At 41.3% G+C, this 896,728-nt stretch overlaps 13 protein-coding genes and 1 long non-coding RNA gene across 29 annotated transcripts; 10 read left to right on the top strand and 4 right to left on the bottom strand.

Annotated features, from left to right (window-relative positions):
* The first annotated feature begins 18,910 nt into the window (after positions 1–18,910).
* LOC134532069 (uncharacterized) lies at positions 18,911–36,751 on the top strand. Of its 2 annotated transcripts, XM_063368251.1 has the most exons (9): positions 18,911–19,028; positions 21,824–22,011; positions 24,318–24,499; positions 26,090–26,212; positions 27,790–28,125; positions 29,041–29,229; positions 32,265–32,456; positions 34,128–34,423; positions 36,178–36,751. In XM_063368251.1, the coding sequence occupies exons 1-9, from the start codon at positions 19,015–19,017 to the stop codon at positions 36,446–36,448; spliced, it is 1,791 nt and encodes a 596-aa protein (XP_063224321.1). In that variant the 5' UTR covers positions 18,911–19,014; the 3' UTR covers positions 36,449–36,751. The 2 variants fall into 2 exon arrangements, with proteins under 2 accessions (XP_063224321.1, XP_063224323.1); XM_063368253.1 differs by lacking the exon at positions 29,041–29,229 and having other exon boundaries at positions 32,265–32,555.
* Positions 36,752–38,530: 1,779 nt separating this feature from the next.
* On the top strand, positions 38,531–51,320 carry LOC134532071 (uncharacterized). Its single transcript, XM_063368265.1, has 5 exons — positions 38,531–38,768; positions 41,839–41,875; positions 43,458–43,576; positions 48,625–48,714; positions 49,431–51,320. Exons 1-5 carry the CDS (start codon positions 38,711–38,713, stop codon positions 49,550–49,552), a joined length of 426 nt encoding a protein of 141 aa, XP_063224335.1. The 5' UTR covers positions 38,531–38,710; the 3' UTR covers positions 49,553–51,320.
* A 3,078-nt stretch (positions 51,321–54,398) lies between these two features.
* Positions 54,399–621,107, bottom strand: LOC134532070 (uncharacterized). 10 transcript variants are annotated; one of them, XM_063368257.1, is made up of 8 exons: positions 621,099–621,107; positions 66,695–66,762; positions 64,987–65,070; positions 62,533–62,630; positions 61,860–62,007; positions 61,105–61,250; positions 60,816–60,900; positions 54,399–54,939 (listed from the first exon to the last, which is right to left on the bottom strand). In XM_063368257.1, exons 2-8 carry the CDS (start codon positions 66,695–66,697, stop codon positions 54,907–54,909), a joined length of 597 nt encoding a protein of 198 aa, XP_063224327.1. In that variant the 5' UTR covers positions 66,698–66,762; positions 621,099–621,107; the 3' UTR covers positions 54,399–54,906. The 10 variants fall into 10 exon arrangements, with proteins under 10 accessions (XP_063224327.1, XP_063224326.1, XP_063224324.1 ...); XM_063368256.1 differs by lacking the exon at positions 621,099–621,107 and adding an exon at positions 265,193–265,197; XM_063368254.1 differs by lacking the exon at positions 621,099–621,107 and adding an exon at positions 69,947–70,097 and having other exon boundaries at positions 66,695–66,810.
* LOC134532064 (uncharacterized) lies at positions 74,492–87,180 on the bottom strand. 3 transcript variants are annotated; one of them, XM_063368244.1, is made up of 7 exons: positions 87,085–87,180; positions 81,687–81,751; positions 78,748–78,845; positions 77,493–77,640; positions 75,985–76,130; positions 75,696–75,780; positions 74,492–74,959 (listed from the first exon to the last, which is right to left on the bottom strand). In XM_063368244.1, the coding sequence occupies exons 2-7, from the start codon at positions 81,687–81,689 to the stop codon at positions 74,927–74,929; spliced, it is 513 nt and encodes a 170-aa protein (XP_063224314.1). In that variant the 5' UTR covers positions 81,690–81,751; positions 87,085–87,180; the 3' UTR covers positions 74,492–74,926. The 3 variants fall into 3 exon arrangements, with proteins under 3 accessions (XP_063224314.1, XP_063224311.1, XP_063224312.1); XM_063368241.1 differs by having other exon boundaries at positions 86,893–87,135; XM_063368242.1 differs by lacking the exon at positions 87,085–87,180 and adding an exon at positions 86,608–86,744.
* Positions 90,384–106,857, top strand: LOC134532063 (syntaxin-12). The gene is made up of 6 exons (XM_063368240.1): positions 90,384–90,474; positions 90,645–90,882; positions 93,964–94,129; positions 96,806–97,073; positions 98,922–99,004; positions 100,423–106,857. Exons 2-6 carry the CDS (start codon positions 90,656–90,658, stop codon positions 100,516–100,518), a joined length of 840 nt encoding a protein of 279 aa, XP_063224310.1. The 5' UTR covers positions 90,384–90,474; positions 90,645–90,655; the 3' UTR covers positions 100,519–106,857.
* Positions 111,091–231,002, bottom strand: LOC134532062 (ankyrin repeat and BTB/POZ domain-containing protein 2). Its single transcript, XM_063368239.1, has 22 exons — positions 230,794–231,002; positions 182,034–182,206; positions 153,791–153,875; positions 152,327–152,563; positions 151,031–151,183; positions 148,808–148,959; positions 145,696–145,783; positions 143,603–143,826; positions 141,079–141,337; positions 137,584–137,729; positions 135,511–135,698; positions 133,720–133,946; positions 131,910–132,118; positions 129,547–129,691; positions 127,463–127,759; positions 125,938–126,065; positions 123,254–123,416; positions 120,510–120,654; positions 119,734–119,939; positions 117,442–117,735; positions 115,044–115,226; positions 111,091–113,337 (listed from the first exon to the last, which is right to left on the bottom strand). The coding sequence occupies exons 2-22, from the start codon at positions 182,177–182,179 to the stop codon at positions 113,125–113,127; spliced, it is 3,888 nt and encodes a 1,295-aa protein (XP_063224309.1). The 5' UTR covers positions 182,180–182,206; positions 230,794–231,002; the 3' UTR covers positions 111,091–113,124.
* On the top strand, positions 231,118–250,804 carry LOC134532060 (ADP-ribosylation factor-like protein 1). Its single transcript, XM_063368238.1, has 5 exons — positions 231,118–231,464; positions 234,860–234,959; positions 243,150–243,266; positions 245,205–245,316; positions 247,582–250,804. Exons 1-5 carry the CDS (start codon positions 231,461–231,463, stop codon positions 247,789–247,791), a joined length of 543 nt encoding a protein of 180 aa, XP_063224308.1. The 5' UTR covers positions 231,118–231,460; the 3' UTR covers positions 247,792–250,804.
* LOC134532061 (uncharacterized) lies at positions 252,575–255,508 on the bottom strand. The gene is made up of 3 exons (XR_010075122.1): positions 255,447–255,508; positions 254,476–254,587; positions 252,575–252,936 (listed from the first exon to the last, which is right to left on the bottom strand). It is a non-coding gene; the product is annotated as an uncharacterized LOC134532061 (long non-coding RNA).
* Positions 275,468–697,472, top strand: LOC134532068 (uncharacterized). 2 transcript variants are annotated; one of them, XM_063368249.1, is made up of 14 exons: positions 275,468–275,707; positions 412,820–412,895; positions 502,202–502,294; positions 662,970–663,031; positions 666,480–666,551; positions 676,827–676,964; positions 679,048–679,113; positions 680,376–680,567; positions 681,409–681,631; positions 682,086–682,232; positions 683,036–683,138; positions 684,611–684,860; positions 686,874–687,196; positions 690,376–697,472. In XM_063368249.1, exons 1-14 carry the CDS (start codon positions 275,663–275,665, stop codon positions 691,469–691,471), a joined length of 2,886 nt encoding a protein of 961 aa, XP_063224319.1. In that variant the 5' UTR covers positions 275,468–275,662; the 3' UTR covers positions 691,472–697,472. The 2 variants fall into 2 exon arrangements, with proteins under 2 accessions (XP_063224319.1, XP_063224320.1); XM_063368250.1 differs by having other exon boundaries at positions 275,484–275,707; positions 686,889–687,196; positions 690,376–697,471.
* Positions 697,473–700,631: 3,159 nt separating this feature from the next.
* Positions 700,632–733,591, top strand: LOC134532067 (aldo-keto reductase family 1 member A1-like). 2 transcript variants are annotated; one of them, XM_063368248.1, is made up of 9 exons: positions 700,632–700,741; positions 706,037–706,200; positions 716,348–716,492; positions 719,099–719,266; positions 720,722–720,907; positions 721,927–722,177; positions 724,897–725,056; positions 726,676–726,773; positions 733,306–733,591. In XM_063368248.1, the coding sequence occupies exons 3-9, from the start codon at positions 716,418–716,420 to the stop codon at positions 733,346–733,348; spliced, it is 981 nt and encodes a 326-aa protein (XP_063224318.1). In that variant the 5' UTR covers positions 700,632–700,741; positions 706,037–706,200; positions 716,348–716,417; the 3' UTR covers positions 733,349–733,591. The 2 variants fall into 2 exon arrangements, with proteins under 2 accessions (XP_063224318.1, XP_063224317.1); XM_063368247.1 differs by lacking the exon at positions 706,037–706,200.
* A 2,522-nt stretch (positions 733,592–736,113) lies between these two features.
* Positions 736,114–781,528, top strand: LOC134532066 (sodium-coupled monocarboxylate transporter 2-like). 2 transcript variants are annotated; one of them, XM_063368246.1, is made up of 15 exons: positions 736,114–736,211; positions 740,391–740,622; positions 746,627–746,786; positions 748,884–748,949; positions 749,533–749,584; positions 750,863–750,930; positions 753,840–753,994; positions 756,242–756,382; positions 758,302–758,410; positions 760,261–760,370; positions 762,199–762,382; positions 763,006–763,092; positions 766,155–766,324; positions 772,761–772,953; positions 779,340–781,528. In XM_063368246.1, the coding sequence occupies exons 2-15, from the start codon at positions 740,414–740,416 to the stop codon at positions 779,409–779,411; spliced, it is 1,776 nt and encodes a 591-aa protein (XP_063224316.1). In that variant the 5' UTR covers positions 736,114–736,211; positions 740,391–740,413; the 3' UTR covers positions 779,412–781,528. The 2 variants fall into 2 exon arrangements, with proteins under 2 accessions (XP_063224316.1, XP_063224315.1); XM_063368245.1 differs by having other exon boundaries at positions 736,120–736,255.
* Positions 781,529–788,981: 7,453 nt separating this feature from the next.
* On the top strand, positions 788,982–811,170 carry LOC134532059 (chitinase-like protein EN03). Its single transcript, XM_063368237.1, has 6 exons — positions 788,982–789,190; positions 791,761–792,011; positions 801,051–801,183; positions 804,640–804,812; positions 806,850–807,039; positions 809,692–811,170. Exons 1-6 carry the CDS (start codon positions 789,076–789,078, stop codon positions 810,138–810,140), a joined length of 1,311 nt encoding a protein of 436 aa, XP_063224307.1. The 5' UTR covers positions 788,982–789,075; the 3' UTR covers positions 810,141–811,170.
* A 2,860-nt stretch (positions 811,171–814,030) lies between these two features.
* On the top strand, positions 814,031–847,650 carry LOC134532057 (ATP-binding cassette sub-family C member 4-like). The gene is made up of 26 exons (XM_063368234.1): positions 814,031–814,243; positions 817,352–817,484; positions 818,486–818,596; positions 819,640–819,762; positions 821,785–821,989; positions 823,120–823,342; positions 825,100–825,256; positions 826,353–826,491; positions 826,601–826,711; positions 826,801–827,082; positions 828,173–828,459; positions 828,911–829,094; positions 830,353–830,532; positions 832,778–832,986; positions 833,433–833,734; positions 834,971–835,050; positions 836,183–836,333; positions 838,619–838,725; positions 839,290–839,413; positions 841,618–841,788; positions 842,670–842,797; positions 843,938–844,183; positions 844,946–845,118; positions 845,763–845,892; positions 846,315–846,425; positions 846,551–847,650. The coding sequence occupies exons 2-26, from the start codon at positions 817,408–817,410 to the stop codon at positions 846,584–846,586; spliced, it is 4,047 nt and encodes a 1,348-aa protein (XP_063224304.1). The 5' UTR covers positions 814,031–814,243; positions 817,352–817,407; the 3' UTR covers positions 846,587–847,650.
* Positions 847,651–848,515: 865 nt separating this feature from the next.
* Positions 848,516–892,948, top strand: LOC134532058 (ATP-binding cassette sub-family C member 4-like). The gene is made up of 26 exons (XM_063368235.1): positions 848,516–848,647; positions 851,847–851,976; positions 853,119–853,229; positions 853,433–853,555; positions 856,152–856,356; positions 857,194–857,416; positions 859,818–859,974; positions 860,784–860,922; positions 861,088–861,198; positions 861,287–861,568; positions 862,154–862,440; positions 863,536–863,719; positions 866,067–866,240; positions 868,351–868,556; positions 869,406–869,707; positions 872,544–872,623; positions 874,000–874,150; positions 875,025–875,131; positions 876,430–876,553; positions 878,437–878,607; positions 880,129–880,256; positions 884,074–884,319; positions 884,445–884,617; positions 885,260–885,389; positions 886,174–886,284; positions 892,734–892,948. The coding sequence occupies exons 2-26, from the start codon at positions 851,900–851,902 to the stop codon at positions 892,767–892,769; spliced, it is 4,038 nt and encodes a 1,345-aa protein (XP_063224305.1). The 5' UTR covers positions 848,516–848,647; positions 851,847–851,899; the 3' UTR covers positions 892,770–892,948.
* The last annotated feature ends 3,780 nt before the right edge of the window (positions 892,949–896,728 follow it).

The following is an 896,728-nucleotide window of genomic DNA, read 5'->3' as shown; positions in this document are numbered from 1 at the left end:
TCCGGTAGGTTCTTCTCCGGGAAACAGCCGCTTGTACAGACGTATTTTTTTCATGATAAACGCCTCCGCCGCCTCCGTCGCGCCTTGCTCGAGACAATACAGCTCCGTCCGCACTCTCATCTCTGTCTTCACGTCCGCGAATCTGGCCTCGAACAATCTCGCGAACTCGGTCCACGGCATGTCATACTCCTGGACGATCTGCCACCACGTCTTGGCGTCGCCTTTGAGCGCGGTGCTCACCCTGTTCGCCCACTCACACTCCGGCACTCCGTAGCGATTCAGGCGTTCCCGACACGCGTGTACAAATCTCCGCGGATCGTCGCTGGTTCTGCCCGCAAATTCCGGTAGCTCCACGTGTCCTATGAGAGGTACCCTGCTCCGTGGTGTGTCGGCGGCGTCTCTCACCGGGCTGCGGCCTGACGGGCCCGCTATTCTCACGTGGTGGCACCACTGGCACGTGTACCACCCGTCTTGAAAGGAGATTAATTCGGACTTCGCGAAACACGCCGTGTGCTTGAACGCGCGACAGTTCCGGCACCAGCCTCCCTCCCGCGTCTTGCCCTCACACTCCGCATCCGTGCACTTCCCGTGTCCCGCCTCAAACTGATCCGCCCGTTCTGCCTGCTCGTGGTTCGGCTGCGCTTCATACTGTCCTACGCACACGCACGTGTCCGTCCACGAAGAAATCGCCGTCCCGCTCACCTGGCGCGGTCGCGCGCACATAACACAATATAAGCTATTCTTTTGAAACAACTCACTTGCCTTAATCGCGCCCGGATTTTTGTCAAGTCCGTGGTTGTCCGACATGGTCGTGTGGTGGTGAGGCCGGTCGATTGCCCCTCTTCCCTTCGCTACGCGACGCGACGTGGATGGCGGTACACACACACACTGACCTGGCCCGGCTGCTGTTGTCGCGAGGAATGCGGCCACCTGGCTGCTCGCAGCGAATTCCTGGAAGCGCGCGCCCGGCTGGTCACGTGGCCGGCGCGCCAGAGTCCCGCTATGCGCTCCGCGCGAACAATAGTTCCAGCGCGAACTTTAGTTCCGCGCGCTCCGCGTAACAACCGCCTATCTCACACGCTCGTACAGGTCTGGTTTTCGCGGAAGATGTAACTCGCCCCACGCTCTTGGGCGCCATTTGAGGGCTGATCGCGCATTGCCGGTGATTTCGAGATGTTAACTGTGGGCGCCACCACGTGGAAGGGCACGTGGACCCGGCGGAGTCTCTCACTCAGGGCGTGACGTAGCCCAAGTGGGGACGAGTTACCAGCCCTTTCTATCCTAGCTACCCAGACCTGGCCCGCTCTAGGCGTCAGGCACGCCACACTCCTAGACTCACTCACCACGTGATTAAATAAGTACTCACTTTATATTTATTCTCCAGATTTAATTTCACTAACACGTCTCTCTACACGCCCGTTACACGTTACACATTACACGGTTAAAAAGCCTGAGGCACGAATCGGTTTAGGTGAAGGCATGGTCCACACACGTGGCCATGCTGCAAAGTTTACTTATTACACGGTGATGAAAGAAACTCGACTGAGACAATTAATTAATTAAACAGTCCGCTGACCGAGAGCTGCCCCGAGGATGACGAGCGAAAGAGATTCAGAAATACTTAACGAGACAGAATTACTTGGTCAGTGCAGAACAAAGGTTGAAGTCCCCGGGGTGCTGGCGCGTCTGCTCTCGGTCAGTGATGAAGATCGACTGGGGTGAGCTCATCGCTCGCAGGTGGCAACATGGCGCCCTTCGCGCCAACACAATTACCGTTACTGTATTCTACGACTCCGTGCCCCGGCGAAAGTTGAGTAAATTACAGATAAACATTAAAAATATATAAAAATTACTGACAATGGAAAGTTTGTTACTATTTACTTATTTAATGATAATTCATATAAAAGCATTCCTATCCTCGTCCAAGTCCGTGCCTGTTCGGGTCCGCCCGGGCAACGTCTATAGTTATTTAAGGTAACTTATTTAAATTAAAGAAACACAAGTAAACTACACAGCACTGGGGCGAAGATGGATGAAAACAACAAAAAGGCTTACAATTAATATTAACATAGCAATTTTAGGGATCGCCGCACTGCTTCTAAGCGCCCTCTTGTGGTAGTTCGTGGCGCGCAATTCAAACACACGACTACGTACATGGCGGTACAAATGCCGGGGAAGGGGAGAGGAATGTTGAGGAAACGGAGACTGACTAGGCTCATGGGGCGTAGCCCCGGCTGACGTCAATATTTAAACAAATTATCTAAATTAAATTTGCAAAAACTGTAAATAATATTTGAAAATTAAAAAAAAAAAAATTTCATCATTGTTTTCTTAAAACGTTATCACGTAAAATTATCGTCCGTAAACCGACGTTAGAAACAACATCTCCCCCCCCCCTTTTTTTTATAGGATATAATGATTTGCCATAGTTGAGACACAGAATTGAAGAGGCTATTGCTTCCACTACTCCGGACGTGTTAACCAAAGTGTGGGAAGAACTGTGGACTTTGGTTGGATGTGTGCCGTATAACTAAAGGTGCACATATCGAGTATTTGTAAGATAAACTAGATTAGTTTTCCTTCAATTTGATGTATGATTTGTTGTAATTAGTATAAATTAAACTGTTATACCATTGAAACTGGCATATTCTTTTATGGACATCTGATACTAATGCAAATATGTCGTACTTGACCGCGGTTATCATAATTTATGATTATTGTTACAAGTGGGGAAAACGAGTTCGTACGGACAGTCTAATTAATTTTTTGTACAGTTTTATATACTACTAATATTATCATTACCAATTGAACCAATAAACTTACTGTCTGATCACCAATCACTCGCACTAAAAAAATGTTGTTCATGAATCAATGAGTGTCCGTCCAGTTGACAGTTCGCACTCCTCACTGGAGCTAGGTCCGACAGTGGTTCGCCCCTCACCCAGTGGCGGATCCAAGAAGGGGGGGGGGGGGGGGCACCAGGGGCAAGTGCCCCCCCCCCCGAAAAACCAGTTGTCCGCTACATTAATATTGCCGACAAAAATAATTGTTTCTGAAACCAATAAAATATTTTAATATAATTAATGAATTTCTTGTAGAATCATAAAATCTGGTGGTTGGATGTTATGTGTAGCGTGAGTAGATTAAATACAAATTTAGTAATTTTAAGACATTTTTTCTCTGGCTACTCTGAAATCCTAGAGTTCCCTCCGAGGCGAACCTCTGGATCACTCACTGCCCTCACCACGCATCTGTCCACAGACCAAGTCTCGCGCCACTCGGTCGCACTCGCGCGGCCCCGCAAAGGGCCTCTTCGGCGGACTCGCACTCCACTCACGTCGCACTCTCGGAACTCTCCGCGGAGGCCGGCGTCACCGCCACTCCTTGGCCGTCCTTCTGGAACCGACCGGAGTGGCTTTGACGTGTCGCGTCATCCCGGGCCGACCCGACGCTCGGAGCATCCAGAACAGCGTCGCGCCATTCACGCCACTCCACGAAGCGGCCCGCGGAATTCTCAGGCCGAGGAAGGTGATTTTTTTTCCTAGCCTAAATTATTCTAAGTGTGTAAGGGGAGGACCTAAGTGTGTCTCAGGCTGAAGCCTATACACTCTACCATGCGGGTTTTTAACCATTCAGGACAAGGGCGCGTGCATCATGTGCTAACTGGATTTACTGGCCAGCCATGGCAGCGATTGGCGCCATGGCTGACGCCCCATTGGACATCTAGCTTAAAATCTAACTAATGTGACCTAGGTAAAACCTGCATAGACACAAGGAAAACCCTGGGCCGGGTCATGCGGGGATCAAATACCATGCATTAAGCAAGCAGGTAACTACTGGACATGAAAGAAGCGGGTCCAGGTAAGAAGAGTTGGGCGGGGCTGAAAAATCAACCATGCAGGGGTTGGGTGCTTGGGCCTTGCTACCCGCATTGTTGTTGTTGGGCACTCCTGGGTTATTGTTAGCCAGGGGCAGAGGAAAGTGGCAGCATGGGTAGCGGGTTAGCAAGGCCGGGCCGCTATAATCCCCGAAGGTATGCGCGTGACGTCAGAGGCCGGGTACCTGGCGCGCTTCGCGTCCTTGTCTTCCGCGTTCCTACCAGTATTATTGCTCCAGACGCAGCGGTTCCCACTAGTGGGTCGCGGCTCGATCCTAAAACTATCAGAAACCATCAAATAAACCATCAGAAAAGATAAGAAAAATCGAAACAAATCGAATTGTGTGCAAACACATATCTATTGTTAAATAATAACTGTTTTGCTACAAAGTGCGTATATTATGTCAACCATTTTCAAATCAGAATAAAAATTGTTTATCAAAAATCAATCGATATTTAAAAAAAAAAAAACACACATATATATATATATAATGGTAAATTATACATACATAAGGAAGGGATACGATACAAATAACGTTTTTTACTCCACCATGGACCGATAGACCGTAGAGGTATTACTTCCTATGAGGAAGTTTTGGAACCACTGTAGCCTAGAGTAACCAATCAATAGAAAATTGATGGTATTGTACAAAGTCAACAAATTGTGTACCACAAATGTTTTTTTCCGCAAGAGCATTAGCGTAATCCACATTAGAGATTCACTCGCAGGGATGGCCGCTCGTGAACCGACTCTACGAATGCCTCGGTATTAGACTTGTGAAGTTCGCGAACGAACTAGTTCGGAAGAGCGCTCCCACAGACGAACTACGCGAACTAGTTCCCAGATCCCTCGCTCCTCAGTTCATTAGTTCGTTCTTTTTCCGATCTCCTTTTAGTTCTGTGCACATGATCTGGCTCTTATCAAAAGTCGTCACTCGTTCTTCCTTTCGGGTATTAGTTACGGCTTTGTCGCTGGTCCTTTGGCTGGCTATCGTTATCTGCTCGGGTCGGATAGCTGAAATTTCAGATGTCTAACGGATACTGACTTTACAAAAATATTGACTCTTGATCGCTGCAAATTTTTACTGCAATGATACATTTTCAATTATGATCGTTTCGTTGATGGTGATAGCTTTATACTCGTGTCCGAGCACAGTTACCCCAGGGTAACATCGCGGTGGGGAAACCGTGGTGTATACTGAGAACAAGTCAGACATAATTACATTAGGCACTTACATCAGTGTTAACAAAATGATTTCAATATTCATAAAATAATTTTGACAGATGATGACAACTTTAATATTAAAATTTTGACTAATATAAAACCATTGTTAAATAAACTTATTTTTACATTTCATACATTATTTGTCATTTAATAAAAAAAATAAACTAAACTAGTTGTTGTTATGACTGTCTTAGAATGCCAGTAATGCAGTGTTAAGTAATTATCTCAAAAATAATAAGTGTGGAGCACATTTTTTGTTAACTTCACTCATATTTATTGTTTGCATTTTTTATTATTATTTCCAAAAGTCGTGTGTGTATGTGAAAAAAATTCTTAACTACTATGTACTTAACATTTGACATTGTCGACTGTAGATACTTTTCATGTTACCCTATATCAACGAGCATACATGCTATATTCTTTGATTAGATGTGTTTAGCTCTTGTGAATGTGCACGTCTAAACTTAAAAAAAAAAATTAAAATTTGTATATTTATAAAACGGTATTTTATTCACTAAAATAAACACATTTCATAAATAATATTTCTTAAACTAGCTATAAAATAAATCCTTTTATAAATTAAAATTTTTCGATTACCTATAGTGTATGTTAAGTGAAGAATAAAAACAGAACTGTTATATAGGCCATTTTACCCAATTATGTAAATTATTGTTTTATTTACTCATTTGATGTATAATAACCCAAAAAAAGCATAATAATCTAGGCGTCAACAACACTGATCATTATAAAAAATAACTACTATAACATACAAAGAAGATTGCCTGCAGTAGCGGTAGCAAAGCGAACCAACTATCTGTGACCTGTCTTCTTTGAATTCGAGATGGGAGCGGACGAACTAAAAGAGCGACCTAGTTCGCCAAGGAGCTGCGAACTAAAAGGAGCGCTCCCGGTCGCGAACTATAATGCGCAAGTCTACTCGGTATCAAACGTAGCACAATTAATTAGGGGAGTCGACGAGACAGTTTGCCCTCGCGAAAGCTCTCGCTTCGCTGAAGGTACCATTGGCTGTCGACGGCAAATGGGGGAGAGGGGGGGGGGGTGACCGCCGCGGTCGATAAAGGGGGGGGGGGGGGAGAGTTGCCCGACCTTGACGGGGCAGTTGTTCGTGTGAACGCCCTCTGGATAGTTCCCACCAAGACTGTGATTCAGCAGTTGGCAGCGACTCACCCGACATTCAGTGGCCCGCGTGAAAGGGCTCCAGCGGCATCACTATTAACAAGACGTACATATCCACATTAGAAACACACTTTACCACACTTACATACATTACCGTGAGCCGGAAAGGAAACAACCTTCTACTATTCAATGGCAGCATAAGGACAGCCCGCTGCCAAAGAGATGTCGAACAGCAACCTCAAGCCGGCATTACAATAGTTGGTTCGTCTGCAGCCAATCGGAGGACCCGAAAAAAAAAAATTCATCCGTCGGCCCGTACAAAGTGTGACGAACTTTTACTTCCATCACCTACAACTTTGAGACGTTACCTCATAAATATAACGAAGCTAGTTTAATCACGAATTCTCAGAAGCTGTGTTTATTTCATATTAAAATTATTTTAAGTTTACAAAATATATTTTCATTTGACACACCAATTTTTTTGACGTGACAACGTCTAATAAATCGATGAACGCCGGCTGCACGCACGAAAAAGTGTCCCGTTACGCTGTGTCCCGTTACGCTGTGTCCCGTTACGCTATGTCCCGTTACGCTATGTCCCGTTACGCTCATTGTACGCTTGCGCCGCACCGACAGAATTGAAATAAATGTGTAATATGAAATAATTTCTACGTCAAATGTACGTAAGAAAATGAATCTGATTAATAGTATAATTTCAAGTATTTCTTATTTTATTATTAAAAAAAGTTGCATCTGTCAGCGAGTGCAGTAATAATAGGTTATGTTAGATATTTTATTACAGTTTATTTATATGAAAACTTGTTCAAAATTATATTTAAACGAAAAGTTAATGTGGTTTTGATTGCTTATTACAACAACAATTTCGGCAATAAAGGTTAATTATTCTTGCATTTTAAAAATCTGATTACTAGTATGATTTCAAGTATTTATTCTTTTATTATTAAAATAAAAATGATTCAATTTGAAGCGGGTGTGTCTTCAGAGTTCGTACATGCGCCTTCCTTCCACCCCTCTCCTCACGTCATTATACTCCTCTCCTACCCCCTCCCTCTCGCCAATAATTTCTTACAGGTGAATTCTCATGTGTCTGGTGTGCGATGCGCTGTTTCCCCTTAATTTCCCCTCCGCGCATGCGCCGTTGTGTTAGGCTCTATTATTTAAGGGCTCGCAGAGCTCATTGGAGCCTCTTATTAACTGAGTTTTAGTAGAAACAACATGTATTGTTGTTGCCGTTCTGTCAGATTTAATCACTTCATAGCTGTTGGTCGTCATAATGTTTTGTAAATTTGTATCTGTTAAATTTTTGTTCGGGCACGTCTGACAGAACTTTACTTAAATTCACTTTGGGAAATAGACGTGCTGGTGTAGCGGGGTTGAGAACTCATGTCTAAAGGATCATCACTTTTAATAATTTTGAATTTATGCTAGCCAGCTTATAACCTTTTGCAACGACGACCACGGTGAATAATTCGCGTGTACGGCCATGCAATCTCTAGTCCGCCGCGTCGAATGAAGTACTGTCAGGTTTGGTAGAGTAATAAACCTTCGTGTAACTTGTACTTTGTCTCGGTTTGTACGTCAATGCTTGAATTTTTGAGAGTCATTGTTTGTAACTGAATTTGTTGGGCTTGCGCGTTTAATTGGGTGCGCAGATTTTTGGGGCGTTTATTCCTTTTACCTTGGTCGTGGTGAATTGCTTTGAACTAGACCCGGGATTGCATGTGTCATAACGGTTTTTTTGTTGTATATTTGGCGTATGTAAATTGATCCTTATTGTATTACGTATCTAATCAGTTGATTGTTAATTGCTTGTTCGAATACGTATAGAGTTTACTAAGCTATAAATGGTTTTGCTATTATGGTTATATTTATTTGTTTTTCTCTCATACCACGTAAGGGTTTCCTCCACAGTGTAGCTACTCATTTCCTATCCAGCTAGGAACTTCGCATTAACGTGAGGTGTTATACACCGAGTTTGTAGTCTCTTGCGAATTCCGTATCCCAAGGGGCTGCAAATTTTATTCATAAAAGTATGCAATCATTTCATCAATGTTTTGTTATGACGTTGTCACGTTAAACTATCGTCCGTAAACCGACTTTACAGACAACCATTTTTTTTGTGAGTTTCCCGTTGTCCAGAAACGCGAACTGAAATGCCAGATGCGCGAGCCAGCCATCTTGACAGCTTACGGCTCGTGGGTGTATCAGAGGAGATACAGCAATTCAACAATGGCGGTACCGCCTAGCAGTCCGCAGTGCTCGGAGGCTACGACAAGAAGGCGGGGATCGTGATGTCGCCTGCCCGTGTTCCTGGCGTTTGAGAATACCAGAGGGGTTGTCGCTACAAGACGAGGCCAGTGCGTGTCATAGCCGACCCCCTGTTGGTGGGTGGGGAGGGGGGGCGTGCTGACGTCACCGCCCTCGCAGACAGCTGACTGCGCTGTTCGCGTGCCTCGACACTTTTGGAACCAACGCCTACCGTCATTTGCCGACGGCGCCATTTTGTGTGAATGTGACCAGAAACCGAGGTTTCCACGACTCTAGTGCATATTTTATTTCAGATGCACCCTCACACATTCGTTCAAATCATTATTGGGTCAAAACGGGCGGGAAGGGTTCTTCTAACCCTTGTTGTCCAACAGACCTCATACACAGAAGCAGCAAGAATGGTGTTTGCAACAAGTATACGTTTAATACCAGTTCGCACACGCGTTAGTTGTAATAATGCCTTGTTTTAACAAAAAACATCCAACAATTGACGTACAATAAGTTAGTTGTAAGAAAGCCTTGTTTTAACAAAAAAAAAATCCAAAAATATACGTACAATAAGATACGTTTGTACATATTGCTAGTTTTTTTTTTCTCGTAAAGAACTATAAAGAATTTGTGAATTAATTTAGTAATTATGCGTTGCAATGTTGTAGCTGTTGGCACGGCTGAGCCAGCCTAGCGGGTGTGCCGCACCCGCTTCACGCATGACCCCTCCCCCACCCCCCGGGCGAGGGGAACCCTACACCCGGGGTCACAGGTCGCCCTTCCCCCCTTTCAAGCCTCCGTGGCGGAACACACTTCAACCTGGTGTACTGTTTCACCAGGAGAATAAAAAACGCGAATGAAACATCATTGTAGTCCCAGAAAAATGCGTGTCGGTATAGTTGGCATACCTGGTAACTCTCCGTAGACAAAATATTGTTACGGTAAGAACAAAAAAAAAAAAACACAATTTAAGTGGTTGTAAAAATATGTATACCTCTTTATCCTTAGTTTTAATCTCCATTGAGTACATCCATAATATTGAAGCAAGGTAAACATAAACTTATGACTGCTTACTGTAAAATGACACTTACGTGGACCCTTTGATCGGTCAACACGCCATGTTATTTTTTTTTCTCAGAATTTTATCGTCATTATTATTAGTTAAGACTCATTTCTGAAGGCACTCTTAACACAGTTCCTCTCTTGCATTGTGGTCTGGCTAAAATATTTTCAATAGATATTCACTTACTGTAATACAATGGGTGTACGTAAAAAGTCACGGAAGTGATAATAATTACGAATACTTGCACGATTTTTTTTTTACATCCATTATATTGCACTCAGAAAAATGTGTACCTGCTGAAAATATTTGTAAGTGAACAAGAAACGCAAGTGAGGTGTCGTGTTAAACGATGGAGTAAATTCTTAATTAGCAATTTTCCGTGTGAAGTTTACAATCCTTACACCCGGCAGTGTAAAGCTAAGTGCAAAACGGGGAAGAAAAAAAAAACCGGTAACAGTAGCACAAGATTTAACCGCCGTGTTTTCGAACCTACCGATTCACAATAGCGCACAGGATGGTCGTGTGCATGGGAGAGAAATTAATATGTTTTATACATGTTATGACACATGGCGCAACAGCCAATGAGAGTAGAGTAGGATGACAATATGCCGAGACTTGGGAACTGTTTATATAATTCTGTGGCAAGAAATTGTTCAAGATATTACAATTCTCAAGTGTGTGCTATTTATATAGGCCTACTACTTATAAAAAAAAGCACTAGCAATTAATGTAAATAAAAATAAAAATGGCAAAATATTTTTTTTTTACTTAATCCAAATTAATTTATATGTTGGAAAACTGTGTTCACAAACTGCTGGTCAGATGTGGAATAATCATTTGGCCGTTTATATAGTTACTTACTAACACTGCCAACATATGTCAGATACATAAGGAAATTTCATTGGCTGAAACTAACTGTAATATTTCAAATGTGAGCCTACTTCGCACAGGTCGTTCCGTTCGCACGGCCTGCTGTGCGCTAGCTTGTGTTTTTTTTACTCGTGAGCCCAGCTGAAGTCGAAGCGATGACTCATCGGAGTTCAACTGGAAGTGCAAAGCTCAGGAGAGGTGGGCTGGAGGTTGAGGGAGAGGAAATAACAGAGATTCACGACAGCTGCAAGACTCTTCTCATGTTTGTCACAGCCAATTTTTTTTATCGCTCAAGTGGATTATTGAAGCATTGAGTTTCACTTCTAACTCGCGTGGTAGACCCAAATATTTTTTTTTTGACGTGGCAACGTCTAATAAATCGATGAACGCCGGCTGCACGCACGAAAAACTTTTCCGTTACGCACATTGTTCCGTTACGCTGTGTCCCGTTACGCTCATTGTACCGTTACGCTGTGTCCCGTTACGCTCATTGTACCGTTACGCTGTGTTCCGTTACGCTGCCGGCGAGTGCAGTAATAATAGGTTATGTTACAATTGATTAAAAAATTATTGTGATTCATATAATTGATGATAGATATTTGATTACAGTTAATTATATGAAAACTTGTTCATAATTATATTTAAACTTAATAGCTAAACGCCAGTTTTAAAATTAATTATAAGTCATCTACACGTGAACTGTTTCATCGACTGTTTATAAAGTGAAGTGAAAAGTTAATGTGGTTTTCATTGCTTATTACAACAATTTCGGCAATAAAGGTTAATTATTCTTGCATAGTATAATTTCAAGTATTAATTCTTTTATTTTTAAAATAAAAATGATTCAATTTTATTCATAAAAGTATGCAATCATTTCATCAATGATTTGTTATGACGTCACGTTAAACTATCGTCCGTAAACCGACTTTACAGACAACCATTTTTTTTTTATAGTAGACACACGGCCAAGTTAAAATATTGTTTTTGTCTCATGAAAAACCAATGAATCACGAATTTGTTCAGTAGTTGACTGGAAGATCGTGCAGTTATGTGCAAAGTATTTAGGCTCAACGAACGCTTGCGACAACCTATACTGTACAGGGCAGCTCCAGGGAAACTTGTCGGGAGGGGCTATTGTATAAACAAAGATACTGTTGTAAAATATGACATTAATAAATAAGTCAGAGAGTGGCCTTGGAATATTTGCGAATTCATGGTCTAAAATACTGAACCTTTTGGAGCCGCGCCTGCTGTTGTTTTGAGTGTTGCATCAGTAAAAGGCGTTTTAGTTGTTTTTTTTTTGTTTTTTTTACCTGTAAACACGCTAGGTAATTTACTAGATAGCTGAAACTACAATTAGGAAATCAATAATACTTGCACAAAATATTACTACATTTAACGTAATGACATTTATTGTGGACCTTCATTTAACTATGCATAATCCATGTACTCATTTGTTTGTCTTGAAGATGCTCTAATTTATCTAAAATAGGTTCGTGTTTGAGCCACACCTGAAAGACCATTCATAGATGTAGTTCACAACACAGAGGTTCTCATACGCCTGCATGTTCTCGCGGGAAATACGCAAGGTCCGTACCTAACTGGCGGTAAATCAAAACGTACAGCTGTCCGCGATGTTCACTCTCGGAAACGAATCCCAACAACGTCGCTACAGCTGCGTTTGGTCGATGGAACATCTCTTTAGCAACGCAGGGTTGTTGACGGGATTTGGCGAGCGAGCAGAGACGTGCTTCAGGAAATGGTAGAGGAGGCAGCCAGCAGCTTCAACACCGAACTAGCCAGCATCAGGTACGCTAGCTAGACCTTAGTTAAACGTTAACATTTAGCCATTTTTGAAGTGAAACTTCTAATGCGACTTCCAACAAGGTTGCGTTAAACGTTTAACGCTACCATGGCGGGGGTATGAAAGCACTGTTGCGTTAAACGTTCAACGCTCCTGGGGAGGGGGAATAGAAAGAGACAGAGCGAGAGTGAATGCGTGGCACTCGAACGCATGCGCGTAGTATACCTGTTACAGGCCGAGCGTTAGCAACGAGTAGCGTCCAATATTCCAAGCACATGCGCGTGGTATTCTTGCTATGCAGCGAAGTAAACAGTGTGAGCGTCGTGAAATTAGCTGAAATACGTACTTGTTCTATTTTAATTTATAATATTCATTATTTCATTTACTTGTTTTTTTAGTTTGATTTTATACAATATGATTTCACTTAAAATCAATTTCTACCCCTTCCTATTTTCATTTCCACATTACGAAGTTTCACTTCTTCTGCGCGGAGGGACTCCACGCACTATTTTTTTTTTGGGTTCTTTTCGCAGGTTCAGATAGGAACGTAACTTGAAGAAGTAAGGAAGGGGGGGGGGGGGTTGACAAAAGGGCTTTTGTTCCAGCTACTGCTGTTTGGTTGGGGGGGGGGGGGGGGGACAACCCGCTAAACTGTCAGAGTAATTTTTGCTATAGATATTTACTTGAATATCGTAGCGTAGAACACACAAAAACAAATTGTTGGAGGGCAGATAAACTGAAGTATATGTATTGAGAGATACATGTATATCATCAAATATTTAAAAATTTGGTATTTTTAGCTTACTATCCAACTTGCAATGTATTCAAAATGAAATTAGTACTGCAAATAAATCTTTTTATTTACCATTTAAGTTGAATTTCTTTTTGAATAGTGGAATAAATATGTGGTGGCGAGATGAGGTGCTGTCAGGAAAGGTTTGTACTTGGTTGGTTTGAAAAAAGGTTGGGAGTAGGGGTGCGGATGGAAGGGGTGCCAAAATGAGTTCTTGCCCCAGGTGGAAACTAGTTTAGTTACGTCCCTGGGTCAAGGTGATCGAACTAAAATGAAGAGTTGGTTGGATGATTTTAACCACAATAATGCAGTGAAATAATTTTTATGAATCTCAAAAGCAAAATTACATAGATAGATGCATTAACACTTTTTTTTCATTTGTGTAAACATATTAGCTCTCAGTACACAGCATTTCGTAGGAGTAATTCGTGAATAGAACGGAAGTCGTTTGAAACGGAAATGTGTAAACATGGTGATGATATCTGTGGAAGTCTCAGAAATCTCGAAATATGGCGGACTCTCGTGATTCATACTTATATATAAACTTTCGGGAAGCGTATTATTTTGCCAAACTAAACTTAATAATAGTACTACTATGTTTTGATAATTTATATTGACGTCGACCCAAGTGTCTCCTCGGCTCCCTCAGGCCGTTATGCCTCGTCAACGTCCTCCCTGTGTGTCCCCAGTGGAGTGCGACGGCCAGGGACGCACCCGCGTGCGCCCTAGCATGCCAGTGAGGGTTATGTCTGTGTATATATATTTGCAAACGATCAAGGGTCTTAAATGTAAATAACTTATTTATTCATTAATGTCTCGTGTATGTCTTTGTAAATAATTCAATAACTTTCTGAAGGGTTTCGCCGTAGTATGTAATCGCAGCCTGGCGCGCCGCGGGACGGAGCTCTCTCCCACGCCGGCCGATTTTCCCCTCCCTCCCCGCCACCCGCGGGCGCCGGCCCGCGGGCGAGCGGTAGAGGTGGGTTGGGACAGCAATTTTCGGTATCAGTCCCAACCTGATACTGATACAGTAATGTACCTAGGTACAAGTCTCTGATACTTCTGTATCAGACGGTCCCAGGAGGCAACAAAGCTCCGCGTACGCAGACCGTGCGACCGGAAGGAGAATCTGATACATTATTTATCACGCCCCGTAATTCTCTACCTCTGTTACTCTCATGCCCGCCTGATACAGCCAGTATCAATCAGTTCAACATTCACTGCAGTTCGTCCTGGCCGTGTATCACCCACCATGTTGCGGGCTGTCATGCTTTTTAGTTAGTATCTTTACAGTGAAATAAGGAATGGATAAGTGCACGAAAAAGACTTCATTTGTGTGGAATTTTTTCACGGAAAATAATGAGTTTGCTAATTGTAATTTGTGTAAACAAAAACTGAGTATTAAATCATCGACTAATCTGAAGAAACATTTGAAACGTAAACATTGATATAGTATGCTCACTAATGTACGTATCTGTTTTTTTTTTTTAATTTTTAATTTTTTATAAAATCGTAATCTTTTAATGTATGAAAACACTAGTTAATAATTGTTTTCGGAAAAAAAAGTCCATATGTTGATTACATCTGTTATTAGTGTCAACTGAGAATTTATTTGCATTTTCATAGCTGTTAGGTGCACAAATATAAATATTATATCTTGTATTAATGTACTTTTTAACATTAAAATTTCATTAGTTTTATTATTGAACGAGACTGTGCACGCACTGCGCACTGAGCGTACTTTGATGTGGGAAAATAATCAAACGACTCGTAACAATTTCGCTTTGCGCCTCTCCTTCAACGCCTTCCCCTGCACTTCCTCCCCTACATTCTTTCCCTTCTTTATCCCTTATTCGTCGTTCCTGCTCCCTCCCCTTTCACAAGCTCCGCCCAAGTGACCGTCATATTCTGCGATCGGGTTCTGCGCACGCGCACATTGGCCGTGGTGGTGTTCCAGGTGAATTCTGAACTGATACTAAAGTCTCTGATACTTTTCAAGTGTACTCGTTTGCCGATCCTGATACAGGCGCGTATCAGTGACAAAGTATCAGATTGATACTTTTCGACCCACCTCTAGCGAGCGGGGAGAGGCAGTCGCGTCCTGGTCTCGAGCGGAGACAGACGTGTTCGTTGCTCCGCGAGCCGCGCACGTTGCGCTCGGGATTGAACGTTCGCTCAGTCCGCAGTCGGTCACGGCAGCTGAGCTGCCACCGCGAATCAGCTTAGCATTGTTAACTTACGAGTCATCGGGAGACGTGTCTAGCGGGCAGTTTCTACAACGCGAACGTGGTGCTACGAGTCTCTGAACTTTTCGCCGTCCACGGAACATTACGTAACGGGCCGCGTATGTACAGCGCTCCGTCTTCGGGCCCTCTCTCACTGGGTCAGCCTAGCATTAATAAACTTTACGATTCGCGCCGAAACGTATTTGAGAACCGCCCCGTCATCAGGGAGTCCGTGTCGCCGTGGTAGGGCACTTGTTCCGCGACGGTTCCGCCAGGCTGCGGCAGGACTTTATAAGCGTTAATAAAAGACGGCTCGTGAAATTCGTTAATGCCGTGTTCTGCTTGCGATAACCTACCAACATTCCTCGCAATCACTTCACTCTCCCTCCAGGTCCCGCCTTTCCCGGTCCCGGCCACGTTGGCCTGGACCCACACCTCTCCGACGAGGGCAGTACGGGCATAACAGGACATTTATTTCAACGGGAAAACGGGGACCTGAAGCCGAGGGACGTCAATATGTTATAATTCATATTCATAAGCAGAAATAAAAACTTTAAAAATATGTTAAAATTTATGCTGGCAATACAATTTTTATAACTCTTAGGGCCGTATTCCAAGACACAAAAATAAGGGTTTAGGTGTTGAATATGCAATACCTGTACCCTAACCATATTCCAAGTGCACGATAGGACATGGCCAGTCCCTTATTTTTAGGGCACTGATTTTTGGTGTCCTATCTGTTGCGGATTTGATCCATAACTGTATATATATTTTAACCTTTTTAATGAACTTTAACGGAACTTTTACGATTACAATTTCCCCCCTAATATCTTAAAAAACAGCAAACATAAATACTGCCAAAAATTCACCGTTTATTCTTGTACAACCAAAATTAAATATTTTATTTCACATTATAATTCCATAGTTTTAAAAAATAAGCTAAATTTACGATGGATTCCACGAAGTACAACTGTTTATAGCCTCGCATAAGTCCTCGTTTATTAAAACGGCTGCCGATCTGATACCTTACAGGGGTTCAGTTAGGACACGTTTTGGAATATGACCCGAGAGTTAGGGTATGGCAGTTGCCCAACAAGGCAGTGCATATTCGCTACCTTACTGAAACGTCTTGGAATACCGCCCTTAGTTATCATTGAATTTTTGGGGGGGGGGGGGCGGAGGACTGCCATACTGGAAGACTACTATAATGACAGTATTCCGCCTGGCCTCTTCGATAAAGGCGGAAAAGTACCACAACGGAAATCTGCCATACTTTCAAAAGGACGAGACGAAATTCTGCCATATTTTCGTATACACTCTATGGAAAGAGTATGGTGGCATTGCCCTCGAAGTAGTGTATAGAATACTGCTCCTTCTTTTACATCAGGCATTCCACATGACCAATAGCAGTTGAGTATAGGTATTTTGAGTTGATATTTCTTGATTTTAATGTAAAAAATAACATTTAATATTGCTGAACTAACCCAACCAATTATTTTAACAATATTAAAGAGTTTGAAATGTAGGTATCCTTACCTAACCATCCATGATGATATTTTATAGCATTTGAATGTAGCATACATAACCTCACTAATGTAGCTAACTTTTACCATTCAAACGATTTTGCAGTATTTCGGAACCACAATTGAGTATAAAATTTCAACAAATTGAAGTTCCAAAGAACAATAAGCGCTGAATTCTCTTGTAAAGTTGAGATTTTGTCAGCAAAGGAGGTAGCTGAAAAATCCAGATGGTTTCTGACTGACATCGTACCAACCATGGCCTCTAAGCCTATGCTCCGCACCGCCAGTACCGGATCCCGTTTTCGGAGCGCACCCCTAGGCCCTAGCCCAGCCGGAATGAATCAAATGAGCGCCCCGGGCGTGATCTCAATAAACTCGAATAAACTTCAGGACACGAGACCCCAGGGACTCGAATTCATAAAACAATCAATGAATGAGACACTAGAACAATAGTAATTATTCATAAGCATTAAGCAAGTGGGTCGTAGGTAATACGTGCGAGCACCGCACACACGGAGTGGGCAACGAACCTCATTACCAGTCGCCGCGGCCACTGGCCTTAATTACAGTGCCCGTGAACCTGATCAAGTCAGGTTCGGAGAAGTCGAACCTAAACAATTTACATTGAGACAATTTGTCACTATATTAACAGTCGTCAACTTGGTGCGACATTTCAAACCATTAAATAATACAAAACAGCTGTTAAGCCTTAAGCACCCAATTACCAGGTGCTAGTTTTTATTTAAGCTCCTGGAATGTTTTTTTTGTTATAATTCAACCAATTAATATAACATAAGTTTTTGGCGCCGTCTCACAAGGGAAGTGAAAGTCCCCCCCGCCCCCCTTGCGAGGCGATCATGTTCGGCATCTCGAACCACTCCGCGCCGGGTCAAGACGTGTTAGTCCATGAGCAGCCTTCACCTTTGTGCTCACCGATCGCTCCTTCTGTAAGTAATGTAATCACGTAACCTTCTAATTCGCTGCTGCTCACGTCGACTCGGCGTGTATTCCGCGGAACCGGGTCTATCCCGACCGTCCTTTTATAGTGATTCCGCACCGCATCGCGGATCATGCCACTTACGGTACTGGCCGCCTCCAGCCACAGTGTTTTTTAGTTAATTCGCCGCGCATACGCCTGCCCGCTCCAATGTCACGTAAATGTTACAGTTAATTTAGGGTCATGCTCGGCGAGCCCCCCCAGACTCGTTAACTCTCGGCGCTGGCCGTTTCCAGCAAACATTAATCACGTTCCTGCGAGACTGCCGCGGTAAAATCCTAGGGTTATTGTAATGTTGTGTTTTGTTTTTAAGTGTAAATGTAATACGGCGTAGATGCCTCACAGCACATTAGCACGGTTTGTGTAGCGACTTTGTACCGCGTAGTGTATGTGTAGGGCGTACCAGGTACCCACGCGTACCACCGGAAAGTACGTGAATTAAATACCGTCTAATATAAACTGTGTCGTCTACCGTCATTTTGCACCCTTCCGTCCTCCACACGGCCGAGCACCGCAACTCAGGATAGGTTTCAAGCCGCGTACCTGGCAGGGCACGTGGGGGCAGAGTATCCACGACCCACCATCAACGGTCTAGTATCGCACTAGCCTGGCGCCCCCCGGACCTCAGCAGCACCACGATGCTCGTAGCGTGACATCACCCTGATACCTAAGTCCACTAGCAAGCTGTAAAGAATAGTGTTGAACAATTTTTTCGGATTGAAATTATTCATCCTCTAGCAGAATTATTCCGACAGCATAAAGAATAGGAGCCCCTTAGCACAAATTAAAAGACCGTTTAAACCTTAGCATGCTGCGCAGCAGCAGCTTCTATAAATATTTTTTTTTATTCGTTCTATGTTTTGTAGACAACGCAAATGTTGGGCCCAAAATTATCTGTGCACAGTGTAGTGTTCTTTACTTTTTTATTCCCTGTACAGGTAGTAATATTAATAACGTAACCCAAACGAAACTGTTAAATGTTAATGTAAAATATGTTATTTATTATTTTGTGTAGTATATATGCGCACTCTACCATATTATCTTATGCAGAAAAAGGAAAGCATCTGCCAACAGGCACAGTGCTGCCAATCACCACGTGTAATCAGAATCACATAGAAATCATAGCAGTCACTTTTTTCAAATCACACTTCACAATATATAATTGCAATCTCTTTAAAAAAATTGTTGAATAGAAACTTAAAAATGTTTCTAAACATTCAGGTATGAGAATGACACGGTAAGTACGTCAGGCATTTACTGAGTATTTATTAAAAACAATTGTGTTTAATTCAATGTTGGTCATATTGGCGGTGATTAACTATTTGTTGCCACTATTCCAATATCTTTTATATTTTGTAAGTAGTGTGATTAAAATAAAATACTTATAAATTAAAACGTAACCTACTCGAATGTGAAATACTTGTTTTGAACCATGCTTCTGGTTTTAGGGGTTCAAACCCCCACCCCCCCCCCCCTCCCTTAGCACCAAATCTTTAATTAACTTCTTATTCATCACTCAAACAAATTTAATATTAAAATTAATAAAAATTTTACAATTACAATATTTAAATTTAAGAACCGAAAACTGCTAAAATAGCACTAGTTTACACCTTAAAATCCAAATTTTCCCGGGGGAGGACAACCCCCCACCCCCCGCTCAATACCGGGGGGGGGGGGGGGGGGGGGGGAGAGACATGCTTCTTTAACACCCTCCATACACAAATCCTGGCTATGCCACTGTATGTACATAAATTATATATTTGTATTCGCTGGACTCAGTGATTTTTTATAACCAAATTTAAATACTGTACTAAATAGTAATTAACTGTACATATAAAAACAAATACCTACCATACAAAATGTAAAATACACTGCATTCATATTTTGTGGTAGGTATTTTTAAGTGAGATTTTATCCACATGTATTATATTAGATTTTGTGTTGAATTTGGAAGTTTTTTGGTCCTACTAAGTTACCCTTCTTGAAAAGTCATTGTAAACAAAGCATTGTTATGTTCATTTACATCCACAGGTTGTCTACATTCTGGAAAGTCAGGGAATTTTCTTGAAATCTTAAAAAAGTAATGGAAATTTCCCAGGGATTGTAATTTGAGGGGGAAATGTCATGCTCCAGTCACCCATCACCCAAACTGTGAAAGCAATTTTTTTTCCAAGGAGTGTTTGAATGCGTAGTCATATAAACTATACAGAAAGGGTGTCGCCAGGGGGTGGTGGGTAGGGGGGCGGGGCAGTTGCCCCCCCCCCCCCCCCTAGAGCCATAAAGATTCAAAAAAATGTAGCCAAATGCAAAAAATACATACTTTTCCCACAGCTTGCCCCCTCCCCCCCTCCCCCTAGGCCATCGGCTGGCCATCAGCTGGTGACGCCCTTGCTATACAGTGGCTTATGCAAAGTTTTGTTTGACCCATGTATACCTGCTAGGGGGATGGTGAAGCAGAATTTTCTTTATTTCTTTCAGAAAATTACAAAATAGTAGAATTATAAAAAAAAAAAAATTGGTCAGGGATATTTAAAATTTTGGTCTGGGAAATACCAGGGAAATTTTTAGACAGATTTGTATGGACAAATGTTCCATGTAGGGAGGTTTTTCAAAAATTAATTGTTTCGAAATGTTAAGATCCACGGTTAAGATGAGAGCTGATCAGCAGTGATGGCTTGTATAGGCCTGGCACACGATAGTGCGTTCTTGCAGCATGCGCCAGAAACCAGGTGCCACTGTGCCATACTGGACTTGCAATGGCCATTAAGTAATGTGCAAACATGAGGCGACAGTTCCACGCGTGGCGTGCAGTCAAATGCAGACCTACGTACCAGTGACGGTCACTTCAGCTGGAAAGCAAGTCTCTGATCAGCCCGTGTGAACAGTAGCATGGATTGTGACGTCCCACCACCTGACACTGCTGATAATTGAACTTTGATGTCCGCCAATCAGTTTATTTCAGGTTTTTCCTAAGAAATAATTTAGTCATTCTTCGTTGGTGTTATACTTCGTACTAGGAATGGGCCAATTCAATCCTCAAATACTATATAATAACATAAAATCTTAAACATTCAAAAGATTTGCTGTTTGAGGGCAAAGGTTTAAAGAAAAAATTTGGAAAAAATGTAAAAATTAAAATATTTAATATTTATAATTCTGAAGTCCTTTTAGGCTACCATTTCTCATTATATGTTTTTTTGTTCTTGTAGAAACTTATTATGAAGGCCTAACTAAAATTAATATATGTAAATATTTAGGGAAATGAACATAAATGGTTCAATGCTTCAACATCTTAGTTATTTTTTAATTTCTTGAACATTTTTGTTTACCCTCAAGACAGATTTAGAATCGAGGTATTCTTTGTGATTCAAATTCAAGTTTTCGAGAAGATTGGAATACGACCCATTTCTACCTATCTTTTATGTTAATTTTCGCTAATGAGCAAATGTGTACACAGAATTTTACTTTGATTGAGGAGGGGAGATAGAACCACTTTTCTCACTGCTTGCTTTCAAATTATTTTCTTTTGTTGGTGGGAATGATAGTTTTTTAGGATTTTGCAGGGAGGTGATATATCCCCCCCCCCCCCCCCCATTTCTCTCCTGTGTACACCTATGCTAATGAGTAAACACATGACAGGTGTAGATCCCAAGGAGGGGGGAAAGAGACCCGACCCCCTCTGGAATTATGAATCCCCTCACTGAGGGGGCCCACTTACGCAATTGCAAAATCGTAACTGTGAAACGGGGCTGGTAAACGTCAAAACTATTTTCTATACTTTAAATTTTTACGCTTATTGCCTGCTTGTAGGCCAAAATTTTATATATCCAGAGATGACTTGTGTCGATTAACCCCACACGCAAAACTCTTGGGCTGCTGTGTTGCCCTCCTGTGAATTTCCGCGGGCCCCCCCTTGCTTATCCTGCAGGTTCGCACACCTGCTCACACACACATCTAATATGTAGTTTTAGGCCAGATAGGCTGATCACACAGTAGAGGTTGTGCGAATGTGCGGTGGATGGTCCGTCACAGCCTCGACGAGGACTGCGATGACGGCTCGTTTGGCGAGGACCTCCTGGAGAGGCTGGAGCCGGGAGACCTCGAGAGACTGCGGGAGTGCTTCCTGGGCACGGCCCCCGCCGACCCGCACGGCGACGACGGCCAGAGCGGCCGGCCGCTCTCCAGGCAGGAGTTCCTGCACGCCATCGACTCTGTGATTGGTGAGCTCCCAAACACTGCTGGGCTCCTCCTTGCTTTCTTATAAAGTTTTTTATGGTAAAGAAAAACAATCTTACGGACGGAAAATGACGATCACGTCTACAGTTGATTTAGCTTACACACAACAACGCACCAAATACAAACAGTGGCGTAGCCAGGATTTGTGTATGGGGGGTGTTAAGATGCATGCACCCCCCCCCCCCCCCCGTATTAAAGCGGGGGGTCGGAGGGTTCTCCCCCGGTAAAATTTGGTTTTTAAGGTGTAAAATAGTGCTATTTTAGCAGTTTTCGGTACTTAAATTTAAATATTGTAATGGTAAATTTTTTTTATTAATTTTTAATATGAAATTTGTTTGATTGATGAATAAGAAATTTAATTAAAGATTGGTGCTAGGGGGGGGGGGGGGGGGGGTTGAACCCCTAACCCCCCCCCCCCTCCCCGGGCTACGCCCCTGATACAAACACATCCCATATACAAGCAGGTGTGTCTGCAGAATTTCATTTCATTTGATAGAGAGAGGGATAGGTGTTAGAACTAAATTTTACACGGTTTGTTTTCAAATTCTTTCCTTTTATTAATGGAATGATATGCAGATTGTTTTTAGGATTTTGGGGGGAAGTTGGTATCCCCAATCCCCTCTCCCTGCGGCATAGCCCCTGCAAGTCATTGACTGTGGGCTGAATGTTAAAATCAGGAATGGAATATTATTTGAACAGTACATACCTTATTGCAGTTGATTCAAAAATTATTTCTAATAATATATCAGTGTTTATTTTTATGGGTAATGCTTTAACTAAATCCATTGAAAATTGGAAATATTGTGACAATTCCACTATAATTAAGTAGTAGCATAAATTAGCAGGTTTGAGAACCAGTACCCGGTGGCTGTGACTCGGTTGCTTCTGCTGTGACCTAGGAGATGGTAGAGGAGCAATGATGTCATGTCCGCCAAAGTTTCCCACTTGTGAAAAATCCGGGCATCCAACTCGGATCACCTTGGGAGGCGAGTGATCCGACCACCTCTCCCTACTTCAATCATTAACTAGATGAAGTCCTGAAGTTTTATAGTCATGACTGCCAGTGGCACGGTGCATGGGTGGTATGTCCAGGGGGTGGCAAGGGACTAACGTCACCAATTGGTTAACGTTGATGTCCAGAGCTATCTTGTGGTTGGACAAAGGTTTGGTGTTAATGACCAAACTCTGGCTAGCGGATTAATGTTGAAATTAAACAAGCAGCAAAGCTCCCGAGGTAAGCTCCGAGGATAGTTGAAAGCAATTTAGAATTAAAAGTTACGGATGAAGAAGATCAGTTGTCATTCAAAGTTGAAGTTCTCAGAGTGCAGAAGGCGTCTTACCTTGGGTGGCGAAGTGATGGCTGCTGGGCAACTGGACAGTGCTTTTGATGCCAAGTTAAACTGACTTTTAAGTCATTTAAAATCGTGCTGCTGAATTGTTAACTAAAAACATATTACTAAAAAGATTTTTGAGCATAAAAATTATGTAATGAATGGATGTGCAAATTTTACTGTGTTCAAGGTTTGATGTAAACTCTAAAGATAAAAAAAAACATAGTTTTAATCATGATACAATTTTTAAATTATAATATTAAAAAAATTAATTTGATAGCACAGAAACTAAACTTATTTTTACTGTCTTACCTGAATCCTATACATATTTGAGGTCAGATTCTGCACCCCGCTGCTGTGTCCTTGTGCCTTAATGCCTCAGCAATCATGAGCCAAGGTCTTCTGCACACCGCTGTTGTATTATGGTGTTTCTTCTTTAATTTCCTTTTGTGCTTGTGCCAACTGTCTCGTCGATGAGTGTCGCCGGAGAAACCAGCGATGTTGGCCCGGCCCGTGGCGAGGAACCATCCCAGCACTTGCCCGAGTGGCCTCAGGGAACTGTGGCAGACTGACGTCAGGGTGTCCGGAGCGGTGTTGGAGTCCCGTGGGCGCGGAGTGTGGAGGGGAGCAGGTGCAGTGGCGGATCCAGAGGTTCACCTCGGAGGGGGCACTCTAGGATTCCAGAGCAGCCAGAGAAAAAAATGTCTTAAAATTACTAAATTTGTATTTAATCTACTCACACTACACATAACATCCAACCACCAGATATTATGATTTCTACAAGAAATTCATTAATTACATTAAAATATTTTATTGGTTTCAGAAACAATCATTTTTGTTGGCGATATTAATGTAGCGGACAACTGGTTTTTCGGGGGGGGGGGGGGGGGGGGACGGGACTGCCCCTGGTGGCCCCCCCCTTGGATCCGCCACTGAGCAGGTGCGGCCGTGCGTTCCAGGCAGCTCGGCCTACTCGCTGCCGGCCTCCAGGCTCTTCACGGCCCTGGACGGGGGGCGGGGCGAGATCCGCTGGGGGCAGTTCCTGGACCACGTGCTGGAGAGGGTGGGGCAGCAGGCGGGGGGAGCAGCCCGCTGCCAGCCCCTGGCCAAGGTCGCGCTGCTCGACCCTCCGCACTGCAAGGTGTGTACTGAACCTGTGTGGTCAACATTTCCAAATTCACATTTTTCATAAAAGTAACGATAAATCGAGTGGTTGGCTTCTTGGGCATCACAGTGTGTTGGCTAGTGTGGAGAGGGAGGCTCAGGGCCACTCCTAGCCAGGGTATTGCATGAGTGGTGGGCAGTCGAGGACAGGGGCATACGCAGGCCGGGGATGGCGGATGTGTCCTCCCGAAATCCAAAAGAAAAATCTATCATTACCCATCAAATTCTATCTATTTGAAAGCGCTCAGCATGCTAAGCGGTTGTAAACCCCCCCCCCCCCCCCCCCCTTACCTTCCTAGAAATTAAATCCTGCGTATGCTTCTGGTCTGGGAGTTTGAAGACAGTAAATATGTAGAGAAGCTGTATCAGGATTGGATGTAAAGCCCGTTCAACAACGAACGGGGCATCAAAGAGGATTGAATGAGAGCGTAATAGGCAATAGCTTGTTAATAACCATTTCTAACTACGATATGAATAAAAAATTTTACCTAATTTATAAAAAAAAATTAAAAAAAAATCAAGCTTGCAAATTAAGTAAAGATTTTGATAACAGCTCCAAGCTAATCAGCTGTAGAAAAATTCTTAGCGATGACTTTACCAAGATTTTAACATGTGAAAAAAGGTTACATTAATGTCAAATATAAAAGTAGTTAGCTAAATATAAGTGTTTGAGCTTATATTTTACATGTATTTTTGTTGGTATAAACAAAGTTGAATATTATGTGCTTGGTTTATTGTGTTTACTTGATGCTTGCTATTCGCGCCAACCGCACAATCCCTTGTACTTGCTGGTGAAGTGTATGGGTGCCATGCCATCCACAACCACACTAAAACTTTTGTGTAAAACTGAAGCCTTTTCTCTCCTTTTTATATGTTTTTGTTCCCCATTAAACACAAATATTTGTTGTACTATTTTCCTTTTGTACTACAACTTAAGAAAAACCTATTTTATGTGATTTTAATAATTTTACAGCCAATTTTTTTTTAGTATTTGTTTATTTTTGGGTTTCAAGCCCATATTGTATTAAAACTGTATGCATTTTTTTTTTTAATTTTTACACTGTTTTTATTTATGTACATTCAGTCCTCCATAATGAAAAAATCTAGCCGGCAGAACAAATCCCATCAAATTCTGTCAAGTCGCTCAGTTGTTTTTAAATTCTCATCATTCATCAATGATGCGATCTTTCCAATCCTCTAAACTGACTATTTTTTTTTTCACTTTATTTTTTATTTGTCATAAAAGTGATGAGTAAGTGATTGAAAAAATAAAATGAATTCGCAAATGCATTTATCAGTTTGAACTAGAACCTATTTTTCATAGAACAGTGATTAAATTTTCAAACTTTTTGTGCTTGTGAGACATTTTTTCTTACTTCCTGACTTTTCTCCCAGCGCAGTAAGACTGGAATAGGCCCCGACTCCCAGGGAAACTCTGCGTTAGCCTGCTAACACGGCCTCTTCAGATGCGTGTCTAATTTCCCTGGCCATTGTAGCACAACTTGTGTTCAATACAGAGATGATGTTCGCTGATGTACTGAGTTCTGAGTACTAACTGTCCAAACAGAAAGAAGCTATTGCAGCAGTAGTGCCGATAGCGACGGAGTCGTCGTTCTGCTACGCTGTCATCTCCAAGTTTGGAAGGACTGGCATTTACAACGGCCAGCTTCAGCTTCTCGATTCTTATCAAGTACGTGCCGGCCCACCTTCGCCACCCTTCGCACGTGTTCCGTCATCTCCGCCATGCGCACTTTGATCTGATTAGTGCCGTGCCATTTTCCTGGCCATGTATCAGTCACTTTCACATCTTTTAAATCTAGCTCAGCAATCTAGAGGAACTATCTTCATTTGCTGACAGTTTAAATTGGGTTTCAAATGCGTAAAACCTTAGGTTAACGAATAAAATTTTAAAAGTTATTCTCAGATGAATGGACATCTACAAAATGTGGTGTGAAAAGTTTAGGTATGTACTTTCAAATATGAACCACTAATAGCTGAATGAATTGACAATCAGTGTAGATGAGTAAGAAATACTTAACCTAATGCCTTTATGTTGAATCATGATTATCTGAAATTATTGTTTACTATAAGCCTAAATAAATGTGCATGTACGAACAGTTCTGATTCCTTGGACTATCTTAAGATCACAACTAAAAGTACAATTTCTTGTGGGGTTGAAAGCTATTGCATTTATTCTGCGAACCGAAATACAATGTTCACTTACATACTTGTCCAGGGGCATGTCGACAAATTTAATTTTTTCTAAATAGGTACTTCCACAGAAATTCAAATTGAAAAATTTATTGTAGTTCTTACAGATCCAACATGTTCATCATAAACTTTCCTCTTACAATTAATGAACTATAAATTTTGCATAGTTTTCTGTTAGTATAAATTATTTACTGCATCATGTCATGAGTCTATGCTTGGTAAACATTCTGGCCAGTTTGAAGAAAATATCCTACATATAACATTGTAGAAAAGAAAAGTTAGGTACATATCTTGTATATCTACGATTACTACAAAACTAAACAAAAAGGAAGTTTATTTTTATGTGTTGCATTTTGAAGTTCAGAGACTTCCGTATTCTGGTGCAGAACGTAGGTAAAAATTTAAAAAGAACAAATATCACGCAGGTATTAAAACATCCTGTGTATATGTATGTTCAGCAGCAGATTTGTAATATAGCCCCTCAGTAGTCTTTACAAAACTAAGAATCATGAAGTTTGCTAACCATAGGCGAGGAGCAGTAGTGTGTTGTCTCGTATGACTCATAATTAGAGACCGGAAAAATTCGCAAATTCATCTCGCGATAGGCTAAAATACAAATAGTTATACCTGAGTGCTGCCTCTGCTATTGGCTCACAACTCACCTGGATGACGCTGGGCCGATGAGAAACACCCGACCAAAGCCTTTATCGAATCACAGGCTGCTGGCTGTTGGGACGTCTCACGAGACAGCAGCCAGTGAGTGGGGTGGCATTTGATTGAGTGTATGTAGAACTATGGAGTTCATCCTGCAGGTCATTGAACCCGCGAATTTTTCCAGTCCCTACTCATGATTCGTGAGCTCCGAGAGGGCACCCGTGTGGGCAAGTGGGGGGATTGTCGATGCGGGGCGGTGGGAGGGCGGGCGTGCCGCGTGTAGTAACGAGTGAACCGGTTAGTGTAGTGTGGTAACGAAGGAACCGATCGGACCGGGCGATCGTGGCTACTGTGAGCGTGGGACGTACATGTGTGGGATGATGAGGCACGACGCCGCGACAGGTGCCTCTCCGCGCGGACGGCGGCGATGGCCGCTCGCGCGCCCGCCACGCCTGGGTGACGGGCGCGGCGCACCTCCCGGACGCGGCGTGCCTCGTGGTGGCCTGCTCGGACCGCAGCCTGCGCAGCTACGACTGCTCGGGGCTGAGCCACGCGGCGCTGTGCCACGTGGGCGGGCTGCCCGGCGTGCCGCTGTGCCTGGAGTACTGCCGCGGCCGCCCCTCCCTGCTGTTCGTGGGCGACGAGCGGGGCGACGTGACGCTGATGCGCTTCCACCAGCCGCGCGCCTCGCTCTTCCGCAAGAAGCACCCCGACAAGCTGGACCGCTACTACTGGCAGGTGCGAGCACCTGGGCTGGACGTCTCGAGGATTACTATACAGGAAGAAATAACAGCATGGAGTATTGGCACTGAATCAGTGGTGTAGCCCAGGATTTGTGTATGGGGGAGGGGGGGTGTTATGAAGCATGACCCCCCCCCCCCCGTATTAAAGCGGCGGGGTCCGGGGGTCTTCCCCCGGAAAAAATTTGGATTTTAAGCTGTAAAATAGTGCTATTTTAGCAATTTTCGGTACTTAAATTTAAATATTGTAAATGGTAAAAATTTTTTATCAATTTAATATGAAATTTGTTTTGAGTGATGAATAAGAAATTAATTAAAGATTTGTTGCTGAGGGGGGGGGGATGTTTGAACCCCTAACCCCCCCCCCTGGCTACACCCCTGCACTGAATACATAGTTGGTTTCTTGTTTTCGTATTTGTTTATTTTTGGGTTTCAAGCCCTTATTGTATTAAAAAAATGTATGCAAAATTTTTATACTGTATTTTATTTATGTATATTCAGTTCTCCAAAATTGAAAAAATGTAGTCAGAACAAATCCCATCAAATTCGGTCAAGTCGCTCAGTTGTTTCTAAATTCTCATCATTCATCAATGATGCGATCTTTCCGATCCTCTTTTAACTGACTAATTTTTTTTTTTTTTTCACTTTATTTTTGATTTGCCATAAAAGTTATGAGTGAGTGGTTGAAATAATAAAATGCATTCACAAATGCATTCATCTGTTCAAAATAGAACCTGTTTTTCATAGAATAGCGATTAAATTTTCAAAACTTTTTGCGCTTGTGAGACATTTTTTCTTACTTCTTGTTTTAATATTTTCCTGCGTTTCCTTTCCTCCTTGCGAAATAGACGGACAGGGTTGTACGCCAGTCTGCAACAGAGACACGTCACGGCGCGTCCCTGCGATGCCGCAGGAGCTGCATTCGCAGGGGGACTGGGTGACGGTGAGCGTGGACCGCAAGGTGCACGACGACGAGGTGTGGCGGATCGCGTACTGCCCCGACAACGAGACCGTGGTGTCGTGCAGCCGGGACCCGGCTGCCTCCCTGGTGGTCCGCCACGTCGCCGGGCGCAAGCTGCCCTACATCTTCCGGGTCGCGCGGGTGCGTTGGGGCCCGACTCCCGCTGCTTTCGTCGCTCGCCGACGTGACCGCCCTGTCGCTCCGCTCCAGCGACGCCGCGGTCAGCAATCTGCCCTCGCACCCTCGCCCCAAGGAGGGTCGAACTTCCCGCGGGTGGTACGATCCCACCGCACGCGACGGCACAAAATATAGCTCCCCTTTTCATTTCGCAAGCGTGAGATGCTTTCGAACCAAACAACGTAAGAGTAGGATTCAAATTCTCTTTAATTCTCTCATGGCTGTTACCAGGTGCGTAGCCAGGGGGGGGGGGGGATTTAGGGGTTCAAACCCCACCCCTTAGCACCAAATCTTTAAATAAATATCTTATTCATCACTCAAACAAATTTCATATTAAAAATTAATAAAAAAATTTACCATTACAATATTTAAATTTAAGTACCGAGATTGCTAAAATAGCACTATTTTACGCATTAAAATCCTATTTTTTCTGGGGGAGGACCCCCCCACCCCTCGCTTTAATACGGGGGGGGGGGGGGGGGGGGGGCATGCTTCTTAACACCCCCCATACACAAATCCTGGCTACGCCACTGGCTGTTACTGAGTAGCATGATTCAAACTAACTCCTAAGAACATTAAACTTTAACTCTATATTTACATTTTACATTTAATTCACTTGATTGGCAAAACAAAATATTAAATGAAAGGTCCTTGAGTCTCTATTGTTCCTGTGCGCGCTTTCTTTCAAAGAAAATAAACTCACGTAGGCAACAGCTAACTAAACAATGAAGAAAGTTACCCGAAACCGGTAACACCGACGTAACTTTTGTTTCTCATTCCCGTCTAAGATGTAAACGTACGCTGAGTTGCATTTTCGCCTCGACGTGAACAGATGTAGGACTCCTGTGACTAAAATCAAGAGCATCACTGAAAGTGCTACGCCTCTCTGCTTTCCTGCCAATCTTGTGCACGATCCACACGTGGTCTGGATCACAGTGGATTCCATGTGCTGATGTGGCAAGGAGCGAATTTTTGGCTTGAACAATGCAATTCTTAGTTGGGCGTGTCAATCTATGTGAGGCTTCCGAACAAATCGAGCAAAGCCTAAAACTTTTTTCCCTAAATTTAATTCTAATGGATTTATGTACTATTAAAATAAAATTTTGAAACTTATTTTTTATTATATAAAAGGAAATATCTGCAGTTAAACAGAAAAAAAAAAATTATAACTGAGATTTTACACTGGTGAAATAATTAATAATATGTAGGTTATAAAGTGTTTTGTATGTAATTTTATAGCACTAATTTTTAAGGATAAGCATTAAAACAAATTTTGTTAATAATATGTTGTAGTGTTATTTTCTCGTAAGGAATCACCTATTGGGTACCGGTATTCTTAGTGTTGTTAGGAACAGCCTGAATACTCAAATTTAAACTTGGCAAGTGCAAATGTGTAACTAGTTGATTCAAAATTCAGTAAATATTCCATTTATGGTGTAAAGTGGTGTATTTTAAAGTTGCGTCCACCATACTGATAGGAAAACAAGCGCGCGAACGTACGAAAGCCATTCTGTTTCGTTTTTTAGATGCAGACGCAGGGAGCAATGCAACTATTTCGGCAGGAAAATTTCTTTTTCGTGCCTTGGAGTCGGTGGTGGTGGAACAGCAGAGCCGTCTGCCGGCAAATAATTTTGTCGGTCCCCCTCCCTATCTATTTAATGTACAACTTTTTCAAAATCACAATGTAAAAAAAAAATAATGAAGACTGTAAACTTTGCTGTGGCTATAAGTGTAGACGTGATCTGTGCGTATCACTTGTTTTGTAAGGTTTCCTATGACCTGTACTGAGAATATCATATCAACGAATCAACCAGGCCCCCGGGAATGGTCCCGGGAACTCGGTGGCAGTGTTTCCAGAGGGTCCTGCCGGAGCCAGGTCATCATAAATGGACGCTACTTGACAGTTCAGTTAGTAGCTTTTACATTACAAACTAAGTTCAATACACAGCTGAAAGTTTCAGTATCATGAAAAAAGGATTTCAAAAGATTTTGTCAAAAGTTCTATCGCGGACTAAAGCCCACCGCACACGGTACAATATTTTCTACTAGTTTGCTTACTAGAATGCTTACTGGTTTCTGTACTGTGTAGGCTACAAGCTGAAACACTAGGTGCGCTACAAGTTTCTGCTGCACACGATTCTAGCTGCCTTACTAGTTTTGTTAAGAGAATATTCTCCGCAACAAATTTGTTATTATGATAATTCACATTTTTTACCGCATACAAACAAGGCTCTTCTTGCTATGCATTTATTAAAACGAGGAGTTGGTCACTATTCCACTTCTTTCCGAACCATGTTCATCACGACATGCGCGCTTAAAAAGTGTAAACAAACCCCCTCGTGCTGTTTTCGTGAGTTTTGATCGGCCACTCCTCAAATATTGGAACACACCAAGCAACGAAAATAGGATGCAGTCTATGTATTACGCAAAACCAGTGGCCCAGCTCGTACAGCTACTAGTATCCGATTTGAATTCGGGTGAAGAAACTAGTGGTAGAGCCAGTACGACTCCTAGCTTACGATATTGTAAGGAATATTGTACCGTGTGCGGCGGGCTTAAGTGCTCATGTCCTATAGATTTACTAAGCCTCTCTATGAGGCGTCATGTTTAAGAGGCCACTCCAGTGTTTCAGGGGCACTACGCTTGCTTGATATGTAAGACAACGATGCTCTTATCAAAGCACATTTCTTCAAAAACGTGCATAAATTATTGCTCAAACCTAGACAATACACTTATGCACATTAGTAAAGATTAGTATAAAACCATAATTTATGCACGTTTTTGAAGAAAGGTGCTTTAATAAGAGCATCGCTGTCTTACTTATCAAGCAAGCATCATTTTGAAATCTATATTAGTTAATTAGTTATAAACAAAATGAAAATAGCATAGAATCTTATGAGGTTAATGTGGGTTGCGTAGTGCCCCTGAAACACTGGAGTGGCCTCTTAACACGGTCTTTGAAAGTGTTTGGCGTCAGCGTGGGGGAAACGTGCGTGCAGGGTGTGCGGTGCTTCCACCTGGAGCGCGGGCTGCAGCTGCTGGCGACGGGCAGCGGGGACGGCGTGGTGCGCCTGTGGAACCCCGTGGTCACCCGGCGGCCCAGCGTCGCGCTGCACGGCCACGGGGACTCCGTCGAGGACGTGCTGGTCCTGAGCGAGGCACACCTCGTCGTCAGCTGCGCGGCCGACGGGGTAACTCGCCCCTCGTCGGGACGCCTGCCTGCCTGCCTGCCTGCCTGCCTGCCTGCCTGCCTTTGTTTGCGTAATGCACATCGCAGGAACGTGGCCAGGGTGGGGTTTTTAAGAGTTCAAACAACCCCCCCCCCCCGCCCCCTTAGCACCAAATCTTTAATTAATCTCTTATTCATCACTCAAACAAATTTCACATTTTAAAATTATTAAAGTTTTCACCATTACAATATTTAAATTTAAGTACCGAAAACTGCTAGAATAGCACTATTTTAGACCATAAATTGCAAATTTTCCCCGGGGGATGACACCCCCCGGACCCCCCCCCCCCCCCCCCCCCCCCCCCCCCGCTTTAATAGGAGTGGGTGGGGGGGACCATACTTCTTAACACCCCCCCCTTCTTACAAAAAATCCTGGCTACGCCACTGCGCACATGGCCTTCATTCCGGCATTCAGTCAAGTCACTTGCGTTCGGAAACCTTACTCGGCCAACAGGTTACGTTACTGCTCTGTCGGCAATTTTAATTTATGAGAGTTTATCAATACTTGTCATTTTTTTTTTAAATTTCAGTCCAGTGTTTCCTGTTTTCAAGCGAGTTACATTTTAACATTTCACATAATACACTTTTGGTATTCCTGTCAAAACTATATTGACTTTTGATAATCCGGTGAAATCGTTAATCCGACATGGCCGTGGTTCCGAACATGACGGATTAAAAACTTTTCCCTGTAAAATTTTTTTGTCTTGTAGCTTGGACAGCAGATGTGTTAATCTTCTGTTGCTTCTTTAATGATAAACTGGTAGCTGCTAGCAGTTATATTCAAGTTTGAGTCATAGTCATTACCATAAGTACACTTTTTGTGCACAATAGTCTATAAAAAATATATATTTTTTAAGTAGTTAAAGAACACGGTACACAGATACTTCGTTTTTGGAAGTCTAGCGATAACATTCCTTCATGTTCTTAACGTTTTGGGAGTCTCAGGTGGCCACGATTACTAAAGCATCATATTTTTGTGGCGAAGGTTAGTGGTTCTACTCCGAGACTATAAAGTAATTGACTAATTGAGCTTAGTGTGTACAGGGTCTCAGCTGTGTGGCAACGCCTGGTATGGTTGCTCATCTAGGCCGTTCACCACATATGGTTCATTTGTTCACGAATGATAAAGATCAAAACAGCAGAGTGCATAAATATGTATTTCAAAAATATTGTAAACTGTACAAATCTTGGAAAGTATCAAATCCCGAACTTCCAAGCAAACATCAAAACAAATAAGTAAATAACAAGCAGAGAGTAGCTAATTTTTCTCACTAAATGCATACAGATAAAGCAGGCTACTTGGATTGCTAGTACAACAAAATAATATTGAACTTTTCCAAAAGAAAAATTACTAACAAAACACGAAAGCGTGTCTTTACAACAGGTTACGTTAAAGAGATGGCGGTGAAAAACTATGATGCCCAAACTATAAAAATAATAAAGGCACTTACTACAAAAAGTATAACTTTGGGTTATTCCGTGTACCCAAGAATTGAAGTTAAGCATCAAATTATAATTTAAATTAAATAATACATCAGCAGCCTTATTAAAAAAACTGTACTTAAAATAAGGTTTTATAATTAAATGAAAAGATGCGGGGCTAGTGCGACAGCGCATCGTCTCGCCGTGGCAGGTGGTGAAGGTGTGGGACCCGGCGGACCAGTGCTGCCTCCAGACGCTGCCCCTGGACTTCCCCTCGCTGCAGGCGGGGGAGCGCGGGGCTCTCGGCCTGTGTCCCGCGCCGCGCCGGTGCCTGCTGGTGGCGTGCTGCCAACACCTGGCCGTGCTGCGCCAGGTGGGCCCGTGTGGCGGCACGCCTCCCCTGCTGCCCCCGCCCTCGCGCCAGCACCGGGCCGCCGTGCCCTCGCCGTGGAGGGCGGCCGAGGACCGCGTGGCCTCCACCCCTGACGGCACGCCGCGCGCCTCGCTGTACGTGCCCGCGGGCTCCTCCGCTCGCTTCCACCCGGCCCGACGTCTCCTCGACAGGGAGGGACCTGCGGCGGGGAAGCATCCCAGAATGTTCCTGGAGCGACTGCAATGAAGCCACGTGGAACCGAGATCAGGACGTCAGACAGGGTTCTCTGGAGTGCAAGTCAGTCCCTCCAGGCTGTAACTGTTGGGAAGCAAATGGCCAGAAGGTTTTGTTTCTTATGGCATTAACTTCTAGTTAAATGGCGAGTCCGAAATTTTGTAAAAAAAAAAGTCTTTTAAAAACCTACTTAAACCCTGACATCGTCCGAGCCTCCGAGCCCGATACGCCAGTACCCTCCCACCTTCCCCTCCAGCCACGGCATTCAAACCTCCCGCCGCGTGTGTAGTGGGGGGATAGAGTGCCACGGACCTGGCAAAGATGGCGCGAGAGGCTTTTGTTGAGGCTACCCGGCGGCCATGTTTTTCCCGGCAGTTCTTCTTCGTCATCGCGGTGAGAGGGAGCTGAACTCGACGTAAACCGGACGTACCGCGGAGTGTTTATTTGAGTATGAGTTACCTTGTAGAGTTGAATTCGTAACTAAACGTGTGGACAATCTGTGCGCGCGCGCCCGTGACAGTCAGCTCAGTTCTACCACGTGCGTGTTGTCTGAGTGCCGGATCACGTGTTTGCCTCCTCGACGTCTGGCGTGTGGGACGCCCTAAGAACCCACCAATCTAATCATCAGAGCGTGCCCGGCGCTGAGATAGGGCCAGGTTCAGGTGTCGCCGAGAACTGCAGCAAGGGGGTCGAGTCACGTCCTCACACGGGCGACGTCACGCCCTGAGGCGAGAGTCTCCGCCGGGTCCGTGCCCCTTGACACGGTGGCGCCCAATAAACTCGTACATCTCATTTACAATACCCCCGACTATGTCAACCCTTTTATGCCGTATTTTAATGTTTTAACTTATTTTTAAGATTACTTAAGGAGCAGACTGAAGTAGATTATTTTGCGTTCCCTCCCAGTTTTTTTAGGGTTTGGTTGTGGGGAGGGGTGCTAGGGAGTCGTTCACCACCATCGTCCCTCCCATAGAACCATTGCTGCCACGCCACCTCGCTACATCTCTTCTTTGTGCTCTCCAAGATGGGTTAGTTGCTAGCTAAGAAACATAAGAAACATAATTATGTATACATCATAGTAAATTATTTAAAGTGTTGCACTTGAAAGGTTATTCAAGGATTAAGTTACTAAGCCCATATCAACTTTACCTTTGAAATGCTGCAGAAGGATAGGTCGTTAGCAGGGCTCCCAAAATACTGAAGTTCTGCTACATGGACCAAGTGGCTTCATTGCACAAGTCAATATTGTAACAAGAAGACTTTTTTCTTGTTACATTATGTGTATGAAGGTGCAAGATGCGCGGGCAGAAGTTCTTATTCTTGGAAAGGAAGTTAAAATTCAGGGGGGAAAGTCACGAGAACCTTTTGAAAATCTAAAAGTAAGGGAACTTTTCTTGAGGTAATGGTATGTTCCGACCTACCAAAAACCAAAATTGTGAATTTTTTTTTTTTAAACCGTGCCTGCACACTTTGTACACCAACCACTACTGTAAATTTTACTTTTGATTCTTTAGTTAATGTTACTTTCTGTTTTTAGTTGTTTTTAAATTTGATTTCTGAAAATGATATCATTGTAAATGTTTAAGAAGGTGTTGAATAGAGGCAGGACTGGCGGAGAGGGTAGAGACGACCTGCAGTGTGACGCGGTGCGCAGGAGTGCGTCGGGGGAGCCCAGCGGGCGGGAGGAGGCCCCGTGCCCCCTGCCGGGCCCGGCCAGCTCCTTGCAGGGCCTGTACGCGCGACGCGCCATGCACGAGCAGCGCCAGCAGGCCGCGCAGTACCTGGTGGAGCAGTGCGCCCCGCACCTCGCGCTCCAGCTGTGGGACCTGGAGGAGGTGCGCGTCCCCCGCGCGCCCCCGAGCGCCTTGCCGCCCGGCCCGGCCAGCCGCCGTTCCTCGCGCTCCTCGGGCAAGGCCCGCAAGTAGCTGCCCAGTCCTGTGCCAGAACCACCTCGTTCCCACTACTCACGTGTGCCAGAACCACCTCGTTCCCACTACTCACATGTGCCAGAATACCCTTATTCCAACTACTGACCTCACTTTCTGTACCAATTAGTTTTTCTGAAAAAATGTCTTCTTAGTGTTTGTATGCATTTTGAATTTACAGGTCAGTGACTGAAAAATTAAAATTATATTTATTAGATGCATATGGGTCCATATTTTGTAAAGCTGTCATCAGTCATCTTGTTTAGCGTTACTCATTTGTACTTTCATGTATTTTTAATATATTATTACACCTATATAATTTTGTATTTTTAGGTAATATTTAGTATGTTTAATGGTACATATATTTTGTCAAATAAAACTACAGATTTTGTGGAGAAAATAAAATTTTTGCATTTATGATATTCTGTTGTTTTTTTTTTTTTTTTTTTTTTTTTTTTTTTTAAATTTTAGGTAGCCTTTGTGTTGAAGCCGCGAGTTTATCTCAATCCCACAATGGTGGTAATGGGTTTGATTCTTGTCTTTGGCATGGCGCATGGGTGTTTTAAGTTTGTGTGTAGATTGCTGTAATTCAATAAGTTCAATTACTGTAAAAATAATTTAACTCTTTTGGTTTCAGTACGATCTTGGAAGATGATTTTTACTACGTGACCTTTTAAAATGGTTGATTAAATGTTTCACAATGAGTTCGAAATATTCATTTTCGAGAGAAATGATTAAAAATAACTATGCAGGTTTTCCATTGTTGGTTACTAAGTACTAACACTTTCCTCTTCAACTCACATTAATGAACTTAATTTATATATATAAAAAGGCTAAAACCCATGTTTTCAGAGTAATTTTTAGGCATGAAACAACCCACACAAATGCTTGAAAGCACTTAAGGGGCTTGCATTACCTCTTTATCTTCATTTCTCCGCCATATAATGTTATGGTCACAGCTCAAATTTCACAGTTATCCTCTGACGACGAGAATACTGCGCGCCAGTTCAGAGCCTTGCGCTTGGAGGCGACACTGTGCTAGAGGCATCAGCGAGCGTCGCCCTTATCATACTGCCTTACTAACACACCCCTTAAGAAACAAAACTCAAATGTGGGAGGTAGGAATGATGTGATCTATGCAAATGGGCTTCTGGTAGCCACAACTTCCTTCAGCACGATATCAAACAGCAAAATAATATCCATTGTTTACAAGAAACAAGCTGAATGTGAAGCAAAACTGTTGCAAGTATTCACAGTCTAGAGTTGTGATTTGTGGCTGGAATGATTAACAGAGAAAAATTATGTACTTATATTTTTAGCTTTATTTCAGTTTTATAATATGTATATGATTTTGGTTTTAATTTTTTTTAAATACTATAGATGCTGTTTTAGGATGATAACTGTACAATATTCAACGTTTATATTAAAAACATTTTTTTTAATACAAACATCTTATCATTAAAATTATGTAATATGTATGGCTGAAGATGTTTTACTCAGAACAAAAAATGTTTTGGGAAAGGTTTATATGTCTTAAGTGTGATTCAAAAAAATTTAATAGGGAAACAATACTGGTGCATTATCAATTAGATGATAGGTACATATTTTTTTTTACACTCGACTTTGTTCATACACTTGGTTATGTAGGTACATGCTAAAGAAGTGATTTTTGTAAAAAATTTTGGGTGTTGAAGAATACATTTGTTGTTAGTTTGTTAAAGGTTTGTTTAAATATTCTTAATTCCATGAATAACTTGCATTTTGGTGTTATATGTTATTGATTTACTTGTTGGCATTATTTCAGTTTTTTTTACAATACTTACACCATAGTATGAACTTGTCCCTAACAATTAGTGAAACCATGATTACCACAGATACTGTGGTTGTTCCTGTAATGTGTTTCATTAATGCATGTCAGTATTCTGTATTTCTTGCAGTATTGTATTTCTGAGCTCAATACAATTGTGCAGTCATGTGCGATTGTTGGTGGGCGGACTGTACTAACCGCCTGGTTTGAGCATCAGACACATCCCTTTTAACTACCTCCCACGCAAGGGGTGACAACTAGTACAAAATTACGAGCATGATTTAACCGTTATTTACACTATTGGGGTACTGGAGTACTGTTTGAAAGGCCAGATAGCATTTGTTATCAAAATCTTATCTGCGTGAGCTGGTTCTTTATCAGCTTCATTTAGTTTACTCGCAGTTCCTTGAGTCTTCCGACGTTGCGGAGTCTCCTGGCACCAACACACAAGTGAAATGCTGCTAGACGTGACGAGCGAACAGCTGGTGCGAAATGACTCGGCCAAGTTTATACGTAAGTTGCCAGCAAATTACAGCAACGTAGCATGAAGCAGTTTCAAATGTTTGGGGAAAGTAGTGTGTATGCACATGGTGTATACTGACTGAAAAATAGTTTGCGGTTTGTTGTCCCATTTGCAGGCAGGTTGTGAGGGTTGTATTTGCATGTGTGTGGTTTGTGCCAACCTAACAACATTGTATGTAGCTATTCATGTATGTGAAGCAAAATAACTGGAAAAATACATACATCTTTATTCAACCATATTTAATTTAAGAAAAAGAGCTATAACACCAGTAAGTCCAAAATTTTTTCAACACACTCTTGTTTTTGTTTCTATGATGAGTTGTAGATTGATTTAAAGAAAATTTGTTTTGTGCCAACGAGAACACATGTTTTGTTGTGAAAAAAAAATTGTACATTGTTACTTCTGTGAATTACTCTTGTTCTAAGCAGTCGTTGGGCATTAGTTATCAGAAAACTTACTGAAAATTATTTCTTTACTTTATTTTGATAATGAGTTGCAAATAATGTTTGTGGTGGTAATAATTGATGCAACTCTGTAGCCTGTCACTCTTACATAACATTCAACAGTGAATTTCTGTCATGTTGTAGTTGATGCAACAGCAATATATGTTGGGATGCATGTTAAGTTTACGAGCTGACAAGAGTTCTCAATCAAAAATTCTGTTCAGTAATTTTGCTGTGTGGTTTGTTAAGTTAAACTTTGTTTTTATTTAAGAATATAAATTAATGGTAGAGGTGAGTGGGGATTGTAGAATGTAATTTTAATTTAAAATGCCTTTGAATTAAATCAAAATACCCATTACTGAACACAGCTTATAGATTTTGGCTGAAACAGATTAGTTTTACCAAATATGAAACAAATAAAGTGACTGAGCAACTGAAAAAATGTTTTGTGATATTGAAGCATGAAGTAGTAGGATTTTAAAATTAAAAAAATAAAGTTTTAAGGAAAGTTATTTTGTTACACTCTATTATAACTCAAGAGTGTTTCATGTTTTACCTGTAGCTTCCTGTGGCACGTAATCGTAAATAGGTATAACTGTAATTGGTTCGGCACGAAGACGCCATGTTAGGCTAGCAAAGCCCTGAGCTCACCCCAGTTTTACATACACATGCACACATAGTTTTACATACTCATAACTTTGAAGTAAAACAAATAGTAATAAAATTTTTCAGATAATCTGAATTACAAATATAACATTTCTTTTATACATACCCATAAACATGACATGCCAAGCAATTCCTATAATTTTTCTTATATGTATTTATTAAGTAAAATAAATAAATACAAAAAATTAAGCAGGATTTAGGGTATTAGGATATGGTTGTTAGTCATTGTAGCTATACAAGGGAGTCTGGCTGTTCCAGAATGCTTCCCCTCTTTCACATCTTAAAATCTTTCGTTTGTAATTCCTCGATGCTTCTCTCGGTCGGGGGGACTGTTTAAAAATTGTTTGAGTGACCACTATGGTCCTTTTTATGCTAGTTACCTAATTGTAGAGTGTGACCGCGTGGTCAGGTCGCACCACGTGAACCGATTCGTGCCGCAGGCGTGGTGTGATATAATCAAAGGTGTAGGCGAAGTAGCAACTAATAAACCAGGGCATACGACTTTATTTGTATTTGTTTATTTCAACATCCTGAGTGTGACGGCGTGTGGGACGCCGTAAGAGCCCACTGCGTAGGTGAAGAGCGTGCCCGACGCTGAGAGCGGACCAGTGGCGAGTACTAGGATTGGCTTTAGGGGGGTTAAAATCACGCCTCACATGGGCGACGTCACGGTCATGAAAAAGAGTCTCTCCCGGGTCCGTGCCCCTTGCACGGTGGCGCCCACAAATTAATCTCAGTACACGTATCGACAAGAACCCCCGCTCAGCATAAGGACAGTTAGTATTGAACACTTATAATATTTTCAAAGCAGTGCTCAGAATATCACTGACCATCATGTGGTGAAACTGCACAGTTCAGATGGCATCTTAAAATATGAGGGATGTCCGTAAAGTAAGTACCTACTGTTTTGTCATTAAAAAAAAAATAAACTCGTGAGGAAAAATTTTTATTGACAGTTTTAGTTTACTACATATCTACTTCACATTTTCACGTATTCACCACTCAGTTACAAGCAACTTTCGTAATGCTGCACCAGTTTCTTTAACCCCTCTGCATAGAATTTTGCCGCCTGGAAATTAAACCAGTTGACAACCGTAATTTTGTAACTTTTGCGATAATTGTTGACCCACGTTTCATTAAATCATCCAAAATGATGTCTTTTTCGTTTCAAAAAACCGTAGCCATCATTTTTCGACTCTAGTACGGAGATCGCTTAAGTGTTTTCCAAAGATGTTTACTGAGCACGTGTACTTAGGCTACACGCATTGCGTATTCGAAGTCCATTAAATTTACGGCCAAGGCGTCCATTTCATTCCCAGGAGGCAAACTTCTACATAGAGGGGTTAAAGAAACTGTTGCAGAGTTAGGAAAAGTGCTAGGAACTGAGTGGTGACAATGTGGAAATGTGAAGTAGATATTCAGTAAACTAAAACTGCCCATAAAACCTTTTTCTCACGAGTTGATTTTTTTCCTTATGGACATCCCTGTACTTTCCACGGTAAAAACAGATATCTTTATAAAAGAATGGTTGTATCAGCTAACAATGTTGCAACATAATTTCAAAGAGTGACAAATTTCCATTTAAGAACAGTTACTATAGATAAGCTCCGATTGTTTCAACAACCGTCTCTTAAATCAAGCAGATTAAACTATCAGATTAGGTGTACACTTACAACAAATTGAATCCCGCAAATGCTCTGTGTGTGCTAAAGAAATATTAATAATCTATTATTTTTACAAAACGGCGTACATCACATTCTGATTCGTGAGCAACCAGTCATGTCCGAGATGTTCGGAGCCCTCTATCATCAGTGCGATGTGAAGCTGTTTCTACCCACATCACACAGGATTTATTTTAAACTATCAACTTCTTTAGTTAAAGAACTGACAGTTGTTGTGGCTGTTGCTAGCGTGCAGTTGACTGGTGTAAATAACACAACTTTTTTTTTAGGTTCCGATGAGTATGGGGAGGGCCCAGTACTTGCGAGGTAAGGAACACGAATCTGTAGTTACAGTTTGAGGAACGATGCTGGCCATCACAATTATGTTAAATGCAACCTTGGCTTATTGCATGAACAAAAAAAAATTAGTGCTGTTCAAAATTATCTAAAGTGTGGTGTGTGGTGTGTTGTGTTGAGTGTATGGTGTGTTGTGTTGTGTGTGTGGTGTGTTGTGTGTATGGTTTGTTGTGTTGTGTGTGTGGTAATGTATGTGGTGTGTTGTATGTGGTGTGTTGTGTGAATGGTTTGTTGTGTTGTTTTGTGTTGTGTTTGTTTTTGTGGTTGTGTTGTGTGTGTATTTAATCTTTGAAACACATTCTTGCCTATTATTGCATATAGTTCATTCACTTAGAATTTGCAGCATTGTAGGGAAAAGTAGTAGGTACCAAGGCTGTATTCAGACTCTGTAGATCCCTAGGCGAAACGCTGGACCTGTTGTGCAGGCCTTAATAGGGGCGATTTATCAAATATTAATCAGAAAAAAATTACATTTTAGAGCAATTTCCTAACTGAAACCCTAAAAATGAAAACCTTTTTATATTTTATCTTGAAACTATTTTTACTATGTATTATTTAAAATTAATGAATTGATGAGATAATAAAAATCAAATGGATTGAAAATTATTTATGGTGCGGGCCCATAGGCTGCAGCCTAGGTAGCCTATGCATAAATATGACAGATATTTATTATGTTTAGAACATCTTATTAGATTTACAATTGAATACCTACATAATTTTTTTTTTTGGTTTATGTAGATCAAAAAATAATTTAACTGGCACTAACAATAACGTAACAATAATAATTATTTTTGCACTGACTTCAGATTGACTGAAATAAGTACCCATACATGTGTTGCCTGGCCCAGTTTGGCAGTTGGGCAGCAAGAAAAAAAAACTCATTCAACTGCAAACCAACCACAGAAAACGAACATATTATTAAACAACAACCAGGTGACATTGTGGCAAGGCAAAGAGGTTGGACTTACAATCGAGAGGTCACGGGTTGGAATCCCAGTCCGACCATCTTGACCAGTTTTGTAAAGTTACCCAAAATAAGAAAAATAATTAGGGCAAATGTTGTAAGGGCCTTTCTAAATGCCTTAGAAAATTATTTCCCCAACTTACCAGTGTTTTGTGGTGCATGTGTTGCTCATGACCTCACGGTCACAGAACTGTAAAATCCATAATAACTATAATAAAATTCATAGGGTGTATAAGTATCAAAATTACTAAATGCAGCTCCTAATTTCTTACATTTATCAAATCCACTGATTTTTCATACCACTTATGACACAGCAAGAAAAATTGCAAAAAAAAATATGAATGTGCTGTTTAAGAAAAAATTAACACAATCGATCTCTTAAAATTTTTTTTATAGAAACACATCAAAATTTTCATCAATACATCTTTCCATTATTATTATTATTTAATTGACCAAAGCTCTTGAGGAAAGCCAGGATGAGTAGTTGTAGCGATCTACGAAGCTGTCGATGCTTGGGAACAAAATGACGTGGCACGCAGACTTCGGAGAGCATGGCGCGAGAGTGGCACGGCCCTCTATGTGTTGCAGCACGACGAGCCCGGACCCCGTGGCCCTGGCGCTGAGCGGCACGGTCGTCACGCTGCTGCTGCTGTGTCTGTGCTGTCTGTGCAAGTTCCGTGGCAAGCCGGCGCCGCTCCCCGCCGCCGGTGAGTGGCTCGCTGTGTCTCGTTTGATCTGCTCCAGTCCGTACCTCATCTTTGAAGTCCGCTCCATCATTTACTCTCACTCAAATGAGTACTTAAAAAAGTAACAGCCATTTTAAGATTTAATAACAAAAAGTCGGTTCACGGACGATAATTTTACGTGATAACGTCATAAGAAAACATCGATGAAAAATTTACATACCTTTTTTAATTTTCAAATATTATTTACAGTTTTTGCAAATTTAATCGAAATAATTTGTTTAAATATAATCACGGACAATTAGTTAAAAAGCATGCCTTGACCTGTTTGATATTGTAGAATATTTTCTCGCTTGGTGGTTCGGCCGGTTCTTGCACGCTCGGCTCGGGCGGAACGTGACAATGGGTCATGCTTTTTCGTGCGTGCAGCCGGCGTTCATGGATTTATAAGACGTTATCACATCAAAAAAAAAAAACTCGTTCTCTACATTCAAGAACATCAATGAATCATTCCCATGAAAAAATGACATAACTATGAGGGCGTACTGTGTTATGGAGAAATTGTCGGTACTAAATAGTGGGCGCCACCACGTGAGTGGGCACGTGGACCCGGCGAGAGACTCTAACCCAGGGCGTTACGTGGCCCGTGTGCGGCGAGATACTTGGCCCTCTAGATATTAAATGCGCTGCTCTCGACCCTACCTAAGCCCGCTCTCAGCGTCGGGCACGCTTCTAATCCGCAGTGGGTTCTCAGGGCGCCCCACACGCCGCCGGCCAGGTTGGGGTCCCACGTGGTCCCCCGAACACAAAGACACGTAACACAGTTAATTGATTTATTTTACTCACAATTTATATCCGTACACGTTCCTTCACTGGTACAACTGAGAAAACGCCCGAGGCACGAATCGGCTTAGGTGAGGAGGCGAGCCACGCACGTGGTCGCCTCAAGGCAGCGACACGACCGCCCTCGGCTGGCGGGAGAGGACGACTGGGGTGAGCTCATCGCTTGCAGGTGGCAACATGGCGCCCTTCGCGCCGAACACAATTACCGTTACAACATTCTGTGATTCCGTGCCCCGGCGAAAGTTAAGTAAATCATAGATTACATTACTAAATATATAAAAATTACTGGCAATTTAAAATACATTAATGTTTACGTAGTTAATGAGAATTTATATAAAACATTCCTACCCTCGTCCAAGTCCGTGCCTATTCGGGTCCGCCCGGGCAACGTCTATAGTTTTATAATTAACATAATATTTAAATTAAAGAAATACATGAGTACAAAACACTGGGGCAAAAGAATGAAAGAAAAAGGGTTACAATATCAATTAACACATTTAGGGGTGCGGCGCACTGCATCTAAGCGCCCTCTTGCCGGGCTAGAAACACACGCACACACGCACGCACGAGCGGGAGGTTTGAACTGAGACGGTGGTTGGGCGGTGTCATATCGGGCTCAAAGGGGCCGCAGGCCCGGACGACATCAACTACTTATTTTTAACAACCAATAGTGCCATAATGTTAAATAGAAATATATTTCAATTTTATTAAAGGAATAACGTTTTCTCATTTTTATCCTAAAACCAATACTTTAGAAGATAAGAGCACTGTTGGTGTTTGGGATATGTTCTAGTTATATACCTGTATAGATATAGTAATAGTGTAGTATTAATTTTTGGCGGTTTTATACTGAACTACTATTTGTGATGGTATATATATTTATCAACTTAAGGATTTAACACCTCACAATAAAGACCATTTATAGCGTGTGCCCAAGTAAGGAGCTTGTCTTTGCACGTTTCATGTATTAAATTGTCCTTGGTGTTTTATTGTAGTGTTGGTGTTTTTTTAATGTGTACCATCTTAAGCTCTCGGTACACTTTATTTGGCGGGAGTTATTTCACGAATGCGATGGAAATGTGTAACAGGAAGTAGAGGGAAGCACGCACCATTCAATTTGTCGGCGCGGCATACAGTTGGCGCTTGTGCTGCAGCGTGTCAGAGAGCGCAGACATTTCTGTGGCGTTTGATAAGAGAGAAAGGACGGTAGACAGAGAAAGAAGATAGAGCTCTTTTACAGTTTTATTCCGCTAACAGTAGTCTTTAACAACGCGATGCAATGCCATGTGGCTTTTATAATACGTTGTGGAATAATAATGTATAATATTGATACAAATTCAGTAATTTTATAACTGTGTTTTGTAAATACATAGTTTGTGATACGGTAAAGATATTACACGTAACTGACAGGACTGAAAGACTCACTCTCATTTTTAAAAAAAAAAAATAGTTTTAAAACTAGAGGTTTTATTTGAACTTCTATTTTGACATGATGTAAGAAATGCATCGCTCAGCCTTTTAAGGATCTATTATTTTTCAAAATACATTTTTGCCTGCTTTCTGTTGTCCGCTGTTACCAAAACGGAAGCTTGGTCCGCCAATGATCGTATGGGCAGGTTGTTCTGAAACGTACCAGCAAGGCAGGTCCATGCTGCTTTCGTGCCACGGTCTGACTGATAGTTCCCTGGTTTAGAAGTTTCCCTGCCCATGCTCTGTAAACATGTAAAATTTGTGTTAAAAAAAATATATATCTAAATTTTTAGAGGTAGGAGTATTTTGGTTCCTTCTGTAGTTTCTAACTAGAATTTTCAATAAATTTATAAGGGCAGGGGCATATATTTCCAAGGTGAGGGATAGTGGATACATCCTTCACCAAAATCCTAAAAACAATCCAAAAAATCTATTATTCCCATCAACAAAATAAAGAATTTGAAAGCAAACAGCAGGCAAAATGGTTCTACCCCCCCCCCCTTTCCCCTACATACCCCTAAATTTAATTCTGTGTACACTCCTGAGTAGGGTTGTGCGAAGACCGTAATTTAAATTTGATTCAAATTTGTTCAAAGAACACTGATATTTTTTTCTACATTTAGAAAATTTCATCCTCCAGATCTGTAAGCTTTCTTCTCGTTATCATGTTTTGAACAACTTATCACCGGGCGGGGAACGCTTAAAAGAGTTTTCATGCCTCTTACACTTGCGTTGCATGCTGTTTGTTTTACAGACACGTACTTAGCCTTATCAGTGCGCTGACAGCTCTAATCTATTTTTAACGATTGAACTAGTTTTTTTTTATTGATATTGTAAATCACGGTTAGCTGATAACATGGGTTTTAGTTAAGTATGTCTCCGAATGACCATGTTAAACTAGGATTTCACAGTAGTCTCAATTTACTCTTTAAAAACTACAATTGAAACCTCAGAAATTTTCTTACGTGGATTGGTTTTGCAAAGCATCGCCCCCCTCTTAATTTTGAATGATGTATTTGGTGTGACCATCTGGACCTGCGGTGAGAACAAGTCGGTGCGTCTAGTTGACCGAGGTCCTGGGTTGTTTTCCCGACCAGGTCATTGATCTTAACAGATTGTAAGTTATCCTTCCTAGGGTCCGCCATTAAGTAGTTGTGTTGTTCCCTCACCTTTGGTGCTGCGGAAGGCAACCTCGAACCACTGCAGGCTCATTCTGCGAGATCTGCGCTGATCCAGTCATGGTCGTGTACCCATGACCTCTGGGCTGGTCACTTTCACCTTAAAACACAATAGCCAGCCTTCATCAGCTGGGAAGAATTAAGTGATTGCATAGTTCAGTCTACCTAGAATGGATAGTATTAGTAATTTATGGGTTGTGCAGTCATTACATGGGTACATCTATCTTGACACTAAATTAATTATTTAGCCACTAAAAATGGGATAACTTTCACAAGTAGGCATCTTTCTTATACTATTTCTCTACTTACTTGTGTCTCGAATGAAAAAAAAAATTTCAAATTGCTCCAAATTTGTTTTCTAACTTGATTTGTTTCTCAATTAAGATGTACACCAGACACACTCAATTGTTGGATTACTAACGAGAACTTTCCCAACATTTTGAAAAATGGTATCGATGCCTATATTGAACACACTTGATATAATTTTTCAGTCAGAGTTATTTGTAGATTTATTGTTGAAGTGAAAATTCTTTGCTGAGGGGGCTACAATCTTCGAGCGTTACGGACATTCCGATCGCATGAGGGGAACAGTTAGGTACGTGGCGGGGAATCGGGATAGGCGGAGAGTGCGTCAGCGGCTATGCCACTCCAACACAGGAACTAGCGGTCGAATAGGAAGACGTCAAGGGGAGGAGGGATACGTACGTAGCAGAGGATGCTATATGCTAGTTGTAACTGCTACTAGGAGAGATGGCAGGGGTGAGGTAGAAATTACGCAGCAGTATTGCTACAAAATTCTCGTAACGCTGCTTGTGTTTGTCCACTCCTGAGTTTTCTTAACGGCTTACGATTGACGTTACCATATTTCTTTAATTTAATTTAAAGTATCCAAAATATATTTATGCGTGTGGAAAAGTTATTGATTTGTGCTATTAACTTTGTGGGTATCATCATTCTTATATGAATAGTGTGATTGAAAATTTATAAAAAAGATGTATAGACTTAACGGGTTAGCTTAAACGTTTAATTTATTTTTGGTACATGAACACTCATCTGAAATGTCAAAAGGTACTTATAGACTTGTGAGATAGACTTTATAAGGGTAATTTATGATTGATTGGAGTTTCTTCTTCTTTCACATTATTAAGCTGGAGATCATGATTTAATATATGACTAAAAATAATAAAAAGGTAGAAGCAGATAACAGGAACATATATTCAAAGGGAATGTGGTAATAAACTGCCAAAAGAGGTGCCAAAAAGTTCCAGTGAACAGATGCAGTAGTACAGAGCACAGAAAAAGGTATTTTTTCATTGAGATCATACCAGCATCCTTATTATTCTCAATTATCATTTCTTATTCAATAAACAATACTAATAATATGTCTATGTATATTTAATAAGCAAGAAGTTTCACTTGTCGCACGTGGAATCCACGCACACATATTTTATTTGTTTGGTTTATTAGTGTGGAATGTCAAAGAAGCCCCTGAGACCATAACAATACTTACTTGTGCCCAGTGCGCGGCTTGGCTAGGCTTCAATGAAACCTGCGATGGTGACCGGGTGTGTCGTGTTGCAGACATGTCCCAGCCGACGATGGTGGTGACACAGCGCACGTACTTCCACAGCCTGAGCACGGACCAGCCGCCCCCCTACACCCCTCCTCCAGGTACGTCGTGCCTCTTCCGACACACGGAGCAGTTTTGTCGGGAAACAATCGGTGAAGAAACTCTCAATTTTCCCGCCACTCCCGTTTTATTTCTCATCACATTTCGCACCAAGTTTCAAATGTCAAGGGTTAATTTTGATGGTCACTGCTAACAAATCAACCATTCCCACCTGTATTACTTGAATAATCGTGCTTTCACAAGATCAACAAACCAACTGGAGTGTATAATTTAGTATAATATATATATTTATTGTGAAGATTCAAACTTGAGGTCGTACAAGTGACATACTGTACACCTTGCTGAAAATATAGAGTAGTGAATCTTACCCCAACTTTCCACACCACTGCACCTCTACTAGGTGTGCTTGAACGAATAGCGGTGGTATTGAGCGTCAAACAGTCGGAATAAGGGGGAATAGATGTGAACGCAGAGGCGATGGAATGCGAAAACTGCACAAATGAGGGGGGGGGGAAGTTGGATCGCCCTGAGAAAACCCGCTGGCTGAACGGCAACGCCCACCACTTTCCCTGCAGCGAAAAAATTTCCAGGATTTAACCCTTCCGGGAACTGAACCCAGATGTCCTCGGTTGGGAACAAGTGGCGTGGTCGCAACACCGGAGGGTAAGACAGGCAGGCAACGCTGAGTGCAAGCACTGACCTCACAACTCGAGAGGTTGCTGCGTGCTCCCAACTGTGACCGCCTGTCCTTGCGCAGAGTTCCCGGGCAACGTGGGGCTGTGGCCCCCGGTGGCGCTGCAGAAGGTCCCCGACACGCCTCCGCCCCCGTACTCCGTGACCATCACCCACACGGCACACGTCGTGCCGCTCTCGGCGTAGCCCCGGCGCGGCGCCGGCTGGCGGCAGCGGGACGAGGCGACCAGCCAACCACAGAGCTCGCCACGGGGTGGATGCAGCTACACTCGCTACTCAAGCGAATGGCAGTTTCCTTCCTTCCCCAACCAAGTCTAGGAGTAATGCAACACTCGAAAAACTCTGCTATATTTTTTTAAGATTTTTTTTTAAAAATGAACCATGTATGTACATATTTACAAAACATTTCTACAACAATATGATACCATAAAATATTCACATGCAACATTAATAAATAGAATAATTTTTTGTGTGTTAATTAAAATTGTAAAATTGGTGAAATTGATGGTAACTACTGTAAATCTTCGATAAGCAACCTGAACTAGGTATGTTGTTTGTGGTATCTTCTTGTACTTAGGTATGATACCTGTGTTACTAACTTTATTATAATGTGTATATGACTATGTGTATTTCTGTATTAAAATTACAGCATTGTCTATTTATTAGCAAAATGATTTAACATTTTACACATTTTTTTTTTTTTTTTAAGCCTGTAATAACAATATACCTACTACGTATTCATTACAAAACGGTAAACACAAGAATTCTCAAATGTATAACTGTTTTATTTAATTTTCTGTAATGAAACAAGCAGCAGAATGTTAAAAGAAAATCATTCAAAGCTCATATGCTATTTTCAGCATAAAATCCATCATTTCATATTCTTTAACATGTGGATGCAGCCGTGTTATTTTTTATCAGCGCCACATTTACAAAGCAAGTTATGGGTCAGAGAACTCGCTTATTCTCCGACAGTTTTTTAAGTTTCCTAAAAAATATATATCTTATTTATTACAATCTCTTTACTTTAAAGTGTACAAATTAAGTTTTCTATTATAATAATCTCTGAAAACAGTGGAATAATTTTGAACCAGTACTACAAAATTTTGAACTAGTACTACAAAATGAAAAAAAGATTTGTTGTATATTCTATACTGTTAAAGGTAATAGTTTTAGTTACAAGAAAATGTCATTAGCTCAATTATATGAACTCTTTGAAAGTTATTAAATTTTAGTAATTTTGGATAAGCCATCAAGAATTGTTCGCAGTTTTTCTGACTGAACACGGCCATACCATTAAAAGTAAATAGGCGACTATTTTCTTTGATGGCAATCACTATGTAAAAATTTGCATCCCTATCTATTTTATCCATTTTACAATTTTTAGGATGTTTCATGGTTTAATAAGGAAAATTGCAAACAATTTTGTTTATGGGCAAAATTTTGGGATTGTGTAAACTGCAAGACTGATACAACAGGGTTTTACTATACAGTTTTAAAGGCCTCCTGGTATTGGAGGTTGCTTTGCCTATAAGAAGTGAATGTAATCTTTAAATTTTAAGATTTGAAACGACCAATTTAAATTCTAATACTTGGATTATGTTAAGGAAGAATTGTTGGTGTTGTAGAATGTAATAACTCATGCACGCTGGGAACATTCATCCAACAGCGGAGCACTGTGCCCTGCTCTCATGCATCTCGACAAAATATTTTTCAAGTGGAAAGTGCCTACATCTCCAAACCTAATAAAATAATTTATTTTATTTTGTATACTGAATAGGTAATCAACCAGAACACTCTGATAATGTAAACAGTGTGAGTCACATTCTTACAGCTATGATGGTTCATTGCACAAAATAAACACAGTGTCAGTGTATCACTTTTTATAGCACATTTTTATGTTGCAAATCTTTGTACATATAATTATTTGCTGATAAAATGTATATTTTGGAAATATTGTTTTATTTTTTTAATTCCTCACTTGCATGTAAATACTTTGTTAGAATTAGCATTTAGTATAGCTCCTTATTTATTAAATCATTGGTATGCATTTGACTACAGTAGCACAAATAATTTGTTCAGTTGATAGTAAAGCATGTTTCTTTGAAGTTCACAGGGAAATAATAAAAGGGTAAAATTGCATTTATAAACCAAAACTGATTTTTAAAAACTTATTATGCAGGAAATTTTAAGTGGGAATTTTTTGAGGGGTTTATAGTACTCTACAACTGAATGTTCATAAGACTATTTATTTGTGCTATTATTTAAATCTAGTAAATATTTATGTCAAATATTAACACTGTATAATCAGGAGTATCTTCACCATAAGGATTAATTAACTATAAAAAAATCTGCCATTGAGTGTTAATTTGCAAGTGCTTATACAATTTCAAGCTTGCTTTCTGTCTGAAGGTAACATGTAACTCAGTATGTACAGCCAGGTAAATATACGTATCTGCAAACCATACCATTAGGTTTAGGACAAAGTAAAATCATTTAGATACGCTTAACAAAAAAACTCACGTATGAGTACCTATCAAGACCTCCCTTCCATCACCATTTAGGAACTTCTGCCTCACCCAGAGGCAAGACAAACAAGAAGAACAGTAAAACTCACACATGTAGTACATAGTGTATTCTTTTATTTGCTTCAACAATATTTCAAAACACCCGCAAAAATGATTGATGTGACCATACATGAAAATACAATATTAATGATCATGGGTTATTTATAGTTTTGTGTGCCAACTTGGAATTTATATTTATAAAAATCATGTATTCACATAATCAGAATAGTTTGCAAAAGTCAGTTACGATGAGTGTTTGTAGCAAAGCGAACTAATGTGCAGCAAGTCGGGTTGTAAAAAAAAAAACCAAACCACTTTCTGTTTTTTGTTTGAACCTGATTGTTTGGTTTAAACCAAATTTTTTTAAAAACATTAGTTATTTTGGTTCTTAACATGTTCAAATGAAAGCCATACAGCATCCCGCTTTCTGCCGCTCATTTTGAAACAGAAAAGTTATAACATCAAGGAACTGAAGTCCAGCAAACCACTTCACCACGAGATTTCTCCAAAGGATGGGTGTTTTCCACAGAAAGGGAATTTACAGTAGTCAGGGACTTCCCACAAAATAGGTTTATTTTTCTTCGCTTTTTAGTACAACTTACTACTGTACTTAATTTAATTTTATACGAGTATTTAGCTGGGTATAATTTACAACTTATTCAGATAATTTAAATAAGATCTTGATTAGCATATACTAATTAATTGTTCCCGTGAATCACAAAACATTAATGAGAAAACTATTGTTATTAGAGTGGAAATAGACCTTCAATAAAATATATTAAGTTATTCTTTAAAAAATACATTAAAATAAAAAAGCTTTATTTAAACATGGTTTAAATTAAACAACTGTGGTTTAAATCAGCCAACTCTGGCAGAAAGATCAACACTTCGACTGTGTTCGCTGTGTTTTAAGAATCAACTTCAGTGATGTTTTGAGCGCTGGAAAATGCCTCTTACGACCAGTGGTCTTGTAAACACATTAAAAAATTTAACATCAGCTGCTAATTTGCTCTGTTATCAGTGGCTACCACCAAAATTGTTACTGAACAATTTGAGAACCAGATTAACTAAACGTTACACTAAAAACCTTATAAATTAAAACAGCATAAACATACACTTTTTAATTAATTCCTTCATGAAAAATATATATAAACAGTTTTAAAACATTAATCAACTGGTTTTAACTTAATTGATTCCAGTAACAGAGCTGCCTGAGTTCAGAATTATTCTATCAAAACTACTTCCTATAAAAAAAAAGCATTAAAATTCCTAAAACCTTATTTGTATGTTTGCACTAGCCGTTATTAAAGATTTTATACTTTACCTTATTTCTTTGGGAAAAATGTAAGATGGTGCGATAATTTTTATTTTAAGAATGTTGCGCATGTTACTAAAATTGTGCATAAATATATAAAAAAAACTTAAACAGATCTCATTTTGTATACCTATACCAGACCCCATGTTATTAGAGCTACTAAACTTGCATACATACCTATTTATTTTAGCATTGTTCCAGTGCAAAAATTTTTTTATTAGATTTGAGTTAAAGCTTTAATAAAAAAAAATATATGCAATGTTGGATGTCCAATTTCCTTATGCATTTCCGTGTGATGCATCATGTAGTGACTGTTATTTACATAAATGTTAATAAACTACGGTTTTTAACTACAACATGTATTTCCTCTTTACGTTCTAAATTTCCATTAGCCATATAAATGCCTAAACTAAAGGTTAATTGAAATTTACATTTTAATGGGCACACTCAGTAACTCAAGAATTTTGGTTTAATGCAGTGTATTAACATTCATTTCAATGTAGTTGTGTTTCACAAATGTTCAACATATCTCTATATCTCTAGATTTTATTAGAACATTCTACAAAAATACATATCAAAGCATTTTCAGCTAAAATACTAACACGATTTTGGTATTCCTATGTCAGTACAAACACTTATCCTTAAACATCAGATGTACACAATACAGAATACTCAATTTTAGAATTGCATCTTGCAACTTTCGTGCATTTTCTTTTTAAGGAACTTGGTAGCTTCGTTAACATTACTTTCGATATTTACTGTAAATAAGTTAATAAAAGTGTAAATTAGGGATTGATGGGTTATGTAGGAAAACATACTTATTTGCGAATTAAGGGGAAAAAAAAATTATTTAACTGAATATGTAATGGAAAAGACAGATGTTAGGATGCTTATTTTGAACACTAAGCCGAGCCAATAACCAATAGTTCATAATATATTTTTTTTATTTAATAATATTTATTTTTAAAGGGATCACTACGAATCAAGAATCAAAAAGGAATTGGCCCCTAAAAAATAAAAATTATATATATACTCGACCCATCCCTGGTATAAAGATTTTAAAAATCGGTCCAATACACAAAATAAAAGCCTACTTTCAATATTTATCAATCTTCTCTCACACAATGTGTATAGTTATGTGATTCTCCCCCCCCCCCCCCCCCCTAAACTTTGACCAAATTTTCTTTTTTCTTTACTACAAACTCAAATCCACTTCATCTCTACAAGCAGTAATCGGTAGAGACCGGAAAAATTTGGAAGTTCATTGACCTCCAGGATAGACTCCAATATCCTCTACACACTCGGGCAAATGCCAACTGTTCATTGGCTGCTGACTTGTGAGTCTTCTCGACTGGGTGGCCTGTGATTCGACACTTCTATGAGTGAGGGGTCTCTAATTGGCCCTCAGTCCTCCAGATTGACAGTGGACCAATGGCAGAAGCAGCCCTAAGGTGTAATTATTTGAATTTTAGCATAACACGAAATGAACCCACGAATTTTTCAGGTCTCTAGTAATCAGTAACCCTAACACAAGGCTCTGGCGAGAAACAGGAACGTCAGCGTGGGTGCTGGAGGCCGAGTGCTGCGGTCGCCATCAGCGCGGCGACGTGCGGGCGGTGAGGGGGTGGAAGAAGCGGTGGAGAGGGGGGATGTCGCGGTCACCAGTACTTCTCCAGGCTGGCCACCAGCTTCTGCAACGCAACGCAAACAGTCCGACACAGGTCCGCCACCAGCGCCAATGCCAACAGACTTTGTAGCATTGCACAATAAGGATTTGTTTATATATATATTTTTTTTGGGGTCATACGAATATTAAGAACAACTTTGATATGAAGGATAATAATTATTTAATATGTAGATAAGGATAATTGTTCAGATATGTTAAGAATTGTTATTAATTACTTTGGTTAAATTTCATGGAAAGCCTTAAATTACTTAATTACTTTTTTTTTTGAAATAAATAAACAAAGGTAATTTAATAAACTCTTTTATTTCCAAATAACGTCGAATGCAACCATAGTAATGAAAAATTCCTAAGGAACATTCCTAAGGAACTTTGTCTTTTTTTTTTTTTTTTTTTTTTACATTTCTCTGTGTGCTTAGCAAAGCCACACATACAACGTAAAAACGTACAACCACTCCTCTTACAGTTTGCTGCTGGAGACTATATTTTGTGGTGTTAATGTGTTTATTATTAAAAAAAAAAAGTATAACTATTCAACAAATATGACTGACTGTGATACACATTACAATCTAACATAAGCATGGAACAATAAAATTATATCAACAATTTTGTGGATATTGTAAGTACTCAGGATACTTACATACAGTAAAACCCTGTTAAGAAGTTTTTCAAGGGACTGGATGCTTAAAACTTCTTAACAGGGAAAACTTCTTAAAAGGGAAAAGTAATTTCCAATGTAAAAATCAATTTTACTCAAATGACATGTACTGTATTCACACTAAAATACACTTACTATCATTGGCATGCTGGAATAACGGAATAACTAATGACATTTTTTATCAGTAAATTGAATTATTAAAACTGTATTTAATTTAATAAGCACATTAAAATTAGTATTATCAAAACACTAGCAAAAAAAAAGCAATAACTAACATTTATTGTTTTAAAAAATATACGCAAATAATTCAAAGAAAGTAATAGCTGGCGGTATATGGTTTACTTTGTTTTCGCCACGTGACTTGAATTGGAAAATTGCTGTACTGATGGAACAGCCTCTAGTCCCTGAGAATGCAAGCAGGTGATTGGTCGTGCGGCGTGCGGCACAGGTTTCAAAGATCGTTGGCGTTTCTCATTCGTCAGTTAAGCCACGAATGGGGAAAAGGGTCTGCAGGTGGAACAGCCTCTCAGTCCAAACAAATGCAGGCATATGATTCGTCGAAATATAAATAAGTAACAGCGTGTGGCGTGCTGCGCAGGTTTCGACGATTGTGTGCGTTTCTCATTCGTCACTCAAATGGGGGAAACGGCGCACAGATAGAACAGCGTGTTGCGTGCGGTGCAGGTTTTTCGACGGTCTTGTTCTTTTCAAATTAACTACCGTATTGGCCCGAATATAAGGCGACCTGCAGTTTCAGGAGGTCAAACAAAAAATAAAAATAATTTTGGTAGAAATTAATGTGAAAATTCATTAGACATACATTTTGTGTTGATAAATCCTTTTTGTATTTATGTATACCACATTTAACTTTCCGTTTCACTTAAGCTACGTATTACTATTTAGTAGTGTGTTAAACGTAACAAAGCAAACAAAGAATGCAGCTTGCCGGAACAATACAAGTGGCTAGCTTCCATGGTGAAGCATACGGCCATGAATAACTTCGGTGTCGTGACCGCGAATATTTGTCCATATTACTCTCTGACAGGGAGTCTCTGTCCTATGAATTTTAAAGAATAATCTATGATAATTATGTTGTTTGAAAGGTTCTTACATAAATAAAGAGTGGATTACTGTGAAATTATTAAAATAGCTTTTGAAGCAATGTACCAAATTCCTGTAAATATGGCATCTTCGTGCCTGTTCGGCAATGTTCGTTTTACAACAAAGAAATATTGTGGAGAGACAGTTGGCAGACGCGAATTTCCAAACATTACATCCGAAATGTTCTTAACATTTTTTGTTTGTAAACGTAAACAATCGTTCTGAAAATAGCTGTGATATTTTAGTACCAATATTGCCGTTAAAAATTCTGAAATTAAATTACCGTAAATGTTAACACGTGATTGTACATAAAGTACAAATATGAATTGTGTAATAAAAGTTTGCCATTTTGAGATGCTTCAACTTTCCCATTTTTACTCAAGAACAAATATTTTATTTTTCAAATTTAAACAATTGTGAATTACTGCAATATTGGGTGGAATTATCGTTTTCCCCGTGGGAGGTAAAGATGTTTTGGTTAATATAAAAAATCGTAAACATTTTGTTTAACAATGTTTCTACTGTAGCTTTCAGCGTGGAACTAATGTTTGCTGTGCTGACGTTTTGGGTGCGAAATAAAGGTGACTTCCAATTTTCATATCTCTCATTTATGTAAAAATGGTTACCTTATATTCGGACCAATACGGTATTAAACGTTTGGAAATATGTAAATTTTTAAAATTAACCTTAAAAATTGTTCAACAGCTTAAAGATAAATGTTATTATTTTATTTTTTTCCCACAAATGCTGAACGTTATATGCGGGAAGCATATATAAAGACAAACGTTATGAAAGGGAAATATTAACATAGGAATATATGGAAGTGATCAAGGGAATAATTTTTTGAACTTAATAAACGGGTAAACGTGTTACGTGGGAACGTCTTAAGCAAGTTTTACTGTATTTAATTTGTAATAATTTGGGTAGTTCATACATTCTGATTGAATACCATGTTAAATTTTCATCTGTTTGCGTGTAACTAACATAATAGTGTTTCGTAAGCAGCCCAGCCCTTATGCACAGCCTTGTTCAGATGAGATTTCTGATGTTTTCATCATTGTCTTTAAGACGAATTATCAGTTTAATATTATTTGAACTGTCTAGTACTCCACGTTGAGAAAAAACACAATTCCATAGTTTATTTTTCATTTCCAAGGAGCAATAGTATCGCTGAACTATCTATCCTCTTAGCATTGTTCTTCCACGGTTGGATAGTTAAACTTTGAATTTTTGCAAAAAATAGGGTTTCGAGTTTGAGAGTCACAGCTGAAAAGATGGCCTCTGTGTGTGGCGAGGTCCAGATTCCTGCGGTTTAACATACAGGAGCCAGGAAAAGTTAGTGGCTGCCACCAGGGGCACAACAACTAAATTTCCAAAGGGGAGGCAATATACCTTTTTATAAAGAATCATCGATCCCCCCTATTGAAGCAGGGGGTCGGGGGTCCTCCCCCGGGAAAATTTGTATTTCAAGGTGGAAAATGGTGCTATTTTAGCAGTTTTATTATCTAAAAATTGATTACACAGCACTTTCTTTGCCCCCGTTTGCCCCCACTTCAAGGTTTCAGAGGGGGGGCAAAATACCCTTCCCCCCCCCCCCTGTTGTTGCGCCCCTGGCTGCCACAAGTTAGCTCTTATATTTAAGGCATTTAAGCAGCTAGGCCGTCTGCTTTATTAGTGTAGAGGAATTGTCTTCACAGATTCCTAGTAGAACTTCTACATCGGCCCACCCTCGTCTTCCCGGCATAGCTGTACCCGCAGCCATGTAGTTGCTACCTTGATGCTCACTCGCTTCGTTGATCATCTCTCATGAGAATACCTCCGAATGAACTTTTACAGCTCCCCGGAGGTGCTGCAGTCTCCGACATCCGTTTTCCAGATCGTCGCTAGTCTTTCGTGCTGTATTAGCAAGTCTGTCGTCTACCACTCATCCCTGAGCTGCTGAATCATTGAGTGGTAATCAACTCTGGTTGTGTGTTTGAGTTCAAACGTTGAAATTTACCACTACTTTAATTGTCCCACCAGTCTACAGTTCTAGTGCTAGAACAGATACTGAACTACTATAGAAGGCTGGGTTGCCATAAAGTATTTTTCGTGCTATGAAATCTTAGTATTAGGGTAGTCATTTTTGAAGTGTTTATAATTGTAAGAATATCTTGGAAGACCACTATGATTCAAGAAAAACCTTATTTTGTTAATTTTTTTAATACTCAAGAAAAATAAAAAATAATTCAAAGAAAAAATAAGATTGATCATGTTATTTTTCGATTCAATCCACGATAAATTAACAAAAATTTATTGGTTTTATAAAATTATTATAATTTTTTCTTAATTACAAAGCACCTAACACGAAAGTCAAATACACACATCCCACTTTCAGCGTTGTTCCATTCAGTAAATCACACACGCACGTAATTGACATCCCAAAAGGAGCAATTACTGAATTTTTGCATGATTGGGACTAAAGAATTACAGTGTTTAAAAAGTTTTTTACCATGTCAGTAAAATAAAAAATTAAGTTAAATTGTTTTCCCTATTACTTTTGGTACACACTTCATGTTAATAAGAGACATGCTTTGAATCTAATATAATAAAAATTAGTTTTTGTGATTTGAATTGAGTTTTGTTAAAGTCCTCATTAATTTCATGATTTTAGTTGCGTTTCAGTGCTCAGTGTTATATAGCATATATTAATTATTAACGTGCATTCCTACGATATATGGTGTATTGGCAAACTTTTTGGTGCTATTTCAGTTTTATCGCAATTCACCATAGATTGTTGTCCCTTTTTTATACCAAATACTTAGTTACCAGGCTAGCCGTGTTTCACATTTCAAAGTAAAAGAGTGCAAAACGCACAAAATTTAATTCTTAGCATCAGTTAAATTAGATGTGGGCAGTTTCTTACAATAAACAAAAATTTCATAATACTTATGACTATGCACTAACACCCCATCAGGAAAAAATACTTTCACAGCCTGGGTGATGGCTGATAATTTTCATGGATTTTAAGTAAATTTCCTGATTTTCGCTAACCAATTCAAACTGCACTAATGGCCACTTTTGGTCTCTACCTAGTTTCTTAAGTCTGTATTTCAAACTACTAAAATCTATTAATTTTGAACTGAAAGTTTAAAAACGAAACTTGAAAATTGCTACAGTTCTGGTACTTAATAATAAAAGTATTTTATACTAAACTGCTTCTAAAATGCAAAACATATTTTACAAATCTGAAAATAAATACTGAGTTTTCTCGCATAATTGTCACACTTTTTATTCTAAAATCAAGTTTGTAAAGTAGGAGTGTGACGATTATGCAAAATAAAAAAAATGTTAGATAAAGATATTTATGAAAACCAAAACCCATTCACGGAAAGTACGTTTATTTAAAAAGTGATGTTTAAAAGAGCAGGCCAAACAATTTAAATTAATAAGTCGTGCAACAAAAACCTTTCTTCGACTTTAAATAGAAAAACCAAAACTGTGACGCGAACGCAAGTCACTTGAATCTGTGACGTGAACTAATGCGTAACTTTGTTGTAGTACACACTTGCCACGAAAGAGTGCAGGCCATCAAATGTAGTTTACTCGGCACTAGACAGAGAGCGCGCGTCGCATGCAATCGGCAAGATATCAATATTCGATTACGAGTGCGCGCTCTACACGGGAAGCAACATTACCAAACATGAATGATGCCAACTAGCACTTTCTACATTTTTGTATATGGTACATCGCGATGATGCAAACGAACAGATAAAATTATAACTTTTGAAAATGTCTTTAAAAGAAAATTTACACGTCAGACAACTTCTTATTTTCGTTAATTAAATAAAGAAGTGGTAATGTCCGAATAAATATTAGATTTATACTTTAAAATCCATTGTTTCATACGGAAAATATACCTATACAAAACGCTCTGCATCTAATAGCAGGACCAAAAACAACATGCAACGTTTACGCGAGAAGTTTTTTTTATCCCAATTTTGAAGGCCTAAAATATAGGTGCGACGATTATGTGAGTGCGACGATTATGTGAGTGCGACAATTATGTGATAAAAGAGGGTACCTTTAAATGAGGTAGTCTTTAATAACAAGGTTCCACGATATCATCTATTCCTTTAACTCACGCTAGGGTCCGTTTTCGGTCCGTGTCGCTCCACCGGCTGTCCGTTCTTGTCGATGATGAACTTGGTGAAGTTCCACTTGATGAAGCTGGACAAAAAAAAAAATTAATAAATAAACGGGAAAAACTGAACAGCACTTATGTTCTTACAACTAAACGTTCCTACAATCATAATGAAAAACAGATTGATCACAGTTTCCATCATTGATCATGTTGGTCACATGTGTAAGACAGTTCCAGAAGGTGCGCATGAAGGTAAGCTACTTGTAATCTCGGTGGAAGCAGCGACTCACTCTCCCAGGGTCCCGCCCTGCTTGTGCTTCAAGTACTTGTAGAGGGGGTGCGCCCCGTCTCCATTCACGTCTATCTTCTCAAACAAGTCGAACTTGGCGTTCTGCTTCATCGCGAAGCACACTATGTCCTCCGAGCTGCCCGGTTCCTGCAACAAACACCGACATCAGTGCCTCGTTCGTAACGCCTGCGCAAGTTGAGATGGCAAACACGTGCCAAAAATGTTTTTTCAACTCACAGCTCCCTACATTTTACACCACTTTCCACAGTTCCTTATCATGCTAATTTATATAATTGCATCTTAAATTTTTTTGCTCTTTTGAACAGATTATGAAAAGTCTCGTTACTAATACCAACCAACTGCTGCAAAACCATTTCTCCTGTGAAATAATAATTAGTGTTTGGTATTGATGTTGAATGACATGTTGAATGACAGACTCAATGCAATACATCAATTATTATTTGTCAGAGTGACTACAAATATAATACTGTCATTATACATTCATTTACGATCTCGGAAAAAAAAAAAAAACCAAATAATAAAATTGGAATATATATGTATATAGGTATGTGTGTGTACGAATGTGTGTGGTGTGTGTATATATATATATATATATATATATATATATATATATATATATATATCACTTATTAAAACTAAAGATGGTACACAAAATAATATTTGAAATGTTGACGAGCCGGATGAACAGCAGTCCGAGCGCGAGACTGCTCGGGCGTCGGCGAGAGAGAGGCGCACCTGGCCCCCGAACTGGTTGCAGGGGAAGGCGAGGATGCGCAGGCCCTTCTCCTGGGAGTACTTGTCGTGCAGCTCGGCCAGCTCCTTGTAGTTGGTGGCCGTCAGCCCGCACTTGGAGGCCACGTTCACCACGATGGCCACGTGGCCCCTACAACACACACACACACACACACTTAGCTTCCGAGATCAAACGTTGGGAGAAAAATCAGGGTGCCCTGATCTGCCAGTTTGCTGCCAACACACACAAACCAACACACACACAAGCACGAACACACACAAGCACGAACACACACAAGCACGAACACACACAAGCACGAACACACACAAGCACAAAAACACACAAGCACAAACACACACAAGCACAAACACACACAAGCACAAACACACACAAGCACAAACACACACAAACACAGACACACACATGCTACAATTACAGAAGTGTTGACTGTAGGTACTGAGAACTATGCCCCAAAAATAAGTCACTTTTTCATTTCATACCTTTATTTAATTAATTCGCGTGAGACGGTCAACATTTTAGTTTCGAATTAAGATCAGAATAAAAATTATTCTAATTTTAATACTTTCTCCCTGCAGTCTGGGTCACTCTATAGCAATAAAAGAGAGGTTTTTTCCTGTCTGCATAATGAGCACACCGACAGAAGAGTGTATGTACCTGTACTTCTCCAAGGACACCTCTTGTCCTTTGATGTCGCGCACCGTGAAGTCGTAGATGGAGCTGGCATTCTTCCAGTCCTCGGGGTTGGACGTGCTCTGGGAATCAGAGCAGAAGCAACGCTGCAGTACGGCGGGAAGAGAATCCCAATGTAGGAGGGGAGGAGGGGGAAAGCTCCATTCATCACACATTTCCGGCACTAATCTCTGGATGCCACGACTAATTCACGGCAATTCCTTCAGAATTTGGATTTCGTGCGCGTCTAGACGGCACAGCAGTGGCTGACCAGTGACACATTATGTTTGTGCATTCAGTAGGGAGCAGAGCGACAAGTGACGTTTACTCTTAGCCATAAGCACTAACAACCGTCCGTCTGGCGTGCAGCAAAGTGGATGGTTGGTTGTGGTACGTTTACACGTTTAGCTTTGCATACTTCTTATCTCTTCAAAAAATCCTCCCGGTGTGTAGATGCGCCCCTTACAGTGGGGAACTACACTTGGTGTCTGCGTTACGTGCTGTGCGACTGACTGCAGCTCTTTTGGAATGGGTGGTATGTCGTGGTTCAGTCACGTGACCTCCTTGATCACAGGGCCCAACGGGCTATTGAGTTATTCCTACGGAGCCACATTAAAATTAAAAGCCACGCCTACATAACGCCAGTTAAGTCGGTTAGGGACCACACAAACCCGCTCCTGCACCAAGCAACTTGCCAACCACATCATCCTGTTCCTACTGCGCTGCATCAAGCATCGTCTCGAGCTCTGGACGGCCACGGAATTCAAATCTGATCTCTACTGTTCGACACTGTCACTTTGCAGGGCTGCATTTCCGGACATTTGTTCCTATGTTCCCTATCCAAACATATGTTTTGGCATTGCTTGCACCCATTAAATACTTATGACCCACAATTTCCGAACTTACTTTTTACTGAAAAATAATGCACAACCCAGCAGTGTGTATGAAATACGTTTGTAATGAAATCTAAATAAATAATAGTGGCCTTATATCTACATTTAGTTGGCTTCTCACAAAACAAACAAATCAAAGTATACCTTCAAACTACCACCATTACAGTAGTTAACTTACAAATGACTGTCCACACAAAAATTCTAGATGAAGTCACCCACAGCTAAAATTACAACTAAATTAACAGCAAAGTTAAATCTTATCAGTCAACTGTACAATGGCTTCTGAAGGTGAGCTGTACACTGCCTTTCATAAACAATGGGCAGCGATCATCAGAGAAGGAAGTTTAGCATCTGGGAAATGTGAATGTGTATGCATCTCCTCAGATAAAAGTTGGTTGTTGGTAGATGGGACTTTAATGTTTGCTATGGCGCTATGGGCTGTGACAAAGTTCTTGGACTCATTTATGAACACAGCTCTTATCTTATCAACAAAAAATTGTTTACTTTGTTCTTACATCCCAAAATGCTGCTGATAACTGATGAATCACTCACAACCAAAGTACGGAAAGAGCCTGTTACGTATCCAGCGACAACTCACAGCTTTGAACACGTCCATGCCTCGACCCTGTCCGTTTTACGTATTTGACCGGGTAACTGCCGACATCTGGCAAGTTAGACAGCAAGTGACCTCAAAGAAGGAGCGACAAAAAATAAAAATGTAACAACCAAAAAATATATGTTATAATATGAGTTTTACAGGGAGTCCACTCAAGTGCAAGAAGAAATACATCCTCCAACACCACGGCTGGATTTTAGATTTTTCCAAGACTCACCAAACCATTTTTTTTTCCTATCTCTGCTTCCTCGGGTGACTAAAAACAAGCCTCCCCACAACGTAACCTGGTTCTCTCTATTTTGCATAATTTTGTTTCCTAATTGGAACAGAAAGGCCAACTTCCAATCCTTAAAACTAGGATATAGCTTTCATTCTCATAAGTAACACTTTTACTTCTCAGTAGTATTTAGTGAACTGCGGAAAATCTAGTTATGTATTACTGATTACAACATTTTGTACTTCATGTTAACAGATAAATAATATATATTTTTTTAATCATATCACTGAAAATTTTTACAAAGATCTCAAGACTACATACAACTTGTAAAAAACTACACATAATTTTATACAAAAATTTTTCTAAAAAAGGAATGATTATGGAAGATTGAAAAATTGGTACATACAAAATGAAATTAAGAAAACTTGTGTCCGGAACCAATACAGTAATTTTTCGATTGATTTCACAAAAACTTAAATATGGGTGAAAAATTATACACTTTATAACACATAATGTTTGTACAAAATAAATGGCAAATAGGTGTGAGCCAGAGTGTGGCACATGAACACATAGTGTGTTAGACATTCTGACCGAACAGTCCGCGAGAGTCAGCCATCAACAGGACAGACCCAGTTTACAAAATACGACTGGTTACCCAGCGCAGTCCAACAGGGCGACTTGTCATGGTTCCTGAACGAGACGCGGTAACTTACGTTTAGCTTCCTGTAGAAATACAGGCCCAGCCCGACGGGAACCAACAACGAGACCACCCAGGAATACCACCAGTGCCAACTCATCTACAAATAAACGCACCAATTACTCACTTCTTACATGGCGTGACTGTGGATTTGTAACCAACCCCAGCTGTTCATGCAGGCTAAGCAAAAAGATACACTGTCCTAGCTGCCTACCTCAAGGGAATAATAATTTGTACAATTTAAAAAGACATACTTAACTACTTTAGAATAATATGATACAGTTGTTAGTCTATACAGATAAAGTCAGAAGAACCTGGAGTTTTGGCTCATACAATTCTACACATTCCAAACAATTATGTTGATTTCAATGTTGCAGTAATGTGATTTTTAAGCAAACCTAATCCTAGAAACAGCAATAAGTGCAGCCACTACTTTACACAAATATGCACCGGTAGGTACCTATATTTATTTGATTATTGTTTAATATTAACTTCAATATCTGATCAAAACACTGAGATTTTTTGACAAGTTTGAGATTAATATAAAAATAATCTAAAATAGTAGAAAAGTACACGTTACGGAAAAATATAAATAAAACAAGTTGGCTATCATGTAAAGACATGCCATTTTAAATGATCATAAGATTACAAGTACAACCACAATTACCAATGGCAATTGTAAACCAAATATAAAAACTGCCAGGACACAAATATGACATCAAATTACAAATATTATGACGTACAGATTTTTCACTTAATTATTTATGCACAAAGTTATAAGGAAAAAAAAAACTTGAAATACAAAATTATATAATACCACGAATATAACTTCTGAACCACTGTGTCTAAACATCAGGGAGTTTGCGAGGAGCCAGAGATAGTTCAATTCCAAGGCGCTAACGCTGGACTAAGCGACAAGGCATGAAGTGGGCTAGCTCTTACCAGTACCACAATGTGTACGGGACTTACAGTGGACAGGGCAGGAGCATAGCAAGCAGTGTTTAGACCTGCATCCAGGCATATGCGAGCTCTTTGGAACTCAAACCCCCCTCCCCCCCTCCCAGGGTGCATGCCGCCCAGACGCCACGTCGAGAAGTAACGTGCCCCCAAACACCACAGGCACTAGTCATTGAGCACCACAGAGGGGGTAGAGGCACGAGGTGCTACAGGTGTGTGCGAGGTCTCGTGTTTAGTCCTCGATCCTGCAGCGACACATCCCTTGTACCAGCGTGTGTGCAACCGACAATGAACTAAAGGGAATAAATTGATGTATCTTTCAACGCATGTTCAAGTCTACTTATTTCTTCAGTCTGCCCTTCTGGCCTTCAAGTGTGAGTGTGAGTGTGAGAGTGTAAAATGTTATTCTGCACTTGTAGTTCTGTATCCTATTAAAATTTAAGAGTGAAGAAACTACAATATAATCCTTGCGTTTTCACCTATTTCCCAAACCTCTTTTAATTAAAATCCATTTCGTTTTTAAGCATATGTTTTAAACTGGCAGAAAACAAAACCTAGCTAGTAACTGAGGGCACATGATCATGTGACTGAACGTTAACTCCATTAAAGCCATCATGACAAGGTATAACTAATATTTATTTCGTAAAATAGCTTAATGTTGTGTATCATACATAATAAAGTTGCAAACGGATAAAACAGAAATACCAAACTCTCCCCCGGCCGACAAACGTGCCCACGGCGCGGAGCGGTCCACGGTTGGCACTCACCATGGCGAGCGTGCTGGGCGGGAGCAGGCGCAGCAAGCCGGGGGCGCAGCACAGGAGGCGACGGCCTGGAAACAGCATCGCGAGGTTACCGACGACACGTCCTGGCAGGCGGCCCGCTGTGGGACAGGCGCGGCAGCCAATCAGCTCGCTGCCTCTGGATCCGTGACCGCACGTTCGTGCATGGCGGTGACGGTTAGTACCGACTGTTAATAATCGCGGTCCTCTCTAGCATTTCCACAAAGTAGCACTCGGGATACTCCTGGGGTCATACCGGGTGACTGCAGTCATTTATACAGAGCAGAGGAGTGTTAGCGGAATACACAAGCAAATTCTGTATTGTTTAGTTAATGCAGTATCTATAGCAAGCATTTTTAAGATTTTGTATTTGCTGGTGGGACAGAGTTACTTATTAACACATGCACGGGTTAGTTGCTAAGCGAATGTTTCAATAAAAGCTGCAATTTATTAGTTACTTGATATGAGTTGATTAATGACACATATTCATGTAATAAATGTTACTATGAATGTACCATCAAGTTATAACCATCATTTCACACTTGATGGATTTACAAGTCAGCAACACAAATAACTTTGCAATCAAAACTAGTGTTCAATTTAAAATGCACAATGAAAAGCAGCATTTCTAAACCAATCATCAGATCCGAGTCCTTGCAGGTTCATCACCCACGAGAGGCCGTCGCTGGTGGAGCAAGGCACGGGAGTGGAGGGACGGGAGAAACACATTAGTCACACAGCACACTACAGTTTCTATGTGGGGTTGCACTACATACACTTCACACAACTTCTAAAACGTTACAGTTTACACAATACTTAACACCCCCTGATGAAAACATGGAGAGTGAAATAAATACCCACAACGTTGAACAGCATCGGAATAGTCGTTTGAAATTTCTTTCTGGCTTGCCTGACCTCACTTGCTGGGTTCGATTCAAGGTTTGTTGAACTGAACCGAAGTTTCTTGCAACTGGGCATCAGCCTAGTGGCACGGATGTCCTGTCTTCATCTAAATACCAACCTTTAACACACTAAACTCCCACACTGCTTTCACATCTACCACCTTCCCCTCAAGCTCTTAACCATTTCCTCCCAGACCTCACCGAGAAGGAGTATCTCCATGCTGCTGTCCACTAAAACCTGTGAAGTTGCAAACCATGATCTCTCCTCTCCATGTAGCCTGTCTCCCAGCTTGCTTCCTCGTTCCTCACTCCTGACCTCTCCCAATAGCCTCACCAGCCTTTCCCTGTGGCGTGCCCCATGCAAGGTCTGTAACCATCTCATCTCCCCTCCTAACTTCCATCTCCACACAACCATCATCCATCTTGCAACACTTCTTCCGTCACCGGTAAAGTGTCCCATTCAGCACCTGCTCACTCCATCATCGGCCAGACCAAAGACCAACCGTAGTGCATGCTTCAGCCTTCATCAACCTTGCAAGCAGCCCCAGAGCACTACGCCCCTTCTTCTACAACACTCTGCACTTACGTCCTTCCACATAACCACCCCCAGATACTTATAACCACCTGCCTCTCGCATCTCCTGAGCTGCTCCACCCTTGCTACAAATATTGGTATTCTGCAGAATAGTAGCTGGGAAAAAAGGTGAATAATAACTACATATTAAAATGTATTTTAGGTTAGGTCAGCTACATTAATAATATGTATTAATTACTTATTAAATAAATATTATTAACTTGACGACCTAACATAACCAACCTTCCCAATACGTTGTGTTTCCTTTATTTCCCAGATGCCACTAGTCTGCAGAATTACACAAAATTCCTCCAACCCCCTAACTTAGCAATTCTCTTCTTGCTGACATCTAATCCCAAACCTTTCTCAACTCCAACTTGTCAATATCCCCTTTAAAATACCTCGCTTTACCAGCACTTAATATATATTAGGAAATTTATTTTTTGCAATGAACTGTAGCTTGCCATAGGGTAATATTTATACAAGGTGTGTATTAGCTACGACATTTCCAAGTTTTGTGCATAACGTACATCAAGTTTCCTTCAGCTGGAAACTATGTTTTCCTCCATGGTCATAGTATAGGGCTACAAGACCTCACAAGTGTCAGACAAAGAACCCTCCCTCGACTTGTGTGGAAGTACAACCCGTGCACAATATAGTATCTTCAGCGTAATGTAATTGCCGCTTATTGATTGCTATTACACATGTAGGATACACACCTGTGATACTGTGCTAGACCTAGAAATACTAGCCAAGTGTTGCGTTTATCAACCCGTCTCACCAACACCGATACACCCCTGACCGAAGCGCCCCGTAAGCCTATTCCACTTCCTCCCTGTCCACACCTGGATTGAGTGCCTTTTTTTTTTGCCTCCACTCCCTCTGGAGCTTCCTCTCATGATCTCTCCTTTCTCTGTACCCCCTTCTGAGCACCCTAGTTCCCCACTTTCCCCCCACCCTTATCAACCAGATAGCCTTACCAACTTTCTATAATCCTACTCACCTGTATCGTCTCTCACCCAAGCTCCCTAATCTCAGATGGCCTATGCATCTCACCCTCTTACTTTCCACTTGTCCTTCACATGTCCATTAGCATCTCCCTGCTATTTCTCCAACTCTCTCATCTCTGTCACTAAGTATTGTCCCAAACCACTGCCGCGTGCTCCATCTCTGGTCTGACTAATTCTGAATATACATATGCCTTTGTCCTCCATCCTAGTCCGTGCAGGGTCCTGTCAAGCTACCCACATCCTCATCCTCTTCATTTCTGCCTGCTGAACCTGTTTCGCCCATCCCAGGTTTTTACAATACAATACACTTGTACAATAGAGACTTGGCTTCTGCCCAGTGTCAAGGAGTTCCCTCCCTCCCCTGATACCTATTCAACCAATTCCTGGAGACTCCTCATTAAGTCCTAAGGGTGAGGGTTAACTCCCCCCCCCCCCCCTCGCAGTGCCTTTATATTGTCCCGTTAAGGAAATGTAGCTAACCTAACCTTAAAAACTGTAAACTACTTCAAATACGCCGTTAACAGAAGCATCACATACAATGAAAGGAACTTAAATGTTTTTTTTTTCTGTCAGAGCCTCTACTCTAAAATATTTAGGCTATTTTCGATTAAATTGCAATTAAAATTATGGAAATAAAACAATACCATAAATATTAACCTACGATTGCGACAACCCAATAAAAGAGCAACTTCAACTTCTGAGACCAATTTGTCAAACGCGAATAAGAAATGTTGATATCACCGAAACATTACCTGCAAGTGAAACTTCAACCCCAAAACAAGAGTGATAAAGTCGTAATTTAATTTTTATATACTATTATTCCCGTCAACACCCAAGCCATCAGTTCCAAAGTAACAAGATTATATAATCCATTCCCGCTCAATGCGCATTCATTGGCTGCAGGCGTCTGACGTCACGTGGAGCGTGATTTGCAGCTTGAAGTTGACCCGCCAGCTGAGTAATACACAGCGGTAAAATAAACACATCATTGTGAAGAAACTAAACACCAAAACTAAAAATAAAATTATTTTCTATTCCTTAAGCTACATAGCCTCAACCGGTTTAGTTTTTAAAATCTCATTTACTAAAATACACCAGTAAAAAAAAAAAAAAAACACAACACTATATGATTTCAAGGTTTGTCATGTTGTTCATTATCGCAGGATATTTATTTCCTGATTACACTATAAAGGTGATGTAAGCATACGAAATGTTCACTAAGGATCAAATATCAAAATTACGTTTACTAATCGTTGGTGGATATAGTCGTTCGCTCAGAATCGTCTTGTATATTTTCGGGTTCCGCACCCGCTCGCAATTGTACAATCAGTAAAACTGTCTCGATAAATGCTCTTGGTTTTCAGTATATTTTCCTAAGAAATATATGCTTAGCAGATCATCTAAATATTTGCATTTAGGTCTGTGTATATGTAAGTATGTGTTCTTACATCTACATATACGTATGCAAATATACATGTGTGTGATTTTTAAATTTTTTTTTCCAAACCTAAGTTATTCTAAGTGTGTAAGGGGAGGGTCCAGGTTAGGGGAGGACCTAAGTATGTCTCAGGCCGAAGTCTACCATGTGGGTTTTTAACCATGCAGGACAAGGGCGCATGCATCATGTGCTAATTGGGGTTTACTGGCCAGCCATGGCTGCAATTGGCGCCATGGCTGATGCCCCATTGAAAGTCTAGCTTAAAAGCTAACTAAAACCCAGGTAAAACTTGCATAGACACAGGGAAAACTCTTGGCTGGGACATATGGGGATCAAATATCATACATTAAGCAAGCAGGTAACTACTGGGCAAGAGGGAAAAAGTTCCCAGTAAGAAGAGTTGGGCGGGGCTGAAAAATCAACCATGCAGGGTTTGGGTTCTTGGGCCTTGCGGCCCGGTGTCTGTGTATATAAATTGTTACGAAACGTAAGCAGGGCCACGGTGCATGCAGGGTCGGAGCTGGCTGGTGGCCTGGCATGGCCACTGACATCACGTGGCCTCCACAACATGAGACGTGCCGCGCGCGCCTGGTGGATTACAAGGGTCGTCGCTTCCCCCCTCCTAAGTACACCAAGCGGCGCTCTGTCTCGGCGCCACTATCTGACACCTTGCAGCTGGGGAGATCCATGGGTCGCCATGCGAGCCGCCGATGCGCGTCTCGATATTTCTGGCATCGGGTCAGCGCGGAATGACATGACTGGCCCCAGCCACACTCGTGAATTCTAGAAGTGGCGCCTGGACCTATATAAACCCAGGACGCCAGCCTCTGGGAGCGGAGTTGATCCGGGCAATAGTGCCGCAGGTGCGGCGGAGTTCCTGGGCGAAGAGTTCCTCAGCGAGCATGTTTATCGGTGAGAGTTGTGTGGCGAGAGTGCCACGGGTGAGGCGAGAGTCCCGAGCGAAGCGTCGAACGGAACTCCGGTGAAGGGAAGTGCTACGGCGGCGGTGGAGTGTGGCGATGGAGTCCCGCGACGGAAGTCCACGAGGTGTACTGCGGCGAGAATTCCGCCAGAGGTGCGGCCCAACGAGGTGTGTGGTGATTTCAATTAAATTTTAATGTGGAAGATTTCTAAATTTATATATTTAATTTTTTTATTTTGGTTAGAATTAAGTTACTAAACACCATAATTTTAAGTAGTTAAGTAGGCCCTAAACGACATATTCCACAATAATTTGCTAAAATATACAGTGATTTAGAAATATTAAAACTGATAAATATATATGGTTTCAATTTTGTTTCAAAAACTTTTTTTTTACTTTTAAATAATTTTTATACCCTATTTAAAGTGATGTTTATTTATTTATGGTTAACAAATTGTAATAATATTTGATATGTTGACACTTTTCAATGCATTCTCAATAAAAACAGATTTTGCAGGATGGCTGGCATAATTTAAATTTATAAAGTTAATGTGTACTTAAAAGCATTAATAATTAATACAAACAAATTATGATTTAAAATATATTTGCCATATAAACAGTACTGTATATAAAAACATATCGTCTCTACAATACCTCTGACTCTAGGCACCTTTTTGTTCCAAAAAGACCCAATGCTCATACCCCTATAAAGTCTATGACATTGTATAATGGAAATATTATTATGACATTTTCAGTGTGAATTAAATATTAAAACTGTGATTTTACACATTTAAATACTTTTGTTGTCATTTTGGTTGTGAGATTAATACCCGTAAAAAATTTTTATGTACGGCCTTCCAGCCAATCACAGGCTCGCGTATAAATATTAAATATAAAGACATTTTGAATAAAGAATTTAAAACATTAAGGCTTCAACAATAGAGATGCTGAATTAAGTGGGCTTGTGCGAAGACTGACAAAATTTTAAACGTGCTTACTTAATTTAGCAGCTTTGCAACGATACCTATGCATTTTTAAGTGGTTTTATGTGTATATAAGTAAAGTGCAGGGTAGCAGGGTAGGTATATGGTAAACTTCAAAACACCCCAGAACATAAAGTCCGACACTACATTGTTTGCACTGATTTACAGATATGCTATGTTTTGTGTTTGCCTAACAAACTTTGCACCTCTTCCTAGGCTGCACTATCTGTGTGTCTGTGCACTGTATTTTCTCTGTGTCTAATGTGCATGCTTTTTTTTCCCCACAGGATAGTTGGTGTCTCGCCAGATGAAGGCTGACCCCACTAGTGATATATTATAGTAGCTCACAATTCTCTAATAACTGTTATGCTGCATCTAAATATGTAAGTTTGTTATTAAAAGTTTCTTATTTGTAATGTTTTGGTACACAACGTAAGAACTGAACACACATACATGTAATTGGTAGAAAAAAAAATTCTTGTACCCTCTTACGTACCCCCTCATGACAGGAAAACAAGCCAGTATTTAATCTAGTCTGTGGAAATTAATTTTTTAACTATGTAACTCCCAGCATATGGTTACATGTTGCAGCTTGCACATCCCCAGGTTTGGTTTTCAACTGAGAAAACTCACTGGACATGGTTTTCCTGTGCACCCTTACTGTACCAACACCGTAGAGGTTCGGTTTCAGAAGTAACGGCCCCGCTGCGGCTATCAAGTGTCGTGTGTTCGTCCGCCATGCCTGGTGGATATTCATGCGCCAAAAGTAGTCCAAAACTTTGGTAACATATTTTCCTTTATTATTTGTTAATATAAATACCAACATTCTTTGTGGTGTTTAAGAAATTTAAAATTATCCACTGTACGACTAGGTCGCAGAACGCAGCCTGAATATGCTTCGCGTGGGAAACGTGGCCTCCGTCAGCACGGAGCGGCTGGAGGTGCACTTGTCGCAGTCTCACTGGCTGAGGGGCCGGAGTGTGCGCGCACCACGGAGTCCTCACCACTTTGTTCATTTCTCTTAGTCACTACAGTGTAAGTACTTTCGAATCGTTTCTCGCCGACCCCAATTTCGGTGAAGTTCTAACAAACACACCGCTCAACCTAAATGCATAGTTCGCAATTGCGTGTTCGCGTGTTTAACGTATTCTCTTAGCAGTTGACAGACCACGTCTCCCATCCTCGAGAGCAGGCCGCGCTCATGGATGTTTCCCTCTTCGCCCGCACTGGGCTGTCTCCGGACGATAAGTGTAAATGCTTAAATGAACTTTATCACGTACTTTCATTAAACCCCACGGGAACCTGCTGTAGGCCGCGTCTTTGCACTTGAGTGCCTTCACCTGTGTTTTAGAACAGACATTCACTACCTGCGGTACCGCATCTCCATCGTGGCATCACTTCACTTACTTGAACTGAACTCGACCGCCTGTGAAGTGTGCTGATCACCTAGTAGTCATGATGTGATCTAATCCGGTGTATTTGTAACCTTAGTGTCTTTTTTAGGGTTCATTATTCCGTGTCTTGCCTTTACCCAGTGTTAATCGTGTGCCACATACCAAAATCGTGCATGTTTCCAAACCTGTAGCCAGTTTGCCATCCGTTAACTTTCTTGTTGCCAGACATTCAGAATGGTAGCTGTGGTCGTAACTAACTCACTCGTTCTGTCAGTATGCAGGGCCGTGCTCCAGCACCGTAACGTAACGTAACGTGCTAGGTGCTGTGGAAGCACCTCGTAAAATAAATCCAGTCTTACAGTCCATCCTATTTCCTTTAATTACTGTTTACGGCCCTGCAACATAGTGTGTACTCTGACCTCAACTTAAATTTTAACCACCGAACATAATGGCCCACCGAATCAGGCCTTTTCACCATTAAAGCATGTAAATAATCATAAATACCAAACAAGCATGAAACAATGTAAATTATGATAAAAAAAACAGTGCAATTGCACAAATAACTCTCAAAAGAATAAACAACTTTTATTTACAAAAATAATATACAGCTTTTATTTACATGATATCAAAAAACCTCTTCAGGTACTGAATATGATCAGAAAACACAATAAATCTTTTAATAAACTTGTTTATAAAGTGGGGAGTACCATAGTTTCTACAAGAATGAGAGAAAATGTGGAAACAATTTTCGCTGACAACCTGGTTGTATGATAAACAGTTGAATTATCATTCTATATTTTAAAAGTCTGAACATGATTGCTTGCACTAGGTATCAGTAAAATAAGAACATGCTCTACCAAAATTCTTTTAGTGGTTGAAATACTGTGTATGTGAGCGATCACAATACTGAAAGGCACTAAAACTGGAGTCAAAGATGATGTGTGGATGAGAGAAGCTGCTATGAGAAGATCTGAAGAAGTGTTGCCACCGCGTCCTCACCAGTACTTCTCCAGGTGAGACACCAGCTTCTGCAACACAATAAGCAACCCCTTCAGGACCCTAGCACTTTCCCCAGGGCGTTTCTCTCTTTCTGCCATGCAATCGTTCCCTGCCCCGCTTATAACGATGTGCCATGAAATGGTAAATATATCCGTAGTTCCCTACACAGTTTATCGCAGTCTTTCTAACCCTCCCTGCTTCGCTTTCTGGGGTGTTTGGCTATTCACAGACCCGCAAGGCAATAAGAAGATAAAGATAATATCTTTCCCAAGTGAATAACTTACAGGCCTACATACCGAATCACGCAAAAAGTGCACTAAAAGCCTTCCCAGCTTATGTTAATTTGGTCGAAGTTACTCTGTTTGGAATTTAAAAAATAGAACTATTTTTAAAAGTAAAGCTTTTAAAATTTTTTAGATACTAATTTTAATAATTGACATAAAATAATCAATACACGTCTACCCACACCAGGGACCTTAGATAAAAATGAATGTCCGACATCTGCACCAGCCCAGCGTAATGCAAAGCCAGCTGCACTGCATTTACCTTGGTCCACATTTCATCATTCACTACTCACGTTCTGCCAGGGTTGCTATACTGCGTATGACCAATTTCGGGCCATTCAACCCACATTCACAAGTCCTTGCATCCATCCGGTCCATGACCCAGCTTTTTATTGCACATTATGTAATCCCACGACAGTGCAAAGAAGGTTGCACCATTGGATAGGTATTTTTAGTTTGCTCTCAGCCGTGCAACACTCACGCTGGGGTCCGTGTTCGGTCCGTGTCGCTCCACCGGCTGTCCGTTCTTGTCGATGATGAACTTGGTGAAGTTCCACTTGATGAAGCTGGACAAAAAAAAATCTATTAATAAAAGGGCTAAACTGAACAGCACTTATGTTCTTACAATTAAGAGTTCTTACAATCATAATAAAAAAACAGATTGATCACAAGTTTTCATCATTGATCATGTTGGTCACATGTGTAAGACAGTTCCAGAAGGTGCGCATGAAGGTAAGCTACTTGTAATCTCGGTGGAAGCAACGACTCACTCTCCCAGGGTCCCGCCCTGCTTGTGCTTCAAGTACTTGTAGAGGGGGTGCGCCCCGTCTCCATTCACGTCTATCTTCTCAAACAAGTCGAACTTGGCGTTCTGCTTCATCGCGAAGCACACTATGTCCTCTGAGCTGCCCGGTTCCTGCAACACCAGCATAGTTTATGGGATATTGCACGGATTCAAGTTGAGATGACTTTCCAGATGCTTGCCTGACTGCTTGGGAGCTCCCCTCCTCAGAAAGGAAACGAAGAGGGGTTGAGATAACTAAGGATTTTAAAACAAGCAATCTGCCCTGGCTTCACAAGGGCGGGATCTACTGATGTACAAGTATCAAGTTTTCGTAAGTGTGTGTTGTTTTTAAAAAAAAATATATAAACCCATTCGTCAAAGTAACACTGTTTTTCGATTTGAACAATTTTGAAGTAACGACACCAAAAAATTACAGCATGATTTGAAGTAAGTCATAGATTTAAAGGTGCTATGTTTTCTTTAAATGAAAAGTGCGTGTACAATGGCAATAGCACTTGTGTAGCATTAAATACAATGCAACAAATTAATATTGTGATGAATTAACAAAATATATTTTGCTCTTTCTTTAACAGCTATTTGCTTCCTTCTTTGTGTATTTATCACAGACAATGCCTGTATGTTCAGAGTTCAGCCACTTTTATTTTACGCCATCCCGCAGGTCAGCAGCATCTCTGGAGAGTAAAGTTAGAAAGCTTTCAGTGCTAGTTTACCTCATATCTATTAGGATGAACTAGTGGCAAAACATGGCATAGATGCATTTAGTAAACAATAGAGATCAGGAATTGTGTTAACAGGTTAAATAATCTTTCTGATATTATCTTTGAAAGATTTGTGCAATGGGAGTGCATGACTTGATGTAAGCTTTTGGACATACGCCACTGCTATGCACATGCATATCTGTAGAAGAAAACTACAAAAAACACAAATGACAAAAACACAAATTAAGCAACAAATTGCTGTTGTCAGGATATAAACACCACACAATACTCCACAACAGTAATATGGTCAACAAACAAAGAAAAACTAAGAAAATGGACTAAAAAAATGAAAAACCCCCCACAAATGATGACAGCACAACAGTTGAAACTAGACAAAAAACACAGCAAAACGAAAAGACGAAACAAACACAATAGTTTTCCAAAAACAGAAGAGAACGAAAAAAAACCCCACCAAATGATGACAGGTTTTTCTTTGTTTTTGACCATATTCCTGTTGTGGACTATTGTGTGGTGTTTATATCCTGACAACAGCAATTTTTTGCTTAATTTGTGTTTTTGTAATTTGTGTTTTTTGTAGTTTTCTTCTAGACATACATGTGCATAGCAATGACGTATGTCCAAAAGCTTACATCAAGTCAATCTTTATGATAATAGAAAACGTTAGGATTATTATTTTTTTTAAAAATTTATTAGAACGGAAATATTTCTCTTGTGTTCATAACTCGCGGACTGGGAGCCCGGCGAGAAGACGCACCTCTCCGGCAAACTGGTTGCAGGGGAAGGCGAGGATGCGCAGGCCCTTCTCCTGGGAGTACTTGTCGTGCAGCTCCGCCAGCTCCTTGTAGTTGGTGGCCGTCAGCCCGCACTTGGAGGCCACGTTCACCACGATGGCCACGTGACCCCTGACACACACACACACACACATACTTGCAGGATGTCCACGTTCCGGGAAGTCAGGCATGTTGGTGGCTCCAGGGACGGCCGAGCCGGGCCATCGCCACCAGCACAGCCCGGCGCCGACCTTTCCGTCGCCACCAGCACGGCCCGGTGCCGACCTTTCCGTCGCCACCAGCACGGCCCGGTGCCGACCTTTCTGTCGCTAACGCACTGGTAATGCAGGAGGTCCGTGAAAGACTGTCCCAGGTTCAATGGTATATCATAACAGTTTAATTTTGACTATGTACAACAAATCGTAGATCAAATTGAAGGTAAACTAACCTGGTATTTCTTACAAGTGTTCAATTTTAGTTCTGCGGCACAACAACCAACCCAAAGTCCAATTCTTCCCACACTTCGGTTAACAAGTCCGGAGTAATGGAAGCAACAGCCTCTCATATTCTTCGTCTCAACTCTGGCAAATCATAAGGTAGCGGCGAAATGTACACACAGTCTTTTATAAAGCCCCGAAAGAAAAAAAAAATTGCATGGCGTTATGTCACGTGAACGTGGAGGCTGGCAAAAAGGAGCTCTGCCATCTTGACCAAAACGATACATATCCAAACTTCTTAAATAATGTAATTGGTGAGAACTAGGCAATCAATAGGGATGCTGGAGGCTGGATTATTTTTTATTTCTTTCAGAAAATTGCAAAATGGGAAATTTTACATTTTGAACAGAAAAATCAGGGTAATTTATAACAGATTTGTGTGAATGACCACCCTGACTTCTGAACACTTTTGAGATAAAATGTTGAAGAAAAAAAATCTCTGCCCCAGACCTGGGAATGACAGTATGTTTCTCTCTTTGGCACACACCCAGTTCGATATGGAGGCTGGTCCCCATAAAAGCAAAAATCTTCTAACTGGTGGCCGAGTGAAAGCAATTTAATGTTTTTTGAAGATCTGACATTACAGTGAACTTACATTCACTTGTATGAAATTCAGGGTGGTTTCACTAAGATCTCGACACAGTTAAAATTTGATTTTTTTTCTCTTCAGCAATATCATGTACAACATGCAGTATCATAACATTGTAAACCAAGCATACATGTGAAAAATATTCATCTGTACCTGTATTTTTCCAACGACACATCCTGGCCTTTGATGTCCCTCACAGTGAAGTCATAAATCGAACTTGCCTTCTTCCAGTCAAATGAGGCGTTGTTACTCTAGGGACATCATCAAAATCCGAGTCCACTTTTTGGTTACAAAATGTGGCATAACAGTGCAAACAATCGGGTAGTTAATGTTAAAAAAAAAAAACCTAAAAGGTAGATATCGTACTATACTGCAAATTAAAAACACCCACGCATGCTCCCAACAATTCATCATATTTGTTTATTTAGTAAAAATGTTTGACGTTGACTGCCTGGTGATGAGCATGTCCAAGCAGTGACTAACATCAAATCATCTAATCACTTGCCTTGGAACTTAAACATTACCAGATCGCGAATGCTAAACCCAACATTACCAACATGGTGACACAAAGGACTAGTACACAGGCTGTACTATCGTCAAGCACGCCAATACTCAACAGTGAATCCCGGACATGTCACGAACAAAGCGTAGTAACAACATAAACTTCTGAACTTAAGCTTCTGAACCATCATAAGCAAGTCATTACAATTCAAACACTAAAGGATTAAGGTGAATAGAGCTTATCCCACTCAACAAGGTTACAAGAGACCTATTCTGCTTTCGATTACAACAAAATAATCCACCTCACTTTAAGCTCAGCTTCCTGGGTACTTATGTATTAACAGCTACAGATTTGGTGGTTTTTAAGTGCCACCTATATATATATATATATATATATATATATATATATATATATATATATATATATATATATATATATATATATATATATGAGTTTTCCACCTATGTACTGACTCATCACAATATCTCTGGAACCATAAGGCCTAGAGACTTGAAATTTGGTAGGAATATTCCTTTCGCAGAGTAGAGGTCAGCTAAGAACGGATTTTACGAAATTCCACCCGCAAGGGGGGTTGCGGGGGCCTTAATTAAAAAAAACAACACATTTTCAAACTATAGCTCTTATGTATATAAAACTTGGCCAGAATATTCTTTTTGGCATGTTAAAATTTACCAAGAAAGAATTTTACTAAATTCCATCCACAAAGGGCAGTGTGGGGGCGTTCAAAATAATAAAAATTTAACTTTTTATCTATAGCTCCTACAGATTTTGAATTTGGCGAAATTATTATTTTTGTCATCTTGAGTTCAACTGAGAACGAATTTTACGAAATTCCACCCATGAAGGGGATTGCAGGGGCGTTATAATGAAAGTTAAAAAAAAATTATTAATTACAGTTCGGGCTATAATGAATAATAAAATTAATATGTAGGATTCTATACGGTTTCAATTTGGATTGCTGATGTTTACAGAAATAGTCTTTTGTTATAGAAATTGAATAAGCTTTGTAAAAAACATAACCACAATTCTTTGTTTGCCAATAAACTCATCAGAATTTCATTTCAATCAGCGTCTTAAGTATTCGAAAAAAATGAAGATTATTTTAGCTAACCAAGTATTAATTTTTATAATTATCACTGCATTATAAATCATATTTTTTCCTTATTCATAGGTTTTCATTGCTGAGAATACAACAATTAAACTTGGAGTTCAGTTTTCGGACGTAGATGACAATGACATTTATTTTCTCTCCTTTTCAATTCTCAATTTTTGATTTATTACGTTCTATGATTACTATTTAACCTCTGAATTTGCAAATCTCCAGTTTGAAATATTACAACCAGAAGAAGAACAATAAATTTTACTTATTGATTAGAATTAATTTAATTTTTTTTAATTAGTTTATATTTGGTTGTTTTATTGAACTTCAAATTTTATATTTATTTAAATTAGTTAATTTTGTAATTTGTAAATATATTAATTTTTATTTCAGTTATTAAAATGAAATAGGTTATTTATTTGTAAATAATTTAAGTAAGATTGTATTGTAATTTGTAAGTATTACAGTTGTTATTATATAACTTGATTATGTTCATAGAATTGAAGTTAGTACCTTAAAAACAAATGACATTCATTTAGATACTTTTTTTATTGTGTCAAAATAAAAATATAACCAAACAGCTGTCAGGATAAATATTTTCAAAAAACTGATCAGATTGATTTAATTGAATCAAGTAGACCGGATTTAAGTGAGCTTAATTAAGTGAGATTAAATATTATGTTTTTATGTTATCCATTTTTATTTTGTAACTCGCCGCTAGATGGCGCTGAAGCACATTAACATTTAAACCGTTCAACCTATTACCATGGATAAAAAGAAAATCACAGGCCATAGACATACAAACCAAAATTGTGTGTCATTTCTCTATGTCCACCACACTGTCGTATAGCGCTATCCATTTTGCTTTAACTCACGGACAACATATCACCCTGCATAAACCCGGACAACGCCGGGTACCGCAGCTAGTTAATTAATATTTTAGTATTTAAATAAAGTCTGGCTTCGGCTGGACTCTGGACCAACTCGGGAATGCTCTGTGCTGTCTTTGAGTTGGCAGCATAATTATATCAAAATTACTAAACAAAACCCTCTTGGTCGATTTGCTGTAACACATAACCCTTGGGACAAATATAATAAAGGTTTACAATATGATTTACGGTTAATTAAGAGAGTGAAGCACTGATGAGGTAGTTCATGGCGCGCTGTTTGAACTCTCACAACTGCATACATCGGTAGTACTAATGCCGGGAAGAAGTGGTTGGGGGAAAAAAAAGAAGACAAAGGGAGTGGAGTCTGACAAAGCTTAGGGGGGCAAAGCCCCAGTCGACGTCAAGCGGAACACATGGAGCATCTAGACCCATCAAAGACCCGATTACAGATTATGTTACGGAACTTTTAATGTTGTCCTGAAAAATGTTCCCATGGCCTGACATAAATGTTATTTTAGTCATTATTTACACGTTGACTGACGGACAGTGCATGGCTGCTGACGCATGCAGACACACTCACCATGGTGACACTTCGAAGACTGGTTTGCTGCAGCAAGCAGCGGGAGAAGCCAAAAAGCAGTAACCCTGGAAACAGAACAGCGAAATCAAAATTCTACTTTAAAAAGAAATACTCATGGAAAAATTCTTGTAAGACATTTAATTCTGCTTGAGCTGCATATTCTTACATTGTATTTTGTTGTGAAAGGCATGATTAATTAATTATTTAAACAAAATTAAGATAAAGAGCAATTAAAGTGAAGTATGGTCACTGATACTAAGTGAAATTTTGCGTGTGTTTGACAGTCTACGAAGAACTTAGGCCAACATTATTTATGTTTACAAATTTCTTGTATACTAATTTTTATGTGTAACTAGCCACTGGAGCGGTCAGCAAGCAACAAACAGTCTCTGGTGTGACTCTGAACATTGAAACTTAATTTACACAAATTAATTAAATGTAGTTATAAAAAGCCATCTGCCAATCAGATTAATTAAGAATAATTAATGTATGAATTTAGAGCTGCTCTCAGCTTGTTATTATTAAAATTAATTCCGAATAACAGAACTTTAGCAACTTTGGCGCGAGAGAACACAGAGACCTTCCTTCGCGCCAAGGCCAGACGCCAGTACCGAGCGACTCACGGACTGGGGCGGACGTGCGTTCCACGGGGAGCCATCATCCTCATCAGCTCTCTAGCTTGCACTCTCTCTCTCTCTCTCTCTCTCTCTCTCTCTCTTTCTCCTATGTTGTGTTCTTGCTAAGTTCGGATTAGTTAGATTTTATTGCAATGTGAGTTGACATCAGTTGGTTAAATACTGCCACATAACTATAATTTGGTGGTTTTACCTTTTTTAATTAAGTTTTTTTAAGTTAATCAAGTAAACTAATATAATTGACAAAATTAGTAGGTAAGGTAGTTTTCCAGAGAAAGAGGGTGGTTTAAAAGTTTTTCATAATTTTTTTTAATAACAGTCTATGAACATTAGAGATCATCATAAGTTATATTTGAATAGTTTATTAAATATTCTAAGTATAAAAGCAATATTTTCAAAATTTCCTGATGTTTCTCTTGACAATACCATAGAGGTGTTTAAAAATTATGACTGTAGTCTAAAAAAACTCAATACAGGTGAACTGTGCAGTAAAAATAATTAAAAATGAGGAAATATAGATAAATGCTTAAAAATGCAAAATACTTGTGATGTCCAAATACAGTAAAAAAGGAAAAAATTCTCAAAAATATACTCGCAGTGTTAATATTGCTGCAGGTAGGAGGTTGTGCCCGTTACCACTCTTTAAAAGTTCAAAGTGGTGGCTCTGAGGACAAATGGTCAAATTTAAGGTAAATAGACATGTGTATGAAATGATGTCCCTCGGCCTATGGTCCCTAATTTCCTGTCTGCGAAAATGTCCTGTTTTGCCCATGTAGCTCTTGTCGGTGAGGAAGTGAGATCAGGCCAACGTGGCCGGGACCGGAAAATACGGGACCTGGAGGGAATGTTACGTGGGTAGGAGGAACGGTAGGCAGTTCAAAGGATAAGGCGATGTCTGTTTTCACGAGCCCCGTTTTATTTTCTGCACTTCACAGTCGGTGCACTGGGGGGAAACATATCTCCCTTAGGTCCACGTCGGTGGACAGGTACGGCCTCTGCATCTGGGAGGGTACGACTACTGTCGTCAGAATATTAAAAAAAAGTCATTAAAATGACTGGTGTGCATGAACAAATGTTGAAAGAAATATTTCACATTATAAGAGGAGTAAAGGCATCTTAATTTAATGAAGACAAGAGAATCTTTGACCTCTTTATTTAGCAACATATGCCTTACACACAAAAAAAAAGCTAAAAATAATTTAATGGCCCAGTTATTTTTACCAATTTGGGTTTTAATATTGAGTAAAAACACAAAACATGTATGACAGTCTTAAAAATGTACATTTTGATATTTTGATTTTCACCATTATACCACAGATTGTGAATATGTGCTTAATCATAAATAACATAAGCTAACAAAAAGGAATTTATATAATAGCTATAGCTAAATTTACTACGTAACAATGATGCAGCATAGCTAAACACTGTTAAAAGTGAGTAGTTTTTTCTAAACCATCCGAACAACATGTATTTCTGGATTTGTTGTCTTTTTATATTACTAAAACACATTATACTGTGATGTAGGATATTTATTTTTCAATTTCCCGAATCAGCATGATAAACTTGCACATACGCATTGTTTCCGAAATATAGCGTACGAGAAAATATCAAGCATTCGGCGTTAAAATACAACGTAGTGAACAGTGAACGTTCTGCTGCTAGGGAAACATAACATACGATATACAAATTCTCGAGGCCCTGCAGTGATTGTTGTTGCAAATTGCAAATTATTACTTAACCTGCAATTGGGCTTTCACCCGGTGGCAAGAACTCCCACTCACTCCCCTCTCCCCCCCCCCCCCCCTCCATCAGCTTTCTCCTCAGCTCCCTCCCATCCCTGACCTCCACCATTTCCTCCCCCAGCCCATTCCACTCCCTCCCCGTCCTCACCAGGAAGGTGTTCCGCCCTCTCTCTGTCCGCCTCCACACCCTCTGGAGCTTACATCTGTGGTCTCTTCGTCCTCTGTACTCCCCTCTATGTACTTTGCTTCCCAATTGCCCCCATCCCCCTTCCCCCTTCAGCACCTTGAACATCCTGACCAACCTTTCCACTCTTCTTCTCCTCTGTAACGTTTCCCACCCCAACTCCTTAATCATTTCCGTTGGGCTATGCAGTTTCCCATCCTGCCCCTCCCTCCTTCTCCACATTCCCATCACCCACCTAGCCGCTCTACGCTGCACCCCTTCCAGCTCCTTCACCTCAGTCACCAGGTAGGGGTCCCAGACCGCCGCCGCATACTCCAACATTGGCCTGACCAATGTGGAGTATGCCTTCTCCTTTGTCCTCCTCCCAGCTCCCTGCAGGGTCCTACCAAGCAACCCCAGCGCCTGCCTTCCCCTCCTGACCACCCCCTCTATGTGCTCCGCCCATCCTAGGTCATTTTTCAGTGTCACCCCCAGGTACTTATATCCTGCTGCCTCTCTTATCTCCTGCCCCTTCCAGTAATATACATTTCGTGTGACTTTCCTCCTCTTTGTAAATCTGACAACTTTTGTCTTACCAACATTCAAGGACATTCCATTTTTCTCCGTCCATTGCTCCAACCTTATCAAGTCCTCTGCTAAACATCCCCCTTCCCCCACAACCTCATACACTACACAGTCATCTGCAAATAGCCTCCATCTGGCTTTCATGCCCTCCCCCAGATCGTTTATCATAATTGTGAACAACAGAGGCCCCAGCACACTCCCCTGTGGCACCCCCGACGTCACTTCCCCCTCCTCGGAGCTTTCCTCACCCACTCTCACTCTTTGTCTTCTATTCCTCAGGAAATCACCCACCCAGTTTACCACCCTTCCATCCCTCACCAGCAACTCAACCTTTTCCATTAACCTCCTATGGGGGACCTTATCAAACGCCTTTTCAAAATCTATAAAGATTGCATCTATCTGCTTCCCCCCGTCCACCGCTTCCACCAGGTCTTCCAACAGCCCAGCCATCTGGGTCTCGCATGAGAACCCCATCCTGAATCCATGCTGCCTGTTATCCACCCACCCCAGATCTTCCATTTCCCCCTTTACGTACCTTCCTACCAACCTCTCCATCACTTTTCCTACACAGGACGTCAAACTGACCGGCCTGTAACTTCCTGGCTCCGCCTTATCATTTCCCCCCTTGTAGATGGGAACTACCACTGCCTCCTTCCATTCCATTGGTAGTTTCCCCTCCTCCAGAGACTGCTTGAAAACCTCCAACAGGTACTTCCCAATCTCCCTATCACCCAACTTCAAATGACTATTCCCTATACCATCTGGCCCAGCTGCCTTTCTCCCTTTCAACCTCCTGATCACCTTAATTACATCTGTCAGTCGCAGCTCAAAGGCCTTCCTGCCCATTAAACTGTCGTCCTCTTTACCCTCCCATGCCTCCCCCTTTGTAAATACTGCCAGATATTGCTCCTGCAGTAAGTCTGCCTTTTCCCTGTCCTCTGTATATTCCTGCCCCCCTCCTCCTCGGAGAACCCCTATTCCCTCCTCACCCTTCACTCTTCTTATGTATCTGTAGAGCTCCGTCCCATTTACCGTCCCCCCTTCCCCCATCAGCTGTTCCATGTAAGCATCCCTTGCTTCCCGCGATTTCCTCCCTAGTTCCTTCCCAAGCGCCTTCATTTCCGCCTCTATCTCCTCTCCCCCAAGCTTCCTTGCCCTCGCATGCAGCCTCCTACATTTCCTTTTCAACACTTTCAACTCCCTTCCATAGTAGGGAGGGTCACCTCCTTGGCCTACCCTCCTCTGAGGTACAAAACGTGTAGCCATCTGCAGCAGAATATTTCTTAAGGCAGCCCATCTACCTTAGAGGTCCTCTATATCTACCCATCTACTGTATTCCCCCTTCAGGAATGCCTCTGCCCCCACTCTATCAGCCTTACCCCAACAGTTTACCACGTTTCCCCTCCTTACCCTTTTCTCCCTCCAGCCCACGTCTAACTCCACTACTGGGATCCTGTGATCACTGATGCCCTCCATTACCACACTTCCCCTGACCGCCTCCATTGGTCTCACAAGTACCACATCCAACAGGTTCCCGTCATCCTGCTCTCCTCTCCTGGCACCTTTTCTGGTGCTTTCAGTCACCACCTGCTCCAGTCCTCTGTTTGCCAGTTGAGATGCCCATCTCTGTTCCCTTGACCCCATCCCCTCCGGCCCCTTTTCCCATGCCACCCCTGGCATGTTCAGATCCCCCGCCACTAAGATCCCCCGCCACTAACAAAGATAATAATGCAATTTCCATATCAATATTTTTTTTCTTGTTTAAAATTATTTTAATACTTGTCACGTCACTTAACATCTTTATGTTCCGGTTTAACCCACGCGTTTTAACAACTTAAAATAAGTCCCGTAATTGCATAAACATGCTATTTGGCAGAATTGTAAATTGTACGCTTATCTTTGCTGCCCATAGAGGGCGTGGTCGTTCCTGTTTTGATCGCACACTTACAAACAGTTGCCTAATTACGAAATTGCTCTTTGCCAACGAACAACGCTGTTCGGACCTTACCCTGGTTTGTACTCGACGCTCAACCAAAGTAGTACACAGTAGTATCAATTCGTTTTTACATTACGGTACAAACCTTAAAATATTGCCAGGTGTTACTCGTTTCTCTGCTATTGGCGTACTGACACTATCAGCTAGGTACCTTAAAGTTTATATACTTATCAAACATAACAGATGGGGGAATGACACAGCAGCAATTAACACATTAAAAATGAGTCATCAGTTGGAGTTCAAAGTCAAACACACAGCCCAAGACAAGGTTACGCACAGAGCTAACAGAAGAATCACTGCGGCACTTCCCGAGTTGAATATTCTATCACCCTTCGGTATCAGATGTGGGTTTCAGAGGCAGATACGAGAGGAACGCGTCCAGTGGTAACACAGCAAATATAAAAAATGTGATTTTGCAATTTTAACATATATTAGCATTCTAGTAACTACATAATTTTAGCAACAAAAATTTTTTTTCTAGTAATGATGTCAATTACTACATACAATTTTTTTTTGTTATTTTTAATGTATTTTAAAGTTAATTCTTGGACTATAGATATTTTGCAGAAGTTCTTGGCCTCTCCAACTGGCTACAGAATAACATCTGGGAGTTCTCCATGCTTACTTCCCCCCCCCCTTTCCGATATATCTGGTGTCACCGCAACAGTGCTATCACTGGACACTAGACACACAGGAGGCACTGGAAAGCTTGAAGGCAGATTTTTCCCAATGCCACACTCTGATTTACATAAACCCCATCAGAAAGCTGTACGTCCAGATGGACACAGGTGCTGAGGAGGTAGGCATAGTGCAATACCAATTGTATGATAATGGATACAGGTGCAAAAATAACTTCGCCAGACCGAAATTTGGCTGCGTGGAACGAAATTACCTTAGTAACGAACTGAAGTCCCAGACAGTGGCATGGGAGCTGATGATGTATCATTCCCAACTGGAGGGTATGTTATTTGTGCTGCACATGGACAACCAATTACTCATGTGATTGTGGACCCTCTAGGGGTGGAAGAGAAAAATCATGAGGTGGATGATGTTTCTACAATTGACCACTTTGTCATGGAACACGTCCCCAGAATGAAAAAAAACGAGCTTCCAGATGCCCTGTCCCGGGACCTCAATAAGAGACTATGTCTGGTAGGTGATGTATCATGGGACGAGATACTGTCACCTGGCCTCGAGATATACGAGCACGAATCAAAGGACTCGACCTTCCACCTACTTGTATTAAGTGTGGATGACAACCCATGTCCCGTGGAACTGGTCGAGCTGAAACATCAGGTGTACTACACCCAATGCATTTCACAGAACACCGAGGACAGATGGGTGAAGCAAGTAGAGGAACCATGTGAGGCCTTGGCCTCGAGGGATGGAGTGATCTACATCGGAGGAATAGTACCCGACTACGAGTGGCACACATATGAACCACTGGAGGAACGCGAAGCAGTGTTGGCTTCAGGCAGGACACCTAGAGACATACCAAACATGATGGGTCACCATTACCATTCACTGGAATGTCATGCGATGTGCAGGAGTATGTGAGGATATGCGAGATGTGCCAGGAGGGGAAGCTGTGGCAGAGTGATTGGTTGGAGCAGCAGCAGCAGCTGTGCTTCCCCACTACCCCATTCCAATATATCATGCTGCATGTCATGGGGGCTATATTCTAGCACATGCTGGGGGAAGAGGTTTCTGGTGGTTGTGACCAACCTCTTGACCCGCTGGGTAGAAGCATACCCCACCACTAATGATTGGGCCAGCATTATTAAGACAATATTAAATACAAAAATTTTCTCATGTTGGAGCTACCCCAGGGACTTGCTGAAAGATAATACCAGTCTATTCGTCGGGAGGAAGTGGTGGGAGATGTGCAACTCGTGAAATTTTTAACACTGGATTACAATTGCCTACGATCCCCTAGCCAACCTGACAGAGGCAAAACCAGGAGTTGAAATAGAGAGAACCTACTTTCAGAGGCTATGCACTGTATCCACTGATACACCGCAGAACCAATAAGGTCACAGGCATGATACCAAGGTAAATGGTCCAAGCAGGGCCGGCACGTCCATATAGGCGAACTAGGCAAACGCCTAGGGCGCCAAGTAGCTGGGGGCGGCCAAGCACGACACATAACAGCTGATATTATATATGTTTAACGATTATTGAAACTAGATGAAAATGGATTTTTGTAACAGTTTGGAATGTTTATATTGATATAAGTAATTATTTAAAGTCCATGGTGACCTGTTTATGATTTGTAATAAGAAAAAAAAAACACAAGCCTGCTTATATTTGTTGACAAAATATTAGGCTTACGTGGTGTATTTTGAGGCAAGGACAATTTTTTTTTGGCGGAGGTTGGGGGGGGGGGGGGAGGAGGCATTAAGGTTTATTTTGCCTAGGGCGCCAATTTACCTTGCACCGGCCCTGGGTCCAAGACCACAATTTGCTCATACCAGGTGGTGAATGAATAGCCCACAGAGTTGCTGACGAAAGGGAAAATGAGTAACATGTTTGCTGCTCTTTGACCGGAAAATTAAATGGCACGGAGCATATCTCATGGTAATTCTTTACATCTTAAACATTTAGTCACAAATTGAAAATAAAAAACGATTAATGTTCCAAGTACTTGACTTGTCTAAACCTTTTTTATCGAGCATTTTCTTAGTTGGACTAAATATATTGACATACTCGTTGGCTCATAATTAAAATATAATGTGTGATTTAGTTAATCAAATAAAAAATTCGTGACAAAGAGTTACTATTTAAAACTAAAGTGTGAAAAGTTATTTATCTGCTAAAACCAATACTCATATGACACTGTTTAACGATACTGATTACACAAATAATTACAATAATACATCCTTGAAAGATCAAAATATTCTTGACAATATGGCCAATGGTGTGGTTCACAACAATAAGCTCAGACCTCGTGTTGCCCTTAATAGATTCCAACAAGTCGGATAGCGTCAATCACAGGTCCCTACCACCGCGAACCACCTATCCCTGCACCATGGCAAGGTTAAACTCGAGTCGCACTCCACTTTATGTTTATGGAGCCCACTCAAGGAAATGAATTCACTACAAAGTCCTCAACCTTTTAGCATCAGAAATTGTTCAACATTTCACGAAAACATAACATTTAAATTCGTCCTTTGAATTTTAGTCCCATTGCGCCCAAAGAAGTTTCAATTAAAAAAAAAAAGTTCTCAAATCTCTAGAGGAATTCCGATTCAACCAGCAAATAAGGTAGTTGAATAATTCTGACAATTCGTGACAATTTCGAAATCTGATTCCTTCAAAAAGTGTTCTCAAAAATTGTTTAACAAATATCCATCTAATTGAAGTCATTCCTGTGGAGAAAATTTGCAGACTTCGTCAAGAATAAGGGCTCTTGATCTAAAGCAAATAGCATTTGAAACTAGTTTGTTTTTCGTGGCAACTCTTTAACCTTTACATCGAACGTGAAAGCGTCAGCAAAAGACAACATATCAAACGTCGAATTTTTTATGATGTAGTACTTAAAAGTTCTGAATATTTGTGTTGTATCTATGAATTGAGGTTTTATATTTTACAAATGGTAGCGGTATTGATGTCAAAAATATTTTGAGGTTGTGGGTGTTTTATGATCAGCTGATTAGATAGAATTTTGGTAATTTATTTGTATTTATATTATTTGATTAGTGTATTACAGTATAGTGTACATTTTGTCAATATTTTGACGAAACTAATGTTTATTGAGTTTGTGAGGGGCGTTGTTGATCAGACGGTTTGTTGTTTTTGGGTTTTAATTCTCAATCCTTTGGGATTTTGATGTTTCAGTATTTGCAAAAATGTCGGGTGGTTCTTCAGCCGGTGGGCAGAAGAACTATGGCTCAATGAGTACCGTGCCAAACATCGACTTCATGGGCACCTTGCAGTTCAGCCCGACGGAGTTGTACAGCCTCAGCGAAAATATAACTACCAACATCTACACCATAAATACGAACTGGAAAAATTTGGAACGAGCTTTGAAAAGCATTGGTACAGAAAGGGACAACCAGGGTCTGCGGGATCAAGTGTAATTATTATTTTACCTTCATTTTAATCAACTACAGTTAGTATTGTTTTGTTAATATAGGTTCGCTGATATTGATTCATTCATGTACTCATTCATAAATTTTGCAGGCTTTCATGGCCATTGTCTGATTATTCTTGACTTGTGGGATTTAGCTGAGTCGAGGGCAAGGTTTCTTCGAAGTTGCGTTAAAAAATACAGTCACCATCATTAGGGGAGCATCCTACTGAGTATAATCCCATAAGCCAAAAAAAACATTTAAATTGGTAAATATGTACAGTCGCGGTAGATGCCAAAAAAAATGCTAAAAATCTGAAAATACTTTTATTCTGTGCCCTTTCACTTCCTCTTTTCAAATCAACCGGCGGAGGTAAGAAATTCCAAATACTTTAGAAGATATCGAATTTTTAAATTTCATCATATGTAGAGTCGCGGTAGATGCCAAAAAAAAAATGCTAAAAATCTGAAAATACTTTTATTCTGTGCTCTTTCACTTCCTCTTTTCAAATCAACCGGCGGAGGTAAGAAATTCCAAATACTTTAGGATATATCGAATTTTTTAATTTTCATCACAATACCTGCATAGTATGCGGCAATCACCATTGTTTCTTGTCATAGATAATAAGGTTTCTTGTTTACTAGTATCATATTTCTTATTGGACAATTTTGTCACGTGACTGTTCCGTGATTGGCCAGTATTCAAATGAACCAATAGGTGATTATTTATTCCGTGATTGGTCAGTATTCAAATGAACCAATACTTGATTATTTATTCATTTATTGTTCAATACAATGTTTAATTAATCGGTCAACTTCTGCCGTGAACGACTACATCATTTCCTTATAGTGGCAAAGGAAATGTACTTGCCTCCAACTTAGGTGAGTTTTTAACGTTTCTAATTTTAAAGTATTATTTTTTTATTTGTATATTGTTGCGCAAGTGATAAGTAAAAAAAAATTACGTGAGTTGTTAATGTTCATCATTTGTCCGGGTTTTGTTAGGTCAGGTCAGTTACATTATAAATAATTTAAAACTAAAGAACCATTAAATTAAATTCACATTATTTTTAATGTCCGCTTAGTTTGAAAGTATTTATAATGTAACTGACCTGACCTAATCGACCATTTTATTTATTACGCATTCACTAACACACGTCAAAATAAAAAATGGCGACGTTCGAAGGGTTAAACGGGCGTTGTATTGCTAAATTAAAATATTCGATATCTCATAAAGTATTTGGAATTTCTTATCTCCGCCGGTTGATTTGAAAAGAGGAAGTGAAATAGCATAGAATAAAAGTATTTTCGGATTGTTAGCATTTTTTTCCGCATGAATACGCAGTTATTGTGATGAAAATTAAAAAATTCGATATCTCCGAAAGTAGTTGGAATTTCTTATCTCCGCCGGTTGATTTGAAAAGAGGAAGTGAAAGAGCACAGAATAAAAGTGTTTTCGGATTTTTAGCATTTTTTTTTGGCATCTACCACGACTGTACATATTTACCTTTAAATTTATTCATTTATTTCAATCATTTACTTCCTGATAACATTTTTATTAATTATTCTATAAAACATCAATGCTATACCTAAGCCTTCTAGTATTATTTGATCACCGGAGACAGAAACATTTTCCAGTATTTTATTCATGGAAGGATTTGATATCTGCCATGTTAAATACTTACTTGGAACAAGACATTCACACGTGGTTTGAAATGTTGTTGCGATTGTTTGTAAGTCATTGCAAAAGTGAGTTATTTAAAATTATTCATTAATTGTTCTGTATCACCTATCCCAAGTTTATCTTTTTATCCTGATGGCATGATCATGTTTATATTGATCCTGTGGTACATGATGGTTGGTGTTTTAATTTAGTACATTGAAAGAACATAGCCAAACAAAACCTCAAATATTACAATACAAACAAGTTATACCAGGCCGTTAAGAAATTTTTCCTTTGTTTTCGACTTAAAATCATAATTAAGGTAGCTAAATATGTAGTTTAGCAGTATTTGCGAAAAAAATGTCAAAAAATCCGAAAATACGTTTATTATATGCTCTTTAACTTCATCTTTTCATTAAACCTGGCGGAGATAAGAAATTCCAAATACTTTAGGAGATATCGATTTTTTAAATTTTCATCACAATACCTGTGCATTCATGTGGCTTTAACCATTGTATCTTGTTTACGAGTATGAATGTTTTTTTTTCGCGACGTAGGTGATCGACTAAATAATTTTCTACTAATGGCAAAGGAATTGTAACCTTCTCTAACTTATTTGAGTTTTTAAAGTTTCAAATTATAATGCTTTATTTGTTATTTGAATATTGTTGCGCAAGTAATAAGTAAAAAAAAATTACGTGAGTTCCTAGTGTTCTTACTTTGTTCCGGTTTGTTTGGTCAGGTCAGTCACATTATAAATACTTTAAAACTAAACAACCATTAAATTTAATTCACAGTATTTTTAATGTCCGCTTAGTTTGAAAGTATTTTTAATGTAACTGACCTGACCTAATCGACCATTTTAATTAATTAGGCATTCACGAACACACGGCAAAATAAAAAAATTGCTACGGTCGAATGATTGCACAGGTCTTGTATTGCAAAATAAGAACGGCGATATCTCCTAAAGTATTTGGAATTTCTTATCTCCTCCAGGTTTAATGAAAAGAAGAAGTTAAAGAGCATAGAATAAAAGTATTTTCGGATTTTTAACTTTTTTTTCCCGCAAATTTCGCCCAACTACATATTTACCAATTGTTCTGTATCACCTATCCAAGTTTATCTTTTTATCCTAATGGCATGATCATGTTTATTTTGATCCTGTGGTACATGCTGGTTGGTGTTTTAATTTAGTACATTGAAAGAATTTAGCCAAACAAAACCTCAAATATAACAATACAAACGTGTTATACCAGGTCGTTAGGAAATTTTTTCCTTTGTTTTCGACTTATAATCATGATTCAGTGTTTTATCACAAGATTTGTTAAAAAAAAAGAAATGTTGTAAATGTAGGGCCAGTGCCTGACGGGCGGGGCGTTGTGACGAGGCGTGCCTGGGGAACGGGGACGGGTCTGTGTCCCCAGACACGTGACCCAGCTGAGCTGCAACCAGATCGTGGGGCAGACCACGCGGGACCTGCAGCGACTGAACTTCATCGTGCGACGCGGCGACAAGCAGCAGAAGCTGCAGGTGGACAAGCTGACCAACGACTTCAAGGAGGCGGTCCAGTACTACAGCAAGATGCAGAAGGTGGGGCTCGCGTTGTGGTCGGGACGCATGTGTCCAAAATATATTTTAATGGATAGCTTTTCCTAACTTTACCAAAAGAGTACAGACAACTGAAACCTATTAGCAGGGCCGGATTTAGAGGTCTGGAGGCCTCGAGGCAACAGAGGAGCGGAGGCCCCCTGGCCCCAAATTATTTTACAAATAAAAATGAACACTTTATATCAGTCAAGTTTTCCAATAAATAATTTATTGTCAAATCAAGTAGATTCTCATTTAAAAAACATACATAAATATAATCGGAGACAAGAATTATATGAAATTAAATTCTAGTGTTAAAGAATATTTCTGTTAATATTTATGCATGTACAAAGTACTGTAGGTAAAGGTAAAACAGCGAAAAAAGAATATCAAAGGAAAATATGTTTACTAGTGTTTACTTGTCGGAATTTGAAAGATTTTTTTTCCGAAGTGGGGGCCCTCCGTTTGTGGAGGCCCCGGGGCTTTCGCCCTGGTTGCCCTTCCCTAAAGCCGGCCTTGCCTATTAGTACCTAAGTTGCATTTTTTCTTTTAAAATCTGTCTAACTGTAGTCTCTGTCGACAGACCAGGAGAACAGAGGGGGAGGAGTGGGAGTGGAAGGGGTAGGCAAACACGTCACCTTAAAGAGGGGAAGAGGCACAGTGTTTGGTCTGTGTGAAGACCCAGAGCAGTCACACTGCTCGGTCAGAAATACTAAATGTAAAACTCAATCATTAAAAGTTAAAACACATTTATAAATACGAATCCATCAGGTGCATATAATCAGCTCTTATTTACATCATCCCAAAGAACCTAACCAAGTATTGAATCTGGTCTTAAAATATAATAATTAATAATTCCTTTACCAACACTGTTCCGGATGCTGTGATCTCCGCACACGAGGTCGTTGCTTGTCGCCTGTCGCCCCCTATCGCTCGCCGGTGGTCACTCACCCTTTTCACTTCACTTCACGCTGTCACCGCAGGTCAGCGTTGCCTTACGTACCTGCCGGCGTTCCCATTGAAGTCCCCCCGGCTTAACACTCGAAGCTGCCATAACAACGGCATCCTAGTTACGCCACTGCTTACAACGCTGACCTCAGAACCCGCAGAATGTTCCAAACAGGCTGGCCGGCCTTGTCTCTAGCAGCAATAATTACACTCGCAGTCAAATACTTAATACGTACATACATAACGTGATGACTTGCACTTTATTTGTGCTTGATAAGCGCTGTTAGGTACAGCTCAACTGCTGATTGCTGTAGCTTTCCATTCTTACAGAGAGCAATTCAAATTTCCTAAAAGAATGACTGTAGAGTGAAACTCCGGGTTTGTTACTTAGCGGAGTGTGAAACCACGTGATGCAGGACCTACCATATTGTTACGATTTACCGGGTTCGTAAAGGATAGCCCAATTAAAGATTTTACTAAACAGTTTTATTTAATTCCACTATTAACTTCACTAACAAATAATCTTCTAAAATGCCTAATAATCAATTTCACTTAAAAATGTTGCTTCCCCAGTCACTCAGTTTCCACACATCGCACACCTCGCTGGGCCGCACCTATGGCGCAACTCTCGCAGCAGCACCCCTCGTGGACCTCCGCCGCGAGACTCCGCCGCCGCCGTCACTTACCTTCGCCAAGATCCCACTCAACGGCTCGCTTGGGACTTCGCTCTGAACTCCACCACGCCTGCGACACTATTGCCCGGAACTGAACTCTCCGCCCTGGAACCTTCGTCCAGGGACTTCACCGCTCTATCGCCTGGAAACTCTGCCGTGGGAAAACTTCTGACTGAACTCTCACTGACTCTGAGGCCGGTGTCCTCGGCTTATATATTGGCCCAGGCCCCTTCTAGAATTCACGAGCGTGGCTGGGGCCAGTCGCGTCATACCGCGCCGACCCGACTGCAGAAATCTCTTGAAACATGTGTCGGCGGCTCGCGTAACTCCGCAGCTGTCAGGTTTCGGATGTCTAACTAACAGCGCCGCGCGGGGGGAGCTGAGGGCTGGAGGGAGGAGAAGCGGCGACCCAGGTGCGCACTGCACATCTCATGTTACGGCGGCATGTGATGTCAGCCCAACTTGCTCTGCACCTGCGCGTGACGCGGTCTTGCTCACGTTAGTAACAAGATATTGGAGTGAGAATGGAAAAGCAATTGGAATTGCTTTTTTATTTGACCAAACAGCAATTCCTGATTGCATCTGCTGAGAACTAACCTCCTCGTGTGCGCTTCACCCATTCAAGCCTTCTTATTTTTTTTATTAAAGTTAAAAAATCTGTGTCTTATAATTTAGAGGATATGGATAGTTTGGTTAGAGCGTTTGGAGTCGTTGCATCTCAAGTGTGGTCAAGTAAGTAATAATTAGAGATCTGCAAAATTCGTGGATTCATTCGGCGATAGGCTAGAATTCAAACGCATATACCTCTCAGATGATTTTGCTATTGGCTTACTGTTAATCTGGACGAATCCCAACCGGTTACAAACCCTCAACCAAAGAAAGGATCGAATCGCAGACAAAACCAGCCGAGACGACTTACAAGTCGGCAGCCGATGAACTTGCGTTGTTTGCCCCGAGTGTACAGGGGGTATGTGCAGTCTGTATCCTGAAGGCCATCGAAACCTGCGAATATTGCAGGTCTCTAGTAGTGATGGTGTCACGTCGGGTTGTGTCGCAGCAAGTGGCGGAGAGGATGAAGGTGTGCCTGCTGCGGAGGCAGTCGGCCGAGCAGGGCGAGGGGGCCGGCGAGGAGGAGGAGGGGGCCTGGCTGGACGAGCAGGCGCAGCTGGCCGCGCAGAAGACGCGGCTGCGCGACCTGGAGTTCGACACGGGCTTGCTGGCGGAGCGCGAGCACAGGATACGGCGCATCGAGGGCGACGTGCTGGACGTGAACCAGATCATGCGCGAGCTGGCGGCCATGGTGCACGAGCAAGGGGACGCCCTCAGTGAGTGCCGACCCCTCGTGTTCCGGTGTCGTTCGTTTTCATCAACTCTTGCTTATTCATAAATACAGCTTATTATTATACAAATATGACACTTAAATAGTTCATAACACCTAATTCACCAAAATTGTTTTTTGTGACTGATACACTATACTCTTTTACTATATAATGATTTGTAGAAAGCATTTATAACTACTCGGAACAATGAAAATAAATATGCAAGTAATCGTGTACATTTGAAAAATTTACCAATGCCATAATGTAAAAGAGTTAAGACAAAATTCAGTCTATTTAGTACATCAATAGTACATACAATATTCATGCTAAATGTTAAATTTTTGAGTTAAAAATATATATAAAAACAAATAGATTTTATGATTTGAGTTAAATTTAGATTATATCTGTTGAATTTGAGTGATTAACTGGCATTTTGGTTTCATATGGTATATTGACATGATTTTCAGTGTTTTTTGGTTTTATTGCAATTCACAATATAATATTGTACCTACGCAGTAGTTAAAATAAAACTTCATTATTGCTTACTTTAAAATGTGTAACAGTTCTTATACCAATTTAAAAGAACCCCAAATTGGTTTTTGTATAGCCAATAAAAACTTTGTCATACAATTAAAGGGTGTCAACTTTCGGTAGAGTCAGGAAAAATCGGGGAGAAGTCAAGTGAGTTTAAATTGGTAAGAAAAAGTCATGTAATACATTTGAAATGTTGGAAAAGTCGTGGTAATTCCCCAGTGATAATAACTTAACTGGGGTCTGTCATACTCCAGTCTGCCACCACCAGATTGTGAAAGCAATTTTTTCCCAGACGGTGTTTTATTGCATAGTCTCTCACACTGTAAAATAACGTGTCCAAAGCTCTGTTTGAACTAGGCCAGCCACGGGGATGGTGAAAACTGGATTCTCTTTATTATTTTATAAAATGGCAAAATAGGTAAATTGTTTAAAAGAAAATAATCAGGGAAATTTGTAATTGTGGTCATGGAAAGTCAGGAAATTTTTATTACAGATTTGTGTGGACACCTGTAGTAAAATGTGTATTGAAAATAATTGCATGGACCATATAGCATGAGAGGCATAAAATGTTATAAACATCCATTTTGTAGTGGTGGTGTAGCTTAGTAAGAGGTACCGTGGTACCTAGGTACAGTCCAATAGTCATTGGCTTCAACTTTATTTTGGGTCCAATAGTCATTGGCTCCAACAGTCTTTTGGCAAGGATAGTACAAAATTGTCTTGCGAAAAATTGGTTGTCTGTAAGGTCGGTTTACGGACGATAGTTTAACGTGACGTCATAACAACACATTGATGAAATGATTGCATACTTTTATGAAGAAAATTGAATCATTTTTATTTAATTATCACTATTTTGTATGGATACAAAGAAGGAGTGAAATGAAATCTATAATTTAATTGATAAATTTACTTTTATTTGCACTCATTAATTCAAATATGTTTATTACTTTAACGAAGAGATTATTTTTAACTATAACTTTTATACATGTTGGCTATTTAACTTCTTCCAATCTGTGTTATTCTGTTAAGGATGGGACGATGATAGGAAAAGTAGGAAACGAATGGGAGTGTTTCAAGTTTAATGTGCCTCGAAAAAGTCAAATCGATGGTTGTTCCAATCGAGTGGAAGAGAGATAGATGCGGCGCAAGCGTACAATGAGCGCAACTGGGACACAGTGTAACGGGACAATGAGCTAACGGGACACTTTTTCGTGCGTGCATCTGGCGTTCATAGATTTATTAGACGTCACGTCAAAAATAATTAGTTTTTTAAAATATTTAGGTTTGTGGGATGAAGTTGAAGTGGTGATGTGTGCGCAGATACGATCGAGAGCAACATAGAGAACGTGCACGGACACGTGGAAGAAGGCACGAGCCAGCTGCAGAGGGCAGCGCAGTACCAGGTGTGTACTTGTTGGGCTCTCGACCCGTTGCTAGCGCGCATCGGTAGAGATATCAGGCAGTGATAGTGAGATTTTCCTGCAGAGTTTAATGCAGGTTTCGATGAAGTTATTTAACACTGCACACAAAAATAATTCTTTCAGTAAACCAAAGTAATAAATAATAAATAATGTGATATGATAATGTAGGTAGGCCTATCACTGAGTCGTAAATTATATTTGTCTTTTAATTAATTCCTAAGGAATTTATATATACAGTGTAAACTCTTTATAACGTCACTCGATTTAACGACTAACTCATTAAAACGTCTAAATTGCTTGACTTTGGTTGGTTTACCTTGTTTCCTATAGAATAATACACTCTTTATAGCATCAAACTCACTCTATTTGACAACAATACAGCATTATAAATCATTAAGCAGTACTTTCTAAGTTGCCGAAGTTGATAAGAACTGCAGCTGTGTACGTTCTTTTGTTTGCTGATTTATTTTCGTATCATCTAGCACGTGGTTACTTCGGCTGACGTACCGGAGATTCTAAGAAATTTTGTCTTTTGTTTTTTGTATGATGAACTTGCACATGTTTACCTATGTCACTAGACTTTAGTCAAGTTGTTACACGTTATCATTATCGCAGTTGCTTACAGACTTTCGAACTGTAAACATGGCGAGTAAACGAAAATCTTTGTGTATTGACAAAAAAGTTTTATTAATACGCTCAATAGAGGCGGGAGAAAAGATCAGTGATGTTGGAAGACACTTTGGATTTAGCCGCTCTACCGTGTCTATAATATTGGAAAACAAAGAAAATATAACAGACTATACGCAATAAGTTTGTTATTTGTATGAATATTATTGTTCTTGTGTGAAATGTGTACCATATTAGTAAATACATATTATTATAGAATAGTAAAATTATATATTTAATTTCTCTTCACTCTATAACGTTGAAAAATGCTCAGTCCGTTAAGTGTCGTTATATAAAGTTTATATAAAAAAAAATGAACATGTGATGAATGAAATACATGTGTTAATTTACTGCAATTAAAAATTGCAGAAAGGGGTCATTCCAACCAATATAATTTGTGTGTTCGTGAGAATTATGTAGCTTGTAATTAACTGCCAGAACATTTAGTAAGTGTGTATATATCAGTGTGTTTGTTACTTTATTATTATTATTACTTTTTTTTTAAATGTTTGGTAGCTGAGTTGTTTAATGAAAATTATAAATAAAATATAAATAGGTAAATATACAACAATTGAGAGGTTTAGTGAAGTGTGTGTATTTTTTTCTGTTGGTAATCATGAATGTAAAAACTCAAAAGTAACCTTTCACTTGTATTTGACTTATTGTGCTGTGACTGCAGAGATGTGTACAGTCTTGTCAGCTGAGATTGTGGCACGTGCATGTGATGTTGGCAGAACAAGTACCGCAAGAAGGTGCTGATCCTCGCGTTGGTAGCAGTGGTGGTCGCGATCATCGTGACGATCGTGGTGCTGACCCAGCTGAAGAGATAGCGTGTGGGGCCTGCCCGCGCCCCCGACGTGACACCTCGCTCGTGATACGCGTGGTCTGGTTCGGGGAGACGGCTCGGTGGTGCGCTGGGTTGCGTTTCCCCGCGTGTGCGCTTGCCTCGCTCCCGCGGTGGCTGTCAGCGTTGTGTTTCTTGCGTCTTCGTTCAGCTGTGACCTGCCCCCCTCCCCCCTCCGCCGTGCTGTGATGTTAGCGGTGTTAGCAGAGTCCGTGGATGGCTGTGAGTCCCCCTCCTGTTTGAGACAGAGCACCTGCAGAAGTTGCACGTAGTGAGCTCTCGATATCTCCAGCTCGACTGGGTACAGTCTGTCCATGACACAAAGAGGAATAAAGAGCAGTCAGTACTGCTTTTTTGTATGTGTCAGAAGTAAAGTGGTGTAGGATAACACACCTGGGCTTTTACCTTTTAGTAAACAATCTTTAAAAAAGTGTTCACTAAATTTAAAGGTAAAAGAAAGGAATGATTTTTTCATAAATTAGTGATGTTAAATATACCTACAGTAGAACCTTTTTATGATGTTCCTGCTTATAACATCATATTTTTAGTCCCAACATTTTCCCCATAACATCATAACCAAACATGAATGATGCCAACTAACACTGGCTACATTTTTGTAAGTGGTACACCGTGGTGACGCAAACAAACAGATAATGTTTATAACGTTTAAAAATGTCTTTAAAAGAAAATTTCCACATCAGACAACTTCGTATTTCCGATAATTAAATAAGTGGTAATGTCCGAATAGATATTAGATTTCTATTTTAAAATACATTGTTTTATACGGAAACAAATTCCCACACAAAGTGCTCTGAATCTAATAGCGAAACCAAAAACATCATGCGACGTTTACGCGAGAGGTTTTTTTATCCAAATTTTGACGCCCTAAAATATAGGTGCGACGATTATGCAATAAAATAAGGTTACATAAAATTGGTTTGTATAGCTTGTTGAGTCAAACACTGACAATTGTTAAATCAATATTTCTTGCTTATTAACATTTTCCTGCTAATAATGTTTTTCCATTATGCCCCCTTGGAAAACATTATAACAGGGTTGTACTGTATATGTTTATGCTCACCGCTTGCTTGAGAACGTTAATTGTTGACACTTCTTGTGATGCATCATGTACATTGGTGCAGATAAGTGTTCGCTGGTGATTCAAGCTGACTGGTACACGCACCACTACGCCAGTCACAGAGGTCGTACGCAATGTGTCCGGAGTCTGGGATGTCAAGAGTACACTGTGATTCTTCTTGTGTGCTTGTTTTGGCAGCAAATGGCCGGGAACAGGATGTCGTAGCGACAGAGTGGGTTTTCTTCTGACAGCATGTGCTGTGGGGTTGTCCAGCAATGTTGGAGCTTAGCTTCGGAGAAAGCTTCTTGAATTATTTTTTTACTATCCTGCAGTTATTTAAAGTTTGTCACAGATTGTCGGCCATAAACGAAAATTTTTTAACTGCTGTTAAAAATTTTCATTTGTTTGAAAATGCAGTAAAGCCATTTTTCTTACATCTGTGATTTTATACTTGCCAGAATTTTTCAAAACTTCTCAGTGATAATGTTTAGCCGGAATTTTTCAAAACTTCTCCAGTGATAATGTGTAATGCTCATTCTAACTTTGAATAATATTCCTCTTTCTATACTATCCTGATAACTTAAAAAGAATATATAAAAAGTGGGTTTTGTTGTTATCTACATGTTGCATTCTGTTTTATTGTTGGATATTGTGTTGTAGACTAGGGTTTCCTAGCAAAGTGTGACTGTACGTACAGTCACTCACACAACATGGTGGGAATGTGAAGCGTGTGCTGAGACAGTGTGCTCTGCTGTTTTCTTCTCCGTAGGGTCTTGTGAAGTTGCATCATGAAACATGTAACTATGTCCTGGTCTGACGGCCGTACTTATCTCTCTATTGATCGTGTTCATTTGTCGAAAGTTTAGTTGATTGTTCAATATTGTTTTTGGTGCTGTGAAGAAAACACATGCAGAGATTTGTAATAAATTAGTTTCTGAAATACTTTACTGTGGAGGAAATGAAAATACCATATTTACTCGAATATAATGCGACTCTGGATTTAATGCGACCACAAACATTTTTTGATTATGAGTTTATGTAAAAATCTTTATGGGTTGGAAATCGCAATTCAAGAACATAGCACTTGAAAATTATTAAATTCATTCCATTTTTACAAGACCCTTTTGAAATACCAACTTGCAGTTAGAAAAAAAAAACTGTTTTTTATGACGGTAGATCGAAAGGAGGGCTGTTCATAAAGACAAGACTGTGGTGATGTAGGTGGTCTTCTTGCCAGCAGCCACAGGGAAGACAAGCAGGAAGAACCCAGTGACACTCCATCTACCCCCTCTCCTCCAACCTGCATCTCTCATCCGTCAAGTGACATGAGTGACACATTTAGGAGGCAGAGCCTGTAGTTCTTCAACTGAGCTGTTCCCAATGGCCAGATACAAGTTTACAACTATAATGCAACCCCCACTTTTAGTTTCCACAGTTTTGGTAAAAATCATAACATTATATTCAGGTAAATTCAGTAGTTAGTTCTCTCTTATCCTTGTGTATTTGAAAGTGGTCACGATTTGATCCTCTGCAGTGAGCATAAGATAAATGCATTGAAGGGTCTTTGACCCGGCATCCCATGGCTTAGGGATTCTGTGTTCCTCCTCAGTTGAGCCGCTCACGTTCACATTGTCTCAGGTGGATTCCAGCTGTTGACCTTTTGACGTTGACCGCTGGTGCGTTACTGAGTTGCCAGCATTTTTAGTTTGTTCAGAGTTATGTAATTGTTACTGTCAGTTTTTCATTTCACATTTTATCACTTGGTACTTCTGTTGAAACTACATTGATATTTGGTAATCTGGCACAGCTACTAGTCCATAATGGCAGCGTGCCAGTTTAAAGACCTTTTACCGCAATAATTAAGGCTCAAAGATGATCTCAAAATGTTGTTGTGCTGATGCCTGTCGCAAGTGTGTATGCTAGACAATTTTGGAAGTGATTACTTAGTCCATAATTCCTTTTTTTAAAGTTACAGCCGATCATTCGTACAGATTATTTGCTGGGAAAGAAAGCAGCATAGGGTGTGTTTTATCCCATGTAGTGTTTCTATATTGGTAATTGGGGCGGTTTCACAATAAATTTCGATCAGGGTGTTTACTCAATTGCTGAAATGTAAACTGTGTAGTTAGTTTGTCTTGACTTCATTTATTTTGTAATTAAAATTAAGAAATTAAGAGAGGAACTACAGCAGATTTCTGCCACAGATTTTATAGTTTCCTTTGCAAAATAATTGGTTTGGTGCACGAGTAACTTTTGGTAAAAGGTCAGTAATGAGAATTTCAGAATACGTAATTATAGATTGGGAATCTTGTTGTCATATGGAAAGAAAAATTTAAAGACCTAACAGTACATTTAACATTAAATTTTTTTTTTGGTGTTTTATATGATTTTTGACTTTCTCTAGATTCTAGAGACTATCGTGACACAATAGAAACACCCGGGTCTCTTTAAAAAGTACTCATCAGGTTTGTTGTGTGGTTTGTGCTTTCTGAAGTTGCTAAATGTTGGCATTTAAAAATAGCTGTCTTTTTTTATCGTTTTAAAAATATTTTATGAAGTTATGTTCTCACCCAAAACTCAGAGTTTGTGAGCATTCAATAAATATTCCATTTGCATGAATAATTTGATGTTTGATATTCAAATTAACATTTAAAATAGTTTTTTTTTTAAAATTATTCATTACCATTAGATAACACCAAGTGGGACTCATTATCAAAAAAATTTAATTGAAGAAAAAGTATAACATGTTTGAAGCTAAAATAGTTTATTGAGAAATTTAGATTTGTTATCTGCAATATTATGCATACTTTGACATGTCTATAATTATTTAGAGCGACAAACAGTTTTCAAACTTAAATTTTTATTGGTTTAAGATAATGCATTGCCAGGTTTATTTATTTTCTTTAATTTTACCTCTATTATGGTTTTACTGTATGTTAAAATCATCAGTTTGGGAAATATTTGCTATTATAGATTGATATTCAATTCAGATACATAAAATAATTTTGCAGAAACCTACCCAAAACCTGTGTAGGATTGTCGGTGTGAAGGTGAGACTACCATTGGCTCCAGCGGAAATCGGAGGAAGAGGAGTGGGGATTAGTTTTGTTTGTTTGTTTGAATGATTCCTGTTGTGATTGTCACAACGGAATGATCATTTGTGGGCATGCCCTTTATTGAGTTGGTTGTGTGTCGCAGGTAACCTAGGTTTGGACAAAGATGTAGGATGGCACATGAAAAACAGGTGCTAAACAACAAACTTTCAGAGAATTTTGCATAAGAGAACTAAGTCAGACGTTGATCAAAGAAAATAGACAGAAAACAGCAGTGTGATCAGATGTACAAATAAATGACAGTAAGTTTGTAAAAATATGCAAACAACTGTCGACATATAGAACGGTGTAACGATACAGTTGCGAAAATGGGCAATTAGGCTCTAATCCTGTAAAGATGAGGTTTCTGCTCTGAAATATTTGCCTTTAAGTTGGAGTAATGCTTGACTAAGTAACACATTTTAAAACGAAAATTGCGTATATGACGCCAAAACCCATTATACTGTCATGGTCAACTTTTACACAAATTTATTTAACTTCGTAAGTTTTTCTCTCCCCTGTGTATAGCTTCTCATTTTACAATTTAGATGTGTCACAGATGTGCACAAATATCCACTGTTTCTGGGCATAGATGTGATTGGATTGACCAACCCTTTTTAGAATTTTGTCTATTTTTAACATTTTATGGAACCTAATTTCATGGTTTTGGTGATATAACTGTCCGTCTTTCTTTAATCCATTTCATTTAAAGTAGTTTGATAGTGACAGGGACTTTGCCAAAAATAAGTTTTAGGACTAGATTAATATTTTTAAAATTTTCTCTGTGTTTACTCAACAGCAGAGTAATGCAACAAATGTTGGCCAAAAGACATGTTGGAACTTGTAATAAGTCTGAACTGATTCTCAACTTGTGGGTATGCTTGCAATAAGTACCTACCTATGTTATTTTGTTACTTAAGTAGTTTTTTTTAAATAATAGAAGGAAGTTGTGTCAACTATGTATTTATTCCAAGATAAAAAGTTGTTCACAAATAACGTGTGGAAAAAAAAAGAGAGGTACTGTGCATATATTGCTGAGACTATGTTTTTGATCAAGAAATGAAAAAAAAAAAAAAAAAAAAAATGAAAAAAAAAAAAAAATGTGGACTAGCAAGTCCCCTACTGTGCGTAAAAGAATCGGACCAATAATGCGGAAACAATATGCAGATAACTTTGCTTATGAATTGTAACAATTAGAGGAAAAACTCAGATTTTTGTGTGGATTTGTGAAGTTCTTTACCTCTCTCGTAATGCTTGTTCTTTGTCTTAATATTCATCATGACCAGCCTCTTGATAGTTTATTTTTTGTTTCATGATTCTTGGTGTTTTCTGGGCTACGAAAGACACCAAAATGCAGTGTGTCATATTTTAAAATATGTAGGCTCTATGTGTAAAAATTAAACTCATAATGTATTTTGCAAAGGGAACAAAAAAAATTAGTGGCAGGTACTTGCTACATTACTGTTGGTTTACGTGCAGCTGTGAAAAGGCACCTGCAGTCTGTTCCGTGGCCATGGAATACTTCACGGTACGTATGGACCTTTATGTGCAAGGTTCAGAACATCTCCTGTAGTGAAAAAGTGTTGTGTCCATAAAGTACTGAGGACAAACAAAACAGGCTTCATCTGTGCAAAACGAACTGTAAACTATTTGTCTTAAGTCAGTATTTGTTCTTGAAATGGTAATTTAGGGTGTAACTGATCCTAGTGTCAGCTCTGCATTGCTGCATTGGATTCATTAGCTGTACTTATTTGCTTATGCATCTCCTTCGATTGTTTTAATGTATCCAGATCTGTGAAATGTACGTGCAACCTAATGGACCACTTGTAAGTTAATCGTTTTAGGGGGGAAAACTGTGAACAATGAACGTTTATACATATACATATATATTTGTTACTGAGCTCGTTTGAAGACTTAGCAACTAGAATGTGTGCTTGATCGTATTATTTTTTTTCATACGTTATATACATATTTTGCATACTGCCTTGTACGATGTACGTTAAGTAATTACCTCATTCCTCAACATATATGTAGTAAGTAAATGTGTTTGTATATTACACCTATATATAATTTGTTACTTGTGAAAATGATTATTTTCACGTTCTTTTGTTAATCTTTATTTCCATCTCTATTAAATGTTTCTTTATTGATATTACCTGCTTGCTGTTTCTTTCACCAACCCTTCCAGTTACAGATGTATTTTGCTACATTCGACCTCCTTCTCCTTACAGCCCAATCACAGTTCTTATCCATTTATTTGTTAGTTGTAGCGCAGGTACGTGTATGGGTAAAGTAGTGAAATCTTGCCAAAAATAATTTTGCTAGCAGTCGACATTCTTTTGTGGGCCATTTTCCAGGCTGAAGATTTCTCTGTGCGTTAATGAGGTTACCCGTACTAAGACAGTCCTAATGGCTTAGCTAATGAGCAAGAGCACAGCACTCGCGTTGTTCGGAGCCCGGTGTTGCCTGATGAGAGCCTTGCACGTCAGACCTCTCCTTACTTAGGGTTGAAGCAGCCAATCAGGTGCAAACCTGCTGGGCGGTGCACGAGGTTTGGCCGGATGGGCCAATCAAATCCTTGGTATTCGAAGGATTCAATATTTGTTGGAAAAGATTTGAAGAAAACTTCGAAGGAAGTAAAGTAATTAAAAAAATTCAACTATTATAACCTCTGAAGTTTACTGGGTCAAATTTTTTTCTTCATACATATCCTGTTATCATTCTTCAAGATATTTTTCTTTTAAGATGTAATTATATAAAAAAAATTACAATAGGAATTTATTCCGGAAGCTTAATACATGAATAAAACATTTAAAGGGTTAACTGTTCCAACTCATTTCTTGAGACCTAGATTCGGGTTAGCGGGGTATGTTCAAAGTAATTTTTTTTTGGATTCGAATTCGGGATTCGGATTCAAGAAAATTGGGATTGCCATTCTCCTATTAAGTAAATTTAAGTGCCTGCTATATTTGTAGGTATTATTTTTCTTTGAGGCACTACAGATCAAAAGAGGGGTGCATCTTAATCTCCACAAACAGGCTTGTACGACTTGCCTTGAAACAGGCGCATGTCGTGTGAATGGCACCTAGCACACTTGTGTTCCAGCTGGTGCGATGCAGAGACGGATCAGTCATTTATCGCCATCTTTCTTGCAAGTGGTCAGTGTAAATAAATTTATTATTTATAATGGTGATTAAAACATTACATTTGTTTCCTCTCACATATTAATTCTAGCCCATTTTAAGGACATAATGTATAGTATAAATGAAATATATTTTGGTACAAGAAATGCAAACCTACAGTTATAGCAAGTGTATTTATTGTCTACTATTTTTCTTGGATACCAGCTGGAATTAGGATCAGTTTGCTTGTTCTCTTTCTTGCTCAAGAGAAGAGCACTGTATGAAGGGCTTTAGAATCACTGGTGTCATATAGTCAAGTAAATACAGTATCAATCATGATAATCATAGAAATTGCTAGAAAAAGTCACCATGCGTCGCAGACTTGTGCTAATGCTTGCTAATGGTGTCAGTTGTACATCGAGCTAACGTGGAAAGAAAAATTAAGTGCATCTTGTCACTAGACATCAAATACGAAGCAGTTTTCTCCGAGGTGTGCAAATAATGGGTCATATGAACACTCACCATGGTTGAAATAATAAAAGAATCATATAAAGATATTTAAAATATCATTTAATACAAGTACATTTTTGATATAAAAAATAATTATACAAAAATAGCACATCAACCGACTGTAAATAGAAATGTTTGGAACTATATTTAATTTTCTCATTGATGACAGCTGATGCTTTTGCAACACCAAAGTTGCCTAGTTTTATTCACACTTGTGTGCTAGACATAGAGGTAGAAGATACGACACAAGCACAGAAATTCCCAACTCCTTTTCACATGAATTTATATGCACAAATGTGTTAATTTAAGTACAAACACCTGTTGCTTCGGAATTGTTTCCCCAACCCCCCCCCCCCCCCCCCCCCCCCCCGGGTGTGAAACACTTGGGTTTTAAATGTGGTGGGTTGGAGGCTGACCAGCTAGGGAGAAGTGCAGGGATGACCCACGCCACTTGTCGGCACCTCGGGGCCCATGATGCGTGGGCCGGCTGCTTGCACATGCAACTACGGAGCACCTGTATTCGGCTGCGGATGGCAAACTTCTTTAGGCCCTTCTCGTTGGAGATAACTGCCCTCTGGCTCAGGTCAGCGTCAAGTTCAACGTAAAAGAAAAGAGAAGGAATGCTGAACACGAACTGCAGGTTAACGATCGTGAGTAGGGATAAGATGATACTGTGAATTGCGATAAAACTGAAATGACACTGAAGAGCGTGTGACCGCACAAACACCGACATGCGAATTAATTCACCACAATGCAAGTTATATCATGGAATTGAGGAGCATTTAACCAAAATGTAATTCAAAATCACAAAAAAGAGTATCTTTAAATGCCACAATTTTCAGACAAAAATTGTACCAAAGTGCATAGATAAAAATTAATCAAATTATTTTCAATTGTGGATTCCTTACTGAATTACGATTAAACCATAAATGCTCACCAATTGTTTTATATTGTTCTGAATGTATCATTTTGTAAAAATGTAAAATACAAATACACTATTTTGGCGGAATAAGTATAACGAAACAGTATTTATGAAAATACGTATAAACAACAAAAGACATGTTTTAAAAACAAATTTTGGACAAAATATAAAACAAATCTTGTCTCTAATAATGAGTTGTTTCATCGTTGTTTGGCGTCCCGGGACATGTCTCAGATGTGTGATGTTGCGTGCTTGTGCCAGAACAAGCGTGATGCAAGAGGAGGAGCTTAGCACAGGACTTCATTCACTGACGCTCCTGATCAGTTTAAGGACAACTAGGGACGTTTATAAATACAATTACAAATCTACATTAAAATCCCTCACGTCATGGCTTCTAGTATCCAAACAGCCAACCACAGTATTTATTATGCTGAATTCCCTTAATATTTATTTAACATAAATCATAATGTAGTTTGAAGATATTTACAATAGTTTAACAATAAAATTAAAAATATATTAATATATTATTTACTAAGTTTTAGATTGAATTACAATTTTATTTAAATTATTGAATACTCCTCAGAACTATTAATTACATCATTATTAAAACTATTTAATTTTGAGCAGGCTCAGACACATTATTTTTATATCAAGTTTAATTGTATTTGTAAAACAAGAGTAGAAGCAGGTGGTGCCGTATAAAACTGGAATACATGACAAAAAAGTCTGACAGGGAAGAAAATAACAGATATTGTCAGTGGAAAAACAGGAACCTTTGTTAAGAAAGTACCAATTTGAACATACAGTCATGTGAATCTGCTAATATTGCTCAATATAGGCGAACAATCAGTGTCAAATATGTTTATCAAAAATCTTAAAAAGTATGTGAACTGCCATTTATATTAAATCGTTTTGATGATGGGAACAAATAGGAAAATAATGTGTACACCATTTTGAGCTTACATTCGCTGCTAATAATACACAGTAAGGATTGAAAGTATCTTAATTTATCATTTGTTTTAAACATATTTTTTTTTTAAATTTAAAATACTGAGTGTTTTGATTGTGCAAAACATTTTTTAGTGTGATTTGTCATTTTACTTAATGTCGGATAATCTATACAAACCAAAGTGTGGGAAGAATTAGGCTTCAGTTGGATGTGTCCCATTTAACTAAATGTTATATTGAACATTTGTAAGAAAAACTAAGTAAGTTTAGCTTCAATTTGATATCTGATTTGTTGTAAATAGTCTAAATTAAACTGTTATAATAAACCATTGAAACTGGGACATTATTTTATGGACATTCTGTTTATCCAAGATTTTTCAATGCAGGAACCGACTAAAATGAGGAGTGTTAAAACTGCAACGGCAGACAAACACTATGTACGTGAAGTGGATTATGCCTGTACAGGTCTACTGGTTACGGGACTTTGAAAAAAAAAATTATTTTTGTAGGACAAAAGTTATGAAAGGTTGCATCACACTGTCTGCGGAATATCATCTTGGAAGTGGTTTGATTGGCCTGTTCAGTTCTGCTGCAAGACAGTTACGCCCGGCTGCGATGTCCGAGGACCTGAGAAGTGCTGAGGAACTTAACTTACAGTCACACGATGCAATTATACATTTACAAGACAACAAATTTTTAAAATTGTACATACAATTAAGGGTTAGAAAAAGAAATGGATGCTATGTTGTTAATGATACGTGTTCTTGTGTTTGAAAATCACACAACTGTTACGTGTTTCATCAGTTAATATCATATACATATTTGATGGCAATAGAGTATTTTCGTGTAGTATTCTACAACATTCATCGAAAAGTAAACACACTGCTTGATTTTCATTGATCTTGCATTTCTGAGATTTCTAACTTTATGGAAAAGGCCACTACGTGAATTCAAGTGATCAAAATCTGCACATCCTAAAACTAAAAGTATTTTTTTCAGAGGTCACTAAATATTAACATATTTTAACACAACATACTAAGTTCTATACTGTGATTTTTTGCTTTCATATTTTTAAATCTTGTTTTCTTGTTACGTTGTATTTACTGGTTCACTCAAATGGAAGAAACTATTAACACCATACTGTCAGTTCATTTACTAATTAGCGTCAGTGTGCAGCTAAACTTCGGAAGAGCGCTGGACATTTGAATTGCATTTATATTGGTCCAGTTGCACACAGAACATGCCCCATCACCAGATGGCACTGAAGTTGCATACATTTTTTCTCAACACTGAGAGCAACTAAGGGTTTATACTGCGACTTAAGATTTTATCACACTGTGATTTGTGGCACTAGCGTGCAAAAACCATGCCTAGCCCAGTAGCAGAGATAGATATAGCTAAAAAAAAACAGTGGGGTTGGGTTGCAAAAGTTGGGAGTAATTTTGATTTTCAGGTACGTCATGAATAATCAAATCCAAGTTTTGGAAACCCCCCCCCCCCCCCCCCCCCCCACAACTTGTTAATACATACAACATACTGTATTTACCCACAGAAGGGTTATCCATGCGTGAGTCGCATCTATAATATAATATAAAATACTAACATTTTCACAGTAAGGGTCGCTCTCAAATGTGTCGCATCACATATCTGTCTCCAGCAGAATACAAGTGAAGCCCTTCATGGTCTGTGTCTCAGCTTATTGCCGCGAAAGCAACATGGCACTGGTCACTGGTTCTTCATCTCTCCTTTTCACCCTTATGGCCCAAGTACACAATTTTTTATTCTCGTGTTTCCCTTCTCGTCTATTGTATATGTTTTTTTTTACCCATCTCCTTTCCCAAAAGAGAAAAAAACAGCATGCTGCTCAATTAGTTTTTGTCAGTTCCTCCTATGAAAACAAGCATGCCCTTTTCAGCAGTTTTGTCATGAAATGTTGCAGTAGAAAGCATGGGAAAACTGACACTAAAACAATGTTTGGATACAATTGCATTTGTTGAGACAGATACGCGATGATTGTGTAACAGTGCCAGTTCACAACACATTCACAATGAGAGAGGGTGGGAGAACTGTAAACACAGCTGCGACAGGTGGCAGACCCTTCTTAACATCACAGTTCATGATGTTTTACACACACTGCTGAGCTATTATAATTAAACAATTGATACTTGCTCGTAACATATTTATTAAAAACCAACACAGGTTAGTTATTTACGCACATATTCAACCACACTATGCAATGTTATTTTTTTTTTTTTACCCAAAATAAACAAATTTGCATAAGGACCGCAGTACATTATTATATATATAATATAAAACATAAAATATGGAGGTATATAAAGTATCAAAAAATCAAATTCACTCCACCTTTTGCAATCCAAAATTATATTTCTTCCGGGCTATTCTGAAATAACAGGTTTGGCCATTTTTAGGTACATTGTAGCAAGCACTCACGGAACAGACACATGAAGGTACATGTGACATTTCTTAACAGCTACTGGAAGCCTGACCCAACATCAAAATGTCGAGCAGTTTAATGATAACGGGTGGATTTTAAACCTCTGTTGCATCATGAATACCACAGGTAGGCTGGGCTCTTACTTACACTTTATCACAGCAAGTGCAGTTCTCTTGCATGTGTACAAGTGATGCACAAATGCTCTGGCCAATCAGGGCTGTGTGCTGGTGGTGAATACAGACGAAGAATGAAAATACATGTCTCTCGTGGCACGTATCTACTTAAAACATATTTAACTCCAAACAGGTTAAAAATGATTTTGATGAATTGTTGATAGTGTTAATTAACTGAATTGCTTAAAAAAAAACTAATATTGAGTGGAACCTTTTTCGTCACAACCCTTAAGTCTTGGAACTATAATACTTGAAAGTTTTAGTCTTATTCGCGGTACTCCGCAAGTGCCGCTCACTTGGGCTTGGGCGGGCGGGGGTTGGCGGGCGTGTTGCGCGCCTTGATGCGGGCCTGCAGCGTGAGCAGCAGGCCGGCCAACACGTCGTGGTTGTGCAGCTTCTTGCCGAACAGCAGGCGCTTGACGGAGTCGTCGTAGGTGAGCAGGGCTACCATGTTCTGCAGCAGGAAGCCCTGACAGTACTCCAGCAGCTCCGTCGCGTTGTACACCTGCACACACCCGCCCCCCTCACTCGTCACCGTCACTGTCACCGTCCATGCCTGGGCCGCCGGCGAGACACTCTCCCACCACCTTCCGTGTCTTTCACGTCGTCACCACGGGCGTCGCAAGGATGTGTTTTTTTTTTTGGGGGGGGGGGGGGGACTGCAATTGATTTGGTTGTTGAGGAATATCCATCCCCTGGAAAAAAAAAGTGGGGGGTCCGGGGGTCCTCCCCCGTGAAAATTTGGGGTTTGAAGGTGCAAAAAGGTGGTTTTTAGGCATTTTTCTCTCCTAAATATTCTAATTATAGTTGGTTGCAATATATAATTTATTTTTTATAAAATAATATTTCCAGAGAACAGATTTGTAAAAACAAAGTGCTCACATTACCACGATTGGACTAAATGCACCATGCGCAACATATGGGTTATATATCACAGAAATCATATTTTTAATATAACTACGAAACTTATGTTATTGGAGGGGACGAAATTGAAGACTTTTATTATTGTCCCCCCCGTCCCCCCCCCCGGTTGCGACGCCCATGTTGTCACTACCACTAGTTTACTGCCATACCTCTCTTACACTTCCTGTTCTGTACACAGATACATTTTCAACAGATATTAACTAAGTGCCATGTAACGGGTGTAAAAAGTCATGCAAGTATTTAAGATTTCGTATTTGCGAAAACCTTTTTACAGAAATGATATCACATTTAGTCAGAAACCCTTGAAAATGTTTGTGACTGTACGACAAATGCAAGAGGTAAAGTGATAAATATACTGAAATTCCAACAATGTTTATCACTTATACTTTACAGTCTGTTATCAACATGGACTAGACTAGAATGCATGTAAGTATTCTGTATAAGATCCATGTACAAAATCCAAATTTGAATCCTAAGTCAGGTAATCCTCATTTCGGTCTTGCTGGTTTTGCGAGATCGCTGCGGTGGTCCCATGAGGTTGTAACGGCCTAGTTGCTGACAAGATGCGAGACCAAATAAGAAATCTGAAGACCTGACAGGTTACTGATGGTCACAGGCGGAAAGGTTTCAAGTGTATTCCGACAAGGGGAGGAAGACCGAGGGTGTGGAGATACTTCCTCCTCTGACTGCAAGTTACGATGGATGAAAACGTGTTTCCTGGGGCCAAGGTGGTCGAGTGCTCATGTCTCTCGCCTCTCATCGCGGCGATCGGGATTCAGTTTTCCCGCAGGGTTAAATACTAGGGATGGGCCAATCAAATCCTCAAACAACATCAAATCCTTAGCATCCAAAGGATCTGATATTCGAGGAAATAAAGTGAAGTAAAAAATTTAACACTGATAACCTTGGAAGTTTATTAGGTAAATTTTTTTTTCTTATGCCTATCCTTATACTATCCCCTAAGATAGTGTACTTTCAACATTTAATTATATAAATAAAAATTACGATATGTATTGATTCTAGATACTTAGTTCATGAATAATACATTTAAAGTTTTATAATATTTCATCACAATATTTAATATTTTTCATTTCTTGTGCATAATTTTATTTTGGACCATGGAGACCTAGATTTGAATTCAAGGGGTTTCAAATTGGAGATTTCGGATTCGAGAAAACTGGGGGTTTGCAGTTAAAAACCTAGAAGTGGCGGGGGTGGCCGCGAGCTGATGTGTGTGGATGCCCCGGCGGGGCAGGCGCGGACGAGAGGGGGGGCCGCGCGACGCACCTTGGCGTGGATGTAGAGCGACACGATGTTGTCCAGGTCCACCATGGAGGAGCACTGCGCCTCGCAGAAGCGCAGCAGGCCGTCCAGCTGGAAGAAGTTGGCGGCGGCCATCAGCTCCAGCACGTCAGACTGCTCCACCTGGAGCGTCTCGCAGCCGCCGTTGTACAGGTACTGCATCACCAGCTGCGCCCACGCCCGGGCGTTCGCTCCGACACTCTGACACTCTCCGTCCACAAGGCTGACGACTAGAGACCCGGAAAATTCGCGGGTTCATTTCGTGTTATGCTAAAATTCAAATAATTATACCTTAGTGCTGCTTCCGTCATTGGTTCACTGTTAATCTGGAGGACTGAGGGCCAATTAGAGACCATCACTCGTAGAAGTGTGTCGAATCACAGGCCACCCGGTCGAGACGACTCACAAGTCAGCAGCCAATGAGCAGTTGGCATTTGCCCGAGTGTGTAGAGGATATTGGAATCTATCCTGGAGGTCATTGAACCCGCGAATTTTCCGGGTCTCTACTAATGACTCAACGTAAAAGGTACACCCTCGCAACGCTGTTTTGAAGTGACAACGAAAATTATTACGGCACGATTAGAAGTAGCACGGTTATAGATCCAAAGCAGAGCTTCATTTCATTTGCACGAATTTTTATTTCCTTGCGTGCTCAACGAAAACAATACTCGTGCAGCATTAAATACAATGCAACAAATTAATAATGTGACCATATTTTGCACTTTCCGTAAATCTTCCTCTGTTGTGTATTTACTTCAAGCCCGTTTTAACATAGTTCCATGGTTTATGTGACACAGAAACATCTCTGGCCCGAGTGTTGAGCCAAGGTTTATGTAAAGCCATCCTGCATTTCAGCAACATCACTGGTGAGAAAACCCAAGAGCTTTTAGAGCTAGTTCACCTTGCGCCTACCAGAATGCACTAGATGCTAGTGGCAAATCATGGCAGATACGCGTTTAACAAACAAGTGTCGAGAATTAAGTCAACAAGAATTTGTTTGAAATCAATCTTAAGATTTTGCTGCTGTTGTCATGGAAATTGAAGTTCAATCAAACACTTGCAGCTGACATTTTAGGATCTGTCCCCGATAAACTCATGAAGGTATCATCTGCCTTACGTGCCCTGACACTGGTCATTACGACCCCTTCACAAGGCTCACCTTGAAATTCTACCTTTGGAAAACATTGTCTGCCCATAATTGGTTTAGTAAGCTGTAAGTCATTTAGAAGTGGCATTTTAAAGATCAAACAGTTCCCTAAAAGTGTCATTTAAAAATAAATAAATAAATACTGTTTAAAAACTTAGCAATTGAAAATATTTTAAAAGCAAATATGCAAAGTAGTAAAAATATAAGTATCTTAAAAAGAGCATATGTAACTAAGTAAGAGAAGTGAAACTTCTTTGGCAATTCAAACCTCGACTCGTAATTATATCGTAAGGGGTAAAAGGGCAAAGAGAGAGAAAGAAATAAAGAAGACAATTTTCTAAATAAACATGAATTTAACAAAGTATTACTCACTTCAAATTAACTGTTCAAGATATTAACAATTATTGATCAATAATGATTAATTAACAATAAATATTACTCAATGCTGAAATACTCACACCATAAAAACTGTGCGTATTACTGGTTTTCAAACAATTCATGACGGTAATTGAAAGGTGTGAGGCACGATGGTACTGCGAAGGTGTTGATCTCGATGGTACTTGGAAGGTGTGGGGAGCAACAGTACCTAGAAGATGTAGGGGACGATAGTACCTGGAATGTGTGGGGCGCGACGGTACCTGGAAGAAATGGGGCTCGACGGTACTTTGAAGATGTGGGGCGCGATGGTACCTGGAAGATACGGGGCTCAATGGTACCTGTAAGGTGTGGGGCACAACGGTACCTGGAAGATACGGGGCTTAATGGTACCTGTAGGGTGTGGGGCATGCCGGTACCTGGAATAAATGGCGCTCGATGGTACTTTGAAGATGTGGGGCGCGATGGTACCAAGAAGATATGGGGCTTAATGGTACCTTTAAGGTGTGGATCTCGACGGTACTTGGAAGTTGTGGGGAGCAACAGTACCTAGAAGATGTAGGGGACGACAGTAACTGGAATGTGTGGGGTGCGATGGTACCTAGAAGATACGAGGCTTAATGGTACCTGGAAGAAATGGGGCTCGGCGGTACTTTGAAGATGTGAGGCGCGATGGTACCTGGAAGATACGGAGCTTAATGGTACCTGTAAGGTGTGGGGCGCGATGGTACCTGGAATATGTGGGGCTTGATGGTACCTGTAAGGTGTGGGGCGTGACGGTACCTGGAATATGTTGGAGATGACAGTACCTGGAATGTGTGGGGCTTGATGGTACCCGTAAGGTGTGGGGCGCGACAGTACCTGGAAGATGTGGTAGCGGATGTCGTTGATGTGCACGATGGGCGGGTTGCCGTCGCACAACTTGGAGCTGAGCATGGCGCGGAAGCGCGGCGACCACGTCACCAGCACGATCTTGTGGCCGTAGAAGACACGGCCCTCGACACGGAACTGCACGTCGCTCAGCTCCGGGTTGTTGACGAACTTGGGGTCGATGCGCGTGCCACCGGAGAAGGACGTGTCGCGGATGTCCTTGATGGGGTCCCAGCCGTAGCACGTGGAGAATATGTCGGCCAGCAGGAGGGTCGTGCCCTCGTTCTGTGCAGACAAGCACGGAACACGATGCATTCTGTGCGTGGGGTCCAAGGGTCGGATCTTCTTCAATTGCTAACAGGGCATACGGTACTGCATGATTTGAGTAATGAGCAATTAAATCAACTAACAAAAGGAAATATAATCACTCAAACCTGAAAGCGTGTGGGTATCAGCATTGCAAAAAAACTAGAGATTCTTACAGCTGTTGACAACAGCAAGAAAAAGTGTTATGTTGCAAAACGCTTTAATATTGCACCAACAACTCTGTCCACAATAATAAAAGACAGAGCAAAAATTGAAGAAAATGCTGCAAAACTGCACCAGAAGAGGAAAAGATATAGCAAATGTATTAATAGTGACCTTGACAAAAATCTTTTTGATTGGATTGTGCAAGCACCCTCTAATAACATACATAACCATCTCGGGCACAGCACTGCAAGAAAAAGCACGAATGTAGGTACTAAGGCTTGGAAATGACAATTTTCAAGCCTCAAATGGCTGGCTCATACGCTTCAAAGCCAGGTGGAATATAACTTTACTAATGGAAACCAGATGAATGAATTTTACAAATTTTAAATAAATGAAAAGTACTTATTTTTCCTGTGGATTAAGACATTTAACAGTACTTATGTAGTATACATACATTTTTTGAAGATGTTTGGTACAATGGAATTTTCTTTTAGTCTATATTGTCACGATCCACCTTCAGAGGGGGGGGCGAGAATCGTAGCTCTTTACATAGAAACAACTCGCTTGGCATCAACTAGTCTTAACTTCATAAAATACTTTACTGTACCTAGGATCATAGGTTCGTCATCCCGTACAGGATGTCTGGTGAGAGCTGAACTAAGGAGATTTTGCAAAATAACATAATACTTAATTAAAATTATTTTATTCTTAAAGTCAAATACTCAACATCATTTTAAAGAACATTTAAATAGCGGGATTACAATTTAAAACAATAATCTCTTTACTTCCTTAACGATTGAACGACCTTACAAGAGAGAGAATGAGAGAACTTCACTAAACACTTCCCTAGTCCTTCCGAATACCTCAAATCATAATTAATACTTAAAATTAAAACAAAGATAAGTCCATACTCACATTTTCCGAAAAGCCTTTCTTGATCGATTACTTTAAAAAAATAACGTAGGGGCCTCTCCTGCCCTTGAAATCCCGAACGAACATTACATTTTAAAAACTATGACGCGTGACCCCTGACGAGGGCCATAGCCTCCGCCCGAAAGCTTGACGACTACATTATGACCTAACTTAAATTAAACGACTCGTGGCCTCTGGCGTCGACCATAGCTTCCGCCCGAAAGCTTGAATTCCTACATCACGAACGAACTAACAACTCGTGACCACAGGTGAGACGCATAGCCTCCGCCTGAGTGAGCCCCGAGTCACCACTCACTTGCGCTTAAATTCGCGCGCCCTGCCGCGCCTACCATAACAAAAGCTCGTTATTGAAGTCAAATTTACTAAACAACTAACTAGAACATCTGGGAAGACTACCCCCCCTCTACCCCGATGTGCAGGCCACACCGCGCGGCTTGTTACGACAGCGCGCCCCAGTAACTGCGGCCCGTGGCTGCGCCAGCGCGCGGCCAAACAAACAAACAAAATTCTGCAAGCCCGCAGCGCGCCGCGCCGGCCCCGTGCCCCACTTTACATTGTCACGCCACTTGCGCTGACGAGTGAACAGAGCAGCCAGCCCAGAGTCCCGTCAGTAAAGTCCCTAAATTTGATTTCAACAACCCTGCAAAATTTCAACCCGCGACAATATATAATCATGATGAAACATATGTAACAATTTTTTTTATATTAAAAATTATGTTATTTCAAATCCATCAACTTCGATTTTCCTTCGACATTCCTTCACACAATATAAGCTTCGCTTCGACTTTGCTTCGCATTTAAAAAGAGACCTTCGCACACGCCTAGCCGACGTTCAACCAAACCGGGGTCGTAACGGACCCGACGGCTGGGCAGGCGCACCTTGCTGAACCGGAAGATGGTGAAGAGCAGGGGCAGGCACTCGTCCACGAACTGGGAGGAGTAGTCGTCCGGCCACACCTGCAGGAAGTCCTGCAGTAGCTGGTCGATGATGCTGTCGAGGCGCTGGTCGTGGGCCGTGGCCAGCGTGTGCATCCAGCAGTGCAGCGTCCAGGGGATGCCGATGTTGCGCAGGTCCAGCGTGATGTCTGCGCGGCGACGGTGGAACACACAACAGAGAACGAAGTGAACAATAAAGTTGGAAAACACGAAGGAATAAAAAAAAAGGAAAAAAACAAATTGGTTGTCTGTAAAGTCGGTTTACGGACGATAGTTTAATGCTACAAGTGACCACATCTGTGTACTTAATTTAAAATATGATACGTTATTGGGGTTAAGTGTGTTTACTAAATTTCTAAGTTACAAAATTACTAATTCCACGTAAGTACGGTGTAATTTTAGGTCAATGAATTGTATATCTGATAACATTTTTATGCCATGAGTGATTCTCCTTGAAATAAAATGTATGTGTTTAATTATACTATTTTGGCTAGTGCCCCATTATAGGCAGACTCTAGATTTCAAGGTTGACAAAACTGGCAAAAAAGGTTGGCCTATTTTCGGACCAATACAGTATACTTCTTAATTACTGTATTTTCGTGGCTGAACATTTTACGAATCTGAAACTACTAAAGGAAGCAAAACTAACTAACGGAGCTGAAGTGACCTTGTGTGACGACACAAAGGGGCGAGGACAAGGGAGCGGGCGGGCAGCTCACCCAGGTGGTTGTTCTCGCAGCTGTGGTACATGGCCTCCTGCAGCGACTTGGTCTGGGCCTTGCTGAGCTTCAGCAGCTGCGAGTTGTCGCTGCCCGCCAGGCTTACGGCACAGCTGCCCGCATCAGGGGCCGTGGGGCACGCCACCTGCCCGCAGACGCACCGCGTGTTTCACTTCCCTTCTGGCGGGACGCTTCACACGAGACCATTGTCAGGGTGAACTTTCAACAACATTACTGCAGTTCCCAAAGATAAAAAAAAAAATGTGTGCGCGGCGTCCGCGCACGACTGAATCGAACCTTCTCGCTTATTATATTATTAGGTATAGGAAATATAATTCTTTTAGGCTGAGGTCACAGATCAAAAAGAATATATGGAAGTACACAAGTGTGCAGCGTCATTTCCACCACTCCCCTGCCGTCTCCTCCTCTACCGGTTCCCCTATCACGTACTTAACTATTACCCTCGTGCGATCAGAATTTTCCTAGCACTTGAAAACTGTAGCCCCCATCAGTAGAGAAATTCCACTTCAAAAAACCTTTCCTGATAAATTTTGAACCACAATATTTACTACCCTTCAAGTGACCACCAAAATATATATTTTGGTAAATAGATTTTTTTAAAGATATTCTGAATTATAATAATAAAAATAATATTATTTATTTTCTTTGCTGACCAATGTCTTTAAAACACACTCATAAATTTGACAAAAAACAATTTACATCCCATTCAGGAACTTTTTTTTTACCAGTGTTCCTCCTCTGAAACAAAATTTTCAACTTTTTTTTTTGCTCTGGGCTTTTAACAAGATTTAATACCAATTGTCTGTTTTGTTATCATCACTGCTAGTGTGTGGTACTCTTGCTCTCGTTTGCTGGCCATCTGTAGATGTTTTCCTCCTATGGTACCAACGGAGGTGGGAGTCCATACACTGGCAGTGATAACTGTGTTCCTGTTATTACATGTAGTGCCCAACCACTGAAGTCTACGACTGTTGGTGGGCATGTGACAAATTCCATTCAAATAAAGTAAAATAAATAAAACAATACCACCGCAACTGTAGTGATATTTCATACAGAACAATTGGACGTAGTTATGCAAAAAGGAACCAACCCACAATTTTGTTACATTTTATTTGAAAGTAAATTAAAATAGTACAATGTTGATCGTACCGTCGTTGCTATTATTATATCGGTATTTATGCTAGACCATTAAAATGATACCCACATTATGTTATCAGTACGAGAATTACAATTTTATAATTAACTTTTAACTTCAAAATACTCGGAATGGGTTCCATGAGGGCTGGTTCCTTTTTGCATAACTACGTCAAATTCGCTGATCTGTTTGCGTGTTGAGCAGCCGCGTGAACAGATTGTGTACGTGCAGGTCGCTCCCGTGACGTCGCTGCACCGCGAGGGTGCGAGGGAGCCCCGAGGGTGCGAGGGAGCCCCTAGGGCGCGAGGGAGCCCCGAGGGCGCGAGGGAGCCCCTAGGGCGCGAGGGAGCCCCGAGGGCGCGAGGGAACCCCGAGGGTGCGAGGGAACCCCGAGGGTGCGAGGGAGCCCCGAGGGCGCGAGGGAGCCCCGAGGGTGCGAGGGAGCCCCGAGGGCGCGAGGGAGCCCCTAGGGCGCGAGGGAGCCCCGAGGGCGCGAGGGAACCCCGAGGGTGCGAGGGAGCCCCGAGGGCACGAGGGAACCCCGAGGGTGCGAGGGAGCCCCGAGGGCGCGAGGGAACCCCGAGGGTGCGAGGGAGCCCCGAGGGCGCGAGGGAGCCCCTAGGGCGCGAGGGAGCCCCGAGGGCGCGAGGGAACCCCGAGGGTGCGAGGGAGCCCCTAGGGCGCGAGGGAGCCCCGAGGGCGCGAGGGAACCCCGAGGGTGCGAGGGAGCCCCGAGGGCGCGAGGGAGCCCCTAGGGCGCGAGGGAGCCCCGAGGGCGCGAGGGAACCCCGAGGGTGCGAGGGAGCCCCTAGGGCGCGAGGGAGCCCCGAGGGCGCGAGGGAGCCCCGAGGGCGCGAGGGAGCCCCTAGGGCGCGAGGGAGCCCCGAGGGCGCGAGGGAACCCCGAGGGTGCGAGGGAGCCCCTAGGGCGCGAGGGAGCCCCGAGGGCGCGAGGGAACCCCGAGGGCGCGAGGGAGCCCCTAGGGCGCGAGGGAGCCCCGAGGGCGCGAGGGAGCCCCTAGGGCGCGAGGGAGCCCCGAGGGCGCGAGGGAACCCCGAGGGTGCGAGGGAGCCCCGAGGGCGCGAGGGAGCCCCTAGGGCGCGAGGGAGCCCCGAGGGCGCGAGGGAGCCCCTAGGGCGCGAGGGAGCCCCGAGGGCGCGAGGGAGCCCCTAGGGCGCGAGGGAGCCCCGAGGGCGCGAGGGAACCCCGAGGGTGCGAGGGAGCCCCTAGGGCGCGAGGGAGCCCCGAGGGCGCGAGGGAACCCCGAGGGCGCGAGGGAGCCCCTAGGGCGCGAGGGAGCCCCGAGGGCGCGAGGGAGCCCCTAGGGCGCGAGGGAGCCCCGAGGGCGCGAGGGAGCCCCTAGGGCGCGAGGGAGCCCCGAGGGCGCGAGGGAACCCCGAGGGCGCGAGGGAGCCCCTAGGGCGCGAGGGAACCCCGAGGGTGCGAGGGAGCCCCTAGGGCGCGAGGGAGCCCCGAGGGCGCGAGGGAGCCCCTAGGGCGCGAGGGAGCCCCGAGGGCGCGAGGGAACCCCGAGGGTGCGAGGGAACCCCGAGGGTGCGAGGGAGCCCCGAGGGCGCGGAGGCGGTACCTGCAGGCGGCTGCCCTGGCGTCGGTCGGCCGTGAGCTGGGACGCCCCCTCGGCCAGGATCTCCTCCAAGGACAGCACCTCCTTGTTGGTGGAGTTGAGCGGGTGCGACAGCAGCTTGTGCAACACGGCGCGCTGCCCGTGCGCGGCCGCCACGGCTATGGCACTGCGACACAGCGCGGCGCCCGATCAGCCGACACCCCACGTCGCCGGCACCAAGCCCGGCTCTACCGCATCCACTCAAACATACCGTGCTTGCCCGTGTGTGGCTCGCAGATTTCATGCCGATTTTCTGTTTAGTAAAATGTACCGTGACCCACAAGCAAAATTTAAATTTTGGGTTAAAAAAAAAAATTAACATTGCACTGTTGTAGTTGACTTATGTGCTTAAATAACTAGCCTGTGTTTGTTTTTAGTAAATACGTCATTAGTAGGGACCGGAAAAATTCGCGGGTTCAATGACCGCCAGGATGAACTCCACAGCTCTATGTTCACTCGGTCAAATGCCACCCACTCATTGGCTGCTGTCGTGTGAGACGTCCCAACGTAGCAGTGCACGTAGATGGTGCTAGGATTAAGGGGGCGGGGGGGAGGAAGGGTTATAAAGATCGAAGAGGGGAAGGACGAAGGAAATCGGTGCTGTTTCTTATGCGGCAATAAGGTGAGACACGGACCATAAAGACTTCACTTGTATTCTACTGGAGACAGTTATATTGTGACTAACATTCGAGGGCGACCCTATCTATCAGTCAAAATGACAGTTTTGGTTAAATTAGTATAATAATACAATTACGTGTCATTTGTGTACAATAATGTGCTATCATTATTAATTACCAGAATTCATAAAAAATAAAAACAATAACACAAAAATCTCATGTTTAAAAAATAGGCCTAAAACTAAAAACCATTAAAATTGACTAATAATAGATGCTAATTAATTGTAAGATTCATTTTATTTTCTGAGAGCTCAAAATACAAGTACATAAAAATAAATATATATTTTTATTTATAATGAGACTTTAAAATTATTTTGTTACTAAAATATATTTTTAAGAGCTCGTAGGTAAGTGGCTAGTGACTTATCTCTGAGATCGCCAAGGGTAATGATGTGTGCTGAGACTTGGCTGTCGACTGAACACCAGCTCGGCTCCGACTAGCACGCTCACCTGTGGCAGCCCGGCTCAGAGTAGCACGCTCACCTGTAGCAGCCCGGCTCAGAGTAGCACGCTCACCTGTAGCAGCCCGGCTCCGAGTAGCACGCTGACCTGTAGCAGCCCGGTTCCGAGTAGCACACTCACCTGTAGCAGGACGGCTCCGAGTAGCACGCTCACCTGTAGCAGCCCGGCTCAGAGTAGCACGCTCACCTGTAGCAGCCCGGCTCAGAGTAGCACGCTCACCTGTAGCAGCCCGGCTCCGAGTAGCACGCTGACCTGTAGCAGCCCGGTTCCGAGTAGCACACTCACCTGTAGCAGGACGGCTCGGAGTAGCACGCTCACCTGTAGCAGCCCGGCTCAGAGTAGCACGCTCACCTGTAGCAGACCGGCTCAGAGTAGCACGCTCACCTGTAGCAGCCCGGCTCCGAGTAGCACGCTGACCTGTAGCAGCCCGGTTCCGAGTAGCACACTCACCTGTAGCAGGACGGCTCCGAGTAGCACGCTCACCTGTAGCAGCCCGGCTCAGAGGAGCACGCTCACCTGTGGTAGCCCGGCTCAGAGTAGCACGCTCACCTGTAGCAGCCCGGCTCAGAGGAGCACGCTCACCTGTAGCAGCCCGGCTCCGAGTAGCACGCTGACCTGTAGCAGCCCGGTTCCGAGTAGCACACTCACCTGTAGCAGGATGGCTCCGAATAGCACGCTCACCTGTAGCAGCCCGGCTCAGAGGAGCACGCTCACCTGTGGCAGCCCGGCTCAGAGTAGCACGCTCACCTGTAGCAGCCCGGCTCAGAGGAGCACGCTCACCTGTAGCAGCCCGGCTCAGAGGAGCACGCTCACCTGTAGCAGCCCGGCTCCGACTAGCACGCTCACCTGTGGCAGCCCGGCTCAGAGTAGCACGCTCACCTGTAGCAGCCCGGCTCAGAGGAGCACGCTCACCTGTAGCAGCCCGGCTCCGAGTATCACGCTCACCTGTAGCAGGACGGCTCCGAGTAGCACGCTCACCTGTAGCAGCCCGGCTCAGAGAAGCACGCTCACCTGTAGCAGCCCGGCTCTAAGTAGCACACTCACCTGTGGCACCCCGGCTCCGAGTAGCACGCTCACCTGTGGCAGCCCCTCTGCGCGGCGCCCGAGTAGCACGCTCACCTGTGGCACCTTGGCTCCGAGTAGCACGCTCACCTGTGGCAGTCCCTCTGCGCGGCGCCCGAGTAGCACGCTCACCTGTAGCAGCCCGGCTCCGAGTAGTACGCTCACCTGTAGCAGCCCGGCTCAGAGGAGCACGCTCACCTGTGGCAGCCCCTCTGCGCGGCGCCCGAGTAGCACGCTCACCTGTGGCAGCCCAGCTCCGAGTAGCACGCTCACCTGTAGCAGCCCCTCTGCGCGGCACCCTAGTAGCACGCTCACCTGTGGCACCCCGGCTCCGAGTAGCACGCTCACCTGTGGCAGCCCGGCTCCGAGTAGCACGCTCACCTGTGGCAGCCCGGCTCCGAGTAGCACGCTCACCTGTAGCAGCCCGGCTCCGAGTAGCACGCTCACCTGTAGCAGCCCCTCTGCGCGGCGCCCGAGTAGCACAGCGAGTCCTTGAGCTGCGTCGAGAGGAAGGGATGGGCGCCGTGCGACAGCAGCAGCGACACCAGCTCCGTGTTTCCGCTCGCCACCGCCACCTGGCGGCACCGGCCAGAGACCGCGTCACTCTCGTCTACTCCAGCAAATACCAGTCTGGGGTTCCCACACTAGGTCTTCAGCACAGGAACTAACCTTAGGTGTTTTAGGACAACGTTTAAACACTAGTACATGGAGTAGGTATGTTGTGAATACCAGGGTTTTGATGCGAAGCGAATATCAAATGGAAAATCAAATGTGTGAAATATCTGCAAAGGAAAATCAAATAGCAATAATTATATACATTTTTTAAAATAATAATAATAAAAAAGGCTCTTGTAACTCATTATACATGATGGAAGAGAAACTACTTTGGCAATTCAAACCTCGACTCGCAAGTATATCGTAAGGGGTAAAATGGCAGAGAGAGATAGAAAGATAAAAAAAAGACAATTGTCTAAAAATAACACAGAATTGAGTTTTTTTCTTTCATTTTATGTTCAAGTATTAAAGAATCCTAAACTCTCTTTAATTATTAGAAATTTGATTTTAATAAAAAAAATTAATATACATGAATTAACAAAATTATTACCTACTTCAAACTACTGCTCAAGATATCTATAATGATTAATTAACAATAAATTCTACGCACAGTTTAAATATTCACAAAATAAAGAAAAGCTGTGCATGTTACTGTTTCTTCAAACAATTCTGTCATTTTAAACATACCAAAATTATGAACGAAATATGAAATGCATAACAGGTAGCGCTATCTATGTGGAAAATGCAGGGACTGTATCAACAGCGCTCTCTACGCTGCTGGTTGAACAAGGAGGAACGCAAGCGTGCTGGTAGAAAATATAAAATTCAAGGCACTTACAGCTGACTGTATAGGATACCTGTATCTACTTTCTGAAACAAGCGCATGCACACTCTTTCTCGGTTATCATTACACGAAGAGGAGAACGAAATGAGTTCAGCAAAGTATACCGCATAGTTATTTCTTTATATCTCTTCGGCCAAGTACCTATTCTCTGTCCTTTTCCCATTAGAAACATTTCACAACAATGTTTTCACGAAAATGTTGCATTAAAATTCAGCCTTTAAATTTTAGTCTCATCACACACGAAGAGGTTTCACTTAAAAAATAAAAAATCATAGTCTGGGTGACGGCAGACTAACAGCATGACCTTTTCCATTCATATTACTGTCACTGTCCATTACTGATTGAAAGTAGAAATCCTTGCTTTTTATTAACTAATTAATTCCAACCTCCCTGACTTTCCCCTCTCTTTCCAATATGTGTGGAAACGCTCAGAGTCTGTGCGGGTACAGGACGACTAGAGGAGGACCAGAGGAGGACCAGAGGAGGACTAGAGGAGGACCAGAGGAGGACTAGAGGAGGACTAGAGGAGGAGGACCAGATGAGGAGGACTAGAGGAGGGGCTGCGGCGCTCACCTGCAGGGGCGTGAGCGTGCACTTGTCCTCGCTGAGTCGCGCCCCGCCCTCGACGTGGGCCCCGTGCTCCAGCAGGAGCCGCGCGCAGCCCAGAGCGCCCTGCAGCGCGGCGTGGGTGAGCGCGGTCCAGTGCTGGGCCTCGGCGTGCGCCTGGGGGCAGCCCGGCGCCCCGTAGGCGGGGGTCTCCACGTCGGGGTCCGCCCCCAGTTCCAGCAGGGCTCGCGCCGCCGCCTCGTCGCGCAGCAGCACGGCCGCCATGAGCGGTGTGAGCCCGCACTCGTTCACGCTGTTCAGCTTCTGCAGCACGCCACGCCACCCTCACGCCCATCCTCCAGAGACACTAACCGCCCGACCGGAATTACTTTGTCGGGCTCCCTCCCTATCAATGTAAAACTTTTCAAACTACACAATTAAAAAAATCTAAATAAACAATGTAACGTTACTTTAGCTATAACTGCAAATGTGATCTGTGCATACTAAATTACTTGTACAGTTTCCTTTGAATTATATTAACAATAGACACAATTTTTGACCTTTGAAGGTAAACCCAGCATTAAAAAAAAAAATTTTGATTTTTTTTTTTCGCCTCTTGCCCCTCGTCACCAAATACACTGGAACCCTGTCACAAGTTCCACTTCAGTATGTGATCAGGGTGACTACAAATACCTAGAGAACCAATTTCAGGAACTTTTTCAAAAGCTTTTTTTACCCACATTTTTACAATTTTTTTTCTTAAAAGGGTGAATTTTAAATCTACACTCATAACAAAAATCAAACATGATTCTAAACAATATAAAATTTTTCTCCAATATGCAGGAATTTAAAACATTTTAAGTAAAAAAAAAAAAGAAAAAAATACTTCCAGTGATAATTTCCACATGCAACTATAACATGAAGTGAACCGTCAATAAACAAAATGCAAGTCTGCAAATTGCTGCCGTTAATTTACTTTCCTGACATCCAGCACCACTGCTGTTTATTCAGGGACTTTATCCCAACCTTTGAGAACGGTCCTTCAGTGTCTCCTTTCTTTGTCGTGACTCTCAGAACTTTAGCTGACCTGTAGACACTTGTAATCCTGTCTAATTGGTTTAAATGCTTTTCAAACTGACCTATTATATTAAATTAATTTTTGAGTAAGATTTCATGGCTTATAAGCCAACATATTTCAGTCCTTCGAAAAAACTCCTCGAAAGAATTTTATTGCACTCAGGGAGTTATGGCCTGGTTAAAGCATTGTTCAGACTGTGTATTAGTGTGTGTAATTTTGTGTTAGTAACATTGATTAGACATCAACGTAATCAGTGCTTCTGAGAAGTCTCTGAATACTTCAAGTTTGTATTTCCCGCGCTGCTGTGTAGTGGCGACCATTATCCAGCATCTTCTGCCAATTGTTGGCAGCCCTGAACTTCCAGCTGGAAGTCAAGACATATTTTTATCATGGCGGTGAGTAGTACGTACTAGGGTGTAGCCTCACGGTTAAATTGTTGTATTATGATGGCATCTATAATCATTATCGTATACAGTCCACTCAGTCATTGCGCTATAACAAGCACAGTATTATATTACGTGATATGCTTGGAGTTGACGATGTCTGATGGCAACAAAGTGCGAAATGAGGAATGTCTGTAGCGCACAAGCTTTGAATATATATATACTGTATAGAAGTCGCCAGCCCAGGTTAAAATTTCTAATACGGTTTTGAGGTAGTTGGTTAATTCACCGCCGCAATCGCCACCATCTCTAGGGCATCGACTCGTGGTGGTCCCTAGCGGACAAGTGTCGAACTCTTCAAACACCCCTTCCCCCTCCCGTTGAACGACCTCGAGCTGCAGCGAATGATAGATGGGGGGTGCGGGGGAATGACAGCGGGCGACAGCGCTGCGCTCTAACGTGCAAATAACAACCTAAGACGATGCAGGGCGTTACGGCAGCGCACTGCAGCGGTGAAGTTCCCAAGCTGCTCATCATGCGCTTCTGAAAAACGTAGTGTAAATCCTATCCACTCGCGACTTCTATACAGTGTATGTGTATTCAAAGGCACAAGGCAGGAAGGCTGCTCCACTCGTCCGAGGGGCACGCACCTTGCTCGAGGGCAGCAGCTGCAAGGCGTGCTGCAACAGGTCCCCGCGCCCGCTGCGCAGCATCTTGAAGGCCAGCTCCGACTTGAGCCTGCGCACGCAGTCGCCCTCGTCGCCGGAGCGCCTGCACAGGATGGCCTCCTCCGACCTGCGCACACACACACACACACGCGCGCACGTTTAAAAAAAAAAATTCTTGCGCATCCCAATATTTTAAATAGAGACAAAAAAAAATTGAAAACAGTATTCCAGATTCATAGAAATTCGTTGATATTGGGAATGTTGAGATTGTGTTCTAAGCAACTATTTTGCTAAGGGATCGTCCATTAATCATGTGAGGCTCGAAAAGGAGGGGGGGGGGGGGGGAGGTGTTAGGGAAAAATCACGAAATATCGCAAGGGGGGAGGGGGGTGTAGAGAGATATCACGTGTATTTATTTTTCGTGCGATTTCTACTTATAAGCCTTTCCTTTATTATTTGTATGCCAGTGAGAATAAACCTGCAACCTTAATGTGTGTCTGGACATTTTTATCACTGTGCTTAATTTTTCAGAATTAAATTATATTATACCTATATATAAAGATAATATTCTGAAATTTTTAAAAATATTTTGTACCAAAAAAATACATGTGATTTATTGGGGTGGGGGGGGGGGGGGGGGGGGTAAGTCTAAAACCTCACCACAAATCACTAAGGGGGAGGGGGGGGGGTTAAAAATTTGCTAAAAAAACAACACGTGATTAATGGACGACCCCTAACGAAAATTAACTCTCCAGTGATATGTAAAATTTGATGTTTTTCAATTGCGAAAGTAACAGTTTAAAGTGGACGGAAGTGTGTTGTTTTTATTTCTGGAATTTGAGTTCTCTTGAGTGCTGCTGCGGTGAGACACTGGCCTCTCCTTCCAGAGGACCCGGGCCACGTCGTCCTGCGGCTCGCTGTTCCTACCCTCTTACATCAGCGACAACTGACGAGTTCTTAACAATTCAACCATTTAAATATCTTTACATACACACGTACATCAATAGATTTATGTTTTAACTCGTGGTTTACCATTAACTGCTTCACCACTGCTAGAAGCAACACAGGCACAAAGAGTGTGTCTGAGTTGCCAAGCTCCATTTTGAGACACAAAGTGAATGTTGCGAAAAAAAAAATTGCTTTGCTGCAAAGAGTCAAAAACCAAAATTAATGTAGTACTCACGACACAAGGTTTTTTTTTTTAATAAAATGCCACTGGAATTAACATTTTTTACCAAGTTTTTTTTATAATATTCGTGGTGAGATTGAGGGAGATTCGAAGGCCCATAAGCAACAAAAATCAAAACTAGGATGTTTTAAGGAAATTAAGGAGGCATAACAAGATAGATAACTTTTACAATTCAGATCACAGTTTTCTTCACTTAAATGTATGAGCACCCTAAACAGTCAGAGTAACTTTACAAACAATAATCTAACTGTTTAAAAGTGTATTAAAGGTTTTTTGGCTAGGCCTGTGTGAAACTTTGACGAAGCAAATCAATAAAAGCTCTTTTTAATATTCAATTTGACTTCGCCAGAAAATTTTCTATTTGTTTAATCTGAAGCTTCGTTTGTGATGCAAAGCTTCTCATCTGATGTGACTCTTTACTTTAAAACACTGGAAGGCTAAACTTTGCTTATGTTTTTTGTGTGTATGTGTTTTGCACGAATAAAGTTGGTTCTTAAAAGAATGAAGAAATGGCACTCTGTTCGCTTTTATGAATGCTCAATATTAATATTATGCAGTATTTTATTATAATTTTTATTGAATGGTGTTATACTTAGAGCCCAATCACTTAATCAGTTTAAACATTAAAAAAAATTAAACCATTATACGTATATTTTTTTAAATTCAATCCTGTATTTTATACATTAAGCTTTGATGAAAACAATATTCGCAATTATATTACTTTGCAAATGTTTTAAACATTTGATTTGATATTCACTTCACATCAAAAATATATCATTCGCACAGGTCTATTTTTGGATTAATGTCGTGGGTAAGATATAAAATCCAGCATAATATAAAAATTACAAAAAAAAAAAAAAAAAAAAAAAAAAAAAAAAAAAAAAAAAACTAACACTCATAGTTTAATTAAAGATGTTTAAAGAGCGCATGTGGAACACGCGCTAACGAAAGCGAAGCCAAAGAGAACGGAGCATTCATTCCTAGGCAACAACAGGACCTTCTTCTCTTCCCGGTACAGTGGTCTTACAGACAATATTTTTTGAATATGGCCCAACAGCGATAAGATATTAAATCCTAAAGACGCTGAAAGAGTGCACGTGGGTCACGCGCCGGCGAGTGCGGAGCCAGAGAGAAGGGAGCGACACCAGGGGCTCACCCGGCGGTGAAGTGGCGCGCGGGGCAGTCGACGCCGGGCAGCAGCAGGCGCGCCGCCTGCATCACGTCGTCGCGGTCCAGCAGCGAGGAGTGGCGGTGCTCGGCGTGGGCGGCCGCCACTCGCAGCCACTCCACCAGCGGGGGCAGCACCGCGTACGCCCGCTCGTACACCAGCTCCTGGACGGGCGCCGAGTGCTCCGCGTGCTCCAGCTGCAACAACGACCCTCCTCCATTCACAGAGTCCGCCATTCAGCTCAAGTGATTTGTTTTCGACTATTCGCTAGTAATGGACATAGCAAGGGGAAGCCTAAGATGCACATAAAGTCGGCCATTCAGCTCAAGTGATTTTTTTTTTGACTATTCGCTAGCAACGGACACAGCAAGGGGAAAAGCCTAAGATGCACATAAAGTCCTGCCATTCCCGATAAACACCCGAACAATTCACCTTTGGCCGACCTCGGGTTCATTTGTTAATATTTATATTTCTCTGTTTATTTTAATGCAGCTATGCTAACCTAACATAACCGTCCATAGTGTTTTAAAGTGTTTTAATGTAGCTAACCTGACCGACCACTTTTAATAATTGAATTCATTTTTCCCTGCGCGAAAATAAAACAAATCCCCGAAGTTTGCCGAAGGTGAATTGTTCGGGTGTAATCGGGAATGGCAGAACTTTATGTGCATCTTAGGTCTCCCACATAGCAAGTGGGATTGATTCACAAAAAAATTTTTAGTGAAAAGAATGTAACGTTAATGATGCTAAGAAGATTTACTGAGGAATTAGGATTTGTTTTCTACAAATAGTACATAGAAACATTTTTACATGCAACAAATAATCTATGATTCTGATTAAAAATTATTAAAAACACTTTACATAATATTTTGGTTCAACGAAACTAATATCAAATCTGAAATTTTCTGGTTTTTTAAAAAAAATACATTGCCCTTTGTTTTTCATTTTCTTGCATTTTACACCACGCTATTATGGCTCCATATACAGATATGTTTCTCTCGTTTTAATTCTGCTGTAGTTTGCATATTTTGCATTAGTTTTTCTTGGACTCCTGTGAAATTGTAAAAAAAAATAAGTTTCACTATTTGTTTAACTTTTATTAGAAAAATATTCAACATTCGTGAATGATTTGATATTTTATTCAGTATTTGATTTGAAGGGTAATTGTTCCCAGTTTATTTCTTGATCTTGAAGGCAAGCTCCTTTGATTCCATGTTAGATGATGCTTGCTGTTTTAATTTACAGTATGTTGATAGATCTTGACTAAATACCACGATACAAACAATTTATGTCAGGTCTTGTGGAAATTAATTTCTATTGTATTTAACTTACGATCATGATTCATTGTTATAGCAAAGTTTTCTGCTAAGTCCAGGATCTTTTGAGTGAATAAATTAAAATAACAAGCATCATGTACCACAGGATCAATGTGTACAAGATAATTAGAGACTGGAAAAATTTGCGAATTCATTTCGCGATAGGCTAAAATAAAAATAGTTATACCTCAGTGCTGCCTCTGCTATTGGCCCACAACTCACCTGGATGACGCTGGGCCAATGAGAAACACCCGACCAAAGCTTTTTTCGAATCACAGGCTGCTCTACGTTGGGACGTCTCACAAGACAGCAGCCAATGAGAGGATGACATTTTTACCGAGAGTACGCAGAACTATGGAGTTTATCCTGGAGGTCATTGAACCCGCAGTTTTTTTCCGGTCACCAGTACAAGAAAATGCCCCCAGGATCAAGGGACGAACTCGGATGAAGCAGTCTCCGGGAGCTGCTCGGACGGGGCTCACCTGGGAGCACCTCATGAAGTAGAAGAGCGCCTGCACGGCGGCCGGCGTCCAGCTGACGGGCCGGGTGTTGATCCTCGCCAGCAGCTCCGTCAGCTCCTGCGCCGAGCCCACGCACGTCGTCAGCAGCGACTGCTCCAGCGACTTGCCGCCGGCCAGCGATGAGGACGCATGCGTCGAGTCCGTGTTGACGCTCGACGCGCTGGCCCACCGCGGCATAGCCAGCGCCCCTGTCGGACACACACACCGCGCTCAATGCATCAGCGCAGTTACGATTTCATACGTACGTGCTTTCCAGGTTTTGACGGGAATTCGACGAACGTCTTACGTTTCGTACGGGAGGTCACGACAGAATATTGGCCACACGGAAGCAGGATACTACGGCCAAACTATGCACTCGAGGCTAACAATAACTGCATCACTGTGAAGCTTGCTCTGACGGCAATGGGAAATGCTGGCACCAACGCTCCTCCCGCGTCCCCCCACAATGGCGCATAACCGCGCGGCAGCGAATGCTAAAATGCGTAGTTTGGCGCGGCTTGCGTTTAGTTGCGAGTGAGCTAGCACTGAAGTACATGGTCGGTTTTGCTTGGAGTGTAAAATAACATTTTCTAAAAAAAAAAAAATTACATACTGCTCAAATATTTCATGAACAATATTTTTTTACGCAAGCAGCAAGGAATAATGAAGAAATCAAAGAAGCAAAGAGTGTGAACGTTGAGTCGTGCCGTGTGCCAGGGAGTTAACCCTCGACCCTCACCACATGAGCGCGATGCCTGAGCATCTCGACTGCGAGGACTCATGACTAAGGACAAGATTTTATGTTGAACTGCGATAAAACTGAAATAATACAGCGAAGCATGCCAACACCACAAATAACATCAAAATGCAAATGAAAACATGAAACCAATCAGCAATTTGACAAACTCGAATTACAAAAATTGTTTTAACTATGGTAAATTCATTGAATGTAGTTTGTTTAGCGTGAAATTTTACTAGTGTTGCTTATTAATAATGATTTTATTTATTTATTGATGACATATCAATTTTTAAAAATTAAAACTATATATTAAATTATATTAAATATTTTTAAGGTACTTTTTTTTAAGCATAAGTTATGATATACGGTAAAGATTAAGGTGTGTATGATACAAGTATACCTGCATGATACGATCATAAAAATTTACTTAAGTTTTATTTACAAAACATTTAATGTTTTTTTTGTAGCATATGTTATTATATATAATGGCAAAAATGAAATATTTGATTTATGTATTTGTTGAATTAATACACTATTTTTATGAATCAAAAAATGTACAGGAATAAAAATGATCACACTGAAACTCCTGTTTGAAAAACGAAACCCTCGAGTGTCGTTCCTGCTCACGTGCGGGTGGGAACACCTGAGACATTGGGGTAGTAGTTGGTTGGAAGGGGGAGTGTGCTGAACGTGTGTGAAACTGCTCGCATGCACGTATACCTGGGTACATCTTAACACTGCTCGCTATACTCCGTCTACTGTAAGTACCCTTTGCATGAGGATCTTTTGCCAATTATTGCTCTTTTTTTTTGTTTGGGTTATTCTATGTCCGGGATATCAAGGTCCAGGATATTAAAGGGTTTCACATTGTTTCAGCTGGAAAACTGTGTAAAATATGTACCTAACTGCAAATAACTTAAAAGGAAGCTTCTGAAAGTGATACAATTTTTTAAAATATTTTAATAGTACAGCAAAACATAGTTCAGAGAATTAAACTGCGTTGTAAATGAGCACTGGTGAAATGCAGGCGATACCTGAGGCGATGCGGCCGGCGTTGAGGTGCGCGTACGGCTGCAGCAGCCCCCACAGGTCGCCGTTGCTGGCGATGGCGTGCTCGAACACGGTGGCCGTGAGCACGGCGTCCGGCTCGCTCGCCAGGCACTGCAGCACGATCTCCTCCAGCAGGTTCTCCATGCCGGCGGCCAGGTACACCGCTGCGTACCTGCGGGATCGTCACTTCCGCGTCTCCCCCGCACCGGGACCGCTCATCCCCGACGCTTCGCCCCACGAGCCTGATCATCCTCCGTTCCCTTTCCCACACCTCTCCTGCCCGGCGTTTCCACCGTGACGTACGTAGTCGTGCGAGCATTCGAACTGCGCGCCACGAACTACCGCAAGAGGGCGCTTAGCTGCAGTGCGCCGCACCCCTGAATGTAACTAAATAATATTGCAACCTTTTCTTTTCGTCCCTAAAATAAGTGTCACGACGAGTCAGTAAGTGAGTGTCTTTTGATTTATTAATATACTATTTTTAATAATAAAGTACGTGCAAGCACGGCCAAGGACGCTCCCTAGCAGGGCGACGACGGAACGAACGTATAACTTTATTCAAACCAATTTACCACATACGCAATTATTATTACAGACGGTCTGGTCATGGATGTGCATATGCTAATTTTATGAAGAGTTCGTGTTATTTTCTATAATAGCCCTGAGTAAGAGCCTCTAGCCGGGTCCACGTGCCCACTCACGTGGTGGCGCCCACTATATTTCCACCACTAATTCAAAAACGTAACGCCGGTACGCCCTCAGTTTAGCACGACACTGCTTTAAATATCATCACTAGCTCGTCTCACGTTGTTAAGGTCTCAAGTTGTTCGACAGGCTCTGGTTCGCAGCTCAAGAGGAATGAATTGGGGGTCACTTTTAATGTTCAATTATTAACGCTGCTCCTCCAACGTTCTTTCATTAATAATGGTCTGATCCATTACCTGTTGTTCCATAAATGTGATTTAAGATTGATGATGCTGCAAGCTATGGTTAAAGAATATCTGAAAAATACAAAATGGAGAATATCCACTCCTACTCAATCCTCTCAGTTTTCAAAAACTATGTTTTGAGGCATAGACTTAAACCAGTGATAACCGCAAAAAAAGCCAGTTTTTAATTGTTGATCGAAACAAGGATCCATGCACTATATCCAAAAAAACATAATACCAAACAACAAAAAAAAACTTGGGTGTGTGGCCATCATGCAATTTAGAAGTGAAAGTTCATAGATAGAAAAATGGGTTAAAATTCTGGCGTGAGCAAGGATGAAAGTGCACAAGTCTGCATGTGTGCAAATATGTACCTAAGTGTGCTATACAGAAAACATAACTGGTTATTGCACTTTTTTGTTGCTCTATGAGCATTACACTTTTGTTAAGCTCTGTAACATATATAATTTCAAATACAAAAAATTATTAAGTATTTTCAAATGTATAACTTAGGAGCCTCACCTACCTGAAAGTTTGTTAGTATGAGCTGAGGTTGATGCTTGGTGGTGCATCCCCAATGCAGAAGCATCTGAATTAGCATGCAGTCTTACGGTTGTGCATTATGAAAAAAATGGGACTCAAAAAAATCAACCCTAACTTTTTAGACCTTTTCGTCTTTTCACAGTCAATTTACTGGAAGCCGTTTGAAGGTGACTGTTCGATCTTTAAAATCAAAACTCTCCCAGAGAGATCAGTTCAATACTCTTCCTCGCGAATTGTCGCAATATTTTATACGAGAAAACTTAATCCTATATTAGGATGTTTGCTAAGGAAAATGTTGATTTTCCAAGGGAAAATTTATAATATATGAGTATCTAACTATGGAAAACAAAATTAATTTGAATTCTGTTTATGATGTTAATTAATTACATTCTAAAATACTCAGCTAAGAATGTTGAACAATTAGGTTTGTGTTTAGCAGATGCAAGTGTCCATAAAGTGGCATCACAAATGTTTCCAACTCTAGGCCTCGCAACTCCCGAGGAGGAAATGAAAAGCGGAGTCCACCGTGCCGACCAAGTACCAAACAGTGTCCCAGCGAGGAAGAAGGCGGGGCACGGCACTTACTCGTGCACGAACTTGCCGAGGCAGACGTCGGCCATCCAGCGCTGGAACTTGCCGACGGAGAGCTGCAGGCCGGCGCGGCTGGACTTGCTCTGCTTCAGCTGCAGGTCCCCCGACACGGCGAACATGGCCGCCGCCCGCAGACACGCCTGCCGACACGCGCAAAACACCACTGCACATGATCATCACAGACACGCTGCTTGCTTTGTTTCCCACCCCTTCACTTACTTTGCATACAAGTGGTTCATACTTTAGCTGCTGAAAACAATCTGGAAGATTTGAATGACATGATATTTTTTCTATAAGTTGTATAGCGTCGGCTTACTTCTAAAACCTCGTGACTCCATTTCAGTCAATTTTACAGGAGAACTTATGAGCTTTTGGAGCACGGTTTCGACTGACAAAGATACGAGGTTTAATAATTTGTGAATAGAAAAGAGACTAAAGTAGAGTTGACTCACGAGGTTTTATCAGCATATGCACCATGAAAAAATGAAAAAAAAAAAAAATACAGTAGAATCCCGCCGATGCGACCCCCCTCTGATGCGTCCATTCCGTTTATACGACCGTTTTTAAGAAACAGTGAAAAATTTGAGCAGAGAAAGTCGAAAATTTGAGTAAAATCGGCTGAAAAACAAGTCAGTTACACTTTGTTGGGCGCTATGTGTTCACGTTTATCTTGGCGAGCTCTGTACTGTAAGCAGGCAGGCATACAAAAGACGGCTAAAAATAGATACCACCCCTCTAGACTGTCCACGCTAGCCAATACCGGTAAACTGCGCGCATCACCTGATAGCATCTACGCGCGCGTCTATTGCCGTCCCTGTCCCGTGCCTTTGTCTTACGACTGGTTAGTGTGATCTTGCCAGCTGCATCTCAGGTGTCACTGGCCACACAAAGCTGTGTTCGCTGTGTTCACTGTGTTAACGACGTCGCCAGGTGTTTGGTTCTCGGCTATTTTTCTATAACATCGCTGACATCGCACATGCGCAGATAAACAAAAAAAAAATGTGTGGAATTATGCTATACACCTCGGACTCGCAGACCTCGAACAATGGGTTCCGATAAATACTCGCGCCAAGTGAATTCGCGTCACACGAGTTCGGCTATGCTAGCCGGCTGGTGGTTATTTTCGTTCAAAACGTGGCGAAGGAACTTGTGTGGATCAGGTAGAAAACATTCGGCTATAAACGAAAGATATAAGAACAATGCTATCCTGAAATGCTGTAACATGTTTTTGGAGTAGATAATCACAGCGACAGACCGACAGGATGCGCTTCCGCCCTTGCCGTCAGCGATGTTTATTTTGACAGCTCAAGCAATTATCTTTTCCACGTCCCTTCACAGCGTAAAAAAAAAAAGATGAAAAAAAAAACACGTTAGAATGCCGATGGAAAAGTAACTTTGCAGTAAAATAAAATATATTTATGGCCCTGCTAAATTTTTCTATTCAATAAAATTCGAGGTATTAGTGATTTTTCAGCAGAAACTGCTGTGTGACTAATAAAAAAATTGTACCATAATAACTTATAACGTATTTATTAACGGCGAAGGACAGTCGTATAAGCCCATAAAAATATTTATTTTACAGAGAATGGACTATACAACCTGGCTTTTGCCGCGGTGTGGAAGGGGAGGAGGATGGTGACAGTTTCTCACGCAGAAGGTTGAAATAAGGGAGGGAATGTGTTGAAATGTTAGTTGGAAAAGGAGGGAAAGGTGTTTTTACATTGTTTGTGGCTTTGGGAGGGATTAACATTGAAGAATTAGCAGGGGATGGGAGAGGTAAGCGTCACGTCACGTATGACGTCAAGCCGCCGCTACCGCCAGCCTGGCCGGACGAGTTTCTTACTCTCTCTTAGCGGCTTTTCGTGCAGGCGGGTTAGATAACATGACAGCTGAGACTGCTTTTCGTGCGATAGTGGACGCGCCGAGCTCGGCTAGACACTGCCCGAGCGGCATTCACGTGTATGTATCTGACGATGCGGCGACACCCCGAATTCTCTATTACGACCATTCCGTTTATAAGTCCGTTTTTCCGGAAACCGTGAGGGGTCGCATCAGCGGGATTCTACTGTACACCAAACACATCCGGAATATAAAACTGGGAAAATCTGGACTTACGAGGTTTTAGAAGTGAGCCGACGATAAGGCTTTTACATATACATATTTTTTAAACCCTCGGACTTATAAACTGTGTCGGTAATATGTTATTTGTGAACATGACTTAAAATGCTGGGTAAGAGGTACCAAACCTCATGTGCAGGACTTGTTTAAATAACATATCTTTGCTAAGGTGGCAGTGCTACGGTCACTTTGACTTTGATTCTAAGACTGACTTATTTACTGAGTTTTTGAGATTTGAAATTTAAGTGCTGCGATGACTTTGTAGTTTTTACACTTATAGACTTATAAACACTCAGCAGGTTATTTATCAAAACTGTAATTCAGAATGCGGCACAGTAAACAGAGGCAGCTAGTCACAGATCACATTAAGATAAAATTCCGATTTTCACAGATGCACACATGCATGATTGTCCTGTTTACTCCAGAAAAACAATAAGCACATTCCACATCACAGGACAGTTGAGAAATTAAGGGTCTGGAGGCAAATCATTTTGTCACGCCCCCTTCCTATTATTTAATCTACAGCTTTTCAAACTCCAAAGTTATAAAAAAAAAAAAAAAAAAAAATCAAATGACTATAAAGTCACTGTGGCCACAACTGTAAATGTGATTTGTGCGTATTGTATAACTTTTAAGGTTTCCTGAGATTTCTATTAACAACTTGTGATTTTTATCCTATCAGAGTAACAACAAGTAGTAAAAATAATAATGAAACTCAATTGGGGTCCCAGGGATTTTGCTCCACCTTCCCCAAAAGCCCCGCCTGTCAAAAAAAACCTCCCCTTACTTAAGGGTTGAAGCGGCCAAATAAATGCAAGGTCAACCAGAACAGCCTGTACACAAAACCTGCCGAGCAGTGCCGTGGGGTTAGTAAAGGACATTTAAAAAAAACTAATGCACCAGTGTTTTCATTCACCTAAAATAAAATAAAAAGTTACAATAATTAAAGTGCATCTTAAATTTGTAGGTTAAAATTAGTCAAAAAGGAAACTTAGGATCAAATGATGGATTCTTCTTCATATTGATGGCATCTTGTATTGGAGTAAATACATCTTAGATTTGAGCAAATTCATCTCAGAATCGAGTGAATGCATCTTAGAACTGATGGTGTCTTAGATTTGAGCAAATTAATCTGAGAATCAATAGTATCTCACATTGGAGTGAACGCATCTTAGAATCGGTGGTGTCTTAGATTTGAGCAAATTTATCTCAGAATCAATAGTATCTTACATTGGAGTGAATGCATCTTAGAGAACCGACGGTGTCTTAGATTGGAGTTATGAATCTTAGAACCGCTGGTGTCTCACACTGGAGTGACTGCACCTAGTGACGGATGGCGTGTCAGGAAGCGCGGATGGAGCGCCGACTGACCTTGGTGCAGGAGTCGGCGAGGGCGGGGCACAGGGTGATCTTGAGGGCGGAGCACACCTCCTGCTTGGAGCACAGCCCCAGCGGGCGGGACAGGCGCTGCGCCTCGCGCCCCACGCGCACCAGGGCGCGCTGCAGCAGGTAGCAGAGGCGCGGCACCGTCTCCATGGACACGCGCTCCATGTGGTCCTTGGTGCGGCCGTTCTGCACCACCTTGAGCACGTCGTGGCTGGACCAGGGCAGGTGCTGCAGCTCCACCAGCCTGCGAGACCACAAGCTCTCACGCTCTCACACTCCCCGCTCCGCGCACATTGTAAGGAGGTTAGGCACTGACCTACCCTCACATTGATTCCTTTGTGGGGGTTTTGAGAATATAAAAAAAATATTTATTCTTGTGTTATGTTTGATTTTGCAATATTTGTCTCTGCATTCCTTAGATTTTTTTCTATAAGTCCTTTTTTTTTCTTTGGTGACTTCTGGCAGAGGTGATTATAAATTCAAGATTAATCCACATTTTGGGAAGAAGGAGTAAGGAAGGGCCGCCCAGCTGGCGCCAAGAGGTGTTTGAAAGCGTTGTGGTGTGAACTAGTTAGCTGTGATTGGCCAAGTGACGTTTCACTTTATTTGGGAGAAAATTGATGTAGGCTGCCGCCATATTGTGCTGGAACTATTTCTTTATAGGTTGCCAGAAGTTATTGCATGCTGTTAAATAATGGTAAAGTAAATGAAATTGTGGTTTAAAATCTTGTTTTTTTTTTTTGTTAAACTTATGTTACTTTGAAGTGTATGTTTGGTTGAAGTAAGTGCAAATATTGACCGCGGAAGGATATGGAACTTTGTCTTTGGAGGGAGAGAGAGGCATGTAACGGTTAATTAGAAGGAGCTCTGAAAAGGTGGTGAAAATAAAGCCTTTCTTTTGTAGTTGGGCGTTATTAAATTTATTACTGGAGAGTGACCCACTACATGCTTCCCAGGTAAGTACTGTGGAGTAAGCCCGTGCCAGCAAATACAGGTGGTCTAGTGCTAAACAGGGGTCCGTGAACATTCATTATCTGATAATAGATTCAACATTTCAAAACCAATAAAATATTATATTCTTCGAAAGATTTGTGCAATGGGAGTGCATGACTTGATGTAGGCTTTTGGACATACACCATTGCTAATCACACGTATGTCTGTAGAAGAAAACTACAAAAAAACACAAATGACAAAAACACAAATTAAGCAAAAAATTGCTGTTGTCAGGATATAAAAAACCACACAATGCTCCACAACAGGAATATGGTCAACAAACAAAGAAAAACAAAAAGAAAAATGGACGTTAAGTTAGTCCATTTTTCTTTGTTTTTCTTTGTTGACCACATTCCTGTTGTGGAGTATTTCGTGGTGATTACATCCTGACAACAGCAATTTTTTGCTTAATTTGTGTTTTTTTGTAGTTTTCTTCTACAGACATACATGAGCATAGTAATGGCGTATGTCCAAAAGCCTACATCAAGTAATAAAATATTTTTTATATATTTTTTACTGATAAAAAAAGGGGGACTCATTAAAAAATTAAAATGAAAAAAAGTGTTACATAAATGAAGGCTACGCCCTCACTTAAGCCTGATATGCCTTGTCCCGCTCACCTGCACGAACACCCTCTTATGGCCGCCACTAATTTTTAAACCTCCTATCAGCAGTGAGTGCATGTGTGTGTATCACTCTCGCTCTGAACAAAAAAAAAAAACTTCATTCAACACGGAATCTACACTACTTTGTGATATAATTGTATCAATCCTACAGACAACCTGCACAGTTGATAATAATGACTTCAAAACCAAATTTTTAGTAAAGTGTTTAAAATAACTTTTACCTAAACATTAGGCTAGAATTTAAAAAAAAAAAAAAGTAAATCCATCGAAGCAAATCTAACTCTGGCATATTCCAGTTTTCTTTTTCTGAGGATAAAAAATTTAAGTACAAAACTTATCTTATTTGATTAGTATATTTCCAGTCTTTGCAAAACTCGAAAGGAAAAAATAACTGTCATCATCTCTGAACTCTCCGAACGGACAAATTGAAAAACGTTACGTAACCTCGAGCTTTTCAATTGAATGTTCTAAGATAATAAAAAAAAAGAAAGTTGTTTGGTTGATTTATATCCAAACAAAATGTACAGTTACATTTGGACGTTGTTATGCAAAAAGGAAGCAACCCTCGATTTTGTTATATTTTATTTTAAAATAAATTAAAATAGTACAAGGTTGATTGTACCGTTGTTGCTATTATTATATCAGTATTTATACTAGACCATTAAAATGATACCCACATTATGTTATCAATACGAGAATTACAATTTATAATTAACTTTAACTTCAAAATATTCAGAATAGGTTTCATGTGGGTTGGTTCCTTTTTTGCATAACTACGTCCATTTGAGCTTGGCGACATCATGCACGCTTGACCGCGTCCGAGGCCAGGAGAGCTGGCGAGACACGGAGGTTGCGAGGGGCGACGGAGAGAGAGAGCCGGCGCCACGCACCGGTTGTGCGAGTCCACCCAGACGAACTCGTCGGCGTTGGTGACGTTGGTGTTGATGGTCTCGAGCGAGGAGTGGCGGATGAGGCGGCGGGCGGCCGGTTCGCCCGACTCGCTGCCGCTCAGGCTGGAGTAGGTGGAGGAGGAGTAGCCGCCCGCGTGCGAGCGCATCGTGAGCTGCTGGATGGCCAGCTTGATGTCCTCGAGGCCCGAGCCGCACGGCACCAGCTGCGGGGGCAGTTCGTCGCAGGGTTACCATGAGGGACGCTGAACCCCACCCGATAGAGCGGGAGGTCCGGGGGCCCTCACCCGGAACAAAAATTTGAATTGGTGCTATTTTAGCAGTTTTTGTATCTGAAAATAAATTATGCACCTGGTTGAAATATTAAATTTTTTTTTGTATTGGCCTAATAATTTTTTGAGTGATGAATATTTAATACATAAAGACATGACAGTAAAGATAACTTTATCCGTTTTTCAACTCAACACAATATCGACACAAACATACCAGACCAAGCACGGACGAGTGATGCCACCTGTCGGCGTCAACATGAACTATTTGGTGACCGGCGAACTGCGGAGTAAACGGAGGCCTCGCAATGTCGCAATACATATTTATAACAGGTGGTGCGACGCAGGCGGGGAAAATACTTTTTTTCAATTTAATGCAGGTGTGTGAATTGAACTTTAAAAAAGATACGGGAAATAGCACGTCCCCGTCCTGCCTACGTACGGGATAATTCTTTTAGTCACAGAATACGGGAAATCCCGTACAATACAGGACGGTTGGCAACCCTAGTTCGTCGGTCCTCCGGTTCACCCTTCGCTGGCTCTGCGAAGAGCTTCAAGGTCCCGGGTTCGATTCCCGGCTGAGTCGGGGATCGTCAACGCCTGGGGAATTTCCTCCCTGCTTCCAGCAATGGGTGATGTTCTGTCCCTTCCCTGCCACGGTGCAACCGTGGCCCGTTCGCCCCCACTCACATCGTGGACAGACAAAACACGAATTGCTGGTGAGTGACTGCAAACTATTATTCATATTCATTTGTTTTTAGCTTTTTACTTGTAAATTATACTAGGTTTTTGTTGCCAAATTTAACAGCAAATAGCAATTTGTGATTATTATGTAGCCAAACCCATGTAAAAAATATATACATAAATGTGAAAATGCTGGAGGATGAAGCTGAGAGTTGAAACTCTCCTCGCGTAAGCGACTGGGAAACGAGCTACACACAAGTTCGCTCTCCACAGTATCTGGTTGCATTTTGGGACGTCACGAACCGGGCGCACAAATGAAAGGTTCTGATTGTGCTACAGGGTTTGGCGTCGTACGGCAGTGCACTGAGGCTTGAGGTGACGCGACCTCCGAGATTACAGTGGGCTCCGAACCATTTGGGTATCCCCTCGGTGCTCAAGAATCCCGGTGATGCTAGGTGCTGGGATCCAACCCACGACCCTCCTGCACGAGGATGTTAGCGGCCATGACTACCAACTCTTGTACAAATTAAAAAAAAAAAAAAGAGGCAGGGGAAGCTGGTTTATTATTGTAGAGGCTGTATTAGTCAACATGTGCATACACTCTGAGTGCTTGATGAGGAATTTAAAAACCAATTCACTTTAAGTGCCCAATTCCTAATATTTTTTTTTCCCGGGGTGGTGTGGCTATCGGGAACAAGCCTCTTGTAGCACAGTCCTGATCCACCTCATCCACCAATCACACGCTCTCGGCGTGGACCAACACAGATTTTTTTACACGAGGGTAAACATGCCCCAGATGCTGCTGTGAGCCGGTCAGTTTTTTTCCTCATTACCTCTCATCGTTTCAAATTACCCTGAATTCAACATAACTTAATTAATTAATGAAATAGGGTTTTAAGTCATAGAATGAATAAATTATTTAATTACATAATAAATAATTAGCATTTCAAGTCGTGTAAATTAATTAATTATTAGGGTTTAAAAGGTCAAGTGAGTAAATGATTTTTATTAATTCATGAGATGGGGTTTTAAAGTCTTGTGAATGAACGAATGAACGAAATAGGGTTTCGATTTATTAGTTCGCTCAGGCCTCAGGCTTTGGGGCTGCGGAGACTGGCGCACCTTGGCAGGTGTCGCTCGGTGCCGGCTCCTGTTGTGGGTCGCCTTCCGCCCGCTGCGACCTTGGCTCTGCATCACGCTGGCAGACAACCTGCGCACAGCCGGACACGCACGCTGACGCTCGGCCCTCCCTCCTGGGCACACGCCCCGTCTCTGCACGGAGCGAACGCTACCGAGGCCCCGGGTTCTGACCAGAACCCCCCACATCATTCTGTGGGCCCCGTTGCTAGAAGTCATGATGCACCCCCCCCCCCCCTCTTTATTTTCTAACAAATAAAAAAAAAAGTTTTTTCCTTCATGTATATTGTTTTAGTTATATATTTTTTTTAACCCTTTAACAATTATTTTTAAAACACATTAAAACCAGTTTTAAGTAAGTGTTCTGATTGTCAACGTAAATTGATTTTGAATAATGGCAAATAAATGAGTGTAAGTGTTCTGCACGGTCAACGTTGTTGTCACGTCAATTGGTAATGGTTTTGTTGCTCACAGTTGCAGATCCAGACATGTTCCGTACGCACGGCATATTCCGAATAATATTTACTCTGGTGTGATATTTCATTGGCAACTGAATTTAGGCCTTACTGTTTAGTTGTTTTCTATGATTTATTTAAAATTGTCTACTTTTTTTGTTTTAAGTTTTTTTTTCTTTCCTTTGCAGGCCCCCTAGACCCACGGGCCCCGTTGCCATAGCAACGGTAGCACCGGCCATGTGGGGGCCCTGGTTCTGACCCCGGTCCACAGGCTCCTTCCCCAACATCCCTCATCAGTAGAGACCGGAAAAATTCGCAAATTCATCTCGTGATAGGCTAAAATACAAATAGTTATACCTCAGTGCTGCCTCTGCTATTGGCTCACAACTCACCTGGATGACTCTGGGCCAATGAGTGGGTGGCATTTGACCGAGTGTATGTGGAACTATGGAGTTCATCCTGCAGGTCACTGAACCCACAAATTTTTCCGGTCCCTTCTCTTTAGTGTTATGCAATTGTTGCAAAAGTAACAATTTATTAAATGGCTAATATGCCTACATAACATATGTTCAACATATTTTTAGGCCTTATCTACTTCTACAACAAGTACCCTCAACCCATTCCTGAAGCACTATTTAAAGTAGGCCAATGAGTTATTTGTGATTCAGCATTTCTCAAATAAATTTAATATAATCAGCTTCTGCTGGTTTTGTACTTGAAAATGTAATCTTGTGCTGTAATTTTAGTTAACCACTGAAGGTTGGATTCAAAGAATATCAAAGTAGAGCTCTCATATTATGTTTACAGAATCATTTTAAAAAAATATAATAAATTATTGTAATAAAATTATGCTTCACCTCTTAAAGTAACAAATAAAGATACATTTTCCCATTCCTACGGCTGTTAATTTTAAACCACTACGTATTTATTTTGATACCAAATGGCATTAATGTATTGATAATTCATAGCCTCTCCCTTAATCGGCAGAACACGCAGTCCAGAGTTGAAGATGTTTTTATTGATGTGGTTCAAATCTCGTCAGACGAAATTTTTTTTTTTTCAATAATAGACTACTGTTCACACAAATTGTGCTTTATGTAAAAATAAATTAATATTTTTTATTTGTTCATCTAATTGCTGTAGTAGCTCATTCCACTGGTTTGATTATTTCATACTAGGTAGGCCTAAAACTTTTTTTATACTTATAATAAAAATAAACTATATGATTATAAGTAACTCAAAAAAAAATTAATTCTCCTATTGAAATACCTACATTTATCAGGAAATTGAATGTACATAACTTAAGCTGTATCAATGAACACTTCATAGAACTGCACACCTGTTAACCTAAATGAAAATACAAGATGGTTGTCTTTCACTTAGGATTTAAGTTTATCATGGGAACAGCTGCTGTCTCAAACTAGGTATGCTCATTTTTAGTCTCACTTGGTTGTTGGTTACAATTTCTCAAAGTTATGGTAGTAAATATTCAAGTAATTATTTAAAAAAAAAAAGTGAATCGGTAGCATTTAGAAATCTTACAAGGAAATCACTGAAATAATTTCTGTAAATTAGTGTGATAGCTGTATTATTATTGTTATATTATGACCATATAATAATATAATCTAAATTATCTTGTATCCTTTTGATTTTATATTTCTAGATTTTGAAGCTAACATACCATAAAAAAGTTTACTCTCATTAAGTTTAAAATTGCACTGTTTCTTATTTATAAATACTAAGACAAATTAGTTATTTTTGCAAGTGACGTGTAGAAAATGCAATATCAAAAATCATTCATCGAGTTACATAATTTAAGAATAAAATGTTGCTATTTTCACACGTTTTCAGTATTTGGTTAAATTTACAGCTATGTACAAAATTTATTCCTACCCCGATATGCTTGCTTTGGTTGACCACTGTATCGGCCGGTTTCCTGTTAGCATTCTACGTGTCGTGCGACCTTCTGCTACACAAACTGTGTCAGCACGCCCACGTTTACGTCCGTGGGTACGACAGAAGGTACAGCAGGAATTAGGTATCAGCTTTATTACCACTCACTTATGTTGTTCTACTGACGCCAGGGGCGTAGCCAGGATTTCTTTTCGGGGGGTTTTTACTTACACCCTGCCCTTGTCGTAGGGAGGGGTGTACGGGGGCCCTCCCCCGGAAAAGTTTTGATTTTAATGTGCAAATTGGTGTTATTTAAGCACTTTCGTAATTAAAATATTGGATTTAAATAACATAAATTTGTGTCCCGACTTTATGATATTTTTAGCGAGACAGTGTTGAAAACTCATTTCTGAATATTAAGGGTTATCGGCTCAAGGGTTCTTTCTTAGTTTCATCTAAGTGCATTTACAACACCTAGACAAGTGTAAATTTATCATAAGTTCATATATATATATATATATATATATATATATATATATATATATATATATATATATATATATATATATATATATATATATATATATATATATATATACATACACACACACACACACACACAGATACATTTAATATTTCGGGGGGTGTTTGGACACCCAAAATACCCCCCCTGGCTGACGCTGCTGTCATGCGAGGTTCGACGGTAAAGAAACCAGCGGAGCATGTACGTAACGGATGGCGGCACGCACCTGTCGTCCTCGGGGACGGAGTTGAGGTGCGAGCGGTAGTGCTGGTGCCGCTCGACCGGCGGGGACGAGCTCAGGTGGCCGTCCGACATGCTGGCGTGGCCCGAGCTGCGCGTGCCGTCGTCCGACGAACTGCCGTTCGAGTCCTGCCTCCTCTGCGCAGACGCCGGGCCTCGCTCAGGGGGGTGTCGCGGTGGCAGGGCGGGTCGGGCTCTCTTCCCGGGGCCGGTGGGTTCGCTCGGGGCGCTCCCGTTCACTCCCCCCCACCCCCCTCCTCCTCCTCATCTCTGATTCATTCATCCGTCCGCCGATTCAGTCAGAAACAAACGTGGGGCAGCCTGCGTGTTCGAGCCGCCCATGAACGTGGAACATACCTACTAGTGGTGGATGCAAGAGGAGAAGGGATCGGAGGAAAACAGCCCCTTCCCTGAAGTTACAAAAAAAAAAAATAAAAATAAAGCGAGATCTTGGTGACGACAATATGTTATTTTCGATGATGCAAGGTGGGCTGTTACAACACCAAACAGCAAAAACCCTTTTTTTCCTTCCTTTCTTCGCAATTCTCCTCAAAAAAAAAAAAAAAAAAAAAAAAACCTGTACCTGCCACTGATGTACTAGCGGAACGGTCACAAAGCGTCGCGAAACACAGGTAGCGCGGTATTGAGATCAGAAAATATCACAACCTTTTTTCATGTCTCAACTGGTACATTTAATTCCGGACACAAACAAAATAGTATAACATTTAATTATTTGTAACAATATAGTGTGTGCACGAGTTGGAATACTGCTGATTTTGACGTTACTTTTGGCAAGTTAAAACAAATGTCGGAGCCATGCACAGAATATAAGAATTGGTGTATAAAATCACTGGTATGCGATCTAAAAAATTTTTCAACACCAACACACGAGAACAATTAGAACGTGGGACTCGTTCATGTTGGAAGTGAAACATATTGCCCGTTTTCAAAAACATCAGTAAAAGATTTTTCTGTAAGCGAAGAACGATGAGCTGTTTTACTTAAGTCATCTTGGTACACCGGCTACACCATGTGACAATTACGAACTTGGGGGCATACAGACATCCACTGTCACTAGCAAGTTGGAGTGAAATGAATCTTCTACGATCCAACAAATAAATACATGTTTCTTACAAATATTTTGGTTTCACCTTCCAAGTGATTTTTCAAGGTTTATTTAAAGGCTGAGTGTACCATTTCACAAACCAAATTTATAAAATATAATAATTTGTCTATGCATTACACATTATTTTTCAGTTCAAAATATTTACAATATGACTTTAACATGGATGATTCATAGTAATGTTAACTGTTTAAAATATTTCAAACAGGACAACAGAATATCTACTTAAATATGTATAAATCAATCCTGGAATGGAATGATTGCGAAGATTCGTTGCCCAACCTCCCAGCACGAATTAGTTCACGTAAATCAATTCGGAGAGACAAGACTTTACGAGAATTGTAATAAAACTGAAATATACAGAAATTCATGTAAATATACCATTTAACACTGAAATGATGGCTATATCATGAAATTATGTGAAATTAAAATTCGGTATCTAAGTGGTTCGGGGCCTGTTGCTTTAAACCTCCACACATATAACCATCATCTTTACTTTCTCTATCGAAACTGGTGCAAATTTGTCGGCCCAGCCAGGATGTCATCTTCCAATACGAGAAAGAACGAAAGAGGGGATTCACGAACCTCGCGGGGAGTTTGGAGGTTCAGCCTCAGGTTTGCAGCAGTGATAGCTATCTGAGCTGTGAATGGCCGGGCACACCAATCCTATTCTCAACAGGCATACATTTAAACTATTTATCTTCTTGATATATAAACCCCGAAGGGGTATGCCAGAAGGAATTTCTTTTCCAAATTTAATTCTGCATAACATTATTAACCACTTCATTCTCTTAATTATTTTATTTTAATTTTTGTTTAAGGGCATAATTCATTTATATTTATTTATATACATAATTATATAAACATTTCAGCAGCATATACATATTTGCTTATGTAAATTTCCATTAAATCATCTGTTTTAGAGCCGGTCCGCATATAATCAATTTTAAGCAGCACAGTTATTCTTGCTCCGGTGGTTCGATCACCATGCATAGGAAGAACCACCAGGATGTTGTGTAGGGTGTTATCTTCCTTCTGCTGTATCAGGTACAGAGATGGCCGCGGGTCCAGGGGAGGGGGGCCTACCTGCATGAGCCGCAGCTCCTCCACGCTAAGGTGGTGGTGCAGGTGGCCCCCGCGCCCAGCCGTGCCGTAGCCGCGCGCCCCGGGCTGCCGGCTGCTCGCCACCGTCGCCATCTTGCTGGTGACCGTCTGCAGGGCCGCGCGGTGCTGCATCTGCTGCAACAACCGTGCCCGGCCGAGCGTTCCCCTCCAGTCACCTCTCCCAGGGGTCGCGCGCTTCGTAGCTGACAATGTGGTACCTGCCATGGCAGACAGTGTTTGGACTGTCTTCTGGGTAGATGTATGTACAAGTTCTGCTAACTCCTTTTGTTCAGTAAAAACTGCATGACCAAATTTGTACTTGACCTCTAAATTAAAAGCATCAAAAAACTATTATTGGGGAACATTCTTTTTTATAATTTTTTTTGAAGTGTTTCAGGAATGTTACAAGTAAGGTCGTCTTATAGCCGGGCCGATCCCCTGCGACACACACACACACACACACATATATATATATATATATATATACATATACATATATAAACAGCCACCAACAACTAAACCATACAATTTCTTATAAGGCGTTAAGTAAATATGTAACCACTTTCTTGAGATTTGGTCTAATTAATGGGATGTGTGCCAGAGCGTGAACACGCTATGTCGTTCTCAGTTTTCCAGAGCTCTCCCCCCCCCCCCCCCCCCAAACCCTTTTTGATTTTAAAATCAATGATGTTTATTTCGGGATTTCATGAAAAAAAAAAAAAACTTCTCTTCAAAAGTCCACAGTTTGAAAAACTGTACCATGCAACTGTCAAATAATGTCGGCCCGAGCGGGGCGCAGAGCAGGCGGGCCGAGTCACAACCACGACTCGCCAGGTACGCAACCCCCCACCAGGATATCTGTCGAGCATTCTCGAGAGTTGCAGCCTCTCACCCGTGACTCAAGGTCCCGGTCGTCCTGATTCCCGCCTGACGCGCACGTTCCCGACACTGCCCCAGTGCCGACAAACCCAACAGTCCCGGCCAATCATTACGAGGTTAGATTGAAAAGTAATACCTACGTCGCCCTAACCTTTTTTTTTATTTGTTTCCGATTTTCACAATAAAATTGTTGCACCTGAAAGCTACACATCATGTCCTCTATGTAATGTGCCCTTTTCACTTTCCGACATAATTCCCACGGGTGACTAGTCTGGCAAAGAAAGTAGTTGTGCAATTAAAACAACTCTCGTATGATATCTCAGAGACGTTAAAATCTTTGTTCACAGTTAAAAGTGCGCGTATGAGGACGGAAGGATGACGAGGTAAGGCAAGTGGCACCTTGAAGGAGCGGGAGACGGCGCTGTCCTCTGCCGGGGCCTGGGGCGGCTCGAGACCGGCCGCGGGCTGCCCCCCCGCCAGGTCCCTCTCGGGCACCAGCTGCTCCGCGCCGGCCGGCCGGCCGGCGTCCGGGGGGCACGCCGCCATCTTGGAGCCCGCGATGGGGTGGAACGGCTTGTCGTCCGCGGCCTTGCCGGCCGGCCCCAGCTGCCGCGAGGGGGGCCCGCTCCCCGGTCGCTGCAACACCTTCCATCATGCATTAATGTTAAAAAATTTACGCGTCCTAATTTTTGTCGTTTTCTGGGTATGTCATTCTAATTAAAAAAAGGGGGGCTGTCTGTAAAGTCGGTTTACGGACGATAGTTTTACGTGATAACGTCATAAGAAAACATTGATGGAAAAATTGCATACTTTTTTTTTTAATTTTCAAATATTATTTACAGTTTATGCAAATTTAATTTAAATAATTTGTTTGAATATAATCACGTAACAATTAGTCAAAAAGCCCGCCTTAACCTGTTTGATATTATAGAAGATATTTTCGCACGGTGGTCGGCCAGTTCTTGCACGCTCGGCTCAGGCAGAACGTGATGACGAGTCGTGCTATTTTCGTGCGTGCAGCCGGCTTTCATCGATTCATATGACGTTATCACGTCAAAATGTGGCTTGTTATATTATATGCTGGATGTTCTCCGCACTCCAGTGACTCAACTTTGTGTTCACTGACCTTGGTAATTCTGTTTTATAATTAATTTCAAATCTTTTGCTAATATCCTCGCAGCCTACCTCAGCGGTGCGGCTGTTTAATTAATTAATTTATGTCCGCTCAGCGGACGTATCATTACCATGAACCTCTAGTCGGGCCACGAGGTGGCCTGGACCGTCCGTAATCCGGTCGTGCCGCAAGGCGTTTCGCAGTGTTACTTTCTACATCAATATCCAGTGTTCGAGGAACGTGTAGAGAGTACCACATAATAAATAACTATTTCACAAACTTGGTGTTGTTCTCATGCATTTGACCACGTGTTTGTGTGTAAGTACGAAGCGGCATGTGGGATACCGTGAGAGCCCACGTAATCATCCAGCGTGCCCGATGCTTAGAGAGGGCCAGTTCCTGGTAGTCCTACAAATGTGTACGGGGGAAACGAGTCATGTACCCACACGGATGACATCACACCTTGAGGACAGAGTCTCCGCTGGGTCCAAGCCCCTTGGACACGGTGGCCCCCCACTAACTTTACCAACTATTAAAACAATTTTTTTTTCATTGTCAAGCAAGCGTTACAATGAGGCCACTGATTTGAATCCCAGGTATATAATGAGTGTACTATAAATATAAACAAGTTTCTATTTACTTACCAAGTTTGCATCTCCTTGGCTAGCCTACCAGTGTCAAGCAGTGTTATAAAATAAAAGCAATAGTACTTGCTTCCTTGACGGACGCAGAGAAAGGCAAGGACTCACTATGGGGCTGTCTCCGGGAGGCAGCTGCTGGTACGAGGCATATCCGCTCGATGGGAGCATCTCCCGGCTGCCCCCTCCCCCGGGTCTGAAACAAGACACGCCTCGTCTCAGTCAGCGGACAGACACTCAGGGGCGTAACCAAGGGGGGGGGGGGTTAGGGGTTCTAACCCCCCCCCCCCCCCCAGCCAACATTTATTTCTTATCTGAAAGCAGGTTAGCTAAGAGCCTGGGTGTCTTACTGCTATCACCGGCCACTGCACTGGAGGGGAAGAGTAAGCGAGCCCTACCAATATTCTCCTTCCCTTCCCCTACCCCTGTCGCGAGCAGAAGCTATAAGATTGTGACGCCGTGACGGGTCCCAAGTTTTCAAATATCTTACACATACTGTATTTAACCAGCGCAGTAATTATAAGCAGGTGGTGACTGGGTAACTCTTCAAGATAAAGCTAATTGTTTCCAGGAATAGGCCAGTTCTGCCGAAAACCAACCATTTTTATTCCTTTTTTTTGTATTGTTGAGCATGATTTATGATTTTGAGTGGACGTGGACAAGGCACTTGGATTGATTAAAATATCTTTAATTAATTTCTTACTTCATCATTCAAACAATTTTTTTTATTAAAAAATTAATAATATTTTTAACATTACAATATTTAAAGTTAAGTACCGAAAACTGCTCAAATAGCACTATTTTACACCTTAAAATCCAAATTTTTCCGGGGGAGGGAACCATGCTTCTTAATCCCCCCCCCCCCCCCCCCCATACACAAATCCTGGCTACACTACTGCAGACACTACGTCTCTTCCAACAGCCCTCTGCAGAACTGTCGGAAATAGAGGGTAGTAACAAAGGAACCCACCAAATCAAAACCTTTACAAGTATTTAACTCTCAAGGAAAAACAAAATATACTACCTTAACTCTTTAACTGCGCCGTTCGACTTATCTCAAAATGCATTAAACATTGCTTACTTGTGGCACTCGACTTTTTGTCAAATGGGGTGTTTTCCAATGCTGCGATGCATGTCTGTGGTTGAAATAGTTTTTATTTCAATGCTGCCATTTGTAAAATCGATACCTCAAAGGCATGTTTTTTTTTTCCTCCACAGAAAAATATGTGTTTACATGTTATGTATTATTTGTCGGTGGTATTATTTTCGTGAGCAAACCTTGACTGCTCGATTCCTAGTGCTACACTTTCTGGGTAAAAAACTGCATTTCCATTTGCCACAGCAAATGAGTTAAAGAGCTGAGGAGCAGAAGAAAAATGTGCCAGAATATTACCCAAAGAACAGTAAATAACTAGAAATCTTTATACTTAATGCAGAAAATTTAAAATATGTTACGATTGCCCATCGTAAACATTTAAGAGTTCAAGAGTTCAAGACCTAAAACAACTAGTGTTGAGGTTTAAATGATGAGAGAAGAGTTTTAACAGTAATTGACAGCGGAATGCAGAGCACAACACAAGAAAGAAAATTGTCTGGAATGCCGGGTGTCCCAGCCGAGGGAAGGTGTGTGCAAATGGAGGGTGTTCTGGCCTCACTCCACACTCGCTCCTGGGCACTCGGGCAAACGCAGCCCGAACAAGCCGGTATCCCAGTGGAAACACACTCGGCGTCAGAATGCTGTCTGCCTGCCCCACTGTGTGGAGTCTCGAGCGAGCTGGCCTACCTCCGTAGCGTAGTCGGATGCACACCGGCTTACGGTGCGAGGGGTTCTGGGTTCGAGTCCCGGGTAAGGCATGGATGTTAATTTACTTTAAGAGGTTTGATTGCTACGATTGATGACAATTCGAATAATATATAGTTCTAGTTGTGGGCAAAAGCCGTTAACCACTCAAACAATTTAAATATATATATATATATATATATATATATATATATATATATATATATATATATATATATATATATATATATATATATATATATATATATATATAGAGCGGGCTGACACTCCTCACTGCTGGTTCAACTTGCAGGAGCCTTGGAGAGACAGTGATCAGACGACAACAGTTTTCTTTAGTGATGGGTCGGATCCACTTTTATTCAAAAACGAATCTCTAATTTTATTTTTAAAAGAACGCCTTGGATCCATATCTGAATCAAGAGTCAGAAACTCAATAATATACAACAAAACTTTGATCGACCATCACCACCTGGACCAGAGCTGTGACGGATAACTGAATAGCCGGATATCCGGAACCTCTCCACATATGTACAGTAAAGTGATTTCACTCCGGGTTTGGTATTGAAATGAAAATAAAATTCTTTTAAAGTAAATAATACAATAATGTACTTAATTTTACAAAAAGATCCATATAAACTTATAACAGTTGCATGTAAAAGGTCAATTTTAAATATGCTTGTTTGTTTGTTGATATTCACACATATATTTTAGATGATGATGGATAACAGAAATGGATTATTAATTTAAGTTTTACTGTATGATAGAAAATATACAGACTTAAATTTTGAGAGAATTAAAACATTCAAACCACACAATATTATATTTAAAATAAAAAAAGCTATTGATATGTTCAGGAAAATTTTTTTTTATCACAAATGTTCCCTGAAGCCATTCTCAATCATTTTGAGAACATCTCTTAGTTGGAGCAAACACAAACATTTTTTTCATAGCATCTGTAACGTAAAATAATAACACACGTGCTGGTGTTTGAATTTCTGATTTCATTCCTTCAAATATTTTTCTTTGAATCCTTTTCCTCTGATATCAAATGTTTTAGATACTAAAGTTTTTATGATGTGTGAGGATTTGAGGATTTCATTAGCCTATCACTAGTTGTTAGACATATAGTAAACTCCTGATCTGTACCAAGAACTACAATATTCTGAACTTTTGTTGCAAATAAACCAACTGTGATGATGCAACAGAGCCACAGAAAACTGGGAGACACTGGGTGTTGGTTGGCCAACTGTAATCACTGTGATCACTCATTCATTTGTCTCGAGCCAAGGCACGTACAGCATCACAGGAATGTGACTCAATCTTCTCTGTTTCCAGGCAAAGGACCAGGGAGAGGTGGTTGATAGGACAGTCATTCTTCCGACACCAATAAGGCTTAGGGAGTGGATATTTCCAACTACATCAGCTGCAATGTAATACTATAGCCTTGTTCTTCTAATGGTTTCCAGATTCTTACAGCAACCTCTTTTGCCTTAATACCTATCCCTTTAGTACCAGAGACCAAATATAAACTGCCATTTGTCAAAATAAATTGATTTTTGTTTGAGTCATGTTAGAAAGAAGAGCGCCACAAAGACAAAAAATACCTCAATGTCGAACCACAAACCTCAGTATCTTAACATGTTACTTTATCACCACATCTGATACTTCTTTAGACTGTGTTCTCATGTTTAGGCTGCATTATGCATCCCAGAGTCAAACCCAAGTAAAGATAGGTTAAATGTGATTTCCAAGCCATTGTCAAAACTAACTGTTTATGTTTATATATGCATACATGTTTACACAGTATAAACTCTAACATAATTCATCATCTCAGCTTGAATTTCCACCCATTTGTGGAAGTGCTTCCGATAATATTCAAGATAGTCAGGAAAATCAAACAATGTAATGCATATGGTACGTACCTACTTTATAATTAAAAACATTGTGTTCAGCAACAGAACGTTAATACTGTATAGACTTTAAAATTAGTGTCTGTGTAAAAGTGTATTGATATAGAAACAGCTTCAAGACCAACTAAAAAAAGAGAAACAAATTACATATCTTTAAAAAGTTAGATAGTGATGCAAAATAAGAACTAGTAGAAACCCTACTGAATGGTTTGAGCTTAACGTCTCTTCGAGATTGGAGACAGGGCTGGATCGTCAACAGAATGAAGAGGCAGGAAAACGGGACCATCCCAAGAAAACCCATTGGTGTATGGCAACATTTCGCAGAATTTCTGCCTGGGGAAAAATCTGGGCTTGACTCTTCATCTCGGAGGGAGACGAGCGATCCAACTTCACTATCATTGCTCGCCAAGTTTACTAAAGTTAAAAAAAAAAAAAAAAAAAAAAAAAAAAAAAAAAAAAAAAAAAAAAAAATCACTAATGAAATTTTGATAGACTGCACAAAAATAATAATTTTTTTTTTTTGCCATATTAAAAACAAGGGCCATCAAGAAGCAGAAGGAAAGGGGGGGGGGAGAGGAGAGGGATCCTTGGAGCCAGGTTGATTTTCAAGATGTTTTTAATGCTTGGGTAGAATGAAATGCTTTGACAGGATGAACATTACAAGTCTATTTTTAAAAGAAATCATAGAAAACCTTATTAGTAATGTGCTATGCTAAGATTAGGTTTAGTTATGGCCACAGTAATGCTTACCGTATTTAGTTTTTTTTTTTAAATTGTGGAATTTGGAGAATTGTACATTAAATAATGAGGAGGGGACCCAGCAAAACTATTTACCCCCAGTTCCTTACTTTCTTTTGGGACCCTGTTTGAAGTGTATCCATACTAATATTATAAAGCTGAAGAGTTTGTTTGTTTGTTTGTTTGAACGCGCTAATCTCAGGAACCACTGGTCCGATTTGAAAAATTCTTTCAGTGTTGGATAGTACATTTATCGAGGAAGGCTATAGGCTATATTATATTATCAATAACATTAGGGATCCTTACTAAAAGTCCAATAAGGTAACCCAAGGTGTAAAAAAATGACCCGAAAAAATCCTTACAGGGCGTGCGCTGCGAAACCTATTGATTATAGAACAAAACAATGTACTACCACTTTGCAGAACATATAATTGAAGAGGTGGATTCCAAAAGGGGCTAAGTCAAAAATGTACTTTTTCCAGGAAACAATTTTTTTTGTGTGAATGTGTATTTTGATAATGTCAAGCACAAAATCCACATAATGCTAATGTTTTACATTAAGAACATGTTCTCAGGCAGTTATTGTGATTATGAGTTCAATATATTACCTGTAATTAGGTTAAGAAAACGGAACATCAGTGACTTAGAGCTATTTGGAAAACTTGTCAGTGACTAAGAGCTTTTTGGAAAACTTGTCAGTGACTAAGAGCTTTTTGGAAAACTTGTCAGTGACTGAGGACTTTTTGAAAAACATGTAATTGAAGAATATTAGTCCTACCAGATTGACAGGCCTAAGTGTGATGTTTACATAATACTGAAAAAATATGTATGTAGACTTATGCATAGTACAAAACAAAAGCAACAATATGATCTTTAAAATGTGTCAAGTCTTTTGAGTGAACATTAAGGTTACAATGTTTAAAGGAATGGATCTTCTTCATCATATAGTACAATATTGTTGTCGTTATCTCCTTCTACATTGTTAGTCAGAGCAGTTTGGTAAAACTGTCTTGCACATTGACTGAGTGAAACAAACTGCAGAAGTTTCTTCACATCTTGTCGCTTTTTTTCACTAATATGGTTTTCTGCTGGCGAAACATGAACGTTTGTGTACGCTTCTTTCAATACTGTACGTGATTTAGTCACCTTGACTGTTGTTGGCAGACCACAATATGTGTTTTGAATGTCAATAGTAGTGTCATGCATTCTTGAGTAGATGAGAACACGTTGATCACGCATTTTAAAGGGAAGTCTTTTTACTATGGCCTTCTTTGAAGCTTCCATAAAGTTTGAGACCACCCAATCTATGCCTAACACATTTACTGTAGCACCCGTCGCAAATACCTTGTGATATTCACTAGGCTCTAATATTGTTTCTTTTTTCCGTAACTCCTTTTCAAATCTTCCAAATACTTGGTCAGGGGGCATATAGCTATGACCTCTGATTGGAAAGTAATGTTCCACTTTTGCAAAGGTTCTTGATTTGGCAACGTAGTTGAGTAAGAACATCATAACATTGGTGTTTTTATTTTGCCCACTGCAGGCATCTGAAAATAATCTCAGAGTCAAAAAGATTTTTGGTATTTGCCAATTTTTTCTCAAGATTTTCCAAAAAAATGACTCAATGCCGAACATACTTCATTAGAACCTCGACCACTTTGGTCTTCAGACAAGTGTACACAGATGTGTTGGAAGTGTTTTGTTGGTTTTCCATCAAAACAAACGTCAAATTGTACAGCCAGATTTGTCTGGCATAAAAGACCTCACCAATGCTTAATTTGGGCAGTGGTTGGTTTTGTTCCATGTCAAATGAAACACTTATTATATTGTTTTCTTGTTTCTTCATGATTTCATAAAAATTTTTAGCTCTAAGAGTATGTAGCCTACACTGAGTCATTAATCGAGCCTTTTCAGCAAGGTCACGTGACGTCTTGATTTGGTTCTTAGTCTTGTAACAAAATGAGCACACATCCGTCTTTGTGCTTCCAAAGCTGAGATTGAAGTTGTTTTGAAACACCTTGAAAAACTTAGATAATGAAGCAATTGGTTTGTTTTCTATTTTTTGGTTATCTTTCCACATTCGCCACAACTTTTTGATAGAAAATTCAGGATTAAGATAACCACGAACACTTTTTCCTCGGCCATAATGGCTTTCATTGCATCCAAACGTTTTAATGTATGCAATCATTGAGTCTTTTATCGCAGTGTGTTTGGGATTTAACCTAGCCCCACAACGCCTTTCATGTGGGCATTCCCTATATACTTCCATGTGTTTGCTTAAGGTGTTTATTCTTTTACGAGAAAATCTCATTACAGACAAAAACGTTTTGTTACATACATTTTGAATACGACCGCTTGTCTGTCGTATGAAATATTTAGTAACGGTACGGCTTCTAGGCTTATTTTTGTTTCTGGGCCTACGCTGTATGGGCTCTTGTGCGACAATATACTTGAAAACAAAGCTATTCTGTTCAGCAGCTGTTTTGTGTTTATAAATTTTGTCATAAAATGCACTTATATCTGCTGTAGACAGCAAAGCAGCCTTACAACTATTACCACCTTCTTTATGCGTGCATGCAACCATGGGCCTCACTGCTGTTTCTGGCAAACTTTTTACGGTTTTTAACCCACTTATCTTCATTTCTTGCTCGTTTTCTACTTCGTGTACTACTTATATCTGTTACAGAACATGTGCTATCTTGTAGTTCACTTACATTCATTTTGGCATTTACTTATACATTAACTATTGACAAGACAAACCACCACAATAACAATAATAAACAGACATAACCTCTATGCAGTACAAAACCATGACAATACTTTCACCATAGAGTAACTAATACCTGTTTATGCATGCGAATATCGGTGCATGACTAACCAAGGCTTGTTTGGAAAACACTGCTGACTTAGGACGTTTTGGAAAGAAACCCAGATTTCACTACCGCATAACAGCTATAACTTAAGCGCTTTTGGAATACCTGTTACAGCCATAGATGCGAATAGTAAAAAGTTAGTTATTCCACATATAAACACAAAATCGCTAAAATGTGACTTAACCCCTTTTGGAATCCACCTCTTCAATTGTCTTCAAAAAATATTGCGTAACCATATGTCTAACTATTGTAGTTATCTCACAATTAGTGTTTTCTTTTATTTTTTTAAATAATAAAAATGCCGTCGCTTAAAATCTCTTTATTGTGTACCTTGGTATTAATCCTTATCAAAATAAATTACTGCATATTCAAGACAAATTCAATACCTTTATAGGACTTTTTGAATTATTCAATTCGGACGTTTCATTCAAAAGATATCGCGATATTTAAAAGGTAAGTATTAGTGTTGTAGCCAAATAAGTATTAAGTATTGCACGCGCATGTATGATGTGATGGGCGGTCATGAGGGGCGAGGGGGCGGTAGCCTCTGCGATATATATATATATATATATATATATATATATATATATATATAATATGATAATATTACATATATACATTTTATTAGTTTTCATTTTTGACAGGCAGAATTGTTCACATGGTGTTGATTTGTTTTTTGATAAGTAATGTGTGCCAGATAAGTGATGATAATGGGTAAGGAAGATTTTACATATGGGACAAAGAGGAGTCGTGGAATTGGCTGGAGTAAGAGTGTAAAACCCTGCTTTAGATCTCAATTTTGGTTTTTAGTTTGGTTGATTGAAAAATTTGTGGTGTTGACTCATTGGTAGGGACAAAATTATATGGTGAATTGCGATATAACCGAAATAACACCAAAAAGCAAGTTAATACACCAAGTGGACCGTTCAACCGATCGCCACGGGTAAACAGAAAATCATATGTCATAGACATACGAACAGTATATTGCGTGTCATTTTGCCTATGCCCACCACACTGTCATATGGCGCTACCCATTTGGCTTTAACTCGCGGACAATATATCACCCTGTGCTCAGCCCGGGCGACGCCTGGGATTGCAGCTAGTGTATCAATATAATAACAAGATATACATACATATTTTTTTATTTATGTACAACCTTTCAAATTAGCCAGATATTGGTAATACTATAGTCTGAATACAGATAGTAATATTTTACTAAAAATTTTTTTTTGAATTTTTCTATTAACATTTAACAAAAAAAAAATCAGTTGTGGTTCAATTGTTTTATGTGAAGGACTATAAAGTCTCAATTTTAACAAAAGGTGATACATTAAAAATAAATGTATAAATGTAGAAGCTGTAAATATTACAGCTAACGTATGTTAATAATGTTTATCAATCTAAAAACTATAAATTATTTAAGAAAAATTAGCCTTATCAAAGCACAATACAAGAAATAAAAACCATTTACATATGCCACTTGTAAACCTAACTTAACAACACATTTTGATATTATTTGTTTAACAGAAACATGGTTTAACAAAAATAATATCAACTCTCACTATTTTACAGACCGTTATTTAGTTTTTAGAGACGATAGAAACTCACAACTGACAATGAAGAATAGAGGCGGAGGTGTCTTATCTGCCATCAAGCATAAATTCTTATCAGTGCATCCTTTGTATGATTACGTTTTCCCCGGCATCGAAGCTGTCTGGTTAAAAATAAAACTAACGCCTACGAAATCATTAATACTTGGTACTATCTACTTACCTCCAGATATCACACCTATTATTTACCGGAATTATTTTGAAGCCTTGGAAGATAAACTGCTAGTCTGTTGTGATGATATATTGATTCTTGGTGATTTTAATGTGCCTGGCATTGACTGGTCTAATTCTAATCCTAATAACATTATACACTCACATGTAAAATCTAAAGCCAGTTACCTACTGAATTTCACATCCAGTCTTGGTTTATCACAATTTAATTGTACCCAACCAGCTATAAATCTCTTAGATCTGTGTCTTTCTAATCTTCCTCATTGTTTGGTATCACATTCTGCTGATATCCTTATCAAAGAAGATATATTCCATCCCGCTTTAAATATTAACATCATGTTAGAAACATGTCATAATAATATTAATCCCTCTTCTGTGTTCAGAAATTACAAAAAAGGGAATTATCTTGGTCTTTACAACTCTATTAATGACTGTGACTGGTCATACTTTTATAGTTCTACTGATGTTAATGATCTCGTGGATCAACTAACAACTTGTATTTCTGAAAAAATTGATACTTATATACCTCTTTCTATTAAAAAAAAATCTAAATATCCCCTTTGGTTTTCCAACGAATTAATAAGTGCTCTTAAATCTAAAAAACATTTCCACAAGTTGTACAAAAGAAATAATAATCTATTCTACTATGCAAAGTTCTCTCATTTTAGAAAATCTGTGAAATCTCTAATTAAACGCGACAAAATCCACTGGACTCAATCGACAAACAACAATATCAAGAAGAACCCTAAAAGTTTCTGGAGATATGTTAAAATAATGAAAGATGGTTATTATGAACAACTTTCTCTTAAAGTAAATGGGGATATTTCAAATGATCCGAATGTGGTAACGAATGTGTTTGCTCAGTATTTCTCTAGTGTATATGTAACCCCTAATACTTCTCCCCCAATAACTACATCGGTCATGTCTGTTGAGACTATAGCTGTGCCTAAAATTTCTGAAAGTCTAATACTTTGGGCAATTAAGGACTTAAAATCAACTAAATCCACTGGTCCTGATGGCATTCCCAATTTTATTCTTAAAGGCTGTGCCCATCTTTTAGTACCCCTACTTTATCACATTTTTAACACCAGTCTGAAAACGAATATATTTCCCAATAATTGGAAAATAGCAAAAATGATTCCTATTCATAAAAATGGTTCAAAATTAGACGTCTCAAACTACAGGCCAATATCATTACTTAATGGGTTCTCCAAAATTTTTGAAAAAATTATAGCTAAATTTTTAAATTTTCAACTTAGTAATACTCTCACCAATAATCAACATGGTTTCAGGTCTGGTATGTCTACTACCACTAATCTTCTTACCTTTCTTAATCCTGTATATAATATAGTTACAAATAGGGGTCAGGCCGATGCCTGTTACTTCGACTTGGCCAAAGCCTTTGATACTGTAAACCATTCCTTACTTCTTATTAAATTATCCCATTATGGTCTTTGTGGAAACTATATCAATTGGTTCTCAAGCTACCTATCCAACAGAAGTTTTTTTGTATCGATCAACAATCATAGATCTTCTCAGTATAATGCGTGTTCTGGTGTTCCCCAGGGAGGTACTCTTTCACCTCTTCTCTTTAATATATTTATTAATGACATTACACAAGTACTTTGCTACTCTACTGGAATTCTTTTTGCTGATGACCTAAAAATTTATAAAATTATTTATTCCTTAGAGGATTGTGAATTATTACAAGAAGATATTATTAAAGTTAATAATTGGTGTCTAAGAAACTTGGTCAAACTCAACAAAGATAAAACCAAGGTTATATCGTTCACTAGGAAATACCATCCGATTAAATATTCATACAATTTAGCGAATTCTATCATCTCTCAAGCCCACTACACAAAGGATCTCGGTATCATCCTTGATTCAAAACTATATTTCCATAAACATGTAGATTACTTATATTCCTATGCACGAAGAACTCTAGCGCTTATAAAATTTATTACTTCTTATGCAACCAACTCAGACTCACTTATCTCTCTTTACATGGCACTTATAAGATCAAAATTAGAATATGGCTCTGTTATCTGGAATGGTATCAACTTAACAGATACTGAAAAAATCGAAAGTATTCAAAATAAAGTTATAGATTTAATTATTACAAGGAATCTCCCACGCCCCATTTGGACACCTCTGGTAGACCGTAGGGCCTATCTTGATGCTCTTTTTGTTCATAACTGTTACATTCATAAATTCAGATGCCCTTATCTTCTTGAAAATACTGCCTTAAGAATTCCTCAATTCAATTCCCGCTTACGCTCTACTCTGTGTACTCTTATTACTAATAATGATATTATTTATAGACTTATAACAAATTACAATAATATATATTTGAATTCCAACAATGTTTAATTATATATATTCTGATTTATGTCTGTCATAGCTATATTATTTTTCCTTCAATATCTCTTAACATTTAATAATTTGATTTTACCTGTATTAATTATGTTTTTATTTGTTTTTTATTTTTGTTAATGACCTAGTTGTTATTGTTCTTATTTCTATATATCTTTGTTTGTCTTGTTTATGTATTTGTGTTTCTGTGTTGTTATAAGCTTTTTTTTTTTTTTTTTTGTGTTTTCTGTATTTTGTATTTTTTTTTTTTTTTTTTTTTTTCGTGCCCACCATAAAAGTGTTTCAGCTGTCGGTGGGCATGTCACAAATACAAATAAATAAAAAATAAAAAATAAAAAAAAGGTCTTCTTACTCAGCAAACAAGCTGCCTCCACATTTACAAGAAACCTTTTAAAACAGACAGCTCTCTAAAGAGCCAACGGGTATTTCTTTTATTCTGTCAAAGAATGTTTCTGTTACTATCAATAAAAAATATAAAAAACCAATCGTAAATTGTGTATAATGCAATTTATTTTCCACACGTGAGGATTTTTAAAAGGTTACACTCACACTGCAGAACCAGTGATGGTTTTCAGAAAATGAAAGATTAGAGAAATATTTGTTAATTCATGTTCTGTATTCAATTTTTACTCATTGAATTATTATATTTTTATGCAACATAACTCGCCCACTATATTTGTGCATGCTTGTACAGACAAAAAAGATGAAATACAAATAAGACAATCCTACATAATAAACCCAAAAAGAACTTAAAATATTCTAAGTTACTTGTAGACATGCTTATATGTACATGTTTGAAAGCAGCTAATTACAACTTCTGGAGTTGTAAAGCACAATTATTGATTTATTATGACTTCCTTCTGCTGCATCAGGCCAGAGCTCCCAATTTCTTTGGTAACAACATTAATATTATACACAATGTTTTAAAAGGAAGAATTTTATAAGTACTCCACTTATAGGCCACAAGGAAAGGTCTCACGGGCTCCAGTATTACGATATAAAAGAATAATAGTCATTATATGGAATATCACTCATACATTTATTTTTAATGTATCACCTTTTGTTAAAATTGAGACTTTATAGTTATTCACATAAAACAATTGTAACCACAATAAGGAGCTCTATTAGGGAAACAGGAGGAATAACGAGAAAAAACTTTTCTGAGATATTCTTCCGCACATTAAAATAATAATAAAAAGACACAACTTTAAGATGTCGAAATAAGCGAACAAACAATGATCACAATTTTTGATTTTTCACAATGTTTCTACAATACTGGAGCCAGCCCAAAGTCACCCTGGGGTTAAGCTAGAATATTCTGGGTCTTGACTTACTTTGTCAGCCATAAGGGTGGGTGGAATATTAATGAGAAAGTTTGAAGTTGAATCACTTAATTCAACAAACGCGTAAAAATATCTAAAAACCTCCTCCGGATCAACTTGAAGTTGAGTAAAACTATACAAAAAATTGTTTTACTGTTTTTAAGACTAAACATAATACTTTAGTAGGTAAAATGTTATGGATTACTGCACAAATTTACATATTTATAACATTAAATGTTTAAGATAAGAGGTTCAGAAAATAATTTGGATTGACTTTACAGACAGTAGGTACTTTACTGCGGAAGGATTTGTGAGTGCATTTATGTATAATTTTACTTAATGAGAGGGTATATACATCTTTTAAGTTCACATTTGAGTTAAAAGTATTAGAAGCATGTTTATAATAGCACATAATGCACCTATTCCTCGGAATTACGGGATAAAGGGGGGAGTGATGCTTCTCCCTCATCTCACTGGTCGCTGGCAAACAGAAACACAAGATGCCCGAAGTGTGGTGCCAGAGAGGAGCCAGCCTCGAGGCCAGAGAGCACTCGGAGAGTTGCGACATACCCTGGCGGGTCTCCGTAGCCGGAGAAGTCGCTCTCGCGGTCCCAGCCGGGCGGGCCCGGGCCCACGCGCCTGTCACACCGCGCGCCCGGCTCCCGGGACTCCTGCCGCAGGTCCCACCGGGGGGCCGGGCCCCAGTCCCGCTCGGCGTCCGCATCCTCGTCCACCCAGGGAGACGCGTCCGAGCGGCCCCGCGCGCCCTTCCTCACGCCGTACCGCTCAAACTCCCCCGGGCTCTTCAGGCCGAAGCGGCTGGCTATGAACATCCTGATCCTGCGCCTCTTGAGCCCCGCGATGCTCGCCGCGGGCCGCGGGCCGGTGTCGCGGTCGCTGTCCGAGTACACGTTCAGGTCGTCGTCCCGCCGGAACAGCGCGATCTCTTCGTCGCCCAGGTCCGCCAGCTCGTCGTCGTCGCAGGCCCGGCCCGGCCTCCGCAGGATGAAGTTGTCGTCGAAGTAGCGGCACGCCGAGCCGGTAGCGCGCCGGAACCCCCCCATCTCCCGGCACAGGACGCAGGTGCAGTCCTCTCTGCACGGCATCTCCGGCTCCGACGCTACTTCACATCGCGGCGCAAGTCCTGCACGCTTCCGTCGTCCACGTAACTGCATTCACTTTTCTATCTTCACATTTTAAAGTAATTTTTCTTAGTTCCTTGAAAAATTGTAAAAGTAGTTAGCTGTAATAGGTTTTAAAAATGTATGTTTATTGAAGTTGAATGTAATTATTGCCTGCGATAGCGGGAAAGAAAGAAACGGTTATCGACGGCGTGGCTCGACACCCGGACCACGGCGAGCCACCGGAGGGCGACCACGCGTGCTGAGGACGCGCTGGAGACTGAGGGGACGACGGCCACCAGTCAAGGCCCCCGCCGGGACGGGCCGAGGGGGGGGGGGGAGGGGGGGGGGGGAGTATAATTGCAGCCGACTTCCCGCCATTGTGCCAGCGCTCCCGTGCTTCCGACCGCCTGTTCCACTTACCACCTCCTGCGCCAACTGAGACGCAGCCTGTCTTCCCGCTTCACGTGTCTGCCTCGACGAGCACGTCTTGTCATCCGACACCGGAGCAGCATGTTCCCGTTAGCGACCCTCGATAAAATAAAAAAAAGGGGGTCGTCTGTAAAGTCGGTTTACGGACGATAATTTTACGCGATAACGTCATAAGAAAACAGTGACGAAAAATTGCATACTTTTTTAATTTTCAAATATTATTTACAGTTTTTTTCAAAATTTGATTTAAATAATTTTTTTTAAATATCATCACGAACAATTAGTTAAAAAGCCAGCCTTAACCTGTTTGATGTTATAGAAGATTTTCCTCGCACGGTGGTTGGCCGGTTCTTGCACGCTCGGCTCAGGCGGAACGTGACAATTTTTCGTGCGTGCAGTTATCGTTATCACTTCAAAAATTATATTTCACGAATAAACCTCGCTTTTTGTATCACTTTGCATAGCAGATAAGAATCACAACCATGTGTGACTATGACACAATATAAATATATTTTAACTTCAATTTTATTACCTTTAAATGCACTGTATAATAGGCTTGTAATATAAATTGAATGAAGAGTACAGTAAAATGTATTATAATAATTTAACTTCTAAGTTTTACTATGGAAGATACTTAAATCTGTATCTGTCCATCTGTCAGTAAGTTCGTTGGTTAAACTATTCTAGCTCATAAATGTGATAAGATAGAAAGCTTAAATTTTCAATAATTGTGATTTTCTTTGATCCAAACTATTCTTTGTTTTACAATTTTGTAGTTTTCTAAAATTTTTAGCAAGCGGAACTCCATGCACATATGAATTTATTTTTACCAAGGGATGTGGAGTATCAATGATAGCATGTTAAGAACAACATGATTCAAAATTATTATTATTTTTTAACTTTAATGCATTTTTAAAGTGCAAGAGGTTGTCAAAGTGTGTAATAAATCTTACACAATTTTGTTTTGACTCTGACCACAACATATTAGTAGCTAAGAATATGACTACTGTGTACAATGTGGAATGCATTCTATATTTAAACAATGGTTCAGTGTGATATAATTTGCAAGTCTGGGGCAAGCGTTCATGTGTGATGCAAAATTCTTGATGCTCAAGTAACCAAGTCCAGTTTTTAAATGACAGATGGTACAGCCTCACAGAAGACACAATGACTTATTTACTTGTTTACGTAGCTTTGTCCCAGAACAACAGCGAGGCTATCACAGAGACAACCACGAGGAAGGGGTATGTTCTCTGCCTTGACTTATGGTAAGTTACTGCCCCAGCAATTACTTCAAGGCTTGGTCTCACGTTTCAGTTTAAAACGTTGTACTGGACATAGGCCACTGCTGGGTAAAACTGTATTTCAAAGCGAAAACCTGAAGAACGGAAAGAGAAAGATGAATACACAAAAACCCAAAAAAAAATCAAGCCAAAATCAGCTGATGTAAAATGTCTGCTAACACGTAAAGACAGCACAAAGAAATCTGTGTAGGAAATTAGTCACAAAAAGATCACAGCACAGGTGCACACAGTGTGGTGACAGTGATGACAGTTGCAAGAAGAACACTAAACACAGAAAAACAACTCAGCGACAAACAGACAAACTCAACGATGATTACTCACCATATATTCCGGACAACAAAATGACAATACAGTGACACAACAGGCAAACTCAGCGATGAAATTACACAGATGTTCTTGCAACACAACGACGACAGGACAGACGACATTTAACATTTGACATCGGCTGATTTTCGTTTGTTTTCTGTGTGCTAGTGTATTCATCTTTCTTTGTTGATTCTTCAGATTTTCTCTACGACATACAGTGAAAACCAGCAATGACGTATGTCCAAAATAATGTTTTAAATCAATCCTCCCTAATGCATTAATCATTCAAAGAATGTCACATTGTAATTGGTTACTTCTATTTCTGGCAATTACTATTAATTCAGGGATTTTCCTGTAAATCTCCCACGATCGCTCTCTTGCATTTTATGTTGAGTCTCAAATTTTCTTAACAGATATTTAGTAAGTAAGTTTTATCTGAAAGTGGTAAAAATTCACATCGAAACATAATTTTAAATACCTGTGTGACCTTTAACAGTAAAAATTTATGTTTAGTAAAAATCTGGTGAGAACATTTTGTGAAATAAAAACAAATTCAAAAAATATATCAGAAAAAAATTAGTGACACGAAATGGAATAACCAACACTGTGTGTGAGACCGGCTCTACGTGATTTTGGGAGGTCATGAAAAATGGAAATCAGGGTAGTTGCACAAAGATTTGAGCCTGGGTTCCAATTTTTTTTACAGAGCAGCACTTGGCTTGATTATAATCGACTAACAAGTCCACGCAGTTTACTATGATTGTGTGAATGTAGTGCTGAAGAAAAGAGCTGACTGCGTAGCAATGCGATTGGTCACAACTGAGTTTCGCCAGAGATGCAGCGTGAGCGAGCGAAGGGAAGGCAGCTGCTCTGAAAGTGTTCGGAAACTCATCCGCTGTTTTTCCCACGAGAGGCTCTCCGCTTTCTACCCCCTCCCTCACCCTCCTCCAACCATGCGAGGCGAGGGCAGCTTGACATCTCCCACAACTTTCCATGCGGATAAAACTTAACCGTGCATTATATCACGCAGCTCATGGTTCTCGACTCCCAGGTTTCTTTCTCGTTCAGTTTCCTGTTTCTCGTGCTTAAAGCAATAGTCGAGTGCTGCTGAGAAGTCTTAAAAAAAGGAAGGATGGATGAGGTGGTTTCTCCTGGTGCAAACTCTACTATACAAGGGAGTTGATTGAAAGAAACATTCAAAGAACCAATCAAAAAACATTCAATGAGTTGTTTCGATAAAGGTTACCACTGCGCAAAATTTCAAGTTGTTACCAAGACTGTAACAACCCAGATTACAGCCTACCTCATGCAATCCAGCAATAATCGTTTGTTATAAATTTTTTGTCACAATTTATGTGACAAGACAAAATTTTTATAAAAAATTATGGAATGAAATATGATGTACTTAAAAATGTTTCACAAAACTTTTGCCATTTAATAAAAAAATAATTAAGGAATTGATTAAAACTGACAAACCCGCTCAAAGAGGGCAGCATGTAGGTACCATCTAGCTTCATTCGGTAAGAAGTTGAACAAAAAAAAAATGCAAGTAAGTCTTTCAGTATTTGTTAGTAATGTGTAAAATCTAACCTTAGTAACGAGCAAATTCATGTTATCTCATGTTGCAAACACACTTATAATACCAAACTCGGACACAAAATTTGACGCAGAATTCTTATAAATAATGCTGAGCATGATAAATACACGAAAATTGTGTTTTCAACTATATTTCTGGACATAAATCACATGTAGTTTCCACACCCGCTGCTAGAATTTGCTACCGGCACAGCTACGCTGACTATTTGATTAGCACAGCCAAATTTTAAACTATGTAATGAAATGGCTTTGATAAAAGCAAACAAAGACTTGAAAAAATACCAAACCCAGACTATGGACCTCATTTTCGACAAAGAATAGCAACGACATACTCTGAGCAATCCAAAAACGCCAGCAGCGCAGCAAGGAAAAGTGACGGTCGAGATCTTATAGCCCGGAAACCTCCTGGAAAAATCAGATTGCGAGCATCTCGCCTGGAGCTGGACTGCAGAATGTGCCGAGCCATGAAACGCCAGGTTACAGACCTTCCAGTGTGCCACACACTTCAACAGTCGCTCATTCACCCTGAACTTGCCGAGTTGTCGTGGACCGACGCAATACAAAGTTGGGGGGGGGGAACAAACAAACTCAGACCCACGGGTCTACAGCACGACCCTGGTCAGGCGAGCACCGATGCCGACTGTCGGTGCACTATTCAACAAAAGCACTGAGGTCTTTCTGGAGTAGACACAACCTCCTTCAAGTTCACTTAAGGCCTCTTTCGGAGTCCTCTTTTATCCCGGAACGATTCAGAGCTTACCTGCAGTGGACTTAGTCCGGGATTAGTAAGAACCACGATCCGACAACTATCACTGCTTTAAGAGACATTTTTTTGGGATCCTAACTTTTGTCGCGGGATCGACCCAGAAGCCTACAGTGTAGTCATGTCTCCCGCTGATGTGAAATGACATGTGAAACACTTTAGTGCGATTTCAGGTATGCAAGTAATACAATACTGAACACATTCTATAATAAAATTAATTGGAATATATAAACACAAATTATCTCAACTTAATAAAAAAAAAAGGTAGAACAGTAGTAAGCTGTGCGGGCAATAAACAATTGATTTATTGTTAGAATTTTTAATCAAGCTCCTACATATTTCTACATATTTAACTCCCCAGATGATTTTCAATTATAAAATATATACCTATCAAATTATAAATTATATTCAATAATAAAACATTAAGTATTACAATTTTTTTAAATTAAAATTGCTCTTTATATCTGTAGGACTATCGGGAAACAAATATAATAGTTGAAATAGTAAAACTATTTCCTCAATGTGTATTAAAATAAAAGTACATTTTCCTGGAATATGAAATCACACATGACATTACTACATGTTCAGTCTTACACACTAATGAAACAATTCAAATAGTATTAATGGCACGATTCTTAGAATAAACCAGTTATAATTATTAATATGGTTATTTTAACAAGTTTACAAAATTTATGGTAGAGGATCATAAGTTTGTTGTACATTTTTTTGTAAATAATGTCAAATTATTGAAAGAAATACATACAAATGCATTATTTTATAAATTATAAAAAAAATCCTTCAGATTTTAGAATACTGAACTTACGAACATAGTAAAATTGCTCTAGCAATCGCTCTGCCCAAAATTTTCATTCTCATTATGTAATTTATATCGTGCCAATAGTTTTTACTTATAGCAGTTTGTGTTTTTCTACCTATGAAATTAAATGTATTTGATCAATGACAATTAAAGCTGAATGTTTATGTGTCTGTTGCTTGTGATGCAAATACATTATTATACCCATCAATATCTTAAAAATTCAACAAACATTTCATTGTAGCCTATTTTACATTTTCCCTACACAAATATACCTATTATAAAGCATTTATTTTTACTTTTAAAAGCATAGCTGGTATTGTATTTTTTAGCATACCATACTACATTTATTAGTATGGAATAAATAATGTTAGTTTGGACTAACACAAGCAAGTCCACAGAATAGCAACAGTGTGGCTCTATGAAAAGTGAAAAACTTGTTTGGAAGATGATCTCTCCTTCGTACTGACCAAAAAGACTATCAAAGAGGTCCTTACTTTGCTTTTGTTTTTTAGTGAAAAATAAATTATTCAACTAAAAGAATAAATAAAGCTGCAAATGGGGGATTCTGTTCATGGCTTATGTGCTTGTTTTCTTTCCCCTCCAAAAAAAAAAAACAAAAAAAAAACAATTGAGTGAGATGAAAGATTTCCATTCATAAATAGTAGTTAAACATTTTTCACAAAACAAACTAATAAGACCTTTTGAAATTTGTAATGATAATTGAAACTAAGTGGACCATTTTATTTTATTTAGTTCTGTAATCTGAATATTTACATAGGTATGTGTCACGTCCCTTCTATAATTATAATTATTTACTTTCCACTTGAAGCTTAAAGGTTTAATGAGCTCGAAGCTTGTATCTTCAACTCTACCGACAGAAATCTTACTGATCATGACAGAAGTGCTTGAATTTTAATTAATTAATCAAATTAATGAATAAGAAATTGTTGAAATAAACATATTTTAGTCCCTTTTTTTACGTGAAATATCCTACAGGTATGAATGGCACAAGGCTTCAGAAGCTACCGCAGGGAAACTATATGGCTCGTTATAGCTGCCTGTGAACGCAGCTTTCACGGCACACCCACTTTCATTTGTTGCAGTTTGCGTGCCGTCAGCCGGCGATCCCTGGGAGACCTCCCACGACCCGGCTTCCTTCCGCGACGACAACGCGAGGGCCGCTAGGTTGGCCGCGATGGCACTCACACTAACCTGCGCACTTCGGACACTAACCTTTGGGAGCAACAAACCACTGAGCATTACTGCGAATGGATCAACGCAGCAACGGGCATATAATAGTTGCTCCTCGCCCCAGCACCTCATTCATGGCAAAATTTTTGATTTGGTGGCAATTTCAAGTTTTCCCTTCTTGCCGGGCACAGAGAAGGTCCCACGTCGAACCAGGGTGTCCACAAGGAAAAAATATTTCGTACCAACTTAAGCAAGAAAAAAGTACCAGATTTGAAAAAGAAAAGTACTAAATTATTATTTGTTATGGTTTTAACAATTTAGGAAGTTATTATGAAATTGCAATGCTCTAACTTAAATATCACACCACACATACACATACATTCCATTGTTTTTAAAAATAATTATGCTTAATTACTTACTGTAATATTATTATATTAAAGAAAAAAAGTACTAGATCTGAGTGTAAATGTACTAGACCACTAACAGTACTAGATCTAGTAGGAAAGCACTAACTGTGGACACCCTGCGTCGAACCATAACAGTGCAGTACACTACAATACAACATGGTTCACTTTGAAATAAATTGTGGGCAAGTAGTGCCAACATTTAACTTATGAAATTATTATATATTTTTAGTTAAATTTTTTTTGTTCTTGTTAAGAGACAGCAATTTTGTGCATGTGATATCTGCTTAGTTCATTAACTAAAGAATTTAATGTTGGTTAGCTTTATCTCTGAATAATCCAAACTACTGAGGCAGGGTGGCCACCATGTAAAAAATGATGGCCAGTTTGAAAAAAAAAATTAAAAAATCTAGCAAGGAATTTTTTTAATCTAGTATGATTTCTAGTTTAGTATCTAGTTTCCACAATGTCCTTCCTCTCTCTCTGGTTTTTGTGCCATTTAGGTTTGAAATGGACTGTAATAATGCGAAATAGTTATCTGTTGGATGTCGGTTCGTTTACGATGACTGTGCGTTACATCCAATCCACTGTCACGGACTGAGCTATCACAATGGTGGGTACTTTTTTTTTTGTATAATAAAATGTGTATGAAAGCCACTGACTTCTTTGTAACAATTTGGCCAGAACGTGATATCTTGTTTAGTGGGAAAGTAGTGACTTCCTGCCCACGTAGCTGGCAACTGCCCGAGTCTTGGCTCGCGGCCGTGGGTTAGCTGGTATTGTACAACGGCACAGGAGAACACGCAGAATTTCATTTTAGGGACGGAAAGGGGGGGTTAATAATTTATTTATTATTATTTATTTATTTATTATAGTTGTGGCATGCACACCAACACCTTATAAAGAGCGTACTAGAGGGTAGGGTAGGGTAGGGTAGGGTAGGGTAGGGTAGGGTAGTGTAGGGTAGGGTAGGGTAGGGTAGGGTAGGGTAGTGTAGGGTAGGGTAGGGTAGGGTAGGGTAGGGTAGGATAGAACCACTTTGCCAGCTGCTTGCTTTAAAATTATTTCTATTTGTTGGTGGCAATGACAGATCTAAGATTTCTGAAGGGAAAAGGGGGGTATTCCCCCCCCCCCCAAACCAAGAGTACACCCCTGCTATGGCATGATTTTCACAGCCATGTTGGTTATTTAATTTTCTTGTCATTACTATATTGGAGAGGTTTTAATGTCAAATTATCATAGTTCCTCTCTTGAATTTTAAGTTTTGTCACAAATTTCCTCAAAATATTATTTACTATATATTATCAAATAGTGGTACAAAGTCATAAAAGTGTTCATAATAATAATTACTACAGCTCAAAAATAATGCTCCGTTACATAAATTGGTGAGAAAAATCTGTGACCCAACAAAAATATAAGAGGACACAGAAAAATCCCTTGATTAAAAATAATGACGAGAAAAAAAAAAAGAAATATTGAGCCTGAAGTGCATAAAATTAAAATAGCTGGCTATAAAGAAATATTATAGAGATAGTGGGAGGTATATATGTATATATGTAGATGTATAGAGATAAATATATATTTAGAGAGATGAATAGATGATTTGTATATTCTAACTACTTCAAACATATTACAAAAAAAAACTGAATGAGGCATTGCAATGCATGACGAGCATTAGCCAGATAATGGAATCTTTTCAATATTAGTAATCTCTTATTTTTCAACTTTTTTCTATAGTGCTTTATAGAGTCTAGATTACATACAGACCACAAATTTTTAGATATATACAGGTAAATAACTATACACTGGCAGAACAACGTCTATCGGGATCTGGAAGTGATATAAATTATTTTGCAAACTTGACATTCAAATTAAGAAGACAATAAATTACTAACTACATATGATTTCGAAAAAGGTCCCCTTCACCCTGTGTTCAGCCCGGGCAATGCCAGGTACAGCAGCTAGTTTATTGATAAAAGATAAAATGTGCTGTCAAAGCTCCAGCGATGAGAGAGTAGCCACCTATGCCTGCGAGCTCACCGAGACCAGGGAGGGGGGGGGGGGGGGGGGGGGGTGACAGTAGATAGGACGAACTGAATCCTTAAAAATTGGATCACACCATGTTTCACCAACATCGGGAAAAAATAGATTACAAGTTTTGATCTCTTTAGTTTATTACATGTCCAGTTATTAATTTGTGTTAATCTAAGTTTCTGTTACAGTACTAGAAATTAATTCTATTCTAATTATAAACAGTTTTAAATTAATTTAAGTTAATTTTAGTGAAAGTAGACCTACACTGCATTTGGCCGTAATTTTTTCGTTGTCAAGTTGCAAAGAAATGGTATGATCGCAAGGGTTTTGTTTACAAATTTAAGCGAACGATCATTGCTATGGGAGTGTGGCACCTCTCCCTTTACTTACTCTATGACCGAGACTCTGTGAGTGAAACAAGAGGGTCTCCCTCCCCCTTCCCGGTGCCAGCGGAGTAGGAGGTGGTGGGGGAGGGGGGGGAAGGAGAGAAGATGGTCATGGCTGAGCTCAGCTGCGTCGGGGCTCTCCCGCTGAAGGTCAACCGCTGGCCCTCCCTACCTCCCCCCCTCACCACCCGCAGGCGAGGGTCGTCCTGGGACAGCGAGGAGGGGGCACGTATGCGCGGTGGCGTGAAGAACAACAACGCCGCGAGCCGCGATGCGTGTCCCACGCGGGAGTCTCACTTTCCAGCACTCACCCCACCTCCCCCCCGCTCTACGCTCACTGGTCTTCATGGTCTCTGTACCTCTACACGTTAGTAAATCTTTGACGAGTCCTTAAACAGCCATTCAAGATTCTTAATGACTAGATATGCATGAATGCACATAATTCACTATAAGTAAAAAGTATCGATATCAGAAATTTAAACTTATATAATTCCTTAGCTTTATCATTTACAAAGACAACACACGAACCAGCAGGTTTATGTCGCGACACATGTAGCATAGTGAAACACTTGCTAAATGCAAGTGCGAACACTGATTGTTGCCAGAATAAAAAAAAAATTAATCAAAATTATGCAATATACTGTGGTTTATGTGGCTGGAATAAAATGTTTATTAAAGAGTTTTACATGACCCATGGTGAAATTAAAGGTCAAGAAAAATATATAAAGGACTTTTTAACGATATTAAGGAGGCGTATGAACCATGGATTTTGGTTTCACCCTGTGACAGTCATTCCTACCAACTGCTGCACAGCATTCAGCTACGACATAGCCTGACTCACACCTGTCCTTTCTTGACTACAAGAAAACCATTGCAAAGATTTGAATGTGTGTACACAGGAAAGAAGATAGAGGGATATATCGCCCTTTTCGAAATCCTAAAAAAATATATCATTCCCACAAACAAAAGGAAAGAATATGAAAGCAAACAGCAGGCAAAGTATTACTATTCCTACTCCCCAAAAATTAAATTCTGCATTATGCTCCTCCTGTAGATCAGATTAACTGCAATGGACAAGCCTTGTCATGGGTGTTTAATCACCTAGAAATATTTTTCCTTTCTAAGAACAGTTTATATCTTTAGGATACAATAATTATAGGGCCAATCACTTTGTATGACTGCTTGCTTGCATTTATTTAAATTTTTTTTTAAACTACCAATGTAGTCTTAACTTCTTTCATTTCAGTTAGTAAATAACCAAAGTAGTTAAATTAGTTGCTTGCAGCCTCTTGTCATATAAAATGTTGGTATTTAACGTGAACTAAACTTAACTAACTGTTTCACTGTGTCAAGTAACGAGCAATACTGGATCCATCCTAACCCCGAGCACCGAGCCAATGAACACGTGGTTCGGAGTCCTACAGAATCTTCGAGGTCTCGTGTCTTAAGCTCCTTTGCACGGAAACGTAACACCCAGGTACCTTTACATTTATCTTACTTGAAGTGCAGTGTTTACCAGCCAAATGGCTCTTGGGGAAAACTACCTCAGGAATGACTTCAATTCTGGGTGTCCACATCTTCAAAATGTGTACACCCTGAAGTTCCTGTATAATTTCATCTCAAAAGCAATTAGGGTTGTTATTTTTTTTCACAGGAGGACTGGATTACAAGTCGAATACAAAAAACATACAGACCACATGGATACAGAAAACAAATGGGTGCAGAGAAAAAAAAAATTGTGAGTATGCAATTATTTTCTAGAAGATTTTCATTTTGGTTCCTGCCCTATCGATAAAATGGCTTGAGAAACGCAGATAAATGTTGAGCATGGTGGGTTGGACTGGCTAGGTTTGAGTTTAGTCAGTAGGCAAGTAAGTAGGTCACATTCTGTTCCACTAAGAATGCAGGCATAAAGGTTGGAGATATTACTATATGGCCTCTGAATCAACAAATACAATGTATCTTTCCACATTTTATTCTTTGCTAAAACATTTAACAATTAATTTTTGAACCATCACTTATTTTGATTGCCTGAAGGTTTTTATATAATTAAATTTTAGAGAGTTTTAGTATGTCTTCAGCTACACATTATACCTATACAAAAAAAAAAGGATTGATTGTTATGATTTTCTCCTGAAATTCAGACAGTTTAGGTACTTGCCTTCACTAACCGGGAGGAATTTGTGATCCTTATAACTCTCAACTTACTATTCCACTGCTAGGCTACCTCTCAAGTCCAAATGCTCTACTTAAGGAGTCATTGATGTCCTTGAGAGATAAGGGAATAAACCTCACCTGGTTACTAGGGGTCTGTGGGTGTTCAAAAAAATATTCTATATTCATGAGTAATTCTATACTTTTGTCAACATCCGAAACTGAATAATTTTTAAAATTATTTGTTACCGAAAGATGCACCAAGTGGGTTTCATCCACTAAAATTTAAATGAGGAGGGGGGGGGGGGGGGGAGAGGGGACAGCATGTATCTATGAAAATAAGAAGATATATTGAGAAATTTGTATTTGTATTATGAAAAAAAAAAAAAAAAAAAAAAAAATACAGATCCTTTTTTACATGTAAGTAACAAATAATCTGAAATTACGATTACAATTTTTAAAAATACTCTTATTTTTTATATTTATATTCAGTTGAACCAACAAAACCATTTTCAAACTTAAATTTTTTTACTGATTTATGAAAATGCATTGCTAGGATTTTGTTTTCTTGCATTTTACACCACTCTATATAGTTATGTATATTTCGATTTTTTCGTGTTACTGTGTTTTGCATGAGGTGTTCTTGGCTACATGTGAAGTGTGAAAAAAAAAAAAGTTACAATGTAGCTATATCTAAATTCTGTTTGAAAAATATTAAAATTTAATTCAAAATTAGACTCCAAAAAATTAAAAAAATTAGGATTCACAGAAACTCACTGGCAAGTCTTTAACCATAGAAAACAATAATCTGTCACTACCAACGTAGCTGAAAATGTATTTAGAGAAGAATTATAATTAACTTCTGATTTTTCTATTTATTAACATGAAAAATTTTATAAGTAATTATTTACAATATTCTATTCTTTTTCTTAATAATGTAAGCTACTGCATGCTCAGTGACAGAAATTAAATGTTATCACCCATAACTTTATTATATTGCAGATTTGGTTCATCCCCTAGGGCACTTACTACCCCGAGCTCCCACATAGTTGACAACACACAACAAGGAGCTCAGTGCTTTAAGAAGAGACACTACTTACAATCCTATTCAACGAAACTGACAAACTAAGACATTTTTTTCACAAACATCTGTAAAAAAAATTGAACTATCAGTAATTTGATAATTAAGAATCAACAAAATATAAAACAACAAAATTCAACAAAACACATTACTAATCATTAACAACTGGGTAGATCGAACATGTGATAGGTATTTAAAAATTATTTTGATTTTTTTTTTAAGTAGAAGGCAAAATATTTTTTTTTTATATTGAGAACTTTTACTTACAGAACTGGTTGGTTTTATGTGATTAGTTCTGGTCTAATTGTAGTCTATTAAAATTAATTTAAATTATAAATATGCAAGAAGAAATTGTAGCAAAGGAAACTAGAACAAAGTATATAGCAGAATCAAATTATTAATTCAGAAGAGAATGTTACACCAGCACAAAAACTAAAACTAATTTGACCTAAATGTATGTAAAAAATAAGGGTTAGTCTTGCCTATCTGGACTGTTGTTTCAAAAGCTTCTTAGCTGTATTAGTAATACTAACACTGCAGTACACCAAAATACAAGTGTATCCATACCATACAGACTACTGAAATATAACCGACATTGACAAATGAAGACCAGTAGTAGGAGTAAACCACTTACCTGGGATGTGGATGATGAAGAAAATATTTTACATGGCTCACGTAACGAAAGTAGAAGTTTTACTCAGTCATGATGACAAATGACAATCATGTTATTTCCTGAATCTGTTTTATTAATCTTCTACAATCTTGAGGCATGTAAACGCTAGAAATACGCAGAAACTAGCGAGATACACATCACTTTCACCAACATCAACAAGCATCGCAACACTTCATCTCCGGCACTTTGATCCTGAAAATTCACCACATCCCCCCCCCCCCCCCCCCCCAAACCGAAAAGTAACCCATGAACCTAAAGTTGTTTTAAGTCATGACAGTGACTAAAAAAATGCTCGCTTAATGCACAAATTTGGTGGACGCTCACTAGCTGAAGAGATGTCCCTGAATCAATATTGAACATGATTCACACAGGAAAAAAAATGGGTTACCAGCCGCGGCAGGGAGCGAGCACCGACCCGTTTGCGCAACTGCAGACTGTTGCCAAGACCTGAGCGCTGCAAAACGACAGTGAGGGGGCTAATTCGCCCGCCCGCGACGGTCAGGGGAGCAGGGAATGGGGGGGGGGGGGGGGGGGGGGGGGGCAGACCGGCAGGCCGGTCCACGCCAGCCGAGTGCAGTTGCATAATTCCCAGAACTGATGGTAGGTGGGACAAGATATAAAAAAAAGAGCGAAGGAAAAAAGTAGATTTCTCCCCCCCTCCCCCCCTCTCGTTCTGATGACTTGCCGGCCGGTAGCAGGCGGACGAAATATATTGCCGCAATTATCTACCTACCAGGACCCTCGCAAACCAGCACCCGGCAGAGATGATGTCAACACACCGCGGCTGAGCACTGGCACATTCTAGGTGTGCCTCAACTGGCCAGGTGTCTTTAACAAACATTCATAAAAAGTAGTAGTGTTCAATTTATTATAAAAGTGAAAAGTTACAACAATTCCTTTATTCGTGCATTCCAAAACTGCTCAAAATTTTACTTTTGCAACTGTAATTTTATATATATAAAGCAGATTTATTTTAATTTCATTTTCAGGGACCGATCACTTGGGGAAGAAAATGTTGATTAGATCCCCCTCCCCCCGGCGATAAACGTTCAAAGCATAGTTGTGTTTTCCATTAGTGTACATTGCATGTAAAATTTTAAGTTGATAGTTATCAAATCCTGTATACTTACCGGTGTTTGTGCCTCTGTGCAATCTCACTAGAAACTGAGCCAAAAAAGTTTAATTTATGGCTTTTATTTCCAGCTTTGGGTAGCATACAATAATTCAACGTGGAAGTGAACAGCGTGATTGTGAGCTGAGAGACAACACACACACCCTCCCCCCCTCTCACCTCCTGGGCTTGGGCCTGACGATCTCGTGGCTGCCATCGGAGATGCAGAGCGGGCTGAGGGCCTGGCGGTAGTGGTCGGCGTCCCGGAACTCCGGCACGGGGTGGTGGGCGAGGCTGGCCGGGCCCTGGTGGCCTGCCCCCGACATGCTGCCCCCTTACAGCTCGCCGCTCCGCTGCAACACGCCAGAGCAGGCCCCTCCAGCTCTGCCGCTCCGTCTCGGTCCCCTACTTTCACACTTCCTTACCATCAGGTAGAGACCTGAAATATTCGCGGATTCATTGACCTCTAGTATAGCTTCCATTATCCTCTGCATTTCTCAAGCAAACACGCGTGTTCATTGGATGCTAACTTGTGAGGCGTCTACACTGGGTACAGCTTGTGATTCGACGCTTCTTTGGTCAATAGTCTGCCATTGGCACAGAGAGCTCCAGTTAAACTGCGAGCCAATAGCAGAACCAGCAGAATTGCTCACATGTTTGAAGTTTAGCCTATCACAAAATGAATCCGCGAATTTTTCCGGTCTCTACCATCAGGAAATGTGTACAATAGTCTCGATTATCCATGTCTTAATCACACATGTCCATGTTGGTTACTAGGTAGATTTTGTCTTTCTTGATGGTCTAATGGGGGACTGCCGTGTAATTGGTGTTGATTTTATGAAGAAGTAATTAATTTCACGGGGGAGAAACTCTAACTGCCAAGACTGAGATCTAATTTTTTAAGTAGTATTGGGCCCACCTGCTAGATAGTAACTTTCATAATATATTACTAACATAGCTATATATATTGTGAGAAGTAATGCATTAGCTATTAACAGGCAAACCTTAATTCACTTTATTTTTGTAGCCTCATATTTTGTGGTATGGCATACCAGAAATACTGCATCTACTACTCATTTATAAAGAACGTGATTTAAAAAATAAAATAAAAACCATTACTGACTGTTTTTTTTGGCACAGTAATTGTCTTATACTAAGCAATTAGTCGTCCAGTAGTTGAATTATCGTTATAAAGCTAACAGAACACTTTGGATCTGAACCTCCCGCCCGAAAGTTTTTTGCTAGTAGTTATGGGCCCATCCAACAGATAGTGTCACATGTCACCCAAAACATGATTTCAGTTTGCACTAATAGATTCACACTTCTATATCTCCCACCTTGTTTTATAATTAATTTCTGCAAACATTCATGTGTATAATATATTCTTTTGCCATAGAGCAGCTTATTATAATGAACAGTCATCGAAATTAAATATATTTTAAGGGGGATACCAAAGGAAACGTAATATACAAATAGGCTTATCTATGGAAAAGAGAAAAATAGATGAGCGTTGGTATGCATAAAAAAAATCATCATGGAACTATATCCGTGAAATGTGAAATGTAACCTGCTAGAAAACACTGAAATAATACCGAAAGTAGGCATGAACCAAATATATTTGGATGAACTCACAACAAACTGCAGTGCTGCAACCTGGCGGACACAGTCAAAAGCTGGAACCATCCAAAAAAAAAAAAAAAATTTGAACAATTCAACATTGACAAAAATTATTCCAAAGTATAATATTCTACTATTATAATAATACGACAATCCGATATTACAATAATTCCGTGAATTCTGGACTAAGAATGTTTGTAAATGTACGTTTTTAATAATATTATTAATATAAAAAATTATATAACTTCCTTATATTTAAATAGTAATTGTTGATGTTGGCAGTTCTCAACCGCACAGTTTTCTCGTGACTATGTTCGGGCAGCCTTCTTTTCACAGACGAGAGAGCTAAAACCCGAAGTTCCCCGAAGTTCATGTTTTTTCCCCCGTATCTTTAATGTAGCTATCCAAACCAAATCAACCGTCCACAATGTTTTAAAGTAGGCTACCTACTTATAATGTAGCTAACCTAACCTAATTGACCATTAGTTATCATGAGTTACAATGAACAAAAAAAAACCGAACATGCACGATCATTCGTTTGGCTCTCTCGTCTGTGAAAAGAAGGTTGCCCCTGTAACCGCGGCCTTGAGGCCTCGGCACCGACTGTCGGGAAGCGCCGCGTCATGCCCCCTCGCTCTTGTTCGCCCGAGACACCGCCCCCTTGTCGTCCAGGGCGCACTTCCTCTCTCGGCCGTCCTCCGGGCAGGAAGCGCGACTGGAGTGGTTTTGTTCGGGACGACCTCCCCTCCTGCACCCGCTCACACAGCGTCAAGCGCTTTGTTTGCATTCGCGCTGTCCATTCGAGCCGGCGGCGTACTTGAACTTCCAAGCACGGCCAGGTCAGACAGCTCCACTTGCATCCGACGCCATGAACAATAATCGCCAATAAGAATAAAGTAAATATGTAGTTGGGCGATATTTGTTAAAAAAAATTTTTAAATTCCGAAAATACTTTAGGAGATATTGCCGTTCTTATTTTACAATACAAGACCTGTGCAATCATTCGACCGTCGCAATTTTTTATTTTGCCGTGTGTTCGAGAATGCCTAATTAATTAAAATGGTCGATTAGGTCAGGTCAGTTACATTACTAATACTTTCAAACTAAGCGGACATTAAAAATAATACGAATTATTTTTAATGGTTGTTTAGTTTTAAAGTATTTATAATGTAACTGACCTGACCTAACAAACCGGAACAAAGGATTAACAGTAGGAACTAACGTAATTTTTTTTTTACTTATTATTTGCGCGCAACAATATCCAAATAACAAATAAAACATTAAAATTGGAAACATTAATACTCGTAAACAAGAAACAATGTTTCACGCCGCATGAATGCACAGGTATTGTGATAAAAATTAAAAAATTCGATATCTCCTAAAGTATTTGGAATTTCTTATCTCCGCCGGGTTTAATGAAAAGAGGAAGTTAAAGAGCATAGAAAGCAAGAACAATTTTATTTTTAACACATATTGCCCAACTACATATTTACCAAGAATAATGTCCACAAGCAAAGTGTAAGATAGCGCGGGAAAAAAAATTTCTTAAACAAATATTTAAATTTTAGATTTTTATAATTTCGTCTTGGGCACCATTTTGTTTCACTGTTTCCCGTTAACGAAGAACTATAAAACGTAAATATAAATAATTTAGGCATAAACATAAATTTAAACTCGAACACATTTACAAAGAAATGTATCGAAATTCCATTAATACGCATTTCATTTGATCTCTATTTGGAATAAATCTCTCGAGTAAAGCGAAGCAATCTACAGTGCTGCCCTATATGAATCATAATGTAAACCAGATGCATCAGACACGTGAATGTGGCACCTTGTTAAGGCGGGTTTATGATTGAAAAACTTCAGAATTATAAACTTAACCTGTACGCCGACAGGCACGTGGTTAAGTAATATCCAGTTGTGGTCGTTAATTTCAGCCAATAAAAACAGGCGAGAAGGCAGCCACGTTATTTAAGTTGAATTTTTTTGACGTGACGTCTAATAAATCGATGAACGCCGGCTGCACGCACGAAAAAGTGTCCCGTTACACACATTGTCCCATTAAGCTGTGTCCCGTTACGCTCATTTTATATTGCTCTTTGTTAATCTGAACCTCCTAGCATTGCGACCGAGTCCGTGGCGTAATTTTGTTTTCATGCATTTCAATGTAACATTTTCATTGCTTTTTGCTAATCCGTTCCTCCTAGCATTGCTGCAGAGTCCGTGGCGCAAATATATATTATTTATTGACTGCATCTTGGTGTTGGGTAAGCCATTTTCCTTCACATCATCCTTGAAACACTCCCATTCGTTTCCTACTTTTCCTATCATCGCCCTATCCTTAACAGAATAACACAGATTGGAAGAAGTTAAATAGCAAACATGTATAAAAGTTATAGTTAAAATAATCTCTTCGTTAAAGTAATAAAAATACTGTATTTGAATTAATGAGTGCAAATAAAAGTAAACTTATCAATTAAATTGTATATTTCATTTCACTCCTTCTTTGTATCCGTACAAAATAATGATAATTCAATAAAAATTATTCAATTTTATCCATAAAAGTATTGCAATCATTTCATCAATGTTTTGTTATGAAGTTGTCACGTTAAACTATCGTCCGTAAACCGACTTTACAGAAAACCAATTTTTTGTATACCATGGTTAGTTATAATAAGTTTTATTTTTAAAATTCTACTGTTTGTCTATTTTTCTAAGATCATAAAATAGTGTCCATTAACAGTATTTTTAGAACTGCAGTTATTCTGAAAGAAAAAAAATTCAATGTTAAATATCAATTATTATTTCACAGGAAATACTATATGAAGCAATCAGTCACTATAATTACAAAGGCTTTCCATTAAAATTATGTTTTATTTTGGCGTCTTTCAGTTACGTCTCCTTAGGAGTAAAAATTGTATTATTCTTCGCTCTTGATGAAATACAGAAAGAAATTTTATTTACAAAAAATTCTTTCCTAATTTTCATTTACAAAATAAAATGTTTCAGACACATTAAAAAAAAATAATTTCATTCAAACGTTGTGTCTGCAACATTTGTGCTCTATGACGTGCATCTGGCAACAGCGCTAGAGGCGGAAATCGTGCACTGGAAAGCGCCCGTCAGCGTCACGAGGATGACTCGAACCTCATTCACGCCGTGTCACCGCTTCGCCTTCCAGTGCAGCAGAAATAGCGTTAGAGGCGGAACTAACTGCAAACAAAAATGATTCTTGTTGTAAATGGTAGGTAAACACGCTCATAATCAACATACTACGAATACACATCCGCACTGTGGTTCTAAATGAGTTTTTTTGCTGCCATCTGGAAATTAAACCGGTTGACAATCTTAATTTTGTACATTTGCTGTAATTGTTGACTCACGTTTAATTAAATCAACCAAAATCAAGCCCTTATAGTCCCAAAAAACGGTAGCCGTAATTTTTTTGACTCTAGTACGGAGAATTTGGTAAACATTTTTCCGGGAGATGTTTACTAAGCGCCTGTGCTTAGACTACACGCATTGCGTATTCGAAGTTCATGAAGCCTATGGCCGAGACGTCCGTTCCATTTCCAGGCGAACTGCTATGCAGAGGGGTTAAATAAACTTGTAGAACTTTGCGAAAAGTACTTGGAACCGAATGGCGACTATGTGAAAATGTGATGTAGATATGTGGTAAACTAAAACTTTCAATAAAACATTTTTTCATGAGTTTATTTTTTGACGTGACAAAGTCTAATAAATCGATGAACGCCGGCTGCACGCACGAAAAAGTGTCCCGTAACGCACATTGTCCCGTTACGCTCATTGTACGCTTGCGCCGCACCTATCTCTCTTCCACTCGATTGGAACAACCATCGATTTGACTTTTTCGAGGCACATTAAACTTGAAACACTCCCATTCGTTTCCTACTTTTCCTATCATCGTCCTATCCTTAACAGAATAACACAGATTGGAAGAAGTTAAATAGCAAACATGTATAAAAGTTATAGTTAAAATAATATCTTCGTTAAAATAATAAACATACTTGAATTAATGAGTGCAAGTAAAAGTAAATTTATCAATTAAATTGCAGATTTAATTTCACTCCTTCTTTGTATTTATACAAAATAGTGATAATTCAATAAAAATGATTCAATTTTATTCATAAAAGTATGCAATCATTTCATCAATGTTTTATTATGATGTTTTCACTTTAAACTATCGTCCGTAAACAGACTTTACAGACAATTTTTTTCTCACGAGTTTATTTTTTTTAATGATCAAACGATACTTACTTTCCGGACACGCCTCGTACATACACTCTTCTGTAATAGATTAAAGTAACCAAAGCATTGTACCATTAGACGACTTCTCTCAATGCGTCGCGGACAATTTCGACCATAATATGATCACAATATATGGCCTTAACACCTTTTATGCGATGATAGTTATGATGTGCGTGTCAGGGGCATCTTGTAACACCTCTTTATCGCTCACAGACAAAATAAACCGACTCAAATCCCGCCAATTAGCACATGGACAAGCAAAAACTTTCCCCCACTACATTCAATCCCCTAGCTCAACAGACATCAATAAAATGAATTTTCAAAATTTACTCTACGAACCAACTCAGCCTCATCTCCTCGATGTTATTTTAAGCACTAGTAAGTTATTTAAAACACCCCAACAAGAATGGTTAGGATCCATGCAAACTGCTGTAGTCGGTGAATACAGTAACAATATTTTTTTGTACAATGATTGATCTGAATACAACTTCTTAACATCTGTGAATACAACCCACTTAAGTTCATAAGTAATGTAGGGGCAGGCATTTTTCACGAAAAGATCTGAACATTAGTCTGCAACAAGGTATACCCGCACCTGTGGTTACTTCCTTGTGATTGGCGGCCGTCTGCGAGAGAAGTCGTTGCCTTATCTGACCGAGCCACTTAGGACGCGTTTACTTCTGCACTGAATCACTTTGATTGGTGTTGTTACATTAGATATGTACCTAAGAGAAACTCACCCAATCACGAAACACAGACGGTGCTACAGTGTTTTAACTTTCATCTAGTCGCGAAATCTTTTCGCGAAATCTGCATGCCCCTAGTAATGGAGCAAAAATATTGAATGAGAAAAATTTAATTTGCCGGACAACATTTTATCGGACCGTCTGATTGGCCGAAGGTCACATGATCGGCGGACGGATGACGGACGGGAATAATTTTCACAGACGAGAGAGCCAAACGCCCGATCGTTCAGCTTCGGTTTTTTTTATTCATTGTAAATAAATATGGCGGTGTTGATAAAAGGAAATACCATAAACAAGGCAACGGTATTTATTTGTACGCCGCCATATTTTTCAATTGCTGTGTGTCTGTGAATGTTTATTTTGGACAACTCATGATAACTAATGGTCAATGAGGTTAGGTTAGCTACATTATAAATACTTTAAAACATTTTGGACGGTTGATTTAGTTAGGATAGCTACATTAAAGATACTGTGAAATCATGTGAACGGTTTCCTAGCGCTGGATAGCTACATATTAAAAAAGTTATTTGCTAAGCAAGCAAAACATGATATTACAATATTTTTAATGTAGCTATACTTACCTAATATAACCAACCATCCACAATGTTTTAAAGTATTTATAATGTAGCTAACCTATCCTAATCGACCGCAAAATGTAATACCACACCGGTTTATACAATGAGATGGAACTAAAAAAAAAAGCGAGCATGAACTTCGAGGAACTTAGGGTTTTGGCTCTCTCGACTGTGAAATGAAGGCTTCCCCTGTAACTGCGTGGTTTCAGCCGCGCCCACAGTGCCATCTGTCGGCGAGACCTGCAACTCGCAGCCGAGCGGCGGAGAAGCCAGTCGGCAGGAACTGGAAACACTCGCGGGTTCAACGACTTGCAGCCCGAGACCTGGAGGCCTTCATTACGAGCTGCCTTCCCCGGAGAACACACGCCAGTAACCGCCGCTCATTAGACTGCAATAGGGTATGCCCGCGCCAATGGAGGCTTCAGGATGACTTTTCGGGAGGGACTATCGCACAAAGAAAGGGTCGTAGTTGCAAAAAAGGAATTTGGTCAGATATTGGCCTTGGAATATTATTTACAAATTACAGGTTTCAAATACAGAACCTCAGTAGCTCCATGCAACTTTTGATGAGATCAAAGGTTAACATATGAAATCAAATATTTAAGTAAACATGAATATACACTAATCAATAAAATTGGTCTCGGGAGGGGCTATCGCCCCAATCCGCCCCCATTCTGGAGCCGCGCTTGGCCCGCGCGAGCTATTTCTTCCTTGTGAATGGAGGTCGGCCATCCGGGAAGAGTTCGCTTCGGCGCAGAGCGACACCCTACTGACCTGCACAGCTGTATAACTGCTTCCACCGGGACTCGAACCCTTGTTCCCGAATAACATCAATCCATTTTCTCCCACTTTTATTTTTGACGCGATAACGTCTTTATAAATCGATGAACGCCGGCTGCACGCACGAAAAAAAATTGTCACGTTCCGCCTGAGCCGAGCGTGCAAGAACCGGCCAACCACAGTGCGAGAAAATTTTCTATAATATCAAACAGGTTAAGGCGGGCTTTTTAAAACTAATTGTTCGTGATTATATTTAAACAAATTATTTAAATTAAATTTTCAAAAACTGTAAATAATATTTGAAAATTAGAAAGGTATGCAATTTTTTTCATCAATGTTTTCTTATGACGTTATCACGTAAAATTATCGTTCGTAAACCGACTTTACAGAACCCACCCCCCCCTTTTTTTTTTCACGAATTCGCCGTCAGAACAGAGCAGGTTCGATATCCGACTGCAACCCCGCCTGTTTATTCAACTCGAACACACTTCAAAGTCATCAACACGCTTTGTTTACGTCACAACCAAACCTAACTGATATATAAATAGAGACCTGAAAAATTCTCATATTCATTTCGTGTGATGCTAAAATTCCAATAATTATACCTCAGTGCTGCTTCTGCCATTGGTTCACTGTTAATCTGGAGGACTGAGGGCCAATTAGAGACCCTCACTCATAGACGTGTCGAATCTCAGGCCACCCAGTCGAGACGACTCACAAGTCAGCAGCCAATGAACAGTTGGCATTTGTCCGAGAGTGTAGAGGATATTGGAGTCTATCCTGAAGGTCATTGAACCCGCGAATTTTTCCGGTCTCTATATATCAATAAATGGACGCAGTGTGCAGTGGCGGTGTTGTCCGAGTGAGCGACTGGTCTGAGCACTGAGCACTGAGCACTGAGCACTGAAGGCCACGAAGCAGCCCAGGGGCAGCACACGTGCAAGCAGCCCAGGTACTCGGCGGCGGAGCGCGGGGTGGCCACCCCTGAGCTACTCCAGCCGGCGACACGGGCCCTCCAAGGACGCGTGTCATTGGCCCCGCCGCGCGGTAGCCCCGCCTCCCCCCGGTGACGTCAGTGCGACCGCAGCATCCCAGCCGCGGGAGCGCGATGGTCCTCTGTCCCCCTTCCCTCCCCCCCAACTCCACGGCTAGGACCACGTGCTCTTCGCGAAAAAAGATTTTTAACTCTTAACAGCATCGTCTGCGTTTCACGATTGGGTTGAGTTCCTTTCAGTTAGTACTTGTCAATCGCCACACCGATCAGTAGAGACCGGAAAAATTTTCGGGTTCAATGACCTCCAGGATAGACTCCAATATCCTCTACACTCTCGGACAAATGCCAACTGTTCATTGGCTGCTGACTTGTGAGTCGTCTCGACTGGGTGGCCTGTGATTCGACACTTCTATGAGTGAGGGTCTCTAATTGGCCCTCAGTCCTCCAGATTAACAGTAAACCAATTGCAGAAGCAGCACTGAGGTATAATTATTTGAATTTCAGCAAAACACGAAATGAACCCGCGAATTTTTCAGGTCTCTACCGATCAGCCATCTGCCATTCGAACGCGCACTGAATGGCTTATCTTGCCGACGGCCGCCAATTACAAGAAAGAAACCGCACACCTTATTACTAGAGACCGGAAAAATTCGCGAATTTATTTCGCGATAGGCTAAAATGCAAATAGTTGTACCTCAGTGCTGCCTCTGCTATTGGTTCACAACTCACCTGGATGGCTCTGGGCCGATGAGAAACACCCAATCAAAGCTTTATCGAATCACAGGCTGCTACGTTGGGACGTCTCACAACACAACAGCCAATGAGTGGGTGGCATTTGACCGAGTGTACGTAGAACTATGGCGTTCATCCTGGAGGTCACCGAACCCGCGAATTTTTCCGGTCCCTGCTTATTACAGATAAATGAGCGTTCACATTTCGTTCAAGTGGCTATATATACATATATATATATATATATATATATATATATATATGTATTAGAAATGTCGGACTCCCCATTTAACTAAAGAGTATTCCACGCAACCCAAAATCCTCCCGTCGTTCGCTTGCCACCTCCAGCAATTGGAAGCTCGGTCCACATCCTCGAGCTGGGGTGAAGCGCTCTGACCAGTTGCTGGTCCGGACACCGCTACAGGGTGTGCCGCGAACTGCGCCGCCACAGCAGTTGCAGGACTTGCGCTCCAACTGCCTGATCCGGGCCGTCGAACCGAAGGCCGGCGGACTACCGCCCACCAACTCCATTAGTGGTGGAAACAACTGAACACGGTAAGGTCACACAATTGGACATGCTGAAAGTTTTAATTAACAAAAAAAAAAAAAAAATTATCTCCGCTCAGCGTAGTGTCCTGGAGAGGGGCCATACCCCGACCTTCCACCCTTCCCCCTTCCCATTCTTGGCTACACCACGACTTTCCCCTTGCGTGTTCCACGCAATTCTCAACCTTACTACTCGAAGACACAGTTCCAGGGGGGAAAAAACAAAAACTCTTACGCACATTTTCCGTTACGCTGTGTCCCGTTACGCTCATTGTTCCGTTACGCTGTCGGCGAGTGCAATAATAATAGATTATGTTTCATTTGACTAAAAAATTATGGTGATTCATATAATTGATGATAGATATTTGATTACAGTTTATTTATATGAAAACTTGTTCATAATTATATTTAAACTTTATAGCTAAACGCCAGTTTTAGAATTAATTACAAGTCATCTACACGTGAAATGTTTCGTCGACTGTTTATAAAGTGAAGTGAAATGTTAATGTGGTGTTCATTACTTATTACAACAACAATTTCGGCAATAAAGGTTAATTATTCTTGCATTCAAAAAATATGATTACAAGTATAATTTCAAGTATTTATTCTTTTATTATAAAATAAAAATGATTCAACTTTATTCATTAAAGTATGCAATTATTTCATCAATGTTTTGTTATGACGTCACGTTAAACTTCGTCCGTAAACCGACTTTACAGACAACCAATTTTTTTTATTATATTTACTCGCGTATGTGATATAAAAAAAAACTTAGTTTATTCTTAAATTTTTTTAAGTTATTTGACGTACTTCTGAAGTCTAACTGGCAGATTTGCACATGAACGGCTCCTGCGCCGTTGCGTGGTTTATAAACCCGGCCTGACGGTTGGTTCGAAGACGAGACAACGAGACCCGTGAACGGGTCGTTACCATAACGCCGAATGTCAAAACTGACCGGAACGCCGGCAGCTAGAAAACTGCTGTGTACCACAACGCCAAAATAACAACTGAATGAATTTGTGTGTGCTTTTTAAATGTACCTTAACGCCGAAATACCACAATCAAACCTAACCGTACCTAACCTAGCGTAATATAACCTAACCTAACTTAACCTAGCCTTTCCTAGTCCAGCCTAACCAAACCTAATCTTTGTGGCAGTCCGGCAATGACATTTTTTCGGCGGTATGCTAGTATATTTCTGCGTTGTGGTAATTCGGCGTTGTGGTACACAGCAGTTTTCTAGCCGTCGGCGTTGTGGTCAATTTGGCATTTCGGCGTTGTGGCATTTCGGCGTTGTGGCATTTCGGCGTTGTGGTGCGTCCCCCCCCGTGGACGACCGCGGACCAGCCTGTGACGTGGCAGGTGCTGGCCGGGGCCACGGCAGTCGGGCTAGTGTTCCGCCCGTGAGTCCAAATCTCCGCTGTCGGCCGGCCACCGCGGCTCATGTTACATCTGAACGTGATGTCATCGCGCAGTCTCGAAAATAATCAGCCAGAGCATATCTCAGATTAAAGTAACCAAACTAAAAAAAAAAAATAATTGGTTGTCTGTAAAGTCGGTTTACGGACGATAGTTTAACGTGACGTCATAACAAAACATTGATGAAATGATTGCATACTTTTATGAATAAAATTGAATCATTTTTATTGAATTATCACTATTTTGTATGGATACAAAGAAGGAGTGAAATGAAATCTACAATTTAATTGATAAATTTACTTTTATTTGCACTCATTAATTCAAATATGTTTATTACTTTAACGAAAAGATTATCTTAACCTTATCTTTTATACATATGTTTGCTATTTAACTTCTTCCAATCTGTGTTATTCTGTTAAGGATAGGACGATGATAGGAAAAGTAGGAAACGAATGGGAGTGTTTCAAGTTTAATGTGCCTCGAAAAAGTCTAATCGATGGTTGTTCCAATCGAGTGGAAGAGAGATAGATGCGGCGCAAGCGTACAATGAGCGTTACGGGACACAGCGTAACGGGAAAATGTGCGTAACGGGACACTTTTTCGTGCGTGCAGCCGGCGTTCATCGATTTATTAGACGTTGTCACGTCAAAAAATGGGCAATATATAAGTAAAATCACCGCTCTCAGATACAGAATGGAAAACAAATTGAAAACATCATATTAGAACTGTTTTCTACACCGGCTCAGAACTTCTCTCTCTCTCTCTCTCTCTCTCTCACGTGCCTTACGGAGGAAAGATGAGAAGTCAAACATGTTTTGGAATGCTTCCCGAACTCCATTCCTCACTAAATAATACGAATAATTATATTTTTTGACGTGACGTCTAATAAACCGATGAACGCCGGCTGCACGCACGAAAAAAAGTCCCGTTACGCACATTGTTCCGTTACACTGTGTCCCGTTACGCTCATTGTACGCTTGCGCCGCATCTATCTCTCTTCCACTCGACTGTTTATAAAGTGAAGTGAAAAGTTAATGTGGTTTTCATTGCTTATTACAACCACAATTTCGGCAATAAAGGTTAATTTTTCTTGCGTTTTAAAAATCTGATTACTAGTATAATTTCACGTATTTATTCTTTTATTATTAAAATAAAAATGATTCAATTTTATTAATAAAGTATGCAATCATTTCATCAATGTTTTGTTATGACGTTGTCACATTAAACTATCGTCCGTAAACCGACTTTACAGACAAACCAATTTTTTATGTTGAAATCTGGAAGTGAAATTACGAACATATTATTATTGCATTTGAAATCGTAATCATATGTCAGCAGGGACGGGAAATTATTCAGGGGAAAAAAAAAGAAGGTATATGAACGTTCATCGGAATGCCGTGCCGGAGGTTCCTTCCTTGTAATTGGAGGCCGTCTGAAAGACAAGCCACTGCCATATTTGACCGGGCCAATCCGGACGCGTTTGCCTCCGCACGGTGTGCCGTCAGCACACATGCACCTGGGCAGAGATTCAACCAATCACAAAACACACACACGTGTTTCAACACTGCAGTGTTTCAACACACGAGTCCCGGGGTGTTTTTCGCGAAAAATACACGTCCCCCACAAATGTGCAGTCACTTTATTTTTGATTTACGTTTCATTCAATTTTTTTTATAAATATCACACATACGTTTTTTTTTATTAAAATTTACAGGACAAAGCATTAACGGCAGAAAAATAAATTTAATCAATGATATTAGTTTAATATAGATGTTACAAAAAAAAGTCACTATGTTTATCAAAGCCTTTCGCCCCAATGGCTCTTCGAAAGAAACACTTTCGAGATCAGCCTTAGAAGGAAAAAAATATATATATTCCTTGTCAGGATCTTCGGACGTCACCTGGGTTCATATTTAATAGGCCTATCTGTATCAATGAGACATACGAGAGCTTATTAATAAAAAAAAGGGGGTTGTCTATAAAGTCGGTTTACGAACGATAATTTTACGTGATAACGTCATAAGAAACAATCGATGAAAAATTGCATACTTTTTAATTTTCAAATATTATTTACAGTTTTTGCAAATTTAATCAAAATAATTTGTTTAAATATAATCACGAACAATTATTTATAGAAATAAACTGAAATCAAATCAATGTCAACAAATAGTTGATTTGAAATGACGAAAATGGACAAAAAAATAAACATTTTTAAATTGCTGTTTTTAAAAAGCCCGCCTGAACCTGGTTGATGTTATAAAAGATTTTCTCGCACGGTGGTTGGCCGGTTCTTGCACGCTCGGCTCAGGCGGAACGTGACAATGAATCATGCTTTGTCGTGCGCGCAGCCGGCGTTCATCGATTTATAAGTAAAGACCTGTAAAATTCGCGGATTCATTTCGCGATAGGATAGAGTCCAAATACTTTTGACATTATTTTGCTTCAGTGTTTGGGCCACAGTTCATCTGAAGGACTCTGGGCCAATGAAAAATCTTTAACAGAAGAATAAGCGAATCACGATCATTCCAGTCAACAGGTGTTACGAGTCGGTAACCAATCAGCAGATGTAATTTGCACGAGTGCATAGAGGATTATGGAGTCTATCCTTTAGGTATTTGAAATAGCGAATTTTTCCGGTCTCTATTTATAAGACGTTATCACGTCAAAAATACACCCCAGATGGTCCGCCAGCTCCGTGACCTAGAGAGTAGCACATTGCTGCAACCTGCGACACGACAGCAACGCACGGACGGCTTGAGCTCTGGAATCCGCGCAGCCGACGCAGACTATCAGCAGGAAACAGAGGGCCGCAGGTTGTTCCATCGGTGCTTCTGGCTTGTAACGGGACGCGATCAGCTACGCTCGATGCACGCGAGGCAAGGCGAGGATGGGAATGAGGACCACGTCTGTTCCATTCAGGGTTCTGGAATATTTTTGTGGCGTTGAAATAGTTCCCAACTTAACAACACATATAAAAAGTTATCTAGTGAAACAACAATATTAATAAATGCTCTTTGTCCTGGTACGTGGATGAAATGAAACAAAAGTTACAATATATAAAAATTTCACTATCATAACAACTCTTAAAAAAAAAACAAAATACGACAGTATCAAACGTCCGTATATGTTTATCTGAGAATTCACGAAAAATAGCCGCTCCAACGTGTGACAGATGTATTAACAGTATTTACTAGCAAAACATTCCTAAAAAAAAAAAATAATAAAAAAAAAAGACAATCAACGAGACACTTTACAAAAGTAATAGAATCGTAATGTTCGTGTGGTCATAACATCTAAACTAATAATATGATTAAATACGAATGACGTGTCACAATTCAATTTTTGACGTGACAACGTCTAATAAATCGATGAACGCCGGCTGCACGCACGAAAAAGTGTCCCGTAACGCTCATTGTCCCGTTACGCTCATTGTACGCTTGCGCCGCTTCTATCTCTCTTCCACTCGATTGGAACAACCATCGATTTGACTTTTTCGAGGCACATTAAACTTGAAACACTCCCATTCGTTTCATACTTTTCCTATCATCGTCCTATCCTTAACAGAATAACACAGATTGGAAGAGGTTAAATAGCAAACATGTATAAAAGTTATAGTTAAGATAATCTCTTCGTTAAAGTAATAAACATATTTGAATTAATGAGTGCAAAAATAAAAGTAAATTTATCAATTAAATTGTAGATTTCATTTCACTCCTTCTTTGCATCCATACATAAATAGTGATAGTCCAATAAAAAATGATTCAATTTTTATTCATAAAAGTATGCGCATCATTTCATCAATGTTTTGTTATGACGTTGTCACGTTAAACTATCGTCCGTAAACCGACTTTACAGACAACCAAATTTTTTTTTGTTTACAGACGTGAACATCAACAGAAAAGTGTCCAGGGGGATGGGGGGGGGGGGGGGGGGGGAAGATGTCACGGCCGACCTCGGCGCGAGGGGCGAGGGGTGCCGCTTCCCGGGACTGCGATCCGGCGTCCGGCGTCCGGCGTCCGGCGTCCGGCCCTCGTGTTCACCGCGCCACATCGCAGTGCTCCCGCAGCCACAGGCAGGGCCGGTGCAAGGTAAATTGGCGTCCTAGGCGAAAAAACCTTAATAATCTCCCCCCCCCCCCCCAAACCACCCCGCCGGACACCATCAAAATTTTTTTTTCCTTGCCTCAAAATACATCACGTAAGCCTAACATTCTGTCAACAATCAAATGTAAGCAGGCTTGTGTTTTTATTTTTTACTTTTTTTTTACTTATTACAAATCATAAACAGGTAAACCGTGGACTTTAAATAATTACTCATATCAATATAAACATTCCGAACTGTTACAAAAATCCATTTTCATCTAGTTTCAATAATCGTTAAACATATAATTACATCAGCTGTTACGTGTCGTGCTGCGCCGCCCCCAGCTACTTGGCGCCCTAGGTAGTTGCCTAGTTCGCCTGTGTGGACGCGCCGGCCCTGACCACAGTTCAAGAAACCTACCTTTACCGCCAACTGAAACCTACTACGTAACGAGTCTCAATCGACCGGACAAAGTCCACGCGTAAATCACGAGGAAGAAACTACCCGCGCTGGCACACCTGATTGCTAGAGACATGCAAAATCCGCGGATTCATTTCGCGGTAGGCTAGCATCAAAACAACTATAACTTCGTACCGCTTCTGCGATTGGCCCACATTTTATCCGGGGAACTGTGAGCCAATGGGAAACACTGAACCAAGAAAGTGCCGAATTACGGACAGCCTTAGTTGAGACGTCTCACGCGTCAGTGGCCAATGAACAGGTGTCATTTCCGCGAGTATATTTAAAGGACTGTGGAGTCTATCCTAGAGGTCAATGAATCCGCGAATTTTGCAGGTCTCTACTGATTGCATTCCGATGGACGCGCAGATATATATATTTTTGTCGCGACGGACACCTGTCCGTGGACAGCGGGGCTCGGTCCGTCGCCCCAGTCACGGGAGTCCAGGACCTGGGCGACTTTCTCCCAGGACTCCTGGGCGTGGCCGGCCGGTGGCCCAGTCCGACCGAGTTGCGATACCGAACCAGTCCGTATCGCAATTCCCAGTCGCATTCCTCGCCGTACTTACAAGCACGGGCGTCACTGGCCGCCGCGGAGGGGGGGGGGGGACACGTCCCCCCGCCAATACATCCAGTAGTTTCATCCATACTATTTTCATGTTTATAAAACACGTGTATTTACAGTGATGACTATAGGGACCGGAAAAATTCGCGGGTTCAATGACCTCCAGGATGAACTCCATAGTTCTGCGTACACTCGGTCAAATGCCACCCACTCATTGGCTGCTGTCTTGTGAGACGTCCCGACGTAGCAGCCTGTGATTCGATAAAGCTTTGGTCGGGTGTTTCTCTTTGGCCCAGAGTCATCCAGGTGAGTTGTGAGCCAATAGCAGAGGCAGCACTGAGGTATAACTATTTGTATTTTAGCATATCGCGAAATGAATTCGCGAATTTTTCCGGTCTCTAGTGATGACATATAGTCTGGTAGATCAGGTGTCAAATAAAAATTGACATGCAAAGCATAGTTTGAAATTAAACAGACATTTTGTACTTAACTCGAAAGAGGTACAAGTATTTAAATAAATGAATTTAATTTTACGTCCCTCCTAAACTTTATGTGTAGAGACCTGAAAAATTCGCGGTTTTTTTTGTGTTACGCTAAAATTCAAATAATTATACCTTAGTGCTGCTTCTGTCATTGGTTCACTGTTTATCTGGAGGACTGAGGGCCAATTAGAGACCCTCACTCATAGAAGTGTCACAGGCCACCCAGCCGAGACGACTCACAAGTCAGCAGCCAATGAAGAAGTTGGCATTTGCTCGAGTGTTTAGAGGATATTTGTGTCTATCCTGGAGGTCATTGAACCCACGAATTTTTCCGGTCTCTATGTGCCAGAGACGCCCGTGATGCTTCCAAGATCAGCAGTAGTTCACCGACGTAAAGCTGTCATCTGCGAAGCTGCAATCTACGCGCGAAACACGATAAAAGCTAACAAAATTAAGCTCTTGCAATGAAAGAAGTATAGGAATATTCATTTGCCCTTAAGCTGTTGTACCCTTTCATATAATTACGGGCAGGTAGTTTTCGCGAAAATATCTGAACACTCATTATACCGTAATTAGACAAGCCTGCCTTGTAATTGGCGGCCGTCTGCAAGAGAACCAACTGCCTTATTTGGCCGGACCATTAAGCACGCGTTTGCTTACGCACTTAATGGTCGTGGTTCGTGTGCCGACAGCAGACATGCCACAGTTAGGGCCGTGCATATTTCGCGAAAAGATTCCGAGACTAGTTCTAAGTTAAAACACTGTAGCACCGTCTGTGTTCGTGATTGGGTGAATTTCTTTCAGGTACATGTCGATTAATACAACACCAATCAGAGTAATTCATTGCGAAAGCAAACGCATCCTGAGTGGCTCAGTCAAGAAAGGCAACGGCTTCTCTCTCAGACGGCCGCCAATCGCAAGGAAGAAACCGCTGGTGCGGGTATACCTTGTTGCAGTCTAATAGGCGTTAAGATTTATTCGCGAAAAATGCCTGCCCCTAGCTATAGTGTTTGAACACACAGCTAGTATCAAAATATTTTCGCGAAATATACCTGCCTCTACATACTTATGCTTTCTTCACCTGCAAATATTATTTTACGGCCCTGTTTATAGCTTCGATGTTACAGGTACTGTGTTACTTCTGTATTTCTCCCCCAGAAATAATTACCACTTTTTAAACGTGTAACACCTTAGCTCCTGGTACACGGCATTTGATCGGAGTAATTTCATGAATTTTATGAATTTTAACAAGATGGACAATTTTTTTAATGAAATTCCTCGTCGAAAATCAGGTTAAAAGCTGGAGTTTAGTATTTTTTTTCAATTTTTTATTTTTATCTGAGCCGATTCATTATACAGTTTAAAATTTCGGTCTGCAAACGGAATGATTCGATAGATGACGTAGCTGCTCCGGCAGCGAATTCTAGCGGCGGGTGCGAAAACTTTGTGTGTTTGGCGTCCAGAAATTTTGTTGACAACAAACTTTGCGTGTACCTATTTATCACACTCGGCATTATTTTGAAGAATTCCATGTTAAATTTCGTGTCAGAGTTTCATGTTATAAGGGTATTTGCAACATTTGAACACATGAATTTTTCTCGTTACCGAGGTTCGATTTTACACATTACATACAAAAAAAATACTACCTCACTTTTATTTTTAAATTAAAATAATGTACCTGAAGAATGTAATTTTTTTTCTGCCAAAATTTAGTTCTCACGTGAAATTTTAATTTTTTAAATAAGTGAATATTGGTTTTCTGTCATTACTAGGGACCGGAAAAATTCGCGGGTTCAATGACCTGTAGGATGAACTCCATGGTTCTACGTACACTAGGTCAAATGCCACCCACTCATTGGCTGCTGTCTTGTGAGACGTCCCAACGTAGCTGCCTGTGATTCGATAAAGCTTTCGTCGTGTGTTTCTCATAGGCCCAGAGTCATAAAGGTGAGTTGTGAGCCAATAGCAGAGGCAGCACGAGGTATAACTATTTGTTTTTTAGCCTATCGCGAAATGAATTCGCGAATTTTTCCAGTCTCTACCAATGACCCACAGCACGGATGACTAGGGTCATGCAGATTTCGCGAAAAGTTTCCGAGACTAGCTAAAGGTCAAAACACCGTAGCATTGTCTGTGTTTCGTGACTGGGCGAGTTTCTTTCACATACATGTCCACTGTTACAACACTAAGCACAGTGAATCAGTGCGGAAGCAAACTCGTCCTGAGTGGCTCGGTCAGATAAGGCAACGACTTCCCTCGCAGACGGCCGCCAATCACAAGGAAGAAACAGCTAGTGCGGGTGTACCGTGTTGCAGACTAATAGGCGTTCAGATTTATTCGCGAAAAATGCCTGCCCCTACGGATGACGAACCAATGGCACGCGACGAAATAATTCGGGCACGCCAATAATTAAAGAATCTATGTACCTGATCGCTAAAAGTAACAAAGCCAAACATTCAGTTTGCAAACAGCAGAAACTACACTAACCTTTTCTTTTATTAAAAAAAAAAAACATAAAATAGTAAACATTTCGATTGCTGTGCAAATCTCGAGCTGCAAAATAAAGAGTTTTAAGTTAACAGCAACGAGTTTTATTTTCATCCATTATTATTATTACTACTATACCTAAGTCGAGATACTTTAATTGCTCTTCATATCCACAAATGTTCTTTTTTTCTCTCATAAAAACTGACACATTCACCAATAAAGGTTCGCCATCTCTGACTTAACAGGATAGAGTGTGCGGTCCAAGCAAATGTCGCCTATTCATTGGCTTCCTATTTTGAGGCGTCTCAGCTGGATTGCCGTGGATTCGCTACTTCTGTGACTGGGGATGTCTCATTGGCTCGCGGTTCTCCAGACAGACCGGGGGGTCAATCGCAAAAGAAGCGCAAAGGTAAAGCGATTTGGATTTTTAACCTATCGCGAAATTTCCAGTCTCTAACAATTAGTAAAATGGCCCGGGGAAATAATACAGACTTGATTGATGAATGACTAGTGACACCTTAAGCAATTGGCGCCCAAGGCATGAGTACGGACTGACAAAATTCAGGGGTTCCAGTACCTGCAGGGTGGACTCTACAGTCTGTGCAGACGCGGGTAGACTACATCTGTTGATTAGCAGCTAAATTAGCGAGAGTCGTGAGAGGGTTTCGTGTCATTTGTAACGGTCTGCTACTGGGCTCAGATGTATCCTCGTGAACTGTGGACCAATGCAAGATGCAAGGTTAGCCTTTCCGCGCAACGAATCTGAGGAATTTGTCCCGTCTCAACCAATCAGTGCCCGAGGGCAAATTTTCCGCGTGACAGTCTTTTAACAGTTTTGGGAACACTACTCTTCCAATACGGGCGTCGGAAACGCAAGCCAAGACGCAAGAAAGTTGGAAGATGCAGAATACTTGCGTTGCGTTATTGCGCCCAGCGTAGTTTATAAACACATAGAGAGACGAGATGAACGAGTCGGGGAAACAAACAACTTCTGCCAAACAACGATAAATTGCGAGTGTGTGATGGTTTGCGTCCAAACTTGCGACTAAATGCACGCGCGAAATTTCCGCACCTGTAATCATGGATTTCAAACAACGCGTTAAAGTTAAATGTTTTATTCCCGCAATGTGTCTAGCTGAAAGGAAAACGTTTTGACACCGAGAGAGCCTCGACGGAAGAGCTGACGGCCCTTCTGGAAATGCTTCCAGTCACGGAGTCAACACTGGGATGAGTGCTCATCGCTAGACAGGGGACGCACCACAACGTTGAAATACCACAACGCCGAACGTACAATAACGCCGAAAACCATAAAGCCGAATGCCAAATTGACTACAACGCCGACAGCAGGACTGCCACAAAGGTTAGGTTAGGTGAGGTTAGGTTAGGTTAGGTTATGGTATTTCGGCGTTAACATACATTTAAGAAACACACACAAATTCATTCAGTTGTTTATAATTTTTTTCCTGCCCCCCCCCTCCCCGCAGCAACATTTTTCGGCGTTACTGTACTTCGGCGTTGTGGTACGCAGCAGTTTTCTAGCTGTCGGCGTTGCGGTCAATTTGGCATTCGACGTTGTGGTATTTCGGCGTGTTGGTAACGATCCCGCTAGACAAGGAGCGTATTCTGGAGGATATTAGCTAAAGTTCGATGTACGCTGATGACTCGGGCCGTAATGAAACGACCCCCGTCATTGTTCGAGCACACGTCACGCCGGCCAAGGGTGCAGGGGGAGGGGGCAGGAAGGTGGTGACCGCGAGTAACGGGCGCCGGGCAGGGGTCACGCCTGGTACTAGGGGGGGGGGGGGGGGGCGGCGCAGCATCCCGCCGCTGGACCGCAGAGGGACGGGAGGAATGTGGACGCGCCTCATCTCCCGCACAGCCGGCGCGAACCTGCACTCCACACATTCTTTTTTTTGATGAAACTGATATCCGAAGTGCGATCAAAAGAAAATTAATTAAAAGGGGGGGTTATCTGTAAAGTCGGTTTACGGACGATAATTTTACGTGATAACGTCATAAGAAAAAAGTTGATGAAAAATTGCATACTTTTTTTTAAATTTTCAAATATTATTTACAGTTTCTGCAAATTTAATTTAAATAATTTGTTTAAATATAATCACGAACACAATCAGTTAAAAAGCCCGCCTTTAACATGTTTGATATTATAGAAGATGTTCTCGCACGGTGGTTGGCCGGTTCTTGCACGCTCGGCTCAGGCGGAAAGTGAAAATTTTTCGTGCGTGCAGCCGGTGTTCATCGATTTATAAGACGTTATCACGTCAAAAATACGGCGAGAAATTTCATTACGAACAAAGCTTACTCGAATTCGAATTAATCTCCTTGAAAACACTCTCCTTGGCTAAGCGATGCGTAACCATCCCAGTGTTGACTCCATTACAGGAAGCATTACTGGGAGGATCTTCGTAGTCCTCTGGAAATTCGAGAATGCTGTCACAACGATGTCTTTTAGCAAGACCCATTTTTATTCCTGGTCTTCGTTCCGCAAACAAAACTTGAAAGCTAACGCGTTGTTCGAAATGTATGATTTCGAGATACGGAAATTTCGCGCGTTCATTTAGTCGCAAGTTCGAATGCAAACCTTCGCACTCTCGCGCTGCGTTCATCACTGGCCCACATGTTCCACTCGTTTATTTCGTCTCTATTAGGCCTGGTTTATAAACTATGCAACAAGCAGAATATTCAACAACCACATTTTACACTACCAGTAGAGACCGGAAAAATTCGAGAATTCATTTTGCGATAGGCTAAAATACAAATAGCTATACCCCAGTGCTGCCTCTGCTATTGGCTTACAACTCACCTGAATGACTCTGGGCCAATGAGAAACACCCGACCAAAGCTTTATCAAATCACAGGCAGCTACGTTGGGATGTCTCACAAGACAGCAGCCAATGAGTGGGTGGCATTTTACCGACTGTATGTAGAACTATGGAGTTCATCCTGCAGGTTATTGAACCCGCGAATTTTTCCGGTCCCTAACTACCAGTTTATAAACTACACAAGGCAAAAAAACGCAACGCAAGTATTGTTCAGCTTCCAACTCTCTTGCGTTTTGGCTTGCGTCTCTGTTTGGCCGTACTAGCTCGCAGGCTCAAAATGTGAAATAATCGTGATCCTGGATTGCATCTCTATTCAAAGGAATAATCCCGGTAAACGCGACACCGCTCTCAGCAATACTAGACGTGGCTGCATGTGACCACGCAACCCTGAAAATTTCCCCAAAGTTTTTGGAGGTAAGCTAACCTAGCGTCTCTTACAAATGTTCATTATGTGCATATTTAGTTATAAGGCACACATCCAACATTCTGTGTCTACATTCAGGTAAATCATTACCTAGGTAGCGGCGTAACTTAAGACACAATCTTTTATAAAGCCTCAAAGTAAAAAAAAAATGGTTGTCTGTAAAGTCGGTTTACGGACAATAGTTTAACGTGACAACGTCATAACAAAACATTGATGAAATGATTGTTTACTGTTATGAATAAAATTGAATCATTTTAATTTTAATAATAAAAAAATAAATACATGAAATTATACTAGTAATCAGATTTTTAAAATGCAAGAATAATTAACCTTTATTGCCGAAATTGTTGTTTTAATAAGCAATGAAAACCACATTAACTTTTCACTTCACTTTATAAACAGTCGACGAAACAGTTCACGTGTAGATGTAAGTTGTGTGCTGCCGCTGTCTTTCTTCTCCTCGGACGCATAGGCCAATCGAGTGGGAGATAGATGCGGCGCAAGCGTACAATGAGCATAACGGGACACAGCGTAACGGAATAATGTGCGTAACGGGACACTTTTTCGTGCGTGCAGCCGGCGTTCATCAATTTATTAGACGTTGTCACGTCAAAAAATATCACACGGAGTTATGTCAGGTAAACGCGGAGGACAGTGAAATAAAGAGCTTTGTCGTCTCGACCGTTACGACCAATCCAACGGTCAGGAACTCCGGTACGTTCAGACACTCACGTTAAAAAAAAATATATTCCAACAGGGGAACGCATGTCGAAACTGAAATCACCGATTCACCCTTGGCAAATCGCAGAACACAGAATGCTTTACGCTCAGAAGTCGCCATTTTACGTAAGCGAGAAAACAACAAAGCAGTACTCGCGCATGCTCTCGTCCAAAACACTTTAAATCGTGACCTTGAACCAACGATTTACAACGCGTACAGCTGATTTGATGTAAGATTTTGGACATACGCCATTGCTAAGCACTTTTTTTCTGTAGAAGAAAACTAAAAAAAATACCCAAAAGACAAAAACACAAATTAAGCAAAAAATTGATGTTGTCAACAGGATATACACAGGAATTTCTTTTTGCTTAATTTGTGTTTTTGTCTTTTGGGTATTTTTAAGTTTTCTTCTACAGGAAAAGTGCTTAGCAATGGCGTATGTCCAAAAGCTTACATCAAGTCATGCACTCCCACTGCACAAATCTTTCAAAAATGCTTACAGCTGATACCATTAAAATTTATAGCTTTGAACATTCTTTCATGGACATGCTGTATCACAAACTATTTCTTGGCAACCTTCCAAAGGAATCTTTTCTAAAAGTAGAAAAATATATACATATTTTCCCCCCCTGAACAGGAACACCAACTGTCCAGGAACAAACACCGCCCGGCGGCCGAGCCGGTGTGCCTCCGCGGGAAGCCGTCGTGTCGGACAGGAACACGTCTGGGGGGAGAAAAAAACAGAATCCAGTTCGGGACGAGTTCCCCCGGACACGCGAGGGGGGAGCGCGCGGTGAATATGGAGCGTGCGTACACTGTCAAAAAAAAAAATTGGTTGTCTATAAAGTCGGTTCACGGACGATAGTTCAACGTGACAACGTCATAATAAAACATTGATGAAATGATTGCATACTTTTATGAATAAAATTGAATCATTTTTATTGAATTATCACTATTTTGTTGGAATACAAAGGAGTGAAATTAAATCTACAATTTATTTGATAAATTCACTTTATTTGCACTAATTAATTCAAATATGTTTATTACTTTAACGAACACATTATTTTAACTATAACTTTTATACATGTTTGCTATTTAACTTCTTCCAATCTGTGTTATTCTGTTAAGGATAGGACGAAGATAGGAAAAGTAGGAAACGAATGGGAGTGTTTCAAGTTTAATGTGCCTCGAAAAAGTCAAATCGATGGTTGTTACAATCGAGTGGAAGAGAGATAGATGCGGCGCAAGCTTACAATGAGCGTAACGGGACAATGTGCGTAACGGGACAATGAGTCATCCTTTTTCGTGCGTGCAGCCGGCGTTCATCGATTTATTTGACGTAGCCACGTCAAAAATATATATATACGTGTAAGTTTACACTAAACGTACGTGGCTGCAGAGAAACCGCCAGAGTTCGTCTAGTTCCACTCCGTGCCTGCAATGTGTTCGTGTATCGTTACTCCGTTTTGTGTACACAGAGACCCGGAAATTTCACGGAATTCATTAAAACAGGCTAAAAATCACAGTTTGCATTTTCTTGGCTTCTGGGTGTAGGCTGTGTCAGGACTTGCTGGCTCCTGATTGGCTGAGGTGGTTAGCCAATGGAAGGGTTCTTGGTGGCTGTTTACTGGTTTGCCAATCAGGAGCCAGCAAGCATGTCATTGGCCCACCAGGCCAGCCAACCAGAAAACAGCCACCCAGACACCAGGGTATAAATGGACCTGCATCCTCTAAAAAAAAAATGGTTTAAATCAGTCAAATCTGACTATACACTTTTACAATTACGTAAAGAGTACACACTACTACGGTGTAGTGATAAAAAAAATTGGACATTAATTAATTTAACGCTTGCTGTATGTTTAATTTCACACATACATCCAAATGTGAATTTCAACATGTTAGTTATTGTGCCTGTACCACAATTTGGTTATCAAGAGCCACGTGTACAAAATTAAAAAAAAAAAGGTTGTCTGTAAAGTCGGTTTGCGGTCGATAGTTTATAGTGACAACGTCATAACAAAACATTGATGAAAAGACTGCATACTTTTATGAATAAAATTGAATCATATTTTATTGAATTACCACTATTTTGTATTGATACAAAGGAGTGAAATGAAATCTACAATTTAATTGATAAGTTTACTTTTATTTGCATTCATTAATTCAAATATGTTTATTACTTTAACGAAGAGATCATTTTAACAATAACTTTTATACATGTTTGCTATTTAACTTCTTCCAATCTGTGTTATTCTGTTGAGGATAGGACGATGATAGGAAAAGTAGGAAACGAATGGGAGTGTTTCATGTTTGATGTGCCTCGAAAAAGTCAAATCGATGGTTGTTCCGATCGAGTGGAAGAGAGATAGATGCGGCGCAAGCGTACAGTGAGCGTAACGGGACACAGCGTAACGGGACAACGTGCGTTACGGGACACTTTTTCGTGCGTGCAGCCGGCGTTCATCGATTTATTAGACGTTGCCACGTCAAAAGAACATCTTTAAAACAGAAAAAAAACTACGTCTAACTGTAAAATTACTAAACTTCCGTTTACGTTTTTTTTAGCGTATGCGCGGTTACACGTTAAATGCTGCCGAGGTTCGGGCCATTTACGAGTTGCCGCATAAATAACTGGAAATTGCGAGCGCCCGGCGCCGAGTTGCGATTCAACCGCTCGAACTTGTTTACCTTGCGGGAGGTGCAGTTAGACTACCGTTGCAGGACTTATACCCGACCGAACTGCTCCAATAACACGCATTGAGCCAACGGACATCAGGGTCTCCAGTCTGCACCATGCAGACACATTTCGTACCAACTCAGGCAAGGAAAAAAGGTACTAGATTAAAAGAATGAGTACAAGATTGTCATTTTCTACTGTTTACGCTATTCACAGCACAATTTTCGATATTGATACTCGCTTAAGGGTGTATGACCCGTTCCAGGTCATGATTTTAGATTTATATTAATCACTGATCAACTTTTAGACATTTTCAATCGTTTAACTTTCACGAAATGAAAAATATATATAGTTGCATACTTTTTGCATAATTAGCTGCCAAAGTTACATTTTTAACCTTTTTGGGTTGTACAAATAACGAGAATTTAATTTATTGCAGAACTGAAACTTTTTAGGATTAATTGCAATGCCACTGGCTACTTCAAGAAATGGTTTGCATTTCTATCACAAAAACTCATTTCATGTTTTTTGGCTGTCAAGATCATACAAATTTTGAGAATTTTGAAATGTCAGGTAAAATTAATTAATATTTTCTGAAAGAAATGCAAACCATTTCTTGAAGTAGCCAGTGGCATAGCAGTTAATCCTAAAAAGTTTCAGTTCTGCAATAAATTAAATTCTCCTTATTTGTACAACCCAAAAAGGTTAAAAATGTAACTTTGGCAGCTAATTATGCGAAAAGTATACAACTATATATATTTTTCATTTCATGAAAGTTAAACGATCGAAAATGTCTAAAAGTTGATCAGTGATTAATATAAATCTAAAATCATGACCTGGAACGGGACATACACCCTTAAATGAACTCAAAATTTAAAGCCATTGAACTGACAACAAATACAAAAAAAAAAAAAAAACCTCTATAAAAACTCGTGAGAGAGTCTTTGAGTACTCGAGAGGGATGTGTAACATATGACCTCGGTAACGAGCAAATTCACGTGTTCTCGTGTGGTAAATACACTTTTAAAAAACTCGGACTCGGTATTTAAAGTAGAAATATTGAAAATAATGCCAAGCGTTTTGGCTGTAAGCTAGGCTTCTCTCGCTGTATACAGAGTACACGGGGTTACCATACCACCTGCACCAGGGGCGGACACGTTTGTTTGAAACAGAAAAAAAAGATAAAGATATATAAATTTAAAACACATAATAAAAAAAACTTTCATTACTATTAACAACCAACAAGCTTGACACAGGGGCGCAAATCTGTAGGATTCGCAAGGAGGGTTCATGCACCCCGAGTTTCACGCGAGGGTTTTAAACGACACAAGTACGTATCTGGATGGGAAGCTCGTCTGGCCTATATACACGCAATAAGAAGGAAATTTTAAAAAATGCACAGAAAGTGCTCCATAAAACATAGTTTTGACGTTTACTTTCATAAACCCCCGTTCCACAGTCACGAATTTGCAAGCGTAAACGGCACCTCGTCCCCCCCCCCCCCCAGTGAGGCTCCCTGGCCCCCCCTCCCCTCGCCAAGCCATCCGGTATCCATGTCCATGCACTGGCCTATGGGTAGAGACCGGAAAAATTCGCGGATTCATTTCGCGATAGGCTATAGAATCCAAAATAGTTCAACTTCATGCTGCTTCAGTGATCGGACCACAGTTTACCTGAATGACCCTAACCCAATGAGGAATACTCAACCAAAAAAAACCCCAGCGAATCACAAGCATGCCAGTTGACAGGTGTCACGGATTAGTAGATCAGCAAGTGTACTTTGCATGAGTACATGGAGGAACGTGGAGTCTATCCTAGAGGTCATTGAAACCGCGAATTGTTCCCGTCCCTACCTATGGGTCTGCAGTAGTAGCTGTAGACGACGTGGCTTCTCACTCAGTTGAAACTGCAGGGGTTGTAACAGCTCACTTCGCATCAGCCAAAACGACAAATTGTCACGAGGATGCTATAGACGAAGCAACGAGGCAGGCCGGCCGGTGGGAGGGTCCAGGGGAGGCCCCACCTCCCGGACAGGTAGCACCTGTTGGCCCGCGACGTGGTAATCCGGTTACGACGGCGCCTGTCTTCTCCTTAAAAAAATGGTTCGGGATGTTTCCAGAGCCCCCAACGTGCGTAACGAGGACGCCACTGTTCTGGTAGCTTCGGGGATGTCAGGTCGACACTGCGAGACCTTTCCGGAACAACGCCGGGAGGCATGTAGGCGGCGAGGCCGGCTTGCGAGGGCGGTGAAGCGAAGCAGGGCTTGGCGAGGGAAGGCGGACGGCGGGAGACGGGACTTCGTGTGCGAAGACTGGTGCATCCGGGTGTTGTGTGCGCGGCGGACCAGCAAGTAGTGCGAGGCAGTGTGTTGGGACAGAGGTGCGCGGTAAGAGACCAGCAGTAGGCAGAGCCACTGTCGAGACGAGCTACAGTGGAGGGTGATTAAACTGCGGACTTAATAAAAGAGTGATTAATTTGTGTACAGACGATGAAATTGTTATTTATTTATTTAATATTTGTTGCATGCCTACCTACAGCTTATGGCCTTGGGTGGTAGGCACGATACAAACAACACAGATACATGCAGACAGAACAAAACAATACAAAATACAAGACAACAAAACAAAAACAATACACACAACATGAAACATTTAACAATAAGTAAATAATTTATTTACAAATTTATAATGTAGGAAATAAGAATAATAAAAAAAATTAAGTTAGGTATGGTTGTATTTTTTACAATTTTATTTTGCTATCTAATACAAGAAAGAACCTTGCATATTTATTGTAATTTTTAGTGATTCTGAATAATAGATCATTTGTTTTACTTAACGTACAAATTAAAGATGCTTACGACTATTGAAAGTAGGTATTCTAATTCCAGTATTGTGAAGAAAATAATTACAATAATTAATTGTATTTTTGTAACAATTGTGTACAAATAATGCATCTAATATTTCTCTTCTTAATAATAAGGAACCAAGAATGGAGTGTAAATCTACATTTAGATTAATGTTACTTTTTAGGTTTATAATTTTGATCAGTTTGAATTGTATTTTATCCAATTTGTCACTATCTGATTTATTAATGTTAGTCCAAATCACAGAACCATATTCAAATTTAGATCTCACCAAGGATATATAATGACTAAGTGTTGAATCTAAATTATATGCATTAAATGTGATATATTTAATCAACGCTATCTATATAATAATCTAATTAATATTGAAAATATTAGTAAATAATAAAAAAACTGTATTTAATTAGTTGGGCCACCCTTTAGGACCTGTTTTCTCACTGAAACAATACTGTCTTCACCAATATTGCAAATATTTTCATAACTTCAGGGAGGGGGGGGGGATATATACCCTCATCCTTCCCCTCTGCATAAGCCCCTGACCTGCACAGCTGCCGGGCAGTGAGAAAATGGTTCTTATCCTCTTGTGCAATCAAAAATTAAGGAGAATTTAAGGACTCCTTTACTTCATCGCATCTTTACTATAGGGAGGTAGAACATTATATATATATATATATATATATATATATATATATATTGAAGAAAATAACAATGATAAATAGTTAATGCACAAAATTTTTTTTTTTGTTATTTCAATTTTTACCGATAAGCCCATTTTGTTCAGATTTGTCTCTGGTACACATATCTAACCCAAGCATTGTGATTATCTGAATGTGTAGCCCTAATATTTAATTTGATCACTTAACAACATTTACTTTATAAGTTCAAAGTAAGTCAGTAATACAGACCTTTTTAGTTCAAAATTGCAATACAAAATACAAAAAAAAAAATACTAAATATTTATACATAAAATCAAATCACGTGGCCCGAAATTTGCCAATTGTACCGCGCATGCACAAAGGTTGTTTGCTGCCAAGTCGGAAACAAATGAACACTGAAATACACGGCATACTTGCACGTTATCACTGTAGGGGCATGCAGATTTCGCGATAAGATTTCGAGACTAGATGAAAGTTAAAACACTGTAGCATCGTCTGTGTTTCGTGATTGGGTGCGTTTCTCCCAGGTACATATCGATTGTAGCAACACCAATCACAGTGATTCGGTGATTCGGTGCGGAAGTAAACGCGTCCTGAGTGGCTCGGTTCAAATAAGGCAACGACTTCTCTCGCAGACGGCCGCCAATCACAAGGAAGAAAAAAACAGGTGCGGATATGGCTTGTTGCAGTCTAATAAGTGTTAAAATCTTTTCGCGAAAAATGCCTGCCCCTAGTTATCAGTCTTTTAAAAGGAGTTTTTAAGGATTCTTAAGTGAAATATGAGCACTTTTAAGGGGGCCCCTCATTCAAATTAAGGACTTAAGAATGACACTAAGGGGGCGTGCGAACCCTGTAGTGGAGAAGAGCTGTCACTCCGAGACGTCCTCTCTGGTAGTCGTGCGGTCTGCTGCGGGCCCCGTAGGGACACCCCTGCGGCTCTCTAGTGAAGGGGGGGAGTAGGGGGAGAGAGGTCATCGGCAGCCGGCTCGTACTGGGGCACACGGCGGAGCCGTGGAGGGTGGAAGGGGGGGGGGACACACACCACCGCGCACACGCACCTGTCGACAACCCTCCCTGCCTCCACGCCACTAGCGCGCGCAGAGGTCCGGGGTACAGCCTTCAAGCTTCCAGGGAGGACGAAGTTACTTCACATACCGAGAGACAGCTAGCTCTCGGGTCGTTACCATAACGCCGAATTACTACAACGCCGAAATACCATAACGCCGAATGTCAAAATTGACCAAAACGCCGACAGCTAGAAAACTGCTGTGTACCACAACGCCGAAATAACAACTGAATGAATTTGTGTGTGTTTCTTAAATGTACCTTAACGCCGAATTACCACAATCAAACCTAACCTTACCTAACCTAACCTAGCGTAATATAATCTAACCTAACTTAACCTAGCCTATCCTAGCCTAACCTAACCTAGCCTAACCTAGTCTAACCTAGTCTAACCTAACCTAGTCTAACCTAACCTAACCTTTGTGGCAGTCCTGCAATGACATTTTTCGGCGTTAGTGTATTCCGGCGTTGTGGTATTTCGGCGTTGTGGTGCGTCCTTCTAGCTCTCTATGTTAGCAGCACAGGCGACCTAGCGGCAAGAGTTGTGACCACGAAAATATTCAACACATAAATTGTTTAAGTATTGTAATGACTAATGAGTATATGCAACAAGAATGGGTACCGAATAATTCTCCAATGGTTGGTCTCCTTAGGTTGGGCGTACAAATAATTCTGCGAGGTGGTTTAGTTTATTTTTAACGACGGAGACACTTGGCAGCTGTTTCGCTGAGCGGTCATCAGTATAACAAGCATAAACATTTACGTGACATAATCACAGAGCATAATTCATCTACTTCCAGTACATCGAAATGACGCCGGATTTACCTATTTCAATATCCCATTTCCTGATCTTGATCTTTCAGGTGTATCTGGCAATTCTGCCACAAGGTTTTTCGACTCGGATTTTCCTGTCGCGATTAGTTGTTTTATTGTCATCTGAAATATCTATGACGGTCTAGTAATCTACGCCCTTCATCAATCACACAGATCGACGTTCGTAACTTCTAGCCACCGGACCACCCCCCAAGCGCGCGGCCATGTTGAGTCCGGCGCAGGGCTGGCATATGTACTCGGTTATCGTTCCTCGCTTCCATTCGTGACCGGTGACCTTCGTTTTTGACGTGACAACGTCTAATAAATCGATGAACGCCGGCTGCACGCACGAAAAAGGATGACTCATTGTCCCGTTACGCACATTGTCCCGTTACTCTCATTGTACGCTTGCGCCGCATCTATCTCTCTTCCACTCGATTGGAACAACCATCGATTTGACTTTTTCGAGGCACATTAAACTTGAAACACTCCCATTCGTTTCCTACTTTTTCTATCATCGTCCTATCCTTAACAGAATAACACAGATTGGAAGAAGTTAAATAGCAAACATGTATAAAAGTTATAGTTAAAATAATCTCTTCGTTAAAGTAATAAACATATTTGAATTAATGAGTGCAAATAAAAGTAAATTTATCAATTAAATTGTATAGATTTCATTTCACTCCTTGTTTGTATCCATACAAAATAGTGATAATTCAATAAAAAATGATTCATTTTTATTCATAAAAAATGCAATCATTTCATCAATGTTTTGTTATGACGTCACGTTAAACTATCGTCCGTAAACCGACTTTACAGACAACCAATTATTTTTTAGTCTGTCTACTCGTATCATGATGATGGATGAAATTTTTGAGATTTCAACTTCTGATCGTGCTGCTGCGATCGGGGCTTTTGAGATATCTGCGTCGAAGCCCTGTTTCTGTCGGTGTTTCGTTGGGCAGACACCAACTATAGTAACGTCCCGCGTTTCGGCTGGATTTTGCTATCATGGACGATTTAAATCCGTTCCCGTCCATCTCCGTCATCAATCGACCGTCTGTCTCGCTGGTCATTTCGAAAGTAACGTCTACAAAGATCGTTTCTGTTCTTACGGTAAGAAACACACAATTTAATAATAATTCAAATCAGTGCATGAGCTCCAAACTTCAATCCTGTGAAAACACCACATCCATTAGGACATTTAATTCCAGAAATATTTGCGGTGCAAGTTTCAGGTGTTTTACCCGGTACAAATATGTAGGCTATTTTCTACGGTGAAGCAGGCTTTTCTAACACACTTTTTCACAGTTCTCATGTTACATGGAAGTAACAATAACAGCAAACCTAACAAATTTTACTTAACAACTAACCAACTAAACTGTCGTGAATATCAATAGAACAAACAGTAGTGGCCCCAGACATGGTGTGTCCCTGGGCTGTTTACTTTTTTGCATGCCCTCCCCTCGAAAATTTGAAAAAAAAAAAATTACTCTTTCAAACATTATAACCCAATCTGTAACTTAAAATTCGACGATGGTATTTGCTAATTTATTTTAATATATTTTGATATCCTTTTTATGACAAATTATCCTCCTGCTAGCTTTATAAATGCCTAAGATCATATTTCCGGTAGAATCGCGTCATTATATGTGACAATAAAATCTTTTGAAAGTTTATTTTCTAACACGAAATCATGAATTGAAGTAGGTACTTACCAGCACATTAAGATACGAGAAAGGAAAAATTTTATCATCCTTTTCCGAGTAATGGCCATATTTTTATCAGAACACTAGGCAAACAAATATAAATTAAACTGAAAAGCACCAGTGTGAGGCCCTGGTATGACCACTCTGGAGCCGTCGCTGAGAGTAAAAATTGGTTGTCTGCAAAGTCGGTTGACGGACGATAGTTTAACGTGACAACGTCATAACAAAACATTGATGAAATGATTGCATACTTTTATGAATAAAATTGAATCATTTTTATTGAATTATCACTATTTCGTATGGATACAAATAAGGAGTGAAATGAAATCTACAATTTAATTGATAAATTTACTTTTATTTGCACTCATTAATTCAAATATATTTATTATTTTAACGAAGATATTATTTTAACCATAACTTTTAAACATGTTTGCTATTTAACTTCTTCCAATCTGTGTTATTCTGTTAAGGATATGACGATGATAGAGTAGGTCTATTACGTGGACACAGCGTACGCACACTTGCTCTACTGAGGCTTACGCAAGTGTGTCGGCGCAACACGCCCATTAGTATGCAAATGAAGCGTTCTTTCCTGCTCCCACTAACGGCTTCGCGATCATCGAGAGCGTTTTCACTTTTATCCGCGGCCGGGCGCTGGTGTCGCGTCGGGGCGAACCCGCGCCGCCGTGACTAAGTGCAGCCCATTCACGCTTTATCTCTGGACGTTCTCAAAACAAGCCGGTGGGGAACGGGAAGCCTACGATTCACTCGTCCTTCTTGACATACCCGAATACTCACGTTGGCAAGCCTTCTTTTCACAGACGAGAGAGCCAAACCCGAAGTTCCCCGAAGTTCATGCTCTCTTTTTTCTCTTCCGTTCTATCTCATTGTATAAACCGGTGTGGCATTAAATTTGGCGGTAGATCAGGATAGGTTAGCTACATTATAAATACTTTAAAACATTGTGGATGGTTGGTTATATTAGGTAAGTATAGCTACATTAAAAATACTGTAAAATCATTTTATGCTTGCTTAGCAAATAACTTTTTAATATGTAGCTATCCAGGGCTAGGAAACAGTTTACATGATTTCACGATATGTTTAATGTAGCTATCCTAACCAAATCAACCGTCCACAATGTTTTAAAGTATTTATAATGTAGCTAACCTAACCTAATTGACCATTAGTTATCATGAGTTGTCCAAAATAAACATTCACGGAATATGGGGCGTACCGAGAATATTTGTGGAAGACAAAGACTTCCTAGATTTTATACGGTATGAAGAATATACAAATCCACGAAGTACGTGTCTTCAATTAGGTATTTTCCTCTAAAAACAAGTAAAAATAAATACCGTTGCCTTGTTTATGGTATTTCATTTTATCAACACCGCCATATTTATTTACAATGAACCAAAAAAAAAAAAAAAAACCGAAGATGCATGACCGGACGTTTGGCTCTCTCGTCTGTGAAAAGAAGGCTTCCCGTTGGGGAACTCACCGCCCATGAACCGGCAATGGAAAAGGAAGTGTTCCCAAACCGCTACACGGCCAAACTCCGTGAATCAATTGTACAGTTTAAAAGTTCCTGAAAAATCCTTTTTTTTCTCTTTACTTTCCGTTACCTTACCGTATAAAAAACCCGCTAATAATTTCAATTATACTAAGGCTACAACAAGTCCGACCGCACCAATCGCGAGAGCGTTATATTTACCACCAGACAATCTCATTTCGAATCGCCAATCACTTGAGAAATTGGCCAACATAAATTTAAATATGTAAATTATTTTATAGAAATTTCTTTCGCAAAAAAAGTTATACCCGTTTACTGTATTAATTCCACAAAAAAAAAATCTAAAGGACATTGCATTGATATACCCAGATGAGAAAACAACGTGGTGGTAGTATGGTTAGAAAATGATGAATGAATATTAAATATAGAACGTGGTTCGAATAAAAAATATTTATGGAAGGAATGGTATGAATAACAACTTGATAGTAGGTAATTTATTTTTAAAGTAGAAAATTCAGAATTTCATTCCTAAACATGAGCATTTCTATGCATAAAGCAAAAACAAAATGTCAGGATTCGTATGCCCGGAAAAGTCATCTTGTAAGAATCTCTCTCTCATATATATATATATATAGTATGAAACTCGACAGATTTCCATTCTTGGTTTGATTCTCGGCCAGTGATAAGAGTAACTAAAGCTGAAAAGAAATGTTAAATTCTATTTCGCATTACCTTTCGTGGAGTTTATTGATCATTCACACTACGAAAAACGACTCTATTCAAGATAACTGTCAGACGAAATAAATATTTTGCCGCTATGCCTGCCACGGAAGTATAATTTTTCGATACTTGGAGTACCTTCCAACCAAGTCCACATGAACCCAACTGACTACAATGGCGACATTCATCAGCTAAAGTTAATATATTTCATACAAAAAAACTTTTTGCAAGTAGTTCCTAATCCTGCCAAAAGATAACGCCACATGTTGTGGTGAGGTATAAATATATATATGTTTTAATATGGGATGCGGGATGCCCACTCACGATCGCAAGAGAAGGAAGGCTTCGCTAGACATCAAGGAGAAGGAAGTTCCTCTTGCATGATAGTGTTTCTCAGCCATCTAAATGCATAGTAACATGCTCAGTAATGAAAATCTTTTATTTTAATTCCTCAAAAAAAAAATATTGTAATTGCCTATTTGGTAACAGGAATTCACCAACTAAACTAAACTCTGAATACAATTAATTGCACGTCTCATTTCGACAAAAAAAATTACGTGCAATTCAATTTTTCTCACAAATAACCCGAAGCACACGGAGAAACAAAAAACAAAAATTGTCACGAATAATTAGGAGCACTCGGAGAAAACCAACAGAAGTCTTGAAACTCAGGCTCAGTGAATGTCACATTTAGACGGTTAATATACACCATGCCTGATAATAATCTTAGCATATATTGGTTACAAATATGTATATAGGTATGCTAGGCATAATATTACTTTACTAATTATGCGAGCAATGTCCAACAAATCAACGGTATGAAAATTTCGTGAAGATAAAAATTCCCTAGGAATTCCTCTGAATTAAAAAAAAAAAAAAAAGACGAGGCACGCATGCCGCATTCCCCAGTGCTGACAACTTGGCATCGCGACATTTCTCAGGACCTCGGCGGGGCGGAGGTGTTTTGTAAGTGCATTCCGGCCGTCCTCCAGACTAGTCCACGGCGCAGACCCCGGGGAAACAACCTGTAGCCAAGTGAGTTGGAGAAGGGGGGGGGGGGGGGGCAGGGGGGAACGAGTTGGTCAAGAGGCATGCAGGAAACACCGGCCAGGAGACAACGTATAGTCCATCCGCGGGCAACATCGTGCCCATTCAACTCAGCGTTCCGGGAAAGAAAAGAAACACACGCTCGCCCGTAGCAGCACATTGCCAATGGGCAGAGACCGGAAATATTAGCGAATTAATTTCGCGATAGGCTAAAATACAAATAGTTATACCTCAGTGCTGTCTCTGCTATTGGCTCACAACTCACCTGGATGACGCTGGGCCAATGAGAAACACCCGACCGAAGCTTTATCAAATCACAGGCTGCTACGTTGGGATGTCTCACGAGACAGCAGCCAATGAGTGGGTGGCATTTGACCGAGCGTACGTAGAACTATGGAGTTCATCCTGCAGGTCATTGAACCCGCGAATTTTTCCGGTCCCTACACATTGGTAGTGGCAAGAATTTTTCGCGAATAAATCTGAACGCATATTAGACTGCAACAAGGTACCTATATCGCACCAGCGGTTTCTTCCCTGTGATTGGCGGCCGTCTGCGAGAGAAGTCGTTGTCATGTTTGACCGGGCCATTCAGAACGCGATTGCTTCCGCACTGAGCTACTGTGATTGGTATTGCAACAATCGACGTGGAACTGAAACAAACTCACCCAATCACGAAACACAGACGATGCTACAGTGTGTCAACTCTCAGCTGGTCTCGGAATCTTTTCGCGAAATATGCATGCCCCTACACATTGGATATGTTCGTATCATTTTGTTAATAACTTTACGGACAATAAATAAATAAATATACATATATGTATATAAAGATTGTAAGGTGATTGTGCGGATCAATTGATAGGTACATTAATTTCGTGTAAAATAAAAAAATATAGAAAATAATGAGTTACTTGTTGTAGTTACATACGTGACCACAATAACTGCAGCAGGATATGTTTAAAACAGTGATAGAATTTGATGCAGCTGGCTTAAACTCCGTAGAATATAAGTGATGGATAAACGGACAGAAATACAAGAAAGAAAAAAATATTTTTTGAACAGCTCACCGTTGGACCTCGGGAGGTCAAACCACTCGTTCAAATAATTGGATTTAAGTAAGTTTGTATTTTTGCTTAATAATAGGGCGTGCACACAAATCTGTGATACAATTTCCCTGACTTTTCTATGACCGAACATACAAATTTACTTGATTTTTTTTTTTCAAAAATATATTTACCTATTTTGCGATTTTTTTTTTAAGAAATAAAGAAAATCCAGCCTACCCCATCCCATATCTGGCCTAGAAAAAATAAAAAAAATTATGATAATTCAAACATAGCTTAGCATACGCCATTTTACAGTGCGTATCACAATTAAACAAAACACAATCAAAAAAAGAAGGAAAAAACTAGCACAGTCTGGGTGATGGAAGACGAAATTTTCCCATCATATTACTATCACTGTTACTTCATGACTTTCATCCAGGATTTTAAGTAAATTACCTGACTCTCCCTGGCCAATTCCCACTTCCCTGACTTTCCAGAATACTGACATACTGAATAACAACGGAAAAATCTTTCTAAAAAAAACAACAAAAAAAAAAAACAAAAACAAGTAACAGTCATTGTGACGATTATGGAGACACTACACTCGCGTGCTACTAAATCGAATCACCCCCTTCAGTGCGCTCATACAGGCGTATTAAAAAAAAAAAAGTTTTTTTTCTTTTCCGATTTTCACAAAACATTTTATTTTTGACAACCTTCTCTTTTATCTTTACTAGGACTCCTTTATCATTAAAATGTGTACAATATTTTTCAAATTAACGTGATCTGAACGTAATCATAGCAAAATGCTCTCTGTCGGTAACCACGAATTGCGCCACGCAATAACTAAGATATAATCCCAACTTGACATACATTTCTCATCACACGCTTATCATACATTGACCTGAACACATCTATGCAAGCTTCATTAATTGTTTTGAAAAAAAAAAAAAAAAACAACATGGATACTACGCCAGAAGAAGACCCATAAGTGTTTGCTTTGTTGCAAGCAGGCTGCAGTCAAACGAGAAGTCGCTCATCAACTGACCTTGAGACAATCTGCTGTCTCAAAGTGCATACACAAGGTTTCATGAAACTGGTACATTCACTCGGGAGACCACAGACCAGCCGGCGCAGGCGCACAGCTGAGAGGGACGATCGCTTTATCGTCTCAACTTCACGTCTCACAGGCGTCGATGTGCAACAGGAGCTGAGACCAGCTCGAGGAGTAGCTGTTGGTCAATGGACAGCCAGAAGACGCCTGAAGAAAGCCGATCTCACTCCAAGACGACCCGCTAGAGGCCACCACCAAGCGCGACTCGGAGTTTGCTCGGGTACACATCAATTGGAGCATTGAGCAATGCCGGCCCGTCCTGTTCACTGACGAGAGCAGAATGTCTCCCCGTGGCAGTGATCTGCCGGCGTCCAGGAGAGCGATGTTCACGGTACTCGAACGAACGTCGTAGTTCCTCCGAGTCGAAAGTTACACTAAATGGAAATCTCGAAACGCAGCGAAATGACCTCAAAATGGCGGCGCTTCCCCCCTCCACCGCGCGCAATGCGTCACAGTCCCCACTTAGCGTAACGAATTCTTTGAACCTTTTAGCTATCCAGTGGCGAATTTTAATTTTGGTTGGAGATGATATATATGTAGCTGCGACACGAAACTGTATCCCCCGATTTTGTTATGATTCGTTTTTGACGTGGCGTCTAATAAATCGATGAACGCCGGCTGCACGCACGAAAAAGTGTCCCGTTACGCACATTGTCCCGTTACGCTCATTGTACGCTTGCGCCGTATCTATCTCTCTTCCACTCGATTGGAACAACAATCGATTTGACTTTTTCGAGGCACATTAAACTTGAAACACTCCCATTCGTTTCCTACTTTTCCTATCATCGTCCTATCCTTAACAGAATAACACAGATTGGAAGAAGTTAAATAGCAAACATGTAAAAAAGTTAGAGTTAAAATAATCTCTTCGTTATAGTAATAAACATATTTGAATTAATGAGTGCAAATAAAACTAAATTTATCAATTAAATTGTAGATTTCATTTCACTCCTTCTTTGTATCCATACAAAATAGTGATAATTCAATAAAAATGATTCAATTTTATTCATAAAAGTATGCAATCATTTCATCAATGTTTTGTTATGACGTTGTCACGTTAAACTATCGTCCGTAAACCGGCTTTACAGACAACCAATTTTTTTTGAACTTCCTCCCACTATGGAAGGCATTTTAAAGACGTGTTCACGTGAGAAGTCTGTACCCGCCACTATTGCCCGCTGGTTTGTGAGAGTTGTAGGGGAGTGGGGGGGGGGGGGGGGGGACAAGAGCGACAGGAGAGACCCGGCCCGCCTCATCAAGCCACCAGGAGAGCCACATGTCCGGGGTTAATGACGCGGCGAGACACCGTCTCCCCGGCTCTCGGACGCCCAAGTGACGGCCGCGCAAACAGGTTGTCGAGGGCCGCTTCCACCTTATAAAAACTAAATGGGAGGAACAAAAAAAAAATAACGAACAAAGAAAAGAACACGACCACCAGACGGGCTCCCTCAAGGACTCACCATTTCAGGAAATTCCATTGAGAGACACGGCCACGCGCGCCCAGAGATCCTCATCGGCACCGGCTGACTGACTGATGCTATCTGCGGAATGCCCCCCTGCTGACGGTCCAGCGGACGGGCCGGCTGCTACCGTCCGCGTCCAACCGGCGGGAATGCGCCGTAAATAAGATAATTCCACCCGTAAGTCAACGGAATTGCTTCAAAGGGACATAACGAACAGATGGCCTTACGACCACACGGAGACGACTCCCCCCCTTCCCCATTTCCAGACCTAAACAACTGTCGTAACTCTTCAACACCCTCCCCTCGACAAAGAAATGCATATTCTTTTACTACCTACTTATTCATATGAAGTGTTTCTCAAAGATTTAATTAACTAACGCCATCAATCTGACAGAAAAAACTTATAAAACTTAATATCAATCAAATGAACATATATTATTGTAACCGCATGAGCGTAAATTAGCCGGGAAGGAGGGGGGGGGGGTAGGGCTCGCCCCCTTGAATTAAGGACACCATCCTTCCAGGGCACACATATGATACTTAAGGCTTTAGAGAAGAAAAAAAACCACGCGATTTAAAACTGCTCAAGATATCAGAGAGGTATCTTTTCACGAAAAGCATGTAAGAATACGCAAAGGCCGATGAATGGTTCTGTTTTTCGTGATTCGTTTTTTACTGTGTTTTTGGAAGAGCGAAAATGGCTAAAACGCATGTTTTCAGAATGATTTCTAGGCATCCGGTAGAGATTCTTTAAAACACTCAAGAAACCTGCAGTACACCGCCATATAATGTTACGGTTACCGCTCGAATCTCACAGTTGTCCTGTGCACGCCGAGAGGACAGCGCGCCAGCAGAATACAAAAAATAATATAATTGGATAATTCGTTTGTATTCCGTTAGGCGAGTCTTTGTTTAGTCCGGATCCTTCGACCCACTGAATTAAAACAGCAAGCATCGTGTAGGCCTACCTTAGACCAGGGGCGTAACCGGGGGGGGGGGGGGGGTTAAGGGGTTAACCCCCCCCCCCCCCTTAGCACCAAATCTTTAATTAATTTCTTATTCGTCACTCAAACAAATTTCATATTAAAATTAATAAAATTTTTACCATTACTATATTTAAATTTAAGCACCGAAAACTGCTAAAATAGCACTATTTTACACCTAAAAATCCAAATTTTCCCGGAAGAGGACCCCCGGACCCCCCCGTTTTAATACGGGGTGGGGGTGGGGGGGGTGCATGCTTCTTAACACCCCCCATACACAAATCCTGGCTACGCCACTGCCATAGGCTCAATATATACAGAACCATGCCATCAGGACCAATGGATGAACTTGGATACGAAACTGCTACATTGTTGTGGACGAGGAGTCCTCGGACCCTCAAGTACCACGGAATGTCTACTACGTGAAATATTTGAGATTGTGTGTGTGTGTGTGTCTGTCTGTGTGTGTGTGTGTGTGTGTGTGTGTGGGGGGGGGGGGTGTTAGAGGGAAATTCGAAGAAAAATTATTGAAGTGAATGTAGTAAATTCATAAATTCGACACTGACATCTATGAAGTTTATTAGGACCTGCTAATCTGCTAATGTTTTTCTATAATCGATCCCCTAAGATACTGTACTGTTGATATTACGACACGCATTCAGTCAGGAAACTTAGTCAAACTAACAAACTAACATTTGAAGGTGTGAATGTTTCGACACCATAAGTAGTTCATTATTTTTTTATCTCTTGAATATTTTATTTTTTACCCCTGAAATTTAGATCCGGAATTGAGGGTTTTGTTTGATATATATATATAAAAATATATATAATAATTATAATAATATAATTATTATTATTATTATTATTATATATGTGTAATTGGAATTTGAGATTTGGATTTGAGGAAGATTTGGATTTTACCCATAACTATAGGGAAACACAAATATGAATCATTTTCTAGTGCATACAAACAAAAACCAACCAAATTTTGCAGCCACCAATTTCAAACATAGAAATTTTTATAAGAACTACTTTCCGATATATTCTGCCAACCCAACAGCGTATGAATCCAACAGTGTGAACACGTTCTTTTACGTGTTTGTTTGTTTGACAGTTGTTACAATGGGAGTAAATAATATAGGTGGTTATAACCCCCCCCCCCCCCTTTTTTTCCACACACACACACACATACACACACACATACATACACACACACACACACACTATACATCAGTGCCCGTTATGGATACAATATTCATTTATCTGCTGCAATGGAGTGTGTCGGTTCTCACCAAATTACGTCCTTTCTTTCAATGACCTCTATGATGGATCTTCATACTCAGCAAATGTCACCTGACCATTGGCAGGGCCATTTAGAAAAAAAAAAGGGGGGGGGGGGGCGGGGGGATCTCTGGGGCTCGGTCCCCAGTGTGGGGCCGGGGATAAGATTTGGTCATCGTTTGGCGGCGGAATGTTAACAACCTGATGAGGCAACGACAACTTTTGCTGGCCACAACAGGTGGATGTTGTGTGAGTGAGCTGTTATCTCAAGGTAATGAGCAGGACTGTTTCCGTTGCATTTTGGACATACGCCATTGCTAAAGCACATGTATGTCTGTAGAAGAAAACTACAAAAAACACAAAAGACAAAAACACAAATTAAGCAAAAAATTGCTGTTGTCAACAGGATATAAACACCACATAATATTCCATAACAGGAATATGGTCAACAAACAAAGAAAAACAAAGAAAATGGACTAACAGAACGAAAAAAAAAACCCACAAATGATTTCAGCACAAAATTATTAAACCCAAAAAAATTCAGCACAACAGTTGAAACGTTACAAAAAACACAGCAAAACGAAAAGACTAAACAAACGACTGCGTCCCACCTGTGTTTTCGTACCATGTGCGTCTCTGCCGGAGGACGGGAGCAGATAGCAGTTCCCGAAACGTCGCTTGTTTCTGTTTTAGAAAACTATCATGTTTGTTTCGTTTTGTCGTGCTTTGTCTCGTTTCAACTGTTGTGCTGAATTTTTTTGGGTTCAATATTTTTGTGCTGATATCATTTGTGTTTTTTTTTTTTCGTTCTCTTGTTTTTTTTTTTTTTTTTTTGGAAAACTATTGTGTTTGTTTTGTATTTTCGTTTTGCTGTGTTTTTGTCACGTTTCAACTGTTGTGCTGAATTTTTTTGGGTTCAATATTTTTGTGCTGTCATCATTTGTGGGAGTTTTTTTTCGTTCTGTTAGTCCATTTTCTTTGTTTTTCTTTGATTGTTGACCATATTCCTGTTATGTAATATTATGTGGTGTTTATATCCTGTTGACAACAGCAATTTTTTTTGCTTAATTTGTGTTTTTGTCTTTTGTGTTTTTTGTAGTTTTATTCTACAGACATACATGTGCTTTATTAATGGCGTAACTCCAAAAGCTTACAAGTCATGCACTCCCATTGCACAAATCTTTCAAAGATAATAATGTTTCTGATGCAACCAGTAACTGGGATTTATTTATGCTCCTTGGTTTTGATTTGTCTACCGTGTTTATTCAATTTCAGCGTGTTGCAGTGGACACAACGCACGCATAGAGTGGGCGAAGCATAATCATGTTATATATATAAAAGTACAAAGATCCAAGATCTCACGCAAGAAACAGCGGCGGGTATCACTGAACCAGGGTGTCTACAAAACTAGCTCTACAAAATTCCCTGACTTTTCCCTGTTTTTCAGATCAAAATTTGTGATTTTCCCTGACCTTTATTGTAAATTGTAAGATTATTTTTTTAATTTTGTTTCCCTAGTTTTGGTGTGGGAGTGTGTGTGTGCGCGCGTGCGATTGCATAATAGTATCTACATATACGGAAATAAAAAACCTTATATATTTAACTGAACAGACCTTCGGTGCATTGTAACATGTTTGCAAATAATGAAAAACTTAAACTAAAGGCAAAGTAAACAATAGTGTACTTACCATGCAATACAAATGTTTTAACTTTCAAAATAAGTTTAAGTATTTCAAGCAATAAAATATAATGCATATAGATAAACAAACCATTTAAATGTAATCCCAACATCTGTACTAATCCACACACAAACATATGACCACACTGAAATAACACAGCACTACGCAGAAAAATTACTGATTCCTCAGTGTGTCTATTTCAGCTTCCAAACGACTTGCTTCCTTTGCAGCATCTTCCAGCAATTTTGCTTTTTTTTTCTCTTAGTCTTTCACAGCAATTTCAGCATACCTTTTTAGCCACCTTTTCTTTTCCTTGGAAAAAGCATCAATGGACTCTTTAGCTTTCACCTCTGCATACTTCGCTCGAGAATTTCTGGCCGCATGAATAAGAGATTTGGTGATAGGGACATCTCTCACTTCACCATAGGATAGGACAGCATCATAGACGATACGCCGTGCAATCAATGATGTCTCCTTCTGATTCGTCATTAAACACTCAGCATTTACAGAAAAACCCTGTTCAACATTCAAGTTTCCATGTGACAGAATCATGATCATCTTCATTACTCTTAGAACTGATGGATTACTACCATTCTCTTGAAAAATTCTATTCCAAAATGAATCCAATCGCACTGTACTTCTTGTGTACTTCTTAAGAGATACTGTTACAGAAGGAAGAGAACACACACGCTGAAATTCTGTAAGAACATTGTCAGCGGTTGAACCAGAAAGCCAATGATTTTCCGTCAGAATGACAAGCAGAGAAATCATTCGCCGTGCTCGAAGTTTGGGATCAGCTGCGACAGAAGGATCAAAGCATGTAATTGCTCTTGTCAGTTGATAAGCTAAAGGACTACGTTCCAACAACTTTGACACCATTTATGCTAATGCATTGCGACAATCACGACGGAACTCCATAATCTGAAGGTCTTTAGTGCAGCACGACATGCAAACCCTATATCAATTTTTTCAAATGATGTTAGATTCTTAGTATCTTTTACATCTATAGATTTAGAACTACTTGCTGTTTTAAATACCTCTTCTTTTACAAATCTTGTCACTAGGTTGTTCAAAACAGATGTGAGCGCACTGTGCAAAAAAGGGGCCAAAGGTAGATATGATTGGAATTCAGTGAGAAAAGATTCAACATGATTTGCCAGGGTTATGAAGAATGCAAGCTTTGCTTCTAGTAGGGGATCTTTAATAGCAGCAGAAAGAGTTTTGAAACTATCAATTTTTGGAGGGTAATAACATCCACACACACAAATCCGGCCGGCAGCCATTACCAAAACATAACAAACTGCCTCTGGCATAGAACAAAAGGAACACACTAGCACACCCTACTGGAAAGTACGGTACTACGCAACTAATTTTGTTAAACGTGCTAGAAAAACCGCAACAGAAAATACTGATGCGCAAGCAAGCAGCACTTTAAATTTTAGTAAAATAATTATTAATTGCCTTGAGAATTTCCCTGAATTTTATGAGGCTAGGTTAAAATTCCCTGACATTTCCCTGACTTTTCCAGAAAAAAAAAATTTCCCTGACATTTCCCTGTTTTCCAGATTTGTCGACACCTGTGAACATGCAGATAATAAAATAGGGTAAATTAAAAAATATCTGTTACGTGACATATTAAATATGTATCGAGTCTAATTTTGTTCGGAGTTATTAATATAAGAGCAGATTTATTAAGCTCATTGATATGTGCCACTTTCTTTATTTTATCTATTTATTTAATGCAATGTGCTTAATTTTTCCAGAAAATTATGCAATCATGATATAAATCAGATACTCAAAAAAGGAAAGAAAAGCACCAAAAAGAAGAAACGGCTAACAAAAGTAGGAAAAATTGATTTAATATTGGGTTTGTGTCATCTATTGTAGATGAAAAACTAAATAGAGACAAATAATTCGTTCGAAAATCCTCATTGTTCTCAAGATTCAAAAGAAACCCATTTCTACATCTACTCTGCAGCCTCTAAAATTCCTCAACAAAGAACTCAATATCGCTCATTATTTACGAATGTGTGTGTTGCACTGCGGATATTCTGCATACTTAGTGTTTCTGTTGCTCAAGCAGTAATATGACTTGCCTGAGATCAACAAAGACGTTTTGATCCAGGAACATTACGTAGTGAATCAAGACTTGCACGGACATTGAATTTTGATTGTACTATTGAAACGTTCGCTGATAGTGGTGGTGCCTCTACAATTTTTTTTCCCGACAACATCTCATACAATAATTCTACTATCCCAAAAATTTGATTCAAATTAGATGGTAAACAATTAAAATAATATATTTGCAGTCATTTCATTTTTAATACATCGCAAGTTGTATAGTACGAGAAAAATGCTAGTTTTAAAATATTTGACAATATACATGTATGTATCTTTCAATGCAAATAATTCAGTTCATCTGCTCTCCAACTTTTTTTTGACGTGACAATTTCTAATAAATCGATGAACGCCAGCTGCACGCACGAAAAAGTGTCCCGTAACGCACATTGTCCCGTTACGCTCATTGTACGCTTGCGCCGCATCTATCTCTCTTCCACTCGATTGGAACAACCATCGATTTAACTTTATCGAGGCACATTAAACTTGAAACACTCCCATTCGTTTCCTACTTTTCCTATCATCGTCCTATCCTTTACAGAATAACACAGATTGGAAGAAGTTAAATAGAAAACATGTATAAAAGTTATAGTTAAAATAATCTCTTCGTTAAAGTAATAAACATGTTTGAATTAATGAGTGCAAATAAAAGTAAATTAATCAATTAAATTGTAGATTTCATTTCACTCCTTCTTTGTATCCATACATAATAGTGATAATTCAATAAAAATGATTCAATTTTATTCATAAAAGTATGCAATCATTTCGTCAATGTTTTGTTATGACCTTGTCACGTTAAACTACCGTCCGTAAACCGACTTTACAGACAACCAATTTTTTTTGTTTTACAAGAAAATATTTAGTCAAGTGTAGTGTGCCGATGCAAGCAGGGCGGCTCCAGGCCGGGCGAGTCGAGCCTAGCAGGACCCTGCACCTAACAGGGCCCGCGCCTTGCAGGGTCCGGCCAGGGCCGCAAATAGAGTCTCTGGCACCCGGGGCATGAATGGATAAATGCGCCCCCCCCCCCCCTCTTTTTTGGCACATACCACACCAAAAAGCGGGGGGTCCGGGGGCCCTCCCACGGAAAAATGGTGCTATTTAAGCATTTTACATACCTACATGTAACAGTTTCTGTGCTACTGTAACTTCCATGCATGAACCCACTATGTCCATAAAGTAGTCCATATAATCACTAGACTTGTTCATTAAATATGTTGAGACGTTATATTGTAAATCAGATTAGACATTCCTGGCATGCAAGTCAAAAAACATTTTACCAGTTACCAGTTGTAGTAGGAATTACAATGCAAGCGATTTCGGCGCCCCCACAGCTTTGCGCCCGGGGCGTATGCCCCGCTTGCCCCCCCCCTCCCCCCCCCGTAGTTGCGGCCCTGGGTCCGGCGACTAGAAGTCCCTCGCACATAGTAGTCCATCGCGCCTAGCAGTCCTCTGCGTCTAGCGGGGCCCCGCGCCTAGCAGAGCCTCGTGCCTAGCAGTCCCCCATAAATACGGATTACAAACGTTTGCAAACCAAATAACTTTTATATCTGCTCTGCAATTGAAAAATGTGCTCGGATCATTTACGATGTATAGCTAGCGGTTTCTTTGATGACTTATGCCTTTTCTTCCTTTACAATAATGTTAAGACCAAATTAAAAATATTTATCAACAGCTAGTGTAGGGTACATTCCAACAGATCAGAAACTGGCGAAATAGATGACTGTCACAAAGCGAAACTGACAATAGGCGGTGTCCCGGACTATTAGATTCAACCATTACATAAAAAAAAAAAAACGAATTATTTGTATTGCACGTGATCCGTCCCTTATCGTTAATTCAAAATAATAGTTGCGTACTAGGGATAATTCACACTAGTGAAAAGACTTTGCGTCAACCGTTAAAATGTGTGTTTATTTATGTTATTTAACTTCTAACATAAGTACTGAACAATTCATTTTTTTAAAAAAATCATATTTTAAGGCTCAAATAATAAAAAGTACATCAACAAACAGCAAAGTAAACCTAAAGGAACGGTCTTTGTTATGCATATAATTAACATTTAAATCTTATGAGTGCGCGCACAGTTGCCGCCAAAACACAAAACATCTTTTGTTATTGACAATAAGTTTCGTATGAATGGATGTCAGTTTAATATCCGTTTGAAGCTTACAACTAAACGTGTTCCGGCTTCAGTGGTAATAAGTAATAATAATATATTCCGTAGTTAGCCCGTGGTTGGGCTGGCTTGACTTTTGTCCTGCGGCAAACATTCCAGCAGGGATGCCCAAAAAACAGATTTTGCAGCATTGTTATAGCGAGAACTCGTTTTTGGTAGCTTAAACTAATTACCTAAGCACAAGAACATTCTTCTGCAAGTCACCACAGTAAAATGTAACTATTAAAATAAAATAATATACTAGCAAGTTTTTAAGGAGAGAGCAATGTTTAGAATCATACCTTAGTTATGACCATTCTCCGTGTCATTGTACATGAAGAATATTAAAAGGAACAGGAACGCATCCGCTGTGATTTTCGAATGTTTATCTCTTACTTCGATCACATCGTGCACAAAAAACACCCACATGTTTTAAATTTATACACCACATACTTCACATCATAGAGTATTGCAAGTTGTGTCTATAAACAAAACCAAACAACAAGACCACTTTGTTCCTGGCGCGTTACTATATTACACACGGAAATGTGCTGCCACCTGTTGTCTTTTACTTGAACTTTACGCGGAGCAGTTGGCAAAAATTATAATTCCCTCTGAAACCTTAGCCATTGTTGAAATTAGTTACTTTTAAAACCCAAACTACTAATCGGATGGTTTTAAACAAAAATATACAATATAATTGGAACTTCTTTTATTTTATGTTTGGTTGCATAAGGCCATGAAAAATAATTTATTTTGGTAAAGTTTAGGGTTATCAATTGGCAAGTTGCGTGATTCGTGGAGATTTGGAGTTTGGGGATATTGTCGTAGTTTGCTTTGGTGTATAAACGTCAAATTTAAATGTTTTGATCGGAGGGGTTTTGTTCTCAATTTTAATGAGTTTGTAAAGTGATTTTAAAGCTGGCAATCTATTTACTCTGAGTTGTTTAGAACACATTCCTCTTGATAATGGGTAAGTTTGTCGGCGATTTAACGTGTCCTGTTTAATGGGTTGTGTGTTTTGCACGACATTCCTTTTGTCACTTCTGTCTTGGTAGTCATAATACGATCCTACATATAGTTTTAGTTGAATTATATACGGTAGTGATGTGATTATCTTTCAAAAACACTCAAGCCACTGAACGACCATAACCTCATTCAAAAGCTGTATTGCCGCTGCGAAAGCATACTGTCGAAAGTGTTAAGTTAGGAAGTTCGTGCCTCCTAATTTTGAATTTATTTTATGAATTTCTTAATGGAAATATTTCTTTGAAAGGAAAAAAGTATTAAAATTTGAGGTTATGTAGGAGGGTAAATTTTTTATTTCGATACCGTGCGTCAAGGTTATTGTTCTGTAGGGAGAAAAACTGGAGAAAATATATTATGTCTTAGAAGTTAGCCAAGAAAAATTAAAATTAAAAACAAATATGTTAGTGTTTGATTGGTTCATAGCATAGTAGGAATATTGGAGTCAAGTTGTAGAAGTGTTTGTTGTCAGAGCAGCAACAAGTAAGTTTAATTACCTATATGTTTTAATCTACAATAGAGCTTCCACCAGGTTACAAGTAGATATGTGTGGTTAACAATACTAATTAGTGGTAAAATTCTGAAAGTACGATTTTCGAACACTAAAGATGTTTCTCTATTTACCCTAAAAACAACATTTCTAAATTCCTACTGGTTTCTGAGAAATTGCCATTTATAGGTTACCATACAATATCTGTGCATTAATGTGGCCGCAGACATTTTTTGTTTTCCCGCATGGGTCTGTGTGTTTATGTTTTGGAGAACTTGTCATTTATTGAGAATGGTCGATTAGGTTAACTACATTAAAAATACTTTTAAACATTCTGGATGGTTAGTTAGGATAATATAGCTACATTAAAAATACTTCCAAATATTTTTAAAGTTTGCTTAGGAATTACCAATTTACGATGCAGCTATTCCTGACCAGCCAACTGTTCACATGATTTCACAGTATTTTTAATGTAGCTATACTAACCTAATAAACCATGCACACTTGTTAAAAATTTTTTAATGTTGCTAGACTATTCTCTAATTTCTCGTTCACATAAGTCTATGAAAGATGAAAAAAGACATGGACATCTTTCAGAGGTTCGACTAAAGTGAAAGTAAAATATTGTTTCATAAGTATAAATTTCGATACATTACCACTCTTACATTTGTAAGGGACAAGCATGGAAATATGGGCTCTTTGGGCAGGTAATGTTCATGTGCTTGTTTTGCACATTTGTTTCTTAAGCAAAATATATAATACATACCCTAAGTAAACTATCTTAGATGTAGTGTTCTATATTAGAATGGTTAGGATTCTAGTATAATTTACAAACCCAGAATGTAATAATGATAAGGAAACTTAAAAATAAATACAAATTAATTATAAATAGTTACATTGCGGAGATACTAAAATTGTTGATATTGCAGTTGTTAGGACAATAGTATTAATATATTTTTGGAATATTTTTATAGGCTATGCTACAATAGTTAGGATTCTAGTATATTTATCAATGCCTGAAATGTAATTTACTTAAGAAACCAATTGAGTGAAAATTAAGCATATGAAAGTTACCCACCCAAAATCCTCATATGCTTACATTAGTCCCGTAAGAATTTAGGGATGTTAATGACGTAATTTACATCATATTGATGATTTCATCGATATTGTTTTAGAATTGGGGTCTCAAATAGGGTCACTGGTTGCTGCGATACAAATGGCAACTTCCGAGCCGAGTGACCTGTTTATGCCCTGGTTGATAAGCTCAGAGGGCTTGTTTTAATTAACTCCTTTAATTTGACTTTTTTTGTAATAATTTATTGTTTTTTACTGTTTTTTCGAATAAAACTCAGTGGTTTTAGTAGTAAATGTAAACTTTACATCATTTATAGCATCCGATCGACATGATTTTTTGCATATAGTTAGTTTATGGGCAAGAGAGTAACATAAGACTACATATAATTATGAAATTCCATCCCTAAGGGAGTGAACAAGGGGAAAATTCATTTTTATAATAGAAAATCATAGGACGTAAGTCATTGAGTTGGTGTAATTTCTCTATGTTCGCCACACGGTCAGATAGTAAGGTCTGGCAACTTCCTATCCTCTTTGGTGAAACCCATCCACTTAGTGAAGTTCGTGGCTGCTAGCGAACTAAAGACACTAATAACAGTTTAGTTCAGAAGTTCGTCAATAGATAACGATGCTTTAATTTTTAGCATGCTATTGTTTGATGCGTCCATCATGTTTTGCCTAATGGTTACCTGCCTTCCCACAAAATGAAGCCGAAGATGGACGTCCTTGTTTTGCTGATGCGCGTAGCCTTGATGCCTTGTGCAATCACTGGGACTTTAAAATCAGAATTTTCTTTTTTTCAAGTTTATGTCCTACGGGCTTGAAACTCGGTGGTGCTGTTCCTTATGTTATGATGTGTTTAGCCCGGGCAACGCCTGGTACTTCGGCTAGTATTTGCATAACTTGAGCTGGTCAGCAGCATGGAAGTGCTGATCGACTTCTGAATTGATGCTGATTGAGATGCCTCGAGTTACAATGGTTTTGTCACCTGCCCATAAAAAGGCATTTTTTTTTTATTTTCCATCTATCTTTCAAATGCTTGGCAAGCTAGCTATACCTTTGATGGACGGATATGTCACCACTTTGCAAACACGCGTCCTCAATATCACAGTTTGGAAACACTGGGAATTGTTTTCTTTTTTTTTCCTGGTTCGCAAGCAAATATCAACCTATTAGAAAAAGTATTAAATTCTTTTAGCAAGAGGGAAGCTATTAATGAAATTAAAAAAAATCATATTTGACTATTTAAATAAGACCATGACACAGTCGATGGAACTTTCTTTATAACGTGAGTTTTTTAAATGTTTGGAAATTATAGAATATTTTGGTACTAGATAAGTTTGGTTAGTGGTACTCTAAATTGAACTGGTCTGTTCAAAAAGTTCACATCTCCGTTTTTTTTTTTTTTTTTTTTTTTTAAACTAACTAGCTTTATTGTATGAATGCACTCTAGTGATGCGGGATCATTGTTCCTTTTGAAAATACCACTTCTTTATTTGCTTCCGTGTCGCTCCAACATGCAGCAATCAGATCACTGTCAATTTGAAATGGTCACGTCTTCTGAGAAATCGTCTTTTGTTTTATTTTGATATCCTCACAAATTTTGTTTGAAGGATGATTCGGTTACGTACTTGGTGCGGCGAGTTGCTTCGGTGGGAACGTGAACAGTGTGGGGGGAGCGGGGGCTGGGCGTATGCCTGCCGGGCCGCGAGTGTGTCGCAGCGGACGGACGGGGCGGGCGGTCGTGCTCACCCCCCGGGGCCTGGTCCTGTGTGCAGGAGGCCTGCTCAGCTACTTCCGCAACCTGCTGGGGAGCCGCGAGATGAGGATCCTCATCCTGGGGCTGGACGGCGCAGGGAAGACCACCATCCTCTACAGGTGAGGTCCCCGCGTGTCCGGGGACGTCGGGAGTGCAGACAAGTCTGGAATAAGCCTGGAACAATACGGGGTTGTCTGTAAAGTCGGTTTACGGACGATAGTTTTACGTGATAACGTCATAAGAAAACATTTATGATGAAAAATTTTATACTTTTTTAATTTTCAAATATTATTTACAATTTTTTTGCCAATTTAATTTAAATAATGGGTTTAAATATAATCACGAACGATTAGTTAAAAAGCCCGCCTTGACATGTTTGATATTATAGAAGATTCTCTCGCACGGTGGTTGGCCGGTTCTTGCACGCTCGGCTCAGGCAGAACGTGACGATTTTCCGTGTGCGCGGCCGGCGTTCGTCGATTTATAAGACGTTTATCACGTCAAAAAGTATTCCATTTTGAAAGGAAAATTTTGTAGGTAGGAATACATTTGAAATCTTAGTTCATCATAGCCAAGATTTACTTCATTAAGGTACGGTAGTTTTCCAGCTTTCACATCTATAGAATTCTGGGTTTAGCCACATCTGGATGTCTCTTATTACAGATTTTGGCTCACGTTGCAGAAGCCATTTTTATGATGCTAACAATTATGCAGCGAGCTCAAAAGTCTGCAACCTACTACTAGGTGTACATACTTGTCTGCAGAATTGCTACTAAATAGCTCCTCGTAAATTTTTATTTTTTATAATTTATCGAAGAAGCGATTTGTTCATGGATTTTGGTTTGGATGTATCTACCTAAGCCTATTTGAGCTCAGCCGAGCGTAGACTTGGATGGTAGAATGACATCATGGTGACGTTCCATAATCAGTGCGTCTATTTAAAATTGTTTTTTTGCTGGCCTACTTTTACTAAAAGCAAAAGATTCGCTATCACTGTTGTTGCAGAGAATGATGTTGGCCGGTTTGGAAGGTTTTTGTTTTAAGGATGGTGTAGTAGGATTTTTGTTAAGCTGAAAATAATAACTGGCACTGTCTAGAACTACAACGCTTTTTCAGGCAAATTTGGCACTTACATTTCAGGAGATAACAACAGTTGCATGAAGGTAGCCATGAATGGTGACATTGGCAGTGTCTGAATTCAAGTATGTATGTTGTTGTATAACTCGTGACCTTGCGTACTTCACAAATAAGGACGGTCTCAATGTTTGGTCTCTTCAAACAGTATTAGCTAGCCGATCAGTTATGTTGTATCATATTTTTCAACAAATAAATTTTATTGGAAGAACTATGTTTAACTGAAATTTAGTATTTTAAACATGTCATTAGTATCACACAAATTTAGTATTCACGTGTAGTGGTAATACAGAGACAAGCGCTGACTTGCATCATGCCCCTCCGCAGGCCGGCGGGCTAGACTCATTTTTCCAGCCCCTACTCAGTCGCACCTGTGTTTTCGTACCATGTGCGTCTGCCTGAAGACGGGAGCAGATAGTAGTTCCTGAAACGTCGCTTGTTTCTGTTTGGGGAAACTATTGTGTTTGTTTCGTCTTTTCGTTTTGTCGTGTTTTTGTCTCATTTCAACTGTTGTGCTGATTTTTTTTGAGTCAATATTTTTGTGCTGTCATCATTTGTGGGGGTTTTTTAGTTCTGTTAGTCCATTTTTCTTTGTTTTCCTTTGTTTGTTGACCATATTCCTGTTATGGAATATTATGTGGTGATTATATCCTGTTGACAACAGCAATTTTTTGCTTAATTTGTGTTTTTGTCTTTTGGGTTTTTTGTAGTTTTCTTCTACAGACATACATGTGCTTAGCAATGGCGTATGTCCAAAAGCTTACATCAAGTCATGCACTCCCATTGCACAAATCTTTCAAAGATAATAGACTCTTCTACCTTTGTTTCTTAGTTATGTGCTTGTAGCCCATTTGTTGAAACTTTCTTATAAAAATCTTAAAATATCTATTATTTTATTAAGTTTATTGATAACAGTCAAATATTGGAAGAAAATGATTTTACAAGTCTATATGTTACATCAAATATAATCTCTATATTTTTTTCAAAGTGGCAAAATTTTTATGAATCTTAAGAACGCAAGAAGTATACAGTATCATTTACTTGCATACTTCACTTCCAGTTCGGACCAGCCTTGGGATGTAAATTCCTGGGGCAAGTATTTATAAGTATATACTTCAGGCGAGTTCAAACACAGTGGAAGAACTGCTATCTGGGTTTTAGGCTGAAAAATGATTCTCATAATCTACCCGTAGTTATTTTTACTAAGTAACAATTGTATTGTGCACTGGAAAATTCCCTTGCTATGAGATGCGAGATCACACATTTGAACATGGCTTGCGGTACGTGCTTGGACTGTTGGCATCCGACCTGTCTGTGTGGTGATGTCATGGCTGCTTTGTGCGGTCAGGTGCGCCTGAAGTGGTTCCGACGACGTCCGGAACTTTGTAGCATGCCTGGTTTGACTGTATTGTATGTTGATTAGCTCTACTTTCCAGTAGTTCCTTCTATTTCACAGTGAGTCACATCATGCAACATTGATAAGTTTCATGTTATAATGCTTTCCAGATAATTTAATAATCAGTGAAAACAGTTAATCTAAGAGACACTATGAAATAAGAAATTATTTGTTCTAGTACCTTGACGGTATGTATGTGTAGATCAAGCTTTGTTCAAGTTATATTTTGTGCTGTTGCAACAAGCTGATTATAAGTGTTCTGATTAGCTGGGACATTCTACACTAGTAGACGTGTCTCGTTAGATTGTTCGACGTAGTAATGAGATGCTTCCGCCCATGCGTTGGCAATGGTTTAGTTCTGAAACAACTTTTAACATGGATATTTTCTTGAGGAAAACTGTGTGTATACTACTCCCAAGCACTGGCGGAAGCTAGTCTGTGGGGGAGTGAAGCTGATAGCTGTGTCTGTTTGCTTGTTTTGTTATCAGCAACTGGGAAGCTGTTCCCTTATCAGCAAGCAGGATTAACATGCCTCAATAATGAAACTCCACCTGCAAGGAAATAGTAACTTTTTTTAAGCTGTAAATAAATTTTGGTGCCAGTGGCGTCTGTATTATACGTACCGTCACAGGATGTACACATTCTGGAAAGTCAATGAAGTTGGAAATCAAAGGTTTTTACTTGAAATCCTGGAAAAGTCATGGAAAACACCTAGTGATAATAATTTGAGAAGGAAATGTCATGCTCCATTCTGCTATTACCCAGAATCTGAAAGCATTTTTTTTTTTTCAGCTAGGTCTTTATTGCGTAGTCATGTATGTATTAAATGGCGTATGCAGTGTTCTCTCTGAAATAAAGAAAGTAGAGAAAGAACTAGGCCAAGTATGGGGATGGCAGAGGCTGGTTTTTTAAAAATTTATTTCAGAGATTAGCAACACAAGTAAATTATTAAAAAAAATAAAATAGGGAAGTTTGAAATTTTTGTTAGGGAAAAGTCAGAGATATTGTATTACATACCGTCAAATGGGGTGAAATTGTGCCACTTTTTGTGTATTTGTTAGAATAATTCCAAAACGATTGAATTGTCTCGTTAGTAAAATACTGTGTTAGGTAGGCACATTCTTCAGCTTTTATTAGATATTCAAGGAACATTCAATACCTATTTCCATAAAGGCTTAAATGTGAGAAAATTCATGGCACAATCTCACCCCTTCATAGGGGCGAGTTTATGCCAAGTGTTACTTCAGTGTAATTTGCCTAAGAAAATTATTCTGGCATAAACTCGCCCCATTAAAGGGTCACTTTGTTCCACATTTCAAGTGCATAATATAAATAAACGTAAATAATGCTGTAAATTTACCTTCTAATAGCTTTTTGTATACTTATTCAAAAGGAGAAATTTTTGGGTAACACAACTTTTGATAAAACATACATATATTGAAATTATGTTTGCCAATTAACAAACACGGTAAACAAAGCTATTACTACTGCAAAAAAAAACATGTTACACATAAAATACTAGTGCCTAGCGTGACTTTACAAGGATAATTTTCACAAAATTAACATAGGTTTACCAAATCACATTTCTTTACCTACTTGGAAATGATACCATATACCGGTACCTAATTACTTGTGTACATACAGTAGGCAACAAAATAACATTTACATAGGTAAGCATAAACGATTCATTTTTTTAGATCCACCAAGTACAGCTCCCTTCGTGATAATTGTTTTGGGTGAGGAAGCATCTTGATAACAGCTGTTTTCTTATACCAGATTTCATCTTTTTTTTCAGGCCACTTCCAGTATTTACCAGTCCAGCTCATAGCACTTATTCTGACATCTGATTCGTCTATCGCTGTAACTGTCCCAGGATAAACTATGTCATCATAAAGAAATGCTACAAAGTCCCCAATACTAAGATCTTTCGACAGAGAATCACACACACTTGATGCCAATGTGTCTGTAACTACCACACGTCCATTTGAATCATTAGATTCAGAGTCTGACTCAATAAGATCTTCTACACTGGCATCAGTATCATCATATTGCACATCATCTTCTATATCACTGCTACTGGTGTCTTGTTGATCTCAGGTTTTCTGTTTCTGATTTTTCTGACCTGTTTTCGGTTGACTGGTACTAGGCTCATTTTCATATGCATTGCTTGACAAATCATTTGCACAAACACTTTTTCCTGGTGGTACAGTTAATTTCCGCCTTCTTGTTTTCCCATGCGTTTTCACTTCTTCGTGCCTTCTTTTCTTCAGTTCCTCTAAAAAACTGTCACTGATCCTTAAGGTTGGAGAGTTATCAGCATCTGTAACTTCTTTCATTACACTGTCACACAGTTTTGCTAGAACTTTATTTCTGTCTAGTGGCACAAGCCCACATTTCTTAAAGCCAGACTTCAAATTTTGTTGTCCTCTTACTGCAAGGTTATCCAACAAGGTCTTCAAAAGATGTGGAAACTGATCTTTTGGTATAGTAGCACATCTGCTTCCATAGGATGTCTCTTTCCACTCACTCAGAATCTTTCGCCACTCACCTTTCATGGAGCGAAAGTATGCTACGTCCAAAGGTTGTAGTAGATGTGTAGCATTTGGAGGTAACAAAATGAACGAAATATTATATTTCTCACAGAGATTTAGAACTTCTATATTCAAATGAGCACTCAAATTATCTCCCATTATAATTTTCTTTCCTGGTTGCTGTTTAAGAATTGGGAGCATAAGTTTTGTGAACCAGTCCTCAAAACACGCAGCATCGAACCATCCGGATCTGGTTCTATTGTAATGAGCCCCGTCTGGTCCCCCCTCTGTCCAAGTCTGCCACAGATTCTCAGCTTTGTAATTAATGTAAATGGGGGCAAGAATCCCTTCTGCATTTCCACATAAAATTATAGTGGTACATGCTTTCGTAGCATTTCTAATTTTTTCAGGGTACTTTGTACCTTTCATAACTATAACTTTTTTACAGCCCGGATCGTCTACCAAGTTACTTTCGTCGAAGTTCCATAAATTAGAATGTGGAACTCCTTCCACCTCTTTGGAAAAATTATCAAAAAAAGTATTGATGGTCCCTTCATCAGAACGAGCCCTAGCATGACTGATATTTCTTGCAAGTCTTGTACTTAAATCTTGTTTGTGCCTTTTGAGAAATGATTCTACCCAATCCCGCCCTAGGACATTGTTTTTAAACTTCTTTACATGTCTACCACATTTGTCAAGGTAGTTCTTTACAGTCATCTGCAAATCAAATGCAGTCAGTGGAAACCCATAAGTTGACATAGCAATAATGTACTTCGCAAACAAGCCTTCTTCATCGCTGGAAAATGTTGTCTGCCCACCTGAAGCATTTGGATGTTTACCATGGATTTTTCCAGAAAGTGTGTTTCTGTGAATGCCATATCTGTAACAATATTAACCAAGTATCAGTATAGATACAGGAAATGTTATTGCACAGAAAAAGTGTAAAGAAGTTACAAAATTTTTGGTAACTTACTTTTCAGCAGCTGCACGAACAGAAATCTTCTTTGCACGAACCTCATTCAAAGCTTTTTCCAGATTTTTTTCTGAATAATTTTTATATTGACGACTTCCACGCTTTCTCACATAGTGCCGCACCATTATTAATGAACCTAAAATGAAAAAACAAAAATACCAACATGCATTACTCTCGTTTTAATAAAAGTAATTCTGCAATGTGTTCTTTCGAAATGGTATTGATGGAAAAAATTGAGCTAGCAGTTTTTTTTATTATTTATTATTGTTGGTGTGAATTATATTTATATAATTGTTGCTTTAACTTTGGTATTTAGGCTAGATTGTTTTTATGTTGATCCAAGATGGCGTCGATTGTTCTACTCAAGGTAATGATTTTATTGTAAATACTACAAACAAAGGGGTGACTTTGTGCCGAATTAATTGGCACAAAGTCGCCCCAATAATTGTTGTGCAAAACAAAAAAAAAATTAATTCATAAAAATATTTTTTACTTATCTTACTATACATCACATCAAATTAATCATAATGAAATGCACAACAAATTGGTACTTACAAAGTTTTGTTTCAACCACTTCAGTATTGTGTTCCGGAACAAAGTGTCCAACATAACCTGCAAATGCTACTCAACCTCACAATAAACAAATAGTCACTACTTAGAAAAGGCGGGAAACAGAATTTCCAAAGATATGTACAATAGTAAAGTATCCATAGGAGCATCAATTTTCTGTCATAAAGTCGTCGTAAAACTAACACGAATCGAGGGACATTAAGAAATACGATTTTGAACAATTTCGCCCCCTATGGCACAATTTCACCCCGTTTGACGGTATTTGTATGGATACTCTGATTTAAGAAGTTGTTCGTAAGATGCCAGGGGGAAAAAATTATTTTTTTACACTTAATATAAGTTGTTTATTTAAAAAATTTATTTTTTATGAGTAAATATAATATAATAGTTCATATGAACTAGAATGTGTATGTCCTGATGCCATGTGTGAGGATGTAGGGTATCTGTGTTAGTGTCGTTACATTTCGGCATGGGCGTGAGGGTGCACCATGCAATAATATTTTTATAATTGAATATATTTCGTAATGTTTCTCTCTTGCGGAATTGCTTGATTTGAGGCAAGGCGGAATTCATTAAACTGAACCTGGACTTACTCATGAAATCATTAAAACTTAAACTTACTTTTCCTGACTTTGTTCCATAAGATATTACATAATACGTAAAATTTATCCTGCAATGTATGTGAAAATGAGCAATGTGTGTGGTACGAGGCAGGTTACACGTTAGCCATGCGACATCCGGAACTCTGTATAGATCTTCTGCATCTGCCTCGCACCATCTTCTGAACAATTATTGTTCAGAAGATGGTATGTACGGAGTCGACCTCACAACCTGTTGACCTCAATCCTGCCCTGTGAACCTCAGCATTGGTGTTCTATTAAAGTTAAATGTTCAGGAGTGTGACTGAAGATGTGTAGTAACTGACCTCATTTAAGTGAATGGCTCACAGTTTTTTGGTTACATGTTTTCTCCTTGGATTAGACGTGGTTTCTCTTAATGATGATCGGAAGCTATTGGCTACATGCTCTTCAATGTACTTTGTCAAATCGTCTAGCCTCTCTTAAATTACACTACTTTATTGATGTAATTTATAGTTGAAATATTTATATAAGCCATCAAATTACCATCATTTTTCTTTCACAATCTTGTAGATCATTCTTTTAGGTTCAATTTAAAAAAAAGATTTACTTGGTATCTTCTATGCCAGCTACAATACTACCAACTCAATAAAACCAAGCAATTGTACTTAAAAATTTGTTTCTTAATCGTAAATTAAATTTTGATGTGTGTCAAGATTTACGCATGATTTATGAAACATTTTTTTCTGAAATCTACATACCTATATTCATATGTGGAAAAAAATTTCATAATTATATGAAAGTTAGACACAGAGCTACAATTTTTTTTCTATAACACAGTTTTGAAAAGTGGTGTCTTGAAACTGTCGCTTACATACAATTACTGTCGCTTATATACAAATTTCCAAAACCTTGGAAATTTTTGTCTCGGAAACTATGTATCCTATAGCAAAAAAATTGACGTTGATCAGTAACTTCATGGGTGGTCCAGTTAAAAAAAGTTTCAAGAAAATCTGAGTTGATGGGTGTCATAGCCTAGGTGAAGTGATATGGATTGACCCCCTGGTGAATCAGGCGAGTTGTCTGTGAACGTCGGAGAAGAGTCGAAACGCGGTGGTGTGTTGCAGGTTACAGGTCGGGGAGGTGGTCACCACGATACCCACCATCGGCTTCAACGTGGAGCAGGTCACGTACAAGAACCTCAAGTTCCAGGTGTGGGACCTGGGTGGCCAGACGAGCATACGGTGAGGGGCCCTGCGTTCCGCCGCGCCCGCGGGCTGTCGCGTTTCCTGCCAGACGAGACTGTAGCCTGCATCGCGTTTGCTTTCCTCAACGGTAGTGCCTGCCTGGTTCCCAAATGTCGTGTGCGAACCAGCAGTGGTGGGTGTTTACAGACACGACATTTTAATATGCCGTTATTTAATCATTGGAAATTGTTTCTATTTATTCCATTTATTTCGTTATAAATGGGTTCTTTTGATGTTTTTTTTTACTTCATTTTATTTTTTTAAAGTACATTTGGGTAGAAATCAATTTATTTCTATAGTATCGAGTGATTATGTTAGATGTATTTGATTTCCGACTGATAATAGTTAATGTGGATTTATTGCATTTCCATTTGTATTGTTTCATGTTATTTCGGTTATTTCACATTAATATTTTCAAGTAGATAACATTTCCACACATTTCAGTCCTTTCCTTTTATTTATTTAATTACAATCATGCATTTAATCATTGAAATTATTTCTTATTTAAGTTTATTTATTTCTATATAAATGGGTTCTTTTGGTGCTTTTTGATGTTTTTTTACTTTATTCTATTAAATAACGGCATATTTTATTTAACGTGCTGGACTTGACGGCAACTACTCCCTGGTGTGGGCAGGATCAGCACCAACACAGGCTCCCTAGAGTCATATGGAAATGGATACGCCATTTCATCGCGACTGGGAGGTGTTTTTGAGGAGAAGATAACAGGGAGAAGCTGGGGCAACTCATCCCAGCATCACCGCCACCCACTCCCCCTCAGTCCCATTGTACAATGGCACGGAAACAGACGGATCAGGTAAACGAAGATGGATCTCCCGAAACATTTCACTATCACATCTCTCCTGCTTCCACAATGAATGGAAACATAAAAAAATTGCAACTAGGTTACGAAATATTAAAATAATTAAAAATATATATATATTATGCTCTAAAATCATAGCATGGGCAGAATTTACATAAATAATAAAGACAATGTAATAATAGAACACTAAAATATTTTTGTACGTCAAACAAATTTTAACATATTGGGAACTTAAACAAACATGGGACTTCCACCGCAGCCAAGTACTCGGTTTCTATTGGTTGCAAGGACCAATGTAAATGGAATAGCTCAGCATTTGCCAAGCTAATCCGTACGGGCCTGTCTCCCTTCTGCGTGCTATTATAAAAACTCTATTCCGTGAGATCTTTATCCGTTTCCGTGTCATTGTAGAACGGGCCTTAACCATGACGGATGACAGATGCAGGATGGAAGAGAGGGGGTAGATGGAGTGTCACTGGGTTCTTCCTGCTTGCCGCCTCTCTCACCCTCCCAGACGACCAGACCACCTTTGTCACCACAGTATTTGCTTTATGAACAGTCCCCCTTTTAGAACTAGTCATAAAACACAATTTTTTCTTTAACTGCGACGTCCTGTTTCAAAAGAGACCCCTGGAAATTACTCCACTGATGAGGAAGTGGCACCAGAAAGAGTCTAGTAAACAACGAATAAATTTGCTCATTTAATTAATTTTCAAGTGCTATGTACTTGAATCACAATTTCCACGCCATAAAATTTTTTTTTTTCCATAAACTCATAATCAAAAAGTCTGGGGTCGCATTACATTCAAAGTGGAATTATTTTAGGGTAAATACGGTAGGTAGTTGTGATGTGGTCAGTTGTGGTGCATACATTAAATTTTACATTATTTTTTAAAGGTGGTTTTACTGTTTTTGATTTGCAGCGTCTTTAAGGAAATACGACACATGGACAGTACATAACTTCTTTTTCCTTTGTGCGTGCCGTGATTCATTATCATTAATTCATCGCTGACTGACTGATCAATGAGATTTTCGGGGATTTATCATGACCCCAACAAGAGCGTTTTCTGAGTACGTGTGACCTGCAGCGGGTGGTGGACGGTGTGTTCCAGGCCGTACTGGCGGTGCTACTACTCCAACACGGACGCCATCATCTACGTGGTGGACTCTGCAGACAGAGACAGGATAGGCATCTCCAAGGATGAGCTGTTGTACATGCTCAGGGTATGGCATGCTGCTCATGTGTACAGCCGTTTACGCAGTCATTGCTTTGAATATATATACTGTATAGAAGTCACCAGCCCAGGTTAAAATTTCTAATACGGTTTGAGGTAGTTGGTTAATTCACCGCCGCAATCGCCACCATCTCTAGGGCATCGACTTGTGGTGGTCCCTAGCGGACAAGTGTCGAACTCTTCAAACACCCCTTCCTCCTCCCGTTGAACGACCTTGAGCTGCAGTGAATGATGGGTGGGGGGTGCGGGGGAATGACAGCGGGCGACAGTGCTGCGCTCTAACGTGTAAATAACAACTAAGACGATACAGGGCGTTACTGCAGCGCACTGCAGCGGTGAAGTTCCCAAGCTGCTCATCATGCGCTCCTGAAAAATGTAGAGTAAATCCTATCCACTCGTGACTTCTACACAGTATATATATTCAAAGCTCATGGCGAAATACTTGTATCTTGAAAACAGTGTACCGATTGAGAAACATTGGTCATTTTTTATCATTTTTTTCTTTTTTAGACGACAAAGCTTAAGAGTTTTCCCATCAAAAATGTCATATCAACACAGTACCAGAAGTTTTCCTTACCATTATCCTTATAATACATCTTTTAATACGTTTTGGAGTTATTAGATTTTCCCGCCTAATAAGTACACAAAAAAGTAAAAAAAAAATTTTTTTTTGCTCAATATTATTGCTGATACAACCTGATCATTGTGACAGTACTGGTTTTGTAGTGTAGTCAAAGAACCACAAAAAAACACTATCATGTTTTATTTTTCAAACAGTCTCTGATTTAACACACAATTTTCAGTGGTTTCATTCTTAAATTTAGTTACAGAATGAAAAATCCACCATTTACTGCACTTAAAACTCAAAAACCAATAACGATGGCATAAAAACATTTATAAACACTCAAAAACTTGACTAAATTCTGCATTTGAATACACAGCATAAGTAGTTAAAATTATTTCACTATTGTGAAAGGGTAGCAGAAAAAACATTAAAAAAAAAGTTTTTTTCCCCAACTTTTTTTAAAACTTTATGCAAGGGAAAAAATAAACAAACTTAGTTTACGAGGCTTCCGTTAAACAAAACAAGTGAATAATTAGGGTTTAAAATGTAAATATGAACTACTTATTTTCATTAATATTTCATGATATCAAAAAAAATTGCACTGTTTCATTAAATGGATTAGATTTGGCATAATTTTGCAGTTTGGAGAAATTTTTTGACCTATAAGTAAACTGTATGTTTGCGTAGAATTTAATCCTGTAGCCTATATTTTCCGACCATCTGAACTATATAACCCATGAAATGAACTATATAACCCATGAAAATCCCACTTTTTTTTACCTCTTTTTTTGATAAGTTTTCCTGCTTAAGGAGCACATTTTGTTTAAATTTTACATTATTTTTTAAAGGTGGTTTTACTGTTTCTGATTTGCAGCGTCTTAAAGGAAATACGACACATGGACAATACATAACTTCTTTTTCCTTTGTGCGTGCCGTGATTCATTATCATTAATTCATCGCTGACTGACTGATCGACAAGATTTTCGGGGTTCATCATGACCCCTACAAGATGCGACAGTGTTAGAGAACAAGACACCATTATATTAGAGAAAGACGTCCGGGAAAACATGTTTCGATCTCCGCCCGAGAAATCTGACGCTCATGTTTTAGTTAAGGAAAAACAGCAAACAGGACAGTGGCGTAGCCAGGATTTGTGTATGGGGGGGTGTTAAGAAGCATGGCCTCCCCTTTATTAAAGCAGGGGGTTCGGGGGGGGGGGGGGGTCCTCCCCCAGGAAAATTTGGATTTTAAGGTGTAAAATAGTGCTGTTTTAGCAGTTTTCGGTTCTTAAAATTTAAATATTATAATGGTAAAAATTTTAATATGAAATTTGTTTGAGTGATGAATAAGAAATTAATTAAAGATTTGGTGCTAAGGGGGGGAGGGGGGGGGGTGAACCCCTAACCCCTAACCCCTAACCCCTAACCCCTAACCCCCCCCCCCCCCCCGGTTACGCCCCTGAAACAGCATGATACACAAGGGTGACGGAAATACAAACACAATCGGTGGGATGACAAGTAGATGAACGACGACCAAAACGGGACATCGATGATTCCCGTTGAAACTACACGTGTTGGCGTTCGACACGCCGGTGAAGTCTGTAATCCGACGTGGCGGTGGTGGTGGTCTACTGTGTAGACGGGTTGTCGGCGAGGGGCGACGCCATGTGCATGCGTGTGTGTTGGGCAGGAGGAGGAGCTGCAAGGAGCGATCCTGGTGGTGCTGGCCAACAAGCAGGACATCGAGGGCGCGCTGAGCGTGGCGGAGGTGCACCAGGCGCTGGGCCTGGACGCGCTCAAGAACCGCACCTTCCAGATCTTCAAGACGTCCGCCACCAAGGGCGAGGGGCTGGACTCCGCCATGGACTGGCTCTCCAACGCCCTCCAGAGCAGGAAGTGAGGTGTCCGCGGGCGGGCGTCTCTCGCGAAGGAACTGGCTCTTCCCCCCGCGCGTCCCGGGACTCTGGGGCGGACTCTCCCCACGTCGACTCGCTTCGCTCCTCGTGAAGGAGGGGATCGTTAATTTATGTGTTGTCGTCTCGCATATCATGTTTTCATTAAAGATTTTATGTTGTCTGGATTTTTTCACTTGTGTTTTGGTTTCGGAGTGTTTGTTACTGTATGTCAAGTGCCTACCTTTTATCCTTGAAACTGAAATGTTATTTAGTAATTGGTTCATGAGCCTATCTGTCGGATGACGTTGCCCAAAGAAAGTTTGTACAGGCGGTCAATCTTTTTAATCTTGAGCTTTTCAAAAAAATAACATTTTTACAAATACATAGACTTAACTTTTTTGTAAAATATAAAGTGATACCTATGACATTTCTTTGTTCACTATCCTTCTACTTTCGCTATCCATGCAAGGGTGGAAGTAACCCAGCTACTTACTTGATGCACAAGTCTCTTAACTGCTGTAAGGAAAATGCATTTATTTATATATATATTTATAATTAGAGATGGACGAGTCTGTAAATTGTTGCGAGAGTTGAGCCGAGTTCAGTAATAATACCTTCAAGTTGAATCGTGTTGAGTCCACACTACGTAATTTTTTAGTAGAGTCGAGTCCTTAAAAATCGAGCCAATCTCAAGTAAATGCAGAAATTTTAGAAAATAATTTAATGTTCCTGGTGTTTATGTTAATGTACCATTAGCATCAAAGTTATATATCAAAGTTTATGTATGTTTTGAAGAAGTTAGTCATTTGTGTCAAGTGAATAAATATAATATAATGATAAATTTTACCTATTTATGATTTCATTTAAAATTTAGTATATAGTTGGGTATGTTGGTTGTGTAAGGTTAGCAATGTTAAAAATACTGTTAAATTGATTGAATAGTTTGTTAGATTAGCAACATTAAAAATAGTATAAATTAGTAAGAACAATTGTTCAGCTTAAAAAAAAGATATTTTATAAATTGGTAGTTTCTAATATGATTTAATGCTATTTTTAATGTACCTAACCAGTTATTAAAATGGTGAACTACTTGTATTACAATGCTTAAAAAAAGGACTTGAAAACTGCCAAAAAGTAACAATTAAAATTGTATTATTTTGAATTTTTATGAACAAAAGGCTCTCCATCAGAATCAAATTCCGACTACAGAATTTTTTTTTTTTTAAAGAAACCAGTCTTATTATAAAAACTGTGTTTTGTGCTTAGCAGCATAATCTCTCAATCTTAGTATCGACTAAAATAAAACCCTTTTTAAAAAATTTTAAAAATATGTTCCCCTTAAACTATCTTCAACTACCTTTTTTAATGCCATTAAATGGATGTGCAAAATATAATGAGCATAGACTATAACCTTATTGAAACAAAAAATGTTAAATAGAAAATTTACTCTTAGTTTTTTTTTCTGCCATTTTGTAATTGGAAACAAATTTTCCGATTTAAAAAACGGCAATACTTATGCATTTTGAAATGTAACCTCAAGAATTCTTTGAAAGAAAAAAAAGGCATTAACGTACATGTAAAATAAATGTTAACTTTTGTTGTAAACAGTGTCAAAGATAAGATAAACGGTGCAACACTTTTGTTTTGTGCTGAGCAGCGATATATCATCAGTTTCTGCTGCAGTAGGGGGGAAAAACATTAATTTCATACAATATTTTCTTTACATAGTTTGTTTGCTATGTTACAAATCTATTATCTTGCAGGAGAACATTCCAAAGTGGCGTCTTTTTCCAGCATTCTGAAATTTAATATCGGATAAATATTTTAAGTTCTCGGGCAGTGTAATTATGTAAAATAACTACTTGTAAGAAAACTGGACAAATATTATTAAATTACACTGTAAAATGTTTGAAAAATAATGGTTTGTGATTTTGATTTTATGCTTGTTGCACCCATCAAATATGTATCGCGTTATAAAAAAATAAAATTGAGTTGAGTCTTGTCAAGTGCAATGAACTCGACTGTCGAGTTGAGTCGAGCTTAGCTGCTCGCTCGACTCGGATCAAGTTATGAGTCTCGTCCCATCTCTAGATGTCGTACTTCATATTGTCTCAATTTTAAGTTATAATCTATCTTGTCTGAAATATTTTTTCTATTGTTTGTAAAGTGCCTACTGTGAGTTTATCCTAGCATTAAATGTCTGTTACGTATGTCTGCCTTCTTCAAATTGATTTACAAGTGCTGTCAGAAAAATTCCACATTAATGGTTAACAAGACAAGGCTTGAACACGCAAAATAGGTACATAGTTTTGTTCCTTGGCTCTGTCTATGAATATTCTTTTGATTTGTCAGTGAGTATGGTGCAATTAGTTTTAAAAAACTTGTTTCACTTTATTATTATTATTTATTATCTCTCTCTCTCTCTGTTAAAAAGTGGCCAGTTCTTTCAACAGTTTTCTACTGTTTGGTACAGATGCTTATTTTACTTGCTATTAATTTAATTGTATATATTTGTGCATATTTACATATTTATATTTGTATATTATTTCATTTTTAAAAGAGTGTTTGCAACGGCCATGCTGTGGTTGGGTATCTTTGTTCTTGGGTAATATGTTACAGTGATACTTCATGAGAGAGTAAAAAATCTTTTTTGCAAGTCACTTTTGAACATTATGTGGTAGATTGTTGCACTATTGTTATGTGTTGCTGCTTTCATTGTCCTACATCATTTGTTCGAAAGTCATGTATTCCAAAAATTATGATGATAAACTACTTTTGAACAAACAACTGTGTTAAAGTAACCGAGACACTCAGTTTTAGAAAAAAAAATGTGTTAAGAACAAAAATTTCTAAGACAAACTTTTTGGATGATCACGAGTGAACCTGTGGAATGTTTAGCAAGGTAGAACCAAGTGTCATTTGAAACAACAGATAGCTGGGTAAAAAAACATTGTTTGAACTTAATTTGTTTACCATAGAGTAACTTGCATTAAAGTCATGTCCTCATTGATTTTAAAAGTAGTATTACTGAAGTTATCCAAAGGTGTGTACAGTCAAACCTCTATCTATCGAACTCGCATGTATCGATTGTCCGTGTTTATCATATACTTTCTACGGTCCCAGCAAAATTGCCATACAACTAAGGTTAAAAAAGTCCGCTTGTACTGATGTCCGAATTATCGTTTTGTCCGCATTGATCGTACAAAATATGTGGTCCCGTCACTATAAATTATAATAGATGATCGTTTAACCATAAATATTTTGCAGAAATAACCATTTCTTAGAAAGAAACCGTAATAAAAACAGTAACGATAGTATACAGTAGTAAAAATCAACTTAAATCTGCAGCCAAGTAATGGAGCACGTAAATATGAAGAAAAGACAAATGAACAACGACTTACGAAGAAATTGGATGATGTACCATAACTACAGTACAAACCCAAATGTTATCCAAAGATAATTACCATAAAAAGAACGAAAGATTCTTTGTCGATACCATAATTACTACAGAAGCACGATAGCTACCACATTTGCACTACAGTTACCGTAACAACCGAGGTGTATATTTACCGTGACGGTAATGTTTTTATTTATGACATATTAAAAATAAAGAACATTATTGAAAAATAGGATGTTAAATTTTTATATGTACGTTTGGCACATGTTGCGAAGAAATAATGCGATCTGAAAAAATGCAGTACTACTACGAAAAGTGAAAAGGGTAATCGTGGATTTTTAGGTTATGGCAGTCTCTCTCGTTTTTCAGTAATATCGGCCGAAAATTAACAAGCGTATCGGAAGTCGGCAGAAATGCCGATTCAACTAAATATTTGCATAATCGGCTTCTTCAGTACAGCTCTACATTTGATGACATGAGTAAACATATTTCAGACTTCAGGATATTGAAAAAGACTTTAATTTCCATGTAGATTTATTGTGCGTATGTTTTTTTTTTTGCAAGGGTAAATTGAATTAAGTAAAATACTTCCATTTTTATTTATTTTTCAACTGATTTAACTTTAATGATAAGTAACTGATATATTTCTGACACTAATTTTGAGGTTGAAATATTTTTAAAAAATTCTTAGAGTGAAGTCCACATCTATTGAATGTCCACATTAACTGAATTTTTTTGTTGGTCCCCTGAAAAACGATAGATAGAGGTTTGACTGTATTGTGTACCCTACATCAGTTTATTCTAATGTTGTCTTAAAATTGGTTATAGCAACTTAATTTTTGGAAAAATTGGTTTTTCCTGAATGCATTTTAGGTTGTCTTAAGTTTATAACAAATTACTTTAGGACGAATGACAGAACTAGACCTTTAGGACAAGCAACATATTATCACTACTTTGCATGTAAGTTGTTATATATCCCTGGCTTGCAGATGTGGTTTCAGTTTTGTTGATTAAACAAATTATGGTGAGATTTTGCCTTAATAATCTTAATATATATACAGTAATTAATGTAATGACTTGTGATCCTACCTTTCTTCAACAAAAGTTTGAACAAAAAAATCACTGTCGTTTGCATTATAAAAACTGATCAAAAATATTTTGTTTAGGCTTTTATTTTAAAACCTTAGAAATTACGTACTGTGCACAAAAATTTACTTAGTTTCGAGATATAGGTTTCCTCGTCATAGAGAAAAAATGAACATAAAAAATATGAAAAAAACTTGATTAACCATTGAGGACATAAAATCAGTCACAGCTTAAAACTTACTGAGAATAATTACAATAAAATTTATAAGGATTATAGACTATCAACATAGCATCTTGAATTTTTTTGTCATATTAATTTTATTGTCACTAAAAGAAAAGTAGAATACAATAAATTAAATTTGAAACAGTGTCTGCACCAGATAAAAATTGATACTACACAATCAGTCAAACATTTTTCTCCATGTTTAGTAGTTCCAATTTTGTTTTTTTAGAGTTTTGTTCAATTGATCAGTTACTGTTACCATATCACACTTAAATATTTTATCAGGTGGACTTTAGACAAAAAAAAGATTCATTACTGAGTTGACTTCTATGCCTTAGAAACAAGAAACACTATCATGCAACTTCCTTCTCCTTGATGTCTAGCGAAGCCATCCTCTTGCGATTGTGAGTGAGCATCCCGCATCCCACATGAAAGAATGATTGCCTGTACAACACATCAAATAAAAAATACATTGCTGAGTGGGTTACTATTCATTGAAACAGCTGAGAAACACTCTCATGCAAGACAAACTTCCTTCTACTTGATGTCTAGAAAAGCTATCCTTCTCTTGTGATCATGAGTGAGCATCCCGCATCCGTCATAAAAATGAACAATAATTACCTCAAAACAATGTGTGTCGAAATCTGTTGACAGGAATAGAAACTACTTGTAAATTTTTTTTTGTATGAGATAAGTTGATTTTCGTACAAATGTGTGTCCTTTTCATTAAATGTGCTTTTTTTTTTAACATGCTTCCTTTTTATAATGTACTTCCTTTTTGACGAATGTGCTTTCTTTTTTAGAATGTGTTTTTTTTTTTTTATGATGAATGAGCATCGATGAGTTTGTACTCAGGACATGATTGGCCTCGTGGTTCGGAGATGACTGGTCTGTACGCCTGACATAAAACATGGCCTTTTTAAAATGTTGGTCACGTATCGACAAATAATACCTCTTGGTTCAGAGATGCTTGTACATGAACGGTTTAAAATGTTTGCCGAGTATCGATGAAAAATACCTCTTCACTACTGATTGGATGTGTTTGACCACCTACTGGATGCACCTGGATGTGGTTGGCCATCGACTTGACATACCTTGCCACCAACTGGATGTGATAGCCATTCCAACCTTCTGCATGGTCACCAACTTGACATGAATAGCTTACTTCCAAGAAGTGACTGGTCATAGACTGGATTTGTCTTGCCACTTGACTGGAGATGTCTCATCAACAAATGGATGTGTCTGGCCACCAACTGGTCATGTTAGCCAGTCCGAAAACTGGAAATGCCTAACATAATGGTAATGTGTCTCGCCTACAACTGGACGTGTCTTGCCTACAACTGGACATGTCTTGCTTACAACTAGACATGCCTGGCAAACCGAATGGGGGATGCACCACAACGCTGAACGTACAATAACGCCGAATACCATAACGCCGAATGGCAAATTGACTACAACGCCGACAGCTCGAAAACTGCTGTGTACCACAACGCCGAATCACAACGCCGAAATACATTAATGCCGAAAAATGTCATTGCAGGACTGCCACAAAGGTTAGGTTAGGTTAGGCTAGCCTAGCCTAGGCTAGGCTAGGCTAGGCTAGGCTAGGCTAGGCTAGGCTAGGCTAGGCTAGGCTAGGCTAGGCTAGGCTAGGCTAGGCTAGGCTAGGCTAGGCTAGGCTAGGCTAGGCTAGGCTAGGCTAGGCTAGGCTAGGCTGTGGTATTTCGGCGTTAAGATACATTGAAGAAACACACACAAATTCATTCAGTTGTTTTTCATTTTGCTCCTGTGGCCCCCCCCCCGCAGCAACATTTTTCGCCGTTACTGTATTTTGGCGTTGTGGTACATACACAGCAGTTTTCTAGCTGTCGGCGTTGTGGTCAATTTGGCATTTGGCGTTATTGTAGATTCTGCGTTATTGTACGTTCGGCGTTGTGGTAACGACCCAACCGAATGATGTGCATGGCCACCGATTGGACATACCTGGCCACAAACTGAATGTTCCTGGCCGCCGATTTCATGCGTGGTCACTGACTGAAGGTGTCTAGCCAACATCTGGACGTGCCTGGTTAATCGACTGTCATGTAGAACTGCCCTGAAACCACATGTCAAGTCATGTAAAGGTCTCGCTTCACATTCTAAAAAGATTGTAGAAAAGAGAAGTGGTTGTAATTTTTTTATTTAATTTTTACTTGTAGAAATTACATTATTTTTTTTAAACTTGTCACTTTAATGGTAATTATAATTAAATTAAAATTTTTTTTGCATCCATTTTAAGGATCAAGCTGACAACATGAATAAATCTAAAGAAATTAGTAGGTACATTGAGTGATTTATTGATGAGTTTTGGAATGTTTTCTGAATTTCTAGGTGAACTATCACGAATTTTCTAAAATGGCATCAATATGCCATCATTGGCTTACTGGAGGCAGGTAGACTAGGAATTTAAGCAAATTTAGGATTCAAGCCACTTTTAATAAGCAATTTTTTCCTAAAATTCCTTTTAATTTGTGCATCGTCTAGGGATCGAACCAATCATTATTTGAACAAGTGATTTTTTAAATAATTTTTTGAATTTTCACCAAATTTCTAGCATTAAAATTACGGATTTTTAAGATGGCACACAAGATAGGGGAAGTCAAGTTGATAAATACTGCACTCTAGTGGATACAAATTAAACTAATATTACACTAGCACACTTAAGCAGATGAAAAAAATAATTTTGGATCCAAGATAATGTCCTTCAGTGAACCCTTCTTTTCACAGACGAGAGAGCCAAAACCCGAAGTTCATGCTTTTTTTCCGTATCTTTAATGTAGCTGTCCTAACCAAATCAACCGTCCACAATTGTCCGTGTGTGACGGCATGTTTGCATAGGCAACTTATGAAATACTTTATTTGTGTGAAATATAATTATGTGTCGAGTAGAAATTTTACGGAATAATGATCCATACTTCAGGAAAACGTAGCATTCAACATGTGTTTATGAGCAGCGCACACGCCACAAACATGGCGGCCAACTTTTCGACTGTCTGCTGTCGAGTTCGCCAAGATCAAAGAAGCTTCTTCAGATTTCCTATAGATGTAATACTGTAAGTAATAATAACGTGGCAACCTAGTAACTATACCTAAGTTCTGCAATGTTGATTCCACAACATGTAAAATGTGGCTGTTACTTTCCTTCTTCTATTTGTTATCTTAATTATGTGTGTTTTAAAGTATTTATAATGTAGCTAACCTAACCTAATTGACCATTAGTATTGACGTCCCTCGGCTTCAGGTCCCCGTTTTCCCGTTGAAATAAATGTCCTGTTATGCCCGTACTGCCCTCGTCGGAGAGGTGTGGGTCCAGGCCAACGTGGCCGGGACCGGGAAAGGCGGGACCTGGAGGGAGAGTGAAGTGATTGCGAGGAATGTTGGTAGGTTGTCGCAAGCAGAACACGGCATTAACGAATTTCACGAGCCGTCTTTTATTAACGCTTATAAAGTCCTGCCGCAGCCTGGCGGAACCGTCGCGGAACAAGTGCCCTACCACGGCGACACGGACTCCCTGATGACGGGGCGGTTCTCAAATACGTTTCGGCGCGAATCGTAAAGTTTACTAATGCTAGGCTGACCCAGTGAGAAAGGGCCCGAAGACGGAACGCTGTACATACGCGGCCCGTTACGTAATGTTCCGTGGACGGCGAAAAGTTCAGAGACTCGTAGCACCACGTTCGCGTTGTAGAAACTGCCCGCTAGACACGTCTCCCGATGACTCGTAAGTTAACAATGCTAAGCTGATTCGCGGTGGCAGCTCAGCTGCCGTGACCGACTGCGGACTGAGCGAACGTTCAATCCCGAGCGCAACGTGCGCGGCTCGCGGAGCAACGAACACGTCTGTCTCCGCTCGAGACCAGGACGCGACTGCCTCTCCCCGCTCGCCCGCGGGCCGGCGCCCGCGGGTGGCGGGGAGGGAGGGGAAAATCGGCCGGCGTGGGAGAGAGCTCCGTCCCGCGGCGCGCCAGGCTGCAATTACATACTACGGCGAAGCACTTCAGAAAAAGTTATTGAATTATTTACAAAGACATACACGAGACATTAATTACACAGCGAACTTGCACAATGAATAATAAATAAAATAAGTTAATTACACACATTCAAATCCCTTAATCGTTTACAAATATATACACACTGAAATAAAAGATAAAGTCACATAGAAAAAACACTCGTTGGCATGCTAGGGCGCACGCGGGTGCGTCCCTGGCCGTCGCACACACTGGGGTTCACTGGGGGGGAAAATAGGCCCCCTCAGGCCCGCGTCGGTGGCCAGGTACGGCCTCTGTATCTGGGAGGGTACGACGACTGTCGTCATATGCCCCCCCTCTCCCGAGGCCGTCCTGGCCCCCGACGCCGACCTAGACCGGCAGCTGCGTCCGCGTCCGGCCACTTGTCTGGTCGTCGGAGCTCGTCACGTCATTCCGTCCGGGTCGGGCAAACTGGGGCAGGAGCTGCATCACGCTGCAGCGTAACCCCCCGTCGGTCGTTTGTCTTACGTCGCGGGGTTTGCGCTGACTCCCCCACTCGTAGTCCCGGAGGTAGTGGGGGGCCGTCTTCTCACGCGTGGACCGGCGCAACGCCGGTCCCCTCCCCGCGTGAGCGGTCATCCTCGGCTCCCCGGAAGGCAAGTCCAGGACCACCTGCTGGGCCCTGTCGACATCGCCCTCCCCACTGAGGAGCCGGACCGTTACCCCGTCTGTCACGTCCTTGCTCACGTCCGTCCCCGTCACCCGCCGTTCCCAGGAGTGGACGTACCTCCGTCCACGTCTCTGGGTAGGCTCCGGCAACGTCACCACTGGTTCACTCAGGTCGACCAGGTCGCCCTGAGCAGTGTTGTCATGTGTTACGTCCTCGATGAGCGGTCCATCAGTGTCGTTGGCGTAGGCGCTGACGTCATCAGGCGGGAGCACCCGGTCCACAAAGCGCTCCAGCTCTGCCATGCTTGCGCCACGCGGACCCCTTCCGCCCCTTCTGACGGGCGTCCGTTCCCCGCCCCCTCTTGCCAGTTGCCAACCACCGTTCCCCTTTTGCTGTCCCCCCGTAGGAGGCTGAGTCGGTGTCGTCGTGGGGGCCCGTCCATGTGTCGTGCCCCAGGTGTCGTCGTCCCTGTCAACGTTCCTGCCAACCCCCCGCAGTGACTTGGGGTGGGCGTGTCCTCGTCGACGTCCCTGATCCGGCTCCGGTGGCGTCACCACGGGGTCACCGAGGTCGACCAGGACTCCTACTGCGACGTTGTCATCGGTCCTGTCCCGTGTGTCACCGTCCCCGTCAGCGTTCTCGCCTGCCACTCGCCGTGACCCGGGGTAGGCGTGTCCCCGTCGACGTCCCTGATCCGGTTCCGGTGGCGTCACCACGGGGTCATCGAGGTCGACCAGGACTCCTACTGCGACGTTGTCATCGGTCCCGTCCCGTGTGTCGTCGTCCCTGTCAACGTCCCTGCCAACCCCCCGCAGTGACCTGGGGTGGGCGTGTCCCCGTCGACGTCCCTGATCCGGCTCCGGTGGCGTCACCACGGGGTCACCGAGGTCGACCAGGACTCCTACTGCGACGTTGTCATCGGTCCTGTCCCGTATGTCACCGTCCCCGTCAGCGTTCTCGCCTGCCACTCGCCGTGACCCGGGGTAGGCGTGTCCCCGTCGACGTCCCTGATCCGGTTCCGGTGGCGTCACCACGGGGTCATCGAGGTCGACCAGGACTCCTACTGCGACGTTGTCATCGGTCCCGTCCCGTGTGTCGTCGTCCCTGTCAACGTCCCTGCCAACCCCCCGCAGTGACCTGGGTTGGGCGTGTCCCCGTCGACGTCCCAGGTCCGGCTCCGGCGGTACCACCACAGGGGCGCCGAGGTCGGCCAGTACACCTTCGGTGACGTCATCCTCGGCCTCGTCACCGTCCACTGGTCCGCTGTCGTCGTGGTCGTACTCGTCGTGCGGGTCGCCTATCAGTCGAATGTCGTCCCTGTGCACCTTAGTTGTCCGTCCGTCGGCGCGACGCACGAGGTACGAGGTGGTGCCCAGTCTGTCTACGATCTCCTGTGGCCCCGCCCACTTAGGAGCCAGACTGGCGCAAAAGCCCCGCTCGCCAGCCGACAGGTGATGACACTTAACAAACACCTGCTGGCCAGGCTCTAGTCGTGCTGGGGGCTGGTGCGTCTGCGGCGTACGTCTAGTCAGGTAGTCAGCTTGGCGACGTCGGGCGTCTTCGCGCAGATCGTCCGTGGTCATGTTGTGCAAGTCGGGGGTTGCGCGCGCTTCCCCGGGCAGGGCGAGGTTCCGGCCCTGCACCAGTTCAGCGGGGGAATGGCCCGTGACCGCGTTCGTCCGACGGCGCAGGCAAAACAGCAGCGTCGGCAGGTGCAGGTCCCACTTGGTGTGGTCCTCGTCCAACCGGATGCGCAGCTGAGTTTTAATGTCCTGATTCCGCCTTTCGGTCGGATTCGCGCGCGGATGGTAGGTGGGCGTCGTGTGATGCTCCACCCCCCAACCCGCGCAGGACACTCGCCAGCTTCTCCCCGTGAACTGCACCCCGTTGTCCGTCAGCAGGACCGCGGGGTACCCGTATCGCGGGAAGAACTCGCGCTCGAGCAGGGCAATCACGGTGCCGGCCTTCACGTTTGGTACTGCGAACGCCTCCGCCCAGCGGGTGAAGACATCCGTGACCACAACAATGAATCGCCGACCACGGGACGTGCGAGGATACGGCCCCATAATATCCACCGCCACAGTGTGGAAGGGATTCCGGGGCCGTCGTGGGACCTGCTGCTCCTTGCCGTCGGGTCGCCTGGACTTCCGCTCCTGGCAACGCAGGCAGGCCCGCACGTAGCGTCTTACTTCTGCCGCGTCGCCAGGCCAGCGGAACGTCCGTCTGACCTCACGCAGCGTCTGCTCCGCGCCCGGGTGTCCCGCCAGGGGGTGGTCATGCAGGTAGCACAGGACCCAGCGCCTGGCCTCGGGCGGCACGTGGGTCCGCCACCCGCTCGACCTGTGAGCCCCCCCGGTCTGGAGCACCCCGTTCAGGCTCCGGCAGCCCGGTATCACCCCCTCCCCACACTCTGTCAGTCGGGTCCGGGTGTCGGGGTCCCGGAGTTGCGCCGCGTGGACCCACGCCAGCAGGTCAGTCATAGTCTCGGGTCGCGCGTCAGGTGCAGGAGCAGTGGGGCTTGTCAGCGCGTACAACGCGCACGGTCGCGGCACCGAGTCCTCTACCCCGCGCTCACGCTCAGGGAGGAGCACTTCCTCCCAGCCCTGGTCGTCGTGGAACTCATTCTCAGGGTCCGGATTCCGGGACAACTCGTCGGCCAACTGATTTTCACGTCCAGGAATGTGCTCGACCGTGAACGAGAATTCCTGGATCAGCATGGCCCACCGAGTGAACTTAGACTTCCGGCCCTGAGCGGAGTCCAACCAGCGGAGGCATTGGCTGTCGGTTCTCAGCGTGAATGAGCGGCCCTCGACGTGGTGACGGTACCTCTGTAGGGCCCAGACCACCGCAAGGCACTCTTGCTCATTCACGTGATACTTCCGCTCAGCCTGCCCAAACTTGGCGCTGGCGTACTCGATCACGCGCCTCTCGCCCCGGTCATCCATCTGGTACAACACCGCCCCCATCCCCTCCTGACTCGCATCCGTCTGGATGAAGATGGGGCGGCTGGGCACCAGGCGTGAGAGCGTGTGACAGTTCCTGAACCGGCGCTTCACCTGTCGCAAGGCCTCGTCCGCGGCGGGGGTCCACCGGAACTTAGTCTTCGGCGACAGTAGGTCCGTCATCGGGGCCGTCACCGTGGCGAAGTCGGGGACGAAGGACCGCAGCCAGTTGAGCAGCCCCAGCAGCTTCTGGAGCTGCTTCCTGGTCTTCGGTGCCCCCTTTCCCTCTATTAGCTCCAACTGCTCAGGTCGGGGGCGGCACCCCTCCGCCGTCACTATGTGTCCTAGGAACTCTATTTCCGTGGCCCCAATGTGGCATTTCTTTGGGGCGCACGTCAGTCCGTGTCTGGCCATACGTTCTAGCACCAATGCCAGATGGTGCGCGTGTTCCTCCCACGTCCTGGACCAGATGATAACGTCGTCCAGATAGGCACTGGCGAACTCACCAATGTACCCATCCAGAACACGTACCATCAGGGCCTGGAACGTGGCAGGGGCGTCCATGAGACCAAACGGCATGGCGCAGAACTGGTAACGTCGACCGTCTGGTGCCGTAAATGCCGTCTTAGGGCGGTCCTCCAGACATACCGGCACCTGCCAGTAGCCTGATTTTAAGTCTAGTGTCGTGAAAATAGTGGCGTCCCCCAGTCCTGCCAGTGCGTCTGTGATATTGATCTGCGGGGGCGGGGCGGGAATGGTCAGTTTGTTTATCGCCTTGAAGTTTACGCAAAAGCGTAGACTTCCGTCTTTCTTGGTGGCCAGCACCACCCGTGAGTTATACGGGGAGGTGCTGGGTTCCACTACCCCGTCACGTAACATCTCGTCAATTTGAGTCTGTATGGCCTCCCGTTCCCGGATGCCAAATCCGTATACCTTCTCAAAGGGAGGGCGGTGCGGTACCATCGGTATCCGGTGCTCCGTCACGTTTGTCCGTCGTAGCCGGTCCGCGGCCGCAAATACCTGTGCCTGAGAGGTGAGGACATGGTTGATGACATCGACGTACTCCTCTGGAACACCGTGCTGAAGGTCTTCTAGGCGAATGACTGACTGAGGGGGACTGGGGGGAACCTGGTGCACGCCGTACACCGTCCAGCGCCCCTGGGTGCCGAAGTGCATCCGGCCAGCTCGTACTTCCACGGTGGCGTCGACCTCGTGCAGCCATGGGACCCCCAGAATCAGCCCCTCGCGGAGCTCGGGGACCACCCAGGCCTCGACGTGGCTAACGTGACCAACGATGCTCATTGTTACCTGAGTGATGCCCCCTGCTGCAACGACGGCATCCCTGGTGGCCAGCTGCACCAGCTCCCTCCGCGGTGTCACTGCCTCCGCTCCCACCAGGTGGGCCGCGATGTAGGTTCGGCTGGCGGCGGTGTCCACCAGGGCCAGCATCTCCCGCCCGTTAGCGCGGACAGGAATTCGCAGCAGCTCCGGCTCCTCGGGGCCGACCTGCCCCAGCTGTGCAGTCGTCTGTCCCCCACCGCCCCCGGCCACCTGGCCGTCCGGGCGTGGGGAACTCGCGGCGAGGTCCGCGGCTCGCTCCGGCGCCGACGTGTTGACGTTCCGGTGGTCCACCTCGTCGACGACAGGTCGACGAGGCGGCTGGTCCGGCCCTGGTATAACCGGCCTCAGGGCCGCGGCGGTGGCGCCGGCAGTCAGCTGTCCCTGCACGGAGATGGCCGGCGGGATGCCTGCGCTGATGCTCTGGTTGTCCGCCCCGTCGACGGCGTATCGACGAGGCGGCTGGTCCGGCCCTGGTATACCCGGCCTCAGGGCCGCGGTGGTGGCGCCGGCAGTCAGCTGTCCCTGCCCGGAGATGGTCGGCGGGATGCCTGCGCTGATGCTCTGATTGTCCACCCCGTCGACGGCGTGTCGACGAGGCGGCTGGTCCGGCCCTGGTACACCCGGCCTCAGGGCCGCGGTGGTGGCGCCGGCAGTCAGCTGTCCCTGCCCGGAGATGGCCGGCGGGACGCCTGCGCTGATGCTCTGATTGTCCACCCCGTCGACGGCGTGTCGACGAGGCGGCTGGTCCGGCCCTGGTATAACCGGCCTCAGGGCCGCGGTGGTGGCGCCGGCAGTCAGCTGTCCCTGCACGGAGATGGCCGGCGGGATGCCTGCGCTGACGCTCTGGTTGTCCACCCCGTCGACGGCGTGTCGACGAGGCGGCTGGTCCGGCCCTGGTATACCCGGCCTCAGGGCCGCGGTGGTGGCGCCGGCAGTCAGCTGTCCCCGCAGTTGCCTCGGCATGGGGACAGCTGATGAGGAGTAGTCCCGTTGTCCCCTGCTTCCCGGCGGCATACAGGACGTTAGTGCGGTAGGCGCCGGTGGTGGTCGACGTGTTCTGTCAGTTACTGGGACTGCCGGTGGCTGGCGGGCCGGGGAGCGGCACCCAGTTGTCCCTCCGCCCCCGGTCCTGCGTTTCCCGCCTGCGACGTGTTGCCTTCGCGCGCCTCCTCCCACGCGGCTCTGGTGGGGCAGAGGCGATGCCAATGGTACGCGTCCGGGCAAAAACGGCATCGCGGCGGACGTTCGTCCCTCTCTCTCGTATCTGTCCGCTCGTGACGTCCTCCTCCTGTCGCAGCTGGTTCCGGGCGTTCCCTGGTGCCACCGCGGTCTGTTGTCCTGCGCGGTCCCGCGCCGCCGGCGTAGCTCACCACGGTCAAGTCACTGTCCGTGACCTCTGTGACGGTGACCCCTCGCGGCCCCGAGCGAGCACGGGGAGCTCTCGCGCCCCTGAGTGCCGTCCTCCACTGCGACATGTCACGTTCGATCACGCGGGCGAGGGCCACGAACTCCTCCGTGTCACGACCAGCAGCCGTCCTCATGAAGGGGCGAAACTCTGGCAGCAATTGTTCGACAATGGTTGGCAACGCCGCACTCACGTCCCCACTTGTCCCCAATCGGCGGAACATGCGTAACTTCTCGTAAATGAACTGCTCTGCACTCTCGTCCTCCTCCTGGTTTCGGCAATAAAATGTCCGCAAACACATTGCCCGCGCCTGATCGTTATCAAACCTAGTTTTGACTTGGCGCACAAAATGTCCCCACTCGGTATCAAAACTCCCGGCCATTGACCACCAGTTCCTTGCCTCGCCGCGGAGCTGTCCCGCCACTCGCGGCGTCCACTCCGCCCGTCGCACTTCGTACAGTTTTAGGAGGTGTTCACACTCCCGCAAAAACTCCCGCGGGTCCTCGTTGTCTTTCCCCGCAAACTCTGGCAACTCAAACTGCGTGCTCACGTACCGCACTACCGGCCCATCTGCGTCCGCGTGCCTGTCCCCCTGTTCCCGTTTACTGTCCTCAACTGTGCTGTCCGTGCTGTTTGCGCCCTCGGCCGCGCCGCCGGACCCGCAAACCTCGTTTTTTACGTCCATTTTCGCGGAGTCTCCCTCCTCACACAAGTCCGTTTCGAAACTGATTAGATCGTATCTTTCTTGTCCCGCCTGTTTCCACGCCATCCTGTCCTCCTGTGCTACTGATCCGCGGATCGTGAACACAATCTCCCCCAGTAATACAATACGATCCTCCCCAGCGCGTTATCTTCAGTCCGGGATACCGCTGCACCGCCGTCTTGTATTTCTGTCCCCCACGACGCGCTATCTCTCGCCGAAACGTCTCGTGTTCGCGCCGTTCCCGCGCTGCGTTATCTCCCGCCGGCGCGCCGGCGCGACGTCTCGAATTCGAGCCGCTCCCACGCCGCGCAGCCGCACCTGCTTCCGTTCTGTCCTGCACCTGCGCGCTTGCGTGCGCTTGCGTGCGCTTGCGTGCGCTTGCGTATGCTTACGGCCACACTAGTTGGGCGCCAAATGACGTCCCTCGGCTTCAGGTCCCCGTTTTCCCGTTGAAATAAATGTCCTGTTATGCCCGTACTGCCCTCGTCGGAGAGGTGTGGGTCCAGGCCAACGTGGCCGGGACCGGGAAAGGCGGGACCTGGAGGGAGAGTGAAGTGATTGCGAGGAATGTTGGTAGGTTGTCGCAAGCAGAACACGGCATTAACGAATTTCACGAGCCGTCTTTTATTAACGCTTATAAAGTCCTGCCGCAGCCTGGCGGAACCGTCGCGGAACAAGTGCCCTACCACGGCGACACGGACTCCCTGATGACGGGGCGGTTCTCAAATACGTTTCGGCGCGAATCGTAAAGTTTACTAATGCTAGGCTGACCCAGTGAGAAAGGGCCCGAAGACGGAACGCTGTACATACGCGGCCCGTTACGTAATGTTCCGTGGACGGCGAAAAGTTCAGAGACTCGTAGCACCACGTTCGCGTTGTAGAAACTGCCCGCTAGACACGTCTCCCGATGACTCGTAAGTTAACAATGCTAAGCTGATTCGCGGTGGCAGCTCAGCTGCCGTGACCGACTGCGGACTGAGCGAACGTTCAATCCCGAGCGCAACGTGCGCGGCTCGCGGAGCAACGAACACGTCTGTCTCCGCTCGAGACCAGGACGCGACTGCCTCTCCCCGCTCGCCCGCGGGCCGGCGCCCGCGGGTGGCGGGGAGGGAGGGGAAAATCGGCCGGCGTGGGAGAGAGCTCCGTCCCGCGGCGCGCCAGGCTGCAATTACATACTACGGCGAAGCACTTCAGAAAAAGTTATTGAATTATTTACAAAGACATACACGAGACATTAATTACACAGCGAACTTGCACAATGAATAATAAATAAAATAAGTTAATTACACACATTCAAATCCCTTAATCGTTTACAAATATATACACACTGAAATAAAAGATAAAGTCACATAGAAAAAACACTCGTTGGCATGCTAGGGCGCACGCGGGTGCGTCCCTGGCCGTCGCACACACTGGGGTTCACTGGGGGGGAAAATAGGCCCCCTCAGGCCCGCGTCGGTGGCCAGGTACGGCCTCTGTATCTGGGAGGGTACGACGACTGTCGTCAGTATTATTTTATCAACACCGCCATATTTATTTGCAATGGAATGAACCAAAAAAAAAAAAAACGAAGATGCACGATCGGGCGTTGGCTCTCTCGTCTGTGAAAAGAAGGCTTCCCATGTCCTCCACCAAGTGAAACAAGATGGCCGCCATGACATACTGGTAATTAAACACGCTCTAACACAACAAAAAATCACAGTCTCATAATACTTCACCACTAGCCAATCTACGCATGAATCGTAACTGAATGCATTCGTTACGTAAGGTCCACGCATTAAACCTTAATGGCAAATTTTCAGGTTGACCACTGTTGTTTGAACAGTTTGGTGCCGAGTACCAAGTGGCTCTAAAACGTTTACGAAACTCATTCATTTTCATAAAACTGATCTCTGCAGCATCCCAAAGTTTAAAACGCTATACCAACGCCAGAATTATACTTGCCACAAAAATGGCGGCTAGCCTACGATGTGTTAACACGGCGAGTTCGATCTGTCGCCTTTATTTTAAATCAAATAACCTCGCCAGGTTCGAACACACTACTTTTTTTTTATCATTCTTTTAACACAATTTTATTTAAAAAAATTCCCGATTTTCTTGTTTAAAAGTTAACGAGTTTTCAAAATGGCTGACAAAATTCAAAATAGAATGATTTTTATCATATTTTTTAGATTTTTTTTTATGAATTTTATTTTTTCCCCTAATTTTAGCTTAAAAAATACGGATTTTCACGATGGTGGCCGTAATGAAAAATGCAACAATGGCGGTCAAGGTCATGGCCTCAGCGGGTTAGGGCGGCTTGCTGAAGGAGAATTTTCGTTTCTTTTAAGGAAAAAGCCTTTTGAGGCATTTAGAATTTTAATTGTTTTTAATTTTTGGGAATAAAAACTGGGAATTTTTCCCCAATACAGGAATATTTCCCTCGAAATAAGGGAATATTTGACTGTGTAGATTTTATTTTGGTGAAATTTTCCCCTAAAAACTGGAAATTTAGGCAAATATTTGGCAAATTTTGAAGGTCATAAAGTCATAAAAGATGGACGCCGTGACGCCACAATAAAAGATGGCGGACATCGCCACCATTACCACACCCTGAACCCTGTAGCCGGAAATATTATATACTACTACTATTGAGTCACATGTTCCCAGAACTTTATTTATCATCTATCAATAATATCGGCGCTCACTGGCAGCACGATACAATTTAGGATCAGAGAAGAAGTGTACTTAGTAAAACTAAATAAATAAACGATACACAACCATGCCACATCTCCGATTCTTATAATCTCCTGATATCACACTGGTCCAAAAAGCAATTGTTTGGAGCAATCAAACAGCTAAGTTTGATTATTCTCAGGTTTTGCTGTCCAGTAACAAACTTCCAAACGTTCCGGAATGACTGATAAAAGAAAATACAGTAGTTTACCTTTTATTACTCCGTTGATCCATGTTCTCAGTACATAACCCGCTCTTTCCAAATACGTTTTTGAGCGAGCCGTATTATGTGATAGATTGTATTAAGTTATAAGGACTAGAGAGGAATGAAGTATTATTATAGCGAATTGATCAGCCTAATACTACAAGTGTCCATAAAATGCCTCCTATCTGAAATTGTTTTGCTTCTAATATTATGCGTTCTTTCACATAATACTAAATATATTCTTTATAAAATGATTTTTTTCTATTTAAAAAAGTAATTAATGTTGTTTTATTATTGCCTAGTTTGTTATATCAATCTTAACATTTGCTGAGCGCATAAGATTATGTGATATAGGTATAATTTTGGATTTACTGTTGGTTTATATCTTTAATCTTAAAACTAATTATTTTTAGTATAAAAAATCCAAGTTTTTCCAAAACCAAAGACTCCTGAGCTATTCGTGGTTTTGGGAGAACTTAATTGTTTTTGATTTATGAATGAAATGTTAAAAGTACAGAGTCTTATGATGAAGTCTACATAGGAACCGAACGGTTAATTCAAAACTATATACCACGTGATTTCCTGCTTTAATTGCATGCTAGGACTGACTTAACAAATTTGCCTTTAAGTTCTTAAAAAAAAAATAACATGTTCAGTAGAAAGAAAACTTTTATAAATAACTAAACATAGTTATATTATGAAATAATTTTCTATAATGTGCAAAAAATGCGAAATATTAGAGCAAAATGATTTAGCATTTTACCCCCTTTATTATCTTTTCAGCGATCTAATTATTTCTGCATCATGTGAGAACTACTGAGCGAGTTTAAATTGAACACATCCGAAGTTAATTAAGAGGAAGTTAATATATGGAATATGAAAAGTAAACAAACGAAAACCTCCAACTAACTACCTTCTTTAATGATCCATGTGACGAGGAATAATGATTAAAAACATTGTGGACATAGGTAGCCATTTCTGGTTTATACTGCATGTCAGAAAAACCTTGAAAATGGATTAGAAAGATGAACACAAAAAAAAACCCCACAGAAAACAACAAGGGCGTCGCCAGCCGATTGCCAGCAGATGGCTTAGGAGGGGGGGGGGGAGGGGGGGGGGGGGGTTTCCAAGTTGTGTGAAAAGTATGTTTTTTTTTTTTTTGCATTTGGCTACATCTATACTAATATTATAAAGCTGAAGAGTTTGTTTGTTTGTTTGTTTGAACGCAATAATCTCAGGAACCACTGGTCCGATTTGAAAAAATTCTTTCAGTGTTGGATAGTACATTTATCGAGGAAGGCTATAGGCTATATTATATTATCAATAACATTAGGGATCCTTACTAAAAGTCCAATTTAGAATCAAATGCGTTGGAGGGGGTTATATACAACATGCAGTACACGTGCGAAGTGTGTGTTGACAATGCCGCAGGCGCTAGAAGTTTATTTCCTATTGCCTATTAACATTGTTGCCCCGCACTAGATGCCTTATTATTCTTAATTTTCCCATACAAGTAAAAAACACCCGTGTGATATTAACAACGAAGCAATCAGTACCCTCATAAGAGTTCAATTAGTATTTAAATACTTTTTATCACTTTAAATCGCAAACCTAAACTATTGTTTTTTCCTCTCTCTGGGTTTAATTTGTTTTTTATTGCCCTTTTTTTCAAGTATATATATTTTACAGACTTGAAACTTCACAGTAATGTTCCTTATGTTACGCAGGATGACATTTTCCGAAAATTAGATCCCATAGGTGGTTAAAACCAGGCAACAGTGGGTACTTTGTCCGCATGAGAACAGGATTTTGCATTGTTCATGCCTTCTGCGTCTCCATGGCAACGGGCATCGCGCGGCAGTGGCGTACCCACAAGGAGGGGCATGTATAATGAGCGGCGCAAGAGTGATCTGCCTGTAGACTGCCGTAGCGAAGTACGGGTACATCAGTTGTACGTTGCGTGCACGAGTCGGGAAATCATCGGTGCTATTAATTTTCTCTCCGGCACATTATACAGCATTGTAATAAATTTTCACTGAATTTTTTTATTTACCATTACTGTAAATGGGAGATGTGGCTTAATTTTTTTCCATTAGTATAGCTGTGCGAAGCCAGGTCGGGCAGCTGGTTATTTTATATCTCTAAGGCAACTCCCCCCCCCCCCACCCCCCCTGGCGACGCCCTTGGAAAACAAGCCAAAATCAGCTGATGTCAAATGTCAAATATATAGACATAACAAAGAACTCCGTGAAAGGATTAATTACCTTAATTACGTGTTACCATTTTCTGAATATTAACCCCTAAGAGAGGTAAAAGGAAAAATTCAATTTTATGAAAAATAATTTATTTATTTTCATCCATCATAATAGGAGGTAAACGAAGCATGAATAACGCACGTAAAAAGTCACACAGTTTTTCGAAATTTAACCGTTTTAGGGGTGACAATAGGGTAAGATTAATTTTACAATAACATTTCATATCCCTGAAGTAAATCAAGGGGTTTGAAAGAATCTTAAAAAAAAAGTTATATGTGTAATGCAGTGAATTAATTTTGTTTGTTAAATTTATGTTCACGAAGGGTTGAAAATTTAGTGAGCTTAAAAAAAAAAATCATATGTTTGAATTTAACGAATCTGTTGGTAATACATTAGGTTTATATAATAAATAATAAAATGTTTAATATTCAACGTTTTTAAAACGAACTAAAAAAAGCATTAAATAATTTATCTTAGTCTCATACATATTAAAAACCCCATTGAAATTTCAAAATCGTACAAATTTTCCCGAAAATTTGTGTTCGTGAATTTTCAATAGCTCTGATAATACCGGTAATGTTTGAAATGAAAAACGTGGGGTGCATACAACAAATAATTTTTGTATTAATATTTCGACTAACAAATTTTACAGAATTTTCAGTCAAACTGTTAATACATAATTGTTTAAAATTTAAAGAGTATGTATTAATTAAAAAACAAACAAATGAGTCTTTATAATTTTCAGTGCAATAAAATTGTTAGTTGAACTATTAAGACATCAATTATTTGTTACTCTTTAATACTGATTATCAAAATGTTTAACAAATAGCTATGTATTGCAGGCGCCCCACGTTTTTCGTTTTAAATATTACCAGTATTATCAGAGTAGGTAATTGAAAATTCGTGAACTCAAATTTTCTGGAAATTTTGTAGGATTTTAAAATTTCAAATGGCGTTTTGAATATTTATACTTTTTAGCTCATTTCAAAAACGTGGTGTATTATAATTTTTTATTTGTAATTTTCTACTTTTTAGTCTTGTGTGTGTGAAATTTTGCAATCTGTTTTAAAAACCTTGATGAGATAATAACAAAGACAGGTGAAAATATTTAGGTTTATTTCCACCTATACCCAAAAAATACCAGGAAATAGATCTTCGAAAAAATAAACCGAGACAACGGCAAGTTTTAAATGCTATTTATCCCATTTTTTTTTATAAAAAGTTACCGTTAACAAGCAAATAAAAAAAAACTAGTTCTCTTCCACAATGCATCAAATGTTCATGTATATTCACAAAAAGGCTGTTACATATAATTGTTATAGGAATAGGTTTTTTTTAAAATAATTGTTAAATTTTCTCTAAATTTCTTCAAAAATAAATTTTAAAACGAGACTTTTTCAAAGAAGAAGGTTTTCAGTGGTGTTTAAAGTGTTTTTTTTTGTTCTCAATAAGTACTGCAATCATTTTGACACACCATGACAAACCCTTACTTCAATACCTATGGTACAGTAAAACATCACTAGGTTCCAGGAAACAGAAGGATGATCCAGAAAGAAGAGCTAGTCGGGGTAGAAAGAAGCTACTAAGAAGAGGCGGGAACTTGGACGTTGCTGTCGGCATTGGTTTGGGCGGTGCTGGCTTTTCCTTTCAGTTAACTGTGTCTGTGCAAGCTTTACCTGGGCCTGACCTATCCAGTTTAATTCTAGAGAGTTAAGATAGAGGAGTTAGTCATGGTGCCAATCGCTGCCATGGCTGGCCAATCCCCTCCAAGAGCATTATGCGTGCTACCCCTCCTGCATGGCTAATACCCTGCGTGATTATAGCCTTTAGGCTTCGGCCTGAGACGCACTTACGAGCCTTACCTACACAGACCCCTCCCGAACACACTTAGTTTTTAGTTAGGTTAGTCAATCATAGTGTCCCATTAAGTCCCTTCCAAATGTTTCAAAACAGTTTCCTACGTCTAATAGTCAGCACATCGTGCATCTGACACAGTTTCACGTGTTACCTCTCCTTGCTTTTTCAAAATCCTCGTTACTACCACCTTTTTCCTCCATTAATTTCCAATTTAATCAACAATTGAAGTCTATGAATAGGTCGTGACAACTTACCCATGTATCTTATTTCGATTAACACCACCACAAACGTCTTCCTTCACCAATACATTTAAGTATATATATCAACAATAATACAGAAATAAAATATTCAAGCTTAGTTTATTATTTATATAGTATCTGTAACAAACTTATAATTTTTCAAAGAATTAAGTTTTATTTTTGTTTTTGGTTTTAGGAAGCCTGTACTTTTGCGTTGTCCAGAATAAGTGTATGTTTAGTTTAATTCTCTGTGCTTCTCTGTGTTGTTGTGGTTTTTGTTGTGTTATCCGTATTACCTGTTTAGTCTCGCCGTTGGGACCATATTCCTGCCACTGTGTTATGCCAGGTTGTTGTTGGTATGAATTTACTGTTCTTGTTCCCTTTGTCTCTTCGTTGTCATTCCACTGTGTTAGTCAGTGCTGTAATTATATTTATTCCTGACTAAATTCCTTGCACGGAATTCTCTGTAGTGTCTTGGCACTGAACATTTGATATAAGTAGAGTCCCGGAAGTTTCGCGGATTCCTCTGGCCTCAGGATAGAATTCAAAGTTATAGGTGTGCTCGACCCATGTTTACTTTACCATTTCTTAGCGAGAACATTTTTATCCTTGTTATTTGGCACTACCTGATTCGCTTACTTCTCTCCTAGCTGGACTTGCGTTGGCTCACGGTCGTAGAGGGGCGTGTCCAGATAACTGCGGTCCAATCATGAACACAGTGCGACAGTGTGGAGGTTTGCATTCTAGCTTGCGACTAAATGAATGCGCGAAAATTCCGTGGCTCTAGATATAAGTTAATATTGGCTTTTTCTCCGTGTGTTTAAGTAATCTTCTCTTTCTAATTTAGGTTTTTCTGGGCCATACGTTTAAATCAACCATGGCGTATATCAGTGATGCTGATTTTAATGATCTTCTCCTCTGAAAGACTCTTTGAAAGAACGAATTCATTAAATAGTTACTTTTGTGGCTTTAAAATGCATTGCGCAGATTGTCACAAACCGTTACGTGGTTGATACCTGGGTTGGGTGACGCCTCAGTGTGACCAACTTAGTGAAGTTTATTTAGTTCATGTAACTTTCCGTGTTACCATGGCGAGGTTATGAGCCGACAGTAGATTATTCTTGTTTCGGTTGAAGGAAAAAAAAACAGTTGGGCGGAGATGGAGTTGGAGTTGGTGTGGAATTACGGTGTTTAGTTTCGGTCGGCGGAACATTACGCAAACACAAATTACGTTGGTAATGAGGTGAAAAGCGTACAACTTCGAGGATATTTTCATGCCTTTGACTTTACCCTTCTAAGGCCGGTTCTTTGCCTGTATGTTACTCGTCTTACAGTACAGATATGCGGGTTGCATCAACAACGATTTTCAGGCGCAGCGTCCTGCTTGATTCAATAACACTGGTTGCCCGTGGCTAAAACACAGTTAGGACTAATTTGTTCTCTTTTTCTGAAATTTATTTATAAAAGAACTTGAGCAATCTTATATGCGGAAAAATTGAAACTTGCTTGTCGACATCATTTCAAACGTCTCCCTACAGAAAAGCCAATATTATATATATACATATATATATAGTTATATATATAAAACTATATATATATACATATATATAGTTATATACATAACTTGTTTTCCTTGCTTAATGTATTTATAACTTTATTACTTAACCTATTGATAGTTATCTTGTCCACTTAAATTGTTTACTTACACAATTATTACTCAAAAACTTATCGTTTACTCTATTATTTAGGAAAAAAATTGGGAATTTAAAACTGTTGACAAATAACTATGCACATAACTTGCATTGTACTAATTTATTTTAAATTATAATTTTCCATTTACTGTGTGGTGGTTTTTAACTGAAATATTTTGCCAGAAATTTAGCATTCTGAAAACCAAGATAATTTACACTTTTGATATAAATCGTCAACGTAAGCAATATGAAGATTTCATAAGTAAATTAATTTGTGAGATGACTAACAGAGAAATAATTAACAGTTTTGCCTCAGATGTTTAATAACGGTTGAATCAACTTCGCGATGATTAAACACTGTTAATTAATTGCACGTTTTGAATATTTATTAGGTACTTTCTTTTCCCAACATTTTCTATGGCGGAAAAATGATGATAAACGTGTAATGCAAATTTCAAGAATCTCTACCGGGAGTATCATATCTAAATATAGTTCTGTAAACACGCGTTTTAGCCCTTTTAACTCATTAAAAAATACAGTTAAAAATGAGATATGGAAACAGAACTAACTACCCATTTGCCCTCAGCGTATTCCTAAAATGCTTTTCGCAAAAAGACGCCGCTCGGATATGTTTAACTGTTTTCAAATCGTGCTGTATCTTCTGAAGATCTGCGAACCGCGTGTATGTCCGGACAGGTGGGCCACTTCACGCGTTCGTTAAGGGCAGGCAAGGGGTGGCAAGGGGTGGCAGTCTAATCCAGTATTTAGCCACCCCATTTCGAAGTAAAAATATCTGTAATTTACAAAGAATTGTAAAATAAAAATTTGCAAGCACGGCACTTTGATTCTTTATTAATTCGGTTTTGGTATAAAGGTATTGGATTAGGTTATTAACCAAGCCTTATTTAGCGCAGAAAAAAAAAGGTTTATTGGAACTTGTATGTCATAATGTTAGATATAAATTTTTCATGGTAAAAATCATAAAGAAAGCGGCTTAAATTCCTCATCCACCAGCCGCCAGTAAAAAGCCTATGTCATCCTGGGAATTCGCAATTATTTATTTCGAAATTCGGAAAAAAATCTAATAATTAAAAATTAAAAAAAGTCGGTTTACGGACGATAATTTTACGTGATAACGTCATAAGGAAACATTGATGAAAAATTGCAATATTTTTTTAATTTTCAAATATTATTTACAGTTTTTGCAAATTTAATTTAAATAATTTGTTTAAATATAATCACGAACAATTAGTTAAAAAAGCCCGCCTTGACCTGTTTGATATTATAGAAGATTTTCTCTCGCACGGTGGTTGGCCGGTTCTTGCACGCTCGGCTCAGGCGGAACGTGACAATTTTTTCGTGCGCGCAGCCGGCGTTCATCGATTCATAAGACGTTATCACGTCAAAAATCAGCAATTAATTTACTGATTGATATAATAGATTTCCGTACTAGGTTTCATCTCTAGACGAAGAGACGAAGACGAAGAGGGTGAGCGACCCCTTGATGAATGATGGCGGTCCACAAGTGAAGGCCTTCGTATGCATAGGGGATGGTGTTGTGTGCGCGGCGGACCAGTGAGTATTGCGAGGCAGTGTGTTGGGACACAGGTGCGCGATAAGAGACGAGCAGTGTAAATATTAGCTGATAAATAAAGATATATTTTAATTTAGCTATCCTTTACGGACCTGTTTTTTTCCGCCCGTGACAGTAATCACGCAGCGCACTGGGTCCCGCGTCAAGCAGTGTCGCAAGATTCGCGAATACCGGGTACAGAATGCGCCGCGCTATTAGTCCACCCGCCTCACAGAGGCGTCGCGAGGGAGAGGGAGACCCAGGCGCTGGCCCTGTATCTCTATTCACCGGCGGGTAACTTCTTCTGAGAAGGCATCGAGAAGCTTGGGTTTCGATACGACAAATGCCTCGATCCTTTTGGGGATTATGTAGAAAAATAAGTAGACCCTGCTGAACTTTTGGTAATAAAAGTTTTATGTTTTTATGTTTGTCTTTTTTATATAACTCATCGGAATTAAAAAAAAAACAGTCCTCGTGTTAAAATTGAATACTGAGTATTTATTAATTTTTAAATTGTTAGAAATTGATACTTTACGAAACGTATATATTATCACTTAAGTCCTTTCCTTATTTTATTTCTATTAATTCTTTGCATGCAAATTAAAAGTTAGTTTATTATTACGCCAAATAATTATAATATCAAATATTTCTAACAATTTTTTGTGTTATATTTACCGCCAGTGTTTTTTTCTAAGAAATTCCATTAATTTATTTTTAAAGCAAGAATGCATAGTGTAATAACTCGACAATATAAACATATGAACAGTTCTCGAGTCCCGCCAAAATGGCACCCTACTCTTCTGTTCATTGGCTGTTGCACCACACGTCCGTAACATTAATGAAACATCTTCATACTTTTTTTTTTGACGCGATAACGTTTTATAAATCGATGAACGCCGGCTGCACGGACGAAAAAAGCATGACTCGTTATCACGTTCCGCCTGAGCCGAGCGTGCCAGAACCGGCCAACCGGCGTGCGAGAAAATCTTCTATAATATCAAAGAGGTTAAAGACGCGATTTTTTAAAACTAATCGTTCGTGATTTATATTTAAACAAATTATTTAAATTAAATTTGCAAAAGAACAGTAAAAAATATATTTGATAATTAAAAAAAAAGTATGCATTTTTTTCATTAATTGTTTTCTTATGACGTTATCACGTAAAATTATCGTCCGTCAACCGACTTTACAGACAAACCTCATTTTTTTTTTTCCTCATCGATTGTAACTGTCAGACGGGCGGTGTTTGAAAGTTTGCTGCGCGCCGCGGGAGGAAGGGGTAAAAGGTGCGCCGCGTTCGTTCCACCGCGCATGCGCGGGCCGGCTCCCCCCCCTCTCCCCCCTCACCATCCTTGTACTGTCTGCTCGCCTCAGTGCAGCGGCGGGCTTTCACCGCGGCGGTCGTGCTTGTAGCGGGGCGACAGTTTCGTCCGAGAGTCCCGAGTTCGCGCGCGCGCAGCATAGGGCCATGCCGCAGCGCCTGTGACACTCCCCCCTCCCCCCTCACGTGTCACGTGCCCCTCCACGCAGTGCGTGTGTTTGCGTGAGTCGTGCGTCCGCAGGCGACATGGAGACCGAGGAGATAACCAAGCTGGTGGACGGCATCTACAAGGTAACAGCCCGCGTCCGCCAACCCCTGCACGCGTTGTTTGTTGTTGTCTCTTCAGCGTCTCTATCCCTCACCTCACCTCCCTTCCTTGTCTAGTAACTAACTGGTCCCACGGTGGTCGAGTGGATGTGATGATTTAATTCGATAATCTGTGAAGAAAAAAACATGGGTTGTCTGTAAAGTAGTTTTACGGACGATAGTTTAACGTTACAACGTCATAACAAAACATTGATGAAATGATTGCATACTTTTATGAATAAAATTGAATCAATTTTTTATTGAATTATCACTATTTTGTATGGATACAAAGAAGGAGTGAAATGAAATCTACAATTTACAATTTACAATTTAATTGTTAATTTACTTTTATTTGCACTCATTAATTCAAATAGGTTTATTACTTTAACAAAGAGATTATTTTAACTTTAAATTTTATACATGTTTGCTATTTAACTTATTCCAATCTGTGTTATTCTGTTAAGGATAGTACGATGATAGAAAAAGTAGGAAACGAATGGGAGTGTTTCAAGTTTAATGTGCCTCGAAAAAGTCAAATCGATGATTGTTCCAATCGAGTGAAAGAGAGATAGATGCGGCGCAAGCGTACAATGAGCGTAACGGGATAATGTGCGTTACGGGACACTTTTTCGTGCGTGCAGCCGGCAGCATCGATTTATTAGACGTTGTCACGTCAAAAAAGTGGTAGAGCATTTCGACTACAGGTCTCCGGTTCAAACCTCTATGTCTCATAGCATTAAATATATATATATATATTTTAATTAAATAAAAATAGTCTATTGTACAAGACGTTGTCGTTCCCCCAGACGAATTCCGTCACTGCTCCACCCTCATCCCACCACTTGTAGTAGTCTCTATGACCTAGATGCGGTCCAGACGGCAAACCCAATCATTCATCCCACAACTTCTGCTGAAGGGGTGGCAGGGGAGAGTACGGCAGTGCCCGAATGGTCCGTGGCATGTCTGTGTTGGTTTGGCCAAGTGCAAGGCTGACATTTTCCTGGCGTGTTAAAATATAACTAACGGCTTTTTGAGTCAACAAAACACATGGGGAAAAAAAATTCTCTTGGAATTAAAAACATAATTTTTGACGTGACAACGTCTAATAAATCAATGAACGCCGGCTGCACGCACGAAAAAGTGTCCCGTAACGCACATTGTCCCACTACGGATGTCCCACTACGAATGTGTCCTGTTATGCTCATTGTACGCATGCGTGGCATCTCTCTTCCACTCGATTGGAACAACCATCGATTTGACTTTTCAATCATAGTTTCTTCGTTTGAATTATTAATATCATGTAATTTAACGATCGTCCACCGATTTTCAGCACAATCGGTACGGTTATTTAAAAGTTATGTTGAATATTCAAATACGTTTTAAAGCTTCCACAAAACTAAACAAAATTTTCATATATATAACATCTGAAACAATTATTTCCAATATGGCCTCGTGGCCGTGCGGTTAGCATCGCTGAATACCAATTCAAAAGCTGACGGATCGAATCCTGGCCGCTATAATGTTTTTTTTGTACTTATAAAAATAAATACGGCGCGCGCGACACTTCAAAACTAATAAATATATTTGAATTAATGAATGCAAATAAAAGTAAATTTATTAATTAAATTGTTGATTTCATTTCACTCCTTCTTTGTATCCATACAAAATAGTGATAATTCAATTAAAATGATTCAATTTTATTCATAAAAGTATGCAGAGGTAGATTTTATCATACAAAAGATAGAAAAATTCAAAAAAATTTCTTCCTCAAAGAATATAATATTCTTAAGGCCTAAATGGTTTGGTTGCAAAAACCTATTACGGCTTAGTCTTAGGCCGAATATGATATTTCATTTTCTTCTGGATCAATCATTTCATCAATGTTTTGTTATGACGTTGTCATGTTAAACTATCGTCCGTAAACCGACTTTACAGACAACAAATTTTTTACTGATTAAATATTAACCACATATCAATCCAGTTATTTTTTATATGTGCACTCTCATTGAATGAACATGCTTAAAATACTTTTGATGGAACGATCAGTATCAAATGAGAATGAAGTCAAGATCTAGCATGCAGGTATAAAAAAAACACAGTCCTAAGTGTCCCGCTTACCTGGGAACACATACGGCGTGTAGAGCTCCAGAAGAACCCACGCAATAAAAAAAATGTTTAAGATATCTGAGTTAGTTATTTTTCGAAAAAACTTTTAAAAATGTGCTGAGGGTGAGTGAGTTGTTCTTTTTTTTTCTCCTTCATAATTCGTTTTGAAACGTATTTTGAGGATAGTGAAAAGTTTTAAAAACGTATGTTTACGGAATAGTTTTTAGACGTGAAAATCCCGGTACAAATTCCTGAAAGCACTCAATGGTCTTGAATTACTACTTTATTGTTATTTATCCACAACGTAATGTTTCGGCTGCCTCTCAGGTGTGGGAAGCATAAGATGTCCAAGTTCTGTCCCTGCCCGAACACGCCCGAATATTCACCTTCGGCCAACCTCGGGTTTATTTATATATATTTATATTTCTCTGTTTATTTTAATGTAGCTATTCTAACCTAACTAACCGTCCATGGTGTTTTAAAGTGTTTTAATGTAGCTAACCTAGCCGACCACTTTTAATATTTGAATTATTATTTTCCTGCGCAAAATTAAAACAAGTCCCGAGGTTGGCCGATGGTGAATATTCGGGCGTGTTCGGGCAGGGAAAGAGCTTGATGGACATCTTAGGCTTCTCCTCAGGGTGTCATGGTTGTCCCGTGCACGAGAAGTTCAGAGCCGTGCGCCTAGAGTCGACACCGCGCTAGAAGCGCCGGCGAGCTTCGCCCTTGCCCTCCCGCCTCGCCGACACATGCAGACAGCACTGACTGGACTGGCCTCTCAAGGGCTGTTAAGGCCCCCGCCCACCCGGGCACACACGCGGTGCGCAGAGCTTCAGGAAAAACAACGCGATTTCAAAACTACTCGAGATATCCGAGCGGGGTCTGCTTACGAAAAGCATTTAAGAGTTCGCTGAGGACCGAAACGTACTTTTGATTTCGGATGAAGTTTTTAAACTGTATTTTTAGAAGAGTGAAAAATGTCTAAAACGCATGTCTTCAGAGTAATTTTTAGACGTAAAACAACCGGTACAAATTCTTTAAAGCACTCAAAGGACTTGCATTACGCATTTGTCTTCATTTCTCCGCAGTATAACGTTAAGGTCACCGCTCAAACTAAACAGTTATCCTGTGCACGACGAGAAGACTGCGCGCCAGTCCAGAGGAGACACCGCGCTAGAAGCACCAGCGAGCGTCGCACCTATCATCCCGCCTCACCGACACACATACACCCCTGGCGAGGCGGGCGCCTTAACGCGAACATCACACCTCAAGGGCTCGGGGGTAGGCAATGTGTGGTGTCCCTGAGAGAGAGAGAGAGAGAGAGAGAGAGAGAGAGAGAGAGAGAGAGAGAGAGAGAGCCTGCCGCACCTCCGCGCGGCGCCTTCAATGCCGAACCACGTGGCGCAGGACTGGCGCCTCGCGGCGGGAGGTGCCGCAGGACCTGCTAGTTGCGTGGATCGCTCGGCAGATGGCGTTGAGCACACGCGTTACTGGGAAACTAATCTAAATATTCTCAATTTTATATTTTTTTGCAAGCAAAGAAAAAAAAATGGGTGCTCGGTCACCGCGCGCGTCAGAATCGAATCTTCACCAACAATCCACTTGAGCGATAAAACTAATCTATACAAATAAAAATGTAAATGTTCATTCGTTCAAAAATCTTAAATCTCCGAAAGTTCTTCACCGGTTGCTTTGAAATTTCGACACAAGGTTGCATTGGAATACGCCCGTGTTTTTATTTACCTATGTCACTCCTGTGACGGATAAACATATAAGTAAAAATATATATAAATTGATGTTTATGTGTTCGTCTTGTGTTTGGTAAAGACAAAGATATGTATAGGAAGATATAGACACAAATAAATGGAAATAGAGCAAGATACAGAGAGATAGATAGAGGAAGCTGTACAGATATAGAGAGAAATACTGACTGATAGAGAGATGTATATAGACATACAGAGAGCAAGATAACTATATATAAATTAATATAGTAAATTTATAGAGGGGGCATGCATAGAAAGATAGATAGAAATAGATGCTTGATATGTGTGTACCTACTTCAAACAAACTAAAAACAAAATTGAAAGAGGCATCGCAACGGATGCTAGGCATCAGTTAGTATTGAATAATTTACATGAACGATAAAATTACACGATAAAATACTCACTGGATATTCAAAACACTAACGAACATGACGTCGAAAAAAAACCTGCAAAGAATTCGTACAGTTTTCTGACTTTGCTTGTTTCGTTATTCCTCCTTCTGGGCGTTGCAATTTTTTATTTTATTTTCGTTACGCTGTGGTGAGTCATCGCCTGGACTTACCCGACCTTCTGGAGAGAAGTTTCACTCCACGAGCACCAGTGCGCGTTGAGCGGCGACTGTCGAGACACTCCACGTCCGGTGAGCTTCTGTTCAGAGTAGTCGGCCCAAAACTCCCACGTCCCCCCGATCAAATCCCAGCAGCCAAGGGTTTTGTACACTACTCCTGCCTTCGGAGCGATGGTGGCGCGCTCTGGGAGCAAAAGGTAGAACTAAGATGGCTTACGTCAACAAGAAGGCGGCCTCCTGCAGAGGATCACTGGTTGTGAAAATCAACGGCGGCGTGGTCTGGGAGCGAAAGGTAGAACTAAGATGGCTGACATCAACAAGAAGGCGGCCTCCTGCAGAGAATGACTGGTTGTGAACATCAACGGCGGCATGGTCCGGGAGCGAAAGGTAGAACTACGATGGCTGACATCAACAAGAAGGCGGCCTCCTGCAGAGGATGACTGGTTGGGAAAATCAACGGCGGCGTGGTCTGGGAGCGAAAGGTAGAACTACGATGGCTGACATCAACAAGAAGGCGGCCTCCTGCAGGGGATGACTGGTTGTGAACATCAACGGCGGCGTGGTCTGGGATCGAAAGGTAGAACTACGATGGCTGACATCAACAAGAAGGCGGCCTCCTGCAGAGGATGACTGGTTGTGAACATCAACGGCGGCGTGGTCTGGGATCGAAAGGTAGAACTACGATGGCTGACATCAACAAGAAGGCAGCCTCCTGCAGGGGATGACTGGTTGTGAACATCAACGGCGGCGTGGTCTGGGAGCGAAAGGTAGAACTAAGATGGCTGACATCAACAAGAAGGCGGCCTCCTGCAGGGGATGACTGGTTGTGAAAATCAACGGCGGCGTGGTCTGGGAGCGAAAGGTATAACTAAGATGGCTGACGTCAACAAGAAGGCGGCCTCCTGCAGAGGATCACTGGTTGTGAAAATCAACGGCGGCGTGGTCTGGGAGCGAAAGGTAGAACTAAGATGGCTGACATCAACAAGAAGGCAGCCTCCTGCAGAGGATGACTGGTTGTGAACATCAACGGCGGCATGGTCTGGGATCGAAAGGTAGAACTAGGATGGCTGACATCAACAAGAAGGCGGCCTCCTGCAGAGGATGACTGGTTGTGAACATCAACGGCGGCATAGTTTTGGAGCGAAAGGTAGAACTAAGATGGCTGACATCAACAAGAAGGCAGCCTCCTGCAGGGGATGACTGGTTGTGAACATCAACGGCGGCGTGGTCTGGGAGCGAAAGGTAGAACTAAGATGGCTGACATCAACAAGAAGGCGGCCTCCTGCAGGGGATGACTGGTTGTGAAAATCAACGGCGGCGTGGTCTGGGAGCGAAAGGTAGAACTAAGATGGCTGACGTCAACAAGAAGGCGGCCTCCTGCAGAGGATCACTGGTTGTGAAAATCAACGGCGGCGTGGTCTGGGAGCGAAAGGTAGAACTAAAATGGCTGACATCAACAAGAAGGCAGCCTCCTGCAGAGGATGACTGGTTGTGAACATCAACGGTGGCATGGTTTGGGAGCGAAAGGTAGAACTAAGATGGCTGACATCAACAAGAAGGCGGCCTCCTGCAGAGGATGACTGGTTGTGAACATCAACGGCGGCATGGTCTGGGATCGAAAGGTAGAACTACGATGGCTGACATCAACAAGAAGGCGGCCTCCTGCAGAGGATGACTGGTTGTGAACATCAACGGCGGCATGGTTTTGGAGCGAAAGGTAGAACTACGATGGCTGACATCAACAAGAAGGCAGCCTCCTGCAGGGGATGACTGGTTGTGAACATCAACGGCGGCGTGGTCTGGGAGCGAAAGGTAGAACTAAGATGGCTGACATCAACAAGAAGGCGGCCTCCTGCAGGGGATGACTGGTTGTGAAAATCAACGGCGGCGTGGTCTGGGAGCGAAAGGTAGAACTAAGATGGCTGACGTCAACAAGAAGGCGGCCTCCTGCAGAGGATCACTGGTTGTGAAAATCAACGGCGGCGTGGTCTGGGAGCGAAAGGTAGAACTAAAATGGCTGACATCAACAAGAAGTCAGCCTCCTGCAGAGGATGACTGGTTGTGAACATCAACGGTGGCATGGTTTGGGAGCGAAAGGTAGAACTAAGATGGCTGACATCAACAAGAAGGCGGCCTCCTGCAGGGGATGACTGGTTGTGAAAATCAACGGCGGCGTGGTCTGGGAGCGAAAGGTAGAACTAAGATGGCTGACGTCAACAAGAAGGCGGCCTCCTGCAGAGGATCACTGGTTGTGAAAATCAACGGCGGCGTGGTCTGGGAGCGAAAGGTAGAACTAAAATGGCTGACATCAACAAGAAGTCAGCCTCCTGCAGAGGATGACTGGTTGTGAACATCAACGGTGGCATGGTTTGGGAGCGAAAGGTAGAACTAAGATGGCTGACATCAACAAGAAGGCGGCCTCCTGCAGAGGATGACTGGTTGTGAACATCAACGGCGGCATGGTCTGGGATCGAAAGGTAGAACTACGATGGCTGACATCAACAAGAAGGCGGTCTCCTGCAGAGGATGACTGGTTGTGAACATCAACGGCGGCATGGTTTTGGAGCGAAAGGTAGAACTAAGATGGCTGACATCAACAAGAAGGCAGCCTCCTGCAGAGGATTACTGGTTGTGAACATCAACGGCGGCATGGTCGGGGATCGAAAGGTAGAACTACGATGGCTGACATCAACAAGAAGGCGGCCTCCTGCAGGGGATAACTGGTTGTGAAAATCAACGGCGGCGTGGTCTGGGAGCGAAAGGTAGAACTAAGATGGCTGACATCAACAAGAAGGCGGCCTCCTGCAGAGGATGACTGGTTGTGAACATCAACGGTGGCATGGTCTGGGATCGAAAGGTAGAACTACGATGGCTGACATCAACAAAAAGGCGGCCTCCTGCAGAGGATGACTGGTTGTGAACATCAACGGCGGCATGGTCTGGGATCGAAAGGTAGAACTACGATGGCTGACATCAACAAGAAGGCGGCCTCCTGCAGAGGATGACTGGTTGTGAAAATCAACGGCGGCGTGGTCTGGGAGCGAAAGGTAGAACTAAGATGGCTGACGTCAACAAGAAGGCGGCCTCCTGCAGAGGATGACTGGTTGTGAACATCAACGGCGGCATGGTCTGGGATCGAAAGGTAGAACTACGATGGCTGACATCAACAAGAAGGCGGCCTCCTGGAGAGGATGACTGGTTGTGAACATCAACGGCGGCATGGTCTGGGAGCGAAAGGTAGAACTACGATGGCTGTCATCAACAAGAAGGCGGCCTCCTGCAGTGGATGACTGGTTGTGAATATCAACGGCGGCGTATTCTGGGAGCGAAAGGTAGAACTAAGATGGCTGACATCAACAAGAAGGCGGCCTCCTGCAGAGGATGACTGGTTGTGAACATCAACGGCGGCATGGTCTGGGATCGAAAAATAGAACTACGATGGTTGACATCAACAAGAAGGCGGCCTCCTGCAGAGGATGACTGGTTGTGAACATCAACGGCGGCGTGGTCTGGGAGCGAAAGGTAGAACTACGATGGCTGACATCAACAAGAAGGCGGCCTCCTGCAGAGGATCACTGGTTGTGAAAATCAACGGCTGCGTGGTCTGGGAGCGAAAGGTAGAACTAAGATGGCTGACGTCAACAAGAAGGCAGCCTCCTGCAGGGGATGACTGGTTTGAACATCAACGGCGGCATGGTCTGGGATCGAAAGGTAGAACTACGATGGCTGACATCAACAAGAAGGCGGCCTCCTGCAGAGGATGACTGGTTGTGAACATCAACGGCGGCATGGTCTGGGATCGAAAGGTAGAACTACGATGGCTGACATCAACAAGAAGGCGGCCTCCTGCAGAGGATGACTGGTTGTGAAAATCAACGGCGGCGTGGTCTGGGAGCGAAAGGTAGAACTAAGATGGCTGACGTCAACAAGAAGGCGGCCTCCTGCAGAGGATAACTGGTTGTGAACATGAACGGCGGCACGGTCTGGGATCGAAAGGTAGAACTACGATGGCTGACATCAACAAGAAGGCGGCCTCCTGCAGAGGATGACTGGTTGTGAACATCAACGGCGGCATGGTCTGGGATCGAAAGGTAGAACTACGATGGCTGACATCAACAAGAAGGCGGCCTCCTGCAGAGGATGACTGGTTGTGAACATCAACGGCGGCATGGTTAGGGATCGAAAGGTAGAACTACGATGGCTGACATCAACAAGAAGGCGGCCTCCTGCAGAGGATGACTGGTTGTGAAAATCAACGGCAGCGTGGTCTGGGAGCGAAAGGTAGAACTAAGATGGCTGACGTCAACAAGAAGGCAGCCTCCTGCAGGGGATGACTGGTTGTGAACATCAACGGCGGCGTGGTTTGGGAGCGAAAGGTAGAACTAAGATGGCTGTCGTCAACAAGAACGCGGCCTCCTGCAGGGGATGACTGGTTGTGAAAATCAACGGCGGCGTGGTCTGGGAGCGAAAGGTAGAACTAAGATGGCTGACCACAACAAGAAGGCAGCCTCCTGCAGGGGATGACTGGTTGTGAACATCAACGGCGGTGTGGTTTGGGAGCGAAAGGTAGAACTAAGATGGCTGTCGTCAACAAGAAGGCGGCCTCCTGCAGGGGATGACTGGTTGTGAAAATCAACGGCGGCGTGGTCTGGGAGCGAAAGGTAGAACTAAGATGGCTGACGTCTACAAGAAGGCGGCCTCCTGCAGGGGATGACTGGTTGTGAACATCAACGGCGGCGTGGTCTGGGAGCGAAAGATAGAACTAAGATGGCTGACATCAACAAGAAGGCAGCCTCCTCCAGGGGATGACTGGTTGTGAACATCAACGGCGGCGTGGTATGGGAGCGAAAGGTAGAACTAAGATGGCTGACGTCAACAAGAAGGCGGCCTTCAGCAGGGGATGACTGGTTGTGAACATCAACGGCGGCGTGGTGTGGGAGCGAAAGGTAGAACTAAGATGGCTGACATCAACAAGAAGGCGGCCTCCTGCAGGGAATGCCTGGTTGTGAAAATCAACGGCGGCATGGTCTGGGAGCGAAAAGTAGAACTAAGATGGCTGACATCAACAAGAAGGCGGCCTCCTGCAGGGGATGACTGGTTGTGAACATCAACGGCGGCGTGGTCTGGGAGCGAAAGGTAGAACTAAGATGGCTGACATCAACAAGAAGGCGGCCTCCTGCAGGGGATGACTGGTTGTGAAAATCAACGGCGGCGTGGTCTGGGAGTGAAAGGTAGAACTACGATGGCTGTCATCAACAAGAAGGCGGCCTCCTGCAGTGGATGACTGGTTGTGAATATCAACGGCGGCGTATTCTGGGAGCGAAAGGTAGAACTAAGATGGCTGACATCAACAAGAAGGCGGCCTCCTGCAGAGGATGACTGGTTGTGAACATCAACGGCGGCATGGTCTGGGATCGAAAAATAGAACTACGATGGTTGACATCAACAAGAAGGCGGCCTCCTGCAGAGGATGACTGGTTGTGAACATCAACGGCGGCGTGGTCTGGGAGCGAAAGGTAGAACTACGATGGCTGACATCAACAAGAAGGCGGCCTCCTGCAGAGGATCACTGGTTGTGAAAATCAACGGCTGCGTGGTCTGGGAGCGAAAGGTAGAACTAAGATGGCTGACGTCAACAAGAAGGCAGCCTCCTGCAGGGGATGACTGGTTTGAACATCAACGGCGGCATGGTCTGGGATCGAAAGGTAGAACTACGATGGCTGACATCAACAAGAAGGCGGCCTCCTGCAGAGGATGACTGGTTGTGAACATCAACGGCGGCATGGTCTGGGATCGAAAGGTAGAACTACGATGGCTGACATCAACAAGAAGGCGGCCTCCTGCAGAGGATGACTGGTTGTGAAAATCAACGGCGGCGTGGTCTGGGAGCGAAAGGTAGAACTAAGATGGCTGACGTCAACAAGAAGGCGGCCTCCTGCAGAGGATAACTGGTTGTGAACATGAACGGCGGCACGGTCTGGGATCGAAAGGTAGAACTACGATGGCTGACATCAACAAGAAGGCGGCCTCCTGCAGAGGATGACTGGTTGTGAACATCAACGGCGGCATGGTCTGGGATCGAAAGGTAGAACTACGATGGCTGACATCAACAAGAAGGCGGCCTCCTGCAGAGGATGACTGGTTGTGAACATCAACGGCGGCATGGTTAGGGATCGAAAGGTAGAACTACGATGGCTGACATCAACAAGAAGGCGGCCTCCTGCAGAGGATGACTGGTTGTGAAAATCAACGGCAGCGTGGTCTGGGAGCGAAAGGTAGAACTAAGATGGCTGACGTCAACAAGAAGGCAGCCTCCTGCAGGGGATGACTGGTTGTGAACATCAACGGCGGCGTGGTTTGGGAGCGAAAGGTAGAACTAAGATGGCTGTCGTCAACAAGAACGCGGCCTCCTGCAGGGGATGACTGGTTGTGAAAATCAACGGCGGCGTGGTCTGGGAGCGAAAGGTAGAACTAAGATGGCTGACGTCAACAAGAAGGCAGCCTCCTGCAGGGGATGACTGGTTGTGAACATCAACGGCGGTGTGGTTTGGGAGCGAAAGGTAGAACTAAGATGGCTGTCGTCAACAAGAAGGCGGCCTCCTGCAGGGGATGACTGGTTGTGAAAATCAACGGCGGCGTGGTCTGGGAGCGAAAGGTAGAACTAAGATGGCTGACGTCAACAAGAAGGCGGCCTCCTGCAGGGGATGACTGGTTGTGAACATCAACGGCGGCGTGGTCTGGGAGCGAAAGATAGAACTAAGATGGCTGACATCAACAAGAAGGCAGCCTCCTCCAGGGGATGACTGGTTGTGAACATCAACGGCGGCGTGGTATGGGAGCGAAAGGTAGAACTAAGATGGCTGACGTCAACAAGAAGGCGGCCTTCAGCAGGGGATGACTGGTTGTGAACATCAACGGCGGCGTGGTGTGGGAGCGAAAGGTAGAACTAAGATGGCTGACATCAACAAGAAGGCGGCCTCCTGCAGGGAATGCCTGGTTGTGAAAATCAACGGCGGCATGGTCTGGGAGCGAAAAGTAGAACTAAGATGGCTGACATCAACAAGAAGGCGGCCTCCTGCAGGGGATGACTGGTTGTGAACATCAACGGCGGCGTGGTCTGGGAGCGAAAGGTAGAACTAAGATGGCTGACATCAACAAGAAGGCGGCCTCCTGCAGGGGATGACTGGTTGTGAAAATCAACGGCGGCGTGGTCTGGGAGCGAAAGGTAGAACTAAGATGGCTGACGTCAACAAGAAGGCATCCTCCTGCAGGGGATGACTGGTTGTGAACATCAAGGGCCGCATGGTCTAGGAGCGAAAGGTAGAACTAAGGTTGCGGACGTCAACAATATGGCGGCCTCCAGCTGACGACGACTGCTGGGGGCCCGCTATCATTGCGTAATATATGTTTACACTGTACCAGTACGACGTCGTTCCTCCTACTAATACAGTGGTTAAGATACCTAGTAAACAACCTACACTTCAAACCAAGGGGCCTGCCTTGAAGTCCGCCATGTGAAACAACTTGCGCGGTCTTCATTCAACTTCCCAGCAGCGCAAGAAGAGGGCCGCTCACAGACGCTGCTCGTAGATGCGACTAGGCCCTTGAAACCCGTGGCGGCGTCGTCCTTAGCGCCTCCTTGTTTTTCCCCCGAATAGCGTCTCCGCCGTTCAATCACGGAGGTTCGGTTCTACGGAGTGGGTGTGCGTTCCGTATTCGAAGTCAACTGGCTAGCAGTTGGTCAGCAAAACTAATCACAGCTGTCGAAAGGCTAATGCTAAAAATAGTTAGGAAGGAACTCGTCTGGAAGAATTGTTAAAGAAAAAAAATTGGTTGTCTTTAAAGTCGGTTTACGGACGAGAGTTTAACGTGACAACGTTATAATAAAACATTGATGAAATGATTGCATACTTTTACAAATAAAATTGAATAATTTTTATTGAATTATCACTATTTTGTATGGATACAAAGAAGGAGTGAAATGAAATCTCCAATTTAATTGATAAACTTACTTTTATTTGCACTCATTAATTCAAATATGTTTATTACTTTAACGAACAGACTATTTTAACTATAACTTTTATACATGTTTGCTATTTAACTTCTTCCAATCTGTGTTATTCTGTTAAGGATAGGACGATGATAGGAAAAATAGGAAACGAATGGGAGTGTTTCAAGTTTAATGTGCCTCGAAAAAGTCAAATCGATGGTTATTCCAATCGAGTGGAAGAGAGATACGAAGAAGGCGCAAGCGTACAATGAGCGTAACGGGACACAGCGTAACGGGAAAATGTGCGTTACGGGTCACTTTTTCGTGCGTGCAGCCGGCGTTCATCTATATATTAGACGTTGTCACGTCAAAAACGTTAACAACCACAAATTAGCACTGCTGTTAGTGGTAAAATTCATTATATAAAAAAAGGTGGTTTTCCCCCCTCCAGATGTGAAACCAGTGGTTAAACCATTTGTCGCTAAGACAGTTACCAGCTCGGCAAATGAGTTCAGTGAGTATGCTTCAGCTCACTGGCCTCGTTTCGCGCTTTGAAAGAACATTTCCGAGAGCTCTGCTGAAGGATCTACTTTTAGTACTCATCCGCCACGTGCGTAAATACCACTCACAAAAGGGGGTGGGGCGGGGGGGGGGGGGCCGGTTGCTTCCGCGCGCGCTGTATTATGTTTGAAATAATGTTACAAACTTTTGATCCTATCCGCTCCTCTGATCCTATTCACAACGTTTTACGGTACGTAAGGAAGGGAAAGGGGAATAAATTTCTCTCCCACCAAATCCTAAAAGAAAACAAAGAGAAAAATGGCTCTACCTCCCCCCCACCCCACCAGAAAGCTTGCTGCTTACTTCCGGCGGGGTATTCCAAGGTCACTGCGCTGCGATAGCGCGTCTCCTGAAGTAACTAATAACGCGCGGGAAATTCATATTTGCTCGCCGCTGACACTTTGCAGGGTTTCGTTTCCAGACATCTGCTCCTTCACAAAAAAATTTCTGGTTTCGGTATTCCTTGCCTCCCATCAAATTTATGCCCCAGTTGTTCGCCGACACCTTTTATTTTGCGTGGTGACTACTATTTGTAAAACAAATTATTCATGTTAGCGTTATTCTCCATGGTAGCGTTAAACGTTTAACACAACCTTGTTGGAAGTCGCATTAGAAGTATAACTTCAAAAAAATCACCGATTCGTAATTTCAATTTTTTACCTGACTTATTGCATCACTGTATGTTAATCTACGTGTGTTTCCACAGCCGTAAAGTGCACACAGCTTTCCTTGTATAACTATGGAGTTAGTGGTAAAACAATAAAATAATCCGTCCTGGTAGACAGGAGGTGGTGTTGCACGCAAACCCACTAAACCCCTGATGGGTGCGCAACCTGGCTAACTACTCCTGAAGATAGGCAACCCGCGGCAACAAAGGAACACGCTATTTGAGACCAGCCCAGAAGTCTGTCTGACGCCTGCGCCTGTTCACGAAACGCATTTAAGAAAATGTAGATTTCGCCGTAGTAAGGCTGCTCTCGTGAGCTTTCTTTTAGAGACCGAAAGTCCTCATTTTTTCTTCTCTTTTCGAAATAGCTTTCAGTGGTATGAAAATAGAGTTTCTGAACATTGGGAAGCCTGGTCTTGTACTACTGCTTCATTCAGTAAAAAAAAATTTCTCATTCTTGCGTGCGCGTTTGAAGTGAAACTTCACAGACGGCCAGAAGTTCTGCGTCTCTCATGTAACGGCGCTGCTCTACCGCACGTGTTTTCGGCAAGCAACTTGATGGCTAAAATATCATACATAAATTTGAGATTTTAGGGGCTTTAGTGTTAATGTCGGTACAAAATAACTACATGTAAATATTTTCATTCTTAAGTTGTGTTTTTTTTTAAAATCGATATAAATGTGAAACTTCAGTTTCTAGTAGTGTAAAAAGTCCTCAGAATAACGCGTAATGTGCAATTGACGTATCCGCAGCCGCAAGACCTCGCTTAACCTAATTGCTAGGGACCGGAAAAATTCGCGGGTTCAATGACCTCCAGGATGAACTCCATAGTTCTACGTACACTCGGTCAAATGTCACCCACTCATTGGCTGCTGTCACGTGAGACGTCCCAACGTAGCAGCCTGTGATTCGATAAAGCATTGGTTTGTTTGTTTCTCATTGGCCCAGAGTCATCGAGGTGAGTAGTAAGCCAATAGCAGAGGCAGCACTAAGGTATAACTATTTGTATTTTAGCATATCGCAAAATGAATTCGCGAATTTTTCCGGTTTCTACTAATTGCTTGGTGTTGCCATGGAAACATGTCGCCGAAACAGCAATGCGGTTCCACCACTCTCTTTTTTGATCGTCACGCTTCCGGCAACGCTCTCAGCGCTACAATTTTTTTTCTTTCATTACGACGATGACGTAATCGTCTTGACTTACCCTGCCGGCTATGAAGAATTTTCTCACTTTAAAAACTTCAATTCCACGGTTGCACGTCCAGTAAGTGTATCAGCTAGAGACCGGAAAATTTCACGAATTCATTTCGCGATAGGCTAAAATACAAATAGTTATACCTCAGTGCTGCCTCTGGTATTGGCTTAAAACTCACCTGAATGACTCTGGGCCAATGAGAAACACCCGACCAAAGCTTTGTCAAATCACAGGCTGCTACGTTGGGATGTCTCACAAGACAGCAGCCAATGGGTGGGTGGCATTTGACCGAGTGTACGTAGAACTATGGAGTTCATCCTGGAGGTCATTGAACCCGCGAATTTTTCAGGTCTCTACCAATGAGAAACCCGCGACTAAAGAATTGCCGAATCACAGGCTAGAAAGCCGGCAGCCGATGAACGCGGGTGACATTTGCCCGAGTGTGCAGAGGACTGTGGAGTCTAGCCTGGAGGTAAATGAAAACGCGAACTGTCCCGGTCCCTAGCATGATGCTGCAATGTTTGGAAAGGCTTAAGAGAGATCAAGTCTTAATGAACTCTCTCTCTCTCTCTCTTTAAAATGACGCACAGCTCTTCCCGGGCGTCCTTGGACGGAGAGAACAAAGTGTCGTTACGTGGCGCGCGTAGTTACAACAGCGGTCGTCTTGGCTTGCTGCGGACATTCCTTGGCGACGTAATGTCGCCCGCTGACCTTGACTCGCAAGGCGGGAGCGCATGCGTAATGCAAGTACAACATCTGCCAAGTGCCGGCTCCACTCTCGCGCGCCGAGCGTTTACGTATCTTACGTAACGGCGTGTTCGCTCCTGACTTACAAAGCAGACCTTTAAATTTTTCTGGAAACGACCACGTTTGATGATAACATGACTTTAATTAAAATTTGATGTTTTTTTAATGTTATTTCGTAGTTTAGAGGCATATTTACCCATGTAACCTTTGAGAAACACCCTTTTCAGATTCATAACATAGGTAGTTGGGGCATATACGGTATGCCTGAATTCAACCGGAAAACTTTGACTGCAGATTCATCACCTACAATAATTTGAAAACATATTACGATATATGGTCTAATTTTCTTCCCTAGACTGGTATGTACGTTTGAAGTTGCAACTGAACCTGTAGTATTTTTTTAATCAATAAAGAAACTATTTATGATGAAACGCCAAGCGTGTTCTGCAAAATTAATGAATGGAAATAATTTAGGGTACCCTTATTTCCCGTAAACTTTTGTGACGTGGAGGAATAATGTGATTTTGAAAAAAAGCCACCTTGTTGTGCTATCCTAAATCCCGTTTTCGGGAGGAATTGAAATTAAATTTAGAACGAACTACTTCGATGCCTTGCAGGTATGCAACACTCAGTTTGAAACAGCTGCCAAAAAATCAGGGGCACTGTTTGTTAAGATACGCACACGCACATGAAAGTATTTCGGAGAAAACATTGAAATAATAACTAAACTAAAACAACTGCAGGCGTAACTTAAAGCACATTAACGTGAATGCTGAGCAAAACATGATTTTCATCAAACATCACAAGAGAAAATTTGTAGTCGCGCCTTTATTTGTGAGAAAATATCTTGTCATTAAAATATAAAATGTAAAGTGACATGAATGCATTCAAATTCTGGAAGTCACCACGCCTCAAGAGACAGCCGCTGGAAACATGATGTCCCATTTACAGCCCGAATACGTACGTGTATCATAGCATTGATGGGTGCTAAGTAGCAGAGTTTATGTTGATGTCCATAAGTGCAGTTGTTAATGACTTCCATACTTAAAACCCACTCTTCAGATGTTTAACCGGTTGGCTACGAAGAGAAAGTCTTCAGAGACCATGCTGAGACCCATTTCACGAAGTTTGTAAGTAACAGTTATAATAAATAAGCGCTTGTAATCGCACATTGTTACGAACAGGCGTTTCACACATGTTGTCTAACATTTCGGTTTTGTGTGACAAGCTTATTAGTTGGTACACTTGTACCTAACAAGATTTGGCAACATAACCTCATTTATTATTTTTTTATGTTTTAAGATGGTTCATGTGATTTTTTTAAACACAGTAGATGAAAAACTAGACCAAAAAATCTTTCTAGTAGAAAATTAGCTGTAGAAAATAAGCGTGAGCTCTAAGTTAAGTAGACACAATTGTAAACCATGGAGCTTAGAAGTAAACAGCTTGTAAACTTGTGGAAATTCACTTGTCATTGGAAGTTTACAAGAGTACATTTGTAACACACTTGTAACTGTACATGTAAGTTTTAAAATTTTACATGCTGTTTGCTAACTTGTAGACCTACTTTTGTGAAACGGACGCGTGGTCCTCATCTCGGGTCGAGAGCGCATGCGCACCCCGCGGCCATTGTTGTTGTTGTTGTTGCGACACTGCTGCGCTCTCTGAGCGGCTTCCAGAAGCTCCCGGGCCGCGCGGGGCGGGAGACCTAAGATGCACATAAAGTTCTGCCATTCCCGATTACACCCGAACATTTCACCTTCGGCCAACTTCGGGATTTGTTTTATTTTTGCGCAGGAAAAATGAATTCAAATATTAAAAGTGGTCGGTTAGGTTAGCTACATTAAAACACTTTAAAACACTATGGACGGTTAGTTAGGTTAGTATAGCTACATTAAAATAAACAGAGAAATATAAATATATATAAATAAACCCGAGGTTGGCCGAAGGTGAATTGTTCGGGTGTAATCGGGAATGGCGGAACTTTGTGTGCATGTTAGGCTTCCCGCGCGGGGCAGCCAAGGTCGTCGCCAGACGCGACGACTAAATGCTGAAGCGCGCGAGCGAACAGGTGTGGGCTCCTTACGGGGCTACGAACTACTTCAGGTAAAACATGTCCAACTTTCGAGCGCGGTTACACACAGTCTGAGGCCATTTCTCATTCAACCTTAACAGGTTGGCAAAGTAGTTCAGAACATCTCTTCTGCGTGCACCTCTGATTGGCTGTTGAGTGTTGAGAGTATAAACAGTCCTTTGCGGGGAAAAAAAAAAAAAAAAAAAATCACAAGATGGAGAATGTTTCTGGCGCAAGTTCTTATAATGTTTTACCGAATGCAACAAAAAAGATCAGCAGACAAATATCTGATTGTTTTAAAAATTGATGCTGATGGCAATTCCCTAACAGAGACACACTCGCTCAAATAAATGGGATCCACAACACATAAATTTCGTCGACAGTAGACGACCGGTTTTAGAGTTGAACACACTTTATACCAACTGCCGTGTAACCGAACACTTTCGCGTTTTTAAACAAGTTCACTTAACCCAGTTCACCTAAAGTAATTAGGCGTTCCGTGTAACCGCGCCCTAAATGTCGGAGAAATCTAAGTTTCACATCTGTCCATTCCGTGGCTGCCTTCAAAACGTCGAGGATTGAGCATTTTAAAACCCATTTATCTGGTGTATGGTTAGAAGTTTTATGTAGATTGGCTGCAACATTGGAAATTATGCAGGAAAACCAAAATTTCTAAAAATTAAAAATAAAAACTCCAATATGATAGTATACTACTTTAAGGTTTGGTGTAAATATTACAGATTTGTGTTATCGTGAGAATGGTCGGCTAGGTTAGGTTAACTACACTAAAATCAATTTAAATATTGAGGAAGGTTGGCTAGGTTAGCTACATTAAAAATACTGTAAAATAATTTAAATGGTTGATTAGGAATTAAAATTTATGATTTAACTAATTTAATTAATTTCCCGTATTATTTTATATTATTTGTAATGTAGCTAACCTAAACTAACCAAACAGTTCACACGATTTCACAATTTTTTTATTGTAGCTTACCTAACTCAATCAACAGTCCATACTGTTTTAAAGTATTTAAATATAGAAATAGCTTGGCTTCTGGGTTCTAGCCGTGTCCTTGGCGGTATAATTCACCAACGTTTCGGTCGACATTGCAGTCGTCATCGTCAGGGAACAGTTACCTACCAGTAGATAAGTGCTCCCTGATGATGGCGACTGCAATGTCGACCGAAACTTTGGTTGATTATTTGCCAATGACACGGCTACAATCTAGAAGCCAACCTATTTCAGACAATGGCCTCGAAAGCCTGTGAACATTATTATTTTAATATAGCTTGACAATTCCCTTATTTCTCTGTTAGTAAAGTTTATGGAAGACGATCTCGATATCTTTCCCGCGCGTGTTTATCCTACAACATGGTGCTAGCGAAGTTGCACGAGCGAGCGGCCTGCTTCGGTTAACTCCGGAACTGTTCGGGCCTCGGAGTGGACTGGTGTGGAACTCAGAGACGTAATGCATGCCAATTTGCATCCCGCATGAATGTGCCCCGGGTTTTCCCTGTGTCTATGCAGGTTTTACCTGGGCCCAACCTATCTCTAGTTATAGTCTAGATTTAAGAGTGAGGGGAGTTAGTCATGGTGCCAATCGTTGCCATGGCTGGCCAATCCCCTCCGAGCACACGATGCATGCGACCCTATCCCTGCATGGCTAATCCCAGCATGACTAGGCGTATAGGCTTCGGCCTGAGACGCAACTAGGTCCCTCCCCTAACCCGGACCCCTCCAAAATACACTTAGTTTTAGTTAGGTTAGAAAAAAAAATAAAAATCGTGTGGAACTCGGTCTTCCCGGTAGTGTCCTACGCAGGCTACACCCTCCGAAGAAACGGACTGCTTTCCAGCTTGGAATCCTCTGATACGGGCCCTGGGCCCAGGATCGGAGACGGCCCCCCCCCCCCCCCCCACACAATTTTACAGTCACGTGCTACACTATATTTGCATGGTTCTTTCTTACCTACACTCTTTTTAGAATGTCATTTAACCTGAAAATACAGGTTAGGCCTATAATTATGGTTCCTATTTCATAAGTCCAAATTAAGCTTTATTTACGAAATTATTTTACTTTAAAATAACCACAACGAGTATGTATATTTTGTTTCACACGCTTAGATGAAAATGAAAATAGTTACAGAAAAATAAAATTAGTATATATATGTAAATCATAGACATTGGCTAGAAAATGAGACTACTTAACTTAATAATACTTTTTTCGAGCTTTCTTCGGCCTAAAAGCGCCAATTACATCGGAAAAGTCAAGATTCGTGGACAGTTAATTCTCAATTGCTAAACATTTGAAAATAAACAGGACTGGGCCTGGGGGTTCACCTAGCCCCACACTTGTGGCGGCCATGTCTGATGGACAAAGACAGGATGACCTACCTCTTTAACTCATTCTTGGAGCACATGTATATCTTGGTAATAGTTCCTTATTGCGTATCCAGTTTGTGTCACAGTTTTATAATTCAAATTTTCTACACGAAATAGTTTGGTTACAGTACAGTTTTGTTTCACAAACACATCCAACTGCTTACTCCGTTACGCTTCAATGATTGGTAGAGAATAGCGATGTCTGCCTAATTTTAAGCCACGTCAGAACGCGCATATTAATATGCTTTTCATCGCCGTCCTCATTGCATCGTGTGTAATCCCAGACGTCCAGTAGGAAATAAAAAACAAAACAATCACAAAATTGCGAGGTTCATGCGACCCAATCACACGCAATCCAGGGAGAAGGCAGGGGAAAACCATAATAATAACATAATAATGTATTTCCCTCCTTTTTTTACACTTTGTTAACAATATTCACTTAATTAACCAAGAAATTTAGCACTCACGAAAGCAAGCTTGTATGTGCGTGCATTTAGTCACTTTGACGATTGTAAACATTTGTAAATGAGAAATAAATATATAAAATATAACCTTAGAAACCTTACATTAGTTATATAAAGATGAAAGTTAAAAAGAGCAATTTATTAAAATTCAATATAATGTATAAACAAAAAAGTATAAAATATAACATTGTTACATGAATAAATAATAATATAATTCCATATAAATTAGTATTTTAAGAAAAATTACAGGTACAAAGTTTTAACAATATATTGGTATAACTTACTTAAATACTAAAGCCATCAATGAATAGCTTGTGTACAAGTGAGTGGAGGATAGACTCGTGCCATGGAATAACGGGAACTTGGCAGGTCTGCAATCATTGGAGCAGAGTCCTTGCTACACGAGGCGGGTGGGGGGGGGGGGGGGGAAGTCCTGTCTGATTCGTCATCGCTTCCAGCCTTCCCCTCTCAGACCCCGCCCTTATCGTTGTACTTGGAGCACTGGTGGTTTCAAACTCCACAGTTCTGGTGTCGCTTAAAAGTTCATTCATACCAACCTAAAATACCTTTTCACGTCAACATTTTTTCGTAGCCACCCAGACAATTTTTTTTTCATTCACAATAAAATAATTTTTGAAAAAATTAGTGGCGTATATTTTCTCTTTGCCTAATAATACAGTCCGTAAACACTGCATAATTATTTTGCCCATATTTAGTTTGAAATAACAACGTCAGGTTAAAATATTTCTCTTTCTCTGGGGGCTTAAATGGACACTTAAATTATTTTGCAGACTGCCGGGCTGAAAAAAAATTCTTAAACAGGAAAAGTGATTGTTGAAAGTGGAATTCAAACGAATTTTATTTCATTCAAGTCTTCTTGAAAAAATTATTTCGCTAATGTTGTTGACTTACTTGCTGTGGTCTTGACGTATTTCACTTTACCAACTTAGTGTCTTCCTCGCCTACCAAAACCATTACATTTAGCGTTGCCCGAGAGAATTCAATTATAAACTTCTTCCTTTAAAACATTTACTTGGACGTCTTTTGTATCCAAGAGTTCTCGAGTCTTTAAAATTAACAATTTTTGTTATCCCCCGCTCCTTCATTATTCAGTTCAACTGATTTAAAACTTTTTACTTGTTTCTCTAAGCTGCTGAATGTAGCTCGTTCCAATATTTACGCTTTTCTTGGTGAAAAATTTTATTCATGAGAACGGGACAAAAAAAAAACATTGAGACACAAGCATGTCATCGCAATGTTAAAAACCATAAAATTTGCTGGCAGGGCCTTTAACAGAATTCGAGATTTCTCACTGGGTTGAAAAATAAAAACGGCGTATCTTGGATTGCGCTGTTCAAAATAAGATTTTATAAAATATATAAAATCATATAAAATATTTTCCCTTGGAATCCTGTCAGGGTGGACTTCAACATGATTGTAGTCAACTTTCAGCATCACTGCGACATTCTTGAACTGAACTTCATTACTCGAGAGTGTTCAGCGAAAAGGTTAATGAAAAGAAACGGTAGGGTGTGGAAATTAAAAAAACGCTTCTGAGATGAATGTTAATGTTCATACTGTTATCAAAGGCCTATAATTTTGAATTTGTAGATCTGATTTTTATAATAAAATTCAAACACGAAATTTCTGTGAAGAAAATTTGTGGAGTCCAAAATTATCAAACTAGAAAATTAAAAAAATTAAAAAATTGGATGGCCTAAACATTAGGAAACCTACGTGAGACATCTTAGCTCTCGTTATACGGCATTTGGTAGGAGTAATATCGTGAATGAAACGGAAGTTGCGTGAAACGGAAATGGGTAAACAATGTGCTGCCAACTGTGGCGTATGGCACGAATCAAATTTCACGAAGAACTCAGAGAAAAAACTCTATAGTATTAATTATTTAGTGAATTGTAACAATATGGGCAGTAGCCTACTTTAACAATATTTATTGTATAAAATCAGGTCATAGGCCTCGCTTTTATCGGAACAGTTTCATTAAACAGTTAAAAATATCGCTCTATGCGAATCGAATGAATCGATAGTCGACGTAGCTGCTCCGGCAACGAATTCTAGCGGCGGGTTGCGGAAACTACGCGTGATTCGCGTCCAGAAATGTATTTTAAAACACAATTTGCGTACGTATTTGTCGCTCTCGGCATTATTTGAAAGAATTCGACGTTAAATTTCGTGTCCGAGCTTCGTATTACAAGTGTATTTGCAACGCGAGAACACATGAATTTGCTCGTTACCGAGGTTAGATGCTACACGTCTCTGGCGGGTACTTAAAAAAACTCGCTCAAAAGTTTGTTTTTTTCCTGCACTGGGGTTAGTAATTTCGGTGGAATATTGACAATCACTATTTCGTATGTAGGTATATTATTTGTCTGTGTTGGTATTATGGAACGGGAAACTGCCCTGAAATGACGTTTGCCCACAATTAGGAAATTTCGAAAATTACGGGTGCAGAGTGGCAGAATCACGTAGACTCACTCAAAAAAACGCGAGGTTCTAAAAATTCCAATATGAAATCACATTCGGGAAGAGTATATGCAGATGACAGTGAATTTTTGCGGGCCAATTTTGACCCTGCTAATCGAATAAATCCGCGATATTTCCGATTCTCCACCTATAATTCCTCACCAAAAAAACACGTGATACAGTTTTGTTTCTTTTTTGGGTTTGTTTCGGTTAACGTTCTCTCCCTCTTGCAGCCGCCTTCTACTGCGCACTTTCCCACGGACACTGCCCCCTTCATCAGAAGAGGTGAAGAGGGGGGGGGGGGGGCAGACACGCGACCACCGTAGATGGGGCGACCGCTCTTTTTTAATTACGCGCGCGCCCTCTGAGCGAAGGGTGGCAGAGAGCGCACACCGCCCGCAACAAGTTTTGCTCGAAATCTCGGAGGAGGGACACCTGGTGTCTCAAAAAGATCCGCAAATTATTTGGCTAAATATATATATTTCCCAATAGTGGATTGACCGGAATTTGTGTGGTCTAAATCTCGGCCTAAAAATTTCAATACGAATTATTTAAAGGTATATGATTTTAGAAAAATGTGTAATTTTTGACAAAACTTACATATAGCACCAAGTGATTTAAGGTCAACGGTTGTAGGCCATGTGTCATTTTGTCAAAACATTTTTAGGCCAATTTCCTGACCTGAACTTTTTTTAAAGGGGAGATAAGATTCCATTTTGGTTTTTACAATTTTCTATCTTTCGAATTTCAAAATTCGGATTATTAAAAAAAACTATATAATTACAGCTAGTGTAATAATACCGTTAGTTTACTCTATGTTATGAGCTTTGTAAATATCTTAATGCGTGATTTATCTTTTAACGAAGGAAAATGTTTGTTACTAAGGAGTTAAAAAATTTTTCTGACATAAAAAAAACTGTTAAAACCATGGCCAGGTTTTATAAGCAGATGGATTCTCTTGCAGACGGCCAACGATCACAAGAAAGAAACAACAGGCGTTCCACGTTGCAGTCTAATTAGCGTTACTTTTAAGACGTGACAACGTCTAATAAATTGATGAACGCCGGCTGCACGCACGAAAAAGTGTCCCGTTACGCAAATATTCCCGTTCCGCTGTGTCCCGTTACGCTCATTTTATATTGCTCTTTGCTAACCTGAACCTCCTAGCATTGCAACCGAGTCCGTGGCGCAAATATATTATTTTTGACTACATCTTGATGTTGGGTAAGCCATTTTCCTTCACATCATTCTTCAGAATAACACAGATTGGAAGAAGTTAAATAGCAAACATGTATAAAAGTTATAGTTAAAATAATCTCTTCGTTAAAGTAATACATATATTTGAATTAATGAGTGCAAATAAAAGTAAATTTATAAATTAAATAGTAGATTTCATTTCACTTCTTCTTTGTATCCATACAAAATAATGATAATTCAATAAAAATGATTAAATTTTATTCATAAAAGTATGCAATAATTTCATCAATGTTTTGTTGTGACGTTATCACGTTGAACTATTGTCCGTAAACCGACTTTACAGACAACCAACTTTTTATGAGTAACTTCTTAGCTCACGGTATACAGCATCTGGTGAGAGCAGCCAGGCGTCTGTGCCTGCAGGGAGCAGCCAGGCGTCTGTGCCTGCAGGGAGCAGCCAGGCGTCTGTGCCTGCAGGCAGCAGCCAGGCGTCTGTGCCTGCAGGGAGCAGCCAGGCGTCTGTGCCTGCAGGGAGCAGCCAGGCGTCTGTGCCTGCAGGCAGCAGCCAGGCGTCTGTGCCTGCAGGGAGCAGCCAGGCGTCTGTGCCTGCAGGCAGCAGCCAGACGTCTGTGCCTGTCTCCAGTTGACGACCTGGGTCCCACCCGGCCAGCTCGCCAGTTGTCACGCGGGACGGACTGTCGTGACACTTGTCACGTGACCGCGCTGTTTGACGGTAAATATTTGACGAGGCGCGTGCAGGGTCGGGCGGACTCGGAAAACACCAGCGGCTCTTCGTCGCTGGCTTCTCACGGAAAACAATGCACGAACTCGAAACGTGAAACCGCGAGAAAAGCACAGCAGTTCAGTGGATTGTAGATTATTTCATAATTTTAAATTAAGACATTCGAATAAGTGATTTCATTTTGGTGAAAAGTATAAGTCTCTGGAGAAATCACGTAATATGTATGCAGCCTTCTTGAATTACCTGATTTTATTGGGATGACCTACAATTCCCTGGGACGAAAGCGACAACCACAACCCGAACAGTTCCGTCGTTTACCGAAGTGAAATGTTAGTTAACCTTAGGTTAGGTTCGGTCAGTGTAATAAAGAATAGTAATATATTTTCCGGGACGGTAGGTTAGGTTAGGTAATCCTAACTGAAATGAAAGGTTGGTCAGGTGTTTCTTCATTTGCAATCGGCAAACCTCGGAGCACTTCGGAACTGCTCGGGCGTGGCTCTCAACCCTGTGAACTGTAGGAATATTTTTGCTGAGCGAAGGCGGTGAACTCCAAAGAGAAATTTTTTTGACCTCGCCATTTACTTTTACCAGTTCGGGCGCGTTATTCCATTCCACGTTGTAAAAAGATAACGGTTCCCAGTTTCAAGGAAGAAAATAACAGTAAAAGAGAAACTGTGTAAAATAAAGTTTTTTTTCTTTTCATATTTTGTTTGGTGTTTACCTAATTTTTTTTCTAGTCGACGGTTCTTCATAATTCGGACGTAACGAGGCTCACCTCAGTGAATCGGGCGCGGCGTAAACAGCGAGGAAGTGGCGTCCGCCCAACAAAACACGGTCCTAATTCGCGTTGCCGTGGCAACGGGACGTCATGTTTCCAACAGCGAGTTGTTAGCAGGCGAGGGTAGCATTGTTTGCCCTACGGCGCTACAACGTAGCACTAAAAAAAAAAAACAAAAAACAAGTCCCGAGGTGTCTAAACGTTGGGGGAGAATTCACTTAAAGTGTTGTCCCATCTTCCTTCCTTATCTTTACTAGTTAAGAGCTTGCGGTTAAGAATAATCTAAGGACCCCGTTTACCAGCGCGACAAACACGGTGCGCAGAGCTTCAGAATAAAGCACGTGATTTGAGAACTACTCGAGATATCAGAGTAGTTTCTGTTCACGAAAACCATAGAAGGATGCGGATGAGTAGTTTTATTTTGTATTTTGTTTTTTAAACTGTATTTTCATAAATTAAAAAAAAATGCCTAAAACACGTTTTAAGGAATGAAATATTCCGAATAGGTTCTTGAAAAAAAATTAGTTGTCTGTAAAGTCGGTTTACGGATGATAGTTTAACGTGACAACGTCATAACAAAACATTGATGAAATGATTGCATACTTTATGAATAAAATTGAATCATTTTAATTTTAATAATAAAAGAATAAATATTTGAAATTATACTAGTAATCAGATTTTTAAAATGCAAGAATAATTAACCTTTATTGCCGAAATTGTTGTTGTAATAAGCAATGAAAACCATATTAATTTTTCACTTCACTTTATAAACAGTCGAGTGGAAGAGAGATAGATGCGCCGCAAGCGTACAATGAGCGTAACGGGACACAGCGCAACGGGATAATGTGCGTTAAGGGATACTTTTCGTGCGTGCAGCCGGCGTTCATCGATTTATTAGACGTTGTCACGTGTTTTCTTACCCCGTGAATATAACTCGGAAGTCGGAATACTGCGTGGTTTTTACTAATATCCAGTCATCTGAAATCGCAAAGAACTGTTAGTTTATTTCAAGTGAATTATTCGTCGTAAAAGTCCGAAAATCTAGTGATTTCTAAAGGCGGGATCACAATAGTCAGTCACCTCCGTCAATCAATAGGGACCGGAAAAATTCGCGGGTTCAATGACCTGCAGGATGAACTCCATAGTTATACGTACACTCGGTTAAATGCCACCCACTCATTGGCTGCTGTCTTGTGAGACATCCCAACGTAGCAGCCTGTGATTTGATAAAGCTTTGGTCGGGCGTTTCTCATTGGCCCAGAGTCATTCAGGTGAGTTGTAAGCCAATAGCAGAGGCAGCACCGAGGTATAACTATTTGTATTTTAGCCTATCGCGAAATGAATTCGCGAATTTTTCCGGTCTCTATCAATCAACCTTCTGTCCGTCTTACGTTCGTCCGTCAACGCCACGCATCCATCCAAGCGATTCACAACATGTTTTCATACGTCCGTCAGAATATTTTCCCAAGTAAGTGCTACCAATAATCAGCGAATTTTTTTTCTCTCTCTAAGACCTATTTCAAAATTGTTTACTATTTATGTCGTGTTTTTGTGCGTATCGTGTTAGCACATCCTCGGAACAATTCAGAGTCGTGATGAAATTGTTTGGACATAAGTAGGGGCAGGTATTTTTCGCGAAAAAATCTGGACGCCTATTAGACTGCAATAAGGTTTACCCGCACCAGCGGTTTTTAACTTGTGATTGGCGGCCGTCTGCGAGAGAAGTAGTTGTCTTGTTTGACCGAGCCACTCAGGACGAGTTTTCTTTCGCGCTGTATTACTGTGATTGGTGATGTAACATTAGACATGCACCTGAAATAAACTCACCCAATCACGAAACAAGGACGATGATACAGTGTTTTCACTTTCAACTAGTCTCGTAATCTTTTCACGAAATATGCATGCCCCTAGACATAAGTTTTTTAAGAACAGCAATGTAATTATACAAAGCATCTGAACGATGTATTCTAGAGACAATTGACCGCCGCAGCTAAAATAATATATACAATCCAACCGTCCGTCCGTCATAAGTGTGAGAGTTTGCCGAACATTTGTTGGGCAGACGGAAGACATATTTCTATAGGGACCGGAAAAAATTCGCGTTTTCGATGGCCTTCAGGACAGTCTACGCATTCATTTCCCTGCACACTCGGGCAAAAAACGCAAGTTCATCGGCTGCTGACTTGTAAGTCGTCTCAGCTGGTTTGACTGTGATTCAATCTTTCTCTGGTTGAGGGTTTATAATTAGAGACCGGAAAAATAGGCGGGTTCAATGACCTCCAGGACCTCCACTACACTCTACACACCCAGGAAAATGCCAACTGTTCATTGGCTGCTGACTTGTGAGTCGTCTCGACTGGGTGGCCTGTGATTCGACACTTCTATGAGTGAGGGGTCTCTAATTGGTCCTCATCACTCAAGATTAACAGTGAACCAATGACAGAAGCAACACTAAGGTATAATTATTTGTATTGTAGCATTTCACGAAATGAATCCACGAATTTGTCAGGTCTCTATTTATAATTGTTTGAGATTCGTCCAGATTAACAGTAGGCCAATAGCAAAATCATCTAAAAGGTATGTGTATTTGTAGAGACCCGGAAATTTCGCGGATTCATTTAGTCGCAAGCTAGAATGCAAACCTTTACACTCTCTCACTGTGTTCATGATTGGCCCGCAGTTGTTTGGACACGCCCCTCTACGACCGTGAGCCAACGATGCCCAGCTAGGAGAGAAGTAAGCGAATCAGGTAGTGCCAAATAACAAGGATAAAAATGTTTTCGCTAAGAAATCAACCGATGGGAAAGTAAACATGGGTCGAGCACACCTATAACTTTGAATTGTATCCTGAGGCCAGAAGGAAGCCAGAAGAATCCGCGAAATTTCCGGGTCTCTATGTATTTGAATCTAAGCCTATCGCCGGTTGGCAGCAGGACGCGCGAAGGAAGGACAAGGCGACGGGCTAGTGTAACTGCGCCCCGACAGTGCAGCTGGAGTGTTCCCGGACTCCTCGCGCTGGGCGTAGCTGCCCTGGCACAGGTGAAAGTGCTCCGCGCGGCCTCTGGTATGCGCGCTTGTGAAACAGCCCAGGAGGTGGGCTCGACCTTTCCCCCTCTCCCACCCAGGTATTCTCCCACCCCCATACCGGCCATTCCAAGCCTCGCACCTGTCCACCAGGCACCCAGGGCTTATCTGTCCACGGCCTGCGCCCGGACACCGGAGTCGAACACAGCTACACACTAGAGACTACCACCGGACAGCTACACACTAGAGACTACCCCCGAACAGCTACACACTAGAGACTACCACCGGACAGCTGCACACTAGAGTCTACCACCGGACAGCTACACACTAGAGACTACCACCGGACAGCTACACACTAGAGTCTACCACCGGACAGCTACACACTAGAGACTACCACCGGACAGCTACACACTAGAGACTACCACCGGACAGCTACACACTAGAGTCTACCACCGGACAGCTACACACTAGAGACTACCACCGGACAGCTACACACTAGGGACCATGTGCGTCTCTGCCTGAGGACGGGAGCAGATAGGAGTTCCCGAAACGTCGCTTATTTATGTTTTAGAAAACTATTGTGTTTGTTTCGTCTTTTCGTTTTGTCGTGTTTTTGTCTCTTTTTAACTGTTGTGCTGAATTTTTTTTGGGTTCAATATTTTTGTGCTGTCATCATTATGGTTTTTTTTTCGTTCTCTTCTGTTTTTGGAAAACTATTGCGTTTGTTTCGTCTTTTCGTTTTGTCGTGTTTTTGTCTCGTTTCAACTGTTGTGCGGATTTTTTTTGGGTTCAATATTTTGGGCTATCATCATTTGTTGTTGTTGTTTTTCGTTCTGTTAGTTCATTTTTCTTTGTTTTTCCTTTGTTTGTTGACCATATTCCTGTTATGGAATATTATTTGGTGTTTATATCCTGTTGACAACAGCAATTGTTTGCTTAATTTGTGTTTTTGTCTTTTGTGTTTTTTGTAGTTTTCTTCTACAGACATACATGTGCTTTAGCAATGGCGTATGTCCAAAAGCTTACATCAAGTCATACACTCCCTTTGCACAAATCTTTCAAAGATATTGTTACTATCTGTATCTCATGCAATATTTTAGCGAATCGCAGAAAACAGTATTGTGGAAACAAGTCATTATTATTCTCCATGGCATAAAAATTAACTTATATTTTATTTTTCCACTCGCGTGTTGATTAGGCAGAGAAAGAGCGAAATTTTAAGGTGATTCCGTTGCTCACCGCACAACGGCGCCCCAATTTTGACGAGACGATTGCAATGACATCTTGTCGGGCCGTCCAGAAGTGCAATGGAAAATCCAAATTGCTTTGCAACTTGTATAAGTAATATTTAAAATTCAAGATACTTCTAACTTTCTGCGGCCTCAGTTTATTATTCATTTTTTTTGTAGCTTTACATACTGCTAAATATGTTTTGCAAGTGCAGTGACCTGGAAACATAAAGACTTGGAAAAGAGGAAAGAGAGAATAATAATATCGTTTCCAAAAGTCACTGTCGCGTTTGTTTCGCGTCCCGTGTGATTTGAGAGGCGTTTTATGAAAGAGAGAGAGAGATAGAGAGAAGGAGAGGGAGAGAAACATAAAAGGGGGGCAGTGAAGTTGTCAAGTTTTGATCCGTCCCACGCTCGAAGCTGTACTCGGAGAGAAATGACAACACAGCGCTGCAGTAGGTTCACAATGCGACAGTCACAAAGAGACAGAAGTTGCGATCCATAGCAATAAACACAACAGGCGTAATTTTATTTTTTTTTTGCATCCGTGTACATTATATGTAAATTTTTAAGTTAAATTTCATCATACCCCGTTACATACTAGTGTTTAAGTGTACGTTTCACATCACGTATAGTATTTATATCAATAGTACAGTGTTAAAAGCTCACAGAAAACACAAACGATAAAAAAACAAAGTTTATTACGATATTTTATGATTATTTGACAAATTATGGCCTCTACGCAGGCAAGTCGCGTGCAAACTGAGTAATACAGATCTAAATTCTAAACATGATTATCGATAATGCGTAAAATATATAATATTAGTTAATATTGCATGATTATTTTCTCTATTAGTAGAGACCGGAAAAATTCGCGAATTCATTTCGCGATATGCTGAAATACAAATAGTTGTACCTCAGTGCTGCCTCTGCTATTGACTCACAACTCACCTGGATGACGCTGGGCCAGTGAGAAACACCCGACTGAAGCTTTATCGAATCACAGGCTGCTACATTGGGACGTCTCACAAGACAGCAGCCAATGAGTGGGTGGCATTTGCCCGAGTGTGTACAGGATATTGGAGTCTGTACTAGAGGTCATTGAACCCGCGAATTTTTCCGGTCTCTACCGATCGTGCATCTTCGGGGTTCTTTTTGTTCATTGTAACTCATGATAACTAATGGTCAATTAGTAGAGACCTGAAAAATTCGCGCGTTCATTTCACGATAGGCTAGAATCCAAAAAGTTTGCTTTTTTGTTGCTTCGGTGATTGGGCCACAGTATATCTGAAGGACTCTGGGCCAATGAAAAAAATGTAAACAAAAGAAGTAGCGAATCACGAGCATCCCAGTTAACAGGTGCCACCAGTCAGTAGTCAATGAGCACATGCAATTCGGCCGAGTGCATAGAGGATCATGGAGTCCATCCTAGAGGTTATTGAAATCGAGAATTTTTCCGGTCCCTATAAATTAGGTTAGGTTAGCTACATTATAAATACTTTAAAACATCGTGGACGTTTGATTTGGTTAGGATAGCTACATTAAAGATACTGTAAAATCAAAAATCAAGAAAGCGAGAATGAACTTCGGGGAACTTCGGATGTGGCTCTCTCGTCTGTGAAATGAAGGCTTCGCCTCGCGTTAGGGTGTCTGGCTCGGATCTCAGACCCGGGGGAGAAACCCTAATTGCCGAGCCTGAGACCCAGTTTTCTGAAGTGGTTTTGGGACCAACCGCTAGACAGTAGCTTTCATAACATAATACTAACATAGCTACATGGATTGTGAGAAGTAATGCATAACCTGTTATCAGGCAAAACACACCATTGGAAAATTAGTTAATTCCATTTCGGTAGCCACAGATTTTGTGTTGTGGCATACCAGAAATATCGCATCTTCTACTTATTCATATAGAACATGCTTTTTTTATTATTACAAACCATTATAAGAGTTTAGGTTCGTCGTTTGGTTTAACTGTTTTTGTTTTTTACATCAGCTGATATAGGCTTGTTTTCTGAGGGTTTACTTTTCATTTTTATTTCTTATTTTTAGAGACCGGAAAATATCGCGGATTCCTCTCGAGACAGGCTGGAATCCAAACTCGTTTAGCTTAATGCTGCGTCAGTGATTGGACCGCAATTTACGTGAAGGACTCTGAGCCAATGGCAAACACTCAACAAAAGAAGTATCGAATCATAAGAATCGCAGTAAACAGGTGTTCCGAGTCGGTAGCCAATGACCAGGTGATAGTGGCCCGAGTACATAGAGAATCGTGGAGTCTATCCTAGTGGCCATTGAAACCGCGAATTTTTCCAGTCCCTACTTATTTTGCATTTATAATTTTTTCCAATGCTAAACATTGCAAAACTGCAGGTTCAGAATCGCAGGAAATTATGCCGAGGTAATATTTTTGTCGATTAATTGAAGGGGGGAAAAAATGTATAGAGACAGGAAAAATTCGCGGATCCATTCGGCGATAGGCTAAAATTCAAATACATACACCTTTTAGATGATTATGCTATTGGATTACTGTTAATCTGGACGAATCTCAACCAATTATAAACCCTCAACCAAAGTAAGATCGAATCACAGTCAAAACCAGCTGAGACGACTCACAAGTCAGCAGCCAATGAACTTGCATTATTTGCCCGAGTGTACAGGGGAATGCGTATACTATCCTGAAGGCCATCTAAACCGCGAATTTTTCCGGTCTCTACTAATAATGTAACTCTAGAGCGGCGGCACATCGATGAAGGAAATGTCCTCCCCAGCTGGTCAGAGCGACGAGAGGCAGGTTCGTCCCATGGTCTCGTGTGGTCTGACGGTCGTGTATTGGGACGTCATCGTAGGGTCCGGTTAAGGGGGTGCCTCCCATTTCAGGTCATGATTTTATATTTATATTAGTCACTGGTCAACTTTTAGACTTTACCAATTGTTTAAATTTCACGAAATTAAATATAAATACAGCGCACACTTTTTGCATGATTAGCTGATAAAGTTACATTTTTAACGTTTTTGGTTTGTACAAATAAGGAAAATTTAATTTATTGCAGAACTGAATTTTTTTAGGTTTAACTGCAATGCCACTGGCTACTTCATGATATGGTTTGCATTTCTATCACAAAAACTCACTTCATTTTTCTTGGATGTCAAAATATTAACAAATGTGAGAATTTTGAAATGCTTAGTAAAATTAATTAACATTTTCTGAAAGAAATTCAAACCATTTCTTGAAGTAGCCAGTGACATTGCAGCTAAACCTAAGAAAGTTTCAGTTCTGCAGTAAATTAAATACTCCTTATTTGTACCACCCAAAAAAGTTAAAAATGTAACTTTGGCAGCTAATTATGCAAAAAGGTATGCGCTGTATATATTTTTCATTTCGTGAAAGTTAAACAATTGAAAATGTCAGCAAGTTTATCTGTAATTACTAGAGACCTTTAAAATTCGCGATTTCAAATCCCTAAAGGATAGACTCCATGATCCTCTATGCACTTGTGCAAATTACATAATATTGATTGGTTACCGACTCGTAACACCTGTTGACTGGAATGATCGTGATTCGCTAATTCTTCTGTTAAAGATTTTTCATTGGCCCAGAGTCCTTCAGATAAACTGTGGCCCAATCACTGAAGCAAAATAATGTCAAAAGTATTTGGACTCTATCCTATCGCGAAATGAATCCGCGAATTTTACAGGTCTATAGTAATAACTGTAAATATAAGATCTTGACCTGAAATGGGAGGCACCCCCTTAACGACGGAAGTCACGTGGGAGCTGGGGGGGGGAAGGGGTGAAGGGGGGAAGAGATTTCATTCGCCGCCAGAGAGGGCCAGCAGGGTGCGCGTCATTTGACCTAAAAGTCATATCTCCTAAACGTCACTTGACCTAAAAGTCATATCTCCTAAACGTCACTTGACCTAGAAGTCACTTGGCCTAAAAGTCATTCGACCTAACAGGCATTCAGCCGAAAATCATTTTAGGTCGAATGACTTTTAGGGCAAGTGGAGTGTACTCGGCGAGCACCCCTACACAGCGAGCACCGCGACCCTCTGGAATAACCGGCGCGGGTTTTTGCGTTTCTCTCGCCGCACCTTCTGGCCGACACTGCAAACATTTCAGTGCGAGCCGCGTTGCAAACTCAATTACACGAGTAGAGAGAGAGAGAGAGAGAGAGAGAGAGAGAGAGAGAGAGTAGGGAAGGGGTGCTGTCGATGCTAATTGAAACATCAGCAGGACCGCGAAGCGTCGGCTGCAAAGTAGACACACACACGTCTGCTCTGCTTTGATGACGGGGGACCTTCATTTAGTGGGGGAAACCTTTGACTGTTTGCTAGACTTTGACATCCTGTGATAATGTTTGGCACGGTTTGTTTTTATGTTATCGGCAGAGGCACGGAAATTCCGCGTATTCGACTGGCCGCAAGCTAGAGTGCTAACCAAAGAAAGCCTAAGATGCACATAAAGTTCTGCCGTTCCCGATTGCACCCGAACATTTCACCTTCGGCCAACCTCGGATTTATTTATACCTATATATTTATATTTCTCTATTTATTTTAATGTAGCCATACTAACCTAACTAACCGTCCATGGTGTTTTAAAGTGTTTTAATGTAGCTAATCTAACCGACCACTTTTAATATTTGAATTCATTTTTCCCGCGCAAAAATAAAACAAATCCCGAAGTTGGCCGAAGGTGAATTGTTCGGGTGTAATCGGGAATGGCAGAACTTTATGTGCATCTTAGGTCTCCCGCTAACCACCGTGTTCATGTTTGGACCGCAGTTATTCGGTCGGCCGCGATGACAGCCAGGAGACAAGTAAGCAAACCCACGCAGTAAAGTTTATAGAGCGAACGTAAGACTTTTAATTTCAGCCTGACGCAAGCGAATTCGCGAAATTTCCGGGGCTTTAAGTTGTTGGCTGTGGTTCTGCGAGAGGCACTATCCGTTCTCGATTTTTTTATTGTACTTACTGCTGATCGTCCATGATTCGTCATAACTAGGGACCGGAAAAATTCGCGGGTTCAATGACCTGCAGGGTGGACTCCATAGTTCTACATACACTCTGTCAAATGCCACCCACTCATTGGATGCTGTCTTGTGAGGCGTCCCAGTGTAGCAGACTGTGATTCGATAAAGCTTTGGTCGGGTGTTTCTCATTGGTTTAGAGTCATCCAGGTGAGTTGTGAGCCAATAGCAGAGGCAGCACTGAGGTATAACTATTTGTATTTTAGCCTATCGCGAAATGAATTCGCGAATTTTTCCGGTCCCTAGTCATAACACAAAGACAAATCCACAGCGTTGTGGGCAATATCTTTTGTGACCTTTCACAGCTCGAAAACAACTTTGAGTAAATATCTCGTGAAAAAAAAAAGAATCTGCGAGCAGTGACAGATGCAAGGGAGGTGTGGGAATATATTTCCAGTGGTAGCCCTAGAACGCTGGTGATGACTAGGAGATGAGAGAGCCAACTACACTCATGGCTAGAGACCTGAAAAATTCGCGGTTTCGATGGCCTTCAGGATACACTGCACATAACCCTGTACACTCGGGCAAATAACGCAAGTTCATTGGCAGTCGACTTGTAAGTCGTCTCAGCTGGTTTGTCTGTGATTCGATCCTTCTTTGGTTGAGGGTTTACAACTGGTTGAGATTCATCCAGATGAACAGTAAGCCAATAGAAAAATTATCTAAGAGGTATATGTGTTTGAATTCTAGCCTATCACCGAATGAATCCGCGAATTTTGCAGGTCTCTACTCATGGCTAGAGACCCGGAAATTTCGCGGATTCATTTAGTCGCAAGCTAGAATGCAAACCTTCACACTCTCGCACTGTGTTCATGATTGGACCGCAGTTGTTTACGACCGTGAGCCAACGATGTCCAGCTAGTAAGCGAATCAGGTAGTGCCAAATAACAAGGATAAAAATGTTCTCGCTAAGAAATCAACCAATGGGAAAGTAAACATGGGTCGAGCACACCTATAACTTTGAATTCTATCCTGAGGCCAGAATAATCCGCGAAATTTCCGGGTCACTACTCATGGAACACTTATCGCAAGCAGACAGGCGTCCACGTTCTGGCGGGTGGTGGGGGAGGGGGGTGGGAGGGGTCTGGAGGAGACGGAAGGTTCTGTTTCGTTTTGCGGTGCACGCTCGGAATGCAAATTCGCCGCGCGGTTTAATAAAACAACGAGCCGAAACCCCACCGACCGCAACGTTCAGACAAGGAAATACCTACTCTTTTGCGCCCGAGCCTTCAGGCGCCTTCCCCCTCCTCTCATCCCTTAACTCCCCACCATCACGGACTCTTCCTCGAACAGAGGGAGAACTTTTCAACCCCCGCGAAACTCAGATCCGCGAAGAAGCACTTCTGATGGACTCGGGCCAGAGAGCGGAGTGCATGTCCGATAACCCGCCCCCGTTATTTCATTTGCAGGAGTGGATTACTACTACCTTTTGCCATTCCGAGTCTTCATCGCTCAAACTTTATGTTTGTGTTTCCTCCCTCCTCTTCCCCCCACCCCCTCAACGTTTTCCCTCTTCCTCGAAGTTCACAAGAAATTTTTTTTACTACCTCCATCACAAACATTTCTCGTACAGAACCCTCTTTACTGTCTTTGATGATCCCATTGGGATGTACTGGCAGGTATTTCTTTTTTATGTGCTTGATGAACATTCATGCTTTGAAAAAAAAAAAAGAACGGCAGCGCTAACGAGGAGACGGCTCAAAGTCAATAACAGGTATCGATTGTTTGCCTGGGATCGACTCGCGGCGCGATAAACAAGTTCTCCCGGGTCTGACGCAGGGAGAAACAATGGCTTGTGTACACCAAGTGTTGGTCAAACAAAGGTACTGATACGTTGGAACTGGATAAAGTCGCGGGTTCAATGACCTTCAGGGTGGACTACATTCAAGGGGGACTACATAGTCCTTGGTACTGTCGGACAAATAACTCTACAGTCATCAGTCTACTCGGGAAGATGTTACATGACTCTGCACATTGTGCCGTTCTGTGCCTTGGATTCAACAGATTAAATTATTTTAAATGTTAATTACTAGAGACCTGAAAAATTCGCGCATTCATTTCACGATAGGCAAGAATCCAAAATGTTGGCATTTTTGCTGCTTCGGTGATTGGGCCACAGTATATCTGAAGGACTTTGGGCCAATGGAAAAAAATGTAAACAAAAGAAGTAGCGAATCACGAGCATCCCAGTTAACAGGTGCTACGAGTCAGTAACCAATTTGCAGATGCAATTCGGCCGAGTGCATAGAGGATCATGGAGTCCATATATAGGTCATTGAACTCGTGAATTTTTCCGGTCTCTATTAATTACTGAAACTTGTTCTTTTTCGAAGAAAAGAATACGCGTTAATTTTATTCATAAACTATATAGTCACTTTTGATAATGTTACCACAATTTTAGTCATTCTTAATACAGTATGTCCATAAAATAATTACCAAGTTATAAATTTTAATACTTAGTATAAACTGTAAGTGTTTTAGAGTGTTAGTTAAAGGTCACGATTAAAGAATATCTCAAACAGTTTTATATAAGTTCTTGCGCAAGTACTGCTTTGTTGTTTTCTCGCTTGCAGCATCACTTACGCAAAATGGCGATTGGTAGAGGGTGAACCTGTAAACTTTATTTGGCAACAGGATGGAGCCCCTTCCCATTGGAATCTCTTTGTACGAGAGTGGTTGAACGTCAAAGTCCCTGACCGTTGGATTGGTCGTAATGGTCGAGACGACAAGAGCTTTTTTGCCTCCACGTTCACGTAGGTAGATTTAGAAGTACCTTTTTTTCTTCTGGAAATATTTTGGAAACTTTCATAAACTCATTAAATGTTTTAAAAAGTTAACGTAGCCTACATATTGTAGAGCCTATATATTGTTAAGGACTGGAAAAATTCGCGGTTTCAATGACCTCTAGGATAGACTCCACGATCCCACACATACTCGGGAAAATACCACACGCTCATTGGCTACTGGCTTGTGAGACATGTCAACTGGGATGCTTCCCATTCGATACTCCTTGGTTGAAGGTTTTTCATTGGCTAAAATGTAAAATGTAATATGTAAAATCTGAGCCAATAACAGTATCGATAGGGAAGTATATGTGTTTGGATTCTAGCACAACACGAAGTGAATCCGCGAATTTTTCCGGTCTCTATATACTATTGTTAGGGACACCTGTATTTCGCGAATACATTTCGTGTCAAGGTATTTCTCAAAATACTGTAGCTTTTCTCCTGTGGTTATTGGCTGAGATCGGTGAGAGGTGTAGTCCCGCTCTTGACGGGGCCAATGAGAATGTGGTCACCGTACTGCTGCATCCTCACAATTTGCCATGACTCTTAGAAAAAGCTACAGTGTTTTGTGAAATACCTCGACATGAAATGAAATCGCGAAATGCAGGTGTCCCTAACTATTGTAGCCGTCATATTATGTAGAGGTACTGAACTTTCGCGGATTGTTTTCGTCCAAAAGTAGACTGGTAACATGCTCTGATGACCGGACCACAGTTGCGGCTGTGGGCCAGCTAGCAGTAGGCCCTCACAGTATAGTACAGCCCACGCAGCCTGGAGCATCTCTGCGGGGACCGGCCGGCGGGAGGCCCGTGGCTCGACCGAGCACCAGGCTGGGGACTCGCGGCCGCCGGGAGGAGGAAGGAGATGGTCGTCGCCGTGAAAGCATGACGGGGCCCGCCCAACTCGGGGAGAGAGGCGTGTCGCTCTGCGCGCCTGCAGCACAGAGCAGCGCAGAGCAGCACAGGGCAGAACAGAGCAGCGTGGAACAGTATATTGCAGTACAGAGCGGCCCAGAGCCTCACAGGGCAGCACAGAGCAGCACAGGACAGAACAGAGCAGCACAGAGCAGCGTTGAACAGTATAGTGCAGTACAGAGCACCACAGAGCCTCACAGGGAAGAACAGAGCAGCACAGGACAGAACAGAGCAGCACAGAGCAGCGTGGAACAGTATATTGCAGTACAGAGCACCACAGATCCTCACAGGGAAGAACAGAGCAGCACAGGACATAACAGAGCAGCACAGAGCAGCATAGGACAGAACAGAGCAGCACAGAGCAGCGTGGAACAGTATAGTGCAGTACAGAGCACCACAGAGCCTCACAGGGAAGAACAGAGCAGCACAGGACAGAAAAGAGCAGCACAGAGCAGCGTGGAACAGTATAGTGCAGTACAGAGCACCACAGAGCCTCACAGGGAAGAACAGAGCAGCACAGGACAAAACAGAGCAGCACAGAGCAGCGTGGAACAGTATAGTGCAGTACAGAGCACCACAGAGCCTCACAGGGAAGAACAGAGCAGCACAGGACAGAACAGAGAAGCACAGAGCAGCGTGGAACAGTATAGTGCAGTACAGAGCACCACAGAGCCTCACAGGGAAGAACAGAGCAGCACAGGACAGAACAGAGCAGCACAGAGCAGCGTGGAACAGTATAGTGCAGTACAGAGCACCACAGAGCCTCACAGGGAAGAACAGAGCAGCACAGGACAGAACAGAGCAGCACAGAGCAGCGTGGAACAGTATAGTGCAGTACAGAGCAGCCCAGAGCCTCACAGGGCAGCACAGAGCAGCACAGAGCAGCACAGGACAGAACAGAGCAGCACAGAGCAGCGTGGAACAGTATAGTGCAGTACAGAGCACCACAGAGCCTCACAGGGAAGAACAGAGCAGCACAGAGCATCACAGACCAGCATAGAGCAGCACAGTGCAACAAAGAAAAGCGCAGCGTAGCACAGAGCAGCAAAAAGCAGCACAGGGCATCACAGAGAAGCAAAGAGCAACACAGGACATCACAGAACAGCAAAAAAGCAACACCTAGTAGCGCGGAGCAGCACAGAGTCTCACAGGGCAGAACAGAGCAGCACAGAGCAGCACAGAGCAGCAAAGAGCAGCACGGGGCAGCACAGTACTGTACAGTGCGCAGAACCGCAACCTCGCAGCGGTACCTCAGATGCGACCATGTTATTGGCAGGGGCAGTCTGTTGTAGCGGTCACTGGCTTGAAGTACATGCAGAAGTGCTTCACATAGATCGGAGTGCTCTTGACAGGTCTGGCGGTAACATGTAGGCTATTGGGTCATGACTGGATGTCTAGATATAGTTATCCGTGCAGACCCCGACATGCTTGACAGACATCTCTTAGGGGAAAAAATTGGTTGTCTGTAAAGTCGGTTTACGGACGATAGTTTAACGTGACAACGTCATAACAAAACATTGATGAAATGATTGCATAATTTTATGAATAAAATTGAATAATTTTTATTTTAATAATAAAGGAATACCTACTTGAAATTATACTAGTAATCGGATTTTTAAAATGCAAGAATAATTAACCTTTATTGTTGAAATTGTTGTTGTAATAAGCAATGAAAACCACATTAACTATTCACTTCACTTTATAAACAGTCGACGAAACAGTTCACGTGTAGATGGCTTGTAATTAATTTTAAAAACTGGCGTTTAGCTATAAAGTTTAAATATAATTATGAACAAGTTTTCATATAAATAAACTGTAATCAAATATCTATCATCAGTTATATGAATCACCATAATTTTTTAGTCAATTGTAACATAACTTATTATTACTGCACTCGACGACAGCGTAACGGAACACAGTGTAACGGAACAATGAGTGTAACGGGACACAGCGTAACGGAACAATGAGCGTAATGGGACACTTTTTCGTGCGTGCAGCCGGCGTTCATCGATTTATTAGACGTCACATCAAAAAAACGTAGCTTAGCCAGTAAGGTAATACATGCATAAGTAGGGACCATGGATTCATTTCGCGATAGGTTACAATTATAATATGTGTTCCTCTAAGCTGCTTCAGATATTGGCACACATATTATAGGGAAAACTCTTGGCCATCAAGAAACCCTCAACTGAAGAATTATCGAATCACGGGCTAGAAATTTAAGGCGTGTTTCCAGTCAGCAGCAAATGAACAGGTAAACATTTGCCCGAGTATGCAGAGAGCTGTGGAGTCTATCATAGATGACACTGAAAACGTGAATTTCTCCTGTCTTTGTGTATTAAGCATGAACAAAATTCATAAAAGAATGTAAGTATAATTTAAAGCCATAAAACACTCTCTGTATTTGTTAACTGTTTGCTAGGCTTAAATACTCGTGTTGAAACAAAGTTGTCAGTACAGTGAAACCTTATTAATAAAAACCTTGATAATACTTAACTCTCATTCAAATAATGTCTTTCCAGAATCTCTTGAATTTCGTAGGAGTTATAGTGCTAAGTAAATTTTTAATATGAAAGTATCGTGTTAAAATATTGCAAAGTTCTTTTTATATCACGGGTAAACAATGACCCGTTGTAGAGAATGGTTAGTACAGATATCCCAGGTTAATATGAAGAATGAATGTAAAAGTTCAACTAAACTAAGACTGATGCCATTGCTTTGGCTTCATTGTAGGATGGGAATCTCTTAAAATTTCCCCCCCTAAAATTTGGTAGAATATCTTTGGTAGGTTATTTCTAAACTTTTGCTTTGTATTGAATCCTTTAAAGTTTATATATATGTATATATAACTTCAAAGGATTCAATACAAAGCAATATATATAGCTACCGTTGTAGTCATCCTAAAATTGTATTTTACGATCCCTATAAAAAAAGGACATTTGGTGTGGTATAAAATGTTATTCAAGTTTTAACTTTATTGGAATTTGATTTAGAAAACATACACAATTTGTGATCAAATTTTGTAATTGTTTGTTTTCTTACAAAACTCGTTATTGCAAAATGACAAACTTATGGTAGTACAGGTTTTACTGTACTGATACTGGCCGTAATGGGTGAAAAAAATCTTGTTCCAATCTTGGCTGAGCAAGTGAAAAACACGCTGGGAAATCTTATAGAAACTTAAGATTTTGACAGCCTGTGATAATATTTCCCACAATTATTTTTATTGACTATGGTCAGTGTGAACTAATGCATTTCCGCAGCACTTGACTGGCCCACTGATAATGCTGGTTCTGAATGTCAGTCATTCTATTTCATAATCACGCAAAAAAAAAACATCTACAGCGTTTAAAAAAATACCTTGACGCGAAAGTTTTCACGAAATAATGTTGTCTCTCTTTGTACAACATTATGATTACTCTGAAAATAACGACACGGTTAAAACAAAAAAAAAATAATTTCTACGCAACCGTAAGAAAGAGAATAATTGTACAGGTTTTGATAACAACTGAATTAAAAATGTTTTTTCGTGAAAAAACATGTCCCAATTACGTTTAATTTTGACTGTGAGTCTTATTTAGGAGAGTTCTGGTAGGAGAGTTGCTTCAGATTACGTACTCTCTGCTAGCTTTCTAGACGCGTCGTTCAAGAGGGTTGAGTAATTTCCTCGACACCTCGGTGTCGACACCTCCTGCCACCGGGCGCCGGGGGTAATTGTTTCTGCTGAACACGGAAACAGAGCGGTCGTCCCTGGGAATAAACGTTCATTTCATGTTAATCGCTTCAGCCGGTCCAGGCGGGCGGACGTTGGGCAAACAGTAGCTAATGGGTAGGGGCAGGCATTTTTCGCGAATAAATCTGAACGCCTATTAGACTGCAACAAGTTATACTCACACCAGCGGTTTCTTTCTTGTGATTGGCGGACGTCTGCGAGGGAAGTCGTTGCCTTATTTGACCTGAGCCACTCGGGACATGTTTGCTTCCGCAATGACTCACTGCAATTGGCGTTGAAACAATCGATACTGACCTGAAAGAAACTCCCCCAATCACGAGACACAGATGATGCTACAGTGTTTTGACTTTCAGCTAGTCTCGGAATCTTTTCGCTTTACTAAGGGGCATGCATATTTCGCGAAATATTTGAAGAAAAGAAACTCAAACTCGGATCGAACCTCCAAATAGACTATTTCCTCACGTGTTTGTACAACACATAGCAGTAGTTATTTTTGCATATATGAAATACTGGTTTGGAAACAATACTGAACATTTCTTTTCGCACTTCCGAAAATTGACGCATAGTTTCAAATTATTGTTGAGCTTTTATAAAAGCATATATTTTTAAACCATGTAAAGGATACTCGGATATTCGACGGTATTCGACAGTTGGACTTTATTTGGGTATTATTAATGCTATAAACTTGCGCAGTTAATACAGTTTACAATAGGCTAAAATTCAATTACATTTACCTTTGACTATCTTTTACTATTCGTTCACACGTCATCTGGAGAGCTCAGGCCAATGAGAAACTCTTAACCAAATAAGTATCAAATCACACAACCCAGTTGAGACAGCCCAGTTGCGATGACGTTATTTGTCCGACTACCCAAAGGTCATTGAACCCGCAAATTTTTCCAGTTCCTACAAATAACTTTCACTAGGAACAACACAAAGCATAAATGTCTGGTAAAGAATCTGAACCTAGTATTGCTGCGAATTTTTTTTTCTCGTAGAAATACAGTTTTCATGTGAATGCACAAATTTACAAATCTGTAATTTCACATGATTATTTGAGTTCTATTTACAAATTCCCCCCCCCCCCCCCCCCCAATGTGAAGTTGCTGTGAACACAGAGAATCTCACTCGCAACGCCTAACTATTCCCCTCTTGCGATCGGAATTTTCGTAACGCTCGGAAAATTGCAGCCCCCTCAGCGAAGAAGTTTCACTTGAAAAAAAAAGAAAGTGTTCTTGCCGTAGACTTAATCAGTATTTGAATGTTTTTTTCCCTTCAGTATACCAAAATTATTCTTTTGGGTATTCATGTTCAAAGTGAGTGAACTGTACCCGTAAATTTACTACGAAGATAGCAGGAAATTCACGAAGATAGCTGCAAATTCACGAAGATAGCCGGAAATTCACGAAGATAGCCGCAAATTCGCGAAGATAGCCGCAAATTCACGAAGATAGCTGTAAATTCACTAAGATAACCGCAAATTCACGATGATATCCGTAAATTCACGAAGATAGCCGTTAATTCACGAAGATAACCGTAAATTCGCGAAGATAGCCGTAAATTCTCGAAGATAGACGCAAATTCACGAAGATAGCTGTAAATTCACGAAGATAGCTGTAAATTCACTAAGATAACCGCAAATTCACGATGATATCCGTAAATTCACGAAGATAGCCGTTAATTCACGAAGATAACCGTAAATTCGCGAAGATAGCCGTAAATTCACGAAGATCGCTAGGTATCTTGTAACGGGAAGCCATAATTTCACAGACGAGAGAGCCAAACGCCCGATCGTGCATCTTCGGTTTTTTTTGTTCATTGTAAATAAAAATGGCGGTGTTGATAAAAGGAAAGACCTTAAACAAGGCAACGGTACCGGTATTTATTCGTACGCCGCCATATTTTTCGTTTGCCGTGTGACCATGAATGTTTATTTTGGACAAATCATGATAACTAATGGTCAATTAGGTTAGGTTAGCTACATGATAAATACTTTAAAAAACATTGTGGACGGTAGATTTGGTTAGGATAGCTACATTAAAGATACTGTGAAATCATGTAAACGGTTTCCTAGCGCTGGATAGCTACAAATTAAAAAGTTATTTGCTAAGCAACCATAAAATGATTTTACAGTATTTTTAATGTAGCTATATACTTACCTAATATAACCAACCATCCACAATGTTTTAAAGTATATATAATGTAGCTAACCTATCCTAATCGACAGCAAAATTTAATGCCACACCGGTTTATACAATGAGATAGAACGGCGTATGACGTATGAGTAAGCTACATCCCAAATAAATACACCTGTTGTGGTACGGGGAAAAAAAAAAAAAAAAAAAGCGAGCATGAACTTCGGGGAACTTCGGGTGTGGCTCTCTCGTCTGTGAAATGAAGGCTTCCCATCTTGTGACCGGCGGGCGTTCTTCGTGAATGGAAGGCGAAGACCTCTCTGGAGCGCAGTCGGAACACCGCCGCTAGGAGGAGTTGGTCGGCCCGCGGAGCGAGCAGGTCCAGCGACGGCCAGCGACGGGAGAAAGCCGGCTCTAATTGGGCATGATCACTAGACACAGCGGCACGTGTGAGGAGGGGCTGAGCGCGATGCGGAGTTATGTGGCGTGCGGTGAAAGTCACCGAAGAGACGGCCACACGGCTTCGGTTGCGTAACGGAAACCCTCCATAGAGGCCGGCGTCGATGAGATGCTAAACAAACCCGCTTAACGACGTTTTCTCGAACCACTACTCGTGGCATTGTACTGGCTTTATCGGTATCTCGCAGCCGGCATGCGTTATTTATGCATCCGATTATATCGCCGCTGGTCCCAGCCACTCAGGGATGAGAGAGATTACGTGTGAGATATACCTCCGACATTTAGGGTCTTAAAATCACGACGACCTCTCTGCGCCGTGTTGCTATGGAAATCAACGAAGCAGTTACGTAACAGGTGTAGATAGTGGCAGTTGCAAGAGTTTAGCTCCAGCATCAGAATGAATTGTCACAGACCATTTTAAACAGTTAAACAGAGATGAACGGAATTTCGTGGATTATTTTGGTCGCAAGGTACTCTGCAAAATATTGCAATATCTTTTAATTACTGGATAACAATTCTCTCGACACCCCTCTCTACGACTGTGTGTCAGTAAACAAACAGCCAGCTGTAGAGTAGCCAGTAAACAACAACATAGTTGTAGAGTGGCCAGTAAACAACCAGCCAGCTGTAGAGTGGCCAGTAAACAACCAGCCAGCTGTAGATTGGCGAGTAAACAACCAGCCAGCTGTAGAGTGGCCAGTAAACAACCAGCCAGCTGTAGAGAAGCCAGTGAACAACCAGCCAGCTGTAGAGAAGCCAGTAAACAACCAGCCAGCTGTAGAGTGGCCAGTAAACAACCAGCCAGATGTAGAGTGGTCAGTAAACAACCAGCCAGCTGTAGAGTAGCCAGTAAACAACCAGCCAGCTGTAGAGAAGCCAGTAAACAACCAGCCAGCTGTAGAGTGGCCAGTAAACAACCAGCCAGCTGTAGAGTGACCAGTAAACAACCAGCCTGCTGTAGAGTGGCCAGTAAACAACCAGCCATCTGTAGAGAAGCCAGTAAACAACCAGCCAGCTGTAGAGTGGCCAGTAAACAACCAGCCAGCTGTAGAGAGGTCAGTAAACAACCAGCCAGCTGTATAGTGGCCAGTAAACAACCAGCCAGCTGTAGAGTGACCAGTAAACAACCAGCCAGCTGTAGAGTGGTCAGTAAACAACCAGCCAGCTGTAGAGTGGCCAGTAAACAACCAGCCAGCTGTAGAGAAGCCAGTAAACAACCAGCCAGCAGTTTTGTGGCCGGTCACGCTGATTTACTCAAAAGGAGGGGACGTTCTACAAGTAACCAGCCAGTGCGCAGAGCATACACAGGACTGTGAATTCTAGCCTGATTGTGACTATAAAACATGGTTTAAATATTTGCAGGTGACGCAGGAACACTTTTATGGTACCAACAACCCATCAGTAGAGACCGGAAAAATTCGCGGGTTCAATGACCTCCAGGATAGACTACAATATCCTCTACACACTCGGGTAAATGCCAACTGTTCATTGGCTGCTGACTTGTGAGTCGACACTTCTATGAGTGAGGGTCTCTAATTGGCCCACAGTCCTCCAGATTAACAGTGAACCAATGACAGAAGCAGCACTAAGGTATAATAATTTGAATTTTAGCATAACATGAAATTAACCCGCGAATTTTTCAGGTCTCTACCCATCAATAGAACCAGTGATTTTTCGTGAAACACAATCTGTTTGTTCAGTAAACTACAGTGTGGCATTTATTCTTTCTGATTGGTGACTGTTTGCAAGAGATGCCATTGCCATATTTGGCTCGGCCATTCAGAACGCGCTTGCTTTCACCAGTAATTGTTGTGATTCGTGTGCCAACGGTGGACGTGCACCTGACAGGAACTCAACCAATCTCGAAGCACAGCCAGCCTAGTGCAATTAAATTATATTTTATTTATTATTCCTAAATGATGCAAAAACACTATTAATTATTGGTGCAATTTGTTTTTAAATTTTATAATACTTTGAAAATAGTTCAGTTTTCTAAAGCAAACTAATCAACTTAGATATATAAAATTAATATTTCTATCATATTCGTTATAATATGAATTAATTTATAAAGTATTCATAATCAATTGTTTTATGTTAGTGATAAAAATGTTATATCAATATGCACTATTATAATTTTGTACTTTTAGCTATTTAATTGTTACGACGAACATATATATTTATTATAGGCCTAAGACTGAATTAAAAGAGAAAACAAAAGCAACAAATTTGTCAAAAATTAAGAAAAATAGCATTTTAAAAATGTATTAAAATTCTGCTTTGTGAGTTCGATAGGAAATATGACATAGTGTGGCGCTTAGTTTACATAAAAATATTTTAGAGAAGCTAAAATGTTAAAAATGAAATGAAATGGTGTAATATCTTAGTAATTAGGTAAAAAAACCTGCAAAATTCGCTCTATTTTTCACTACCAGGTTGAATTACACACAATTTTAGACCAATAAGCCAATGTCCTTTGTATTGGCTGCCGCAACCTTTTATTTTCCACCCCAATTGTAAATGTTTGGGACATTTGAATTTTTAAATAATTGTATTCATATATATTTTCCTTCAGGGCATATCAAAACTATTCATGATACAATGAGATCGTAGTTAATATGTATATTGTCACATTCTAGCCTCTCTCTGAATAATAATGCGAGTTTCGCAGATCCTTATTATTTAGTGATGTTTGTCATACTAACGACTTCTTTAGAATGTTCACCAATTTGCGAAACTGATTTTTTTGTTTCAGGTAATACACTTGGCCGTCGTATGCTGTCTGCATGGTGGGTTCCTGAAATCGTAACTTCTTGAAGCGCTTACATCAGGTAGAAGAAAGTTTGCAGATTCATGAAGGATAAGTGGTCTCAATGTACATGTACTTCGATCTACATTGTAGCTTGACCTTTGCTATTTCCGCATGTCCCGGAAATGAATGACGAATGTTGTCAGGGGAAAAGAATGAGAAGATAGATATAGATGGAGGGCCAGACAATAAGAAGAACAGACAATTGACCGATAACACTGGCGATAATAGTATTTAGAACTCATGTATGACTTTACGACTTGCTATTAGACCACAGTTTCCTTCCTTGCTGGTCCTAGGGTGATCTGAGACAGAAACGGTGAATCCCATCTGATCTATATTTTAAGACTCACGGTAATATAGTTTCTCGCCTAAATAAAACCACAATTCAAGTATAAGAGTCTCTAACTTAACTGCGTATCACTTGTAAATTAAATGACACTATACTTTTCGACTGTTGTTTATACTCGTACTTAAAGGTGTATTGTTGGAAATATCCATCTTAAATTTATGGAAGAACACTGGTCACAAAATATCCAGGAATCTTTGAAAATAAACATAACCTATGCTCATTTTACTTAATTTCAACGCCAACTCACAAGAATCTGGAAGTATTATAAATAATTTAAAAAAATGTTTAATCTACAACACAACACTTATCTTTCTTTGTTTACCTCAGCGAAAAGACCTGGGAAGACGATATTTTTATTGTTATATTTAGAGACCGGAAAAAATTCGCGGGTTCAATGACCTCCAGGATATACTCCAATATCCTCTACACACTCGGGCAAATGCCAAATGTTCATTGGCTGTTCACTTTTGAGTCGTCTCGACTGGGTGGCCTGTGATTCGACACTTCTATGAGTGAGGGTCTCTAATTGGCCCTCAGTCCTCCAGATTAACAGTGAACCAATGACAGAAGCAGCACTAAGGTATAATTATTTGAATTTTAGCATAACACGAAATGAACCCGCGAATTTTTCAGGTCTCTAATTGTATTGTTATTTGTAACCTCGTAGAGGAGGAGATGGAGTTTATTTCTAGTCACCTACATAACGCTGCTGGAAATTGCTGTAAATTTACGCGGTTCTTCAAAGAAGAATTCCCCCCCAAAACTCTACGTTTATTTTTCAGGCGAGCACATCTTCGTCGGAAAAGTCTGTAAAAAGTACCGTTCTCTCGCGGCGGGGGTATGTAGGGTGCAGTGCAAGAAGAGAGTACCCCAGGTAACCGGTAACCCAGTTCGTGGGCGCGCCAAACCACTAAAAAAAAAAAAAAAAAGCTCTCACCGCGAACGAACGCTAATCGTTTTTCCTTCCCCCCTTCCCTTCCCTTCGCTTCACCACATCCTTTCCGGAGCTGCCGCCCCCCGAGGCGAGCTGGAGGCGGCAGTGGGGCAACCTACTTTCACTGGCGGAGGAGTCCATACGCCACGTCGACGGCGGGAGACGAGGGTCGCGTCTGCCCCAGGACCAGTCCGTGGGGCGTGGCGCGTGGGGGCACCGCCTCCTCCGGAACCAGACCCTGTGGACGACCTTCCCGCGTTCACCCGGGTGTCGCTTCCCCGACACTCTCTCCACCAGAGGCCTCTGTTTCCGTGCCTCTCCCCCCGCGCTGGACTCCACACTCCTCTGACCGTCGGACCGAACATCACTCATTCATTGGCTACTGGCTCTCAGGAATTCATTTCAGGAATCTTTGAAGGACATAATTTTCCAGTAAAAAAAAAGAGCTATTTTTTCAGTACTCGCCAAAGATCTGTAACATCTAACCTCGGTAACGAGCGAAGTCACGTGTTCTCATGTTGCGAATACACGTGTAATCCGAAAATCGGGCACAAAAATCAAAGTAGAATAATTAAAAAAAAAAAAAAAACCCGAGCTTGTAAATATACGTAAATTTTGTTTCCAACTACACTTATTAACGCGAATCACACGTGGTTTCCGCACCTGCCATTATAATTTGCTACCGGAGCAGCTACGTCGACTTATCGAATCATTCGATTGGCAGACAGGAATTTTTAAAATACACAATGAAACGGGTCCGATAAGAGCGAAAATAAGTTAAAAAAATATATATTAAACCCCAGCTTTGAACCCGATTTTCGACAAGGATCTTCATTAAAATACTGCCCATTTGGTTAAAATTAATTAAAAGTTAATACTGTACAGTATCCCTTTAGCTTTGTGAACTTTGGTCTGCGCCATCCATCACAGATTGCAGAACCGTATTATCACATTATCGTTCCATTCAATTTCCTTTCCATTCACGAAATTACTCCTAGAAAATTCCGAATGCCGAAAGCAAAGATGTTACACATAAAAAAATCTGAATGCGCATTAGACTGCAATAAAGTTTGCCCCAACTAGCGGTTTCTTCCTTGTAATTGGTTAGGCCCTTCAGGACACGTTTACTAACGCGCTGATTTTATTTCGTTTGACAACAGTAGACCTGAAAGAAACTCAACCAATCACAAAACTCAGATGATGTTTAAGTGTTTATACACATAAAGAGCCTTGAAATCTTTTCGCGCATGATACATGTCCATAGTTATACGCGGTTTAGTCCATCCATTTGTCGCACTTACCAAATCACAAACCTTAAAATGTTTAGTTTACGTAGCGATAGCTACCTTGGGATCGCTCCCATTATACACTCTCACAGCTCGCCTCGACCAAAGGCGCTGGCTTGATAGTCTGAGTGACGAGTGACAGACGAGTGTAGCGATGGTGATGATTGAAGTTGGGCGGAGCCACTGTCTGGCTACGCCTCTCGGGATCGTTCCCGCTTCACGCGTCCTGTACACTCGGACAGCTCGCCTCGACCAAAGACGCTGGCTTGATAGTTTGAATGACGAGTGTAGCGACAGGTGATGATTGAAGTTGGGCGGAGCCTCAGTTTGGCCACGCCTCTCGGGATCGTTCCCGTTTCGCGCGTCCTGTACACTCTCACGGCTCGCCTCGACCAAAGTCGCTGGCTTGATAGTCTGAGTGACGAGCGACGGACGAGTGTAGCGATGATGATGATTGAAGTTGGGCGGAGCCACAGTCTGGCCACGCCTCTCGGGATCGTTCCCGTTTCACGCTTCCTGTACACTCTCACAGCTCGCCTCGACCAAAGGCGCTGGCTTGATAGTATGAATAACGAGCGACATACGGGTGTAGCGATGGTGATGATTGAAGTTGGGCGGAGCCACAGTCTGGCCACGCCTCTCGGGATCGTTCCCGTTTCACGCGCCCTGTACACTCGCCTTGACTGGAGGCGCTGGTTTTGGTTGTGCGAATGGGGAGCGCGCAGCCGCCATCTTCTCGCGCAGCCGCGGGCCAGGAAAGTGAGCGGAGGTAGCGGTTACACGGACGGGCGGGCACGCAACGCCTCTCACCCGCCCATCTCAAGGTCTTCGCGTCTTCCTCTGCGCTCGTGAGAACACCGCAGCATTTGCCGCAGCTCTTCCCGCCTTGGTTGGATCAGCTCCTCCCACGACCCGCTCCGGCGGCCTGTCAGGTGGCTGGTCGCGCGACGCGGGACTGCGCTACACAGCTGCCGAGCATTCACAACCAGCTTTCAGAAGATAATACGGAACATGTATAAGACTAATCTGAATGCCTCCTTTTGAGACGTTTCTGGTATATAAACATTCATTTGAAGCCCTTCAGTATCCAATATTGAATTTTTTTGAATGAATTATCTCTTTAAAAAAATTTTTTAACAGAATATTAGTGATAGTACCAACAAACGTTTACATTAAGTTTGGTATAGAGAGTGGGTGGTTGACATGATCTCAAAGACGCCATCTTTCGTTTTTTTTACACAAATGTTTATTATATTACTATTTTTATATCATTTAATTAAACAATGGTTACATTAAAGCATAGTAGATAATATGTATGAAGCTTGAAGTTAATATTTTTTGACTGCTACAAATAGATTACTCTGTGAAACACGATATTCGTTTTTTTGGGCATGATTATAACTGTAATAATACTCTCAAGAGACACTATGTTAAGAAGCCTTAACGAAAGAAATTTTCAATATTAAAAGTAAAATAAAAAATATACATTGCCGTAGTACAGCAACTGTTGAAAACCATATGGTTTCTTCAGTTACTTACTCCTCTCTCCCCCTCGATACATCCATCTGAAACAATGTTGCACATATTGCAGCAATGAAATGACGACGTCGCCACATGAAGTCCCAGCCTACCAAAGAGTAAAACAACACTAATGATCAAGTTTCCTCTCTATGTTACCGGGGTGTGACGCAGTGGCAGCCCTACATTTTGTGGGGTCCTGGGTCATGTACCTATTTTTTAGAGGGACCTTATAAGGGGCCTGGGGTGTGGTATAGTCCCCAGAGAAAATATAATGAAGGAGGAGGGGGGGGGGCTCCTTCGAAATTAACTTATATATATATATATTCTTTTTCGCTCGTTTTGGGCTTCACCTCCAGATTCCCACATGAGGTCTATAGCTGTATTTTTTAGTGGGAAAATACATATATTGTGTTTAACTTATTAATTAAAATAAATAAAAATTGTTCATTTACACGTTTATATGACATATTTAAGTCGTCATATGTTGCAGGAACATACGGAATTCCAGCTGCCTTAAACATGCTAAATTTGATGTTTGTAGGTGTCGCATCTCTTCCAATTTGTAAACCGTTCCCTGAACATATTTACAATATTAACTGCGCATATAATAAGCACGATACAACTATACATGCCTGGAATTGGCCATGACTTCGTTGAAAGGAATGTCAAGTATCAGATACGCCCTGGCCTACATGTGTTTTGTAGCAGTCATATGTCCGCGCGGTAACTCACCGACAGTTCGTGAGCTGGGCACAGCGACCGTCGTGGTAGCAGAGGTCGGCGGAAGAAAGCAACGACGTTGTTTTGGAAACTCGTCCCGGTCGAGGCGTGAACGACGGGAAGCCTTCTTTTCACAGACGAGAGAGCCAAACGCCCGATCGTGCATATTCGGTTTTTTTTTTGTTCATTGTAACTCATGATAACTAATGGTCAATTAGGTTAGGTTAGCTACATTATAAATAATTTAAAACATTGTGGAAGGTTGATTTGGTTAGGTTAGCTACATTAAAGATACTGTGAAATCATTTAAACGGTTTCCTAGCCCTGGATAGCTACATATTAAAAAGTTATTTGCTAAGCAACCATAAAATGATTTTACAGAATTTTTAATGTAGCTGTACTTACCTGATATAACCAATCATCCACAATGTTTTAAAGTATTTTATAATGTAGCTAACCTATCCTAATCGACCGCAAAAATTTAATGCCACACCGGTTCATACAATGAGATAGAACGGAAAAAAAAGCGAGCGTGAACTTCGGGGAACTCCGGGTGTGGCTCTCTCGTCTGTGAAATGAAGGCTTCCCGTGAGCGACCCGGGTGGGCCGGTGCAGGCGAGGCCTCTCTGACGGCCAAGGACAGCGGGTCCAGGTGTCGTCCTCTGTAGCGCTCCTCCAGGTGTCCCTGCCTGGTGGTGACCCACTCTGCCGCGCTCGCCCAGGTCCTGGGCCAGTGCAGGCGAGGCCTCTCTGACGGCCAAGGACAGCGGGTCCAGGTGTCGTCCTCTGTAGCGCTCCTCCAGGTGTCCCTGCCTGGTGGTGACCCACTCTGCCGCGCTCGCCCAGGTCCTGGGCCGGTGCAGGCGAGGCCTCTCTGACGGCCAAGGACAGCGGGTCCAGGTGTCGTCCTCTGTAGCGCTCCTCCAGGTGTCCCTGCCTGGTGGTGACCCACTCTGCCGCGCTCGCCCAGGTCCTGGGCCAGTGCAGGCGAGGCCTCTCTGAAGGCCAAGGACAGCGGGTCCAGGTGTCGTCCTCTGTAGCGCTCCTCCAGGTGTCCCTGCCTGGTGGTGACCCACTCTGCCGCGCTCGCCCAGGTCCTGGGCCGGTGCAGGCGAGGCCTCTCTGAAGGCCAAGGACAGCGGGTCCAGGTATCGTCCTCTGTAGCGCTCCTCCAGGTGTCCCTGCCTGGTGGTGACCCACTCTGCCGTGCTCGCCCAGGTCCTGGGCCGGTGCAGGCGAGGCCTCTCTGACGGCCAAGGACAGCGGGTCCAGGTGTCGTCCTCTGTAGCGCTCCTCCAGGTGTCCCTGCCTGGTGGTGACCCACTCTGCCGCGCTCGCCCAGGTCCTGGGCCGGTGCAGGCGAGGCCTCTCTGAAGGCCAAGGACAGCGGGTCCAGGTGTCGTCCTCTGTAGCGCTCCTCCAGGTGTCCCTGCCTGGTGGTGACCCACTCTGCCGTGCTCGCCCAGGTCCTGGGCCGGTGCAGGCGAGGCCTCTCTGAAGGCCAAGGACAGCGGGTCCAGGTGTCGTCCTCTGTAGCGCTCCTCCAGGTGTCCCTGCCTGGTGGTGACCCACTCTGCCGTGCTCGCCCAGGTCCTGGGCCGGTGCAGGCGAGGCCTCTCTGACGGCCAAGGACAGCGGGTCCAGGTGTCGTCCTCTGTAGCGCTCCTCCAGGTGTCCCTGCCTGGTGGTGACCCACTCTGCCGTGCTCGCCCAGGTCCTGGGCCGGTGCAGGCGAGGCCTCTCTGAAGGCCAAGGACAGCGGGTCCAGGTGTCGTCCTCTGTAGCGCTCCTCCAGGTGTCCCTGCCTGGTGGTGACCCACTCTGCCGTGCTCGCCCAGGTCCTGGGCCGGTGCAGGCGAGGCCTCTCTGACGGCCAAGGACAGCGGGTCCAGGTGTCGTCCTCTGTAGCGCTCCTCCAGGTGTCCCTGCCTGGTGGTGACCCACTCTGCCGTGCTCGCCCAGGTCCTGGGCCGGTGCAGGCGAGGCCTCTCTGACGGCCAAGGACAGCGGGTCCAGGTGTCGTCCTCTGTAGCGCTCCTCCAGGTGTCCCTGCCTGGTGGTGACCCACTCTGCCGTGCTCGCCCAGGTCCTGGGCCGGTGCAGGCGAGGCCTCTCTGACGGCCAAGGACAGCGGGTCCAGGTGTCGTCCTCTGTAGCGCTCCTCCAGGTGTCCCTGCCTGGTGGTGACCCACTCTGCCGTGCTCGCCCAGGTCCTGGGCCGGTGCAGGCGAGGCCTCTCTGACGGCCAAGGACAGCGGGTCCAGGTGTCGTCCTCTGTAGCGCTCCTCCAGGTGTCCCTGCCTGGTGGTGACCCACTCTGCCGCGCTCGCCCAGGTCCTGGGCCGGTGCAGGCGAGGCCTCTCTGACGGCCAAGGACAGCGGGTCCAGGTGTCGTCCTCTGTAGCGCTCCTCCAGGTGTCCCTGCCTGGTGGTGACCCACTCTGCCGTGCTCGCCCAGGTCCTGGGCCGGTGCAGGCGAGGCCTCTCTGAAGGCCAAGGACAGCGGGTCCAGGTGTCGTCCTCTGTAGCGCTCCTCCAGGTGTCCCTGCCTGGTGGTGACCCACTCTGCCGTGCTCGCCCAGGTCCTGGGCCGGTGCAGGCGAGGCCTCTCTGAAGGCCAAGGACAGCGGGTCCAGGTGTCGTCCTCTGTAGCGCTCCTCCAGGTGTCCCTGCCTGGTGGTGACCCACTCTGCCGTGCTCGCCCAGGTCCTGGGCCGGTGCAGGCGAGGCCTCTCTGACGGCCAAGGACAGCGGGTCCAGGTGTCGTCCTCTGTAGCGCTCCTCCATGTGTCCCTGCCTGGTGGTGACCCACTCTGCCGCGCTCGCCCAGGTCCTGGGCCGGTGCAGGCGAGGCCTCTCTGACGGCCAAGGACAGCGGGTCCAGGTGTCGTCCTCTGTAGCGCTCCTCCAGGTGTCCCTGCCTGGTGGTGACCCACTCTGCCGTGCTCGCCCAGGTCCTGGGCCGGTGCAGGCGAGGCCTCTCTGAAGGCCAAGGACAGCGGGTCCAGGTGTCGTCCTCTGTAGCGCTCCTCCAGGTGTCCCTGCCTGGTGGTGACCCACTCTGCCGTGCTCGCCCAGGTCCTGGGCCGGTGCAGGCGAGGCCTCTCTGAAGGCCAAGGACAGCGGGTCCAGGTGTCGTCCTCTGTAGCGCTCCTCCAGGTGTCCCTGCCTGGTGGTGACCCACTCTGCCGTGCTCGCCCAGGTCCTGGGCCGGTGCAGGCGAGGCCTCTCTGAAGGCCAAGGACAGCGGGTCCAGGTGTCGTCCTCTGTAGCGCTCCTCCAGGTGTCCCTGCCTGGTGGTGACCCACTCTGCCGTGCTCGCCCAGGTCCTGGGCCGGTGCAGGCGAGGCCTCTCTGAAGGCCAAGGACAGCGGGTCCAGGTGTCGTCCTCTGTAGCGCTCCTCCAGGTGTCCCTGCCTGGTGGTGACCCACTCTGCCGTGCTCGCCCAGGTCCTGGGCCGGTGCAGGCGAGGCCTCTCTGAAGGCCAAGGACAGCGGGTCCAGGTGTCGTCCTCTGTAGCGCTCCTCCAGGTGTCCCTGCCTGGTGGTGACCCACTCTGCCGTGCTCGCCCAGGTCCTGGGCCGGTGCAGGCGAGGCCTCTCTGAAGGCCAAGGACAGCGGGTCCAGGTGTCGTCCTCTGTAGCGCTCCTCCAGGTGTCCCTGCCTGGTGGTGACCCACTCTGCCGCGCTCGCCCAGGTCCTGGGCCGGTGCAGGCGAGGCCTTTCTGACGGCCAAGGACAGCAGGTCCAGGTGTCGTCCTCTGTAGCGCTCCTCCAGGTGTCCCTGCCTGGTGGTGACCCACTCTGCCGTGCTCGCCCAGGTCCTGGGCCGGTGCAGGCGAGGCCTCTCTGAAGGCCAAGGACAGCGGGTCCAGGTGTCGTCCTCTGTAGCGCTCCTCCAGGTGTCCCTGCCTGGTGGTGACCCACTCTGCCGTGCTCGCCCAGGTCCTGGGCCGGTGCAGGCGAGGCCTCTCTGACGGCCAAGGACAGCGGGTCCAGGTGTCGTCCTCTGTAGCGCTCCTCCAGGTGTCCCTGCCTGGTGGTGACCCACTCTGCCGCGCTCGCCCAGGTCCTGGGCCGGTGCAGGCGAGGCCTCTCTGACGGCCAAGGACAGCGGGTCCAGGTGTCGTCCTCTGTAGCGCTCCTCCAGGTGTCCCTGCCTGGTGGTGACCCACTCTGCCGTGCTCGCCCAGGACCTGGGCCGGTGCAGGCGAGGCCTCTCTGACGGCCAAGGACAGCGGGTCCAGGTGTCGTCCTCTGTAGCGCTCCTCCAGGTGTCCCTGCCTGGTGGTGACCCACTCTGCCGTGCTCGCCCAGGTCCTGGGCCGGTGCAGGCGAGGCCTCTCTGACGGCCAAGGACAGCGGGTCCAGGTGTCGTCCTCTGTAGCGCTCCTCCAGGTGTCCCTGCCTGGTGGTGACCCACTCTGCCGCGCTCGCCCAGGCCCTGGGCCGGTGCAGGCGAGGCCTCTCTGAAGGCCAAGGACAGCGGGTCCAGGTGTCGTCCTCTGTAGCGCTCCTCCAGGTGTCCCTGCCTGGTGGTGACCCACTCTGCCGCGCTCGCCCAGGCCCTGGACCGGTGCAGGCGAGGCCTCTCTGAAGGCCAAGGACAGCGGGTCCAGGTGTCGTCCTCTGTAGCGCTCCTCCAGGTGTCCCTGCCTGGTGGTGACCCACTCTGCCGCGCTCGCCCAGGTCCTGGGCCGGTGCAGGCGAGGCCTCTCTGAAGGCCAAGGACAGCGGGTCCAGGTGTCGTCCTCTGTAGCGCTCCTCCAGGTGTCCCTGCCTGGTGGTGACCCACTCTGCCGCGCTCGCCCAGGTCCTGGGCCGGTGCAGGCGAGGCCTCTCTGAAGGCCAAGGACAGCGGGTCCAGGTGTCGTCCTCTGTAGCGCTCCTCCAGGTGTCCCTGCCTGGTGGTGACCCACTCTGCCGTGCTCGCCCAGGTCCTGGGCCGGTGCAGGCGAGGCCTCTATGAAGGCCAAGGACAGCGGGTCCAGGTGTCGTCCTCTGTAGCGCTCCTCCAGGTGTCCCTGCCTGGTGGTGACCCACTCTGCCGTGCTCGCCCAGGTCCTGGGCCGGTGCAGGCGAGGCCTCTCTGACGGCCAAGGACAGCGGGTCCAGGTGTCGTCCTCTGTAGCGCTCCTCCAGGTGTCCCTGCCTGGTGGTGACCCACTCTGCCGTGCTCGCCCAGGTCCTGGGCCGGTGCAGGCGAGGCCTCTCTGACGGCCAAGGACAGCGGGTCCAGGTGTCGTCCTCTGTAGCGCTCCTCCAGGTGTCCCTGCCTGGTGGTGACCCACTCTGCCGCGCTCGCCCAGGTCCTGGGCCGGTGCAGGCGAGGCCTCTCTGAAGGCCAAGGACAGCGGGTCCAGGTGTCGTCCTCTGTAGCGCTCCTCCAGGTGTCCCTGCCTGGTGGTGACCCACTCTGCCGTGCTCGCCCAGGTCCTGGGCCGGTGCAGGCGAGGCCTCTCTGACGGCCAAGGACAGCGGGTCCAGGTGTCGTCCTCTGTAGCGCTCCTCCAGGTGTCCCTGCCTGGTGGTGACCCACTCTGCCGTGCTCGCCCAGGTCCTGGGCCGGTGCAGGCGAGGCCTCTCTGACGGCCAAGGACAGCGGGTCCAGGTGTCGTCCTCTGTAGCGCTCCTCCAGGTGTCCCTGCCTGGTGGTGACCCACTCTGCCGCGCTCGCCCAGGTCCTGGGCCGGTGCAGGCGAGGCCTCTCTGAAGGCCAAGGACAGCGGGTCCAGGTGTCGTCCTCTGTAGCGCTCCTCCAGGTGTCCCTGCCTGGTGGTGACCCACTCTGCCGTGCTCGCCCAGGTCCTGGGCCGGTGCAGGCGAGGCCTCTCTGACGGCCAAGGACAGCGGGTCCAGGTGTCGTCCTCTGTAGCGCTCCTCCAGGTGTCCCTGCCGGTGGTGACACACTCTGCCGCGCTCGCCCAGGTCCTGGGCCGGTGCAGGCGAGGCCTCTCTGAAGGCCAAGGACAGCGGGTCCAGGTGTCGTCCTCTGTAGCGCTCCTCCAGGTGTCCCTGCCTGGTGGTGACCCACTCTGCCGTGCTCGCCCAGGTCCTGGGCCGGTGCAGGCGAGGCCTCTCTGAAGGCCAAGGACAGCGGGTCCAGGTGTCGTCCTCTGTAGCGCTCTTCCAGGTGTCCCTGCCTGGTGGTGACCCACTCTGCCGTGCTCGCCCAGGTCCTGGGCCGGGGAGGGGGCGGGGCCTCTCTCTCCGCCAACCACGAGGCAGCGCGCCTGTCCGTCACGACCTGCCTGTCGAGTCCTGCGTCGGCAGCCACTTGTTTCACTTAGCTGTCTGGAGCGGATGTGAGTGGTTCGTGTTTTCACTCACCGCCAGGGGCGCTTGCGTCCCCGGCCATCAAATTCCAGTCCCGGAGAAGACAACAAAGCGGACCTTGAGTCCAAGTGCCCAACCCCCGCATGGTACACTCTTGCTACTCAGACTAACTCTTCATCCAGACCATCGTCTGTCTCCTGTACTTTCCTACATTTACTGCATGAAAACTTGCATCCCGCATGAAAGTGCCCAGGGTTTTCCCTGTGCCTATGCAGGTTTTACCGGGTCCCAACTTAACTAGTAGTTTAGACTAGAGATAAGAGTGATGGGAGTTAGTCATGGCAACAATCGTTGCCATGGCTGGCCAATCCCCTCCTAGCACATGATGCATGCGACCTTCTTGCATGGCTAATCCCAGCATGACTAGGCGTATAGGCTTCGGCCTGAGACGCACCTAGTTCCCTCCCCTAACCCGGACCCCTCCCAAACACACTTAGTTTTTGTTAGGTTAGAAAACATAAAAAATAATCAACTGCCTGTCGAGTCCTGCGTCGGTAGCCACTTGATGGAGATACTTGCTTCACATACCTTCACTCTAGAGTTGAGACAGTAATTATTCCCCATACCTTCACTCTGGAGTCGAGACAATAATTATTTCAACTACCTCAACTTTGGAGTTGAGGCAATAATTATTTCTTATACCTTTACTCTGGAGTTGAGGCAATATTTATTTCACCCAATTTTACTCTGGAGTTATTTCAATAACTATTTCGCATGCCTTTACTCTGAATTATTTCACATACCTTTACTCTGGAGTTGAGGGAGTAATTATAACACATAGGACATTTATTCATACAGTATGACTCTCAATGGCGCGTGACCATAAATAACATCTTGATTCATCTTTCCCATTGCAGTAACCATTCAAAGAACGAATAACACCTGATATAAATCCAGTATTTCTTCTATTGTCTTTGCCGTGATATCGACACGGTATTGATGGTAAAATGAGAATTTTTAAGGCCCTTAATAACTGTTGAATCCAGGATGGCGTCATAAGTTTATATTACTTCCGGTCATCTTTGTTATTATATTTTGGACGTGATAATGTCTTATAAGTCGATGAAAGCCGAGCGTGCAAGAACCGGCCAACCACCGTGCGAGAAAATCTTCTATAATATCAAACAGGTTAAGGCGGGCTTTTTAACTAATTGTTCGTGATTTTATTTAAACAAATTATTTAAATTAAATTTGCTTTAAAAATTGTAAATAATATTTGAAAATTAAAAAGTATGCAATTTTTCATCACTGTTTTCTTATGACGTTATCACGTAAAATTATCATCCGTAAACCGACTTTACAGACAAACTCCTTTTTTTTATAAGGTGTTTTTTCGAATTATTATTTTTTTATTTCGTTGGTAGTGTCTGCGGTGGCGCGCCCACGAGGAGTGCCGGGGCGAAGCGCGGGCCAATCAGCGAGCAGCCCGCAGGTTCGTCCCACCAATCGCGAAGCGCCTCCGGAGAACCGGGCGGGTCGGCGCTCCTGGCCAGGGCCGGATTTAGGGGGGAGGGGGGGGGGCAACCGGGGCGAAACCCCCGGGGCCCCCACAAACGGAGGGCCCCCACAAACCACAATAGAGACTTCGGAAAAAAATTATTTCAAATTCCGACAAGTAAACACTAGTAAACATCTCTTCCTTTGATATTCTTTTTTCGCTGTTTTACCTTTACCTACAGTACTTTGTACACACATGATTATATTATTGTTAAATATTAACATAAATATTCATTAACACTATAATTTAATTTCATATAATTCTTGTCTCCGATTATATTTATGTATGTTTTTTTTAAATATTAAGAGAATCTACTTGATTTCACAATAAATTATTTATTGGAAAACTTGACTGAAAAAAAAGTGCTCATTTTATTTGTAAAATAATTTGGGGCCAGGGGGCCTCCGCTCCTCTGTTGCCCCGAGGCCTCCAGACCTCTGAATCCGGCCCTGCTCCTGGCCTTCGGGAAGTTCCTATTCGTGGCGACAGAAGAGGTCAGCGGCCAGACGCGGCAGTCTCGAGGCTCGTGTTACCTGGATCGTGTTTCTCCTGGACTCTTGGGCGTCGAGGTGTCGGGTTACCTCCTTGGGGGGGGGGGGGAGACCCCCATAACTGGCCCTTGCTCCTCTCACCGCCCGAACTAAAGTTACGTAACGGAGATGAGACGTCCACTTCCCCCGACCTACCTGTCCGAAGTAACAAGGTTCCGCCCGTGAAGCTCACGGGAGGTTCTCGATGGACCAAGGTAACGTGGACCCGCAGATAAACAAAAAATCTCAGGATAACACGGATATAATAAGGAAAAAAAAATAGCCGGTCATGGGGACTGTCAACAGAAGTGAAAACTTAAAACTTTGTTTTTAAATGTGTAATATGTAGAGACCTGAAAAATTCGCGGAATCATTTCGTGATATGCTAAAATTCAAACAATTACACCTTAGTGCTGCTTCTGTCATTGGTTCACTATTTATCTGGAGTAATGAGGGCCAATTAGAGACCCTCACTCATAGAAGTGTTGAATCACAGATACTCAGTCGAGCCAATGAACAGTTGGCATTTGCCCGAGTGTGTAGAGGATAGTGGAGTCTATCCTGGAGGTCATTGAACCCGCGAATTATTCCGGTCTCTAGTAATATGATATAATTTCTACGTCAAATGAACGTAAGACAATATCAGTACGATGTCAGCATGATATCATTTATCCTTACATCATTTTTTAGTCACAACAGATGTCAGTGGTATGTAAAAATTACGTAAAAATTCATTACCTAGCTATGACTTACCAGTGATGTCAGACCTAGGTCATGTATTCACGTGGTCAAATTAACTTCACCTACTGCTACTACAGCATGTCGGTGACGCGAACTCACAAGATTTCACCCATCCAAAAAAAAAAGAGTCCAACACGCACAAGATACTGTTGAGTACATACAATGTATTAGTGTATATATGAGTATACATGTACACAAGCCGCTGCGATTCGCCAGTCTGGCGCAACACGTCACTGGCATGTCGGTGACGCGAACCCATAAGTTTTGCCCCTACCAAAAATCGGCTATTTTTTATATATATATATATATTTTTTGAACGGTAGTTAATTGTCCTACCACGTTTTCTCGGCTTGACGCTGAGGTCTGGGACACCCTGTGTGTGTGTGTGTGTCTCAAAGGTCTCATCGAGGGCGATGACTCTGGGGGTCGTGGGTCGAGTCCTTCACAGCCGCAGCGGGTGGGTTTGAAACTCCTCCGGCTCTCGTAATTGAGTTTTTATTCCTTCACGGGGGAAGGGAGGGGGGGGGGGTCGGGGGGTCGTCATGGCAGCGACGCCTCTCCGGCCTCGTGTTTCTGGGAGGAGAGTGTCGGTGGAGGGTGGTCGCCGAACCACCCCACACGCGTCAGTCGACGCTTCCCACCCCTTCGAACCCTCCGGCCCAGGCATGCAGATTAGCCACCCCTCTCCCGTGCCCTCCACCTTCCCACCACACCCCTTCCCCCGGGGGCTTTGTCGCGGTTTCACCGCTCCTTCCGTTGTGCGCGCTACACTTCCGCGTGTAACACCTCAGTCGCGAGCGCGACAGGAGTCGAGGAACGGAAACACGTGACGAGCCACGACGCCGCTACACCTGTGGTGGATAACCCGAACCAGAGTTTCACAAACACAATAGCGAAACCTTTTTCAGTCTCAACTGTCGTCGAAAAAAAAGGTATAAACCCGGGGGTTTAGTGTTTTTTTTGACGTGACAACGTCTAATAAATCGATGAACGCCGGCTGCATGCACGAAACAGTTTCCCGTTACGCTGTGTCCCGTTACGCTCATTTAACGCTTGCGCCGCATCTATCTATCTTCCACTCGACAGTTTATAAAGTGAAGTGAAAAGTTAATGTGGTTTTCATTGCTTATTACAACAACAATTTCGGCAATAAAGGTTAATTGTTATTACATTTTAAAAATCTGATTACCAGTATAATTTCAAGTATTTATTCTTTTATTATTAAAATAAAAATGACTCAATTTCATTCATAAAGTATGCAATCATTTCATCAATGTTTTATATGACGTTGTCACGTTAAACTATCGTCCGTAAACCGACTTTACAGACAACCAATTTTTTTTTCCACGTCCTATTCGCTTTAATCGGAGCCGTTTCGATATACAGTTTAACTGTTCACTATGCAAATCGAATGATACGGCTGTCTGCTCCAGCAGTTCTAGTGACGGGTGTGGGAACTACTTGTGATGCGCGTCCAGAAATGCAGTTGAAAACGCCATTTGCGTACATTTATCCCGCTTTATTCAAAAGAATTCTATATTTAATTTCATGTCCGAATTCCGTGTTATAAGTGTTTTTGCATCGTGAAAGCACATGAATTCTCTCGTTACCGAGTACCTACTGAAAATCTCGCTCACATTTGTTTTTAAACCAAAAACTTAACTGATCATATTTATGAACGACGCTCATGGATCAGGAAATACAGGAAATATTTAATTCCAAATGTAGTCTGCAATCAACTGTAACGACGTATTCTTGGATCTCGACAATGTGACGAATACTGCGCTATCTCTACATTTAAACTTTAACTAAGGTTTTTCGAAATTGTAATGAAAGGATTAAAAAACATATTTTTTTAAGTTGTCAACATTTATTTTTATGACTATAAATTATAACACAAAGTATTAAAGGATAGTTGTGCTATAATAAAGTTTTATTTTTTAATACCTAAGCGCGGTGTAAATTCTGCGCTGTTCACGAAAAAAAAATTATACGGTTGTATCTTTTCGAGATTTCTAAGACTTTACAAATGGCAGCACCTTGTTGACACATTTCCGATCCGATCGACTTCAGTTCCACGAAATTTTTCCTACTAATTAATGTAAGTATACCGAGAGCTAAGATGTTAACCCATCAACAATTAAAAGCTTTTTGAAGTGAAAACTTCTTTAGCCGCGTTGAGCGATTTTTGGTAGGGGCAAAACTTGTGGGTTCGCGTCACCTACATGCTAGTGACGTGTTGCGCCAGACTGGCGGAACGCAGCGGCCTGTTAACATGTATACGCATATATACACTAATACACTATATATCCTTGACTGTATCATGTGCATGTTGGACTCTTTTTTGGATGGGTAAAATCTTGTGGTGAATACATGACCTAGGTCTGACATCACTGATAAGTCATAGCTAGGTAATGAATTTTTACGTAATATTTACATACCACTGACATCTGTTGTGACTAAAAATTATGTAAGGATAAATTATATCAAGCTGACATCGTACTGATATAATTCCAAAATCTTTTTCTTACGTACATATGACGTAGAAATGATGCCATATTACTAGCTTAAGGTCAAAACACTGTAGCATTGTCTGTGTTTCGTTATTGGGCGAGTTTCTTTCACATACATGTCCACTGTTACAACACTAATCACAGTGAATCAGTGCGGAAGAAAACTCGTCCTGAGTGGCTCGGTCAGACAAGGCAACGACTTCTCTCGCAGACGGCCGCCAATCACAAGGAAGAAAGAACTGGTGCGGGTGTACCGTGTTGCAGACTAATAGGCGTTCATATTTATTCGCGAAAAATGCCTGCCCCTACATATTACACATTTAAAAACAAAGTTTTATGTTTTCTCTTCTGTTGACAATCCCCATGACTGGCTATTTTAAAAAAAAAGAAGCCAGCTTTTTATAAACGTAATAAATTGAAGCAAAGACGCCACTGCACGGGGAGATACGCGCCGATGCGCTCGTAGCTGGATAAGGGAACTGTCGTTCGTCGCGCGCGGTGCGCACCGTGCAGAGAGCCCGCGGTGTCCCTGGAGTCGCGGCACGTTTACGGACGGGGAATTTCATTACCGGCGGGCGGCGAAGTTGGCGCTCCCGGAGATAACCACCTTCTGCGCAGCCGTGTGGCGCACGTCGAGCTGGTCCGGACTCCGGGGCTGGCCGGGGTGACTTCCCCTACGATTCACGCCGAGTATTCGTCATGCCCGAACATTACCGAAAACCTGCCTTCGGGTGACTTCAGCATTCTCTTGTTTAGGTGGAAAAAAAAAAAAAAAAACCTTTGGTGAGTATGACAATGGAACGCACATGCATTACGAATTAAGTGCAAGTGTTGACCAATGAAAGTTGAAAAATCGCTAGACATGAGGATAAGGCTGCTCTGACTCTTCAAAAATAAAACTACATTAATTTTTAGTGTGAGAGAAATGATCATAGCACAACCAATGATAAGTTTGTGTAGCTAACCTATCCTAACCAATCATCCTAATTTTAAAGAATATTAAATGGACCTAACTTTTCATAACCCATTGTCCACACAACCTAACCCAACTGACCATTTTCATTCTCTGTATCACATATTTGTAATACATAAACCTAACCTAATCATTTGTTAAAATGGTGAACTATTAGATCACAATGTCAGAAAAACCTTGTCAAAAAGTAGTTGTTTTTATTATTATTATTTCCCTTTTATAGAAATTACTCACCTTAATAATTACAAATTTATTATTTCAGAAGAACAAACATAAATTGTGTTTCATTTCTTTTTTAATTCATAATTCCTACCTTTATTTGTTTATGTCCGGCATTTAAAACAGACGTTTTTTCACCTAAACAAAAGAATTCTGAAGACACCCGAAGGCAGGTATTCGGTAATGTTCGGGCATGTCGAATACTCGGCGTCAATCGTAGGCTTCCCCTTCCCCGCGGGGTATAGTGACGCGGTGTTCCTGCTCACCACTGGAACCACAGCAGCCTCTCTCCCTCTGTGCGCCAACCTGTCGGCGCGTTCATTGCGAAACTGTTCCACACGTATCATGCAAAATGGCATAATTTTAAAAGTTTCCGCAGTTAAATCTCAATAACTATCAGTATTTTTTTTTTTTAAATTTTATACCTACCTAAAACACACACAGAAAAAAGGGGGTTGTCTGTAAAGTCGGTTTACAGACGATAGTTTTACGTGATAACGTCATAAGAAAACATTGATTAAAAAATTGCATATTTTAAATTTTCAAATATTATTTACAGTTTATGCAAATTTAATTTAAATATAATGTTTACATATAATCACGAACAATTAGTTTAAAAAAAAACCGCCATAACCTGTTTGATATATAGATGATTTTCTCACGTGGTGGTTGGCCGGTTATTGCACGCACGGCTCAGGCGGAACGTGACAATCAGTCATGCTTTTTCGTGCGTACAGCCGGCGTTCATAGATTTATAAGACGTTATCACATCAAAAAGACATGTTCTTTTACAAAATATTCCTTTGGAAACCAGTTGCCATGAACGAACACATTTTTACATACATGAAATGCATAGTTTTACTAAACCATGGAAGAGATAATCGAATATTCCATAAGTGGACTTTATTTCGGTTTATTATGCTCATTAATGTGCGAAGTTAATACTGGAAAACTGTTTAGGGAACGGTTTAGAAATACATTTTAACTATTGATTGTAATGGGACAGCACAGACGTAAATTACTGCGAACACTATTTTGTAGTGATGTAGTTGTTTTCATGTAAATGAAAACATTTACACAGATCAGTAATTACACATGAATATTTCGGTTTCATTATATATATATATATATATATATATATATATATATATAACAGTGTAGAGTTCACGAATTGCTGCAAGCAAGTTTTCGCAAATAGATAAATTTTTTTATAGGTATCATTTTCATGTCTTCTAATGGAAATAGAGAAAAAAATTTCCTTTGCTGTAATTTTTATTGTAACTGAGTTATTTTTTTTTTTTTTAGTATTTTTCGACCTACCTAGCCCCTGTTGTAATGAAAACTTCCTCTTAAAAACTCGGTACCTTTGGTTCCATTCTATGAGTCATTACGTCATAGCTAGGACACAGTATGTAGACGCAGGTATTTTACCCGAAAAAAAATAATTATAATCTGACCGCTAATTGGAGTGCAATAAGGAATGGCCGTGACGACGTTTTTTTTTTTTCACTGTGTAATTGGCGGTCGCCTGCAAGAGAAGCCATCGCCTTATTTGGTAAGGGTCATTCAGGGCGTGATTGCTTCCGCACTGGCTGGCTGTGGTTCGTGAGTCAACACTGAACATGCAACTGGGAGAGACTGAACCAATCACTAGAGACCTGCAAAAATTCGCGGGTTCAATGACCTCCAGGATAGACTCTACTACACTTTACACACCCGGGGCAAATGCCACCTGTTCATTGGCTGCTGACTTGTGAGTCGTCTCGACTGGGTGGCCTGTGATTCGACACTTCTATGAGTGAGGGTCTCTAATTGGCCCTCAGTCCTCCAGATTAACATATGAGCCTAGTGGTAGAAGCAGCGCTGAGGTACAATTATTTGAATTGTAGCGTATCACGGAAAGAATCCGCGAATTTCGCAGGTCTCTACCAATACCGAGACACGGAATACGGTACAGTGTTTTTAAAACGCAGCTGGCCTCTGAATCTTAGCTCTGTTGGTGGTTTGCAAGAGTCTGGTAACTGACGCCTTTCATCGTCCTGCTACAGAACTGTTCTGATTTGTAAATTATTCCGATCTGAATTTACGAAACTTACGTGCTCTAGAGCTACCGTCAGTCGAAGCAGGATGATCTCCTTGGAGCCAGCCTCGGGGGCACACAGTCCCGCGGGACCAGCTTCCTCAAGGCCGCGCTCACGAAATGCGCAACAACGCAAACAAATTAAATAACGAGTTCTTTTTTCCCAACACCCGTCCGTAAACTACGCAAGACTCTGAGAAGCAACGCGAGCTGAGCTGATTCCGGCTCATTTCAAAATCTACATAAAGGTATCCGGTCACGTCGCACTCCTGCCCCCCTTTTTCAGTAACCAATCTCCTCCCACGCATACCACACAAATAGATAGGGACCGGAAAAATTCGCGTTTTCAATAGCCTTCAGGATAGACTGCACGTTCCCCTGTACACTCGGGCAAATAACGCAAGTTCATTGGCTGCCGACTTGCAAGTCGTCTCAGCTGATTTGTCTGCGATTCGATCCTTCTTTGGTTGAGGGTTTTATAACTGGTTGAGATTCGTCCAGATGAACAGTAGGCCTAAGCCAATAGCAAAATCATCTTAAAGGTATATGTAATTGACTTCTAGCCTATCGCCCAATGAATCCGCGAATTTTTCCGGTCTCTAAAAATAGATCCAGCCTTTCCCATCCCTCCCCCTCCTCCTACTGTGCGTTTAAAGCGGGCGGCCATTTTGTCGTCTGCAGTCGGCAGCCATCTTAGTTCCGGGGATTACAATTAGATGTCGCCAGTGACGCCGACGATTTGTAATCTGTACAAAATTCTGCTTGTTTTCCAATAACTTTTTAAAACGCAGGCGTAATATGCTTGGAAGTCTCCGTGGAAGACAATAAATAACACTTTTGAGATAATTTTTTTTTAAATGTTGATTGTGAATTATCAAAATAAGCCCGGGGAAGAAGTTTTTTTTCCCTACCGTTTTACAATTTCTAAGACGTATGGTTGGTGGCATCTTGCGACTTTGGTGGTTTTCACGAACGATCCATGATTTTGTCGCGTTGCCTACGTGTTGCGTCGTAGCGGCGCTGCGTCGTAGCGGCGCTGCGTCTTTCGCGTAGCTGGTAGACCCGGCCGTGGTCTCGCCGAGTAACGACCACGAGACGTGCGGGTCGTTACCACAACGCCGAATGTCAAAATTGACCACAACGCCGACAGCTAGAAAACTGCTGTGTGCCACAACGCCGAAATAACAACTGAATGAATTGGTGTGTGTTTCTTAAATGTACCTTAACGCCGAAATACCACAATCAAACCTAATCTTACCTAACCTAACCTAGCGTAATATAACCTAACCTAATATAACCTAACCTAACTTAACCTAGCCTATCCTAGCCTAGCCTAACCTAACCTAACCTAACATAACCTAACCTAACCTAACATAGCCTAACCTAACCTAGTCTAACCTAACCTAGTCTAACATAACCTAGTCTAACCTAACCTAGTCTAACCTAACCTAACCTTTGTGGCAGTCCTGCAATGACATTTTTCGGCGTTAGTGTATTTCGGCGGTGTGGTAATACGGCGTTGTGGTACACAGCAGTATTCTAGCTGTCGGCGTTGTGGTCAATTTGGCATTTCGGCGTTGTGGCATTTCGGCGTTGTGGAGCGTCCCCGAGACGAGCTACTCCGAGCCAAGAGCCCCGCTCGGGAGACTCCGGACACTGGACTGGTCTGTCTACGAGGAGGAGAGAGATCGCGCCGCTGATTGGATCACGTGCCCTCGTTCAAACTGGCTCACGTATTTATACGTTTTGGGCTTTCTTTTCAGTTCTGCCATCGACTCTAAGCGGAAGTTCACTTTTGAAAATGAGACTAGTTTTACGAGAAAGGAAAAAAAAAATGTTATTATCCTTCAAAACGCTAAGTCACTAAAAACTCCTTTTTAATATGTTACGGTTCTGTCACGCGAGTAAGTGGAGAGTGCTGAGAACTCCGCATTAATTACATTTCCGTACCTTTTATAAATGTCTGGAGGAAAAAAAATAAAAAAATAAAATATATATGAGGGGAAATAAAATTGTCGTGGTCGATAAAAATTTTTTAAATTAATTCTGCAATACGAGTTGTGGTTATGAAAAAAGTGAAGTATCGCTATTTACACGAATAACTGTTGTCGTTTTTAAACCAACACTCCATGTTATTTATACATAGTATGTCCCAACGAAATATTTCGTGTTTTGTAAGCCGCCGAAGATATTTCACTAGCTTTCAATTAAATTTTTGAAATTTGCCGTACTTTTTTTTTGACGTGACAACGTCTAATAAATCGATGAACGCCGGCTGCACGCACAAAAAAGTGTCCCGTTACGCATATTGTCCCGTTACGCAGTGTCCCGTTACGCTCACTGTACGCTTGCGCCGCATCTATCTCTCTTCCACTCGATTGGAACAACCATCGATTTGACTTTTTCGAGGCTCATTAAACTTAAAACACTCCCATTCGTTTCCTACTTTTCCTGTCATCGTCCTATCATAACAGAATAACACAGATTGGATGAAGTTAAATAGCAAACATGTATAAAAGTTATAGTTAAAATAATCTCTTCGTTAAAGTAGTATGCAATCATTTCATTCAATGTTTTGTTATGACATCACGTTAAACTATCGCCCGTAAACCGACTTTACAGACAACCAATTTTTTTTAGGGGGGGGGGGGTATTAGTTTTCTAACTTCACGGAAATTAGGAGTTCAGAAACGGACGTTATCCGGACAGTCACAAGTTTGGCTTAAATGTCGTGCGCATTTCCTCGTAACCCGTTACCCTTGCGACACGAACTGGCTGTGTAGGGTAGCAAGTGGCAAACATTTAAACAAGCAGCCGATGCCTGTGAACTTTCAAACGAGTCTTCGTAACTAGCACGTCACGGTGGTGTTTGTCGCATCTAAAGACCTTGGCTCGCGTAGGACTTGACGTTGCTGCAGACGAAGGTTATGGTGGGATTACAAACATTCAAACACCGATCTCTTGCTGGCAAATTAACGCGTGTCATGTTTTTGATCTCAGTTCGGATCCTCAAGGGGGTGCCTCCCATTTCAGGTCAAGATTTTATATTTGCAGTAATTACAAATAAACTTGTACACTTTTTCAAACGTTTAACTTTCAGGAAATGAAAAATATATACAGCACATACTTTTTGCTTAATTAGCTGCCAAGTTTTGGGTTGTACAAATAAGGATAAATTAATTTATTGCAGAACTGAAACTTTTTAGGTTTAAATACAATGCCACTGGCTACTTCAAGAAATGGTTTGAATTTATTTCAGAAAATATTAATTAATTTTACATGGAATTTCAAAATTCTTAAATTTGTTACGATTTCGACAGCCAAGAAACATGAAATAAGTTTTTGTATAGAAATGCAAACAATATCATGAAGTAACCAGTGGCATTGCAGTTAAACTTAAAAATTTTCAGTTCTGCAATAAATTAAATTCTCCTTATTTGTAGAACCCAAAAACGTTAAAAATGTATTTTGGCAGTTAATTATGCAAAAAGTATGCGCTGTATATATTTTTCATTTTGTGAAAGTTAAACAATTGAACAAGTCTAAAAGTTGATCAGTGATTAATATAAATATATAATCATGACCTGAAATGGGAGGCACCCCCTTAAACCTTTCTTCAAGCAATGAGCGTCTAGCCTCAGCGACCACAAACACCAACCTTTCTTTGACTGAATACTTTTTTTTTATTTCGGCCATAACGGTCGTCTCCAATAGCAGGGAATGGCCGAATTAAATCACCAAAAAAATATAGCCTGTTTTTTTATTCGCTTGTTGGATCCCTCGCTTCGGCTACAGTACATGACGTTTCACCGACCCACGGCATGACGAGCGAGATGTTCTGTGAATGATTCTTGCGATTTATTTTGAATAATGATTAAAAACTTTTTTTTTCCTTTTTGGACATTAGTCATTGCTTTTTTTTTTTACACCGTATTCCGTAGGGAAACCTCAATAACAGACAAAACAGATGAATACAGAAACACACAGGAAACAAGCCCAGATCAGACGATGTCAAATGTTAAATGCACTTTGCAGAGAAATAAACTGCAGGAATCTGGGATGATTTATTTTCATTCTAAAGCCTCGCCTAACCCTCTTGCAACGTGCCTCAACAACATTATAACAATTTAACTCCAAGTAGGCGGACGTGTTGGAGCACGTCGAGGCGTTATCCGCATCACTGACAGTCTGCGAGCACGTAATTGTTCGTCGTAAACAAGGATCGATAAATAATAAACGATCGAGTATGATAAATATTCGATAGGAACACACACGTCGTGGTAAGGGACAAGAGCCCTCATTCATACTGGACGGAAGACTTGATTGGAGCGCCTCACCAAATAACCAAATTGAGGGTCGGTAAATTACGTAAGCGAGTCAGCTCAAGGAGAATACTTTCACGTTGGTTCAGTATTTTATCCCCCTTTCCATTCCAGTTTACATAACACACGATGTAACATGTCTCGGGAGTGTGGCGCGCCTACCGTGCGATTAGCCAGGCATGAGCGGTCATGCATCTATCTCACTAACTGTTCACAAAGAAGCAAACAGGTTGGAGCGTAATCTAAGGCTAACGTATCCCATCTCAAACAAAAAATACCCTGCATATGGGCCCTTCCAGGATTTGTGGTAATTATGCTAGAAGAATATATTTTGGATAGGCATGTTTCTTGTCTTTAAAGAAGGAGGGGTAGAATACGATAATTTTTTTTTAGAAAGTTGATGATTGAAAACCCATTTTGAGGCTATCTGAGTACTTTTAAAAGTTTTTTAAAACCTTAAATTCTTAAATTAAAAAGTGTAATTTATGAAATGTTATTTCTTTCGATACTCACCACATGATCATGTACAGACCCGGGAATTCCGCGCATTCGTCCGGCCTCAGGGTATAATTCAGTCAAATGTGTGCTAAAACAGTTTTTTGGTTTCCCATTTGTTGCTTTCTTATCGAGAACATGTTTTTTCTTGTTAATTGGCACTACCTGATTTGCTTACTTCTCTCCTAGCTGGGCGTCATTGGCTCACGGTCGTAAAGGGGCGTGTCCAAATAAATGCGGTCCAATCATGAACTCAGTGCGAGTGTGTGAAGGTTTTCATTCTAGCTTGCGAAGAAATGAATGTGTGAAATACTTATTCGTGTCTCTAATTATGCCCTATTAAGTGTTTAAAGTGAAGGCTACTGTCTAATTTTGCATTTTGAATATAAAATCTTAAGACTCGTTTTATTATGTTAAAAGAACCTTCAAGAACTTGATAAGTCTTCCTTACACTTGGATGTTTGATCTGTTTATCATAAATAAAATCAATCGAAAGAAATAAACTTGAGAGGTTTATAAGAAGATTCAGCTATCTGGAACGACGAAGGTCTGTCGTTACTTTGTTGAGCATTCTTCATATGTAGGGCTCGGAAAAATTATCGATTTATTGTTGCAATGGGATAAAATTCAAATATGTATTATTCATTCATTGCTGCTTCCTTTGTTCACAAATAATTACTTGGCCAATGAGAAACACACAACGAAAGACTTATCTAGTCACAGACCACCTAAGTTAAGCCTCTCAACAGTCGGCAGCCAATGAACAAGTAACATTTTCGTGATTTTACAGAGGACTGTGGAGTCTATCCTGAAGGTAATTGAAAAAACGAATTTTTCCAGTCCCTATCAATTAAAATGTAAATGTATTATAATTTATAAGAGTGTGACTCTTTAGGTATTCCACACTCGCAATATTTACTACATCAGCGAGAGACAGCACGATATTGGTCTCTTGCTATGGTAATTGCTGTTATAACAGCGAATGTCCTTGTTTTTGATCGATTCTCTGGTCTGATTGGACAGCCTCTCACGTAAAACCGGTTCGTCAGTGGCTCAAGGTCAATGTCTGTCAGAGCGACAATAGTCCCCTCGTCCTGGTATTTATCGCGGCGATACCTGACTGGTTGTTTGTCTTCTATGCAATTCATTCACGTCTGCAAGCATTACTTTCCTTACTGGCTCTGATTGGTGCAATAATCTCAGTCCGGACTTATCTGGGTCATTGAGAACGAAGCTGTTGTTTTATTGACCTTGAGATAACTACACTATGTGAATGTATATGTATCTTCCATTCATTATATCAATAAGAAATTAAATATTTTGCGAAATATCTTGGCCCGAAATATTTTCGAGATAGATACCTTGGAAAATTTCGCGAATTAATTTGGGTTTTTTGCTTCAAATATTGGCTTTTTTTTAATCTTTTAGTGGGCCAATGGCAATGTTATTTCCACGACTGCCCCCCCCCCTCCCCTTTTTTTCTTAGAATAACTAGGCCACAAAAAAAATATTTTACCGGTATAACAGTAAGTAAAAAAAAGGCCACAGTGTTTGGAGAAATATCTTTCTTTCGTAAAATACACAGGTGTGTACCCAGAATCATCACTTTTTGTTTTGTTTTTACTAAAACAAATTTACAACATGATGTCCAATGATTTCTTATTACACTCTGTGTCACGTATCTTGTCTCAAATTATTTTTTTTCGTAGAGTGAAAATGCCTATAACGTTTGTTTTCAGAATAATGTTTAGGTGTGTAACATTCGGTACAGATTCTCGAAAGTACTATATAGTCTTGTACTTTACCTTTATCTTCATTTATCCCTCATATATAATGTTACGGTCAGCACTCCAATCTCATAGTCTTCCTTTGCACGACGAGAAGACTGCACGCCAGTTCACAGCCTTGTGCATAGAGGCGATAACACGCGAGAAACACCAGCGAGCGTCGCACTTATCATCCCGCCTCACTAACACACACACACCCCGTCCATAGGGGCCTTCCTTCAGTCCTCGCTCGCTCAGCCCCAGTGTGTTAACTTAAAGACGGGTTTCATTTTATTTCTATTCTCTTGCCATAGCTCCGTCGGAAGAAGAAAAGAAAAAAGCACTTCTGCGCCTTAATTTGTTCCCAGTCGCTGGTCTTCCACCAGACGTGTTTTCAAAACAGTCAGGTCAGATTTTATTGCCATTCTGCTTTTGTTTTTGATCCCGTGTAATTTGAGCTTCTAAGCCAGCCGAAGTAATGTGCATTTTTTTGCTCGCTGTCACCCTGTTATTTATGGCGTGCTTTTAATACATGCCGCTGGCGTGGCTGTACATCACGTAGGCGGGCTAATGCCTTTTAATTTATTGCCCTAAGCTCATTCTTTCGAGCTTAACTTTTTTTGTGTCTTCTGAATTTTTCTATGTTTTATTTTAAAACTCGCTCAAGTAAAAAATGTAAACTATTTCCCTCTAACACTTAATTGTCTTATGTAGAGTTCAGTTATACTAGATCATAACAAAATTTCAAAAATTAATCTTCAACGCAACAAATATAGGTACACATAACCTTACTACTTATAATTTTTGTAATTGGCTATTCAAAACTATTTTAAGACTATTTTTGGTCTGTTTAGTTATGTTCAAAGGAAGCTTTTGTAAATTCTTTAAACAAATTGTTATGCCACAATGCCATTCCACGCTCTACATTTCAATAAGTGAAAAATGTAATCATTTATGTGTTAATTATGTTAGGGAAATAATATACATATATATATACAAATCAATAAAATATTTGAATACTATTACGTTCTTTCAATTATACACGCAGTGGGGAAGACTGATTTAAAACATTTTTATGTACATACGTAAATGCTGGTTTCAACTGTATGTCATAGAGAAACCATAAGCATGGACAAGAAAACTGAATACTCATTCCTGTGGTTTCTCTATGGCATACATTGAAAACCAGCAATGACGTGTGTCCATAATTTCTTTTTAAATCAAACATTATTTTAATAGCTATAATACTTACGAGCGTTAAAAATCATTTTGCTAGGTATATATATTAGGATGTTGGTATGCATGACGTCGATAAACTCCGACACAGTTTGACCGATCGCCTTGAAAGTTGGCACATCCAAGTGTTTTTCGTGGATAAGGTTTTATTTTATCCATTGATTTGTAACTAGCCGCTAGATGGCGCTGCAGCGCATAAACTTCTACCGTTCAACCGATCGCCATGGGTAAACAGAAAACCATAGGTCATAGACACATACAAACTGTAATGGAGTGTCATTTCTCTGTGTCCACCGCACTGTCGTATAGCGCTATCCATTTTGCTTTAACTCGTGGACAATATATCACCCTGTGTTCAGCCCGGGCAACGCCGGGTACTGCACCTAGTGTGTGTGTGTATATATATGTGTGTGGCTGTATGTTTGTATATATATTATATATATATGTATAATTAAAATTCTTTACAGTCGGTAGTGCAGGTCGAAATAAGAGTATAAGGAAAACAAAACTGAAACACTCAGGATTGGAGCGAACGATTGCTGAAGAGGAGTGAAGAAGGGGGAGGATAACAAGTGAAGTAGAGTGTGAGATAACGGTAATAGCCTTGGAAGTCTTACGTAGCCGTATTTGTTACAACTGTGAACCTGCAATTAGATCCTCCGTTGTGTTTTTTTTTTTAATTGAAGGAGAATTTATTTATCACATTTTAGTTATTAAATTGCTTGACAAAAACGGCAAATAGCAGCAGCGGCGCTCTAAGGAATGTTTGCATCATAGAAAGAAAATGGAAAATTCGAGTTCAACTACCTTCATGGTAGATTGCACAGTCCTATGTATAATTTGCGAGTAACATCAGTTCGTTGGTTGCTGATTTCTGAACCATCTCAACTTGGTTTTCTGTGATAGCTAGCGACACCTGTATTTCACGAATACATTTCGTGTCAAGGTATTTCACAAAATACTGTAGCTTTTCTCCTGTGGTTATTGGCTGAGGTCGTTGAGAGGTGTCGTCCCACTCTTGACGGGGCCAATGAGAATGTGGTCACCGTACTGCTGCACCCTCACAATTTGCCATCCCATAACTCTTAGAAAAAGCTACAGTGTTTTTTGAAATACCGTGACACGAAATGAAATCGCGAAATACAGGTGTCCCTAGTGATAGCATACTTCTTTGGTTGCGGTTTTTTCATTGATTCGGAGCCCTCCTGATAAACACTGAGGAGATAGCGGAAACAGTTCAAAAGGTAGATATAGGTGTTTGAAATTTAGCCTATCATGAACACACTGGCATTCTTGCTCACTCATATACTTCCACACTCGAACACTTACATATATTATTTTACACTCGCCTGTACATCTGTATGTATGTACACGTGTTTCAAATATTTGTGTAGCCCTCAAATGTCACTTCTAACAAGCGTGGTAGCCACGCAGTCATTGTTTTTTTTTGACGTGACAACGTCTAATAAATCGATGAACGCCGGCTGCACGCACGAAAAAGGATGACTTATTGTTCCGTTACGCTTTGTCCCATTACGCTCATTAACGGCTTGCGCCGCATCTATCTCTCTTCCACTCGATTGGAACAACCATCGATTTGACTTTTTCGAGGCACATTAAACTTGAAACACTCCCATTCATTTACTACTTTTCCTATCATCGTCCTATCCTTAACAGAATAACACAATTTGGAAGAAGTTAAATAACAATCATGTATAAAAGTTATAGTTAAAATAATCTGTTCGTTAAAGTAATAAACATATTTGAATTAATGAGTGCAAATAAGAGTAAATTCATCAATTAAATTGTAGATTTCATTTCACTCCTTCTTTGTATCCATACAAAATAGTGATAATTCAATAAAAATGATTAAATTTTATTCATAAAAGTATGCAATCATTTCATTAATGTTTTCTTATGACGTTGTGACGTTAAACTATCGTCCGTAAACCGACTTTACAGATAACCAATTTTTTTTTAGTTTACAGTTACATTTTCTTAAAGAATATTTCTTAGAAGTAGTTTAAGATTTTGTCATACGCAAAATTTTAATTAAAAATTTATTCAGAAACAACTATGGTTGGTGAGTATAAGTTGGATGTTAGGGTTACTCTGATGTATGTATATGGTTCTGGAAATAATCAACACGTAGCCCCCGCTTTCATTTCCATTTCACTTTGCATTACCGGCGGTGCGCAGATAATTTAATTCCTGGTCGAATCACTCTTCAGTAATGGGCTGCTTCACCGCGTTCATTATTGCAGGGGTTTCCATTATGCGCCTGTGTACCTTGCGGCGGAGGGCTGGTGAAGGAGGAGGGGGGGGTGGAGCTCGTGCACGTCAGCCACGGCACGTGTGAACACGTGCCAGCGCGCGAGTGCCGGGACAGCGCGCCTGATTCGCTGTCGCCGAACAGCGCGTGACTGGAAAAGCGCACTTGTGAGTCAGCGTCGATTACCGATTAGTAGGGGCAGGCATATTTTGCGAAAAGATTCCGAGACTAGCTGAAACTTAAATCACACTGTACCATCGTCTTTGTTTCGTGATTGGGTGAGTTTATTTTATTGTTAGAACACCAATCACGGTAATTTAACGCGAAAAAAAAAACCTCTCTTTTCTGAGTGGCTCGGTCAAACAAGGCAGTGACTTCTCTCGCAGACGGCCGCCAATCACAAGGAAGAATCCGCAGGTGTGGATATAATTTGTTGCAGTCTAATGGTTGTTAAAATTTTTCCGCGATAAAACCTGTCCCTACCGATTAGGAAAAGAAGAAGAACAAGTGCATCACCTCGCAGAACCATTGGTGACTCCAATCAAATACTTGTTCGAAGATAACAAAATATAAAAATTCCTTGACGATTCGGATATTCTTTTTGAAGCCGCCTCGTAGATGCATCAGTGATTTCAGTCGTTGTAACGGAAATTTAATTACATCTTACAACACTGTATTTTATTTTGAAGTATCATTGGCTTCTGTGCTGTAACCGCGTCCTTGGCGAATAATTAACCGAAGTTTCGTTCGACATTGCAGTCGCCATCATCAGGAAGGAACTGGTATTAGGTAACTGCTCCCTGATGATGGCGACTGCAATGTCGACCGAAACGTCGGTGAATTATTCGCCAAGGACACGGCCACAACCCAAAAGCCAAGCTACTTCAGACAATGGCCGTGAAAGACTGCAAACATTATAACAAAATATTATTTAATTTTTTAATAACTGTTATCTTATTTTTATTTATGTTTATGATGGTTTTGTAACATTACCCTCACATCCCATGTGAGAGTGTGGATTTAGAATAAAAAGGGGGTTGTCTGTAAAGTCGGTTTACGGAAGATAATTTTACGTAATAACGTCATAAGAAAACATAATTTTAATTTGTTTAAAAATAATACGAACAATTAGTTAAAAAGCCCGCCTTAACCTGTTTGATATTATAGAAGATTATCTCGCACGGTGGTTGGCCGGTTCTTGCAGGCTCCGCTCAGGCGGAACGTGACTATTTTTCGTGCGTGGAGCCGACGTTCATCGATTTATAAGTAGGGACACCTGCATTTCGCGAATATATTTCGTGTCAAGGTATTTCACAAAATACTGTAGCTTTTCTCCTGTGGTTATTGGCTGAGGTCGGTGAGAGGTGTCGTCCCGCTCTTGACGGGGCCAATGAGAATGTGGTCACCGTGCTGCTGCACCCTCACAATTTGCAATGACTAGAGACCCGTGAATTTCGCGGATTCATTTCGTGTTATGCTAAAATTAAAATAATTATACCTTAGTGCTGCTTCTGTCATTGGTTCACTGTTAATCTGGAGGGCTGAGGGCCAATTAGAGACCCTCACTCATAGAAATGTCGAATCACAGGCTACCCAGTCGAGACGACTCACAAGTCAACAGCCAATGAACAGTTGGCATTTGGCCGAGTGTGTAGAGGATAGTGGAGTCTATCCTGGAGGTCATTGAATCCGAGAAATTCACGGGTCTCTAGCCATGACGCTTAGAAAAAGCTAGTGTTTTGTGAAATACTTGACATGAAATGAAATCGCGAAATACAGGTGTCCCTAGTTATCAGGTCAAAAAAAATGTTCTCCCTCTTAATTTCCTCTATGAGCTGGACTCGGGTTGGTTCCACACCGCGCATGCTGCCCGAATCCGCGCGACGCACGGCTGCGGAGGACGCGGTCGGCGCGCGAGGGGTGTGCCGAGGGAACAGGTTCAAGCACTTCCTTGTTTCCCTCCGGCCGGCGCGCAGCGAGTAGAGAAGTGGAGCAGGTTCTGGCGCACCGCGAGACGGCGCGGTCACGCGCTACCACGCTCCCTGGGCGCGCGGCTGTTACCTCACACGCTCACGCTCGCGAGCACTCGCGATCACGCTCCTGAAGGCGACGCTCCTCCGAGCCGATGCTGTCTATTTTTTTTTGACGTGACGTCTAATAAATAGGGACACCTGTATTTCGCGATTTCATTTCATGTCAAGGTATTTCACAAAACACTGTAGCTTTTTCTAAGAGTCATGGCAAATTGTGAGGGTGCAGCAGTACGGTGACCACATTCTCATTGGCCCCGTCAAGAGCGGGACGACACCTCTCACCGACCTCAGCCAATAACCACAGGAGAAAAGCTACAGTATTTTGTGAAATACCTTGACACGAAATGTATTCGCGAAACACAGGTGTCCCTACTAATAAATCGATGAATGCCGGCAGCACGCACGAAAAAGTGTCCCGTAACGCACATGGTCCCGTTACACTGTGTCCCGTTACGCTCATTGTACGCTTGCACCGCATCTATCTCTCTTCCACTCTATTGGAACAACCATCGATTTGACTTTTTCGAGGCACATTAAACTTGAAACACTCCCATTCGTTTCCTGCTTTTCCTATCATCGTCCTATCCTTAACAGAATAACACAGATTGGAAGAAGTTAAATAGCAAACATGATTAAATGTTATAGTTAAAATAATATCTTAGTTGAAGTAATAAACATATTTGAATTAATGAGTGCAAATAAAAGTAAATTTATCAATTAAATTGTAGATTTCATTTCAATCTTTCTTTTTATCCATACAAAATAGTAATAATTCATTAAAAAAGATTCAATTTTATTCATAAAAGAATGCAATCATTTCATCAATGTTTTGTTATGACGTCACGTTAAACTATCGTCCGTAAACCGACTTTACAGACAGCCATTTTTTTTGTAAATGAAAATCCACGTGATAATTACAGGTACTTGTAAACTTAAAATTTATATGAAAACAAACTTTTTTCTCCCCTGACGAAGTAGTGTTCGCAGTAATGCTGGGTTCGGATTTTTACCCGGGCAGTTATGCTCTGTGTTGTCCCAGTTCTGCCAATAGTTAAAAGTTATTTGAAAACAGTTCCCAGTATTAACTGCGCACATAAATTATGATAATAATTCAAGATATAGTACAATGATTTAATACTCGATAAAAAATATAAAATTATGCGCTAATTTTCGTAAGTAATAGTCTTTATTACCTCGAAAAACGTGTTTAATATATGCAAAAATAACCATTGCCGTATTTTCTACAAAATTGCAATATATTTCTTGTAGTGACAACTTGTTTCCAAAGGAATCTTTATTTCTGCTACGCGCGCCAAAGACAGCTGTTGTGTAGGCCCACAAATCTCTGGACTCGCGAAGAAAAAAAGAAATCTGATTAGATGAGACCTGCAAAGTTCGCGGATTCATTCGGTGATAGGCTAAAATTCAAACATATATACCTCTTAGATAATTTTGCTATTGGCTTACTGTTCATCTGGACGAATTTCAACCAGTTATAAACATTCAACCAAAGAAGGATCGAATCACAGAGAAACCAGCTGAGACGACTTACAAGTCGGCAGCCAATGAACTTGCGCTATTTGCCCGAGTGTACAGGGGTATGTGCAGTCTATCCTGAAGGCCATCGAAACCGCGAATTTTGCAGGTCTCTACTGATTAGACTGCAACAAGGAATGATTGGCAGTCGCATGCTAGAGAAGCCATCGCCATATTTGGCCGGCCCATTCATGACGCGTTTGCTGCCTACCTAGATCTGCGATTGGTGTGCAGACAGCAGAAACGTCGTTTGAAAAGAAACCAAACCAGAAAAAAAAACACATACTACAGTTGCGTAAGACACAACAGCTTGTCTGACGATCTTTCCTCGAAAGATTGTTAATGGTGGTGCAGAGCACTGCAGTCCAATCAGCGACGTGAAACAGATATACATGTGGTTCTAGATCACGTTTGATCTCTCTTGTTAAAGCGGCATTGTTCTAAATTATATCGCTATATAATATTTCGCGTTTTTTCACATTATTTTAAATATATTTATTATATAACCATACTTAATTTTTTAAGAAAGGTTTTTTTTTCTAATAAACTAGTCCTTATTTTATTTAATGCAGTTTTTGGACATACGCCCAGGGCCCCCCCCCCCCCCCCACATCATTCTGTGGGCCCCGTTGCTAGAGGTCATGATGATCCCCCTCCCCCCATTTTTTATACTAAAAAGATTTAAAAAAAATTTTGACTTCTATGTAGGCTATATTGTTTTAGTTATATTAATTCTTAACCTCAATCACAATTATTTTTTTAAAAAACACATTGAAACTAGTTTTAAGTCAGTGTTTAGTTTGTCAACGTAAATTTATGTCGAATAATGGCAAATAAACGAGTGTAACATGGTGTCACGTCGGATGTTGGTAGTTTTGTTGCTCACAGTTGTAGATTCAGACACGTTCTGTACGCAAAGCCTATTCCGAATAATATTACTCTGGTGTGATATTTCGTCGGTAACTAAAATTAAATTGTTTTCTATGATTTATTTTAAAATTATCAACTGTTTTTTGTTTTAATTTGTTACATATTTCCTTCGCGGGGCCCCTGGACTCACGCCCCCCCCCCCCCCCCCGAACTTGCCGGCCCCGTTGCCGTAGCAACGGTAGCACCGGCCATGTGGGGGCCCTGCATACGCCATTGCAGTTTGCACTGTTTGTCACGGAAAAATTCCGGAAAAAAAAGAAGGTAAAAATTTCACAGATAACGAGACTGAAAAAGCTGATGTCGGACAAATGGAACCAACGGAAACTGGCACGGCCCATTCAACACGCATTAAGGAGCACGAAAATAACATAAAGAAGGGTTAACCTCATAAATCTAGACTTGCCGAACATGCCTGGGACAATAGCCATAGAATAGTCTGGGACAATGCTGCACCACTCATTCAGGAAGAACACCCAATAAAAAGGAAACTTACGAAATCAGCATTTTTATTGTCAGCAATAATTTCAATATTATCAGTCAACAAAGTATTGAATTAAAAAAATGGATACATTTAATTAAAAAAAAAACCAATTTACTACAAAACTCAGTTGCAAACCAACAACCCTCACAGCCAATAATATCACCCCCCCCCCCCCCACCTTTTGTGCTCAACCAATCAGGATAACCCTAGGCGCAAATGTTGTCACTGGGAATATTCGTCAGTGCTATCGTCGTTGTGTTGTTCATAGTAGCTTGTTTATCTTCATAGTTGTGTATATATGTTTGCTGTGTTGTCCAGGTCTGTTGTCTGTCTGCGTTTAATCTGTCTCGTCGTTGTTAGCCCACTTTGTTGGTCTGTGCTGTTGTTTTTTTCAATGACTAAGTTCCTTCAACGGAATACTTGTGCTGGCACTCATGTCAGAATAATAATTATCCTCCCCTCCAGAATGGCTCATGAAGACGAGCGGTTTAGCCAGGATCTTATGGAGGATGAGGTATAATATGACCATTATATTATTTTATACGAGTACGTTTTCTTTATAATTGAATTTAAATAAATGGTTTTCATACTTAAAACTCGGGAAGTAACAAACTTTTAGAACTCCGTTTATAGAAAACTTGTTTTTTTTTTTAATTTTTTTTTATATATTTTTTAAATTTTTTTAATGTTATTAATTACCTACATGAAACACACGTGTCAAGTTTGTACGAGAGACATACATACAGTAACAAATGTGCAAATCGGCATTAAATATAGATAGAGACTCGGAAATTTCGCGGATTCATTTAGTCGCAAGCTAGAATGCAAACCTTCACACTCTCGCACTGTGTTCATGATTGGCACGCAGTTGTTAGGACACGCCCGTCTACGACCGTGAGCCAACGATGTCCAGCTAGGAGAGAAGTAAGCGAATCAGGTAGTGCCAAATAACAAGGATAAAAATGTTCTCGCTAAGAAATCAACCAATGTGAAAGTAAACATGGGTCGAGCACACCTTTAACTTTGAATTCTATCCTGAGGCCAGAAGAATCCGCGAAATTTCGGGGTCTCTAAATATAGACTACTTGAAAGAAAAAAAAAACAATAACTCCTGCCGTTTCTGTGTATGAGGCATGCAAGACTAAAATGGCGAAGAAATACGTCATTGTACCCCAAATAATTTTTCTAAATAATCTCTCTCTCTAATCTTAAACAGCTAAGTTGCTGTAATTTTCTCATTCAGTCCTTGATTTACTTTTTTTAATTCAGAAAGTGAGGGGTCCGGAACCTCGGAAACACCCCCCCCCCCCCCCCAACACGATTAAGTCACTGAGACGAGGAACGATAGAGAAAGACATTGCTAAAAGCTGCGTCGTCATTTTCAGATTACTTATGCAAATATCGGGCAAGGATCTGGTTTTCTGGGTCGAAGCACTCAGCCATTACCGCCTTCTTTATTCTATTTTTCCTCCGTGCTTTTATCGCTTTTGGCCTGTTGCCTCGCCTCACGAGCGGGGCAATCCTCTGCCTTCTTCGTGATATTTCTTTTTTTGTTTGCCTCGCCCGGGTCATCGCATATCCCTGACCCGGCCCACGCCGCCTTGTCCTGTCCGCTGCACTAGTCACGCTCGTTCCTCCCATCTCTCTGCTGGCACACTCCCCTCGCTCCGCATTGGCCAGTCACATCCTTCCGCGCGCCAAGTGTTTGGACAAGTGCCCACGACCTTGGCCCGTCCAAACACCTCACTTGACCCAACCACACCAGTAGGGGCAGGAAATTTTCGCGAAAAAAATCTTAACGCTTAATAGACTGCAAAAAGGTGTACCCGCACCAACGAGTTCTTACTTGTGATTGGCGGGCGTCTGCGAGAGAAGTCATTGCCTTATTTGACCAAACCACTCTGGACGCGTTTGGTTCCGCACTGAGTTACTGTGATTGGTTATAAAACGATCGACATAAATCGGGGAAAAAACTCACTCAATCACGAAACACCTGATGATGCTACAGTGTTTTAACGTTCAGCTGGTATCGGAATCTTTTCGCGAAATATGCATGTTCCTACACATCAGACACTTTAGTTGGCAAAACTGTGTTTGTGAATCGCACCGTCTAAACGCCTCACTTATTCCAAGTACATCGATGTACTTTAGTTTCCAAAGCTGTGTTTGTGAATCGCACCAGATTTTTGAAGTGAAAACGTTTTATAGGAAGTTTTGGATAGAGAGTAAATTCATGCAAGTCGTCATCGACATGGTCACGTGAGGTTATTTTTTTTTATATTTCATGGATAAATCTTAATTTATTCTAGTTTTAAAGATATAAGTTTTTAATTTGATTTTTATTTTCCAAGGAAATTTTAACGTTTTTGTGTGGTACATATTGCGAGTATTGGATATTTTTTGGTAGGTAGTTAAGTTGAGGTTATGTTTTTTTCTTTTGTTTATTTATTTACGATGTGAATTTCTTCTAATGTCATGTTATTGATTTATTAGAGAATAAGTTGATGATTTGGAGATTTAAGTTAATAATTTTTCATTCTTTCAATGAAAATTTTATTTTTCTTCTAGTTTTAAATTGGCTCGAGTGTACAGAGGACTGTGGAGTCTAGCTTGGAAGTCAGTGAAAACACGAATTTTTCGGTTTCCTGTGGATGAGAGGGACGTATCGGTAGGGTTATGCAGATTTCGCGAAAATTTTCCGAGACTAGCTAAAGGTCAAAACACTGTAGCATTGTCTGTGTTTCGTGATTGGGCGAGTTTCTTTCACATACATGTCCACTGTTACAACACTAATCACAGTGAATCAGTGCGGAAGCAAACTCGTCCTGAGTGGCTCGGTCAGACAAGGCAAACGACTTCCCTAGCAGACGGCCGCCAATCACAAGGAAGAAACAGCTGGTGCGGGTGTACCGTGTTGCAGACTAATAGGCGTTCAGACTTATTCGCGAAAAATGCCTTCCCCTACGTATCGATATTTAGATTTTTAAAATGTAATTTTAGACGAGTGACAATAGTTAAAAAAAAAAAGTGTTTATTGAAACTACCAGTAGAGATACTCGAAAGCACCAGCAAGAGACAATTATCCGCCGTGTAATGTCATGATCACCGCTGGAACGTCACAGTTGTCCCTTGCTCGACGAGAAGACAGTCTGGCACTTAAGGGGCCCGCCTCGCCAAGGGTGTAGATATGTGTGTCAGTGAGGCGAGTTGATAAGCGCGACGCTCGCTGGTGCTTCTAGCGCGGTGTCTCCTCTGGACTGGCGCGCAGTCTTCTCGTCGTGCATATGAGCGGTGACCGTAACATTATATGGCCGAGAAATTAAGATAAAAGATTTAATGCAAGTCCCTTAAGTGCTTTCAAGAATCTGTACCGGTTGTGTTGCACCTAAAAACTACTCTGAAAACATGCGTTTTTAGCCATTTTAACTCTTCTAAAACTACAGTTTAAAAACTTGATCCGAAATCAAAAGTACTTTTCGGCCCTCAGCGAACTGTTAAATGCTTTTCGTAAGCAGACCCCACTCGGATATGTTGAGTAGTTAAGAAATAGCGTTGATTATCCTGGAGCTCTGCGCACCGCGTGTGTGCCCGGGTGGGCGGGGCGCCAGAAGCACCGGCGAGCGACGCGCCAACGCAGATACGCCCCTGACGAGGCGGTCTCGCCTCGCCTCGCACCTGCGTGACGACACAGCCGGGTGTCTGCGTGGGTCCTCCGCAGTCGCGAGTCATTGTCGTGAAACAATGGCAGTGGGCTTGGCGCGCTTTGCTTTCGCCTTTTGTTTCTGCTCGCCGAACATAGCGGGACGCAGCCTTGATAAGACATACCCCCTCCCTACCAGCCTTCCTCACTCTTCCGACGACACTTTCTTCTCTATTCGCCCGTCTCTGTCCAACAGCTAGCCTCATGGTCATGAGTAGGGACCGGAAAAATTCGCGGGATCAATGACCTCCAGGTTGAACTCCATAGTTCTGCGTACACTCGGTCAAATGCCACCCACTCATTAGCTGCTGTCTTGTGAGACATCCCAACGTAGCAGCCTGTGATTCGATAAAGGTTTGGTCGGGTGTTTCTCATTGGCCCAGCGTCATCCAGGTGAGTTGTGAGCCAATATCAGAGGCATCACTGAGGTATAAATATTTGTATTTTAGCCTATCGCGAAATAAATTCGCGAATTTTTCCGGTCTATAGCCATGACTCTTAGAAAAATCTACTGTATTTTGTGAAATACCTTGACACGAAATGTATTCGCGAACTACAGGCGTCCCTATCGATACCTCATTAGTTGAAGGCTTCTCATTGGTCCAAATACCTTCAGATTAACTGTTAGCCAATAGCAGAATTATTTGAAATATAAGTATACGTATTTTAATTTTAGCCAATCACGAAATGAGTCCGCGAATTTTTCCGGTCTCTATCAATGACGAAAGGTAACACGGGCGCACGCTCGCACACGTGACCGGAGAAAGTGGAGGCGGGCGCGCGGGCCGACGGGGGAAGAAAGCGAAACATCGACACCTGACCTGCGGCGACCCGAGGCAACCTGGAGGCAGACATCCGGGGACTCCGCCCCACCGCAGACCTCAGAGGTCCCCCCGACCTTCACCCCCGACCCTCCACCAGCGCCGAGTGGCTGCGACCCCCGACTCTGCGTTCGTCCGGGGACAGACACGTCGAGACCAAATACTAGAGACAGGCTGGAATCCAAACTCGTTTAGCTTAATGCTGCGTCAGTGATTGGACCGCAATTTACCTGAAGGACTCTGAACCAATGGCAAACACTCAACAAAAGAAGTATCGAATCATAAGAATCGCAGTAAACAGGTGTCCCGAGTCGGTAGCCAAAGACCAGGTGATAGTTGCCCGAGTACATAGAGAATCGTGGAGTCTATCCTAGTGGTCATTGAAACCACGAATTTTTCCAGTCCCTACCAAATACCTAGGGACACCTGTATTTCGCGAATACATTTAGTGTCTAGGTACATCGTAAAACACCGTAGTTTTTTTCCTTGTAGTTATTGGCTGTGGTCGGCGAGAGGTGTTTTCCCGCACTTGATGGGGCCAATGGGAATGTGGATACCGTACTGCGGCAGGCACACGATTCGTCATTACTCTAAGAAAAAGCTACATTGTTATGTGACATACCTTGACACGAAATGTATTCGCGAAATACAGACGTCCCTACAAATACCAGCTACACTCATCTTCTCCTTCTACACTTTTCACCTTTACTGACCTACGTTTCTATTACAAAAAAGGGGTTTGTCTGTAAAGTCGGTTTATGGACGATAATTTTACGTGATAACGTCATAAGAAAACATTGACGAAAAAATGCATACATTTAATTTTCAATTATTATTTACAGTTTTTGCAAATTTAATTTAAATAGTTTAAATATAATCACGAACAATTAGTTAACCTGTTTGATATTATAGAACATTTTCTCGCACGGTGGTTGGCCGGTTCTTGCACGCTCGGCTCAGGCGGAACGTGACAATGAGTCATGATCTTTCGTGCGTGCAGCCGGCGTTAATCGATTTATAAGACGCAATGGACTCCATGATCCTCTATGCACTCGGGAGAATTGCATCTGCTCATTGGCTACTGACTCGCAGCACCTGTTAACTGGGATGCTCGTGATTCGCTACTTCTTTTGTTTACATTTTTTCCATTGGCCCAAAGTCCTTCAGATATACTGTGGCCCAATCACCTAAGCAGCAAAAATGCAAACTTTTTGGATTCTAGCCTACCGTCAAATTAATGCGCGAATTTTTCAGGTCTCTAACAATTAATTGTATAAAAATGTTCTCGCACTATTGTCATATTCTGAATTCGGTTTTTCGGTATAAAAAGATAGAATTAAGAGTGTTTTTGCATGAGTCCTGAATTTATTTTTAATGTTTTGCTTATGCACCAAGATTATTCCTGTGAATTAATTTTCAAAGTAAGCGAACTTTGTACTCGTAAATTTACGAACGATAACGGAAAATTTACGAAGATACCGGGAATTTTTGTTTTTAGTCAGCGTTCTTCGTAATTTTAAAGTGAAATTTTTTTTAACGTTTTACTTTTTTTTGTTTGACCCCGAGGGAATGTTCGCGAGGGCAGGTTGGCGTACTGCCGCACGTCTCCTGGGCACACCGCGCGTCGCCATGGCAACGACGCCGCAGCGCGCGGGCCCCGCCCACCCGTGACCCGAGAGACAGCGACTACACTGGCAGAGACGTGGAGACAGACACCGGAGCCATCCGGGGATTCATTTCGCAATAAGGAGAGACCGGAACAATTCGCGAATTCATTTCGCGTTAGGCTGAAATACAAATAGTTATACCTCAGTGCTGCCTCTGCTATTGGCTCGCAACTCACCTGGATGACTCTGGGCCAATGAGAAACACCCAAACCAAAGCTTTATCGAATCACAGGCTGCTACGTTGGGACGTCTCACAAGACAGCAGCCAATGAGTGGGTGGCATTTGACCGAGTGTACGCAGAACTATGGAGTTCATCCTGGAGGTCATTGAAACAGCGAATTTTTCCGGTCCCTAGAAATAAGCAGGGCTCCAAAATCGTCCATCTTTTACTTGAAGGAATCTAAGCCAATGTCTAGAGACTGGAAAAAATTCGCAGGTTCACTGACTTACATGGTAGACTCAACAATCCTTTTTATACTCGGGCAAATGTCACTTTTTTCATTAGCTGCTGACTCATAAGTAGAGACCGGAAAAATTAGCGGATTCATTTCGCGATACGCTAAAATTAAAATACGTATATATTTGAAATGCGTACAGCGAAATGAATCCACGAAATTTTCCGGCCTCTACCAACGTCAAACCCTCAACAAAAGAAGTATCGGATCACAAGCACACCAGTTAACACGTGTCACATGATATTTCTTCACGAAAAATACCTGCAGCTGCTCACAAAGTTGACAGATGACGTGTTTTGGGATCGAAGACACGCTTCTCGCCATCACGAACATGACACTTGACACATGAGGTTGGTTCCGCCCAGAGATTAGGAAAGGATACGGATGGAGCATTAGCCGTCAGACGCTAAGACGTTTATTTCCAAATTTTTTTCTGATATTCACATGCCAATATGACGGACGTTTGTTTATATTTGTATTAGCTTATTTTATTAACGACTGTAGTTAAGCTGTTCGGAAGAAATTTAGATCAAAATATCACTGATTTAATAGTTTATTTTAATTTTAAAAGTCCGAAACTAATCTTCATAATACATATTTATTTAATGATATATATAACTCAAAGGTGACTGACTGACTGACATAGTGATCTATCAACACACAGCCCAAACCACTGGACGGATCGGGCTGAAATTTGGCATGCAGGTAGATGTTATTACGTAGGCATCCGCTAAGAAAGGATTTTGATTAATTCTACCCCCAAGGGGATATATATATATATAAGCGAAATACCACTCACTGACTCACTCATCACGAGATCTCTAAAACTATACACCCGATTGACTTGAAATTTAGCATAGTTACTCATTTTGTGATGTAGACGCTCACTAAGAACGGATTCTGCGGAAATCCGATCCCAAGGGGAGTTTTGGGGGCGTAATATATAAAAATTTCCAGTTTTTGTTAGGAAATCACCATGACAACGGCTGTTGCTTTGTTGATGCTTCATTCGTCTCTATGGCAACGACTATTTCATTGTTAGTGCAGTCCTCATCACCGTTGAAATATTGCGGGTACTTTAAATATCAAAAATTGCCCTTTTTTCCATTATATATATTTTACAGACTTGAAACTTCACAGTAATGTTCCTTATATTACGCAGGATGACATTTTCCGAAAATTAGATCCCATGGGTGGTTAAAACCAGGCAACAGTGGGTACTTTGTCTGCATGAGAACAGGATTTTGCATTGTTCATGCCTTCTGCGTCTCCATGGCAACGGGCATCGCGCGGCAGTGGCGTACCCACAAGGAGGGGCATGTATAATGAGCGGCGCAAGAGTGATCTGCCTGTAGACTGCCGTAGCGAAGTACGGGTACATCAGTTGTACGTTGCGTGCACGAGTCGGGAAACCATCGGTGCTATTCATTTTCTCTCCGGTACATTATACAGCATTGTAATAAATTTTCATTGAATTTTTTTATTTACCATTACTGTAAATGGGAGATGAGGCTTAATTTTCTTCCATTAGTATAGCCGTGCGAAGCCGGGTCGGGCAGCTAGTTTAATGATATAAGTTGACATTGTTTTAAATTTAACCTCCAATACAGGTACAGCTGATACATCTGTAAACAAATGGCCACCATGTTGGTACGTGTAGTACAGTGTAATCCTCCTCACGTTTTGAGGAAGCCATCATTTCACAGACGAGAGAGGCACACCCGAAGTTCCCCGAATTTCATGCTCGCTTTTTTTTCCTTTCTATCTCATTAGTCATTGTATAAACCGGTGTGGCATTACATTTTGCGGTCGATTAGGATATGTTAGCTACATTATAAATACTTTAAAACATTGTGGATAGTTGGTTATATTAGGTAAGTATAGCTACATTAAAAATACTGTTAAATCATTTTATGGTTGCTTTGCAAATAACTTTTTAATATGTAGCTATCCAGGGCTAGGAAACCGTATAAATGATTTGACAGTATCTTTAATGTAGCTTTCCTAACCAAATCAACCGTCCACAATGTTTTAAAGTATTTATAATGTATCTAACCTAACCTAATTGACCATGTAGAGACCTGCAAAATTCGAGGTTTCAATGGCCTTCAGGATAGACTGCACATACCCCTGTACACTCGGGAAAATAACGCAAGTTCATTGGCTGCCGACTTGTAAGTCGTCTCAGCTGGTTTGTCTGTGATCCGATCCTTCTTTGGTTGAGGGTTTATAACTGGTTGAGATTCGTCCAGTTGAACAGTAAGCCAATAGCAAAATTATCTAATAGGTATATGTGTTTGGATGCTAGCTTATCACCGAATGAATCCGCGCATTTTGCAGGTCTCTAGCCATTAGTTATCATGAGTTACAATGAACAAAAAAAAAAACAACCGAAGATCCACGATCGGGCGTTTGGCTCTCTCGTCTGTGTAAAGAAGGCTTCCCCACGTTTTGGCTTCAGACCTCTCGGCTAGACTCGGGCCATCTCGTGTTCCGCCCGGCTCGGCGGCCGACGCGGAAGAGCTCGCCCGGCGGCAGAAACAACTCGCAGGTTGGTGCCCCTGCAGCGCCAAGGAGAAAGTAGGCGCGCGGGAGCGAGCGGCGTGCTGGCGTGGCACGGAGCGTTCCGTTAAGGCGCACGATGGGACACAGCTCCGACACAGCTCGTGAGGTCTGGCCCGCGGGTTGCTGGGTGCTTTCGGCGGTTTTTTAGAATATCATGACCGTACTCTTTAGGACTCGGGCTGCTTAGGGTTAATTGTCATGGAAAAATTCGTGGTTTCAATTACTTCTATGCTAGACTCAACGATCCTCTATGCACTTGCGCAAATAACACTTGCTCATAGGCTGCTAACCCGTGACACCTATCAACGGGAATGCCTGTGTTTCGATAGTTCTTTTGTCGAAGGCAAACTGTAGTCCAATCACTGAAACAGCATAAGGAGGAACTATTTTGAATTCTAGCCTATCGCAAAATGATCCCCCGATAAATTTTACGGTCCCTGGTTATGCAGAAACGTTACGAAATAATTATTAGCAGAGACCTGAAAAATTCGCGCATTCATTTCACGATAGGCTAGAATCCAAAAAGTTTGTATTTTTGCTGCTTCGCTGATTGGGCCACAGTATATCTGAAGGACTTTGGGCCAATGAAAAAATGTAAACAAAAGAAGTATCGAATCACGAGCATCCCAGTTAACAGGTGCCACCAGTCAGTAGCCAATGAGCGGATGCAATTCTCCCGAGTGCATAGAGGATCATGGAGTCCATCCTAGAGGTCATTGAAATCGCGATTTTTTCCGGTCTCTAATTATTAGTATTGGCCATGTATATTTTTCGAAAAGATTCCAAGTCTAGCTGAAAGTTAAAACAGTTTCTGTGTTCTGTGTTCTGAGCCAAAGAAGGAAAAAAATTCAACCAAAGAAGTATCGAATCGCAACCATTCCAGTTGAAAGGCCTCAGAAGTCAGCAGTCAATGAGCAAGTAGCATTTACTCGAGGATGTAGGGGACTGTGGTGTTTATACTATATGTCATTCAAATCGCGAATTTTTTCAGTCCCTACTTACTAATTAGTAAAGACATGCAAAATTCGCGGATTCATTCGGTGATCGGCTAGAATTCAAACACACATACGTCTTAGATAATTTTGCTATTGGCTTACTGTTCATCTGGACGAATCTCAACCAGTTATAAACCCTCAACCAAAGAAGGATCGAATCACAGACAAACCAGCTGAGACAACTTACAAGTCGGCAGCCAATGAACTTGCCTTATTTTCCCGAGTGTACAGGGGGTACGTGCAGTCGATCCTAAAGGCCATCGAAACCGCGAAATTTTGCAGGTCTCTAGTGATTGGTTGTTCTAACAATAGACATGCACCTGAAATAAACTCACCCAATCACGAAACAAAGACGATGGTACAGTGATTTAACTTTCAGCTAGTCGCGGAATCTTTTCGCGGAGTACGCATGTCCCTAGTTACGTGAGACGAACCCGCCGACCTGGCCGGTCCCTGCCGGTCGTGCCGGGGAGTTGCGGTTGCTCGGAGTTGCGCCCGGGGCAGGAGCGGTCCTGATTGCACGAGTGTTTGACACGCCGGCGGGGGCTCGGCGGTCCCGGGGCGAGGCGGCGTGAAATGGGGCAAGTTCGGACCCGCGGCGCCGCGGAGCAGGCGGACGGAGAACTGCGGTCGAACGGGGCAGACATGGCGGCCTCGGACAGCTCCTCTCTCAGCCCACGGTCGAACGATGTTTGCTCCAAACGATTTCAAAGGACGGGAAAAATTTCCACTGATACATAGAGACCGGAAAAATTCGCGAATTCATTTCGCGATAAGCTAAAATACAAATAGTTATACGTCAGTGCTGCCTCTGCTATTGGCTCACAATTCACCTGGATGACTCTGGGCCAATGATAAACACCCGACCAAAGCTTTTATCGAATCACAGGCTGCTTCGCTGGAACGTCTCACAAGACAGCAGCCAATGAGTGGGTGGCATTTTACCGAGTGTACGTTGAACTATGGAGTTCATCCTGCAGGTCATTGAACCCGCGAATTTTTCCGGTCCGTAGTTATAATACTTTCAAACGGATGTGGTTATTTCAATATTATGAGTAGAGACCCGGAAAATTCGCGGGTTCAATGACCTCCAGGATAGACTCCAATATTCTCTACACACTCGGGCAAATGCCAACTGTTCATTGGCTGTTGAATTGTGAGTCGTCTCGACTGGGTGGCCTGTGATTCGACACTTCTATGAGTGAGGGTCTCTAATTGGCCCTCAGTCCTCCAGATAAACAGTGAACCAATGACAGAAGCAGCACTAGGGTATAATTATTTGAATTTTAGCATAACACGAAATGAACCCGCGAATTTTCCGGGTCTCTAATTATGAGAGTTACAGCGATTTTTCTGTTTTTCAAAAAACAATCCTATTTCTACCCCTTTTGGTCGAATATTGCCCATTAATGAACTCGACCGAGATTTTCCACTACTAGATTTTATGTATCAGTTTGGAAGCGATTTGTGAAAAATTGCGACAGTTATCGTATCCACAAAATTTTGACAAATATATATAAGATAAACTTTTGAGTTGATGATAGTTTTGGTGTCTATGGACCATTAAATGGCCCGGCCAAATAAGGTAATGGCTTCTCTTTCAGATGGGTCGTCAAATACAAGACAGCCACTCTTATAGTCCAGTTATAGTTTCTAGTTGATTAAAAACGTTCAGCCCAAATGAGATCACAGACCATCCCACCACATGCTGTTTTTTGTTAAAAATTTTTTTTATGATTATTATTTGGGGTATTTAAAATTAAGCATTTAGTTATTTTTATTTGAATATTCTTAGTAATACCTAATACTGTAAATGTTTGTGACTGCATAAGTGGTTATACAATAAATGTGAATTAAATTTTTTTGTTAATTCAATTAATTTTTTTATTATTTTTATTTTTAACTGAAATTAAAATGTCTATTGATCTCATTTTCTGTTATTTGAAATTTAAAATTTAAACTGGGACTAGACACCCTATTGTTTGATATGTTAAATTTGGCCAGGGTAGTAATGGATATGTTTTTGTCTGTTTAGAGGAATTTTCGCCGTAATCGATAATCCTCGTTTTAGTTATATTCAATATGTATGCCGCCGTTACAGGTTTATTTTTGACGTGATAACGTCTTAAAAATAGAGACCGGAAAAATTCGCGGATTCATTTCGTGATAGGCTAAAATTAAAATACGTATATATTTGAAATGCTTCTTCTATTGGCTAACAGTTAATCTGGAGGTATTTGGACCAATGAGAAGCCTTCAACTAATGAGGTATCGAATCAAAATTTACCCAGTTGAAAAGTCTTATGAGTCAGCAGCTAATGAAAAAGTGACATTTTCCCGAGTATAAATAGGATTGTTGAGTCTATCCTGTAGGTAAGCGAACCTTCGAATTTTTCCTGCCTCTACTTATAACTCGATGAACGCCGGCATGACTCATTGTCACGTTCCGCCTGAGCCGAGCGTGCAATAACCGGCCAACCACCGTGCGAGAAAAATCTTCTATAAGTGAATATCAAACATGTTAAGGCGGGCTTTTTTTTAACTATTTGTTCGTGATTATATTTAAACAAATTATTTAAATTAATTTTGAAAAAAAATTGTAAATAATATTTGAAAATTAAAAAAGTAGGGCCTATGCAATTTTTCGCCAATGTTTTCCTATGACGTTATCACGTAAAAATTATCGTCCTTAAACCGACTTTATAGAAACCCCCTTTTTTTTCTAAAGAATTTTATTTACTCGATATTTAATTGGTTTGTACATGAGGTCGAATGTCTTTTTGGGTTCAATATTTTTGTGCTGTCATTATTTGTGTCTGTTAGTCCATTTTTCTTTGTTTTTCTTTGTTTATTGACCATATTCCTGTTATGGAATATTATGCGGTGTTTATATCCTATTGACAACAGCACTTTTTTTTGCTTAATTTGTGTTTTTCTTTTTTTTTCTTTTTGGTTTTTTTGTAGTTTTCTTCTACAGACATACATGTGCTTAGCAATGGCGTATGTCGAAAAGCTTACATCAAGTCACGGGAGGTCGAGTTGCCGCGGGTGAATGAGCGGGGAGAACCACAGCATGCGAGACTCGGTGCAGTAACTAGCTAAGGGGTGGGGTGGGCAGGGGAGGGAGTGGGGGGCTAGACGCTGTGACGAGAAGCCAGGAGGCGCGCGGTCCCGTCTCGGCGCCTCCTTCCGGCGAGACGCGGCGGCGTGTGACCGCACCCGCTTCCGGTGTTGCGCCCCAGGAGCCCTCCCCCTCCCCCCCCACCACCCCGCTAACACTTCCCCCCTGCTCGGACACGCTCCGGTCTGCAGACTCCGGTCTCTGCACCGGGGGTTGTTCACGTGGTCCACCGACACTTGTGGTCCGCAGTGCTTCCCAACAAGTCGGGGTTCAACAACAGTTTTATTGGAAGTTACTGTAGGGGCAGGCATTTTTCGCGAAAAGATCTGAACACTTATTAGTCTGCAACAAGGTATTCCCGCACCTGTGGTTTCTTCCTTGTGATTAACGGCCGTCTGCGAGAGAAGTCGTTGCCTTGTCTGACCGAGCCACTCAGGACGCGTTTGCTTCCGCACTGAATCACTGTGATTGGTGTTGTAACAATCGATGTGCACCTGGGAGAAACTCACCCAATCACGAAACACAGACGGTGCTACAGTGTTTTAACTTTCATCTAGTCGCGAAAACTTTTCGCGATATCTGCGTGCCCCTAGAAATTAGTAGAGACCGGAAAAATTCGCGGATTCATTTCGTGATAGGCTGAAATTCAAACATGTGTACAATTCTGCTGGTTCTGCTATTGGCTCGCAGTTTAACTGGAGCTCTCTGGGCCGATGAGAGACTATCGACTAAAGAAGCGTCGAATCACAAGCTACCCAGTGGAGACGCCTCACAATTTAGTACCCAATGAACACGCGTGTTTACTTGAGAAATGCAGAGGATAATGGAGGCTATCCTAGAGGTCATTGAAACCACGTTTCATTTGCGTCCAGAAATGTAGTTGCAAACACAATTTTCGTAATTTTTATCACGCTCGGAATTTTTTTTTTTTAAAGTTTTCTACGTCCTAGTTTAGTATTATAAGTGTATTAGTAATGTGAGAACACACGATATTTCTCAATTACCGAGTTTAGATGTTACACATCACCGGAGAGTACTAAAAGACTCGCTCAAAATTTTTTTCTTTTTCCGACGTGGGTCCTCAAATGTTGCAAGTCACCAAAACCAAGTGCTTGGCCTGATGAGTTGACTTTTCCTTCTCCTCGCTGCGTTCAGCTGCGCTTGAATTTACGATACCCTCGACCCCGCCTCTAGGAATTCCGAGAATAAAATGCGTCGACAAAATGGCCGTTTTCTGCAGAAAGAAACATTATATATATATATATATGTAACGGCGGCAAAGTAGCATCAGAGAGCCGCGGGGAAAGTTAGAACTGCCCCATTACTGGAAGGTCGTTTCTCCTGACGATAACTCGATAACTCGCCGTAAAAATCCTCTTCCCGCTCTCTTTCAGATTGTTCTCCCTGCTCGTGCTCCGAATAAATTCACGTCAGACTGATTTGGGGATTCATCCGGGAATGAAGCAGAATTGGAGCGCGTGTATGACTGCTTTACGTTGACAATTGTAACACAGTTCGCCTGGGACGTTCTGGACATCTCCGAGCCGGTAAAAAACGAGCAAAAGTGTTGACCCAATTAATGCGCAGCTCAAGTAAAATGATAGAAAGACTTTGGCCTTGGTACGGACTAATCGCTCATTCATTAATAGAGCCACGGAATTTTCGCGCATCCATTTAGTCGCAAGCGAGAATGCAAACCTCCACACTCTCGCACTTTCATGATTGGACCGCAGTTATCTGGACACGCCCCTCTATGACCGTGAGCCAACGATGTACAACTAGGAGAGAAGTAAGCGAATCAGGTAGTGCCAAATAACAAGGATAAAAATGTTTTCGTTAAGAAATCAACCAATGGGAAAGTAAAAATAGGTAGAGCACACCTATAACTTTGAATTCTATCCTGAGGCCAGAATAATCCGCGAAATTTCCGAGACTCTACTCATTAATAGAGACCGGAAATATTCGCGATTTCAAATCCCAAAGGATAGACTCCATGATCCTCTATGCACTCGTGCAAATTACATCTGCTGATCGGTTACCGACTCGTAACACCTGTTGACTGGAATGATCGTGATTAGGTAACTCTTCTGTTAAAGATTTTTCATTGGCCCAGAGTCTTTCAGATAAACTGTGGTCCAATCACTGAAGCAAAATAATATCAAAAGTATTTGGACTCTATCCTATCGCGAAATGAAACCACGAATTTTACAGGTCTGTACGTCATTAATAATTACTTGAGTATGTACAACACAGATCAGTTCAGTTGGGTCTGTTAGGTGGAAGAATCTTGAATGGCTCTTGAACGAATCAATGAGAACGAAGCTGTTGCATTATGGAAAGAGGCCGGAAATTTTTTTTGTGTTTTCAGTTATTTGCCTGGACAGACTCCAACGTCCCCTGTACAGTCGGGCAAACGTCGCCTGTTCATTGGCTGCCGACTGGCGAGACGTCTCAGTTTGGTAGCCTGTCATTGGGCGATTCTTTAGTCGAGGGTTACTCATTGGTCAGCAGTATTCCCCATGAACTGTGATCCAATAGATATAGATACTTGAATTTTTTTCTATTACAAAGTAAGTAAGTGAATTTTTCCGGTTACTAATTTATAGAGAACTGAAAAATTCGCAGGTTCATTTCGTGTTATGCTAAAATTCAAATAATTATACCTTAGTGCTGCTTCTGTCATTGGTTCACTGTTAATCTGGATGACTGAGGGCCAATTAGAGACCCTCACTCATAGAAGTGTCGAATCACAGGCTACCCAGTCGAGACGACTCATAAGTCAACAGCCAATGAACAGTTGGCATTTTCCCGAGTATGTAGAGGATATTGGAGTCTATCCTGGAGGTCTTTGAACCCACGAATTTTGCCGGTCTCTACTAATTTATTATAAAACGTCCATGGCTCGTCTGGAAATAACTGGGTCATTTCTTTAACAACGTCACGGAAGTTAGCGACGACGCGCCACCCTCTGTTACGCTATCTTCAGCCACAATATCTGTTGATTTTAAACTTAAGATATAATACAGTTTCTTGGACATACGCAATTGCTAGGGACTGGAAAAATTCGCGTATTAAATGACCTCCAGGATAGACTCCACGATTCTGTGCATACTCGGGCAAACGTCACCTGTTCATTGGCTGCTGACCTGTGAGGCGTCTCAATTGGGAGACTCGTGACTTTGACTGAAGGCCTATAATTGGTCCACACTCCTCCAGGTTAACATTTAACCAATAGAAGAAGTTGCATAAAGGTACAACTATTTGCATTACAGCATATCGCGAAATGAATCCGCGAATTTTTCAGGTCTCTAGTAAGTGCAGATTTACACTGTTTTTCATGGGAAAAATTCAGCAAAGCGAAATGAGAAATAAAAACAAAAGCGTAAACCCATAGAAAACTGATGATATTGTGTCTGATATTTAAGTTATAATGAGTTTGTGCTGTCGTTGTTGTGTTGTCCATAATGCCTGTTCAGGTTCATCGTTGCGTTTATTTGATTGGCATTAGCTTATTTAGGCATGTTCTCTGTGGGTTTACTGTTTACATTTTTATTCCTTATTTTACATTTATGAATTTTTCCCATGAAAATAGTGCAAAAATGCAATGGCGTATGAATAAGAAATTGAATATAATCAAAATTACCCATTGCATGTATCATTTAAAGAACATTAAACTTAAGCTTTTATAAGTAGAATCAGAGGAATTAAGTCTTAAATGATAATTAATCTAAAGAGCTATTTCTATTAAATATTCATTTTTTATCATGTAGAAATTTTTTTTCGTTTACTTTGTGATTAAATTTGTTAAGATCTTCAGCATACGAAGTATTTTTTGACGTAAATACGTCTTTAAAATTGCTTCCATAGTGGGAGGCAATTCAAAAACACTAATGATAACAAAATCGGGGGACACAGTTTGGTGTTGCAGCCACACATCTATCATCTCCATCCAAAATTTAATCACACCACTGGATAGCTAAAGGTTCAAAGAATTCGTCACGCCAAGTGAGGACTGTGCCGCATCGCGCGCGGTGGAGGGGGGAGGCGCCGCCATTTTGAGGTCATTTCGCTGCGATTCGAGATTTCCATTTAGTATAAATTTTGACTCGGAGAAGCTACGACGTTCGTTTGAGTTTCAATCGTCAGCTCTCGTCAAAATCTATCTATCAATTGGATGTATAAAACATTAGTGTAAAATAGTTACGGTGAAAATATATGGTGTTAAAATAAAAAAAAATAGTTTTTTTTATATTTTTGTATAGAATACATTACCTGTTACGTGCACGTATTCACGTGCTCATGACACAGCCAAATCCCATTATTTTTTGTTTTGTTTTCGGGAACAGTTATTTCCTGGTCCGTCTGGCAGCGCGGCAGCTGCTGTGAAGCGACGCGACGCGGAGGAAGCGGAGCGAGGAAGAAGTAGTTCTTGCCGCGTCCTCCTCGGAGATACGTCCGTCGCCGAGACGAGTCTCTGTGCCGCCCGCCTCTCCCCTGCCCCTGGTCAGACAGCTCCTGGGGAGTAATCCTTACCCTCCTCCCTGCCCTCCTCTTTCTTCCCAGGCGGAGTGCAGCGAGGAAGGAAGTGTGTCAGTGGTCCGTGAAGACGTGGCGGCAATCAGCCGGGTGGAACCACAGAGCACCCTCTCTGTATCTCTCCGTATCTGTCTACCCACCTCTCTCTGTGTACCTGCACATCCCTGGCTCCATCTTTCTGTATCTCTCCGTATTTGTCTACCTACCTCTCTCTGTGTATCTGTGCATAACTCGCGCTATCCCTCTGTATCCCTCCGTATCTGTCTACTTACCTCACTCTGTATATCTGTGCATCCCTCGCTCTATCCCTCTGTATCTCTCCGTATCTGTCTACCTACCTGTCTCTCTATATCTGTACATTCCTCGCTCTATCTCTCTGTATCTCTCCGTATCTGTATACCTACCTCTCTCTGTATATCTGTACATTCCTCGCTCTATCTCTCTGTATCTCTCCGTATCTGTATACCTACCTCTCTCTGTATATCTGTACATTCCTCGCTCTATCTCTCTGTATCTCTCCGTATCTGTATACCTACCTCTCTCTGTATATCTGTACATACCTCGCTCCATATTTCTGTATCTCTCCGTATCTGTATACTTACCTCTCTCTGTATATCTGTACATACCTCGCTCTATCTCTCTGTATCTGTCCGTATCGGTATACCTACCTCTCTCTCTATATCTATACATCACTCACTCCATCTTTCTGTATCTCTCCGTATCTGTATACCTACCCTTCTCTCTGTATCTATACATCCCTCGCTCCATCTTTCTGTATCTCTCCGTATCTGTATACCTACCTCTCTCTCTACATCTATACATCCCTCGCTCCATCTTTCTGTATCTCTCCGTATCTGTATACCTACCTCTCTCTATATCTATAGATCCCTCGCTCCATCTTTCTGTACTCTCCGTATCTGTAGAGATACCTCTATCTCTATATATATATACATCCCTCCCTCCATCTTTCTGTATCTCTCCGTATCTGTCAACCTACCTCTCTCTGTACATCTATACATCCCTCACTCTATCTCTCTGTATCCTTCCGTATCGGTATACCTACCTCTATCTGTATTTATCCATTTATCTATACCTCTATCTCTCTTTACAAAACCTTCGTCTATCACTGCCACCTAGACGGTCTACTTAGACATTACTCTATGATCCACAAATGCAAACATCACAGCCGCGGGACGGTCTACTAAAGATTACTCTATGATCAACATCACGGATGCCGGACGGTGACTCTTAACCTTACTCTATGATCCACGTATGCATCACGATGGTCGGACGTTCTACCCAGACGTCACTCTACGATCCACACACCTGGTCTTCGACGGCCGCCGGCTGCGAGGAAGAAGGCCAGCGAGCGCCCCGGGGCAAGGCAGCAGTTGAAAGTCGCGACCTTCGGCTATCCGCTTCTTCGCGGCCTTGCCGTGTTTGTGGACGAGCGTCGCCATCTTGATGCTGCTCCTCGCCTTCCCCCCGGGCCTAGGAGATGCGCGGCCCGCTTCCGACAGCGTCGCGCGAGATAAGCCGAGCGCCAGTTGCGTCATGCCGCGCCACGCCATCAGCATACTGCGTCGCGCGAGCATGAGGCTTGGGCTGTGTTGCCAACCTCGGAAAAAATTCTCGTCGTCATCCAGCCTGCCGATTTGTTTCAAGCGAATCAGACAGCGGCAGATAGAGAATCATTTTGACGTGACAACGTCTAATAAATCGATGAACGCCGGCTGCACGCACGAAAAAGTGTCCCGTTACGCTCATTGTAAGCTTGCGACGCATCTATCTCTCTTCCACTCGATTGGAACAACCATCGATTTGACTTTTTTCGAGGCACATTAAACTTGAAACACTCCCATTCGTTTCCTACTTTTACTATCATCGTCCTATCCTTAACATAATAACACAGATTGGAAGAAGTTAAATAGCAAAAATGTATAAAAGTTATAGTTAAAATAATCTGTTCGTTAAAATAATAAACATATTTGAATAATTAATGAGTGCTAATAAAAGTAAATTTATCAATTAAATTGTAGATTTCATTTCATTCCTTCTTTGTATCCATACAAAATAGTGATAATTCAATAAAAATGATCAATTTTATTCATAAAACATAAAAGTATGCAATCATTTCATCAATGTTTTTTAATGACGTTGTCACGTTCAACTATTGTACGTAAAACGACTTTACAGACAACCATTTTTTTTTTTGGTTATGAAAAGATAAAAAGGGGGGGGGGGGGGGTTGAACTACTCGCCAGAGATGAGTAACATCTAACCTCAGTAACAAGCAAATTCACGTGCTCTAATGTTGAAAATAAACTTACAATACGGTATTCGGACACACAATTATAGTTATTAAAAAAAATGCCGAGCGTGATAAAAACATTAAAATTGTGTTTTAAACTACATTTTTTGAACGCAAAAAAGTATAGTTTCCATAACCACCGCTAGAATTCGCTGCCGTATCAGCTACGTAGACTACCGAATCATTCGATTTGCAGAGCGAAAGGTTAAACCATATACGTAATGAAACGGCTTAGCTAAAAGCGTAAAACCCTTTTAAAAATGTCTAAACCTTAGCTTTGGACCTGATTTTCGACAAGGAATTTAAACAAAATACTGCCCGTATTGCTTATTTTCATTAAATCGTTAATGCTTTTTAAGTTTTCCTTTGGCTTTGTGAACTTTGGTTAGAGCCATCCGCCACAGATGGCAGCACCGCGGATGTAACACATTTCCGTTCCAGGTGAATTCCGCTTAATTCACGAAATTACTCTTACTCAAATGTCGTGTAGCAAAAACTAAGATGTTACGCAATAAATAAAAAGAATTAATAATTGAACATGCTTATTAAAAAAAATTGTATTACCATTAACACTAACAGACTGACATATGGGCCTACAATAACAGCCGTAGGCGACGTGGCTTATCAATAGGGGCAGGCATTTTTCGCGAATAAATCTGAATGCCTATTAGTCTGCAACACGGTACACCCGCACCAGCTGTTTCTTCCTTGTGATTGGCGGCCGTCTGCGAGGGAAGTCGTTTGCCTTGTCTGACCGAGCCACTCAGGACGAGTTTGCTTCCGCACTGATTCACTGTGATTAGTGTTGTAACAGTATACATGTATGTAAAAGAAACTCGCCCAATCACGAAACACAGACAATGCTACAGTGTTTTGACCTTTAGCTAGTCTCGGAAACTTTTCGCGAAATCTGCATGACCCTACTTATCAAACAGAAACATACTGTCTTCACTGATATTTTGCTTAAAAAAAATGCATGACTTGCCCCCTTCCTGCGACAGCCAATGAAAGCAGACGGTTCACGTCGCACGGCTATGCCGGAGATCAGAGTGTGGCCACGTCTGCATGATCACGCGGTGATCAGGCGGAGCCGTTGTTATTGTTTGTTTCAGCTCATGGTCTGCGACGTGTTAGCCTGACTCTCAAAACACTGGCTGAAGTGTAGCTTCGGCATTGTGGAAACAGTTTTAAATGATTTTCCTCTGTAATTCATGCTTACAAACCATCACCAGACGTGGTAGATAACCATTTCCGCAATGTTTTGAACGTGAAAACATGTCGATGGTAAAGTATAGAATGTGATTTCAACTACGCCACAGACATGCCTCGCTATACAAACAAGTTGCCTCTTGATTTACGTACCTATAATTAAGTAAGTATAGTCGCAAATATATAAACATGTACCTAATTCTAGCTATATTTTGAATTGTAATGTTTGCTTTTACGTTCTACCAGAATCATGAGCACGAAAAATATAACTAAATTATTTTCTTATTTATTAGTATGTGTATTAACATTGTGTTTTTTTCCTCCTAGAAGGTCAAAAGAATGAACAAACTACTGTCGTGTGTTGCGTGCGGTATCATGGAAGGAGCGCCTTTTAATGTCCCTTAGGCGCTAGTATCATTGCAGTGTATATATGACAGGCACTTAGTACGCGTACTAAGTGCGCATACTTAGTGAGTATACTTGGTCACCCTGCTGGCTCCCAGCCTCCTGGTACACGTGTCAGGCGTCTCACACTGCGAAAGCCCTTTCTTATAGGTAGAGACCTGCAAAATTCGCGGATTCAATGACCTCCAGGATAGACTCTACTACACTCTACACACCCGGGGCAAATGCCACCTGTTCATTGGCTGCTGACTTGTGAGTCGTCTCGACCGATTGTCTGTGATTCGACACTTCTTTGAGAGAGGGTCTCTAATTGGCCCTCATTACTCCAGATTAACAGTTAACCAATTGCAGAAGCAGCGCTAAGGTTTAATTATTTGAATTGGAGCATATCACGAAATGAATCCGCAAATTTTGCAGGTCTCTATAGGCTATAAAATACCGTCCTAATGGAGTCTTTGATTTATAAAATGAAAAGGAACCATACATTTTTAAGAAGCATGTAATTATTGCCAGTAAAAGCCTTCTTTGTTTTCCATTTAGTGATTAAAGCGTTTATATTCCGTTGTGGTCGCACACTTATGGACTGTCACGGTGGAGTCGCAATGCCAAGGTGAGCGCGTCACGCTCAGCAGCCAATGACATACAAGGTCGCCGTGACGTCATCACGACGAAATGTCGGCCTGGCGTGTCGTGTCGCACGACAGAAAGCAAAAACGAAAAACTTACAGAACTAAACTTCAAAAATAACTACCTACTTAGTAAATCTTCATACTAAATCCGAAATTTTCGTTTGGTTTTTGGGTACACTTTCACATTTTCAGTGTGCCTTTAACTGATTATTACGTTTTTTTTTTTTTTTAGCAGCGGAATTATTTTCTGTCCCTTATCAACATATCTATAGCTTGCTTCCTTGTATCTAAAACAAACCTTATCTCACTTACTGCAATAGACGACTAAATGTTAAATTGTTATTCACTCAAACTGTCAATATGAAATTTAAAAAAAGTCCTACAATGTGTTTAGCGCAACCTATGCTGCATATGATGGACGCATTTGGCTTGGAATGATTTGCCGACAGCCATAATTAGAGTTGGTAGAGTATATGTTGCGTGGTATTGCGACCCGACGCTATTGACTCTGTCGTGATGGAACGATGCACAACGTCTAATATGATTTGTTGTGTCGTGTTCGTCGTCGCACCGTGACTCGGCTTAGTTCAAAATTTTATCCATACCATCGATAACTATATTTTAGACACTAAGAAAGTTATTGCACTGTTTTCGCGATAATGCAAACTTGCTTTTACTGTCGATATAGGTATTTTTTTCAAACAAACATTTAATTTTTATCAACATATCTTTGCAGTGGTTAATGTTTAGAGATTTGAGAAGCAAGAGAATATGTTTATTTGAAGAAAGGTAGGAAATTAAAAAATTCATTACTGACATTCTGAAGATTAGTAGTTTTATTTTTTTTCTTGCGTGCGAATTATATTACCGTTTCTTAAGATTTGGACTTTTAATTTGTATTTATGTAAAAATAATCTCAATATCCATTCATTCGGGGAACTTAGCACGTACTCTGTGAAACGATAATTTAAATGGTAGAATGTTTTAATACCTTATAAATATATACTTTGTGTTCATTTTTTATTTTAACCGTTTAGACCTAGGTATGTATTCAAGAGGTAAATTCAAGGAACACTTTGTGATTCGAATTCGAAAAGAAAATTTTATTTTGGTTGTCTGTAAAGACGTTTTACGGACGATAGTTTAACGTGACAACGTCATAAAAAACATTGATGAAATGATTGAATATTTTATGAATAAAATTGAATAATTTTTTATTGAATTATCACTATGTTGTATGGATACAAAGAAGGAGTGAAATGAAATCTACAATTTAATTGATAAATTTATTATTATTTGCACTCATTAATTCAAATAGGCATATGTTTATTACTTTAACGAAGAGATTATTTTAACTATAACTTTTGTACATGTTTGCTATTTAACTTCTTCCAATCTATGTTATTCTGTTAAGGATAGGACGATGATAGGAAAAGTAGGAAACGAATGGGAGTGTTTCATGTTTGATGTGCCTCGAAAAAGTCAAATCGATGGTTGTTCCAATCGAGTGGAAGAGAGATAGGCTAGATGCGGCGCAAGCGTACAAGCGTAACGGGACACAGCGTAACGGGACAATGTGCGTAACGGGACACTTTCGTGCGTGCAGCCGGCGTTCATCAATTTATTAGACGTTGTCACGTCAAAAAAATTTGTAATTTGACTCATGGCCGTATAATGACCAAGCAATTATTTTCTTTGTGGTTCTGAACCTACGACTCAGGTGCGGTTGAGTGTCAGGAAACCGAGTCAATTACAATAATGGCTGTCACGTGTCTCTATTCCGCTGGATCAACTGTGTTAAACGGCTGTTTTTTGGGGCTTGACATGACAAAGCACCTGCTGTATCTGATCGAGGCTAGATTTAGCTTGCGGCCAGATTCCTGGCTGAACTGCCGGAATTTCTCAGGAATTCGTGCCAAGGTTTCACCGCCGAACAATAAACAAGTCTATGAAACGAAGACATTCCCCGGCGACAGTTTAGTTCTTTGGGAATAATAAAATAAAAAAAGATATTGATTAATCATGAACGGGATTTTTTTTTTATTTTGTGAGAAATTTTCATGGTTACTTGTTGTTCGGAATACTGATTTTTCTCCCAATAGACGTGGTTTCCCACGATGTATATGTTTACAGGGGGGCAGGTAGTAATAAAACAAAACACTCGATAGGACAGAGCGATTACAGGAAATTGCCGCGGGCAATTTTCGAAAAGCTGTCCTTGGGCGGTTCGTGCGGTTGGGGGGGGGGGGGGGGGCAGTCTCGGTGGTTCGGAAAGAGCCTTGGGCCCAAGGTCTCTGGAGAGAGTGCCGGCCACAATCGTCACCATCCTCAACTCCGAGCCGCGAAGCAAGAGAAAGAAGTGATCGCACCTTCGTGATGATCGTCATCCCCGTCAGCATCACGTCAGCATCACGTCAGAATCACGTCAGAATCACGTCAGCATCACCGATTTGCAGTCGGGCCAAGCGAACACACACGGACCGCGCGAGACACGCAAGAAAGCCTTCAGTCGTTCGTAAGGGCACGCAGTTCCTGTGATGTCATCAACCCTTTACCTTAAAAAAATTTAAAACAGTTAAAAAAACACATTTCAACCCCGGGGTTTATTTTGATAGATCATGTTCATCACTGAAACAAAAGAAAGGGTAAAAAATTTACGTTTTAAAAGTGGACACTAAAATACTGTTTTGTTGCCTCCACAAGATTATCATGTAGAAATAGACCACAACCAATGACAACAATATAATTTCTAGTCTTAAAAAAAAGGAATTTATCAGTGATAGTAAAACTATGCTTTGACTAAGAAATCACTCCGCGGATTATCGCGTCGTCAATAAAAATATTTTGCAAGGTCTTAACTGCCAAAATAATGTGGTTGAGACCAATTTTATTTCGTTTATTTAAATATAATACTCAAGTTTGTAATCGCACAAGAGAAATAATTAAATACACAATACAAATAAATACATGAATAATTATGAATTGTGTCGTGTATCTTGTAAACTCCAAAATTGTCTCAGTACAAAATACGCTTTATAATTTGTGTTTAAATTTGTATGATAAAAAGTATTAGCTTCCTTAGTTCCTTGAAGTATTTTGGACATCTTTGTAGAATTGTGTTATCTTTATAAGTTTTACTGGACTTGTGCGGTAACATAGCTATGAATTTCCCTAAAAGTGTATGCCTGTAGTTACATAAAAGTAAAGTCAAAATAAATTGAATAGTTGTAGTCCAAAATCCGTAACTGGCCGCTATTAAACAAAATTTTTATTCCTCTTGCAGAAATCACTGAACCTCTACTGGCCAAGAAAGCTTACCATAAAATCGGATTTACTTCTAAACTCTTTCACATAATACAAACATCAAAAAATTGCAAATTTAATTTCAATGAAATACAAAAATAGGATTTGCTCCTTTTATGTTTACAAAAATAATATTACTAACGATACAGAATGGAAGGCTGTTTGGCTGAAATGTAAAGCAATGATCCGAGAGTTATTGTGTGCTCTCAACAAACACCGGCTCGAAGCGACCCCTCGTAAATAAAAAAAAGAGAAGTTTTGACGAAGATACGGCTCCCTTCTTTTTTTTTCCTGATACCCCAGTGAATAAATATTTATTTCTGAAGTCGTTTGGCCGTCGCCCGCGATTGTGGAGTCCCCATAAAGCACGCGGGAAGATGTAGTCGTCCGGTGCCGGAAGAGTGGGTGGGAGGGGTGGAAGAGGGGAGGAAGAATGACAAATTTCAGGGTCCTGCGAGGGTGAACCGGGGGGGGGGGGGGGACAGTGAGCGGGAGACGGGGAAGAAGGAGAGGAAGGGTCATTCGTCGCGACAAGGGAGAGGGGAGGGAAGTGGGTGGAGCGGTGGGGGAAGCGCAAGGTAGGCAGGGATTCGTGCAAGAGGCGAAGTAGTAGAGGTGTCCCTTTCCTTCCTCGCGACACCGCGCTACACCTTCCCCGGGGAGGGGGGGGGGGGGGCAGCTCGGCGCACAATGGCGCGGACGCCTGCCGTCTTCCAAAAGTGAGGATTAATGGTGGCCCCCATCGCGGCATTGTCCGGTCTCTCCCTCTATCTCTCTACTCCTCCCTGTCCCTGTTCGCCCGCAACCCCTTTACCCCTCGTGTGTGCGTCCTGAGGGAACTGCCCTTCTCCCCCCCTTCCCATGGGGGAACTGCCCGTATTGACACGCGCGAGCAGTGGCGGACACCTGAGCAAACACGGAGCCCCGTCTTCAACACCCGCGCCCGCCGTCATTCGCGCTCGCATGCGCGGAGAAATGTTTCTGTGAAAACACCCGCCCTATGCTGACGCAATCCCACCTCCAGATGGCACGGCAGAGGAGGATGAGGGGCCAGAATAATGGCAAAGCTGGTTCTCGAGGATTTACAGGAGGAAAAGGAGGACGTGGAGAGAGTTTTGAAAAACTCTCGTTTCTGAGCGTAGTGACCCAGATAATATAACTGTGTTGAAGTCACAATGCTCCTCAGGAATACACGGTAGCGCAATGCTGCGGTGGTATGCTACCATATTGCTCGGCATGGAGGTAAAGGGACAAAACAACACTCAGCTTTGAACCTGGGAAGGAGATGTTCCACAGTTGAACAATCCAAGACTAATATAGGAATCAAATCCTAGATACATGGCTCTCCAGACAGAGGCTCTAACAACTTTCTAATTAATGACCCGTTCTTTATAACTGGTTACTAGGGCCTGAAAAATCTCGCGGCTTAGAATGAACTTCAGGATAGACTACAAAGTCCTCTGCACACTCTATAAAATAACGCCTGTTCATTGGCTACTGTCTTCTAAGTCCGCTTCAACTGGTGTGCCTGTGATTCGACACTTCTTTGGTTGGGAGGTTTCTCATTGGTACAGAGTCGGCCTGATTGACAGTGAGCCAATAGAAAAAGCAACTTAAAGGTGCATGCATTTGTAGGGACCGGAAAAATTCGCGGGTTCAATTACCTGCAGGATAAACTCCATAGTTCTACATACAGTCGGTCAAATGCCACCCACTCATTGGCTGCTGTCTTGTGAGACATCCCAACGTAGCTGCCTGTGATTTGATAAAGCTTTGGTCGGGTGTTTCTCATTGGCCCAGAGTCATTCAGGTGAGTTGTAAGCCAATAGCAGAGGCAGCACTGAGGTATAACTATTTGGATTTTAGCCTATCGCGAAATGAATTCGCGAATTTTTCCGGTCTCTATGCATTTGAAATTTAGCCTATCGCTAGAGACCTGCAAAATTCGCGGATTCATTCGGTGATAGGCTAGAATTCAAACACATATACCTCTTAGATAATTTTGCTTTGGCTCACTGTTCATCTGGACGAATCTCAACCAGTTATAAACCCTCAACCAAAGAAGGATCGAATCACAGACAAACCAGCTGAGACGACTTACAAGTCGGCAGCCAATGAAGTTGCGTTATTTGCCCGAGTGTACAGGGGTATGTGCAGTCTAACCTGAATGCCATCTAAACCGCGAATTTTGCAGGTCTCTACCTATCGCGAATCCGCGAATTTTTCCATTTGCTACTTGCTCGCGACACGAAACAAGAACCCCTCGCATCGGGGTTAGGCAGCCCCTGAGCCAACATGACTCACGACCATTTCAATACCAACATATCTGATTCGCTAGGCTGAGGGGTTACTTACCTAAATGTTTGAAGCACAGCCTGATACCATGCAGATGAAACTTCAATCGAACTGGGAATGTCTTAATACCTAAAAGTACCTAAAATGTTTATCTTTTGATAAGGCAAAGTGCATGAAGCAGAACGCATTTTCACACTATAGGATTTTTTTCTTCTTTACTTTACATTATCGAACCGTCACACCATTCAGGTTTTATGAGCTTTTTATGGCCAGTTTGCCAGGGTATTTTTTTATTCCATATTTCTCAAATGCTATAATATTTACCACGTTCCTACTTTATTTGCTTTTCAATCAGATATCTGACATAACTTCGTGACACATCGACTTTAAAATGTTTCCGTTTACGAATTAGTTATGGGCTCATGATGCTAAACTTAATTAAATAAATAAAAAAAAATATGGTGGTTTCAGGGGACTTTATAATTTTTTTAAAAATTTCTGTTATGGACGTGAGTTTTCATGGAAATAAAAACATAATTGAGACCATCTTAAAAAAAACGTAACTGATGTATTTATTAAATTATAATAATAACTTCTTGTGAATCTGAAGGGCGAACATTGCGAAGGTTACGTGAAGTTTTCTTCGTCTATCGCACAAGGCCACAGTGTCCGCGGGACGGGGCCGGAATGTAGACCTTATCAGCCGCACGCGCCGAGAGCTCCTCTAGTGTCGTCGCGGTCGAATGGGGCCCTCGCGCCGCGGCTGATGTTTGCCGCGGCTGATGTTTGCCGCGCGCGTCTGCCGCATGGTTGGGGGGGGGGGAGGGTATTGATGTTTCCCTTTGTCCCTGTCTCGCCTCCTCCCCCGGCTCGTGATTGGTCCGCCTGCCCGCGCTAGGCACACACACAGCAGCTACTCAACAACTATACGAGGGACACTCTTTATTAATGGATAGGGTCATGCATATTTCGCGAAAAGATTCCGAGATTTGTTATAAGTTAAAACACTGTAGCATAGTCTCTGTTTAGTAATTGGGTGAATTTCTTTCAGGCGCATGACGATTGTTACAAGACCAATCACAGTAATTGAGTGTGTAAGCAAACTCGTCCTGAGTGGCTCGGTCAGATAAGGCAACGACTTCCCTCGCAAACGGCCGCCAATCACAAGGAAGAAACAGCTGGTGCGGGTGTACCGTGTTGCAGTCTAATAGGCGTTCAGATTTATTCGCGAAAAATGCCTGCCCCTATTAATGTACCGTCTTTATTGGGGGTAAACGATAAGACGATACGTCATTGTCATTATTTACAACTAACAGCACTAAAAGATTAACAACAACATTAAATATTAATAACAAATTCAAAGATTTACTATAATAGATTTAACTATAAAGTAGGTAATATAAGAGAAAACAAACTTGAAGGTTACGCAATAATTACTCTTAAAATTTATTGGAACTGAGGAGAACAGGAGAGAGAGGAAAATAAAATTGGGCATTTCTGAGATTGGATTTTGGATATGGTCGTTAAACAGAGTTGCAAAAAAATTGATGGAACGAAAATAACCATAACCAATCACGATGCTATAATGTGCGCGTACTTAATTCACCCGCTGAAATTGGTCCAATTAGGTATTTGCAATTTTATCAGCTGAGATTATCTGCGAGCTGTCGACTCCGGGAGTGAAGAATATCGCCCGAACTCAAGCCAGCGGGAAGTTATGAACACACTTAAGTCCGGCCGCTGCTCGTTACGTAGGTATTCCTCGGATCCGCATTTCACCGCTGAGCGACTACCGCCAAGCGAAAATTCGTTAGCAATCAATCACTTCCCGACTAATGAGCAGTTCTGAAGGAAAAAAATCTCCTCCCCCCCTTTCAAAATCTATTTACGAAGCCCCACCAAGTTCCTGTTTCTTGTAATACAGCTATTTCCTTACCGGGACCCCATTCCAGCAGCCTGCGCGATTATGCGCCACTCGTTAATCACATTCTGTCATCGTTATTAGCACGTTTTTTTCTCTCAAAAAGTAATTAAGAGAGGGAGAAAGAGTGTATGGTTCGGGTGGGTGGTGGTGGTGGAGAAATATAAAAGTTTGCCCACCGAGGATCTATAAATATCTCGTAATGGAGTTGGTTTCTTTAGAAACAACCCTTTACCAGCGTGTTGGCTGGGCCCCACGAGGGCTCCGATACCGGAAACACTCCACCCGCCGAATGAAGCCACGTGTTTCGCTCCACTGTTCGCTCGCGGGCCAATGATAAAACTTGATTAGGAAACTTTATTTATTTATTTTTTTCTCTCTCGACGGAAGTCTGAGGAAGCTTGAGGGAGCGAAATTAGCGCTTGAAGTGAGGGTGGAGGTGGGAAAAGGGAGAGAAGGGCGAAAAAAAAAAAATAATCGAGGCCAACTGTTCCGGCAAGTGAACTTGGTCACCAATAAATCGACAGCTGTTCCGTTTCTGTGGGGAAACCTTAAACCTCATAAGCACACTCGACTCTTAACACACACAGATGGCGAACTTTTGGGACCTACATACACTGGAGCTCACACTTTCATGTTCATTTTTTTTGACGTGATAACGTCTTGTAAATCGACGAATGCCGGCTGCAAGCACGAAAAATTGTCACGTTCCGCCTGAGCCGAGCGTGCAAGAACCGGCCAACCACCGTGCGAGAAAATCTTCTATAATATCAAACAGGTTAAGGCGGGCTTTTTTAACTAACTGTTCCTGATTATATTTAAACAAATTATTTAAATTAAATTTTGCAAAAACTGTAAAAAATATTTGACTATTAAAAAGTATGCAATTTCTCATCAATGTTTTCTTATGACGTTATCACGTAAAATTATCGTCCGTAAACCGACTTTACAGGCAACCCCCTTATTTTTTCTACCGGCATTACTAGGCCTATTATTTTAGAGCTATTTCTAAAATTTTAACTCGATATCTGTTTTACACTTGTTCTTGCAAATATATATATATATATATATATATATATATATATATATATATTCAATAGATATAGGCTCGGCGAAACATCATGGGTGTACAAAGTCGCGCGAGTGTTGGTTATTACGAGAACTTGCGCGGGTTTTCACACAGCCATGATCACGGGCGCAGATACCAGGAGGGAAAAAAAAGGGGGGTGGGGGGGGGGGGAGGTCACTGAGGAAGTCCCGCCAGGGCTTGCGAGGTCGTGACTGTGAAAACGAGGTCGATAAACGTGAACATCAAAACTACGTTTAACGCGAAACTTTCCGTATGCATTTGAAAGTTTCCTCATTATCACCCGCATGTAGGCCAAATGTGGGTGGTAGACAACATCCAGGGGTGTCTCTTGTCGGTTTTAACCCACGAGCAACGAGAAACTCTCTGGCCGCGCGGGTTGGGTTTTTTTTTGGGGGGGGGGGGGGGGGGGTTAGGCCTCCTTGAGAAACCCTGACAATACAACAAGTAGGTAGGCCTACATATCTGTTCAAAATTTTTTTTGTCAAAAAATTGCAAGGGAAGTATCGAATAACAATTAAAAAAAAACCTTCTTAAATAAAAATATTGAAGAAAATATGAAAAAAGTCCGGGGGGGGGGGGGGAAATCAAACATCGCGTGTGAGACCAGTTTTCTGGATATTCGGGGTGAATAAAATATACACAATAGTTCGTTGTTTGGGCGCTATGGCAACAGCGATTGTGGAGCTACGTTTTGGTGTTGCGGAATTCGACCAGTCACAAACAATAAACAAAATATTATTTAATCACGAGTTTTAAAAAAATTAGTAATAGAAAATGTTACTTCACATTATAGCGTAGCCAGGACGGGGCCTTCAGAGCCTGCTTGCAGTGAAGAGCCTAGGGTTTAAGTCAGGCAAAGTCTCCTCTATTAAAGAACGATTCACTAAAATCAGTTCAGTATTATTTTTCAAGTGATGCTGGAACAAACAGACGAACATAGAAATTGACATAAATATATGTGACACTTTTAAATATCAAGTGGGAGGAAATAAAATGGGTACGAAACATAAAAATGTAAAAAAAAAAAAACTAAAACTTATTTTACATTTCAAAGTCTCTATGTAAAGCATTTGGCCAATAGTTTATCTCTAATAATATGTACAACTGTACGGGTTAGAAAAGTCTGCACATTGGATGAAATAATGAAAAATTGGCAGGAAACAGCTATTTAGGTACATTATTCAGAATTCAAATATATTTTTCGCAATATGAAAAAAAATGCTACATACGAAATAAGGCTACATATGAAGGCCACGTAAAAATAATACATAAAAATAAAACTGATATACGTGCTTAGAATATTTTTCTTTAATGATTGATATTGATTTCTGGACTATATAATTAAAATCATTCATTTATTGTGAATATTAGTGATATAAATTGTGCTTATATACTTTTTCAAGTGTATTTTCATGTGTATGTATATAAGGTTATATTCCAATATGTATAATTTATTTGCATTATAAACTATTACATTATAACTACATATTCAAAAACTTTTTAAATTGATTGATTTTATACTTTACCAACCGTATTGATAATATCACTCCAGTTCTTTTATTAGTTTATATCTATTAATTATTTTTTATGCAAAATAAAAGTCATTTTTTTCTACGCTAAGTAAGTATAACTTCTAGCGCGCTTGCATTTTAAATGTTGAATAATTTTACGTTAAAATCAATTTAAAACAAAAGACCCGCACTGTGCATTATAAAAGTAAAGATATTACTTTAAGTACCTTACAAGATAAAGTACGAAATATATTTTTGTTAGTGCCACGAAAATTTCGCGGATTCATTTAGTCGCAAGCTAGAATGCAAACCTCCACACTGTCGCACTGTGTTCATGATTGGACCGCAGTTATCTGGACACGCCCCTCTACGACCGTGAGCCAATGATGCCCAGCTAGGAGAGAAGTAAGCGAATCAGGTAGTGCCAAATAACAAGGATAAAAATGTTCTCGCTAAGAAATCAACCAATGGGAAAGTAAACATGGGTCGAGCACACCTATAACTTAGACTTGATGTAAGTTTTTAGCAATGGCGTATGTCCAAAAACTTACATCAAGTCATGCACTCCCATTGCACAAATCTTTTAAAGATATAACTTAGAATTCTATCCTGAGGCCAGAAGAATCCGCGAAATTTCCGGGACTCTAATTATTGTTAAGTATGTGTTTGTGATTTTTTTATTCCAATGTTAAATTGTTTAACGTGTTTACATTTTCGGATCGAAGTGTATTCCTTCCCATTCGGAATGACTCGCAGGACTGGAAATCAGGGCGCGGGGAGGCATGAAACCGCAACACGGAACATCCACAAGTCACAGCTAACTGCCTTGTTGTGTCGCCGCGAATGGCATCGTTCCCTCGCAGCCGGCAGCCAATTAGCGGAACACTCGTTCCAATTACCGCCGCCGAGACGTTTCTTTCCCGGCATGCCCCGCGCGCGCAAAAAAAAAAAAACAACAGCGTGACAGGTAATTCCGCGCCGGTCGAGATAACAGCCGGCGGACCAGCGCCGGGCTTCAGCTGTCCCCTGGCACGGACAGCAGGGACAGCTGGGACATAAGGGACATCAGGAACAGTTGGGACAGCAGTGACAGCAGGGACAGCTGGGACATAAGGGACAGCAGGGACAGCTAGGACAACTGGGACAGCTGGGACAGCAGGGACAAAAATTGTTTGAATTACTTTCAGAAAATATTAATTAATTTTACATCGCATTTCAAAATTCTCAAATTTGTTACGATTTTGACAGCCAAGAAATTTGAAATGAGTTTTTATGATAGAAATGCAAACTATATCATGAAGTAGCTAGTGGAATTGCAGTTAAACCTAAAAAGTTTCAGTTCTGCTATAAATTAAATTCTCCTTATTTGTACAACCCAAAAAACGTTAAAAATGTAACTTTGGCAGCTAATCATGCAAAAAGTATGCGCTGTATATATTTTTTTCATTTCTTGAAAGTTAAACAATTGAAAAAGTAAAAGTTGATCAGTGATTAATATAAATATAAAATCATGACCTCAAATGGAAGCCATCCCCTTAAGAATCACCGAATCACAGGCTACCCAGTAAAGACGTCTCACCAGTCGGCAGCCAATGAGCATGTGACATTTTCCCGAGTGTACAGAGGGCTGTGGAGTCTATCCTGGAGGTCACTGAAAACGCGAATTCTTCCGGTCGCTAATCATCCATGCCACTTCACTAATTCAAGCTAAGTAGAATATAACTAGCGTCTTGAAGCGACATCACACATTCTGAGGCCCTGCTTTAGTTCTCCTTTCGTGTCAAAACATACAGAATTTTCCTTCGCATGTAATATTTATATGAAACGAATGGAGACCCGGAAATTTTGCGAATTCGTTTGGCGTCAGGCTAAACTTCAAAGCCTATGTTTGCTCTAACAACGTTTCATTATCAATTGGGTGATTTGTAAGTGAAAATATTTTGGTTCTCATTAATTGGCACTACCTGATCCACTTACTGCTTTCTTATCTGAGTATCGTTGGCTAACGGTCGTAAGGGGCGAGTTCAACTAACTCCGGTCCAATCATAATCACGATGCGAGAGTAAGAATATTTGCATTCTAACTTGTGACCAAATAAATTCGCGAAATTTCCGAACCTCTAACGTTATAGGACTTGTTAGAACGAAGTTTCTCTGCTGTTATGACGACATTAGCTTGGTACTAGATCCTTCTTTGCCTTCACGCTCTGGAAACCTCGTAACATCCAATAACGGCATTTTTTTTACAGAAAGGGAGAAAAAATTTTTTTAGTAAAATATATAAAAAAATACGCGAACTGGAACTCCGTAGTATACATTCGCGTTCCATTAAAAAAAATATATAATTTCCGCATTTAGAAAATGCACTAAGGTTATGTTACTGTCGCTACTATTTCTGGTTTGAAAACCAAATAATAGGTTAGGTTTTTACGTCGGTTTGACTCGGGTGTGTAAGGGAGGGGGAGGGAGGAAGGACAATATATGGTCAGTAATGGCCTAATCGAGATGTCGATAAAAGTTAACGACATGACGACGTATGGCGTAATAGACTTGGAACGGCATCAAAAAGCGGGAACCTTATGTGGTCGCGTTGCTATGTCATTTCGAGTTGTCCCGCTGTTAGCGCTGCGGTAGCGGACGCGTTTCCTGTATCGACAAGTTCTTAATTTTCTCGGGACACGATGAAAGTAAAAAGTTCACTTCAAAAGTGGAGGCAGTTAGAATTTTTTGGTAGAGACCGGAAAAATTTGCGAATTCATTTCGCGATAGGTTAAAATACAAACAGTTATACCTCAGTTCTGCCTCTGCCATTAGCTTACAACTCACCTGGATGACTCTGGGCCAATGAGAAACACCCAACCAACGCTTTATCGAATCACAGGTTGCTACGTTGCGATGTCTCACAAGACAGCAGCCAATGAGTGGGTAGCATTTGACAGAGTGTACGTAGAACTATGGAGTTCATCCTGCAGGTCATTGAACCCACGAATTTTTCCGGTCCCTAATTACATATTATAAGTCCAACCCCTCGTACACGCCATGGGACAGCCTGTAAGGGCGAAGTACAGTGAGGACCTGGTGTGCCTCAGCACCACTACGGGAACTGTGAAGGCCTGACAGGAACCCTGGAAAGTAATGACTGACGGGTTTCTGGTGAGGTCCTGGGATTAAGACTCACAATCTTGCAATTATTTTTATATTGCTTGCAAATAAGCTTCAGAGCTATTTTTTTTTTTTTGGTTTTACATTGCATAGAAATTAACTTTGGCTAACTGTTAAAATCCACACTCGTGAACTGGTGCGATTATCATGATAGTTAACGCCATGCATATTTTAGGAAAAGATTCCGAGACTAGTTATAAGTTAAAACACTGTAGTATTGTCTGTGTTTCGTGATTGGGTGAGTTTATTCCAGGCACCAATCACAGAAATTCAGTGCGGAAGCAAACGCGTCCTGAGTGGCCCGGTCTAAAAAGGCAACGACTCCTCTCGCAAATGGACGCCAATCACAAGGAAGAAACCTCTGGTGTGGGTACATCTTTTTGCAGTCTAATAGTCGTTCAGATTTATTCGCGAAATATGAGCAAAAAAAGTCACAGAAAACACGGACATGATTGTACACGGTATTTTGGAATCCAATCTCAAAATCAGACAATAACTCGTTTTCTGCAAATTCATGAACCGTAGGTAGATAAATTTTAGTTTTGAAAAATTGAAAGTTTATTAGACATTGAAACACTGGCTTCATGTTCTTTTATCGCCAATTTTGAGCGAAGGGGTTTTGAGCCATTTATGGGGCCAATGAAAGCACGGTCACTGCGCTAATTGTTGCTCGCATACGATTCGCTTGAAAAAAATTCCAGCAAGTATAAACTATAGTGTTTTGAGAAATGTCTTGACACGAATATTTTTACGAAAAACAGGTGTCTCAGGCTGTAAAAGTAATAACTACAGATTATCAATTATCACTGGGAAATTTGACTTTATGATAGGCTTCCATGCATTTTGTTAATATCAGTAACCTTTTCTTTTTGGTATCGATTGAAAAAACAAGTTCGTTTCGGACTTAATTCAACCAAAGAAGGAACTCATGTTTCACGATTCTCCTTTAAAAATTACTACTCAGTTTAAAAATCATTACTTCGAATAATGTGAGTCAGGAAAAAGTGGATTGCAAAATATCTTGGTGATAAACAAAACAACTATTGGGTTCATTTCTTAATTGGCTTGTATCTGTGTGCTGCTTAAGCTATTGGCTCACTGTTTATCTGGGGGGACTCTGGGCCAATGAGAAACCCTCAAACAAAGGAGTCTCGAATAGCAGGCTGACCAGTCGGAGCCAATGAACAGGCAACTTCTGCCCGAGCATGCAGGGGAATATGGCGTGTGTCCTGGGCTCATCACGCTACGCTGGGCGGGGTGATGTTCCCCGCACGAGTAGTAGCGGTGGGCGATGTTACCCGCACGGGTAGTAGCGTTGGGCGATGTTCCCCGCACGTGTAGTAGCGGTGGGCGATGTTACTCGCACGGGTAGTAGTTGCGGGCGATGTTACCCGCACGGGTAGTAGCGGTGGGCGATGTTCCCCGCACGGGTAGTAGCGGTGGGCGATGTTCCCCGCGCGGGTAGTAGCGGTGGGCGATGTTTCCTGCACGTGTAGTAGCGGTGGGCGATGTTCCCCGCACATGTAGTAGCGGTGGGCGATGTTCCCCGCACGAGTAGTAGCGGTGGGCGATGTTCCCCGCACGAGTAGTAGCGGTGGGCGATGTTACTCGCACGGGTAGTAGTGGCGGGCGATGTTACCCGCACGGGTAGTAGCGGTGGGCGATGTTCCCCGCACGGGTAGTAGCGGTGGGCGATGTTCCCCGCACGGGTAGTAGCGGTGGGCGATGTTCCCCGCGCGGGTAGTAGCGGTGGGCGATGTTTCCTGCACGTGTAGTAGCGGTGGGCGATGTTCCCCGCACATGTAGTAGCGGTGGGCGATGTTCCCCGCACGAGTAGTAGCGGTGGGCGATGTTCCCCGCACGAGTAGTAGCGGTGGGCGATGTTACTCGCACGGGTAGTAGTGGTGGGCGATGTTACCCGCACGGGTAGTAGCGGTGGGCGATGTTCCCCGCACGGGTAGTAGCGGTGGGCGATGTTCCCCGCACGGGTAGTAGCGGCGGGCGATGTTACCCGCGCGGGTAGTAGCGGTGGGCGATGTTCCCCGCACGGGTAGTAGCGGTGGGTGATGTTCCCCGCACGGGTAGTAGCGGTGGACGATGTTCCCCGCGCGGGTAGTAGCGGTGGGTGATGTTCCCCGCACGGGTAGTAGCGGTGGGCGATGTTCCCCGCACGTGTAGTAGCGGTGGGCGATGTTCCCCGCACGGGTAGTAGCGGTGGGCGATGTTACCCGCACGGGTAGTAGCGGTGGGCGATGTTCCCCGCACGGGTAGTAGCGGCGGGTCGGGGTTACTACGAGGCGGGTGCGAGCACAAAGACGTCTCTTGTGAGATCCGGAAGACGAGTTAGCACGGCGACCAGCCATCACCCGGGTTGTACGCTGTCTCGCTCGGCACGGCCCAATGTAACACGCGCCAACAAACTCTCCAAGTCATCTACGTCAATACGAAAATAATATAGGTACCTGGAAGTAGAGACCGGAAAAATTCGCGGATTCATTTCACGATAGGCTAGAATCCAAACTAGTTCAACTTCATGCTGCTTCAGTGATCGGACCACAGTTTACCAGAATGACCCTAAGCCAATGAAGAATACTCAACAAAAAAAAAAAAAAACCAATGAATCACGAGCATGCCAGTTGACAGGTGTCACGGATTAGTAGCCAATCAGCAAGTGTAATTTGCATAAGCACATGGAGGAACGTGGAATCTATCCTAGAGGTCATTGAAACCGTGAATTTTTCCAGTCCCTACCTGGAAGTTAGTTGTTTCAGAAAACTTTATTTGATTTTCCTCGCGTATTATTCTTTCTTAGCAAATTCCACCCTTGTTTGCACAGTGATAGGGCCATGCACCTTTTTGGCTAAAAAAAAAAAAAAAAAGAAGATAACATTCTGTACTTCTATAAGAGATTCCTTTGGAAACCGGAATGCTTGCCTTTTTACAAGAAACTCGTTATAGTTATTTTTGCATATGTAAAATACGTTTTTCTAGATGATAATAATTATCTATACTTTAATTTATGTTTCATTCAAGCACATTTCTTTGAAACAATGTAAAAGATAAACGAATATTTAATAATTTGACTTTATCAGGGTTTTATTTTGCTTATTAATGTGTGCAGTTAATACTGGAAAGCTATTAATGGGAGGGTTTACAAATAATTTTAACTTTTGGAGGTACTGGGCCAGCATAAAGTATTAATGACTTGGTAAAACTATTTTTAGTGATATAGTTGTTTTCATGTAAATGTACAAAATAAAAATGTTATTTTTAGAGACAGGAAAAATTCGTGCATTCCTTTCGTGATAGGCTGAAATTCCAACATGTGCACAATTCTGCTGATTCTGCTATTGGCTCGCAGTTTAACTGGAGCTCTCTGGGCCAATGAGAGACTATCGACCAAAGAAGCGTCGAATCACAAGCTACCCAGTGGAGACGCCTCACAAGTTAGTACCCAATGAACACGCGTGTTTACTTGAGAAATGCAGAGGATAATGGAGGCGAATTTTTCCGGTCCCTAGTTATTTTACATGAATATTTCTGTACCAATTAAAAAAAAAAAAAAAAACAGTGTAGCTGCGTATTAAAACACCGCAGCATCGTCTGTGTTTAGTGATTTGTAGAGACCAGAAAAATTCGCGATTTCAATGACCTGTAGGATATACTCCATGATCCTATATGCACGCGGGAAAATTACATTTGCTCATTGGCTACTGACTCGTGACCCCTATTAACTGGGACGCCAGTGAATCGATAAATCTTTTGTTGAAGGTTTTTCATTGGCCGAGTATCATTCAGGTAAACTGTTGCCCAATCACTGATGCAGTAAAAAGGCAAACTTTTTTGGATCCTAGACTATCACGAAATGAATCGGCGAATTTTTCCGGTCTCTAGTGATTTGTTGAGTTTCTTTCAAGCACATGTCTACTGTCGGATCACCAATCACAGTAATTCAGTGCGGAAGCAAGCGCGTACTGTATAACGTAAACCACTCTGCTTAACTGCGCAAATTTCTACGACCACCTCAAAAACGAGTTCACTGAAATGACTGAGGGTAGAAACAGGACAGAAAACTCCCCCTGATAACTGTCCGGCACCTAACTTCCTCAGCGCAGGTCCGGCGTGGGCCTTCTTCGTGGCTTCAGTGGTTCCAGCTCGCTACAGACAGGGTTGTTGCGCTTCTGTACGTGTTAGGTGGTCGTGAACTTACTGCCGAGACTGAGACCTAGTTATTTGAAATAGTTCTGAGCCCACCCGCTAGAGTGTAGCTTTCATAATACCTACTTACATTACTTACATAGCTTCACTCTGATTGTGAGAAGTAATGCATGACGTAGGGACACCTGTATTTCGCGAATACATTTCATGTCAAGGTATTTCACAAAATACTGTAGATTTTCTCCTGTGGTTATTGGCTGAGGTCGGCGAGAGGTGTCGTCCCGCTCTTGACGGGGCCAATGAGAATGTGGTCACCGTACTGCTGCACCCTCACAATTTGCCAAGACTCTTAGAAAAAGCTACAATGTTTTGTGAAATACCTTCACATGAAATGAAATCGCGAAATACAGGTGTCCCTATGAGGTATTGTATTATCACTATCAGACAAACAAACCAGTGAAACCTAATTCACTATATTTTGTTAACCACATACATATTTTGTGATATAGCATACTAGAAAATTTTCATCACCTACTTATTTATATAGAACATGATTTTTTTTATTGTAAAAAAACATTACGTATTTCTCGTACAATTTAAATATCTAGGCTGGCTGGTAGCCTGGCGGGAAACGACAAAAGGTCGACTCTGAAACAACCAGTGCCACCAAATGTAATGCGGACAGAAATGTCCAAGTTCCCGCCCTTTGCTTAGTAGTTTATTTCTGCTCTGTCCAACTCTTCTTCCGGAACCATTCTTATGTTTCCAGTAACCAAACTGCTTGAAATTAATGCATGAAATTTTCCATCCCGCATGTAAGTGCCCATGGTTTTCCTTGTGTCTATGCAGGTTTTACCTGGGCGCAACTTATCTAGTTTTTAGTCTAGTATAGTCAGTGAGGGGAGTTAGTCAGAGCGCCAATCGCTGGCATGGCTGGCCAATCCCCCTCCTAGCACATGAAGCATGCTTCCTCTCCTGCATGGCTTAAACCCTGCATTATTAGAGCGTATAAGCTTCGGCCTGAGACGCACTTAGAGTCTCTCCCTAACCCAGACCCCTCCCAAACACACTTAGTTTTTAGTTAGGTTAGGAAAAAAATATCCGTTATCAAGCAATAAGTTTTCAAGTAGTTAAATTAACATTGTAAACCTAATACATAGAGACCGGAAAAATTCGCGAATTCATTTCGCGATAGGCTAAAATACAAATAGTTATACCTCAGTGCTGCCTCTGCTATTGGCTTACAACTCACCTGGATGACTCTGGGCCAATGAGAAACACCCAACCAACACTTTATCGAATCACAGGCTGCTACGTTGGGACGTCTCACAAGACAGCAGACAATGGGTGGGTGACATTTGACTGAATTTACGCAGAACTATGGAGTTCATCCTGGAGGTCATTGAACCTGCGAATTTTTCCGGTCCCTACTAATGCGTTGTGTTTAACCCGTCCGTCCGTTTTTTTTTGCTAGTAGTTATGGGCCCACCCAACAGATGTCTCGCAAAACATGGTTTCAGTTTCCACTGTGAGAGTCACGCTTCTATATCAACCTCCTTGTTCTATGGTTGTGAATACAAGTGAAAAAAAAATTCGGAAGCGTTCACGCGGTTGGACGACACTATAAAAAAAATAAAAACTGACGTGAGTTTTACAGCAATAACCGTGTCGCCAGCGAACACAACCGAAAAGCGCGCGCGCACACATGCACACACACGCAGGCGGTGGTCCGGCCGCTGTCCGCTGGAAAGACAATGCAGTAATTGTTGTTTCAGTGCATAATGCAATTTGTGGGTGCGCGGCCAGAGAGGGGCATCGTGAAAGCCAAGCTTCCCACCCCCTCCCCCCCTCCTGGCTCTATCGCCGAGCGTCATTACGTTTTGTGAAAAGCTCCAACGCGGTCGCCCTGATTAATGGCCGCGGAAATGCTGTTCCGAGTAAACAGATTGTTCCGCTGCATTAACGGCTGCCGTGTGCGCCCGGGAGAGTACACTCTTTCGAACACGTTCAAAATATCAATGGAAGGTTCATTTACCTCCATCAGGCTAGACTCCACAGTCCTCTGTACACTCGGGCAAATGTCACCCGCGTTCATCGGCTTGCCGATTCCGTGAGACGTCTCGACTGTGAAGCCTGTGTTTCGGTAATTTTTTTATTTAGTTGAAGGTTATGACGTGATAACGTCTTATAAATCGATGAACGCCGGTTGCACGCACGAAAAATTGTCACGTTCCACCTGAGCCGAGCGTGAAAGAACCGGCCAACCACCGTGCGAGAAAATCTTCTATAATATCAAACAGGGATAAGGTGGGCTTTTCAACTAATTGTTCGTGATTATATTTAAACAAATAATTATTTAAATAAATTTGCAAAAACTGTAAATAATTTTTAAAAATTTAAAAAGTATGCAATTTTTCATCAATGTTTTCTTATGACGTTATCACGTAAAATAATCGTTCGTAAACCGACTTTACAGACAACCCCCTTTTTATTTACAATCTTGGTATTTATTAATTTTTTACATGACAAATAGTGCAGGACTGCAATTACGTACGTACTAGAAAATGTATTAAATAAAAAAATGAGCACCTGTAATCCTCAAACCTGAATTGAATAAATTACTTTGACAATGTAATGATTCAGCTACTGGTTTCCCGAACGAAGCTTTGCAAAGAAAAGGGGAAACACGTGTAATGGTTCGAGACCGGAAAAATTCGCGGGTTCAATGACCACCAGGATGAACTCCATAGTTCTGCGTACACTCGGTCAAATGCCACCCACTCATTGGCTGCTGTGTTGTGAGACGTCCCAACGTAGCAGCCTGTGATTCGATACAGCGTTGGTTGGGTGTTTCTCATTGGCCCAGAGTCGTCCAGGTGAGTTGTGAGCCAATAGCAGTGGCAGCACTGAGGTATAGCTATTTGTATTTTAGCCTATCGCGAAATGAATACGCGAATTTTTCCGGTCTCTAGTGATGGTGGGTCATAACGGCAGGCATCTCGCACGGTCTCTGCGGGTCACGACCCTTCGACGCGGGCCCCTGACCCCACGAACAGTGGTGGATGGTACGGACCGGGGGGGGGGGGGGCACCTGCCGCTGGCGCAACCCTGCTGCTATCTGGCGGCTCGGCGACGAATGTGTGTCGGCGCGCCTGCCTGCGTGAGCGCGGGTGATGTCACAATTTCACGCAGTCCTTGGCGCCTTTCACTTTTTTTTGCCCCACTTCCCTCTACCCCCCTCCACAAACTCCTCGGATGACGCAGCACCTGTCATGGGTCCCGAACCTCTTTGTCGTCACCTGCATCACACCATTCTTGTCTGTCGCTAGGCCCCGGTGGATCCGACTGCGTCTCAGAGGTCGGCTCCACTCAAAAAAATACGATTTTTTGAGGAAAAAAAATGCTATGCACAGACACGTATTTCGCACGTTTGCGTGATAGCGCCTTTCGTGCATGTAACGGAACACAGCCAGACTTTCAGTGTTTTCGTTGCCAATGTCTTAAAAATTTATTGTGGTTTAGTTAAACGCGGAAAAGGCATGTCTGCCGGGCAAGTCGCCAATGGACAGACAAGGGCGTACCATATTCATATTTGCCATGAGTAGAGACCCGGAAATTTCGCGGATTCATTTAGTCGCAAGCTAGAATGCAAACCTTCACACTCTCTCACTGTGTTCATGATTGGCCCGCAGTTGTTTGGACACGCCCCTCTACGACCGTGAGCCAATGATGTCCAGCTAGGAGAGAAGTAAGCGAATCAGGTAGTGCCAAATAACAAGGATAAAAATGTTCTCACTAAGAAATCAACCAATGGGAAAGTAAATATGTGTCGAAAACACCTATAACTTTGAATTCTATCCTGAGGCCAGAAGAATCCACAAAATTTCCGGGTCTCTAGCCATGAGTAGGGACCGGAAAAATCCTCGAATTCATTTCGTGATATGCTGAAATTCAAATACAGGTACGTTTGTGCTTGATTTTCATCATTAATAAAATTCAAATACAGGTACGTTTGAGCTGTTTCTGCTACTGACTTGCAGTTTGTACGGAGTATTGCGAGCCAATGAGAAATTCTCATCCGAAGAAGTGTCGAATCACAGGCTGCACAGTTGAGACGTAACATAGTTAATGCGACAACCAATGAACAGATGACATTTGCCTGTATATGTAAACAGACAGTTGCGTCTATCCTAGTGGTATTTATAAAACGCGAATTTTTGCGGACCCTAGCCATGAGTGAAATTACTTCGCGAAATAAGGCAATATTAAGCTCAAGCAGAAAACTGGGTGTTACATGGCGCCAAAATGAACTCCCCCCTGACGTTCGGAAAAATTTTTTTTTGGCTATCGGTAGAGACCAGAAAAATTCGCGGATTCATTCGGCGATAAGCTAGAAGTCAAATACATATGCCTTTTAGATGATTTTGTTATTGGCTTACTGTTCATCTGGACGAATCTCAACCAATTATAAACCTCCAAATAAAGAAAGATCGAATCACAGACAAACCAGCTTAGACGATTTACAAGTCAGCAGCCAATGAACTGGCGTTATTTGGCCGAGTGTACAGGGAAATGTGCAGTCTATCCTGAATGCCATTGAAACCGCGAATTTTTCTGGTCTCTTAGCTATCGGTATTCCATTATCACGGATATTGTGATTTACGGTTTTGAAATTCTGGCCAGATATTGCTGTGCTGTACGACCACGCCTGCATTTTATGAGACTGGGTGATTGACCCCCCCACTCCCCTTACACATACGCACACACACACGCACACACGTTTAGCTTCGCACAGCCGTATCGCCATCACAGCTCCCAACCGGCCGGGGAAATGGGGACACACTGACTCTCACAGGCTGACAGGACGGCGATAAAACCTACACGCTTGAACATAGTTTAGCAAAGGTCTGAGGGGCTCTCAGACTTTCCCGGCGATAAATCGCTACAACCCCCCCTCTTCCTTCCCCATACAGGTCTGCCTGTATCGTCCCCGACGTTTCCGCATCAGAAGATGCCTCTCCGAGGAGAAAACTCGCTTGTAGAAATTCTAACCGGAAACGCGGAAGTGAAAAAAGAAAATATATCCTCATATGCTCTTTCGGTGAACTTGGGTTTTCTCTAGGGAAAAACATTAGTTAAAGATATGAGCACACGTTAACAAATGGCTAGGGGCAGGCATTTTTCGCGAAAAAATCTGACCTCCTATTGGACTGCAACAAGGTATACCCGCTTACGATTGTCGGCCGTCTGCGAGAGACGTCGTTGCCTTGTTTGACCGAGAAACTCAGGACGCATTTGCTTCCGCAATGAATCACTGTGATTGGTGTAGTATAACAATCGACATGTACCTGAGAGAAACTCACCCAATCGCTAAACATAGACGATGCTACAGTGCTTTAACTTTCATCTCGTCTCGGAATCTTTTCGCGAAATATGCATGCCCCTACAAATGACGCAATCTGAAACCTAATTTTTCTGTTGCGATGGACGCAGTAAATACGTCAAGGGTCAGTGAGGTGGGATGATAAGTGCGACGCTCACTGGTGCTTCTAGCGCGGTAACGCCTCTAAGCGCAAGGCCCTGAACTGGCGCAATCTTCTCGTCGTGCATGGAGCATCTACGAGATTGGAGCGGTAACCATTATTTTTTATGGCGTAGAAATGAAGATAAATGTCTAATTCAAGCCCTTTAAGTGCTTTCAAGAATCTCTACCGGGAGTTTTATTAATTAAAATCATTCTGAAAACACATTTAAAAATCTTTTTTCACTCTTCTAAACACATTCTTTTAAAAACAAAATACGGAAACAGAAATACTCATCTGTCCTCAGCACATTCTTAAATGCTTTTCGTAAAAAAGCGCCACTCGGATATCTTGAATCTTTTTCTTATCACGTGATTTGTTTCTGAATCTCTGCACACCGTATGCGATCCCAAATAGGCGGGTCCCTTGAAAAAGAACTCGCTATAGTTTCATAGTAAATAAAATACAACTGTGCGCTGATATTTTGCGTGTCGATGAAAGAATTGTCATTGTACTTATTATAAAATTAATAAAAAAAAATTGGTTGTCTGTAAAGTCTGTTTACGGACGATAGTTTAACGTGACGTCATAACAAAACATTGATGAAATTATTGCATACTTTTATGAATAAAATTGAATCATTTTTATTGAATTATCACTATTTTGTATGGATACAAAGAAGGAGTGAAATGAAATCTACAATTGAATTGATACATTTACTTTTATTTGCACTCATTAATTCAAATATGATTATTTATTACTTTAACGAAGAGATTATTTAAACTATAACTTTTATACAACTATTCTATTTAACTTCTTCCAATCTGTGTTATTCTGTTAAGGATAGGACGATGATAGGAAAAGTAGGAAACGAATGGGAGTGTTTCAAGTTTAATGTGCCTCGAAAAAGTCAAATCGATGGTTGTTCCAATCGAGTGGAAGAGAGATAGATGCGGCGCAAGCGTACAATGAGCTTAACGGGACACAACGTAACGGGACAATGTGCGTTACGGAACACTTTTTCGTGCGTGCAGCCGGCGTTCATTGATTTATAAGACGTTGTCAAGTCAAAAATTTGTTTATACGCCTACATTGTTCACGTATTAAAATATATATGCCAAGAAACTTTGGCCTTATTCCAAATCCCGGAAGACTCCCGATATCCTATCATTTAACGGTGTGTTTGACAATCAGGCTAGGCTGCACATTCCTACACACACTCGCGGAAATGTAAACTGGTGGTCGGCTGTAAATGTTTTGTGATGAATACACTCTTCCTCTTTGTCACGAACCACACGGAACTCGTACAACCAACAACTGAATGCTTACCATTGACTCGAGGCTGGGCGTGTTCAGACCAGGGTGAGGGGGAAGGGGGGGGGGGTATCTGCGCCTTACACATCTGAAGTGGGGAATAAATAATTTATTTTTAAAAAATGTAGGAAAAACAAATTTCTGAAAAAATCTATTAGCAAGGTGTTTGGTTGTTGGTACTTCAACTATTAGCTAAGCAGTTGTTATAAAATATGTAATTACTCCTATCCAACTAATGTTCAAAAATAAATATTTTATTAATTTTTGTATGATATATTTAAACAAGGCTAAGAAGCGCTATTGGTGAAAACAGGTGAAATGGGTTAGCCATGATACGCATGCGCCTTCAATGGATATTCGCAAAAAAAGAGTGAGGATATAATATTAGAACATGTCTAACCAATTAGCACGTACAATATATATATATGTATATATAGTAAAATGAATGTAAAATAAATTGCGTTCTTCCTATTGTGTTGTTTATTATTATTGAGTGTCATCAAGAAAAGGGTTGAATTAAAAAAAATTACAGTCCATTTCCTTTTCCGTTTTGAATGAGACACGCCCTTGGCTCGAGCATTGTAGCGCGTGTCAAAACAACGATGAAACAGCCATTTGATAAGTAAGTGTCAAACCTTCCCGCGGAATGATAAAGTCCCTACGCAGAAGCTTTCTTGGTTCCGCTCGCAGCTGAATAATCACGTGAAATATCCAGGCGAATAGAAATATTTGGACGCAAAAATATTATAAATATATTGTGTACACACATCCTAAAGAGAACTTAAAATACATCGGTTGTATTTACATAATTTTTTGACAAGAATACGCATAACGATCTTGTAAGTAGATTTTGCGAACATCAGAAACCAACTTACCATATATATTTTTTAAATAAATCCCTTCTGTTAGGTGCATTTTAACTTTTCTGCAATAATGTAAAACACTTTAATGTCGTGCGTAGTGTCATGTATTTTTCGCGAAAAAAATCTGCTCGCCCATGAGACAGCAATAACGTAGAGACCGGAAAAATTCGCGATTTCAATGACCTCTAGGATGGACTCCATGATCCTCTATGCACTCGGCCGAATTGCATCTGCTCATTGGTTACTGACTCGCAGCACCTGTTAACTGGGATGCTCGTGATTCGATACTTATTTTATTTACAATTTTTCATTGGCCCAAAGTCCTTCAGATATACTGTGGCCCAATCACCGAAGCAGCAAAAATGCAAAATTTTTGGATTCTAGCCTATCGTGAAATGAACGCGCGAATTTTTGAGGTTAGCTTAAGGTATGCCCGCGATAGCGATTGTTCCCTTGTGATTGGCGGCCATTCAGGACGTGTTGGCTTCCGCACTGACTTGCTGTGATTGGTGCGCTTACAGTAGAGAGGCACCAGAAGTAAAACCCAGCCAACCATGAAACTACGAAGTTTCAACGCGCAGCTGTTCTGGATATGTCTGGAAACCCTTTTTGCTAAAAGTATATGGACTCAGTCACGCGGCATTATTTTTTTCTCCATCTGGGGAAAGAACTGTAGCAAATACACTTCCACGTGCACAGGAAACATCTACCTGCCTTGAAATTTCCCGTGCGGATTCATCAGGAAACAATGATGAAGCTTCCGTGAGCGACATCTGCAGTTGATACTCTGAGGTAAAAACATTCACCGAAACGCTTTTTTCCAACGACGTTTCCACTCTGTTATGAAGCATTCTCGCGTTAAGCTGTGGCGAACAAAATAAAAAAAAGGGGACTTAATTTATATTTACGCTCCAATGCGAGCGAGAAATTTACTTCGTGCCGGTAGGATTCAATAACATATCCACACAAAAAATCCTCCTGTTCAGTTACTGCCACGAAGAAGATAGAATACGCCATCAACCACGAAACGAAAATTTTTTGTCTGGTAGAATTTTTCCACCTGACTAAATTGAAATTTTATATAAAAAAAACAGAATGTCTGTTTAGTTTCATCGTTCAGATGAAGTGTGAGACAATAGCGAAATGCAAGTGTATTTGAATTTCAGCCTATTGTGAACTGAATTCGCGAATATTTCCGGGCTGTGAGTATAAGGTACGAGATGGTGCTAGCAAGAGCCAGATTACGGGACTTTCATGGGACAGAGGAAACGTCGAGAATGACATGATATGGCCATGTGTAGAGAATGGGAAAAGAGCGGCTGCCCAGGAAAATGATGGAGTTGAAGTACACAGGAAGAAGACCCAGAGGAAGGCCAAGGAAAAGGGTTGGAAGAATTGCAGGAGAGTGGAGAATACTGGAATAAAGTGAAGGATGAGGAATGGTGGAATAACAGAGGAAGATGTAGGAATTTTACTTTGCTGACCTAGCTACATGTTGTTATTGATGATGATTATGATGATGGTGATGTTCATCGTAAATTTGAGATAAAAGTTTTCAAGTTTAGGTTACTTGTTTTTATTATTCCCTAATTGTTGGCGAAGCATTTTCATGGGATAAATACGTCTCTTCGAGGGCAAGTAAGGTTACGACACTTGCCCAGAGGGATAATTGGCCGCGATGGAATAATCTGACATTTAACCGGAGCCGAGTGTGTTTACGGAAATGAGTAATCAAGAGTGTTTTAAACAACTAAATTTGCACGACGGCCTTGCAATCGGGAATGCAAAAGCAGGTTGAAAGCGTCGAGGAGAGACCAGGTACAGAAAGTTCATTGCTACAGTTGATGTCTGTGTCACTTGCGTTGGTTCTTTTATCATCAGTAGAGACCTGCAAAATTCGCGGATTCATTCGGTGATAGGCTAGAATTCAAATACATATACCTCTTTAGATAATTTTTGCTATTGGCTTACTGTTCATCTGGACGAATCTCAACCAGTTATAAACCCTCAACCAAAGAAGGATCGAACCACAGACAAACCAGATGAGACGACTTACAAGTCGGCAGCCAATGAACTTGCGTTATTTGCCCGAGTGTACAGGGGTATGTGCAGTCTATCCTGAAGGCCATCGAAACCGCGAATTTTGGCAGGTCTCTAGACATGAATACTTCTGTTCCAATTACAAAAAAAAATATATATAGATATATTTGCAGTGTATGAGCTGCCAAACCAGGTGGCCAGCCAGGGAGGGTTTATTCTCGCGCTGTCGGGCAGCGAGTGACGTCAGAGACATCCGCAGGGCGTTACGCAACCCCGCCGACAGGAGAACAACCGGCGTGAAGTCATCCCGGCTCCCAGGAAGCAGGTTATCTGCGCCGCGTCGGGTCGTTCATGACTTTCCGCGCGGCGCACGGCATGCAGCAACACGCGTGACGTCACTTCCAGCTCCCGGCCTGCCTTCCTGTCGCGCCACCCGCACCCTTCTCAGAACATCTTTCACCCGGCATCCTGCGGCTCCACAAATGCGGTAATCCGGCATTTTATGTAATTCGTAGAGACCGGAAAAATTCGCGGGTTCATTTCATGATATGCTATAATCCAAACAACTGTATCTTTATATTGCTTCTGTGATTAACTCACAGTTTATCTGAAGGACTTTAAGCCAATGAAAAACCTTCAACCAATAAAAGTATCGAACCGCAAGCGTCCCATTTGACAGGTGTCACGAGCCAATAGCCAATGAGCAGGTGGCATTTGCCTGAGTGTCTGTAGGGGACTGTGGAGTCTATCCTAGAGGTCATCGGAATAGCGAATTTTTCCAGTCTCTAGTAATCCGGCTTCCTACATTTCGGCACATTACTAGGGACCGAAAAAATTCGTGGGTTCAATGGCCTGCAGGATGAACTCCATAGTTCTACATACACTCGGTCAAATGCCACCCAATCATTGGCTGCTGTCTTGTGAGACATCCCAACGTAGCAGCCTGTGATTCGATAAAGCTTTGGTCGGGTGTTACTCATTGGCCCAGAGTCATTCAGGTGAGTTGTAAGCCAATAACAGAAGGAGCACTGAGGTATAACTATTTGTATTTTAGCCTATCGCGAAATGAATTCGCGAATTTTTCCGGTCTCTACACATTACGAAAGCCTAATCCTATGGTTCGGCGCATTCTATAACGGCATCATATGGTTCGGCACATTCTATAATCTGACACCATTTGAACCTTTCGCGTCCAGGAATTTTTTTTGGAGTTAATTCCGTCTGTTGTCTTTGACAGCCAAATCGCCGTACTTCGCTGCCACCATTTTTTTTTTTTTTTTTAGCTCGCGTAACGTTTATTGTTACTGTGTGTTTTTAGTTTCAGTGCCTTGATTCTTGAATATCTAGCGTGTTAAGTTTTACATTTTATAGTTTGACATTACCATTAAAACTGTCTTTTATGATCGATAACCAAACAAAATCGCTAATCCAACATGGTCGTGGTCCTGAAGAACTATTTAGTAAATGGCAGTAAAGTAGAAGTTATTTATGTATGAAGATGTGAAAACCCAGGAAATAAACTTCATGCTAGCGACCACGACGCTATTAGAAACGCAAACATTTTCAATCACGAATTTTTGTCTTATATTTTACAAATACGGTAATAGGTAGGAAGAATTATGATTAGAGACCCGGAAAATTCGCGGGTTCATTTCGTGTGATGCTAAAATTCCAAAAATTATACCATAGTGCTACTTCTGTCATTGTTTCACTGTTAATCTGGAGGACTGAGGGCCAATACAAGACCCTCACTCATAGAAGTGTCGAATCACAGGCCACCCAGTCGAGACGACTCACAAGTCAGCAGCCAATGAACAGCTAGAATTTGCCCGAGTGTGTAGATGATATTGGAGTCTATCCTGGAGGTCATTGAACCCGCGAATTTTCCGGGTCTCTAGTTATGATTTTTCCAGCAACATTTTTTTTTGCATCACGCTCGGCATTATTTTAAAGAATTCTAAATTATATTTCATGTCCGAGTTTAGTATTATTAGTTTATTTGCAACATGAACAACATGAGAACACATGAATTTTCTCTTTACCCGAGGTTAGATGTTACTGCCGAGTACTGAAAGACTAGCTCAAATTTTTGGCTTAATTTTTGTTTTTTGTAACAAACTTTCTTTTTTAGACGTAATTAATTATATTAAATTGTGTCTTTGTTTGCACATATTTTTAAATTACTCGCGGTTGTAAGGTGATAGTTAACAAACCTAGTCAACTGCAGATTATATTAGTAAAGACCGGAAAAATTCGCGAATTCATTTCGCGATAGGCTAAAATACAAATAGTTATGCCTCAGTGCTGCCTCTGCTATTGGCTCACAACTCACCTGGATGACTCGGGGCCAATGAGAAACACCCGACCAAAGCTTTATCGAATCGCAGGCTGCTACGTTGGGACGTCTCACAAGACAGCAGCCAATGAGTGGGTGGCATTTGACCGAGTGTATACGTAGAACTATGGAGTTCATCCTTCAGGCCATTGAACCCGAGAATTTTTTCCGGTCCCTAGCTATATATAAACAAATTTTTGTTTGACTCAAACAAACATTTTCCTCTGCGCGGACGGTACTGGCGGTGTCTCGCGCGCCGCCACACACGGGCCCTGAAGCCCGCAGCTGCGCATGCGCGGTGGGGCCGGCGCGCAGGCATGCCGCAGCGAAGGACGTCTGGTCCACAGAGATAGGCATCGCCGGCCTACGTTCGGGTCTCCCCCCCCCCACCACCGTCAATGAAATGCCCATGTTTTAAAACACCCGCTGAAGGTCACCGGCCAAACCAGAAACTCCGTATATGCCACAAACAACAGACCTTTTGTGTTCTTTTGCATTGTTCTTTGCAACCGGGAAGACTGATTTAAAAAAAAAAAATTTCTTGGACGTATGTACTCCGCTCTAGATATGTCATAGAAAATCCGCTATGATGGACGACAAAAAATGAACACTTTCAACTAGCTTTTTTTTTTTTTTTTTTTTTGGGATTTTCCATCGTGAACATCGCGTGTTCGTTCCGTTTACTGTGTGTACTGTGTGTACATTGCGTACATTGCGTAAATTGCGTGTACAATGCGTGTATTGTGCGTCAATTGCGTGAACATTGCGGCTTCGTACCGTTTACTGTGTGCACTGTGTGTACTATGTGTGTACATTGCGTACATTGCGTACATTGCGTGTACAATGCGTGTATTGGAAACTTTAATTTCCTATCTAACCCTCTTAAGGGATGAATTAAAAATCCTTTGTTAGTGGTCACATACGTTATATAAGGAACACTCCCATGAAAATTTTTCATGCTTCTGACCCATCGGTTTAAGATGTTCATTGTGTGTCAGTCAGTGTTAGAGTTTCATTAAGGTGTTTCTTGAGGATTTTTTTTATGGAATCCAACTAGCATTGGCGTAGATCTAAAGTGATTGTTTTCAATCAGACTGTTTGTGACTTTTTATGGTTTATAAGGCAGTAGATGCCAGTTCCAGAGTCGTCCCAACTGTGTTCATCCGTACTATCAACATTGCATTGTCTAAATTATCTGTTTAGTTGCATTGTCGGGTTCGACTTGTGCATCACTGTGTTGGCCAGGTTTGTTGTTTTAATTTCTATATTTACTGTTCTGTTACAACTGTCTACAGTGTTCGTCCGTAATAAAGTTATTTTCCGGCTTGATTCCTGGCACGGAGTTATTTGTACTGTTTAGGCATTTAACATTTGACATCTTCTGATATTGACATGTTCTCTGTGCGTTTATGTAAGCATATTTGGAGTTCTTTTTTGAGATTTTTCTGTGAAAACAAATGTAAATCATCTACAGCGTATGTAGATGAAATTATTATGAATCAAGAGCACTACACTGTAATTTTGTTTGTAAATGGATCAGAATTATTCATGTAAAATTACAGATACTTGTAAATTAGTACATTTGCAATCATGCTTTGTGTAGCCCAGTACCTCCAAATAATATTTACTTTATTTTGTTTTATTATGCTTATTAATGTGCGCAGTTAATAATTGGAAAGCTATTCAGGGAACGTTTTACAAATAACTTTTAAATATTGGCATAAATTTCGTGGTAAGAATCGGAACCCAGTATTACTACGAACACTATTTTGTAGTGTGATACAGTTGTTTTCGTGTAAATGTACAAATTGACAAATATCTGTAATTTGACATGAATATTTCCTTTTTATTAAAAAAGAAAGGAAATGGCAGCGTGATAATTCGTTGTGGAGGCAGCTGATGGATAGGGACCGGAAAAATTCGCGGGTTCAATGACCTCCAGGATGAACTCCATAGTTCTGCGTACACTCGGTCAAATGCCACCCACTCATTGGCTGCTGTCTTGCGAGACATCCCAACGCAGCAGCCTGTGATTCGATAAAGCTTTGGTCGGGTGTTTCTCATTGGTCCAGAGTCATCCAGGTGAGTTGTAAGCCAATAGCAGAGGCAGCTCTGAGGTATAACTATTTGTATTTTAGCCTATCGCTAGAGACCTGTAAAAATTCGCGGATTCATTTCGCGATAGGATAGAGTCCAAATACTTTTGACATTATTTTTCTTCAGTGATTGGGCCACAGTTTATCTGAAGGACTCTGGGCCAATGAAAAATCTTTTACAGAAGAATTAGCGAATCACGATCATTCCAGCCAACAGGTGTTACGAGTCGGTAACCAATCGGCATTATGTAATTTGCACGAGTGTACAGAGGATCATGGAGTCTATCCTTTAGGGATTTGAAATCGCGAATTTTTCTGGTCTCTACTGACGGACTGTCGAGGAAGGGGTTTCGGGTCGACGGACCCGCAGATTCCATCCAGCGATGACCTTGACGCCTCGTCTCTGCCACCTGGACCTCGCGACCCCCCGGGTGACGGCGGCTGACCCCGGCTCTCTCTTGTTGCAGAACATCCTGGACAAGTTCAACCCCGGCGCCAGACAGCTCATCAATGCCGGCAAGGCTTACCTCAAGGCGCTGCACGGTGAGTGCCTCAACCTCCACCTCCCCCAGTCGCTGCTCTGCCTCTAGGGGCATGCATATTTCGCGAAAAGATTCCGAGACCAGTTGAACGTTAACACACTGTAGCATCATCTGTGTTTCGTGACTGAGTGAGTTTTTTTCCCCTGATTTATGTCGATCGTTTTATAACCAATCACAGTAACTCAGTGCGGAATCAAACGCGTCCTGAGTGGTTTGGTCAAATATGGTAATGACTTCTCTCGCAGACGGCCATCAATCACAAGTAATCACACCGTAATCAAAACCGAGATTGTTCCCCGGATTCATGGCACAGCAGGATAGACTCAAATTACTTATACATAATCAAGACTTTTGAGATTTCTTCAATGGTCGATAACAAGGTCACATTATTTGGAGGGTGACGAGTGATTGGGTAAGCACTTCTTCAAGGGCGTGTCCAGACCACTGTAGTCTAATCATCTACGTGAAGCAAATGTCTTCTTTTATTTTTTATACCCAATGAGTCCTTGAAATAATCGTGGATCCAGTTATAAATCGAAGCTAATCATCTTTTTCTGTTGCAGCTTGATTGTCATCGGTTGATACTTGTGTGGAACAAAAAAAATATAAATTAACTGGTTTTAATTAAGGACACAGATATGACAATATTAGTTCCAGCTAAGTATGAAATTTCGAATGAACAGCGACAGTTATATTAAGAGGGATTAGGCCTGACCATCTTGCAGTTTCAAATATTTTGATACTACCTGCATTAAAATTTCCGTGTTAATTTTTTTTTGACGTGACAACGTCTAATAAATCGATGAACGCCGGCTGTACGCACGAAAAAGTGTCCCGTTACGCACATTGTTCCGTTACGCTGTGTCTCGTTACGCTTATTGTACGCTTGCGCCGCATGTATCTCTCTTCCACTCGACTGTTTATAAAGTGAAGTGAAAAGTTAATGTGGTTTTCATTGCTTAGTACAACAAGAATTTCGGCAATAAAGGTTAATTATACTTGCATTTGAAAAAATCTGATTACTAGTATAATTTGAAGTATTTATTCTTTTATTATTAAAATAAAAATGATTCAATTTTTATTAATAAACGTTTGCAATCATTTCATCAATGTTTTGTTATGACGTTGTCACGTTAAACTATCGTCCGTAAACCGACTTTACAGACAACCAATTTTTTTTTGGTCAGCATGACATAGGACGCACTTGTCGCGTGTGAGATTATAGTGAATGTTGTATTCGTCCGCGTTAAATAATAAAGCTAGTTCTTCTCGGCGCTTACAGACTAGAGCCTGACAGTAAATACTGTATGTGGTTGGAACAAGGTATAGAAAGGTCTTGGAGATGGTGTATCAGTATCACCAAGCTTTTGTATGCCTTTTACATTCTCATTCACCGCCAAGAGTTGATTAACCAGTCATTGACGTCCTCTTTCAGTTCGTTGTCACGTCTACATTGAAAACTTCTATAAGATGGTTCGGAACTCACTGTAATATTGTAGGTCCCGTTAACTGATGCCCCCGTGCGACCTCAAAAAACTGCCACACAAACCAAACTTTTCAATTAAAAATGTGGGTTGTCTGTAAAGTCGATTTACGGACGATAATTTTACCTGATAACGTCATAAGAAAACATTGGTGAAAAATTGCGTACTTACAAGCACCTTGGTAATGGTAAGTGATAATGGAACGCGTCCAACGATAATGGTACATGTACCGTGAAAACGATACGCGCGCCGTAACAATGGTACCATACCACGATAATGGAACACGTACCATCATGACGTTAATACAAGCACCGTGGCAATGGTACACTTACACGATAATGGCACGCGTGCAACGATGATGGTACATGTACCGTGAAAGCAGTACGCGCGCGGTAACAACGGCACCGTGGCTATGATGATGACACGTCAGACACGTGGCTTGGTGGCTCCCGGAGTCGCGCATGCGCGGAGAATGCCGAGCGGAGCGTGCGGAGGAACGCGCGCGGGGGATAATTTAGTTTCCTCGGTTGGCACACACTGGCTCCGAGGGACGGCCCAGACACGTCCCGCTGCGGTATTCAGTCCAACCGCACGCGGCTAACGAAATTATACCCTTTTTTTTTTCCTCCTCTGGGTCTCGGAGAACGAACGCCAGGCGCATGCGAAAAGTAGTCCTCGCGAGAAACTCATGTCAAATTACTTTCTAGACTCGAAACGACTGGCTTGATGGAGACACTTCTGTTGCTCTTCGTGGCTACGAGTCGAGTTACCTCTTTGGGAAGGCTCCACAGTCATCTGTGTTTAGGAGAACAAGTTACTAGACACCCGGAAATTTCGCGGATTCATTTGGTGCCATGCTAAAATTCACTGCCCTATTTTTACTCTCTCAATTTGTGATTTCTAGAGACCTGTAAAATTCGCGGTTTCATTTTGCGATAGGATAGAGTCCAAATACTTTTGACTTTATTTTGCTTGTGATTGGGCCACAGTTTATCTGAAGGACTCTGGGCCAATGAAAAATCTTTAACAGAAGAATTAGCGAATCACGATCATTCCAGTCAACAGGTGTTACGAGTCGGTAACCAATAAGCAGATGTAATTTGCACGAGTGCATAGAGGATCATGGGGTCTAACCTCTAGGGATATGAAATCGCGAATTGTACAGGTCTCTAGTGATTTCTTATCGAATGGTTTCTAAATGTAGAGCTTCCCCCTACGTATGAGTGAGTCGATGTGATTCGGTCACTCTACTGCTGAATGGTGTTTTACTGCCCACAGGCGTAGAGGGAGTGTCAAGAGAATTGTGATCCATCATCAAAAAAGTACCGAGGTATACACGTATGGAGTCTACCTTGCGACCAAAGGAATCCGCAAAATTTCCGTACCTCTACGAATAACAATTGTTCAGGGCGGGAATTTGTGGTGAATATTTATAAACGCTTATTAAACTGCAATAAGTTATGCCCGTGCCAAGGGCTGGTCTTAAATGCAAGAGAAGCCATCGCCCTACTTGGCGGGGACATTCAGGGTGCATTTACTTCCGCACATAACAAATACAGCGATGCAGTGTTTTTGCAAACATATAGAGACGAAATATTTTCGCAAAAATTTCCATACATGACCTATTAATAGGGACCGGAAAAATTCGCGGGTTCAATGTACTGCAGGATGAACTCCATAGTTCTACATACACTCGGTCAAATGCCACCCACTCATTGGCTGCTGTCTTGTGTGACATCCCAACGTAGCAGCCTGTGATTTAATAAAGTTTTGGTCGGGTGTTTCTCATTGGAACAGAGACATTCAGGTGAGTTGTAAGCCAAAAGCAGAGGTAGCACTGAGGTATAACTATTTGTATTTTAGCCTATCACGAAATGAATTCGCGAATGTTTTCCGGTCTCTAGTTATACTCAATACGCCACCACGTTAATAACTCATACGGGCCATACCATTAATTCTGAACTAAGAATGTTCCTAAAATTACCATTTTTATTTAAGTTCTTATGTTTAGGACATTTCATGGTTTTATTTATATTTAAAACTTATTTTTTGATGTTGGTACTTCTCAACTTCAGTGGCCATATTCCGCCCGTGCAGTTGCGCCCCCTGACCGGGACGATACGACGGCCCAGCGAGGCGCCAAGGGGGGGGGGGGAAGACGTCCTAACAACCTCCCTCCTCCCCCCTACACCATCAACCCTCCTCCCCTCCACCGGCCGAATATTTATCCGGCAGCAAGAAGAGAGGAAGAAAAACGAGAAGAAGGGCTTCCCCCGGAAGTACCATCTCCAAACCAGGGTTCCTCCCCGCCGCGCCGTGGTGTTTGTCAACAATTCTATACTTGGCCCGCGGGTTCCGGGAGATGCGAGTTCATGTCCTTTCAATATTCCTTCCACGGGCCGCCGTGCGGGCGCTGGACACAGCAGCACCAGCGTGCTGTTCACTTGTCTCTCGGCTCTCCTGCGCTCTGCTGGGTGGATGCGTTCACAGGCCAGAAATAAGGATAAATAGTTAGAGACCGGAGAAATTCGCAAATTCGTTTCGCAATAGGCTAAAATACAAATAGTTATACCTCAGTGCTGCCTCTGCTATTGGCTCAAAACTCACCTGGATGACGCTGGGCCAATGAGAAACACCCGACCAAAGCTTTATCAAATCACAGGCTGCTCCGTTGAGATGTCTCACAAGACAGCAGCCAATGAGTGGGTGGCATTTGACCGAGTGTATGTAGAACTATGGAGTTTAACCTGCAGGTCATTCAACCCGCGAATTATTCCGGTCCCTATTAATAGTTAAAAATTAGAATTAAATTGCAGCAAGAAGATGAGAAAAAAAGGGGGTTGTCTTTGAAGTCGGTTTACGGACGATAATTTTACGTGATAACGTCATAAGAAAACATTGGTGAAAAATTGCATACTTTTTTTATTTTTCAAATATTATTTACGGTTTTTGCAAAATTTAATTTAAATTAATTTGTTTAAATATAATCACCAACAATAAATTAGTTATAGAAATACACTGAAATCAAATCAATGTCAATAAATTGTTAATTTGTAGTGACCAAATTGGAAAAATAAATCCCTTTTTTTTTAATTGCTGCTTTTAAAAAGCCCGCCTTAAAATGTTTGATATTATAGAAGATTTTCTCGCACGGTGGTTGGCTGGTTCTTGCACGCTCGGCCCAGGTGGAACGTGACAATGAGTCATGCTTTTTCGTACGTGCAGCCGGCGTTCATTGATTTATAAGACGTTATCACGTCAAAAATCCAAGATGACCGGACGTAATCCCCCTTAACTCTGTCATAGTGAACGCGGTAGTAAGCTGAAAATCACTAAGCCATAAATCACTAGACCGAAAAGCGTTATGCCAAAAGACACTAGGCTGAAAGGCACTAGGCTGAAAGGCTCTAGGCTGAAAGGCACTATACAGAAAGGCTCTAGGCCGAAAGGCTCTAGGCTGAAAGTCTCTAGGATGAAAAACACTAGTCTTAAAACTGTACTGTTTACAGATTATCCAGGACTCGTCAGAATTTTACGGTCGTCTTCGGAATTCTGCGGGTCACGAGTTCAGTTTGCTTTGAACGTGAATCCAAAATAACGCTATTGGCACCTGTGAAATCGTTCAAAATCTTATTAGCCCCACATTAATAAAAAATAACTGTTTATTCTTCCACGCGTGTGTTTATCTTTTCTCGCAAACCAAAACACATAACTCGGAAGTCGGCTAACGACACGGTTTCTACAAAGTTCCAGCTATCTGAAATCACGAAGAACGTTTTAGATAGTTTCAGGTAAAATGTTTCGTTGAAAGTTTCTAACAGTGTTGATCTCTTTTTATTGGTTTTTCCTAACAAGTGTATTTGTAACTAGGTCCTAGGTGCGTCTCAGGCAGAAGCCTATATGCCTGGTCATGCGGGGATCAGCCATGCAGGGAGAGGGTCGCATGATGCATCGTGTGCTAGGAGGGGATTGGCCAGCCATGGCAGCGATTCATACAATGACTAACACCTCTATCTTAGTTCTACACAAAAACTAGTTAAGACGGGCCCAGGCAAAACCTGCATAGACCCAGGGGATAAACCCTGGACATAGACATGAGGAGTGCAATAGGCAACATGAAGAATTCAAAGATAAATAATATTGCCCGGACGAAGAGTTTTTCGGGGCAGAAAAGAGACGGCATGTAAAATATATTTCTTCAAACCTTAAGCGTTAAAATTTACAGTGTGGATTTCACACCATCCAAACACAATTTTTGCGATAAATCACCCATTCTTATTATGACACACAAATTAAGTCGTTGTTTTGCATTCTAGGATTTATTCGACCACCATGAATTCAGTCACCTTACTCACTGTCGCAAGTTGCCAGAACTAACTATATGACCGTGTGGCGGACTTAGAGAAATGACATAAACTCACTGTTTGCGTGTGTCTATGACCTACCTCCTATGATTTTCTATTATAAAATGTTTTACCTTTTTTCACTCCCTTAGGTATGGAATTTCATAATTAAGTGTAGTCTATGTCACTCTCAGGCCCATAAACTATCTACATACAAAAAAATGTAAAACCGTTGCTCCGTGACTGCGTGAAAGGAGGAAAAAAGACAAACATACTTTTCGTATATATAATATTATAGTAAATGAGAATAAAACGATAGAAAATTTGTATGACCTTAGAATTGTTAAAAAAAAAAACCATGTGGCGTATTTTGGATCCGATCTCTTCCCGGAAAATTAAATACGGGAGTTTTCGAGGGCTGAGTAACAATCATGTACCTACTGGAATCACAGCGTGATGGTAACTTCTGAAGAGAAATGGCAGGGCTTAATTCTGTTTCTTTGTTGTTGTTGTTATTATTCTTGGGGAGGAAGTGCGGATGTTGCCAGTGAATTACGGCGAGTTCTCGAGGTAGGTTGGGGGGGGGGAGGTAGGTGAGGAGGGGGTGGAAGGATGTTCTGAAGTTTGTTGCGGGCGGACCAGCGAGGTATCCGCGGGGCAAACAAGCCCGAGGTATCCCCTGATGAATACAGCTCTTCCCCTGCTGCCGTGGTCTCTCTCCCTCGCCGCGTAGTGCAGGGGTTGTCTGGGACAAGACACACACACACTCTCTCTCTCTAACTCTCCTTGCGAGAACACACCGCCTCCTCCGGCCGAGCAGGCCCCAGCAGACACCACGTCGCAACTACTCGTGAGAGACTGTCACACCCCGAGGACAGGTGCACACGCACCTGAAGGGGCGAGTGCGTACCGGCAACTCGGCGCGGTCCCATGTCAGGGAAGTGGATACGCTACTTCGAGGTACAATATGGCCGCCATGTCGTCACTATCCAATATGGCCGCAATGTAGTCACAATCCAATGTGGCAACCATGTGGTCACAATCCAATATGGCCGCCATGTCACAATCCAATATGGCCGCCACGTCGTCACAATCCAATATGGCCGCCATATCGTCACAATCCAATATGGCCGCCATGTCACAATCCAATATAGCCACCATGTCGTCACAATCCAATATGGACACCATGTGGTCACAATACAATGTGGCCGCCATGTCATCACAATCCAATATGGCCACCATGTCGTCACAATCCAATGTGGCCACCATGTCATCACAATCCAAAATGGCAGCTGGTACCAAAAGCACCGTACCTGCAAAAGGCACTAAACCGAAAGGCTCTAAACCGAAAGGCTCTAAACCGAAAGGCTCTAGGCCGAAAGTCACTAGACCGAAATTTCAGTGAAATGACTTGGAGCCTAGTGCCTGCTGCCCGGCGCTACACGGCGGACAGAGAAGCGTGGAGGCCTGGGGGCAGTGTTGTGCCAGGAGGAGCATGGCTAGGGGCCAGGAGGGGCAGGGGGTGCGAAATTGGCCCTCGGGGGAGTGCAGGAGGGGTGGTCGACGAGCGGTTACTGGCGGGGATGAGCTCGTAGTGGCGCAGCCCCTCCACGCACTGCAGTAAACGGGATTGGGCAAGGTGAGTGCAGGTGGTTACGTGAACGATTTCCTAAAGATTATTTCCCCGCGCACCCCCTCGTAACACTCATCCCCTACCACGGAAACCACCCTTCTACACGTCCCTGTCGCCAGCTCCGTCGCCGGGAGCGACAGGGGCGTATGTTCACTCCTAGGGGTGGGTTCATTTAGCCTCGGTACCATCCAACTGTGCCTCCCATGTCCGCGAGAGAAAACCTGCGTCTTTCTTGTTACAGCCATTCCTTATCCTTGTTGTTAAAAATGTGTTTATAAAACACATATTAAGATATGACAATTCTGAATTACTATTTATCTACATGCTGTGCTTTAAGTTAGCATTTTACTCGTAAAATATTATGTTCGTTTAGTTTTTAATACTATACAAGAGTTTGAACACTGTTGATAGTGAATTTTTTTATAATGTAGTAATCGATTAGTTAATGTATTTTCGTCCATTTAGAATATCTTACCATAAATTCTGATTAGTTTTTTAAAATAATTATTTTTAATATATAATCTAAAGAAAATTACACTTATTACGGTCTCTTTTGGTTTTGATATTTGTTATTTAATATTCTTATGAATGTGTTTAAAATCCCATTTTTGAAAATTAAACAGCGACGTAAATGCACGTAATCCGAATAAACTGTAAAAATGACTACCACTTAGCGCCAAAAGTTGAAGAACACACGCGCCAACAACCAGCCAGCATTCAATTAAATGAGTAGGAAAGGAAGTGAAAACACAAAGAAACCTTTTATTGTAAACGCGAAAACTGTTTTTTTCGGGTCGTTGAACAACGATCTAAGAATAATAATAGCGAAGTTCTGCGTTGGAGTGTAAACTTGGACACTTCGGAAAGAGCATGTAAGAGAAATAGATGCTTTCGAAATGCGGATTTGGAGAGGGTTGGAAGGACAGGTCTGAGAAGGTGAATATGAAAAGGTGGGTGCGTTAATGAGAAAAATAGAAAAAAATGGAAAAGACCAGCAATATAATTTTATCAGCATCAGCACTATATAAAACAAACGAATTGAATATTGATAAAACCACTGGAAGAAGTTATGGCTGAAAAGAAACGTAAGAGTAGATAATGGATAACACATAAAAGTTGAAGAAAGGAATGAGCAATCAAAGATGTGTACTGAAGAAAGAGTGAAAGAGGGTGAGAGGAACAGAAAGTGGTTGGAGTGAGAAGGGGGAAGGGGAGGAAAGAGATGTAAAAATGGATGAAAAGACCAATAGTGGACATGTATGTAAATGGAAAAAAAATTCAGCTTAACTTTTTTGTATGGACAACTAAATTCTTCCTGTTCACTAACATGTAGCTGTATTCTGTACACTGTAAACTCCAGATGATGACACTAAATTGTTCATTGTGTGCTGATCTTGTGTGAACACTTTCATATTCTTTAATGATTTTATAATGGCGCAGGTGTAAGATATTCAGCTAGTCCAAATGTATTTAGTTGATTTCCCATTATTTCTTTAGTTATTGGTAGAGACCTGCGAAATTCGCGGATTCATTCGGTGATAGGCTAGAATTCAAACACATATACCTCTTAGATAATTTTGCTATTGGCTTACTGTTTATCTGGACGAATCTCAACCAGTTATAAACCCTCAACCAAAGAAGGATCGAATCACAGACAAACCAGCTGAGACGACTTACAAGTCGGCAGCCAATGAACTTGCGTTATTTTCCCGAGTGTACAGGGGTATGTGCAGTCTATCCTGAAGGCCATCGAAACCGCGAATTTTGCAGGTCTCTAGTTATTGGTTTTAACAGTTCTCGCTTCATCCACACAAACACTGGTATATTAGGTTGTTATTTTCCTGATATAAAGGACTGTGTGCGAGACTAGTGCCAAGCATTAATATGCACAAGCACGGAATGTTACTTTTATGAATAAAACCGTTTAAAATTTGACAAGCTATCTGTGTTTTAATAATTTCCACAAAAATTATTTAAAAATCTATTTGTCTTTTGTTACACTGTGTCCCATTCTCAGCCGGTGGCCAGATTGCAATAACTGAAAGGTCGGTCAGTCAAAATTTTGACAGCAGAGGAAAAATTTTGTAGGATTGAGAGTCATACGGGGGCAAACATTATACTATTATGATACTCTACTTCGGGAATTGGGCTTCCTTACATGTAATATATTTTGAGGTGAAAAATGACGAGCACGGTTGTAGCGAGAAAGGGTCGAAAACAAGGAACAGAATTGATGCAAAGTGTTTGGATTTTGAAGTGACCACCTTTCATCAATAGCAGAGCTTCAGCCTTTGTAAGGTGGCGTATTCTGTCCCCTTTCCCCCCTACAACTCGCCGTACTACACACACACATTCTCTCTCTCTCTTTCTCTCTCTCTCGAGCAGGAAAATGTAAAAATTCCCCTTCCCGCAGGGGCGGACGCCCCGAACGTTTCCCTTGCACCTCGCTTCCTGTTTTGCATTCCGCCCTCGCGCGGCGCTTCTCTAGCGTTTTACTCTCTCCCTCCTCCTCCACGTACAGCGCTTTTCCCCTCTCCACCGCAGAGTGTCACCCTTTTCCCCCCTCTCCTCTTCCTTCCCCTCCCACCCCGCCAACCCGCTCCCTGACCCCGAACCGCCGCGGGAATCCTACTTACTTTGCCAGCTGCCTGCGGGAGAGCTTCTAGTGGAGGCCCGTGCTACCCGTGCAAACAGCGCGTCAGTGGCGGCTCGTCAGGGGGTTGCAAACTGCGCCCGATACCTCCCTCCATCTCCACCCCTCCAGGGACGTCGCTGGGGTTGTTTCCCCCAGCGCCGCGCCGCGGCGAGATTCCCTCCCTACAGGGGCCTAGCGTAACGTGACCGTGTGCACGCTCACTTGTAGCAACTGGCTTCATTTCACGAGAGCACATACGTCTAATATGTAGAGACCGGAAAAATTCGCGGGTTCAATGACCTCCAGGATAGACTACAATATCCTCTACACACTCGGGCAAATGCCAACTGTTCATTGGCTGCTGACTTGTGAGTCGTCTTGACTGGGTGGCCTGTAATTCGACACTTCTATGAGTGAGGGGTCTCTAATTGGCCCTCAGTCCTACAGATTAACAGTGAACCAATGACAGAAGCAGCAGTAAGGTGTAATTGTTTGAATTTTAGCATAACACGAAATGAATCCGCGAATTTTTCAGGTCCCTACTAATATGTAGACGGCTATTAGACTGCAACAAGGTACACCCGAACCAGCGGTTTCTTCCTTGTGATTGGCGGCCGTCTGCGAGAGAAGTAGTTGCCTTGTTTGACCGAGCCACTCAGGACGAGTTTTCTTTCGCGCTGAATCACTGTGATTGGTGTTCTAACAGTAGACACGCACCTGAAATAAACTCACCCAATCACGAAACAAGAGACGATGCTACAGTGTTTTAACTTTCAGCTGGTCTCGGAATCTTTTCGCGAAATATGCATGCCCCTACTAATACGTATCACTATTAGCTGCTTCCGCTGTTTATGTGGAATACCTACTTCTGGTCAATGAGAAACCTTCGGCTAAATAAGTACCGAATCACAGGCTAGCAAGTTGAGAATTATCACCAGTCAGTAGCCAATGAACATGTGATATTTGCCCAAGTGTACAGAGGACTTTACTCTCCTGAAAATACAGTTCAAATTTCGAAACGTGGAAACAGAACTACCTGTGCAGTTTTTCAAATCGCGTGGTTTTCTCCTGAAGCTCTGCGCAACGTGAGTGTGCCCGGGTATTGGCGGGGGGTAGTGGGGCCGCGAAGAAAAGGTATAGTTCAAAAGTTTAATCAAAACTTGTTGTTCATATCACTTCTTGGTTCCAAAGGGAAACCACGATCGAATGGCGGAGGGAAGCAAGGAATAAGCTTGCTGCAGCGCGGCGGGTTATTGCTCGTTTCGCCTCGCCGTATCGGAGCAGTGGGTCTCGTTCATCAGGGGGGGGGGGGGGGGGGGGTTTATGCGCGCTTCCCAATAACCTATCATAATCCCCCCTCTCTCTCCCTGCCGCACTCCCTGCCGAACACTCGGCTTCCAATCGCAGCGATCAGCGATCGTCGTACCGCCATGCTCCGATCCTGAGCATTGAAGCCCCAAACTGGTCGCCCGAGGAAAGTTCCCTTCGCGATTACCGAGTCCTTCAAATATCCTTATACCTAGAGACAAGAAAAATTCGCGGGTTCAACGACCTGCAGGATGAACTCCATAGTTCTACATACACTCGGTCAAATGCCACCCACTCATTGGCTGCTGTCTTGTGAGACATCCCAACGTAGCAGCCTGTGATTTGATAAAGCTTTTGTCGGGTGTTTCTCATTGGCCCAGAGTCATCCAGGTGAGTTGTGAGCCAATAGCAGAGGCACCACTGAGGTATAATTATTTGTATTTTAGCCTATCGCGAAATGAATTTGCGAATTTTTCCGGTCTCTACTTATACATTTTGGTAGGAGCAGGCATTTTTCGCGAAAAGATGTGAATACCCATTAGACTGCAACAAGGTATACGCACAACAGGCGGTTTCTTCCTCGTGATTGGCGACCGTCTGAGAGCAGAGCAGTTGCCTTATTTGACTGAGCCACTCGGGACGCGTCTGCTTACTCACTGAACTACTGTGATTGGTGGTCTAACAGTAGACACGTAACTGAATTCGCGATTTTTTCCGGTCTCTACAAATGGTGCGAACCTCAGAGGAAGTCAAAAGCTTTACGGCAGTTCCAACATGAAAGCATTAATTTGAAGAGGATTAGCTTTTTCTTGCTACTTTTAAGTGTTATCAGGCCACAGTACTAAATAGTTTGAATTCTCAATCTTATTATTTAACTCAAAAGTTTTAATTTAATTTCTAAAAACTACGATAAATCATATAATACATACCTAAGTTTTTCAAATGTTAAATTGAAATGAGAGTATTTGTGGCATCAAATGTTAGATGACGTACACAAATTATATTTTTGAAATTCCTATGCAAAATAATTTAATTTGGTTAAAAACTTATCCCTGCCAATCAAAATCAATCAGGAGTCATATTATAATGAAAAGTTTTGGATTTAGAAGATATAAAATGATTGTTATTCATTCATTTGCCTTTAACAGTTTAATTTGAAACTTATTTGTGGAACGTACGCCATTGTTGGTTTTCAATGTATGCCGCAGAAAAACCACAAGAATGTGAAAACCAGCAGTGGTTTATGCACAAAAAAATCTTTTAAATAAATCTTCTACATTGCAAGAATTTTTTAAAGAACGGTCCGTTTTAATCTTATTTGAAACTTAGTATTAAGTTAAAAATGCAATAATTGGCTAAATTTGGTCGTTTGTTGAGTAATTATGCTATCGTAAGTTTTTGCTTTAATTCGCGACATTGAAATAAAAACTTATCTTAAACTAAATCACTAATGTTCTCTTAGTTGTACTACTATAACTAGAGTTTTAAACGTAATCAGTCTTAACGATGGTTTTTTTTTTTTTTTTCACGAAAAATCTCAGAAATAATTTGTCCTTGTTTATCGGGAACGGCTTCCTCCGGCTCTTTGAAGAGCTACGGGCGGAATGTTTGTGCTGCGAAGAAGTTGACTTCGGAGTTGTATCGGCGAGTCGTCCGGGGTGTTTACTTAAGTCCCGAGCAAACAGTTTGGCAGCGCGTTTTGTGATTCCTTCCGATATCGACTTTCTCTACCCCCCCCCCCCCCCTCGTGCTGACAGCTGCTCTCTTCCCGCGCCGAGCCGACAGAGGCGCAGAACAGCAGCGCGTACGGGCAGGACTTCTGACCCTTCCTCGACCTTCAGGCAGAGGTAGAGTCACGGTCTATTTTAAATAAATTTTATTTAGGGGGAAGGGGGGGGGGGGCAGGAAATTTTCGCGAAAAAAATCTGAACGCTTAATAGACTGCAAAAACGTGTACCCGCACCAACGAGTTCGAACTTGTGATTGGCGGCCGTCTGCGATAGAAGTCTATTGCCTTGTTTGACCGAGCCAGTCGGGAAGCATTTGCTTCCGCACTGAATTACTGTGATTAGTAATAAGTCTCGGGCAGGCATGGGGTGTTGAGTTTCGTGAGCGGCGTGATTTCAGACGAAGGCGCGTCACATCCGTATATGAAGGCCGACGTAATCACATTCCTCGCCGGTCCGACCGCACAAATGTTCCTTCGCCGCGGACTCCCGCCAATGGGAGCGCGGGCCTCAAGGTCGCGCGGGCCGACAGCAGTCTGCATCGCTGACCTCGACGCCCGGGCGAGGTCTCCCCGTCGACTGGAGCTCCTGGCGTGGTCGTGGGTTCGAGTCCCGGAGCACCAGGTGGTTCGGAGCCCGCCTTCACCCTTCATGCCCACGCTTCGTCAGTTCTCATCCTCATCAACTGCTTCCAGCCTATTATCTTTGAAAGATTTGTGCAATGGGAGTGCATCACTTGATGTAAGCTTTTGGACATATGCCATTGGCTAGAGACCTGTAAAATTAGCGATTTCAAATCCCTAAAGGATAGACTCCATGATCCTCTACGCACTCGTGCAAATTACATCTGCTGATTGGTTACCGACTCGTAACACCTGTTGACTGGAATGATCGTGATTCGCTAATTCTTCTGTTAAAGATTTTTCATTGGCCCAGAGTCCTTCAGATAAACTATGGCCCAATCACTGAAGCAAAATAATGTCAAAAGTATTTGGACTCTATCCTATCGCGAAATGAATCCGCGAATTTTATAGGTCTCTAGCCATTGCTAATCACTTTTTCTGTAGAAGAAAACTAAAAAATACCCAAAAGATAAAAAAAACACAAATTAAGCAAAAAATTGCTGTTGTCAACAGAATTTTTTTGCTTGGTTTGTGTTTTTGTCTTTTGGGTATTTTTTAGTTTTCTTCTCAGAAAAAGTGTTTAGCAATGGCGTATGTCCAAAAGCTTACATCAAGTGATTCCAGCCTGCGGCCGGGTCGGCCCCCGCGTTGCTCTGTCACTCCACCATTCCTCATCATCCTTCACTCTGTTCCAGTCTTCTCATCCTCTCTCCTGCACTCCTTTGACTATCTGCCCTTTCCCACCTCCTCCTTGGTCTTCCTTTGGAATATTCTTCCTGTGCACTTCGACTCCGTCATTTTCCTGGGCAGTCTCGCTGTTCCCATTATCCGGGCATTGCCATACCTTCTCGTTCTCGCTTTTTCCTTGATCTCATTCAAGTCCTTTACTCCTCTTCTTTTATTACATATATATTTGAATTTTTTAAATAAAATAATAATATTAATTATAAATTATCGTATTATATATAACATATGGAATTATAACAACATTTATTACATAGCCATACCATTACCATCACGTTCAAAGTTTGAAAAAACTCCACGTATCAATGAGATATAAATTGTCCATTTCAGTGGACGAATAGAATGAAAGGGTTAAAACATCCCAACTGCCTGGGCACACAAGGTATGTAGAACTTAAAAAAACAAAACTTGCTATTATAAAACTGATCAATACATCAGAGTGGTGATTGTTTACGAAAATACATTTAAAATAAGTTATTTGAATATTGGAATGGTATTACTAGAGACCTGCAAAATTCGCGGTTTCGATGGCCTTCAGGATGGACTGCACATACCCCTGTACACTCGGGCAAATAACGCAAGTTCATTGGCTGCCAACTTGTAAGTCGTCTCAGCTGGTTTGTCCGTGATTCGATCCTTCTTTGCTTGAGGGTTTATAATTGGTTGAGATTCGCCAAGATGAACAGTAAGCCAATAGAAAAATTATCTAAGAGGTATATGTGTTTTAGTTCTAGCCTATCACCGAATGAATCCGCGAATTTTGCAGGTCTCTAGGTATTACTGATTCTGTTTAAAATTTAAACTATATTTTTTTTAGAATGAAAATGATTAAAATCCGGTGTTTTTAAAAAATAATATTTAGGAATGAAAAACCCGAAACTCGAAATCTCGAACGAAATCACTACAGTAGGGCTAGACTGGGAAGCAGGTGATTCGGTAATTCTTTAGTACAGTGTATTCCATTAGTTCATAACTTTCCCCATAGTGGCCATAGTAGTGTGTCAAAGGCGGAGGCAGCTTAGTTTAATACCTACATATTTAAATTTTTATCCTATCGCCCAATGAAATTCCCGGCGCTTAGCTATAGGGACTTGTAAAACACCTTAATCTTCATTTATCCGCCATATAATGTTACGGTCACCGCTCATATCTCACAGTTGTCCTACGCACGACGAGAAGATGGCGCGCCAATTCCACAGAGGCGAATTCGCGCTAGAAGCACCAGCTAGTGTCGCACTTATCATCCCGCCTCACTGGCACAGACACAGTCCTGACCAGACTGGTCACTCAAGAAAGTGTGCACAAGACAAGTCACGCTTAGGGACCGGTAAAAATTCGCGGTTTCAATGACCTCCAGGATGAACTCCATAGTTCTACGTTCACTCGGTCAAATGCCACCCACTCATTGGCTGCTGTCTTGTGAGACATCCCAACGTAGCAGCCTGTGATTCGATAAAGCTTTGGTCGGTCGTTTCTCATCGGCCCAGAGTCATTCAGGTGAGTTGCGAGCCAATAGCAGAGGCAGCACTGAGGCATAACTATTTGTATTTTAGCCTATCACGAAAGGGATTCGCGAATTTTTCCGGTCTCCGTCTATCGGCGATGTTGCCACGCCGTGTGTGCGGAACCCCAAAGTGGTTTTTGTCGGACGCGTCATCGGACTCGCAGTCACGCGGCAGTCGCAGCCACACCACGTGGCACTGCCACTTGCAAGTGGCTCGTGGACAGCCACAAAGTGACCTCAGTGCCGAAGGTTGCCATTTGGTTGTTTTTTTCTTTCCGACAAGTGATTCGTGACACAGCATGTTCCGAGCTGTCAGCCTGGATGTAGACACACGTCGAGTGTTCGGTAATTCTGCTCCGCGCCTTTCGCGCGGCTGTAGCGCGCACGTGAACGAGCGGAGAGAAACTTTGGTGAGAACTGCACCGGTTTAGAAACAAAACGACTCCACTTAGATACATGCCAAGTCGGTGCTACAAAATGAAAATAATTAAAATAATGAAAACTATATAAATAATAGGTCCATAATTTCGAAAAAAAAAATTTAAAGCAGGTTTAACTGATATAAAATATTTTGTGGAAAAAACTAAAACAGTTTTTGTTTTGTTTATAATATGTTTATCAATACATTCCGTTAACACGTAACTTACTTTACATACATTAAAGAGTCACTTCGTTGGCTCAAACACTTCTTCTAAATGCACAACAGAGGCCAGTAATTTATTGTGCAGAGTTTATTTCCTAACTTGGCCGGAATTAGCTCAGACCCTTGCTAGTTCGACAGCAAAGAACTATTGTAAAATCTTATGCACTAATTTTTTCAACCCCTTACGGGGTGGACTTTCGTGAAGATGTATCGCGTGGTTGTTAATCCAACCTTAGGCTGCCTCTATTGCAATTCTCATCGCGATCGGTTCAGCAAGGAAAACGTGGAAGAGTAACAAACATTCTAGCACCATACAATTGCCCACATTATATATATGTTATGTATATATGTATGTATCGTGACGACATGTGTGAAATCGTTTGTCGTTTGTGCGCTTCACACACGAAAATATATATTTCCCCTCCTGTTCATAAATTTTTTTTTCTACCCTGCGTTCGCGCCTTCAACCATGTGCACGAAATAACAGTTGAGCGTAATGGAAGATGTTCCTCCTGTTACGCACACGTTTGTTTGTTGTTGTTTTTTTTTGTGAAAAAAAAAAATTTCCCAGATAATAAACCGTCGTCTACAGAATTACCAGCGCAAATAAAAAAAACAAGTGCGAGGGAGTCTCACGCCGTGTTGAATTTGTACCGCGCGACTGGGAAGGGGTGTGGGAAGGGGGTTTGAAATGGTGAGGGAGGTTTTTTTTTCCAGGAAGGTGAAGTAGTAGGGGAGGGGGAAAGGAAGGGTGTTTCCAGCGCAGTTCGGACAGGGGCGGACGGACAGACGTACGGACAGACGGACAAGCGGCGCGTGTGTTGACGGTATGTGTCCGTCCCTGCTCCATAACTGGACGACGCTAATTGGCGCGTCGCGACGGCGATGACGTCGGCGCGTGCAAGAACCGCGCAAGCGCCGCCCTTCGCCGTCCGATCGGCAAGCGATTGTCTTTTCACAATCACCGCGATCATTTTTTTTCTTCAGGAAGTCCCGTTGGATTCTTTCCCGCAACACATTCGATTACATGCTGATTATTTTTTTGTAAATAATTTTTTTTCTTTCAGTGGCAGAGATATTTTCAATGCCCGTGCTAGGTGATGCTTCCTTGCGATTGGCCAGAGTCAGACTTTTCCCTGTCGCGCCGGGCCACTCAGAACGAGTTTGCTTCCGCACTGATCGGCTGTGATTCGTAGGATGATGGCAGACGTGCATTTGAAAGAAACCTTAACCGATCACGAAACACATTGTGCTTTAACAAACATCCTATCCTTGAAATAATAGTTTTACGAAAATAAAAAATTTCCTATATATATATAATCATACCCATGTTTTACTGATAACCAGTCGTAGTTGAGAAAAGAATTTATGTATTACACAAAAAAAAATCGCGGTGGTTGGTGGTTGTAGAAATTTATTCGGATGAAAATAATCCAAACGATTTTTATATTTCTTTATTATTTATGATAAAATTGTTTTTCAGTCCCCAACTTCAAAGACGTATACCAGACTTGGCAAGATCTTTATACCATATCGAGACCTGCAAAATTCGCGGATTCAATGACCTCCAGGATAGACTCTACTACACTCTAAACACTCGGGCAAATGCCACCTGTTCATTGGCTGCTGACTTGTGAGTCGTCTCGACTGGGTGGTCTGTTATTCGACACTTCTATGAGAGAGGGTCTCTAATTGGCCGTTAGTCCTCCAGATCAACAGTGAACAAATGGCAGAAGCAACACTAAGGTATAATTATTTGAATTTTAACATAACACGTAATAATCCCGCGAATTTTTCAGGTCTCTAACCATAAGTCGTAAAGAGGTTTTCAACTTATTTTGCCGCGACAAACCTGCAGCTGAATATTTTTGCATTCAGACTCATTCTGTACGTATGTATGTTCACGTAATAAAGGAGCTGGTTGTTGAGTCGCCACGCGTGTCTCGCTCCAGCCTGAACCTGCGGCCCCGGCGTTAAGGCGGCGCGGTCTTGCGAGTTGCGTCGCGCTTCCGCCGAGCGGCGCTGCAGTCGTACGGCCGCGCCGACTCGCGAAGCCAACAAACGCGCCTATAATTGCATCCCAATAACCGGATGAGCGCCCATTGTGGCAACCGCGCTCCCTTCCCCAACCACCCCTTCTGGTCGCGGTGGTGGGGGTAGTGCCTTCAGCCTGACCCAGCACAAACACATTTGTGGTTGCCTCGACGGGTTGTTACAGTGGCCTTAACGAGCAATTATTTAAAACATAAACATAGTTACTACTACGTGGCTTCTGGTTGCGAGCAAAATGATGGTGTTTACTAAGTTTCGGCATGTCTTATTGCAGCCATCTTCAAAGATTATAACTAGGCGCATGCATATTTCGCGAAAAGATTCCGAGATTAGCTGAAAGTTAAAACGCTGTAGCATCGTCTGTGTCTCGTGATTGGGCGAGTTTCTTTCATGTCAATATCGATTGTTACACCACCAATCACAGAGAGTCAGTGCGGAAGCAAACGTGTCCTGAGTGGCTCGATCAAATAAGGCGACTTATCTCGCAGACGTCCGCCAATCATGAGGAAGAAACCGCTGGTGTGAGTATAACTTGTTGCAGTCTAATAGGCGTTCAGATTTATTCGCGAAAAATGTTTGCTCCTATTTATAACTAGGGACACCTGTACTTCGCGATTTCATTTCATTTCAAGTTATTTCACAAAACACTTTAGCTTTTTCTAAGAGTCATGGCAAACTGTGAGGGTGCAGCAGTACGGTGACCACATTCTCATTGGCCCCGTCAAGAGCGGGACGACACCTCTCGCCGACCTCAGCCAATAACCATTGGAGAAAAGCTACAGTATTTTGTGAAATACCTTGACATGAAATGTATTCGCGAAATACAGGTGTCCCTAGTTATAATTTCAGGCACATCATTTTCCACAAACGTTTCCCATATCCATAATCCAAGAAGTCGTCATTGATTATTTTTGCGCGAAAAAATCTCATCGCTCATTAGACTGCAAAAATTTATGCCCGCGATAGCGTTTGTTCTCTTATGATTGGCAGCCGTCTGCAAGAGAAGCCATCGCCCTGTTTGGCCATTTAGGCCGCGTTTGTTATCTTACTGAGTGACTGTGATTCGTGTGCCGACGAGAAAAACTCAACCAATCACTAAACACAGACGATGCTACAATAATTTAACACATAGCTTGTTTTTTTTTTAAAAAGTACACGAACCTAATTAATTGTGTGCTAGTCGTGTGTAGAGACGGTCATTTCGATGTAGGTTGAAAAGGCAGTATAGACTCCACCCTCCTGCGTATACTCCGGCTGATGTTATCGGTTAATTGGCTGGGAGTTTGTGAGAGTCCATAGTGGTTTGCTCGAGTTTCAGCTTTTCCTCGGTGGCAGAAGTCTCCGCATGAGCTAGAGACAAATCGTAGAGGTAGCAGACACGTACAAGAGTTTAAATTAAGACCTTAAGCGAAATGAATCCGCGAAGGAACACGGAAAACGTCGAGGATTCAATTTGCGATCAAATCAAATTTAAGTATTTATATCTCTACGCTGCTTTCGCTATTAGCACACAGTTTATCCATCAGTCTCTGTGCAAATGAAAAAAAGACCGTAAACCAGCTGACACATCCCAGGTGTATAGAAGACTATGCAGTAGATCATTGAGGTCATTCATTGAACGCTGAAATCATATGGTTGTTCAGCGAAAGTGTCGCCTCTCGGCACACGGTCTGTACGCAGTGTGCTCGCAGCGAACGGGCTGTACACACCGGGCTCCACGAGGCACGGGTCCCTGGTCGCCTCTCGGCACACGGGCTGTACGCAGTGTGCTCGCAGTGGACGGGCTGTACACACCGGGCTCCACGATGCACGGGTCCCTGGTCGCCTCTCGGCACACGGGCTGTACGCAGTGTGCTCGCAGTTAGCGGGCTGTACACATCGGGCTCCACGAGGCACGGGTCCCTGGTCGCCTCTTGGCACACGGGCTGTAGGCAGTGTGCTCGCAGTGAGCGGGCTGTACACACCGGGCTCCACGAGGCACGGGTCCCTGGTCGCCTCTCGGCACACGGGCTGTACGCAGTGTGCTCGCAGTGAACGGGCTGTACACACCGGGCTCCACGAGGCACGGGTCCCTGGTCGCCTCTCGGCACACGGGCTGTACGCAGTGTGCTCGCAGTGAACGGGCTGTACACACCGGGCTCCACGAGGCACGGGTCCCTGGTCACCTCTCGGCACACGGGCTGTACGCAGTGTGCTCGCAGCGGACGGGCTGTACACACCGGGCTCCACGAGGTACGGGTCCCTGGTCGCCTCTCGGCACACGGGCTGTACGCAGTGTGCTCGCAGTGAACGGGCTTTACACACCGGGCTCCACGAGACACGGGTCCCTGGTCGCCTCTCGGCACACGGGCTGTACGCAGTGTGCTCGCAGTGGACGGGCTGTACACACCGGGCTCCACGATGCACGGGTCCCTGGTCGCCTCTCGGCACACGGGCTGTACGCAGTGTGCTCGCAGTTAGCGGGCTGTACACATCGGGCTCCACGAGGCACGGGTCCCTGGTCGCCTCTTGGCACACGGGCTGTACGCAGTGTGCTCGCAGTGAGCGGGCTGTACACACAGGGCTCTACGAGGCACGGGTCCCTGGTCGCCTCTTGGCACATGGGCTGTACGCAGTGTGCACGCAGTGGACGGGCTGTACACACTGGGCTCCACGAGGCACGGGTCCCTGGTCGCCTCTCGGCACACGGGCTGTACGCAGTGTGCTCGCAGCGGACGGGCTGTACACACCGGGCTCCACGAGGCACGGGTCCTTGGTCGCCTCTCGGCACACGGGCTGTACGCAGTGTGCTCGCAGTGAACGGGCTGTACACACCGGGCTCCACGAGACACGGGTCCCTGGTCACCTCTCGGCACACGGGCTGTACGCAGTGTGCTCGCAGTGGACGGGCTGTACACACCGGGCTCCACGATGCACGGGTCCCTGGTCGCCACTCGGCACACGGGCTGTACGCAGTGTGCTCGCAGTGGACGGGCTGTACACACCGGGCTCCACGAGGCACGGGTCCCTGGTCACCTCACGGCACACGGGCTGTACGCAGTGTGCTCGCAGTGAACGGGCTGTACACAGTGTGCTCGCAGTGAACGGGCTGTACACACCGGGCTCCACGAGACACGGGTCCCTGGTCGCCTCTCGGCACACGGGCTGTACGCAGTGTGCTCGCAGCGGACGGGCTGTACACACCGGGCTCCACGAGGCACGGGTCCTTGGTCGCCTCTCGGCACACGGGCTGTACGCAGTGTGCTCGCAGTGAACGGGCTGTACACACCGGGCTCCACGAGACACGGGTCCCTGGTCACCTCTCGGCACACGGGCTGTACGCAGTGTGCTCGCAGTGGACGGGCTGTACACACCGGGCTCCACGATGCACGGGTCCCTGGTCGCCTCTCGGCACACGGGCTGTACGCAGTGTGCTCGCAGTGGACGGGCTGTACACACCGGGCTCCACGAGGCACGGGTCCCTGGTCGCCTCTTGGCACACGGGCTGTACGCAGTGTGCTCGCAGTTAGCGGGCTGTACACATCGGGCTCCACGATGCACGGGTCCCTGGTCGCCTCTTGGCACACGGGCTGTACGCAGTGTGCTCGCAGTGATCGGGCTGTACACACCGGGCTCCACGAGGCACGGGTCTCTGGTCACCTCACGGCACACGGGCTGTACGCAGTGTGCTCGCAGTGAACGGGCTGTACACAGTGTGCTCGCAGTGAACGGGCTGTACACACCGGGCTCCATGAGACACGGGTCCCTGGTCGCCTCTTGGCACACGGGCTGTACGCAGTGTGCTCGCAGTGGACGGGCTGTACACACCGGGCTCCACGAGGCACGGGTACCTGGTCGCCTCTTGGCACACGGGCTGTACGCAGTGTGCTCGCAGTTAGCGGGCTGTACACATCGGGCTCCACGAGGCACGGGTCCCTGGTCGCCTCTCGGCACACGGGCTGTACGCAGTGTGCTCGCAGTGGACGGGCTGTACACACCGGGCTCCACGAGGCACGGGTCCCTGGTCGCCTCTTGCCACACGGGCTGTACGCAGTGTGCTCGCAGCGAACGGGCTGTACACACCGGGCTCCACGATGCACGGGTCCCTGGTCGCCTCTCGGCACACGGGCTGTACGCAGTGTGCTCGCAGTGAACGGGCAGTACACACCGGGCTCCACGAGGCACGGGTCCCTGGTCGCCTCTCGGCACACGGGCTGTACGCAGTGTGCTCGCAGTGAACGGGCTGTACACACCGGGCTCCACGAGGCACGGGTCCCTGGTCGCCTCTCGGCACACGGGCTGTACGCAGTGTGCTCGCAGTGAACTGGCTGTACACACCGGGCTCCACGAGGCACGGGTCCCTGGTTGCCTCTCGGCACACGGGCTGTACGCAGTGTGCTCGCAGTGAACGGGCTGTACACACCGGGCTCCACGAGGCACGGGTCCCTGGTCGCCTCTCGGAACACGGGCTGTACGCAGTGTTCTCGCAGGGAACGGGCTGTATACACCGGGCTCCACGAGGCACGGGTCCCTGGTCGCCTCTCGGCACACGGGCTGTACGCAGTGTGCTCGCAGTGAACGGGCTGTACACACCGGGCTCCACGAGGCACGGGTCCCTGGTCGCCTCTCGGAACACGGGCTGTACGCAGTGTTCTCGCAGGGAACGGGCTGTACACAGTGTGCTCGCAGTGAACGGGCTGTACACACCGGGCTCCACGAGGCACGGGTCCCTGGTCGCCTCTCGGCACACGGGCTGTACGCAGTGTGCTCGCAGTGAACGGGCTGTACACACCGGGCTCCACGAGGCACGGGTCCCTGGTCGCCTCTCGGAACACGGGCTGTACGCAGTGTTCTCGCAGGGAACGGGCTGTACGCAGTGTGCTCGCAGTGAACGGGCTGTACACACCGGGCTCCACGAGGCACGGGTCCCTGGTCGCCTCTCGGAACACGGGCTGTACGCAGTGTTCTCGCAGGGAACGGGCTGTACGCAGTGTGCTCGCAGTGAACGGGCTGTACACACCGGGCTCCACGAGGCACGGGTCCCTGGTCGCCTCTCGGCACACGGGCTGTACGCAGTGTGCTCGCAGTGAACGGGCTGTACACACCGGGCTCCACGAGGCACGGGTCCCTGGTCGCCTCTCGGAACACGGGCTGTACGCAGTGTTCTCGCAGGGAACGGGCTGTACACAGTGTGCTCGCAGTGAACGGGCTGTACACACCGGGCTCCACGAGGCACGGGTCCCTGGTCGCCTCTCGGCACACGGGCTGTACGCAGTGTGCTCGCAGTGAACGGGCTGTACACACCGGGCTCCACGAGGCACGGGTCCCTGGTCGCCTCTCGGAACACGGGCTGTACGCAGTGTTCTCGCAGGGAACGGGCTGTACACAGTGTGCTCGCAGTGAACGGGCTGTACACACCGGGCTCCACGAGGCACGGGTCCCTGGTCGCCTCTCGGCACACGGGCTGTACGCAGTGTGCTCGCAGTGAACGGGCTGTACACACCGGGCTCCACGAGGCACGGGTCCCTGGTCGCCTCTCGGAACACGGGCTGTACGCAGTGTTCTCGCAGGGAACGGGCTGTACGCAGTGTGCTCGCAGTGAACGGGCTGTACACACCGGGCTCCACGAGGCACGGGTCCCTGGTCGCCTCTCGGAACACGGGCTGTACGCAGTGTTCTCGCAGGGAACGGGCTGTACGCAGTGTGCTCGCAGTGAACGGGCTGTACACACCGGGCTCCACGAGGCACGGGTCCCTGGTCGCCTCTCGGCACACGGGCTGTACGCAGTGTGCTCGCAGTGAACGGGCTGTACACACCGGGCTCCACGAGGCACGGGTCCCTGGTCGCCTCTCGGCACACGGGCTGTACGCAGTGTGCTCGCAGTGAACGGGCTGTACACACCGGGCTCCACGAGGCACGGGTCCCTGGTCGCCTCTTGGCACACGGGCTGTACGCAGTGTGCTCGCAGTGAACGGGCTGTACACACCGGGCTCCACGAGGCACGGGTCCCTGGTCGCCTCTCGGAACACGGGCTGTACGCAGTGTTCTCGCAGGGAACGGGCTGTACGCAGTGTGCTCGCAGTGAACGGGCTGTACACACCGGGCTCCACGAGGCACGGGTCCCTGGTCGCCTCTCGGCACACGGGCTGTACGCAGTGTGCTCGCAGTGAACGGGCTGTACACACCGGGCTCCACGAGGCACGGGTCCCTGGTCGCCTCTCGGCACACGGGCTGTACGCAGTGTGCTCGCAGTGGACGGGCTGTACACATCGGGCTCCACGATGCATGGGTCCCTGGTCGCCTCTTGGCACACGGGCTGTACGCAGTGTGCTCGCAGTGATCGGGCTGTACACACCGGGCTCCACGAGGCACGGGTCCCTGGTCACCTCACAGCACACGGGCTGTACGCAGTGTGCTCGCAGTGAACGGGCTGTACACAGTGTGCTCGCAGTGAACGGGCTGTACACACCGGGCTCCATGAGACACGGGTCCCTGGTCGCCTCTTGGCACACGGGCTGTACGCAGTGTGCTCGCAGTGGACGGGCTGTACACACCGGGCTCCACGAGGCACGGGTACCTGGTCGCCTCTTGGCACACGGGCTGTACGCAGTGTGCTCGCAGTTAGCGGGCTGTACACATCGGGCTCCACGAGGCACGGGTCCCTGGTCGCCTCTCGGCACACGGGCTGTACGCAGTGTGCTCGCAGTGGACGGGCTGTACACACCGGGCTCCACGAGGCACGGGTCCCTGGTCGCCTCTTGCCACACGGGCTGTACGCAGTGTGCTCGCAGCGAACAGGCTGTACACACCGGGCTCCACGATGCACGGGTCCCTGGTCGCCTCTCGGCACACGGGCTTTACGCAGTGTGCTCGCAGTGAACGGGCAGTACACACCGGGCTCCACGAGGCACGGGTCCCTGGTCGCCTCTCGGCACACGGGCTGTACGCAGTGTGCTCGCAGTGAACGGGCTGTACACACCGGGCTCCACGAGGCACGGGTCCCTGGTTGCCTCTCGGCACACGGGCTGTACGCAGTGTGCTCGCAGTGAACGGGCTGTACACACCGGGCTCCACGAGGCACGGGTCCCTGGTCGCCTCTCGGCACACGGGCTGTACGCAGTGTTCTCGCAGGGAACGGGCTGTATACACCGGGCTCCACGAGGCACGGGTCCCTGGTCGCCTCTCGGCACACGGGCTGTACGCAGTGTGCTCGCAGTGAACGGGCTGTACACACCGGGCTCCACGAGGCACGGGTCCCTGGTCGCCTCTCGGCACACGGGCTGTACGCAGTGTGCTCGCAGTGAACGGGCTGTACACACCGGGCTCCACGAGGCACGGGTCCCTGGTCGCCTCTCGGCACACGGGCTGTACGCAGTGTGCTCGCAGTGAACGGGCTTTACACACCGGGCTCCACGAGGCACGGGTCCCTGGTCGCCTCTCGGCACACGGGCTGTACGCAGTGTTCTCGCAGGGAACGGGCTGTTTACACCGGGCTCCACGAGGCACGGGTCCCTGGTCGCCTCTCGGCACACGGGCTGTACGCAGTGTGCTCGCAGTGAACGGGCTGTACACACCGGGCTCCACGAGGCACGGGTCCCTGGTTGCCTCTCGGCACACGGGCTGTACGCAGTGTGCTCGCAGTGAACGGGCTGTACACACCGGGCTCCACGAGGCACGGGTCCCTGGTTGCCTCTCGGCACAGGGGCTGTACGCAGTGTGCTCGCAGGGAACGGGCAGTACACACCGGGCTACACGAGGCACGGGTCCCTGGGTAACCTGATAAGGAGAGCGCGCGGATAAATGTTGCAGCGGCACTTCGGGACGCTGTCTCCGCGCGCCAGACGAGGACGGGGCTAGACTTCCGGCGCACTTGGCCGAGAGAGACGGAGACAACCTACGAGGGAGTTGCGCAGGGGGGAAGAGAGAGGGATGAAAAATAGACGTCGGGAGTTAAGGGGAACATCGTTAAAGAAGCCCCGTTTTTGTGCGCATCCCAGATGGGAGGTTCGCGATAAGTCCGCGCAGTAAGTGAATACTCCGAAGAGCGAGTTCTTGATTTCTTCCTTGCCACCGGGGAGCGGGGTCGGAGGTCCTTTGCGAGGGGGGTGGGTGGGGTGGCTGACGGAGAACTCCGACTACATCTTGATGGCTCGTGACCTTTGACCGCGGCGTGGATTCGGCCGATGTAAATTTTGAATTTACCCTCCTCTTCGCCCTAAAGAGAATGAATCACATTAAAAAGTATCACCGGGCTAAAGCACTGCACATTATTTACTGAACCCTTTTAACCTATGTCTAGAGACCCGGGAATTTCGCGGATTCGTCTGGCCTCAGGGTAGAATTCAAAGACGTAGGTGGGCACGAAACATGCTTACTTACCCATCGGTTGGTTTCTTAGCGAGAACATGTTTATCCTTGTTAATTGGCACTACCTGATTCGCTTAATTCGTTCAAAGCTGAGCATCGTCGTATAAGGGGCGTATCCGAACAACTGCTGGCCAATCATGGACACAGTGCGAGAGTGATATGAAGGTTTTGCATTCTAGCCCGCGAATAAATGAATGCGCGAAATTTTCGTATCTCTTCTTATGTCTAACCACCAGGGTGCCTACAGAGCCGGCGAGCATTCATGCTGGATCCACAGTAGCGCGACGCGAGAGCAAAATATCGCGTTAATATGATCACGCTGTTTTTCACCAGAGCGACAAACATATCAGAACAATTAAAAATATATATTTTTTGTTAGGTAGGGATCAACACACAACAACCATAAACGCTTGCGAGTTTTTTTTTTTTTTGTTAAATTGACATGGTCGAGAGAATTTCTTCCAGAACAAATTAATTATTCCATTGGACACATTTCAGAGTTTGCATGGATAAATTTAGTAAAAAAAAATGAAAAAAAAAAGTTTTACCAACGCACCAGTCCAATCATCTTTCGAAAAAAAAAAAAAATGTTCTGACAATCTTCACAGTGACGTCGCACCAGCGACGCGATGGAAATAGAAATACTTCTAGTCGGGAAGGACTGTCGCGTCTGCCAATTGTGTCGCTCAGGCGTCACCTGGGTGCCGAACGTGATTGGTTGAGTAAACGCATCGTCTCAGTCGCACTATTGCGACTACAGCATTATTCTCTTGTCGTCTCCACCCTCGGTAAAGTTTCGCCAAATGCAAACATTTAACGTCAATTCCAATTAACCGTTTACCTTTTCTCGAAGGAGCTTAAACAAAAACTATTGGAGCTCAGCATGGTAAACATAATTTTCGTTAGAATGCATAGTACCCACAGTATTATGTAACATGGGGTTTCACGAATGCTTTCAGCGTCAAGAGATTCGTAATAACGCTACAGTTAATAATAGTTTCTGTGATCACATATTTCATTTTTGACAAAGGGTAGAATATTGGGGGAGAAAATTTCCGTTTGTTCATTTTGCGATAGTTCAGAATTATAATAGGAATACTTATATCTTCGATTATTGACCTATAGTTACAGGGCATGCATAATTCGCGAAAAGATTTCGAGACTAGGCGAAAGTTAAAACACTGTAGCATCGTCTGTTTTTCGTGATCAGGTGACTTTCTTTCAGGTACCATAATCGTCAAAAAAAGATCGCGAGGCATTTGTCATATCGTAACCCAAGCTTCTCGGTGCCTTCTTCGAAGAAGTTATCTGCCAGTGAATAGAGATACAGGGCCAGCGCCTGGGTCTTCCTCTCCCTCACGACGCCGCTGTGAGGCGGGTGGACTAATCGCGCGGCGCAGTTGCTCTCGCTTCAAGCAGTATTGCAAGATTTGCGAATAGCGACTACAGAATGCGCCGCGCGATTAGTCCACCCGCCTCACAGCGGTGTCGTAAGGGAGAGGGAGATACAGGCGCAGCAGCTTATGAACACGTGGCATTTGCCCGAGTATCGAGAGGATTGTTGAGTGTAACCTGCGAGTATATTTCCCCCTGCTTAAAGCGATGAGCGAGTCACCCATGGAGAATACAGACGACCGATCCATCCGGGTTATTGTTTATACGCGAGCTCAAGCAGCGCACCACAGATGCAATACCCGCACACTGGTTGGAATATCGTCCCGGTTTGATCGCAGGGACCGGAAAATTAGCAGATTTATTTTGTGATAGGACAAAATTGAAACATGTGAACCGTATCTCTAAGACGCTTCCGTTACTAACGCACAGTTTAAAGGGCACATTCCTGGCCAGCGAGAAACCCTCGACTTAAGAATTACCGAATCGCAGGCGACCGAGTTTGAAACTTCCTGCCAGTCGGCAGCCAATGAACAGGCGACTTGTGCCCGGGTGAAATTGAAAACGCGAATTTTTCAGGTATTCCGTTCATTCCTGTGCTGGGAGCTCTTGTGGAAACAAAAAAAATTGGTTATCTGTAAAGTCAGTTTACGGACGATAGTTTAACGTGACAACGTCATAACAAAACATTGATGAAATGATTGCATACTTTTATGAATAAAATGGAATAATTTTTATTGAATTATAACTATTTTGTATGGATACAAAGAAGGAGTGAAATGAAATCTACAATTTAATTGATAAATTTACTTTTATTCGCACTCATTAATTCAAATATGTTTATTACTTTAACGAAGCGATTATTTTAACTATATCTTTTATACATGTTTGCTATTTAACTTCTTCCAAGCTGTGTTATTCTGTTAAGGATAGGACGATGGTAGGAAAAGTAGGAAACCAATGGGAGTGTTTCAAGTTTAATGTGCCTCGAAAAAGTCAAATCGATGGTTGTTCCAGTCGAGTGGAAGAGATATAGATGCGGCGCAAGCGTACAATGAGCGCAACGGGACACTGCGTAACGGGACACTTTTTCGTGCGTGCAGCAGCTGGCGTTCATCGATTTATTAGACGTTGTCACGTCAAAAAAATACTGCTGACCAAATCTTGGTAGGTACATCTCGGTGTCTCTGCAGAAGTTAGTCGCCAGCAAGGGAGGTGGTCGCGAAGATGTGGTCCGCAGAGTCGGGAATCCGCGACGCTGGACTATTGTGGCGGAGGACTCTGGGGGAACAGCGAAGGAGGACAGTTCCGTGGAGGAGGGGAAGGGGGTCATAACCCCCCCCCCCCCCGTCGTTGCGTCCACGAGATACCGGGCCGCGATGTCGGACGGGAGTGATCGTAAAAGCTGTGGGCGTAGTCGTCCCGAAGACGTCATCGCCTACCCCTCTGCAGGAAACACTCTCTCTCTCGATGGTGCTGCTGATAAGCCTGCTCCCCAGACCCAACCTCCCTGGACCACCATTAACGAGACGACGCCCGACGACGGGATGCGACCCGAGGGAGCAGTGAGTTGTGAGGGGGTCGACCAACCCCCTAAACAACCCCCTTCCGTCTTGCCCGGGCCTCTGACCCACATGGCGGGGCCAGTTCCTCTGTCGATACGGCGACGACTCGGAGCGCCACACACACACACACGGCTTCCATACTCGAGTCCTCTTCCTCGGAGGTAAAAGAACACCATGTTTCTTTTCCATCAACTACAATTGCCACCAGGTACATCCAGTACATTTTCCCACTATACGTTTTGGTAGGGACCGGAAAAATTCTCCGGTTCAATGACCTGCAGGATGAACTCCATAGTTCTACGTACACTCCGGTCGAATGCCACCCCCACTCATTGGCTGCTGTCTTGTGAGACGTCCCAACGTAGCAGCCTGTGATTCGTATAAAGCTTTGGTCGGGTGTTTCTCATCGGCCCAGAGTCATTCAGGTGAGTTGTGAGCCAATAGCAGAGGCAGCACTGAGGTATAACTATTTGAATTCTAGCCTATCGCGAAATGAATCCGCGAATTTTTCCGGTCTCTACGTATTGGCATAGAACAATTATACCACTACGTCCACAGAATAATTTTGAGATACGAAAACTTACAACGCCATTTCCCAATATTTTAAATCTATTATTAGGAACCGGGAAAATTCGCCTACTCATTTCATGATAGGATAAAACAAAAACAAATGTGCAAAATTTGTAAGTTCCTACACCACTATGGACACACAGTTTGTAGGGAATACTCCTGGCCCAATCACAGATTACCCAATTGGAGACGTCTCACCAGTCGACAGGCAAAGAACGGGAGACATTTGCTAGAGTGTATACAGGACTATGGAGTCTATCCTGAATGTCAGTTGAAACGGGATTAGAAGATGCACGCGTTTGTGTGTTTAATCTGGTGGCAGAAAACAACATCAATTTTGCATATGTCTAGATACTAATAATTAAATTATGTTCAAATATTTACTATTTACATTATCAAACAATTGTTTCCTCTTAGTTAATATAGCTAACCATTATCTGAAAATTATGGGGGCTTCAAAAACGCAGGCTCCATTTGTTGATGCTGGGATTCATCTGAAAAAGATGATTCTGTTTGAACAAGAAAAAGCGCAAAAAAAAAAAAAAAAAAAAAAAGAGCAGCCTCTCTTTGTATATTTTTGTAGTATTTTCATGCGGGTTTATGAGTTTGCCTTTGCAATATGCAAATTGCGAAGCGAAGCCACGTGTTTGCCTTCCCGGGCCAAATTTTATGCGTGGTGTGGCCGGTAATGTGTTTAACGAGTTTTCGTGCGCGATCCTAGCGCTCCTTTTTTTTCTCTTCCCCTCTCCGAACGGCAGTCCCGCGCGCTGCAGTAATAACAGGCCGGTCCCTGAATACAGACAGGCGAGTTTTCCCTGTGGCCGCAGTTCCCTGTGTCGGCAGCACGGCGCCAGGCCGCGAGCGATTTCTTACCCGCCTCTCGGCAGTGGCAGACTGTGTTTCAAACGAACCTTCTTTAAAATAATTTCAACACTATTATGCATACAGCTTGTAATGCAACTCGTCTTCCCCAGCTTAATACCGACACAAGAAAATTTAATGAGCAAACGTTTGCTGTTATTAAAGTGGAATTATACCTTTCATTAAAAAAAATGAAGATATTCTATTCTAAAATACATTATTTAAAAAAAAAAAACAATGGGTTTATTATAAAAAAACCACTTGGTTTAAACCATTCTAGTTTTTATAAGCCAACTTAAATTCACGCATTAAACATCTCTTTCATCAAAATGTGAATGAAAACTATTAATGTTCAGTGTTGGAGACCACACATTTGTAAATATTTCAATGCCAAATGTTGACGTGCATCCGTTCTTTGTGCGTTAGCGCCAGGTAACGGCATGTCGTTAGGGCGGTGCGCTTTTAAAACGTTGTCTGGGTATTTCGTGGTCGGCTGGGTTGGTTCCAGATGCTTGTCTAGTGCCGGCAGGCGCACCAATCACAGCACGTCAGCGTGGGAGCGAACACGTCCTGATGGCGATGGCTTCACCTGCAGACGACCGCCGATCACAAGGGAACTGTCGGGCATGTGTCGTTTTGCCTAAAGGCGTTTTGCCTAATTCTAGGCAAAACGCCGTTCAGCAAAACGCCATTAGGCAAAACGCCGTTAGGCAAATCGCCATTAGGCAAATCGCCGTTGGCCAAATCGTAGTTCGGCAAAACGCCGTTAGACAAAACGCCGTTTGGCAAATCTGAGTTAGGCAAAACGCTGTTAGGCAAATAGCCTTTAGGCAAATCGCCGTAACGAATTAATGTTTAGGCAAACCGCCTTTAGGCAAACCGCCTGTTACTCGAACTGTCGCCAGCGTGGGCCATGCCTTACTGCGGTCCAATGAGCGCTCGGATGCCGAGGGCGTGTCGCCTGGAAGGAACCGGACCAGATGACGGAGCGCGGACTCTGCCACATTCCTCGACCGGGGACCATAGAACTGTATCCCCTCGGAAAGGGTACCTTTCATACTTTTGGTGGAGGTACTGCGGCTGGGTAGAAACTGGAAAGGTACCTTTTCCGATTTATCAAAATGTTTCGGTTTTAATGCAAATATGCACTGGAAAAGTATACCCTCGGAAAGAGTACCTTTCAGGATTTTATGTACAATGGCACAGCAGAAAAATAAACTGGGGAGGTACCCTTTCCGATTTATTAAAATGCATATTATTTTCTGCTTTAAAATCGTGAAAGTTATCCCCTCTAACCTAACCTAACCTAACCTTTCCGAGGGGATACCTTTCCAGTGCATATTTGCGTTAAAAATAAAACATTTTAAGAAATCGGAAAGGGTATATTTACAGTTTATTTTTTACTGTGTCATTGTTAGAGACCGGAAAAATTCGCGAGTTCAATGACCTGTAGGATGGACTCCATGATCCTCTATGCACTCGGCCGAATTGCATCTGCTCATTGGCTACTGACTCGTGGCACCTGTTAACTGGGATGCTCGTGATTCGATACTTCTTTTTTTACAATTTTTTTTTTCCATTGGCCCAAAGTCCTTCAGATATACTGTGGTCCAATCACCGAAGCAGCAAAAATACAAACTTTTTGGATTCTAGCCTATCGTTAAATGAATGCGCGAATTTTTCTGGGCTGCAGTCATTGTACAGAAAATACTGAAAGGTACTCTTTCCGAGGGGATACAATTCAGCCCCCCTTCCCCCTCGAGCGCACAGCTGTCGTTGCTATCGATCCCTGGACGCCGGGCTCCAGAGGCAGGGGAGCAGGAGGGGGAGGGCAGTACAGCAGAGTCTCGGCGGGAGTCGTCAGTGGAAGCTGAGGACCGCGCGCATGGGAATGGTCTCATAAGAAACACCCCCTTCACCCCTCCCCGACAACACCCCGTGCTGCTCTTGGGGTGACCGCTCTGCGGGGCTAGACGAGGTCTCGCCATAGACACAGAAGTGCGGCTCTTACATTGCCGTAGAGACATGAACAATTCGCGGGTTCATTACGTGCTATGCTAAAATTCAAATAATTATACCTTAGTGCTGCTTCTGCCATTGGTCCGCTGTTAATCTGGAGGACTGAGGGCCAATTAGAGACCCTCACTCATAGAAGTGTCGAATCGCAGGCCACCCGGTCGTGACGACTCACAAGTCAGCAGCCAATGAACAGTTGGCATTTGCCCGAGTGTGTAAAGGATATTGGAGTCAATCCTAAAGGCCATTGAACCCGCGAATTTTTCCGGTCTCTAACATTGGAAACTAAAACTTTATTTTGCGCGACATGTGACGCAAACTTTCGGGAGGGTCCGTAACTAAAAAAAATAATAATCGTGGCTTAAAGGTTTAAATTCCAAAGTGTTAGGCTTATAATGATAATTCAACTACTTGACGACTAATTGCGTGGTAACAGAGATGAAGGTTTTTTTTCTCCTAACCTAACTAAAACGAAATTTTTTTTTGTTCGGTTGGGGTCTGGGTTTACTCCTCATGCTGATGGGTTTCAACCACGCAGAAAGGGTAGCATGCATCGAAAGTTTTTTTTCTTATTTTTTTTTCGGTGATTGCCAGCCACGGCAGCAATTTATTCCATGACTAAACTCCACTATGTTAGATCTAGTCTATGACTGGTTATGCTGGGCCCAGGTGGAACCTGGATGGACACAGGGAAAACCCTGGACCCGTGCATGCGGGGTTGAATATTGCGAGCTTGGAGCAGGCGGGATTAGTACAGGCCAAGAAGCATGGTCCAGGAAGGAGAGTTGGTCAGGGCAGAATGTTTCAACAATGCTGAGGTCGGAATTGGTGATAAGAGTTTTGAACTGTGCTAGAAACGCTTAATGATTTTTTGTAATAAAAAAAATGTTCTACATACATAAATAAGTATTACATGCAATATGTATGGTATGGCACACCAAAAAAAAAAAGGCTCCCACAATAAAGTGAGTTAATTTTCACTGTTTGTTTGCCTGATAATAACTTATGCACTAATTCTCACAATCAATTAAGACATATTAGTAATACATTATGAAAGCTACTATCTAGCCATTTATATATACATATATACACACACACGGAAGAGAAGAGGAAGCTACCCGATCAGGTCTAACTCATCAAAGGACCAATTTGCATTCTAAAAATCACTGCATTATGTAAAGGGAAGTTGGGTTTAGTCTGGACATGCCAAATAATCTTTTTTGCTCCTATGTTCAGATATAGTCCTCAAGCCATGGATACAAACTTAACCATCTATGAAAAAGAACTCAGAAGAAACATCTTACATTAAAAGAAAAAAAAATAACTCCAGCAAATCGTTAAAGAGACAGAAACACACTCTTCTTCATTTTACGAACATTTATAACTCTGTGATTAGCCTTAGTTATTACGAAGATATAGTTCCTGGAACTATGAATATCTCTTGGAGTATTCGTGGCAACGTCAGTAAAGTAACTCAATTTTAAACAGCGCGGTGAATGCCAGGCAAATATCAGCGAGGATACCGTTCTTGTGTTTCGGGAAAGATATGGACGCGGCTGTCGCCAGGACATGGCTAAGGGAGGAAGGAAGGAAGCGACAGGGTGTTTCGCGTGAAGGGTGTGTCTTACAGATGAGTCCTGCTCCACCCTCTTTCCTACTCGGCAACATTAACATTTACTGTGCCAGGGGGGGTTGCTGTGGGGTGGCTATGCTCTCAGCCAGACGCGGAGAGCTACATAACAGTTTACTGGCGGAATAGAGGGTGGTCGCAACTCCGCACCCCTCTTTACTTACTTGCCAACCTCCCCCCACCACCAGACCCTGCCGCGCCGCTGACGGCACTAACACTCACTCATGTTTTACCGCCACCCCGCGCCCTTCCCCCCCTGTATCCTTCAGTGGCCCTCCCTTGCCAGATGACACCCCTGCAAGAGCGCTCATGCATGCCAGACTGCCCGGGAGTTAGATGTGTCCAAGCGACGACCAGTACACGGCAGTCCTGGTTGCGTCAGCTGCATCACGGCCGGGCATTCGTTGGAGATCCCACCGCATCATCACAAGGCCAGACAACCCAGTACGCTCATTCTCGGCTAACTGGCTACCACTCTTGCACTTTCAGAAACACCAAAATTTTAACAATCTTCTCAAACGTATAATGGTAGGTATTAATCATTGCACAGGGCCCGGAAATATTCGTGAATATATTACCATTAGGGGCAGGCATTTTCGCGAGAATAACTGAACACCTATTAGACTGCAACAAGGTATACCCACAACAGGCGGTTTATTCCTCGTGATCGGCGGCCGTCTGAGAGAAGAGCCGTTGCCTTATTTGACCGAGCCACTCGGGACGCGTCTGTTTACGCACTGAACCACTGTGATTGGTGTTCTGACAGTAGACACGTAACTGAAGGAAACACACCCAATCACGAAACACACCGACGATACTACAGTGTTTTGAATTTGAACTAGTCTCTATATCTTTTCGCGAAACATGCATTCCCATAATTATCATTTAGCTTGTTTCTATGTGCTATTTGGCTCGTAGTTTATTAATCGGACTCTGGGCCAGTCAGAGACCACAAACGGAAGAAGCCTCGAATCACAGTCTGGCCAGTAGACAACGTTTCTCAAGTCGGCAGCCAATGAACACGTGAAATGTGCCCGAGTGTTCAGAGGATTGTGGAGTCTAGCCTGGAGGTGATTGAAAACGGGAAAATTCCCGGTCTATTATCTATTACTCGCCTGTTCATTGGCTGATAACATGCGATACGTCTGAAATGGCCAGCATGTGGATTCGATGATTCTTTGGTTGATGATCTGCAATTGGCCCACAGTCTCGCATATAAACTGCGAGTCAATAGGATAAGCGGCAAATATGTACACATATTTGAATCTCGGCATATGAATCCGCGAATATTTCCGATCTCTACGTTAACATATAGGTATACGTTTTTTTTGGCGACGCACCACAACGCCGAAATACCACAACGCCAAAATACAATAACGCCGAAAAATGTCATTGCAGGACTGCCACAAAGGTTAGGTTAAGTTAGACTAGGTTAGGTTAGACTAGGTTATGTTAGACTAGGTTAGGTTAGACTACGTTAGGTTAGGCTAGGTTAGGTTAGGCTAGGATAGGCTAGGTTAAGTTAGGTTAGGTTATATTACGCTAGGTTAGGTTAGGTAAGGTTAGGTTTGATTGTGGTATTTCGGCGTTAAGGTACATTTAAGAAACACACACAAATTCATTCAGTTGTTATTTCGGCGTTGTGGTACACAGCAGTTTTCTAGCTGTCGGCGTTGTGGTCAAATTTGACATTCGGCGTTATGGTATTTTAGCGTTGTGGTAACGACCCGTTTTTTTTCCTACTTTGTTGCAGTACGTCGCACATCGTGAGGAATTCGCGTGAGTGTACCTAACGAGCGAACGACGCGATCTGGCGCCATCGCCTGATGCCCCGAGGGGGTTGCATCCCCCCCCTTTTCCCCTTGCAGGGCCTTCTGCCCCTAGGGTGTCCCCCCTCTCCTGGGCCATAAAGCCCCTTGCATAACTGTTCCCCCCCCCTTCCCAATTCCGCTTCCCCAGGGCTCTTTTCTTCAACTTGACATCACGACATCACAACAAACGACTTCGCTCAATTCTCCCCCCACGACAGTTTCTCCACAACCACAGTCAATAATAAAAATAAAATAAAATCGAGAGGACCCTCTATTCCTTCCTCTAACTTTTCGCGCTGGCGCATCAGTTCGGAAGACTTCGATAACTGATTCGCGCTCAGCCGCAGGGCACCATTAGCACTTCTCTTTCATCCAGCGATGCCAAGTCTCCCAGTCACCGGACATCGGGGTATCCCCCCCCCCCCCTCTAAGGCAGACGCTGCAACAGGCCAACCTTAAAGTTAAATTAGAATTTGCTGTTTTTCTACCGACTCTGAGGATTCTTAAAGAAGTATATTTAGGACCTCGTATTTTAAACTAAAATTTTTTCGATCCTGGCCTTGCGTTAAAACACTGTATCATCGTCCAAGGGCGTAAATCTCAAGGATTCTCTGGGGAAGTGGCATATTCTGGTGCTTTAAGGTTTTTCACGTGGGCTAGGCTTAAATGCACATAATAAGCAAACATATTATTGTAATATGTTCCTTAAACATACTTTTGGTGATTTTGGTACGTTTCACAGTTACGGTTACCTCAACAAAGAGGGGATTTTTAATTACGATGTGTATACACTCGTATATGTATACACTCCCCCCTCCCCTATCGGAATAAACGCCTTTGGCATCGTTTGTGGTTCTTGATTTGTTGAGTTTCTCTCAGAGGCATGTCTATTTTCAACACACGTATATATTTAATGTGTAGGGACTTGAAAAATTCGCTGGTTCAATGACCTCCAGGATGAACACCATAGTTCTACGTACCATCGGTCAAATGCCACCCACTTATTGGCTGCTGTCTTGTGAGACGTCCCAACGTAGCAGCCTGTGAATCGATAAAGCTTTGGTTGGGTGTTTCTCATTGGCCCAGAGTCATTCAGGTGAGTTGTGAGCCAATAGCAGAGGCAGAACTGAGGTATAACTATTTGTATTTTAGCCTAACGCTAAATGAATTCGTGAATTTTTCCGGCATCTATCAATGTGGAAGCAAACGCGTCCTGAATAGCCTGTCCAAATAAGAATACATATATCTTTTCTTGCAGACGTTGAAAAACACACGTCCCTAGTTGAATGTCGTAATGTACTTTATTTTGTTCAATCTCCTTCAAAATACTCTCCTTGGCTAGCGACGCGCACTAAAACCAGTGTTGACTCCTTGATTGGAAGCAATTCTGGATGTGGCTTTGTTCGGCCAACCACTCACGGACCAGAAGCGAGGTGTGGCGTGGCTCGTTGTCGTGATGGAGGAAGCCATCGGCCCATTTGACTGGTCTCCGTTTCGCAAACAAAACATTATGTTGACGCGCCGCTAGAAATACACGATTCGATACACGGAACTTTTGAACATTAATTTCTTCGCAAGTTACAACACAAACCTTCACACTCTCGCACTGTATTCATGATTGGACAGCAATTATTTGGCCATGCCCCTCTACGACCGTGATCCAACGATGCCCAGCTAAGAAAGAAGTTGGTAAATCAGGTAGTGCCAAATAAAATGATAAAAAAAGTTATCGATAAGGAATGAACAAATGGGAAGGCAAACATGGCTTGAGCACACTAATGAATTTTTAATTCTACCCTATACCGTCTCTATCCACGATGCGTAGAATTCATTTCGCGATAGGGTAAAAACAAATCGTTATACCTTAACGCTACCTCTGCTATTGGCTCACAACTCACCTGAGTGACTCTGGGCCAATGAGAAACACCCGACCAAAGCTTTATCAAATCACAGGCTGCTATGTTGGGATGTCTCACAAGACAGCAGCCAATGAGTGGGTGGCATTTGACCGAGTGTATGTAGAACTATGGAGTTCATCCTGCAGGTCATTGAACCCGCGAATTTTTCCGGTCCCTAGTGATGCGCGACAGATACGACCTCATTGTTCTGGCTCTGGAAGCCGACTGACAAGTCACGACTTGTTCAAACCTGACACTGACTGTCTCATTGGACCAGGCTATCGGGTTTATAACTTCAAGTGTGTGTAGCGTCAACAGTTGCTGCTATAAAAATTAATTCACAGTAATTTTTATCATACCTTGTAGAAGTATAGTTTTTTTTTTGTTTCAAGGTGCACCAACACCACCCAAATGTTTTCCCTTGAGGAATATCCAGCCGGGGGACCAGCTACTCTAGCCGGGGTAATTCCCTAGTTCGCGACGGCGCTAGTATCGCCTCGCCGCAGTCCATGGCGTTATTTGCAGCGGCAGTAAATTCCCCCCGCAGCGAAGATAAGGCCCCTCCCCCCCGGCCCGCTGGGGAAAAAAAATCGCCAACGTTGGCAGAACTGAGCTCCCACCCCCTCACAATTTAGGATTACTCTGTCACGCGCGAGGGCCCATATCGCAATATAAACACACAGGGGTCGAGGCCACCATATTCTGTCCTTTATTTTGTTACGTCTTTTTTTTTTTTTAATTCGGAGCCGGTAGAGGAAGGGGTGAGAAAAAAGGGTGTGGGGGGAAGCGCGTGGGGCTTTTCGATAAAAGGGATGACAAATGACGTTCTTGATGTCGGCGATTTCTTTTCGAGTCGTCGGCTACGATTAGCGATCGCGCAGATTTGTGAGGGAAGATAAGGGGTTGGTTAGGGACGGAAAAAATAAAAATAAACCCCATATCGAAAATTTTTCCTTACTCGTTTAGCGACCGGTTTGTTCGCAACAGTCACGAATGAAGTCTGTTATTTCGTGCCTTTTGCGAAATAAAACTCGTAATAAACAACCACTTGATATCATAGAAATTTAAGCATTCTTAGAGGCAAGTATCATCGATTGAAATTAAAAAAAAGGTTCTGAATGCTTATTTGACTTCAATGGCCTATGCCTGCATCAGCGGGTTTCTTTTTCTTACATTCTTTTTCTTCTTACGTTCTTCCTGTTAAATTCTTCTTCTTACCTTAGTGTGACAGATTCGAGCCACAGTATTGGCACTGTGTGGCCCTTGAACCAATGACCGACCCGCAGTTAAAGCAGTGGCAGTTACCTGCGATTCTGAGTACACTTTTCACACAGTCAGCAGCCAATGAACGCTTGATTAAGGCCCGGCTACCTACAGGAGTTTGGAGTCTAGCCTATTTTTCCACAGCCTAAGTAAGCCATAAAAATAAAAGCATAAGATATTGTTCTGCGCCTTCAACAAAATTGTAACATCACAAATAAATAAACAGGTTGTTAACTATTTTGGTAAAAAAATCTATTTATTGTTTACTGCCCTAGTTTAACGCAACGTTAAATAGATTATTGTTTTGCGCTTATCGTTTTACATCACCAACTCGTTATCTATGTATAGAGACCGGAAAAATTCGCGATTTCAAATCCGTAAATGATAGACTCCATGATCCTCTTCACACTCGTGCAAATTACATCTGCTGATTGGTTACCGACTCGTAACACCTGTTGACTGTAATGATCGTGATTCGCTAATTCTTCTGCTAAAGACTTTTCATTGGCCCAGAGTCCTTCAGATAAACTGTGGCCCAATCACTGAAACAAAATAAAGTCAAAAGTATTTTGACTCTATCCTATCGCGAAATGAAACCGTGAATTTTACAGGTCTGTATCTATGTAGCTTGCCTTCGTCCATAGTAGAGACTCTTCTACTCTTCCCTCGTTTTGAAACCGTGCGATGAAAATATTAAATATCTTATAGACAAAATTTTTCTCGGGTGCACTTAAAATGCCCTGAAGACGCTGTTCCTCTCTTTCAACGGTCTTGGAATTTTGGTAAGGGGGTAGGGGAAAGAGAGGATGCCCGTCTTTCTCCGTGCGGCGTTAACGAGGACATATCGTCCGCTCAGTCTCGTAGACGCATATGATCCCCCCACCTCCCCCTCCCCCCTTCTCTTCTTCGGCGCTCCTTGCAGCGGGGAGGTTGTGATTTATGCGCGATACGTGAACGGACTACTTTCTCCCCCCCTTTTCCCCCCTCCACAGGCTCCTAGCCCGTACCGCGATCAATCGCCGTGGTTCATGTAAGCCACGGCTTACCCCTCCCCCCTGCCCCGCCCACCGTGCCCCTGAAGGGGCGTGGCTATCCTGATCTCCACCGCGGGCATTACAAACACTTCATTTATTTATACATAAGGCCATGCATCCATCTAGGTTGACTGCTAGCCAATAGTAGAAGCTGTTCAAAGATATAAGTATTTTAATTTTATCGCATTGCGAAATATTCCGCGAATCTTTTCCGGTCTCTACAAATATGGAATATCTCAAAACTACTACCAGAGGCACCCCCAATTTTTTAATGCCACTTGTGAAGCATTTCATGAACACTGACAACACCACTTTAAATTGTTTACTCTTGAGTATTTTATTTAAGGTTTTACTGGTCACGGATTTACACTGATATTAGCTCTGTTTGAAAACATACGTTAAATAGTCACTGAGAAGAATATCTCTTTATTTCCCCAGAGTAAACGCGCAAAAATTTAGTAATCATTGGACGCAAGTAGATTTCTGTGTTCACTTCAATAAGTGATGGATTACATTACCGTGAAGTCAGGTCTAACATTAAATTATTATTATTATTTATTTCTATGGCGTAAGTACTTTGGCTCAAGATTTTGCATCTGAAAACCTGTCTCGATACCTCTCTTGCATTTTAGGTTTCGTACAAAAATTAAATCAGTAGGTATCAACTAAACGTGAAATATCACAAAAATTAAAATTATACTGAAATATGGCACGACAGTTGACAGCTTTTAATTTGCAGTAAGTAAGAAACTGCTGGCAATATTTGCAACGAAACATTAAATTCAAAATAAATTTCAATGATAAATTTACAGGAGTGGTGCTTAAAACAAACAAACAAACACCTTAAAAAAATTAAGCCGCCAACATTCTTTCTGATACACATCTACTTCGTGTTATTGGTTTATATTATTGAGTCAACGCATGAGTTAGGTTTGTAATGACGCATGTTTATTAAATGACGTCACATCACTAACACTAGAGGTTCTCCATAATATTTTGGCCCGTGTAGACACGAGGATATCGGGGCAACTCCCTCGCCGACGCACTGGTTGTGTATCGGCCTTGCAAGGAGGAACACTATCCGTGTGTACACGAGGGTATCAGGACAACTCCCTCACCGACGCACTGGTTGTGTATCGGCCTTGCAAGGAGGAACACTATCCGTGTGGACACGAGGGTATCGGGGCAACTCACTCACCGACGCACTGGTTGTGTATCGGCCTTGCAAGGAGGAACACTATCCGTGTGGACACGAGGGTATCGGGGCAACTCCCTCACCGACGCACTGGTTGTGTATCGGCCTTGCAAGGAGGAACACTATCCGTGTGGACACGAGGGTATCGGGGCAACTCCCTTTGCCGATGCACTGGTAATGTATCGGCCTTCCACGGAGGAACTCTCTCTTGGTGAAAATAGAGTGGGGGGGGGGGGGGGGGGGGTTCAGATGCTAGGGGAGGCTGTCCGCATCACCACTCATAGAACACAGGCGGTATATAAGATCTCCGAGACCTGTATTGTGGCTGCAAGGATCTCTGAAGGGGAGAGGCGGGGAAATTTGGTATAGGAGGCTATTTTCTTAAAGGGGATGTTCCCTTACTCTGAACTGTAAATTTAACATTTTACTGCTGGTTTACTTTGTTGGAAGACAGTCTTTTAAAGCTCTTTGTCGTATTTGGTCGTAATGAAAGTGCTGGTAAAGTAATATATTTTTTTAAATTGCTGAAAGTGAATTGTCAGTCACTTGCATAGTAATCACACTGATGAAAATAATGATCGTTGAACCAAATTTATTTACTCACAGCCATATACTAGAAGGTTAGTTAATGGATAACATTGGACGGGGTTAAAGGTACCACGTAATTGTTATTACAACACAAGAAATTGCTATGAAATACAACCTCAACCAAAATTTTAGGAGCTATGGTTCTTATTTTAGTCAAAGATGTTACTGAAGTAGTAATTTTAAAACGACGCAATATATGATAATTTGCGTGCATTACTCAAATTTGTAAAATGTAAAATGATCTTCTAGGAGAGCGGTCTTAGCCCAGTCCACGTAATCGAAAAAAATTCTAGTTAAAAATCACATAACATCACATAATACTAGGCATTTTAAGAATAGTCTAAATTTAATGGGCATAAAACACTACTACTTACTATCACAGAAAATAACAAAAAAAAACTGTTTTACAACAGGTATTAAAAACATTTAAACAAATTCATAGAGAACATCCTTCACAATCCCTGAATGAATTCTTTAATTTTAAAGAAAAATAGAACTTGTGTTAAATTGATCTGATATTATATATAGGCGTATATATTGTATTTTCAGTAGGAATATATGTTTTTTTTTACAGTATTTATGTAAAAAAACAATGCATGTACATATATTTTACAATGTATGACCTGCATTGTTTTATTTCCTGGAGCCTTTACTTCATGTGGTATCCACTCAACATACTAAATAAAGAAATAGAACATGTCTGGAAACGAAATTTGCTTTAAAACATTCCTTACAATACTTTCGTTGGAAACCACGGAACAAAACTTGTATAGGCAAGCGAATTGTTTTTAAATGGTGTTTCGCAATCAAGCAATTTCAAGAAATCTCGAGTGTTTGTAAATGCCGCGTTAACAGCTGGGGCTCTGCCGGAAAGGAAGACCACAAGGATGACGCCCACGGCTTCACCAAGCGCATCTTCGCCTTATGACATGTGAGCGCGGATCTTCCGCTATCTAGCGATAACTTCCTAAATCGATTAGTGACAAAGTACAGACGGGGTGAGTCGTGAAGATAGCTAGAGTTAGGGTGGGTGGGTTTTGTGGAAAGGTGGGTAAGTATGTAGGTAGTGCAGGTGATGTAGTTGATTTTGGTAGTTGTGTAAGGAGGGTTGGGCATTAAAGTAGCAAAGTGCAGAAACTTTCTGTCTTATTCGATTTAAATGTCAACATTTTTTTGGTTGTCCTACAGTACTTATATAGAAACGTGAACACTATTCGGTTTATATAATTTATTAATTTTTTTAAAACGGCAAACTAGAAAAATAAGTAAACCAATGAAAAACCGTCTCCAGGTGGCCATATGGCATTTTGGTCAGGTGGCCATGTGACAAGTTGGCCTGGTGACCACGCGGTACGCTGGTCAGGTGGTCATGTGGCAAGCTGGTCAGGTGGTCATGTGGCAAGCTGGTCAGGTGGTCATGTGGCAAGCTGGTCAGGTGGTCATGTGGCAAGCTGGTCAGGTGGTCATGTGGCAAGCTGGTCAGGTGGTCATGTGGCAAGCTGGTCAGGTGGTCATGTGGCAAGCTGGTCAGGTAGCCACTTGGTACACTGGTCAGGAGGCCACGTGGTACACTGGTCAGGTAGCAAGCCCCGAAGCAAACACAGGCCGGTTGCGCCCAGCGTTTGACCCCCACCGGCGCGGCGCACGCCCGCAATAAATCCGCGTTACGCCCGCGCGGAGCCGCGCCGATACGCTTTATTTATTCCACGGCGTCGCCCGTCCACCCGGAACGAACATGCAATATGCAGGTGTTGGGGCAGGGGCAAGGGGGTACTCTCCCCCCCCTGCTAGCGACCAGCCCGGTCCACACCCCCCTCCACCCACCCTATCTACTGTCCCGTGTCTCCGTGAGGGGCGCTGCGGTTCGCTGCTCGGTCCCCCCTCCCCGCTACCCTCTGGCATAGCGGGCCGCAATTAAACATGTTCATTAGGCCGTGATCGGCGTGACGGCAGCGCGCGATATTGCCTCTAGCCGACCACAGCGCGCTCTGGGCCGCGAGGAGGAGGGACTGCTCAGCTTTATTGCACTGTCACACTCCTTCCTCCGTCCATTTTCTGTGCGCACCATACATTCACTTGTAAACTTCGAGTTGCAACTGTTTCTAGGCACGGAGTCAGGAATTTATTGTCAGGAGACGGCATTATGTGACGTAGTTGAAGTCACTTTGTAAACTCCGCCGAAAACATTTCAGAAATGGCACTTCACCACTTTAGTTCGAATTAGAATCTCCGTTGATAAACACCGTGTTTACAATGCAAACACCAACAGCAACAATTAGCTGTAGAAGAAAAAAGGTTTTACACAGAAGCCAGGTAATCAGGCAGACGTGCCCTCCCCCCCCCCTCCCCCCAAACAATTCCCTGGCTGAGGGACTAACCGATAATAAGGAACCAGAAAAAAATGCGTTTCTTTATCCAAAGACCTCCAGGATAGACTCCACAGTACTCTGTATATTCGGGAAAATGTCAGCAGTTCATTGGCTGACGATTGGAGACACGTCTATACTCGGTAGCCTGTGTTTCGGAGATTGTCTGATTGTTTATTTGAGGGTCCCTTATTGGCCAGGAGTATTCCTTGCAAGCGAGATCAGCTGAAAGTAATACACATTACCAAATGAATTTGCGCATTTTTCTGTTCCTACTGATGATTATTTAGCTTGAAAGTACAGACTACTCACACCATGTCTAAATGAAATATACTTACAAAAATAATTCAGGGTACTTTGTTTTACGGGACTCAATATCATGATGCGTTTGAAGAAATTTTCTATTTAAATAGTGAAAAAATATTTATAAATTTTTGAAATCTGAAGTTGACAGTAAATCGAATGGAACTGATATTTTTATCATCTGGAAAACATTTAACTTATAAATCCTATAAGTTGTAGAATACTTAAGGGGCACAAAATAATGATTTCACAGTTTCCACATGAGAAGTTAAATAGTTAGTGAACTAATTTTTTTTCGTCAATTTTAATCCACACTTGATGTTAAATAACCTTATCAGTGTCCTATGAAGGCAACAAACATTAATTTTGTTTGCAGAGAAATATTTTTTAGCACTTTTTATTTTTTAAAATGAATATAAAAAACTAAAGTGACACTGTGGATTAACGCCTAACACTTTGGACGCAGCAGTTATAAACAACTAGCCTAGGTGGTGGGTTCAATATCATTCACAAAACATCATTATTCTACAATTTCTATTTAAATTTGTTTTCCACAAATTTTGGCTATGACCGAACATAAAACTAATATTTATAATATTATTTACGTCGTTATTGTGTGGTGTAAAGTAGCGCCCAAAAGTCTCTAGCCGTTGGGAGTAAGTAGCTCATTACGCAATTAAAGCGACTGCAGATGACTTATAACTTAACACTAAGTCCCACGACTTGCCCTCACCAGCTGTCTGCATGGATCTACACTCTGTGGTTTGAAAGCCAAAAATAAAATAAAAAATAATAAATCTGTGTTGCTAGATGCCATTAATATTAAACGACTGCTCTCTTGCATTTTACGTTTGTTCTCTAATTTTCTTAGTAAATATTTACTCAATATAATTTCAAAGCAGTATAAAAGTCACGCGAGTGTTTATGGTTACAATAAGTTGCTTGGTGTTTATCAGTGTGGAAACCACGTGTAGTAAATATTTAATAAAAAAATTGCGAGCATAAATGAAAAGCGTTAGAATTCCAGAAAGAGCCGTTAAATACTAATGATTAGAGACCGGAAAAATTCGCGATTTCAATGACTTATAGGATGGACTCCATGATCCTCTATGCACTCGGGAGAATTGCATCCGCTCATTGGCTACTGACTGGTGGCACCTGTTAACTGGGATGCTCGTGATTCGCTACTTCTTTTGTTTACATTTTTCCATTGGCCCAAAGTCCTTCAGATATACTGTGGCCCAATCACCGAAGCTGCAGAAATGCACACTTTTAAGATTCTAGCCTATCGTGAAATGAATCCGCGAACTTTGCAGGTCTCTAATGATAGGTACGAGACGGTGCTTTAAGGCGCCTGGTGAAGGGTGTTGGGGTGTTCGAGGGGGGAGGGTCTGGTAGCCTGGTGCGTGGCGCAGACGGCACCTTCCCTCTGGGCCGTTCATCCTTGCCGACCCTTCCTCTCGCCCAGGCGTCACCTGCAGACTGCCCGAGGGCCGCAGCCCCATTAACACCAGTCGCGCCTCTGGACTGTGTTCCGCGGGAGACAGGGGGAGGAATAAAGGGGGCGGGACGTTATTAGGGGGCGGACACTTCTCCCGCCGCGCCGGGGGGTTGGTAGTCGCCACTGCATCAGCTGTCACGTTGGCTGCCCTGCTAGGTCGTCACGTGGACGCTCCGCCGTATTGCCGTACCCTTAAAAAAATAGGGGGGGGGGGGAGAGGCAATGCCCCCTATATATGAAAACACGAAATAATATTTGTATCTACGAAAATTTTGTATTTTTTTTCCCCGTTATTTTAGTGCTCCGTTACTCGAATGCCTTGCGAGGACCTAAAAATTAACGTACTTAGAATTTCTTTTTTATTTTGTAAATTTGGAGGCTGAACCCCGACTTCTATAAACAAATATGTTATTATTTTTTTTAATTCAACTGTTTGAAAGACTATTTTTATATTATTTTTTGACGTGACAACGTCTAATAAATCGATGAACGCCGGCTGCACGCACGAAAAAGTGTCCCGTAATGCACATTGTCCCGTTATACTGTGTCCCGTTACGTTCATTGTACGCTTGCGCCGCATCTATCTCTCTTCCACTCGATTGGAACAACCATCGATTTGACTTTTTCGAGGCACATTCAACTTGAAACACTCCCATTCGTTTCCTTCTTTTCCTATCATCGTCATATCCTTAACATAATAACACAGATTGGAAGAAGTTAAATAGCAAACATGTATAAAAGTTATAGTTAAAATAATCTCTGTGTTAAAGTAATAAACATATTTGAATTAATGAGTGCAAATAAAAGTAAATTTATTAATTAAATTGTAAATTTTTTTTCACTCCTTTGTATCCATACAAAATAGTGATAATTCAATAAAAATGATTAAATTTTATTCATAAAAGTATGCAATCATTTCATCAATGTTTTGTTATGACGTTGTCACGTTAAACTATCGTTCTTAAAACGACTTTACAGACAACCAATTTTTTCCCATCTCTACTTTAATCATTTTTATTACAAATAATATAATTATTCCCGGTTTCTGTTACAGTTATAGTTTAGGTTTCAGTTTACCCCTGGCGTGCCTGTGTTCACAAACGGACTCCATGCACTCTCTGCGCGTTGTGCTGCAGGGGATGTTTCCACGCCTGCAAGCGCTGCAACGCGCAGCGCACCAGCGCCGACACGGTTGCGTCGGTGTGAAATTTATCTTCATTTTCTTTTCACTGGCTTTTTTTCTCTCTCTGCCACCCCTGTTCGACCTCTCCTCACCCACCCCCCTTGCCAAGAACCACGACGTGAGTGATGCGACCAGTTGACCCGCGCCACGTCACTGCATGCGTCATTCGTCAGTGTCAGTGTCCTCCCCCCTCTCCCGAACTTTCCGCGTCGTCAAACGCTAATTTTTTTTTGCTGTCGAGTTTTCATATCGGTCCCACGGGGCGCAAACACAAAGCTGCAGAAGCGGAACCAGACATGTTTTGGTCGGTGGACCTGGCGGGTCTATCATGTTTTTTGGACCATAAAAACTCGCGGGTCAATGACCTCTACACTATTTTTTTTTTGTAAATGAAACGGAAATATTCACGTAAAATTACTGATGGTTGTAAATTTTAACCTTTGATAAAAACAACTGTCACGTTAATACCAGATCTTATTCCTACCTGGGCATTCATGCTTAGTGTTTTCCCAGTACCTCCAATAGTAGTTTAACTTGCCCTGAATAGATTTACAATATTAACTGCGCACATAATAAGCATTATAAAACAAAATAAAATTTTTAAAAAGGTTGTTTATTCGATTATATTTTCCATTATTAAAAAAAATATTCTTGAATGAAATATCAATTAAAATTAAAAAATAGTTGCCCATAATCATAACAAATACTAAGTATTATCTTAAAAAAAAAATATTACATCTACGTGAAAATAACAGTACCCATTCATCCAAACTAATTCCACTATTGGCACACAGTTTGTGGGGAATATTCCTGGCCCAATCATGGGCCACCCAGTTAAGACGTCTCACCAGTCGGCAGCCAATGAACAGCTGACATTTGCCCAAATGTACAGGGAGTTTTGTAGTCTATCCTGGAGGTCAGTGAAAACGCGAATTTTTTTCCTGTACCTTCTGGTTAGTAGAGACCTGCAATATTCGCGGATTCATTCGGTGATAGACTAGAATTCAAACACATATACCTCTTAGATAATTTTGCTATTGGCTTACTGTTCATCTGGACGAATCTCAACCAGTTATAAACCCTCAACCAAAGAAGGATCGAATCACAGACAAATCAGCTGAGACGACTTGCAAGTCGGCAGCCAATGAACTTGCGTTATTTGCCCGAGTGTACACGGGTATGTGCAGTTTATCCTGAAGGCCATCAAAACCGCAAATTATGCAGGTCTCTACTGATTAGAGACCAGAAAAATTTGCGAATTAATTTCTCGATAGGCTAAAATACAAATATTTATACCTCAGTGCTGCCTCTGCTATTGGCTCACAACTCACCTGGATGACTCTGGGCCAATGAGAAACGCCCGACCAAAGCTTTATCGAACCACAGGCTGCTACGCTTGGATGTCTCACAAGACAGCAGCCAATGAGTGGGTGATATTTGACCGAGTGTAAGTAGAACTATGGAGTTCATCCTGCAGGTCATTGAACCCGCGAATTTTTCCGGTCCCTACTTCTGATATATTTCGACGAGGCCGAAACCCACAAGCTGAGCAAATTCATACTGTGATGATCGTTACACAACTGGAGGGGGAAAAAAAATAACACCGATGCGCACGCCGTCGTGTCTGATGAAGGGCGGATCGTGACGTCACCGGCCGAGTCGCGGTCATTAATTTCCATTCATTAACTCGCCGATCCGGGCGCGGTGATGGGGAAAAACGGGGGCAGGACGTCGAGATAATTGGAACCCGAGACGAGAACAACGCCTGCCTGTGTCCGCACACGCCCGCGGGGGAGGGGCGTAGGGGTGGCTGACCTCTGACCCGAGGCACTGCTTCCCGCCAGGGACACTGGGTCCGCGTGCGGTCTCTGCAAGTCCCCGTGGCTTGTCTTCAGGGGACCTCGACAGTTTCCGTGTGGTTTCAACCATCTCTCTGGAACCGACTCTAAAGATTAGGGTCATGCATACTTCGCGAAAAGATTCTGAGAACAGTTAAAACACTGTAGCATGATCATCTTTGTTTCGTGATGGGTAGAGACCCCGAAAATTCGTGGGTTCATTTCGTGTATGCTAAAATTCAAATAATTATACCTTAGTGCTGCTTCTGTCATTGGTTCACTGTTAATCTGGAGGACTGAGGGCCAATTAGAGACCCTCACTCATAGAAGTGTCGAATCACAGACCACCCAGTCGAGACGACTCACAAGTCAACAGCCAATGAACAGTTGGCATGTGCCCGAGTGTGTACAGGATATTGGAGTCTATCATGGAGGTCATTGAACCCGCGAATTTTCCGGGTCTCTAGTGATGGGTAGGGACACCTGTATTTCGCGAATGCATTTCGTGTCAAGGTATTTCACAAAATACTGTAGCTTTTCTCCTGTGGTTATTGGCTAAGGTCGTTGAGAGGTGTCGTCCTGCTCTTGACGGGGCCAATGAGAATGTGGTCACCGTACTGCTGCACCCTCGCAATTTGCCATGACTCTTAGAAAAAGCTACAGTATTTTGTGAAATACCTTGACATAAAATGAAATCGCGAAATACAGGTGTCCCTAGTGATGGGGTGAGTTTATTTCAGGTGCATGTCTACTGTTAGAACACCAGTCACAATGATTAAGCGCGTAAATAAACGCGTCCTAGTGGCTCGGTCAAACAAGGCAACTACTTTTCTGGCAGACGGCCGCCAATCACAAGGAAGAAACCGCTGATGTGGGTATACCTTGTTGCAGTCTGATAGGCGTTAAGATCTTTTCGCGAAAAAATACCTGCGCATATTTATTGTGATTACGATGGTTGGTGGCGGTGGTTGTTGTGGTTATGATAGTGACGATCGAAAGACTTTTTGACGTGACAGCGTCTAATAAATCGATAAACGCCGACTGCACGCACGAAAAAGTGTCACGTAACGCACATTGTCCCGTTACGATGTGTCCCGTTACGCTCATTGTACGCTTGCGCCGCATCTATCTCTCTTTCAATCGATTGGAACAACCATCGATTTGACTTTTTCGAGGCACATCAAACTTGAAACAGTCCCATTCGTTTCCTACTTTTACTGTCATCGTCCTATCCTTAAGAGAATAACACAGATCGGAAGAAGTTAAATAGCAAACATGTATAAAAGTTATAGTTAAAATAATCTCTTCGTTAAAGTAATAAACATATTTGAATGAATGAGTGGAAATAAAAGTAAATTTATCAATTAAATTGTAGATTTCATTTCACTCGTTCTTTGTATCCATACAAAATAGTGATAATTCAATAAAAATGATTCAATTTTATTCATAAAAGTATGCAACCATTTCATCAATGTTTTGTTATGACTTTGTCACGTTAAACTATCGTCCGTAAACCGACTTTACAGACAACCAATTTTTTTTACCCTAACGCCGCACCTTCTTCTGGTAAGCGAAATGTTCCGCGCGGCAGAGGTGTTTCAGGGTCGCAAGTTGGACGTATCGGCGAGCCACGGCCAGGACCTTATACCTCTCTCGTCAGGCCCGAAAATCCTGTTTGCTGGTTGGTTGGTGGGGTAGGGGGGGGGACTTCACACCACGGCGGAAGGGAGGGGGTGGGAGGACGAGACCCTCTAATGCGGAGAGCTGACGGCAGATCACGTGTGACGTCTTATCACGCCACGCAACGCACACACAGCCATTTTTTCTTCTTCTCCTCGGAAACATGGCGACCGCTCCCGCAAGGCGTCGACGGGGGCTTACGTGTCCACCCTTTGGGTTCGCAACCGCAATCTCCGGAGAATATATATATATATATATATATATATATATATATTTTACGGGATTTCCGAAACGCAAGGGCTGAGAAACACTGTTTTAGCGAGGAGATCAAACGTCCTAACGTAGCATAATTATTATCGTCTGTGTAACTTCGGCACTAACAACTTTTTTCTTGCGTTATTTCTTATTTGAAACGAGGTATTACAAAAAAGCTGTGTATTTTGAAATAACAAAATGTTTTGGTCAGCTTTTTAAAATTCGCAATTTTTGTGAGAAATGCTCCAAAACTATGGAATGTTATCGAATGATAAGTATTTCTTTAGCAATAGGATCTAATACCAGCGCTGCATTCACTATGTAACTGCCAATGAAAAGACAAACGATTTCTGTAGCATGTTGAGGCAAAAAAATGAATATAAAGATTGAGCTTGTTTCAAAATTTGACGGACAAAATCTGGATACAGGTTCATCACGAAAAAATAAGTTTAAACGTACAAACGACTTATGGTATAAAATGATTTCCGAGGCTTGTCTACAGTTTTAAATTTGTGGCTGAAAAAAACTATAATAGAGAAAGTTTTAAAGTTGGAACATAAGTGTCCACAAGTTTTTTTCGCACCGGTAAAAATTGGGATTCATCATTACCAGGGGCATGCAAATTTCGCGAAAAGTTTCGAGACTAGATGAAAGTTACAACATTGTAGCATCGTCTGTGTTTCGTTATTGAGTTTCTCCCAGGTACAAATAGATTGTAACAACACCAATCACAATGATTAGAGATAAGGAAATTTCGCGCTTTCATTAAGTCGCAAGCTAGAACGCAAACCTTAACACTCTTGCACTGTGCTCATGATTGGACCACAGTTATTTGGACTCGCCCCTCTACGACCTTGAGCCAACGATGCCCAGCTAGGAGAGAAGTAAGCGAATCAGGTAGTGCCAATTAACAAGTATAAAAATGTTCTCGCTAAGAAATCAACCAATGGGAAAGATACCACGGGTTGAGAACACCTATGACTTTGAACTCTACGCTGAGGCCAGAAGATTCCGCGAAATTTCCGGGTCTCTAACAATGATTCAGTGCGGAAGTAAACGCGTCCTGAGTGGCTCGGTCAAACAAGGCAACGACTTCTCTCGCAGACGGCCGCCAATCACAAGGAAGACACCACAGGTGCGGGTAGAATACCTTGTTGAAGTTTGATAGGCGTTAAGATCGTTTCGCGAAAAATTCCTGCCCCTAATCGTTATTTATTCAAGATAATAACCAGGAATGACACAATAGCTTTGTAGATTTGTTAAAAACGTGACATCACTATCTTCAGATATAAACCATTGTAAAGACGAAGCGATAGGAACCGAAATACTTCATGTTAAGTTTCAACAATATTTGTTCTACAGCCTTTTTCTATCGATTAATTTTGTAATTTTGACTTCGTTGATGCCGCGATTACTCGTTAAGAGACAATGCCCATAGCATGGTCAGTACTAGTCATTCAAAAAAAAAAAAAACTAATTCACTACTTAACTCCAGTGACCTCCCATTCGAAGCAGCTTGTCACAATTAGGTTCAGGCAGTCCGTTAAATAATGTGATATGATTTGAAATGACTGGAGAATTGAAGAAGAGGAGAAATAAACAAAAGCGGTTGAAATCGAGATGGTGTTTTCTCCCCTTGAAACAACACTCGCAGACGGAGGAGCGGCGCGGGTCGGTCAGGGGGGAAGGGGGAGGGAGGGAGGTTGCGCCTCTGTGCGGCGGTTGTTCTGTGCCCTCCAGCGCTGGCGTCCGAGATGCGGTAATTAGCGGCGGGAGACGGGAGACTCAAGGCCGGGGAAAGGCTCGGCCGGAAACCGAACCCCCTCCGAGCAAAAACAAAGTGTCCCTTCAGCAGCTCGGGCGTAAATCACATCTCTCCGGCGTGTTATTCGAGCCGGGTTGAACATCCCCCGCCCTGTACGCAGGAGGAGGGAAACAGAACAGCAGGGTCGACTGTGCGAGCGTGACACAGCAGTCACGCGACCTCGGCGAGCTGACCGCGGGGTCCGCCTTTGTGCACCCCTGTTCCGGCGGTCGGCAGCCCGCGGTCCGCGAGCCACCCCCGCCTGAACAATCTCTCGACAGGTAACCGTTGCCGGGTGACCATCGTGTATTAGCCACCCTTGTTTACAAATATGGGGCGAAATAAATATTACAGCTGACAGATACCCAGAATATTCTCACAGAAATACTTAATATTATTAAATTATAAGTAGAGACCGGAAAAATTCGCGAATTCATTTCGCGATAGGCTAAAATACAAATAGTTATACCTCAGTGCTGCCTCTGCTATTGGCTCACAACTTACCTGGATGACGCTGGGCCAATGAGAAACACCCAATCAAAGCTTTATCGAATCACAGGCTGCTACGTTGGGATGTCTCACAAGACAGCAGCCAATGAGTGGGTGACATTTGACCGAGTGTACGTAGAACTATGGAGTTCATCCTAGAGGTCATTGAACCAGCGAATTTTTCCAGTCCCTAATTATAAGTGAAGTCCATACATTATTCAAGAAATTTTTTTTTATGTTTTATTATTTTTTAAAAGTATTATTTTTTAAATATCTACTTTTGGTTACTTTATCACATTCCACACATATTTTTTTAGTCATTGTACAGAACATTTAATGTTGTTGTAAATATGAATAATAATGTATGGATCCGGTCCTCAGATCAGTTTAATAAAGTTATATCTGGCCCTAGAAAAGTGTGCAATCAGCCATCATTGTGAGGATACAATAAATTTCGTTTTGTCAAATGAAGTAAGGTTACGGTATAACTGCATAGCCTGTCCAATGCTCTAGCGTAATAAATAACGAATTGTCCGCCTCATCGCTATCAATGACTCCGCTTTGCAGAATTGTTGACATTGTGGTTAGGTTGTTGAAGCCCCCGGGAAAACAGAAAAGACACGACCGCCGAACAGAACGCGAAAGATAAGCGGCACAAAAGGGAAACGAAACATCAACGGGACTCGTTTATGAACTTACAAACAACAAAAAGAAAAAAAAAATGTTTCCCAACGACAAACAAAGCCTTTTGTTACGTTAACTCACAACACCGCCCGATAGCGCGTCAACGTATGGATGAAGCAAACAAACGACAAACTAGTTTTCTCTATGTACACAGCATGGCTTCATCTGTGCCAGCGCTTGAATAATTGGTGGATTGGGTGTTCGTTACAAAAAAAAAAAAAAAACTGGTTGTCTGTAAAGTCGGTTTACGGACGATATTTTAACGTGACAAAGTCATAACAAAACATTGATTAAATGATTGCATACTTTTATGAATAAAATTGAATCATTTTTTATTGAATTATCACTATTTTGTATGGATACAAAGAAGGAGTGAAATGAAATTTATAATTTAATTGATAAATTTACTTTTATTCCCACACATTAATTCAAATATGTTTATTACTTTAACGAAGAGATTATTTTAACTATAATTTTTATACATGTTTGCTATATAACTTCTTCCAATCTGTGTTATTCTGTTAAGGATATGACGATGATAGGAAAAGTAGGAAACGAATGGGAGTGTTTCAAGTTTAATGTGCCTCGAAAAAGTCAAATCGATGGTTGTTCCAATCGAGGGGAAGAGAGATAGATGCGGCGCAAGAGTTCAATGAGCGTAACGGGACACAGCGTAACGGGGCAATGTGCGTAACAAGACACTTTTTTGTGCGTGCAGCCGGCGTTCATCGATTTATTAGACGTTGTCACGTCAAAAATACAAGTACGTTTCCAAAACTCTGCCCAACCCTTGGTATACGGCATTTGACAGGAATGATTTCGTGAATGGAATGGAAGTAGCTTTCTTAAGCATGTATTTTAATAAAATTCATTGTCGAAAATCAGGTCTAAATCCAGGGTTCCGTGTATTTTTAGTGTCTTTTTCGCTTTTATCTGAGTAGTTTCTAATATGTAGATTAAACTCGATAGTGTAAAAATGGACTTATTTATCGATAATTGAAAATTAATATACGCTTTAAAAGTCGTATTCATCCGCGTTTGTAGAAGTTAGTGCGTAATTAAATGAGATTTAGCCTTTTGCATAAATTTATATTATCATAGGAGTTTAGAATTCGCGTTTGAGCATAGATGGGCCTAGTCAAAAAAAAAAAACAACTAATATTTTCGTAAATTTTTTTCAGATATCTGTTTGTATGTTTTGCCTATTTTAAACGCTATACGTAAGAGAAGTCTTGGCCGTGATGCGTGAGGGGTTTAGTTTTTTTTTCTGCGCGAGGAACAAAACGCGAGGCGCAAAAGTTTTTTCTTTATCCTTTCCTCCCTTACACGCGGGAATAATGGGGCGCCCCCTACCCCTTCCGTTCGCCAACCCTTCCCGAAGGGGGAGTTGCTGTAGAAAGTTGTAATTGGACAGTGGGATCTGGGGAAGGCTCAGATCCCGGCCAATAAAAGAGTTGAGATAAGTTCGCAAACGGCTTTTTAAAAGTTACGCCGCGGCGGCCGGAGTCCTACGCCCGGAAAGGTGCCTGCATACAGATGTCTGCCGGGATTATGTCGTCTCGCTTCCGCTTCCGGTCGTGACGTCAGGATATCCCGCGGCTTTGCTGCTGCGGGCGGTCGCATTCCACTTCGGGGGGGGGGGGGAAGGCGTTCAACCGCCCTTTAGCCTCGGAGCTACGTGCCCAGATTCGCAACGTCCTACAGTCAAAGAGACCGAGATAATTTCCGGGTTCATTTCGCGATGACTGTAGAGACCCGCAGAATTCGCGGTTTCGATGGCCTTCAGGATGGACTGCACATACCCCCTGTACACCCGGGCTAGTAACGCAAGTTCATTGGCTGCCGACTTGTGAGTCGTCTCAGCTGGTTCGTCTGTGATTCGATCCTTCTTTGGTTGAAGGTTTATAACTGGTTGAGATTCGTCCAGATGAACAGTAAGCCGATAGCAAAATTATCTGAGAGGTATATGTGTTTGAATTCTAGCCTATCACCGAATGAATCCGCGAATTTTGCAGGTCTCTAGCGTTGAGGTAAAATTCATATAGTTATACCTTTTTGCTGCATCTGCTATCGGTTGGTGTCCATCTGGAGGACTGTAGGCCAGTTAGAGACCCTCAGACAAAGAAGAAAAGCATCACAAGTTACCCAGAGGAGACGACTTACAAATCAGCAGCCAATGAACAGGTGAAGTTTTCCCGAGTACGCATAAGGATCGTGGGGTTTATTCTGGAGGTCTATCGTTGTCTCCGTTCCTAGACAGACCATTCAGTATGGCACTTAAACGTCCATGATTTGATTGTAAATAACTACATTTTTCATTTTCAAACATTTTTGAGTACATGCTCCACTTACTGAAATTTTTCACTCAATACGTACCGTAGATAAACCCCAAGAACGGACTAAGTTGATGGACAAACAAAAAATCACACAGAAATTAAGCCAAAATCGACCTATGTCAAAAGGTAAAAGCATGGGTAGCCCCGATAATTACGAAGGAGGAATTTCCAGAAAATTTTCACAGCATAGACAAACACTGTGAACTATCGACGACAATTGTCAAAGAACTGCAAAATTCGCGTCATGTCCTAGTTGCAGGGTGAACTTCAACCACTTTGTACAGAAATGAGTCAGCGTCTTTCTTTCATTGGCTGCTGACACATATTACTTTCACAAAAAAAAAGTACTTTCAGAAAATATTTATTTGGAAACCAGTTATCAAAAATAGTTTGTAATGCTACGAGAAAGATATTGTATCTTTTTTTACAACGAATGACTATGGTTATTTTGCATTACATGGAATACGTATTTCGAGTTAACACTGAGTTACCTTAAGAAAATTGGCGCATACTTTTATATTTTGATTGAGATTATTTTGAAGCATAATTTTTCTTAAGCCACGGAAAAGATAATCGAAGGATAAATAGTTGGACTTTATTTTGTTTTATTAAGTTGTTAATACTGGACTGCAGGAAAATGGCGCTCACTGTCGCCAGACTGGGTACTACTCGGGTTGTGAACGCTAAAAATATTATATCTTAAACAATAGTTCATTATAATAAGTTTTAATATTTTTAGTGTTTCTATTTATTGATTTTTCTTTTACCATTAAATACACAGGTACTGTTGACAGTTTTGTTACAGTTGTAGTCATTCTGAAAGATTGAAAACAATTCACTGCTAAACTCCAGTTGCTATTTCACAGGAGAATCTATTTGTAGCAGTCGGACACTATTTATGACAAGGCATTCCATTTGACTATGTGCTATGCTCGAACAGAACCAACACTTAAAATATTAAAAGTTATAACAAATTTGTTGAAAAAAAAACTGTTGTAACCAAGGACGTCTCATTAGAATTAAATATTTAATATCAAATGATCCTCTTGATTAAATACGCCAAGAAAATATAGTTCCGAAATTCTTATTAATTTTTTTTCTTTACAAAGTACAATGTTGCAGATACAGTTAAATTTTTTTTGACGTGACAACGTCTAATAAATCGATGAACGCCGGCTGCACGCACGAAAAAGTGTCCCGTAACGCACATTGTCCCACTATGGATGTCCCACTACGGATGTGTCCTGTTATGCTCATTGTACGCATGCTTGGCATATCTCTTCCACTCGATTGGAACAACCATCGATTTGACTTTTCAATCATATTTTCGTAGTTTGAATTATTAATATTATGTAATTTAACGATCGTCCACCGATTTTCAGCACAATCGGTACAGTTATTAATTTCCCGCCTACCACTATAAGAAATAAACATGGCGGAATACATACGTTATTAAAACTTACACAACACAAAACAATTTATATATATATATACTTTTATGAATAAAATTGAATCATTTTTATTGAATTATCACTATTTTGTATGGATACAAAGAAGGAGTGGAATGAAATCTACAATTTAATTGATAAATTTACTTTTATTTCCTCTCTTTAATTCAAATATGTTTAATACTTTAATGAACAGATTATTTTAAATATAACTTTTGTACATGTTTGCTATTTAAATTATTTCAACTTGTGTTATTCTGTTAAGGATAGGACGAGGATAGGAAAAGTAGGAAACGAATGGGAGTGTTTCAAGTTTAATGTGCCTCGAAAAAGTCAAATCGATGGTTGTTCCAATCGAGTGGACGAGAGATAGATGCGACGCAAGCGTACAAGGAGCGTAACGGGACAATGAATCATCCTTTTTCGTGCGTTCAGTCGGCTTTCATCGATTTATTAGACGTTGTCACGTCAAAAAAAAAAATTTACAAAATGAGGTTTCCAAGTATTCTCTATGAATATCTCTGCGAATAGTTTACTCAGTATGGAGTGCTTGAAGGAGTACAACTGTGACATACACGTTGTTTTAATTTGAAAACTCATGTAGGTTAGGTTCTAACTTTTATCTTATTGAAGTTCCGTGTATAGTTATGTATGTGTTAAGTTTTCTGTTAAGTGTTGTTTCAAGATTTTTTTTGTAACGTTATAGTTAGTGTAACTGTAAAATAAGGACAACATGCCTAAAAGAAAATCGCAACCCTCACGAATGACATCTCGGACGAGAGCAGCGAGGTCGTACTGTTAACACGAAACGTCTCGCGAGAGACAGGGATTTTACGGTTGAAACTGTTGACCGAACGTTAAAGGACCCCAGAACCTGTGATGCCGTCATGGATGGTTACTTCTGTGTTTGCTGGTGATTTTCGGCAGACACTTCCCGTCGTTACAAAAGGGACACTTGTGGATATCAGTAACGCATGCTTAAAATCATTTCGCTCAATGAATCAATAATTAAACTAGATATAAAATTATGCACCAATTTTCATAATAAATACTTAGTATTATCTAGAAAAAACGTATTTCATAAATGCAACAACCATCATTACCATGTTTTGTAGTATAAGAAACTAATTCTTGGCAACTGGAATCTTTTGTAAAATTGCAGAATATTATTTTTGGGTACCTTCGTTTCACATTGCATTGCAGCAGGCGTCTTCAGGGTTGAGTAATTAACTGCGAGTGTCTTAACCCTGAAGATGCCTACTGCAGAGCAGAGCGAGACGTCAGTACAATCCACTATTTTTGAGCGGTTTAAATTCGAAGGCCAATACATAGAGACCTGTAAAATTCGCGGATTCATTTCGCGATAGGATAGAGTCCAAATACTTTTGACATTATTTTGCTTCAGTGATTGGGCCACAGTTTATCTGAAGGACTCTGGGCCAATGAAAAATCTTTAATAGAAGAATTAGCGAATCACGATCATTCCAGTCAACAGGTGTCACGAGTCGGTAACCAATCAGCAGATGTAATTTGCACGAGTGCATAGAGGATCATGGAGTCTATCCTTTAGGGATTTGAAATTCGCGAATTTTACAGGTCTCTACCAATACAATTTGTGTGGTTACATCTGTTTGGAGTTCAGCCTGCGACGTATTTTCCTGTCCGCGCCCTACAGCCGGATGGCGAAAGACCCCGTCTGTACCAGCCTCTTGTTTGCTCGGCGGTCCTGCAACTAGCCCCAGGCCACTGTTGCCAAACATAACTCCTCCCCGCCCCCTCCCTGCACGGGACCGTTAAGGGGGAGGTTCACTGTAGGTGGGCGTGGCAGGCGAGGCTCCCCCCTAAGCCTCTTTAATTAAAACTAACACGTGTTTACATCCGACATTAAGCGCGGCGGGGACCCCTAGCCGCGTGTCCGTCACGGACTAATCTGCCGTCCTGGCCGGCTGTACCGCAGGCTTGACCCGCGCGGCGATTGCACGGGGTGAGTACCGCCCCTTCTCTTGTAAACACTGTTCCCACCCGGCACGGCAGCGCGAGCTAATTGGCGCGGCCGCCCCTTGTGATTGGACACCGGAGTGTGTGGCAGTTACTCCTAGAACCCGCCCGCACTCCATCTCCCGCTGGGATGGAATTGCTTACAGCTTTTTCTTTTCCTTCCTACCTTCGTTTAAAGTTTCACCTCTCTTCGACAACGCGGTCATTGGAGGCGGAGACACGCGCAAGCACACAAGACAAATCAAATCAAATTCAAAGTCTTTTGACGTGACAACGTCTAATAAATCGATGAACGCCGGCTGCACGCACGAAAAAAGTGTCCCGTTACGCACATTGTACCGTTAAGATGTGTCCCGTTACGCTCATTGTACGCTTGCGCCGCATCTATCTTTCTTACACTCGATTGGAACAACCGCAGATTTGACTTTTTCGAGGCACATTAAACTTGAAACACTCCCATTCGTTTCCTACTTTTCCTATCATCGTCCTATCCTTAACGGAATAACACAGATTGGAAGAAGTTAAATAGCAAACATGTATAAAAGTTATAGTTAAAATAATCTCTTCGTTAAAGTAATAGGTTCGGAAAGCAACCGACTATGCGGCTAGAGACGACGAATTACGCGAAATACTTTAAGGGTCGAGATATAAATATATATTTGACTTGAAGTAGCGAGTTCCAGACGAATCGAGGGCGTTCAGCAATGCTACCGCTGCGTTCTCATTGGCCCGTTTGAGTGTCACACAATCATCTTCCACCGCACACAGCTGTATGAACAGACAAGAACAAAGCGTACTGAAGCCTAAACGGCAGTCACATTTCACGGCTTTAAATCGTCGTCATTAGCAGTTGTCTAGAGTACACCTTAAATATTTCTTGTGGCTGATATTGAAACAATAATGTAGGATTACAGATATTTGTAAATTTGTACACTTACATGAAAACATCTGTATCGCTAAAAAAAAAAAAAAAAAAAAAAAAAGTTCGCAATAATATTATTATGTTCGGATTCTTGCCCAGACATCAATGCTTTGTGTTGTCTTAGTACATTTATTTGATAAAGTTATTTTTAAACCGTTCCCTAGATAGCTTTCTAGTCTTGACGGGAACGTTAGTCAGCATAATAAAACATTATAAAGTCAAATTTTTTAAATTTATATTATGTTTTGTATGGTTTTAAAAAACATTATACTTAACCAAAATTTCTTCTTATGCGTAGGGGCAGGTATTTTCGCGAAAAAATATGGACGCCTATTAGACTGCATAAGGTACACCCGAACCAGCGGTTTCTTCCTTGCGATTGGCGGCCGTCTGCGAGAGAAGTAGTCGCCTTGTTTGACCGAGCCAATCAGGACGAGTTTTCTTTCGCGCTGAATTACTGTGATTGGTGATGTAACAGTAGACATGCACCTGAAATAAACTCACCCAATCACGAAACAAAGACGATACTACAGTGTTTTAACTTTCAGCTAGTCTCGTAATCTTTTCGCGAAATATGCATGCCCCTACTTATGCGCCAAATTTCGTAAGCACAACAATAAAAAATCGGTAATTATTCCAAATACGTATATCAAACATGGAAATGTATTGTACAAATTTAGAATATAATATTTTCTTGTAGTATTAAAACTGGTTCTTATAAAAATACATGTCCAAAATAAATGTCTTAAGGTATCTCAGGTTGTCTTAATTGCCCCCGCGGTGTCTCCAGATGTATAACACCAAGCGGTGCTGGGCAGGATGTTCCTTCCAGCAGGACGTGTGGGAGCTGCCAGGAGATGTAGGGACCTCGCAGGACATCTCCTCGTCCTGATCCAGGCGAGGACCCAGACACAGGAGCCGAGACCCGCGTCCCACGGGCGATATTGCCTCATTCCTGCCCCCCCCCCCCTCTACTAGACTCGACGACTAACTGCCGTGCGGCAGGAGAGACCCATCTCTCCAGTTTCCTCATTTCACGCGCCAGCTCCGAGTTCCTTCTGCCCCGCCAGCCAGGAGCAGAGTTTCAAACCAGTCCTTCACCAAAAATTACAATGGCATTCCATCGAGTCCCATCATCAAACGGAACAACATTATTTTTGAAATATATTAATTAATCGTAAAATCAAATGAAAACAAGATGGCGTTTACTCTTACGTTTTTCCTCAGAAGTAAGACTTGAAATTTTATCAGCTGTAGCACTTGATATAACTAAACAAGAAGATGGATTTCCGAAAATGTAACTGGAAAAGATTTTATTTTTAAAAGCAAAATTTGGGTGGGGCTGTGTCCGGAACACACGGCCGTTTGATTTAAGTCTGTGTCTGAGAGTCGCTCTTGGTGTGATGGATAGGGACCGGAAAAATTCGCGGGTTCAATGACCTGCAGGATGAACTCCATAGTTCTACATACACTCGGTCAAATGCCACCCATTCATTGGCTGCTGTCTTGTGAGACATCCCAACGTAGCAGCCTGTGATTTGATAAAGCTTTGTTCCGGTGTTTCTCATTGGCCCAGAGTCATTCAGGTGAGTTGTGAGCCAATAGCAGAGGCAGCACTGAGGTATAATAACTATTTGTATTTTAGCCTATCGCGAAATGAATTCGCGAATTTTTCCGGTCTCTAATAATATGGTGATGTGTCCTAACGTGTGGCGTATGTTCGACGATAGAGCAATGCGGAACGAGGACAGAGAGCGTGCGATGGAAAGAGAGAGAGAGAGAGAGAGAGAGAGATGCCCGCGCGGTCCAGGGTCGAGACACGCCGTAAGGGAGGAGGCAGGTCGCTGATTGGGCGGCGCCGCTTGACGGCTAACCGCCTAGGGGAGTGCGCGCGGATAGGGCAGGAACTTCAACCCACCAGCCCTGTCCCTCTGGCCCTTTTCCCATTTTCCTCGCAGATTCATTATCAAAGTGCGTGCTGCAGGGCGCGAACAATCGCCGTCTGCCCTCCCTCCTTCCCGCTTTGCTAGCTCTCTGCGGTCACGCGGCTCTGCTTTGTCTTCATCAGCTTCGAGGCCCTCCCCTTCCCCTCCACCCATCTCCCGCCGAGCCAATCCGCGCCGCTGTCACCCGCCACAGACTATACAGCCCGCAGAGCGGTGTCGGAGTCAGGGTAGCAGCTGTGAGCAAACATATTGTAATGTACGTTACGAATATTTCTCGAAGACGCGGGGTTAAGAAAAAAATTGGTTGTCTGTAAAGTCGGTTTACGGACGATAGTTTTACGTGACAACGTTATAAAAAAACATTGATGAAATGATTGCATACTTTTATGAATAAAATTGAATAATTTTTTATTGAATTATCACTATTTTGTATGGATACAAAGAAGGAGTAAAATGAAATCTACAATTTAATTGATAAATTTACTTTTATTTGCACTCATTAATTCAAATATGTTTATTACTTTAATGAAGAGATTATTTTAACCATAACTTCTATACATGTTTGCTATTTAACTACTTCCAATCTGTGTTATTCTGTTAAGGATAGGACGATGATAGGAAAAGTAGGAAACGAATGGGAGTGTTTCAAGTTCAATGTGCCTCGAAAAAGTCAAACCGATGGTTTTTCCAATCGAGTGGAAGAGACATAGATGCGGCGCAAGCGTACAATGAGCATAACGGGACAATGTGCGTAACGGGACACTTTTTTTCGTGCGTGCAGCCGGCGTTCATCGATTTATTAGACGTTGTCACGTCAAAAAAGAATTACGTGAGCGAGACTGTCAGTACCCGCCGCACATGGTGAACGTCTTACCTCCGTAACGAGAATGTCGCAAACACACTCATGATACAGAACTCGGACTCATAGTTAAGAGCGTAGAATTATTTAAAATAACACCGAGCGTGGTAAATATTCGCAAAATTGTGTTTTCAACTACATTCCAGGACGCGAATCACACGTATTTTCCCTACACGCTTTATTTACAATAAAATACATTTTTTTATTTACACTATTCTTAGTTCAAATTTATTAAAATTTATCTTCTTTTTTTTTAGTTGGATTTTCTTTAAAAGCGTGGTTTTTTCGTTTTTTAAAGTATTATTTATTAATATTAGTTCGACAATGGGACTGAACGTTTTACATTTGTCTAACACTCATCTTTTTTTGGTTTTTTCTCTCCCTTCTGAACCCCTCTCTGTCAAATTTCTTTTCAAATTTCGCGCCATCGAGCATTGTACGTTACATGTACTATGATGGCGTCATCGCTGAACTTGCAGTACCGGATGTAAAGAAATTCCACTTCATTAATAAAATATTAAAATAACTCTTTTTCACATTGCTAACAAAATATGAAACTGTAAATACTACAACGAACCAGTTAAGTTGAACTTAAGAAAAACTAAAAAGAAACCTTTCTATGATTGATTTAATTAGATCAGTTTTAACAGTTTTTCATGGAAGTTGTCTCGATATACGATCCTATATATATATAGGATATATATATATGTATATCCTATCAATGAGTACGTATCCGACATGATTTAAAAATAATTATGAACAATCAGGAAAGGCTGTATAGGTAAGTGATTCTCGTTTCTTCATATGTATACGTATATATCCTATCTATGAGTACGTATCCGACATGATTTATATATATATGTATATATATATATATGAATATGAAGAAACGAGAATCACGTACCTATAAAGCCTTTCCTGATTGTTCATATATACAGACATCAATAAGATGGGTTTGATCTACAATATTATAGGACCTGACACGGATATAACTGCTATGGTTTAGAATGTTCTCTACATACCTACAGATGGTTCCGTTTTTAAAGTTTGATGAGTGATTAAACTTTTTATTTTATTTTATAATTTGTAGTTTGTAACTTTGAATAACGAAATAATTTTACTGATAACTGTTTAACATTTCATTGCAAGAACACTTCTGATGTCCTCCTCCTTCTGCTCAATTGTTCTAGGGACACCTGTATTTCGCGAATACATTTCGTGTTAAGGTATTTCACAAAATACTGTAGCTTTTCTCCTGTGGTTATTGGCTGAGGTCGGTGAGAGGTGTCGTCCCGCTCTTGACGGGGCCAATGAGAATGTGGTCACCGTACTGCTGCACCCTCACAATTTGCCATGACTAGAGAACGGAAAAATTCGCGGATGCCTTTCGAGACAGGCTGTAATCCAAACTCGTTTAGCTTAATGCTGCGTCAGTGATTGGACCGCAATTTACCTGAAGGACTCTGAGCCAATGGCAAACACTCAACAAAAGAAGTATCGAATCATAACAATCGCAGTAAACAGGTGTCCCGAGTCGGTAGCCAATGACCAGGTGATAGTTGCCCGAGTAGCTACATAGAGAATCGTGGAGTCCATCCTAGTGGTCATTGAAACAGCGAATTTTTCCAGTTCCTAGCCAAGACTCTTAGAAAAAGCTACAGTGTTTTGTGAAATACCTTGACGTGAAATGAAATCGCGAAATACAGGTGTCCCTAGATGCAGTTACGAACGTGTGTCGATGTCATCTTGGGCGGTGACGCACGACGAAGCGACAGAGATATTGGAATCGACCATGGCCTGCAGCGAGGGAGGAACAGAGGCCAATATTTTCCTGGAGCATGTAACAGTTGAACCAGAAATCCAGAGGAACTGAACCTCTGTTCCGCTGGAACAGAGGGGTTCAGTGCGTTACCACTCATCCATCCTCACTCCAGAACAGAAGTCGAAAGTTGAAGAGTTGGTCAGCGAGGGAGAAAAAAAAGCACGTTTTGTTTCCACACGCGGTCGGTTTTTGCGGGGGGGTTGGAGGGTTGCAGCGCGCTGTTACGCGACCTTTTAACCTTTGACCCCGCGGGCCGTGAACGACGAACCAGCCACCCCCCCCCCCTTTTTTTTCCAACCCCCTGCAACACCAGGACACGAGCGCCGCAAGGCCTTTGTCCTTTGAAGCGACGTGTCTCGTTTCACACCCCAGCTATACGACCCCTCCCCCCCCCCCTGAAACACGCCCTTCCGCACGAGCGCAACAGCTGACACGGGCCCGCGAACCATCGTTCCGTTATACCCCGCCCACGCGCCCAACCCGGGCAGAGATCCAGAAGAAGAAAAAAAAAAAGGCGATACGTTTCCGAGTGAAGCTTGTCCACGGAAAAGCATTTAAGAAGTAGGGACCGGAAAAATTCGCGGGTTCAATGACCTGCAGGATGAACTCCATAGTTCTACGTACACTCGGTCAAATGCCACCCACTCATTGGCTGCTGTCTTGTGAGACTTCCCAGCGTAGGAGCCTGTGATTCGATAAAGCCAACGGCCATATCACGATGAACACACCGGTTCTCGTCCGACTATTTGTATTTTAGCCTATCGCGAAATGAATTCGCGAATTTTTCCGGTCTCTAGTTAAGTGTTAGCTGAGAGTGCATGACAAGGCAAACAAAAAATCTAGCTTCCTTCAAGTACAGGCTGAAAAAATAAACATGTTTGTAACAACTTCTTACCATGACCACTTCGCCGCTACCCTATTGCTTGAATCTGTGTTTGAATGTGCGAGTGACTGGTTTTAATGTAGTAACACCTATTTTTTTAAAATGCTTTTTGCTGTATGTTCAATCACTTTCCTTTTTATGTATGTCTATGCTTAATTTGTAATTACTTTAAATTATTATTAATTAATTAATTAATTAAAATTCACTGAAAAATCTTTTTAATCGTCTTCACACGGATTGACAAATTCTGAAGCTGTCCGGTGAAATTTTACTGATTCGTTGTATTTTTAACAGTTTCATATTGAGATTCTACAGGTCGTCGAGTCCTGTCACAAGCGATTTAGTAGCGACCTACAATGTCACTTCCAAACAAGAACTGCAACATTGTCAATCCCCCCCCCCCCCCCAAAAAGAAAAAATTATTACGAAGAGGTAATCGTACTCTTGAGTTTTTTAGCTTTTTTTTTGCTGTGTTTAACCAATTTTTAAATTTAAAAATATTGGTTAACTGTAAAGTCGGTTTACGGACTATAGTTTAACGTGACAAAGTCATAATAAAACATTGATGAAATTATTGCATAATTTTACGAATAAAATTGTATCATTTTTATTGAATTATCACTTTTGTATGGATACAAAGAAGGAGTGAAATGAAATCTACAATTTAATTGATAAATTTACTTTTATTTGCACTCATTAACTCAAATATGTTTATTAATTTAACGAAGAGATTATTTTAACTATAACTTTTATACATGTTTGCTATTTAACTTGTTCCAATCTGTGTTATTCTGTTAAGGATAGGACGATGATAGGAAAAGTAGGAAACGAATGGGAGTGTTTCACAAGTTCAATGTGCCTCGAAAAAGTCAAATCGACGGTTGTTCCAATCGAGTGGAAGAGAGATAGTTGGCGGCGCAAGCGTACAACGAGCGTTACGGGACAATGTGCGTAACGGGACAATGTGCGTTACGGGACATTTTTTTTCGTGCGTGCAGCAGGCGTTCATCGATTTATTAGACGTTGTCACGTCAAAAAACTGTTTGAGATGCTCTCTTTAATTTTGATCTTGAGCAGTTGCCGCTATTGAAATCTGTATAGTGTGTTGGATCCAGGCTTCTATCACGCCCGGCTCCTGGAATGTCGGTGGTGCCTGGGTAACAGGGGTGTGTGGGGGGTGCCTTTATTGCCGCGCGTGCCGTGTCCCTCAAGGGCTGATGGAGGGTGGCGGGGGTGAGTTAGGGGAGCCCGTCACTCGCCTGATCACCGCCGACAGGCCTGACAGCCTCCCCGGAGTGGCTGTCGCTGCAGGCAGGGTGTCGCCGCTAGACCCAGGGGGTGAGACCACCCGGGGTAATAAAGAGCCCCCGCGCTAGGATGTCATGGTGAAGGGGGGTAGTTACTGATGCCCGTCGACTGCATCCCCTCCCCTTTCAACCCCCCAACCCCCTGGGCCAGAAGTGATTGCACAAGATTTGCACCGCCGACACGAGTACCAGTCAGTCCGAATGAATTAGGCCGGACGTGTCTTGTCTGCGCCATTAACAAACACCTCCTCTTCCCATTTTTTTTACCACGAGGGGGGGGGGGGGGGGGTTTACCCTCGAGCATTCCGGGGAAAAAAACGTTCCAAGCGACAAAAAAAAAAAAAACACCTCCCCTTCAGTAATTCCACGTCCTCGTTCTGGCTCGATAGCGACAACTACAGGACCTGCAAAATTCGCGGGTTTCGATGGCCTTCGGGATAGACTGCACATACCCCTCTGTACACTCGGGCAAAAATAAAGGCAAGTTCATTGGCTGCCGACTAGTAAGTCGTCTCAGCTGGTTTTGTCTGTGATTCGATCCTTCTTTGGTTGAGGGTTTATAACTGGTTGAGATTCGTCCAGATGAACAGTAAGCCAATAGCAAAATTATCTAAGAGGTATATGTGTTTGAATTCTAGCCTATCACCGAATGAATCCGCGAATTTTGCAGGTCTCTAGTGACAACATATATGTACTTTCGCTCGAACGGGAAGTTTGTCAACTATATAATAGCTTAAAGAGGACAACACAACTGTTCTGTCACAGTTTTCCAAGATGGCGGTTCACGAACTTGAATGTCTGCCATAAAAATAAAATTGACATTACCTTTGTATTACATCCAGCTCAGAGTACGATTGTCGCTTGTACTTAACTCCATAGTTAAGGCGTCGCTTTTATTTGACAGGCGCTTCAGTGGAAATCCAAACGTTTATAGATTAATTTTTCTTGTAAAAGTAACCAGAAACATAATTGATTCATATTTGGCTAGTCTGGTGCTGCGCGGGTCTGTATTTGTTTAGTTTATTACGTCACATTTTTTTTTTTAAATTCTGAGTGCTCACTGACACACTTGTCAAATAAACGAGAAGCCCTTTCTGGAACAGAATAAAATAGCATTTGTCTGTTAGGTAGATGTACACAATTACACAATTTTAACAGCTCATGGGAGGTTAAGGGCCACTCTTGCTGGCGCATCAAACATCTCTTCGCTTCTACGCGCTAGTCTTTTATCTAGCGGGCATTTTTCGAGTCCAGTACTTGCTTAATGACACATCAGTTCTGTGTAAGTCATTAAAAATTTTCATTTCAATATTTTTGGAAGTTTTTTTGTTATAAATATATAACAATTGCCGACAGAGATATAAATACGGATTTTGTTTCTAAAATATTATATTAATCACTATTTTTAATGAAAATGGCAAAATTAAAAATATAATATGTAGGTATTTCATTTCCAAAAATAAGGCAACTCCTTTCGTCAACGTTTTAAAATACCAATTTGTGCTTGCTAGTTCCCCCCCCCCCCCCCGGGCCAATATTCTAATAGCTCTGTGTGTGACTGTTTAGAATTTCCGTTTGAATTCTAGGTCCGTGTCGGTCTGTTTCTCTATCCTGTGACTGTTTTTGTGTTCTTTATATTGCAACTAACGTTTATCAAGAGGTGGGGGGAATTTAGAGCGATTTCTTCAGTATCCGCTAGAGATGTGTCACTTCTAACCTCGGTAACGATCAAATACATGCGTTCTCATGATACAAATACACTAATAATGCAAAACTCTGACACGAAATTCAACGTAGAATTCTTTAAAATAATGCACATCGTGATAAATATCGATAAATTGTGTATTAAACTGCGTTCTTGACGTGAATCACGCGTACGTAGTTCCCACACCCGCTGCTAGAATTCGCTGCCGGTTCAACTTCGTCGACTATCAAATCATTCGATTTGCGCAGCGAAAGTTTAAAGTATTTATGAACTGAAACGGCTTCGAAGAAAGCTAAAAGTATCCGTTGCTGATAATCTGAAAGAAATTTTATAGAAATAGGTACTGCCCATCGGGTTTAAATTCATCAAATTGAGAACTTAGGTTCGCTCCATCCGCCACGGAGGGCAACACGGTGGTTACACACTTCCGTTCCATCAGACTCCCGCTGCATTCACGCAGTTGCTCGTACCGAAAACTGTAATACCGAGAGCTGAGATGTTAAAAGCAAAATAAAGTCAGATTCAATACAAATATTTAGAGACCGGAAAAATTCGCGGGTTCAATGACCTCCAGGATAGACTCCACTACACTCTACACACCCGGGCAACTGACAACTGTTCTGATTGGCTGTTGACTTGTGAGTCGTCTCGACTGGGTAGCCTGTGATTCGACACTTCTATGAGTGAGGGGTCTCTAATTGGCCCTCATTAATCTAGATTAACAGTGAACCAATGTCGGAAGCAGCACTAAGGTTTAATTATTATTTGTATTGTAGCATTTCACGGAGTGAATCCGCGAATTTTTCGGGTCTCTACAAATATTGAACTCAGTTTCTGGCAGTTGAATGTTCGAAGTTGGTTTTTGTTCTTCCTCTGCGTGGAACTGCAGCTGTCTCATGCCGGGTGTAGGTGAGGGGGGGGGGGGGAGAGAGACTGGTCCCGCGGAAGGCTTGTTGTTTCATGTTCCTCCCGGAAGGGGAAGGGTGGAAGGGGTGGCCCCCCTCCCCCCTGGCCATGTTCCCACGCCTGACGATATCCCCCGGCCTTCAAGGGCGGCTCGATGGACATTTAACCGCGCTGATTCGTCTCGCGGCTCACCACAACCCACCCACCCCTAACCCCACACCCACGCCCCGGCGCGACAAGCGGCCAAGCGACAGTCGATCTCCCGCCCGCGCGCGAGCGACCCATCGAGGCTACTATCGATCAATCGCCTCGCTCTCCTCTCGAAGCGCGAGTGGCAGCCGCAACACGCCAGCTGTTACCGAGGCTCGCTTGTTCATCATCGAAAAACCCTTTGCGAAAAATAACAACCTTAAATTATGTCGTACCGGTATTGTTTTGCCAGAAACACCCTTATACTTACAGGAAAAAATACGTTTATTTTTTCCTACGTAGTTAACAAGTTACAAATACGTTATTAAAAGAATGTTGCTTTAAACTAAAAATATGCTTATATTTATTTATTTTTGATATGGATTGTGTGATTGGGTGAGTTTAGTTACATGTAATCTAGAATTCATGTCAGAATGAACCACAACTGACGTAATTTATTAATCGTATTCTATTTGAAAGAGAAGCTACTTGAGCCCATTACTGTAGCAACGTTTTTTTATTACTAATAATATATCATTTTTAAAACTGTTACTTATCAAGTAATTTTTATAATACTTCAAGTAAATTTGCTAATCAACAAATAACTAGAATAAAATAAACTTTTATATTCTAGTAGTTTAAAAATAAATTTTGTACAGTAGCATCTAGTAAAAAATGCTAGGTTAAAACTTAAATATTTCAGAAGTGAAGCTTATCCTAATTACAAATAAATTATTCTCAGTTTTCTGTATAGTCATGATGTTTAAGTGTAGTAAGGATATAAGTGATGAAAATTCATTTTATAACACATTTTTTTGGGTATATTTGACCCATCTTTAAAACATTAAACCAATCACGACACGTAGCATAAAACGGAACTGATCACATGTGGAGTCGCCGAGGCAATCAACTCGTCACTGCCGCGTCGCTGGTGGCATACGTCGCAGGGGCTCCGCTGTCGAGGCAATCCTCATGCACACTTCTCCGGCCCGTCAGAGAACTTCACGCGTCACAGACGATGGCGGCGTGGCTGTGATAAGACACTGATTCGTATACCGTCATCTCTTCCGCCTGCTTCGCCGTTCAATAGATGACAAGGCTAACACTATTTTTTTTTTGATTTGTTGTGTACGGCGTTTGGCAGGAGTAACTTCGCGAATGGAACGGAAGTCATAGAACGGAAATGTGTAACCGTGGTTCTGCCATCAGTGGTGGATGGCGCGATTCAAAGTTTAAAAAGTCTAAGGGAAACTTTATAGTATTAACTTATTAATGAATTTCAACAACATGGGAAGTATAAGATAAAGTTGTAATGCAAGTTCCTTGAGTGCTTTCAAGAATCCGTACTGGTTGTTTTACACCTAAAAAATTGCTCTGAAATCTTGCATTTTAGCCATTTTAGCTCTTCTGAAAATACAGTTTAAAAACTTAAATCCGAAATCAAAAGTACTTTTCGGCCCTCTCGGCGAACTCTTAAATGGTTTTCGTAAGCAGACCCCACCCGGATATCTCGAGTGGTTTTGAAATAGCTGTTGTTTTTCCCTGAAGCTCTGCGCACCGTGTGTTTTCCCGGGTAGGCGGAGGCCTTAACCTCGCCGTACCCCGGCTGTGGAATCAATTTTCCCTCTCCCGCCCTGCGAGCAGACTTCTCGCTACTTCTCGAGGCCACCCCTCAAGGCCCGGGGTTAAGGGTGGTGTAAACGTTGGTGGGGGTCTCCCCGCGAGTTTCCACGCCCCCGCCCCCACCCCTTCCCCCCCCACCCAACCGATCCCTCTCCCCCCTTAACGCTGCTAAAATATTCAAATTAAAATGGTAATGCGCGGGCCGACGCAGTGTTTCGTTGGCGAGGAAACATTAATATTTATGACTAATTATTCGACCACTTTTCCAACTTAAGACCACTCGTAAACACGTTGAGCCAGACATCTTGCGGGACTTTTCCTTTTGTGGATTTTCGGTTTCGGTGAAGATGAGTTTGCCTTCCTACTTCACCCCCTTCCCCCCCAAAAATCCACCCTTTTCTTACAAAAACAGCTTTCTCCCTCTCACCAAAGGGTGGCTTTACTCCGGGCTAATTTAGTTTTTATTCTGCGGCGCGGATCCCTGCACTGTGTTCATGTCGAGTTCAGATCGCACCCCCGTTAAAAGGGGGTGGGATCATGGATAATTTTGCTTATTATATTTCATGTTTTTTTTGCATACGATTTAAAATTAATTAATATTATAACCATATTTAATTACCTATAGAAGTATTTTATACTAAGCAATATCTGATATTTTTTTATTAAATTAAAGGTGAATTTAAATGTTAGTTCTAGCATGAACCGAAAGAATTAAATCATGTGGTATACAGTTTTTGGTTACTTAATAGTACGTAGCCTTAGTTTTCAAACATTTTTATAATTTAATTAAAAATTATGTATTTTTTACAACCCTTGAAAAACTATGCTTTCTATGGTTTTGGGAAGAAACTATTTTCTGTCGATTTAATGAATGACATAATGAAATAAAGTCTTTGAAACGAAAGCTTCATGCAAACGGTTACTCCATAAATGTATACCACATTATTCAAAACTTTCATTAAGTGCTAGAACTGACATAGAAATCTGCCTTTAATTTTACTAGCTTGGTAGAGAAAGAACTTTCACAGACGTTTAAATATGGTTTTATTATGAATTTATTTAACGTAGTCTGCAGAAACACGAAATACCAAAAGAAAAATTATTCATGATACTAAACTTTTTAAGACTGTTTACTCACCGAAGTTTTAGTGTCCTCCTTAACTCAGAAGCTTTAGTAGCTAGGGTTTCTTGTTCTACTCCACTAAGAAGGTTTAATCAACTAATGAGTTTCCCTTATCAGCCCTCAAGTGCTTCGGAGTAAATATAACCACTATCTGAGCGATCCCGTCGTGCTGATTGTGAGCGCAGTCTGTGTGACGTGAAACTTAACTCTAACGAACACTTAAGTTCAGTGTGAAAATATTTCTAGAATTGTTGGTAGTGAAGAAATTACTATCGTGGCTGAAAACATGGCACCATTTCACTGATTGTACATGAACTGACAAAATAATACTAGCAGTTCAAGTAAGGATATAGTTGATGGTAAAGCGAGTCATTCATACTGACGACATCGCCTTTTCACGATGTTTGCTTTGTCAACAGCCATAGTTATTCAATGTGGAGTCTATCCCAAAGTGCACTGAAGAATACAAACTTCGTATTTCCCAGATTGCACGGGAGTGCAGTGAGACAACTGAACTCACGGACTGTTATGCAGGTCTGTGCCGACGAACATACATGCAGTTTTTATCACAGGCCAATTGCACTGCTAACGGAGCTTCCGTTCAATGACATGTTACTGTCTGCAATATGTCCTTTGTTACTGGTTGTGGTTGATGAATTCTGCTGTATTATAAGCTACTGCTGCATTATAAACGTTTGTTATTTTTGAGGAGTCAAATACAGTGAGGTAAGCAGAAGTTTGGTTTTGTGCAAACTATCGCATTGCAAACAAAAACAAAATTACAGTTTGTCACCGCCCGAGGTGGTCTTGTCTGAAATTTAGAGGCTTTCGGGTGTCGATAGAAAACAACCCATTTTATCAGGATTTTTTTTGGTGCTGTGTATCTTCGTGTACACCCTTAAAATAAATAATAACTCGGAATTATGGAGACAAAAAGTTATTAGCTATCTTAAACAGGAACAAGTAGTTTTACAAAAATGTTTATTGCCTGGAACATCCATAAGAAACATGCCTTTAATTTCCTGACTTCTTCTGGGCTTCTGGACTTCACATTAATTGTAACAAGACACCAAACTTCAGAAACTGGACTACCAACTATTTGTATCTGACTTGATGTAAGCTTTTGGACATACGCCATTGCTAAGCACATGTATGTCTGTAGAAGAAAACTACAAAAAACCCAAAAGACATCATTTGTGGGTGTTTTTTCGTTCTCTTCTGTTTTGGAAAACTATTGAGTTTGTTTATTTTTTTTTGTTTTGTCGTGTTTTTGTCTCGTTTCAACTGTTGTGCTGGTTTTTTTTTGGGTTCAATATTTTTGTGCTGTTATCATTTGAGGTTTTTTTTTTCGTTCTGTTAGTCTATTTTTCTTTTTTTCTTTTTTGTTGACCATATTCCTGTTATAGAATATTATGTGGTGTTTATATCCTGTTGACAACAGCAATTTTTTGCTTAATTTGTGTTTTTGTCTTTTGGGTTTTTTGTAGTTTTCTTCTACAGACATGAGCTTAGCAATGGCGTATGTCCAAAAGCTTACATCAAGTCATGCACTCCCATTGCACAAATCTTTCAAAGATAATATTTGTATTTGGTGTATATTTCAGTAACACACACACACAATAAATGTTTCTATTTTTCAAGACCTTTACCTTGTACGTCCCTGCCAAGAGTAGCCATGTGTTGGCATGAATAAGGTATTCGCTCTTCATTGTTCGCGACGCTGATACCAAGGTCTTGCGGAGTGGCAGAGACACATGAAGCACACTGGCGTGCCTGGAGGAGATAAAGCTACCACTTCCACGCCGCGCTGGGCCTTCTGGGTAGCCGCGTCTCCTCGCGTGGTAGCTTCCTCACGCTGCCGCCAGAGGCGCTGCTGTGTCGCGCGCTGATAGCGGCCATGACACTCCATCAGCCAGGAGCGCCCATAGCGGAGAGACCGTCTCGCAGTACATCGTTGGGAGACCTAAGATGCACACCAAGTTCTGCCATTCCCGATTACACCCGATTACACCCGAACAATTCACCTTCGGCCAACTTCGGGATTTGTTTTATTTTTGCGCAGGATAAAAAATCAATTCAAATATTAAAAGTGGTCGTTAGGTTAGCTACATTAAAACCCATTAAAACACTATGGACGGTTAGTTAGGTTAGTATAGCTACATTAAAATAAACAGAGAAATATAAATATATACATAAATAAACCCGAGGTTGGCCGAAGGTGAATTGTTCGGGTGTAATCGGGCAGGGACAGAACTTGTTGGATATCTTAGGCTTGCCTACATCGCTATCAACGCAAGAATACAGTCGCTGTGGAATACATACTTCAGGCTCGGGTTTCACACGTCATGTTGATGTTTTATGTGTAACGTCTCATCTCTCGGTGTACGCCGTTTTGTTGAAGAAATTCCGTCTGAACCGACGGAAGTATACGAACGGAAATATGTAACAGACGTTGTTGCTATCTATGGCGGATGTTACTAACATAAATTCTTTATGTCAAATGGAATCTTTATAATATTAAATGTTTAGTTAATTTTTTTAAAAAAAGTTGAACAGTATTTTTAATAAAATTACTTGTCGAAAATCAACTCCAAAGCCGGGGTTTAGTATTTTTTTTTTTAATTTTGCAAGACTTTTATTCGCGTGTGATTTGCGTCCAGAAATCTAGTTTCGAAACTCAAATTTACATATAGTTATCACCCTCGGGATTATTCAACGTTACATTTCGTGTCCCGAGCTGCGTATTATAAGTGCATTTGCAACATGAGAAGACAGGGATTTGCTCGCTACCGAGTTTAGATGTTACACATCTCGAGCGGGTGGATACTAAAATACTCGCTCCCATTTTTTCTCCTTTTTCTTTTACTCGTCATTACTATTATTTAACAGCTATTTATGAAATAACACGATACTTTCGTTGAATTTGTTGTTCTGTAACAAATATTTTCAATAGATATAGGTACTAATTGTAATGGATATTAAAAATAGGTTGCCTAAGCGATAATAATTTCGAGAACTTTCGAGACTTTTTAACTCATTATATTACAGTTGGTGAATACCAGTTAAACATAGCCTATTTGGGACAGAAGAAAAAATGATCATTTCAGTTGTAGCCCTTAAATAATAAAGTAGAGACGAAAAAAAAAATGAAAAATTCAGATGTCGCACGAGACTTAACCATAAGTAATATAAAGAGACCTGTACAATTCGCGATTTCAAATCCCTAAAGGATAGACTCCATGATCCTCTACGCACTCGTGCAAATTACATCTGCTGATTGGTTACCGACTCGTAACACCTGTTGACTGGAATGATCGTGATTCGCTAATTCTTCTGTTAAAGATTTTTCATTGGCCCAGAGTCCTTCAGATAAACTGTTGCCCAATCACTGAAGCAAAATAATGTCAAAAGTATTTGGACTCTATCCTATCGCGAAATGAATCCGCGAATTTTACAGGTAACAGGTCTCTAGTAATATAATATCGGACATGCTTCAAAACGTTATATGTCATAGTATGACGTATATTATGTATGGAATGTAACATTCAAAAGAGCAATGAGAATACTCAGCAGACATGACAACAGAACAGATCTGTAACATGTTCTCGAGGAACAGTTACCAGATTGCAGTACCAGAAACAGATAAATTCGTGCACAAAACTTTTTAAACAATAGCTTTAAAAGGTCCCATGTGTTTGCAGTAACCTTTATAATACCTCGATTATCGTTATCTTTAAATAAACAATAATTAAGTTGAAAAATACAATTATTTTCTCATTGTGCTTAGGAAAAAATACGTAATCAAGCTTATAAGATCTAGTGTTACCGTAAGTAGTAACAATCCGGTGAGCGAATAAGGTAGAAAACGATAATAGTCTAGAATTTGTTATGGATAAGCCAGAAGTTCAAGGTTATGTATGTTTGGTGAGATGATATATCAAGGAATACACTGTGTTGGTAAGATTAGCAACAGAAGGAAAGGCCTCTCATAAAACTATTCTTTAATTTGGAGCTATGTTGTTTTCATTTTTGTTTACATTTATGTTCTTTTTTAAATTTTGTAACTTAGTTGCTATTATCTTGATTTTCTTTTGTTCGAATTAAAAATAGTATTTTTGTTGTACACTTACATATAGACATTTATATTTTCTTTCATTTTACAGGTAATGTTCTGTGTTATTTATTTTATGAATGGCATTTTTAGAAGTTTTAACAGCTTTTTTTATCAGACCTTTCTCTGCCAGGAATCTAATAGGAGAGAATAGGCGTTACTTGTGCGGTTTTCGCCCCCAAGCCGCGCAATTAAAACACATCTCGCATTCAAATTTATGTAAGCCAGAGTTTAGGGAACTTGCGCGTTCCTTAAGGGAAGCCTGCCGCGCCCTCTCTTTCTCTCCTCTCCTTCTCTCTCTCTCTCTTTCTCTTTATTCCCGCCGCATGGCTCCGTGCGTGCAGATGCCGAGGACATTGCCTGCAGTCTCTTTCCGCAGATGCTGGGGAAGTTTGAGGAAAGATTCTGCGTCAATCTAGAAGGCAATCACAATCAGAATATTACAGGCACTTTCATGGCTGCGAAAATATTATTTTATTAATTGGAACGCCCCATGTCACTCGTCGTGTCACTCTACATGTCACTCGTCATGTCATTAGTCATGCCACTTGGCATGTCATTCGTCATGTCACTCTTAATGTCGCTCAACAAGTATTTCGTACCTGTCATTAGTCACGCCACTTGACATGTCATTCGTCATGTCATTAGTCATGTCGTAAGTCATGTCATTAGTCATATCACTCTTAATGTCACTCAACATGTCATTAGTCATGTCACTCGGAATGTCACTCAACTTATCATTCACTATTAATTAAATTGAATACGTGAATATGTGCCTCAGCGAGTTTAAATCCCTGTGGAATAAGTGGATTCATTTAAAATCGGTGCATTTAACTATATATAAACATTCATTTCCAATAATTCCTTTTCTAACCGGTTATCGAATAAAGTTAATTTATATTTATTAGTTTTAGAGGGTAGGGTGATGATTGAAATATAAATCCATGACAAGGAAAAGGGTAATAGTTTAAGATAACTAAGTAAATAACAATTTATCTAACATTGAACCAATTAAAAAAATATTCAGCCTTAGCTAAGAGCGATAGACAACACAACATTTTAAAGTTTTTGGGTGAAGTATCACAAAAAAAATTTACGTATGTTCTCTCATGCTTTTTCGTAATTTTTTGTCTGCGAAAAACACAGTTGCTCTATTGTGTGGGCCAGCGACAGGTACATAACACGTGAATGATATTCCGAGATGGTGGCACAGCTGTGTACGTCAGCACACGTCTAGGATAACCTTGGGTCGATTACCGTGGCCAGTTGCAACGAATAAATACGCTCATTAGGTCACCAAAAAAAAAAAAACATTTGCAACGCCGATATCTCAATAATTACCATTTTTGACGTGACAACGTCTAATAAATCAATGAACGCCGGATGCACGCGCGAAAGAGTGTCCCGTTACACACATTGTGCCGTTACGATGTATCCCGTTACGCTTATTTTATATTGCTCTTTGCTAACCTGAACCTCCTAGCATTGCGACCGAGTCCGTGGCGTAATTCTGTTTTCATGCATTTCAATGTAACATTTTCATTGCTATTTGCTAACCCGTTTCTCGTAGCTGCAGAGTCCGTGGCGCAAATATATTATTTTTGACTGCATCTTGGTGTTGGGTAAGCCATTTTCCTTCACATCATCCTTGAAACACTCCCATTAGTTTCCTACCTTTCCTATCATCGTCATATCCTTAACAGAATAACACAGATTGGAAGAAGTTAAATAGCAAACATGTATAAAAGTTATAGTTAAATTAATCTCTTCGTTAGGCCTAACGTAATAAACATAATTGAATTTATGAGTTCAAATAAAACTAAATTTATCAATTAAATTGTATATTTCATTTCACTCATTCTTTGTATCTATACAAAATAATGATAATTCAATAAAAATGATTCGATTTTATTCACAAAAGTATGAAATCATTTCATCAATGTTTTGTTATGACGTCACGTTAAACTATCGTCCGTAAACCAACTTTACAGACAACCAATTTTTTTACCAGTGTTAACGATAGTCCAATTTCACAATAGGACGAAACACGTAAACGTTTTTAGAAACGTCTGGTAGCTTTATCTTAAACACACACAACCTTACTGTTTCAACTGAAGGAACTACAACGAATCTTGAAAACAGCGGCTAGAACACCGCTGAAAATAACTACGTCTTCTTAAAAAAAATAAAATATTCTCCCAACTAAAACAGTAAGAATAAGTAACATAACAGTGTGTTGTAGACCATTACGTCATACCTCGAAATGATTTACTGAAATCGTCGGCATTGTAATTTTTATATATGTTCTCTACTGTGTTTAATTTTTTATAGAATATTTGAATGGAAAAGACATTTAGTACATTTAAAACGAGGTAGTGAAATGAGAGACACGAGACGTGTGGATTGCAGATATATATATTTTTCCTAACCTAAATTAAAACTAAGTGTGTTTGGGAGGGGTCTGGGTTAGGGAAAGACTCTAAGTGCGTCTCAGGCCGAAGTCTATACGCTCTAAGCATGCAGGGTTTAGCCATGCGGGAGAGGTAGTATGCATCATGTGCTAGGAGGGGATTGGCCAGCCGTGGCAGCGATTGGCGCCATGACTAACTCCCCTCACTGACTATTCTAGACTAAAAACTAGATAAGTTGAGCCCAAGGTAAAACCTGCATAGACACAGGGATAACCCTGGCCACTTACATACGGGATGCAAAATTTCATGCATATTACATGCGGGTTGGCTACGGGAATAGAAGGATGGCTCAGGAAGAAGAGATGGAAGTGTATAAAATATCTACTAAGCAAGGGCGGGCACTTGGACATTTTTTGTCCGCATTGGGTGTTTTGGGCATTACTGGTTGTTAGGGGGCGACTATCGTCGTTTCCCGCCAGGCTGCCAGCCAGCCAGATTAGTTGGAGAACATGGGGCACCCAGGTTGCCCCAGCCGCCGCGGTCATGTATGTCCGACACATTGTGCTGCCAGCCTGGGCATGTCAAATGCATGTCGCGCGCGTAGGGCAGATCCAGACGTGTCCAGGCGAGTGGAGTCTGTTATTGTGGATATTCTTCTGCTTAGGGGTGGGGGGGGGGTGAATATTATCCCCTTGGAAAGGGTGCCTTTCAAACTTTTGGTGGCGGTAGTGTAGCTGGGTAGAAAGTGGAAAGGTACCTTTTCCGATTTCTTAAAATGTTTTGGTTTTAATGCAAATATGGAATGGAAAGGTATCCCCTCAGAATAATATTAGGTTAGGTTAGTTTAGGTTAGGTAAGGTTAGGTTAGAGGGGATAACTTTCACGATTTTAAAGCAGAAAATAATATTCATTTTAATAAATCGGAAAGGGTACCTTTCCAGTTTATTTTCTGCTGTGCCATTGCACAGAAAATCCCGACCGTCACCACACTAGATCTAGAAACATATTATTTTGATTTTTTTTTGCAATAAATCTTTGTCTGTATCGATGGTAAAGTATACCGCAAGATTTTAGATGAAAAAGGAATAATAAAAAAACCTTGCGTGGAATGAAGAGGGTTCGTAACCGTCCCTTACTGCGGGGCATAAGGGTGGTTGCTGCATCCCTCACCGCAACAATGCTTTCTGATAAATTAGCCCTGACCCTTCTCCCTTCTTCAACCCTCGTCCCTTTTCTTCAGCCAAACCCCAGGATGATGAATGTGGCTGCGCGTTAGCTGCAGATTAGGTGGCCGATTTGCGCGTGTGGGCGGTTTGAGAGGTCCCCCCCCCCCCCCCCCCAACCGCGACCCGGCCCTCGACAGCTTGAAACCACTCCGCGCGCGCTTGAAGGCGGCCGCTGTAAATCAACTTCAAGCTACCGCTCCTCGAGTTGCGACCAGCCAGCTCCTAGCAGTTTCACGCGCAGAGTTGGGTGCCTCAGTCTCTGCCCGTCGCTATCTTGCACTCGAGGGTGGGGCAGTTGTTCCTCATCGCTAGAGACCTGCAAAATTCGCGGATTCATTCGGTGATAGGCTAGAATTCAAACACATATACCTCTCAGATAATTATGCTATTGGCTTACTGTTCATCTGGACGAATCTCAACCTGTTATAAGCCCTCAACCAAAGAAGGATCGAATCTCAGACAAACCAGCTGAGACGACTTACAAGACGGCAGCCAATGAACTTGCGTTATTTTCCCGAGTGTACAGGGGGTATTTGCAGTCTATCCTGAAGGCCATCGAAACCGCGAATTTTGCAGTTCTCTACTTATCGCGTATACAGGATTAAATTAAAATATTGGAAGGTCTTAAGGAGCCCAAGGCGCCCGCTGAAAACTGATGGATATAACAAACAATTTAATCTGTGCTATTAAATTATAACTTTAGCAGCAAGGAATTATGAGACCACAAAAAGAATATAATATAAAAAATTCAAAAGGATGTAACTACAAAACAGGCAAATCTGCCAAAACAGAACTTTTGGGCATACAAACAAACAAACACACACACATATATAGGACAAAAACCTACGGTTTATTTTAAATAAAATTAAAAACTTATAATATATAAGATTAAAAAAAAGATTTTTGGAATGGCATAAGCACATAATAAAATATATCAAAAGATTTCCAGTGATGCAACTTAGATTTCCAAATACTGAAAAAAATGTCACACTTTTTTTTTTGTCTAGAGCTAAACTTTAGAGCTATAAGATTTTATATTTTTATAAAATTATAAGCATGTTATTATTAGGTGCCTAAGGCTCCCGATGAAAAATGATCAATACAAGTAAAACATATGTAGCTGTATTTCAAATGCTACACTAATGTTACACTTACATTTTCTAATTTATACACATCTCAATGGAGTAGGGTAATATTTGTGCTTCATGATACGCATCTCAAAGGCATACATATCTCTTTGGCGTTACAGAATCATTGAGTTAGTGGTGAGCGTAACTATATTTAGGATATAATATTAAAATAAAGTAAGGAACTGGTTGTGTTTGTGATGTAAATAGTATGATTACAAAATTATATTTGGTTATGAAAATATGTATATAACTTTGCGGAAAATTCTTTTCCAGTGAGCAATTTTTCAGTGCAATAATTCCAAAATGTAATTTAACTTAAAAATTTAAAAACTTCAATGCATTTGTGATTTTAAAATGTAATAATTTTTCAATTTAATAAATGCATTATAAAATTTTTAATATAAACAGGACACGCGATAAGGAACAATTACCTCTTTGAGATGAAAGAGTTATTTTGATAAATTTTAGCAAAATAGTTTTCGCGAATCCGTAAAATCACTCATGGTTTTTTAACATGTTCATAAGATACTTAAAAATTTATTTTTAAATAAAAATCTACTTTATTTAAATTTATGTCGGGGTTGACAATTATATGTGGGGGAAAGAAAAAAAGGGGGTTTATTGCCACATAAATGTAATTTATTTTTACAAAGTATATATTTTATTTTATTTATTTTTACAAAATATTTATTTTATTTTACTTATTTTTACGATCCATTATATTTATTTTAAATAAAGTACGAAAGCAATCTAATTCGTTTGTAACTGAGACTATAATTTTGATTTCATCAAATTCCAGGGAAAATATTTGTCAGCTGTTGATGGTGTGTCTCGCAAAAGAAATGTTTACCATATTTTCATAATTCAAAATGGCGGAAGTTCTGGAATATAAGATGGTGCTTGTGACGTATGCAAGAACTTTTATAAAAATTCATTTATATAGTAATTAAGAATTTTTAAATAATTTTTTATTAATAAATTATATTTTTACTCTCGCCGGAGATCCAACTGAGGACCAGGATGGATAGAGTTAACAAAAAGTTTGAAGTTAGCAATTTATTTATATTTTTAAGAATTTTTTGTCAAAAATTAAATAATTTAAATTTAACAGTCAAGGTCCAGGTTATGGACTCAGCGGCTTAGGGTTGCTCGCCAATGGGGAATTTATGCAGCTATGAGGAATCCTGGTTTTTTTAAGGCAAAAATCTTTTTGAGGCAAATCGTTTTTTCGAATTATTGAATTTTGAATAATAAAACGGGAAATCATCTCTCAAAACGGGAATTATTCCCTCGAAATAGGGAAATTTTTTAGGAATTTCGATAAATTTTGAGCAAATCTTTGGCTGTTTTTGGCAATATTACACCAAGATGGCGGCTGTGACGTCATCCAAGGCAGCAGACACCGCCGCCACCTCCACACCCAAAACCCAGGCGCAGGAAATACATTTGCACACTACTCTCGCCTAACTACTTAATTTAACTGTTTAGTTATATCTGATATATGATATTGCGAGAAATAAAAAAAATGAAAATGAAAAAAAGTCACAAGTGGGTATTGATCCCAAACCGTCGAATTGACATATTAATGCGATTGACCACTTCGCCACCCCACTAACTTTTTCTTTAATGACAAAATATTATAGAAAATTTACTTTAAATTCTTTAAACAGCTTTCTTTTCCTTGCTTCCTAACGCCTACTCAGGCGAGATATTTTTAGGACGATAAAAAGGAGCGCCTGCCTGGTTATACTCACACAGTTTAAGCCAAATAGGTCAGCCCCAAGAATTTGGCCCTCGCACTCAGACAGATTCCAACTCTTCATTTTCCTGGTTTTTGCAGATTACCATTTTGGCGGTTTTGAGCCGGACGCTCGCGGCCCCTGGCTCTGCCTGTGCCCTTGTTGCGCGCGTGTGTTGCGGGTCGCGGGACTGCCAGGGGTAAGCGCTCCGCGGTTCGCGGCGGTGTTGGCTTGAGGAACGAAGAGGGAGGGGGGTGAGCGCGCCTTCCAACAGCTCCACATATTTCCATTACCTCTTCAAGTGGCTGCGCGCTCGCCCGGGGCAAGAAGGGCCCATCTGCCACGCCAGACCGCGGTCTGGGGCTGCACTTCCAGACTGCTCGTGTACAGTCTCTGCGTCGATTACACTCCAGATCCTCGTACAGCACGGATATGAAAACAATAATAAAATCAATACTGTTCTGCAGACTTTCACGGCCACTGTCTGAAGTAGCATTTTGCTTCTGGGTTGTAGCAGCGTCCTTGGCGAATAATTCACCGACGTTTCGGTCGACATTGCAGTCGCCATCATCAGGGAGCAGTTAGTAGTTAACTGCTCCCTGATGATGGTGACTGCGACTTCCGTTCCATTCACGAAATTACTTCTACCCAGGGCTAAGATGTTACACATAAATATTACATAGACGATATACGATTAACGTGTTCTATAAACGCCCTTTGCCAAGATCAGGAGCGTAACATAATTTCATGTTTAGGGGGATAGAAGCACTCTCTGCACAGAGAAAAAGGTTTGTTTGAATCTAACAAATATTTGTTTATATATGGCGAAACAAATATTTACTTGGTGGAACAAAATATTTTGTTAGTTTAACCAAACTCGGTAAGTAACAAAAATAATTTGTTACACCTAACCAAATATACATTTGAGTTGACAAAATCATTTTGTCGGGTCAACAGAATCTTTCCTACTACAAAAAAAATTTGTTTTAATTAACAAAATATATTTGTTTCGCCATGTATAAACAAATATTTTGTTGAGGCAAACAAACATTCCTCTCAGTGTGCTCACTGTTTGCTTTAAAATTCTTCCTTTATGGTGGAGAACCGGGGGGGGGGGGGGTAAATATCTCACTCGTCTCCCCCTTATGCGCACTCTGCCGACCATGGTGTGGACTTAAACCCCAAGCTGCTCAGTCAGCACAATAGTCACTGCACCACAGAACACGACGATAAACATTTTTCTACATAATTATGGTTCTTTCAGGAAACGCCGGTGTTTCATATGTCTGACTTTGACGAACAGACGGACGGAGTTCTGTGCCGTTGGGCGGGTATTGGAAAGAAGAAGGGGGGGGGGGAGAGGCATGAATATTCACATCCGTCCTTCAGACGGGATCAAACGTAACTCCGCGTCCGCCCGCGACAAATGAGGGCGCCACAGACACCGTGCTCCCTGGAGGAGAAATGCGTGACTCGTTCCTGTCCGTCCCCCGTCAGCGCTCGTCATCGCGCATTCAGCCGCGCGGGTCGCGACTCGCGACTGCTTCTGCTCCGTCGCCTGAGCGCACGTAAATCGCACGAAAAGTTGATCCGTTTTTCACTTTCCACGCGTGGCTGCCTCAGATGTGAGCGGAACGCATATTGTCGCGCGCTGGTTTCAGCACATTTTAATTACAATAACATTTTTTTCTCGAGTTTCAGTTTAAACAAAAAAAAATGGTTGTCTGTAAAGTCGGTTTACGGACGATAGTTTAACGTGACAACGTCATAACAAAACATTGATGAAATGATTGCATACTTTTATGAATAAAATTTAATCATTTTTATTGAATTATCACTATTTTGTATGGATACAAAGATGGAGTGAAATGAAATCTACAATTTATTTGATAAATTTACTTTTATTTGCATTTATTAATTCAAATATGTTTATTACTTTAACGAAGAGATTATTTTAACTATAACTTTAATACATGTTTGCTATTTAACTTCTTCCAATCTGTGTTATTCTGTTAAGGATGGGACGACGATAGGAAAAGTAGGAAACGAATGGGAGTGTTTCAAGTTTAATGTGCCTCGAAAAAGTCAAATCGATGGTTGTTCCAAACGAGTGGAAGAGAGATAGATGGGGCGCAAGCGTACAATGAACGTAATGTGACAAAGCGTAACGGGACAATGTGCTTAACGGGACAATAAGTCATCCTTTTTCGTGCCTGCATCCGGCGTTCATCGATTTATTAGACGTTGTCACGTCAAAAAAAATTGTCATGTTATGAAATGAAGAATCGTATATGTTTTGTTTACTGACCAAATAATTATTAAATAGCTGTTCGTTCATCTCTTTTAATTTAAGACTGTTGGGTTGGTGTAACAAAAACAAGTGTTTTTATTTATGTAGTTACAAAATATTTTGTTTACTTTTTTCAAATAGCATAAAAATAATATATAAATTATATGCGACACAAGAGGCATTGTAAAATATGCTCATAATTTTGCTTAACTTTTTTTTCGTACATAATCAAGCGATAAAGTATAGAGTATAGTTGAAAAAGGTTTAAATTCCCTTAATTGTGTGTAATATTTTTTTAACACATAAGCACAAAAATTAAAGTTTACATTATACATTTAGCGTAACAGTACCGATATTAATCCTCTAATACGCTCCTTATATATTTAGCTTGGTTATGGAAACGTGTTTTATAGAATGTTATTCCGTTGTACAACCAGAGCACGCAATCAAGATTTGGAGCAACACTTAAATCGTGTAAGGTACGGCACTTTAAAGTAGAGGGATTGGATGTTTGTTTACGACTTAGTACATAAGCCTTAATTAGTTTCCCTGATGTATTTTACTGCTAACTACAATATGGCGTTATCACCTCCCTAAGTCCTTTCGGGATCATAAAACTTTGACTTTACTGCAGATTACATAAGCTTAACTCTCGCAACTACATCGTGTTTGCGCTGTTTGAGTTTCGGGACATTTAACAATACGAAAGAAAATGCCTTTGTTAACATTACGTCTCACTACAAAGGTTTTGTATTAATTATCAAACTAATTTTTTTAAGCCTCAATGAGGGGATGCACAGAATTTACATGAACCTGAACTAGTAATAATTTAAATTAAGTGATTACCCGGTCGTGTGTTACCAGCTAAAATACGATTTAAAAATTTTTATGTACATACGCCATTGCTGGTTTTCACTGTATATCATAGAGAAACCACAATAACGAATAAGAAAGATCCAACAAGGCCACCATGACGTCACAATCCAAGATGGCGGTCACCATCTTTCCTGGATCCCTGGGTTCGGAGCCCGTTTTATATACTACTGTGCATGTTCATAAAATTGTTTTAAAACAAACTTCTCCATTAAAAGAATAGTTCAAAGAACTACCAAAATATGTTATTATAGCCTAAAGAACACATGAAAACACTTTAATATAATATGCTGGGAAGTAAAGTTTTGCTGTAGTGATATGAATCAACGAAAAAAATATTTCTACTCATCGGGATTTCATTTTATGTGTAACATTTTATCTCTCGGTATACGGCAGTTGGTAAGAGTAATTTCGTGATTGGAACGGAAGTAGCATGTGTAATCACGGTGCTGCCATCTGCGATGAATAGAGACAACCAAAGTTTACAAAACCAAAATATTACATGTTTAATGTATTTTAACAAGATAGACAGTATTTTAGTAAAAATGTCTTGTCGAAAATCAGGTCTAAAGCCGGAGTTTAGTATTTTCTTTTCAAGTCTTTTCGCTTTTATCGGAGACGATTTCATTGTATAGTTTAACCTCTCGCTATGCAAATATAATGATTCTATAATGTACGTAGCTGAACCGGCAGAGAATTCTAGTGGCGGGTGATGAAACTACATGTGATTCGCCTCAAGGAATGTATTTTAAAACACAGTTCTCTTATACCTATCACGCTCGGCATTAATTAAATTTTTTTTAGAAAACGGTTGTGTTTTTTCGTCTTTTCTTTTTGTCGTGTTTTTGTCTCTTTTGACTGTTGTACTGAATTTTTTTGGGGGGTTCAATATTTTTGTGCTGTCATCATTTGAGGGTTTTTTTGTTCTCTTCTGTTCTTGGAAAACTATTATGTTTGTTTCATCTTTTCGTTTTGCTGTGTTTTTGTCTCGTTTCAACTGTTGTGCTGAATTTATTAGGTTCGCTATTTTTGTGCTGTCATCATTTGTGGGTTTTTTTTCGTTCTGTTAGCCCATTTTTCTTTGTTTTTCTTTGTTTGTTGACCATATTTATGTTGTGGAGTATTGTGTGGTGTTTATATCCTGACAACAACAAATTTTTGCTTAATTTTTTTTTGTTATTTGTGTTTTTTTTGTAGTTTTCTTCTACAGACATACATGTACATAGCAATGGCGTATGTCCAAAAGCTTATATCAAGCCATGCACTCCCATTGCACAAATCTTTCAAAGATATTAATTTAAAGGATTCTATCTTTAATTTTTAGTTTCTGAGTTTCATATATTAAAAAAAACACTAATTCTCTCGTCACTGAGGTCACATGTTAAACTGTCTCCCTCTGGCGAGTGGGAGACTCGCATATGTAGTGCGCCTGCGGCGCTGCGCTCTGCAACCGGGCGGTGCGTGACGCGTTGCGGTGTTGCGTGTGTTCCAGGGGCTGCCGCGGCGTCGCGCCTGTACGTGGAGTCCATCAACAAGCTGGCGAAGCAGGCGCAGCAAGGCACCTGGGGCGGCTCCTCTGACGTCGGTGAGTGTCGACACTCGGGCGCCTTCGGCCGCGTTCGAGCTTGTCCGCCGCCACGTGGTCCCCTCGGCGACAACACAACCACAAGCCCCTGAGCAGCAGCCTCCTCCAGGCAGTTTCCACACGCTTACAAGTGACCAGAAATAAAAAAAAAAAATTGGTTGTCTGTAAAGTCGGTTTACGGACGATAGTTTAACGTGACAACGTCATAACAAAACATTGATGAAATGATTGCATACTTTTATGAATAAAACTGAATCATTTTTATTGAATCATCACTATTTTGTATGGATACAAAGAAGGAGTGAAATGAAATCCACAATTTAATTGATAAATTTACTTTTATTTGCACTCATTAATTCAAATATTTTTATTACTCTAACGAAGAGACTATTTTAACTATAACTTTTATACATGTTTTCTATTTAACTTCTTCCAATCTGTGTTATTCTGTTAAGGATAGGACGATGATAGGAAAAGTTGGAAACGAATGGGAGTGTTTCAAGTTTAATGTGCCTCGAAAATGTCAAATCGATGGTTGTTCCAATCGAGTGGAAGAGAGATAGAAGTGGCGCAACCTTTCCATGAGCGTAACGGGACACAGCGTAACGGAACAATGTGCGTAACGGGACACTTTTTCGTGCTTGCAGCCGGCGTTCATTGATTTATTAGACGTCACGTCAAAAAATTGTAGATTAGCATGACTTAATTCTGGTCGATACCATGTGATTACAATACTCTGCTATAAAATCTGACCAACTCAAACTAATATTGAAGCATGCTGTTTGACACACTATCTTTATTTATCAGTTTTTCTTGTTATAATTTTCATAAATAAGTTTTAATTATACAGATAACTACCACTCTCGTGTATGATACGACATTTGACAGCATCCTGTCCAATAGTAGAATAGGATGCGGTGTGTCCTTATGCAACTCAGTGTCACTATAAACACACTTTAATTATTGTTACTGTTTGCTCGCTTTATTACGAAAATTGAGGAAAAGTCTCAACTAAACCATAAATTATGAATAACAATATAAAAAAAACTTACCAACTGATAATTTATTTAGTTGAGTACATGATATTAGATTTTGAGATTTGATCAAGTAAAATCTACTTTGTTAGTACAGCTTATAATGATATTTTATTTAAAAATAATTTAGGAACCGTTCTCAATATGCAATGCAAAATTAATTTGAACGATAATTATCGGTTCAGCTGAAAAAAAACTGAAACTAAATTTAAAGGAATTTAACTAATTAAATGCAATATTTTTATACTTTCAGAGTTCCAAGAAATGGAAAATATTTCTAATATATACAAAATGGAGTTTCTCTTGGGCCAGAAAAGTTAATTTTTTTAGTGCTCATAATTAAATATCACGGCTCTAGACGTTTCAGTGAATATTAATGTTTGAACAACCCCGAGCGCCTGATGGGTAGACAGGCAGGGTAATTATTTGCATATCTGCGTTGCGCGTTGCGGAACGACACAGCGGCAGGCGCCGGGAGCGAGTTCTCCGGCGAGGCAGAGAGAGAGAGAGAGAGAGAGAGAAGGTTTCTGTTCGCGGTGCGTGGCGCTGTTGACTGTTGTTCGCGCTGAACAAATTGTTACACTTCTTGGAAGTTTAATGCCATGTCGCCTGACGCCCGCCAGACGGAGGGGGTTTATTCCGCCCCGCTGCCTCGTGTCAGAGGGATCACAGGAAGTCTGCGCGAAGGGAAAGAAGGGAGAACAGAGTTGCGGCTAAGAGAGAGTGTGTATGACGGTTGGGAAATGGCATGCGGAAAAGCCCGCGCTCAACCTTCCTTTGCTCGGATGTCGGATATAAAATTCAGTTTGTCGTGTAACTGGAAACACTGCCGTCTTCATTATTTACAAGAAGATTGCATGCCCCAGCACCGCAGTTTACTTAGCAAGTCTGATGCAGGCAAAACTTTATCGTGTGTCTTAATGAATGAGGTTTTCCTCAGACGTTTCTCGGGCAAATGAACAGTCCGCAGTTATCCTTTTAAAAATTCCACTGCTTTTTTTGTTGAGATGTCTGCTGCACTGTATTTTTTTGTAAATGTAACAGAAATATTCATGTACAAATAACATATACCTGTAAAATTATACATTCACACGTAGAAAAACTATATCACTACTAAATAGTGTACGCAGTTTTACTAGATACAGATTTTTACCCGGGAATTTATGCTTTTGTGTTGTCCCAGTTCCTCCAATGGGGTAAAGTTATTTGTAAACCGGTCCCTGAATAGCTTTCCAGTAATAACTGCGGACATAATAAGCATGATACAACCAAATAAAGTGAAATTGTTTAATATTTAAAATATATATGCTTGAATGAAAAGTCAATTAAAATATAGAATTATGAGCCGATTGTCGTTAGAAATATTATGTATTATCTCGAAAAATGTATTTAATATATGCTAAAATAACCATAGCCATGATTTGTATAAAGTTACAATATCTTTGTTGTATTTCAAACTATTTCTTGGAACCACGTTTCGAAAGGAATATTTTGTAAAAGTACATAACATTTTTTTCTGTGCGTCATTTATTTAGTCTTTGTTAGAAATTACAGTAAATTTACAGAAATTTTTTTTACAGTAAATACTATGAAATTGCGGTAAATACTAAATAAATATTTAATTTTTGAACACAATTGAGTCAAATATATTATTTACGACTCCTTACGTTAAAGCACCATTACCAAAAGCCGCATTTACTATTGACTCCATTAACGTATTCTCAGTATCGGTATCTAGACTTTAATGTCAAATTTCCTGGGGAATTCAGTTATACTATCTTTTTTTTAAATTAAACTTGCTGTTGCACCAATCCTTTTTTAATCAAACACAATAATATATTACTGTCACGGGATCTTTTGTAGCACACATAATTCTTAAGATTTTATTCTGCAAATCACTGAAATTGCTAAGAATTTTTTACATTCTTTGTTTTGAAAGGTGTGTGCCTGAACTTAATTTTTTTTTAAATTTTGGGATTAAAAAAAATATCTGTTAAAATATCTCCCTTTGCTAAACGTATTACGGTGAAGACGAAATTTATTGTTTTGTAATGACATCGCAATAGTTCGTTGTTGAAAATAAGTACTTAGTTATCTCCAATTGTCTTTGGCACCCACGGCCAAAATATTAATAATAATTGGCCGCCATGAAACTATTTTGCTGGTCTTTGTGGTGTTTTGGTATAATTGCACCAAGTTCTAACACTGCGTTCATGGGTTCAGCCGCCATCTTGGGTACCGGCATGTCACAACCCATCTCCCCGACATAAGATGTCAACGCTAATGTCACCATGAAATACTTTTTTTTTTGTCAGCGCAACCTTAACGTAGATAGTTGCCTTGGTTGATGGCCATACACGTACTCACAACTTCATTAGAACAACGATTGACATTTCCAAGCTTCATTAGCCTCGCGTTTATAATTCCCGATACTAGAATGCTCTAATGAGACGTGAGGGAAAGATTAAACTAAGTATTTTCTTTTTGCTAAAAGACACCGAGAATAGTCATGTTTGTGAAAACGCTGAATCATCCTCTGTGTTTCGTGATTGGCTCAGTTTAATTCAGTGTGGAAAAAAAATCTTCCTGAATGCCCAAGACAAAATAAAGCGATAATTACAAGGAATACGTCAATACATTCTGATGACCGTTCAGATTTGTTTTTGCGAAAAAATTCACACTGAAATGTATGAAGTATGAAATAACGATGTGTGAAAATACAATATGGTGTAGAATCCGATAGTTCCTAAATCCACAAACTTTGAGGTAGACTGGCCTCAACTGAGAGCACAGTGTCACGAACATAAATGTTATCGTTCATTCGTTCACAAACGGGACATTTGTTTAAGTTAAATTATAAGAAATACTACCTAGTGTAACCATTACCGTAGTGTGAATTCTGGGAAATGTTTACATAGTTTTAGTTTCATGGCCCTTAGACCCCAAAACAATTATCTCAAAAGTGTATACATATATATAATTTTTATTGACACATTAACTGCCGTAATTTTCACATAGCACTTACAAACTGACAATTAAATTAAAGAAATGAAAATCTCTCTCGAATTCGTAAATGGAAAAATTACGACCAAACGGATAGAAAAAGAGAAATTATTTTTTTTTGAAAAAACAGAAGTGTCGTTTGACTTCTTAATATGACAAATATACATCCCTGTGAAGTTAAAACACCTAGTTAGAGTAAAACCAAAATCTTTTGTCAAAATAAATTTTTGATACGACCAATCATAACGGCAATCGACGGAAAAAGAGGATTTATGGACAAAATACTCAGAAGTCTTTTAGTAGGTACACTATCAAATCCGTTATAATTTATATCAATAATCTTAAATATTATATAAAAAAAATTCCAGAAACAATTTTTGATGGGATTAACTATTACTACATAAAAGTGGTTGAAATAACTAGGGTTAAATAAAATAAATAAATAAAGTACTTAATACTTACACTATCAAATACGTTCAAATTAGTTTCAAGCATTTTAAATCGTGTCAACTTTTGGTTCAAAACCAATTTTTATACGACCAAGTATTAGTGCAAAGTATGAAATATTGCGTCTGAAGGTCAAACAAATCATAACTACCTTAAAAAATATAGTATGACACTAGTTTTAATTTGTTCAATGCTGAATGCATTGAAGTAAATAACAGTCGAAGCATTTTGCGGCATGGAATACGAGCATTTTTGTAATAAATAATTTTGGATTGATGTTCCAGACTTTTCTAGAATTTTCTTTTCCTGTAATAAATGGGTACTTTTAAAACTACTTACACCCGTAGGCTGTGCCGAAAGGGATTTTTTTTGTTGCGGGTTTGCCCAACCTGGTATTGGTGGTCGCACGCCTCTTGTCACGTTGCCAGCCCTGGGGTTTGGAGCAGTCGCTCTGCCTTTGTTCCGCTGTGGAGTCTGCCAACCGCCATCAGGGATGAAGTCCTTCAACCGCAAGGACTCGTATGGACTCGTATCCTCTTCAGAGGAGAAGCAAAATAAGGCTTCAACTTCATTTGTAGGCCGTGTAAATAATTATATCTAAAGTGACGTGTATCTCACGGAAAAGTCTCCTGTCAAAGGTATTTTTTTTTTCAAAATGCTGTAAATTTACCTTAGCAAATTGGTTATTAATATAATATTAAAATTGTAGTAGCTAATTTCAGGCTAATCATGAGTGTTCAGTAACACAGTTGCATCTTTCACGTTGACCACTTGAGTGCTGTAAAGTAACTTTCAACGGCCATAACCCAGAAGTAAAATAAATCTGCTAAACATCATTGAAGCTCAAATTATAACAAACTGTTAAACAAACCCGACAAATCAGGTATCTCTAACAGAAATCAATGAGTAATATATCGATTTTATAGAAGTGTTAGAATATTGCATATTTAGAATAGAATATAGAATTTATATAGAGTATAGAATATTTTTTTTCCTGATTATTTACACTTACTGATATGCTGGTAACTTTTTGTTACAAACAGGAAAAAAACGCAGGTGCGAAAATAATAGACCACTCAATTACCTGAAGAGTTTATTATTTCCTAATATCTACACTATTACTTTAGTTGCAAAAAATTTAAAAGTCTGTTTTCACAAATCAAACTTTCGTGATTTCACGTACAATCTCGCCACCGGATCTAGGCATGAAAGAGGCCCACCCCCTCTTTCTGTTGTTCGTGTCTTACCGCGCACCTCCGTCCGAACACACTGTCTCTCACTACTTTCTCGTCGCCCACTATCGCTCGCCAAAGGGGTCACTGACCCTCCTCACCCCGCTGTCGCCACCAGCCTCTGTCGCTCACTTACCGGAGGTCGGTGCCGCCTTGTAAACCTTTGAGGTGCGGCCCGCCCTGTGTAGGTACCGCAGTACTCAAGTCGACTGAACACCCGAGAAGCCGCCAGAACAACGGCGAAATAGTTACCCGAACACTCGAGAGCAGAGATAAGAGAAAGTTACAGATGGAGCACATAAACACAGTTCGTAGGTATCTCTGCTGAAGCCAGGGGACGTAAAGGGGGAAGCAGGTCACCGCCATATTGTTCTATGAAGAAAATCGTATTTTCACATAAGTGATGTATGTATGGTGGTGGAAAAGTGCATGAATGTTAAACAAATAAAGGCTGTTGACTCGAGAAAAATGATTGTGTACAAGGGTATGTAGTAAACTACATTTCTATATACTATATAAACAAATGGCCGCCATCTTCTTACTTGAACAAACTGGCCACAGTGCTCAGAGCTTATGCTCCATCTGTAACTTTCTCTAATCTCTGCTTGAGAGGCACAGAGAGGGCTGCCGCTAATCGGAGTTCCTTGTACCGGTAGGGGAGGGACGGGCGCTACTTGCGTCCAAGATATTTCATGCCTAAAATCTATTCTGAAATAACGCCTTATAGCAATTTTAACTATCTTAAAAAATTCTGGAAATCGAAATACTCGTTCACTCTCGGAATATTCCTGAGTGCGTTTCGCAAACAAGTCACCACGAGGATATCTTGAACCGTTGTTAAATCTGAATCACTGCATTCCTTATATGTGCCAAGGTAGGAGGGGGCCTTAATTTACTTGTAATGATTAATTTATAAGGAAACTAGTTTAAAAAAAAATAATGTTTTATACTAGCACAACAAATATTTTACTGTAAACAGTTTAATCCTTGTTGCCTTTCGGATTTGAAATGAAATGAATCAGGGCTTAACGTCTTCGTCGACATCTGCTCATCAGAGACGATGAAGTGCAGTCAGGTTTGAATGGATGGAGGCGTGGGAAAACGGAAGCACCCCGAATAAACCCACTCGCTCACGGCAACTTCCAACAGATTGATCCACTTGTGAAAAATTCCACGTTTGGCTCATTTGTCAATTTTTATTACCAACTAGGCATTATCATTCAACTCTTTTTTTTTAAATGCCATGTTAGTGAAAGTTTGGCATATTTTCTCATTAAACAGTTACGTTCTTTGAATGGTTATTGCATTGGGGAAGATTGATTTGAAATGTATTTTTTTTACATACGTCAATGCTGGTTACAGTGTATGTCATAGATAGAGACTTGCACGAAAACTTGAATAAGCTAACAAACAGAAAAACACGCGAAAATCAGCCAATATCAAAGAAAGTTGGCTTTTTTCTGTATAAAATATTGAGGTTTCTCTTTGACATACTGTGTAACCAGCAATTCCGACTGACCAAAAAAAAAAAATTAAATTGAACAATTTGTGGAATATGTAAGTTGTGTACTTATAATAAGACGGATACAAACATACCTACACCCGGCTAATCCGGTACTCGAGCCCAGGACCCCTTTCCACACTGTGATTTTTTCCTGCAAATGGAACAGAAATATTCGTGTAAAATTACATATATTTGTTCATTTACATGAAAACAACTCAATCGCTACAAAATAGTGTTCACAGTAATACTAGGTACGAATTCTTGCCCGCGCATTTATGTTCGGTGTTGTCCCAGTACCTCCAATAGTTAAAATTATTTGTAAACCGTTTCCTGGATAGCTTTCCAGTTTTAACCGCGCCCAATAAAAGATGAAGTCTAATTAATTAGTAATAGAGACCGGAAAAATTCGCGATTTCAAATCCCTAAAGGCTAGACTCCATGATCCTCTATGCACTCGTGCAAATTACATCTGCTGATTGGTTACCGACTCGTAACACCTGTTGACTGGAATGATCGAGATTCGCTAATTCTTCTGTTAAAGATTTTTCATTGGCCCAGAGTCCTTCAGATAAACTGTGGCCCAATCACTGAAGCAAAATAATGTCAAAAGTATTTGGACTCTATCCTATCGCGAAATGAATCCGCGATTTTTTACAGGTCTCTAGTAATAAAATTTATTTTCTATTGATTTAAATGAATTATGCTTGAACGAAACATCGATTAATAAATGTAAGATATACTCAGTATATACATGCAAGTTAAGTTATTAGGCTCACACCTCATGAATACATCAAAACTCCACCAGGTAACTGATCCCGTTAGGGTGTAAAGTATATGAATACATCCACGTGCTGTAGAAAGTGGTAGTGGTTTTCACAGGAATCTTCTTCTGAAGTAGAGGAAGTGCATCCCCAAGCACCAGACGCCGCTGTCCCGCTGGAAGACCTCCCTGGGGGGGGCGGAGTCTCAGCGCCACCAATGGGAGACGAGCACCGCGAAGTTAGGCCCGGTCGAACTCGCAACTCGCCCCCGGGGAAGGAACCGCCGGCTAAGTGAATTAAACCCGCCGCCGCGCCGGCGAGACCGGAAAAAATGCTGTTGCGATGAAGGTTGGGGTTGGGACGGCGCAGGAGGGGGGAGACGTAACAACCCCTCCTCACCCACCCCTAAACTTCTCCCCGGGCAGATATTAATCGGCGGGCAGTCACCGCACGGTCCGTGGAACTCGGGGGGTGAGGGGTGGACAGCCCTTTGGAAAGGGTGGGTGGGGGAGAGAAAGGTAATGGACGGCGTTGTAATTACCTTATCGCGGTGATGCATGGTCGCCCGTCCGAAGAAACGTGTTCGCAGTTTCCTTTTCCGAGCCGGGAGTGAGTGTTTACAGACCGCTTCCTCCCCTCCCCATTCTTTTCCGGCGGAAAACCAACCCCCATTCCCCTCCTCCAAATAAAACTCACCCCTCCTCCCCGCCACCTTACATTCGCGCCCAAGCCACTCCGGCAGATAAAACACTGTCGCCGCGGCTGTTATTCCTCTGCATCCCTACCCCTCCCCTCGGGAAGATTCCCCCTCCCCTTCCGCACTCCAATTGCAAATTGCCGTTCATTCGTCTTCCAGGAGAGTAACAAAAAAAAATTATATTACTTTTCTGCTCCAACTCCCACCCGCCCCGGACTAGTGTCTGGTCGGAGGTGGAACACCATCGTTCTGCCAACCTCTCTCCTGGCTGGGCGATCCACTTGTGATGAACCGGCTCTTTCGGAACAGCAAATAATTTGTTTGTCACCAATGGGAATTTTTTGACGTATCAACGTCTAATAAATCGATGAACGCCGGCTGCACGCACGAAAAAGTGTCCCATTACGCACATTGTCCTGTTACGCTGTGTCCCGTTACGCTCATTGTACACTTGCGCCGCATCTATATCTCTCTTCCACTCGATTGGAACAAACCATCGATTTGACTTTTTCGAGGCACATTAAAACTTGAAACACTCCCATTCGTTTCCTACTTTTCCTATCATCGTCCTATCCTTAACAGAATAACACAGATTGGAAGAAGTTAAATAGGAAACATGTATAAAAGTTATAGTTAAAGTAATAAACATATTTGAATTAATGTGTGCAAATGAAAGTAAATTTATCAATTAAATAGTAGATTTCATTTCACTCCTTCTTTTTATCCATACAAAATAGTGACAATTCAATAAAGATGATTCAATTTTATTCATAAAAGTATGCAATCATTTCATCAATGTTTTGTTATGACGTCGTCACGTTAAACTATCGTCCGTAAACCGACTTTACAGACAACCAATTTTTTTATGTCGCAACCGCTGATAACAATATCGATGGCGATTGATTATTTGGATTTGCTTGCGATTTCGTCGTTACTCTATCATGTAGCCCGGGTAGAAAGCTGGCCACACCGACTGTAATTTGCAATATCACTAACGTATACAAAACTTCGAAGAATTAGCCTATATCATATTTTAACCCGTTATTTCAATAAACCGCCCAGTCGTGTATTACCCCCGGTATGGATTTATTGTTACTATTATAGTTGTTGTTGGACAGATAATGCGTGATTATTTGAACTATGCTACACTATGTAGATGTACGCATGTTTTTCTTTTTAAATTCAGCGTACCCTAAATATTAATTGTCAATCCGTACTTTTAGGAAATTAATTATTCAGTAAAAATATTAGACGTACAGTAGCCACAGGAATGTTAAATTCGGTGGTTATACCTGTGATACAATTTTTAAAATAAAACATAAAATATTGTGTGAAATTTTGCACTAAACCTAATTGTCCTCCTTTATTCCTAGGTACAGGTTAAAAAGTGCAAAATTGTAGATCTCGTTTAAGTCTGCGTAAAAATGCAGCTGTTTCTGACGAAGCAAGGCATGCGATGCAAATTTTAAATTTTTTCCTGTGTTTAAAATTAAAACTGAGATCTCACATAATCAGAATGACTTTTTTATTTCAAATCTCTTGCAACAAAATGAAAAAAAATTATAATGTTGTTATGTTTCAGCACAGCACAAACAATATATATTGAACAGGTTACAGTTGAAATACTGCTACTAAAAATTATTTTAGAGGGAAAGGATATACGACCAAGTAATGTAAATTCAAAAACTTTAAATCAATACCTGCTTTATTCTTCCTTGTGTATTCCTTTATTTTATTTTACTACTTAACTTTGCCTTTCTCTGTAAATATTTTATTTGTCAGTTTTGGTTTACATACATCATTTACGTATGCAGTCCATAATCGCTTGTGTAAGCCGCATGTCAGTGTTTAATAAGCCTGCAAGTATCCGCTCTACCACTCTGGTTCTGGGGTAGAGCGCCTGCCTTGTGACTTGTAGGACCCGGGTTCGTGCCCCGGCTCCTCCATATTTCTGGTATGAATACAATCCCTTGCAACAAGTCAGGCTACCAAAGAGACGGAGGGTGGAAACAAAAAACCTTCCAGGGTGGCTTCCAAATAGGGAGCCCGTTTCTTTTCTTGGGCTCCCCATGTGGAGGTCATTCGGGGGTTTCTCCGTACTTTAGCGAGTAGCATTTCTCCTTGTTTATAACTATAGAGACCTGAAAAATTCGCGGGTTATTTTCGTCTTATGCTAAAATTAAAATAATTATACCTTAGTGCTGCTTCTGTCATTGGTTCACTGTTTATCTGGAGGAATGAGAGCCAATTAGAGACCCTCGCTCGTAGAAGTGTCGAATCACAAGCCACCCAGTCGAGACGACTCAAAAGTCAGCAGCCAATGAACAGTTGGCATTTGCTTGAGTGTGTACAGGATATTGGAGTCCATCCTGGAGGTCATTGAACCCGCGAATTTCTCCGGTCTCTATTTATAACTGCTAAACTGTGAATAACAATGGCTTTACGGCTGGCCCACGTCTCGCTTGACAATCTATAGCTCGCGGGCGGGCGCACGTCTGACTTGACGACCTGTGGCCGCATCTGGAGTCTGGGTCCTGCCCCCTCCCTACCGACCCCGCAGCAGACGCCACTCTTGACGAATAAAACATTCATTCGAATATAAACCCGCGCGGCCGTTACAAATGTCCATTCTCTGGACGAAGCCCCGAGAATCGGAGCAGCCAGCTCGTAGTTGTACGGGAGATGAAGAGAAAGATACTCCTCGGACCGGACACTTTGATTTAAATTCCACAGTCTGATGGATAGGGGCAGGCATTTATTTTTTTGCGAAAAAAAAAATATCTGAGCGTCCATTAGACTTCAGTTCTGTATGCCCGTGCCAGCTCTTTTTTTTTTTGCTTGCAGTTTGCGGCAGTCTGAAAGAGAAGCCATTGCCGTATTTGACCAGGCCATTTAGAACACGCCCAATTACTAGAGACCGGAAAAAATTCGTGAATTCATTTCGCAATAGGCTAAAATACAAATAGTTATACCTCAGTGCTGCCTCTGCTATTGGCTCACAACTCACCTGGATGACGCTGGGCCAATGAGAAACACCCGACTAAAGCTTTATCGAATCACAGGCTGCTACGTTAGGACGTCTCACAAGACAGCAGCCAATGAGTGGGTGGCATTTGACCGAGTGTACGTAGAACTATGGAGTTCATCCTGCAGGTCATTGAAGCCGAGAATTTTTCCGGTCCCTACGAAACACTGACGTTGCTACAGTGTTTTAACTCTCAGCTAGTCTCGAAATCGCTTCGAGAAGAATAAACGCCATATCGTGAATAAATTTGATAGTCCATTAAAAATTTTTTTTCAAGCCTGAGCCACCGTCAGCATGGCTAATAAGGAAACACACACAATAAAATAAAATATCCATGCTTCGCCCTGAAATAACTAGGGCAAATAAATCATATCTTCGATTTATAAGAGGACGAATAAGTTACGATGAATTACGGAAATAATTTCCTTGATGAATCACCACCCATACTTATGATAATATAACTTAAATACCCTATCATTATGCTAGACTCCATCGTTATATGCCAACTCGATGAATGGTAAAATGCACATTTTCCGCTTGTGTAAGACGTCATCTTTCTTCCTGGCTGAAACCGCGTGGGATACGGGCATAGATTTAGTACGTTTCACTAAAATTGCGGTCCTACCACTCAGGAAGAGAAAACGTACATGTTGTTCAAAGGCAGCCTCATTGTAACATATTTATAAAATTTAAAGGCTGAACCTATATTCGTGATAGGTTAAAATCTTACAAAGTATGTAGTTTACCGGGGGGACTTCGAGCCTATGAGTAATACCTAGTGGCATGCATTTATCGCTAAAAGATTTCGATAATAGCTGGGAGTTAAAACACTGTAGCATCGTTTGTGTTTCGTGATTGGTCGAGTTTCTTCCATGCACATGTCTACCATCAGAACACCAATCACAGTAAACAGCGCGGGAGCAAACGTGTCCTAAGTGGCTCGGTCGAATGACAAGGAAGAAACCGCTGGTGCGGGTATACCTTGTTGCAGTCTGATGAGCGTTCAGATTTTTTTTTGCAAAAAAAATGCCTGCCCCTAGTCATACGCTATGGTTTGGAATGTTCTACACGCACGGATCATACTGTGGATTACACAGAAATGCGGTGCGAGGGCGACAAAATGGCCGAGTTCTGACGGAGATGGCGGGAGGTAGAAGGAGGGGGGAGGCTTGCAGGAGCGAGCAGGTAACAGCGTTAGCCGCTGCTGCCGCCTGGCGGCGTGACGTGCAATCTCCTTCCCCCCCTCACCCCCCTCGTCATGCCCGAACCCCGGAGGGCATTAACACTCATCACGGCTTGATTACACGCCGGGCCAACACCCCCCCCCCCCCCATCACCGCCTGCTGCTTCGCTCTCAGGGTTGCCCACACTGCCGCTACACCACCTGACAAGACGGCTCTGGTACGTTACCATCACTACCTGGGCGCAAACAGAGGAAACTTGCATGTAATTCATAGGCAGCCTCGTGGTGAAATATCCATAAAATTTAAAGTCTAAACCTCTCTTCGCGACAGTTGTGCGGAAATTTAAAAAAAAAAAAAAAAAAAAATGTTAGCGAGTCTGTCAGTATCCGCCAGAGATTAGTAACATCTAACCTCGGTAACGAGCAAATTAAAGTCTTATCATTAGGGGCATGCAGATTTCGCGAAATGATTTCGAGACTAGATGAAAGTTACAACACTGTAGCATCGTCTGTGTTTCGTGATTGCGTGAGTTTTTCCCAGGTACATATCGATTGTAACAACACCAATCACAGTGATTTAGTGCGGTAGCAAACGCGTCCTGAGTGGCTCGGTCAGAATAGGCAACGAATTCTCTCCCAGACGGCCGTCAATCACAAGGAAGAAACCACAGGTGCGGGTATACATTGTTGCAGTCTAATAAGTGTTCAGATCTGTTCGCGAAAAATGCCTGCCCCTACTTATCATGTTGCAAATACACTTATAATACGAAACTCGGACACGAAATTTAATGTAGGATTCTTAAAAATAATGCCAAGTATGAAAAATATTCCGAAAATGTGTTTTCGACTTCATTTCATAACGAGAATCACACGTACGTAGTTTCAGCACCCGCCGCTAGAATTCGCTGCAGCAGTAGCTACGTAAACTATCGAATCAAAATCAAAATACTGCCCATCTTGTTAAAAATAACTAAACAGTTATTACTGTAAAGTTTCCCTTTGGCTTTGTGAACTTTGGCTCGCGCCGCCTCTAACAGATGGCACCACCGTGGTTACACATTTCCGTTCCACGCGACTTCCGTTCCATTCATGAAATTACTCCCGCCAAATGCCGTATACCGGCAGCTAAGATGTTACGCTTCAAAAAACATCGCGATTTGAAAACTACCCAAGATATCCGAGTTGTGTCTGATTACGAAAATAAAATATTAATACACTGAGGGCTGATGTGTGGTTATTTTTACGCACTCCGTTTCTTAGAACGGTATTTTTATAAGAGTGAAAAAAGCTAAAAATCTTGTTTACAAAATAATTTTTAAATGATGATACACTCTGTACTGATTATTGAAAGCACTCAAAGGAAATTGTATTACATATTTATGTTCATTTCTCCGCCAGATAATCCCGTATGTGCGTTAGTGCACAGCCTTGCGTTGCTGACGCAAATACGCCTCTGTTCTTTATTGAGTTTTCCTTGACATTTTATTATTTGAAGACGAGGGATCTTACTGTAACTTCTCCAATATAGCTCTTCTGCATTTTACGTTTTGTTTTGAATTTTGTCACCACACAGTTGGGTGCAGTATTCGACCCACTAACGTCGGTCGCAGGCCCATCACTCGAATACAAGACGACTTATGACGTAAAGTGTTTCGCAAAGTCGGTAAAAGACTTGGAAGTCGGAGCTGAACCATGCCTCTGTAGTGAAAAGATGTTTGTTTAAGAAATGTACAAAAACAACAAGCAAGAAAAAAACTGTTCGAAATGTTATACGGCACCTTCCAACTAATTTAAAAATTTAATCATTTTATCAGCACATCATTGCACAACTATGAATATGTATATATTGTATTTTTGACTTATTGGGCTAGTCTCCACAGTATTGCATGTACTATACATACATGGTAGTATGCTAAATGGATGATGCTCTTGTAAGACGCCATATTTCTCCTTTATATTGATCCATGTGAAATTCGCACACTAAAAAGGTATTTTATAGTGTGTGAATTAACAACACGTTGGAAAAATTGTTTGAAATGTGATACAGTACCTTCCAATTAATTTAAAAATATTATTTTATCAGCCAATCATCGCACAACTATATATATATGTATATATGTATACATATATTATTTTTGACGTATTGGGCTAGGCTCCATAGTCTTACATGATGCTCTTGTAAGACGCCATATTTTTCCTTTGTCTTGATCCATGCGAAATTCGCACACTAAAGGTATTTTAGGGTGTGTGAATTAACAAGTCGGAAAAAAATGTTTGAAATGTGATAAAGTACCTTCCAATTAATTTAAAAATATTATTTTATCAGCAAATCATTACACAACTATATATACATATATATATATACATAGTGTTTTTAACTTATTGGGCTAGGCTCCATAGTCTTACATGATGCTCTTGTAGGACGCCATATTTTTCCTTTGTCTTGATCCATGCGAAATTCACACACTAAAGGTATTTTAGGGTGTGTGAATTAACAAGTCAGGAAAAAAATGTTTGAAATGTGATAAAGTACCTTCCAATTAATTTAAAAATATTATTTTATCAGCAAATCATTACACAACTATATATATATATATATATATATATATATATATATATATATATATATATATATAGTGTTTTTAACTTATTGGGCTAGGCTCCATAGTCTTACATGATGCTCATGTAAGACGCCATATTTTTCCTTTGTCTTGATCCATGCGAAATTCGCACACTAAAGGTATTTAGTCCGACCATCCTGCAGACGTGAGTGTGTGATGCCAGTGGAATGGGGCAGGGGCGCAGGGAGTGCCGGAGAGGTCGGTGTGTGCGGTGGCGTCAAATGGGCCGGGGAAACACCTGCCAGGGGCTCTCTATCGCCGCAGCAAATTGCGGCCGAGTGCCCGCAGGGGTTGTTTGTGGGCGAGATGGGGGTGTGGGGGAGAGACAAATTGCGGCAGGTTGGTCCGAAGGGTGGGAAGTGGAGGGGGTGGGGGGTTGGTGGATGACGCCGCAAGGGTGGCCGTTGGCGACTTCTCCCCCACCCCCCTTGCTACCCCCTCCTCTCACCCACACGCCTGCCCCATTCGACCATTCACATCGCACCCCTGCAGGGGCACGGAGCCAGGACTTCGGAGAATGGGGGGGGGGGGGGGGGGTTCGAGGAACGAACTTTTGTGCACGGCTCAGCTTTCCCCGGGGAGAAAACATCTTCGTGAAAGAGAAATTTATGAGCTGGCCTCGGTTTTCTAGAGGTAAACGTATCTGAAATCGTATGTAAAATAAAATATTTTAGATACGCAATTGCTGATCTACGCTGGTCGTTGTAAAAAAAAAACAGGAAAGGTAAAAATAAGGTAATACATTTGACATCAGCTGAAACTGGTGTGTTATTAGCCAAAAAAATATAAACAGAAATGACGTTTCTCCCAACATAAATGTTAAATAAATCTTCCCCATTGCAGACTCATACAAAGAACGTAGGCCTATCTGTCTTCCATTTCTGAGGTAGTCATGAATATTATTACAAATATTTTGTTTACTAGCAATTTACGGCTAAGCAGGAAATATTAACACTCGTAAGACATCAAATTAAATATATTCTGTGACCGTACATATTAGAATTTCATCTACCACCAATGAGATAATTGCATATGTTGTGATGATACTAATTTTTACGATGAAGTACACTTCTACTAATAACTCTACTATGATATAATACTGGGGTCAACGATAAAGGAAATATAGTTATCAAAAAAATAGTATTTTTCAAAATCTGCATACATTTTTTTCTAGATAAGCATGAATGTTCCTTTAGCTGGATTTTTTTCTGTCGTTATAACAGAGCCACGAAACCATTTCTTTAAAATGCTTTCTTTATTTGCCAAAACCTTCAGCTTAACTAAAGACTGCAACAAAAATAATTGTAGAGATACGAGTGAAACGTGTGTATGGCAGAGCGAAACACTGAAATTTGATAACAACATGGTAAAAGTATTCTGTGGACTTAAATACATCATATATTTGTCTGTTAAAAATAAATTTATCAATATTGGTTTTTATTTTTAAAAATTAAGTAGATTTTATTTGGATAATAAGCTGACAAATTTAAAATTAGGATTTTAATATTCTTTTTTATTATTACGAAAGTCTAATTTTATATAAGATAAAGATAATGAAAATATTCACCCGTACAAAAGTGCTATGTATTTAGATTTTTTTAAGTCTATTAAATTTCTTGATGAAGTTACATTTTCTACTTGTTCAACTATAGGCCTACCTTGTGTGTTTTATATTTGACTTTGCAATTGAAAACTAACAGAAAATGTTATTTTATAAATGTTTCAACACTGGATCCGATTAGTATCTGCGTGTTTGAGTGACGATTTTGTAAACGCTACGAAAAATCACGAAACTTTATACCTTTAGTACAGAAGACATTCTGTTCCGTATAGTTGGACGATCCAACTGCAACTTCAATGCAATAGATGTGCAGTGATGTTAACTAAAATTATGTAAATATTTTTGCTATAAATCCAAAACGTTTCTCCTGAATTCGTACAATAAAAAATTATATACGTATATAAAATGTATGCACCTTATTTGAATTGTAAATTTCTCATAAAACGTTTTGTTTCAGTGATAACTTCCATCGATATGAAGTGCACGCTTTAACTAGATTTGTGTTTGTTCATTTCATTCAATGGTCGTTAGATATATGTGTATGACGAATTCCACTTCCATGAAATGTTTAACGACCTTATCTTTTTATTTTATTTCGAGGTGAAACTTCTTTACAGCTGATAGGGTGAGTAACGAACAAAAGTGTATTCGGAAAGTACAGCGATGGTGAAGCTGGTGGCGTAACTGATCTGTACAGACCTGTAAAATTTGCGGATTAATTTCGTGATAGGATAGAGTCCAAATACTTTTGACATTATTTTGCTTATGTGTTTGGGCCACAGTTTATCTGAAGGACTCTGGGCCAATGAAAAATCTTTAACAGAAGAATTAGCGAATCACGATCATTCCAGTCAACAGGTGTTACGAGTCGGTAACCAATCAGCAGATGTAATTTGCACGAGTGGATAGAGGATCATGGAGTCTATCCTTTAGGGATTTTAAATCGCGAATTTTACAGGTCTCTACTGATCTGTTATTTTGTGCAATGTTTGTTCCACTTTCACTCTGAATGTGCATGGCAAAACCTTGTGCTGCGAATACTTCAGTTCCACATTCCAGAGGCAAAATATTGCCAGGAACTGAATTTTCAGGTTTAAATGCATTTGAAGCATACCCTAGAGGTTCCACATGACCAGTAATTGTACTGTACACTGAAAATATTTATTTGGAAACCAGCTGCCAAGAAATAGTTCCTAATGCTACAAGAAAGATATTGTAACTTTGTACTACACATGGTTAAGATTATTTTTTACATTTGCCAGTATGCAATACGTTTTTCGAGATATCAATGAGTATTTTCTTACAACAATTGGCGCGTGATTTTATATTTCAATTCATGTTTCATTCAAGCATTTTTTTTAAAAAACATGAAAAAGACAATCTATTCAACAATCAGACTTTTTTATGCTAATTAATGTCAGAAGTTGATACTGTGAAAGCTATTCAGGGAAAGGTTTACAAAATACCTATAAATATTGGAGTTACTGTGTCAACACAAAGCATAAACGCCCGGGTAAATTCCGAACCAAGTACTACTGCGAACAACATTTTGAAGTGATACAGTTCATTTCGTGTAACTGTACAAATCAACAAATATCTGTCATTTTGATTTAATGTTTCTGTTACATTTACGTTGTTCCGTTTAACACTAAGACCCCTTCGTATTTATGTAATATAAAAAATGCTATTAAGTTCCCTGCCGAAACAGCAGTCTCGGGGAAGTAGCTTGGCATCTGGGTTGTAGCCGCGTCCTTGGCGAATAATTCACCAAATTGAATTATTCGCCTAAGACGCGGTTACAACCCAGAAGCCAAGCTACTTCAGACAATGGCTGTAAAAGCCTGCGAACATTATTAGTAGGGACCGGAAAAATTCGCGGGTTCAACGACCTGCAGGATGAACTCCATAGTTCTGCGTACACTCGGTCAAATGCCACCCACTCATTGGCTGCTGTCTTGTGAGACGTCCCTACGTAGCAGCCTGTGATTTGATGAAGCTTTGGTCGGGTGTTTCTCATTGGCCCAGCGTCATCCAGGTGAGTTGTGAGCCAATAGCAGAGGCAGCACTAAGGTATAACTATTTGTATTTTAGCCTATCGCGAAATGAATTCGCGAATTTTTCCTGTCCCTAATTATTAGTCTCGGGGAAGTTTCGCTTCTGGCGCGCGCTGAGCGCAGGCCAGCACGCGCATGACAGTCGTTCCGTTTCTGTCCGGGTGTTTGTTCTGTGTCCGCTCTGGGGCAGCAGGAAGGGGGGTAGGGGGTAGTAGGGGGGGTAACGGGACGGAACTCGAATTAACCGCCCCGGCACCCCAGCCGCCGGGGCGGGAAGCGGAAAATGTCGCCCAATAAACGTGTCGATACGGCGCGCGCGGCCGGCTGTTTGGAATTCATCACCTCCCGTCGCTTTGCCCCAAGCGGGCGACCGCCATTATTCATCCTCCGGCCGCGGTGCTGACTGCAGCACGCTCTCGCGGGCGAACGGCGAAACAAACAAACAAACGAATAAATAAAATGGGGGCCACGCGCGCTACAAGTAAAACTTCACACTTCAATAACCCCATTTGAAAGATAACACAAAACTTTCAGTAATTTTTCTGAACGATGATAATAACGGAAATTCACACTGCAGGCTCACAATTATTGGAACAAACATGGTGACGAAATAAACCTCCGGAAAGAGTCTCACATCGTATTTTTTGTTGTTGTAAATTACAGATGTTTGTAATTTTGTACATTTACATGAAACAATTGTATCACTATAACATAGAGTTCGCAGTGGTACTGATTTGGAATCTTACCCAGGAATTTATGTTTTCCCAGTAACTCCAATAGTTTTAAGTTTTTTTTGTAAACTGTTCTTTGAATGGCTTTCCAGTATTAACTGCAAACATTAGTAGGCTCTACAACACTAAATAAAGCCCAATCATGAAATTTGATTATCTTTCCAGTGGTTTAAGAAGCTATGTTTGAATGAATCATCGACTGAAATAAAAAATTATGAGCCAATTTTCGTGCACGCATTACAAACTGTTGCAAGTCTAATCATACTGTGGTCTTGCTACAACTATTGCTCGTATTGTGATATAAATGCAAAAACAAAAATGGCATCAAATAACATTGCAGTGAACACATCTTACATCAGATCGCTACACTCTCTGCAACATTCGGAATGTTACAATTTATTTTGTTATGCTACATTCCGTTAAGCTATTATGACATTATCGTCTTGACTGAAAAAAAGTTTCAATTTAAAAATAGTACAGGTTTTTGAAATAAAACCTTTCCAGTGTGTCCATTAGGGTGTGTGGGCCGTTTTATTCTTGAGGCCACTATGTAAAGACTATTCTTGCTAATTTATAATAAAGATCTCTTGCATTTTATGTTCGGTTACAATAAAATCAGCAGAAATTTAAGTATTGTTAGCAACAAAAATCAATTGCGTGACATTTTAAAGCTCAAAAATAACGTTCAGTAAGTATTTAATGATGAAAATTGTAAACGAACAACAAATGCAAGAGAAACTTGCAAGAAAAAGTATTGAATAAAATTAATTATAGAATAAAATAATGAACTTTACGTGTGAGGTGTGGCCATGAAACGAACAGAGTAAGCAACTGTATAAAACAAATTGTTTTAAAACTAATTTCCATAGGATTTTTTTTTTTGCGGGAAAAAATCTGTAGATACAGTGAACTCTGACTTGAATAAAGGCATTTTTTGACGTGACGTCTAATAAATCGATGAACGCCGGCTGCACGCACGAAAAAGTGTCCCGTAACGCACATTGTCCCGTTACGCTGTGTCCCGTTACACTTATTGTACGTTTGCGTCGCATATATCTCTCTTCCACTCGATTGGAACAACCATCGATTTGACTGTTTCGAGGCACATTAAACTTGAAACACTCCCATTCGTTTCCTACTTTTCCTATCATCGTCCTATCCTTAACAGAATAACAGAGATTGGAAGAAGTTAAATAGCAAACATGTATAAAAGTTATAGTTAAAATAATCTCTTCGTTAAAGTAATAAACATATTTGAATTAACGAGTGCAAATAAAAGTAAATTTATCAATTAAATTGTAGATTTCATTTCACTCTTTCTTTGTATCCAAACAAAATAGTGATAATTCAATAAAAATTATTCAATTTTATTCATAAAAGTATGCAATCATTTCATCAATGTTTTGTTATGACGTTGTCACGTTAAAGTATCGTCCGTAAACCGACTTTACAGACAACAAATTTTTTTTGTAGAACTTCCTGGTGCCGGAAAACTTGGTGCATTCTGCAGGTCTGTGATTGTCGGCCGGGGCATGTCAGCCCTTCGCCGTGCATGTCAGCGTCCAGGCGCGGTTGTAGCAGGCCCTGTGTCTCAGGGCAGAGGGGTTCTGTTGTGGGGGAAGCCTTCTTTTCACAGAAGAGAGAGCCAAACGCCCGATCGTGCATCTTCGTTTTTTTTTGTTCATTGTAACTCATGATAACTAATGGTCAGTTAGGTTAAGGTTAGTTACATTATAAATACTTTAAAACATTGTGGACGGTTGATTTGGTTAGGATGGCTACATGAAAGATACTGTGAAATCATGTAAACTGTTTCCTAGCGCTTGATAGCTACATATCAAAGAGTTATTTGCTAAGCAACCATAAAATGATTTTACAGTATTTTTAATGTAGCTATACTTACCTAATATAAACCAACCATCCACAATGTTTTAAAGTATTTTATAATGTAGCTAACCTATCCTAGTCGACCGCAAAATTTAATGCCCACGCCGGTTTATACAATGAGATAGAACAGAGGAAAAAAAGGCGAGCGTGAACTTTGGGGGAACTTCGGGTGTGGCTGTCTCGTCTGTGGAATGAAGGCTTGGCCTGTTGTGGAAGGTCGCCTGCTTAGCGGCTGCAGCAGGATTGTCTGGTGCCTCGGCCACACCCCGCAGTAGAGACGGAGAGAGAGAGAGAGAGATATTGAGATATAGAGATAAAGAGAGAGATAGAGAGAGGGTTATAAACCTTACTATCATTACCGGAGCAGGGTCGGGTAACAGTGGGGTTTGTCGGCGCGCAAGGGAAACAACAGCTTTGCGAGGACTGAATTGCGCCGACGATGTGACACGTGCATGAGTGTGTTCGGGGGTTGGACGGGTGGACGAGAGAGTTTGTGACAAAGCTGTCGATAACGATCGCCCCTTATCGGTCGCGAGTTGTGATTGATTGACGGCTTCCAGTGTCACAACTGCCTGGCCGCGGGCTGAATCTCCTCCATACCACACACTCCCCTCTAACCCAAACCCAGCCGAACATGTCCATGTTGCCCGACCTCCCACTGGCCTGTGTTTCGGCTCGCCGCAGACCTGCGGTCGTTCTGACTCGTCTGTCGTCGCCACACGCCGTCTCTCCGGCTTCGCTGGGAGAAAAAAAAAAAATGATGATGATGATTCTGTGACCGTCAGCAAAAAAATACACTCCGCGTGTATTTATTACCCTGCCACACAACAACTGTCTTCTGGAGACGACACGATAATCACGCAGTGACCACGAAACGAACCCATTCCGCTGTGTGTTTGACTGACAGTCCACACAAGATCGTATTCGAACATAGCTAATTTACGTATCGGACTTTTACCACTCGGAGATTGCTGACCGTTATTCCACGATCGGCTGTCACTTTTATAAATGATTATTGAAATTTAATGGCGGTGGTTTCTCGCGCCGAAAACATGAACGGTCACTAGATTGCTGTGCAGCGGTGTCTCACAAGAGACGTCTTCAAGAGAAGCCATTTCCATGTTTATGGCGGGCCGTTTCGTAATGAGTGGTTGGTGATTCGTGTGTCGACGGTAGACACTTACCTGAAAGAAACTCAACCAATCTCGAAGCTGTGTTTGAACTGCAGTGCTCGTCTCTAAATCTTTTCACGGAAAACCTCTGCCTCTACCAATCATCCAATAAACAAGGAACATTCATGTCTGAAGGGTAGTGTTATGTTAAAATACATTAGGAAGTGGTAGAGCATCTGAATCTCAGGGAAAGTAAATATTTTATAGTCATACATACTGACTGACGTGTTTCAGTAACAAAACAACAAGCCATGCTACTCTCCAGAAATCCTTATTGGGGTATACTCTGTTTCCGAAATTACTCCAGGTGGCAAGGCTTTCTCAGGAAATCTCGTTCCCCCAGGATATACTGAGTTGCTTCTGCATCTCGCGTTGTTTCACACTTCGTGCCACTCTTATGGCCTGGATGTCGACAATCAGCATAGGTTTGGTAGACGGGGGTAGAATCTTTCTTCAGGCGAAAAAAATTGGTTGTCTGTAAAGTCGGTTTACGGACGATAGTTTAACGTGACAACGTAATAACAAAACATTGATGAAATGATTGCATACTTTTATGAATAAAATTGAATCATTTTTATTAAAATATCATTATTTTGTATGAATACAAAGAAGGAGTGAAATGAAATCTACATTTTAATTCATAAATTTACTTTTATTTGCACTCATTAATTCAAATATGTTTATAACTTTAACGAAGAGATTATATTATGTAACTATAACTTTTATACATGTATGCTAATTAACTTCTTCCAATCAGTGTTATTCTGTTAAGGATAGGACGATGATAAGAAAAGTAGGAAACGAATGGGAGTGTTTCAAGTTTAATGTGCCTCGAGAAAGTCAAATCTATGGTTGTTCCAATCGAGTGGAAGAGAGATAGATGCGGCGCAAGCGTACAATGTTTGTAACGGGACACAGCGTAACGGGAAAATGTGCGTAACGGGACACTTTTTCGTGCGTACAGCTGGCGTTCATCGATTTATTAGATGTTGTCACGTCAAAAAATCGCGCTTCCTCGAAAATGAAAAAAATAACGTACTTTAAGTTCGTTATAGGTTGGAATTCGAACAATTTTACTTTTTTGTTGCAACTGATATTGGTTCACAGTTTACCTGAAGGACCGTGAGACAATGAGAAAACTTCAACCAAAGAAGTGAAGAACCAACGGCAATCCAGTAGAGACGTCTCATAAGTCAGCAGCCAACGAAACAATGCAAAAGTGACTTTTGCCCGAGTATACAAGGGACTGTGTAGTCTATTTTGGAGGTAGTTCAACACGCGAATTTTATAAGTGAAACATCTTTACCTACAGCTGGTTGAGTAGTTCGAGGAGAAGACTCGTCAGAGCGTAGCTAAAAGGGCAACGTTCAGGCTCACCACGCTCTGTGGTGTTGAGAGGGACATGAAGGATAAATGACGAATACAGTACAGTGTCACACAATTTTTTTTGCAGGTTTCCTTAGAATTGTGAAACCTCTAGTGCGAATCTGGTTTGTGTAAAGACGTTATCGTGTTCAAAATTTCAGTACAATCCTTAAATAACAATAATGACCAAAACAAATTTAAAAATAAGTATCGCGTGTGATATAAAACCTTAAGTGGCGTGTAATTGTGTCAGTGAGGCGGGTTGACAAGCGCGACGCTCGCTGATGGTGCTTCTGGCGCAAGGCTGTGAACTGGCGCGCAGTCTTCTCTTAGTGCAATGGACAACTGTGATACTTGGGGGGTAACCATGACACGGCATGGCGAGAAATGAAGATAAAGGTGTGATGAAAGTCCCTTGAGTAGTTTGAAGTACCTGTAACAAGTGTTTCATGTCTTGAGACAGGAAAACTTCGCGAATTCATTTCGTGATAGGCTAAAATACAATTAGTTATACCTCAGTGCTGCCTCTGCTATTGGCTTACAGCTCACCTGAATGACTCTGGACCAATGAGAAACACCCGACCAAAGCTTTATCAAATCACAGGCTGCTACGTTGGGATGTCTCACAAGACAGCAGCCAATGAGTGGGTGGCATTTGACCGAGTGTACGCAGAACTATGGAGTTCATCCTGGAGGTCTTTGAACCCGCGAATTTTTCTGGTCCCTTTTCATGGCTAAAAATTATTCTGGAAAAAATAATGTTTAAGATATTTATAATTTCCTACTAAAAAAAAAAGAAATACGGAAACAGGAGACTACTCATACACCCTCAACATAATGAACCAACACTTCGACAGGTCGGCACTACACCTGTGCCAGAATCTACCAAACTATACTACCTCCCTGAAACACATTACAGTAACTTCGTCGTGTAAAGAATTGTTTCTTCTATTGAAAATAATCCTCCAGTTGTCATTCTCAAAAAAATATAATACAATTCTGATGGCTAATGACTCTCAAGTAGACGAAATAGTAGTAGTCAGTCATTTTTTACTTCATGCACTAAAATTAAGTACGTACTATGCTTTAACCAAACCAAATTTTAAGAACTAAACTAATATTTTTTTTTTCATAAATACTATTGAAATCATTCGAATTAACTGTCGAATCACAAACATGTCTTTCAAGATATTCTTGAGGAAAACATCCAATGAACAAATTTATAAGGATCTATAAAACGGCAATTTCGAGTCTAGCCAGTAGGTCATTGGTCCCACAAGATTCCTGGTTCCTCGCTAATATCCTCAAATCCTTACTCCACAGACGCGCAGACACGAAATAACTGTGTATCTGCGAAATGACGGGAAACAAACGAATCACTAGAGACTTGCAAACTTCGTGGATTCATTCGGTGATAGGGTAGAATTCAAACACATATACCTCTTAGATAATTTTGCTTTTGGCTTACTGTTCATCTGGACGAATCTCAACCAGTTATAAACCCTCAACCAAAGAAGGATCGAATCACAGACAAACAAGCTGAGACGACTTACAAGTCGGCAGCCAATGAACTTGCGTTTTTTTGCCCGAGTGTACAGGGGTATGTGCAGTCTATCCTGAAGGCCATCGAAACCGCGAATTTTGCAGGTCTCTACGAATCACATTTGCCATCACAGACAATGAAACCTGTCGGCGAAAGTTAGTGCTAAGCGTGTGGAAGAAACACAGCGGTGTTTGTTTACGCAGTTTAAAAAAAAAAATAAACTTCTCGGTTTTATCACTTGCGTCCAACTTCGCCCCGTATCGCATTTAACCCCCCCTCCTCAGGAGACTGTCTGGTAGCGTTTGTGTTACGTATTTATTGCGGAGCGGGTTGTTTGCAGAGTTTTGTGAGCAGTTGCGAGAGACAGAGCGAAGAGAAAGGCGGAATGAACGGCGTGGATACAGCATGGGTCCGAATTCCACCGACAAACTGTGGCTGCAGCTTCCTGACAACAGAAGTTGAAAAGCATGCGCGTGTGTGTATATACTTGTAGATAAAAAAAATAATGTAAATATTCGTTCGTTCAAAATATTAATTCTCTGAAAGTTCTTCACCGATTGCTTTGAAATTTTGACTCAAAGTTGCATTCGAATACGCGAGTGTTTTTATAACCATACCTATATCACACCTGTGAGATAAAAATATAGATAGGTAAAAACATCGATATTCAATATTTTTATTGCTATAGAGTGACATATAGAAATATATATATATAGGTATATAGAGGGGAGAGATAGAGATACATATAGGGATATAGAGACAGATAAAGAGTATAAAGAGAGGTGTATATATATAGTCGAGATAGAGAGATAGAAAGATAGGGAATTAAAGAGAGATATAAAGAGATGCTTTGCATATGCGTACCTACTTCATCCTTTATTTGTGCTCACCTACGTTATATAAGGAACTCCTAAGTGAAATTTCATGCATTTAAGTTGTGCATTGTCTATCAGTCAGTGTCGTAGCTCCATTAGGTAGATAAAGAAAGTATTTTATATGGATCAATAAATTTATGAATTATGTTCAATTGAATAAAGTTTTTAACCAGAAAGATTTTTTTTTGCTGTAGAAAAAAAATATTTTATTGAAATAAATGGTGTCGTAGAACGTCACAAAATTTTGTGGAAATAAAGGTGTTACCCTAATTATTTCAATGAAATAATTTTACGAAAGCTACAAATTTTGCTGTTTGTAAAACTTTTTTTTTTCAATTACAAATCATCTAGGCGGTTAGTGCTCTATCTTAAATACTTTATTTACATTTGGCAGTAAAAAATATTATTCAGCCCTTACTACAGAGACGTATACTTTGGGCCACACATCATGTTAAGTGTTATCAACTTATTTCGTCGAGATGAAGGTGCAGCCGAACTCAGACCCACCCTGCACATGCGAGGACGATAAAGCCGCGGAGGAAAGGAGACAGGAGGAGGGAGGAGCATGGGTCGATGCGAGGAAGGACCACGCCTCAAGGAGGATGTAATATCCTGGGGCAAGGATCTGGACTCTTCTGCGATCATCCCGGCAGGCCTGCCAACCTGACGGGAACAGTTTCCCACCCTCCACCTCTCCTTCGCCATCCAACACCTGCCGTCTGCCAACACCTCCGTCATAAATAACTGATCGTGCTTCTAGCCCGGCCGACTTTTCGGCCCCGTCAAGGCCAGATGCCTCATGTGATGTAGAGACCGGAAAAATTTGCGAATTCATTTCGCGATATGCTAAAATACAAATAGTTATACCTCAGTGCTGCCTCTGTTATTGGTTCACAACTCACCTGGATGACTCAGAGACAATGAGAAACACACGACCAAAGCTTTATCAAATCACAGGCTGCTACGTTGGGATGTCTCACAAGACAGCAGCCAATGAGTGGGTGGCATTTGAACGAGTGTACGTAGAACTGTGGAGTCTATCCTAGAGGTCATTGAACCCGCGAATTTTTCGGGTCCCTACTCATGTGTCGTCAGAGATCCGGCTGCTCTGAAGGAAAAACCTTTCCACTGGGAATTTAATCACACTTTCTTTGGAAATATATGAAATTACTAAATTAATCCGAGGAATAAGTACCTACGTCTTACGTGATTTTTATTAAAGAACTTAATGAACATTAAAATACAGCATTAATAAAGTAAATTTATTATTACTGTAAAATGTGCAGCAGTTTACTCGTAGTGCTGCAGAAAACTGCTTGAAGAGTGGTTTCCAAATGATCGGTTTTAAAAATGTGAAAAAAAACATTTCGTACTTGGTTTTAGCTTTTCGTTAATTATATTGTTTTTTTTTCTAGAACTAACATTGTTAGCGTCTCGCGCTCAGTTACTTATGTGGTGTTTAGGCTACTTTCACCGAGCCTTAATCATATGCTAAATTCAGTCTTAAATGATTTCAACGAAATTTGATAACTTAATGATTAGAGACAGGAAAAATTCGCGGATTCCTTTCGAGACAGGCTGGAATCCAAACTCGTTTAGATTAATGCTGCGTCAGTGATTGGACCGCAATTTACCTGAAGGACTCTGAGCCAATGGCAAACACTCAACAAAAGAAGTATCGAATCATAAGAATCGCAGTAAACAGGTGTCCCAAGTCGGTAGCCAATGACCAGGTGATAGTTGCCCGAGTACATAGAGAATCGTGGCGTCTATCCTAGTGGTCATTGAAACCGCGAATTTTTCCAGTCCCTATCAATGGTTCTTTATTTTTTATTTTGGACTACCTTATAATAGTGACGTACCCTGTGGGGCAGCCAAAAATAATTAAATAGTTGAGGGGGGGGTTAAAAAAATTATTAACAGATCGGTTGATGTATTCAAAAAACTATGAAAAATAAAATAATCATGAAATAGGAAACTGCGACGTTTGTGAGATCTCATGGGAAAATGGGCAAACCTCTCCTATTAAAAAAGGTTAAATTCCCGGCCCCAAACCCACTGTTATTTATTTTTGCCGTGACAACGTCTAATAAATCGATGAACGCCGGCTGCACGCACGAAAAAGTATACCGTTACGCACATTGTACCGTTACGCTGTGTCCCGTTACGCTCATTGTACGCTTGCGCCGCATCTATCTCTCTTCCACTCGTTTGGAACAACCATCGATTTGACTTTTTCGAGGCACATTAAACTTGAAACACTCCCATTCGTTTCCTACTTTTCCTATCATCGATTGGAATAAGTTAAAAAGCCAACATGTGTAAAGGTTATAGTAAAAATAATCACTTCGTTAAAGTAATAAACATATCTGAATTAATGAGTGCAAATAAAAGTAAATTTATCAATAAAGTTGTAAATTTCATTTCACTCCTTCTTTGTATCCATACAAAATAGTGATAATTCAATAAAAATGATTCAATTTTATTCACAAAAGTATGCAATTATTTCATCAATGTTTTGTTATGACGTTGTCACGTTAAACTATCGTCCGTAAACCGACTTTACAGACAACCAATTTTTTTTTTAAATTTTTATTTGTACGAGTGGCCGCACTCGAGGCAGTCTCATGGACGTGCGAGTGTTCGAGTTCCGCGACATTTCGGAGGTCTCCTGATCCTGGTCCAAATAAACTAGTCGACGGCACCACGGTGCAGGGTTGGGGGGAGGGGGGTGTTGTTTCCCGGGCTGTCGGTCCCTCCTGCGTGGGCGCGTGTGTGTGAGACGCCCTGCGCCGCGTTGATAAGAGACGCCTGGTTCCGTGGCGCCACATGTGCCCCCCTCCTTTCCCCCCTCCCACCCCTGTGCTCCGGGTTAGAGCGGCGTCGGTACCGCTAGGGTCTGCAGCCTCGCTGACGACTGTCTGTCCGCTTCCAGAGACACTTCCACGTGTTCCTTCATTGGTCTTTTCAATATTGCCCATACGAAGGCCTTTTTATATTTTCCCTTTAATATATTATACTTTAGGTAGCTCCTCTGTGTCTTAATGCCAGAGACCTGGAAAAATTCGCGAATTCATTTCGCGATAGGCTAAAATACAAATAGTTATATGTACCTCAGTGCTGCCTCTGCTATTGGCTCACAACTCACCTGAATGACTCTGGGCCAATGAGAAACACCCGACCAAAGATTTATCAAATCACAGGCTGCTACGTTGGAATGTCTCACGAGAGAGCAGCCAATGAGTGGGTGGCATTTGACCGAGTGTATGTAGAACTATGGAGTTCATCCTGGAGGTCATTGAACCCGCGAATTTTTTCTGTCCCTACTTAATGCTATTTTTTTTGGTTATTTTCATATTTGTACTGATATGTTGATTCAGTTTTAATTTAAATGTACTTGTGACAATTTTTGGTGGTATGTCTAGACTATAATATTTATCAGGTTTACATATGTTGCATGTACCTAGTTAGTAAAGATGTATTTGGTTAAGTGTAAGATAAGACGGTACGCTTTTAACTTCACCACTTAAAATAAGACAATAAATAAATAACGGTTTAAAAAATTAATTTTCATGTCAGCAATAAATTATCTTAACTTACTCATTAGATTCATTTTATAACAATAACTTAAAATGCAAGAAAACCTACGGTTAACCATGCGCTCCATGGAAACCAGCCATGGCATTGAATTCGGCCAGATTAATAACATCGCTTAACATCCTCCAACACAAGATATAATACATGCGGGAAGCAGTAGAACTACTTATTATAACACCCACAAAATAAGTAATAGGGAAGATAGGTACAAATTAAGCAGAATATCGGGACCGCTCTTCAAAATCCTCAACACTAAACTCTGCATCCAACAGAAGACAGGTCGCCTCTGATTGATCATAGAGCCCAGCCAACCAGAAGAGAAGAGGCCACTGATTGGTCAGCAGCCCCAACCAATAACAGCAGCCCGGCTACGATTGGCCAAACCCACCAGCCGACCTGTATCACAGGTGCAGCCAATCGGGAAACATTCTACTGTCTGGCGAGAGTATAAAAAGGCAGGATAATTTCCAAGGACTACGGCCTGGCAGCTGTAGGCTAAGCTACCTAAATCCGCTCCCTGTTACTCCTCGGGCCATTGGGCGAGCTTTAACTGTTAACTCCGTGCAGTAGGTTTTCCTCCAGTGCGATCGCTGGTTTTACTACTGCTTCCCACTTTGCTACAATCCCTAGGCTGCCGGGGCGTTATTGTCTTATAGGTATCGCACTAGATGCACGCGGGTCGCTGTGGCCTCTCCCACGCAAGTGTGGGAGGTCACTGACCAATTTTTACGATATCACGAGAAGCGTATAGGCCTTCCGCCTGGCACGCATTAAGAACCCCCCTTGAACTCACTCCCATTTGGTTAGCAGGGCTCGCAATCACTTCGGTTGTGCGAGACTGACTTCAGCATGGAGGGGCTGTTGTCTGGGGGGGAAAAATACAAGGACATCAGTAGGCGACTGCAATCCTGAAGATGACGACTGCAAGTTTGACTGAAACGTCGGTGAAATCTCCTCCTTCGACGCGGCCACAAGCCAATCAATTCGGACCATGGCCGCGAAAGCCCGCGACTGTTATTTATGGAAATAATAATGACAATTTAACATGATGATTGCTTTTGCACAAATCACGCTCAGTTATAAAACAAACAGACAACTTCGCTGCAGGAACGAAAGTTTTGTAGCCACAACCTCCTAGACTGTTTGTTTATTGACACAAATAAGCTGTGTCGGAGGAACTGTAAATATGTTTTAAGTTTCTCTTATAATGTTCCACGTGTATATCTTTCTATTTCTGGTAACGTAGTTTGGTGACTTATTACATTCAGAACTTGATACAGGAATGTTCTTTCTTCGTGTCTCTGCTCGTTTTCCACAGTAAAACAGCCTAGTGTCTCAACAACCATATCTGAGATCCAGAAAACGTTATACGAACATATTTCATTTAAGCAGAAATAAACATAGCCATGTGTTGAATAAAGTTACAGTATCTGTCTTGTATTATTGCAAACTATTTCTTGGTAAAATAATCTTTTGTAAAAGTACAGAAGAGTTTTTTTCTATGTTAACGAGTAGAAGATTTTTTATTTTTTTTATTTTTTCAAACAAATGTTCTCTTCAGAGAAACAAACCTTTCACCACAAATCATTGCATGTCCGCAACTGAATATAGATTTAGGCTGCGGTTTAATTTCTATCAGTTTTTTTTGTGTAATACTTAGGTTGGAATAATTTTTTGTCAACGAAGGTTTTTATTGAAGCAAAGTTTCCATTTACACCAATAGCTGATTCGTGACGTTTCGTTTGAGACACCCTGCCTTGAAACTGCCACGCTAATGGCCTTTGTGCACGAAAATCCATTTATGACGTGTACCAGTAATTGTTTCTGTTACAGTAAACAACTGAATTACGTCTCGTTGTTAGATCATCCTATTACGTTTCCCCTTCATCGTGAACGCTTCAGACCACACGAATGAAATGTTTAATAAATGCCAGTTTACAATTTTTTTTCCGTTGAACTAATATGTTTCACATTAAAAACGCATTACACAAAATCATCATTTTTATTAACAGCTCTGTGGTTTGTTGTGACTAGATGATTTCGTTTAAAAACCCTAGAGCACTCTGGATAATATTTGAGGAGATTAATCTAAACATGCATTTGGAGTTGATTACTTACAAATTGCATGCAGCATTTACCGTACAAATGAGGTTCATTCCCTATGTTTTAAGGCCAGTTCAAATTGAACGCAAACTCTCACTGCAAGCAAAACTCTATTTACCAAAGATGAATCATTACTAGATGTAAATCTTGCTTGGCCAGTAGCTAACTTAGCAAGTTATTTGAAAAGACGGCTCATTTAAGCAAGTAACTTGCTTATTTCGCAAAGAATTTTTTTTTACAATGTGAATACTTTAAAGTTACCTGATTAAAGACTTTTGCGTCTTGAGACGAGCAAAGTATTTTTTTTCTCGAATAGCAAAATATGTTTATTTTTATTTTTAATTGTTATTAATAAAAGGGTTGTCCATGATTGCGTAACAAAAATTTGTAGTTACTGTAACTAATCATTTGGGTGAGGTTGTGGGTATAAAACTTTTAGAAAAATGTCTGTAACTCAGAAACTACGACACATTTTTATGAATTATAGACCTTTTTGATTCAGAACAGTAATTAATTGACCTTGAACTGTTCTTGGTTTTGGCATTGAGTTATGAGTGTGTGTGTGTATATATATATATATATATATATATATATATATATATATATATATATATATATATATATAAATTTGTACGAATGGAGATATGCCCTCTCTGCAACTCTGTTAAAATATTTGGTAAAAGGTATTTTTATTGAAATTTATTAAAAATCAGGACATTCACAGCTGAATCCAACAAAATGATTCCCGACTCAACCGAATAATAATTTTAATAGGACATTTAGGCTGTGCGTCGTTTTGCTTAAAGTTGTTTTCTTCCTAATAAAAAAAAATAAGCTGCTGCCGATATTTTGTGGCATTTCATAAACATTCGCGTTTATTAAAAAAGTTTTCTTTTAACTAAATTCATGTAGGAAAATCTCGAGGTTAGAGAGTGAAAAGGTCAATGCTTGTTCGTGAAGGGGGGGGGGGGAGGGTAGGCGGAACGTGAAATATTCTGTGTTTGAATGGATAATTTAGATAACACAGTGCGAACACACAACTGCAGATATTTCAAAGAAATAGAGTATTTTAGTATTTTAGTCCTTATTTAAGAGCGCGACTTAACACTTAAGAGTGCAACACATGCTTGTTGTATTAGGACACACCATCTGGAAACTAAGTGGCAGTCTGTGTCTGACCACGTTGCTGAATTATTCGCCGTTGCCTCGGCTTTGCGCAGAGTTAAGAAGCTTCATTCAGAAAGAAGTGGATGGTTAACATTTTACGAAATTAACTGTAGACAGTAATATTCTCATTATTTTAAATCTTACGCGTAAATAATCTCATCTAAAAGTACCAAAATTCTGATTTAAGTTGTGATAAAGGTGGCTGGACTTATTTTTTAGAGATTCTATGAACGGCAAGTGTGCACAATTTCTTAAAAATCAGGGGGGAAAATATTTGCAGATTTATATGGAAACATACTAATATAAATTATTTTTATACACAGAAAAATATATCCTGTACGTTTACAAAATAATCCTTTGGAAACCAGTTGCCAAGAAATAATCTGTAATACTACAAGAACGATATTGTAACTTTGTACAACACCTGAATGTAGTTATTATTGCATAAATGATATACGTTTTTTCGAGATATACTGAGAATTTCTTACGAAAATTGGCGCATAATTTTATATTTTAATTGAAACTTCATTCAATCATAGTATGTTTTTAAACCATACTCAATATATTTTAATATTCAATAATTTTGACTTTATTTTGTTTCATTGTAACCTTCCACAAACACACTCTGCCAGCAAAAATGTAAGCTTACAACCAACCTGACGTTGTTATAATTACAGGAACATAACCTCACTTACATAAATACAGTCGAAAAAAGTTTATCAACGCAATTTCTACCACTAACATTCACAATAAATAAATGTTTTTAACTATATGGACCAGTATTCAATTTCAATCATTAAAGTAAGAATTTAAAAGCACATTATATAATTTTTTATTTGAATGTAGCTTTTTTTTATTCTTTGAAAAATTCCGTTGCATGCTGCGCGCGCAACGTAAAAAATTCACACTCATAATTTTTCAAAACGCGCCCGAAGCAGTGTAACTTCAAAAAAAATATTCTGGTTATGTACCCGTGAAATGTAACCCGCAAGAAATGAAAACCGACAGTTCCAATGAACTCCGAGCTAGCTATATTCGCCGGAAAACAGTAATTCCAACATGGCGGCCAATTGGCACCGCAATACAGAATTCCCCGAGACATAGAATGCCCGATTTCACACGTTCAGCTGCGCAGACGGCCGACAGGTGTGGAGCGCAGGAGTGAGTGGACTTATGCCCCTCTCGACCGCACGTCCTGCAGTCGCCTGGGGAAAACGTGTGTCGCGAATGGATCCCCGAACTGAGGAAAGTACCCCCTTCCCCCTCATTAACTCATTACAGGCTCGCTATAGCGACGAGAGGCCTTTTCATCGTCCTCATTTCCCCACCCTCCGCCCACCCCCGGGTGCGGAGTGTTTCTCCCACAGGAAATCTTCAAAGCTGGATTTCACCCGCCATGCTGAATATTTTCTTTGACGTGATAACGTCTTATAAATCGATGAACGCCGGCTGCACGCACGGAAAAGCATGACTCATTGTCACGTTCCGCCTGAAGCCGAGCGTGCAAGGCCAACCACCGTGCGAGAAAATCTTCTATAATATCAAACAGGTTTAAGGCGGGCTTTTTAACTAATTGTTCGTGATTATTTTTAAACAAATTATTTTAATTAATTTTGCAAAAACTGTATATTATATTTGAAAATTATAAAGTACGCAATTTTTCATCAATGTTTTCTTATGACGTTATCACGTAAAATTATCGTCCGTAAACCGACTTTACAGAAAACCCCCTTTTTAAGGGATTATTTTCACATTCTCTTCATTTCTAATACTCAAGCGCTGTTGCTGTAAATTTAACACTACAAACTCTTTTACGTTTCTTGCTCTGTCATAATTTTTTTTTCAACGGATATTAAATAAGTAAAACATCATGTGTGTGATAATAATTACAAACACTTGCGCGAATTTTTACACACATACTATATTAGACTTAGTAAATATACGTTGAAAATATGCCCTCGCAGAAATAGTCCTTAACTGATAGGAATGCAGAAAAAATAATTCAATATGGTGTACAAAACTTAGCCTCAAGGCGTAATACCTAAGCGTTTTTTTTTTGCGTTTTAGTGGCTGTAGATTAGTTTGCGACAATAGGTTTTTTGTTTGGCATGCGCACATAATGCTTAGTCTACTAGCAAGAAGCTGATACTTAGCGCGCTAAACATACGACTAGCGTTCACACTAATACAGCATATAAATATAGCGGACCTATATAAATTGGGAAAAATAAAATATTTTCATGAGAAAAAAATTTTTCTTAAACTATTTCCACCTTGAAGAAATCATGTGACCTTAAAAGCTGGCTTAAAGGACTTAATTGGTTGTGATAGTGGAAAAAGAAACATTTATTGTAAACAGACAGGCAAGCCGCGTAGCATTTAACCTTTACTCTGCTGATGCGTGTTTTGATTTAACGTTCTGAAAATGATTGTTTTTGGCATTAATAAATAAGCTTTACTGAAAGAATGTTCATAAAAAAACCTTCAGGATTTAATTTCAGAGTATTTAGAAATGTCATACAATTATAATACTTGTTACAGCTAAATCATCGGTTTAATAACATTTTATTTGGTCCGGAAATGTAATAATGTTTGACGTACGCGGCAGTGTTTGGAAATTTTCATAGGATGAAAAAAAGGCTAAATACAAAAATAAAGCAATATAAAAATATAAATTATATATATATATATGTTATTTTTTAAATCTTATAGTTTATTTCTTGATTTTTAATACTCGTCCGTATCATAAACCGTATTTGATTATTGTGAATATTAGTGATTGGATTTTTGTTTATAAAATTTTTCAAGTGTATTTAAATAAGTCAGATTAGGTTATAATTCTTCAGGCGCGCTGGAAAAAAAAACTCAGAATTAACTTTTAGGATGCGCACACAGCATTCAACAGAAACTGACGGGATGAAAAAAAAAAACTATATACAAATAAAAACTATATAATTGCTTTTAAATAATATAATTAAGTAATTGATATTGAATACTGGTCCATATAATTAAAATATATTTATTTATTTATTGTTGAATGTTAGTGATATAAATTGTGTTTTTAAACTTTGTCAAGTGTATTTATATAAATGAATTTATGTTCCCGTATGCATAACTATTTCAGGTTGCTTGTAAGCTTCCATTGTCGCTGGCAGGGAGTGTCTGTGGAAGGTTTATTAGTATCTTGGCCATTTTCTTGTGTGGTTACGTTCCAGTATGTATAATTTATTTGCATTATAAATTATTACATTATTATTTAATACAATTAAAAATGTAATAAATTAGAATAAACATGCAGCATACTTATTGATTTTAATTAATAATTTAAATTTATCTAGGTTATTTTACTAAATTGGATAAAAAAAAATATACACATGTTTGTATAATATTGAATACTGAGTATATATTCGAAATTTAAATGTTGATTTAAATTGTACTATACCAACCGTATTCATAATATCGCTGTGCAGTAATTTATTGTTTTATTTATATTAATTATTTACTCGCAAAATTAAAGTTATATTTATTACGTCAAGTAAGAATATATTATAACGCGCGTGTATACATGAAACAAGCAATCAAACAAGCATTGTATTTTATGTATTTGAAACCTTTTATTGGAAAGGTTGAGAGCAGGCAGTGTTTTTTTCGTTCGTCCGACTGGAGCGCCGACAAACGAACTATCCGGCTTGCCGATTCCCAAAACGAGTCACGCATCAAAAACACGGCGTTTCCAAAAGTTAACACATGACTGCCACTGCCCCTTGCCTTGTGAATATTCACATATGCGAGTCGAATGGGAAACTATGCAAACGTTTGAAATCGAAGGTGGTGAGGGTCGGGTTGGTATTTTATTTCCTGGGCAGCAACAGAATACGAGCCAAAACAATTCAATAGCCATTACCAGGATATGAAGAAATAAGCAATGCAATAGCTATTGCCAGGAGATGAAATAAAAACATCAATAATGCAATGGCGAAATTTTCATAAAGAACTATCGGAATTCTGTGTTGAGGGAGGGGGAAGGATACAATGGGGTAGAGGGTGCGAAACATCACTTAAACAGTGACCTGCCTCTTGTTTCGAAGGTCAAGTATGCAAAATTTCATCAAGATCAGAGTAAAACTGTAGAATTGTCTAAGAAACAAACAAAATTTTACTCTTCTTCATGTACGTGTATATATCGTAAATGTATGAGTTTATCAGTTTTTTTGACGTGATAACGTCTTATAAATCGATGAAAGCCGTCTGCAAGTACGAAAAAGCATGACTCATTCTCACGTTCCGCCTGAGCCGAGCGTGCAAGAACCGGCCAACCACCGTGCGAGAAAATCTTCTATAATATGAAACCGGTTAAGACGGGCTTTTTAACTAATTGTTCGTGATTATATTTAAACAAAATATTTGAACTAAATTTCCAAAAACTGTAAATTATATTTGAAAATTAAAAAGTATGAAATTTTTCATCAACGTTTTCTTATGATCCTATAACGTATAATTATAGTCCGTAAACCGACTTTACAGACCACCCCCTTTTTATCCATGTAAACAAAGCTCTCAACAAAAATTCTCGAGTGAGCTTATGTCCCACTACCAGACTGCTCACAAAACATGGACGAAGAGCGTTTTAGAATCTGCAACGTTCCTAGACAGCGCCCCTAGCACAAAACCGGCTTTGTACTCGTACAAGCGTTTCCAACTTCGCTATTAATTAAATGAAACAATATCTGTCCGACTTACCAAATAGTGCGCGCGCGCACACACACACATAACACATGCGCACACATATCGCGCACCCCTCTCCCTCCTTTTCGTGCAATTACGCCCGAGCGCTAGCAGCTGCTGGTGCAGACACTCGCGTAATTAAGTTAGCTCGTGTTCGGTCTGGCTCGGAGGATCGTGGCGCCGAACCGCCTTGTTCCCTCTACTAACCCTTTCAAATCCCTCGCTTTCCAACCCGCACCCAGGGGTTGGCAGGCAGCTCAGAGTGGGTAATGTGGGGGGGGGGGGGGGCGTCTCAGGAGACTGTCTCGAGGCCTTAACGCAATTAAAGACGTCTCTACCCGCGAAGTCACAACTGTTTTCATTGAAATTTGCGAAACATTCAGAACAAAACAATCGTAGATCGAAATATTTGCTCTCTCGTTTTCTTCCCACTTTATTTACATACTCTCACTAGTCAAACTATGTAATACCCATCTGGCGATGAAAAAAGTTGCATATTTTTTTGCAAAACATAACGTTTTATAGTCTTTTTTTTAAATTCTCTATTCATTCTGCAAAAACACACATTAGAAAAACCCCATCTCTGGTATGCCAAAATCTGTTTGGTTCTTGGCAACTAGAGAGTTTTTGAAGTTTCAATATTCCTGAAATGTATCGAATAACCGTATTTTTTTTAGCATTTCACTTAAAGAGTTCATTTTTTTTCCAGCTCCATAAGATATTTTTATTCGCATGGTATCTCTCTTCGCCTTTACGCGCAAGGCACTCGCTGTATTTCCGTTCGCAGCGCTCTTCTTCCGTGGGTTTTTATATTGGAATATTGAATATGGAGTTTCCTTTCACGTCTACATAACACTGTGTACTGAAATTTAATTTGTTAAAAAAATTATTAAAACACTTTTTTACCATTACAATAATATAAAATAAAAATGTATTTAATAAAAAAATAATAATATATACAATTGTAGAAATTTAAAGTATTTGAATGTGACAAAATATGGAGATGGTTTTTTATTCACGTGAAAACCGGCTGCGGATACGGACGATTATTTTCACGTTTAGGCAGGCCTAAGCACGCAGTCGGGGCGACAGGTGGACAGGCCGAACCTGATTTAAGGTGAATCTTATCATTTACCCTGGTGTATAGGTCGGTTATTGCTTACAAAGGAACAAAAACCAATACAGTACACTCCCGATTATCCGCGAAATTAAGTGGCAGGGCCATCGAGGATAGTGAAAATCGCGGATGATCCGCAAAAGAGCCGAAAATGGGAACCAAAAAAGGAAACATAAATTTCAAATTAAAAATTTAAAAATTTATATACAGTATAAGTTACAATTAACAGTAAAAAAAATTTAAAGAATGCTAAAATTGTAGTATTTTACTAAATAATTAACATAGGTACAAAACATTTAAGTAATGTGCTCGGTACTTGCTTCGTAACAAGGATACAGTACTGTACGTACTCAGAGACTTCATTAGACACTGCGTGAGTTCCGAGAAGGCCTGTGTATACTGCACAGAATACTCTCGTCAGTAGAGTTCAAATTTGTTCACTCGTAATAAAATACCGATTTACATATGTGCTGTATTTTTTCGTAGCATTCGCGGATAATAGGAAGATTACTGTACCTCTACAAGCTGCCTTGGATGGATATGGCAGGCAGCCAGCCCAGTGCGAGCTGTGGCGGGTGGCAGTGCCGTGGCAGAGAGAGAGAGAGAGAGAGAGAGAGAGAGAGAGAGACAGACAGACAGAGGGAGTAACGGAATCCAGTAACCACCGCGTGTGGTTAGATGCGATTCCCTGTACCCATGGCCTCCTCTTCACACATCGACCGGTGCCAGCAGATCGCTCTGGCGTGCTTACTACTGCCCGGTGCGCGAGGACCAGCGGCGTTCACGCTAGAAGCGCTCGTGGCACCATACCTGGAGGAACGCACGTAGCACCATACATGCCAGGAGCCACACGTGGTCTTCACAGCGTTGCTTGCGGACCATTTATAACTAGAGACCGGAACAATTAGCGATTTCATTTCTCGATAGGCTAAAATACAAATAGGTATACCTCAGTGCTGCCTCTGCTATTGGCGTACAACTCACCTGGATGACTCTGGGCCGATGAGGAACACCCGACCCAAAGCTTTATCAAATCACAGGCTGCTACGTTGGGATGTCTCACAAGACAGCAACCAATGAGTGGGTGGCATTTGACAGAGTGTATGCAGAACTATAGAGTTCATCCTGCAGGTCATTGAACCCGCAAATTTTTCCGGTCCCTATTTATAACTAATAAACTATATATATATAATTTTTTACATTTTAAATCACTGAAAAAAAAACTAAATTGTAGGTGCAGACGTTTTAAATAAAATGCCCTTTAATCTGAAGCGGCCCGCCGCTTCTGTGACGTCACTGCGCACAGCCCTCCCTCAACCCCACCCTCCTACTTCCCACCTCCTAGAGTTGGCTAGCCTCCCCGCTTGTAGGTACACGTCGCTTGTGCGGCCTTAACGTTGTATAGCGTGTTTATTTTTTTCCAGACGCACGATAGTGACTTGGTAGGACCTCGTGTGCTACCACGTTGCGAATTTTCCACCTTTAAAATTAGTACTTAAAATCTAGGTGATCTAAAATTTTCTCTAAAAAATTGGTTGTCTGTAAAGTTTGTTTACGGACGAAAGTTTAACGTGGCCACGTCATAACAAAACATTGATGAAATGATTGCATACTTTTATGAATAAGATTGAATCCTTTTTTTTTAATTATCACAATTTTGTATGGATACAAAGGAGAAGTGAAATGAAATCTACAATTTAATTGATATATTTACTTTTATTTGCACTCATTAATTCAAATATATTTATTACTTTAACGAAGAGATTTTTTTAACTATAACTTTTATACATTTTTGCCATTTAACTTCTTCCAATCTGCGTTATTCTGTTAAGGATAGGACGATGATAGGGAAAAGTAGGAAACGAATGGGAGTGTTTCAAGTTTAATGTGCCTCGAAAGTGTCAAATCGACGGTTGTTCCAATCGAGTGGAAGAGAGATAGATGCGGCGCAAGCGTACAATGAGCGTAACGGGACAATGAGCGTAAAACGGGTCAATGTGCGTAACGGGACACTTTTTCGTGCGCGCAGCCGGCGTTCATCGATTTATTAGACGTCAAGTAAATAAAAATTCTTTAACATAAGTTCCAAACCTGAGCACTATAACCATAGCTATGATCCTCGGTAGTGTAAACCTTTGCACGCCGGACCCAGGCCGGGCTGCACCGGACAGCGAACGTGTCAGCCGGTGTCCGCACGCACTCCCCCGCGGGTGCTTGCAGCGGAGGGTGTCTCCAGCAGGGTGTGTTCTCGGAGGGGGTGGATGGGGGAGCGGCGAAGCGCGGAGGCCGCGGGAGTGTGGGGTTAACGCCCGCGCCTTGGGCGACGCGCGCTACCTCGCGGCCGGAGCTTGCTGCCGGTTTCCGACGTGGTTGGCCCCGGGAATTATTGTGGCTGGGGGTGAGGGGAGTTTGGGAGTAGTGGCTCGGCACTAAGAACCTAGTCCTCTCCGCTTTTCTCGGGAGTTCTTCCGTGGAACGAGCCTTCTTCTTCGTCTTCGTCTTCTCCCGTTTTTATTTTTCTTCCCGCCCGCGTCTTTGAGGCGCCTCCCCCCCCCCCCACCACAATTTTTTTTTTTTAGTTACCCTCGCTTCGCTTCCCTCCCCCCCTCCCATGTTGTTGCGTTGCGCCCACTTCCACGAGGAAGAACTTTCCCTCCTCGCCACCCCCTTTTCTCGTCAGTTTATTGGCAGTTCCGCCTCGAATCTGACGTCGGCCGAAGTGAAAACCCGTGAGGTCCCTCTGGGGGGGGGGGGGGGGAGAATTGCCAGCGCGGGCGAGAGGCGGGGCCGCGCGCTGATTGGAGCAGAATCACCGCCGAGGACGCGGCGAGATGTTCGGCGCAGCGGTAGCCGTCTGCGTCTGGAGCCTCGCACGAGCGGTCTGCAGAGGTGGCTCTTGGTATACCAAAAACATGATTGAAAAGTCAAATCGATGGTTGTTCCAATCGAGTGGAAGAGAGATATATGCGGCGCAAGCGTGCAATGAGCGTAACGGGACAACGAGCGTAAAACGGGTCAATGTGCGTAACGGGACACTTTTTCGTGCGTGGAGCCGGCGTTCATCGATTTATTAGACGTTGTCACGTCAGTAAAAATTCTTTAACATAAGTTCCAAACCTGAGCACTTTGACTATAGCTATGATCCTCGGTAGTCTAAACCTGAGCACTATAGTCGCTGGTGCGCCTGATTCGCGTCGATGTGGCATTGCTGGCGACGAGAAACATCTTATATCTTATCTGTAGAGACCTGCAAAATTTGCGGATTCATTCGGTGATAGGCTAGAATTCAAACACATATACCTCTTAGATATTTTTGCTATTGGCTTACTGTTCATCTGGATGAATCTCAACCAGTTATAAACCAAAGAAGGATCGAATCACAGACAAACCAGCTGAGACGACTTACAAGTCGGCAGCCAATGAACTTGCGTTATTTGCCCGAGTGTACAGGGGGTATGTGCAGTCTATCCTGAAGGCCATCGAAACCGCGATTTTTTGCAGGTCTCTACTAATTTGTTCATTTACTCTGGTTTTATGTGCCATACAGCCGCTAACTAACAGAATGACACAAAAACCAAACATACAAAACATACGTTAACATACAAATTCCACAAACACCCAAAAAGAACACCGTTAAAACAAACATACAATTATTCAAAATATGCATACAGTGACAATACATAGAATGTCATTATAATATTTTTTTTATAATTTATTTTACAGTTTCCCCAAAGTCATAACAATAATAAGTATTTTAATTAATGAGTGCAAATAATAGTAAATTTATCAATTAAATTGTAGATTTCATTTCACTCCTTCTTTGTATCCATACGAAATAGTAATAATTCAATAAAAATGATTCAATTTGATTCATAAAAATATGCAATTTTTCATCAATGTTTTCTTATGACTTTATCACGTTAAACTATCGTCCGTAAACCGACTTTACAGACAACCATTTTTTTTTTTGCGGCGTAGTAGGTGCATGGTCGCTCGGCAGGTAGGCGGTATCGTTAACGCTTCTCTCTGCGGAGGTCGTGAATCCGAGAAGGTACTCCCCCCTCCCCCCTGTCCCTACAAGGCTGCGGAGGGTCGGAGCTAATTTGCCTTCGCAGGGAGTTCCCGGACCACCCCCCTCCCCCCCCCCCCTCCGAGCCCCGCCTCGACCAGTTCGCCGCAATAGCTTCCTCGGTTGATAAGGACGGAGCCAAGAGCAGGGTAGCGACAGTCAAATGCCACTTACAAACCCCACTCTGCGTTAATTTCCTCCCCCCCCCCTTCCATCCCCACCTCCACAAGCCACTCCGCCCTCACTTGCCACGACCTTCAAGGAGAAACATCAGAATTTCCCCCTTTCCCTTTTTCTCTCCATAGGATACCATCACCAGCATTAGCATTCCGTTGGGGGGTAAAAAAAAAAAAACACCTCAAAGTACCTACGGCTTGTTTTGAATTTTTCTTAAATTAATTATATCCAGGCCCTATTAGACGGCGGAACTCCACTTGCTGCTGGAAGTTAAGGGTGGGAATTGCCCGGCAACAAACAGGGAACAAACGCACGTCGTAAATAAACTCTTCTTCTCCTTGCTACTTTTTTTTCTTTTCCTTTCCCCTTTTCCTTGTAGGGGTGTTTCTGAGTGCGATACCTGGCAACAGGGGAAAAAATAAAATAAATTCAGATGCCAGTCGCGGCCGTAGATTTCGCAGAATTCTGAGGTATTTACTTTTGCAAGGCTTTAATACTTTGACGGGGTTTTCTGGAGGTTGGATAGCCCTTCCCAGGACAATTTGAAAAAAAAATAAAAGTTATATTATAACATTATAAAGCAAAACCTTGAACTTAGGTTTGAACGGTGTTTGTTGCTAATTTATGTTAATGTAATACTTGTTTACTTCCCTGATAAACTATGCACGGTTTAGCTTTATGCATGCACTAGCAGAACCCGACAGACGTAGTTCTGCCTGCGTGTATTTATTTTATTTTCAAATAGTTGCCAGTATTCAATACAGATAATATGTCCGAAGATAGTTCAATTGCGTGTGATACAAATGTAATTTGCCTACAATTAAAAGAACAATAGTTATTCATATAGCACTTTCATTTTATACTTGCTTAACAATTATTAATCAAAATCACAATCACTTTATTTATTATTAAACTTACGAACAAATTACTAATCACAGAAACAATCAGTATTTGTTATTATTTGTTGCAATGTGTTCCTTGAGATATAGAAAAATAGTTATTTATAACAAATTGACATATAAGACTTCCAAAGATAGTTTAGTTACTTGTGATTCAAAAAATATCAAATGATTACTGACGTATAAGACGTCCAAAGATACAAATTAATGTATTTTTCCTACAAATAAAATAATAATTTTTTTATAGCTGCAGTACATGGCGTTGCCCGGGCTGAACACATGGTGATAGATCTATATGACAGCATCGTGGACATAGAAAAATGACACACAATTACTATTTGTATGTCTATGACCTATGATTTTCTGTTTACCCCTGGCGATCGGATGAATAGTTTAAAAGTTGATGCGCTGCAGCGTCATCTAGCGGAGAGTGAAAAAAATGGATAGCATAGAAACCTTCTCCATGAAAAAACACTTCGATGTTCCAACTTTCATGGTCATCGGTCAAACGGTGCTATGGGCTAGGGGCTATGGGCAAAACGTATTTTAATTATTATGAATGATAAACTAAAAATAAAGAATTTTAAAATGAACTGTATACCACATTATTTCATGCTTTCAATACATGCTACAATTGATATAAATTAAATCATTATGTTAATAAAAAACATCAATTAAGGACTTGTTCAAAAGGAAAGGCCTTTTTATAAACAATTTTTTATACGTTATATTAGAAATTTATTAAAAATCATGTGCAAAAACACGAAAATTTAGAAGAAAAATAATTTAAGATAATGCTAAAAAAAAATGCTTTTGATGAAGAATAATGGCATGGAAATTTAATAAACCCAAATGGCGGATGAAGCCAAACTTTCGCTAAGGAATCGGTGAAACCCTCAGTCCTCAGATACCAACCATTCACGACCGAAAAATATTTCCCTTCTTGGTTTCGAACTTTGACTCGCTCTTTAATCCGCAGTTCGTTTCCTCTCTCTCTCTCTCTCTCTCGTCCGAATCAAAGCAAAGAACTAAGAAATAAATTGCTGACAAGACTTTATTATTATTCCTTACTGATTGGTCCCAGAGAAGGAAGTTTCCTCTCTCACTGTGTTACTTTCTCTTCTTGCGCATTCCGTTTCGACGGATCTGCGGCTAGGTGGGGCATACAACACTCGCCCATTGAGCCCAGTGCCGGTACTCTAAATCCACTTTAAAAGATAGGTAAATGTTTTATTCAAGATCCTGTAATATCCAGACAAAGCAAGCCTTTTAATAAAACGGAACAATCCAATTCTGAGAGCAGTAAACCGTGTTATATTTTCTTTTTCTCGTTTGACGGCGGCGCGGAAGAAGTGAAGAGGAGCTTCTTGTACAGTCTCTAGCGAGGACCGGTAATTGCATTTTATGATTAATTTTGTTGTCCTGCGCTCTCACCAGTCTTCCGTGATCCTTCTCGGGTATTCTTATTTTCTGCACTAAAAATCTTGCAGAAGACTTGTCACAAATTCTTGACGTGATAACGTCTTATAAATCGATGAACGCCGGCTGCACGCACGAAAAAAGCACGACTCATTGTCACGTTCCGCCTGAGCCGAGCGTGCAAGAACCGGCCAACCACCGTGCGAGAAAATCTTCTATAATATTAAAACATTTTAAGGCGGGCTTTTCTTAAAGCAGCAATTTAAAAAAACAATTGATTTATTTTTTCCAATTTTGTCACTTCAAATTAACAATTATTTATTGACATTTATTTTTTTTCAGTTTATTTCTATAACTATTTGTTCGTGATTATATTTAAAAAAAAGTTATTTAAAATAATTTTTTGCATAAAACTGTAAATAATATTTGAAAATTAAAAAAAAAGTATGCAATTTTTCATCAATATTTTCTTATGACGTTATCACGTTTTAATTATCGTCCGTAAACCGACATTACAGACAACGGGAAGTATTTTTTTTCACAGACGAGAGAGCCACACCCGAAGTTCCCCAAAGTTCATGTTAGTTTTTTTTTTTTTTTTTTTTTTTTTAAAGATTTCACAGTATCTTTAATGTAGCTACCCTAACCAAATCAACCGTCCACAATGTTTTAAAGTATTTATAATGTAGCTAACCTAACCGAATTGACCATTAGTTATCATGAGTTACAATGAACCAAAAAAAAAACCTCGAAGATGCACGATCGGGAGTTTGACTCTCTCGTCTGTGAAAAGAAGGCTTCCCTACAGACAATCCCCTTTGTTGTTGTTGTTGTTGTTGTTCTCGGAGCACCGAGTACACTATTCGCTCCCTGGATGCTCCCTGTCTGCACCTCCCTCCGCAGCGGCGCGCTACAGACGCCCGACAGGCAGACAGCAGTTCTCTCGTCGGAGCGACCCCCGCCAGACCCGGGCTGGATGCTGCGCGCGCTCGTCGCTGGACCGTGAAAGCAGCCGAGGGGGATCGCGTTCCGGTCCGATGGCTCGGGCTGTATCCTCGCTCTGGTGGGGAGGGGTGTGTGTTGCTGAAGGAGAGGTGGGTCTCCCCCCCCCCTCTCTCTCTCTCTTTGCCGCCGAGAGAGCGGTGAGATGCTGATTGAAAACCCTCCGCCTGCCGCGTCTGGCTGGCGATCGAGTTGGGTTCTCTTTGACGGCGACCTTTTCCATCCTTCGACCCCCCATCTCTAAACGACAACATCACCTCTCCTCCCCTCCCTCTTCCAGGTCCCACGGCCACGGTTATACGCCCTCACGCCTTACGTCCTTCCGTACTGGTCGCATTACAAAGAGCCGGCACCAAACAAAACAACACGAATCGAAAAAGAAACTTAAAAAAAAAGTGGGAGCAAAACTCAGAGGAATCGTCCGTGGGTCGGTGGTACGACCTGGACTTTTTTTTACCCCTTGTTTAGAAGCGATGGAAACGTTTGTCTTGCGAAAAGGCAGCCCGCTGAGCTTATCTGCGGCTGCAGAAAAAAAAATACATAGCTGCGTAAAGTGAGACTCCCTGCACAAAGCCAGTAGCATGCAGACTTGAGATGTAATGAAACTGCTCACGTACTGACCGCAGGAAAAGACGTGGTGTGTCGGACGAATGCAAGCCTATGCCGGGCCACTGTTGTGTGCATGGCCTCTTGGCAGCCACAGCCAATCAGCGCCTGTGCACCATTTAGACTTCAGAGAGGGGCGGGTTCAAATTCGGCCCACAGAAAATCTCTTTCTATTCTCCTGTACACCTTGTTTCGCATATTCTGAATATCATAAAAAAAAGGTATAATTCACGTCAACACACTGCTTCATGCAAAATTTATTCCATGACACCACAATGGGACAACGAGAGCTGAACTTGCTTACACGAAATGAATGTTATACGTTTTTTAAATGATTTATGCAATGTGGAATTTTGATCTAATAACATTTCTTGGACATACGCCATTGCAGTTTTACAAAGTTTTGTGATAGGAAGCCTACTGTGTTAGTTCTTGTTGTCGTCGTTGTGTTATCCATGTATCTGTGTATCTTCGTCGTTGTGTTCGTATATTTGCTGCGTTGTCCAGGTTTTGTTGTCTGCCTGCATTTTATGTTATTGTTGGAACTGTCTCGTCTTTATTAGTGCAATGTGTTCGTCTGTACTGTGATAATTTTTTTTCCATGACTAAATTCTTTCCACGGAATTCTTGTGCTGTCTGATATTTGAGTTTAACTGTGTTTATATATGCTTTCGTCGTTGTGTTGTCTATAATACCTGTTTAGGTTCATCATTGGGCTTATCTGTTCAACATTAGTTAACTTAGGTTTGTTCTCTGTGGGTTTACTTTTTAATTTTTTTAATTTGCGTTCTTGAATTGTTTTTTCCATGACAATCAGTGCAAAACTGTAATGGCGTACATCCAAATAATTGCATTAAATGAATCTTCTAAAGAGACACTAGGCACTTTACTCGGTGACCAAAATAGTTAACCCTTTCCCGGCAAAAAGGTTTTAGCCTTGTACCTAACCCCTTCGTTTATTGGTCACAATAGCGTCGTGGTTACGTCAATTTCCTGTCGTTAGAGCGATCTGGGTTCAATTCCCAGCCGGTGAACATCTCGAGATTTGCGAGGTTTAGACATGGCGGACTTTGCTTTGGGCAGGTGTGTTTTGCTGAGGACACTCTAGATGCCCCAAACATGCATTCCGCCAAACAAACACACTCTCTCGTCACTTCTCGCCTGCTCTAGTGCCTGATGTCAACGTGACATTGAACCCTGAGTTATTCGTTCATTCATTCGAGTATGAATATTTACGTGGGTGCAAGCCTGCTGGGTAAACGTACGTACTTGGAAATTCTAGGATCTGTACTAACGGTAGACGGACAGATTATTTTTTTATAACTTCCCCATGAAATCGATTTTGCTAAAAGACCCATAAAAGAACCCTGTAAACGGACAATTTCACAGAAGCACACTGAAACCCCTATCGTGGCAATATGGTGTCCTTACAAGCAAGCCAGGTTCTTCTTATAGCTCTTTATTAGAGGAATAACAATTTTGCTTCTAAACTTTGGCGTAACAAAATTTTTTCCGTTGATATGTCGCGAGGTAGGTAAACAAGTCCGTGCCAAAAACTGTTAAAAATTCTCACCAATTTACGCAGAACGCTGGATGCAAACTATCCAGCAATCCTCGTAACTAACAGCTATCTTCGTGAATTTCCGGATACTATGTTTAATTACTTTGGACAAGAATCCAAAAATAAATTTGTTGGTACATTATAAACTAAAACATTCAAAAAACTGGTTAAGTATACGGTAAGAACACTATTCTTTGGTTCACGCATGTTTTTACCTTTGTATATGACGAAACATACAACACGGAAGTTGAAATACGGAGCAGTTTTTTTTTTACAAAGATTCAGTTATTTGAAATTACGAAGAATTGTTCGTTTATTTGAGCTAAAACACTTGGGTGAAAAGTCCGTACGTTTGCTGTAGTTTCTAGCAGTGAAACAAAGTCACGCACCACTCTGTAAAGTGGAGGGTTTCAGCCACTCTGTCGGCAGACCCCGATACATAGAGACCGGAAAAATTCCGCGGATTCATTTCGTGATAGGCTGAAATTCAAAAATGTGTACAATTCTGCTGGTTCTGCTATTGGCTCGCAGTTTTAACTGGAGCTCTCTGGGCCAATGAGAGACTATCGACCAAAGAAGCGTCGAATCACAAGCTACCCAGCGGAGACGCCTCACAATTTAGCACCCAATGAACACGCGTGTTTACTAGAGACCTGAAAAATTCGCGCATTCATTTCACGAAAGGGTAGAATCCCAAAAGTTTGCATTTTTGCTGCTTCGGTGATTGGACCACAGTATATCTGAAGGACTTTGAGCCTATGAAAAAAATTTAAACAAAATAAGTATCGAATCACGAGCATCCCAGTTAACAGGTGCTACGTGTCAGTAACCAATGAGCAGATGCAATTCTCCTGAGTGCATTGAGGTTCATGGAGTCCACGCTAGAGGTAATTGAACTCGCGAATTTTTCCGGTCTCTAGTGTTTACTTGAGAAATGCAGAGGATTATGGAGGCTATCCTAGAGGTCATTGAATCCGCGAATTTTTCTAGTCCCTACCGATACAGCATTGAGAACACGTGCGCAACACGGGGACCCGACCACCTCGTGTTCTGCACGCGCTGTTATTTCGCGCCGCGGTCGCAGGGAAGCCATTGCTGCCGGACCCGCGGTGGACTCGAAGGGCTTTACGCGGACAATCCCCGAGGCTGGCTGTTCTAATCCTCGCCTGGTCGCCGGTAGAAGCCCCGCAAGCGAGCGGCCAGGGGAGAAAATAAAGTTTGCTTCGTGGGTTCGTGTGCCGAGGCCGACACAGCAGCAGAGACCCGGTGGAGTCCTGCTTGGGAGCTCTTGCCTTTCCGCGGACGCACTGTGGATAACGACCAGACGAAATACCACAGAATAATTTCGTAACAGGTTTTTACAAAGTCAAAAATCACCAAACTTTAAGGGGATGTTTCACATTTCAGGTCATGATTTTATATTTGTATTAATCACGGATCAACTTTTAGACGTTTTCAATTGTTTAACTTTCACGAAATTAAAAATATATATACAGCGAATACTTTTTGCATAATTAGCTGCCAAAGTTACATTTTTAACGTTTTTTGGGTTGTACGAATAAGGAGAACTTAATTTATTGCAGAACTGAAACTTTTTAGGTTTAACTGCAATGCCACTGACTACTTTATGATATGGTTTGCATTTCTATCATAAAAACTTAGGTATTTCATGTTTCTTGGCTGTCAAAATCTTAACAAATTTGAAAATTTGGAAATGTCAGGTAAAATTAATTAATATTTTCTGAAATAAATTCAACACATTTCTTGAAATAGTCGGTGGCATTGCAGTTAAAACTAAAAAGTTTCAGTTCTGCAATAAATTAAATTCTCCTTATTTGTACAACTCAAAAACGTTAAAAATGTAACGTTGGCAGCTAATTATGCAAAATGTATACGCTGTATATATTTTTCATTTCGTGAAAGTTAAACAATTGTAAAATTCTACAAGTTTATCTATAATTACTGTAAATATAAAATCTTGATCTGAAATGGGAGGCACACCCTTAATACCACCAATATACACATCATTCCAAACCATATTATGTACAGACAACAACCGTTGTCAACTAAAATATAATTCCTATATAGTTACGCTCATCACTGACTCACTGACTCTGCAACGCCAAAGATATATGTATACCTTGGAGATAAGCGTATCATGAAGCACAAATACTATCCCACTCCATAGAGATGTGTATAATATAGGAAATATAAGTGTAACATTGGAGTAACATTTGAAATACAGCTACGCAAACGGAACTCGTATTAGTTATTAAAGTGTTGGTTATATTCGTCTTAGGCGTCTTACAACCCCCTAGTGACCCTATATTAACCGATGTCTGGTTCCTAACCTAACTAACTTCTCGTTGCAAGCTGGCGCAGTAGTGAAACTCACATTGCGAAACACACAGTTTTCGAACAACTATCTGGCCGAACAGATTTACGTTTCCCGCGATTCTCAGATATTACTTCATGCAAATTCAAGATGGCTCCTTAAGGCCATATCTCACACACAATATTGATTTTTTTTTCGCCATTAATTTTATTTGAGAGCTAATTCTAAAATTTTATCTTGATGCCTACCTTGCTATATCTTTTATGCCACAGGTATTTTGAACAAATATTCTTAGTGTAATATCGTACATATAAAAAATAATTGTTTGTCTGTAAAGTTGGTTTACGGACGATAGTTTAACATGACAACGTCATAACAAAACATTGATGAAATGATTTCATACTTTTATGAATAAAATTGAATCATTTTTATTGAATTATCACTATTTTGTATGGATACAAAGAAGGAGTAAAATGAAATCTACAATTTAATTGATAAATTTACTTTTATTTGCAATCATTAATTCAAATATGTTTATTACTTTAACGAAGAGATTATTTTAACTATAACTTTTATACATGTTTGCTATTTAACTTCTTCCAATCTGTGTTATTCTGTTAAGGATAGGACGAAGATAGGAAAAGTATGAAACGAATGGGAGTGTTTCAAGATTAATGTGCCTCGAAATAGTCAAAACGATGGTTGTTCAAATCGAATGGAAGAGAGATAGATGTGGCGCAAGCTTACATAGAGCGTAACGGGACAAAGCGTAACGGGACAATGTGCGTAACGGGAGAATGAGTCATCCTTTTTCGTGCGTGCAGCCTGCGTTCATCGATTTATTAGACTTCACGTCAAAAAGGTCGCGCAATTATTGATAATTACGGAGTCTTAAACGCCTTTTTTTACACCCGTGATATTAGGTACACTTATTTAGTTTCTGTTGAAAATATTGGAGACAGAACCAAAAAAAAAAAAAAAAAAAATATGCAAGGGAGGCATCTAGTTAGAATTTTATAAAAAGCTTGTTAAACAAAAGTAATTGCGAAGAGGGCGGGTGAAACACTTGGCGAGCGATAGCGGGCGACGAGCGCGGAGACTGGGGCAGCAGAGAGAACCACTGTCGAGTTCAGCTCCGGTACTGAGAGTAAACAATGGATATACATAGTAGTAAATATATAAACTCTAACGAATTAATTTCGGTTATCCTTTCCAGACCTTTTGTTTTTCCACGTACAACAAATTTCATTATTTATTTTTAAGTTAAAATATTTAAATCCAATAATGCTCGCATGCTTTCACGGCCATTGTCTGAAGTAGCTCGGCTTCTAGGGTTGTAGCCGCGTCCTCGGCGAATAATTCACCGAAAGTTTCGGTCGACATTGCACAGTCGCCATCATCAGGGAGCAAGTTAACTGGTCCCTGATGATGGCGACTGTGCAATGTCGACAGAAATGTCTGGTGAAATTATTCGCCAAAGGACACGGCTACATTCCAGAAGTCAAAGCTACTTCAGATTTTAAATCTAAAACCGAGGAGGTGAAATATATATGTATATTTTTTTTTTAATTTGCGGCAACAAAGACGTTTCGACGGGGGTTCCCGCAAACAAGCACAGCTGAGCGGCCTGTTATCTGCCCGGCGCGGTGCATTGTGGGGGGGCGGTGTTAATACACCGGCGAGCGCCGCGCGCGGGAGTAAATCACTCCCCCCCCCCCCTTCAACGGGGTCAAGGGCTGTTGGTGTTCGGGGGAGGGGGAAGGGGGTGCGGGGAAACACACGCCTGCCCTCTCGTGCCCCAGGGTGGGGGGTGTCCGGGCGTCGAGGCATAGCACACACCACGCTCCACGGCGGATCACGACACGCCGCGTGTTGGTGGGTTGAAGAGGGGGGGGGGGACTGAGCCTGAGTTACGCCCCTCGAGCGCTATCCGGCCGCGGCCAGCGCCCGCGGGTTCGAATCCCGAGGCAAAGATAACACTCAGCTGTGTTGCGAGAGCAGATAGAACGTATTCATTGAAAAAAAAATCCTTTTAATATTGAATTATGGAACATTTATTGAAAGTTTTCAAGAGTAAATAAACTATTTTTTTATATTTTGAATATTTCTTTACTTAAGAATTCCATGAGTTAATATTCTTAATAACCAACATAATTATTTAATTAATATTTGAAAACTCATATATTCTCATACACGTTTTTAACTTCTAAATATATCCTCAAAAAAAAATACACATTCAGTTTTCTTTAAGCTGCTACTTACTAGAGATTTTTATTTTTGTAATAAATCATTTCAAACCTCATAAATAAACAATTTGTGCATTTTTTTCACTGTTTGGAATTTCCATATGTCAACCCTACGAAATTAGTCCAATGGTCTTCACTGATCTTACTTGCAACCTCATACTTCATATTTACGCATGGATCTGGAAAAAAATCCTACAGCACACTGCCTTGTGCTTAAAGGAAATGAAACGGACACTTTGGCTGTAGGTATCACAGACTTCGAATACGTAATGCATGTAGGTTAAGTACATGCGCTTAGTAAACATCACCGGAAAACGTTTACGCAATCTCCGTGCTCAAGTCAAACAAATTGTAGCTACGTCGTTTTGGGACGAAGAAGGGAGTTATTTTTGGTTTATTTAATGAAACGGGGACAGGCGGCGAACTTCTACATATGCAGAGGGTTTGAAGCAACTGGTGCAACTTTAGGACAAGTGATTGGATCCGAATGACGATTATGTGAAAATGTGAAGTATGATATGCAGTAAACTGAAACTCTAAATGAAAACTTTCTCTCACGAGTTTATTTATTTTAATGACCAAACGTACCTTACTTTAATAAAAATCCCTGGTACGTTCACGTAAAATAATAATGATTTTTTTTTAAATTTATAAAGTTAGGTTTCAGTGTGTGTCGCTTGAGATTTATTCGTAGCGATTGTGTCGCAGTTGTAATGACGTCACGTAGACACGAAATGACGAGAGAGCCAAACGCCCGATCGTGCATCTTCGATTTTTTTTTGTTCATTGTAAATAAATATGGCGGTGTTGATAAAAGGAAAGACCATAAACAAGGCAACGGTATATATTTTTCGTTTGCCGTGTGTCCGTGAATGTTTATTTTAGACAACTCATGATAACTAATGGTCATTTAGGTTAGGTTAGTTACATTATAAATACTTTGAAACATTGTGGACGGTTGATTTGGTTAGGATAGCTACATTAAAGATACTGTGAAATCATGTAAACGGTATCCTAGCCCTGGATAGCTACATATTAAAAAGGTTATTTGCTAAGCAACCATAAAATGATTTTAACAGTATTTTTAATGTAGCTATACTTACCTAATATTACCAACCATCCAACAATGTTTTAAAGAATTTATAATGTAGCTATACCTATCCTAATCGACCGCAAAATTTAATGCCACACCGGTTTATACAATGAGATAGAACGGGAAAAAAATGCGAGCATGAACTTCGGGGGAACTTCGGGTGTGGCTTTCTCGTCTGTGAAACGAAGGCTTCCCTCGAGAGTAGCACTAGCGGCCAGGATCGAGGCGAGGCGGGTTGCAGACACTCAGGGGTTGTTGCGAGCTTCGAGACGCGTAAAACACGCCTTTTTTTGTGTTGGTGGGGGGGAAGGGGGACCGTTGCGCGGGAATTAGCGGCGACGGGGCAGATTGCAGCGAGACGAACGCGCGAGAACTTCCCACCCCCCCCCCCCCTACTAACCCTTTTTTCTTCCATTGTATCCCGTGGACGGGGTAGGGGGGAGGAAAGGATTTGCGTCCTGTGCTGATTAGCGGGACTCTAGCAAACAGCCCGCGGCGAAGCAGAACTTACAACCTTCACGAGAGGTAAAAGGGGGAAGGGGGGAGCTTATGTGCATTTTTTCCCCCTTCCGCACGCTTCGCTGGAGTCGCGGGCTCTGCAAGTAGCGAAACTGCCTCGAGAAAAACGAATGGGTTGAGTGGCCATTACACGCGTTAGATGTGCAACTTCACAGATAACATGAACGGGAGAATTTTTTCAGGGAAACTATAACATTTTTGAAACACACGCATGAAACGCACCTTTATTTACTTGTGTCCGACCATGTCTTCAGTGGAATCTAAGGATGAATCAGCTGAAATATGATGAGTAACCCTATTGGGAGATGTTCCTACGAGGAGTTGAGAGATTAGAGCTGCGAATGACGAGTTACGAAAAGTATGTCAAAGTATGAAGAAGTATCCAAAATGTGAGAAAGCATGTAAACGTTAAAAAAAAGGGTATTGAGAAGTACACGAAATAATGCGCACATGCTACCATCTGTAACCGGCTGTAACCATTTTTTTGACGTGACAACGTCTAATAAATCGATAAACGCCGGCTGCAAGCATGAAAAAGTGTCCCGTAACGCACTTTGTCCCGTTACGCTCATTGTACGCTTGCGCCGCATCTACTGTATCTCTCTTCCACTCGATTGGAACAACCATCGATTTGACTTTTTCGAGGCACATTAAACTTGAAACACTCCCATTCGTTTCCTACTTTTCCTATCATCGTCCTATCCTTAACAGAATAACACAGATTGGAAGAAGTTAAATAGCAAAAATGTACAAAAGTTATAGTTAAAATAATCTCTGTGTTAAAGTAATAAACATATTTGAATTAATGAGTGAAAATAAAAGTAAATTTATCAATTAAATTGTAGATTTCATTTCACTTCTTCTTTGTGTCCATACAAAATAGTGATAATTCAATAAAAATGATTCAATTTTATTTATAAAAGTATGCAATTTTTTATCAATGTTTTGTTTTGACGTTGTCACGTTAAACTATCGTCCGTAAACAGACTTTACAGACAACCAATTTTTTTTTCAACCCCGCGTCTTCGACCAATATTCCTTACATACGTAACACACAATTCCATTACCTACTTACTTCCGTTGCCCTGTGATTCTGATATTACTATAAAAACTGTAAAAAAAGGTTTCACTTAAAAAAAAAGTACTTATTTGTTTGGTGCTTGTAACTTGTTTGGAATTCCTGGTTCGATTAAGACATCGTTACAAATAATCCTGCTGACGCGCTCATACGCTTAGAGTGATAAACATCCTTTATCATCTACAATTTCATACTGTTTCTTTGAAATCATATTTCGGGTACTTTGAGTATTGCTCATACGAAAATTATTATTAGTATTACGTAAACATAAGTACGTAGCAAACAAGAGTATACAGTATAATGTTAGCTAACAGTAAACATAATTTTCACGTGATACACGAAACATATGTTTTGAAAATGAAATTATTTTGAGTGAGCAATGTATGGGTATTTACACTAGTCAAAGACATCGATTCATCGTCTTAACATTAGTAATTTTAGCGCACATTAGCTATTAAGGTAACCTGTATGAAAACCTCTCCCAAAATGGTTTTGTCTAAATAAGTTTCTTTTTCCCCATGAGCTATACGTTCTCCATTTTCAAATCAGACACAAATGTGTGTGTACAGGATGTATTCTAAGTACATTTTTCGTATTTAGTTTGCATGGTAATAAAAATTGGTTGTCTGTAAAGTCGGTTTACGAACGATAGTTTAACGTGACGTCATACCAAACATTGATGAAATGATTGCATACTTTTATGAATAAAATTGAATCATTTTTATTGAATTATCACTATTTTGTATGGATACAAAGAAGGAGTGAAATGAAATATACAATTTAATTGATACATTTACTTTTATTTGCAGTCATTGATTCAAGAGATTATTTTAACTATAACTTTTGTTTGCTATTTAACTTCTTCCAATCTGTGTTATTCTGTTAAGGATAGGACGATGATAGGAAAAGTAGGAAACGAATGGGAGTGTTTCAAGTTTAATGTGCCTCGAAAAAGTCAAATCGATGTTTGTTCCAACTCGAGTGGAAGAGAGATAGATGCGGCGCAAGCGTACAATGAGCGTAACGGGACACAGCATAACGGGACAATGTGCGTTACGGGACACTTTTTCGTGCGTGTAGCCGGCGTTCATCGATTTATTAGACGTTGTCACGTCAAAAACATCCGTTCGTGAAAATATTCCGCCAGCTTTATTACAACTGTGTGATCGTTACAATTGCACCTCTTGAGAGTGACAGCGCGGTCAATAGAGCTGGTGTGTGTGTGGGGGGGGGGGGGGGGCAGTAGGAGCAGGAAGGTGTCGGCCAATGGCATTCGACCAAGACGCACTCTGGCTCTGGTTGGCTCGGAGGCTCGGGTCTGGCCGAGAGGAGACTGGTTAGCGTCGAGACAGCATCCGTGTGAAGCCCTGCTGTTTCCCATTTGCAGGGGCAGGCATTTTTCGCGAAAAGATCTGAACGCCTTTTAGACTGCAACAAGGTATACCAGCAACTGGTGTTTCTTCCTTGTGATTGGCGGCCTTCTACGAGAGAAATCGTTGCCTCATTTGACCAAACCACTCAGGACGCGTTTACTTCCGCACTGAATCACTGTGATTGGTGTTGTTACAGTCGAATTGTACCTCGGAGAAACTCCACCCGGTCACGAAACACAGATTGTGCTACAGTGTTTTTACTTTCATCCAGTCTCGAAATCTTTTCGCGAAATCTGCAAGCCCCCACCCATTTGAAATGTGTTTCCATAGCGTGCAGGCGAGTCTCACACCCTCTTGCCAAGGAACAAACAACGAACTATTCAGAGGTCGGTCGTTGAAGCAACGCAACAAGGTATCCGAATGTTCGACTAAGTGTGTACTGGTCAGTTATTAAGTTAGTCAAATACAGCTGCGATAGTAGTTTACTATAGCCGGAGCTGGCCCAGGTTCATGTTTAGGGTGCCAGATGCCGGTCCGCCATTTTGGATTGTGAAATCAACGACGGCCATTTTGGATGACATTAATTTTTACCTTGACCCCGTTGGCCATTTCGGTTTGACATCACGTCCACCATATTGGATTCCGCCATTTTGAATTTCGAAATTTTGAAAATATTTTTTTTTGGAAATTTTCTCTTGAAATAGGGAAATTTAGGAATTCGAAGATATTTTTATATTTTGGGTCAATATAGGCCAATTTTGAAGGTCAAGATCACGGCCAAGGTCATCCGAGATGTAGATTCCACAACCATTACCAGGCACCGGAGCCCGTTTAATATGCTACTTGCAAGTTTGGGGTCTGTTTAAAATATGATTAGGCGTATGTGAGGCAACCACATAACGTCTCCGCTGTTCAAGCATCGTATCATTAAGGGAAGGAGTGTAGCGGCGATCGAGATAAGCCCTTTCGCCTCGACGGAACCGCAGCCTGACGCAATGTGGCCCAGGGGTGAAAGGGTTCGCCAGATGGAGCCAGTGGGTATGTTGGGGGGGGGGGGGGGGGTTGGCCGCATAGCGAAGCCCCTCATCTGCATGAAGATCCCAGATCCCTTCCGCAACACCCCTTGTCCATTCTCTTCCCCTCCACCCCTCCACTGGCCAGCGGGTCCGGGGCTGGGATCCGTTACTGCAGTCATGCACTCTGTGCGGAGAGGCGGTAGTTCCGAAACTCTCTTCGAGCGCATCAGTGGCACGTTACTCAACCTCCGGCCAACTTGCTACGTCATTCGCGCGTGGGCTGACGTCACAATGCGGGGAACGTTTGTTGGGAACAATGAGTACGAATGAAAAACACGCAATAAATACGTAATTAATGAGAAAATTTCACTCGTGAAAAGTTGACTTAGATATAAGTTTATTATTATAATAAACCTTAACATATCCAAAGTCAATTATGTTTAAAAAAAAATCTTAAAATGTAAAATAATGAACTTAAACTATAGATTTTGTTTTTAAATTTCTTCGTAGTCCAACACCAACACTGTAGAAATGCGATATGTTTTATCATGCAACAGCCGGCGAGAGTTCCTGCCCAGTCGTCCGGCTGTTCTCGGCTGTTCCCGGGTGTTCCCGGCTGTTCCCGGCTGTTCCCGGCTGTTCCCGGCTGTTCCCGGCTGTTCCCGGCCCCGTGCCTTCTCCCCCCCTCCCCCGGCGCAGCAGCCGGGGAGACCTCGCGAGCTGCTTGCTGAAGCACCCGACCAGGAACGAAATAAAAAAGAAGTATCGGTTTTGACATCAAGAACAGCGTTAACATAAATTTCGCATGCGACGAACCTTTCTCGGCGGACTGGAATAAACGCGCCTCTGAACCGTAGAGGTTTTGTTTGCCAAATGCGTTAGGCGATATGCGACTCGTATACAGAACTTGTAATGTTCAGAATTTTTTTTCCCATGAGCATTTAAAACATGCTTTAAATTTTTAAAATAGCAAAATAAGACAGAGAAATTAAAAAATCAAGGCAACGCACTGAACGTACTTATTAAGCAACAGTTATACGATCAGTCCAGAATTACTTGGGAAATCGCAGATATGAACGTTAAAATAAAAAAAACACAAAATCTATATCACTCTGCACATAGTTACGCTCACCACTGACTCACTGGTTATGTAACGCCAAAGAGATATGTATACCTTGGAGACAAGCGTATCATGAAGCACAAATATTAGCCTACTACAAAGAGATGTGTATAATATAGGAAATATAAGTGTAACAATAGAGTAACATTTTAAATACAGCTACAGAAGTAGGGCAGCCTTTCATTATTAAATTAAAGTGTTTGTTATGCTACTAACTAATATACTAATACTTTTAAGAGCCTTATGAAACTACTATGCTTCTAATTACTAAATAAAAGCTTATACCTCTGAAAGTTTAGCTCTAAAAGAAAAACGGAGAAAATTTTCCCCTTTTTGGAAATCTTAGTTTGCTTCAATAGGAATCTTTGGATGATATTTATAGGTGATTTTGTCCTTAAGGCGTGTCGAAATTTTTTATTTGTATTTTATCACCATCAGCACACACGCAAGAAAATAGTCATAGCACACTTTTTTTTAGCACCTGCCTGTAACTAAGGTAGCCAAGTAAAATATAAGATATAAAATTCTGTAGCTGAAATTAATATAAAAAATAGTCTAAATATATTTCTTGTATACTAAATAAAAAATTAATTGTAATTAACCTGAATGTCCTTCTATCTTTCATATAATTTGAGGTATTACCAACTTAATTTAGTAATCAAGATATTATTTCCAAACAAATCTTCAATTACAAAAAAATACATTTTGAAATAAACATAGATAATAACTTACTAAACGGGCAAAAAAATAAGAAATACAACACAAGTGCTAAAAAAACTAACGTAACTTAAAAAAAGACATTAAAACAAGAACGAAAACAGATGTTTCAATACAAATGTGTGCAAGTATCCTATTGAGCAAGTATACAAGTGTGCTATAGTGACAACATACCATCTAGGGCGGTTGCCACATGTGTTTTGGACAAGTAATTATATATTTAAAATAATTTACTCAAATTTGCTTTGAATAAGGTACATAATTGATGTTCACACTTGAAGATAACTACTACAAAGAATCTTAAAGTTTGCTGACACTCTATTCAATTCTTTATGTCTCTTCGCCTCTCCAAAATTGTGCGCCCTACTTATGAACATTTTACTTTTTTATGGTTCCGACCTGATCTTGATCTACCCTGCAAGAAATAATAATTTTCAATTAAAAATAGAAAATAGAAAATAAAAATCAATAATAATGGAGCAGGCAGAGATTCGAAATTAATTTGCGGACGGAAACAGTTTCTCCTTTGTATACTTGCGTGGTCTATACTGAAACAAGCAAACCAACCTCCCCCTCTTTTAGTTTTATCCTTCGCCATGGATTTGCAAATCCTAGGTAGCGCGTAAATTGGGAGCCCCTGCATGTTACGCTGCCCGCAAGACAGGCGCGCGCTGCGGGAAACATGCTTCCCAGGCAATAACAGTCATTGTCCCAGGGGCTTAAAACCATGCGGGCGGAGCGGGGAAATCAACTCCTTTTGTGCGCAAAGACGAGCGGGAACTGTTTGCGCTCTTGGCCCCTGGACGCTAGGCAGATCTGCAAACACGCCGGTGTAACGTGAGGCAGAGGCTCACTGGTTTAGGCGCAGCTACAAACCAGCCTCGCAATAAGAAAAAAAAAAGATATTACTGCTTTTAATGAACGGTTTTGGAACGCACGCAAAAGCGCGTATGCCTTTCACAGAACTTACTTAACCGAAATGAAAGTAGATTTACGTATATCTACAGGCAGAACATGAATTTTAAACTGTACCAGTCTCACAAAGTTTAAAATATGTAGGTATGTATGAACAAAGAAGGTCAAGGTGTTAACGCGCCATCTGCGAAGCACTCAAGATTTAGCAAAGCTACCTCATCACGAATGACATTTAAAATCATTTGTACATACAAGTTTCGGTAAACATTTTCGTCTTTATCGTGCATATTTCGGACAGTTAAAAAGGTTAACACATGTGCCTTCACGGACGTATACACGCATGAAAACATTCTACACACAGTATTCGCCATAAAATTAGGAAGTAACCTCTTTGAGTCCCACGGAGGTGCGTTATCGACGCGGAGAAAGTACGCCAGTTCGGTGCTGGGTGCGTAGAGGCGAAGACACGTGTGATGCGAGAGTCTGTGTCGCCCTTATTGCCCTGAGTGGCGAAGGTCTTCACATCGCGAGGTTATTCACACAGCCTTTTTACAAAACCACTCATGATTGTCCGTTTACTATCGTTTGTAATCTGTGGAGTCGTTGTGTATACAAGTGACCGATATTTTTTTGTTCATGATGTCGATTTCAAATATTTTGTAGCTTTCACTATACCTATACCAGTTATGAAAATATACCAGAGATTTTGAAGTGAAACTTCTTTGATGAGGAGGCTAAAATTTTCAAGGGTTACGAAACTTCCTATCGCATGAGGAGGATGGTTAGGTACGTGGTGGGGGAAATGACACAGCATACTTGCACACTTGCATAATTTAGTGCTCGCATACTTGCATTTTTTTATCCTATTATTTTTTTATAATTTTCCTTATCGTTTTAATTATCTTTCAAAAATAATTAAATTTCCTATACCTAATAATATAATAAACAAGAATTTTCACTTCTGCGTGGACTCCACGCACACATTTTTTATCTATATTTTTTTTTTTGAAAAAAATTCGTAGATCCAAAATATATACTTTGTATCTCCCCTTAAGTAAGCAACAAAAAAAATGAAAACGCGCTGGCAGCTTAGTTTCGTCACTTAGCTGGATGATGCGAAGAGTTAGTCAATTATGGATTCAACAGAAATTTCCGAAGTGCTCGTTCAACCACGCATCAGACACTCCGAAACTCCTTCTCTTTGTTCTGGTTGGCGTACCCCCCTCCCTCCCCCCCTTCATCCCCTAATACACCCTCCTCTGTGGACCCCATTGTCGGGGCAGCCCCGACCGACCGCTGCTGCTATGCATGCGCTTGGTTATCGGCGGTGTTAATTTGGCCGCTAATTAAGACTTGATGCTGGGAGAGGCGTGTAGCGGGGAGGAAGGGCATCCTACTGTTCATAGGCCCCGAGTCAGGTCCCTCGTACCCGCCTTTCGAGCACATTCATGCGCGCGCTTGTGTCTGTATAGTTGCGAGTGAGATAATAGGTTCACCACGTATAGTCCAATTAAATTAAATCAAGTTTTTATTTATTAACTATTACTTACACTATTCATTAAAATACAACATTTAAAATATCTGTGCACAAATTAATCACTCTATCATTATGTCCGCAGTTTGCTATCCCTGCTGGAGCTCAGCTCGACAGTGGCTCTGCCTACTGCTCGTCTGTCGTCGCGAACCTGTGTCCCAACACACTGCCTCGCGCCACTTGCTCGTCCGCCGCGCACACAACACAGTCCCGATGCTCCAGTCCCCGGACACAAAACCCGTCGCTCGTCGCCCGCTATCGCTCACCAAGAGGTCGCTCTTCCTCTTCACTTCACTGCCTCAGAGGTCGGCGTTGCTTGTTTTATACCCCTCGGCCTCCTTCCGGAATGGTATCGCAACCTCTTTGAAGTGTCGCGTCGCGTCGACTTGAATCCCGAAGCTCCCAGAACAATGACGTCCTAGCTACGCCACTCTGCACGCAGAACCCTCCAGAGGGTTCGGAGAGGAAGGGGGAAAGGGGTGGACGAAGGGGATAGCGATGCATCGATTGCTAATCCGGATGGTGAATGGGTTGCGATGATGGAACGCGCTCCGCCCAGGGGCTAATGGGCAAGCTGACTGGCTAGCAGGCTCACTGGCCTGCCTCGTGGCCCCGCCTGTAGTATCCTCGTAACAATTTACACGTAAGTTGATGTTATATGGTGTTGCCCGTTGAAAAACTTGTCCTTAGTTGATGGCTATGTAATATAAAGAACATCAATGCCTAGTTTCAAATCTGCAGGACATATACTTGAAAAAAATGGGAAATCTAGATCTTTAACAGCCCCACAAAATTTTTAAGAAATCATTGTTTAAAAAATAACGTACACATTTTTTTTAACGCTTCTGCAAACCCCATAATCACCACTACCTCCACCACTTAGAGTTGATTTTCAGAAAACCACGTTCTCAGTGAATGTCCTAAAGGGATATACGTGCCAAATTTCAAGTCTGCATGCCTTATAGTTGGTCTTAAAGTTACGGAGAATTCATGATGAAGGAGTCAGTGAGTCATTAAATCTTAAATCAGTAATTATTTTACTTATATATACACATATATTTATAATTATACCTCTGATATTATATATATAATAAATTATTTTGCATACCAATAATAAAAGTATATAAACTTTAAACCACAATTTTTATATTTTGCGATTTTTCAATATTCGAGGCCAAAAGCAGTGAAACGGGGACACGTTAGTTGTTATAGTAATAAATCATAATTCGAAACAAATTTTAGATGAAGGCAAATATTTGAGCCGGAATAACATACAAAATTATGATTTAATAACATGTTTTAATCCTTACTATTTTTTGATAGATTCAACCGCAAAGGGAGTGAAACGGCGATATAACTTCTTTATTATAAAATCGTATCTCTGAAGCTAATCAAGCACGATTTAACTTATGCACGACTTATAAACATGCAAAATCTACCAACAATCTTTTACAATTTATTCAAGTTCAATATTTTAATAAGTGAAATATTGTAAATATGCCTTTGAAATTAAAAAAAAAATATTTCATGATTAAATCTAACTTTATTTAAGGTATTGGAAATTATAGATAACCATACCTTAAGCTACTTTCACTTATTCAACGTTATGCGAAATATCACTAAGTTGTAACATGGGTTAATATTATTTTACAAATAAAAAAGTTATGAATCCATTAAAACTGTATTGGCAAGATAAATGTAAACTTAATACAAATATAAGTTTATTTTAATTATTTTGAAATTTACCTCTGCAGTAGAAATAAAATAAAACGCAATGAGTATGGTTTTCGTTTGCTTAAGTAATATTGCCATATTTACTTAGTTCTGAATGTTTACATTGGCTTTCCTGTGAGAATAGAGGAGAGGGGTTAAAAATGTTGGGATTTTGTTTAAGTAATACAAAGCAAACGAAGAGTCAACTAATACGTTGGATAAGATATTTTTATATCTGTACTCTGCTTTTCAAAGAAAGATGTAATTGTATAAAATATGCTTAAATAATGGGAGGTATTTGTATTAATGTGAAATTATTTAATTATTCTAAGCATAGTTTTAATCATAGCAAATTAAAGCGTGATTTTAAACTATGGCATAAACATAGTTTCAAATAAAAAGTTGCGTGTTTAACACTTTTTTTTAAAATTTGTCTACCTTATGAAATTAATAGGAGTTTAGAGTGATTTCTTCAAGGTAAAATATATCCTCGAACTCTCTAAAATATAAGCTTTTTAATCAGATACTTGATCTTTACTAAGAGTAAAAAGGCCTACTTATATAAACTTTAAAAATTATCATTCTAAAACGGATTTGTTATGAAATAAAACTTTTTTACGCCTGACAAATTTAATGTGTCTATTTATTTAGTACAAGTGTTTGGAATCAAACACATACTTTTATTTCAATATAAGATTTTTTTTGTACTCTGAAATCACGTGAGTGAAGGCGCGGTTTTAAGCCAGACAAGCCATAAAAATAACTATATCGCAGCTTAATCTTGAGGTATGTGCGAGTTATATAAATTTGTTATTTCTGTACTTTAAAGACATAACAAATATTGTGTGTTGACCACAAAATAGTTTTTGAAATGTTCTTGTGGTGTCTTATTATTGACAAAAATATTGCGTTATCACTGATAGTTTTTATACTTAAAAAATATATTATCACCACAAAATATTTGGTGGGTAACCAATTTTTTTTTTTCATATCAATGTTTTCTCAGTGCGGGCTTTGATAAATGGGGATTACAGATAAATAAATATGATAGCACTTTAAGTTTATATTTATTTGGAGCTCTAAATTCTTCAGAAAACTGCATTATGATTACACTTACAAAAAACACTGAAAAATAATTAGAATTCACTTAAATTATATCTAGAAACAACACAAGTATACATTTCCTAAGATTAACTTAAACAAATATATGTGCATTGACTTGTGCCAAAAATTTGTTCATTCAGTAAGCAAGCTGCCTCCACAGCAAGGATAGGGCCCTTTCAGAGCAGCCAACATAAAAGTCCCGTAAATCCAACAAGAAGCCCATCTCTGCCTTGCGGGAGAAATCCCGTCTATATTTTGAGTTTTTTCCTTCGGGTTTGAGCTGTAATCAAGTCTGGCGTGGGATGAATACGAATACCGCCTTTTTGTAAGAAGATGGGAAAGGGGGGAGGGGGTGGATGTAGGGCGCTCTGCCGCACGCCGCATTAGTTTTATAGGGCGCGTTTGGGGGCGAGACCCCCTCCCCCTTCCAACCCCTGAAGGGCGGGGATAGCCGACAAGGGGCGATGCCCTCTGGAAGGTCGGCGTCTCGTTAACCCCTGCCCCCTGCCCCCGCCGGCGACGCAAACCCCCGCAAGTTCCTACACTGCCAGGAAGTTGCTCCGCAACATTCAGAGAAACTGCTGGTGAGTGTCTTTCCAGAGAGCTCCAGAAAACCATGTTTATACTCCATATTTATCTCTTTAATATGTTTATAATTGTTTGGGATCGAAGATCCTAAAAAAAAAAAAGTACTCTCTCGTGATGAAGTTAACGCACTGGTTCCAAAATGCAACCAAATTTAATAATGAAATAATTTTTAATATTGTTTTAATTTTAATTATAAAAAATATTAAATTTTTATTCAGATTATTGATAGGCATAATCAATGGCTCTTTAATGTTATAGGAGGTTGAATAAATCATAGTTACGTAACTGTAAATCAGCGAAGTTAGAATATTTTATTTAGTGTCTTTTTTTTTAATTTTACATTTCTAGTGGTTTGCGCTAAGTTTTTGTGCTTCAAGGTATGGGTCTAAGTAGTGTAAATATTAATGATTTTTAAAAGTCGTCCAGGGCAACCATTAGGGTGGTTCTCCAGTGTGTGGTGACAACCTGATTCCTCAGACGAGTTTTCCTGACTCGCACGGTGTCTGGCCCTCTCCGATGACCTCATTTTCGACGAGACGTAAAACAAAATAGTAAATAAAGCATGCTCGGGCCTAACCGCCAGAGAACGCTTCGTGCATCTTCGGAAATCTCCGATCCTCGTCTCCCGAAGCCTTGTCCAGTAGTTACCTGCTTGCTTAATGCATGTTATTTGATCCTCGCATGACCCGGCCCAGGGTTTTCCCTGTGTCTGTGCAGGTTTTACCTGGGTCACATTAGTTAGCTTTTAAGCTAGACGTTCAATGGGGCGTCAGCCATGGCGCCAATCGCAGCCATGGCTGGCCAGTAAACCCCAATAAGCACATGATGCACGCGCCCTTGTCCTGCATGGTTAAAAAACCCGCATGGTAGAGTGTATAGGCTTCGGCCTGAGACACACTTAGGTCCTCCCCTAACCTGAACCCTCCCCTTAGACACTTAGAATAACGCAGGCTAGGAAAAAACAATCTACGATGGTTCGGAGACCAGACAGTAACTCTCCGACAGTACGGCCTGCAAGTTGCTTGGCTCCTGGGTTCTGGTCGTGTCGAAGACGACGTCTCGGTTGACCTTGCAACCGCCATCATCAGGTGCAGCAGTCACCTACTGAAGAAGGAGAGGAAGTCTTCTGACTGACCCACGGCTGCAGCCAATCAGGAAGCACTCTCCTCTCGGGCGGGAGTGTTCAAAGGCACGAGAATTTCCCGAAGAAACTCTATAGGTAACTGCTACGCTAATGATGGCGACTGAAATGTCGACCGAAAAGTCGGTGGAATCTAAGACCGGAACCCACCAGGCAATTTCAAGTAAGTGTATGCCTATGCTTGATTTTTAGTTACCTGTAAATTAGCTTTTTTGGTTCAATTTTGTTACTGTTAACTTCTTATGTTTGAATATTTTGTTGAAACGTAATTCTGATTTCTATCTTACTACTAGAGGCAGGTATTTTTCTTAAAAAATCTGAACGCCTATTAGACTGCAACATGGTACACCCGCACCAGCGGTTTCTTCCTTGCGATTGGCGGCCGTCTGCGAGAGAAGTAGTTGCCTTGTTTGACCGAGCCATTCAGGACGAGTTAAATTAATCTGTGATTGGTGTTCTAACAATAGACATGCACCTAAAATAAACTCGCCCAATCACGAAACAAAGACGATGGTACAGCGATTTAACTTTCAGCTAGTCACGGAATATTTTCGCGAAATACGCATGACCCTACTTATTGCCTATTTTATCATATATTATGTGCATGTTAAGTTTTTTTTTTGTAAAATTCAATGTATGGCGTTATACCGGAGAATTTGGTTCATTGTAAGAAAAAAGGCGTATCGCCTTAACTTCGCCTGCGATCGTAGTTAATAGGGCTCAGATTTGCGTGAAATTTTTCCTCACGTTCCCGTGATCTCTCCCGCGAGTTCGCGAACTCGTGTTAACGGCGTGCGGCGGCGGCCCGAGTCCCTGGCATCTGCGGTCTCTCTCTCTCTCTCTCTCTCTCACTCTCTCTCTCTCGCCCCCTTACACCCCCACCACCCTCCCTGGCGGGGCATTAAGGGATGAAACCCTTCCGAGCATCCAGGCCACGCCCCCTCCCGCGAGCTGCTCTTAGCAGACCACGTGCGGTCCCGGGGGCGCCTAGAGCCGGGAGCCGGCAGGGTCGGCATGGATGCCGGCTCTCCCGACAACTCTTCACAGACCTCACAACACTATTCACATTCTACTGTAATCTAAAACATCGAAAATAATATAGCATTTCCAGAGAAAAAAAATTCGTTGTCTGTAAAGTCGGTTTACGGACGATGGTTTAACGTGACAACGTCATAACAAAACATTGATGAAAGGATTGCATACTTTTACGAATAAAATTGAATCGTTTTTGTTGAATTATCACTATTTTGTATGTATACAAAGAAGGAGTGAAATGAAATCTACAATTTAATTGATAAATTTACTTTTATTTGCACTCATTAAGTCAAATATGTTTATTACTTTAACGAACAGGTTATTTTAACTATAACTTTTGTACATGTTTGCTATTTAACTTCTTCCATCTGTGTTATTCTGTTAAGGATAGGACGATGATAGGAAAAGTAGGAAACGAATGGGAGTGTTTCAAGTTTAATGTGCCTCGAAGAAGTCAAATCGGTGGTTGTTCTAATTGAGTGGAAGAGAGATAGATGCGGCGCAAGCGTACTATGAGCGTAACGGGACACAGAGTAACGGGACAATATGTGTTACTGGATACGTTTTCGTGCGTGCAGTCGGCGTTCATTGATTTATTAGACGTTGTCACGTCAAAAAAATTAAATATTTTGACAGGGACCATAAAAATTACACTTTCATTAATTTAAGAGGCCCTGGTTATCCCTGTTTGATAGTTCGCGCACAAAATTTAACTTTTATCAATAGGAAAGACTTGTATTAACGACGGTAGTTTACTTTATTATTTGAGAAAGTACTAATATTGGGATAAAAAAGGGGTGGTTATCTGTAAAGTCGGTTTACGGACGATTATTTTACGTGGTAACGTCATAAGAAAACATTGATGAAAATTTGCATACTTTTTTAATTTTTAAATATTATTTACAGTTTTTGCAAATTTAATTTAAATAATTTTTTAAATATAATCACGAACAATTAGTTAAAGAGCCCGCCTTAACCTTTTTGATATTATAGAAGATTTTCTCGCGCGGTGGTTGGCCGGTTCTTGCACGCTCGGCTCAGGCGGAACGTGACAATTTTTCGTGCGTGCAGCCAGCGTTCATCGATTTTTAAGACGTTATCACGTCAAAAAACTATAACTATTGTTAACGCACAGTTTATGTTAATTAATCCCAGAATTACTGCAGATATTTATTACAATCTTCTTTATAAAAATCTTATATTGTACGGTAACATTTAAAGCATAGTTATGTAGGAGAAAATAAATCCGTATAACATTTAGAATTTTTTATTAAATTAATGTTTTAGGAATTTCAGTATTTTTTTTAAATTACTAAAACAATTAGATGTGATTAATAACTTTCAGGTCGCTTATTAAACTCAGACGGCCAATCTGGAAACATTGCCACATGTTCTCCCTGTATGTGCGATGTCGTGCCTGACTGGAAATAACTCGGTAGGGGTAGTCGTGGCAGTGTTGAGTGTTCGTCGTGTATCACGTTACTCCCTGCACTGTTACAAATAATAGAAAATTTACTGACTTTTCAGCGCAGAATTCATTAAAAAAAAAGAGTTAGATATACGGATTTAGTGTATTTAAACTTCCGAGTTATATGTACATTCTTTGTATTTATAAACAGGATCAACACACGCGTGGAAGATCTGTGTTCTTTCAGTTGTCTTAACAAGTTTTTTTAAAGGTTTGCTGATACGCCAAGATTATTCGTGTGGATTCACACCAAACGTGAGTGAACTTGTTACCCGACAAATCTACGAAGATCCCCGGGTAAATTTTCAACCTACGTTCTTCACAAACTTAAGGTGAAAATGTTAACAGTGTAGAAGCCCTGCTTGTTCCCTTACCCGATAGAGCTCTCTCCTGGCGTGTATCGGTTGACGTCTGGCTCTCTCCTGGCGTGGATCGGTTGAGTCTGGCTCTCTCCTGACGTGGATCGGTTGACGTCTGGCTCTCTCCTGACGTGGATCGGTTGACGTCTGGCCGTCTCCTGGCGTGGATCGGTTGACGTCTGGCTCTCTCCTGACGTGGATCGGTTGACGTCTGACTCTCTCCTGACGTGTATCGGTTGACGTCTGGCTCTCTGCTGGCGTGTATCGGTTGACATCTGGCCTTCTCCTGGCGTGGATCGGTTGAGTCTGGCTCTCTCCTGACATGGATCGGTTGACGTCTGGCTCTCTCCTGGCGTGTATCGGTTGACGTCTGGCTCTCTCCTGGCGTGGATCGGTTGAGTCTGGCTCTCTCCTGGCGTGGATCGGTTGACGTCTGGCTCTCTCCTGGTGTGGATCGGTTGAGTCTGGCTCTCTCCTGACATGGATCGGTTGACGTCTGGCTCTCTCCTGGCGTGTATCGGTTGACGTCTGGCTCTCTCCTGGCGTGGATCGGTTGAGTCTGGCTCTCTCCTGGCGTGGATTGGTTGTCGTCTGGCTCTCTCCTGGCGTGGATAAGTTGACGTCTGGCTTTCTCCTGGCGTGGATCGGTTGACGCCTGCGCGCCACTGCGGAGCTGGAGGCATGGTATCCACCCACATCGACGAAATTCGCTTCCACTCGTCGCTTTCCTGTCATCCATTTCAGTTACGTCACATTATTCCCGGACACAAGGCGACGTATCGCTATGCACGCAATTAACAACCTCGCTATGAATATTCAGAGCGGCGAACCTTTCCGTGGGCCAAACCACTAGATTTTCGTGTTGGGGAGGGAAGGGAGGTTTGAGGGATTTTTTTTTGGAAGTTAGTGACCGTCAGTGTTGCAAGGTCACGAGTCTGCCAGCTCGTAGGGGGAGGGGGGGAAATAGAGAGAGAGCATCCAGCATCACCAATTACGACGGAAATACACCGACATCCAGCACTCAAAAAACTTGCCTGTAGCTCCATACACCAAGGTATCCTACACATGATTTTTTTTAAAATCAGTGTCTGGAATAGTTATGCCTGATTGACAGGAACACCCACTGATAATTAGAGTAATCATTTTCATCCAGACTAATCTTAACCGTTCTTTACACATCCAAGCCAATTTAGGATGTTCATTAGCTGTTACAGAAGTCCCAGTTTTTTTTTCCCTCCACAACTGGGACAGGGTTTCCAAACTATAAAGTTACCTGGTCTGCTACTCCCTATTTGTTACTGATTTAAGGTTGTCCAGAGCTTGTAAAATAACCCATGATGCATTATCAAAGACAACCTAATGTACACGTGCTTCAAGTTTACTTTGCTACACAACAAAAATCCTGAAATCACCCTTTTATTGATTGAGTCGGGAAATTCTGGGGGGATATATTTGACCACAGCATAAACTCCAAACACTAGTGACTCGTGCTGCTGCTGGATTGGACCGCAGGCCGTGCGACACGCCTTCCAGTCTTAACACTGGACCTCAGCCAATCAACAGATGGTATCGCCCGGATTTGGTAGCCTTGCGGAGTCTTACCTAGAATTCACTAAATTCGGGAACGAAAAGTTCTTGGCACTCAACTGCTTTTTATTTCACTCAAACACTGCTGCCAACGTGACTGGTTGGGCATCAAGTTGATCAGGTAAAGTGAATTGATAACTGGATGAAAATAAGTCTGACCCAAGCCAGTGCAGGGTTTTTGTTGTAAAACACGTGCGAACAGGGGGTGCGTGATTAAATTGCGAGTGTGTGAAGCCCTTATTTTCTTCAGCTAATTGTGACCCCGTATTGGCAACACGCCCAAAACATTGGCTGAAATGTAGTTTTATCGTTGTGACAACAGTTACCTATAAATAAATAAATAAATAAATAAATAAATAAATATATATATATATATATATATATATATATATACGAGGGTTATTTTTTTTCAACCTCCGATCGGCTGTAATAAAAAAACGGGAATGAATTGGGAAATTATTTTAATGTCAAAAGAAACGTACATCTTTACTCAATTTTTCCACATAATCACCGTGCAGATTGAGGCATTTGTCGTACCGATGCACCAGCTTTCCAATACCCTCTGCATAAAATGATGCCTCCTGCCTATTCAGCCACGTTTTAACACACAACACTCATTCGGCGATGGATTTCTGCTGCAGTGTGCCCTTCTGCCTGTAAGAAACGGATGACTCCACGCAGCTCGCATTTCGCCGTACAGTTTATCGTTGCAGCCATGTTGACATTCCCATAACCAAGCTTCAACTGAGGTGTGAGTTGGCCGCTCCACATGGTTGGTGGAAGGGGGTAAACACTACGAGACGTGTCGATTCGTGTACGAGCGATTAGGGTATCGATTAATGGGCATGCCATGGAGAAATGAAACTGTAATCACAATAAAAGTAAATTTATCAATTAAAATGTAGATTTCATTTCACTCATTTTTTGTATCCATACAAAATAGTGATAATTCAATAAAAATGATTCATTTTTATTCATAAAAGTATGCAATCATTTCATCAATATTTTGTTATGACGTTGTCACGTTAAACTATCGTCCGTAAACCGACTTTCCAGACAACCAATTTTTCTATTAAAAAAAAAGTAATCAGATACATCAGAGTCTTGAAGGAAAGTTCGGATTTCCAATGTTCCTTCAGACTCCTTAAATGAGTTGCTTAGAAAGGAAAAGTTTCAGTCGCAGCAGTAAATCAAGTGTTGGGCGAGAACTGACGTCTAAGCCAGTAATTCACAGCCTCGCCTGCAGGACACAGTTGATTTATGCCCTCACCTTCAAGTCTACTTTTCTCCGCGTTTCGTTCCTTAACACCTTCCCTTCTCTTACCTTGAAACAACTTTTATTTCGCCTCATGCAAAAAGATTTTTTATATCAACCTTGCTGACTTAAAAATTTAATCAACCACTATCACTAGGGGCAAAGAATGTTTACACGTAAAACTCTGACCGCTCATTAGATTGCAGTAAGGTATGCCCTCACCGTCGACTGGAAGATAAACCATTGCCATATTTGGCCGGGCCATTCAGAACGCTTTTGTTTCCGCAACATATGGCTGTGATGCGTGTGCCGACGAATGGCATGTCCTTGAAAGAAACTCAACCAATTACGAAAAAAAGTCGATGTCACAGTAGTGGAGCACATAGCCGGCGATAAGAACACGTCCTTCTCCATCACTGCAGTCTGTTGAATTTTGTGCGGAAAACATTTCGTGCAAGACTTTCCTCAGGAAGATGCGACTCTTTCTAGTTACTGCGGTCAATGGACTTAACTATAAAACAGGTAAAAATTTGTTTTCAGGTGAACACAACTATTTCTTAAAATTAAAAAAAAAACATGGGTTTTATTTGACTGAATGAAGTGTGGCAATATCTCACTTTACCGATCACACCCTAGAAAGAAGGCGCTTAAGGTTAGTGTACTTTCCAGGTGATTATACATTTTGCAATCGACTTTCTAATTCCTTCTTGGCTTTGAGGCAAGGGCACGCGCGAGGTTGGAAGTGATACAATTTAAAATCGCTCGGGAGAACACGTTGTTCATTAACACGCACTGCTTGATCATACATTTTGTGCAAAACTTCACAGTTTTTTAACACGCTTTTACGTGTAAGCTCCACTTGTAACTGACTAACGAAATGTGTAAGTCGATTTTAACCCTGCTTCTTATTGTCGTATTCGATTTGAAACTTTGCAGATGCGTGTGATCCGGATGACAGTACAATTATATTGTGACATCGAACTGATCTGATGATGAAGCCAAAAGGTAAACCCCTTTATTTTACGCCCGTATTTTAAAACTATAATTTATGAAGTTTTTAGTGCGTGACTGATAGAAGTTTTTGACGTGACAACGTCTAATAAATCGATGAACGCCGGCTGCACGCACGAAAAAGTGTCCCGTTACGCACATTGTCCCGTTACGCTGTGTCCCGTTACGCTCGTTGTACGCTTGCGCCGCATCTATCTCTCTTCCACTCGATTGTAAAAACCATTGATTTGACTTTTTCGAGGCACATTAAACTTGAAACACTCCCATTCGTTTCCTACTTTTCCTATCATCGTCCTATCCTTAACAGAATAACACAGATTGGAAGAAGTTAAATAGCAAAAATGTATAAAAGTTATAGTTAAAATAATCTCTTCGTCAAAGTAATAAACATATTTGAATTAATGAGTGCAAATAAAAGTAAATTTTTTATCAATTAAATTGTAGATTTCATTTCACTCCTTCTTTGTATCCATACAAAATAGTGATAATTCAATAAAAATGATTCAATGTTATTCGTAAAATTAAGCAATAATTTCATCAATGTTTTGTTATGACGTTGACACGTTAAACTATCGTCCGTAAACCGACTTTACAGACAACCAATTTTTTAAACCCACAGAGAAGGGAGGAGCACAGTCCTCCATGTCGGGCGCTCTGCAGGAATGTCTACCTCCCCCGAGCCGCTGCGTATGACAGATGGGTGGATCAGAGCTCCAAGAGGGTGTAGGAGGGGGCAAGGGGGAGGTTCCAGAGATCCTCTTCTCTTGAGTTATGGTCGCGGCTGTACGTGGAGGAGGATTGGGGGGGGGGCACTCAGGGACGAAGGGGGGCGTTGTCGCGGTCTGTCTGGTCCATCCCTGGCCGCGCAGGGGGTGGAATTTGGTTTGCTGCAGCGCACCTCATCCTTAGATTGCAGCATTCTAGTGGGCATTTACTTCCCCACTCACTCTCTCTCTTTTTCCAATGCGCTGTCTTGGTTTCAGAGTGCTCTGTCACCAGATATACACGTAGAGACCTGCAAAAATTTGCGGTTTCGATGGCCTTCAGGATAGACCGCACACAACCCTGCACACTCGGGCAAATAACGCAAGTTCATTGGCTGCCGACTTGTAAGTCGTCTCAGCTGGTTTGTCTGTGATTCGATCCTTCTTTGGTAGAGGGTTTAGAACAGGTTGAGATTCGTCCAGATGAACAGTAAGCCAATAGAAAAATTATCTAAGAGGTATATGATTTTGAATTCTAGCCTATCACCGAATGAATCCGTGAATTTTGCAGGTCTCTAGATATACGTCACAAAAGCCAAGTTTAAATGTGATAAATATGTATTAAAATCTATCTTAAACATTATATCTTGTAAAGTAAAAATCGGAATGAGAATTTTAGAAAAAATATTTCCTCTTGTATTTCACATCCAGAGCATCATAAAATATTTTTTTTAAGGTGTAGTAATCGAAAGATCTTGTCATTGTTTCAGTTGTTTTGTCAACAATTAAGTGACCGATTTCTGCAAGTAGTTTCTAGTATGAAATATTAATTGGGGTTTAGCATTGAATTATCTTTTGGCAGGACTACGACTGTGGTAATACTGTCAATATGCACCAATAAAAAGTCTGAAAAATATCAACAAATAAAAAAATTAAGAACATATTATAACTAAAGATTATATGCAAAATTATATGTTCAATGTTAGAAGGCTAGGTAGTTCCAATCTATCAACAGTTGAATCTAACAGTGGGACAGACTGTATAACCCCCTAGTCCTGACTTCTAAAGTTATTAACATAGCATCCACCGAACAACCACAGTCAATGCTTGGAGTACAAGAGACACGATGAAGATACGAGGGCTGGCTTCTTGTCGGGGGTGAGTAAACAGTAACTTAAATTTGGCCCTGGATCATCTCTCACATTCACTAGATTTGTGTCTGGACCCTAGTGCACTGTTATAAGTTGCAGTAAACTTTAAAGGAATTAACAACGAAAAATGTACCTCACATAAACGTGGCCTTTGAGGTTTCAGATAACTGAACCTCCGTAGAGGATACGCACAGAAAAAAATTGGTTGTCTGTAAAGTCGGTTTACGGACGATAGTATAACGTGACAACGTCATAAAAAAACATTGATGAAATGATTGCATACTTCTATGAATAAAATTTAATCATTTTTATTGAATTATCACTATTTGTATGGATACAAAGAAGGAGTGAAATAAAATCAACAATTTAATTGATAAATTTACTTTTATTTTCACTCATTAATTCAAATATGTTTGCTATTTAACTTCTTCCAATCTGTGTTATTCTGTTAAGGATAGGACGATGATAGGAAAAGTAGGAAACGAATGGGAGTGTTTCAAGTTTAATGTGCCTCGAAAAAGTCAAATCGATGGTTGTTCCAATCGAGTGGAAGAGAGATAGATGCGGCGCAAGCGTACAATGAGCGTAACGGGACAATGTGCGTTACGGGACACTTTTTCGTGCGTGCAGCCGGCGTTCATCGATTTATTAGACGTTGTCACGTCAAAAATGTTATCTGTACTATTAAAAAATTTCCTTTGGGAACCAGTTGCTAAGAAAAGAGTCTGTAACATTACAAGAAAGATATTTGCAGTTTTATGCAAACAAGATTAGTGCATGTAATCTTAATCTCTCTTGTAGCCAATTGAAGTTGTGTGACCTGCGCGAAAAGGTATCGAGCCCAGCGAACGACCCGCAGGGCCGAAGGGATTTTTTTTTCCGTTTCTGCCGACCTCACACGCCCCTCAGCAGAGTGTTTTCCACTGTTTCTCTGGCCGTGACGTGTCTCGGGGGTGGCAATCAGCGGTGGGCAGGGCTCGAGGGAAGGGTTGGATGCCGGCGGCCACCGGGAGGGTTGCCCGCGGGATAAAGGCCCTGCAGCGACGCGGTAAAGGGCCCGGTGCGGGAGGGTTCGAAGGGTTGTTTGCACCCTCGCAACCCTCGCACGGATACCTGCAGGTGAAGTGTACCCCTGCCACACATCACCTCTCGCCAACTTTCTTCAAATTACATCATGGCCAAAAAAAATATTTTTTTTGACGTGACGTCTAATAAATCGATGAATTCCGGCTGCACGCACGAAAAAGTGTCCCGTTACGAACATTGTCCCGTTACGCAGCGTCCCGTTACGCTCATTGTTCCGTTACGCTGTGTTCCGTTACGCTGTCGGCGAGTGCAGTAATAATAGGTTATGTTACAATTGACTAAAAAATTATAGTGATTCATATAATTGATGATAGATATTTTATTACAGTTTATTTATATGAAAACTTGTTCATAATTATATTTTTATACTTTATAGCTAAACGCCAGTTTTTAAAATTAATTACAAGTCATCTACACGTGAACTGTTTCGTCGACTGTTTATAAAGTGAAGTGAAAAGTTAATGTGGTTTTCATTGCTTATTACAACAACAATTTCGGCAAAAAATTTTAATCATTCTTGCATTTTAAAAATCTTATTACTAGTATAATTTCAAGTATTTATTCTTTTATTATTAAAATAAAAATTATTCACTTTTATTCATAAAGTATGCAATCATTTCATCAATATTTGGTTATGACGTTGTCACGTTAAAATATCATCCGTAAACCAACTTTACAGACAACCAATTTTTTTATTACAGAAATTTACTTCTTCGTTCAACAGTTATGTTTTTGTTATAATAAAAATATGTAAATAGTACTGTAGCGGCCCTGCGAGTTCACAGAACAATTCTGAGCATGATGGGGTGAAGGCTTTGAGCTATATAATTTAAACTGGACCTAAAAAAAGTTCAGGTATTGTGTGCTAGGTGACGGGATCTATGAAATTAGAATAAGCTCAGAAACATTTAGGTAACAACGCTGTGCTCATAAGTTTAAACCATTTCGTTGTTTAGGATAGAACACGCGATACTGGTATCAAGAGTGGGACGCTATACTTTAATGTCTGAATTTCTCTGCAGAATACATTATGTGTATGCTTAGTGTGCATACTTAAAATTAACTGTTCTTCAATGTTGCAGCAGTATTGTTAAACTCTCTGAAAAACACTCTATAAGTCATATGTATTTGTGGCCTATTTTAAAATAAAGGTAAGAACATTTGGACAAATATAAAAACCCTGAAATTCCTGTGAATTAATAATTTTTATTATAATTAACATTTTTATGTATAAAGCTTTTAATAGAGAATTACTGTTCAAAATTATTTTGAAAATGTTTTCTCTGAAAGTGTGAAGATAAAAATTAGCATGAAAGGTAGTTAAAATGTTAAGAATAATCTGAAGTGTATGGTATTAAGGTAGTGAACGTAAGTTATATGGCCACGGTCATTTTGAGTTTAGACAATAACCAACTTCCCTTCCGCACCTTCCCTTCCGCTAGTAAATTTCCTCTGCAGCCAGCGTACAAATGATTTTTTGAATATAGCAAACATTTTCCTAGAAAAAAAAAATGTTAATGTATGTTTTCTTCAACTTCGGAAGAAAATATGAAATCAAAGAAAATAACTTCCTTGCTACTACGTTATACCAGGCGAGAAAACATCGGATGAAGTATTTACGTATAAAAATAAAGGTGGTAGAAACACAGGAGGAGAATATCAAGTATCAGAGATCAGTGGAAGAAAGTCAAAGAGAAAGAGACCTGGAAAATAAAAGAAAATGCTGCGCGCGGAATGCGAGAAACGATTCACACAGCTCCAGGAAAAAAGACGGTAAAACATGAGAAAAATATGAGGAACTACTTCTTTTTCCACACGGGAGATATCAAGTGTAAGTCAAAATATGAGTTTTCTACCGGTAGAAGAACAACATTTGTTAAATTTATATTCAGAGTAATTAATAGTTTTTATGGCAGGATAGACATAAGTATATAAACATATGATAAAGGGGAGAGGTTTAACTCAACAGTGAAATTTTGGTTTCAACAGTTTTTGGCCACACACTTTTCTATTATTTATATTAAATTTGCTTCCTTAAAGTATAGTTAATCAATTTACCCAAATCCTGAATTTTATAGGGAAAGATTGCTATAAACTGATTCATCTGCGAAGTCACTGGCGTTTATTATCCAACAACATGGTTGGAAATGACTACAATGTAATACTACTGTCATTGTAGGTACTCTATATTGTGCTCTTAAAGTATTTTTCAATAAATTATCTTTGTCCAAACGAAGGAAAATATTTAATAGGTACAAAACTATGTAATCATAGTGAAAACAGTTGGAACATCCGTGGCTTATTTCGGTTTATACCTGCCTTTTCTCCTTAATTCGTGAACGTTAGGTCCTCGGTAATTTGTACCGAGGCCAGTAACAAACATGGGAAAGTAGTTTTGTTAACTTAGGAGAATTAGGATTCGTCATCTTGCAATTCCAAATATTTTGATACCACTTGCAATAAAACTTCCGTGCTACATTTTTTTTTTTTGGTTTGACATGGCATATGACCTAGCTAGGGCTACTTTTTTTTAAGTCAACACTAATGAACTGGTGGGATTATTATAACAGTTTTAATCGCCTTGTGAATAATAAGTTATTTCCTCGTGGTGCTCACCCTGTTGGTAAATATGTGATTGCAACAAGAGATATGATTGATGCCTTGACATACCAAAAATTGGGATAAATAGTTCAAAAATTAGAATTGTAGCAAAAAAATGAAGAAAAAAATCCAAGATGGCATGGCCTAATCCTCCTTAAATGCATCTCAGTCTAAGGAAATGCAGATTTCTGACACTCGGAGCGTCTTGGTGACATTGACCTAGGTACTGTGGTAGTCATCGGGAATGTAGTCCATGAATGGATTTACGGTTGGTAAGTTTCAAATACGAACCCCACTCAACATCAATCATAAGGTAAACTCTCGTTCATTTACTTCAGAACTGGTGATCAAATAATACTCTTGTAATAAATTCTTAAAGATGAAGAAACCCGCGAAAACAGCTACTATTCCCCATAAACAGACCCAAGATTGGAGCAGAGACTCTTCACGTCCGACCCTCGTGATTTGCGGGATGACTTATTCTCACGTTGGTTTTCAGACGTGTTAACTATTCTTCTCATTGATAGTCTGGACTCTCATTGATTTGACACCTCCCTTTGAAAATTTTATTCAGTGGAAAACATAATGATTATTGGGTGGATAAATTTCCTCAAGTATTTCTTGTAGTTAAAATATTATTTACCCTTTGATAAGTACCTCTCTTCATCAACGAGTTCGTTAGTGACGGTACACAACGACACAGGACAAGAATGTTGGGGGAAAGAATTGTCAGTCGTAGTATGGAACCATGGCAGGAGTGATGCTTGTCTTGCAGGATTTGGCACAGACGATGAAGGTGAAAGGGCCTTCCAGGGATATGTCCGGCCCGGGACCACCCGGGTACTGGCTTGGTGTTGGCATCGAACCCAAGAAACCTCGCCGCAGGAGCTAGACGCGCGGGGGGTGGGGGGGAGGGGGGGATCATGGCCACCGAGGTGTCATGTCGACGGAATCCACCCCGAAGTGGCAGTGCCTCGCGTCATCACGTGTCTCGCGCTCGGGTGTGGAGCGGCAGTGGCGACGGCAGTATTTCCTCGCGCGGGTGTAAGGGGAGGCCAGCCTTCCAGAGTAATGAAACGCAATTCCTCCCTCCCTCCCCCCCCCCAAACCCCCCCCCCCCCTCCCGCCACGTCTTGAGACGGCGCTTGGGAGAGAGATGGGGAGGAAATAAGAGGCGCCCGTAGATGGAAGCGTGTAGGAAATTGTCCCGGGAACATCTGTCCTTGTCGCTGCACTTCGGCAGAGGAAAGTCAGAGAGAAGAGGAAACCCGACAACCTGACAAGCAAAAAAAAAAAAAAAATTGGAGAAACAAAAGAGCGATTTTCAACCCGTCAAACTCGATGGGCGCATGCCATCCTACAAAAGATATTGCCAACTGTAGTGTTTGATTGATATAGCATCTAACAGTTTTCGTTATAACTTGGCAACACAAAGTTTTTTTTTTCATTTGACGCATTTGAACAGAAGGCAATTTCTATTCACAAATTTTAAAACCCCTTCCCTCTATATATATAGATATAATTGGACTAATATGCTACTATAAACAGTCCTTCACCAAGATATAGTAGCTTGTTCACTAGCTACCAAATTAATAATGTGTTAGAGCTCAGTGTTTACCATTCCATCAAATTCTCAGAAAGTATCAAATAATCGATAGTCCAATAATTCATGTTAAAGTAGCACACAGTATTTTTAAGCGTGTTCAATGGAGAATAGTTAAAAAAATTTACTGCGAAATGGTAGGAATTAGTAGAGATAACGATAAATTCGCAAATTCTTTTCGTTAATTAAACACAACGCTTATGACTGTTTGCTCTATATTCAAGTGACAAAATCTCTGAGACGATAACGAACATGCCACTAGAGAAGTGACGAATCACGCGCCGCCCACTCTGAACCCTCGCATGTTTAGCAGCCAATGAACAGATGGCATCAGCCTTCTATAAGATGAATCAGCAGTCAACCTTACAGATAATTGAAATTGAACCCCGCAATTTCGTTTCAAGTTCCTACACGTTACTTAAATTAACCGTGGACAAATCGTGGAGTCCACCCTGGCTCCAAAAAAAAAATAAAGTGAATTTGACCGTCTGTACAAATGAGCTGGTGAAACACTTCAGGCCTTCAGCTATGTGCTGGTTCCTGCACTCCTCCACGTGGTGTGACAGGAAGTGTGGCACGACTCTTTGGCCAGTGCTGCACCGCTCTTGAACCCCTCGCAGAAGGACCTCGCACAAAAGTCTCTCCTCCCTCCTTCTCCGCTCTGAACCCCTCGAGAGGTAAAAGACTCGGAAATTGAGGCTGTGAGAAGGGCAATTTCTCTCCTTTCACTTTCGCACTCGGGCCGCGCCCTTGGCACCAGACTTTCTCACCTGGCTGACTCCCTTCCCCTGCCTCTCACCACGCGTTACATGATTACAGGATCAGCGTGGGAGCAAAAGGTGGATGAAGGGCGGGAAGGGAGGGACGAACAGGGGTTAAGAGCGGGTGTTGCAGTGATTGACGGCGAACCGAGGGGTGCGAAGGGTGAATAAAGTAAAGGCACCAAAGAGAACATAGCCCCACCTGTGTGCAGACACTGCTGTTTTTTTTTTTTTTTTTCATTACTAGGAACAGGATTGCTTTCACACATTCAAGCTTCCTTGGGCTACATTTGTTCAGAAAATGTTATTTATTTATTGGCTGCTGTACTTGAGAAGTTTTGTAGGTGTTGTGTGCGATTAAGTCCTTCTTTTATCCAACTTTTGACATTGTCTCTAAGTCCTTGTCCGATTACAAAACACGTACAAAATTACAGATTTTCGGATCCTAGGCAGTCGCCAGAGCAATATTTATTTCTGATTACCGAAAGGTCTTTTTTCATATCATTCAGGCAACACAAAAACATGGTTGTTTTATAGAATGTTCGTGATTTACCATAAAATAATTATTATATTAAAAAAAATATTTTTACAACTATAAGAGTAAGCAGAGCATTCAGAGTTTCGTAGAATATATCGAAGGAAAATAGTACGTGACTAATCACCATGTCTATGTATTCATTACTATAAAGTGTAATGTTGGACTTTAGACTATCGCCCATTATGAAGGGTTTATTTTTGCTTATTCGACTTTTGATCTTATGCCAAAATCGTACAGAATTCTATCAGATATTTTATTTTTTTAATATTTTTATGTTGGTATAGACCAACGAACATTCAGCTTTCTGTAAAGTTTCTAAAATTTTGTGTTTTACTTGATAACCATTCTAAAATTCGCTGTATTTTACATCCTAGACAAATCAAATATAATCTTTAGAGGATCCTGGGTAAGACACCATCACTAGTTTTGTTTGAAAAAAGCAAAATTACATACTGGATATTTTCCATTGGTAGAGACTAGAAAAATTAACTGATTTATTTCGCGATTGGATAAAATTCAAATACCTCTGGACTACTTATGGAGTATTTATCTAGGGGACTCGGGGCCAATGAAAAATCATTAACCAAAGAAGTAATTGATCACAGGCTGGCTAGTTTAGGTGTCTCGTAAGTTAAAAGCAAATTTTTTTCCCCCAAAAATACGGACTAATGTGATCCTGTCCTTGTGGTTAGTGAACCCGCTAATTTTCCCAGTATTTGTTAAGGTTTTCTAAGGTGTTTCAGTTTAATGATTAACCAGTCACTCAAAAAGAAGAAATACACTGGTGTTTTTAAAAGCAGTCAGTTGGAAAATATACAATACAGTTAAAGGCTTAAGATAATGTAAGTCCTACTGGATCCTAGTTGAATAGCTCAGTAGTTCTATGAGCTCCTGACTTGTGAGCCAAAAGTCGCGTGTATGATTCCCGGCCAAGTTGAATATTTTTCACACATTAAAAAATTTCCTTCCTAAGTCTAGGTGTTGTTGTGTTTCTTCCTCCACACTGTAGAGTACAATGGAAACATAATGCGTTTAAACCTACCATTGTGCTCAGACACTGTAACCCAAGGAATTATCACTAACATCATCATCATCAGTCCTTCAGTGTGGAACATACCACTCACGATTCAGTGGTGGAGGTATTAATTTGTGGGACCTACGAAAGCTTGCAGTCTAGTCTGCTGCATAATAAAGACACATGTTTCGCATGTTATTCGATAATTATAGAAAACCAGATTCATTTGTGTATTGTGTCCGAAATATTTCCTTCATTACTGGCTCTGACTGTCGAAGGAAGCTGGTTTCGCATTCGGCCATGTCAAAGCGAATGTGGATTATGCTGACACCCACGCCGGGGAAACGACACGTGACCAAGTACTTAAAGAATAACAGAAGGCATGCGGCTAATACAAGTTTATTTGGCACTAAGGTTTGAATTTAACATTGAGAACAAATATTAAAAAGAAATTATGACCATTTTCAATTGATGTACTGTGCTTATAAATGCATGGTAATATGAGAATGCATAAAAACAACACTGATAAAATATATACAAAAATTATTATTTAACGAAAGACAGAAAACAAGGGTTATTATTTAAAATTGCTGTATCGCGGCCAGTCGCAACAGAGAAAATACTTCAAATAGCACATAGAATCACATTGAAAAATTGTGGATCCAAAATGTTTATTGAATAAAAAATACTTGAAAACATTAAACGCGAAAGGTCATAGCCTCATAGCCAATCCAAGCTCGCACATAAAATATTTAACATGTCAAAAATAAACATTCTGCAAAAAATATCTTTAAAGGGAACTTTGATATAAAACCTATATTCATGACGAATAAATCTTAATGTTCGTATAAAAAAATCTCGCAACTATAAAAGTTCTCAACTTGCAAACAAGATTTATAAAAAGTTCTGAGTGAAAAAATAGTTGAGAACTATAAAAAAACTGCCGAAATATGCGGCGAAAAAAAATCAGAAGGTACTCACCTCGCATGAATGGCTGGAGCAAGTGCAGCTACTCGGGTGCTGCGGGGCGACTTCTTCCTGCTGCTACGGACTCGCTGCCTCTACACCATGTGGTAACCCACGTGGTAACCCACGTGGTACCCCATGTGGTAACCTACGTGGTGCCCCACGCGCCACGACATCAGCAACATCTTCATTGCTCCGCAGGCAGTTTCTCACCTCATCGACTAGGTAAAAAAAAAACTGCAGTTCAGCAGTGAGTTCAAGCTTGCAGCAATTTGGCCTGCCAATGAGTACTCTGTCAACAATAATAAAAAATTAATCAGATCATCGTGAGAAAAATACAAAACGGTCAAAGTTTGTCCTGCAAAAGACGACGAATTGCAGAATTTCCGGGCTTGTAGGAGTGCTTACTTAAATGGTTTGAGCAGTGTCGGAGCCAAAATATCAGTGTTAGTGGACCACTGTTACAAGAAAACGCGGACACATACTATAAATCATTGGGACTCGCTAATTTCAGGGCCAGGCAACCAACGAAAATTTAATACAAGGCATAATATTTTTCTATCAGCATCGTCCATCACGTGCTACAGGAAAATCATAACAGTCAACCTTCGAGTGTGTCGGGAAATGTAGACATTCAAGTGCATTCGTTCGGCCATACCAGCCTCCCCTGACTCACCTTGCCTCGTAGTGCTGTGAACCGAGAGTGAATGACGAAAACTGTTTCCATTCGTCATACATACCAGGTAAATCGCCAGGCGAGTGTCAGTCAAACTCGTGCGCTAAGTCGTTCCATCGACACAACTTGGTTCCACGCCGACCATCAACTATGACTACAACTAAGTATTAAAGTCCAATTCTGAAGTAAATCTAAGTTTGGAAACTGTCTGCGGCGAAGCGGGCTTACCGACACTAGCGGTCGGGCAGGGTGATATCTCGGAGACAGGTGGCAGTAAGGCAGCACCTCATTGTTGGTCGGGGTTGTTCTCTCTCTTCCAATTTTTTTTCCTAACCTAAATAAAAACTAAGTGTATTTGGGAGAGGTCTGGGTTAGGGATAGACTCTAAGTGTATCTCAGGCTGAAGCCTATATGCTCTAATCATGCAGGGTTTAAGCCATGCAGGAGAGGTAGCATGCATCATGTAATAGGAGGGGGATTGGTAAGCCATGGCAGCAATTGGTGACATGACCAACTCCCCTCACTGACTATTCTAGACTTAAAACTAGATAAGTTGGGCCCAGGTAAAACCTGCATAGACACAGGGAAAACCCTGGGCACTTACATGCGGGATGCAAAAATTTCATGCATTAAAAAGAAGCAAGCAGGTTGGTTACAGGAAACAGAATGATGGTTTCGGAAGAAGAGTTGGACAGAGTAGAAATAAACTACTAGGCAATGGGCGGGAACTTGGACATTGCTGTCTGCATTCGTTTTTGGGTGTTACTGGTTTTTTAGGGGCGACTTTTGTCGTTTCCCACCAGGCTGCCAGCCAGATTGTTTAACTAAAAACTAAGGATGTAATGTACGTTAGTGTATAAATTAGTAAATTTAATTATGTCAATTAATCGCGAGTTCCTGCCTCGGACTTAGCTCCAGAATGAACATAGCGCCAGGTCGCCTGTCGCCAGCAAAAGGCAGTCGGCATTTAGCGAAAGTATCACAATCTGTCATGGCAACTCTCTCTTACAGCTCAGAGCCGGGGTTCATATACTCAGTGGGATGGCACGCTTCCAGTAATAGAAGCTTCCACGCCGTAGCAGCTTCCACATGGCCGGAAGCTCTGCGACAAACGGTCAGAACACCCAGCGCAATTCGAAGCACTAGCGAGCAGCAGCAATGAGGGTGGCGGCAGCATCAGGGGCAAAGACAGAGCACAGGCACTGACGTTACAGTAGTAGCCACCGTGCAGTTAGGGGTAAGCACAAACTTACCGGTGACACGGGTCTACCTGTAACAATGTGTTCCGAAAAATAAAGAATTACAGCAGGTTTATGTGAACTTTTTCATTGTACTAGCATGATCCTCAATGATAATATCTTTTTCGACATTTTACTGAAGCAACGATATTGGGTTTCCTGTTCTAGAACAAAAAAAAATGCACTGTATAGAAACTATCCTTTCGAACAAGTGATTAAGAATAAGTAAAATTGTTTTGAGAAATATGTTAGCATGTTTTTGCAGGAAAAAATGTCTTTATAAATAAATAGAGTATTTTTAAAACGAGTGTTTCACCTAGCATTAACTATCAATAGGTTACTACCTAGAAAAAGTGTAATGCTAACTATACTTTCCCTATTTTAATTCGATTAAATTAGCTTAAAGTTAGTGTGAATGTACCAATAGGTTCAAAGTCAGTTGGTCTGGTCTGATATTTCATTCTTGGTTTTTTTTTACCTCAGTCAAAATTCCATCGTTTCGCTGAAGAACGGTATTCGTTTTGGAATATCGACTCTAACCAGACTATATTCAAACCATGATATGAAGTCGCCTGAAAGCTGAGCACCCAACGATATGATGCGTTCAGAAGCTGTGAAAAGAATTTCAAGGGATTTAGTCTCGCTTTTTTTTTATTAAATTTCGCCAAGGAGCTTTCTGGCTGGCGCGCCACAAATCATCGGGATTTCATACGAGATGTGTCGTCGTCGCTGTGGAAACATGAATTGTAAAAAAAAAAATCTTTCTACTTCCTTTTTTCCCCATCTCACGTTTTCCTTTATTACTTCTTTGCAGCGTTCGGCTCAGCATCGCACGCTCAATGAGTGCCTTTTTTTTCGCCGCCGGGTTTCGAAAACGCGTTCGTGCATCACGTGGATGCCTGGAAGGAAAAGATAGAGGAGGGGAGGGATTTAAAAAAAATTAAATTTTGGAACGTGGCTTATGAACGGATGAGTGGAGGGGGTGGGGGTAATTCACTGTCGTGTGCTCGCATTCGTTTCCCCCTCTCCTTCCCTACACGCCATCCCTGACTTTACCCCTGGCTGTTTCATCAGCGTGTATCTCATCTCCCCTCTCACCCCCATTTTTTTGCAACCATTCTCGCCTCCGCAGTTTCGTCATATGATTACCTGTTCCGCCCCCCCAAACCCTTTTACCCCTTGCCCATCTCCTCTGTCCTAGAACCAGCTTGTTCCCCCTACTTCCATCTCCGGTCGCAGCCTTGCGGGTCGCTGCGCGGGTAGTTGCAGGCGGGTTTTACGCACAGTCAGAGATGTACCGATGTCAACACGACTGGGGCGTTGTCCAGACAGTTGTCTCCGCGTCCTATCTCGATATGTCGCCTTATTACATTTTCATGTCACAATTTTTTTTTGAGGTGGAATACAGCATGTCCAGTAAAGAATTTCCGAGCTATAAATTTTAATAGTATCATCTGTAAGCGTTCAAGTGTAACTCAAACAGTTTTAGACAAGCGCATGCGCGAATACTTCTTTGTTGTTTTCCCGCAGACAAAAGTTTTAGGTAAAAATTATAAGATTAACACACAATTTTTACGAATTCGATGTTGGGCCTACGAAGGGAGCTATGATATGTTTGTCTTTCAGCCCTTGTTTTTTCAACCCCTTGCAGTTATGGTTGGCCGCATCGAAAACTTATTCAGACAAAAGATTTTGTTAGTACTCCTACTAGTTATAAATACGTTCAAAGGGATCTGATATTTTCCATATTATGGGAGTTACAGTATTTTTTTTTTTCAAATAACCTTCCCCATTTCCACCCCTTTGATCGGATATTGCCCATTAACGAATTCCCCGAGATTTCCCACAGCTAGATTTTATGTATCAGTTTTGAAGTTATTTGTGAAAAATTGCGGCAGTTATCGTGTCCACAAAATTATATATATAATTTATATATATAAACTATTTAGTTAACGATGGGTTTGGGGTCTATGGACCATGAAATTAAATCTTTATAATTTTTTTTCTTAAGTCTCAACATGGTAACGGCTACAAGAGATAGTATTTCTTTGAAATTAGCTAAAATGAATTGACCCACGGCGATCGAGTTAGACTGTTTAGAAGCTGTTGCGTTGCAGCGCCATCTAGAGGGAAGTTACAAAAAATGGATAGCATAAAAACCTTCTACATGAAAAAACACTTCATTGTACAAACATTCATGATGATTGTTCAACCGGTGTCGGAGTTCATCAATTTCATATATACCAACATCCATTATATATAGATAATATAATTAATGTTATTATTATATCTTAATAAAATAACACATAAAACAAATTTAGGTAATGAAGTAGCTTGGCTTCTGTGTTGTAGCCGCGTACTTGGCGAATAATTCACTGACGTTTTGGTCTAAATTGCAGTCGCCATCATCAGGGAGCAGTTACCTACTGAAGATACCTACTGTAGGTTACTGCTCCCTGATGGCGACTTCAATGTCGACCAAAACGTCGGTGAATTATTCGCCAAGGACGCGGCTACAATACAGAAGACAAGCTACTTCAGACAATGGCCGTGAAAGCCTGCGAACATTATTAAATTTAGTTAATAATGAAGAAAAAAATCATAATACGTAATTGACCGAGTTAGACCGAAGGGTTAGCGAGATAACCAAATAAATAATTAACATTCCCTGGAATGACGTTTAAAACAAATTGAAATATGTATGGGTTTACACTGTGCGTACACAATCATTAATATTGTGTCAACGTGAAATGTAACCCACTAGAAAATAATAACAGTAATCACTCGAACGGTGGCCGATACAGCATGTGCCGAACCTTAGAATGCCGGATTAAAGAGCTGAAGGTATGTACATACATGCGTGTGGTCTGCGGTGGGCACAGACGCCACCAGCCACAACCCCCACCCGCCCCTCCTCACCGTGTGTTATCACGTAGCGCGCCAGGAATTTAATTTGGAAACAAACCCCTGAGCGGGTTGACAGGCCCCACGGTCCAGGGGCAGGGGGGAGAGAGGTGGAGCGTGTAGAGGGTATAGGAGAGTCCAGGCGGGCCACTGGCGAGGGGGTTTGTAGTTGCTGAAGGGAACAGGGGGGGGGGGGTGACCGCGTGCCTTGGATAATGCCCGCCGGGGTTTGAACCTCCCTCCCTCTTCCCCTCTCAGTTCCCGCCAATTCCTGTGATACACCCCTTCCCCCGTAGGTATGGTGAGGAGGAGGGGGTGAAAATGTGTGTACCACTCCCGGGTCTCCACCTGTTAGGGCGCCTTCGACCGAGGCCTCGTCCCTTTAGGCCCGTGACCTCCTCCGCGGGGAGGGAGGGGGTGATAACTCGTGCCCCGGTGAGGGGTGGAGATAGCAGAACAACCCCTCACGTGACCCGAATAGCCGCCACCGCAGCCCCTCAGGGGGCGAGTTGAGCAGCCGGAAGTTGATAACACCGCGCCTTCACCAGCTCCGGTTAGCCTCCTCCTTAAGACCCCCGCCTACCCGGGCACACACTCGGTGCGCAGAGCTTCAGGGAAAACAACAGCGATTTGAAAACTACTCAAGATATCCGAATGGGGTCTGCTTACGAAAAGCATTCAAGAGTTCGCCGAGGGCCGAAAAGTTCTCTTGATTTCGGATTAAGTTTTTAAACTGAATATTTAGAAGAGTGAAAATGGCTATAAACGCGTGTTTTCAGAGTAATATTTAGGCGTAAAACAACCAGTGCAGATTCTTGATAGCACTTAAGGGACTCGTATTACACCTTAAGCTTCATTTCTCGGCCATATAATGTTACGGTCACCGCTCAAATTTCGCAGTTATCCTGTGACCTTTGAATATATATACTGTATAGAAGTCGCCAGCCCAGATTAAAATTTCTAATACGGTTTGAGGTAGTTGATTAATTCACCGCCGCAATCGCCACCATCTCTAGGGCATCGACTTGTGGTGGTCCCTAGGGGACAAGTGTCGAACTCTTCAAACACCCCTTCCCCACCCTCCCTCAAACACGCGTTGTCCTCCACCCACCCTCTACTCCACCTCTCATCCCTACAGTTTTGTGACGCACAAACTCCCGTTGAACGACCTTGAGCTGCAGTGAATGTTGGGTGGGGGGTGCGGGGGAATGACAGCGGGCGACAGTGCTGCGCTCTAACGTGTAAATAACAACCTAAGACGATACAGGGCGTTACGGCAGCGCACTGCAGCGGTGAAGTTCCCAAGCTGCTCATCATACGCTCCTGAAAAACGTAGAGTAAATCCTATTCACTCGCGACTTCTTTACAGTATATATATTCAAAGCCTGTGACGACGAGAAGACTGCGCGCCAGTCCAGAGGCGCCACCGCGCTAGAAGCACCAGCGAGCGTCGCGCTTGTCATCCCGCCTCATCAACACATGTACACCCCTGACGAGGCGGGTCACTCAAGAGCTCGGCGCAAGGCGAGGTGCGCAAAAGTACGCCACGCTACTGCGCAGGTGTAAACGCGCCATTTACAAACCGCTCAACATTTATCACAGGTTTCTGATTACGAATAGCATTTAAGAGCCGATGCACTTGTCCATAAAAGTTTCGTTCCATGGGTTTGCCTTTAAGATGTTTTTATTTTATTTTTGGACGGTGAAAAAGGCTAAAACGGGTGTTTTCCCGGACGTTTCTAGATATGAAAAAATTCTACACTTCGTGCAAGATTCGTTCATATTTAATAATTTACCATAAAAATTACAGGGTCGCCGAGGTGAAGAGGTGTGTGATGTGCGAGCCAGTATCGTCCATAGCGCTTTCGCGCTTGTAGAGCTCATGCGCACTTTTAGGCGGTCCCCTTAAGGCTCCGCAATACACGCCATGTTGATTAAAAACACTATCATGGCACTACGCAATCGCGGGTTTTCATTGTATGTCAAAGAAACACCAAGAATAAACAAGAAATATTAATACACAAACAGCGTTAGCCGAACAACAGGCCATAAACAGCATACTCATGTCAGTACCATATGTGATCAGTAGAGACCGGAAAAATTCTCGATTTCAATGACCTCTAGGATGGACTCAATGATCCTCTATGCACTCGGGAGAATTGCATCTGCTCATTGGTTACTGACTCGTAGCACCTGTTAACTGGGATACTCGTGATTCGATACTTCTTTTGTTTACATTTTTTCATAGGCCCAAAGTCCTTCAGATATACTGTGGTCCAATCACCGAAGCAGCAAAAATGCAAACTTTTGGGATTCTACCCTTTCGTGAAATGAATGAGCGAATTTTTCAGGACTCTAGTGATCAAGTACTTACTTGGCTGAAATGTCCATACTGGGAACGAAGTCCTCCAGACAAATTGTAAGCCAAGAGCTGAAGCAGCACGAAAGCCATATGAAGTTTGTCGACACGAAAACTGTCCAGCTAATCTCGTATTCAAATACGCAGGAGTTTCGGAAAAGTCGCTTCTCAGACGACCAGTCACTAGCTTGCCAGTCCCAAGTTTTGCCGTCTCCTCCGACGATGGAATCTGGTGGACTTGTTTTTTTCCTTCCAGGGGACCCGAGGGAGTGAAGTTCATATTTCTTGTCTCATGCCGCACGTGACTTTTCAGGAGGGTGGGTCCGGGAGGGAGTGTCACCACGAATACCCTACCCCCTTCCCCCCACCACCTCGACAACAGGATCACCGGACCCTGGACCGCCGATGATCCCTATTCCCCCGGCCGGGAGATGAGACTCCTGTTTCGCGAGCACAACACATCGTCTTTTCGGGTCACGTACCGACCACACTCTCCGCCGGGGAGGTGGAGGGGGGAGTGGGGGGAGTAAAATGGTCCTCTCGGACCTTCAACTGAGGGGTTGGAAGGAGGTTTCAAACACCATTTCTCTCCCACAATCTTCTTTCTGGTGATTCGAGACGAATGTCTTCAAAAGAAGGAGGGGCGCAGGAGGTTGGAGCGGAAAACTGCGCGGCAAGAGAGAACTGGGTAAAAGAGCCTCCGAGGAGGAGGAGGAGGAGGTGAAAGCAGGCGGAGAAGAAGAAAAATGGCGGTGCTGGGGGATAGCAAGCGAGCCCAGGTCTCGTCCCTTGTCGAGGCTTGTCCCGTCGAACAGCGGGTCTGGGAAAGTTTTTGAAGTTCCGTTGTCGAGAGCTCTTTGCACGGGTTACCCTATGCACTGCATGACGAAGCAGCGTTGTAAATAAACTCCCTGTAGGTATATGCTTTTCCAAGTATGACCCCTCACACAAGGATTAGTTAATGAAGCGCGCGATACATTTTCTAGACAAAAAAAAAAGAAGGTGCTCTAGACTTTTCAGTACTCGCCAGAAATGTTTATCATCTAACCTCGGTAACGAGAAAATTCGTGTTTTCTCATGTTGCAAATACATTTATAATACAAAACGGAACTCGGACAACAGATTAAACCTATAATTATTCAAATTATGCTGAGTATGATAAATATATCCGCAAATAGTGTATTCGACTACATTTATTGACGCGAATCGCGCGTATATATTTCCCCTCAACCGAACCTATAATTCGCTTTCGAAGCAGCTACGTCAGCTATTAAATTATTTGATTAGCAGACCGAAATTTTAAACTATATAATTGAAAACGGCTGCGATAAAAGCGAAAAAGACGTGAAATTTTTTTTACTAAACCTCTGCTCTGGACCTGACTTTAGAGAAATAAATTTTATGGTTTAAATTTTGTTAATCAGTTAATATTTAAAAGTTTCCCTTTGGCTTTGCGAATTATGGTACGCCACAGACGGTAGCACAATAGTGACACATTTCCGTTCCATACATTCACGAAAGTACTCCCACCAAATGCCGTGTACCGACATCTAAGATGTTACGCATTAAAAAAAAATCCCTGATGGAGGGGGTGGTTTTTTAATGAACATCTACATCCTTAAGAGTTAAGGACATTGAGAGGCAAGTCCTTCTCTTTTAAAAAAAAAATTAAATTCTTTGCTCACCTGCTGCCATCTCGCGGCTGTTCCCACGACCGAGTAATTACGAACGGTCGATTGAGGAATCCCCTTTTTGAATGGGCGTCCATTTACAAAGATCCTTTCCACCCCAGCCCACCCCGCCTCGTCCCAGCTGGGCTTCACAATCACGTGCCAGGGGGGGGGGTGGGGTTGGGAGGTGCGTGAAGGGGTGGGAACTGCAGGCTGGTAATTAGCCCTGCAAAATGCGAGCGCTTCGTCCGAACCCCGGCTGCCTCGCGGAATAGAGAACCATGGGGAGGGGGTTGGGGGGTTGGGTGGCACTCTTGAAGATGTTGTTCGAAACGGGGCTCCAGGAGAGAAATTTTCTATCGAGAGGGAACCGAATGCCCACCCCTTTCTCCTTCCCACCCGCCACGTGGAAGCAAAGTGCGCGGGAGTGTAATTGGTGCTGGGGAGGCGCATCGAAGCAATAGTCCACCAGCCTCGTGCCTTGGAGATCCCAACCAGCAGCGCGAAAAACACGCCCGCTCTCTCTCTTTCTCTCTTTCTCTCTCAGGCGGAATAATTACGCGAAAGAGACAGTTTTTACCCCGAACATTGCTCCAGAGATGAATTATAATGGAATTAATTCGTCGTGATAACAGCGCTGTGCCCGACCCGGCACTCCCTTCAAATTTCACTGTAAAGTTTCGGAACACAACTCTTCCGCGAGCTATGCCTCGAGTTCGACTAATTGTTCATAAAACTCTATGAAGTAATAAGTAATCCTTTTGTATCAGAAAACCAGCGGAAATATTTAAAAAAAAGGGGGTTGTCTGTAAAGTCGGTTTACGGACGATAATTTTACGTGATAACGTCATAAGAAAACACTGATGAAATATTGCATAATTTTATTTTCAAATATTATTTACAGTTTTTGCAAATATAATTAAAATAATTTTTTTAAAATATAATCACGAACAATAAGTTATAGTAATAAACTGAAATCAAATCAATGCCAATAAATTTTTTAATTGAAATGACAAAATTGGACAAATAAAAAAAAATTAATTGCTGCTTTTAAAAAACACCGCCTTAACCTGTTTGATATTATAGAAGATTTTCTCGCACGGTGGTTGGCCGGTTCTTGCAAGCTCGGCTCAGGTGGAACGTGACAATGAGTAATGCTTTTCCGTGCGTGCAGCCGGCGTTCATCGATTTATAAGACGTTATCACGTCAAAACATGGGGTGTCTTGCCGTTAAACAACTCGGGAACGACTTGCATTGACGTTCTGTTGTTCTTGTGAGAAGACATTTCCATACTTTTACCAAGCCAAAAAAAAAAAACAGATTAAAATATTATGCTAGTACCATGCTTTAGGATGATATTACTTAAAAGATAAAAACGAGAAACGTGTGTCAAACGTGATGAAAGGAACTTATTTTCAACTTCTGCAATTTTCAACGCGTTCTTGACTACCTTCCGCCAAAAATCTACTTTGTTACGTATGGCCCTATTTATCTGCTGCCATACAGGTGAAAAATGTATTATTGAATACAAATTGTACATATTTTTCAAAGAAACAATACAATATCACATTTTAAATGTTTCTAATACAGATGTAAAGTGGCGGTAAGTGTTGTGTATTATTCATATAATAATAGAATTAATTTAAATATTGGAAAAAAAGGAGGTAATTAATTTAGTTTACCTTGCATTGAAAAAAAAAATTTCAAATGATTTTTTTGGCATTTGAGTTTGTATAAAATAAATATAACTTTATATGAACGCTTATATTAATTAACAAAATCATTATTGCTATTAAAATGTTTCATTGACACACTTGTTTAATTTGGCATTAATATATACTTTAGTGATTGATATTGAATACACGTCCATATAATTAAAAACTTTTTTTTTTTTAAATATTTGAGATAGCAATTGTGTTTACAAATTTTTTTCAAGTGTATTCATGTAAAATTAATTCACATTATAAATTATTACATTATTATTTAATAAATAATTAATATTAATAAATTAGAATAAACTGTCACCACATTTATGTATTTTCATTATTAATTAAATTTTATGATCTCGATTATTTTACTAAATTAGATAAATCAATTTATAAATGTGTTTATATTGAAATTGAATGCTGGGTATCTTTTGTTTTATTTGATTGAACTTAAACTTTACCAACCGTATTTTATTTCTAATAATTGGTTGCATGCAAAATGTAACTGAGTTGTTTATAACAGTCGAAGCAAGTACCTATAGCTAGGAACACCTGTATTTCGCAATTTCATTTCATGTCAAGGTATTTCACAAAACACTGTAGCTTTTTCTAAGACTCATGGCTAGGGACCGGAAAAATTCGCGGTTTCAATGACCTGAAGGGTGATCTCCATAGTTCTACATACACTCGGTCAAATGTCACCCACTGATTGGCTTCTGGCTTGTGAGACGTACCAACGTAGCAACCTGTGATTCGATAAAGCTTTGCTCGGGCGTTTCTCATTGGCCTAGAGTCATCCAGGTGAGTTGTGAGCCAATAGCAGAGGCAGCACTGAGGTATAAATGTTTGTATTTTAGCCTATCGCGAAATGAATTCGCGATTTTTTCCAGTCTCTACTCATGGAAAATTGACAGGGTGCAGCAGTACGGTGACCACATTCTCATTGGCCCCGTCAAGAGCGGGACGACACCTCTCACCGACCTCAGCCAATAACCACAGGAGAAAAGCTACAGTATTTTGTGAAATGCCTTGATACGAAACGTATTCGCGATATACAGGTATCCCTAGCTATAACTAATACCGCGCGCACATGAAGGGTGTCAGCAGACCTCAGCAGCTCCGCAGTCTGACGGCGCCTCTGAGAGCTGCTCTCTGCTAGCAGCAGCCAGGTCACTGCGGGGGTGGGAATCACTGCCGGGGGGAGGGGGGAGGCCACGCCCTCCCGATACAGCTACGAGCCTCGCGCAACCCCCGATTTATTCCTCAGCGGCGGACTTTCCGATCGCGAGATTTAAATTTCAGATAGAGGCAAGAGAGAGAGTTCTTCTAGGGAGAAAGGAATTTATAGTTCAACACGCAGCCTTCTGGAACAAGCGGGCCTGTTCTCCTCCCCAGCCGCTCTTATATCCCCCCCCCCCTTCACACCCCTTCAGCCCTTCAACCCCTGGCGGGGGTGAGTTGGCGCCGTCCCGCATCGAGATAACGCATGCCGCGACGGCGTTCCTCGTCTCTCTTCCGCTGCTCCTGTTTTTTGATTTACATCACTCGTGGCGATAACTCTCTCCGCGCGCCCGACAAGAACTAGGCTATCCGTAGAGACGGGAAAAATTCGCGAATTATTTCGCGATAGGCTAAAATACAAATAGTTATACCTCAGTGCTGCCTCTGTTACTGGCTCACAACTCGCCTGGATGACTCTGCGCCAATGAGAGACACACGACCAAAGCTTTATCGAATCACAGGCTGCTACGCTGGGACGATTCACAAGACAGCAGCCAATGAGTGGGTGTCATTTTACCGAGTGTACGTAGAACTGTGGAGTTCATCCTGGAGGTCATTGAACCCGCGAATTTTTCCGGTCCCTAGCTGTCCTGAATCCGAGAGACGCAGTTGCCTACTGCAGTGTTGTTCATTAAAAACTAAAAAAAAAGAAGCGTGAAATATCATCTGTAATTGCGCACACTGGCTGATGTACCCGCGATTATTTGCATCGGAAGTCCACCGGAAAAAATTGCCCCAGCACTGCTCATTAAAAATTCCCCACCTCATTTGGACGCCACTGCCATACCTCTAACGAGAAAAAAAATTAAGAAAAAATTAGGACTAAGATAAACGGGGGGAAATTGCAAACCAGAGACGCAATCATTTTTAGGGGCCTTTAATTTTACATTTTCAAAACTAGTATGGTGTTAGTATGATATGAAAGATGATTACGAAAAGATTGTATTATGGTCCTAAGGTGATAGAGGCGTCAACACGCAAGTAGGGTAAGATGGTCGTAAATCTAAAAAAAATAAAATAAAATAAAATAAATATATATATATATTAAGATAAAAATCTTTTTGGGGTACAAAGGGTAAACACCCCCCACCCCCCCTCCCCGTGACAAGCTCTCTCGAATAATCCGCGTGCCAAATGTAATTGCTCCAAGCCCTGCAGACTTCACACGCACGAGTTACATGCACACTCTCCCTTTTTATTATTATAGAAAGATAATAATATATATTTTAGATCCAGTACACAAAGTACATGTTTGTATTTCTTTCACAAGTAGTTTTTGATCGTCAAAAAAATTATTTATCTGAACTTATCTAGTGTTTTAGCACACGTATTATACAACTTTAGTGATTATCCGGTAAAAAAAAATAACTATTTAGAAAGCCTTAAATTGTTTTCATCCAAGTCTCTCCAGTCTGATAATACTCTTGCGAGGAGATGAACTTAACATAGGCCGCCAATACGGTTAGAAGCCATCTTCAGAAACTTGCGTCATTTCTGAAGGCTCGAACACAAGTCAACATTAGCATTTCACCAACAAATCATAACATTTGAACTCGACGTGATTCAATTCGACTAACTACAAACGTGGACTGTGTGATAAGCATTTGCACAAGACCCGGTAGCGTATTTCCAAACCCTAGGTTGGCTCGCGCGCTGGGATTGGCGGGGGAGGGGAGGGTGTTCGCGGCTGGGGTCACCCTGAAAAGGGTTCGCGCTCTGGTAACAGTTGTTTCGATCGATCGATCGATCGATCGCCAATTGCTGCCATGGCTGGCCAATCCCCGAGCAAAGCACACGATGCATGCCTCCCTTTCTGCATGGCTTAAACCCAGCATGAATAGGCGTAAGGGCTTCGGCCTGGGACGCACCTAGAGTCTTCCCTAACCCAGACCCCTCCCAAACAAAATACACTTAGTTTTAGTTAGGTTAGGAAAAAAAATAAAAAAATTGGTTGTTTCGATCTTGGAGGGGAAGCTTACAAACAACCTGACATCGTTGTACGTACGGGAACTTAACCTTACTGATATAAATACACTTTAAAATGTTTATAAAAACAATTTATGTATATCATTAATATTCACAATAAATAAATAAAAATATATAAATAAATTATATGGACCAGTATTCAATATCAATCACGAAGTGTAAGATATAGAAACACGTATATAATTATTATTTGTAAGTAGACTTTTTTAATGCTGTCAATTTTTGATGTGTAACATCTTAGCTATCGGCATACGACATTCAATAGGTGTAATTTCAATAATTGAACGGAAATGTGGCATCTGTGGTGGATGGCAAGGGAAAGTTTATAGAATTAACTGTTTAATTTTAATAAATTTATTTTAACAAAATTCGTTGGGGTTTAGTTCTTTCTAATGTCTTTATCGCGTTTATCGGACCGTTAACATTTAGCTCTGCAATTGAAATAATTTCATAGATGATGTATGATTCGCGCCCAGAAATTTGGTTCATAATACATTTTGCGTCAATTTATCATGCTTGGCCTGATTGTAAATAATTCTGTGTTAAATTTCGTGTCCTAGTTTCGAATTAGAACATATGAATTTGCTGTTTACCGAAGTAAGATGCTAAATATTCGATAATAAAACATTAGCTCACGTTTTTTTTATATATATATGTTCTACATAGGTTAGTATTAGATTCCCAAATGAACTGCCAAAAATAAACACGTGTTAGTAACTACATTACCTTAATAAGACTGCAAATCGCCGCTCTACCACTCTGGTTCTGGGGTAGAGCGCCTGCCTTGTGACTTGTAGGACCCGGGTTCGCGCCCCGGCTCCTCCAAGGCGGATTGCCCAGATGAAATGGTGGCATTTTCTCTGGTAGGAATACAATCCCTTGCAACAAGTCAGGCTACCAAAAGAAACGGTGGGTGGAACAGAAAAAAACCTTCCAGGTGGCTTCCAAATGGGGAGCCCGTTTCCTTTTCTTGGGCTCCCCATGCGGTGGCCATTCCGGGGGTTTCTCCGGGGGAACGGAGTTTTGCAAAAATTTTTGTTATCATTTCACCATGTTTACTCAATTTTCTATTCAAGACAATGGACGGTTACTAGAATAAATGATTTAATTTAAATCAGTAAATGTGCTAAATGTTTAAACTAATTTTCTAAACACAATCCACAATAAAGACCGAAAAGTCTTGAAAAATTATAATTTTTAAAAAAATAATTCTTCATTTTTTTTTGGCACATGTCTATGTGTTTTATAATTGGAAGTATTACAGGATTGTTGCACTTTTGTAAGGTTTTATTATTACCTGTGCGAAACTTTATTTATTTAATATTTCTTTAAGTAATGGACTGAGCTAAGTATTTAATAACATTATAGCAATATGATACACTAAGAAATAGTACTCGCTTAAAACACACTTTGTATGTTCAAGTAAGTAATCTAGAATGTAAAAAATTTCCCACTCCTGAGTTATGAACCACGTTCCTATAGCCACTATAACCACTACGTTACAAACCTAGCCGTCCACCTGGTCGACACTATCATGTTCAAAGTCCTGGGTGAGTAGGTGTTTATTTAAGGGAGAGGGTACGATTGTTAGGGGAGGAGAAGAGAATACGCCATTATCATTGGACACATGGTCCGAAGAGACACCCGCAGCGGTGGAAGCAGCCAATCACACTTGACGTACAGGCGATATCGGAGTCTGACCGTAAAGCTTACGTCAGACACCCGGTATCACGTGACCTTCATTTTTTTAAGTGTTCTTTTTTGAAGTTTTCAGATATTTAAAAATATATGTTATTTAAACATTCTTTCATTGCCAAAACTATTGGAACATGGAAATTAAAATTATTTTATACACTGATCATGACGTAGTTAGTCCATAAAACGTGAAAGTCAAAATTACATCTTACAGAAAAAAAAATTGTTTGTCTGTAAAGTCGGTTTACGGACGATAGTTTAACGTGACAACGTCATAACAAAACATTGATGAAATGATTGCATACTTTTATGAATAAAATTGAATCTTTTTTTTAATTATCACTATTTTGTATGGATACAAAGAAGGAGTGAAATTAAATCTCTAATTTAATTGATAAATTTACTTTTATTTGCACTCATTAATTCAAATATGATTATTACTTTAACGAACAGATTATTTTTTTTCATTATAAATTTTATACATGTTTGCTATTTAACTTCTTCCAATCTGTGTTATTCTGTTAAGGATAGGACGATGATAGGAAAAGTAGGAAACGAATGGGAGTGTTTCAAGTTTAATGTGCCTCGAAAAATTCAAATCTATGGTTGTTCCAATCGAGTGGAAGAGAGATAGATGCGGCGCAAGCGTATAATGAGCGTAACGGGACAACGTGCGTAACGGGACACTTTTTCGTGCTTGCAGCTGGCGTTCATCGATTTATTAGACGATGTCACGTCAAAAAAGGTGTAGAATAAGCTAAATTATGGCAAAAAAATGTGTAACAAAACATAATAGACAATGTTTGTACAGAAGAAGTATTAGTTGTAACAAGGGGGAAAATAAAAACACACAGTAACATTAAAGCACAGCTGTATTGTGCGCGAAAGCGAGCGTTAAACGGAACGGCGGTGCTATTTCTCTTTTTTACGCGCCTTCTCTTCGGAACTACGGTTCGGCTATACTTTTTTTTTCCTCGCGTCCTTTCGCGGGGTCTTAAATTTAATTTAATCGGCCCTTTAGGAATTTCCAGTTAGTCACTCGTGAGCTCGTGAATGGCGAAGGAGGGGGGGGGGGTTATGTGGTGTCGAGTCGTACCCCCTCCACCACGAGTCATAAATCCCTGGATCGGTCATGGCGGAAAACTATTTGGAAGGGGGGGGGGGGGAGATTGAGAGAGAGAGACAGAGAGAGAGAGAGAGGAGCCATTTAAAGGCCAGGCTCCATCCACCATACTGTAGTTAAGGTTTCATGCTGAACATAGATATTTATAAAGGGATAAATATATAAAAATATAATTTTATAACTGTCGTGGTATGCACTAACCATGTCTGGAAGCGCAGGAAAATTAACATCCGGTGAGTGAACAAGACTCATAATGGTCTAACCTTTTTTTAGAAATTAGCAGATAAGCTTTAAGATTTTTTTTCGACGGGTAAAGAAATATTAATGTTTGCGATTATTTGGTTGTAAAACCTCCGTAACAATCGCTACACAACTATAATATATAACGTTCTTTGAATGGTTCTTGCAGTGTTTGTAATTTTGGCGAGTGGGGTGCTGTCACAACTTAGAAACACACAACTTAGAAACACATAACTTAGAAACACACAAGATAGAATCTTCTAAGTTATGCCTGTTCTAAGTTTTGTGTTTCTAAGTTATGATGTTACTAAGTTGTGTGGTTCTGCGTTGCGTGTTTCTAAGTTACGTGTTTCTAAGTTATAACAGTTATAAGTTGTGTGTTTCTAAGTTGTGATGGTTCTAAGTTATGACTTACTAAGTTGTGATGGTTCTAAGTTATGACTTACTAAGTTATGTGTTTCTAAGTTATGATCGTTCTAACTTATGACAGTTGTAAGCTACGTGGATTTTCTCGAGGTTTCTAAGTTATGACTGTTCTAAGTTGTGTATTTCTAAGTTATGTGTGGTTCCCATGCGATTTCAAAACTACTCAAGATATCCGGGTGTAGTCTGCTTACAAAAAGGATTTAAGAGTTCACTGAGGGCCGAAAAGAACTTTTGATTTCGGATTAAGTTTTAAACTGTTTTTTTAGAAGACTTAAAATGGCTAAAATGCATGTTTTCAAAGTAATTTTTAAGCGTAAAACAACCGGTACAGATTCTTGAAAGCACTTAAGAGACTTGCATTACAACTTTGTCTTCATTTCTCGGCTACGGTCACCGCTCAAATTTCACAGTTGCCCCGTGACGACGAGAAGACAGCGCGTCAGTTCGGAGCCTTGCGCTTAGAGGCGAAACCGCGCTAGGAATACCATCGAGCGTCGCGCTTATCATCCCGCCTCACTAACACCCCCCCCCCCCCCCCGACGAGGCGGGGGCCTTAAGTCCTCCTCCTCTTCCTCTTCGTCGTCCACCCTCCGGTGCCGACCGCGGCGAGTTCTGCGCGCCGCGTGTTATACGGCCGGCAATAAATAAGTCATAAAATTGGGGAAGAAATAAAAGGGGGGGGGGGGAAGGCGGTTGTTTGCCACGAGGAAGAGGCTCCAGGGGTTTTTTTTTTTTCGGAAACATCTTGTGGCATGGAAGAGGCCATTTCCCCGACGCTGATGTAATTAAGATATCGGCCGGCCGCAACAACAGCTCCAAAATGTGAAAATGGGCGGGGGGGGGGGGGATGCTGGGCAGAAAGAAAACAGGCGAGAGTTGCGGTTTCCGGCACTGCCCCGTGGCTTCGAAACTCACAGAATTTTTTTTTTTTTTGTTTTTGCAGAACGATCCACAGCGGTGTAACATTCCTGCGAACAAGATTTCTGTTTGTGCACATTTGGCATATTTACATTAAAAGCAAGCTTTCATGGCCATTGTAATAGTGTGATATTATACTGTCTTAATGTCAAAAGTACGTAAATTGATTCGAACGAATTTTTTTATGTTACAAGCCAAATTATTGTAACGTAATAAGATATTAATTTAAAAAAAAAACACCATAACTTACATGTCTTTGAGGGGGTGGGGGGACAGTGTGGGAAAAATTTATTCTGATAAAGAACTTTGGTTTACATTGCACGTTCGTTTCGTCGGTGTCAATTTGAAGCTCTTTTCTTCTTTAGCTTCGTTAAATATTGTCACAAATTTCTACTTTCGCGTATACATCCCGATTATTTACGTGTATATTGCCTTCATCACCGCATCGCGTGATTAACGTAAACATAAATAAACACGGATGAAAGAGGACAGACGGGGTTTGTTACCACATAGGTAGAGCTCATGCCGTTACAGGCAGCCGCGGGGGGGGGGGGAGTTCGGAACAATGCGCGTGACGTCACACAAGACACGCCCGATTGTTGGCTTGAATCTGCCGTGATTGCAAAATGCGCAACGGTGTTTGTCGTGCATTATCGCATGCTGGGGGGTATTGTTTCCAACGAGCGAACCTGGGAGGGGTCGTTCCCACAACGCCGAAATACCACAACGCCGAACGTACAATAACGCCGAATACCATAACGCCGAATGCCAAACCGCAACGCCGACAGCTAGAAAACTGTTGTGTACTAGAGGTGGGTTGTTACAGCAATTTTCGGTATCTGTCCCAACCTGATACTGATACAGCATTGTACCATGTTACAAGTCTCTGATACTTCTGTATCAGACGGTCCCAGGAGGCAGCAAAGTTCCGCGTACGCAGACCGTGCGACCGGAAGGAGAATCTGATACATTATTTATCACGCCTGGTAATTCTCTACCTCTGATACTCTCATGCCCGCCTGATACAACCAGTATCAATCAGTTCAACATTCACTGCAGTTCGTCCTGGCCGTGTATCACCCACCATGTTGCGGGCTGTCATGCTTTGTAGTTAGTATCTTTATAGTGAAATAAGGAATGGATAAGTGCACGAAAAAGACTTCATTTGTGTGGAATTTTTTCACGGAAAATAATGAGTTTGCTAATTGTAATTTGTGTAAACAAAAACTGAGTTATAAATCATCATCGACTAATCTGAAGAAACATTTGAAACGTAAACATTGATATAGTATGCTCACTAATGTACGTATCTGTTTGTTTTTTAATTTTTAATTTTTTATAAAATCGTAATCTTTTAATGTATGAAAACACTAGTTAATAATTGTTTTCGGAAAAAAAAGTCCATATGTTGATTACATCTGTTATTAGTGTCAACTGAGAATTTATTTGCATTTTCATAGCTGTTAGGTGCACAAATATAAATATTATATCTTGTATTAATGTACTTTTTAATATTAAAATTTCATTAGTTTTATTATTGAACGAGACTGTGCACGCACTGCGCACTGAGCGTACACTTTGATGTGGGAAAATAATCAAACGACTCGTAACAATTTCGCTTTGCGCCTCTCCTTCAACGCCTTCCCCTGCGCTTCCTCCCCTACATTCTTTCCCTTCTTTATCCCTTATTCGTCGTTCCTGCTCCCTCCCCTTTCACAAGCTCCGCCCAAGTGACCGTCATATTCTGCGATCGGGTTCTGCGCACGCGCACATTGGCCGTGGTGTTGTTCCAGGTGAATTCTGAACTGATACTAAAGTCTCTGATACTTTTCAAGTGTACTCGTTTGCCGTTCCTGATACAGGCGCGTATCAGTGACAAAGTATCAGGTTGATACTTTTCGACCCACCTCTATTGTGTACCACAACGCCGAAATACAGTAACGCCTAAAAATGTACCACAACCTAACCTAACCTAACCTAACCTAACCTAACCTTACCTTACCTAACCTAACCTTTGTGGTAGTCCTGTAATGACATATATATATATATATATGTATGTATAAACTGTTCGAACACTAACATAATCCTGTTCCACTACTACCTTCGTGGTTAAATTTCGGGGGGGGGGGGTGTAATAGTAAAATCACCCCCGCGAAACAAAAAACAAATTATTTAATTTATTTTCTCTCAGTTTCTAATATCTCGCTAAGTTTTCTTTGAATGTATGATCTTTTAACTGTAAAACAGCTCGTACCCCCTATTCACACCCTTTTGCAGTGGAATTCCGAGAAAATATACAAAAAAAAATTAAAACCGAAACATTTTTAAGAAATCGGAAAAGGTACCTTTCCAGTTTATACCCAGCTACACTACCGCCACCAAAAGTATGAAAGGTACCCTTTCCTAGTGGATACAATTCTATCGACCCATCTCCCACGGGCCGAACATCAGGACAGGGGATGCAAGTGACCGCTAGGAGTATCAGGCAGCACAGGCATCGGCGCTGAAGCTACAAGGAGAGACGTGCATCTCGGGACCATCTGTGTTAGGAAACATCGTCGCGTCGTCTGTGTTCCGTGATTGGTTGTGTTCCTCTCAGGCACACGACTGCCGCAGGTGCACCAATCACAGCACAGTTTTTTTTCTGCAGAAGCAGCGCGTCCTGTGAAAGGACCTGCAAAATAGGGCGATGGCTTCACATTCGAGACGGGCGCCCAATCGCAAGTCAAACGAGTAGAGACCGGAATAATTCGCGTATTCATTCGGCGATAGGCTAAAATTAAAATACATATACACCTTTTAGATGATGTTGCTATTCGCTTACTGTTCATCTGGACGAATCTCAACCAATTATGAACCCTCAACCAAAGAAAGATCGAATCACAGTCAAAACCAGCTGAGACGACTTACAAGTCGGCAGCCAATGAACTTGCGTTATTTTCCCCGAGTGTGCAGGGGTATGTGCAGTCTATCCTGAAGGCCATCGAAATCTCGAATTTTTCCGGTCACTACAAATGAGCGTTCAGATCTTTCCCGCGAAAATTTTTCATGTCCCTGTCACGGCTGCCACTCAAAAGAGTTTCCCTGCGAGGTCTTCCAGCCAATCAACAGCGATCTCCGCTAGAGAGTCCAGAGTGTGGACTGTCCTTGGAGGGTGGTTGCCTACTTGTTATTCGCGAGCACCGGGTGTTTCATAATCCTCTTTAATCCTGAAAACCTCACCCCCGTTTTCCCTTCCCCGGGCGTAAATAAGTGTTGACGGGCTCGCGGGCGCCGGAGGGTTGGGAGGTCGCAAGGATCGCACGTGCTGCCGTGACGGGGTGGGGGGTGGAGGGAGGTCACAGCACACTTCTGGTGCTCGAGGGGTGGGGGGGATGAAGTATTCGCGCACGTGACACTCCTCGCAAGCTGGTGCAGGAGGGATGATCACCCCCTCACCCCTCCAACCCCCCACCCAGGGCCGACAGGGGGAATGTAAAACCAGATCGTCTGGCGCCTCCACGGACCTCGCCATAAGAACTATCCCATCCCGGTCTCGCTCCTTTCCAGCGCGCGCACGCCTTTGTGTGTGTGTGTGTGGACGACGGAGGGTGTGTGCCGGTTAAAAGGGGCGGTTGTCTCCACGAGCAGATGCTACCAACTGTCGCCGACGATAGACATTTTTTTCCCCTCCCCCCCCCCCCCCTTCCGCCGCTGCAGCTGACGTCCCCTGGCGTCCTCGGGGTCCAACTCTGCTAGAACATGCATCTCGATCAGCGCCGAGGGCGACATCAGTCGAGTGCGAAATACTGGAGGACGTGAAGCGTACATCACTGGAAATTATGTTCGCAACATCGCTTGGCTGTTCGCTGAAGACGTGACCTGAGAATTTTTCATCCTTAGGACTGCATCCACTTTGCTTATTGCCATGGATGATTTATAGTGGAAGATATTTAACAGCTTACTTCCAACGTCTTCCTTTGGCGAGCATTATAAGTCTTCTCAGCAATTACTTTTCGAGTCAGTTCAATGACGAATAAAGTTTATTCACAAGAAAACTTTCTTATTTCGTTGATAACAAACCTAGAGCACAATTTCAATAGTATTTAGATGAATGTTTCTTTTTAAATTAAAATGATATCAAATGAATCTCTTATAGTCTATATCTACTCTTCGAGTAATCAAAACTTTCTAAAGCGTATTTTACTGTAAAATTTTATTTATAATTGTTCTTCACGCTAATTTATTCTAACATTGGGTGTATTTTAGATTCTCTGATTAATAGTTCAGCTATAGAATAAAGACATTAATAATGCTGATCATTAGACTGATGTAAATCAATATCAATTAAAAAATATAGAAAATAATAAATAAAGTTCTGTAAGTATATTTACAACATAATTAAAATATTTATTAAAAATATTAAAATTGATGTAAAAATATCGTGCTTCAGCCACCAAATAGTTCTTGCCAATGACACCTAACAACTACATTTGTCTTACACCAATAAGTTATATTCTCTTTTAACTAATTTTTAAACTGTGTAATGAAACATAAAACAGTTTATAATTGTCAGCAACTTAACAGACCATTTTATAGCTTACGTTTGTCAGGTGGGTTAATACGTTGAAATACTAAGGAGCTATCTCAGTAGTGTGGAAGAAACGTAGGTTTTACCTTAGGTATGGAAGTACAGTTAAGTAGAATTTAGAGTTACGGCTTTTGTACCGTCGACTTTAGGACACTCCCTTGAACCGCTCAAATATTTTCTCTTAGATCTTTCATTAGAACTTAATAAAACTAGAAAATTTATTCATGACAGAGTATTTTTGCCGTTCTTTTCAGAGATACAGATAGAACCAGATTTTATTTCAATTGCAAAAAGTTCTTTTTTTTCTTTGTGCTGTTTTCTTGATCGACTTAAAAGAATAAATTATTCCAACTTCTCCTTAATGCGTTTAACGGTATAATTTTTCTTTGCAGAAATTAGGTCCCACAACGAAGTTCCTTTTATTTTTTTTTCGTGTCGTACAAAAATAAACGTTCTTGATGAAGAAACTTACATTGGCGGTAATTATAAGTCTTGCATCAATTTCAACTGGAATGTGAAGTAAAAAATTCTGCAAGCTAAAAGTCTCTAATAAGTCCAATGATAGACCGAGATTCTTGGAATAACTGATGGGAATCCAACATCTTTTACTGCCACGTGGGGAAAAAAAAATTCAAATCAGCCACCCTTCCATAATTTTCACTCCCTTCTCACCACCTACGAACTTCCAATTAGCCCCCTCTAACGACCTAGGGGAAAAAACACTCTACGCTAATTAATAATCTCTCGAAGTACGGCCAGATGGTTACCTTCGTAATGAGCTACCGCGAGACCCCATACAGGCGTTACTCGGGCCAATTAAATAAAAAGGCTGTCAAACCGCAAATGTGTTGCGTGATTCAGTTTTTTTTTAAAACTTCCCATTCGCTGCCAGTTACGTCAAAATATTTATTACGTAATGGCCGGTGTTTGACAGTCAAACAAAGATAATGCTACGTGAATGACTATGAGCGACATTCGAGCCGTTATACAGCGTAGGTAAAAGCATGTATGTATTTGATAATTCATTACGTGACAGGTTGTTTCGGATTTATGCCAAGTTTTTTTTAGAGTTTGACCACCTAATATTAAAAAAATATATATCAAGTCTACTACCAGCTGAATTCATTTGAAACGTTGGAAGTTATGTGATAGGCGCAGGTCACTTTTTCGGTTACGACCATGGCAATGTTTACAATCTGTAATTGTCTTGCTGTAATGTGTATGGCGTGTGAAAAAGGTTTTGCGCTAGATAGTTGGGGAAGGGGAACCACAAAAAATAATCCTCCCTAAATGTCTCTTGACTGCGGCGCTTGCACTGTTATAAATTACAGTAAATTCACGGAATTTTAAACGAAGAATGAACCCAAAATAAGCGAAGAGTTCTTCGTAATCTGAAATAATTGGATCTTCATAGAAACTACACCTGTTTCTGAGTCACGTGTTACGTTGTCAACAAGGCAAAGACACGCGTGGGAGAAGAAAAGGTTTTTGCTTAGATTTTTTTTAAAACTGTTATGAGATCATTATTGTTGAGTTAAGTTCAAAGTAAGCAAATTCAAAACCCGGAAACTTACACAGATGAACGTAATCAATGTTCTTCGTAAATTTAACGTGGAAGTCTCTGGCAGTGAATGCATCCGGAGCTGGAAGTCTCCAGGAACTCTTCCGGCTGGTAAAACCCTTCATTTCGCTCCTCTCGGCCGAAACTCATTCCGTGACGCGTCTTCGCCAGCAGCCAATCACAACTGGCGGAAGGGTAAAAATAGGAAATGGTAGGGGCGAAAGAGGGATTATTTTGTTGCGATGGTGTTCCGGAAAGGGATAATGAATGTTTGGGGGGTGGGGGGGGGTGGAGATAGAAAGGGAGGGGGGTAGGGCTTTAAGATGGTATCCCGTTTTGTTGCCGTGGCAGTGACGTCACAATAACCAGTCAGCACTAATTACGAGACCGCGTACCTAATCACCGAGAACCGTGTTTGAGGGAGGGAACAAAAATTATACACCCGGTGAGTTCCTGAGGCGAATGAGGGAAATAAAAGCGCCTTGCCTTAGTCCACGACTTCTCCTCTTTCCACAGGGTGGCTCCGAAGAAACTGCACGAAAAGTGACGAAGATGAAACATGCGTTCTCTAAGGGATACTTGTTCGTCCGGGCCCTAGAGGTTGAACGAAGGGTGTGTGAAATGTAAAACTATAATAACGCGCATCAACACTTTGCTGGGCACCACGAATGTTCTCAGACAAAGATTTAAAAAAAATCCATCCAATCCTGCAGAAAAATATCAGTGGACACCAGATAGAAAATATAACAGCCACTTTTATTTCACAACAGCATAATTCCATTCCAATTATTTCGGCTGTGGCAAGTGAAGATAACCCCAAGGTTTTCGTCACAAAGTATGCCAGTGAAATATTTATACTAGACTTGATGGTTTTTAAGACAAAAATTTGTATATAGTTTCAGAGTAAAAGAGCAAATCTGAGATATCACTCGTACAAATGTTATAATATTATTGCAGCCCTTAAACAATTGTTGTGCATAAGGATAACACCTTGATATTGTTAGACAGATATCAAATACGTCAACAGCTATATTGTTAGACACCCTGACAAAATAGCACTGTAAAAACAAATTATCGTTTTAGAAACAATTTCTCTTAAAATATATTAAGAAATTTTATTTCCAAACCTACTTATATAACTGTACACATTTTATATACACTTCTGTGGAATCGATAGTCAATATTATTAATGTTTTTGAAACAGCAATATTCTAGTCCGCCAAACTTAATTAATATAAATTTACAGATACATTTTGTATGTTTAAATAAGCGAATTATAAAACGTACAAGGTTCTACTTTTAGCGTTACAACAAAATGTTTCGGCAACTTCAATCCAAAGAATTTCCTTTATACATTTAAAAAAATTTTTGACGTGATAACGGCTTATAAATCGTTGAACGCCGGCTGCGCGCACGAAAAATTGTCCGTTCCGCCTGAGCGGAGCGTGCAAGAACCGGCCAATCACCGTGCGAGAAAATCTTCTATAATAGCAAACAGGTTAAGGCGTTTTTTTTTTTTAACTAAAAGTTCGTGATTATATTTAAACAAATTATTTAAATTAAATTTGCAAAAAACTGTAAACAATATTTGAAAATTAAAAAGTATGCAATTTTTCATCAACGTTATCTTATGACGTTATCATGTAAAATTATCGTCCGTAAACCGACTTTACAGCCAACCCCCCTTTTTTACAGTACAGTACACTCCAGATTATCCGGGAAATTAAGTGACAGGGCCACCGCGGATAGTGAAAATCGCGGATAATCCGCAAAAGAGCCGAAAATGGGAAACAAATAAAAAAAAACGAAACTATTAATTTCAACTTAAAAATCTAAAAAATTATGTACAGTAAAAGAATGACCTTGGCTGACAGTCTGCTCGTCAAAGCAACCATACGACTAGAAACAAAGCGCGACAGAGACAAAAATAGCAACGCCTCCCAGCCTACTGCGTGAGTTCCGAGAAGGCCTGTGGCGTTTTGCTGTATACTGCACACAATACTCTCGTCAGCAGAGTTCAAATTTGCTCACTTATAATAAAATACAGATTTACATATGTTCTGTATTTTTTCGTAACATGCGCGGATAATAGGGAGTTTACTGTATACAGAACACATGACAATGTAATTAATGTTGGTGAGGTACAACGAAGCCTATACATGGTATTTCAGCATGTAATGTCCAGGTTCGGCGTGAACGAACAAGTCTTCATGTGACGCCTCTCGTGCAGTACCTTCCGAGTCACCCTGTGCAGGAGCGCGTGGCCGCCGAGTCACCCTGTGCCGCGGAAGGGAGCGCAGACGACAGAAGCGCTAGCCGCGGCGAGGAGAGAAAGTAATCTGGGAGGTTCTGCTTCGCCTGTTTGCGCAGCGAGAAAAAGGACTCGTAATTACAAGGAAAGAGACGCGAGTATAACCAAGGATGGGCGCCTGCCACACGGCTGTTAAGGGCAGAAGGGTGGTTGGTAAGGGAGGGGGGGGGGGGGGGTAAAATTTCGAGCGAGTTTTTCTTCAGTACTCGCCTCAGAAGATGTGTAACATCGAACCTCGAGCGCATGTTCATGTGTGCTCGTGTGTTGCAAATTCTTCACCTGTAAATACCAAACGAAACTCGGACAATGGAATTTAACGCATAATTCTTTAACATAAATGCGGTGCGTGATTAATGTACGCGAAGCAAAAACGTAGTTCCCGAAATCACCGCTAGATTTCGCTGCTGGAGCAGCTACGTCGACTATCGAGCCATTTGATTGACAGATCAAAATTTCAAACTATAATAAAACTACTCCCATAAAAAAAAAATCCCTTGAAAAAATTCTTAACATATGCTTTGTAACTGTATTTTGAAATAGAATTTTGTTAAAATAAAGTCTATTTTGAGAAATTTCATTAGACAGTTAAATCGATAAAAATAAATCGCTTTGTGTGTGTGAACTATAGTTCGTGCCATCCGCCACAGATGGCAGCGCCGTGGTTACACATTTCCGTCGCATGTTACTTCCGTCGCAATTACGAAATTACCCCCGCCAACCGAGAACTAAGATTTTAAGGCCGGTCCACACGCAACGTTTTCAACAACGATTTACCTGCGCAGGTCACATCGTTGTAGACAAGACGTAGCGTGTAGACAGGAAAACTGCGCAGTTTTGTGAACTGCGCGGAGACGGAACACGGAGAAGGAAAACTGTGGCCAAGAGCATTTATGTCCGCGCAGTTTAGTCGACCTGCACAGACTTGTCGTAGCGTGTGGACACTTCCTCCGTACAGCGTAATCTGTTCAACAATGACCGATTTGCGACAGTGTTCACGTGAATTTCTAACAGAGTTCATTGGTCTGTACAAGTCCTTTCCGTGTTTGTGGCGGGTCAAATCAAAAGAATATAGCGATAGGAACAAAAAAAAGTCAAGCGTATGAAGTACTTGTGCAAAAATACAAAGAGGTTGACATCGCGGCTAACAGAGATAAAAACACAAAAATAATAATAATAAAACACACACATTAATTCTTTGAGGTCGGTATACCGGAAAGAATTGGCTAAAGTAAGGAATTCTCGCAACTGATAGGATAAAACTTGGCTGCAAACTGTGTTGTGTGGACACGGCTAAACTGCCAACTTTTGTTTGCACAGTTTTGCCTGCGCAGTCAAAACTGTGTACAAAACTTTGCGTGTGGACCGGCCTTTACGCATAAAAAGGAAGTCCTGAGAAATTTCCACGTCGCGAACACTCCAATCGACCGGGTCCTCTGCTTTACTGTCTGTTTGATCTCGCCGCCCGGGAGGGCAAAAAAAAAATATTTTTAAATATGCCAGGAACGAGACACGATGAATATTTTATTAAAACTTTTTTTCTCTCCTCATTTCGAAGAAGACATAACAGAGAGCTCATTCGCAGTAGTCATAGACGTAGGAACAGCGCAGTGAATCAGGTAGTATATTCCTGCGTAGAATATATTAACATACTTGTTTTTATACGTATTATTCAGGAGAATTCAGCTTAAGTAATATCCTAGATTATTTTATTTTTAATACGTGAATATGCACATGGTTTAAAATAAATTCATTATATAAAATAGTTTTATGAATTTAATAAAACAAATAAAACAAAGCAGCGAGACAAATAACAAATTAATGTAAATTAAATAAGGTAAGCACAAACATGTTTGGCAACGTCTCTCTAGGCGAGAGTCTTCGTTTTTAACAGCTGGAAATTTTAACTACGTTTGAAATCATTAATTGTGAACGGGAAGCTAATAACGATCACACCTCAACGCGATTGGTGTTTGAATTCACTGTCGCTAATTATTTCTCACAAGCATATTCGCGTGGCTTGTTTTTGTTTTTGTCATTTGTAATGTAAATTTGTTTGTTTGAAGTTCATACGTAAACAGTATACCAGTGTTACCTTTCATCTCAATACAGATTCAGGTTCTTTTTTTTTTTTTTCAGTTCGGTTAATAACGAGCAAATTTAGCCATGTTTGCGCAGCTGTCGCGCTCGTTTTCGAATATACAATTTATGGCCGTTATAAAAAAGTTTCCTGATTTCAATTGGGTTCGGGTTCGCTAGGTCGTTATCGTTCGACAATCGACGTGCGATGTTCATTTGTCAGCGCAGGGAAACAATCGATATGACACTCTTCCGGATAACAATGCGTTATATTCAATCCATGTACGTGATAATTGGATTGGATTGTTGTTGTACATGATTCAAATCTTATTTTCGTTCGAACTACTTTTTTCGCAAAGAAAAAAAATCGTACAAATTAATATTTACCTAAGATATGTAGTTAGATAGTTTTGACTATTTTATAGCATTTTGATGTAACTAACCAACCGTTTACGCAATTTTAAAGTATTTTAAGTGTCCCCAACTTAAACAACCGTCCTAACTATTATAGAGTATTTTTAATGTTTCAAAATATTTTATTATATATTATATATATTATATATTTTACGAAATTTTTAATGCTTCTAACCTAACAAAACAACACTAAAAAGTGGCAAATCACTAGTGCAATTTATACAATGCCCAAGTAGATAATGATTAGAGAAAATGTCAGGAAGAAATCTTTTTTAATTTTTACTATAATTTTTACAGCAAAGAATATTTATATTGAGTTTCCAGTATTTAATTAAATATTTTAATTTTATGGGATTAATACTTTACCAACCGTATTCATCATATCACTCCAGTCCTTTTATTATTTTATTTCCATCCATAAATTATTTCAATGCAAAATTAAAGTTAGTTTTACAGTACGCCAAGTAAATGTATCTTCAAACGGGCATACATAAGTGCACGCACAAATTTTTGACGTGACGTCTAAAAAACGATGAACGCCGGCTGCACGCACGAAAAAGTGTCCCGTTGCGCACATTGTCCCGTTAAGTGGTGTCCCGTTACGCTCATTGTACGCTTGCGCCGCATCTATCTCTCTTCCACTCGATTGGAACAACCATCGATTTGACTTTTTTGAGGCACATTAAACTTGAAACACTCCCATTCCTTTCCTACTTTTCCTATCATCGTCCTATCCTTAACAGAATAACACAGATTGGAAGAAGTTAAATAGCAAATATGTATAAAAGTTAAATTAAAATAATCTCTTCGTTAAAGTAATAAACATATTTGAATTAATGAGTGCAAATAAAAGTAAATTCATTTATTAAATTGTATATTTCATTTCACTTCCTTGTATCCATACAAAATAGTGATAATTCAATAAAAATGATCCAATTTTATTCATAAAAGTATACAATCATTTCATTAATGTTTTGCTATGACGTTGTCACGTTAAACTATCGTCCGTAAACCGACTTTACAGACAACCAATTTTTTTTTTGTTTTGTTTTTCCTTACTAAATTCATGAATGCTTGCATATTCGCCTATATGGTCCGTTATTTGAGGGGTTTTCCGTGTAGCTGCGGCGAGTGTCGGTGAAAGTTTTTTTCTTAATTAAAATAAGCCCCTGGTTATGGAGGAAGCTCTGGCCTTTCTCCGGGGATTGTAGCACTTGGACTTAGCTGAAGGTGGTCCACTCCGGGCAGCCTTCTTTTCACAGACGAGAGAGCCAAACGCCCGATTGTGCATCTTCGGGTTTGTTTTTGTTCATTGTAAATAAATATGGCGGTGTTGATAAAAGGATACTAATGGTAATGGTCAATTAGTGGGGGCATGCATATTTCGCGAAAAGATTCCGAGACCAGTTGAACGTTAAATCACTGTATCATCATCTGTGTTTCGTGATTGAGTGAGTTTTTTCCCCCCCCCCCCCCCCGATTTATGTCGATCGTTTCATAACCAATCACAGTAATTCAGTGCGGAAGCGAACGCGTCCTGAGTGGTTTGGTCAAATATGGCAATGACTTCTCTCGCAGACGGCCGCCAATCACAAGTAAGAACTCGTTGGTGCGGGTACACCTTTTTGCAGTCTATTGAGCGTTCAGATTTTGTCGCGAAAATTTCCTGCCCCTATCAATTAGGTTAGGTTAGGTTAGCTCCATTATAAATACTTTAAAACATTGTGGACGGTTGATGTGGTTAGGATAGTTACATTAAAGATACGAGGGAAAAGAACATGAACTTCGGGGAACTTCGGGTTTCGGCTCTCTCGTCTGTGGAAAGAAGCCTGCCTGTCCGCTCCTGCCCTGGAGGACGAGGTCTCTATGCTCCGAGGGTTCGGGGTCGCCGCAGGGGTCAAAGGTCGGGCGTCGGGGGAGCAATATCTGCGCGGGGGCGCCCGCCTGGGTCCTAGAAACACACAAAAATTCATTCAGTTGTTATTTCGGCGTTGTGGTACACAGCAGTTTTCCAGCTTTCGGCGTTGTGGTCAACTTTGACATTCGGCATTATGGTATTTCGGCGTTGTGGTAACAACCCACCTCGGCGAGTCGAGACCGCTACCATTTTGCTCCATTTTCCCCCGTGCGATTATGTATGTTTAATCGTGTGTTTTATACTGTGTATTTACTTGTTTCAAAGTCTGCAAGGAGAGACAATGCCGTCTGGCATTGCAGCTTGTGTATATTGGAATGGTTTGTTTATATTATTATTATTATTATTATTATTATTATTGTAGTAGTATTTTTGGCCCCGCCACCTGTGTAATAAATTTTTCCTTGAATAAAAGCATTTATAAAAAAAAGTGGGTTGTCTGTAAAGTCGGTTTACGGACGATAATTTTACGTGATAACGTCATAAGAAAACAATTGATGAAAAATTTTTAGACTTTTTTAATTTTCAAATATTATTTACAGTTTTTGCAAATGTAATTACAGAAGATTTTCTGGCACGTTGGTTGGCCGGTTCTTGCACTCTAGGCTCAGGCGGAACGTGACCATTTTTCGTGCGTGCAGCCGGCGTTCATACATTTATAAGACGTTATCACGTCAAAAAAAAACCAAGTCGATCAGCTACCAGAACACTCTTAAATCATTTTCATTAGATTTTATGTTCATATTCCTATTTATTTCCTGCTGCCCCTTGTCCCTACAAGATAACTGTGTTGAGTTAAATAATATTTAACACCCAGATAAATATTTATTTCAACTGTCTATTAAAATTATTTGAAATAATTTTTTCTAGTTATTTTTAGTTGTATTTGTTTATAAAGTTTTCTGCGTTACTTTATTTTGCCAGTTAGTAAGAAAACAATTAATAGTACAATTAAGTTTGTCGCATGTTAGAAGATTATTATTAAAAAAATAATTCGCTTTAATTATTTAGATCATTAGGAATGGACCAATCAAATCCTGAAATACAATAAAATCCTCAGTATTCTAAGGATTAAATATTAGATTAAAATATTTGAATAAAAATACCACAAAAATAAAGTAAATTAAATAATTCAACAATGATAAGCTCTGAAGTTTACTAGGTCAATTTTTTCTTCATGCATATTGTGTAGCCATTCTCCAAGATATTGTACTTTTGACAGGTAATTATATAAAAAAAATTCAATATGTATTGTTTCTGGAAACTTAGTTTATGAAACAACCATTAAAAGGATAGAATGTTTGACCACTATAGTTGATATTTTTCATATATTGTACATTAATATATGTATAATTTTTGACACTGGACACCTAGATTGGGATTTGAGGGGTGTATTTGATGTACTCTTTGCGATTCTAACTCAACATTTGGATTCGAGAAAATTGGGATTGGCTCCATCACTAGTCATAATTTATTAAAATTTGTATAATAATTATTTGTATTATACTCATTGCTATTTATTTAATACCTACTTATAATTTATTCTTGTTGTTGAAAAGGGAAGAGGGATGTCATTTTGAACTATTGTGCAAGTCACCTAGACATTGTGCAACGGCGTACCAGGTTCAAAACACTAGTGAGGGGGGGGGGGGGGGGGGACAATCTTTTTCTGAAATTAACCTCTTTCATGGGGTAGGAGAGCCTATAGTGCTACAGAAAAATTAACAGTAACCAAAGGAAGAACATTGTTTGTTAAAGGAAATAATTGAACGATAGTTTATGAAGATTGGTATAGCAATAAGAGTTTCGGTTAGATATTAGCTTGCCTTATGAGAAATTCTAAAGTTGAAATTCTGATGACTTTTGATGGAAGACACTGACCATTTCGTAACTTCGCTCTTTCACAGTGTTGATTTACCAAAAAAACCAACAACCTTTTAATACATTTATTTTTTTCTGAATTGTATTGGTTATACATTAATATTTCTTCTGTGTTATTGATTTACATTTTATAACCGTGGTAATTGGGAAGGAGGAATGTTGCTCCCTTGCCCCCTCCCCTTAGATACGACTTGTTTGCCTGTGTTTCAGGTGAACGTGGAACTCCCTCGTATTGGTTAATGATAACACGACTAAATGGAACATTACGGCGGTGCTGGGACGCGTTTCAGATGTCACCAGTGGGTCGCTGTTGAGTGGAACTTTTATCAATCGCAGTTGTGTTTGAAGTCAAAATTAATCCACGTTCTTCAGCGCCAATGCAAAGCCCGTCGGTTTTTCTTTCACTGAAAACCTATCGTACAAAGGACTTCGTGAACTGCGGTGCTTTTAAAAAAAATTGGTTGTCTGTAAAGTCGGTTTACGGACGATAGTTTAACGTGACAACGTCATAACAAAACTATGATGAAATGATTGCATACTTTTATGAATAAAATTGAATCATTTTTACTTTAATATTAAAAGAATAAATACTTGAATGATACCAGTAATTAGATTTTTAAAATACAAGACTAATTAACCTTTATTGCCGAAATTGTTGTTGTAACAAACAATGAAAATCACATTAACTTTTCACTTCACTTTATAAACAGTCAACGAAACAGTTCACGTGTAGATGACTTGCAATTAATTTTAAAAACTGGCGTTTAGCTATAAAGTTTAAATATAATTATGAACAAGTTTTCATATAAATAAACTGTAATCAAATATCTATCATCAATTAAATGAATCACCATAATTTTTTAGTCAATTGTAACATAACCTATTATTACTGCACTCACCGACAACGTAACGGAACACAGCGTAACGGAACACAGCGTAACGGAACAATAAGCGTAACGGGACACAGTGTAACGGAACAATGTTCGGAACGGGACACTTTTTCGTGCGTGCAGCCGGAATTTTCATCGATTTATTAGACGTCACGTCAAAAAAAATACAGCCTCTGTCGCCTGCCACGCGCGTTACAAGTGAAACTTCACACTTCAGCAATCCACTTGAGCGATAAAACAATATGTCCAATAATTCACTCGAGGGATGAAATCAAACAATAAAGTAGGCTACACAACGTGTGTTCACAATGGAGGTTTACAATTTATTGTTACAAACATGGAGTCAAGTACCAGCAACGAGTGTTTCAGTTTACGGATTTTTCTACTTTATTTGTTATCCCCCCTCCCCTTATCCGCCGTAGAGCGCACCACTCCTGAACGTTCCATTTTCTGTCACGCTGCGCTGTGATGAAAATAAGTTTTCCTAATAATATTGTCATGCGTTACCAGTGTCTACTCTCAGGCCTGTTGATGGCGGGAGCAGATGTCAGTTCCCGAAACGTCACAACTGTTTTGTCGTAGGAAGGCTAACTGTGTTCTTCAGTGATATCGTCTCTGTGTAGTCCAGTATGTCTGTTTGGTTTCATCGTTGTGTTTGCATGTTTTTCGCTGTGTTATGGTTATCCAGAGTTGTTGTTTTGTTGTTTTTCTGTTCTCGGTCCGGTAAGTTCACGTGTGTTGTTTATTTTTTTTTTTCATCCACGAATTTTTACTTGTTCTCCATTTGTTTAAGTATTTATATTTAATTTAAATATTTTTTTTCTTTGACTTACAGTCTAAATCAGACATGGTTTATTTCCAAGAAATCGTTTTAAATCTGCGCTTTTCAATCACCACGGGCCAGTGTTTGCTTTTGGATCAAGCCCTGCGGTTAACGCCAATACGTTGGTAAATTTTGTTCGTGGGCACGTTCACGATCAAATGTAAAATGTACGTAAATAAACATTACCTCTAGTCTTTGTAAACAAAAATTACAAATGCAAAAAAAAAATACACGAGTTTTTCGTACCTGCCACAGATTTTTAACCACCTAACCCCGTTGAACAGTCAGTGTCGTGTGTTCTCATGTTGCAAATACACTTATAGTATGAGACTCAGACGCAAAATTAAAGTAGAATTCTTTAAAATAATTCCGAGCGTAATAAGCACACACTAATTGTGTTTTCAACTACAGTATTTGACGTGAATCACACGTAGTTTCCACACCCGCCGCTAGAATTCGTTGCCGGGGATGCTACGTTGGCATTTAAATTATCTGATTAGCAGACTGAAATTTTAAACTGTAGGTATAATAAGGCGGCTCCAATAATAAACAAAAAGACTTCAAAAATACTAAACCTCGGCTTTGGACCTGATTTTCGACAGTAAGTTTTATTAAAATACTGTCCGTGTTGTTAAGTTCAGTTAATACTGTAAAGTTTCCGTTAGGCTTGTAACAATTTAGAATGTTTACATGTTTTTTATTATTATTGTTATTTTGCAGATAGCCTATTTGATTCCAAATTTTAATTATTGTAATGTTTCGTACTAAAGCTATCCTAGTGTTATCGCGAGCTACCCTTCGTTATAAGTGTTGATTAATTATTTGAAATTTAATTTCTCCTACTTTGTTCATTATATTCATTTTTACACGCTTTATATTAGCTTTAACTATATGTTTGTTTGTATGTTTGTTTGTATGTATGTTTGTAACCGACTCCTTTGGGTGCGATTTTGACCCACTTTAAACGGCCAGATTTCATTCAAACTTTGTAGATTTATCGAGGACCGATGACAATACACTAATTTGATAAGATTATTCCATTAATCAATTTGCAAAATAAGATTTCTGTCAATTTATATAATTGGTAAAATGAAACAAAGACATATATGTACAGAAAACCATTTCGCTCATGTGAGAACTCTTTTCTTTCAGTTTGTCTTTGGTGCAATATAAACAAAGCCTACTAAATATTGTGACATTTAATTAAATGAAAATTGAGAGTGGGTTATGATTATTGTGAACAATATACTTTCTTGAAGAGAATATCATATATATTTGTAAAAATATTAAGAAAAAAACTGAAATAAGGGCTTTAAATGTTGTTTCTTTCGTTAAATAGAGAAACACAATTACGTCTTTGTTTCATTTTTACCAATTAACCAAGAGTGAAACATTATTATAAAACAACATTTTATGCCAATATTTCACGAAACATTGAAAAATTGAGGTTTGATTTTGCTGTGAAACCAACAGCAGATGGGAAATCAAACATCATATGCTTAACCTCAATAGCTACACCTGATTTATATTTATTAACAATTTTTACAATATCCTTAATTCAAATTTATTAAAATTTGTTTTCTATTTTTTAGTTTGGTTTTCTATATAAAGCGTGTTTTTAGTTTTTGAAACTATTATTTATTATAGTTGTATCATTCTTTTTTTTCGGTGCTGAGTCTGCACTAGGCACATATTCTTCGTAAATTTACACATGAACACATTTCGCCAGGTAGAAATTATGTCATCCAATATTTCTGATAGAACTGTTTCTCTTTGGTGCTTCAGTTTGAACTTGAAAGTTTCTAGAAACAATGCAGTTGAAGGAAGCGCGGGAAAGAGTCGCTTTGAAGCAGGACAAGAAGTCTCCTGTGCGCGGAGCGGCCGCACTGAAGGCGAAGATACCACCGACGTTTCGGTTGACGTTGCAGTCGCCATCATCAGGCAGAAGTCACCTACTGAAGTGATTTGAAAGTTCTCCTGAAAATCATTGTCAGTTGCAGTAACTAGCATGTTTTATTTTTTTGTTGCGAAATTTCCACATGAGAATTTTTGTAAAATAAATCTCAGGATCCTTGCATTACCGATTTTATAAAATCCGCTGAAGAGCCGGCGAGAAGTGGGCGCGTGTGCGCCTACTTCGTTAAACGGAACAAACCATGCGGACGGAAAAAAAAGGCCCGGCTTGTTGATGGCGGTTTATTTTAAACCACCGTTTGTTTTCTTCCCACGGTATTTTTTTTTTTGGGGGGGGGGGGGGATGAGGGAAATGAGAGTGTTGGGGAAAAGGGGGATAGTAGCAGGGTTATCGAGTGAGCCGTGTTAATGAAATATGGTAGCGCCGGCGTGTTTTAATAGTTTTTCGGAACCAACCCGACGGCGGAGCAGGAATTAAAAAATAAAAAAACCAAACTCCGCAGCGTGGTGAAAAAAAATTAATGCGGTATTAATTGGTTTTTTGCCCGCACGGGACCGATCGATAAGCCCGTTTCGGCTAAATCTGCTTATCACGTGGTGACGGGGGAAGGGGAAAGTCAGGGGGGAGGGGGTGTCAAGGCGTGTGCGAAATAAAGTTGCTTGTATCCGCGACTTGGTATAATCATGTTATGTGGATGCGGATTTCACCCCGGCTATAGATTATAATTAACTGGCTGTAATCTGGGGCTGGGGGAAGGCACAAAGTATTGCCTACCCGTGGCGCTTATCGACATTTCCCTTTTTGTTCCCCATTTCTCTCTGTTGCATCTGTTGCCCTCTCTTTCTCTTTCCACGAGACCTTTGTCAGTAAGCGTGATCGAAGACCAACCTAGTTTGGCTTTGTTCGTTGGTTCGGCGCTATTGGTCCTTCTGTTCCCCGATGACCTCAGTCGCCTAGCCTACATGTCGATACCAACTTCCCACTGGCAGTTAGTTTATGAACACTGAGTAGCCTACTGGTACGGAGCCCATCAAAAACTGGCAAATTATAGAGTACGTGTGAGAGGTGTAAAATGTTACACAGCTGAAGGAAATGTTAAAAATAAAATAAAAATTGGTTGTCTGTAAAGTCGGTTTACGGACGATAGTTCAACGTGACAACGTCATAACAAAACATTGATGAAATGATTGCATACTTTTATGATTGAAATTGAATCATTTTTATTTAATTATAAATATTTTGTATGGATACAAAGAAGGATTGAAATGAAATCTAAAATTTAATTGATAAATTTACTTTTATTTGCACTCATTAATTCTAATATGTTTATTACTTTAACAAAGAGATTATTTTAACTATAACTTTTATACATGTTTGCTATTCATCTTCTTCCAATCTGTGTTATTTTGTTAAGGATAGGACGATTATAGGAAAAGTAGGAAACGAATGGGAGTGTTTCAAGTTTAATGTGCCTCGAAAAAGTCAAATCGATGGTTGTTCCAATCGAGTGGATGAGAGACAGATGCGGCTCAAGCGTACAATGAGCGTAACGGGACACGGCGTAACGGGACACGGCGTAATGGGACACTTTTATCGTGCGATTAGCCGGCGTTCATCGATTTATTAGACGTCACGTCAAAAAAACTAACTCGTCTCAAGTGTCTACTGGAGAATCAAAAATACAGAAATAAATATAACTTGATTTTGTAAAAATATTTTAAAAGGAAGAATATTGCATTCGCTTCTTGTAATTTAAAAATAATACGTCACGTATCTCCTTTTATCCGCGTCGTTTACTTACTTATATAAATTTAAATCGGAATAAATTTGTGAATGTTGGCTATATCACTTCACTTATATTTTTTTTTATCGTAACTTTGAAAAACCGGCGCGCATGCTCAATGCACACTATATTTTTTTACGCTTTTTTACACATTTTTATAACATTTTTGTCGCACAGGGTTAAAAAAATATTAGAGATAATTAAAAAAAAACAGAATGTTAATTATTATGCTGTATTATTCTATTATTATCGTGTTAGAAATTTATCTAAACTACTTTTACTCAGTTCATATGTATTATAATATATTTGACTTACGTACAACGATGTCACCGCATACCTGCATAGGTTTCACAGCGCACTAGTGCGCTGCCCTTTACGGGTTGGAACAACCTACCGTAGAGTCATTGTATGAATTTAGATATCCCGGTGGAACTAGGGATGACTAGAGATGACTAGCGATGACTAGGTATGACTAAGGATGACTAGACATGACTGGGTATGACGAGGGATAACTTGGGATGACTTTGGATGACTTGGGATGACTTGGGATGACTTGGGATGACTAGGGATGACAAGGGATGACTAGGGATGACTTTGGATGACTTTGGATGACTCGGGATGACTTTGGATGACTTGGGATGACTAGGGATGACTAGGGATGACTAGGGATGACTAGGGATGACCAGGGATGACTAAGGATGACTAGGGATGACTAGGGATGACTAGGGATGACCAGGGATGACTAGGGATGACTAGGGATGACTAGGGATGACTAGCGATGATTAGGGATGACCAGGGATGACCAGGGATGACTAGAGATGACCAGGGATGACCAGGGATGACCAGGGATGATCAGGGATGACCAGGAATGACTAGAGATGACCAGGGACGACCAGGGATGACTAGGGATGACTAGGGATGACTAGGGATGACCAGGGATGACTAGGGATGACTAGGGATGACTAGGGATGACTAGGGATGACCAGGGATGACTAGGGATGACTAGGGATGACTAGGGATGACTAGCGATGATTAGGGATGACCAGGGATGACCAGGGATGACTAGAGATGACCAGGGATGACTAGGGATGACTTTGGATGACTTGGGATGACTAGCGATGATTAGGGATGACCAGGAATGACCAGGGATGACCAGGGATGATCAGGGATGACCAGGAATGACTAGAGATGACCAGGGATGACCAGGGATGACTAGGGATGACTAGGGATGACCAGGAATGACCAGGGATGATCAGGGATGACCAGGGATGATCAGGGATGACCAGGGATGATCAGGGATGACCAGGGATGACTAGGGATGACTAGGGATGACTAGGGATGACTAGGGATGACTAGGGATGACCAGGAATGACCAGGGATGATCAGGGATGACCAGGGATGATCAGGGATGACCAGGGATGATCAGGGATGACCAGGGATGACTAGGGATGACCAGGGATGACTAGGGATGACCAGGGATGACCAGGGATGACCAGGGAAGACCAGGGATGACCAGGGAGTGGCTCATGCTGAGGAAGCGGGCGCAACACTCTCGACTGTGAGTCATCGACAGGGGTGTGTCTTGGAAGGTCAACGACCTCTCCCCCTGCTGGCGGAACACCCGTTGAGCTAGGACCGTGTAAAAGAAGTCTTCGCCGAGCCGACTGCGACCTCCCATTGTATCCGCTGCGAAGACATTCGATATTCCATTAGGGGATGTTTGCCCCCAGCAGGAGGGGAGAAAGAAAGCGCTAAGGCGAGGGACAGAAGGAGAAGTCACACCCGTCAGCAACACACGGCGAAGGAAGAGGGAGAACGCACCCAGGCCCGGCGAGAAGTCTCTCTCTCCTGAAGTTGGGCGCAGAAACCCGGCAACTGACTCCTCCGTACAGTGGCTGTCGAACACACGGGTGCTGAGCTGGTCGACTTTCAAGCCCGGCATCACGTCCGTGGTCGAACGCGTGATTCGCCCCCTTTTAACCTCAACACCAGGTGGCCACCGACAAGGCAGGGATATTCGGCCGTCGTGAACAAGTTTCACTAAAGATGATAAGTAGGGGCAGGAAATTTTCGCGAAAAAAATCTGAAAGCCTACTAGACTGCATCAAATTATACCCACACCAGCGGTTTCTCCCTTGTGATTGGCGGCCGTCTGCGAGAGAAGTCGTTGCCTTTGTTTGCACGAGCCACTAGGGACGAGTTTGCTTCCACACTGAATTAGTGTGATTGGTTGTTGTAACAATCGACATGCACCTCAAAGTATCTCACCCAATCAAGAAATAAAAAAAAAGAAGATGATACAGTGTTTTAACTTCCAGCTACTCTCGGGATATTTTCGCGAAATTTTCATGGCCCTAATGATAAGTGCGACACTCACTGGTGCTTCTAGGACGGTATCGCCTCTAAGTGCAAGACACTGAACTGACGCGCAGTCTTCTCGTCGTGCGTAGGACAACTACATAATTTGAGATGTAAAACCATAAGATTATATGGTGGAGAAATGAAGTGCTTTCAAGAATTTTTTTCAGGTGTTTCAAGCCTATAAAAAATATTCTGAAAACACACGTTTTAGTAATTTTCTCTCTCTCATAAAAATACAGTTTGAAAGTCAAATCCGGGAACAGAACTATTCAAACCCCCCCCCCCTCGCCGTATTATTAAATGTTTTTAGAAAACCGGTTCCACTCGGATATCTTGAGCGGTTTTAAAATCTCGTGCATTTTTCTAAAGGTCTGAACATGGTACGTGTGCTCAGGTAGGTGGGGGCCTCACTGAAAACTTTGGGCTTCAGTTATAGAAAAATCTACCAATGTATAATATGTATTCAAAATAAAGTTCGTATTCGAGAGAGAAACATCTTGATTCAATTATGGCTTAGGTTAGGTCTCATCGACATCACTAACACCGCCCTGTTTATTTAGACCTGATTACACTATCGAGACCCAGAATAACTAACTTCAGAAAAAATTACATGAGAAAGTAAAATTGGTTGTCAGTAAAGTCGGTTTACGGACGATAGTTTAACGTGACAACGTCACAACAAAACATGGATGAAATGATTGCATACTTTTATGAATAAAATTGAATCATTTTTATAGAATTATCACTATTTTGTATGGATACAAAGAAGGAGTGAAATGAAATCCACAATTTAATTGATAAATTTACTTTTATTTGCTTTCATTAATTCAAATATGTTTATTACTTTAACGAAGAGATTATTTTAACTATAACTTTTATACATGATGGCTATTTAACTTCTTCCAATCTGTGTTATTCTGTTAAGGATAGGACGATGAAAGGAAAAGTAGGAAACGAATGGGAGTGTTTCAAGTTTAATGTGCCTCGAAAAAGTCAAATCGATGGTTGTTCCAATCGAGTGGAAGAGAGATAGATGCGGCGCAAGCGTACAATGAGCGTAACGGGACACAGAATAACGGGACAATTTGCGTAACGGGACACTTTTTCGTGCGTGCAGCCGGCGTTCATCGATTTATTAGACGTTGTCACGTCAAAAAAAAATAATTGTGCGATAAGTCCACTCGTAACAGAAGTGAAACTTCTTGCTTATAATATTATAAGGTTGCAGGTAAAATAAATAAATATATATATATGTAAGTACGCGAGTGTTAATTTTGCAATGCGCAAGTATGCAAGTGTGAAAGTATGCAAATGTTCAAGTATGCTGCGTAATTTGTACCGCTCCCCTCCCGCCTCCTCCTGTACCGGTTCCCCTACCATGTAGCCTACCTGACTATTCCCCTCATGCAAAAGGAATTTTCGTAACGCTCGAAAATTGTAGCAAAGAAATTTCACTAACAAAATTCAGCATTATGTTCATCCTAAACCAAACTATAACAGTTTATTATGTTACAGAATTAAGGGTTGCGGTACTGGTAACCCTCCAATTGAATATCCTTACGTTTACAGTCTATCTAAGTTAGGGGTACTGAAATTTGTTTTTTTTTTTTTACAGCCGAACATTTTTTTTTCTCAGCTTGCCAAAGAACTCTTGCGTGGTGAAAGGGAGACCGAAAGCTAAGTCTTTGAGACTGCGTTTCGGATGATGAGGATGTTGAATAAATATGGGCTGAGGATGCAGTGACTCAAGGGACGGGACAGCTTGTCAGCCTGCTAATTCCAGCGGAACTGTTGAGCCGTGATTAAGTCCTTTGAGGACCCTCCAGGGCATGTTGCCGTGCCGGAAGGATGACTGCTCAAGATGAAAAATGTGACATTCCTGGACCGAACTCTCGGAGTCAGACGATAATTCTTCCTTTCCAAAAAAGCTGGCGACCCATCATTGCGTACCTTACTTAAGTGCCAGATTATAATGGCGAAGCTCATTGATTAGGGAACGGAAAACAAATCAAACTTGTTGTATTCCAGGATAGGCCACACAGTCCTCTGCACACTCGGGCAAAAGTCACGACGTGTTCATTGGCTCTTGACTTAAGAGACGTTGCTGCGTCTCGTTGCTTGTTTGATTTCAGGATTACTCATTTATTCGCAGTCCTCTAGATAAACATCGAACCAATTGCGTAAGCAACTTAAAGGGAAAATGATTGCATTCTGACCTACTACGAAAAGAATACGTGAAATTATCCTGGCTTAGTTCTTGATGAAATATTCTCAGAGTTTGCTGAGGACTCGCACAAAATAGGCGTTTTTAGATGTCTACAGCACGATTTATGCGGATATGGTGGTATGATTAAATGGACACTGAGCCACTGAATTCAGCAGCCATTGAATTCACAACACACCCAATCCTTATGTCTGAAAAGAAACAGTCATCAACCTGATGATACACTGGGAAACGAACATTGGTGACACCGGGAGAAGTCCCTTTGGAGAGGTAAACTTTAAGGGTTTTCTTGTTACTAGCAGGTTGAAGAAAATTCGCAAAGGTCACCATTTTTTATTTGTCCTAACCCATTATGTATAGTCTCAAAATATCGAAAGTTTCCCTTTGGAAAGAGGAAATTTCAATGCTCCTGACTCACGTTGTTTTTATATTTCCTGAAAGCTAACACACTCTTGCCCTAATTGAAGTCTGCTCTGTAGGTACTGAGTTTGCTGTTGGGTGCTTCAGTTACGTGTGTCAGTTACCTCTCTGTGTTATATCACTAGATTAAAGTGAAATCTTATTGTCATAAAGAACAACAACTGGCATCGTGTCAATTCAATTAAAAATCAGAGTACCTAATGGGGAATTACGTGTTCAGTCGGTGTTGCTCATGCAGTGTTTTCTATGGAAATTCCTTAGAATAGAATTCAGGATTTTTTTTACAATTGGAATCTTTTATTACGATCATATCAAGAAAAAAAAGGGCCATTCCCAGTAAAAATTTTTTATAAAATTTGGGGCGTTGGGACTCATCAAAACTTCAGCGAGTATTTCCTCTCCTTTCCCCCCCCTCCCCCCCTTCCCAGCTCTTTGTACATAATGAAATTTTAAAACAGAAAAAAAAGAGAGAGAGAGTGAAAAAAAAAATGTGGTGCTGTTTATTTAACCGGAGCCTCATTGGCTGGGTGTTGAGCAATTCTTCCTCGAGGTCCGTAAATTTAATTCCTCGGGACGGAGGGGTGGCGGGAATGTTTTAATTGAATCAGTCGCGTCTAAAGAATGCGAATTAACGCGCTTTTCAAGTGTTACGGCTGCAATTCAGCTCGCAGCGACGCCACTCATGAAAGATTGCGCGTCCTCAGGATTGGAAGGGTGGAAAATGTGAAGAGGATAGGAGCCGTACAACTGGGGGTGGGGGGGGGGGGAGGGGGGTTACATCATGTTCGGTCCAGCCCCATCACTGGTGTTGTTCAATTGGTTCTCCTTCTTCGCTTTGGGCTCATTTACAAGCGTTTATTCTAAATATTACGTGCAATAAAAGGTATTTATTTCAGCCGATCAAAATAAACAAATACAATATCGACTTTAGTAAAGAAATATTTTATCATTTTTGTAAAAAAATATATATCTATTTTACTGATTAATGTTTTTAAGATATGTTCACCGATATATACAAAGTTTTAAAAATCCAAACTTTTTAAACATAAGACCCATTTTTCTATTTATTTTTAAATCTGGCCATCTTGTATTCCACCATCTTGGATTCCGCCATTTTGAATTATTACATCACATCAGCCATCTTCGAGTCTGCAAAATAGGATTCTAGAAATTTTCGCCATTTTGAATTGTGACGTCACCAATGCAAATTTCGTTGTGGCCGCCATATTGAAAATCTTTAATTATCATCGGAAAAAATTTATTAAAATATTATAAATTTAATTAATACCATTTTAATGAAAACCCTTCCAATTTTTTTTATATTAGTTAGATACCATTATACACAAGTACCTACTTTATTTAGAAGCTGAATAGCAGTTGGGCGGGTGACAACCCCCTCCCCTTTCCAACCTGTATGCATACGTGCCTGGATCACAACCCTTGTAGACTAGTGATAACCTTCTTCCTCTTAATGCAGTTCTATTTCTATGCTTTAGAAAAAATTGTGTAATTTTACACAGTATGTATGTGGCAGCTTAAACATCTCGGAATTTACTGTGTCTTTACACCTACATGTGTTGATGTATTTTTACTTTAATGCTAAAGTAAAAATACTACAAAGGTAAATAAAGTTGTATTCGTTGCCATGGCGTTGGTATCATCTGTATTAAACAGATGCGCTGAGACGGCGTTTTTTGTGACGTAGTTTGAAGTCACTTTTTAAAACCCTGCCGTCACCATAATTGTTCCGCTCAAAAAAAAACATTGCGAAAGTTGTGCTTGATGACGTCTCATGATGTTTAAGAAAATATTGAAAAATTAAGAATATCGGCTGTTGAAATGGTTTCCACAAAGCTGACACTACACTTCGGCCAATGTTTAGGGCGTGCGACCGAAATGGCGCAGACATGAGCTGAAGGAAATAAAAGGTTTCACCCACTGATTGCACGTGGCAATCCGGCTGCCAGCTGTCGGCACAAGCAGCGCCAGGCTCCCACACGACAGTCTTGGAACCGTCGGGCGCAAGTCAGTTGGTGTGTTCGGTCACACCCGCCTCCTCAGAGGCGCACAGAGGGTGTTCTGAGGGGTGTTGCAGGGGGGGGGGGGGGGAGGGGTTGAGCGGAACTCTCTGTCGAGGGTCGCGGGATATTGTAGCGTGTCTGCTGCAGGTGACGGCACACAAGGCGCTGCTTCTGGGATTCCTCCCGCCTCCGTCACCCTTATAGCCCGCTGGGGGCAGGGGTGAGACTGGCTTCAAGGGAAAAGGGTCTGCGTTATGGAAAGAAATGTTAAAGGCTAGGGGGAAGCCATGGAGGAAAGAAGCCTGTAGTCGTGAAATAGAGAGAGAGAGAGAGAGAGAGAGAGAGAGAGAGAGAGGAACTAGATCTCACATCCATGTTGGTGCCATGCTCAGTTCTGTTTCCGTAAATATACCACGATACCTAAATACTATCTTAATAATTATCTAATAGCGGTTGTAAGTCACTCAATTATCGTTTTCAAACATATCACTTGCGTAACATTTTTTTCCCCAGCTCGCAAGTAAAGTTTAGAAAATACCTTGTGAGAAAATGTGTGATCCAACAACCATAACTTTACAGGAAAATTCTCTCAAATAGTAGTCACGAGGAGGAAATCGAACAATCAAACTTGGCACGTGGGACCATTGCCTTATGGCAGTTTCAAGGAATACCTGCTACCTCGTGCTGTTATTGGTGCTATGCGTAATTATGTCCGTTTCCTTACTCGATGAATTGAAAACGTTTAGTATCCGCCATTTAGAATTTAAAAAAAGGGGGGGTAGGGGGTTGTCTGTAAAGTCGGTTTACGAACGATAGTTTAACGTGACAACGTAATAACAAAACATTAATGAAATAATTGCATACTTTTATGAATAAAATTGAATCATTTTTATTGAATCATCACTATTTTGTATGGATACAAAAAAGGAGTGAAATGAAATCTCCACTGACTAATTGAGTTTTAGGTCACTCACTATAAATGAGCCATACGCTTTATTTCCACAGCGGAGTAACACAAGCAAAATCCCTTAAATAATTTAATTTTAAAAATATATCTTCATAAAAATCTGTAATCAGCGAAAAAAAAAAAAAAACAAAAAAAAAATAACACGAGTGGCGAAGCCGAATAAAAGAACCCGGGTTTTACAGTGCTGAAAAGTAGAAATCAGAATAAAAATCGGGAATGAAAACCCCAGTTATTTTAATGAGTTTTTCTGCACACACGCATTTCTCACGCCTAAGGTATTCCCGCCTTAATCCAGAAGAAAATGTAGTGAAACCACGATGTGGTCTTCGCCCCTTAATTTAAAAAAAAATTATATTAGGTGCGGGTTGTTCACCGCTTGGATTAAGGAAAACGGCTTTAAAAACGTTCCGAGAAAATAAAGCATCGCGTGGTTTAAAACGTGCTTTATTCGCAGAAAAGGCACCTTTCGTAACTGGGACAAACGAATGCGAGGAAAACTCTAATAAGTGTTTGGGTCTGGACGAGGGGAAGGTAGGGGGAAGGGGAGGGAACAGATGGAAATCATGCGCACTCCTTCGCAGAAGATTCATTTTCCCTACTTTTTTTTTTCATCCCCCAGTCGCATTTAATTGGCTGCGGGGGTTTTATTTCTGGAGGAAGCTTCATGTTTGCCGGGAAGACGGCGGTGCAGAAAAAAAAGCAAGGATTTTTTTTCTAGAGGAATGAAATCTATGTGGTTAGGGAGTATGCAAGTAGGGGATGGGGGAGGAGTTTTAATAAATCCCAGCATTCCATTGGCCAAGAGATTTGGTAAAGTAGGGTAAATCGGTTTTGGTGTAAACCTGAGTTCAAAATTTTTTTTTTTTTTTTAAATTTTCTTTCACACATTCATAAATGTATATTAGAACGTGCAGTATTCCTGACATTGCAAAATCCTGACAAGTCTAGCCTATTCACACAAATCTATACAACAATAATAAATAAAAACTTGTGATAACGCTTCTGTTCAAGGGCGTCGCCAGCCGATGACCTGGGGGGGGGGGGGGGGGGCAAGTTGTGGGAAAAAAATGTAATTTTTTTTTCATTTGGCTACATTTTTTTGAATCTCTAGGGCTCTGGGAGAGGATCTGCCCCCCCCCCCTACCCCCCCCCCTCCACCCCTTGCTTGTCTTGCAAGAATTATTCAAAGTGCTGTTCCACCCTGCCAACTGAGTTGCACCGGCGCTGCTACGGTGAGTTGTGACCGGTGGGTTGACGGCGGGGGTGGTACGGATCGGGGGCTGAATATCGTCCACACTCGGGGCGGTCCCGGGCGATGACAGGTGTGAAAGTGACGAGGGCCGCGCCCACACGAGCCAGTGCATGGAGCGTGCCCGCCTCCCTGCTCCGGGGCCTGACGTCTTGCCGGCGGTGGCTGGGTGATGGATGTGCCTTTCCCCCCCTTCCAACCCCCTCAAGGCCCGCAATCTCGACCTGCCAGCGGTCTATGGAGCAGTCACGGCCGGAATAGGAGGGTAGCCTAAGATGTACATCAAGTACTGTCCCTGCCCGAACACGCCCGACTATTCACCTTCGGCAAACCTCGGGTTCATTTATATATATATATATATATTTATATTTCTCTGTTTATTTTAATGTAGCTACACTAACCTAACTAACCGTCCATAGTGTTTTAAAGTGTTTTGATATAGCTAACCTAACCGACCACTTTTAATATTTGAATTCATATTTCCTGCGCGATTTTTTTTTCCTAACCTAACTAAAACTAAGTGTATTTTGGAGGGGTCCGGGTTAGGGAGGGACCTAGGTGCGTCTCAGGCCGAAGCCTATACGCCTAGTCATGCTGGGATTAGCCATGCAAGGAGAGGGTCGTATGCATCATGTGCTAGGAGGGGATTGGCCAGCCATGGCAGCGATTGGCGCCATGACTAACTCCCCTCACTCTTAAATCTAGACTATAACTAGAGATAGGTTGGGCCCAGGTAAAACCTGCATAGACACAGGGAAAACCCTGGGCACATTCATGCGGGATGCAAATTGGCATGCATTACGTGTAGGAATTTACAGGAGACAGAGGATGGTCTGGATGAAGTGTTGGACAGAGTAGAAAAGAGTCTACCATGCGGGGTTGGGCACTTGGACTCGTGGTCCGCTTTTCCAGTTGTCCAGTACTGGATTTAGTGACCAGGGACGCAAGCGCCCCTGGTGGTGAGTGGTTGCACTGACCACTCACTCCGCCGCCAGTCAGCACATTTCCTGCGCAAAAATAAAACAAATCCTGAGGTAGGCCGAAGGTGAATATTCGGGCGTGTTCGGGCAGGGACAGAACTTGATTGACATCTTAGGCTTCTCGGAATAGGATCTCTGCGGGACCCGCTGCCTCGCGACCAAGGAAACAGCGCACCAAGAGGCGAAGCTTTGTTCCGTTACCTCACGCTTAAGCCAGCCCCACACGATACCCATTTCCTTAGCAGTTTTCATACCTGTTTTCCTGTTAGCGTGCCTGCTCTCTTGTAGGTAACATTTCAGCTCCCTTTCAAGGTTTTTTAAAAGTATTCATACCCGAAGTCATAGCCAAAACCTTAATATAAAGTGTTCTGTTTTTCTGCTATATCAACGAGCCAAAATCGTCACGATGGTGGACCCGAGAAGCCTAAGATGTACATCAAGTTCGGTCCCTGCTCGAACACGCCCGAATATTCACCTTCGGCCAACCTCGGGATTTGTTTTATTTTTGCGCAGGTAAAATGAATTCAAATATTAAAATTGGTCGGTTGGGTTAGCTACATTAAAACACTTTAAAACACTATGGACGGTTAGTTAGGTTAGTATAGCTACATTAAAATAAACAGAGAAATATATATATATATATATATATATAAACCCGAGGTTGGCCGAAGGTGAATATTCGGGCGTGTTCGGGCAGGGACAGAACTTGATGTACATCTTAGGCTTCCCTGTCGGACCCACGTGTAGCAACATAAACCCGTTTATAGTCCCTTTTGTAAACATTACGAGGACGTTACAAACGTAATGGTATGCCGAACGAAATTTTATGTTAGTAAAACTACTCTGAAATATAGTTGGTAAACTAAAAAATAGTCATATCAGAAAGTAATCTCAAGTTTTAAACTGCGTAATGAAATTGCATTACAGTCCAAATAAGTCTTAGTCTATATATAAAAAAGTACGAAAGTCTCTGTAACGCGTTGCCAAAGCGCACAGTTGTGATGCACAAGGGGTTAAATTAAATTTGGTTCAAAACCTTGTCACTGCAAAAAAAAATGTTATCCTTTATTAAATAACATATTGCTGGATTGAAAATACGGTGCTTTGAGCAAATATGTATTAATCATTTTGTTTACCTGATTGCTATAATATTATTAAATACATTATCAGTCCATTCATTTTATTATTACATACTATGTAGGCCTGAATAGTTAATATTTACTTTAAATAAAATTAAATTGTATGTTCACAAATATTTTAATAAAAAAATCAATTCTCTAGTTCAAACCCCTATGTTTATTAGGAAACGAAAGTCCATAAATTATTAATGAATAAACTAACACGTCATAGAACCCCACAACTGTTAGCCTAAATGAAAATACCAGATAGTTTTCCTTCTTTGTCTCACTGAGTTATAAAAAAGTTGTTGGTTACAATTCCTCAAAGTGGTAAAAATAAGTTATTTATTAACATATTTTAAACATGTGATTCTATATAATTTTTGAAGTGAAAACGTCTTATAAATCGATGAACGCCGGCCGCACGCACGAAAAAATGTCACGTTCCGCCTGAGCCGAGTGTGCAAGGACCGGCCAACCACCGTGCGAGAAAATCTTTTATAATAACAAACAGGTAAAAGCGGGCTTTTTAACTAATTGTTCGTGATTATATTTAAACAAATTATTTAAATTAAAATTTGCAAAAACTGTAAATAATATTTGAAAATTAAAAAGAATGCAATTTTTTATCAATTTTTTCTTATGGTGTTATGACGTAAAATTATCGTCCGTAAACCGACTTTACAGACAACCCCCCCCCCCTTTTTTTTACTGTTTCAAAAAAAATTAGCTCAATTTGTGGATTCACAGACGGCAGCGCGGTCGAAGATGGTACGCGGGCACGGAAACCCAACGTTGGGTTTCCCGTCTGTGAGTTGCATTGGCCGTCCACGGGAAGCCTTTTTTTCACAGACGAGAGAGCCAAAACCCGAAGTTCCCCGAAGTTTATGTTTTTTTTTTCCGTATCTTTAATGTAGCTATCCTAACCAAATCAACCGTCCACAATGTTTTAAAGTATTTATAATGTAGCTAACCTAACCTAATTGACCATTAGTATCCTTTTATCAACACCGCCATATTTATTTACAATGAACAAAAAAAAAACGAAGATGCACGATCGGAGGTTTGGCTCTCTCTCGTCTGTGAAAAAAAGATTCCCGGCCGTCCACAGTCAAGCTCGTTGCGATAGGGCTTCACCAGTGATGCCAACTCCTACACAGTGTTCCCCCTAGGACCAACTTCATATCCCCCAAGATTTCGATTTAAAAACCCTAAAGTTTTTCATTGTACATCATGTTTGAGAGCTAAAATTATTTTCTCTTGAAACTTACATTTCCTTGTATTTCTGCCCAAACAGGGCATAATAATTTTGAGAAATAACATTCAGTATCTACAATTTTATCCATGTACGAATTTAATTTCGGTTTAGAGAATACATGTTTACTAACCTTGAATTTCTGGATCGGTTTTCCAACATTTTGTATATTTTTGCTGATAATATATATATATATATATATATATATATATGCATTCTGGAAAAGATTTGAACACGAATAATTAATTATTATTCTTGTTTTTTTATTATTCCTTGGCACCACAGAAAATAACATAAACGACTTACATTGCAATCCAATAAAACTCGCGAGTACACAACAAACTGACGGACACAACCTCAACCAGACAACTCAACAACGTGAAAACGTTGAACGGTAAAGGTAAAAACGGAATTCTCTTGACCAGCAAGCTGTTGTTTGTTCGTAGTGCGAAATTCGGCCACCAGCGCCACTTGTGTTGCTGTTCTTTATTCAATTTGTTTTCAAGATATACACTTTAATTTCACGCCCTCAAAAAATTTATTGAATAATGTACCCGCTGAAAAATCCCCCTAAAGTATCCCCTTAAATAAATGTACCCCCTAAAAAAACATTACGTATTGGTTCACCTTAATTTTGTGGGAAAAACCGCCAAGAAGCATCCCTGGGTTTCACTTGTATTGCTGGAGAAGGCGTCGGGAAGAAAACGTTTTTTTTTTCTTTTTTTTTCCCCCCTTCTGGCGGGCCCGACCCGAGCGTGGCTGGGGGGAGTGGTGAAGGGTGAGGGGTGGGGCAGTCCCGAAGGATGCTCTCCCGGGAAACGAGCAGGAACGGAGGGGAAAAGTGACTATCCCGAGGGATCACCGCGCCGAGCGCGTCTGCTGAAAGAAGTCCCGCCTTTTCCTTCTCCCCAACGTATAGCACCAAGGTTCTCAGGGATGAAGAAAGCCACAAACCACGAGCCGGACAGTTCCTTGGTTTACCGGAGAAAAAATCTCGTTACGTCAGGTTTTGTTACTGTAAAAAATAATAGTGTTGTGACTGTAATGAAATAAGGCAATAGAAGTTTCCATAACTCTACTGCTTCAACACCACAATATAACTGACTGCCCAGCAGGCCATTCTTTTACCAACAACAAATACGCAACACAGAAATTACACCAACTTTACAATACTAAAAACACACTTACCAACTGTAACATACACAACAAATAGTTCTTACATCCCCCCCCCCTCCACCGGGATGGTAGGTTAGGTTAACGTAACTAAATTGTTAGGTTTGTAAGGTTAGTTAGCGTTATTTTGAAATACTCTACAACCGCAAAATAAATAAATCCTTGCAATGTGGCATTTTCTCGCGATTCCTTTGGATTTCCGAGGAGTGATATATTCATCTAATTTTTTCCCCCACCCCTTCACACGGCTTCCCAACTCTACGATTTTATCAAGCAGTTGAACAACTTTATAGCGCTTAATCAGTTTTTTAAATTGCTTTAAATTGTAAAAAAAAATGGGAGGTGAAAATAATAAACATAAAAATCAGTAGTTAAAATTGCTTCAGTTTAAATTTTTTATTTCAAAATTGTAAGTGAAGTGACCTGAGTTTAAAAGATTTCTGTGTACAATCTAAACGTTTAAGGAAAAATAAACCGTCAAAACTGTGCAACAGTACACGCACGCCATGCGCATGGTTGGTTGTGTTTCTCACTGATATGGCCTTCCACGTAAAAGTGATCCAGTGGCACTGGTTCTGACGATGAATCGGAAACATTTGTGGAAAACATGTTCACCGACCGTTTCTGCCTACTCCGCGTGTGCATCGTAGTGAGGAACTCAGAATTATCGAATCGAACAAATCCACTTTGTGTGTGTGTTTTTTTATTTTCCTAACCTAACTAATAACTAAGTGTATTTGGGAGTGAACTGGGTAGGGAAGACTCTAAGTGCGTCTCAGGCCGAAGCCTATACGCTCTAAGCATGCAGGTTATGAACCATGCAGGAGAGGAAGCATGCTTCATGTGCTAGGAGGGGGATTGGCCAGCCATGGCAGCGATTGGCGCCATAACTATCTCCCCTCATTGACTATTCTAGACTAAAAACTAGATAAGTTGGGCCCAGGTAAAACCTGCATAGACACAGGGAAAACCCTGGGCACTGACATGCGGGATGCAAACATCTCATGCATTAATAAGAAGCAAGCAGGTTGGCTACAGGAAACAGAAGGATGGTTCTGGAAGAAGAGTTGGACAGAGTAGAAAGACTACTATGCAAATGGGCGGGAGCTTGGACATTTTGTCCGCATTGGGTTTGGTGGCACTGGTTGTTTCGGGGGCGACTTTGCCAGCCAGCCTAGTGTGTGTATGAGTGCTCGTGGTATCGGAAGCTGGCGCTGTGGATGTTGTGTCGGTCGCCCAGCAACGACCAAAACCCCGCCCCCTTCTTCATAGTCCCTGGAGCGCTGTCATGTCCCGGCAGGTATTTCACGGCTGGTCTCTTCGTGTCTCTCTGAGGATTACTGCCAAGGATGTGGTCCACCCGAGTCTGTGGCCCAGACTTCCCGCATTCCTCAAGTCTTACCGTATAAGTATATCGTGCCTGCTAGTTAGTTGTAAGGCGTCTAGAGGCGCCCGTGGAAATTGACGAATGTAACAAACAATTTAATTAAATATACACGAAATGTTTTTTTTTTAATATTCAATTAATTTTAACATTGCGCAAATGAAAATTATTTAGGAACTATGTATTCAATGAAAATAATATATATGACAAAAAAAATATTTTGTAATGAAGAACGTATTGAAAAACTACATTGCGCTGTTAATTTGTCTCTGGTCATTTAATGATCTTCTTCCTCGCTGTGGATCCGACTCAGTACACACCTTCACCTGACCTTGCAACTCTTGATCGTGACACAGCCGCAATAAAAGTTGTCCGTGTGACAATACTGGAGGTGAAGTGATCAAATGTACTGTTAAAAGATATATTTCCGTATTTCACTGCTTATGAAGGTCATCTCAAGAAATGCTTCTCATTTCAGGTTTGTGATGGTAGCTTTGTTCCGTTTCTCTCCTTTATCCGCCTTATTTTTCCTTTCTCTCTCTCACACACACACACACGCACAGCGTTACAGAGTTGGTCAGTGATGAGCGTAATTATGTATATATATATAAACACATCATACTATAACATCATAACATAAGGAACATCACTATCGAGTTTCAAGTCCGTAGGACATACACTTGAAAAAGGAGAAATTTTGATTTTGTAGTCCTGTTGATAGCATAATCTCGGTGCGCATCAGAAAAACGAGTTGCCAATCTTCAGCTTCATTTTGTGGAAAGGCAGGTAACCCCTAGGCAATAAGTAACGGACGCATCACAAATCACAAGATAGCGCGTGGAAATAACATAGTGATAGAATTAATTTAGTACGTGCAGACCACCATTTACTTACATTTCCTTACAGTGAAACAATGTAAACATGGCGAGTGCCTACACTGTTTAGAATTTTAATCTTCAATTTACGAAAAACGCTGGTTACAAATGATCAATGGGTGTTTTTAAAGTTATCGTTATCTTCGTATTTACGGGTACTAAGTTCACTTTCTTTGAACATGAACCCACAAGAATAATATTGGTGCACAGACAAATTATTCATAAACTGGTCAAGACTACTGGAAAAACATTCTTCTTTCTTCCACGTGTGTGTTTATCCTGTTTGTACCGAAAACAGAAGTCGGAAGTCCAAATAGAACGTAGTTTATTAGAAGTTCCAGTTATTTGTAACTACGAATAACTCTCCGCTGAAACGTCCGTAAATTTACTGTACGTTCTGACATAATTTGTGTGTTTGCGAAGGTCTTTTGAAGACATTTCGATTCGTTTGAATAGTAAATATTCCTTATTAATATGAAAATGTGATTTAATCATTGGTTTAAGCACCAAATATACTTACTTATAAGTTTCTTCTACACACGTCATGTTGGTTTTTTTTTTGTTATTACTAGAGGGGTTTTCCTGTAAACTTATCACGATAAATATCTTGCACTGTGTGTTTTGTCTACAATTTTCTGAATATATATTTACTAAATATTATCTAAGAATTCACGCAAATGTTCTTAATCATGATTAGTCGTGTGGCCTTTTACAGTTGAACACTTGTGACACCACAGAAAAATCACGCTAGCTATAGGAATAAAAAACGAAAAGTCCCCTAATTAATAGTTATAACAAAAAAAAACGGTAATATTAAGGTGTTGTAATATGTTTGCATTATTATTTTTGTGTTAAATTTTTTTATTTTTGGGGGGATATATCCTTTGGTAGCTACTGTAGCATAATGTATTAATTTCTTTATATTTATATTTTCAGAAATTAAAAAAATTCAATCCGTGGGTGTGCTACGGAAAAGTAATTAAGAAGTATCACTTGAAGTTTGTTAGTAAATACAGTGACGTCATCCATAAACGTTAACGGAATGAAGCGGATGCGTTTCGTAACTACGCGTTGCTTTATCGTCACGGGACCTCTCCGGGCAGGGGTGACAACTGTTGAGAGAGACAGGCACTAGGAACACTTGTTTATAGCGCGAGTTTTTTTCTCCCCCTCCCCGCCAGGTCTCTGGAGTGGTGTATAAACAAAGTCCTCGCGCTTGTGACGGCTTCTAGCAGGTCCATTAGCAGCCCTGTTGAAACAAGGCTGCCACAACAACAACAACAACAACGGCCTACAAATGGACGGTGTTCGAATCCCTCCAAATAGCGGGGAGAAGTGTTAGTTTTCCGACCCTGCGAAGCGCGCTTACGTAGCGGACTAGTCTGTCCGGGGAGTAAGGTAGTATCGGAGGTTTACGATCGTCGTGAAAAGTAAGTCGTAAACTTTACGAGCTCCAGCGCTGTCCGGAACGTGCCTCGTTGCCTGGTGGATCGGCGGGGAAGGGGAGGAGGGAGGAGGGGTTTGCTAATCCGGGGCCCATTACGGGAATCTGAGCCGGACAAAGGCCCTGGATTTATCTGCAGCCAGCAGAGGAAGCCCGCATACAGACCGGCACATCCTCAAAATAAGGCCCGACTCTTAATAGGTACTTCACTTATCGTTCCCAATTACTTCCATACAAAACAAACTTTCCTTACACGTTGCCTGAAATAAAAATTAAAATAATTATGATTCAACTGAAAATCAGGTTTACCGTGTTGCATTCTGTGTTTATTAAAACTCACTTTCTGTCTCTCTCTCTCTCTATAAAAAACGCGATTAGAAAATCTGCATGAGATACCAAAGAGTCGTCTGTTTACGACAAGCATTTAAGGATAAGCTGAAAACAGATGGGTACTTCTGTTTCAATATTTATTTTTAAAAGAGCTGGAATTGCTAGAAAAAAAAACGGGTTTTAGAGGATGATAACGCCTGGTAAAGTATTGTTGAAAGCACTCCAAGGGACTTGCGTCACACACCTGGGCGCCAGTCCGGAGGCTCAGATCAGCTGCTGGTGCGGACAGCACAGTCGGCGAACAGCGTGGCGCGGAACTGACCCTTGTCACCACTGCCGGTAGCGAGCCGCCCGGTCCGCATGCCTGTCTGTGCCTGTCTGTGCCTGTCTGTGCCTGTCTGTGCCTGTCTGTGCCTGTCCGTGCCTGTCTGTGCCTGTCTGTGCCTGTCTGTGCCTGTCCGTGGCATCGATCCAGGGGGCTCGCAAAGATACCCAAGTGGCGGGGTGCCGCCCATTACCTCTTGTTTTGTGTCTGCGTGTACGTTTCTGATGTGTTTGGGTGTAGGTGATTCTGGGGTCTGTGGTAGGGGGTGGCTGTGGTGGAGTGCTGGTGTCTGGTTGCGTGGATGGAAGTGGAGGAGTTGGGGGGGGGGGGGGGTGATTCTCTCCACCGTGCTCCTGAAATCGCCCTCAGCACATTCACGGGTTCGAGTCCTGACTTCAACCCCCGCCAAAACCACCCAACTCACAACACCTCAGGATCACCAAAACATCCGTTATCTGCATCACCATTAAAACCTTATATATATATATATATATTCACAACTAGAGGTAGTCCTCGGCCTGGAACTCTACGCGTGTCCAGGGTTTGATGCCCGGATCTTGCACTCGGACCTCGAGGCCCTGAAATGGCTGTGATGACAGTACAGTTGCAACTCGCCCTGCGGCGGTGTTGCCTGATCGAGCAACAAGTCTGAGCCAGCCAGTCTGCACCCGGGTGTTGTCTCGTAGTCCAGTCCGGAGGCGACGCCGCGCCAGAAGCACCATTAGCCCAGGAAACAAAGGTTTCAACCTGTGAAAAATTTGTCCAAAGCTGAATTTTTGCACAGTGGTAGAGTCGACTATGCTTAATAACATACCGAAAGTTTACCACTGTAGACCTTGTGCGTATCACTGAAAATTTGCAGTTAAGTCCTAGATGACAGCGACTTGCAGCAGTTCATTAAAATGCTTCCCATTTTCGCACTTTTAACCGTAGACTGTCGATAGCTATATGAAAATAATCTTAAAGCACTACTACTCACATTTATAATGAATAAAGTTCTAAAAGTTAATATTAAAGGTAAGAAAAAATGTTAAATTAATGAAATAAGTTTTTTTACATCAGTCAAGGCAATAAAAAGACAATTCACTTAAAAATAAAGGGTCTTACGCAAATATTTCTTCAACAAAAGTTGTTGTATAGTTCTTAAGCTTTACAGGGACATATCTATCAAAAGTCTAGCTTAATTTATAGGATCACTAGAGACTCCCGAGCTTATCAATGTCGTCTACGCACTGCGACAGAGTCACAGCCGCAAGCGCTGTGGCCACTCTCACTCCCACGAAATCGAAGATTTTTAATCTTTGTAAAATTTGCTCCTAACTGAAATTTAAAACAGTGGTAACATTCAAGTTTTCTAGCAACATTTGAAATGTTTACCTCCGCAAACCTTGCGCGGAACACCGAAAACGAGAAGTTAAGTCCTAAATAATACTTTATTGACCACTCAACAATATGGCAACATAACGTAATTACTATAGTATACTTTCAGAAAAGCAAACCAAAACTTACTCAAAACATTATTCTCAATGATTAAATTTAAAAATCTTTCACTACGTTTGACTAAATATGATATTTATTCAATAATATTAGAAGAGAGGTGTTCTGAAAAAAAGGGCACAAATGAAAATACGTATAACAAAAACACGTAGAGCCCGAAATGAAAACATTAAATAAACTTAACTTAAACTTTAAATTAGTTTATTTGTTGAGAGCTTGGTACAATGTGTCTGACCGCTAAAGCGATCCGAGCCACGAAGTGTATACTACTGCGAGGTTGTCGAAGTAGGCTCGGGTCGGGACGAATTTCGCTGTAAAGAAACAAAGGTTTTTAATACATGGAAAATTATCCCAAAGAAGAAACTTTGTACAGTTGTAGAATGAACGTTTCTTAGTAACATATCAAAAGTTTACCGATGCAAACCTTGTGCGTCACGCCAAAAACGAGCAGTTAAGCCCAAAATGTCAATTTTTTGCAATGATCCACAATAATGGATATTGCAAATGCAGTTTATGGAGTAGACTGACAGTATGGAACCCAAAATAATCTAGAAATATTGCCCTATCTGAGGATAGTGATAAAAAGTACAAAGTTTAAACATCTTTCTATAAAATAGACAATTTAAACCATTAAAGTTAACGAATTCACTTTCGTTCAATTTTTAGGAAATATAAATACATTTTACATAAACTTAAAGAGCCCAAAATGGAAATCGCTTAGAGTAAACGTTGTTGCATATTTATTCATCTTTAAATTGGTATATTTGTTAAGTGTCTCATACAATTAGTCTGACCGCTGAAGCGATCCGAGCCGCGTAGTGTATACTACTGCGATGTTGTCGAAGTAGCCTCGGGTCGGGACGAATTTAGCTGTAAAGAAACAAAGGTTTTTAATACATGGAAAATTATCCCAAAGAAGAAACTTTGTACAGTAGTAGAATGAACGTTTCTTAGTAACATATCAAAAGTTTACCGTTGCAAACCTTGTGCGTCACGCAAAAAACGAGCAGTTAAGCCCAAAATGTCAATTTTTTGCAATGATCCACAATAATGGATATTGCAAATGCAGTTTATGAAGTAGACTGACAGTATGGAACCCAAAATAATCTAGAAACATTTCCCTATCTGAGGATAGTGATAAAAAGTACAAAGTTTAAACATCTTTCTATAAAATAGACGATTTAAATCATTAAAGTTAACGAATTCACTTTCATTCAATTTTTAGGAAATATAAATACATTTTACATAAACTTAATGAGCCCAAAATGGAAATCGCTTGGAGTAAACGTTGTTGCATATTTATTCATCTTTAAATTTGTATATTTTTTAAGTGTCTCATACAATTAGTCTGACCGCTAAAGCGATCCGAGCCGCGTAGTGTATACTATTGCGATGTTGTCGAAGTAGGCTCGGGTCGGGACGAATTTCGCTGTAAAGAAACAAAAGTTTTTAATACATGGAAAATTATCTTAAAGAAGAAACTTTGTACAGTTGTAGAATGAACGTTTCTCAGTAACATATCAAAAGTTTACCGTTGCAAACCTTGTGCGTCACGCAAAAAACGAGCAGTTAAGCCCAAAATGACAATTTTTTGCAACGTTCCACAATAATGGATATTGCAAATGCAGTTTATGGAGTAGACTGACAGTATGGAACCCAAAATAATTTAGAAACATTTCCCTATCTGAGGATAGTAATAAAAAGTACACAATTTTAACATCTTTGTATAAAATATACAATTTAAATCATTAAAGTTGATAAATTCATTTTCATTCAATTTTACGGAAACGTTAATACATCTTACATAAATATAAAGAGCCCTACGTGAAAATCGCTTTCAATAAACGTTGTTGCATATTTATTCTTCTCTAAATGGGTATATTTGTTAAGGGATTCATACAATTTGTTTGACCCCTGAAGCTATCCGAGCCGTGTAGTGTGTACTACTGTGAGGTTGCCGAAGTCGGCTTGTTGTCGGGACGAATTTCGCTGTTAAGAAACATGGAAAATTATCCCAAAGCAGAAACTTTGTACAGTTGTAGAATAAACGTTTCTTAGTAATATACAAAAAGTTTACCGATGATCCCTTGTGATCACACCAATAACGAGCAGTTAAGTCCTAAATGATAATTTCCCAAACGATCCACAAAAATGTGTTTCGTAAATAATTTAATAACTCTATAAATACTTTTTTTAAGTAGGCTCCCAGTATACAGCAAACTTGTTTTGTCCTCAAACGCCATACTACTACGGTAATAGGAATATGAAATCACTACAGACAAGATTTTGTTCCGTTTACTATGGCGAAACCAGAGCTAACCGAGAAATGACCGAACGTCCCGGAAAGTTGTGATATTTGACGATATTGCGCGAGTAGCACACCCGTACGTGACTACAGAGAATGGATAGTTTCCTTAACCGTTAGAATTTCTGGTACGAACACCCTCTCACAGGTAGGGTCATAAAATATGGTCAAACTCTCGCAAAAATATCCACCACCGCTCTTTGCCACTAGCAATCCAACGACGTCAGCTAGGCGCAGCACTCAAATACATTAACTTATTAAAAAAAACTGAATATGTAATGCTACCTATACGTTTTACAACACAACTCGTGTTTTATATATTTTCTGGAAAAAAAAAACCTATTATTATAGGAATTATGTTGTAAAAGTGAAAAAAAAAACTTAGTGTACATTTACGATGTATCGTTTTATTCAATTTTTATGTAGTAAACAGATTTTAAAGAAGTAAATATATAATTTTTCATTTTGTCGAATACAGGCTACATTAAAATTTTGCATTGTTCTGATCGAAAATAAAACGATGTATCAGAAATTAAAAAAAATTTGTTGCTAAAAAAATAATTTTTAATAATAAAATTTTTGAAACAGAATAAGTCCATGCAGATATAAAACCAGAGGTCCTCTAGAGTTTTTCATTTACAAGTTCCAAGCAGAAATCGTTTATTGTTAATTTTATTGTATCTAAAAACATTCATATAAGAAAAAAAATGCATATCTCATTACATGTAACATACACCCTCTCATATGAATTAGCTATGTTTTAAGTAATCCCTAAATAAGACCCAGTTGAATGAGTGTCGCAGTACGCAGTGTGTCGCAATGCCGCGCTGGAACGGCGCGGCGGTGGCCGTGAGAGATCAGTACGGCCGCAGTACATTGCAACGCTCGAGCCGCTTTAATGAGCCAACTAATTACGTTAGACTCTTTATAAATATACCGTCTTAAAGCTAAAGGTATAACCAAAAACATTTATTTAGACATTTTTCGCATTGGATTCTTCAAATTGGTGTAAATAGTATTTTTATCTGAGTGGCAAAGATAAAAAATAATATGTCATGAATTAATCGCTTAATATCACATCTTTAATATTAACAATTTATGCTTTTTACAACATTAATAACTGTATTAGAGTCTCAAGATTATTTTGGTAGTTTTATGGACAGTCTAAATTAAAAACTGTACAAATGGGTAGCATTTTAATGGACTGATGTAATCACTGTCATCTAGGACTTAAATGCAAATTTTCGGTGATACGCACAAGGTCTACAGCGGTAAACTTTCGGTATGTTATTAAGCATAGTCAAATCTACAACTGTGCAAAAATTCAGCTTTGGACAAATTTTTCACAGGTTTGTGGCTTTTTAAGTGTTGGTTTCCTGGACTACATCACCGCACAAGCGCACCGCCGTCCCGGGTGCAGGAGGGGTGTTTAGCGCTCGAGCGACCACTCACGTAGGCCCCATGGGGGGTGAATGGAGGTTAGCCCCGGGCTGGAGAGGGATGAAAGAAAGGGCAGCGCTCCGGCGTGACCCGGGTGCCAACAAGGCCCGGCCAATTCCGGGCATTCTTCCCTTATCCCTTTATTACATTTCCTTGTTCTCCCCGCGGCGCGGCTGGCATGGACCCCCGCACGCGCTCCGTGATAGCCGGTCACGTGACTTCCTTCCCCCTCCCCTCCCATGTTCTTCGCCTCTGATCCACGAGGTCGCCGTGGAAGAACTGCCTTCTTTCTTTCTCTTCCTGCGCCTCTTGGCCACTCTCCCAGCGCACTCTGTCCTGACCGCGGAGCTATTCATGGTCGTGTCCCCTGCTGTTTACTGCCGCCTCGTGTGCTTTCCGTTCAGCTTGAGTTTATGTGCCCGTGTGCCGCATTCCGGCCGATCTGTCTTTTGTTTTCAGTCAGCGTTACGTCAGAACGCGAAACTTCCTACCCCGGTTGTTTTCTTTAATCATTATTTTACGAGAATTAATTACTTCCCCCTTCCCCGTTTTCATGCGATGGTTTTTTTCCGGAGGAATTAGGAAGAGGGGGGGGGGGGGGGGGGGGTTAATCACAAAATGAACTTGTCCCAATCTTACAATTTGCACAATTATCTTTGTCAGGTGGAATAGTGGTTGAGCACGGGGTTTATTTTAGCTTACTTTTTTTTTTACTGTTCTGCAAATGGTTTTCCACAAGTTACTCGCGAAATGATCCGCTAAGCTGAAATACCCTATAGTTTAAACAAAGAGCCGATGTTCAATTTTTTTTTTAAATTTAAATATTCGTAGAACTATAGCCACAGCAACTCTGCAGACCAAAAAATATGAAGATGATGATAATGAAGAATATGAAGACGAAAAATATGAAAAGGTCGGATTGTGAAGATGAGAACTTCAGAACATTATATATATATATACGAGCCTCTTGCAAGAACATTTTATAACCAAATAAACACTTAACGAGTCTTACTAGCGAAATAATAATTAGGGTCGTATCCCCTTGGCCATGTTTGTAAAGTTCCGCCGAGGGAAAATGTTGACTCTCTGACACGCTGTATATCGCTCGTCATCCCGTGAGCTGTGCTTCTCCGCTGATGGAACAGTCCGTGAGCGGTCTGGCTCTGGACCGGGTTTTACCAACAGAGTAATTGACCTCTTCTGCTGTCCTGAAAACACTTTTACGTTTTTTTTTTTCTTCTTTCAGTGGCGGATGGCACGATGATCCGTGTGTGTGTTAAAAAAAAAGCTTTAACGAGGAATTGGCGTTAAAAAAAACTCTGTATGTTAAAAAAAAAAAAAGAAAAAAAGTTTTACCTTGATTTCAAACACCGCGTTTGTTGTATGTAGCTCCCTACTTTCAGTTACTTCTCATCAGACCAACACTGTTTGCAGTATTGATCGCAATTTGTCGTGTGTTTCACGGGAGCCCCGAACGCAGAAACAGCAGGGACGTAAAAATAACGTTCAAACGGCTCGTGTTCCATTTGGAAACTTCCGGAATTCCCGCGGGGCATATTCGTCCCAAAGTTTGCTTTGCTCTGATTGTAATTAGTTGATCAGCGATGCCACATGCTGCTCCAGAGTTGCCAACCTTTCAATGCTTGATTGTGAATTACTTTCGAGTGCACGCTCACTGCTAGATGGTGCAATGTAGTGTTTGCTAGGCGATGCTGTGAACTATTAATGGAGAGAGCTACCCTATTAAAGTGTTTTTTTTAAATCTTGGATCAGCTCATTGTACAGGTTGTCCATAAAAAAGTCCCAGTTTCAATGGTAGGTTATAAAAGTTTAATTTCGATTATTTACGACACATTATACATCAAAGTGAAGGGAAACTAACTTTATTTTTTACAAATGTTCGATATGTGCACCTTTAGTTAACCGGCACACATCCAACCTTAAGTCCAATTGTCCCCACACTTTGGTTAACACGTCCGGAGTAATGGAAGCAATATTGTGTGTCTCAACTCAGGCAAATCAATAAGTAGCGGCGGAAAAAAATCGCATGGGGTTATGTCAGGTGAACGTGGAGGCCAGTGAATAAAGAGCGCTGCCGTCTCGACCATTACTACCAATCCAACGGTCAGGGACTTGGACGGTTCTACCACTCTCGTACTGACGAAACGCACGTTGAACTGAAATTACTGATCCACTCTTAGAAGGTTTCAGAACAAAAAAAAGTTTACGCTCAGGGTTCGCCATTTTTCGTAGGTGGCGCTGCAAGCGAGAGAACAACAAAGCAGTACTTGCGCATGCGCTTGTCAAAACCAGTTTGATGTACTCTTTGATTGTGAATTTGAAACAAACACTCTATACAACTCTTACAGTTGATACTGTTAAATCTTTTAACTGGGGCATTCTTGTATGGTCATGTCTGTGTTTGACAGGTGGCATTGTCATGTCAGGGCCATTGAGCATTGGAGAATGAGACGGGCTGGTCCTGGTATTGGCCAGGATCAAAACAGCTTTCCGCCCTGGGTACTAAAGCTGCGTCGTCTTATTACACACATGCATTCTTCATAGTCGGCCCGCTGGGTCTATTGTCCGGCCGAAGGGCTCCGGCCGCGTAGGAGAATCCACAGCCCTTCTCCCTGGTTTTAGGAACGGGTATTCGTGATGTCCCTTTCCACATTCATCCCGCGGAAGGCAATGGGAACCCTTTGAGGTGTCATCCTGCCGTGGCAAAAAAAGGCTGTCATCTTTAGAGACCGGAAAAATTCGCGGATTCATTTCGCGATAGGCTAGAATCCAAAACTAGGTCAACTTCATGCTGCTTCAGTGATCGGACCACAGTCTACCCGAATGACCCTAAGCCAATGAAGAATACTCAACAAAAAAAAAAGCGAATCGCAAGCATGCCAGTTGACAGGTGTCACGGATTAGTAGCCAATCAGCAAGTGTAATTTGCATAAGTACATGGAGGAACGTGGAGTCTTTCCTAGAGGTCATTGAAACCGCGAATTTTTCCAGTCCCTAGTCATCGCCCGGTAATGGGTAAAAGAACCATTGTTCCACAGCGATGTGGAAACCGACAAGAGCCAGAAGATTATAAGGCCTTTTAATTGTGAGCAACTTTTCTGTACCTAATCGTGATTCGTTCCACCAAAATTGCACAATGTATCGTTAATTATTAAAACTTAATTATTAATATATTTCAAAATTTTACATGAATTTTCTTAAAAATAATTTTACGTTTATGTTCATTTTTAAAAATATCATATAAACATCAAGGTTTTTTTTTTTGCTGGAATAAATATGTATTTAAATATTGTGTTCGTATAAAACAGAACATAACACAAAAATCTTATTCAAATTTGTCCATTTCAATATTTAAATATTACATTTCGTACTCCCTCCCCTCTTTCTCTACGCATGCGCAAAAGTAATTAATGACATTTTTCGCCTAAGTTAAACTAAGACTGAATTTTGAACAATTTTTTTTTTGGATTGCAGTACAAAAAAAAAATGCGTAACTAGCTCGTTTGGTTTCTTGAGAACACAAAAATAACAGCTGAAAATAAATTGTTGGTGGATAAATGACTAGTTCTGTTAGTGAAATATAATTCTTAACATTATAACATTACTTATGTGTCTGAAATGTCAAACTGGAATTATTTCTTCCAAACCTGAACATTTTTTGTACTTGATATTTTTCCTTGGCACAAATACTTGTTGGTGGGATGGGAAAATCCCACAGTCTCCATTCACCACCACACATGGTTGCGCCGATGGGTCGGAACACGTATGTCTATTTGGCCGTAGGGCCAGTGTCCCCACCAGCCTCATGCGGCTAGCCCAGCCGCCTCCCGTATTGATTAATTAAATATCTCATTAGAGTTTAACGTGTGTTTGACATCGAGGTACACCGGGAGAGATTATGTCGACGATGCGGAACAGCGACAGAAACAATTTGTGTTGAGGAAGGAAACCCGCACAATGTTTCTCACATGTGTAAACGGTCAAGGTTTGACTCCGTCGGGAATCGAAACTGCGATCAGGCTGGAAATGCTCGGTAGGGTCTGAAATTGTTAAGTCACAACGAAACAGTTCTCTGGGATTAAGCGAAATGCCGTATCCGTCGTTATCGCCTGTCGAGCGAAGAGATGGCTGGTGTTTTTTGATTATGGTAGTAGAGCGAACTCGTTCTCACTGTCAGTTGAGTAGTATTGTAGCCAGATAGAGTGTACGTTACTACCTTTTTTTTATGTTCCGCGTGTTTTATCTTCTTCTATTTTAACAGTCCTTCAGAGAAGTGCACCAGAGAAGTTGGTCCTCTATGAATGAGGTAGCCAGCGGTGGATAAAGTTTTGTTTTCTGTAAGGGGAGGGGGGGAGGGTGGACTTTCGAGAAAAAAATACAAAACGATTTATTATTGGAACACTTGTATTAAAAATACTCATTAATATTGACACTAACACACTGACATATGGGCCTATAGTAGCAGCCGTATGTGACGTGACTTCACAGACAACAATTACAAACTGACTTCACTAATATTTTGTTTGCAATTTTTTTCCCCACATATTTCGGGAGGATGGGGGAGAGTTATACCCCCAACCGCCTTCCCCCCCCCCTCCCCCGTCTCTTCCCTGCGGCCGTCAGAGCAGGTAGATATCGAAAAAAGTTTTTTTTTTCACCTGTCTCTCTTTGCAAGGGGTCACAAGGACGAAGACGAAATGGATATTAAAAAAGTTTGAAACGAGGATTAGATAACTTTTGCGAGTGACGCATTTTCCTCTATTTTTTAAATGTTTAATTAATTATCGCTGCTATCTCATTCTTTTCGGATGTCAAGACGCGCGGGAAGTGACGTCTGGCTGAGTGATGTGGATTAATTTCGGATCCTAACTGAAGCGTGTTTTACGCGCAACCTAACTTGCATACAGGTTGCTATTCTCAGATGCTATTCTCAGAAACACGGAGAAAACAATTTTCCACCGGTTTAATTTTAAGTTTTATTTTTGACGCTATTAAAATATTTTGTATTACAACAAATTACTTTTGTAGTGTCCATGAAGTAAGTAACTTTTGAGTGAAAATGGTTTATTTTTGTCTTTTAAATTGTGTTTACCACTACAAAACTATTTTGTTAACCCCACAAAATATTCGCTAAAATGTAAGTATCTGCTTCTTATTGGGAACTCATGTAAAACTTTTCATATTTATTTATAACTAGTTAATGCCCAGCATGCGATGCAATTCCTCAATCAATTTTTTTTATTTGTTTGAAGTAGGTACACATATACAAAGAATATCTCTATCTCTCTGTATCTCTATGTATATCCTTATATTTATCTACATATTATAAATATACCATTCTCAATCTCTATATATATGTGTATCTACATCTATACCGCTCTGTATCTCTCCTCTAGACACAAATATTCCATATATATGTCAATAAAAATATTAAAAATTTATGTATTGCCATCTACATTTTTATATATATTTTTACCTGTCAAGGGTGTGGCATATGTAGGTATATAATAACACGCTCGTAATCGAATGCAACGTTGTGACAAAATTTCAAAGCAATCTGGGGATTTGAAATTCTGAACGAACGAAAAATTTAAATGTTTGTTTATATAGATTATAACAATGTTTCTTTTATTATTCAAGACGACTTATTTTGCTTGCTTGTTGCATTGATAACAGCCACGTTTCGAGGTTCATCTCGTAGACTGTAGGAAAACATGCGGTGGGGTTTTATAAAGTATTCCAAATATCCATTTTTTGCAAAACGCGTTCTATAAATTGGTATTTAGTAATCAGTGTGTGTCACTGTCAGTCATGAACTGCAGTCCCGAACCATGCCAGCCAAGTGGCTGACGTCAGTAGATGAGGTTAGTTTGATGCATGGGCGTCGTAACCAGGGGGGGGGGGAGACGGGGGGACCGTTCCCCCCCCCCCCCCCCCAATAATAAAAGTCTTCAATTTCGTCCCCTCCTATAATAATAGTGAATATAATCACTTTATTACTTATGTTTGTGTACATGTGCGAATATTCTTAATACTGCTGCGGCATTTAAGTGTAACATTCAGGTTTCTCCTGATGTTTAAATTAATGATTTTGTGTGGATATAGCACCAGCAGATATGTTAACTGTGTTTTAACAAATTTGTTCTCTGAAAATATTTTTTATAAAAAAATAAATTATATATTGCAAACAACTATAATTAGAATATTTCGGAAAGAAAAATGCCTAAAAACCACCTTTTTGCACCTTCAAACCCCAAATTTTCCCGAGGGAGGACCCCTCCACCCCCCCCCCCCACCCGCTTTTTTTCCCAGGGGATGGATATTCCTCAACAACTAATCAATTGAAGTCCCCCCCCCCCCCCAATAAAAAATATCCTTTCAACGCCCATGGTTTGATGAGTAGCCCCATGCGCTGGCGATCGTTCCCTTATAATATTGGCGGCCGTCTACAAGAGAAGCCACGTCCTATTGGCCGCACTGAATGGCCATGATTGGTGTGCTGACAGTATAGACATCTACCCGGAATAAACACAGCCAACGACGAAACACAGACCATGCTACGAAACTACATGCTAGTTGGCCTGGAAATATTTTCGCGAAAAGGGAATGCATGGTCTTACATGTCGCCTGTGTGTCGGAATATAGGCGAATGAGTCCGTGCAAACCCTCATACCTATTTCCGAGCACCTAATCAAGGTCACAGAATGGTTCTATGCCTAGAATATTCTCGGGCATCCTATTTCTCTGCGTTTGGCTTCACACTACCAGGTATTTCCTTCGCCCTTACGTATCACATTTTTCTTCTCGTCTTCCCATGCGGGATAATTCTAACAACTGAACAATTTCCTATCCCCTTTGAGAGAGCATTTTTTTTAAAAAGTCGTATCTGCAGAAGCTGTGTTTAAAATATTCATTACGGGAGCGATGAAATGTCGCAGATAGCTCTTCGCGAAATTACAGTTCAAGTCAGAAATACGCACGCTCTTGGCGTGGCTTGTGGGTAAGGAGGGGAGAGGGGGGAAAATTGAACTTTCTCCCCTGCCGCGGTGTAGCGAAATAAAAGAGAGGACTATAATCGGGGTCCATATATCTACGCCGGAGGCAGGTGTGGGGAAGTAAAAAAAAAAGAAGAAAAGGGGGTAGCGGGAGTGTTGAAATGTGTTGGAAAGCAGGCCGGGAAGGGGGAAATATGAGTGCACCGCCCCGCATAGCTGAGGGGGGAACAGCCGGGGTGTGTTCCGTAATGGGAGTTGTATGGTAATTCAGTGCTCAGGCGAGTCTGTAACGTGTTACGAAGTAGTGGATCCGCTCGAGGCCGGATTAACAGCCGCGGTAACCGTGGTGGTAATAGCATCCGCGCTGAGGATTCTGGGTCCACCGGCCTACAAGCGAACACAACTGACTTCAAGTCACTTCACTTCTTTCTGGCCCACTCCTTCGCTCCGTTAAGAGTGTGCTGTATCCCATCTTGTGGGGGGAGTGACCTAGTGGTTTCTTCCTCTCGTAAATCCTTGAACCCTATTATAGACAACAGTGGCGGATCCAATAGGGGGGGGGGGGGCTTTCAGGGGCAAGTGCCCCCCCCCCCCCCCAAAAAAAAATAAACAGTTGTCTGCTACATTAATATTACCGACAAAAATGATTGTTTCTGAAACCAATAAAATATTTTAATATAATTAATGAATTTATTGTAGAATCATAAAATCTGGTGGTTGGATGTTATGTGTAGTGTGAGTAGATTAAACACAAATTTAGTAATTTTAAGACATTTTTTTCTCTGGCTATTCTGAAATCCTAGAGTGCCCCCTCCGAGGTGAACCTCTGGATCCGCCACTGATAGACAAGGTGACGAAAGTTTTTTCGCTCCAGCAAAATATGTATACTTCGAACTACAGTTTAATAATTATTGTTTTACTACAGCGATGCTAATTATTTTTTTTCCAATGTCAAAAACACAGATTTTTTTTAATTAGCAACAGTTAACAAAATAATAACTACTTGAAAATTAAACCATTATCTGGAAAAGTTTATAGATGTAAAGAAACTATTTATAAATTTCGTGAATCTCCTCTGCTCAATCAAGGCGTTTCTAACCGTTACCAATTTGACGTTGATCACCACAGAACACTTTTATGTGAGTCGTAATGTCACAGCTACTTGTGATTTCCTTTAGTTTTACAACTAAATAGGCCTGATGAAACTTCAGGTGACTTACTAACGTAAACTCAGCTCACCACAGTTAGTAAAGCGATCGGTTACATTTTTATTGATACTGCAAGTTCACTTTCCAGTCATTGAAACTCGCAGAAATGTATCGCCGAGACTGCGTGTGAGACATCGTCAATCGACACTCACTACGTTTTATCATTTTAAAAATTGGTTGTCTGTAAAGTCGGTTTACGGACGATAGTTTAAAGTGACAACGTCATAAAAAACATTGATGAAATGATTGCATACTTTTATGAATAAAATTGAACCATTTTTATTGAATTATCACTATTTTGTATGGATACAAAGAAGGAGTGAAATGAAATCTACAATTTAATTGATAAATTTACTTTTATTTGCACTCATTAATTCAAATATATTTATTACTTTAACGAAGAGATTATTTTAACTATAACTTTTATACATGTTTTCTATTTAACTTCTTCCAATCTGTGTTATACTGTTAAGGATAGGACGATGATAGGGAAAGTAGGAAACGAATGGGAGTGTTTCAAGTTTATTGTGCCTCGAAAAAAGTCAAATCGATGGTTGTTCCAATCGAGTGTAAGAGAGATAGATGCGGCGCAAGCGTACATTGAGCGTAACGGGACACAGCGTAACGGTACACTGTGAGTTACGGAACACTTTTTAGTGCGTGCAGCCGGCGTTCATCAATTTATTAGATGTTGTCACGTCAAAAAAATTAAAACATAAATCTACAGAAAACAAGCCTAAATCAGCTGATTATCAAACAGACAACGATGAACCTAAGCAGGTATTATGTACGACGTAACGACGACAGGAACGACGAAACAAATTCAAACTGAAACAACAGCAGACAGTACAATAATTCCGTGGCGGGAAGCTAGACCTTCTGTTGTGCAGTGTACGACATCGGTCTGACTGACGTGTGTAGGTGCGGGGTCAGCTTCGCCCGACGGACGACACCCCCTCCCCCCTTCCCCCGAGACACTCCCTGCCCGGTTATTGAAAACCGAGCGGCAGGCACTGGGGACACGCACCACAACGCCGAAATACCACAACGCCGAACGTACAATAACGCCGAAAACCATAACGCCGAATTCCAAATTCACTACAGCGCCGACAGCTAAAAAACTGCTGTGTACCACAACGCCGAAATACATTAACGCCGAAAAATGTAATTTGCAGGACTGCCACAACAAAGGTTAGGTTAGGTAAGGTTAGCACACAAATTTGTTCAGTTGTTTTTCATTTTGCTCCTGTGGCCCCCCCCCCCTCCCTGCAGTAACATTTTTTCGGCGTAACTGTATTTCGGCGTTGTGGTGCACAGCAGTTTTCTAGCTGTCGGCGTCGCGGAAAATTTGGCATTCGGCGTTATTGTACGTTCGGCGTTGTGGTATTTCGGCGGCGGCACTTGGCGGGGTCTAGAGAGGGGTGGGCGACGAACCAGAAGGTCGGAAGAAAGGGAGGAAGAAGGGCAGTGAGGAACAAGGGCAGGACACGCGCTCTGATTGCGAGCGCTGGAGGACGTAACGACGACCCTGGCGTCAGCGATGACGGGGGGGGGGGGGGGGGGGGGGGTGGGAGGGGGGGGGGGCGTCTGGGGAATTCATTCGTCCTCGTCTTGAAAAGCTCTTCCGGCCCCGTGCTTTAGAACCATGTTCGCTCGAAACGGACCCGCACAGACAAATAGTGCCGTTCCAAAAAAAAAAACCATCAATCATAGTGATGGCGACGGTGCGTGAATGAACGCATCGCTTGCCAAGCACTAAATTTTGCAGCGTGCATTTGAATTTGCAATTATTCTCTTTCTCTCTTTCCAATGCACGATTTCTGCCATTAGCGCTGTTCTTGTGTCTGTTGCCAGATATATGCCATAGGGCGTAAAAATTAGATTAAATTTTTTTTAAATTAATCTTATGCATTGTTTTTTTTCCAAGGAAAATAATTGGAATTGATAATTTTGGAGATACATTTTCTTTGTATTTCAGCAAGATCATCATCTGAAAATATTTAGTTTCTACTCTTTTCCGCCACTAGAATCCATTACAGGAGCAAACTATTTCAATTATTGAATCATTCTATTTTCATGCAAAATTTTAAACTATATAATGAAACGGCTCCGATAAAAGAGAAAAAGGAAACTTGAAAAAATAACTTAACCACAGCTTTTGACCGGATTTTCAAGGAATTTGCTTGAAACGCTGCCCATCTTGTTAAAATTCATTAAACAGTTAATGTTATAAAGATTACCTTTGTCTTTGTAAACTTAGGTTCGCGCCATCCGCAACAGATGGCAGAACCGTCGTTACACATCTCCGTTTCAAGCGACTTCCGTTCCATTCACGAAATTACTGTCACCAAACTCAATGAACCGAGAGCCAATATGTCACACATAAAAAAAAATATTTTCATGAAAAACGGAATGCAGCAAAACAAATTGAGCTTGGCGAACGAGAAAAGGACCACTTTCACATAATTAATGGCCTTTTGCATGCCCACCTCTTTTTACATTCTCCCTATACATAAATGCCTTTCAAGAGAGCACTTAACCAAACAACACTCGAGATATTTATTTCAGTTTTCTGCAGTTTTCTAGATAACTGTGGTCTACCAAGAAAAAAAAAAGATTTAGCTGGTACTTTTCCGTACTCTATAAAACTTCCAGGTGAAAACTTTTACAGGCAGTGGTGTCCTACTTTCATGCAGTTTCTTTTTTTTCAACGAAGAAAGTTTTAAAAGAAAATGTGTGCCACAGAAAATGTAGACTACAGCACATAAACTAAAAAGAATACGCGCAAACAACTTTTCTTATGAAAAAAATTACAAACTTTAAATTTTTAACATTCCAGCCGTGCGCATGCGAAATAAAAAATTATAATTTATAAGATGAAATGATAAATTAAATTATAGAAATGTCTTTAGCCAAATTTCATTCTCAAAATTTAGCAAGTCAGAACTTAAACCTAAACATTATTGAATCAACAAAGTTTTAAGTAACTTATATGTGGTACTGCAACACATAGAATATAACAGCATTTTAGACAAAACCTTTACAAACATCCGGTGTAATTAAATGGAGTGGGAAGGGGGAGTACCTCGAGAAAACATTTCATGTCATGGAAAAAGTTCCCCGCTTTTGATAATTTGAAGTTGTAGGTTTATAATTTTTGTAATTATTAATTAAAGTGAATGTATCTAATAAGAATTCTAGGTTATGGTAGTGTATCTTAGTTATGATATTCCATGTTTATCTTATATTCAAATTTATGTTTTACGGTGATTTTTTTTTTAAGTTCTGACAGCTCCATGTTGTGGCTTTCCGATATATGGTGTTCCTAAGTATTGAAGGTATCTAAGCATTGATGGTTCGAATGCTGACAGCACACTATACGTTTCTGCCGCTGTTGCTAAAATTCCGCAGCTTTTTTTGGCTGAATATATTCTTTCGATCGTTTTTTCTTCGATTGTACAAGTCAGGTCTCTCAATAATGCACAAATTTAATTTCTGTACCTCGAAGACATAATAAACAATGTCCACTTTTAAGCGAAAAGCACTTTCAACCATAAACTCAACCACCGTTTGACGTTGTTTCTAGTGGCATACAACACTAATATCAGCGATATGGTCAAAATGCACATATTTTGGGTAGAAAATTGTTCAGTAAATAAGATAGGTACTCATTAAAATTCTTTAAACCGCTCTCATGAAGAAATATGATTTATGTGAAATATTTTACTATGCCTACGTGGTACAGATTTATCAAAATATAACATTTAAACAATTTATCTAGAAGAAATAGTCTTGTAAAAACTGACAAACGCCCCAATTCAAGTGCATTGTGAGACACCAAAATAATAAGTGTTTTTTCTAAGTTATGATCTCTATAGCCTGCGTCTGTTTCAAGTTGCTGGGTTGTTCCAAGTTGCTGGGTTGTTCCAAGTTGCTGGGTAGCTCCAAGTTGCTGGGTTGTTCCAAGTTTCTGGGTTGTTCCAAGTGGCTGGGTAGCTCCAAGTTTCTGGGTTGTTCCAAGTGGCTGGGTAGCTCCAAGTTGCTGGGTTGTTCCAAGTTGCTGGGTTGTTCCAAGTGGCTGGGTAGCTCCAAGTTGCTGGGTTGTTCCAAGTTGCTGGGTAGCTCCAAGTTGCTGGGTAGCTCCAAGTTGCTGGGTTGTTCCAAGTGGCTGGGTAGCTCCAAGTTGCTGGGTTGTTCCAAGTTGCTGGGTTGTTCCAAGTGGCTGGGTAGCTCCAAGTTGCTGGGTTGTTCCAAGTCGCTGGGTTGTTCCAAGTGGCTGGGTAGCTCCAAGTTGCTGGGTTGTTCCAAGTCGCTGGGTTGTTCCAAGTCGCTGGGTTGTTCCAAGTTGTGACTTCCCGAGCCACGTGTCTATCCCCGACGCCCGAGGCCTTCCGAGCGCCTGATCCTCTCCCTTGCGTCTCGGGCACAGGGCTAAGCCCCCAGGGGAGGAGGGGGGGGTCATGTGTCGCCCTGGGAGCTCCTCGCGGGTCACATGACCAGGCAGCGAGTGGGAGACAGGACTACAACCAGCCGCGCGAGGCACACCGTCAAACAGACAAAAAACCCTGTTCTGTGGGCACTAAAAAACAAACCGACGAATGAATAAACATATCATTGACAACCAACTTCAATAGGTCATAATTGTCAATTGAATTTGCTTCTCAGCTCCTGGGTTGTAGTCGTATAAAAGGAATCAAGTATTGATCTCCAGACAGCCCAGCCAACCAGAATAGAAGAGGCGACTGATCGGTCAGCAGTCCCAGCCAATCACAGAAGCCGAGCTTCGATTGGCCAAACCAACCAGCCAACCAGAAGAAAGGCAGTTTCTGATTAACCTACAGCTGCAGCCAGTCAGAATTAACTCCCTTCCCAGGCAAGAGAATTTCTGTTACCCTGATGATGGCGACTACAAGGTGTACTGAAACATCAGTAATATATTTGCCTCCGACGTGACTACAACCCAGCAGCCAAGCAACACCCGACAATTTGTGCGACAGCATGAGATCTTTATTAATGTCAATTATTTCTGTCGAAGTAAGATATACGACGGAGCACCACTAGACACGCCTATATTTTGTGCGGAAAATTTCATAGTTTATTAGATTTCAACACTTTAAAGTATTAAACTTTTAAAGAATTTTAACAAGATGTATAGTATTTAAATAAAATTATTTGTCAAATATCAAGTCCAAAGCCAGGGTTCAGGATGTTTTCTAATAGTTATAAATTCCCGCGTGTTTTGTGCTGCTATCTGTGCGTGATGGTGGCAAGCAACGTTTACTATTCAGGCAGCTAATTATACTGTCTGGCACAGAAATTACGTGTGAGATTCAAATCCAGGTATTGCAGTGTTTGAAAAGCGAATATTATATTTATCAGTATATTTATCACACTTGGTATCATTTAAAAAAATGATATATAAAATTTCGTGCCAGAGTTTTGTATTATAAGTTTATTTCCAACATGGATAACGTGAGAACACATTAATTTGCTCGTTACCGAGGTTAAATGTTTACGCATCACTGACGAGTACTGAAAAACTCGCTCAAATGTTTTTTTTTTATATTTTTGTTTCAAATAGCGATAAAACTGAGATACTATTTTGGTAAATATATTTTACATTTAAATTAGAGATTTTATGCAAACATATTTTGTTCCAGAAGTAAAGAAATATAAAAAAATTACTACATTAAAGGTGGTTATGCAAAGTGAAATTAGAATTTGTAACCTCAACAAAGCATCGCTGCGTCCGCCATGACATAAATGTTACCAGTTGTATTGGCAATTAAGCCCTCCTGAATAGTCTAATGAATTCTACTGCGCACCGTGGTTCTATGCGCATGACGGTCTATGTACATGTTTAGTCTGTGGAATGAATCTTATGCAGATTTCTAGTCCTACTAAGTTCAACGGAAGTGTGTCATGTGTGTGACCTCGTGGTCCTGTGTTACAGGCTCGGCGCTGATGCAGATCGTGGAGGTGTACAAGGAGATCCAGGCCCAGCAGATGAACATCGTAAGTACCAACCATTCCGATGAAAATATCCGTTAGCTTACGGAACATTTTACGGGAACAGTAAAGTCACGGGAAATATAGTACGTAATGGGCGACTTAAAAATGGGGCGGAGCCAAGCAGTCCAAGTAATGGCCCCAGAGGCGCCACTTTCAACTGTGGGACGCAGAATGTAAACAAACACTCGCTGATAACGGAATAAGCTATATGTTGAAGGAGTTCTCGTGGACAATATCCTTAGTTATTTGAATTCATTCGAAACTAGGATTTGGATTTATCTTTTTTCGAGGACTTGGTTAGCAAGAGGTTTCATGTTCCTTCGTATTATAACACGTGATAAGGGCAAGTATGTGGTAACCTATTTCTATCCACGGCAAAGAAAAAAAAACGTAAAGGCCAGATTTATTTCTTTTCGTGGAGATGAAAAACCTAATGGTTTTTAAATACCTCACGTATACTATGCGTTAAAGCATGGCATATTATTTTCATTTGCGTCGTGTGTGGAAATGTTTTATTGATAACGTGTCGATTATATTTCAACTGTTGACTGATTACTAAAAAAAAGTTACTGCAAAATAAATCACCAGCATGTTTATGTTTACTCAAATACTTGAATGCTTGTGTAGAATTTTACTTTCCACAAACGCTGTGAGGAATTACTGAAGTCCAGCATCTGAGACCATAAAGGCCCGTCTACAATAGCAATGTCCTAAACTGTGTCCGAAGGACACTCGTCGCTGATCGGTCCACGTGACCCTCTGACGTCATGCGTCAAGTGGGCGAAGGTCCGAACCTACTTGGTCCGAAGACATTCGTCAATTTGAACTTTTTGTCCCATCCTGTGTACTTCGGACACAGAAAAAGAACAGAACACTCACGATATTTGAATTTCCGGTTCCCGTTGAAAACGTGTTTTTTTTTTTTTTTTTTTTTTGTTATTGAAGGAAATGGAAAGTGTTGTAAGTCAAGAAGAGCCACTTTGCCTTACTGAATAAATATATAATATATAACTCCCACAACTTTCATAAGTTCAATCTCAAACTACAAAGCATCAAAACAATAAACAAAAACATTTGGTTTGGCACATTTACTGCGCTCTGGTGGCAACTTTAGAAATCAATACATTCGGACATCGGACATCGCAATTGTGGACAGGGAAGTTTTCGGTGAGACAATGCGACGTCACTCACATTCGGATGAGGACACGGACCACGCACAGGTTCGGACTATTGTAGACGGGCTCTTAATGTGTGAATATACATAGCAAGGCCAGTCGCTGACTCATTTGCACCTGCGTCCTTTCTTTGCACGACGGTGCCCGCCGTAAGTTCTTCCTGAGAAGCAGGTCCGTGGACTCGGACATGACCTTGACCTCTGAGGTCGTGTGTGGCGGCGCGCGGCTGTCGCCTCCCGGTGCCAAGGTCGCGGGGGTCAAAGGTCGCGGAGCCCTGCGCCAGGTGACTAATTAAACCGCCGCCGAAATCTACGCCCTCTCCCCGACCGACCGACGAGGAGGGGGAAAGTTGGTTGTTTACGAGCTCGATGACAGCTGCTGGTGACTCTTCGGTCTTTTGTGCGGTAATTAGTGTTTATTGATCGGCCGATGTAGCGGGAGCCCTGCGGCAACCCAGTCCTCCGTCTCTCTCTAGCGCTTCCCCCGATAACGGGACTCGCTGTAACTTCTGGTGTGACTGCGGCACGGATATGGATTGGTGGCGGGGGGGGGGGGGGGGGGGGGGAGCTGCTAGTACCAACTAGAAGGCGCGAACACCAGGTAACCGGGTGAAGCCTTTTTGTGACGTGATTTCGATGATCGTCCTATGTTAAATTGTTAAAAATTCAACTTTGTCAGATAACTATGCAAAACGTAGTCTATATATATACATATATATATATATATATTCATTTTTTCGAATTTCCGGCCACTCAAGACGTCTACAAGTGTAACCATGGTAAAAGTAAAAATTAAAATAATTACCTGGAACGGTATATACCTCCTTAAGCTGTAGGATTTCTGTGAAGACTTCAGAAAACCAGTAGTGTCTATCCAGCGTTCATCTGATCATTATAATTTCTATATTATTGAAGTTTTTAAGTTTAAAATAAATTTTACTTGTAAGCCTGCGTCACTAACTACTTCTTCGCTTATGGACGTAGGCCAAGTTCGAGCAATTGACGGCGCCTGACGTTTCGGCATTCTTCGTTGCAGCCATCTTCAAGGGCTATTGAAAATTGATGGTCTAGTGTATATGTATGGAAATTCACGGCAGAGCTGCGATTGATCACTATGGGTGGCCATGATTGGAGGAGGGTCTGGCAACCAAAATGAGTTTGTGCCGAAATGGAGATATTTCCACAGTATAAGCCTGGACGTTAAAGCCAAGAAGTATTTAGCTTACATTAAAGAATAACAAGAAATGTATCTTTGTATGTATATGTAACAACTGAGCTCTCCGAGCATACGGCATTTGGTGGGAGTAATTTCGTGAATGTAACGGAAGTCACGTGGAACGGAAACGTGTAACCACGGTGCTGCCATCTGTGGTGGATGGCGCGAGCCGAAGTTCACAAAGCCAAAGGAAAACTTTATAAAATTAACTGGTCAGCGAATTTTCACAAGAGGATCAGTATTTTAACAAAAAAAAAAATTCCTTGTCGAAAATATGGTCCAAAGCTGGGGTTTAGTATCTTTACAAGTATTTTTCTATATTATCGAAGCGCCGTTTTCGTTTTAACGTTTCCCTCTTAAATGGAATGATTCGATAGTCGACGTAGCTGCTCCGGCAGCGAATTATAACGGTGGATGCGCAGCCTACGTGGGATTCGCATCATGAAATTTAGTTGGAAACAAAATTTTCGTGTTTTTATCACGCTCGGCATTATTTCCATAATTCTACGTTAAATTCCGTGACCAGGTTTCGTATTATAAGAGTATTTGTAACATTAGAACACATGAATCTGCTGGCTGCGGAGGTCAGAGGTAACATATCATTGCCGAGGGGTCGTTACCACAACGCCGAAATACCATAACGCCGAATGTCAAAATTGACCGCAACGCCGACAGCTAGAAAACTGCTGTGTACCACAACGCCGAAATAACAACTGAATGAATTTTTGTGTGTTTCTTAAATGTACCATAACGCCGAAATACCACAATCAAACCTAACCTTACGTAACCTAACCTAACCTAGCGTAATATAACCTAGTCTATCCTAGCCTAGCCTAACCTAACCTAACCTAATCTAACCTAGTCTAACCTAACCTAGTCTAACCTAACCTAGTCTAACCTAACCTTTGTGGCAGTCCTGCAATGACATTTTTCAGCGTTAGTGTATTTCGGCGTTGTCGTGCCTCCCCATTGCCGAGCACTGAAATACTTGCCCGCAATTTTTTTAATTTTAATTTTCTAAACAGCGCAATGTGCCAAGCCACGTGTTTTGTGTGTTGCAGCTGAAGGCGTTCTACGTCGACCTTCTTGTGCCCTTGGAGACGAACCTGGAGAAGGATACGAAGGTGGTACAGGTGAGTCGTGGGGTCGTGAGGTCACGACTGGACCACGCCCCCTTAACCCCCCAACCCCCCCCCCCCCCCCCCCCCACCACGTGAGTTCGGCCTAAAGCACGGGGCTTTGCGCGGAGACAGATGTGGGTAACAACGACACTATGTAGCTTTATTGTTTCTTCTAGCTTCTATTAAAAACTTATGCAATAACATTGAATCAATGAACTGGTGATGGAATCGCCATTGCCATATCTAAGGAACACTATGCCTGGAGTAATTGGGCACACGTATATGGTGTGCAGAGCTTCAGAATAAAAAAAAACGCGCGTTTAGAAACCTGCTTAAGATAACCGAGTGGTGACTGTTTTTAATTAAAATCGATATAAAAAAATACGCTTAAGGTGGATGAGTAGTTATATTTCCGGATTTTGATTTTAAATATTATTTTTAGAAGAGTGAAAATTCTTAAAGCGCTTGTTTTCAGAATAATGTTGAAACATTTTTGAAAGTACTAAGGGACTTGCAATACACCTTTATCTTCCTTTTCCCCGGATACAATTTTGTTACCTCTAAAATGCCACAGTTGCCCTTATGTACGGCTAGAAGACTGCGCGCCAGTTCAGAGCCTTGCGCCTAGAGTCGATACCGCGCTAGAAGCACCAGCAAGTGTCACCCTTATCATGCCGCCTCAGTGACACCCCATACTAGGTGGACCCCTTAATAGAGACTCGAACCGAGAACTTTTGAATCCGAGTCTAGCACTTTAAAACTGCACCTCCTTGCCCTTTATGTGCGTTTCTGATTGTAAATGTGTATTGGGTGACATGGACACTAATTCATCTCCCAAGCCCACATCAGAAACTACTGCCTCTTCGCCTAAGGTTCGCTTAGCCTTATCCCGATTATTAGAATTCTAAGTGTTGCTCGTCACCCATTGCGGTCTTTCCGTCGCTATGGCATTTGTACGTTTCGTTTCGAGTTCTGGCTAGTGCCTCTATATATTTTTGTAGGACGTCCACAACATTCCTCCCCTCGCTAAGTTCAGTTTAGATTGTTTTAGCATCATATCTCAAGAATTATAATTTTTAAAGTGGTTATTCGTATGCCTATTTATATTTTTATTGTGTAGTTTAAGTAACTATTTGATTTTTATAACATACTTTTCCCCACGACTACGTCTACGTGGACACAAGCTTTCGTCGATAGTATCGATGGTATCGATTAACCCTGGAAAGCGTCGATAACCGCTTGTCATTGTTTTCGTTTCATTTCTCCTCGCAAATTGGAAGTATCGAGGAAAGGATAAAAACAAAGGCGACAAAGGAGCTTCGGCGCGGGAAAATAGAGCCAGCGAATACGGCTCGGATCTGCCGGAGACGATCCTTCCGCCGAAAAGACCTCTTTGTCGTAACTGCCTTTGCTCGGGCAGGTCCACAGTTTCTGATGCGTGAAGAACACAAAAGCATCTACACAAGTATTGAAAGCAGTAGCCTATACCTTGAGTCTGCCCCAATTACACTAAATAGTACGACAGAAAGAAAAATATAAATTAAAACAAAAAAATAGGAGTTCTGGGAAATACAAGCCATTTTATACAAAAAAAGTATTTTAATTAATTCTTTAAGAATGATATAATAGTGCAGAAAAAAATTTCAGTATTTAAAAAACCAGTGAAAAAATAACTTAAATTTACTATCACGATGTGATTTAATATATCTTTATGACGAAAGATTAAAATCATCCTTGAGTAAAAGAAGACCATTTCATCAATGGCAATATGCAAACAACCTCTGTTATTAAACTTTACGAAATAGTGGCCGGCAAGGCTTCCGAAACACCAATCAATGAAGAGACGGGCAACAATATAATAACAAGCTACAAATCAGTTCCAAAAACAGTGTACATCTTGGAAGGGCTGTACAATGAAGGTAAACAACGACTTGACAGCTGGGAAAATTGTGGACTGCGTAGGTACTTCCAGCATAAACATTTATGAGTACTTACATATTAAAAGACGAAGAAGAATTTTAATGACAATGGTGAAATACCTTTAAGATGTTTATTTTTATTTTGAAAAAAAGATGTCTTGAAGAATTTTACGTTCGTTTGATTTCTGCAACTATTTCAACACCAAATTTCGTCAAGCGCTGACATGTATAAATAATCTGCTCCTACCTTGTGTTAGTGCAGTAGTTGAAGTCATGTAGTCACCACCACAGAGGGGGTGGAACCCATGTTTTCGTATCCACCCCTATCTCCCCTCTACAATTCCCCTCAGACAATGAACTTCCCCTTTACAAACACCCCCTTCTTCCACCACGCACTTTGTACGGTGTGTTATTGGGCAATGGGGGAGTTTCGCTGGAATCGTGTTCTTTTCAGAATCCGCAGTCTGCGACTCCGGGTTGAGTCCTCGGTAATGAAGCATTATGCGAGAGAAGTTCTTTATTGTCACCACCCTCCCTTCTGCCCTGAATGTGATTCTGTGCGGACTTTCTTCCCTCCCTTGAGTACAAATGAGCGCGCATCCCTTGAGACGGGATCGTAAAGGCGTCTCTTGTGGAGGCGGGCCTAGCAGTCAGCCTTTTCAGGGATGAGGTGGGATGATAAGTGCGACTCTCGCTGGTGCTCCTAGCGCGATGTCGTCTCTAAACCCAAGGCTGTGGACTGGCGCGCAGTCTTATCGTCGTACGTATGGTAACTATGAGATTTGAGCGGTGAGCGTAACAGCGTATGACGGAGAAATAATGATGAAACGTATAATGCAAGTATTTTGAGTGATTTCAAGAATCTTTACCGGGTGTATCATGCCTAAAAAAATTCTGAAAACACGCTTAAATCTTTCCACTAGTTTAAAAACAAGAAACAGAAACAGGACTACTTATAAGACCTCAACATTCTAAAATTATTTTCATAAACAGACGCCATTGGGATTCTTAAGCATTTTTCCAATGATGTGGTGTCTTATGAAGCTCTGCAAACCGTATGTGTGCCCTGGTAGGCACATGTTGGTACACGATTAAACCTCTTTCAAGAAAATGTACTTGCTTTATGTCATTCCTATCGAAGATAAACAATGTGCTAACATTATAGGTGTACTTGTAGGGTAGTCAGATCTAGCTATATTTTCTTCGTGATGAATACGTAACACAATTTTATACTTTGTAGATCCTGTCGGGATGGAACTTGTTACTGCTGTGGTAAATACACTACTGGACTTACCTTCCAGAGGACTCGGTTTGGAATCCCGGTGCGACCATCATTAATTCTGTTTTTCTGTTGTTTCTTGAGACCACTACAGGCGAATGATGCAGTGAATTCTTTTTTTAGGCTAGGGCATAGTCCTTTCCTTGTTGTGTTTGCCATTTCTAATGACCTCGCTGTATCAGAAACATTAAGCCCCAATAAAAACTAATTAAAAATCATTTGGAGAAAAAAAAATAATAATTTTTGGAGCATACAATATATCTAGATGGTTTAGGCTAAATGTCGAAAATTGTAAAAATGAAATATATTTTCGTTATATTTTACATTAATTCTATATAAATACGTGAATTGAAAGTTAATCTATGTCTCACATTTAAAAATTTTAGTTTGAAAATACACTGTCAACAAAACTTACAAAATATATTACAGTGTGTAATACAGTTTTACAGTGTGTCAAAATAAAGTCTCTCCTAAAAAAAACACACTATTTTCTAATAATATTTTGCCTAAACAGTCTAGATGTATTCGCAGGTGAATTGTTTGCAAGGACACAATGCCTCCTACTAGCAATAGTTTCATCCCACGGGCCCAACAAGACGTGTAGTTGTTTGAAGTCTGGCGCTGCAACCGAAGCCCAGCACTATAAATCACTGTGTCGCAGGCGGTAATTGACTAGAGAGCTCGTGACAAGCGATAAATCAAAATAATTTCGTCGTCGTTGCAAAGGGGTGGATTGGAGGGGTCTGAATCACATCCCTTCACCCCCTATCCCTCTCAAGTGGATTTTCCCCTTCGCCGAGAGGAGTGGGTGATTGGCTCGGCTGGCGCTCATTAGCCTTGTGGGCGGGCCTTGGGGTGGAAGGGGGGGGGGGGGGAGGTTAGCCCTTAGACTGAGGGTGATCATGCTACCAAGTTTCACTTAAAATGGAACGTATCATTGGAGGTCAGCTGGTGGTCCTAACTAAACATACTTTCGTGAATAATCTATACCTATCGCCAAAAATGCCCTAACAAATTATGGCACCAAATTTCAAGTTACATCGCATTTATGTTTTCCATTTATGTAAAAAGACATGTATGCAGGGTTCACCGATGTCACTGCCCTGAGTCATATGAACGGATGGATTAATATATGAATGAATGAATAAGGATTTTAGACGCGTCGTCAACGGTGGAATTAGGAGCGTCGAGTGGTGATTAGACGATAATGGAGCACTGAATTAATGTTTTTATCGGGGAAACAGCAGTACTCCGAGAAAAACCACCAACTTTCGGCTACGACCGCAAAGTTTGCAGCTTGCCTAAAATCCAACACTCATTGCCATGGTTGAAGGTAAGTGATCTCACCTCTCAACTGCATTTGTAATAAGTTCATTTGTTGTCATTCTTAACATTGTATTTTTTTTTTGTAATTTCAACATAAATACCCATGTAAAATTAAAGGTATTCATAAATTCCAACTTTAGAAGAAAACAACTGTATCTCTGCAAAATATGTTATCAGTAGTACTGGGTTCGGATTATTACCAGGTAATTTATGTTTTGTGTTGTCCCAGTACTTCTAATAGTTAATTTTTAGTGTTCCATTTTTAATTACGCACGTTAATAAGCATAATAACAAATACATTCTAATTATTGAATAATCTGTAATCATTTTAATTGTTTAAAAAATTATGATAAAATAAAACATAAATAAATATATAATTCTGTACCAATTTTCGTAAAAAAAATTGGTCAGAACTACCTCGAAATGCGTATTTAATATATACAACAATAACCACAACATTACAATATCTTTCCTGTAGTACTAGAAACTATTTCTTGGCAATTGGTTTCCAATGGAACCTTTTGCGAAACTACATAAAAATTTTTTCTTGTATTGTTTCTGGTGTCGACGAAGCCACCTGAAAAGAAATTGCATTTTTGACCTCTTTATATGTACTGTTATTTCACTTACCAATATGACGATAGTTACGTTGGTTCAAAGCTGTATATAACGTTCTTCCCTGTTTGAAATAACGATTTTTTATTTATGATAGACGAAATTGAATTTTGGAAAATAATGTTAGCATTTTTTAAATTTCTGTGCTAGTGAATATCCATTTTCCAGCTGTAAAATATATGGGCGTTAACTGCAACAGATACAGATGTAAGCCAACTGACTTCATATTGCTGCGTGGGTTACGCTGTTTCCACCCTTTTCTACTCATGGCTTCACTCCCCTGGCTGGAGACTGACATGCTCCATCTGTGTACTTGCCGTGTCCCGATTTGCGAGTCACCGAGCGCGGTCCAGTGTGACCAACAGTAAAAAAAAATATATCTTCCAACCTGAAACGTGGTCACAACCAACTGAGATTAATCAGGATGCAACTATAATTCACGTTTTCCCTAACTTCAATGATAATTCACCAAGATTTTCCAATTAGTTATTGATAAATCGTTAACTCGCTTAGAAACTGATGAAGAGATGACTTTAGTATTTAAGTAAATTTTAGATATTGTTATAACTTTGTACTTTTACTTTACTTTAAATACTATTTTTTTATTGAATTATATCTTTATTTATTCATGTAACAATGTTATAATTTATACGTTTATTGTTTATATATTATATTGAATTTTAATAAATTGCTCTTTTTAACTTTCATGTTTACAACACTGATGTAAGGTTTCTTAGGTTATATTTTATATATTTATCGCTCAGTTATTATACATTTATAAATGTTTACATTTGTCAAAAATATTGTATGTAATTTGAAGTGACTAGATGCACTCACATACAAGCTTGCTTTCGTTAGTGCTAAATTTACTGGTTAATTAAGTGAATATTGTTAACATAGTGTTAAAAAAGGGGGAAATAAATTATTATTATTATTAAATCACATTAAAATCAGTAAGTATAGAAATCACCCAATTTAGCTTCACTCGTTTAATAGTGAACTGAAAAACATAGTAAGTTATCCACCCCTTTTTTTTATCCCTTTACATTACATACAATTCTTAATGTAAAATTATTTGACTGCTACCATAAAAATGTCATATATCTCTATTTTCTCTAATGGTTCTTGTAATGTAAAAGTTTGGTTGGATTTTTTTTGGGAAATACGCCATTTCTGGTTACACTATGTATATGTCTGTGTTGTAGTCATTGTGGTGTCCAGAATATCTGTTTTGTCGTATCGCTGTGTTCACCTGGGCTTTTCTATGCTGTCGTTGTTTTGTCCACATTATCTGTTGAGTATCATTGTTGGGTTCGTCTGCTTGTCGCAGTGGTGTCCAAGGTCGTTTTTTCCCCCTTTATTTTAATGTTCTTGTTGCAACTTTCTCTTCATTGTTAGTCCACTGTGTCCGTATGTAATATTTTTTTCAGACTAATTCCTTCGAAGTAATTATCTGTGGTGTCTATTTTTTTTTTGTTTTTACGTATTAACATTGGCTGATTTTGACCCTTTTTTGTGTGTTTGCAAATTCATCCTTTTTTTGTCGGTTGTTGAGGTTTCTTAAGACATACAGAGTAACCAGCAATGTCGTATGTTCAAAATCACATTTTTTTTCTATCGCTCTCTATGTCCTCAACTTTCCTTCAGAGAAAAAGTAAAAATTATGTTTCAAACTGAAAAAAAAAAAAATTATCAACTATGTTCCTAGCAGGAACAATATGATTACCTATTTTCCAAACCAAATCGTTATTCGGATCGACCATATTCAGTTGAGAAAAGAGGAAGTTGGCAGCACTGGCGTGGACTAGCCCGCAGCCAGCAGGCGGACGAGAGAAGAGTCGAACGGAATGGAGAGGGTGTGTGAAGGGAAGCGAGAAGGATATTGCGAAGAGAAGACGGATGAGACTGGAGCCGAGACGGGACACAAAAAAAAAAGCGAACTAATGGGGATAACAAATTGCTTTAAAATAGCAGGGGAGGCAGGGTCGGACCTCGGAGTTGGGGGCAGATAGGTATATACATATATGTAAGATAGTGTAAGGAAAAGAAGAGGAGGGAAATCTTCCCCCTCCTTCCTGTTAAGCGAGCGGCAGTGTTGAGCGAACCGTCAATTTGGAACGTTTGTTTTCATTCCCCCCCCCCCCTTCCCCCGCCCCTAACCCTCCTCCCTTCAAACTGGGCTTCGCCCTTCGAGTCGTCTGTATCTCCCCAAGAGCCACTCGTGTTTGCTTTGATGGAAATGTCACGTGATTGAAACGGACTTTAATGCTTGCTTACTCACTCCCTTACCCCCCTGGGCTTCCTTCCGAAACGCCCGGTGGTCTTGTTTGCTTCCTTTCCCCCCCCCCCCCCCTCTTCCTAGACCACAACCTCACGACACTCCCACCCCCCACCCCTCCCGCGGACCCTGATGATGGAGGGGGAAGGTCGGGGAAAGAGGAACTTCGACCAGTTTGGCCAGCGAGAATGGCCCCTACCTGCTAGGAGACCCTCCTGCGCGGGCTCGTTACCGCAGACTCACGGGAACAAAAGACTGCGGCGAGAGCTACAATTGTGTGCGCTCTCGGCCGAAAGAGTCAAGCAACCGATGTATTAATCGCCAAAACAAATTCTGAACGTTAAATAAACTGCGATAAGTATACTCACGCCAATTTGTTTTCCTCCTTGTAGTTGGTCACTGTATGCAAGAGAAACATTTGCCTTACTCAGACAGGCCATTCAGGATGCTTTCGTTGCCGCACCGAATGGCTGTGACTCGTGTATCGACGGTAAACTGTGTTTGAAAGAAACTAAATCCATAACGGAACACATACTCTGCTACAGTGTTTTAGCTCTCAGGTAGCCTTATAATATTTTCGCGAAAAATTCATGTCACAACCCATGAACGGCGACTACAGGAATGTTAACTTGAACCACCACCTTTTATTTTCGGGCTAACGCCATTGCTGGTTACACTATATGTTATAATAAACCTCAATGATAAAAAAGATGATAACGTAAACACACAGAAAACAAGACAAAATCAGCCGATGTGGAAATGTAAAAATATAGACGACGTAGAAAATTCCGTGTAAAGAATTAGTCAGAAAAATATAAAAGCCAGATGGACACGGTAGGTTGACAACGACAAGACAGTTTCCACAATTGCCATAATTGAAGACAAATAAACGACCCTCGACAACACGGCCACAAGCTGACGAACACAACGATGATAATAAATATATCATGTGGACAAGACAGTGATAAAACAGAGACGCACAGGAAAACCCAGCGATGTAACAAAACAAATATTCTGGATTAAATCAATCTTCTACATTGCAGAAACCATTAAAATAACGTGCTATTTAAGAGTTGCAGGCTTCTTCTGTATGATGAAATATAAATGTGATAACTTGCTTGGTGGTCTAGGCATATACGGATGAGATAAGCGGAATACTTTACAATATTAAGACGTTTTTCCTAAAGAGATAGTTTCAGCGAGATTATTTCGTTTAACATGCATCGTAAGTGAGGGCATTTTTTAATTCCAGAAGGCTCGGGGCCGCTACCTCCCTACCTCCCCCCCTTCCCCCCTACTTTCCCAGATTTTACGACACTGCTTATAGAAATAAAGTAAATTGCTTCATTATTAAAAAGCCTTCTCTACTTTTGCAAAGATAGCGCCATATTGCTTTTACTGCCAAATTTCTAACACCCCTTTAGTTTTCAAACGAACGTAATTTTGCAGTGTTACACATAAGCACGACCGTTTGACCTAGTAGTCAACACTCCCGCATGATGGGCTCGTTTCTCGAATTTGGCCGGGGGTTTTTGAACTGCGGATAATTTCCTTCGTGGGTTAGGAGCTGGGTGTGTCTGTGTACCCTTCGTTTCCAAACTGTGCAAGACAACGACAAGTCATCGCAACGTTACCTGGGGATTATTACACTCGAACTGAGCAACCTTTAAGCATTTTCAATTAGTAATTTAGGTAAACAATGTTTCTCTTGGTTGGCAAAAAATAATTTGTTGTGCCAAAAATAAATTGTTTTTAAAAGGGTGTTTAAAGGCCACCCAAGGAAAATCACTAGGGCCTATACAGAAAAAAAAAATATGTTGAGAATTTCTACAAAAGATTATTTTGGAATCTATTTCCAAAGAAATAGTTTGTTATACCACAATAAAGATATTGTAACTTTGTTCAAAATGTAGCTATGGTAATTTTCGCAAATATGAAAGACTTTTTTCGAGATATTTCTTACATAAATTGTCGCATATTTTTATATTTAAATTATTGTTTCGTCCAGGGATAATTTTTTCAAGCCATGGAAAAGATAAACGAATATTCAACCATTTGACTTATTTTTGTGCGCAGTTAATACTGGAAAGCTATTCAGGCAACGGTTTTCAAATAACTTTAACTATTGGAGGTACCTACTGGGACAATACGAAGCATAAATGCCTGGGTGTAGTGATACAAGGGTTTTCACGCAAATGTGCAAAAGTACACATATCTATTGTTAGAGACCGGAAAAATTCGCGGATTCCTTCCGAGACAGGCTGAAATCCAAACTCGTGTAGCTTTAATGCTGCGTCAGTGATTGGACCGCAATTTACCTGAAGGACTCTGAGCCAATGGCAAACACTCAACAAAAGAAGTATCGAATCATAAGAATCGCAGTAAAGAGGTGTCCCAAGTCGGTAGCCAATGACCAGGTGATAGTTGCCCGAGTACATAGAGAATCGATCAGTCTATCCTAGTGGTCATTGAAACCGCGAATTTTTCCAGTCCCTAGTGATTGCTATTTGTTTTCTGGAGCGTCCAGGAGTCGTGTGCGCATGAGTATTGACAGGAAAAATTGACCTACAGGATGAAGTCCATAGTTCTACGTACACTCGGTCAAATGTCACCCACTCATTGGCTGCTGTCTTGTGAGATGTCCCAGCGTAGAAGTCTGTGATTCGATAAAGCTTCGGTCGGGTGTTTCTTATTGGCCCAGCATCATCCAGGTGAGTTTTGAGCCAATAGCAGAGGCAGCACTGAGGTATAACTATTTGTATTTTAGCCTATCGCGAAATGAATTCGCGAATTTTTCTGGTCTCTACGCACGAGGAGTGAGTGTGTGATGCACAGCAGGAGATGAGGGACTTGCATTGCTGTTGGCGCAGAGCGAGCAGAAGCGGTTCCTGCAGCAGCACAAGCAGCGCTCGGAGACGTACAGCAAGGCCGCCGCCAACATGAAGAAGCAGCGCAAGAAGAACAAGGGCGCCACCAAGACGGGCCTGGCCATGGACAAGGAGCTCAAGGTCAGACCGGTACCTCGCCTCCTTTCCCCCCCGGCTTCCCCTACTCATGTCTACGTACATCCCACCACCTTTCCCCCCTGCTTCCCCTACTCATGTCAACCTTCATCCCAACACTTTCCCTCCTGCTTCCCCTACTCATGTCAACCTTCTCCTTTCCCCCCTGCTTCCCCTACTCATGTCTGCCTACATCCCACCACCTTTCCCCCCTGCTTCCCCTACTCATGTCAACCTTCATCCCAACACTTTCCCTCCTGCTTCCCCTACTCATGTCAACCTTCTCCTTTCCCCTCTGCTTCCCCTACACATGTCTGCCTACATCCCACCACCTTTCCCCCCTGCTTCCCCTACTCATGTCTGCCTACATCCCACCACCTTTCCCCCCTGCTTCCCCTACTCATGTCAACCTTCATCCCAACACTTTCCCTCCTGCTTCCCCTACTCATGTCAACCTTCTCCTTTCCCCTCTGCTTCCCCTACTCATGTCTGCCTACATCCCACCACCTTTCCCCCCTGCTTCCCCTACTCATGTCTGCCTACATCCCACCACCTTTCCCCCCTGCTTCCCCTACTCATGTCAACCTTCATCCCAACACTTTCCCTCCTGCTTCCCCTACTCATGTCAACCTTCTCCTTTCCCCTCTGCTTCCCCTACTCATGTCTGCCTACATCCCACCACCTTTCCCCTCTGCTTCCCCTACTCATGTCTGCCTACATCCCACCACCTTTCCCCCCTGCTTCCCCTACTCATGTCTGCCTACATCCCACCACCTTTCCCCCCTGCTTCCCCTACTCATGTCAACCTTCATCCCAACACTTTCCCTCCTGCTTCCCCTACTCATGTCAACCTTCTCCTTTCCCCCCTGCTTCCCCTACTCATGTCTGCCTACATCCCACCACCTTTCCCCCCTGCTTCCCCTACTCATGTCAACCTTCATCCCAACACTTTCCCTCCTGCTTCCCCTACTCATGTCAACCTTCTCCTTTCCCCTCTGCTTCCCCTACTCATGTCTACCTATATTCCACCACCTTTCCCCCACTGGTTCCCCTACTCATGTCAACCTACATCCCACCACCTTTCCCCTCTGCTTCCCCTACTCATATCAACCTTCTCCTTTCGCCTCTTATTCCCCTACTCATGTCTACCTACATCCCACCACCTTTCCCCCACTGCTTCCTCTACTCATGTCTACCTACATCCCACCACCTTTCCCCCTGCTTCCCCTACTTATGTCTACCTAAGTCCTACCTCCTTTCACCCCTGCTTCCCCTATTTATGTCTACCTAAGTCCTACCTACTTTCCCCCCTGCTTCCCTTACTTATGTCTACCCAAGTCCTACCTTCTCTCTCTCTCTTTCAATCTCTCTCTTCCAAACACTTACTCCCCCACTACCACTATATAATTTCTCCTCTCACGTCATGATTCGAAAATTGAAATGAACTTTTGTCTAGAAGGTGAAAATTTCTGGAAGTTAAAAAAAAATTACACTTTATATCTTTTGCATGATTAACTGTGAAAATCCCATTTCTATAATTTTGGGTACCCACCCATAAGGAGGATTTAACGTATTTCATATTTTAAACATTTTTTTTTTTTAGAATAACACTTAAAAACTCTTTCTTAATACCACCAAACACTAAATTAAAATTTCCTGTGCTTGGAGTAATAAAAATAAAGTTCGAAATAATTTGACACCCTGATTAAATATTTAAAAAAAATGTTTTAAGAATTGTATTATAATTTTTGACACCTATTTGTCTGGCTTAAAAAAAATTAAAGTTTACTTAAAAAATTTTACCACATTGTTTTTTTTTTTAATTAGCTCTGAAGAGTAATTTTTGTATTTAAAGTCTATTATTATTTTATAATTAAATTAATTATCTGGATTGAGTGGTTTTCTTTTATTGGGCCTATATAAATTATTTCAACATGAAGGCTGTCATAACATTTTTTTATTTTTGGTGATTACATTAAGTGTGACTAGAGACTTAAAAGATAATGAATACATGATACATTTTAATTCTATCATTTATCAGTTTTCGTTTCCTATAGGCTCTAATAACATCTCCTTTTTACTGTTTTAGAATATGCAAGTGCTGGAAGAGGAGAAATCCAAGTTGGATGCGTTCTGCGAGCAAAGTTTGAAAACTGTGAGTCCACGAATTATTTCTGTATTGTAATAGAGCAAATATTTGAGTATTTAGAATCCTTTCCTAATAAAATAAGTGCTTGACTGGAAATTAAATAAGTACTTTGTGACTTCTGTGTTCAGGCCAAGTATGAAGAATTTATGGTGTGCCCGACTATCTTAATGTCTTGTTTCAGCCATCTTCAAGGGTGATTCAGAACCATTGTCAATCGCCCTCGAAGATAGCGGCAACAAAGCATGCCGAAACATCGGGCGCACAATAAATCACACAAACGCGGCCTCAACACATAAGCCAAATTTAATTGGTGACACTGGGCCACGAAAGCCTACGATCTATATTTATGGCCAGTTATTGTAAAGAAATAAGAAAATATTAGAAATCATACATGAAGGCTATGATGACTTGAATCAAAAAAGTATTGAAACCAATGAGTTGCCTATCATCAGTAGTGTTTGGCAGCTGATTCATGCTGATTGACGTCTACATTTCATGTCTAAAACCATATAATCAGGAGCCTAGTACCTACAGCAATTTGTAAAGCAAGACAAAACCCTTATATTTTTCTGGAAATATTTAAAAACCAGTTATTTCGTTAAATCATATTGAAATATATCCATGTTCAAAAGCAATAACAAACCCATTTAAGATATAATTTCTAAACACAGAACTATTAAAAAGACATTACGTCTGAGAAATACTACAAGAATCTAACTCGGTGTACACCAAGGTGTTTACACCATTTTACGAGTTTTTGGACGTCCCGAACGTTCATCGTCTCCCATGCTCTTACGGCCACGTTTAAATTCGGCTGCCCAAAATTTCACTGTGGTAAATGATGGTGCAGAGTCCCCATACACAGAATCCAACCCATCTTTGATTTGCGTAGGCGTATTGCCTTTCAAAAACAAATATTTAATGACAGCTCGATACTAGATTTTGTCCATTTTCATAAAAACACTCACATCAACTCACTCAAACGACTGTTACATAACAACTGCGCGTCCAAAATGGCTGCAACTTTGGTGAGTAACTGTCAACAGATGAACAACTAAATTCACTAGCTTTTATTTACGAGTGCTGCTATCTTCATGTTGAGGTCGGAAACTTTTCAGACCACCCTCGTAAACTCCAGTTCACAGCAGGCGATTGCTTAAAATTGTTGATTCAAAAAGGTGTCCTGAGTGAACGGAAGGGTGCAGTACCGACAGGAACGAGGCGTGAAGGCTCCAAGGCAGAGAGTGAAGGCGTGTCTTGTGTTGCAGGCGATGACGCAGGAGCGGCGGCGCTACGGCTTCGTGCTGGAGCGGCAGTGCTCGCTCGCCAAACACTACCTGGCCTACCACAACCAGGGCAGCGCGCTGCTACAGCGTCGTCTGGACGAGTGGAACGACGTGGCGCAGACCAGAGAGTACCTGCCCGAGAACGTGGAGGCCATCTTCAACAGCCGTCTCAGGGTACGTAGACCACATAGTACCTGCCTGATGATGTGGAGGCCATCTTCAACATCCATCTTAGGGTACATAGATCATGGAGTACCTTCCAAAGAATGTTGAGTCCATCTTCAACAGTCGCATCGTGGTACATAGACCAAGGAGTATCTGCCTAAGATAGCCACCTCGATGTACGTAGACCAGGTAGTAACTGCCTCAGAATGTTGAGGCCAGCGTCAACAGCCGCATCAGGGCACGTATACCAGAAAGTACCTGCCCGAGAATATGGAGGCAATCTTCAACAGCTGCAACTAGGTGCATAGACAAAAGAGAACCTGTCCCAAAATTTTGTGTACATCTTCAACAGCCAAATCAGAGTGTTTATTCAAAGCAAAGACCCGCCTGAGAATGCAAAAATCCTTTTTAACAGCCACATTATGGTACGTAGACTAAGAAGTACCTGCCTGAGGCTTTCTTCAACAGCTGCCTCAAGGTAGGTAGACAAGAGAGGAACAAGAGAGAACCACAAAGAACTAAAATTAGTACTTTGTTTATGTAGTATCTTTGATCGAATGTGGAGGTCTATTTTAAGTGTTGTCTCAAGTAACTTAACAAAATTATTGCCCTAGAGTTCAGAGTCCATCTTAAACAGTTGCAACATGGTACAGAGATAGAATGATGAAATTAATTTTAGTGTGTGAATTTTGTTGAAACAACCCCAAAATTGGAGATTGTGCTGAAATTTGAAACTGCAGTAATTAAAAAATTACTAAATATTATTATTAGTTAAAAATGAAAAGTATAATTTATATCAGTGAAAGTAACTGCACTAATGTAACATTGACACTCCGCCTCACGCCAACAGCAAGTGAGCTTCTGGCCGGACGAGGACGTGTACTCCTCGCCGAGGAGCCCCAACGTGGAGGACGACCGGCTGTCCATCGCCTCGCAGCTGCGGAAGACCAAGTCGATGGACGCGTCCTGCCTGGACATGCGGTCCATCAACGACGCCACGAGCCCCTTGAAGCCCTTGTCGCGCGCCAAGTCCGAGTTCAACATCAGCGCCTCCACGCACTCCCTGGCACAAGGTAAACCGCTCTCCCATCCTCAGGAAAGCTTTGGGCAAAGGGATGATTGAAATGTAATGCCACCATTGCCATAACTGTTTTTTATTCGCTACCCGATTTCCACACTATTTGTGCCCTCTACATTGTCCCCATACCTCTCCAAGCACTTGCGTAAACGCAGTGTGCAGTTGGGGAAACCCATCTGCGAAGAATTCCGGTGGTTACTTGTTGACTCCAGGCTTGAATGGCAGATTTCACCTGGTCGTCAAGTGAAGGTGCATCGTGCAAGTCAGTCTTTTTGACAACTGTAACAAACTGGAGAACTCTTGAATAGAGCTGGGGTGCCAAAAAGCCCCCAAAAGTCAATGCAAAAACAACCACCTTGGGTTTTCTTGCCCTCGTCTCACGGTGTGAAGGACTCTGATGCACGGGAGATCGCCGCTGCTCTGACCCCAGGGCCTGTGTGTGCCGGCAGACCCTGACACGCCGACGCGGCCCAAGTCCATGGCCGTGCCCGAGCGGGGTGGCTGGGAGAGCCCGCTCGCGAGGGCGCTGTACGCCTACCTGTCCAGCGGCGACAACCAGCTCAGCTTCCTCGAGGGAGACATCATCGCCCTCCTGGGTCAGCATAACTCCTCGGCGCTCCGTTGTCTCAGCCAATCGTCAATGAAACACTTCTGTGATTGCGAGTAACTGGGCCTTAACTTTCGGTGCTACACAACCATTAACGTTAGCTACAAATTAGACTAATTTGAGTAATGCCTTGAAATCATACTATTATTGGAATTTTAATTATTTTTGTACTGACCACAATTTTTTTATGAACCTGCATAATAATTATTGTTGCGGTAAAAATTAAGTATATTTTAAAAGCTAGGCTAATTCCTTAGAAATGCTAAATTCATCTAATATTCATAATATTTTTAATTGTTACTTTTTTCGGAATCATAAAATGTTAATGTTATATAAACATATTAAATACATGTTAGAATATTAAGCTTTATATCGTGTAGCGATTTTTATTTTTTTCTTGTGCTTTCCAGCTGATCACCTATGAATTCTTTAGTTGTATTCTTCCAGTCAAAAATGTTTTAAAATATAAAAAATCTTGTCCTAGTACTCAGTTTTATTTTAATTTCGTGCAGTTATTGACAGACTCGATTCTAAAATATTCAGTTTAGTTGAAATTAATTTAGGTAGTTAATTTATTATCTTCTAATTAATTATCTCCTAATTTATTACATTTTAAGTAATGTATTATTTTCTAAAAGGTTCAGATTAGTTGAAATTTATTTTTATAGTTAATTTATTATCTTACAATTGATTACAGCTATAGATTTATAACATTGTCTATCTGAAAGAAGCATCCAAGGGACAATGATTTTTGACTCGTTATAAGTTAAAACTATTTTTGCTTTCCCACAGGTGAGAGGAACAAAGGTTGGCAATTTGGAGAAAACCTGAGGACCCAATGCAGTGGATGGTTCCCCCTCGCTTACACAGAAATCATCATGGACGATGGTATAAGGTGCGTGATTGAAATGAGAGTCTTCCAGGCACAGTAGTGGGCATTGTCTCAAAATCAAACAATGCATACTTTTGATATCATCACATTGAAATCATATTTTTATTATTTATTTTATTTCAAACAATTGTCAATGACCATTTGAAATTAAGTTTTAAGGTTAGCTCTATATGCATATTTAGAAAAGACAAGCAGCAATGAAACTGATAGTCTCTATCTGTGATACATTCCTCTGATGAATTCTCTGCCAGACAGTTTATACGGGGCGATGAAAATTGTAGTCCCTAAAATGTGTTTAAAACATATTGGTTCGACTATGTTTCCTTAGCTTAATGTAAAACAAACAGCACGTCACACTTCCCTGGCCTTTTAGAAGTAATCTTCTCAAATGTCAGAGAATTCAAACATTTTTGGGGATTGAACCAAAAGTATTTTATGAACTAATGTTTAGGTATCTTGCTGATAGTGTGATGTCGCTGCTTAGAATGCAACACTTGGTTTTGGCATAAAGTTTTGGGCAGTTAGTTTATTTCCAAGTGATTCGGTAACCTCCTGTTATCTCTAGGTTGATCGTCTTCAGAAAATTCCATCCATAAGATTTGTATCGCTGGCAGTTCGTCGTCAATAGTTTTAAGTATTTAGTTTCTATTACACTTAACATTTCGCGTTAAACATGCGAAAACATCCATAAATTAACACCACTCGCAATCAATTAACCATAGTGCTCATTCATTTACCTTTTGTTACACCCTTCACAGTATCATCATCATCTCCAATGTTATTCTACCAGTTGGCATGTCTTCTCGTGGTCAGACTTCCATCTGCCTCTATCTTCAGCAGATCACGTTGTTTCCTCGTACATTCCCTATGACTGTTAAGTTGATAGCAATAGGATGTTGCTGCTACGATGCGAGGATTCATTAACATTTGTTACACCCTTCATAGTATCATCATCATCTCCAATGTTATTATACCAGTTAGCATGTCTTCTCGTGGTCAGACTTCCATTTGCCTCTGTCTTCCGCAGATCGCATTATTTCCTCGTACATTCCCTATGACTGTTAAGTTGATAGCAATAGGATGTTGCTGCTACGATTCGAAGATTCATTTACCTTTGTTAAACCCTTCATAGTATCATCATCATCTCCAACGCTATTCTACCAGTTGGCATGTCTTCTAGTGGTCGGACTTCCATCTGCCCCTGTCTTTGGCAGATCACGTTGTTTCCTCGTATATTCCCTATGACTGTTAAGTTGTTAGCAACAGGATGTTGCTGCTAAGATGCGATGATTCATTTACCTTTGTCAAACCCTTTACAGTATCATCATCATCATCATCTGCAATGTTATTCTTCCATCTGCCTCTGTCTTCGGCAGATCACGTTGTTTCCTTGTACATTCCCCATGACTGTTAAGTTGATAGCAACAGGATGTTGCTGGTGTAATGCGAGGACCTGGTGGTGACGCTGCCCGCAGCTCGCCGACGCACCACCGGGTGCAGAGCATGGACTCGACGGGCTCCACCACGCCCGCCACGCCGACGGGCCACGCCGGGGTTACGTCTCCGACGGGCGGCGGCGGCAACTGGGCGTCTCCCGTCGACCGCGGCCACTCGGGTAAACCTGGAAACCTCCCTGCCGCCACCGCTTCGGCCGCCAGCGCCTCCTCCGCCGCAGTTACCATGTTCGGCGACACCCTGGTCCACAGAAGCACCTATGCAAAGCAGGTAGGCTGCTAGTACCCCGCTTTTAGGCACAGCTAGTTTCTATTGGGGAAATATCCATGGACTCAATGTGAGAGACTTCACAGTCATTTACGTGTATCGGAAATACAGCCCATGTTCTCTGGTTGCTAACTTGTGCCGTGTCTTAATTGTACTGCCAGTTGTTTGGTTGATGCCTACAGCTATCCCACCCTTGGGCCATCAACCATATGCCCATAGTTGTAAAGCATGTGCTTTCAGTGCTACTCGAGATCTCCCCTAGTTATCCATATGCCCACTGCTGAAAGCCGTTTTACTCGAATATGGCCAAGCATGTGCTCAGCCGGTAAGAAATGGAGTAACGATAACATATTCAAAGTTTAAGTTGATGGGATAGTCATTGGCTAGGCCAATACCTACCAAGTTGCGATGTGAGAAACATTCGACACCCTGTTCGCGTTAAGTAAAGATGATTAGAACCAAAAATGCTCCAAAGAATAATCATCTGCTACTGGCAGTGGTCGTGTCAGATGCTAATGAAAAGTCAGAAAGACTCATTGTCAATCTCTTGGCGAGAAATTTTGTTTACCTAAATGGCTTTTACAATTTTACCTGATTGATGCCTAGATGATTATTCATAGATGAAATAAAAATATTCAATATTTAATTTGACAGCATACAGTTATGTACGAACACACAGAAGTATCAAACTAAGAAGCAGGATTTTTAAATGTACTCGAATAGCAGTGAATCAAACATTCGCTGGTCTATGTCAGTAGTAATTAAGCAAATATTTTGTGCCAGTTTTTGTGACCTTTAACACAAACTATTCCCTTCTTCATATATGTGTGTTTACTGCTAGACTAATTGCTTGTAAACACTTTAGATCTAACATGTTCAGCTACATTGCTTATTTAAAATAAATAAAAACTGTATTTTAAGCTCTTTGGGACAACTTAACAATTCTTTGACAACAAACCATATTATTTCTTGTGGTTTTTATTTAAGACCCACTGCAGATTGAGAAAATTCTGAGAATAAGTTATGTTTGCATAGTGAAAAGTTTATTATTTTTGTAAAGATAGCTTCTCTCTTGCCTTTATCCTGCCACTGCTTGAACATATACCTCACAATTGCTTCAAATGCATCTTTTTTACAGCATGGCTAGTGAAACACTAGTGGCCACTTTATGCTCCTAGGCCACTTTACTAAACCTTCCCCTACATGTTAAGTTTCATCATTGGGTCTATCTGTTCGCTGTGTTGCCCTATGTTTCTTATTTTTCATTCTTAAATGTGACCATGACAAACAGTGCAAAACAGCGATTGTTTATATCCAAATAATTGTACTAAATCAAAATTCCTCATTGTATGAATCATTTGAAGAGCATAGGAAAACCTTTTCATGTATCCTTAAGGGTTACTGGTTAGCAGACGTGACATGTAATAATGATAGAACCACTAGAAATGTAGGTTCGCCATGGGATTACATGTGCTAGCAAAAGTCCAGTGTCTCCCAGAAAGGCTGGCAGTCATCAGATTTCAGTGAGACCTTTCAGTTTGGGGGTTTGCTCCCTCCTCGATGCATGCAAGCGATGGCTGAGAACGCTGGAGTTGCAGTTTCGCAATGGGATGACGTGTGATAACAACAGTCCATTGTCTCCCAGAAAGGCTTGCAGTCAGCAGATTTCAGTGAGCACTGTCAGTTTTGGGGTTTGCTCCCTTCTCAATGAATGCAAGCGATGGCTGAGACCATGTGTCATGGAAGACCAGGCACGCCATGGGATGACATGTGCTAGCAACAGTCCAGTGTCTTCCAGAAAGGCTGCAGATGTCAGTGAGCACTGTCAGTTTCGGGGTTTGCTCCCTTCTCGATGCATGCAAGCGATGGCTGAGACCACAGCTCATGGAAGACCAGGTTCGCCATGGGATGACATGTGCTAGCAACAGTCCAGTGTCTTCCAGAAAGGCTGGCAGTCTGCAGACGTCAGTGAGCCCTGTCAGTTTGTGGGGTGTCCTCCCTCCTCGACGCGTGCAGGCGATGGCGTTGCAGGCTCGCCACGGGATGAGAACGTGTGCTAGCGCCGGGCCGCCCCCGGCCCTGCCGGCGCCCGTGCCCACGCCCAAGGTGCCCGCGGGGCTGCCGTCCCACCCGCAGACCCTGCCGGCGGCGCGCAGCTCGTCGGACCGCCGCCTCGCGCACCCGCCACCCATGCCACCGCTGCCCAACCTGCTGGGCGGCGCCAAGCGCGCGCCGGGCGCCATCGGCAACGCCAGCCTGCACAGCAGCAACGACAGCGGCTTCAGCAACGACCCTCCGCCCGCCCCCGAGGTCGACTACTCGGACGACGACACTTCCAGGTGAGCCCCGTCCTGACTCCTGCCTCCTGGCTGACCTTCCTTCAGGGTTACTCTTTGGACTTTTGGGACTTCCACTACCGAGAAAACTACCAGAGAAAGGACAACATCCTGCCTCCTGGCTGATCTTCTTTCAGGGTTAATCTTTGGACATTTGGGACTTCCACTACTGAGAAAACTACCAGAGAAAGAACAAAATCTTGCCTCCTGGCTGACCTTCTTTCAGGGTTACTCTTTGGACTTTTGGGACTTCCACTACTGAGAAAACTACCAGAGAAAGGACAACGTCCTGCCTCCTGGCTGACCTTCTTTCAGGGTTACTCTTTGGACTTTTGGGACTTCCACTACCGAGAAAACAACCAGAGAAAGGACTACGTCCTGCCTCCTGGCTGACCTTCCTTCAGGGTTACTCTCTGGACTTTTGGGACTTCGACTACCGAGAAAACTACCAGAGAAAGGACAACGTCCTACCTCCTGGCTGACCTTCCTTCAGGGTTACTCTTTTGGACTTTTTGAACTTCCACTACCGAGAAAACTACCAGAGAAAGACAACGTAACAGTTATGTTCCAGGTTTACAAAATTTCGAAACAGGCAACCACATTACATTCCAAACCATAGATTATTTCTGACCCGTTGCTTCCTGAAAACGGTTCCGAATGGAAATGGTGTACGTAGGTTTTTTTTCGTACCGAAATTCTGTTGCTACAGCCATACTTATATATCAGAATAACACCACGCAATTATGCATTCTGGCCCTAAAACAGTGGAACCTTCAAGGTTATAATGGGCTTGGTACCATCTGAGAACTGACTCTGTAGACTACTCATAATTTTAACACCAGACAAGGTGCTGAATCGGAATGGCGAAATTTCTGTTTTTAGTAATTATTGCTAATGTATGGTTGTGTAACACGGGTCGAGGGCTCAGCCTAAACCCTTTCTATGGATCAGATTAATTTGCCTTGAATCGGCCACCAAGTGGTTAAGGGCCTCTATCTGCTCATCACTATCCTAAAATCTGCAAACCTAGCTATTAATGGGAAAAGATAGGAAACCGATATAGTATATTTTTGTTCTTATCCTCCTTTTTATTCACTGACACTTATTTTGTTTATATTTAATGTTGTTTTACAATAAAAATTACTAGAATTATTTAAATATTAAATTAATTTTCTTTAATTAGTCAGTTAGTGTTATCAAAACTTGCTTAATTAAATCTCAGATATTTAAAGTGCTTGTGTATGGTTGCACAAAGATTATAATTTCCTGATTTTTGGTGAACACCGTTCAGATTTAACTGATTTCCATCGAATACCATTACTGGTGTGTGATAAATTTTTTATTTCAGTGGTCAGGATGTATTACTACTATATCGTAGTCATGGGTTTCATTCCCAGATTTGAAAAAAAATTCATATGTAGGACTATGTGATGATGTGATTTTTAACCTCCATACCTTGAAAAACAATATAAAATAACCATTGAATTTAGCTTTGGGTGCTATGTGAATTCCCTATGTTGGGCTTGCCTTCTTGTCTATAAGCTCAGTATTGAGCAGCAGTTATTCACTTACAACGTTATTATTATTATTATTATCATAATCTTCAACATCATTATCATCTTTATTCTTGATATAAATCATCATTATTACTTTTCAGAATGTGTATTTAGCCATCATCCTGAAAGTCATTTGTATCTTCGTCGCTGTTAAAACCATTCTGAAGAAAAATAATTACTTTTCCAATATCCAGTTGTACGCAGGCATCAGAATTCTATACATAAATTTCGAAAACTGCAGAAAAATAAAGCATCACAGATATAAAATGTAGTTCATAGTTTTACAGAGTATGATTTTCCATTTTCCTTCTGTTTTTCTTCTGACAGTTGATGATTTTAAGCATGGAAAAAGTGCCAGTATTCAAGCAACTTATGTGAGAACTTTTTTTGCATTGCTGATATAGTATATTATATGATTCTAAGTTATATTGATAGTAATAGGAACATGTTTTATTCTATTCAGAACCCATGATGGCAATTATGTGTTTTGGAAAATGGGAGATATTGTGGAATATGTAATTTTTTGCCAGGTAACTTAAAAAAAGTAGTTTGAAATATAGTTTGGTGTAAAGATTTATTTAGTTATTTTTAAAGGAACATCATTAATTAAAAGTATATTAAAAATAGTAATTAAGAAAATATTCTAACATGGAATTACAATTTTGACAGTGCTTCTTTATTGAGTTGTAAACAGCACAGATAACTTCATTGTTGTATTTAATAATTATTTACTGGTCATTTTACATTTGTATGTAATATTTTGGTGCCAATATTAGGTAGCTCAAATCATCAAACTCATCACTAATGACAATATATACACATAACTGGTATGAGCCCCATTAGGAAAGAATAAACTTATTACATAGAAATTCAGATAACTATTATTTTTCATATTTATTTCTGATCTTCTTTGAAGCAATAGATTTTTGGCACTTATTTGAGAGCTTTTTTGCTGTAACTTTGGTTTCCTACACGTACATTTACAGTAGAACAAAATATTTTATACATTAAAGTTAATTAAGAATAACATTACTTCTGTATAATGTTTTCAATTTTTTTTTTGCATTTACATCGTCTCTTTAACATCGTTCAATATTTTATTACAGATGTTATGAGAACATTTATTGAAGGAAAATACATTTTATTAGAGTCACATGCCTAAAACCTCCTATATAATGTTTATTACAACACAAATAAATAGAGTAGGTTGTAAGTTAATTTGAACTTGTATATATTACAGTAAGTTATTACACGGGCGCAACAACAGGGGGGTGGGCAAGGGTATTTTGCCCCCCCTCTGAAACCTTGAATTGGGGTCAAACGAGGGCAAAGAAAGTGCATTGTAATCAATTTTTAGATAATAAAACTGCTTAAATAGCATCATCTTCCACCTTGAAATACAAATTTTCCCGGGGGTGGACCCAATAGGGGGGGGGGGATCGATGATTCCTTATAAAAAGGTATATTGCCCCCCCATTTGGAAATTTAGTTGTTGTGCCCCTGAGTTATCACATGAAGACTACGTGGAGTTGTGGGCATGTCTCGCGGTGGTGGTTTGCCAGCTCTATGGGTGGACGCAGAGCGGTGTGACCGGACCCGCCCGTGTTATCTGTTCCCGCCGAGCAGAAAGCAGCCCGCCGGCTCGCCGCAGCCCGCGGCGGGGTCCCCCGACCAGGACAAGCACAAGAAGCAGCTGCTGTCCTCGGTGCGCGGCTGGCTGCTGTACAAGTCCGCCGTGGACCTGTGGGACGACGTGAACAGCCAGTACCACGGCAGGCCGGGCGGGCGGCCCGTCGTGAGGCAGGCGTCAAGCCTGGGGCACCTGGTTACTTCGAGTCGCGCCGGGAAGGACAAGGCAGCCCCTCCCCAAGGCCCGGCGCCGGCCAGACCGGGGGTCGCCGCCGACGAAGTGGAAGACGACGTCGGCAGCGTGCGCGGCGTCAAGAGGAGCCGGTCCCTGTGGCGCTTCAAGCGCTCGCACAAGGACAGCATCGTGATGGAGGGCATGTCCCTCTGGAGACACCGCTCCCTGGTCGACGTGAACTCCGCCGTCAGGGACGAGCCGAAGAAGAAGTCGAGGCCGGCGACGCCGGTGATGAAGGTGCAGCTGTCTGCCGCGAAGATCGAGCCGCAGCTGGTCAGCAGCGTGGACGACTCTGAGGGCGAGGGTCGACCCCAGTCGCCGATGTCGCCGGCGGCTGACGGGCAGGACGACGCTCCTGAGGGCAGGACCGCTCGGGAGGACACCCCGCGGCGGTTCAAGCGCACCAGGAAGGACATCCTGAAGGAGTGCGCCCGCAGCCTGGACGTAAACGATGACGGTCTCGTCAGCGGCGACGACGACAACGCAGACGACTTCGGCGACTCGTCCGACGAGGACACAACCTTGGCGGACAACGAGACGGACTCGTGCATCGTGGTGGACGACCACACGCACTCGACCCTGCAGCGGCAGCAGCAGCAGCAGCAGCTGCAGATGCAGAACGGCAGCCTGCTGCCCAGGACCAAGCTGAGGCACTCCCCCTCCAAGGAGAGGGGCGGGAAGGACGAGGATGAGGACGGACTCCTGCAGTACGGCGAGTCCTTGAGGAGCAGGATGAAGAAGCCGGACCGCGGGTCGCGCTTCGAGCGCAGGTCCCAGGACACCGGCAACATGTACGGGCCGTGGTACGACCTGTGGCCGTCGGACGAGTCCTTCAAGGGTCGACGCCGCAAGACGTAACCTGCCAGCGCCGCTAGAGACTCGTTCGACCAACACCGGTGGAGGCTTTTTCACTCTCACACTTACACACACATGTGCACGTAATATAAATCTTTGTGTTTATAACTTAACAAGATAAATAACCCGATTGTGAATGTACAAGTTTGATATCATGTGGTTTAGTTGATGTATTAAAAATAAATTTAGATGTTTTCAGGGTGTATAAAAGGTACTTTGACTTACAAAATAACTTTTCTTAAATTTTCTCTCACAAAAGATTCAAAATATATATTTGGTGAAAAAAAAATTAATTTATAGTCCAAATTTTTAAACCTTTTTACTTAAAATAAATTATGCTCTCACAATTTGTATGTCGATTTATTTACCTAATTTTATTTTTTTTGACGTGATAACTTCTTATAAATCGATCAACGCCGGCTGCACGCACGAAAAAGCAAGACTCATTGTCACGTTCCGCCTGAGCCGAGCGTGCAAGAACCGGCCAACCACCGTGCGAGAAAATCTTCTATAATATCAAACAGGTTAAGGCGAGCTTTTTAAAAGCAGCAATTAAAAAAAATTTGATTTATTTGTCCAACTTCGTCACTTCAAATTAAGAATTTATCGATATTGATTTGATTTCAGTTTATTTCTATAACTAATTGTTCGTGATTATATTAAAACAAACCATTTCAATAAAATTTGCAAAAACTGTAAATAATATTTGAAAATTAAAAATTATGCAATTTTTTATCAATGTTTTTTTTATGACGTTATCACGTAAAATTATCGTCCGTAAACCGACTTTACAAATGATATCTACTTTTAGTAGATTTAGTTTTCCAAAATATATATATATATATATATATATATATATTTGAATCTTCTGGTAAACCGACCTACGGAAACGTACTTCCTGTAAATATATTAAAATGTTTCAGAATGGTATATTAGTTGCCTTGGAGATCCACCTGTCATGACAGGCTTCAGAGGCCGGGTTCCAAAAACCACCCCTGCCGTGTACTAACCAACGTGTTCCTCCTCGTTGCAGGGCCAACGTGTTCGCGACGGTGAAGCTTCGCAAAACAAAGACGAACGACCGCTCGGCGCCGTTCATCTCGTAATGGTGCCGGGGGGTCCCTGGTGCTTGGTCCCGCCTGTGTTTCCCCTCCGAGAGGTGGTGGGCTGACCCCTTAACAAGACTGTCCTCTGTGGTGAAGGCCTCTGTCTCGAGCTGCCGTGTGTACAGGGTGGCACTGCATGTGCTCTGGGTGCAGGGCCGGATTTAGGGGAGGGCGACCGGGGCGAAACCCCCGGGGCCTCCTTAAACGGAGGGCCCCCACAAACCAAATTAGAGACTTCGGAAAAAAAAAAAATCTTTCAAATTCCGACGAGTAAACACCAGTAAACATCTTTTCCTTTGATATTCTTTTTTCGCTGTTTTACCTTTACCTGCAGTACTTTGTACATGCGTGATTATATTATTGTTAAATATTAACAGAAATGTTATTCATTAACAATAAAATTTAATTTCATATAATTCTTGTCTCTGATTATATTTATGTGTGTTTTTTTAAATACTAAGAGAATCTACTTGATTTCATAATAAATTATTTATTGGAAAACTTGACTGAAAAAAAAGTGCTCATTTTATTTGTAAAATAATTTGGGGCCAGGGGGCCTCCGCTCCTCTGTTGCCCCGAGGCCTCCAGACCTCTGAATCCGGCCCTGCTCTGGCCGATGGCTAGGAGTGGGAGAGGTACGGCTCCAATTCTTTTGTGTGGTTCAACCATCCGTAGTCTAACACCAAACCATTGAATTATACAGCGTAATTAATTTTTTTTTTTGTAAATAGATCAGAAATATTAATCTAAACTTACAGATATTTGTACATTTACATGATAACAATTGTGTGACCACAAAAATTGTATTTGCAGTTATGCTGGTTTCTGATTCTTACCCGGGAATTTTATGCTTTGTGTTATCCGAGTACCTCCAATTTTTAAAGTTCCCTTAATAGATTTCATGTATTAACTGCACACATTAATAAGCATTCTTGTAAAACAAAATGTAGTCAAATAATTCGATTTATTTTTCCCTGATTAAATCAAATTATGCTCGAATGAAACTTCAGTTTAAATATGAAATCATGTGCCCGTTTTTTTCAAAAGAAATACTCAGTGTAATCTCGAAAAAAAAAAGTATTCCGAATGTGCAAAAAATAACCAAAGGCATGTGTTGTAAAAATTTACACCATATTTCTTGTAGTGTTAGAAAAATATCTCTTGGCAACTGGTTTTTCAAAGTAATCTTTTGTAAAAGTACAGAAAATAATTTTCTGCGAAGTCTAACGAACATCATCTAATACTCGCATAATAATTTTCAGCCTGATAACACTTGACTATTTCTCGAGTTAGTAAAATATTTAATTTATTTTTGCTGTGAAATATTATGCAAAACTGTGGTGACTTTTCGTGACGATTCTTAATTGTATTGTTTCGATGTGTCCCACTCTGAATTCTCTCCTATAGTAATGATTTAAAAAACATACTATGCGAATTCTTGCTCAAATCTCTGTTATGAGTTGTTTAGTTTTTTTTTTTTAAGGATTGCGAGGTTGATGCCTCAATCATGTATCGTGCCGCCCAGTACGCATGTTGTTCAATTATAATAGCATGTATATTATGCATAGTATAGGTTTAAGTAATCACCAAATCGGTGTAGTTACATGTACGTAGACTAACATGTTCACAGAGTGTAAAGCTGTAACATAGTAGATTTGACATAGTTTGAAGTTTGTGTCTTGCGACGATGCTCGCACCTGACTTGCTCCTGATGGCACTGCGTCACCGAAGATAAGCTGTGCAGACGTCCATTGCAGCACTTCCTACACTAGCAGATAAACAGTATATTTTATAGAGTCTTGTTGTTCGGAAAGTGTTTGCAGCTACCGAGATGTGTTGGCTGACCGCCCAATGCCATAGCTTGGCGTGTATGTGAAGTTCCGCAAAGAGTTTTATTTTATAATTTCTTTTTTTGGAAGTGGATTTTGTGAAGAAAAATAGCGATATGTATGAGAATGTAACTCAATAATTTTATACACATTTAAAATCGTAACATTAGTTAATTTGCAAGAAAATATAGTATATATTTGTGGAGACAAATAACTTTCTGACAAAGTCCAACTATGCCATACTTATCGTAATCAATAAACCTAATTTTCAAGTCATGCCAGTGTTCATGTTGGCGAATATGTGTAAATAATTAGATACATTTGCCCCAGATATGACAGATTCCTCCTTCATTTTCTTAAAGTGATATGTTTTATTATATGAAGAACATCATCAAACAAAACTAATAGCTTCGTGCCGTTTTAACCATTGCTCCAAAAACTTTAGATTGTTATCAAATAATGCAAAAACAAAGTAAATATATTCTTCATTACATAAAAGAATATAAAAATTTTAAATGTAAAGCAACTCTTGTCAATTTTTCTACTGCAATAAAACTCTCCATGTATGTGCCAAATTTTTTTATCATGTGAATAGTTGGCACATAAGTTCGTATTCTTGTTCTTGAAATAACTTTATTTTAGATTATAACATAAATTTTGGTTTTAGGGATCTTTGGTAAGTATTTGAAGGAGTTTAAAATTAATGATAGAAAATTTTTTTTTGTTAAACTATAACTCACAAGTGTGCTGATTCTTATTGCATGTTGACTGTATAATTTTAGTATTTAGAAATAACAATTTGGCTTATTCCAGTTGAAATGAGCAATGGCAAGAGCATATTTGTTAAACTCCACGTGCTTTGAATCCTTTGCACTGCGCACTATTTCAAATAGAAACCTGGCAAATACATTATGCAATTTTATGAACATACATGTATTTTTTAAAGACAAAGTATCATACATTTGGTCTTTTTAGTGTTTTTAATATAGCTTTAAAAAACTAGCTTGGTTTTCTGTTGCCATTGTTTACAATAAATAAATAAAATGTTGCCCATTCTTGTAAACTGTGTCCACTAGGATAAATTTTCTCTATAACAAAATATTTGCTGTCGATTTTTATGTCTAAAAGTATTTCGTAATCTCTGTATCTACTCTTTAACTAGCCTCCTCAAAGTATTATTGTAGCTGACTATCTTGTAAATATAGGTTTTGTACAATATTAGCCTCACATTTTGTATGCAATACACTTAAAATTAAGTTCAGAGACAAGTTTGTTATAGAGATTTATATTTATATTGATTTTGTTAAGTATGTTACAGTAATGTTTAAATTGTTTGTATGCCAGAAATAAATTGTTAAATGTTCTAAATAACTAATATTCACTTTATTGTTATATTTTATGTTGCTATATAAGTAGGTATTAAATTTTAGTCACATCACCAATAAGAAAAAAAATTTGGTTGGAAAATATTAACCGAGAAAACTTTTTTGAAAAATGTATATTTTATAATTACCTAAAATTTACAATCTTAGAGTAAATGTACAGTTTTTTTTAAATAAATAACAATAAAGCATTTATTATTTTACTCGGATATGGTGCATCAGCTACGCAGAGAATTGTGTGCTAAATTAATGTTTATAACTTTTTTTCTTTTTAAACCATTGAGTTTGATTGTTAAAAAATTAAAAAAAAATCTTAAACAATCAATACTTGTGCCAAATCTGTAAATCACTGCAAACGTAAAAATAATATTTTTTGTTGCCATATATATTCATAAGATAGTAAAAACACCCTTCTATTATTTAAATAAATTTACAAACGAACGCTGAAGAATTTTCTAACATTTATAAATTTTAAAAAATCAAGGTTTTTTTGAATGAGGGTAGAAATATAAGTTGGACGTCGAACAAAAATTTACGTTAGTATAACCGTTCGTTATTTCATAACATAATTTGTTACAAAGGGCACAAAAACACACAACGAAAGGAAAATATGCTATTTTCAAAAAAATGTTTTGTACCTTCTATTCTTATGTCTAATTACTTCAAGTCACGGTTTCAGGAACACATGACTAAAGCTTCACAAATATCTATTGTCCATAAGAAAGTCATTGGCAAGTGTTAAAACTCATGATATCAAGCTTCTATGAATTAAAATTTTCAATGAATTTGAAATTATATATATAAGTACTAAGTATAGGTATGAAAAATTATTTGGGCTCTTCTTTTACATATTTTAATAATTTTAACAACCTTATTTTAAAACTTCTGTCTAAAATTAGCTATGCATAATTTTTTTCAGATAATTTGTTTTAGACCTTTGTAAATTATTTTAATTGTGTTTTTTTTTTTTGTGTTTTGTTTTACCGACTAGCCTTCAAGTTTTATCTGTATGTTCCTGTTACTATAACTAATAGAGGACCTCTAAACTTACAACAAGTATAACTCCTTAATTTTGCTTGAGAATAGAAAAGAATTTCTAGAAAACCTAAGGAAAATATTACCTAAATTTGTTCAGAAATGTGACGCACGTCTCAAAAACAAGTTGAACAAATGAATTTTTCAGTTTACACCGATAACCCATAGATTAACGTCTATTGTTTCAGAGTAACCAGATGGTATAATTGAATGTGGAGCTTTTGAAAAAAAAAACTTTTTAAGCCATACTTTATTACAATTTGAATGTATTTTTACACATACACACTGCATGATGAAACACCAAGAACTTTTGACTTCTTTTCAATTTTAAATTTGAAACATTCACTGACATATGCTAAATTTCTAACATTTGAGGTAAAATAAAATATATTTTGGCTTTGTTTACCAGAACACTTATATTTTTACTTTTACAAAAATGTAATTTTTTCCATGGTCCGATCCATCTGTTTATCGATTATGAGAAATAAAATATACTGTTAATATTGTAACAAATTGGTTGGATGTATTAAACCCAGAATCCTTTAAAAACCAGCTAAACATGTACTGTCATTATTTTAACATAATAAAGCTTAAAATGTAAGTTCAATAACGTAATTATTAATTGTATTAATAGGAAAACATTCTTTTTTAAGGATATGCCAATTCATTGAAAATAAAATTAACAAATATCACATACAATGATTTTAGTGAAATTATTTCAGCTAATGCTGATTACGTGAATATTAATGACTAAAAAAATAGTTGAATCACTCATATTTAGTATTTTTAATTTGTTTTAATTACTCATAATCAATATATTTATTTTAGTTTGAGACTAAAAAGAAAAATTTAACTTATAGTGTAAAACAATAATAAATCCCCGCTTTGATCAATGTATAAACTAAAAATTAAATAATAAAATATAAATTTAAGTTTTTTATACAGCAGCCAAATAATGCACCACAACTTCGTATAACTAAAAGAGTGGGATGCTCTCTTCTTTCATTTTCGTAATGACTATATCCTAAAATTAGTGATAGAAACTATATTACAAATCATATTGATATTGCTGATAGAAAATTTAAGACAAATGATATCAAGCACCCCGTGCTTTTGTTTGAAAAGAGTTGTGGTGCGTAATTTGGCTTTTGGTCAAAAACGTAAAATTGAATTTTTTTTTTAATTTTCTGTTAATTCAACAATAAAAGTGAGGGTTTATATTATTTGAAACTATAAGTTTATTTAAATATCTGTTCTTACTTCCTGGGTATAGCCAAACTAAAAAAAAAACTAACTGTCTGTTAAAGCGAGTTGGATTCACTAGTGAAGATAAATCTCATATTTTTATTTCACCTTGTGGTTAGAAAAAAAGTAAAAAAATGTAAAGAACATAATTAAAAAAAATCCCTTCCGGCACAGAATACAGGTGTAGGTAAATTTCGAAGAAGGTACCAATATCTTCTGGAAAAGTTTTAGAAACTTTTATAAACTCCTGGAACATTTAATAACTTACTTTACATAAGTAATATCCTATGTTCACCAATATTTAAAAAAAATAATGATTAAAAATTTTCTCATATTCCATGCATGCAGCATTGAATGTCTTTAACGAATTTCATATTATGGATACTAATAAGGAAGTTATGCAATTATAATTGACCTTCAAACACTCTTTTTCATTCCGTGCACTAATACGTGGTCGTATTTATTTTTGGACAAGAATTTAAGGTAATTTTAAGATGGTTATAAATAAATACCGACGAATTTGATGCTAAAGAAGTTACAATTATTGTTTAACCAAACATCTGTTTTTACGATAATGGCTCGTTTCATCAGCAAATGTTTCAGCCAAAGATTTTAGATAAAGTTTAGAAGTTTTACAATAAATTTTAAAGGATTTGAGAGTATGTCTATTAAAAAAAGTAATGAATTTTGGTTTTTCTACCCTTGTTTTTCTTTCCACCCATTACTTCAGACAAAAGTTTTCAAAATTATTTACAAGGTTAAACAAAATTAAACATTTATTTGATATAGTAGGCCTATATGGTAGGAACGTCTTATTTATTTTCTTATTTCACCCCAGGATTTTTAAACATCTTGCAATTATAGTTTGCATTATCAAACATTTGTTTTAGACAATAGTTTTAGATAAAAAATTATAAGATTTACAGACAATGTGAACGGATTTGATGGTATGCCTAGTAAGGAAATTATTAATGTCTAATGGTTGGTTGTATCAAAAATTGTTTCAGACAAAAGTTTCAGATAAAAGTTATAAGATTTAAAAACAATTTGAACGGATTTGATAGTTCCCTACTAAGGGAGTAATTAACTTTTTTTAATTTTTTAAAATTCCTTTCAGAAATGGTTTGTCTAATCAAAAATTGTCCCAGACAATTTTGGAATGAAAATTATAATTTTTACAAAAAATCCAAACGAATTGGATGGTGTGCCTTAAAAGGGAGTTATGAAAATTGTTGTCCTCTAACCCATATTTATTACACTCTTTGCAATTATTTTAGAGGAAAGTTGTAAATAATATTTTAAGGTTTTACAACAAAACAGAACGGATTTAAGAATGTACATGGTACAGACTATATATTTTTTTAAAACTATACCCTTGATTTTTTCAACCCCGTTCAACAATAACTCGTCTTATCAAAAATTGTTTCAGACAAAAGATTGAAATAAAATTTATAAAAAAAAAAAAACAATTTTTAAGAATTCAACGTTGTACGTACAAAGGGAGTCATTATTTTTTTGTCCTCCAACCCTTGTTTTTCAACTCTTTGCAGTTGTGGTTGGTCGTATCATAAACTTATTCAGACAAAAGATTTTGGTATTACTCCAACGAGTTATAATACGTTCAAACGGATGTGATTGGCACATTCTTTTATGGACATGCTGAAACCCTAGGCCTTCGTAAACGAGACATTAACCCAATATCAACAAATCATTCATTCATTTATATGGCTGGGTGCATGAAGTCCAAAGGTTCTGACCATCTAGTTTTAGTTATCTCGCTTTGATACTAAAAATTTAAGACACTACATAGCTGAATACAACATAATATAATAAAACACATAAACATAAATTTAAATATAACTACAGCTAATATCGGGTTATTCATTTTACCTATTCTGCTACACTCACACATCAAAAAAAAATACTGTCACGAAAATTTTGTTGTATTCGGTATTTTTTTTTTAAATTGTATTGTTTAAACAAAATCATGTAAGTATTCAGATATATAAAACTGTAATGTTAGTTAATATTTAGGGCTAAAACTGCTTTAGAATTTCCGGGTGAAAAATAAATATTTTAATCATTATCTCAAATGATGCCTTAACAGCTAACAATACAGTTCATGGTTATTGTCATTTGAGATGTGAGTTGTATCTCGTGTATAGTCCTAATGTCATTTATAAAATTGTGATTATGTCCTAATACGTGTTTAAAGAAAAGATCCCTCTCTAATTTTGCATATTAATTCGTCATAAACTGAGAAATAATTAAGTCATTTAAAGATGGTGAATGAGGTGCATTGTTATGGGGAAGAAAGTCTTCCTCTAGGAAAATGTTGGGGCAATGCCTTTGACTGTGAGCCAGTAACAGAAGCAACACGAAGGATATGTGTATTTGAACATCTGCCCAACGCGAAATGAAACACAGAATGATTTCACTGTCCCTTCTGAAACTGTGCCTCGAGCTGTCCAAGATGGCGGGGCTGGACCCGTCGGGACAACTTCGCCGATGTGGCAACACTGTTGACGCCTTAAGGGGCCCGCCTCGCCAGGGGTTTATCTGTGTCAGTGAGGCGGGATGATAAGCGCGACGCTCGCTGGTGCTTCTAGCGCGGTGTCTCCTCTGGACTGGCGCGCAGTCTTCTCGTCGTCACAGGACAACTGTGAAATCTGACCGGTGAGGGTAACATTATATTGCGTGGAAATGAAGATAAAGTGGTAATGCAAGTCCCTTAAGTGCTTTCAAGAATCTGTACCGGTTGTTTTACGCCTGAAAATTACTCTGAAAACATGTGTTTTTAGCCATTTTAACGTTTCTGAAAATACAGTTTTAAAACTTAATCCGAAATCAAAAGTTATTTTCAGCCCTCAGCGAACTCTTAAGTGCTTTTCGTAAGCAGACCCCACGGGGATGTCTTATTTAGTTTTTAAATCGCGTTGTTTTACCTGAAGCTCTGCGCACCGCGTGTGTGCCCGGGTGGGCGGGGGCCTCAAGAGGCGCGGGGTGTGAGCTAACCTGGACAACGCCCGCCAGACTCCGGGCCTTGTTTCCAAAGCACGTGACTTAAGAGACCGGAAAAATTCGCGGATTCATTTCGCGATGGGCTAGAATCCAAACTAGTTCAACTTCATGCTGCTTCAGTGATCGGACCACAGTTTACCTGAATGACCCTAAGCCAATGAAGAATACTCAACCAAAAAAAAACCAGCGAATCACAAGCATGCCAGTTGACAGGTGTCCCGGATTAGTAGCCAATCAGCAAGTGTAATATGCATAAGTACCTGGAGTAACGTGGAGTCTATCCTAGAGGTCATTGAAACCGCGAATTTTTCCAGTCCCTAACGTGACGTCTTCAAGAGTGGTCCTCCGCTACGCTTGGCGGCGCCATGTTCGCAGCCAGCTACTGGCCGCCCCGTCTCACTGGACAGGCCGCACAGGTCGCATCGCGGCAGTGCGGCAGTTGCAATGGTGGTTAGTTTGGGTGAAGAGATTCAACAGATGGATAGGGGCATGCAAATTTCGCGAAAAGATTCCCAGACTAGCTGAAAGTTAAAACACTATAGCATCATCTGTGTTTCTTAATTGGGTATAGTTTCTTTTAGGTCAATGTAGATTTTTACAACACCAATCACCGTGAGTCAGTGCGGAAGCAAACAAGTCCTGATTGGCTCGGTCAAATAAGACAATAACTTCTCTCGCAGACGGCCGCCAATCACAAGGAAGAAACCACTGGTACGAGTATACTTTATTGCAGTCTAATAGGCGCTAAGATTATTCGCGAAAAATGCCTGCCCTTACAGATGGATAGCTAGGGACTGGAAAAATTCGCGGTTTCAATTACCTCTAGGATAGACTCCACGTTGCTCCATGTACTTATGCATATTACACTTGCTGATTGGCTACTAATCCGTGACACCTGTCAACTGGCATGCTTGTGATTCGCTGTTTTTTTTTGTTAAGTATTCTTGATTGGCTTAGGGTCATTCAGGTTAACTGTGGTCCGATCACTGAAGCAGCATGAAGTTGAACTAGTTTGGATTCTAGCCTATCGCGAAATGAATCCGCGAATTTTTCCGGTATCTATGGATAGCTAATGCAGGGACGTATCAAAGAGGAAATAATCTACACACATCACGTCCATATCACAAGAGCGTGTTTGAACGTTTACTAGTTTTGAAACCAAACTTATGTAATAGTTAAAAAAAAAGCCTGGCGTTTAAGATAAAGGAACATGAAAAACGCATGGTAGCTTTACTTCGGTGAAAGCAAATGTGGCGATATAACCTTACAGACAAGTTCATTCTAAGTTTCTTGCATACTGTTCGGGTAGATTTTTAGATATGATTTTTCACTTTTTAAAACTAAAATTACTCCGCTTACACTTTTTTAGGAGAGGAATTTAAAAAAAAAGTAAGAAAAAATTGTTAATTATTGTATAATTATTATTTCTAACCAATAACCGAAATTGTGCTGAATTAGTTTCGGAGCTAATTATTATATTAATCGTGAGGGATGGAATTTCGTTATTGGTTATTGCATAATTTACTAATGCTTAAGATAGTGAGAGTTGTTACTAACAAATAAAGTTTATTGGAAAGCCATTCATTGTTGTTTAAGTCACGCTGGAAAAAAAAGACGAACCTACAACTAAAAACTTTGTTTTTAATTTTTTAATACCTACCGTGTGCAAAATATTTCTTTCCTAAATTTTGTTCATAATTTTTTTGTAATGTGCATACTTGTTCCTCCGAACAGTTTTAGTATCAGTATAGGTGAATTAAAATGAAACACTTTTGTTGACTGTTAAAGAATGGAACCTCTCGGAATCTTATTATCTCCTGGTATCACACTGATACAAACAGCAATACTTGGACTAAATAAAAATTAACACAGCAAATAAATAACGCTGCCAAGTGTTTCGAAACGACTTTTTTATTCATCGATGTACTCAGAGCTCGTTATCAACAATATTGGAACTCGCTCGCTGTATGATATGATAGTAGTACCATGCTGTTAGGATCAGAAAAGAGTTAGTTGTACATCATAACACCAAATAAAATATACACAACAATGCCGCCTCTCCGAATCTTATAATCTCCTGATATCACACTGGCACAATTGGCAATATTTAGACCAATTAATGTGTTTTCAGTGCTTATCAACAAAAGCGGAACCTATTCGTTGTAATAAAGAAAGCTCTTTGTGGGAACCGTACAATGTGAAAGTACCAGGCTGGTAGGATTCGAGAGGAGGTGTATCATTAACACTAAATACATATACGATACACAAAAATGTCGCCTCTCTGAACATTATAATCTACCTATATTTAAGAAATTCCGCTTATAAGGTACCTAGTGAAAGAGGATAATATGGTTTTATGAAAAAAATCATACAGCCGAAGTTAATTAAGTGGAAGTTAAGATATTGAATATGAGCATTAAGTAAACTAAAATCTCCCATTACCTTATTTAAATTAGTTGCGAAATGAGGAAGAATGATTTTAAACGTTTGTGGACACAGCCATTGCTGGTCTACACTGCATGTCAGAGACACCTCGAGAATGGACAAACAGTTGAATACACAAACACACAGAACACAACCCAACATCAGCTGACGTAAATTGTTAAATAAATGACGGAGCAAATATCTCCATGCAAGGATTAACTATCTGTAAGCATTTTCCGAAATTTAAACCCTTAAGAGTGTTAGAATGAGAAATCTCTGTTTTATGAAAAGTTGTTGATTTATTTGAATCCATAATAATGGGAGGTGAGTAGCTGAGCACGAATAAAGTACGCGAAGAGTCACATAGTATTATTTTTTTTTTTTTGAAATTTAACTACTTAGGGGTTGAAAATAGGGTAAGATAAATTTTAGAATAAAATTTCATATCCCTGAAGTAAATCAAATGGTTTCAATAAATAAATATATAAATAAATAAATAAGTTAAATGTGTAACGTAGTGAATTAATTTTAACAAAGATATTTTCATAAGGGGTTGAAAATGGGTTGAACTTATTAGTAATAAATTATTATATTTAAATTTAACTGATTTTAAGAAATTGGGTTTATGTAGTAAATATACTAGAACTGAAAACTTATATACGCATTTCCTAAAATTGCACCTCTAAGAGGGTGAATATGGCATAAGTCTGTTTTATAACAAAAAATAATATCTCTGAAGATGAAGAAGCGAGAAGTAAGAATCTAAAGAAAAAACATTAAGGGTAACATATTATAATTTTATCAATTTTTTTGTGATTAAATAGATAAATTAAGAAAAGGCCTGATTTTGATTTTATAGTATAAAAAATCAAAATTCTGAATATAAACTTACAGATGTTAAAATTTGGTATGGATAACAAAAAAAAACTGTTGACAGTACTATTAAAGATATAGTTATTCTGATAGAAAAAAATTCAATGCTAGAAAGAGTTATTATTTCACAGGAGAAATTATTTGTAGAATTTACCATTAATGACAAGGCATGCCATAAAATAATGTGCTATGGCTATGGCCAATTTAGCATTTTTTAAATATTGTTTGAAAATTTTTTTAACTAAAATGGCATATTCAAACTACATTATCTTATGAAAAATTACTATCAGATGATGATCTTTATGAAATACAACAGGAAAAAGTATTTCCGATATTTTCATTCAAAAATTTTACTTTACAAAATATAATGATTCATATTTATTTTTTTAAAAAAAATTATATTGCAAATTTGTGACTAAAACCTTTGTGCTCTATGGGTTGTATCTCAGAACAGAGCACGACGAAACAAGAACATGTATCTTGCATGGGAAAGGGTGAGTAAATGCCCATTTAGGTTCACCCTTCAAGAGACAGTGTATAGTAGGGACCGGAAAAATTCACGGGTTGAATGACCTGCAGGATGAACTCCATAGTTCTGCGTACACTCGGTCAAATGTCACCCACTCTTTGGCTGCTGTCTTGTGAGATGTCCCAACGTAGCAGCCTGTGATTCGATAAAGCTTTGGTTGGGTGTTTCTCATTGGCCCAGCGTCATCCAGGTGAGTTGTGAGCCAATAGCAGAGGCAGCACTAAGGTATAACTATTTGTATTTTAGCCTATCGCGAAATGAATTCGCGAATTTTTCCGGTCTCTAGTGTATAGTGATCTTGAGTCTGTGACCAGAGCTTAGGGACACGGAAAAATCGTGGAATATTTTGGTCACAAGGTAAGCGGCCAACATATACATTTGAGTTTCTTTGATGTTTGGATAACAGTTCTCTCAACACGCGCCCCTCTGCGACTGTGGGATGGTAAAAAAAAAGCCAGCCAGCAGCGGAGCGGTCGGATTACATAGACACACTCAGAAGCAGGGGAGCTGAGCTGAGTTCAGACTGTTTGCTTGTTCAGACAACGCTACGACACAAGTGTGCCGCAAACTGTGTTATCACAGCTACTGCAGGCCTCGTGGTTCGTGTGCCAGTAACCCAGCATCGAACCAAGGATCCGCAAAGGGATTCCAGGCTGCGGAATGCCTCCCTCTACCTCTTGTTGTGAAACAGAGTTCATGTGTGGATGTCTGTGGAAACTATGGTGATACTGAGTTACTTCTAAAGTGTTGTTAACATTTTGTTTCTTTGGCGGGGTCGCGGCAGGGACTATAACCCACACGCTGCTGGGGGCAATGCTATGAATAAAGAAGTGGGAGGAAATAAATGAGTAAGGTTTGGAAAAAAAAACTGGTTTTAATCCCAATGTGAGCTTTTTCAGTAGTACTGCCTGCCCTGTGCTATAATTTCCAGAGTTTGAAGGTTGATTACACCGTGTGTGTGCCATCAGCCGTGGAAGATAGTGTATGTACATTTGTCGTTTTGACTTTGGTTTTCGAAGTTGTAATTACTGTGCTTGCAAAATGATGATGATGATTATGATGATGTTGATGACAATTTGACCCTGTCTAGAAAATCTAGAGCAAATGAATTTCACATGGTTCAGGTCACACAGAATGTTGGCGTCTAACATGAGCGACGGCCATTCCTTGAAACTATAAATAATTTCAAAAATAATACCTGAAGGTGAAAGATCTCTATGCAAGAAGAAATAATGTTGCCGACTAAGAAGAAAAACCAATACACTCCAAATATTGAAAAAAAAGTTCAGTAAGTAGCATTGATTCCATTCTTCCCTTTGATGCTCTTCTTACATAGTTAATAAAAATTTCAGTACAAAAATTTATTTAAACGTACAGCCTTTTTTAAAAAGCTGAAAATTTAACTGCTCATTTAGGAGGGAGTGGATTTAACATTCTAGCTAGAATGGAAATTTGTTGGCAAGGAGTCTTTTTTTAAAAAAAATGTTGTAACTGTATCTGACCAATGTTTAGTCTTGTTTAAGGGGGTTTAAGGAGGCGGATGGGCTTCATGTGTAACAGTACACTACACACAGCATGTTCGAGGTGGCATGGGTGTTCCCGTGTAGTAGTTCTCCCCGCTGTTCATGACACCTCTTCCTCACCCCTCGCTCATTAGTATCCGCCGTTAATGAGGTCGTGCAGGGAAGACACGGCCTCTGCTCGTTAACCGAGCAGCCAGCCCGCTCAGTTCGCTACCAACTCCCACCTTCCACCTCCAACTCTTAAGGTACGACCATTTGGAGAAAAAAAAACATGCTCAGAATCCTTAAAGCCCGCTCAGCCAGTTTCAGGTCAGTATTTAAAATTTTACGCGGGAAAACATTTTTAATTCTTAGACATTCAAAGTGTCATAATTTCCAAGAATTATAATCGATGTAATTTTTTTTTATATTTAAATATAAGTGAACATTTTTTTAAACAATATAAGAGCCTACTTCAAATGACAAAACGTCACAGAACTATTTTTTTAAGTTAAAAGCCAATGTTGTTAGTTAATTTGTTTCATTTAATTGACATCAAATATTTTAAGTTACATCAATAAATTAAACATAAGTACTTTTATGAGTGGCGTTTCGTCGCGCATATTGACTGCCAGTTAATTATGCCAATAAAAGTTAAAGCAATTTCCAAACTGTAAACTTTTTATTATTAGTTAAAATATATTGACATTTTCAATATCGATCACTGTAAGAGTCGCAATTCTATCTCCCTATCCTTGTTCTATGTCCGCCATACGCGAGTTCCTACTGCGCTTGCAAACAGCTTGTCTCAATACTGACAAGATCCTTACATTCAGAACCGGTCCACAGGTATCAAATGGCGTAACAAAGATAACTTGTTGCAATTTTCAAATATATTTCTCGTTTTGATGGCTTAGGTTCTGCAAGATTTTTCTACTTACAAAAACAAAACCAAATTATCCGATGAAGAATATTCTGGCACGAAGAAAAGACTTGGTGCATCGTATGCTTCCCGTCACTGTAATTTTGGCACAGTGTCGCCACCAGCTTAAAAATAAATTAGTAGCCAATTAGAATTCGCGTTTGCCCGAACATTCCTGCGAACATTCTACATATTTTATACAGACTTTACAGTTGTTCATTGAATTAAAGTTTATTGCAGAGGTTTTCGGGGCTATTACATATATGTAAATAGTTATTTTGATTTCCAAGACTTAGCCGCGTCGAAGTGGTGTATTGCACCAACGTTTCACTCTGCATTTCCGCGGGCATCAACAGGGTTCAGAAATCAACTGGTAGCTAGTAGGTGGCTAGACAGAAGAGGGTTATATCCCCGGGACCCTAGTGATTTGCAAAAAAAAATTTTTATATGTAACTAACACCTTATCTCTAGGCATGCGGCATTTGGTGGGAATTGTTTCGCGAATGCGACGGAATTCAAGGAACGGAAATGTGTAACAATCACGTTGCTGCCATCTGTGGTGAATGGCAGGAACCAAAGATTTTAAAGCAAAGGTAAACCAAATAGTATTAATTGTTTAACGAATTTTAACAAGGTAGATTGTACTTATTAGGATTCCTTGTCGAAAATTAGGTCCAATGCCAGGGTTTTTCGCTTTTATCGGAGCTGTTTTCATTAGTTTAAAATGTCTGTCTTCGAAGCGAATGTTTCTATAATCGAAGTAGCAAACGTGCTGATAGTGGCAAACCACGTCTACTTAAACTTAAAGTCAGCTGTGAAAAAGGTAAATGTTCCGTTCAATATAATAAAATCCCCAAGAACTCGATAAAAAATTTGACGTCTCTTCTGAGTCAAGATTTGTTAAAAAGATTTTTTTATAAGTCCAAGTTAATAAAACTAATGATATAAAGATAAGATATGACGTCATATTCGAAACATAAAATAAGGTCGACCGATAAGCAATCAGCCAATCACCATATCAGCTGCATATGATTCAATAATCTAAGTCACGCGTAATTTTAACAGCATTTTGTTACCAGCATTTCTCTTGAAATTCCAACTTGAGCGTTCCGAGTTTTATTCCCGGTGGGATTTTGTCTGGCTTGTTATTTTTGACGTGACAACGTCTAATAAATCGATTAACGCTGGCTGCACGCAAGAAAAAGTGTCCCGTTACGCCCATTGTACGCTTGCGCCGCCTCTATCTCTCTTCCACTCGATTGGAACAACCATCGATTTGACTTTTTCGAGGCACATTCAACTTGAAACACTCCCATTCGTTTCCTACTTTTCCTATCAACGTCCTATCCTTAACAGAACAACACAGATTGGAAGAAGTTAAATAGCAAACATGTACAAAAGTTATAGTTAAAATAATCTCTTCGTTAAAGTAATAAACATATTTGAATTAATGAGTGCAAATAAAAGTAAATTTATCAATTAAATTGTATATTTCATTTCACTCCTTTGTATCCATAAAAAATTGTGATAATTCAATATAAATGATTGAATTGTATTCATAAACGTATGGAATCTTTTATCAATGTTTTGTTATGACGTCACGTTAAAATATCGTCCGTAAACCGACTTTACAGACAACCAATCTTTTTTAGTCAAAACTTAGTCATATTTCCGACTGCTTCGTTTTGTATTAACTTTAAAATGCCGGTAGCCTATATGTTTTCAGTTGTTATAAAATTCTAAAGCTAAGGCAACGACTGTAAGTGCTGCTATCTTGTGGCAATCGCACCATTCGTTGGCCGTGTCACAATCGATTGTAGTGATTTTATATCGTTCCAGCCCACCAATAGAAATGTACCTAACATTACTTCGACATTACTGCTACCCGTTGTCGCAGACTGGAAATGTACGAAGTTCGGTTCGCGCTGACAAAGATCGTGAAGTCCAGCTATCATTTATTTTATCATTTATAACAGTTCTAAGTGTAGCTATGCTAAACTGTGAATTTAAAGTTTTAATCTGTTATTTTTGTTACAGATTTCTACATTCGAAATACAGCATTAAATTGTCACTAGTCGGTAAATTTTTATCAATGCGGCCGGAAAGCATCAGTTAGAAGTAATCAATTAAGAAATGCATTTCATGCATATATGTACTCATATACGATGTCTTAATAATTATTGGAAGCCATGTAAAACGAATTAAATGTATTAATTGCATAAATTATTTTTGTTTCAAAAGTTTGTTTCTTAAAACTTCAAAAATATATAAACAAACAATAAGTTATGTCAGTCAGCATAATTAATATTACCATTATGTCTCACAAAAATTATGTACATTTATGTGATATTAATCAATTAAAAAGTAATAACTAACTTAATTTTTTTAAATAAAAATATTATTAATATTCAAAATAATAATTTTAATTATTGAACATGTTTTAACTTATTTTGACGATCCCATTTTTACACATGTAATTTTCAATCTTTTACTAACATTAATGGTTAAAAAAAAATAATTTCTTCTATTTTTTTGTGCTAACAGTATTACCTTTGCATATATATACTGTATAGAAGTCGCCAACCCAGATTAAAATTTATAATACGGTTTTGAGGTAGTTGGTTAATTCACCGCTGCAATCGCCACCATCTCTAGGGCATCGACTTGTGGTGGTCCCTAGCGGACAAGTGTCGAACTCTTCAAACACCCCTTCCCCCTCCTGTTGAACGACGTTGAGCTGCAGTGAATGATGGATGAGGGGTGCAGTGGAATGACAGCGGGCGACAGCGCTGCGCTCTAACGTGTAAATAACAACTAAGACGATACAGGGCGTTACGGCAGCGCACTGCAGCGGTGAAGTTCCCAAGCTGCTCATCATACGCTTCTGAAAAACGCAGAGTAAATCATATCCACTCGCGACTTCTATACAGTATATATATTCAAAGGTATTACTGAAGATTATTAAACATTTGGGGTGACATGTCTACACGTTAATCAGGTGTTTTTGAACGATAGCATAATTATGCTCTCATACATCACACAGAGCAAAATTTTGTCAGCTCTTGTAAAACAATCCCACATGAAACTTTATTTACACTTTCTTTCGATTCAAATTATCTCTTATAAAATGCACTGTTTACACAACTTTACGCGCGAAAATGATAAATTCAAATACAGCACTTTCTATCGATACCTAAACACACCTTGCCGACGCCAGTTAACAGTTCGTGTTGTAGTGACTAGGTAGCAGCACTGTGTAATCACTGCGATGGGTACCGGTAGTTCGGTAGGTGAAACTTCCAGTCTCACTATCTAAAAGCACCCAGTTATGTAGAAAGCAAGTTTGCGTGGCACTGTTATATTTCGAATAACTATAAATTTAAATATTCATTAACTTTAAACAGTATAAACAATGTATCCAGATAAAGTAGAGAATTAAACTTGATCAGCCGTTTTACTCATTAGAGTCCCTTTACCCAACTGCTAACTTTCTCGTGCGCCATATTGTTTTGGTGGCAGTTATGGAAGCTCACTTTAACGCCAGTTGTGCAACTAACTGCAAACGGACCGGATCTTGTGAAGGTCAAAAGTTCGGAAGTCATCAGATTTGGCGGGGTACGTACACTATAAAATAATTACATTTTAGTAATGTGTGCCTAATATTAACACGTCATAAGCCAGATAGAATTAATTACTTTTATCAACACGCTCTACAGTAAAAATGGAAAATTGAAAGAAAAAAAAAGGGGGGGAGCATTTTCAGAATCTAACTTCTTTCAAGAGGGGGGAGGGGGAGTGTCTTCCATATTCAATAATAAACAACTACCAAAAAAAAAAATCATTTAATTAAAAATAGGTAACTGAACATATCTTGTAAGGATTAGCTACTTTTTTTTTATTACAACTCCTTTATTCTAGTTTTATTTACTTTACATTTCGGAAGGAGGGCGGTTTCCCTCTTGAATACACCTTTGAGTGACAGTAATTTCCTCAACTATTTACTTTGAGATAGGCACCTTAAGTGTGACGAGACAATAGTACCTACGATCCAGGACCGTTTGTATTATCTATCTGACATTGTGGGTTGGTGGGTAGAAGGCTAGATGGTAGGGTGGTGGCGCTAAAGAAGATATCTGCTCCTGGCTGTGATCTTGGTGACAGGCATGCCAGGGAAGTAAATGTCAGGGAGAGCAAGCTCTAATTGCTAGCGGCAGGGGTTGGCGCCCTGCACCCGTGGGTAAGTTGGTAGTACTGTCGCCCTACCTTTGCGGGTAAATTTGTTTTTGTCAGGTGAGTTAAGTTCATCAGAGATTAGGGAAATATACAGATGGAGCATAAGGTCCGATTTTATCATGGAGGTAATAGTCTATGGAGTGGAAGCAGACGTACTTTTCAAGGGTAATCAATGAAGCCTGTACCCGAAATAAAATCTTCGGACTGCGCATGCGCACGACGATTGTTTACATGCACCGCCATATTGCGGGTGGCAAAAGAATAGCAGACAGCAATGTGATTTGTATGACGCTTTAGGAAATGTGCGTGCAAAAAATTTAAATATGAAACTATTCTTTTTATATTATTAGTAATAAAGAACCACGCAGGAGGGCTAGCATATCTTTCACATTTAAACGGTAACGGAAAGATTTAATTACAGACAGTGTACGAACTGCCAATACCACATTCAAGTATTTACGATTCTGCATGTTTGTTTAATACAACGAGCAACTATAATACTTGGTTTTTAACATTGTCTTGATATTGTTTTTTTACTGTGAATATTATTATTGATGTACTGCGACGACTGATGCGAAGTGTTATGAAATCGACACTATACTTTAGATTACAACCACAGAACAGTAATAAGCAAAACTAACGAATGTTCAATTCAAACGAGTTTTTGGATTCCACGAAATGCTATGCTGCAAACTGTAGTCAAATAAAACATTTTTTTAAAAACAGTTAATGAGAAAATTGTACAAAGGTTGCGAAAGTGTAGAGTAAGTCACAGTGTGTGTTGATGTTTACATGTAGATACTTCTCAAGATTCGTGCATTGTGAATAAATAAACATGCTGTTTTAATATTCCTTAAAATTTAATTTACATCAACAGTTGAAAGTGCCTAGGGTAGGCCAATGTGATTTTATGCATAATTAAAATTGTTCATGTGCACATTTTTTTTTTTGCTAATCAACTTACCTAGTCCAAATGTTTAATTTATGAAGCCACTGAATTCAATTAAATTATTTGTTTTCCAGGAGACTACACTTTTACACAAATATGGTACAAGTAGTATATAGGACTCGTCAGCAAAGTTATATTTCACAATATAAGTTACCTATTTGATTATATATAAACACTTGACAAGTGACAATAAACAAAGGGTAAAATTCTTAGGTCGCGGTTTTTCCGTAAATAAAATAATAAAATTCTGATAATACATTTTTTTAAACACTAATGACGTTCCTCTACTTACCTTGAAAACGGCGTTTCTAAATTTCTACTGGTTTTCGAGATACTGCAGTTAGATATTACAGGGTCATGCCATCAGGACCAAGATATCAACTTGGATACGTGATTATGGAACTTTTACTACATTATCAATTGGTAGACAAAACAATGACAAGCTTGTAGTCAACCGAATAAAATTTATGTAAAATATTAAGTTTAAGTGCATCTGCCTTGCGTCGTACGTGTGCGCTCCGTTTACTCGCCATATTTTAAGTAACGACCGTTAAAAGCACATTAAATTTACATGTTCATAAATATAATATCTTACATATACATTTACTATTTACAATACTATTTACGTCGTCCACCAGCACATAAAATTGGGTTAGGAAAATTTAAAAGCCAAATTTATCTCTCGCTGTATGAACGCACATTATACATTTACAAAAAGAAAATAACAGTTTCTTACTTATGGAAACTTAATCCACCACAACTGCCGAATCTATTAGTGCAACCAAAAGCTGCACAAGCTTTCACCATTACGTATATTCAGCGAAAAATTAAAACGGTGCCATTCAAAATAATGTAAACATTGGCGTTTTTGCCACCTTTAGCTCTATACTTGTCTTTCAACATCGTCTGCTAGGATGCTTCAAGTTTGGTTATACGCTTCCACTCCATAGACTATTACCTCCATGGATTTTATTCGAGGGGGGAAGGGGTGTAGCCAAAGGGGGAGAGGACGTACTACACGTACCAATATGGCGGCCGTATGTTTACAAATGCATCATCTGTACCTGTTTTGGAGGTTAAATGGAAGAAAAATGTCAACTCATATCATTAAATTTGTATCGTGTAGATACGTTTTGGAATATATATATATATATATATATATATATATATATATATATATGTATATATATGTGTATATATATGTATATATATGTGTATATATATATATATATAGAGAGAGAGAGAGAGAGAGGGAGAGAGAGAGACATATTAACCAGTATATAATTAGATCTGATTTTCTTACGAACAGCTTAACTACAGTCGCTAATAAAAGCAGGCTATAACAGCTGAGGCAAATATAAACAAACGTTTGCAAAAATTGGTATGTGAAAATCAGAATTAAAAAAAATGTGGAAAAAAAACTGCTTCACGTCTAACGGCTAATGCTCCGTCTGCATCCGTTCCTAACCTCTGACTCTCACGCCGACCTCCGGAGAGCAGCCGTTTGCACGTGTCGGCTACGGTGCGAGGGATTCCGGGTTCGAGTCCCGGGCAAGGCGTGGGTGTAAACTTTGTCCTAAATGCCCTGTCCAAATATGTCACTCCTCGTGTCAAATTAATACAAATGGCCAAAAAAAAAAAAAAATAACATTATCAAATAGTTGTCATTAAAAGTGAACATTGGCACTTTGAGAATATCGACGTTCTTTGTTCTTTAAAAGAAAAAATGTGTGAGGGAGAGAGAGAGAGAGAGAGAGAGAGAGAGTTAACTTGCAGTTAACTTGCAGCGTGCAAGAGAAGTACCTACGTGGCGGGATGTGGAAACAACTTCATGACCGCGAGGCACATATTTCCCTCGTCCCGGAAGAAAAATTGTATGGGATTTAATACCAATTTTGTACATACGTCATTGAAGTTTTGCGCTGTTGTTCATGGAAAAATTTCAAGAATGCAAAAGTCTGTCTGTGCCTGATGACGGGAATACATATGCCAGTTCCAGAAACGTCGCAACTGTTTTGTCACAGGAAAAACTACATTGTTCGTCGGTGCTGTTATTTTTTCATGACTTGATTCCTTTCGCTGTATTCTCTTACTGTCTCATATTTAAAGATTGAATGTGTTCGCCTGTGCTGTTGTCATTGTGTTGTCCATAATACCTGCTCAGTTTTATCATTGGGTCCATCTGTTCGACAGCAGCTGATTCAGGCGTGTTCTCCGTAAATGTGTGTTTTCATTTTTATTTTTGACGTGACAATGTCTAATAAATTGATGAACGCCGGCTGCACGCACGAAAAAAGATGACTCATTGTCCCGTTACGCGCATTATCCCGTTACGCTCATTGTACGCTTGCGCCGCATCTACCTCTCTTCCACTCGATTGGAACAACAATCGATTTGACTTTTTCGAGGCACATTAAACTTGAAACACTCCCATTCGTTTCCTACTTTTTCCTATCATCGTCCTATCCTTAACAGAATAACACAGATTGGAAGAAGTTCAATAGCAAACATGTATAAAAGTTATAGTTAAAATAATTTGTTCGTTAAAGTAATAAACATATTTGAATTAATGAGTGCAAATAAAAGTAAATTTATCAATTAAATTGTAGATTTCATTTCACTCCTTCTTTGTATCCATACAAAATAGTGATAATTCAATAAAAATGATTCAATTTTATTCATAAAATTATGCAATAATTTCATCAATGTTTTGTTAAGACGTTTTCACGTTAAACTATCGTCCGTAAACCGACTTTACAGACAACCAATTTTTTTATGTTGCATTCTTGAAATTTTCCCGTGACAAACAGTGCAAAACTGCAACGGCGTATGTACAAAAAATAGTATTAAATCTAAATCCCTCATTCCATTAACCATTTTATGTAAATGAAACATATATTTTTATTCAAAATAATAATCATAAAAATTTATAGTTAACACTTTCATTTCGTTCTCATGTCAAGAATTGTATTTTCGATTCTAATCAATATTGACAATTAATAATTTTGTGATATGCTTATAGAGAAATAAAATAATAAGTAACTAAGGAATCTGAAACGAAAATTTTATATAATAGATCGAATTATTTTTAATTTAAGAGGATTCAGTCAAATATATGTTGCAAATTGTTCTTAGTAAATTATATGTAAGGACAGTGTGGTGTGATAAATGATCAGGTATTGTCACCAAAATGTTATGTAAAAAAAGATAAATTATAGAATATAACAGTGAGTATAATATTCATATTTTTATAATCAGTAATTAATGGCTAGGATCGGTCATTACTAGTTTCCTTATAATAATAGAAAATCGGAAAGTCAATACAAAAATTTGGTGAAGATGTGCCAGTCGTTGCCAATATTTTAGCTACCATATTACGATATTGCTTTTGAATGTTTATACGTTTCCTGCAGTTACTTATATCTAGAAAAGTGTAGTATATATTGAATGAAAATGACTCCTGTATATTTCTTTACAAAAAATCTCTACAGATTTATAGTATTTGGTATGGATATTTTAAGAAATGTTGGCAGGCTAATTAAGATAAATTATCGTAAATAACTAATGTATATTCCAGTGTACATCTCGACATATGTATCTAGATGCAGCGGCGAGAATTAGATCTTACGTCATTAACGCTACTACATTTTCACGTGACAAAAGAACGGAAATTGAGATTTTTTTGGGCAATGACGTAAGCACCTTCGTGTTTATGATATAATCGCTATTGTTGTGTGTTTTCATGGTGCACACATCTGATAGCTAATCATTTTATCTCAAGTGAAACTCGCAATGTCATGACACGTGGTTTTTTTCTTTGATTAAATAGCGCGTCTCCAACTCAGCAACACTATTTAGTGTGAGGAGTTTGGACTGGAACGTATCAAGCAATACAAGATATGTCGGTTGCGGTCCCCAGTGAAGAATTCCATAATGGCCACAAGATGCCCGTTATTGGACTGGGAACATTCATGGTGAGTTGCATCCTTTGTGCTTACGGGCTGTATCCGAATACTAGGCTAATGAAGCCCCTTAGCTAAGGGATGTACTAAAAGTGTATCGAGTGGACGCTGCCATCTTTAATTTTCACAAGGTATGCCGATGCATCCCTACACGCGTCCAATAAATCAAGTTTTCTAGCGATGCGACACTCGCATCCACTGATGCGTCCTTACGTCCATTATCTTCGGAATCGTGTTTTATTTTGTTTGTATACAATATAACTTCAGATTTTCGGCATAAGATTAGTTTAAAATTTAATAAGTGTAAGTGGTACTAAAAAAGAGACAATAAAAACATCAATTAAAATTACCGAAAGGTGAATTTGTACTTAGATGTATTTTTTGACGTGACAACGTCTAATAAATCGATGAACGCCGTCTGCATGCACTTTGTACGCTCATTGTACGCTTGCGCCGCATCTATCCTTCTTCCACTCGATTGGAACAACCATCGATTTGACTTTTTCGAGGCACATTAAACTTGAAACACTCTCATTCGTTTCCTACTTTTTCCTATCATCGTCCTATCCTTAACAGAATAACACAGATTGGAAGAAGTTAAATAGCAAACATGTATAAAAGTTATAGTTAAAATAATCTGTTCGTTAAAGTAATAAACAAATTTGAATTAATGAGTGCAAATAAAAGTAAATTTATCAATTAAATTGTAGATTTCATTTCACTTGTTCTTTATATCCATACAAAATAGTGATAATTCAATAAAATGATTCAATTTTATTCATAAATGTATGCAATCATTTCATTAATGTTTTTTTTTATGACTTCACGTTAAACTATCGTCCGTAAACTGACTTTACAGACAACCAATTTTTTCATATTCTGGGATACATAACAAAATATTTGTTTTGATCGCTTACATTTATAAGTTCCACTTCATTGAAATTTTTAAATTGGTTCTTTGTTATTAACGTATTTGCTGAATATCTGAAGATATCACGACTCTAATTGGCTACGTGCACATTAGTACCTACTACCGACTGTTATCAACAGATCTTGCTAGCAACAAAAGTAAGCGGGTAACATCCATCCCTTGAAATGCGTCCTTTAAATTATGGCTGCATTTGCTAAGTTATTTAGGAATGTGTGTCCTATTAACGCATTCCTATGTATTTGGATGCAGCCACAAATATAACTTAATTATTTTTAAGGCAAAGATTTTTAAATGGTAAATTTATACATATCTCAATGTTTGTTGCAACTTTATTATTATTGAACATCGCTCACGGTTCGAAAATATTTTTGTTTGCAGACATCTGTTTTTACTGTTTGAAGTTTTGAAACGACTGTGAGCTGAACATGGAAAATGCTTGGAAAATGGTTATAAAAAACATAATGTTTCAGTAAAACGGAAGTAGCGATGTTTTTTTCTTTCAAACTCAAAAAAGTGTAGTATGTGCACCGAAATATTTGGTTTTAACTGAGGTCGATCCAAGGTGATGCTTGAAGGACTGATTTCTATTTTTTAAATTATTTTTTATTAATGTAGGCTTTTGCGACATCAGTAAAATTGGTATGACTAAAATATAATCTTACAAAAATCATTCCAACATTTTTTAACTCATTATTTTCACATGGAAAAATATATTTTATTTTAAATTTTATTTTAAAAAAGTAAGGAATATTTACATAATTTTTTAATTTTTTTACTATAGATTTGTTCGCAATTTGACGTGTTATGTAGACATAGGTACTACTTTCTTGCAACAGCCGAGGAGAAAATTGAAGGAAAGGTTGCCGATTTTCTTTTAGTTTACAATTAGTACTACTGGCTCATTCTGGTACAACTATGACAAGGGGAAACAGAATAATGATCAGAGAGGTTATGTTTAGCAATATCATTAGTTCATTGACCTGGGTAACAGGTTGCATATCAACAGGTGACATGGTGGTGCTTAAATAACTCTTAGAGAAGAAGTTGAATGTGATTGTGCTTTGCTCGAAGTAGTCAGTAGCCATGTTGGATTTCGTGTCATCTGCAATCGTGTCATCGATTCAGGGGCTAAACATTGTCCCTCTGATTCCTAGCTCTTACGCCCTCTCCCAAGTTGTGCCAGAACCTTCCAGCTTGTACTTACTACTTGTATACTAATCGAACATTTGCAATCTTGTGAAAATTCTGCTCGGCTGTTGGAATTTGGTCTACATATCTATTTAAACATCATTCGTTTCCGAAATAGAATTCATAAAAGTCAGCACACCCATTGTGCAACCAAAAGAGATTTATTCCTGTTATAGTTATGTGTAAAACGAAGGCCTTTAAGCTATGTTCGTTTGCCGCAGAGACAGTATTTTTCATTCACAGAAATTTTATTTTATCTGTCTTAACTATTTTTGACTCTCGGAAAAAAACTGGCAGCTCAAGTTTAACCTTTATGCCTCGAATTTCGGAATCGTAAGTTCAAGATTTCTCGGTGTCGACTTGGTGTCCCCGCGAGAAAAATCAAGAACTGCGGATTTCCCAAAAGTGACTCTGATGAACTGAAACTGCAGGGATTCACTTGTCGAGTGTATTGGCTGTGCAGAGGTTGGGAAGGTACCGGCGGGTGTTCTCCTTGCAGGCGTCCAGCGAGGTGGTGGGAGCGGCGGTGGACTCCGCCCTGGAGGCCGGCTACAGACACATCGACACCGCCTACGTGTACCGCAACGAGGCGGCCATCGGCCAGGCGCTGAACAAGTGGCTGGACTCGGGCAGGCTCAAGAGGGAGGAGCTGTTCGTCGTCACCAAGGTGCAAGACCACGATCCACATATGTATTATATACTTACATATATCATACATATTGAAAGAGAGCCACGAGGTATTTGCAGCAATGGCGGCTTCACGATGACTTTTCGGGAGGGGCTATCGCACAAAGAAAGGTCGTAGTGGTCAGATATTGGCCTTGGAATATTATTTACAAATTACAGGTTTCAAATACAGAACCTTAGTAGCTGCATGCAACTTTTGATGAGATAAATGAAATTAAATATTTAAGTAAACATAAATACACACTAATCAATAAAATTGGTCTCGGGAGGGGCTATCGCCCCCACCGCCCCTCTTCTGGAGCCGCGCTTGATTTGTAGGAATACCACTCACCTCCCACCATGTCTCCAATCCTGGGTTCGGTCACAGTTTTTGACGTGAATACGTCTTTAAAATTGCTTCCGTAGTAGGAGGCAATTAAAAACAACGAATGATAACAAAATCGGGGGAAACAGTTTGGTGTTGCAGCCACACATCTATCATCTCCATCCAAAATTTAATTACACCACTGGATAGCTAAAGGATCAAAGAATTCGTAACGCTAAGTGAGGACTGTTGACGCATCGCGTGCGGTGGAGGGGAAAGCGCCGCCATTTTGAGGTCATTTCGCTGCGTTTCGAGATTTCCATTTAGTATAACTATTGACTCGGAGGAGATACGACGTTTGTTTGGGTTTCAATCGTCAGCTCTCATCAAAATCTATCGTTCGCATATGTAAAACATTAGTGTAAAATAGTTAGTGAATATATATGGTGTTAAAATGAATAAAACATGATTATAACATTCATAAAATATAGTAATTTGTATTTTGTATAGAAAATATTACCTGTTACGTACACGTATTCACGTACAACAACACACGGCCATGTCCATGACACAGCCACACCCCATTTTTTGTCCTCTGAGAGACTTGGTGGGCTTTGACAATGGCTGGTTCATTGCTTTAAGGTGCACACAAACACTGCATCACTGCTCTACACAAACACCTGTCACAAAATCGCCCAGGTTTGGCCAATAGGTTCAGCCCCAGTACTTCATTACTACTGGTGAACTGACCCTGAAGGGTCCAAAAACTAAGAATGTTTATAAAAGTATGTTTATTGCTTCACGTAAAAAATATAAAATATTTCATAAATCAAAATGTATTTATATTTAAATTTATCATATTTATACAGTAATTTTACTGTAGGCTTAATTTTATTTAGCATTTCGTTACCAAAGTGAGACAGAAGACCGGCAATACGCCCCATAACTAGTTTGATAAAGGATTCCATGTCGATACAACATTAATTTGTGTTTGTTTGGAGACAACGTTGTTTTTTTCAAGCATCCCAATGCTCTCCAGCTGAGATACTTGAACCTCTTCTTGATTCTCAGTCATGTAGGTTTGGTGGTCAGGGTACACTGATGGACCGAATGTTCCCTATGTGTCCACAGCTTCCGGGCACTGGCAACCGTGCTGAGAGTGTGGAAGGGTACTTGAAGAAGTCTCTGGAGGCACTCCAGCTGAGCTACGTGGATCTGTACTTGATCCACAGTGCCGTTGGTAAGATTGGGAAGGACGATGCCCCACCTAGCGAGCAGACTCTCGACATGAACACAGACCACATCAGCCTCTGGAAGGTGAGGATCACACAAACACCATCCGTGGTCGTTTATACTATCATGTTCTGGCCACTGTGTTGCTCATGGCAGTCCCAATTTCGTCAAGGATAGTATTTACACTCTTTTCATGTCATATCCACACTCAGCTGGATTCATTCATATTTTCAAACTGGGCAAGAAGTCAACTGAGCGTCATTGGTCACTTTTCCAAAACTGCCACTAACTACATTTAATTATGCATCACCTAAATGTATACACTGGAATAGCAAATAGCAAAACATAGTAAAAGTAATAAGTTAATTTTTAACCTACAATAAACCTTTGGTACGTTTCTATAGTTTTAAAAATTTATTTCCTTTACTACGATACTGTATAAAATAAATTATCTTTTAATCAGAACAGATAGAGTAATTTGTCATGTTGTATTGACTAAATTTTACTAGAACCTAGTTTACGATCATATATATTTAAATCGGGTTTTAATTTATGAATGTTTTACTTGGGTATATTTTCATAAAAAAACCTTTATAATCTTTTTTTTTTTCATAGTGTAGACAGACTACAAGGATCCTAAGATAATATACCGTGATTAAAATGAATCTGCTACGAGAAACTCGTTTCGCTATCCGCCATCTGATCGAGGTACTTCTGTGTGATGATTTTCCCCCCGTCTCCTCTGAGCATCGACGACACGGGCGCTCCGAAAGAAGGTCGGTAGGCGACGTTGCCCACCCAGGGGCGCAACAACAGGGGGGGAAGGGTATTTTGCCCCCCTCCCCCTCCCTTCTGAAACCTTGAAGTGGGGGCAAACGGGGGCAAAGAAAGTGCTGTGTATTCAATTTTTTAGATGATAAAAGTGCTTAAATACCACCATTTTCCACCTTGAAATACATTTTTTTTCCGAGGGAGGACCCCCCGGACCCCCCTGCTTCAATAGGGGGGGATCGATGATTCTTTATAATGAGGTATGTATCCCCCCCCCTTTTGGAAATTTAGCTGTTGCGCCCCTGGGCCCACGTGTGTGGTTGTTGTCGCAGGCGATGGAGGCGCAGGTGGACGCAGGCAGGGCCCGCTCCATCGGCCTGTCCAACTTCAACGCGCGCCAGATCAAGCGCATCGTGCGGGCGGCCAGGATCCCGCCGGCCAACCTGCAGGTGGAACTGCATGTGTACTTCCAGCAGAGGGAGCTGGTGGCCTTCTGCAAGGCCCTGGACGTCACCGTGTGCGCCTACGCCCCTCTGGGGTCGCCCGGCTTCCAGGAGCGACACACAATCAGGGATCGGGATCGGTGGGTACCTACCCCGGCGACACACTCCGTCGAGGCACTCGCGGATCCAGAGGGCATGGTCCTTTTCTGAACCCGGAATATGTATATATATGTGTATATATATATATATATATATATATATATATATATATATATATATATCATTTTCTCCTAATTCCTTACCATAGTTTCTCCAGGGGACGCACCACAACGCCGAAATACCACAAAGCCGAACGTACAATAACGCCGAAAGTCAAAATTGACCACAACGCTGACGGCTATAAAACTGCTGTGTACCACAACGCTGAAATACATTAAAGCTGAAAAATGGCATTGCAGGACTGCCACAAAGGTTACGTTAGGTAAGGTTAGCACGCAAATTCATTCAGTTTTTTTTTTTTTTTTTCATTTTGCTCATGTGGCCCCCCCTTCCCCGCAAAAATCATTTTTTTCGGCGTTGTGGTACACAGCAGTTTTCTAGCTGTCGGCTTTGTGGTCAATTTTGACATTCGGCTTCATGGTATTCGGCGTTATTGTACGTTCGGCGTTGTGGTATTTCGGCGTTGTGTTAACGACCCGTTTATCCAAACTTACATAAGTGTTATTTTACTGCAGTGCTATAGATAGCAGGACCTTTTTTGAACTACAAATAAAACAAAATTAAATATTTTTAAATTCTAAATGTGCGAATATTGTATTAGAAAATTTAATTTGGCCCTCCCCTGACCTTCATTCTGGATCCGCCCTTGCCGGTCGAGGGTCGTTCAGAGAAAAAAAACGTTTGTTTGAAACGAACAAATATTTGTACATACATGGCGAAACGAATTATTTACTTGGTGGATCAAAATATTTTGTTAGCTTGACCAAAAGTCGGTAAGTAATAAAAATGATTTTTTACACCGAACCAAGTATATTTTTTGAGCTGACAAAATCAATCTTTCCTACTACAAAATATGTGTTTGAATTAACAAAATATATTTATTTCGCCATATATAAACGAATGTTTTGTTGAGGCAAACAAACCTTTCTCTCAGCGCGCATCGACGCAACTAGGCTTTTCCCAGGCCGCAGAGATGTTGACACTCATGGGCGTCTCTGGCGGGGGGGGGGGGGGGGCTTAAGGGGACAACCCCCCCCCCCCCCCCAATATTTTCAAGTACAGCTAGTAGTTTTATTTATACTATTTTCATGTTCACAATATACATTTATTTACAGTGACGACATACAGTAGTAGATCAGGTGTCAAATAACAGTTACATACAAAGAATAGTTTTAAAGTAAACAGACATTTTTATACTTAACTCGAAGGAGTACTAGTACTTAAATAATATATAAATTTATATATGTCCCCCCCCCCCCCACCGCAACCTTTTTTTTTTTTTGCCATAGACGTCCATGTTGACACTTTAAAACAGACCTTTCTGCGATTATTTAAATATAGAAATCAAAGCAAAGGCACGCCATAACTGTTCAAGGATTTCACGAGAGAGTACAAAACTGTCGTGAACTCTTATTTGCATGATAATCATGTCACGATTCTGGTAAATGTTGGTGAAGGACCTCATAGATGTAAAACTTACTTTGTACCGATAATTTATTTATGGGGAGGTGCAGGTTGTAATGTCAAGGGAGATCTTCGCTTACCTTCTAGCAGAAACAATTTTGGAAACAGAAAAGTGTTACTGTAGATTGTAAGAAAGAAGTCCTTCAGTGAATCTTCATTTATCGCTCGGTTAGTCACATGTATGTTTTAAGCATAGCTGCCCACTTATACTATTTTTTATTTATCTCTGATTGGTTCTGTTTGTACTATTTAGCTAATTTTCCATATCTTTTTAATAATATAAAGTTTTTAAGCGATCTAATTTTTCTTTTCTAATTTGATATTGCTAACCCTCGATATAGTTACATATAACATGACAGTATTTTTTAAGAGTACAAACATAGAAACACGTAGTAACTAACGATAATAAAACAACACCAAAAAAATCCTGGCACATATTAGAGTTTTAAGTGGTGGATTCATTTATTTAGTTCAAAAAATAAACTTATTATTAATATTATTGTTTGTAAATGTTTTTTTCTTCACAGTAATGTGAACGCTTCTATGATTACTGAGGAAAATAAAATTAGCAGGTATAGTTTAGTACATTTTACAAAGGAGAACTGTTTTTTTTTAAGAGAGGAGGAAAACTTTCAGCATATGTATGCATAAACACATATTCGCATATACCCAATAAATCGTTTAAAAAATATATTTATAAGATTTTATTTTTATTGTCAGTAAAAAAATTAATGTTAGATGCCTGCCTAGTGTGAAGCAACTAATACAACTTAGTGAGCTGTGTATTTTAAAGTTATTATTATAACACTTAAATAAATAACTAGTAATAAATGATTTTCTCCAAATACGCTGTTGAAATGTAATGCCGTAGAGACCTGCAAAATTCGCGGTTTCGATGGTCTTCAGGATAGACTGCACATACCCCTGTACACTCGGACAAATAACGCAAGTTCGTTGGCTGCCGACTTGTAAGTCGTCTCAGCTCGTTTGTCTGTGATTCGATCCTTCTTTGATTTAGGTTTTATAACTGGTTGACATTCGTCCAGATGAACAGTAAGCCAATAGCAAAATTATCTAAGAGGTACTATATGTGTTTGAATTCTAGCCTATCACCGAATGAATCCGCGAATTTCGCAGGTCTCTAGCTAAGGCGTGTGTGTGTGTGCGTGCGTGCAGGGAGGCGGCGCTGAGTCCACTGACGGACCCGGTGGTGGTCGAAGTGGCCCGGAGACACGGCAGGACCCCGGCGCAGGTCCTGCTGAGGCACGTCCTGCAGAGGGGCGTGGTCGCCATCCCCAAGAGTACCAACCCCGGCCGCATCAGGGAGAACTTCCAGGTGAGCGAGTGAGGGCTGCTGCCACAGCCTGAAGACACGTGACACACGTTACAGCCATTGTCACAGGTTAAAAACTTGTGACTAAATACACTGAAATAACCACGTTCCAAGTATTTAATCCGCTATAAGCACACCTCACAAAACGCAAGCATGCCAAAACAACATGTCTTCCCATAGAAATAAAACAAAAGATAGTTCTGTAATACGAATAATTACTGTCCCAAAATTTCCGCCTACCTTTTTAATATTAATCAACTGCCTACTCACTTTTTGGCATGTCATTGATACATACGTCTAATTTTCCACCTAGTAATTACAACCAAAGAAGAACACAACACAGCAAAACAATGTAACAACTCATTAACTTCATCAGCCAAGTCATACATGTAGAGATAGTTGGTCCAGTCATGCCTGAAATTGTAACAGGGCAACTTTGATCACTGGTCTTTTGGTGACTACTGTAGCAGATTTCACAGAGACAGTTCGTACAAGACATTCTTCACCAGGAAATGTAGCAGTGATTCTTCCGAGCTTCTAAAGCTGTGCTGGGAGTCTCTCATCCTTTGTGATAACCAGGTCACAAATGTTTCGATTGGTCTCGGTAACCCAATATTTGGGTTTGGTTCTGAAGTAGAGACATGTATTCCAGTAATGCTGCACCAGTCATTGTAACAACTGTCTTCTGGACAAATGGTTGAATTTCTGTGGTGGAGCCTCGCACCTGGGTATGGCTATGAGACTATCTCAATTTAAAAATTATGTCCTCGAGACAAGACCGAAAGATCACTTGGGTCACTGGAGAATTATGTAAGTGAATGTGAGTTTATGCATGCTTCAACCAAAGTTAGCACTTTGTACATTTCTTCACTCAACATAAGTTGTGCTTCATACTCTTAATGCCAACCTCCCATAATCCTTCTTGATGGGGTGTTGCCTGTGGGTTAAAGTGGCGGTGAATATCTCGCCTTGCCAGATGTCTTCTTACATTCAACTGATCATCTTCACTCTGCACTGATGTAAACAGCTCTTTCAATTTCCGAGCAGCACCACCAAAATGTGGTACCTCAATCACTATGCATGTTACTGAGCTTACCACGTCGTGTCACAACCCGCTCGAGTGCTGCAATGAAAGCAGTTTTTAATATATCTCTTGCCAATTCTAAATGAACCGCTTTTGTTGCAAAGCACACAAAAAAAGATTACATGGTACTTGCAGTGAAGAATGAGTGGTCCTCCATAACCCACTAAACACCTTGCAGTTGCAAAGAATGAGTGGGTCTGCATAATCCAGTCTACACTGCAGGGAGGGACAAGCCCGACTTACCCTGGCTGCTGGAAGATTAAGTACCCATCAGTTGTTTTGCTGACTCTGCTCGTTGCCGATGACACGTCACACATTTACGTAATATACACCGAATGGTATCCTTTGCTCCAAGCAGCCGGAATTCCTGCTGAGTGATCACCTGAATCCAACTGAGGACCGGCATTCGGATACATTCAATCTTCCCAGCATTGATTTCTCTTGTCTACAGTCCAAGTCTTCGGTAAATACCACGACTTGTGTGGCATGTTCGTTGCCTGCAAGTGAAGAACAAACACCCCACGCTGTTTGTCCACAGGTGTTCGACTTCGAGTTGGACGACGAGGACGTAGAGAAGCTAGACGCTCTCGACAGAGGCTCCAAGGCCCGAATGTTCGGCGGTAAAATGCTGAAAGGGTGAGTGTTCAAGGGAAAAGTAGCAAGTTTTTTTCATTCAGATTAACGCCAATCAACCACACTATAATTGTTTTAAAGCTTAAGGCTGATGTCACATTGCGCGTTACTGCTGCTGCGGCTGAAACATCCGCAGCTTCTTTTTAGCTGAATATTATTTTGGTCGCTTTTCTTAGTGCAGTTTTGAGGGACCTACATTTTGTAAATTTATCCATATCGATAATGTAAACAATTAATTTATTAGAAACACCAAGTTGTAATTGGCAACCACTCCGATTCAACCATATATAGTTTACTGACTTGGTTATTTTAGGCGAAACCATCTTTTTGTGTCTTCGCTTAAAAAATACATTAGTCGATGAAACCTATTATAATATGAGGCTTTTATAATGTGGCACCCCTCTTCAGTTGTGCCGAACTGTCAATTTTCTTAAAGATTTAAAATACTTTTTACCTGCAGTTGTTAAAATTTCCCTTTTATAGTGACATGATTTTTTTTTTAACTGCGGGTGGTTTTGGAAAGATTTATAATGGAACTGAGAGTTAAGTTGGTAACGCCTATAACATGCCAGAAAGTCAGAGAACTTGAAGTTAATGGTTATATTTAATTTTTGTAAAATGTTATAAGGTATTTTGTATTTAGTAATCTGTTTTTGTATGGTTATTTCAATTTTGATAACCTTTTCTAAATGTGAGTGCTGGAACTATTGTCTGGTGTGTGCCACGCGCACTTGGTCACAAGGAGGAGAGCGAGTGCGCCGCGCGAAGGGAAAAGGCGGACGGGGGCTGCTAGTGTGTGACGGTGACGGCGGTGTCTCTCCGAAATGCCGGCCTTGTGGCTGGTAAGTTGTGTGATCGCGATTTCGAGGCACGAGGGTGCCATGCTGTTACGTGCTCTTCCTGAGCTCCTGTTTTCAACATTCGTGCTCTACCCAGAGGGCACGGGAGTGCTCTACCCAGAGGGAACGGTAGTGCTCTACACAGAAGGCACGGGAGTGCTCTACCCAGAAGGCACGGGAGTGCTCTACCCAGAGGGAACGGTAGTGCTCTTCACAGAAGGCACGGGAGTGCTCTACCCAGAAGGAACGGTAGTGCTCTACACAGAAGGCACGGGAGTGCTCTACCCAGAGGGCACTAGAGTGCTCTACCCAGAGGGAAAGGTAGTGCTCTACACAGAAGGCACTTGAGTGCTCTACCCAGAGGGCACGGGAGTGCTCTACCTAGAGGGAACGGTAGTGCTCTACACAGAAGGCACGGGAGTGCTCTACCCAGAGGGCACTGGAGTGCTCTACCCAGAGGGCACGGGAGTACTCTACACAGAGGACACGGTAGTGCTCTACCCAGAGGACACGGTAGTGCTCTACCCAGAGGGCACGGGAGTACTCTACACAGAGGACACGGTAGTGCTCTACCCAGAGGGCACGGGAGTGCTCTACCCAGAGGGCACTGGAGTGCTCTACCCAGAGGGCACGGGAGTACTCTACACAGAGGACACGGTAGTGCTCTACACAGAGGGCACGGGAGTACTCTACACAGAGGACACGGTAGTGCTCTACACAGAGGACACGGTAGTGCTCTACCCAGAAGGCACGGTAGTGCTCTACCCAGAGGGCACGGGAGTGCTCTACCCAGAGGGAACGGTAGTGCTCTACACAGAAGGCACGGGAGTGCTCTACCCAGAGGGCACTGGAGTGCTCTACCCAGAGGGCACGGGAGTACTCTACACAGAGGACACGGTAGTGCTCTACCCAGAGGGCACGGTAGTGCTCTACCCAGAGGGCACGGGAGTGCTCTACCTAGAGGGAACGGTAGTGCTCTACACAGAAGGCACGGGAGTGCTCTACCCAGAAGGCACGGGAGTGCTCTACCCAGAAGGCACGGGAGTGCTCTACCCAGAGGGAACGGTAGTGCTCTACACAGAAGGCACGGGAGTGCTCTACCCTGAGGGCACTGGAGTGCTCTACCCAGTGGGAACGGTAGTGCTCTACACAGAAGACACGGGAGTGCTCTACCCAGAAGGCACGGGAGTGCTCTACCCAGAAGGCACGGGAGTGCTCTACCCAGAGGGAACGGTAGTGCTCTACACAGAAGGCACGGGAGTGCTCTACCCAGAGGGAACGGTAGTGCTCTACACAGAAGGCACGGGAGTGCTCTACCCAGAGGGCACGGGAGTGCTCTACCCAGAGGGAACGGTAGTGCTCTACACAGAAGGCACGGGAGTGCTCTACCCAGAGGGAACGGAAGTGCTCTACACAGAAGGCACGGGAGTGCTCTACCCAGAGGGCACTGGAGTGCTCTACCCATAGGGAACGGTAGTGCTCTACACAGAAGGCACGGGAGTGCTCTCCCCAGAGGGCATTGGAGTGCTCTACCCAGAGGGCACGGGAGTACTCTACACAGAGGACACGGTAGTGCTCTACCCAGAGGGCACGGTAGTGCTCTACCCAGAGGGCACGGGAGTGCTCTACCCAGAGGGCACGGTAGTGCTCTACACAGAAGGCACGGGAGTGCTCTACCCAGAGGGAACGGTAGTGCTCTACACAGAAGGCACGGGAGTGCTCTACCCAGAAGGCACGGAAGTGCTCTACCCAGAAGGCACGGGAGTGCTCTACCCAGAGGGAACGGTAGTGCTCTACACAGAAGGCACGGGAGTGCTCTACCCAGAGGGCACTGGAGTGCTCTACCCAGAGGGAACGGTAGTGCTCTACACAGAAGGCACGGGAGTGCTCTACCCAGAGGGCACTGGAGTGCTCTACCCAGAGGTAACGGTAGTGCTCTACACATAAGGCACGGGAGTGCTCTACCCAGAGGGCACGGGAGTGCTCTACCCAGAGGGAACGGTAGTGCTCTACACAGAAGGCACGGGAGTGCTCTACCCAGAGGGCACTGGAGTGCTCTACCCAGAGGGAACGGTAGTGCTCTACACAGAAGGCACGGGAGTGCTCTACCCAGAGGGCACGGGAGTGCTCTACCCAGAGGGAACGGTAGTGCTCTACACAGAGGACACGGTAGTGCTCTACCCAGAAGGCACGGTAGTGCTCTACCCAGAGGGCACGGGAGTGCTCTACCCAGAGGGAACGGTAGTGCTCTACACAGAAGGCACGGGAGTGCTCTACCCAGAGGGCACTGGAGTGCTCTACCCAGAGGGCACGGGAGTACTCTACACAGAGGACACGGTAGTGCTCTACCCAGAGGGCACGGTAGTGCTCTACCCAGAGGGCACGGGAGTGCTCTACCTAGAGGGAACGGTAGTGCTCTACACAGAAGGCACGGGAGTGCTCTACCCAGAAGGCACGGGAGTGCTCTACCCAGAAGGCACGGGAGTGCTCTACCCAGAGGGAACGGTAGTGCTCTACACAGAAGGCACGGGAGTGCTCTACCCTGAGGGCACTGGAGTGCTCTACCCAGTGGGAACGGTAGTGCTCTACACAGAAGACACGGGAATGCTCTACCCAGAAGGCACGGGAGTGCTCTACCCAGAAGGCACGGGAGTGCTCTACCCAGAGGGAACGGTAGTGCTCTACATAGAAGGCACGGGAGTGCTCTACCCAGAGGGCACTGGAGTGCTCTACTCAGAGGGCACTGGAGTGCTCTACTCAGAGGGAACGGTAGTGCTCTACACAGAAGGCACGGGAGTGCTCTACCCAGAGGGCACGGTAGTGCTCTACACAGAAGGCACGGGAGTGCTCTACCCAGAGGGAACGGTAGTGCTCTACACAGAAGGCACGGGAGTGCTCTACCCAGAGGGAACGGTAGTGCTCTACACAGAAGGCACGGGAGTGCTCTACCCAGAGGGCACGGGAGTGCTCTACCCAGAGGGAACGGTAGTGCTCTACACAGAAGGCACGGGAGTGCTCTACCCAGAGGGCACTGGAGTGCTCTACCCAGAGGGAACGGAAGTGCTCTACACAGAAGGCACGGGAGTGCTCTACCCAGAGGGCACTGGAGTGCTCTACCCATAGGGAACGGTAGTGCTCTACACAGAAGGCACGGGAGTGCTCTCCCCAGAGGGCATTGGAGTGCTCTACCCAGAGGGCACGGGAGTACTCTACACAGAGGACACGGTAGTGCTCTACCCAGAGGGCACGGTAGTGCTCTACCCAGAGGGCACGGGAGTGCTCTACCCAGAGGGCACGGTAGTGCTCTACACAGAAGGCACGGGAGTGCTCTACCCAGAGGGAACGGTAGTGCTCTACACAGAAGGCACGGGAGTGCTCTACCCAGAAGGCACGGGAGTGCTCTACCCAGAAGGCACGGGAGTGCTCTACCCAGAGGGAACGGTAGTGCTCTACACAGAAGGCACGGGAGTGCTCTACCCAGAGGGAACGGTAGTGCTCTACACAGAAGGCACGGGAGTGCTCTACCCAGAGGGCACTGGAGTGCTCTACCCAGAGGTAACGGTAGTGCTCTACACATAAGGCACGGGAGTGCTCTACCCAGAGGGCACGGGAGTGCTCTACCCAGAGGGAACGGTAGTGCTCTACACAGAAGGCACGGGAGTGCTCTACCCAGAGGGCACTGGAGTGCTCTACCCAGAGGGCACTGGAGTGCTCTACCCAGAGGGAACGGTAGTGCTCTACACAGAAGGCACGGGAGTGCTCTACCCAGAGGGCACGGGAGTGCTCTACCCAGAGGGAACGGTAGTGCTCTACACAGAAGGCACGGGAGTGCTCTACCCAGAAGGCACGGGAGTGCTCTACCCAGAGGGAACGGTAGTGCTCTACACAGAAGGCACGGGAGTGCTCTACCCAGAGGGCAATGGAGTGCTCTACCCAGAGGGAACGGTAGTGCTCTACACAGAAGGCACGGGAGTGCTCTACTCAGAGGGCACTGGAGTGCTCTACCCAGAGGGAACGGTAGTGCTCTACACAGAAGGCACGGGAGTGCTCTACCCAGAGGGCACTGGAGTGCTCTACCCAGAGGGAACGGTAGTGCTCTACATAGAAGGCACGGGAGTGCTCTACCCAGAGGGCACTGGAGTGCTCTACTCAGAGGGAACGGTAGTGCTCTACACAGAAGGCACGGGAGTGCTCTCCCCAGAGGGCATTGGAGTGCTCTACCCAGAGGGCACGGGAGTACTCTACACAGAGGACACGGTATTGCTCTACCCAGAGGGCACGGTAGTGCTCTACCCAGAGGGCACGGGAGTGCTCTACCCAGAGGGAAAGGGATTTCAACCAGCACGGTCTGTGCCAATTTAGCGTGTGCTTGTGGGCTTAGCACACGCGAAGGGAGTATCGACGACGTCTTTCAGGGACGCAGGTTTGGCCCTGTCCTGAACAAATACGCCCCTGTACAAGCAACGTCACAGCTGTGTTTACTGGCATAAAATTAACGTCGCAGATAAATTAACTTTTATAAGGAACTGGCCTCGCAGTGCAAATGTTGAGTATTAGACTGATTTTTAACGCAGGAGCAAATCTCGCGCCTTCAAGATGTTTAGGAAATTTGTCTTTTTATCTACAAAGACTTTGGAAAGATTTTTGGCGGACAATTTTTACGTATTTAGAAAATCTAAAAAAAAAAAAAAAAAAAAAAACAGCACACACGTTAAAGTATTTGTTTACCTTATAATACATGTAAGATTATTATATAGTATTTCTTTTAGTGTATGCCATAATTATATAGTTAATGGTATTTGTAATTTAAGCTTTTTTTTATGTGAAATCCAACTCACGCCCACGTACATCTGCATGATTGTGTGTTGTTGCTTTTTTGACGTGACAACGTATAATAAATTGATGAACGCCGGCTGCACGCACGAAAAGTGTCCCGTAACGCACATTGTCCCGTTTCGCCGTGTCCCGCTACGCTCATTGTACGCTTGCGCCGCATCTATCTCTCTTCCACTCGATTGGAACAATCATAGATTTGACTTTTTCGAGGCACATTAAACTTGAAACACTCCCATTCGTTTCCTACTTTTCCTATCATCGTCCTATCCTTAACAGAATAACACAGATTGGAAGAAGTTAAATAGCAAACATGTATGAAAGTTATAATTAAAATAATCTCTTCGTTAAAGTAATTAATATTTGAATTAATGAGTGCAAATGAAAGTAAATTTATCAATTAAATTGTAGATTTCATTTCACTCCTTCTTTGTATCCATACAAAATAGTAAAAATGATTCAATTTTATTCATAAAAGTATGCAATCATTTCATCAATGTTTTGTTATGACGTCATGTTAAACTATCGTCCGTAAACCGACTTCACAGACAACCAATTTTTTCAAGTAAATTATTGAACTTATTTTTTGTATTGCGAGAGCAAATCAGAAAATTCATTCTTATTCATTTTGGATTCATGTTTGTACCGCACATGTTAGATGCGACTGACAGTTTAGTGCTGGGATTGCCATCACTCACCCTGGCCAGGGGAAGTGGAGACGATATTATAACGCACAAGTATTTTGTCTTGAACTCTAAAACTGGTATAGAAATGGAAACATATGATCTCGTATCTGTTTATATTGTACAGCTGGTACAGCCTGGGGGGCTGTGGCGAGTGATATTCCGTTTTTTGTTTCACAGGAACGCGATTCATCCAGAGTTCCCGTTCCACGACCCGTACTGATGCGAGTCTCAAGACTGACTTTTGTATGAATGTATTTGAAGTAAACAGTGCATACTTTACTTCACTGAAATAAAATATTATAAGTAGGTTTGACCAAACACGTGTTTAGTTTGGTAAAAACTGTGTACTATGTATAACAATGTGTTTTTTTTTTCTATTTTTCTTCAACAATTATTTTTTTTATTCTTTCACTTTTTTCTGGACTGTTTCGTTGTTCTATGAAAATAAAAGTTTATGTCATAACTTTTTTTTTAATAGTTTGGGAAATATTCTCTTTAAATATATGTGTTTACGCACAACATTCCTATCTTGAATTGTGATGTAGCAAGTTAAGCAGGCTGATTATTTTTGTTGTGTATTTTTGTGACCTTATACTTATAATGACCAAACATTTTTATTATGTAAGTAAGTAATAATTTGAACGATATAACAGTGGTTATTGTTTGTCTCACAAAAATCATTTCTACTTGTTGCTTTTAGTTCGATGCACGAAAGAAATTTATCTCAGAGAGTAATCCAGACCGCCTTATTTTTAACATGCTTATACACGTGACTCTAACTGCATAACTGTGGTGCTGTAGAAGGTGTGAATAATTTGATTTTAAACAGGGGCGTATGTAAAAAAAAAAAAGGATGATGGGGGAGCGGTATCCCATTCGCCCTACCCAGAAATTCTAAACAAAAACACCTGCCAAATAAAGCAGGAATAGCTGGAAAAGGAAAAAAAAAGTTCTAATCCCCCCTTTTTTTCCAACACCGATATGAAAATGAAATTCTGCCTACTCTCCTGATTTTAAATGGTTTGTCTCGGTAGTTCTGATGTGGAGTAGATTATTACCGGGGTTTCAGATGTTCATCCGAAGAGTCACAACAATATGTTTACCTTTAATTTTATATGATTATGTTGCATGTAAAGCATAAGTGATATAAAACAACTCCAATTCTGCAAACACACAACACGTCCTTTACAATGAATGTAATATTTATTGACTTGGTGTTTTTTTAAATTTGTACCTACAAGTCCAATAGAGATTGCGAATAGAAATTCAAAACTAATATTACCTTATTTTATTTCAGTATTGCTTACAGCTATTTACGTACTTAGCCCACCCTAATCAAGGGCTTATCCAGATCAAAGCAGAAAAAAACAGGGTGTGGGGTGTTCGAAATTAAAACTCTTTCACGAGGGAGGAGGTTCCATGGTGCTATACAATAACTGACAATAAGGGAAGGAAGGTAGGAAGTTATATATTAAAAAGAAATTTGAACAATAGTTTGTAAGGATTAGTGAAACAGTAAGAGTTGCGAGTCCCATATTCAAACATTACGCGAAGTCCTAAGGTTGTAGATCACAGATGGCAGCCGTAGTTTCACAGTCCCGTTCCACGTGACTTCCGCTCCATTCACGAAATTACGTACTCCTATACATGGATTTACATGTAAACATAAGAAAGGGTTTTTTACGGCCTTCCTGCTATTGTTTTGTTAACCCAGCGCTCTTGGGCATCAGCCCCTGCCACCCTGGGGCCCCCACGGACGTGGATACGGAAACGCCGTACATGCGTGATCGGGAAAGCCGTTGGAGAATTGGCTATGACGGGAGGCTGAGGCTACCCATCCCAGCATTGTCACCACCTCGTCAACCAGCTCACTCAGCTGAAAAGACAGTTAGTTGAGTCCTTGGCCTTTAGACATTATCATCCCTGCTGGCGCCTACCACCATCCACCACATTACACTGGAACCACTCAGGCACCCAGGGAACCCGTGGTCCGGTGAAGGCCTCTCCTCGTTGTCCAGGCTAGTAACCGGAGATGTGTCGTCGCTCACCGAGTCGTCGACTCTTCATCGAGTTACGAAACCCTCAGAGTCTGCTCCGAGCGATCGGAGCTCCACCACCAAGTGCGACACCGACCCATTGTGATCCTGGGCTGACTGAGGGAACCTCAGCGGGGGCTTCATGCTCAATAAGGATCATCCAGCACTCCCACCAAACTTAGGTGGTTTCTAGGTGAAGTATAAGTGCCGTTGCCAAACATACCTCGAAGCAGGGGGCTTACAGCCATTTAGGCCCGGGTGCGCCATTACCCGCCTACAACGCTCTAGACTCAATTCCACAGGCCACTGGGCACCTCACATGGACCCGGCCTTTGGGATTCACCACCGAGGGATCAGTAGTCGAACCCCTAAGAAAGGTTCCAGTCGCATCTGCTGTTGCAGATTTAACCCTACCACCATTTCTGGTTCCCATGCAGTCAAGCCGAGGCGGGGATACACCCGGTAGACTTCTCGTGTGACAACAAACATTGACACTGGTGTCTGCGCAGGAGCTTATGCTAGTTTTCGCATTATCAAATGCTGTATACTGAGACCTAAGATGTTCACACATTAAAAAATATTAAAATATACAAAAATTATCGATCGTATACAAAAATAATTAACAAGCCGGGTAGTATAAATCTGGCAACATTTGCTCTGCACTTATAACTAAGCGTGAGATACACTATAGACAGACTACTTGTGATTGACTGCGTTCTCTAGGGCCAGGAAGTCACCTGTAGAGGAAATGGCGCCGTGAGGAGGCGTGACGGGCGAAGGCCTCGGAGAAGCGCCGTGTTTGTGGGCGGGCCAGAACCGGCGAGAGTGCGGTTAGGCCCCCAAGCCCCCCTCCGACACTTTACCCACGACACCCCCGCTCTTACAATTCCTCCCTCGTTGAGGCAATTGCCCGCACTTATCGCCGCCGGAGTCGGCCCGCCAGAGCTGCTCACTTGGACATCCTGTGTCGGCGAGGCGAGGCGGCGCTCCTGCTGGCCATGGAGTGAGACGCGGCGACTGCAGCAGCGCTCCTCGCGGCTGCGCCAGGTACCGAGGAACCGCCACCGCAGCACTCCTCGCGGCCGCTCCAGGTACCGAGCTGCCGCTACCGCAACGCTCCTTGCGGCCGCTTCAGGTACTGCGCCGCCGCTACCGCAGCGCTTCTCGCGTACCAGGTTAGGTACCGTGTCGCCGCCTCTCACGCTGAATTCATGAACTACTAAAGAACACAAACGCAAGACTTTAAAAGAAAAATAACTACCTTTTTCAAATACACGTAACCGTTCAACCGAAAAAAAAAAATAACGTGACCAACCTAACCTAACATCTAATTAAAATGGTATTTACGAGGGAAATCACTTGATAAATCGGCGGGGCTGTATCGAGAGTCACGGCCGTTGGTTTCACGTCAAACTTCTGTGTCAGCGAGTCGCTTTTAGTGTAATGGTTTAAAATAAATACAATAAAAACGAGAAAATTACTACGTACTAAAAATTTTTAATTCATAACAGATACTGATTGGTAGCTTACTATTAATTTCAATTAATATTTGACGAAAATTCTGTTTAACGTTGGCCTGTGATATTATAAATGAGACAGCGGCTAACCAGGGGGTGGGGGCTTAGTACCAAATCTTTAGTTAATTTCTTATTCATCACTCAAACAAATTTCATATTAAAACTAATAAAATTCTTACTCTTACAATATTTAAATTTAAGAACCGAAAACTGCTAAAATAGCACTATTTTACACCTTAAAATCCAAATATTCCCGGGGAGGACCCCCGGACCCCCCGCTTTAATACGGGGGGGGGGATGCTTCTTAACACCCCCCATACACAAATCCTGACTACGTCACTGAAATGAGATATCGAAGGCATAATATCAAATCAAATGGTGAATGTACAATCTGTATTGCCCAGTGTTGTCAGTTCTCTATACACAATCACACGAATCACCGCGCTATCACATCCGAGTCGTTAGCTACACTGAACAAACATTTTTTTCCGAACCTAAATTAAAAGTAAGTGTATTTGGGAGGTCTATGTAAGGAAGACTTAACTGCGTCTCAGGCCGAAGCCTATATAGTTAGGAAATGTTAAAGCAAGATGATACAGACCTTTTCATCAGACTTTTTCTGGTACCCATATGTTTCGCTGTGATTTTTAATACGTTTCACGTCAAAATGATATGACAATTACCAGTCGGGATTTGAACCTATGTTCTCTGGAATACGAATATAGTGTCTTACGACTTGGTCCCTAAACTTCGATAGTGTATCTTTTCTCATCTTCAGATTGCCTTGGAGTGATTCCTTATGCTACAGGCGTGAGTGTACGATTATTGCATAACAGTACAAATACATAGTTTCAGACTATAGTACTCCATGTAGGCTATCATCATATGTCTTGAAAAATTATTGACATCTAATATTATAAGTACAACTATAAAAAACTACGGTCTCCAAAATTTTAATTCACGTCTTTTGAGTATATCATGTACTAGTGCGTGTAAATACATGTGATTTTATTTACACATTTACCATGGGTGTAGACAGTATTTGTGGAAAGGGAGGGCAAAAGCCAGTCCCTCCTCCGGAAACTCTTTTAAAAAAATAATGCTTGAAAATACATTTTTATGTTAGTTGACGATCCCTTAAGTACTTTTTGAAATTTCTGCCATTGTATTTTTGTAAAATAAAATTATTGGTCAAAATAAATCTGGCAACCCTATTTCCCCCCCCCCCCCCGGCCCCTTTTTTTTACTACGCTCTTGACACTTATTGTTACAGAAACAATAAGCTCCTTGAATAAACTTCTCTGCTCTAATACCTGTGCCTTGCTAACAGAAGTGTAAACAAATATACATATAAAACAAACAAAACACAAATCTGTTTAAAGAAAGTCAGTATCTATGTGAATATCAACAAATTCGGTGTAGTTCATTGAATAAAATTTCCACTGACAAACAACATTTTAAATAATAGTTAAATTAATTCCAGATGTAGTTTCGGTCATACGCCATTACTCATTAAACTGTATGTCATGACAAACCTCAGTCTGTTTGTGTCTTTCCCGAAACGCCGCAGCTGATCTCTTAGGAATCATATAGGCTGTGTTAGTCTGCGCTTTATCATCGTTGCGGTTTTCAAAATATCTAATTTTTCGCTCAACTGTTGCTTACGGTGTTCGTCTGTGATGTCATCACTGTTTCTTCACATCGCTGGGTTCACCTGTGTGTCTCTTTATAGCCGTTGTTTTTTCAATTTTTATCTGTTAAGTTTCATCGTTGATTTATTGTTTGCCGTTGTGCACCGTAAATTTTCTTTGTAAATGGAACAGAAATATTCATATTTGTTTATTTACATTAAAATAACTGTATCACTACAAAATAGTGTTAACATTTATGCTTCGTGTTGCCCCAGTACCTCAAATATTTAGTTGTTTGAATAGCTTTCCAGTGCGCAATTTAAGCACGGTAAAACAAAAGAAAGCCAAAAGTAATATAAAAAATTTTTCTGTAGCTTTAAAACCAAATAAATTAAATGTTTATACAATAACTTCATGCTTGTAAGCACATTTTAACTAAACGCTCTTTTAATATCTAGCATTTATTTCAAAATAACTTTACCATCGACAGTGCAAGCTCTTACATATGTTTTTACTAGTATATAGTTCTATATAATTATTTTACAGCGGGACTGTAAGTTTGTTTGCAGGCAATCAAATAAAAATTGCCAGACTAGTTACACAAATTATATTTCTCTGTTATGAAATTACATAATTCATGATGAACGAACAACATAAGAACAGAAAAATTTGTTCGTTACCGAGGTTAGATGTTACTGCACGTGTTAATGACACACGAAACTACAGTAAACTCGTGGAATAACATCATGTCAGTGTTAATAAGCCTGCCAGTATCCGCTCTACCACTCTGGTTCTGGGGTAGAGCGCCTGCCTTGTGACTTGTAGGACCCGGGTTCGCGCCCCGGCTCCTCCAAGGCGGATTGCCCAGATGAAATGGCGGCATTTTCTCTGGTAGGAATACAATCCCTTGTAACAAGTCAGGCTACCAAAGAAACGGTGGGTGGAACAGAAAAAAACCTTCCAGGTGGCTTCCAAATGGGGAGCCCGTTTCTTTTCTTGGGCTCCCCATGCGGTGGCCATTCCGGGGGTTTCTCCGGGGGAACGGAGTTTTGCAAAAATATTTCTGTAGTTTTGTAGTGTTTAAGTTTTTAGTAACTGTAGCATTATCATTCCAACATGTTATAAATAAAGCTCAAACATTAAAAAGAATTTGCTTATGTATAAAAATGTTTTAATTGTGTATCAGTCAGAGTGGTTGTATACCGATGTTGTGTGTTCAACCATTTTCTTGAAGTATTATTGACGGTTACATTTTAGTAAGAAACCTTAGTTTTGTAGTATTTTATAAGTTTTTGACAAAAAAAAATATTTATAGGCACATGAATTATATTCCTAAAAATATTATTTCTCTAAAACCACATAGTTTTCAATTAGGAATATCGTCTTTAACACACGCTTTTTATATATTTATATGTGTACCAGTATAAATCCAGATGTAATAATAATATTCTATCTATTTCAACATGAGCAAAACCCTTGATAGTTTCCAACATAATCTCATTAAATAATTATCTACAATTACTTCAATTACTCCAGAGTGCAAAAACGTAAATTCTATTAAGCTAGTCACATTGCCATTTTGCGAGTAAGGCCGTTTTCCTCATTCCGTAAAACGATTAAAATTTTTTTGTCAGAATTGAATACTAGGTACCACATGGATTTTTTTTTTTTTTTTTAAATCATCGTAATAAGAATAGAGTGCTACCTGTATAACATTTTTGGAAAACAAATTTCTTTCTTCTCGTCCGCGATCTGGAAGTGATTTGTTATTGCAACTATCACCTTCAGAAGTTAACCTGGAAAACAGCTAGAGGTTTGACAGCGCTACCTAACGAATGTTCTATACACTACTTCGAGGGCAATGCTGTTGTACTCATTCCATGGAGGGTGTAAGAAAATATGGCAGAATTCCGTTTTCGTCCTTTGGACGAATGTCACTTTTCCGCCCTTTTTCGAAGAGGCCAGGCGGAATACTGGCATTATGGAAGTTTTCCGATACGGCTTCTTCCGTCGCACCCTATGTAGAAGTATGTGTTAGCATAGAGCGGACAAGCAGTGTGTTCTGTGTCGCGATGAAGGCGCAGGAGGACGTAAGGGCGACATGAACTGGACGGCGAGCGAGGCGGTCCCTGCCAAGCGGGTGTTCGACTGGCTGGACTATGCCGTCTTCGGCGGCATGCTGCTGGTGTCGGCGCTCATCGGGGTGTACTTCGCCTTCTGCGCGCGCCGCCGCCCCAACACCACCTCCGAGTACCTCATGGGCGGCAAGGTCATGGGCGTGTTCCCCATCTCCATGTCGCTCATCGCCAGGTACCGTCACTGCTCTGTAGCACCACCTCCGAGTTCCCCATGGGCGTGTTCCCCATCTCCATGTCGCTCATCGCCAGGTACCGTCACTGCTCTGTAGCACCACCTCCGAGTACCTCATGGGCGTGTTCCCCATCTCCATGTCGCTCATCGCCAGGTACCGTCACTGCTCTGTAGCACCACCTCCGAGTTCCCCATGGGCGTGTTCCCCATCTCCATGTCGCTCATCGCCAGGTACCGTCACTGCTCTGTAGCACCGCCTCCGAGTTCCCCATGGGCGTGTTCCCCATCTCCATGTCGCTCATCGCCAGGTACCGTCACTGCTCTGTAGCACCACCTCCGAGTACCTCATGGGCGTGTTCCCCATCTCCATGTCGCTCATCGCCAGGTACCGTCACTGCTCTGTAGCACCACCTCCGAGTTCCCCATGGGCGTGTTCCCCATCTTCATGTCGCTCATCGCCAGGTACCGTCACTGCTCTGTAGCACCACCTCCGAGTACCTCATGGGCGTGTTCCCCATCTCCATGTCGCTCATCGCCAGGTACCGTCACTGCTCTGTAGCACCACCTCCGAGTTCCCCATGGGCGTGTTCCCCATCTCCATGTCGCTCATCGCCAGGTACCGTCACTGCTCTGAAACACCACCTCCGAGTACCTCATGGGCGTGTTCCCCATCTCCATGTCGCTCATCGCCAGGTACCGTCACTGCTCTGTAGCACCACCTCCGAGTACCTCATGGGCGTGTTCCCCATCTCCATGTCGCTCATAGCCAGGTACCGTCAATGCTCTGTAGCACCACCTCCGAGTTCCCCATGGGCGTGTTCCCCATCTCCATGTCGCTCATCGCCAGGTACCGTCACTGCTCTGTAACACCACCTCCGAGTTCCCCATGGGCGTGTTCCCCATCTCCATGTCGCTCATCGCCAGGTACCGTCACTGCTCTGTAGCACCACCTCCGAGTTCCCCATGGGCGTGTTCCCCATCTCCATGTCGCTCATCGCCAGGTACCGTCACTGCTCTGTAGCACCACCTCCGAGTACCTCATGGGCGTGTTCCCCATCTCCATGTCGCTCATCGCCAGGTACCGTCACTGCTCTGTAGCACCACCTCCGAGTTCCCCATGGGCGTGTTCCCCATCTCCATGTCGCTCATCGCCAGGTACCGTCACTGCTCTGTAGCACCACCTCCGAGTTCCCCATGGGCGTGTTCCCCATCTCCATGTCGCTCATCGCCAGGTACCGTCATTGCTCTGTAGCACCACCTCCGAGTTCCCCATGGGCGTGTTCCCCATCTCCATGTCGCTCATCGCCAGGTACCGTCATTGCTCTGTAGCACCACCTCCGAGTTCCCCATGGGCGTGTTCCCCATCTCCATGTCGCTCATCGCCAGGTACCGTCACTGCTCTGTAGCACCACCTCCGAGTACCCCATGGGCGTGTTCCCCATCTCCATGTCGCTCATCGCCAGGTACCGTCACTGCTCTGTAGCACCACCTCCGAGTTCCCCATGGGCGTGTTCCCCATCTCCATGTCGCTCATCGCCAGGTACCGTCACTGCTCTGTAGCACCACCTCCGAGTACCTCATGGGCGTGTTCCCCATCTCCATGTCGCTCATCGCCAGGTACCGTCACTGCTCTGTAGCACCACCTCCGAGTTCCCCATGGGCGTGTTCCCCATCTCCATGTCGCTCATCGCCAGGTACCGTCATTGCTCTGTAGCACCACCTCCGAGTTCCCCATGGGCGTGTTCCCCATCTCCATGTCGCTCATCGGCAGGTACCCTCACTGCTCTGTAGCACTGCCTACCCACAGGGCAACTACCACGTCGCAACTATCTAGTGGTTTCATATCACCTTCCGCTGTTTGGAAGTTAAGGGACAAAGCAACACTTTCTTATCGCCTGCCGTTAGTCGAACCCGGTATCACCAGCCGGTAGCTCTAACAACTTTTTTTATTTATTTTGCTATTTAAAAAAATAGTTTTTAAGAGTAATTTAATTATTTATTGTTTGAGTCAGAGTCCTTTAGATTAACCGTGGAACATAACAGAACCAGCACAAAAGTATACGGTAAACTTTAAAAAATTTTCTTGTCCCAAAATGAATACGCTAATTTTTCAAGTTTCTAAGCATAACTCGTGATCTAATGATTAAATGCATCTAGTAATTCTAATTTTGAGACCTTTACCAAAACATCACTTAAAAACACAAAAACTTATATATACATCCTATAACAGATCATAAACGCGTAACTCAGAACTAAATAAGTTCTTAAAACTATTCACTTAGAGGATTCCATCTTTAATCTTCATAAGTTATGAAAGCAATCCCTCCTAGATCCTGCATGGCTAGTGGCGGTACCTATTGCAGGGGCGATAAGGGTGTTCGCCCCTCTTTCAAATCACAACTAAAAATAACAATAGCTGCAGTTTATTTAACAAAATGTTTCTCAAGACTTCAGAAATGCCTTCAATTAGCCAAGGTATTCCAAGCCTATTTTCCAAAACCATCGGGTCATCCACTGCCTCCCTTTTTTTTCCCTCAATAGCCCATCCCCAAATTCGAAGGTGTCTTGGCTCCCGTGCTTGGCATAGCTGCGGGTCTGACTCTAGTTGTCTCTCTCCTGCGTGGCGTGGATATAGCTCTACGTTGCACTATGACTTCTGTGGGCGCAGATTCTCTTTAATCCCTGGACGCAAAGTAGAGATCTCAGTCAAAAGAAAAAAAAGATTGTCTGTTAAGTTGGTTTACGGACGATAATTTTACGTGATAACATCATAAGAAAACATCAATGAAAATTTGCATACTTTTTAATTTTCTAATATTATTTACAGTTTTTACAAATTTAATTTAAGTAATTTGCTCAAATATAATCACGAACAATTAGTTATGGAAATAAACTGAAATCAAATCAACGTCAATAAATTGTTAATTTGAAATGATGCAATTAGACAAATAAATATAATTTTTTTAATTGCTGCTTTTAAAACGCCCGCCTTAACCTGTTTCATATTATAGAAGATTTTCTCGCACGGTGGTTGGCCGATTCTTGCACGCTCGGCTCAGGTGAAACGTGACAATTTTTCGTGCGTACAGCCGGCGTTCATCGATTTATAAGACGTTATCACGTCAAAAAAATTGATTATGTCCGGAACGATTATATTCAAATGGAATGTTTTATGGATGTAGGCAACTTGCGCTCTAACTTTTATACATGTTTGCTATTTAACTTCAAGATCGTCGAGAATGTTGTTACGCTTTTTCGCAAATTACACATTTAACGACGAAGTTTGTTCGTCGTGAAATTAAACGTAGACTTTAATAAAAATGCCCTTGCAGTTAATAAAATAAGTATTAGTAAGTTTAAGAAAGAATTTCGGCTTTAATCTCCAACCCAGACGCTCGTGGTGCGCTGGGGCCGAGATTAAAATTTGTCGAGAATATTTTACGTTTTTCTGTCTTCCAGTGCTCAAAATGATATGCAATTGTGGCCCCAATAGCTGCTCCAAGGGCCTGACGTATCGTGTGCGCTCGAGAAGTAAGAGCGATGTAGGGCCTTCAGGGGAGCCCGGTTGGACCAATCAGAGCCCGGCGACGAGTTGGAGGGCTTAAAGTGGCGACCTCGGCGCCGCCTTAATCGCGGCCCCGGTGGGCAAAACAAGCCTCTCCCGCCAGGAGCGACGGTAATTTCTTCATTGTCCCCCGTCGCGGCCGCGCCGGACGGCAAAAATTACCTCCTTAACCTGCGGTCAAGGACACAGACCTGCGTCTCTCCTCCCCTTACCAACCCTTCCAGGACCCCTCGTGGGTCTGTTCGGCCCGCACACGTGCAGAACATACGATTACGTCTTAAGTAGGCTACCGCAGTGATGGGTCGAATCACATGTTTCTCGAATCCCAATCACGAAACTCGAATTCCAAGAGAGTACATCGAACTAAATACTTCGACTCCGAATCTAAGGTGCCAAGGGTCAAACATAAAATAATGTTAAGTTACAATAAATGAAATATATTAACTTTGTCCTTCAACACTTTCGATCGTTGTTTCAGAAACAATGTTTCCAAAATCCATTCGGTTTGTAACTTCATTGATATAATAATTATTATACATCTAACAAAATGACACGTCGAACATTTTTAAAGAAAATATTTTCTAATTATCATGCTACAAAATAACTTTTAATTTTTTTCGTTGTAGGTTTTTTTATTATTAATTGGCTGTTAGTTTTCAAGCTTGGATTTCTTAGCACAGTCTTTTTATGTTTCCTAACAGTCCGAGACCGATGGTTTTGACCTACTCCCGAAAGGGTTTTGCTTCCTTTGCGTCCGCTGTTCCCGATCGGCCTCGGCTCGACCTTGCGGCCAGAAACATCTGCAACAAAACCACGAGTCCCGAGCCACGCTCCGTCTCACTCCGCCATCTCGCGGAATTGTTTCGCCTGGAGACTGAAAACATAAAATAATAAGTGAACAATTTTAAGAGAATAACTTTGCTCATACTACTAATCTCGGAGATACATTTTTAAAATGTAATTACATGTTTTTGACGTGACAACGTCTAATAAATCGATGAACGCCGGCTGCACGCACGAAAAAGTGTCCCGTTACGCACATTATTCCGTTACGCTGTGTCCCGTTACGCTCATGGTACGCTTGCGCCGCATCTATCTCTCTTCCACTCGATTGGAACAACCATCGATTTGACTTCTTCGAGGCACATTAAACTTGAAACACTCCCATTCGTTACCTAATTTTCCTATCATCGTCCTATCCTTAACAGAATAACACAGATTAGAAGCAGTTAAATATCAAACACGTTTAAAAGTTATAGTTGAAATAATCTTTTCGTTAAAGAAATAAACATATTTGAATTAATGAGTGCAAATAAAAGTAAATTTATCAATTAAATTGTAGATTTCATTTCACTCCTTCTTTGTATCCAACCAAAATATTGATAATTCAATAAAAATGATTCAATTTTATTCATAAAAGTATGCAATCATTTCATCAATGTTTTGTTATGACGTTGTCACGTTAAACTATCGTCCATAAACCGACTTTACAGACCAATTTTTTTAAAAGTGAAATAAATATTCATTCTTAATTTCGTATTACATTTGAATATAATTAGATTTTGTAAGGCAATCTTCGTATTATAGTATCTTAACTTTGCATTTATGAAGATATATAAGTTTACATGATGTAAAATGTCGGTTATACTTAATCATCATAGCTCTATACTAAATAAGCGATATTGTTTGGCTTCTTTTTTTTAAAGAAAACAATTTCTTTGCTATTTTCATTTCTATGAATTAAATTTGTATTGTTTACGTTTCTTGATATTAGACAATAGTATTAATTAATTAATTTTTTATGTCATAACTAAACATAGCTGAATTTTATAATTGAGTTTATAACAGTATTTCAATAATTATCATGTGGGGAGATTATTGGATGATTATCTATGTCAACAAAGCAAGCTTTGTATCTTTGAGTTACACGTTGTTTTGCTACTAAAGAAAGCAATTTTTTTGTTATAGGCTCATAATGGCATAAAAATATATAATGTGTGCTAAGCTTTCGTTAAAACATTAAATTTTAACAAGGTAGTAATCTTGGAGCTACAGTAAACACGAACCTTAATCTAGTCCAATGTTCAAGTGGTTGTGAGTATTACTCATGTGTGTGTGAGTGTGTGTGCGGGAAGCCAGATCAAGTTCCGTCCCTGCCCGAACACGCCCGAATATTCACCATCGGCCAACCTCGGGTTTATTTATATATATTTATATTTCTCTGTTTATTTTAATGTAGCTATACTAACCTAACTAACCGTCCATAGTGTTTTAAAGTGTTTTAATGTAGCTAACCTAACCGACAACTTTTAATATTAGAATTCATTTTTCCTGCGCAAAAATAAAACCAATCCCGAGTTTGGCCGAAGGTGAATATTCGGGCGTGTTCGGGCAGGGACAGAACTTGATGTGCATCTTAGGCTTCCCGTGTGTGTGCAGCTACATCTCTGGCATCACGCTTCTGGGAATGCCGTCCGAGATGTACATGTACGGCACGCAGTACTGGGTCGCCGTGATCCCCGAGGTGCTGGTCAGCGTCACCATGGCGCTAGTGTACCTCCCGGTCTTCTACACGCTGCAGATCACCTCCTCCTACGAGGTGAGTGCCTCGCCTACTGGCCCCGCGAACTGGGAGCGGACCTGGGGGCGTGTCCGCGTCAACCATAGAACAAGGGCGTATCCAGGGGGGGAAAACAGAAGTACTGGGTAGCCGTGATCCCCGAGGTGCTGGTCAGTGTCACCATGGCGCTAGTGTACCTCCCGGTCTTCTACACGCTGCAGATCACCTCCTCCTACGAGGTGAGCGCCACGCCTACTGGCCCCGCGAACTGGGAGCGGACCTGGGGGCGTGTCCGCGTCAACCATAGAACAAGGGCGTATCCAGGGGGGGAAAACAGAAGTACTGGGTAGCCGTGATCCCCGAGGTGCTGGTCAGTGTCACCATGGCACTAGTGTACCTCCCGGTCTTCTACACGCTGCAGATCACCTCCTCCTACGAGGTGAGCGCCTCGCCTACTGGCCCCGCGAACTGGGAGCGGACCTGGGGGCGTGTCCGCGTCAAAAATAGAACAAGGGCGTATCCAGGGGGGGGAAACAGAAGTACTGGGTAGCCGTGATCCCCGAGGTGCTGGTCAGTGTCACCATGGCGCTAGTGTACCTCCCGGTCTTCTACATGCTGCAGATCACCTCCTCCTACGAGGTGAGCGCCTCGCCTACTGGCCCCGCGAACTGGGAGCGGACCTGGGGGCGTGTCCGCGTCAACCATAGAACAAGAGCGTATCCAGGAGGGCAAAACAGAAGTATGCTGTTGTTTGTACATCAAAATTGAAACTGAGCACTTGACATTAATAAGATTGAACTAGAAAAACTCCGTTCTGAAGAGTATATCCAACTTCGAAATACCATTAATACTGACGTAAACACACATAATGTCGGTCAAATAATCATTCTCCCAGCAACGTATGTCGGATGTCTACGTCATATACATGAATACACTCAAGATGCCATGACGTGCTAATTAGTGTACCCCCGGTCTTCTACACGCTGCAGACCACCTCCTCCTACGAGGTGAGCGCCTCGCCTACTGGCCCCGCGAACTGGGAGCGGACCTGGGGGCGTGTCCGCGTCAACCATAGAACAAGGGCGTATCCAGGGGGGGGAAAACAGAAGTACTGGGTGACCGTGATCCCTGACGTGCTAGTCAGCGTCACCATTGCCTTAGTGCCTTGCAAATTTAATTTAAATAATTTGTTTAAATATAATCACGATGATTAGTTAAAAAGCCTGCCTTAAACTGTTTGATATTATAGAAGATTTTCTCGCACGGTGGTTGGCCGGTTCTTGCACGCTCGGCTCAGGTGTAACGTGACAATTTGTCGTGCGTGCAGCCGGCGTTCATCGTTTTATAAGACGTTGTCACGTCAAAAAAACTCTTTATCATATTATTTTATTACTCTGCTGTTTTCTGACGTGTTCAGAGATATACCTAAGGGTGCTGCTTGGCTCGACGCACAAGATCTCAAAGCGCGGGGGGCTCTAAGGGCGACAACAGCTCGCGCGAAGCACATATCTTCGCCTCTACGCGCCAGCCACCGAACCGACGTGCAGTCATAGCTTCAATAACACGCCTTTATGGGACTTTAAGCACCAACGATATAATTGCATCTTGGGACGTTGAATACAAAGACTTCCTGCACCTACCTAGCCTATTTACAATATTGCGTAATAAATATTTTTCTTGCATTAAAACCAACGAATAAACACCCGCTTCAGTCTTTTCCAATGTCTAAGAAATGTGATGAAAACGACACAATGTAAAGAAACTACCCCATTAAAGTGTATTAGCTCTTGAATGATATTCGTTATCAGATAATCAGTTACGAGATAAGCAATTTACAAACGACAGGTAAACACACCGTTTGGCGACTCGGCCAGGCATTGTGAAGCATTGTGATTCTTATAAGTAGGTAACTGTCTTCCCATCACTACACGCTTATAAATAAAATAAACATTTTGTGTTCTGAAGCCTGTATAGTTGGGTATTCAAAAGGAAATTTAGTCTAACCTGTCGGAACACACTTGCTTAAGAATTTTTGGAAATGTTTTATTTATTTTTATTTTATACGTATTTATATATTTTAAATATTAAATTTTATTAATAATGAAAACTATTAAAACTGAGTTTTTTTTTTTGCAGTACCTGAAATTGCGATTCAACCATACCGTTCGCCTACTTGGTTCTATACTCTTCCTTATAAAAATGGTAAGTAAGCCCATCTTTGTTTTTATTTTAGCATCTTCATTGAAATGGCAAGAAACAAATTAAATAAGGAGCTGCTCATTATTTATTCTAAATATTAAGTGCACATATAATCAGTATAAAATTGTAAAACAATTTTATATATCGAGAGAACTAGTCACTTCGTAGAAGTATGCTAAATGAAAATAATCAGTTACAAAAATTTTTGTTATATTTTCTTAAGTTTATTACTTTATTAATATACAATAACTTATTTAAATAATAATAATTTAAAATTTATATTTTGAAAATAGTAACAATGGTCGCAAATGATATTTACATTCCTTAATGACAGTTCTTCTCTAAGTTTTTTTTTATTTATTAGATATAAGACATTTGTTAAGTTCGCTTGGTAACGCATTTTGTAGATGAATTGTTAGTAAAAGATTTAAAATGTTTGAAAAATTCTGATACTTTTTATTTAAGTTTTGAAAACACTACAGATAAACAATAATTTTGAAACAAAAACAATGTATGTATAATGTAATAGATAAATTGTTTATTTTCTACATAGTTATGTTAACATATATTGGGGGTTGTTTTCCAGATGGTGTACATCCCTGTAGTGATATACGTGCCGGCTCTTGCCTTCAGCCAAGGTAGGTCTCTGTGGGATTCTTCTCTGCTAACATTCATGAACCATCATTCCTATACCATTTTGAAGTCTAATTCATGATTGACAACGTCTAATAAATCGATGAACACTGGCTACACGCACGAAAAAGTGTCCCGTTATGCACATTGTTCCGTTACGCTGTGTCCCATTACGCTCATTGTTCCGTTACGCTGTGTCCCGTTACGCTCATTGTTCCGTTACGCTGTCGGAGAGTGCAATAATAATAGGTTATGTTACAATTGACTAAAAAATAATGGTGATTCATATAATTGATGATAGATATTTGATTACATATTATTTATATGTTAACTTGTTCATAATTATATTTAAACTTTATAGCTAAAAGCCAGTTTTTAAAATTAATTTAAAGTCATCTACACGTGAACTGTTTCGTCGACTGTTTATAAAGTGAAGTGAAAAGTTAATGTGGTTTTCATTGCTTATTACAACAAGAATTTCGGCAATAATGATTAATTATTCTTGCATTTTAAAAATCTGATTACTAGTATAATTTTAAATATTTATTCTTTTATTATTAAAATAAAAATGATTCACTTTTTTTCATATAAGTATGCAATCATTTCATCAATGTTTTGTTATGACGTTGTCACGTTAAACTATCGTCCGTAAACCGACTTTACAGACAACCAATTTTTTTTCTCAATTATACTACTACTACTACTACTTTACCTTTGAATTTATGAAGATTTATAAGTTTACATACAATACAATGTTTGTTATTGTTAATCATCACACTAGGTTTATAACTAACTAGCCAAATCCTTTGTTTCATAATATGCTGCATTTTACCGTTAAACTGAAAATTATTTACAAAATTACTTATGCCAGTAGACTTTTCACAATTCACCGGGTAATTGATTAATGTGTTTGTAGACATTGTTTGTACACATCAAACAGGAATGCAAGTAAGATGCTTTAAATCTTGTATTATAAATAACGTGCCAATGTTTCTTTTTGACTGGAATAGAAACAAACACTCACACAATATTCATACTGAATCAATTTTTACTTTACGTTGTTGTCAAATAATGTTTTTTTTTTTTGCAGTATACCTGTCATGTAAGTTTTTTTGGTGGTATTAAGTCGTTGACATAGACTTACCAGTAATTTTGATGTAAGATAGCTAACATTATTAATCAATGTTAAATATTTAGGTTGATTTCAAGAAAAACGTTGAAGTCTTCTGCAGTGATCATAACATTTCTGCCCCTATACTAAATGATTTACTTTTTTTCTGCAGTGACTGGGATAAACTTGCACCTGATCACACCAATCGTCTGCGTGGTGTGCATCTTCTACACCACACTGGTGAGTTTTTGATGAAATTATATGTATTATTTAATATAAGTTTCCACCGAAAATTGGGGAATCACCCCTCTTTTTCTTCTTCGCCCGAAAGAAAAACTGCAGCAAAGAATCATCAATTATAGCACCTGTACAGAGCTACTCAAATAAACCAGCTTCGAGCGGGTTTGGCTTTGCGTACAGAAAATTCCACCCTATGCTTTTATCTTGGCTTTCAAAATATTTTGGACAAACTACGAAATTTTTGTACGGCTTTAACTGACCATATGTTTTGTATTCCTTAAAATCACCGTTTTCCATATAAATGATCAGCCAATGCTACGAATACGTCCAATTAAAATAGAGTGCGAGTTAAGGACAGGTTTTCATATGCTGTTTGGAACCCTGGGGAAGAGAGTGCGTTTCTCATTCCAAAATGCCGGTAGTAAAGGGCGGTGGTGACCATCCCTTAGCTATGAGACGCTTTTTGGCCAACCAACACTGATCCACCATATTAACGATACTTTACTTATCAACCGAGGAACAACTTGAAATACAAAAAAGAATCACGTTATTGCAAAACTTAAATTATTACACTTTTAATTTGTTGTAAATGAGCGTTGAGATTCAGTGACTGTTTGTTAGCACTAATAAATAAATAAAAAATAAAATATAGTCAGTAATTGTACAATTTTTTTTAATCATAAACGAAAACATCTTAAAGTCATTGTGAAGGGTGTAAATTATTAATTATATAAATTCCAAACAAGATACAGAATGCCTCGTTGGATTATTTAAGATGGTAACTGGCTCTTACTATTTAAAGGCTGTCCAGCCCCGGTATAGAGGATTACTGAACAGGATTCCCAAACAGACTGCACCCACGGGGCGGATCTAGGTTCCCCCCCCCCCTTCTTTTTCTAACAGCAGTAAACCTATAAGGTTTTTTTTTTCATCCGTGTACATTATGTGTAACATTAATGACGAAACTTGCTGGACTTATTTTCCCCTTGTTCGAGCTCTCTATTTTTTTATATGTATACTGGTGATAATAAAATGATGATGAAACATAATTGAAAATCGGATGGAATTCTGAATACCAATTCCATTAACACACAATCGGCACGCGGATGATGTATTAACTCGGAGCAACTTAAATATACACAGTACAGTCTGAGCCTGCGTCTATCTCTCTCTCTCTCTCTCTCTCTCTCTCTCTCTCTCTCTCTCTTTCTCCCCATGCACGCTTCCTCGTCCTTCCTTTATCCTCCTCAGCCTCCACGCAAACATGCCGGGGAACTCACCAGACACTGAGAAATAAAGATATCCACTGAAAAGAGTTATGATCATTGATAATTTTGCAAGGGGAATAGTCGTGTCCGGAAAGGATAGCCTAAGTAGGTAAAAATATATATTTTAATTATAACTTCTACGTACACTTTTTTTTTCTAACTTACAATTTGAATGTCTGCACACAAATTAATCACACTTTCATGAGTCCGCTATTCACTCTCCACACTGGAGCTCGACTCGAAGGAGGCTTTCTTAAACTGTTCGTCCTTTACCACGCGCACCTCGGTCCCAACTCACTGTTTGCATTCTCACTCGTCCACCACTCTTCGCTCGTCGCCCGCGGAGTCGTTACCACAACGCCGAAATACCATAACGCCGAATGTCAAAATTGACCACAACGCCGACAGCTAGAAAACTGTTGTGTACCACAACGCCGAAATAACAACTGAATGAATTTGTGTGTTTCTTAAATGTACCTTAACGCCGAAATACCACAATCAAACCTAACCTTACCTAACCTAACATAAACTAGCGTAATATAACCCAACCTAACTTAACCTAGCCCATCCTAGCCTAGCCTAACCTAACCTAGCCTAACCTAACCTAGTCTAACCTAACCTAGTCTAACCTAACTTAGTCTAACCTAACCTAACCTTTGTGGTAGTCCTGCAATGACATTTTTCGGCGTTAGTGTATTTCGGCGTTGTGGTACAAAGCAGTTTTCTAGCTGTCGGCGTTGTGGTCAATTTGGCATTTCGGCGTTGTGGTGCGTGCCTGTCGCCCGCTATTGCTCGCCAAGGGATCACTCACCCTCTTCACTTCACTGCTCGTGTCTCTCCGAGGATTCGCCGGTATTGCCCAGTTTCTCTCTGTCTCTCTCTTGCCAGTGTCACCCCCCAGCCCCTCTCGCACCACAGGTCGGCAACGCCTTAAATACCCTCTGGAATTACCCCTGGAAAGATCCGCGTCGTCTAAGGACCCGCGACTTAAGAAGCTGCAAGAACAATGGCGTTTTAGTTACGCCACATCTCGTGACGATGCTCCCGTAGAACCCCCAGGAGAGAGAGAGAGAGAGAGACCTGGGCTCCGCGGGACAGAAAGAGACCCACTAATGGGGTGACCGTGAATTAGTTGTTGAAGGGGAAGGAACAGGCGTTACTTGTGCTGCGGTTGGGTTTCCCCCAGAGTAAAGCGCAGACAGCGAGCCGTTTATTCAAATGGCTGGTAGCCTCGTAACAGTAATGAGCACATCAAAATGTAGAATTATTTTGAGATATTATTTGTAAATATCATATGATATTTTCTTTTGTATTCGTCGAGCTAACACAATATTGCCTAACTGTAAGTTCCCTGACATAATAAAATATATCGAAATTCTCTTTCAAAGTTCTGAATATCTTATAAACCATGCTCATTTCCACGTCAACCCTGATGAAGACCTGAGGTGGTTCAGTGCATGATGCATTAGCCTTGTTACGCAGTTTCGCACTGCGTAACTTTGATGAATTTCAAGACTGCGCCCATGCCTGTCACCTGGATACCAACCGCAGCACAGGGGCGCGCACTGATCGAATTGGACAGCAAGCCATCGGGCCCGAATTCGTTTGTCGGGCCATCCCCGCGACGCGTGTGGTGCGCAGGGCGGGCTGAAGGCGGTCGTGTGGACGGACACCCTGCAGACCGTGGTCATGTTCGGCGGCGTGCTGACCGTCATGGTGCTGGGCACGGTGGACGTGGGCGGCGTGTCCGCGGTCCTGCAGCGCAGCCGGGAGGGCGACCGCCTCGAGTTCTTCAAGTGAGCCCTCGCCCTTACCTCCTTCATGTGAGCCCCCACCTTGACTCCTGCATGCGAGCCCCCGCCTTGACTCCTGAATGTTTTCCTCCACCTTAACTACTGCATTCGAGCCCCTGCCTTGACTCCTTGATGTGAGCCCTCGTCTTAAGGGGGTGCCTCCAATTTCAGGTCATGATTTTATATTTATATTAATCACTTATCAACTTTTAGACATTTCCAATTGTTCACTTTTACGAAATGAAAAATATATACAGCGCATACGTTTTGTATAATTAGCTGATAAAGTTACATTTTTTTAACGTTTTTTGGGTTGTACAAATAAGGAGAATTTAATTTAGTGCAGAACTGAAACTTTTTAGGTTTGACTGCAATGTCACTGGCTACTTCATGATGTGATTTGAATTTATATCACAAAATCTCATTTCATGTTTCTTGGCTGTAAAAATCGTAACAAATTTGAGAATTTTGAAATGCCAGGTAAAATTAATTTATATTTTCAGAAAGAAATTGAAACCATTTCTTGAAGTAGCCAGTGCTGCAAGTTTATCTGTAACTACTGTAAATATAAACTATTGATCTGAAATGGGAGGCACCCCCTTAACTCCTTTATGCAAGCCCCCGCCTTGATATCTTTCCATGAGCCCATGCCTGAACCCTTTCATGTGAGCCCCCACCTTAACTCCATTAATTGTGCAGATCCTCAGGAAAAAACTTGTGGTTTGGAAACTGCCTAAGATATACTAGCGGGGTTTTCTTTTTTAGGAATATGCTGAGGGTTGGGGAGTATTTCTCCCTTTAATAGGAGATTATAACCTGCCAGATTCAGATTGTATTTCTTTTAACTGGTAACAACTTTCAGTAACAATGAATCGTTTAATTAGATGGTTCGACACAACACATGATCTAACTTAAGACGCCAGTAAAAGTCGATATTCGTGGATAAGTGTAACTGTCATGCAGTTGTAAAAGCATGAATTTATTTAGGGAGGGATATTTAGAAAACAATAATTTTTAATTCAAACAACTTATGTCTACCATAAGGGGTTTGGACAGTTACATCATTATTCCCAACATACATCACTACCTTCGTGGTGTGTTATTCCAAGTGTTGTAACCTCTCACCATGCACCACTCAAAATAAAATACTGCCTGCACCAAGACCACGCATATTTTGTCATAACTTCTGGCAAGGGGGATATATTCCCCTATCCCCTCTTCTTCTCTTGCAACACTGCAGCTCTGGAATTGTAACTGTGTAATCAGTTATTTTCTTCTGCATGTTACAAAAAGCAGATGTTTATTATTTGATATCAGATGGTTACAGATATTTTTGTGCTGATATCAGAGGACAAAAATATTTTTGTGCTAATATCAGATGGTAACACATTTTGTGTGTACTGATATTAGATGGTAACAGACATTGTTTGTGCTGATATGAGATGGTAACAGATATGGTATGTGAATATATCTGATATTAACAGATATGATTGGCTCATAACAGATGGTAATAGTTATTGTGTGTTCTGATATGTAACAGTAAGAGATATTGATTGTGCTGATATCAGATATATTTTTACGATATCAAATGGCAACATATATCGTTGGAGCTATCGTATTGTAACATATATTTTTTTTTGCTGATATCAGAGAATAACAGATCTTGTTTGTGCTGACATAAAATGGTAAGAGATATGGTTTGGGCTGAAACAGCCAGTCAGTATAAGATATTGCATGTGCTAGTCTCAGTCGGTAACAGATTTTACGTAAGCTGATATTAGACGGTAAAAGATATGGCTGTGTTCTTATCAGATGGTAACAGATAGTTTGCATGCTTTAATCTGATGGTAACAGATGTTATTCGTGCTTATATCACACAGTAACTGATATTTTTTAAGCTGATATCACATGGTTACAGATATAGTGTGTCCTATATCAGATGTTAAGATAAGGTTTGTGCCTTGCTGTGCCAATAATTATAGAATGGGTATTTTAACACACACACACAAAAAAGTTACCAAATCCAGGATGGCAGATGAAATCGAACCTCGAAGGACGGCGGTAAGCGGGGTCACCGAGCTTGTCCGTACCTGTCTGTGCCTGTCTGAGCTTGTCCGTACCTGTCTGTGCCTGTCCGAGCTTGTCCGTACCTGTCTGTGCCTGTACGAGCTTGTCCGTACCTGTCTGTGCCTGTCCGAGCTTGTCCGTACCTGTCTGTGCCTGTCCGAGCTTGTCCGTGCCTGTCCGCAGCCTGGACCTGGACCCCAGGACGCGGCACACCTTCTGGAACGTGTGCATCGGCAACTACTTCAGCTGGCTGGCGTCGTGTTCTGTGAACCAGGCCATGGTGCAGCGTTGCCTCGCCATGCCATCCGTGCGCAAGGCCAATGTGTAGGTACACGTCCTCCGTCCACTGCCCAACACTCCTGCCCTATAGCAAACACTCATATTGGACATGCGCTATTGCTGCTTTATGCAGGTTTTTATGGTAAACACCTTAGTACCTGGTCAGACAACGTGAATAATTCCTAGAAAAAAGATTATTGCTTGTCCAAGATTTGTTCCAACATCAGGTGTAATTACGTTTATATAATATGCTTAGTTCTTGTACTTCTTAAATTTGTTCCTTTTCCAAAACAGCAGCATAATATTTTCATGAAACTACAGCATAATTTAAATAAAGCAAGCAAGCACTATAACATTATTTAATGCTATGTCCACACCGAAGTCTTACTTTTTTGTAGCCTGTGTCCATTTTATAAATGAAGGCACAGGTCAATTTTTCCGTCGCTTAAGGCAGAACTGTCATAAGCTTTCTCGGATGCAATTGTTTCATTAGTCGTTTCCCGCTAATGTGTAAATGTATTTTCAATGTGAGGACACATAAATTTGCTTGTTACCAAGGTTAGGTGTGACACAATTCTGGCGAGTACTGAAAAATTGCTCTCATGCTTTTTTTTTATAGTAAATACAGGTTATTTTAACCTTTTGGTTTTAGTTTTATCCAAAACTAGAATAATCCCGTAACCATGCATGCTACAATGTGTATGGTTCAGATAAGCAAAGTGACTAGTAGTAGTACTTGGCTTGATAATTACAAGATTAAAATTGGTAGGACTAGTTTTACTTAATATTTTTAAAAAAATACCTCAGGTTTCTTTTTTTTTAATGTATTAATATTTGATTTGAATAAATTTCAGTGAAAACAAAAAAAAAATAATGTGTGGGTGCTATTATTGTTTTTTTTTTTTTCATGTTTACCAGTGGACAATGATACCCCAAGTATGTTTATCATTGTGTTAATTTTGGAATATTGTGTGTGGGGAAAGATTACACCTGACTTGTAGTATACTTTTACCCAAAAATATGATTAAAGTACTACAAAAAGATTTGTCAAGCAAAAATATTTTACAGAAAAGATTTATTTAAATCATTATTTTGGACATACACTATAGCTTGTTTGCACTGCATGTCATAGATGAGCATACAAATAAACACAAAACATGGCAAAATCAGCTAGTGTCAAATGTTGAAATGTAAGCACAGTTTTTCCTTGGGAAGCCTACTGTTTTCGTCTGTGCCGATGTCATTGTGTTGTCCATGACTAGGGACACCTGTATTTCGCGATTTAATTTCATGTCAAGGTATTTCACAAAACACTATATCTTTTTCTAAGAGTCATGGCTAGGGACACCTGTATTTCGCGATTTAATTTCATGTCAAGGTATTTCACAAAACACTATATCTTTTTCTAAGAGTCATGGCTAGGGACACCTGTATTTCGCGATTTCATTTCATGTCAAGGTATTTCACAAAACACTATATCTTTTTCTAAGAGTCATGGCAAATTGTGAGGGTGCAGCAGTACGGTGACCACATTCTCATTGGCCCCGTCAAGAGCGGGACGACACCTCTCACCAACCTCAGCCAATAACCACAGGAGAAAAGCTACAGTATTTTGTGAAATACCTTGACACGAAATGTATTCGCGAAATACAGATGTCCTTATCCATGATATATGTTAAGTATTATCGTTGGGTTCTTTACAGTATTTGTTGCAACTATATCGGTGTTTGTCAGCTCACTGTGTCTGTGCTGCGATATTGTTCTAATACCTTGCATGGTGTAGTCATCTTTCTTTGTCAGTTCTTAGGGTTTTTTTATATGGCATAGGCTTCTGGTGCGAACTAGCAATGACATGTGTCTGAAATAACGATTTCAATCAATGAGCTGAAGGTTGCAGCCCGGGAGGCAGAGCGCTCCCATGTTACACGACCAGGCGCGGGGTGCACACGAGTCTTGCCCTGCAGGACCATCATGATACTGGCGGTGGGCATCGTGTGCATCGTGTCCATGAGCTGCTACACGGGCCTCGTCATCTACGCCACGTTCGCCGACTGCGACCCCATCACGACCAAGGTACCGGCAGGCGCAAACCTTGGACCTTGTCGCATTATTTCACGCGTTGCTCCGCAGGTTGGATACCGCAAATCACAGTCAGTGATTAATTATGCTGAAATGCATATCCTTTGTGTGTCCCAGAATGCCTACGTTCCCCCTACTCATAGGTCATCACATACATACCGAGTCCTTTAACGAACTTTCTGTATTTGGTTCATATTAATTGATTTTGTTTTAAATTTATTATATGAGTTAATAGAAAATACCTTTTTATAATTTATATAATTTTTAAAATAATTTACAACAGCTTTTTAAAATCAATTTTGGAAAAAAATATAGCATTATTATTTATAACTAACTGGAAATGGAGTTTTAAAAAGTTACCATAAAATAAAGTTACAAGGATTTTTATAAGAAAACATGTGAAGGGATCAATTTGAAATTAAACTACAACTTGCAACAAAGCTTCAGCGATATATTTTCTGACACGATAGGGCACATTCTATATTGCGTATTGATTGAAGTCAGCGTTTGTTGTGAAATGTTTCGAGTGTAACATTCAAGTTGTTAAAAAATAAACTAAATTCATTTATTAGGGCTTGAGAAGAAATTACGTATAGTTTATTATAACAAATATTTTTATAAAAAAATTCAAACTGAGATAACAGACAAATGCCTCTTTATTTCCTAGGACCAGTAGCATAAAATTTAACGTTGGTAAGGCCCAACCAATATGATAAATATTTCAGTGTTAATAAATGTAAACATTAAAAAGGCTAAAACCAATATTTTTATATTGGATCCCAGCATCCAATAAAATGACTCTTATTCTATTGCTACGAATGAGAATAAAGATATTTCATTGATGCTTCGAATGTATTTTATTACATGTGTAATACATTATGATTTTTATCTAAACAAAAGAATAATTTGACCCTGTGAGTCAAATAATAAAGTTTCGGTACACTTTCATTTTCCGTAATAACTTTGAGTCTCAAAATACTTAATGACAGCTGGGTCTCAAATCTTATATCTTATACATGTATATATGCATTTGAAGGAACGCTGCCTGTATTATGTTACGAACCTAAATCTTCTGCCTCAACTTTCTAGAAAATAAAATAACGCCTATGTTCAGGAGTACATCACTCAATAGTCGAAAGGTGGTCAAAAGTTTACAATTTACAGTTTACAATTTCACATCCGTTAGAGAACAACTTAACAATATCCAAACATAGTTAAGTTACGAAACAATATATTAATATTTCTAATAATATATATTATATTTATGTTTTAAAATAGATATTAATAAAATGAGGTACATATTTAAGTAACTATTTAAATTCTAAAAAATATTGAACTAAATAAATGGTATCAGTATTTTTTTAAATATTTTAAAGAGTACTTAAATTTGTTTTTTATTTACCCTTTGAGCAAAATAATATATATTTGAGATCATTAACAGTACTTCATATATATGAAGGAATGGGGGTGATGCATAGTAGATGATACATGAAGCCACCTTAAGGACCTTTCCTAGACCACGCGGACAGTAGGCCTATACACCTTTTTCGCGCCGCAGGTGATATGTGATAACACAAGCCAGAGCATCTACTGTCGTCCCTGCGAGATGATGTGGCTCGGGGGAAGCGCACAGAGGACGTAGCAAGCCACGCCCCCCCCCCCCCCCAGAAACCATTCCCAGTTCGTGTCGACAGTACGCGCCTTATTTCCGCCGCATGTGATATGTGATACACAGCCAGAGCAGCTGCTGTCGTCCCTACGAGATGGGAGGCTCGAGGGAAGCCACGCCCCCCAGAATCCTTTCCCAGTTCGCGTCGACAGTACACTCCTTGTTTCCGCCGCAGGTGATACGCAAGCCGGACCAGCTGCTGCCGTACTACGTCATGGAGATAGCTGAGTTCATCCCGGCGTTGCCGGGACTGTTCGTGGCCGGCGTGTTCAGTGCGGCGCTTAGGTCTGAACCTTACACTGTTCGCTGTGTTTGAGACGTCCTCAGATTCACAAAATACAACAAAGTAGGAGAGATAATAATGAACGGATATTTCCGAAAAATCGCAGGAAAATGTGAGATATTAACCATTAGTGATACACAATTAGAGAGTACTGTCAACAGTGTTAATTATGCTTATTTATAGAGACCTGAAAAATTCGCGGGTTCATTTCGTGTTATGCTAAAATTCAAAAAATTATACCTTAGTGCTGCTTCTGTCACTGGTTCACTGTTAATCTGGAGGACTGAGGGCCAATTAGAGACCCTCACTCATAGAAGTGTCGAATCACAGGCCACCCAGTCGAGACGACTCACAAGTCAGCAGCCAATGAACAGTTGGCATTTACCCGAGTGTGTAGAGGATATTGGAGTCTATCCTGGAAGTCATTGAACCCGCTAATTTTTCCGGTCTCTACGGTTAATTAATATATTTTTACGAACTTATTGTTAAATATTTTGCTAATATTTGTAATTAAATCATTTTTTAAATACCTTAATTTCAACCTTTAATTGTTTACTGTTGTAGAAGAGCAGATTTATTATTTAGGACGATATATGAAAAAAATATTTTCGTTTTTAAAATTAAATTCCAAGCACTTAAAAAGTTATTTTGATTTTTTTTTGTATGCAAATTGGCCTACACTAGATGTATTCGAAAACTTAATTATTCTTTGCATATTCACCTTTTAAACCACATATCATGATTTGAATAAAATTATGATTTTAATGAAATTATGTAATAAAATTTTTATAAATTTCTACAACGATATTTTTAATAATAATGGAGGCTTCTAAACATGTTTAAAATTTGCTTCTGCATATTTTTTTAAGTATTTACAGATCTGATTTTTTATAAAAAATATTTAAGTAATTTTTGATAGTTTTCCTAAACATGTAATTGAATTTAATATTCTATTTATAGTATAATAAAATATTTTACAATATTGCCCAATTTGCTATAAACTAAGGGTTTTTTTCACAGAAATTAAATATAAAATATGGAGCATCTAAAAAAATTCTAAATATTTTAACATTCCTAATTTCTTACAGTTTCTAAGCATGAGCGTATTCAATTTCTTACATCCTACAGTGCACTTGGTTCTCATTAGAGCTTACATTGAAAAGCAGAAGAAAAAAAAATTGGTTGTCTGTAAAGTCGGTTTACGGACGATAGTTTAACGTGACAACGTCATAATAAAACATTGATGAAATGATTGCATACTTTTATGAATAAAATTGAATCATTTTTATTGAATTATCACTATTTTCTATGGATACAAAGAAGGAGTGAAATGAAATTTACAATTTAATTGATAAATTTACTTTTATTTGCACTCATTAATTCAAATATGTTTATTACTTTAAACTATAATTTTTATACATGTTCGCTATTCAACTTCTTCCAATCTGTGTTATTCTGTTAAGGATAGGACGATGTTAGGAAAAGTAGGAAACGAATGGGAGTGTTTCAAGTTTAATGTGCCTCGAAAAAGTCAAATCGATGGTTGTTCCAATCGAGTGGAAGAGAGATAGATGTGGCGCAAGCGTACAATGAGAATAACGGGACACCGCGTAACGGTACAACGTGCGTAACGGGGCACTTTTTCATGTGTTCAGCCGGCGTTCTTCGATTTATTAGACGTTATCACGTCAATACAAACCTGCATAAATAACATCTACATCATCGTCACTAAAGACCTCTCATTACGAGATGTAAATTCCAAATAGAAAACAAGATGGCTACGCGCGACCGGCACTGAACTTGTCTCGGTGTGCGGGGCCGTGTACGCAGCACCATGTCGACGGGGCTGAACTCGATGACCGGGGTGATCTTCGAGGACCTGATCCGGCCGGCGTGCCGCACGCCCATCAGCGAGGCGAGGGCCAGCCTCGTCATGAAGGCCGTGGTCGTCGTCATCGGCTGCGCCTGCGTGGGGCTCGTCTTCCTCGTCGACCAGATGGGCACCATCCTGCAGGTGATCGGAGTGTACAGGCCGCGCTTCCTGGGAAGGGACTCGGCGTGGCCACGCCTCCCGGCGGAGCGCTCAACGCTGGTTGGTTGCTCCATGCTCCTCCCCGAATCTCTTCCCTCTCCATCTATCTCTCTCACCCTACTATCCCCTCCCAAGTGATTGCGCTCCTTCTCTACCACTCCCCCTTCTCCAGCCTTTTTAACATCTACAGATGGCCACCACCCTGCACGTGACGAGAGTGTACAGACCGCGTTAAGTAGGAAGGGACTCGGCGTGACCACGCCTCCCAGCAGAGCGCTCCGACTGGTTGGTTGTCGTGGTTGCCGAGATGTTCCCACTTCTTGCATCTTGCCCGAGCGAGGGGCGAGGAGCTGTGTCTTATTATCCCCTCTCTTCTCTTTTTTCGGCCTTGGTTGAGTGAATGTATTTGGCTGCCAATGTTTTTGAATTCACTTCCCTCCCAACCTGTTTATGTACTACGCCCTAACAATGCTTCCTACAGTAACGCTCATATATCATTATTTAACTTTACCTCAGCTCAAAATATTTGTATAAGCTATTTGCAAGAATGTATGTGTTTTGTATTACAGCCTGAGCAAGAACAGACAGGATTGCCTTTGTTGCAGGCGGCCAAGAGCTTGACGGGCATCACTAGTGGGGCTCTGCTGGGCATGTTCTCTCTCGGCATGTTCTTTCCTTGGGCCAACCCGTTGGTGAGTACCCGCCGTCTCTATCACACAACTAGCTTTCCTTTTCCCTCGCCGTCTGAGAAGCTCTATTTGACATGTTCGGCACATCAACGGGTCAGTATTATCCTGAATATGGTTCGACGTATACTTGGCAACATCTCAAGGCTGATATGCCAAACCCGAATTGTTGGTGTTTAAAAAAACTATTCTTACTTTCCATAAAACGTGGATAGTATAAATATTTTAGCAATACTAATTTACTTAACACGGGTGTGTCGAGAGCAATAAGCTGAGACAGAGTTTTCGAGATCAACACGGTTACTTGTGTCATAGTCAACATGTCGTACTTCCATCGGCGTGAGTTAGTTGTTGACGATTACCATTAATTTCTGGTTGTCAAGCAACATTATTATAGAGACCTGGAAATTTAGTGTATTCCTTTGACTATCATTCAACCTCCGAGGTCTCGTGTGCTTTATAGACGTCGTCAATTGGTCCTCAGTAGTTTTTACTTATCCCAAATGAGGTTTAAACAAATAAAAAACCAACTGTGTCTGAGTTATCAAACACATTCAGACCATTTAATGCATAACAAAGTATTGTGTCGAGGAAGCGATCACTAAACAAGAGAACTAGAGAGAACACAGCACCAACAAATCTATCCTGCATCTCATTGATATCACGACCATTCCAAGTGTCTATCGCAAATCAAATTAGATGAATTATTTCTAATGATCTTAAAATTTTCATAGATCTTCCTGAACTCTATTTCATTTTGAACGTAAACTATTCCTTGTCGAGAAATTTATCCTTTCCACCTCTTTTTTTGTACCAGGCAGTAAATAGGCTAATACATAGGGCCTACAGAATCTATTCTTAGCTGAAAGCAAGTGTAGCATATTCTCTATCGCCTGATATTTCCGGTAATATCATCGAATGTCTCTCTAGAGATAATATGAGACTTTGTCATAATTATAAATTTTTTCACGAATATTGCACAATATCGCATTAGCAAGGATTTCCAAGTAGGACTAAAATGAGATTTAAATATCACTACATATGGAAACTCTTACAATTGAAGGTATTTTTAACCATGATGTGCGTTTCTTCCCCTTGAATAATCAGAACATCGTTATTTTGACCAACCTAGAAAATCTTCCACAAATGTTGATTTATAAACTATCAAGTTTGCGAATTTCACATGTTTCTTGTCAATGAAAAATATGACGTTTTACACAAATATCAGCCAATGAAAATCTGCCTTTTCTCGAGTATGTGTGGATGTTGAGTCAAGATTGGTGGTCAAAGCATTCGCGAAATGTTTGGGTTTGTAAGGTTGAATTCTATTTCTATATTCGTACAGACTGTGCTCATAGGTAGGTTTTTCGTAACACAAGTAAGGGCACAAAAAGTTTCACCATTACACTTCCGGATAACCCTGTACATTATCGTATGTTTTCCAAAGCTCGAGCAATTCAAGTGCTGATGTCATTAGGTGTGAGTTCTTGGCAAAACAAGGTGATGTTTAAGATTAAATACTAAAATTTAGTTTTCATATCAGCAAGAGTGTAGAAATTTCATACGGTTGTGAAAGTGAGTCTTTTTTGTGAATCCCGAGGCTATGAAAAATCTACGTCAGTGTAAATATTGCAGATAAAACGTAACAGGGAATCATTTTAAAAATCCATTAATTTAAGGGTTTAGTAGGCAACGCCATATAATGGGGGATAGCATTTCACTGACGTCACATTGACCTTCACTGGAGTTGTGATGACCTTCATGAAAAACAAGATTACATTTAGTTACAAACATTTTTCTTGTTTGCTTTAACAGTCATGTTCCCTTGGTGGAAAAAAATATTCTTTCTATGCGCATGCATGCAGTAACGGAACGATTTTACCAGATACTGATGTCCATGGCTTCGTGTTAAGCGTCTGCTTCACCCTTCGTGTGGGGTTTTTGCATCTGACCCGGTCGAACTAGGCAGTTGCATCTCTTGCATATGACTACCTGTCACAATGAAGATACAGGTGGTGCGGACAAATCTTGCTGCAGTCTATAGCGTGTCTCATCCATAGTTTGGAGTGTGCAGTGTAATGGACATTCACTCTCTTTTTCCATCACACGATTTCTGCCACCAGCGCTGTCCATGTTTCAATGTGCACTGTTGCCGGATATAGGCCATATAGCAAAAAAGTTTATAGACACAACTTTGTAATGTTTAAGAAAAGTGGTGATAAATGTAAATGAAAATACATTTATTTTTATAAGTTATCTAAATGTTGTTTTCTTAATCTTTTTCTAACCACATCATAATCTAGTAAAATTTGTGAGTTTGAATATAGTGTTTACAGGATGGATATGAGCTGTCACGGGAAAATGGTGCTAAAAAAGTTATGTATTTACTAACACTAGCAGTAGATGTCAGGGAAATCGTGAAATTTCATTGGCTAAAAGTAACACATAATAATAATAATTTGAAAGATTTTCATAGATATATACCATTGCTAGTTTTAACTTAATGTCACAGAGAAACAACAAGAATGAACAAGACAAGTGAATTTCCACACACACGGAGAGCCAGGTGAAATCAGCCGATGTCAAATGTTAAACACACCGACAGCACGGAGATAATTCCATCCAAGGACATTAGAAAGGAAAAAAAAAATATCACAGCACAGACAAACAGTGGACTGACAACAACGAGACAGCTGCACAATTTGCGTTTGTGTATCCATGTGTTTTGTTAATGCTTGTGGAATGTTAAAACCTGCAATGGCGTATGTCCCTGAAAATCTTTTAAACCATGATTCCCCGCTGCAGTAATCGTTCAAAGAATACAAAATTATTCAACTGTGGACCGATTCCGCACAAGTCATGTGCATGTTTTGCTATGCACTTGTTTGCGTTTTTGACGTGAATACCTACGTCTTTAAAATTGCTTCCACAGTGTGAGGCCATTCAAAAAAACGAACGATAACAAAATCGGGGGATACAGTTTGGTGTTGCAGCTGCATATCTATCATTACCATCCAAAGTTACAGTATCATCCTGGTGGTATCACAGAATGGTTACTCGGTGCGCAGGGCGCGCTGTCAGGCGGCGTGTGCGGCGTGGCGCTGGTGGGCTGGATATCCCTGGGCACGCAGGCAGCCATAGCCAGCCGCCGCATCACCTTCCCCACCAAGCCGCTGTCCGTGCAGGGGTGTCCACACGCCCTCAACTCCACAGCGCCGCCGCCCGCTGCGGCCGACCCGTGAGTACAGTGTGTGCGCGCTCGTCTAGCCTTCGAATACATATACTGTATAGAAGTCGCGAGTGGATAGGATTTACTCTACGTTTTTCAGGAGCGTATGATGAGCAGCTTGGGAACTTCACCGCTGCAGTGCGCTGCCGTAACGCCCTGTATCGTCTTAGTTGTTATTTACACGTTAGAGCGCAGCACTGTCGGCCGCTGTCATTCCCCGCACCCCCCACCAAACATTCACTGCAGTTCAAGGTCGTTCAACGGGAGGGGGAAGGGGTGTTTGAAGAGTTCGATACTTGTCCGCTAGGGACCACCACAAGTCGATGCCCTAGAGATGGTGGCGATTGCGGCCGGTGAATTAACCAACTACCTCAAAACCGTATTAGAAATTTTAACCTGGGCTGGCGACTTCTATACAGTATGTATATTCAAAGGTTTAGCGCAGTTTTCCGTCAGAGACGACCTGACGTCACTGAGGCCAGGCTACGGACACGGAGCGTCCACGGGTCCGCACTGCCGTGGACGGACCCACGGGGGAGAAACTCTTACCGAGACTTTGGCCAGGGGCGCAAAACCAGGTGGGGGGGCAAGGGTATTTTGTCCCCCCTCTGAAACCTTGAAGTGGGGGCAAACGGGGGCAAAGAAAGTGCTGTGTAATCAATTTTTAGTTAATAAAACTGCTTAAATAGCGCCATTTTCCACCTTGAAATACAAATTTTTCCTGGGGGAGGACCCCCGAACCCCCCGTTTCAATAGGGGGGATCGATGATTCTTTATAAAAAGGTATATTGCCCCCCCCCCCCCTTTTGGAAATTTAGTTGTTGCGCCCCTGACTGAGACCTAGTTTTTTGAAGTAGTTGTGGGCCCATCCGCTAGATAGTAGTCTTCATAATATATTGCTGACATAACTACATTAATTTATTAGGAGAAGTAATGTATAAGCTACTATCAGGCAAACAAACCAGTAAAAATTCACTCTAGTTAGGTAGCCACTAATTTTGTGCTGTGTAATACATTTACAATGAGTTTTTGGACCTCCTACTCCTTTGTTTATTACATGACGGTTTATTGCAAAACAGCATTAAGTATTTTCGAAACGATTAAATTAGTTTTGCGCTGCCAAGGTAGTTAACTTAATATAACCAAAAACAAATCACCTGCCCCCAAGGACTTGAATGTTGGAAGGGACAATTTATGTAGGGTAAAGTAAGGTAATTTCGTGATAAAATTAATTTTTCGCTAATAAATATTGTTTTATTCAACAATTACTGTCGTATTTGGGCAATATTGTTTAACATTTGTGTAATACTAACATTATAAGTAATATACTTACCATTATATACATATTTTCAACACAAAATTTAATTTCAAATTTTAAATGGTTTGACAGGTAATTTCGTGATACGGGTATCTAATTTCGTGATAGGGGTTAGGCAATTTCGTGATACAATAACAATACAAATATTTTCAAACAAATACCAACTATAATAACAAATAATATAATTTTAACTTGTAACATGCATTCTAATTGCTTTTTTCTTCATTTCATCATAAAAAAATTTTCAAATAACCTTCGAAAAATTAGGTTTAGTCTAGTTTATTTATATGCTTACATCGCTCAACTCAATGTCAGCATTAGCACAATTATCACACATGAAAACTAGTTCCCCAGAATCAGCAGGTTGGCACTCTTCGTGATAAGGCATCAAGCAATAACAGCATTGTAGCCATTTAGCGCCATTTCTTATTTGAACGTCTCTGAAATAACTGTTCCCGCACATACCACAGATCCAATCTTCATCAAGAATTTGGACTTCCTTTGATTTTGTCTTGCATTCGCGAAGTTCTGGACCAGATATGGACGGTTCTAATGTTGGTGTCGAAGCTTTTGAAGTTGATGGGACAATCTTGGAAAATGATGGAACAGCCTTGGAAGTTGATGGGACAATCTTGGAAGTTGATGGGACAGCCTTGGAAGTTGATGGGATATTCTTGGAAATTGATGGAAAATTCTTGGAAGTTGATGGAACAGCCTTGGAAGTTGATGGGACAATCTTGGAAGTTGATGGGACAGCCTTGGAAGTTGATGGGACAATCTTGGAAGTTGATGGGACAATCTTGGAAGTTGATGGGACAATCTTGGAAGTTGATGGGTCAGCCTTAGAAGTTGATGGTGTAGCCTTAGTAGTTGATGAGACAGCCTTGGAAGTTGATGGGGTAGCCTTGGACGTTGATGGGGTAGCCTTTGTGGTTGATAAGATATCCTTCGATGATGACATTACAGGATTCGATGTTGGTAGGGCAGCATCTAAAGTTGAAGTGTCAGGTCTCAATGATGCGTATTTTATTGACCCCAAGATGGTAATTTATCCTACTGGAGTAAGGCATCTTGCACTTGAGTCTCGCTTTCTCTTTCCTTTGTTAATGAGGGTGTCTCTTCACATTTATGGCAGGACCAAGATCTTGTCAGCTACCAATATCTGATCCTTTTCCGGCTGTTCTTGAGGTAGAGGCTTGTTCGTTAGTTTGGAGGGTTCAAAAGCTTCCTTACGAATAGCACACTTGTTGAATGGATAAATTCCCGTTTTCTTGAAAGAATTTGTAATGTTCTTAGTGCAGAAGCTCTCAATAAAGGCAGTATTCATAATCGTATGAAAATTTGTTCTATTTGGATTTTCCATTGGATTTTCCTTCATGTAGGAGTTAAGACGTTGACCCAATGTGATTTTAAGGATTTGTAAACTCCTACATCTAACGGTTGCAAAAAATGAGTTGTATGGGCTGGGAAAGTAAACAAGAAAATCTGATTTTCTTCGCAAACTAAATAACTTCAGGGTTAATATGCGATGCGTGTGAATCCATGAAGAGGATGACTGGTCGAGCAGGAGGAATGGAGGCTACAAATAACTGGAACCATTCAAAGAACAGATCACTGTTAATCCACCCTTTTGGAGAGAACTTCACTATTGCATTAGGCAAACAATCTCTCTTTAGGTTATCGTTCCACCTGACACCTTTGAAAATAATAATTGGCGGAATCTATGTCCCATTTGCGCACACACATCCCAAAAGTGTATGTGATTCTCCCCTGTCTGCATAAACTCTCTTATAAACATATCGCTTTCCCACTGCTGTTACAACTTTGTTTGCTTTCACGACATACGAAAGACCTGTTTCGTCACAGTTCCATAGCCTATCAGGTGCTTCTTTGATATCCAATCGGTCCAGTAATTCCTCTAATTTAATATAAAAATCCCAAATGATTTCTTCATTTGCCATAGAAGCCTTGTATGCTGCAAGGTTTTCTGGAGCTCTTAATGAGAGGTTGTACCTACTCTTGAAATTTTTCCACCACCATTTGCTAGCACTTTCACTGTCGGAATTTAATAAATTTTCACGGCCGGCACTTTTTGCGAGTTCATGTGCTACTTTCCTTACTGTAGAAACAGTTAAACCAAATCCTAACTCTTGCATCTCTATGATGTAATTATACAGACTAATTTCTAGGTTTGAAGTGAGAGCGAATGGTCTTCCTAGTTTTGGCAGAGGTTCATTTCTGTTTTCACAGGGGATATTTTTTAAATAGTCTCTTAGTGTACTCCATGGCACACCCATTTCTTTGGAGGCTTTATAAAGTGAACACTTTTGTTGTTTAACTAATTCAGCAGCTGCAATTAACTGTCTGGAGTCATATTTGCTGTATTTACTTCTTGCTTTATTCATCATTCAACTTAAAAATAAAAAAAAGAGCCAATGTATTTTTGTGATAGCATATAGGTAATTTCGTGATATAGGTAATTTCGTGATATAGGTAATTTCGTGACACACTATAATTAGCTTTCTAAGTGAAACTAAGTTATTGTAAACTTAATTTACAACACAAACTCTCATAATAATTTTGTTCTAACAAGCTTAGAAAACTTACAAGATCAATTCATATTAAAGGCTTTGAAAATTTATCTTTAGCAAGGACAAAAATGCTAAGAAACGCCATGAACAACATAAGCAATAACAGCTGTATGCAGAAGTACAAAATCACAAAATTATTCACACTGTAAGAGGTTTATATTCTCTACAAAACTGTGTATTAAATGCTAACATACCATGTACATGGACCCTTTTATGAATATTCGAAGTTAAACCTGCAAAAGAGTACTCACATTTAACGAAACTTTGCTCACTTTTACGAAAACTTTTGTTTTGTGACGTTGACGCATTCCAAGACACGAACGATACATACCACACTATTTAGCGGAGAACGCTGAAACTACCAGACCAAAATGCAGCTCCAAAAAACCGCTGGTATTTTCGTTACAAACGTCGTAAAAAATGTCACGAAATTACCTTACTTTACCCTATGTATCTATAATTTATTGTAATTCTTTTCGATGTAAATGTACCAAATGTTCCCCTTCATGTAACCATTTATATTCTCTTTTTAAAATAAAGAGTTCTTTTTTGGTGGGGAGGACCCCCCTGGCGGGGGGTCCCCCATTTAAAAAAAAAAAAACTAAAAAAACTTCTATTCCGATTTTTTTTATTTGCTGGTGGTTATGGGCCCGCCCAACAGATAGCGACACATGTCGCGTGAAACATGGTTTCAGTTTGCACTGTAAGAGTGGCACTTCTTTATTTCCCTCCTTGTTCTGTGGGCGGACCGTGGACGGACTGCACGCGGCATCTGGACTGAGCGCACGAGCGCGCACGGCCTTGCAGCGCCGCCGGTTCCGTTTCGCGCCGACGAGTGGCTTCAAGCCACGGCGCCTTCTCGGCCAGCAGACGGAGATTAGGGTCAAGTTCAGGAGCGTTGCCGAGACGACAGGACCGAAATCGTTGAAGCCGGCAGTGCAAGTCTAGGCGACTACTCACCAGAACGTAACGAAAATTCGAAAATTACAAACATCCAGGGCGCTACATGACAGAGACAGCGAGGTTTAATATCGAGTGCCCCACTCCCAACTCTCAGGCAAGCGTTAGCCCAGAGATGTTACCGAGCTGCATTTTTAAAAAATTTGTATAGTACTCATTTCCAACAGTGTCAGTGGGTTTCCAGTTGTTTATCGCCAACTTTGTTTAACAAAATAGTCGTTTAATTAAATTAATTGCATAAAATTTTCATAAATGCTTTACTACTGACTGACTGTTTAATTTTAATTCTCAAGTGAATTATTGTATATTTTATTTTATCGTTCAAGGAAATTTCTGAAACGAGTAGTTTCACTTTTTACGTGCATGGTTACCACACGGATATATTTTTTTAAATCTTTCCTTAAATATTTGACTATTTAATCGGTATTGCAATACTTATCTAACACACAAATGTAAATATTTTTAATGGGAATATTTTTAATAATGATGCTGTATCTCACCAAACAAACTGATTGATCGAAGCTAATTCGTCAAAGTTCGAAAAAAAAAATAGTCCTGAAGATCGCCCAAGCTAAACACTAGCAAAAATATTAATATATATATTTTTAACATGATGCATTTTCAATTCTTGTTAGCTTTGGTAGATAGGTATACATATAATTGATAGTCTGTATTGCTGTTTAACTGGTTCCACATGGAATACAAAAGTGGCGGTGGGTCCGAGGGTTTGGACGATACTGACAACAGGCCGGTGATATAGCTACTAACCGTAATGTAAGAATGGGCAATTGTTATTCCTGATAGTGTAAAAGCGCCTTAATCTAGCGCGTTCGGCACAATAGCAAAGCCGGATTATAAAAAAACATCCATTCGCACGCGTGATTGACTTCGTGCAACGTCAAAACATGGATTTGTTTGAAAACAATTACATTTAACAAATTTGTATGTATAATTGTAAGTTTTAATACCTACCATTCTGGTAGTTCGTTACTTAAAAAAATTCTAAATAAAATTTGTCACTTTAATAGAGTAAAAATAGTTTTAAAAAAACTGTGTCTTTTGGTGTACTGCTAGTAAGCAAAACCCAAAAGACTTTGTTTATTTTTTCTGCATTTATTTTGACCACGGGCTTGGTGAAATTTTACTCGGGCAGCCTTCTTTTCACAGACGAGAGAGCCAAAACCCGAAGTTTCCCGTAGTTCATGTTTTTTTTCCCCGTATCTTTAATGTAGCTATCCTAACCAAATCAACCGTCCACAATGTTTTAACGTATTTATAATGTAGCTAACCTAACCTAATTGACCATTAGTATCCTTTTACCAACACCGCCATATTTATTTACAATGAACAAAACAAAACCCCGAAGATGCACAATCGGGCGTTTGGTTCTCTCGTCCGTGATAAGAAGGCTTCCCATTTTACTCACTTGACTTCCAAGATAAAATGAACATTACAGACAGCGTCTAGGTTAAAATAAAATAAAAATGAAACTACCCCATACTTCTGAGACTATCCTTTTCACTCAGCATAGAGCCGGGTAGGGTACGACGCTAAGGGCCTGGTTGTTTCCCCCCAGGGCGGACGCCTTCTTCCTATTCCGGATGTCGTACCTGTGGTACAACCTGATCGGCACGCTGACGGTGCTGGTGGTGGGACTGGCGGTGAGCTTCCTGACGGGCCCCGTCGACCCCAGGGACGTCAGCCGCGACCTGCTGACTCCAGTCATCCACCGCTTCCTGCCCGAAGAGGCGTCGCGACGCCACAAGCAGGTGCGTGCCCCCGGCGCCCACCCGGGGGCCTTCAGTTCCCACCGCTTCTGAGCACAGGGGACTCGCACTATGGGCCTTCAGCTCGGACTGAGACAGTTCCCACCGCTTATGAGCACTTGGCACGGTGCCCATGGGGCTCACACTATGGGCATTCAGCTCGGACTGAGACAGTTCCCACCGCTTATGAGCACTTGGCACGGTGCCCGTGGGGCTCACACTATGGGCATTCAGCTCGGACTGAGACAGTTCCCACCGCTTATGAGCACTTGGCACGGTGCCCGTGGGGCTCACACTATGGGCATTCAGCTCGGACTGAGACAGTTCCCACCGCTTATGAGCACTTGGCACGGTGCCCATGGGGCTCACACTATGGGCATTCAGCTCGGACTGAGACAGTTCCCACCGCTTATGAGCACTTGGCACGGTGCCCATGGGGCTCACACTATGGGCATTCAGCTCGGACTGAGACAGTTCCCACCGCTTATGAGCACTTGGCACGGTGCCCGTGGGGCTCACACTATGGGCATTCAGCTCGGACTGAGACAGTTCCCACCGCTTATGAGCACTTGGCACGGTGCCCATGGGGCTCACACTATGGGCATTCAGCTCGGACTGAGACAGTTCCCACCGCTTTTGAGCACTTGGCACGGTGCCCATGGGGCTCACACTATGGGCATTCAGCTCGGACTGAGACAGTTCCCACCGCTTATGAGCACTTGGCACGGTGCCCGTGGGGCTCACACTATGGGCATTCAGCTCGGACTGAGACAGTTCCCACCGCTTATGAGCACTTGGCACGGTGCCCGTGGGGCTCACACTATGGGCATTCAGCTCGGACTGAGACAGTTCCCACCGCTTATGAGCACTTGGCACGGTGCCCATGGGGCTCACACTATGGGCATTCAGCTCGGACTGAGACAGTTCCCACCGCTTTTGAGCACTTGGCACGGTGCCCATGGGGCTCACACTATGGGCATTCAGCTCGGACTGAGACAGTTCCCACCGCTTATGAGCACTTGGCACGGTGCCCGTGGGGCTCACACTATGGGCATTCAGCTCGGACTGAGACAGTTCCCACCGCTTATGAGCACTTGGCACGGTGCCCGTGGGGCTCACACTATGGGCATTCAGCTCGGACTGAGACAGTTCCCACCGCTTATGAGCACTTGGCACGGTGCCCGTGGGGCTCACACTATGGGCATTCAGCTCGGACTGAGACAGTTCCCACCGCTTATGAGCACTTCAGCTCAGGCTGAGACAGTTCTTACCGCTTATGAAATATCTGGTGACGAAACACAGCGAATGTGAAGGCGTCAGAGAGGTGTTTGCCAATATTCCTAGCGAGGAAAGTCCCGTCCAGCTGTGAAATGTGTCATACGGAACGTTATTTTCCACTAGTTTGTGGGTGTATTGGCTCTTCGGTATCTGGCGTATCGTGTGTGTGTGTGTGTGTTTGTGTGTGTGAGAGAGTGAGAATGAGAGAGAGAGAGAGAGAGAGAGAAACTCATCTCTAACCCAGGCTGCTTCTTAAATGTCAATACTGGTGAATGAGGTCGTGTCCTCAGACGTCAGTGCCTGTACCGTATGCAACGATGGGAGAATTTTTTTTTAAATGAACTCTATAAACCCTCAGAGGGAAAGTTCTATATTTTTAAATCAATACAGTTATATATTTTTAAAAAACATTGGTTGTCTGTAAAGTCGGTTTACAGACGATAGTTTAACGTGACAACGTCATAACAAAGCATTGATGAAATGATTGCACACTTTTATGAATAAAATTGAATAATTTTTTATTGAATTATCACTATTTTGTATGGATACAAAGAAGGAGTGAAATGAAATCTACAATTTAATTGATAAATTTACTTTTATTTGCACTCATTAATTCAAATATGTTTATTATCTTTAACGAACAGATTATTTTAACTATAACTTATATATGTGTTTGCTATTTAACTTCTTCCAATCTGTGTTATTCTGTTAAGGATAGGACGATGATGGGAATAGTAGGAAACGAATGGGAGTGTTTGAAGTTTAATGTGCCTCGAAAAAAGTCAAATCGATGGTTGTTCCAATCGAGAGGAATAGAGTCAGATGCGGCGCAAGCGTACAATGAGCGTAACGGGACAAACGAGTCATCCTTTTTCGTGCGTGCAGCCGGCGTTCATCGATTTATTAGACGTTGTCACGTCAAAAAAAAAAGACGGGCGGGACAAACCCCGCGACCTGGCAACACCGACGTCAGATGCGCGCGCTCACTCTGCGGGTAAATATTTTCGCGCGCGCCGTCAGCGTGCCTCTTATCAGGAGGGCGGGCTATCGCCGGGTGCGCGACCCCGCGACCTGGGGCAGTGGGGGAGGGGGGAGGTCGACCAGAGTCTGACTCCGCGGCACCGCCGGCTCCGCGCACACGTACTCCTTCCAGGCAAGAACACTTCCTCGCTACAACTTCTCGTATTGTTGTTCGAATGTTGCTTTTCTCGGGCCTACCCGGACAAACAAATAGTGGCCAGAGCTTCTGAAAGAACAAGGGCGCCCATACCTATGGGCAGGGTAGGTCCATTGGCTTCCCCTAGATTTTAGGCAAAGAAAAAAAAATAGGTGTTCTTGAGCATTTTGGGCTAATTTTGAGTCCTTTAAAGCCATTTTTGGCAATTTTTTTTTTTTTTTTTTTGTAATTTGTGATGGTTTGCCCCCCCTTACCCCTTCAAATTCTGCCGCCCCACCCCCCTTAACAAACTTTCATATGGGTGCCCTTGTGAAAGAAAGAAAAAACACGTGATTTGAAAACTGCTCAAATTATCCGAGCGGTGTCTGTTCACGAAAACCATTTAATGATGCGCTGAGGGCGAATGATTACGTCTGTTCCCGTATTTCGTTTTTAAACTGTGTTTTTAGATGAGTGCGGAAATGGCTAAAACCGTGCAGATTCCTGAAAGCCCTCGAGGTACTTGCGATACAACTTTTGTCTCCATTTCTCCCGCCACGTAATGTTACGGTCACCGCTTCAACCACTCGCTGAAAGTCCACGGATTCGACTCCTGCTGGCAATGGATTGCGGATCGCCTCGGTGGTACGCGAGTAATCGGGCTGTGGATCCGACCATCATGGCCTCTCACGAACCAACATGTTGCATGATTACTTACGTGCTCTCTAAAGGGACCCGCCTCGTCAGGGGTGTACGTGTGTTGGTGAGACGAGATGATAAGCGCGACGCTCGCTGTTGCTTCTAGCGCGGTGTCGCCTCTGGACTGGCGCGCAGTCTTCTCGTCGTCACAGGATAACTGTGAAATTTGAGCGGTGACCGTAACATTATATGGCCGAGAAATGAAGATAAAGGTGTAGTGCAAGTCCCATAAGTACTTTCAAGAATCTGTACTGGTTATTTTACGCCTAAAAACTACTCTGAAAACACGCGTTTTAGAAATTTTAACTCTTCTAAAAATACAGTTTAAAAAATTTATCCGAAATCAAAAGTACTTTTCGGCCTTCATCGAACTTTTAAATGCTTTTCGTAACCAGCCCCCACTCGGATATCTTGAGTAGTTTTGAAATCGCGTTATTTTTCCTGAAGCTCTGCGCACCGCGTGTGTGCCCGGGTAGGCGGAGCGCATCTGTGCGGAGTCGTTTGAACAGTTTCCCGGTGAAATTCCACTGATTGCTATAGTTTCGATCGTTTCATATTCACGCCCGTTCTACGGAATCGGAGATGGATCTCACGTATTATCTCGGCAATGCTGAATTATTTCACTTACTTTACTCCGTGCGACCAAAATAACTCGAGTATTTTGCTGCGGGGGGGGGGGGGGGAAGGTGGCTATCGGAGAAACGAGTTTTACTGACCCCAATGACGTCAGCCTTATTCTTGACTTTTTTCCGATTGGTATTATGAGAAGGAGGAGAGAGAAGGGATGGGATGGGGGGCATAGAAAATATCGTCGAAGCATCTCGCCCCGACTGAAGTCCGTGACCTGACTTGGAAACTTTTCAACCTCGTGATTCCCTTTGTGAGATCACGCCCCAGTCCGCGCGGAGATGGTAGTTGGTCCGAGACGACAGTAAACACACTTGTTTATCGCGCACATGCAAATACATGACGGCTGCCTGAACAACGAGATCAATAGAACAGCTTATCAAGATTGACGTGTTGTATGCATTCCGTGCAAGTACTCACTTTCTGTTAACTATGTATCAGGTTGATAACTTCACGTCATTCGAACGTGTTTTTGTATATATTTTCTTTCTCCAGTACAAACAAACCATTCTACTAATTAAGACCAAATTTGGCACAGTTTACTAAAAAAAAATTGAGGTTGAATATGAAGTACATATATCATATACCTTTTTATACGTTTCAGCCGAGCAAAATAATTTGAGTACAAATTACATGTAGGTTGTGTTAGAACGAATGTTTACAACTTACCAGTAAGTCTTTAAACAAATAACATGTTATATTAAAAATATATTTATGTCCACGATATTAAGCGTGAAAGTGAGATAAAAAGCTGTAAGTAAAAGAGTATTTTAAAGTGATTTATGGCAAGCAAATATTACAAGCTAAATTATCTTCAAGAAATTAAAAGTTCTTAAGAAAATAAAACATGATTATGTGGTACGAGTGACTATCAACTTGTTATTCATAAATTAAAAACTAAAAATTGTAACATTTTAAACTAAATATACTGAAGTTTTGTTAAAAACTAAAAAAATTAGACAATAGGTTTCATCTTTACACAGATCCAAAGGAATTAAAATGAACAATGAGTCTGGACGCAAACCTTCATGTTTTGCAGTAATTTTTTATACTTGTACACTAGAAAATAATATTTATTTTTTAACGTAATAAATCACCTGAAATCCTGGTGAGTAAAGATATTTCACTATAAATGCAGTAGAACTTAAGTATAAGGAAGTAGCATTTTTAACAAACAGTGAACAGTTTTAAAACATGTGTGTGCTTTGAACAAATTAACTAGCTGCCATACGAATTCCACTACCATATTACTTAATGATAAACTATAATAATTTATGTAATGTACATACTAATAAGATTTTTAATTTAAATTTGTATCTGATAGATTTCACTTCCTGGCTGAACTGTTCTCGTATCAGTAAAATTTTGAATTTTTGAATTTTTATGGGCATTGTTCCCATGAAAATGGAAATTTTTTGAATTTTAAGGTTTTTTGAGATTTTTTGGTGAGCTGTTATTGTAAAAACTGGAATTTGTTGGTCATTTGGGCGAATTTTGGGTCAATTTTGGCAAACTGTTGGCAAATTTGGATGGTCATGGTTAAAGGACACGACTAAGGTCATCCAATATAGCCAAAGTGACGTCACAATCCAAGATGGCGACCGGCACCACTGCTCCTCGTCATGGCTCCTGGTGCCGAACCTGCTAATGTATTCTACTAAGGCAACGTCCATCACATTTCACAACTTAACAAAAAAAACACAGATTTAACTGAGTCAGGAATAGAATCCTAATTTCTTCGGTGGGGTGCAAGTGAATGTACCCTGTTAAATTAAATAACATTTTATTGGGAGAAAATTTTCTTTGTCGACAATTCACTTATAGACTCATAATGACGTAGCAAATTCTTTAAATAGTGACATTCTTTGTGAACATTGTTAAAAAAAATCATTACAAATTCCACACCCAAGCCTCGTCTGGGACTAGTGCAAAGAAGCCTTCGCTTCAGGCGGCGACACAGGTGTTTGCAAACATCACACATAACAATTTTTCTGTACATGCTCTAAACGCGCTGTGTAAAAACAAACTCTGCCAATAATAACAGTAGATCCAAAATAGGTTAGAAAGGTATTGCTATATCCCGTTATTCCCAAAATTTAAATGAACTACACTAAATAGATATCATAGCAAAACATCTCAAAATCTACATGCTAAAATTGAAAAATTCTCAAGGATTGGGGCAAGCAAAAATGGATAAGTATAATTTTCAATTTTATAAGGACACTTACATACGTTATTACAATCTATATAAATTAAATAATACATGGGGTAAAATATTTCCAATAAGCGTTAGTAAAATGAATAGTGAGCCTTTGGTGAGCTTGCCTTGTCAGCTTATTGCATCACACGAAATTGTGCATGCTTGCTTCTTCACTTAACTATGATAAATATAATGTTACCCGATCAGTTATGGGCAAAATTTTATACAATCATCTAAACTATTTCAAGTGTGTGTGTTAAATAGTCTTTTCTTCATAATTTCTGAGCCTCCTAGGTGGTTATTAAATTGTGTATGAGCAAGTGATGCAGTGGTGGGGTGGTGCAGTGGTGGGGTGGTGCAGTGGTGGGGTGGTGCAGTGGTGGGGTGGTGCAGTGGTGGGGTGGTGCAGCGGTGCAGTTTGTGCCGCAGAACGGCGCGGAGCTGCAGCGACTGTCGACGGGAGCAGGGGGCGACCCCCCGGGTGACGGCCGCCCCACGTGACCTCGTCAGCGGCGACCGAGACTCCATCGGCCGGTCTGCTGTCTTCCCTCCATCGCCGGTAGCCACCGTCCGTCCGTGTCCGGTGTGGCTGACACTCCACTCTCCGCGTCCTCAGCTCCGCAACCCAGCCCGCGAAAATAACAAATTATACTCCGGTAGTCGCTTCGCCGCGACTGGCTGTGAATCATCTCTGCTGTCGACACACCAGTTGCGGACCTTGTTGGTACAAATATATTCCGACCTTACGGCCGACATTCTCGCGTTCCCCTCCCACATATTCGCCCTAATAGGGTAGGGTGGGAGTAACATTCCAGTTCGCTTTTATAAACATTCCAGAGCTTTAAGAAAAAAGCAGAACTGTTAGGGATCATGGATCGCTCCCTGTTGTTGATCGGGAGAGTGTTAGAGCTTTCTGCAATGACCAGCGGCTGGGGCCACCAACCCAGCATAGTCACCGCCTCAACCCCGTTTACCGCACCCAGCTGACCAGACAGTTGTCTGTGACCTGAGCCCTTAAGACTTTATCAGCAACTGCTGTCGCCTTCCCCGATCTCCCACATCACGCTGGGACGTTGATGGTACAGATATATTCCGAAACTTGCGGCCGGCATTTCTCAACGTTTCCCCTCCCAATATGCGCCCTTGAAGGGTAGTGTGGGAGTATCTTCCAGTTCTCTTTTTAAAACATTCCAGAGTTGGTACAGAAAAAAATGGAGTCTCCGATGAGCTCCGGCCAAGAAACGCAATGTCTTCTCTCACAGATGTCCGCCATTACAAGGAATTTTAACGCGGGCGTACCCTATTGCACATTGCTTAACCTTCTTAGTAACTGTTTAAAATACTCTTATTCTGACTTTTGCTTGATGGAATTAATATTCTTGTACTTCCAACTGTTTCAGTTCGCGTCAATCCGGTAATTTTCTTGGCTAATGGCACTTTAGCATGCTACTTCAGGAAACTTCGCATTATCATTTGGAGTCAGACTGAAGGGGGCACCTACTTTAAATAACATAAAATTGACATTTTCAAGGAATCAAAATGTCTTTGGCGCATTCTGAAATGCATAAGGCCAGCATTAAAATAGGGAAAATCAATATGACCCGACCATTATGCCATCAGGGGCTTACGCAGGAGAGAGAGAGATAGGAGAATTTTCCCTCCCCCCCCCCCAATTTACACATTCCTCCGATATCCTAAAAAGATCTATAAAAATGTATCATTCCCACTAACAAAATGAAAGCAATTGTAAAGCAAAAAGCGGGTAGAGTTGTTCTTCTAGCTTCACGAAATGAAATTCTGCGTACGCTCATGTATGCACACAAGGTATAATGTGAAAGAAGCCGCTGTTTGTTTATTTGTAAGTATTTGCACGTCTCTACTTATAATTCTATTCTTGCAACCACTTATCACATCAGGATTTTAATTACATCATTTTATTGTTATTTTTTTACACAGTCTACGTCCTTAGTGCTAAATTTCTCTCACTGTTTTCCACAAAATCGTACATTAATTGGTTTCAAACAGTGTCTCTTCCTCATTTTGTGGCTTATGTGGTTAATGGTTTAAAGGTCAAAGTTAAGATCCTTCAACCCTACTACAATGGTAATGAAAAGACAGCAAAATCAGGGTTCGAGATACTTTAGAACCTATTTCCCTACATTTTCTATGAATATAACTGCTTCTGCAACACGGACTTATATGGTATGTTGTTCATAAAGTTTTGTTTACTGATTATTCGTTGTTGTTGCTGCCTGCTGCCTCCTTTGTGACCACATAAAACCTGTTTTATTTTCCTTTCTGTGCACATCTGTAATTTTTGTTTATTTTCTGTTATATTTGTTTCGTTTCTAGTTTAATGTCAGATCAGAAAATGTTTAAGTGTTTGTGCATTTAATTGCTTTTAGTCTAACAAATGATAACTCGTTATAATTCTTACAGCGAGTGCCATTTCAACTTGCTTGGACGTTCGTAATATATTTTGAAGTTTTAAAACTGTTACATATTTGCCTTGAAAATCATTACAACATGTGAAACATTATCAGAAATTAAACAATTTAAATGTTAAAGTGTAAATACGTTTATTGTTTTAAATAAATATTAACGTTATGAGTGAAATGGACAAATGTTTTTAAGTGTCGTGCAAAAGTTTCCTTACGATATTTCCTAATCTACTAAATTAATTAATATTTGTTTTAATTTATCTGTGTCAATTCTTTCTCATACAATAATTATAATGAAACAGAAGGCATGAATGAACAACTAGGCAATACACATAAAATAATTAAAAACAGGCTTTTAAAAATAAATATTGTATAGAACAATTTTTGTAATTTTATTTCATAATAATTTTGCCCGTTTTTCAAATGAAGTGCACATACTTTAGTGATTTAATTTGGTATACTTTCTTTTTGGCTTCTTTACTAACGATACAGAAAAAAAAACATTTTAGGCATGGTTGTCCTCCGTCATTTAATTTCCCTATAGATATGGTAGCTCGTTGTTACATCTATGCAACATTATATACAGTAATAATAAAACTGTTGTAGGAAAAAAGCCTGTACATTAGATGAAATGAAGAAAAAATGATTGGAAATGCCGTGTTACGTTATTAATAGCTAAAAATATATATATAAATAAGAATTTATAATAAAATAAATTCGTTTAAAAATTTTAATATTTAAGCTAAGGCGGACACAGGTGTCAGCTGAACCATCTAGCGAGCTAGTGGTACTAGTACTATAGCAAAAGTAGTTATGGACGTTGTAAACCCCGAAAGGGAGGCAGCCCCCCACCCCCCACCTACCAAGGAATTTAAAAAAAAAACCTCTCTATAGGAGATCGTTTGCGCTTGTACAATAATTGTAACCGTGAATGGTATACTTCGTAAAAACCTACAGTAATCAAAAAATTTTCAAAATACAATCTAGTTGTTTGCATATTTTTGGTGAAGATAATTTTCGACAGTTCATTCTGAGTAAAATGTGGCGTAATCAATACAATTGTTTTAATAAAGGGGAAAAATTATTTTTTGGTTGTGAAAAAAATTTTTTAAGGAGTTATTTAAAAAAAATGTTTCAAAAACTTATAAACGTATAGTAGTGCATGTCAGACAGACATCACTGATATATTCTGCAATATTTTTAACAAAAAAATTGGTTGTCTGTAAAGTCGGTTTACGGACGATAGTTCAACGTGACGTCATAACAAAACATTGATGAAATGATTGCATACTTTTATGAATAAAATTGAATCACTTTTATTGAATTATCACTATTTTGTATGGATACAAAGAAGGAGTGGAATGAAATCTACAATTTAATTGATAAATTTACTTTCATTTGCACTCATTGATTCAAATATGTTTATTACTTTAACGAAGAGATTATTTTAACTATAACTTTTATTCATGTTTGCTATTTAACATCTTCCAATCTGTGTTATCCTGTTAAGGATAGGACGATGATAGAAAAAGTAGGAAACGAATGGGAGTGTTTCAAGTTTAATGTGCCTCGAAAAAGTCAAATCGATGGTTATTCCAATCGAGTGGAAGAGAGATAGATGCGGCACAAGCGTACAATGAGCGTAACGGGACACCGCGTAACGGAACAATGTGCGTTACGGGACACTTTTTCGTGCGTGCAGCCGGCGTTCATCGATTTATTAGACGTTGTCTCGTCAAAAAAATTTTCCCTGCCTGTCCGCTCCGAGACCATCAAAGTAATAAGTCACGCTCCGTTTGTCGGCCAGGCCAGGTGAGTCAGCTGAGCGCCAAACGACCAGTCACGTGCGGCCATGGGCGGGGCTTCACGGCCGCAGTGACGTCACCGCCCTGACTCGACGCGCCTTTTGTGAAGTCCGCCCAATGTCGCAGCGCTGCGCAGTTGCTCCCGCCGCGAACAGCGCGTATTTTCCTGCCGCATTCGCGCTGCAAACACATAACTAGGACCATGCATATTTCGCGAAAAGATTCCGAGATCAGTTATGAGTAGGGACCGGAAAAATTCGCGGATTCAATGACCTCTAGGATAGCCTCCATTATCCTCTGCACATCTAAAATAAACACGCGTGTTCATTGGGCACTAAATTGTGAGGCGTCTCCACTGGGTAGCTTGTGATTCGACGCTTCTTTGGTCGATAGTCTCTCATTGGCCCAGAGAGCTCCAGTTAAACTGCGAGCCAATAGCAGAACCAGCAGAATTGTACACATGTTGGAATTTCAGCCTATCACGAAATGAATCCGCTAATTTTTCCGGTCTCTAGTTATGAGTTAAGACGCTGTAGCACCGTCTGTGTTTCGTGATTGGGCGAATTTATTTCAGGCGCATGTCGATTGTTACGACACCAACCACAGTGATTCAGTGCGGAAGCAAACACGTCCTGAGTGGCTCGGTCAAACAAGGCAACTACTTCTCTCGCAGACGGCCGCCAATCACAAGGAAGAAACCGCTGGTGCGGGTGTACCTTTCTGCAGTCTAATAGGCGTCCAGATTTAGTCGCGAAAAATGCCTGCCCTTATACATAACGAATACATTAATAAAGATCGCAGGCTTTTCACGGCCATTGTCTGCATTTTCTCTTGGCTTCTGAGTGTAGGCCGTGTCAGGTGATTATTGTCTTGCGACGTTTCGGCAGTCATTGCAGCTGCCATCATCAGGTAGACTCCTACACCCAGAAACCAAGATAACGCAATGAATACATCTTTACACTGTACAGAACCAGTTGGTCAGAACTAGACGGACACAAATTTGGGCGCAGGTTCATCGCGAAAAAAATATAAGTTGCAAAAAATTTACGAATTAGGGTCTAAAGTGCTTCCCAAGAATGAACGTCTTTTAGATTTTCTAGCTGAACAACGTTTTCATTTTAAATAATAGAATTTTTTTTTAAAGATATTTATTATGTTTAATTGAAGAATGTTCTGCAAACACCACGAATTTTGTCTCTGTAGAGAAATTATTTCTTTCAAGTGATTCGGAGTAACTGCTTTGTTTTACACGTATTCAGGATTTTTCTGACAGTTTGTAAAGTAACCTAACCTAACCTAACCTAATCTAACCTAACCTAATCTAACCTAACCTAACCTAAACTAACCACTGTCAGAAAAATCCGGAAGGGCTGCCCATCCAAGGGGCAACAATTCAGACAACCTTTCAAAAACACCACTGTCAGAAAAATCCATAAGGGCTGCCCATCCAAGGGGCAACAATTCAGACAACTTTTCAAAAACACCACTGTAAGAAAAATCCTGATGGGCTGCCCTTGCAAGGGGCAAGTTTTCAGGATTATTTAAACACTTAAAGAAACATGTTTTCAGAAATTGGATGGGCTGCCCTTCCAGTCGCTGTACAAACAAACCATTGCCAGAAAAATCCTGAAGGGCTGCCCATCCAACGGGCAACAATTCAGCGCCCCCAATTACCATAACGTCGGTAGAATTACACAAATTTTATTTACATTGTGAGCGTCACACTAAAATAGCTTGCCAATGTCGATTTCCGGACTACACGTGAGGAGGGACTACGTAGCACGTGACGATAACACGAAACACCGCCAACGGTGACAAGTGTTCTATTTCAGCTCTCTGGCTCACAAACACGCGGCTCGCTGGTTCCCTTCCGAAGCGGCGCGAGCCTGATCAACAACACGTGTTGTACCTCGCTCCTGGAAAACAGGTTCGGCTCGTCAACAGCTGCGAGTCAGCTGTTTGCTCTGACCGTGCGTCAGACTGGATACCATGCTGCGCAGAGCCCCTGGTGAACATACAAAACAGAATGCGTAGGGAGGCGGTCTGCAGTGTGGCAATGCGTGGCACGGTCCAAGCATATCACGATAAGCAGTTACCTAGTGATGATATACTTATATTTAAGTATAGGCTGGCTGTCAGCCGGGCGGGAAACGACTTAAGAGGCCACTCCAGTGTTTCAGGGGCACTACGCAACCCGCGTTAACCTCATAAGATTCAATGCTATTTTCATTTTGCTTATTACTTATTAACTAATATAGATTTCGAAATGATGCTTGCTTGATATGTAAGACAACGATGCTCTTATAAATCCCCTTTCTTCAAAAACGTGCATAAATTATGGTTCAAACCTAGACAATACACTTATGAATATTAGTAAAGATTAGTGTAAAACCATAATTTATGCTCGTTTTTGAAGAAAGGGGCTTTGATAAGAGCATCGTTGTCTTACATAACAAGCAAGCATCATTTCGAAATCTATATTAGTTAATTAGTTATAAGCAGAATGAAAATAGCATTGAATCTTATGAGGTTAACGTGGGTTGCGTAGTGCCCCTGAAACACTGGAGTGGCCTCTTAAAGTCGCCCCCGAAACAACAAGTGCCACCCAATGAAATGCGGACAACAATGTCCAAGTTCCCGCCCTTTGCTCGGTAGTTTATTTCCGCTCTGTCCAACCCTTCTGTTTCCTGTAACCAACCTGCTTGTTATTAATGCGTGAAACTTTTGCATCCCGCATGTAAGTGCCCAGGGTTTTCCCTGTGTCTGCGCAGGTTTCACCTGGGCACAACTGATCTAGTTTTAGTCTAGAATAGTCAGTGAGGGGAGTTTAGTCATGGCTAAAACGTTGCCACGGCTGACCGATCCCCCTCCTAGCACATGATGCACGCTTCCTCTCCTGCATGGCTTTAACCCTGCTTCGGCCTGAGACGCACTTAGAGTCTCTCCCTAACCCGGATCCCTCCCAAACACACTTAGTTTTTAGTAAGGTTAAGGAAAAAACGAACGACTGTGTCGCAAACCTCAGGTAGCTCGACTGGAGGGGCCATTGCAGCTGACAACAGTTTTATTTATAAGTCTTCTCTTTCATATGTTTCTACTCCCAGCGTTAGATCACAGGGGAGGAAAAAGGTGTACTTTTAAAAAAGAATCCTTTGGAAACCAGTTGCCAAGTAATGGCTTGTAATACTACAAGAAAGATATTGTAGCATTGTACAACACATATTAAATACGTTTTTCGAGATAATACTTATTACTTATGTAGTATTTCTTACGAAAATTAGCGCGTAATTTTATATTTAAATTGATGTTTCATTCGAGCATTTTTTTACCATTTAAAATGTAATCTAATACAGGACCGTAAATCTGTAGGATACGCAAGGGGGTCCCATTGAAATTTCTAGTTGGGGGGGACAGGAACAGTGCAGCCGGAGTTTTGCACGCGAGGTTAACCGACTCGTCATCTCTAGATAGAGTACTTGTATGTTGTATACTGAACATATTTTGGCATACGTGCATGCAAAAAGCAGAAAACTTAAAAAAAGAAACACATAAAGTTTTCTATAAGACATAATATTGAAGTGAAAACTTCTTTAGCCGCTTGTAGCGATATTTTTGGTAGGGGCAAAACTTATGGGTTCGCGTCACAGACATGCTCGTGACGTGTTGCGCCAGACTGGCGAATCGCAGCGGCCTGTGTACATGTGCACGCATATATACACTAATACATTGTATATACTCGACTGTAACATGTGCGTGTTGGACTCTTTTTTGGATGGGTAAAATCTTGTGTGTTCGCGTGACCGACATGCTAGTGATATAACACACAAAAAAAAACATTTTCTTACGTACATTTGACATTGAAATGATGTCATGTTACACATTTAAAAACAAAGTTTAACGTTTTCACTTCTGTTGGCAGTCCCCATGACTGCCTTTTCATTTTTTTTTGACATGAAACCCATTTCACAGTCACGATCTGGCTAGCGCAAGAGTCTCCTCCTACCCCCCCCCCCCCCTCCCAATCCACTATGGTTGGGCTGATCCCCTCTGGGATATAAGCCCATGGTTACACAGATTAAAAACGAAAAGTTATATTTTTTTGCTGGAATCGCAACAGCACAATGGACGTGACTCTGATCAAACAACTTCCCTGCCAGTCACTCACGTCACACCAGTAACGTGGGCGCTACATAATTCGCAGGCGCAGTAGACGAGGCGCAGGACGGCATCGCGTGTTTCAGACGAGGTGTCACTGAAATGCGTGACAGAATATAGCTTTCGAATGACGCCTATACTCGCGCATTAGTAGAGACCTGTAAAATTCGCGATTTCAAATCCCTAAAGGATAGACTCCATGATCCTCTACGCACTCGTGCAAATTACATCTGCTGATTGGTTACCGACTCGCAACACCTGTTGACTGGAATGATCGTGATTCGCTAATTCTTCTGTTAAAGATTTTTCATTGGCCCAGAGTCCTTCAGATAAACTGTGGCCCAATCACTGAAGCAAAATAATGTCAAAAGTATTTCAGCTCTATCATATCGCGAAATGAATCCGCGAATTTTACAGGTCTCTACGCATTAGTAATATTATTATAGTGCGTGCACGTTTCAAAAGTCATTGTTCACAATGAAAGTAAAGTTTGGTCTCCGCAAACTGTGGCAAATAAATAAATTTAGTTTAAAACATTTTCGGCGAACAATTTTCAGGTCATAATTAATGTCAGTAACTCATAAGTAGGTGAGGTCACCTATTTGTAGACACTTAATTGTAAATGTGTTGAAACTTGATTATAAATGTGTTGAAGGAAGCATTAATTTTTTTAATAAACTGAATTAATTTTTGAATGTATGTATAGATAAAATGATTTTAAGAGCATTTTGGTTACTAAAGTGTTAAATAAAAAGTAAACAACAAAACACCTTTCAAAATTGTGACATTACTTTATATTGGAAGTAAGCCAGAAGAAGACAGTTTCCTTTACTAGTATACCTGCATACTTCATACTTCTAATTCAGTCAACCTCCGTGAAGTCTCGTTTAGAACACAGCCCTGGAGTCAGTGCTACCTATCCGTACAGACGCAAGAGGGCAATAAGGGCTACACCGACACGCACAATTAAGTTCCCTGTAGTCTCAGCGCGCGGTCTCTGACATGTCGATGTGAAAATCTTGGAAACATTGATGGCGGCCAAAAAGTTTTATAAATAAATTTATCATTTTTTTGTTTTTAAAACCATATGTTTACATAACGCGAAATTTTGCTGTTGCATCGTGTATAGTATTACATCCGACCTGCTATTATGATTCCAGAATTATGTGCACAGAAAATAAGAGAAATAGAAAGAGAGAGAATCAACTATACCCCAGTTCGCAAAATAAATCCACAAGTTAAAATATTTAAAAAAAATGTATTTTCAAAATTCTCTAAAATTCTATTTTATGTGCAGTATTTACAAAGTACCTTTTTAATTTTTCATTCATGCATCAACATCGATAAAAGCGTCAACCGCACCGTACCGCACTGCAAGTTGCCTCCTGGCGGGAGCTTCTCCCGTGAGAACATCACTAGGGTATAGCCTCCTGGAGAGAGCTTCAGTGCGTGAGCACATCACTAGGGTATAGCCCCCTGGAGGGAGCTTCTCCCGTGAGCACCACACTAGGGTATAGCCTCCTGGAGGGAGCTTCTCCCGTGAGCACCGCACTAGGGTGTAACCTCCTGGAGGGTACTTCTCCCATGAGCACCGCACTGCAAGTTGCCCCCTGGATGGAAAGGTCCTCAGCTGACCGCGCGGGCGTCACCCCCTCCATCGGCCGCGCCCGAAGGCCAGGCGCCGCTGTAGCCTCCAGGCGCGGAGAACTGCCGGCATTCGCACTGGCGTGTTCGTCCCGGCGCTACCTCCCTGTCTTATCCGCCATGCATCTGTGCTGGCTGGCGCTGGGCGCCGCTATCCTGCTGGCTGCAGCCCCCACCGGTTCGCGAGCCGCGCGGGTCCTGTGCTACTACGACAGCCGCGCCTACTGGCGACAAGGTGAGCGCACTTACTCTACCTTCTCCACCGCCACTGCGCACTTCAGTGTCCGCTATCATTTACCTTAGTTTATGCTCGTCATTCAAAAGGGGGTTGTCTGTAAAGTCGGTTTACGGACGATAATTTTACGTGATAACGTCATAACAAAACATTGATGAAAAATTGCATACTTTTTAATTTTCAAATATTATTTACAGTTTTTTGCAAATTTAATTTAAATAATTTGTTTAAATATAATCACGGACAATTAGTTATATTCTTAATTTGAAATGACGAAATTGTTAAATTAAATTACATTTTTTAATTTTTTTTTTTTTAAAGCCCGCGTTAACCTAACCTGTTTGATATTACAGAAGATTTTCTCGGACGGTGGTTGGCCGGTTCTTGCACGCTCGGCTCAGGCGGACCATGACGATGAGTCATGCTTTTTCGTGCGTGCAGCCGGCGTTCGTCGATTTATAAGACGTTATCACGTCAAAAAAAATCAATAATATGTAAAACCATGTTTAATTGTTTATAAAAGTTTTTTTTCTTTCAACTTAAAGACTGGAAGCATGAAATCATGCATTATACAGTTTTGTATTAATCGCTCGTCTGTAGCCTTCGTGACCATTGAAACCTGAATTTTTCATTTAAGGATTTCGGGAAAACTTTATCTCCTTTGACTAATGGATGATTTACTAAAAATAAAGAGTACGGTACGTACGAATAGTTAATCAAAAACTTTGTACCACATGATTTCGTGCTTTTGAATACATTGCTAGAACAGACTTGGAAATTTGCCCTTAAGTTAAAATACCATTAAATTACTTTTTTAGTAGGGGAAATAAAACTTTTATAAACACTGAAATATGGTTATGTTATGAATTTTTTTAATCACTAGCAAAAACACGAAATCATTAGAATTTTTTTTCCACACGGAAAGTTGATGATTTAATTTTTAAGCCTGGTGTTCTAATGGATATTTCTATAAATTCTAACACGATACGACCCTTGCATCTGTCACAAATTTTGTTAAACAGATATTCACTAAGTGTAATAGAATGGGTGTAAATCATCACTTAAGTGTTAGCGATTATAATCCTTTGCGCAACTTTTCACGTCTTTTATATTGGACTTACTGAATATCCATTGAAATTTTTTTTTGTCACGGAACAATAAATTCATGGGAGTTTTCGTGTTTAATTTACAGAAACAGCCTTACTAATCGTTACTACGAGAAAAGGGTAGAAAAATCAACGTCTTCTCAGACCGCGCCTTAGGATGACAGTAACCTAAATAATTTTGCTTCAATGATTTAATGATATTGCTCAAATTTAAATGGATTTATAATATAGCCAAATTAAATTGTTTATAAAATATGTCATCAATTGTATAAGCATGAAATTAGTGTTTTTGAATGTATACCTACATAAATCCTAATATGTAATACTTTAGTTAACGACATCGCGTAATTTACGGTTTTTAATTAATCGTTCGTATTTAAGCATTGTTGCAAATCTATTTTGTTGGAATATTTTTCGTTAAAAAGATATTTTTTTTCAGATACCCTTCTCCAGGGCCTTAAGAAAAGTGTGAAAATATTCAGGGTAGGCGATATGCCTTATATGAAAGAGAAACAATGAAAAATGTAATCTAGGATTTAACATAGTTTAGATTTCAACAGATAATTGTTATGTTGTTATATTAGGATTTCCTTTGTTAAGGTAGAGATATCACTGTAAAGATGTTTGGCTATTTAAAAAAAAAAACGTGGCCCTTGGTTGAGTAACATTATTAGCGGCATGCATTATTATATTTAAATGTAAAACTGAACACATTTCCTTACAGAGGTAACAATTTTTTAAGCAAACCACAACTTAGGCATTCCGCAAAATTTGTATGCTAAGTATTAGTCAAATTAAAAAACAATAAAGAGTTTTCATGGCCTGAAAGCATATGTGACTGCGAGCGCAGACGTATTAATCTTATGCGATATCTTTGAAAACGATGTATGTTAGTAGTGCGCATTTCCATAACATTAGAAACGAGGATTGTGTCATTATAACTTCATAGTTAATTCGCACTATATCTTAATCAGCGCTTTGAAAAACGTTTTCAACCCACTTATGGCTTTTAAAATGATTAAAGCATTGTTATCGAAAAAAATTGATCCCTTTTAAACCTAGAAATTACTAAGTAAGCACGACCATGATATGTAGATCACGGATGTAAGAATGTAGGCGCAATCTTCAATGCAATAATTGACGAAATTATTGCCCATTTGGGCACGACATTATTTTTGATTATTGTGAAGCTTGACCCTAATTACGCGTTGATGTTTTTTTACATGAGTTTTACTCACTTCATAATTAAATTTTTAGAATGTCTTTTGAACGCGTTCCTTTCAAACTGTCAAACAAACTTGAAACATTAGCATTTTGGAGCTATTGAGTTGGTTTGATTGCTAAGTAGGTAGCGTTACTTCAACTGAAGATCAGACACCCACCTCGAACAGGAAAGAAGTGAGCTAGCAGGTAGGAATGGGTACAAGGGAACAAGCACTCGGAAGACTCCCTGTGCACCCGCAGGCTCGGCCAAGTACGTGGTGTCGGACATCGAGTCCAGCCTCACGTACTGCACGCACGTGCTGTACGGCTACGCCAAGATAGACTCCACCAACAGCCAGCTGACGCCGCTGGACGACTACCTGGACGTGGACACGGGCAAGGGAAACTACCGCGCCGCCACCGCGCTGAGGCGCCGCTACTTCGGCATCAAGTTGCTGCTGTCCGTGGGCGGCGGCGCAGACACCGAGAACCGCGAGAAGTACCTCACCCTGGTCAGTGAACCCACAACCTCACCAGCAGTGTCCTCTGCTGGTGGCCCAGATCCCTCATTCCTCATTCCTCATTACTCGTAGAAGGCCTAGAGGTAAATGGACCAGTGAGCACTCCCTCTTACCAACAGTGTCCTGTGCTGGTGGCCCAGATCCCTCATTCCTCATTCCTCATTCCTCCATAAGGCCTAGAGGTAAATGGACCAGTGAGCACTCCCTCTTACCAACAGTGTCCTGTGCTGGTGGCTCAGATAACTCATTCCTCATTCCTCATTCCTCGTAGAAGGCTTAGAGGTAAATGGACCAGTGAGCACTCCCTCTTACCAACAGTGTCCTGTGCTGGTGGCTCAGATAACTCATTCCTCATTCCTCATTCCTCGTAGAAGGCTTAGAGGTAAATGGACCAGTGAGCACTCCCTCTTACCAACAGTGTCCTGTGCTGGTGGCTCAGATAACTCATTCCTCATTCCTCATTCCTCGTAGAAGGCTTAGAGGTAAATGGACCAGTGAGCACTCCCTCTTACCAACAGTGTCCTGTGCTGGTGGCTCAGATAACTCATTCCTCATTCCTCATTCCTCGTAGAAGGCTTAGAGGTAAATGGACCAGTGAGCACTCCCTCTTACCAACAGTGTCCTGTGCTGGTGGCTCAGATAACTCATTCCTCATTCCTCATTCCTCGTAGAAGGCCTAGAGGTAAATGGACCAGTGAGCACTCCCTCTTACCAACAGTGTCCTGTGCTGGTGGCCCAGATCCCTCATTCCTCATTCCTCATTCCTCGTAGAAGGCCTAGAGGTAACTGGACCAGTGAGCACTCCCTCTTCCCAACAGTGTCCTGTGCTGGTGGCTCAGATCCCTCATTCCTCATTCCTCGTAGAAGGCCTAGAGGTAACTGGACCAGTAAGCACTCCCTCTTCCCAACAGTGTCCTGTGCTGGTGGCTCAGATCCCTCATTCCTCATTCCTCGCAGAAGGCCTAGAGGTAACTGTACCAGTGAGCACTACCTCTTCCCAACAGTGTCCTGTGCTGGTGGCTCAGATCCCTCATACCTCATTCCTCGTAGGAGGCCTAGAGGTAACTTGACCAGTTTGCACTACTTCTTTCCAACAGTGTCCTGTGCTGGTGGCTCAGATCCCTCATTCCTCATTCCTCGCAGAAGGTCTAGAGTTAACTGTACCAGTGAGCACTACCTCTTCCCAACAGTGTCCTGTGCTGGTGGCTCAGATCCCTCATTCCTCATTCCTCGCAGAAGGCCTAGAGGTAACTTGACCAGTTTGCACTACTTCTTCCCAACAGTGTCCTGTGCTGGTGGCTCAGATCCCTCATTCCTCATTCCTCGCAGAAGGCCTAGAGGTAACTGTACCAGTGAGCACTACCTCTTCCCAACAGTGTCCTGTGCTGGTGGCTCAGATCCCTCATTCCTCATTCCTCGTAGAAGGCTTAGAGGTAAATGGACCAGTGAGCACTCCCTCTTACCAACAGTGTCCTGTGCTGGTGGCTCAGATAACTCATTCCTCATTCCTCATTCCTCGTAGAAGGCTTAGAGGTAAATGGACCAGTGAGCACTCCCTCTTACCAACAGTGTCCTGTGCTGGTGGCTCAGATAACTCATTCCTCATTCCTCGCAGAAGGCCTAGAGGTAACTGTACCAGTGAGCACTACCTCTTCCCAACAGTGTCCTGTGCTGGTGGCTCAGATAACTCATTCCTCATTCCTCATTCCTCGTAGAAGGCCTAGAGGTAAATGGACCAGTGAGCACTCCCTCTTACCAACAGTGTCCTGTGCTGGTGGCCCAGATCCCTCAATCCTCATTCCTCATTCCTCCATAAGGCCTAGAGGTAACTGGACCAGTGAGCACTCCCTCTTCCCAACAGTGTCCTGTGCTGGTGGCTCAGATCCCTCATTCCTCATTCCTCGTAGAAGGCCTAGAGGTAACTGGACCAGTAAGCACTCCCTCTTCCCAACAGTGTCCTGTGCTGGTGGCTCAGATACCTCATTCCTCATTCCTCATTCCTCGCAGAAGGCCTAGAGGTAACTGTACCAGTGAGCACTACCTCTTCCCAACAGTGTCCTGTGCTGGTGGCTCAGATCCCTCATACCTCATTCCTCGTAGGAGGCCTAGAGGTAACTTGACCAGTTTGCACTACTTCTTTCCAACAGTGTCCTGTGCTGGTGGCTCAGATCCCTCATTCCTCATTCCTCGCAGAAGGCCTAGAGTTAACTGTACCAGTGAGCACTACCTCTTCCCAACAGTGTCCTGTGCTGGTGGCTCAGATCCCTCATTCCTTATTCCTCACAGAAGGCCTAGAGGTAACTTGACCAGTTTGCACTACTTCTTCCCAACAGTGTCCTGTGCTGGTGGCTCAGATCCCTCATTCCTCATTCCTCGCAGAAGGCCTAGAGGTAACTGTACCAGTGAGCACTACCTCTTCCCAACAGTGTCCTCTGCTGGTGACTCAGATCCCTCATTCCTCATTCCTCGTAGGAGGCCTAGAGGTAACTGGACCAGTGAGCACTACCTTTTCCCAACAGTGTCCTGTGCTGGTGGCTTAGATTCCTCATTCCTCATTCCTTGTAGGAGGCCTAGAGGTAACTGGACCAATGAGCACTACCTCTTCCCAACAGTGTCCTCTGCTGGTGGCTCAGATCCCTCATTCCTTATTCCTCGTAGGAGGCCTAGAGGTAACTGGACCAGTGAGCACTACCTCTTCCCAACAGTGTCCTGTGCTGGTGGCTCAGATCCCTCATTCCTCATTCCTCGCAGAAGGCCTAGAGGTAACTGGACCTGTGAGCACTCCCTCTTCCTAACATTGTCCTGTGCTGGTGGCTCAGATCCCTCATTCCTCATTCCTCGTAGGAGGCCTAGAGGTAACTGGACCAGTGAGCACTACCTCTTCCCAACAGTGTCCTGTGCTGGTGGCTCAGATCCCTCATTCCTCATTCCTCGTAGGAGGCCTAGAGGTAACTGGACCAGTGAGCACTACCTCTTCCCAACAGTGTCCTCTGCTGGTGGCTTAGATCCCTCATTCCTCATTCCTCGCAGAAGGCCTAGAGGTAACTGTACCAGTGAGCACTCCCTCTTCCCAACAGTGTCCTGTGCTGGTGGCTCAGATCCCTCATTCCTCATTCCTCGTAGAAGGCCTAGAGGTAACTGAACCAGTGAGCCCTTCCTCTTCCCAACAGTGTCCTGTGCTGGTGGCTCAGATACCTCATTCCTCATTCCTCGTAGGAGGCCTAGAGGTAACTGGACCAGTGAGCACTACCTCTTCCCAACAGTGTCCTCTGCTGGTGGCTCAGATCCCTCATTCCTCATTCCTCGTAGAAGGCCTAGAGGTAACTGGACCAGTGAGCACTACCTCTTCCCAACAGTGTCCTCTGCTGGTGGCCCAGATCCCTCATTCCTTATTCCTCGTAGGAGGCCTAGAGGTAACTGGACCAGTGAGCACTACCTCTTCCCAACAGTGTCCTGTGCTGGTGGCTCAGATCCCTCATTCCTCATTCCTCGTAGAAGGCCTAGAGGTAACTGGACCAGTGAGCACTACCTCTTCCCAACAGTGTCCTGTGCTGGTGGCTCAGATCCCTCATTCCTCATTCCTCGTAGAAGGCCTAGAAGTAACTGGACCAGTGAGCACTACCTCTTCCCAACAGTGTCCTCTGCTGGTGGCTCAGATCCCTCATTCCTTATTCCTCGTAGGAGGCCTAGAGGTAACTGGACCAGTGAGCACTACCTCTTCCCAACAGTGTCCTGTGCTGGTGGCTCAGATCCCTCATTCCTCATTCCTCGTAGAAGGCCTAGAGGTAACTGAACCAGTGAGCCCTTTTTTCTTCCCAACAGTGTCCTGTGCTGGTGGCTCAGATACCTCATTCCTCATTCCTCGTAGGAGGCCTAGAGGTAACTGGACCAGTGAGCACTACCTCTTCCCAACAGTGTCCTGTGCTGGTGGCTCAGATCCCTCATTCCTTATTCCTCACAGAAGGCCTAGAGGTAACTGTACCAGTGAGCACTCCCTCTTCCCAACAGTGTCCTGTGCTGGTGGCTCAGATCCCTCATTCCTCATTCCTCGTAGAAGGCCTAGAGGTAACTGAACCAGTGAGCCCTTCCTCTTCCCAACAGTGTCCTGTGCTGGTGGCTCAGATACCTCATTCCTCATTCCTCGTAGGAGGCCTAGAGGTAACTGAACCAGTGAGCCCTTCCTCTTCCCAACAGTGTCCTGTGCTGGTGGCTCAGATCCCTCATCCTCATTCCTCGTAGAAGGCCTAGAGGTAACTGGACCAGTAAGCACTCCCTCTTCCCAAAAGTGTCCTGTGCTGGTGGCTCAGATACCTCATTCCTCATTCCTCATTCCTCGCAGAAGGCCTAAAGGTAACTGGACCAGTGAGCCCTTCCTCTTCCCAACAGTGTCCTGTGCTGGTGGCTCAGATCCCTCATTCCTCATTCCTCGCAGAAGGCCTAGAGGTAACTGAACCAGTGAGCCCTTCCTCTTCCCAACAGTGTCCTGTGCTGGTGGCTCAGATCCCTCATTCCTCATTCCTCGTAGAAGGCCTAGAGGTAACTGAACCAGTGAGCCCTTCCTCTTCCCAACAGTGTCCTGTGCTGGTGGCTCAGATACCTCATTCCTCATTCCTCATTCCTCGCAGAAGGCCTAAAGGTAACTGGACCAGTGAGCCCTTCCTCTTCCCAAAAGTGTCCTGTGCTGGTGGCTCAGATCCCTCATTCCTCATTCCTCGTAGAAGGCCTAGAGGTAACTGAACCAGTGAGCCCTTCCTCTTCCCAACAGTGTCCTGTGCTGGTGGCTCAGATCCCTCATTCCTCATTCCTCGTAGAAGGCCTAGAGGTAACTGAACCAGTGAGCCCTTCCTCTTCCCAACAGTGTCCTGTGCTGGTGGCTCAGATACCACATTCCTCATTCCTCATTCCTCGCAGAAGGCCTAAAGGTAACTGGACCAGTGAGCCCTTCCTCTTCCCAAAAGTGTCCTGTGCTGGTGGCTCAGATCCCTCATTCCTCATTCCTCGCAGAAGGCCTAGAAGTAACTGGACCAGTGAGCACTACCTCTTCCCATCAGTGTCCGGTGCTGTTGGCTCAGATATATCATTCCTCATTCCTCGCACTGTTTAGTATGGGATGTGTTCACATGAGGAATTGCCTGGCTCACGTCAGATTCCAGAGCAGAAGGCCTTGAGGTAACTTGGTCAGTGAGGACCCCCTCTTACCAACAGTGTCCTGTGCTGGTAACAGAGTGTTTGATTACGTGTACCTAACTCTGGTCACGAGTACAATATGCCTTTATATGGGGAAGTGTCTTTTTCTCGTCAGACTCTAGTACAAAAATCTTGGAGATAGAAGTACCTCACCCTGATTATAATCTATAATCCTAGAATACAATAAGTACATTTGTTCACACTTGTCAGAATATAGACCAGGGATACTTATATGTAATAAAACACTCGACTCACGTCAGACTCTATGTAGGAGTAAAGGTAAAGAACTACCTCACCTTGGTCAGAACTAAGCAACTTAGAGATAAATTCGTAGATAAGGTCAATTTACTCAGAATATAGTATAGGAAGCTTCGAGATAAATAATTCACTGCCTAGTTAGAATCTGTTGAACGAAAATTCATATCAAAATGTATAAGCTCACCCTTGTAAATCTTTAATTTTATAAATTTTGAAAACCAAGAATTAATAGTACCTCGCTTAGTCCAAATATAGTATAAGAAGGCCTTGACCTTTTGAACATCAATTTTAAATTGTTATTTATTATAGTCATGTAAAGAAGAATCATATGTTAGGAAGAAATAGTTCATACTTGTCAGTTCACGCTATCTCCTCAATTTTGAACGTTTGGAAATGTATTATATATAGGGGAAATAATTGTGTCATTTAGAAATTATGTTTTGAATTTGTTAGCACTGCAAAATAATTTTTTAGTCCCCAACAAGTACTTAAAATGTTTTGATACCAAGTTTATAGTTTTCATAAAAATATAAATTATTTTACATGTTAGTTTATGACAGTCGTTAAACTTGGTTTCGTCTGCGACCACCAGTCGCATGCAGTAAATATGTTGGCAAAAGTATTCTATGTAGGAACTTCACAGCAAACTGCTAAAACATGCCTAATCATTTACCTAATCGCCCTAGAGTACTAACTCTTGTGCGCCAAGTGTTCTGTAAATATGAGCTTCAGGGCCACGAAGTCAACGCGTCACTTAATATCCACGAACTCTCTCACGTGCCTGTCAGCTTGCTCTGCCCTCTAGTTCAAAGCTCCTTACAGAAATATTAGAACGGAAAATTGCTCAGAGAATTTCAAAATCCTTGTTGCGCATTTGTCCAAATTTTTTTTTTTTAAAAAAAAGGGGACATCTTTAGGAACACGAAAGCTCAAATTGAAGAAAATTATAAATAGGCATATACCCAACATTCCAAGAAAATAAAACACTCTTGGAGAAAGGATAAAAATTGATGTGGCTTTAATGACAAAAAATTTGTTAAAATTCTGCTTGCCGACACTTCAATGCTGAAAAAAAAATTTAAGTGATTTGATGAAAATGAGCCATGAATCAAGTTCCACATTGCAAGCCTGCAAGCTGTATTTGAGCCAGAGCAATGTCAATTATGTCACGATACCTATTGATGTATTTTTATGGTGAAATATTTGAAACATTTTTGAGAAAAAAAGGCTCACAGCAATGTATTTCCAGCAACATATGTTTTATACTAGCTTACCTCATAGTCGTTGACTAACTAAATTAATTTTTCGAAAAATAGCTGTGAATATATTCAGTTCTAGCTGCCCGACCCGGCTTCGCACGGCTATACTAATGGAAAAAAACTAAGCCACATCTCCCATTTACAGTAATGGTAAATAAAAAAAATTCAGTGAAAATTTATTAAAATGCTGTATAATGTACCGGAGAGAAAATGAATAGCACCGATGTTTTCCCGACTCGTGCACGCAACGTACAACTGATTTTCCCGTACTTCGCTACGGCAGTCTACAGGCAGATCACCCTTGCGCCGCTCATTATACATGCCCCTCCTTGTGGGTACACCACTGCCGCGCGATGCCCGTTGCCATGGAGACGCAGAAGGCATGAACAATGCAAAATCCTGTTCTCATGCAGACAAAGTAGGTACCCACTGTTGCCTGGTTTTAACCACCCATGGGATCTAATTTTCGGAAAATGTCATCCTGCGTAACATAAGGTACATTACTGTGAAGTTTCAAGTCTGTAAAATATATATACTTGAAAAAAGGGCAATTTTGATATCTAAAGTACACGCAAAATTTCAACGGTGATGAGGACTGCACTAACAATGAAATAGTCGTTGCCATAGAGACGAATGAAGCATTAACAAAGCAACAGCCGTTGCCATGGTGATTTACTACCAAAAACTGGAAATTTTGATATATTACGCTCCCGAAACTCCCCTTGGGATCGGATTTCCGCAGAATCCGTTCTTAGTGAGCGTCTACATTACAAAATGAGTAACTATGCTAAATTTCAAGTCAATCGGGTGTATAGTTTTAGAGATCTCGTGATGAGTGAGTCAGTGAGTGGTATTTCGCTTAATAAACTTCTAGCGCCTGCGGCATTGTCAACACACACTTCGTACGTGTACTGCATGTTGTATCTAACCTCCTCCAACGCATTTGATTCTAAATTGGACTTTTAGTAAGGATCCCTAATATTATTGATAATATAATATAGCCTATAGCCTTCCTCGATAAATATAATATCCAACACTGAAAGAATTTTTCAAATCGGACCAGTGGTTCCTGAGATTAGCGCTTTCAAACAAACAAACAAACTCTTCAGCTTTATAATATTAGTATAGATAACATCTCATGCCAGAGGCAATGTAAGCTAGTACGATATCTTCCAAGCACAATTTAGTTCGTTGCATATCAACTTCAGTAATTATTTAATCATATGCTAACAAGTGTATAGAAAGATTCGTATCTCCTGCGAATGGGGCAGTCACTGACTCAAACTCACCCAATGTAAAGAAATTCAGACTTGAAATTATTTTTAAATTATTCAATGTGGAGTTGTCATTTGACGTAGTGCAAATTTCAATGTACTACACCCGAGATTTTAACATTAATAAAATTGATATTTGCAAAGTGATATGTACATGTTTTTATGACCTCGACAATGTGCCTAAATAGTTGCCTTATTTTTAGGATAATTTTATTGAAAGTACAGTGGGTTGATATGTTTTTGTACGCGGTCTAAAACACCATAAGTAGGGACTGGAAAATCTCGCGGATGCAACATGTTCTACCCGATAGACTACAAAGTAGCGTTAAAAATTCTCCTCTTCATTGACTCCTGACTCATGAACTGGGTAGCCCGTGATCGGATACTTATTCGGTTGAACGTTCTTCATTGGCCCTCAGCTCTCCAGGAATTTGGTTGTTTCGGAGTTGCTCTACCCAGATGAGCGCCTTCTTATAGAAATTTAAAATTTGAAAACACTACTTAAAATGTGTCAAGTATAAGTGACGGCAACTGTTCTGTAGGTAGTGTAGTACTAAGACAGTAGGATAGTAACGAATTTAAATTTAGATTATTCAGGGGTGGATCCAGATGCTTTTTTTGTTGGGAGTGGTGGGGGGGGGGGTCTTTGAGCCCCTTAGCCTCCTCCCCGGATTATTCGCCCCCGGCACGGATGCAGAATGTATTAAGTGTAAGTGACGGCAACTGTTCTGTAGGTAGTGTAGTACTAAGACAGTAGGATAGTAACAAGTTTAATTTGAGATAAGGTATTCAGGGATGGATCCAGATCCGGATTATTCGCCCCCGGCACGAATGCAGAATGTATCAAGTGTAAGTGTTGGAAACTGTACTGTAGGTGGTGTAGTACCTACCAAGACAGCAGGATGGTAACAAGTTTAACTTGAGAATATTCAGGGGTGGATCCAGATGCTTGCTTGCTGCGGGGGGGGGGGGGTTCTTTGAGCCTCCCGGACCCGGATTGGCCCCCGGCAAGGATGCGGTGAGTGACTAACACCCCCTGTGCTTGCCCGCAGCTGGAGAACTCCGACACGCGCACGGCCTTCATCAACTCGGCCAAGATGCTGGTGAAGCAGAACGGCTTCGATGGCCTGGACCTGGCCTGGCAGTTCCCCGAGACCAACGTCAAGAAGCAGCGCAGCACTCTAGGTACTCACTTCCACGGTACAGCGGCGCGCATTACCTTTACATACCCTTCTGGTGGCTTGTCTGCTGTCCGCTGTCTCTTCTGCACCTCGCCTGCTTCATGACGAGTACTGGTCGCTGCCGGGTCGTTTCCACAACGCTGAAATACCACAACGCCGAATGCCTAATTGACCGCAGCGCCGACAGCTAGAAAACTGCTGTGTACCACAACGCCGAAATACAGTAACGCCGAAAAATGTTGCTGCGGAGAGGCCACAGGAGCAAAATGAAAAACAACTGAATGAATTTGTGTGTGTTTCTTTAAATGTATCTTAACGCCGAAATACCACAACCTATCCTAACCTAGGCTAGCCTAACCTAACCTAACCTAACCTAACCTTTGTGGCAGTCCTGCCACGACATTTTTCGGCGTTAATTGTATTTCGGGCGTTGTGGTAATTCGGCGTTGTGGTACACAGCAGTTTTCTAGCTGTCGGCGTTGTAGTCAATTCGGCATTCGGCGTTATGGTTTTCGGCGTTATTGTACGTTAGGCGTTGTGGTGCGTCCCCGTATCTCGCCCCTCGCACGCATGCTGGCACCTGGTGCAGGCTAGTGCAGCGTGTTGAACGCTTGCAGTAACTGCGGTGCGGTTGGTGGAGGGGGGAAGGGCTCGAATGAGAGGCTGTGTGTGCCAGTGGCTGTTGGTCGAGCTGAAAGGTAAATGTATCTGATTAGTGCAGAGCGACCACGCAACATCTGCTACAGCTGCCTACAGTACATAACCAACGTATGCATACATTAGTATGTACGCCATCCAAGCAGTCAAATTTTTGAAGGAAAAAAAAAAAAGTAAAAGGCACACTACATAACTCTCTATGTGCTTAGTTTTTTACCTTCCTTTTTCAGTGCTGGTCCTATCGAGGGTCAATTTTTTTTGTGGGGGGGGGGGGGAGTGGTTTCTCCCTCCTCTTTCACCCCTCATTCAAACATGTCATTTATAGCTTTAAAAAAACACTGGAGTTTTAATACCTGGTCTTTGAAATTAGTTATATATTTTTTTGTAAAAAAAATATTATTATTTTACATTTTTCCTTGCAACTGTGTTATGTGTAATTATTGTTTTCATAATCTATTGCTGTAAAATATCAAACAAAATTCAAGTTTTGATAATGACTTTTAAATACGTCAGAAATGCTTTAAAATAGCTTTTTAAAGGGCAATTTTCTTTTTAAATTTTTAGTTCACCATTTAAATCTTTGTTATTTTATCAACCCAAAACCCTTTATCATCAGTCACTCCCCTCCCTTGTTAAAAATGGAATATGTGTCCGCCGTTATCCACTATAGCATAATAAATAATATTAGGTATTTTTATAACACCAAACTTACATCATTTTCACCCTATTAAGGGTGTAATTTCTGAAAACGTGTGCGTGTTTATGTATATATGTATATATAGTTTAATGTTTTTTTTTTTTTGTTATTCGTGCGCACATTACATGACAGCACCCAACTTGGTGTCACCGAATGCCGACACTTGCACTCGTAAACTATGCTTCACACCGGACCGCATGCACAGATAGTAGGTCTACTGGTACTGCACTCTTGCACCACGTATCGCCGCCTCCCACGCTAGTGAACACTGTCGCGTATCGGCGTTTGCCGTAAGCATAACGGGAAGCCTACGATTCACGCCGAGTATTCGACATGCCCGAACATTACCGAATACTTGCCTTCGGGTGTCTTCGGAATTCGTTTTTTTTTTTTTTTAGTTGAAAAAAGTCTGTTTTAAATGCCGGAAATGTCAATGCTAACTTCTCTAATGCTACCAATGAGAAAATCTAGTCAATGTGAGTGTTAAACATACTGGAGAGATGTATGAATGAAAAAAGAAATAAAACACCATTTATGTTTGTTCTTCTGAAATAATAAATTTGTAATTATTAAGGTGAGTAATTTTTATAAAAGGGAAAATAATAATAATAATGATAATAATAATAATAATAATAACAAATACTTTTTGACAAGGTTTTTCTGACATTGTGATCTAATAGTTGACCATTTTTAAACAATGATTAGGTTAGGTTTATGTATTACAAATCTGTGATGTAGAGAATGAAAATGGTCAGTTGGGTTAGGTTGTGTGGACAGTGGGTTATGAGAGGTTAGGTCCATTTAATATTCTTTAAAATTAGGATGATTGGTTAGGATAGGTTAGCTACATAGCTAAACAAACGGGCATGTCGAAAACTCCGCATGAATCGTAGGCCATGAGGCACTCGTACCAACTGTTGTCACGTTTCTGTGTGCATCACATCTCCACCCGCACATGCTTTCAAATTGGCTGATTCCTTACTGTAGAACTTTACCTTCTTTCGAATGGGTCTATGTGATTCGATCATTCTGCCACTGGCTGATAGTTGACTGGTCTAAAGTCGTAGAAAGAGATGCCCAAATAAGTGTGATACAATCATTAAAGCAATAGATAGGGACTGGAAAAATTCGCGGTTTCAATGACCTCTAGGATAGACACTACGTTCCTCCATGTACTCATGCAAATTACACTTGCTGATTGGCTACTAATGCGTGACACCTGTCAACTGGCATGCTCGTGATTCGCTGTTTTTTGTTGTTGTTGTTGAGTATTTTTCATTGGCTTAGGGTCATTCAGGTAAACTGTGGTCCGATCACTGAAGCAGCATGAAGTTGAACTAGTTTGGATTCTAACGTATCGCGAAATGATTCCGCGAATTTTTCCGGTCTCTATAAATAGGGATAAATCCCCTCCCCTCTATAGTTATTAAAATACTAGCGAAAAGTCAGCCACGGCTAATACGTAGGCTCGTAGTTTAGTGTCAATAGATATGTAAGTAATTTTTGAAAACACGTGTTAAAATTTTATTTTTTCTTTCTATTTTATCGCAAAGTCCCCTGCCCCCTTCTCCTTAGAAATGTTTCCTGTAACCGTCACTGACGGACGCCAAACGAATTCACGAAATATACTATCTGTGAAATAAATATATTTTACTATAATTACTAGAGACCGGAAAAATTCGCAGATTAGCTTAGCGATAGTCTGAAATTCATTTACCTATACCTTTAAACTGCTCTTGCTATTGGCTCACTGTTCGTCTGGGCTACTCCGGGCCAATGAGAAACCCTCAACCAGAGAAGTGACGTATCACGGGGCAATACCAGTTGAGACGACTCACGAGTCAGCAGCCAACGAACTGGCGTTATTTGCCCGAGTGCACAGAGGACCGCGTAGACTATCCTGGAGGTCATCGAAAGCACGAATTTTTCAGGTCCCTAATGATTGCATTAATATTCTTATTATATCATAATATATAAGTATTCATGTATATTTGCCAGACAGGCTTGCAACTACACACGCGAGGACCTCGGAGGGAATCACGCACGCTCCACGTGGTTAGGTACTGTGTAGTATAGGCTACGAGGAAGGGTCTGGGCGGTGCGCAGGCTCCATCTGGCACAGCATCAAGCAGACGCTGGGCTACGGCCGCGACTACGTGGACGAGAAGCAGGCGGAGCACCGCAGCGGCTTCACGGCGCTGGTGCGCGACCTCAAGGCAGCGCTGCGGCCCGACAACCTGCTGCTCACCGTCGCCGTGCTGCCCAACGTCAACGCCTCGGTCAGTCGCCCGGGGGGTAGCAGGGTCGGGTAGCAGGCGGTAGTCGGGGGGGATGAGGGCAGGGTCGGGGGAGATGAGGGAAGAGTCGGGGCAGATGAGGGCAGAGTCTGGGGAAATAGCGGAAGAGTAAGGGAAATAAGGGAAGGGTTACGGAAAATAAGGGAAGAGTCAGGAAAAACAGTGGAAGAGTAAGGTAAAATAGGGGAAGAGTCAGGGAAAATAATGGAAGAGTTACGGAAAATATGGGAAAAGTTAGAGAAAATAAGGGAAGAGTTAGGGAGAATAAGGTAAAACCAGATACAAGTCAGTGAAATTTTGGGAAATTGAAACTCACCAGAGAAACTGAGGAAATTACTTGTAATCCTGTAATAGTATTGAACATTCCCCAGTGCTGGTAATTTGCTTCTGTCTGCTATTACTGACACCGTGATGTTATAGTGTACACACTATCAATTTTTTTTTTATTTCTTTAAAAATATTGCCTAATAGGAAATTGTTATAAAAATTGTCAAGACATTTTAAAATTTGAATAAGGGAAAAAGTATGAGAAATTTTGTGGCAGATTTGTGTGGATAGTATGTCATTTTAAATTTCCATACTGTGTAGTGTTCGCAGTAATACTGGATTCGGATTCTTGCCCGGGCATTTATGCTTTGTGTTCTCCCAGTACCTCATTTTAGTTAATATTATTTGTAAACCGGTTCCTGAATAGCTTTCCAGTATTAACTGCGCACATTAACAAACATAATATATTTAATTATAGTTCAATTATTTAATATAAATTTTCTTTAGTATGGTTTTATAAATATGCTCGAATTAAACATCAGTTAAAATATAAAATTGTACTCCAATTTTCGTAAGAATTATTCAATATTATTTTGAAAAACGTGTTTCATATATGCAAAGATAACTATAGCCATGTGTTGTACGACGTTGCAATAACTTTCTTGTAGTATTTCAAAGTACAGTACGTCCATAAAAGATTGCCCCAGTTATAGTTTATAGTAGCAATTGTAATCGTTGTAGAGTTTTGGTTCAAGGACGTAATTAAAAAGTAACTCGACAGTTTATAAGCACATGCGCGAGTAGGTATTGCTTTGTTGTTTTCTCGCTTGCAGCGCCACTTCAGGCAAAATATTTCGAATTCTGAGCGTAAAACCTTTCTTTGTTCTGCAATTTTCTATGGGTGAATCTATCATTTCAGTTCAACTTGCGTTTCGCTCGTACGAGAGAGTGGTTGAACCGTCCAAGTCCCTGACCTTTGGATTGGTCGTGACGGGTCGAGACGACAGAGCTCATATTCGCTGGCCTCCACATTCACCTGTCATGACGCCGTGCGATTTTTTTTCCGCTGGGGCTTTATAAAAGTTCGTGGCTATTGCTTGCATTACTCCGGACGCGCTAACCGGAGCGTGGGAAGAATTGGACTTTCGTTTTGAGGGTTCTGCCGTGTAGCTGAAGGTGCGCTTGTTGAACATCTGTGAGAAAAAAAAACAGTTTAGTTTACCTTTAATTTGACTTATGATTTGTTGTGAATAGTCTAGATCAGACTGTTATAGAATGCTACGAGCAACTGGGTGACCGAGGGGTCCCAGGGATGTGAGAGGTATAATTCCGTGTTGCTCCTACTCAGATCCCACAGAGGGGGCTGGCTCTGCAGGAGGTCCGGGGGTTCACGGCGGAGCTGGGGGCGGGTCGGTGGGGCCTAAGTTGGGATGGGTCTCCTCAACCTCTCGACCTAGCCGTGCGCTCGCTAGTAACATGCCGCGATTGTAAATGGCGAATCTATTTCCCGGTTCTCAGAACCCATGTTAGACACTGGCAACAGCGTCTGCCATGTAAAAGAACCATCTTTCTCCTAACCAGGTTCACACCCTAACGGGATCATATGCCTGGGGGAGTATTGGTGAATTGTATGAGGTGTGAACCTGAATTACGTTTTATAGTTTGCCATTGAAACTGGGGCATTGTTTTGTGGAGGGCCTCTGTTTCTCGGCGACTGGTCTTGTAACAGTCCCGTGCGCGCTCGGTCCGCAGACGTACCTGGACGCCCCTGAGGTGAGCCAGCACCTGGACACCATCTCGCTGATGGCCTACGACTACAAGACGCCCGAGCGCAACAAGAAGCAGGCCGACTACCCGGCGCCGCTGTACACGGCGGGCGGCCGAGACGCCAACCAGACCGTCGACGGCGCCGTCACGTGGTGGCTGCAGCAGGGCGTGCCAGGTCAGCAGCGCCCACTTCTCTATCTTCCCCCCCCCCCCACTGACGCGCGGCTCCGTCAGCTGCGCCCACTTCTCTCTCTCTCTCTCTCCCCCCCTCCCCCCCGACGTGCTTCTCCGTCTGCAGCGCACACTTATCTGTCTCTCTCTCTCTTTCTCTCTCTCCTCCGACGCGCGGCTCTGTCAGCAGCGCACACTTCTCTCTCCCCCCCCCCCCCTGCGATGTGCTTCTCCGTCAGCAGCGCACAGTTCTCTATTCCCCCCCCCCCCCCGACGCGCGGCTCCGTCAGCAGCGCACACTTATATGTCTCTCTCTCTTTCTCTCTCTCCTCCGACGCGCGGCTCGGTCAGCTGCGCCCACTTCTCTCTTTCCCCCCCCCCCCTCCCACCGATGTGCTTCTCCGTCAGCAGCGCACAGTTCTCTCTTTCCCCCCCCCCCCCCCCGACGCGCGGCTCGGTCAGCAGCGCACACTCCTCTCTCTCTCTCTCTCTCTCTCTCTCTCTCTCTCTCTCTCTCTCTCTCCCCCCCCCCCCCCAATGCACGGTTACTACCGCCAGCACTGTCCATGTCTCGGTCCGCTCTGTCCCCCACGCCACACACCACACACCACACCACTTCGTGAAGGATACGATAGGCCTACACTGTATTTTGTAAAGGTTTATTTGGAATGCGAATTTTCTTGTTGTATTCCATCAAGAGCATCGTTCGATAATAATCAAAAATTATTTTTGAAGTAGCTTGGCTTCTGGGTTGTAGCCGCGTCCTTGGCGAATAATTCGCCGAGGACGCGGCTACAACCCAGAAGCAAAGCTACTTCAGACAATGGCCGTGAAAGCCTGTGAACATTATTAATCAAAAATTTTACTCCTTAGGTTACGTAGCCGAAAGACGCCATCTTGGTTACAACCATCATTGTCAATTTTGTATTATATAACTATATATAGAAATATATAGTTATATACACACACGGTCAACACTGACTCACTGACTGATTTTGTGACTCTATGAATTCGGTTTTCATACACTAATAAAGTTAATATTTTGGACAATGTTTTAAATTTTAACATTGTTTGAAGATTGCTAAATTTCTGGAAGAGACTTCTTGTCTTGCTTCGGGGGAGGAAAGGGGGGCCGCCATAGCGTCGTATTTCGATGAGGTAGATAGTTACAGTATGTTTCAGAGATAAAGTAGCGAACTGTGGCTTCACCAGCTACAAGCTCTAGCCACTTAGCCGACAGGTCCATCCAATATAAGCTAGGGTCTGGGAAACACCGTGGCTTCAGTAAACTATTAGATTCCACACTCCTGTTAACAACCAGTTGGCTTCCGACATAATACAACATTTTTGCTCACCTGTTTTTTTTCTACAAGATTATCTATCAGTATCATAGTACTTCCCCAGAATGTCTTCTGGCTTCCACTACACTGTTTCTGTGCAGTAACAGCTCGTGCCCGAATCGCGACCAAAATATTCGAAATCCCATACTGTCGGAGAACTTTATGGCAATGTGAGTTTTCATCTCCTCTGGCTTTCTTTCTCACACATGATACATAAAGATAGCCATAATTACTTCGCGGATTAATTTCACTCAATGCTATACTCAAAATTGTTTTACATATTAAAACAAACCATTTTTAGAATACTAGATTGTCGACAACGATCTCACAACTTTGGCGGGTCACATGTAGTTTGGGGAACCTTTTTTTTTTTCCTTGTTTATTACTGGCTCAAGGTTTTAAAGGGCTTGACAATAGCACTGTAGTCTAATCATCCATGTGACACAATTTTTATGTGTGCTTCAGGTTAGTGGCAGTTCTATGTGAAGGATAGTGGCGGCTATAGTCACCCCTGTAAACCCTATTACTGAAATTAACCAACCTGAGGTAGTGCATTAAAACAGTCATAGTGGCTATTCACTTTTTCAAACTTTCTTACTCTTCGTTTGAATAAGAGGTGTTCCATATCTAATACCCAAGACCCTCCTGTCATCAGCTCCCTGCTGAAAATGAAGGGTTGGGGGGGGGGGGGGGGAAGTGCAAAAATTCTGAAAATTCGACAAAACATTCCCATGATAACCATTAACACGCCACTTAAATATCTTTGTGTTTTTTGACTTGATGACATCTTATAAATCGATCGAACGCCGGCTGCACGCACAAAAAAGTGTCACGTTCCACCTGAGCCCGAGCATGCAAGAACCGGCCAACCGCCGTGCGAGAAAATCTTCTATAACATATCAAACAGTGGTTAAGGCGGGCTTTTTTTTTTAACTAATTTGTTAATGATTATATTTATTAAACAAAAATTATTTAAATTAATTTTTTTTTCAAAAAAACTGTAAATAATATTTGAAAATTTAAAAAAAAGTATGCAATTTTTTCATCAATGTTTTTCATATGACGTTATCACTTAAAACTTAAAATTATCGTCCGTAAACCGGCTTTACAGACAACATCCCACCCCCCTTTTTTTTTTTTTTTTGCATTTTTCATTGGTCGTCAAGTAGTAAAACTAGCATTATAAAGTTAACACTTTGGATATCCGGCCGCTGAGAACATTTGTTAGTAGTTATGGGCCCAACCACCCTTTTTTTCAAATTGGTTTTATTCTCCGCAGCAGACTGTGTTCAGGTTGTATGTGTGCTGTGCCGCAGCCAGCAAGCTGAGCCTGGGCATCCCCATGTTCGGGCGCACGTGGAAGCTGACGGCGGACAGCGCGCCCTCCGGAGTGCCGCCCCTGGACGCCGACGGGCCGGGCGCCGAGGGCTCGCTGACCACCACCCCCGGCCTGCTGGCCTACCCCGAGGTGTGCGCGCTCATCCCCAACCCCAACCAGCGCGTGACGGGCAGCCTGCTGCGCAAGGTCAGCGACCCCTCGCAGAAGCTCGGCACCTACGCCTTCCGCCTGCCCGACCCGGAGACGGAGGAGGGCGGGCTGTGGGTGGGCTACGAGGACCCGGACACGGCGGGCAACAAGGCCACCTACGCCCGCCACAAGGGCCTGGGCGGCATCACCGCCGCAGACATCACCCTCGACGACTTCAAGGGCGTGTGCAGCGGCTACAAGTACCCCGTGCTCAAGGCGGCCAAGGAGCGCCTGTAGCGCGTCGCCTTACTCGCGGCATGAGCACCACCGGAGCACCACTGGAGCACCACCGGAGCACCACCGGAGCACCACTGGAGCGCCACTGGAGCACCACCGGAGCGTAGCCGTGCTACGTCAGTGGTACATTTCATCAAAGTCATCACACAACCGTGCTGCTGAGATCCTGTCAGTTCGCTGCTTGACCGAGCGCCATTCAAACACCTTCTATGTTCGTTCCTCTACAACCTAATAGTTTATATCATGAATTTTCCATGAATATATTTATTAATCACAAGTGTTTTCCACCTCTAATTGATAATTAGTTAATGTGTATAATACGTCAATGCCTGTGAAACAATAAAGTACTCCTTTTACAAGATATATACCAAAAAAAAAAAAGAAATGTTTTAGTCACTGGTAGTCTGATACCAGACAGCATTTTTTTAAAATATATTTTAATAATAGTGACAGAATATTTTCTAAACTACTTGTTTAAAAGTGTTCAGATACGAGCAAATTTGCTAATTCAATGCAGCACTCAATTTTACCACGTGTTACGATGTAATTCCTGATCATACTAAACTGCTGAACTAGACTGAAACAATATTCGTTACAATATATTATGAATAAAAAAAATTAGTTTTTTTAGAGATGTATTAATTTCCGCAACTTGGTTTGAATTTGTAAAAATTGCATCCTCATGAGAAATTCAAGACCAAGTATTTTCAACAGCATGCTATTCAGCACTTACTCACCATTATTCTGACCAAGTTTGTAACTCATGGACACTTTGCTTTATCTTCCATTGTGTCCCTACTATGGCCATTGTGGTATTTTCTTATCTCTTAAATTTATTTCCACGAATTCAAGTGCTTCAGAAAGGAATTTCCGAAGTATGATACTATATGTTATTTTCTGGATGGTTTTGGACAACTTACAGTGTCAAGTGAGAATGTCAAAAGAGCATCATCAAGTCTTGTAGCTGAATTGTATTGAATGTAAATGTATTTAACATTACAGTAAAATAAAATTCAAATATACCTTTAAACCCTAATTAACTTTATTTCACCTCAACCTTTAAACAATGGCAAAATATAAAGTTGCGTTGACTTTCAACAGTAACAGCAGACACAATGATAAACCACTCATGTAATTCATAAGAGCAGCATCTCGGTTATTCAACTGAGCAACGAGCTTTTTACAAACCACCTGCGGAGACCACAGCCTCGGTTCGTAGTTCGTTGTGCCGGTTATTGACTGCGGAGATGTGCTGTGAGTGCGACGAGGAAAGAACAGTGGGAAGAACACTCAATGCCTCCTACTCCCTTGATCCCTCCTGACGCACTCGCTCGCTCCCTGGTTGAGTACACACTCTTGGCAAGGGTGCGCAGGACAGGAGGAAGAAGGTTGCCAGCCAATGGACTGGGCTACCAAAACAGGACACACAACAAATAGGGCCCCTCACAGAAATTCAGTACACGGATCAATTTCACAAAATTTCAAGTTTTTAATTAACAAGTACAATTTTACAAGTTATTTAAAATATTCTGTTACAGGTGTTTCACAAAATCCTTGTAAACTTGTAATTACATGAGAATTTAACAATTTTACAAGTTACTTGTAGGCTAAAAAAACAAATCTATGTTAAGTCAGCTCTGTGAATGTTACATTTAGACAATGTATGTATACACATTTAAACAATGTATATATAGTATACCTTGCATAATAATATACTTAGTATATATCTGTAACAAATACGCATATGCATACTATATGTAAAAATGGTAAGCATAATATTATATTAAATATGCGAGCATATATCTAAACGCATTCACTAAGCTGGATTTTCGAGACTTCTGTTGGTTTTCTCCGTGTGCTCCTGATTATTTCTGAGAAAAATAATCTCTAAATGAAATTTTTTTTTTCATAATGAGACATGCAATTGTATTCAGAGTTTCGTTTAGTTGGTGAGTACCTGTTACTAAATCAGCACTTACAATATTTCAGTCATGTAGAAATCAATAAAAAAATTCATTACTCAGTCGAATACTATGTCTTAAAACAGCTGATAAACACTGTCATGCAAGACAATATCCATCTCCTTGATGTCTAGCGAAGCCTTCCTTCTCTTGCGAGTGTGGGAGAGCATCACGTAACTAATATAGTGGCAGAATCCTCAGGCAGACAAAAACAATACGTCGGATCCAAGATGGTGGCCTCCATCAGACGAAAACAAGATGGCTGCTATGACATCATACTGGTTTATGTAATATCTGCCTTGGCATTAGTGGTGAGAGTTTAGTCTGCTGGTGGCTTTCATGGAGGAAGAATCCGTCGCCATTTTTAATCGAATGACCTTGCTTGGCCCTAACTGAGGACTGTATATCTTAGGTAAGTATTTTATTAAAATTTTGTAATTTTTCCTGATTTTTCTAATAAGATTTCTAGTTTTAAATATGGTGGACAAATTTCAAAAAGGCGGATGGATTTAAAAAAGATGGAAGTTTTTTAATATTGAAATTTCATCAAATAAGATCTCATAAATTTAAAATTTGTTCTTTTTAAAATCGGATATTAACTCCCTTTCAGATTTTTAATATGGCGACCATAACGAAAAGTAGGTACAATGGTGAAGTCATAATCCCAGATGGCGACCGTAACAAAAAATTGCAAATATGGCGGGGATCCAAGATGGCAGAAAAACAAAATGGCGGATCAAAAATGGCCGCCAGGGGTAAAGTTCAAGAGTCAAGGTAAGGTCATCCAATATGGCCGCCGTGACGTCAGAAGTTGGTCGTCACCGACACTGCACCCAGAACCCAGGTACAGGAGGAATATTTATATACTTCTACCAGTATTCAAAATCAATCAGTAAGGTATGTGACTTTAAAGCACATATAAAAATTTTTATTCCTGTGAAAATTTCGTTGCATGGTACGCTCTCATCGTTTGTTGCATAACGCGCCTAAAGAAGTAGCTACTGAAGTAGCTTGGCTCCTGGGTTGTAGCCGCGTCCTTGGCGAATAATTCACCGACGTTACGGTCGACATTTCAGTCGCCATAAATTCTACAAATTAAGAAAAAATATGGAATCCAATCACCCACGCACCCACCCAACTCTTTATAAATCCTCAAGACATTGCTCCACACCCAACATCTGACAGATCGCCACTGTTTGGCAAAATGGCCCAGCCAATCAGAAGGAGGGAAGGCTCTGATTGGCCGACAGCTGCAGCCAATCAGGAAGCACCCTTCCCTTCAGGCGAGAGTATATATAAAGGCAGGATAACTTGTAAGAACCTCAGTAGGTAACTTGCTAACTGATGATGTCGAACCGAAACGTCGGTGAATTATTCGCCGAGGACGCGGCTACAACCCAGAAGCCAAGCTGCTTCAAACAATGGCCGTGAGAGCCTACGAACATTACGGAGTAGCTACTGCTCCTCCACGGAGCCGTGGCGGGGAATTACTATTATCTTTTAAAGATTTGTGCAATGGGAGTGCATGACTTGATGTAAGCTTTTGGACGTACGCCATTGCTAAGCAAATTATGTCTGTGGAAGAAAACTAAAAAATACCCAAAAGACAAAAACACAAATTAAGCAAATAATTGCCGTTGTCAACAGGATATAAACACCACATAATATTCCGTAACAGGAATATGGTCAACAAACAAAGGAAAAAAAACAAAGAAAAAATGGACCAAGAGAATGAAAAAAACCCTCACAAATGATGACAGCACAAAAATATTGAACAAAATAAATAATTCAGCACAGCAGTTGTTGAAACGAGACCAAAACCCGACAAGACGAAAAGGACTACCACGCGGCCGACGCGTGGCGCTCGGCACAATGGCCGCACTGAGCCGTCGGCAAACACCGAGCGGCCCCGTCGCCTCGAGTGTCGCTATCTCGTCCCGACGCACTTCGAGCCGAGTCGATAGCCGCGGGCGTATCAGCCCCGCACTGTTCCCTCGCGCGCCGTGTGTGTGGCGAGGCGGCGTCTGTTGCGTCCGAGCCAGCGTCCGGCATCCCGTGGTCCGGCACCGATCCCGGCTGACCTCGGCCGCCGCTTCGCTCTCCGGCCTTCCCGGGTCGTCTCGGAGACTATCCTCACCCCAGGTTCTCACTGCTTCATTACTGCGTTTTCCTGTTCGCACCGGGTTACAACTACCCACACTTTCACATTTGGTACTACCGGAGTAAGAAAAAAAAACTATATTAGCTTTCGATCATACGACGAAATATTTAATTGAAGTGTAGCTTGGCTTCCGGGTTGTAGCCGTGTACCTTGGCGAATAATTCACCGACTTTTCGGTCGACACTGCAGCCGCCATCATCCAGGGAGCAGTTACCTTAACTCCTTCATGATGATGGCGACTGCGATGTCGACCGAAACGTCGGTGAACCTGACTTCTTCCTGGATGATGACGACTGCAATGTCGACCGGAACGTCGGTGAACCTAACTTCCTTCCTGATGATGGTGACTGCAAGGTCGACCGAATTATTCGCCAAGGACACGGCTACAACCCAGAAGCCAAGCTACTTCAGACAATGGCCGTGAAAGCCTGCGAACAAAATATTTAATTACCAAGTATATAAGGTTAGCTCACTTAAATATACTATGTCTTACATGAAGTGAAACTTCGGTTATTGGCATAAATTGGTATAAACATATCGTTAATTGAACTGAATAATTTTAATATTCTAAGAAACTATATGTGTGTGTGTCCTTTTTGAACTTTCAAAGCTTTGTTATAACTGAAATAATAATAATAGTTATTATTTTTACATTTACTTCATTTTTTATAATATATTCATAATAATTTAAATGTGATTTTAATATCCTTGGTTTGTGTGTGTTCACTATGTGATATTGCATTTAACACTGCATACACTACAGTCAACACTACGCTACTTTCATCATTTTATTACGATACATTCTGTGGGCTGGCATAGGCGCATAGTTAATAGTCGCGCCGTGCCACCAGTCATGTACATTATGTTTGTTAATGTGCGCAGTTAATACTGCAAAGCTATTTAGGGAACTTTAACTAATGTAGGATAAATTTAAAGGCAAGAATCTGTACCCAGTATAATGACAAACCATTTTTTTTGTAGTGGTACGTTTGATTTCATGTAAATGTATATACAAATGTACAAAAACCTGTAATTTTACATGATTATTTCCATTCCATTTACAAAAAAAAATGTTTACATTGAAGGTTTTTTTCCTGTAGTTTAACATATCCCGGTAGCTTTTTGGCATTTTAAGTTTTGCCTCAAATGTTTTCAACAGATATAAACTAAATATAATAAAAAAAAGTTGTCTGTAAAGTCGGTTTACGGACGATATTTTAACGAGACAACGCCATAACAAAACATTGATGAAATGATTGCATAATTTTATGAATAAAATTGAATCATTTTTATTGAATTATCGCTATTTTGTATGGATACAAAGAAGGAGTGAAATGAAATCTACAATTTAATTGATAAATTTACTTTCATTTGCACTCATTCATTCAAATATGTTTATTACTTTAACGAAGAGATTATTTTAACTATAACTTTTATACATGTTTGCTATTTAACTTCTTCCAATCTGTGTTATTCTGTTAAGGATAGGACGATGATAGGAAAAGTAGGAAACGAATGGGAGTGTTTCAAGTTTAATGTGCCTCGAAAAAATCAAATAGATGGTTGTTCCAATCGAGTGGAAGAGATATAGATGCGGCGCAAGCGTACAATGAGCGTAACGGGACACAGCGTAAATGGGACAATGTGCGTTACGGGACAATGAGTCATCCTTTTTCGTGTGTGCAGCCGGCGTTCATCGATTTATTAGACGTTGTCACGTCAAAAAGAGCGCGTGTAACTCAGTACATGTGATGGAAGTGAAACTTCTTTGGTAATTCTAACCTCGACCCGTAAGTATATCGTAAGGGGTAAAGTGACAGAGGAGAGAGAGAGAGAGAGAGAGAGAGAGAGAGAGAGAGAGAGAAGTCAATTTTATAAATAAACATGAATTAACATAATTATTACTCACTATAAATAACTGCTGATCATATCGAAAGTATATTTCGTTACACAGTTAAAAAAAATACTCATATAACACTGTTTAACAATACTGATTTACATAAGTAATTAAAATAATACGTACTTGAAAGGACGTCATTTTATTGCGAATATGTCCCGTGGCACGGTGCACAACAATAAGCTCGAATCCCGTTGTGTTGCCCTCTGCCCCAATACTCCCTTACCAGATGCCAGCAAGTCGGGTGGCGTCAGGCGCAGGCGGGTCCCTACCACCGCGACCCGCCTATCCCTGCAGCATGGCGGGGTTCAACCTGAGCCGCACGCCGCCACGTGGAGCCCGCGGCCCGCCCAGTTCTCTGCACCGTCCGCAACCTATTTTCCGCTTTTTCACAACGTTTCACAAAATCCGTTGTATTAAATTTTGGCCTTAGAATTTTACTCCCATCGCGCCCAAAGAAGTTTCACTTCAATAGAGACAAAAAAAAATTAGACTGTTGTTCTCGATTATAATCACTTGCTGCCGGAGCAACTACATCGCTGTCGGAATCATTCCATTTGCAGAGCGAAATATTTGACTATATAATGAAACGATTCGATAAAAGCGAAAAAAAAAAAAAAAAACTAAACTCACGCTTTAAACCGGATTTTTGACAAGTAATTTTTTTATAACAATACGGCCCATTTTGTTAAAATTCATTAAACAGTTAATATTATAAAGTTTACCTTTGTCCTTGAGAACACTGGTTTGCGCCGTCCGCCACAGATGGAGCACCGTGGTTACATATTTCCGTCCCGTGCGACTTCCGTTTCATTCTCGAAATGACTCCCACCGAATGCCGCAAACCACGGGTACGTGGCCTCCACACGCGAAACAAGTGAAACTTCGCATACGAGAGGGACAGGAAACTTCTGGGGTGCATACATACATATTTAAAACACGTGAACAATATTGTGCATGTATTCAAGCCTACAGTGAGTGTACAAGAATTCGTGTACGTACCCCGAGTGCGCAAGTGCGTTTCGATTGCATGATTCCAATACCCCGGTATGACTCTTATTTGATACCCCAGTGTACCGGAGCCCACCACTATAAACGTGGAGGTCAAACCCTTAGAAATAAAAATATACAATCATGGTACAACACTTAACACTTTTGTATTTTTTTTTTGTTCTATGGTCTGGCTTTTCAGGGAATTTTTTTTATCTTCGAAATAAATTTCGAGCGCCACCACACACGAAATAAAAGATGGACTCCGGCAAGAGGACCGAGAAACCACACAATCCAAGAGAAACGGCGAACCCCCTGTCTGCACTCTTCTTTATGTGAGTAAATCCACCATCCCACTTAAATTAATTTTTAATGCCTGTGGTTTGGTTTGCATCGTACGTTCTTCGAATGATTGATGTATTACATAATCATAATAATTTTCAAGTAAATAAGTTGTAAAAGAAAGTACTGAATTATAACTGTGCTCTCTAGGAATTTAACACTTGACATAAACTGATTTTTGGCTTGTTCTTGTTATGTATTTATCATTGTTGTCAATTCTTGAAGTTTTTCTGTGATGTCAGTGCAAAACAGCAATGGCCTGATTCCATGAAATTGTTTTAATCAGTTCGCATCGATGGATCGTGTTGAAGGAAGATATTTAAGAATATCTTTGTGCTTCTGTGAGCATCGGTACATAGTGCACACAAATAGTTTCAGAATTTGCTTCCTCCTCTTGGGAGCGATTCTACTTAAGATGGCGGCTCGGTGAGAGTGTGTTGTGTTGACCTCACGCTGATCCTCGGGTTTATATAGGTGAATACAACTCGTGTTTCGAAACAGACCTTCGCACTGAGAAGATGAGGAATGACTGAAGATACCTAGGCCACTAACAGGTGTGAGGAGCTCTGTCACGTCATGCGATTTTTAAAAAAATTGTTCGCGATCTCTGAGACTTGTGTGTTTAGGAGTAGCATTCATCGAACATTTACACATGGATTGGTATCTTTTTAAATTGTAAAAAATGACTAATAGCTGAAGATCATGAACACGCTACTGCAGCGCATGGAAAAGGTTGTGTTGTGTATGTATTCGCTTACAATAAACGCTAAAAAGCAGCCAAACCTTACATTTCGACCACCAGTAACCAGTAATATTACTACACGAAAGTTCTATGTATTATACAAATGCCAAAAGCACAGCATTATTTCAACCTATGATAGAGCAATTTATCCCAAAATCCTTCCACTATCCCTCTTCCCTCAACAAATTCGAAGCTGGGTCAGGTCCCTGTTTGTCGATTTAAAAAGAGAAATTCAAGGCGTGGTTGTTGCAGCTGGACATGGAAGATATTCAGGAGGGGCATGAAGAAGGAAATGGATGTTGAAGACTTGTTCCAGCCGCTAAAGGAACACAGGTCCGACTATCTGGGCGACTGCCTGGAGAGGTAATGGTTATCACTACACCTACTCGTTTTTTGCCAGTGTTCGTACTACCTGCGGATACAACACGCTGTGTAGTGGATAGCGAGTCCTACGCTAGAAAATCTTTGAATGCTTGAAATTTGTTTTCCAGTATTCATATGCGTTAACATAAAAGTATTGTACTTCAGGTTTAATTTTCCAAAGAATGCTTGAAACGCAAGCATAAAATTCAATACCGATTTACTACTTTCGTGTTCCACGTCCAGGAATCACCTGTCTTAAATCTCTAGTCATTGTTCAAATAAGTATATTTATGAAAGTGCGTGGTAAAAATTATTAAAGAGTAGCAATAATGCATACCATACTCTATATATAAAAAAGCATATGTAAAGTCACTTGCTCAAGATATTTTTGTTATAAGCTGCTAGTACCTACCGTGCTGACTCACAAATTATTTCATGGAAAAATAACTGTCTTTTCCACAAAAATAAACATGATTTTAATTGTATTGGTGGTAAAAATAATTTACATAAATATAATTTCTGTAAAGTTTTCTCAAAACTTACTACACCTATGAAATAATATAAAATTTTTGTATTACCATGTTATTTAATAGATACCATTAACCTGGCTGCATTTTCGTATGGGCTCATTGTTCATTCACGACGTGACGATGGAACTTTGACGAGTGACGTCATGTAAAGGGAGGATTCAGGAAAATAATGGGCCGGAAAGTGGGAGGACACTGAGGAAACACACGTTCTCATGGCAACGTCCACCATATAGCTAGTGATGAACGTTTGTAATAAGTCGATGTTTTTTTCTTTAGGTGCTCCCATTTCCTCCCACCCATTCATTCGGTTCTTACTTCACGCGCACATCAGCCCTTATAAACTTCGTCATCAATGAACACCACCTTTTAAAAAAATTGTTTTAGACTATGCTTTTCATACCAACCTGTAAAATATTCAAAAGGTCTTTGGTGTATTATATCTTTGTACAGGTTTTTAACATATGCCACTCACCTTTAATATGAATGGTCAGCTTCAATCGTCTTGTGTTCCAGTACGTGGAAGAAAGAGCTGATGACGACGAAGAACCCAAGTTTACTGAGGACACTTTCCAAGCGTTTCTTCTGGATGTTCGTGGTGTTTAATATACCTCTCGCCATTGTTGAACTGGTAGCCAAGTGAGTATCTTGTGTTTTCAACTTCCTTTTAAGTATCATAATTCGCTAGTCAAAAATAAGCGTTAAAGATACGGAAGATTTACCATTCACTGCACGGTTGTGCAAGGACAGTGTTAAGGCTAAAGGGTCTCATCAATGATATTATTCTCTAGAACGCTCATGTACAGGTAGATTTTACTCAAGCATTAGATTAAAGGTTAGGTGCAAGCCATCCCAAAGTCACTTGCCCATTTTATATGGTGCATGCATTTCTCTACACATTTTTGAAACTGTGCATGTCCATATATTCCACAAGAGCAGACGTTTTGTCTATTATCATATCCGATAACAATACACAGTAAATATCTTGTCAACCCGTGTAATAAAGATTGTACCTTGCAAACGCCTCATTCACAGCAAGGGTGGCCATGATTCATGATATATTTAGTGACTAGTCGTAAAAAAAGTGTGATTCTTTTGATGACTGATACTCATGAAGTAAGGATTTACAAGATAAAAATGGTTTTCCTGTACCAACGAGGTCAAAAAAGGAAACATTTAAGCCATAATAGTAGAGTGACGACCAAAGAGTACCGTAGTGCCGTCTGCCCAAATGGTATATTAATACAATTGCATATTTGAAGTCTGCCAACGTGTTTTGACATTGTCAACCATAGTATACATGAGGTGCAGTTTTAACACGTGATCACTTGAACAAAATCTTCAAGGAAGATATAAGAGATGAGTGCCTTGGTCCAAAATTAAGTTAAATACAGACGTAGAATCGCTTTTGTTCTAGACTTGCACATATTGTAAATATGTAATATCCAAAAGATTCAATAATTTTACTCACTGATCCCGACAATAGTTTAAAAAAGTAGTATTTTCCAGTTTGCTGACTAAAGCAACACATCTGTAAATTTTCCTCTGTTATAGCTCATTTTAACTTTAAATTGTTTTTATTCTTGAGTTTTCATCTAACGAACCCGCAAAAGGTTCCACTTAAGACATATTTTGTATAATTTTAGTACACCTCTGCTACTGTCTATACAATAAAATCTTTCTTTGACAATTTTCTTTTAAAATGTTTCAATCGATTCATGCTTTTTTTCATTCAAGTTATTTTATGAATCTTTTGACCTCTCTCGCTACTAACACAACTCTTTGCTCTCCTAAATTTATACTAATATATGACTCTACTTAACGACTATCTCTTCACCTTTGTCCACATTCTTAAGATACAATTTCGCTCTGATGATATGTCTTGCATCCATGAGACAGTTTTTTTGTGTGTTTGAAGTCAAGTGTGCCGCCAAATGTACTAAAAATATTGTTACGAGTCGGTATAAAAAATGGGTTCGCAAGGATGAACCAATTAATTTTAGACAGTTTTTTGCTACTAATATTTACCTTACTAATTGAATCACCACACATAATGTCTATTCACAAATCACTAATTATCTGTCAAGTCCACAGTTCACACTCTTCGCTAAAGCTAGGCTCAACAGTGGTTCGCCCCTTACCTCGCGCCTGTCCACACACACACAGTCTCGCGCCACGTGGTCACACACGCACGGTCGCGTCGCTCTGCGCCTGCGCCGCTCGCCCATCTCGCTCTTCACACAACTCGCCTGTTGGAACTGCCGCAGAGGCCAGCGTCGCCGCTTTTATACCCTTTGGCCGTCTTTCTGGAACTTACCCGAGTGGTAGTGATGTGTCGCGTCGTCCCGGGCCGACCTGACGCTCGAAGCATCCAGAAAAGTAGCGCATTATTCACGCCACTCCAAGCGGCGGCTTCAGTAAGCCCGTTAATGGATAGATGAAAGCTCCGAGGAAGGAGGGCGCGAGGGGAAGGGGGTGTGTGGAGGCCGGGCCGTCCTAATCCCCGAAGGTATGCGCGCGTGACGTCAGACCTCTCAGGTACCTGGCGCGCATCCTGACCTTGCTCCCACGCTCGCAACAGTATAGTTCGCTGCATTGTGACTTGAGAGTCCTTCCACAGCAGCATCTTTGAAACCAGGATCTCGCCGGGTTGTGTTTCAGGAACGTGCAGCCCATGTTCCTCGGGCAGTTCATACGGTACTTTGAGCCGGGCAGCAACTCGACTCTTGGAGACGCATATCTAAATGCCTTCGGCCTGATGATGTGCATAGTCTCCTACTCTCTGGTGAGGCAGGTGAATCTCATGGCCTTGATACACATAGGCATGAAGATACGCGTTGGATGTTGCTCGATGATATATAGAAAGGTAAATGCCCTCACATATGTACCACATTAAAAATAATATATTTAATAAGTTTTCCATGACAGAGGACTCTTTTGTCTCAATTTTGTTCCCAGTCATTTCTTAACCGTATATCGCAATATCCCGTTATGTAGTAGTAAATTTATCCAGTTTGTATAAATGTTTGCTTGGTATGCAGTAGTTTTCACTTTAATTGCGAACATCAATCAGAAGGAACAAAGTTATACATACATTACTGTGTGACAGATTCTGCACGTATTCTAGCTTTACATTTAAGAAATGGGAATTAAATACTCACCCAGATTAATTGAATGAAAAATATATGAAGGTCCATTACTCTCATGAACCAAAGTACACTTATAGTTAAACATTTAACTACATTTTTATTTTGTATTTTATATTCTCTAAATTCACAATTGTCTAGAGGGTAACGAAAGTATTTAGAAAAAAGGTTTTGCATGTGCGGTCTATACAGATTTAGAAACACGATTTAGTTTTTTGGAATTTTCGCATTTTTTTTAGTAATCATGCATTTATGTGAGATTGGAGATTTGTGTTTTAACAACTGTTAAGCAATTTTACTGTGTTTTCTTTTATAAAAACATGGAATCAAAATATTTCATTCACACGATTAATTTGTTTTTCCAGAATTATAGTGACGATATTAATACGATCTGTTCATAGGAATTTGTATGGATTCTCATAGGTGGTGGAAGATTTTCTAAACGAGAGGGGAGAGAGTTTCAAGAATCAACTTTTTAAAAACAATAAATATGTGTTTTATGTATTATAAATCAAAACTATTATACATTAACCCACGGACATAAGAGAAAGATTTTAGTCGCGTTACGACATTAAAGTTTTCAAAACTTACATTTTTCATAGTATTTGTATTTAGTATATCATGCTCACTATAATCTTTCATAAACTATATAGGGTCACATAAAGTTTATAAATACCACTGCGAGCTCTTCTGAGAATCTTTCCCTTAAAGCAGATTATTAAACATTCTCTACAACAATGTCTCAATCAATTCGTGCTTTTTACATTCAAGTTATTTAATGACTCTTTTGGCCTCTCTCACTACTCACAACTCGAGTATTTCTCTTTGGACTGGTCCTCCTTGTCGCCAGTCGCTGCGCCTGACCCAGACCTCGCTGGGGGAGACGACGGTGGGACAGGTGGTGAACCTGCTGTCCAACGACGTGAGCCGCTTCGACACGTGCCTGGTGATCCTGCCGTACCTGGTGCTGGGCCCCACCCAGGCCGTCCTCGTCGCCTTCTTCATGTGGCGGGCCATGGGCGTGTCCACGGTGATCGGCGTGGTGGCGACCCTGAGCTTCATCCCTCTGCAAGGTACCTTCCCGCCGTGCGGTGTAACTGAACCTTGCCAGCCGTGAGGTGTAACTGATCCTTGCCAGCCGTGAGGTGTAACTGATCCTTGCCCGCCGTGCGGTGTAACTGATCCTTGCCCGTCGTGCGGTGTAACTGATCCTGGCCCGCCTTGCGGTGTAACTGATCCTTGCCCGCCGTGCGGTGTAACTGATCCTTGTCAACCGTGAGGTGTAACTGATCCTTCTCACCGTGCGGTGTAACTGATCCTTGTCAACCGTGAGGTGTAACTGATCCTTGCCCGCCGTGCGGTATAACTGATCCTGGCCCGCAACTGATCCTTGCCCACCGTGCGGTGTAACTGATCCTTGCCCACCATGTGATGTAACTGATCCTTGCCCGCCGTGCGGTGTAACTGATCCTTGTTAGCCGTGAGGTGTAACTTATCCTTGCCCGCCGCGCCGTGCGGTGTAACTGATCCTTCTTAGTCGTGCGGTGTAACTAATCCTTTCCATGTCGCGCGGTGTAACTGATGCTTCACGGTCACTGTTCTCTTACTGGTCCATCTGAGCCTGTGGTGTCCTATGGGACCTGAAAACAACCAGGTTGATATCCCCAATTAAAATTGAAAATTTAGTAAGAATAAGACTAGTATAAAAAAATTAAATTAAACTATTTCTTGAAATTGCAATAATTAATATACAAATCAAAAAAATTATGAAACTTATATTGTTAAATAGTAACTCAATCTAAAATCGTTAAATTACAAATATTTTATATATAAAAAAATTATAACAAAATATCAAAAATCGAAAACCAATATGAAATTAAAATCTAGAAAAAAGAAATTAAAAATCAAGTATAACATAAAAAATAATATATTAACTTATCAAAATACAAAAAAGGAATAAAATTAAAATTTGAACATTATAATATTAAATGATAAAAATAATTATTACAGAAAACCACAAATTAATTCCACTAAAAGATAATCCTAAAGTAGCCATCGATGTTGGAGGTTTTGCCTCCCCCTGATTTTCCATAAAACCCTTATATAAAAATAACTGGAGACATAAACAAATGACTTATCAAGATTTCACAATTACGTTGAAATAATCTAATGGACTATTACTTATCGAAATATATAACTTTACTACAACTAAACTCAAACTAACTACAGTTCCTAACACTAATTTTAATACCAAAGCAAAATCTAAATTTAATAATTTTTTAAATCTCTATTGACCATTCGTCAATTATTTAATTATGGTTATCCTACTTCTGACATTTATTAATTTGCGGGTGTATTGTGTACGTGTGTATAATAAATCTTAAAACCTTTTAAATTTGAAAAAATATATATATTGCAACATCATTATAAAAGGATTAGTTTTCAAAGTACCTACAGTTATAACATTTCCCCACTATTTTGGTGTGTTTCGAAACATCTGTCCTCGTAAAAGAGAACGTGTTCTTGTAAGTACCAAACCTGAGTCACACAAAGCTTAGCTCAATTTTTGGTTTTAGACTTTTTGTAATTTTCTCTTGTTCTGAGTATTTTATGTAAGTTAAATCTGGTGAACTTGTGGGGTCATATAGTCTGTTTTATTTGTCCAGTACACGAAACCAAATAAATGAATTCTGCGGTATAAGCACTAGTCTCGATTGCGTGAAAGCCTTCTTGTTGTGATGAGTTTTAAATAAATTCCGTAATAGTTATGTTGCTGTGTGTATTACAGAACCGCCCCGAGTGACTGAACTATTGTGGTTTCTGTGTACAGCGTTCATCGGCAAGAAGATAGGGCCGTTGCGCCTGCGAAGCGCCCTGAGGACGGACGAGCGAGTGCGACTCATGAACGAGATCATCTCCGGCATCCAAGTGATCAAGCTGTACACCTGGGAGATCCCGTTTGCCAAGCTGGTGGCTCGAGCCAGACTGTGAGTTCTAGGAAACCTCTCCTCGATTTATCATCATTTTAGTCACAGGGTATACGTGTGGATCATTCCGCGGATAAATAGTCTTTGTAAATCTCCCAGTTACAATACTGCTACTGCCAATCAGAGCGACAATAGAATTAGCTTGGCTTCTGGGTTGTAGCCGCTTCCTTGGCAAATAATTCACCAATGTTGCGGTCGACATTGAGACAATGGCCGTGAAAGCCTGTGAACATTATCAGAGCATAAATAATTTGTAAAATGTTCAGGCTTCCAGACAAATGGTGAGAAAGCTTTCCAAAGATTTAATTGGATGGATTAGGGAAACTTATATGTAATAACACTACCAAAATCTGCATGGACTTTCCCATTTGTGCCGGAATCTAGGTTTGGCAACCTTATACGATTTAGTGGAGGTTATGAAATTACGAGGTTGCGCATAAACATTCATAAGTATTCAGGATTAAATATAGCTGACTTCAAATCGTATAAAGATCGACTCGCTAACTCATTATAAGTTGTAATTTTTGTAACATGTCCGCTCTGTTTTTACACTTCTCATTCGTTTTTCACATACATTAATATTTTCGTCATTTCATATATCCACGTCAACGTAACTCATGCAGCTTTAAAATTAATTATATTGCAATACTGGTAATCTACAGTGCATATTACTGAATATTAAAAAAAAATACAACGTATTAATGTTTCTATTTTAGTTAAAATACCAAACATATCATTTTAAGTCTGCTAAAAGTCCATAGAATTGTTGAGAAAATTGAAGTTGTTTTGCAGTTGGCAGGAATTTTAATGAGCCATATCCTTACACTGGAGTAACACAGCCATTAAATCGGGGATAGTTTCATTCCTAATTCTTTATGATCACCCAATGTATATCTGTCTAGTTTCGCTAACACAATAATTCTTTATGTATACAATCTAGAAATATAAAACAAGATTAATTAATATCTATCAGTTCATAACGTCATTTCCAGGACAAAAATGCATTTGTAGTTAGCATAATCAATATTATAAAATGCCCAAACGAGATATGCCAGTATAGTTCACATAATGAAACTTTTCCTTAATTTTTTTGCAGAAATGAGATACATCAAATAAAGCTTGTGTCATATTTGAGGGCAGTTATGACAAGCTTTGAAGGTTTCACCACGCGTCTTACTCTCTTCATCACAATATTGTGTTACATCCTGATGGGGAATTCAGTAACAGCTGAAAAGGTAGGTGATACTTGCTTATGCTGACATATTATATTGGAAATATCTTTGCTATCATTGTGTTCGGGTAGAAAATATATAATATAGTAATTAAAAAAATTTATTATTGCAGGTATTTGTAGTTTCATCGTACTTTACAATCTTGAGAATGTCAATGACAAGAAATTTCCCTCAGGCGATATCCACGACTGCAGAAACAATAGTGTCCATAAAACGCATACAGGTAATGAAACAAGTGTCTACTAAAGTTGTTGTATTCCTGTCGTATTGAGGTCACGTTGTGTGTTGGTTCATTAATCTATTTTTTAATAGAAATTCCTCCTGTACGAGGAACTGGAGACTCCTAGAAGATCCAACCTCCAGCAGAGCAAATACGGGTCTGTTTCTCCGAACGAAAAGCCCCTTGCACTGACATCGCCGCCCGGGGAGGAGGAGAAAGAAGAGGACGGAAAGATCGAGCGAATCGGGATCGAAATGTCGGGCGCGACGGCCAAGTGGACAGCCGAGTCGCACGAGAACACCCTGAGCGACATCAACCTGAGAGTGTCGACGGGCCAGCTGCTTGCAGTCATAGGCCCTGTGGGTTCCGGCAAGGTGAGACTTGTGTTGGATGTCCTCCCTTCTGGTGGTTTCCAGCAATGTGAGACTTGTGTTGGATGTCTTTCTAGCTGCTGGTGAGGCTTGTGTTGGACGTCGTTCCTGCTGCTTGTCTCTGGCTAAGTGAAGCTCGTGTTGGACGTCCTCCATGCTGCTGATTTCCAGTAATGTGCGACTTGTGTTGGACGTCCTCCCTTCTGGTGGTTTCCAGCAATGTGAGACTTGTGTTGGATGTCTTTCTTGCTGCTGGTGAGGCTTGCGTTGGACGTCGTTCCTGTTGTTTGTCTCTGGCTAGGTGAAGCTCGTGTTGGACGTCCTCCATGCTACTGGTTTCCAGTAATGTGAGACTTGTGTTGGACGTCCTCCCGTCTGGTGGTTTCCAGCAATGTGAGACTTGTGTTGGATGTCTTTCTTGCTGCTGGTGAGGCTTGCGTTGGATGTCCTCCCTGATGTTGGTCTCGATGCATGTCTGGCCCACCGTGACATCAACAGATCTACCAGTGAATCTCCCAGTTGTATCCTGCTGTACCATGCTAGTTCGTCATAACATTTCCCATGATTTGTTTTGACTGGATGATACTGACTTGCTGTTTAAATGTAACACCATTGTATGAACCATGTTGTTATAAAGTGTCTAATTGTTAATTCACATTCGGATACAGCCGGATCCTGCCCTGTACCCTTTGATTTATGCGCGGTGTTTTCCACGTGGGAAAAAAAGGTGAACCAGAGGAAAAAAAAGGGCAGACCACAATGTTTAGCACTATAATAATTCTTGGTCTGAAATATGAAGAATGTAGAGTGTTACAGATCATATATCTAATATATTTTTGTCGCTGATTTGTTAAGCCACCCAAAAATTTAAATTGTTAAGCTCAAACGTTAGTATCAAAAACAAAACATCGACCACACCATAATTATCCCCCCATGTGACTCTGTAGAAATCCATGGGCAAAGCACCATAGCAGAGTACTCCCAGAAGAGCTGATGTTGCACTCTTGGATATGTTAGTTGGCGCCCACCTGACAATAGCCAGTCCACTCTTGGTTGAGACAGCTGTTCGAGAGCGCCCTGTTCCCCTGCACAGACCTCGCTGCTGCTGACGCTGCTGCGGGAGCTGCCTCTCACCGGCGGCTCCATCGCGGTCAAGGGCAGGATCTCGTACGCCTCGCAGGAGCCGTGGCTGTTCGCCAGCTCCGTGCGCAACAACATACTGTTCGGGGAGCCGTACGACCGGAGGCGGTACCAGCAGGTGGTGAAGGCCTGCGCCCTCGTCAGGGACTTTGAGCTGCTGCCGTACGGCGACAGGACGATCGTGGGGGATCGAGGGGTCGCATTCAGTGGGGGGCAGAGGGCACGCATCAACCTAGCCAGGTCAGTATCGCAGGTGGCTTTCTGCTGGATAGATAATACATAGAAATATCGCTGCTGTATCACTTAAGCCTTTGGCCTGTTTTTGAATACCGTGCATTTCGGCTGTCCCTTTTTTTTTTCAGTAGAGTGCTTCATACTAAGTTAACTGCCAGCTGATCACCTAGCAAAACGAACATCGGTATTTTCAAAAACATATGCCCATGGTCCATTCTCTCTGTCGCCTTGATTCTTTCAAATTAAAAGAATGCTTGTGCAAATTTCAGGAAGTTATAATGCTTGTAATCTTTGTCGAGGATGTGTTTTTTTATATGAATTCAGTAAGGCCGGCCAACAATTAAAAACCCTAAACTATCAACACAAAAGCATGACCACTGCCGCGAAAGCCTGAAATCACCGTTGAGCCTCCAGCATGCACAGAGTATACTGCACGTTGTGTTTCGGTACGACGCAGGGCCGTGTACAAGCCGGCGGACATATACATCCTGGACGACCCTCTGTCGGCCGTGGATGCGCACGTGGGCAGACACCTGTTCGAGAGCTGCATCTGCGGATTCCTGAAGTACAAGACTCGCGTCCTCATCACCCACCAGCTGCAGTTCCTCAGCCACGTCGACCACATCGTCATCTTGAACGAGGTGGGTTCAACTAACAACTAATAGTCACTCATTAATAATGACTCTGAAAATGTCAGATAATATTATAAATGTATTTTCTATTAATGTACAACAAATACGTGGATGCAAAACGCACAACACAAGATGATGCCGGTGTCATAACTTGGATAACTTGAATGCAAACTCTAAATGTCAAGAGCAGTGTAAAAGATTATAAACAACTGACAAATAGAGTCTCTTTTTTTATTTTACTAATTCATGAAAGAGCATAGCTATTGCAATTAGAATATGTACTACTTGCATGTTTTAACAAATAATGTGTTCACTTTTTAGAAAACTGAAGATCAAATGTTCTGTAAAGCAAAGTGTATGCATCTGTTGTTTTCATTGACACTTGCTTATTTTATATGACAAAATGTGGATACACTTACCAGAAATTGCTATATCAGCATTACAAAATACCAGATGAAATGAAATTGTACGAGGATTCCCAAAATCATGTAATTAACAACATAAGAAAAAATAATGGACATTAAAAAGCTGTATTGGTAATTTAAAAATATATTTAAAAAAAATAATTACGCCCTACGAATAGCTGTAACTTTTATTTTTAAATTCTATGCAAGAATTTTTCCCTGCATCTAAGCATTCTCTAACAAGATCCAATGAGAAAACTCGTCCACCTCAAAACCGCTATGGGTCTCATGGCCAGGGACTCTATTATTTAGAAGTCCTGAGATCGTCTTACTCCCCAAAACAGGAGTGTTGGGTCCCAGTTGTGTTAGCGCAAGACGCTGTGTTGATGTAGGTTCCGGGGTGGCTGTGGGTGCAAACTGCAGGAAGTATATCTGTGTGAGTGTGTGTAAATATGATCTCAAGGTGGGGGTTGGGGTCAGTAAAACGGCACATATTTGAGAAAGACTTTCAGAAATGGCTATAACTGAGGTTTGGGCAAACTATTGTAATTACCGACTGACGCCTTGGAGATCCAAAATTCCTAAAGTATCTGACTCTCACCCTTAAATGTTGTCTTGTGTTCTTAAAGGGTAAACCATGATCTGACCGAGGAAGAGCCATTTGTGGAGGTGGTTGTAAACAGCAGTTAGTATATCAAAGAACATTATAGAATAATTAATAGTAGAGGACAGTCCAAGAACGACTTCTAGAGGTGGTGTGAACTGGGTTACGGGACAAGGTTTTCCTTTATTAAATTGTTGTTTGCTATTTCTGCCGAGGTGTTCAATCTCAAGAGTTGCGGTACGCCTGGTCTTCCTCGCAGGGTCGCGTGGAGGCCCACGGCAGCTACGCCCAGCTGCAGGAGAGCGGGCTGGACTTCGCGAGGCTGCTCGGCGAGCAGGAGGGAGACGGGTCTGGGGACGAGAGCGCTCCGAGTGAGAGGAGGTCCTCTCTCCGCCGCTCGATGTCCCGTCACAAGCGACACAGAGATGTGTCCATCGGGGTAATGCACCAGCACACCCTGAGTTTGTCTTTTGGAACAATTTCTTCTTCACGTTATTTGAATTGCTGCCCTTACTGTCTGTTTTCGTTAATATCACTATAGGGACCAACAATAATATAATGCATTTTTACATTAATTTCACACTCAAAATTTGAACTGGTGGTAAAAGATTTTATGTAACTAAAGATGCCCTTAAAATTTTCCTAATAACAAAATGTAAAAAATATTTTTATGTTCCTAAGCCTTTAATTTTCTTATGATGAATTAACTATCGCTTACATTAATGTTATAGAAGTATTTTACCTATATGTAATAAATAAATTATTTAATAGTTTTTTAAATCTAATTAACTAGATTATTATTACCATTTTAGCTTTAAACTACGTTTGCTTTAGTTTACAGTCTTAGGTGAAATTGTTGTAAATCTATTTTATCTTAATACATATATATATAATGGTTTTGACTAAGGTTGAATTCCTTGAAGCAGCAGCCATTAAACTGACGACACCCCTCGGTGCTCCAATCCGCACTGGCCACCTCTACAGGGGGTGTGCGTCCGTGCGCGTAATCAGAATCCGTCTCGAGTGCAACGCTACGAATGGCATACTCGACCAGTGTGTCTATTGTTGCCCGAGTGGCAATCCACCAGAAGTTGTTTCATTGTAACAAATGTGTTGTGTTGATAGTTGAGTAATTGTAAGACATTGTTACTGTACTGACTTGCCGCGATTACGCTCAGAATGTGGCCTACCTACTGGGCAGTTGCCTGCACCTTAGCACTGGAGACCGGCTCCTAATGGCGCACGGTGACTGGGAGTTCGGCCAGTTCGTCATCCTTCACCAAAGGGGCTAGATGCATGTTCCTCAACGCGGTGCCGCCCAACCTTTGTTCATCACTGACCATGTCTCCAGCAGACGTGTGAGCTTTTAAGTCCTCGTTCATCGGCCCGCGGCTAGCCCCCTAAGGCTGGATTGAACTCACCAGCGTGGATGTGGCCCAGACCTCAAGTACGGGACCTCAGTTGAAAGACATCCTCAGTTTCACCCGGACAGGGCCACCGAATTAGGTGGTCAGCGTAACCAAATATACTTTCGTTTAATATGACCCGAAAACATTCGGGGCATCCCTTTCAACCCATGCAGCATTTAAATCATTTAACGCCCACAGCCAAATGGGATAATTATCCATAATTATTTTCTTTTTGTGCATCTGAAAAATTCGATTCAAGGTTACTTGTTTATGTAGTGTCGCTAATGGAGGATAGACACTATGCTTAAATGTTCTATAGTTTTCATGTATGTTCAATCAAGCCACGTATCATAACTTCTGCCTTTGTGTAACCGTGTTTCGTCTCTCTTTCGTGTTCATTTCAATCAGCGCGTCGCCGATGCCTGTCCAGGCAGAGGACCCTTAATTTTTTTACCAGCAGCATATGTATGTAACCATCCGTAAAGACTACGTGACCACTAACATGTGCCAAGACTATCTGAGCCTCTTGGACTAGGACAGGCCATGTCTCAGGCAGTGCATGTATGAGGGTTGGGTACGAACAAAAACACTCATATCTCAATTACTATAATAGTCATTCAGTAATTAGTAGGCTCAATTAGTGTAGTGTCCCCCGTGGTTACGACAGCCGGGAGTTCTCTGACTACTGTCTGCCGACCACACTGCGACATCATGTCCCGAGTAGAGTCTCAGCTCTACCTGTGAAAGAGCTCGCAGGCTTCGTAAATGAATTTAGTTGGCACCATCATCAACATCATCAACAGTGATCTCTCGGCAAAAGGTGGCAGGTGACAGGAAAAAGTAAAAATTCCTGTGAGCACTTAACATATTGTTAACTGACTTTCATTTATCATTCTCCGGCTGTTGTGGCAGCCATTTCGTCTGCTGATCATGCAGTCTTGTCGCGGTCTTGTAGAGCAGCACGTCCTCCAACACACCAATTCGGAGGAGGAGACATCTCTGGAGGAAGTGGGGGAGATAGGACCAGGAGAAAGTGTTTGATGATGACGTACGGCGACAGACTTTCTGGGAAACTTCTTCACATGCTGATTGTGCAGTCTTGCGGTTTTGCAGAGCAGGAAGTCTTCTATAGTGATCACCTCTTTATAGGAGATTCCTCCGGAGGAAATACTGGAAGTGAGAATGAAGGAAAGATCTCAATACCATCGTATGTCGCTACACTTACTGGGATATTACTTCGCTAGCTGATTGTGAAGTATCGTCTCGGTGTTGCAGAGCAGCACGTCCTCTGTGGAGATGACTTCGGTGGAGGAGACTTCTCCGGAAGAGGTGCGAGAGATGAGGACCAGGGGCAGGATCTCACTGGCGACGTATGTCTCGTACTTGTTCGCGAGTGGCAACTACTTCCTGGTGGTCGCGATGGTGCTCAGCGAGCTGACCGCACAGTTGCTGTCCAGCAGCACTGACTACTGGCTCTCCTTCTGGTCTGTTACTTTCATTTGGAAGCAGATTGATTCAATCAATTAAAAGAGAAGTAGACTCTAGAGTGGATGGGGAAAGCCATCAAACTGACTAGGAACTTCTAAAGTGAAACCTGTCATTAGCGATTGGGGAATGTGATGCCACGAAAACTAAGCATTACTCTTTTATATATTTCCCCTGTACTTTTGTCAAAAAGACAAGAGAAAAAAGCTCTTGATCACCTCCAACTGCAAAATAATAATTTATAGCATTTTGTATATATTAATTAAACGTCAATTTTATTAGGAAATATATAACATATAATGCTTATGGTAAATATACGTGCACTAATTTTATTTAAGAAATGTAATATGTAAAATTGATTCACCCTGTAGTTTTTTTAGTACAGGAGATTTTTTCACCTGTAGTCTTAAACCAACTGTTAGTTGTTGTTGTTGGTTGCTTACAGGACAAACACAGAGAGTCAGAGGGCTCTGCTGGAGTTTGAGGACTACAGCACGGGAAATGAAACTGCGCTAGATGAAACCTTCAATTCTACGTACACAGCTGTACCAAGCGAGGACTCTCTGATGAGCAGGGAGCTGTGCATGTACATATTCTCCGGCCTCACTCTAACAGCTATTGTGTTCCTTTTATACAAGACCTTCCTTTTCTTCTACCTCTGCATGAAGTCATCGGTGACACTCCACAACAGGATGTTTGACAGCATTATCCGCCTGCCCATGAGATTCTTCAATGTCAATCCTTCAGGTAGTTAAGCCACTAAGTTTCCATGGCAATAACGTAGCACATTAACTTGCAGGAAGTACCAACTTTAATTTGGATTAGATTTACTGTTCACGCTTCCCATTTTAAGCTTGAATAAAGCTCGTTCCAACCTTAGCTTTGTACATTATGATTTTTTGTAAGTTTTTATAAAGTTTTTATCTTGCAATTACATTGTAAGTGAGGTTTATTATAAAGTAGAATCTAGCTTAACATATTGCTTCCTATGATAAGAAGTTATGATACGTGGCTTGGTTGAACATACATGAAAACTATAGAACACTTAAGCATAGTGTCTATCCTCCATTAGCGACACTACATAAACATATTGCTTTCTATGACAATCCAGTTTCAAACTTGCATTGAAAATATTTCAGTATGCTGGACTTATGGAGACTCAGACTTGATATGCACGCATTCATGGTATGGCTCTACTGACAAGTCATATTAGCTGATGGTTTTTTTGTAATTATGTTTATCACCTACAAAATATTTTTTGTGGTGTCAATTCCAGGTAAAAAAAAAGACAATTTTTAAATGTTATTTGTAGATTTTGGATGCACATTTATATTAATGAGTGTTCTGATACTGAAACTCATACTAGTAAGAGTAAAAAATCAGTTGTAATGAGTTACTATTATATAAAAACGTAACGGCACTATCCTGAAATTTTACTCCTACCATTGCATTTGATGATAAACTAAAATCCTAATTAATCATACAAGTATTTTTATTTTTGTACCTCCAGGAAGAAAAACTATGGAAACCTATTCTTCCAGCATAAATTGTTTAATTTCCAGGTCAAGGGACATAAACGCTTAACATGATAATATTTATTTTGGGCGAAAATTATTGAAGACGTTATCATTTTTGTTGATTGAAGACCATGTGAATATTAGTGCCAATAACTTTGGAATTTATTTTTAACTTTACCTTCACTCATCAGTTATATGGCAATTTAGGTAAATTGTGATATGGAAAGGGTCTTACAAGACATTAATTATCATTTCAAAATGAATAACAATCCCTCTGTCATCATATAAATTTCAGACACTTAATGTAACACTTTGAGGAATTGTAGCAAAACACACAACTATAAACCAATTCCAGAGAGAATATTGCAAATACCACTATATCAAAAAAATATTAACTGATTAGTATAATGTGGTTAAATCGTGTATATTGAATTTGAATAAGTGTTTTTGTAACTTATATTTGCAGGTCAAATATTGAACCGGTTCTCAAAGGACATGGGAGCAATTGATGAGCAGCTTCCACTTGTTCTGATAGACTGTCTTTCAGTAAGTTGAAACATTTATAAACTAGAGTTCCGATTGCATAGATAATAAAAAATCGAAATGTTTTGTATGCACTCCATAATTTTATAATTTTAAACTCGATTGGTATTAGGTAAATAAATATTCTCGGGGGTCAGGTTGCTTCTAGTTCGAAACAAGACGAAAACTATAATGATCGTGGCCTGACATTTTTTGTATAACCTCCATTAAAATTTCCACTGGTATAGTGATTAAAGTTGGGAATAATTGCAATTAAAGACGAATAGTTGTTTTTATCACCATCACTGCTATCTCATCTCTTCATCATCCTCCTATCATCCTCTTCGTTATCATCGTACTCATTGTCTTTATCATCACTCTCATTATCGTTATCATGATTACGATTTTCTTATCAACATTTCCTCAATTTATGCTTACCATCATCCTCTTCATAATTCTAACAAAATCTTCTTTTAGCTTCTTCTTGATTGAGAAAGTTGCAAGTACGAGCATACAGTCAGTGATCAAATGTAATTCCGAACATGGGGCAGAAAAAAAAAAGTGGCTTAGACTGATACTCGTACATAGTTTCGGATAGCTAGACAATAGCTTTCATAACATATTACAAACACAGTTGCATCGATTGTGAGAAGTAATGCATCAGCTATTATCACCCAAACAATCCAATTAAAATTAATTCGCTTTATTTTTCTAGCCACATACTTTGTGGAGTGGCATACCAGAAATTTTTATATAGAACATGACTGGTTATTACAAAAAAGTATTAAGTGTTTTTTGCATTGTTCAAATTTTCTTCAACTAAGCAACTGGTCGTCAGGTAGTAAAACTATCCTCATAAAGCTAACACTTTGGAAATCCGGCCGCTGAGAACATTTGCTAGTAGTCATGGGACCAACCAACAGATAGCGCCAGATGTCGCGCCAAACATGGTTTCAGTTTCCACTGTAAGAGTCGCACTTCTATATCTCCTTCCTTGTTCTGTGGTTCCGAATGTCCTAATCAATCATAGATACGTACAGCCATGTAGGCGATCACATAGAGAAAGCACGAGAGGAACTGTGCAGGTCCACTCGAAGTAGATGGTCCAAGATCGCAAGGTCAGCCAGCATCGTTGATTGGTCTGCGTTCTGCTCAGATCGGCTGCATGCTGCTGGGGATCGTGACGCTGATCGCCGTGGTCAACTACTGGATCCTCGTGCCCACCGCTTTCGTGATCGTGATCTTCTACCTGTTCAGGACCGTGTACGTGCGTACCTCGCGCTCGGTCAAGAGACTGGAAGGCATCAGTAAGTTGTGGATACTAGCATGATCACAGGATACCGCATAAACACGTGTGCAGTTTTTTGTTTCCTGTTCAACAATTTGTTTACTTTGATAATCGAACCGTTCTCCAGACATGCAACTGGACCAGGCAGCTGACGTTACGTAGAAAGGGACTGCGAATCTATACCTCAAAATGCTAAAACCTATCTCGGAATAATGCACCAACCCGTAATGTAATCTGTGTATTCGAGCGAAAATAATTGTTTTCCTATAACCTAAAAATTGTATATTTTCATATTTTTTTTTAATATTTTATGATTATAAAGCTATTTAATTTTAGTGTATCGAAATTATTACCTCCGTTGTGGACATATATACAGCTATTCTAAAGGGTGGTTACATCTGATTTTGTATAATGTGGCAGATGTTAATAGACTTTTGCACGCGTATTATTTCGGTTTATGACGTGACAACGTCTAATAAATCGATGAACGCCAGCTGCACGCACGAAAAAGTGTCCCGTTACGTACATTGTCCCGTTTCGCTGTCCCATTACGCTCATTTTATATTGCTCTTTGCTAACCTGAACCTCCTAGCACTGCGACCGAGTCCGTGGCGTAATTCTGTTTTCATGCATTGCAATGTAACATTTTCATTTATCTTTGCTAACCCGTTCCTCCTAGCATTGCTGCAGAGTCCGTGGCGCAAATATATTATTTTTGACTGCATCTTGGTGTTGGGTAAGCCATTTTCCTTCACATCATCCTTCAAACACACCCATTTGTTTCCTGCTTTTCCTATCATCATCCTATCCTTAACAGAATAACACAGATCGGAAGAAGTTAAATAGCAAACGTGTATAAAAGTTATAGTTAAAATAATCTCTTAGTTAAAGTAATAAACGTATTTGAATAAATGAGTGCAAATAAAAGTAAATTTATCAATTAAATTGTAGATTTCATTTCACTCCTTATTTGTATCCATACAAAATAGTGATAATTCAATACAAATTATTCAATTTTATTCATAAAAGTATGCAATCATTTCATCAATGTTTTGTTATGACGTTGTCACGTTAAACTATCGTCCGTAAACACCAACTTTACAGACAACTTTTTTTTATTATTGCTAGATAACTTGAAAATTTTTATTGAGTTCGTTTCTAAAATATGAAATCGCCCTTAAAAGATGTTGGGTACTAGCTATAAATGAGAACCTCTCCGAAACGAGAGACTATTAGGAAGATATTTAGCCTATATAAAAAAATTATTGCAAATGGTACCTTGCATGCCCCCAAAAAAAATTATAAGCATGCAAATACAAAATGTATTTTAATAAAGACACTAAACATTAAACTAATAAATAAGTAATTGGCGTTAGTATGCAGTATGTAGGCCATATAATTACAAAATATTATATTTTATTACGTATTATTTGATTGTTAAATATAGCCTGCAGAAGATATTATTCCCCAAAATAACATGATGTTAACATAATTCGACACCATAAAGGTATTTAGGGACTGAATCAGTAATGAACTTTTCGTAGGAAACTGGTTCAGCATTTTTTCAGCAGTTATTTTTGTAAAAATAAGTAAAATTTCAATTAAAATGGCTGAACTGAGATAGAAACAAGTCCCCGCCTTCTCCCCAAGAATTGCGACTCCAATACAGTCTCACGGCGCTACTTCACTCAGTGTGCGCGCGATTTGACTGTGCAAAGTCTCGGGAGCACTCCTCGATCTGCTCCTGGTATTTCACGACCTCAGGAGTCAAATCTGTGCTGAACCACTAACTTTTTAAGCTTGCATTTTGGGCAGGAATCAGTGCATACCAAGCATGTGCGTATTTGAATTTTGGAGGCTATCATGCAAACCAATGTCGAATATAATGTATATTTGCTGTACACAAAAATTTTAAAGTTTATGAAATAGGCTTTTCTAGTACTAATCACAGAAAATTTAAAAAAAAATGCAACTCTTAAAGTAACATAATGTAGGGACATTTAAAACCAATATTTAAAATAATGGTAGGCCTAATGTTTAAAATGTTATTATTATAAGGGGTATCGAGTTAAATGCAGTTTGTTATTCTGTACAGTTATTCAACATTGATTTCGTAAATTAACTATCTTAGATCATGCACGCTTCCCGTGTATTTTTTTTTCAAGTAGTTAGTTTCAATTGTTCGTCGGATAGATTATTCATATTTTTTTTATTTGGCTGTGTAGGCCACCTGGTATACTAAATTTTATTAATATTCTAAGTTAGTTTGTCCCTTAACACTGAACATCGTGACGCATGTCGCAGCCCGCAGTCCAGTGTTTTCTCACCTGAATGCTTCGCTGCAAGGACTGTCCACCATACGGGCGTTTGGGGCGCAGAGAATCCTGCAAGAGGAGTTCGACAATCATCAGGTACTGAACCTCGTTCTGAAAGTAGGCCTACTCTTTCACATATTTGTCTTATATTGTTTACTCATTCACATAGTTCACGATAATTTTTACAAGCTAGTGAGTACGTATCTGACATTAAGTCCTCGAGTGTATTTGTTTTGGTTGTTTTATATGCAAGCTACATGTCGGACAGGCTTTGAGAGTCCTAGTCCTAGGCATAGACCTTTAGGTGGAACCTCTTTAATTTGGTAAATGTATATCCCTGTGACTCAAATAAAACCAAAGTCATACTGTTGGTTTGTTTTTTCTGGACCATTTACCAGATGTATATATATATATATATATATATATATATATATATATATATATATATATATATATATATATATAATTTATATTCTTTCTATGTCAAAAATTTTCTTTATTTTCGATAATGATTTACAACTAAGTCGAATATGTGAATCTATTACTAACTTAATTTAATTAATTGATTTAATTAATGGGAACATCATCCGACGTGGCAATGACGAGAGCCATGGCGTCGGAGTAAAGGCACAGGGTGAACGTGAAAGAGCCTGTTCCCAGGACCTGCACTCGTCAGCGTTCTTCCTGTTCCAAGCCTCCGGGCGAGCCTTCGGCCTGTACCTGGACGTCGTGTGCCACCTCTTCATCGCCTGCGTGACGCTCAGCTTCCTCGTCATGGGACGAGGTATAGTCACGTGTGGACACCGCTCCTCTCATCTACCCCCCAAACATCACACTCCTCTGCCTGATGGGGCCCCTAGGTGGACCCCGGCGGCCAACACCTACCACTCCAGCTCGACCACGAGACAACACCCGGGTGCAGACTGGCTGGCGCTCAGCGATTAGGGTCGAGAGAGGTTTACTCGGCCAATACCGTAAGGAAATCTTACGCGAAGTGGAATGAGTTTGGAATGCAATTTTATTTTAATGGAACTTTGGAATGGGAGACGTCTTCCTGCCTCGCCGTGGGGAAAAAAAAAAAAAAAAGCCCCAAAGCTGGTGCTGGCGGAACTCGTGAGCACATCACCCCCCACTCCACCACATCCATCCACGCAACCAGACACCAGCATTCCACCACAGCCACCCCCTACCACAGACCCCAGAATCACCTACACCCAAACACATCAGAAACGTACACGCAGACACAAAACAAGAGGTAATGGGCGGCACCCCGCCACTTGGGTATCTTTGCGAGCCCCCTGGATCGATGCCACGGACAGGCACAGACAGGCACAGACAGGCACAGACAGGCACAGACAGGCACAGACAGGCAGGCGCACCGGGCGGCTCGCTACCGGCAGTGGTGACAGTGTCAGTTCCGCGACACACTGGTCGCCGACTGCGCTGTCCGCACTAGCAACTGATTAGAGCCGTCTTGATTGCACGCGAGAAGTTTGCGGTTGGTTTGCGGCAAGAGTCCACGATGTCTTGACACCCGGGCTGTTTCTTGTCCGTGAAGAAACTCGGCTTTTTTTTTCCTGATGGAAGAAGCCATTATGTGGACTGCAGATTTACCTACCAGGTGATGTTGTGTTTTGAATGACTTTTTGGGCGGTGCCGTACGTTTGAAATACCTTGATTTATCTAACGATAAAAATTACTTAAACACGTGACAACCGAGTGAAACAAGGCGAGTCGAGCCAGCTCACGCCCTGGTCGCGTGACAGTTGAGTAAACGAGGCGAGGAATACACATTTCGACTCACTTGTGCAGCTACTGTCGGAACGCAACTTCCCTAACACAAAACGTTTCCAGAAATTCTACCGATGTAAAGAAAAAAGATAAAACACTCTGTAGGGTATATAGGTAATCATGACTTGTTTTAACTAAATAATGAAGCAGTTAATTGTATTAAAGAACAAAGATTTAAAAACATTTAAGTAAAACTGTGTATAAAAATGTCAGGTTTTTTTCCAGCATTTTTCCCCCTTAAAATACTGCGTGTAAACGTTGGCGTTTTAAAAGTCTACTATACACTGAGATTAAAGTGTGACAATAAATTTTATTTGTAATAAATGTTATTCACACGGCCAATGGGCTGGTACACGAATTCTAGCTATGGTGCAGACGTTATCTTTGAAAGATTTGTGCAATGGGAGTTCATGACTATGTGTTTCATGTGTTTGTTTCGTCTTTTCGTTTTGTCGGGTTTTTGTCTCGTTTCAACTGTTGTGCTGAATTTTTTTTTGGTTCAATATTTTTGTGCTGTCATCATTTGTGGGTTTTTTTCATTCTCTTCTGTTTTGGAAAACTATTGTGTTTGTTTCGTATTTTCGTTTTGTCGTGTTTTTGTCTCGTTTCAACTGTTGTGCTGAATATTTTTGGGTTCAATATTTATTGTGCTGTCATCATTTGTGGGGGTTTTGTCATTCTGTTAGTCCATTTTTTCTTTGTTTTTCTTTGTTTGTTGACCATATTCCTGTTATGGAATAGTATGTGGTGTTTATATCCTGTTGACAACAGCAATTTTTTGCTTAATTTGTGTTTTTGTCTTTTGTGTTTTTGTAGTTTTCTTCTACAGACATACATGTGCTCAGCAATGGCGTATGTCCAAAAGATTACATCAAGTCATGGTTAGAGACCCGAAAAATTCGCGGGTTCATTTCGTGTTATGCTAAGATTCAAATAATTATACCTTAGTGCTGCTTCTGTCATTGGTTCACTGTTAATCTGGAGGACTGAGGGCCAATTAGAGACCCTCACTCATAGAAGTGTCGAATCACAGACACTCGGTCGAGACGAATCACAAGTCAGCAGCCAATGAACAGTTGGTATTTGCCTGAGTGTGTAGAGGATATTGGAGTCTATCCTGGAGGTAATTGAACCCGCGAATTTTCCGGGTCTCTAGTCATGGTGCAGACGGCCAGCACGTATCCGCTATGTTTCCAGGAACGCTGGGGGGCAGCGTGGGTCTGGCCATCTCGCAGTCCCTGGGGCTGACGGGCATGTTCCAGTGGTTCATGCGGCAGTCCGCCGAGCTGGAGAACCAGATGACGTCAGTGGAGCGAGTCATGGAGTACGGCAGCTTGGAGGACGAAGGGCCTCTGGACTCAGCACCAGGTACGTGTCTCCTCTGTGGCAGTGGTGCTTGATTGTGCCGCAAATTTGAAACGATTGGCACAAATTAATTTTTTTCACCTAAAAACTCCTAATATAAATATTGTTTGGCCAATTCTCATCCAATGCTTTTCGTAAACAGACTCCACTCTGATATCTTGGGCAGTTTTCAAACCACATGGCTTTTCTTGAAGCTTTGCCCAAGGTAGGTGGGGCTCATAGCAACTGCGGCCAGCAATTATGGAATTACTAGAATATTGTCTGTCCTCTTATACAGAAAACAAAAATGGAAAATCTACGACTATTTTTCTCAAGATTAGACTATAGTAAAATTTCCAAACCATACAAATAGATACAAACCTACGTAAAATACCACTCTGAGTATTCTTACTTTGAAGAAACTGTAGCGACAGTTTCATCGGTGTTATTTTTAGGAACTTGTCACACACAAGAACTTTTTATGATTCTAATATTCTATCTTTTTTTGGCATCCCAGTAATTTGGATTAAAACTTCAGAAATCTCTATCAAAATTCATGGTACGAATACACATACAATTACAAAAGCTAAAATCAGAAAACATATTTTGGAGGTATAGATTTCTAAAAGAAACATAAGCTTATATCCAATAAATATTTCAACTAATTGTAACGTGTGTGTCAATATTAACTATAAGTAAAAGTGCCGATTTAATAATCATTGCCGGAACTATAGGAAAATATTTTTTTAGTTTCTTAAAAATTGTTAATGCAAGTTCATAATTTCTTGAAATTCCATTGTTCAGAAATGAGGTAACTATGAAATATTTTAAAAACATTGTACTCTTTTCTTTCTTAAATTAATTCTTTATTTTTAATTATATTTTTTGTTCGCTGGTTTGCACAGAGAAGAAACCGCCGCAAGAATGGCCGTCGCAGGGAAGAATAGAGTTCAGAAGCGTGTACCTGGCATATGCCGCTGAAGAGCCAGCGGTGCTGAAGAATCTGAACTTCACTATCAGTCCATCTGAGAAGGTATGACGGAGGATTCCCCTTATTACTTTCCCTCCAAGAAACATGGAAAAAAAAAAAAAACAATATATAATTTAAGCACAGAAGTGTGAAAGTGGCCATGTGAAAAATGAAAGTCATTCCTCACCTCCCACAAACAACTAGGAAAGTGGTTTTCTAGAGACTTGATTAATATTCCAATGAAAATGTATTACAAAAACGATCATTAAATTCTTCTCAGACACACTTTAAAATAACTTGCCATGTTACATTGTCATAAACGTTGAAACCCCCATTTTAAAAAAAAATCGATATTGTACTGTTAGAATTTACAGGAAATTTAAGGAAATTTTAACGTAGAATTTAACTCCAAAAGCCAAGAGTTCTTCGTGATTTCAAAATACTGAATCTTCGAAAAAACTACGTCGTTATTCGAATTCCGAGTATTATGTTTCGTTCTAAACTAAAGTAAACACACGTGTGGACCAAAAATAAAAGAGAGTTCTTGCTGCATATTTAACCACATTTTGAATGTTTTATTAATACACCACGAATGTCAGTTTAGATTTCGGTCTTGAGTTGGAGGACACAGTGTTGTGAAAATCAGCGGAGATAGCTGTAAATTTTCAAAGATCCCTGGAGATTTTTTAACCACTGTTCTTTTTAAATTGAAGGTGAAATCTATTTTGAAGTAGCTTGGCTTCTGGGTTGTAGCCGTTGTCCTAGGCAAATAATTCACCAACGTTTCGGTTGACATTGCAGTCGCCATCATCAGGGAGCAGTTACCTACTGTTACATTATTTGACTGGACTGGCGTGTTATCAGAAGTTTCCATGTTCTCGGCCAATACCTTAGCCGTCTCAGCATCTGCGTTCCTTGGTGTAGGTGCTGCTACGCCTACTACAGTAGGTAACTGCTCCTTGATGATGGTGACTGCAATGTCGACCGAAACGTTGGTGAATTACTTGCCTAGGACAATGGCTACAACCCAGAAGCCAAGCTACTTCAGACAATGGCCGTGAAAGCCTGCGAACATTATTATGAAATCTATTTTGACAGTGTGTTCGCTCTCCGTTGTAACAAGAGGACTGTGCGTGTTGATCAGTTGTTGGACAGTTTCTTCGCGTGGAGGTGCACGGTGTGTGATGGGACCTGGTCCTCCAGGTGGGCATCGTGGGACGCACGGGGGCCGGCAAGTCCTCGCTCATCGCCGCCCTGTTCCGGCTGACCGGCGTCGAGGGCTCGGTGCTCATAGACGGCGTGGACACCAGCACCATCGGCCTGCACGACCTGCGCGGCAAGCTGTCCATCATCCCCCAGGAGCCGGTGCTGTTCTCCGGGCCGCTGCGCAAGAACCTCGACCCCTTCGACCAGTACTCGGATGCCGTACTGTGGAGCGCGCTGGGGGAGGTGCATTTTCCCGTCGGATTCGATAGTTCCTTTGGAATACACATTTGAAAAACTTCATCATTAAAAAATACGTGAATTGTCTCACAACATAATTTTTAATGAATCCTTATTCTGATATATTCCTTAGAAGAACCCAACTACACAATTTCAGAACAGTACTTAGTGTTTCAGGACGAAACGCAGAACGTACTGAAATAATTAATTATTTTTTACGTTGAATATTTTTTTCAGGTATTAATGGTTGGGTGGCTTCCCAACATTTGTATAAATAACCTGGCATGACAAAATTGATGTAAGACATTGAAGAAGCCCTTCAGCCGTGCTACTGCACAACTACATCATTATTATGTTAGTAATTTAATATAATAACTGGCTTATTAATTGCATACGTATGTTTTAGGATTATAACAGTGTATGGATCGCACCACTGGCACTAGGGTACTCAGTGAATTTGAAATGAACTTCTGAGAAGATCTCGGAGAAACTTTGTTTTCATGCGAAATAGCAAAATACTGGAGATGTTTCAAGAAATTTCCCAATTACATGTGAAATGATCACGCCCATAGAAAATATTACCTTTCAGATATGACAAACAATTGTGCAGTGAGTGCAACGATGAGACGTGTAGGTCTTTTCTGAAGGGGTTCGGTTCTTCACGAACAATTATAAACTTTGTAAGGTGTTCAGGTGTCAGTTGTCCGGAACACGGGACAAGCATGCTGACACGGGAGAGTGTTGACGTCTCCATGAATGTATGCTCAGGTGGAGCTGAAGGAAGTGGTGAAGGACCTGCCGGCCGGCCTGAACCACAAGATGGCGGAGGGGGGCTCCAACTTCAGCGTGGGCCAGCGGCAGCTGGTGTGTCTGGCCCGGGCCATCGTCAGGAACAACAAGATACTGGTCATGGACGAGGCGACCGCCAACATCGACCCACGGTACGTTGCACAGAGAAAAATCCCCTGGTGTAGATCCCTATGCGATGTCTGGCACAAGCCATTGTTGGATTCCCTGGTGTATATTGTCATAAAGACATTGTGTGGTGAGACGTCCATCGATGGTTTTGCATCATACCCTAGTTGATACACCGAGATGGTATTCATAATGTTTGTAATCCACTTTAGTCATAGAGATACTGTCGCCTGTGCATGCAAAAGACACATAAATCTCAACTATTTTCCCTCATAATAAAACATTTACAGGACTAGAGATGTATCTTGTTTGATAGAATTTTGTGATTAAATTTTAAGATTATATTTCCAAACTGGTTGGAAATACCAGGTTTTGATTCTGTATTTTAATATGGAACAATATTAACCTTAAAGGAAAGTATATAAAATATTTATTTTTATGAAGATGATAGTGAAATTTTACTTTGGCTGTTGCAGTGTTTTTTTGAAAGGGCGAAAAAACCCTGTTTAGAAAAAAACATTTGTAGCTTTCCACCATTAGATGTGCCACTCCAAAGGTATACATGCATGAGGCGAAGTGGGGAGAGAGAAAAAGTTGCGTAGTGCATTTTTTGTTCCGACATGTTGCTTTAACCCCTAAAAATTGATATTTTCATTGGTTGTCTTGACAGGACGGACGCCCTGATCCAGGAGACGGTGCGGCGCAAGTTCGCGGACTGCACGGTGCTGACCATCGCCCACCGCCTGCTGACCGTCATGGACAGCGACAGGATCCTCGTCATGGACGCTGGCAGAGTCATGGTGAGTTGACCCGAGGGAATGTGGAACATCCTTGGATATCCCAGAACACAACAATTAGGGTATTAAAAACATACATATGACAACTGTTCTTGGAATTTATCACGGAGTGCTTAAAAACTTAAAGGCCACAAGTATTTTCCAGTTGAAAGAGGCCTTGGTATTACAAAAATTCTCAAATATTTAGTCAGCATAGAATATATATATATATGGTAGCATAAGTATAAAAGAACATTTCGCTGAATCATTTTTCTCGTAAAAATAATACCATTCTTTGCAGCTGCTAAAAAATTAATCTTGAGTTTATTTCTTGTTAGGATATCTTTAGAAATTTTGTTGAGGATAAGCACATTTTTGTCTGCTCATTTAAGTTAAGACATCGGGTGGCAAGAGGCGGTTATCTATGATGATGTTGTGTGCCTCAGGAGTTTGACCAACCACACATACTCCTGCAGAACCGGTCCGGGTTCCTCTGGAGCATGGTCCAGGAGACAGGCAAGGCCATGGCTGAGACGCTGACGAGGATGGCAGAGAAGGTGGATGTTTCTTATATCTGTCATACTCCTCATGCTATATATTCCTTTATCTCCACTCGCCCTCTTTTTACACACCCCCTAATCTCTCTCTTTGCATCTGTCTGACTTATTGGTCTATTTTCCAGGGCTACGGCGACTCTAAACACGAAAAGACGAGTTAGTACGATCCATCAATTCGAAGACATTACAAGCTGCCTATAGTATTACTAGTCAGGTAATGAACTCACACTGGAAGTTTAAAACAAAAAGTGTTGCAAGATTTTTAACTTCTCAATAATCATAAACATTCACTCGGAACGAATAAAATAGAACCTAATAAATTTATTCTTATTGTATGAGTACTGCTAAGTTATTGTTCTGGTAGAAAAGCTGAAGATTGTACGATCGCCATACTGAGAGATGAGCTATCGTCAATATGCTGTAAAATTTTACTTGCCTGAAGAGGGTAACATTATAAAAAACAATTGTGGGAGGTTCACTATATGAAAGTGTTGATAATACTTGAGAAAATAAAGACCGAGTTTCGGCCTTTTTCAATTATAAAAACAAAGAAAATTTAATGGTTTTTCAATTAATAAATATATTTACCAGATATTTTAATTTTTTACCTTTATGCTGTTACCGTGAAATGTCTGGATAAATGAAAGTGACTTAATGACAAATGACAAAGATTTCATGCATATTCTATATAGTCATCAGAAAATTCTCGAATAGCTTATGAAAACAACCTAAAAATTCAATCACCTATATATTTGTGCAAATTTAATTATATTTACATGATGTTCTTTGAAAAACTGTGAAGAAAACTTGGTAGTTGACTTTTTGTAGAAATTAATTTGTGAAAGTTTTCAATGGCAAATGTTGTTTTTATAATGAAAATAATAAGCCTTATGATTTAGCACTGGCAGGTGAGCTGTTGTACTTTTGGTAATATTCACACGCTCCATACCTCGCTCCCTCCTTTGTCCTGAATACTTTAGACTAATTCCTCCAGACTCTTCAATAAAACATACGCCAAGTTGTCTCTCCCTATCAGCTGACCATTTTCATTTCTTGTAAAGAATATTTTATGTCCAAGTTTAACTGATGAAAACTTCGATGCATTCAGAACCAACCGTTTTCGCAGTATTAGGTAGTATTCATTTGTATATTTCTTTATATAACTATGTATCTACTTGTCAACAAATGTATGAATATGAAGTATTAATAAAGTGATGATTCTGTTCATATGTTTTTCAATCACCAAAATTAATTATATATTATAATATCATATATTATCAGGGCCATCGAGAGAAAATTAATGACAAAGGGACAAAAATGTTTTTGGGTCCCGTTCTTATTACTTTATACATAACTCACGACTTTAAACATTTTAGATTTTTTTTGCTGTGTAAGTAGGACAATATATCATTATTTTCAACAACATATTTAAACATTTTTTTTCAAATGATTGTCCCAAAATATTATAATCTTCAAATTAATATTACGAAAACTGATCAGGATTAAATAGGTCTTCAGTCATTGGTAGAGACCTGCAAAATTCGCGGATTCAATGACCTCCAGGATAGACTCTACTACACTCTACACATTCGGGAAAATGCCACCTCTTCGCTGGCTGCTGACTTGTGAGTCGTCTCGACTGGGCAGCCTGTGATTCGACACTTCTATGAGTGAGGGTCTCTAATTGGCCCTCATTACTCCAGATTAACAGTGAACCAATTGCAGAAGCTGCGCTAAGGTATAATTATTTGAACTGTAGAATATCACGAAATGAATCCGCGAATTTTGCAGGTCTCTAGTCATTGGTCATTGGTCTTGAGAATGGCTGCAACATTTCAAGACGAAATGAGAGCCGAATTTATTATTTCATCGGACGTGGTCCTAACCCGAAAGGAGCCAAGGGATTGTAAAATATCTTTGGCCGTGAAAGCCTGCGATCGAGGTTTCGAAGGAACACACTTTGCAAGATAATTCCGGGGCCAGAGGAGCAAGAAATGCCGTCGGTAACTGCAAGGTTATTCTTGGCTTTACTTCTTCGCGGCCAGTAGTTACCCGCCCCATATGCGGCCGGAGTCCCTCAACGGCATGTGTCGCTCGGAGGACGTGCCTAATCTCCGCTCCAGAGACCACGAGTTGGGCCCGAAGCAGGTCCCAAAGGCGCTCAGACACCTCGGCAGCTCGACCACAAACAAGGCAGTTCATATTAGCAACTGTCTACCAAGGTATTTGTTTATATTTTTTTTACGTTACAACGTCTAATAAATCGATGAACGCCGGCTGCACGCACGAAAAAGTGTCCTTTACGCACATTGTTCCGTTACGCTGTGTCCCGTTACGATCATTGTTACGCTTGCGCCGCATCTATCTCTATTCCACTCGAGTGTTTATAAAGTGAAGTGAAAATTTAACGTGTTTTTCATTGCTTATTACCTACAACAACAATTTCGGCAATAAAGGTTAATTATTCTTGCATTTTAAAAATCTGATTACTAGTATAATTTCAAGTATTTATTCTTTTAAAATTAAAATAAAAATGATTCAAATTTATTAATAAAAGTATGCAATCATTTCATCAATGTTTTGTTATGACGTTGTCACGTTAAACTATCGTCAGTAAACCGACTTTACAGACAACCAATTTTTTTTATTAACAACCATGCGCTCTGATTTCACAGACTCTTAACCAAGGAATTTTATTTACTGACGTGAATACTTCATTAAAATTGCTTCCATAGTGGGAGGCAATTTAAAAAAAAACGAATGATAACAAAATCGGGGGATACAGTTTGGTGTTGAAGCTACATATCTGTCATCTCCAACCAAAATTTAATTACACCACTGGATAGCTGAAAGATCAAAGATTTCGTCACGCCAATTGAGGACTGTGACGCATCGCGCGCGGTGGAGGGGGAATCGCCGCCATTTTGAGGTCATTTGGCTGCGTTTCGAGATTTCCATTTAGTGTAACTTTTGACTCGGAGAAGCTAAGACGTTCGTTTGAGTTTCAATCGTCAGCTCTCATCAACATATATCGATTGCATGTATAAAACATTAGTGTAAAATAGTTACAGTGAATATATATGGTGTTAAAATAAAAAATAGCGTATTTTATATTTTGTATAGAAAAACTTACATGTTACGTACACGTATTCACGTAGGTACAACACACGGCCGTGTCCATGACACAGCCACACCCCTTTTTTTCTATTTAAACAATATTTCATATGGTTAGGTAGTATTTAATTTTTATATTTAATACAATATATTATACGATTTATATTAGTGATAAACTTAGATTTAATGTGGTTGCTGATTCATCAGAAATTTATGTAATTTTTTACTATGTAATTTCTTGTTTGATGCCTCGATATTAGATTTTATACGTTATGTTATCATTTTTTAGAATAAGAGAAGCGTACACACCTTAAATGCGTCAAAAAAAAGTCGAAAATGGAAGAAATTTTAATTATTAGGAATTTTAATGTTAAATTGAGATACATGACTTGCAGATGTGAGTATCGTTTAATGTGAGAGAAGAATCCTGGGAAACTAGCATTAGCACGGTCCTAATACCCAAACAGACTGCAAATAGCATTTGAATATGGGTATTTTTATATGTATAATTTGTAAGAATCCAAACACACGACAGGCTTGGATAGTGGATTCTAGCCGCGTCGTTGGGTGAATATTTCGCTGACGTTTCGGTCGAACTTGCAGTCTCCACGTTCAGACCTGCATTAGGTGATTGCTACCGTGAACATGGAGACTGTTGGGGAAATATTCGCCTTCGACATGAGAACCCACTAACTAGTCCAGCAACTTCAGCCAATGGCCGCGAATTCTGCGATCCTTTTTAACAAAAACACGCACCTCCTTTACCTAATTAGCAAATAAGATGCAAGGGTGGTAAACCATAACTGGGTTATTAATTTTATTTGTATTTAGTCATGCCCAGTTCAGTACCTCTTGATTTTGGTAATTCCACATGTGTAATTGTAGTGAATAAAATCAAACCAGCACTTTTTACACGTTTTAGAAAGAGAATTTAGAGATTTTGTAAAGAAAATTTGTTAGTTTATTTTGTAAACCCTCTATATTAAAATTTTCTTCGTTATTCTCATCATCGGTGGTATTATTATTTTGTTATGAAACCCTACTTATACCTTTATTTAGTTTGCCCTCACCGAATTTGAACATAGACTACATTATGCAAATGTTTTTTATTTAAATTTTATTAATTTTTTTTATTTATCTGATAATAATTACGGATTACTAATACGGAGGACGTGATATTATAATACAAAAAAAGGGGTTAGGTTCTAGATTTCAAGATAGCGGATTGATATAAACAATATTTTTTATTAAAATTGTATTAAAATTACTGTTAAGTATTTAGTTTGTTTTTTATACATAAATTACATATTTTATCGCCAGGAATCGAAGCAACGAAACTTAATGGATTAAGTAATTAATTATTTTAAGTAAATAAATGTTTATTTATTATTTCTCGGAATTTTTTGGTCAAAAATTAAATTAATTCAAGTTTACTATCAAGGTTAAGGCTATGACTTTGCTGGTGCTTTTAAGTAAAAATGCCCCTCTCTGAGGACAATTGCCTTTCTCTAAGGAAAATTGCCTCTCTCTCTCTCTCTCTCTCTCTCTTTCTCTCTCTCTATCTGAAGGATATTACCTCTATATGAGGATTGGCCCTATTCGAGGAAATTTAACCCCTATGGATTTTTGAGGAAAAAATGGGTAATTTTACCCTGCGAAAAGGGAATTTATCCTTCGAAATAAAGACATTGAGACCCATTTTGACGAGTCATTATTTAACGAATAGTAAAGAAGTTTTGGACACCTAGATGCTAGGTGGTGACAGGGGTCGACTGGCCACCAGCGGCCGATGACGCAAGTCACCACGTGACAGTGTCTGGACGCGAGTGACGTCACATGGGCGGGCCTTCAGAGACCCATCCGAAGCCCAGGCATATCCTGTAACAAGATGCCATTCTATTCTGTATCTTGCTTAGCTCAGATTTGTCTTTATCCGATTCCTATTTTTCAAGATACACAAAATTCATGAAAATCCATTTTTTTTTCCTTTGCTAAATGCTTAAAACTTCTAAAATTCTAAGCTGAAAATATTAAAATCCTTCCGTGGTTTAACAGAGTCTTCTTTTACAGGCAAGATAAACGCCACCGGAATTTAGTCAACTTGGATTGGCTAGATTTTGACCCTCGATGTTCGGAAATAATTTCAGAACCAATGCATGGTCTTTATTGGTCGTCTCTCATTCTTAGCTCCCAAATGTATGTTTCCATTGTTTATAATGTATGTACAGCAATCACTTGTATTTAAACCAGGAAAACAATATTATACAACTTTCTATAAGGATTTAATCCGGCATGCTTCATTTCCAGAAACAACACTCTACTGACTAAAAAGCACTGGTGAAAACCACTGTAAATGTAGCATGGAATGTGGTAAGAAGACTATCCGCCCACCTCATCCCAGAGCATCTGCCAATCCACTGTCTGCATTACTTTTTATGTGAGTAAATCATTATTATATTCATTCAGGCGTATACGAAAATATGTGGGCGAACTGCATGAATTCAGTTGGTAAAAATAAATAAAATAAACTTTAAACACCTTTTAGTATACGGATAACACTATGGATATAATTGATACAGATGTTCAAATCCTTTATGCTATTAGCTTATATATTTAATTAAAATGTTTCAAGAAATGACTCTAATAAAATCAAGTTGCTCGCTCATAAGTAACACCCACAGTACAACAGTTACTGATATATTTATACTATGTTTCTCAAACATGACAGCATTTCATTTAACATGTTTCATCGCACTAGCCTGCTTGTATGATTAATGCTTATCGTTTCATAAAAACTTGTTCTGTAGTTATTTTTGGATAGTGTATCAGGTTTTAACCTTTTTTTTAAATTAGATGTGGTAACCTAGTTGTTTAATACAGTAAGAAAGTTAGGCATAAATTGTACTATATATTTTAAAGGGTTTTTTTTACACTCAGTGTCCAAGACATTAAGAAGTAGGTTATTTTGATACTCAATTACGAAGAAATAAATTATTTCAATTAAAAACAGGAAGACACGATTAAAATTTGTGTCTGAATAGCTTCCATAATTTCGTACATGGTAACTTTTACGACTGAATTACAGAATTCAATTTTAATGCGTCATCTAATTAAAGTTATGCCTTATAATTTTGAGTAATTAAATATACACCAAAATTAGCTTACTAAAAATTAACATTGTTTAGAGCATGCAATAAAAAATGTTTGTTCTGCTCAGACAAGATTAAATATGTTATTTTTGTATCTTTATAGTTATTTTCATTATTTTAGACCAGAAAATAATTTTATTAATTCGAATGCTAAACGATAAACACTTTTTGTGTCATTAAAAGGCAAAAAAACAAAAAATAAAGATAGTTTCCTTAGTTTTAAAAAAAACTAAATTAAATTATATATATTAAAATTGCTAATAATTTTCTGCACCTGTCCCACTTCCCTTAAATACGATCACATTATTTAAGAGTAATATTTTTAGTAGCGGATACTATTCAGAATTATTTTATAACCTTTTTGATTTGAAATAATCACATGATGTTTAAGAATCTTAGCTTTTTATATTCCAATACGTGGATGTTGCAGCTGGGTGCTGAAGGTGCTCAGGAGGGGAATGAGGAAAGAGCTGGAGGTTGAGGACTTGTTCCAGCCGCTGGAGGAATACAGGTCCGACTACCTGGGCGACTGCCTGGAGAGGTAAATATGAACGATCATTCAAATACTTCACATCCTCTAGCAACTTTCAAGCGCTCGTCTATGTGGTTATCGGGCAGATTCCAAACAACTGCTCCCTGCCACAGACATTAAAAAAATATATAACATTTTTTGCCTGTTTATCTATTAGAGATAAAGCTAGAACATTTGGTATTATATTAGTATTGTTCTCTTTTATGTTACAGTTCTTGGAAGACAGAAATAAATACCAAGAGGTCTCCTAGCCTGCAGAGAGCTATTGGAAAAATTTTCTTGTGGAAGTTCTTGTTGTACAGCCTGCCATTGGTTGTTTTAGATCTAGTGTTAAGGTGAGCTCCAGGTAATATGTTACTACACGCAATGTGTGTTGCAGCAGTGGGTGTCATGTTTGGTAGATTCTTTTATAAAGAAATTTTCTCTTAGTAATTATTGAATATACACATACCTACCAAACTATTTACACAATCAGCACTGGTATAGCTGTCCACGAGAAGAGTTCCAGTGGATGGCATAATGAAGTAAAAGTCGCTGTGACTACTGAACGAGCTCAAACGCACTGTCTGGCTCTAGTATCCGAGACATGATCCAACAGGTTCGCGGAATGGGTGCAAGGATGCGAGTATATAGCCTCTCCGCACCAAGTGGCAATCCTCTGCCTCCACGTGGGCACCGCTGCTGGGGGCGAATCGTGGTGACCATTGTTGGGATGGGTAGCCTCAACCTTGGTCATAGCCTCGCCTTAACTAAAAGAGGACAATTACGGGCGTAACCCTGCCGCAGTGCATCCTCAATTGCATGTATGGGACCATAAATTGTAAATTGGCTGAATCTGCAGGCAACAGCAGATGCGTTTGAAACCTTTCTGGAGGGTTCGAATGCCAAGCATCGGTGTCTCGGTCCCAAAGGGCCCCATAGTGAATGGAATAGGCCTATGGTAATGGACGGACCGAGAATGGCGCCCCTGTGTTCGGGTGCACCCGGGCTTAAAAAAGAGCTGTAAACTGCTGGACTAGGTGTGATATGTTCCCCTAGTCCAGTGGTCGGGGGAGGTACCGAGGTAACCCCGAGGCCCTCCAGCGCACGCACGACTGGACTGCCATGTCCAGCCAGGGCTTTCTTCGGTCGCCGCCGGATGAGTCCATGCACGTCCGGGCCTTGACCGGCTGTGAACCTGTCGCGCCGAGGTACGGCAGGTCGGAGGGTAGTCCGAGAAGACGAGGACATCCTGTGGAATGACTCTGAAGAGTGGCGGTCGACTAGCCTGTTAGCGAACGTTCTCATGCCGCTTAGACGCCAAGTTGGTAGAAGTACGGGAAGAATCTATGAAAGATTAAATGGTATCCCACTGAGGTTTTCTCCAAGGCCCAGGATTCTGATTGGGTAGGACTCTTACTTGGTGGTGGTGCTCCGATCGCTTGGAGCAGGCTCCAAGAGATCTCTAGCCCTATGCGGAGTCTACGTGGTGAGCGACGACACAGATTCGGTACTAGCCTGGACAGCTAGCAGAGGTTGGGTAGGCCTCCACCGGACCACTGGTTCACCGGGTGATTTGAGGAGTCCCAGAGTGATGTGGGAGATCGGGGAAGGCGCCAGCAGTGCTAATAAGGTCTAAGGGCTAAGGACACAGCCGACTGGCTGGTCAGCTGATTGAGGCAAGGGGCCAAGGTTGTGACTATGCTGGGTAGCCCCAGACCCTGGTCATGGCTGAAGCTCTAACACCTTCCCGATCAAAGGGGGGAGTAAACCCTTGAAATCTCTGTCTTAATATTACTCGATCTGGAATGTATCAAAATCGATGTGTAAGCCTACTCCCAAACTACCCTAAAGGGCGCGAATTAGGGAGGACTGGTGGAGGATGCCGACCATAGGTTGGAACATAGCTTTCCGTTGGGGGGTCGAGGTCACGTGTCGCGGGTGTACCGAGCGATGCACCCATCTCCCGTGACCGCCAGAACCACGCTGCCGCGAGCTCTCCTCCAATCACACGCCCGCCCTACGAGCACTGATACCAACCCTGGGCATCGCACCCAAGGATGTGAAACTAAGGTACACTCCCTTGAACACACATACACAATAAATGCATGATACGCAAAACCTTACGTGCTAAATCCCTAATACTAAATTCTGAGTCAGAGCAGGTACTATCCGCTGCATTACTCTACTTCGCATTGGATTACACTCGTGTTGAGCATTCAAATCCCGTAACATTCTCAAATGGAAATGAGGGGCAATGAAGTTGCACGTCAAATCCTTAATACATTCTTCAAGTATATACGGGAGGCAAGTATTTTTTTTATTTGAGACCAAAACAATTACCATCAAGGAAAATATGGTCGCAATCCTGAGTCAAAGTGCCAAAAAAAGTAAACCTATATAATGGATTTGCGAGTATAACACTGACAACTCAAATATGACTCTTAAAATTAAAGTCTCGAAATGCACAGTTATAAACATATAATGCGTCAGACTACAAAAAGTAACTATTTTTTTGGGACCAATTTTTTTTCCGGTGTATATGACTGCAAATAGTGGTTCAATGTCAATCAAAAAGATATACATAAAATCAAGTCAAGAAAAACAAATATTACAACCATATTGAGTAAAAAAGATATAGGAAAGATGCAAGATGCACAATTTTTAAATAAACTACAAAAATTCATACTTCTGCCCATTCAACTAATATACTTAGATTTCTTTCACAACAACCTCCCTCATCTCTATCGTTCTCTCTCTCTCTCTCTCTCTCTCTCTCTCTCTCTCCCCATCTCACCCCTGCTCTATTAACACACACATTACATATGAATGTATTAAAAAACTCATTTGATGACATATGTACAGTGTTATATAAATTTTGATAAAGGTGCTCTAAGGGCATCGTTATGTTTGAGTGCCCATACAATATGTAGATTTTTGTCCATGTTTTAGAGTAGCACAGCCACTACTCATGGGGAAACTCATACGGTACTTCGAGCCCGGTAGCAATGGGTCATTAGAAGAGGCATACCTGAATGCGTTTGGAATATTGGCTTGCAGCACCTTTTCCGTGTTCATGGTGGAAATCTCCTTCATGGCTCTGACTCACATGGGCATGAAGATACGAATAGCCGCTTCGTCGCTCATTTACAGGAAGGTACTGATCACATCTGCAAACCGCAGTTTAAGCATAGCTGTAAGTACATTAGGCTATAGGTAACAGATCCACATTTTTCCAAATTAATCCATGAATATTTCTGGTTACATAAAGTGAATAGGCAAAGTATGCAGATGTCAACTCTGAACTGTAAACACTATAAAAATATATGTTTAATGGTATAGATTTTAAAGTAATTATGAACTCATGAAAATAGCTAACTTGGCTCATAACTATAGTGATGACACAATTATTAACAGTTATCTGTGATCAACTGCAGTGGTTTAGTGGTCAATCACTCGCGTGTCTTCAAGGCGATCTGGGTTCGATACCCAGGGCTCCCCCACTAATGCATTTCGCTGCTGCTCCATCAACATCAAGGTCACGAGGTGTCACAGCGGTCAGACTCTGCACTCGCAATCAAGAGCGCCCGGGTTCGAATTCAGTGGTGACAAGGCATTGTGAACTGTGAATGACATTCTTGTGCTGTATGTTATGTATATGTTAAACTTATCGTTGTGTTGTCCATATGCTTTTTTGGTCTCATCGTTGGTTCTGTTTGTCCGACGTCAGCTGATTCGGTCTTGTTTTCTGTGAATTTTTATCTTTATATTTTTGTTTATTTTTTTTTATTTTCGGAATTGTTCCATGACAGACAAACAGTGCAAAACTGCAATGGTGTATGTCCAAAAAGCTGGATTAAATCAAGGTCAAGTGTGTGTTTCCCTATTACGTGATGTAAACGAGAGGATAACCCCTAACTGAATGATTGTGTGTTGTTAACACGCGCGCTTGGTTGATGACTCTCCGCCACTGCTGTGCCCCTGCTCCCACCAGGCACTGCGGCTGTCCCAAGCGACGAAGAGCGAGACCTCTGTCGGCCAAGTGATCAACCTGCTGTCCAACGACGTGGGCCGCTTCGACAACTGCTTCTTCATGATGCCGTACCTGGTCTTGGGGCCAGCTCAAGCCGTCATCGTCACGTACTTCGTCTGGGACGCCATGGGTGTCGCTGCCTTGCTGGGGGTACTCGTCATCGTCGTTCTCACGCCCTTGCAAGGTGCGATCCAGTTCAGTCTAGTGTGCGATCTCTGTGAGGGAAACTAAAATGTATTTCATAGTCACCGGGATGAGTTTCGAAAGTTCAGCATACGTTAAAGCTCGGTTTTACACAACATGTGCCATATACAAAAAAAAATTGGTTGTCTGTAAAGTCGGTTTACGGATGATAGTTTAACGTGACAATGTCATAACAAAACATTTATGAAATTATTGCATACTTTATGAATAAAATTGAATCATTTTTATATTAATAATAAAAGAATAAATACTTGAAATTATACTAGTAATCAGATTTTTAAAATGCAAGAATAATTCACCTTTATTGCCGAAACTGTTGTTGTAATAAGCAATGAAAACCACATTAACTTTTCACTTCACTTTATAAACACTCGAGTGGAAGAGAGATAGATGCGGCGCAAGCGTACAATGAGCATAACGGTACACAGCATAACGGTACAATGTGTGTAACGGGACACAGCGTAACGGAACAATTTGCGTAACGGGACACTTTTTCGTGCGTGCAGCCGGCGTTCATCGATTTATTAGACGTTGTCAAGTCAAAACAGTACGCCTACACATGGTTTGTGGAAATACATATACCCTACCAATGATGCACCACAATTTTAGTGAGCCAGGGTTTGGTAAATAAACTTGTTGTGTTGTTCATTATTTTCAAAAAGTTCTAACAAATTGTGGTCTGCCATGTCAGTCTTGAGAGAAGATAAAATGTAGCGATCCTCGTGCCAACTTTTGAAAACTCGGGACATTTACTCCTAAAGCACATTCTCCTCACGATTTTCTACGAAAACATTGCTTTGGCCAATCACCGAAGATAACTTTACCTTGAATATCAGGGAGAAAAATTCATTTCTGGTGTGCTAGACAAACGATCCATCAGTGGATCCGCAGACAGATAATTGGCCAGCAACAAGTCTTATCTTTATTCTGAACGCTGGCCTGTAGGTTCAAATCAATAACATTGTGTCAAGGGTTGTGTAATTCGCCTTGATAACCTGTCCCACTGTTGTGCCATCTACTAGAACATGGTTGACATACCTCATTTATCCTGCTGAACGATCTGACTTCATGGGGCAGAAAGTGAGATCCACTTTCTGCCAGTGCACGAGCCTCCTCCTAGCACTGGAAGACTTCAGATACAGTGCGTTTTGTTGCTAAAGCACGCACAACCTTTCCCTCCAGGCAAATCTAACTGAATTGCTAGTTGTTGAATGGATTTATCTCAGGTTGTGAAGTCCAGCCAATATCTGAAGTCGCGACAATGATGGAAGTACATTTGTACCATTGTTAAATGTAGGGAAATAATGGCCAGGACATAACAGATCCGGCCTGCTCCTCTCACCAAGCAACTAGAAAGAAGTAAACAACACAACATAAGAAACAAATTGAAAATGTGCCTTTTTTAACCTATGAACTTGTTATGAGGCCTTAAAATAAAAGATCCGGGCATTTGTAATCTCTGGTTGCTTTCATCGGTTACTACCACCAACCAACAATTACAGCATTAAAATTGCCTGATCACAACTTCAGTCAAAAAATATCTCTGAGATATAAATTCGAATGCATGTTCACTTTGTACTCATGTAGGAGAATTGTATATTCGATCTCAATCCCCAGTATGACTATTCCTAGGAACATCTACTCGGTATTTGTGTTAAACCTCCATGCATAATCACGCCAAAGAAAATTCCCTTTTTATCTTTTGAAATTCCTAATATCAGTAATTAGTTCATTTCAAATAAATGGTACGTATGCATGGCATAAAAACAAAATGAAGTGTTCCTGACAAAGCAGTATTTAAATAAACACACAATAAGATAGTTATCAATGTTATCCTAGAAATAATATTCCATTTAGAAATTTTCTGAGTAAAAACTGAAATAAATCCTGTATTAGTAAAAATATTTATCATTGTTAATTTCAAAATTTTTATTGCAGGTAGAGAGTAAAAAAAGAAATAATTAAAGCAAAAATAGACTAATTGGTACATTGGTTTATTTTCAGTAGTTAACAATATTTTCTATTACATTTTCATTGAAAATGTTCAAAAACTTTATTTTCATTTATTGAATATTGCATAAAATTATCTGACTAATTCTTAAAATTATTTTTAGAGTGTTTTTGTCAATAATAATTAATATTGAAATACATATTAAGTTTACTTTTTCTTGTGTAAACACAGTTCAGTTAAAACATAAAATTGTTTTCAAGTATCATTACGTAGATAACTTGTACTATTTAGAAAACATTTGACTAACACACACATTTTAATGTAATGCATGAAGATATAGCAGTAAGCAGGATTGCAGTATTACTAAACCACCTACTTTAACACATAGTTTATGTTTAGCTAACATGTCACGTGTAACTTTCACCAACAGCTTTCATCGGCAAGAATATATCAGCGTTTCGTCGGCGGTATGTACTGAGAGCGGATGAGCGAGTGCATCTCATGAACGAGATAGTTTCAGGAATCCAAGTGATAAAGCTGAATGCTTGGGAGATGCTTATTTCCAAGCTGGTAGCTGAAATTCGGCTGTGAGTATAGGAAGCTATTTCTCATTATGTAAATATTTGTTTAACAATATTGGCCCTTTTTTTGGGACGATAGAATTGTATCCCCTTGTAAAGGGTACTTTGAATACTTATGGTGGCGGTAGTGTAGCTGTGTAGAAACTGGAAAGGTACCCTTTCCGATTTCTTAAAATGTTTCGGTTTTAATGCAAATATGCACTGGAAAGGTATCCTCTCGGAAAGGGTACCTTTCAGGATTTTCTGTACAATGACACAGCAGAAAATAAACTGGAAAGGTAGGCTACCCTTTCCGATTTCTTAAAATGCATATTATTTTCTGCTTTAAAATCATGAAAGTTATGCCCTTTAACCTAACCCAACCTTTCCGAAGGGATATCTTTTAAGTCCATATTTGCATCAAAACTAAAATATTTTAAGAAATCGGAAAGGGTACCTTTCCAGTTTCTACCCAGCTACACTACCGCCGCCAAAAGTATGAAAAGTACTCTTTCCAAGGGGATACAATTCAGCCCCCCCCCCCCCCTTTTACCGTTTTTTATTATGTAAGACAAAGGCACTTCTCTAAAGTTTATGATGGTTTTAATTATATCATTCAATTTAATGCAAAACATTGTGGATATTTGATTTTATATTTGTTAGTAAAAATGCTTTTTTCTCTTTTACAGTTTGTATATTATTCTCAGCATTATACTACTTCCTTCGCCTGCCTAAGTGTACTTAATTTACCCTGTTATTGGTTCTATTAAAAACATACAGGTGACAGTGACAGTGTTACAGTAAATTGTATTTTTAGATATTTTTATTATTTATAGGAACGAGATACGTGAAATGCAATCGATGTTATATCGTTGGGCATTATTGACTTCATTTGAAGGTACCACATTTTTTGTCGCGCTCTTAACCACTGTTTGGAGTTACATCTTGTTTGGTAACATCGTTACCGCTGAAAAGGTAAATGTCAAATCATCTCTTTATAATTAAAAATCATTCTAATATTACATAATGGAACAAAAATTATTTACATGTTAGTTACATCCTTTAATATAATAAATGTATTATACAACATGTGGAACATTTAAAGAGCTCATCCAAAAAAAAAACATATTGTGATTTCAGGTATTCGTGGTAACATCATTCTTTACCGTAATTAAACTGACAGTAACATGCTACATGCCTCGAGCGATGTACAAAACCGCAGAAGTGTTTGTTTCATTCAGGCGAATTCAGGTCAGTGCATAAGTCCATAAAGCATGCCATTTCAATGTTATTTATAGAATTTTTATGACAATTGTTTATATTGTTTATTCCAAATCAGAAATTTCTTCTGAGCGAGGATCTGGAGATGCCTAGACTGCATAACCTGTGCATCAGCAGCAGCCTCGGTGACATTCAGCTGGCTGGGAAATACCGCGCAACACCACAATGCAGAGTAGACGGAACAGTGATTGGTAGTTCCCAGGACCGACCCATGATCACAGTGATGGACGCCACGGTCAAGTGGACGCCCGAATCCGACGAGTACGCCCTTTCTGGTATCAACCTGAAGGTGACGCGTCCTCAGCTTCTTGCCGTGATTGGTCCCGTTGGTTCTGGCAAGGTGAGGATCTGCAGTTATGCCCCTGCATTTTGTCCCTTGTTCACCATGCCAAAAAAACAATAATGGAGTGTGGCTGTGTCATGGACACGGCCGTGTGTTGTACATGAATACGTAACAGGTAATATTTTCTACACAAAAAATAAAATACGATATTTTTCATATTTTAACACCATATATATTCACTGTAACTATTTTACACTGATGTTTTATACATGCAATCGATAGATTTATGACGAGAGCTGACGATTGAAACTCAAACGAACGTCGTAGCTTCTCCGAGTCAAAAAGTTACACTAAGAGGAAATCTCGAAACTCAGCGAAATGACCGCAATATGGCGGCGCTTCCCCCACCCACCGCGCGCAACGCGTCACGGTCCTCACTTAGCGTGACGAATTATTTGATATTTTAGCTATCCAGTGGTGTGATTAAATTTTGGATGGAGATGATAGATATGTAGCTGCAACACCAAACCCTATCCCCCGATTTTGTTATCATTCGTTTTTTTTTTAATCACCTCCCACTATGGAAGCAATTTTAAAGATGTGTTCGCGTCAAAAAGCATGATCCGTTGGCACGTCCCACAGACCTCGCTGTTGCTGACGCTGCTGCGAGAGCTGCCACTGACCAGAGGCTCCATCTTCGCGAGGGGCGAAGTGTCGTACGCCTCGCAGGAGCCGTGGTTGTTCGCCAGCTCCGTGCGCAACAACATACTGTTCGGGGAGCCGTACGACAGGAGGCGGTACCAGCAGGTGGTGGAGGCCTGCGCCCTCGCCAGGGACTTTGAGCAACTGCCGCGCGGAGACAAGACCGTGGTCGGAGACAGGGGCGTTACCCTCAGCGGCGGACAGAGGGCGCGCATCAACCTGGCGAGGTTACCGTTCATCACTTACTTACTGATAGAGACCGGAAAAATTCGCGAATTCATTTCGCGATAGGCTAAAATACAAATAGTTATACCTCAGTGCTGCCTCTGCTATTGGTTCACAACTCACCTGGATGACTCTCGACCAATGAGAAACACCCAACAAAAGCTTTATCGAATCACAGGCTGCTACGCTGGAACGTCTCACAAGACAGCAGCCAATGAGTGGGTGGCATTTGACCGAGTGTACGTAGAACTATGGAGTTCATCCTGCAGGTCATTGAACCCGCGAATTTTTCCGGTCCCTACTTATTGATAGGGGCAGGCATTTTTCGCGTATCAGACTGCAACAAGGTGTACCCGCACCTGTGGTTTCTTCCTCGTGATTGGCGGCCGTCTGGCGAGAGAAGTCGTTGCCTTATTTGACCGAGCCACTAAGGACGCGTTTGCTCCCGCACTAAATCTCTGTGATTGGTGTTGTAACAATCGATATGTACCCGGGAGAAACTCACCTAATCACGAAACACAGGCGATGCTACAGTGTTTTGACTTTAACCTAGTCTCGAAATCTTTTCGCGAAATCTGAATGCCCCTACTTGTTGATATCAGGAATTTTGTTTCTTAGGGCACTCTGCCTATTACATCAGTATGAAGTTAAATCGTGTAATGCAGAGGCTAGTATTACTTTGCTTTTAGAGGATCAGTTCATAGCTAGAGGTACATTAACCATATTGAGAGGATTTTGTCATTTTTTTTTAAAAGCTTTCTTAGAATGATTAATGACAGAATTAGAATTTTCCTCTGGATGCATTTACTTTTCTTAAAAATATTCTATACGTTAATGTAAAAAGGTATAATTTAGTATGTTCTTTCAGGAAAATACCACAGATGATTTAATTTTATTTGAATATGAAAAGTCTTAAATTATACTTTACTTAAAATTGTTAAAATATTAATACCATTTTTTGCATTCGGTTAGTTCTTAAACATTGTCATTTGAACGTAAATTTTACCATAGCATAATAAAGAAATCAACAATGTTTTTTTCTTCAATTTGGACCAATAACTGCAGTGTGCATACAAGTTGGGTTTGTCTTAATGCAGGGCCGTGTACAAGCAGGCGGACATATACGTCCTGGACGACCCTCTGTCGGCCGTGGATGCGCGCGTCAGCAGACACCTGTTCGAGAGCTGCATCTGCAGCTTCCTGAAGGACAAGATCCGTATTCTGGTCACGAACCAGCTTCAGTTCCTCAGCAGCGTCAACCACGTCATCATCCTCAACGAGGTGACTTATGCCCTTCCTGCCGTGGTAGGTAATTGACCCAAGCCTACATAAACTGGATTCACAATTGAAAAAAAAAAAACATAAGCGAGTGCATAGCATAGCATAGCAGGCCATGCGCACGACTGTGCACACATCCTGTGCGAAATCGGTTTACAATATTTAACTCTTACTGTTATTTTAGCTAGTGAAATTTCGTAGTGTTTTAGACATCTGTTGGTATTTACTAACTACCAAATCATTATCCAATGACATCTGACCATTTAATTATGAACACATTTTTTTTTCAACATATAAATTAATATGAGTAATGTTGAAATTTTTGTTAACATTTGTAATAATTTATATTTGATAAGTAGAGACATGCAAAATTCGCGAATTCATTTCGCGATAGGCTAGCATCAAAACAACTATACCTTCGTACCACTTCTGCGATTGGCCCTCATTTTATCCGGGGAACTGTGAGCCAATGGGAAACACTAAACCAAGAAAGTGCCGAATTACGGACAGCCTAGTTGAGATGTCTCACGCGTCAGTAGCCAATGAACAGGTGTCATTTCCGCGAGTATTTAAAGGACTGTGGAGTCTATCCTAGAGGTCAATGAATCCGCGAATTTTGCAGGTCTCTATTGATAAGTAATACCATACATTTTTACAGATTGTTCCAACCTACGGCCGGCATTCTCACGTTCCACTCCCACATGTGCGCCCTATCAGGGTAGGGTGGGAGAAACTTCCAGTTCATTTATATGTTCCAGAGCAATAAATTTAAACAGTACTGCTAGGGATCACTCCTTCTTTTTTTATCGGGAAGGAATTAGAGCTTCGGTAACGACCAGCAGCTAGGGCCACCATCCCAGCATAGTCACCGCCTCAGCCCCGTACCATACTCAGCTGACCAGACAGTTGGCTGTGCCCTGAGTCCTAAGACTTTATCAGCACTGCTGGTGCCTTCCCCGATCTCCCACATCACACTGGGACCCCTCAAAACATCCAGTGAACCTGTGGTCCGGTGGAGGCCTATCCAACCTCTGCCAGCTGTCCAGGCTAGCACCGGAGCTGTGTCGTCGCTCACCACGTCGACTCCGCATCAGGCTAGGGAACCCTTGGAGCCTGCTGCAAGCGATCGGAGCACCACCACCAAGTACTACCCAATCAGAATCCTGGGCCTTGGAGAAAACCTCAGCGGGACACCATTTAATCTTTCACAGATTCTTCCCGTACTACCACCAACTTGGCGTCTAAGCGGCACGAGACCGTTCGCCAACAGGCTAGCCTACCGCCACTCTTCAGAGTCACTCCACTGGATGTCCTCGTCTCCTCCGACTACCCTCCGACCTGCCGTACCTCGGCCCGACAGGTTTACAGCCGGTTAAGGCCCGGACGTGCCTGGACCCATCCGGTGGCGACCGAAGAAAGCCCTGGCTAGAAATGACAACCACGGTGCATGCGCTGGAGGGCCTCGGGGTTACCTCGTTACCTCCCCCGACCACTGGACTAAGGGACCATATCGTACCTATTCGAGCAGTTTACAGCTCTTTTTTAAGCCCGGGTGCACCCGAACATTACCATAGGCCTCATCCATTCACTATGGGGCCCTTTGGGACCGAGACACCGATGCTCAGCATTCGAACCCCGCAGAAAGTTTACAAACGCATCTGCTGCTGCCCGCAGATTCAGCCAATCCACCATTTCTGGTCCCATACATGCAATTGAGGATGCACTGCGGCAGGGTTACGCCCGGCATTGTCCTCTTCAGTTACGGCGAGGCTATGACCAGAGGTTGAGGCCACCCATCCCAAAATGGTCACCACGATTCACCCCCAGCAGCGGTGCCCACGTGGAGGCAGAGGATTGCCACTTGGTGCGGAGAGGCTGTATATTCGCATCCTTGCACCCATTCCGTGAACCTGTTGGATCATGTCTCGGATACTAGAGCCGGCAACAGCTTCGACAAGTCAAAGGACAACCACCTTCCCCGTATGGTCGGGCCCACTCCCGCCCATAAATTTTTACAGCAGGATTTACATCTGACCATTATAATATCTCGACAAAATCTTGCCACAATATTATTGATAAACTTTAAACAGTTTTCTAGTCCCACCAAAATGGTTTTCTCATCTACTCTCATTGTTTGTTGCACCATGTGTCTGTAACTATTCGCACGACCTGTCTCCCATGCGTACGACCGTCCTATACGCTATTTTGATAATCATTAGGTTATAAATAATGGCGGTCAAGTCTTGTCTTGTGTGCATGACCTACTGCTACTCTTACTGATATTTTTTTTTAAATTGTGCGCCCGGCATAATGGACTCGTCTTGACATGTGCGTGTGTTTTTTCCATCAGGGTCGAATGGAAGCTCACGGCACTTACACTCACCTCCAGAAAAGTGGGCTGGACTTCATGAAGTTGCTGGAAGACCACGGAAAGGACCTGTCTGGGGGCGAGGGTGTTTCAAGAGGAGGGGTTCTTCATCGCTCCTCGTCTCGTCGCAACCGGCGCAGAAACGTGTCCATCGGGGTAACACTTCAGCTGGCACTGTTCAAGAACAACTCACTCTTGTCTCAAAGTGTTCAAGTTGTAACGACTACTGACACTTCCCATGTATACAAGTATGAGTAGGGGCTACATAGGATATACAAATTAGGCAATTAATCACTTATCACTTTCACCTCCACCCCTTGTTGGTCATCAATCATTTATTTTATGGTTTATCCTCGCTTTGGGGGATAAACAAATTGATCATTTTTTATTAATTTTTTGACGTGACAACATCTAATAAATCGATGAACGCCGGCTGCACGCACAAATAGTGTCCCATCACGCACATTGTTCCGTTACGCTGTGTTCCGTTACGCTGTCGGCGAGTGCAGTAATAATAGGTTATGTTACAATTGACTAAAAAGTTATGGTGATTCATATAATTGATGATAGATATTTGATTACAATTTATTTTTATGAAAACTTGTTCATAATTATATTTAAACTTTATAGCTAAACGCCAGTTTTTAAAATTAATTACAAGTCATCTACACGTGAACTGTTTCGTTGACTGTTTGTAAAGTGAAGTGAAAAGTTAAAGTGGTTTTCATTGCTTATTACAACAATTTCGGCAATAAAGGTTAATTATTCTTGCATTTTAAAAATCTGATTATTAGTACAATTTCAAGTATTTATTCTTTTAATATTAAAATTTAAATGAATCAATTTGATTCATAAAAGTATGCAATCATTTCATCAATGTTTTGTTATGACGTTGTCACGATAAACTATCGTCCGTAAACCGACTTTACAGACAACCAATATTTTTTATTAATTTTTTTCAGTTATGATTTATTGTTTTATCTGTCAGGTATACATCACCCTCCTTGCCCCTTCAATCTTCCCAATTTCCCCTTTAAAATAATAACACATAGAATATACCTTGAGTAAAAATAAAATTACTTCATGACAGAGAAGCACAATATAGAATCAGTTTATTTTCTTTTAACAATATTTGAAAAATATTTATAACGAAGATCACTATTTACCTATCAGGTATACAAAGTTCACACTTCCTATTAACACAATAACCAGTTGCCGTTTTAAATTCATTAATCATATTGTTTATACAGTGTTCGTTGCAAGATATCGCTCATTGTAAGACAATGCTCATTGTGGGTTGTTGCATGAAATCGTTCATTGTAAGACAGTGTTGATTGCATGACAGAATTTGTTGATTGTAACTCGATCATACGTATATTCGTAGCACAAGCATCAAGTTGATGATGGACACGAAACAAGTCCTGTGTGAAGACAAGGTGACTCATGCTTATTAAAAACCTTTCGATGATGCAGGTACTCAACCTTCGGGATTTTGCGCATGGCGGGGAGGCAATGGAGCAATCGTATTTGCTTTCAACCCTTGGAGAAACTGTAACATAAATCACACGTAATAGTGTTGTAACATAAATTCCCTACGTAAATTATTTCTCGAATTGTGTTCTTCTGTAAAAAACAAACCAAAATAAGAATTTAAAAATATTTCAATCAATTTTAATTTATAAAAAATGGTGTGCGGCTGTGTCATGGACACAGCTTTTTTTTAACACCATATATATATATATATATATATATATATATATATATATATTCACTGTAACTATTTTACACTAATGTTTTATATATGCAATCGATAAATTTTGACGAGAGCTGACGATTGAAACTAAAACAAGCGTCGTAGCTTCAACGGGTTAAAAGTTATACTAAATGGAAATTTCGAAACGAAGCAAAATGACCTCAAAATGGCGGCGCTTCCCCCTCCATCGCGCGCGATGCGTCACAGTCCTCACTTAGCGTAACGAATTCTTTGATCCTTTATCTATCCATTGGTGTAATTGAATTTTGTATGGAGTTGATAGATATGTAGCTGCAACACCAAACTGCATCGCCTGATTTTATCATTCGTTTTTTGAACTGCCCTCCACTATGGAAGCAATTTTAAAGACGTATTCACGTCAAAACTGAATACAAAATGTAATGTAACCAGTTTCTTGAATATTTCTTCTGTATTATGCATATTATTTCTGTGCTTTTAGAGAATTGGTGCTAGACTAAAGAAATGGTTTATTGTAAGGATTATTTTGTGCAGAGCTGCTCATCCTCCCTAGACGGGATCCCGAGCATTTTGCCCTGCAGAGTGGTGCAGGAGACGCCTGCAAGGGGCAAGATCGCTCTTGAGACATACAGCTCGTACTTCCTCGCCAGCAGAAGATACTTCCTGGTGGTGGTCATGGCGTTAAGCGAACTCACGGCCTTATTTCTCTGCATTAGCTCCAACTACTGGCTGTCTTACTGGTAAGTTGAGACCACTGTTTCTTTCACTTATAATTGGAGACCTGAAAAATTCGCGGGTTCATTTCGTGTTATGCTAAAATTCAAATAATCATACCTTAGTGCTGCTTCTGTCATTGGTTCACTGTTAATCAGGAGGACTGAGGGCCAATTAGATACCCTCACTCATAGAAGTGTTGAATCACAGGCCACCCAGTCGAGACGACTCACAAGTCAACAGCCAATGAACAGTTGGCATTTGCCCGAGTGTGTAGAGGATATTGGAGTATATCCTGGAGGTCATTGAACCCGCAAATTTTTTCCGGTTTCTACTTATAATACGTCACACCTAATGTCTGAGCCGTGTGACATAGCAATTGCAGCTTTAAGAAGAGTTCTCATTTGTGGGGAAATAAATGTTGCTTTGGTTTAATCATGGAATAATTGTTTTTAGCCATCAATATGAGATCATAAACTCTCCTTCTGAATGTCTGATGGAAATAAAGTGTAAAAATCCTATCCAACTTATTCAAAATTACAATACAACCAAATGAACGAGTAATAAATATAATTAATATTTTTGTGTTATTATAATTTCACAGTAGCAATTTAAAAAAAAAACAGTATTTTAGTCCACCTGGTTAAATATTTCACAGCTTGCTTGCTGTACTACGGGACATAATAAAACTCATGATAAATAAGAGGAATGACCTATGTGTGCGAAACAATGTGAAGAATCGTGTAAATTAAGAAATGGGATGATCTGTACTTAATACGAAGAAACTAACACCTGCAAATAATATTTTTTTTTACTAACATCTTTATATTTTGTTTGGCGATTTACATGAGCCACTTGTTATGCCTTGCTTACAGGACAAATACAGAGACCCTGCGAGCCCTTCAAAGCACATCTGTCAACATGACAATAAATGGAACTACTCTAAATGTATCCCGTAACTCAACATACACAACATTACCAGATGATAACACTCTAATGAGCAGAAATCTCTTCATTTATGTATTTGCTAGCCTTATATTGGCCTACGTTATATTCGCACTATTCAAGAATTGCTTGTACTTTTTCATATGCATGAAGACATCAGTGAACTTACATAACAGGATGTTTAGTTGTGTAATTCGTTTGCCAATGAGATTTTTCAATGGCTGTACTTCAGGTATGTCTTAGTATTTATTGATGACCTACAGTGTATACGAATTAGAAAACCAATTACTGTGTTTTCTTCGTAATTCATGTGTGTTATTTTCAACTTACGTTAGCAATCTCGAATTCTATATGAATGATATACACTATTTTCCAATTTATCTTTATCTATATTTTTCTTAAAAAAAATACAAACACATTTCTAAAATTGCTGCGTAACAAAGAGAATATATAAATCAAGACCTGTCCTGTCATGACCTGTTTAAACAGGCCCACCGATTGGCTAACTCACGTCACAACCACTAGGTACTTGCACATTTTCACTGATGATCTGATCCATTAAGACGATGTGCAGCAGTGGAAAGCGTAGGCAACTGATCATTGTTTACATTTGTATGTTCATACGATACCATATCAGCCAGCCACTTAACCAGCCTTTTGTTTTATCAATCTTTCAAACCTTCCTATGTACCAGTTGTTACAATTAGTGGTTGATATCGAAAGGCAGAAGAAGTCTTAAGGGACTTAACATCCAAACTTAGGCTAAGAAAATAAGTAGATCTTAAACTATATCCTTCTCCTTTATGAGCTTATGACTTCACACAGATTACAACATGCCAAAATTATACCAGAAGGACCGAGCATAATGTTTTAAACTTATATGTTAAGATTTTATTTTAGTACACGATTCGGTGTCATTCTCTAAAATCAATGCACTTGATTCATAAAGGGAATCGTAGCTGATAAGAATTTAATTGTATGTCGTACGTTTCAAAGCAAACGCTAATTTATAAAAGTTATGTAAAAAATTAAGAGCATGTTCGGTTATCATAATGTTATACATTATATGTTAAATTAATTTTATCCAAGCTGACTTTAAACCAGCATCTGACTGCGCTTCATATAAACTAAGTTTACCTGGAGTAAAATAAACTAAGACAATACATATATAATATTGGTAAAGTAGCTTGCCTTCTGGATTGTAGCCGCGTCCTTGGCGAATAATTCACCGATGTTTCGGTCGACATTGCAGTCGCCATCATCAGGGAGCAGTTACCTACTGTAGTAAGTAACCGTAGGTAACTGCTCCCTGATGATGGCGATTGCATTGTCGACCGAAACGTTGGTGAATTATTCGCCAAGGACGCGGCTACAACCCAGAAGCCAAGTACTTCAGACAATGGCCGTGAAAGCCTGCGAACATTATTATAATATTGGTAATATTACATAAGTATGTTTCAATGTCCGAAATATATGAACTGTTGGTATCTTGTCTGTCACATCTTCCTTCCAGTTAGGTTAGCCACACAAAGGATGCGTCAGAGAAGCCACTGATACCTCGGCCTCAGCAGTGTCCATCCTTGCGGTGCAGGACAGAGAATTTAGGATAAACAATGTTCCGACTGGGAAAGCAATAACGATGAGGAAATATTAAAGTATTTTTTATCAAAATAATTATATAAAATATTTTATATAATTACTAATCATTGAGGTATAAATCCTATCATTGGGGGTATACCTCTAATCAAATATGATATGTCTAGGATTAAGGAAGTTTTTGTTTTTGTTATTTAAATTATAATCATGTCAGCCGTAAAATGAGTATATTTACTTATCTCCCCCCTTTTTTCAACAAAGATAAACAATGAGTATGCTAAGTGTATGAGTAAAACAAATAAATCTTTATAACAAGAAAATGTATTAATAGGAACCCCTTTAAATTAATTAAAGTTACAACAAACATCTTACAAGACATTAAAATTTTACACTATGAAATTTTTGACGTGACGTCTAATAAATCGATGAACTCCGGCTGCACGCACAAAAAAGTGTCCCGTTACGCACATTGTTCCTTTACGCTGTGTCCCGTTACGCTCATTGTACGCTTGCGCCGCATCTATCTCTCTTCCACTCGACTGTTTATAAAGTGAAGTGAAAAGTTAATGTGGTTTTCATTGCTTATTACAACAACAATTTCGGCAATAAATATTAATTATTCTTGCATTTTAAAAATCTGATTACTAGTATAATTTCAAGTATTTATTCTTTTATTATTAAAATTTAAATGATTCAATTTTATTCATAAAGTATACAATCATTTCATCAAGGTTTTTTTATGACGTTGTCACATTAAACTATCGTCCGTAAACCGACTTTACAGACAACCAATTTTTTTTAAGGAAAATTTGTTTTGCTTTAACATAAGGTTAGAGCTGTCTGTCTTCCACGTTGGGGGGTGGGGGGGTGGGGTGGGGCAAGATAGCGTTGTTATGTCGGAGTACAAGTGCTACATGCTTGATACAATTTTATATGTGTTCTTTCCATAACTAGGATTCTGTTGACGACTGCCATGGCAGCAGATCCTGGAGATCAATCCCTGTAGCAGGCGTTAGTTGCCAGTGGAACATCATGGATATTTCATGGTGTGGGTCGCGGACCACTGTTAAGCAACTAATAAAAAAAAATACAACATCTGGCCCAAACAATATCTAATACAAGATTCCTGGAGGAATACGTGACAACACTGACCAACTTCAGTCTAATACACACTAATTATGGCATAGATGTCGATGTATTCTTCAGACACGAAAATTTACACAGTTTACATGTTGGCAAGGTTGCAAAAAAAAATTTAGCGTGAACCCAGCAACAGCTGAACGATTTCTTGATCATGAAACTAATTTGACTGGTTGTCAATAATTACTGTCCGCGTTATTTAAGAAGAAATTAAAGTTAGCAAAGATCGTTTATTTACTGGCACTTTTAATATATATATATTTGTTAATCTTAAATAAATTAGTTTACTTAACATTGTTTACATGATACTATTGACACTTTTATGCTTTCAGGTCAGGTTCTCAACAGATTTTCTAAAGATGTGGGAGCGATAGATAATCAGTTACCTGTTACATTTGTTGATTGTTTGAATGTAAGTTAACCAAAGGATATTTCGTTGTTTTTTTTAAAGCATTAAGACTATTAAGCTCGTGTATGTCTATATATAATATAAAAAAGTAAAAATTATGTCATGTAAGTAGGTTCTTTTTCGAAGTGTGATTTAATTTCATTGTTTTATTGTGGACTTATTCTAGCCAATTTATGTATATAATCAACAAATGGTCCTGTCTAAACTGACAATAATATAGTTTATTTATGTAAAGTTTTACACTTAAGTAGGAACAGGAATATTTGGTGATATAAGTCTCCATTTACGCTTCCATGATATAGAGCGAACTAAAGATTTTCGAATATTTTTTTATCGATCATGCTCTTGAAGCTTTAAGAAATTGAGATAGTTAAGCTATATAAAGTTTTATCTCAAGCTCTATGTACAATTTGGGTCATTTTGAACTCAAATTGACACGAAACAGACTATCCAATATTCACCGTACACGCATGTTTTCTACTAGCCATCACACATCTCCCCTCTGGAGGCAGCCACGGCTCCAAGTTTTGTATGTAAGTGTAACTGAGAGAATTTTATTGCCAAAAAAATAAAAGTGTTCATAGGATGAACCAAATATCTACTTAATTACATTTTATGTTTGTAAAGATCTCAATTGCAAGAACTGTACTTCAATACCAATGTCAATAAATGCACAGTTTCGCCTACGCTTCTTCTGGTAGACAAATGTAATCAAATGATTCATCCCCCAACTTACTCTTCTACAACCATTCCTACTGATAGTAGTGCCTTGTTTTTTGGCTTGCTTGTAATCTACATGCAGTCTTTCATTGACCACACGTTACTTTTCAATCAAATTACGTTCAGCCATAAAATCACTTAGTAGTATGTAATAGCCGGTACTGGCACAGGCGTCCGGCGGTGGTGGTGGTGGTGTTTTTCCGCCATCTTGGATTTGTGACGTCACGGCGGCCATTTTGGACTCAAAAATTCCTCAAAATTTCTCAAAAATAACTCAAAATGACTCAAAAATTCCCGTTTTGAGGAAAAAATTTCTCATTTTCATCCTCAAAAAATTCAAAAATTAGGATTTCAAAAAACCTCAAAAGTCTTTTGCCTTAGAAAGAACGCAAATTCCTAAAAAGCGGCTTAAAAGTCCTAAGAGCTAGCCGCTCTGACCCGCTGACGTCATCTAGGACTATGAAGTCACTGTTGCAATTTCCTTTACGGCCGCCATCTTGAAAATCTTTATTTATCATCCGATTTTAATGGAAAAAAAACCCACGTTACTTTTCAATCAAATTACGTTCAGCCATAAAATCAGTTTCCTCGAGTGTTCGACGTGAAGCAGATCGCCTGGCGGCCGGTGACAGTGGCTGGTGGCGTGGCTGTGCGCGCAGACGGGCGGCGCTCTCCTGGTGGTCGCGGTGCTGGTAGTCGCCGTCAACCCCTGGGTCCTGGCGCCCACGGCGCTGGTGGCGGTCCTCATGAGCCTCTTCAGGGCCGTGTACCTGCGCACGTCCCGCTGCGTCAAGCGGCTGGACGGCGTCGGTGAGTGCGTCCGCCCGCGTCTCGGACCGTTCCAGACCACCAAGTACAGTTTATGTCCAGTTCATGACTGAATCCCGACGCCATCTACACTGTTGCAGATTTTTAAATTTATAATAAACATAGGCCTAATGGTGACTATTTTAATGAGTTGAGCTGTCTCATATGTATGGACAATCATAACCAAATGTGTCAAAAAAATATATGCTGAAAATTAAGTTTCTAACTCAATTTAAACAATTTTAAACTACCTAACCTGTAAGAATGGCCAATTTTTAAAGCTTTAAATTTACATTAAGTATGGAAATTATGAGTGATGTCTCCTAGTATATGAATTTTATGAGAGGTAAACGAAATTCTTTACACAATTATTTTTCGGGGTTGAAAATCAAAAATTTGCTAACGGACACACACACACACATATAAAATGACCAAATTTTAAGTTTCCAGTTTATTTAGAAAATAATTAGATATCTATGGATCAGTGAGTCAGTGAGTCGCACATGAATTTGTATATACTATTATATTATTTTCTACAAAGCTAATCAAACTATTAAAAATATTGTGAATACTTTATATAAACACATTATACTGTAATGTGAAAATTAACACACACTATATTCGTTTATCGTTTTTCTTATAAATGTTTTACTTGATAAACCTATCTTGCGATTTTATAACCATAGATATAAATATGTCTTAGATATTAGTTTCAGTACAACTTTCATTATGTTTACATGAACCAGCTTATTTGGAACAGTTTTTACCAATTATTTGCCTCTTTTTGGTAGAACCCAAGCGCTTGCTTATCTTCACTCATACTAAAAATATTTTATTAATGTCTTAATGAGACGTAATATTGTTTCCTTTTTTATAGCACGCAGTCCTGTGATTTCACATCTGTATGCTTCGCTTCAAGGACTTCCAACAATCAGAGCATTTAAGGCACAAAAAATGCTGCAAGATGAGTTTGACAGCCATCAGGTACCTACCTAATATATCATTAAACAAGTAATTTTTTGCGGCAGTCTGTAAAAATTCTTGTTGCATCATAATGTATTTAAAAAATAAATATTGATTTACAGCATATTAAAATATTTTAATCCGGTCTTTGAATGATTCTTGCAACTTGGAAAATTTATTTAAAGCAATTTTTTTTGGTCATACTTCATTGCTGGTTACACACTGTTATGTCTAAGGTAAACCTCAATAATGGACAACAAATATGAATACATAAACACAAGAACACGCTTAAATCAGCTGATATCAAGTTTTAAATTCCTAGACAGCACTGAAAATTCGGTGGAAATAATTTAGTTAGGAAAAATAAATACAGCACAGATGAATAAATTTGGCTGAATACAACGAGACAGTTTAAACAATAACATGCAGTAAATCGGACAAACAACGAACTTGGACAACACAGTGACAAACAGATAAATCCAAAGATTATAATGAACAGATAATGTGGACAACAATACAACACAGCGAAGCACAGACGAACCCATAGATGAAACTTGAAAGATTTTCTGGACAATAAAATGACGACGGCACAGACGAACACAGCAGGGTTGCAATGATAAAAGTGTTCCTAGCTAAATACATTCCGCGGAATTTGCTGTGCTGTGTAGGAATTAAACAATTTATATAATGTGATTTTAGCTTGTTCTCCTGTGTAAGTGTACTCATATTTGTTGTCCATGCTTGAGGTTTTTCTCTGACATCCACTGAAAAACAGCGGTGCCCTATGTACTGGAAATGTTTTTAATCATATGTAGGTACATGCCTTCACTAAAAAACCAATGTTTCTGTGTAAGATAATATCTGTTCAAAATATTAATCATTATTTCTTTATTACTTAATTAAAAGGCTAGCAAACTTAAAATATTCATTCAATTCTAATTTATGCTTTTAAGGGGTATTAACCGCAATCATCTTGGTTTATTTAAACACTCGTATATCCCACCTTGAAGTGTATATGTATTATTTTATTTTATATCCCGACATACAACAGGACTTATATTCAAAGAACTGTCTCAGATCAAACTCCATGGTCTAGTTTTGTTACGCTTTGTTAATTAGCAGACCGACCTTTTTTTATTATATTCTATTGACAAGTAAACAAGGCAACAAGATGTTAAAATTCTGTTTCAATTGTGTAACCAGCCAGCAAAATATAACCATACCTAAATGTGTAGGTAATAAATGTTTGCTATTAAAGGTTTTCAATCACAGCATCAAAATTTATTTGTAAAAACACGTGCGTTTCCTTTTATTTTAAGGATCTTCATTCATCTGTAGCCTATTTGTCAATAGCATCCGCAATAGCTTATGGCCTATGGCTGGATATCTTATGCCAAGTATACATCACGTGCGTGATTCTCGGCTTCTTCATCTTGGGACAAGGTAATTGAAAAGTTATATGTATATAAAGTACTAAATGTAATCCTAATTAAAACCTCCATAATGGCAGAGCTGTTTACGCCTTTAAATATCACAGTTCGCGCATGCAAGCTATGTGGAATAAATTCGTGTCGACCACAAATGAACTGCGTGTTAAAGCAGTTGTCAGAAAAACTTTACTGTTATAAAAATCTCATAAAGCTTTGCAAGTCGTAGATTCAGTGCAAGAAAGGTTTTTTTTTTTTTTATGTTTCGTGAATAGTTAACTATCATGTGTAATTCTTTCAGTACTGTGGTAAACTTATCAGCCAACCTTGCAGGCATGCATATAATGCATTAATCGGTCTACACCATGATGGTTTGTATATGACTTTTGCTACCAAAATTAGGCTCTAACCTAGATCAAGCGAGAACGCAAACATAAATTCAATCAATCTGAAATTGTTTTAAAATGAAATTCAAATGCATAATCGTAGAAGTGGTCTCTAAACATATTCTGGACACACTGCCTCCAAGTGGCACTCATTCATTGTACAGGCGCAGGCTAGCAGAAGGGGGTAAGTTTCGTTTGCGTCTCTTAGTGCATGCAATGATTGAGGAGGAGAGATTCAGCATGAACTGAAAAATAATTTATAAAATCTTTAACCCAAAATTGTCTTTACATATTAGGAGACAGGTTTTTTACAATGTAATTATTACAGTAAAATAAATTATTTCCTTTAACTACACGTTCAGTAAACGTGTAAAGAATAAATTGGCCTGTTATCTTCTGTTGATGGCAATACATATATTTAAAGCACGCTATATTCTTGAAGGAAATATCGCATTACCCTTCTTAATTTAAAAAAAAAAACACCACTTCATAATTGTTCTTTAAAAGATCATATGTTTGTAGAGACTTTCTTGCGAAATGTTTTGGTGAATGCCAGAATGCGAATTTTTTTTCTCTTAAAGCATTTTTGAAACCATGGAGGTAGTAACTGTCAGGAGACGGCAATGCTGTCACGTAGTTGAAGTCTCTTTTAAATCTCGCCGTCGCCATATTGTAGCGTTCACAACATTGCGGAAATTAAATGGTGCTTGACCACGTGTGATGAAGGTTGGTAACTATGAACTAGAATCTCAGTTTTATAAAAAAAAATTGGTTGTCTGTAAAGTCGGTTTACGGACGATAGTTTAACGTGACAACGTCATAAAAAAACATTGATGAAATGATTGCATACTTTTATGAAGAAAATTGAATCATTTTTATTGAATTATCACTATTTTGTATGGATACAAAGAAGGAGTGAAATGAAATCTACAATTTCATTGATAAATTTACTTTTATTTGCACTCATTAATTCAAATATGTTCATTACTTTAACGAAGAGATTATTTTAATTATAACTTTTATACATGTTTGCTATTTAACTTCTTCCAATCTGTGTTATTCTGTTAAGGATAGGTCGATGATGGGAAAAGTAGGAAACATGGGAGTGTTTCAAGTTTAATGTGCCTCGAAAAAGTCAAATCGATGGTTGTTCCAATCGTGTGGAAGAGAGATAGATGCGGCGCAAGCGTACAATGAGCGTAACGGGACACCGCGTAACGGGACAATGTCCGTAACGGGACACTTTTCCGTGCGTGCAGCCGGCGTTCATCGATTCATTAGACGTTGTCACGTCAAAAAGAAGTATTTCAAACTGTTTCCAAAATGAAAACACGAACTTTTGGGTGTCTAGGCAATGCAGCTTGATAAATTAGCTGAAAGAAAAAAAAGATGGCTTCCGCCCGGTTACTGAGCAATCATGCAGATGTGGCCACCTCTTGTTCGAAACGCAACTTAGTTGCGACCGCTGCCGGAGAGGATGGATGTATGCCGCCCGTGTGCTTCTTGTTGCCAGGAACGCTGGGAGGCACCGTGGGTCTGGCCATCTCGCAGTCCCTGGGGCTGACAGGGATGTTCCAGTGGTTCATGAGGCAGTCCGCCGAACTGGAGAACCAGATGACGTCAGTGGAGCGAGTCTTGGAGTACTGCAGCCTGGAGACCGAGGGCGAATTGGAGTCATCAACGGGTCTCTGACAAACATTTAATAATAATTTTTGTTTTATTAATTTGAAGGCAGGCAGTCTCGACTAAAAATGACAATGAGGGTAGGATATCTGTATGACCCTTTTAGTAACTCACATTTCTGCTGATCATAAATCCGACGGAATAATGTGCGTTTAAGTACTCAGAATCTTTGAGCGTTGTTTGGTCTGTAATTTAATCGCATCTGTAAGCTAGGATATATAATTTTAGCCACGTGACATCAAATATTAAACTGCCGGGATTTTTTTTTAAGGCCACGACACAAGAGCTGGACCTCAATTCAAAATAGTTACGACTGAAATACTTTTTTCTTAACTCTCGGGTATAACAATTGCTATTTGTAGATCGTATTGTGTGTGCTACGCACATTAGACCAATATTCACAAAAATGTCTCCTCCTTGCGTGCCCACCTCATCATTTGGTGCTTCAGAGTCCACGTTCAAACATTTTTTTTTTTGTTTGAACGTGTTTGTCAAGAATTTTGTATTTTTCAGGAGTTGAGCCCTCCCCATAGCATGTAAACGTGCGGAAAGCTTGTCGTATGATTTGAATTAGACTTCCTGTGCAAGATTGTTTCAAGTTCGATTTGATTCGTTGGACCACGAACCTTTGCCGCAAGCTAGTCGTGACAGGATTGTCATGCGTAAATAGTTACCTTGAATCAAGCTTGATTCAAACTAGCACACTTGTCATGGCCAACTTGATTCAGGTTGTCATAGCAGGCTTACTGCAAGCTTGTCATACGTAAACTAGTTAAATTGAATCAAGCTTGATTTGATAAAACATGCTTTGATTCAAGCTTGATTCGATATAACACGCTTGATTCAAACCTCTTTTGCTATCAGGGTTTAATCTAGACTAAGGTTGCTGCACTTTTTGGATTGCGTTTCAAGTCACGTCTCACTGGCAGAACTCTTTTATGTTTAATTTTCTCCTACCAAAGTCTTTGTGGTAGTATAGTAGTATAGTGCTCCCCCGCCAGTGCCGTGACCAATCCCAGCGCGCGAGTCAACCTAGGGTTTGGAAATACGCCTCCCGGCGCTAGTGGAACGTCCAGGAATCGAGTCACACGCGATGTTGTGATGTGGTAATGCAGCAAATTAATCTTCGTGACGAAGATAGCATAGGGTAGGAGAATCAGTCCGGGCAGGCATAACATGTGACGACCGTCACAACACTTAAATAATAGACAATCTTCTTGACAGATGAAACGACATATCCTATTATTTCAACGATAACACTAAAAAAATTACACAATTGTAACAAACATTACAACAAAAATCCTGCAAAGTATCTTACATATATATAATATGCTTTTCTACTTTATTTGGTGTTCATTCTATCCCAATCCAAAATACTCACAAAGCATGCCTCAATTCTGAGCGCTGTCCTTTTCGTTTTCGATTTGCTCTGATGAGACACCATAGAGGCTGTAAATAGGTTTTATTTTAAAAAAAACATTAGAACATAAGATTTTATTAAAATAACGTAATGACTTCACAGGAATCAAACCACCAGAACACTGGCCATCCCAAGGCAGAATCGTTTTCAAAAACGTTTCTTTGTCGTACATTGCTGAAGAACCACCGGTGTTGATGGATTTGAATCTAACCATTAATCCATCAGAAAAGGTGAGTGAACGATTTAATTTTGACTTTATTTTAGAATACCTACATCAAATTAATTAGAATATAAAACATTAATTTTAAATATTCCTAGCTGGATTTTGTACAGAATACAAATACCCTACACTAGAGAGTACAAACTATTGGATAACAACTTATTTTGTACAATAGCACAAATTTTCAAGGGTGCCATTTTCATGTATTTTAAGGGAGACATAAGTTTTTTTTAAATTTTTCTTTGAATTAAATTTATTGATTTATTATTTTAAGGGGTTTTATTTTTCAAGTTTTCATTTTCTCCTTTTAAATATTTCGGACCGAATAGTTTGGCCCGGTTGCCTGCCAGCAGGCAGCTTACCTTTGGGATTTCATTTGCGCTGTTGGTGGCCATGGCTTTCCTAGCACTTGCTGATCTCTTGACCCTTCCTTCACGCCAGTTCATTGCCTTCTCAGCTCTGATCTCTGGACGCGGCAAACATCCCCCCGATCACCTCGCCCAAGTTCTTTCTGAAAGTCTGCATCATCTTCCCTATTCAATTGGCTTACATCTGCTGATCATTTCCTCGGATAATTTTCCTTATTGGGTATCCAGTTTACAGCTTTTAGACGCATATTTTCAAAATCAAAAAATATTTTGTTAATTGAACAGTTTAAATCAGAATTACATTCAACCGCTTACTTTATTTGAATTTCTGACATTAAATATAGACTGGATTTGCTTCACTGTACAATGTTCCTCAGATTTTTATATATTTTATTATTATAAAATATATTTTGGTAATCATACAACTTTGCATCGCAAAACATCCTATTTCTTTCTTAATTTTATTAATTTATGTTAAAATACAACTGAACGTGCAATAAGGAACATTTACCAATTTTTCTTCCTGGATGATTGTTGCGCTTCGCGCCAAAATGCGCTATTTTCACGTCGTAATTACATGTTATCAACGCACATGATTGGTAAGTGGAATCACCAACTTTAATTAAATTCAACCCTTTGAACGTTAACAGTTCTTTCTCGGGACACATGTAAAGTTTTTATTCCGTGTTCAACAATGTGTTGTTATGTTAGTGCAGTGGGTTTAGCCTAACACACGTATGGTTGGGAACCAACCACCTTCACCCTCCTGTGCCGTTGCGTTGGGGGGGAGGGGGAATGACAGTCAAAACGTTCATTATGTTCATATAAGATGGTGGACTCCCGCAGACGACAACAAGATGACTGCTGTGTATTCAGAATCTAAAAAGTTACTGTGGTGTCAGATTCAAGATGGTGGACATGGAAATAAAATTCAAGATGGCGACCGTAATAAAAAGTGCAACTTTTGGAGATTGTGGTACTCAATATCAAGATGGCGGAATTCAAGATGTCGACTGAGGTCAATGGTCAAGGTTTGGAATAAGATCGAAATAAAAGTCTAAGATTAAAATCAAGTTCAAAGGTCATCCAAGATGGCCGCCGTGATTATATCAGAGATGTATGTTCCAAGGCAGCAGACACCGCCACCATCATCACACCCCATCTCCAGGACTCGGAACACTTTTACTATACTACTATTATTAATTTTTAAGTTGTCCTGTATTAAGCTTGTTATATTTTAGATTGTTCAGCATTACGTGAATTGTTAATTTAGAAAATAAATGTTTTTTTTTCATATTTTTTAAAAGTTTCTGATAAAAATTATGGTTTAATTGAGAGAAACATTTTAATTTTTTTTTTCTTAAAAAGCTGTTAAAAATTATTTAGTGCTGCTCTAGTTACACAACATTATAATCCCTTAAATGTCTGAAGTCTTCATTATTATTTTTCAATGCAAGGGTTTTGAAGAGTTGGGTATTAAGTAATAGGGAAGGGGCCCAACAAATTTATTTGCTCCTGGGACCTTAATTTTTCTCGATGGCCCTGCTCTCGTCTCCAGTTTATCAAATAAATTGTTATATGTAACTTAATCCTTCTACGGAAGCATTGGCAATGCCATTATCGCTACTGAATGTCTTAAATAAATTATAATGTGAAAATTTAATGCAATTAATCATTTTAAAACTAAGTATTTGAAGATCATTACGTATTTAATATTTTCTGCGTTATTTACTAACATTTTTATTTCTTATGCTATGTTTTATCCTTTTACCTCTACAAAACAATTAAATGGTAGCAGAATTCTTCACTTCAGCGCATGTCCAAAAATTTATTATGAATAATAAATCAGGGAGAGTAGGTACATTACCCAAAAACCAATTTTCGCATTGAATATCCTTAGTGAACACGCTGATGGTTATAAATGGTGATAAGGTACATATACATATTGCAAACAAAATATTTATTCAGAACAATTTTTCAAATGCATTTATAATATTGTTGTACCTCCTGGCTGAACTGGAAGCCCGGTCTTAACCCCAGCACTAGCACTTATGTTTTATCTATTATTTCATTTATTGATAATAGCATCACTAGGACTTAAGTCATATAGTAATCATGTTGTTTTAGTTTAGGAAAATTTACTGTATTTAATTACTTAGTAATTAATAACATTTTCTCTGGTACGAATTTGACTCATAGGAGAAAGTCACTTCCCCGCGCCAGCTCCTATCGACAGTCTATCCCAGGCCACGTTCCCGCGCAGTGCTCGGTTCCGTGAGATATTCAACATCGCATTTCTAAACCGTCACTCTGATAAATATAGTCACAGCCGAAACCTTTATTAACTTTACCCTCAATAAGCCCCTGGGCCAGCTAGATGTAGGCCACAGCACAGCTGAGTCACAAACTTACAGGGACAGGTCGACTCCAGTGTAGAACATTAGGCCAATAAACGCCCCTATATAAGTCGGGAATTTATAGTTCATTAACATTTATTAACTTCCTTTAGTTGAATTTCTTTTACAACACTGGTCGACAACAGTGAAAACAACCCAACGGATACTCTCGATAGGACGCGGAGTCTTAAGGGTCATGTTATCTTCCAAACTAATATTACGCACGTTACATGTGTCGCCAATGTTTGAGTGTCATGTACTATGAATATAGACATGCCTTGCAAATGCTGCAGTTTTATTGAAAATATACTGTATACCAGCCACATATGGATCAGTGTATTGTGCTATGTAGGGAGAAGTGCAGCAGTGCACCAGCTAACTTCTTATCCTGTTTGATTCGAGCCAACCGACCTAGTGGGCCGTGGTGTGGTTGACAACCAACGACAAGCAAACTCGGTTAGTAGCAGAGAACCAGCCTGGGGACCACCACCTTTCCCCTTCCCCACCCCCGGGGAACTCAGCCACGCAACCTACTAGGTCCACCCAGAGTCTCGATTACAGAACCACGGTAGATGGCAATATAACATTATGAAAGCAATTATAACTTTTTTCAATAAATTTATGTGTATGGCCTATCAAAACAGTGCAAATTTGTATTCTTTGATATATAAACAACTTATTAAAATAAATATCAACATTCCCAGTCCAGAAAATTTCCAGCCAATACATACAGTGTAATTTATTTCAATAAACACAGAAAAACCTTAAATGGTATATATTAAAATTAATCAAAAAATGCAGTTCACTTTATATATTTTGTTTTAGATATAATTCCAATCAATGATATACAATAGTTATTATTGTTCAACATTAAGCATTAAATGCTAGAATGCTCATGTGTGTAGTAGTTAACACTGATTTTCACATTTTTAAATGATTAAATTAATTTTTAAAAGATTTTGTTTGATGTCTGCATTTACAACATTTGCATGATCAAATTTAATCAATCAAAGTACTGGGAGAGACATATTTCCTTAACACTCTTGCCGTTCTTACAATTCAGGTTGGTATCGTGGGACGCACCGGGGCCGGCAAGTCCTCCCTCATCTCCGCCCTGTTCCGGCTGACTCACTTCCAAGGTTCCATCGTCATAGACGGCGTGGACACCAAGACCATCGGCCTGCACGACCTCCGTGGCAAGATCTCAGTCATCCCCCAGGAGCCGGTGCTGTTCTCCGGCCCGCTGCGCAAGAACCTTGACCCCTTCGACCAGTACTCCGACGACGTGCTGTGGAGCACGCTCGGGGAGGTGATTATCAACATCCAGTGATCTCCCTACGACTCCCGCTCACGGAGGCACTACACTTCCGTTGTACTGGGAGAGAACTGGTCTAACACCAGTTCCCCGGTGTCACTTGACGGTTTGGGTCACAGGTGGAGCTGGAGGACACAGTGAGAGCACTGGCTGGCGGCCTGGACCACAAAGTATCTGAAGGAGGCTGCAACTTCAGCGTGGGACAGCGCCAGCTACTGTGCCTGGCACAGGTGATCGTCAGGAACAACAAGATACTGGTCATGGACGAGGCCACTGCCAACATTGATCCAGGGTACCATCAAAAACAAATAGTTTTATGTAGTTAAGAGTCAAAGTGTCACAGTGGCAACATTTTGGACTCAATCTCTGGAGTGCCCCTGCTGGCAATTCTGATTTCGGTTCCCCATGGTTTTTAAAATAACTCGAAGGAAACCACTGTGATGGTTACTAATGTCATTATTTATGATGTAGGATATTGAAATCAATGACAATGAAAAGTGATCTATAAATGGAATAAAAAACTACATGAAACATTAAGTTATTTTTTATTCTTCAAATGTAGCTAGTTTTGAAAACCAGAATAATATTGTTATGTCTTCATTGGTTATACACATGATTTTGAATTTGCGTGCAAAGCATGTTTTCGGATTCTGACCCAAGAGAGCAACAGGGTTGAGTGTTAAATAACATGAGAAAAATTTGTAGTCGGTAAATATTTCAGTGACTCTGGATGTGTGACTCCATGTAATTATAATCTCGCATGGTGATGTATACAGACTCCATCATTCTAAATTGTCTCTGAATGTGTGTTTTCAAAGATTATGCCACCAACTATTACTACACTATTATTTTATGAATATTTAGAACACTTCTGTTTTTCAAAGCGATTCAAATTTTCCTTGCAACTGCTCTCTTCTATGTTGAATTGGCTCAGGACAGATGCACTGGTTCAGGAGACAGTGCGGAGAAAGTTCGTCGACTGCACCATACTAACCATCGCACATCGCCTCCTGACGGTCATGGATAGTGACAGAATCATAGTTACTGATGGCGGAAAAGTGGTGGTGAGTCGGCAAAATTAAAACACTACGAACTATAGACGTAAGTTTATCACTCTAAAGCTAGTAGTCAAACTAGTTATTATTTCATTAATGCCTGGTAGTTATAGGACAGCAGCGAAAATATTAGTTTAGTTTTTATTTTGTACCTATAGTATCATCCATAATAATATATTATATAAAGTTTATTAATTACTTAGCTGTAAGAAAATGTACTTCAATCAATCAACCAAAATAATTACATTACAATTTTGATCACCTTCCATCACCATCTACCATGACAAAGAAATTATCCAATACTGTCTAAGATAGATAAGATCTTTAGACTTTGTCCTTTAAGTTAAGAAAATAAATTATTATTGTTCCCATTCCTCGATGTTATAAACACTTTACTGCACTAGGAATAATTATCGGTGATGTACAACACACTATTCCGCATGTCGAATTTTAATTTATGGAAGCCTGAGTCGGTACTCAATAATTTTAGTCCCTACTACAAATACACCAGTCACATCACCATAAGCTTACTGTGCATAACAGTGTGACCAAAATAATGAAATTTATATTAATTTTACTATTAATGTTGATGAAAAGTTTACTTTTAAAAATCGTTACATTTCCTGTTGTTTTCTTTGACTGCATTAGTCATTCCTAATGCCAATATTTTCAGAACTAGCCATAATTTCAGTCTGAACACAAATGTGTGTTTAAAGTGTCGGAGACTGGTTTGCCTCCAACAAAGTGATAAAGCGACTGGTGAAGGATAGTAACTCTAACATGTGTGTCTCAGGAGTTCGACCAGCCACACATCCTCCTACAAAACCGGTCCGGGTTCCTTTGGAGCATGGTCCAGGAGACAGGCAAGGCCATGGCCGAGATGCTGACGAGGATGGCAGAGAAGGTGGGTTCCTCTGTAGCATGGTCCAGCAGACAGGCAAGGCCATGGCCGAGATGCTGACGAGGATAGCAGAGAAGGTGGGTTCCTCTGGAGCATGGTCCAGCAGACAGGCAAGGCCATGGCCGAGATGCTGACGAGGATGGCAGAGAAGGTGGGTTCCTCTGGAGCATGGTCCAGCAGACAGGCAAGGCCATGGCCGAGATGCTGACGAGGATAGCAGAGAAGGTGGGTTCCTCTAGAGCATGGTCCAGGAGACATGCAAGGCCATGGCCGAGACGCTGACGAGGATGGCAGAGAAGGTGGGTTCCTCTGGAGCATGGTCCATGAGACAGGCAAAGCCATGGCCGAGACGCTGACGAGGATGGCAGAGAAGGTGGGTTCCTCTGGAGCATGGTCCAGCAGACAGGCAAGGCCATGGCCGAGATGCTGACGAGGATAGCAGAGAAGTTGGGTTCCTCTAGAGCATGGTCCAGGAGACATGCAAGGCCATGGCCGAGACGCTGACGAGGATGGCAGAGAAGGTGGGTTCCTCTGGAGCATGGTCCAGCAGACAGGCAAGGCCATGGCCGAGATGCTGACGAGGATGGCAGAGAAGGTGGGTTCCTCTGGAGCATGGTCCAGCAGACAGGCAAGGCCATGGCCGAGATGCTGACGAGGATGGCAGAGAAGGTGGGTTCCTCTAGAGCATGGTCCAGGAGACATGCAAGGCCATGGCCGAGACGCTGACGAGGATGGCAGAGAAGGTGGGTTCCTCTGGAGCATGGTCCAGCAGACAGGCAAGGCCATGGCCGAGATGCTGACGAGGATGGCAGAGAAGGTGGGTTCCTCTGGAGCATGGTCCAGCAGACAGGCAAGGCCATGGCCGAGACGCTGACGAGGATGGCAGAGAAGGTGGGTTCCTCTGGAGCATGGTCCAGCAGACAGGCAAGGCCATGGCCGAGACGCTGACGAGGATGGCAGAGAAGGTGGGTTCCTCTGGAGCATGGTCCAGCAGACAGGCAAGGCCATGGCCGAGACGCTGACGAGGATGGCAGAGAAGGTGGGTTCCTCTGGAGCATGGTCCAGCAGACAGGCAAGGCCATGGCCGAGACGCTGACGAGGATGGCAGAGAAGGTGGGTTCCTCTGGAGCATGGTCCAGCAGACAGGCAAGGCCATGGCCGAGATGCTGACGAGGATAGCAGAGAAGGTGGGTTCCTCTAGAGCATGGTCCAGGAGACATGCAAGGCCATGGCCGAGACGCTGACGAGGATGGCAGAGAAGGTGGGTTCCTCTGGAGCATGGTCCAGCAGACAGGCAAGGCCATGGCCGAGATGCTGACGAGGATGGCAGAGAAGGTGGGTTCCTCTGGAGCATGGTCCAGCAGACAGGCAAGGCCATGGCCGAGATGCTGACGAGGATGGCAGAGAAGGTGGGTTCCTCTGGAGCATGGTCCAGCAGACAGGCGAGGCCATGGCCGAGATGCTGACGAGGATGGCAGAGAAGGTGGGTTCCTCTAGAGCATGGTCCAGGAGACATGCAAGGCCATGGCCGAGACGCTGACGAGGATGGCAGAGAAGGTGGGTTCCTCTGGAGCATGGTCCAGCAGACAGGCAAGGCCATGGCCGAGATGCTGACGAGGATAGCAGAGAAGGTGGGTTCCTCTAGAGCATGGTCCAGGAGACATGCAAGGCCATGGCCGAGACGCTGACGAGGATGGCAGAGAAGGTGGGTTCCTCTGGAGCATGGTCCAGCAGACAGGCAAGGCCATGGCCGAGATGCTGACGAGGATAGCAGAGAAGGTGGGTTCCTCTAGAGCATGGTCCAGGAGACATGCAAGGCCATGGCCGAGACGCTGACGAGGATGGCAGAGAAGGTGGGTTCCTCTGGAGCATGGTCCAGCAGACAGGCAAGGCCATGGCCGAGATGCTGACGAGGATGGCAGAGAAGGTGGGTTCCTCTGGAGCATGGTCCAGGAGACAGGCAAGGCCATGGCCGAGATGCTGACGAGGATGGCAGAGAAGGTGGGTTCTTCTGGAGCATGGTCCAGCAGACAGGCAAGGCCATGGCCGAGATGCTGACGAGGATGGCAGAGAAGGTGGGTTCCTCTGGAGCATGGTCCAGCAGACAGGCAAGGCCATGGCCGAGATGCTGACGAGGATGGCAGAGAAGGTGGGTTCCTCTAGAGCATGGTCCAGGAGACATGCAAGGCCATGGCCGAGACGCTGACGAGGATGGCAGAGAAGGTGGGTTCCTCTGGAGCATGGTCCAGCAGACAGGCAAGGCCATGGCCGAGATGCTGACGAGGATAGCAGAGAAGGTGGGTTCCTCTAGAGCATGGTCCAGGAGACATGCAAGGCCATGGCCGAGACGCTGACGAGGATGGCAGAGAAGGTGGGTTCCTCTGGAGCATGGTCCAGCAGACAGGCAAGGCCATGGCCGAGATGCTGACGAGGATAGCAGAGAAGGTGGGTTCCTCTAGAGCATGGTCCAGGAGACATGCAAGGCCATGGCCGAGACGCTGACGAGGATGGCAGAGAAGGTGGGTTCCTCTGGAGCATGGTCCAGCAGACAGGCAAGGCCATGGCCGAGATGCTGACGAGGATGGCAGAGAAGGTGGGTTCCTCTGGAGCATGGTCCAGGAGACAGGCAAGGCCATGGCCGAGATGCTGACGAGGATGGCAGAGAAGGTGGGTTCTTCTGGAGCATGGTCCAGCAGACAGGCAAGGCCATGGCCGAGATGCTGACGAGGATGGCAGAGAAGGTGGGTTCCTCTGGAGCATGGTCCAGCAGACAGGCAAGGCCATGGCCGAGATGCTGACGAGGATGGCAGCGAAGGTGGGTTCCTCTGGAGCATGGTCCAGGAGACAGGCAAGGCCATGGCCGAGATGCTGACGAGGATGGCAGAGAAGGTGGGTTCCTCTGGAGCATGGTCCAGGAGACAGGCAAGGCCATGGCCGAGATGCTGACGAGGATGGCAGAGAAGGTGGGTTCCTCTGGAGCATGGTTTAGGAGACAGGCAAGGCCATGGCCGAGATGCTGACGAGGATGGCAGAGAAGGTGGGTTCCTCATGGAGCATGGTTTAGGAGACAGGCAAGGCCATGGCCGAGACGCTGACGAGGATGGCAGAGAAGGTGGGTTCCTCTGGAGCATGGTCCAGGAGACATGCAAGGGCATGGCCGAGACGCTGACGAGGATGGCAGAGAAGGTGGGTTCCTTTGTAGCATGGTCCAGCAGACAGGCAAGGCCATGGCCGAGATGCTGACGAGGATGGCAGAGAAGGTGGGTTCCTCTGGAGCATGGTCCAGGAGACAGGCAAGGCCATGGCCGAGATGCTGACGAGGATGGCAGAGAAGGTGGGTTCCTCTGGAGCATGGTCCAGGAGACAGGCGAGGCCATGGCCGAGATGCTGACGAGGAAGGCAGAGAAGGTGGGTTCCTCTGGAGCATGGTCCAGGAGACATGCAAGGCCATGGCCGAGATGCTGACGAGGATGGCAGAGAAGGTGGGTTCCTCTGGAGCATGGTCCAGGAGACATGCAAGGGCATGGCCGAGACGCTGACGAGGATGGCAGAGAAGGTGGGTTCCTCTGGAGCATGGTCCAGGAGACAGGCAAGGCCATGGCCGAGTTGCTGAAGAGGAAGGCAGAAAAGGTGGGTTCCTCTGGAGCATGGTCCAGGAGACATGCAAGGCCATGGCCGAGATGCTGACGAGGATGGCAGAGAAGGTGGGTTCCTCTGGAGCATGGTCCAGGAGACATGCAAGGGCATGGCCGAGACGCTTACGAGGAAGGCAGAGAAGGTGGGTTCCTCTGGAGCATGGTCCAGGAGACATGCAAGGGCATGGCCGAGTCGCTGACGAGGATGGCAGAGAAGGTGGGTTCCTCTGGAGCATGGTCCAGCAGACAGGCGAGGCCATGGCCGAGATGCTGACGAGGATGGCAGAGAAGGTGGGTTCCTCATGGAGCATGGTTTAGGAGACAGGCAAGGCCATGGCCGAGATGCTGACGAGGAAGGCAGAGAAGGTGGGTTCCTCTGGAGCATGGTCCAGGAGACAGGCTAGGCCATGGCCGAGACGCTGATGAGGATGGCAGAGAAGGTGGGTTCCTCTGGAGCATGGTCCAGGAGACAGGCAAGGCCATGGCCGAGATGCTGACGAATTGGCAGAGAAGGTGGGTTCCTCTGGAGCATGGTCCAGGAGACAGGCAAGGCCATGGCCGAGACGCTGACGAGGATGGCAGAGAAGGTGGGTTCCTCTAGAGCATGGTCCAGCAGACAGGCAAGGCCATGGCCGAGATGCTGACGAGGATGGCAGAGAAGGTGGGTTCCTCTGGAGCATGATCCAGGAGACAGGCAAGGCCATGGCCGAGATGCTGACGAGGATGGCAGAGAAGGTGGGTTTCTCTGGAGCATGATCCAGGAGACAGGCAAGGCCATGGCCGAGACGCTGACGAGGATGGCAGAGAAGGTGGGTTCCTCTGGAGCATGGTCCAGCAGACAGGCAAGGCCATGGCCGAGATGCTGACGAGGATGGCAGAGAAGGGTGGGTTCATCTGGAGCATGGTCCAGCAGACAGGCAAGGCCATGGCCGAGATGCTGACGAGGATGGCAGAGAAGGTGGGTTCCTCTGGAGCATGGTCCAGCAGACAGGCAAGGCCATGGCCGAGACGCTGACGAGGATGGCAGAGAAGGTGGGTTCCTCTGGAGCATGGTCCAGCAGACAGGCGAGGCCATGGCCGAGACGCTGACGAGGATGGCAGAGAAGGTGGGTTCCTCTGGAGCATGGTCCAGCAGACAGGCAAGGCCATGGCCGAGATGCTGACGAGGATGGCAGAGAAGGAGGGATCCTCTGGAGCATGGTCCAGGAGACAGGCAAGGCCATGGCCGAGACGCTGACGAGGATGGCAGAGAAGGTGGGTTCCTCTGGAGCATGGTCCAGCAGACAGGCAAGGCCATGGCCGAGACACTGACGAGGATGGCAGAGAAGGTGGGTTCCTCTAGAGCATGGTCCAGCAGACAGGCAAGGCCATGGCCGAGATGCTGACGAGGATGGCAGAGAAGGAGGGATCCTCTGGAGCATGGTCCAGGAGACAGGCAAGGCCATGGCCGAGACGCTGACGAGGATGGCAGAGAAGGTGGGTTCCTCTGGAGCATGGTCCAGCAGACAGGCAAGGCCATGGCCGAGACACTGACGAGGATGGCAGAGAAGGTGGGTTCCTCTAGAGCATGGTCCAGCAGACAGGCAAGGCCATGGCCGAGATGCTGACGAGGATGGCACAGAAGGAGGGATCCTCTGGAGCATGGTCCAGGAGACATGCAAGGCCATGGCCGAGATGCTGACGAGGATGGCAGAGAAGGTGGGTTCCTCTGGAGCATGGTCCAGCAGACAGGCAAGGCCATGGCCGAGACACTGACGAGGATGGCAGAGAAGGTGGGTTCCTCTAGAGCATGGTCCAGCAGACAGGTTAGGCCATGGCCGAGACGCTGACGAGGATGGCAGAGAAGGTGGGTTCCTCTAGAGCATGGACCAGGAGACAAGCAAGGCCATGGCCGAGATGCTGACGAGGATGGCAGAGAAGGTGGGTTCCTCTAGAGCATGGTCCAGCAGACAGGCAAGGCCATGGCCGAGACGCTGACGAGGATGGCAGAGAAGGTGGGTTCCTCTAGAGCATGGTCCAGCAGACAGGCGAGGCCATGGCCGAGACGCTGACGAGGATGGCAGAGAAGGTGGGTTCCTCTAGAGCATGGTCCAGCAGACAGGCAAGGCCATGGCCGAGACGCTGACGAGGATGGCAGAGAAGGTGGGTTCCTCTAGAGCATGGTCCAGGAGACAAGCAAGGCCATGGCCGAGACGCTGACGAGGATGGCAGAGAAGTTGGGTTCCTCTGGATCATGGTCCAGGAGACAGGCAAGGCCATTGCCGAGACACTGACGAGGATGGCAGAGAAGGGGGGTTCCTCTGGGTATGGTCCAGGAGACAAGTAAGGCCATGGCCGAGACGCTGATGAGGATGGCAGAGAAGGTGGGTTCCTCTGGAGCATGGTCCAGGAGACAGGCAAGGCCATGGCCGAGATGCTGCCGAGGATGGCAGAGAAGGTGGGTTCCTCTGGAGCATGGTCCAGGAGACAGGCAAGGCCATGGCCGAGATGCTGACGAGGATGGCAGTCAGTCGCAGGGTGGTGAAGACTGGGCAGTGGTTGCTATATGATCACATGACCTTTTTTTTGCTCAGTGACCGTGTAGTGGTGTTATGATTCAGTTTTCAGTCGTGAAATTGGTGATAATTTGTAATTACCTTGTTCTATATTTTGTGTCCTTAATTCATTACGTTACTTCGACTTGTGTTTCCTCTTTTTGACAAAAGTTGTTCTAACATACTTTGAAAATATTTATAAGACTCTCTTGCTTGATACAACTATCCCTGCACTATTAAATTGTGTTTTGACTAACATATCGTGGATGGTTTTTTGTTTCAGAGCTATGAAAATATTATGAACAAGAAGACTTGCTAAAACATTCTAGTGGTGTGAAATATACATTGCTGCTAACTGTGCCTGTAAATTCTGTAATTATAGTTGTCGGAATATAATATGTGGGTTTTTCTGTCCCTATTATCTCCAACATTAATATATTTTAACCAGTAAATACAGGCTACAATATTCTTTTAAATAGTTATGGTGTTTCATGTGCAATTTCAATAAGATGAATTAAATACAAGACATGTAAAATGAGGCATAGCTCTCTTGAATTTTAAGTTTAGATGATTATAATTATCTACATTTAAAAAAATCTGTATTGTATTTTTTTCCATTTACCTATATTAAGTAATTATATATAGTAAAGCTGTGGTTTATTTAAAATATCGTCACATTTGTTTGACTAGTTTTTGGTGTGTTGTGGTGTAAGAATGTTACATGAAGTAGCTTGGCTTCTGGGTTGTAGCCGTGTCCTTGGCGAATAATTCGCCTTGTTGATAACCCAAGCTACTTCAGACAATGGCCGTGAAAGCCTGCGAACATTATTAAGAATGTTACATGTAAGACCAAACTCTTCTTAAACTCCACAGGATGGTATTACATAATTATTCGGGGAAAAAACAGTCAGATCCATACAAGAAGCAATTAAAATTATCTAAATGATTCCTTTAAAAAAAAAAAACTTTGTTTAGTCAAATAACTGCAGATAAAATAATTATCAGTAGTGAACCACAATAAACACTATAAAAAGGCTTTTTTTTCTAAATGTTGAATAATAAAGGGCATAAAACCCAGGAACATTAGGGTTTCGACTGAACATTTTAATTTGCTGACCTATTTATGATCACTTTCATACGAACTTACATGCTTTGATGGAGTGTGAAGATTTAAATTTAAAGACTCAGGTTTTCTATCATTATGAATTAAAGTAAGTTGGGAACCACGTGATAACTCACAGGAAACAGACCCTCGAACTCTGATGCGACATCCCCACGTGGCATGCAGGTAAAATAGCAGTGGCCCAGCAAAAGTACCCGGGGTTGAACCCCTAGGTTGCTAGTAATAGTTTATAAATAATTCGATGTTGATACTAACAGGACTCGGTTTATTGGTGCACACAAACTGTTACAAATAACCCTGGCTGGAAGTAACCTGTCGCTGTATGTGTACATCTGCCCCGTGAACCCAATTACTGAGGGAGCTAGTGGAGTGCTTGCAGTGGGGTCATCTGAATGCCTATGTGGAAGATATTGAGTACAGTGCGCAAATTATAATTCTCGAAGCAATTCCTTACTCTATATAGCACAGCATCCTTAACAAGAAATTTTTAACCGTACATTTATAAGAGTACTAAAGACCTACAATTATTGAGTTTGGTCTCCACTTGGGATTCCAGATGAAGTAAGATATGGTGAATTATGTTATTTAAATGTGGTGCAAGTGATGCCAATGGTTGGAGGACTCTACTGTGCGCGATGCATCTAGCCTCGGAGCTAAGTGTGGGAGTAACTTCACTACCACTGGTTATTTGGTAGGGAATTCGTACTGAACATAGTTTTAATCCAGGTCATGCTGTTGGAATAAAAACAAATAGGCAGACCATGAGCATATTATAGTGTGAATTTATTATACTTTATTCATCATAATCTGTGTATGTAACTTATATAGGTACAGAACAAAATAATTCCTCGTTCGATCATCGTACAGGTGATAGTCAACCTACCGATTGGGTTTAGGTCATCTTACACTGAGGCTGGTTCCCTTTGAAAACTCCCTGAGCCGGGCAGTCCTAACCATGTCCCACCTCACGCACTTATGCACGATCTTGTTGAGGCAGAAACAAGTCATAATGTTTAAGTGACCAACCTGATTCCAACTGTCGGTGCTCCCGCTGGTTCCAGAGTCCGTTCTGTCCCGTTACCAGCACAACTTGGTGTGTAGCCGTAATAGGGCTCTCCGGGGTGGCAACCACTACCGTCCTAGAGCAGGGCAGTGGAACTCACCACCAACCAACCATCACAACGATTGTCACGATTTAACTTTCATAGAATTTCAAGGCACTAGCCCCCCAAGAATGAACTGCGCCAGATTTATTTACATGGAACATCTTTAAAAACAAACACCTATAATTATGCGTTCCAAAATAGAACGTCTCGCCTTAACAGGGCAATACCAGAATTTTGCGGAGGAGTGGGTCAGTTGAGAAAAGAATATTTAACTTATTTATTTTTTAGTCTTAAATATATCATTATACCTATTATTAAGTACAATATCTAAATATTGCATTAGAAACTGACTCTCAACACGTATTAATTTCCTTGAATAATTTATTTCATTTTAGCATTTATTCGTTAGACAAACTTGTTCATGACGTAAGTTCCGGCGAGGCCTGCCCACTCATGATGCTCGACTTTGGCACGCATCAGTTTGGTGATGTCACAGCGACACAGCACGGCCAGTCCTCCAATAGCACGGGAATCTCCTTGCACAAGTCCTCCATGCTCTCTCTCCCGCCGCCAGCACCTCGTGCGGCGACTGTGTGAAACAATACACAAAAGAGTCAGACACACAGTCGTCTGCCCACAGTTTCAGGCACATACAGCACACAAACATCTAGCGAATGGAGGAGGGGACTATATCAAATCAAATTGGGCTTTATGTCACTTAAGAATGGCAGGTTAACAAATTGTAAAGAAAAAACTTATATAAGTTTTAAAAATCCTGAATTTTTAGACCTTAGAATTTAAAACTTCTTAATAGTTGTGTAAATCTTACAAAATAAAACCACATTCTAATGAAAAAATAAAACAGACCAATTTATTTCCTTTGCAATAATGTTTTCTTATGATAGTCTGCATACTTACATCCAATTTATTTTTCTTGTACAAACAACTAAGTTATTTATTTCATGGTCCCTGGACTTAGTGGTCCCCAAGATTCTTGAATGTTTTCCCACTGAGCTCAAATCACTTGTAAACTCGAGCGAGGACATACTACTGCGCAGGAGCAAATATCGTAATACGATGACACCGGTCCGGCTGCCTCCCCGTCAAAGCTATCAAGTTTTTTGAGGAATGGGTCTCGGGGTTTGGGTTCGGCCAAGTGGTGGGAGGCAGGGACGTGTCCGTAGAGGTGATCCTTGGGCTGTTTAGGCCACACAAGATGCCTTGCACTACAAATGATATACTCCGCTACATGAAGTGTGTTTTTTATTACTTATCAAACTTTACATGGTGCTATCCATCCCCTGGCCGCGACTGTTCGGCATTAGTGAGCTCTGCGCGTGTACGGCTGTTCGGTGATGACCCCGCTTATAATGGTGAGAGGGGAAGTTTGAAGAGAACAGTACATGGCAGACGTTGCTGCTGTGATGGCGCTAGGCGTGCGACGGCTGTCAAGACCTGCGCAGTGATGCATGGCCAGTGGGATTGTAACTCACGCTCTAGATGATGTTGCGGAATTGACGCGAAGGTGGCCTCTCAACGTTGCGCGAAGACGACCAGCCTCTCCGAGCTCCCGGTGGATATTGACGATCTAATGTAGCACGGCGCTACAGCAGGCCTGCTAATTGCACGCCAAAAGCACAGCACGCGGGGAACAGACGTAGCCAAGTTTAGGACATATTTGCACGTTTAACAATTGCATTAATTAGTAAAAACGTTTGATGAATTACACATTACATAGTTTATGTCTGTGAGAGAAAACATGTGCCCTTGAATGCTATAGTCCGGCGGAAGCACATTGCCACACCCGGCGGAGTGCTTCCGCCGAGGTGGCCGGTAGTAGTGCTAGCTGCGGGTCGTTCGGTGCACTCACACTCGTTGCACCATTCTGCATGTGCGGGCGTGTTCGTGGCACACGGCTTTGAGAGGCGTCGGAGAGGCATCGCGGCCTGTGCGACTAAGAAGCGCACTATCGGCTGGCATCAATGACAATTTGGGAAACTTGGCCAATTGTCATTGGCGAAGCACGTCACCTTGGGCCAAGGCCTGGTG

The sequence above is a fragment of the Bacillus rossius genome, chromosome 5 (genome assembly GCF_032445375.1).
Source record: "Bacillus rossius redtenbacheri isolate Brsri chromosome 5, Brsri_v3, whole genome shotgun sequence".
In the NCBI taxonomy this organism is placed as follows: Eukaryota; Metazoa; Arthropoda; class Insecta; order Phasmatodea; family Bacillidae; genus Bacillus; species Bacillus rossius.
This window is presented reverse-complemented; position numbering and strand designations above follow the sequence as displayed.

Bases quoted from the DNA above. Each gene is read 5' to 3' on its own strand.
- LOC134532069 (XM_063368251.1), top strand. The intron at 29,230-32,264 runs GTGCGTTGGGGC...ACGTGCGTGCAG, and splicing joins ACATCTTCCGGGTCGCGCGG to GGTGTGCGGTGCTTCCACCT. The intron at 34,424-36,177 runs GTACGTGCCCGC...CGCGGTGCGCAG, and splicing joins GGCACGCCGCGCGCCTCGCT to GAGTGCGTCGGGGGAGCCCA.
- LOC134532071 (XM_063368265.1), top strand. From the start codon at position 38,711: ATGCTGCTAGACGTGACGAGCGAACAGCTGGTGCGAAATGACTCGGCC. The intron at 38,769-41,838 runs GTAAGTTGCCAG...CTTTTTTTTTAG, and splicing joins TGACTCGGCCAAGTTTATAC to GTTCCGATGAGTATGGGGAG. The intron at 48,715-49,430 runs GTACGTCGTGCC...GTCCTTGCGCAG, and splicing joins CCCCTACACCCCTCCTCCAG to AGTTCCCGGGCAACGTGGGG.
- LOC134532070 (XM_063368254.1), bottom strand. From the start codon at position 66,772: ATGCTGTTTCCAGGCCGTCGCCTCCTGTGCTGCGCCCCCGGCTTGCTG. The intron at 62,631-64,986 runs GTAAGTTACCGC...TCTGATTCCCAG, and splicing joins ATTTCTACAGGAAGCTAAAC to AGCACGTCCAACCCCGAGGA. The intron at 61,251-61,859 runs GTGCGCCTCTCT...TGTTTGTTGCAG, and splicing joins GCAACCAGTTCGGGGGCCAG to GAACCGGGCAGCTCGGAGGA.
- LOC134532064 (XM_063368244.1), bottom strand. The intron at 77,641-78,747 runs GTACAGATGAAT...TGTGTGTGTCAG, and splicing joins GTGTCGTTGGAAAAATACAG to GGGTCACGTGGCCATCGTGG. The intron at 76,131-77,492 runs GTGCGTCTTCTC...CTGGTGTTGCAG, and splicing joins GCAACCAGTTTGCCGGAGAG to GAACCGGGCAGCTCAGAGGA.
- LOC134532063 (XM_063368240.1), top strand. From the start codon at position 90,656: ATGTCGGGTGGTTCTTCAGCCGGTGGGCAGAAGAACTATGGCTCAATG. The intron at 97,074-98,921 runs GTGAGTGCCGAC...ATGTGTGCGCAG, and splicing joins CGAGCAAGGGGACGCCCTCA to ATACGATCGAGAGCAACATA. The intron at 99,005-100,422 runs GTGTGTACTTGT...TGATGTTGGCAG, and splicing joins AGAGGGCAGCGCAGTACCAG to AACAAGTACCGCAAGAAGGT.
- LOC134532062 (XM_063368239.1), bottom strand. From the start codon at position 182,179: ATGTCGGGGGCAGGCCACCAGGGCCCGGCCAGCCTCGCCCACCACCCC. The intron at 143,827-145,695 runs GTGCGCCAGTCT...CTGCCCCCGCAG, and splicing joins ACCGAGCGACACCTGCCAAG to CTGGTGCCGTGCGGCTCGGG. The intron at 120,655-123,253 runs GTACCGCCTCCG...GTCTGCGGGCAG, and splicing joins GCCAGGGCAGCCGCCTGCAG to GTGGCGTGCCCCACGGCCCC.
- LOC134532060 (XM_063368238.1), top strand. The intron at 234,960-243,149 runs GTGAGGTCCCCG...GGTGTGTTGCAG, and splicing joins AAGACCACCATCCTCTACAG to GTTACAGGTCGGGGAGGTGG. The intron at 243,267-245,204 runs GTGAGGGGCCCT...GGTGTGTTCCAG, and splicing joins GGTGGCCAGACGAGCATACG to GCCGTACTGGCGGTGCTACT.
- LOC134532068 (XM_063368249.1), top strand. From the start codon at position 275,663: ATGGAGACCGAGGAGATAACCAAGCTGGTGGACGGCATCTACAAG. The intron at 681,632-682,085 runs GTAAACCGCTCT...GTGTGCCGGCAG, and splicing joins CACGCACTCCCTGGCACAAG to ACCCTGACACGCCGACGCGG. The intron at 683,139-684,610 runs GTGCGTGATTGA...CGCTGCCCGCAG, and splicing joins ATCATGGACGATGGTATAAG to CTCGCCGACGCACCACCGGG.
- LOC134532067 (XM_063368247.1), top strand. From the start codon at position 716,418: ATGTCGGTTGCGGTCCCCAGTGAAGAATTCCATAATGGCCACAAGATG. The intron at 720,908-721,926 runs GTGAGGATCACA...TTGTTGTCGCAG, and splicing joins ACCACATCAGCCTCTGGAAG to GCGATGGAGGCGCAGGTGGA. The intron at 725,057-726,675 runs GTGAGCGAGTGA...GTTTGTCCACAG, and splicing joins GCATCAGGGAGAACTTCCAG to GTGTTCGACTTCGAGTTGGA.
- LOC134532066 (XM_063368246.1), top strand. From the start codon at position 740,414: ATGAACTGGACGGCGAGCGAGGCGGTCCCTGCCAAGCGGGTGTTCGAC. The intron at 763,093-766,154 runs GTGAGTACCCGC...CTCGGTGCGCAG, and splicing joins TTCCTTGGGCCAACCCGTTG to GGCGCGCTGTCAGGCGGCGT. The intron at 772,954-779,339 runs GTGCGTGCCCCC...TTTGTGCCGCAG, and splicing joins CGTCGCGACGCCACAAGCAG to AACGGCGCGGAGCTGCAGCG.
- LOC134532059 (XM_063368237.1), top strand. From the start codon at position 789,076: ATGCATCTGTGCTGGCTGGCGCTGGGCGCCGCTATCCTGCTGGCTGCA. The intron at 801,184-804,639 runs GTACTCACTTCC...GGCGGTGCGCAG, and splicing joins GAAGCAGCGCAGCACTCTAG to GCTCCATCTGGCACAGCATC. The intron at 804,813-806,849 runs GTCAGTCGCCCG...CTCGGTCCGCAG, and splicing joins TGCCCAACGTCAACGCCTCG to ACGTACCTGGACGCCCCTGA.
- LOC134532057 (XM_063368234.1), top strand. From the start codon at position 817,408: ATGGACTCCGGCAAGAGGACCGAGAAACCACACAATCCAAGAGAAACG. The intron at 826,712-826,800 runs GTAATGAAACAA...ATTTTTTAATAG, and splicing joins TGTCCATAAAACGCATACAG to AAATTCCTCCTGTACGAGGA. The intron at 842,798-843,937 runs GTATGACGGAGG...CTGGTCCTCCAG, and splicing joins CTATCAGTCCATCTGAGAAG to GTGGGCATCGTGGGACGCAC.
- LOC134532058 (XM_063368235.1), top strand. From the start codon at position 851,900: ATGGAATGTGGTAAGAAGACTATCCGCCCACCTCATCCCAGAGCATCT. The intron at 853,230-853,432 runs GTAAATATGAAC...TTTATGTTACAG, and splicing joins CTGGGCGACTGCCTGGAGAG to TTCTTGGAAGACAGAAATAA. The intron at 860,923-861,087 runs GTAAATGTCAAA...TTGTGATTTCAG, and splicing joins ACATCGTTACCGCTGAAAAG to GTATTCGTGGTAACATCATT.